At 44.8% G+C, this 1153433-nt stretch overlaps 3 protein-coding genes across 5 annotated transcripts; all 3 read right to left on the bottom strand.

Moving 5' to 3' along the window:
* Positions 1 to 29512: 29512 nt before the first annotated feature.
* On the bottom strand, positions 29513 to 32980 carry TRIL (TLR4 interactor with leucine rich repeats). The gene has a single exon (XM_086941712.1). It carries the CDS (start codon positions 32505 to 32507, stop codon positions 30144 to 30146), a length of 2364 nt encoding a protein of 787 aa, XP_086797838.1. The 5' UTR covers positions 32508 to 32980; the 3' UTR covers positions 29513 to 30143.
* A 173410-nt stretch (positions 32981 to 206390) lies between these two features.
* On the bottom strand, positions 206391 to 838476 carry CPVL (carboxypeptidase vitellogenic like). Of its 2 annotated transcripts, none has more exons than XM_086941713.1 (13): positions 838305 to 838476; positions 826533 to 826733; positions 797567 to 797685; positions 731903 to 732017; positions 684699 to 684757; positions 616831 to 616910; positions 570384 to 570450; positions 522115 to 522237; positions 521115 to 521246; positions 486236 to 486334; positions 471959 to 472132; positions 326037 to 326219; positions 206391 to 206893 (listed from the first exon to the last, which is right to left on the bottom strand). In XM_086941713.1, the coding sequence occupies exons 2-13, from the start codon at positions 826729 to 826731 to the stop codon at positions 206786 to 206788; spliced, it is 1458 nt and encodes a 485-aa protein (XP_086797839.1). In that variant the 5' UTR covers positions 826732 to 826733; positions 838305 to 838476; the 3' UTR covers positions 206391 to 206785. The 2 variants fall into 2 exon arrangements, with proteins under 2 accessions (XP_086797839.1, XP_086797840.1); XM_086941714.1 differs by having other exon boundaries at positions 826533 to 826737; positions 838305 to 838470.
* An 85224-nt stretch (positions 838477 to 923700) lies between these two features.
* LOC147688800 (ATP-dependent translocase ABCB1-like) lies at positions 923701 to 1129598 on the bottom strand. Of its 2 annotated transcripts, none has more exons than XM_086941716.1 (29): positions 1129477 to 1129598; positions 1092488 to 1092577; positions 1075152 to 1075242; positions 1075013 to 1075070; positions 1070494 to 1070644; positions 1069873 to 1069945; positions 1065838 to 1066029; positions 1057010 to 1057181; positions 1033297 to 1033421; positions 1024565 to 1024742; positions 1007837 to 1007950; positions 1005727 to 1005837; positions 1001657 to 1001782; positions 996821 to 997024; positions 994323 to 994493; positions 988417 to 988578; positions 985365 to 985592; positions 978324 to 978467; positions 976747 to 976851; positions 971542 to 971619; positions 970963 to 971046; positions 970669 to 970872; positions 969187 to 969287; positions 960283 to 960423; positions 946330 to 946486; positions 942154 to 942351; positions 941123 to 941329; positions 940503 to 940649; positions 923701 to 923983 (listed from the first exon to the last, which is right to left on the bottom strand). In XM_086941716.1, the coding sequence occupies exons 2-29, from the start codon at positions 1092534 to 1092536 to the stop codon at positions 923786 to 923788; spliced, it is 3969 nt and encodes a 1322-aa protein (XP_086797842.1). In that variant the 5' UTR covers positions 1092537 to 1092577; positions 1129477 to 1129598; the 3' UTR covers positions 923701 to 923785. The 2 variants fall into 2 exon arrangements, with proteins under 2 accessions (XP_086797842.1, XP_086797841.1); XM_086941715.1 differs by having other exon boundaries at positions 1075152 to 1075245.
* Positions 1129599 to 1153433: the final 23835 nt, after the last annotated feature.

The following is a 1153433-nucleotide window of genomic DNA, read 5'->3' on the forward strand; positions in this document are numbered from 1 at the left end:
CAAGGTAATTTGAGAGTTCCCTGCCAAGGGGCAACTAATGGGTCAGCATCAGATGATGAGTTTAACGTATTGCCTCCCCATGTCCTAAGTCAAGATTTCTGCTCAGAAGCAGGAATGCCCATTGTTAAGGCACTTGTGGATATCCATAAAACAAGTTCTAAGTTGGAAAGCCACACACTTTCAATAAGACTTATTTTTTACCCTTGCTCAGTGGACTCTGTGGTACTTGGTTCCTCTGGAAAAGGCATGTGCTGTGTTCCAGGTGCACTGTCAGTGTTGTTGCATGTGCAAAGCGGAGGTAGTAGACAACTTTCCTGTAGGGCAGGTTATGCACTCGTTTGTTTTAGTTGACAAAACGCCCTGCACCCACACTGAGTGCACCTATGTCACATTGTACCATTCATCATAAAAAATGCACAAAGGAGTAAAACATTTGATTCTTGATGAGATCACAGTGGAAATTTCGAGCTATGTTAGAGTGTCTACTACCTGAGTGTCACAGTGGCATCCACACAGGGGTTCCCCTCACTCTCAGAGAAATAAGCAGTGAAACACCCAGTACAACAAAATAAGTCATCATACATGCCAACATTTTAGAACAGGAAAGTGGGAGATATTGAAAAAGGTCAGTGTAATATATTTTCCCCAATAGTTGTATTGAAGCAGAGGCAATTTCATCGGAGATACTATGAAAATAAAGGCATTTTGGCATCAAGAATTAGCAGTCTCCCACCTCACTTGGGTTTATTGGCATGTTTGGGTCATGCACAGGCTGAGAAAAGCTGCCCGTGGTGCTAGCAGCTCTCACAACGGTCTTGGAGAGCTGGGAACACGCGCCACAGCAAAGACTTTGCCTCACCCTGCAAACATAGATAGCAAATTAACACCTTACCAGTATACTTTAAAGTCAGTGCCTTCGAAGCAAAACATGAAATACAACCCACGATGTACATCATGGTTAGCAAACGTAACCCTCTAAAAACAGCAATTTGTGCTGTACTCAGTACATCTCTGGACTGTTGTGGTAATTCTTAAAGCTATATAAATGGCAAAGCCAGCATTCAATCGTATGGCCTGCTGTAGAGCTGTACTGCTGGGATATATTCTTAAAAGAACTGAACTGTTTAGACATGGAGAAACAGCAGTAAAAATCCACAGCAGCTGTGCTTGAGCTAATATCAATGGGCCACTTGCAATCTGAAGTAAAACTTGCCAGATGACTAGTAAACAAGGACAGTGGTTTGCAGTTTGCCAACATCTGTGGGGATGCTGCAACACTTTTGTAAAAGGCAGAAGCCTAGCTAAACATGGCGACATTTCGGACTGGTGTCACTCCCTCTGACACAGCTGTATTTCTCCTGTCCAGTCATCATAGCTGATGTCTAGGAACAAGATGGGGAATTTAGGGCTGACAATTGACCTTTTATTTGCAATTTCCATCAGTGAATTACAGCCTGTTAAATGGGCAGAGTTAGACCTGTCAAAAAATGCTAATTGCCAATGAGCATGAGTGTAGAAATTGACACCTGATGAGCAACAGTTCTTACCTAATTACACTTTCCATTCTGGTACTTGTAGTTTGGCCACATCACTATGAGTGGGATTCGAATTCCCAGCATGCATTCTTTATTGCAATATTTTATTGAACTACCAGTAAAATACATAGCTTCAGAAAGCATTTCAGCTCATTGTTATTTGGATTTGTTTACATTTTGTGTAAGAGGCTAAACTAAGCTCCCTATTTACATCTAGCATTACTTCCTATCACCGTCTGCATCAAAAGAGAGGTAACATATAGTTACCTTCGCTGTGGGCGGCTATTGCGCCGCAGCGTTAAGGGGGCGGGGGGGCCGCGCAGCGCGTCCATGCTGGTGACGGAACCGCTCCGTCACCAGCTGCGGTCGCGCTGTGCTCATGACGGAGCGTTTCCGTAATGGCCCCGCCCGCTCAATGGAACGCTCAGCGCAGGCGCGGAATCCGCGTCGCGCAGGCATGCTGAGCGGGCCGTGACGGAACCGCTCCGTCATCAGCACAGCGCGACCGCGGCTGATGATGGAGTGGTTCCGTCACCAGCAGGGGAGTGGTTAATGCATTCATGAAAACATTATGTTAGGGCTACAACACAATTTTTTAGGGCTAAACTTGATCTTTGCCTTTTTGTCATAGGTAGGCACAAATTAGAAGGTGCTGATGTGACCAAATGGCTTGCAGTCGAAATAAATTAAATCCTTTGCCTCAGAAATGACAGTTACATATTGCTAAATGTACTATTTTGCATTTATTTTCATACAATCGGACATTGGTGTAAACACCACCAATTTTATTAGTTCGCACATTGTGCTCACTTGCCTAGAGTATTTTCACTAGTCTTTAACGCACATAACTCTGGCTGTGGTGCACAGAGGCCCTTTATTGCCGCACACAGGAGAATAAAATTAGAGGAAACATTTATCATGAGTGATGTAAAATGTAAGACGATGAGTAGTGCATGGTGGCGGCGTAAGTTATAGTTAGCTCTCCTAACTATAACTGGTGAATTTCTGTGGATTTATTAGTTCAAATCGATAATCTTTTCACGGACATATCAACCTAACTATAACGTGACTTTAATCTTTGTTTTTTATATATGAATATTATTTCCCATGGATAATGGTGTATGAACACCAGACATGTAGGACGGCATAGAGTTCTTCTTCTCGAATTGTAAAGCATAAGATACAATCATAAGTTTGGGCTTATCCTAGGGATTAACAATAAATACAATAAATAATTGAGAATATTGGTTTGGTTAAATGCTGACTGCAAGCCAGAGGATTGATGCCGGCTGTCGTGTTGTCCTTCTTTGGGAAAGGAGAAGATATTGTTTCAGGGATGTGCCAGCACGGGAAAAGCCAAAAAATTAAAATACCCCTCCACTTTGAACAACAACTGTTACGTCACCAAGCAAGCGAATGAAGTCAGTATGATCCTCCTGAAAAGAGCTCTATTTTCTCTCCCATCCAAACATCTATACTTTCATCCTTCCAACCACCCACTGATATCCACCAATTCACTTTTACATTCTTTCATCCTTTCATTCTTTCATCCATCACTCAGTCTTTCACCAATCTGTCCATTAATCAGTTTTCACATCCATTCTACAAACCTATCCATCCATCTACCCATCCATCTATAATTTCACTCATCCATCGATCCATTCATCATCCATCCATCATTTAGTTCATTCATCCCTCTACCCTTTCACTCCATCCATCCGCCCTTTCACTCCATCTATCCATCCTCCCTTTCACTCAGCCTTCAATCCTTTCACACATCCTTTATCCCATCCATCATTCCATTCATCCACTCATCCGTCCTTCCATTTACCCTTTGACTCATCCATCAAAATTTCACTCACTCATCTGTCCGTCCACCCTTTGACTCGTCTATCATCCATTCACCCTTTCACCCATCCATCCATCCACTATGGAATCCATCCATCGACCCTCCCTTGCACCCATCCTTTCACTCATCCGTCCATCCATTCACCCTTTAATCAATCCATGTATCCTTTCATTCATCCATTCTCCCTTTCACACATCCATCCATCCACCCTTCACTCAGCCATCCATCCATTTACCCTTTTGCTCATTCATCCATCCATCGAACCCACCCATCCATCCTTTCACTCACTCACCTACCCACCCACGATTTCACGTTAATTATCAACCTTTCTCTGCAGACTTGCAGACAGATGAGGCCCATCAAGAACTACACCCCAGCTGTAGCTGCTAAAGCAGGGGTTCACAACAACCCTGTGTGCCCTAATTCTCTAAGCAGAGGGAAGAAGTCATGTCATAAGGACTCTAGGGCCCTTCAGGATAGAGTGCTCCTAGTGTCCAAGGCATGACACTGGATACCACTTCCAGTACAAGGACCGGACATAAAGAGCGTGGGGTAACAGGATATTTCCAAGATAGAATAGCGCAGGGACAGCATGAGTGGAGACAAGCTCCCCAGGAGTAGAGGAATATATTTTCAGAGAAAGGATTAACAATACAGTATAGCCTATTGGAAATACCTAGCTCAATGCTGTCTGTCACCTTTGCATACAGCACACTACAAATAGTGACAAAGGTGGGTAGGAAAATCGCCCTGAATGTAATAGTGATACAACACAAAACAAGGGCAAAATAAACTGCTGTACATAGTTATAATAGAAAGAGATTATGTCAAATAACTTTACATCGTGTCTTAAATAGAGAATCAGGTTCTCACAACTCAACTACCTGCCCCTAAGTGCAAACCCCATCATAGACACCAACACAAAAGGTTTGAGGCCAACATAAAAGAGACAATAAGAGTCACATAATGACTTTCTTGAAGCAAAACAGCCTATCCCAGTGCAGGAAAGAAGACACAAGAGACCATGAGAAATGTAAATGGAAGAGAGAGCAAAGAAAGGTCTCAAGAGAACAAATATGAAACACAAGAAGACACCACATCACACTGTGCTATCCACCAATGTTCAAAATGGTAGAGAAGAGCAAAACAGAAACCTCGCCATCTGAAGACCAGGTCAACTAAGTAACAGCACCACTAAAGAGTGGCATACGACCGGGGGCATCCAACCTCATAGACACTTCAAAGAAGACATCAGGTAGTGAAATATTTCACGAAAGTGGCACAGACAATAACCGATCAGAGAGGTGAGAGGAGGAAACAAGCCACTGAAGCTATACCAGTGTAATTACACTCCAGAAATCAGAACACAAATACACTTTATGAAGACAACACAAATGGGAAAGATTGAAAGGTAGCAGTAAATCACATTAGAGAGAAGGAATGTAAATAAGATCCACAAAACCCAAAGAGATAGAGCAAGAAACACCCATCAACAAAGTCAGCAGCAGTCAACAGACCAGGATGCTAGCATCTTCTAGGACAGAGTCCTTCCAGATTCAAAAAGAAGGTCTACCAAAGACTCCAAGTGTTGGTTCAATGGCAGCCTTAATTCAGACAGATGTAAGCTTAGACTAGCTGAACGAGGTTGGAGATCATCAACGTCCCTCGAAAACCTTGAATTCTGAGATCATGGAGGAGCATCTACAACAAACAAATTAGAACCTCTAACTAATTTGTTGAATTTATCTAACATCCTCTATCACACATATGCTGATGACACCCAACTGTACTTAAAAATCTCGACCCCAAAGATATTATGTGTCTAAACTCAAACCTAAAAATAACACAAAACTGGCTAACTGTTAACCACATCAAACTAATCACTCTCAAAACAGAATTCCTCCTAATTGCCTAACCCAAACATTCACCTGACATCGCAGAATGAATGAAACAACTAACAGCACTGCATTGCGTACCACACATTATAGAGTCAACAAGATCTCTGAGAATAATGCTGCACAAGAATCTGAATATGCACCAGCACATCAGCTCTGCCACCAAAGGAGCGAACTTCCACATAAGCATCTTAAGAAAAATAAAACCCTTCTTTCCCCCAGAAGATCTCAAGTATGCTGTTCAATCTCTGGTGATTTCCAGCTTGGACTATGGGAGTGCAACCGGGAAACAGCGTTTATATCGCATGTGATACATTGCATGTGATACATCGCAGGTGATTACAACGTGGTTGTTACAATGACCGCGTTGTTACAATGTGAACCATTACATCGCAAGTCGTTTCAACTGCTTTCCGTAGGGGTGAGCTAAACTAAGGAATAGTATAATTTACTATACCAACACCTTCCCTAGTGTTGCACGCACTGGAGTGGAATAGTAAATTATGCTATTCCTAAATTCAGCGCGCCCCCTACAGCAAGTCGTTGAAACGACTTGTGATGTAATAGTTTGCATTGGAACAGCGTGTCGTTTTAACGACTGCGTTGTAATCACATGTGATATATCGCATGAAACGTAACATCATATTTTCAGTGCAGCCCTATGCGGCCTACAAAAGAACTAAGCTTGCACAACTAAGGGCCTCTCTTAACTCCTCTGCTAGGCTCATTACAGGATCAAAAAGAAACAATCACATCACTCCTGACCTGAAATTACTTAACTGGCATCCATATGAGGCTAGGACTCATTTGAAAATTATCTTCATGACCCATAAAGTTCACCATTTCAATACTCCAAGATACTTTGCACAAAATTAAAGCAATCTGGTGGTGTCAGAGCATTTAGAGGCACTAGTTCACTACTGCACCAAATTTGTGTATAAAGAAAACTTACAACTGTGCCTTTTTAGGCATAGCCCCGAGAATCTGGAACGCTCTTTCCCCTGAAATCAGAATAAATCCCTCAACTGCTTCATTCAAGAAAGAAGTCAAATGGATACTGATGAAGAAATTTATGCTGTTGAACGCATGAACTCTACTCCAGGACATGATTTCTTCCTTAGCCTGCATGCATGTTTATTTCTCACAGACCACGGGGCATATTTACAAGACCCTAATGCTACAGGAAAGTCACTTTTAAAGATGTTCCTTTGGCAGTAGGGGCTTCACCTTATTTACAAGGCGGCGTTAAGCCACTTAAAATGGCTTAAAGCCACCTTCTAAATAGGGCACCCCTTCCCGCTACACCGAGGGTCTCCAACCTTTTGTGTAGTGAGATCTACTTCTGATCAGTGAAAATCATTGTGAGCTACTGAAGGCTAAACAACTCGAGCATTGTTACCAGACACCCCCACGCCCAGCTTCATTGATTTTAAGCCTAATGTCCAAAGAGCCAGATACTATGGTTTGAATAATATACTTTGACTACGTGCACAATTAAAGAGCTGTCATATGTGGTCAGTGAAAGCGTGATCTTTGGTGATGTATGATGTATGGTGCGCATGTATGGGGTATATTTTTAGGGGTGACTGAGAGTCTGTGCCATGTGTACTTGCAGCACAGGACATACCTTTTTGCCATAGTTGGCATTGTTCCATGTATAACACAAACATACAATACTTTTTTTAAATGGGAGAAATTTAAAGTGAAGAAAATGTTCTGCAAAAATGTTCATTATATGGAACCTTTTTCGGCACTTTAAATTTCTCCCATTTAATAAAATTGCTGTATTTTTTCAGTTACACTTATGGCACAGTGTCTACTGGCCACAGGGAGTAAGAGACCTGCTGTTAGTAATGGTGATACTTTGAAATGCGAGAACATTTAAATTAAGAGTTTAAGCTAAACATTAAGCTTGTCATTAATATTAACATTAAACTTTTTATTTTTAATCTTCTCCCATAGAAAAGCATTCAGAAACATAATTGTGTTCACAGCTCCAATACTGAGTTGACAAGGACTTTTATTTAAGAGTTAAATGCCTCAGTGCTTCAGTTGTTCAACTCTGTGTCCCTGCCTGAGTCATAAATCTGACTCCAGCAGTGCTCATTATCAGTACCTGCTATCTGCAGCCTGATGAAAATAAGGTGAAAATAACACAGCCTTTCTTTAACTTTATATGGAAAATATGACTTGTGCTTATTTTAAAATGAAAACAAGGCTGTGAGCTACTCTGAAGGCGTCTGGGGGCTACTGGTAGCTCGCGATGGACTGGTTGGAGACCCCTGCACTTAGCATGAATGGGGTGGGCAATGGGTGTTGCTGTGGGTGTTCCACCCCAACACCCATTGATTTTGACCCTGCCCCCTATTTTCAAGGTGGCGTAAATAGGAGGCAGTACCAAAATTAAGACCAGGGTTAACCTGATCTTAAACAGGTGAAAGAAGGAGAAATGCTATATTTGCTGTTTCTATGTGTGCTGCATACACATTTATGTTTTCGAAATAGCGGAGTGTGGTGTTAGCATTTTGTGCTTAATGCCACGAACCGCCATTCCCTTGCAAATATGCCCCTATGTTTTTATTGTGTTTTTCTGGTTGTTGTCCGCCTAGAACCTGTGTCTTTTACTTTAGGGGTTCTCCCTTAGCTAGTCCCGCCTTGATGATGATGTTATTTTTATACATGTCACCTTGATCTTTCTAAAGCGCTCTGATACCCGCAAGGGTCATGTTCGAGCTATATAAAACTTTATAAATAAATAAATAAAATAAACCTGGTAAGTTCAGTACATGAGTGCAAAGCCAAGAACCAGAATGTTGAGGAGACTGGTGATTCTTCTCATGGATTAAAATGAGGTAGACCCAGTTTCAATTAGAAGATGGAGGTGTTACCTCAACAGGCACTGCCGACATTTCACGGAACCACCTCATTCTTTCCTGATACCAAAGCCTATTTTATTGTTGCATTTTGATACATAAACTGGACCACTGAAAACACAAATTACCATAAGGAAAGGGATTGAGAAACTAGTTTATTTTACGTCACAGTATGTATTTTGTAATTTTAATAAACTCCTTGATATTGAAAAAAAATGATTTAAAGAGAATGCAATTTACAGTGAAGTTCTAGGGTTTCGGCTTGAATATAGTTCACTAATAACCACACATGTCAGACGTATTCCTCACTGTGTGCTCTCGACATGCCCATACTGAATTCATCTCTGAAAAGGCAGCTGAAGCTGAATCCCAGCCCCTTTCAGGTTGCCACAAACTCAGAAAGAAACAGAAGGTAAATAAACAGTGACGGCGAGAATCACTGGCTACATGAAAGATGATATTGGTGTGTTAAACACAATGTCCTCTTTGGCAGGCATTTATTTATCAAATTTGTAGAGTGTGATATAGGCAAATAAGGCACCCTGGAGCTAACCGAGCTATTAATAACTAGATATCCCATCACAAAGTAAAGAGCAAGTTTCAAGAGCTTTCCGAAATTGAGGCTGGTTACTTTTCTATGAATATGCACGGGTCTGAAATTCCATATCTTAAAAGATTGGTAAGTAAAGAAATGTACTACTTGGTGAATTGCTCCAATCTTTTGAACTGTCAAAGTGAGTGGCTTGGCTGACTGAAACTGAGAAGGGGGTTGGTAAAAACTGAAAAATCATCAATGCTTTATCATTCCTAGGCAATCATGAATGCAACACAGTGTACCAATTAAATGTAGAGTCAGACAACACAATTATACATTTCCTATATATGGTGACCAATGAACATATAATTACTACTGTCAATGAATAAAAAAGATTGAAAAAGTCAAAAATTAATCGTTTTTATTAATGTGAAAAGTTAAAAAATCCTCACGAAAGGATTCACATACTATCATACATAAATTGTTTTCATAATCAATTGTATTCTTCATCAAATTAACAGAACATTACAATCAGGAATAACACAATACTGTAAAAAAATTATATAAAATGTGGCATAAATTAAATCTTTGAAAAAAAACTGAAAACGGTCATATTGAAATGTACGATCAGAGGTATATGATGATTTGTAACAAATGCACAAATATGTAAATGGCAATCTTTTTAGGCATAGCCTTTGTGCTGTCTGGTTGCAAAAGCCATATTGTCCGCTTACCAAAAGCTTCTGTGGGCTTAAAGCTCACCCACTGCTCACCTTTGGTTGGCTTATTATCACTCATTTGCTTGCTTCTTGGTCAATTGTTTGCCTTGTCCAACGTGTGTTTGTCCCTCCCCTTGCACATAGCTTCTTTACTGGTGTCCTTCTACTGTTGTCTTTCAGGGAAGGTTTTGCTTAAGCACTCCATGAGAGTGCATGTGTTTTCCAGCTGTCTCCCTCGTATGCTTGATTCTCCCTGCTGATCTCTCTCTCGTCTGTGTGCTTCTCTCCCCACCCACACTCAATGTTGTTCTCTCTTGCCTTCTTTCCCAATTTGTGAGCCATGTTGCTCTCACTCGTGTGCTTCTCCTTTCACCCCTGTGTTCTGTCCCTCAAGTGCATTTTGTTTTACCCTCCTTGTTACTCACTTCCTCGCGTGCTTTTTAGGTTTTGCCTGGTCGAAAGCTGCGCACCGCGCAGCTTTTCGGCGCAGGCAAAATCTTATGTCTAGAGTATGTGTGCTCATTTCCCGCCCCTCTGTTCCATTGGCTAGCTCCATAAATGGAGGCTAGCCATTGGAACAGAGATCTGTCCGTCAATGCCAGAGCAGATTCATGGGCGTTCCGGCGATTTTTAGGCTTTTCGCAACGTCATGAAGACGTGTCCACTGTGGGCATGTACTTATTTGTTTTTAAGGTTTGTTTTTCTCATTCTCATTTCTAATGTGTCTGTTGCCGGGATGGACGTGTCCCGCTCTCCCCCGCAACCCCCCCCCCCGCGCGGCTCGCTCCCGGAACCCTGCACTCATTTTTTTTTTTATATTTTGTTCATGAATATTGTCCATGCGGTGCCTAGTTTATTCTGCTGGTCTGTGGTGAGTGTTCCCTGCACTCTGCCCGTTCCATGAAATCTCGCTGCGCCATGTTACCCCAGAGCTTCTCGCCTCTCGCCCCTCCCCCACACTACCATCACGCAGCCTAGCAGTGTGCCATGCAGGTAGAGTTGCTAGTTTCTCCTTCTGTCAGCACAGAAAAAAATGTATATCTGAAAAGATGGTGGGCGTACCTCTATCACCAACTGAAAGTAACAACGATTGAAATGAAACTGAAATGCGCAGCTCACAATGGGGCACGGGGGCAGCTTGCTGGGCGCTGCAGCGGGTCCCCGCGGAGCTATGTGGTTGGCTTGAAGTGATCTTTTGGAATTACAGGTGACCCGGCCCCGCCTCCAACTTGTGAGGGTACATTTAGCTATACACCTACCGCCACCCTGTTGGGCTTCGATATTGCAGCTTCCTGGGCATACACAGAGCTCCAAGGTCGGCGCATTAACCCACCCTACAATTTTACTAGAATTGGAACCTTTAACCTCGCCGGCTCGCACAGAGCTCTGCAGTCGGCGCATTAACCTACAGAGATTGGAACAGGTGATCCGCTGAGTTCAAGTAGAACTCCATTGCCTCACCGCGCTCTCTTAGGGGGACCTAGAATTAACCCACACACGCGTTCCTGCAGATTGTGAAGTAACTGTTAAGGGGAGGGGCAGGCTCCCCAAATGTAGCCTCCAGGAATTAAAGTCTTTTGCACCCGAGCTCCACGGTTGAACCACTGCAGCCTCTTTTGGGTGGCCGTAGTCACCTTCTCCACCTTCCTCCTGGGGCACTATTACACCGCAGAGGACCGCCGACCTAAAAGTTGGGGAACCAGGTTCAAGTCTCGGTGGGGACGCTAAACATCCTGTAATTGTATATAAAACTGCAAAAAGCAAAATGTTCAAATGTTATCGACCTTTGGAGGATGAACATCTATTCCACCATAACACCTAATTCTCCTTCACCCACCCAGCTCTAGAGTCAATGAAAATCGGTTCCTACTCCTTGAAATTTATTACAGCAGGATAGCTTTTTCATGGGGAGGGGAGGCAAAAAGATGTAACCAATACAATGTGCTCACAGTGCATTATGTAATACAGTTGTTACAATAAGCGCTACCTCGCGGGCATCTTCTGACTCGGGTTTAGTGAGAACTTCCGGTGACAAAGGGCCCTTGACACCGCCTCTCTGTGGGCAAAAAGGAGGTTTTCCATCAGTGTACCACAGTTCCGGTAAACTTCTGCAGACAGGCCTATATGTATGTAATTCTAAAACATACACAACCAAGCTATCAACAACGGGGGGTCACACACTGGAATGCGGTCATATGGCCAAGATCACACAACCTGTCAACTGTAGGCAGACCGTGATGGGTGAATGCAAATGTCGTGCGGGGGCCTTTATCTGTACACCTTGTCTGGGTCTGGGTATGTGTGTTTATCGGCATGCGCGCCTGTGTGAGCATTAGTGTGCTTACCCCTGTGTGCCTTTTGTGTAGATTCATGTGTGTATGTCTTTTGTAGTTTGGTGTCCATACATATGTGCGTGGTTTGGAGTTTAAGGACGCTGTGAGTTTGTCTTGATGCATGTGGTTCGGCGTGTGTGGCTGGTGTGTGAGTTTTAGCGGTCCAGTGTGTGTGGGTGTATGTAAGGACTAGTGTATAGTTGTGCTTTGGAGAGTTTGATATGTGTTGTGGTTCAGCGTGTGGGAGGTTGTGTGCGATTTAGCGTGTGACTGCGCGGCTGGTGCACTGGTGCTGTTTGGTGTGTGTGTATTGTTCAGAGTGTGGGAGAGTTGTGTTTTAGAGTGTGTGGCTGGTGGCGCTCATGAGCAGTTTCGTGTGTGCACTCCCTAGCACTAGGGAGTGCTAGGGAGTGCAGAGTAGTGAGTGCAGAGTAGTGAGTGCAGAGTAGTGAGTGCAGAGTGGTGAGTGCAGAGTGGTGAGTGCAGAGTGGTGAGTGCAGAGTAGTGAGTGCAGAGAGTAGAGTGACTAGGGAGTGCTAGGGAGTGCAGAGTGACTAGGCAGTGCTAGGGAGTGCTAGGGAGTGCAGAGTGACTAGGCAGTGCTAGGGAGTGCAGGGTGACTAGGGAGTGGTAGGGAGTGCAGAGTGGCTAGGGAGTGCTAGGGAGTGCTAGGGAGTGCAGGGTGACTAGGGAGTGCTAGGGAGTGCAGAGTGACTAGGGAGTGCTAGGGAGTGCAGAGTGACTAGGGAGTGCAGAGTGACTAGGGAGTGCAGAGTGACTAGGGAGTGCTAGGAAGTGCTAGGGAGTGCAGAGTGACTAGGGAGAGCTAGGGAGTGCAGAGTGACTAGGGAGTGCTAGGGACTGCAGAGTGACTGCAGAGTGACTGCAGAGTGCTAATGTGTGCTAGGGAGTGCTAGGGAGTGCAGAGTGACTAGGGAGTGCTAAGGAGTACAGAGTACTAGGGAGTGCAGATTGCTAGGGAGTGCAGAGTGACTAGGGAGGGCTAGGGAGTGCTAGGGAGTGCAGAGTGACATGGGAGTGCTATGGAGTGCTAGGGACTGCAGAGTGACTGCAGAGATTAAGCTAATGGCAATGTAAATGACAATGCCATTTATTTATCTGTTTTCAAAACCAACACATAAATACAAATTTTGTCATTTACAATGCCAATCGCTCTAACTTTTCCAGAGGCGAAACCATTGCATTGTAAATGCTTGTTACCCTTCCTCCCCATCCTTTGCCAAAGTTTATTTCAACAGCCAGCCAATGCTGATGCTTTAAATGAGAAGACATGTGGGAATTTAGTATGTCTCGAACTAGTGATGGTTATTGCTCATCCAGTTGCAACAGCCCTGAGTAGTTCCTGATTCCTGTCAAGTTGTAATTGGATCTGTGTGTCGTCAGCATAAAATATAAAAGAATCCAAAACAATGACGTTGCTTTGCTAGAGGAGATATGTGTACATTTAAATAGGGTAGGACTCAAGGAAGAGCCCTGCAAAATACTATACTATTCTATTCTATTCACCATGATTTATAAGGTCATGGCTACCCAGCAGGGCTTCCCAGTGCTAAAGACTAATCCTCACCTCTTGCCCTCTCTAGCCTGGGAACTGTTAATAGTTGCTGGTTGGTGGAGCGCAATATTCTTGTGGAGCCATGGAGAGTTAGCAGTGTTTGAATGAACCTGGGTCCTATTTTATACATTGTTCTATGGGCGATACAAAGTGCCATGAAGTGTATTCATTTTTGGCACTGGAAGCCAGTGCAAGGTTCTCAGGAGTGCAGTTGCCGAGTGATTCTTTGGGAATTTCAGCAATATTCGGGATGTGGCATTTTGTATTACCTGGAGTCTTTTTTATGACTTGATACGGAATGACCCTTAGATTCTCAGTGGCTACAAGCAAGGCCATTTCTATACTTGTACCTGGCCTAAAGCCTGCCTGAGAAGGATGTAAGATTCAGTTTGTCGCAAGGCCTAGTGATTAATTTTGATTTACAAATGTATCTATGATTTTACTAAGTCCTGGAAGGAGAGGGATCGGGCAATCGTTTTCACAGAGTGATGGGTCTGCCAATTACTTTTTTTGTAGTGGCTCTACATTGGCATATTTCCATGCCGACGGAACAGTGCAAAAAGAACAATTGATGGACAGAATGCAGAACAATGTCATACATTCACCCCAGTACAGAGATCTGGGCCTAAATCAATCGTTTTTTTGCTCACATGCCCTTCCAGTTTGGACCCAGCCATACGGAACAGTACCTGAATTAAGTAAGCAGTTAAACATATCTGTCAAAGTGGAAGTAACTGCTGCCCCACCGTTGAACATGATATCCAGTGGAGCAGGATCCTGACAAGAGCCAGATTTGAGGGATGCTAAAATGTCCTGTGTATTTCCCACGTGATTTTAGGAAAAATGCTAAGTGGTCTAAATCCCAACTAGGTGGCTTTAGTTGCCTAGCCATCTCCTCCCAGAGTTCAGAGGGTGTTGTTAGCCTTCTCCAGGAAGAAATTAGCTATCATATTGCAAGGTGACTATGAAGGAAGAGGGTCACATTTGTTATTAGAGAGTTTAAGCAGACTGTTCACCAGGCTGAACAGTTCTTTAGATGAATTCAAAGCATTTTAAATTTTAGTAGCTAAGGGCCATATGTATCAAGGTACCAATTTGCGATTCTGTAATAGCGATTTTTAAGAAATCGCTATTTCAGAATCGCAAATTGGTATGTATCGAAAAAAAAAATGGCAATTTTTTAGCGATTTCTTGATATTCCTTAATTGCAAATTCGCAAATTGCGAATTCGCAATTAAGGAATACTTTCGCATTCATTTCTATGGGCCAGTTGGCCCATAGGAAGGAATGGGAATTTATTCTCAATTTGCAATTCGCAATTTGCTAATCGCAAATTGAGAATAATTTCAAGGGTGCAGGGGTGTCCAAAGGACACCCTGTTGCACCCCTGAAATAAGCATGGGTGCACATGTGGTGCACATACATGCCCTAAGGGCATGTATGTGCACCACATGCCACTTTGAAAAATGCAAAAATTGGCATTTTTCAAGAAATTCGCAAATTACCACCAACTTGAAGTTTTGAGATTCCTTAAATGCAATTGCAAAATAAGGAATCTCAAATTTTGCGATTCGTTATTTTGCACCGGATTTTCCTTCATACATCCCATTTAGCAAATTTGCATTCGCAAAGGCCTAAATTCTGCGAATTTGCATTATACATATGGCCCCAAGTGATTTAACCCTCGCTTCCCTAATAGAATAGTGATATTTCTTTACTGCGTGTTTGTGGTTGTTTTTACAATGAGCTTCATCGTAACAATGTTAGTTGTTTGGATTCCCGTTTCAGTTTCAAGAGTTCCTTTGAGAACCATGGCGCTCTTTTACTGGAGCGAGTGGCCTTATGTTGTTTAAGAGGCACCAGGTGATTATGGGAGTTCTGCATCCAAGATTCAAAACTGCTGTAACTAGTGGTTATGTCTCCTGTCATTTCGAGGATGGAGTTGGTGAGTGAATGCTCCCGTGCTTCTACATCAAGTTTTGACCACTTACGTGTAATATTTGATTGGCGAGATGTGGAGACAGTAAGGTTTGTTCAATTAAAGATTAATTATTTTGTTGTCTGACCATGAGAAATAAATAGGTCCCCCTGTGGCCAAGTCAGGTATAATGGAGAAAATAGGGTCAAGTAGGTGACCTTGATGATGGGTGGAAGATTTGACACGTTATTTTCGTTGGACTGCTTCTAGGTTCACTAAAACATTTCCCAAGACACTATGCCTTCTAGTTTCGTATGGAGAGCAGTACTCAACTCTGACAGCTTGAATATACTCTGATGGGAAAGAGGAGAGTTGCTCGAGGGCTCTTTAACCATATAAGTAATATTAGCGTGAGATACTGTATCAAAGGCATTTTACAAATCCCAAGTCCCTGTATGACTTTCGCCTCCTTCACATTTCAGTACTGGAGTCGGAAAACCAATGCTTTCTTCCATGGACTACTAATCCCAGAATGCACTGCCCAGAATTACTAGAGCCACAACATCCACTAGGAGTAGTCCAGTTGTTCCTCAGCACTGTATTCTATCTTCTAGGAACTTATAAAAGTTGGGAATTGCACACCCCTGTGACCGGTCCTGTGTAGCCCAGCATGTGACTCTACCCTGGGCTTGCTGTGCCTCCTGTTGCCAGGAACTGCTTAAAAGATGCTATTACCTGAAGCTCCTCGTTCATGTATTGAAGTTAGTTTCTTGGTGTACCAGCCCTCTTTTTGCCTGTTTTCCTGAGCGGTTCATGCCTTGCTTCAGCCAGAGCCTCTATCCTGTTCTTGTGCAACTCAGTGCAGATTTCTCCCAGCCCTGCATTCGTTTTGCTTTACTCCCTTGTTTGTTTTTTTCTACAGACAGGTGCAGCTCCTGGGCTGCTCCCTTTCTAATTGCTGCTAGTTTGTTTCTTCTGTTCCTGCTTTTATTTCCCTTTCAATATTCCTTTGTTCGTCACAGCTCTTGTATTTGCTCCAAGTCTCCTAGCTTCTGCTCCTTATTTATGGGCCCCTGCTTGTGTTTCTCTTGCAGTCTCTAGTTACCCTGCAGTTCCAGCCTCTTGTTTGCTACAGTTCCTAGTGTCCTACAGCTTGTCCTGTCCTGTTTGTTCTCCCGTTTTTTCCCTTGAATTCCCTGTTCCTGCTTATTTGCTTCAACTCTTAGGTTCCTTTCTAGTGCTTGCTCTGTGTACTCTTCTTCACCTCTTGTGTCTAGTAAGTGTGCAATTTTGTCCTCACTTGAGCATGAGTATTTCTTTTATGTTAGAGTGGGCTCTGGTTTACAGAAGACAATGGCTGCTCTATCTTTTGTCGTGTGTTACATGAAGTCTTAAGTGCCTTAACTGTGACAGTGTTACATTTCTGTTTTCTTAGGAATCGACACTGTTCCTCATGCTGGCCACATAAGGGCTTATCTCGTGTATGTAAGTACAATCATTGTTTCCTATGGGGTTTGGAGGGAGACTATCTGTAAGTGTAGTCTCCACAGCAACAAAATGTCAATGGTTCTTTGCAAAGTTCCGAGCCTACCCTGTGAACTAATCAAATGGTAACCCACTGTGTTTGTCAATTATTGGTTAAATTCACTCCCTGTTCATATTAGGGTTGCTTTGCCTGATCTATCCTGTTCTGTGCCTTACCCTGTTTGTGTTAGTTCTTATCTGGTGAATGCCTTGGCCGCCTCTTCTGCATCAGTACATTAATCCCGTAGTCAAAGACTCCTTAACCCAGAAGAGTGCTCGAGTCCTGAACTCCAGCCAGAAACCCTGACACCTTCTCCACTAAGAGGAACTACGAGGAGAGGCAAAATTGGCTCGTAATTGCTATGGGCAGAGACACTGGCTGAAGGTTTCTACAGGGGAGGTTTTGCCATAGTCTGCTTCCAACAATTAGATATGGAAACCTGTCGAAATGTAATAAGAAAAGCAAACGGTGTTTACCGTATCATGCCGATTTTGGTGGATTTAACATCAAAATCTGCATGCTATTCAACAGAAACTCATACTGCTGCTATTAATTTTACCCGAAAAACAACACACCCGCGGTACTGTTATTTATCATTGGCTGGTAATTGCTATGGGTGGAGGCAATGGCTAAAGGGTTTTTTAGGACAGGTGTCGTCATTGTCTGCTTCCAAGAATTAGGTATGGAAGCATCCTAAAATGATTGCTTTATATCTATAACTTTGGAAGCAATGACCGAATCGACAAGATGAAAGCACCAAGCAAGGCAAGGGTCAAGATCTGATCCCAATTTAATTAGACAAATCAGCTTAAGAGCAGATTAGTATGGCAGGTGTCCTGATCTAAATAATGTGGAAAGACAAAGAGCACAAGAAATAGTCTCAGAGCTAGGCCTTGCTAAAAAGTAAAAATAACGTTTTCTGATTGATGGTGATTTTTTAATGTGAAAAAAGCTAGTCTATTATGTAGATCTTGAGATGCTTAAGAGGTAAAGATGCAACTTTTGAGAATATTTTATTGGCCTGAGTGGGGCATTATATTCCGACCACTGTGTAAACCCCTGTTTGCATGCGGGTTGGAACTAAGGGCCATATGTATCAAGCCGTTTTTGAATCGCAAAGGCCGAAATTCGCAGAATTTCGGCCTTTGCGATTCGCAAACGGCCTTTTTGCATTGTTTCCAATTAATCAAAAAAATCGCAATTTAAGGAATCGCAATAATTTGCGATTCCTCATTTTGCCATAGCATTTAAGGAATCGCAAATTTTGCGATTCCTTAAATGATATGTATGATACATTTTTGAAGTGCGAATTTGTGTTAGGGAATCGCAATTTACCACCAACTTGTAGTTGGTGGTAATTTGCGATTTCTTATAATAATGCCCTATTTGGCATTTGTGACGGTGGTATGTGACACACATACATGCCCATAGGGCATGTATGTGTGCCACATGCACACACATGTAGATTTCAGGGGTGCAGCAGGGTCTCTTTGAGACACCCCTGCACCCTTGTAATAATTCTCAAATTGCGATTAGCAAATTGCGAATTCGCAATTTGAGAATTATTGCACCATCATTCCTATGGGCCTCCTGGCCGATAGGAATGCATTGGAAATCATTCTTTATTTGCGATTTCGCAAATTGCGAATTCGCAAATAAAGAATGATAAGGAATCGCTATAAAATAGCGATTTTGTACATACATACCGTTTTGCGAATTCTAAATAGCGATTCGCAAAAAATCGCTATTTAGAAATCGCAAAACGATATCTTGATACATCCAGCCCTAAGAGTTGAGTGTTATTTAGCGCACTCAATAATTATCATAGGCGTTAAATATCTTAACCTTCTTAAAATTTGGGACCTTCATACCTGCTGAAATTTAACCGGGGAAAATCATATGCTGTTTACCTTATCATGCGGATTTAGGGAGTTAAATACCAAAATCTGCATGATGTTTATCGAAAACGTGTAGCGGGTGCTATTTATTGCCCCTGATAAAAAGCATAGCCTGCGGTATGGTTATTTGTCATGTGCTACAAATAGCACCTATACTTGCAATCAAACCCTTAGAAAAAAAAATGATCAAGTGAGATTCTGTTAACGGTTGAGAATATTACAAAATGTAGGCTCTCATGACTTCCGCTTTATTTTTTTAAATAAATCCCTTCTGCTTCTGATGAATACGTATAGCACCAATTCTGCTCTAAGGCTCTGCACTGTCTTCCTGGTATGGGAAGGTAATCAGAATGCCACTTCAAAGAGGGTTCTGTAGGGAATGAAACTGTGATCATAGTGAGAGAAATGGTGTCATACGCACTTGGCATTCACATATTAAACAAAACTTGAGAATAGAACCAGGGTTAACATTTGATTTAATTAACTCAGAAGATAAAGTATCAATGTTAACTTTGCTAAGTTGGCATTTAGTTGATGAGAAATGTGCAATGATCATAGTAAGTGAAATGGTGTCATAAGCACTTGACATTCACATATTAAACACAACTTGAGAATAGAACCAGGGTTAACATTTGATTTAATTAACTCAGAAGATAAAGTATCAATGTTAACTTTGCTAAGTTGGCATTTAGTTGATGAGAAATGTAAAATGTATTAGGAGAAATAAAGTGAATGTTAAAGGTGATGAATAGTATTCTGGTCAAAGAATAGAAGATGAAACAAGACCTACAATTTAATCTGAGGAAGCATAAAGCAAGTCAGTGATATGATCAGCAGCTGGCAAACGACACTATTTGTATGAAGTCAAAAGTGGTGTGGGCATCCAACAGGGTACTGGTGGCCAGGGAATTTGTGTTATCAGCTCTTAAAATCACCCCCTATTACATATCTGGAGCAATTTTTAACACTAATAGAAATATCAACAAAAATAAATAATAAAATACTTTATCCGGCCATGGGCTCGAGGTAAGGACAACGGTTCATTCTGGTACATTTTTGCATAAGGAAACACAGAAACCATTAACCCCTTGAACGCTCATGACAAGCTCAGCTCGTCATGAGCCACGGTGCTCGTGTGTTCATGACGAGCTGAGCTCATCATGACCGTTGAAACGCTTGCACGCTGGACTAATTCCCCTGTTGTGCGAACGTTCTACACAAACGGGTGTGAGCTCGTCATGAGCACATGACCACCGTGGCTCATGACAAGCTGAGCTCGGCATGAGCACCGGGGCGCAAAGCGCCCCCTCCCCCCAGCACAGCGGGGGAATGAGCCCCGCATGCAAGGGGTTAACACTCTCAGCTACCATATTCAGCTGGATGTCTGGGTGGGCACTTCTCCACACTGTACTCCAGGAACACGGATGCAAGCTGTACTGATAACTTTAAAGCCGCCCAGAATATTTCCAACACCCCTCTTGCTATTCCTGTGGGTGAACTCAGATAAATCATCACTGAATTGGGAGTCAGTCCCTCGTGGTTTACATACTGGGCAACGGAGGCTGATGAGATAGGATTGGGAGTCAAAGAGCACACAAACATTCAGCACTCGAAAATTCATTCATAACAATGTTAAAAAAGCAAGGATGTTCTCAATAAGTAAAAGCCCAGCCACTACCCATGTGGTCAATACAGTCAATGTTGTCACCGGCTGAAAGAGCAGGAGCAATATTGGACACAGAATTATCCTTGAGGAACGTATTAGTTAGAAAAAAATACATCAAGATATTTCTCAACAGTAAAAAAACATCTCAGCACTGCGTAAAGAACTCACATTGAGCAAAGCTGCTCTAAATGATTTAGATGACGCTATGCAGGTCATGCAAAGAGGAGAGGAGTCACTGATACATTGAGGAGACAGCAGTGTATGGGTCGTAACCTCGTTGACAAGTGGAATAAGAACCAGTGCTACACGTTTATCATGAGAATACAACATTTTACCAGTGACCTCCAATGAACCTATTTGCCCCACCAGATTTGCTACCCACTACCACGGCTGGGACACCAACAGATGCAGAAGGGTTTGCCTTTAAAGCACCCCTGGCGCACCTGGTGTGCATGGATGTGCATTCTGTCCAGCTATATCACATTCTGGAGTTCAACACATGACCTCGCCTGAATTGCTTGAGAACTCAGCTGAACTTATCACCCCTAGAAAAAGTTTATAGTGAAGAGCAGGACGGAGAAGAACTTGGCCAAGAACTGCTAATTGCCCCCACCAACAGGTAAAAATAATTATCGTAAAATAGCAAACCTAACAACATGACAGCAAGAACTATGCAGTAATAAGTTCCCAACTGGACAAGAAAATACATCACATCTAAGTGCATGAGAGATAAAGATTAAAGTCAATGTAGGCTAATCCCTGAATGGCATCCGCATGTTGCCAGCAGCTCTACATTATTGACTTAAGGAGATCAAACAATTTTCTGGGTGATTTTTTCTGACCTTCAGTTGAAGTACCACTGAGAGCTTAGTACTAGCCATTTTTCTCAATGTGTCCAGCTCAGCGCCACTGGCTTTCTTTGTAACCTTTCGACTGCACAGTGCACATAACATTTTATGCAGCATTACTCTTTCCCTGCTAAATGTATTTTCTTTATTTCATAATGACTTCTTGTTCAGCTTTATGAGGTTGCTCAGTAACGTTGAGATGATAATACTTAATTATTTGAAATTTACCAGTAAGAATGTGTTTTTTCTCACTGGGACAAGGACAAGATCACTATTGGGAAAAGCACCACGAGTGGAAAAGGGAACATCAAAGTAGTTAGTAAAGTCTTGTGGAAGTCACCTTCAATCATTGTATTGCCGGCCTGATGGACATTGACGTGAAGCTCGCAGCACCTCATATGGAAAGTAGGCAGGACTTACTAAATACTTATCCCAACCTAAAACACAGTCAATTCGGGTGGTTTAAAAACTCCAAATATAATCCTGATTGATATTCATAGAAAAGAGTTTATTGGCATATCAAGTAATAATACACAACAATTCTGCATCTCCCATTGGAAGAATATCCCTTGATCTGGTTAACGTGTCTAAGGAACATACATCTCAATAGCGATATACATTGTTCCATTCCTTGGTAATTCTTAGGACAGTCTCTTCTGCCTAGTTATAACTTAAGGCCCCACTTATGAGCATGAGAATGAGTGAAGAAATAGAAACTTCACTTGAGTATAAACGTACCAAAACATAAAAGCAAAAGAAACAATAATACAGTGGTCTTAAATGTCAACATACAGCACCATCACTGAAATATTTAATATGTGCAATACAGTCCAATTTCCTGACGGTTTGACAAAACAGCACCAAAAAGTATTAACAGAGGTAACATAAACCACAGCAAGAAATTCTTTAACTACTGATAAAAGTCTTTAAAAAATGCAGCTGATAACATGTGGGCTTTGACAAGGTGGTCTAGTAAAAAAGAAGTATAACAGACATTTTGACTAACTCAAAAATGCAGTAGCCGAGCAAATAATTAAAATAAGATTTGGATAAACATTTATACTGCTTTTGTTTACATGAGGTAAAAAATCTTTCATACAAGAAGACGTAACTAGTTCACATATTATCCAATTAATACTTGAAAGAAGGGACCTTGTTTATCAAAATATGGCTGTTATCGCTCTCAAAAACAAATCTAAGTATCTTTCGGTCTCTAGTTGACCCTACAAACAACTGGCACGCTCCACCAATCAAACATGAATCACCAAACACACAGCACTAAATATTGCAGCTACTGCTGGGAAGATGAGAAAACTATTGCTCTACATTGGAGTGATGCAGGTGGGAGACATGGGAGTATAGGAAGCACTGGTAGCCCTTTTACGTAGGCTACACGCTGAAACATCGGTTAGGATAAGATATGGAAGTAAGGGAGAAAAAACTCAACCAATCGTTTCAACTGAGGTGGTCCGTCAAGGCTATATTTTAGCCCCCTTTTTATTTCTCATCTACTCAAATGGGCTGGAGACTTTTTTACTGAAGAGGAAGCTTGATTTCCCGTGGATGGGGAGTAATTTCATCCCACTGTTATAATTACACACACTATACAGTCATTTTGGCAAGGACAGCTTTGAGGCTTCAGAAATCCCTCAATGCTTTTACAGATTGATGACATCTCTTGATTTAAAAGTTAATTTTAATAAATTATACATTATGACGTGGTCCTCATACTACAAAAACAAAACATTCATAAAGCAGGAAAAAGTGATTGGAAAAGTTTTTTAAATGTCATACGTGGGTAAGGTTTTTGATATTTTTCAAGAGGGGGGACTGTGGTTTTTTTTTCAGAGGTCCAGCATGAGTGCCCTGTCAGATCCACGGTTTTTGATTAACAGCTGACTAAGGACCCCCTGTTGACCCTAAGACCACAGCAGACTAGCAGGGAATTGAATGCACTCTTTCAATCTGCTGCAAAATTGGGGCAGAAACCAGCTAAAGAACTATTAAACTTTTATACAGCAAAATGCCATTCAATTGCCACTTATGGGGCAGGATTATTGGGACACAGTAGAAGCAACAAGCTTCAAATGGAAGAGAGCAACTTCAATAGAAGACTCCTGATGGTACCTAATGGTGAGTCCACAACATTTTGCCATATCGAATTGGGTCTGGAGTTTATCGAGGATCGCATTGGCTTTGCCACCTTGTGCTAATGGACCAAGATCTGGTTATCAGAGGATTTGCCTTTTTCAAGAGAGATCGTCGGGGACTGTCTTGCCATCTCTATGTCAATAAGATCCCCTCTTTCCATTATCTGAAATGCAGGTTTCATTAGTTTGGCTTAAGTGACTTTTTGAAAATCCTCAAAATATGACCACCAAAGCAAAAGACACCATTAAATGTGCGTTCTTTATCAGGGCTAACATGAGCCATCTGTCCCGCCAGGGACATTTTGGAACTCTGTCCCTTGCTCTGGTTAATCCATTGAATACTCAATTACAGTCTTATTTAGTGTTTTGCACTAACTCACAAAATACATTTTCCCTTACAATGTTTCGATTAGGCATATTGCACTTTTTGTTAGCGTTCCCATGTCAAGGAGGTTGGTCGGCAAAACTCATTCCATGTCCTTGTGATAACTTGTCTAAACAAAGTACCCTGTATTATTTTGTGCAGTTTGTAAGGCATTGAGAGCACGTTTCTGCTTCCCTTACTGAGAAAGCAACGTCTGTGTACTTACAAAGAAGGTTTTAGATATTTGCATTCACTGGCTTCAAGCGATATCTGTATTGCGGTCCTGAATTTCATCAAAATGCAGTTGCCATTAGAAAGCCCTATGGGTACAATCTGCAATAGAGTGCCAGGCACTGCAATTATCAAGTTAAGTTAACTGAAATGTTTGAACACCCCCTGAATAAGGGATTTATTAGGCCTGGGTTTTTTATGCATATATCGCTCCCTATCAAATTCTAGTGCATTAAACCGGGCAGAGGGATAGCTAAGAGATATACACCAGTCCAATGAATTTTTTTATGTTTTTATAGTTTTTAAATGTTCATATTTGTATTGGATTACGTATACTGTCTCTCTATTTATTCCTATTCCTGTGAATTGTTTGAGCCCCCCTCATCAAGAAATAATACAGATTACCCTTAGGATCTCACCCGTAAGGGTTCTCCCTTTGAGGGTTTTTCTTTCCCTGGTTTTAACTGTAAGCATAGGGCTGCACTTTATGAATTGATGTAATATGTTGAAAATTGATGAATAAATGTACACCAGCATGAAATGTGATTGAATTAATTAATTTAAAAAATGTTTTGGCCCTGTGCGCTTTTATGGGTCATTGAACCGAAATAATGTTAATATCGATCGATCGAGTGCTGCAGATGGAAGAAGTGTTTTAGGATGTTTAGATTCCAGCTATTGCATCATTTTGGTGATCCTCCAGATTCTTCTTCTCTGAAAATCCACAATTTAAGCACAAGTGACACCAGCACTGCTGGTCATATAAAAACATGTCAGTGTAGCTTGATGTCCACATAGAGTAGCTGCTCCTGGAGGAAGTGCTGTGGGGTGGCGGAGCGGGGGAGGGGCAGAGTGGGGTGTAGTAAACTCCAGAATTGGGATGAATCCAGTTGAGTAAAGAAATAAATTAATAAAACGAATTACATTGTGCATGCTACAACGGCAAATCTGCGATGCAGCACGCAATGTAATTCGTTTTATTTATTTATTTCTTTACTCTACTCCGTTCGGCCCAATTCTGCAGTTTACTACCCCCACCCTGCCCCTCTCTCACCCCGGCCCACCGCCCCACAGCACTCCCTCGAGGAGCCGCTACTGTCCACATTTGTAGCTATCTTTAAAATGTGTTACCGCCTCTTTTAACAGTATTGATGTCAGCCTTCTTGACCATTCAATGGCACCTTGCACTCTTGAGCCCCTGCATACAATTGACACAATGGTAAGCATGTGCCAGGCAGGTCTCCTTAGCATCACTACCACACTGATTAAAGTTCCAAAATCTGGTTGCTTTTTGCCCCTTATGTGTTCAATCTACACCAGTAAATAACCAATATGAAAGAGAAAGGAGTCTGCAAATTAAAGTAATAGGTTTTCCCCCAAAAGCAACACTTTCTGCTCACTTCTGTTCTCTTCCCTTCTACTAGCACACCACTACAGTGATAAGCAATAAACCCACAGTACCCGCTCAATTCACATTGCAAGAAGACAAAGGAAATCAACTGCTAGTAGCAATAGTACCCTTGGGCAGGTGCCAAATGCAAGCGGGAAGGGATGATAAAAGGATTGGCTGAAGCAGCTTACCTCGATGTTTCTAAGTAAATATCTCATTCTCGAGACCTCAAAGCATCAAAAAAAAATCCTGGTAAATACCACAAGTGGTGCAGGTGGAGAGGAGGTTTGTCTAGGCTAGCACAATTATTTGCTTAGCTTAATTAACTAGCGGGTAGGTTTGATGTTTGTATGGAAAGTTTATTTTTTGTAAAAAGGTGTAATATATGTTTCCGTTAGCCTCTTTGCAATGTGGTCAAATTCCTAAGATCTTTCTTTCTGTGGTCTTATTTTCTGGCATTTAGAGGAAAAATCATGGTTATGGTTGTTCATCTATCCATGGCAAGAACAAAAATCATAAAACAAACTATATACCCCATTCAAGTTCCTATACCCCCAGCAAAAACATAAAATTTACTTTTTAAGCAGAAACAATACTCTGCTGGATTTTTACGAAGCCTTGTGATGAAAAGCTAAACTTGACTATGCAGACTGTGTGTATGCTCCTACACTCCGAACTCCCATCAATCCCACAACATAAAAACCTCTAGCACAAAAATATGAAGGAAAGTGAGCTGAGCAGCTAAATTGTGTGGGAGCGAGGATGTTTGAAAAGCATTTTCATGATAAATAAGGATTTGTTTTGCTACATATGTGACAGGTGAACGTGTTAAGAAAAGGTCGGGCATACGAACAGTCGAAAGAGACGTTTTAAGACATGGGCAAAGTAGGCATTTGCCCAGGGCCTCCACCCTCCAAGGGGCCCTCTGAGAAAGTAAACGTGCTCTATCTTTGTAGTCCAATTTTCTGTCTATTTTCCTATCTCAACCTCTCTCCTTCTCTATTCCTACCTTTTCTTATAACTTATTCTCTCTTACTCCAGTGTCATCTTAAGAATGTTGGGGCCCCCAGAAAGAAGTATTTCAACTGCTTTTGTAAGGACCCTGTTTCTGTGTATTCGTTTGGCATCATTTCGGCTTCAATTAGTAGAAACTGTGTAGTAAAATTTACAGTTCTTAAAATGAGGGAGCCCAAAATATTCTTTGCCTGTGGGCCCAACAATTCTTAAAACACTGACAGTCAAATGCACAAAATGTATCTCAGAAGCTTTGTGAGATTTCTTTCACAGATCACATTATGAAAGAAACCGCCTCGAGGTTCTTGAAAAAAGTCGCCATGAATCTCTGTGCTTGCGAAAGTCTGCTTAGTTGAAAGGATTGCGACCAGGAATACTTCAAATCTACTTGTGCTTCCTAAAGTCACTAACCCCCTCACTATACAACAGCTGCTCAGGCAAGAGATGTTAGTTCAGACACTATTCTCATCCTCCCTCAATCCTCGCCCTCTCTGGAAGGATTAAATAGAGGGCACTGAAACGTGAGGAGAGTGCTGTGGGAGACAGAAGTGGGAAAGATAAACACAGCCATCAAGAGACAGACAGAACAGGAGGCAGCTGGGTGATCTCTGGTTACAGGTGTGAGGATAGGCAGGGTTGGGAGCAGCCAGGGTGTGGTTTGGATTCTTTAATAGGAAGAAACAGGAATGTCCCATTTTGATGGCTCAGAGGCAGACTTTTTTTTCCGAGATATGGGATATTGCCTGCAGGCTAGAACTGTGAAAAGGCGAGTTGGCTTTGAAAGTGTAACTCAGCTTTACCCACACCAAGCGTTTCAGAAACTACAGCATGTGGGAAATCTCCCCAAGAGAAGATCTACATACAGTTATGCTTCTCATTGCTAGTAGCTCAACAAGACCAGCCAGGCATTGTGATTAGCGATGCAAAACTGTTTAAGATATATGTGTGTAGAATGGTTGTATGACGTTACACTGCATGCCATTACCCCGCATGCCGTTACAACGCAAATCTTTACCCCGACTTGCTGTTGTGGATGTGCTGGAAGTTGGAATTGTATAATTTACTATTACAACTCCATTGTGTGCAACAGTAGGGAAGGTGTTGGAGTTAAACCCAACAGGTTCTACACCCTGCAACAAGCCATTTGCGTTGTAACGACATGTGGGGTAATAGCATACATTGTAACTCATGTGTCGTAACTGTTGTTTCCAGGTTGTATGACGTTACAACGCATGCCATTACCCCGCATGCCGTTACAACGCAAATCTTTACCCCGACTTGCTGTTGTGGATGTGCTGGAAGTTGGAATTGTATAATTTACTATTCCAACTCCATTGTGTGCAACAGTAGGGAAGGTTTTGGAGTTAAATACAACAAGTTCTACACCCTGCAACAAGCCATTTGCGTTGTAACGACATGTGGGGTAATGGCATACATTGTAACTCATGCGTCGTAACGGTTGTTTCCAGCAGTCTAAGTTTTCCACCACTAGGGGGTGTATTTGACTCAATCGCTGACAGTGACACTTGGCAGCAAGAAAGCCTGGTCATTCGGGCTGAGTAAGCCGGTTGGGAGTGACGCTTGCCCAGCACAAAAAACCCTGACTTGGAGTTTGGCTGATGGGATACTTTGTCTCAAACGTGAGGCATGCCCTCCCTCCTTTAGCCCCTCCCCCCACACTTTAAGTGCACTACGATATAATGGAAGTGTGATAAGAACTCTAAATCAGACCCAAGGTCTATTGATTTGTTAAAATACAGCCATTTAAAACCAGAAAACAGGTACCTATGTTTCTCAAATTGTGTCCTCTGCCCTCTTCAACAACTCAAAGACAGTGCCAGGTTTATCGACTGCACATTATCTAACCCAACAATACTCCTTCCGATGTCAGTAAAATAATTACCATTGAGTCGAGTGACAGTATCACTATACTACGACTATTAATAATATTTCATAATTGTATGTGTTACTGAAGAACACTGAGGCCTCAGATGGCAACGAACGGACGACGTAAACAATGTTATTAAAATCTAAGTTATGGATAATTTATAAAGGGAAAATATGTACCCTTGTTTAGTGCTCTCTTTGAAATCAAACGTCAAAGAAGCAGAGTTAGAATCCGGCGGGAAATAATCAATTACCTGAACCAATGACCTGTCACAGGAGTACACACTAATAACGTAAACATTGACGTAAATATTGCATGCCCCAAATCTTTGGCAAATCAAACAAAAAAGTACAAACCCATCAGTTTGCGTTTTGTACAGCAGAGGGCGCTTTTGGCACATCAGTAACGCGCGCGGCGTTGCTTTTGTAACTGAGGAATTCATTTCTGTGCAGTTCGCGAAGAAAAGAATTGTTCGTGCCAAGTCGTTTATAGAAATTATGGTCGTTTGTTTCTCCAAAACACTAGATAACAACTGCTTCTACCATTTAACACAGAAAATATGTTTTCTTATCTGGACTTATAGTACCATACATCAAAAAAATGCAAATAAAGGGAGCAACAGGAAAAACATCCAATTCCGTAGACAAGTACTTAAAATGTGTAGCTGGTGGGACATTGAAGAACAGCAGCATAGCGTCCCCGTACCGCCACTTCATAAGCATGCAACTCTAGTGCCCAAATATTCAGAGCAATGGCTTAAACCTAAGTGTAATTCAGAAGAGGAAGCATTACCGTAATAACCACCATGGCACGCATATAAATCTGAACACGTACCATTGGGAGCGGACAGAGACGCTCGTGTTGGAGTGATGATAACCCTATTCATTCTACCGGAATGCGGGACCAAGCTGGAAAGGACAAACAGATTTTTCTGCAATGGCAGAATGAGAACTCATACGGAAGACTACAAGCGCACTCATTAAAGGCCTGTTTTACTGCGATAATGTGTGTTCCAGACCCGACACTGAAACTAAATGTTCCCTCTAATACGTGGCAGAGTCCTGAAATTAGTTCAGCGGCTGTACCACGTGATCAGTACATGCTAAATGAAGTGCTGTTTTAGAGAACATCCGAAATGAAGTGATGTAACAGGGAAACTCCTCTGTATTCGAGGAAACTTTGCTCCGGCTTAAGGAGCAAAGGGCAGATTTATGAAGGCCTTGCGCCGCCGGTGCGTCATTTTTAACATGGGAAAAACTGACGCACCGACGGCGCAAGTCCTTCATAAATCTGCCCCCATGTTTGTTAGAATGCCCGTTGCAGCTCCACAACAAAACCAGAGACATGACAAACACATCAGCGCCACAAGAAACAGTTCAGTAGAACTGGGAAATGGAAATAATGCGAACATGAAAAATAATAGAAAACCCACAAGACAGCAACAGCTCTGAGAAAGCCAGTGCAACTTTGGAAAACAGCTGGGGCCTGTTGAGCTGAGTAGGTTATCGAATGGAATAGTGCCTCGTGGTTACCAGTTACATGCTTCCGTGAGGCAGTTTGTTGAGTAATTGTGCGTTTTGTTAACAAAGCTATAACACAAACAACAAAGTGACTTCTTCCAACAGCCGCAGTTTGGCACTTGGGTTATGGAAGGAGCTGGGCCCGCTGTTGATGGATGCAGCAGCCAGTTTTCCACAAAAACCCATTGCACATTTCATCTTCTCTTTCTTGGCTTGCAACAAGGCTGATAGTCTCACATTAACGCTGCTTTCAGTGTATTTCCTCGTTTTCCGAAATACAAAAGTGAACAGCTAAAACACACATCAGGACTAATTATTTTTCAAGAAAAGTTTAAGTTAGTCCAGCAGGTTTGTGGAGTCACAGCAAGGCCTCGTTGCAAGGTAAAAGGTGGAGACCTGGGCCGTCAGCTCCCATGTCAGTCGGTGAACCTCGGCATGGCCTCCTCCCTGCGCAGGTTGCCCTCCATGAAACGCTCGCAGGGCCCCGGGAACTCGATGAGATCCGCCTCGTTGATGGCGCACATGGCTGTGCGGGGCCGGTGCGCCTGGAAACCCGAGAAGTCCCCGGAGACGCCGGTGCCCACTGATCTGTATGGTCTGCGGGTGGAGTACATGTGGCGCACGGCCGGTGGCACGGGCCCCTTGCGGCGGGCCCAGCCCCGGCGCAGGGCACGGGAGCCCCAGGCTGCCAGCACCAGCAGCACCAGCAGCGCGTTGGCCGCCAGCAGGCCCAGAATCAGCAGCTGGTAGTCCAGGGGCCGGGCGCCCTCGGGAGCGGTCACTAAGCCAGCGCAGTGGTCCCGGGGGGCCACTGGGCAGGCCAGGCCCCCCAGCAGGCTCTCCACGCACACCATGTAGGGGGTCTCCCCGCGCAGCTCCCGCAGCGTGGCCGCCGACTGTGCGCCTTCGGGCAGGTAGAAGAAGCGGGGGAAGCGGGTTGGAGGGGGTGGCTGTTGCCCGAAGCGGTCGTAAAGCAGGCGGAAGCGCACGGGCCCCGCGTTCAGAGGGCTCAGGTGGTCCCGCACCCCCCAGCGCACAGAGGCGGTGCTGCTCGTCACCGCAGACACTGTCAGGTTAAACAGAAAGTGCTTGTTGAACTCGCAGGGATCGGCCACCAAGGGAGGGAAGTGGCCCCGGGCTGCATGAGGGAGGGAGCGGGGCCCTGGGAGAGCGCTGGCTGGGCTTGGTGATGAAGGGGCCACTCCAGTGAGCAGGTTCAGGATGCTGGGGGCGGTGGGGTGGGTGCCCTGCCGCCGCCGCCATGCGTGTTTAAGGGCTGGCATGCGAGCTTCGGACACCGGTCCTCGGGCCTCCTCTGTAGGGGCGGGCTCCATCTGCTGGCTGCGATCGGTAGTGCCGGTGGCGCTAGTCTTGGTGCTGGCCTGGGGCGGAAGCTTCCGTCGCCCTCCTCTCCTTCTGCTGGCCCGCTTTGGCGGCAGTGATACCCACAGTACCCCAGAGCGCGTCCCCGCAAGTTCTCTGCCGCTGCGGTCTGCGGGGACCAGAGGGGAGTCGGTGCTGCCTCCCGGCAGACAGGCCTCCTCGCTGAGCTGAGCATCCTCCAGGTAGTCCAAGTACTTTCCCTGCAGTAGCGCCGGGTGGCGACACTGCACGAAGACGGTGAGTAGCCGTCCCTGGGAGTGCGTGGCGCCCATCCACTGCTTCAGGCCCCTCAGCTGACAGTCACAGGTCCAGCGGTTGTCATCCAGGTCCAGGCGGTGCAGAGCAGGGTTAGAAGCAAAGGCCTGACCAGGGAGGGCGGTCAGTAAGTTGCCCTGCAGCCTCAGTTCCCCCAGTGCAGGCAGCCCACCAAAGGCCGCCGGGTGTATGCTGGACAGCAGGTTGCGGCTCAAATCCAGCACCTCCAGGCTGGGCAGCGGTTCCAGGAGCGCCCCGGGCAGGTGTGTCAACAGGTTGCCGTCCAGCCTCAGCTCCCGCAGGGTCCCCAGCCCCTCGAAGGCATCGTCCTCCAGCCGTGCCAGGCGATTGTCGCTGAGCACCAGGCGGGCGAGCCGCCCCAGAGCTGCGAACACCCGGCCCCCTAGGTGCTGCAGCTGGTTGGCAGAGAGAACCAAGGTGTCTAGGGCACTCAGAGGGCGAAAGGTGGCTGGGTGCCGCAGCGCCCCCTGCAGGTTGCCTGAGAGGTTAAGGAGCCGCAGTCGGCCCAGGCCCGAGAAAGCGTCCCTGCCCATGCTGCGAAGGCGGTTGTTCTCCAAGTGCAGGTACAGAAGGTTCCCCAGTGGCGAGAAGAGCGCCTCCTGCAGGCCCTGCAGCGCATTGCCGTCCAGCCTGAGTTTCACCAGGCTCCCCAGGCTGGCGAAGCAGCCCTTGCCCAGCGCGCTCAGCTCGTTGCCGTTCAGGTTCAGCACCCGCAGCTTATGCAGGGGCGCCAGGGCTCCGGGGACCAGGCCCGACAGCAGGTTGTTGCCCAGGTAGAGCTCCTCCAGGCGGCCCAGCTTCTGGAAGGCCTTGGGGTGGATGTGCCGGATCTGGTTGTACTGCAGGTCGAGCCTCTGCAGGCGGCTGAAGCGGGGCAGGTCGAAGGCGCTGATGTTGCTGATGAAGTTGCCCCCCAGGCTGTAGGTGAGGGTGTCCTCGGGGCTGGGCAGGCTGCTGGCCTTCGGCACGGCTCGAAGCCCCCGGTTGGTGCACAAGATGTGCTGGTGCTGCTGGCAGTCGCACGGCTCCGGACAGATCAGATCCGCGGAAGGGGGGAGAAGCAGGCCGAGCACACAGAGCACCGCCGTCAGCCGCAGGACCCCAGGTGCCTCCATGCCCATAGCGGGCGCCTCTCCCGCATGCCCCTCGGCCTGCGACCGCTCCCTGGCTGCCCGCAAGCGGTCAGATGCGCAGGCCCCCGCTCACCATGCTCGCCGTCCAGCAAGGGCAGCAGACGAGCCCCAAAACACAAGTTCATAACATCTCTGATGGCCCGGGCGGTGATCTGTGCCGGCGATCGGGCGCCACCATCTCTCGGACATCTTTCCTTCCACAGACACACTTCTGTGTCCCTCCATGAACGTCCACAGCAGGCCCGGTTGTTATTTCCGACTGAGCCGGAGAACAGCTGGCCGCCCGGAGCCCCCTCAAGCTCCCCGCCCTCTCCTCTTCATCACCCCCACTCAGTGACTCCCGTGAACTCCAGGGCCGGGGAGCTGCAGCGAGCGTGCAAAGCCCAGTCTGAAAACCCTTATTGTTTCTGATCCAAAACCTCCCAGCTGGCGGCAGGGCTCCGCTGAACCAGCACACTGGAAAGCTCAGAAAAATGCGAAGGAAAAAAAAACAGGCGGAAATTCGTACTTCCCACACTTTTCCCCCCGAGACTCCGTGGAAGGAAAGAGGATCGGATTGGAAGAGTTGCAGACCCGGCGGGGAGGGGAGGGAAGACCTGGCCCACACTTCTGTTTCTGATCAATAGAAGGGGGTGGGGGCTTAGTGCCAAACCCGAGCCCTCCTTTGTCCATTACTTTAGGACAATGTCATTTACTGCTTGCTTTTCGAGTTAAGTGTCTTACACCCGGTAGGTCGGAATAGCACAAGGGCTGCCATCCGTCGCCAGGGGGCGCTATTCGGCCTGGGTACAAGCTTCGCTGTTGAAGGACAGCTCTCCATGTGTTGTTACTGTTAAACTATCTCAATCTGATCTCGGATAATTGCCTCAAAACCCCAGAAACTGGGTAAGCCCAACAAAATAGGCACTTTAATGCTACCCGTAACCATTTGCCTATCAACATTTGAATGACAGGGTATGCGAAGACATATTTACAAGACTGCGGCCTGGCTACAATCCCAGGCTTGACCTCAAAGTGCCACATAATGGTGTTATACGAATGAGACACCGCTGCCATTCGTTTATTCACTCTGATGTGGCATGAGAAGTAATGCCTTGATTCAGTGATCTTCAAACTTTTTTATGCCGTGCCCTCCCCCAGAAAAAAATCACTGCCCCCTTCAAAATCTTTCACAATTCTATTTAACTTGCAAAGTTTAAATGTGTCTAGACTGATTTCTAGTTAAGTTCTGTACCGTTTGAAAAAATGTAATAAAAGACATGATTGCCAAACATACTATGCAGGCCTCGTTAACGTGTAAAAGTATCCACAATGGTATTATAAAATATGGGGATTAGGGATGGAGGGGTTGAAGAACATTTGGTGTCTCTTCCCTTGTGACACCTTCTCCCAGCCAGGATATAAGTGACAAAAGATGTTAGTCATGGCCCAATAAAGAGCGTCGCACTGCTGTTCAGCACCCCCCTGAAATCAGCATAGTGCATCTCTAGGTCAGAGCCTGGCACCCCCCTGGGATCACATGAGCCCCCCCCCCTCCTGGGGGGCCCACCCCTCAGTTGGACGACCCCTGCCTTGGTTGGACCCAGCCTTTGGTCTGAGAGTGCCCCTAATTACAAGAAATTGTAATAGTCTTTCGTCATCTATGTAATGCACTCTATCTCACTGATACACACATACACACACACACACACACACACACAGACACACACACACACACGTTTTTGATAAGCTCAATTTTATCCTACGAACATCTAAAGCATCCCGCCCTTAAGAACCAAATACATGTTTTCAGAATGATAAAAAAATATATTATGACTCTTTAAGCTACTAGAGATTGATGAAGCACAATTTAGCAGCAATAGATGGGGGCTGCCACTGGACCCAATCTGTTTTTTTGTTGACCTTTTCTTTCTGCGGCCTGCAGACAAAAGCTCATACAATGGTATAAGAGTATCAGGAGGACACAGGTAGGGGGTTACCTTCTGATAAGTCAGCCAAGTTCAGAGAAGGAGACAGAAAAATAAACGATTAAAACACTGAAAAAAGGTGGCAGTGATTTGAGGGGGTGGAGAAAAGTAAGAAAGAAAAAAGATTAAGAAATAAAGATGGTACCACCTGGAAAGAAGGAGGGGAGAAGAAAGGCATGTGAAAACATAATATCGATGTCATTAAAGGTGAAAAGAAGGAAAACACAACAAAGGGAAGGTGGAAGGAAGTGTGCAATGATGAATGAATGGAAGAGTAAAAGAAAGGTGGTTAGATTGTTCAATGTTTGAATGGAAGGCTCTTTGGAGGGCTGGAATAGTGAAAGAATGGACAGATAGGAGGATGGAAAGGTGAATGAGTGGGAGGATGGATGAAAAGGAGAAAGAATGGACAGATGAAAGGATGAAAAGATGGGTGGGTGAAACGAAGGACGGACAAATGTGTGAACATATGGATGAATTGAGTGGCCGATGGATGCGAGGGTGAAAGGATGGAAGGGTGATTGGAAGGGTAGGAGGATGAATAAACAGATGGATGGCTGAAAGGGTGAAGGAAAGGTTTGAGATGTGTGTTTTACTCAGTAGGGGTCACTAGAGCTTTAGTTGATTGTGGAGACTATTTGAAGTTTCTTTCTATTCTTTTACTCCCAATTATGATAAGTAGCTATAATGAGGTTGCAAAATTAATAGTTCCAAGCCTCTATACATTTCTGTATTAATTTTGGAGATGCTCTCATTTATCAAACTGAATTTTCAATGTAATGACAAAGTTTCCGGTTCCGGTCAAGAGAGCGAGAGGCAGGCAGGCAGTGGAGAGAGTACTGCCCAGAGAGGTTTGGCAGGCGCGCTAGACAAGTGTGAGCCGCGGTAGGACTGCAAGCCCGCAATACCCGCAAGAGTCGCAGCTGGCCCTGGAGAGCTGCGGGAGACCAGCAAGAGTCGCGGGAGACTCGGGAGACCCGCGAGAGTCGCGGCAGGCCCGGGAGAGCCGCGGGAGACCTGCGAAAGTCGCTGCAGACCTGCGAGAGCTGCGGGAGACCCGCGAGAGCTGTTGGACCCAGTCTGAGTCCGAAATCTGCCGGAGCTCTGCAGGTGAGCTCACAGGACTGCCGGGGCCTGGGGCGGAAGAACACTGCAGGAGGAGAGCCGGTTAGGAGCGGAGCGGAGGTGAGGCTCATTAATTATCTTCTACCCTGTGCCCACCCTCTCCTCGATACTATCTCGCTTCCTTGCTCATCCTCTCCCACCCTTCCAACAGCAGCAACAGCCTGGAAAACACACGGGTTTCCAGCATCAGTGTTAGAGCCCCATTCAAAAGTAACCAAACAGAAAGCATAAAGGAGCAGGAGGCATTTGTGAAGGAAAATAAGCACCACTCTACCTGATAGCGCCTGACTGCGAGAGCGCCCAGGGAATCACCAGCGGACCAGCCAAGGACTCCAATCTCCCACCACCAGCCGCGCCGCCGCCTCGGGACTGCAAATCCCGTCAGGCTCAGCCGCGGCGCGTTCCCCGACGCGGTATACGCGCCGGGAGGAGTAGTATAAACCAGGAAGCCCTCGGTGGAGCGGGGGGAGGCATTTGTGAAGGAAAATAAGCACCACTCTACCTGATAGCGCCTGACTGCGAGAGCGCCCAGGGAATCACCAGCGGACCAGCCAAGGACTCCAATCTCCCACCACCAGCCGCGCCGCCGCCTCGGGACTGCAAATCCCGTCAGGCTCAGCCGCGGCGCGTTCCCCGACGCGGTATACGCGCCGGGAGGAGTAGTATAAACCAGGAAGCCCTCGGTGGAGCGGGGGGAGGCATTTGTGAAGGAAAATAAGCACCACTCTACCTGATAGCGCCTGACTGCGAGAGCGCCCAGGGAATCACCAGCGGACCAGCCAAGGACTCCAATCTCCCACCACCAGCCGCGCCGCCGCCTCGGGACTGCAAATCCCGTCAGGCTCAGCCGCGGCGCGTTCCCCGACGTGGTATACGCGCCGGGAGGAGTAGTATAAACCAGGAAGCCCTCGGTGGAGCGGGGGGAGGCATTTGTGAAGGAAAATAAGCACCACTCTACCTGATAGCGCCTGACTGCGAGAGCGCCCAGGGAATCACCAGCGGACCAGCCAAGGACTCCAATCTCCCACCACCAGCCGCGCCGCCGCCTCGGGACTGCAAATCCCGTCAGGCTCAGCCGCGGCGCGTTCCCCGACGCGGTATACGCGCCGGGAGGAGTAGTATAAACCAGGAAGCCCTCGGTGGAGCGGGGGGAGGCATTTGTGAAGGAAAATAAGCACCACTCTACCTGATAGCGCCTGACTGCGAGAGCGCCCAGGGAATCACCAGCGGACCAGCCAAGGACTCCAATCTCCCACCACCAGCCGCGCCGCCGCCTCGGGACTGCAAATCCCGTCAGGCTCAGCCGCGGCGCGTTCCCCGACGCGGTATACGCGCCGGGAGGAGTAGTATAAACCAGGAAGCCCTCGGTGGAGCGGGGGGAGGCATTTGTGAAGGAAAATAAGCACCACTCTACCTGATAGCGCCTGACTGCGAGAGCGCCCAGGGAATCACCAGCGGACCAGCCAAGGACTCCAATCTCCCACCACCAGCCGCGCCGCCGCCTCGGGACTGCAAATCCCGTCAGGCTCAGCCGCGGCGCGTTCCCCGACGCGGTATACGCGCCGGGAGGAGTAGTATAAACCAGGAAGCCCTCGGTGGAGCGGGGGGAGGCATTTGTGAAGGAAAATAAGCACCACTCTACCTGATAGCGCCTGACTGCGAGAGCGCCCAGGGAATCACCAGCGGACCAGCCAAGGACTCCAATCTCCCACCACCAGCCGCGCCGCCGCCTCGGGACTGCAAATCCCGTCAGGCTCAGCCGCGGCGCGTTCCCCGACGCGGTATACGCGCCGGGAGGAGTAGTATAAACCAGGAAGCCCTCGGTGGAGCGGGGGGAGGCATTTGTGAAGGAAAATAAGCACCACTCTACCTGATAGCGCCTGACTGCGAGAGCGCCCAGGGAATCACCAGCGGACCAGCCAAGGACTCCAATCTCCCACCACCAGCCGCGCCGCCGCCTCGGGACTGCAAATCCCGTCAGGCTCAGCCGCGGCGCGTTCCCCGACGCGGTATACACGCCGGGAGGAGTAGTATAAACCAGGAAGCCCTCGGTGGAGCGGGGGGAGGCATTTGTGAAGGAAAATAAGCACCACTCTACCTGATAGCGCCTGACTGCGAGAGCGCCCAGGGAATCACCAGCGGACCAGCCAAGGACTCCAATCTCCCACCACCAGCCGCGCCGCCGCCTCGGGACTGCAAATCCCGTCAGGCTCAGCCGCGGCGCGTTCCCCGACGCGGTATACGCGCCGGGAGGAGTAGTATAAACCAGGAAGCCCTCGGTGGAGCGGGGGGAGGCATTTGTGAAGGAAAATAAGCACCACTCTACCTGATAGCGCCTGACTGCGAGAGCGCCCAGGGAATCACCAGCGGACCAGCCAAGGACTCCAATCACCCGCCACCAGCCGCGCCGCCCCCTCGGGACTGCAAATCCCGTCAGGCTCAGCGGCGGCGCGTTCCCCGACGCGGTATACGCGCCGGGAGGGGCAGTATAAACCAGGAAGCCCTCGGTGGAGCGGGGGGAGGCATTTGTGAAGGAAAATAAGCACCACTCTACCTGATAGCGCCTGACTGCGAGAGCGCCCAGGGAATCACCAGCGGACCAGCCAAGGACTCCAATCACCCGCCACCAGCCGCGCCGCCGCCTCGGGACTGCAAATCCCGTCAGGCTCAGCGGCGGCGCGTTCCCCGACGCGGTATATGCGCCGGGAGGGGCAGTATAAACCAGGAAGCCCATAACCTGTACTTCTGTATCACACAGTTCTAGCAGCCAGAATCATGCCTAAAACAGGAACTGAAATGCAACCAAATACAGAAGGAACCCCGATCCTCGGTCCACTGGACAAATTCTTCTTCAAAGCAACAGGTGAAATTGATAGAGACTTGGCACTGGTAGAGCGTCGTATTGCACGCCGCCAATCGATAGAGCTACTTAAAAATATCATCCTATTACCAGACCCGACTCTCACCCCTGAGCCCCTTCCACTTAATTCGACTTTAAAAATCATAGATGAGGATCTAATGAACACCGATAATGTCCCCTCAGTGTTCCGATCCTATTTTCCTCCAAAAAGTGGATCCTCTCTCCCATCCCCTTTAAAATCCGCTAACAACACAATCTCCGCACTGTCTGACCTCATTGACCTGGTTACCCCAAATTTGCCAAAGATTGCAGAGTTTGTTCCACCTGACATAATAGAAATCCCTCACTCGTTGGCCACTCAAAAGGTAACCATGTTTCAACCTTTACCAGTTGTATTAAAGACAGATAAAGTTTCACTTTCTAAAAATCAACCCAAAAAGAAACAGGTCACTATTCGATCCCCACCAAAAAAACGTCGTAAAAGAGCACCTATGAAAAGCATTCCTAAAACCCAAACATCGGTTAAGGAAATACTAACCAAAGAACTACTACAAATTGTAGAAGGATCACCCAGAATACCACGGGAAACCTTTACTTCATGCGTCCCTCCTACAATTAAAGACTTTGTGGACGCCATGGAACATCTTGTTAAGGCATTGCTAATACCAATACACGAGAGAGTGAAAAGAATAGCCACCCTACTTGACACTCTCTCAGAAACTCTGATCCAAAACCAACTACCTAAGGGGGCTCCAGACGCCGTCTCAAACTTAACAACTGGAGACAAAACTATCCACGAACCAAAACTTACAATTCCCATTGTAAAGCCCACTACATCGGTTGCTGGGGGAACAAACTCGAAAATAGAAAAAATGACCAAAGCCCAGAAATCTAATAAGCAACTCACTGCTTCAATTCAGCAAAAAACCCACACACCAGTCCCAATAAAGAAGACAGTAACTACTCATAATCCAGTTCCCTCTCCAAAAGTGTCTTCTGATACTCATTCATCACAAGTTAATTCCCTTATAGCCTCTGCAAAAACGGGCAATGCACAATCTACCCCTGAAAAAATGATGTCTGCCGTCCAACAGGAAAAACGTGTACCCAAAAGATATGTCGATTTACCTCCTGCCGCAGCACAGAACGTTATCATTCTAACGGGAGTTGCACCATTACCTCCTACAGGAGGTTATGAAAACCATCATAGCCTAAAAAATAAGGTGATTTTTTGGCTTAGAGAAAACAGGCCCTTACCTCCTCACATTAACGGTGACATAATAATGGTAAAAAGAACCTATTGGATTGGAATCCGTCCCAAAGACATAGAAGGGGATGTAGTTATTGTTACCTTCAAAGATCCAAGGGTCATCACGCACATCACAGACTGGTTCTCTGGTTTTAACAGGGGTCCAATTTTGCCAAAACCCCTAGCTTACTTTTACCCTGAGGCGTTAATGCATCCTAAATTACACCAATCTAAAGCTTACCATAATAAACCTACATCTGCGCATTACAGAAATCACAACCGAAGGCACGGAACAAGAGACCAACCCTTCTTTCCTTTTATTGACTACATGCAACCGCCGACACCACGGCATTACGCGGAGGGGTTTGCCCAACCCCCACCAATCTTTAACCCGACCTGGAATTTACCTTGCCATAACTACTTTGAGTCACTCTACGGGCTGGAAGACGTGGAATGACTCCTTCAAGATAAGGAAGTAAACCACGATACTGGGAGTTGTGATCGCATAACTGATCATATCCATGCCATGCAGGACGATCCACTAAATGGGACCAATAAAAATTCCCCAGAAAACGGTACAAGCAATAGAGTAAAAATTTCTGAAAGGGGCAACGCCAAAAGACTATCTTATCCTGCCTCAAATGTAACTGACAACTCAACTTCCACCTATAAGGCACACCGAAATAACATGTTCAATCTGCACTTCCTCTCATGGAATTTGGCAGGTCTTTCCTCAAAAATCACACTACCGGACTGGCTAAAGGTTGTTAACCAGTACTCCATCTTGTGTTTCCAGGAAACCTGGGCGATTTCACCTATCCATCTCCAAGGTTTTCAAACATTCCACTCTCCGGCTGCCATGAGTAAACAGGGTAGACATAAAGGGGGATTATGCTCTTATATCAGTGTAGCAGTAGGTTATAGGATTAGGAAAACAATACTGAGTGACTCTTTCCAGGTAATCGCTATGGATATCGCCCCGTCACTGCTATTATTAATTGTCAACTTTTACAACAACCTTACGGTAGAACAATTGGGGGTTGTCATGGAAAATCTCCAACAAGCACTGCAAAAGACCAAAGATTCCTCTGGTGGAGAGTGTCCAATAGTCTTTCTCGGCGATTTAAATTGCCATATTTGCCCAAACATTGTAAGAGATGATTGTGACAGGTTTGTGACATATGATTTAGACTCTGGTAAAGCTACTTTTAACCATTTCCTGCACACAAAATCAGGGGATCTTTTTAACAACTTTGTGACCTCATTTAATTTACGCTTTGTAAATGAGCTTCTTCATACCCCGTGCCCTCATAAACCGACCTTTTATGGCAGAGGCACGAACACCACCATTGATTTCATATTATTTTCAAAAACTCATGCGCCGCTAATACGAGACTGGAACACCCTCGACCACCCTCATAGTGATCATTATCCTTTATCTATGACCATCGAGCTACCGGGGGTTAGCAAGAACCAAAATTCACACAAGGTTACCTATGAACAACCTATTAAAATGGTAGCAAAAAACGGATACTGTGTTAAATGGAATAAAATCAATCCAAACAACCTTCTCAAAAACCTAGTCGATAAGAGGAGGGAGGAGATCCATACCTGTCTTTCTAATGAGAACAACCCCGATGATATCTGTAAAGCCTTCATTAAAATTCAGGCCACCTTGAAAGAACTCTTGACGAGACAGTTTAAACCAGGTCCCATTGCACAAAAAGGATGGTTCGATACAAAATGTTCGAAGGCTCTGAAATACTTAAAGAACTTGCTGCATGTCACACCCAAACCCCAAACTGAAATACGCCAGGCAAGAACTCAATATCGCCTAGCCATAAAAGACAGAAAAAGGGCACTCAAACAGGAAACATGGCAGAACCTGGTCACAACATCGGAAATGGGGGATATGTCAGCATTTTGGAGACTCATCAATACCTCCTTACCATGGGTGAAAATGCCTGAAAGGAACCTGGATATGGCAATAAATGGGGAGACGTGGGCGGAACACTTCCAGAAGTTATATTCGAATCCCACATGTTCGAACAAATTGGAATTAGAAGGCCTCCCCCTACCAATCTTAAATCCACCTCGAGAGAGTCCCTGCAAAATTTCTTTTTCACTTGAGGAGGTGGAACTGGCCATTAAAGAAAGTCCAGCAGGGAAGGCACCTGGACCAGATGCAATTCCTGCAGACGTCTATAAGGCAGACATGGAGTTCTGGGTACCTCTATTGACCTCTGTCCTAAATTCGATAAACACCGTCGATCTCCTTCCAACATGGGGAGAGGCAATAGTAATACCAATTTTCAAAAAAGGAGATAGACACTTGCCATCGTGTTACCGGCCTATATCCCTCCTCGATACCTTGATGAAAATTGTTGGACGAATACTCCTGAAAAGACTAACCACCTGGCTGGAGGAAAAAAACATACTCTCGAAACTACAATATGGCTTCCGGACAGGTAGAGGCACAATTGAACAAGTCCTCAATTTGCATTTAATCAAGTCCAAATACATAGATATCATAAAACGCAGTCTGTACATAACGTACATAGACCTTACCTCAGCGTTCGATTGTGTCCAGCATGACCAACTATGGGACACATTAAATCAACTTGGGATAGATCCATCAATCCTTCTATTCATCAAGGCTCTGTACAGAGAAGCCGGAGCCAGAGTTAGATTCGGACTGAGGGGAGAGTGTTCGCCACGTTTTGATATCAATAGAGGGGTTAGACAGGGGTGCATTTTGGCACCCCTTCTCTTCTCCCTTTATATAAATGCGATTGGCGAGCATCTCAAAAACATCGAGTGTGATTTCCCCAAAATAGGAGGACAAGCGATTCCAATCCTGCTATATGCAGACGATGCTGCAATTCTCTCCCAGACTAGATTGGGTCTACAAAAAGCAGTTTCAGCGTTCACGGATTTTATGAAGGATAGGGGCCTTAAAGTGAACATAGGAAAATCTTATTCTATGCTAAGTAATAAAGCCCACAAAAAAACCCCATGCCCCATTTTCATCGAGGGTCAAAGACTGGAAACAGTGGAGGCATTCACTTACTTGGGTATCTGTCTACATAAAAAACTATCCTGGAAAGCGGCAATAGAGAAAAGGAAATTTGCTTTTTTGAGTGCCATTGGCGGGCTCCGTGACTTCGCAGGAAAAATAGGGGGAAGACCGGTGAAACAATTACTAACGGTATATAAAGCAAAATGTGTCAGTACTGCTACGTATGGGGCAGGCCTTTGGGGAATAGACAAAAACATCTCGCCGATACAAATGGTGGAAAATAAATTTGTAAGGTATCTCCTGGCCGCCTCAAAAGCAACATCGGTGTACCAGATGCACATTGAATTGGACTTACCATATATATCAGATATTATAAAATCTGAACCTCCCCTTCTTTGGCACAAAATCTGGACCACCCCCGAGACTGATTTTAATAGAGAGGTGATTCAAGACATTTTAAATCTGGAAAGGGCTAAACACTCTCTATCAAACTGGTTGGTCTACGTGAAAAAGTTCTTTTTTGAAATTGGGCACCCAGAATGGTTCACAGATCCTTTGACATTAGAAAATATCACACGAAAATGTTTAAGAAAGACTCTTATGGCCCACCTGGAAACAGCCAGATGGAATAAACAAAAGCACTGTGTCACTATTCTGGCATATCAAAGGGTGACACCACACAAGGGCCTTCAACTATACCTTTCAACAGATTTTTCGTGCTATTCAAGGATGCTGCTCACCAGATTCAGACTGGGTTCTTTCTTCCGATATGTAACATTTCCAACATGTAACGATTGGTCTCGGATTCTCTGCCCCTGCCCCTGTGATAATATATCTCAACAAACTAACATTCATACCATTCTTTTTTGTAAATATTATGGGTTATTGAGAAAAGCTCTATTATCTCCCCTACTTAAGAGATGGAATCTCAGGTCGTGTAAACTTGCCTTCGAGCGTTTACAGGAACTCGAAGACAGGGAGGTGATAACAAAAATGGAGCAGTTTTTAAAATTACTGATAAAATTTAGGAATACTTTAGACTGATACCAGAGAAAACAACCATCTCTGTTTTTAACCGTCGTTTGTTGATTATGGCTCTTTTTAATAGTCCTTTCACCAATGTTTTTAATATGTTACCGAGCACTGGATGACTTTTTTAATTGAAATCTTTCTTGCCTTTTAATTATCATGTTTTACAAATTCTGTATAATAATGTATGCTTATATGATATTTCTCTGAATATCGAATAAAGCTTATTTTGAACCTTTGAACCTTTGACAAAGTTTCATTTCATTTAAAAGGTGCATTCATCGTCCAAAAGAGATGGCATCATTTTAGATAACTGATGTGGAAAACAGTGGCATAATTTATTTTACTGACACATTTAATAATTGACCCCTCAGCAGCAAACCAGACTGTCTTGTTCTAATATTGACTTACAAGAGGATACTTACTGTGTGGGAAAGTGCCCATTTTTGCATGGTTACCCCCACTTCTGCCTGATATCTGATGCACTTTGACTGGGTGTGCCCTGGGTCCCTGCCAATCGGGTTCCCAGTGCCTGTGCTCTTTTCCCAAACTGTACTTTTGTTTTCACAATTGGCACACCACTGGCCCACATGTGAGTTCCTTGTTCAAGGTACCACTGGTACCAAGCACATTGTGTCCAGAGAGGGTCTCTAAGGGCTGCTGCATGTATTATGCCACCATCAGAGACCCCTCACCAAACACATGCCCACTGCCATTCCAGATTGTGTGTTTTGGTGCAGACAGAACTTAAGAGTCAACATGGCACACATCGCTGTGTGTCATGCCCACAACCCACTGCCTGTGGCATAGGTAAGTCACCCCTCTATCAGGCCTCAAAGCCCTAAGGCAGGGTGCTCTATACCACAGGTGTGGGCATAGCTGCATGAGGACCACTCTGCATCCGGCACCCATGGCCCGAGTCTGAGTGGTTCACCTGTCCAGTGAAGTTTCCCCATCAATCCAGACCTCCACTCCATCAGCGGCTAACCTCTCCTGGACCCCACAAAGTCACCTGCAGCCTCTAAACAAAGGGTCACCTGACTGTGACGCAACACCAAGCGGTGCCCCTGCATCCTCAGCCCGCGACCTTTGGGAGCCCAGCCAACGGGGCCCAGACTTCCCAACTTACCTGTCCAGCCAGTGGTCGCGTTCATCCAGCCTCCTGGTCCGAGCCTGTAGCCTCTTTGTGCGTCTGAGAGCCTCCATTTCTTTGCGTTGGGCACCCAACACTAATTCTCACCCTGTACCCAGCCTCCCCTGAGCCACTGGTGGTGAGCTCGGGTGCTTCCTTGTGCCCCCTCCCCTGTGCTTGCCTTAACCCCTGGGGCCTGTGCCCTGAAACTAATCTACACCTTGTTCGGTGCCATCAGTCTCTATTGACTAACAATGGGCTCAGTGACCTCGCCACCCGGCTGCCCCAGTGCTACTGGTGGTGGAGTACGTACCTTAAATTGAACCTTGTCCAGTGTTTGTCTAAATCCGTGAAGACTAGAAGAGAAAGTTCTTACCTTACCTGTCATAACTTACCTGTTAATGGGTATAACTGTTTTCGTACCATAGGATTGCAGTGCATCTTCCTCCTTTTGCACTGAATGTCCATCTATTGCCAATGCTACCTTTTGTTGATTGACAGCATTTCTCTACTCCTGTAAAGTAATTTTATTGCTTTTGCAAAACAATGCATACTGTATAAGAAAAATATTGCTAGTTTTAAGAACTGTTACTTATCTGCAACTAAGTTTTCTTGGTTCTAAAAATAAAATAACAAAGTACTCATTTTTTTATTCGAAACCATTGGTCTTGGATTCAGCCTTTGAGTGTGTGTAATCATTTCTTGCTTGTGTTTGTACAACTAATGCTTAACACATCCCTCTGATAAGCGTAACTGTTCAACCCCACTATCACAAAAAGAGCTTTTAGTGTTATCTACTTAAGCCTCTGTAAGCCTCTGGGGGTCCACTGAACTCACTGCACACTGTACCTTACTTCGGTATAGTATATACAGAATCAGCTTTGTACACCCTGTAAAAGACCAAAGGCAGGCATACAAAGGTAAGTCCTATAATGATTTAATAGAAGCATTTCTGTTTACAAAGCACATTGCGCGGGACCTGACCAACAGGCCTCAGCCGACAGGTGATCTTAAAATGCGAAAGTTCCAAATAAGAAAATAAGAGGGGGAGGAAGGAAAAGGTGGATGCATCTTTGTCTGATACTTGTCTTCTCTGACATAGACGTTCAGATCACAGACATGCTGACACCATAGATGTACGAGACATACTGTGTCTGGTTGTGTTAACTCTACTTTGTTATTTTTCTTTTCAAGTCTGCATATTTACTTCGTCAAAAACACTCTAACAGCTATAAGGAAGTATCTTGATGTGGTACACAATTATTTTAAAGAAATATAAAAAATGTATTTATTTTATTCATTTATTTGAAAAGTTTTATATAGCGCTGGCTAGACCCTGAGATTTCAGAGTGCTTTACATGAGGTAGGACATTGTTTCAGAACTTTGTTACATAGTTACATATGTTGCTGGAGCGTCGCATAACATAGAAAGGGAAACAGTATAACATAGTTACATCAGTTACTAAAGCATAGCATAACATAGAAAAAACCGGCAAGGGGGAAAGAACTTCAGGGGCCAAAGAAAAGTCAGGTGGGAAAAGGGAAGGCCGTCAAAGAATCACGGAGGGAGGAGGCGGGGGAGGGAAAAGAAACACAACGGAGAGACAAGGAAAACAATGTCCGATGTCGGACTAGGTAGGTGACGGCCGAGGGTTAAACCAGAGCCAAACTCCTCTTTAACTGCATAGTACAGCTCCACCGGGCATTGGCCAAGGTTGCTCGGGCACCGCGGTAAGTACAGACAGTTATGGTTTCAGCCCAAGGGTCATTGTCAAAAAGTTCCATCGATAGCACCGATCGCAGTGTTACTGGCGGCGCCGTTCTTCTCAGTTCTTCTTATTATACAGTTCTTCTTATTATACAGCATAGGATTTCAGGAGGCTAGTATGAGGCCTGGTTATCAGTGTTTCTATGTGTCACCATCTATTCTCCTTTTCTCCTATAGCAAGGTTCATCTGGTGTTTGCGTGGTTTTAGTATAAGGCTTTCCTAGGTTTTTCTGTATTTGTGAGGACAGTGTCAGATGCATGGTTGATAGAGCCAGGTTAATAGAGCGAGCTGAGAGATGGTGTGGCTGGGCTCTGGGTTACACTCATTGACTACTGCCATTTTATGGTAGATAAATGGCCGTCATGTCAGGGTTCTTGTTAGAGTTAGATTTCCTGCTGTGCACCACACATTGTGTCAGCAGTTCAACAGTTTAACAGCTCAACAGCCTAGATCAGGTCACCTCACACCCCGGTGAGGTTTTGACCGATGTGCCCAGATCGCGGTGATCGTGGAGATGATTCGATGGAGCGACGGGTTCCTCAGCAGGCAGACATTCAGGCAGAAACAAGACTGCCACAAACACTGCATAACAGCATGATAAGAATAATCCATTGAATCAATGAATGGTATATTCTTTTAGTGCCCTTCTCAGGTACACATTATAATTGCTAACTATTGTAGCAGAACTATTTTGTGCCTTGACCCTATAACTTGAGGTCAAACGAATATCAACATTTGCATCTACAAGAACTGGACAGCATGTGTAGAGCAGGTCTAAACTGACAGGCTTCAAAAAGATAATGGTGTGCCTCTCTACTTATTGAGTGCCCTTGCAGGTAGAAGTAGGATGTTTAAGGCAAGTGAACCACTTTGTTGCTTGAACATGAAATATCTTGAAAAAATATGAGACAAGAGGTGTTTTGCAAAACAGGTACTGTTTGTTGAATTTAACAGTGTGGCAGGTAGATCAATGACAGGCATAGGGTCTGAGTACTGTCTCAATTTACAATCGGTCTAACATGGGTTTTTATGCAGTTCCTTGAATGCAATCAAATAGTTCTGGCAAACCTTTTTTGGTGAGGAATGTGAACCTCTGCCTTTAGAGTCATAAATTAATGTATTTGATATCGAATCCAGGTGGGCCTTAACTTTGCGTGGACGTGATGCTGCCTGTGGGTAATGTGTGCAGATGTCCGGCATGGGGAGTGCGTGATTTCTGCATGGTCTGTGCTGTGTCCTGATTGGCTATGTCTTCCTAATTCATGTGGCATCTGACTATATGGGGTTTTGGGAATGCGCGAACCCCTCCGGCCATGTGTGCTTTATTGGAGCCAATCTCCCTGGACCATTGTGGTGTTGCTGTGCCTATCTGTGGGATTGACCTGGGAATTCCTGTTTGTGCATTTCTTTGCTGGATACGTGCCACCCCACCTGTGACTTGTCAATCAGTAACCTAGGGCCTGGGTCTCAGAACCTGCCTGACTACATATTTCTGAGCCGGGGTTGACATGGAGTTCACAACAGGCAACTTCGTCAATGGAGATGCAAGTTTGGTTTTATACCTGAATATATTGTTATTCATCTGGACATCGTCTTTTTCATTATTAGCATTTTGAATTCAATGGGGGTGAGCAATATTTTGGAGAAAGGAGAACACCAAGCCATATCTGACAAGCCACATCAATCTCTGCTTTTGCAGAGTACTGGAAACCGAACTCCCTAAAAGACCTTTCACAACCTTTACTCCCCTATTGCATCTAGTTTCCCCAAACCTGCATTATAAAATACCAATACCATTCCAAGGACATAAACTTCTATTTCTTGTGCTCTGTTTCTTTCCTGCTTCCTGTGAGTTATTGGCCATGCCCTGTAAGGTGCTTTGCCACCCAGTGATATGGTCTGATCATGCTTTAACAAGAACCTACAAAAAAATAATACAAGAAAGAAGTTTTGAAGGGTGTGTGATCCCCATTAAAAGAGGGGTTGATGCCCATTAACCCCTTCGCTGCGGGGATTATTCCCCCGCTGTGCTGGGGGAGGGGGGGCGCGCACAGCGCCCGCATGCTCATGACGAGCTCAGCTCATCATGAGGCAAGGCGCTCCTGTGCTCATGACGAGCTGAGCTCATCACAGGTGCATTGGCTCCTGTGGAACGTTCAGCACAGCAGGGGAATTCTCCCCGCACCTGAGCGTTCCACAGGCCATGACGAGCTGAGCTCGTCATAAGCACCGGAGCGCCGTGCCTCATGACGAGCTCAGCTCGTCATGAGCATGGGATGGGTAAAAGTCTTTTGGGGGCATTTTGACAAGTTGAAAATCCAAGACGGGAGATACTCTCCCAATCAGAGTAAGTTCAGAAGTAGGTATGATAGGTGGCAAGTTATTTCGCCTTTGGGTGTTAATGCTTAAAAAACAAGCACCCACCAAACACACAGGGCAAACATGTAGTATTACTCACAATACACCATCATATAATAAAAAAGTTTTATCTTGAAAAATATGCTCAAGTCTGGTCCTCCATGGTTGTGAAGAGGCCCATACGTCAGGACTGAAATGCATAGATGGAAAGTCTACAAAGTTGCTCAGATCCAAGATAGGGTTTAGTGTCACCAGGCCTGACATTAGGAAAGCAGAGTGTGAAGAAGCGAGCGAATGGGCACTTGATCTATGAGTGGGTTACAATTGATATTGGGATACAACCGCTTTCTAAAAGTTGTAAGCCTTGCAAGGTGATTGTAGTTAGATGAATGGGGGCACCTGTTCATCAAGGGAAAGGCTAAGCACCGTTCTCTAGACCGTTCTTTCGATCTTTAGACCCATTTTCAGACAACACCCACAACTAGGCATTATGATCTGATTTACCAAATGCCTTATCTCAAAGCAAGTGCTTCCCCTGTTTGTCTTCCATGAACGTCTTCGTACTGCTATATGGAGAAGACTTGGAATTGTGTGATCAAACTCCAATTGGTTGGTACCGTCTTTAATTAGGACTGTGGAAATATTACATGAAAGCCATCTGATATTAATTCCTCTAAGCCGAAAGTGATGATGTTTGGAAATGGCAGCAAGAACATGTTTAGGTGTTATATTAGGGGCACCCTTTGGAGCAAGATAACAGTACAGTTATTTAATTAAAATACATGAGATTCTGCAATCCCTGTATGCAAACCCTTCTAATCTTTTAATAATCAGCGAATTCTGACACACCCAGTCAACAATTATAAAGAAATTAGGTCAGAACTCAACTTATTACAGTAGAGTTCTGATGTCACCATGCTTATTGCCAGAGCCAGCACTCGAGGGGAAGGGCAGGTCAGGGTATGGAACATAATTAAAGCAGCTGTTTAAGGAATGTAAAAAAAACATTGTGTTACTTTCTTGTGCTCTGTTTATCTACCTTACAGTGACAAGCAGAAAGGAGATATTTATTTTTTTGCACTCCTTGGGCAATTATAAAAATCTTTGAATCTATCTGCATGTTTCTACTGCATTTTTTCTTTTTTTTAAACTAACTTGTATCAAACTGCTATTCATATTGCTTTTATGACTCGCTGTCGAATAAAGCTTTGAAATTTGAAATTTGCTATTCATATCTTTTTGCAACTAATATCCAACAGCTTTTTTTGATTAAAATTCTTTTTATTGAGTTTTAAAGCAACACATAGGAATAATACAGTTGCAACATTGTCAATGTAAGCCAGGAGTTACAGATGTCACAAGAGGGTTACAGCTTGTTCACAAGTGCCTTGGCGTGCCAGACCTATTTGTAGGTGTAGTTGTAGCACGTCACAATTGGTATCCTGCAACAGTTCTTCAACCATACCTCTAAGAAGAGGAACAAAAGAGAGGAAGAAAAGGGAAAAAAGGAAACCTAACATAAAAGGAATAACAATATAACCATAATGTCATGGTGCATATGGTATAGTGTTGGTCATTAGAGGGGGGTTCCAACCCAATGGAGAGGCACCTTCCCAAACGCAAGCCACTCCCTATTCTACTGTGACGTTCAATGTGAAAGAAATTGAGGGCTCTCAGCCGTGGGGCGCACGCCATCAATGGGAGCCCTTCCGATAGACAGCCCACACACGGGGAGCATATGTACTCAAACCCTGTCCTGGAGTCTTCCATTAGGTCAGTCATGCGCTCCAGAGCCAGCGCCCTCCACAGCCGCACTTGCCATTGAGTTAAGGATGGTGCCTCTTGTTTTGTTCATGGGGCAGCTACTGCCATTTTTGCTGCCCCCAGGCAGAGTCACATAACCAATCTGTCACCCTGCGTTTGACGTTTAAGGTTGGATCTCTCACCCCCAGCAATGTGTGTTCCAGTGAATTTGGGATTGGGTAATCTAAAATGATTTTGATTTGAGAGAGGATCTCTTTCCAAATAGGCTGTATGGAGGGGCAGTCCCATCAAATATGGTGAAAGTCGCCCAGCAGACCACACCCCCACCAGCAGCTATCAGGAGAGTTGGGGAAGATCTTGTGCAGTTTCTGGGTGTTATAGATACCAGTCGTACATGATTTTGTAGTGCGCCTCTCTAAGAAACATCGAGCGGTTAAATTTGGTTATGTCTTTACGTAAACGCTCCCACTGTTTGTCCGCTACAGGAGTATTCAGAATTGTGTCCTAAAATTGTTTATGTTGTGGGGTCAATCTGGGGCTCAACGCCTGAATGAGGGTGTATAGGAAAGAGATGCACCCCTTGGAAGTGGACCCAGATTTGGCAAATTTCTCTACGGGGAGCAAGTCCCTGTTTAATCTGCAAATAGTGGAATTCCTCCTTGGCAGTGAATGTGAATTGTTTCATGCATTCTCGAAAGGTGAGTATCTCCCCTCTGCTGAATAAGTCAGAGACCATGAGACAGCCCCCCTGCCAACCATGCCTCGGAGGGTCCTTCGTGAAGCGATGGGGGGAAGGCTTGCAGCGACCACTCTGTCATTACCCACAGCTGAGCTGCTCTGTAGTATTCCAAAAAGTCAGGCAGCGCCAGGACCCCTTCCCTGCGTGGGAGAAAGAGAAAACGATGGGGCAGGCATGCCTTCTTCCCCTGCCAGATGAATTTAGTGACCACTTGTCGCAGTTCCCTGAAAATACCTTTTTCTACTTGTATTGGTAACCCCTGAAAGAGATAGAGCAAGCGGGGTAGAGCGTTCATCTTGATGGCATTGATCCTGCCCATCCTAGAGATATATGCAGTGCTCCATTTGCCCAAGTCAGATTTTAACTGTTGCAGGAGGGGGGAAAGTTGGCCTTATATAGGCCCGAGACACGGGTAGTGATTTGGATGCCCAATTAGGGGATTTCCTTGGCTGTGCAGCGAAAGGGTGATGCTCTCTTCACCTGTCGCCACTCCTCTTTGGATAAAGTCAAATTGAGTAAGATGGACTTGGCCAGATTGACCCTAAATCCTGCTACTTTCTCGAACATTGAGAGCTCCATCTGAACAGCCAAAAGAGAGGTCAATGGCTCCGTGACCAGGAGAAGCACATCATCTGCAAAGAGCGATATCTTATGATCATCCGTGCCAAACCACAGTCCCCGTTTGTCGGGATGCTCTCATATTTTTTGCGCTAGCGGTTCTATACACAGGGCGAAATAAAGCAGGGGACAATGGACACCCCTGTCTAGTCCCCCGTGTCAGGCTGAAGGAGTGCGAAGCGGCACCATTGACCAGGACTCGGGAGTTGGGGGAATGATAATTGGCACGAATCATCCCTATAAAAGCCTCATTAAACCCAAAGGATTGTATAGTGTCACAGCGCGATCTTTTATATCGCGGTACATCACAATGCATCTTTTACAATGCAAGTCGTTACCACAACTTGTGTTGTAGGGTGCTGGATTTAGGAATAGTAAGATTTACTATTCCAACTCCAGCCTACGTACAGTAGGGAAGGTGTTGGTATAGTAAATGTACTATTCCTTAGTCTAGAGCGCCCTCCAGCGCAAGTCGTGGTAACAACTTGCATTGTAAAAGACGCGTGGTAATGGCAGCGCAGTGTTTTGACCGCGTTGTCATGGATGTTCCCCACCCAAAGAGGTGTAGTGCCCGAAATAAAAAGGTCCATTCCACGTGGTCGGAAGCTTTCTCTGCGTCTACCGAGAGAAGACCAGCTGGGATTATCATGGGTCTGATGCCCCTTAATGAACCCTGATTGGTCTGGGTCAATAAGGCCGGGAGCACATTTTCAAGGCGAGTAGCCAACATTTTTTAGTAAATCTTGGCGTCCAAATTCAGAAGGGCTATCGGGCGCTAAGAGAAGCAAGCTTTAGGTCTTTCCCTGGCTTATGTATCACCGCAACGAGTGCCTCCCCCATGGTGGGAGTGACCTGCTGTGTAGATGCGATGACATTTAACAGGGTAGCTAAGTAGGGGGCTAGTTCCAGTGCGAATGTGTGGTAAAAGTGCGCCGTAAACCCATCCGGTCCTGGTGCCTCCTGTAATTTAAGCACATCAATCGCTTCTTCTGTCGTGATAGATTTAACCATGTCTTCATTGGTACTTTACTGGACCTGTGTAAGGACTAAGGGGCCCAGATAACTCGCTTGGTCCTGCGACCTTGGTTCATCTGAGGTGTAGAGGGTGCAATAGAACTCCCAAAGGCGTTGGCCTTCCCCTCTTACATCATGTGGGAGATGCCCATGTCATCCACTATTATTTGGATGTATTCCCTTTCCTGTTTGGCCCTTAGTTGGCGTGCTAAAAGTGAGCCCATCTTGTCCCCCCCTCATATCCCCTAGCCAGCAGCTGCAAGATAGTTTTTTCAGCCCTGTTCGTGTATATGGACTGCAGTTTCCCCTTGAGGGATGTTACTTTCCGCAGTGACAGTGCCAATGGGCTCTCCTTGTGTGCCTTCTCCGCGGTCTGCAGTTCCTTTTCTAGCATGAGTCTCTCATCTCGTTACATACTTATCTAGTTGGGTACCGGACCCACTCCCTCAGGCCTCCTGCTCTGACTCTCTCCCTATCCCCTAACTCAACAAATGTACAGCGCAGCAGAGACATCATGACATAGAACTAGCGCAACATAACAATACAAACAAGAACTACAAGTTCGAAGAATCCCCATCTCAGAGTGGAACCTCGTTACAGGAAGGAACTCTAGGGATGAGACCATTTCCGCTCCCCCAGCCCCATCATCCTCAATATCTAAGACATATGCATAATTATGCTGTACAGCCCCATGGTGACTTTCAAACCCTCAACCTCTCCTGCATTAGCTGCTCTAGTCTATCTGTGCTGGTGGCTCTGCAATAAGCGAGGAAAGTGCAAGTCCTCTGCTCCATCCACCCTCCCATTGGAACCTTCTTACTGCAGCTGTGACAGGAAGGATTTCACTTCACTGACAGCCGACCCGGCTCACCTGTGGGACCCACATTTTGCAGACGTCAGCCCGAAGTTTTTGCCAACTGTAGGTTGCACCCCCCCCAGTCCAAATATCCAAAGGAAAAGTAATTTATGAATATCCATCCAATATTAGCAATGCCCAGATTTCTTTATTCTTCTTTTTGATTTGAAACAAAGCACCAGGCAGCCAACACTTTTCGTTCTTTTAGAAAGAACTTCGTCAGGGCAATTATACTGCTATTAGATGTTTTAGACTGAAGGCTTAATCGTTAGAATGGCTGAACTAAGAACTCTCCCTGCGACGTCATCTTCAATTTTGTAATCACAAGTGGAATATAATGTCTGTTGTGCCTATCGTGCTGAATTGTCAGATTTATTTTCAGGTGTATTTTCAGACCTATCAGCAATACCCAAATAAATGGCAGTTGTGCCGGCAACGTGGCGTGTCAAACAGCAGGATATGTATCAATTCAAACGCTTAGCCTGAAGTTTGCGCAAGTCTGCCCGTACAGGTGGCTTTGTAATAATCATGGTAAGTGCAAGTCCTCCACTCCATCCACCCTTCCACTGACATCCCCTTGCCGCACCCGTGGCGGGGAGTAGTTTGCTTCACTGACAGCAGGTACCATGCAGCCATGGCACCCACACTTCGTAGACGCCAGCCCGGAGTTTTCCTGCTCCCTCGTCCTGCTGCTCGCCATGGATGACCACCTTGTCACTCTCGCAGCTGCTCCCACCGGTGTCCCTCGAAGACGCTGCGCCATTAGGCAAAGAGTTTGTGACTCCCAGAAGATCCGGCGCCTCTGCCAACTCTGTGCAATGAAAGTGTTTGTTATCCCATTGGAAGGCAATCCAGAAAGGATATGTCCATCTATACTTAACCTTCCTCTCTCTCAAGAAGTCGGTGATCGGGCGGAATTGCTGGAGGCGCATGAGCGTGGCCTGGGCCACATCCTGGTACAGTGTGCATGTGGCCTTCTGAAAAGTGACCTTGTCGGTAATCCTAGCTTTTTGTAGAACCAATTCTTTGATCTTGAACGAACTGAATGTCGCCAAGATGGCTCGAGGCCTCCTATTCTCCCCGGGGTGCTGCAGCCCCACTCTATGCACTCTCTGTAGACGGACATTAGGACCGTCCTCCCCCATGACCGAAGGGAAAAGGCCCAACATAAAGTCTTCCAGGTCTGGGCCCTTGCAACCATTCTCCAATCCACGGACTCGAACATTGTCTCGGCGGGACCTATTTTCCAAAATGTTGCACTTGAGCAAGGTGGCCTGCAGCTGGCCACTCAGATCTGGTAAATCTTCTTCCAGGGGTTTAATACAATCGGCCAGCTCCAGGTATTTCACCTCAAGGTCCAGCGTACGAGTGCCCACCAAGTCCACACCCGCATGTAGGGTCACCGATTTCTCCCTCATCTCTGCTCTGAAAGAATCAAAGGAGGCATCCATATCTGCTTTGATGTCTGCACGGAGTTCCTTTTTGAACTCCCGGAGGGAAGACAGGAGGTCTTTCCTTGTGAGCACCATTGTTCCTTAAGGTTGTGCCACCTCCTCACCGGGCGTCCCCGCACCTGTGGTGGCGAAGAAATGTGAGACTTTGTTGTTTGGGCATTTTTCGGTGGCATAAGGGGACACACTCCCTGGTCAGCTCTTGGCGCCCCACCTGCCGCGCAAAACAAGACTGTACTCTCTACGGAGAGGAAGGGGCCCACCTCTACCCCTCGACACCCATCAGGGTGTTCCCCAGGTGCTGTTCGTAGTGGCTATGAGGGCTGCTTAATAAGCCCTCCTGGTGTCCCGCCGGTAATTGAAACATTCCTGCTACTCACAGACCACCTCAAGAGGCAGTGTCCCCAGACTCGGTGCTCCTCAGATCACTGGCTCCCCGTATGGTTCAAGAAGAACGTAGCCTGCACACCTGCTCTTCCCTTGCTTCCTGGGCCCACATAATAATGCCAGCTCACCATATGTGGCCATTTTAAGGTCCGGCACAAGGCTCTTCTTGTTTCCCCACACGTGACCGCTTTAGAAATGAGGGTCCCCATTCAGCAGTCTGGCCATGGCCCCCGCCGCTTGACTTGTCTCCCTGCTGGTAGAAGTCGCTAATTAGAAAGAGTGGAAGTCCTGAAAGCCTTGCTCTGCCAGAGGCTCCCTGCGAAGTGTCTGAGCCCTTTTGCTTGCCTCCTACTGCGGCCCCCCAGTTGCACTGCTCACCTGACAGGAGCTCGCGTTCTCTGTCCAATTCAACAGGGAGAGCCACCTGTTTGAAGAAAGCCAGGCCCTGGGCAGTCCCGATACTGCTAGCGCCACTCCTCAGCGCGGCGGGGGCACATATAGGGTGACCAACTGGCATTGGTGCAAATTCAGGACGATGAGTGTAAAAATTCAGGACAAAGGGTCAAAATTCAGGACACAAATTCAGGACAGGAGGTCAAAATTCAGGACAAAACTTCAGGACAATAGGTACGTTTTACAGACACATCAGAGGTCGCGCAATAGTATATAAGTAAGCCCAGCCATTTCCAAACATATTCAACCGTTTGCAAACCTATCCATCATGTATCCTTCCATCTATCATTTCACTCATCCATCCCTTCATCCATCCCCTCATCCATCCTTTCACTCATCTCCATTATCCATCCATCCATCCATCCATCCATCCACCATTTCACCCTATCCATCTGTACACTTATCCATCCACTCTTTATCCCATCCATCCATTCACTCATCCATTCAGCCATTTACCCTTTCACCAATCCAGCCATCCTTTCACTTACTAATCCTTCCACCCATCCACTATTTTAGTCATCCATCCATCCTCCCTTTCTTTCTCCATCAACCCTTTCACTTAGCCTTCCTTCCTTCCATCCATACATCCACCCGCCCACCCATCCATCCATCCATCCATCCACTCATCCACTCATGAATCCATCCATTGATCCTATCACTCATCCATCTATCATTTCACTCCTTCACACATCTATTCATCATTTTGTCCATCTACCCTCCCTTTCACTCACTCATCCATCCTTACATCCACCCTTTCACTCATACGTCCATTCATTCACCCTTGCACTTATCAATCCATCAATCCATCCATCATTTCACTCATCCACCTACCCACCCATCATCCACCCACCATCTACCCACCCACTCATCCATCCTTTCACCCACCCACCATCCAATCCACTGATCCATCCTTTCACCCACCCACTTTCCACCCACCCACTTATCCATCCTTTCACCCACCCACTCATCCATCCATCCATCCTTTCATCCATCCATCCATCATCCATCCATCCTTTCACCCACCCACTCATCATCCATCCATCCTTTCACCCACCGACTCTCCATCCATCCATCCTTTCACCCACCCATCATCCATCCATCCATCCATCCGTCCTTCCCCTCATCATCCATCCTTCCCCTCATCATCCATCCATCCTTTTCCCTCATCATCCATCCATCCTTTTCCCTCATCATCCATCCATCCTTCTACCCACCCACTCATCATCCATCCATCATTCCCCTCATCATCCATCCATCCTTCCCCTCATCATCCATCCATCCTTTTACCCACCCCCTCATCATCCATCCATTCCCTAATCATCCATCCATCCACACTTTCACTCACCCCCTCATCATCCATCCATCCACCCGTTCCTTCATCATCCATCCAGCCACCCTTCCCCTCATCATCCATCCTTTCACCCACCCCCTCATCATCCATCCATCCATCCCCTCATCATCCATCCAACCTTCCCCTCATCATCCATCCTTCCCCTCATCATCCATCCATCCATCCTTTCACCCACCCATCCATCCATCCTTCCCCTCTATCCATCCCCTCATCCATCCATCCCCCCATACATCCATCCATCCCCTCATCCATCCATCCATCCCCTCACCCATCCCCTCATCCATCCATCCATCCCCTCACCCATCCATCCTTCCCCTCATCCATCCATCCCCTCATCCATCCATCCTTCCCCTCACCCATCCATCCTTCCCCTCACCCATCCATCCTTCCCCTCATCCATCCATCCATCCCCTCATCCATCCTTCCTTTCATCCATCATCCATCCTTCCCCTCACCCATCCTTCCATCCCATCCATTTATCCTTCCCCTCATCCATCCATCCATCTCCTGATCCATCCATCCTTCCCCTCCATCCATCCACTCCATCCATCCATCCTTCCCCTCATTCATCCATCCTTCCCATCCATCCATCCTTCCCATCCATCCTTCCCATCCATCCATCCATCCATCCATCCTTCTCCTCATCCATCATCCTTCCCCTCATCCATCTTTCCCCTCATCAAGCTACCCTTCCACCCATATATCCAGCTATTTAAATTTTCTCTCCATCCTTCCCCTCACTCATCAATCCATTTATCCTCTCTCATTAGCCATTTATTCAATCTTTCATTCATCCATTCACCCTTTCACTAATTCATCCAGCCATTCACCCATCCCTTCACTTACTTACTCGCCGACCTTTCCATATTAATTTTGAGCTGAGCCCCTTTGAGAAGAGGCCCATCAAGAACTTCACCCTCGCTGCAGGGGCCGTTCCAGGACTGGGACAGAAGCCACCCAGGGAGGAGACAGGATCCACCACAGGGGGGACAGGAGCCATCACAGGCAGGGGGGGTGCGGGGGGGGGGGGTACAGGAGCCACCACATGGGGGGACAAGAGCAGGAGTCATCACAGGAGAGGGAACGTGATCCACCAGGGTCGGCACAGGGGTGGGCATGCAGTATTCTAGTATCATCTTGGGTTTCTCGCCCCCTCCTGCACAAGACAACGAGAAGACAGGCTCTCTGTCCAAAATGCCACCCCCACTGTGATGTCAGTACTTACAGGAGATACTCTAAGAGAACTAATTGAACCGATTGTCCTCCATACTTTGTTAATCAGTGTGGGTGCGATTGTGCCATTTTTTTATTTTCTTACATTATAGACTGCATGTTTGAAGAACCGATGTTTGCTTACAATCTAGTGACAGCAATTACGCTCTGTGAAGAGAACCACGTGCTGCCTCGGTGTAATCAGGGGTGTAATCTGTCCGAGTCTCGGATGTTTGGGGCCTTGGGTAGGAATGGAATGTGTGAGCCCCCCTCTAAATAGCAGAGACATGACACATTCAGGGCTGTTTGCATGTGAATAGATGTCGCTGCTCCTGAACCTGCAGCCCCTCCTTCTCAGTCACCTTCGAAGCACCTCTTAACAGGTCATCAAGGGCTGGAGGTGTGAGGGTTGCCATCCGGCTGTGCCTCTACAGTGCTGCTGGGGGTCGGAGCTTTCATACAGCATCGGAGTCAAGAAGGGAGGTGGGGGCAAGCTGTGCCCGGTTAAAATTACGGACAAATGGCGCCCGTTAAAGAATCCTTCACGGACAACGGACAGACGGCCGAAATTACGGACTGTCCGTGAAATTTACGGACGGTTGGTCACCCTAGGCACATATGGGGTCAAATATGAATTCTGGCTGCTCTGGGCTTCTGTCACTCCGGTGGGCCGCCTCCTTCAATGCCACTCCTCGCTCCCAGTGGGGTGTGACGACATTTTGGGGGTCCGGTCATCGGAAATCGGCCATCCGCTAGCCCCCTGCCGCAATTTATTAGAGGCATGCAATGGGTGGCGCTGTGCGCCCCCACCTCTCCGCTCTGCATTTTGTCCATCGGGGCAACTGGGGCTCACTCATACCGCTTCTCGGAGGTCCCAGCGGGGAGAGCCGTCATTTTGCTTCATCTGCCTCTGTGTGGTCACGGTCCATTGGCGCCCCTCCACCACACCACAGGGGCTCCCTGGATCGCAGGACCGGTCCCCAGCAGTTGCCCCACACCTGGCTGTTCCGTGGGTTGGCTGGGGTGCGTTCAAGTACACCTTAGAGCATGGTAACTACGGGGCCTGGGACGATGCCATTCTGAGTCACGTCCAATTGGCCATGCTGGTTGCCCATGCCCCGCTACAGCTTTTTTATGTGTTTCATTTGTTCTAGAGACTGTGGCCCAGATTTATAATTTTTTTCTTACAAAACAATCTAACAAGACCCCTAGCAGTGCTGCATTGCATGAAAGGGAGAGGGCAAGTATGTGACATATACATCAAAATTTGGTGCATTCCTCCTCTGTTTGCGCTTGGGCACTCAGTGCAGCCTAGAGCCAATGCAAGCATCTTTGCACAAGTGTTACAGGCATGATTGTATTTCTGCGGGAAGGGGCTCCATCCTGCATGAAAACAAACCTTAGAGACATTTTCCTCTTTCTAAGCATGCTACAGAATGCAGTACACTTAGAAAGAGAAAAACAACGAGGAGAAATAAAGATATTTCTCCCCATTCTGCCTCGGTTGGGAAGGCAGACAATTTTGATGCATTCTCAGGTCTACCAGTATTTGTAAATCTGGAAATGCATCAAAATACACAGGTTCATGCATGGGAATACCCACACTCCACCCATGTAATGCCATCCCGGCGCAGTACAACATAAGTCAGTGATTTGTGCTGCTTTGTGCTTCACCAGCTTTGCCAAGTCTTGCAGGGCCCTTCACTGAGCCTCTTTGTGGCATGGGAAATCTCATTCTAGGTTTTGCGTCCCCCTACATTGCCAAGCTTGCCCAAGGACATCACAAACCTTGAAAAATCTGGGCTTCTATTTTTAGGTCCAGACTGCAAGAGCGCATGCGCTGCATGCGCTCTTGCTTATGAGACATATTGTTTGCAATGAAGGGCTTGGAGCCCACCTATTGCTTACCATTTGTTAGCTTCAGTGTCACTCTTATTTGCAGCCTCCTAATTAGCCACCACAGGCCAAGTAGCACTTCTGTTTTTTCTGTGTAGCATGGACCCAGTACACATTGATTCAAAGTAACTAGTGCCTGTCCACTGCTTGCGGTGTGTTTAAGGTACTATTTTTCCTTTTTCCTCCTACTCATCCCTTCTCTATGTTGCTGTTCCCGCCTGTTGCTTCTTCCTCCTCCCCCGCTCTCCCTTCATGCTGCTTCTCCCCCACTGCTTTTCTTTAAACATACTGTGCAGCAGCGCAGCCTACTGCGCAACATGGCTGAAAAAAGAGCGATATGAAAAAAGTGATATGACACAGCCAATGCCTTTTTTCCTTGGCTTCAAGCCATGTTGCACGACAGCTCACACTGCTCTGCGACATGCCTTAAAAAACATGGACAAAGGCAATAGATTTAGCTTATGCGAGACCTATTGGCTTTGCCAATGCTTTTTATTCTTCATGTTTGCAAACATGCTCTCTCTTTCATATGAAAGAGCTATGCACCAAGGATTTAAGTGGTTTGTGTGAAAGGTGATGGTAATAAAGTAGCCACTTCAGTACTTGATAAAAATATTGCAAGTCATATCGGAGTTCCATAACCTTATAAAGGAACTCTGCCTTCAGCCTCCTTCATCTATATGGTCTTCGAACATGGAACTCCACTATGCCATATATGTTTACGTTTTGGCAATTTTTATAGCGCGCAAATACCCGGGGGTGTCTCGGCGCTTAAATGATCAGATGATGACATTACAAGATCTTTAATGTGGAAACAGACAAGTTTTTACTTATATATAACATACATCACAGGCCTAAACTGGGCTGCATGAATTAATGTTCTTGAAGCCAAAGTTTAACAAAAATGCACTGATCTTAAAGATTTATATTTGCTTTATATTTTAAATTCCTTTGTTCCACATTCTGCTGATGTTTGTTAAAACTGCTGCAGTTCCAAGTTGCCCATGGGTGAGTCATGCCCAGTATTAAATTTAAATAAAATAACAAGGGCACGTTATCAAAATACTATGAAATGCATTTTCTAGTAAAGCTACAACTATTCTTGTGCACAGTTGTATATAATGGCCAATTTAATGCTAAATATTATTGAGGGTGATCATCGGAATCAATATTTATAGTGCCTCAGTAGAGCAACTACCCAAGTATTCGTGTGTTTAGGATTGGGGCTATCGGCAGGAGCAGTAGAAGCAGCAGTTGATAAGTCTGTTCCGCTTTGTACTTCTTTGCTGAGTATGCTGTTTTGGGTTCGTTGGCTGCAGCCCTTTGGTGGACCGAAAGGAAGTCTGAAAATAACAATGATAACTTGTCAAATACCCTTTTAGGAAACTGTTGAGTAAATATGCTCTAATAGAGATATAGTATGACCCAGGGTTGCGGCATAAGACACAATGGTGCTTACAAAACATGTACTTACTTCTATAGTTTTTACTGACGATCTTAGGTTGCACAATTAACCCTTTCCATGCTCATGACGAGCTCAGCTCGTCATGAGGCACAGTGGAGCTGTGCTAATGACGAGCTGAGCTCGTCATGAAATGATGTAAATCTGAAACCTTCAGCACCGGAGGGGAAAATGTGCAGCAGCGATGTGGTTAAAGGATGGGGCGGCTTTGGCAGTGAGGTATGCCTCCCTTCAACCACAACAGTTAGGTATGCCTCCCATCAACCACCCCAAGGACCTCATTCCTAGTGGCTGTGATGGAGCAAGGATTCGCACGTAAAGCGACTTGCTCTGTTTCATGAACCTCGTTAACTTGTAATAGTATTAACCAATCCTGTTTGTCATTAATATTACACTTTTACAGTACACGCGGGTGTCCCTAGGAGGCTTGCCTATGTGTCTATTAATCCTAATGAGGCTTGCATACTACAGAACGGCTGCTTCGCAGAAATCCAGTCTGCGCATGCGTCGGTCATACCCATGTGATGTGACGTACTCGCAGTTCTGGAGGGATATTTCGCTCATGCGCATTGTAGCTAAAAATGGCCGCCTGTCTCTAAACACTCTCTCTGCTTGCCCATGCCGCTTTGCATTTCTATCTATTTCCGCTTAACTCTTAACCGCTATAGTTATTATGAAGTAAGGGGTGCAGAGTAGGTTATCATGGTATACAGTGTATTCATTTTTTCTGTGTTTCTAATTTGTTTTCGCTTACTTTTCATGTACCGCGTATCTGGGGGCCTGGGAGTTGGGGAGCCTCTCCATCTTAGAAGTCTATGTGGACCCAATCACGTGATATGAGGACCGGGCCTTGCATCAGTCTTGCAAACCATTGACAAGGCAGAAACATTGTGTCCCATGAGAGAAGTGCCAGGTAGGAAATATGTACATGTCCCATGGTCCCGACAAGATATTATGTCCTTTACCAATGATTTCCCGAAATTAAGGGAGAAGCAATGGAGTGGTATAGGCAGGTTGAGTGATTCATGAAGGTCCAAAAATGTCTTCTGAAGGACCTGGATGGGTTCTTTGACATTGTAGTACCTGTAGACTTGTGGACTGAGTGCAAAATTGCAATTGATTGGCCCAGTGAAGAGTATGAGAGAGATTCCAGAACCGGAGCTCCCTCACCAGATGTAATGAGGAAGTATGATCAAGTCATACAGTACCTAAAAGAAAAGGTGCCAGCCAAAGAAACTGATTGGACCCGAATAGATAGAACTACTCAAGAGCGTGATGAAACGGTTCACTCCTATTATGAAAGGTTGCTACAGGTATTCAAGACCTACAGTGGAATCGATAATATTGAAATGAAGGACATGACCCATTTTATTTATTGATTCGTGTTGTGGTTGAGACCTGAAATATCCCAGTGGATCAGAGATAATAAAATCTGTTGGCAGGGTAAACCCATAGATGATGTTCTCAAGTACGCTAAATACTGCGAGGATGAAATGGAAAACAAAAAGAAAGCCCTGAAGGAGAAGGTCATGTGGGCACAAGTGAAATTGGCTGAACAGCAAGAAAAACAGTTAAGTAAATTGAATAATAATACTCAAAACTCATCTTCGGGGGGAGGGGGAAAGCCCTGAATAAAATTGAGTCGAGAAGAGGCCATGAAAAAGTTCCCCTGTCACGGTGCGGTCAGATAGGGCACTGGAGAGACGAGTGTCCACATTTGCAGGCTGGTAATGCCCCCATAAATGGTTTAAATCCACAGGTGCAGAAAGAGGGGCAACGAAAGAATCAGCAACAGGTAAAGCAGCCTCCATTGCCTCGAGCTCCTAGACCAAATTATAAGAATCAGGCTCAGCAGAATGAGGGGGTCGAGGTATGGGAAGGAGGGAATGAGAGAAATGAAGCAACTTCACAATTCCTGTTAAATGATACATTCCTCTGTGATGAACAATACTGACGGGGCCGGAGGGGGGAGGACGAGGAGTGCGTGCTTGGCGCCTCCTTACCGGTAGACCAGACAGGTCCATACATTGAAGGAAAGGTTGAAGGAAATGACGTCGCCTTTCTGTTGGACACTGGTGCTACCCGTTCTACTGTGAGAACAGTGGACGTTCCAAACCTACCCCTCTCGGGAGAAGCCATCCAAGTAGTGGGTGTTTCAAATCAGATAATCAGTACCCCAGTAACTGAACCTATGGAGATTTCCATAGGAAATTTCAAAGAAATGCACAGATTTGTGGTCTGTGACTCTAGTCCAGTGAATCTACTGGGCCGTGATTTGTTGTGCAAAATGAACTGTACCATCTTTTGCACACCAAAGGGCGTCGAGATTCAGACCCCAGATGAGGATGGCCTGTACAAATTGATGTTACTAAGGCCTGACACAGAAGTTAAGCCCCCGACCATAAAAGATTTACCTGAGGAGCTTCAATTGAAAGTGACGCCTGAAGTGTGGGATTTCACTGGAAAGGATGTAGGATTAATGGCAAATGTAGACCCAGTTAAAATAGCTATAAAAACAAATGCTGTTTACCCGAAAACCAGGCAGTACAAAATGAGTGCAGAAGTGAAAACTGGAGTCGCAATTGAAGTAAAAAGATTGCTAGAAGCAAACATAATACAGGAAGTGATGAGCAGTCCATGCAATTCACCCATAATCGGAATTAAAAAGCCTAGTGGAAAATACAGGGTAGTGCAGGACCTGCGAAAGGTGAACCAGATTGTTGTACCTTGCTGTCCTATTGTGCCAAACCCTGCAGTGATATTGTACCAGATTCCCTGGAATGCAGAATGGTTCACTGTCATTGACTTGTGTCATGCATTCTTTTCCATCCCACTGCATCCAGAAAGCAAATTTCTTTTTAGTTTTGAATTCAACAGTCATGTCTATGTCTGGAATCGTGTCCCCCAGGGGTACACCGAAAGTCTATCGATTTTCAACCAGATTTTAAAAAGATGCCTTGAATCTTTAGTCCTGCCAAAGGAATCTGTTTTGGTACAGTACATAGACGACCTTCTGGTGGCGTCTAAAAGTCAAACCGACTGTGTCATTGATACCATTGCCTTATTGAATCATCTAGGCAAGGGAGGACATAAAGTTTCACCTGACAAATTGCAGTTCTGCAAAAACTCAGTGAAATATCTGGGGCACCAGATAGAGAAAGGTATCCGGAAAGTCACTACAGAGAGGATCAGAATAATTCGGGACATGGAACTACCCAGAACACAGAAAGAAGTAAGAATGTTCCTAGGAGTTGTAGGGTACTGCAGGCAATGGATTGTGGAATTTGCAGTTCTAGCCAAACCCTTGATAAAAATGACCAAGAAAGGAGTGGAAGACCCAGTTAGTTGGGATGATGAAAGTATGACAGCTTGGATAAAATTGCGAAATTGTCTGTGCTCGGCTCCTGCATTAGGAATGCCAGATTATTCCAAGAACTTTGAATTATTCTGTGATACAAGAGACAATTGTGCACTCTCAGCACTAACACAACAACATGGTCTGTCCAGACGTCCGGTGGCCTATTTTTCGGCCACACTAGATCCAGTGGCTGCTGGATTGCCTGGATGTCTGAAAGCAGTAGCTGCCACATGTACTAGTCTAGAACAGAGTGAAAACATTGTTATGGGACATCCAGTAATTGTGTATGTTCCACACTCAGTTGTGATCCTACTGACCCGAACAAAGACCCAGTATCTCACACCTAGTCGGCTGACTAAGTATGAAAGAATTCTTGTAGGTGCAGAGAATGTGATCATTTCCCGATGTAATATTTTAAACCCTGCAACTTTGTTGCCCCTCACCCAAGATGCAGAAGTAGAAAGCGAAATTGAGCATAATTGTATTGACCTAACTGAGTTCAGCACCAAACCACAACCTGATATAAAAGAAACAGCCCTACCCATAGAGGATCTTGTGATGTTTGTGGATGGCTCCTGTTAGAGACATGAGGATGGCGGGTTGAGTGCTGCCTATGCAGTAGTCACACTGGAAACAACCCTAGAGGCATCCTATTTAAGCGAAATAAAATCTGCCCAGGTGGCCGAGCTAATTGCATTGGCCAGAGCTTGCAAACAAGGGAAAAATAAGAGAATAACCGTATATACTGACAGTCAATACGGTTACGGGGTTGTTCATGACTTCGGCCAGCTATGGTTGCAAAGAGAATTCATGACTTCCTCAGGTACCCCTATCAGGAATGGAAAGGTGGTACAGAATCTACTGGAAGCTATCCAACTACCCAAAGAATTGGCTGTGGTCAAGTGTGCTGCTCACAAATCTGGTAACGACGACGTGACAGCCGGAAACCGCTATGCTGACCAAATTGCCCAGTATTGCGCCCGATACAAAATGTCCCTCCAAATTAAATTATGGGGAGGTGGAAGCAGCTGCCAACTTATGGTGTTTGAGAATGTATCTACTTGGAAGGAATTGAAAGAGTTGCAGCAGGCAGCAGGCAGGGAAGAAAAAGAGAAATGGGAGTTGGATGAATGTCAACCCAGGGACAGGGATGGTGTTGTGGTTAACAAGGATGGTATGCCTGTATTGCCAGACAGCATGGTTGCCCCAATGGCCCGAATGATCCACTGAGACACACATATTGGGAGAGATGCCATGTGTCGTATGTTTCATGATGTATTCTATAACTCAAAGTTCAGGAACATAGCGGATATGCTTTGCCAGAGGTGCTTGGTGGGTCAGCAGTTCAACGCAGGGAAGAGGACTGTAGTAGAGCAAAGTACAATTGGAAGAGCAGAAGGTCCCTTTGTCAGACTACAGGCTGACTTTATTCAGTTGCCCATGTGTAAAGGATAAAATATGTCTTGGTAATAGTTTGCCTATTTTCAAGGTGGGTGGAGGCATACCCAGCCAAGAAAAATGATGCCCTTACTGTAGCCAAATTATTACTCAGGGAGCTAATACCTAGGTATGGTTTTCCAGAGACAATTGAAACGGACAGAGGTGGGCACTTTGCCAACGAAATCCTAAAAGAGTTCTATACAGCATTCAAGATTGAGCCTAAGCTACACTGTGCATATCGTCCAGAGGCTTCTGGAATAGTTGAACAAGTGAATGGCACAATAAAATCCAGACTGGCGAAAATGTGTAACTCTACCAAATTGAACTGGATAGAAGCTTTGCCCCTTGTGCTGATGAGTTTGAGAAGCATTCCAAACCGAAAAACAGGCCTGAGCCCCCATGAAGTACTAATGGGAAGAGTGATGCGACAGGCATGGGTACCTGGACACAAACTGCTAAGTATTTCTGATGATTTGGTGCTAGAATACTGCAGGCAGCTGGGTGACCAAGTGCGTTCTATCTCTCACCAGATTGGGGAGACTGCTGTCGAATGGCCTACAACTCCAGCACATAAACTGAAACCAGGTGATTGGGTGGTGCTAAAGAGACACACCCGGAAGAGTTGCCTGGCACCGAAGTGGGGAAAGCCCAGGCAAGTGATCCTTGTCACTACTACTGCTGTGAAGTGTGCCGGCGTGCCAAAGTGGATTCATGCCAGCCATACGAAGCGGGTAACTGGAAAAGACGCAACTTAAGTTGAAGGTGATACAGCTGAGGAGACTCCAGAAGAGGGTCCGGATCTCGCTGATATCGAGCTACCAAACACCAGTCAAGGCGTCGAATGGTTCCCAACGGACGATCAGGTTCTTGATCCAATAAGAACCAGAAAATATTCCTACCTAGATAGAGAGTGGGATAGTGAGGATGAGACAGGACTAGAAGAAGAAGGTCAGGTCATCGAGAATCACGTCAGACCTGATCAGGAAATAGGCCAAGTAGGGACAGACCAAGTCATCGACACACCTCCAGAGACTCCAGAAACGGAAAAGGGACAGATAGTAATTAAGGCCGAAGTTCATGCGGAAGAAAATCAAGAGATCGAAGTGCATGAACAGGAACAGATAGAATTAGACGAACGTGTTCAGAAGAAAGAGACTAAAACTACTGAAAATCAAAGTGAAAACGAAAATATACCTGAACAAGGCCAGCTTAGAAACCAGGCAGAAGAAACTGAAGAAAGACCTGGGACTAGTCAGACAGGAAGGGTACAAAACGTTGTCGAAGACACAGTGCCACAACTGAACGAAAATAAAAGGGCTCGTGAGGAGAGCCAAACCACGGTGACAGCTAAAAGGCTCAAGAAGAAGAGTGAACCCCGATACATAAAAAGACTGAGACTAAGAATAAAGACAGTCGAAGAAAAACTGGAAGACCGGAAAAGGGCTACCAGTGAAAGAAAAGAAGCCAGAGTCCAGTCCAACAGACGAAGCACCCGAGTAAAAAGACAAAACAAACTGTATCGGAGTCCTGAATGGGCTTACTTGGTGTTGGAAGAAATTGATGAACCAGAAATCAGTGGCAAGAGCGACGAAGAGTCAATTGCTGATCGGAGTTCTGAAGAAGACCCGACCTGAGAGTGAAACTACGAAAGCCTCCTGTGTAAAGAAACAAAGAGGGGTTGGAAAGCCACCTGTAAGCTAAAATGTCTGATTCAAATGTGAATGGAAGACCTAGAGGGAATTGTTGTAAAACTTGATGTAAAATATGCTTATGTAGTGTAGCCATAGTGATAGTAATATGGATAGGATTAACAGTCTTTATACCTTTTATGATAAGTAAAGACCCTAACCTGTACCCCACTTTACCAGTGACGCCAGACACAGAAGCTGTACAGACTGAAGAAACACCACAAAGTGTAGAAAGACGTGACAATGCAGTTAGCCTGAGACAAACTCGACCTGACTTAGATGCATCAGATGAGGGAAGACTACATTTTCACAAAATGAAGAACAGAACACATTTAAATGTCTTCGCAAATCTTTTAGTGCACTATGTAGAAGCTATGTAAATAGAAGATTGTTATGTCTGCATGAAGCTACCTACTTCTGTAGCCGAAGGTTTGACCTACCATCATTTACCCCTGACCTATGGAATTTCCTGTAGTATATTAGCAAGCTTATTCTATAGAAGCACTTTACAGTACTACTATTCAAACACTGACGTAATCTTTTCTGAACTTTCTATTCGGGGAAACCTGAACATTGTACATGTTAGAAGTGAAGTGACTCGTTACATGGGAGAATACTTTCTGACTATAGGTGACATAGATTTGACTGAAGCTCACAGAGATAACTTGACCTGTACATTACAGGAACAAGAGAAAATGTTCTTAAAAATGGCAGAAAGTAGAAGAGAGAAATTTCAGAAAAAGGCAGATGATGAGAAAGAGAGAACCCTTAAATGGGCTGAAAACATGGAAAGCACCTCACAGGGTGAAGCTACTCCTGCATTGTTGCTGGACTTTGAACGGAAAGGGAAACTCTGTCTTCTTAGAGAAAGAACTAGCTATTATAACAATGTATTCATCGGTTCCAGCGAATGCGAACATAATTACAAGGTAATTGGAGGTTGGGGTTTCAAAAATGGGTCAGAACCTGTGTTTCCTGGAATTTATTATATATGTGGAAACAAGGCTTATTTCAAATTGCCGGATCACTGGTATGGAAGCTGCTATTTTGGCATTGTTTTCCCGAAAATATACCATGTGAACAACGCTGCTGGAAGCAATGAAAATACTAATGGTTTAGCGCGTAGTAGACGAGAAAGTGTAGGAGAAATTATAGGTGATATATTTAGTGCACTGATACCTGGAATGGGAGTGGTTCTGAATACTCATCGTATTTGTAAATTGTCTACAGTAGTAGATCGGTTATCGACTGACACTGCTGCTGGATTCCTGCTGGTCAATACTGAAATGGTTGCGATCAGATCAATGGTTTTACAGAATCGCCTTGCTCTTGATACCTTATTGGCAAAAGAGGGCGGAGTCTGCAGGATGCTGAAGGCGCAACATTGTTGCACTTACATTCCTGATAAAAGCGTTGAAATTAAGAAATATGTAAGATACATAACTAATTTGGAAAAAGAACTCAAACCATTGGAGGTTGATAGTGCCTGGAAGAGACTGACTGATGATCTCTCCTCTGTAGGTAGTTGGTTCTCTAACTTAGGTAAAAATCTTTTATGGAAAATACTGATGCCAATAGCGGGAATAAGTGTGGTTGTGCTGATAATAATCATCTGCTGCAAATGCCAAAGGTGCAGGAAGAAGTATACAGTAAATAAAAAGGGAGTCAAGAGAAATATTGACGAACTTGAATTAGAAGAATTAAGAAACCAGATTTACAAAAAGGCCAAGAGTTTCCATCCCAATAAGGATGCTGAAAAAAGGCTCAACAACAAGTTTGTGGAGATTGAAATGACTGACATGCAAGAATGAAGTTGGCATCTGTTTCCATTTATAGTGATGATAGTAAATATTATCAAAGAGGGGATTGATGGAGCAAGGATTCACACGTAAAGCGACTTGCTCTCTTTCATGAACCTCGTTTACTTGTAATAGTATTAACCAATCCTGTTTGTCATTAATATTACACTTTTACAGTACACGCGGGTGTTCCTAGGAGGCTTGCCTATGTGTCTATTAATCCTATTGAGGCTTGCATACTACAGAACGGCTGCTTCGCAGAAATCCAGCCTGCGCATGCGTCGGTAATAGCCATGTGATGTGACGCACTCGCAGTTCTGGAGGGATATTTCGCTCATGCGCATTGTAGCTAAAAATGGCCGCTTGTCTCTAAACACGCTCTCTGCTTGCCCATGCCGCTTTGCATTTCTATCTTTTTCCGCTTAACTCTTAACCGCTATAGTTATTATGAAGTAAGGGGTGCAGAGTAGGTTATCATGGTATACAGTGTATTCATTTTTTCTGTGTTTCTAATTTGTTTTCGCTTACTTTTCATGTACCGTGTATCTGGGGGCCTGGGAGTTGGGGAGCCTCTCCCTCTTAGAAGTCTATGTGGACCCAATCACGTGATATGAGGACCGGGCCTTGCATCAGTGGAACTCAGCCAGCTGGCTACCGAAGTTGAGACGCTCCTGGGAAGATCACCTCTACCCCGGGAGGAGATGCTGAATTTCACCTAAAATTGTTACGTTGTTTCTTTCCACTGTGTACCCTATTGTCCTCTTCTACACGTATGCCTGGGAACAGGAATGTAAGGGGTGGGTACTGAAAATTTAATATTCATCATGGGAACGTAGAATTTTAGGAGGTGATAATGACCTAACCACCTCTCCTGACCAATCGTAAGTTGGGACCTTGTCACTTGCAACATTTGTGGGTGGTCTGGGGACCCGAAAGGGTATAACTAGCCTAGTTTAGTTAAGAGAAATTGTCCGACTTGTCCGAGTAGTTGACCTGTCACTGACCCTACGAACTCTATAGGTGATTGATACAGAGGGCTTCGGAGCACTCTGTCCGTTATTTCCACAAATTCCAAGGGGTGGAAAATAGTCTTAAGTGCTGGCGGAGCACTTTGCTGGGAGATTCAAAAACCCAATCGGGGTTACTGGCGGATTCCGTGCAGAGAGGGAGTAGCGCAGGCGTTGCATCCGAAGCTGCAGGTGTTGGTCGTGCCCTTTGATGAGCCCAGTCCTGATCCAAATCCTGAGGGGTATCCTGTCCTGACTGTCCATGAGCTGTACCTGCTCGCCTACTGGCATTCTGAATCCTTGAGGGTCCCTGTCCTCGCCTTTTTCCCAAACTGACCCCTGGCCAGGGTTAGTCCTCATTCCGTCCTAGGTAAATATACTTGTGGGTGTCCGTCTAACTATACTCTTACTTTCTCCTCTTCTTAATAAAGCACTCTTGCCTGTGGTATTTTCCCTATCACCTTTTTAAAGTGATTTAAATGCAATGGATTATTAGTGATGTTCCACTTCTTCCCCTACCAATAGGATATTATTGAAACTGACTGCTTATTCAGCGTGTTCCATTTTTCCCTTTTCCTTTAGTACGTTTGCCATAAAATTAGCAAAGATAGTATAAGGTTAAAGAATTAGAATAAGGATATTAGTGCACAAGATAGGTCCTACTCATTTACCCTGCCTTAGTTTAAACTCCTACTGAATAGCATGTTCCCTAGTACTCATACCCTGTAGTATTCCCTAGTACTCTATGGTGCTTGCTCTGATCCATAGTTACATTGTGATTTTAATTTTGATTATTGATGTACTGATCTGTATCTGCCTCATACTGATGGCAAATTCATTCTAAAAACTTTCTTTAGATAAAGACTTAAAAACCCTTCAGGTGTCTGTGGTCATTTCATCTTGATAAATTGTTATTAAATGTACTAGATGTATTAAAGATCTTATCGCCTGTCCACTGCAAGCTCCTGATCCATCAGGAGGAATGTGCCTGTGGTAAGTCAGGTACATTAATAGTAATGGTGAGGAAACCACCCTCAGATTACTCATAGTAGTGTGTAAGACTCACCCGGTTCACGCAAAACTCAGTCATCATATGCACGCCAGGGCCCAGTGCGTGGAAATTGGTAAATCTGTGAATTGGGTGACCTGCGCGCTCTATCAGCTGTATTCCACCAAGAGCGATAAGTTCTCGTGGAATTACGCCACCGACAATTTCAAGTATATTCGGTCCCAGAATTATCGGGTCTGCAAATTCTGGACCCGATAATTCCAGGCCAAGAGACACCAGCCCTGCCTTTACTGCAGCATAGGGTGACCAGAATTTTAAAGCCAAAAACCGGGACATTTCACAAAAATAGAAGAAGGACTACTATTTTACTTCAAGCGATGAGAGCGCTTCTTAGCAGAGAACTACAGAACAGGCAGTAGGAACATACATAAAATGAAATTTTTAGACTCAGTAGCTTGCCTGTTAATTAATTTTTGTTGTTGAAACAATTGCTAACTATCCCTGCTTTGTAAAACATAAAAAACACCACCCACCGTTTTCAGTCGACCCTCTTTAAAAACGGGGACATGAGCTACATTTCTTGAAATTTGCTGGGACAGCTGGTGAAAAACTGGGACCGTCCTGGCAAAACGGGGACGCCTGGTCACCCTACTGCAGCAGCACGGGGCCAACCCTGGCAGCAGCATGGAAGGAGAAAATAGCACTCATTCACCAATAGTCTGAAGCCTGCCCTCGCCCCTCCAGTCCACTACTCTTAACATCCCCATATTTTCCACCTACTCTGAGCAGATGGAAAACGCCAGCAATTTTCTCCCTCAAATGAGAAAAATGCTTGTCAAAGGTCCAAGCATTTCTGGGTCCATGCAGGTATTCCTAGTTACTTTAGACTGCCGCAATTTGGCAAGAGCTTGCCAGCTGTAACTGGAGATTTCAGCCCCACGAATCCACGCACTAAAGTCTGCCAAATCTCACAATGAGGGCCTAAGTGTCGCAAAGTCAGGGGTAGGTATTTGAAGTTCCATCTCTGAATGAAACATTATCTGGATATTTTTGGGACATGGAACCATCTGCATAAAAGCTAGAATATGTTGGTTCCGTGAGCCGCTGTTGAAACCTTGTCACACATATTATGTATTTGCCCTAAATTACTGATCCTAATGTGAGGCTATTTATGCAACGTTTTATTGATAATGGTTTTCAAATAGTAAAAAAAAAAAACAGGAATCAATTTTAATGCCGGCCTGGTCCGTTTTTTGGATCTACCTAAAGCAGGCGCACTAACCAGTAGACAATGATACAGAACATATGACCATCACAACAAATGCTTGGCTCAAAGTGTTCTTTGGACAAACTAAACTTTGTTCCTTACAGCCTCAGTTGTCCACCAGTGAAAACAGCGGATATTGTTTTAGGAATGAGAGCAAGCTACACTCTATCCTTAGCCCAAATGCTGGCATATCTCTTGTAGGTTCTTCTCTTACGGATTGGAAGCTGGTGAAGATTTCTCAGATTTTGCCAAATGCGTTTGCCCCGTTGTAGATTCAGAATGATCATGGCTGCTGTATCATGTACCTCATATAATTCTGCTTATAAGATATTTCGGTAAACTGACATACAATGAATTGCTGTAGTCCAGGCAGAAGATTACATGTTGGCAACGTTTTTGCAAGAGGAAAATGTTGTTGAGCGTGTGCATACACATAAAGCAAGTGGCAGCAACTTGAGAGATTTGAGACACAAAGGACAATATGTCATCAAACAGGATACTTAGGTTCCAGGAACAAGAAGTAGGTGCTGGAGGAACAGCTAGTTCTATAGGCCACCAAGCTGTAGACCATACAGAGGTCGTGTTGCTGAATAAAACCATCTCTGTCTTATATGAGTTCAGCTCTAGGCTGGTTTTGCACATTGAGGTGGCGATTGCTAACACGCATGCAGAAAAAAGGTCTTGGATAATATGCACATTATTGATCGTGGAGAGTTTCATTTAGGTTTCATCAGTGTATGAGTCTGTGCTAAAAACAACGGATCTAATCAGATCAAAGAGAGGAGTGATGTAAATAAGGAAAAGTGTTGGGCTAACTGCTGACCCTTGGAGCTCACCGCACGAAGGAGAAAACGTGTATGATTTGTAGGGCGCAAGGATATATGCTGAGATCTATCCATGAGAAAGGAAGGAGACCAATTCCATGTGGAGTCACATATAGTAGCATCCCATAGATGTTGTAACAATGAAGTATTAAGAACCTTTAGCGAAGGCTGCGTACAGATCCTGAGAGATCAGCACAGCTGACGCCCCCTGATCTAAAGTGTCCCATAACTCATCACTGACCCCGAGAAGCACTGTCTCAGTACTATAGTGAGCTCTGAATCCAAACTGAGGGATCTAAATAGTGGTTGATTTCCAGGAAATTAGCCACAAGAGAATTCACATGTTTTTCAATTAATTTAAAGGGGAGCAGAGACAAGGGTCTTTAGCTGGCCAGTATTTAAGGATTTGTCTACATTTTTTTCAGAAAAAGAACCGCCACACATTTGCAGAAGAGAAGTCTGCAGGAAGTGAGTGAAAGGTTACACATTTTGATAAGATGAACAGTTACAATGTCTGAGTTGGAGGCAATCACGCAAGGTGGGCAAGCTGGAAGCCAGATGTAATTGCAGAAATAAGGTTATTCATTTTTCAGTGGTGATCAGTTACAGCTTACGAAGCTTGGGAAGCTGGAGAAGTCTAAGGATAGTTGTCAGATAGGGAAACCACTGTAACATCTGGTGGAAAGTTGTCTCAAATATTGAAGACTTAATCTTGGAAAAAAGTGGATAAGTCATCACATAAGTTCTGCATAGGATGAATAGTTTTTTTGCATGCCACTGGGTTGGCGCAGCTATTAATTGCGTACATAGTAGGATGCTCAGTTTCAGCATATCAGTTTTTATTAGTTTTTACAATGGCTTTTGTGTGTCTGCCATTAAGATGCCTGAGAATACGTAGGGCCAGGTGGTCTGTAGATGAGAGCAGAAGTCGACAAGTAGGTATGTGTGATTTTAAGAGTAGCAAAAAAACATTCTCCCAATAAAGGGCGATTGTGATTAGCAAGTATACGCTCATAAGAGATTCTATAGATATTTGCGACACCGCCACCAATTTGCCTTTACTGGGAGACAGAACAACCAGCAAGAATTGCTAATGCGATGTCTGGTGCTGCAGCTTCGTACAGCTAGATTTTGAAGAGAAATGATAAAGAATAAAAAATAAATCCTGTCATAAGCATATATAGTTCTTGCTAGTTAAAGTTTCCTATTGTGACTGGGGATTATTCTATTTCATCTCCTTCTTTAAGGTTATGTTGATAATTTTAGGGATCACTGGGCTCATTAGTTTTGTTGGCATTATTTTTGTCTCTCTCTTGCTTTTTTGGTAGGAGCCTTAGTGAGACTAAGCCCCATATAATTTAGTATTTATTGTTTCTCTTTATATATATGTTAAGACGCGTTTGTAACAACTCACTGCTATGGTGCACTTCTATGTCCTATGATACATTATTGTGTTTGGTGTTATCAGTACAATTTAATTCTATTTCATAAATGTGTAATAGACCTAATCAGCACTCCAATGTGACTTCTTTGCACCAGTCCCTAGATGTGACGATGGAGCACATGTAATTGATCAAAGCAATGCTTGCATTGATGAAGTCTGTTGGATTGCTTTTTTACAAATTGCAAGAAAAACCTGAGCCTGTAGAAACAACCATAAAACACATGCAAACTGTCATGAAACCAGCTATCAGCTCGAATAGCAAAGCAGTGTACCATTTACGGAAGACAGACGTCGACAAAAATATACCTGTGCGGCATAAATGTATTTACTATTGCGTAGTTGTACGCCACAATTGAATAAAGTTAGTAGTAAACACCATGGAAGGGGTGGATAGTTAGAACATCTATATGTGGTTTACCTTGAGAGTTTGTGAAAACCCACAAGCTCGGTAGTTTGTTGGTGTTTGCAAGCTCCTCTCGCTATCCCTTTTCTAACACTGCAATTGGTCAGGGGTTTACTCCAATTAAGGGCTGAAGTACCTTCCTTTCTAGGTGGGGAAGGGTGATGGTGCACATCAAACTCCATGTTGGTGCAGGGGAAGAGGTTTCTCCATGTCGGTTTTACACAGACACAAAACATAACCCGTGGAAGCTTTCGCTGCGGATAGAAGAAGACAACATGCGTATTTGTTCAACATGCTGCATTTCCCCAGAAGCATACCCCCCCAACCCCAGCACCACCCGCTGGTGAAAGAACAGATGTCACAGGACATTCCTAGTTGCACTGCTGCTTAGACAGCTGTCCTAGCACAGTTTCCCAGATAGCCTACTGGGAATGTTAGTGAATTCACCCAAAATTGTAAATTTACACCCGCATGTATGACTTCATATACGGGTGCTGATCTACAACTCTTTATTACGAATTAGGGTATACAATGAACCATAACGGCTGCATTTATTTGTAAATAATCGTAAATGTTTAGGAAGGAATCCGTTTACTATGTAGGGTGACCCCCTCCCCGAAGCACATTGCCCCAGCGTCTTTGTGCGCCCGTCTGGCGTGGCCACGCCCTTTTCACGCACATCTATAATGAGCCTCTGTGTTGTGGTCCCAGGGTAATTGACGACCTCTTTGACCCCCGCCCTAAGCATCCCTTGGTGTGTTTGTGACCCTCGGAGGTCACACGCGTCTGTCTCTGATAATGAAATCAGTGGCACGCGGGCATTGTTCGACCGGCTGCTTCCCCTGCAAAGAATGTCTGTGAAGCTGCCCACAGACCAAACCAGCCCATCCTGCCACTCAGGGCAAGAAGAAACACGTTTTACAATTTTCAATCCTTCCAAACACTAATGGGTATTCCAAAATCTATGTTTATTTTTATCAGGACATCTGTCTTTCCGCGGGTTAATGTGCGCTGAAATTGTCGCCGTTCCCATCGTGATAACGAAGATTAATAACCATTAGGGCCTTTGAAAGAAGACCATACTTTCGATTTTTTTTAAACGAATCAGTCATTGATACGAATGTCAGAATGAGAAATGGGAAGGAAGGGATTCTCGTGAATTATCCTATTGCAGACATTTAAAGAACTATGCAGCAATTGAGCCCTGGAGGTGTGAATGAATGTAGTCAAAAGATTATAAAGGAAAACGATGTAAACACGGTAATGTCATTTCCCAACTACTTTCCATGTGGCTAAGTGAATGTTTTACTCATTTCAGACTCACCTGGGAACATCGCATGTTATGGAATATACACAATAGGTTCTGACATAAATGTAAGGCAGATGCTGCAGCCTGCTCAGATACTTATCTCTGACTTTCTCTGGAGACTGGAGTTAGCAACGACAATAGTGGCTGATTTCAACTGTGTGCATGTGAAACCCAATACACATCCATTGCTTATTTCTGTGCTCGCTGGATTGTAATGGGAGTGAGTTACTGGCAAACAGACGAACTTCATTAACAATGGAACACACACGATGCGAGTTTGATCCTGGTGGTTATCATGAGAAGGCTGATATGCACAGTTCTGGAGAAGGTCATTCATGACGTATACTCGGTTGGGTGTTTGGGCTGTCCCACTTCCAGGTAGTTTTGTGTGTTCATGTGTGGCCCTTTACGATGGTGAATGATCCTCACGTTTGCATTTATAAGTGCTACACGATCTTAATAGTGTTCAAAATGAAACATTTTTAACCTGTTTTTCCAACAGGGCTCCCCAACATATCCAACGTAGTTATCCCCGGTTACCAGAACCAAAGATTTTCACTCAAAAATCTAGACGTGTTACATTCAGGATGTAATTAGTTTTCCCTTTGCGAAACAATTTTTCGGCACCAGCAGGGTGCTTTATGTAGTGCTTTTCTTTCAGTTTCTACAAACGCCAGCCGACACGTGTTTCATCAACAGGACGATGCCTGTGACTCATCAGGGCTGTAAAGGGCGTGGTATTGGATCGGGGGACCGGTAAGATTGATAGACCCAGTCAAGGGTGGAGCTGTGGTCGAGGGTGCGGGTCGAGATGATAGCTTGCGGGAGACGCAGTCGGGTATAGCTGCGTGGCGGCAACCTCCGGGTAGCGGGCTGCTGCAAGGCCGTGGTGCTGGTTCCCGAAATGCACCAGCACCACGGCCTCGCAGCAGCCCGCTACCCGGAGGTTGCCGCCACGCAGCTATACCCGACTGCGTCTCCCGCAAGCTATCATCTCGACCCGCACCCTCGACCACAGCTCCACCCTTGACTGGGTCTATCAATCTTACCGGTCCCCCGATCCAATACCACACCCTTTACAGCCCTGATGAGTCACAGGCATCGTCCTGTTGATGAAACACGTGTCGGCTGGCGTTTGTAGAAACTGAAAGAAAAGTATTACATAATACATAAAGCTAACATATTGGTTTCAACTCCCCACCGGTGTCGATCAGTCTTGTCCGTAACTACTGTATTATCAGAATTGTTGACCTCACGTGTGCCCAGTACATAGTGTTCAGTAGTCTTGCAAGGTTAAACTGCACAAACCTGTGGCATTGTGGGTAGTCAGTTAAGCAAGACTGAGAAGCCATGCGTCTTGTTCTTTTAACCCCAGTAAGTAGTAACTTTCTTTTGTCTAACTGTATTCCAGTCATGTTGCGTAATATTGCAGTTAAAAGAGATGTTAGCAGAACAGACCAAGCCTTCGTTTTTTTTAGCTGATAAAATATCTTAGTAGGGTAAGACATCTTCCACAGACAATATAAATGTAAATTCAACATGTCCGACTTAATTCATCCGTGTGGTTAGTAGTGTCTGCCTCTCCTGCCAATAGAGTACTTGGCTTGTTGTGTGCCAGATAACAAATGGTGACTGTTTTTGAAGGCAACGGATACCTAGTTGATTGGAAAAAAAGCTGCTCTAAAATGGGTAATGTAAGTTAAGACTCTGCGATATGGTGTTATGGTTTCAAGTCTTTTCTTGGTTCTGTTCACCTTGTTGGTTTAGGTCCTTCCTAGTGCTTCACACTCAGCACAACAGCAAAGGCTGGTTTTGAGGTTTGCTTAATAGTAATACAGAGGCATTACTGACATACTGGAGGAAGTCAGTCATGTTCTCTATTGACTTAGCGTTGTTTATAAATGCTGAACCATTAAGGGATCAATTTCAAGCTCATGGCTGTGACAAACCACACTTTCTGGCCACTGCACAGCATGCACGATCATTTCATCCCTGATGTCCTCCCCAGACTCACAGCGGGATCTGATGAACCTGGTGCTCGGCAATCGTCGTCCGTCACACTCCAGGTAGAGAGGTCTAGGATCTTGAGCATCTCTGCTTTCCTTTCAGCAGTCCACAGCTGATCATACAATGCCACCAGCCTCTCTCACCTCATTACAAAGCCAGCGTCAAATTATATTGTATAGGAGAGCCTTGAGATTGCAAACGGTTGTCAACTGATGTAATGCTCCTCTCGGCCTTGCCAAGGAACATTACTTAGTACAAGAGTGATAATTAAACCCCGGTCTGCGTCCAAGGGCACATTTCTGAGCACAGGGGTATTTTCAATGTAGTGCAAGCTCAGTCTTTAATTAAAAACAATATCTGCTTTTCTTAACCTTTTCAATGCTTAGTTGAAGACTGGAAGGCTAGCCACAGCTTGCTCAGTATCCCACTGAAAGCAAAGATAGTGTTGATAGAAATCTGCTGGCCCCAAGGCAGAAATATTAATCAACCTTGACTGTTCACAATATATAGTATTTTGCTAGGCGCCCCAATTAGCGAAGCAAGCCTTGACTATCGATCAGAGCTCGCTCTTGTCAAAATGGCTCCAGCTTTGTTTAGAATAATTTTTATAGCTTATATTTTGAGTATAGGCCTTGGGCAGCAGGGCCCGGTTGGGATCAACAACTGTCCTCTTGCTGTCACTGATGTCTTTCTTGTGGTGTAAACTTGATTGTGAGCCTCTTTGTTTGACAGACGGCTTGAAGCACTTTTCATCCTTAAAGTTGTAATTTTTACTTTGTTCAGTGACTGTAACTTTGGGCACCCTATCAGAAGATATTTCACCGCATTTAAGATGTGCAAATTGCACCTAATTCTCAATTGGGAAAGACATTTTGGCAATCTGTGGGCCTTATATTTGACTGACGCAGTTCGCTGTCAAGTCTTTAAGCTGCTGAAAGGCGATGTGATCCTTCGTGTTTAGAGTAGATAATCACCACGTCAAATGTCCAGTTATCTTTGCAGCGTCATCTTGAATCATCGGATACTAATACTGTGACCACACTTATTTGCTTTCTTAGCAGAAATAAGTACTGTTGTAAAGCTTATGTTTAGGATGGGTCTGTCGAGCTTGAAGTTCTTGCAGCTGAGGTTCTCTTCTTCACCTAGGAGGAGCAGCTGTAGTGTTGATTTAATCTAGCAGCTTTTCCAGGATCACAAGCCATAATGATTTTTGTACTTTAGCTATTTGCTGCTTTTTGACAGGTATCTTAATTCATTTATCTGCATGTACTTTATATCTAAGGATCCCAGTTTTCAGTTTTTACTGATTTTAACAGATAAACACAGACACAAAAGTGTTTAATTTCTATATATTTTTTTAAAAGCAGAAAAATACTGAAAACCGTGCTTCATGTTGGTGACTCGCCATGCTATCTTTCGTGATTTCCAGGATATAGCTGAGCAAATAGACAGCATGGAAAGTTAAAAAAAAGGTTGAGATTTCCTTAAAATCAGGCATACATGGACATATATTTGTGTTATAATGCTGCTATTTACCTACGGGTGTAGTGTTTAGCTATATTTGGCTGTTTCATTTGCTAAAACGTGACAGGGAGAAAAGTATGAGGGCATATTTATCAGTAAAATAAATGTGAAAATATACCATGTTACAACTCCATTTATTCTCAAAACCTAAAATAAATATGGATAACCTCTTCCGTGCGTCGGACGGCCCCCAGCCATCTAGCATCACACTAGGCATGTGCGGAGGACGGCCGGGGGCCATCCGAACCATGCACGTGCCAAATTCCTCAGCAGCATGGAGGAATTACGGCCGCAGCGAAGTGGATAAATAGTTATAAGGTTTCCAAAAAATAAATATGGATAAATACAGACGAAAATGTTAAAATAATAAATACCATAAAACTGGGAGTCCTATTTATACAAAAACTTAATTATTTTCTCCAGTCTCCAGCTTTTTCAGTGGCAGTTAGCTGGTCACTGCTGGTATGTGCTGTGTTGGAGATCTTTTCTTGCACTCCTTGTAAGTCATCCTGATGCTTCTGTAAATATGTCCCTCGTTGGCATAGTTTTTGCATTCACATGTCTGTTAGTAACGCCATATTACTCACTGGTAGTGGCTGCAGAGCAAATTTTGTTTCTCCTAAGACAATGTGAACTTTTTGCCTGTCATTCTCCTGCACCATCTGGCACGAACGCCAAACCGGCTCTTTTCAGGGGCGATCTGGTAGGCACCTCTGTTGATGACCCATAGAGCTGACCCTGCTTGTCTTGCTTCTCTGTCTGCTCTGCTGATTCCCATTTTAAGCCACATGCTCACAGTGAAGGTTGTAGTCCACCCAATTTAGACTTTCTTCGTAGAGGAAGTAGGAGTTATCACTATCCTTTACATTCATCGTCTATGCTCTGTAAAAATATTTCCACAACCTTGACCTGAAGTCCTCTTTTATAACCATTGAAGTATCTGAGGAAAAGCTTGTTGGTTTCCTCTTGACCTAAGCGGACTAAGAAATTCACACCCTGAAAGATTTGCAGCGATCCTTTGCAGCAGTCGTCTCTTTTTGAGAATCTCAGTGAAGTGTCTTGAATTCCAAGCTTCAGTAGCACAGTATAGACCAGGAAGGGCTTTCCATGATGAAATAGTAATGGCAGTGGACATTGAATTATGTGTCCTGAGGAATGAAACCTGTGACCGTCTTTGTTACGGTTACAGTGGTTTAGTTTTACTGCACAAGTGGACTTGGTAGTTTTACAAGTACTTCTCCAACTTATTCTTTGGTGACTTGTGGAAAGCACGTTCACATTTGTATTAAATTTGTTTGCTGTGGGAGTAAAATGTGTGCATTAGGAACCAGCATCCCATAAGTGGAGCAATGCCCATGTAAGTAGATGAAGTGAGTCTGCGGGTTCAAATGCTGAAAGGTGGCGCCCCTCCTAAAGTCAGTATGTGACACCACACTGTTACATCTCCGCTTTTTCAGTCCTTCTTTTATAGAGAACTGCAGCAAATATTTGTCTCTTTTGTGAGAAGATGGAATAAACGTGGGAATAAAACGCTACAGTGTAATGTGATATTTTTCATAATAGTATGCATTTACCCATTACAGCCAAGTATAACATCTCATTGCCTGCACATGATCTTAATGATTAATTTTTTACCAGAATCTTTGATGTTAAAAATAGTCTTCCTCCAAGGAATTTGTGCATCACTGCTGCTCCTGCTTGCACTCTGCAGTCTTGAGTGAAATCTATAAATAAAGGGGCTGGTGGTATTCAGATGTTCTTTGGAGAGTTCCTTTTTAATGTTGGTTGTTACAAATCAACAAGCATTGACATAGCCAATAGGTCTCACCTTTGGGACCTTGTAAATATTTAGTTATGCAGCACAATATCCTTACTGCAACAACATTAACTTTTGCATGGCTAAACACTTATAAGACCCCAAAGGCAAGACCTATTGGCTATGCCAATGCTTGTTTTCAAATGTCAGTGAGACTCAATTAACTGGTTTTACATTGGCAGTGGCAAAGCATATTCCCTCACTCACACACTAGGTGCAGCAGACAGCAGCCATGCAAGCATCATTCACAAAAATACTCTGTTTGGGGCAATTGCTTCAGCTCGTGCTGTGGGGAACTAAAGACTCCTTCTCCAGTATAGGCTCCTTCAGCTGATGCATGCAGTGCTCACCATGGGTCTGGGGATCAGGCCAGTTGGTGATAGGCTTACTGGGTGTGGCTATGGCCCAGTGCGATGTATGCTGGCAATGCCCTTAGGCATATGCAGATGTTGTGTTTGACATGGAACACGGCCGGATTGGCCGTAGCGGGCACCAAGCGTTTTCCCAGTTGGCCAGAAGGGCGGGGGGAGGTTTTGGATTGTTGGGGTCTGTTTTTGTTACTTGGGGACAGTTTTGCAGTAGTGCTGCAATATCAGCCCCAAGTAACAAAAGCGCAGCAGCAATGGTTCCCACCAGCACTACCCAGGCCGGTCCAACTTAATTGCCAGGTCTGGTTTGTGTTCGCAGTCCGGCCCTGATGGAACATCTCACTCTGCTGAATTCCCTTCTAGGTCCACTGCCCTCAGGATGCGGCATGAATGGAGAGCTGCACTAGCTTGTCCTGGCTTGGATGCACTGCTCAGCAGTGGCCTTTGAGGTATCCAGTGTGCTGCTGTGCTCAGGACAGACTTGGAAGCCCCAGCAGCAAAGGCTGACCTCTCTGCTCAGGTGTCACTTTCCTGTCCTTATAAGTGCTCGCCTGTCGCTCACAAACAAGCGTACCCAGCTGTTGCCACAACATTGGGTAAGAAGAGCTCGAGTCCCTCTGTATATTCTTTTGTTGGTTTAAAGTATACCCTTGTGTTTGGGGACATCATCCCCTTTGCAGAATGTGCCATCAAGGTTTATGCAGCATTCACCTTCCTTTCAGGTTAACACCAACCTTAATTATGACTAAACCCGAAATTTGAAATAAAAACTTCCATATTCAACCTTCCAGTCTTCTTCTTACTTTGCATCTTTTGCATTTCTCCTTTATGTTACTTTTTTACCATACCATTACCTACAAACTTCAGAAACATGAATCCAGTTTTCTTATTGAATACCTGTAAAATGTTGGATTCGTGATATGTCTGAATTAAGACTACTTGCAACTTGTAATTTAAACGCAGGTTTTGTATTAGTGCCAAATAACAATAATGAAAATGAACGCACACATTATTTTTGTTGGAAAATAGATGGAACAGCGTCTTAGCGTACCCATATGCTTGTGAAGGTCTTATTTAATGTGTAAAGTTAAGTGTGATGCATGTCTGAACCCTGCTGTTTACTGGTGCGTTTCTTCTTTGTATCTCCCAAACATACTTAAATGTCTAGTGTCACCATACGGTGATACGTCAAACCCATATCACTGGGGACACTTTTTCAGAATAAACCCAACCCACAAGAGTGACGTGCATCACCGTCCATATCACATCATGTCTGGATGATAAGCTGGGTCTGGTGGCTCAGTGGACCAATGCATCCAATGCAGGGGCCTGTGTTCGACCTAATAGTCACAAGTTCAAATCCCAGTGGGTCCACACAGCCTTTCATCCATTTGAGGTCGATAAAATGAGTACCATTGAGTTGGGTAACAATATACATCTGCTATTTCAGCGCCAAGATGCCCCGTTGCTGGGGTGAACCTGTTATATTTTGCATTTGAGAGTCAGATCATTTTCTATCTCATTATTGCTTTCACTGTTTTATATTTTTACTATAGACTTACATTGATTTATATGTTGGTCCATGTTAACTGTTGTTCGCATTGTCTGCCAATGGGCACAGATAACCTTATTTTTCCTCAGTGTCACTTTATAATTTTTAATTTGAACGTTTTAGGTCTAAAATGTGATAAATCTTTTTTTTATTTGAACGCTGTTTGAGCCTTTCTTTAGACTTTGATGTTATTGCTGTAGTGTTCTAGAATTATATCTCCTTAATGGCAGTGAAGAGTGAATTTCGAGCATAGCCCTTGTCTCCAAAGGATAGCACAAAGCAAGCAGGAGTCTTTGCTTTTCCCCTAGATAGTATCAAACTGAGAATTTTGTGGAAGTTGAGCAATAGCACAAGTACACTCTGTGCTCTATTTCTGAATTTAATATTTCAAATCTGGATATAGGATTGGTACTTATGTATTCTGAATCCTTTTGAGAAAAACTTTACAAAGCTTCACTGTTTCACCTGTTGCTTCTATGCTCTTTACTACAATACTTTTTACTTGATTTTTAATCCAGCCAGTTTTTTTTGCTCATGACTGTTTGAATTGAACTCTTGGTTTCTCTGAATTGGGTATTGTTTAAACTGCTGTTTTTCTACTCATATTGCTTTCAGTAATATAGTGGCTAAACATATCATTTTAAAATTATTTGAATGTGTTTTCGTCGATGTATTAATTATATTTTTTTCTTTAAATATTTTTTATTTTTCCATCAACATCAGAATTACAGATTCATAATATATTGCCAGAGAAACAGAAACAAAGAGAAAAAAAAAATATCTTACAATTCAGAAAGCATTATCATCAAGTTGAAAACAAATAAAGCATTTGTTTCCAAAAACACACAAAGAGCTTTAGACTGGGTAAAGTAGGCTAAAAAAAAATGGGAAAAAATGATCTCAGAAACAATGGAAAGTCAACATTAAGAATTATCATATAATCTTAATTGTGTCTGACTTTCCCCCTAATTCATCTTAAATCTCTCCCAGTCTCCTTTTCCATTCAATTATTGGGGCCCATATCCTCCGACCGGCCTCTTTTTTTCCCTCCCTCTTTTTTCATATAGGGCCATTTCTAAGATATATATGGCCAGTACGCGTGAGATCCATTGCTGTAATGTTGGGGGGTTAGGATCCTTCCAGAGTGTGGCTTTGAATAGTCTGCTAAGGGTCATAGCTAAATACAAAAACTTGTGGTGAAGAACATCTACACCCGCCCTCACTACACCCAAAATCATAACTTCATCTGTCAAAGTTAAATGTATCCCCAGAGAATCTGCAAAAAATTGTTCCAAAGATTTTTTATATATATCCAAAGAGGGGTATGATGCAAACATATGGATTGTATCTGCTTGCGTGGATTGGCATCTCGGACAGATGCCCCCGCTATTTCCCCCCCACTGCGCTATTTTATGAGGAGTGTAATATAGTTCGAACATAGTCTTATAGTGTTGAGATTGTAAATTTGCCACTCTTAAGACCGAATTTGACAGTTTTAATGACTTCTCTGCCTCATTTCCTGTTAGACCTAGTTTGTCTCTCCACTTCTCATACATTCTATCACAATCATCCTTTTTATGTTTACAAATTTCTTCGTATAATTGTGAGATGGAGGTTCCCCCTTCATCCCTTACACATTCCAGCAGTTCGATTCTTTGAAAATTCATATCTCATCCCTGTTTCTTTAACAGAACTGACCTCACTTGTAGGTACTTAAAGAAGTCTCTACGCCCTAGATTATATAAGCGTTGTGCCTGCTCAAAAGAGATCAGGCCGGTTGCCCCTATAAGGTCCCCGATAGTTTTAACCCCTAATGCATCCCAGCCCTTCATAACTGGGTCGTGAAATACCCCCGGCAGTGATGGGTTCCCATACAGAGGGGTATAATAATTCATTCTCCCTAGTTTTAGTTTTCTCCTTATCCCAGACCAGACTGATCTTGCGGCCACCAAGGTCTTAAACCTTACTTTTTTGTGATAGCTCCTCTCCTCATATGAGAGTAGCCATTGATTAGAGTTTTTCACTACGAGTTCATATAAGTCTGGGACACCATCTCTACCTCTCCATCTGTCTATAACGCTCCCCCCAGCTTACCTCTGATGTATTGCAGAACCGTTGCCCAATAATATGCCTTAAAGTCTGGTAGCGCCAGCCCACCTCTTTCTCTTGGGAGTGACAGAAATTTTTGGCTGAGGCGTGTTTTACCCTTGGCCCAGATAAATCTATTTGTCACCTTTTCTAGCTCCCTGAACCAGCTATTGTTAAAGATCAGCGGTATGGTCCTAAATAAGTAAAGCACCTTTGGCAAAAACACCATTTTAATAACATTGCAACGTCCAATTGTTGTTAGGTGTAGGTTAATCAGTTTGTCAAAATCAATTTTGGCCTTATCTATAATGGGGCTTAAGTTCTTAGATACCACTTTAGAAAGGTCTGAGGTTATGCGAACCCCCAGATATACTGCTGTCTCTACCACTCTTGGATCGACTAGAGATATTTCCTGGTTTATTACTATTTGGGTCTTGTTTGCATTTAATTTGTACCCAGACAATCTTCCAAATGTAGCCGCTTCCTGTTCTATTTCCCTAGATAGTATTGAACTGAGAATTTTGTGGAAGTTGAGCAATAGCACAAGTACACTCTGTGCTCTATTTCTGAATTTGATATTTCAAATCTGGATATAGGATTGATACTTATGTATTCTGAATCCTTTTGAGAAAAACTTTACAAAGCTTCACTGTTTCACCTGTTGCTTCTATGCTCTTTACTACAATACTTTTTACTTGATTTTTAATCCAGCCAGTTTTTTTTGCTCATGACTGTTTGAATTGAACTCTTGGTTTCTCTGAATTGGGTATTGTTTAAACTGCTGTTTTTCTACTCATATTGCTTTCAGTAATATAGTGGCTAAACATATCATTTTAAAATTATTTGAATGTGTTTTCGTCAATGTATTAATTATATGTGTTACTGTTGCTTACATAAATGTATTTTTTTTAAATATAGCAAGCACGTTAAGTGATATAGATATTTAAATTTAATTTGAATAGTAATTTATAAAGTCATAGCATGTTGTTGGTTTTGTATGTAACAAGATGGGAATTAATAAGTTAATGAATTATTTAATACATTTCATTTAATTATATGATTGATATTTATTATGTAAATTATTGAATACTGATTTAGGTTTGTTATATGTTATTTGTGAGCTGTTAGATTTGTAGGGGTACAGAGTGGGAAGTTAATTAAGTAATAATTGATTAACAATTACTTATTAATTGTTAATTATTTAATTGATTTTTAATTATGGAATTTAAGGAATACTCATTTATTTGACTTATATTTTAGTTGTGGCTACTATGTTTTTAGGAGTCTAGGGTGTGAAGTGAATTAAGTAATTAGTAATTAATAGATTCTAAAATATGTATTTTATGGAATTTTTATTTATTTTACTTATATTTTAGCTGCGGGATGCTAGGCTTGGAGGGGTATAGGGTGGGAAGTTAATTAAGTAATAATAATTAACTATTAATTATTACTTGTAAATTAATCATTTGATTGAATTTCAATTATGTAAAATATGACACACCTATTTATTTTAATTATATTTTAGTTGTGGATGCTAAGTTTGTAGGGGTATAGGGTGGAAACTTAAGTAACAATTAATTAACAATTGTTAATTGTTCATTATTTATTTGCTTTTAAGTATGTAAATTATGAAATACCTTTTATCTAGTTATATTTTAGGTACAGGCTGCTAGGTTTGTAGGGGTATGGAGTGGAAAGTTAATAAATATTTGAATAACAATTATTTATCAATTGATAACTGTTGAATAGTAATTATGTAAACTATTTAGATGTTTTTCATGTTATTTAATCATTGTTATATTAAGAGTTACATTTATTTTTACATTCATGAGGTTACTAATTTATAATGTGTTTAAAGTGAAGTACTTTGCCTACTCTTGGTTAGGGCCTTGTTGCAAGTTTAGCGATCCCACAGCGGATGGTGCAATGCACCTTACGCTCTGGGACAGCCAAACGTGTGGTTGGACCGCCCGCCAGATCAGGAGTATTCTCCTGGTCTGGCGGGCGGTCCAGAGGCGGTCTGAGAGTGGCAGACCGCCAATCTCAGAGTGTCTTCTGCACATTTCTGCATGGTGTGGAATACACGCCACACCTGCACTTTCCCTTCTGATTTGCTGAAGTGGGAAAAGTAAATCTAACCCCTCCAAAGTCCAACGCTTTCCCTACTGTTACACATTGTGGCATACATGCCACACCGTGCAAGAAATGGGGGGGTGTAGATTTATAAGGGGCACTACATGTGGCCCCCTACATGCACCCCCAAGCACAGAGACACATGGTGGCCCTTTCGGGACCCTTTGTTGCCTCACTACGACCCTTTTCATGATGGTGCGACTGCCATGAAAAGGCTGGTAGAGGCGGTTCAAAATATGCTTCGTGGTGCTGCTGCAGCAACACCAGCATTCTTTGTCCTTAAACTGCAGTCAAACTGCTGCAGGATCCTTGTTCCACAGCTTTAGCAGCAGTTCAGTGGCAGTCTGACCGTCGTAGTGATAATAAGGCCATTACACTCCAATAGGGATAGTTCATTTTACTCCTCCAAAGTCCAACACTTTCCCCACTGTTGTGCTGTTTGGAATGGGAATAGTAAATGTAACCTATCCAAAAGCTAATGCTTTTGCCACAGCTGCACAGACTGAGGTAGGAATAGTAAATTTCACCCCTCCAAAGTACAATGCTTTCACTACTGTTGCACTAACTGGAGCGGGAATAGTAAATTAACCCCTCTAAAGCCCAACACTTTCCCTACTGCTGCATAAACTAGAGTGGGAATAGTATATTTATTATTCTTAGACTCCTATAATTTTCATAATATGGGTAAAATATATTTTATAGCATTGTTTGTTTTCTTTATATTTTATATTATTTGTTTTGATTTGTACATTTATTTAAATGTTTATAGTACTTTAGTTAATGTGTTTTACTATAAATATATATATGCATTTAAAATCTAAAAAAAAAAAATATATATATATATATATATATATATATATACACATTGCCTACTGGCGGTCACCAGTAGGCAGTTATAGTTAGGACCTAGTTACCATTGGAAACTCGCAACATTCTATTCCTAATAACTTTGGCACCGATTGACGAATGTTCGTGAAATTTTCAGAACTTGTGGCCCGCCCTGGTCCGCTCCTATCTTGAAAGGCTGATTCGTCAAGTGGGGGCCGAGAAAAAAGGGGGTCCCAAAACATGTTTTCCCCATGCAATTTTCCATAGGAAACTTTAGCCCCGGCTAAAGCCCGAACTACTGAACGGAATTACACCAAATTTGGCAAAAAGGTAGTCCTTGGTTCAGAGAGAACTCTTTTTGTTAAATGGTGTAAATCCGTTCAGTAGTTGCTAAGAAAATCAAAATAATTATTTTTTCAATCTCTAGAGGCGCGCAGGATCCACGCACCCTGCAGATTAGGATCCGCGCACCCTGCCGATCACGAGCTGCATTCTAATTGGCTGTCAACGCTCTAAAGCAGGAACTGTTGGCAGACATCTTGTGCCTCGATAGAAGCGAGGTGCAAGAAAACAGTAAAATAAGGGCACAAAACAAGAATAGGGTCAGGGTTGAAACACCCTGACCCCCTAGGCCTGCTTAGGGGGTCTCAGAAGGACTTCTAAACAAGCATTTTTTAAAAAATGCTGTGATGCGTGCTGGGTGCGCGGATCCAGCTGCAAAAATGAAAGAAAGGAAGCCCCCGGGTGGGCCGAGTCCCGGGGGCAGAAAAACAAAAGTGTGGGGGGGCCCCAATCTCCCCCACACTGCCGCAGGGACCGCCACCCCCGGGTCTATGGTGAATGATTTGCGGGGGCACACAGCTCCCCCTGCAGCCCGAGGACCGCTACTTCCCAGGGCTTTGATTTTTAAGGTGGGGGCATCCAAGCCCCAGCCCAAGCCCCAGGGACCGCTATCCCTGGGGCTTTTATTTAAAAAATAATTCCTGTGTGGGGGAGCTCGAGCCCCCCCACACGCCCTGGTGACTGCCACCTCCCCGGGGCTCTAATTATTAAAAATGGGGGTTCCATGATGGACCCCCAAGCCCCAGGGACCACTACCCATGGGGATTTGTAAATGTTGGGTGGGGGCCAAGTGGCCCCCCTCCTGGAGCCCATGATGGCCCTGGGGACTGCCACCCCCGAGGGCAGGATCCTGCAGTGTGCCGGGGTGCTCAACCCGGGACACTGCTGTTTGCTATGGCAGGGCGGGAGCCCTGTGGCTCCTGCCCTGTCATAGCGAACTGGGGTTTGGTTTTTAGAAGAGAGAGCAGGGAAACCTGCTCTCTCTTCCAAAAACCAAAGCTGATTTCTTTTCCACACGGGGAGCTGCATGTTTGCAGCTCCCCATGTGGAAAAGCAATGCCGGCTCCCCAAAAATGCGGGGAGCCGGCTGGACCATGGGGGTATTGGGGCTCCCCCCACAGTCCCCATCATTGTATATAGGCCCCGGGGGCTGGGGTCCCCGGGGGAATAGAAATTAGAGGTAGGAGGCAATTTTATTTGACAGAAAAATTTGGAGTCACAGGGCTCAGAGCTGCCCCCTGCTGTGAATGCGCTGGGTGTGCGACTCCAAAACTCGCTGGGTGCATGACTCCCAACGCGGCCCCCTGATGTGAACGTGCTGGATGAGTGACTCCAAAATGCCCTGGGTGCGCGACTCCAAGCAAAAAAAAAGTCATATTTTTTAAATATAAATCTAGCTTATATGTTTAGATCTTGGGTGGCTCTAAAAAGAGCCCTTGTGTTTATTGGGAGATTTTGGTACCTACAAGTAAGCACCAATGCAGAGTCTAAAGTGGTTGAGAAAGACTCTGTTACTCTCATCTGTGAAATGTACACCATCTCTCCTGTAGAGGCCATCCATATTAAAACGCAGATTGTTGTTGTAAATGGACTTCATCCTATAAACTCTGAGATAAGCAGAAACAGCTTTATTGACACGTTTCCTAGCTTTCTCAATTTGTGGACAACATTGATTGGACCAGTTCCATTTCTGTCTTTGGCATATGTTAGAGTAGACAAAGGTAGTTTGGGGAAAAAGTAACATCAATTGTGCAAAGGTGTCCTTCATTAGCATTTCCAGACCTACCCCAGTCAAAGTGCCTTGGTCATTGCTACCACAGTGCACAATTATGAGGTCAGGGTGTTGGAGATACAAAAAGGATTTAACCAATGGCATTAATTGGTGTCACTTTAATCCTCTCTGCCCAATCCATTTAATGTCCACATTTTGCAAAGCTAGGTCTTTCAGCATACCTTTTGCACCAGAAAATATAGCTGTGTCCCACAATTCACACTCTAAGCATCTTGAAGGGATGTCTGGATGCACTCAATTTGTAAAATAAGATGTTTCTAAAATGGTGGACAAGATGCAGTTTTAAAAAAAGAAGAGAAATGATTGGCTGATTGAGAACATTATACACTGAAAAATAGGGTGCATGTTTCTGTGTTGAAAAAGCCAGCACCAGCACGTATATGACGCCACGCTGTACCCGCCATCGTGCAAGCGTCGCGTACCGGAATGCGCATGTGTCATGAATGCGCGGGACCAGGAGTCGCGTATCGGTCGCATACCAATCGCGCACATCACGTAATGTTAAATGTAAATGACGTAACTGAAAAAACACGAAGCCGTCCCTTAACGTACGCGAATTCTTCATGACTTTTCAAAAATGGCTGCTAGAATCCGCACACCCAAGGTAATGGGTACGCTTTGGGTGCGCGACTCCCCAAAAAAAGTGGGAAAAAATTAAACAATTCAAATATATTAATTTTTTTTTTAAAGAAACAATATTTCAGATTGAATTTTTTTTAACTTTTTTATTGCAATTTTCATAAAAAATATATAATGTTATTTAATTAATAAAATATTTAAAAAGAAACAATAAAAAAACTGAAGAAAATCAGTACCAAAAAACAGATATAACTATTATTACACTTAAAAATTAGCATTTAAAACACCTTTGAAATTCTTTGAAAAAACCATAGGTTTCAGACACGTCATAGTTAGAAATTTGCATTTAAAAAACCTTAGAAATTCACTGAAAAAACCATAGGTTTCAGGGCTGTTATAGTTAGCCGGACATTTCACTCATACCAAACTATAGAAACTCCTCCATTATAGATAGTTCTGCTAACTATAACTCGCGCGCCCACAATGCACTGCTGATGATGTCACATATTACATCATTCATGACATGGCCAGTGACATCACTGATGACAATCTGATACACCTCACCACACACTAGTATAACCTTTGATCACTCACTGTAAAATACAGAGTACCATTATTGAAACCATTAAAACACCAATACCAGTTTCTACATACCCATTGACTGATTCCTAGGTCTACACACACATCTACTCACTCACCCATAGAAACACTCATACTTGCTGTCACTGATCAATAGAACACTATCAAATGCACTCATACACCTATATTGACATTGACACGCCAGCACTCATCCTAGTCAGTTATGCAGTCATCCTACTCACTCTTACATTTACACACATACAAACTTATACAAACACCACCTCATGTATTCCTACAGATAGTAATTCATACTTAGTGTCTTATAAAATCACTATTACAAGTATACACTCATCCATACAGTCACTCACACAATCACTGACTCTTACGTATAGTTATTTATATACAACAACTTTGTTGGAGATGTACCACTGAGAGATATATTTGCTCATCAACACACTCATAAACACACTCACTCACCCAAACAACTGTTTCCACATGCACTAGTCAATCAACCACACACACCTTTGCACAGAGTCACACACCCCCACTCAATCACACACACATTCAGTGTCCCATACAAATACTCAGCCAACTAATCAATAACTAATACAGCCACTCATGTAGCTAGTGACCAACTGAGGCAGCAGCTTACACAACAACAGAGTGATACAGACATTCACTCAGTTTAGTCACTAACACATGTATGTAGTGAGACACTTTTAATTACTCACTTAAACAGTCAATCACACAGCTACTAAATCCTCCATCCAGGCACTTATACATCCTATCATTCTTCAATGCAGATTGCTATTTATATAATACATATTTAAATATCAAACAAAACAACATTCACTGGATGATGTCATCAGTGATGTCACTGACCATGTCATGAATGATGTAATATGTGACATCATCAGCAATGCATTGCGGGCGCGCAAGTTATAGTTAGCAGAACTAACTATAACAGAGGAATTTCTATGGTTTTGTACGAGTGAAATGTCCAGCTAACTATTACAGCCCTGAAATCTATGTTTTTTCTCAGTGAATATATATATATATATATATATATATATATATATATATATATATATATATATATATATATATATATATATATATATATATATATATATATATATATATATATATATATATATATATATATATATAAAAACAGTCTCTTCATTGAAAAGACACAGAGGACACAGCGGGGGTACCAGGTAATCCTTTTAATTCACCACAGTTCAGGCATAATGCATTTCCGCATACTGACCGCCTTCCTCAGATGCTTTCACTGTTCTGAAAATCACAGTCCCCCCTCAGAAACATCAAATGGTGCTTCAAATAGTTGCAGTGTAGCCAGCTCCACCCTTTATTGCTTGCAGCTGTTGTCCATGGTGATCCGGACTCGACATCCCAGCATGCACTATTGCGGTGATCCCAAAAGGCGAGGCAATGTTGCGCTTCAATGCGCGCTGCTGTACCATATCCGAGGGGGGTAGCGCCAATCTGCGCCAGTGTTTTGCAGCAATCCAAGTGCCAAAGTTCACCTTGGGTCCCCCAGACGCCTCGACCTCAGGCACGGTTTGCAGGAAGGGCCGTGACGAAATGCTCAATGAGCACAGCACCTCTGTCAATGACAGACTGCATGCAGCAGCAGCCTTCTCGCCCGCGCAGCTCCCGTGGTGGACCAGCAAAGACCAGCAAATCATCAATACCTTGATGCCAATTTGCCACGTTGCCTTAACTTTTTGCTGGCCACTTGAGAGGCGGGTCCTCTGTAACACGCGCCCAGGCTGGGCTCGTGAACAATACAGGAAAACAGTCTCTTTGGTCGAAAAGACACAGAGGACACAGCGGGGGTACCAGGTAATCCTTTTAATTCAACACAGTTCAGGCATAATACATTTCGGCATACTGACAGCCTTCCTCAGATGCCTTTCACTGTTCTGAAAATCACAGTCCCTCCTCAGAAACATCAAATGGTGCTTCAAATAGTTGCAGCATTGCCAGCTCGGCCTTTTATTGCTTGCAGCTGTTGTCCATGGTGATCTGGACTCGACATCCCATCATGCACTATTGCGGTGATCCCAAAAGGCGAGGCAATGTTGCGCTTCAATGCGCGCTGCTGTACCATATCCGAGGGGGGTAGCGCCAATCTGCGCCAGTGTTTTGCAGCAATCCAAGTGCCAAAGTTCACCTTGGGTCCCCAGACGCCTCGACCTCAGTCGCTGTTTTTAGGAAGGGCCGTGACGAAATGCTCAATGAGCACAGCACCTCTGTCAATGACAGACTGCATGCAGCAGCAGCCTTCTCGCCCGTGCAGCTCCCGTGGTGAACCAGCAAATCATCAATAACTTGATGCTGATTTGCCACATTGCCTTAACTTTTTGCTGGCCACTTGAGAGGCGGGTCCTCTGTAACACGCGCCCAGGCTGGGCTCGGGAATAATACAGGAAAACAGTCTCTTCGTCGAAAAGACACAGAGGATACAGCGGGGGTACCAGGTAATCCTTTTAATTCAACACAGTTCAGGCATAATGCACTTCGGCCTACTGACCGCCTTCCTCAGATGCCTTTCACTGTTCTGAAAATCACAGTCCCTCCTCAGAAACATCAAATGGTGCTTCAAATAGTTGCAGCATTGCCAGCTCCGCCTTTTATTGCTTGCAGCTGTTGTCCATGGTGATCCAGAATCGACATCCCAGCATGCACTATTGCGGTGATCCCAAAAGGCGAGGCAATGTTGCGCTTCAATGGGCGCTGCTGTACCATATGCGAGTGGGGGTAGCGCCAATCTGCGCCAGTGTTTTGCAACAATCCAAGTGCCAAAGTTCACCTTGGGTCGCCCAGACGCCTCGACCTCAGGCGCTGTTTGCAGGAAGGGCCGTGACGAAATGCTCAATGAGCACAGGGCCTCTGTCAATGACAGACTGCATGCAGCAGCAGCCTTCTCGCCCGCGCAGCTCCCGTGGTGAACCAGCAAATCATCAATAACTTGATGCTGATTTGCCACGTTGCCTTAACTTTTTGCTGGCCACTTGAGAGGCGGTCCTCTGTAACACGCGCCTAGGCTGGGCTCGGGAATAATACAGAAAAACAGTCTCTTCGTCGAAAAGACACAGAGGATACAGCGGGGGTACCAGGTAATCCTTTTAATTCACCACAGTTCAGGCATAATGCATTTCCGCATACTGACCGCCTTCCTCAGATGCCTTTCACTGTTCTGAAAATCACAGTCCCTCCTCAGAAACATCAAATGGTGCTTCAAATAGTTGCAGCGTAGCCAGCTCCGCCCTTTATTTATTTATTGCATATTGATACAGACATTCAGTCAGTTTAGTCACTAACCCATGTATTTAGTGAGACACTTTTAATTACTCACTTAAACAGTCAATCACCCAGCTACTAAATCCTCCATCCAGACACTTGTACATCCTATCATTCTTCAGATTGCCATATATATAATACATATTTAAATATCAAACAAAACAACATTCACTGGATGATGTCATCAGTGATGTCACTGACCATGTCATGAATGATGTAATATGTGACATCATCAGCAGTGCATTGCGGGCACGCAAGTTATAGTTAGCAGAACTAACTATAACGGAGGAAATTCTATGCTTTTGTACGAGTGAAATGTCCAGCTAACTATTACAGCCCTGAAATCTATGGTTTTTCTCAGTGAAAAACCATACCCTGCAATAAATATTGATGGCAAAGACTTACCTGTCGTGTGGCTCCCTCCATAGCAGTCAACTTCTTTGGTGGAATTTGTGCAGCTCAGCCTGGACAGGGGAGAGAACCCCGCTGCTGTTTTCTGCATCCTGCAGCGATGCCAACCAACGCCGCTGCTGATGGGACAGGTGCCGGTTGTTGTAGGAATTACTGTACAAGCAAGGACCCAAGCCCTGCATCGCTACCCACTGGGGCTTTTTTGTATAATTGACATTTGAGCAGTGACACAGCAGCTCACTTGAGTAAAACAATGAACTACAACATCCAGGAGGCCTAGAGAAGCCAAGCCCATCAGGGCGGGTGTTTGGCTGAAATAGCGGTACTGAAACTGTGTCATTTACTTTTCCAGGTGCCTTTGAGGAAGTGAAACTTTGCACGAAACGCGTCAGGTGAAACTAGTCAACACTTATGTGATCCAAGGTTGTTCCATCACTGTACCCTGCAATAACTATTGATGGCAAAGACTTACCTGTCGTGTGGCTCCCTCCATAGCAGGCAACTTCTTTGGTGGAATATATCTATCTATCTATCTATCTATCTATCTATCTATCTATCTATCTAGATATATATCTATCTATATATAGATATATATCTATATATAGATAGATATATATCTATATATATATAGATAGATATATATCTATATATATAGATATATATATAGATATATATATATAGATATATATATATATAGATATATATATATACCCTTTACTCAAATGTCTGTCCAGCAAACGCCGCTCGCCTTTCCTTGAGCGTTGGTGCCAGCTGTAGCGGCAGTCTGCCACAATGTATTCAAGAGTCAATCCACAAGTAAGGAAAAGGCGGCACACCCATCTGCAGTCGAATAATTTATTCGTCACCAACAACGCGTTTCAGCCGGACGACGGCCTTTGTCTTTGCCTCTTTCCTTACTTGTGGATTGAATCTTTGATATATATATATCAGCATGCTTGCCTTTGTTTCTCTATTTCTGCATGAAGAAGGCAAGAGTAGACCCAGATTCGTCTAAGTGATTTTTATTTTGCAAACACCATGTTGCCATGACGTGTTTCGGCCGGAAGAGACGGCATTGATCACATGACAGCGCATAGGCAGGATTACCTCCTTATAAAGTGCAAAGTGCAGCAGCTCTAGACATGGAAAACATACTACACATTTTAAAATTTCACATTAATTACAGCTTAAATGCTAAAATCGTGTTAAACTATGTGCGTATGACATTGCAATTTGCAGTATCATCCAGGAAACAACCTAACAAATATATAAATCTATCTGAACCACATGAATATTTTATATGTGTAATTTTAGTCTTATATGCTTTTGAATGATGCTGCTATTCATAATGAAAACTTTTACATTCGTTTTAGTTTTTATAGTTGCATTTTTTTCTATAATATAAGCTTCTTTTCACTAACTGGTGAAATCTTAGAGCACAATATGCATAAATTGAGTATTTATTTATTTATTCAATTTGCTGCTATTGTCTTGATATATCAGGTTTGCTCTCTTTTGCACATAAGAGTGTTATGAATACGCTCTGTGTTACAACACAGTTTAAACATTGTGTGTTGTAGATGTGTATGTATTTTTTCCATCTCTCTGCAAAAAAAGTGTGTTGCAATGCATCACGTTATTTGACTTTCACTTTAAATCCTATAATCGCTCCCTCGACAGTGTCATGTGATCAAGGCCCCACGTGAGCTAAAACGCGTTATGGCGGATGTGGTGCTGGGCATGAAATAAACTAAGTTTGCACCATCATATTGGTTCGCTTTGTCTATTCTACAAATCATTTACCTGCTAAAGAGACACATTTTCTGCATATATATATTCATATAAACACAAGTATGTTTATGTGTTTATGTAAATAAATGTATATATAGTATTAAATATTAATGCAGTTTATTTAATTTCCATGTATATAGTAAAATATTTAACATTAACTACTTTGAACTCTATTCATATTTTTCTATATTTTTGGATTATAATAGTGTCAGCAATATTTTTTTTCCAATACTTTGGTACTTATCATTATAAGTATAGGAACACAATATTGTGGTAAATGATATTTTTGACGCATTTTTGTCAGCAATATTTTTTACTACAATATTGTGTCAGTGATCCCTTCCTGAGGCCCACCATCTTACTCTGTGTTGCTTTCCCTACCACACATGTATTTTTCCTTTTGGTTTACAAATCCAACTTCGGATAGGTAAACAAATAAAAAAAATCCTTGTGTCATTTTGCCGGCATGCGAATGCTTAGTGTGTGCGCCTGCAAAATTACTTTTTGATTTCCTCTGTTTTAGCCATGCTGCACAGCATTGGTGATGGTGTACAGCATGGCTAAAAACCACTGATAAAGCCAATAGGTATCAAAGGCGAGATCTATTGGTTTTGCCAGTGCTTGTTACTTATTCAAACCTGCTGTTTTGCACCCTCCAGTTTTTAGGTCTAGCTGCAGTCTCATAGAATTCTCTCTCACCTTGTGGTATTGGATGTTTGGTATATCATTCAGCCCCCTCTCGAGTGTGTGATTTGCAATATAGGCATTTTAAAAGTGCACTCAGTCACCACACAAATTGTTCTTTGTCTTACATGGTTTGAATAAATTAAAAAAATATATATTATTTTTTTTCACTGCAGCAGCAGTTTTTTTTAATGCTTTTGTCAGGACTTGAGTGCAAGTTTAAGATTGCCACATAATAGCTTTGTGGGTTTACCCATCATGACGGTTAGACCTTAAAATGTCCATCTCACAAAATCACAAGGTTGTTAAAGAAATGTTTCCATCCACTAGCACCGCTTAAGATTGCTATCTCATTGAAAATTGGGATCTTAAGCTTTTCATATCTCTCCTGCCAACAACCCATGCGCTGTCTCAGCGAGACATTTAGTGTACTATATGGAGATTAGAGCTCATCCATTGCTTTCCATTTGTTGGCTTCATTGTCCCTCCTATTTGCTGACTTCTACTTGGTCAGCTCTTGCCAATGTCACTTACTGTTCTTTCGTTTGAAGCAAGTAAGGATTGATTTACTTTGATTAGTGTCCTTCCACTGCTCGCTGTGATTCAGGTACTATTTTCTTTTGTATTCTTCACATCTGTGTTGTTTCTTCCCCTCCCACCCTCCATTGCTTCTTCCCCTTCAAACCCCCACTGCTTCTTCCCCTCCCACCTGCTGTCCGTGTTGCTTCTTTCCCTCCTACTCTTCACCAATGTCTGTGTGGCTTCTTCCCTTCCACCTTCCACCCTTGTCTGTGTTGCTTCTTTTCTCCCACTTCAACCTCATGTTGTATGTATTACTCCTTCCCACCCTCCAGTTGTCTGTGGTGCCCCTCCCACCTGCCATAACAAACGCATAGAATGCAGTCAGTGCTGGCCGCGTCATGGTACTTTTTTTACTGTCATGTTGCCTCCCATCCTCCTTGTTGCCCTTGACCACCCCCCAGAATCCCTCCTACACCACTTGGCTTACAGAGTCAGCCCTGTACCCTGGTACACTCAAACACATGACCTGGCACACCAGACAGTTACTTGGTGCAACTGGAGTGAAGAAAAATCCCAAAACTGTATCATCCCGCAGCGATACAAGATTGACAATGTGCCCATTTCAGAACGAAAAGATGTTAAATGGGTTGATTTTGCAAATATTAACACAGCACGACCCCATTCCTACTTAAAAAAATATACAAGCAGCACAATTTATATACTCATTTCCAGTGAAAACGCGCTCTTTTTAACGATGGATTAAACCCAGATCTGTGCTTGGGGATGAATGAATTGCCAATGTGCAACATTCTGTCCATCATCTTGTGTGTTTTGCTGTTCACCCTTTGCCATTGTGCAACATACCGTCCATCATCTTGTGTGTTTTGCTGTTTACCCTATGTGGGAAGGGTATGCCCAGACGTGGGTCACGTGCTCACTAGGCCACTGGAGTCAAGCTATCCTGGCTGAAGACGGCTGATAGCCAGAAACCGGTCCTAGGATGCTTGATTCCGGTCCAGGGAAGACATTGCTTGGCAGTTCAGGCTGAACTGTTCCCATGAGGCACAGGGTCAAGACTGATTTGCACATGGCCATGTCTGAACTGGGGTGGCTTGGTGAGCAAAATAACGATGGATTAAACCCAGATCTGTGACTGGGGGTGAATGTTTTGCCATTGTGCAACATTCTGTCCATCATCTTGTGTGTTTTGCTGTTCACCCTATGTGGGAAGGGTATGCCCAGACGTGGGTTCCGTGCTCACTAGGCCACTGGAGTAAAGCTATCCTGGCTGAAGACGGCTGATAGCGAGAAACCGGTCCTAGGATGCTTGATTCCGGTCCAGGGAAGACATGGCTTGGCAGTTCTGGCTGGACTGTTCTCATGAGGCACAGGGTCAAGACTGTTTTGCATATGGCCATGTGCGAACTGGGTTGGCTTGGTGAGCAAAATAATGATGGATTAAACCGAGATCTGTGACTGGGGTGAATGTTTTGCCGTTGTGCAACATTCCGTCCGTCATCTTGTGTGTTTTGCTTTTTAAATGTGCAGCACAAGGTAGCTGCCCGTTGATTTAAATTAATGTCTCAGCTGAATTATGCTTTTACGTGTAAAAGAGAGACATATTACAGAGAACAGGCGCAGTTCATCCGTGAGCTCATTTCGACATAAAACAATCAGTGGCAAAGCCAAAAGGGCTGGCCTATATGAAAGCTATTGGCTTTGGCAATGTCTTTTAGCCATGTTGTACAGCAGTGTGTCTGTGCATCATGGCTAAAAGTAAGGTAGTAGTAGTAAGAAGCCAGTGCTTTGTTCCTAACTTTACTTTTACACAAAGGTGAGACCTATTGGCTTTGCCACTGCTTCTTTACTTTATTTTTTCTCCATCAAAGCTGCTTACCTAGTTTTTTAGCCTTCGAAGCAGCCTCAAATTAAAATGGCTCTGCTGACATGCATAATACCAGAACCTATGCTTAGACACTGTGATAATCTCACCCTAAAGTGGCTATCGAGGAGTAAATGATACTGCCACATGCATAGGTATTGCGGCAGTAGTCCTTCTATTACGTCAATGCCTTGAGCATTTCTTTTGATCTGTAGTCCCTTTTTTTATGTGTATGGAGCCCAAACTTTTGATTCCTCACATTTTATTTTGTGATTGGCCTGACTGGCTGTAGTGGGCACCGGGTGTTTCCCCGGTGGGCCGCTAGGGTGGGGGCCAATTTTGAGGCCCTGTGGGCCGGTTTTGTTACTGGGGGCCAGAAATATCAGTCTGGTAACTAAATCGCCCAAAACTGGCCCTTGCAAACAGCTCGGCTGCACCCCCTCAGCCCCCCAGGGGGGCCAGTTTGCAGTTTGCCAGGGCCACTTTCGGTTCCCAGTCCGGCCCTGTGTGATTACAATGAACACCTTAAGCTCAAAGAGCTGGGTGCATAACAAAAAAAAATGCTGTCACAAAAGAAATGCACAGGCCATTTACTAATACAAGGACTAAAGCCACACTACCAAGGCAAGTGCTGATATCGTACACCGCAGTCAAACTGTTTTTCAATTTTCACGGCGGGGGCTGTCGCGACAAGTATTCAGGCACTTGCTTTAGTAGCGGCTGTAGTTCTCATATTATATGAATGGCTTGTGCATTGTGTGCTAACTCCTAATAGGTCAATGCCAGAAGGGCGTAACAAAGGCCCCTGCAGCCCAGGGGGCGCAGAAGGGGCCCCAAACCTTCAGGGGGGCCCCATTCGGACTAAAGCCAATGAATATCTGTGCGATATGACAGACTCGGGGCCCCCAAGTCACATTCTACGGGGGAGGGGGGGGGGGGCATCATTTTGTGTTATGCCACTGCAAGGCCATGTGTACTTCTTTTGAATGATAGTCTTTTTATGTCCATGGCGCCAGACCTTCTGGCTTTTTGCGTTGTTGTTTTATGATTACAATAAACACAGGAAGACACAACAGCTGGGACCGTGAACAGAAAGAATCTTCGAAATAAATGCTCAGGCCATTAACATTTGAGAAGGGCTACATACACAGTGCCAAATCAAGTGCTGGCATCATTCATTTTTTCCATCTTTATAATTTTATGTTATATAAATATAAACAAACATCTTTGGAAGAGCTACCAGCACATCTTCCAGTCATTCAATAAATTACAACCAATACACCACCCTGCAAGTATCCTTATTTATATTAGCCATTTTGAACATCCCCACTGAAGCCGCAGCATTCCTGTTTCATTTGCAGACTTCTTACGTTGCCGGTATGTGACAAAATACAACATACGATAAGCGCAAAAAACACAGAGGCAAAGCAAGAAACCTTCTATGTCCCTGGTGCGGCCATTTTTGCTTTATCTCTATTTTTCTTGTGGTTAGATTTAGTGTGAGTGATGCCGGCACTATAGTCCTGCTTCTATTGCCTTCTTGCCAAAGTCAATCGTTTCTGCTTTATTGTGCTAACACGTGCAAGCACCATGTTCCTTTCGTGTATTAGCACATTAAAATAGACGTATTGGTTGTTTCTGGCTTGCTTTGTGTTCCTGGCTTTTGGACCCCTTTGCATTCCTCCTTTTAAGAAACGATATTGTTTTATCTGCCGGGATTCCCATTCTTATGCAGCCCTTGCTACTTGACCTTTATCTTTTGGTTAACCCTCTTCAAACCTCTTTTACTCAAGTTATATTTCACAGATGGGCATTGCCTTTTAATGCCTAGCTCTTGTGGTGTCGAAAGAGAAATGCAGTCTTTAAAGGCCCACAAACGATGGTTTTAATCATTTGCCATTTCACTCCACCATTCTCTCCCCTTGGTTTTGGAAGGGATGATATGTGCTCTGGTCTAATCTTGATGTGCATGATTTCTGAGATTTGGGCTTTATTTCCCTGGCATTTGACACAGTCAAACACAGCAACCTCCTCAAACTACTTGACTGTAGAAAGGGGCTATGTGGACATGTACTAAATGGTTCTCGTCCTATCTAGAAATACGCTTCAAATCTCCAACCCATCTCGGGTCCGACTGGGAGTCCCACAAGGCCCCACACTCCCCAATACTCTTCAACCTGTATGTGGAACCTCTAACAGAGATCCTGAATCAAGCACACCTCTCCTACCACATGTACACTGATGATACTCAGATCTACCTAAAGATATCCTCCCTACAAGACATTATATGTCTCAATGATACACTATGGCTAACCCAAACATGGCTAGTAGTAAACCACCTCCAACTTAATTCTCTAAAGACAGAATTCCTGGTCATATCTCCCTCTCACAGCTCCTCTCCCATACAAGAGTGGCTTATTCACCTGGATAAGCTAGGATGCAATCCCTTGGCATAACAATCACTACAAATCTCGACATGCAAGCTCAAATTAGTAGATCCACATGAAGTGCACTCCTACATCTTAGGCTCCCGAAGAAATCAAAACCATTCAATATGTCTTCCGACCTCAAAATAGCAACACAATTTTTGGTTTAATCTAAGCTTGGCTATGGAAATGTAACACTGTTGGAAATTCCCAAATCATGAATCGCACTGCTAAAGGCAGACCTCAACACTGTAGCTAGGCTGTTAATGGGACTAAGGCACTTTGACCATATCACAACATCACTAAAGTCCCTACGATGGCTTCAAGTGGAGCTAGGGTCATCCTCAAGACAGTCTGTTTGATGTACAAAGCCCCGCACTATAGTGTACCTCAGTACTTATCCCACAATCTAACTTTATCAGGAGGTAGTCACTCTCTTAGAAGCACAAACCCCCTCCTATACAAAAATGGCTAACACATGCTCGTGCTTTCATCAGTTCAGCCCCCAAAATGTTGAACTCTCTACCACCAGAGACTCGGCTGAACCAATCGACCAGGGTTTTCAAAAGGGAGGCCAATAAGATTTTATTTAATATATTCCTCCTGCACTAAATTGACCTTGACTCATCAATTTAACCATACTACAACACTTGGTTCTCCACACCACAAGTCTGCAAAGTCGTTTCAGGGGGAACATGGTCAGACCATGAGGACAATGATCCTAGTTGCACTGATGCAATGTACCTCCCATGTGGTGTGGGCGGACAAAGTTATCTTCTATATCAGTAAAAAGTTCCCTTTGTTTTTGTAAGATGTATGTAGAGGCAACTGCCTCTGCTCTGCACAGTGCTCTAATACCTTTGGGACATGTTTGCACTTTATAAAACCCTCAAAATAAAAAAATAAAAAAATTGTACCTCCTCTTCAGCAACCCTCTGCCTTTAGCCCCTGGTCTCTTACTGTAGCCGCTGATGCCCTCTGCCCATGCTGTCCGGAAAGCCCCCCTGCAGCAATACTCAATACCATCTCCCTTCAGCTGCCATTAAAATGTTATTCTTCTTTCTTTTATTTTTTGTGCTATAGCACACCATCCCATTCAGAGTGATCTTCACATCCAGGACTTTTTAGTGCCACCTTCTCCTTCTGTTTTTATTCATTTTACTGATTGCTTGATCATTCCTGGGCCGAATACCCTTTATCTCTTCCTATTTGCTTCACTGACCCACTGTTTTATGTTTTATTTTACACTTTGCTTGCCTTTAGCCTTTTCTTTTTTTACACATGAGTGATGTTCCCTGGTCCACCTCATAATATTTAGGTATCGCCTAAGACAGCGCATGCACTGGCTCTTGAGAGACATTTTCTTAGCTCACAGTACTTAAAGCCCGCCCATCAATTACCATTTGTTGGCTTCATTGTCCCTCTCCTTTGCTGGCTTCTTAGTTGACAGTTTGTGTGGCCTTTACTTTCCTGTCATGGGTTTGCCCCTCCCTGGAGCATGGATGTATTACTGTGTCTTTACACTGCTCGTTTTTTTGTGCTACTTTTTTATTTTTAGTTAAGCACTCTACAAGAGTGTGTGTTTTCCATCTGTCTCCCTCATATGCTACTCTGCTCCTGTCTCTTTGTTACCCCCTCACACCGAGTGCTTGTATGCTCCCCAAACTTCGTGTTGCTTTGTCTCTCCGTGTACTTCTCTGCCCCATCACTACTGGTCCCTGTGTATCTCTGTCTTACCATGTGTTTCTGCCCCCCAACCCCCTGTCTCTGAGCTGTACTGTTTTGCTTGGAGTTTCTCTGCCTCTCTTGTGTTGTTTCCATCCCCGTGTTGCTTACCCCCTTCTCCGTGATGCCCTGTCTCGCTGTATGCGTCTGCGCTCCCTTTCGTGCTGCTTTGTCTTGCCATGTGCTTTTCTGCCCTTACCTTGTTGTTTTTGTCCCCCGTTTTGCTTTCTTTCCCCTGTATGCGTCCCACCCCATTTTGCTACCCCACTCATGTGTCTCCTGTTTGTCTTCCACGCCCCTCCCAGCTATTTTTTATTTCTATTTAGTTACTGATCCAACTAAAAAAAAAAGTACCTGCATAATTTTCTAGGCCCGCAGCACAGCATGGCTAAAATCCGCTATCAAAGCCAATCGGTCCCAAATGCGAGACCTATTGACTTTGTCAATGCTAGTTTATGAATGCAGGTTCTTTCCTTCTCCTTTGCTCCCTACTGCAGCTTTGGCTCTCCCACCTTCTTGGGGACCCAGATGCCCTATGCAGTGCTTCAAGAGAACCACTCAACACATCTGCAACCCAGACTGGGCAGATTTGGTAGAGCAGCATCCTGTCAGCTGATCCCCACTAGTCTTCTTCTTTTCCTTCATTGCCTCTGCTTCTGTCCTACGGGTGAGGAGGGAGGCTCTTGCTAAGAAATGTACTGTCTGTGATTTCTTCAGTGAGTTTAATAGGCAGCTCTTTGTGTAATTGTATTTCCTCTTTCCATTACAAATTCTACTTTTGTTAAGTTCCTTTAGTTTAGATTCATGCCTTAAGTTTTATTTTACCGTGTACCTGGTGTCTGATTGCACAATGGTCGTGCGACCCCTTCCTGGATTATAAAGTAGTTTCACAGAAATTAAAGTATATTTCACACATGATAATTCTGGTGACAAGTAACCACAGGACGCCTGGAGAAAATCACAATTTAGGTGCTAAATAACTATTTTTTGTCTTAATGCACACAAGACTCAGGGCACGAGTCAGGGGTACACGCGGGTGGGTGGCGTCCACCCACTTTTTTCACAGGGTGAAGGACGTCCACCATGTCAAGAATTTGGGCCCCACTGATTAATGTGCTGGACTTGTCCTGATGTAATTTCCAAACACCAGGACACTTTCAGCAGTGCCTGCACGTTGTCTGCTTTCCATCTGCAACAACATGCAGGTGGGGACGGGGCTTTCTTATTTAAGACTCCTGCTGGGCCCATAACAAATATATAAAGAAAATGTCGGGGTTCATCCAAATTACCCTGCTCTACCTGGGCGAGGTACTACACACAGATAAATAGAAAAGAGTTGGCATGGAGGAATAAATATATATCAATCTCTTTACACCTAAGGAACTATATATTTCCTTATGAACAGTAAAAAGTCCTGTTGTCAATTCTTTTATCTTAATTCAACAAAGTCCCATACCACTGGCACATTTTTAATAAAGTATTTTAGTTATCATAACAAAGTCTGAATTTGAGGGGCCATCAGGCCTCCTTTTGTTTGGAGTCTCTTGGCTGGGAGCAGTCAGGAGCCTCACACCTGATGCAAATGAAGCGGCAGGGAAACAAAGTGCTATGTCACCATGCCTGTCCTGGTTTCGCCCAAGGGCAGGCATGGCCGTGGGAGGAAGGGGAAGAGCCGCAGGTGGAAGCGGCGGTTCGGGAATGGGTGCGCAGAATAAAGACGTGTTCCTTCAGAACTTCTGTGTCGGCCCCTTCATTTTAAGGAAGGCATGAAACCGGCGACGAGGGTGGGATCGATCACCCCCGATACTCCTGCAAGTAAAAAGAAGCGTGCTGTACCACGAACAGGAGCAGAGCGCTCAAACTGAAGAAAGGAGCGCGAACGGTACGACGACGCTCATATGCGGCCAAAAGAATAAAAGTAATGCACCTGAAGGCCTGATTCTTTGACAAAACAATAGCGAGACGACATACAAAGAGGAGTAAGCTCAGTAATTTTGCCCCTGTGAGGATTGGAGCATGCCTAACATGTGTCCCCTTTGGTGGCCATTTTAAAGTCAGGCACCTGGCATCAGTCAAGCTTAGCCCTGAACAGCGGCCACCTTAAGGTCAGGCAACTTCCTAAAAAAAGACCCCTGAGGCCCGCCAGAGTGACACTGAACCTCCATAAACACTTCTGAAGCTTACTGGAGCCATTTTGCGCCTCACAATGTCGAACCCTGACTCTTCTCTGCAAGCTACGCCTAGCACAGCACAAAATGCTCCGCCGCCTGGACCGATGCCCATAGGAGTGTCATACCTGCGCCCCTCTGAACCACTATCACTGATGTCTGGTAGTAGCATGGGCCTCGCATGAAGAGTTGGCTCGAGGACTTTGAAGACTTCATGAAAGGGTCACAGGTGTGTGACTCCAACCAACAACTCATAGCCCTGCGTAACCTCGTAGGTAAAGACATTGGATAAATTATCAAAGACCTATCTCCTGCCAATGCTGCGTCATATGAGAGCATAAGAAAAGCATTAAACAAGGAGTTCCTTCCCAATCGAAACCTAGACTACGAGCGCTACACATTCAATCTTGCATCTCAGGAGCCAGACGAACCCATGGGCGACTTTATCTCCTGTCTCAAGCGTCTAGCTCGTTATTGTGAATTCAACAACTTCACTACAGAAGACACGATGCACCTGCGAATTATTGAAGGATGTCAATCTGAATCACTGCGCCGCCGACTACTGAAGAAGCATTACACTTTAGATGAAATAGAAGAACTGACTCGCATCAACAATCAAGCAGAAGAAAACGATAAGAAAATGGAGGCCAGCAAAACTGAAAAAAAAGCACAGGCTCTTTGCGTGCAATCTCACACAGAACCGAGGCACTGTCCAGATCATCGCACCTCGGAAAGATTTGTGAGGTCACCTCGTATGAAGTCACCCCGCTGAGGGATAAGGAACAGCCACTCTCGTTGACACTCTTCACAGTGTTACCGGTGTGGCCATGACTAGCTGCACACGGGTCAATGTCCAGCCTTTAGCAAACAATGCCACCGATGTGGAAAAGACAACCACTTTGAAGCAGCTTATAAAAGCACGGCGCACAGAGATGAGAGAGATCAAGCAAAAAGCAGGATCACAACATCACGCCAGGGTTGTACAAAGACGGAAAGACCACTCAACAAGTTCATCAAGATCCAGCACACAGTCACACAGCTCCTACCGATCTCAACGATCAACATAACAGAGAGTTGTCCCCTCTTACACCCATCTCACAAGACAGTGATGAATATGTGTGCATGGTGGCAGATCCAGAGAGACTGAAGAAGTACCCCCGACTGCACATCTGAATAGGAAGTCATTCCGCCAAGTTCGTCCTAGACACAGGCGCATCACTCAACTACATATGCGCCACCAGAATACCAGAGCATGAACCCAAAACCGAAACTAGAACCAGCTGCAGTAAGGGTTTACACGTGGATGTCCAGAGAACCACAACCATGTCTTGGACAATTCAGTACCACGCTGACATACAAAGACAGGAAAATTCAAGCACAAATCCACGTAATTGAAGACCCGAAGCGGCAGACTGTCTCCTCAGCATGCCAACGGCAGAACGCCTGAAGCTAGTTGAGATCCTGTACAAAGTGGATGACTCGCCAGACATTGTCAACAAGTTCCCGAAGCTGTTCAGCGGCCTAGGAAAGCTAGCTCACTTCAAGGTCAAGCTGCACATCAATGAACAAGTGATGCCAGTGGCACAGCACCACAGGAAAGTGCCTTTCCATCTACAACAAGCGGTAAATGATGAACTCCAAAATCTACTAAAGGCAGACATCATAGAAAGATCAACTGGACCCACTCCATGGGTGCCGCCAATAGTGGCCATGCTTAAGAGAGGCCAAGCAATAAAGCCTGAATGGAGCAACAGTCTTTTTGAAATTAGATCTCACCAAGGGGTATCATCAGCTCGAATTGCACGAACGATCAAGATACATCACCACATTCACCACACACCAAGGACTTTTCAGGTATAAGCGCCTCAACTTTGGGATCTCATCAGCTGCTGGAATTTTCCAGGAGGCTGTCCAGTGAGTCATACAAGACATCCTGAATGCTTTCAACTTCAGCGACAATATCTTGGTGTTTGGAGAGACCCGGAAAGATCACGACAAAGCGCTAGAATGGTTGTGTTGCGCCCTTCTCAACGCCAACCTCACACTCAATCAGGACAAGTGCGAGTTTCACAAGTCGACACTCCAATTCTAAGGACACATATTCTCAAAAGAGGATATGAGACCTGACCTTGAAAAAGTGTGAGCACTATCGGACACTCCGCAGGCGCACAATGTCAGTGACATCCGCTCATTTCTGGGCATGGCCAGCTACTGCGCTCGCTACATTAAAGACTACGCCACCATCAGTTACCCTCTGAGGGAACTCACTCGACAATGGCAAATTTTCCAGTGGTCAGTCACGTGTAACCGACCTTTCCACAAGATCAAGGCAGCGGTGAGCTCAGCCATTAATTTGGCATACTTCAACCCCAAGCAAAAGACGGAAATCACTGTGGATGCCAGCCCTGTTGGGCTAGGGGTAATTCTAGCGCAATACGATGACAAAGCTGACTAACGCCACATCATTGCATATGCCAGTCGCAGCCTTACTGACACCGAAAAGGCGTACTCTCAACCAGAAAAAGAAAGCCTGGCAGTCGTGTGGGCCTGTGAGCATTTTCACCTCTTCATGTATGGCAAGCACTTATCACTAATCACAGACCATCAAGCGCTGACAACTATTTTTGGGAACCTCAGGGCGAAGATGCCTCCATGAATAGAACGATGGGGCATCCGCCTGCAAGATTACACGTACATCATCATCCACAAACCGGGGAAAGCGGAAAACCCGGCAGATTACATCTCACGGCATCCCCATGCTCTGACACGAGCGCGACACTCGGTGGCTGAGGAATACCTCCACTTCGTCATTGATCGAGTCTGCCCACCGGCTGTTCCGCTAGAATCTATCATTGACGCATCTACAAACGACAGCACCATTCAAAACGTCATGGACCGCGTTCGCACGGACTCATGGTGACACATAGAAGAATCAAAGACGAACGATACCATCAACATGCAGGAACTCATGGCGTTCAACCACATCAAAGACGAACTCTCAATCAGCGACAATGGACTACTACTAAGAGGTCGGAGGACCGTCATCCCCAGTCAACTGTGACAGGGAGTCGTAAATCTAGCACAAGAAGGACATGGAGGGGTGGTAGCCACAAAGAAAGTGCTATGAGAGCGTGTCTGGTTCACCTCTCTTGACCAGATGGGGGAGACCACGCTACAAGATTGCCCACACTGTCAACTAGTAGGGCGAGAAGAACCACTGCAGATGTGAGACCTACCAGATGGTGTCTGGCAACACGTAGCCATTGACTTCTTCGGCCCGCTGAAGTCGGGAAAATACATCCTCGTCATCATGGAGGAATATTCCTGATTCCCCATTGCTCACCAAATTTTCTCCACCAAAGCAACCACTGTCATACCGGTAATTGACGAAGCGTTTGCGGCATGGGGAATCCCCAAGGTGGTGAAGTCCGACAATGGGCCACCTTTTAATTGACAAGAATTTACAGATTTCGCAAGACACCTAAACTTCAAACATCGGTACATCACTCCCCTGTGGCCCCAGGCAAATGGGATGGCGGAGCGATTTATGGCCAACATCAAAAGGACAGTTCAACAAACTGAGCTGACTCACCTCGACGTTCAACCAGCACTAAACCAAGTACTGCGAGCATACAGGACAGCGCCACACAGCACCACAAACCAATGTCCCGCCACTCTGATGCTCGGCTGGACTCCTCGCATCCGAATTCCAACCACCGACGCTGTCACGCAGTCCAAAACTATGACTTCTGACCACGAAACCCTGGTCGAGTTGGATCGGCTTCAGAAGGCGAAGATGAAGCAATACGCAGACCACCGCAGACACAGCCAAGACATCTGACATTCAAGAAGGAGACTGGGTGCTGGTGAGACGAGAAAGGAAATCCAAAACAGACAGCCGTTATCACGATCACCCATTACAAGAAACAAGAAGAAAAGGAACCATGATTACGGCCGAGTCTGGAAGCAAGAGAACAACCAGCAACATGTCACACTTTAAAATATGCAACCCGACAGCCTACACCTGGACTCGGAGACCTGACGGGGACACGCATGTGTCCAGTCAAGAAGAGAACAGTCACGAAGAACTCATACGAGTATCAGAAACCCGTGATCTGAGAAGAGAACTTCCCCACAGTCAACCAAGACCCATTCGACTCATTGAAGAACTCTGAGAGAGACATTTAAAATACAAAAGGGGGAGATGTTATGTCACCATGCCTGTCCTGGTTTCGCCCCAAGGTCAGACATGGCCATGGGACGAAGGGGAGAGCCACAAGTGGAAGCGGCGGTTCGGGAACGGGTGCACGCGAATAAAGACCCGTTCCTTCAGAACTCCCGTGGCAGCCCCTTCATTTTAGGAAAGGCACGAAACATAGGCTCACACATTGTTAGCACTTCACATATACTTAAGAGAGGCAGTTTTTCACTTACTTCAGTCCCTGTTTAGGAGATATGCATGCATTGTAAGAATGTCAGATGTGTTGTTGCTCATTCTCAGTGTTTACACGAAGCAAATTTCATTTATATAGAGTTTACTACACCTGAGGAGGCGTTGAAATAATTTAAGTATCACTTTTTTTCTTGTATAGCCCTACTCATCCCAATGCAGGGTGTCAGCGCTCTTTACATCAACACGTGCCTATAACATGTACAATAAATTATATAAGTTTTTAAATGAATGTACAGGAGGTGTTATGTAAAACTGGGAGATTGCAAGGTGTAGAAGTCACATATCATCTTCCATAGCTCACTGTGCTATTATCCTCGCATTGCTCTCAAACGTACCCATGGTAGAAATGCTAAACATATATGTGAGGACTTTAGATCTGATGTGAGGCCACTTCCTGAAAAGTCGTGGCTTGTGATGCCACTTTCTATGATGTCAATTCCTGTGATGCCATGTGTGATGTCATGCGCTGTGATGTTGTGCTCCATGATGTCGCCCGTCGTGATTTCACTTCTACACTGCCTAATTAGGTTAGTCTCCCCACTTCTTTTTTAGAACTTGTGCCCTGACAAGACTGGATGTTCTACACTGGAGTTAAAGATCCTTTAATTGGCTTAGACTGGCAGTCAGAATGAGGCACATTTCCAGCAGCATTTCATTCCATTAGAAATCTGGGTTTATATTTGAGGATATTCTGTGCTTTGTTATTCAGATTACAAGCACTGTAACATCTGTTTATTATCATCTCTGCAATATATCTAAATTAGCTCCACTTCTTGATGTTAACATATCCTATTCATTTGATCCAAGCAGTGTGTTTTATCAAGGCTGTTATACTGTTCATCAATCTACTAAACATGTGCGTGAGGCTTCATCTAGAATACTCTAGAACAGACTCGTTCCTGACTGCAATATTCCTAACCTGCAAAAACTTTACGTTCTACTCTTCCCTACATTCAAGTGTGCAGTGTAGGTGAAAGAATGTTGATGATGCTGATGTCCAATAGTGGGAGGGGCTTCCTTCATCAACTCTTAGCACTGATTTATGCAAAAATCTGAATTCATTCTTGCTCACCAAGAACAGGTAGGCCGGTGTTTTTTTAAACCCTTATCTGGCGGATGAATACATTAATACCTTTTAGCCATATTTGCTTTGTTTTTGATTGGTTTGCAGTGTTATATATGCACCTCGTAGCTGAACATTATCCTGCACTGTTGCACATTTATGTTAAATTTTACTAACACAATACTGGTCATTCACACCTGTGGTTCGCATCCTGTCATCCATGGACGCCTGGGGGTCCATGGACCCATATGGCTGCTAACAATTATTTTCCACCAATAATTATAACAAGCATTTTGAGCTAACTGTGGAAAATGGTTTCTCCTGCAAGGAAAACAGTTTCCTTAAGAAACAATGATACTTGAAGCCTGTTGAGTTGCCTCCTCAATGTATTTGATATCTGGTTACTAAAAATCAATAAAGATAAGCTAGAAAAAATTCTCACAAGCATTGAAAAAATGTTTTAAGTTCAGAATATAGTTGCTCGTTCAGGACCGGATCATGTGTAAATGTGCTTTGACCTGAACTAGCAATCAGCTTCTGACTAAAAACGATTTTGAATTGCTTAGGACTTTATAGAAAATCATACGCCCTGTGCACTTAGCGAGCCAGTGTTCTAAAGCGCTCAATGATATATTCATGTATGCACATGTATACTGCCCAAAAGGCCCGTGATGCGCATTCTTCCATCCACTGCTTTATATGGACAGGTCGTTACAAACTTTAAGCAGAGACACTTCTTGCATCAGAAAAAGGGCATGCCTGCACTTTTCAGCAGAGTTGAAACAGTTCCACAGTACCATTTTCTGTAGGCAGCATGTAGTCTGGCATAATTAGCACTCGGTCTTGTAGCTTTTATGCAATCACTGTCTGTCACTTTTGACACAAAGACCATGGATGGTCCCCAGATGTTTTCTTTCTTTACTTTTGTTTTTGGCACACATCATAGAAAATGGCTTGGGATCGCTGGCTTCCACTACTGATGCAGTTAGGTCAGAGGAAGTTAAAAGGTTAAAACTCACAGACTTACAATATTCCCACCATCCGTAGATATATTACTAGGAAATGATAAACCGAATTTTGTAAGATGTAGAGTGGATATACATCCGTGAAAATATTCAAAAGAAAAAAGATACATTGAGAGACAAATGTAAGAAATATTTGAATCTGGATGAAAAATCATGAGAATCTATGCGAATGCCTGGGCTTCAGCCAGATATATATACAAGGGAACAATTTTCAAGACACATTCAATAGAAAGAAAGAAATGAGCAGTAAGAGACTTGACAGACAAGAAACCTGAGAGGGACATTAAGATTCTTCCACACTAATTAGACATCAACATTCATTAAAACTACAAAAGATAACTAAGAAGCTATGACATAAACAATATATTAGCCATGAAAGCAGATTATTCTGTCTTTTAGTTCAACAAAAACATTATGAACAGGGAGAACCATAGCCTACTAGTCAAAGTAAAAAGCAGAGAAAAAATAGATTCTTTTTATGCTGTGAAGACATCAGGAAATGATGATAGAAAGGTTGAAAATTACTAATTATTTTGCCAATTTGTACCAAATATTATATCAATCAAATAAGAAGACATGCGTTATACAAAAAAAATTTTTTTTTGCATCAACGTACCCACAGTAGATATTGAAGAAAAAGAAACATTAGAGGAACAAAGAACCATAATAAACCATTCAATGCATGTCTACCAGTAAGGACTCAGAGGCGAATGGTTTACATTGTAGTGCTTTAGATTTCTTGAGGGTCAGTTCTTAACCTTATTAACAGATGTACTGAAGCAGATGCATCTCGTTTAACAGAGGTCTAATGTCAGTACTGTTAAAGTCAGATAGCGATGCTACAAATATGAACTTTTGGCCCATTTAATTAATATAGATTTTCAAATAACAAAATCAAATTTCAAATTAGCTACAGCAAAACATGCTTAGACTAAGTATTAAATAACAAGTAGGTTTTGAGATTCATGACTAAATGTGATAAGGGAAATCATTTATTGACAAAGAAAATATCATGTATGGTAAACTAACTTTTCAGGATAAACTAATGCTTATATATCTAGAAAAGATAAACAAATAAACAAAATCGAAAGAAGAACCAGACAAAGATGCTCTTTCACTCATCGTTTATTTGCCAGTGCTAGAATCTCTTGCAATCACCATCATGGCGATTATAAAAATAAAATTAGTAAGCAAGTCACCATAAACCACAAATATTATGCTTTATGCAAACAATATTTTTCCTGCATCTATGCTGGTATTCATCTCAATTTAGAAATAATGAGACTTGCAGATAAATTTCCACTTTGGTTGAAATTTAAATTGCCTACTATCTCCACCAAAGGTGCTGAAAACAAGTAAAAAAAAATATATATATCACAGAGTAATAATTTGCAAGGGTAAACAAGCATTTTCAATGCAATATGTCTCGCATTTGCGCACGTTTAAGCTATTGGCATTGTAAATGACAAAGCTTTTTATTTATGTATTTTTAAAAGCAACACACATATAAAGGCATTGTTGTTTGTAATGCCAATGGCTATATCTCTAACAAATTCGAGACCTCTTAAGTGGCTGCTGTGCCCCTTTCTTCAGATGCTGCTCATCGTATTAAGGTTACAGTGAGCAGCGTCTAAAGAAAGGAGCATGGCCAAAATTAAAGTGAACGAGTGTATGGTGTGCTTTCACCCAAAGCAAACAAAATAAAAATAATAGGAAAGCTTCTGTAGCATGCCCTCTAAAATGAAAGCGGTCGCTGTAGGAGAGTAGAGTCTACAATCCTATGGTCACCCCAGATTTTTGCTTTTTGCTTCACTGGTTTACGACTTTCCCTGGCTGTGGGCCTGCTAATCAGACCCACAGCCTAGCTGTTCTCTCTCTAAATTGAAATCTATGTACTTTAGGTGCATTTACCAATTGGTATTGGGTCACTCTTGTAAGTCCTTGTACAGTGTACCATAGGTACCCAGGGCATAAGTGCACCCAAGGCCTTCCAGGGGCTGCAGCATGTATTATGCCACCCCTGGCTGGCCATCCAAAACTGACACATCTGGCTGATCAATCAGCTGGGGCAAGGTGGTGTAATCACCCTTTGCTTTAGATATAGTATACCCATATCTAACCCTAAAATGGACACATATACTCCTATAAGTCACTCCTATGGCAGGCCTTAACAATCCTGGAGGCAGAGTGCTTGAAATTATGTGAGATGGTGCTCTAGCATGAGCTGAGCCTGTCTGCAGCTTTTGGAACTAAGTCCTTTAGCTGTTTCCATGATAACGCTATACCATATACTCTTAAGTGCATTATAATCCTCGCAGTTATTTCTAACTTTGGCATAGCATTATCAAAACATGTCGAGTAAGGTGTCATACGAATTGGAATACTACCCCCTGTTCTGACCGGGTTTTTGTCCCCCTTTTTGAGTGAAGGTGACTTTAGCCTGCTATCATTCTAATAGGAGGATTAGAGCCTCAGACCTGGCCTATTTACAAGGTGTTTGACATAATTCCCTATTCTTTTCTTTATTCCAGGGCCTATAAGTTTATGTTATGGGATAGATTCCTAAGTATTCGTATTATTCCGTCCATTTGTAAAGCTACTAGTATATTTCTGATAGAGTTATGCTTATTTCGGGCCTTGTAGGCCTCGAACAAGAGAGACTCCATCTTTCTTTCTGCCTCGGCTGTTTGAGATGCTTTTAGGTCAAATGTAATGTTTTAGTTATAAGGTGTTGTTCGCTTGGAGAGAACCGGCTCGAGCTGGCCTTATCGAAAGACTGTATTTTTCTTCGTGTCGAAGACATAACATCAGGCCGGCCGGCTAAGAACGTGTCCTTGGCACAGGGTGGTACTAGAATTTGTTGGGCGGCAGGTTACTGGCTGGAAATTTCCATGCATGAACAAGGTTCCATATTAGCGAAAGCGTAGAGAGTTCAGGGTCAGTTAGTAGACAGCAGCTAGTCGTTAGCATTATTGCAGTTAATCAACTTAAAGCAGTCGCCATTTTGAAATCCGAAAAAGACCGAAGGCTGATAATCTCTCAGAAAGATTGAAGTTACTTTAGTTGGAGCAGCTGGTGAGCTTTGATAAAAAAGATCAGAGCATGCAGAGTGAAGCAGTTAGCGGAGAGAACGAATCGAAACTGATTTATAAGATTGAAGTTGGAAGGTGAAGATAGTCCGTGATCGAGAGGAGAGAGGAGTAGTGCAGAACAGCGAGAGTGAAACAGACGAAACAGAGAACAAGAGGGAGGTTCCAGTGACTTGGAAGGGAGCAGAGGAGACAGAGCATAGCGGTGCAGACGTGTATCCGTGACTGCAGGGGTGATCCTAAGATGAGCCAAGGCACAGACGAGAAGGGAACTCAGATGACAACTGAGTCCAGACTTCGTACTCATAAGGTGACGTCGACCCTTTCTTATTAGCGTACACACACATTCTAATTCTTTCCTTTGCTTTTCAGGCTATATGTTATATTGCAGTATTATATTGTTGTTATAATTTGTTATTGCGTAATAAAGGGACCCCAGTTCTTAGTGAACCATTGTGTGATTGTTATTTACAGGATGCAGTTAACCTTTCTTCTAGTCAGATGCTGTTATGTGAACTGATGTGTTTCCCGTCCGGTAAGTGGTAACTGAGCAAGGGAGCAGGGAGCACTTGCATCAGGAAATAACCTTTGCATATTGTAATTCGGCCATTCTTGTGTGAAAGGATTAAACTGTATAAGATATTCCCAGTAGTGTATGATGAAACTTCCCAACAGAGAGAGAGAGAGAGAGCTGAAGGTATTCATAGGACAGAGATTGCCGCTAGAGAGAGAGTGGCATTAGTGAGAGCATTGATTGAGGTCAATGTGTATACCCACATGATTGTGGCTTGTGAGAGCACCGGGAGGATACGGTGTGTAGTGAGATTGCTGCTAGAGAGAGTGGCATTAGTGAGAACATTGATTGTGGTCAATGTGTATACCCACAAGATTGTGGCTTGTGTGAGCACTGATTGTGGTCAGTGTGTAATGGTATGTAATCAGAACTGCTCCCTTCACTATGAGTAGGAGGGTAGCATAGTCTGGGCCTAAGTTACAGCGAGACTATAAGGTATGAGTGTGGTGTAGAATATGGAATTCCTTAGTAATCAGTGAGTATTCCTAGTAATCTTATAGATTTAGTGGTGTTTTTGATGATATGAGCTTGTATATTGCTAATTTCCCATCCTCAGGTAGGTACCGAGGTACCGTGGTAAGTAGGTCCTGAGGAGGGAGGTGGTTACGTTTCGGCCGGGTTGGTGGTGTCTTGGTGAGCTGATTCTATCAGGTCCGAAAATCCGGTCGTTACATCTGGCGTCATGAACCGTTTACGTAAGCCTGTTTGCGCGGTGTTGTTTTTATCTTGTTGGTTTGCGCTTGGCACGTACGGAGCACATTTTGTATATTCTTTGTTTATAGTTGTATATATCTTTTTCTTTTGGCACAATGTTTTTGAGAAGGTCGGAATCTACTTTTAAATTGCCTGTTGAAATTTCCGGCTGGGAATCGACGCCTTACGAGGCATTGGCCCGTGAGTGGGCCGATTCTACTGGTTTGAGTGAAAATTGGAGTTCTTGTTTGGAACTGGCGGATCCGCCTAATGTGATTGCTTGTTTGCAGAAAGCGCCGGTTGTGAAGGGTGACGAGCTTCCTATTTTGGGACGCAGAGGTTGGATTGTTTTATCTGCGTACAGGATTGTACATGAGAAGTTTTTGAAATTACAGAAACAATATGTGGAGATGGAAGAGAAGTTTGTTGAAGTGCAGAATGCTCACACTTATTTGAGATGTCAGAATAAATTGCTTGCCGACAAACTCAAGACTTATCAGACAATTGATGAAAGAGCTGCTGTTCTATTCCTAAAATACAAATATAAGAATCGTCATGGTCGAGTTTGCAAACGGAAAGTGCGTCTGGTCGTGGCAAAGGCCGGACTGGACTGGAATCCTGATGAATGGGACGGTAATATCTGGGACTCGAATGATTCTGGCTACTCGGCTGAGGAGTCTGACAGACGCGAGTTTTCTCGCACTGGACGTGACTGTAAATCTAATACTTTTGACAAACTTGATGATTCCGGCGACCATGGTCGGTGTTTTAAATATGATGACATTTCTCAATCTAAATGTCCCTCTAATTCTACTGATCGAGCTTCTTCTGCTGCTCGTACTGAAATATCTGCGCATCCGGTTTTTCAGCAAAAATTACAGCAGGCTCCTGGTAATCCAAATGGTATTCCTTTGGATAGTTTAGAAGACTTTACACAACAGGAAGTTAGTGACATTTTGTAACGATTTCGACAGTGGCCCGGTGAGGCCTTGCTTACATGGATGGTGTGTCTCTATGAACTGGGTGCCGCTGGCATCATGTTAGATGCGGGAGATGCTTTGAGATTTTGTTCCTTGAGTTCTGATTCTACTGTACAAGATCATTTCCGCAATTACAATGGTGCTGGTCAAATTAGTTTGCTTCAGTTACCGACTGATGGTTGTAATCACAAATACCCTACTGAATCTGATTGGCCTCTGAATGACAAGCCATGGTATACGTTACGCTATGCGGCACAAAGACCGAAAGAGGAGGTGATGAAAACCGCAATTTTTCTGAGTACATCCGACAGGTTGTTGGATGGTGTGTTGACATCTTCTGTGCAAAACCGCATTATCCGTTCTTCCCCTGTTGCATATAAACAAGTTATGATGACTTTGTTGATCAATCAGACTGGTAATGCGTTGTCCTTAGTGCTTGAATCTGTACGTCAGCTTGGTGAATTGGGCGAATGGCTTAAACCTGAAAGACAGTCCAGACCTGAGGGTCGTACTGCTGGAAATTATCAATTTTCTAGACGTGATATGTTTCTTGCTTTGCTTGCTGACGGTGTGAAGAGAGAAGACATTGATGGTGAGCCTAATAATCGCTTGTGGGATATGTTTCGCAAGCGTGGTTTGGATCGGAAGGAGGGTGCTTGGCGTGTACGGAAGAATGAATGTGATTGTGAATATTCTGATGACAGTGGGGATGATAGACGTCGTGATGATTCTGATCGGCGTGATAGACGACAGAATGAGCGAGATGTGTCCCCTCGGGGTGAAAGAGAGAGGGGGAGAGAGGGGGAAAGAGAGAGGGGGAGAGACAACCGTGTTGAAAGCAGATACAGAGATGAAAGGGATCAGTCCCCCGAGATGAGGAGAAGAGAGGATCTACATAGATTTTCTGAACGAAATTCACAATACTATGTAGATGACAAAAATACGTTTCGTAATGGGGATGGATATGAACAGGAAATTACATCGTCCAAAAAATTTGAGAGTATTTACCCTGATTTATCTTGGTTGTCAGAACGTAATAAAAATGACTAGGAAATAGGTCAAGCTCCAGTACGCAGTTGGGCTCACAAAGACAATAGACCCTATGTAGATATTGAAATTTTTTGGAGACATCGTAATTTACAAAGGGCCCGAGCATTGGTAGATACAGGAGCGGAGGCCACTCTAATTCATGGAAAATCAAAGAAATTTAAAGGACAATTTTTTACAATTACTGGTTTAGGTGGAAAAGAGACCCCCGCAGTACAAACAAATGTTGAGATGAAAATAGGTAGAATTCCCCGAAAAGAATATTCTGTTTTAGTTGTGCCACTTTTGGAATACATAATTGGAATCGATATCCTAAAAGGTATGACTTTGCATTTAGATGATGGTTGTTATCAATTTGGAAGTAGAGGTTATATATCATCCAGACCTGTACGAGTTGGCCGTTTGAGAATGCCTCCTATAAAAATTCCCCAGGCTACAAAAGTCATTTCCCAAAAACAGTACCGTATTCCAGGTGGTCACGAAGAAATCAGTGCTACAATTCAGGATCTGGTGAATGCAGGAGTTATAACTCCGGTTACTTCTGCTTGGAATAATCCCGTTTGGCCTGTGCGTAAAAGTGATAATTCTTGACGTATGACTGTTGATTACCCCAAATTGAATAAACGTACACCCCCTTTGACTGTTGCAGTACCAGACATGATTACTTTAATTGAGAGAATTCAAAAGCATCCAGGAATGTGGTATGCGTCTATTGATATTGCTAATGCTTTCTTTTCGATCCCAATTGCCCCTGAGTGTCAGGAACAATTCAGTTTTACATGGAATGGACGTCAAATGATGTTTAGAAGTCTTCCCCAAGGCTATGTACACAGTCCTATGATCTGTCAACGGCTGGTGGTGGAACATTTATCTGAAATACCCATAAACCCACAAATACAAATTTGTCATTATATTGACGACATTTTGATTCAAGGTGAGACACAAGATCAAGTTCAGACTCAATTAGATCAGGTTATCAATCATTTACAAGAAAAGGGTTGGGAAATCAATCCCGACAAGTTACAAGGTCCATCACAAAGTGTAAAATTTTTAGGCATCAATTGGCATAAAGGTAATAGAGAAGTGATTCCACAGGTGAAGCAGAAAATTCTTGATTTTGCGGTTCCTCGGAACCGAAAAGAAGCCCAGAGATTTATTGGTTTATTTGGTTTTTGGCGTCAACATATCCCACATTTGTGTCAGATATTAGCCCCTTTGCACAAAGTCACTCGTAAAAAGAATGGGTTTGAATGGAGTAAACCGCAGCAAGATGCGTTTCATTTGGCGAAAGAAGCAATTCAGTATGCTTTGGATCTGTGGCCCGTGCGTGATGGTGATGTGGATCTGAATGTGTCTGTGCAAGGCCCTTATGCAAATTGGAGTTTGTGGCAAACACAAGGCAGAAATAAAGTACCGCTAGGTTTCTGGACTAAAAAGTTACTGGATGCTGGTGACCGTTATACACCTTTTGAGAAACAGTTACTTGCATGTTATTGGGCTCTGGTGGATACCGAGCAATTGACTTTGGGACATGATGTGATGTTGAGACCTGAAATTCCTATTATGCAATGGGTTTTGAGTTCCCCCTAAAACTCATCGAATTGGACATGCTCAAGAGGCGAGTGTGATTAAGTGGAAATGGTACATACAAGACAGGGCACGTGTGGGTCCGAAAGGTGTTGCGACGTTACATGAGCAAGTGGCGCAGACGCCATCGAATGAGACTTGGAGTGACAGCTTCGTACCTATAGTCCAGGAATCCCCTGTTAAGTGGGGTAAGCCATTTGATGATCTGTCCACAGAGGACAGAAACCATGTGTGGTTTACAGATGGTTCAGCGAGGTACATAGGAGAGAAGAGGCAGTGGAAGGCAGTGTCCTATAATCCTATCACACAAAAATTGCTGAGTACAACTGGTGAAGGAAGAAGTAGTCAATTTGCTGAACTGTATGCTGTTTACCAAGTTTTAAAACAGGAACTACCTGGTACGTGTCACATTTTTACTGACTCCTGGTCCACTGCTAATGGACTGGCGGTCTGGTTACCAACATGGCATGCTCGTAATTGGGAACTGCATTCTAAAGAACTTTGGGGTAAAGAGTTATGGCAAGAAATTTGGGAATTGCTTCCGCAAAGTACTGTTACAATCTTTCATGTGGATGCTCATACACCAATAGACTCCCTTGACAAATTCTTTCACCACATTGCAGATGAGAAATCTAAAATTGTTAAGGCAGTGGTGGACATGCAGGATTCTGATTTGGTGGGATTGGCGAAATGGGCCCACCAGAAAGCAGGACATTTTGGAGAGAGAGCCACTAGCAGGTGGGCTGCTGACCGAGGAATTTATATTCCTCTAAATTTGATTAAAGATACTATAATGCATTGTCCTATCTGTCAACATTCTAGACAAAGGAAAGTACCCCAAATTGTTAGAGGACAGTTACACCGAGGTAAATTACCTGCTCAGATTTGGCAGATTGATTATATTGGTCCACTCCCTATGAGTAAAAATTGTCAATATATTTGCACCATTGTCGATACATACAGTGGTCTTTTAGTGGCCTTTCCTTGTAAACGACCTACCCAGGTGAATACCATTAAAACACTGGAATTAATTATGTTGTATTATGGTGTCCCATTTCAAATTCAATTTGACAATGCATCCCACTTCAAAGGAAGATTGGTACAGGAATTGTGTGTGGAGAATAACATTGAATGGGTGTTTCACATACCGTACTACCCACAGGCAGCAGGCCATGTGGAAAGAATGAATGGTTTGCTAAAAGATCAATTGCGTAAATTAACTGATAATAAATATAAAAATTGGAGAGAATATTTGTTCCAGGCACTGTTAATTTTGAATAATCGTCCCTTTTTAAATGCTGATTCCCCATTAATGCGTTTATTTCCTCCAGCTGTTGATGCTAAACCGAACACAGTTAAAAATACTGTAATGTATTGGGAAGTTTCCCCTGGAGCCCTGGCTCCATGCAGAGCAACCTCAGGTTCCACAGGCTTAGACCTGCATGCCATGAATGACATTACTGTAAAAGGCAGAGATCGAGTTATCATTGAAACTGGCATTGGTGTCAGTATCCCGACTGGAAATTTTGGCCTAATAGCCCCAAGATCGGGCCTGGCCTTAAAAGGCATTCAAGTGCTTGGAGGTGTCATTGACAGTGATTATCAGGGAGAGATTAAGGTACTCCTGATAAATAGCAGTGAGGTTGATTTACCAATTCATAAAACTGACCGAGTTGCTCAATTGTTGATAATGCCTGTTTTCAGTGGTGAGTTTCAAAAAGGCACCGCCCGACTTTGTTAACTGTTCGAGGACAAAAAGGTTTTGGCTCCACTGATAATCCAGGAGCGAGAGTGTGGGTGCAATCGCCTAAAAATCCCCCTGAACAAGCTGAAATTATTGCAACCGGTCATGATAATACAGTACTTGTCATGAGACCAGGGAGAGATAGCTGGGAAGCTGTTCCAGCTGACAAATGTTACTTACGAGAATGAATGATGCCTGTGTTTGATTCTCTTTCAGATCATTCTCTGGACTGCTGTTGCAGGATGTGCCGGCGTTGGACTCCTTTTGGCCTGCTATGTCGGGAGAGGACAGAACCCCAAAACTCTGGTTGACTGGAGAATCAGAGTGCCACGTTCCTTCGCTGCGTGGGATTCATCATCTAACTTTTGGACTACCCTGGCACGAAGGGTAACAAACTCCCCACATTTCTGTTTAACACTGATGCGTTTGGTAACAGACATATTAGCGACCTGTTTGGTTGCCGTCCCGGCTTCTCTGCAGACCCTTGCCCATATTTTCAATATATCAAATGCCCGTCCTAATGTTATTCTTGGGGATTTTGCGACCCATGAATATTGTCCTTTATGTACTGTGCTCTTAGTTCCAGTACCCCCGATTCATTCTCAAATAACTACATATAATATCACGCAGGGTGATTTATGTTTCTTCCTTACCTGTGATCCAAGCGCCATAACTGAATGTGTTTGTTTGAAACTAAAAGGTGCTACTTCATTTACAGATCATGAAAGGACTTTATGTTCCCGGAGATCGTCGAAAGCGTGTGTTTCTGTTAAAAATAATATGACCTGCAAAACTCTTGTAGTTACCCCTAGCCACTATCGTACAATGCTATTACCTTCTGGATGGCTTTTCTCTTGTGGCAATACATCTTGGCCTTACATTCCTGCAAATATTACCGGAGGACCCTGTGCTATTACTAGATTAAGCTTGCTAATGTTTTCTTCACATCCTAATGTGAATTCCCGTGTTGTCCGTGATGCAGTAATGTTGAAGGACAATTGTGACTCTACACTACATTTATTTTCTGAATCCGAAAATCTTAGTTTGGCTTTTTCTATTTTGGGTGTCCCTGCCCTGGCAGTATATAATGCTAAATCTATTGGAAAGATGGCCTGTTGGATGGTTAAATCCATCAATCACACTTCTACAATTCTATCTGACATGCTGTTGGACGCCCAGGGTGAACGCAGAGCTATTTTACAAAATAGAGCTGCTATTGACTACCTTTTACTTAAACATGGACATGACTGTTCTGACTTTGAAGGTCTTTGTTGTTTCAATTTATCAGACCACACTGGGTCCATTCAGGCTCACATTGACAAATTACACGACTTAACCAAAGAAGTTAGAAAACACATTGACCAGGGCTGGTTTGATTGGCTCTTTAATTGGTTACCAGATTTACATTCCTTATGTCAGATATTAGGGGGTATCCTGCTTACTATTTGCATTTTAGTTCTATTTGCTGTTTTATTCAGTGTATTCCTTCTTTACTTCAAACTTGCAGATGTAGTACCAGAAATAGATCTGTCAGTTTTGTTTCATATTATTCTTCGACTGACATTAGTTCCATTTAGCGAATGATTAGTAGTCTAAAGTCAAGGGTGAAATGTTCTGACCGGGTTTTTGTCCCCCTTTTTGAGTGAAGGTGACTTTAGCCTGCTATCATTCTAATAGGAGGATTAGAGCCTCAGACCTGGCCTATTTACAAGGTGTTTGACATAATTCCCTATTCTTTTCTTTATTCCAGGGCCTATAAGTTTATGTTAGGGGATAGATTCCTTAGTATTAGTATTATTCCGTCCATTTGTAAAGCCACTAGTATATTTCTGATAGAGTTATGCTTATTTCGGGCCTTGTAGGCCTCGAACGAGAGAGACTCCATCTTTCTTTCTGCCTCGGCTGTTTGAGATGCTTTTAGGTCAAATGTAATGTTTTAGTTATAAGGTGTTGTTCGCTTGGAGAGAACCGGCTTGAGCTGGCCCTTATCGAAAGACTGTATTTTTCTTCGTTTCGAAGACATAACATCAGGCTGGCCGGCTGAGAACGTGTCCTTGGCACGGGGTGGTACAAGAATTTGGTGGACGGCAGGTTACTGGCCGGAAATTTCCATGCATGAACAAGGTTCCATATTAGTGAAAGCGTAGAGAGTTCAGGGTCAGTTAGTAGACAGCAGCTAGTCGTTCGCATTATTGCAGTTAATCAACTTAAAGCAGACAGTCGCCATTTTGAAATCTGAAAAAGACCGAAGGCTGATAATCTCTCAGAAAGTTTGAAGTTACTTTAGTTGGAGCAGCTGGTGAGCTTTGATATAAAGATCAGAGCATGCAGAGTGAACCAGTTAGCGGAGAGAACGAATCCTAGAGCGGCAGAAACTGATTTATAAGATTGAAGTTGGAAGGTGAAGATAGTCCGTGATCGAGAGGAGAGAGGAGTAGTGCAGAACAGCGAGAGTGAAACAGACGAAACAGAGAACAAAAGGGAGGTTCCAGTGACTTGGAGGGGAGCAGAGGAGACAGAGCATTGCGGTGCAGACGTGTATCCGTGACTGCAGGGGTGATCCTAAGATGAGCCAAGGCACAGACGAGAAGGGAACCCAGATGACAACTGAGTCCACACTTCGTACTCATAAGGTGACGTTGACCCTTTCTTATTAGCGTGCACATACATTCTAATTCTTTCCTTTGCTTTTCAGGCTATATGTTATATTGCAGTATTATATTGTTGTTATAATCTGTTATTGCGTAATAAAGGGACCCCAGTTCTTAGTGAACCATTGTGTGATTGTTATTTACAGGATGCAGTTAACCTTTCTTCTAGTCAGATGCTGTTATGTGGACGGATGCGTTTCCCGTCCGGGTAAGTGGTAACTGAGCAAGGGAGCAGGGAGCACTTGAATCAGGAAATAACCTTTGCATATTGTAATTCGGCCATTCTTGTGTGAAAGGATTAAACTGTATAAAATATTCCCAGTAGTGTATGATGAAACTTCCCAACAGAGAGAGAGAGAGCTGAAGGTATTCATAGGACAGAGATTGCCGCTAGAGAGAGAGAGTGGCATTAGTGAGAGCATTGATTGAGGTCAATGTGTATACCCACATGATTGCGGCTTGTGAGAGCACCGGGAGGATACGGTGTGTAGTGAGATTGCCGCTAGAGAGAGTGGCATTAGTGAGAACATTGATTGTGGTCAATGTGTATACCCACAGGATTGTGGCTTGTGTGAGCACTGATTGTGGTTACTGTGTAATGGTAAGTAATCAGAACTGCCCCCTTCACTAGGAGTAGGAGGGTAGCATAGTCTGGGACTAAGTTACCGCGAGACTATAAGGTATGAGTGTGGTGTAGAATATGGAATTCCTTAGTAATCAGTGAGTATTCTTAGTAATCTTATAGATTTATGGGTGTTTTTGATGATATGAGCTCGTATATTGCTAATTTCCCATCCACAGGTAGGTACCCAGGTACCGTGGTAAGTAGGTCCTGAGGAGGGAGGTGGTTACGTTTCGTCCGAGTTGGTGGTGTCTTGGTGAGCTGATTCTATCTGGTCCGAAAATCCAGTTGTTACACCCCCTCACCAGTTCTGGCGATGGGGGTAGCATTCCACCCTTTTAGAGGGACACGACATGTATGTAACTGTGAACCCCGGTTAAAGTTAGCTCGAGTCTCAGCATCACAAAATGGATGCTGCCACCACAGACACAAGTCTGACCTCCTGCTGCTGGGAGTCCTTCCAGCGAGGGAGGCTTGGACAAAGGGTTTCCTACCTTGGGAGGTGCTAGCACCACTCCAGACAGGATTTTGTGTATTGAGGTAGGACAGGCTGAAAGGAATGAGACATGCCTGGGGCACAAAAGGTGTCCCTGTGCGTACCCCGGTTCAAACCAGTTGCTGGGGCACTCCAGCCCCAGCTCTGGCACGAAACCGGACAAAGGATTGGCGGTGTAACCACCCCCTTCCTGGTCCCACCCATAGGAGGGACCTAGTCATAGTACAGCCCCCTTTAGGAGAATAAAGGTAGGAGCAGGTCCCATTCCAAATTAGATTATCCTGATTTGAATCTACAAGAAGAAACTCTGGACTTCGACGTTCTGCTCCACAGAAGACTGAAGAAAATCTCCCTTGTGGCCAAGGAGTGACCACCCTGTACAAGCAGGCACCATCAAGCGTTCTAGCGGTTCACATTGTCGTCTTTCCTGCCGGAACCAGACTTCAGAGCCCAACGAGATCCGCACTTCCAGACGTCTCCAACCTCTCCTACATCTGAAGCACAGCAGAGATCCGTGGGTGCGACGAGACACGTGGGACCGGCCATCTTGGAGAAACTGCACTTCGCTTCCAGCACGACTTCAGAGGCATCCTCGAGTAAGTGCTTTGGGGATTGAGAAGCCCCAGCCCCGAACAGTTCCTGCACAGAAGATCAGCCCTCCAGCATCCACGAGATCTGCGTGGGACCCTTTTGCTTGATTGGCGCTTGACGCGTTGTCTGGTCACTTGCCGGCTGGCTAGTGACCTCCTAGACAATGATCCACAAAATCTACATTGCTGGTCTGGTTGCTCCAGACTGGCCCTTGCTTCCCTGCAAAGGAGAAGCACCCCAGACCCTCCTGGTCCGCATCAGACGACTTTTCCATTCATCGCGTGGGTTGCCTTTGCCAAGGCCTGTTGACGCCAAATCCGGAACCAACCCCGCCGACAGTGAGAACCTGTGTGGGACAGCTCGTGCCTCCATCCTGGTCATTGAAGACACATTCTGGTCCATGTAGCTGCAGAGTCAAGCGTCCACTCTTCACCTGATCGCGACAACAACATCTGGTTCCTTCCTGGTTCCACTCCGGTCACTGGCTAGTGACTTTGAACATTGTCCCCTCTCCTTTCAGGTCCTCATCTTCCTCGATCCACCCTTGGATCGCTCCGGACAGCTTCCTCCTTGTCGCCTGCAGCATCTTTCTTCAAGGCTCCATAGACTTCGACGCGGAAACCCGACACACTTTCACACCTATGCACCCGCAGCCCGTGGGTGAGGTAACGAGAGCATTTCGGTGCTCAAGGGTAGATTGACTCTCCTAGTGTCCAGGTATCCAGTCGTTTTAGTCCTAACTACTCGGAACTGTCTTTTACTTACCTTTTTGTAACTTGTAGTGTCCATTACCTTGTCCCGCATCTCGCGTGTGAGTTCACACTCTGCACACGAGTCCCGTGGGCCTCCTGGTCCTTACCTAAGGTTAGGGTAGTGTAGTCCCAGCAATCCTACAGCCTCTGGACAGCTCCATTCCTTCTATCGATTTCCTTATACCATTTACTTAGTATATGGTTTGTCGTGTTCCTAGGGCACCATTGTAATTTGTGCAACTTAAAGTATTTTTCTTAAGAGTCTTGTCATGTGCTTAGCCCTCTGATCTCAAAGAGTTCAGAGGTGTTTTGTTAATAATAAATATCTTGTTTATTTTTATAACAACCTGTGTGGTGTCCTTTCATTTGGTATTCAAGGGGTTATATGTGGAAAAACAGCTGGCTTCACATGCCAAAAGAGTTTAGCCTAAGACTGCTTTGTCCATGCTACCATTAGGATAGCTGGTCTATAAGGTTGACTTACAACCAATCACCATAAGGGTTGTTTGGACTGATACAAGGTGATCACTAGAACTAGTGAGCATCATATATCAGGCCAACTTCTCACATTGGTGTGCAGCGGTTGGGATTTGAGCTTGCTGTTGTTTTTACCAAATATAATCTTGAGATATCATTTGAAAGATCACATAAGGTACCATAGGTACATATAACAAGCTTAGAAATACTCTGAGTTCTACTGAACCAGCTGTTGTAGTAGAAAGGGAGTAGCACACCCTGACTACAACACTTAGCAAGGGATCAGTAGGAAAACCCATAGTGTAGGTAAGTGCACCACTTCCACCTCACCAGAAAGCATGTCTATCACAGGAGAGAACACAGTGACTCCCCTTGTGATTTGTGACCCTCCACAGGTCCTTTCCAGATATGCAGCACTCAGCCTCCAGGAAATGAGACAATTGTGTACCTCCAGGAAACTGAAACAGGGTTCTAACCCTACCCTTCCTTTTCTGTTAGGTCTCTTAGAGACATATGATGCTAGAAGGGCTTCTAACCCAGTCCCCTCTGATCCTACAGATGGAAGCATGCCCCCCTTAGAAGATGACCCTGAATCTAACCTCCCTGAAACAGAAGATGTAGATCGTAGGGAAGATGGGAACTCATCTGAGGAAGAGGTAGACAATGGCCAAGCTATAGTCAACAGACTTACTAGGGCCAACTTAAGCCTACATGGGGATGGAGCTGGGGGAGCCCCAGACCTATCCACAAGCAGGCCTAACCTTGGGAATAGACGAGTTAGGTCTCACTCCAGAGGCTCTAACAGATCTATTCACTCCCATGTCTCTCAGGAATCTTCTCAGAGAAGAGAACATGAAGCGAACATGAAGCGAAGATGAAGGAAGTGAATCTGAGGATCCAAAGGGAAGAACTTGCCCTTGCCAAAGAGAAACTTGCCTTTGCCAGAGAGCAGAAATTGATTGGGTTAGAACCCACTGGTGGCAGCATTATCCCTAGGGATAAAGACAGGAGTGTTGATAATAGACACCTGAGTAAAATAGTGCCCCCCTATAAGGTAGGGGATGACATCCACAAATGGATGACTGCTCTGGAGAGGGCCTGCACAGTACAGCAGGTACTCCAGAGTCAGTGGACAGCTATCTTGTGGCTCTCCTTTGAAGGTAAAGGTAGAGATAAGCTCCTCTCTGTTAGAGCTGAGGATGCTAATGATTACCCTGTCCTGAAAAATGTACTGATTGATGGGTTTGGCTTAACAACTGAACAGTACGGGTTGATGTTCAGAGACACCCGGATAACTCAGTCTCAGGATTGGACTGACTTTGTTGATTGTGCCACTAAGGCTTTGGAAGGCTGGTTACTGGGAAGTAAAGTTACTGATTACACAGGATTGTATAATCTAATTATGAGAGAGCAAATCTTAAATAATTGTCAGAACCAGTTGTTGCATCAGCACTTGATTGACTCAGATCTGACCTCTCCCCAAGAATTGGGAAAGAAGGCAGGCAGATGGGTCAGGACAAGGGTCAAGCAGCAGAACCAGAACCAGGGTGGTGCCCAGAAGAAAGCAGACCAAAAGAATCAATAAAATGACCAGAAGTCTTCAACAGGGTCCCAACAATCTAAGGAGGGTGGGTCCCAGAATTCCCAAAAGAAGAAGACTGATGTTCCAAGAAAACCATGGTGCCAATACTGTAAAAGTAAGACTCACTGGTTTAGTGAGTGCACCAAGAAAGGCACAGCCCCTACCACTACTGCCCCCAAGGCACCTGCCCCGCCTAGTACAGTTAGTAGGGATAGTGTACCCCCCAAGGCTATAGTTGGGTTAACCCTGGGAACTGAGGTGGTTTCTGACTTAGTCAGAATACCTACTCAGGCTGTTCTTGTTTGTAGTGGGGACATGGATATGACCCCTACTGTAAGTCCCAGTACTCTGGGCAAATTCAGGCAAACGCCTTTAATCAATGGAAAAATGGCTCAGGCCTACAGGGACACATGTGCCAGTGTCACTATGGTGACACCAAACTTTGTGGACCCTGATCAGGTAATACTAGGTTCAGACTACCTAGTGACCAATGCTAGCAATGTCACTACCAATCACAGTATGGCAGTTGTTAACTTCTCCTTGGGAGGGGTAACTGGCCTCAAAAGGTTTGTAGTTAGTTCAGACCTCCCAGTGGACTGTCTTTTGGGCAATGATTTAGAATCCTTCTTATGGTCAGAAGTGGAGTATAGGACTCATGTGGAAATGTTAGGTTTGTCAGCACATGTCCTTGCTGTGACCAGGTCACAGGCCAAGAAATGCCCAGCTGAACAAGTGCTGGATCCTGGAACAATGGACCAGACACTACCCAAGAGAAAGAGCAGGAGGGTTAAGGCAGTGCCTTCCCCCCTGTGAGGATCAGCCCTCTCAGGAGGCTGACCCAAAGACCCCAGAAGGAATTGTCCTAGAAGAGCTTGAACCTGAACAGGTTGAGTTTCTTGGGACAGGGGGACCTTCCAGGGCAGACTTGAGGCAGGCACAGTTAGACTGTTCCTCTCTTGAACCCCTCAGACAGCAGCCTGCTGAGGCGGCAGGGAATGCTACAGGTACCCACAAGGTATACTGGGATGAGGGACTCCTATACTCATATACTCTTATACAATTTAGCTTGGGGAAGCTAAATTGCTTTGGTCCCCGGACTGGTGGCCCAGCAACTTGGGTGTTGTTCCCGAACCCAAGTCGATTGTAAAGAACTTAGGGGTCCGTCTGGATCAAGATCTGACACTCAAGCAACATGTTAATTATATCTCAGGTATATGCTTTCACACCATCAGCCTACTGCGCAAGGTTTTTCCTCTTCTGCCTGATTCGGTGAGGAGAACTCTAGTCCAGGCACTTGTTTTAAGCAGGATTGATTACTGTAATGGTCTACTGCTTGCTGCCAATGAAGGGGTATTGGATAAACTACAAGTCATCCAGAATACTGCGGCCCGCTTGGTTCTTAATGCCCCTCCTAGAACTGCCTCCAAACCCCTTCTTGACCAATTACACTGGCTTTCTGTCCGGCAGAGAACGAAATTTAAAACATGCTGCCTGATTCACAAGTGCCTAAATGGCCAAGGACCTGCTTATTTGAAAAAGAAATTTGTCCCTTATACCCCCACTCGATCTTTTAGGTCCAGTAATGATCTTCTTTTGCAGGTACCACGGGCTAAGAAAGCCAGACACGGGAGCAAGGCACTTTCCATAGCAGGACCTACTCTCTGGAATAAACTCCCTCTGTCACTCAAACAATGCAAAGACCATCTAAAATTTCAGAAACAATTGAAAACAATACTGTTTAAAAATGAAATTTAGCTTCCACCCCCATTTATTTCTTGGTGTTCTACAGGTGTCAAAGCGCAGAGATACTCCACTGAGAGTTGATTCCAGAGCTATACAAACCAATAAATAAATAAATAAATAAATACTCTGAGGCAAGAGACCCCAAGCCTGGTGCTACCAGGAGGCTGGTCATCCCCTTGTCTCTGAGAGGTTTCCTTCTTACCTTAGCCCATGAGATTCCTCTTGCAGGTCACTTAGGCTAGAACAAGACTTGGGAAAGACTTGTCCCACACTTTCACTGCTCATATGTCTGAAGACACCAAAGAGTTTTGTCGCTCATGTGTCACCTGTCAAGCCAGTGGCAAATCAGATGGCACAACAAAGGCCCCCCTTATACCACTACTTGTGGTGGGGGTACCCTTTGAAAGAGTGGGGATTGACATTGTTGGACCAATGGACCACCCAACAGCATCTGGGCACAGATTTATACTGGTGGTAGTGGATCATGTCACCAGGTATCCAGAAGCTATTCCCCTTAGGACCACTACAGCTCCTGTTGTGGCCAGGGCCCTACTTGCAGTTTTCTCCAGAGTGGGGTTTCTTAAGGAGGTTGTCTCTGACAGAGGTGTAAACTTCATGTCAGGATACTTGACTGCAATGTGTAAGGAGTGTGGTGTAAATTACAAATTCACCACCCCCTATCATCCACAGTGCAATGGGCTTGTGGAGATATTCAACAAGATTATTAAATAACAACAAGAGAGGTAGGGCATAGAAACTCCTATACCCCGGTTTTATATATAATAAACAACAAAGGAGTGACTGTGATACCAAAAAATAAAAAATGTGATAATTTTGAAAGGTTGTTGGAGCTAAATTCCGCTGTGCGCCGCACGCGTGATCAATGCTCACACGCGTGTGGCGTACACAGTGGAGTAGTCTCGGAATCCCTAATTAACCCCAAAAGACTATCCTCAGCTAGGGACAAGTCATGGGGCTTGTTGGTCACCCAGCTGTGGGTGGGAAGGGAAAAATCCTTACTTTTTTGAAGGACCCTCACTCACCACTAGTTGGTGACATGCTTCATCATCGGGTCCCCGCTGGGGTGACCGAGTGTCTCCCCAGCGTGCTACGACACCTGGTTACAGCGGTGCAGGATGTGGTGAGTGTAACAGTGCCAAATTAGGAAGTGACTAAATGTGATTGTGCAAAGTGTCAAAAAATTCAAAAATGCAAGGGTTGTACCTTTAGAAAACATTTTTAATAATGGCCACCCTGCATTGATTAAAAACAAAGTGAGCGGACTCCCCAGGTTCTTAATTACGGAACCGGAATCCTAAATCAGAGACATAGGTTGGTCGACATGTTTCAGTTGTTTGTAGCGTGTCGCTCAGCTTTTTTCAGGACCTAAACAAAAGTCCTCCGGTGGTGTGCGCGCACTAAGTCGCACCCTCCCGGGAGGCTCTAAGTGTGAAAAAATATATAGATACAGTGAAATGGGACGGAAAATGTCCGTCAACACCACACTACTCAATTCGGTCAGCGTCTGTCTCCCGGAAGTACCAGGACAAGACCCTAAAAGGGATGATAAAAGGGTTACCTGAAAAGCTTAGGCGAAGATGGGACATCCTTTTGCCCTGCCTTCTGTTTGCTTACAGAGAGGTCCCACAGAAGGGGGTTGGCTACAGCCCTTTTGAGCTTCTGTTTGGGCATCCTGTAAGAGGACCCCTATGTCTTGTGAAGGAAGGATGGGAGTTACCTCTCAAAAAGCCTAAACTTGACATAGTAGACTATGTACTTGGTCTCCGCTCCAGGATGGCAGAGTACATGGAGAAGGCATCCAAAAACCTTGAGGCTAGCCAAGAACTTCAAAAAGCTTGGCATGACCAAAAGGCTGTCCTAACTGTTTACCAGCCAGGACAGAAGGTGTGGGTGTTGGAGCCAGTGGCCCCAGCAACTGTACAAGACAAATGGTCTGGACCCCATACCATCATTGAGCAGAAGGGAGAGGTCACCTACCTGGTGGACCTTGGAACTCCCAGGAGCTCTCACAGAGTACTTCATGTGAACAGGCTCAATTCATTTGTTGACAGGGCGGACATGGGCTTGCTCATGGCCACAGATGAGGGACAGGAGGAACAGAGGGACCCTCTCCCAGACCTGCTCACTCAGAACCCTGATGATGGGTCAGTAGATGGTGTGGTCTTTTCTGACAGCCTCTCTGAGCATCAGCAAAAGGATTGCAAACAGGTTCTTCAATCCTTTAGACAAATGTTCTCTAGACCTCCAGTCAGACAAACTGGTGCACCCATGAGGTGGGCACTGGTGATAGTCTGCCTATAAAGAGTAAAATCTACAGGCAACCTGACCACGTCAGGGACTTCATAAAACAAGAAGTACAAAAGATGTTGGAATTGGGAGTCATTGAACCCTCAGAGAGCCCTTGGGCTAGTCCTATAGTTCTAGTGCCAAAACCTCACACCCAGGATGGTAAGAGAGAGATGAGGTTTTGTGTAGACTACAGGGGTCTCAATGCTGTCACTAAGACAGATGCCCATCCAATACCTAGGGCAGATGAACTCATAGATACATTGGCTTCTGCCAAATTCTTGAGTACATTTGACCTGACAGCTGGTTATTGGCAAATCAGGTTAGCTGAGGATGCCAAGGCCAAAACAGCATTTTCTACCCCAGGAGGTCATTACCAATTTGTGGTGATGCCCTTTGTATGCACCTGCCACTTTTCAAAGGGTGGTGAACCAATTTCTCACTGGGTTGGATGACTTTTGTGCAGCATATCTAGATGATATTGCTGTCTTCAGCTCCACCTGGGAGGATCACCTGATCCACCTGAGGAAAGTTTTGGAGGCCCTGCAGAAGGCAGGCCTCACTATCAAGGCTACCAAGTGCCAGATAGGGAAAAGTCAGGTTGTGTACCTGGGCCACCTTGTAGGTGGAGGCCAGGTTCACCCATTGGAGAGCAAGATACAGGCCATAAAGGACTGGGCTCCTCCAACCACCCAGACACAGGTCAGAGCTTTCTTGGGCCCGTCTGGTTACTATAGGAAATTTGTCAGAAATTATGGGACCATTGTGACCCCACGTAATGACCTGACGAGCAAGAAAATGCCAAAGAAAGTTCAGTGGACAGTTAGCTGTCAAAAGGCATTCGATGACCTAAAGCAGGCCATGTGCACTGCACCTATTCTCAAGAGTCCAGACTACTCCAAAACGTCCATTGTCTAAACAGATGCTTCTGAGTTGGGTGTGGGAGCTGTTCTATCTCAACTGAATAATGATGGTCATGACCAGCCCATTGCTTTTATAAGTAGAAGGCTGACCCCTAGAGAGAAACGTTGGTCAGCTATTGAGAGGGAGGCCTTTGCTGTGGTTTGGGCCCTGAAGAAGTTGAGGCCATACTTGTTTGGAACTCACTTCAAGATTCAGACAGACCATAAGCCCCTCTTGTGGCTAAATCAAATGAAGGGTGAAAACCCCAAACTCCTTTGGTGGTCCATTTCTCTACAGGGTATGGACTTTACAGTGGAGCACAGACCAGGGAATGACCATGGCAATGCAGATGGTCTCTCCATGTATTTCCACTTAGAACAAGAAGACTCACCTGGTCAAGGTTAGTTTAATGTCCCTAAGTTTGGGGGGGGGGGGTTATGTAGGAGAGTAGGGCCTGCAATCCTATGGTCACCCTAGATGTTTGCATTTTGCTTCACTGGTTTATGACTTTCCCTGGCTGTGGGCCTGCTAATCAGACCCACAGCCTAGCTGTTCTCTCTCTAAATTTACATCTATGTACTTTAGGGGCATTTACCAATTGGTATTGGGTCACTCTTGTAAGTCCTTGTACAGTGTACTATAGGTACCCAGGGCATAAGTGCACCCAAGGCAAGGCCTACCAGGGGCTGCAGCATGTATTATGCCACCCCTGACTGGCCATCCAAAACTGTCACAACTGGCTGGTAACAGAGCTGGGGCAAGGGGGTGTAATCACCCTTTGCTTTAGATATAGTATACCTATATCTAACCCTAAAATGGACACATATACTCCTATAAGTCACTCCTATGGCAGGCCTTAACAATCCTGGAGGCAGAGTGCTTGGAATTATGTGAGATGGTGATCTAGCATGAGCTGAGCATGTCTGCAGCTTTCGGAACCAAGTCCTTTAGCTGTTTCCATGATAACGCTATACCATATACTTTTAAGTGCATTATAATCCTCGCGGTTATTGCTAACTTTGGCATAGCATTATCAAAACATGTCGAGTAAGGTGTCATACAAATTGGAATACTACCCCCTTGACAGTTCTGGTGACGGGGGTAGCATTCCACCTTTATAGAGGGACACGACATGTATGTAACTGTGAACCCCGTTTGAAGTTTACTCGAGTCTCAGCATCACAAAATGGATGCTGCAACCACAGACACAAGTCTGACCTCCTGCTGCTGGGAGTCCTTCCAGCGAGGGAGGCTTGGAAAAAGGGTTTCCTGCCTTGGGAGGTGCTAGCACCACCCCAGACAGGATTTTGTGTATTGAGGTAGGACAGGCTGAAAAGAATGAGACCTGCTTGGGGCACACAAGGTGTCCCTGTGCATACCCCGGTTCAAACCAGTTGCTGGGGCACTCCAGCCCCAGCTCTGGCGTGAAAACAGACAAAGGATAGGAGGTGTAACCACCCCCCTTCCTGGTCCCACCCATAGGAGGGACCTAGTCATAGTACAGCCCCCTTTAGGAGAATAAAGGTAGGAGCTGGTCCCATTCCAAATTACATTATCCTGAATTGAATCTACAAGCAGAAACTCTGGACTTCAACGTTCTGCTCCACAGAAGACTGAAGAAAATCTCCCTTGTGGCCAAGGAGTGACCACCCTGCACAAGCAGGCACCATCAAGCGTCCTAGCAGTTCACTTTGTCGTCCTTCCTGCCGGAACCAGATTTCAGAGCCCAACGAGATCCGGACTTCCAGACCTCTCCGACCACTACCTACATCTGCGTTGTCTGGTCACTTGCCGGCTGGCTAGTGACCTCCTAGACGACGATCCACGAAATCTACATTGTTGGTCTGGTTGCTCCAGACTGGCCCTTGCTTCCCTGCAAAGGAGAAGCACCCCGGACCCTCCTGGTCCGCATCAGATGACTTTTCCACTCACCGCGTGGGTTGCCTTTGCCAAGGCCTGTTGATGCCGAATCCGGAACCAACACCGCCGACAGCGAGAGCCTGCATGGGACAGCTCATACCTCCATCCTGGTCATTGAAGACACCTCCTGGTCCACGTGGCAGCAGAGTCAAATGTCCACTCTTCACCTGATCGCGACAACAGCATCTGGTTCCTTCCTGGTTCCACTCCGGTCACTGGCTAGTGACTTTGAACATTGTCCCCTCTGCTTTCAGGTCCTCATCTTCCTTGATCCACCCTTGGATCGCTCCCGACAGCTTCCTCCTGGTCGCCTGCAGCATCTTTCTTCAAGGCTCCATAGACTTCGATGCAGAAACCCAACACACTTTCACACCTATGCACCCACAGCCCGTGGGTGAGGTAACGAGAGCATTTCGGTGCTTAAGGGTAGATTGACTCTCCTAGTGTCCAGGTATCCAGTCGTTTTAGTCCTAACTAGTCGGAACTATCTTTTACTTACCTTTTTGTAACTTGTAGTGTCCATTGGCTTTGTCCCGCATCTCGTGTGTGAGTTCACACTCTGCACAAGCGTCCCGTGCACCTCCTGCTCCTTACCCAAGGTTAGGGTAGTGTAGTCCCAGCGATCCTACAGCCTCTGGACAGCTCCATTCCTTCTATCGATATCCTTATACCATTTATTTAGTATATGGTTTGGCGTGCCCCTAGGGCGCCATTGTAATTTGTGCAACTTAAAGTATTTTTCTTAAGAGTCTTGTCATGTGCTTAGCCCTCTGATCTCAAAGAGTTCAGAGGTGTTTTGTTAGTAATAAATATCTTGTTTATTTTCATGACAACCTGTGTGGTGTCCTTTCATTTGGTATTCAAGGGGTTATATGTGGTAAAACAGCTGGCTTCACATGCCAAAAGAGTTTAGCCTAAGACTGCTTTGTCCATGCTACCATTAGGATAGCTGGTCTATAAGGTTGACTTACAACCAATCACCATAAGGGTTGTTTGGACTGATACAAGGTGATCACTAGAACTAGTGAGCATCGTATATCAGGCCAACTTCTCACAGTCGCACTGTAAATTAAATAATTTAATAAGTGCAGCCACTAAAGTGAAAGTGGACAGCACCGTAAATTAAATAAATAAGCGCAGTGGCTATAGTTAAAGTGGACCGTGCTGTAATTTAAATAAATACATTATCAATTATATGAAAGTGTACTGCATGCTGCGAAATCGTGGGTGGAATATGGAAAAATCATTAAAAAAAATAGTGCTCACTGACTACATAATGCAGACCGCGTAACAACACAAGTAAAAAGTCAAGTATTTATGGGAGGTTACAAATGCAGGCAAGGCGGTACAGAGGAGGGACTATTAAGCCTATTCACAAATGAAAAGCAAAAATTTCAGAAGGACAGTAACAAGAGCCAGGCTCGACCTAAAAAGGGGAAGAAATTTTGGTTATTTAAGTGAATATAAGGGTGCGTCGAGAGCTGACTTCAAAGATTACAGCATTTCAGCCATGCTCTGCAGGCCACATATACAATCTGTCACTTTATGTGATGACGAAATCTCTGAGGTGAAATATACAGCTGAGGAAAAGTGTCCTAGTCAGCATTTATTTTGCGTCCGGACTCCATTATTTTTTGCAGTGCCATTTCATGTCATACACCTCTGCACGACCCTCCTGGTCGTTTCTGCCGATGTCTGATGAAACTCTGCCACGACCACCCTGCCCTTCCTGCTCCTTGTGGTTGAGCCAATTTCGAAAAAGGGAACAAACCAAAAAATGTCCTCGGACTGAACTCCTGCACACACCCACCCTGTTTCGCAAGTCTTGGTCACACCACCATCCCAGAACTTGTTATTTTCATATATCCTGCTGTTCAAGATCTGTCTGTTCTCTCACGTACATATCCTGTTTTGCAAGACCTGTCCATAATCTTTTGCACCATCTGTTGCAGCACCGTCCTGCCTGAACAAAGAATGGCGTAACTGCATTCTGACTCGGGGGCGCCAGGCCCCCATCCGAACTCGTTTCTTAAGGTGGGAAATGTGTATATAAGGCCTGTAAGCTGCGGAGTGAAGCAGCAGCCTTCTCTGTCTTGTCTCCGACGAGCTTGGGACTCTGTTCCATAGCCCTGGCTATTCAAATAAAACTTGGTTCCTCCTGCAGACGAAGGCTCCTGTGTCTCCTTTTTTCTATATAAGGAGAGTATGGAAGATTTTGGCTGTTTCCCCGCCACCAAGACCCAGTAAGTGGGTATAAACAGTTCTTCACAGCTGCCTGCATTCCGTGGGTGATGACAGTCAGAACCATCAATGTGAGACCATGATTTATACAATAAGGAGGACCTCACTTCACTGGATCCCCCTGTGCTGTGGTGCATCAGCCTTTGAAAGCCCAACAGTGCATCAGCCTTTGAAAGCCCAACAATGCATCAGCCTTTCGAAGCCCAACAGTCAAAGGCAGGCACCCGGCTTCCAGGGTCACCAACAGTCTATGTCCATGAATGGATTGCACTAAAGACACACACTGCCTACTAAAGGCGTTAGAGGCTTGTGAAAAGTGGTGTAACCATGCCTCTTCTGATGCCTATGCTGGGCGGGCACAGTTTAACCCTAAGCTGTATTAGAAGAACCCAAGGACAGTCTGGAAAGAGACCAATCGTTAGCTGTAAGGAAATAAATTCTGCTTGGACCCAGCCCTTGAAGTGTGCAGGGTTGTTTACCACCATGTATAGAATGGACTGAGGGGGCAATAGCGCTGAAGAAATCACCTATCGCTGCGGGCAGCCTCTGTTGGTACAGGACTAGTGGGGGTTTTCTAACGTCCCTGCTCAGGCCATATATTGAACCTGTGTTTAGGGTCCGACCCCTTCTTCTGGAATGACCCCGGTTCTCGAGTATGCCTGGATATCAGGCTTTCGCTTAGGATATAATGGAGTACCCTGCTGTTATGGGGGTAGGAGCCTGGGCACCACCTGATTGCCTGGTGCATCCCTGCATTGCCCTTGGAAAGCTCTGTTGACAGCTCTGGTGAAGGTGTTGGGTGCTGTTGTCACTCCTACTATGAAGCCACATGCCTGGAGGCATCTTCTGAAAGGGAGAGTCATCGGGGTAGGGGACAACACGCACCCTGATTTACCTACAAATTGTAACTTAGTGCTGTCCCAAAAGTCAGTTGTACCTAGGACTATTCTAACCTTGTGTATCACTGAGCCATGCCCCCTGTAGAGCCAGGAATGGGAAAAGGACATCAGAAGCTGTCACGTGATCATAAAAGATCTATAAGGACTGCAGAGAGCATGGCAGCTGATGTGGTGTCCTCCCGACCCAGCGGGACCCCAAAGAGGAGATGACTATAAAGGAGATGCTCTTAGACATGAGGAAAAGTTTGAAGACCACAAATGACAAGACCAACAACAAAACTGCATGCATGGGCCGCATAACCCAGAGGCTAAACAAGCACATCTTGCTGGATATGTTAGAGAGGCGAATTTCTGAGGCTCCGGATGATTCTACAGCATGAAATGAAAAATTGCTAAAATAGAGCTGATTCAATAGGTAATCAGTGCTAAAAATTTAGACTCCAAATAAATTAATATTAAAAATATGTGGGAGTGTCTGAGAAGACTCGCACTGGGAATGATGGGCCATATGTGGAGCATGTTTTATTCAAACTAATTGAGAGGTCTAATTTCTCCTAAATTCAACACCTCAAACACTTTCGCATCATTCAGACCTGGATGTCCAGGGTCCACCTGAAGCTCAACCCGGCCAGGACAGAATTCCTGTTATTTGTCAGGTACAAGATAAAGTACAAACCTGACTCACTGACAAGAACCTTAAAAGCTTCAAGCCCCATCTTTCATAAAATGTCACCATATTTAAAACCAGCTTCATCAATTACAAAACTATCACGACCAGCGCTGCACCTGTCTAACAGACTAGCTCACCATCTCCAGTGGATATCGCCACACACATAGCCAAGACATCATCAGATTCAGAAGTGCAAACAAAAAGATCTAAAACAGCAGGCTATTTACATCTATGCACCCAGGATCTGGAACAGCATTTGTGTATCTATCAGGCAGCCCCAATGCTGCTTCAATTTAGGAAAGAGTTGAAGACTCCTCTTTAAAGAACACCATATCACAATGCATTAATCACTTTCAACCCAACTCTATCTCCTCTCACTCGTTGACTTAATGCTTGTCTTTGACCATGCACAGCGCTTCGCTGTCTTTTGGCTAGGCTCATGTTATAGAAATACCATATACTGACATACATTGAGAGAGCATGCCAGTCTAGTGCTGGGTGTCCCCCGCACCCCAAGCTATAGAATTGCTTGACTCCTTAACTACCAGAGCGGTGATTATAACTTGAGCTTGGTGAGGAAGAAGGGGTACCTGGTCTAAGTGGAATGAAACTCCCCATTTTCCGACCTTCTAGCTTACATGCCAGGAGGCCTGGCGTGTATTCACAAGTGTTAGAAAAAAATGCTTGAAGAAGATGAATCTCAATTTGCTATGTTGCATACAGCCCACCTGAAGGTTATGTACAAAGAAAGGCACACTTTTTCACTGACCCACAATCAGCAAGGATGTTCATGAAAAAAAGTCTTGGCTTCTCATATAGAGAAATACCTAACTGAATCATCCTCAGCTATGATTGACAATAAATGACAAAGACAGTTTGCCAGACAGACCAGTATGCTCGAAAACCTTAATGTTATATGATATGGGGGCACGTGGATATCATGGTCCAGCAAATTGATTAACAGGTGTTAGCAAGGGGGGGCTCTTGGGGTCTAGTGAATGGCTATGTATGATTGTCAAATGCAACAAGTGGATGTGAAAGCTATTTGCTTGCTTCAGCTGCTGCACTTTGAGCAACTGATGTTACTACAGAGTCATCATAATTGCAGTGCATACTAATCCATTCACTGTAACATTGGGGGAGGCAATGTCTTTCCTCACTCACCTGCCTGGAGGGGAGGATGAAAGGAGGGCCTCTTTCTGGTGTGGATTTCCGACTTTAAGATTAGAGTGAGTCAATTCAATTCAATTCAAAGAATCTTTATTCGGTGATTAAAAAACACCATAAAAGCACACACATATATACATAATAAAAAATCATTAAACATTTCCAAGATCCTTTGTACAGAGTATTAACAAAGCATAAAATACAAACAGTGAAACAGTGTATGACACTTAAAAGGGATAAAATTAGAAGCATTTCATTATTCTCCCCTAGTAAGCCTTAAACGGATCGCTACCTTAATAAAATTCATGATACTACACAATGTTAAGGGGTCTGAAGCTTTTTGTAGAAATACTAGTGCCTCCCTAGCGTGAACCAATTTGTTTTTTTTAAGAGGTTTACAAGAAATCTGCGCCTGGGCATTGAATAAAAGGGGCAGAGTAAAACAAAGTGAAGGGAGTCCTGCGGAGACCTGTTGTCGCAGCCGCAGGGCCCCTTCTGTTCAATTGTTGTAGCAAATCCTGCTGGTGATGCCAACATAAATGGGAGAAGGTTCAGTCTGAAACGGCACATCAAGAACCTATCCTGTGCGTTATACATGAGGTACAAGTATGGCTCCATACCCTCCACGCTCTTCACTAGGTTATGGGCCCTCACTGTCTTTTTACACCCTTCAGCCTCAGCTCTGCATAGGTTTTTCCGCTCTAGAAAAATGTTCCCTACTTGCAACTTATTCTGGGCTACAATTGTTGCAGGGTTAGTAAAGAGGTTCCCAAAGCCTAGTTCCTCTAGGGTGTTCTTCACATAATGGAGCCAGGGAATGCGCATGCATTTGTCCCTCTCTAAACAATCCGATAAGATTTCTCTACTGAGTGACGCATCAGGATTGACCCAGATTTTTAACCAGGCTACAATGGGCCTCAGTTTTACCAGGTCTTCTATATATGGCCTCCCTAACTCCCTGTGGGCAATCAATCCGGCAGTACTTTGAGGTACCCTCAGGATTGATTTCAAGTATTTGTTTTCTTCCCGTTGGATTCTTGTGGTATTGACAAAGCCCCATACTTCTGCCCCATAAATTACTTTGGAGCATGATACAGAGCTGTACAAGTTCATCACCTGTTCCGGGGACCATCTTCCTAGCCTCCTGCCATAGCTAGCTATTGCCCCGTTAGATGCAATCATTTTACCACAACGCTCCTCCACCAAGGAATCAAACTGTAAGGCGCCATCAAATGTTACACCAAGATAGGGAAGCGTTTTAACCTCTTCTACAATGTGACTCCCTATTGTGCAAGTGAATTTGGAGGTAGTTTTTTTCCCCGCCAGGAGCACATAGGATTTACCCAAATTAACATAGAGGTCCAGTGCACCCATGAACTTGACGAATCCATCGATCAAGATTTGTAAGCTCCTGGGTGTACGTGCAATCAGCACCGCATCATCTGCGTAAAGCAGAACAGGAATATGACGCGGCCCGACCCTTGGGCAATCTGCCTTTAGACCTAACAGAAACTGCTCCAAATTATTAATGTAAAGGGAAAACAAAAAAGGGGCAAGAATGCAGCCTTGTCGGACTCCACTCATACAGGGAAAAGAGTTAGTCAGTCCCCCCTCCCTATTGAAACGGACCTTAGCCATGGTGTCGCTGTGCAATTCCCTCAATATGTTAATTAGGCCACTCTCTATCCCCACACTAGAGTGAGTCAATTTATATTACCATGCATGCGGCCATTTTGCTGACGTAAAGTGATACCATTTGGCACTGCAAGCATTAATCACACTTAATTTTCACTGTATTTTGGCGGTTGCCAGGAAGCATTGGTGAAAAGGTAACTGAAGATTGATGTGATCAATGGGGAAAGGGATTGTTTAGTTGGTGGGTCTCTTTCCATATTTTATGAAAGAAAGGGTCCAGGAATTGGAAGGGTATCTTTAGATGTGCAGATTTGGCCTGTGTTAACTATGCAGACTGACATTTTGCCACCGGTACTGCAGGGGAAGCTCCTCCATTATGGCACCCTGCGCACTTAGCCTTTCTTCACCTGGTTGTGTTGTACAGCTGGGTGGAGAATCCAACACAGGCTCCCAGTCTATGTTTGAGTGCTGAACTGACCAATCCCAGTCTGCAGAAGTTCCTGGGCGGGACCCGATGATCGAAAGCAAGGTGGCAGCTGTTGGAGCAGGTAAAGTTGTATTTTATTTATTTATAGTTCAGTTTTTTTGTGCTACCCACCACTTCACAATATGAGTGGCCGCTACTGCTGTACTGCAGCACAAATTAAACAGCACTGCAGATGTGTGTAGCGAAATGCCCATGGGCACAGTGGGGAGGGCAGCAGGGGCACAGGTGCACCGGGGCCCCCTGTAAAAAAAATAAAACTAAAAAAACACAACTGAATAAATAAATCACAAAATAATTTAAATAATAATACATTGAATAAATATTTCCAATTCAGGTGTCAAATGCTTTTTCAAAGCCAATTGACATAATCACTGCTAGGAAGAACAATGTGTGCCTTTCTGCCGAGGCCAGATATACTCTATTCAGATTGTGTTTTATCTATCTCTAAGGGATAAAGCCAGTTTGGATTAGGTGTTACATGGAGAGAATCACCTTGATTAGGCTGTTTGCAAGGGACTTGGCAATTATATTAGTCTATGTGTTGATAAGGTAGATTGGGCGGTATGCACCACAAATCTCCATATCACTACTGTGGTTGCCATATGTACATCTGCCAGACAGGAAAGCCTCTTCTACCACCTTAGCATGGAGTTACTATAGGGGAAATCATTTCAAATATTCAACTACAAAACTGTTGGGTACTGGGTGTTATCCTCTTTTTCATGCCGGTCACAGAATCTGACAATTTCTCCATTGATAGGGGCTGCTCCAGCTCCAGGCAGTCTTCGTTCAGTAGGCGTGTAACCAACATATCTTCGAACGTCTCCTCCCATGCCCCTCATTTGTCAGGTTCTTGACCTTTTGTAGATTCTAATAATAATTGCCAAATATTTCTGCAAAACCCTGTAGATCGGAGATTTTTTTTAATTTATTGGAGTAGACTTTAATTCCATAAATAACACATACATAAATAAAGAACTGTAAAAAGACACATAGGTCATCATCCGATAAATACAAGAGCTGTAAAACAAAATACAGCAACAGTCAAATGAAAATAAAGCACAGGGTGCTTCTGATTAACAAGCCATTGCAGAGTAAACAGGAAAATAATGTTGCTGATAGGAGGTTAGTCTGCAGTGCGATTTGTCTCAGCCAAAGACTCAGAATCGACCTTGAGTCCTACATCAGAACCGCCGCTGTGCAAAGCTTCTCCAGCTCAGCCCTCACATCTCAAATCTATCATTGAAGGCACCCTTGACGTCAACACATCTCTCCGGAACCGATGCATTGTCTTGAATGAGTAGCGCAGCATCTTGGAACAGACACATCACCTCGGCTGCACAACACATCCTTGGTGCAGGATCTCGCAACACTCCGCAACCAGGAATGAAGGCACTCTTGTTCACCGGGCCAAACTGAGTCCCTGTAGTCAGCCCGTGCCCCATTGTGGTCGGCCTGATTTTGTGACTTTGTTCCTGTCCAGTGTGACCAGATATTTACAGTTGGTGCTCCATGTTTTTTGGTGCTATTTTCACTTAAATCTTTAAACCTGCATATCAATAGTTCTACTGATTGGAATTTTGGTCCTTCTGGACCTAAGTGCCGCTTTCGATATGAGATCCTTCTGAAACGCCTCAAGGAAGTGGGATTGAGAGATCTGACACTGGCCTGGTTTCGGTCCTTTCTTGAAGACAGGTCCTTTCAAGTCCTAGTTCCTCCATACCACTCTCGGGAGGCTGTTCTACATCGGGGAGTCCCGCAGGGCTCCGTTTTGAACCCTCTCTTGTTCAATCTGCATGTCAGACCCTTGGCAGAGGTGGCTAAGAGCAGGGGGCTGTCCATGGTGACTTACGCCGACGATACCCAATAGATGTTTGCTTTCTCGAAGAAGTGCGACACCAATTTGGGCAAGTTTAAGGACGACCTCTTGGCCAGCTCGGACTGGATGGCGGCTAACTGTTTACAGTTGAACGCCAGCAAGTCAGAGATTCTCCTCTTTGGCAGGGATCGTGAGCTGTGGTCTGACCAATGCTGGCCGGGTCGCCTTAAGCCCGCCCCGCCCCAAAGTGGCAGTGATAAACCTGGGCGTATGGTTCGACAGTAACCTGTTCTTCGATAAACAGTCGAAGGCCGTCGCGGGGACTTGGTTTGGACTATTACGCGGTCTCAGGCCACTGCTCGGTTTCTTTCCCCCTAAGGTGCGACAGACCATCATCCAGGCGTCTATCGTGTCCAGATTGGACTACGCCAACTGTCTTTACCTGGGTGCCAATAAACTGAGCATTAAACGCCTTCAGAGGGCTCAGAATGCGGCGGCTCGGCTTTTGGTTGCGCTGCCTAGATCTCACTCGGTTGCCCATGGGCTTCCTAGACTCCATTGGCTGCCAGTTGATCCGCGTATTGAGTTTAAGGTACTTTGTTACTCTCACAAGATTTTGTCACGACAGGCCCCTCCAGGGCTATTTCACCTGCTGGAGTACTATGAGCCGGGTCGCTTGCTTCAATCTGCTGACCTTGCATTGGTCCGTGTCCCACGCGTCTGGAGAGCGAGGGCCGGTGGTCGTTCCTTCGGTTATTTGGCCACGAAACTCTGGAACACACTCCCTCTCACCATGAGAGTAATGCCGAATCATTTGGCATTTCGCAAAGCCTTAACCCCTTCAGCGCGGCGCGAATTTTCACGCTGTGCTGAGGGTTCTAAGGTTCTAACGGGCTCATGACGGAACGGTTCCGTCATCAGCACAGCTCACCCGTAGCTGATGACGGAACCGTTCTGTCATCAGCATGGAAGGGGTTAAAGACCTGGCTCTTTCCCTGTAAGTAGTCTAATCTGTTGTCATTTTCAGTTCGGCCCGGGTTTCTTGGGCTTTCTGATAGCGCTGGGACGCCACGTTGCTGAGGCAGCTATGCGCTTTACAAATCCAAAAAATAAATACAATTTTTGCCATTTTTGTCCTGTTTTATTTATTTAAAAAGATGACTATTTGCAAATCTGGAATGGGATCCTTTTATGGTGTGTTTTCACAGTGTTACTGTTTGAAATGGTGCACAAATACTTTACATATTGCCTCTGATTTAAGCCCGACTGCTCTGTGCCAAGCTACCTGAGGGTTGAGCACAGGTTAATTTTGCGTGTGCTTGTGACTTCAACCAGACAAGGATTGTGGTTGTTGCTGGAGTATTGTTTTACCCCCTCAACCAGTAAAGTAATTTCTTACACTTTCATTTATTCTTTCACGGTTTTCAGCTCTGAGTGTCCAGTGTTTTTATAACTATTGTGTCCAGGATGGAAGTTACATCGATTTGCTGCATACGGAATAGGGCATTGCTTCAGGGGGTTGTTTGGGGTGTTGCACACCCTAATAAATGTATTTTCTGAAAAATAGTTAGGTACAAATTGATGGAGCAAGGATTCGCACGTAAAGCGGCTTGCTTGTACTCAACCCTCTCAAATAACTCATAACGTACTAATTAACATGTTTTGTCTAATTAATATTGCATTACATAACATATCTACCATCTAGGGGAAGTTTTCCAATGTGCTTTTACTAACTATAATCCACTTGCATTAAAATGGCTGCTGCTACGCGGTATTTCCTACTGCGCATGCGTCTGTCATACTTACGTGACATGACGTACTATCTTGCTTGGAGGGAAACTTTCGCTTCTGCGCATTAGAATTAAGAGGGCTGCTTTGTGTTACAGCATGCATGAAGCTTGCACTGCTGCTTTTGCTACGCTGTTTGTTTGCCTAAACACTAAACGCAATAGTTAAAATTAATCAATGGGAATAGAGTAGAGATAAGTGGTGTACAGTGCATCCATTTATTTTGTGTTCTAAAACTGTTTCTTTTCTATTTTTTTTATGTTTCACATTTCGGGCCTGGGAGGTGCCATTATTCCATTTTGAAACCCCACACTGCACATGTCAAAACTCCAGAAGGAGCTTAAGTAATTTGACATTGAACCAAAGCCAAGCTGTAATCACACTAGAATATGCGTCTGGGAACTTGACTTGATGACCCCAAGCGGAAGACAAACTGTTAACATCGTATTTCTATAAGAACATTCAATTGTTGGGTGGAAGAAAAACTCATGGGAAAATAAATTGATGGGCGGGAACGTTAAATTAAATATTCAGAAAAATAGTTTCAATTTAGTATGGTGTGATGACCCTTCCACATCCTTTTGTCCAATCAAAATTGGGGATTCTTACATGTGAGAAAGTGCCATCTTTCTTGCCTTGGTAGGCCTCCACTTTTTTATAAACTGCTGATGTGCTTTGACTGAGTGTGCCCTGGGTTCCTGCCAACCAGGTACCCAGGCCCTTTGTTCCTTCCCTAAAACTGTGCTGAAACTAAAAACCCAATTGGCATCTCTGGCCACCTGTCAGCCCCCATGGTACCCTAGGAACCCAGGGCATGGTGACCACAGAAGAACCCTGAGGACTGCAGCACTTATTGTGCCACCCTCAGGGGCCCTGTACCCTGGCACCCACACACTGCCTTTGCAGGCTCAGTGCCTAAGTACAGAACTAAACCAAGAGTCGACATGGCACACATGCCTGCGTGCCATGCCCACAGAACCCACTGCCCTAGCATACCTTCAGTCACCCCTCTAGCTGGATGCCCTATGCCAGAAGTGGGGGCAAAGGTGCATGAGCCCTGTGCCCCTACAGTACCCAGGGCCATTCTTAGGCACTGTAAGTGCAGTGATGCCATTAAGAGTATATGGTGCTGGGAGGTTTTCACTACGAACTCCACAGCACCATAATGGCTACACTGAAAACTGACAAGTTTGGTACCAAACATCTCAGCACATTAAACTCGCACTGATGCCAGTGTGGGATTTAACATAAAATGCCCCAGAGAGCATCTTAGAGATGCCCACTGAAATACTAACCCACAATCCACGTCTGGGCTGAGAGGCTGCAGAGGCTGCCACACAGAAGACATGTTGCTGGACCCCTGGGTGGAGAGCCTCCCGCTCTCCTGGGCCTGCAACAATGCACATCCTGGGCGATGTGCTGGGTCTCCTGCCCCATGATGGGCAGGGGAAAGCTTCAAAGGCATGCGGCCTCTGTGAGCTTCTCCAGGTCATTTGCTGTACCCAGCAACTGGCCCCCACCAGTTCTAACCCCCACTCTGGCAGGAAGACTGGCTGGAAAAACTACGTCAGGAAGGGGGAGGGTGTCAGCCTGTGCCAACCCCACCCCTCAGGTGGGGGAGACAAGGTGAAGCACGACCCCGGGCTCCGGCCATCTTGTAGATGGGGATTCCTGCCCAATCCCAGCTAGGCTCCTGTCCCCCTCCCAAAGGTGAGGAGCAGACTAAGGGGTGTACTCACCCCAGGACAGGGACCCATTGTTCCCTGTCCTTGCCCTACCTGTAACACCCCTATATTCAGTATTTAGGGGCTCCCTGAACCTTCCTTCCTCAGATCCCGATACGAAAAGGAGAAAGAAGATCAAGAAGAAGGCTCGCCGTGCAGCTGCTAACAACAGGACGACAACAACTGACTTGGCCACAGCCCTACCATCCTGTCGATCCAGGAACCTGCTCCTGCTTAATCCAGGCAACTCCTGCGGACAGCAACCTTGTGACACCCGGAGGTGTCTGCCTTGACCCTCTTAAAGACTGGGACTCCCATCAGCAGAGGCTCTGCTGCAACAACCCACCTGGTGCCAACAAGGAAGCTCCGGACCAGCCCACTCTGCACCCGCCGAGCCCGGGTCGGGCCCAACCGAACCAAGACCACCACAACTGGGACACTAAGTCCAGTGCCCAAAGACCCTCCTCGACGAACCAGCAGACGCCTGCAAACTCAGAACCAGGAGCCACCCCAACCGCGACCAGCCGAGGGTAAGCTTTTCCGACACCCAAAGACACCCCTGCACCCGGCGCCCTACAGCCCCCTGTGCCTCCCTTTGGGGTACCTACCTGTGCTCCAAGATTCCAACTTACCTCTCGAAGTGCTGATCGCCCCTGGAGAGTCTCCGTCCCCGAGCCTGCAGCCTTTGTTCCTTTTTTACTTTTAGCATTGGATAACATTGAGCGCTCGACGGCTCAAGAGCACCCTGCACCCAGCCACCCGAGTGCCGCTGGCTGTGCCACCTTTGTCCTATCCTACTTTCCCCCTTGCCCTGTGCAAGTGATCAGGAGCTCAGCTCCCACAGCCGCGTGGCCTGCTAGCCTGCAAGCCATCAGCCACCAACCAAAGGCCCCCTTTCCCTCTTTGGATATCATTGGGCCTACCTACCTTTGCACCCGGCCGGCCCTGCGCTGCTGGGGCGGAACCGACTATACTTACCTGACCCTGGGGGACCACTGAGTCTACACCCGATACCTTAACTTCACCAGCCAAGTACTCACCTGAAAACCGATAACTCACTTACCTTCCATTGGATAACATTGACCCATTTTGACTCAAAATTTTTAAAGTGTGAAGTTTTGAAAACTGCAAATATTCATATAAAATCAACCGAAGCCCGAAATCCGAAGTACTCGCCTGCAAGCAGGCAAGAATCCAGTACTGTACCTTGCAGCCCAGTACTGAACCGCAAAAGTAATCCTTACCAGGTTTACTAGTAATCTGTATTTTCTCCATAGGAACCCATTGTCTGTTTTTCTATGAAATTTCTTCTAAGTGCCTACTTTTGAAAACTTACAGTATTCTTTAAAAATCAGACGAAATACTGAAACGCAATTACCTACCTGTGTTAAGTTCAGACCCCAGTGCTGGCCCTAGAAGCCCAGTACTGGATTACAAAAGTAACGCGATCATACTTTACCTGCAACCTGAATTTTCTCCCTTTGAATAACATTGCCAAATTGTCATTGAAAAGTTTCTAAGTGTGAACTTTTAAAACAGCTTTAAATTCATGAAAATTCACTACAGTAATTAAAACGGTTTTGCTAACTTGGTTTCAGCCTAGACCCCAGGACTGAATCTAGGATCTAGTCCTTGAACTACTAAAGTAATCTGTACTGTAATCAACTGTACTTTTATGGTAACAATTAATTGAACTCAATGCTAAAGTGTGTCTAGACTTGAGTTGCCTGCAGCAACTCCTGTACCTATTGTATTCAACAACTCCATTGCTTCCTTGCAAAGTAATTACATGAGAGTTCTCATATCTAGCAAAGTGTATTTTTATGTATATTTGGATATAACAACCATTGGCCTGGAGTTCAGTTTTTGAGTGTGTGAAATCCATTGCTGACTGAGTGTGTATAACAAATTCTTTGCACTGCCCTCTGGTACTGCCTTACTGCTCGACCAAGCTACCACTTTTGATAGTAAGGTCAGACCTGACTCTAACCTAGGGGAATACCTTTGGGGTTTATGGACTCTATACACACTGTACTTCATTATTGTCCAGTATATATAGAGCCACTTTCTCACATTGGTGGCAGCAGTGGGACACAAACTTGCATTTGTTGGACTACTTGGTTACCATCTGATCACACAACAGAACTCATAAATTGCCATTAGAATTCTGAAATTGGTCTTTTCCAAAAATACTAAAAGTCTGGTTGGGCCTTGCTTAAGTCAGATTAGAATTTTTGAAAAATAAAAGTCACTATAAGCTAGGGTAGAGGGTTAGAACTACCAGTTTAGAATGTCTCAAAATAACCCAGCTGTTAGTGAAGATAATGTGGACCTGGTGGAGGAACTCAACCTCACACCTTACTTGCACTTGGACTTCAAAGAATTGAGGGTCCTGTGCAAAGTTAAAAAAAATAGTTGTAGGTCTGCATCCAACCAAACAAGGGCTCCCGGAGCTCCTGGCTGAGTATGCAAAGGACCACTCCTCTGAGCAGGGTGACACTCAGCCAGACGGAAGAAGGGGTGGAAAAGGAGGAGGATAATGGTCCCCACACCATCCCTAGGAATGAAAGGGTCTCTGTACCCTTAACTCCGAGAGTCAACCTCTGGGAGCGTGAGAACCACACAGGTGGACTGGGCCCCAGAGAACACATTGGGGAAGGCCCCAACGAAGAGGACAATTTCTTAACAAAGTTGGCCAAGAGATTAGACCTAGAGACCAGACTCCTGGCTCTAGAAAAAGAAAGGAAAGAGATGGGCTTAGCCCCCATCTCTGGTGGCAGCAATACCAATTATAAGGACAAAGAGCAATCTTATGATCCTAAAATCCCCAAAGGGATTGTCCCTAAATTTGAGGAAGGTGATGATATCACCAAGTGGTTCACAGCCTTTGAGAGGGCTTGTGATATCGGAAGATTAAAGAAACCTCTCTGGGGGGCACTCCTGTGGGAACTGTTCTCTGGTAACTCCAGAGACATGCTTCTGACCCTCTCTGGGCCAGATGCTGGGTCTTATGACCTCATGAAGAAAACTCTGATTGAGGGATTTGGACTCACTACTGAGGAGTAAAGACTTAGGTTCAGGGGGGCTTACAAATCCCAGACCCAATCCCGGATAGAATTTGTAGACTACTCAGTAAAGACACTGGATGGTTGGTTAACTGGACACAATGTGCATGATTTTACTGGACTTTATAATTTGTTTATGAAGGAACACATTTTGAGTAATTGCACAAATAAAAAGTTGCATCAGCATTTGGTAGACCTAGGTCTAATTTCTCCCCAAGAATTGGGAAAGAAGGCAGACCACTGGGTCAAGACTAGGGTGACATGGACAGTCACGGGGGTGACCAAAACAAGGTGGTCACAAAACCTCCCCAGGGGAAAGGTGGTGAGAGTCCCCAAGATAAAAAGTCTGAGATTTCCAAAGGGCCCCAAAAACCTGTACAGGTGGGTGGGTCCCAAACTACTCCCTATGTGCCTCAGCCCTATACGGTCAGAAACTTTGATCCTAACAAGGCCTATTGTAACAACGGTAAAAAGTTGGGACATTTAACTGTAGAAAGAAACTGCCCCTACAATAAAGCCCCTAAGGGACCCAATACAGCTACTCCAGGGGCAGTAAATCTACAGATGGGATCAGAGGAGTGCCCAGAGCAAATCTAGGAATACACTTAAGCTAGTCTAGTCTCCTTGGGGGGAAATGGAGGTTGTCAATGTAGCTGGTTGGCCACCCAACTGTAACAAGTATCAGCAATACCCCTCCATTAATGGAACTAGAGTAGAAGCCCAGAGGGATACAGGTGCCAACATCACTATGGTAAAGGAAAAGCTGGTTTTCCCAGAGCAATACCTGGTTGGGAAAACTTACCCAGTCAGCAATGCTGACAGCATTACCACCCAATGCCCTCTGGCTATGGTGACATTAGGATTGGGGGATGTTACTGGCCTGAAACTGGTAGAGGTCTCTCCACAATTGCCAGCTGACTGGCTGCTTGGAAATGACCTGGAAACCTCAGCCTGGGCTGAGGTTGAGCAAGTAACCCATGCAGCCATGTTGGGTATCCCTATCCCTAGTGTGTGCAAACCAGAGCACAGAGCAAAAAGAAGGGTGAACAAGTAGGTTTTGAGCCTGAAAGCATTGCCCAACCAACCAAGAGAAAAAGCAAGGAGACTGGGGAACCAGCTTCTACACAGCCAGCCTCTCAGGACCCCTCTCCCCTGGGAGAGGACTTGGAAACCTTAGTGGGAACTGAGCCCATGGAGCTTGAACGTTACCAGGCTGGACTCCTGGGCCCAAGGGGACCCACTAGGGAAGAGCTGTGCTAGGGTCAGCAAGACTGCCCCACTCTTGAAAGCCTGAGGCAGCAAGCTGCTGCAGAAGCAAAGGGAGATGTCAGTGGTACCCACAGAGCTTATTGGGAAGAGGGATTACTGTATGCTGAGGCAAGAAACCCCAAACCTGGAGCTACCAGGGGGTATGGTAGTGCCTCAGACGTACAGGGAGTTCCTCCTAACTTTAGCTCATGACATCCCCCTAGCTGGACACCTGGAGCAAACCAAAACTTGGGAAAGGATAGTTAGCCACTTCTACTGGCCTCAGATGAACCAAAAGATGAAGGAGTTTGTGAGTTCCAGAGTTACCTGTCAGGCCAGTGGCAAGGCATGGTGGCAAACCAAAGGCCCCCCTGATACCACTGCCAGTGGTGGGGGTACCTTTTGAAAGGGTAGGTGTGGACATTGTGGGTCCACTTGAGCCTCCCACAGCCTCAGAGAACAAATTCATTCTAGTAGTAGTGGATCATGCTACTCGGTATCCTGAAGCAATTCCCCTTAGGGTTACTACAGCTCCTGCAGTAGCCAAGGCCCTCCTGGGTGTCTTCACCAGGGTAGGGTTTCCTAAGGAGGTTGTTTCAGACTGAGGTACCAACTTGTCTGCTTACCTGAAACAAATGTGGAAGGAGTGTGGGGTGCATTACAAGTTCACTATCCCATACCACCCACAAACCAATGGTCTTCTGGAGAGATTCAACAAGACATTGAAAGGTATGATCATGGGACTCCCTGAAAAACGCAAAAGGAGATGGGATGTCCTGTTGCCATGCCTGTTTTTCGCTTATCCTGCCACAGAAGGGAGTGCGGTTTTCACCCTTTGAACTTCTGTTTGGTCATCCTGTTAGGGGACCCTTTTGTCTGGTGAAATAGGGTTGGGAGAGGCCTCTCCAAGAACCCAAACAAGACATTGTGGACTATGTGCTTGGCCTAAGGTCCAGAATGGTTGAGTACATGGACAAAGCATCCAACAATCTTGAGGCCAGCCAGGAGCTGCAGAAGCAATGGTATGACCAAAAAGCTGCCACGGTTGATTTTCAACCTGGACAACAGGTATGGGTTTTGGAGCCAGAGGCACCAAGGGCTCTCCAAGACAGATGGAGTGGCCCTTGCCCTATCCAGGAGAAAAAGAGTGAGGTCACCTATTTAGTGGACCTGGGCACTAGCAGGACACCCAAAAGTGTTATCCATGTGAACCGCCTGAAACTCTACAATGAGAGGGCTGACTGCACCGTGCTGATGTTGACTGATGAGGAACAGGAAGCAGAGAGTGAACCTCTCCCTGATCTCCTCTCTTCCAGCCCAACGGATGGGTCAGTGGATGGAGTGGTCTTTTCAGACACCCTCTCTCCCCAACAGCAGACTGACTGCAAGCAAGTCTTGCAACAGTTTGCTAGCATATTTTCCTTGACCCCTGGTCTGACCAGCTGGTGTACCCATGATGTGGACACTGGTGACAGTAACACTGTCAAAAACAAAATCTATTGACAATCAGACCACGTCAAGGAAAGCATCAAAGCTGAAGTCAGCAAGATGCTGGAGCCAGGGGTGATTGAACCCTTTGAGAGCCCCTGGGCTAGCTCACTGGTTCTGGTCCCTAAACCTCATCAACAGGGTGGAAAGAGAAAGATGTGGTTCTGTGTGGACTATAGAGGGCTCAACTCTGTCACCAAGACAGATGCTCACCCCATTCCAAGAGCAGATAATTTGATAGACAAGCTAGGGGCAGCCAAATTCCTCAGCACCTTTGATTTAACTGTGGGGTACTGGCAGATTGGCATGGCCCCAGGAGCCAAAGAAAAGATAGCATTCTTCACCCCTGATGGGCATTATCAGTTCACTGTAATGCCTTTTGGGTTAAAGAATGCCCCTGCCACCTTCCAGAGGTTGATGAACCAAGTCCTGACTGGGTTGGAGTCCTTTAGTGCAGCTTATCTTGATGATATTGCTCTCTTTAGCCCCACCTGGCAGGATCACCTGATCCACCTTGGGAAGGTGCTACAAGCTCTGCAATCTGCAGGAAATATTCTTTAAAAATCACACGAAATACTGAAACACAATTACCTACCTGTGTTAAGTTCAGACCCCGGAGCTGGCCCTAGAAGCCCAGTACTGGATTATGAAAGTAACGCGATCATACTTTACGTGCAACCTGAATTTTCTCCAATCCAAATGCCAGATAGCGCAGGGCACTGTGGTGTACTTGTGCCACCTTGTTGGTGGAGACCAGGTCCAACCCTTACAGCCCAAGATCCAGAGCATCCTGGACTGGGCAGCTCCAACCACCCGGACCCAAGTCAGGGTATCCTTGGCTTGACTGGGTACTACAGAAAGTTTGTGAAGGGATATGGGTCCATTGTGACTCCCCTCAGAGAACTCACATCCAATAAAATGCCCAAGAAAGTGAACTGGACTGTTAGCTGCCAAAAGGCTTTTGACACCCTGAAAGAAGCAATGTGCTCAGCACCCATTCTAAAAGCACCAGACTACTCTAAGCAGTTCATAGTGCAGACTGATGCCTCAGAGCTGGGGATAGGAGCGGTTCTCTCCCAAATCAATGAGGAAGGCCAAGACCAACCAGTTGCGTTTATAAACAGGAGGCTACTCCCCAGAGAGCAGCGTTGGAGTGCCATTGAGAGGGAGGCCTTTGCTGTGCTTTGGTCCCTGAAGAAGTTGAGGCCCTACTTGTTTGGAACTCACTTCCTGATTCACACTGACCACAGACCTCTCAGATGGCTAATGCAGATGAAAGGGGAAAATCCAAAACTACTGAGATGGTCCATTTCCCTACAGGGTATGGACTTTGAAGTGGAACACCGACCAGGTACTGCCCATGCCAATGCAGATGGCTTTTCCAGGTTCTTCCACTTAGACAATGAAGACTCCCTAGGGCAAGGTTAGTCTCATCACCTTTCGTTGGGGGGGGGGGGGGAGTTGTATGAGAAAGTGCCATCTTTCTTGCCTTGGTATGCCCCCACTTTTTTCTGAACTGCTCATGTGCTTTGACTGAGTGTACCCTGGGTTCCTGCCAACCAGATACCCAGGGCCTGTGTTCCTTCCCTAAAACTGTGCTGCAACTAAAAACCCAATTGTCATCTCTGGCCACCTGTCAGCCGCTAGTAAATGGTACCCTAGGTACCCAGGGCATGGTGACCAGAGAAGACACCTGAGGGCTGCAGCACCTATTGTGCCACCCTCAGGGGCCTTGTACCCTGACACCCACACACTGCCTTTGCAGGCTGAGTGCCTAAGTACATAACTAAACCAAGAGTCAACATGGCACACATCCCTGTGTGCCATGCCCACAGAACCCACTGCCCTAGCATAACTTCAGTCACCCCTCTAGCACGCACTCAGCAGGACACACCCTCGACCCCCTCTTCACTACATCACCTTCAGCCACACCACCAAACTCCCATGGACCGACCATCGTTGCGTCCACTTCACTTTCAGAACACCCACCATCCACAGACACCAGCACCTGCTTCCACAAGGAAACTGGACCAAAATCACCGACGACCAGCTCATCTCCTCACTCAACAACTCCACCCCAACCATCGCGGAGAACGACGACCCCAACACCGCAGCCCGAACCCTGCATAGATGGATCTCGGACAGCACCAACACCATAGCCCCCCTCAAGAAAAACAACAATACCCGTGCCAAGAAAGCCAGATGGTTTACCACCGAACTTCGAGAGTCCAGGCGCACATGCCGCCGCCTCGAAAAGGCCTGGAGAAACACCAAATCCACAGAAGCCCACAACAACTTCAGAGCCGCCACCAACACTCACCATCAACTCATCAGAGAAACGAGGAAAAAAGCGATTGAAGACAGAATCTCCACCCACGCACACAACAGCAAGGAACTCTTCAGCATCATCAAGGAGTTCGCCCAACCCACCAGCGAGTCTACCGACATCACTCCCTCACAAGACCTCTGCGACAAACTCAGCACCTTTTTCCACCACAAAATCAAGAGCATCTACGAAAACTTTGACGAAGACAACCAACACACTAAACCCTCACCAACCACCCCGACACCCGGAAACCAGCGATTGATGACTGGACAGCCCTCACCACCAAAGACACACTGAAGACAATGAAGTCAATCCACTCAGGGGCCCCCACGGACCCCTGCCCCCACCAATTTTTTTAATTTTTTAAAAAATTTCAGGCATTGCATTTAAGAAATTGAAAAATGTGAATCCTTAAATGCAATCGCAATTTGAGAATTCGCAAATATTTGCGAATTCTCAAATTGCGAGGGCCTTCACCCTTCATGCATCCCAAAAATTCAAATTGCATTCGCAAACGGCCGATTTTTGCGAATCTCACCATTTGCGAATGCAATTTGCAATGATGCATGTGCCCCTTAGACCCAGCAATAATAGGAAATAGACCCGATAGGCGATACTTAGGTTTGCACAATAACAACGTATAAGAGGAAGACCTCATATTCTGTACAGAGATAAAAGAAAAATGTCATTCATTAAAAAGGTCAAAAATTTCTTTAAGAGAGATAAACCAATTAAAACTAGAGAAGGGATTATTATTCCGCCACCAAATACGCCTGCATCATACATGATGGTTAAAAGGGGCTATCACACTTGTGTATGGTTAGAAAACTGGATGGAGTACACAAAAGATGATGGTGTTTTAGCATTTCCGGAAAATGGTACCTTTAATGGTAGAGTTTTGTATAATTTGGAGACACGCATGAATGAATTAGATCCTAGACCTAGATTGACCCAATACGAAGCATTAGAAGAATGGGAAACTGAGGCTTTTGAACGAGATAGACCCAGAAGTGACAGAAATTGGAGTACATTCTATCCTAGATTTCCTAAAGAGACAAGAGATAAGGAAATGAAACAATGTAGACAGTCAATGCTAGTGGAAGGATTATGGAGGAGTGTGGCTCAATGGTTAGAGCGGCAGACCCTGATGCAGAGTTCTGGCCCGGGACCAGGGTTCAATTCCCGCCTCGGTGGGTCTTGGGCTCAATTTCCTTGGGTCTGACAATTCTCGCCTCGGTGCCTATTCTAATCATGGGCCCCACGCTGCAAATCTGGGCAATAGCTTGCTTAACCTCCACACCGGCCCCAACAGCGCTAGGATGCCTGGCTTCACCCTGGGGGTGCCCAGGAGTGGACACTTCACAGGGAAAGCCAGGAAGGGTTCCACAGCGGTATCAGTAATAGCGCCAGGAAACCGCTTGGTGACAGTGCGCTCTACAAATACCTTGACATTTACATTTACATCCTGTCTGAACTTTTTTTTTTTTTTCCCAAGACCTTTATTAGGTGCAAAAGGTTAATACACCGCTCTTTTGCCTACAACCTTAAATAGCAGGCCGGCAGCATTTACAATTTGGAGAGGAGCAAGTAGTTAACAGCATGTCGCCCACAACCCTTCTGGGCCGGCCGCGTTGTAAAATGTTAAAAAACTGTAACGTGGCTTGTAATCTTGCGAGTAAATCCAAAAGCGAATCTCAAAACAAACACTGAACAGTTGAGGTCTCATTTTGGTTTTTTCTCCCCCCCCCCCCCCCCCACAAAACCTGAGAGTAGAACTGAGGAAAACCAATGTGTCTAGTCCCTTCCTCCACCATACATAGTATGTGATATAGAGGAATTGTCAGGGCAGAGCAAGCTGGAGGAGCATCTCCCACATTGGGATAGAATGGAAGCGGATTGAGAGTGCCCTGCCGCCTAACGGCTAGTTGGAACTGCAGTGGGGATGGAATGTATGTAGTCTGTAAACGTATCTGCGAGCTGAAAAGTGAGCTACATGTGTACATGCCATGTGTCACATTGTGCACGAACTTGTGGGTAGGAGCCCCAGGAGGGATGGGAGAGCGACCCGCACGTCCCCAGGTGTTCTGTGTAGGCGGACTGACCGGGAGTCACCCTGGAAGTTGCTACTGTGGTCGTGCTCCGGACCTCCCGACAGGCTCTGAGTTTGCTGGGGTCTGGGGAAGGGGAGGGAGGGGGAGGAAAAGGAGGCCGAACGAGGATAACTCAGCGGGGGTCAGGCTCACGCCCGGGTGTGTCCGTGGGCTCTGCTCGGACCAGTGTCACACGCGGGTCCGGCTCATCTGTTTCGTCATCACTAGTTCGGAGAAGGTAAGCGGTGAGGGGGCCCCATAGGTCCTTGGGATGCATTTTGTGGGGCACTAGGTCAGCATAATTATGGAGTTGGTCCTGCCAAGTAGACATAGTCGATAGCCAAGTCTTGAATTTGGGGGCACGCCCCCTCCCCCACCTGCAGGCCAAGTGGAGTTTTGCCAGTAAGAATCCCAGCGCAAAAAATTTCCGGTGCGTCTTAAGCGTTAGAGGAGAGTGCCCCAGTAGGGCTATTTTGGGGCAAGGTGCGAGTACCACTCCTACCATAGCAGACATAGCTGTAAAAACCTCCACCCAATATGACGCTACAGCCTGGCAGGACCAGGCGAGGTGAATGAAGTCGGCACCCGCTCTTTTGTATCGAAGGCAGCGGTCATCTGTGCGTAGCCCGAAGAGGCATAGTTTGGCGGGTGTATTGTAAAGTCGGAGCAAGAATTTAAAATGAACCAGACGGAGGCAAGCATTACCAGTCACTGCATTAGTGTGTGAGCAGCTTTCCTCCCATTGATCGTCCGAGAGGGGGGCATCGAGGTCCTCATCCCAATCCCGTCTTGCTCTGAGAGGTGGAGGGTTGGAGGCCGCATACGCGTGTTGATACAGCATGGATACTACATGTGTCGGAGTGTCAGTGTGTAGGAGAGCATGTAATGGAGCCACGGTTTCAGGTTCATCCGGGAAGTCAGGAGTGACTGCCCGAACATTCTGTCGTAATCTTGTATAAAGGAATGTGTCCATGACTGAAGATGCGTGCGTCCCAAAGAATTGCGCAGCCGTCCGGAAACGACCCTGTATATACAGATCCCCCCCCCCCCCCCCAAGTATGTAGTGCCAATTTAGTGAGCAGTTTGCGACCTAGTTCTTCGCGGGTAATGCTTAGCCTAGGGTCGTGTGCCAATACCATGAGAGGGGAGTATAGAATGGCAATGCCCATACGCGCCGTTATCCTGCGCCACGCTTGCACAGTGCAGTCCACTGTTGTGGGGTCGCGGTTTGTTACCCGGGTTTCCGAATAGAGGTTTTTCGGGTCTCATGTATCCATCTTCCACAGCCAGGTGAGCCATAAATGGCGGGGGGTGAAGCCAGTACGCGGCAAAGTGGCCCTGCGCACAGTCATAATAGAGGCGGAAATTTGGCACATCGAATCCTCCTTGATCGTAGGGGAGCATAAGAGTTTTCAATCCGACCCTGGCCTGTTTCCCTCCCCATATAAGTCTAGACATTTGGGAATCAAGGGCCTGGAAGAAGTGTGTTCCTGGGCTGTATGGGATATTGGTAAAGAGGTATAACATCTTGGGGAGTACCACCATCTTGATTAATGAGATACGACCTGCCATAGACAATGGGAGGTGTATCCACCTAGTGACGTTGTCTATCAGTTTATCAAGGACAGTGCCGTAATTGGCTCGAATAAGGGTTTCCCGATTCCTAGTGATGTTGATCCCCAAATATCTTAGCTCTTCGTTTTCCCATAGTAGCGGGTAGTCACGAGGGAACCGGGGGGTCTTGTCCGTCAGGGGGAACAGGGCCGACTTAGCCCAGTTGATTTGTACTCCCGCGATGGCGCCAAATTTGGTGACCTCACGTAAGATAGGATTAAGGTTTTCTTGTGGCTTGTGAATATAGAGTGTCATATCGTCTGCGTATAATGATATGAGTAGTTGCCTTTCCGGGTAAATGAGGGAACGGTGATTGTGGTGCTGCCTAAGCTTGGCCGCAAGAGGCTCAAGTGCTATTGCAAAGAGGACCGGGGAGAGTGGGCAACCCTGTTGAGTGCCTCTATATATCTCGAAAGGTTCTGAGCGGGCTCCATTCAAGAGGACTGCAGCCTGTAGTTTATGGTATAATAGACGGATCCATTCCAAGAAACTGAAGGGGGCGCCCATACGCTCCAGCAGTGTCAGAAGGTAGTCCCACTCCAGGGAATCGAATGCCTTCGTGGCGTCAAGGAAAACCGCGGCGGCCTCACATCTGGGGTCTATATCCTGTAGCACTGCATGGAGGGTGCGGAGGTTGTGGGAGGTGGCACGATTCGGGACGAAGCCTGCTTGATCCGGCAGGACCAAGCGCTCCATCAATAGGTTCAGGCGGGTCGCCAAGACCTTCGCTAGTATTTTAACGTCGGTATTTAACAATGAAAGGGGTCCGTACGAGTCGCAGTGCTCTGGTGGTTTACCCGGCTTTAACAGGGAGGCAATCAGGGCTTCACGCATACTTGTTGGTAAGATGCCTTCATCCAGGGTCGAATAGTACACACTTTTTAGAATCGGGGCCAGTAGGTGTATAAAGGTTTTATAAAAATCTATCGGTAGGCCATCTGAGCCTGGGGCCTTGCCCGATTTCATGGACATAATTGCGTCTTTAATTTCATCTACTTCTAGTTCCAGGTACAAAAACTTCTGTTGGGTCGGGCCAAGCCAGGCTATTGCGGTGTTGTCAAGATAGGTGGGTAGGTCAAGCGGCGCCCGTCTGTGGGAGGTGTAAAGTGCAGTGTAATGATCCGTAAGGACCTTGAGTTGTCCCGGGAGATCCCTCTTAGGTATGTCATGACTATCGAGTAGTGTAGTGACATAGTTATTGTGCCTAGGCGATCTAACTGCAGAAGCGAGCGCTCTGCCCGGTCTGTCACCTTCGCCATATATACGTGCTGTAAAGGGCTTCCCAAGGAATTGCATTCTTTATCAGCAGCTTCAGAGTATTCATTAATTTTTTCCCGTAGCTGAGCTTTAACTGTGTGTCCCCCCGACCCCAGGGATATTACGCGCTCAAGTTTGCCTATTTCCGCTTCTAGTTTTCGCAATTCACCGCGTAGGGATTTGAGGACCCCTCCCCCTTTGGAGATGCACCATCCCCGCACGGTTACCTTAAATGCCTCCCAGACAGTAGTGAGACTGGAGACTGAATTGACATTGCGGTCAAAGAATTCTGGTATGTCCTGCTCTAGGTCTGCTTTAAAGGCTGAATCAGTTAGATGTGCGGGGTTAAGGCGCCAATTCAGGTAAGGAGAAACGTCTAGGGGAATGCGCAGGGCCAGAAGGACTGGTGAGTGATTCGAGAAGGTGCGGGCAAGGTGTTGTGCCTTGACGAGCCATGGGGTGAGCCAAGCAGAGAGGAAGACATAATCAATGCGCGCCCAGGTGGAGTGGATTGCGGAGAAATGTGTGCCCTGTCTAAGAGAAGGGTGTGAGTGCCTCCATGTGTCCGTCAGGTGATGATCTTCCACAATGCCCAGTAGGGCGCGTTGTGTGTGTGTATAATGGATAGATTGTGGGTGTCATCTGTCCATTGCAGGTTTCAGTGCAGTGTTAAAGTCACCACCCAAAATTATGTGGGATATGCCCAGGGTTTGTATCTTGCCCCACATGGTGAGGAGCGCAGTTGGATCGTCTGTGTTGGGGCCATAATAGCAGGCGAATAGGTTCGTGTGTGAATGTAACTTCCCCCAAACCATGCAGTATCTGCCATTGGAGTCCATGTCAGTACTAAACGGGGTAAATCCCATATCTCTCTTGACCAGAATTGTAACGCCCCTAGCGTAGTTTGAATACGATGAAAACACCCTGCATGAGGCCCAGCGGGAAGCAAATAAAGGGGACACAGTTGGCACCAAGTGAGTTTCTTGTAACATAGCAACAGACACTCCCTGTCTATCCAAATACCCCAGGATCTGTCGCTTCTTCCTAGGGTTATTCAACCCACGCACGTTCCATGCTACAAGCTGAAATTGCAAAGCTGGCAGCGAGTCATTTACGTCTCCCATCCCAATCGTGAAAGAAAAATGAGGCACATGTATGTAGCGTTCAGCAGTAAACAGACAGTAGTATCAATACCAATACTTTCGCGCAGCAAACCTTTCATAGAATTCCTCCCTCTCCCAGTAATATCCGCAGCGGCTACGCTGCCGGATCTAAAACAGGAAATGTACCCAACTTCTCCGGCAACCCTAACAAGCCGGTAATGCAAAACTGTTACAGCTTGAGACGCGCCATGCAGTAACTGAGCGGCTGGCGCTATAGTTGTCTCAGTATGAAAGCGGATTGTGTCCCCACCCACACAGGCAACCCCAACTGGCCGGGCATCTAGTTCTCCCTCCCCCTCCCACACTTGAACAACCCCGAAGCTAACGATAAGACAGAGGTTTGTAGGGGGATCACCCATTGGGGACGTAGACCCAGGGGCGTCAGACCTGCCATCCACCTCCTTACTTTCACCCACAAGACGCCAGGTAGGGACCTGGCTGTCATATGCGGGGCGGAGGTGGGTGACCGAGCACTTTCATAATCATAGTCCATTGAGACTTAAGACAGTACATGTACCTCACCGTGAAATGCAGAGTCCGGTCGTGCTATAGTCAGCGGGCGGCATCATCGGGATCAGGATGGTATCTCAGTTTGTCAGTCCTGTTGAGACATTGGGGACTGCGGCCTGGATCGCTGTGTCTCTGATTCATCCCTGGCGCGTTCTTTTTGGTGGTGCTTAAGGAAGTCTTCCACCTGCTGCGGAGTTTGAAAAAAATGTTGTGAGCCACGGTGCGAAACTTTCAGTTTGGCTGGATACAGCATAGCATATGGGATTTCCTGGGATTGGAGTTTCTTCTTCACCCCAGCAAATTTACGCCTGGCTTCTTGGACTGAAGGAGTGAAGTCAGGGAAGAAGGAGAGCGTTGCGTTGCCATAAGTAACTGTTTCTAACTCCCTCGCCCGACGCAGCACCGCGTCTCTGTCTCTGTAATTGAGGAAGCGGGTGACGAGGGGCCGTGGTTGGGCACCTGGGTGAGGGCGGGCAGCGAGAGATCTATGAGCTCTTTCCACTATGAGGTGAGTGGAGAAGGATTCTTTTCCAAACAATTCCACAATAAGTTTTTCAATGAAAACCTCCATCTTTCCTGTGTTGGTGGATTCTGCAAGGCCAAGGACGCGGACGTTGTTGCGACGGGACCTCGCTTCTAAATCCTCGTTCTTGTCCGCTATTATTTTTAGTAGTCTATCCATCTGTGTGACCCGTCTGGCAGTGGAAGTAGCGCCATCCTCAAGCACGGATATCCTGTCCTCAGTCTCTTTGATACGAGTGTCATGGTGTTCAAGTTTCGCAACAACGCTATCCATGCGCGAATTGATGGTGTCTATCTTGGCATCAATTGTGGAAAGGCTCTGTCTCATGCCTAATAGGATTGTTTTCCAGTCCTCTTCCTGGGGTGCTGAGGCGGTAGGGCTGTCCGCCACTTCCGATGGCGTCTTGGACGCTTTCTTGGATTCAAAGGGGATTTTGGACTGCCTAACGTCGTTGCGGCCCATTTCGAGCCGAGGAGTCCGCGATGTCGCGGCCGATGAGAAAGCCAGGACGTAGGACGAGTGTAGCCGAAGGGCGGGCTGAAATTAGTGGGTGGTAGGCGCTAAAGAGCCAGCAATCTGTGCGCACTGTAGGTTTCGGGGAGCTAGGCAGGAGAGCGTCTCAAGTGCCACGTGCTTCTTAGGGCCCGGTATGCCAGAGAAATGGACGTGTGGGCTCTCCAGTCCTCGCCAGGAGCCGGGTCAGCCCAGTATTGCCCAATAGGGGATGAGCTGCATGCAGTTGGGGAGCTGACCTGCGAGTGTCGGGATGGACCAAGGTGCCCCAGCCGGGGTGGTGAAGTTGCTCCCAGCAGGTCAGCTGAGGAGGGACGGCTATGGCGAGATAGGCCGGAAGGGCCTCCGTTCTGGGCAGGTTCAGCAGAAGGCCAGCGTGAGAGGGTCCGTTGGGTGTGTGCCGTGTGGTCACTTAGAGGCGCGGGAAACCGCGAGCAGAATCCCGTGGCTGCGTCAGAGTTCAGGCGGTCCTCTCCGGTCTTGGATAAGTAGGCCGCAAGCCGTGGCCTGGTGTGCAGTCGGTGCCGGTGCCTGGGACAAGGTTGCTAGATGGTCCGAAGGTGGGTGCCCAGGCTGCGGGCGTAGTGTATGCCGCCTCGGTCATCCGCCGCACACCAGGGGCCAGCAGGGTGTTGAGGCTCGGGGGGGGTAGCGTGTGCTAGGCCTGCCGCCGTTCAGTGTAGCTCCTGGCAGAGGGGGTCACAGGGCCACACGTACCTTTCCCGTGAGCGGGGTTACACCGAAAGCGTCAGCGCCCAAGTGTTGAGGCGCGCATTGGATCCCGGGGCGGGAGATCTCTCTCGGCCGATGTGAGTAGGCCCGACAGCCCCGGAGTTTCCTGGTGGGCTGATCCGCCGGCCGCGAACCTCTTCTCCAGCGCCAGTGTCCGCTCAGGGAAATCTGCTCCGGGGCAACAGTTCCCGTAATCAGTATGAGGTAATCCGGGTACCGCTTTGCTCGTCTCGGTGTCCGGAACCAGCTGGGAAAGAAATCAGGCTGTTTTCACTGGGTAGGATGATGCAGGATCGTGTGAGAGTGCTCAGTCTGGTGAGAGCCTCACATCGGTGCGGCCATCTTGGTTTGGCGCCACCTAGTGCCCCCTTCCTGTCTGAACTTTAGAAGAACAAATGGGAAGTAAAAGTACTGAGAAAACCAGAAATTATGATTATTTGGAGGATTTGTTAATGAAAAATCTGCCACCTTACAATGAGGAGCCAAGTACAGTTAATCCTAGTGGACCATTCTTGAAAGCACCTTTGGTTCCGCAAGTAGTACATGAGACTTCATCAGAAAAAGGGTTACAGGACAGGGAATGAGAAGCATTAAATAAACAAAGAAGTGAATTCATTCAGAAAATTTCCCAATTAAATATGAGTCCTGAAGCCCTAACAATTCCGGTGGCCATTGGTCCTGTTGTTCCTTTGAATGGAGATAAGCAGTCTAGTCCTAGACCTCCTGTTCTAACTACACCTGTAGTACAGCCAAGAAAGGAGACATTAATTGTGGATGATCAAGCAAGTGAATGTGAGTCAGTAATTTCCCTTATGAAATTACCTATAAGAGAACCTGAAAGGAGCTCAGTAAGGAAAAGTACTCCCGGAAGCTCTAGAGAAGTGCAAATGGAAACATCAACAGGTACAGTAAATACAATAGTAGTTACCCCAGAAGAATTAGAGAGATGGACCCGAGAAATTGATAAGCCGAAATCGCAAACAAAAACATTGGATATATTCAAATTAAGGGTCGAATTAGAAGAAATGATTGCAGGAAAAGTGGGTTAAGAAAGACTGAACACATTCAGCGAAGATGAAGTGTTGCTTATATGTCGAAGTATCACACGAAACACCAGGGTATTTCATGAGAAACTAATGAATATGGTACTGGAAATGGGAATTGATATTGGTAAATTAAAAGTACTACAGAAACTTTAGCGAGTTGAATTCACCGATAGATCAGTCAGGTCCATATATTGAGGGAAAAGTTGAGGGAAATGATGTCACTTTTTTGTTGGACACTGGCGCTACCCGTTCTACTGTGAGAACAGCAGACATTCCAAACCTACCCCTCTCGGGAGAAGCAATCCAAGTAGTGGGCGTTTCTAATAAACAAATTAGTACCCCATTGACCGAACCAATGGAAGTTAGAATAGGAAATTTCAAAGAAATACACAAATGTGTGGTGTGCGATTCCAGTCCAGTAAACCTGTTAGGCAGAGACTTGTTGTGCAAAATGAATTGCACCATCTTTTGCACTCCCAGTGGTGTTGAAATCCAAACCCCAGACGAAGATGGAATATATAAATTAATGTTGGCAAAACAGGAAACTGAAAATAAAACATTGACCATAAAAGACTTACCAGAAGAAATACAAGATACTGTGAATCCTGAAATGTGGGATTTTACAGGGAAAGATGTAGGATTAATGGCAAATGTTGATCCAATAAAAGTGACTGTGAAGGAAGGTGCAGTTTACCCAAATACTCGACATTATAAAATGAGTCCAGAAATAAAAGAAGGAGTTGCTGCAGAAATAAAACGTTTGGTTGAAACAGGCATTTTGCAAGAAATAACGAGCAGTCCATGTAATTCGCCCATAATTGGCATAAAGAAACCGAGTGGGAAGTATAGGGTCGTACAAGACCTTCGCAAAATCAATAAAATTGTTGTCCCATGTTGTCCTGTAGTGCCAAACCCTGCTGTGATTTTATATCCGATACCGTGGGCAGCAGGTTGGTTCACTGTGGTCGATTTGTGCCACGCATTTTTCTCGATACCTTTACACCCAGATAGCAGGCATCTTTTTTCATTTGAATTTGACAGCCATATCTATGTCTGGGACAGTGTCCTTCAGGGGTACACAGAAAGTCCATCAATCTTTAATCAGATTTTGAAAAAGTGCCTTGAATCTTTGGGACTGCCTGGAAAATCTGTCTTAGTGTAGTACATAGACGACCTATTGGTGGCGTCTAAAACCTGAAATAACTGTGTAGTGGATACCATAGTCTTGTTAAATCATTTGGGTGAAGGAGGAAATTAGGTGTCACCTGAAAAATTACAGTTTTGCACCACATCAGTGAAATATCTGGGACACCAGATAGAAAGGGGTGTCAGAAGAGTTACCACAGAAAGGATCAAAATAATTAAAAACATGAATCTACCTCGAACTCAGAAAGAAATCAGAATGTTTCTTGGAGTCGTGGGTTATTGCAGGCAGTGGAATGTGGGATTTGCAGTTCTGGCAAAGCCATTGATCCAAATGACAAAGAAAAGAGCAAAAGACCCAGTAGAATGGGATGATGAAAGCAGGTCATGTTTCTTAAAGTTACGCAATTGTCTATATACAGCTCCAGCATTAGGAATGCCTGATTATTCAAAAGACTTTGCATTGTTTTGTGATACACAAGACAATTGTGCACTTTCAGCCTTGACCCAGACCCATGGTTTGAGGAGACGTCCTGTGGCATATTTTTCTTCCACACTGGATCCAGTGGCATCTGCATTGCCAGGATGTCTGAAAGCAGTAGCTGCAACATGCATGAGTCTTGAGCAAAGTGAGTCCATTATTATGGGCCATGCAGTGACTATATACATCCCACATGCAGTTGTGATTTTGTGGACAAGGACCAAAACCCAATTTCTGACTCCTAGTCGGCTGACTAAATATGAACAAATTCTTTTAGGTGCAGAAAATGTGACTATTGATAGTTGTAACATTTTGAATCCAGCAACACTGTTGCCTGAATCACATTTTGCAGAAGTAAAAAATGAAGTCGAACATAATTGTATCGACCTGACAGAATACTGTACCAAACCTCGTCCACACATAAGAGAAGAACCATTAATAGATTCAGAACATGAGTTATTTGTAGACGGCTCATGCATGCAACATGAGGAAGGAGGTTTGAGCGCTGCATATGCCGTTTGTACATATGGGGCCCAGTTGAAGCATCCTATTTACCTGGAGTCAAGTCTGCACAAGTAGCTGATTTAATTGCATTGCCAAGGGCTTGCAAAATTGGGAAAAATTTGAAAGTAACCATTTACACAGACAGCCATTACGGCTATGGGGTAGTGCATGATTTTGGCCAACTCTGGATGCAAAGAGAGTTTCTGACTTAATCAGGTACTCCTATTAAAAATGTAAATTATGGGAATGATTTGCTAAAAGCAATCCAATTACTAGAAACCGTGGCTGTGGTCAAGTGTGCTTCTCACCAATCTGGAAATGATAAAGTGACAGCAGGTAACCGATATGCTGACCAATTAGCCCAACATTGAGCCAAACACAAGATGGCAATAAATAAGAAAATTGATGCATGGGAAACAGCTGCCAACTTATGTTGCTGCAAGGTGTGAAAACCTGGGAAGAAGTGAGAGATTTGCAGAATGAGGCAGAAATTTAAAAAAAGGAAGAATGGAGTAAAGATAGGTTGTCAGAAAAGTGCTATAGATGGTGTTATTGTTTACCTTGATGGCAGACCTGTGTTACCAGACTGTATGCTTGCTCCTATGGCTAGGATGTATCATGGAGATTCCCACCTAGGGCGGGATGCTATGTTACGACTAGTCAGACAATCATGGTTTAATGCAAAATTCAGGAACATAGCAGAAGCTCTTTGCCAAAGATGTTTGATTTGTCAACAAGTGAATCCTGGTAAGAGAACTGTAGTTTGCCCTGGGAAAGCTGAAGGCCCATTCATAAGACTACAAATTGATTTTATACAGTTACCACCCTTTCGAAAAATGAAGTATGCTCTTGTCGTTGTCTGCCTATTTTCAAAATGGGTAGAAGCATACCCTACAAAACGAAATGATAGCATCACTGTAGCAAGACTTTTACTCAGAGAATTGATACCACATTTCGGTTTTCAAGTAAGGATTGAATCAGACCGAGGCTCTCACTTTAATAATTAAATAATTGGTCTAATCTGTGAAGCATTCAAAATTGAGCAGAAGCTGCACTGTGCATACCAACCAGAGGCTTCTGGAGTGGTTGAACAATTGAATGGCACAATAAAATCAAGACTAGGAAAGATATATGCATCTACAAAATTAGAAAGGCCTGATGCTTTACCTCTTGTTCTGATGGGACTCAGAAGTATTCCAGACAGAAAAACAGGCTTGAGTCCTCATGAAATTCTCATGGGAAGAGCAATGAGGCAGGCATGGGTGCCAGGGCATAAGTTGATAAATATATCTGATGACTTAGTGCTAGAGTACTGCAAAGAACTGGCTGACCAAGTGCGTTCTATCTCTCACCAGGTTGGGGAAGACGCGGTCACCAGACAATCAACTCCAGCACAGGGTCTGAATCCAGGTGACTGGGTTGTAATAAAGTAACATACACGAGAATCTTGCCTAGCTTCAAGGTGGGGGAAGGCCAAACCAAGTGATATTGGTCACCACTAAAGCTGTAAAGTGCAAGGGAATTCCGAATTGGATCCATGCCAGTCACACAAAAAGTGTGACTGAACCTGATGAAACTGAAGCCGAAGGTTGTACAGCTGAAGGGTCTCAAGAAATCGATCCTGAAATAGCTGATGAACGACCAAGCACCAGTCAGGATGAGTGGATTCCAGTAGTTGACATACCTACCAGGATCATAAGAACAAGGAGTCAAACCTATTTAGATAGAGTGATAGTGAGGACGAGATAGGTTTAGAAGAATGTACTCAGATAACAGAAATCCAAGCCAATGGTAATCTTGAGGAGGATCATATAAGGGAAAATCAATATACTCAGACATTTCAGATACCTATCACAGCTCCAGAGTCTGAGGAGGGACAGATAGGTACAAGGGCGAAGGCTCAGGAAGAAGAAGGACATGAGATCGAGTTACCTGAGCAGGACCAGATAGGTGTAGAAAAAGGTGTTCAGGATGAAGGTGAACAAAGTCAAAATCAAATTCAGCACACCCCTGAACAAGGCCAGATTAGTGTTCAGGCAGAAGAAACAGAAAAGTCCTGGACAAAATCAGATAGAGAGGGATACAGAAGATGAAGATGTACAAATTGTGCCACAACTGAACGAGAATAAAAGAACAATTGAAGGAAATCAAAGCACAGTGCCAGCTAAAATACACAGAAAAGGAGATAGATGGCCTGGGTTTGTCAAAGATTGAAGTTTCGCCTCAAAACAATAAATGAAGAACCAGAGCAAGTAAATGAAATATCAAGTCAAGTTGGACATTCCACAGAGCAACCAAGAAGTTGTCTACGATTGAAAAGACTGAATAATAAATTCAGAGGCCCTGAATTAAGTCATCCTTGAAGATTTCGAACACTTAGAAATAAGTGACGAAAGTGGTGACGAATTATTTGCTGATCAGACTGACAAAGACGTGAGACCAACTTGAAAGAAAGTACACAGGTTAAAAGACTGTGTAAAAGTTATAAAGAGGGCTTAAGTCTCCTAATCAGCCACGGCTGATCATACTGTCAATGGAAGACCGAAAAGAAACTATTTAAAAACATGCTGAAGAACATGCATATGTAGTATAGTGATATTACTCATAGTATGGTTAGGACTGACAGTAGCTATTCCTTATATAATGAGTAGAGACATAAAGAATAACACTAACGTACCTGAAACAATAGATAGACCTAGAAAAATAGATTCACAAGAAAGGGCACTTCGCATTAGACGACAGAAGGGAAATTTAGAAGCATCAGATGAGGAAGGATTACATTATATTAGAATTAAGAATAGAACTCACTTAAATGTATTTGCAAACCTATTAGTACACTATATAGAAGCTATGGAAATAGAAAATTGTTATGTCTGTATGAAGTTACCTACTTCAGTAGCCGATGGTGTGACTTACCACCATTTACCTCTAACATATGGCATTTCATGTAGTATTTTAGCTAGTTTATTTTATAAGAAAGGACCCTTACAGTATTATTATTCTAACTCAGACGTGATATTTTCTGAACTTCCTATACGTAGTAACCTGAATCCTATACATACTAAGAGTGATGTAACAAGTTATATGGGTGAATATTTTCTAACCATAGGTACAATAGATATAGCTGAAGCACACAAGAATTTAACATGCCTATTACATGAAAAAGAGAAAATATTTTTAAATGTGGTTGAGAAAAGGAGAGAGAATGTCCAAAGAAAAGCAAAAGACAAGAACCATAAAATCCCTAAATGGGCTGAAAATGTAGGGTTCTCCTCAAATTGCAAGACTCAGGCTGCTATGTTGTTGTATTTTGAAAATAAAAGGAAAACTCTGTCTCCATAGAGAAAGAACTAGTTATTATAACAATATATTCATTGGTTCCAGTGAGTGTGAACACAATTATAAGGTAATTGGGGGTTGGGGTTTAAAAGATGGAACGGAACCAGTATTTCCTTTTATTTATTTTATATGTGGAAACAAAGCATATTACAAACTGCCAGATCATTGGTATGGGAGCTGTTATTTTGGAATAGTATTCCCAAAGATATACCATGTAAACAAAATCGCTAGAAGCAACGAAGAAACAAATGGATTAATACGTAGTAAAAGAGCTAGTTTTGTGGAAATAGTAGGTGATATATTTAGTGCATTGATACCTACAGTGGGAATGGGAACGCAGAGAATTTGCAAACTGTCTACAGTGGTGGATCGCTTATCATCTGACACTGCTGGAGGATTCTTGATGATCAATACTGAATTGGTTGCGATCAGATCAATGGTTTTACAAAATCGACTTGCACTTGATACATTATTAGCAAAAGAGGGCGGAGTCTGGAGAATGTTGAAAGTGCAACATTGTTGCACTTAAATACCTGACAAAAGTGTTGAAGTTAAGGGGTATGTAAGAAATATTACACATTTGGAAAAAGAACTCAAACCACTGGAGGTTGATAGTGCATGAAAGAGACTTACAGATGGTCTCTCGTCTATGGGTAGCTGTTTTTCTAATGTAGGTAAGAGCTTTGTAGGTAGAATACTGATGCCAATGATGGGAATAGGCCTACTGATAGTAGGGATAACAATCTGTTGTAAATGTCGTAAGCACAAGAAGACATACAGTAAATAGGAAAGGGAAAAAGAGAAACATTGATGAAATTGAGTTAGAAGAGTTGAATGGAAAATTATACAAGAAAGTGAAAAACTTTCCCACAAACAATGAAAAGAAACAAAATAGAAAGTTTGAAGAGATTGAATTGGGAGAGTTGTGAAAGTTGGCATCTGTTTCATTAATTTAGTGATGATATAAAATATCATCAAAGAGGGGAATGATGGAGCAAGGATTCGCACGTAAAGCGACTTGCTTGTACTCAACCCTCTCAAATAACTCATAACGTACTAATTAACATGCTTTGTCTAATTAATATTGCATTACACAACATATCTAGCATCTAGGGGAAGCTTTCCAATGTGCTTTTACTAACTATAATCCGCTTGCATTAAAATGGCTGCTGCTACGTGGGATTTCCTACTGCGCATGCGTCTGTCATACTCACGTGACATGACCTACTATCTTTGCTTTGAGGGAAACTTTTGGAAAGGGGCGACCATTCGGTCCCCCCGAACGTATGGCCGAGTACCACGAGCCCCCCGGGAAGCCATTTTGGGGCGGGAGGCGAGCCTCGGCTGGTATGCCCGAAGCGGCGTAGCCGGGGCGCGCTGTTTCCCGCCCTCGAGTGGGCTGGCCTAGACACTGACGCGGCTGGCCACGCCCTAAGGGCAGGCAGGGGCGGGTTTACGCCCGCCCCGAAGACGGATAAAAGGAGCAACAAGCCAAGAACGCATCCTCTTGTTCCTGTGCTCTGAAGCTGCACCCCTCGCTGCACGTGAGCTCGAGACGGAACGAAGAGCCAATTTTGAACGTTATAATCGTTATTATTTGTTTTCCAGATACTCTGTTGGAGAATGCCGAAGAAGGCGGGAAAGCGAATGACTACCGACCAGATGCTGCGCGTTCTCATGAAGGAGGTGACCGACCTAAAGAGGCGAATGGCGGACAAGGAGGAGGAAGGAGGGCCGAAACGTCCTTTGGCAGGAGAAGCCCCGGGAGGAAAAGGCAAGAGGCCCAGGAGGGGAGCAGCTGGGGGAGGCATCCCGGATCCCAGTACCCCGCTCGAAGGGGACCGGTTCAGTCGCAGGGACAACGTCCGGTTCAGGTAAGCGGCCATTGCCGATTGCGAGGGATGAGTCTGCACCCTCTCGAAGGGAAAAGTTAGGGCAGCATGTCCCTCTAGCTATTAAAGAGAAGATTTGGGCGGGAGAGTATATAAACATCTTCTCGTTGCTTACTGATCATTATGAGATGGAGCATGTTAAGGGCCAGAAGGACCTCATGCACCCGAGTGTTTGGCGCGCAAAGATGGCCGCCTTTAAGGTAAATGAGAACATCGGCAATTGGGGCAAAGCGTGGGGGGTTTTTACATCCATCTTGGGTGATCGTAAGCCCGAATTGCTACCCGAATTGCCGATTTATCAGTCACGGATCATGGGGTACTCCGTATCACACGAGGGCAATCATTGGTTCTGCTATGATAATATTTTCAGAAAAGCAAAGGAACATGATAAAAACTTAACTTGGGATTGTTACGATTCTGTGTCCTGGTCAAAAATGGAGGATACTGGTATGTTGAAATTGCCATTAATAGGGAGTAATGTTGGCGAATCCTCCCGCCAATATGCGGGGACGCCCTTTCGATCAGGTACAAGTACCGACAGTCACTCGAGGCCTGCCGGCAACGCAGGAAAAAGGGGGGTGTGTTGGAACTTTAACAGGGGTAAATGTACTAGGCCACAGGGGTCATGCAAATTTAGACACGAATGTAGTGGGTGTGGGCAATCATCCCATCCTGAGTCCACGTGCAGAGCCAAAACGGGTGAGAACGGGGGTAGAGGAGGCGCCAAACAGGTCTAATATAGTCCGAGGGGCGCCTTTACCTACCCCGATTGATACCCTGGCAATGATTCCCTGGCTCAGCGAATACCCGGATCGTACTTCCGCTGGGGTGTTGCGGAACGGGTTTTCATATGGTTTCCGCATCCCAGTGGGGGACTTTCAGGGGGTGGCAAGATGTAAGAACCAGATATCGGTCTTACAGCATACGACCGTAGTACAGGAAAAGATCCGGAAGGAGGTTACTCGAGGTCGAGTCGCTGGTCCGTTTAGTGTACCGCCAGTACCTAACTTTGTTTGTTCCCCTTTAGGGGTGGTACCCAAGAAGGACCCGGGCGAGTTTAGGCTGATACATAATTTGTCAGCCCCACGTGGTCTTTCCGTAAACGAAGCGATAGACCCGGAAGTGTGTTCGGTGCGGTACGCATCTTTCGATGAGGCCGTGGCCATTTTGAATCGCCTGGGGCCCGGTGCGCTGATGGCAAAATCTGATATCGAGTCAGCGTTCCGGTTGCTCCCGGTACATCCAGACGATCAGCGTCTCCTGGGTTTCATGTTTCAGGGCCATTATTACATGGATAGGTGTATGCCGATGGGGTGCTCTATATCTTGTTCCTATTTCGAGCAGTTCAGTTGTTTCCTGCAATGGGTCTTCACAAGGAAGACGGGGTTTCATCAGGTTATGCATTATCTCGATGACTTTTTGTTTCTAGGGGCAGCCGGGGATCCGGAATGTGGTCAGGCTTTGAATGAATTTTGTGTCTTAATGAACCAGTTTGGTGTGCCATTGGCACCCGGTAAGACGGTGGGTCCTTCGACTTGCCTCGAGTTTCTGGGTATCGAGCTCGACTCGGAGGAGGGTTGTTTTCGTTTACCAAGAGAAAAAGTGCTCAGGTTCAGGGCATCCCTGGAGACGTGTATTAGTCAGTCCAAGGTTAAGTTGCAGCAACTACAACAATTGGTGGGACAGCTGAATTTTGCCCTGAGAGTAATACCGATGGCCCGCCCCTTTTCCCGCTCGATCGCTCAGGCCATGGTCGGCCTGAAGGAGGGTCATCATCGCACGAGGCTCTCGGCCGAGGTTCGCCAGGACATGCGCATTTGGTTGGCATTTCTGGCGGATTTCAATGGTCGAGTTGTCTGGAACAAACCGGCGGTGTCCTCCGAGGAGCTGGGGCTGTGGACAGATTCGGCAGGGAGCATTGGTTTTGGTGCCATCTTTGGCACACAATGGTCGGCTCAAAAATGGCCGTCATGGTGGCATGAGGATGGGTTGACGAGTAACATTGCTTTTCTTGAACTGTTCCCCATTCTGGTGGCCCTGAAAACTTGGCCTGAAGGGTTTAGAGATCACTCTGTGGTATTCTGGTCTGATAACATGACCGTGGTTGAGTGTATCAATAGCCAGGCGGCACGATGCAAATGGATCCTGAGGCTGCTGAAAGAAATTGTCTTGTTGTGTATGCAATTGAATGTCCTATTTAAGGCAAGACATGTGCCGGGGGTGATGAACCAGGCGGCTGATGCGCTTTCTCGTTTCCGTATCCAGGCCTTCTGGGGTTTTCTGCCCACAGCGGACCCGGTGGCGGCACCCTTTCCCGAAGCTCTCTGGTCTCTCGGTGCCCCGAATTACGAAACCTCGTGGGAGAGAGTTTAGCACCCAGGACAAGGAAGGCGTATGAAGGGGCGTTCCGTTCCTATTTGGCCTTTTTGGGGGCTGCTGGAGGGGAGCTTTGGGGCCAGGAGGAGGGGGTAGTAAACTTCCTGCTGTTTTTACATCAGGCAGGCAAATCTGTGGCTACTGCCCAGAGGCATCGGGCAGCCATTTCCTTTGTGGCAAGGGCTTATGGGATCCAGGACCCGACAGCGTCTTTCGTTGTACAAAAAGCGCTACGTGGGTGGCAACGCCTTGAGGGTCGCAGAGTAGACGAAAGGCGCCCGATAGGTCTGGATAGGCTGGCCCTGTTATTATCTGTACTCCCTTCAACGTGTTCATCCCAGTATGAAACAGTGTTATTCCGAGCCGCTTTTGCGCTGGCATTCCATGGGGCTATGCGGGTAAGCGAACTAGTGGCGAGGAACAAGCGGGAGGTGACCGGGGGACTGTGCCGAGAGCATGTTCAGGTCAGAGGGGAGACAATGTCCATCTCGTTTGTCAGGTCCAAGACCGACCAGGGTGCGATGGGGGACTGCATACTCATACAAAGGATCCCCGGGTCCTCCATGTGCCCGGTAAGTTGCGTAGAGGAATATTTAGCGCAGAGGGTGGCATCATGGGGGGGAACATTGTTGCGACACGCTGACACCACCCCACTGACGAGGTTTCAGTTTCAGCGGGTGCTTGCGATGTCAATCTCCGCTGCGGGCTTGAACCCCGGCGAGTTTGGGACCCATTCCTTTCGGATAGGGGCTGCTACAGAGGCTACAGCCAGGGGTCTGAATGTCGAACAAGTTAAACGTGTGGGGCGTTGGTCCTCGAACTGTTATAAAAGGTATGTGCGGTTGCACATGTTATGAAGCTGTAATGATGTACTCACGCTTCTTGTTTTTCTTTGGTTTTCAGTTGCGCAAGCCTACGAGGCGGGGCGGACTGGGCAGTCGACCCAACACCGGGTCAGCGGTCAAACATCACCGGCTGTGAAAAAGGAGGTGTGGGTCGTGGGCCACTCATACGTGAGGCGGGCCGTGGACGTATTCAAAGCAGGTGACATGATTCACGTGGCTGGGGAATACGGGTACAGAGTGTCCTTCTACGGAAAGGGCGGGCTCTGTATTGACCAGTTTCAATCATTTTTTGAGGGTTTGTTAGGGCGGACGAGGTCACCGCCGTCTGTAGTCATAGTACATCTTGGGGGCAATGATTTGGTCACCACTGGTAGACGACTTCTTCTTGAGGCGATGCTTTCCACTGTAAGTTGGTTAGCGAGGAGAGTTCCAGGGTGCACGATTGCATGGTCCCATATGATCCCACGAAAAGTATGGCGGGGGGCTATTTCTGTTTCTGCTCTGAATCATTCAGTAAGAAAAATTAATAACAAAATGAGTAGATTGTTCCGTTCCAATGCACTGCATTCTATTTCGCATGGTTGTATTACTGGTGACAGTATGTATTCGGGGGATGGTGTTCATTTGTCCCGGGTGGGGAACGAGTTACTCATAGGAGACTGTATAGCTTGGCTAAAGACCTTAAGACATGACCTTTAGGTAGGAGTGTTGTGGGGGGTCCGGATAGCCGGTCAACTATCCGGCCTGTGGCGGTAAGGTCATGATCGGTGAGCACTAATTAGTAGATCCCTATGAGTGGGCGTCACCCATTACGGATGGGAGCGCTCGAGGGAGGTGGCCATTGGCCCCTCAACGGGGAGGCGGTCCCTTCTAAGGATGGGACGCCGAAAGGAAAGGAAAGGCGGTCAAGGCCCCTTCCTGGGTAGGAGGGGCTACAGCCCCCTCCTGGGGAATTTCCCGGGGCCAGGATATCTGCGACGGCAGATGTGGTAAGTTGTGTGGGGTTTGGGAGGGGGTCTACGCTACCTTCTAGATACCTCACACGAGTCCTCGAACGACCTTTAAGTGGCGTCGAGTTTATTGGGGCCCCCGTCAAGTCAAGGGAAATTGGTAGTTGCACTTGAGGTACACCTCTGTGCGGTCGCCCCTCACAAGTGAGGGGGAGTTTCGGGTTTAGGGATCTTGACACCGGTTACGACCTTGCCGTTGGCCCTTAAACGTTAGGATGTACAATTTCAAAATTTCAAGTTAATGTTTTGTAGGATGTTAGTTCGGCTAGGAGAACCTTTGTATTAGAGAATATGTTAAGGTTAGCCAAACATCGCAATGTGGTAATGAAATTGTACATAATATGAAACTGTTATTTTAATATTTTAATTTTGTTTCATATTTTAATAAATACGGCCGGGAAGGGTAACTCCCTTCCCTCCTTCCAAAAGTTCAAGAACTGTTTCCGGTTTCCCATCCTTGGGGAGTGTGTTGAGAGGGGGTGGCGGGTATCGCGGCCATATGGAAAGGGGCGACCATTCGGTCCCCCCGAACGTATGGCCGAGTACCACGAGCCCCCCGGGAAGCCATTTTGGGGCGGGAGGCGAGCCTCGGCTGGTATGCCCGAAGCGGCGTAGCCGGGGCGCGCTGTTTCCCGCCCTCGAGTGGGCTGGCCTAGACACTGACGCGGCTGGCCACGCCCTAAGGGCAGGCAGGGGCGGGTTTACGCCCGCCCCGAAGACGGATAAAAGGAGCAACAAGCCAAGAACGCATCCTCTTGTTCCTGTGCTCTGAAGCTGCACCCCTCGCTGCACGTGAGCTCGAGACGGAACGAAGAGCCAATTTTGACCCACCCACCAGCCCCTGAGGACAGCAAGTTGTTTTGAATAAAGTTTGATGGATAAACTCCGATTTTCGTTTTCAGGTTGCGGTTATTATCGTGATGTTTTTGAGTATGCAATAAAGAATGGTAAATTTGTGTTATGTTTTGCGTAATAAAGTAATTCTGCTTTGGTGTTCATCAGTACAGCATGCTTTTAAATAAAGTTGTGTTTCTACTGTCTTTTCATAATTTAGTTATTTAGTTAGCATTGTCGTATTTATTTTGGTCGGGCGGTAAGGTCATGATCGGTGAGCACTAATTAGTAGATCCCTATGAGTGGGCGTCACCCATTACGGATGGGAGCGCTCGAGGGAGGTGGCCATTGGCCCCTCAACGGGGAGGCGGTCCCTTCTAAGGATGGGACGCCGAAAGGAAAGGAAAGGCGGTCAAGGCCCCTTCCTGGGTAGGAGGGGCTACAGCCCCCTCCTGGGGAATTTCCCGGGGCCAGGATATCTGCGACGGCAGATGTGGTAAGTTGTGTGGGGTTTGGGAGGGGGTCTACGCTACCTTCTAGATACCTCACACGAGTCCTCGAACGACCTTTAAGTGGCGTCGAGTTTATTGGGGCCCCCGTCAAGTCAAGGGAAATTGGTAGTTGCACTTGAGGTACACCTCTGTGCGGTCGCTCCTCACAAGTGAGGGGGAGTTTCGGGTTTAGGGATCTTGACACCGGTTACGACCTTGCCGTTGGCCCTTAAACGTTAGGATGTACAATTTCAAAATTTCAAGTTAATGTTTTGTAGGATGTTAGTTCGGCTAGGAGAACCTTTGTATTAGAGAATATGTTAAGGTTAGCCAAACATCGCAATGTGGTAATGAAATTGTACATAATATGAAACTGTTATTTTAATGTTTTAATTTTGTTTCATATTTTAATAAATACGGCCGGGAAGGGTAACTCCCTTCCCGCCTTCCAAAAGTTCAAGAACTGTTTCCGGTTTCCCATCCTTGGGGAGTGTGTTGAGAGGGGGTGGCGGGTATCGCGGCCATACGCTTCTGCGCACTAGAATTAAGATGGCTGCTTTGTGTTACAGCATGCATGAAGCTTGCACTGCTGCTTTTGCTACACTGTTTGTTTGCCTAAACACTAAACGCAATAGTTAAAATAAATCAATGGGAATAGAGTAGAGATAAGTGGTATACAGTGCAGTCATTTATTTTGTGTTCTAAAACGGTTTCTTTTCTATTTTATTATGTATTACATTTCGGGCATGGGAGGTGCTATTGTTCCACCTTGAAAACCCACACTGCGCATGTCAAAATTCCAGCAGCAGCTTAAGTCATTCGACATTGAATCAAAGCCAAGCTATCATCACACTAGAAGAAGCGCCTGGGAACCTGACTTGATGACCCCAAGCGGAAGACAAACTGTTAACATTGTATTTCTATAAGAACATTCAATTGTTGGGTGGAATAAAAACGCATGGGAAAATAAATTGATGGGCGGGAACGTTAAATTAAATATTCAAAAAAATAGTTCTAATTTGGTATTGTGTGATGACCTCTCCACATCCTTTGTCCAATCAAAATTGGGGATCCTTACACTTGCAACAATGGGGGGTAGTACACTGCTCTGAAAATAGTATAACTACAGTAGGCTTAGTTAGTTAGTTTGTCCGAATAGCTGACCTGTCACTGACCCAACGCACTCAATAGGTGATTGAGGGCAGAGGTGCTGGCGGAGCACTCTGTCAGAAGAATCGATAACCCAATCAGGGTTACTGGGAAGGAAGATTCGAAGACCCAATCAGGGTTTGGCTGTTGGCTGCAGAAAAGGTGCAACGCAGGCGTAGCACATTAGCTGTGGGTGCCGGTCTTAGCCTGAGGTGGTCCTGTCCTGATCCAATTTGGTCCGTACCAGTCCTGATGCTGGCACCTGCACTTTGGGGTTCTGTCCTTTGACTCAGCCCGTGGCCAGGGTTGGTCTTCACACCATTCTAGGTAATTATAATAAATGTGGGTTCATTATTGTATAGTTTTTCCTTTCTCCACCCTCCCTATGTTTCAATGCTTAATGAAAGTTTCTCATTCTATCTTACCTTAATCAAATTTTTGTTGATTGATCAAGTTTCAGTTAATGTAGTATGGACACTGACATTTAATAATTTACATTAGATAATGAATTTAAACCTTCCCCGAGTTTGTGGTTATTATAGCAGTGCAAATGTTTATTTACTGCCTATTATGCTAACTCCCTTGATCCCTAATGACTTTTGGCACCGGTGACTTGGATTGGTAAGTCAAATGGTATAGGTCCTGAATGGTTGAACGAAATTGATTAAGTGTAGGCTTACCTGTTCAAAGTGTGTATGTTGATTTATTGGCCCAGGTGAGTATGGTAAAATCTCGGGCAGGTGAGCCCGCGTTCTATCAGTCTTTCAGTTGGGTATGGTCAGGTGTCTGTCAGATTTCACCAGGAATTTTCACATAATATAGACAAACAATTCACACACTCCCTTTCTCTGTTTTGAAAGTGTTAAAAAATGTCAGTAAGTTTACAAAATAGTCTGTTTTCCGTCACTTGGTACCCCTACCAATCTGCATTTCTTTCCCTTTCCACTACCCCCTAAGCCCCTCTCATGCGCCCTGCCCCCGTATAATGTATGTTTACATTATATGCCAGCATGATTATTGGAAAATCGGAAGCTCCCCCACACCCCATAATCTTACTAAGCTACGCCCCTGCAAAGGAGTTAGTCTGCCTTTTTTGCCTCTCTTGTAATACAGTGAGCACCCCTATTGCCTTTAAATTCAGTGGTCTATTATTAGTCACTTCCCAGACGGGTGTGTTCCCCATTCAGAAAAGAGGCTTGGATATCTCTGTTTTTATGAGGGCTGTTTTATTTCAGTTGCTTGGGACCTGTACATCCTTCAGAAAGGTCTAATATAGCCCAATAAGTAACCGGTAGCAGTTACAGTGGTCTTAAATTGTGAGCATTGCCACTCCAAATAGGTGATGTGTCTGCTTTCGCTGATCCTGACAATTAGCTATTCAAAAAGTATTATAAACTATTAGTCACGGTAAGTACATAAACTATATGACTTGAAACGATGTGACCTAGGAACTCGGTCTACAATTAAGTTACATTTTCCTTCTTGTTTTATTAATTATTTCACGCATTAAAGATATACAGGACTGTTAAATATTATTTCCTTCTTTAATAGTCTTAGTTTCAGAATAGCCGAGTTCTACGATTGCAACTGTGCGTTCACTTTGTCCTCTTTCTATTACAGATGCCAGAGAGTAGGGCAGGGGTGAATGTAATGCAGACACATGCAGTCTCTGCGATGCAGGGGTGGGGGCTAACACTTCAAGGGGCCCCCATTCAGCCTAGTGCCAATCATTATCTGTGAGATATAGGATATTCAGGGGTACCTCATCACATTCTGCATGGGGGCCCCATCATTTTGCATTACTCCACTGGGTTAGGGTACAATGAGATCTGTCCTTAAGGAGGGCACTCAAATTTCTCTCTGTCAATTTTAAATTGATATAAGAGAAGCTGATATCTGCTTTAAATCCTCTGCCCCTATGGGATCCTCTTGAACTAATGCTGAAATTGTGTTGTTCCTGCTCTGCTGCCTGCACCATTAAGTAGTCCATCAGGACATTCTCCACCACGCGCCACCAAGACAGGCCTGCCAACCCTGCCCCATGCTTCACATCACAATTGTGTAGTTTACAATGACACATTTTAGTGTAATGTGTCATTTCATGATCTTGAATCAACATTGAGGTACTTGAAGTTGCAGGGCTGATAGTTCCTGCTCTTCATACCCTCTTCCAGTGCCCTCAGATTAAAACACCGTGTATCATCACACTTGGAACGCTGCCCATATTGATTCAATATTTTCTGGGTAGAAGTCATGGCGATGAGCGGGTGGTACTAAGGTAAAAACGCAGTGTAATCTGTAGATGTTCAAACTGGTGACCAGTCTGTCAGATTCCAGTCATGTTGCATCTCAATCATGGTGTGTCATCCCTTACACATCTTCTCATCAGAGCCTATCAGACATACCAAGATTTCTCCTTGCTCCACCTAGCCAATCATATTGTCACCATTTTTAAGCCACCCTTTTACTATCACCCATCTACACACACCTTCAATCACCCATCCAACAATCCATAGACACACACCACTTATTTATGTATGGGCAAAACAGTACTAATGCTCCCATTCCTCATTTGTCTTACTCATCACATTTCTTTCGTATTCTAACCTTCACTTATTCACATTTAGTCCATGCTAGCTCTGTCCTGCAACATCCCAGCTTTTTTAGAGAAAGCAAACAATGATGCGTCATTTCCTCTGCAGACATAGGGATGGAAGAACTCCTAAGGCAGCCTCGCTTGAAATCAAAACAACCCATCCTATTCTGACTGTTCATCCTAATACCTGTCCTTCGGGTGTAGCGAGTGAAGGAGACCCCTACGGCTCTGCATTGTGTGCCAAAGGGGAGTTCGTGAACAGCTCTATCAATCATATGAGCAATAACAGGGCATTTCATTGAAAACACACAGCCAACAGCGTATGTTCTCATTTGAAACCACGTAGGGCAGGGAGGCTCCATCAAGGGTGAACATTTGAAAAGGATTTGGTTCCGAGGGCGTCATTATTACATAGTGAATTGTGGAAACACGAGGACTGTTCTACAGCGGAACATTTTCGTCACCACAAGAAAATAAGCAAATGTAAAATATTTTCACATCAGTTCCACTGTGATGACGGATTTAACAAATGATTGGAAGTTTGAAATTGCTGGGGCAAGGCAGGCGGCCAAATCACATTAAAACAAGGTCGAACCATTATAAATGAGTTCTTTGGGGCATATACTGCTCCTGGAACGACCAAACGCTTTTTAGTTCGTAAACATTGCAGCATCAACTTCTTATTGCTTATGACTCATAGAAAAGATCCGTAAATCTGATCAGCAGGGTATAACGGCAACCAATAGAGAGTGAAAGTGCGCTGAGAGTTGTGGATGATAAGAAGCGCCAGAGAGGTGCCTAAGGCAGCATGTAAGGCTATGCAGAGCCACTGATGACAGCGGGAGAACAGGGAAACCATGCATGGCACAGGAGTCCCAAAAAGACAACTGCTGCATATGTGGCAGGCATCTTGTAATACACTGATCACTGAATGAATGCAAGGTGTTGCGCGAAACCTTCGTGGTAAGAAGGAAATATTAGAAAGCCATCTTACTCAAGTGCCATCACAGCCACTCTGCTCCAAGGGCCAAATATGCCTGCTGAGAGCAATATGACAGGCCAGATTTTAGAGTTATGCAGTAACATCCCTTCCATCAGAGGCAGAAACTCCTAGAATGAACTTAAACAGCCCGTAAGTGTAATACTACCAGCAGTTATAAAGGATGACTTGCTTTGAACCAACCAAGACTCACTAAACCCTCAAGCCAAGCACGTGCAGTGTCTCAGATTGGCAGAAATACACGATTTATAAATGAGGTTGTTTGAATAGATGCAAGATAGTCACAAAGTAAAAGAGTGCAAAGTATGCCCGATTTCTGCTCCAATACCAAAGTACTGTAAAGAACTAATGCCCAACAAAGCTCAGCGGAAACCTCTTCTTTTCTGACTAAGCAAGCAAATCAAGAAAAAGTAGCTGAATATAAATCCAGAGGCAGAACATAACCATACAGAGGGAGGATCTGAAAAAGTTCTGGGGTTCATGTTACAAACCTTGCCTCTATCAAATTGTGTGGCTAGAATTACACAATGACTCCAGAGGTGAAAACGGTTGATTCCACTGCACCCAACTGTGGAGCGCGTCTCAGGATCTGATCTTCCCACCTTGAAGTCTGGGATCCAAAACCAATTAAAGAAAGAGAAGACAAGGTAATGATTAATTAAGGAAACTTTATTTCAATAGAGATACTTTTAAAGCTGGTCAACAATGAGATGGTGGCTTGCCATTCAAAGATGGAACATTGAAAACTCTCGACAAGATAGTGGATATGAAACTCAAGGAGGAAGGTTAAAAGAAGATGAAAACTAAACGTTGATAGTGGAGGCCAGGGTGGAAGGCCAGGAATCTATGCATACGAGAGTAACAGGGAAAGAGCAGCACATTCGAATGTGACGGTAGGACATGTTTTATAAAGTCTGCTTCTTCAGCATAACGAAGCCAGCTGAAAGCAAATATAAGACGCCATGATGAAATCCTCGTTAACGAGATGGGTACATTTGCCTTTTAGTCAGTATACGATTAAGAAGGGAAAAACAGTGTAAGACTACAGAAACATGGACAGAAAGAAATACGACGCATGCTCATCACAGGGCAGCCGACACATATAAACAAGTTACTTACCTTTGGTATGCTCTTTCGGGTAGAGACTATTTAGCTGCAGATTCCTCACCTATTGAATATTCCCCTGGCAGGATAATGGGACTGGGAATCTTTTCCATAGTCCCTCTACAAGCCAGAAGGTTTCACTGTGTGGCTCCTTATGTATGCTGTTCCACTCCGGAAGGGATGTGCCGGGTCCAATATAAGTTCCACTTCAGAGCATTGACCTGAGTTGCTTTCGAGACTGTCTGAGCCCCAGACGTGGAGCCCCAAAAGTGAATTGATAGACCAGTGTGCAGATTCTTAGACTTATTAATGGGTAGCGTCTAATCACAGAACAGGGAGGACCATTGAGTAATCTGAAGCTAGATACTCTACCAGAAAGAGCATTAGAAAATAGTAACTTGTTCTTCTGACAGACTTCTAGTCGTAGATTTCTTACCTACTGAATAGATACCAAAGCAGTACCTATGGGAGGCTGGCTGCGAGTGGACTTAATCTAGAAGGTCCTGCAGAACTGAGAGGGCAAAGTGCCCTTTCCGGAAGACTTCGCTAACCAGACAGGAGGGGCTTGTGAACGTATGGAGGTAGCAAATGTAGCTGCTGGCAGATACTTAGGACAGGGTCTCTGCATGCTAGCGTAGTGTTAGCAGCTTTGGCCCTGGTGGAGTGGGCTCGCAAATCTTCTGGAGGCTTCTTCTTTACCAAAGCGCAGCAGATTTTAATGCAGAGCACGATCCAGAAGGAGACGGTATGCTTCTGCACTGCCTTGCCATTTTTGCACCAGATACTTTCCAAAAAGCTGATCGCTCACCTGCTGTACTTTAGTGGGATCCGTGTAGAAATAGAGCACTTTTTTGGAATCCAAGTGAAGGAGTCTCTCCTGCTCGTTAAAGGGGTGAGGTAAAGCCTTTAATGCTAGCAGGGTGATGGCTTGACTGACGTGGACTGGCATCACAACTTTAGGAATAAAGGAGGCTCAAGTTAGCAGAACCAGCTTAACAGGAAAAAAGTGGTGTATGGTGGATGAATACACAGACCCTGAACCTCACTCACATGCCTATCGGAGGTGATGGCAATCAGGAACAGAGTTCGAATGGTGAGAACCCGCAAAGAACAGTTGTGGAGCAGCTCAAATAGAGTACATATTAAACAAGTAAGGACAAGATTTGTGATACTCCATTGGAGTATCACAAATGGATAAGGTGAAACGTGTGCAGCCCTTTCAAATATCACATCCCAACTGAAATTGAACAAAACGGACTAATCAGTCAATCAGAAGATTGCCAAGAATGCTGAAAGGTAACTCTTAACTGTGCCCAAAGCAAAGCTTGCCTGACAAGAGGCAGAACATACAACAATACATCTAACAGTTTGGCAATGGGGCTTCTAATCTCCACCTATTCCTGGTGGCTGTCCCAGCATAGAAGCAACACATTTGGTCACCAATGTAAATGCTGGGAGAGAAAAGGAGAGGGGTCTGCCAATGACTCAATAGTGGTCCAGTAGCCCCAACTGAGATCTCTTGCAATCTCCTCCGAAACCAGAACATGGTCGAAGAGGACTCCTTGGTGCTGGGTCCACTGGAACTTCAGATTCCACTGCAAAGCCTGCATATGCTACCTTGCATGCTAAACCAACATGATTCAGGAGGCCATCAGTCCCAACAGCCTCAGAGTAGACCTCACTGAAATCCAGGACAGAGGCTGACAGATCCGGTTCATAGCCAAAATGTCCTGGACTCTCGAAAAAAAGGGAAAGGCACAAAACCGAATTGTTTCCAGAATGGCTCAGATGAAGGGAGCATCTGAGGAGGAGTCAGGTGTGACTTTGGCATGTTGATAGTGAACTCCAAAGATGACAGGAGGTTTGCTGCAGTGAAGAGGTTGACAGCTGCCTAGGGCCAGCTCGCATTCAACAGCCAGTCATTGAAGTGTGGCCTGCACCCTTGCTATCGAAGGTGTGCTGCCACCACCGCCATGTCGTTCGTACAAGGGGCGCTTGTAAGGCCAAAGGGGAGCACAGTGAACTGAAAATGCTGCTCTCCCACCATGAATTGCAGGAAGTGCCAGTGGGCTACAGGATGGGAGTTTGGAAACAGGAGCCCTGCAGGTCCAATGTCACCATCCAGTCTCCAGGGTTGAGAGCAGACAAGACCTGGGCCATGGTGAGAATTTTTAATTCCTCCTTCTGGAGGAGGGTGATGAGGGATCAGATCTAAAATAGGCTGGAGACCTCAGTCCTTTTTTGGGACCAGATAGTAGCAGGAATAACGACCACATTCTACTTATGTTACGGCCCCCTTTTGACAGCCCCTTTGGCCAAAATTCCTGCTGCAAAAGGGAGAGATGGTCCTTCATCGGTTGCTGTGATGATAGTCTGGTCTGCTCTGGTGGCTCAGTGGACTAATGCATCCACTTCAGAGGCCTTTGTTCGACCTCATGGTCACAGGTTCAAATTCCGGCAGGTCCTATCAGTCTTTCATCCATCTGAGGTAGATAGAATGAGTACCATTGAGTTGAGTTACAACATCTGTTACTCATCACCAAGATACCTCAGTGTGAACGCGCGCTTTACAAATACACATGTTATGTTATAGTGGAAGTTGCGGCGAGGAAGAAAGGAAGGGTAAGGAATTCTCTTTTGGGAAAAATATGCAGAACCCACCTGTCCGGGGTGATCGCTTGCAAACCCAGATAGAATCGGTAGATTCTGCCTCCACTAGGTTAGGGTACAGTAAAGAGGTTTGGCAGGTGGGGCTGTGGGAGAGGTGGGAGAGAGTGGCATGCTGACCTTTGTCACGGAGGTGGTGGCCACGAATGCCTCTAAAGTGAAACTGCTGTGTTCCCTGCTGGGGAGGGCAGCTGGTGGTAAGGAAAGCCATGTCCGAAGACATGAACAGGGAGCTGAAATTGTTGCTGGTGAGGCTGGGTAGAAAGTTCCAGAGAGGTAATGGTAGCCCTACTCTCCTTGAAGCGTTCAAGGGCAGAATCAGCCTTGTCCCTGAACAAGCGAGTCCCATCGAACAGCATGTCCATCAGGGAAGACGGAATGTTGCTTGAGAACCCAGTCAATTGTAGTCACGCTTGTGACGAATGGCAACACTCGTGTCTGTAGCCCGCTGTGGATATTAAGTGTTTTCTAAAAGTCTCCCCTCTTTGATTCCTTATCAAGGAAAATGTTGGGGTAGTGTCAGCTAGTGGAAGCTTGCAACACAAGAGCTTCCGAAGAGGGTTGCTGCGACAGAAGTCCAGGTTGCCTGGAGCAGGAGGATGGCACCTGGGACATTCTTGGTTAACTGGAGGTTCGTTACAAGGCTTGGCTAAAGCCCCTAGGAAGGTATCCATCAAGGCATCATTAAAAGGGAAAAATGACTCAGAAGCAGTATGGCCAGGCTGCAGTACTTCAGTGAGGAAGTTCGTTTTCACCTCCATGGTCAAATACTTCGGGTGCCGTCCGCATATCCATGGCATAGGATGGCTTGGTAACAGGGACATAAAAGGACCATCTCTGGGGATGTATCTAGCACACTAGCTTCCTACATGTTCTGATACCCACTGTTACAGGCATAGGGCTAAGTTAAGTCATCACCCTGGTCTTAATCCTTATCTGAGTCCATTCCAAAAAGGAAGTGAAATGAATGATGACTTGTAGTAAAGAGAGTACAGAAACCTTGGTGGGAATTAGTTGCGATGTCGGCTGAAATTGGTCTGGCGTCGGAGAGATAATTCAGAGCCCCCTCTTTGTTGGCAAAGTCTGCATCAGCACAAAGTACCTTGTCCTGGCGTGGTTGAAGGCACCAGGGTAGCGACAGGACTGGAGCCAAGGGCAGAAGTGATGCAGAGGGTCCAGCTATCACTGAGGACAAACCCACCGGTGGCAATCCAGGTGGAGGGCCTTTCCCTCCATGGGGCCCAAGGCACGCAGAGGGAGTCAAAAGAGATCTGAAGAGCCAAACCATAGCTGCACAGAACTCTTTGATCTGCTGTGGCGTGGCCGAAAGCCCCAGAAGCTTAGGCTGTGCCAGAACCAGCTGCAGAATCTGCTCCGAAGTCAGCCAACTTTGGGACCCGGACTGTTAGCGCCGCACATGCACTTCGTCAGGAGAGTGGGAATGGCATGAAGGGGCAGAACTCCTTCTAATGTTTTTCCTGCTTACCTCCAGACTGAGCGCGATGAAGAGCGTCCCCTAGAGCAGCTCCGTTGACAGCGGGAATGGGAGAAAGACTGCGATTGGCCTTGGAGTGGTTCTGGAGCTGTCTCTTCTAGTGCTTCATGACGTAGAGTTCACCTTTCTTTCTCTGATGGCCTTTGGATTTATCGATGAACAGTCTCAGCAGGTCTTTCAGCTGTGGCTCGACCCGACACACCACAAGCAAACCTGCTGGGGATCGGTCACAGACATCTGATTTGGGCAGTTGTTACAGAATATAAAACCTGTTGTCTTAGAAGATGACATCCCTTGCACCTGGTTGACGAGGGAAGATCTGGATTTGTGGAAAGAAAGGAACTGACATCAGCAGGTGGGAGTAGTGCCTACATAAGCCACACAAAATCACTTTCGGAACAGAACGGTGTCAGTGCAGCGCCACACGCTGCCACCTTCTGGCACGGAGGTACTCTGGAAAAGTTTCCAGATAATAGTCTTGAGGAACCGGAATCGATTTTCAATTATACAGTACCCATAATCGATATCTCAAGATTAGCATGATGTATCTAAATGTTTTAGTATATGCACGCAAACATTAGCATAAATCCATCTGTCGTATTTTAGAATTCTAGTTTGCACCACTCTCCGCATTTTACACTTTCTTGACTTGACCAGCGCCATTTTGTGGCCTCGCTCGAAGCCTTACATTAACAGACCCCATTCATTCCTTTTGCTAAAATCGTTCTCCTGAGAAATAATCCAACTGTTGCAGAATTGCGGTTTCAGCTCGTTAGGCCCGTCAAGGTTGTAGGTAGCAGGAGAAGGCCCGATAAGCACATTCCAGGAGGGGCGCGGGGCGGACTGTCTCGAAGATGGCAGAAGGGAGTCACCTGTTCGACCTTGCTAATCTAGGATGAGCTAAACCAAGAGTGCTTTGCGTGCCATATATGGCCTTTCCTTTCTGTACCAAACTGTACCAACTTGTATTTTTCCATGTTAGGCCATGATTCTGCAAATGCAACTGTATATATGTGATGTCCTGACAGTGTGCCAGCAGTCTTCTTGGCGGAACTCGTGGGGTTAAGTCGCAAGGAGCTCCTCTGGCAGAGTTTGTTTGTTCTAATAAATGCTTGGACCTTCTACACTGCCAACTGACTGATTATTGGTAATGGGAATGGGATTGGTTGGGAATAGAACTATAATTGGGAGGTGGTAAATAATTTTCGGTACTTCAGTTGGCGACTCCGCCGGGACTCCGCGTTGGGGTCGTCCCTCTGTATTTCAGACGACAATCAGGACATTGAAAGGGCTGCTCCGGATCGGGGGGGTTGCAGAATAGACCAACGAGAATTTGGGGTTTTTGCTCCGCCCTCCCGATCACGAGGACCTCAGCTGCTAGTGGCCCCACGCCGGAGTCCTTCGGGTGAGACCAGAGAACCAGCCACGTTGGCCTTATCAAGAGTTGGCAGTGGAGAACGTGCAATCAGACCTGTGTGCACCAGGTGAGTGTTTCGTCCCGTTTTGTGTTGGATTACGTTTTCAAATTCTGGATTTGGTACTTGGCATTTGGTGACCTGTGGTCACGGAGGTACTCTGAATAGGGGGTCTGACGGGGCAACGTTGAAATTGCACGTGCAGATGCCTCTGGTTTGATTTGTGTGGAAACACTGGAGATAGTGACTATACGCCTTTCGTGGGAACTGCGGTTCTCACTCGGCCGGATTGTTCTCGGGAACGCAGACAGTTGAGATTGAGTAGCACTCGGACAGATCTAGAGCGGCGCTTGCAAAAGAGGGCTTAGCCAGCATAGTTCGGGAGGTGAACCATGAATACTGTTGGATGGCCTGTAGGTTGGTCTGTGGTTTAGAAACCTGTGTAAACTATCTCCAGGCAGTCTAAGGACAAGACTGTTGTCGAAAGGTGATCTTTGCAGCTTTGGATATTTGGATAAAGAGTTCTCCATAGGTGGGAGTCGACGGGCTCCACCTTCTGTTTGCAAAATAGTGGTATTTCTTTGTTTTGTCATGTATAACAACGCTGTGTCTTGTTTTATGTCCAATTGAAAGTTTTGTTTTACAAACATGCGTATGTCTTTGAATGAGAACATGGCCATGTGTTTGAAAGAACTGTGATTGATGTAACTTGATCCTGTTGTTTTGAATAATAATACTCGATTCCTTTTCAGCCCACGTAGAATAGAGAAAGGAAAATGCCGTGCTTTAGTAAATTATGCTTTGGCTGTATTCACCGAGAGAGCGTGAGGTTAGATGAAAGTCAGCCTGCCCCTCCGGAAGGAACGCCCAGCCACGATATGTATTGCAAACACGGTATTGGCCCCCTTCTTTTTAATTCCTTGTGGCATAAGTATACGAAGGATAACGTGGAACTACAGTGGCCAAAAACTGGATCCTTTGATGAGAAAAAGATTCAGTATTTACAAGAGCGTCTCTTTGTTAAACGCAGCCGACATGCCATGTTTGACACTCTTAACAAATGGCAGAAAGAGGCAAAGAGAAGGCATATTCGGTCAGAAAAACTACTCAAGATACAGCAAGGGCAAACAATAACACAGAAAGCTATTGCGCATGACAAGAATAGAACAGAAAAGAATATTGAGAATGAGGATAGACGATTTAGGCTGCAAGTGGATAAGAGCTATGTAACGCAAAATGAAGCTGAAGACGAGATAGAGGATCTGCTAGACAAAAGACCTCCCCCGCCATATGCCCCGCAGCGCATACATCCCGCGGTCCCTGTTCAAATGGCGGTAGCACCGCAAGCATCCGCACCAGAGGAGCGAGGCTCTGTCACCCCTAGACGTGATGCCGGCGTTCCATCCCCCTCTACAGGGGACCTGGCCACCCTTGTCCCTGATTCCAGACAGACTCTACCATCCCCTCGCGTGCAATTTAGCATCCAGAGTCCCGTATGGGCATCTCAATCGGCCAGCACCACACCCGGTATGACAGAGCAGACTCCGAAAGGGGCATCCGGAGGGTTGGATGGTAAATGACTATTCACTAGATCATCTGTGGCATATGGTGAGAAGGAAGTATTAGCAGATCAGGCTGTCAAATGGATAAGGAGTGACGCATATACAGTGGCTGACATATGGAGTACAGTGAAAGATTTAGAACCGGTGATGCAGCAACATGTGATATTCCAAATGTCTAATTCCCTCATTTGGTCTTGGGAGGTCATCTTTGGTAACGGGAGTGCTCCTCAGATACTGTATGAGATTCGAGACTGGACTCATAGATTTAATCTGACCCCAGAGGAAGTATACAAAAATGTAGTCACCCTGGTCCAGTATCGAGGCAGATGGTTCTTAAAGAGCCCTCATTGGACTTCACAGCATCCTATGTGAGAGGTCCATCCCATTTATCATCCCGAAGTTCCCGAAATACGCGATGATAACCAACAAATCACCCTGGCACGGATAGACGCCCGGTTTCACGCGCAATGGGTGTACACTCCATGGAAAAGAAGTGAGGTCCTTGCTCTGAAATCCCAACTGCCCGACCTCCGGAAGAATCCTACCGCCTACTACAAAGAACTGACCGAAGCTGCGGCCTCTGCCGTAATGACATTAGCAGACGTCGAGCAATTCTTTGGGTTGCTTGTGCCTGTTGATATATGGCGGCAGGTGCATGACTCTGATTACGCTGAACTGGGGGGGACATGGGATGAGTTAAGAGGGTGGGATCGAGATCGCCAACCGGGAGATAAACCTAAGAATGAAATAACATCTTTGCCAGCAAAAATTATTGCCTTTATGCATACTCTGATACCGCCGGGGAAGGTTGACTGGGATAAACTGACTGCTTGCTGGCAGAAAAAGGATGAAAGTGTGTCCGACTTCTTCACTAGGTTTGAAGGAGTTTTTATTGACTTTAGCGGGCAGGATTTGGCTACAGAAGGTGGAACTAGGTTGTTCGTGAACAGATTTGTTACGAACTTGGCTCCGGAAATTTCTGCACGATTGCAAGCGGCAGAAAGTACCTGGACTACCTCTACCCCTTCTGTGATTTTAAGCATGGCCCAGTACTATGAACATAGGGAGAACGAGAGTAAAGAGAAGGTGGAAAAGAAGGCCAAAGACCTTAAAACACGAGTATTGCTGCAGCAGGTAGTCCGGGGACAAGGTGGGGGAAGAGGAGCCAGAGGGCCCATGTCCAGAGGGGCGGGTGCAGGCCGAGGCACGGGCGGGGCTCTGACTGTGGGCTTAAAGCAGTGTTCCTATTGTAGAGAGGAGAGGCATTGGAAAGCACAGTGTCTGTTGTTGCTTGCCCAGAACGGAGCAGTCAGAGGACGTGGACGAGGAGGCCCCGACCGGAATGATATGCGCAGGGAAGAAGGATCAGGCAAGTCTGAGCGTAATCATTTCGATAATCATCAGGGCAAGCAGTACTATCATGATGATTACGAATACGAAGATCAGGATGCATATGTACAAGCATAGGACAGCCAGGGACAGAGTGGGGGCCAAGTGTCGATCCCGGTCAATCAAGAGGGATCTTATGTAAAAGGGGAAGTGATGGGGACTTCTGAGAATTTCCTAATTGACACAGGAGCAATGATTAGTTCTGTTGCTCGATCATTGGTTCCAGGGGCGGCTCTGTCCGGGCAAAACAATGTCTCAGTGGGATTCTCGGGAGTCCCAGTTGTCAGTCCCATCTCCAAACCTCTCCCCTTCTTGATCGGTCCTGCCACTATTGACACTCCTCTTTTGCTGACCTCACATTGTGGAGAGAACTTGCTGGGTCTGGATATGTTAAAGAAATTAAACGCGACAATACATTGCTCTGCTGACTGGGTTTATTTAACAATACGACCCCACACTGGCCACATGAAACAATGTTTTGCAAAAAACGAACCGCTCCCCCCAGAGTTCGATGGTATTCCCGCAACGCTTTGGGCGACAAGGGATGCTGATGTGGGTAAGTTGGATATCCCCCCGGTTCACATTACGCTGAAACAAGGCGCTAACATGCAGCGCATCCCGCAGTACAAAATAGCACCCGCGGGAAAACGGGCTTTGCTGTCGATTATCCAAGACTTGATCGACAAAGGGGTAGTGGAGGAAACGGCTGCTAATATTTGCAATAGCCCGATTCTCCCGATTTTGAAAAGGAATTCTGATTACGGTGAACAGGGCCATGGCGCTGCTTAGCGTTTTGTGATTGACCTTAGAGCTGTCAATAAGATTGTGGTACCACAGTATCCCGTGGTAACAGACATCACCATGATCCTTACGATGATTCCGCCAACTGCCCAGTACTTTTCAGTCATAGACCTGAAAAATGCCTTCTTCAGCATCCCTATCCATCCTGATAGCAGACAGATCTTCGGATTCTCGTTATCTGGACGAAGCTTCCGCTTCTGTCGCGCACCTCAAGGCTATACTGAAAGTCCGAGTATATATAGCCAAGCCCTTAAGGCTTTACTAGACGATCTGGACTTGCCAGAGGGCAATGTCCTTTTGCAATATGTGGATGACTTACTCATTGCCTCGGACACAGAAGAAGGCTGCAAAACAGCCACTGTTAAATTGTTGCACCATTTGGCTGCTAAAGGGAACAAGGTATCACTGTCTAAATTCCAATACTGACGACAGGAGGTGACCTACCTTGGTCATCTACTATCGAAGGAGGGTAGACGACTAACACCTGAACGTATTACTACTATTTGTAAAATGTCTGTTCCTTGCACGCAACGTGAAGTTCTCGCTTTTCTTGGCATTACCTCTTACTGTCGTCAATGGATACCTAATTTTCCCTTGTTGCTAAACCACTGCTGCATCTGACTACTAAAGAAGTGCATGAACCCCTCCCCTGGACGGATGAATGTCAGCACTCTTTTGACTCTCTAAAAACTGCTTTATGTTCTGCTCCTGTCTTGGGCACTCCTGACTACCGTAAACCTTTTGTACTATACGTGCATGAGGTCGACGGTTGCTCACTTTCGGTGTTAACGCAGGACTTTGGTGGTAAGCAAAGACCTTGTGCTTATCTGTCAGCCACACTGGATAATGTCGCCAGAGCACTTCCTAGCTGTCTGAGGGCCATGGCAGCTGTTGTAGTGGCGATCCGGCAGTCGGAAGTACTCGCCCTAAATTCCAATCTGACAGTGATGGTGCCGCATGCTGTGGACACATTACTAAACAAAACAAAAACACAGCATCTTACAAGTGCACGCCTCACTGGATATGAACTAACATTGTTTGCACCGCATATTACGATCACTCGATGTGCAACACTGAATCCTGCCACGTTGTTACCACTCCCTACGAGTGAACTTACCAATGACACACATGATTGCATTTATCGCACTGAAGAAGAAACTAAGGGCAGGATCGACCTCACTGACACTCCTCTAGCTGACCCCCAAGGGGAGTTATATGTAGATGGGTCCTGTTTTAAACTAGCAGATGGAACAACAACAGCTGCATATGCAATTACGACTTTGAAGACAGTAGTCGAAACATTCGGAGTACCTCATCGATCAGCCCAAGCTGCTGAACTTATGGCCCTACTGGGAGCCTGCGAATTGAGCGAGGGACTTGAAGTCAACATCTACACTGACAGCCAATACGCCTTCAGCGTGGCCCATAGCTTTGGGCGGCTGTGGAGGGAGCGGGGTTTCCTTACTTCCCATGGTCAGAAAATACAAAACGGTCCCCTGGTTTTGCGGCTGCTAGACGCCCTCACCTTGCCCAAGAAATTAGCCATCATCTAATGCAGTGCGCACAAAGCAATAGTGGATGAGGTGGGGGAGGGAAATGCCTTCGCAGATCAGGTGGCCAAACAGACAGCACAGTCCCCAATGTCAACAATGTTCGTGAACTCTTCCACAAGATGGGTGGAGGAATCTGAATTGTTTGATAACACCATGGAAAGTGTGAGAGTATTACAGAAGGAGGCCACACCCGCAGAATTAGAGAGATTGGAAAAAGAGGTAGGAAGACTGGATGAAAATAATTGTTGGGTTGATCTGACCGAAAAGCAAAGATGGTTACTGCCCAATGCACTGGTACAGGCCGTCGTGACTACGGCACACGGCCCTGCACACATAGGAGCAAAAGGTATCTGCGGGCTCCTGGACCCAGTTTGGAACAACCCTAATAACCAAAGAACGGCTGTCCGGTTGGTCCAATACTGCATGGTCTGTTTGCAACACAATCCGGGGAAAGGAGAAAATGTCCTGAGTGGGAATTTTGCACCCCCGACGCTGCCTTTTGAGGTACTCCAAATGGACTACATTCATATGGAGCGTGTCAACAACTTGAAATACGTCCTGGTGGTGGTTTCTGCTTTTAGCAAATGGGTTGAGGCCTACCCCACTAAGGAGAATACTGCCATGGCCACAGCAAAGGCCCTTCTCAAAGAGTTTGTAGCCCGCTTTGGTTTGCCTCGCTTGATCTGGTCGGACAATGGGGGGCACTTCCATGGAGCCCTCGTCAAGCATATCTGCGAGGGCCTACAGATAAAAAAGAAGTTCCATGCTGCCCGGCATCCGCAATCAGCAGGGCTCGTAGAAAAGTACAATGGTATTCTTAAGCTCAAGATGGCCAAAATAAAGGAAAGCACAGGGTTGAAATGGCCTGACACCTTGCCTCTAGCCCTTATGTCACTACGCGTTACCCCACACTCCCGATCTGGCCATTCCCCGTATGAAATTATCTTTGGCAGGCCCGCGAACGTATGGGGGTACCCAGGCCACGATCCTTTTCAGACATTGAATATCCTATGTTGATTGATTACCTATATGCTTTGACTAAAGATCTTCGTTCTATTCATCAGGAGGTAGCATCCGTACTGCAGCCCCTGCTAGAGGGCCCTGGACATCGCCTACAACCCGGCCAGTGGGTTCTGGTCAAGAAGTTTGAACGTGACACCAGTTTGGCTCCAAGGTGGTCCGAGCCACGGCAGATTCTGCTCGCTACCCGGACGGCGGTTAAAGTGGATGGGAGAAAGCATTGGATTCATGTCTCCCATCTGAAGAGGCTGCCGCTTCCACTTCCTTATGATCAGCAACGCCTAGGGGGAATTCTGACGCAGGAAACAGAGAGCTGCTGTATTCGTACCCTTCTCTGACGCCTGTGTGATGCTTGGAGATTTCCTCTCCCCTGTTAAGTCTCTGCAATGTGGGGTGCCACAGATGTCGGCATTGAGTCCGACCTTGTTCAATATCTACGTGGCCCCCCTTGCAAGACTAGTAAGATCTCAGGGGATGGAGGTGGTGTCGTACGCCGACGACACGCAGATTATGGTGTCCCTGACCCACTCTGTGAGTACTACCGCCCTCAACTTTAGGTCCTGCATGCAACTTGTTGCAGAGTGGATGATTCTCAACTCCCTAAAGTTGAACGGTGACAAAACAGAGGTCCTGGTCTTTGGTAAAGACCAGGACATGTGGTCAGGTGAGTGGTGGCCTTCATCTTTAGGCATCTGCCCACTCCCACACAATCTGCTAGGAATCTAGGTGTCATTTTCGACACCCTGCTCTCCATGGAGCTTCAGGTTAATAGGACTGTGGCCACCTGTTGGGGCATCATCAGGACCCTTAAAAGAATCCTCCATTATCTTTCCCCACAGGCACACAAGCATATTGTAATTGCTCTTGTTGGCTCAAGGCTTGATTATTGCAATTCACTTTACGCCGGGGCCAACAAGGGGCTTTTGCAACGTTTGCAGGTCGCGCAGAATGCGGCGGCGCGATTTGTGTTGGCCCTGCCATGGCTTTCTTCCGCTACTACGGCAAGGAAGAGTCTCCACTGGCTCCCTATCACCTTCAGAGTCTCTTTTAAACTTCTGTGCCTCACTTATAGTGCCCTTATGGCTGGCCCTACTGACGCTCTTGGATCCTTGCTCACTCGGTATGTTCCTAGCAGATGTTTACGCTCTCTAGAGCTGAACCAACTGGTAGTCCCGCGCTCTAGGAAGGTCAGATGGGGGAGCAAGGCCTTTTCCATTTTAGCACCCCAACTATGAAACACACTCCCCCTGGAGATCAAATCACAGCCCTCTTTGGATCTTTTCAGGAAGGCGCTAAAAACCTGGTGCTTCATTAAAGCCTATCAGTAAGTCTCTGTCCACCTGGTGTATTAAGCTTTATATTGAGATAGGCGCCTTGACGCCCACTGGGCTAAGTTGCGCAGTTATAAATTCTGCTTCATTCATTCATTCTGTGAGATTGAACCAAGGCTAGAGGAGGGAGTCACGAGATCAGATGACTTGGTCTCTACTGAATCTGCAATTGCTTTGAATCCTGCTTCCAGTACCCTGGCAAGCGAAAGTTCTTATGTTCGAAAGGTACCTGGAGTACTATTCTCTGATCAGGAAGTTCCGGGTCATGTGCGATACAACCTGCGGCCAAGGAAAACAAATAACGGTGCCTCAGACCCCACCACTAGGAGATAAGGAAAGACTCGATTGAATAGACAGGGTTTGCTAGCTTGTCGGTCTGAGGTACTGAGCGAGACACTGGACTGAACACGTTGAGAGCGGGAACTTTGATCACTGTGCTCTGTTCAGAAAGAAGACCAGCTAGCGTAAAAGGCCAGGTTGTACAACGGAATAAAGTTTGATCGCCACTCTTTGGTTGCTTGGGATGAACGATAGGAGTCTACCTGTGAGACTGACGGACACAGGGAGAAGAACCCTCTGGCAGGACGGACTGCTAGGCCCGAGTTTATGTTTGGACTTTTAGATAGGAATGTACCCTTTTGGCCGTATTGTCTTAGAAGAAGAATTTCCAATTGCACCACGTCACGTACCATTTTACGAGCCAATGTTTTCCTCATGGACCACGAGGATCAAAGTAGCATTTGTAGTGGTTATAGCTGCCATTATAGCTGTGTTTATGGGCTTGTTTGTATATTTAGAACATAAATACCCTTTGCAGAATTTTTTACCGTCCACTGCTGCCCCATCTGAGCATTTGCTGTACACTTTAGCACCCCACAAAGAACGACATCGCCAGACTTATGCTAAGAATGTATTTGTTGAAATGCTTCATCAGATGCACAGTGTTACCAACACTACTGATTGCTGGGTTTGTGGGCTTCTGCCATCCGTGGTGCACAATCATGATCTGTTTCTCTCACTACCCTTGTCCTATTTAGGAAGCTGTGAGGCTTGGTTCAAACTGTTTTCCGCCATATATCGTCACTGGGGTGATAGTCGCAGGGATTACGATGTGAAAGAATATAATGTGATTTTATCATATATTGACGAACATGGGGGTTTTGACCCAAAGGGAAATGGGGGACGGGGGTCAATAGACCAGCAGGCATGCATGAACAGGTACATGGTGGCTAGGAACGATACTTGGTTGCAGGAAGAACTTCATGATTTTAGTCATTTCAATGCCTCTCAATATTTCCAGCTTTTTGTTGCACGAAATGTTACAGGTGACAGTCTTGTACCCATTCCTTTTTTTAATGTTTCCTCCGAATTTTGTGTGCAAGGAATAGGCCGTGTACAGGTTGGAGACAGTATCTGCAATTACACCTATTGTATGAAGAAACGCATTAGCCCCCCGTTAGTTACGCCACCCAATGTGTATTTCGTCTGTGGAGAAAATGCATATACCTGGTTACCACGTAATTGGGCTGGGCACTGTTATTTGTCCTTCCTATACCCACCTGTATACCTAGCACCATCTGATTATCACAGGACACACCAGCTACACCCTGTACGCACAGCACCCACCGCGGTACCCAATAGACAACGCAGGCAGCTTATCAAGACCGAAGTTGATCAGACAGACACCTCTTTACAACAATTCACAGACTTTAGCAAAGGTTTAGTGCCATTCTGGGGACCCATATTTAATAGCAGATAAATCAGGAGATTGTCCAGGATAGTAGAAAATGTCATTAACATAACTACTGACATCCTGGCCAACTTAACTGTGAAGCTTCAGGCGACCAGGCTTGTTGCGCTCCAAAACCGTATGGTTTTGGACGTTATCTTGGCTGATCGAGGTGGAGCATGCCGCGTGATCGGTAGTTCTTGTTGCGTATATATTCCAGACTCCGCCCCTCCGTTCATCTAGCTATTCAAAAGCTTAACCGCATTGCCTCTGAAATGCATACTGATAATGGGTCCTGGTCACTGTCGGGATGGTTCTGGGGGCTCCTGTCCACCTGGGGATGGAAGTTGTTATTGATTTTGGGCGGGGCAACCCATATTATCTTTACCTGTTGCATCCTGATACAATGTGGCCTGGCCTGTTGCTCCTATTGTGCTTCCCGAGTCACAACACTGTGCTTGCCTACCCCAGTCCCCGCCAAACTTCAGATGCTGCAACAAGAGATCCATGAATTGATGGCCATTAACGAAGAGATTTTTAGAGACTAGCATGCCTGACCTTGTATTTAGCTACACTACGCTAAAAGGAGGGTTTGAGGAACCGGAATTGATTTTCGATTATACAGTACCCATAATCGATATCTCAAGATTAGCATGATGTATCTAAATGTTTTAGTATATGCACGCAAACATTAGCATAAATCCATCTGTCGTATTTTAGAATTCTAGTTTGCACCACTCTCCGCATTTTACACTTTCTTGACTTGACCAGCACCATTTTGTGGCCTCGCTCGAAGCCTTACATTAACAGACCCCATTCATTCCTTTTGCTAAAATCGTTCTCCTGAGAAATAACCCAACTGTTGCAGAATTGCTGTTTCAGCTCGTTAGGCCCGTCAAGGTTGTAGGTAGCAGGAGAAGGCCCGATAAGCACATTCCAGGAGGGGTGCGGGGCAGACTGTCTCTAAGCTGGCAGAAGGGAGTCACCCGTTTGACCTTGCTAATCTGGGATGAGCTAAACCAAGAGTGCTTTGTGTGCCATATATGGCCTTTCCTTTCTGTACCAAACTGTACCAGCTTGTATTTTTCCATGTTAGGCCATGATTCTGCAAATGCAACTGTATATATGTGACGTCCTGACAGTGTGCCAGCATTCTTCTTGGCGGACCTCGTGGGGTTAGGTCGCAAGGAGCTCCTCTGGCAGAGTTAGTTTGTTCTAATAAATGCTTGGACCTTCTACACTGCCAACTGACTGATTATTGGTAATGGGAATGGGATTGGTTGGGAATATAACTATAATTGGGAGGTGGTAAATAATTTTCGGTACTTCAGTCTGATGCCTGGGGAATTTCAATAGGTGAGGAATCTGTGGCTAGAAGTTTCTATCAGAAAGGCCCCACACATCATTTCCACAGCAGAACGGCATCAGTGCGAAGCTGCATGGCATCACCTACCGATGTGCAAAAGTACTGTTGGAAAAGTTTCTAGATGCAGTCTGACACCTGGGGAATATTCAAAAGATGAGGAATCTACAGTTGATGAACCTAGTAACTCATTTAAATAACCAATCACAGTAACAAAGTATAAAAAAGTATGAAAATAATTGGTTAATGATTCAAATACCCACGAATAAAACAGACGTGATTTTAGACAACACACAAACCTGACATAATGCAGGATATAGATTGACTGCCAACTTGCCTGTAAAAGTTGCTGGCCTGCATTGTCCTCAAAATGACCCATTCAGACCCCTGATCTACGGTATAGATGCACAGAAGCAAACCTCTGAAATAAGGGGAACACGATTGCTTCTGAGTTAAGGCTGCTTCAACAGCATGGTCTCAGTTAACATTAATTATGGGATGTTGCAAGCTTCCCTGATCCTAATTATTAATGTCTAGGATTTTGAAAGGTTGTCAGGAGAGGAATCGAAACACTCAGGTCTTTCTATGTTAGGATCTGAAGAGCAAATCAGAGCCTGAAAAAGGTGATGGGTTTTAAACACCCATTGGTCTAAAACAGGAGTTGATAACCCACCCAAATTCTATATTTTTTATGCTCTTATTTGACTTGACCTTAATAGATTCATGAGAGACTACTGCAGGGCACAACAAGAGACTGAAAGGACCATATATACGTACCAAATACAGTGCTGCCCTGATACCAACACAGATGCCATGAATGCTATGAAACTGATCCATTAATGCTTAAGTCAAGTGAGACAAAGTTTCAAAAATGTGTGCCACTGAATAATTCTAGAAGTCCATGAACGTCTAAAGGGAAGAATGGTAGCTTTCATGGTGCTTTTGACACAAATGGAATAAAGTTCAATCAATCAATCGATGTAGGATCAGCCCATAAATTATTAAAATGACGATACCAAAGCTGAATTACATCTTTGATGTTACCTAGATAATGAGTTAATGTCCTCGTTGTTGCGCAGACCTGTGACCTGGGCTCCAGTAGTAAGATCTCAGATATGTGCTAAATGATAGAGTGAAAAATTGTTCTCACTAAAGACGAGAAGACCTGCGGACGCTCAGAGTCTGACGGGTTAAGTATTTAAACAATAGAGCTAGATTTGGAAGCCATGGACCCGACAGTACAACAAAAATGATCCATTATCTCTGGGGAGAGGAAACAACCGTTGATAAGGATTCTAAAGTATAATATGAGAAAAACGGGTGCTTCCTGAAACATACAGGCATAACAGCATCACATGGGGGGCCTCACATGAGGGGAACTCTCCAAAAATTGTGATGTTCAAATTCAATGGAGGATTACATGCAATTGGCTTTAAAGTATGCAATGCAGAGATACTTTCCTTGTCTTTTCAATTGTCATCTAAAATCCTGTAAGGTTATACAATTAGAGTAAAGTACAGGGAACAACTGATGAGCACAATTTATTATTTTACATTAGTAGAGACTGAAGATACACCCTATTTGTAATGGTGTCAAAAAATTGGAAAAGCTGCATAAGTTACTTTGAATAGATTAACACTGACCTACAAGCCTCACTCTGGAACAATTTCTAGGTGATGTGTTAAGGTAGTGGAACACAATTTCATCTCAGATGTTGAAATCTACATTGTGCAGAGTAAACAATTACACCGGAATTTCACTGAATTAAAATGCTGCATTAAAACTCCAAATTTATTCTTTATAAGCTCCAATGTAGCACATTTCAAACAGAATGAAGATAGAGAAATTAGCTCAGCCATATGTGTCAAATGAGGACTGATTTTCAGTATCAGTAGTTCAAGATTGCAATGAGTCTCGTGGTCAATGGGAATCATTTTTGATAGTCACAATAAAGGGATTAGAGAACACTGGGGAAACTTCACTAAGTCTAAAATTCTACATGCATGGGATTCGATGCCACATAAAATACATAGAGCAGAGATTTATGTAGAATTAGAATGCTGGACATATCACCCAGGATGGTGAGACTAAATAAATTGAGAATGCCCACTATCCTCTGGACCAAAGTGATACAGAGGAACCATGACTGGAAGCCAGTTAAGGAGTACAGAAAGAGTGGTAGAATTACATGTTATGTCAGGCAGAAAAAAACTCACTAAACACACTTAGGTGAGTAGTGATAATCACTGTGGATATCAAAAACTAATGTTAAATGACCTGATGCAGAGAAATCATTCAGTGACACTTGGGGCACAATTCTAGAAGGCATAGAATGAAAGAACCAGGCAGTAAATTCATGTGGTGACAGTCTAAAAGAGGCATGTTAAAAACTATGAACATCGAACAAACGATAAGAGATGACCCCAGAGAATATAATGCCAATATTATGTTAGATTATGGTCTGGTTATGTCAATTTTCAGTTATATTTCTTAAAGTGTACTTATAAAGGAATAGAAGGAAATGCAATGCATGCTCAGCATGTTGTTGTCTTAACTATTGTAGTAATATTGTGTTGAAGAAGGATTAATTAATAGCAGAACAATCACACAATGTTCCAGACAGATATAGCACAAAGTTTCAATTTAATGAAATATATATGAAGGACATTAAGGGATTTTAATAAGCATTTATTAGCATTGGTATATACATCACATGTATGGAAGGTGCCTTAATAATTCCAATAGTATCTTTGAATTTATTCTAAGCTGGCAGCAATGTTAAAAACGCAATGCAATTATTTAGTCAAAAATAAACCCACAACACACTAATAGAACTTTAGAACTTTCCACATTTCCTGAGCTATTTTTTTACACTATTAACACTGTTACAGAGAGAAAAAGTTGTCACTTTATTCAAGAAAAAGTCGGTGTAAGATTTTAGTGGCGATAAAACTTGCATCAAGTATTCCCTTTTGTTCAAACAATCTTCAATCAGTACTATATTCAGCAAGTTAAATTTGAGAAAAAGATCACACTTGGCAGACATGTTGACATCATATAAATTATATTATCGTTTGAGCTGCCATCCACAACCAGATATAAATCGGTGAATCATGTCAAATGATCTTTCAGCCTGGTCATATGGTAAGATATGCCCTCCTCCTCGTACAATCACCTTTGGGATAGATAAAGAAAATGCCTTTAAAAACTGAAATAAAAAACAATTGACACATTTAACTTGCCACTGTCAAAAACACAGGTTTTTACTTTTAAACGGTCATAATTCTAGTAAGCTAGATTTAAACATCCTTGTTAAGCCTTTAACTTGCAAACGCCCAAGTGCAATGCTAGCCATATTGACAATGCATGCATTTGTTACATACAATCCCCCATAAACCACTAACTTACAAGGGCTGGCAGAATGAGACAGACCAACAGTCGCATAGAAAGCAGTAAGACTTTTGATTAGTACTAATAGAGGTAGCCCATACATATTTTCTGACCTTAATCAGAAATGTTCAGTCTGGAGCGCCAGTGGGAGGTGCTAATTTTTAGAGAGCAATATACTCAAAACATTCCTGTTACAATACATTTTGCATTGAATATAGGGGACAACACTTTTGAGGGGGGACATCTACTACTGCTATTCTCCTCTTAAGATCTAGTACTCACACTACAAGGTAAAGCCTCTTTTAGCTTAAAAAAACCCACATGTAACGTAACACTGTGAAGTAAACCATCTTCAATGTAAGTGGACAATACAGTGGAGCTTCTTCATTCATGTTCTTTTCTAGGAGAATGTAATTGTAGATAGAATGCATATGGATGCAAGGTTAAATAAATACTCGAGAGAGTGGTTTTGTTAGTGGGGTGATATGCTTTACTCTGGATTATATCCCTGCAGGTCACAAGTTGGAACCCCTTCTGGTGTTGATAGACTGAGCACAAGTTAGTTAATAGTAACGCTTCCTATTTACCGCCATGCAAATGGGGCTGGAAATAAAAGCAAAATCGCAATTTTTATCTGGCTAAACACAGTTGTTGGGAATCAAATTTGATAGTTACTAGTGGAAAACAACTTACAGTGGATTCACAAAGCCACTTGCACACCTACGTTCAACATATGTGCCTAAAAACTTTAGATTAGTTCAACTTAGAATACTCCATAGACCCTACCTTTCCTGTACCACAATAGTAAAGATGGGAAAAAGATGGGAAAAAGATTAGACTTCAAATGTCACAGAGGGTGTGGGCAGGAGGGTTCATTTTACCATATTTTATGGGAGTGCCTGAAGATTAAAACCCATTAGGAGGATATAGTACAGTGCCTACTGGGGGTGTGAGGGGTGGATTTGCAACCCTCGACTACGTGGTGCCTCCTCAATGCATGGGACGCAACGGATCTTACCTGCAAAGAGCAAATCTGGGCAATCCTGGGGACGTCGACCGCTAAGCGCAATGTAGCCCAGAGATTTGGGGGGGGGGGGTTGGGGGGGAGGGTCATCAACAGCGCCAACATCAATAGAATGGAAGAATTACATGGACTGGTGCATGGTGGCGTAGAAAGTTGTTCATGAAGCTCGGGGATGGCCTAAGATATGGGAGAAGATCTGGGGTAAATGGAACACTTACAGGGGAAACATATGCATTCCCCAGGTCCACCAACCCGGGTGTTGTTGCCCCAAGACTGGCCACCCAAGAGGAACTGGATAGTTAGACCTACAAAGGGCTGTGAGACGAGGGGAGGGATAACTGCACTGCTCTGTTTTTAAACTTTATGTACGAATGGCTGCTCAGATATGCTTAGTAATGTACGCACTGTTATAAGCTCAATAAAAAGAAATTCAAATATGTGCCTAAATAGTATGATTTGCATGGTAAATTCAATCATTGAATTAAAAAAGCATGAGTTTAAAGTCAAACTGATTTGAGCAAATGCAAATTTACAATCGGAGGGTGTAATTTTATTTTGGAGTAAATCTGCTCCTGTGGCTGGTAGGTAGTATTCCATTGTTAGTTGGTGAAAAACCTGGTAATTTGTTAGTATTCACAACACTTAGTCCATTCACATTTGGATACAGTTGCAAATGTACTCCTATAATGCAAGCAAACAATGTTCCTCAATAATTCGTTGAAAATTAATTTGTTGAGAAGTTTCTTTAAGGGTGGATTGTGAACAAAGCATTTTATCCTAAATTCAGTCAGGAGTGGAAATGGAGGACTGAGTCACTTTACAGAGGGAAAGGCAAACCGAAGCTCTCCAACAGGGAGCAGCTAGCTTTTGAAGCAGACACACAAAGGAGGACCACCTTACTGCTGGAGTACATAGAAGTGATAGAATATTATCAGACCAATGTGAGGCAGCTTCAGTGCACAATACTCCAGCTGGGAAGTCAAGGGCTAGCTAGCCCATTCATTCAGCTCATAACTCAGTGCCGGTGCGGTGCTCAAGATCAGTCTTGCTAACATATGTCAATTGAGGAGGTCCAAGGGGTTAGATTGTTTTGCAGCGAGATAGGTCATCTGCACTTTGGATCCAGATAAAGTTTCAGGATCCAGTGACAACTAGTCTAGATATCATTATGGGCTGTTTTCAATGGGTTCTCCAAGAAGGATTATTATTGATTTAGGTCATTGGAATTTGTGGTGTGTATTTCTATTAAACACCTTGATTCAGCCATGGATGCTGAGCTGCTACTGTGTTGTTGGATCAAAGATTATGATTTAAAACCAAACTTTAATAACACAAAGGCTGCAATTTGATGTAACACTAATAAGCGAGCCCCAATCTCTGCGTCACCATTGCGTTACCATTTTTCCTGGTGTTTTCTACCTATTGCAGTTCAGTCGATCAAAAAAAAAAGAGAGAATTTGGCAATCTCAAACACCAGTAGGGTTTCTGTAAGCGGCCTTAATGGATGCTGTAAACCCGCTGATAAATCACAGCGTGGAAACATTCATTCATACCTTTTTGTAACACGGCTCCCACTCTACCATTAATTATTATCCCGATTTATGAAATCTTAAGCTTACATTGATAAATATCCCAACCACAATTTTATTTATAGAACACTTAATAAATATATAAATAAATTAATAGCATCAATGCATCATCGATTAAATAAAGATACAAAGCATAGCTCCAAATTGTTTCTAAATTTATGTCTGAACACTTTTACGGCAAAGGCCATTTTCTGTACGGTTTCATGGGTTTTGTTGGTTAACACGTATTTCAAGCCTGTTTTGGAAACAGGAAAGCCTTTGTTATTTAATTTGTATTCAAACATTTTATTTACCAACAATGACGTTAATGGTTTGATCCTTACTGGTGTTTTTAAATGCCATCTACCCAATATTAAGAACGATGAAGACTGATTGTAAATATGTTTCAAAGGCCTTAATAATGGAACAAAGATCAGACAGTTTAACAGACTATAAACCCATTGTTTGTTCTTCACTTTTGTGGTCTCAATGGAAGAGTTTTTTATAGTCTTTCTTACACAAGTCTTTCAATAGTGACAGTCCTAAATTACTCCTTCTCTATTATACTACTTGGGCAATCCTGAGATTTTGAAATGCAGCAACCATTGCTTCAGGTAATTGCCATAGGCACTGCATTTAAATGCCTAAACCCAATACTCATGTATGTGGCTAATAATGAAGGGATGCAGTCTATAAAAAGAGTAGAATGGGAAGGCACATCCTTTTGCCATTTAAGCAGTAGAAAAACACTGGTGTACAATTCAGCTACAGCATGCATTACCTAAATCATAGGAAAATGAGTTACTTTGTTCGTCATTTGGGGGGGGGTCAGTTATTTGCTTTGCATTTAATTTCTTACATGACCAAGTCAGGTGAGGGCTATGAGACCAACAACAATAGCTGATTTAGCTTATCACATAGATCTCTTTAGAGACATTTGAATAGAAACTTAAAAGTGCTACACAGACAACTTTCCTCCACTTAGATATTAGGTGAGATTTGTAAGGGAAAGTAAACTTGGTGTAAGTAGGCAATATGAACAAAGATGCAAGGACATGTGAATAAACCATAGCTCAATATACATGAAAAGCAATGCTTAATTTGAATAAATAATAATCCTCAACATGTATTGATTAGTCACTTACAATTCTAATACGTTAATCCAAATACAGTTACAATTAGCTATGTACAAATATGAAACTATGATACTAACCCAAAACATACAATAGCTTAATACAGATCTTCAATCCTGACCCGAATGGCTTACAAGCAATGCTGGTCAAATCTAACCGTAGTTATTGGCCACAGTGATTCTTTCCACTTCACTCTCAATGTTGCAGTTAGTGACTACACCAGACTCTTGAAAGGGATTTCTACTATACATCCTCTTTAGAAGGGGTGGCTCGGTTGCCCCGTGTGAATTCATCATGCTTCTTGCCACATACTACAATAACCCTGCTAGGTAGTACAGTTGAAGATCAGAGAGCCCCAACCCACCCATCAGCATCTCTAGCTTTACCCTGCTCCGTTGGCCTGTTCATACCAAAGAGATCAGGAGAGTATTTAATTCTTGAAATGCCTTCTTCAGTATGATACAGAATGAATTATGGATGACAGAGTCATCGCAGCAGAAACACAATTTTACTAAATGCTACCCTGCCTATGACCAAGAGTGGGATCGTGTTCCAGAACTTAATCGACTCATGCAGTCTGGCTATCACTTTACCCATATTAAGGCCATATTGATCTGCAGGCATGTGGCTATCTGTAAGCCAAGATATCGGGATGCCTGTGTTTCCCTGTGGAGCTCTGGGTCAGGTAGTGCTACTCTTCCTTTGCAAGTCATTCCACCCAGTGGGAACAGCACAGTCTTATTTTTGTTAGCCTGAAGGCCCAAGGCTGCCCCAATAATATTCAGAACCCATAGTAGTAGTAGTAGTAAGTGGAGAGAACAACACAGCTGTTTCAGATATGCAAGGGTATCATAAGCATACATTGATGTGTGGTGCGGCATCCCTGTGCCCCAGAGCCCGCCAGAAACGCTCACAGCAACACCACCAGTGGTTCCATACTCTGGGCCAACAGAAATGGAAACCGGTACCTCGAGCGATGTCTATGTAGCCAAATGATACCTCTTGTACGGATCCTTGCCACGGGAATAGTGTATAGCACGAATGTTGAGAGCACTCTCTCCTACTTGGCCTCCCTTAATCTTCCGTCAAATTAGGAGTAAGCTGACAGGAATAGGCTTGGTACAATTCCGCCAACAGCACATTGTGCCTGGCGCCTTACAACAAGCAAGTTCTTTGACCACCTAGGTTAGCTCATCAATACCAAGGTCTGACTACAAGGCCTTATACGGTTCCCATGAGAGTCTACGCAGAATTACCAGGTCCAAACACCCAGACTCGCAAAACAGCTGGCGTGACACTTCCCCCCCCCCCCCCCCCAATATAAATCCTGAAAATGCATCCTCAATAGCTCGGTAATCCCCATCTGTGTAGTCACAGTCTCACCATCAGGCCGAGTCAGAGCCAGAATTACAGGTGGTGGCGATTCCCTTTTAAGTATCCAGGCCAATAAGCAACCCATCTGGTTTCCTTTAGCATGATGTTTTTTTCTGTGCTCTCATCTCGTTACTCCATCCCACAGTTCACAGAGTTTACACATAATGGCCATCTGACATACAGTCTGTGGCCCCCGCCGGGTTAACTGATTGTATGTTTTCCAGCTTCTGTTGTCAGTCCAATAATTCTTTCCAGCTGTATCCGGGAATTATGGACTCTAGTGATACATCCACCCCCCGCATGACAACTTTAAGGGCCTCCCACTCTGTTCCCATGGTGGTTGCTATTGTCCATTTATGTTTAAAATATCCAGTCAGCACTTCCTTGAGCCCTGCTCTATGGGCGTTGTTCTGTAGAGCATAAGAGTCTAATCTCCACAGTGGAGCACGAGGTCTTGTCCTCTCCATGCTTTATTCTAATAGGGGCGCAGCTTGGTCAGAAAGAAATCTTACAAAATACAGAATCTTTCCCGTCCTGTGTGCAATCATGAGTAAAAAAACTGTCCAATCTACTTAAAGCATTGTGGTGTAGCAAAAAAAACACCCTCCCATCTGGGTGGGTTTCCCTCCAAATAGCCACAAAATTTCATTTTTTCATTGTCTCCCTAAGTGTAGCTGTCCTGTTGGGCTACGTTTTCTGTTTAGGGGGTGCTTGTCCACTTCACTGTCCAGGACACAGTTAAAGTCTCCTGCTCATATGAGTGGTGTATCTATGTAGGGGATTGGATGGTCCTCAAAAAACCAACATAGAAATCTGTTTTATGGGTGTATAGCTTAAGGAGGCTTAGCGTGCTACCGTCCAGGGTGACATACAACAGCACATACCTACAATCTATATCTGCTTTAAGGAATATCATCTGGAAGGGGAAACCAGGGGGAATCCAGATTAAGACCCCTCATTGCTTAGTTGAAGTAGTTCGAGGAGTATAAGTGAAACCCCTATTTATTCCACAACTTGTGTTCCTCCCCATCCAATATGTGCGTCTCTTGGAGGAATGCTATACAAACTCTTTGTCACCTTAGGAAAAACGATACCCATTTTCTTTTTACAAAACTGTAAAGCCCTTGGAAATTTCAGGTGACCATATTAATTGTGTTTGTCATTTTATCATTCGTACTGTCTTTCAGGAATGCCCTGGCGTCCACCTGAGGGACATCTCCACTCTGTCTCTCAGAGTCCCTTCACCACGACTTCCCTTGCCCAGACTTCAAGTTCATTGATAAGTTGGTTCTTTCACTGAGCCAGCTAAACTTTCCCCTTCCCACTTCTGGGTAAACGCTTCCTGCTACTAACTGTGTCTCACCAGTCAGAACTACCAGGTGTTCTAACTTCCCTCCTCCCCCTTAAAACTATATAGTATAAAGTTGTTCATTCCCTTCTTCTTAAGCCTATAATGTGGGGTCACAACCAACCTCCAATGCACGTGAGGGCAAAATATCCAAACCTTGGACCAGAGGGAGGTGTCACCCCTGGTTCCCTACTGTGTGCACTTCAACTTTTTATCAACCAGACGAAAAAACATTTATTTTAGTAACTCAGTAATACAGAAAACCAGACTCAATCATGGATGGTTTGAGTGCAGGCGATCTGATGGCTTTGACAAATCCCCAATCAGTGTAGTTGCCGCCTCCACCTAGGCTCCAGCCTCCTCTCTGTCTCTTTCAAGACCCAGGACTCCATCTTTACGGACCACCAGGCAAGAATATGACCTTGTGCTCCCTCCACTTCTGCATGTTTGTCATCAGGACAAGTGAGCACTTCACCTCCCGAGGTCCATGGAAGCTTATCGAGGCAGGGGGGGCTGCTTCCACCATGTGCTTCTACTCAATCCCCAGCCTCTTCAGGTGGGAACAGGAACATATATCCCATTTCCATAGATTTCAGTTTTTGTTTGACAGACATAAAGGACTGTCTGAGGCATTGAACCCACTACTTGTATTCCAGGAATACGTGGATAACCTAATCAATTATCGGATCTCTGGATTCTCAACCAGCAGGTAGAATTATATCCCAGTCTCTGTAGTTGAGGAGTTTTGCAATCAATATTTATGGGGGTGCACCCGGCAGGGTCCTTGGGGCCGATGTTCTACGAGCCCTTTTCACTACAAAAAATCTAGACAGTGCAGTAGAGCCAAGCATTGCTTTTAGCAATCTTTCCAGACACAGTTCTGGGGGATTACCCTCGACTCCCTCTGGGAATCCCAGGAAGCAGTCTGAAGTGGCGCAATAGAACCTCAGGGTCTTCGACCCTCTCCTCCAACTTTATGGCAATCTCTGTGAGTGAGCCTACTGTTTCTGTAAGTCTGGACTTCCTCCTACATGGCTGTCATGTCTCATTCTGTGGTCAACGATCTCTCAGCAGCTTTTTGCAGGTCCACTCGTAGCAAGTTAACATTTTGGGAGATTGTGTGTTTTTGTCTCCAATGCTGAGCACAAGGTTTCCATTGACACAAGGTTTTGGGCACCCACAGGGCCCCTCAGCATCTGCATTGCCAGTTCATTCTCAGGTTCCAATGGGGCCCCTCCTCCTTGATCTGTCTCAGTGGCAGCAGACTGGTCCATTTGTGATTGTGTGCTCCGCTGGGGTCTAATCCTACCCATCTTGTTCCAGAGGAGTTGGGGGTTATCAGGCTTCCAATGGGTGTCTCAGTTGGCCCTCCTTTGACCCAACCCCCTCCCCTGCTTTTAGCGCAGACCTGGTTCTCTCTTTCATTTTCTGCTCTAGTCAAGCTCATTATGACCCTGCAGCTGTTCATCTGGCCTTCAATGGTGTGTTGCCACTGGCCCACCAGTGCTCTCTGCTCCTGCCAGGCTCCGTCTTGCCAACCACCATCCCCCTGGACTGCTGATGAGCTGCCACTGGCCCGCAGACTCTCAGGCAGCCGGGCCGGTCTAAGACCCCAAGTTTTTAGGAGAGTCAGTAACCAGACTTTGCGGTGTTCCTGATAAAATTTACAGAACAAGACGGTATGGAGGGTAGTTTGTGTTGATTTTACGTCACAGGGACAAAGAGGTGGATTTGAGTCCCAGACGTTTGGGGTTGGAAAAGCTACCAGCTTGTGGAATATGTTTAGTCTGAATCTTATCAGGAGGTAGCGATCAAAGGTACCAATATTGAGAGTTAAGTAGGGCTGAAGTGAAAAGGTGGATTGGACCGTTATTGCATGTTGGACGGACTGTTTCCCTGCTTCTGATTGTAATCTCAGATTTTCCAGATGGCCCAAGGCTCGTGTTTTTAAGTTGTTTTTTTGTAAGTTCTCCAATTTTTTCTGGATTCGAGTAGTATTGTTCTACTCCGAGGTCGATGAAGAAGTTTCGGATATAGGCTAGCCATTTAATTTTTAGAGCATAGTCCAGGGACATTGCATCTGCCAGTATCGTCTTTGTGAGGTCATTTTTTTCTGAAGCCCAGATGCGGCGCCATAGGAGTAGCGGTTGTATTTTCGCAAGATCTTCGATGTGTGGAACGCCCAATTCTGTGTGGCAGGCGTAAGTCGAAACTCGCTTTGGGGCTGATAGGAGAAATCTAAAAAAGTTATTTTCTGCAATTTGCAGGGAAGTAACATCCATGTGACCCCATAATCCTGCGCCATATAGGGCTGTCGATTGGCATTTGGCTTTATATATAGTCAGCAGCTCCATGGGCGGACGTTTTCCCAGTTTTTGTGTGAATGTCACCAGTGCAGCTAATGCTCTTTTGAAGCAATGTTTCCTGGCTTCCACTGCCTTTTTCCAGGAGAGTTTGTTATCTATTGTGACTCCTAGGTAACAATATTCAGTTGTGGAGTCTATTTTTTGGGTATCAAGGAAAATGGTTTTTTGATGTTTTCTCCCGACCCCAGCCTTCATCACAAAAGTCTTTTTCACATTTATGTGAAGGTCTAGGGTTCTCATGAACTGAGAGTATCTGTTGAGAGATTTTTGGAGTTCACAAGGGGTTCGTGCCAGGAGGACAGCGTCGTCCGCGTAGAGCAGAGCGGGGATCGGGCGATGTTTAGCCTGCGGGAGATCCCGGGCACCCTTCAAAAGCTCTACCTCCAGGTTGTTAATGTAGAGGGAGAAAAGGAAGGGTGCCAGGACACATCCTTGTCTGACCCCACGCTCCACTCTAAATGACGCTGTCAGTTCCCCCTTTGTGCCAAAACGAACTCTTGCGGAAGGGTTAGAATAGAGTTCCCTTAAAAAGTTCAAGAGTGGCGCAAATTATGTTTTCTTCACAACTTAAAATACTTTGGCTGGAGTCTTCTTTGAACAAAATGTCAGACATTTTGTTCAAAGAAGACTCCAGCCAAAGTATTTTATCGTTTCCATTTTGCTTCATTGCAAACCCTAGTGGTAGTTCTTTAAAAATAGTCATACATTCGTCAGGTGGATTGAGGCAATCAGATTACATGACCTCAAGAGACAGATTGCAAGATTGAGCTGTTAAGGATTGGAACGTCTCACCCTACCCTTGCTGTGTGTGAGAAGAGTTGAATAATTGGGTAGCGTCTCGTGACTTGCCCAGGTGGGTGTGATCAGAATTAAAGTAATTGAAGTCTGTCTGAGTTTCCTGACCACAGAAGTGGGAGAAGTTGAACAGTGTAGGCAAATATCACTGACCAGTCCGTCCATAGAGTATTGCCCTTGGATTGTGGGTGTGATGTCTGGATGAAAAGCTTTGGCATTATGTGCTTTCTTTTGTTGCGAACAGGTCTATTGTGGGGGTTCCCCACTGTTGGCAGTAGGTTTGTAATAATTTACTGTGTATCTCCCACTTGTGAACCTACTGGTGTGTCCTGCTGAGGAGGTCCACAATTGTGTTGTCCTCTGCTGGTATGTATTGTGCTATGAGGTGGGTGTTGTGACTGTGCTCCCATTTCCATATATTTTGTGCCAATTGGGATAATTGTACGGAATGGGTTCCCCCCGGTTTCTGAATGTATTACATTGCAGTCATATTGTCTGTAAGCAGGAGGATAGTTTTCCCTGCTATGTTTGTGAGGAACGCTTTGAGAGCCATTGGAATGGCCAGTAGTTCTAACTTGTTGATGTGTAGAACCCCTTTTTGTGCTGTCCAGTGTCCCTGTACTACAATGTCCTTCATAGGAGCTCCCCATCCCAGAAGTGATGCACTGGCTGTGATTGTTATCTTCGGGATTAGCTCCTTGAAGGCTCTCTTTGCTAATATGTTTGAGTGTTTCACCACAATAGAGCCTGATAGAGTGAAACCAACACTAGATCTTCCATGTTCCCTTCCGCTCATGACCTTTGAGATGTTAAACACTCCTGGAGGGGTCTCATGTGTAGAGAAGCACAAGGCACTATTGCTATGCAAGATGCCATCATTCCTAGTACACACAATATTGTTTTGACTGGTAGGTGATGCGACTGAAAAAAAACCTGTTGGTTCTGGAGATTGGGAACCCTTTGGGGATTGGGGCAAGATGTCCCTAAGATGGCATTGAGTATTGATGCCAGATAAGGTTGAATTTGGGATGGTTGGAGATGTGATTTTGTCACATTGATTGAGCAACCCTATTGATGAAATAGATGTATTGTCTTTTGGGTGTCTGATAGACATTGGTTCTCATTTAGATTCTTGATCAGCCAATCGCCAAGGTAGGGAAACACATGAATGTTTTCTCTTTCTAGTTTTGCTACTGCTAGGCATTTTGTAAAGACCCTTGGGGCTGTTGTTACTCCAAAGCGTAGTGCTTTGAATTGATAATGACGTCTACTTATCGCAAACCTCAGGAATTTTCTGTGTGCTGCATGGATTGGATGGTAGACGTTCTGATAGTATGTCGCGATTTAATGGCCGCAGATCCAAAATGGGTCTCAGGGCTCCATCTTTCTTTGGTATTAGAAAATAAACGGAGTACACTCTTGTTTTGAAACCTGTGTGGGACTATTTCAATCAACCTTTTTTGTAGTAATTCCTTTACTTCTTCTTTGAGCTTGTGTAGATGCTGTGGATTTGAAACCTGCTTTTTAGGGGGAATATTTGGTGGCTGTTGAAGTAGTTCTAGGCAATATCCTTGTCTGAAAATGTCTAAAACCCACTGACCTGCTGTTATGTTTTGCCATAACTGATGGAATTGTTGTAGACTTTCCCCGCCTGGTGTTTTGTGGTTGGGTGGTGGGGAGGGAGGGTGGTGGTGAACAAGTCATTTGGTGGGGTGTTGGCATGCTCTTGTTGGGGGTGGCTCTCCCTCTGTCTTTATTATTTTTGTAGCCTCCACAATAGTAACGATGTCCCTGCTAAAGGTATTGTGGCTATTGACACTGACCGGTATTATTTTATGTGGTAGAGGCTTTTCCAGCTCCTCTACCTTGGTAAATACGAAACGGTTGTTGTTTTTGTGTTGTGGTTAGCAAGGCACCAATTGATTTGGCAGTATCTGTGTCTTTTAATTTTTTCCAGCTGAGCGTCTCCAGCTCATCCGGAGGTGTTCCCCGTCAAAAGGGACATTTAAAATATGTTGCAGTACTTCTGGTTTGAACCCGGAAGTGCTTAGCCACACATGTCTTCTGATCATGATATATGTGTTTATGCCCCTAGCAGAGGTGTGTGCTCTATTTAAGGCACATTTGATGGTAGCATTTGAAATGAGTTTACCCTCGTTGACTAGATCATCTCCCCGCTTTTTATATTCTTCTGTAAAATGGTGCATGAGCTCCTATATTTCATCCCAGGTTGTTCTGTTGTAAGTGAGAGCAGGCCCACAGAATTCTCCATTGATCAGCGTGCCTAGTGGGAACACTTTTTGCAGCTGCGTCAATCCTTTTACTCTCCTTATCTGGAAGAGGTGCCTCTACAGTGCCTTGTGTAGCTGCCCTTTTTAGGTCTCGCCTGGCATTAGCAGAGCGCATGCGTAGCTCTCGCCATGCAAGCCCTTTTTGGAATCAATACGGTTTCAGAGGCTTTCAGGAACTCCGCCCATCTTTTTCATTCGCTGGCGTCATCCTCAATGCTAACCGCTGGCTCATGATTGAAAAGGAGGCTTCTTAGTCCCTCCTGGTTACCGCCTTTTCCACTTTTGGCCCCGCCCACCGGGATTGGATTTTTTACTCCGCGGGTGACACAGTGTCTTCTAATTACTCTGTGAGCACTTTCTTTTTCATTCCCACAATGGCCTGGTGACAGCTTTTTAGGTCTCGCTGAGGACCTCGCTGGTGTTTTGAATTACGATTTCTGCGCGATTTGCTTTCACCGCGCTTGTTCTGCCTGCCGTGGCTTGTTCATTTAATTATTCAGCCACGCAATTTGCTCAGGGATTTGCTTTTGCTGCGCTTGCTCTGCTTGCCGTGGCCTGTTCAATTATTTAGCTGCGCAATTTGGTGTGCGATTTGCTTTTACTGCAATTGTTTTTCTTGTTCATCCAGGGCTGCGTGACACTATAACCTCTACCGCGTTTCCTCTATAAATAGTTCAGAGTGACACCACTGACCTCTAACCTCCTGCTTTCCATTTCGAGAAACAAATGCATTACTACTCTTTGTTACATGTGGTTTGAGAGGTGCATTAATTTTTCATCACTGAATTCATATACTTGACTATTTGCTTTTTACTGTCCAAAGCTTATTTGCAAGTTCCAGAAGGCAAAGGCTATTGCGCCTGAATGCGCAACTGGCAGCTGACTCAGGGTTAACTATGAGCATTGGCCACTCGGTGATCTGCTCTCCCCTCCCACCTCAGCAGACCACTCCTAAATCCATTACCAGGTCCCTCGTCTAGTTCAGGTTTTCCTATGCATTCTGGGGTTTGTAGACTTATGGATCGGAAACAAGCATCCTGGGACTGGTTTCGAGGTAAAAACCCATTATCAGCCAGGCTATCTTGAATCTAGTGCCAAAGTGAGCAAGGGATCCAAGTAAAGGCATACCCTGCCAACTTAGGGAGAAAAAAGCAAACAAGGAGATGGACAGAGTGCTGCAACTTTTCAGACACTCACCCCCGTCACAGATCTGGGTTGAATCCATCATCGTTCTTTAGCTCACTACACCTCCAATTTAGATCCAGCCATAACTCTTAAGCTGTGATGAAGAAGATGGAATCCTTCAAAGAGCATATATGCTTTTGAGAATGTGACAAAGGATAGTTAATTTGACACTGCTATAGCACATACTTTGTTCAGGGACTGAAAAGAACAGTGCATTCCTGAGGTTGAAAGGACACTCTTCCAACAGCGAAGACAAATACCCATTTGGAAAAGCAAAACAAAACATTTCTAAAGATAGGACTTTAAAAAAATCACTTTTCTTAGAAATATAGGGATCTGCACACTGCATAATAGATCTGAGTAGATGAGCAAGATTGTAGGTTTAGCAACAGAATCTTTGATTGATGTGCCGAATCACTTTGTTCTGTTATGTAGTTGCGGAGTAAACTTTGAGCTCTGTTGTGTTGTTGAATGGGTAATCAATGTGACTTCCCTACACACTGATGACGACTCTTCTTGTTTGAAAAGGAATACATTATGTGCTAGTTGAGGTAAACTTTTATTAGCTTAAATGTGGGTTCAGTGATTGGTGAGTAAATTTGTATAATGAGAATTTGCTAATTAAGTAAGGGAATTGAGCTTAAAAATGTATAAGTTTAGACATGTTTCCCATTCCAGCTCTGCATTTTTGGCAGCGTGGAGTAAAGTTTTAGCCACATGGATGTTCTTGGAGGCAGGGTTTGTAACCAAATAATCTTCACCATATTACAGCAATTCTTCAACAAGGTACAAAAAGAAGTGCAAAGACAGATTGGCCTTTTGGTTAGCCCCTTCAGCTATTGGCTTTCATGTGTTTGTCATTACTGGACCAGCTGTCCATCAAGCCCATGGCCATTCTTGGATGGCTAGGTTACCCCATTTGTGCTCCCTATTATGTTTTGAACATAAGGCATTATTTAGTCCTCAGATGACATTTGTAGCTTTGTACTAAAACCCAGAGTGTGTTCTTTGATGCATTTACTTTGCTGAAACTACATTTTAATTGCTGTCTTTTTTTTCATTTACAAATTGTGTGCTTGGATGCTAGCTTGTCAAAAATTCATACAGCTATTAAGTAACTGCCCAAGCACATTCATTTGTTCCACCATAATGCCATAACACATTGCTGAATTTACTGATTTTTTGTTTAAGGAAAAAAATGTGTGCTCAATGGGTTATTTTAAAAAAATACTGACCTTTTGTCAAAAGTATCTAGTAAGCATTATTGTGCTGTAAATCCCCTTTAAGTTAACCTATATCTTCGCCAATTTAATTTTCTCTGTTTTTTTCCATATAAAATACTATTTTTTGATGATGCAGCTTAACTCTTCTAATGCAGTCAGTTTAGGGTCTGGGATCTTACTCAAGATTCCAAACTTTTGGAACCTAATATATTGCTTCGTTCAGGGGCGGCTGTAGGCTAATGGTGGCCCTGGGCAGGGAGCGCAGTTAGGGGGCCACGGAAGAGGGGGTCCGGGCATGGGCGGAGCACGGAGGCCAGTGAAGAGAGGGGGGGGGGGGCAGGCTGTTTGGAAGTGGACCAGAGCCAGAGGCCACCAAATCCCTGCCAGGGGCCACCACACAAATATGTATCCATCCTCAGAGGATTATTATATTAAGGATATATATTGGCGTGGTGGCCCCTGGGATTTGGTGGCCCTGTGCAGGTGCACAGCTTGCACATGCCTAAGGCCGGCCCTGCTTCGTTATGAGATTTCTTTCAATGAAATCATGGGGAAACGCAAATAAAGTTGTCTATTACTATACACTTCCCTTGACAGACGCAAAACAATCGATTTGCCAATGCTTGTTTTAACAATGCAGCCTCGTGGTCCGGGTAGGGCGATTGTTCTGACTAACCCAGTAAAGCAAGTAACTTTAACAGCCATGCAGAAGAGGATGCCGAGTACAGCTTAGGACATGTATATAGGGGTACGCGTCTGCGTGGGAATTGCATACCTCGGAACATTCGAGATGATCCATTGATGCGAACCAGATGGAAAGAAGAAATAAGTGGCCTTCCAGGGAAACTCCCAGCAGCCAGCATTTAGAACCTGGGGATTTGCAACCATTTCGGTAGACTGATGTTCGTAAAGCTACGGTCTTATGTTCCTATCCCCATTTATTCAATTATGTGAAATATGTTCCAAAATAAGCAATGAACAAATTAGAAAAGCTAATAGCTAATGTGTTTCTTGTTTATGTCGCCATGTGCACAGTCTCTGTAAATGTTTCCTAGCAGAATAGGCAGTGATTAACGCAGATACTTTTGAGAAGTATATTAAAAAATGTGGCATTTAAAAAAAAAACAAGTCCACACGAGATGTGTAGCAGATGGGTTGACCCACTAGTCAGAGCAGTTAATGTTTACATAAAGTGCAAAGCAGCGTTCAGAGTTCCTGATAGATGGCAGGCACGTGCAAGCTCGCGCAAGATGCTCAGCTGCCACCAGATGCACCCAGTGTCTATGCCTGCGGCAGCAGGAGGTCAGGCGTGACCTGTGACCCGACGCATTATTGCAGATGGTTATTTGACTAGCGTGCGGACGCTTCGACTGTGGGCGTTTACAGGCCCGCTTTCCTTTGGGCTTCTCTTCTGTTGCAGGGCTAGAAGTTAATGTGCTGTGAAAGCTAGACGGGAAAAAACACAGCAGCAGAACTAAACAAAGGCAATAAAACATGGAGACAAAAGGCTTGCTGGTGCTTCGCACAGCAAGCAGCCCACAGATGACGCCTTAAAATGCGATGCAAGTAGTACTTGCTTTTAGCGGTTTATAAACCATCTGAATGGAATTCCTAGCAGTTTTAATCTTTGTCCCTACTGGATGGATGCCATAACTCTCGCAAAAGCCTTTTATGAAAGTTTTAGCTGTCACAGGCAGATTTACTCCATCGAAACGTAATCTTAATAAAACAGGTTTTCCTTTTTTGCTACAAACCTGGGACGATGACGATACTCCAGCTCAGTAGGATATTGGTATATATACAGCGCAGACTACACCCGACAAGGCGCTCGCAATAACAACTTTTGCCGAGGTTTACCCATTAAAGACCGACATTTATCCTGGATGAAGTATTTTGGATGAGGTGATGACTGGGTAAAATTAACAAGCCTTGGAAATGCAATAGGTCTCGCACCATTAGAGTTAGTGCTTTTAGAATTGTTTATGGGTTTTTTTTTGTAAATGTTTAGCATTTTTGTTTCCTGTAGCCAATGCTAAAGTATTACAAATAAAAAAAGCCATAAACATTTCTAAAAGCTCTAACTGAAATGGTCTGAGAACTATTGCACTGTGTGAGGGTGAGGGTGAGTGAGGGTGAGGGTGAGTGAGGGTGAGGGTGAGTGAGGGTGAGTGAGGGTGAGGGGTTGAGGGTGAGTGAGGGTGAGGGGTTGAGGGTGAGTGAGGGTGAGTGAGGGTGAGTGAGGGTGAGTGAGGGTGAGTGAGGGAGGGTGAGGGGTTGAGGTTGAGGGTGAGGTGTTGAGGGTGAGTGAGGGTGGGTGAGGGTGAGTGAGGTGTTGAGGGTGAGTGAGGGTGAGGGTGAGTGAGGGTGAGGGGGAGTAGTTGAGGCTGAGTGAGGGTGAGTGAGAGTGAGGGTGAGTGAGTGGTTGAGGGTGAGGGGTTGAGGGTGAGTGAGGGTGAGGGGTTGAGGGTGAGTGAGGGGTTGAGGGTGAGGGGTTGAGGGTGAGTGAGGGTTTGAGGGTGAGGGGTTGCGGGTGAGGGAGGGTGAGTGAGGGTGAGGTGTTGAGGGGGAGGGGTCGAGGGGGAGGGGTTGAGGGTGAGTGAGGGTGAGTGAGTGAGGGTGAGGGGTTGAGGGTGAGTGAGGGTGAGTGGTTGAGGGTGGGTGAGTGAGGGTGAGGGTTTGAGGGTGAGGGGTTGAGGGTGAGTGAGTGAGGGTGAGTGAGTGAGGGTGAGGGGGTGAGGGTGAGGGGGTGAGGGTGAGGGTGAGTGCGGGTGAGGGGTTGAGGGTGAGTGAGGATGAGTGAGTGAGGGTGAGTGAGGATGAGTGAGTGAGGGTGAGTGAGGGTGAGTGAGGGTGAGTGAGGGGTTGAGGGTGAGGGGTTGAGGGTGAGGGGTTGAGGGTGAGGGGTTGAGGGTGAGTGAGGGTGAGTGAGGGTGAGGGGTTGAGGGTGAGTGAGGGTGAGTGAGGGTGAGGGGTTGAGGGTGAGTGAGGGTGAGTGAGGGTGAGGGGTTGAGGGTGAGTGAGGGTGAGTGAGGGGTTGAGGGTGAGTGATGGTCAGGGTGAGTGAGGGTGGGTGAGGGGTTGAGGGTGAGTGAGGGTGAGTGAGGGTGAGTTTGAGGGGTTGAGGGTGAGGGTGAGGGTGAGTGAGGGTGAGGGGTTGAGGGTGAGGGTCAGTGAGTGAGGGTGAGGGGTTGAGGGTGAGTGAGGGTGAGGGGTTGAGGGGGAGGGGTTGAGGGTGGGTGAGGGGTTGAGGGTGAGTGAGGGTGAGGGGTTGAGGGTGAGTGAGGGTGAGGGCGAGTGAGGGTGAGGGTGAGGGGTTGAGGGTGAGGGGTTGAGGGTGAGGGGTTGAGGGTGAGGGGTTGAGGGTGAGGGGTTGAGGGTGAGGGGTTGAGGGTGAGGGGTTGAGGGTGAGGGGTTGAGGGTGAGGGGTTGAGGGTGAGGGGTTGAGGGTGAGTGAGTGTGAGTGAGTGAGGGTGAGTGAGGGTGAGTGAGGGTGAGTGAGGGTGAGTGAGGGTGAGTGAGGGTGAGGGGTTGAGGGGGAGGGGTTGAGGGTGAGTGAGGGTGAGGGGTTGAGGGTGAGTGAGGGTGAGGGGTTGAGGGTGAGTGAGGGTGAGTGAGGGTGAGGGGTTGAGGGTGAGTGAGGGTGAGGGGTTGAGGGTGAGGGGTTGAGGGTGAGTGAGGGTGAGGGTGAGTGAGGGTGAGGGGTTGAGGGTGAGTGAGGGTGAGTGAGGGTGAGGGTGAGGCTGAGGGGTTGAGGGTGAGTGAGAGTGAGTGTTGTGAGAGAGGGTGATGAGGCCTGGTTGTTGTGAGAGAGGGGTGATGAGTCCTGGTTGTTTTGAGGTACAGCTGATGAGGCCTGGTTGTTGTGAAGTATCTGACTTTCTTGTGAAGACAAGTGCGTCATAAGCTTAAACGAGAGCCTTGCATTCTCTGTTCCCGATCCTTGCACCCATGCATGGCTCGGGTCTCAGGGCAGCTACCAGGAGTTCTAACAGCTCTCATCAGGTTTCTACAGCTAGTTCCCCGGTTTTGTGGGCTGGGCATGAATAGTGGGCAAGAAACAGCTAATTATAGAAGGGCCGCTTTTGAATGAATTAATTAATAAACCTTTACACCGCAGATATTCAAAGGTCAAGCCACTAATGAGTTGTGATGTTTTGTTTTGTAAGAGGTGTTAAGCTGACTTGCAGGCGCCGGAGAGAATTCACACGGCAATTTGCCCGCCTCCGTTTCAGTTGCAGCCTGTTTATGAGCTCAGCAGCAAGGTTTTGGTTGGTTAATCACAGGAACCCTCAAGAGGTGTAGAATTAAATGTTAAACCTGAGGTAGGATGGGGCCTTCCCACGGCTGCATTTATCCACAGTCCCGCTTCCAGGAAGAGGTGAGGTGAGTGGCACACGTCTGTCTCGTACCCGGGGAGATGCAGCTTTTCCTTGGGTTGGTGAGCCTGCGGGGGCTCTCGTAAGTCAGGCTGCCCTGTTTGCCTCTGGAGAAAGACAAGCCCTAGCTCGTCTGCAGCGAAAGTGGGGGTGCTGGCTTGTGGCCATGACAGACGGTACACTGAAAGGCAGAGTGGAGGGCGGCCTCTGAATTCCAGCATGCCCTGACGTGTCGGCGGGGACAGAAGTGTATTCAGCCCCTCCTCCCCCCACGCTCAAGGCTGGCAGCCTGAAGGAAGAGACAGCTGGAGCGGTGGGTTATGTGAGGAATCTTTCACTCGAGTGTGCCGGGTCAGAGGCCTACCTCTAGGGTCAGTGAGCAGAGCCTTGTGTAATGTGTGCACCTGCAAACAAACCAGGACAGGCACAAGCGCTAATACACACAGCCCTGTACACACAACGAGTAACGGCTTGAGGAGGTGAGGGAAGGGGGAGGAGGGAGGAGAAATGCGCCTCGGCCGGAGCAGGGGGCGGAGCAGGGAGAGCGGGCTTAGAAATGTACTTGGGGAGAAAAAAAATAAGCGAGAGAGAAAGCAGGGTAACCTGACCCAGGAGGGGGGAGGAGGGAGGAGAAATGCGTCTCGGCCGGAGCAGGGGGCGGAGCAGGGAGAGCGGGCTTAGAAATGTACTTGGGGAGAAAAAAAATAAGCGAGAGAGAAAGCAGGGTAACCTGACCCAGGAGGGGGGAGGAGGGAGGAGAAATGCGTCTCGGCCGGAGCAGGGGGCGGAGCAGGGAGAGCGGGCTTAGAAATGTACTTCACACGGCCGGCCGGTCGTGAAACTGAAAGCATGGCCGGCCGGCCGTGAAAGCCTTTGATGCCGCAGGGGGTGGAGCGGCACCAGCTGGAAGAGTAGGCAAGGCAGGCGGCTGGGGGCATGTGCACGCGCTTTTAAGCTCAATGCGCATGCGCATTGAGCTTAAATTTCTCGTGCACTGCAAGGAATCGCCACGATTCCTTGCAAGTTGGTTAAAGAGTGGATAAGCCACCATAGTCTCGCATGCTCGATGCGCATGCGCATCGACAGGCGAGACCTAAAAATGAATTTCCTTTCTCCTGGGAACACATTTCTTTTCTGATGGCTACTTCTAACTTCAGATTACTCAACTTGTGAATACTCCAGCAGGCGTTAGACTGATTCCAGAGACCTTTTCGCGCCAGTAGGCTGCGTGGGGCTTTGCGATGATGACGTTTCAATCAGGAAGTGACATGCGTAGTAGCATTTAAATGATATACTTGTTCGCGGACTTCAGTTTCTTTCTTTCTTTGCCTTCAGATGCAGATCCAGAGCTTTCCCCATGTCTATTAATAATGTAATGTGTCTTGTAAAGCGCACTGCTGCCCTGAGGCGTCGTGGCGCTGTAGACCGCTGGGGAACCCGTCCTGGCTATCCCTGTGAGATGGTCCCTACTGGGTATCTCCAAGGTGAAACCAGGCATCCCCGGCGAATGTGGGGGGCCGTTGTAGAGATGAGGCAAGCTAATGCCCAGAGTTGCCGAGTATGATCCCTGGTTAGAGTAGGCACCAAGGCGAGAATGATCGAGTCCGCTGACCCTGGTCCACGACCGTGCCGCGTCGGGAATTGAACCCTGGTCCCGGGCCGTTCTCTGCTTCCGGGTCTGCCGCCTCTAACCAGTGAGCCACACCACTCCACTAATAAGAGTGCTCACAAACTATCCAGGGTGCGAGGGAAATGCCCCCCCCCCCCCCCCTAAAATGACAGAGTTCAAACAGTGCAGGGGTTGCCACAAGAAATGTCTGTGACAGACCAGCACGAAGTCTGTCTTTGGTGCCTGAGGTTGGAATATGACTCAAAGGCCTGTTGCGAAGGCACCCAGATGAACCCTAAAGCTATTAAGGAACGCTAACCAAAACTCTGTCTCCAAGCACATGAAGAGTCTGAGCACTGACCAGTCGAAGTCAGAAGAAAAGAACAGTTCCTGAACTAGTGCCTGTGGCAGGTCCTCGCTGAAGTCAAAGTCTTTGGGTAAGTCGAAGAAAAAACACATTACAAAAAATCTAGAGAAAAATGTCTCCTTTACACCACTCTTGGACTCCAAATGGGCGCAAGAGTTGCAATGTGCCTCTCAGTCTTCAGCCATCGCCATCAGAGCAGATTCTGTCCTGAGTCCTGACTTTTTAAGTCATTTATTGACTTTGCAGCTAGTAGAAGCCTTCAGGGAGACTATACCAGAAATATCTGACACTATCGGCTCCCTCAGATATTCATTGCACCCAGCCCTTAGATCACAACTGGACTGGAGAGGGGACTGAAGGAGCACTGCCCTGCTATTCTCTGGACCTGTCAAGAAGCTGCACCAACCACTAGACTCCACCTGCTGTTCCTTGGGATAGCATAGAGGACTGTGCTTGTGGTGACTGGCTCATGTTAAAGTTGTTCCCGGAGTCCCAGATGGAAGTGCCCTCCAAGAGTCAGATGGCCAACTTGCTGTTAAAGCATAGGGGCCACAAAAGTGGAAGAAGCACATTTTGACCAGTCAATTTCCACAATCCATTGTTCACCTCTAACCGCACCGTGCAACCCGGACAAACTAGTGCTGACTCAAAAGTTACACCAGAGTTCGCAGGTCCCAAGAGAGTCACTGGAGCACAGTTTGGTCACCCAAGATGGACAAAAGCTGTCGCCAAAGGAAACAGCTGGTTTTGCTGTGACTGGACACCAGTAGTCTAGTGGAGCTGGACTTCTGCTGGACCAAGGAGGACTTCAAGGGACATCGACTCCTGCGGCCAAAGTTGCACCACCTGGACCATGGACAGAGGAGTAACCCTGGGAAGACCCTGTTGACTGCACAATACTGTCAGTATTTTACAGCTTCTATGGTAGCCTATATACCCGACATCAGGACCACTCAGTTAACATCTATGAAGGTTAGCCCATACAGCGCGGAACTGGTCCAGGGACTGTTTAGGTGACAAGGTAACTCTCCTAAAACTCCTCTTTGACCTCCTCACTGCTAGCACTGGTCATCCAAGACGGGCAGAGTAGTCAAACACAACATTATTAAAGTTTAACAAAGTTTCCAAACGTTCTGCTTACCAAAGCTTGCTGGAATTTAGCGTGCAAAGCACAGATTTATGATTTACTTGAAAATCTTTATCTCCAGAACCCTCTGGTCGATTCTGTTCATTTTAGTGTCTAGAAATTCATAAAACTATGATCTATTTAAAAAAAACTGGTGTTGGAATTCTTTCATGCTGCGTGCCATTCTTCTTTTGTTGTTTTGGTACTTCTAAATGCTTTACACTTGTTCCTTTGTTTAGGCCTGACTGCTCAAAGCCACAGCTAGGCCGAGTGAAGGTTTAACTAAGGAGCCTGACTAGATCCAAGTCGGCATCGTGAGCGCATTACATGGTGAGCCAGCACAACCACACCATGTAATACACCACTATCCTCACTGAAAATGTGTATCCTTCTGCTGCTCACATTCCAGGAACAACTACTTTCCGCACTCCATGAGTGCCCGTGTTTTCTTGCTTGCCCTCATGTGCTGCTTTCTCCTTAAATTTGCCAGAGTGTGCCCAGTGTTGCTTTCTCCTCTTTCAAGACCTAACTTTTCATTGCTTTCCGCCACTTTTTTTCGTTCAATTTGTTTCTCAAGCTTCTGAATTACTTCCCCGCCCAGTTTCCATACCTCACGCTGTTGACTTTTCCCACCACCCACTCCCATCATAGTCCTTAAAAAGAAACTTTCTTTCAATGTTAATTAAGTTAAAGGGGCTGGCTACTACCACTTGCTGCTGTGTTCATTAGATTTAGAAAAGTGCTTTTGCATGTTAAAATTATTACATATATATTTTTTGCATTTCCCTCGCCATGTGTCATCCAGCAACTTGTAATCTATATATATATAAAAACGAAAGTATGTCTGTCTGTTTGTCCTTTATGCATTACTACACCATTCATCCGATCGCCATGAAACTTTGGGAAGTTGTTGAGTACACTCCCGCGAAGGTTTCTGTCAAAAATGCTTTTTAAAAATTGGCCCCCAGGGCCCTCATAATCTTTTGAATACTGAAATAGACAGCAAATTTGCAAGCATCGTTGACAGTTACGACCCCCAAACGGAAATCGATTGGTCAATCTACATCAGAAGCACAAAAGAAAAAGGCGTCACGAGCTTCAGAAACAGACGAGCAACGGGAAGCAAGATTAGAAGCTGTTCGAATACAAACTGCTCAAGCCCGTAATTCTCAAACGAACGAGCAACGAGAATCAAGATTGGAAGCCAATCGGGGAAGCATTGCTCAAGCCACACTTGGAAATGTTTTCAAAAATAAAATGAATAAGTTTCAATAACAATGACACAATGTAAATGTAATGTTATCATTACTAGTTTCCTTGAATTTCCTTTCTTCTAAGATCACAGCAACGCGCGATGGATAAGCTAGTGGTAAATAAAAACAAAGACAATAGCAAGCCAAGTCATGCCGTGTGCATACATAATGAGGGACAAGTGTACATACATACATCATTGCACTCTATTTTGCTTTGCCTAAGCTGAGAAATTTCTTGCAGATCTGGCAACCGTATTTGACAGTTCATGTAGATTCGTCAATTGGTGCCAAATTTATTAGTAAATCTAAGCCTTTTTGATCCCCTCTTCAACCACCAGCCCCCTCCACTCCACCCCACCCCCTCCTATCCAGGGTGAAACTTGAGATGTAAGCAATGGTATTACTTATCTTGTTAACTTTCAGGAAAATATCATGTAGATTTAAACAGCAACAAAGTTACTGGCTAATGAACACTTTTTGTCCCCTCAACTCCAACCCATCCCTTATCGTTTATGTAAAACAGGGGCCTCCCATTGAAACTGAGGCTGTTTGGTTTTCACCCTTTCCGTCCAACCCATCTGGACTGGATCGTCTGCTTTTCGGCTGTCGTGAAGCGCTTTCTTATCTTGAGGGGGCTATCTGTTTCTAATTAGTTAATCGCTTGTTTCATTCCGCAGAGCAAGCTTTAAGGGGCCATCTGTTTCTAATTAGTTCATCGCTCATTTTGAAGTTCTTAGCACCCGAAAATATTTCTTGAACCTTCAGTTTTGAAAATGATTATTATGCTCCTTATCGCTGGTTAGAATATTTCTTGAACCTGCAGTTTTGAAAATGATTAATATGCTCCTTGCTGTTTTTTAAATTTTTTTAATCAGGCTTCGACCCATACTGCAAAGTATCCATTCTCCACACCTTCGTGCTGGGCTCAGAGAAAACCCTGACATTGAAGGATGGGCCTCACATCCCCCTCCCCCCCCCAGTCGTTTGTGGGAAGCGCATTCTCTCTAGATCTGCTCCCCTGTCGGTATGAGCCTCCCCTACATCAGAGGGGAGCTTATAAATATAGTTATAACCGGTTTGTTGGTGCCTGGCCGTATGTCTATACCTCCCCTAAAGCATTGCAGCTGTTCCTGCGAAGGGGGAGTGCATTCCGATGGGGAGCTGGAAACGACGGAACACCAGCCCCCTCTCTCTAACGGCTCTCTGTGAGCCACACCTCCTCTTATTTACACAACTCACATTTCGGAATACAGGTAGAACAGCACAGCAATTACTTTGATTGGGGGGGCCAAGCGACTCTTCGGGTCCACGTTAATGGCAAGCACTCTAGGTGCCCTTGCGGGTGTGATCTGGGGGCAGCTGCAAGCAGTGACAGCGTAGTCAGCAAGTGCCCCTCCTACCCGTAACTCCAGTGACGTCAACAGAGGCGATGACCTGCAGGAAGCACACCCCTCCCTCGCTGACACCGGTTTGCAGTGCGAGGGTGACAGATGGAGTCTTCCACAAGCTTGGCTCTCGGTGGGGATCGCGAGGCACAGCCCTCTGGCTCTATCCATGCCTCGCCCCCAGCGCTTTTCCTGCATGCCGTTTTAGTCTGTAATGTACACACACCAATAAGCAAAGGTCTCCCAAGACTCGTTTGGCAGCGGTCAGCAGTCGCTTAATGCGCCAAACAGTTTTTCCCTCACCAACCTGCAACCCAGGAATGTCCAATACTTGGTGGGAAAAATTCCTTCCACAAACTTACTCAGGTTCAAGGGTGGAATGGAGAAGGATCACGCCCGCCTATCCTTAGGGTTAGACTTACACCCATTCTGAAGGGTGCCTGTCAAAATTTTGAGGCGGTACGCAAGTCAGATGTACAATACAACTTCGCAGGATATCTCCATCGGGAGATGTATATTTAAGGGGAATGTCAACTCTTCTGCAGTTGGGGGCCGTCACCTGCTTCTTTTAAAAAAATGTTGTTTATGCTCGATCCCCATTCTCTTAATGCCAGACTTCATTCTAATTTTTTTAGTCCATGGGTTGGCAGGTGTGGTAGAAGGGGCTGTGAGCCGTAACTCGGGATTTCTCATTTTACTACGGACTGCCCCTCTGCATGAGTCCACTACCCTGAGTCTGCGTGTGTATCCAGCTGTTAAACTGGTACTAATGAGGTGTAACAAAGAAGTTCAGCACAGTGAAGGGAATATGTGAGACATTATCAAAACTTTCGAAGAAAAAAATTGAGAAACTGCAGGAAAGGGAGCTAGGGAAAGTAAAGATGGAAGGAAGGGTGGCAGGGAACATACAATGAAAGAAAGAAGAGTTGAAGAAAAATTTAAGTAGGGATGGAAGAAAAAGAAAGTAAAGCAGAAGGGAAGGGGATGAATGCCAGTGGGACTTCAGGACATGTGTATAACAAGAGTTTTCAATGCAATAGGTCTCGCAGTTACACGAGTTTAAGCTATTGGCATTGTAAATGACAATGCCTTTTATTTATGTTTTAAAAACGAAAACAAATTTTAAAAATTGTTATTTGCAATGTCAATAGCTCAAACTTGCATTAATGCGAGACCTCTTGCATTGCAAATGCTTGTTGACACATGCCCCCTTTGATCTTTTTCACAAGGCAGAACTCCATGAAACCTCAAATACTAAAATGTAGCTGAAATTGGTAGTTGTGTGCCAAATGTCATGCAGCTCTATCAAGCTGCACTAAAGTTGTAAAGCAAAATGAAAAAAAGACCATTTCAATGATGAGTGACACCTAATTGTATTTTAAGGTGGACTTACAAAGTGCTGCTTACCACACGTAAGGGTATCCAGGCGCTAAACCACTGAATCCCTATCACCCACTCTGTAATATCATAAATAAACTGCACTCCAAAAGTGTAATCATCTCTTGTCTGTTTGGACATTCTTTGCTAATTCGTTCTACGTTTATGTTCATAAATGCTGATATGTACATTGTTTACATGCCATATGTTGTGCAATTTACATTGGATGCCTTCCAATGGTTCAGCTTGTATTTGCGCTCATAGCTAAAAAGCAGCTCGCTGTCAGAGCTCCGGGTAGACTCCCAATTAATTTTATAGATGCATTGGAGGCCAAATGTTGGACACGGAGGCCCTCATTACGAGCTGTGGTATTTTACCCGAAGTTATAACTTAGTGAATTTTCACATCCCACAATTCCAAGTACTTCTGGGCCTGGAATTACTTTTTCGAAAAACTCCGGATCCAGTAATCCCAGACTCTGAGACAGTATGGCTAGGGTGACCAACTGGCATTGGTGCACATTCAGGATGGGGAGTACAAAAATTCAGCACAAAGGGTTAAAATTGAGGACAAAAAGTGAGAACAGGAGGACAAAATTCAAGACTTCGGGACAAAAAGTACGTTTTACAGACATGTCAGAGGAGGTCGCGCAATAGTATAATAGTAAGTAAATAGACAACCACTTAAGTACAAGTCCAAATAAGTTTATATTTGGTTTAGACAATCGCGCACTTCACGGTTTTTCAGTATGCCTGCAGCTTGCTACCTTAGACAATTCAAAACGCTCATCTCGCTCCAGCAGGCATTAGTCACCAGACAATGGTGAACCACGTACGAATATAAGTGGGGCCGCTTTTATTGTTGATTGAAAACTACTGGATTTAAAAGGAACTTTGCAGTGCCAGCCCCCCAGTAGCAACCTCCCTCTCCATTCTAGCCTCCCAGAGAAAAAACGGATGCCCAGTCCGGCCTTGCTCCAACCTCCAATGGTACCACTCATCTTCACATAGACCGTCTCTCATGTGTTTTTAATTTCTTTTATAGTGCTACTCATCCCAAGTATGTAGGCCAGGGTGTCGGAGTGCGTTACATCACACACACATCATATAGAGTCAATGGCTCATATATACATGAAAGTCAATGTATAGGAAATTTTACTTAAGATAATGGGTGCTACAAGGGTTAATCTTTCTTTTATCTATCATTCAGTCTTTCACCATTTATTCTGTCCTTCCATCTGTGTGCCGATCTATATCCATTTTTTAAACACAAGAAGGGGGGACGGGGAGCAATTTGGAAAAGACAGGTCCATTACCAATGCTCCCAAGAGTATCTATGTATCACCAATGGTAACAGTTCCCAAACTTTATAAATCTGCAGCCGTACTATGGTTGCGAGTCAAGGCCCCAGTGGGCGACTATTTGTGAGAGAGGAGGAAAAAGGGGGTGGAAAAAGAGGGATTAGAAATGTCTCTAAGTGATCAGGTTGGGATTCGATGAAGTAGGGGAATTTCTCCTTTTGATATTAGTGCCCTTACACACTCTTGCGAGTGTCATGCTTTGTCATTGGGCGCTGCTTCTCGTGGGGGTGGCGCTGTAGTCATTCACGGCCCTTGCGAGAGGGCTCTTTATCGGAATTCTTTTAGGAGACGCCGCAGTTGTGCATGTGGGTGTGTGGGCCTATAAAAAGATGTGTAAGTGATTTCTAAAAAAGGGTTTACCCTACTGCTGCCTACCGAATATACTTTTATTCAGGGGTCCAGGAGGTAAAGGTTATGTGTATATACCACGCTGGATGCAAAGCACCTCCAAGAAACAAATATATTGGTGGGGAGAGTATTGCTCTGCTGCTTTCTTTAAAGTTCCATGCATGTGTTTGGTGGTGAAAGTGTGGTCGACATGTTTTGCACAGTGCACCACAAGAGAATAGACAGTAAGGGGATCATGCGCATAGTAGTGTAACAATCGTAGACAAGTACTGAAGGCTAGCGTTTGCTCAAAGGTTAGAATACAACCACTGTCCAAAAGTTGTAGAGACAGATAGACCAAGGTCCACCCCAAAATGCATATACAGTTTCCAGCCTGAGCACAGCTAGCATAAATAAAAGTCCATATCAATAAAACTATTCTTCAGTAAGTAGAAATATTGTTTCTTCTTTATTTTTCCATATTCATTATTTCTTCATGAAGATTTTCTTAGAGTTCAGTCCAAACACAGGGCAATCAAATTATAAAGAGTTTTACAGCAACTACAAAGGTCAACAGATCTTGCCAACACGTGTTTCGTCTGGCACAAACGCCAGTAACTTCGTCAGGGCAAAAAAAAGGGATTATCTGTAAGTACGAATGATGACAACACATACAGATAGAATGGTTCCGTACCCATACGATCTAATAGTAGCAAGATCCTGGGTGCAGACGACCAATATCTACCATCTGTCAAAGCACTGAGGCAAAGTTCCAGAGCCCGATAAATCTCCACGGCTCAAACCTAACTGTAGTAGATTCGTATGTATCGTCTTAAAAAGGAAACAATCCAATAGCGTCTAGGGCCCAGTTTATCTCATAAACGCTAACCGGTGCACAAGATCAAAGTGTAGGTAACCCGCATGTTTCTTTCGGCGTATCTTGCTACTATTAGATTGTATGGGTACTGGACCATTCTATCTGTATGTGTGGTCATCATTCGTACTTACAGATAATCCCTTTTTTTTTTGCCCTGACAAAGTCACTGGCGCTTGTGCCAGACTAAACACGTGTTGGCAAGATCTGTTGACCTTTGTAGTTGCTGTAAAACTCTTTATAATTTGATTGCCCTGTGTTTGGACTGAACTGTAAGAAAATCTTCAATGAAAAAATAATGAATATGGAAAAATTAAGAAGAAACAATATTTCTACTTACTGAAGAAGAGTTTTATTGATATGGACTTTTATTTATGCTAGCTGTGCTCAGTCTGGAAACTGTATATGTTTCGCGCAGTGTTGGTCCCAAATGGATCCTAGTGAGCTTCTTCAGGACCCTGTGAATGTGAGATAAAGTAGTAAAAATAGAGTTCAGGGACGACGACACCCTGTAGCCCTATGGCACCTATAATAAGGTGGTGTTACGCCCAAATGGCGCAGTGGAACATCAATTGTATGTTCCTTAGAACAACCTCAAAGAAAAATAAATAAAGGGATAGAAAATACAAGAGAGACGTATCAAGCGAAAAAACTTTGGTATATGTTGCCCCCCCATAGGTACAACTTAATTCCTGTATTGTGTCCGATTTTAACATGGGTGGAATTAGAAGGGTACGTAAGGTAGTGCCCATGTTATCCCAACCGAACAGCATGCATCTGCGTCATAACCACTGCTGAATATTGTGATCAACGTGTACATGTGTGTATAAATGCTGCCATCTTTCCTATTACATCATCCGGTGAAGAAAACAGAACATAAAATATAGTTCCTAGTCGACACCATGATCTGTTCGAAAAAACATACAAAATCAAGGCATTTCTGCTGTGGTGGAAGTGGCAATCCATTACCCTGTACACACACAGACAAATAAAAACATGCATGAGAGTAATAACAGTAACAGATGGTGTGGTCACCGATTAAAGGTGCACATGACTCCCCAGTAAAGCTACTTCACTTGAATACTGGGAAAAGAATGCATACCCCATCTATATCCAAAAATATTCAACCATTTTCAAACCTATCCACCATGTATCCTTCCATCCATCATTTCACTCATCCATTCCTTTATACACCCTTTCACTCATCCAACTGTACACTCATCCATCTACTCTTCACCCATCTTAATATTCACTCACATATCCAGCCATTGACCCTTTCACCCATCCAGTCATCCTTACACTTACTCATCCATTCACCCAGTCACTTATCATTCCATCCATTCACCCTTTCAGCCATTCATCCTCCCTTTCATTCTCCATCTCACTTTCTCTTATCCATCCTTCCACCCACCTACTCATCCATTCATGAATTCATCCATTGACCCTATTACTCATCCATCCTTTCACTCATCCTTACATTCGCTCATCCATCCACCCTTTCACTTCTTTACTCATCTATCCATCCTTTTGTCCAGCTACCCCCTTTCACTCACTCATCAATCCTTACATCCACTCTCACTCATCCATACATTCACCCTTTCACTTATCAATTCATCAATCCATCCATCCTTTCACTCATCCATCCACAAATTCACTCACCCTTCACCTACCCTTTCACTCATCCATCCTTTCACTCACTCACCCATCCACCCTTTTACCCACCCATCTACCCTTCCACCCACACATCCATCTATTTACCTTTTCTCTCATCCATCTTTCCACTCACTCACCCTTTCTTTCATTATCTATCCATTCACCCTTTCATTCCTCCATTCATCCTTTCACTAATTCATCCAGCCATTCACACATTCCTTCACTTACTTACTCATCCACCAATTTTACATTATGAGCTGAGCCTTTGTCTGCAGAGTTGCAGATAGAAGAGGCCCATCATGAGCTTCATCTCGCTGTAGTTCCTAAAGCAAGGGTTGTGGTGGGAGAGGGGTCACTATGCCCCTGCATTTAGGCAATCTGAAAACTTAGAGTCATGAGTTATGCATGATGCACAGTGCCAGGATGCGAGGTGACTGACATGATGTTGTTTGAAAGGGCCTAAAGTGGGGTAAAAAACTGAGGGGGGTCTCTTCAAAGGGGGTGATCGATGTAATTAAGGGTGTGGCTTAAACACGTAGGCTAAAAATATGTGCATAGCATAGTGTTCCGCCCCACTAGTATATTGTTTCTGTCATTGCATCCTGATATATAATACAGCAAGTATCATTACACCAACAAGAAGCCAGGACTATTGGCTTTGTCAATGGTTGTTAGTTGCTTAAAATAAAAAAGCAAAGCATCAACCATGGGTTTGTTGAATATAATATTCAAAATGCGTCAGTTCTAAAAATGCTGAGACCGTGAAAGAAGTGTAACCTGTTCTTTTTTACTTGTTTCACAGGCTTTTTATATAAACTGCAATCTCACATTGCAGCGTGGGCGTTTTAGCTTTTATCCGTCTAACAGAATGCCCTGATGTACATTGAGGCAGGAGGAGGCCACCACATGCTTTAACAGCCCAGACGGCCCCATTGTCATTCTGTATGTGGCAACTAGCCCGCATACAGAATGACAATGGACGGGGTGGGGCTGCTCTTGAGCTCTAAGAGGAGTGCGAGGTGGCCCCATCAGGGGGCTGAGGCTTCTCGCAGGGGAACAGTGCTGCTCCCTGTAATGGCCATAATTACGGACAAAAGGCGTCCGTAAAAGGGATACTCTTGGACAACTGACGTGAGGTCCAAATTACGGATGGTCTGTGAAATTTACGGACGGTTGGTCACCCTAACTACGGCCTTTACTATGTTGCATGGGCTGTGGGCAGCAGCTTTGCCCAGCCCCTACCTGAAACCTCAGCAGTCTGGGGAGGACAGGTAATGCTCCCTCAGGACAGACACAAACTTTCTCCGCATCCCACGTTTTACACCCACCATTTCCCCAGCATCCCTTGACACTTTCCGCCTGTTCAGGGCAGATGGAACATTTCAGTGGTTTTCTCCTTAGGGAAAAACAGATGGTAAAGGACCTTATATCTATTGGTACAAGTAATTCTTCCCTATTCTGTGGTGAAATTAATAACCGCTGTGATTTAGGGGGGGATACTAGCTGGCATTTGTCGCTATCATTGCACCATAATCAAACTGAATAATATTTATACTAAAAATGTAGCCCTCTTCTACAAACGGCTGTCCGAGATGTCAATTTGGGGGCTGTAGAAAAAAAGCGAGATTTCTTATATATTATTATGTCACATCCGAGTGTGGTAGCGATGTAATTAAGGACTGCTGTGGGCAAGTTATTTGCTTTCCCCCTGAAACAGTATGATGTTGGTATACTTCCTAGAACCTAAAAACAAAAAAACACAGAATATTCAAAAATAGAGAAATTATATAGTTAAACAAGGTGCCATGGCATCAATTATGTTTTTCTCAACTGAGGATGGTTATGCTACCTTTATTCACTCATTCTTTTTGCTAAGAAATGTAACAGTAACTTTAATGGTTCTATGAAGTTGAGAATTGTAGCATGGTTTCAGTAAAAATAAAAACGAATAAAATGTTCTTAGATTTCTAGACACTTCCAGTTTTTATAAGAGATGAGAAGGGGAGTTTAAATATAATTCTTGGAGGCGTTAGTGAGGTTTTTGTAGATGAGAGGGATATGTGAATTAATCATCTGAGGAAGATGAGGGCTATGGTGATTCTATCCAATTTTTTCGCTTGAGTAATTAACAAGTTATTAACTTTCAGGTTTGCTTTTTCTGGTGAATAATCAATATAACTGCAGATTCCATGCCTTTAGAATATCCCCCAGTCACCAGATAGGATCCAGAAAATGTTCATACCCCCGCTCTCGTGCACCCTAGGTTGCAATGTGCTGCTCTGCGTTGGCTTCCCTGTGCCGTGGAAGTGACAGAGGAGTTGCTTAAGCCCTATCTCTTGGATGCCGGTTTCTTGCAAGAAAATTCTCAGATGTACAACATTAACAAGTGTTGGTACCAGTTGGAGGATCACTGAGCAGGGTCCTTTCCAGATGAAAAAACCAAGTCACTCCACTGAGTCGGGAGGTTGGAGGCCAGTGAGGAATCTGCGGTTAAATAGAGTATTCATCAGAAAGGGCGTTAACATTGGCAAGTACCGATCCTTCTGATGGATACTCCACACCGCAGATTCCTCACCTTTAGAGGAGATACCAAAGCAATACCTCCCATGTTGGAGGTCTGCGAAGTGGACTCAGACCAGAAAGTCCTACAGGACCCAGCACACTAAATGTCCTTTCAGTCGGACCTGGCTGTCAATGCAGTTCTGTTTTGTGAACATGTGCATGGACATGCACGTTGCAGTCAGGCAGCTGTCAAGGGCAGACACTCCATATGCCAATGCAGTGTTAGCTGCCTTAGCCCTGGCCTAACGAGCTCTCAGATCTTCTGGAGGCTGCTTTTTGGCCAGTGCATAGCAGATCTTAATGCAAAGGACTATTCACCTCAACAGAGTCCTTTTCTGCACAGTCTTTCCTTTATTTGCCTCCGATAACCCTACAAAAAGTAAGTTGTCCACCAGAAGGTTCCTTGTACAATTGAAGTAAAAGATTAAATCTTCGTTGGGGTCCATTCTCTCATCTTCTTTTGAGAGGTGGGACGTTGCAAAGATTGCTGGATGAGTGATGCATTGTCCAATGTGGAAAGGAGTCCTTAATTAGGTAAACAGGCCACCAGCGTCCTCAATACGAGTTTGCCTTGAAAAAAGGAGATATAGGGCAGTTGCACCAATAATGTCTGAAGTTCACTCAGGCAACAAACTGAAGTGATTGCAATGAGGAAGACAGTCTTAAAAGTCAGAAAACGAAATGAGTAGCTTTGCATCGGCTCATGAGAATTGACAAGAGTTACATCACAGTTAGGGTTTAACTGTGACATCACAAACGGCTTGGTCAGGAATGTCTTAAACGTCGAATAAACTGCATCATACTAGGTAGTTTAAACAAAGACAATTGCTCCGGCAAACGCCAAAAGGTTGAAGAAAAAAATCAATAATAAAACATTTGATAGTTTGGCTCGTAAAGGTTCTGTTTTGCAGGCTCCACATCAAGCCATAAATGTGTCCCAGTGCTCAGCATAAATGGATTCTGCATACGGATTACTGACAGCAAGTGTGAGAAGTTAGCCTGGCACATGATGTCCACTATTCTAGTGGGCACCTTTCACCAGTCTAATCGACCCTTATTGATGCTGGTTGTAAAGTCAACCTTATAGACAAGTTATCCTAGTGGTAGCGTGGACCAGCAGTCTTAGGCTAAGACTTCAGAGAGCATGTGAAGCAAGCTGTTTTACCAATTATAATCCCTTCAATACCAAATGAAAGGACACCACACAATGTATATATCAAATATATATGTATTTATTCTAAACACAACACCTCTGCACTCTTTATGAGGTCAGAGGTAAAAGTACAGCATTAGTTACTCAATTAGCATACAATAAGTTGCACAAATACAGTTATGCCCTAGGGGCCTCACAAACCATATACTAAAGAAGTGGTATAAGAACCACGTGAGAGTTAGACAGCAGGCCTAGGGCCTACAGAATCACTGGGACCACACTAAACAACCAAGGGTTAGGAAATACGAGGCCCATGGGAGACGCATGCAGTGTCTAAACACAGTTGCGAGTTACCATGGACTTATAATGGGAAACGAAGAAGTTACAAAGTTACTGTTTTAGGACCTTTCCGGATGGACTACGATAAATCCCCTTTAGACTAGGACACTTTGAGAGCCAAGACCCACGGGAGCACCGGAGTACTCATGTTACCTCACCCGGGAAAGCCAGGTGCATAGGTGCCTTTTGGTGTCGGGTTTCATCGTCGTTTTCTATGGAGATCTGCAAAGAAGTGCTGCAGGCGACCAGAGGAAAAGTGTCCGGGTGGATCCAAGGGTGGATCGACGATGTGAAGAACCTGAAAGCAGAGGGGACAGAGTTTGGGTCACTAGCCAGTGACCAGGAAGTAACCAGGAAGGAACCAGGCGATGTTGTGTGCTTGAAGGTGAGCTTGTCTCTTCAGCCACGAGGTCCAGGAGGCATGGACGATGACCAGGCGCTGGATTCGAGCTGTCCCACGACGGATCTAGTTGACTGCGGTGTCGGTATCTGGATTAGACCCAACAAGCCTTTGCAACCGCAACCAACGCATGATGTCGAGATTGGCTCTGTTGCAAACCAGCAAGGTCTGTGGCACTTCTCCTTTGAAGGGAAGCTGGAGCAACCAAGAAAGCAGTTTAGTTCAAAAGAAAAGTCTTCAGGGGGCTCACTAGCCAAAGGGCAAGGAACCGGGAAGATGCGTCGAGCTGAAATGCAAGAGCAGGCCCCACGCGGCACTCGTGGAGTGTGGAGGCTGAGCTTCGGTGCAAATGGCGCTCAGGTCTGGGGCTTCTCGTACCCCAATGCACAACTGCGAGGGTACCTCGGTAGTCAAGCTATTAGCCAAGTCCAGGGTGACCGGTCCCACATCTCTCGTGTCCGCCACGGGTCTCAGCTTTGATGTGGGTCGGAGTTAGAGAAGTCTTAGAGTCCAGTTCCTGTGTCACCGAGTCTTTGGGTTCCGGCGGGAGCGTCGACAAAGCAGACCGGTAAGTTACTTGTGGTGCCTGTTTGCACAGGGTGGTAACTCCTTGACCACAAGGGAGATGTCTTCCATCTTCTAGTCAGAATAGAATGTCGAAGGTCCAAGAGTTCTGTATCAAAGTTTCTTTCCAGGATAATCTAAAGTCCTGGGGACACAGCTCCTATACTTATACTAAGCTAAGGGGCTGGATCTCCTACCTAGGTCCCTCCAATGGTTGGGACCTGAGAAGGGGGTGGTTACAACCCTTTCCCTTTGTCCAGTTTCGTGCCAGAGCTGGGGCTGGAGGGCCCCAGCACCTGGTTTGAACCGGGCTATGCATGGAGAACCTTGTGTGCCCCAGGCAGAGTCTAGATGCATTCACTGAATGCAGCCCTCCCTGCCCCAATACACAAAACCCCTGTCTGGGGAGGTGCTGGCACCTCCCTGGACAGGAAACCTATTGTCCAGGCAGCCCTTGCTGGAGTTTTCCCCAGCAACAGGAGACCATACTCGTGTCTGTGGCAGCACCATCCATTTTATGATGCTGAGGCTCTGTTTAACTTTAACCGGGTAAAGCAGTAACATAGATGTCTTTTCCCTCTAGAAGGGTGGAATGCTACCCCCGCCGCCAGAATTGGCGGGGGGGGGGTAGTATTCCAAAGTGTGACACCTTACATGACATGTTTTGATAAAGCCAAACCAAAGTTAGCAAGTTAGCATTAACGGCGAGGATTATAATGCACTTAAGAGTATATGGTATAACTATATCATAGAACAGCTACAAGGAGATGGTTCCGAAAGCTGCAAAGGGTCTCAAGCTCATGCTAGGGCACCCTCTCAGATAAAACCAAGCACTCTGCCTCCAGGATTGTCAAAGCCTACCATAGGAGTGACTTATAGGTGCATAGGTGTCTATATATAAGGTAGATATAGATATACTATATCTAAGTAAGGGGTGGTTACATCACCTTTCCCAAGCTGAGTGATCAGCCTGTGGTGTCAGTTTGGAGGGCCAGCCAGGGGCGGCATAATACATGTTGCAGCCCCTGGTAGGCCTTGGATGCACCTATGCCCTGGGTACCTATGGTACACTATACAGGGGCTCACAAAGGTGACAATACCCATTTGGGTATGTACCTAATGTACATGGAGTCCATTTTATAGGGAGAGCAGATAGCGTGGGGCCCGGAATAGCAAGGGTCCCAGGCCAATTAAGTTGAAAACCAGCAAAACACTAGGCAAAACGTTGGGGTAACCATATAGTCAGATATCAACCTTCCTACAGCAAGGAAGACATCCATAACCTCAGGTGGTAGATCAAAGCAATCAACTGCTGCCACTTAATCTCCAGGAATGGAGGAGTAGGTTGTGCACGTCCGGGTACACAACTCTGCCCTGCTGCTGCAACAGAAGATCCTAATAAAGTGGTAGCCTAATCAGGTGGGGGGGTCAAGCCTAGAAGCTCCTGGTACCACAATCTCCTGGCCCACTACAAAGCAACTGGGATGACATGTGATCAGTCATTTCTGTTCATCTTCAGAACTTGAGGACAGAGAGGCAGGGACAGGAAGGTATACAGAGGCCCCATTCTCCACTCTAGCGACAATGCTCCTAGTGAAAGTTTTTATGTGAACTTCAATTAACAAAAGTTTAGACACTGAGCATTCTCTACAGTGGTAGAAAGATCTAGCCACTGTAGGAAGAAGTCATATGCCACCTTGGGATTCAAGCCCTATTGTTAATCCACCAGGCACTTCCTCCCTGGTGTTCTAAGATCCAGCCAGGTGGTTTACGATCAGGGAAATGCCTTGATGCTCCAGTCAATTTCAGAGGCAGAGGAACAGAGCCTCTTGGCACAGGATCCAGGAACCCACCTCATCCTGCTGGTTGCAGTGCCACATGGTGGTGGTGTGGTCCATGAGGACCTGAAACGGCCTCCTTTTGAAAGACAGCAGAATAGCTTTCAGCACAAGGTTAATGGTCCACAACTTCAATAGATGGAGCCAAGTTACTGCTGGAGACCAGAGACCTCTGATCTCTATCACCTCTGGATGACCTCCAGTGTGACACTTCCATCACCATTATCAGCTTTGGGTGGGTAAAGGAGCGGGTAGTGCCCCTGGTCCAATAGTGCTTGAGCAGCCACCAGGTCTCATACAGTTACCTCTGAAAACTGGATGGCAACTAACAGGTTTTCTTGGTGTGGGGCACACTGGGACTTCAGATTTCACTAAGGAGTCCACAGTTGCCACCTGGTTTAGTCGACAAGCAGGATTCAGGAGTCTAACAGGCCAAAGCGGTTCACACCTGCTCCCACTGGGATTCAGGACCAAGGCTTAAACATTGGGATTATAGGCAACATGTATTGAAATCACTGCAAAGGAGGGCATGCTCTGAACTGTATTGTGTCCATGACAGCAACTATAAAAGGAAGCCTCTGCGAAGGTGTCAGATGCAACTTTGGCTCACTGATCATGAACCTCAACGATATCATGACGTTTGCAGTCTGGAGATGGTCTACAATGGACTGTGGCAAGCCCGTCTTAAAAAGCTAGTTGTCAAGATGGGGTAAAACAAGTATCCCGACCTCCGAAGATGGGCAGCAACCACCGCCATCACTTTCGTCCACACCGGAGGGGCACTGTTGAGGTGGAAGAGGAGTGTTGCAAGCTTAAAATGATTCTGGCCTACCTTAAACTGCAAACAACATCTGTGGGACTGCAGGATTGGTGTATGAAAACATATGCCCTGTAGGTCATTGGTCACCATTCCAGTTGCCCCTATCCAGTGCAGAAAGAACCTGGGGCAGTTGAGCATTTTGAATTTGTGCTTCAATAGGAAGGCATTCAGGGAGCGAAAATCCAAGATGAACTGAAGCCCTCTACCCTTCTTTGGAAAGAGGCTAACAATCTGTTCCAATTTTTGAGTCCGGAAACCTCTCAATAGTGCACTTGGAAAGTAAAGCTCGCACCTCTTGCATTAGAATGGACATGTACTCCACTGAAAGCCAGTCTGGTTTGGAAGGGAGCTAAGTTGGGGAAGAAAGTGATGGTGGGGGGCGGAGCTAGCCAGCAACAATGATGGCCGCCTGAGCCGTTAGCTCCTCTACCCAATGCACTATCCGAGCAATAATCCTGTGGCTACTAGTGCCCTCCGAGCGTTGGAGGGACGAATTGTGGAAACGCTCTGCCTGGAGCACATTTTTGTGCAAAAATCGCCTGAATTAGAGCCTCCAGCATAGAGCTCCGAACTAGCCTTGGGAGGGGAGAAGTCGCGCTGAGACCGGAGGCGCGATCGGAGAGGTGCTGTGGCGTGGCCCTACCTTGGTCTGAAAGTGCGGCGATACGGGGCGAGAGCCGGGACCCAGGGATCAACGGTGTCCCGCCTCGGAGTTCTGAGGGGAATGTCGTGACAGCAGCCAGAGGAGCAGCTGAATTCTCTGGAGTTGGTTACTGGGTAAGGAAAACCAGCCCGCCAGAAGCTAGCTCTAGAACCTTGCCACCTGCCTAATCCCCAGGTGGTGCTTGGCCGATTGCAGGGCTAAGCTCACCGGTCCCGGATGGTAGCAGTTTGGCGGCCATTTTGAGTAGGGCTGACATTGGTGGAGCGCTCTAGTCGCTCTATTTAAACGTTCAACCATGTCTCCGCGCAGCGGACGCGTATAGCGGACGCGCCGGACCTACGCCGGAGTCACGCCTGAGTCCAGCCCGTCTGCGTTCGTCCGCGCCTCGGACGGCCCGTCGGGCTGGACCGCAGCAGGTGAGGACTGGATAGGAAATTATAGCAGAGAGGCACTACTCGCCCTACAGCCAGCTTACAATGATTGTCACAGGTTAGACCCCGCCTCAGGGACTGGCCCAGAGTCCTGCCTATACTGTGGCCATACTTTCCTTTGGTCACAGATTATTCCCAGACCTGCATTAAATGATACTTTTAAAGGAGGTCTTCTTAATGCTAGGTCTCTACCTAGACACGCCCAGCATGTCTTCGATCTATTGGCTGAGGACAACTTGGACTGTTTATTTATTACGGAGACCTGGCTAAATCCGTGCTGTGTCCCAGATATGGTACATTCCTTGCCACCAGGTTTTAGCATGCAAAGGAGAGACAGAGGAGGAGATAAACGAGGAGGAGGAATAGCTATAATTCACAAGGAGGCATATATATGTTCGGTGATTGAACTCCCTGAATTAAAGGAGGCGGAGGGGATGGGTTTTTGCATTAAAATCAGCGAGACCATGACATTTGCGGGGGCCCTCATTTACCGCCCACCAGGTACATGTAAAGACTTCCTGGAAAATATAGGAGAGGCACTGATTCCTCTGGTGCTCAGATACTCCAATTTTACATTATTGGGAGATGTGAATATACACTTGGAGTCTACCACCGATACCGCAGCTGTCTCTTTTAAAGAATTAATGGAAGTCCTCGGACTAGAGATTGGGACAGTTCAAGCTACCCATTACGCAGGTCATGCCCTTGACTGCATAGCCACCAATCTGCAATCGCTTAAGACAAACTGCCCAATACCTCAAACATGGACAGACCATGCTCTTGTACCATTCATGTTCCCTATTCAGAGCCCTAAGGAATGTAATAATAAGGTTAAGTATGACCAGGCTGACCTACAAGAATGGAGGGCCTTAATGGCAAATCCAAATCTGATTGAGATGGCTAGGGATTGTAAGCCTACCGGGTCAGGCTCAGGGTTCTCAGACCCCAGCACTTTCAGAGAATGGATGGTTGAATTAAAAAATATGACGGGCGGCCTAACAGGACTCGAAAACAGAATACTAAGAAAAAAATCAGCTCCATGGTACAATCAAGAATTAAAAATAGCACAGGGGGAGCTCCGTAGAGCAGAACGTAGATGGAGAAAAAACTATAGCACGGAAGAGCGGGGTAAATATAAAAGGGCTATAAGCACCTACCATGCGCGAATTAAATCAACAAAAAGGAAATTTTACGAATCTGCCATAGTCGCTGCAAAAAACAAACAAAAATGTATTTTTAACATTGTAAATGATTTTAATAAACCCACATTTTTAACACAGGAAATTCCACCCTCAAAAGACCTCTGCGAAAATATAGCTGATTATTTTGAGGACAAAGTACAGGGTCTAACCAAAGATTTTGAAATCCCCTCTCTGGAACCCAGTAGAGAAGGTGGAAGTGCTGATGAAATTATGAACCAGTTGGCAACCTTCCACCCAATTAGCCTGGAAGAAACAAGGCAGTCAATCTTAACCACAAAATCTGGGTCCCCATTTGACCCCTGTCCCATAAGACTCCTGCATCTCATGGTAGATGAAGTAAACCCTATGATTAACGAAATTGTAAATCATTCACTTTCCACGGCCAATGTGCCACTAGAATGGAAACTTGCGGCAGTGAAACCCTTACAGAAAAAAACCCTTCCTGACCCTGCGACTCTTTCCAATCTGCGACCTATCTCACTTCTCCCAGCACTATGTAAGATCGCTGAATCACTGGTTAACAAACAGCTGACCATGTTCTTGGAAGCCAACGAGATATGGCATCCCAATCAGGCGGGGTTTAGAGCCCAGCATTCAACAGAATCGGCTCTACTGTACACGACAGATACCATTCGTACTGCCCTAGACCAAGGAAAGAAGGCCGTCCTGATTTTATTAGACCTGTCGGCGGCCTTCGACACGGTCTCCCATGCCATCCTATTAGATCGGCTAAAAACATCGGGCGTGAAGGGGACGGTTCTAGAGTGGTTGGAAAACTACCTAAGGGACAGGAGACAGGTGGTAACCCTGGGGGAATTTACCTCCACGGAAAAACATCAGAAGATGGGAGTACCCCAGGGGTCCAGCCTTAGCCCGACATTATTCAATGTCTATACTGCGCCTCTGATTAAACTAATATCATCCTTTGGCATAGAGGCAGTAGCATATGCCGATGATACGCAGTTAATACTGGTTACGGATAGGGACAACCAGTCATGGGAAGAAACATTCAAGGAATGTTTAACTGCCACCTTCGATTGGATGCGGAAGAATCACCTAAAATGTAATACAGGAAAAACAGAGATCATTCCGCTAGGCCCAAATAATGACTTTATTCCCAGGCAATAGTGGCCAGAAAGGGCAGAAATACCGCCTCATACAACCATAGTTGCTAGGAACCTGGGGGTCACGTTTGATTACAATCTTGCCTTCAAGCAGCAGGCAATAAAAGTGGCAGGAATGTGCTTTGGCTTAATCAAAAGCCTGAGGAAATTCTTTGATATACTCCCTTTGGAGGCGAGGAAAACTGTTGCAGTAGCGTTGGTAACGTCGCGCTTAGATTATTGCAACAGTTTGTATGCTGGCACAAATAAAGAAGTAACTTACAGGCTTCAGCTAGTGCAAAGCGCTGCTGCCAGATTGGTGCTAAAATGGCCAAAAAGATAGTCAGCCTCAGGGGCATTAAAAGCTCTTCATTGGCTTCCTATTGTAAAAAGGATCCTGTTCAAGGTTTTGATTATAACATTTCGAGCAATGCACAAAACAGGACCACTATATCTACAGAAAAAATTCAAGAGATACTGCCCAACCAGAAGCCTACGATCATCAAATTCCAATACTCTGGTGGTTCCTAGGTTTCGTTTAAAAACCCGTGGAGGAAAATCCCTGGCAGTACTGGGTGCAAAGGCGTGGAATACTCTGCCTCCTGCCCTGAGAACTCTAGATAAAGAAACAGAGTTCCGCAAAGAATTAAAAACTTGGATATTTAAACTGCAAGATAGCATGGCCAGAACTCTAGTTTGATGCTTGCCTTTGTATTTGGTCCAACTCTGAGTCACTTTGTCATCTGGTAATTTGCCGGAGGTAGCGCCTAGATGCTCCATTGGAGCGATTGCTGCGCGATATAAATAAAATTTTACATTACATGAACTGGGCTTGGACTAAGTGCCCATGAAGGTGTAAATAAAGGCTTCTTTGAATAAAAGCAAGGGCTCAAATGAGGCTGGCCCAGGTTGAAAAACCTCAGTAAGGTATTTTAACCTTACTTCAGCTAAGGGCAGATGTATGTTCAGGACCTCAACTGTTTATCGAATTACCACAGCAAAGGAAGCACTCTCTTCCGGGGCGGGTACAATAGGCTTATTCAACCCTATTATCAGGGGAAGTATTAAGCTCACTGTCCTCCTGTACTTACATGCAAAGTGTGTTATTGTTATAATCCCCAAAATCATCATCATCTCTGACTGGTGGCAATCTCTAGTCAGAGTCGCAGCCTAAAATACGGTGTAACAACTGATGGCACCTCTGGGGTGGAGGAATTATGAAATCCAACTAAGGCCGCACCTGAACCTGGTGCACAATAGCAACATCATAAAACTAGTAGTTTATTTCTGTCAAGTTTTGAGATGAAGTTAACAAGGACCCTGGCACAGAAGGTACCATCCTAAACACAGTAGGCTGTTCAGGTCCATCTTGACAAGCAAGAAAAATGTAATCTCTGATTTTTTATTTGATTATAAATGATTCGCAACCTTGTTACCATTAGAAGCATTGGTGATGGATCCTTGATGTTATTGATCATAGATGATTTTGGAAAGCTCTTTAGGTCTATTCATAGCATTTTGGAAATTTGAACAGAAAAATCATTTATATGCAATTGTCACACCATCCACAGGGCTGAGGATTACAGGCAGAAGGGGTTTTCTTTAATTGTCTCTCATGGGCACTTGTGAGCCTTCTCTGAGAGCGTATAGCTTTGTGGAACTAGTCAGCAGTTTTTTAGGGTACCTGTATTTACTTCTGGCAAGAGCAAGTTTGTCAATATTCCAGATATGAAATGATTGCAGTGCTCTGGCACTTCAGAAAGGTAACAGGAGTGCAGTCAATTCAGTGTGAGAGAGAGCAGATCATAGCCTCTAGAGTTCTAATCAATATCTCTAATGATTCTGGCTGCAGTTAATACCTTCAACGTCTTAGTGAAGTAGTAGACCATGCTAGGTTAAGCATCTCAATGAGAGAGTGATTTCAACCCCCTCTGGCTCCGTGAGGCCCTTTTTTAATTTTTTTTATTTTTTACAAATTAGAACATTCTGCCCTCTAGGGGCAGATAGTTCTAATAGCCTTAGAACCTTCCAAAGGGACTCTACCAGCCATTAAAGGCCCACTCACTTGTTAAAGGGCAGGAGCGGGCCTTTAATGGCCAGTAGAGTCTACTACGGTAGGCTCTAAGGCTATGGTATGTTATGACTGGGGGTACTGACTATAGGAATGCAGATGTTGATCAACATATTGAAAATCAATTACTTTTTTGGGTCTGTAGATTCAGTGTCTGATAGTGAGAATAGAGGGGTTTAATGATGTAAGAATTATTGATTAGAACTACCTTGGATGCATTTTCAGAGGAAGATTCAATGTCTTGGTTGGAGTGCGGGGAGATCTCAGAATAATCTGAATTTTTGAAAGCCTCTGTTTTCCACTTGAAGCGAAGGAGGCAGTGTAAAGGTTAGGACTGTGGGATGTTTGTAGATATCATTGGGGCATGAGATAGAGGGAGTGAGGGACATGGCCTCAGACCAGAGATGACGTTTTGTAGATTAGATCCATTATCACAGATGAAGTTCAGTTTTTGGTGGAGAGTTGAGCTCTCTAATGTGCCGGTAAGTGATGAGGGAGAGCGATGAACTGATCGACTTTGTTCAGGTGGAGTGGCTGAAAAGTAGGGCATTGGAAATAACGGGAATGGTGATAGTAAATGAGACATTAGCTCTAGGAGTAACGTGATAGGACAGTGATGGTTTTTAGGACTCACTGCGAGTGCTGGGCCCCTGCTTCATCATTAGTTATTGGCTGTGGGCACAATGGAGTGTTGTGACAAGTGTATTTGTAATGGGTCGAATATCTGAAGAACTCATTGGGTGTTTTGCTATTGTCTCTTTGGCCGTGGGAGTGCCGGATTGATACAATGAATAGTTACATGTAATAAGGCTAGCATTAGGTGTTTGCGATGAAACAAGCAAAGGTGTACTTGATGGGGTGAGGTACAAATAGAGAGTTCTTTGGATAACTCATTTTTCCAGCAGAAGTGGGTAAATGCATATCAATGCATAGGAGGTACAAAAAAAAGAGAAAAATCTAGAAAAGATTGCAAAATGGTCTGGGCAGCACTTTTATGAAATTTGAAAAAAGTTGATAAAACCTAATAGTAGTTTGCTACACAGGCGTCTGTCCTGACTGTGCTTTCTGTTACACACATGTCAAACACACGACTAGGGGACTGACTTGTATACAGAAATGCACTGGCTTGAACTGGCACAAATGGTAATCGACAGCATCTTGAAAGCACACTTCAGAAGAGTTATCTGTTCTCGCAAGACTAGAGACGTGTTTAAGGAAAGCGACAGAGCAGAAGGAATCAAATTAAACTTTTAATTCCATCATATTCATTTTTATTGGCCCAAATCAAACATTCCCCAGCATTTTAAGTGTCTTCAATTCGCAAGCCACGATACAGATTGCAAACTATCAACCACTGCGATGGTCCCAGTGCAGTGATTCCCTTCTTAATCACCTCTTAAGACAACATTAGTTGATAAAGGTGCTACACGTGTGAGTGGAGTTACAATGCAGACCTTTATTACTCCTTTAATCTGCTTGCATCTCATCAGTCGCAGACTCAGCTCGCGGAAGAGCTGCGGTTCCCATCGACGCTTGTTGTTTCGTTAAACACGCCATGTTTGCACAGTCAGGGGTTCCTAAAGGGTAAACGAGCAGACAGAGCCTGCATATGGCGGAACAGCTGTCAACCCCCGCCTTGAATGTACTCCATAAAGTAACAAGACTCATTTATTGGGGGTGGGGGGGAGGACATCTGTTGGCAAAATTTAGAGGCCTAGACTGAAAATACCCTCTGCGCAAGAGACAAATTAAGTAATGGGGACTGCGTCCTTCTGACAACAAACTGTATCGTCACTTCCTGGCTGGTGTTGCTCTCATACCAATGCCGAGGCGATTAAACCGGGAGGACTCGACGGTGTTATTGCACGCGCAGGCTTGGGCTTAACCAGGGCGCAGCTCTCAAGTTTTTTCTCTCAAGGGCCCTAGAATCGTGTTCAAATCCGTCTGTTTCATATTTTGTTACCCTGACCCCAGTTCTCTGTATATTTCCACATGTTCCAGCTTGCCTTGAGGTCTGTAATAAAATATTTACATTCTTTGACAATTGTTTGCGCTCCACAATAACGTACGTGTCTAATCAAAATGTACCACGAGAGGCTGGGGTCGGCTTCATGAGCTAATAGGGATGTTTGTGTATCTGGCTCTGGTAAAGTAACAAACACTGTCGAGAATGGGGAGTATAACATGACAAAAACATCGTATAGGCGTGGGTGCCTCTTAGCACTTCATCACGTAGAAATGACATCGTGGAACTTTAATTATTTCGCGCCTGTGGGACAAAATACTGGCAGGTTCAGAAAAGAGAACTGGTCATGCTAGAAGTGTTATCCAAGGCTGGAGCGATTTCTTCGGCTCGAGGAAAACATGTTAACGTGTGTAAAGAGATGTTTTGTGTTATGGAGACTAGAGCAAAATGTCGAATTGTGAAAGCAAATGGCCCACTTGGTGCAAAAAATCAACAAACTGGGGTGATGAAAGGGGAACCCCAGCTGGGTCTGCAGAGGTCCCCGATAGGAATGGACACAAAATCACTACAGCGAAATAAAGTGGTTGTCAGAGCCACCCGCAATGGATTGTTTGTGAAATCCAGGACTGGTGTCAATGGGACGAGGAGAGGGCTGCTTTCAACAGAGTACAAGAATGAGACTAAAATGAGTACAATTCCATAAGGAAATACGCGCCCGGATACCCATTAGTTTCAGTGCCAAGGGAGTTCCCATAGCAACTCAAAGCAAAATATAACGCTAAGTGCACATTTTCTTGGCATGAGCAAGTGGAATTTTAGCTTGAGAAGACCGTGCTAAAGAAGCCACAAGATGCCTCACACTTTCATTGTATTTTAACTGTTAAGTAATGTAATTACTTAGCTCTGATGAATCAATACAATTGTTTTTGTTTTTAAAGACCCATCTTGAACAACTGAACGATGGAGCCAGACAAAAATACGTTTGTCGCTCTTAAAGTCACAGAGGCTGAGAAGCAAACCATGAGCCTGACAACACCCGGCACTTTGAATTGCTTAGTAACTTAAGAACAGCACACTTTAAATAAGTGCATGTTTAAAACATTAACCATCTCCTTACTTGTCCCAGTCCTTACTTATCTGAGTCATATCCAACTCACCACACAGTCAACATTTTCATTATGTCAAAGTTTCCCCCTAAGCTGCGCTATCATGGCACATGTATTGTATTGAAATTGCATTTATATAGCGCTTACTACCCCTGACGAGGCGTCACAGCAGTTTTTCATGTCACCCATAATCCATTTTGTTTGATGCAATGCAACCTCTGGCTGGAATTATATATATATATATATATTCACTGAAAAAACACAGGCTTCAGGGACGTTATAGTTAGTTGGACATTTCACACGTACAAAACCAGATACATTCACCCGTTATAGTTAGTTGAGCTAACTATAACTCATGCCCCCGCAATGCACTGAGGATGACGTGACATATTACATCATTCATGACATAGTCAGTGACATCACAGATGACATCTCAAATGACATCATCCAGTGACTGTATGCTTCTGTAAAGTTTAAATGTATTTTATATATATCCCCCTTCGCTGCATTTGTCGGCCAACGGCCGTCGCGAGCACTACCTCCGTAGTGCTGCGAACGTCCGTTGGCCGACGCGGCCCCGCCCACTCCGCTTAACCGCCGCACCGCAGCGGAATTGCTGCCGCGGTTAAATAGGCCAAGGTGTATTGAACAATGAGTGAGTGTATGACTGTCTGAATGGATGATTTAATAGGTGTGTGACTGACTGTATAAGTGATATTTTAAACGTGGCTTGCTGAATGCATGGGTTAGTAACTAAACTATGTGAATACCTGTATCAATTTGTCTGTTGGTGTGCAAGCGGTTGCATGGGTTGGTGAGTAGCTACATGGGTGTTTATATGAGTTACTGATTTCTTGTCTGAGTATCTGTCTGGGTGCCTGAGTGTCTGTGTGGGTGGGTGGGTTGTATGTGACTCCCTTCAAGGATGTGCGAGTGGGTGATTCACTGGGTGTAAGGATTCAAGAGTGGGTCTATGAGGGACTGTATGAGTGGGTGAGTGTGTGTATGGGTGTGTTGGTGAGTGAATGGATGGCTCAGTGGTACATGTGTGAATAACTACATATGTGAAAACAGTATATGTGAGTCTTGGAGTATATAAATGACTATATGTGAGAGTGAGTGATTGTGAGAGTGGATGTATGGATGAGTGTGTGCTTGTATTAGTGATTGTAAAAGAGAGTATGTGTTAGTATCTCTATGAATAAGTGAGGTGGTGTGTGTATAACTGTATAGGTGAGTAAATGGGAGTGTTAATGATTCTTTGCATAATTGACTAGGTGTTTGAGTGACTATGGATGAATGGCGATGTAGGAGAGTCTGTATAGGTGAACGAGTGCAAATGATAGTGCTGTATTGATAAGTGACGGTAAAAAAAGGGGGTGGTGATGGACGGAGCAACTGAATCAATCAAACACGCACACCCAGTCAAAAGATCTGGGTTTAATCCATCACCGTTCTTTAGCCCACTCTGCCACCCCAGTTCAGACATGGCTATATGCAAATCAGCCTGACCCTGTGCCTCATGGGAACAGTCCAGCCCAAACTGCCAAGCCATGTCTTCCCTGGACCGGAAAAAAGCTACCGAGGACCAGTTTCTGGCATTCCAGCCGTCTTCAGCCTGGCTTGCTTGAATCCAGTGGCACAGTGAGCAAGGGACTCACGTCTGAGCATACCCTGCCACACTTATGCCGGCCAAAAGCAGTACAAAAGGGGGTGGTGATGGACGGAGCATCTGAATCAATTAGTCAAAAGATCTGGGTTTAATTGATAAGTGACTGCATGTATGAATGACTGTATGGGTGAAAGAGTGGACGTATGTGTAGACCAAGGAATCAGTAACTGGGTATGTAGTAACTGGTATTGGTGTATCTATGGTTTCGAAAATGGTAGTCTGTATTTTAGAGTGGGTGTATTAAAGGTTATATTAGGGTGTGAGGAGGTGCATTAGATTATCACAGGGATAATGTCATCAATGATGTCACTGACCAGGTCATGAAAGATAATATGTGACGTCATCAACAATGCATTGCGGGGTTGTGAGTTATAGTTATCTCAACTAAGTAGAACAACCAAATTTCTCAGGTTTTGTACTAGTGAAATGTCAGACTATAACATCCCTGAAACCTATGGTTTTTCCAGTGAATTTCTATGGTTTTTTTAAATGCTAATTTTGAACTATAACATCCCTGAAATCTATGAATTTCAAAGGTCTTTTAAATGCTAATTTCGAACTGTGCCTATAGAGGTAAGACATGTGAAGAAAGAGGAACAAAGGAATATAAAGAAGGAAGAGAAATGCAGAAAGAGGCAACAGAAGTCCAGAAAGATTAAGAAAAGGGCAGGAAAAAGCAAGCAAGAGAAAGGCAGAAAGAACTAACATAGGTGTAGAAAAAGGTCATGTGGCAAAGTCATCCTGTGCCCCCAACTTTTTACTGACTGCTACTGGTGGTAACTGGCTCGGACTAACTAGGCCCGGAGCCGCTGTTATGCTGAAAGTCACTTAGAATACAGTGAAAACACTTACATACACTATGGTACACTATGGGTTGCGGTACCACTGTGATTGGCATGACCTCACCTGTAAGGCCCTAGTACATAATAGGGCAGGGGGATTAAAACTACCTCTAACTCAGAGGTGCAGAAAGAGGCAAGAGAAGTGCATAAACAGGCAGGAAAGGTGCAGAAACAGAGAACAGGGGTGCAATAAGAGGCAAGAGAAGTGCAGAAAGAACCAACAGAGATGCAAAAAGAGGCAAGAGGGGTGCAGAAAAAGGTAGGAGGGGAGCAGAAAGCGGCAAGAGATGTACAGAAAGAAGCAGGAGGGCCGCAGAAAGAAGGAAGAGAAGTGCAGAAAGGCAAGGGAAATGCTGAAGCAAGCAATAGAGGTTTAAAAAGAAGCAAGGTAAGTGCAGAAAGAGGCAAGTGGGGTGCAGAAGAAAGCAAGAGCAGTGCAGAAAGAAACAACAGATGTTTAAAAAAAGGCTAGAGTGGTACAGAAAGAGGTAGGAAGGGTGCAAAAAGAAGGAAGAGAAGTGTAAAAAGCAAGAAAAATGCTGAAATCAACAGATGTGTAAAAAGAAGCAAGAGAAGTGCAGAAAGAAGCAAGAGAGGTGCTGAAAGAGTCACAAAGGGTGCAGAAAGAAGAAAGAGAAGTGCAGGAAGAGGCAACTGAGGTGCTGAAAGAGGTAAGAGTGGTGCAGAAAGAGGGAAGAGAAGTGTAGGAAGAGGCATGAGAGTTGCAAAAATAGGGAAAAAAGGGTGCAGCAGGAGGTGTGCAGAAAGCAGCAACAGAGATGCAGAAACAATCAAGAGAAGTGCAACATGAGGCAAGAGTATTGATTTAAGAAGCAACAGGTTTAGAAAGAAGCAAGAGAAGTGCAGAAAGAGGCAAGTGATGTGAAGAAAGAAGTAAGAGCAGTGCAGGAAGAAGCAACTGAGGTACTGAAAGAGGCAACAGAGGTGCAGAAGGAGTCACAAGGGGTGCAAAAAGAAGGAAGAGGAGTGCAGAAAGAAACAACAGAGGTGCTGAAAGAGGCACAAGGGGTGCAGAAAGAGCCAAGAGAGGTACAGAAAAAGAAAAGAGGGGTGCAGAAAGAGAAAAGGAGTGCAGAAAGAGGCAAAAGATCTGCAGAAAAATGCAACAGAGGGACTGAAGGAGGCAAGTCAGCTGCAGAAAGAAGCAAGGCAGGTGCAGAAAGAGGCAACAGAAGTGCACAAAGAAGCATTGGAGGTGCATAAAAAGGAGAGAGAAGTGCAGAAAGAAGCAAAAGTGGTGCTCTAAGAGGCAAGAAGAATACAGAAAGAGGCAATAGCAGTGCAGAAAGAACTAAAGTGTAGAAATAAGCAACAGAGATGGAGAAGGAGGCTTAAGGAGTGCAGAAAGAAGGAAGAGAACTGCAGAAAGAAGCAACAGAGGTACAAAAAGAGGCAAGAATGGTGTAGAAAGAGGAAAGAGGTGTAGAAAGAGTATATAGACTTGTACACAGAGGGAAGGCGGCTGCAGAAAGAGGAAAGAGGGGGTGCAGAAACAGGTAGGAACTTCAGAAAGAGGCAAGATAATTGCTGAAAGGAGCAACAGAGGTGTGGAGAGCAGCAAGAAAAGTGCAGAAAGAGGCAACTGAGATGCAGAAACATGCAAGAAAGGTACAGCAAGAGGAAAGACATATGCAGAAAGAGACAACAGGGGTGCAGAAAGAAACAAGACAGGTGCAGAATGAAGCATGGAAAGTGCAGAATGAAGCAACAGGGGTGCAGAATGAAGCAACAGGGGTGCAGAAAGAGGAAATAGTACTCCAGAAAGAGGCAAGAGAGTTGTAAAAGCAGGCAAAAGAGGTACAGAAAGAGGGAACAGAAGTGCAGAAATTTGCAAGAGAGGTGCAGAAACAGGTAAAAGGGGTGCAGAAAGAGGCAAGAGGGGTGCAGAAATTTGCAAGAGGCGCAGAAAGAACAAGAGCAGTGCAAAAGAAACAACAGAGGTGCAAAAAGAGGTGAGGTACAAAAGGAGGCAAGAGAACTGCAGAAAGAGGCGAGAGTTGCAGAAACAGGCAAATGAGGTACAGAAAGAGGGAACAGGTGGGTAGACTGAGGCCAGAGGGGTGCAGAAAGAGGCAAGAGGGATGCAGAAAGAGGCAAGAGGGGTGCAGATAGAGGCAAGAGGGATGAAGAAAGAGGGAAGAGGGGTGAAGAAAGAGGGAAGAGGGGTGAAGAAAGAGGGAAGATGGGTGAAGAAAGAGGGAAGAGGGGTGAAGAAAGAGGGAAGAGGGGTGAAGATATTTGGAACAGAGGGGCAGGAAGAAGCAATAGCAGTGCAGAAAGAACCAATAGAGGTGCAGAAAGAAGCAAGAAGGGTACAGAAAGAGGCAAGTGACGTGCGGAACAAAGCAAAAGAGGCGCAGAAACAACCAACAGAGGTGGAAAAAGAGGCAAGAGGGGCGCAGAAAGGGGTAGGAAAGCTGCACAAAGAGGCAAGAGGTATACAGTAAGAGACCAGAGCGGTGCAAATAGAGGAAGAGAACTGCAGAAAGAAGCAACAGAGGTGCTGAGAGGCATGACGGGTGCAGAAATAGAGACAAGAGGTGAAGAAAGAAGGAACAGAGGTACAGAGTGGCGCAGAAAGAGGAAAGAGGTGTAGAGAGGCAACAGATTTGCACAAAGAGGGAAGAGTGGTGCAGAAACAGGCAAAAGGAGTGCAGAAACAAGAAAGTGAGGCGCAGAAAGAGGCAACAGATGCAGAAAGAAGGAAGATAAGTGCAGAAAAAGCAACAGTAGTGCAAAAAGAGTGAAGAGGGGTGGAGAGAGTGGCAAGAGGGGTGGAAAGAGGCAAGATTTGTGCAGAAAGAAGCAAGACAGGTGCAGAAAGAAACAAAAGAAGTACAGAAAGAGGCAAAAGGGTGCAGAAAGACGTAAGAGGGGTACAAAAGAAGCAAATGAGGTGCAGAAAGAGGCAACATACATGCAGAAAGAGGGAAGACAGGTGCACAAAGTACAAGAGATTTGCAGAATGAGGTCAAGAGAAGTGCAGACAAAGAAAGCGACATGCAGAAAGAAGCAACAGAAATGCAAAAGGAGGCAAGAGGCACAGAGGGAAGCAAGAGTGGCTTGCACACAATTAGTATCAATTTCACACCCACATTTAGCAAGAAGTAACGTGTGATCATTCTAGGTTTGCAAAGAGCCTTCCACCACTCTGTAACACTTGTCGCTGCATTTTTTGTAACGTTTGAGCCGTTTAAGCTTGAAACAAGGCTGTATTTGTTCAAATCTGCAGATTAGGGTGCAGATGATGAATTATGTGGCTAATACAGAAAATCTATAATTGTGCGAAAGTCGGTGCAGCCACACAGTCACATAATTCCAGTGGCCCTGCTCATACCTCGGACCAGGTCCACATGTGCGTCTCAGTGATTCCGTCTTTTTTTGTCTCACTTAGTTCATAATTGAGCTTCTACTGAAACGAGGAAGACTAAACCGGAGGTTACCACTACCCAACACAGACTACCATACCACATAATTACTCTACATAACACATAATCCCACTCTACATAATTCCTATACACTAAATACCACATACTTTCTATCAAAATAATTTCACTGCACAACATACCACATAATGCTACTGCGTAGGGCTTACAGGAGGTACCATTAGGGCTTCTTGGTCCCTAGAGTCCCCCAGGAGTAAATGTGACTTCATCCCCCATCCCGTAGTCTGCCAGGAGGCCCGTTTGCAGAGTGGTGGAGAAAAGGGGGCATGGTCTCCGAAGATGTTTTAGCAATCCCACTGTGTGGGACTTACTGGAGGTAACAAGAGGGGTAAGTGACCCCCAAGGACATCCTTGGAGACCAACTACCCCTCCTATTACCTCCAGTAAGTCCCACACAGCAAGATTGCGAAGTTCTCAGAGCAGGCCACGCCCCCTTTGCCCACCACTTTACAAGCGCGGTCTGAGATGGGGATTGAAGTCCCCTTCGCTGCTTGGTGTCCATTAGGGGCCAACTAGCCTATCTCTTACCTTCAGTAAGCCCCACACAGTCGGATTGCTGAGAGGTGGACAAAGGCCACGCCCCTTTCTCCACAACGCTGCAAACATGCCCCCAGGCGCGTTCTAAGTTAGGGGCATGTTTAAATTGAATACTGAGGGTCCCGGGGGGCCAACTAGACCATCAGATAGCTCTATGAAGCGCCACACAGCTGGATTGCAGAGAGGTGGTCCGAGGCCACGCCCCCTATTTACACCACTCTGCAAACGCGCCTCTTGGCGCACTGTAGCTCGGGGATGAAGTCCACTTGTGTTTTCAGGTCCTCTTATACATACACACAATAATCTGATCTGCATGTAAGATGTTTGGTAGTAATAAATGGTTTAGGATCTTGGGATAGCTTAATCTCTTAGCGGTTTATGCTCTTCTTGCAAGCTTTACATGAACCACATGTAAAGAAGCCTTGCATGGGACTGGGATCTTTTTCTGGTCGCAGAGTACTGCTGCATAGTATGTCATTTAAAGCCGTACATATTCTAAAAGTTATTTTAGGTTGCCCCCAATATGTTTTTCAGTGTGTCGTCTGTGTTTAAAACATGCCAACATTTCTTGAGGCATTTCCTGACTTTCATGACTGATTACTATACAAAGTTATGAATTGAAAGGGTTCTTCTTTGATCAATTCCTCAAATTTAGCTTTCAACGTATCTGCTCTATTCACTGTCATTACTTTTTCACATGCCTGTTTAATGACTTTATTGGAGTAGCCCCTCTCCATAAATCTGGTCTTCATATTCTATATATCTTCCTGAAAAGCCTGTTCTGAACTGCAGTTTCTTCTAGCTCTCAAAAGCTCACAATACGGTATGCTGTTGATCAAGTTTTTTTGGAGGACAGCTTTTAGCATGTAGCAAACTGTTTCCGGCAGTTACTTTACGAAACAGTTTGCTTTCCAGTTTGTCACTATGTAGATATCGAACTTGATCAGAAATGAGTGGAAACCTATTATATCCTTGATTCTCATGGGCCCACTTGGGCAAAATTGTGAATTTACATTTTCAAGACTATTATTGAGAATCCGTTATTTTACGACAATCGTGTTACCTATAATTTAAATCTCATTTGGAATTGAACCTGTGAAAACGTTTCAGTTTAAGGATAGTATGTGGCTGAAATCCTGTCCTATACTTGAGGTTACCACTTCAAAATGAATGCTGCTTTTCCTGTCTTTTAAGATTTCACACAGTCCGTGATCAGTGATTAAGGTGCAGCATCACCGAAACGAGTCGGGTATTTGTTTGCCACATGTTCTGATTAAATACGCTTCATGGATTCGGGCTCAAGTGTTTTTAGTTCATCAACAAAGGATTATTGAATGAATGAATGAATGAATATATATATATATATATATATATATATATATACACACACACATATATATACACACATATATATATATGCACAAAGTGAGGCTCTTTCTTGAGATTATCGCAGCCGCCGCCACAGCAATGTCGGAAAGAAACCACGCCACTTCAACGTTCGTTATGGGCCAAAGCAATTTATTAGCGTTCAAGCCACCAGATCTTACGCGTTTCGGGCGTCCGCCCTTGTTCACAGATCGCTATATATATATACACACACACACTTTTTTGACAAACTCAAATTAATAGAAAACACACTCATTGGATGATGTGATTAGTGAGGTCATTTCAGATGTCATGAGTGATGTCACTGACCATTTCATGAGTGATGTCACTGACCATTTCATGAGTGAGGTCACTGACCATTTCATGAGTGAGGTCACTGACCATTTCATGAGTGATGTAATATGTGAGGTCATAAGAAGTGCATTGCAGGGGGGAAGTAATACTGAAGGTCTCTGGTTCTGTACGAGTGAGATGACAGCCTAACTTACCCGATCTGCTACAAAGAATTTTTTTAGAGAAAAAAGTAGCGTCAAACTCCATAAACACCAATTGTCTCAATATGAGAGCGGAGATAAAATTGGGAAAATCCTTGCATACAAAGTTGCCGACGATAGGGCTAATACATTAATTAAATCAATCAAGGGTCCTAATAACGGGTATGCACCTGTTACAACGCATTTGTTACTCCGCACTACCATTACAACGCGACTTTTACAACGCATACCATTACAACGCATTGCGCTGGGGGGCGCTATAGGATAGGGAATAAGTATAATTTACTATCCAACACCTTCCCTAGGGTCCACGGGGACTGGAGTTAGAATAGTAAATTATACTTACCACTATCCAGCATCCCAAAGCGCTATGCGTTGTAATGGTATGCGTTGTAATGGTCGCGTTGTAATGGTAGGTAGTTGTAACGGTATGCGTTGTAACATGGTACATCCCCTAATAACGTCATATACCATCATCCTGTTCAGATAATGGAACAATTTGTTAGTTACTACAGCAATTTGTATACTCCGGAAAATTACCCTACCATGGATAATATAAGAACTTATATTCATAATAATAAGATGAAAGATAGTGAAATACAAGGAACGGAGCAACTGGGTGAGAATATTTCCCCCTCAGAGCTTAGACTTGCGATTACCTCTCTCCCTTCAGGAAAGGCTGCGGGAGAGAAATCGCTCCCCATAGAGCTTTATAAAATATGTATGGATGAGCTTCTCTCTCTTTTTTGTTCCTAAAAAAGAACAAACCTGCTAATGAATATGGGTCATATAGACCCATTTCACTCATTAACGCAGATGCCAAGGCTTTCGCAAAAGGTCTTGCCATGAGACTAGCTCCTCTTATGCCAAAGTTAGTCAACCCACAACAACATGGCTTTGTTTTTGGCAGAGACACTACAGCCCATGTGAACATGGCAATAACTGCTTTCGATGTAGCAGCAACTAATTCCACCCCACTCGGTATGGTATTGCTTGATGCTGAAAAAGCTTTTGACCGAGTGGGGTGGGATTATCTCTGGGCTGTAATGATTGAATTTGGCTTAAAGAGTCAATATTTAAGATGGATACAGGCCTTATATGATCATCCCACTGCGAATATAAGCTGTGCTGGAATGATATCTACTAACTTTTTAATATCTAGAGGCACTCAGCAAGAGTGCCCTTTGTCACCCTTGCTGTTTGCACTCTCCATGGAGCCATTTATAAATGCACTTCAGGCTCAACTTTGTATTGTCCCCTTTGAATTTGGTCGTAACTCTCAAAATTACAGCTTACGCTGACGATATTGCTATTTATTCTACAGATGTGGCAGAAGCTTTACTAGGGATAACAGAGGAAGCAAATAACTTCGGGGTGATCTTCGGATATAAACTAAATTTAAATAAAACTCAGGCTATAGTGAATTATAAACCTTCGGTCCCGGTTTCATGTATCTGTAAGGCCGCTACATATTTGGGTGTCAAAATTTCATCTAAAATAGGCGAAATACTTGCACTTAACTATGAGGTTTTATTAGTCAGTTTTAAGGAAAAAATGGCATAAGATCCCTCTTAGTCTCGTTGGTCGGATCAATCTAATCAAAATGAAGATACTGCCCAAATTTCTTTATTTATTTTGGTCAATCCCTTTGTGTTAATAATTCCTTTTTAAAAAAATTAGATGGAATTCTTTGTAGTTTCATTTGGGGGTATAAAAAAGCTCCAAGAGCGATCTCTTTACTTTTACTTTCCCATTCAATAAAGACGGGCTTAATTTCCCTGATTTTAGACTATTTCTTTGCAACTTTCTTAGGTCGTCTCCGTAGTTTGTTTAATTCTAATAATCAATTTTATTTTCACCAATTTATGCTGGGTGCAGACTCTAAACAATTCTTGGTAAGAGCAAACGATCCTAATTATTTTAAAAGGGTCAAGTTCAAGACGGCAAGGGATATGGTTAGCATATGGAACCTGATACTGACTATATGTAAGACTACTTTTTTTCACTCTAAAGTACCGCTGTGGGACAACCCGGGACTTCCCGGGATTTTCAGTGATGGAGCACGGAGCGCATGGGCTCGCTCTGGTATAAACACTTTAGGGGACCTTTTTGGTGCTCAGGGCTTTTTTACGACTTTGCGGTACTTAAAGTTCTCTATAAATTAACAGAATCCATGCGGTTCAAATATATGCAAATCTGGGATTTGTTTATATGTAAAATGAATTTGAGGGAAGTCTCTGATTCCGATATTTAGACTTGTCTTTATTCAATGAAAACAAAATCCTTAATTAGTGAGGACTATAAATGTCTTACTTATTATAAGATCGAGGATTGCTCGAAGCTTGCTATGAAAAGGACTACAAGACTAGGTATTAATATAGCTGCCAATAATATCTCCGCCTCACTCTGTAGCATTACTAACGTAGTACAATCTTCTAACTTAAGGCTTCAATCATATAAAACAATATGCTCTCTATACTATACCCCGCAAAGAATTTGAAAATGGTCCCAAAACAATCTGTCAAGCGACCGCACTAAATGTCCTAAATGTGAAATAGTAGCGGCAGATCTCGAACATATGCTATTATCATGCCCGACATTGTCTGAGTTTTGGTCTGGGTTGGAGAATATTTTGAATCAAAAACCGGTTACTTTCTCATTTTTGTCAGTTACGAATGTATTATTAGGTAGCCAACCGTTAAATTGCTTACATAAAGATTTATTGACTATTCTATTTTCATGTGCCAGATTAATCATTGCTACGGCATGGATATCTGTGAAACTGCCACCAGAAACCCCCATGTTATGGAATGGGGGTTTCTGGTCAACAAAATCTATAATATGGAGTCTGCACTAGCTAAGATCAGGGGAGTACGATCAATGATGAAATTTGATAGAATTTGGGGAACTTTCTTATAAGTTTATTTTTGGTAATCTATGCATTTAATGAATGTTAAGGCTTAATGAATGTGATGGCTAAAAATCATATTCTTTTTTTACTTCTGTTTTGTAATGTTGGTCCGGATTCATTGTCTTCCTCTGATTTGGTTCTAACTGTATATGGATTTGTTATCGTCTATATTTTCTTTATTGTATATGTTACTAAGATTATCTTATTTCATGTTTTCTCGTGTTGTCAATAAATACATTAAAAAAAAATTTTTAAAAAGAGGTGACAGCCTAACTATAACGTACAGGTAACTTTTTTTTTTTAAATTAATGTAAGTTTTTTGGGTCGAGCCTAGAACAGCGCATGCACTGTTGCTCGACTTTTAGTAAGGGGATTTTTAAAGTGCCGGCAGCCGCTGGCCTCAAGCCGGCATGCATGTGCGCGTGAACGCGCGCAGCCGCCATCTGTCTTCTCAAGAGATGTTTCGTGTCCACTGGTATCATTACAGCATCGAGAGACTACCACTGCAACCCTGTGGCCTTACATAGCAACGCCATCTCCTGTATTTAAGGGCTTGCAGGTACTGGTTGTGTAACTCAGTGATATTATGCAATAATAAAAATTTTACAATAACTATGTGCAGATCTGATACTTCTCGGAAACCAATCCCTTTGTCAAGCCATGACAACCCCCAATGTGCAAAACAGTTTAATATTACTAAAGTTAAGATTGTAATTAACTAGTGTGCAAATTTACATCTCGTAATTAAATCATGCGTAACATGACCGCTTCATAAAAGTTTAATACATCAAGACAGTACAGGAATCCATGTCTAATAACCTATGATACAGAGCCACCGATTCATCTCATCAAAACCAACGTAGACCTTCATCTGATTTGAAACCTCTGTGCTTCAATGTGTGCATTGAAATTGTGTTTGTAATTATCAAAGGTAACACCCTGTCTACTGTTCTGGGATGGCAGGGTGCCCTACACACACCTACAAACCTAGAGTTGGAGTCATATTCATGTTTTCCACGAAAAACATGCCTACAGGGGTTCGAGGGTTGCTGTGGGATCCCCAACATGCTCTGCCATGCAGCCTCAACGTTTGTGTGTTGAGCTGACAATATGTTTCTGTCTCCACCGAAACATAGCCTTTGTTTTTGATGTTACATGAGAGCTTTTTTTTGCCTGATCTATGGGAATAATAAAATTTGTCTTGGTTTCCGTCTTATACATCTTTTAGAGGAAGCAAACAAACCTTGCGCCGTCATTTCTGTACCCTTGGCTGATATGTACCAAGTATACAAGTTACCGCTAATTTTTCCTGTTATGAGCAGGTGCAACCTGAAGACGTTGCCTGTACCTTTTGGGCAATGAAGCATGTTGACCCAGGCTTAAAAATGATTGAAACATGTCACATCATTTTTAATATGTGTAGGATAGAAACAGTAAATTACATGACATCTCCCTCATATAATTTTAATGACCTACATTGGTTCCCATCCACGTAGTCAAGGACACTGCACACCTGCTAAGTAATAACACACCATTTTTGATGATTTTGTGGCGGCAATAGGGTGAGTTACTTGTAGGCCTTAGTGTGCATATCCCATTAGAGGGCTGACATTTAATTATTTCCCCTCTCTTGTTTGTTAAACATCCCCCCTCACTAAGTGAACACCAGTGGTGGAAAGCCCAGGATACAGGAATGAATGATTCTGTGGTCCCATCTGGTTGCTCCTGTGAGGTGTCTTTGCCAATGAAGGGATTTTCTGGGGTCCCCCTTTTTAGGTCGAGCCTAGAACAGTGCATGCGCTGTTGCTCGACTTTTAGTAAGGGGATTTTTAAAGTGCTGCCAGCCGCTGGCCTCAAGCCTGCGTGCATGTGCGCGTGAACGCACCCAGCCGCCATCTGTCTTTTCTCCGACACGGAGACTGTACTTCATGAAGGCGCTACATCAATATATGTCAGGCTTGTTGCTGCACACACACTAGGCAGTCACCTCTTTAGTGCATAGCAGCAGGGTGGCTGGAGCCAAGCACTTTAAAGCTTGCAGGCTTCTCCAATGTGTGCTCATGTTCCTAAAGAGGGTAGTGTTTATTATTGCCAATATACAACCGCTGGCAGCAGCGACGGTCACATGCTTTTTATTTACCTTTCGCTGTGTAAGCTTTGTAAAACAGTTACACCTGGATCACTCAACATAACTGAAAGAGCAGGCACACTTTTCTTTATTCTCTACAGGTAGTGCGACTGTGGGATAGCTCAGTGGGTGAATGCATCTGCTGCTGAAATCTGCATTCAGCCTACAGGACATGGCTGTGAATCTGGCAGGTCTGGAAGGTAATTTTACCCTTCTAGAGCAATACTCTGAGGACGGGGCTTGCTGTGCACAACAAGCATTGGCAAAGCCAATAGGCCTTGCCTACGTGACAGATGTAGGCTTTGCCAAAGCTGCTGCCAAGTGTGTGTCATGATGCTGTATGGTCCCCCAAAAGCTATTCTCAAAGCCAATTGGTCCCAAAGGCAAGACCTATAGGCTGTGCCAATGTTTGATATTACTTCTTTGCGCATAATAATGAAAGGCAGTGACACCCTTTTTTGCAAAAAGTGTGATTGCTGCAGAATGTTAGGGCAAGGAACATGCATCAAGGAGTAAGTCACTGCTCTGATCATACCATCCAACCCGAGCTATACGTGTGGGTTAAAGACCACACGCACCCCTCAAGAGGTTGTCGCTCTTTTACAGCCTGCTAAGCCAACCGTCCTTTATTGCAAGAACTGGTCAGCTGTTTCTTGGCTTTTGGGCTTGCCACACATACAGATAAATACCTAACAGATGCACACAAACACAAAGACTCCTACACAGAAATACAGATACACGCAACATACATACGTACTGTAACATCAATGCACTCTGACACACATAGGCTCACTAAGAGGAAACCACTACCCAAATCTAGAATAAAGTTCAGCACACCCATACAAACACAGACAAGTACACAAACTCACGTACAAGCCCACGCACAGACTCACCATACAAAGACCCTTACACTCAGACCAAACACACAGACAGACAGACCAGGAAAAGGGCAGACGCACGGATGCATGCTGACAGACACCAGTACAACCTAGATACAAACAAACACCGAATTACTAACAGAGACACATGGAGGCACTCTGAGGCATACACGCACCAATGCAGGCACTTATAACGGCTACACAAACACAGACTGATTCAAGCACATACAGGCACACGTGGACATAGTAAAAAAAGAAACCAGTACAGATGCACAACCACACTATATAAATAATCCGACAGAAAAACAGACACAAAGAGGGCATACAAATACAGAAGAAAAATATCAAGAAAAACACTCAGGCATTAACACACCTTGGCAGCCTCATCGAAACGGACAGGTCTTCGTTGGTAGCTAAAAGGCGAGTCCTGCTGCCTTTGCCAATGCTTGCTTGCTTATAGAATGTGCTTTGGTTTTCTGTCCATATTTTTCTCTACTGGTATGTTGCATATTTCTCTGGTTTGCACTATCCATCCTGACTCTGATGTGCACATAGCAAGTACTTGCAAGAATGGAGAGGTTCAGCTGGAAAGATAACAATGTCCCTTACCAGTGGTGTCTTTACCGAGATTGCGGTCAAGCAGGGATTTACCAACTAGTCACCATGGTAAATTCTTTGCTGGGGAGAGAGAGCTGCCCCCCTGGGCATGGGCAGGTGCTCCCCACTGGGCACAACAGTATTTCTGTCCTCTCGGGGGAAAGATATGTGGTGTTTACTCCCTATTTGCCTCTCAGGTGTAAAGGAAGTCCACTAGACATAAGGGATTTATCTGAACAAAATAATCTAAAAACAAGCATTGGCATCGCCAACAGGTCTTGCCTTTGGGACCTTATAAGTGTCTCGCGGCCGCAGGTACTTGTTGTGATTTACTACAGTATGTCAGCTCTTCATGAATGCTGTAGGCTAAGCTGCACTGTGGTCTTGCCTAATCTGAACACCTTCACTGCTGTCTCTTGGAGTACCGAAACACTGCTGTGAATAGTCACAATATATTCGTGAGTAAGTCCAGCATGTTCACTCTGTTTGGCATGCCAGTTTAGGGCCTAGCACTACTGTAGTTTTTTCCTGTGTGCTTCTACCCATTCCACTTGGCTCTCTTTATCCTGTGTGCTTCTGTACTCGCATGCTTCACTTTGCTCTCTCTCGCCCTTCTTGTCCAGCCGCCATCCATGTTGCTTCTGACCACATTCTCTGTGATATTTCCCCCACCAGTACTCTCCATGTTGTTTCTGAGCCCTGCTTTCGTTATTTCTAAGCATGGGCGAATTTTGCAAATTTGCGAATTCGCAATCCGCAAAATTCATGAATTCGGGCGAATTTGCGGATTTTTTATTTTTGCGTGTTCGCGGGTAACTTTGCGTATTCGCGGGGCGCTTTGCGTGTTCGCGTTTTTTTTTGCCTGGTTCATCACGGCCACCCTCTCGTTTTTTATGCCCTTCTGCCCTCTGTACCACTTGTTTTTGTGCCTTTCTGCCCTCTGCCCCACTGGTTTCTGTGCCCTTCTGCCCCCTGCCTAACTCATGCCCTCTGTCCCACTTTGTGCCCTTCTGCCCTCAGCCATAAGTCCGCTTCAACAGGAAGCACTAATAGATAAAGTATAGCAGGTGCTGGAGTTGAAGGTCAAATTAAGTTACACAGTCATTAATCATTGTGTAACTGAATTTGAGATTCAAATCTAGCACCTGCTTTACTTTATCTATTAGTGCTTCCTGTTGAAGCTGACTTTTTGTAGCTATTTTAGAGGCTCTGGCAGCTTGCCGGCGCCATTCTAAAATAGTTACAAAAAGTCAGCTTGAACTTTTGACCCAATCCGTTCCGCTCGCGGATTTTGCGGGAATTTGCAGGAAATTCGTGAATCTCGTGGATTCAATCAATCATGACATTTGTATAGCGCACTACTCACCTGGCAGGGTCTCAAGGCGCTTGGGGGAAGGGGTCCGCTATTGCTCGAACAGCCAGGTCTTGAGTTGTCTCCTGAAGGCGAGATGGTCCTGGGTCAGCCGAAGATGGATAGGGAGGGAGTTCCAAGTCTTGGCCGCCAGGTAGGAGAAGGATCTACCTCTGGCGGTGGCTCTTCGGATGAGTTATGCGAGGGCGAGGCTTGTGGAGCGTAGCTGGCGGCTGGGCGTGTAGAAGGTCAAGCGGTCGTTGAGGTACTTGGGGCCCAGGTCGTGGAGAGACTTGTGTGCGTGGGTGAGGAGCCTGAACGTGATCCTCTTGCTGACGGGGAGCCAGTGCAGGTCCTTCAGGTGGCCGGAGATGTGGCTGCGTCGGGGGATGTCCAGGATGAGTCGGGCGGAGGCGTTCTGGGTGCGTTGGAGTCTCTTCTGTAGCTTAGCTGTGGGTATGTTATGTTATATTGTGATTTGTAGCGCGCGCAACTACTCCTGAATATCCTGGCGCGAAGCAGTCTAACACAACTGGCGAGAGAAAATGAGTTAGTAGGCCTGTTTAAAAAGGTGGGTTTGAAGTGATTTTTTAAAACATCTTAGGTCCTGAGTGTTGCGCAGCTCTAACGGGAGGGCATTCCAAAGGATGGCTGCTTTCACCGATAGAGACTGCCCGCCCATCCTAGCTCGGCGGAAATGAGGAATTACCATCAATCGTTGGGCAACCGACCTAAGCGGTGTTGGGGAATGTAGAAAGCAACTCTCTTCTTGATGTAGGAGGGGCGGGAGTCGTGTTAAGCTCTGTGTGTAAGGACCAGAGCCTTGAATTGTATTCTCTGAGTCACCGGCAGCCAGTGGAGTGCCAGAAGGAGTCTTGCCGCCGCATTCTGAATAAGTTATAGCTTGTTGATCAAGTATATCGGAATGCCAAGGAAGATAGCATTGGCATAGTCCAAGCGGGCCAGAATAAGTGCCCGGACAACCATCTCCTTGGCAGGCTGCGGGAGCAGAGGGAGGAATCTGCCTAAGGATTTGAGGGTCCCGAAGCAGATGCCTGTAAGTCTTTTTATATGCTCTGTAAATCTAAGATCTGCTCCAAACCAAATACCCAGATTCTTAGCCAGGCCACCCTCCGATAGAGGCCGGGGAAAATCTGGGGGCCACAGAGCTTCTGTGAACTGAGGGGGAAATTGACCATAGAGTATGATTTCCGATTTCCCCTCGTTGCATTTTACTTTCGCCTGGGCAAGCCAGGTGAATACGGCGGCTAAGCATCTTTGTGCCGCTTCTGTGCTGACGATCGGGTCGTCCCAGGTGAACATTAGCTGGGTGTCCTCGGCGTATGCCATAATCTTGGTGCCCAGTCTTTCAGCCAGAAAGAGCAGAGGGGTCATATAGATGTTAAAAAGGAGCGGGCTCAGCGTTGAGCCCTGCGGGACACCCGTCTGAACTTCTCTGGTCGATGAGGAATGGGGGGGCATCCAGATTTGCTGAGAGCAGGAGGTCAAAAAGGATTTCACCCATGACCACACTTGCCCAGAGAGGCCGATGGCGGATAGGCGCGTCAAGAGAAGCTGGTGAGGTACCGTGTCAAAGGCGGCAGAGAGGTCCAATAAATCAGCGCCGCTCTGCCGCCCTTATCCAGACATTCTCTGATTGCCTCCGTCACCTCCACCAAAGCAGTCTCCGTACTATATGAGGATCTAAAGCCTGACTGTGCTGGATGGAGGCCCCCTGAGTTTTCAACAAAGACATTCAGTTGTCGAAAGGCCACCTTTTCACAAACTTTGGCCAGCGCTGATAACAGGGAGATCGGCCTGTAATTTACCGTGACAAGGGGATCAGCCAATGGTTTTTTTAATAGTGGAAGGAGCTTAGCCTGCTTCCATTGTATCGGCACCATAGCAGACTGTAGCAACCTATTAACAATCGCTGTGACTTCCGTACCAATAATATCAGCAACTCCCGCCAGAACTCCGGCCGGGCAGGGGTCTGAAGGAGATCCTGATTTTAGCGATTTGAGGACGGAGAGGATATCTGGCAATTCTACCAGGTCAAACTGGGAAAAAGATTTGTTGGGGGGCAAGCACAGTGGCAGATCAGTTAGAGGGTGTGACAGACACAGCTAAGCTTTCTTCAATCAATTTGATCTTACTGATAAGGACGACAGCTCCTTACACCAACCTGCAGAGCTAGGAATGGGTTTTAATTCTGCTTGAGGTGCCAAAAAGCTTTGTACAATGGCAAAGATCTCCTTGCTATTATTTTCTGCCTTCAGTATTCTGGCCGCATAATACTCACTTTGGCCTTCTTAACTGCCGTGTAATATATTCTCTGCGAAGAGCGAAGCTTGGATTTGGCTAGCGGGCAATATGCCACCCTCCAAAGTCGTTCCAGCTTCTTACAATTGAGCTTCAGATCTTTTAGCGTTGGTGAGTACCAGGGTTGCGATGGCGTCTCACGCTGCTGGTTTCTAGACATGGGTTTGCATGTGGCTTCGACCCCATGGCTAACCCAAGCATTGAATTGGTCTATTTGCCCTTCCAGATCATCTGCTAGGGCTGCCTGCGAGTGAGACAAGGCCTCCACCAGCCCAGGGATGCTAATCTTGTGGGCATATGGCCCCAAAGGGGAAAGGGATTTGCGGGACGGCTTGCTCATGGGCCATGAAAAAGTAATCAGAGCATGGTCTGTCCAGCGTAGAGGGTGTTTCCGTAGTCCAGTCGGCTGGTGACGAGTGCCTGGGTGACCCTCTTCCTGGTTTCTGTCGGGATCCATCGGAAGATCTTGCGGAGCATGCGTAGGGTCTTGAAGCATGATGAGGAGACGGCGTTGACTTGTCTGGTCATTGAGAGGGAGGAGTCCAGGATGAAGCCTAGGTTGCGTGCGTGGTCTGTTGGCTTGGGAGTGGCGCCCAGGGCGGGGGGCTACCAGGAGTCGTCCCGGGCGGAGGGCGATGGTCCCAGGACGAGGACTTCCGTCTTGTCTGAGTTCAGTTTCAGGCGGCTGTTCTTCATCCACTCGGCGACGTCTTTCATCCCTTCGTGTAGACTCGTTCTGGAGGTGGCGGGGTCTCTGGTGAGGGAGAGGATCAGTTGGGTGTCGTCGGCGTAGGAGATGATGTTGAGGTTGTGCTGGCGTGCGATGGCTGCAAGAGGTCTCATGTAGACGTTGAAGAGGGTGGGGCTGAGTGATGATCCTTGCGGTACGCCGCAGATGACTTTGGTTGCCTCTGATCGAAACGGGGGGAGGCGGACTCTATGTTCTTCGGGTGAGGAACGAGGTGATCCACTCTAGTGCCTTCTCTTGGATGCCGATGTTGCTGAGGCGTTGAACTAGTGTGCGGTGGCAGACAGTGTCTAACGCTGCAGAGAGGTCCAGGAGGATGAGGGCCTCTGTTTCTCCGTTGTCGAGTAGGGTTCTGATGTCGTCTGTGGCTGCGATGAGGGCGGTCTCGGTGCTGTGGTTGGCTCGGAAGCCGGACTGCGAGGGGTCTTGGGATCCGTTCGTCTCGAGGAAGGCTGCAAGCTGTCTGTTGACGGTCTTCTCAATGACTTTGGCTGGGAAAGGGAGGAGCGAGATGGGTCGGAAGTTCTTGAGGTCGGTGGGGTCAGCTGTTGGTTTCTTCAGTAGGGCGTTGAGCTCGGCATGCTTCCAACTCTCCGGGAAGAAGGCGGTGTTGAAGGAGATGTAGATGACGTCCCGGAGTTGGGGTGCGATGATGGAGTCGGCCTTGTTGAAGACGTGGTGGGGGCAGGGGTCGGTTGGAGATCCAGAGTGGATGGTGTTCATCGTGCTGGCTGTGTCTTCGGTGGTCAGCATGGTCCAGGTGCGGAGGGTGGCGGTGGGGGGCGTTGGTTCAACGGTTGGGTGCGTGGATGGTGCGCTGAAGCTGTTGTGGATGTCGGCGATCTTGCGGTGGAAGAACGAGGCGAGAGAGTCGCAGAGATCTTGTGAAGGAGTGATGTCGTTGTTGCCGGTGCTGGGGTTGGAGAACTCCTTGATGATGCTGAAGAGTTCCTTGCTGTCGTGGGCGTTGTTATCCAGTCGTTCCTTCAGAGATTTCTTCTTGGTGGTGCGGATGAGCTGGTGATGCTTGCGGGTGGCGTGTTTGAGGGTGGTCATGTCGTCTCTGGTCTGGTCGAGGAGCCAGGCTTTCTCGAGGGTGCAGCAGTTTTTCTTGGAGTCCTTGAGTTCGTTGGTGAACCAGGAGGCTTTCTTGCTTCTGGGTCTGCTGGGAGGGTTCTTCAGTGACGTGAGGTCGTCGGCGCAGGCGGTCAGCCACTTCGTGAAGTTGCGTGCTGCTTCGGTGGGGTCCGTTGTGCTGGCGGGTGGGTTCTGGCTGAGGGAGTTGGTGAGCTGCTCGGCGGTGATCTTGCTCCAGTTTCTGCGAGGAGCCTGTTGTGGGTGGTGGTGGGGCGTGTTTTTTCTGAAGCTGAAGTGGACGCAACTGTGGTCGGTCCAGTGAAGTCCGGTGGAGTGGCTGAAGGTAATGTGTTTGCTGGATGAGAAGACGGGATCAAGCGTGTGGCCGGCGTAGTGGGTGGGGGTGTTGACCAGTTGCTTGAGTCCGAGGTTGGCGAGGTTGTCCAGCAGGGCGGAGGTGTTGCGGTCCTTGTTGTTCTCCAGGTGGAAGTTGAGGTCCTCTAGGAAGATGTAGTCAGCGGAGCAGAGGGCGTGCGGGCTGATGAAGTCCGTGATGTCTTCGCTGAATTGTGTACGTGGTCCCAGGGGTCTGTAGACGAGGGTGCCTCTGAGGGTCGTCTTTGGGTCGGTGTGTTTCTGGAAGTGGAGGTGCTCGGCGGCGGCGAAGGTGTCGTTGGAGTCGGTCGTGACGCGGATGGTGTTCTTGTGTACGATGGCGATGCCTCCTCCAATCTGGTTGACGCCGTCTTTCCGGGTGATCTTGTATCCGTCTGGGATGGCGATGGCGATGTCGGGTGCGGAGGAGGCGTTCATCCAGGTTTCTGTGAGGAAGGCGACGTCAGGTGAGGTAGTGTCGAGTAGGTTCCAAAGTTCGATGGCGTGTCTGTGGATGGAGCGGGTGTTTAGCAGGATGCACTTGAGGTTGTTGGTGCTCGGCTTGGTGGCTGTGGTGCAGGTTCGGATGCAGGTGAACTTGCAGGCTTGGCAGGTAAAGGGTCCTTGGGTGCGTCTCGGAGTGGCTCGATGGCAGGCTCTTGTTCGGTCGGGTTTGAGTGCGATGAGGGTTGCGGCGTCGTAGGTCCGTCGTGTGGGCTGGCATCGTTGGGGACCAGGGGTCCTGGCGCTGGGCACGTCCAGGTGCGGACGGGCGCAGACGGGCTTGCCTTTGGAGCGCCTTCGACGCACAATCTGCACGCCCGCTGCGTGTCAACGCTGCGCGTGGGAGTGGGTGACATAAGTAAGGAGCCGGGAGGGCGGGTCAGCTGCGTGGCGGCGAATAGGTGGGGGGGGGGGGATGGCGAATTTACCAAAAATCCGTGAGCGGAATGGATTTTCCGCCCATGCTTAGTTATTACCCTCCACCCACCTTAACAAATTTTTTTAAAAAAAGCTTTGGCACAGCTTTATTTTCCTTTATTTACCAGTACAACTTGGATCAGTAAATAAAACATTTTTAAAACTTCACACGCACGCTGTAGGTGCGTTCAGGTGTTGTGCTTTTACCCACAAAATGACAGCTGCTGCAACTGAATAATAGCATCTTTTTTATGGGGGTTACGCTTTATCCATGCTGCACAACATCGCTAAACAAGCATTGGCATAGCCAATAGGTCTCGCCTTTGGGACCTTATACGTGTTTAGTTATCCAGCAAAGTATCCTTGGTGCAACAACATCAACTGTTGCATGGCTAATCAAATCACTTATAAGGTGCAAGGTTTAGCCATGCAACAGCTGATGTTGCATCAAGGATATTGTGCTGCAAAACTAAATACTTATAAGGCCCCAAAAGCGAGACCTATTGCCTATGCCAATGCTTGTTTTAATGTTGCTTCCTAACTATAATGTCCCTGTAATCTTGTTTTTTTTGTGTGTGAATTTTCAAGGTTTTTTAAATTCCATTTCCTAACTAACCTTTGAAAGTGTGTATGTGTGTGTGCGCGCATGAGTGTCTCAGTGAGTGTGTGAGGGAGTATGTGAGTGTCTGAATCGGTCTGGGAGTGGCTGCTTAAGTGTCTCAATGGGTGTGTGAGTGGGTCTGTTAGTGGGTATATGAGTGACTATGTGAGCGCCTCAGTGGGTCTGTGAGTAGGTGTGAAAGTGTCTGAGTGGGTTTGCGAGTGCCTCCATGAGTGTGTGAGTCAGTCTGAGTGAGTGCATGAGTGTCCGAGTGGGTGTAGGAGTGGGTGCGTTAGTCTGAATGTGTCTGAGTGGGTGCCTTGAGTGTCTACATGTGTCTGTGAGTGTCTGAATGGGTTTGTGAATGTCTGTATGGATCTGTGAGTGGCTGTATGGATCTGTGAGTGGCTGTATGGATCTGTGAGTGGCTGTATGGATCTGTGAGTGGCTGTATGGATCTGTGAGTGGCTGTATGGATCTGTGAGTGGCTGTATGGATCTGTGATTGGCTGTATGGATCTGTGAGTGGCTGTATGGATCTGTGAGTGGGTGCACAAATGTGAGTGAGCGTCTGCTTATGTCTGTGAGTGGGTGTGTCTGTGTCGGCGTTTCAATAGCTGTGGAGCGACTTGGCCACAAAGAAAGCACACCTGCCCTTTTTATCCAGCAAGAGTCCACAGTTTTGCACAAAATATCTACCCAAGTGAAGTTTTTTATACTGGTTAATTACTCAGTGCTACTTTCTTGGGTAAATGTCCATTACATATTCTACACTACAGCTGTGTAACGGAGCACGAGTAAATGTAACCAATGACCTTATGTGCGTTTTGGCAATGTGATTGTTTCTGGTGCGTTGTTATCCAGAAATATGTGATAACATGAATCCTATAGAGAAGATGACGAGACTATAAAGTGGTAAATCTCCACTGAAGAAGGGTCCTTCCTCTTAACTATATGAGGTTGGTGCTTCTTTGTTTGGTGGCAATGTCCTCTTTATCCTCTGCATCAAAAACTCCTTACCAAAATCGGTGGGTACAATGCTGGGTAGGCCACTTCTTAAGCTGTCCATCATCCTTGCAAAAGGCAGGAAGACCTCTGGATGCTACTAAGGTGGGCGGGGCCAAACAGAGAAGCATCCAAGTAATTTCCACATTTGCATACTCCTAGCAATGTAAAGGAGAACCATGGACTTTACTCTCACCAGGACAACAAAGAACATACTCGTCACAGTCACATACATGTTGTGCTCCAATATATCAACGATGCAGTCACCTCCACAAAGGATTTCAATATGGTATTGCAGAAAGACTCACTTGCTTGGTCTTTACCAAGCTCAGGAGTTAGGATCATATGTCCTTTACAGAAGTAAAGTTTCAACGGGGGCACCTGCTATGTTTATGTATACAAAGAGATATCAAAGCACTCAGTAAGCAACCAAATCCAGAGTCTGTAAAGTAAGGTCAAAAAGAACAGTTATGTGATCCGATAAGCGAGAAATCTCATATGTTGAATCCAAGTCTCATTATGTGCAAGTTGAAATCTTCAACAATATGGGGTAAGAGACATCATGAAGCACAGTCATAATATGGAGTAGGTGACATCATAAAGCACAGCCAACATGTGTTTCGCCACACAAGTAACTTTTTCGAGGCTCTTTCCATAGTTAATATTGCATAAAAGATCCATCTGGAACAGGTTAACCAGTCTTCAACTTCCAATCAGAATCTAACTGAAGTGTAAGTTTAGGTTGTGAAAACAAAGTCGGTAGCAATGGGTAAATCGACACAAACTCTGCAAATTCCAACTCAGCAAAGTTTTGAGGTAGCATATTCTCCCGATCATAATACATACAGTCACAAGATGCGGTCTGCCCAACAATGCAATTAGAGATATCGCCACTCTTTTATTGGAGACTTGATAAGCACCTCTGACGTCAGAGATTTTGTAAACTCCTCTGTCCGGCATGGAGCCCCCCGCATACAACTTCAATTTTCAAATCGGCCAAAGGGAGAACCATGGACTCTGCTCTCATCAGGAAAGTTCAACAAAGAACCCACTCGTCACAGTCACATACAGATTGCGCTCCAATAGATCAACGATGCAGTCAACTCCACAATATGGAATTGCTGTGAAAATACACTTGCTCTGTCTTCACCAAGCCCAGGAGCTATGATCATCTGTCCTTTATATCAGTGGAGCTTCAATGGGGGCACCTGCTATGTCTATATTTGTAAGTTCTTCCTGCTGAGGTTTAATTTCTACGAAATGAGAATCAGGGCCAGAACAGGCTCTGGGACCCCATCCCCCGGACACAGCTAATGGGGAAGGGGGGCTGCGCGACCCCCCCCCCCCATTCCCTGGGCCAAATTGAGCCCTTGAGACCCATCCTTGACTGAAATTTAATGGGGGAGGTGGCCCATGCGGTCCCAGGGACCCATTCCCCAGAGGCCCAGCCACAATTCAGTGGGGAAGGGGTACCACACGGCCCCTCTTACCGGTGATATAGGCGTCGGGGAACCCCTCCTCTGGGGCCTGCCACAATGGAATGGGGAAGAGTCCCATTTCGGGCCAGTTGCGCCCCTGCTGACCCCATCCTCGTGGCTCAGTCTTAATTGAATGGGAGAAGGGGACTGTACGGCCACTCCTGCCCAGGCCGATTTCAGGCCCCGGGACCCAATTCTCCAGGGCCCAGCCATGTATCCCAGGTCACACCCAGAGCAACCAGGGTTCTGGATAGGGACCATCTGGCTCCCCGGCTCCTTCAGTAGCTGGCATTGCTCTTGCACACAGGGAGTTGCTGGAAATGTTATTCCCTGCATGTGAGAGCAACAGTTTCTTGTCTTTCCCTGCCTTTCCCTGCCTGCATGACCTGTCCCCTTTTTAAAAATGTTTTTTGTGTAGAACTCAGCTGAAGAGGAGTCCCAAGATGGCTGCCTGGTTAAAGTGTTGGTAGCCAATCAGATTTCAACATTGAGATCGGGAGGGTTCATGAAGCCTTCATGTCCCTATATATACAAATTTGGATTTTCATTAATATCTCTAAAATGACTGAACGGATTTACACAAATTCACAAAACGGTCGCTTTCTGGCCCAAAATCTACCTTTCTGCTAAATTTGGTGTAATTCCGTCCAGCAGTTTGGGCGGTAGTCATGTCTAAATTCCCTATGAAAAATCACCCCGAAACTTTCAAAAAATGACTGTCATACTAGTTTTTAAAATTTCGTGAAGATTTGGCATACAGCACCAAAGTTATTGGCAAAACAAAAAAACTTTTTCTATGGAAACTAGGTCCTAACTATAACTACCTACCGGTGTTCAGTTGCAGTCGCCACTAGGTAGTTATAGTTAGGTTCACGTTTCCATAGAAAATTTATTTTTTGGTTTGCTAATAACTTTGGTGCCGTTTGATGAATCTTCACAAAACTTTCCCAAAAAAAGTCTCATCCTTTCACCTCCTTCCTGTAAAAACTTGGAGTCCTCCATCAAGCAGTTGCAGAGAAAAATGGGGGGCACAAAACATTTACCCCATGCAATTCTCTAAAGGAAAATTAAACAGTAATTCGGCAAAAACAGCTCAACGGAATAATATCAAATTTGGAAAAAAATCTAGATTTTCATCCAAAAAGTATGCTTTTTGTAATTTGGTGTAAATCTGTTCAGTCATTTTTGTGAAACGAAGGTTCAAAATTAAAGTGCATTTCATGCAGGGTATCCACCATGGATCCTTCATGGTGGATCTGCAAGATCACGCTCATGTCCGATTGGCTGGCTGAAACCTCAACAGCAAGTTGCGGCCACAGTCTTAGGGCTTAAGGACTCTATTCCTGTGTCCTCCAGAAATAAAATAAAAAATGTGTAAGGGGATAGGGTAGAGGCACCCAAACCCCCTGAATGAGCTGGTAGTGATGGGGTTGGGGTGGGTTTAAATGGGAACACGTTTGAGGCTGAAACAAATTAAGATTCTTTTTCCTGAGTTTTGATGGATACATGGCAGTGCATAGCGTGGCCTCCCTGTAGCTCTGTCTGCAATTGACCCACATTTCTAGGCGATGTTAAAAAAAAAATATGCGTACATACATACCTGTACCTAATCGCACACCCCCCCCCACACAAGTTCAATCACAAACATGCCTCCACATGCATTCCAATGCGCACACACACTCAGACACCCTAACAAGATCAGTCACATACATACACACCTCCATACACGTTGCCTCACAGATACAAACACACACAACCACACCTGCACCACAGACAGTACACCCACACTCACACAGACCTACACAGAAGTGCACCCACACAAACAGTCACACATGCACACATACACCCCACAAATTCTGTGACACCCCCATTGCCTTGTGTACACGCAAACTCACAACTACATTCACACACATTCACTTGTATACATACACACACACACACAGACATGCATATATATATATATATATATACACACACAAACATCCTTGCACATATATGAACCTGTGTACACATATAGGTAGTTGTAACTTTCACTGAGAGTTTGGGATATAATTCTGAATGTTTTAAAGAAAGTTATATTGGAGCTGCAGATTCACTGCTGTGCCATACATAGCCAGAAATAATTCTATTTCACCAGTTTAACTCCCATTTCATCAGTGCCGCTAAATATACAAAAAATACTGTTATTTTCTGATTGAATGGCTTTGAAAAGAACCTTTGGGTTAATAGTGTTTTGTACATTTATAGGTAGAAATGGATACATTCCTTGATAAGGCAAACCTGGTTTCCTTCTGCTGTGAAGTGGACTCCATCCTTTCGATATACTCCTGGCATGTCAAAGCAGATATTATTGTGGTAAATGGAGCTCATCTTATGGTCACAGACCGAAATTGCTTTATTGACATGTCTCCAAGATTACTCAATCTTTTGACAAAATTGGCTTGAGCACTGACAGTTCTGCCTTTGACATATGTTGGAATACACAAAAGGAGTGTGAGCAAAGAGCAATCAATTGTTCCAATGTATTCTTCATTTGTATTTGGAGTCCTACACCTGTGCCCAGATCAATGCCATCAGAGTGCAGAATCTTGAGGTCTGGTTGCTCGCAATCTGAAATGCTCTCAACCATCGGCAACAGTTGATGTCAACATCTGTGGCCAACTCAAATAATGTCCACTTGGGGAAATCCAAGATCCCGGTCAATGCCACAATCTTTGCCATGCTCTCTGTCCCAGAAGACAAAGCTGTGGCTCACAATCCATACACAAAAGCTGATGCCGGTATGCAGGAATAGGACACTGGAGGAGTCAATAGCAGAATGAGAAATGTTTACAAACACAATGAAGTTTAACCCCTCCGCTGCGCCGAACGTTCCGCCCTGGTGCGGAACGTTCTATTGCGCCGGCGGGGCCGGAACGTTCAGCGGACGTGCGCAGCACTACCGAGGTAGTGCACGCGACGTCCGCTGAACGTGCGCCGCACGGAAGGGATTAAAAAGGAAGGATGGGGAAAATAAATTGGTGAAAAGCTTGCGATTGGCAGAAGTTGGAGTGCTGAATAGTAGGTTAACTAGTCATTAATTGCTATTTGCATTGCATATTGTGATTGGGATAAAAACGAATTCATACTGTTAATGGGTTGATAATAGGTTTATATTTATTATTAGTGGAAAGTGGCTTCCAATGAGAAACTTAACCAGACCTGCAGAGCTGACAATGCTTTAATAACTTTGACCTGTAGCTTCCTTGTAATGATTTTCAAATCAGTTGCAATGGAAACCAAGGTTGAATGTCTATGGGGAAGGGTGTAATGAAGGGAGCACAGTTTCCCTTTCCAAGCAATAATCTTTTCTTTTTCTTTAAGCACTCCATTAGAGTGTGTGTTTTCCAGCTATCTCTATCGTGCACAGGTCCTGCTCCACCATAACTGCTCATATTGCTTTTACACTCTCTCAAATCCGTTTTCTCCCAGGGTATCCAGAAGTGGGAAGGAATCATAAGCTACTCATGTACCAGATACCTTCCCTTTTTCGTTTACATTTTCATCTCAATATTCCCCAATTGGAAACGCAGCGCTCAACAAAGACATGGAGTCAAAATAAGGAATAAAGAGGATAACCAAGGATCATACCACTAGCAATGACCACTAGGTAAGTAGCAGTAGTAACTCCAGAAAAAATAAATAAAACAGTCCAGATGCTTCTGTTGTGGGCTGGGAGGACATGGCATTGTTACTCCTATGGGGAGGTGAGAACTTACAAACACGTGGGTCCCTTGCTTGCTGTGCCACTGTATTCAGTCTAGCCTGGCTGTTGAGGGGTAATACTTCGGAACCGGTCCCAGGATGCTTGTTTCCAGACCAGGGAGGGCCTGGCTGACATTTCAGGCTGGAGTGTTACCAGGAGGAGCAGGGTCAAGGCTGATTTGCATATGGCTTAGTCCAAACTGGGGCGGCATAGTGAGCAAAAGAACGATTGATTAAACCACGTTCTCTTGACTGGGGGTGAGTGGTTGAAATGTTTCAGCACTCCGTCCATCATCTTGCTGTGTTTGCTATGTTCACCCTAAGTGGCCAACGGAATGCCCAGACGTGGGTCCCTTGCCTGTTGTGCGACTGGATTCAAGCTAGCCTGGCTGCTGAGGGGTGATACCCCGAAACCAGTCCCAGGATGCTTATTTCCGGCCAGGGAGGACCTGCCCTGCCAGTTTGGCCTGGACTGTTCCCATGAGGAGCAGGGTCAAGACTGAGTTGCATATGCCTGGCTCGAGACTGGGGTGGCATGGTAAGCAAAAGAACAATAGATTAAAGTCAAATCTCATGATTGGGGGTGAGTGGTTGAAAAGTTTCCACACTCCATCCATCATCTTGTTGTGTTTGCCTTACAAACCGGTGCCGTGAGAAAAGCCCAAACAATATGGATCTCCATGGTCCATAGAAACATATTGCTACACATCCTGCCCCCAAGCTTTCACCAAGTCATGAAAGAATGCATAAATTATCCCAATGTACAGGGGGAGTAATGAGCATTTACTTTTTATATTACCTTCCTAAGAAAAAGATATACAAAGTGTACATGATTAAAATAAAAGAAAAGTATGCTTACAAGAGACTTATTTGAAATCCTCTGATATTCACTTGATGAAACAAACGTCCCCCACACAGTACTTTAAGGTGGATTAGGGACACCTAGGAAGAGCATTACATATGCATAAAGGGATGACCACTGTTTATTTTCATTCTGGGGCGGAGGTGCTGCTGCGCTGGGGCGGAGGTGGTGATGGAGAGTGATGCTTTGGTGGTTCTGAGGTGATGTTGCACTGATGCTGAGGTGATGCTGCACTGGTGCTGAGGTGATGCAGCACTGGTGCCGAAGTGGTGCTATGTTGGTGCTGAGCTGCTACTGAGGTGGCGCTGCCCTGATGCTGTGGTGGGGTTCCGCTGGTGCTGCTCTGGTGGAGGTGCAGCAATGTGGTGGTTGTGTTGTGCCAGTGCTGAGATGGTGCTGTGCGGATGCTGAGGTGATGATGTGGTAGTGCTGAGCGATGCTGAGGAGATGCTGCACTGGTGCTGACGTGCTGGTAAGCGGTGCTGTGATGGCGCAGAGTGATGCACTGATGCGGAGGTGGTGCTGCTTCATTGATGCTGAAGTGGTGCTGCTGCACTAATGCTGAAGTGGTGCTGCTGCACTGGTAGTGAGGTGGTGGTGCTGCTGCACTGGTAGTGAGGTGGTGGTGCTGCACTGGTGCGGAGTGATGCTTAGGTAGGGCTGTGCTGGTGCTGAGGTGGGGCTGTACTAGTGTTGTGGCGGTGCTCAGGTGCTGCTGAGTGATGCTGCTCAGGTGCTGCTGAGTGATGCCCTTTTGGTGCTGCAGTGGTGCTGCTGAAATGGTGCTAAATGACACTGACTGGTGCTGAAGCAGTGCTGTGCTGAGGTGGTGCTGTGCTGATGCTGCAATGGGGCTCAGGTGGTGCTAAAGTGGTGTTGTGCTGGTACTGAGTGATGCGGATGTGGTGCTGAGTGGGTGCTGCGCTGATGCTGGGATGGTCCTGAGTGATGCTCAGGTGGTGCAGACTGAAGCTGCACTGGTGCTGGGGTGATGCTGCGCTAATGTTGAAGTGGGGCTGTGTTGGTGCCGAGTTGCTGCTGAGGTGGTGGTGCACTGATGCGGTGATGCTGTGCTGGTGCGGAGGTGGTGATTGAAACCAGTAGCGGCACCCATGCACATTCAGGGTGCTTCTCTGGGGATCTGGAAAGGGCTCATTTTGCTTTCGAACAAGGCTGGCTGCATGAAACCTCACTTCACAGACAATCCAATTAATTTAGAGTTGCAGTGGCTTCCAGGATGGGAACAGCTAAAGGTAAACCACAGAAGAGCTGGAATATCATACATGGTCACCGCACCCAGCAGCCTAGCAAGAGAAACAGAAATCCCTTGCAGTGTAAATTCACAAATGCTTAGATTTACGGAAAAAAAAAAATTCTTCTCAACTTGTGTATCTGTGTAAGACATAACATCTATCCATGCTATAGAACAGGTGATACAAACTGAATTTGATGGCACTTAAGCATTTATCACTACCCATTAAAAGCCATATTAACCATCTTACAATAGCAAAATATTGAGTTAAAACGTATGCCTTCGCAGGCTACACAGAGTCCTTTAAAGTGTGAACAAGTCTGGTTGATTTTTTATTGAGGACCCCTGCAGGAAAATCATTAGCCCACCAAACTACGTAACAGAATATTAAAATAAGTGGCTGAAACCTAGAACTCTGCAGAAGGTATATTAACCCTCTGAGCTATTTTATGATGATTTAGACCCGTTACCAGCGAATGCACACCGATCTCTCCAACAAATGCAAAATTACCAGAGTTATCTCAGCAGTGTCACACCCTGAGCCCTGCTGGATGCACATGGACCTCAGCAGCAGGTGCCTTTACCTCCAAAGCTAGCTGAAAGTGTAGTCTGTTAAATACAGAGTAAGGAAGCCAGAAGAGCGTGGCCATCACATGCTGCTGTTGCCACTTGGGGGTAGCATATGTAAAAATAAAAACAAAAATAACGCATAGGGTGTCTGTAATTCATTCAAGCTGCTCTTCTGGACTCCTCCCTCATCACTCCGCTCCCTTATGCCATCGCCCTCAAACTATGGGTTCATGGGGTACATTTGTTTAGAGCACTGAACAAAAACGCGTTTTCATGACATTTGTAAAATCTTCACAATCAATACCCCCCCCCCCACCCTAATTAGGAGCGCTGTGAGCCGCGGTGGCCTGCCAACACCGCAGCTGTCTGCAAAACGTATTGGCAGCATTTTTTTTAAAATATACATGAAAATGTATTTTTTGTGTAACTTTCTTCCATCCCTCCAAGATAGGATGTGGCGTAACGGCTGGAGTGGCCGACCTTGGAACGGGGTTCGAGTCTCCGCATCAGCTCAACATCCTGTGATTTGGGGCAAATTACTAAATCTCCACGTGCATAACAAAATAAATGCTCCTTTTGTAACGTAACTGGTGCTTATGTATAGCGCTCCGACACAGTCTCACCAGTCCCATCCAATCCCCAAGCGCATTGCCTCCAATCCCCAAAGCACTGGCACAGGCCTCCATGTGATGAGCAGCACCACCCACAGTGAACTGGAAGAGATCCCAGGCACAAAGAGCCCAACACATGACACCTGACAAATGCGTGACCACAGACGGTGCCACCGCCCTCCCATGGGACCTGTACCACTCATAGTTTGGGAAACCACAGCATCCCGACGAAACCACATGAACTCTCACCTTGCATACAGTGCACTACCCTGCACCCATGAAACGGCACTGCAGGGACACAAACGAACCACAATGCTTGATGCGGACTCAAGCTCACACCAAGCATATCAGGCATGATAAAGCACTCTGAATGGTCAGGCCACTCACCAGCCCCTGGAATTTGCCCAGAGTTCCCACACATTTGGCGCCTTCAAGCGATGCAAACAGGCACCACTGCCATGCTATTGAATGACAGCCACCCTATTGACCCCAAAAGACAGAAGGCCCACGCCCTCCCGGTCCGTCCCTCAATAAGTTACCCCCCTGTCCAGTGCAAACGACCGCAGCAGTCTCCACCCTGCTGAGCCCTGTTGTGGCCGCTCTCCTGCCCCCATGTGTGACCCGCAGCACGGCTGCGCTCGATCCCACCCGCCCCAACTCCACCCTTATGTCTGTGCGGCAAGGCCCAGCAGAATGAAAATGCACAGATCTGCCAAACAAACACCAGGTGACGTTACGATTTTTAGGCTGACATTAACTTTTAGAAACTCAATGTAAAAAAAAAACAACGGGGACATAGAATTTCTCTGCTCAGTGTGTGCCCCGCAACTTTTAGGAATGCCACGAGACCTATCATTCAGTTTCTGTTACAGAAAATGAATGACAGTTTAAAGGTGCCCCACAGCAGCTGTAACTCTGGCTCAAAGCTGTTGACAATTTGCAGTGAGCATCCGGTGGACCATGTTACAGGACAAATGCCATCTAGTGGTTAACATGTGAAATAGCAGTCAAAGTGTTTCAATAGCCTCAAGGAAGAAAAAAAAGCGTGCCCCCCCCCGGCCGCGAGAGTACTCGTGCATGCAGAGCAAACAGACACACAAAGTGTTTCACTTGCGGGAGCGAGCAGATGGTACCATCTGTTTGCAAGTTAATTACAAACAGATGTCGCCAAAGCTCGCTCCCGCGAGGGAATCGCCAAACGTGTACGCGTTGCCATTCAAAGCAATGGAATGCGTGCACATTTTTGTGCTCAAAACCAAATTGATTACAAGAGGTCTCTGATGAGGAAGAAGTGCGCTGCGTAGGCAAGGTCTAAAAACGACATTAGCAGTATTTTACCATCAGGACATGTAATACACACCAATAAATGTCCTTCCTTTTAAACACGCTACACCCTGCCCATGGGACTCCTTTGGGCCTACCTTAGGGGTGACTTACATGTAGTAAAAGGGAAGGTTTGGCTCTGGCAAGTGGGTGCACTTGCCAGGTCGAAATGTCAGTTCAAAACTGCCCACACAGACACTGCAATGGCAGGTCTGAGAAATGTTGGCAAGGCTACTCATGTGGGGGGCACAATCAGTGAAGCAGGCCCACTCGTAGCATTTGATTTACAGGCCTTGGGCAGACCTGGTGCTCTTTACTAGGAACTTACTAGTAAATCAAATATGCCAATCATGGAGAAACCAATTACCAATACAATTTATACAGGAAACACTTGAACTTTAGCACTGGTCTGCAGTGATAAGAAAGCGCCCTGAGCCCTAAATGCAGCAAAAAGAAATGCAGCACACAGTCAAAAAAAGGTCAGAAGCAAAAAAGATGGGAAATCCCACCAAAGATGCCAGGTTTGAGAGGCAGACAAACAGACACACACATACATGCGAGTAACATTTTCAGGCATGCAAAATGTGCATTTAGTATGCTATACTGGTCTGTGTTGTATGTGTATACATTATATATAGTGTACGTGCAGAGATCGAGTGATAAATGAAAGAAGGTATAATACAAAAAATCAAATTGATTAAAAAAAGCTCAGACAGTTCGAAATTCATTTAAAAAAAGCTGTTTTGTCAAAATAATAGATTGCCAGAAAGACTATGTTACTGTAAAATATGTTTTGAAATGTTATTTTAGCAAAATGTGGCTTGGAAAACGATTTTATCAAATGGAACCCTATCGCCAAGCAAAACAAACCTTTATTTTATCATCCCCCGAAAGACGGGCCTGAGACGACCAAGTTTGGCCTCAAGCCTGCGATGTTCAGGTTACACCAAGATCGCTGGAGAGGAATCCCAATGTTACCATTTTTCAGTTAAGAGAAAAAAATCTATTTTTCTTTCTACAATGTGCTGTTTCTTCCATCACCCAAACGAGAGGCAGGCCAAACTGACCTACTGGAGGGAAACAGCAGGAAACATGTGCGAAAAATGAGGGAAGCCAGGCGAGCGAGTATTGGATGACTGGCTGTAACTCCATGTAGTAATGGTGATGTAGCCACGAAAGAATGACATCTGTATCCTGCACACACACACACACGATGATTTTGTAATTGCATGCCAAGATTTTCTCTAAACGTTACATCTACAGTAACGATTTACACATTGCATCCATTTTCTCTGCCATGCATCTTCCTAATCACTGGCCCTGGAACACCCATTGTGAACTGGACAGGAGGAGTCAGCCTCATAGAAAGAGGTCACAATTAGCCCGAAAGAATGTTGTAATAATATCTAAACCTGGAAAACCTCAAAAATGGCCAGAGTTAATTCCCTCTGTTCAAAAATTCTTAACACAATGATTATTTGCTTCTATTTACATTTGGTCTAGCGGGGGACTTGTGACTCATGTAGGAAAAACGAACCTCTCGAGGCTGATGCGAGGCAGCATGTTTCATCATTTTGAGTTGTCTGGCGGGCTTCAGCTGGTAGGCCTAATTGTGCTACAGTACAACTAATAAAACAGAGCATGAAAATAGAGACACCCAATATCTTCAACACAGTTCTAAACAGAGAATATACGGGAAAATAAAGAAAGAAATAAGTGCAAGGTCTAAAGTTTTTCTTAGGAGCCCACCACAGGCGCTGCTGAAGACCTGGATTTCCAGGTACCAAGATTGTCTAGTCTTGATACCACTGCGAGCCTATTTTTTCTACCACCATGCACTTCCTGTCTCTTTGCCTCACGCTTTTAGGTTCTTTTGCATCAATGAGTTATCGAATTGTCACTTTTTCTATTGTTTTAGTTCTCCTTTGTCTACCTTTTCTAGTTTCTTTATCTTACTCTGGGTCAAACTCTGATGAAGAAAAAAAGTCCCGTTCCCTGGTAAAGCCTGCCATTGTTCTTGATAGGAGTCCTTATAAGGAAGGCCTAAACTCTTTTATGTTATGTGTATTTCTAAAGCTCACTTTCACCTAGTCCTGCCTACAGTAGGTTGCATAACTGAAAGGTCAGGTCCTCAGCTTCTTGTGGAATTCAAGAGAAGGGGAGGAGGCTCGGATGTGGATTGGGAAGCCATTCCATGCTTAAGGAACAATCTAAGAGAATGCTTGCCCTCCTGATCTGGTTTTGTCATTGTGTGGGATGTGTGCAAGTGGAGCTGAGATTGTTTGGGGGGTTGGTGGAAGGAGATGCAACTGTTCACGTAGGTGAGGCCTGAGATATGTAGTGCCTTAAATGTGTCTGTGTGTGAGGAGCTTGAATTTAATGTGTTTGCGTATTGGAAACCAGTTAAGTTTCCTGAGGTGTGGTGTAATGCCAGTTCTGTGTGGGAGGTTGAGGATGAGCCTGACTGCCAAGTTCAGGATGCTTTGTAGTTTTCTAGTGAGTTGCTTGCTGATACCGGCGTTGAGGGTGTTCCCATAGTCCAACCTGCTGGTGACTAGGGCGTGATAGTTTTTCTAGTGTTGCTTGTGAGCCATTTTAAGATCTTCATCAGCATCTTCAGGGTGTGTAACCAGGATGCAGTGATGGCCTTGACTTGTGTGGCCATGTCCAGTTGGCTTTCAATGATTATTCAGAGGTACCTGGCGTGGGTCCAAGTTCAACCTGCCAACAGTTGGTGTTCAATGATGCGGTGTTCTTGCCAAAGATACCTGCTTTTGTTTTGTTTGTGTTGAACTTGTGACAGTTGGCTTACATCCAGTTAGTGGCGTGGTTCATGCAGGCATTGGACGGGTTTCTCATTTTGGGGGTCTCGTCTGAGAAGGAGAGTATAAGTTGCGGGTCGTCTGCATAGATGTTGATGTTGTGTGCATGGATGACATTGGCCAGAGGGATCATGTTCGCATTGAAGAGGATGGGGCTGAGCGATAAACCTTGAGGCACTCTCTGGATGAGTTTGCGAGCTTCCGAGGAGTAAGATGCAGGCTGCCAGTTTTAATCTATCCTTTAAGGAGGAGCAGATCTAGCATACAGCGGGTGCTTGGATGCCAAACTTGTGCAAGTGCGGGATGAGGGTGGGGTGTGGAGAGACTGTCAAATGCTGCAGAGAGGTCCAACAGAATGAGGACTGCCATGTCTCCTCTGTTAAGTATCATTGGTTAGTGTAGTTCCTATATCCCTAATAGGTTCTGCGCATTGGAATAACATACACTATAGATTTGACATAGGACTGAGGTCAGTATGTCTCTATCGAGTATATTAAACTTAATTGTGTGTGCCAGCTTACTCAGAGTTCACTAGAAACTTTCTCGAATAAACAAGAGGGGATTAGTATCCGACAACCGCACAAACATGACAACTTTGTTTCCCTTAGAGTCGGAACAATATCTTCAGAGTCGTGGAAACATAGATAACTATTTCACTCAGTCAATCGTGCATGCTTCGTTCTACAGAGTTGCATACAAATAGAGAGACCGGAGTTTCAATAAAAAAGAGTTTATTGAACAGTCTTCTTTCTCATGCAAGAGGTACGAACTGCTACAATCGTTAGACAGAATGTGAAGTATAATGAGTACAGCCTAAACAGTAATATAAAATAATACTGTAATAACATTGTCTGTTGCTATAACATATATATAAAAATACAAACATAAATAACAGAGGCTACGTCATCAGCGGAGACCCACCGGTCGTCCCGAGCTCCTGGCCGTTGAAAATAGAGTCGGTGGGATTTCGTTATCTAGGCATATATGTGACCAAGGACCCGAAGCTACAATATGATGATAATCTGAGACCCCCGTTGACCAGATTCCGGAAGGATGTGGTGAGGTGGAGGTCATTGCTGCTTTCCCTGTTGGGTCGCGCTCTACTGTTCAAAATGATGGCCCTTCCCAGTTTCCTATAGGCACTCCAAAATACAATAGACCCGGTGCCCCGCCCTCATATTTTAAGGAAATAGAATCCCTCCAACGGCAGCTTCTCTGGGAGGGCAGACCACGTATTGCATTCACCAAGCTCACTTTACCCTGGTAAGACAGAGGGATCGGCTTGCTGGACCTCCGGAAATACTACTGGCCCTCCCAACTAGCGGCGGTTAACCACGCGGTCTATGGATCACTCCTGGACCCCGGATATGCGATGGACCGTGGTCAGATGCCAGGCGGGGACTACACGAGAGCACTCTATGCTAGAAAGGGCCGGTTTCCCCTTGTTGGACCGGCAGCGCACGCGGTTCAGGTGTGGCATGCGGCTAATCGGTACAATAAAGCGAAAAATCTCCACCTGTACTAAGTCAATAAGTGCTTATAAAGTCACTGAATACGTACATCTCCCTCCTAGGAGGAAATAGGTCAACAGGACAGCATGAAGTATGGATACATGAAAACGTTTCAATCAATATTCAGAAATAAACAATTCATACATTTCAAAACATTTGATAACCAAACACAATGAGAAAAAGATAATAGTTCCCCACAAAAATTAAACATTCGCGCAATCACTCCAACGCACCGTTAGAGCCATTGATACTCTGGACCTGGTCGCCTCATAGCTTCGCCATCTTTTCTCCTATTGATTGAATGCTCTCCTGCACCAAGCCTTGGAGGACCGCCCACGGGCTTCCCTGAGGACCCGGCGCCCTGATTCTGTTCCTTGAGCCCACCCCGCATCACGCCCCGCGTTTCCATTAATTTGCTTCATATCCTAGCTCCCAGTAATCCCCTGAATTGTGTTTCTACCATGAGGACTCCTGTCCTGTTGACCTATTTCCCCCTGGGAGGGAGATGTACGTATTCAGTGACTTTATAAGCACTTATTGACTTAGTACAGGTGGAGATTTTTTGCTTTATTGAATTGTTCCTTTCCCCTGCATCTCCACCTATAGCAGTTTTCAGGGGTCCCCCTTGGTTTATTGGATGCAGCTAATCGGTATCTTAAATGGGAAGGGAGGATTACTTTGGCTACCCCGTTCTGGAGTTCGGAGGGCCTGGGTAGCCTGTGGAAGACAAAGGGCTTTGACAAATGGGATCTCATCGGGATCTCACAGGTCAAGGATGTGTGGGGGAAGGACGGGATTCTCATGTTTGACGCCCTGCAGGAAAGACACCAGCTGCAGGAGAGCAAGCGGTTCCGGTACCTCCAGGTTAGGCATGCTCTTCTTGCAAATATTCCGAGGTATCACGCCTCCAGAGGTTTACTAGACTCATCTATCAACCAAAACTATTTCTCTGATCTATAAAAAACTGATCAATCACACGGAGGATCCACTTGTAACAATCCGGGGGAAATGGGGTGCTGATGGCCTAGTATTGGATGACGATGACTAGAGAGGCCGTTTCTTCCCCTAAAGTAGTGGCCATCCAAATGAGACTTAGGTTGGTGCAATTTAAGATCCTTCACCGGTCCAACATCACAGGACCTCGGCTTGTGCGGATGGGTTTGGGGGAGGATGGGGAGTGCCGGAGAGGATGCGGTGAGACCGGAACGTTCATGCATGTTTTATGGCATTGTACCGACGTACAGAGTTACTGGGTCAAGATCAATGAAAAGATTCAAGAGGTGCTGGGAGTCGCTTTGGTGTTAGAGGCCAGACGTTGTGTCCTGAATGTTTGGGAACCGACTCAACTTAACTCACATGGGAAACAATGGGTGACTCTGGCATGTATGATTGCTAAGCGTAACATCGCGCAGTTGTGGGGCGCCAGTCAAGTGCCCCAGATAGGGAAATGGAAAGAAGATTTAGACTGGTGCATGTTCAGGGAGAGGTCAGTGTACGTGGCCAGGGGTCGACCCAGGAAATGGGGTTAAATTTGGGGCGCCTGGAACAGTTTCAGAGGGGATATATGTACTCATCCGAACATAAATGTAGATACTGTAGTGTTGGAATCTCAATGATCCCTGAGAAATATCCTAATTGTAGATTTTGATATATGGAAGTGTATAAGTGGCTACTGCGATAGCGATATCTGTCAACTGATGCTTTTATTTTGAACATGTTAATAAAAAGATTTTTTAAAAAACCCAACATGCTAAAATACTCAACTGGTGCTTCTAAAATAAGCCTACCCTAGTGTACCTAACCTAAGACTAGTACTACGGAAGAAGTAGGTGCTGCTTTAGCATATGTTTAGTTTTGCCAAGAATTGCCAAAGGTTTCTCTAGGTTCTAATCAGCTCCATACCTTAGAATGAGAGAGGTTGGTATCTCCTTCCCGGGACGCGATTTCCTAACACCCCGCAAGGGGAGTCAGAAACACTGGAGCTGGATTCTCGGCAGGAGGATGACAGTGTCTAGTCAGTGCGTCAGCTGGGGAGTTGGCTTCCTTCGGGACTTGCTGTGGCGAGCTGCGTCATGCAAGTAGGTAGTCGAACTGCACCAAACCACACTGTGCTTTGCCATAGCAAGTTAAGGTATATTTATACCTTGAAGGTGTTTAGGAATGCTGGTATTGACGTAAAAGTCCGGCATATGAACATCATGAATTAACCCCTAAAGGAATAGATGTTCATGCATAAAAATTTAGTTCTTGGAAAACTCAATATCCAGGCAAGGGGAAATCCCTAACGGCTTAAGAGTCTGGTTTTCCAAAAACTCGTTGTGACGTAGATGAACCGATGGAAGTAGCCATGCCTGTATTTGGTTAGAATGGTCTATGCCTAAATAAAGACTGGATTTCTATGCCTATATACGGGCAATGTGAACTATACCTATATAATGGCATGAATTGGGAAATTCATATTGAATCTAAATCGATACACAATAGGGAGGACGTCTGTGGTAGTGATAAGTGCTGTTTCTGTACTGTCGTTGGGCATGAATCCGTGGTGTCAAGGAGCTGGAGTTTGGTGATATGGTCATTGAGGAGATGGCTGATTAGTTTCTCAAAGACTTCTCCCGGGTATGGTAGAGGAGAGATGGGTCTGTAGTTGGAATGCGTAGCTGGGTCAGAATTTGGTTTCTTGGTCAGGGGCATGACGTTGACATGTTTCCAGGTGTCTGGGAAAGTGGCTGAGTCGATGGAGCAGGGTACGTTCATTGGCAGTGATGGGAAATGGAATTGTGAATGGGTCTGGCTGAAGGCAGAAGTTGCTGTACATGGAGGTGATTAGGTTACAGAATAATTCCGAGAGCTTGTGGCACAAGTCTTGTGAGGAGGTGTTGCTGCAGGAAATGCAGTGAAATCTTTGATGATTGCAAAGATTTCCTTGCTGCTGTTAGTGATGGCATCAACGCGATCTGCAAGAGCTATCGTCTGGTGTAACTGTCTTAAGTCCGATTTGAAGATGTCTTTATTTGCAGAGTTTTGCGCTCCAGTTGTTTGCAATGGTGTTTCATCAGCTTGAGTTCCTCTGTGTGACAGTAGGTCTAGGGCCGTTGCTGTAGGGTTGCGCTTGAAGAGAGTCAGGGTGTTGGTGCATGCGGTGACCAACCGTCTGAGGTTCTTGATGGCTTTCGGTAAACTACTGGTGTACTTAGGCCAGTGCTTGGAGAGAGCGGGTTTTAGAAATGGGATTTCTGGTTGTCACAGTATGCACCCAGTACAAGCAAGAACCACCACTCTAATCAGGGTAGGCTAAATGCACACTAAAATATTACCTGTGCTCACTCTCTGGTAGCTTGGGATAGAGCAGTCAGGCTTATCTAAGGAGACAATGTGTAAAGTATTTGTCAACACACACGAACAGTGACACAATAAAGCCACAACAAAAAGAAGACACACAGGTTTAGAAAAATTGATTATTAAGTTCTCAACAAAATTGAATAAAAATGACAAAAATCCAATAAGTACAAGTCGAGATATGAATTTTAAAAGAATGAGTGTAAAAATAGCGCTCAGAAGCAACATTAATTTAGGGGTTATTTAAGGTCGCCATGGAGTGTGGAAAGTCAACAGTTCAGGCTGACCGCGATCGAGTGCAGGCTGGGGACAATAGCCGTGCAGGCTGGGGACAATAGCCACGCAGGCCGGGGACCAGAGTACCTTGTTCCTGGTCAAAACAGTGAGATGCGGGGTGCAGATGAGCGATGCGTCGAGGTCAGGCTGGCAGTCGAGGTGATGCATCGATTTTTCTTAACGCAATGGCAGCGATGCTTAAGGGTCCATTGAACGAAGCACCAGTTCTGAATGCAACGGTTCTGAAGATGGTGCGCTTGGTTAATCCACGCTGGAGGGACGATGCGTAGATCTTCTCCATGCAGTGGTAGCTATACGTTGGTTCCCAAGCTGTGGTTCTGGGTGCAATGTGGCTGTTCCAAGTGCGATGCACTGCGTCCAACTCCTGCAAAAGGGTTGATGTGCTTGTTCTGCTACATGCATATTGGAGATGCATGGATTTCTGTACTGCATGTATCTGGGTCCACTTCTTGTGAACGAGGCCCAGGATCAGGGGTAGAGACTGATATTCCAGAGTCTCAAGCAACAAGAGGCAATCCAGCAAGCCCTTCGAGATCACTTCTGTGCATGGTGAAGTCCAGGTCTCCTCAACAGAGTCAGAGAGCAGCAGGCAGCACAATTGAAACACAGACCTTCCAGATCAGAAGTCCAGCAGAGGGTCAGTCCTTGATGCAGCACAGCAGTTCTTCTGACAGAGTCAAGTAGTAGGTCCAGAAGTGTCTGTCTTGGTAGAGTCAGAGCCCTCGTACTTCTACCCGGTGGTCTTTGAAGGGCACACAGTTCTTTTCTTCCAAGGCGGGGCTCCGAACTATCTGTGGGGGTAATCAGCCCTTTGTGCTGGAAACAGGACAATGCTTAGTCAGGTGTGTCAGCTCCCCCCTCGCGCTGCCCAGGAAGAGCTATCAGAATGCAGTTGAGTTCTGTCACACCTACCCTTCCTGTGTTTGTGAATGTCTAGAGGGGATGCACAAAGACTAGCTGTCACCAACCCCAGATGTGTCCTGGATACAGACTGCAGGCACATAGAGCAGTGAGAGCATAGAAATGCACACTTTTCCAAAAGTGGCATTTCAGAATAGTAACAATTAATCTAACTGTACCAGTAAAGAGGATTAATCAATACCATTCCAAAGATTTAAACATGATGCAGCTGTGCAGCTACTCCTTTCTTATAAGGAATTGCAGCTTACAAGTGTAATAAGGAATTCCCAATGTTAACCTAAGAGGATTAGGCCACACAGTAGTGAAAGGCGAACTGGATGTTAGTCACCAACAGGACATGCAAAAATTAAAAGTACAAGGCCTTCCTTTTACTTACATAGCACCCTGCCCTAGGGGCTACCAATGGCCTACCTTAGGGTTGACGTGTGTAATAAAAGGGGAATTTTAAGGCCTGGCAAAAGGTTTCAAATAACTAATCTGAAGTGGCAGTACAGAGCACACACAGGGCTGAGACAGCATTGAAAGTCTACTTGTGTGGGTGGCACAATCAGTGCTGTAGGCCCGCTAGTAGCATTTAATTTACAGGCCCTGGGTATATGGTATACCACTTTAAAAGGGACTTACAAGTAAAATAAATATGACAATTGTGTATACACCAATGCTATTATGTTTTTTTTTTTTTTTTTTTTTTTTTGTTGTAAGACATTTATTATGAACAAATGCAAAAGAAGATGCACACTGCGTCACGCCAACAACCCGGAGGCAGGCCGCTATCAGGCAGGATTATACAAAGCAGACATAGAAATAGCTCAGAGGCCATCATCCGGCCGGGTGTATCATTTAGAGGTAAACTTAAGATTCAATAAAATCCTCAGTGTTTGCAGTGCATCTTCAGCAGGTAAATGGACTTACTTTTCTCACAGTGCTGCTGACAATTGAAAATAGCGAAATAAAACAATGAGGCCGCCCTTGAGTAAGCAGCATTCGACCACCCGCTGCAGCAGCCTATAAAAAGGATGTGCCTGCCAGCACCATTTTTCTCCCAACAGGACCCCCCAACAAGCTAAACCAGGAACTTCAAACATAGGTGCAAGTACGTGAAAACAGCATCCATACAACACTCCAGTACACAAAAGGGTCGCGTGGGCCTGCCACAGGTTGTTTAGATAAAGGGCCAGCCATGGTCAGGGCGGGTGCGGAAAGGCATCTCGGCTGTGCACGAGGTAGCGAAGGGCATGCGGGGTGGGGGGGAGGCGGGGAGGTATAGTGAATTGGCCACAGCAGGACCGGCAGGTCGGGGGGGGGGGGGCAGGGGACACCCTCCGGGTCAGTGGAAGCAGCATACGCAGAACTTGCGTCTGGGCATTTTCTGTCAGTGTGAGCGCGGGACTGCGGGGTCACAACCAATTACCTACGTAGCTCGCATCCTTAGCCCATGTCGTCTGAAATACTCGTCGCACGTGAGGCACCCGGGGAGTCAGAGCTCGCGCGTTCTGTAGTCCATTGTACAAACGGGCCCCATATGTCAGTGGGTCTGGAAGCGGTGGGCATGGTCTCCCAGTAGTGCGTCAGTTGTGTGTGGCCGTAAGTCACGTCCCTGATCCAGCTTTCGAGTTTGGGGAGGGCCGGCCTGCCCCAGTGCAGAGCGATCTGCCGTTTGGCATATAAAAGGAGTAATGCATGCAGTTTCCTGTCGCAGGGCTCAGTGTTCTTAACGTACCCAAGCAGACCCAGCAGTGGGGTCGGTGAGTCACTCCTGTGTGTGATTTGATTGATGGCATTGAAGATCTCTGACCAGTATGCCCTCAGCTTGGGGCAGCTCCAAGCCACATGAATAAAGGTTGCATCTTCACCTCCACATTTCCAGCAAGGGGCATCCTCACGGATACCCATTCGGCGTAGTAGTGCCGGAGTGCGGTAGTATCGGTGTAGGAATTTGAAGTGGATGAGCCGCAATCGATAACTTGGGGATAGAGCTGTGAGTTGCGCGCAGCAATACTCCCATGCGTCCTCCGGCAGCTGGTCCCCCAGGTCCCCAGCCCAGGCGGCCCTAGCCGTGGCCACTGTCACCGGGGCTTGTTCCTGCATGCAGTTATATAATCTGGACACCAGCTTCTTAGGGGAAGGCCGTGAGAGCAAGTTTTGGAGGGCAGCTAGCGTGCAAGGTTCTTCCGGAAAGCGCGGTCCTATCGTCTTGCAAGATTCCCTAAGGGAATGATATAGTAATTTGTCAGCAAATGTGCAGGGCCGGTCATCCCCATCAGCAGGCATCTCGAAAAATGAGCCATCTGGATATAGGTCAGCAAAGGTGAGAAGTCGATTCCCACGGATAGTGAGGACGTCCCCCCTTGCTGTCAAACAAGGCAACAACGGGTTGCCCCTCAAAGGGACCGCCGGCGCATAAAGCAGGGAGAGACCAGCTCGTTTCTGTAGTTCTCGCCATGCCCAGCGGACCATTTCCACTGTGTCTACCTCACGCGACGGGCACGTAACCTTACCATATAATGCCACTCGTAATGGCAAGGGGGCGATCACCGCCAGCTCCACCGCCACATGTGGCTGGTAGGGGGTGGGGTATGCCCAGAAATGCAGGAACTGAGCTTGCGCACAGAGTGAATAGAGCTTTAAGTCCGGGGCCCCCAGGCCTCCCTGCCGGAGCGGAAGTGTGAGTAGGTCCCAGGAGACTCTGGCTTGACCGCCAGCCCACACCAGTTGTAGCAGCAGTGAGCGGACCCGGGTGTGGAAGTGTGTTGTCATAGGTAGTGGTACATTGACAAACAAGTATAAGAATTTGGGAAGGACCACCATTTTGGCCAGTGCAATTCTAGCGACCAGGGATAGCGGTAGCCTATTCCAGACTTCGACCTTTCCTTCCAACCAGTCCACCGCCCTACCAAAATTCAGCGACCACAACTCCTGCACATCTCGGCTGATCCAGATGCCCAAATACTTGACAGCTTCCGTCTCCCACCTGAGGGGGTAGTCAGGGGCAGGTCGATCAGTGCTCTCCGTCAGGGGGAAGGCCACTGACTTCGACCAATTAATGGATATTCCCGCCAATCCCTCAAATCGCACAAATTCCCGAAGTAGTGGGCTCAGGTTGTCTTTAGGGTTCAGGACGTACAGGGTGACATCGTCCGCGTACAGCGATATCAGCAAGCTTCTGGCACTAAATCCTATGCCCCTAGCAGTGTGGTGCTGCCGAATTCGAGCCGCAAGAGGCTCCATCGCAATCGCAAAGAGGAGCGGGGACAGAGGGCAGCCCTGCCTAGTACCCCTTGAGATATCGAATGGTTTGGAGACGAGACCGTTAACGCTCACTCGGGCTCTGGGGTTCGTGTAGAGGAGACTGATCAGGGTCATGAAGTTCTGGCTGAATCCCATCCGCCTCAGTACACCGAAGAGGTAGGGCCATTCTAAGGAGTCAAAGGCTTTGGTGGCATCCAGAAACACCACCGCTGCCTGTACTGACGGGTGTAGGTAGTGAAGGACCGAAAAGATCGTTCTGAGATTATGTGACGTTGCTCGGCCAGGAATGAATCCTGATTGATCTGGGAGCGCTATCATCGGCAACATCGGTTGTAATCTATCGGCAATTACTTTTGCGTATATCTTGGCATCTACGTTGATAAGGGACAGGGGCCTGTAGGAGTCCAGCTGCTGTTCATCTTTATCTGGCTTGAGGAGCGTGACAATGAGAGCCTCTCGCATGGAGTCAGGGAGGGAATTCAACTCGAGAGCCTCGACAAAAACAGAGTGTAGTCTCGGCGCTAGTTCAGCAACGTAGGTTTTATAAAAGGAGGTGGTCAGGCCATCTGGGCCAGGCGCTTTATTTGCCGGCATGCTTTTAATCACCTGGGCTATATCTTGTACTGTGACGGTGAGGTCCATGTATTGTCTGTGGTTGTTGTTGAACCACACGAGTGCTATGGAGTCAAGTAAGTCTCGCAGTGACGCCGGTGTAGTGGGTTGTCTTGAGGTGTACAAGGTAGCATAGAAGTCTGCGAAGGCGCCCAACACCGCCTCTTGGCCTATCACTAGATTGCCGGTGTTGTCATAAATAGTGTGTACATAGGTCGATTGTGTGCGAGGAGCAATCAGTCTGGCAAGAGTCCTGCTAGGCCTATCTCCCTCCCCATACCTGCGCGCCTCCGCCTGCTTCCCTAGAAACCTCACCTCTCGCTCCGCCTCCTCATTAAATGCTAACAGTTTAGCTTTCAGAGCTCCAGCAGTCGCCGCAGATGGGTCGGAGCTAAAAGCAACATCTAGGTCCCGTAGTTCCCCCTCAAGCTTAGCCAGCGCGTCTCTTATGGTGCGTAGGACCCCTGCTTTTCGTGCAATACATTGACCCCTGATGACAGCTTTAAATGCATCCCACACAATGGCTTCAGATGTGGCAGATCCAGCATTCTCACCAAAATAGTTAGTGATGTCTTCTCTTATCTCCTCCACAAACACAGGGTCAGTGAGCGCGTGTGGGGGGAGGCGCCATTGGAACGCTCTATGTGTAGTGTCAGGGGGATGCAATATCAACATACATGGAGCATGGTCTGATAGTGATCTAGCCATGATATCAACATTCGATACCCATGTCGCAACCTCGGGAGACACCAACCAGAAGTCTAAGCGCGACCAAGCAGCCTTATGGTGGGTGTAGCAGGTCCCTACTTTTGCCCCCGGATTTCTAACTCGCCACACATCTGAAAGTAGACCCTCACTCATGATTTCAGAGATCGCTTGACGCGCTCTAGTGTGCTGCGGTCTGCTCACACCTCTGCGATCCATGTCATCATTTAACACTATGTTGAAGTCCCCCCCCAACACAACCGTCTGGCAATCCAGCATCACAATTTTCGCCCAAACGTTTCTAAAAAAGTCAGGATCATCCACATTTGGGCCATAGATTGCAGCTAGGACAATGGGTCGCCCCTGTAAAGAACCATGGAGCAGGACATACCTTCCCTCCGCATCCCCCACATGGGAGTACTCCCGCCAATCCAACCCTCTGCGAATGAGTATAGCCACGCCCCTCGCGTAATTTGAGTAAATGGAAGAATAAACGTGCGCCCATCTTGAATTCTTCAATCTAGCCGAGGGTGTGGCATTCAGATGTGTTTCTTGTAAGAAGCATATATCTACATTGTGTCTTGACAACACGCCATGCAACAAACGGGCTTTCTTGAAGTCCCCAAGGCCTCTAATGTTCCAAGTCCAGAGTTTGATACCTCCCATTAAAGCATTTGACAGCACCAGACCCCCATCCCGCATCCCCGCCCCCGGAAGCCATCCCGACACCTCGACGCTATAATTGCAGACCCAGCGCATAGAAATATAGGCATGTGTAGTAGTACATTGCACCCAATACGAACCAAAACTCGCAACATTTGTAAACCCCCCCTCCACCCCCCTCCCTCAGCAACCCCCCAATCAGGTCGTGACATATCCCAGTAACATGTACGCAATGCGTGAAAATACCCCAACATCAACAACAAAGGGAGGCACCCCATGAGGCGTGGTGCGCTCGGCAAACACCCCCGTATACGCGGGGTGGCTACAATCAAACTTTAGTGTTCCTGGGTACTGACAGAGTCCCCCATCCCGTGGTCCTCAAAGCCTGCAGCCAACAAGTGTCCCAGTGGGAGCGTGGAGGCGGCAGCACAAGCCGGTGCACAATAGTGTCCCAGTAACTTACCCCCACGCAGTCAGTTCGGGAGGAGCAAACCTGTGCGAGAGATCAATCCGGCTCCCAACTTCGACACACAGGGTAAATTTGCAGCCCTGCATGGTGAGCATGGTAGAGACCTCAGTCATTGTCACTCAGGTGTTCCGAAGCCTCCTCAAGTCTTGGCGATTTCCTTCTGGCCCCAGCACAAATGTGTTTAGCGAACTTGAGGGCTGATTTGGCGTCAGTAAAGAAATGAGAGGTGTTTTCGTGGTGGACCTTCAGCTTCGCCGGGTATAGGAGGGAGTAGGGCACACCGGCTTGTAGTAGAACTTTCTTCGCTGGTAAGAATTCCTTCCGGGCCGCCTGCACCAGAGGTGTGAAATCTGGATAGAAGGAGATTTGATTACCTTGATGCGTGATCTTACCCTTCTCTCTCGCCAAGCGTAGAATGACGTCTCTATCTTGGTAGTTAAGTAGTTTGGCCAGGATCGGACGAGGTGGGGCTCCCACCGGGGGTTTTTTCCCTAGGGACCTGTGTGCCCTCTCCACCGTGAACACAGGGGACAAATCTGGGTCGAACAGTTCATGTAGGAGGTTTGACACAAACGATTCCATCTTCCCTGTGTTTGTAGTCTCTGGAATGCCCGTAATGCGGATGTTGGACCTTCTGGAGCGCGCTTCCAAATCGTCCGACTTGGCGCGCAGATTGTCGAGTTCCCGCTCCAGCGTCGTGATGTGCCGCTTAGCCTGTTGCTGGAATTCGCAACATTCAGTCTGCCTATTTTCGAGACAGTCAAGCCTCTTCTCGTGTGTGTCCACCTTAGTCTTCACGGTTTCGAGTTGCGCCGCCATGTTATCAAGTTTTGCATCTATGCTCTTCAGGCTAGTCCTCACCTCCATGATGAGGGCCCCAAAGTCTATGTCCGGGGCAGCACCCTGCGATGACGATGCACCAACATCCGACTCCATCGTCGCGTTCTTTGGTGGCTTCCTACTGTCAAAAGTCAGCTTAGGTTGTTTGGCGTCATTTTTCCCCATCTTAGCAGGCTAGGGATATTCACCGGCTACACAATGGGGCAGCACCCCTCTGCGCCACCGCTAGCAAATGTCTCGTATGAGCGCGACTGTCCAGGTGGTGCCCGTGTGTGCCCGCCGCGACAGTGTCCTCTGTAGGTGCTTAGAGAGCTCAGCAAACTTCAGCGTGTAACTGGGGCCTTCCCCGGAGTCAAAATGGCGGGCTCCCACAGTGCAAATAGGGGTCTGCTCTCAGCACTAGAAAATCGCAGCACAGGGGTTCAGGGGGTTCTGGGCTGCAAGGCGCTTCTTCGCGTGTGTAATGGTGTGTCCCGCCGAGCTGAATGACAGCGGGAGGCCTCGGCACTGCTGTGGGACGGCAGAATCGACAGGGCACCTCGACCCTCCTTAGCGCCTTCTCACCTCCTCTCCGGTCTCTGCCGAGACACAGCTTGCGCAGGCTCATCCGCTCCGATCCCCACCAGGCTCGGCACCGGCCAGCGCCTCCTCCGGCGGCCACAGGATCTCTGCACCACGGCGCGGCTGTTCTGTCAATCCGCGCCGGTCTCCGCTATCTCCCCGCAGCCTTCCGCCACGGTAACTCCCCGTCGGCAGTAGCGGGGGAGTACCAGCGGGGTGTCTTCGGCAAGTACCGCCCAAGCAGCTGGGGCCCCCACAGCCGCGGCCCACAGTGGCTCGCTGCTCCCAGCAAGCGGCACTTCCGGCGCGGGTCAGGACCAGCCCGCCAGCCGGCAAAAAAGAAGTCCGTCTCCGCTTTGAAGGGGAACCGTCTCCACGCTCCAAACTCGGATCGGAGGATCCCCTGGGCAGAGGCAGCAGAACTCGGGAGGTCTGGGGGTCCGCAGCTCCCAGGAACAGGATTATTCAAGGATCAATCGGAGTAGCCGGCGGAGCTCACTCAAAGAGCGGCCATCTCGCTGCTCGGCTAGCCACGCCCCCCCAATGCTATTATGTTTAGCGGAGAAGCACATGCATTTTAACACTGGTCAGCAGCTGGCATAAGCCAACAAAAAGAAGGTCAGAACAAGAGGAAGAGGAAGGCAAATTTTTTGCGGTGACCCTTTAGAGAAGGCCATTTTTCAACAGTGGGGGCCTACTCCTCTTCTGAGATGCTTTTCTATATGCAGTGGGTGGTTCTGCTGGTCAGAGCTCTGTGGTGGTGTGGGATAGGTAAGATGTAACTGATGAAGGCATGGCTTGTCCAGGTCAAAGCTGCTGGCTTGTCAACAGGGATGTTACTGAGAGGAGAATAGGGTCCTATATTTGTCTGGCATAGTGGGTGGGTTCGGTAAAATGCTGGAAGAGATGAAGGTTTCTGACTTTTCTAGAAGGGCCGAGGAGTTTAGATCGGTAAGGTCTTCTAGGTGAGAGTTACGGTCTCTGAGGAGGATAAACACTGTTGATAAGGGGTGCGACACAGTTCATGATGCAGCTGTCGAATTTGGTGCTGGGTCCTGGTGGTCTGTATACGAGGATTCCAGCCAGGCAGATTTTGACTGTGATGCGTATCTTGACCGTGGGTTAGCCCATGTAGCTGGTGGGGATGTCGGTGTAGGTGGTGCAGCTGATTGTATCTTTGAATATGATGCCGACTCCACCTCCTGTCTTTAAAAATGGTCATGTCTGGTGTTCTTGTAGCCAGCGTGGATGGCTGTAGTGATGTCCTCTGCAGAGGTTGGGTTTAGCTATGTTTCAGTAAGAAAGAGCATGACCAGAGTATGGTTGTGCAGTAGGTGCCATATCTCGGTGGCATGCTTGGTGAGTGAGAGGTGTTGAGGAGCATGCATGCAAGTGTGGCTTGCTGTCTGGATGGTGTTTGAGCTGCGTGAGCAGGTCACTGTGTTTCTGTGTGAGCAAGTGAGCTGTTGGGTGCTTTTGGTGCGGGAGTGGTGGGTGTAGGGTGTGGGAGAGTGCATGAGAATGTGCAGGAAGCACATGTGAATGCTCGTTCTGTGCTGTCTGGTGATGCAGCTGTGTGGCAAGCAGCAGCCTGGGTTAAAAGCATGGAGGAGCGCAGCAGAGTTGGGGTTGGTAGGGGGAGAACCAGGGTGCCTGGTGCTGAGCGAAATCCAGGCACCAACAGGCCTGCCTTTGGTATACCAGCAGCGCGTCTGCACTGCAGCCACCATTAAAAAGGTCCTTGGAGAAGGGAGAAGCGTAGGGTACTGTGTGCAGGAAACCAGTGATGTAATTTCCTGTGCAGAGGGATGAATGGAAATCCAAAGACGGCCCTTCCTATGCAGCTGGGTAATGGAAAGTAAGTCCCGTTCCTTGGTTTCTTCTTTTAAAGATCATTTTGACAGGAAACCAGTAATGTCACATCCTATGCAGATATAGGTTGGGCTATGTTGATTTTAATAGGGCACGAATCACCAGAGCGGGTATCCAGGTGCTTAGACAAGGTGTGTGGCCCCAAGGTGTTTACACCCCTTCAGGGGCAACAAGCACTATATAAATGCAAACCCTCTTCTATCGCTCCGCTATCTTTCTCAATCAAGAGCTATATAAATGAAAAACTTTTTCCCTTTTCTATCCCTCCCCAACCCTTCTCAATCCAAATAACTGACTAACATATCCACCACTCCAATACTTTCATATTTTACTATACTAATTCAACACTAAACCTTATTTGTTCCAGAGAAGCGTGCTACTCGCCAAAAAGTGCTTCAAAACCCCATCAAGGGTAACAAGTGCTATATAAATGCAAACCACTTTTCCCTCTTCTATCCAGCCGCTACCTTCTTCACTCCAAATAACGGACTAATATCCACAACTCAAATCACTTTCATATTTCACTGTACTAATTCAACACTAATCCTTTATGGGTTCCGAAGTTGTATGCTACTCGCTGAAAAAACGCTTTGACACCTCGTCAGGGGTAGTAAGCGCTATATAATGCAATTACAATACATTTACAATACATGAAGAGCCAGGTTCCAGCTTCTTGGGGAACTCAAGAAGAGAGCAGGAAGCTCTGATGTGTTGAGGGAGGTTGCTCCATGTCTGGTGAGATGTAGGAGAATAAGCTACCTTCAGTTTTGCTTGTGAGTGTGAGCAGTGTGTGTGAGAGTAGTTGTCTGGTGGGTTGGTGAGAGTGTATGCTGCTGTTCAGGTATTTTGGTCCTGCGTTGTGTAGGGATTTGTATGTGTGCATGAAAAGTTTGAATTTGCTGCGCTCGTGAACGGGGAGCCAGTGAAGCGTCCTGATGTGAGGTGTGATGTGGATGTGCCATGAGAGGTCGAGCATGAGTCTTGCGGCTGTTTTCTGGATGATGGGGAAACTAGTTATGTCCCTTCCTGTGTGGATGGACATCCCAAAAACTTAAGATCTTTGGAAGGGTACAGCGATGAAGCAGATGTGTGTGCTAGGAATAGGCACATATTTTTAGAACTAGGGGTCTCTAGTTGGCTGAGGTAGGTACATTAGTCCAAATAGGGACCCTTGTTTCTAGTCCGGGAAAGGAGGGACATACTCTTAGATAACCCCTGCTCACCTCCTGGTAGCTAGGCACAAGCAGCCAGGCTGATCTCCAAGGCAATATGTAAAGTATTTACAACCACACTCCCAGTAACACAGTGATAACACCACAAATAGACACCACACTGGTTTTTTAAATAAAAATAGCGGTATCTTTATCAAAAGGAATACGATGAGACCCAACGATAGAAATCCAACATATGCGTATTCGGAATATTTCACTTTGCCGGTTATTAGGCCAGCAATCACGCATAGGTTCTTGTGGTATTAATGAGCAGTTCACAATGATCTAGTACAGTCCTAATGCAATGCTATGCAGTTCGTAATGTAGTAATAACAGTCCTTAATGTACGTACTAACGCAGTTTGTAACTGCAGGAAGAATGCAGGTCGTAATGCAAGAATAATGCGTTTCGTAATGCAAGAATGCAGTTTGTAAAGCACGAATATGGCAGTTCATAATGCAAGAATAATGGGATTCGTAATGCAAGAATCAGGCAGTTCATAGTGCAAAAATCAGGCAATTTGCAATGCAAGAATAATACGATTCGTAATGCAAGGAATAATGCTGTACGCCAATCTGTGCGGTCAACTCGAGCAACCACTAGGCCCCAACAACAGGGACAACGGTCATACACGGTGCAGCGGGAGAGAGCTTGGAGCACTCCTGTACTCCTCCTGCACGCCTCCCCAGGCCACACACGCTTGCGGCTCCCAACTGGAGTCCAAGCCTTACCTGGGGGTTGGGGGGAGCTGCGCTGCCTAGCGCTCTCTCTCTCTCCCCGCTCGTCCTGCTAGGTGGCCTCGATGACGTTGCAGCTCAGGTGTTAGGCGACGCTGTAACCGGACAGGTTATGGCGCTGCCGTCGCCGTCGTTGACTATCTTGGGCAGATTCCTCTCAGTGAAAACAATCACTATCCCTTTCACCTTGCCGCTCTTAGCTTCAAGAAATCCTTTAGGACGTTGCAGCTCGGGCAGGTGGCGGTGATCCTCATTCACAGCCTCTGTTACGATGACGGCTGGGCCACAAACAGCAACACAGCAGCTTGGATGATGTTTCACGCCGTGGGGGCAATGCAATCACGGGGCACCTCGTAAACAGTACCGCCATTTCCCAGAAATCCTGTAGCACATTGCGACTCAGGCCAGCGGTGGTGATCCTCACTCAAGGTTAAATCCTTTCGTAATCTGGATTTCGGTCTCGAGTTCAGGGGCTTCAGCTCTCACACTTGTACCCTTAAATGCCTTTGAAGTCTTTGTGTTCAGGGGGCTCTAACCCCAGTCCAAACCAGACCTGGGTGTCTTCCTGCCAGTGCACACCATCTTCCTTTGATGGTGCTGTTCTGGGCCCAGAAGCTCAGCAGAAGGTGGAGCCATCTTTTTGTGGCAGCAACACAACCCTGTTCACATCCAGAAGGGCTACTTCTCCACACTCACATCAAATGCAGGCCGGCCTGTTTCTGCCTCACCTACCCCCTTCTCTGAGGTCAGGACACTCCCCAGACCCTGTCACATCCAAACACAGATGGTAAATGCACAAACAGGCAGATGCACACAGGATGGTTTAAGACAGGAAACCAGCCACTTCTAAAAGCGTGGTGTCAAAGCACACAATTCAAAAACCATCTTCACAAAAAGATAGTTATTACATTCTGAGTTCAGGCACACTAATCTCCATCTCTCCATCTTATGCCTATGGGAATATATGTTGGAAACATGTGACACAGCATTCCCCATTCAGCCCTATGGGCATGATGGCCTTGCAACAGTAAAAAACAAATTTGGCATTATTTCACTGTCAGGACATGGTAAACACCTCAGTACACGCCCTACCTTTCACATACGCTGCACCCTGCCCAGGGGGGTACCTTGGGCCTACTATAGGGGTGTCTGGTGTGCATAAAAAGGGAAGGTAAGGCCTGGCAAGTGGGTGCACTTGTCAGGACAAATAGGCAGTTAAACTGAGCGCAGGCACTGCAGTGGCAGGCCGGAGATCTCTTTTTAGGGCTCCTTGTGTGTGGGTGCCACTAGTAACATTTGCATTACCAGCCCTGGCACACATAGTGCACTTTACTAAGGTCCTTACTAGTAAGACAAACATACCAATTAGGGACAACCAATTACCATAACACGTTATACAGGAAACACTTGCACTTTGACACTGATCAGCAGTGGCAAAGTGCCCAAAGCATCTAAGTTGGCAACAATATGTCAGAAAAAGGTCTAGGAGGAAGGCAAAAAGTTTAAAGAACTTTAGCCAAAAAAGGCCAAGTCCAACACATGTTATGAGGGTTAGATCTCAACTAATTTTAAAGGGTCTAGCACATAGCCTGGCATAGAATCTTGCTCACTCTCAAGAGTTTTCTTTTTACTCCCACACTATGAAAGGAGTAGGCCTCACTGCAGTGAAAAACATATTTAGCTATTTTTCACTGCCAGGACAATTAAAACTTAAAAGTACATGTCCAGCCATTTAGTTACACAGCACGCTACCCATAGGTCAGTTAGGGCCTGCCTTTGGGGTGACTTATGTATAATAAAAAGGAAGTTTTAGGCTTGACAAGGCTTTAAATGTGAAGTCTATGAGTCAGTAAATTGTGCACACAGACCCTGAAATGGTAGCCCTAAGACAGGTTTGAAAAGCTACTTGTGGGGGTGGCTGTAATACAAGGGAAGAATGGGTCATACACCAGCAGGTAAGTTTCTCCAGCAAGTATTATCAGGGCACACAGAAACCTTGCGTCCTCAGATTGAAGAAGAAAGTAGGACCAAAAAGCTGTGCAGAAAGAGGAGGATGACAACTGCTTTGGGTCCAGCACTACCTGCCTGTTCCCACTTTGACCTGCTCCCAGCAAAAACCTGGCATGTCCAGCAGCCATCCAGAACCTGGAGTACCTACCCCACCTTTCCTAAACATACTCCAGTCTACCGTGAATACCGGATTTGCTCGACCAAAGACTCCAACACAGACCGCGGATCCAGTGGAATCCACAGTTCTGCACCAGACGCACATGGCTCGAGTTCGAGTAGCCCGACCCCAAGAGGAGGTCTCCCCAGTGATCCTGATCTGGGATCTGTTGATCCCTGACCTGCCTCAAATTTCTATCTGACACCTGCAGCCTCAACCAGATGGGTGACCACAACCAGAGCTGGTAAGAACACCCAACGCCCAAAGACACTCCTGCACCCGACGCCCCATGGCCTTCGGTGGCCCAACCATCAGTGTCCAGGTATCCCTCCAATGTACCTCTCTTGCCTGTGGTTGCCATCAGGAATCCAACTTGACTGAAAATTCAACACTTCTTTTAAACCAGCAATCTCAATTGAAATCAACAGGGCTCCCAGCGACAATTTGGTACCCTGCATCCGGTTGCCTCTGTGCTGCTGGTGGTGCAGCTCTTGGGCTGATTGTTGGCCTTTGGAGTGCCGACCCCAACACCAGGAGCTTTGTTCCCACAAAGTAGAGTCCTGCTCATGAGTAGCCCCTGACCGAAGGCCCCCTAGCCCCATTGGCTATCATTAGGCCCTTGCACTCTGCACCCGATCGTGCTAGTGCCGCTGATGGTGCAACTTGAGTGCCTCTGTGAAACTTGGCTCTAACCCCAAACAACTTTTTTGGCAGGCCATTTACTTACCGGCAAACCAATAACATTGTTTCCTACCAAAGGAACACGTTTAGATTATTTCCCCCAAAATGTTCTGTGTTGAACAGACTTTTTTATTGAATCCAAAGTGACTTTTCTTGAACCCAAAATTATCATACTTACCTTTGTATTGTAGCACCCATAGAGTGATATCTAGTCATATCACCCCAAGTAGTCAAAGTAACTGAAAAACACGCAAAAGTAATGTAAAGTAATTTCAATGTATTCTTAACTGTTTTAAAAGTCAATACAAACCTGTAACGATTCCAATTTCAACTACAATTGCATTTTCTTGTAAAGTTTAGAATTTGAAAGCATATTCGACTTACCTTTGCCGAGCCCTGCTTGGTTCTAGAAATAAAATATAAGTATTCCTTTTTTATACCATACTAATTAGTCTGGATTCAGTCTCCAAGTGTGTGCCATTAGTTCTTGTCTGAGTGAACATAATAAATGCTTAACACACCTTCTGATAAGCCTAACTGATCAACCACACAACCACAAAGAGAGCCGCTAGTGATTATGTAATTTAGACCCTGCTATATCTCTGGAGATCCATGGACTCTCTGCACACTATACCTTACTTTGGTATAGTATATACAGAGTATGCTTCCTAGACTGGGTACATGGGGTACCACTTCACAAGGGACCTTTAGGTAAACTAAATATGCTAATCCGGTAAACACCAATGTAACCATGTTTACGGGAGAAACACAAGCACTTAAGCACTGGTTAGCAGTGGTAAAGTGCTCTGGGTCCTAAAGCCAACAAAAAGATTACAGCAAAAAGTGGGAAGCAAAAGCCAAAAGGTTGGGGTGGAGCACTCTAAGGATGACAGTTCTACCACCTTAAGTGTAGCCTGGCTTGTGCTTGGTCTATGTGCGACTCAAAGGCATAGCGTAATAGATATACAATTTATAAGGATTTTTTTCATCTGCTTGCCAGAGGCTATAATAATAGCTGGTTTTATCATGGTCATTATTGTGCCATTTAGAGAGCCAAATAGTGAATGTTCTGGCCTCTTGGTGCCTATTTCAAATAACACTTTGTGTTTCATACTTTGTATAACAATGTGGTTGCATCATTTCTTGTCTCAACATACCACTTAGCGTAGATCCATGTAGCATGGAAATGTTTCCATTTTAACATTGGGTTTCATTGAATCTGTTGTACAAAAAAAAATCAGTCAGCAGTAGTATACCAACCTACACAATTTTGGTCAACTGCTTGAACTATTCACTGATTTAGATTGAGGATTTCCAAAACTATTGGGACTGCCAAGAGAAAATTTTATAAAATATTCCCTTTAGGATTAAATGTGCACATTCTGGAGTTGATATGACATCAGGAAAATAATTTTGTTTACTTAATATTCTTGAAAATGCATAGTTAAAATATAGGCATTTTCCTAAATAATAGCGAACTGGAAAACTCCTCATTGAGTATTCATTGCAGCCTAAATATACTTAGGCACCCTGTACTAGCAGAAGTCCCTTAGGAATTGCCTATTTTTTAGGTTTCTTTTTTACACACCATACATTCATTCATTTAAAAATACTGATTTGATCATAACAATACAATTTGATTTATTTTAAAAGTTTTTTTCTAATCTTATCAAAATTTAGAGAAAGACCATTCCAGTAGCAACATTGCACGGCCAAATTGTAGCCACAGACTGCTTTTAAACATAATGTAGAACATCTAACTACTTTGTAATCAAGACTGTTAATTTTGAAATACCATTCATATAACAATCAGTTAAAAACTAGGCTGAAGGTTTCATTTCTTTTCCTTAAGTGGTTCTTTTCTAGTTTACAAAAGACTAGTCTATCCAATCAACTCATGTTGTTATAAAAAACATCCAAAATATAATTTTTTGAGTCACAAATACTTTTTAAGTATTACTACAATAGTCTGTCACTCAGTTATCAGTTGTCTCAAATTTACAATCACTTCCATGAACTCCAGTAGATAGAAGCAGAAGACTGCCCTTCAAAAACTTGTTTCTATAATTCTTTTTTATCATGAGGTTTGTTGTTTTATATTAATCTAAACACAATAATAATTTTATGTTGGATTTACGTCCAAACAAATGATTTGTAGAGTTTTAAATTGCATTTGTTAAACACATTCTTTCTACTTTCTGATCAATGACAAAACCCTGAAATAATGCAAAGTTAGACATCCGTTTTAACTTAGAATTAATGCTTGACATGCTATTAATAAAAGTTGTGCCAGCGCTTCAATGTGTAATAAATGTGGAGCATTTCCCAAATATAACAGCAGGGTCACCTATGTCTTGTTACCTAATATATATTTCTGAAATTGTGAGATAAAATGTATACAACCTTACCAGAATGTAATATTATCAATGTAATATTTGTAAACAGCTTAGCAGAATTGAGTCAATACTGCTCTTTCGGTAAAAAATATATTCTTGACTAGATTAGATCCTCTGCCGGTTGCTGTCAAGACTTGATCATGTATGTTTTAATGCACCACTATCTTAAACAACGTTTCTTTTAGAGTATCAGTAGATTCTCCTAAATTAATTTCCCATTAAGTATATGAATCTCTAAAAAGAGAAAATATTAGCAACCCACGGATATTCATTTGTATCATTAGTCCGCTTTCTTGTTCTTACAAATATCTAAATTCCGAAATCAAATGAAATGGAAACTTCAAACAGTTATCCAAAACTCAGATATGATTTCAAATACATTCAACCATGAAAGCAAAGGTCGTCAGCTTCAGATTTCTCTAGACCATATAAAATACTTCATTAGAATACATGGAGACATGTGAGAAAAAGTAAAACTGTAAATCGTAAAATCTTTCATCTGCCCCAATTATGATTTCCAGATTGCAACAAACCGTTTATTAAGTGGGGTATAAGTAAGCAGTATTGTAACCTGTCACTTTCAGATTCAAAATGTCTTGAACAGTTGGCGGACTTGCCTCTTTGCCCTATACCGAACAACCGGGGAATTTCCCACTGTATCTTGGGGAAGACTTAAAGGATTGACACGTTAGCTGAAAGGTGTGATAAATTAGCAGAAATCGTGCCAATCCGATGTGTCAAGAGAGAAGAATGATAATGCTATTACACCTGCAAATTCTCCTTAGCAGACTTGAAAAGGAGATGTTCAAAGCCCAAATCATCTGTATATATAGAATATTCTTGAAGCATAATTGGAACTAGAGGATGGCAATAAGAATTTTGTCTCTGACTTAAGAAAAAGAATGACAGAATTTTAGTGAAAGGAGGGTGAGCATACTGGAGTGCCACCAGTCAAACTCAAAAGAGCACAAGTTCATCAAATGCTCCTTGCAGCCACACAACTAACAAAAGAACTAAAAAGGACAGATCTCCACACTGATGCACCTGCTCCATATCTTATTTTGCCACTGTTAGATTTGGGGGTCTCTAGTTGGCACAGGTAGGTACTTGTGACAAATAGGGACCCTTGCCTCTAGTCAGGATAAGTGGATTACACTGCTAAAGTAACCCCTGCCCCCCACCTTGGTAGCTTGGCAAGAGTAGACAGGCTTATCGCAGAGGCAGAATGTAAAGCATTTGTGACCACATACAGTAACTCAGTGACAACACTACATATGGACACCACACAAGGTTTGTATATGAAAAATATGTATACTTTATATAGATTTACCATAAGACCATAAACGACAAAAATACACAATACTGTTACTTTAAGATGGTAGATTTAGCTTAGTTAATTTCAGTTCTTAAGATGCAACACTTTGCGTTAATGTACCTTAGGTTGTGTTGCGCTTCCACGACAAGCAATGTCGCAGAGAGGGAAGTGCGGCAAAGTTCAAGAAATAAAGACGTGAAGATCTTCCAGATGCGGCACGCTTCTCCGGGGATGCGAGAAGTTCTTGGTTAGGTGCGTTAACTGCAGCGGCGACACCCTTATTCAGCGATGCGACAGCAACAGCTCCAACTGTGGCACTCTTCTTCCACGATGCATGAAGCTTCTGCGCAATGCGACAACTACATTGGCAACATCCACGATGTGACCGCAGCAGCTCCGACGTCGGCACGTTTCTCGGGGATGCGAGGCGATTTTCTTCGATGCAGTGCAGTGCGACAGTTCCAGCTGCGACACCCTCCTTCGGAGTTGCGACGGCAGGCACAGCGACACGCTACGACCTCGTTGCGAGATTCTTCTCTCGATGCAGTGCAATGCAACAGCTACAGTGGCGACACCCTCCTTCGGAGTTAAGATGGCAGCAGCGACGGTGACACGGTTCCTCTTCGTTGCCGCACACTTCTGTCAATGCGGTGCAGTGTGACAGTTCCAGTGGCGACACCCTCCTTCGGAGTTGCGACGGCAGGCACAGCGACATGCTTCTTCCTCGATGAGTCGCGCTTCTAGCTCCTTGTGACACGGAGTTCCTCAGAAGGCCCAAAACTGCAGCAGGCACTTCCAAAGAACTCTGGGGAGCTGGGGGGTGAAATCTGCTGTCCCTGAGACTTCAGCAGGAGGCAAGCTCGTTTCCAAGCCCTTGGAGATCCTTCACAAGTTGAAAGCAAAGTACACAATGTTCCTTTCTCCTTCCTTTGGCAGTAAGGCAACCACTGCAGGCCAATCCCTCAAGCAGCACTTCAGCTTGGGAATAGTCTCTCCTCAGTTTCTTCAGGTTCCTCCCCTCAGTAGAGGTTTCTTCTTGTAGTCCAAAGTGATCTAATTTCTTGGGATCAGGGTCCCAATATTTATACCCCAAAATCCTTTGTTCTCGGAGGGGATAGGGGCCTTTGACCAGTCCAAACCAGTACTGAAGCACTGTTTACCAGACTTCTCCTTTCCTTTCATAGTGCAGGGCAGAAATATCAGACGCCCCACAGGAGGTGGAGCCAGCATTGTGGAAGGCAAGTACAGTCCTGGAGCACTTTGTTTACAGGACTCCTTCTCTTCTTTCAATGTGCAGGGCAGAGACATCAGCCGCTCCCCGGGAGGTGGAACCAGCATTGTGGAAGGCAGGCACGGCCCTATTCAAGGTTCAGGTGCAACTCCTCCCTCCCTTCTAGATGCAGATCTCTCTATTCACCACTGGGCTGACTCATCCGGTCTCTTGGAATCCCCCAGCCCTGTCACTCACAAAACCAGACAAAGCAATAAACAACCTAGCAGAGTCCGGCTTGAAAGGTTAGGCAAGCAAATACCTACTTTCTAAAAGTGGTATTTGCATCACAGAATATTAAAACCAACTTCACTAAAAGATGTATTTTATCATTCTGAGTTCGGGCATACTAAACTCTAACTTCTACCAGGTTCTCTGAGTCAGTTAGGATTATAAAATTTAATAATTCTAACAGCCCATTCTGGCCTATAGAGAACAGGTAGCCTTGCAATAGTGAAAAACGAAAATGGCTGTAATTCACTATTAGGACATGCCACACACCAGGGCTTGTCCTACCTTATTTACAATGCACCCTGCCCTTGGGCCTACCATAGGGGTGACTGATATGAAGAAAAGGGAAGGTTTAGGGACTGGCAAGTGGGTGCACTTGCCCAGCCAGCATGACAGTACCAGACTGCACGCAGGCTCTACAATGGCAGACCTTAGACACATTTTACAAGGCTGCTTCTGTGGGTAGCACAACCAGTGCTGCAAGCCCACCAGCAGCATTTGGATTTACACGCCCTGGGCACACTCAGTGCACTGTACTAGAGTCTGACAAGTAAACCAAATTGCCAAACATGGAACCACTGATTAATACATTAATTTACAATAGGGAGCACTTGCCCTGTGGCACTTGATAGCAGTGGCACAGAGCATTTTGTTTGTCGGTGGAAAGCTCAATTGCAAACTCTCACCACGTCGATCCATTGGAGTGAAACTCACTGGCACTGCCCATACATTCCCGGAGAAAATAACTTTTTCAAAAACATCTATCCAGAAAAGAACCAAAAAGGAGGAACTCACCTGGTTTACCCTGCAGAATTGCCCTTTACTGCTTTTATTTAAAATTGAATGATCTGTATGTTGTGCCCAACAGTTCTGTGCAGGTTAACTCCACATTAACAATAGGAGCTTACACTGTTCACTTTCTTGCCATTTCAGTTTGTGTTGATGATTTTGGGTCATGACTAAAGAGCATTGTTGAATCAGGGGATTTAGCTACCTACTAACCATATCTTTGTTCAGTCAATTACAAGACCGAAGTTTTAAGATGATCATTGATTATCAATAATGTGCAACTTAGCTGACTGGGTATGAATTTGCCTGAGTTGTTTTGAGGGTTTACAACTGGATTTAAAAAGAACATTTGAAGGTGGCTGGGTGTGCTCCATAGTAACAGGCATATAGCCTAGTATGGATCAATGGCGAGACCAGGTACTGGGTGAAGGTACTCAATGAAGATGTGTGAAGTGAATTTGTCGTGGCCACTGAATTGGCATGGGGCTGCGACTGTCACACAACAACGGTTTGGATGACTGGGGTTCGAAAAAGCATTTGAAGGTAGCCGAGAATGTTTCCTCTCAACAGACAGTTAGGAGTGGATGTCTCAATGGTAAGAGGTGAAAACTGGGGAGGAACTGGGTGAAGGTTCTCCAGAACAGAGAGGAGAGAGATGAAGATATTGTAAACAGTAGGGTGGCAGGAGAGAACAGTTTAACTGTCGCTCGACAATGAAGTGGATGATGAAGAGGTTGAAGAATAGCTATAGTATTTTTCGGGTAGTCTTGAGCTTGGCCGAGGTGGTTCTATTTCACAAATATAACAATGCTTTGGCCCACTTGAGTTTTTGGACAGTCATTTAAAAGACAAACAGATTTCTTGAACCACCACTATACCATTGGTAAAGCACTAAACAATACATTTTCTTAAGAAGAAAAATGGATAATCAGATTGATTCTATGGCCACCATTGACTTCCAAGCTCTTTTTGGAGACACGTATGTCCTAAAATATATCCCATCACACGTTTGCTTATGGAGAACAAAAGGCCAATGTTGGTTTTGTTCATATTCAGGAGTGTACATACCTCTGTCATAAGCATCTCTGCTCAGATTCTTATAGGGGCACTTTCTAGTCACTACCTTTCATAACTGGATATTGTATGTGTTCAGAATAAGACTAAGAAGATCTTGGGGCCTGCTGATGGGGCCCAGGCTCAGCACCAAATGGCACAATAGTATAATGGTGCTGTTGGGAACTGGGCTCTTGCAGTTCTGGACAAGGGTGATGTGGTCCGGCCTAATACCTTTTCATTGAGCCTTCAAAATTTTCCAACTCAGAACATTAAGAGGTTGAAGTTTTTTAATCAGAAAGGCTACTCTCAGTGCAGTAGAACAGAGGCTCCCTGAAGAGAATAAAAATCAGTGATGAATGCATGAACATTGGCTCTATTCCTACAGCTGTTAATCAACCCCTAAGTTCATGTTCTCAGACAAGATTACTTTATTAAAAGAATGCACTTTACAGTCGGCTTGGGAATGTCTGGTGGAGCCTCCTAAGGGCAAAAGTTTTTGAACTTCAGGAAGTCTCTTTGCTAAACAAATGCAATACCTCAACATTCCCACCGCCACAGATGGTTTTATTCTGTCTCAGTCCATTTATTCCTAACATGATTGAAAACAGGGATGCCAGTCACAAAGAAACCCGCAAACATTTCTAACACTGCTCAGATAAAAATGAAGGAGTGCAGGGGTTATCTGAACATAAAGTGTGCCTGCAGAAACTTACATCACTCACTTATGGCTAATGCCTCATAAATATCCTCCAGATGGGAGCTTGGTGTAATAGCTTGGCACATTATGCAATAACGTCATTGTGGAGCAACCCAAGAAAGAGCAGAACTAAATTTTCTTCTTAAAAGTCTGCTAAGGCATTTTAACGTCATGCACACATAGGGGCTGATTAGGATGGCGGACGGATCGCCACCACCATGCAGGCGGTGGCGATCCGTCCGCCATCCGTGCCCATCCACTCTCAATTTTCCCCCCCGCCATATTACAATGGCGGGGGGAACGCGGCGGTCAGAAAGACCGTCCGCCGCTTTTCCGCCATGGTCGGCTTGCGACCGTGGCGGAAAAGCTCTAATATGGTGGCGGTGTCTATCAGACACCGCCAGCCATATTAGGATGGGTTGTGGGGTATGCCTTTCCGTGGCGGCAATGCAGCCACGGAAAGGCATATGGTCTTTGCTTTTGGGGCCCGTTGCGGGCCCCCAGGGTGAAGGGGGTGGTGCACATGGGGGGTACCTATGGTACCCTCCTGTGTTTCCAAGTACAACATGGCAGGCACCGCGCGGTGCCCATCGTGTTGTGCTTGGAAACGCACAGCATGCCTTTTTAGCATTGCGGCGGGCGTTGCTTCACCGCCCGCCGCAATGTTAAAAATGCAGGATGCCCCCGCCACTGTGGCGGGAGCATCCTAATTGGGGGCACGGTTCCTCCGCCCTCGTGGTGGACGGTTCCATCCTAATCGACCCCTTAGTAAGGTGGCAAAATGCGCAAACAAAACAGTGTAGGTGAACATAAAGCTTTACAATGTCCTTATTAGACTGGCATTAGGTTTCGCATTATTTCTCTTAGAACTTCAATTAATTCTATTTATTTTAATATAGATAAAGTCATTGTGGTGAATAGTGCGCTATTTTCTTTTGTTTAAAGCCGTGCTCCAAACCTTGTATGAAATATACATTTATTCTGCAATTTGTTTCCAAGGAAATGAACTCTGGAACAAATAAAGCTGCAGATTAACCATTCCAACAGGAAACACTGAGAGGGTAATTGTATATATTACACAGCCAACGAATAAGACTCTAAAGTAATGGTGAAGTCTCTGTTTCCACTGAAAAGCATTGTTTTTTTTTTTATAACACTGGTGCCGTCTGATGCATATGCACAAAAGTTTCCAGTCCAGCGGCACACATGGTTCGGATTTGGCACGTCAAGTTTCGTGCAGCTCCGTGAGGAGGCAGGAATTTGAAGTGGGAGTTTGAAAGCGGTGTGTTCTCTTGATTCGCACGGGAAAGTCTGTGCTCGAAAACTACCAAAACTGCTGAATAGAATTATTGAATAATTGGCATGAAACTAGCTCTGTACCCAGACTAGTGCATGCTTTTGGTTTGGGTAAATCCATTCATTGGTTTATTAGATATTGACACTGAAATAAGGCGGTGCTTGGGCTGTGAAGGGTTAAAAAATATATTTCCCATCGTTCTATGAGGGAACGGAAGAACCTCAGAGGATTCGCGGTCCAGGAAATATACTTTGCTGGCAGCCATTATAAGATTTTAGGGACAGAAACCTGCGTCCTGAAATAAATGTCCGGATGGTATTGAAAGAGCAGGGAGGCGCATCCGCTGGGCCCTGGGAAGATGTGCGGGGAACCTAAAAAGGGCCCTGTGATTAAAAATAAAAAAAAGTCGCTGGTTTTCTCACAGGATTTGCAGATCCGAAGCAGTGTTGACAACAAAAATACATATTTATTTGTACAAATCTTTAAAAAAAAGTAACAAAATAAATTATTGTGCATCTATATACCGCAAACCCTTTGTGTAGTGAGCACTATGGATGCAGATGTTTCGCCAGCGTTGTTGTGCATGGTCAGAAGCCATGCACATGTAGTTCACAAGGACCAGTTAAAGGCATTACTGCTGGGCTGGCTGTGATCGCATAGCTTGCTGTGCGTGACCACAGGCCAAGCACAGCTAATGGTGTCAGAGAGGGTGGTGCAGGGTCGAGCTAAAAATCAAGGCACTACAACCAAACACCACTGTGCATTGCTGGAGGCCAATTACCAGTCATAACCGGCCAATATCAGATGTTTTCCCAAATCATATCTTCATGTTACCTGCCATTTTTTAAAAGGAATATCTAATATAATATATTGTCCACACTTTTCACAGGAAAATTTACCACAGCGTGTCCCTACCCCATGGGGTTGAAACTGCAGTCAGAGTGGAAATACTCTGCTCTTCTCAATCTGTTCACAAACCGGGTGAGCTGGTTCATGAACCGTACATTATTTTTTATTACATTTTAACTACGTCGCAAGGTAAAATACATTTACCAAGGGATAGCCTCGTTCGGATAGAAGTTGGGTGTGCTGCTCATTTTGTCCACACGGGTTGCAGGGTATGGCTGATAGCTACTCCATGAGTGCTGTGCTCAGCACTTGGCACAGAGCATGGCAGAAGGCCAAACTTTATGCTTAAGAAGCTGGATATTGTCCATGCCCTAGACGTGTTTAATCCTGGGGCAGAGTGCCAGGCAAAGTGAAAGGCTGTATTATGCAAACAGTGCCCAAGTTGAGTGGCTCTTACCCTGCGTCTACTGTGGCTATTAATAAACGTATTTTATAACTAAACCAAATATACACTCCGAGTAGGCATGTTATGTTGCTCACTCATCACAAAAGAAAAATAACCTACTATAAAACACAATTTTCTAAACAGGACATAAAAAAACACCAAAATTCCATAGTTAAGGCAAAATATTCAAATAGTTCCCCGCCCACCGAAAGAATGTCACTGACCAGACCCTTGTTCACCACTAGTGCGGGGTCGAGTGTTGCTAGTGCTGTGTCCATGTCGTACTCTACTCATCATGCTACAGTTTCTAATACAACATTTTTGTTTCTTTTGTGAAGCCGATCCATGTTTCAGGTCTCCTGGTGTGGATTACATGCGTTTACCATGTTGGTCTCTGATGGATTACAGAGGTGCACATGACTAGATGTGACACTATTAACAGCTGGTGACAGGTGACTGTAGTAGGTCGGTAGAGGGCTTTCGACCTCTTTACAGCAGGAGTACTACCTACTGCCTTTATCAGATAAATCTAGGTAGGATGTCATTTCTGGGTCCTTAGAAGGTCGTCTGGAGGCCAATACTCAAACAGGAGTGGAAAATTCCATGCGGCTGTTTGCCATGCATCGGTGGCAGACCTGAAAAGAAAACCTATTTGAGTGGACAGCTGGACACTGCTCAAGTGCCCCAAGCCTAGATATAAACTGACCCATTCAGCTCTTCCAGTGTTTTCCATTTACCAAAATAGGTCTGCAAACCGGAGTAAAAGCGAGGACCTGATGCAGGATCTCTAGCTACCTCCCTTTGAGTGGTAAGGACTGTAAACCTTTGACTGAGAACAAGACAGGCCGCTGAGGCCTTGTGACACTGGTGTAAACTGCCTGGAATGCAGGACCTACCTTTGCAAAGCCAGAGCCGGAAATGCATCCAGGGCAGTGCTTAATTTGAGCCCGTGCTTTCTGGTGCTCAGCACCGGCACTTAATTGGATTTCGGTGCTCAGCACCGCACCTAATTGTCAACACCATACTTAGAACAGTCTACCACATGGTGACGGTGCTCATCTAATTTAGAGACGAGCAGAACAAGGGCTGTTTAAGAATACGATATACATTTAAAAAATTGCTAACACCTACCTCCCCAGCCATTCCTTTAGCTTTGGGGACCTGGAATAGTCTGAACTGACGCATTTATATACGAGAGAGATGGTTGGTAGTTGTTTTGGCAGCGGTGACAAGGGCGATGGGTGGTGCAAGCTGCAGTGGCCTCCTGGTCAGAGCCCTGGCACTTAATATTTTACGAATGAAGCACTGATCAAGGGGCTGTGCTGTTAGCAGGTAAAGAAAATCAACAGTAAGCGAAACAAAGGCTGTATCACATCGTTGCCAGTGATGAAAAAGATGATCCTCTTCACTGGTTTGCTCTATTATAAATTTTACTGCAGGTTGTATACCACCTTCCTTGACTGTTAGATCTAATTTTCTTGTTGGCACATCATCTACTGGGGCTCCTTCGCAATTAGAGCATTATGTTCAGTCCAATGAATTGCGGCAGGTGCGAGGCCGGCCTGCGTGACACCCTTGTTGCTTTATTGTGCTATGTGGCCTTCCACCCACAGTGACGCTCTGAGTCTGGCCAGACCTAGATGATTGTGACCCAGGTATAGTTTCTTCTGCTTTTTATGGCTTCGGGAAGGTATGTCACATACAGCCCCTGCAACCATCACTGTGTCAATCACAGCAGCTGCGAGCTTTAACCTTCACACGAACTATTCACAAAAGTTCCTTTAGAAACTCCAGCAAGAATTAGTACTTGCTCCATCCAACATCCCATGATACCAGCACCACCACAGCTAGAGCCCCTCCTTACCAATCCAGCGATGCTCTAGTGACGCAAAGAGTGACAGTGTCAGATTACGAATGACAACTGTAGTTCCTCCTGAAGAAAGGAAACTTAACAGTAAAGTAAGTGTGCACTGATCTGTGTGCTCTACAAGCAGATGCTGGTCTGGGCTACAGTGTCATAATTATACAGGTATCACCAGTTCACTGCATGCACGCTCCGTGGGGAACAGAGAGCAAAGTTAGAGTGATTCAGTACAAATGCTAGGAAGCTTCTTAAAGTTACAGAGCACATTACATCAGTAAACATAAGTCTGATTTAGCTTACTCAATGACAGTACTGTTACATTTATTTTGAGTGATGCATGCATTGCCTGATCTAAATGGTCTAACACACATCACCCTTGAATAGTAAGCCTTAAGTAAGCCTTAAATATTTGACTTCCCTAACTCCAGAATGTCAAAGCCTAAAGAGGAGGTAATTGGCATTCAATGACCAAGCAGTAGTATCTGGGTTCTTGGTTTTCAAAGACAGCACCAATACTGTCAACAAGGATTGTTTGAATGTTCTTTAGACACGGAGGCCAAGGAGAACTGGCCTGACGACACGGTATTCTAAGACATAGGAACTAAAAAGACATACCAGCCACCGAACTCCTCCATATGGAAAATCCAAAATTATATGGCTGTCCCAACAAAAGAAACATATAAATACATGTGCCACATTAAACACAATTAAAGGGAGGCTTGAGACATGTAGAGGGCCAGTAAAAACAAGGCAGGTCTGCTTGGTCCTCCCTTTATCACAGAACTACTAAAAATATAGAACTGCTCTGAGTGATGACAAAAATCATAGACTGACAATGCCCATCTCTCTCTCTCTCTGGACAGCTGAAGATGCAGGTTCCCAAATACCAAAGCATACAGATTAGGTAGGCTTGCCTCCATACCGCATCGTCATAGTGAAGTATACAAAAAAGTGATGGGTGGAATGTTAGAATTGGTCTCAGACACTGGAAATTACTTGAGATGCATCCCAAGCCATTGTTATTTTACACACCAGGCCACCACAGTTTGGATCCGTCCATATGCAACTCAATATTCACCCTGCTCCAATAGGAATAATCCGGTCTGAACTGCCTGGACAGGTCCTCCCTGAACCGGAACACAAGCAACCTAAGACCGGTTTCACACTGATTCAGGCCCTACAGTCAGGTGTGTAGCTTTGCTCCAGTACCACAGTGACTAAAGGGACCCACATCTGAGGATACCCATCACAGTAAGATAGTCCTAGTGAAATATCAAAAAGTGATAGGTGAAATGCTTGAATCACTTTGTGTACTCCATCTCGCGTGAAGCACATACATGCTGCTGCCATAGTAACCCAAAGAAACAGACTGGGTACCTCTGCCCTCCTTGTTCCACGCCCAGCTGCAGCTGTCCCGCAGCACAAGAACCCATGCCCCATTGTGCTTTGGATACAAAATGATGCAGCTCTAAGTCACAATATTCAGGTGGTAATGGAAGGGAGGTGTTGCATGGTTTCAATTTTACCTCTACAGCCATAGTCCAGCCCCACCCACCTCATAATGCCCTACCTGCTTTAATAATATTACTCAACTGAAATGTAAAATCACTTGCTTTAGACACAGCTACATATACAGACTATCTTTTCTTATAACAGCTAATTTAAATAGGGAACAACGAACCAGGAAACAAAAGGAGCGAAAAATGATAGATGCTGCACTGTTGTAACCGGAGTTTAAGTTTCTTTTGATATGTTTATTATTGATTCTGCCAGTCAGAGAGCCCCCTTTGCTCCCCTACCCCAGCAATTACAAAATTCACATAATTCCAATACCACACAGCTGCAGCTTACATCACTAAACAATGAAGGCTAATAGGAATCATACTACCTAGTGGACCCATGCCAGTTTTAGAGATTTGATTTCCATCCCAGCTCTCTATCCCCATTCTGCAAGGGTATGGATACATCTGGAAAGTGCATCACATCACATCACTGTTTGTAGACAGCCTTTCTCGGTATTAGGCATTTAACTATTCAATGTGCTTTTTAAGTTAGTGTGAGCATTTGCAATCTTGCAAGCCAATGTTTCGACACTGGACGTGGATTTGCAAGAAGCACCTAATCTTTCTAAGAGCATCCCGGTCATACACTGGCGGGTATTTGTTTTATGCTTCCTGAGAGAGTTGGAAATGCAGACTAAGAGTTTGGAACAAAATACAAAGCAATACAATCTACAGGTCATTTTCGACATTCAAATACGAAGCATTGGATTAATACACTGTTATATCATATTCTTTCACAGCAAATAAATATTTTGTTAACATCGCTAGTAAAAAATATCAGATATATTAGAGGAAATAATGGTGCTATATGGAGGCCACCTTCTTTTCAAGTTTGTGATTGAGAGTTCAGACTGCTGGCTATTTGCAGCAGGTGCAAGATAAAAGTGTGGAAGCCCTGGAAGAAGTCATATGTTGTATCTTCTTAAAGAGGGAAGGATAAGGTTATTGGTTATACTCAAGAATGATTGATGAGGACCTCCAACTGGGGAGCTTGAACCAAGAGTGAAAATATATCTAGAGTGGAGTTTTCCAGGAGGAGTATGTACGGTCTGATCTCAGAAGAGAGAGGATCATTTGCTCATGGATACTGCACTTGGGAGATCCTACCAATGACCATCTCATGAGACCTAACATGGGTGGCACATGGCCTGCATCAACCATTCGGCCGACCCCAGATGGAGTAGGGCCTAATGCTAGAAAAAGAAATGACACTTTTGGGACAAGGGCTGGGCAGTCTGGCACTAGATGTGATCAACCCACTGACAAGCAGATACCCAGAACTCTCCATGTGACCATCCATTCCTTGTGAGAAGCACATATTTGGAGAGGAGGACCATGGGTCTCTGCAATTGATTTTCTATTTGTGGGGTAGAAAAACATGCTAGATTTTGCATTCTGGGAGTAAGGACATTACCTGCACCTTTGATCTATGAGAGATGCCAGTTGCCATGCCCTGATTTGTGGTGGACTATATTTCATCCTTTGAATACCTGCGTGGAGGATACTCCCAATAGGTTCTAAAATTATGTGTGATTTACTTAAACATTTATTTTTGCCATCATTGTACTGAAAAGCTTCGGCAAGCTGTTTGGGCTAAAGTTGTGAAATAAAAGTATTTTCTCCTCTTTTTCAGAATGAAATTCTTCTTTATCAATTACATACCTCCTGATAAAACCATGTGCAGCCTCAAATGCACAATGATAGCCTCTCATGCTTAGGTCAGGCACAACTGACCAGTAAATGATTTTAGGAGGCTTCAAAGAGAACCATTTTCGACATCCACAAATTGTACTCTGCAGTCTTTATTCTGCCATTGTAGTACCACTCAAGGTAGTAGAAAATAAATGGAATCTGACATGGTTGGACAAGAAAGAAGGTTCTTCCTTGGAAAAACATATGATTTTGTCCTTTCCATCACTCAGAAATTAAAATAGCTATCAGTTCTTTCATGTGACACTAATCTGTTGGGTCATCTTCCTTTTGTCTCTTCTTAGATTCGTCCTCAATGCAACCCTATATCATGTTCTATAGCAAGTGTACCAATTTCAGTGACAGTCCATTTAAGTACCGGTTTGACTGATATAACAGAATGTGTCGTAGAGCCAAGGATTAAAAAAAGACATTTAGTAGACAGGTTATTCACTTCACTGGACTGCTGTAAGAGTTCATCAGTCTTGCCCTCAACTTGGTATTCAAAATATTTAAGTTTCACCAGCTCTTGGATTTCAAGCATAATTCATTACCAATGTGCAAACCATCAGCTCCATGTAAAGCACAGATCTTAAATTGTCAGCAGAAATGTGTTCAGAAAGGTATCCAGATGAGAAGAGATGCATATACTCTGAATACATCTGCATACATCTGTCACTTTTTACTTATTATATACTTATAGGTGTATGTACTTTGTGTGCTCTGGAGATCAGCCCTAGGACTTGTCTGCTTCCGCTTAGGGACTTTTTTTCTGTTCAACTGCCTCTATTTAACTGTCTTGATAGAAACCGACCAGTAGAGGTCAGTAAAATACCAGAATCACTTTAGCATTCTCTAGATTCCAGCCCTTTGAAATGGTCTTCAACGAGCACCCATAGACAATAATATTTTTTTCAAATCTTGTATTTTCAGTGATATGACCAACGAAGGCCCTGGTTTTATATTAAAAACATAGCTTTGCACTATACCATTTCCCACTGAAAGGCAATATTTCTCTCCAAGTGCTCCCATACCTGGCATGTCACGCAGTTTGGTGCTTACTTTCCCTCCATGTTAAAGAACAGTAGATGTTTCAGCACCCAGGCTAATGAGCTGCATAGCTAAATACATATAAGGTCCCAAAGGCGAGAACAATTGCATTGCAAATGCTTGTTAGTTACATCAAGACATTGAATGTGTGCGTTCTAATGCTACTAAAGAAAAAACGCAAAAGGAAATCCAGAGGTGCAAACGTGTTCATTTCAACATGTTTATTGGATCTTGCCCCGATTTTACTTCCCAAAGCAAACTGCCAAAGGCCAAACATCAGTTCATTTGTTGAATTTTTGTACCTATAAAGTGTACTTTATTTTTTGAAATTACCTCGCTCTCAATTTTCCACCACGTGGCTCATGTTTGGCTCTTACCTGATAAAAGTCACCAGCTTGCCGGACATAACCAGCCACTTCGGTGTCAGAAGGGCGGACCTTCCAATACCTTCTCTCAGCATTCTTGTAATCTTCCACTTTGGACCAAGGCACGGTTGGCAAAAAACGCTCAGTCAATGGAGCAGCCACAATCACATCAAGTTGTCCACTGTACATTAGTACCTGAAAGAAAAACCACCAAACCGAGACAAAATGAAAAATTATTTCATAACAGTTTTGCAGGACCGAAAAACAGCAATATACTTCACTGAAAAAATATTTATGCTAAGGGGAGCTATGGCTAGAAACAAGCGCGAAAAACCAGTGAAAATGTCAAGTTATCGCTATCGGCAACAGACACAGGCACACACCGTCCCCACCCCAAACACACACACCATCCCCGCCCCACACACGACCCTCATTAAGTGTTATTTCCGTTCGAGTTTGATGTTCAGTGGTTTCAATACTGGTGATAACCAAAACTGGCCAATTTCAGTGGTTTTAAATTTAAGGAGGGTGTAAAAAGAAAAAAGAAAAAATGAATGAGCTCATAAAGAATCAAAATTAACATGCAGCTGACATCATATTATGGTTTTGAATTTAGATGTTAATGAGATGAATCATATTAGAAAAAAAGCGAGCGAACACAATTCACATAACCAGTAAAATAAAGTTTAAAGGCCACCTCTACTGGGGAGCTCAATTGATATTCTTGGCAGGTCTACTGCGTTTTCCCATGCAAAGTACACAGAAACACTCCCTTAGATAAAGCTGTAACCAATTACAGATTGAATTGCATAAAGAGGACTACATGAAACAATGTTATATTGGATGTAAGTACAGAAAGGCATCTTAGCACACAATTAAGATACTTTACTCATATCAGGTCCAACATGTAATGCCAAACAACTTTCCTTTGCTCATGGTCAACTTCCATTTTGAACCTAACCACCTGCACCTAGAAGGCCATGGAGCAAACTTCTGTTATGCAATAACCAGACAACATGTGCGACGGTAAAATAATATTTTTCACTTACTTATCAAGTACAATAAACAATTTTGTTTGAGGAGCATGAATGAGCACTTGTATATTCTAATTCCATGTAAAGTTAAGGGTAGTTACTGTATGTGTGATGTTTTCTTATGGAGTGAAGGGGCTTTTAGTGTAGAATAAAAGCAAGCTCTTGAGTAATGCAATGGAGGGAAGGGTACCTCAAAGTCATTAAGGGGCCGTATTATGTTTTGGCATTGTTTGCGCCCCATTATGGTGTATGCGCTGCCCCCAGGGCAGCAGCGAACTCGCTCTGCCCTGGGGGCAGCGTATTCATGTGAAAACATGGAGCAGCCGCTCCGTGTTTTCACAATGCAGGCGGCGCCCGCCTGCACTTTCAAAGGGGATTATAGATCCCCTTATAGGCGGGTTAGTCAGTGACTGCACCCACCTGCAAGGATATGTCTGAGGGGGTCCATGGGACCCCTTTTACCCCCCGCAGATGGCTGCTGTCAGGGGGCACTCACAGTGTGCAACCTTTTAAATGGTGCATTGTCAGTCCGCCTCCTGAGGGCTTCTTTGACTCTGAACCTGCGTCTGTAATATGGCGCGAGCGCAGAGTCAAAGGTATTCTCTCATTTGCATAGGGCACGCCCCTATGCAAAGGAGGGAACACCCTCTGTTGATAGCGATGGTGCTTTAAGTGCGCCAGCGCTATCAGTATTATAGAAGGGGACGCACAGCATCTGCGACCCCTTCTATAATACCAAAGGGCCCCGGGGGCGTGCAAAGCGGAAGCAAACACCCGTTGCGCCCCAGGGACACCTTATGTAATACAGCCCCTGGTGGTGTATTAAGGTGGTGGTTTTAAGGCATGGTCAGAAATGGTCTTCCTCCTAATCTGAGCTGTCAGCAGCTGGGGCAAGGTGAGCAGGTAGTAGCTATAGAAGGAGTGGTGTGCTGCCCATTCAGCTGACTTTGGTTGTTTTCTTCATCAGAAGTTTGACACAAGCCTCCTCGAGCTGCCTTGGAAGCTTTGGGATCTGACCTAGGGAGGCTGTGACAGTTCTAAGGGCAGCTTGTAGAAACTACTACCTGGTGGCAGATTCCAGGCACCGAGGGTGAAAGGTGCCCTTTTATTAGTAATTTTTCTGGAATGCTGCAAGGCTCATTGGGGGTGTTGGACAGAATAGAAGGTGGAGAAGAAAGTCAATGATCAACTGACTCACCAAACCAGTACAGTCACTCTATGCGGCATGTAGATGAGTTTTTGGTTGTGCCACAACGTCAACACCATGTGCCAAATACAATGCTTCTTAGTCATTTGCACATGCAAGAAATGCAAAAGCCTCTAGAAAATGACAAAGTGAGTAGACTCCTCCACCGACCCCAATCAGAAACCCAAAATAGGGTGAATAGTCATGAATGGGTGCATCTAAACAAACAACATCAATTTCCAGACGTCTTCCACAAGTTCCACATTCAGAAGTCACTAAAGGTCTGGTACTATGTGGGAACAATTGAGTGCAGCCCTCCGATATTCATCGAGTTTGCAAAAACAACAGGTGATGGACCGAATGAGGATCAATGTCACACATTCAACCCAGTCAAAAGATCTGGGTCCTAATCCATCGTTTTTTTGCACTCCACACCACCCTGGGTTAGACAATGGCGATATGCAAATCAGCTCTGACCCTGTGCCCCATGGGAACAGTCCAGTCCGAACTACAAAAGCCATGTCCTTCCCAGAACGGAATCAAGCATCCGATATTCATCATCAAATGGAATACCACACAAGGACATCCTTATTTGTTCAATCTTTTTTAGTTTCGGCTTGAGACTTTAATGCTGGTCAGAAAGACAGTTGAAATGTCCAAAAAACTAAACAAAACAGAGGAATTAAAAAAAAAAGGGTGACCTGCTATTATGATGTCCAATTTGGTAATTCCATTGAGTGATAAGTAGGCCTTGCATAGTAAGCGGAGTATCCTAATATTGTTAATACATTTCGAAAATGCTCAAGTAAGCGAGGCATGGACAAAGATCTATGTTCAAAGCGGTAATCTCCAAGGCCAACTTATACTGGCAAACGAGAGTTAGGACAGGGGAAGTAAATTGAGAGCAAAAGCTATGATCGGTAAAAAAAAGAAAAAGATAGGTCTTCGCCAGGCCCGGTCTTTCAGCCCCCAAGATTGTTGGTGTGGGCATGAAACAGAAATGGGGAAGAGTAAAACATGTAGTTAACCCATTTCCCCGGTCTTTAAATCTCAGTACATGTGTGTCAAAAAGAGTCAGTGCCTGATGGGCTTACAGACCATAAAAACTCACTAGGAGCGGCAACCATCGTAAAGGTTTTTGCAAAGTAATATGAACCTGGTGTACAATCCCCTATTGTGACCGTAAACCCTGGATATGAGAGATCAAACAGGTTTTGAGGATCCTTTCCCTATCGAGAAGAGGAGGGGGCATGAAAGGGACGACCGCCTCCTATTTATGATTCGGAGAACAATGTAGCAATTATTTATGATCATAATTGCAGTTGTAAACTACTTATGAATCACTGACCCACCGAGTTGGGGTAGAAGCCAATTTGCAAAGAGTAAGATGTTCCCAGGAGATGGATTTCATTTTGAGAGTCGTGGGGAGCAGGAAGTGGAGCAAGGGAACCACTGAACCCACACTAGGCCCAGTTAATGTTTCCACTGGAGAGTTTCCCAAGCTTTTTTCTTTTTTTCTAAAATCCGCACCAGTTCATTAAATAAGACATGAGCTGCTTAAAAAAAAATTACGCGTATTCCGTTGGGTAATACAAATGCAGGGACAGAGGTCTATTGGCTCCTGCAGGCTTCTAATTCCTGCATTTGTAGGTGGTAAAATGACCTGTCCAATTAAAATTCGTTAGGCAGGTCGTTTTGTGCTCACATTCGAATTTACCCATCAGCAATGTAACCTATTAAGGCAGAAGTTGCACTGCAAATTGCATTCCCTTTCTCAAACCAGTTGGTGTGCGAATTGCACATCCTTTGTTTGCAAACAGGAATAGCGCATCAAGCCCACAGTTCTCTTTTCAGAGCCTGTCACAACTAAGTCTTGTAGCAGCAAATTAAGAGTCAGGCCTTACTGTTCAGTGGAACTGCTCAGGTAAGTGTGAACGCGGTTCTCCCCAGTAATATAACTGTACATCAACACTCAAGTTATAGTCCCACTGCACTCCTAGCGACTGTTACAGTTTGCACAGCGTACCAGGCCCGCTATAGAAAAATACAAAAATGCAACATAGCACGACTTGTGCTGAAACGCTTGTCAGAGCGGGTGTACAGTCTATGTTATATCACCGAAGTCACAAGAACTGTGAAAAATCCAACATTCATACAAAAAACTCAAGTGTAGCAAATGTGCTACGCCCATTCAGCAGGAGATTGGTAATGGTGTGGTATGCAGCTGGTGGGGAATTTTGGAACAATGCTGAGGTAGCGGACTGCCATTAGAGACAGTTTACTCCCCATTGAAACGGCCACTAACTTGCATTTTTACTGGTAAATACAGTTAACTGGTAAAACCATATAGCGCAAACGATAATGGTGGAAATCAGGATTTCAGTGAATATTTATCATTTGCGCTTTACTAAGTCAAATGCCTTGATTTGTTTTGATCCTACTAAAATCTTTGTTTTCATCACACTTCAGAATAACCAAAAAGGGCTTCATGTGTACTGCCCTAATCGATGATATAATATAAAATGTGTATAGTACATTTACTGATATTTAAATGTGTGTTAAAAAAAACCTGACATCCTACAGCCTTTCCATCCCTGTACCCCAGCAAGAGGGTCACCTAGATCCCTTTTACAAAATCCTCTCACTTTACAGTCAGACAAATAAAATACTCTCCAGTTCAATAAGCAATAATTTGTCAGAAGACACAGTCTGACATTTGACCTTTGTCTTTGAAAAAGCGGCAAATGTGACAAGATAAACACAAAATGTAAAGGCATCTTTATTGCTCATTCTTGTGAAGTCCAGTATAAATGTTTGTTTTCCTTGTGAACATGGTCTCCAAATTTTCTCTGTAGTCCAGGAAGGGCAATTTTCCAGTCTTAGATGTACCTGGGTTCCTGAAAGAAAGACTCGTTCTCTTTAATGTAAGGCAGAATGTGTAGATACTATTGCACTATATTCTGAAGGTAAGGGTCTCTGATTGATAAGGAGGTGTGTAAATATGGAAACTCACTAAGCCCTAGCCAGTGTTCCCATTGAAGAGAGTGTCCTGGGTGGGCGATCATAAACATGAGGCCCGATGCAGATGAGGAAGGAGGTGGACGGCATTCCACCCTCCCGCATCGAGGAACAAAAAGAGCTTTCTTGTAAACAGGTATACCAACAATCGACCCGCCTAAGGGTCACTGAGACAGTCAGACGTAGTCGCTGCATTCACTCTGTACACTATGGGGCGGGTATGAATTTATTTTCCAGTGCTTCGAGTCCGCAAAACAGGGGAGTTCATCAGCAGAAGCCGCATTAAAGTGGGGCGGCGGGTGAGGGGGTTAGGGAGTCCATGCCACTCTGCCCTGCAGGGTAAGTAAGTAGCACAGCCCTCAGTGCTGAACAACATCAAGACATGTGAAACACTAAGTTACTAACAACGCAGTCCCATCAAACTAACTAAAATGTGTATGGACATGCTCAGAAGAACAAATAGTAGAGCGTGACAAAATAATAACTTTTTATTCGATTATAAAAAAATATATATATATTCTTTCTTCAAAGCTCCATTGTTAGCTCTGCGGAGCCGCTTTGAAATCTGAAAAAATTATAAATTACTTCTGGGAACGTGTAATGTGACTTTAATGAGCTGACTGTTCGCAGTTAGGGATACTCAAAACTCATTAGAATTGGGCGATTAAAACGGAATTAAATTATTAAAATATGCACCCAGTACACACTATGGTAAGAGCCAAAATGAATAAACAAAAAAATATATATGATGTAAGAAAACATAGTTTATGTATTTTGCAATTACAAACCAAATTAGAATAAGTATGCAACTGTCAATTAGTGGCTTGGGATAAAATGTATTAACATACATCAATAAAATGTATTAAAGATTAATGTCGTGCGTTTTGGTCTGAGTTAACAATCACTGCCTGCAGAAGCAAATGAGACCACTTTAGCACCAGTATTAAATACCCTTGGTCATTAACACATTCCATATGTTGCTATTCCACAATCATGACAAATACATTAATCAAGTCGGCCTTTGATGCGTGAACCATAATGACAAACAGGCAGCGAGTACACACCACACTGGTTTTCAATGATTCTTTTGGGCTTGGTGGGTAATAACTCTTTTGCATGACGTAGAAGGAGGTCTTATCCGTTTAACAAGCAATGACATAATCAATAGCTTTCTAGGAAGAGAGAGTGGTCCACAGGAGAATCCAAGTCCATATCAGTTTTCACGTATTTTTTTGTAAAGAAAACACACCCAAAAAACTCTGGACCTCTTGAGTTTTTGAACAATAAAGTTTTGAAGGGGGTAATGAGTGTATTTAGCAAGAGTTCTTGATATCCTTAGGCTGAATCCTTACTCATGTAGTCAAAGTCAAGAGTCCATATTGTGTATATATTGATCAGAGCTATAAACGAAAGAACGAGCTATGTGATGTCCATAGGATATAACCGATATACACTAATTCCGATGTCTTTCTATACTAATCTGAGTGTGGTCATCCCCTTTCTTGTTCAACTGTCGTAGACCACCCCGATGCAAACTTTGCACATTTCTACAGATAGCATCATAACATAAAATAATCCTTTTCCAACATCCCTCCTGTAATCGTTGCAACAATATGTTACCACATGGACACTTGCTCTGCCCATTGCTACCACTAATCATATAATCCATCAAAATAACACCACTCTAAAATGGCGGAGTCTATACCACCGATGTATGCTGACTCTGATGTCCATTCTTACTAACCTGAGTGTGGTTATCTCCTTGTTTTGATATACATTGGTGCAGATCACTCCGACGCAAACCTTTCAAACTTCCTTCGTTAGCATTACAACACAATATATCCCTTTCTAAGATCCCCCCTGTAATCGTTGCAACAATATGTTGATTCTCGGACACTTGCTCTGTCCATTGCTATTACTAATCAAATATCTCACCATAATAAGACTACTCTAAAATGGCGGAGACATAAAAATACGATCTGACGCCTTAAACAAGTCCTTCTTTGACTACGTTTAAAAATACGTCAGTGAGACTGCAACCTCCGGGTCAACTGACGTTAACTTTTCTTAAACGAACGAACACACAAAAAACATGACTAAATACCACTGAATATTTAGTTTCTAACTTAGAAATCATACCCTGCATTTCCATTTATTAAGTATATGATATTAAGCAAACAAACATTCCCAGAGCAAAAAATACGGACCCTGCCTTCCGGGTCAATCCACTTCCCTTCCGGTTTAAAAGAGGCAACATTCAGTTACACACTGAACGCGAAAGCAGAAGATACATCCAGCAGGCTGCCGACGATGTAACTCAGGGATTTATACCCTTAAGAGTAAGTGGCATAACCGTCGCAATGGACACCCCCCTTTGTGCTAAAATCTTGCATTGTCCGCGCTACTCTACCGTGCTTAAATATCGGACCATCCGCCTTGCGCACTAAGACTACACGCCGGCATTCGAGTACCGTGCTAGCGCATTAGTTTAAATATCACCACGGACTTACATGCCAAACCACTTCCAACTAGCAACTCGCTGCTTTTAGACTTCAAAAAACAATGTCGCCCATCTTTCTGATTGAATGCTACAAACCTCAGAATGCAAGAACCAAGATGACCTTTCCTCTAGGTCCATCTGCCTGACTTAATTGTAGACATCGCTGCGCACTGCGTCTTTAACCATACCTGTCTGTCAAATGTTAAACACCTTAGAAATGTAGATAATGGCATGTATTAAGAGTAATGTGGAGAGAAGGTAATGAGATGTTTGCAGCACCATTTCGGATCTCAGAATTTGAACCCTTATTAGATAAAGAAACATATTTAAATGGAATCTAAGGTATATAACGTGGAAAACTTTTTAAAAAAATGTACATGTTGTATTAACAGATTCACGTATTGAAAAAAAGCAGGATTTTGGTTTTTGAAAGGAGCACAAATTATGAAGAAACTGTAAAGAACAAACTATATATTGTAATAGGTATGCAGCAGTAACTGTTAAGTTTTTTCTTTTATCTTACACTTCTATGGCATGTTACCCTGACCACTTGGAACTACACTATTCTGCTCAATCTGCTTAATCTTAATCACTCTGAATCCCATCCTCTGTTAAGAGCCTGACTAAACCACACCTATGATCTATAAACAAAACGCATAAAAAACACTCACGTAACAAAAGCACTGAGGCGATTGGTTCTGGCTCTCAAAGCATCCACTTTCCTTTATATTCCTAAAACTGTCACCGGGGCTCACTTTTCCACTGATCTCAAATCAGAAACCCACAGTATGAAACTCCACTAGCGTTTCTCTATTTCGCACTGCTTACTTTTTCTTTTTCATCACCATCTCATTGGTATTGGGGTCAAAGGCTAGTTCTCTCTAACCACTTGCGTTCATACTTGCTTTTCTGATCTCTTACAGCCTTGAAAAAGCCCCGGTGCGAATCGCCACAGGGGGCGAAACACGTGTCGGCTGTTCATGTTTTTATCTAAATTAATAAAGAGCAATTTTTCTACACAATATGGACTCTTGACTTTGACTACATGAGTAAGGATTGAGCCTAAGGATATCAAGAACTCTTGCTAAACACACTCATTACCCCCTTCAAAACAATCAATAGGTATTGGTTTATTGTGCCAATACAGCAGCATTAGCAAATTAGTGAGACACACTGAAGGGAGTCAGCAGGCGCGTAGGGACAGTCATAGTGGAAAGCAGCCCCTAATTTAGTTCAATGCAAGCACTTGAGTAGAGGCAAAAGTACGCTTCCAAACCACCAATACCATTAAGTGAAAGATGAAAACTCCACTGGGCAGAGCCAAGATTCACTGGCTGAAAGAGGCTCTCAAAGAAAGCCAATGATTGAAAGACCCCTCTCTCTACACGCAATCAACAGGGCTGCTTGACAGCTGAGGAGCAACAAGCAATTTCTTGACATCCTGTTCTCTCCTCTTTCAAGTGTGTCCCAAGGGCTCTGAGAAAACCCAGAGACTGACATCTTGTAGGGCAAAAGCAAAATCATTCAATCAGAAGTGGATCCACAAGAATTGCCTTGGCATCCTCTTCTCTCCTCTTTCAAGTGTGCCCAAGTTTATTAATGTAAACCCAGCAGACCTTTCAAGAGAGATTGGACAATAAGGTGGCAAAAAGGATGCCCAGAGACCCCACCCTGCATATTCTGCAGAATTCAGAGAAGACACCTCTACCCCTTCAGGTCAGCCTATTGTTTGTTCCTGGGAGGCATTTCACACATTTAAGGCTAATTACTAACTAGGAGAAGCTGAAGAGCCAATCAAAATTAGCCTCAAATTACTTCAGGTAGGTATTGGGTACCTTTCTAAGACTTACTTTCCTTAGTAATTTTAAGAATCCAATTTCACCACTGAATTGGATTTTAACGACTAATAAAAATAGGTGCTTAATTATTTTTCTAGCTGGTCCCATTCGGATACAGTATTAGTATTTTAATCTTCACTCGGGTTCTCTACATAGGAGAGCTAGGCATCTCACAGTGAAAAGAGGTTTTGGGCGCTAGTCACTGTATGAGCATGTTAACATTAAATTTTTAAATGTCATACTTTTAAATATCATGTGCCCTGCCCTTGTGGGCTATAGGGCCTCTATAAGGGTGACTTCTTAATATTTGTATTTAAAAAGGAAGGCTTTGACCTATCAAAATGGTTTCTTTTGACAGACAGAATTGCAGTTTTTACCCTTCTACAGTCAGGCCTAAATCCATGTTTGAACAATGGCAGGCCTAAAGCCATATTTGACCTGCAACTATTTTGCAGAGGGAATAGGTTCTGCAGACCACTAGTGGCATTTAACATCCAGGCCTTGGATACATTTTATACCACATACTAGGGACGTATAGCTACATTAAATATACCAATTCAGATTATGACAATTCAACCATGTAAAGTTGGACAGCACATGCATACCACTGACTAGCAGGGGTAAAGTGCACAGAGTTCTAAAGCCATGAAAAATATAGGGATCAGCAAGAAGCGAAAAATCACGTGTGACAACGCATAAGAGGAGAATTTCCTAGAGGAGCCTTATAAAACATATTAGCATGCACCACAAAACAGGAAGGAAGGCCGGTGGTGAGGAATCTCTAATTAGAGTTTCCAATAAGAAATAGCATTACCAAAGGTATGTTGTTCTGAAGTATACTTCTAACCACAGATTTTTCACCTTTTGAATAATTATATAAGCAGTACCACCCAGAGGCGGGAGTTCTAAGGAGTGCTCTTCACATTTGGAAATCCTACAGGACAAGTGGGTAAACGGCCCCTTCTGCTAACCTATGAAACAAAAATGATGCAAGTTGTGTTGCACTCCAGTGTAACTCAAATTGATGATGTGAATTAAGGACTAACTATTAAACTAATTTACAAAACTTTGTATGCACTCTGAGGGGCTCTACCTCACCCCCGAATGACACAAATGAGAGTACCTAGAACAAACGCTCTGGACACAGTGTGCACTATTTCCCACAACAGGAATAAACTCTAATTATGACTCACAGAAACACTCTAACAAGGTGAACAAAAATTATATAAATATAGACACTAGTATTCAACCCACAAAAGTGTTACACGTTATAACAGTCGTAGACGAAATCTTGATCAAGTCTATTTAATTTCAAAGACTTGATTCTTGTCAATAAGTCTTCCACATGAAGGCTAGTCTTAACATTACTTTAAGACTAGCAATGCAATTCATCCCAAAGCATTTTGAGCTGAAATAGTAGCCCTTCAACCGGGGTGTAAAACATAGAAATGTAACATCTGAAAACATTATGTTATATACATGAACTCATACTGTGCGGGACAATTCCCAAAGTGTATAATAAACACTGCAGAAGGCCACCAACCAACACATTAAACTCCAACATAGCTTTATAGTTCTTCCAGGTGGTGAGTGTCATGATGCTCTTAATCTCCTAATGTGCAACAAAGTTCTCTGAGTCAATACAGTGAAGAAATGAAAAAGGGAAAAAAAGTGCAGCGAAGGTGACACTGCACTAAAGAAGTTGCTATTAGAGATCTGCCTCCAAACTGCCTCCGAAGAGGTCAAGAATGACATTCTAAATAGAAGCGCAAATCTTACGAAAATGAGTTTTGCCAATTCTCCTGCAAAGGTATACGAGGTGACCAAACCATTTCCCAGCACGCATTCAATGCTCATGCTGTGAATTCGATCCGAATATTATGAACCCAATAACAATGTGACACTACCTTATCAGTGTCCACTCACTGCTGACATTGCAGTGATTAAAACCTTTGGTGAAAAATGCTGGCTGGCAAAATCTGAACCCAACTGCTAAAAACAGAAAGAACCGTAAAAAAGGCTGTTTGAGAGTCTGATGGTGAAGAAATAGACGAATAACATAGGTTACAAACGCATACCTGTCCCAAAGTGAAAACTTGCTGAAGTTCTCTAAAAAGTGTGTCTGACGGGACACATTCTGCAGGAAGCCTGAATTCAACTAACAAAAAAAAGAGGAAAACCACTAGAGACTACACCGTAACACAATAACAGAGATGGTCATTAATAAACGCACATGATATGCCCATCTTTGTACCCGACAAAAAATCTTACCCGAAAGCTCTTGAAAATGAATCCTCCATGAAAGAGGTCAGTGGTGAACAACAAAGCACCATGTATGGCGAAAATTCATGTAATGAGTTACATTCTGAAATAGGAAATGTGCAACGGTAAGAAAGAAAAAACTTTTAACTTGTGAAGTTAATGTTATAAGAAGAGGTCAACATTAATATTTATTAAAAAGCTGTGCTGCTACAAGTGCTCAACACTTAGTGTTCAAACCGGGTCGGTGAACAAATTATTGTGTCCATAGAAACACATTGTGATAGTCACAACTAACCAATGCATCTACTACTACATAATATCTGTTATGTTTAATGATGAAGGAGGTGCTCAAGTTTACAAGACCAAGTCTCAAAAGTATTACACATTTTATACTTTGTTCGAGTAACCACTCTGAGATGACATAACACAATTTAACAAATGCAGCACAACCGTTATTCCAGAATAATATCGAACAGTAGTCCTAGAGCATACTGCTACATATAAAAACATCATAAAATTGAAGGTATCAATAACATTGACTTTATGTTATCAGGATGTGAGTCTGACAGCATATGTTGTTGCATTGCAGATGGCATACATTTTGCTTATTTAAACACAAAGTATAAAGCTGAAAATACATGAACAGTGCCGGTCTGTGTAACAAATTCTGAAAAGACAGCTAATCACAATTTAAGATGGTCAAGAACCACTCATAAGAGCAGTAAAATAAACTAAAGTAAGTTGAGTGACATACACTGATAAACTGACTATGTACGAATGAAAAGGAAACCAAAAGGTAAGAGCTGGCATGAAAGGCTGGTTAACAGAGGTATGAAGAAAGGAGTGATGAGGATACTCGGTACATATGATAGATGGCCAACAAGAAAACTAAACAACTGGTGGTGGAGGACTTGGCTACACTAGAGTTATGTAAGATGGTGTGATTATGTTGAAGAGGAGTATTAGAGGATGCAAAAAAAGGTCCAATTTGTCATTCAGTCCTTTGGGGTTGAGAGTATCCAAAACTCGTATCCAGTAAGTTCCACCTTGTGATAGTGTCCTTGTCTAGTTGTTGTACCACTACCTCTAAGATTGTGAAGCGAACTTACTTGGGCGATGGTGTGTTTGCTCTCATACCAATGAATTGCCAAAGGTGAAGTTAGAGTCTTGGTTCTGTTACAACTTTTGTGCTCTGTGATTCTCATCCTCATCTTCCTTTCGGTCTTGCCCACATAAAATAGCCCACAAGGGCACTTAATGGCATATATTGCATGTTGTGTGTTGCAGTCTGCTGCGTAATTTAGACTGATTTTCTTGCCTGGCCATGGGTGAAAGATGCTCTTGCCTACCAACACATTATTCCAGTGTATGCAGTTATGGCATTTCATCATGCCTCTATGCACTGTTTAATTGATCTTTTCTGGTCTGGACAACAACTCTTTAAGATTTTTGGACCTTCTGTAAGCAAATAGAGGAGGATTGGCAAATGCTCCTCTAAAATCGGGTTCTGTCTGTAGTAGCTCCCACCACTTAAGAATAATATTTTTGAGGGTCAGAGACTCAGTGGAACATGTAGAAACAAAAACCTCTTTCTTTTGCCACTTTTGGTTGCTTTTTCAGTAATTCCATCCTATTACATGTACTCGCTGTTCAGCTCGGTCTACTGCCTCTTGTGGATACACACATTGTGAAAATTGCTGCTTTTATTCCTGTATAGTCGTAGCACAGTGATCTTTATCTGATGTAATAAGTTTGATATGAGTGAATTGGGGAAAAGGCAGGTGATGTATGAGAGTTGGTGGATGGAAACTGCTGTACAATAAAGAATTATTTCTGTCAGTAGGCTTTTTCAAAACCTTAGTTTGGATCTCTGTCCCCACAAGCATGATTTCTATGTCCAAGTAAGTAATACACGGTCTTTCAATGATGTGTGTGAATTGTATTCTAGAATTCTTGCAACCGAGGTCCAGCAAATGGTCTTCGAAATCCTCTTGATCACCTTGCCAAATGAGAAAAATATTGATGTATTGTCGATACTTCATGAGGTTCCGTGTCCAACTGTCCTTGGATAAAATATATTCGGTTTCAAATTTCAACTTGGAGATTGGCATAACTCAAGGCCCTGGAAAAGGAGGTACCGTTGGCTTGAAGATAATATGTCTGCTTCAACTGATAAAAGCTATGATAGAGGCAACCGTGGAGTAATTAAAGTAAAAATATTTTGTTGGCTTGCATTTCACCTTCATTGATGTGTCCATTCTATTGCTTCCATACCTTCTTTGTGTGGAATAGATTTGTAAAAGGGCTACCACATCAACTGTGTATAACCACACTAGTTGTGTACTTATAAGGTGAATATCTCTTAACAGTTTTAACAGGTGCTTGGTATCCAATAGGTACGATGAACTCGCTTGAACCAACAATTGTTGGAAAAAAAACAAAAATTGGCCAAGTGGTTCATGAATTGACCCACACCCTGAGACAATAGGTCTAAAGGGCGGGGGTGGGTCAAGAATGTTTTTGTGAATCTGAGGGAGCATGTACCATGTGGGCTGCCTTGGGTGTTTGTGTATAAAAAATGCTTTGTCTCACTGACCCATTCCAGGTCTATGGCTTGTGTTAATATTGAAGCCAAAGTCTCCAAAAATGCTGCCGTAGGATCATGTTGCAGTGGTAGATATGTAAGGTCATCCTTCAGATGTTCTTCTACCTTTCTTTCATAAAAGTGACAGTCCTGAACTACTAGAGCTCCCCCCTTGTCTGCTGGTGAGAAAGTCATTTGCTGATTGCTCTTCTGTGCTTTCAGAGCTGCTCTTTCTTTCTTGTACATATTGGTATGTTTGGTAGTAAAGACTGACACTTTTTGTTATCCTTCTTGACCAGTGCCTCAAAAATGTCAATCTTTTTGTGAGAAACCAGAGAAACAACTGTACTCTTGGGTTTGAATTCTCAGTATCTTGGTTCCTCTTTTTGAGTTTGATCCAAATTCGCAAAAAAGTATTGAAGCCGTAGTTTCCTGGTAAATTTATACAATGGAATATCAGTTTCGAGGGCACTTGTATGAAATGTGGGAATGAAAGATGTGCCTATATCTAAAACAGATATTTGCGATTAAGTCAAATCAGTAGTAGAGAAATTGATCACTAGTGTTTCTTCTGCTGTCCCATTGTGGATGAGACTGTTTTTACTGAATCTGCGGCCTCTCTGGGTTTTGCTTCGTCTATGGACTGAGCCGTTGGCTGTGTAGGTGGGTTGTTTGCTGCAGGGCTTGTCTAAAAAAAAAAAAAAAAACTTTGGGGTAGACATATAACTGGAAGTGATGTTGCTGGTGTCTAAAGGTAAAGAATCAACCATTGGTGGATCGTTAAGTTGAGTTTCACTGATAGATGCAATACTCTCTTCTGATGATGTGGTATTCTGCTTCCTGAAGTTTCTCTTTTGTGCGTAGACTTCAGCCCATGTGTAGAGCTCATCAAGCTCATACTCTACTGAGTCTCGTTTGAATTTACGAATCTTATGTTCATGAATCTCATTTGCATATGAATCCAGTTTATTATTGATATCTGCTAATGTGGTATCCCAAATACTTGGCTCCATGCGATGTTCCAGCAGATCATTTAGTTCTCCGATTTCTCCCTCAAGGCCCAAAAGGACCTTTGAGAGCTCTACAACTATTAATAGAATGAGATTTATTTATTATTTATTTATGGATCTTGTAGAGCGCACGGCTACCTCCGTCGGAGGTGTCCCGGCGCTAAAAACTGTCAGTAGAGATAAAGAAGTATCTATCTAGGATGAGGAAAATAGCCAAGTTTTCAGGTGGCTGCGGAACAGTGTTTCAGATGAGGCAAATCTGAGGTCTAAAGGGAGGCAGTTCCAATGTTTCGCAGCCAGGACAGCGAAAGCTCTGCCGCCCATTCGTGTGCGGCGAAAGCGTGGCACAACCATAAGGCGTAGGCTGTTGGAACGTAGGTCTCTCACTGAATGGGATAATGTCAGTCTCTTTCTTAAGTATTCAGGACCGGTCCCGTTGAGAGCACGGAAAGCAAGAGTAAGTGTTTTGAACTTAATCTAGACAGCATTTGTTCAGTATAGTCATACCATTCAGTATAGTCATACCATTTTCCATTAACTTTTTATTGAGCTCGAAATCATTGATTTAATGGCTAGACTAATACCTCTAGGTATTCGACTGGGTAAGACATTTTGTCGGGTACAAAGATGGGCATATCATGTGCGTTTATTACTAACCATATCTGTTATTACATTACGGTGTAGTCCCTAGGGTTTTCCTCTTTTTTGGAGATTGGATTCAGGCTTAATGCAGACTATCTCGTGGGACACACTTTTTAAAGAACTTTGGCGAGTTTCACTTTGGGGTAGGTGTGTTTTTGTAACCTATGTTATTCGCCTATTACTTCACCATAATACTCTTGAGCAGCCTTTTTATGGTTCTTTCCATTTCAAGCAGTTGGGTCCAGATTTTGCAAGCCACTATTTTTCACCAAAGGTTTAGCGGATCAAATTCACAACACAAGCTTTGAATGCTTGCTGGAAATGATGTGGTCACCTCAGAAGAGGAAAAGGTGTGGTGCAGCAGCCAGGGCAGCTGGCTCCGGAAAACAGGGGCTCACGGTTCGATCCCTGGTGCCGGCAGCAGGTTAGCCCAGCACCTTGTGACTGGCATTATTATTATTATAACTTTGCATGAGAATTCACAATACACATTTTCGTAAGATTTATGCTTCTACTTGGAATATCATTCTTGGCTTCTTCTGAGGCAGTTATAGGCAGACCTCCAATAGTAACTTCTTTACTTTACCGTCCCCTTCGCTGCACTTTTTTTTCCCTTTTTCACTTCTTCACTGTATTGAATAACAAAGCAATTCGTTGCACTTTAGGAGATTAACCGCATGCGCGTTAGCGGTTTTCCCGCTGAGCGCTGGAATTTCAAAAATCCCACATTACGTGACAAGGTCAACTCGTCACACGCACAGCGCAGGTAACGCCCATGACGAGTTGATCTTGTCACACGCATCAAAGGGGTTAAGAGAGGCATCGCATTCACCACCTGGAAGAACTATTCAGTTATGCTGGAGTTTCATGTTATGGTTGGTGGCCTTTTGCAGTTTTTATACACATTGGAAATTGGCCCTCACAGTATGAGGTTATGTATATAACATAATATTTTCAGATGTTACATTTTCTATGTTTTTGATTGTAGACAGCCCTGACAAATGGCTACTGTTTCCGCCTAAAATACATTGAGATCAATTGCATTGCTAGGTTCAAAAGAATGTTAAGACTAGCCTTGATGTGGAAGCTTTATTGACAAGAATTATGTCTTTGAAATGAAATCGACTTGATCAAGATTTCGTCTACAACTGTTATAACGTGTAACACTTTCATTTGGTGAATACAAGTGTCTATGTATATATAATTTTTGTTCATGTTGTTAAAGAGTGCTCATCTGAGTCATAATTAGAGTTTATTCCCATCATGGGAAATAGCAGTGCACACTGTGTCCAAAGCATTCGTTCTAGGTATGCATTAACCTGTAAAACAAGGCAGAAATGCCTGGTGAAGGTGTAAATGGATATCCAGGAATCTAACCTGGCAGATGTCCAAATATGGACCACCCCTAGTCAAGACCACAGTGGAAGACTCAGCTCTGTTAGAACGAGCCCCAAGCCCATCAGGAGGTTCCATTTTGCGTCATCAGGCGGCCAGCCGGTGCCCCGCAGCATGGGACATGCGCGGGGTGCGCCGGCGAAGCCCGGGCAAAGGGCGGGCCGTCCGTGGCAGGACGAGACTGGGCTGGGCCACCCCTATAACATTTGCTTCAAGTAACGGTACTGTCTCCCACCAATTATTTTGTTAAGTAATCATGGGGAAAAAGAGAACCGAGGTTTGTAAACCCAATGGAGGGGGAGTGGCGACTCTGGACTCTTAATTGGTGAAAGTTTCTAGCATGCTCAATGAGGAAATCGAAAGAACCGAAAGGAGGCTTTGCTTGGACCCAGGCCGTACTGTTGACGCCATGGTACATGACATTCCAGAGGGTACTGCCTCCCAGCTATTGTCTCCATCCCCAGGTCTACCACAGGATTTGATAGACCCGGTTGAACCACCCAGCATGTCCCCGAGTTGTCACGACCAGCCCCAAAATGTATTCCCCCTAGGTTGCACTGAAGATGCCTCATCCAGTTTTTCCCCCTCGCCCTCCCCACCCATGAGACGATGTACAAGGGCTGGTGGGTTGGTACCCCTTAGCAAGGTTAAACAGAAGGGGGCAAGGATTCCAAAAGCAAAGCCTAAATCATTCAGACAGCTACCTTCAAACTTCCAGCCATCACTGGAGGATTGATCTAGTTCACTCTGGGTAATACTTAAAGAGAAATTAGACTTTACTCTGGCTCCCATCATGTCCAGGCTAACTTCTATTGAAGACAGGGTGATTGCTTTGGAGCAGAATAGTGGGCCAATGCCGCAGCATAACGCCCCTTCCGCAAGAACAATATTAGTACCCTAGGAGCCTGTTGGGCAGTCAACTATCCCAAAGGGGCAGGCCCCTTTGATGCCCCCAACTCAGTCTACATTTTATCTTCCTCTTGATGCGGAGGGTTTAACCACCAAGGACCTAGCCCTTGAATCAGCTGCCCCAAAACACCCTAGCGAGCTGGCAAATCTTGAGAAAGGGGCCCCTCTTGTTACCCTTGCGACTTGCCCGACCGTCCCTATAGTCATTCACAAACCCTTACTAGAGAGAGAGGCATTCCAGTTTATCCCTGAGGCCCTTCCATTAGTACTTGTCTTGGCTAATGCTCCTCCTCTGGGACCTGGTCAAGTGGAAACTGCAGCCACTTTAATTGACAAAGCAATGTATTGGCTGACCAATAACATGAGGATATCTGTAAGGGGCAGCCAGCAACTAGCCAGGGAAATTATAATGGCTAGAAGGGTGACAGGGTTGGGCAATCACAAGAAAAGATTTGAGGGCGATTGTATAGCTATGAACTTTTTCCAGTCCACAAGTGCTGACTAATATGCTGGGAAATCTATTCCCCCCCCAACAAAGGTATTCGGTGATAATACCACTAACCCTAGAATTTTTTTATGATAGATCTTGGTGAGCAAAGTGCTCGAACAGGTCTAGGCCAAAACGCGCACACGCATACCTGCCATTCGGGAGGATGACACCCATCCCTGTTGGAAGGGATTAGTCTGAGGAACCGGTTTGGGGCCCTCACCGATATGGAGGAATGCGATTGACTACAGGGTGACTAACAATTTTTTGAGAAACATTCCTTCGAATGGCCGAGTGAATGACCATCGGGCACAAGGTAATGCAGTTGTCTGTCAAGATCCCAGGACACCTGCATGTCCTTTAGTAAGATTGCTGACCAATGCTGGTACCACTCATGACACTAATTCCCCCATAGTGACATGTTTGAATTCCATCAGAGAGGGTGGACTTTGTACAACGAATAGTGTTTCGCCAAATTCTCAATTACTTAAGTCTAATACTGTCAAGCACACATTAGTGAGGGAGAGTGACATGCTGGGAGGAATAGAGAGTCCCTTAAATAAGAGTATAACCCTGCAAAAAAAAGGAAGGCTTGTCTCTGCTTTCATGGAATCTTGCGGGAATTGGTAATAAGGTTTTGTCTCCTGAATGGAGTCGTTTCATAGATCAACACAATATTAACCTTTTCCAGGAGTCTTGGTCAGTAGATAAAGTTTTTCACGTGGGATTTCTTAATTTCTATGTCCCCGCAACAAAAAAAAAAAATCAAAAGGCCGGCCTGCAGGCGGACTGGTGATTTGGGTTCGCCAGAGCTTACGATGCAAGGTGCAACAAATTGGGACTCTAGTGAATGATATCATGATGATTAGACTTGAATGGACCAATGGTCACAGGGTGGCTATTTTTAATGTCTATGCCAGGGGGTTAACAGGGGGGGCATACTTCGGAGGTAATAGCCGCTCTTGACACTCAGCTTGAGGCTCTCTCAGAGCAGATTTTTCCGATAGTGGGTGGAGATTTTAATACCACGTATGAACCACTTGGTCAAGAGGACCAGGATCTTAGATGGGGAATCCCTAAACTTGAAGTGCCTGCTATAAAAAGATGGACAGCTGCAGCTATTCAACTAAAAGCCTTATGCTTAGAAAGAGGCCTTAGAGCAGCAAACGGGAGAACCCCCTCAGACCTGCAGGGAGCGAACACATTTGACAATGGAGGGAACAGCAGCCGCATTGATTATCTCCTGGTGGACAAAAGACTATGGCATTGTCTAGTAGACATGGTCATTAAAGCCTGGCTGGAAAGTGACCATAACCCTTTGTTCGATATTCCAAGCCCAAAAGGGGGACAGAGATGAGCCTCCAAGAGTAGGGATAACCACACTAGACATTGTTGCTTCAAATAATATGCGCCATTTCAAATGGAATAAACTTATTGAGAACCCTGCAAATTTGGACACGCTCAAAGCAGAGGTCGTGAGCAAATTGGCTCGACTTAATCCCCAAATTAGTAGCCCGGATTTTCCCCAAATTATGCTAGAGGCACACTCCCACCTCTTTTCTAGGCTCAAACCCTTCTTTATGAGGGCTCTGAACCCAGAAAATAGAGGCACAAAGCAGTCAATGGCCAGGTGGTATAACGAGTCATGTAAATCTGCTCGTCAAAAACTGAGTGTGGAATTAAGGACAAAGAATCCCACCAGAGGGAGAGAGGCAAGGGATCTATATAGATACACCGAGAGGGTGGCAAAAAGACAGTGGGATGAGGATAGGTGGCGGTACTTGAAATATGCTTGTGAAGCTAATGATTCCAAGCAATTTTGGAACATTATAAAATGGGACAGGGGAGGACTAGCAGAACCTCCTCAAAACAATGTTGCTCAATCCCAGTGGCTAGAATTTGTTAAGCCCCAATATGCTCGAAGCTTAGAAGAGGAGTGCCCTCTACCTCCTGCAATCTTTTACCAAAGCCAGATTTTTACCATCAAAGATGTTAGTATAGCATTAGATTGTGTGAATTGCGGCAGAGCTCCAGGCATGGATGGCATCCCGGCCGATGTTTTTTTAAGTGACAGACTGTCCTGGTGCCAGTATTTCACCCTTTTAGCGAATTCAATCAATCAATCAATCACAGAATTTGTATAGCGTGCTACTCACCCGAGAGAGTCTCAAGGCGCTTAGGGGGGGGAAGCTACTGCTCGAACAGCCAGGTCTTGAGTTGTTTCCTGAATGAGAGATGGTCCAGGGTGTTCCGTAGGTGAGTGGGGAGGGAGTTCCACGTCTTGGCCGCCAGGTAGGAGAAGGATCTTCCTCCGATGGTGGACTTTTGAACTCGAGGGCAGATGCGAGGGCGACGCTGGTGGAACGGAGCCGGCGGGTGGGTGTGTAGAAGGTTGCGGGCTGCTTCGTAGGGTCCGTAGTGCTGGTGGGCGGGTTCTGGCTGAGGGTGGTGGTGAGCTGGTCGGCGGTGATCTTGCTCCAGTTTCTGCGGGGAGCCTGTTGCAGGTGCTGGTGGGTCGTGGTTCTCCTGAAGTTGAAGTGGACGCAGCTGTGGTCTGTCCAGTGTAGTCCGGTGGAGTGGCTGAAGGCGATGTGCTTGCTGGCCATGGGTGCTCCCATTCCATCTTCGTGGAAGGTGGCAGAAATTATTCCTGTTTTTAAAAAGGGTGATAAATCCCTCCCAGGTAATTACAGGCCCATTAGTCTCAGACTCAGCACAAAAACTTATTGGTCGATTAGTACAAAACAAAGTCCAGACTTGGGTAGAGGAACAAAACATTTTATCCCCATTTGAAGCCGGCTTCCGTCCCTGCACTAGCTCTATAGACCAAGTCTTCTATTTTATACACTCTACTGGAGGAATGTGGTCTTGACTGAAGGGTCACTTTATGCAGTCTTTGTCGACTTGAAATCGGCTTTCGATTAAGTCCCCCGATGTAAACTGTGGAAAGTTCTAGCTGAATCGGGAATGGCCCCTGAGCTACTGACCATCCTCGTCCGCTTACATGAGAGCAACTTTGGTAGAATCAGATGGGGGGCACCAGTGCTTAATTTGTGCCGGTGCTATCCGGTGCTTAGCACCGGCACTTAAATGTCAGGGCCGGGTCTATGAATCAGCGCACACCCACATTGATGATCATGTGTAATTGTAAATAACTTCTTTATTGATTGATTGTACCTCTCTGTTCTTACTCTCTGTCACAGTCTCACACACACTGTCTGTGCAGCGGCAGCCAGCCACACAGGCCCGCCCCGCGGCCGCCCCTGCAGCATGGGTGACGTGACACAGAGAGAACAGAGACGATGTCAACACTCACCGGCGCGCAGTGGCCGCGGCGTCAGTCTTCTTCACACTGACTCTCTTGCACTGTGCGCTGCCTGCTCCGGACTGGGCGGTGCTGCTCCCACTAGTTACTCGTCGTGTCTGACTCTGGCAGTGACTCATCTAACTGACTATGTCATGTCACCAACTTGAACTGCGCACTGCGACCACGGTTATTGTACAACGCCATTTAATGCCTGAAAAATTGCTCACACTGCTGCTCAGCTCAGAGAGTCTCAGTCAGACTCAGTCCGCCTCGCGGCTCGCCGCATAAATGCACACTGTCACTGCAACATTTAACTGGTGACGTGACGCGACTTTAGAATTAAATAATTACCGCTGACGCTGAGCTGCCCTGAAACATATTTCGCCCGTTCCACACTCCCACCAACATTGTACTCCTACAATGAGGGAATATTATTGCCCTGAAAATAATTTCACTTGATTGACTCGACTCCACAACATCATCGTATGACCTCGGCTCGAAGTGCCCTATGATACCCCACAGGCGCAGAGAATATATAAATAAAATTGAATAATAAATACAATATGTATATAATTAATTAAATAATGTGTGAAGTCGAGTTTCGTTTTTCATCATCATGGAGGGTTGTTGATAGTTTCTGTTTGACTTGTGGGCGGGCCGCGGAAGTTCAGTTGGTGGGGCGGGGGGCCCGGGCCGGGATGGAGCCTGGAGGTTCTGATGGGGGTAGGGCTGGCCGGGGGCTGTGCACGCGGTAGCGCGCGCAGATTTTTTTTTCACTGTGAGTGTGACTGGCTGGCTCTAGCTAGCCACGCCCCAGCATAACCGCGCTGCGCAGTTCGTTCCCCCTCGCATGCCTCAACAAGTGTGTCCTCCGAGTCCTGTCCATTAAGTTAGCCCCGGCCCCGGCCCCGCCCGACCAACGCACACAACGACGACTAACCACCTGGGCTGGGGCTGTGTGCACACTGCTGCTGCCTGCAACTGGCGGTTTTGCCTGGTGGCGTGACGTCACGTCGCGCGAGTGCAGCAAGCAACTGCAAGTACTTGTGTGCACTGCACTACAGACTGCGGCCTGGCTGGCCCTGGTAGCAAGCTGCAGCAGGCAGGCAGCAAAGTTACAACAACCAGGCAGTGCAGTGTGAAGCAGAGCTGCAGCTGTGCCGACCGGTCCCACCACCACCCACCCACAACGAATAAAGGTAAGAAGAACTAAGAAGCTCCAGCTCCAAATTAAGTGAAGCACTTTAAGAGTTTCAAGTTAAGCTGCTGACCCAGTCGGGTCAGCTGCTGAGCTGCTCCCACACTTTGTTATTCCGGTGGACGAAGGGAGGGGAGGAGGGGCTAGGAGCGAGGTGGGGTGCCGATTCCTAATATATGTTTAATTTTAATGATAAGGGGGCATGCATGATGCAGCGGGGCAGCTTTCTATTCTAATCATACGCAATTTTTCCGCTCCAATTTCAAGCTCTGAAGCTAAAGATAAGGGGGGGGGGGGTGGGGGGGAGGCCTGGGCAGGAAGGATTCAAATCAAAATGTAGGTAACTTATTGGACGGCGGGATACACTTTACAGGCAGCCTGCCTCTGCCTGGCAGTCTGGGCGGGGGAGGGGCTGCCCGTCCCAGGCGCCAATAGTTTGGGGGCAGTGGCCGTGCAGCACAGGTGGCCCGTGGCGGCAGGCTTTATAATTTATTTGGGTTCACTTGCGCTCGAGCTGACAGTAGATTACAGCGCTCCGAGGTGCTCAACAGGCCACGCCCGTGCACCAAGCAATAAGAAACAATTCCTTTCAGCTCCAGTCTCCATAGGTTTCCAAGGTGCTTAGAACTAGAAACCTTGCAATTGGTTCTTTGCGAAGGTTAAGGGGTTCTGCCATGGTTGTCACGGGCCTAACCTGCAAAATCATTAGTTAAACAGGTTTTAATTACGCAGAAATAAATTAAGACTTGATTGGGTTTAGCAGGCCATCTCAGCAACAGGTGCACAATACACTGAGCCATCTAATAGCTGACTTACTCGCGAGCTCCCGCGCCTCTGAGTAATACAAGTAACATTAAGAGGGTGGTTTGCTTATCGGCACCCTGGAGTAATTGGATTAACAGAGGTCTCTATTTCACTGCCTTGCTGTGGTGACCAGAGAAGCTACCCACCTCCCTCCTCTCAAGTTCGGCACCCCCCCCCCCCGTGCCCCTGTCCCCGCAGTCTTTAGTCCCAGTCAGTTCGTGAAGCGCCTCTGAACCTCAGCCTGACCTGCGCCCTGGCCCCCGGCTGAGTCAGTGGAGAGAGACAGGCAGGCCTAATGGTACAGCAGTCACAGATAATAAAGCTGCCAGAGCACAGAGTCCCACGTCCAGGTCCCACTCGATGCATAGTCTGGTCTCTGTCCCCGGTGCCCGCAGTCTCTCGTCCCAGCCATGCCATCCCCAGCTCAGTCCCAGTCAGTTGAACCTCGGCCTGACCTGCGCCCTGGCCCCTGGCTGAGTCAGTGGAGAGAGACAGGCAGGCCTAATGGTACAGCAGTCACAGGTAATAAAGCTGCCAGAGCACAGAGTCCCACTCAATGCATAGTCTGCTCTCTGTCCCCGCCACTGCTGTCCTCTCCCCTTCCCATCCTATCCACTCATCCCAGCGAACATGAACGAATCTCGTGAAATGAAATGAATATTCTTTCATTTATGCTGATCGTTGACTGCTGTGGCGGTCGTTAGTTCGGTGTCAGGGGTGCGGGGCTTAGGTTCGCTTGGGGCTGCGCGCGGATTTTCTTCAGATTGCACATTCGCCGAATGATGTGGTTAAGGTTTTGGGCTGGCCGGACCCGGCTGTGACACTATACTTTAAGGTCTTTGTACAGCGCTGACGATTTCAAGCGTTTGGTGGTTCAGGGCCCCTAGGGGTGCGTTATTTTAAAGGTTTCAGGCTCAGAGTCTCTGGTGTTTTGGTCTCTGAAGTACCCACGGACGGAGTTTAGATCGTTCATTAGCCCATTACAAAGAACTTCCATCAAATATTGTTATTGCATTTATGTAGCGCGTACTCATCTTTGTAATGGGCTAATGAACACTTATCACAGCTGCATGAGGCAGCAGTAATCACTTATGCAGTGTAAAGAAGTCACCGTGTGATCACAAATACATATGTCACATTCATGTGGCAGCTGGAGTGCAGGGATGTTTACACTCAGGCAGCACTGGTGTAGTCAGCGCTAAACCAAAGCGGAAACCCTTTGGCTTACACGCGCTGTTCCTCAAAGACACATCCTATAACTAGGAATCCGAATCACAAACATGATTATGAAACTCTATTGGAAAAATATTGTGACACTAACAAGCATAAATCTGCTTCAGAATGCACGCACCACTTTATAAGAAGATCTGAATAATTACCTTATATTGAACATCCACAGAGGATTTGGGGATGATATGGGGGTGGAGGGCAGAGCCCAAAAGACACTTACAAAACCCCAGCAGCGAAATAAAGACCAAAAGCCATGAGGCTCAAAGTACATGAGAGATCTGGTATATATGTATGTGTGCGTGTATATAAAAGAAAAGTGCATACTTACCTGTGGAGGCTTTGGGCGCTGAAGACGGCGAAACATCGGCCAGAAATGCATCCGCCACATGTGTGTACATTAAAAGCCTCCAACCGTTTCCCCGAGGGTCTCTGTTCTTCTTTGTTTTGAAGAAGGTTCTTTGCATATATATATATATATATATATATATATATATATATATATATATATATATATATATATATATCACACACACATTTTGTAACCACCCTCTTCTGATCTTAATACCAGATGAGAAAATATGTATGTATATATATATATATTCACTGAAAAAACCATAGGTTATAGACCATATATAGTTAGGGATTAGCATTTAAAAAACCTTATTTTATTTGCACAAAACCATTGAAATTCCATATATAGTTAGTTGCACTAACTATATATCGCGGACCCGCAATCCACTGCTAATGATGTCACATATTACATCATTCATGACATGGTCAGTGACACAAGGTTTTTTCTAGAAATTCATTTTCAGAAAAACTTTTAAATCGTGGGAGTTTATCTTTGTCATATCGATACATGGATTTTAACCTGTTAATGATTTTTGTGAATTGTTGCCATTCTAATTTTGTTTGGAAAACAGACTAGGCTACCATTTATCAGTAGTTTGTCCTCACTGTTTATCATCACGTGGTGTACTATGCAAAAAAAGTAAAAAAATGCATTTTTTCACTGCCCAGTGACTACTATTTAAAACGCATGCATTAACAACTCTGACTGTCTGTGAGCAAGGGCGGATGCCCGAAACGCGTCAGATTGCCTGGTTCAGCTTTTAAATAAAAGAACTGTGCTTATACTTATTGGATCCGCGTGATTTCCTGGGTCGCTGTGGTCGGAGCTCGGGAGATTGCAGTTGTCTGATGTTAATTCGGAAGGTGATTGCTTCCGAGGTGGATCCACTCTCCAGAAGTTGGTTGGCGTGTTCAATCATCAGTAAAGCTTTTCGTGTTGGGAAATCCGTCAACGACAGCCCCTGTGCCTGCGGAGAAATTAGCTGCACGTTGGAGAATATCGGCGGCGTCCCCTTCTTTTCGAAGTTTTGAAAAAGGGCGCGTTGGCGCCAAAAACGCCAAAAAGACGCCTAAATCTGCCGGAAAACCAACGGAATACGCTGCAGCACTTCAGCGGCACGGTGGAGAGGAATATTAAGCACTTGCCCGTTACCCTGGGAGCAGGATTGTCGAGCTCGGGTATTTCGGTGCAACTACATTTTCAAGCAATTTGAATCAGGCGCCATGTCAGAGGAGACTCTCCGTGGCAGGGAGGCGGCGGCGGCCGCTCTTTACTCCAACCTACCTAAGGTAACAGCGGGTGTGGGAGGAGGTAGTAACAAAGCCGATCAAGCTGGTGGCTCCAATACTATTGAAAGCCAAATACGTGCAGTGCTCAAAAGACTCGAAAAATGCATGTATTCCGAGATGTCAAAATGGTGGGAGCATAAATCTTTGACAATGTATTTAGAGGAAAACAGAGTTCCCAGGGGTTTACGTATCTTATTGGCACCGAGTTACGATAGACCTAACCCCAACATGCTGAAAGAATGGGGTCAAACAAATTTGGAATCGTCTGCGAAACTGTTGCAAATTCTTGTAAAATATGCAGTTATAGATCGAGAAGAATTAATGAAGGAAATAGTGGAAATTAATGAGGAGTTAAAAAAATGGGAACCACACGATCTTATAACTAAATCAAGAAAGGAAATTGATGAGCGCATTGCCAAACAAGAGGAGAAAATTAAAGCCCGTAAAATTTATAAGTTTGCGCGTGATAAAGAAGACTACGCGCAGGGGCGCATCTTTACATTTGCGCGCAAGTTTGACAATGTGAAACGCTCTAAATTTGCACAACAAACGCAGCAGGCCAAACAGGGAAAACCGGATGGTCAGACATCCACCTCTGCACAAGTTCAAGGTACAGCATTACCGGGAACAAGCCAACTACACAGCGACAACGAGTCATTGACAAGTGCTCCCACCTCAGATGACGATGCCAGTAGCAGCTGGGAGCCTAGTTCAGTCATCCTTGATTTAGGTGAGGAAGTGGATTTTTTATCCAACGAGAGACTACAGTCACTGAGACCCCGGAACAAACAGCCGACAAAGGGGCAGCAGCAGCAGCAAAGCGTGCCAGGAACAACAGAAGACGGGGCCAGCGCCGGAAAAAACACAAAAGTGCCCAAAAAATCAAAGCGGCAATACTGGCGCAAAAACAAGTGAGTGACAATACCGTAGTAAATCTTTCCTCTATTGACCTTACCAAGGCTGAGCAACAACTTTTAAGTCTTGGACTCTCATACTGTCCTACTACTGATTTCAACTATGCTAAGACCCGCATAGATGTTTACATGTACATTAGAAAATGGAAGCTTAAAAAATTCTTTGAGATTAAGGAAGGCTCTAATAATCAAATATCACAAGGAACGGATATGAGTGCCAACATCCTTCCTAACCCACTGATGCTTCCAGCTAGTGACACTCGTACAGCACTCACTGTATTAAATCTTTTGGGTAACAATGCTCTCACTGAAGAAGTTGCATCCACACAGGATGAATTGAGGGCAGCTGATATTCCTCAAATTGGAGCCAACACCAGTCCTTTTAAACCGACGTCTAAATTTAATCCTACCATGCCTAGAGATTCCATTGATGTATTTCAGGACGTGGTAGTTGATGAGCTAAAGCGACTACATCATCAAATCAAGCACAAAAAGAGATATAGAAGCAAACAGGAAATGGACTACTATGCCCTGGTCAAAAAACTAAGCAGTGACCACAACATCATAGTGACCATGGCCGACAAAGGGGGCAATGTGGTCATCTGGCCCCAAGAGGAATACATTAAGGAGGCACAGCGACAACTTGGTGATGACAATTGTTATTCGATCACCAATATGAAACACTATGAAGCTTCAAGGCAATCACTCAAAAAACTACTTTTCAAATACAAAAGGGAAGGTATGATTTCCTTACAAGAATTTGAATTCCTCCACGTCGAATTCCCTGTTTTGCCAAAACTTTATCTACTTCCTAAGATTCATAAACTATCAAGACCAGTGCACGGCCGACCTATCATTTCGGCCATTGCAGGAGTGGCTGAACATGTCACCGAATACATTGATTACTTCCTGCAGAGCCTGGTCCAGGAATTACCGACTTATGTTAGAGACACTGGCGATTTCCTGGCCAAAATCCAAAATATCCAGTGGAATGAACAAATGCTTCTGATCACTTTGGACATAGAGTCGCTCTATACGAGCATAGAGCATGTGTGTGGTATTAAAGCATTAGAATTCTTTCTTGGTAATAGACCTATAAATTGCTACCAGCACAACAAAGTTTTGATCGAGCTAACATCCTGGTGTCTCCACAATAATTTCTTTCTTTTTGGGAGTGATTTATATCTGCAAAGACGTGGGGTCGCCATGGGCGCATGTTTCTCCCCCAGCTACGCGTGCTTGCACGTGGGTTGGTGGGAGGAACATGTCCTCAGGCAACAACACGCCCAAATTTATTCTGATCATGTTTTGCTTTGGCTACGTTTTATCGATGACGTTTTTTTGTTATGGCAGGGTGACAAACACAGTGCACAAATGTTCATTGATTCCATCAATGTGAATAACCAAAATCTGAGATTCACTAGTTCTATCAGTGAATGTGAGGCTGAATTCTTGGATGTTAAAATCCAGATCCACAATGGCATGATTACCACCAAGCTACACCGCAAAAATACCGCGGGTAATAGTATTTTGCACGCTAGTAGTGCACATCCGCGCCATGTGGTAGACAATATTCCCCTAGGTGAACTACTGAGAATTAAAAGAATCTGCAGTACAGACTCTGATTTGATATCTTGTACTAATGAAGCCTTGGCGAGATTTCGTGCTAGGGGGTACCGTGAATCAGTTCTTACAAAAGCCATGGCCAAGGCCAAGACTAGATCCCGTGCCTCCTTACTCATTAGTGACAGCAGTGCCGATACATCCTGCACTTCCAATGAAGACATCACTAATCCCAGGTTTCTTACACCTTATAGCAGACAGGCCAGACAAATAAAATCCATTCTATCAAAAAGCTGGCCAGTCCTTACAACAGATCCTGTGCTCAAACCACAGATAGCAGAAGCTCCCATTGTCACCTTTAGGAAAGGTCCCTCTCTCAGATCCCACGTCTGCCATGACTTTCCTGAATTAAGAAAGAAACAGGAATGGTTAAAAACTAGATCTGGCTTTATACGTTGCTCCTCTTGCAGGGCTTGCAAATTTGGCAAAAGTACTCGACAATATAATACACCATTCAGTCCAGACCCCATTCAAATTAGGGGCCAATACAATTGTAAGACTGAATTTGCCATATATGTTTTAACCTGCACATGTGGACTCAGGTATGTCGGAAGCACTCGACAACCTGTACACGTTAGAGTGCTCCAGCATCTACGTGCTATTGTTAACAACGACTCAGCCTACCCTGTAGCCAGGCACTTCAAAGCAATTCACAACAACAACCTAGAGTGCCTATCTTACTTTGTCATCTCCGCAATAGATAAACCTAGAAGAGGCGGGGACAGGGTAAAGATGCTGAGAAGAATGGAATCTCATTTCATTCTTGAATTAGACAGTAGATCCCCGAATGGTCTTAACAACACAGAAGACCTACATGTGTTTCTGTAACTATTGCCCTGCTTATTACCTCACACTCTGTATTGCCTGAGGTGGTGGGGTTTATTTGGCTTATACCGCCGCCTCCCTTTCCATGGGTTTCATTACTTGTCTCCTTGTTGAATTGTTGTACGTATTATTTTCATTATTACTCACGGTGATTCATTATTTAGGTGTTCTATATATATTAAAACTTTTTATTTTCTTGACACATTTGATTGAGGACATAGACATTAACAAGCTGTTTTCTGTCATCCATATATAAATATATTTTTGTAACAGTTCGCTATCTGACTACGATACTCCTATGCTTAGAAGCTATATAGCCCATATTTTATCAATTGATTTTGCTGCAGTCAAATGTTTACATGCTATGCTATTTTGCACATTGATAGTTACAGATGTAATATAATGTTGTTTACATTTTAGCATGTTTTGCACATAACCAATAACATTACTATTGGTTTTTAATAGCATCTGGCCTAAAATACAACTATCATTTCTTAACTATGCACTAGGCACTTTGCACTTTGCACTTTATTATGCTATTGGAACTGTTAATATCAAAAATCAATGTGGGTTTCTATAATATACCCATACATGGGCTTTACTCAATTAACCATCTTAGCTTGTGCATTTTATGCAGTGTATAAAACAAAGGTTTTTTCTAGAAATTCATTTTCAGAAAAACTTTTAAATCGTGGGAGTTTATCTTTGTCATATCGATACATGGATTTTAACCTGTTAATGATTTTTGTGAATTGTTGCCATTCTAATTTTGTTTGGAAAACAGACTAGGCTACCATTTATCAGTAGTTTGTCCTCACTGTTTATCATCACGTGGTGTACTATGCAAAAAAAGTAGTGACTACTATTTAAAACGCATGCATTAACAACTCTGACTGTCTGTGAGCAAGGGCGGATGCCCGAAACGCGTCAGATTGCCTGGTTCAGCTTTTAAATAAAAGAACTGTGCTTATACTTATTGGATCCGCGTGATTTCCTGGGTCGCTGTGGTCGGAGCTCGGGAGATTGCAGTTGTCTGATATATATATATATATATATATATATATATATATATATATATATATATATATATATATATATATATATATATAATGAATCAGACCCAGGACAGCTCTCTGCTGTTAGTGGCAGCTACCTCTTTATTGCAGCTGTGTAATAAGTAAGAGGTGACAACTAGGAACCCCTTTATCTAATATATAGCAGCGCCCATATACAGCTTTAGGGCCCGGCCAGGGTCCCCGACTCCTCTCGCTTTTTCACTGTGTCGACGTATCCCCTCCACCATTCCGGGGGATATGCCATCTCAGCTGTTTTCAGGTGCGCCAATTGGAACCAAAAAAAAAAAAAAACTAGTGTCCCGGCGACATGGATCATTTGGTGAACCTGGGCTAAGAGGATTGTCCTCTGACGCATCTAACCCTCTCAGTAACAGGCGCCCTAACACCGGCTGAGCCCTGCCCGGCAGGGGTTAAGAGGCTTAGAGCAATGTCAGACCACCTCAACCTCATTTCCTGCAGCTCCTTCCCCGCCTGTGCATTATGAAGTAAAAATGAAAACCCAAAATGTAACACCCCGCCCAACCGCCGAACGTATCTTTTCTTATGTGGAGAAGCCCCTCCTCGAAGGGCTGGGGCAGGGCGTCTCCTGTACGGACCTCCTTCTGGACTTGGCTTTAGAGGAATATCGGCAGCCTCTTCCCAAGAGGAAATTTTAGGAATTCCCGGAAAAGAGCCATTGCTCTTTCACCCCTGATTCCCCAGTATTGTCCTTTCCCCAAATCAGCACATACAGCACTGGAATTGTCCCTTTTCAATGCATTAGTGACTTCATCTAATTTATTCCAAAATTGTGCTTTAAATGCACTTTTGATTTAATCTTTTTCAAAATTTTCACAGGGCATGGGAACCTCCTATCAAAACCTTACTATGAGGAAGGCAGGCTCTCTTGTTACAATTAATTTAACTTTTCGCAGTGCCAGTTGAGGATGTGGGTGGAGCTAATAGAGGAAGTGGGTGGAGCTGATGGAGGAAGTAGGTGGAGCTAACGAAAAGTAGGTGTGGCCTCCTGCAAAGATTTGAGCACCTGCACTTCAAATTTTACAGATTAAGCACTGGGGGGCACAGGGTGAGGTTACGGACTCATTCCCTGTTGAGAGTGGTGTTTCGGCAGGGATGTGTCTTGGCCCCCACCCTGTTCTCGTTCTATATAACCCGAATAGTTGACCATCTTTGTAGTTCCCCCACTGATGCCCCTGTAATAGCTGGGGTTCATGTACCTGTCCTCATGTTCGCGGACGACACTGATTATCTCACTGTCTCTGAGTGGGTTGCAGAAGGCTGTTGACGCTTTCGGGGACTTTTGCAAACTGCGCGGACTTGAGGTTAATACAACAAAAACCAAGTTCATGTCCCTCAATCAGCACAAATCTTTTAAATGTAGAATTTTTCTGAACACACCCTTAGAGCAGGTGGAGTCTTTCACCTACCTAGGTATTCTACTTCAGAGTAACATGCGTTGGAAACGTCGTACGGGCATGGCAACTTTAAAATTTCACCAGCTTGCAGGTGACCTATTGTCAAAACACAAATCCTCTCACAAAGCCAATTACACCAGCGTTGGAGATATACAACATGAAAGTGTTAAGTGCTACCCTGTATGGATAAGGGTTATGGGGTTTACCAACTTGAGTCAACTAGCAAAAGCAGAGAATAAAACTTTACGTAGCTTAGTCGGTGTTCCCCAAAGCACCCCTACTGTTCCGCTTTTACTTGATTTAGGTAGGGAAAAGTTGTAGATATAGCGAGGTTACGCCCACTTTTGTACTGGAGGCCAATCTGGACCACCCCTGAACTCACACACTATGTCCAGGCTCTGAAGGACGTGATCTCGGTAGATGGCTTTCACAAAATCCATTGGCTCAAAGAGCTTAGGACGCTTTTAATAAAGTTAGATCTAACCCTCTTATGGGATGAACCGGACTCATCAACCTTCCCTCAAAAAAACAATTGAAAGTAATATACTGGGAAATGGTCTTGACATCATCCCATAGAGCCAGTATGAACACTAATTTAACTGGCCGCTTTTTAAACTATAAATCACGGCCTTTTTGTGAAGCATATTGGGATATTATTGAGAGCCCTTTAGATCGTAAACTGTTTTTTCAGTTTAGGGTAGGATCCCTACCAGTCAAAGCCTTTACCTACAAATGGGCGCAACCCCCAGTTGACAAATGTCGTGAGTGTTTAGACATGGCTGAGACAATAGCCCACCTATTCTTTGTATGCCCCCTATATGCTGGCTCACGACGCAAATGGCCGAGACCCACTTGCTTAAACCTGGACACCCAGGGGCACATAGAAGCCCTAAAGATATTAGAGTCAGATTGTACTCCCTGTATAGTTGTTGCTTTAGCCAAATTTTTTAAGGTGGACCGGGATTATACGTACACGTTCTTTACTGCCACCCGCTGCTAGCTAGCACTATGAATGATGCTATCAATGCTGGTCTTATTTTTATTAATTAATTTTTATTGGATCGTATATGAATTTTAACTATTTTTAATCGACAGTAATCATTGGAATTTAATAATTTCTTATCTTGTGTATGGTTATGCACTATTTATTGTGTCTTGTGATAGATGTATTGTGCGTGCTTTTATGACTCACTGTCGAATACAGCTTTTTGAAACTGGTTCCATTTTGGCCAGTAAAAAGCAGGATTTACTGGGGGACTTCAAGTGTAAAGTTCAGCCATCTGTAGAATGGCATCAAGATTGGGACTTACACAAAGGCCTCAACTTCTATTTGTGTTCGGCGACATACAGATTTGCCTCCAGTCCCAGATCACTTTCAACTGCATGAGGGCACACTTCCGTGACCGACATCTTTTCGTGCAGTCAATATAGGTGTATGGAGTCACCTAAAGAGGTGCGGGAGAACGACTATCAGAACGTTTTCTAGATCCAGTCTGGGACCTAGGGAGTATTCTAAGGTGCAGAATCTGTAAGCAGCATCTTTCAGGAGACCAGTCTTTTCAAAGCTATCAAAAGCAAGCATGGCAGCCATTTCAGGAAACTGTAATGCTGAGGCCAGAAACGTTTCTTCAGAAAGACATTCAGCAAACAAAAGTGAACATTTTTGAAAAATGAAGGTGAAAACAGTGTGTGTGTAATATATAAAAGTTTTTTGCAGCAGCAAAACACTTAACACATTTATTACAGTATATGTACTTTTGAAACAACATCAGGAGTCATCATTGGCATCCCAGAATGGGCAAAATGTTGTTCAATATATGCGTAGGGTTTCAGAGTCCATCGGTACTGCTATAGTTCTATTGCAAGACATACCAACGTTAATGCTTAAGGTCAGCAAACACAGACACCCCAGAGGTTTGAGTTTGTTAAAGAACAACACTTCAGTGTTGAGCATCAAATTCTGTTTGTTGTACAGCAGAACCTACAGGCAGTGACAGAATCGGAGCTTATGATGCTTTACCAGCCCACAATGGTTGTATTACAACATATGAAGATGCGTCAGGAAGAAGATGCCAGACTAAAGTATGTGCAATACATATGAAAGGGTTACAGATATAGGGTAAACCCACTGGTACTGGGACCTGGGTAGATCAGTTTTACATGTAGAAGGGGTCCCAGTCACTAGACAACCAATTAAAAAGGGACTATTTTCTGAATTTAGTAGAAAAATAAATAAAAGACTCTTTTGGAGGAGTGTTTATTCACATCCTCTTCATAAATAGGTTATGCGTACAATTTTTCATATACTTATCACAATTTATACAAATGAACATGCCCAAAAAAAAGGAATCGTGGGTGAAAGGAAAAGGGTAAGTGATTTGTGAGGTTCAGGATAGTGAGAGAAGGCTTAACATAAATCACATGTGGTCACCATAGTATTATAAAGTTGAACACCACATGGACATAGTAAAGTTGTCAAAATACAGTTCTGTACAAATGACCTCCTATTCCAATAATTGGTGCACAGTCATAAATGGTCTGTTGAACTTGGGTAGGATGTGTAGAGGAAAGTCAGTCGACGTTTCGACCGCTGGTGGTGTAGGTCCACTTGCACCTTAATGTGGGGTCCTCATCAGGACAGGTGGTGTGGTGGGTCAGTGGGTGGGTGGGGACCAGGGTAGGGCACCTAAGAATTAAGACATAACGTAAGCTAGCGCAAAGATACCTAGCGTTGATAATGGTTGTAAAGGGAAAAGGAGTTTACCAAAATTGCCACTACACTGGGTGTGGCAATGTGAGGAAGGAGAATCTAAAATGGCCTGTGGGCTCCAGTCAGGTGAGCGAGCAGCAACCTAACGGTGAAGAAATGAACGGTAGTGGGCTTTCGTGATGTTGTCCCATAATCTACTGACTCATGATTGAACAACAATTTCATAATCAAGTAATACCCAGCCGGGTTAAAAACAATAGTGCTATCATGATGGAAAAAAAACAGAGGAAGAATACAACCAGTCATAACCAGGTTTTCATCTGAACAGGAACAACTGTGAACGGTAAGACCCCGCAGGGTTTAAAAGGATGGTTCTGGCACGAGTGATCGTCATTATCATACAGTATGTTAGCGGAACTACCAGGTTTGAGGATCTAGCCGGTTTTTTGCCCTGATAGGCACATACATAATGAACACACTCCATCTAAAGTCTCTATTTTAGAAATTGTACAAAAAACAATTACAGACTAAACTGTTACAAGGGAAAAGATCTACTGAATGTAGAAAATTAAGAAGTACCTGGGGGTCTGTGGCGGCCTTCAAAAACGTGGCTGGAAATGTATTATAAACAGGTTGCGCTCTACTATTCCCACTCCAGAGGGTGCAACATTTGGGAAAGCGTTGGATAGCATAGGTGTAAAAATTACTATTCCCACTCCAGAGGGGCAACAGTAGGAAAAGCTTTGGATAGCGTAGGGGTAAACATTACTATTCCCACCCCAGAGAGTGCAACAGTAGGGAAAGCGTTGGATAGCGTAGGGGTAAATATTACTATTCCCTCTCCAGAGAGTGCAACAGTAGGGAAAGAGTTGGATAGCATAGGTATAAAAATTACTATTCCCACTCCAGAGGGTGCAACAGTAGGGAAAGTAAATACTTCATTTATTAAAATAAAAATAAATTAGATATTAATACTGATAAAATAGTCATTAAAAGTAATTACCAATGTAATCTAATATCATAATTAATCAATTAAAAATTAATTCAAAATGAATACCAATGAATTAAAATATTTAATTAATTACAATTAAATTACTTCCCACCCTATTCCCCTATAAACCCGCAACCCGCTATGGGAAATCATTGATAAAATTAACATAATTATCAATGAATCAAAATTTACCAATTAACATTTAATTAATTACCAAATAAAAATTAATTAACAACTAATTCAAGATAAATACCAATAAATTACCATTTAATTATAATTAAATTACTTCCCACCCTATTCCCCTATAAACCCACAACCCGCTACGGAAAATAAATTAATAATAACATTAACATAATTATCAATTAATCAATTAAGTAAAATTAATTGCCAATCAAAAATTAATTAACTCAAAATAAATACCAATAAATAAATTTAAATATTTAATTAACTATAATTAAATTACTTCCCACCCTATTCACTTATAAACCCACAACCCGCTACACAATTAAATTACGCAAAAATTAACATACAATTAATTACTTAAAATAAATTATAAAATAAATATACACTTTTCACACATATACTAACATACAAAACACTTTGAAAAATTCGATATAAAAAATTAGATATATTTAATACCTATATTATATACTTCGATATTTTGACTTTCTATATTTATGGAAATCGATATTAAATTTCTTAAATTCGATATTTTTGTTGACTATATTCTGTCCATTCGATATTTTGTCCATTCTATATTTTCATTTCGATATTAGTGCTATTCTATATTTTTGATTCGATATTTTGTTTGTATACCGATTAACACACCACACTTATCTTCTCTTCCTCGGGCACTACCAGTCCACTCATTACTACAATAAGTAAAGTAGTGCCAGTTTGGTTGGTTGCTTTTTCTCAGTACGGTCAGTACTTCAAGTGAGTGTCAAAAGATCAGGGCCCTAAATCTTTGCTGTGCATTTAAGTGCCTGTTTCGACCCACAGAGCCCAAAGGAAAAGAAAAAATCCTCTCCATTTCTTTCAAGTGTAGCTTTAACCAATTCAAGCTTGTCCTCTAGACAGAGAACCCTGCACCTGCCATGAAGTAATAGACAGTGGGTAGATTCATGAATCTTAATAGAAGACCGCTACTTTTCCCCCCCAACAGTTTTACAAACCTTTCAACACTTAGTACCAATTGAGTGGTGGACTCAAGCACATGCACCCAAAATATACCAGAGTGTTGTTACAAACTAAAAAGTTCTAGACTAAGCCTTAGCGTGTACTGACCAGATTTCACACCTTGCCCAAACACTCAACTGTCCTGTGGCCACGGAGTGACAAGTAAAAGCCTGCGACTACGTACAAAGCAGACTTTCTTTTGTTCCCTACTACTGCCTACATTTTACAATTTAAGCAGTTAAAAAAAATACGTTCAGAGTCTTCTGAAAGGAAGTGAGTGATATAGTCCAAAAAATGCTAAATATCCAAATAGTATCTGTACAAGAGCTTACAAATCAAAATTATTATTTTGATATACTGATGTAAAACCACTTTCACTAGTTAATCCCTAAACACTTTTCCAGTTTGAAATTTGGATCCACAATAATACAGCTGTTAAGCAATCTTGTGATTTTTTCCAGAACATCCGAAACAGTAATAGGTTTGCGACATACAGTAAGAGACCGAGCTCTGTATGTCACGATGGAGCTTACAGAAGTAAAGTGGACTACTTTGATCTTGAGCAATACATTTAGATGAATAGAGACCACGAAAAACCTCTAACAAAGGATTCATCAAATCCTTTACTTTGACTCGGATATCACGTTGAAAAAGAGTATGTGGTCCACAGCATTAAATACCACCTGGTGCTCTGCTAAAATCATTACAACAAAGACAACATGGTCCGGAATGGCAGCAAATGATTGCTAAAGCACGTCGATGCAGTAAAAAGACAAGAGAACCTGAAGGTTGAATCAATTTTGTTCACATCTTCAAGAAAGCAGTGTCAGCGCCAGAAGATGAGCAATGGTGATGGGACGCCATTGTGCAAAGGGAACAGAAGAGCCGCACGGTTGAAAACTCAATGGTAAAAGAACTGCACGTTATAGTCACAAACATTTTGACAAGGACTGAACATTATTTAGGAAATTTTGCTGCCCGATTATTTAAACAACTTTAAAATTTAATATAAGGAGTTGGATGCCTTTGCAATGTAAGAAGTGCATAGATATTGGTTGACTTTAAGACAACGGTGGTGGTATCTTAGACAATGGCTGCATTTTCTTGACTAGTTGCGGTTTAATTTAATTGTAGACCTTCAGATTTCATGTGGTGTTCAGGGTTTTAAATTGTACGGAAAACATCTGCAAATTTACCAAAAGCACGAAGATGAACTTAAACCTATCACATACAACTGTCTATTAGCATCTTTCAAATTAATAGGCTTGGAACAAAAATCAGATTCTGTATGCTGTTACTTGGAAAATGTTTCTGCTTGTAAAAAGAGAAGCATACAAGCTGGTTTAAAAGTATAGCCATGACTTTGGACACATGATGTAAAAGTATTTTTCAGTCCGGTTCGGATTTTTTTTTAAAAAGTTAGATTTATTATTGCACAGAATCTTCGCCAACTGTAATTTTAATACTTTACAGACAAACTTGTGCTCTTTCTCCCGATCCAGTGACCTTAATCTCCGACATTTTGTGGTTTCCTGTTTAGGGAAGTGATTGAGTAGTAACATAAACGGTTCCAGGCTACAAAGCATTCCCAGTTGGCTGCTATCTGTCTCGGTTTTCAGGCTCTCCTACGCATCAATTTATGAGGCCTTGATCCAGGCGCTAATCCACGTAGCATCTGCATTCGAGGGCCGCATACATACATGCCTTTCGGAATGCGCTGCGCTGCTGTCTAGCGTGAAGACCATCGCGTTGCTGCACAGGGCAGCCATCAATCACGCATCAGACGGATGAGGAGGGTCCTCGCGGTGAGTCCGAGAGGTCCTCGGAGACTATTTTAAGTTGTAAGGGGGCTCCAATAGTATAAAAGCCCTAAGTAAATTCATATACACATATGCTTCGTACGTGATCTGCTAGATCTACACGTGTAGCAAGCCCTGTTTCTGTTCCAAGGGTTTATCTACATAATGACAATTGTTACAACGTGCCTTTTGTACGATTAGCAGGGAAATCATATCATTTACAATAACATCGCACAGTGGGGCTCGTTTTCAACAACCTTGGAGAGATGGAAGGTTGAGATGGTCTCGCAAGGATTCAAAGTTTTGGATTTCAGGCTTCACAGATACCTGCAGAAGGGTGCATCAGCTCGAGCATTAGTATTGACAATCCCTTCCCCAAAAAGAACACCACCGAAAGATTTTTTAAGCGATGAACAGGTGTAAATATATATAGGTGGGGGTGGAGAGTGGTAATGTTGGGTCTTATCTGTTCTGTTTTCTCCCGCCCCTTCTTATTGTTTTCTCCCGCAGGCCGGCTCCGCTCATATTACTTTGGTAATGCTATTATTTGCAACACTTGTTGTCAGGATTGCATTCTCCCTGGGGAGCTGGAGGTCTTGTTCTTTTTCCTGTTTGAAAATTAATAAAAGATTTGAAATTAGCACCATCCGAGAACCACCGTCAGTTGTGTCTGTGTAATTAATGAGTTACTGCAGGCACCTCCCCAGAGGACTACTTTTTGTGTAGACCTAATATTTCCGATTTCCAACTGAGAAGTGCACAGGGAGCGGTTACTAAATTTAATGTTACTCGGGTAACTGACCGCAGAGAGATGGAAGGCTGAGTTGGCAATGCTATTCAAATTTGTGATCTTCCGTTTATTGAATGTTCCTGTGTTGTGTGCTCAACTCACTGAGCCATCCGGAAGATAATATATATGAAATGCAGCGAGTAAGCGAATGGATCCAAAAGTTGCTGGTGCCTGGAAGCACTAAACCAACAAATACAATAATATCCATGAATCTAGACATTTGTTGGCATTGCGTGGTGAACAGCTTGGGTAAAAGCACCTTTCTTCACACCTTAATAACGTGATTAACTAGGTGCAACAGAATGCAACAGTTATGGGCGTGAGAAAAACACCAGATACCTATTGCAGAGCGCCATCGAATAAAAACTTTTCAGGTAGGACATTCGTTGCCAATGCTCACTCTGTGAGGTGGCATGAGCCAAAGGACAAAGGGCTGTGAATTAATTCAAACAAAGAACACTTGGAGGAAACATAAGAAGGGTCGAACAGTTTTTATCATTATATCCGAGAGTGAGATTTCACACAAAGAACTGACCTTCATTTACTGCTGCTCGTTTCCTCTTCTACCTTTCTTCAGAGTGACACCCTTCTTACCTTCTATCCTCGGCATTTCTTTTATTTCTGAGTATTCCCTTCTCTCATTCTCATGTCTGTGTGCTTAAATCGCTTATTGCAATTCTGCATCTGACGGACACCTCATCTCACAGATCAAAACCTCTCATTTTTAAGTCTGTATCCCTGCAACCGAACTTTACATAAACTCCGCCAGCCTAGATCTATCTCATCAACTATTTGCCCAAAACCACATAGTCCCCTAACCCCCACTAATGATCACAACTAACTAGTTTTAACTAGAGTAAATGAGTGAAATGTTTTATTAAGAGCATATGACTAATCTCAATAACTAACATTGACAACTGGATAACCACTAACCTTAGGTTTCGGAGTAGCGTACTACTTGCCGTAAAACACTTCAATTCCTCGTCTGGGGCAGTAACTGGTATATAAATGCATTTAAAAGTACAAAACCTTGTATTGGAGGTACTCATAAAATTAAAGACCAAAAGCAGGGACTGCTGGAAGGACGGCAGGGAGAAGACTCGTCACATATATTGTGGGCCTGCTCCAGAATGGTGGACATATGAAGAGAGGTCCTGAATGTCACTGACGAAAGGACAGAGCCACGACTGGCAGAATGTACCAATGTTTTCTGTTATACATGGTCTTTATTTCATTTTCGGAACCCTGCAAAGCTTAATGTTGTATGTTCCATGAGCCTTTTCCTATTGGCTCCTGTCTCCTTTATGCAAAATTATCGAGTTGAACTCACTCAGGACTAGCATGCATTGTGTGACCACCAGACCACCACATTCCGGCGATGAGCAAGTTGTGCCAGTCAGTTCACCCACAACAACAGCAACCCAATTCTTGAAGTCTTGTAAACCTGTAGTCACATAGCCCGGTGTGAGTGGTGCAGCAGAGGGTTTAACGGCCAGATGGTGTAAATATTTACAAGGATAACTTTATTTGACTTTGAGGCATTTTGATGTATTTGCAGGCTTTGCAGCCTCCTAGCACCGCAGGTATGAGACCCAGTTGAGTGTGAACACCACTGACTTAAACAGCAACCGAGCGAGAACGACCCAAGTGAATTGCTGCAAGCATCCCAGTAGAGAATCCAAACAAATTGCGTTTTCAAAGCAACAATCTGCCCTGTACCCCTACACCAAGACAGTACAACAGAGTTAAGTGCGTGGAGTCTTCCGCATGAGTCATTTCCCGCTGTGTCTCACATTGGTGGGACTTACCACAAATGCAGCATCCCTGGAGACTTTGCGGATCAGCACCCCAGAGTGGCTGGAGCCAACCTCGTTTCCACATACTAGTTTTTTGCAGCACATCATACAAATTCACATTTAATTGAGGAAACATCTGCCAACTTCAATGTAAGTACCTCCAACTCCTATTTCATTCACTGAACTGCTCTGGCCAATATTGCGCTTTCTGCCTTCAGGTTTTCCACTGATCCCATTAGAGAAATGGATCGAAATCTTTGAGATCTATATAGAGGCACCAAGTAAATGTTTCAGCAAGTAGGAAAAAAACTACTAATTAGTGCTCTGGCAAAGAGGGTCCATGTATATTTATATATGTGCATGTAGGTGTGGATGTTAAAGGGGTCATCATCCAGGATATTTACAAGGAGGTCAAGAGTTGGCTGGAAATCAGATTTGAACATTGATATGAACCAACATAAACCTCACGGACCTGAAATATCTTCAGATGAATTTGTGGCCAGACCGAGAGCATTGGCCATCAGGTGCCAACGTGTACCCATGACTGAATAACAGATCAAGGGCCAGTTCATTGTTTCAGCAAAAAACATGAATGAAAGATTATGGGCTGCTAGCAATCTGTTGATGAAAGATGGCATTGCCATAGGTAAAGTAGTAGTGGAATTGGAACAGTGCATGTATGCAACGTAGGTGATGGAACACCAAACAATAATCAAATTCATAGTCACTGATGAGGCCAACAGTCAAGTGAATGCTGTGAGCAGGAAACCAGGTCCAAGAAAAATGGTTGAATTTAGATTAACTTAGGCAAATTTTACAGGGCACACATCATTGCCGCATTCTGGTCTAGACTAATTCTGCACTGACATACTTGCACCCGAGAAAGAAAGCATTGAGGAACAAAAGTGGTAAGTGCATATAGGTAAGTATACATTAACTTTTCTTAACTTCACATCTATGTTCCTTGAAGATATATTGTCAAGATACATTTATATTGAGTTAGCTATAGAAAATCTATACATACTTACCTTTTAACATTTTGTTCCTTCGATAGTTTGTCAACGATATTAGTGTTCTACGATATCTTGTAGTCTATATTCAGGATTCAAACCCTATTGAGTGATGGCTGAAGGACTCTGACCCAAATCCCTTTAATATATTCAAAGGAGCAGCTTTGGGGTGTGTGTGGGGTGTTACACCCCCTAATAAATGTATTTTGTGATAAACAGTTGGGTACAAGTGCTTTCAGTCGGGTGTGGTACAGTGTGTCAGATTTCCCAAAGAATTTTATACACACATACTAAAACCCACACACACTCCCTCCCTCTCGGATTCGAAAGCGAATGGAAAAAAATGTTGGATATTTCACAAAATAATGTTTTCCTACTTAGTACCAATACCAATCTGCATTGCTCTCCCTTCCACTGCCCCTTAAACCTCTTGTGCCCCTGTTTGTCACATAATGTATTTGAACATTATTGGGTATATTTAGTAGGATTTTGTGCTATATTTATGTCACAAAAGTTACAAATTAATCTTTTTTTCACAATTTACTTTCCAGCACAAAACTTGCTTTGTGCTGGAAATTCACTTGGAAATAATGGAGAGTAGCGCACAGAGTTACTTTGCATTACATTGCGCCAAGTGAACGTTCCAAGGGCGTTCCAACGCTACCACATATGCTTTTTTTATTTTCTCCTTTCTTTTCCAGCTTTGCATGTGTGGAACTGTAGAGCACACATACAAAGTGGGAAAAGTTTTAAAGTTAGTCTAAGGATAGTGTTTTGTACTGGCAGGGTTCCCTTCCAGTTCAAAACAATATTCTAGACTTAAGAAGACACCCTTGCACCATATTGCAGAAGTGTGTGTGTGGCGCACGGCTACCCGATTGTGTGCCAACGCTAGGGAGAGGGAAGAAAGCCATATCTCTGTAAATGTAGTGCTTTTCTGCTCTTTCATTCTCATGCAGTGCAGCATTTCTTGGCTGCTGCGTGAGAATTTGGTACATAGAACCCTTTGTGCGAGAGTGATTGTTGGGAAATATGAAGCTCATGCCACCCCACCCCTACTGACCAAGCAACACCCCTGAATATATTATTATATTTACATACATGCATATGCATTCGTTTTTTAGGTCTCGCCCTGCGATTGCAGGCCAAAGGCCTGCTGTCGCAGAGCGAGACTATTGCAATCATTCTCGCTTTCAAGGACTGAAAGGGAGAGGACAAGAGACTGGCACGCGCATGCAGCAGCAGCCTGCCGGGATCAGGTCGCGCGCGCTCCGATTCCGGCAGGCTGTTCACAACACGTGCAAACACACATACCGCCCCCGCCGAGCATACACACACGCACGCACACACATACACAGAGAAACCCCCCCCCCCCTACACACACATCCCCTACCTTGTCTCGGCGTCTTCGAGCTCCCTTACCCCCGCTCCTCTGGTGCGCGCGCACCACTGGTTTCGATTCCCGCGTCGGCTCAGTGTTCAAGTGTTTATTTCAACAGCCAATCAGGAGGCAGAACTCCTTGAAGCTATGCTCCCTCTCTGGTCCGCCATCATTTTAACTGCACGGTGCGTCGTGCACCCCAGCAAAAACGGCAGCAAGGGCCAATCACCTTTGTTTGTTGCTTTACTAATTATTGCCGTAAACAGCTTTAAGTTATGCACTGTTTACGGAGACACCCGTGCGAGTACAGAGACACCCGTAAGAGTACTTTAAATGTGACTTATTACCGATTTTGCCTATATTACTACTATTTACTGAATCCCAGCAAATGCATCTGGTTCGCTATCATTTTAACTACATGGTGCGCAGTGCACCCCAGCGGAAAAGGTAGCATGGGCCAATCACTTATGTTTTTGCTTTGCTTATTACTTCGTAGGCAGCTTTTGGTTATGCGCAGCCCACGTCACGTACAGAGACACCCGTGCGAGTACTTTAAACATGACTTGTTCTTTAAAGAGCAGGGGCGCTTAGTGTACAACTTGCATTCCAGGATCACGTTACAAGTTTTGTGTTTACCCAGCCTGAGCGCTTTCACTTTCGCGTCCGTGGGTTTTAGATTGCCGGTAGGCAGACACAGCGTAGACAACAAATTATCTAAAACAAGACTAAGCAAATAAAGTAAAGTGCAAATATAGTTTTAATGTTTGCACAAATTCTAAAAAAAAACACGTTTCTGCTCGCCTCTGCAGCACCGCACACTTCCACCTCTGCGATCCCCCGAGGAGTGCTGTGAAAGGGTCTGACTCCGCAAGGGAAGACAGTCTCGCGGCACAGGAACCCTCTGCTGCATTGCGTGCCCGGAAGGCCCCGCTCTCCAGCAGCAGGCTCACGAGGCAGGGCTGCGTTCATTCAGCTACGGGTGCGCGTGCTGCTGCTTCTTCTTAAAACCCCTTCGAGTCATGCTTGTCTGTAAAGGGATGGATTCCCCGCGCCTCCGGAGGACCGGTCTGCTGACTGTCCTGCTAGGACAAGGTGAGCGACTCTTAAGATTTAGTCTCAGTGCTTACTTTGAAGAAAAAAATCACAAGGGCAGGTTTCGTAGGAGTGCCAAGTTGGTGCTGTCGAATGGTTAGATAACACGTTAACTGTGTAGTTTCTTCCACTTCCCTAAGTCTCCTCTATTTATCTCACTTTTGCATGTTTCTCTCGGTTTCTGCTTTCAACGTTCGTCACTGTGCTCCTATCTTTTTTGAGTCCCCTTTTGTCTCCCTTTTCTTTTTTGCTTATGGCCAAATTAGGATGAAAAAGAAGCTAATGGCAGTTGTTCCCAAAATCGAGTGCCAGTTCCACCACCTGCAAGTTCCTGCATAAATGAAGCACCAGTATTTCTTAAAGTTAGGGATTCCACAGCCGACTTGAGGTTTAAGCAGAGTGAAGGGGCCTCAATGGAGAAACCGAGCTGTGTTTTAAAGCATTACTTTTATTGGGAGCCTTGAATGTGAAGTCAAGTACGTGGTTTCGCAAAGCACGTAGGCATTGAAAGTTAACTGCAGTTTGAAGTTAGATTCCTTCCTGTAGCCAGAGCTGCGTTATCAAAAACGTGAGTCAGCAAGCCCCGTTATATTTTAAATAGTCGTACCTAAGACCATTTACCCATTGGAAAAAGTTATCAGCTCTGTGTTTTTGCTTTACATTCTGGTACTCTCAGTTCTGTTGTGATCATGGCTACAAGTGTTACATTGCAAAGAAAAGAATCTGGGGCTCCCCGGCGTAGATGGTAGCATAGGTTTACTTATGAACTTCCAAGTATTGTTAAAGGTGTACCACAGGTGTGGTACGAGGATTGGTTTCTTCCATCACAGGCTGGACACTCATCTTCAGGACCGTTTGTGCGTGTCAGAAAAACCGCAATCTTCTGTGTGCACAATATGCAGTTCTGTATATGCTGCGGTCTGGTGTCCTTGGTGAGCAAAGCTACAGCACACCGAATATTGCCAGAGGGGAAAGTTCAGTGAGAACGGCAACACGTATATCACACCTGCACATGCCCTATATCAAGATTGGTAAGATAATGTTTACGGGCATTCAGTCCCAGATGTTAACAACCTAGTGCATTCTGGGTAGTGTAGTTCAGATTAATTACGTCTGAAATAGTACCTCAATAGAATGCTGTGTAAAAGAAAGGCCAAAACCATTGCGCTATCTGGTTACTTGCATTTAGGAGGGTTCTGCTTACTTTGTAGTACGAAAGACAGTACAAATAACACATTTCATAACAAAAGTGTAGTCTTATTCAACCCTAACCCAGGATAAAACTAGGACCACTATGCCTAGAATTCTAAGGAAACACAAAGACTCGACTTCCACTTCGTGTCTGATCCCCTGAAGAGCTGCATTGCTAATATTCCTGTGTGGCTGCTGAAGTAGGTATGTGCATATTGTTGAAGCACAACCTGAAATGATTTTACATTTTCGTAGAGTCGCTCCCCGCAATATGTAGTGCCATTATCCATTTCCATATGAGAAAAATTAAACCACTATGGTGCAATATTTTTCTACTTTGCATCAGCTTTTGCTGTCAGTGTTTTTGCTAGTACCAATTCAGCAACAACGCAGCACAACTTCAGCATCACTGCAGCACATCGTCAACAACAGCGCTCCATCAGCACAACACCAAATCAGCATCACTCTGCACCACCTGAGCGCCAGCTTAGCACCACCACCAAAGCATGACAGCACAACCTCAGGGTCACTCAGCGTCACCTGAGCACCACCTCAGCATCTGCACAGTACCGTCTCAGCACCACTTCATCAGTGCACCACCACCAGCCCATCCCAGACTCTGCATCAGCGCAGCGCCACCTCAGCATCAGCCCACCACCTCAGCATCAGCGCAGCAGCACCTCAACATCAGCACAGCCCCACCTCCGCATCAATTCAGCACCAATGCAGCACCACTTCAGCATCGGCACTACTGCCGCATCAGCACAGTATCATCCCAGAACAGCACCAACTCCGCACCGCTAGAGCACCAGTGCAGCACCACCACCTCAGCTTGTATTTTATTCTACTGTACTTTACTTTTATACATTATTGTCACCTGGTCTGTGCATGTTGGGTGGTCTTGTGCGATTGTGAGCTGCATACAATACCCATTACCGGGTTCTGACTACTAGTTTTGACTGAGCATTTCTAGAAGTTTAAACCTACAGGTTTGATCTCTTATGCTGTCTCCACCTCGCATTCCTTTCTGTCCGTGTCACTCCCTCTCTTCCGATTTCACCCTTCTCTCCATTTCACTTCCCTGTCCTGCTAACTCCACCCTCTACTTCACCCCACCCCACTCTCTTCTCTCCTTACAACTCTCTCTCCATCTTAGCCACCTGTTTCCGTACGTCCCTACACTTTCTCCACTTCCCTTTAATTTACCTCTCACCTCACCCTCCTCTTTCCACCTTTTCATACTTTTTCGCTCTCCTAACCTCGGGATCTTCTCGCTGTGGCTCAAGTTACTCTGACTAGAATTCACACTTCTATTCCCACCTCACTCTTCTCTCTCCACTTAGCCCATCTCTCTCTTCCTAACCTTTTCTCTGTTCATCGCCCTCCTCTCACTCTTCTCTGTCCAATTTGCCCTCCTCTCTCCCCATCACAGTTATCCTTTTGTTCTCACTACCCTCCGTCTTGCCTCCTCCTTATTAACCCAATTACCCTCTCATCTCTCTGCTCCGCCATCACGTCTCCTCACCTCACCCTTCTCTCTGTTATCAGTTTAGGACATAAATAGAACAAGTACAATAATCAGGGCTTCTGGAATTATGCAACAGGGGAGGACTAAATTATGCAGAGGGGTTGACCAAATTGTACTGTGTAATGCAGGGTAGTATTACTTCACTATTGTGTCATTTTTTGCACGTTATCCCTCTGTGTATAAATGTTTCTCCCCAGTAGTGACAAGTAAACCTATGTGAAGGGCCTTCCACTGTGCAACACATCACCGCATTTTTAGTAACATTTGATCCTTTTATGAGTTTTTTTGTTAAAAATTTCAAATGATGCTGTAGATGATGGATTATGTAGCTAATGTATCAAATCCATAAATATCTGGAAAATGCGGCTGCACAATCACATAAGTCCAGTGGCCCTGGATGTAATCAATTTATGTCTATTCATATGACAACATGAGAGAATTTGTTGGTAGAGAATAAATGCAGTCACTAGTAACCCAACGTGGAGTATGTTCTTTAAGTTCCTTCTATTTATGTCAGAGTTCCGCCTTCTGCGAGTACTTGGGGAGAATGAGAGTAGGCAGAACAGAGGCAGCACATATTTCCCGTGCTTTTCTTTAGACTATAGGCACTTTCACTGCTCCTTCCCATTCTGTATTTTGTGTTGTATTAGTGAAACTTCACTTAAGAGTAAAAACCTTGCCATCGTCAGAATGTTATTGCTTAATATACAGCTGTAAGCAGGGCCACTGGAAATATGCGATTCTGAGGGTACAGAATTTTCTGCATAATTAGAGATTTGCAATATTTTTCACATAGTTCATTATCTGCTACATACTTTGCTGATGTTAGGAGAAAAAATGTTTGTGGTTCAAACTGATCACAATAGGAACAGTAAAGATACATGAGGAGAAAATTAAAAGTGTGCAAATTACAAAAGCAAATGTATAACAGCTGTGAGCCCGTGCCTAAGGTGCATCATCAGAGCTGTGTGAATAATAACTGCGTCAGCCCCGTGCGTGAGGTGCATCATCAGAGCTGTGTGAATAATCACAGCTGTGAGCCCGTGCCTAAGGTGCATCATCAGAGCTGTGTGAATAATAACTGCGTAAGCCCCGTGCGTGAGGTGCATCATCAGAGCTGTGTGAATAATAACAGCTGTGAGCCCGTGCCGGAGGTGCATCATCAGAGCTGTGTGAATAATAACAGCTGTGAGCCCGTGCGTGAGGTGCATCATCAGAGCTGTGTAAATAATAACTGCATCAGCCCCGTGCGTGAGGTGCATCTTCAGAGCTGTGTGAATAATAACAGCTGTGAGCAACAGTATACTCTTGCACACACTCTCACTGCTCACCAATTCAAAGTTTGCAAAAAAATGTATGCAACGCATTGTCATACACAATGCCAATAACTCAAACTTTAATGCTGCGAGACCTATTGCATTGTAAATGCTTGTTGCTGTAGGCTGCTAAACAATCAGTTCTAATAATTAATGAAACACTTATCACACTTGGATACCGTAAAACTATACTTTTCAGCTTTGGAATGTACTGGAAAAAGGACAGCACCTTGTCTCCTACCATTGATTAACACCAGATTCTTTAATGTACATATTTACGTATAGCAAGTTCACGTCAGGCAAAAAATAACATGCAAGAAGTCCCATGGTGATGGAGACAGAAGACAAAATGCTAGTTCTTACACCACTCCTGGGAACCAGACGAAACACTCAGCTATGAATGAGCACATGACACCAATATAAAGAGATTTAAGTACATAATAAATCAAACCGAGAGTTACAACTTTATTCAACTACATTCACAATGTCTGCCAGGAGAAGGATCTCATTTAATGCCAGGCCCAGCTATTTAGCTTTTATTTCATTTGCACTAAGAGTAATTTACAAGGTACTGGCAAACTCATATTTCTCAGTGGAACACACCTTACAGTTAGGTTTGACTAGAAAGCGTCTAAATGTATATGTAAAAAAGGTAAAATTTGCAGTAGAAAACCTACGAAAGCTGCAGAAATAATAGTAAAAAAGAGTACATTAAGGTTTCTCAAAATAATGCCCAAAATATAAAACTAAGTACACGCCCTATATTCATGTTCCACATTTCTAAATATTTTGAGAGTAAGCTCATTTAAATATGTAAAACATCTTTCTCTGAACCCTCACAAACGTATATCTTGACCTCCAAAGAGTACACTTGTGATTTCCACATTCAGTTACACAGTAGTCATAGGAGGCAGGAGGCAGAAGACAGCCTCGCTTGGGTGACTGAGTAAATGACTAGCAGTCTTCCTGGCAGTGGCTCATTGCACAGATACCCTCTACCCAACTCAGTCTGCAACTCGCCTGACCCATTATTTTTTTCTTTAAAACTTTTTTAGGCAACATAACAGAGCACAGCAATGCACTTCCCAACATGACCAGGCGAGAAACAGTCCCAGAGAACTCTTTAACATTGTTAAAAAACAAACCTCCTCTGGTCCCCCCTAAAATACCAGCCAGTGTTGAAAGATGTGAAGAAATTGTAAGCTACTTTACGAAAAAAGTCAACTTGATTGAACTATCCTTCTCTTCCCCCCTCTCCCACTCCAATCTACCCTCAGCCAACTCCACCTCACTAACATTTCGACTACACCTCTTTCCCCTTCCCCTTCGTGTCAGGACCCATCTCAACCCCTCCCTACTCGACTCCACCTTGACTCTATTTCTAAGAACACCCATGCTAAAAACAATGCCTCCTGGAATGAATTCGGTCCTGTATCTGAATCTACTGTCCTCAACATCATCTCCAAACTCAAACCTTTCTCACACACCAAAGATCCTCTTCCCGCACAGTTGGTACAGGAACTCAAACACATCATTGCCCCCATTTAGACCAATATCATCAATTCCTCCTTTGCCACTGGTTGTGTCCCAGCTTCCCTTCAACTAGGTCAAATCTCCCCCATCCTCAAAAACCCCACCGCTGACCCTAATGACTAACAATCTATGCCCTATCTCTAACCTTCCCTTCCTCTCCAAAGCCCTTGAAAAATGTGTCCTGTCCGGTTAGAACTGGCTATTTCTGGTTGGCTAAGGCTGACGTCAAAGCTAGGCAGAAACCACCATTCTAGTCAGGGCAAGGGAGTCACACGCCAAGATAACCCCTGCTCACCCCCTTGGTAGCTTGGCACGAGCAGACAGGCTTATCCCGGAGGCAATGTATAAAGCATTTGCGCATGCACACAACAGCAACAACATTCTAGGCACACCGCAAAAGGAACTCCACTCAAGGTTATACTAAAATAACTTTTGTATTGTCAAAACACATCAGATAGTATTACACAATATACATAGTGCCAACTGGCACGGGCAATATTCACAAGGGATTATTTACACCAGGACAGGGCCACATGGGCCACTGCCAGAATCAGCACTTAGTAGAAATAGCACTTCTAGAACTTAGAATAAGTATAGCACAAAATAACAATTATAGATCACAACCAGTAACCACTGGTAACAGGTAAGTACCACCTACGTAACCCTAACCACCTTAGGAGAAGGTCACGCAGGGAACCAGGACCTCACTAGGACCACCTGTACTAGAAAGAACAACCACCTAAGTATCACAATACAATTAGGGGTATCAGCAAGAACACATTACACATGATGCATCACAACATTCAGAGGTGCAGGGAAGGAAAACACATGATGCATAAAACATATTCAGCGTTGTAAGAAAAAGGCACATGATGCATGAAAACACATTCAGAGGTGCAGCACAGGAAAAACACATGATGCATAAACCAACACATTCAGAAGAACAATTGCGCCAACTCACATAAGTCACCACCTGTGACTGTCCTTAGGCCCTCTGGCCTTGTTGGGGCTAGGACGCCCTGTGTCCCAATGTCAGGGCAGGCTGCAGGCAGCCAAAGTACAAGCCTAAACGTGACAGCTGCCCACTAAGTGCTGGGCAGCTGTGACAACCCTGTTGTAACAATGGTGGGGATAACGTTGGAGCCTTCCAGGCTCTGCACAAAGCACTTTTGTACCCCAAGAGCCTCTCTTGGCTCTAAAACTAAGTAATGCCTGAGCCCCTCGTGGGCTCCTTAACAAATGTAGCACCTGAGCCCCTTGTGGGCTCCTCAAAATGAACCATAGCGCCAAAAACTATGGGGGAGCCTTGCAGGCTCTAAACCAACCAAAATGCCCCCTTGAGCCTCGGAGCTCCACTCCTCAGAAATGCCCCTTAGCGATGGAGCGGCCCTCTGCCATCCGGGACCGCTCTTGAACCACTGCTGATCCCCCCCAGACGTCCACACTCACCGGGCTGCTGTGGCGGGGGCTCATCTATGCGGCGGCTCCCTTCACCCTTGTGGCCGGACTTATTTATCTCCGGCGGCACTTGCACGCGCAGGCTTCTCCTGCCGGGGCTCCCTCCAGGACACGGGAGCCCCACAACACCTCGGCTCCCCTCTTTAGGCAGCATCTCCTCATTCAGCGTGGGGCTCGCTCCATCATACAGGAGCCCCGCGCAGATCCACCGGCTTCCCCTCTCTCTCGGGCAGTTTTCCCTTCTCTGCGGCGGGCGGGACTTCCAGCCAGGCCGCGCTGTGATTGGCCGGCCGGCCAACCACTTCCGGGTCGCCGCGGGCAGCGCAGCGGCCCTTCTCGGGCTCGGCAGGCGGGGGATGACTCTACCGAGGGGTAGGCTCCCTCTTTAATTAAAAATAATAAAAATGAATAGGCGGCGTGGGCAGCCGAGTTTCCTCGCGCAATCCTGGGCAAATGTCGGGTGGGCACCGGCCACCAGCAAACAAAGCGCTCCTAAGCGCTATAAAGGCAATTACAGCGTTCCCAGCGCTAGGACAGGAAAACAGCACTTCCAAGTGCTAGAAGGACAGATAAAGCGCTCCCAGGCGCTTAAGGGGAGAAATGAAGTGCTACCAAGCGCTTAGGGGCCAAATCAGCACTCCCCAGCGCTATAAGAAATATCAAGCACTTCCAGCTACAACAGGTCCTGGGGGGCTGCAAAGAAAGGCAAAAGGGGTCCCAGGACTAAGGCAGAGTCCTCCATCAATCCAGGGGCTGGGCAGGGCCCAGGGAGGCAAGCCTACCCCTGGGCCCAAGCAGCAGCACGCCCCTGGAAGGATTCAAGTCAGAAACAAGAACATTTTGGAAGGGGACACAGCCCCTTTTTATACAGTGAATTCCTTTGTCTAAAGATGCAGGGTGGGGGAAAAACCAGGCGCAGCTGGTTTGGGAGCCCCCTTGATGAGCTCAGCCACCCCTCCCATTCACTTGTCAGGCTAGGGTCATCAGTCGCACCACAGGGGGCGGTTCCAGCATTGTTTGGGGAAAACCCAGCCCCATTCAGGACCCAGGTGCACTCCTCCCCCTCACATCAGCATGCTAATCTCAACACTCACCACTGGGCAGACCCATCCAGACATCCTGGAGCCAGGCTCCAGCCAATCACGTGTCAGCACACTCACTACACACACACACCCATGTCTAGAAGTGGCACTTCCACACTAGACACATTCATGCTGCATACATCATTACGCAGCATTCAATCTCACGGGTTTGCACATACCAAACTCGACCCTGCACTCCCCACACATCAGGAACTACCATAGTCACACATATGTCCCATGCATTCCTATGGGAGGGCAGGTCATTCACCACACATACACAGAGAGCTCACGCACTTTACATTGTACCACAGTGAAAAATTGCACAGAGGCCTAAAATCACCAACACCAGGTTCCAGAAACAGGCTAGGAAAAAGCAAAAAGTTTTGGGGTGAACCTGCCAAAAGGGCCAGGTCCAACATGTCCCAAGTAGACAACCATATCATCTCCTTCAATCTCCTTGACACTTTCCAATCTGGTTTTAGGAAAGGATGCAGTTTTAGGAAATAGATCCCAACAAATTAAACTCAGTCACTGCCTCTCCAAACCCCAACCCGTCTCCCTTGGTGTCTCACAAGGTTCCATCCATTCCCCAACCCTATTCAATCTTTTCATGGAACCACTCACCCTCATTCTCAAACAATCAATATCAGTAACCACCTCTACGCTGACAACACGCAACTATATTACAAGATCAAATCCCACCATTACATCCTTCACCTCAATGATACCCTGAATAAAGTCCAAGCCTGGTTCCATCTTAACGATCTCAAACTGAACCCCAAAAAACCGGAGATCATCCTTTTCACTCCCAAAAACAGGTCTTTGCCTATCCAAATCTGGATCAACAATATCAAAGCTCTCAACTGCTCCCTCTCCACCTCTAACTCTGTCAAATCCTTAGGCATCAGCATTGATCAGAATCTTACTCTCATCCCTCACATTAAAAATGCCGCCAAAGGTGCTCTCTTCACCCTTCTCCACCTTAAAAAAAATCAAACCTTTCATTCCTGCGGACGACTTCAAAATCGTTGTCCAATCTCTTGTACTGTCCAGAATTGACTATGGTAACGTCTCCCTTGTAGGCACCCCTAAAATCCACCTCGCCCCGATTAAATCTGTTCTCAACCTGGCTGCCAGGCTTATCTCGGACTGTAAACGATTTGATCACATCTCTCCTGTCCTCAAAAACCTCAACTGGCTCCCAATTGATTGTAGATCCACCTTCAAGATGGCATGTATCACTCACAAAGCTCTTCACCAAAACACCCCCTCCTACCTCTCTGACAAACTACAAAAAGCTGGTTGCTCTACATCCCTGAGAAGCACTAACGCCCTTGTCCTCATCCCCCCCCCCCGAGACTCAAATGTAAAAAGACCCAATCATGTGCTTTCTCTGGGAATGCCCCTACGATTTGGAACTCTCTCCCCAAAGATCTTCGCTGCAACCCCTCCTATTCTCCTCAAGGTGCTTCTTCTCAACAAATATTGGGGCACCTAACGTCACTGTAATTACACTGTACTTATCCTGTATTCTTCTCAAAACACCCCCTCCTTCTTCCTTTTCCTATTTTCGTCCTCCCTCTCCCTCTTCTCTTCTCTTACTCTTCAACCCCCCTCGTTTCCCTCTTATCTTAGTTACTTTCTTTCCTCATTTCCCTCATCAAACTGAAAAGCCTTATCCTATGTTAGTTTAATTCACTATGTAATTTTGTCTCTATGTGTTTACATATCTGTAAAGCGTTCTGATACTCTTGGGTCCAGTAGCGCTATATAAAACCCTTTAAATAAATAAATAAAAAATACTAAAATATTCCAGAAACGATTCTTTATTCCATCATCACCCCCTCAATATTAAATGGACCTAGCAATCTTACTTCACAACGCTGTAGCTCCACAGTGGGAGACAGGCTTATTTCACCCCTGTGTATGTTCCAGGCAGCCCATTTACAATCCCATTTTTTGAGGCATCCTCTGTGTTTGAAAACTTCCTTCTCCGCAATCATGGCTTTATCCATATCTGCAACCCAATCTCTGATAGTTGGCATTTCACCCACACCACATTTTTGTGCAATATTACGCTTTGCTAGGGTCCATCCCAATGAAACCAATGATTTCACAGTCTAGGTGAGGTCTGTGGCCTAATATCTGTTTAGCAGGTATAGTTTCGGGGTAGCTGTCAATTCTTTCCCAGCTGCTCTCTCCATTTGTTCTGCGACTACTTTCCAGTATGTTTGGGCGAATGAACACTCCCGGAGCATGTTAAAGAAAGTTCCCTCCTGTTGACACTGTCTGAGGCAATAAGGATCGGTCCTCCTGCACATCTTGACCAAAATTCCAGCGGCAAGATAAATGTGGTGCAGAATTTTAAGTTGGACAAGCCGCAGTCTCATTGGAATGGCTGTTTCCCCAAGGGAAGCCAGAGCGTCTCGCCAATTATCTTCCTCCAGCGCACTCAGATCCATCTCCCAGCGCTGCCACAAGCTCGTTAAAGGATCTGGTCGGTTATTAATACATTTTTTATATTTTCGAGATATATGGCTTTCTTGGTCATGGGGTCGAGTATTAGCCTGTCTTCTAGTGGGGAAGCCTCCCACCCCCCGGTTTGAAGAGCATGGTGTATCTGTAGATATCTAAATGTTTTGATTTGTGCAAGGTCATAGTCTTTCTGCAGATCTGTGAATGTGGCCAGCCCTTTGGAACTCCACAAGTCCCCTACCATTGATATACCAATCTGGTCCCACTTATCCAACCCGGGCAAGCACTCAGACGGCCCAACTGCTCGGGCTCCCAGAGAAGAGTTGCATATGTAGTTTGTTTTTGTGCCAGCCTAATTTTTTATTAACCACGTGCCAGATTTCAATTGTGATTGCTGTCGATCCGGCAAGGCCCAATTTCCTGGGGTTCGTGTATAGTGCTTTGTGGTACCCATCTTGTCCTACGAGCCACAAGTCTGTGCAGAAACTCGGGTCCCCTGATCAATTTAAGCCTGGCGGGTTGTCGACCACAAGTTGAGATGCCCAACAGTATGAGCTAAGGTCACATAATGCAATTCCCCCATCATACCATCTAGCCAGTAATTTCTGCATCGCTATACGCGGTGCCCGTCCATCCCACAGTAAGGTGCACACAACGCTATCCAAAGTAGGAGTCGGGGACCCTGTAGAGTGTGTTTGGAAAACCAAGAAAGCGGGGCAACGCCAACATTTTTAAAAGGGCTGCACAGCCTAGGAGAGTCAATGGAAGGGAAAGCCAATGTTTTAAGTCAGTGTGAAAGCGCGTCAAGGTCCCTTTCAGGATTGTTTCATAGAAGCAGGTTTGATCCAACGTTATATAGATTCCTAAGTAGTGGAAGCCCTCCGGTGCTACAGGGATTTCATACTCTCTTGGTGTGTGCGGCTGTGGGCCATTCAGTGGGTATAGTTGTGACTTTGACCAATTTATTGTGTACCCTGAGTGATTGCCAAATATACAGGAAATGTGAAGGATACGATGAAGTGTAGATGCTGGGGAAGTCCATACTAATATAATAAAGAGAGAGCCTAAACCTTTGAGGCGGGTAAGCTCAGGAACCACAGCGCTAATCAGAACACCCAATACAGCATTGGAAAGGACAGTTTCAGCAGATGGACATAGGCTATACAGCAGCCCACCATATACATTAGAAGGGGAAAAACATTAGGGGGAAAGTAGTCCGTTGTGGGCGTGTGCTGGGGGGGTGTGCATACAGCGATGGAGGGGTGTGCATACAATACAGCGCGATGGGCGTGTGCATTCTGTAAAAGCCAGCAGTATTATAGAGCTTGCAATAAGCGTTCTGTGTGGGACTAGCGTTCTAGCACGAGTGGGCGTGCCCTTCGGCATTGTTGTGGGCGTGTGCCGTCGGAGACGCCAGAAGCAGGAGTTGTGGCGTTTGCCGTTGATGCGATGTGGGGCGTCTAAGTGCACCGCGCCGTGATTGTGAAGTGCCTGCATTTTGCGGCGATCGGGGCGTCGGCTGGAGCGGACACAGATGTTCGGATATTGCAGCAAGGACAACAAACAGAAGAGCACACCCTCACCTTCAGCGGTACCGTATGAGGGCTTCTGAGTGGACGCACAGGCAAGTTTTGAAATCAATTTGCCTTGCCTATTCCGACCATTGCAGACATTCTATTTCATCTCCAGACAACGTCGGGACGGGCCGCTAGTCATGTATAACAGTATATCATCCACATAGAGCGAAATTATGTTCTCATAGTTCTCGGTCCATTTGAGTCCCCTGATCAGAGGGTCTCCTCTGACCCAGATCACCAAAGGTTCTAACATTAAGTCAGATATTAGGGGCGACAGGGGGCACCCTTGCCGAGTTCCTCTACCCAGCTGAAACGGTCTAGATATGTGCCTGACCCATTATTGAAACAAATCAGTATCTCTGCAGGAGTCAGCAGTGCCACTCGCCTTTGGAGATTTTCCTTTGTGTCTTTAACATCTAAAACAACAAATGCCAACCCAGCTGAAAAATTGTCCCATATCCAGTGATTCAAACACAAACAACTGAGTGTATCCACGGTGGACTGCTTTGTAAAAAAGTACAACGCACATCGTTTGGATCAATTATGATCTTGTAGTGGTTAAAGTGCTTGGAATTTCTCGTCTACTACCTGAATGATTTTGGTGACAACTAGATCACACCAACCTCTACACAATGGTTGGAAAAGACAAAATGGTGATTTTTTTGCTATTGGCCGGTTTACTCTGGCACTGCCTGTTGTGGCTACAATAAGTCAATTTTATGATAACAGGTTACAATCTTTGTTACAGTGGATTATATAAAGATTATACATAGAGCATGGTAAAATCTGAAGACAACACTAAGGCAATTTTGATGATCTTGTAATCTGTGAAGATATGAACCCAATCAGACACCCTGGACCGGTAAAATATTTAATTTTCTTTAGGCCACAAACACATAATAATTTAGGCAAATAAAATGTCTTCGTAATCAAAGGTTTATATCGCAGACAATAAAAGCACATAGCAACAATCTCGAATGTTAGGATTTGCAAGGTAGCAATCACATCTCAAATTATTGCGAGGTAACTTAATATTTTACTCAATAAGAGCGGGTACATATTTCCCCAACACAGATCAATAAAAATAAAAATATGAAATACAGTTTAAAGGAAAAAGTTCTGCTTTCCTACAGAGTTGGGTTACAAGTAGTTACAAGCAGGCCTCTTTCTATAACTCACTGGGATGGTGAAACTAGGTCTCATTTGTTCCAGATGGGAGCCGACATTCTTGTTTTGATTCGCTGATCACAAGATAACGACACTAGGCATGAGAAAGTGGGCTTCATGCTGAACAAATAAATGACTGTGTGAGAGGTAGACATGCTGAAATTACAATTCTTCAGTGTGCTGTAGAATGCAGAGGATTTGCTTCCTATACTACATTTTTGAGTCAGGTTTAAACACATTCTGCAATGTGTAAATAATTTATCGCAGTTCTACCATATGTACATGCTTGCAGTAAGCACAATGCATGGAAAGATAGCTTATGTTTTCTTAAAAAATGCAATATTCTAGGGCACCATTTATCACTTATACATGTTTCTGCCTCCTCATTAAGATCTTCGCCACTGAATCCTAACTTTGGGGCATATTCGCAAGAACCTCGTTAAAATTATTGCAGTTTTAGCAGCAGGAAACTGCCGCTAAAACGGCGATAATGAGCTTGCTAATGTGCGTTATAGAATTCCAATAGAATTCCAGTTTAGATGTGCAGGACATCTAACCTGGGCTTTATTGAAATTCTCTAACGCATATTAGCAAGCCCATTATCGCTGTTTAAGCGCAGGTTCCTGCCACTAAAACGGCGATAATTTTAACGAGGTTCTTGCGAATATGCCCCTTTCTCTGTTGACAAAATGATGAATATAGTGGTTAGCTTATATGAAATGATGGCAAGTCAAAGAAGGAAACCTTATGCCATCCCTGCGTTGACGATCCTAGATTTCTTGTTTTTTTCAGTTTGTAAATGGGCCATTTGTGGATTTTTTTTCTTTTTTTGTACCCCCAGAAAACTAAAATAATGTTCATTCAATCTCTAGCCCCGATTGTAATTAGGAATTGTGCATGTGAAAATTAAGTGTACACCACTAAGCAGCCTAATTCTAAACATATTTAGTGCCAGCTAGTTCATAGAAACCCTGATGCAATATAAAACGTGCGGTGTGAAGCGTCTCATCAGAACCTGTTGCGCTAAACCCCACCACTTCAAACAGGCGCACAGTGATAGTACAAACCTTGTGCAGGCCAGCGGACTGGAAAGGGCCCCAGAATAAATATCAATGGCTTTTATTTCATCAATCAATTTTTAAGTCTGGTGTGACAGCGCAGTTCTATCTATAACCTATTATCCATGCATTAAATATACACAGTGGACTTTGGCTTGGCCCAGAATGGTATAACGATCTCATCTCATGCTATTGCTATTTTGAGTTTCCTATGGAGTGTTTGCATTGCAAAGAAGCATTGGCAAAGCTAATAGGTCTTGCCTATGATGAGCTGCAGGCTTTGCCAATAGTTTTAGCAATGTGGTACACCAGAGTGGCATAAATGGCTAAAAGGTAGTGGGGTAAACGAGAGTGGCGTGGAGTATTGTAAAATGGAGCAGAGTGGAATGTTGTGGAGTGGCCTACAGTAGAGTTTAGTGGAATGGAGTGAAGTGGAGTGTCAGGGTAGGGTACAGTGTTGTGGAAGGAGTAGAGAGGCGCAGAGTAGAGCATAGAGTCAGAATTGAGCAGAGTACCATATAGTGGAGTGATAGAGTGTTGTGGCGTGGTGTAGAGTGGAGTGGCGTAGAGGGTGTTGCGTAAAGTGGAGTAGAATGTTGTAGAAGAGAGTGGCAAGGAGTAGATTGTCAGAGCAAAGTGGCATGGAGTGGCATAGAGGTAGTTGCACAGAGTGTCAGAGTGGAGGAGTGGAGTGACAGAGTGGAGTAGAGTGTCAGGGAACAGCGTTTAATGAAGTAGAGCATCATAGAGTGGAGTATCTTGAAGTGGAGTATCGTAGAATGGTGTGAAGTGTAGCACAGAGGAATAGACTGGCCTAGAGTAAAGTGGAGTAAAGTACAGCGAATCAGAGTGGCGTAGAGTGCAGTGGCATAGAGTAGCGTAGGGTGCATCAACAGAGGGGAGCGGCACAGCGTGGAGTGGTGCAGTGTGAAGTGGAGCAGTGTAGGGTAGAGTGCAGAGGTGTAGAGTGGCGTAAAGTGAAGTGGCATAGAGTGCACTGGTGTAGAGTGCATTGGCATAGAGTTGAGTGATGGAATGGCATACAGTGCACTCATGCGGAGTGTCAAACTGGAGTCATGCAGAGTAACATGCCAGCATTCAGGGTCAGGGTGCAGAGTCAGAGTGCATGGTCATGGAGTGGTGCAGGGAGCAGTGATAAAGTACAGTGGTGCATAGCAGAATGCAGTGACGTAGAGTGCAATGTTGCAGAGTGACACAGCTTGCAGTGGCGTAGTGTGCAGTGGCATGGAGGAGAATATTGTAGAGTATAGTGGCGTAAAGTGCAGTGGTGAAAAGTGGTTGGCGTAGGTACAGTGGCATAGGGAGCTTGGTTTTGAGTAATGAGGTGCAGAGTGCATTGGCGTAGAGTGAAATCAGGTCTGGTAGCTCAGTAAACTAAAGCAGCCACTGCAGGGGCCTGTATTCGACCTCATGGTCACAGTTTCAAATCCCGGTGGGTCCACTTAGCTTTTCATCCTTTTGAGGTCGACAAAATGAGTACCATTGAGTTGGGTTGGGTAACAAACATCTGTTATTCAACGCCAGGACACCTTCGGGTAATCGTGCGCCTAACAATACACCTGTTATGTTATGAAGTGGTTTAGAGTACAGTGGCATAGCACAGACTGCTGAGGCATAGAGTGCAATGGTGTAGACTGCAGCGATGTAGAGTAGATTGTTTCAGAGTATAGTAAAGTGTGCAGGGTAAAGTATAGTGATGTAGGGTAGAGTAGTGGCGTTGAGCACAGTGGTGTAGAGTAGATTGGTGTAGAGTAGATTGAATCAGCATTGATTTCAGTGGCGGAGAGTGGAGTAGAGTGGTGTAAACTGCAGTGGCAGTGTGGAGTAGAGTAGATGGTTTCAGAGAAGAGTGAAGAGGCAATGAAGTAAAGTGAAGTGGTGCACAATAGAGTGGCGTGGTATAGAGTAGTGGTGCAGTGTGCAGTGTTGTGGAGTGGTGCAGAGTGGAGTGGCCTAGACCGGAGTGGTGCCATGTATAGTGCAGTGGCGAAGAGTGCATTGGTGCATATTAGAGAGGAGTAGAGTGAACTGGTATAGAGTAGAGTTGTGCAGAGTAACGTGGGGAGGCATAGCATGAAGTGGCGTAAAGTGCAGTGTAGATTAGAATGGCTTAAAGTGGAATGGCCTAGAGTGGAGCGATGCAGAGTTCAGGGGCTTAAAGCTCAGTGGCGTCCAGTAGAGAGGCAATAAAGCAGAGTGGCAGAGAGTGCTGTGTTGCAGAGTATACTGTTGTAGAGTGCAGTGGTGTATAGCAGAGTGGCACAGAGTAAAGTTGCGCAGAGTAGAATGTATTAGAGTGCAGTGTAGAAAAGAGTGGCTTTGAGTGCAGTACTGCAGCGTAGATTAGAGTGGCATAGATTGCAGTAGAGTGGCATAGAGTGGTGCAGAGTAGAGTGCAGTGGCACAGTGTAGAGTGGCAGAGTTCAGTGGCAAGTTGTGCAGTGCTGAAGAGTAGAGTGTCAGGGTGCAGTGGTGTATAGGAGAGTGGCATAGAGTGCATTGGTGTAGAGTGCAGTGGCATACAGTGGTGCAGAGTAAAGTGACAAGAGTGCAACGATGCAGAGTAGAGTGGCGTAGAGTGCAGAGGTGTAGAGTATAGTGGCGTACAGTGGTGCAGAGTAAAGTGACAGAGTGCAACGGTGCAGAGTGGCGTAGAGTGCAGTGGTGTAGAGGATAGTGGCGTACAGTGGAGCAAAGTAGATTGGAGTAAAGTGCAGTGGCATAGAACGTATTGGTTTTGATTAAAACGGTGGAGAGTGCATTGGCCTAGATTGGAATAGAGTACTGTAGACTGCAGTGGCATAGAGTACATTGTTTCAGAGTAGAGTTGAGTGGCATAGAGGGCAATGGTATATAATGTCAGAGTTCAGTGATGCAGATTAGACCAGAGTGGCTTAGAGTAGACTGGAGTAGAATGGAGTGATGCAGAGTTCAGTGGCATAGAGTTCAATGGTGTAGATTTCAGTGCCTTACCGAACAGAGGCAATAAAGTAGAGTGGCAGAGTGCACAGTGGTGTATCGCAGAGTGGCACAGAGTGCAGTGGTGAAGGGTAGAGTGCTGTAAAGGGTAGTGGCACAGAGAGTAGTGACGTAGAGTACAGTGGTGCAGAGTAGAATAGAGCGCTGTAGAGTGCTGTGAGACAGAGTAGAATAGAGTGGAGTAGAGTGCAGCTAAAAGTTGCAATGCCTTAGAGTATAGTGGTGTAGAGTGCAGTGGTGCAGAATAATTGGGGTAGAGTGCATTGGCATAGAGCGCAGTGGTATAATGTAGAGTAGAGTGGAGTGGCGCTGAGGGCACTGGCGTACAGTAGATTGTTTCAGAATAGAGTGCAGTGGTTTAGAGTAGTTTAGAGTGCTCATGCCTCCGAGACCTTGGATCCTACTTCATGCAGTGCTCACCCTTTTGTCTTTATTTACAATTTACACTGTAACCTCAGCCAACCCTATTCATGACATTAATTTATAGATAGAGCTTTCAACAAATACCAGCATAAGTGAGCTGATTGCAGCAAATATGCATCAACTATACATACTTGTTAAGCATCTGATCATTTCATCCAAATATGGAAAAAGGGATTCTATTTCTATTGCCTGATCCTTGTTAAAATTTGTCCAGGACGTGGCACTAAATCAAAAGAAAACGCACAGACGTCACAGTACATAGGTATTCTCAAAGACCCAGAGCCCGCCCTCAAATTGTAGTAATTCAGTGCTCAGAATGGAATTGGCTGCCAGAGTATGATCAAAATGGAAGAGGCTATGTTTATTTAATATAAAGCATAAAGTGCTTTTATTTAAAATTTAAATGTCTCAGAAGCATGGGTGGGGGTATTAGTGTTTCTGTATTAAGAACCGAGCTAGGGAGCTACAGAGTGCTATACATTAATTGGGGATTCACGCGTGCATTTCACAATGAGGTTACATTTCATAATTACAATTTTTGGGTTTATGGTTTTGAGCCTAGCCCAGAAACACACGTTTTTTACAGTCAAATTCTGGAGCCGGGATTAGAAATTAGGTCAGCAGAATCCAAAGTTGATGGCGTAGTTACACAACATCTCCTTCCCTACAAAGCTGAACGGGGACCCTGACGCATTGCTGTTTGACCACAACACACTGGTGCAATATGCCTGGCTCAATCTAACAACTTGTCTAACCTAAAAGGACGATGCGATATAAAGTACTTCTACAAACAAAAAGAACTAGCAATGAAGACGCCACTGAAATGACAAAAGGGATGTCCATTATGAAAAAGAACCAGTCACGAATTCCAGACATAACCATCCAAAAATAAAATCGAGTGCTTCAAAGTTGTTTTCTTCCAATGCATAGCAGACAGGAAATATATCTGCTTGGAGGGACCGTGTTGATAAACATCTGGCAATTCCATTACCCTCCGCCCCCAACCTGCACCCGTTCTCCCTGCCTATCGTTCTATCGAATTCGCAGCTACACACCTTGTGAATTCAAACTAACTGCTAAATAATCTTAATCCCCTCCAAAAAATTAAGTTCCACAGCATCTATTAAAAAAAAAAAAAAACACACTTGGGTGACAGGATTTGTACAGAAAACATGATCTGAAAGTTAACCGTTAGCTCAAAAAACGCTTGTATCCCCTTCATCCCACTTCCTGTTACGCACGGGCCCGTAGCAGACAAGAAACCGTTAAATGATGAAGTATATGTGGTAATTAAGTTGGGTTTAATGAGCTGCAAATGAAACAGAGGGTGGTCACGAAGCCTTAGAAGTGTAATTTCCCGACAGGAACTCAGACAGCACAATGCCCCGTCAGGCCCCACTGCACTCAAACTGACCCTTGGAATTACAAAAATTTGTGAACATTTAGTGCCAGTGCTGTTTTTTTATACGAGGTGTTTTAAAATGTTCAAGATGTTACCAAGCCAGCAAATAAATGCAGAAGCATACCATGGCAAAGAAGTATGTTAGTACCACAACCTCTGCAGGAAAAGACTAAAGCAAACAAAACATACATTTCAAATTGGTATACAAACCGCAGACGAAATACAAAAGCATTTTGAATGGAGAAAAACAGAGTGCAGTACAGCCCTGGGCATTTGGGCACTAAACATTGTTTAAAAAAATGCTGCAAAAAAGTATATTTGCATTAACGAATGTTGCAAAAATTACCTTATTGCACAAGTCTTTCAGTGCACAATTGCACCTGCCCCAGTAATAAAAGACAATCATCAGTGTTTAAATTGTGTTCAACAATGCAAAGATGTTAGTTTAATGTGCAGTTGGGGAAATTAAACTGTATTTAAGGCAAAAGGTCCAAGACTGCAAAAAGTGAGGCAGAATCGACAAATCTGGAACCAAGAAGGTACCATGAAAAATTGACAGCTGAAAACACTATTTGCTGTATTGAGAAACTTAGTAACAGCCCGTAATGTGCAGCAGGAAGGTGCCAGCACACACACACATGCACACTGTCTTTCACACATGTATACACACACACGCATTCACAGCACACACACATGCACAAACATTCATACATGCAATCCCGCAGCCAATGAGAGTCGGATCTTCCTCGTCATAGAGCGGGATGGAGATCAGTGAGAATTGCTGACCCAACCCCACTCTCTGACGAATGTCATTGATGGACACTCGGCCCTGGGCACTTCAATGCTTAAAACTGAAAGGCCCAGGTCAAAGTCACATTCCATCTCATCATGAGGGGGAGAGTCACAGAAGACTTTGCCGGGCTGAGGAGGTCATGCCCATCGGCTGTGAAATCTACAGCTAAGCAAACATTGGTCCTTGAGCATTTAGCACATGTACAGAGCCTGGCTTTGCTCAGCCTGACCGACTCCTCTCCTGCATTGTGAAACGCGGAGGGGCAGTGCCCTCCACCCTTAGTGACAAGCCTCAGCTGGAGAAATGTGTTGTTGTAGAGGCTTATCGTACAATAGCAAAATTGCAATGCCTGTACCGGTTTACAAACGTATGATATAAGTTGTCTGTATTCTTAGTTACTTATTTAATTTTACTGCAAAATGTAGCACTTTTTTTTATAAGGCACTTGTTTGATAGAAAGGTTTGCTAGTAGGAAGGCTGCCAACTGGATAAGACCCAATATTGGGCTCAACCCCCTCCACCCCAATTAGGGGGGCAGGTTTCTGAAAGATTGCATAAATGGTTCAATTTCCTATTATTTTGTTAAATACTGATTGAGACCCAGAAGATGTAAGGTGAAAACGTAACATGTAAGCGTCTGTAGCCAGTGTTCTCTTAGATTATACGGGTTACTTAAAAGAATTTAAGATACATTTCTACAGTTATTCATAGTATGAATCAGACATGGAACAACACTGAATCTCCATTGTGTGAATATTACTTTCTTGAAACAGCAAATTATTTAGAATTGCGCAACAAAGTACCATCTAGTGATCCATAATTCTCCAGGGGTAGAATAGTAGTGCCACATATGGTGGAATATGGTACAAGCACACATACACAATTATTTATCAAGCAGCTAGGGACACAAGAGGGCCAGTTTAAGAAAATTACCCACAAATATGGTTAACAAACAACAGCCAGTAAAGGCAATGTTTCTGTCCTGGATGAACGCCTCTTCAGCTCCCGACATCGCCATCGCTATCCCAGAGGGCTACAAGATCGTCCGGAGGGACCGAAACGCCAACCAGATGGGAGGAGGCATCGCCATCATCCACAGGAACACCATCCGTCTCACGACCAGCACCGACAACACCCTGACCAGCGCCGAACACCTGCATTTCCAGATCCACACCAACCCGAACACCACCCTCAGAGGCACCCTGATCTACCGACCCCCTGGACCACGCACACAATTCAGCGAGGACATCGCCGACTTCGTCAGCCCGCATGCCCTCCCCTCCGCCGACTACATCCTCCTGGGAGACCTCAACTTCCATCTGGAGAACAACAACGACCACAACACCAGCACCCTGCTCGACAACCTCGCCAACCTGGGACTGAAGCAACTGGTGTCCACCCCCACCCACCTCGCCGGACACACACTCGACGCAGTCTTCTCTTCCAGCACAGACATCGACTTCAGCCACGCCACAGAGCTTCAATGGACGGACCACAGCTGCGTCCACTTCACCTTCAAGAGAACGACGACCCACCACCACCAGCAACAGGCCGCCCGCAGAAGCTGGAGCAAGATCACAGCAGACCAGCTCGCCACCTCCCTGAGCCAGCACCCTCCTGCCAGCTCAGCGGACCCCAGCCAGGCCGCCGACAACCTCACAAAGTGGATCAGCAACTGCGCGGACGAACTCGCCCCACTGAGGACCCCGCCTAGCAGACCCGGCAGCAAGAAGGCTCCATGGTTCACCGACGAACTCAAGAGCTCCAAGAAGAACTGCCGAACCCTCGAGAAAGTCTGGAGAAGGGAACCGACACCGGACAACAGGACCTCCTTCAAGCTGGCCACCCGGAAACACCACCAGCTGATCCGCGCCACCAAGAAAACAGCATTCAAGGACAGGTTGGACAACAACGCACACAACTGCAAGGAACTCTTCAACATCGTGAAAGAGCTTTCCAACCCCAGCGCAGGAAACAACATCACCCCATCGCAAGACCTCTGCAACTCCCTGGCTTCATACTTCCACAACAAGATCGCGGACATACACAACAGCTTCAACAACCAACCAACGCACACCATGACCGAACAACCACCCCCCACCACCACCCTCCACGCCTGGACCCCGATCAGCACCGAAGACACCATCCGCACGATGAACTCCATCCACTCCGGATCACCGACCGACCCCTGCCCGCACCACGTCTTCAACAAGGCCGACGCTGTCATCGCACCCCACCTGCGAGACATCATCAACACATCCTTCGACTCCACCATCTTCCCTGAGAGCTGGAAACACGCCAAACTCAGCGCTCTACTCAAGAAACCAACAGCGGACCCCACCGACCTCAAGAACTACCGCCCCATCTCACTCCTCCCGTTTCCAGCCAAAGTCATCGAGAAGACCGTCAACAAGCAGATGGCCGCCTTCCTCGAGACGAACGGATCCCTCGACCCCTCACAGTCCGGCTTCCGAGCCAATTACAGCACTGAGACCGCCCTCATCGCCGCTACCGATGACATCCGAGCCCTGATGGACAATGGAGAAACAGCGGCCCTCATCCTCCTAGACCTCTCCGCGGCATTCGACACGGTCTGCCACCGCACCCTAGTACGGCGCCTCAGCAACATCGGAATCCAGGACAAGGCGCTGGAATGGATCATCTCCTTCCTCGACGGAAGAACACAGAGAGTCCGCCTACCACCGTACAAGTCAGAGGCCTCCGAAGTCATCTGTGGCGTCCCTCAAGGATCATCTCTGAGCCCCACCCTCTTCAACGTCTACATGAGCCCCCTCGCGGCCATCGTACGCAAACACAACCTCAGCATAATCTCCTACGCCGACGACACCCAGCTGATCCTCTCCCTGACCAACGACCCCACCGCCGCCAGAGCCAACCTGCACGAAGGGATGAAAGAGGTAGCCGAGTGGATGACGACCAGCCGCCTGAAACTGAACTCAGACAAGACGGAGGTCCTCATCCTGGGCCCCTCACCCTCCGCCTGGGACGACTCCTGGTGGCCTCCCGCCCTGGGCACCGCACCCAAACCGACAGACCATGCACGCAACCTGGGCTTCATCCTGGACTCCTCCCTCTCCATGACCAGGCAAGTCAACAACGTCTCCTCGGCGTGCTTCAACATCCTACGCATGCTACGGAAGATCTTCTGGTGGATCCCCACCGAGACCAGGAAGATCGTCACCCAGGCCCTCCTCACCAGCCGACTGGACTACGGCAACGCCCTCTACGCCGGTACCACCGCCAAGCTCCAGAAGAGACTCCAGCGGATCCAGAACGCCTCAGCCAGACTCATCCTCGACATCCCACGAACCAGTCACATCTCCGGACATCTGAAAGACCTTCACTGGCTCCCCGTCAACAAAAGAATCACCTTCCGCCTCCTCACCCACGCACAGAAAGCCCTACACGACCAAGGCCCGAGCTACCTCAACAGCCGAGTCAACTTCTACGCTCCCAAACGCCACCTCCGATCAGCCAACCATGCCCTCGCCGCCGTCCCCCGCATCCGAAGAGCGACTACAGGAGGAAGGTCCTTCTCCTACCTGGCTGCCAAGACCTGGAACTCCCTGCCGACCGACCTGCGCCTGACCCAAGACCACCTGGCTGTTCGAGCAGTAGCGCCCCCCCCCCCCCCCAGCGCCTTGAGACCCTACGGGTATGTAGCGCGCTTTACAAGTGTCATTGATTGAATGATTGATTGATTGTCCTTAAGCCATCACTTTCTGCTGAGCAAACACACTTTTGTATGGCATTTTAGGATCTGAGCGAAATTTCCCGATTCATGCCCTTATATAGGTACAATTCACATTGCCCTAATATAAACATAGAAATCATACCCTTATTTAGACATAGCCCATGCAGTCCAAATACAGGCATGGCTACTTCCACCGGTAACAAAACGTCACAACGATTTCTTGGAAAATCGGCTTGAGCAGTCAGGGACCTCCCCTTGCTTGAATATTGAATTGTCCAAGAACTTGTGGACTTTACAAAGAACTACTATTCCCTTGGTTTTTTTTTCTGACCTTATTATGCCTGACTTTACGTCAAACTAGGCACCTTCAAGGTATAAATATGCCTTCACTTGCTCTAGCAAGACATGGTGGTTCGGAGCAGTTCGACTATCTACTTGCCCGACGCAGCTCGCTACAGCAAGTGCCGAAGGAAGCTGACCCTCCAGCTGATGCACTGATCGAGAAGCTGTCCTTTCTCTCGCTGAGAATCTAGCTCCAGTGTTTCCAAGCTCCCCTTGCGGGGTGTTGGGAAATCGAGTCCCGAGACAGAGATACCAGACCTCCTTCATTCTAAACCAATGTATGGAGCGGATTAGAGCCTAAGAGAAATCTTGGATAGATTCTTGGCAAAGGAAACCAAACCTATGTATACAATACCTACTCCCTCCCGCGTACTAGACTTAGGTTAGGTACATTGGGGTAGGCGTATTTTAGAAGCAGTAGTTTAGTATTTTAGCCTGTGTATTTATGTATGTATTTTTATATGGCTTAGAAACCATACAATGCTTTTACAGTATTTTATAATATTATTCTCGCTGTACGCATTACACTTTGCAGCCTGCATTACGATTCTAGCAGTTCACTTTACTTGCATGAGAAAGAAGACTGTTCAATAAAACCTTTTATTGAAAACGCCCTTCTCTCTATTTCTCTGCACCTCAGTTGAAACGAAGAATGCACGATTGACTGAGTGAAATATTTATCTATTGTTTCCGCGACTCTAAAGATACAATTCTTATTCTTGGTAAACAAAGTTGTCATGTTTATGAGGTTGTCAGAAATTAATCTCTTCTTGTGTATTCGAGAAAGTTTCTAGTGACCTCTGAGTTAGCTGGCACACTCACTATTAAGTTTAATACATTCGATAGAGACCTAGTCGACCTCAGTCCTACGTCCTAACTATAGGATATATTATTCCAATGAGCAGAGCCTATTGGGAATATAGGAACTACACTACAACACAAAGGGTAAAATCTAAAGTCAAATACAACCACCACCAGCCAGGAGGACTAATCAGGAGCATTTAATCTAATTGACAGAATGATGTTGGAGTTAAACATATTATAAAGTAACAAACAAGAGTTAAACGCAACATCTTGGAACAACCTTCAGGCCAAAAAGTCCAGTGGAAACTAGTAAGAAAATAACACATAAAAAATTAAAGAGCTGATATACTTAGCAAGTTATCTGGCACTCCTGCCCTTTTACTGAGTGACACACCTGTTTATGTACTTCTTCACAAGGGACTTCCTTCCCTGCAACAAAGAAGGTTTGAGGAAGAAGCAGAACAGTGCCACAGAACCGGACTGTACCGGATACAATTAACAATTCAGAGGAACAGGACGCTAATGACACTACAGATGTAGATCACAATTACTCAAAAACTGATGATTTACATTGTAATGAGATCCATCAAAATAAAAACAAACTGCATACATCAGACTTTATGCACCATCAACATGTTACATCCCGAGGTCCCAATTCACCTTTCTGATACTATAGTAGGACTCCAGCAAAAGGATTTTAAAATTGTGATGTTTTTCTCAAAGGACATTTGTAACTTGAAGAAAATATATTGACCTGTCATGGCTTGGCTCATGGATAGCACAAACTACTAGATGTGGTTGACCGCTTGCCAAGATTACGAATATAATTAAATGAAATGAAAAAAAGTTTATGAAAGCGCGCAAATGCCCAGAGGCGTCAAGGCGCTAGTAGTTAGAACTTAAAGGAAACTCTGCAAGTCACAGACTAGGTTCTGAAAAATCCTCTGGGCCTCCTTATAGGGTGAAGAGCTATGTTTTTAAGGCCTTTCGAAGGGAGTATGCATCTTCAGGTAGGTTAAGCAATGGGGAATGGAGTTACAAAGTTTGACCGCAGCGCCCAAGACTGCTCTGCCTTCCCATTTTGCTTTATGAAACCCGGGGATACAACCAAGTTATGGTCTGCCAAGCAAAGTTTTCTTACAGGGTTGTACCATTGAAACATTGCTCTAATTCCTCCGGAACCTGCATTATATAGGGCTTTATGAGCAATGCACAGTGCTTTAAACATACTATGCTTTTTGACCAGTAGCCAGTGAAGTTTGAGTAATCCTCTAGAGGCGGACTGGTGTTTTGGGATGTCTAGGGTCAATCTTGCCACTGCCTTTTGTACCATGTGGAGCTTTGTTTGTGCTGTGTGTTAATATCAAGATTAAGCTCATTACAAATGTCAAGACTGGACGAAAATTGCGCCAGGACTACTTGTTTGCGCTCTAGTAGAGGGATAGAAGGAAAATATTTCCACAGCGTTTGAATGATTCAGAAGCAGGTTGCAACTGTGTGGTTGAACTGAAGATCCAGTGACAAATCACTATCCAGGATTACTTGTGGAGTTTTTGCTGATTCAGTCAGAGTGGGTAGTGTACCCAAGATTTCCAGCCACCAGTTGCGATTCCATATGGTCAGTGGAGCCCAAATATCAGTACCTCTGCCTCTCCATCGTAAAGTTTCAAACAGTCATGCCCATCCAAGTGGCCACTGCCTTCATGCAATTGTTAACGTTAATGGCCTCTGTGTCTTTCATGATAGACAAACTATTTGTGTGTGGTCAGCATATGACATGGCCTGCAGACCAAAGGAGCGTATTAGTTTGGCCAGTGGGGAGACATAAAGGTTAAATAGGGTTGGATTCAGGAGCAAGCACTGAGGAACCCCACATGGCAAGGAGAACAAATCAGATTTAAAGTGACTCACAAGCACTCTGTGAGCAGGGTTGGGGAGATGGTATCAAATGCTGCAGACAGATCCAAGAGGATCAGAGCTGCAGCCTGCCCTACGTCGACAAAGACGTGTCAAGTGTGGGAAACAGGAGAGGGCTGCTGATTGTTTCTCCTTGCCCCCAGTTGCCTCTGGAAGGCTCAGCTGAGACTGAGTGTTCAACAGTGAAGAAATGTGAGCTTCCATGTTTAAGGATTCAAACTATGTATATGTTGCGGATTTGTTTGAAATAATTCTGCCATTTTCTTTGCAGAACTCTTGAGACCTCTATGCCAGAAAAGACTGAAGGAGCTAAAAGCAGATGTATTACTTCAAAATTTTCTCTTGATGAGTTGGCAGAATCAATTTTCCTAGTACAGAAAAGTGATTTTTCTTCGCTGATGGTTATTTCATATTCTCCAATAGCTGCCTTAAATATGGTTTTTCATGCTCATTATAATTTTTCGGCTAGGAGAGTTCTTGGCATCGACAGATCTGCCTTAAAAGTCTTAGCCTCTCCATGAACCACGGCGCTGTAAGCAGCTTCCTCTAAGTTTTAGTTTCCTTAATGGTCGCAACCTAATTCAAGGTTGAGCTCCGCCAAGCTGAGACTACGGCAGTCAAGTCCACACCCTCATGATCAATGCGGTGCTTGCATCTGAGGACCTTTGAAAAGGATTCTTCTGATAACCCCTTGGAGTTTCCTTTATATGTCATATTATCAGAGCTATTATTGTTCTGAATATATGGCAGAACAAGTGCATACGCTACTGCCTGATTAGACCAGATGAGTGGCATCGCCTAGTGCACCTTAATCTGGGAGTCATTCGAGAAAATACCATCTAGCATATGTTCTGCTGCATGTGAGAAGCCTTGACCAGCTGTGAGAGCCCAAAGCATGCCATGGTGGAAGGAAAACACTGAGTTCCTCGGCAGCGCCTGAATTATTGCACATTAGCAAAGTGGGGGCTGTCTATTGGGAAATGTAAATGTAACCCTATCTTTAGAGAAATGTAAAGGTCGCTTATTAAAAAATGACTTATAAACTGGGTTATTAGCATAGAACGGAATCCAGATCGAAGTGACCTGCTTACTTTTTGATGATAGATTATTTGAATGGAAATGCATGTTTTGACATTTTCATCACTAGAAAAGGTGCAAATATTAATGTGGAGGGGTTTCACCCTCAAATTAACACTAGAGCGGCCCTACGGCATGCTTACTTTCAAATTCCATGTGCTTACTAAATTCTTTAAATCCCAACGTTTAACCAGGACTACAGATCTTCCTACTACCCAAAAAGGCAGAATGGACTGTGCGTAAGAGGAGGATTTCAGAAGCGATGAGCTTACTGTTTTCTGGACCCTTCTCATCAGTGGGAGCTAATCTTTGGGTCAGAAAACAGGGGCAGAGATCACATCAAATCCAGAGGGTCTACAAACTGAAATCTCAGAAACAAAATCTTCCCAATCATTCCTCTCTCAACCTCGAATGGTTTGTAAATGAAGAACTGCAAGGACATCTGTAAAAATACTTCTCATCGGTTTGGTTGCTGAGCAGGAGGTTTCCAATCATCTGAAAAGCCGAAACCAGGGAAGTCCATTATTTTGTGATATAGCATCATCGGATGACACAATTGGATCTTCAGGATGCTTGCCTCAAAGTACCCTTTTGTTTGGCAAACCAAAATTCCTCTAATTTTAATGTAAAGAGACAATCTACTAATTTCATATTTTTCTGGATTTCATTGACTTTAGTTTTCCAAAAACTGCTTAAACCAATAACCATTCTCCTAAGAGGACCAGGCATTCACATGATTGTTTATTAGGACAACATTATTTTCATTGTTCTACACAAATTATGTTTGACAGGTTTTGGCTTATTGCAGTGTCTTTGCATTAGATCTCGTGACAAAATCAGAGCTACAAATATTGATGGTCCATTTAAGATTTAGGAAATGATTTATATGTTGGTGTGAAGGGAATTCTGTTATAGCGGCGGCAATGGAGTTCCCTCCCCCCAACATAGTGGCCTGCCTGATCTATATGGGGCAGAGCTTAATTTTGGCCATGTCGGAGATTACTCTGTCTTCTCTGTGGCCAAAAATCACTGCGGATTAAGGGCCATTGGGAAAATGGCTGTATGTCCACCTGCCCAATTAAGATGGGCGGACATGTAGTCATTTTTTACTGAGTTTCACTGCCGGGCAATCCCTGGCTGTGAGGGACAGTAAAATACCAATTATGCTCCCCTGGCAAGGGAAGCATTACTTTTTGTAAATAAAAAAAGGATACTTATAAGTCTGCATCCTTCTGCAGGAACCCTATAGCAAAGAGTAAAACGCATTGAAATGGACTGCTATGGCGGTGGTTCATGCAAATACTTTTATAAATGACCACCTGCTTGGCTGTCATATGAAATAGTTGGCGAGTCCCTCCATCATGGGGACAAAGTAATATACTCCTTTCCTGTGGTGGAACGGCGGGCCATCCACCTAGATTTAAAATATGCCCTTGATATGAAGAAGTATTTTTTTATTCCTTCCTGAACTTTTATTAGAATAAGATACCAGTTTGCTAGTATAGGGAGTACAACATGGACATTACTGAACACAAGGCAACTGGTGCAAATATGCGTTGTCACTGCATAAACAATTTAAAACATATTTTGGGATTCTTTGAAATCCAAAGCTTTTATGTAAAGCAATGATTGCTCTTCTGCCCTCCTTCACATGACAATCTGACGTCAAGACATTGCAGTTAGATATTTTAAGCTCCAAGAGCTGATAAGATAAAGACATCTAGCCAAACAATGAGGGAGTATGTGTTCTGCGCATACTGATATATTATGATTGAGATAGAGTACATTTAGGGGCATCAGAATAAAGTGGCAGATTGGCATTCCAGACACTACCACACTTTGATTGACAAGCGAGAGATACTTCAGTATAAAAAATGATGCTATTTTTAAGATCGCTTTGCAATAGACCTCTTTGCTTCCCAGTTCGATTCTCAGGTTCTGATGCACAAGTTACTTACCTTTGGTAACGATATATCTGTAAGAAACAGTAGTTAGTATTAGATTCCTTACCTTAGAATATCCCCAGGCGTCAGACTGGATCCGGAAAATTTTGCGTAGCAGTACCCCTGCACGTCGGTAGTCGTCTGCGGCTCCGAGTCCGTCGTCGGCACCAGGATGACGTAGTCGGAGTACTTAGACGCCGCCCTCGAGCGCTGACGTCAGTTCTTATACATAGCTTTTCTGTGCTAGAAACGCAGAGCCATGATAAAAACCAACACTGGTGCCATGAAACTAGGGCCCTGAAAGGGGATGACCTTAACCCTAGATATCGGTTCGCAGAACGGGGAGGATGGGTGGGGCGGTAAGGCATCTAATACCAACTATTGTTTCTTACAGATATATCATTACCGAAGGTAAGTAACTTGTGCATTTGAAAGAAACAGGTTAGTATTAGATTCCTTACCTTAGAATAGATACCCCAGCAATACCAACCCCGGTGGTGGGTTTGCGAATCAATGATCACACCAGAAAGTCCTGGAGAAGGAACGGCCAAAGAAGCCATCTCTCTGGACTTGGCTGTCCAGGCAGTAGCCACCGTGGCCCGAGTGGAATGGGCCCTCAGCCCAACAGGAGGCTCCTTTTTAGCCAAAGAGTAGCATACCTTGATGCACAACACAACCCACCGAGAGATGGTCCACTTGTGCATCGCCCGACCCTTCTTAGCGCCCACGTAACCAACAAAGAGTTGGTCATCCACCCGGAACTGGCGTGTGCGATCCAAATAGAATGAGAGCGCACATTTTGGGTCCAGACGGTGGAGCTCTCTTCCTCTTTCGAGGGATGCGAAGGTGGGCAAGGTGATGGACTGCCCGATGTGGAAGGCTGTGACTACCTTGGGCAGGAAAGAGGGTCGCGTCCGCAACACAACTTTGTACGGATGGACGGAAAGGAGGTTTAGAGGAAAGAGCCTGGGGCTCACTCACTCTACCGGCAGAGGTGATGGCAACCAGGAATGCAGTCTTGAGAGTAAGGAGAAGAAGAGGACAGTTATGAAGTGGCTCGAAAGGAGCGCACATCAGGTAAGTCAAGGTTCAAGTCCCACTGAGGCATCACGAAAGGAACAGGAGGAAACATATGAGTGATGCCCTTCAAAAACCTATTAACAACTCTGGACTTGAACAAAGAGGGCTGATCAGGGAGCCTTAGGAAGGCGGAAATGGCAGAGAGGTAGCCCTTGATAGTGCCCAGAGCCCTGCTGGGCAAGAGAAAGAAGAAAGAAGAGAACCTCTGAAAGAGGGGCAGAAAGGGGATCCACAGCGTTTGCTGTGCACCATGCCACAAATTTGTTCCACCTACAGGCGTATACCGATTTTGTGGAGGGACGCCTGGATGCCAGAATCACATTACAGACTTCAGGAGGCAAGTCAAATGGCCTCAACTTCTGCCGCTCAATCTCCACGCATGTAAGTGGAGACTGGACAGGTTCGGGTGGAGGACCGTCCCCTGCTGCTGCGACAGAAGGTCATCCTGAAGAGGCAGACGAATCGGGGGATCGACAGACATGCTGAGTAGCTTGGGATACCAGTATCTTCGTGCCCAGTCCGAAGCCACAAGGATAACTTGGGCCTGGTCGCGTCTGATCTTCTTCAGCACTCTGGACAGAAGTGGTATAGGCGGAAAGGCGTACAACAGACCGCAGCTCCACTCACGACGAAAAGCGTCTCCGAGCGAGTGCCACCTTGGAAATTCCAACGCGCAGAACTGATGACATTGCGCGTTCTCTTCTGTGGCGAATAGATCTAACCAAGGCTTTCCCCACTGCTGAAAGAGGCCTTGCACCACGTCCGAGTTCAGACGCCATACTTGATCCATCATGCACTAACGGCTGAGTTTGTCCGCCCTGGCATTCAGGGAACCTGCCAGGTGTTGAACCACCAGGGTCACACCCCGATGTTCCAGCCACTGCCAGAGGCGCAGAGCCGGCTGGCATAGGGTCCACGACCCCACCCGGCCCTGTTTGTTGCAGTACCACATGGCAGTGGTGTTGTCCGTGAACACCTCCACTACACTTCCCCGGACAGAGGGGAGGAATGCCTTCAGGGCAAGCCAGATGGCCAGCAGCTCCAGAAGGTTGATGTGGAGCCGGGGCTCCGCCGGAGACCAGAGTCCTCTGATCACAGCATCTCCCATGTGGCCCCCCCCCCCCCCAACCCTGGAGGGACACGTCCGTCACAACTACGTGCTCCGGTTATTGTAGGGAGAGGGATCTGCCGCTGACCTAATCACGGTCCGTGAGCCACCACTGCAACTGTCTTGCAGTGCCCTCTGAGATCAAGACAAGGTCGGACATGTTGCCCTGATGCTGGACCCACTGAAACCTCAGGTCCCACTGCAGAGCCCGCATCCGCCACCTGGCGTGATGCACCAGAAGGATGCAGGAGGCCATCAGCCCCAGAAGCCGCAGCGTCAACCTGACCGAGACTCAGGATAACGGCTAAAAGATCGGAATCAGAGCCTGAATATCCTGAACCCGCTGTTCGGGAGGATAAACCCGAAACTGCACCAAGTCTAGAACCGCTCCGATGAAGAGGAGCTTCTGAGAGGGACACAGGTTTGACTTCGGCACATTGATGGAGAAACCCAGCAGGTGCAGGAGGTGGGCTGTAGTCTGGTGGTGGCCAACGACTGTCTGGGCCGAGCCTGCCTTCAACAACCGTCGTCGAGGTAGGGGGAAGACTGAAACCCCTAACCTGCGCAGATGAGCTGCGACCACCGCCATCACTTTCGTGAACACCCGTGAGGCGCTGGTAAGGCCGAAGGGGAGCACAGTGCTCGTGGCTGACCGTGAACCGCAGGTAACGCCGGTGGGCCGGCAGGACGGGGATGTGAAAATAAGCGTCCTGCAAGTCCAACGCTACCATCCAGTCTCGCGGGTACAGGGCAGCTGAGACCTGAGCCAAAGTCAGCATCTGGAACTTCTCCTTCCGGAGGAAGCCGTTGACGTTCCGCAGGTCCAGGATAGGGCGTAAGCCCCCTTTGCCCTTCTTGGGAACCAGAAAGTAGTGGAAGTAACAACCACACCCTACTTCTGGCCCAGGAAAGCACTCAATGGCCCCCTTGGCCAAGAGGGCGTAACTTCCTCTCGCAGAAGATTCAAGTGATTCCCCCGACACGCGGTGGTACTGCGGTGGCATGGCTGGAGGGGTCGCCTCAAAGGGGAGGGAGTAGGCACTTCAGACGATTTGCAGCACCCACCTGTCCGAAGTGATGTTGCACCAGTGAAGGAGGTGATGGCGAACCCTGCCCTCCACTGACGTCATGTGGGCCTGAAAGCTCGGACTAGGAAGGCTTTGAGGCGGATGCTGCGGGGGTGGATGTGGACTGGCCTCGCCATTGTCCCCGGGCACCGCCACGGCAGTTACCACGTCCGCCACAGAGCTGGATGTTAGTCTGCAGCCCAGGGCTGGCAGGACGTGTGGGGGCACCCTATCCTTGGCCACTAAAGGAGCGAAAGGCAGCAGGTTGCTGGCGCGGGGCCAACAGGCCCAAGGACTTGGCCGTAGCCCTGGAGTCCTTAAAGCACTCAAGCGCATCGTCTGCCTTGTCGCCAAAGAGGTGACGGCCATCAAGCAGCATGTCCAAAAGGGTGTTTTGGTGTATATTTAACAAGGACCCCCTGAGTTCATAGAATATAGATTCCTAGACCAGGGAAAAACAACTGTTGGATATTTAACAATCTAGGCAACCATAAGAGACAATCAAAGAAATATTCATAAATGGAAGGGGATTAAGCTACAAAATGTTTATACAGTAAACAATTTATTGAAGATAAAAAAAGAACAATATCACATTTACAAATTTAATATATACGTTTAAAAAAGTGTAGTTGAACAAACTAAACTTAAAACAGCAATGTATAATCACATGACATAAATCACAATGCAAATGAAAACATATATAAAGTTAAAAAACACTAGGAGTGGCAGATTGGTACTCTACGCGCGTTTCGGCGGCCAGCGCCTTCTTCTGGAGTAGCCACAAGGATTTTAAATGGTGTTGTCAAATGATGAATCGAAAATACTTTTCTTTCTTAATTTCTTTAAAGAACGGTCCTAGCTGACTGGTAACGAGATTATGATGTGTAGATATAACTTGTAAGGCTCAATGGCGACGTCTAGTCAAGATAGGACATTAGTATCTTATTTCCTAGATGGACGGATTCCAAACAGGAAATTATCACGCTGTAAGGGACAATGATTAAAAACTAGTCCAGCCGGCCGGAACCTCTTATTCATTCTTTGATAGATAGCGGGATCTTTCTGCCTGTGCACGCTTGCACAAACCTCGAGTCCCGCCGCCGGAAGTAGGGAGCCCTGTTGAATCTTTTTGGACAGGGAGTTATTTTAACTATCAACTAATCATCTCAATTGGAAGAGGAACCACCCTATTAGAGGGTCTTGCTCTACCTAAAATCTCCACATCAGGGAATCCGTCCATCTAGGAAATAAGATACTAATGTCCTATCTTGACTAGATGTCGCCATTGAGCCTTACAAGTTATATCTACACATCATAATCTCGTTACCAGTCAGCTAGGACCGTTCTTAAAAGAAATTAAGAAAGAAAAGTATTTGATTCATCATTTGACAACAACTTTTAAAATCCTTGTGGCTACTCCAGAAGAAGGCGCTGGCCGCCGAAACGCGCGTAGAGTACCAATCTGCCACTCCCAGTGTTTTTTAACTTTATATATGTTTTCATTTGCATTGTGATTTATGTCATGTGATTATACATTGCTGTTTTAAGTTTAGTTTGTTCAACTACACTTTTTTAAACGTATATATTAAATTTGTAAATGTGATATTGTTCTTTTTTATCTTCAATAAATTGTTTACTGTATAAACATTTTGTAGCTTAATCCCCTTCCATTTATGAATATTTCTTTGATTGTCTCTTATGGTTGCCTAGATTGTTAAATATCAAACATAAGGGTGTTTTGGACATCAGCCGAAAAGTTGGCGGACCGCAGCAAGGCGTGGCGACGAATCGCCACCATCGTTGCCATTGCTCTACCTAGCGAATCCGTTGTATCCAGTCCACACCGGAAAGAATACCGTGCCGCATCTCGACCCTCCGCAAGGGCTTGGGCGAGTTTAGTCCAGGCCTCCTCCGGACATTGTGTCAGCATGGCAGCGACTGTGTCCCACAGAGAGTGAGTAGAACGACCCAAGAGGCACGCGGTGTTAACTGACCACAACCCCAAACTCAGGGAGGAGAACATTTTCTTTCCATACTGTTCGTACCTCTTGGATTCCTGATCGGGGGGAGTCGTCGGGAATGCGGTCTGGGAGTTAGAGGCCTGGATGACCAGGCTCTCAGGGGTGGGGTGGGTGGACAGGAAGCATTGGTCGCCCGGAGCCGGGCAGTGGCGTCTGGCCACGTTCCTATCTACAGGCGGACCTGAAGCGGGCCTGGACCAGGTGCCCAGAAGAACGTCAGATAAGGCCTCATATATGGCAGCAGAGGCTCCGAGGAGCTTGCCTGCGGTTTAAGGACCTCAGTGAGAAAGTCAGTCCTCACGGCCGCGACGGGGAGTTCAAGGGATGAGGTCTTGTTCGCCCGCGTCAACACCACACTATAGGCAGCCCCCTCCTACGTAGCCACGGTGGGGGGGTGAGGGGGAAGACAAAACCAGTGTCTGGCGAAGTGTCCAGACCACTGGCATCCCCAAGCTCACCTGCCCAGTACTGGTAAGGCTGGCACTCACGTGCCAGAGGGTCCTCAGACCCCTCCCAATCCTCCTCGCCACCCATCTCCTGATACTCTGGGTAAAAGGATGGGGCCGGGTCATAGAAGTAAAAATCTCCTAGTGGCGTAGAATACGGCGCCAGACCCAAATCGAGGGTAGGACCGGGGACAGCGTCGTCCTGGGATGGCGCCAGGGGCGACACCCTGGGGGTCGGCGCCGGCAAGGTCGTGAGGTCGACCGGCGATGACCCGGATCTGGATCCAGCGTGGCACTATGGTGCCAGGACCGAAGTTGCCGACTGCGCCGAAGCACCCGGCCCGCTTGGGGACCCAGTCGGGGCCGCTGGGCCCGAAGGCACTGCGGAACCCGACGGAGGAGCGAGCGACCTCATGGCCACGAGGAAGGCCTCAATCTCCTCCGGCATCGCGTTCTGCCAAGGGACCGGCGGGTATGGAGCAGGCCGCGACGCCTGCGGCTCTGGCAGAGCCGCGTGGGCGGTGTCGCCCGAACCCCCGGCCACGTCGCACGAGCATCGGGGGGAGTCAGAAGAGCGATGTTGCCTCTTCGTCTTCTTGTGCCTCTTACCTGAGGAATTGGAGCCAGAGGAATGATGTCGACTCCCGGAGCTATGACGACTCTGGCCCCGCGACCGGTCCCTCGACCTCCTTCCGGACTGGGACCTCGAACAGCGCAGGGCAGACTGCCATAGCTCGAGGCGCTTGTGGGACCGCTCCCGCCTAGCCTTCGACGTCAAGGCCCGGCAGTCGGGGCACGACTTGTCGTCGTGGTCGGGCCCCAGGCAATGAAGGCACCGGCGATGGGGGTCGGTAACCGACATCAGTCGGCTGCAGTCGACGTAGGGCACCGTCTGAGTCGGTCGACTCTAAAAGCAGATCAAAAAGATCCAAAAAGTTTAGTCAAAAATTGACTAAAGGGTACCACTTTCTCCAGAACTGCGCTTGCTGGCGCAGAAAAAGAACTGACGTCAGCGCACGAGGGCAGCGTCTAAGTACTCCGACGACGTCATCTCGGCGCCAACAACTACGGACGCGGAGCCGCAGACGACACCTACCGACGCGCAGGGGTACTGCTACGCAAACATTTCCGGATCCAGTCTGACGCCTGGGGATATTCTAAGGTAAGGAATATAATGCTAACCTGTTTCTTTCAGATGTTCTTTAGTTGGAGAATGGATCTAGAGGCTGTTGTCATGGATAGATTACTTCAAAATGATCCATAATCATAAATTATGCATTTTACCCATTTGTGAAGACCACCAGAGCTTTAGTCCAAATAAGACATCACAAAGCAGATCCGGTCACAGTGCCTCTCACCTGGCATGTCAAGTGTGGTATCCAAATCTGCCAGAACTATTGTTGAATTTCCCTCCCTTTCTAACAATTTCAAATGTTACTAACATTTCTATGGGTAATATCAGAGCCTGGATATTTGCCACTTCCTATTTCTGGAGGTACTGCGAGTTTCTGGCAACACAAAAAGATGACGGAATACTAAACATTGTTAAACATTCACCCTCAGTCACAGATCTGAATTAAATCCATTGCTTTTTTCTCACCATGACACCCCAGTTTGAACGCAGGTATATGCAAATCAGTCATGACCCTGCTTCCCTTGGGAAAAGTCCAGCCCGAACTGCCAGTCTAAGTCTTCCCTGAATGGGATAACAAGCATCCTGGGACCAGGTTTGGGGTATCACCCCCACATCCGCCAAGCTAGCTTGAATCCAGTGGTATAGTGAGCACGGGACCCACGCTCGGGCATATCCTTGCCATTCATATTATCTTGATCAACCTTCATTAAGTGTGAGCAAATGCCTTAAGTTTCATTAAAATGTAACTGCTTATGTGAAAATGACCTCTTCGTCAGACCATTTCCTCTTCCACTCTGACCCTGTGGGTCCAATGGATCAAGGAACCTGTAGGATGAGAGACACCCTTCTTTGAGGCCAATCATTTTAGGCTATGGCATCTAAAGCCATCTGGTCAGGAATCAAATCCTTAGGACATTTTCAGACTGGTCACATGATTTTATCCAAATGCATGTTTCACTGCAAACCAGTTTACCAAGATTGAATTAAAATTATCAACAAGCTTTAAGCAAACGTAATAGAAATCTTCAAGTCATAACATAAAAATCTACATTTTCCAATCTAGTTGTATATGAAATTCCTAATTTTAATAGAGGGGGGTAGCATTGAGCCATACTGATGCTGTATTTATTTTGCACTGCTTTTCTCTTCCCTCTATTTATCTACATCATTTATCTCTGCTGTGTTCGCTGGCTCTTCAGAAACTGCCAGAAGAGCCAAGGAATGACACACAGGAAGTCTTCAAATACTATCAGCCTTGTTCCCGTAAATGGTTGTTTCCACTCCTGCAAACACATTTACAGCTCCTTCAAGAAAAGAGAGATTGTTGTTAAATGTAAATCTGACATGCACATGCTAGTAGCTTCAAGAATGTGGCTAATGGTTATAAAATCTGAGACTGAACAGTAAGCAGTGAAGCAAGAGGGATAGATTACTGCAATGTGGTATATTCATGCTGGACAAAAATATTGAAGATAGGCTCCAAAGAATTGAAATCACTGCACCAAAATATGTCACAATTTGATCATACTGAACTAGTTCTGAAAGCACTCTACAGGCTCCTAGGGGGTTCCTAGATCAAATTCAAGATGTTCCGCATCTCAAATTTTATCGCTCAATTTCCGTTCAACTGTTGAAAATACGCAGATAGATACTGAGAGTTTTGGATCCAAGCCTGACAAAAAAAGTGGACTCTCAGTTCAGAACTGAACCATACTTCCTCTATTTTAGTAACCTCATTAAAACCCTACAAAAAAAGCCTCAGATAATGAATTTTTGCAATGTTCAAGATCCAAAAATGCCAGCTAGAGCATCCACCACACAGGCAGTGGTATACAATTTACCATATTTTCTTTGCATTTGTACTTTTCTTTTGAAGGCTCAGAGCATTAAATGTTCTGAAACGTGACAATCATTGCTTTATAGAATGCCTAAGTAATACATGCCATCAAGAAAACAGCATAAAACAAAATGACCTTCCTGTCCGACCCGGCCATCAATTTAATAGTGCCTCGTACACATGTGCACTGACGTCCATGTCACAGCCTGTCAAATGTTCCGAATAGGCATTCTGCTTGCCTGCCCAGTGGTAGTAGCCTGGGCCCTGCTGGAGTTAGCCCTCAATATGTCTGGGGCTGCCTCTTGGCTAATATGTAGCAGTTCTTAACACAGAGGAAAAACCATGTGGAAAACGTTATTTTTCTGCACTTTATTGCCTTTCTTTGTCCCAGTGAATCACAGACCGTGCTGATCGTCCACCTGATGCTCTTTGGTGTGATCGATATCTTATAGCTAGCTCTTTTGAGGTCTCTCCTCCTCTTCTTAGGGGTGATGCGGAGAAAACAATGTTGGGAGGGTGATGGATTTACCACCATGAAAAAGAGTCACGACTTTTGGCACAAATGCTGTCATGGTCTTCAACACCAGTTTGTCTGGAAAAAAGATGGTGCAGGATGGTTGCTTCAAGAAGGATTGAAGCTCACCCATGTGGCAACGAAGAAAAAGTTTTCAGAGTCAGGAGATGTAACAAGGAACTATTCATCAACTCTAAGAGCACACAACGAAAGGTAGGGAGAAATGCATCATGAAACATTTTGCAGGAAGTATATGTATCAAACCTTTTAAAAAAATTTCTCCACAACAGGTAATTTAAACAAGGACGTCTGGTCAGGTAAATGCAAAAGGCCCAAAAAGGCCAACAGACAATCGTTATGAGGACCCACTACAACTCCTTGCTGGGACATAAACAGTAAAACAGCAGCAATTTGAGCATTTGTGTTGCGGGCTTCACACCAGGCCAAAAACGTGTCCATCACCGTGCATAAAAGAATTTCGTAGAGTGTTGCTGCATAGCAACGATAACATCTCAAACCTCAGGAAGTAGACTGAATGGAGTCTACCATTGCCGCTCAATCTCCAAGTATGGAGGTGTAGATTGTGCAGGCCTGGGTGCAGAACCTTGCCCTACTGCGGCGACAGAAGGTCCTCCTGAAGTGGTAGCCTGATCGGAGGATAGATAATCATGACAAGAAGTTCTGGGTAGGGCACTCTCCTGGCCCAATACAGAGCCATCAGGATTACTTGGGCCTGGCCGTTCCTCATCTTTAAAAAAAACCTAGGAGAGGCTGACGAAATGTGCACAGGAATCCCATGCTCCGCTCTAGCAATAATGCGTCTCCGAGAGACAGCTATATTGGAAAAACAAAGTGCTCCAGTGCACAAAACCTTCAACACTGGACGTTCTCAACCGTGGGGAAAACATTTAGACAAGGCATTCCCCATTATTGGAAGATGCCCTGGTCCACTTCAGGATGTAACCATCATTCATGATTTATCAGGCTCCTTTGGTTGAGTTTGTTTGCCCTGGCATTTGAAAATTCTGCCAGGTAGTTAACGACCATGGAAATGCTGTAACGCTCCAGGGGCGAAGAGCCTCTTGGCACAGGGCCCAGCACCCCACCCTGCACAGCATGATATGCCTGTGGTGGTGCCTCTGAGGATCTGACCCACTTTATCTTTGATGGATGGCAGGAAGGCCTTCTGCGCCAGCCAAATGGCCCACAACTCCAACAGGATGATGTGGAGCAGAGTTTCTGTTGAAGAACCGAGCTCTCCAATGTCCACTTCTCCCAAACGACTTCCCTATCCCAGCAATGATGGATCTGTAATCACGGTCAGCTCTGAGAGCGGCATGGAAAGGAGTCTCCCGCTGGTCCAACTGTGGTCAAGCAGTCACCACAGAAGAACTTCTGCAGGCCCCATCCGAAAACTAGGTAGATTCCAACAGTTTTCCATGGTCCTGGGCCCACTGAGGCTTCAGGTTCCACTGCAGAGCCTGCATATGCCACCTGCATAGTCAATGAGCAAAATGAAGGATGCCAGGAAACTTCAAAGCCACTCTCACTAAGACCCCGGAGCAAGGCTGAAATCAAAAAATCAGAGCTCAACTATACTGGAGGGAGGGAAGGCCCTGTAAAAGCATAACATCCAGAATGGCTCTGACGAAAGTGAGCCATGGTGAAGGAGTCCGGTGCGCCTTCAGCACACTGATAGTGAACCTCAGTGAAATTAGGGGGTTCGCTGTAGCCTGGAGGATGTCTATATACTGCCTGTAGCAAGCCCAACTTCAAAAGTCAGCTATTGAGGTAGGTGCAAACTGGAATCCCCATCCTTGGAAGTTATGTTGCTGTTACCACCACAGTCACTTTTTTGAACACCAGAGGGCACTGGAGAGTTCGAAAGTGGGCACAGCAAATTGAAAATGCTCCTAGCCTACCATAAACCACAAATAGCCTAGATACAGGCCAGCCAGAACCTGGGACAACACAAGCATGATGAATATGACCTCCTGCAAGAAGGTGTTCAGAGGGCAGAGATCCAATTTAAGACGAAGGCCTATATTGTTCTTTGGCAGGAAGAAATAACTGGTGTCACTGCCAGTCCTTATTTCTGGGGTCAGGATCATCTCTATGGCACCTCCAGAAGAAAGGTGGATAGGTGTTCCTCTGGAAGCTGCTTTGATGTGGGCGGAAGATGTGAAGGGTCAAAAAGGAATAGTAGGGAACAGGTCAGTTGAACGATCTGTAGAATGCTCCTGTCGGATGTTATATTTTGCCACCCTTGGAGGGAATATCTGATCCTGCCTCTAACAGATCGGTGGGTGCCACTAAGGGCAAACTAAATAGGTCATAAGGCTGATGTCACAGGGGCAGAGGTCTGGGAGTTCACTGACCCTCATGGCTGGACATTGTCTACTTGATCTCTGCCTCAACCCTGTGAGGACTGCGGTGCTTGTTGTGGGGGCGGTGGACCTTGCCATTGCCAGTAAGCCAAGCCTTTGCAGTAGCCTTGAAAGGAGAAACACTGCTGAGGGTACTGTCTAGCAGGAGTAGAGAGCCTAAATTATGTGTCATGTCATGGCTTTCTTTGACGCGCTCCAGAGTGGAATCTGCATACCATCAGTGGGGCACCTGAGAAGCCCATGGATCCCATCCATATGTGATACCGAAACAACTCAGTAGTGCAGACTACTCTGCCCAAGGAATCTGTGGTGTCCATTCCAGATCAGATTACATCCTTGGCCACATCCTGACCATCTGGATGGTGGTGCAAGGTAAACATTCTCTACATTTGCTAGGAAGGTCTCTCTAACCAGGTCTCATGAAGTGCTAGAATATCTCCCAGCAAACAGCTGCCACTGACCGACAGGAGAGCTTCCTGAATGCCTCATTTCTCTTTGACTCATTGGTGGGGGAGATGGCGAGGGGTCTTAGGGAATGAATTTGAGTTTACCCTGCTGGTGGAAGCCTGAACCACCAGACGTTCTTGTATATCGTGTTGTGTCACGAAATCAGGATCATCTTACGCCGGCCTGTGGCGTCTAGCTACCTGCCTGTTCACTGGAGGGCAAGAACAAGGTTTACAACAGGTACCAATTGGGGTGTCAGTCAGGGCATCAATTAATGTCAGTGAAAGCTCAGGAGGAGCTGGCCCACGTTGCAGAACTTCCTTGATCTATTTAGACATCGCCAATGGCCCCCGAATCCTTGCTTGCCTCAGGATCAGTTGCAGGATTGGCTCTTTATTGGGAAACAGAGTGCAAGAGGCAGTCTGATGTCCTTGCGACTTCTCTGGCGCTTGGCCTTCTTGTGATTTTGCTTCAACGTATAGGAAGGCTCCGATCGCAAAGATGACCTGTAGCAAGAACTGGTCCACACCCTCCACTTCAAGTGGGAATGAGACTTCTGTGATTATTTTCAGTGTTCTGCAACATACAGCTTTGCTTCATGGTCCAACATTGCCTTCGAATTCATAAGGGCACATTCCTCATATGACTTGGAGCCACGCCCAAGCCGAACACCATAGGAATACCTTGTGGGAGGCTGTCACAGACATTTATGCAGGACAGTTCTTACAAGGTTTAAACACTGTCTTTTTAGGAGAGGATATTGTTCCCTTGTACACTGGAGAAGAGAAGCATTTTAAGAAAAAAACTTGTCAGGTGATGAAAAATAAGGGGGAGCTAGCTCTGGATCCCACTTGTGAAGGCACGGAAAGACAGGAACGGACATAGATGTAAGAGGGTGGCGCTTATATGCTGCTCCATTATTACTTCAGGGGAGGATTGAAGTCTATGTGAAGCCACAGGGCACCACCCATTGGCAAATAGCAGCAATGCTGATTTGAATCTTCAGGATCCAGTCTGGAGGGTGGGGTTATTCTAAAGGTGAGCAATCTGCGGATAGAAGTTGCCATCACAATCAGTTAACACTATGTCCTTTTAATGACTTTTAAAAGGAGACTTTCACATCACTAGAATACATTTCAAAAGGACAAAAATGGCAGAGCCTTATTGCTAACAAAAAAGTCACCAGGAATGCTTCTTGTGGCCTTCCACCTAAATAGTACCATAAAAACTCTGATTTACACATTGATTTAGTGTCTTGTTGAAGTTCTATAAAGTATAAGTAACCTTAACAGTGACTCGGTATATCACCACAATAATGCGAATGTGCCACAAGAAAATTCTTTTTTTTTTTAATGTTTGTTTAAGAAAATGTCGGTAAATCAACGGAAGCACCATTTATCAGTAATAGCAGTTATTTTACTGTTAGTGAAAATGCTTCCCTTCCTTTTGAGGAATTCTTCTCTGTATCATTTATTTTTGAGAGGAAGTACTTTTTAAAAACTGTTCTAATGTATACAAAGGTTTGAGATGCAAAAAAGACGGAATGAGAGGTCTACCGTGAGCATTTACTATAACGGGCACAAGTTTTCGATACAGTGTGAACGGCGATGGTCTAGGCAGAGATATTGGTTCATGACATAACCCCTTCCTCAGCCAAGAAGGCGGCACACACTTAAGTATTCTAGTTCACTGTAACTAATTTTGCAACCTATTCTACCGCAACCTTGTGTCCTCTGTAGTGTGAACAATGACCGAACCTCTCATTAATAGGTTGTCCCTTAAACCTCCTTCACCCTCGTCTTCAGGGGTAGACAACAAACCTCTAAATAACGAAGTACATGTGTACATTATCTTGAGTTAATGAGCAGCAGATTAGACAGTGAGAGGCCCATGGCTTTGGAAGTGTTATTTCCTGTAGTGTAATTTCCTGACAAGATCTCTTATATAGTGTAATGCTCAGGCTTATCCCTCGAGCACATAAAATACATGTTTTCAATAACGAAGATGTATACCAACATTAAGAGACTTAAGGGGAGAGGGCGGAAGACCTTGAAGGTGAGGAACCAGGTTCGAATCTGGCGTGAGGTTCAAACATCCTGTGATTCTGGGCAAATCACTTAATCTCCCTGTGCCTAAAAGGTATGTGCCCGTCTGTAATGCAATCTGGTGCTCATGTAAAGCGCTCTGATACCTTCGTGTCGAGTTCGGATTATATAAAATTGCAAAAAAATAACAAATCTGTTGCATTATTGAGATTTCAAAAAAGGGCTTAGCTGCAAGGTAATTACAGATCTGAAATAAACATTATGTTACATCTCCGAGGGTAGGTTTAGAGGCTTGAGACTCAGCCTACTTTGTAACCCAAGTTTACAATGGTTTAACATGGGCTGTGAATGTGCTCGCTCGATGCAAGGTCTTGTAAGTGGCCACAAACAGCTCCAAAGTAAATAAAACGGCTGCAACTGTGTCATTAAGCTGTAATTACGACCACAACCTCTGCAGGGAAATACCACAATAAAGGCGCCCTTTTCCAAACTGGTCTATGTAAAAAGAATTTTACAAAAATATCTATGGACATTCCAAGCAAGTAATGGCAGAATTCCCTGACCATGCCTGATCCTAAGGAAACAGGTAATTACAGATTCAGTACTCTAGGTTGGAAAAAAAAACATTATTATACTTTTGAGCCTCTTTACCACACAAATTAAAAACTGAAAGGTCTGTAGGCTACTCCGGTCAGCTGCTGCATAACAATATTAAGGCATATACTTTTAACATTAAAACAATTTAAATTGAAATTTGTGTGAAATGATAGAATAATTGTGTTTTCATGCATTTTATGGACTGTGCTTAAGACATGTAGGAGTGAAGGGGTTTAGGTACTCCAGAGTTGTAGACCTGAGACCGAGAAAGTATGACCACCATTGGCAGTGAGATACACATTTTAAACTCGAAGAGGTCAGATGGTGGAATACAGTGTCCAAGTGAGTGGTAAGATACTGTTATGGGGTATGGGGGATTATAAAAAAAAAGTGCAAAAAAGTAAACCAGATGGCTTTAATAGTGATCCTATAAATAAATCACCAGATAGTTATCTGGAAAACCTGATGCACTGCTCAAGTCACTCGGAGCGAGTGTACAAAAATAAGCCTAGATTGGTTTATCAATGATTTTAACCAATAACTCGATATGTAAACACAGTGACTAAGACACACAATGTAATGAACAGCGTAAAGTCTTCAGGCTTTGAATTAAATGTCTTTATAGCAAATCATAAAGTTCAAGGATGATGTTCAAAATTCACATAATCCAGGTGTAGAATATTAAGACAAATCTTCAATTAGATCTCAGATTAAAAATCCCAATGCATTTCGGGTTTAGGAGATAGCCCTTCGTCAGGGGAATCTGAGGAAACAATATGGTACATAGTGGGACATGTGACAGCTGCAAACATTCGTAATCTTACAAAGGGTGGGGATGCTGTTATGGGAAATGAGGGTAGGACAAGGGAGTTATAAGAAGTGCAAGTTAATCAATGAAGTTAGGGTGAAATCAAAGCTAAAAGAGTTCAAGGTATATACCATAAAAAGAAGATAATGAGAAGAGAATGAAAATAGCCAGAGATAAACCTTAACAATACCAATAGTGTTGTGCGACGACTAAGGTACTGCGGGTGAAACAAAGTAGCCTGAGTGAGACAAAAAGACGTGCACGTGTGTGAGGTGGGAGACTCTTACCAGTACGAGCAGAATGCTCGCAGTAACTAGTGAACGAAAAATCAGCTGACTTGTGACATGATATGGGGGTAATCGATAATAAAAACCAAAAGTTAACTCCATCAAAGTGAACGTAGTGCAGAGGAATGATGGAGTGATATAGCAAAAAAAGTGCTTACCAATCGCTGCGAGGAAGACGGGCACTACGAGAACTGAAGCGTCCTGCAATGGCAATGCAAAACGGCAATGTAGGATAAATTACGCAAAACAGAAGGCGAGTAGTGTTAGATGAAAAAGTGTGGAAGTTAACTCACCGGTGTGCTGTCTAAAGTCAGCGTAAGGAAAACACGAGTGTAGTGCTGCCAAAAACCGCGAAGTGATCTCGGAAGCGCATTAGCGATGGGGGAGGCTGATTGGGAAATAGAAAAAGAAAACGGAAAGCGAACAAAGCCGCTGTGCAGTGAAAGTGTTGGCCATCTTAGAGTGGAGGGGGTGGATAAAAGAAAGACACAGGGTGTTGAGAACATCGGAATAATAGCAAAAACTAAAGTTGCCAGTACAGGGGTAGTCCAGCAATCAGGGTAATGAACAACTAATACATATATAATAATGCAAAAGAAAAAAAAATGTAGCAGAAAAAATTTGAAATACAAGCAAAGTGGTTGATGAAGTAATATACAAACAAATGTGTAATGGTGACAAGCAAAGACAACAATTTACAGTACAAGCATAAGGAATGCATATCCTTAGGTGATCTAGTCTAATGTTAAAGAAAACAAGCCAATTCAAATGTATCATTCAGTCCTAATGGAGTCAGTGATTGCATGAACCATATCCAGTACATTTCCCGTTGGGATAGAAATTTGCTTATGTCACGATCAGGGCGTTGCTCAATGATCTCAAGGACCCCACATTTGAGTTGGGCACTGCCAACGGTGGCCCTACTACATCGAAGCCTTTTTTAGACATAAGCCCAGCTGCCAACGCACCACCAATAGAAACCACAACACCAAAACCCGCAGAGGTCACAGATTCAGCAAAACCAAGCATAAAGAAGAAACATTAGTTGTCAATATTTCATCTAAACAACTTACTCAGACCCAAATGGCAGTATTAGGTAAAGGCTGATCTTTTGTTCCCACTAATCAAGCGAGAAACCTAGATGCCCAGATCGAGCTCTTCAGATTTACTCGTAAACTCAGATTACAAATTTTTTTCTCCACCATCGAAACTACAGCGCCCACCCCTGAGTCCACTGACTATCAAGATTTCCTCCCACCACTCTAAATGCAAACCAGGTATATTCAGCCCAGCTATAAGTCACCCAGGAAAGGGAGGCTAAACCTCATCTCACCTTGTGATTGTCTAGAGTGAATTCACATCCCCAGCTCCTGTTACTCCAAAACCAGACAGGGAATACACAAACAGGCAGAGGCACACATGATGGTTAAACAAGAAAAGGCCCACTTTCTAAAAGTAAAAGACACAATTGATGGACGGAATGCAGAACAAATCAAAATATTCACCCCCAGTCAAGAGATCTGGCTAAATCCATCATTATTTTGCTCACCACCCCAGTTTAGACTTGGCCATATGCAAATCAGTCTTGACCCTGAGCTTCATGGGAACAGCTCGAACTGCCAAGCCAGGTCCTCCCTGGACCGGAAACAAGCATCCTAGGACCGGTTTCGGGATTCACCCCTCACCAGCCAGGATAGCTTGAATCCAGTGGCAAAGTGATCACTGGGGTGAATGTATGACCTTGTTCTGCATTCTGTCCATCAATTGTCCTTTTATATTTGTCACCCCGAGTGGGACGGGTATGCAAAGACGTGGGTCACATGCTCTCCATGTCACTGGAGTCAAGCTATCCTGGCTGAGGGCTGGAAGCTTGTTTCCAGTCCAGGGAGGACACGGCCTAGTAGCTCAGGCTGGACTGTTCCCATTGGGCGCATGGTCAAGACTGATTTGCATATGGCTGGGTCCAAACGGGAATGGGACGGTGAGCAAAACAACCATGGATTTAGGCCCAGATCTCTGTACTGGGGTGAATGTATGACATTGTTCTGCATTCTATCCATCAATTGTTCTTTTTGCACTTTCTAAAAGTGGCTTTTTCAAACACACAATTTGAAAACCTCCTTTACTAAAAGATGCCAATCATGGATAACCAATCAGAATCACAATTTACACAGACAGCATATGCACTTTAGCACTGATTAGCTGTGGTAAAGCGCTCAGAGTGCTATCGCCAAAAAAAACAGGTACAGGAAAAATAGGAAGAAGCCTGCAAAAATGTCAAGTTCCAACAAACAGTGACTCGTAGGTCACTACAAAGCATCAAGGATTCAGCCGGGTTTTCCATGGGTGCATTGCCACATCAACGGGAACCCCAGCGTGAAGCATCAGAATCCAAATCCACCCTCTTTGCTGCTGGAGGGGGTAACATTGATTACAAGCCTTTAACGTCTGGGGGAACTCCATGCTGAGGGCGCTGAAGTGTCAAGAACCTTTTCATAACTTTCAATGAGTCGGAGTGGACTCTTGAGAGAAGGCCTACTAGTAAGCATTCCCTGGATGCAGGCACCAGTGAATGTTGAATAAACCTGACCACATTACTAAGAGGGGGTGGGGCAGAGACTTGTTAGCGAAACACTTGAGCCCCCCCCCTTCAAGGGAAAATGTGTTATTGCTTATAAATGTCGTAACATTGCTTTGAATGCTTAGAGTTAAAAATAAAAAAAATATATAAAAATAATACTTGACTGGACATTGATTTATTGATACAGCTGCGCTCATTGAGTTACGAGTCGTGTTTACTGACTTGTATTTACCCCTCACTCCAAGGATGTCGTTTGAGGCTAGTTAGGGGTCACAGCTACCCTTGGCACTTCCTTTGCGACACATGGCCTCTGAGGAGGCAAAAGGTTTACCCTCTCTGAGGCCAGGGGTCGCAAAGGAAGTGGCAGGAGTAGAAGGGAGCAAGTTAGAGTTTGCAGGTGTGACCCCTAACTAGCCTCAAATGATACCCATGCCCTCACCAATCCTGAGGGAGTCTTGGACTGCTCAACCATAGCTACCACTGGGAGCCAAGTGCAGAAGAGGTACTTGGCCCAGTTGATCAGGATCTGTAGTAGTTCGGGCTCTGGGACATAAGGAGTGAAAGGCCTCAACCTCCACAGTTGGGCCTGGTAACGCCTGTGTGCCCGCTGAAAGGGGGTTCTGACAGACAAATTATGCGCTGGATGAAATAACTATTATTAGTCTATAGCTCTGCTTTACGAATTCTGACCAGGGTTGGTGGTTGCTCCGAGCATGAAATCAGTCTGGTTGTAATGACATTTTCACCAGAAACAAAATGCTTCAAATATCCAAAGAAAAGTTAGTAAAATACAGAAATAATTAAGTATGAGCGGAAAATCCGTTCCGCTTGCGGATTTTGCGAATTTTCGGTAAATTCGCGATCCGCGAACTCCCGCGAATTTACCGAGAATTCGCAAATCCGCGAGCGGCGGATTTTTCCGGGGGCAAAAGTTGAAGGCCTGTTGTAACTATTTTAGGATGGCGCCGGCAAGCTGCCAGCGCCATCCTAAAATAGTTACTAAGTTAGCTTCAACAGGAAGCTCTAATAGATAAAATAAAGCAGGTGCTCGATTTTATCTATTAGAGCTTCCTGTTGAAGCTAATTTAGTAACTATTTTAGGATGGCACTGGCAGCTTGCCGGCGCCATCCTAAAATATTTACCATGCCCTTCCTGTGACTTCTTCACAATCTACCGTGGAAAAGCAGCTGTGATGCTGGATAAAGGCTTTTGCATCCGTGACTTTCTCGAGCGCAATACCCGTGCTGTTTCTGTGACCAGGAGCTTATTTCTGTTCATCTGCTGAACTGATCTTTCTCTGACCTTTTATACACACTAAAAGCATGTGTGAACTCACATGGTAGCCCTGCCCGTTTGGCCCAGTCAACACACTCGCGGTTTGCACCGTCTTCCCGTCATTCACCCACTATGATGGACAGCTCACTCAAGGGACCCCTGCGCCCTTCGGGGCGATTGCATAGTAACACGCACATGGTCGCTCAAACTAGTTGATGCTCAAAATCAGTGACTCATTCATTAGCCCAAAAACAATCATGAGCGTCTTCGAGGCGTGACAGGTGTGCCTCTTCCCAAATCTACTGTGGAAAATCAGCTGTGATGCTGGGTAGAGGCCTTTGCATCCTTGACTTTCATGAGCGCAATCCCCGTGCTGTTCCTGTGAGCAGGCGCTTCTTTCTCTTCATATTATTGTGTTCGCACGGGTTGCTGCAAGTTCGCACGCATTTTGTACAATTTCGCAATTTGCGAAATTGTACAAAACCCTCGCGAACTTGCAGAAACCCGTGCGAACATAAAAAAAAATCCGCAAATTCGCGAGAATTCGCGGATTTTGCGGATTGCGAGTTCGCAAATCCGCGAACGCGAGATCCGCAAAATTCGCCCATGCTTAGAAATAATGGAATGAACGTTAACAGGAAGTCTTACTGAGTTTGGCTTGATTCTCAGTAATTCTCAAGTGACAATGGCACTTTTCTTAACATCCTTTGCACACGCATGAATGCAAATTCAGCAAATAATCCACATTCTTAGGGAAAGGATGTTTGTGAACTTTCACCGTTAACTTTATCTTGGAATGTGAAGACTTCCCCTCGTGCATACAAACTGAAAACAAAGCATGCATTTTCGTACATTCACAGCACTATTTACAACTGGCTCATTTAGCTGTAGACTTAAATATTCTGATAGGGTTTACAAACACTTTGTACACATTTGTGAACACATACAACTCCTCAAGTGCACCTTATCTGCTAGGTCAACTCACTAACATCCAAGAAACAATAACTAATAATTAAGAGAGTTACTTAAAACATCAAAAGAATATTAATACACTGAAGAATTTCGACCTTCATAAATGGCTTCGCTGCATAAAAATCTATGCTGCAGCTTTCTTTAAGGAATGTATTTTGCATATAGTTTTCTTAATTTTCCCAGTGCTTAAAATGGAAAAAATAGATGTGCTGGTACCCTATACCAGATTACCTAATTGCTTCTGAGAAGGACTGGTACTCTCCAATTAGAATTATTGCACTTCTGCTGAGAAGTGCAAGTACTGTCCATCTCCAAATAAAGAAGTGAAGGTACTCAGTACCGGACAGTACCTGCCCATTTAAAGCAGTGCCTCTATCGGCATGCCTATCTAACTTATTTGTGGGAATGAGTTGTGATTCAGGACCAATGGCTGTCACGTATGCCAGGTGATAGGTCTCCAGCTATAAATATTCAGGTGTTATTACAATGTGCCTAAGCGGAAACTGGGACTATGGCCCGAGTTCAAAGGTACTCGTCACTGATCCACACTCTCTAACAGACCAATAAAAAAAAAAAAAGTCTCTAGAGGTAAGTGCATTCTGGTCAGATGTTAATCCACAGAAACTATAACTCAGTAGCTTGTGGTTTTCTTTGAACTTTTTTCATCACTTGAGAATGACCTTCTAATCAAGGAAGGCAGTGAAGCTGGCTTTTTTGTTGAAATATGTTGTCGGAGTTACAGGGGCTTGACACACAGGTTCAATGAGCTTACAGAGAACACTTAAAGCCTTCCGACCCGTTCTGATTACAGACCGAGGCAACATCAACAGATGAAACCAATAAAAAAAGACCGGATATGTCGTTTAATTCCCATGAAAAGCAAGCTTTTCTATAAACGGACAAACTGTAGAGGAGGAGGGTTGCTCAACTAATTAGGGAAAAATTTCAATAAATATTCTCAGGGTGAGGCCAGATTTATAAATTCCTGGAGCTGCTGGAAGCTTCCGAAAACATATACCAAAAAGGAAAAAGCACAAATATACAAAATCTTACCAGATTTAGCAAACTTGCATTTTAAAAGAATTTTCCACGTTTCTGTATTTTCCCAAAAGTGCAACTTTCGCTCTGTGCTCATTCAAACTGTCAATATATATTTGGCTTGCAATCTTATACTTAAAAAACTTGTGCGGTTTAAGTTTCATTATAACGAAACGTTATCATTAAAACGTTATCATTAAACTGGTTGCACCTTTAATGTCCTCTTTCGCACTTTGAGACCGAAAAATATATGCTCAGACAAAATGTCACATTTTACCGGAGGTCAATGAAAAATGTTAATAAAATTAAATTGTCTGTATGGTTCTATAGCATTAGAAGGTTCGAGGCCCAGGGAAGTTAGTGTTTAAGACGGTAGGCCCCTGCAAAAAGCATTTTGCGGACTGATAATAACTTCAGCCATGTTTGGCAAACCTTCACATTCAACGTATCCTAGAAAGGTTCACACAGATTTGTCAAGAATGGGAAAGTTACAGAGGAAGCCCAAATGTCGCATATCTAATTTTAAATTTCCTTGGGTCATTTGTAGATCTTGGTTGAAGACAGCTTTCGCGGTTGGCCAGACCTACTGTTTCCAATACTTTAGATGCACATAAAATGGTTTTGGGTCAGGCCTTGATCATGACACAATGGCTTTGATGTCTATCTTAGTTGTCCGCCCCTGATTTGACCGCTTTACTCCCTAGACTTATGTAAATGTAAATGTAAATGTGTAGGCATTTATATAGCGCACTGCTACCCGTAGGCGTCCTGGCGCTTAGACCGCTGCGAAACCCTTCCTGGCTTCCCTGAGAGATGGTCCCTTACTAGGTATCTCCAGGGTGAGACCAGGCATCCCCGGCGGTCTGGTGGGGCCGTTAGTGAAGATGAGGCAAGCTAATGCCCAGAGTTGCCGAGTGTGATCGCTGATCAGAGTGGGCACCGAGGCAAGAGAATTATAGAGTCCGCTGACCCTGGTCCAGAAACCTGCCGCGCCGGGAATCGAACCCTGGTCCCGGGCCGTCCTCTGCTCTCGGGTCTGCCGCCTCTAACCAGTGAGCCACACTACTTCACTGTCTTCCCAGTCCAACAGCATTTCAGTCTCAGTGTTCTGACTGGATGAATTTGATCCTTTTATTATGTACTTGTGGAGACTCTTAATTTAATTTAGCTCTTGGGAGTGCATGCGTTTACTAGGTCTCCTCCTTTGTTCAGTCTTTTAATTCCCACTTCTCTCCTGTTCTGACTATGGTACCCAGTCTCCATGTTAAATAAAATGCAGTTTTTCTAGTTAAAATAATTTTTTCTACAAGATCATGGCTGATTCGAAGTGTTGCTGGGTCAATTGCAGCCTTTCTTGTGGTTAGCCCCACCCCTCGCTTTTAACCCAACCTCTGCTCTAAAGCTGCTGGCCACGCATACTGTACGGAAGATTTTTTTTTTTTTATGTAGGCCAGGATCAGTGCCCATATTAAAATGGGTTTTCTTTAAAAGAAAACCCATTTTGAGATTGCCAGCCATGAGAGCACATACTTTTCAACACACATTTGTATGAATATGATGGAAGAAAAGCATTAGTAAAGACAATAGCTCTCCCTGAGTGGACAGCTGTTGCTTTTGGCAAAGCTCGCTCCATCTGCCAATGCAAAAAGTACTGCACAACATTAAATGTAAACCTGCCATGAAGCCAGTGGTTATTTTAATGACTGATTAAAATGAAAGAAAATGTATAGATATCTTGAAAGCTGGGTTCTGGAAATGGTTCACAAATTGCATTGCTGCTAACTAGGCAAACTGTACAATGGAATCAGATTAAATTTTGCCTCCATGTTCCTATGTAAAACTATTGCTTACAGTGCCTAAAAAAATGGGCCACATCCAGTAAGCAGTTACAGAAACATTGCTCACAAAACCCATGGGGTATGTGCTGTAGCCATGCAAAATAGGAACGTCTCAGATGGGAAAGGCCTTGAGAAAGACCTTGGCTAGATCTTGTGCCCAGTACTCCTGCCCAGTAATATTGTTTTTACTTTAGTGGCCTGTTGATCCAAAGTTTGTTTAGCCCACACCTGGGGGCTTTTTGTGGTCTGTAGAACATTATGGTCCCTTGATGTCTTGGATTGTGGCAACACGTGCATATTTGGTTCACAAACATGTCTGTGGACATTATAACCAGAATATGAGGCTTCTTCTTCAACTAATTGTATTTCCATAACGATGTTTGAATATTTGAAAAATAACACATGTGCTTTAAAAAGAATGAAAATATTGAATTCAATGTTATGTTTTGAGATTCTTTAAGATAAGTTTTTGGTCGTCTCCAGTATTTTAAAATGCTTCCCTTTACTCATTTAAAAAAAATCCATCTATCTATCCATCCATCCATCCATCTAATGCATTCAAACTTGTTACTGGCAAAGCTATTCGGCTGATAAGAGTTATAAAGGCAAGACCGATTGGCTTTGCTAATGCTTGCTGAAGAATGTACTTTGCATGATGTGCGTTGTGTAGTTTGTGGTAGTGATGCTTGACCTTAACAGATAGCTAAAACCGTCTCTAACTAAAGTTGAATTCTGAAAGAATGTTATGAAAAAAACTCAGAAGATAAAATTTGTGTTGTAAGGGGTGAACTTAAAGGGCGTACATGGGACAGTATTGTCAGTGTTCATCTTTGTGAACCTCTATGTACACACGTCATTTCCTAGTGAACAAAAACGTCTTTACTACGATATCACAACAGTAGGAGTAAAACAAGCTGATGCACAAGGGAGATTAGTGAATAGCATCGTCTCGTTATAAAAAGATCAATGCATCCGAACAGGAGGAATTCCTAAACAAAAAATGCATTAATCAGCAAAATAAATGTGCTGTCTCAGCATAGCAAATGCACCATCAAACACGCACTGCTTAAAATAATGCTTGCTGAAGCCCCATTACTACACCCAATGGGAATATAATACGAACGATTTAATAAACCGCGAAATGCCATATTCTTGATGGACGTTCCATCCAAACAATTGCAAACCATTAAAAAAACAAATTAAAAAAATACAAATGCCTGATGGGGTGTAGCCATAACATATGATATACCTCTGTACCGCTACGTCTTACTTTCTTGGAAAAACTGATGTGCGCTATACAAAACATTTGAAGTTGTCTGCAGCCAGACCAGGGATTCAAGGCATACCTTTGGGATCTAAATGTCCACCCTGAAATCTTGCACCAACTCCACAGGCTCTTACACATTTACTATCACTGCAGATCATTTACAGTTCTATCATGTGCTTCTCGGAAATGTACCTTGCAAGTGTAGGTGTAAGTGCTATTCTTGATGTGTTTTATGTGCCTTTTCTTCGTACCTCTCAGCTACTCCCACTTATTTTCCATGCAACTATTGCAGCCAAATAGCATTGCAAATCATGCTTGACCTCTACTAATAGTACTGCAATTCTGAGGTAAGAAACACAATTACTTTGGCACTAGACAGGTTCAAAGACCTCACACTCAACACACATTGCATCACATCGCATATTGAACTCCATATAAAGCTTGCATCTTGGATCTGTGCCTAATCAGGGACGATCTCTGTGGACTTTCTCAAAATGAATGTTTCTGCCTGCACTCCTGTAACTTGAGAGTTTCCTGCTCTATCCATTTCCTGTTCTTCAGATTCTCTTGGTGATGGATTCTCTAAGACATTCCTCGCTCTCTTGCTCTGGCGGTTTCGTATTTGTGTCTTGCTTTGCCCAATCTGGTGAGCATTAACCTTTGCGACTCTTTCTGTGAAGGCAGAGCCACGACTACTGCGTCCCAGTTTTTATTTTTCACTCGATGCTGGGCTTCTCTGTGACTGTTTGCCTAATTGAACACGAAATGGCTATGTAACATACACTAAACGGGGTGATTGCATGTTTCGATCTGTCCCTCTCTGGTGCGATATGTCATCGTGCATCTGTACTGTTTCCCAGCAGAGGGTGGGAGAGGATGTTCAGTTTCATGACTGTTTCTGTGGTTTTCCATTGGAGTGTTGAGGAGCAGAGTGGAGGGGCAAAGAGTGGAGGGGCAAAGAGTGGAGGAGGGGCAAAGAGTGGAGGAGGGGCAAAGAGTGGAGGAGGGGCAAAGAGTGGAGGAGGGGCAAAGAGTGGAGGAGGGGCAAAGAGTGGAGGAGGGGCAAGGAGCGGAGGGGCAAGGAGCGGAGGGGCATAGAGTGGAGTAAAGTGTTGTGGAGTGGTGTAGAGGGTGTGGCGTTGATTAGTGTGACGTAAAGTGGAGTGCCGAGACAAGATAAGAACAAAATGTAAAGGCCTGTTTACAGAAAGACAGGATTCGTGGATGAATGCAAGGAATGCGGATGAAAAACCTTGCTCCACGGGAGGGACTAAGACAGGCTGGACAGCCTACAATAAACAAAACCAGAAAACAGAAAGGCAGAAAATGTGAACCAATGTTAAGAAATGGGTGGAATACATTCCCAGGGAAACTTTCAGAATGCCCACAAGAAGTCTTTTCGCACCCAGAAAGTAGGCTTCGATCAAAAAAGGCATTTGAGTGCTAGAAATGCCTGGGTGCTGAACGTTCCTGGGTAGAAATATGCAGACATAAAAAATCTTATTTCAGCAACAAAATGTGTACTAAGCGCACTCCTTGTAGTCACACTTGAAGCCTATTCAGCACTATGTATAGCCAAGCATGGTACGCTTTTATTCAGATGAGTGCAAATAACTGAACAATGTGTTTACATTGCAATTCCTTTATTCCCATAACATTTAGAGAGGACAGTAGAAGTGAATGTTACCCAAGTACAATTTGCCCAAAATGGTTAACAACTGATAATCAATAAGACTAGATGCTACTGGTTTTAGGATTGTAAGAATGGTACCTGTACTTAAACTCTTTCCGAACTTTATAGAATGTAATTGTTCTTGCTATTTAATGTTTACGTTTTTAGTTTCCATCTTTAAATTATACACCACAATTCAAAATGCTGCTAGATCCGCAGTAAACTTCTCAAAGCAATCAAACTGCAAGTAATTCCCTGCTTTGGGAACCGTCAAGACTATAAACAACCTTAGCAAGAACGCCCTGCTTGTTAAAACTGCTCAGTTTACCATATTACTGCAACAAAGAAAAGACATTATCCATCGCTTGAAGAGGATATTGAAAAATGTGCAGCCACTCAACTCAATGTTCGTTAGAAAAAATGTAACACCTTTTTCCTAATGATTAGTTGTGGTTTCCTAAAGGATGCAGCATTGAAACTGTCGACATTCGACACACTTTGGATAATGGCGAGCACATCCTTCTTGACCTTATCGAACTCTGTGGCCTCTGATGCAAGGTTTGAGTTGGTTCACCGTTGGCTCGAATGGACAATTTCTCCTATGACCCTGCAGCAGTCCCTCTAGTTTGGCCACTACACGGGTCAGTGTATACACTGACAATCTACTGAACCCTCCATCGTACCAGCAGTCAGAAACGTATATCCCAATCCTCTAAAGGTCAATATCAACCAACTCACGATTACTCATCTCAGCACTTGATCCATGGTCAATCAACAGCTCGAAATATTCTATTTCCTCGATGCTGAATCACCCGGCATTTTGCTCTGAACCGAAACATGGTTAACGGATGATTCCTCCCTGGATATCTTGGCAGGTCTTCCAAAAGGATACAACATACTTCAAAGAAACAGACCTGAAGGCAAAAAGAGTGGAGTCGTAGCAGCAATAATAAACATCTTAGTTTCACCAGACTAACCTCCTTTAATCTTTTAGCTGTTGACAGCCTGCTGATCAAACTTGACATATCAAACTCTCCCTTGACTTGCGCTCTCGTGTACAGACCCCCAGGATATGTCCATCCACATTTTTTTTTGTGAAGCGCACAATCACCCGTAAGGGTCTATAGGCTCTCGGGCCGTTGGGAAGATTAAGCAAGCTATTGCCCAGAGCCACATGGTGCTGGGCTAATCTGCCATGGAGTACTTTCCATAGCTTCTCGTAGAGGCAATTCCCCTCTTAGTTATCAACCATGCCAAAATATTGTTAGTCAGTGAACGCAACTACTGGGCTAAGTAACAACCCAGAGGGCAACTATCTACAGATTTAATGGACTATGTCAGCAGCCTTAAGTTTGAACAACATGCATTCTCACCCACCCATATCAATAGCCACACACTTGGGAGTCACATCTGGTCCACGAATCCAGCCCTGTCTAATTTTACGGTTCGTAAAGTCTCCCCCCCCCCCCTTTCTTTTTTGTATGTTCTTATATAGCGCTCGAATCACCGGGAGGCATCTCGGCGCTTGCCTTGGGAACCCGTCCTGGCTTTTCCCTGTGAGATAGCCTCTACAGGGCATCCCCAAGGTGAAAGTCAGGCATCCCGCCGCGGGGGGGGCGCTGTGGAGATTAAGCAAGCTTAATGCCCAGAGATGCAGAGTGTGAACCCATGATTAGGGTAGGCACCGAAGCGAGAATTATCGAGTCCGTGTACATTTTGAGCTCAAGACCCTGCCGCGTCGGGAATTGAACCCTGGTCCCGGGTCTGACCTCAGCTTCAGGGTCTGCCTGCTCCAACGGGTGAGCCACACTCCTCCACCCTTAACCCCTTCGATGCGTGTGACAAGGTCAACTCGTCATGGGCGTTACCTGCGCTGTGCGTGTGACGAGTTGACCTTGTCACGTAACGCGGGATTTTAAAAATCTCAGCGCTCAGCGGGAAAACCGCTAGCGCGCAAGCGGTTAAACATGGTCCGAGCACGGTTTTATAAAATTTTCAGTAATTGGCCTACCTCACACTAAACGTCATCGATGTCCTGGAAATTGATCCAGAGTAGCTCTTACCTCTTTCTGTGATTCATTGGCTAGCAGCCTTCCTAATCATATCAAGTGTATAGACTGGCATAAGGCAGCAATCACCAAATGGCTAACAGTAGCGAGCAATACACATGTCCCCTCTGCAAAGCGAATCAGGCCAGACACCACAACACACCCAAATGGTTCTCTTGAAGAATTGAAATCTGCCAAACTCAAACTTCAACGGTCTGAACGTAAATGGCAAAACAATTACTCGCCTAACAAAAAGGAAATCTATACACATCACCGCAAAGAATATAAGAAACGTATTATGCAAGCTAAATCCACCTTTTTCTGTAACAAAAATACTAAACTCTGAATAAATCCAAGGAGATCTTCGGATTCGTGTCGGAATTGTGAAACCCTTTGCCCATACTACCTACACAGAATCTATACGCTGCCCTCAACTCTTTCTTCCTTGATAAAATCAAGCTGATAAAAGACAGTATACCTTCCAGCATTTCTCTCAATTCAACCGAAGATAGAAACTTTATTACTCTATCCGACTTCCTCGGTTTCAGCAAGGATTGCCCTGTGGACCTCCTGACTAAAGTTAAGACAGGAAATGACACTTGCTTCCCAAAAATTCTAATAACAGTGTTTTTTTTTATACCCAGACTCAATAGTATCCCTTCGTAACTCAACCATCAGCCAAGGGATAGTCACTGGCCCCTTCAAGGAGGCAATAGGGGGTTTTGCAAAAAAGAAAAAAAATTGGTGAAGACCTGAAAAACTACTGCCCTATTTCCTTGCTTCCATGCTCCCTTATGTAGCGAAGATACTAGAGGGTCATGTCGCTCATCACCGCTGCTCCTTTCTGGAGGAATCCCATTTCCTCGACCCTCATCAAGCAGGCTCCTGGTCGACCAATTCCACTGAATTGGTTATCCTTTCTGTAGTGGATGACATGTGAGAAGTCGTCAACAGGGCCATTACCCAAGCACTGGTCCTCCTTGACCTATAAGCGGCCTTTGACACAGTTGACCACGACAACTTGCTGGACCGTGTTGGGGTTGCAGGGCACAGCTCTTAACTGGATCAACTCCTTCTTTAACGATTCGGTTGACCCCCTTAAGCTCATCCAAGGTTCAGATGAACTGCAGAGCACTCCAGGGATCCTCCCTGTCACCTCACTTGTTCAACCTGTATATCCGTCCTCTAGTACACACTTTAACAAAAATGAATGTTACAATCTACAACTACGCAGATGAAATGCAATTACTCTTTGCTAACAACAACTCGTCTGAATCACATAAAGCCTCTCAAAACACAATACTATTCATCAGTGATTGGATGAAAAGCAATCATCTAAAGTTAAACTCTGAAAAAAGACAGAAATTGTTATAACCAGAAATAAGTTCGATCCTTGGAGTCCTGCATTCTGTCCACCAGCGATGGGTGCTCCACCGAAGCCCACAAATCAGTAAAATGTCTTGGGGTCCTCATTGAGGAGGATCTCTCTATGAAGCCCCAGGTAGGAGCAGTCACTTTTTCCCATTTCTTGCAACTCTGAAAAATCAGGAAAATTAGAAAATTCCTTACCACTGAAGCCCTTGTCCAAGTGGTCATGGCTCTGGTTATCTCTAGGATCGTCTACTCTAACAGCCTTGAGGTCAGAATATGATTGGTAGTGCCACTGCAGCACCGCCATGCATATTACTAGTTTTGTCACCGTCACAGTTTCTGTGGCAGTGAGGCCACCATGAAAACTCTGGCGGAGAGCAAACAAAGAGGGCCCTACGAGGGGCATATGTTGCTCCCCCTTGTGTACATTTCACCCCCCTTCCTGCACGACATGGACTTTAAAGTCTATGGCGTGCAGGAACAGGCTTTGGCATTCCCGTGGTGGTGCCTTTTTAATAGGCACTGCCATATTAACGCCAGAGGGCCGCCCTCCCAGACCACAAGATGATGACTTGTAATCTGGCGGGCGGTTGGCAGTCGAGTTAGGCGGTCCAGGACCGCCAAACTCGTAATCAGGCCTTTTGATCCATCCATATGAACCTTCTCACTATCCCTAAATTTAAAATGGGAGGTTCTCGATTCTCAGTTTTGGCCCCCCCAGCCTCTGGAACGTCCTACCTCCTAAGATAAGAGCCATTCGGAGCTACATGAGATTCAGGTAACTACTAAAAACGTGGCTTTTTAAACAAGCATATGACTAAGCCTTTTAGAGTATTGTGCAATACTTCTGTCATCCAAGCACCAAGAAACTGGCCTGGTGTATGTGCACTCAACAAATACTAGTAACAAAACATAACAATAGCAAGGTCAAGCACATCCATTCATTAATATGTAGATAATATAACCCTCTATATGAAAACTGCATTCTTCGTGACATTACCCTTAACATTTTTTGATAAACACTAGAAAATGACACCCTTAAACTTCCTCAATCGAAACCTTGAAAAGTCTGCATCCATACATACTGACCACAAACAGCATCTACAATTAACACAATTTAAATTGGTACTGTTGAAGGAGCACTCTCCACGTTCTGTTCCTCTGCAGTTGACTGACATTATTTCTCACATTGGAATTTAGATTTGGTTTCTAATGCTTTATAAGGAACAGCATCAGTTTACTCTAGCTCGGCCCTGAAGAAGTCGAAGGCTAATGAGCCATACGACGAAACACGTTGGCTGTTTTATAGTGCATCTCCGCTGTATTGATTGGATGCACAGGAATGCTCTCTCCATCAACCTAGTCACAGAAGTAACATTTCTTTCGATGAAAACATTCATTGAAAGTACAGTGAATTCTGATGTAGTACTTGTCCTTATAATATTTAAACCTTCAGTTAAAAGGATTTTAATGTTATAATCTAAGCCACTGTTATTTCCAACATAGCCTGTGGAAATGCTCTTCTCATTGAGTAACCTGCAAACTAACTTGCTCTCTGCTACTCTCCGTATTCAAACTAGTATATGGATCCAAAAAGTATGTACACAATTCCAGATGTAAGAGCTTAAAGAGTTACTACTGGAGACGAGAATTACATTCAAGCTCGCCTACTTCAATTTCGTAACCACTTGTCAACAACCACCATACCTCTGACCTAACGTGAATATATCTGTAGCAATGAAAAATATAAAATCAAAGATGCATTTTGATAAGATTCATAACCCCCAATTAGCAGTGACAAAATCATTTGCTGGTTCTGCTCCCTCACTGTAGAATTTGCTCCCTCAAAATCTAAGATGCCAGGAGAACAGACTAAGAAAAAAGGAAGAAGAATATTCAACTTTAACATAAGCAATCAGCTCCTTCTCTCTACACACCTACATAACAAAGGCAATTTGTTCCATCCAAGACATTACTACTCCTTCTGGCCATTCCCAACTGTCATCTTGCGTACATTTTCTAGTACCATCTAATTCAAGTTTAACTTGATCATAGTCTTCACTGTGTGTCACTGTACTTTTTAAAAGTAAAGTACACCGATATCATCTGAGGTACGAGGGACATTATGTAAAGCTCACAAATAAATGACAATTCAAGATCCTCCTTGTCTCCATTTCCCAGACTTCAGGCTATTCGCTGACAAACTCTTTAAATACCATTAGGTGCACCTGATCAAGAAATACATTTTACACATTCCTTTTTTGTACAGCACTTTAAACTCCTAATGGCTTAGGAGCCATTGATAAATGATATGGGTGAGAAAAATGATATAATATTCACCTGGGGCAATTCAGCACTGTTTCTATGATGCGTGACCACCTACTCAACTGGCTTTTTGCATAAAAAAACAAGCATTTGCAATGCAATAGGTCTCGCATTTACACGAGTTTGAGCTATTGACATTGCAAATAACAATGCCTTTTATTTTTGTTTTTAAAACAAATAAAAGGCATTGTCATTTACAATGTCAATAGCTTAAACTTGCGTAAATGCGAGACCTATTGCATTGCAAATGCTTGTTAAATACAGTTCTTTATTGGTATTTCATATCGGTTATGGTCAGGTCAATTATAATGTATTATTAAAATACAAATATATTGATAGCAAATAGTTCGTATTCGCCGATATATTCAGGCTATGACAACATTTTAGTTCAATAGAGGAAAATATAAGCTCTGGTAGGTCATTTATCAATATCACTATTTGTTAGATAATTCCACATTTACAATATTAGAAGACAGGGCTTTAAGTGGGATGAAAAAACTGTGGGGTCTCTCAAACGGGCGTGGCCAATGTAATTAAGGGTGTAAGATAAAAATCTGTGCTAAGCAGTGTGCCGCCCGACTTGTATTCTGCTGTTTCTGTTATTGCGTCAAGATATGATACAAGTAACATCATACCTACAACAAGTCAGGACTATTGGCTTTGTCAATAGTTGTTAGATGCATACGATAAATAACCAGCAACTATGGCTTGTATATAAGAAAAAGCTTCCACTTAAAGCCCTGGGGACGCCACGACAATAGTGCTGCTCCTGAGTTTCTAAAAGAGAAGGGAAACCCAGAGAAACAAGCAATGCCCGCTTACCACACTGCCCATTGGTACACGCTCCCCTTTCTTATACTTCAAACTTGCTGGGGATTATAGTGGGGAGATCAGACGTGACTACCATTCAGTCCGTGGCCTCTCTGCTGAAGTGGCAGCAAGTGTGTCCACCTCAGCAGTGAGTCTTGATGGACCCTCTGGGGCTCCCTGTTCAGCACCCTTCTCTGCTATGCCTCCACTTTTCACACGCCCCAGGGGCCTCTGGCACTAATGAACGGGCCCAGCAGGGAGGGGTGAAGTGGGTGTGTGTGTGTGTGTCACATACCCTGACTCAGCCACCTACCCCTCTGTTCCTTCCCCCACTGCATAAGAGACTGTTTTACAAGCAGGGCCAACAGAATTGTGCGAGTCTCGGTCCTGGGCATTTTCTGCATAATAATGAGTTTGCCGCACAATCATCACAGATGCACGAATTGCAGAGTTAAACTGATAGGTGTCTGTTTCTTTCAAGAGGATCATAATTTACAAACAGCACTGGCACCATAGGGGTACATATCGGACAGGACAGAATTACTGAGGACAACACACTCAGGCATAACACCTCCACAATAAGTACAGCAATATGCTGCATTCTGTGCCCTATATTGCCACATTATGTAGTCCATGCCGCACAATTTGGACATGTGCCGTTCATTCATGCCATTGGCCCCGGCTAGAGGGTAACCCACTAACCCTTATTAAAGCCCCCTCCAACAAGCCCATATATTTATTTGGTAAATAGCTAATATTCACCCAGGCAGGTTTAAGCATTGATGGAAAGATTGGGTTGGACGATGAACTCCCAGCGCATCTGGGTGAAGGGTCACTGACTCCCAACGACCTCTGCACTGGAAGAAAAGGGAGTCTGAGGACCCAAACTAAGGCATCACTAGCCGAATGTCGAAAAGTTTCCACGATTAGGGAGTCGAGACGGTTTCCTCGGTCAAGTCCACGCTGGTGACGTGTACGAACAAGGGTGGGGGTGTCCCACTCCAGAAACAGTTTATTTATCCGTCTAATGGAGGGCCATGAAGCCATCACCAAAGTCCTGAGAAGTAAAGCAAAAAATACAGGAAGAAATACGGGTGCATTGAAGGCGGCGTGCCTGGGAAATTCGGGCTCAAATCCCGGCTCGCACATTGAAACCAACAGTGTGATCCTGGTCAACCACTTCACCTCACCGAGCAGTGCGTTTTTAATTGGCAATTTTGGGAACATTTAGAAGAATCTGCGTGTGCCATAAAAATGCATAATCACTAAGAGGTAACTCTCTAATTAAATCATTGCGCAAGTAAAAGAAAAAAACGTGCTTTGCGTCTGGCAACCGTATCAGGACCTATGCCTGTATAGCTACATTTACGTTTAGAAATTATATTGAAAGATACTGGCTGCAAACATTTTTATATAAATGTACCAATCTTAAAAACATGTTGAACGAATAAATTAAAATATCCTGGAGTCCTACACCTTTAGAAAGGATCATTTACGTGATCGCGCTGCTTGATACAGCGCCACGCAGGCGCAGTGCCTAAAGGCGATAGCCGTTCTGCTCCTAACCTCATCCAGGACTTGGACTCAAGACATATGGGACGCACATCGATTTCTGCAGCAGGTGCGGGGATCACTAGAGGCATTTCACTCTAGGAGCTGCTTCATATAGGGCCTCGCGGCTTTTGGCGCTAGTCACGCTCCGACATTTGGAGTAAAATTATTAGAAAAAGCGTCACGCAGAGGGTCAGAAGGGGCTGAACGAGCTGTGCATTCCACCCTCGCCCACAGACCTCTTCACCACGTGTATGGACCACCTGAGCCATTACTCCACGCCCATCACATGTGAAACATAGCGCATCGCAGGTCTTACCCAAGGAAGGTGAGGGAATCGCCGGTCTCCTTGTTCCACGCCGAGGGGCAGCTCATGGTCGCTGGTTCCCCGTCTCCATCAGGGCCCCCGCTCTAGAACCCGAACTCTGGAACCCACACTTCGGCTTTCTGTTCTGGAGTAGGCACTGTGTGTCCAGGCGCTAGGACCCGTACTCTGGTACCAGATCTGTGGCTCTGTCCTGCAGGATGCAACCAGCTGGTGGGAGGGGGCAATACCATGAGCAACAGAGAAAAAACAAGACGTGTGCGTGCGGAAAACTGCCGTGGGGCGGGACTTCCGTTTCCTGCTGGAAGCCTGCGCCCACGGATTGGCTGGCTAGGAGAGGAGCAGTGGTGACGCGGGGCTACCATGCCCGAGGGAGAGCCCCGCGGTGGCGGCTGAACTCCGGAGTTGCACCGATGCGGTAAGTGGGGTTGGGGGGGTTGCGCGTGTGTGTAGCTGTGCGTATGTATATGTGTGGCTGTGTGTCTGTTAGCTGTGCGCGTGTATATGTGTGTCCCGATGCATTGTGCCTGCGTGGGTGTATGTGTGTGTGCGCGCATGCGTGAGTGTGGCTGTGTGTGATTGAGAGAGGCTGCGAATGCGAGGCAGGGGATGTGCACGGCGCCGTGCGCGCCCTCGAGGAGGAATCAGAGACAGCAGAGGCGCGTGCCTGAACGCTGTCTCAGATTCCCCCGAAACCGCTGACAATATGTCCTGCGCTGACGCTCGACCTAAAAAATGACCCCTATTTAACAGTCATCTAATTATATTGACAAAAATAAAGACTAATCTTGCTCAGACTCGAAGGTGTGAGCTATCATCCCACTATAAAATTACTTTTATGAGCACAGAAATGCTATGGTTAGGTGAAAATACAGTTGTCTCTGGTCCGCATATATTTTCATCTTTTGTTTGCTCACCAATTCTTTCTTATGAGTTGCTCTCCCATCTCTCGTTCTCGTATTGGTCCATTGAGGCAACGGGTGTTCCCTGCTCTCCTGAACATCCATGTTGCAGGACTTTTACCTGTGATCAAGTGGGGTGCCTAACAATACGCTCCCATGGTAGAATTCAACACAGTTTTCAAATCAAGCTTTTCAATATTAGCACTCTGCACAACTTTCTTTAGTGTACTCATAAAATGCTTAAGAAGTCTGCATCCACAAAGGTGTGCTCTTCTGATGCTTTATATTCACGTGCTCCAAAAAATCTTTAAACTCTCAACTACTGAAAGGAGGGTCAGACTTCACTATGGCTGGAACACCCCATGTTGCAAAGATGCCATCAAGTCTTTCAATTAACATGTTCTTATGTAGTAGAAGAAAGATCTTCGATTAAGGGAAATCATGAATACTCATCCATAATCACCAGCACGTGATGTCCATTGTCAAGTGGACCGAAAAAGTCAATGGCTATTTTCTCCCATGAATGCTTTGGGAGTTCTGACATGCTCGTGGTGTAGGAAGTAGTTTTTGCAGAAAGGCAGTTGCATAGATGAAAGGCCTTTAATTCCTCATCAACCCTTCCATCAAGACCAGGAAACCATACACAGTCTTGCAGAGCTAGTTTTATTGTAGTGATTGCACGATGTCCTTCAATTATTTTCTCTCACTGACTACCCTGAATCAGAATTCTTGACCCTCATAGAATAAATCTTTCCTGAGTTAGACTGTCCATTCTTGACATTTTTTATATTCATTATCACTAGTGGTTAGTCGAGGGTGTTGTTCCAAGACTGATGTGTAATTATATCCTTCTGCTTTAACATGTTATTATCACAGCAGTGATAATTTGGGCTAATGAATGGGCAGCTGGTGTGTTTGATTTTACAATGAAATTCACATAGGCCTCAGCTGCCTTGGAGGGCGTACCGTGACCGTGTATAGGAATTACGGAAAAGTAATCAGTCGGGTTCTGATTTTTTTCCTGGATGATGCACAATGGTGAAATTTTACGTATGTATCAGTAATCACCACCTTTCAATGTGAGGAGACATGCTGGTTGTTGTATTGTCAAATATAGTCAGTAAAGCTTGATGATCCATTACTAGCATAAAAAGTTTTCTGTACAGGAATACATGGATATTTCCACAAGCCTAGACCACAGCTAAGTATTCCTTTTCAGGTTGTGAGTAAGCACATTCTGTTGGAGACAAACTTCTACCTGCATATGCCACAATATGCTTTCAAGGATTCGAGTGCCCACTGTGCTATGCAAGGCACCTAACTCGATCATGCTATCGTCAACCACAACCTCTGTATGAAGCTTAGGATTGAAATACGGCTTTACTGTAGCATTCTTATTGCCTTCTTTAATTCTTTAAATCTTTTTTCACATTCATATGTCAAAGAAATGAAGCATTTGTTTACATCAAGTCTCTCAACGGAGCACTTACAGTGGCAAAGTCTTTTATGTATCTGGAACAGTATCTGGCCATGCCAAAAAATGAACACACTATAGAAAGATCTAGTGGGGGATTAGCATTTGACAGCACTCTACTTTAGCACGCTCTGGTGTCATAACCACATCAGAAAAGTTATGACAAAATAATTTTAGCTTTGTCTTATGGAACTCACACTTGTCTGCATTCAAAGTCAAACCTGCATCGGCAAGTAAAGGACATACTTGTGTAACAGCTTTATCATGTTCTTTTTGTATAGCACTAAAAACCAATATGTCATCACTGTAGTTGAACGCATTCATGAACGACTGTATGATACATCAAATGACGTCTTGAAACAGTTTGCCAGCGGATGGCACACTAAAACTGTCTTTTATATCGAAATAGACCAACATGTATAGAAAAGGTTGCAATGCACCTGCAATTTTCTTCCAGTTCTAACTAATGATAACTTATGTATATCAAGGCAAGAGAAGACCTCTGCACTATTTAATTGCATTATCATGCCAGCAATATGTGGACCTGGATGTCGTTCTCGTTTAATTGCTTTGTTTGTCTGACACATGTCAACGGATATGCGTAGACCTCTTACACTGTCCTTTGTAGGCACTACCTCTATGAGAAAAACCAATGGCATTGGACCAGTTAAAAGCTCAATATTGTCATGCATAAGTAAATCTCTTTTTAAACAGCTTCTTGTAAATAAATAGCAATTCAGCTATGCCCTGAGCAACAGGAAGGATGTCCTCATTAAGATGCAAAAACAACAATTGATGGACAGAATGCAGAACAATGTCATACGTTCACCCCAGTACAGAGATCTGGGCCTAAATCCATAGTTTTTTTGCACTCCACACCACCCCAGTTCAGACATGGCCATGTGCAAATCAGCCTTGACCCTGTGCCTCATGGGAAAAGTCCAGCCCGAACTGCCAAGCCATGTCTTCCCTGGACCGGAATCAAGCATCCTAGGACTGGTTTCTGGCTATCAGCAGTCATCAGCCAGGATAGCTTGTCTCCAGTGGTGTGGAGAGCTTAGGACTCACGTCTGAGAATACCCGTCCCACTCTGGGTGACAAATGCAAAAACAACAATTGATGGACAGAATGCAGAACAATGTCATAGATTCACCCCAGTACAGAGATCTGGGCCTAAATCCATTGTTTTTTGCACTCCACACCACCCCAGTTCAGACATGGCCATGTGCAAATCAGCCTTGATCCTGTGCCTCATGGGAACAGTCCAGCCCGAACTGCCAAAATTAGTTTGATAGTCTTATGTTTTCCCAAACCATGAAATAACGAAGGGAACCGACTTACTATTTTGTGGTGAGCTTCATTGTTATTGTTATTGTTATTTTGGTTTGTAACACGCTCAATCACCTGCAGGCCTCTAAGCGCTCGGAAATCGATGGTACAAACAACAACTTTAGAAGTACAGAGAAGCATCCACTAGCCTGGATGGCACTCAAGGACCTCCGAAACAGCAGCGTTTTCAACCCCTTTCTAAAGCGTAGGAGGTTCTCTTCCCTGCGCAGGGGCTCAGGTAGTGTGTTCCATAGCTGAGGAACCAACACCGAAAAGGCTCTTCCACCCTTGGTAACAAGTGTGTACCGTGGGCAGACCAATAATTGAGAGTCTGAAGATCTGAGAACTCTTTGGGCTCTACACTGCCAGACGATCTTTAATGTATGCGGGCGCCATGCCATAGATGGCTTTGTGGGCTATACACAAACTTTTAAATTCCACTCGCTCCTTGATGGGGAGCCAATGGAGACTCTGTAGCAGGGGGGATGCTTTGGTTCGTCTTGGCAATCTAAAAATGAGACGAGCAGCATCATTCATCACCACCTGTAGCCTATTTGTCAGGGTTTTTGGTAGGCCAAGGTAGAGGGCATTACCGTAGTCTATTCTTAAGATCACGGTGGCTGCGACAATGGAACGTAGCATAGATTGGAAGATGACGGGTACTAACTTCCGTAGCTGTCGGATAATATTAGTGCAGCTGCCCACCACTGAAGAGATTTGGTTGACCATAGAAAGGTCACAATCCAATTTGATCCCCAGGCTCTTCACATTCAGGCTGGGTTTTGGGGCCGGGCCTAACTCTGCGGGCCAGTAGAGATCACACCATTGTGAGGTGGCGGATGGAATCACCAGTACCTCAGTCTTATCTGGGTTGATTTTTAGAAGGTTTCCTGTCATCCATTGGACCGTGTATCTCAAGATATTCTGAGTGTGGAGTTGAGCGGCACTTGTGTTGTCGACACTCAGCAGCAGCTGTGTGTCGTCCGCGTAGTTGTATACTGTGCAGCCCATGCGCGCCAGGGAGGCAATCAGAGGCTGCAGGTATAGGTTAAATAGCAGTGGGGACAGGGCCGAGCCCTGGGGCACCCCACATTCTAGCTTTCCCACTGCGGAGGTTTCTTCTCCAAGTTGTATTCTTTGGGTCCTTCCTGACAGAAATGACTGCAACCAACTAAAAGCCAGGCCTTTGATGCCAAAATCACTCAGTCTTTCCAGCAGCAGCGCATGGCTGACGGTATCGAACGCCGCTGAAAGATCTAACAAGATCAGGGCGCTCTGTTTTTTACCGTCAGCCAGGCCTCAGTTCATCCAGCACCGAGAGCATCACCAACTCGGTGCTATGATGTTGCAATTCCCAAAAAATCAGTCCCTGTGCTGACACAGAGTAGACAGGCACTTGACGCTGTGCCTGAAGCACATGGATGGGTGCTTGCACTTTCATTTTCTTGTGTTTCATCATCACTACAAATGAACTTTGACTTTTTAAGGGTGCTGATGTAGCCCATGTATACACTTTGGTTTTCATTGCCGCAAGTTGCAGCAATGGAGATAAGTTCACCATATTTTGCCTCAGCCATAATGTTCATCGATGCACGATGGTTGATAATGAAAGGTATCGAACACCCATTTACTTTCAATGTAATCTTTGAACAATGTTTGAATGACTTTGGTGCATTTGGCATGTTGATTTTTCTTTGACTGACATTTTTCTTCACAAGCGGATAAACCAACTTGTGCACGATTTTCTGCGGTAAACATCGACATGGCGCAATCGTTTTCATCACTTCCACTTGATATTGACACAGAAGAACTGTTGGATGATGATTTAGATGACGAGTGACTGCGTTCAGTGTTGATTTGTCTCAACTGATGTTGCCGCTTGGCCTTGTGCTTCGCATGTAGCTTCTGGAACGTTCTGGTGGCCATTTTGTCTTCGCACCATGAGGCACCCTTCCCTTCGTTTTGTAAACTGTTACCAAATGGTTCTCATTCCCGTAGCCTTTTTGTATTGACATTCACCTTTGTGGAAACGAAAAACCACATCTAAAACACAACTTTTTACATATAGATTCACTTTATATCCTGCAGTCTTTTGTTTTTGCTTACTTTTCACACTCAGGACGGATTCATTCAGGCACCTCTCGCCACCATGTCAGCAGCTTGTCTATCAGCACGCTCTTCAGCTCTGGCAGTCATTAACACTCGCAATAAGAACAAGGGTACTCCGTATTTTATTTGCGGTCCAGAGGTGGGAGTAGCAAGTAGCACATGAACACAGGGAAAAACCTCTTTTTGTGACCTAAATATCTTCAACAATTTTGGCAGTTAAGTCAGTTATTTATACATAGGGTGCATCTCATGACACATTAAACTTCTCACATATTTATTGTTTTTTTCATTTATTCTTCATTATACAAAAATATATACTTTTTTGAGTTTTCTGCAGTTTTCTTTCACATGACAGACATAATAAATACAATTAAATAACAATTGACATGCGTTTGTTGAGGTACATCATATTTGCTAAAGTTGATGTTCTAAATAGAACCCCTTGTTTTTCTTTTATGTACAGGTATAAACATTCATCCCGGCATACATACTCACACTTTCTCTCATGCAAACAACAGTGACAAAATACATAAAAAATTGCAGACTTTTTGGTGATATATTATCAATGTCCAATACAAGACTCCTCGTAATGTGGTTTCAATCTGTCTTAAATCATGAAACAGTACATATATAATCGTTGTAATCTCTGTTTGGATTTCTTTTCCAGTTTAGTTTTTGTGGTCTTTCAATTTGTCATATTCGAGGGTCTTTGTATACGTACAGCCTACGTACGTTTCGGTGATATTTAATTTGGATTCACCTTCTTCAGGGCCAACTTGGACTAAACAAATGTATGCAAATAGTCATACACCATGGGGTTCTGTTAATCTTAGTATATAAGGTCGTAGAGTAAAAAATGGATCTGCTGTGGCTTTAGTGAGGCGCTTAGTTTTGGCGGTTGATTACAATTCTTAAGAAGGCACATCCATGTATGGCTTGAGTCTTTTGACACTTTGGGAGGATTTAATTATTTGTTCCCGAAGGGATTTTAAGGAGTTGTCATATAAGGCTCATGTATCCGAGGAGGCAGTATTCTTTATATCGTTTTCTATGTTCTTTTTTAGTGTTTGCAGTACCACAGAAGGAAACATGTGCCGCAGCTTGGTTTGAAACGTTGTTCACGTCCAGTCCAGTCCTGACAGGGTGCCGTTCGCTGTGTCACTGCCACAGACCTGTCATGTGAAAGAAAACTGCAGAAAACTCAAAAAAGTATATATTTTTGTATAATGAAGAATAAATGAAAAAAACAATAAATATGTGAGAAGTTTAATGTGTCATGAGATGCACCCCATGTATAAATAACTGACTTAACTGCCAAAATTGTTGAAGATATTTAGGTCACAAAAAGAGGTTTTTCCATGTGTTCAAGTCATTAACACTCGCTCCAGACTAAGAGTTTCTCTGAGCATTTGTCTTCTGAAAGAATCGACAAGCATCCATCAATAACACTCAGACACAGAGCTTCTTCAGTAAATTAATTGATCTTACAATGTCTGATGAGTGTATTGAGATTATCCACAAATTCATGAATGGTCTCACCAACATTCAGGCGTTCTTGGCTGAAGATGTATCATTCACAACCAACATTTGGCATTGGATTAAACTTGAGATTTAACACTCCTTTAATCTGACGAGTTGTGACGTCTTCATTAGTTCGCAGCATTTTCTTTATGAATTGTTTTACACCATCACCAGCAAGACTGTTGAGACACTAGATAATTTTTTTTAAATCAGTCTCTTCAAGTGCATTAATGAAATCATCAAAAATCTTTATCCAAGTAGTCCATATATCACCAATATTTTGGTTTCTGGTAGTATGGTGGTGGTAAATTCAGGAAAGCAGCAGCATGGTAACCATTTCTGGGAGTGTTTGAGATTGAGGGTGGAGCTCATTCCAGCTCCCTCAGTGGTTTATTTTGAATCTATTTGTGCGAGCCATCTCTAAGGCCTTGAAATGTGCTTGCCTCTGGATAATCCGTGATGACTTATGAAATTAAGGCTTTGGTCTTTGCCTCCCCTGGAAAAGCAGAGTGTAAGTAGTTCAAAGTTATCGGCTACCGTTTTGATTGTCGACCACTGCTATGTTCCTGATTCGACTGCCTTGTCAGCCCTTCTGTCGGCCCTTCTGTTGGCTTTTCAGTACCCACCAGCATCATAAGCACAACCCCTGTGCATTACGTGGGTTGCGGCACCTGGTGCTGAGGTTGTACTGGCCCACCTTTCCTCAGGTTCTGGTGAATAAATAACAGTTCTCTTCTTTGATGTCTGTTTGCAAGCACTTCATCTTCACTACTTTCAAATTGCAACATTATCTTACAACTTGTGATTAATAATAGCTGCTCCTTGAAATCCTGGTTGTATCAGCCTTTAGCGTTGCTCTGGATTACGTATAACTGTCTATTGGGAGCAGTGCAGTACCTTGACGTATGGTCTGACCAGCAGGTTCTCAGTCCCCGATATGTAGATTTATTTGCAATGCTTTCGTTGTTTTCAACTACACTACAGTGATTGGAGTAGCGATTTGACTCAACATGCATTAAGCATCGATTCTGTACTTCGATGCAACACATGTGGCATGCATAAGAAGTTTGCTTTGATCACAGCAACTCTCTGGGACAGCATTGTCGATCTTCAGGTTACTTATTCCCTAACTCGTCGCCAATTGTATCATCTTCCCCAGCCAGGATGCCCACCCATGACTACTCCACACAAGGAGCTTACTTTTACGCGTCTTTATTAGTCTGCGTATAACTGCAAAATCCACATTCTAAACCAGCGTTCAATGCATTCTACTTTAAAATTTTATGTCAGAGTCCTACATAGTCCCTCAGGAGCCAAAAGGGTTCCATCTTCCATCATTTCTAACTCGCAAGACACTACAGCCTGCACCGCCGCATTGTGAATAGCTGATGCTTCTGACTAAGGGGCAGTAGTTTATGAAAGCTTAAGTGCATATATGCCTTTTAAAAGGGAACGAAAAATTTGTAAATCAAGCAACATGCACTGTATGGCTTTACGCGTGTCCCCCTCCCCCGCCCCCTCCCCACCCCCCCAAGCCAGTAGGAAGTGAGGGGAACAATGGAGTGAAGTTTTCGGGGTGAGGGAAAGTAAGCAAGTGGTGTTGGAGAGCTGGGAAATGAGGACTTCTAAAACTAAATTGGGGCAATGTAACCTTTCAAAAATCCCACAGATTTGAAAGATAGCTTACCCAGCCATGAAAACTACATAAAACCCATGGCTGAAGGGGGTTGACCCTAAGCCTACAAAAACTGTACTAGTTCTAAAAAGAGTACTGTTACTATTAAGTTAAAAACAGACAAACCTGTCTGCAGCAAGTATCTAAAAATGCTGGCCCAGAGCCATGTTTGAATTGTAAAATGTTCGGGATTAAGAGGGCGATCAAATTAAGTTTACACTCAGAATAAACATACAAAAAAGATATACATTTCTAATGAATCTAGGCGAAAGTGAATATAATGCTAGGTTGCTTAACTATTTATGCGGCGTCTCATGTGGTCAACAAAGGGATAATAAATCAAAAGGAAAACATTTTCAAACCACCAAATTCAAGAGGTTCAAATAGGAGCACTTATTAAAGGTCATTGCCACACTGTTTAAATACGGAGCAAATGTGTGAAATGTTAATAGTAAATGATTAAATAATTTCTACTGCTTGTGTAAACCTAGTAAAGTTAGTGGACATTCATAGTTCCACTGAAAGACTTAACAATAGTTATAAAATTAACAATCATGCATCATTTACTTTTAAAAGACAATTTAATTTAATATGGAGCTATAAAGGTAATTTCCCTGCAGTCTTCATAGTCACTTTAACACAAATGTTGCGATTTACTTTTTATTTCTTAGTTAAAGCCTACTACAAGTTCATTTTGAAGTGAATATTAGCAAATTAAGAGCAAGATGATTGCCTTTTTGTGACCTCTTTAAACAAAAGATTTCCATGTTTTGGTTAGTACAAGATAATCGTTTCTCATTATCATGCATGTCTCAATGATTGTATCTCTAGAATTAAAGTGTAGGTCGGGCTATGAACAAGTTCAATGGAGAATTTCCACTTTTCCTTTTTATTGCTTTTAAGCAAAAACTAAAATGGCAGTGCAGCAGTATACATGACATACTCACCTAAAATAAAAACATGTTTAGTGATCACAAATTAATTTAGGCTGGACTGTTATGATTAAGTTTGCTGTAAGCGGCATAGTTTGAGTATATTCAAACTTTGGTGTTAAGCCATTTTACTGTGTGTGGGGAAAAATATGGAAATGTTATCCAAGCAATTTTCAGCAACACCCAACACATTCAGAAAAAAACACAATGATCACCACGGACCTTAATGGATTTCACATTTGGATTAGGAAAACAAAAGTAACAAGCATTTGCAATGCAATAGGTCTCGTAGTATTTAAGTTAGAGTTTTTGGTTTTGCTTGGCATAGTTTTTTTATACTGTATTTTGTAATGATTTTTCTGCATTTATGTGCTTTTATGATCATTATCTTGGCCGAATAAGGAACATTTGAATTGAATTGGGGGGGTGTGTATCAGTGCGTGGCTATGTTTGTGTGTGATGTGTGTCTGGGTGCGAGATGTGTGTACTTTCTCTAACTAGAAACATTGAGCTGTGCCCCCTGAAAACTCTCTCCCCACCCTAACCCCATCAACTGCCACTTGGAGATATCCCTCTAGCCCTGCAAAGTGTCTGTGTGTGTATGGCAGTGGTGGTGTCTGTGTGCGTATGGCAGTGGTGGTTTCCCTGTGTGTATGGCAGTGGTGGTGTCCCTGTGTGCATGGCAGTGATGGTGTCCGTGTGTGCATGGCAGTGATGGTGTCCGTGTGTGCATGGCAGTGGTGCTACGTATATAAGTGTGCTTGGCCTGTGGCCAAGGATTAGACTAAGGGTGTGATCAGAGTGTGTGAGTGTTTTGTTTGAGGGGGCAAGTGTGCATTTCTGTGAGTAGAAAGTGAAGTACGCAGTGTTGTGAATAGGCATGAACATTCGTTCATTTGAAAACACTTGAGCCCTATAACACCTCTAAATGCCATCTTGCAATTGTTTTGTTCCCTTACTTTAAGTGGGTCCTTCCCTCTGTCGCCTTTCAGACTATACGACATCATTCCAGTAAAATACATTTATTAGCACACATGCCTAAATACTTTGAACGCTTGCGCCTGCAATCGAGATTCCACATAACGAAGGTGCAATAGCAAAACTATGTGTCTATGCCCGTTTATATGTGGGGGACTCACAACTGAACTGGTCAGGAGAAGTAAGAATCCTTCTGGCAGCCCCACTCTTTACCTCGCCAGTGTGCTTGCACAAGTGCACATTAAGCTTCCACGCCTTATTGAAAGACGCACTGCAGTCCGGATCGGAGCAGATGTAGCGCTTCTTGAACTCGTCCACGCCGGTCTCACCCATACTTCTAACGAAGCAGTCCTGCAGCACACGGCTCTCTATGTTCGGAGACCAGCTTTCCACGGCCGCCATGTTGGTAAAGAAGGCTAAGCTTTATTCAATCGGTAACGTTAAGAGTTACGCCCCTTTGCACTGAAGTCTGGGTGACACGCGATGACCTCACGTATCAGATTCCCTGCACAGGCGTAGACTGTTCGTTGAAGAGCACTCTTTCACTTTAGATTCTTGTGTTTTGAGTATGGTGTTTTCCAAACGTTATTATAGACAAGTAAACAAGAGAACAGAAAAGGTTTATAAATCGGGCGAAACGAGCAATTAAAGATATCGAACTGCTAAAGAAGTTGTCTTCGCGCAAACATTCACAGACCACTTAGTAATGTAGCAGAAAAGGCCCCGGAAGTCAGGCACGGTCGCATATGACGGGGGCGGGGCCACGTCCAGACCGGAAGAGGAGGCAGGCGGAGTCGATGCGTCTCGCGGCCCGGGGCTCCTGTGAGCGGTGTGGAGACCCAGGGCCGCGCTAGCAGGAGGTTGGGCGCCGCGTGCTGAGAGAAGAGTCCCCGACATTGCCCAGGTAAGTTTCAAAAGGCTGGGGGGGCTTGGTGCACTTGTGTGTGTGTGTGTGTGCGCGTGTATGCTCGTGTGTATGCGACAGTGACGGCGGGGGAGGGGTAGGGGGAGGGGGGGCCTCGGTGCACTTGTGTGTGTGTGTGTGCGCGCGCGTGTGTGTGTGTGTGTATGTATGTGTCAGGGGGGGGTGTCTCTGTATGTATGTGCGTGCATGGGCACTTGTGTGTGTGTATGCGCATGCGTGTGTGGTGCTTGCGCTTCCCAGGAGACAGCGCCTGGCCACAGCGCGCGTTCCCGTTTCAAATCCACTCCAAGGATGCGCGCGGCCGAAACTGTCTCCTGGGAAGCGCACTCGCTAACAAAAGATCTCTAGCGGAGACACAGCGCTGACGCACTGTGTTCGCTACGAGACCTAAAAATTTGGAAGATAACGGGATCTTAAGTAGTCACGTTATTTACTTTTTTATAATATGGCCCAAATGGCTTAGATTTTGGATAATAAATTAAGCGTGAATGTGTTTCATACGACAACATTTTGTAAAGTGACTAAAGATATCAAGCTCGTGTATGATATGCAATGCACAGTGAAAAGTGAATAAGAAACCAATATCAAAGGCAAGACACTAACAGAGTTTGCAAAGAAAATTGTAAGTAAAAATATCTTAATTGTGCTAACCATTCTTAAAATAATTTAGCCAGGATGCCATAACAAAAACGGCAAACAATATGGACGTGAGAGGTAAATGTTTCAGTCTTGAGGTACCACTTTGGGACAAAGCAGAGCTCACAAGATGGCTAAATGACTAAAAGCTCCCTGTTCAAATCTACTGTGAATACCTGGTCAGGAGTTTGAATCCTTTTATGGTCATCTCATGCTTCTATCATTCAGAGATTTGTAAGTGGAGTGATATTAAATTGGGTAATGGAAACACTTGTTAATTTCCAATAGCGTTCTTAGAAACAGCAGAGGTGCGTATGCAGTGTAACACAAAGGAACAGTCTGACAGAGCGGTCCGTCAAACCATTCTTCTTTTTAAACATCGACAGGAAGCGCAGTTCCTGCCATGTAAAGAGATGCCTGCGGGGCTCGTGGAAATCTCTAGTTAAACCGTCCATCAAAGTCTAGATCAGGCCCTAACTAGGATGGACAGAACATTTGTGAATTTTGTGCAGATGCCCATGTCCACCAAACTATGTAAACCCCATAGCATCCTTTTTTTTTTGCCTAGACTACGACTGGAGCATGATGTGATGGTTGAAAATTCAACTGTAGATGGTGAGATATTTGCAGGATTTGATGTAGGATCCACACTGGATTTTAGCAGTCAAACATCATTTTTCAAGAGCTTAATATTACTACAAAAGCAAGAACGATCAAGAAACGGTGACATATCAAAACCCACAGCTTTGATTAGCTCTCAAGTTTCTACAACGTTTCTAGATACTGAGGAAACTATCATTCAGAGATCAAACAATTGCCCACGTAGTTTTTTCAGTGAATTTCTAATGAGTATAGTGTCAGGTAAACAGCTAGCTATTTTCAAAGATGGAGAAAACTGTATCCAAGCCTTTAGTTCACAGCAAGCGTGAGAATAACCCAATCTGTCCTATGGAGTTCCAAGGCTGAAGATGCTAGCTCATGGAAGGGTTTAGAGTTGCAATATTAAGATGAACGCATATGCCTTTTCGGATTCGTTCTTACTTAAAGATAGACAGAATTTGGGAAGCAGTTAACAGGAGAAAAATTAAAGTATAACTAGTACCTTCAGGGCTGTCCATAATGCAGGACTGCAAATATGTGATTAGAGAGGGAGGACACTCATCCTGAAGTGTTCCAATAGACACACGCCTAAACCTTGGTCTGATTCAGATCATATCTCCTCTCTTTCTCACACACAAACAGCCTAAATTCCAGTCCCACCTCCATTATTACTTTACCCATAGTTCATAGTTAACACCAGTATGTAGCTAAAAAAGATGATAGGACCTATGTAAGGCAAGTATGCTGTGCAAAATAAAAATTACATATTTAATATCTCAATCCCCACCTCACACTGCATGATTTATGTTTCTGGCATCATCTGTAAATGCAGCGTATTAACTTGAGAGCAATAACTTTGTACTGAAGAAACAATAACTGAGATTTATAGGAATAGACCAAGTTCCTTTTCCCACCTAGGGATACTGCATGATTTTACCATATATGTGTGGTTGAAAAACAGGGAAGAGAAAGGTTAACAAAAAGGTTATAGAGACTATTGGAAACGTATCTCTGTTCCAGCGAATGAAAGAACTCACTACACAGGCCACATGAACCAAGGTGGTGGCAGGATTGCTTCTACAGAAGAGAACACTCCGTATTCTGCATGGATGCAACCACTGGGGACTCTAAGGCATTAGTAAGTTCAAGGCCATCTTAACATAGTATAATATAGCATGCTACAATTGATGTTTATTATCCATGATGATACAAAGAATAGTATGGCTGTTGGTGAATGTTTCATTTGAGAATGTTTGAGATGTAGGCAACTGATTGTATTTTTGAAGGATTGAATCAGGGCACTGATGAGAGAATAGTCAAAGTTGACAATCAGCAGAACAAAAGAAAAAAAAGGCTATCATCTTAATTTGTGAGACCACCAAAAAGCCACCAAACACATCTATAGAGTAGAGTGGCTTCACTATTTTAATTTATTTTAAGCCTCCTAGCTTCCTCTTATTTTACAGGAGTTAGGCATGGAGTTCACAGCTGTACAGCAATACCTAATCAATACTGTTTCCATTTTCTAATATTATATGTAGAATGTTTGTGACACCGGCAAATTCTAATGAATATGTTCATATGGTTTTTGTGAGTGTCTCCATAGTGTGTGTTAAACAGCCACTAGTTGTGTTTGAATTGTGGTAGACCTACTTTGTAGCTCTTCCACTGGCAACTGATCCTTCTTATTTTGGTGGCGACAGTGGCTCAAGCCATTGCATTCTGTGGCCATGCTGCTTGATACTCCATGGGCTTGAAGCACTGCTTTGATATACAAGGATTATTTGTCAACAACGCGGAGGACGCTCATAAATGTATGAGGTAGACGTTTAGCTCCCAACTAAAGTGTACCAAGAACGTTAAAGAAGAAATCTAACTGCACTGTCAGCAACTTCACTCACTGTGTTAAATGTCTGCTGCTCACATCTGTGAGAGTCAAAGGGAGAAGATGAGTTTGAACAGGAAGGTTTCTTTCTAACGACACTGATAGCATAAGTATCGTTATAGTTAATAGGTGTGGCGTCTATTATTTACAGTGCACCAGAAGGCATGAACACGACAGCATGTAATAAACACAAGATCATGGTATTATGATGCACATTTAGACAGATTTAGCTTTTTTCTTTTGACCTCCTAATTAGTCTTCCTTTTTTGTTGTATGCAAAATTAATTTTAAAAAGATTCTGCTTTTGTATGATGCTTACTCGCACACCTAAGTGTGGTTAGTTGCAAACCAAATTTTGTGCCACCATCTTCGTCTAACACGGTTTTCATTGAGATGGGAGTAAGTTTTGTGAATGTGAAATAATACTATATTTTTGTCTGCCAGTGGCTTTATTATTTCTGAGTTTTGTTGCTAGTGGCCACATTCCAATGCTATCGACTGAGCTGCACAGAGGTTACATAAACATTTGTTGAAGTAGACCATAAAATGATATCACCATCATTTAAAAAAAAAAAAAGGTTTGAAGCAGACTGGGTTTAACTTGCACTTATTGTTTTTTTACTGTGGTCGACGAATTTTACCTAGGCAAGCCAAAACACACACCCTGGCATATGGAGACACCACCTGTACAGGTTTATATGAAACCCACACATCTGTGGATCGGAGTTCTAAGTGTTACGTTAGCTTTTAACTGTATCCCCTATACTAGGAGTAACGCTATTTGAGTCTGGCTGGATACCACTGCACATTCACAAGTCATCAATCTCATTATGTTGTTTAGAACATCAATAGGCAGTACCATTTAATCAACAACAGTATTTAAAGTAGGATAAATGGACCCATTGCATAGAGCAGCTTGACTGTTAATTATTATTCCAAAGTACCAAACTGTGCAACAGATGAAAAACATACGAGTCTTAATTCAGGAAGTTACAAAAGTTGTCATGAAGCTGACCCTTCTGAAGGCATCTCTAAAAATTCCCATTCAATGTTCAGTCAAACAGGCAGCCCTCTCAAAAGCTCCCTGCTAATTAATTTCTAGAGCACTACCTAACTGACCAGCTCTCCATACAGCTCACTCAAAAGCACGGCTTGGCCTAGTAACCAAAAGCAAGACATGTGTATAATGCCTGTCCCCACTTTAGGTTTACAGCCTTAGGTCGTACCTTTTGAAACCACACCAAAACAAATACCCACATTTCACAGTGTACATTACGTGCAAAAACTTTACTTCAGTAGGACATCAGAGCTGTCGATGAAAGCCCGACATTCTTCACAGAGAATCAATTTAAAGAAATAAACGTGTTTCCTGTCAGAAATTACACTGACAAATAACAATTAGTCTTGCAGTAATAATCACGAACATTGTTTCACCTTCTTTTAAACGAAAATAAGATTTGTGCTGTGGGCTCCTTTTGAGTCCAAATTCTATTTTGTACAAATGTACACGACGGCCCTCAGAGCATTTCTCTCTGCTGGTACCTTTGTCTCCGAATGTCACCATTTTATTTTCTTCCTTTTACCATTCCTTAGCTGGTTATAGCACAGGGTATCTGGTATTTCAAGATTTTCTCGTACTGGGAAACGGAGGTCAGACATGTATGCACGATTGAAAGGTTTTTAGGTCTCGCCTAGTGTTGCAGAGCGCATGCGCAGCTTGCTAAGCAAGACATATTGTGGCTGAGGAGATTTGAGAAGGGGACTTGAAGCCAGCCCCTCATTTTCATTCGCTGGCGTCATAGTTTATGGAAAACTCTAGTCTTTGATTGAGACTGAGCGTTTTTGGTTGCCTCCCTTTCTCCTTTTCGTCCGGCCCATCCGGACTGGATCGTTTGCTTCACAGCTGTTCTGAAGCAATTTCTCATCTCTTCGAGGAGTCTAATGAGGGATCATGTTTCCGAAGTGTTGTTTTTTCACACCGCGCTTGTTTTTATTTTCACCACGCTCTGACTGCATTGGTTTGGTGGGTGTTGGAGTTTCAGATTTAGATTGCAGTTGTATGTAATCAGACTTCCCACAGGTTTTTTCTTTCGGTTATGAACTTTTTACAGAGGCTAACTTCTGCAAGACTGTCTTTTCTAAAAGTGAAGAAGGAGACTGTCCCCAGAGACAGACACCCGCAAGAGCCGAGCTCAGCTCCCCGACCCCCACCATCTCCCGTCCGCGAGAGTATAGCAGCAAACTTCACCAGTGGCCCCCAGCATCACAAGTGCCGCCATGTGTGAGCCCATGAGCAAGAATGAGACCCAAGCCCTGAGGAAGAAGCACATCGGGTGAGTAGAATGTGGCTGCTATGGCACCACAATCGTCCACTGAGCAAAAATGCGCAGTGAGTTGAAATGCGGAGCTGGGTCAGGTTACGCGATATGCGTCTTATTACCATATCCATAACTCTAGCCCATTATTTAAGTTCATATTTCTGACTAGACTGACGCTTTGCGCCTAATTTATTATGTTTCACGGTGAAAGTTGAGGTAGTACACAATACTTATGAAAACAAACGGGACAAGACAGCTTGGCAGTCAGGTTAATTTTGTTGTGGAAGTTCAGCCACCAGGTGACTTGTGCAAGACAACAGACAATTTTAGGGCAGTTTTTTAAAGGTTTTGGAAAATAGCGTCGTACCCAGTGTGCCGGGGGCCCTAGTGCAAGGAAGAAATGGACCCCCCTGGCAGCTGTTTGAACGGTGAAAGATAGCGATGATCAGGTTGAATGCACCCTCTTCCTCCCCCCCCGGTCCAAGTGCCAATGCACCCAGTACACTATTGGAAGCTATGTCCTTGGCTTTGGATAAAAGCCATCATTTTTCCCCAACAAGTCTGGAGACAAACTTTCCGTGGCCACAGGATCTGGCATCGTCCAACGCATTGCGAAATATTTGCACTTATAAGAACATTAGGTGCTGCTCGCTGGCAGCTGTAGAGTCAAAACCACCAAGGCCCCAGGGGTTCCTCTTATTTCCCAGCACACTAAACTCACTAAAGAGAGCAAAGTAAAAAAAAAAAACCCACAAAAAAAAACGTCGTGGGGAACACACCAGTCTTATTGCTTTGTGACATAAGTCAGAGTATTTTAAGGTCGCACTGTCACTGATATAATATTTCTATATTTGGCTCTTTGCGGAGGGGAAATTCTTTGCTTTGGAACCGGAGGCATTCAGCCTAAATATCTAATTTTACTTACACAAAGGGTAACATTTATTACACACACATCTAGGTTTAAATGAAGAATCAAAGTAAATGTTTGTGGCCAATTCTTTGGCATCAATTGCATTTAGAAGGCATTAATGCATCTTTTCAGATGTTTCCTCTTACTTATAGATCAATGTAACTTACTCATTATATCATGGTATAGTTGTTGGAATTGAGGATGCATTTTAATAAATCGAGAAAAATTATATATTTTATAATAATGTGCAGAAATAACGTGCAAATTTTACGAAAAATAAAATGGGCTTACAATGCTTAACTGGTAGTAAGCAATCATATTTTACATGTACTTGGCCTTAAATGTCTAAAGTAACTTTGCATGGAAAGATGACTTGACTAGAAATACACACACATACAATTTTATTTCTTGACCTTTCAATTAACATGTATTTTATTACAGATAATAGATGCGTAGGGGTTTTCATATATTTCCAGAGAATGTTTCTACTTACGCAAAGATCATAGTTAACTCATGATTCATTTTTGTTAGTCAGTGGGGTAATGAAGAGTTCATATTTTATGGAGATGCAGCATTTTTTAAGAATATGGATGGTAGATATGCTAAATGCTTTTTCACTCGATGTTATGATTTTTATACAGATCATTGTCAGCTTATGTACAAACTTGTTGTATTAGAGGGTTAGAAGTCTAGTTTAATAAGTGAGTAAAAAGAAATGACTGAGAAATTGACCCATATGAACTCCTAATTCTTAATCATTACAATTTAGTTGCAAACTTAACATTGCTGTCAGTGGACTATTTGTAGGTAGCTGGATCTGTATATACACCACACCAAAGTGAGGTATAGTGTGCACAGAGTCCAGTGGAACCCCAAAGGTAGGCAGAGGTAATATCAGATAGAACCTTACTCTCTATTTGAGGTAGTGTGGTCGCGCAGTATCAGAGGACAGTGTTAAGCATTTGTTGTACCCACTCAGTAAGCAAATTAATTCACACACTCAGACTGAACCTCAGACCAATTGTTTTTGTATAAAAATATTCTTTTAGTTATTTTATTTCTAGAAGCAAGCAAGCATGGCACAGGTAAGCAATAAATACTTTACAGTAGTAAATGCTGATTGTAAAACAGTTGACTTGCAATTGTAAATGTACTATGGTTTGACTTACAGTATTGTTTCAGAGAAATGCAATCACTTGTAAATACAGTACTTAGGCTTAAATGCGATTTTCAGTAAAATAGGAGGTAAGTTACTTTTGGATACCTTTAGTGGGCTGGCCGTGGGGATCTCTTCCAGTTCTTCTTTGGGTCCCGTGCCATACAAGATCTGGAAGGAGTATGAGTAGGAAGTATCCTACTCTCCGCCTGATCTGTAACCAATCTCTTGCCACGGGTATTGTTCCAGACCAGTGGAAGCAGGCTGTGATATCTCCCCTGTTGAAAAAGCCTTCCTTGGACCCAGAATGTTCCAAGAACTACAGACCCATTTCCATGCTGCCCTTCCTGGCCAAAATTGTCGAATGTTTGGTCAGTGTAACCCTCTCCAAACACCTGGAACAGCATCACTTATTAGAGGACAATCAATTTGGCATTCGCCCGGGTCATGGGACCGAAACGGCCTTGGTCACCGCCGTGGATGAGCTTCAAAGGCGTGCAGACAGGAGTCAGGCAGCGTTTTTGATTCTGCTTGACATGTCTGCCGCCTTTGATACGGTTAACCACGAGATCCTACTGGACCGTCTAAGTAATGCTGGGGTGAGAGGTAGCACTTTGCTGTGGGTTCGGTCATTTTTGTGGGACAGATAGCAGGCGGTGTCTTTGCCCCCTTTTCAATCAGCGTTCTCTCATGTCCCACATGGGGTGCCAAAGGATCAGCTATCAGCCCCATTCTTTTTAACTTATACCCAAGACCTCTGGTATCGCTCATTAAAGCCTATAAAATCAAGATAATAAACTACGCTGACGATACGCAGATGATCCTCTCCTTTGAGGGAGAGGAATCAACACCCATGGAGGTATTCCACAACTGCCTGCGGGATACGTCATGGTGGCTAAGAAACAATTCTCTCCAGTTTAACGCGGGGAAGACTGAGGTGCTTTTTAGCGCCGGGAATAAGAAGAGGAAAATATGATTATCAGTTTTAGGTAAGTATTCAGTATTGCGAGTTGAGGTTCTGGGGGTAGACACACGGGTCCCCCAGGGTCAGTGATGCACTCTTGTTACACCCTCAGCAGCACTAGGGTGGCCGGGTGCAGAGTGTTGAGGTCCAATGTTATCCAATGGGGGATAAGGGGCCTCCGGTTGGTGGCTGCTGGCAAGCAGGCCACTTGGTTGTGGGAGCAAAGCTCCTGGACTTTTGCTCAGGGCAAATGGGAAAACAACTTTGCACCAGAGGTGCACCCTCAGCGGCACTAGGACAGCAGGGTTCAGGGTGCTGTTTCAACGTCGGATGCCCTGTTTCCAATGAAAAAACTATGGTTTGCCATAGCAATGCAGGCAGGGAGACAAAGGACTTCTGGGAGAGACCACCACTACGAGAGGTAAGTTAGGAAGTGAAGGGTTGGTTAGGCACCGTTTGTTTGGGCACACAAGGCCGTGGGTCGTCGGGTGTAGGGGTGCCTTTTGGAGTTGGATCTTCTTACCAGCTCCTGTCGCAGTTAGGGGGGGCCTTTTGGATTTAGACTGCAGGTGTCAGCTGGAGGCTAGAGGAAAGTCAGGGATATCGGGATTTCTTGGTTTAGGATCGCCAGGGTGACCTCCTTATGGTCTTTTCCCATTTGAGCTCGGGCCGTGGACAGCAGGTGCAGAGTGGGTCGGATCCGCGGTTTCCGGCTGCTGCCAGAGGGTGCAGTTGAACAAATCCGGTGTTCACAGGAGAAGCAGTCTTTGGAAGTGAAAGCAGGCTGGTCCTCTGGGGGTTTTTAGGTTGCTGGCTGCAAGACAAACTGGGATTTTGCAGGAGCAGGTTCGAGGGGGAGACAGGCAGGTAGGGCTGGGCCAAGCCAGTGGGCGTCTTCCTCTTGTTAGCTGTTGCACGGCTGTTCGGTCCTTCTTTTCTTCTGGTTTCTTGTCTGGATCTGAGGAAGCAATGTTCAGGGGTACCACTAAATACTAGATTTAGGGGTGTTACAGGTAGATAAAAGACAGGGACCAATGGGTCCCTTCCCTGGGATGGGTACACTCCCTATTATGCCACCTTCCAGTGGGAGGAGGGCATGTGCCTGTCCCTGGTAGGCTGAGTCCCCATATTTTCAAGATGGCATGGACAGAGGTGTGCTTCACCTCGCCTCCCCAATCTGAGGGGTGGAGTTGGCAGAGGTGGGCACACCTCTCTTCCTCACTTGTTTGTCTCGCCGGTTCTCCCGCTCAAAGTGGGGGTCAGAATCAGTGGGGACCAGTTGCTGAAAGCAGCAATTGGCCTGGAGAAGCTCACAAAGGCGGCAAGCCTTTAAAGCTTCCCCTTTGTGAACCCTGCCCATCCTGGGGGACGAGGCTTGGCACCTCGTCCCAGGATGTGCATTGTTTCAGGCCCCAGAGAGCAGCAGGCTCTCGACCCAGGGCCCTATGTTTTCAGTGTAGCCATTATGGTGCTGTGGAGGTCGTGATGACAAACTTTAAGCACCATATACTCTTAATGAAAGCAGTGCACTTACACTTCCTAAGAATGGACTTAGACACTGTAGGGGTACAGGGCTCATGCACCTGTAACCTCACCACTGGTATAGTGCACCCAGCTAGAGTGGTGTCTGATCTATGCTAGGGCAGTGGTTTGTAGGCAAGGCACACAGGGATGTGTGCCATGTCTACTCTTCACTTTGTTCTGCACCAAGACACGCAGCCTGCAAAGGCAGTGTGTGAGTGTCAGGGGAGAGGACCTCTAAGGGTGGCACAGTAAGTGCTGCAGCCATTAGAGGCCTTCTCGTCTCACATCGCCCTGGGTACCTGTGGAACCATTTAGGAGGGGCTGGCCTGTGGCCAGAGATGCCAATTCGGTTTAGGCTTCAATGCAGTTTTAGGGAAAGAACATAGGCCCTGGGTACCTGATTAGCAGGAGCCCAGGGCACACTCAGTCAAAGTAAATCAGCAATTCAGCAAAAAGTGGGGCAACCATGCAGAAAGAGGGCACTTTCTCACACAATTGTATTCAAGTGAGAAGATGAGGAGTGATCATGTTCCCAGAAGAGCATTGAATGCTGATTGGTTGATGGGAGAGGGAAGGAGCAACATGTTGAAAATCTACTCAAAATGAATAGTCTATAATAGAGCGTGTCCCTACAGTAATTTAACACTTTTCCTTTATACTTTTCCAATTCACCCTGACCTTATTTCACATTGATCCGAGACTCTTGAACCTCGCTTTATGGGAAGTTCTGCTTTGAATTATTTTTGAGCTATTGAGCTGACTGGAATGCTGAAGCTTTATGTTTTCTCTCACTCTCTCGAAAAATAACTCCTCATGGGTTCTGACTGACTCATAACTCCCATTTCAGAATCGTGATTCTCTCCTTTAAAGAATGCACCTAATTCATTTTATTGAAATGTATTGCCTATTGACTTCTAATATTCTAATGACTAAACTTGATTAATTTAACTTGTGATCAAATAAAGATGATTTACTAAAAGATTTTGATTACTAAAACCCTTTAACTTTAACTAAACTCTCTTTATTGATTGAAAATAGATTAATTATTGTGAATATAATTTATCTGTTCAGCTCTCCCCTTTCCTAAAACAATGGCAAAGATTCCATACTTCCAGACAGACAACAAAAGAGCAGGAATTAGCACGTGTGATGGTAAACCCAGATTCTTTTATATTAGAAATTATTCCTGCTCCAACAAAATGTGGTAGTAGAAGGAATGTTTACGTTATGAGAAGAGTAGCTATAAAAAATTTACCATGAGTTAGAGTAATGCCCAAAGCCCAATTCCTAAACCCCAGAATTTAAAGACTGGCAAGGTGCGGTTTCGAAGGCGTTTTCTGCATTGGAGCTGTGAGTATCAATAGGGTTATGCATAGTGAATTGTGATTACTAATGTGTTTGATTCGCAAGATATTGGTGTATGCGTGTTGAATGAATTGGTGATGCTTATGTGCTTACTGCGAAGAAGTTGAGGAGGTTATTGGACTCAGAAGTAGTCTTCTTTCTTGTTTGCTAGAGATCTGTGGTGTAGGTCATGAGGTACCTTCGACTACGCAATTAAGAAAGGCATTGTAACGAACTGGTGTGACAGTTCTAATATTGATTGATGTTGGCAGAACCTAACTGCACAAAAGGTGAAGCTGCATTGATTATGATGATTTCCTGCTTGGTCGATATTTCATTTACATGTGGGAAATTCTACCGAAGTGAAAAGTCGGAAGGCATAAAAACCATAACATTCTAAATGTTGAATTACCTTTTGTTTTCTTTAGTGGAGCAGACAAAGATTGTTAATTTATGTTCGCTTAAATTTGTAGAATTGTGTTTATGAGAGATATTGTAAAGCAGGGTGAACTGCTGCATACGTCAGTGTGCTACGATGCGACTAGGTAAGTGTTGCGCTGTTATTGGGTGATGACACGAACTGCAGTGCTGTTATAGGTCAAATTGCTGCATTGAGATTGATTAATGAGTTTTCACATATTAAAGGTTTAACAGGATTGGAGAAAAGAAATCAGACGTTTTTGGAATGGAATCAAAACATTTGAAAATCTGAATTACGTGGTTTGCTATTTGTTGAATAATTTGAAATCATGAAATGTTTTAAAGGACTTTAGGGCCACATGTATCAACATTTGTTATAGCGATTACCTAATTGCAATTTTCAGTGAATCGCAATTAGGTAATCGCTATTACAAATGTATGAAAGTCCAAGTGTTTCATATAGTGATTTCAAGGGAGTCACAAATTGACAACTCCATAATAATAAGGAAGTCTGTCGTAATTTGGGACCCCGTAGGAATCGCTAAAATCAAGGGGATGGTGGCCTGCTGGGGTCAGCAGAGCACCATATCCGTGATTGCTTTTAAATAAAGCAATCGTTTTTTTTTTTTAATATGCAGCCCGTTTTCCTTAAAGGAAAACAGGTTGCATCTAGAAAAAACAACTAATAGTTCACTTTTCATTTTTTAAGAGCAGGCAGGAGTCCGTGGGATCACTGCCTGCTCTTAAAAAAAGTTTCCACATACATTCACAAAGGGGAAGGGGTCCGCATTCACAAAACATTCATACACAGCGATTCGGAATATGGAAGGGACCCTCTAAACACACCCCTTCTAAATACCGAATCACAAACCCATTCACATGATTCGGTAACAGGTTACCGAATGGCAAAATAGGGTCTGATACATGTGAAAAGCATCTTTTGCATTTGCAAACACACCTATTCTGAAATTTGGCCCATTTGCGAATGCAGAAATGTGTGGCTCTAAGAGTCTTGTGAGAGGTGATGTCATTATTCCAGTACAGGAGTCTGAAGTGGCGCATTCTGAGGGTACACCAGCACAAATTTTATGACCATGAATATGGGGTTACATGGTTTGTGGCTCCGTAAATGGTGCAAGATCACTGAAAATGAAAGTCCATTGAGTTTCCTAAAACATCGCATTTCAAACTGAGAATTATTGAGGGATTGAGAGAAAAGCTATATGAGATTAAGTACCACCTACATCCACACAATACTAACCATTAAAATTTTGGAGAAAACAGCAGATGCTAAGGAGAGAGAGACATACCAGAATAAAACTAAGAGAGCAGTGCGTAATTATGCAGATGCTCGATGGGATGAACAACAGAGATGAAGGAACGCTATAGTCGAAGGGACTATAAAGTAACCAGCTATTATTCCTGACAAACCTGAGATGTCAAAAAAGAAAGACACAGGGAAAAGATGATGAGGGAGCTGCCAAGAAACCAGATTCCAATAGTGACTCTGGGAATTAAACTTTGGATGCATTGTTGCCCGCGTGTCCACTACCTTATTTGGCCCCTGTAACAAATACTGAGAGTACTTCGACATCTAATGTGACAGTGGCTACAGCTACTGTTGATCCGAATGCTATTAAAACTGAAAACCATTGCAGATGACACAACATATTGTACAATCTGATTTATAAAATGTTGTGCCTGCACAAATTGAGAATTTTCCTACAGTAATCCCTCCAGGGGCTACTGCTTCAATTTTAACTGTACCAGCACCCGTTAATAGGATTATAACAATACAGCCATTAGAGATTTGCACAACTGCTCCAAATAATACTGTTCTGAATATTGTAGTTCAAGGAGCCTTTGGGGGAGCACCTGTGACGGGGTTTATCCTGACATCACAAAAATCACAGATTGTTGCCGGTACACCAATGCAAACAGTTCAGTCAGTGAGAGAAAGTAGAATGACTGTCTTTATGACTTGAACAACACCGGGTGAGACCAACCTATTTGAAGATGAGATTTTTTTCTCCCCTGGTTTGAAAAAATGGCAGAGAATAAAAAGACAGAAAATCAGGTTTCACTACACAGCAGACCGAGAAACCAATACATGTCCTCAAATTCAAAATAGAATTAGAAGACATAAGGGGATGTTTAGACCTTGAGCATGTGAATAAATACCAAGAAAAAAAGCAAATACATTTATGGAAAGAAATTACCATATGTGCGGCAGTTACACACTATAAACTGACAGAATTAGCCAGAAAATATGAAGTTGATATTACAAAAAGTGTCCAATTACAGAACACTTCCAGGGTACAATTGGATGATGAAGCTATTGAGACAACGTGTTCTTGAGGAAGGCGATTACTGAACTAATAAAATGCATTCGTAAATCAAGTGATTTTAGTAAATTAGTGAGCAGAAGGGCAAATAAGATTGAGAAGCAAAGGAAACAACCAGAGGTAGTTGAAGCAAATTAAACCACTAACAGGTGCCCTAGCTGAAGTCCTTCAAATAAAAAATAATTAAGAACATTGAAAGTATTTGAAAATACATTAAAAAAAAAGCATGCTGGAAACCTGTATAAATGGCATTTGTGATTTGAATGTAAGAAAAAAAGATACTCTTTTCACTATGTTTATTAAGAAATGGTTTGTCACGGTCTTAAAAAGATTTTTTAAAGGAGATGGATACGATTCACTAATGTGGCTTTGACAAAGACCATGAGGTTGAAACGCATCAGGCAGTTGAATAAACCAATCAGTGAAGTATTTCCTGGAGTGCAGGCTATTCCTTGTTTGAATGTTATCAGGAATTCATGTAATATCAAATGCGGGTCCTGCTCCTGCCACCAAGCACCAGCCCCATACATACACACACACACACACACACACACACACACACACTTGCATTGCATGCTTCATCACTTCGATAAATAAGCATCACCAAGATATTCAGACTAAAAAATGTAATAAGGCTTGCTAAAAAACAAATATATAATTAGCATATAGTATGTTACTTTTATGTTGATTTTGATCTAACTAATCAGTTTAGCAGCACAATGAAAAGTACTCAAAACCGAAGTATTTAAATATTGAAGGAAAATGCTACTTACCAGTATGCATCTGTTCTTGGCATATGTAGAGCTGCAGATCCACACACTTTGCATTAGATCGCCATCTGGTGTTGGGCTCGGATGGTTGCACCTTGTTGTGGTCTTGGAAGAAGTCTTTGTAGTCACGAGATAGGCAACTCCTCCCTTGTACGATAGTGCGCATGGGCATCGACTCCATCCTTAGATTGTTTTTCGCCATGATGGGAAATTATAGAGTTAGTAGAAAAGAAAAAGATGTCCATGTATGTACAACTCCTCCCTTGTACGATAGTGCGCATGGGCATCGACTCCATCCTTAGATTGTTTTTCGCCATGAAGGGAAATTATAGAGTTAGTAGAAAAGAAAAAGATGTCCATGTATGTATATCTAAGTAAGATAGAACTGGAACAGATACAGGTCCCCAGGGAGGGTGGGTGGGCGTGTGTGGATCTGCAGCTCTTCATGCCAAGAACAGATGCATACTAGTAAGTAGCATTTTCCGTCTGAGGCATATGAGCTGCAGATCACACACTTTGCATAGACTGTACAGCAGTATCTCCCCTAGAGGTGGTCCCCTGTATCTGTTGCAGTACTTTGAAAAAGTGTTTTAAGAACAGCTTGGCCCACAGAAGCTTGTTGCTTGGCTTGCACGTCAACACAATAGTGTTTAGTGAAGGTGTGTGTTGTAGACCATGTTGGTGCCTTACAAATGTCTTCTAGGGGAATATTCCCTAAGAATGCCATTGAAGCCCCTAGTTTGCGTGTTGAATGCACCCTACGGAGAATTGTTAATGTGGGTTTGGCTTTTTGGTAGCATATTTGTATACATTTAACAATCCACCTTGCAATCCCAGCTTTAGAGATGGGATTACCTTTATGCGGTGAGGAGAGAGGTACAAACAATTGTTTTGGTTTTCAAAAAGATTTAGTCCTGTCAATGTAATATAGTAGAGCTCTTTTGACGTATAGCGTGTGACTAGTTCTCTCTGCTACGGAGTCTGGGTTTTGAAAAAACACCGGTAACCCTACCGTTTGGTTAAGATAAAAAGCAGAGATGACTTTAGGAAGGAATTTTGGATTTGTTCTGAGAACTACCGTTTTACTATGTATTTGTAAGAAGGGTTCTTGTATGGTTAAAGCCTGGATCTCACTTACTCTTCTAAGAGATGTGATTGCGATAAGGAAAGCTACTTTCCATGTGAATAACTGAAGTTCACATTAATGTAAAGGTTCAAATGGGGGTCCCAAGAGCCTAGTAAGTACAATGTTGAGATTCCACACCGGAGAGGGTGGTAATCTAGGAGGAATGATTCTTTTAAGGCCCTCCATAAAGGCTTTAATTGCTAGGACTCTTGAAAGTGACAAGTGTTGTCTGTTTTGTAAGTAAGCAGCAAGTGCTGCTAGATGTAGACGTATGGATGAGTATGCTAAATTGCATCTTTGCAAATGTAGTAAATAGCAAATGATGTTCTGGATGGACGCATCCAGTGGATCGATATGATTGTTAGTGCAGTAAATGGCAAATTTCTTCCATTTTGCTGCAAAGCAAGCTCTGGTGGTAGGCCGCCTGGCTTCTTTAATGATGTTTATACAAGTCCGGTGGAAGGTTAAGGTAACCAAACTCTAGGACTTCAGGAGACAGATTGCTAGATTCAGCCGAGCTGGATCCGGGTGCCTTATCTCTCCATGGTTCTGGGTTAGTAGTGATGGGGAGAGGCGTAGTTTTTGGTGTGGGACTAGTGAGAGTTTCAACAGTGTGGTGAACCACGGTTGACGTCCCCATGTGGGAGCCACTAGGATCAATTTTAGAGACTGTTGTCGGAGCTTGCGTACCACTAGTGGAATCAGTGGGAGTGGCGGAAAAACGGACGCAAATCTGCCTGACCAGTTCATCCATATCGCATTGCCCTTGGACAGCAGGTGTGGAAACCTGGCGGCGAAGGTTGGGCATTTTGCGTTTTCGTGTGTGGCAAACAGATCTAGGTCTGGTTGGCCCCACATGTGGAAAAATGGTAGAAGAACTTGTGGATGTTGTTCCCATTCGTGAATCGGTTGTGCCTGTCGACTTAACAGACCCGCAATCTGATTCTGTACTCCTGGAAGATGTTCTGCAAGCATGTATATGTTTTATTGAATGGCCCACCTCCAAATGTTCTGTGCAAGCTGGGACAGCTGCAGAGAATGTGGGCCTCCTTGTTTTTGTATAAAATATGTGGCTGTCATGTTGTCCGTCCGGACGAGAACAGCCTTGTTTTGTACATGGAGTTGGAATGATTTCATTGCTCGGAATATTGCTAATAGTTCCAGATGATTGATATGGAGCACTTTCTGTTTAGTGGTCCATTTGCCTTGAGTGGTGTAATAGAGGAGATGGGCTCTCCATCCTGTGAGTGATGCATCTGTTAGAACGATCTGTGGAACTGGCTCGAGGAACGGCCGCCCCTTGGATAAGTTTGTTGTGTTCCACCACTGCAGAGAGCGGCTGTCCATCAACACCAGATCAGTAAGTTGTCCTTGAGCCTGATTCCACTGATGCGCTAGACATTCCTGTAAGGGACGCATTTGAAGTCTTTCATAAGGTACAATAAAAATGCAAGATGCCATCATGCCTATTAGTTTCATGAACACTCTGGCTGGGATAGAGTGTTGTGTTTGAAATTTGGTAATTAGAGCTTGTATACTGGCTATCCTGGCTGGACCGGGATAAGCTAGAGCTGTGGAAGTGTTTATTGTAGCCCGTAGGTATTGATGTACATGAGGGCTGGAGATGCGACTTGTACGGTTTGATGAGTGTGTTGAACACTCTGGTTGAATGACTTGGCTTCTATTAGCCAGTCGTCCAGATATGGGAAGACATGAATTTGTTGTCTTAGGTGTGCTGCTACCACTGCCAGGCATTTGGTAAACACTCTGGGTGCAGTGGTCACTCTGAATGGAAGGACTTTGAACTCAGTGTTTTCCGTCCACTACGAACCTTAGATACTTCCTGTGAGAAGGATGTATAGGAATGTGGAAGTAGGCGTCCTTGAGATCTAGTGTGGCAAGGAAGTCTTCTTGTTGGAGCAATGGAAGCACTTGTTGGAGAGTGATCATGTGAAAGTGATCAGAGTGTATATACAGATTGAGGGGTCTGAGATAGAGTATTGGCCTTAGCGTCTCATTCTTTTTGGGGATTAGGAACATAGGGAGTACACTCCTGTTCCCTGATGTAGTAAAGGGACTGGCTCTATGGCTTGTTTTTGAAGCAGTGAGAGTACTTCTCGTTTTAAAAGGGTAAGATGTTCTGTGGACATTTGACGCTGCTTGGGTGGTATGTTTTGGGGGGTAGCTGTAAGTTCCAGGCAGTAACCATATTGGATAATTGGTCTTACCCACTTGTATGTTGTGATGGAGTTCCAGACCGGTAGGAACTGTGATGTTCTTCCCCCGACTAAAGTGGAATGGCCTGAGTGGAGGGAAGTCACTGTTTAGCAGCAGGGGAGGTGTGAGTGTTATTGTTACCGCAGCCTCTCCCTTTGTTGTTATTCCCTCTGTAACTCCTCAAAAATATCTTCTGTTGGGGGATATTTGGGGATGGTTTTGAAGGAAGATGAGGTATCTGTACTGATGTTTTTAGAGGCTCCTCTATAAAAGGAGTGACAAAAAGAGCCACGTGTGTGTGGAGATTGCAGTGCTCCCGTGGACTTTGCAGTCTGTGTCTTTCTTCATTTTTTCAAGAGTTGTGTCCACAGCCGGTCCAAAAAGGTGTTGATTGAACGGCGGATTTAGAATGGTTGTCTGGACCTCTTGCTTAAAGCCTGAAATGCGTAGCCAGGAGTGTCGTCTGAGCAGTACACTAGTATTAATGGACATAGAAGCAGTATCTGCTGCATCAAGGGCACATTTAATTGAGACATTTGTAATTAATTTCCCTTCTTGAATGAGGTCATTTGCTTGAGTTTTGTACTGGTCCGGGAAAATGCTGTAAAAGGGTTTCCAGCTGGTCATAGAGGGCCCTACCATATCTTGCCAGCAGTGCTTGAGTGTTGGATATGCGCCAGTGATTGGACGCCTGCACCGCTACTCTTTGGCCCGATGCCTCTAATAATTTGGATTCTTTAAGGGGGGTGGTGTATCCCCTGAGGTTTGTGAATTGCCACGCTTCCTAGGGTTGGAAACTACGAGTGAGTCTAAAGGCAGCTGTCCTTTGATATAGGCAGGGTTATTTATTTATTTATTTAGTGTTTCATATAGCGCACGGCTACCCCAACGGGGTATCCCGGCGTTCCCGATAGTGTAAATGAATCTTACTCCTGAGGGAATTAGCAGAAGAGGAATGTTTTTAGTGCCTTACGGAAAGGAAGCTCGTCCTGGATCATCCGGAAGGTGAGAGGGAGTTTGTTCCAGTGGGATGCGGCGCAAGCTTGGAAAGTTTTCCCCCCAGAACGTATCTTTTTAAATCTAGGGGTGGTGAGAAGATTTTTGGAACTGGAATGAAGAGATCTGATATTCTTGTAAGGGCGCAGACAGGCGGAGAGGTAAGCAGAACCCTTCCCCTTAATTGCCCTGTGAGCCAGTGTGAGGGCTTTGAATTCAGCCCTCTTCTGTATGGGCAGCCAGTGGAGCGAGCGCCGGTGTGGAGAGATGTGCTCTCTGAGGGAGACGCCGCATACTAGTCGGACTGCTGCGTTTTGAACTATTTGTAGTCGATGGCAGAGGGCTGCGGCCAGACCAATATACAGACCATTGGCATAGTCCAGGTGAGATGTAATCAGCGCTAGGACTATGGTTTTCCTGGTGTTATTAGGGAGGAAGTTGATACATTTTTTAACCATCCTTATTTTGGAAAAGCAGGCTGCTGAGACTGTCTGTACTTGGTTTTGAAAGGAAAGGTTGGAGTCCCATCTGACTCCAAGGTTTTTTACGGATTCCTTAGGAGAGGGGGGTGGGCTCAGATCGGGTGACCACCAAAGGTTGGAGTCCAGGGGGGACGGCTGGTGGGAGAAAAGGACCTCCGTTTTCTCAGCGTTAAGTCGGAGGCAGTTGTTATCCATCCAGCATGCAATTTTACGCAGATAGTCTTTTAAAGGGTCAAAAGAAGACCGAGAGGGACTCTCTTAGGAGAATAGGAGTTGGATGTCATCCGCGTATGAGGTGACTTTAATTCCAGACTGGGCAATCATCCCAGCCAGTGGGGAGAAATAAACGTTAAAAAGAAGTGGGCTTAAGGAGGAGCCCTGAGGGACTCCCCACTTTAATGGGCAGCTTTCTGAAGTATACAGGGGGGGGTTAAAAACCACCTGCCTCGATCCTCCGTCTAGTTTCCAACGAACAGCATCGGCCATCTCTATCAGGGACGATTCCGTGCTGTAACCTTGTCTAAATCCATGTTGTGAGTCGTGGAATGACCTGTGGGTTTCAAAGAAGCTCGCCAGCTGTTGTTGCACTAGTTTTTCCATTTTCCATTACCGGCGGCCGCTCCTTTAGAGTGCTGGCTGCTAGGTTATGGAACTCTTCCCGTTCATATCCGTGCTATTGACGGACTCTTGGCCTTCAAGAAGGCTGTTAAAACTTTCCTCTTTCCTTTGGATTCCTAGTGTTGTTGTGTTTATGTCCCTGGTATTGCTTTTGTCCGGTTTTCTGTCCGGTTAGCGCCAGGACGCCCCTTTTCTGGGGCATCTGTGCGCTCTACAAAACCGGATAACATAACCTTAGCTGGAGCCGGTAACAGGGAGATGGGTCTGTAGTTGGCCGGCTCATTGGGGTCAGCGTTCGTCTTTTTAAGAATAGGGACAAGTCGAGCATGCTTCCACGAGTCTGGAAAGGTACCAGTCCAGAGAGATTCATTCCAGATGCTGGTCAGGACAGGGTTAAGGAGTGGGGCCAAGGCTTTATATTGTTTAGCCGGCCATGGGTCGGTTGGCAAGCCAGATCTGCATTTAGATAGTTCTGCTAAAGAGAGATCAAGGGAAATTTCTTCAAAGTTAGATAAAACCTGGGAAGGTTCTGGGCCGGGTTTTGTATGAGCTGTAAAATTGTGGGTGGGGTCAGAGCATTTTTTTCTGGGAAAGGAATCGTAGATAATGGCAATTTTTTCCTCAAAGTAATCTGATAGACGGTTGCAGAGGGATTGTGATACAGGGGACGGTCGTTTGAGGGCCATAGGGTCGGTAAATGATCTCACAGTGTTAAAGATTTCCCTCGCGGAGCCTTGGGCTCTGTTAATTTTTTCCTCTAAGTAGGTTCTTTTGTGATCTATGATCTTTTTCCTATACATTTTGAGGGCTGATTTATATTCTATTTTACTATCAGGGGAGTATGAGAGTCTCCAGCGTCTTTCCAAAAGTTTATAGGCAGATTTGCATTTGCGAAGTTCTTCTGAGAACCAAGGTGAGGAGGGGGCAGAACGGAATGTTTTCATGGGCCTGATGGGGGCGATTGAATCAATAGCAGAGGAAATCCAGCTATTAAAGTTGTTCAACCTGGAGTCTAGATCGGTGGCATCCCTAGGGGCAGTGGAGCCCAGATAAGCTCCAAGGCTATCTGGAGAGATATTGCTCGAGTTGCGCCTGAAAGTTTTGGCCTGAACACGAGGTCTTTCTTGGTGCGATAAACAAATGGAGAACGGGATGAAGAAATGGTCAGACCAAATCACTGGGAAAGGGTCACTAGTAACTAAGTCTGGCAAATTGGAGCATATCAGGTCAAGAGTATGTCCGGCTTTGTGGGTGGGACTAGAGATCCGTTGCTTTAGACCTCCGTCTGAAAGAGTGGAGAGAAAATTGGTGCTCGTGGGGTCAGAGGCGTCCTCCACATGGAGGTTAAAGTCTCCGAGTATGGTAAAGTTTGCGTAGCGTGAGCTGGCCTGAAGGGCATAATCTAGAAAATCCGGAAGGGAGGAGGTCTTGGATTTAGGGGGTCGGTAGACTAGTAGACCTGAGAGGGTTATGTTTGCTGGAAAATGGATACAGAAAGGGAGAGCCTCAATGAATTCTATTTGAGTAAAGGGGAAGGAGGAGATAGTCCATACCGATCTATATATTATGGCAATGCCTCCGCCGTGATTGCGACTTTGTCTGTTTATCAGGGACCGTCCTATATTTATCATCAATTCTAGGATTTAGAATCCTGGCTCTTACAGGATCTTTGAATATGTCAGGGGCATGTTTAATGACCCCCTTGATCATTGATAATATCTGTACAGATTTCTGAGACTGTTCAAATGTGTCTAAAAGGAAATCTTCCTATGGTGTGTCTGAGTGCATGGTCACACCATGAAAAACAGCAGCCCTATTAATGAGTTGTCCGAAACCAATATTGTCGTCTGGAGAAGATGGTTTTGTTGGGTATGGCTGTGGGCTTGTGAGGTTTATTGAATCTATTGGGTCGTTGAAATCCCAATCATCCTGTGGTATATCATCTGGATCTGTGAACAAGTCAATAGGGTGTCCCCCCTTACCCCCCATGCCCCCAAGTCATCATCTTCATCCTGTGGTGGTGTATGTGGTGGAGAAGTTACAGGTTGTGGTGTAACTGGTTTAGGGAGAGGAAGAGGATTAGAAGGAAAGACAAAAGAAGGAGGCATAGGTGAAGTGGCACAGTCCTTATTGACAGGCACTGGAGTGTCTGAGTTCTTGCTGTTGGTTGGTACAGCTATGACATGTCATGTTTTGGGATCAATGTGGATCTTTTTCTGTTTGGGATCGACAGGATCTGGATGAAACAGTTACTCTTCCTCGATAACCGCTTTCGGCGCCGTTTTTTTCGGTTCCGAGCGGGGTTTATTTTTGTGCTCTTTGGCCGTAGGAGGCGTGGTAGAATCCTTTGGCTTGTTTTTCAGTTCGGAAGATTTGGATTTCAGAGCTGAAGCGTGATCTTTAGGCTTGGAAGTGTTCTAAGCCGTTTTATCAATAGGCCTTGAGGTGTTCGGGCCGGTTTGTCTTTTGGCACGGAGGGAATCAGAACCGATTTCGGAGCAGAGTGTTCTTTTGGCTTCAGTGCCGAAGGCGCCTGTGGCACTATTACATGCGGTTTGCTCGGTCCCGAGCTACCGGAAGGCTTGTATTTCTTCTTCGGAGCCGGACCCGAAGGCGAGGCTTCTGAAGCGTGCTTTCGGTCACGACTGGGGCCAACAGGCAAAGTCTTGACCAGTGCCTTTTGTTTTGGTGGTGGGGTTGGGGCAGTAGTACTCACTCGTTGACCAGGAGTGATGGGCTCGTCCGAGTCTTCTGCCTCCGACACAATTTCCAGATCTTCGGAATCTTCTTCTGGGACATCTGGGCCTTTGTCGAAGATGTCCACTCGTTCCGGAGCGGATCTCTGCGCCATGATGTGTCGTCGAGCCCAACTATCTCAGATAGTCTTTTTCGATCGAAAAGAGGCGCAGGCTTGGCAGCTGGATTCGTCGTGTTCTGGCCAGAGACACAGGTTACAGACCTTGTAATGGTCACTGTGTGGGAATTTTGCTCCACACTGGGGGCATTTTCTGAACGCCGTCCTTTCCATGAGCCGTAGCCCTAACGGCGTCGATAGGCCCTGCGTCGACGAACGGAATCGAACCGATGAAGGTAGCGTTGAAGTTTGAAGACAATTCGAAGAATTTAGAGAAGTTGTGCATGTCAAAAAAAGTTTGAAAACGAAGTTTCGAACCGGTGCGCAAAAGTTGCATACAAACCCAATGGCGAAAAAAAAATCTAAGGATTGAGTTGATGCCCATGCGCACTATCATCCAAGGGAGTAGTCACCTATCTCGTGACTACAAAGACTTCTTCCAAGACAACAACAAGGTGCAACAATCCGCGCCTAACACCAGATGGCGATCTAATGCAAAGTGTGTGATCTGCAGCTCATATGCCTCGAACAGTTATTTTTATGTGAAACTAAAAAAAAGAGACCTTGGCAGCAACAAGTTGCAATTTCGTACAAGAGCAAACTTCAATGAGTGTTTTATCTTACCTTATAGTTGTCCATGAGAACAGTTAGCCACGGCTTTACTGTCTTCATAATATCAGATATCAAATGCTTCTCCACCTCTGAGCCATCATTGAAGGTTAAGTTACCAACATGAATGGATTTCCTTACTTCTGAGAGAGATAAAAACTTGCTGAAGTATTCCTGGTCTGATGGCTCCTGATAAACACAAAACCCAAAAACTGTTATAAGTAAGAACAACTAACAGCTCTGCTCTTTTTTTTTATAAAAACATAATTTAAAAAGTTTATCACTTACAATTTAAATTATGTCCCCATCAGATAAGACACTGGTACTGATAATTATAAAGCTACTAGGAAGACAGCAATGTACTCCGGCACAATATGGTGTAGGGAGATTCAGGACTATGTAGTTAAGGGACAGGAGAACTGTGCAATGTGGAGGGGTACGGAAGGCAGGGTGTTGTTGGGTTTCCATGGGTGCCAGAGGGGTGGGAATTTTTCTTTTCTGTGTTCAATAAGGTTCTGCGCTATTCTTGAAGGTGGGATTCCAGCTCTTTTCAAAAAGGCTGTGAAGCGTACATATTGTTAGATATACTGGGAACATTACTTAAGATGAACAGTCTTCTGCTCTTTACTTGTTTGAACTATTTTAGATCTAGCCTAACAGTGCAATGTATTTTGTTTACTTTTTGGGATGTCTGATAATCGGACAGTGTTGGTAGTGCCATCTTATTGGGACTCATAACTCCAGAGTCTTGTTCATCTACATATGGTGGTGTTAAAGATGGTTATGAGTTTGTATTATTGTGCATCATTAACAATCTACACTAAGCATTTAAACATACGTCATATGTAAAGACCGAAATAATGGGATTGCATTTAGAAGTGTGTTAATGCATGCTAGTTAGGCCATGATTTTGTGTATGCCATCTTGATCAAGATGGAAGTCTTCTCTGTCACTCATCTTGTGGTTCTCCCCGCACACATCCTCTCTTCACAAGCTCCGCAGAGCACAATCGAGCTGTAATGAATTTAGTTATTTTCCACTGTTATTCCTACTCTACTCATGGTCAACCTGCTCCAGTTCAACTGTAACTTGTGGAGCAACGAATTTTGACTCCACCCTTACAAGTCATAAATATGCATAATTATGGGCACTTACCACTACCCTCTTGTGTGCCCTAACGTTGTTAATAGAAAGCGCTGCACTTGAACTCCGCACTGAAGTGCATTCATTGTAAACCTAGGAATCATATATACTGAGTGCCTTAACATTAAAATAACATACTCCTTAGAGACTAGATAGGAACCATCCTCACACTATTAAAATGCATTTACTTTAGAAATGAGAATGATTTATGTAAACATGTGCACTAATATTTTATATTTATGTTAATGTATTTAGGTTACATTACCAAAACGTATGCTGTAACATGAATTTAATTCTGAATCCAACGTACTGACGACATCTTATTCATTTGTAGCTGTATGAACACACACATAATGAGTGTGCACCATTGAGTTAACATGTTAAGTTAGTATGAATAGGTCTATATTTATTTCGGCATAAAATACTGTTTTTCATTTCTGCTTCTGTAACTTCTCCCTTACAGGCACGTTCACATGGTTTGTTAGTTTGGGAATAGATGTACCTGCGTATTAGCAATAGAGAGCCTGAGAAGAAGATCTTGACAGAAAGCATGGAAAGCCAGATCGTCAACTGCTGACTATTCAGCAATGTTGCAAGAGTCTACAGGTACCCAAGGACAATGTCATTCTCAGCTACCCTGGGAAAATATGATCTGCTAATGTTGCAGCTCGTGACAATGGAAAGGACAATGGAGCTCCTGATGGTGTGATCAATGGGTGTTACTCAAAGATTTGTGTGGTGGGGGAGGAGCTTCGCGGGCAAGCAAGATGGCCGCGTAAGCTCGGAGCTCCGGAGACCCTCCGACCCTCCGCATAAATCCTGACTGAAATCCTGATCCACGGAGGTGGAATATTGTTGGTGAATGGTTGTTGAGACGGGACCCGCTGTCCGATTCAAAATCCGACACTCCTGGACGGAGTTAGATCGTGCTGAAGATCCGTGCCAGGGGCGGGCTATTGTCTCTGTGGTGGCTGACGACGACGACACCGCAACGCATGAACGAAATGCTGTGTGAGTGACTGCTACGCTGGCCCTACGGAGCACGCGAAGTTGCGGAGTGGTCTGTCACTGGAAAACTATCGGTGGCTGCTACACTTTGCGATTGCTTTGCATAGCCGGAGTGGCCTTGGTGTACCACCCTTTGTTCAGTTCCCTGGCCCCATCATGGCGGGCAGGGGCGAGTCAGACAGGACGGCGAATCGAGTCAGTAGGAAGACTACTCATTCCCAGTCGAAGAAGATTGATCGCTATGCCCAGCAAAAGAGTTCACCGGGTGCGGCTGCCCGGCCAAAAGACTCATCGGGAGGGATCGCCAGATACGTCGGACCCGACACTTCGGGATGTTATGGCGCCATAGCAGGCATCAAGAAGGAGATGCACAAACAGCATGAGGTCCTGACACAAAGTTGACACTCTGGTGATCGAACTTAACCTGATCAGAGCTGATCTGGGCAAAACTAACGACAGGGTTAAATCGCTGGATATTAAAACTGCGAACCTCACAACTGATGTCTCGGACCTGCAGACGGAGGTCCGGGACTTGAGGTCGGCCAACAAACTCTTCTCGAGGCGACTGGAAGATTTTGAGAGACGTGCCAGGCGGCAGAACGTTCGAATCATCGGTGTACCGGAAGGGGCAGAGGATTCGGCCACTGATCTCTTCGTTTAAGACTTGGGGCAAACTCATCTGGCCCCTGCGGGCCTCAGCTGTTTCTTTTCAGTGGAGCGGGCCCATAGACTGCCGGGGGGACGTCCTAAACTGGGCGCCACGCCGAGATCCATTATAGCACGGCTGTTCAATTTCAGAGATCGGGACGCTATCCTGCAAGCCTCGAGACGGAACGGGCCCCTCAAGTTTCAGAATGCGGACATCAACTTTTACCCGGACTTCACTCGGGTGGTTCAGCGGCAGCGTCAAAGTTTCGCGGGGGTGAAGAGGCGTCTTAGAGACCTTGGGATGAAGTACTCATAATGTTCCCTGCGAAACTACGCATAGAACATGACGGCTGTGCTGTATTTTTTGACCTGCCTGAAGTGGTGAGTGAATGGTTGGACACTTTGCCGCATAGACACGAAGAACGAGAGGAACACTCGGAGGGCGCCTCAGGAGGCCCTGAGCAACAAGAGTAGAACTTACTTCCATAACTTTGTCGGACGGTGGCCCTGTTGACAACGACCAATGTCATACCGCTGCACTTCACAATGTATATCCTTCTTCTCGTTATGGAGGGTGGCGGGGGGGGTCTGTGTGATCTCCTTTCTCCTCTAGGGTCTTTTTGTAGAGTAGTTAATGGGGCGACAGGCACACTGCTGGTTGGGGGGGCTTCTTAGTCTGATGCAGGGGTGCAGGGTGGGGGGAGGTTTGATTGTTGGTTCTGTGTTTTTTCCTTCTTACTCTTTTCTTCTTTCAAGGCAATGCAAAGACTGCTATATTTCTGTTTGTGTAACTATGAGGCCTGCTGGGAGCGGCAGAGACCCACGATTTGATGATGGGGGGTAGGAAACTAAAAGTGCTGTGTTGGAATGTTAATGGTTTGGGTGATCGCATTAAGAGAGGGGTGGTTTTACAACTGTTTAAGAGATGTATGCCTGACGTTATTCTGCTACAGGAGACACACTTGGTGGGAAATACGTGCCAAGCGCTCAACAGGAAGGGATTCAAGATGGTGGCACATTCAGGGTTCTCCTCGGGTTCCCGGGGGGCGGGGATCATGGTGCGCACGTCTCTCCCACTTGAGATTAACTCTAGCGTTGTTGATGAGAGGGGGCGGTACGTTGCTGTCTCGGGGAGATGGGAGGGACGGTCTCTGGTTCTGGTTTCGGTTTACGTCCCCCCTGGGCTGCAAAACAACATGTTTCAGGATCTTGGGGGCGCCATCTTGGGCCTACCCGAGGGGCTGCTTATTGTGGGGGGCGATTTCAACTCGGTCTGCTCGGGAACCTTAGATAGACATCCACCCAGAGATCTCCGAAGTTCGCAATCCTGGCTACCCGATTTCCTGGACACAATGGGATTGATGGACTGCTGGAGGCTTATGCATCCTACCCAGAGTCAATACTTATTCCATTCAGGGGCACATGGTAGTCTTTCCAGAATTGACTATGTGCTGGCTCTAGCGGCCCACGCGTCGGCAGTTTCTGAGGCCTGATTGCTGGCGAGCGGCATTTCAGACCATTCCCCGGTCTGGGTGTCCTTCGACTTCGATATTGTGGTAACTGAACGGGTGGTCGCGGTCAATCCATGGTATTTCCGCAGCCCGAAGACGCGTGGGCTCATGGCCAAGGCTATTGAGCTTTATTTCTCTGAGAACGCGGGGTCGGTTGCATCGGCAGTCACCCTGTGGGAGGCATTTAAGACGGTCTTGAGGGGAGAGGCGTTCTCCCTTATTGCTGACGTTCGGAGACTCAAAGATGCGGATGTGGTGCGTATCGAAGCTGAGATTAAAGATCTGGACTCCCAACTGGAAGTCGGCCCGACACAGGAACTACTCCATGTTCTCTCGCTTAAACAGTCAGAATATCGAGATACCGTCTCTGACGCTGCCAAGGTCATGGGTAGAGAGCAACAGGGTAGGATCTACGATGTCGGGGATAAGGCGGGCAAGCTCATCGCTTGTCTGGACAAAAAGGAAAGAGCTAACCGGGTGGTTCCAGAAGTGTTGGGGGATGATGGCTTGACTGTCACCGATTCGAGTGCAATAGTCGAGACGTTCGCAGATCACTTTGAGGCCATTTACACCTCGGTCTCTGACCAGTCGGAGACCGATTCCTGGGAGCTTTTGGCGGAGGTGGACCTCCCGTGTCTGTCGGAGGCGGCCCGGGATGACTTGGATAGGGAAATTTCCGCAGACGAAATAGCCCTCGCCATTCGCTCCCTTAGATCCGGCAAGGCACCCGGCCCAAATGGTATACCAGTGGAACTTTATAAGATCAAACCCGATGTCATCTCCCCGCCCCTGCGGAACATGTTTCTGGAGGCGCGGGAGAAGGGCATGCTTCCACACGACCAGAGACTGGCCACCATCGTGGTCATTCATAAGGAAGGGAAACCCAGAGACCTGTGCCGATCGTATCGTCCCATTTCTCTGTTGAATGCTGAGCCTAAGATTCTGGCTAAATTGCTGGCCAACCGTTTGATTGGCGCGATTGGCGACTTAGTGCATCCGGACCAGTCGGGCTTTATTCCACACCGCAACACTGCCCTTAACCTTCGGAGACTCCATGGAGCCCTAGCTAGGGCCCACACGCTTAGGGAACCAGCCATCCTGGCGTCATTGGATGCCACAATGGCGTTTGACTCCCTTGAATGGAACTACCTGTGGGCAGTGTTAGCGAAGTTCGGATTTGGTTCGGAATTCGTAGGGTGGGTCAAGCTACTGTACGCCAGCCCGCTGGCCAACGTGGCGGTTAATGGTCGTGTGTCCGCGTCCTTTGCTCTCCACAGAGGCACTAGGCAGGGCTGCCCCCTGTCTTCCCTGTTTGCATTGGCACTTGAACCGCTGGCCACGTGGCTATGGCACCACCCGGATATAAACGGAATACGTTGGTTCCCTGGGTTCGAGGACCGAGTGTCGCTATATGCTGATGACATCTTGCTGTATCTCACCTCTCCTTGTAAGTCGCTTATTGTGGTGTGTGATGTGCTTCGTCTTTTCGGCCGGCATTCTGGCCTGGTTATTAATTGGTCGAAGTCGCACCTGTACGTGCTGAGAGGGGGGACGCCTCGACTTCCAAGGGACTGTGGCATACAGGTCGCGAGGCAGGGATTTAAATACTTGGGGATCTACATCTCAACGGACCCCAAGATACGCTATATGAATAATTTGCTTCCCCCCCTCGACCGTCTCCGACATGACGTAGAGGGCTGGCGTAGACTCCCGCTCTCCCTTCTTGGGCGAGCGGCATTATTTAAAATGATGTCCCTGCCCAGGTTCCTGTATGCTCTACAAAATACTCAAGATCCGGTCCCAGCTAGGTACTTTAGGGAGATCGAGGGCTTGCAACGCGCCTTGCTCTGGGATGGCAGGCCACGCATAGCAATTACGAAGCTTACGCTCCTGTGGTATGACAGGGTATAGCATTGCCTGATATCCGGAGATATTATTGGGCCTCCCAGTTGGCAGCCCTTAATCACGGCCTCTATGGTCCAGCAGAAAGCCCAGGCTATGCCATGGATCGGTGGCTCCTGGATGACGGGAAATACCAAAGGGCGTTGTATTCGAGATCTCTGGATGGTCGAATGTCAGGGCCAACGAAGACAGCGGTGCACATTTGGAGGGCGATTACAAAGTCACAGGGATGGAAGGGTAGGCTCACGATGGCAACCCCTCTACGATTCTGAAATACTGGGTAAACTGTGGCACACTAAGGGATTCGACAAGTGGGACATGATAGGCATATCCAAGGTGGAAGACATGATAGTGAGAGGGGAGATAAAATCTTTTGCTTCACTACAGACGGAGTTCCAGCTGGGCGGAACAGAATATTTCCGGTACGCCCAGCTGAGTCATGCACTTCTGGCAGTTATGCCGGAGGGCGAGAAAATCCCTGAATATTCCCCCTTGGAAGATAGGGTGTTGGACGGCCATATGCCTGATAGCGCTATTTCCCTAATCTATAAAAAACTGATTAATGTCCGCACTGACCTCCTTCTGGGGGTGAGAGACCAGTGGGTGCGAGATGGGATAGAGCTCGACGACGAAGACTGGCAATGTGCGGTGTCCTCCCCTAAGGAAGTTGCTATTCCTGCCAGGCTGCGGCTGGTACAATTAAAAATTCTACACAGAGTTTATGTTACGGGTCCCAGATTAATACACATGGGTCATTCAGTGGATGGCCTCCAGACGTGGCTGTGGCGCTCTAGCCACCTTTATGCACATTATCTGGGAGTGTAGTGCAATAGCCTCCTACTGGAGGCGGATACACATGATTATGAGTGAGGTGACCGGGGTGGAAGTTCAGGCGGAGGCCCGGCGCTGCCTCCTGAATGTCTGGGGCCCAACGGATTATAACAATGCACTAACCCAATGGGTTACCCTGGGAAATATGGGCGCAAAACGGGACATTGCACAGATGTGGGGTGCGGTAACAGCCCCAAAGGTGGTACAGTGGAAGGCCAACATGGATTGGTGTATGTTCCGAGAGAAGACGGTGTATGTGGCCAGGGGTAAACCCAAAAAATGGCAGAAGATATGGGGGGCCTGGAATGAGTATAGGGGCGACATTTGCATCCCGCCTGACATCGCCCCACTGGAGGAACGTTTGACCCCATAATCTATAACTCCAACACGCGTTCTGGTTGCATAGCTATCCTGTGTTTCCCCTCCCCCTGTGGTTCTACATATGGGTGCTGTTTTTGATTGTAATTGTGGTTATTGGGCCTAGCCGACTCCAAGATCGGGCTCTGTTGCAAAACTGTTTCAATTGCCTTACTTCTTAGCACTAGTTCTGGTGCTTTCCTTTCTTGTACTTGTTACTTGTTATAAAAAACAGAAAATTACAACCTTGATACGTTCTGGTAACTCGCTCCTTGTACACTGGCCTTCTGGTTAACGATATGCTGCCTAGCCTCCGGGATGTATGGCTGAATAGCTGTGTGCACTGATTTGAAAATAAAGGTTTAAAAAAAAAAAAAAAGATTTGTGTGGTAATAACTAGTGTTCTAACAGGTCGAGTTCGGCCACTTTTCCATCGGACTTGGAGAGGTACAGACCTTCAAGCTTATACCTTTGACTCTTTGCTGAAGTGTATCTTAGCCTAACACTTATTTCACTATCCCTAGAAAACTCTTGATAGAGTTTCTGAAATGCTGACACCTTCCCACATTTTCTTCTTTTACTGGAGTTTCTCAGCTTTTTGAGATCCTTTTAGATTTAACCATCCTTTATAATTTAGACTTTAAATGTCATCCTTTTAAACTTTACCCATGTTTAGGAGAGAAGATCAAAAACACAACCACAGCAATACTAGCATTTTCCCTAGTCCCTTGCAAGAAAAGGACAGCTTTGCTGTTACTGGTTAAGACCCTGCTATATATATGGGGATAGGCAGCTAAAAGAGACTGGGAGGAATATATTTATATGCAGCAGCTGATTCCCTGGTGTTCTGGGATTAGCCCAATGTTGGCATTCTTCTTAATGCAGAGGTGAGAGAGCTACCCAGCATAACCTAGGAGATGTGTTTGAAGATGGCTGAGTTGTGGGCGACGCAGCTTTCTGCGCTACAAGGAGGATAGCTGGTGAATGCTTCCTGACATATGCTGGTTTGGCTGTGGCTGTTTGCACGGTCTGGGCAGGGTTTCTACAAGAATCGGAAACATGCGCTAAACCAGAAACTTCCAGACATGGAAGGAGAGGGCAAACTCATCACTCGAATGTACTCATTGTTGATTACACGCACGGCTACCATTATATAGCTACACTGAAGACACAGGAGAGTTACACGTAATGCACGCCTGAAACCTATACACTATAAATGCATGCATAGGAATTACATCATGTCACAGTGGTTGCACAGACTAGATTCCTCCAAACTGAAGAAAATCCCCAAATGCAGAATAACAGAGGGAACCTATAGTCACATGTTTTGGACATTACCGGTTGTGTGTGTGTGTTTGGTGTAAGGTAATTCAGACCTTAAGGATACTGACAAAACTGCAACTACAGCCAATGATACAGATGTGCCTGCCGGGACTAGTCACCCATAATAATTACACTAAATATGCAGAGTAAGTATTGGAACTAGCCCTCACCGTGGGAAAGAAGAGTGTAGCCCTGAGATGGTTGACCAAACGATAGCAAACACAAAACCAGTGGTTATGGGAATTTGCGAGGTAGGTACTGGCTGAATGTGGGATATGTCACAAGTCGGTTTACAATGGAGTGGAACAGTGAGAAGGATGGAATTGGACTTAGTAGAAGTCTAGCTACAACAGGAAATGGTAAGACCTGAACGGAGACAAGAAGGGGCAGATGGTTAATACCTTCTAGATGCGTCTGTGATGCTGAATTGCTGTAATTTTAGGCCAAATGTGCTGCCTAAGTGATTCAAATGTTCTGTATGGACATGGTTTGACTCACATCTCACTTATTTAGGGGGTGGTTGGAGTGGGGACAGCCTAAGCAACTGGTTTGCAAGGTTATCTTGTTTCTAAATCAATAAATGCATTTACAAAAAAAATACATAGAAGATTGAAGACTTCTGAAATGTTGACACCTTCCCACAATTTCCAGCATTTGTCTCATTTCCTGGGTTGTCCCAACATACAGCTGTCTGGGAGGCTACCCTGCAGATCCCCAAAACAGAGAAACAATGGAGTTCTATATATAAAGATATCGCTAAATATAACCACTACATGTTCTTAAGGGAAGCCCATTACAAGATCATGTATGACTGGTATTTACACCCCCAAAAACTACACACTCTTTTTCCGAATACAACAGACAGATGCTGGCAGGGATGAGAGCTATTGGGGGACTTCCTTCATATATGGTGGGGCTGCTCTGTTATTCATATTTTTTGGAAGGAAATGCTTTCCCAGATAAAAACGATACTAGGATACTAGACACCAAACTAACCAGAACAGATCTTGCTGGGGTTGCGCGACCCCAGCCTGAAACATCAAACCCTAGGAGACCGTTTCATCATATGGTTATGCCTGGGGGAAGCAAAAATGGCAGCAGCATGGAAGAAACGAGAAACCCTCTCTCTTTCTCAATGGCACGCCCGGCTGTGGAGGGAACTAGCCATCAAACGCATGACTGACATTATGGCAGATTCTCGAAAAGGGTTTGATTATATTTGGGGTCCGTTGGTGGGGTTACCATAGGAAGGTTTGCCACTCCTTGCCTGTGGTCCCAGACTGCTGGATCTTTTCCAGATATAGCAAACTTAGATCATGCTGTGGCTCCTCCGGGGTCCTTTGGTCTTGAAGCATTTGCATCCTCCATGGGTAGATTCCCCGCTCCACCAAGTCCGGGAGCAGTGGGGCCCCACACTTTCTCCTCGATTAGGCCTTTGTTCGCATCGCACTCTCCTCAGTACACTGTAGACATGTGAAACAAGTACCACAGATTTGTTTAGTTGTTTCTATTTTGTTTATTTTGTTGGCTCTCGCTCATATTGTAATGGTGCATCGAGGGACTTGTAGAGTTCTAGATATATGTAATTTGATAAGGGAAGTTGTACCAGAATATACCAAGGTTATGCCGAGAACTTGTGGAAAAGATGTGTATTGTCTTTAGCTATCTGAAGATCTTGGCTTGCAGCAAAGACCTCATAAGTTGTTAATCTTTGAAAATGCAATAAAAAGATTTGGACAAAAAAAAAAATCTATATAACTGACCTCGAAGCTTCAGAAGAAATGGGATGCCCTGGGAACTATTTCTCCAGACACCTGGCATCTAATCTGGAAATCAGTAGTAACCCATAAAATTACCCCTTCTCTCTCCCAAACAAAAATCTGGCTCCTACATAGGACATTTAGGACCCCTTTGAGTCTTCATAAGCTGTCCCTTAGAAAGAACTTAACATGTTGGAACTATCATAAAGCCACTGGGGACCTCCCCCATTTACTTTTCTAATGTAGCGCGGTCTCTCCTTTTTGAGACTGAATATTCAACTTTATCAGCAGTCTACTTGGGGCCCATCTGAGAAGTGACCTTCTTTCTCTAATATAGGAATTCCTAGATCTGCAACTCAAGTCACATAATGATACTCTACTGGTAGAAATTGTATTATTTGCAGCCTGTCAGCCCATTCTCGCCAACTGGAAAAACACAGCTGCTACCTAGTTTCGATCCTGGCTATCCCAGGTTGCTTACTTAAGGGGGGCCGACAACATCACTCTTCAAAACTCCCCCTGGAAACCACAGAACTGCTCTGGAAGACACTCAACACTATTTTGCCACTCGACCACCTCCATATGTCCCCGAACAGGCTACAAAACGACCTCTTAACCACTACCTATACAGAATCTATGGTTTGTTGTTAGATTGTCGCCTTCCTACAAGTGTGTAATGTAAAAACATGTATTTTAAAAATATGCATTTTAAAAGATATGTACTTGCAATATGTATTTTACAAGGTGTGTTACTGTGCCTAAAAGTCAGGTTTTTCATGTGAACTGCTGAAAACTGCTTGAGCCTGCTTCTCCTTAAGTTTTATTTCGCATTATTATGAATTGTTTTTATTTCTCTAATGGTTGACTTTTCTTCTGTTCTCTTACAGCTCACAGTATTAACACTGCTATTATCAGGCGGGTCCTCACTCAGTACATATGTTTGCTAACTGCCCACAACGGGAGACAAGTGGTATGAAATGTCTGATTTTATGGAAATAATACTGTACAAGCAGATGACTCACCTCAGAACTCATCATAATGTTCAAGGCCTCAAGTGGTGTTCATATGCCATATGTTTGTTATTGTATTTGCTCAACCCTGCAAAGCTTCAGTCTGACTGGACACGGAGTCTCCTAATTTTGAGCAGTGGGGGACTGCTACCTAGAGTGCTCTCTCTGGAACAATCATGTAATACATTTAAGGGCAAGACGGCAAAGAAAATGAGGAAAACTACCCAGAGCTCTCTAGCCTATTGGAGTGATAAACTGTAGCTCTTTGTAGGATCAACTAAAGCTGAACAACATTTTTCAAAGGTGGTTGCCTACTGCAAGGCTTTCAAGTAAGGCCATACAGAATTGTGATAAATTTAGTCCTTGCAAGTTTTATTGCATTTTTTCAATCCTCGTTGAACGGTAAAACATTGATCAGTTTACAATGAGATAACATCCTTTCATTTAAAGAGTTCAACTTTCATCAATATACATTCCTTGCATCACGATATTTTGCTTCCTTTAAAGATTTTCAGAGGAACTCAACCTTGTTAGGTGAATGCTGCAGAGCAATCTAAATGGTTTCAAGCCCAGTGCTTGAAACTCTTCATCTCACCTCCCAGTTTCAAAATCCTGATTAAGGAATGGCTTAAAATAGGGCTCACTCCTGAGCATGTTTCCAAACACTATCGACTTGGTGAAATTGTTGGGATTCTGCCTGGACCAACACTTGAATATACAAGCACAGTTTTTCAACACCGCAAAGTACACCTAAACCAACTCGGAATTCTTAGAAAAATAAAACAATTCATCCCAGAGCAAGACTTAATAAAGAATACAGAAAAAAAATCACCCAAGCCCTGATCTACTAAAGAATCTTGGCTTCCAGATTGATGATGGCCTTTCCTTTGGGCCTCAGATTCGCGAGCTCACAGGGAAATGCTTTGTCATTTTAAAAATGCTAAGGAAATTCCTTCCGATCTTGTCCCTGGAGCACAGAAAGACCACAGTACAGGCTCTGATAGGCTCCCACCTAGATTATGCGAATGTGCTCTATCTGGGATTGCCAAAGTTTCTTCTTGCGCGCCTTCAGCTAGTGCAGAACTCCGCTGCAAGGGCCATTTTCGGCCTTCATCGAAGAGCGAGTGCATCGGAGCTGCTTAAAAGGCTTCACTGGCTCCCTGTTGCAAGACGGATTACTTTTAAGGCGCTGACTCTCGCCTTTAAGGCACTTCATCTTGCAGGGGCTAGATACATCAGAAGGCGTCTTGCCTTTTATCGGCCCTCCAGAACTCTGAGATAGGCTTCTTTGGCCATGGCTTCTGTTCCTCCCATCAGAAGGGCTAGAATTGGAGGCCGCTCTTTTCGATACTTGGCACCACGATGCTGGAACTCCTTGCCCGTCTCCCTTAGGAAAATCAGCAATCTACTGGTTTTCAGGAAGGAGCTGAAGACATGGCTTTTTACCCAGTAATTTTTTCTGCTGCTCTGCAATTGCCCTATATTGTCTCTCCTTCGGGTCTTTTGTCAAAGCGCCGGGACACTCCATGGAGTAGCCGTGCGTTATAAAAGAGCCAAAATAACATAACATTAGGTTAATTCTATCTTAGTTGGAATTCCTAAAATCCACTTGACCCTATTAAAGCAACTCTTGAGTGTTGCAACCCGACTGTTCTCGGACACCAGGAAATGCAATCAGGTCTTTCTCATCCTGGTACCATTTAACTGGCATCCAACTGAAGCACAGTCCAGTTCAAAGTGGTCTGCATTACACACACCTGTCGTCAGTGCAGGAGGGTATTCCTAGATACCTTACTAGGAAAGGGTCCGATATCCAGACAGATCAAGAGTGTAATTGGGAAACAAAGTCTCACTCTTAATGCAAAAAGAGGGAGCCACAGATTACTTGGAAAATCTTTAGGCTACTTCCCATACTGATACTTTCTGATGTTGCTTAGTTCTTGGTGGAGTACAGTGCCGCAATGTTGTTCTTTGCGACTGTTGTCTGCTAGTTTCTGTACCGGATACAACTATTTATGCCAGTCAGACGTCTGATCCCCAGATGTTACACATTCTTACTTTTGAGGGGTTTTGGCATTATTGCTTTATCAGTCTTAAGAGATTCTTTAAAGTGCAACTATCATTAAAGTTTGCAGGCCAAAGAAAAATAATTTAACAACTTAAGAAGATGGCAGAAAAAACCTCCTTGAAAAAGACCATCAAACAAAAACTGCCAAATAGACAAAAGAAAGGCTTTAAGCACCACAGTTGAGACTTTACTTTTTTTTTTACTCGCAGACATACAGGACAATGGATCTACACTTTGCCAGCCTTCCCTCCACTTTAAAGAAGATGAATTGGTGAATTAAATACAAGTGGGAACAGCTGCAACTTGCGTCTCGACAACCGTGAAAAGATGAGCTCAGAGGTCGAAAGGAGGAAGGCATATTCTTACCAGCAAATGTGCATTTCAGAACGCCCAGCGTCCCTCGGCGCCTGATGCACAAGGAAAGGCATGCAATCCCCTCCTCAGATACTCTGTATTCCACAAACCCTGGCGAGATCATGTTTCATAACAGAGCAGAGCTGTTTTACAAGGTAACAAGAGAGCAGTTTTCTTGTAGCCACAGAAACGAACTAGTATGGAGCATTCACATTAGAACTTTCCCTGGAACTGAAAAACAGGCCTAAAACTGTATATTCTTTGAAGGACATGCGCGCTGTATCGCACAGTGAAAGTTAGAAATCAGATATCGTCGAATGCATGTAGTTATCAACAAATAACCGCTTAAATCGCAAATGTCTAAGAAGGTATCTTACCTCACACTGAAGGAAATTATAGTAGTTGTCACATCCTGTGATATTCTTGTAGAAGGAAGGGTACTCCGTTCTGTCGCCATTCAACAACGAATCGAACACCTGTGATAAAAAGAAAGAGTTAAAGCGGGCACAGTGTAACAAATTTGATATTTGTTACCTGAAATGCAACTATAATGAAGTAATGTTATGATTTCATTGAAGATATGAAGAGATTATGCATGACTTCTTTCCATTGAAACTAGTAGCAAAGACAATATTACCAAAGAAGCCCGCATTAACCATACTGAACCTGCTAGCAGGCGCGCCTCCTCCATAATAGCGGAGGAGCGTTGCCCACAGCCCGTGCCAGCACACTATAAAAAAATGATAACGCAATGTTATTATCATTTTATTTATGCTGTCCGAGCCACGCAATACAAAAGTATATGGCAGGGTGGGGGAATGTCAGGGAGGGGTAAAGGGCACTCATAAGTGCAAATGTGTGTATGGCCGGCCATCCAAGGCGAACAGCGAGGCAGGCGTCAGTGGGACTGGAGCTTTGCGGAGCAGCAGGCAGTTTTTTTTAATACTTATATTATATTTGTACCCCCTTTCCCAACCCTCCGCCCTCTCCACCCGCCGCCACCCTACCACTGTAGGTAGGCAGCAGCCGCCGCTGCCTGCTTGTTAAGAATACAAACTCTGGAGGTCACAGTCCATTAAATATAATTTATGCACCTCCAGGAAGTCTCTTTGCTTTAGTGCATACTTTGCTGAATTCCACTTTATACAACTCTTCCCAAGGAACCAAACTTCACTTAAGTTGTCCACCAACAAATGTGGAAACTCTACTTGCAAGCTCTGAATATCCTCATTGCCTCATGTGGACAGCTTGGTTTTTAGAAACCATTAACATCACGACTGAATGTGGATACGTCCAGACTAGAGAAAATATGGCCTGAGATGGCCAGGGCACAAGCTCTTAAACCATCGAAGGAGTTTAGACATCAAACCATTGCTGGATTTTATGAAGCCTTAAATGTCTTAAAACTATACCTACAAATCCAGAAGAAGACTGCATCAGAACTTGGTTTGCGTACCAGAACTGAGAATATATGGGCCCTTGGTGAATCGAAAAGACCACTTTCAGAAGTCTGCATTCCAGAGGACATTTCTTCACTGGGTCGCCTACAATGCAACACTGGTCTATTCAGATGGACTATTCAGGTATGTTTTTATAGTCTAGTAATATTTCAAAAGAAATAAACAAAACCTCTGCATCTGCAGTGGGATAATATTCCGTTGTGGACACCAGCTTGCACATTTACTCCAGGTCAAGCTATAATTCTAGGTTGGGTAAGATGACCAGAATTATTGTGTGTTGCTGGAAGCCTAGACCCAAAGAAATTGAATTTAGCAGTTTACCCCAAAATCCTCCATGCTGCTAATGTCAGGGTAGTCTCCAGGTATAGTGTGGGTAGGATGTGAAACGAGGCATATGTAGCCCAAAAGGGCATGATCAGCACAAAGCCACACTCCTTCCTCTTTTACTGGACCATCTCCTAAATATCAAGGTGGGCCAGAAATGCAAAGTTCAACATCTGCCCCTGGTGCAGCAGGATATAATCTATGGCAACTGCTTTCATTTCGGACTACCACCTGCAGAACCAAGAAAGTTTGGAGTTACAAAACGGTCTTGTTGCATTGGATCCCATTGACCCTGCCAGGCTATCAGAACGTCCTTGGCCTAGGTACAATAAGATGTATTGACATGATATTTTGTGCCACCACATGTGCGAGGCAGAGAAGATATTCCACCTGAAAGGATGACAACATTTTCTCGAATTAATGCAGCATCTTTTGTCTCATTTTTCGCCTTCAAGTCTTTAGGAGCATGCTCCATTTGTTCCATACTTCTGACCCCATCCCACACTGACAGCATGCTTTGAAAGGTTTATTTACCACATGTGTGAACAACTGCAACCTGAGGATATCAAAACCATCAGCAGGCAAGCTACTATTGACCTACAATACTTTAACACAACTCTTTTACAGGCACAGGACGCAAGGGTCGATGTCTCTAGTCTGCAGCTTTGGTACTGCCAGTCCAGGACTTCACACAGCCTAGTTCACTTTGCTTGGTAAATGCAGCCATCCATCTGCCACAGTTCATAGCGTTTATATTTTTCACCTACCAGCCATTCTTAACTCTGTAATTCTCCAAACACTCAAATTACGTGTTTTGCTTTCCTCATAATTAAACATCAATTTTCATGTAAGTGTCAGCTATCAGGTTGGCTTCTTTTTATAAATCTGTTTCTGAACCACTGTGGCAACTGGCTTTTAAAAAAATATTTATATATATTTTACTTTTAGAGAAGAATTTAAAAGACGGCTTCATCCAAGCTAATCATGGCAGATCTCTGATTGTACTTTCTAAGCACCAAGAAGCATAACCAAAGGAATGCAGCATAATGCAAATTTCATATCACAGTCACAGTTTCATAAACCACAAGAGAGAAATGCTATTGGAACTCATTTTCATAGTTGATTAAATATACTAAACTGTTTAAAGGTTACACATCCTGGAAAGAACAATGCAATGGATCTCGCTTCTAGCTAAGCCTTTTAATGGAAACGGTCCACCAGAAGGTAAATGCAAGTGGTATGTTTTGAGAAGTAAAGAGGTCCACAAAAGTTAAATTATGCATCTGTAATGCGAAGCAAAGAAACAACTGACAACCCCTGGCAGTACGCATCATGAAGTTCTTGAACACCCAGCTCTTCCATGAATACCGGACATTTTGGCGCCAAACAAGAATTAAACACAACAATATGGACTCAAAGATCTCACACCACCATTTTAATCGTTCACAGCCTAATTCTATCATCATGGATAGGACATTCCCTTAAAGCAACACCATACCAGGCATCCACACACAGAGGGCAAGACTGTAGCTGGGTTGTCAATTCTCCTAACCACAGATTACCTTTTTAACTAAATCCCTAATGGTGAGTTTTCAATCAAAGTCATGTCCTGTAGCAGAGTAGCTTAGCGAAAACAGTTTCCTTATGATGAGCGTAGCTGCACAATTCTGCGAACACATATGTTGGGCATTTATTGTATTGCATTGTATTGTATATTGGATTTATATATCGCTTATCACCCAGGGGTCTCTAAGCGCTTGCCTTGGGAACCCGTCCTGGCTTTTTCCCTGTGAGATAGCCCCTACAGGGCATCCCCAAGGTGAAAGTCAGGCATCCCGCCGCGGGGTGCCGTTGAGGAGATTAAGTCTCTTAGGAGTTAATTGCAAAAACCAAGAACGCATCCCATGTAACATTTGCGAATTTACCAGAACGGGAGGTCCTCCCCAAGAATGGTGAATTAGTATATTACCCGATTTCCCCTAGGCTCTTTGGATGGAGTTGCCCAACTACTTTAACATTTGGATTGCTCTTGTCCAAAGGGAAACTAGCATGGTCTAGTAGAGCTTGGTTAAAACACCAATGTTCGGAGAAAAGAATGAAAGGAAGGTGCATAATTACATAGGTCCTGTCTATCAAGTTGGAGAAATAACTAAGTATTTTTACTGCAAAATACTATTGCGCTAACTCTGCATAAGCACTTAATATTTTACCATAAGGCCACTTAGTTTAAATTATGGCAAGAGGAACAAAGAAAGTAAGGCAAACCAAAGAAATTTAATGAACATCAAAACGCAAACTAGTTTTCTTAAATCTTCAGAGTGGAGAAACCTCTTTTTAAAAATGGCTCTTTCTGCAGGGTCATCCCTAAACATTTTGCCTTCCTCCTCCCCTTCTTGCTGAATCATTTCTGTTGGCTTTAGGACTCTAGGCACTTTTTCACTGCTAACCAGGGCTAAAGTGCATGAGCTGAGCTCTCTGCTTAAAACATTGTAACATTAGATTATCCACAATTGGCATATTTGATGTACTTATAAATATTCAGTAAAGGGCACTTCATGTGCCCAGGACCTTTAAATTAAATGCCACTAATGTGCATGCACTGATTGTGCCACCCACTTAAGTAGCCTTTAAACCATGTCTCAGGCCTGCCACTGCAGAGTCTGGGAGTGCAGTTTAAAACTACCTTATCGACCTAGCAAGTTATCTCTCTCGACAGGCCCAAACCTTCCTTTTTAATAAGTATAAGTCATCCCTAAGGTAGGCCCTCACCAGCCCAAGGGCAGGGTGCAGTGTTTTTAAAAAGTAGGACATGTACTTTTTTAAGTTTTACATGTCCTAGCAGTGAACAACGCTCCAGTAGAATAACATTGGGATTACCTTATTACATTTTATAAGTGTAAATTCCAACTGGGAAGAGATTAGACTCCCAGGTTTGGTATCTTGGGGTCTCTGGAATCACAATTTAAAATCATAACTCATGGTGAAGTTGGATTTTACATTGCAATTCTGTTAACTGCCACTTTTAGAGAGTTGTCATTTTCTTACTTTAGTCATTTTGGTGCCTTCTGCTTGTCTCTGAATAAACATCTGGGGTGGGTGACAGAGGGGCTTTGTGCATTCCCTCTACACAGCCACACACAAAGGTAGCTTAGGTTTGACCTGATGGGCCATAATGGGCCACTAACTGGCTTCATAGGGGGGAGATGAGCACTGCCTCACTTACACCTGAATAGGCTTTGTTCTGTCCCCACACAAAGGGCTGCATACCTTCCCTGTAGTGAGTGTGGAGCCAGAGCAGGGGCTCTGTGCACTTCAAAGACCTCTCTTTTGAACTCTCCTCTCCACTTCAAAGGCACAACTGGGTATGAGTAATGGACCTCAGACACCACCATCTCAGTACACTTCTAGGAATGAGGATAATCTGCCAAGGACTGCTGTGCTGCTGGAAAGACGGCCATCCTGCTGGACTATGCTGGACTCCTGCTCTGCTGACCTGCTGCTCTCCTTGCCTGGGAGTGAGAAGGACCAGACCTGCAGCACTACAACCCAGAACCAAAGTGAATCCAAGGGCTTTCTGGTTTGCCTCTTGTTAGACGTCTCAGGGACATCAAAGAATTCAATCCACACATGCACAGCACCTGGACTGAGAGTCTCGCCATGGCAAGTGGTGCCAATCCTGGGCTCTACGAAGTGGATATAGAGTGCTGCTCTAGTAAAAACATATGCATCTTCATCATTGTCTGGCAGGGAACCGGCGCATCTCCCTTAATGGCGAAGCATCGTCACAAGTAAAGGAATCGCATTGCCGACTGGACGGCGCATCGCCTCCAGTTCTTAACACATATTCGACTTGCATGGCTCAATGATGATGTATGGCCTACATATCGAGGTTCGATGACAAAGCGTCCTCAACTTGCTCTGATCGGATGCAGCGCCTACATATGGGAAGGGACTGACGACGATGCATGTCCTACCTGCTCCAAGTATCTCCTTGTCAACGCAACTGTGAACCAAGGTACTGTTTCAGAGGGCCAAATCTGGTCCCCGACTCAGATCTGCGCTCCATCGTGGCCAGCCTAAACGTTTGGGTATGACCATGTCTAGTGCGACCAGATCGCCTTAGTTGGCACTTTATGCTTTTAAGCACTACATTTCAGCTTATTATTTAAAAATTCATGTTAAACTTACTGGATTTTTTTTCATTTTGGCCTTGTTGTGTTGAATAAATGGAGCTCTATTGCTCTAACTAGGTGTGGTATCCTTTTGTGTGATGGTTTCACTGTTTGAAGTGTTGCGCAACTAGTTTACGCGGTACACAGACTAAATATCGAGTTTTAAATATCGATATACCAAAATATCGAAGTTTAAATATCGATATACAAAAATATCGAAGGTAAGTAATATCGACAGTCTAAATATCGATATTGGTATGATATCAGTAATATCGAAGTTGTAAATATCGATGTGAACAATATCGAAATTAATAACTTTGATGTTACTAATATCACTTTTTAAATAAATTTAGTGTATATTATATTGTATTGATTATGTTTTTCTATTTATTTTTAATGTAATTTAATTAAATATTGTCTTTTACTACTGTAGCGGGTTGTGGGTTTATAGGGGAATAGGGTGGGAAGTAATTTAATTATGTTAAATTAATTAGTAGGAATTATTTTTTAATTATTTTTAATTGATTAATTGATAAATATGTTCTGTAGCGGGTTATGGGTTTATAGGGGAATAGGGTGGGAAGTAATTTAATAATAATTAATTAATATATGTTTGTACATATTTTAATTAATAATTAATTGGTAATTAAATAATATTCATTAATTTTGGGTACAGGGGTATTTTTAGGGTTCAGGGTCAGTTTTCAGTTCATGGGTACAGGGGTATTTTTAGGGTTCAGGGTCAGTTTTCAGTTCATGGGTAAAGGGGTATTTTTAGGGTTCAGGGTCAGTTTTCAGTTTTTGGGTAAAGGGGTATTTTTAGGGTTCAGGGTCAGTTTTCAGTTTTTGGGTAAAGGGGTATTTTTAGGGTTTGGGGTCAGTTTTCAGTTTTTGGGTAAAGGGGTATTTTTAGGGTTCAGGGTCAGTTTTCTGTTTTTGGGTAAAGGGGTATTTTTAGGGTTTAGGGTCAGTTTTCAGGGGTATTTTTAGGGTTCAGGGTCAGTTTTCAGTTTTTGGGTAAAGGGGTATTTTTAGGGTTCAGGGTCAGTTTTCAGTTTTTGGGTAAAGGGGTATTTTTAGGGTTCAGGGTCAGTTTTCAGTTTTTGGGTAAAGGGGTATTTTTAGGGTTTAGGGTCAGTTTTGGGTTTTTGGGGTACAGAGATATTTTTAGGGTTCAGGGTCAGTTTTGGGTTTTTAGGGTACAGTCGTACAGGGTAAAAATAAAATAAATTTAAATTAAATCAATTAAATTAAAAAATATACAATTACATTAAATTATTAAGTTTTTAATGTATTTTAAATGTATATGTATTAGTTTTAATTTTTTTATTATGTTTTAATATTTTTATTTAATATTTGTAACATATGTATTTTATAATTATTTTACATTATTAATACATTTAAAAAAACGATATTTTTAATTTCGATATTTTTGTACTACGATATTAATTTTTCGATATTTTTGTACTTACCTTGTTAGGGATAGGATTCCTATATTTTTGACTTCGATATTTTTGTTCCGATATTTTTGTATTTCGATATTTTTGATTGATATTTTGTCAGACATTCAGTTTACGCATTTTCTCTCAAGTTAAGCCTGACTGCTCTGTGTCAAGCTACCAAAGGGTGAGCACAGGTTAATTTAGGGTGTGTATCTGACTTATTCTGACAGGGAATGTGGTTCCTGCTTGGGTAGGGTGCATACCTCTGGCAACGGGAAACCCAATTTCTAATACCTCTTATAACGAGCATTGGTAAAGCCAATAGGTCTTGCCTATGTGAAAGCTGTTTAGTTTGTTAATTTGTTTTTACCATGTAGTACAGCAGCGCAGGTGATGTGCAGCATGGTTGAACGTTAGACAAAAATGCTATAATGTGGCTAGTGATGTAAATACACATTTATTCATCAATTTTTTTTTAATGGGGTAGAAAACGTGAGCAAATGGCTGATGGGGCTGGGCAAAACACAAATAAGCAACCATAACAAAAATAACAAATAACCACCCACCATATACGGGTGCGAGGGCTGCAATCTACTTAAATTAGTCGCAAGTTAGCAAAAGCAAAAAGTATCATGGCATGACAATCTCCCAAATACATAAAAGGCATTCAAGGGAAAAAAAAACTCACATCTTTAATTTTCTTACCGCCAACATGGCCATGCAAAGCAGGCAGTACAGCACCGTCTGCATCTTTGTAGTGCCTTGATCCCAGTTGGTGCGAATTTTGAGTGCTTTTCTTTGTGGCAGAATGGGAGGGGGCTAGCAATGAAGTGGGATGGGGGACTGGGCAAGCAACAAGGTGGAGGGGAAAGACTGGGCTAGAAACAATGTTAGAGGGGCGAAAGCAGACCAGGCAAGAAACCAAGCATCGGGGGTTGGGGGGGGTTGGGGGGCCGAACAACCCGTAATGCAATATGGGGAGGAAGGAAGTGGATGCAAGTAAGAGGTGTAAAAGAACCTCTGAAAGGAGCGAATAGTGGAATGACATTGGACAAAGGAAGCAATACTTGGGCAAAGCTCTGAGCCCCATGTAAGTAAACAAAATGTTTCACAAATGACAGCACATGCACTGTATCAGGTGAGACTTACAGTATATGGCAATGGGGAGAAGCGAAGGATGGGAAAACTGCCAAAGAGGCAAAGGTGCCTGCCAAACAAACAGAAGTGCATAACACAACCAACAGTGCTCCCACAAAACATTTAGGGATGCAAGGATGGAGGCAGGAGAGTGTTTTAGGAGGGGAGGTCTCCTGCCTTAGGGGAAACAGCCTTTACCACACATGATCTTTACCACACAATCTTTACACTAAGGAATGTGTATGCACCTTTACTACGCAGTACTTTACCATGCAGGTATGCATTTTTATTTTAAATAACACTTTGTTATTTAAAGAACAAGTGATTTTAAGCTGCAGGGACGGGTAGAAGTAAAGCTGGGGATTTTAGGTTATAGCAATGGGTAGAGCTAAAGGGAGATAAGGGCCACTACAGGTCTTAGGGTTGGATAGAGATAAAGGGAAGTAAGGATCATTTTAGGGCTCAGAAGAGAGTAGGGTAAAGGGAGGTTAGGAGTAAGGAACAAAGGTGGGGATTGCGGTTTCTTCCCAAAAAATTAAACTATATGCATACAAAAAAGGACATATGTCCTTTTCCAAGAAGACCCATCCTCTCCTTTGCTTAAGTACTTTATTGTGCAGTTGCATTTCATGTTTAGGAGAAACAAAGGTGTCACAGCACTTTACAACATCACATTTGAAAATCTAAAAGACAGTGCATCGGAATTATGATAAGAAAAAACAAGCTCACACTTGCACTTAACCAGTGAGCATCCTTTACTCTGCTTAAGCAGTGAGCAGAATTGAAGACTTAATCAGACAGCGCCTAGAGGCTAACATATGGTAAAAATGTTAATACAATTTTTTCTCCAAATGATTCCTCCTGTGAGCACCCACAGTTAGGACTAAGCAGTTCACTGCTGCGCTCAAATCTGAACAAAATGTTAGCCGTCTGAGGTACTACAGTGCCGCTGTCTGAACACGAGAATCCTCAAGCACAAAGAACCACACTGGACCACGCTGCCTACTCTTACATTTTTTTTTTTATCTTCGGTCCCAAAGGGAAGGGGTTGCATGGGGACCCTTTCCAGTTTGCGAATGGTTGATAACTATATTAATGTTTTGCAACTGGATTTTGGTCGCAAAATATTAATACCTCCTCAAGGTAATACAAAACAATTTGCACTATAGTGACCAGTACTGGACGGCAGGTAATCCAAGTGTTAGCGCATCCTTCTCTAGGTGGGTAGGTATTAACTTGTTACATGAATTTCAACATCTGCATGCTGTTTATGGGCACTCATGCTGATACTAAATCAATAAAGATGCATGTAATCTATAAAAATAGGACAATGGGGCCATTCCCAAGGGGGAGGCCCAATGCAGCCTGAATTTCTACTTTTAGAAACCCTATTTTTAATTACAAAATACCTCACCTAACCTTAGGTGGCATGCTCCAACACAGGATTTTATCCAAAACAACCCTGCCCGTGGTGTGGGTTACAACTATCCACACTGTGGTAGGAGCACTTTATTGTGTAAAACAAGCAGTGATCCTATGAGGCCTTCAGTTGTGGACATGGAGAGCAAAGTGAAGGAAAGGAGGTTAAAAATATCTCTTGGTGGACCCCACATATTTTTTCATGTCCCCCAAAGGATAGGGCTAAAAACTAAGGAGGCCATTTTAACCAAATTGTTGTTAGAGAGTCAACATGTTCTTGCCTATCTTGTCCCCCTAAAGAATTTGAAAGACATTGGTCAGAACCAATTTATGACACACTGCTAACTAACTAATATAACAGTGAAAACAAAAAGAAAATTAATACAACCAGAGGTACTGGAATGTAAGATTTAGGGTATCACCGCCTGATGCTGGTTTTATTTGTCACCCTTCACAACAATTTCAAATTAAAGAAATGTATTTATTTTGATAACATTTACCATTTGGAATAGTGAATGTTAAAGTCATTTTCTGGTTTGGAGCAGATGGTAACTTAATAATCCAAATGGTTTGAGATGTTGCCAGATACCACACAGATAAGTGAGGAAAACGAATTGTCCCTATTAAACAGATGCATTTCACTTCAAATTCTCCCTATCTAAAATGGAAGCTTCAAATTAGGCTAGAGGTGATCCTCATTCACACTGTTCTTATAAGTGCCCCTTCTAGAAACTACACAGTCTATTCCTGATGTAATAAAGATTACAGGGAGGATGCTCTCTGGAAAATAGTGCCTAATGGGGCCAAGAGAAAAAAGCTTAAACACACAAAGATATTTCGATGTGATGGATCCAAATTGCTGGATCCAAATTGTAGGGTGACAGTTTGAAACTGCACAAGACCAGAACTAGAGCAGGGCTAAATCTTGCAGGAATGGTGCAGAACTGGAGACTGGAGGACTCCAGTTGTCATGATTGTAACAGAGCTGGCATGACTGGGACAAAGCTAGCGCTGGCAGCACTGCAGCAGAGCTGGAAGTGGCAACAGTGGTTCAGAGCTGGGACTGTAGAAAAAGCAAAAAAAAAAAAAAAAAAAAAAAAAATCAAAAAGCAGGAACAATCCGGGGGAGTTGTGATGCATTGGCACAATGATCAAAGGCTCTTTACAAACCGGTAAAAGGAGCTATAGGACAGGAAAAGGCTGTTCTCTGAACATGAACCACCCATTAAGAAGGGGCAGACTCTTGGTGTTAATGTTGGATGGTCATCTATGAATGAAGACTGAATTTAGTGACTATCTTTGAATGGAGTTTTACTGTAAGAGTTCAGTTGAACTGAAAATTCCAGCTCAAAGCCATATTGTTTGTTGCAGGTCATGAACCAGCACCTTTTCCAGTGCATTTCAATTTGGATAGAATGTTCCCTGCTTTCTTATATCACACATTGTTTATTATTCTGAATTTATCCATGCAATAGCAAAACCATACCTTGCGCCAAGACGCCCACGGGCAATCGCTGCGCTTTCTAAATTGTAAAAATAAATAAATAAATTAGCCATATTCTCACCCTAAAGACGACCCCAGGAAGAAACCATCTCGGATGTTTGTCTGTGTTCACCTCTTGACTTCAGATGGGAAAACGAAAACTAGCTTGCTCAGACGGAATGTTTCCATATTACCTTTAATATGTGACTGTAATTTCACCTTCACTCATTTTTCATGAACTCAATCAAGCATGTGCTGTATATTTCTTTTTAAGAATCAGTCTCAGGACTTTGTTCAAAACTTATGAGTGCATGTGCATAAACATGTACTTCGCTGTTACTCAAAGTGCCTGCTTCATCCAGTCTTGTTGGGGGAAAATCTGGCTGACAATCGGATTACGCGACTAATCATTTTTCTTTTGTCAATAAACCCTTTCAGACTTTGATTGACTTACAAGGAGTTTTCATTTGTGAGAATTTGGTGGTACTGGCCAGGAATGGTCTATACTTGCATGTAGACGATTTCTGGCAAGCAGCGCTAGATTGGACTTCACAGGACAAACCCATGTGTCAAAAGTAAGATTAATAACTTTTCTGTAGTGAGTTTGGGTACCAAACGGCCTGGTGTTCGGCTTGCAAATCAGGTCAGACAGCGCCAGAATGACCTAACTTTACTAAAATATATGCTGGAGTGCTGCACAAGTAGCCCAAGGTGATGGATCAGAGGCACCTCCCCAGACGGCTCTGAGGGAGGATCGGAGTACCGACGGACAGAGCGGTGCTTCACTTACCTGAGCCGCAGCCAGGTGAGGCGATGCCACATACTCCTGCTAAATAGTAAACAGGAGGAAACTAAAACGGATGTCCCGGAATAGCAGGTGACATTGTGACAAGTTAACCTCTTTATCTTATTTCTTTTTTACGTATTGCAGTAGCGAAAATTAGGTCCTGAAAGAGTAGTGGACGATCACGTCCATTTTTCTGCTGAAACATGTCGACCCTCATAATAAGGTAGCAGCTATAAGTTTAAACTGCTTCCCACTTTTCTGCATTGTTTTTATCTATTGGAAGTGCCAGAGGTACTATTAAAGTTGTTTTGCCTCTAACCTCTCCAATTTTATATCACATATTTCTTTTCTCACGCACTGCAAATCAGTCATTACTAACTGTCGATGCCGCATACTACATCCTTGCATCACTAGGTTTGTAACACCTTTATCTCCTTGGTGTGAGGAGACCCAGATGATGACAAGGACGGTACCGGACAGCAACTGATGGGTGTCTTTCAAACTTGAGAGATATCCTTTTACATTAGTATCAGTTATTTTTGCAGTCACACACAGTTTGAATATTTCATAGATATGAGACCCATGGACACTCGTTGTATTTGATGGATCAAAGGCAGTCATTAGGCTGGAAGGAGGGGCACAAGCAAAAACAGTGCAGGAGTTCCATTGTAAAGACCTTGCATTAGTTTTTACCCTCTCTTGCGAGCTTGGCTGGCGTGGGTCCGGTTCAGCACCACACATACCCAAGAGCACCTGTGCACCAAAGTTCCCTGAGCCAGGTAGACTGGATCTGCCTTGAGACTCCTGGTCCAGGGCCAGCTCTTTGCTTTATTTCCAAAGGTTTTTGCTCAATTCCGTGTGCAAGCAGCTTTTTGCTAAGGTAACCATTTCCACACTGCAAGTCTGATTGACGGCCCCAATTGACAGCTGAAAGTGCATCTCTGCACCCCGCTCACCTGAGCCAGATAAAATTCTGCTAGCTATTGTGAACTGGTCCAAGGACTCCGGAGACCTTAACTCTGAGTGGGTTCCGTTGAATCCACCCCCCTAAAGTATAGATTGCATATATGCGTTTTTCCAATTACTACAACATCAATGTTTTTCACATTGCAAAGTATTGATTTATTTATTGCTTGAAAATTGATAACTCTGGTTGTACTGATTTCATTATGGGGTCTAAAAATATATAAAAATCAAGAGTTATGTTCATCATTTGGTGTCAGATTTCTCTTGATTCGTATCAATTACTTATCGGCCATGTTGGTGATGTGAAATGCCTAATACATGTTCTTCTAAGTAGACTGTCTGCTCTTTGCTACTCTACCAGGACTGAAAGAATGTGTACTGAGAGAGTAACCAGTGTCCATCTTTGTGTATTGTGCTAGTATTACATGGTAAGGCTCCCCTGCCATACCACAGAATACGTTCACCTTCCAACATTTAGCCTATGTCCATAGAGACACCTGATTAGTACTGCAGGTATCTACTGACTTGCATTCATACGTGCCCCCTCCATGGTAAATCAGTACTTCCATACCTGTTCTAATTGCTATGCTTTCAGTATTGGAAAGGGTCCTAGAACCCCCCTAGCTGTCTTTCCAACCCATGGGGACCAATTGTCCACCTACTGGGTGATTTTATCCAGATGCCTTATGTGTATGTGCTGATTCTAGTGTGCATGATTTCAGGATGGATTGAAGTTTACCTATGTGTCCAAGATAATGCTATTACTTTAGCCAAGAGGCTACTGCAAGACTTTATCCACAGGTTTGGAATCCATCTCCAGACAGGCAGTGTCAAAGAAACTGCATCTTCTGTAGCTCAAGAACTGTATAAGGCTTTGGGGATTAAACACTTTCATTGCATATATCACACAGAGTCGTCACCAAAATCAGAGAGGTTTAACTGTACTCCGATATCCAAAATGTCTATGATTTGTAGAACAGAGTGGACTTCTGAGACCCGATTCTCTACCGTTCGCACCCTGGACAAATCGCACCACTTGAAATCAGAGGACTAGATTCAGTCAACATAAAATAATAATGGGATGACCTATGACGATTCCTGTTATCGCTTCAGTGCTTTCAGCTTTACTCTACTCACTTACTAATCCTATTTATTATGGACCTAAATCAGTTCTTAAAAAGTGAGAATCTAAAAACAGCCAGAGCAGTTATACATCAAAGAATCTGATCGGATGAAAATCTGACTATAATGGGGAATTGATCATGAGAATCCAACGCCTTCTCCCAAAAGAGGATACAATTGCACCCTTCAATAGTGATCGTTGAATTATATAGTCATGTGGAAATTATCTTTGGGAAGGGTAGTCCACGAGCTAAAACTCTGAACCACTAGCATAGCAGATGTAAATATTTATTTACAAAAATTTAATAAAGAAAATAACATGCTTGAGGAGATTGGAAAGACTGGGCAGAAAGCCATGTGATGCCTTCCACAAATATAACTAGTTTCAATATGCATAAATATGGCTTCTAAATCAGACAAGAAAAAAAGACTATCATTCCAATAAAAGCATCTCTGGAAGTAACTACGCTAGAGTTATTTCAAACTATCTCCGCATCAGCAAACCCTTCAGCTATGAGCAATGCAGTAGCTCCCACTCAGGACTAGGTATATATTATGACAGAGTACTTCACAAATACAATCCAATATATTAGAGATGAATTTAACAATCAATTTATGCAACTTGATTTAATAGATGTCACTAACATTTGCCCATTCTGCAGATAAGCTATATTCTACAACTTCCACCCCATTGAGTTAAAAAGTATTGCATTTCTTTGATTCTACTGCATTAAACAACTGCGCTATATTCCTAAACAAAATAGTAGAACATCAAGGTACCATTTGGACAACATTCCAAGTCACACTAGGAAAGGTTGAACACACAGTTTGCCTCTTACTTTACTGAAATATTTAATAGTTTTGCTTGGCACCAGTTTGCTTTCCAACCCTTTTAACAAGTGAACATCCTCTTCTTTTTAATACTTTATACCTCTACTTCCATTTATCAGCAAGCCTTTTGAACTATCAGTGGTATTACAGCTTCCAAAGTTTGTGGAAAACAAACACTGTCTGCAAGCAGGATTTAGACCCAAAAGAAAATTAGACGTAGCCATAACTTAAGCCACAGAGGAGTTGAAAAGGATTGTGGACAGAGGTAATAGTGGAATTTTAATTCTTCTAGACCTCACCATCTACCACCTTCGATGCCCACTCAATTCACATAAAACAATTAGCAGACGTTTCAATCAGCAACTCTGTATTGGTCTGGACCTCCTAGCTACTTAAGATTCACTCTCTAATGAACCAACTAGAGCATTTTCACTCAAGCCTACTGTTTGCAGTGTTCCACAAGGGGTCATGATCTCTTCCATCCGGTTTAATATTTCTCTAACTCCTCTAGCCGATACTTTCCAACAATTAAAAAAAATGTACTTCTACATTAATGGCACACAATGATGACAGATGGAGACCTTTCAACTCTTCTCTGGTTTTAAAAACCACTCCGGAATAGATGCAGACTAATTTAGTAAAACCACATCAACGCTGAGATCAAAATCCTAGATCTAAAACAAAATCAACTCATTGGCCTTCTACTTTAGGGCACTACACAGCCCAAACCAATTCAGCGCAGAACTTAGCAATTGACCCAGACAAAACTATCTATGGACTCGCTGTCTACCACTGTCACCATATCTTGCATATTTCAGTTAAAAAGCATTTTTCTACTTTCATCTTTTCTACATAAAATGACCGTGGTTAGTGCTTTAGTTCAATCAAAGCCAGACTTTGGCAACATTATCTGTATCGGCCACTTCAAACAAAGTCTGAACCATCTACAAAGCTTACAGAATGCCATTATCAAATTGCTATCCAACCTGAAAAGATTGGACAACTTGACCCTTATTGACGCCGGATTCACTGTTTGCCAGTCAGGAAGAGGGTTCAATTTAAAACTTTGAGGATTTTTTTTCTGGAGGGGGCGGGGGGGGGGGGGGGGTGGGAGGAGATATTGCCTGGCCTGACATTTAAGACCTTCTGCCTCTGACACATTCAAGATCCAGAAAATCTCAAGATCCTTTAGGATGCTTGGTCCATCTTTATGGAATTCTATTCTACTTTCCCTAAGAAAAGCAACTGACTTACTCAAGCTCTGAAAACTTCTCAAAACATGGATCTCTACACAATAATCCATTCCATCCATCATACTTCAACTGCACTGATCCTGCTGCAACCTCTGGGACACATGCACCATCTACACCAACGACAAATTCCTGCAATTTTTGGATCAGTATAAGTAGAATATATGCCCAGCTGCCAACTGAGCGATACCAAAGGGAATGATGGACGGAGCGCTTGAGCAAATCAAACACTCACCTCAGTCAACTGATCTGGGTTTAATCAATCATCATTCTTTAGCTCACTCCACCACCCCAGTTCAGACTTGGCCATATACAAATCAGTCTGACACTGTGCCTCATGGGAACAGTCCAGCTGCCAACTGAGTCAAACGGCAGGGTGGCCATGGATCCGACCCCCTTCAACATGCACCTGCATGGGCGTTGTATGACTGAATGGGACATCACCACCCTTGCTATCCACCTTGCTGGTATTGCTTATAGACTGGCGTATGAAATTAAAACCTGAAAACATTTTTATGGGACATAGTGAAGGTAATGTGTTTCTTCTAGCAGTAACTGAATCCACTACCCCTGCTCTTATGGTAATTTCCATTCCAGAGTACAGTTCTGAAACTAAGCAACTTGCAACTTTTTTCATTTGCAATAATTAAGCCTATGCATGGCAACCCAGTACTCATCAATATCCGGATATCCTGTTTACTTTCTGCGCTCCATTAGATACTCAGTCACAACCCACTCCTTTACACTTGACTGTCCACAGATATTTCTGACACTACTCAATTCTTTGACATTCTGCTCTCTTGTTATGGGATGGGACTACCCATCTATTTAGTATGAAAAATTGCCAACAAACTGGAAGCGGTGGCAAACTCCTCTGCAGTTGCCTCAAGTTCAATCTCTGACAAATTACAGGTTCAACAAACTGATTTTGTCCTGGCTGGCAAACGTGGACTTTGTGAAATTGTAGGGTGTTAACGGGTATACATTTAACCCGATTTTTCTGTAGGCATACATGAACAGATTGGCCATACACTTTCTAAGTTTTGGTGTATTATAGTAGTCTTTCAATATTGCTAGGCCCCCTTTAAAGAGTGCTGGGTTATAAATACCAGCTGTGGAGAGTGGGGCCCACTTAAGTTATGGCTTCAGCTCAGCTGGTGAGTTCACACCAGTAGACAGTTGGACATTTTGTTAGAACTTACTTTATCATACATTACTAGTGCACAGTACTTTTCAGGATCCCTGAGCCGCGTAATACAGTTGAAGTCGCATTTAACTCGCTGTCACGGTGGGGTGACGCTGGTCAGTGGTGACGGAGATAGTGTCCCTCAAAGGCGTTGAAATGTCACTCCTAATTGCACTGAAATTCTGAAAATGTCACACTTCGCAATCTGAAACCTTGACAGCTATGAGGATGTCCTGCCTAGTATCAAATACATGCAACCTGCTACAAAGGTTTTGTAATTCTCCCTCACCATAGAAGATGTCTAATGGATCTGACCAATAAACTGGTTGTAGGCGTTTCATTCTATGTACTAACTCTTTATTCTTGCAAAGACGTGCAGGTGCTGGCATCGGGGGAACCAGCTTGTCCGGTCTAATGCAGCAATATTAGGTTGAAATGGCCGCCTCTGGGGACATCTGACACACCAATTTTCTAATAATGGCCACCATGAGTGTGCCCCTTTCCAAAGCACTCCTTCTCCCCTTGTTGGGGAGGGATCCAGCATCTATGCCCTGGAGTCTCAGAGACTCCTCTGAGAGAGTCCACAGCGACAAGGGAGTCTCAAACAGCGGAGGCCTGGGTTCTTACCCCATTACCGCTGGGAGCACAGTACCATGCACCGTGACTGGCGTGCTCGATGGAACTTTTTGGACTATGCCCCCCTATAACCTTTCTGCATGTACTACGGTGCCCGAGCAACCTTTGGCCGATGACTGGTGGAGCTGTCCCACGTAGCTATAGAGGAGTTTGGCTCTGGTTCACCCCTCGGCCGTCACCTACCCAGCCGGACATCGTACACTGTTCCTAGTCTCCCCATTGTGCCTCCAATACCCTCCCCCCTTCTCTTCCCCCCACCCCCCATCATGCTCCACTACCTCCCCGATTCCTTCTTTCTCTCCCCTTGCCTATTTCTTTCCTCATGTTTATGCTATGATTTTGTATTCAATGAATTCCTGCAACTAAGCTCCTGTAACTGCTTCATCCTCATGTAAAGCGCTCTGATACCTCCGGGTCTAACCAGCGCTATATAAAAGTCAATAAATAAATAAAAATAAAATAAATCACTTTCCTTTTACAAATGCTGAACGATAAAGTTGAATATTACGATGGTGAGTCTGAGCAGGAGTCTTTGGAATGTTATGATTGTAATATGAAGTAAATGAATATTAAAGTATCCTAAGAATGAGCAAACAAGCAGGGCAAAATGGAGGGAGTGTAAAATACAAATCACTGAATCAGTGAACCATAATTCCATGCATATTTGTTTGCACGTGCTAATGATGCCCATCTCTGATGTTGAGCTGTGCCTGCCTCTTGGCTCTCTCGGTGAGAAAACGAAGGCTAGCTTTCTCATACAATTTGAAAGTTGTTTCACTTGTTCCAATGATCTCAGCCACGGCCCACACTTGTATTTTGTTTTCTAAAGAATCACTCCCATGGTTATATTTGAAACTTGCAAATGTATAAATCTCTGCTTTGCCACTGTGCCAAGAGCTTGCTCCATCCAGTCATGATGGGAAAAATGTTATGCTGCCTGAATCTTTGATTCGCAGACTTTTCATTCTTACCTATGAAAAATAAACACTTCCACTCTCACTAACGTCTATGGTTTTCTTTGACATTTTGAAGAACTACATTGAAGAGGTTTGTACAAACAGGAAAGTGGGAAGTTAGTGTTTTGTCATAGAAAACTGAAAGGGTTAGGGTAAGTGTACTTGGGAACGTTCAGCTACTAGTTACTGACCAACAAGTCAAGTCAAGTCAGATAATTTATATAGCGCACTACATACCCAGAGGGTCTCAAGGCGCTAAGGAGGGGGAGGAGGATTACTTGTCAAATATCCACGTTTTAAGTTGCTTTCTGAAAGCTAGGTGGTTCTGGGTGAGGCGAAGGTAAGTGGGGAGTGAGTTCCATGTTTTAGCAGCCAGGTAAGAGAAGGATCTGCCTCCCATGGTGGTCTTGTTGATGCGAGGTACAGTGGCGAGGGCTTGGCTGGAGGAACGTAGTTGGCGGGAGGGGGTGTAGAAGGACAGTCTTGAGTTGAGGCATTCTGGTCCGATGTCGTAGAGTGATTTGTGTGCGTGGGTTAGCAGTCGGAAAGTGATTCTCTTATTGACGGGTAGCCAGTGGAGGTCTTTCAGGTGACCAGAGATGTGTTCGTTGCGTGGGATGTCTAATATGATTCTGGCTGAGGCGTTTTGGATTCGTTGGAGTTTCTTTTGGAGTTTAGCGGTAGTGCCTGCGTAGAGGGTGTTTCCGTAGTCCAGTCGGCTCGTGACCAGAGCATGAGTGACTGTTTTCCTGGTTTCGGTGGGGATCCAGCGAAATGTTTTTTTGAGCATGCGAAGGATGTTAAAGCAGGATGAGGATACGGCGCTGACTTGTCTGTTCATTGAAAGTGAAGAATCCAGGATAACGCCTAGGTTCCGTGCGTGGTCTGTCGGGATGGGTGCTTTTCCAAGGGCTTCCGGCCACCAAGAGTCGTCCCATGCAGAGGGGGATGTACCTAGGATGAGGACTTCTGTTTTGTCTGAGTTCAGTTTCAGACGGCTGTGTTTCATCCATTCAGCAACTTCTTTCATTCCTTCGTGTAGGTTAGTTTTGGCGGTGCTGGGGTCCTTGGTGAGAGAAAGGATCAGTTGAGTGTCATCCGCGTAAGAGATGATGTTGAGGTTGTGTTGGCGGGCGATGGTCGCGAGGGGGCTCATGTATACGTTGAAGAGGGTGGGGCTGAGAGAGGATCCTTGTGGTACGCCACAGATGACTTCGGTGGCATCGGACTTGAATGGTGGAAGGCGGACTCTCTGGGTTCTTCCGGTGAGGAACGAGGTGATCCATTCAAGTGCTTTTCCATGAATTCCGATGTTGCTGAGGCGTTGTAAAAGGGTGCTGTGGCAGACTGTGTCGAATGCTGCAGAGAGGTCGAGGAGGATGAGGGCGACTGTATCTCCATTGTCAAGTAGAGATCGGATGTCGTCTGTTGCTGCGATGAGGGCGGTTTCAGTGCTGTGCTTGGCTCGGAAGCCGGATTGTGAGGAGTCGAGGGATTTGTTGGCTTCGAGGAAAGCGGCGAGCTGGTTGTGGACAGCTTTCTCGATTACTTTGGCCGGGAATGGAAGGAGCGAGATGGGGCGGTAATTTTTGAGTTTGGTGGGGTCCGCTGTGGGTTTTTTCAGAAGGGCGGTGAGTTCAGCGTGTTTCCAGTTTTCCGGAAAGGTGGCGGAGTTGAAGGAGCAGTTGATGATGTCTCGGAGGTGCGGTGCTATGACGGAGTCTGCTTTGTTGAAGATGTGGTGGGGGCATGGGTCTGTGGGGGATCCTGAGTGGATGGAGTTCATCAGGCGGATGGTGTCCTCAGTGGAGATTGGGTTCCAGTCGTTAAGGGTGATCGCGGGGGGAGAGTGTTCAACGTGTGGTTGGGTGGGTTGGGCTCCGGGTTGGTTGTCGAAGCTGTTGTGGATGTCTGCAATCTTGTTGTGGAAGAATGAGGCTAGGGAGTCGCAGAGGGCTTGAGAGGGGGTGATGTCGTTGGAGTTGGCCGAGGGATTGGAAAACTCCTTGACGATGTTGAAAAGTTCCTTGCTGTTGTGGGCGTTGTTGTCAAGTCGATCCTTGAAAGCTGTTTTCTTGGCCTTTCGGATTAGTTGGTGGTGAGCGCGGGTGGCGTTTTTGAAGGCATACTTGGTGCTGGTGGTTGGGTCTTTTTTCCAAGCTTTTTCAAGGGTGCGGCAGAGTTTCTTCGATTTCTTAAGATCATTGTTGAACCATGAGGCCTTCTTGTTGCCAGGTTTGCTTTGACGTTTTTTCAGTGGTGCTAAGGTGTCGGCGGTGTTGGATAACCATAGGGTGAAGTTGGTGGCGGCTAGGTTTGGGTCCGAGGAGTGGGCTGGGGTGTTTAGAAGGAGCGATGAGGAGATCTGGTCGGTGGTGATTTTGTTCCAGTTTCTTTGCAGAGTTGGTTGGAGGTGGTTGGTGGGTTTGGGCTTGTTGTAGGTGAAGTGAACGCAGCTGTGGTCAGTCCAGAGGAGATCCGGAGTGTGGCTGAAGGAGACATGATTGCTGGAGGTGAAGATGGGGTCGAGTGTGTGACCTGCGATGTGGGTGGGGGAAGTGACCAGTTGTTTAAGTCCGAGGTTGGCGAGGTTGTCCAAGAGGGTGGTGGTGTTGCGGTCGTTGATCTTTTCAAGGTGAAAGTTGAGGTGTCCCAGAAGGATGTATTCTTTGGAGGGGAGCGCGTGTGGAGTGATGAAGTCCGTGATGTCTTCACTGAATTTTGCGCGGGGTCCTGGTGGTCTGTAGAGGAGGGTGCCTCGGAGTGTGGTTTTGGGGTCGATGTGGATCTGGAAGTGAAGGTGTTCGGAGTTGGCGAGGTTGGCGTCAGAGCTGGTTGAGATGCGGAGTGATTTCTTATGGACGATAGCGATTCCTCCTCCTGTGTGGCTGGTACGGTCTTTGCGAGTGATCTTATAGTCTTCAGGGATGGCAATGGTGATGTCTGGTGCGGAGGAAGCATTCATCCATGTTTCCGTTAGGAAGGCGATGTCTGGAGAAATGGTGTCAAGTAGATTCCATAGGTCAATGGCGTGCCTGTGGACCGAACGGGTGTTGAGAAGGATGCATTGTAGGTGGTTGGGGTCGGGAGTCAGTGGTGTGGTTGTAGCGGAGATGTTGTCGGTGCCGCTGAATTTGCAGGAGTAGCAGGAGAAAGGTCCATGGGTTTGTCCAGGGGCGGCTTGGACGCAGTTGGGGGCGCGACCGGGGTTAAGGGCTAGGAGGGTGGCGGCATCGTAGGTAAGGCGGGGGGGCTGGGAGGGACGGGGGCCAGGGGGACAGGCGCTGGGCGCGGTCCAGGCGCGGACGGGCGTAGACGGGCTTACCTTTGGCGCACCTTCGGCGCGACTGGGGCGCGATCGCTGCGCGTGAACGCTGCGCGTGGAAACTCCTGTCATATATGGATGGTGGAGGGGGAGGGGCGAGGGCGTCTCAGCTGGGAGGCGGGGCGGGCACGAGACTACCACAACAACAACAAAATGGAGGCGGAGGGGGGGGGGGGGGGGGAGTACAGTGAACGCGCTGAAAACACCCTTCAAAACAGCGTAAATATCACCCACAGATACAGGCACAGCTCAGCGGCGATCAGGCAGGCAGCAGTCAGATACCACAGAGTATAAATTAATGCAGATCGGCAATGAAGCTGAGATTGGCAATTAATGCAGTGCGCAATGAGGCTGAAATCGGCTCTATGCAAGCAGCAGGCAGCAGATTAAAAGCAGTAATGAGAAGCAGCGCTAGCAATAGCACAACGATACCAGTCTCCTCGAGGGACACAGGGGAGCGACCACTCAACTCGGGGAGAGGAGCGAGTCACGGCGCCTAACAGGAAGGAAGCGCTGGTAATAGTCAGTGGGAGGGCGTCTCAGCTGGGAGGCGGGGCGGGCACGAGACTACCACAACAACAACAAAATGGAGGCGGAGGGGGGGGGGGGGGGGGGGGGGAGTACAGTGAACGCGCTGAAAACACCCTTTAAAACAGCGTAAATATCACCCACAGATACAGGCACAGCTCAGCGGCGATCAGGAAGGCAGCAGTCAGATACCACAGAGTATAAATTAATGCAGATCGGCAATGAAGCTGAGATTGGCAATTAATGCAGTGCGCAATGAGGCTGAAATCGGCTCTATGCAAGCAGCAGGCAGCAGATTAAAAGCAGTAATGAGAAGCAGCGCTAGCAATAGCACAACGATACCAGTCTCCTCGAGGGCACACCTGCCCACTATATGACATGGACATTTATTTCTCATTGACACAATTGCTATATATCTTAATCATTCAGGAACAGTGGTGCTTACATTGACATACAGAATGGTGATGAGGAAAGAGGAGCAGTTGTGAGGGGTAAACATCTATCCTGGTGACAGAAACACAGGATTAGAAAAAATGCAATTATCATGATGAACCCAGAAAAACCTGTCATGTAGCCCAAAAGTCAAGGTTGCAGTTAAATGACATGTATAGAATAGCATGCTTAACTTGCCGATCAGTATTATGGTGAATTCATAAACATATGAGGATAATGTAATCAATATTAATTTGTGGTGACATCATTTAAGAGAGCGTTTGTATTAGAAAGCAGTGCACATTTTTCACAAGATAATGCATACAAATTTAAAGGTTCTTTCTAGTGCACTGTATGTGGGACTCGTCTTGGCTGGACTGTATCTATGAAAATGTACCAATCCAAGATTGTGAATAAGAAGAGAGATGCTGAAAAGAAGGTGGCATTGGCAGCAGCTTGGCGGTTTAAAGCAGTGCTGGCCCAGAGTGCTGAGAGTTAGTGATGGTTGGAGGGGACTCATGATGATGAGGTGCAGCAGCGCATCTTCCCCAGGCTAGGCGGCTTAGTGGATGCAGCAAGAATAATGTAGATATGATGTATGGGGGCCTTTTCATCATTGCCATAGGATCAAACTTGGCCACTGTTCCAGTTGGCATGCCCCCGAGCATGACCTCTTCCAGTGCTCACCGATTGACTTATCGGATGTGAGGAGATGCATTTGAGCTTGGATATCCGGATTTGGTCGCCCCAGCGCTTCTATCAGCATTATTTTATTGTCTTCATTTCTCTCTCAGGGGTAGGGGGACTTATGTCATAACTTAAGGCCTTGGTGCACAGAGGATGAGACCATCTTTATCGGCCAGGCACTGAAACTGAAAAAAACTGTCCAACTATCTTGGTTAGTCCTATATAGAAACAAAAAAAGGATAACCGAGTCTTTATACCAAGAAACATATCAATCTACTTCCTAGGAGGGCCAACGATCTTGCGGTCTAGAGAGGCACCCCAATAGAAAAGAGCTGTATACATGACAAGAATGAACATCCATCAAGTTGTACTACTACTCTTCCAGATCATGCAATGCTACAAGATCCATCATGGTCACTTCGCTCTACCTTCACCTTTACCACTGCTGATTGATACACAAGCTGATAACTTGATCCAAGTGGTAGGGTGTTGTACATTGATTCTTCATGTAATATGGTTGTCATTTGTCTTAGTACTTTCTTTGTGTTTTCACCACAATGCCTATGTATGTTCTGACTTCTACCTGGAGAATTCCACTAGTGTCAGTTGGTGGTCTGGTCAGCTGGCAAGGTTTGTGTACTCAGCTGTGTCCTACAATAAATCTACATGTAATCATCTAGAAGTATCCTGTCATCAATTACTATCCTATTTACAACATAGGGCTCAATTGGAGACTTCTAATACTAGATGTTTGATTTATATCCTGTGAGTCTGATGTTTCAGGGGGCAGGACCTACTGGAAGTTAGCCGTTTACCAGACTCCTACGCTCATTTACATGTCATTACAAGACTACCACATTCCTTTATGTGGGTGTTAGGCCAGTCATCCTTTGGGTGGTCTTTCCTCAGAATCTTTTCCATTTGGCTCCCGTTTTTGCGGATTCTTTGTGTTGGCCTTAGGACTTTGAGCCCTTTACCACTATTAAACAGTGCTAAAGTGCATGTGCCTCTCCCCAAAACATGATGACATTTGTTGTTTAACTGATTGGTATATTTGATGTACTGATAAGCTCCTTGTAAATTTACCCAGGGCCTGGGCTTGAAATGGTACTGGTGGGCCGGCGGCAGTGCTAATTGTGCCGCCCACATAAATAGCCATCAAACCTGTCTCAGGCCTGCCCCTGCACTGCCCGTGTCTGCAGTTTGTTGCCACTTCACACTTAAAACTACTTGCTAGGCCTAAAACTCCCCTTTTGTTGCATAGGTCAGCACTTAGGAAGGCCTGAAGTAGCCTTAAGGGCAGTGTTTCTTCCTAAGGGCTGGGTGTGATGTAAGTAACAAGTAGGACATACACCTTTAGGTTTTGGATGTCCTGGTAGTGACAAACAACCTATTTCATTTTTCACTACTGTGACTCCTACTTCTCTCGTCAGCTCACATTGGAAATTCCTTAATATACTTTTAAGCTGTACATCCTGATCAGAGAGGAGTAGCGTTTTCATGTTTCATATGTTTGAAATGGTAATGGCAAATCCTCCTTACTGGTGACGTTGGATTTAACCTTCCTGTTTTAGAAATGCTACATTTACAAAGTGGACATTCATCTGCACTTACTGCTCTGTGTGCCTGACAGTCTGTCTGCAATATACATCTGGGGTGGGAGACAGCTGCCCATTGGGCATTCCCTCTAGACAGCCACAACACAGGAAGGATAGGAGTGTCTGAGAACCCATCTACATACATCTGCATTCTGATGTTCTTGCCTGGGCAGGGTGGAAGGGAGGGGCGAAACTTCACTTGAATAGGCTGCGTCCTGTCCCCAAACAAAGGACTGATTACCCCCACAGATAGCCTGGCAGTCAGAACTAGGTTGAAAGGGATACTTGTTCAATTTATCGAGCTGCTCTGAATTCACCCCCATATCAAAGGCACTTTTGGGTACAAATACTGGCCCCTTAAAACCAGACACTTCTGGATCTTGAACTGAACCTCTGTCAGAAGAACTGTTGTGCTGCTTTAAGAACTCAAGTGGACTGCTGAGCTGGAAGAACTGCTTTTCTGTTTGTTGCTTTGCTGCTTTCTGACTCTGCTGAAGTAGAGCTGGGCTCTGCCTTCCCTTTAAGTGATCTCAAAGGGTTTGTTGACTTGATTCCTGCTGCTTGAGACTCTGCCTTCCGAGATCGACTCATTGCACTGAGTATCGCCCCAGCGGCAGCTTGGTGAGGTTGACATAGCAGAATCCAGCGCATCATCTCTAAATACCTCTCAAATTCAGCACCCGTCTTTGGAACGGATACATCGCGTTCACGGCGAGGAGGAGATCGGTGAATTTTGTTGACTGCCTCAGTCACCATGAACACCATTTCCAACAGTGGTCTATGCATGTTTCCTCATGTAATGCAACTGGTGCTCGTGCAAACGGCTCTGATACCCGATAACTTAGGGTCAAGTTCCGGCTATATAAAACTCTGCAAAAAAAAGCCCCATTGCATCAAATCACGGTCCCTCTAGCACTACCCATGCTCTCTCCGTAGTCAGCCCCGATCACCACTTTTTGCTGCCTTATAGTACTCTAGTCGATCACCACCTAGGTTGAGCAAGGTAGATCACTCCGAAACCCTCCTCAGTGATGTCTCCCACCCCCTCGGTTGCATATGGTGGATCCCACAGAAACCCACTTCAATTACCATAGTTCTTGACTCCCTTCTGGGTTGCCTGAGACCAGGGGTTCAAGGCCCTGACCTCACCTTTCAGTCACTTTGATCAGAAATTGTAATCCTCCTACTCAACAATGCTGATCAAGGTGGAGAAAGCAGGAGCCAAATCATGCAAGATTCGACCCTCCAAATCTTTCTGAAATGTCATCAAAAAATACAAACACGTTAGTCTGGAAGAGTTTCTGGACACCATTTTCATTGATAAATGCTGCAGTGGGTGTTATGGGAAGCTTAAAACAGACGTAATCATCTTCACTCGGGAGACCAACTCCTGGACTGATATTTTCCACATCAAACTTAATTTAACATCATTATGAAATATTCAACGTGGCTGCAAATGTAGGATTGCTCTTTCCTCTCTATTCAATGGTACAATCACCATTTTCAGTTACATAAATGGAAAGATAATGATTTAGTCCACAGATGTAGGTCTGTCCCAAGTGCTATCGCAAGTCTCCTCCACCACTCCAACTCATATGCTGTTCAAAGCATACTCTAATATTTCTGCAAACAACTGCACCCTTGCTTCTCTATTATCCAGCACCCACAGACACTCTTCACTTCTCACTTCCTCTGCATTGCATCAGATCAATTGTACATGCCATTTCCTGACACAGAAAGACCTACTTACTGCAAGTTCCTAACACTTAATCAGTCAATCAATCAAACGCTCTCCAGTTATCTCCTATATGCCCCTACACATCTCCTGTACTTACTCGCAATCAGGGATTAGGAGACCTACACCCAATGGGATGTTCCTACTCAACCCACCATCTCTGCTAGCTAGAGAAACTAAGGTTTGACTCTCCAGTGCCCCAACTTAGAATATCCCACACATCCTGATGCCACACAGTACACTGCACCCCATTATTTGATATCTTTCCCCACCACCCTAAACCCCACATTGCCATGATCCACCACTCAAAGAAAATGCTCCATACATATAATAAGCCCACCTCGCTAGTCTTCCTACACAATAATTGTACCACCTTACTTGACGACCAGTCTCATCTCATGCTGCTCAGTCCTTACAACATTCAACTCCCTCAAAAGCATCAAACTGCACTCCTTATCCTATTGATATTGCACCAAACACGCTATTGTATGAAACACTTTCCCCAAAAACCCTATAACCCTCCCTGATCAACTCAGGGCTCGACAAATCATAAAAAATGCTCTAGACCTGCAGATCTACTAAACCAAAAAATCTCCTCAACCTAACTTAAATGAACTTGACCTCAAACTCTGAAAACTGAGCAAATGTAACAAGATTTAAAAGCATTTTTATTGCTCATTTATTTTGGCAGCAATAAAGATGCCTTTACATCTTGCTATCTTGTCACATTTCCTCTGCTTTCAGAGGCAGAGGTCAAGTGTCAAAGGCGAGTAGGACCTAAAAATAGCTCGTCCTTAATCAATCTCACTCGCAAATGCAAGCGGTCGAGTGAATTTTTCGAGCCCTGCAACCACACAAGTTTTTCTCCTACATGCGGCCAACCCATTTAAGATCTCCACTCCCCAAACAACCTATCTGTACCTACACACACATGAATGCCCAGTCATACCCAATGCCACCAAGACCCTATAACATGAGGAAAAGTGTTCATCTGATTGGCATCATTTCTACCGGGACTCCATTGCTTTTTCATTGCCATCTCAGGTCAAACACTTCCACACGACCCACCTGGTTGTTTCTGCTGATGCCAGAGGAAATTCTAACTGACACGACAAAAACCATCTTGCAGCCTGCACTTCTGCCCAGGAACTGTTGCACACCCAACACCCCCCCCCCCCCCCCCCCCCTGTTCTTGCTGTTAAACAGAAAGCCATGAGACACTCACACCTGTGTAAATGATTTGTTTTCCATCTCCTGCTCCCATCCTGGTAAACATCCTTGACACCGTGATCAGGTTATTTATTTATTTATTTCTTTATTTCTTTCGATTTATATAGCGCTATATAACCCCGGGGTCTCTAAGCGCTTGTCCAGTAAACACCACAGGAACCAAAAGAAGCACTACAAGAAATTTATATCCCTCCCCAAGCTTTCTGGAAAAGAACCGTCTTCAGCCTCTTCCGAAAGGTCAGCAAATTGGGTTCTTTGCGCAAGTCCACCGGTAGACTGTTCCAGACCCCTGGGAGGGTGTTGGAAATGGCACGACCGCCCACTGTCGCCAATCTAAACCGGGGTTGCATGAGCAAAGTTGCTTCAGCAGATCTTAACACCCTGGCCGGTATGTATGGGGTCAGGCGGGTCTTGATGTAGCTTGGCGCCTTACCATAAAGGGATTTATGTGCAATGCATAACCCTTTAAAGAGCACCCTCTGCCTTATTGGGAGCCAATGTAGCTCACGCATGAGTGGGGACACATGCGTACTCCTGGGTTTCTTGTGAATGAGCCTGGCGGCATCGTTCATCACCATCTGCAGTTTGTCCAGGAGTTTTTGAAGTAAGCCCAAATAGAGCGAGTTACCATAATCCAGTCTTGCAAGGATCATAGCAGAGACCGCCCTTCGCAGGGTTATCTGGACAATGGTCTGACTGCTGGGCCTTGATCAGGGTGATCAAACAATGACCTGAAAGACCGGGCTTTGATCAAGGTGATTAAACAATGACCGGAAAGACTGAGCCTTGATCAAGCCGAGGGAACAATGATTTGTGTACCAAGCCTTGACCAGGTCACCATCTACAAACGTCGTCTGGATCTGGTTATCAACTGCAAACACAGCCCTGATTGAACAATGAACTAACAGCCAAAAGACTAAGATGAAAAAGCATAAAAGGCTTGTAAGCTGCGGAGTAAAGCAGCAGCCTCCTCAGTCTTGTTTCTGATGAGCTTGGGACTCTGTTCCATAGCCATTGCTATTTGAATAAATCTTGGTCCCTCCTGCAAACGAAGGCTCCTGTGTCTCCTTTTACTACGTATGAAGGGTATGGAAGGCTTGGGCGGTTCCCCCGTCGCCAAGACCCAGTAAGTGGGTTAATCCAGTTCTTCAAACACTCAAATTCCCTAGGTTCACTCACACCTCTGTCTCAAACTATTCACATTTTAGATGAACTGGCCACAGTTTGCCACACAATCCTCATCCCCCTACACTACTCCCTGATGATGCTTCTACGTCCCCCTATACCTCTCACTCACATACAACTTTCCCTTACCGATTCCCCATTATAAACATTAGTCTCTTCCATCACCCTTACTATTCCCGTCTCTTCTCCCCTCTCCTCTCGGCCAAAAACACCAGACACACACAATACACCAACTCCCTCACTTTCCCTACCTTGCCCTGTCTTTGGCTAAGGAGCTACAACTGACACTACTGCCTCTTCGATGAAAACCTTGAGCTAATTACAGTGACTCAATCGGATGAAACATTACCCGACTGAACAGGCTATCCCAGAACCTCACAGTGAGTAACCATTTTACAATGGACTCCAACTCTTCAATAATATGAATTACAACTATCTTCCAATGACAAAAGTACTAGATAAACAGCATAGTTCCACCTTATAGCTCAGAATCCTCAATAACACAAACCTTATCTCCTCAAATCTAAACTTTTCAGGCTACCGGTTACTAGATATCACCTAACTTCCAGTTTTCTCCTCCGTTATATTCTCCACTTCAACAGCTGAAGTCTCACTATTCTGAGCAAACCAACCCAAGGAGCAATTATTCACCTGGTCCCAAAAGATCCTTATCGGATGTGAAATTATGATGCATCTATGCACTCAAGGTATTCAAATCCAACTCTCTACACATCACAAAACAATAGAGAATGCAGACAATCTCATTGATTAGGACCAAGCATCAGTTCCACTCAAAGATGGCACTTGCCAACTGGAATATTATTACTGTTAGTACTAAACTCCCTGTTACTCACACTAAATCAGTCACCTCAATGCTGCTGCGCCGCATGCTCCCTTACTGTAGATCAGTGGTGAGAAGCAAGCTGGAAATTGTATACACTATTTCACACTACAAATCCTCACTGCGACCAGATTTCATGATAAAACACACAACATAATAGATCTTCTGCTTCCTACAACATACTCCATCATCAGTACTGATGATGTAGGGATGGTTGGGGCAGAGACATTGCAGCCATCTCAGAGATCTTAAAATGCCGAGAGAAATGCAATTGCTTATTTTCCTACTTTCAATGCCCGATTCTGGGTCTAAATATACAACACAGTTCCTCTCTCAGTTGAAATGTCATTTACTACATGCTGTGAGATGATGCTGCCTTTATCGAGGAATATATTGATCTCTCACAATGAAAATTGGCAAAGTTGTTTTCAGCGGCGGCCGGCACAGGTTAGCGCGTTGAGGTGAGGCAGGGGGGAAGCCAAAAGACAGCGGAATAGGTGGTATTTATTTATTAGAGTTATTCCTATTACATCGTCACGTGACTCCCCCCCGCCCCTCCCTGACCCTACCCCCACGCGTTTACCTGTGCCGGCCGCCGCTGGTTGTTTTCCTGGGAGATTTTTACCATCATTGGGGCATCCCAGAATACTCAGCAGTTAACCACTTTGTCTTGTTTCTTTCCGGACAAAGATCTGATCAAATATAGTGCAAAACCAACAAACATTAAAGCGCCCATACTAGACTTAATCTCCAAAGAAGTACTGCTCTCAGTGAATGAGCCATTACTGGTAGATTGGTCTCCCATTATTCCTTTCACTCTGCGGCTCTCGCATTTTGGGACGCTGGAACAAGTGAAAAAGTCAATAACCTGGCACTGTGACACTAAAAACATGGACATTAACATAATATGCAACACAACAGAGATTATAAACGCACATCAGTCCCACCACGACATCAATTACTTTTGACTCTCTCGGTCCTGCTTCATAAGCTCGCTCTACTTCAGAGGGAAAAGAAAAGACCCACCTGCTTCAAGAAATCTTTGTATGAGGAAAGAACAGCCCTGAGATTACAGGAAGAAAATGGAGACAATTGCCATCAATCTTGCATCTCCGAAATGCAAGAACTTCTTACTAAAGAAATATTTTCAGAGAGAAGTCAAATCACTTTTTTTAAAAATATATTTCTTTGTTTTTTTCGTTATTAAAACATTTCCAATTGGCAGAGTCAGTCAAAATGACAGTAGTATATAGCAGAAGCATTGCATCAAGGAAGGAAGCATAAAGCAATAAATGGACATTGTATGTGGAAAAAGCAATGATCATAAAGAATCAGCCGGTGAGCTACAGTAAATGTCAGATGTGTAATGCTGCAAAATCGGGATAAAACTAAGAACGGGTGCGAGGGTGGGGCGGATGACCTAGGAGACAGCAGCAGGCCGTGTTATGCAAAGGAGAAATGTAGCAGCATGGGTGGATAGGCCAGTGTGGGATCACTGATACAAAGCGTGGGAATGTAGAAACAGGAATCAAGTGCAGGAATCCTCGTGGAGGCGGTGGTTCATAGGGGTGGCGTGTGTAAGTCATGGGTAAAGATAGTCATTTCCACTCCCTATAGGAACTGTAGGAGAAGGGTAGACCATTGGGGAGAGATAGCTCGTTTGTGCAAATGACAAACCTCTTCATAGTGGAGGGCATCTTCCTCAGCAAGTACCCATTTGCTTCCCGCTCCAAGACATAGTGTCACTAGCAGGGCCGTTGGAAAGCGCCTTTGGAGAGTGAGCCCACGCTTAGCAACGAAGAGTGCCAGAGACACAAAGCAGATCTATACCTTGTGTTGTTTGCTACGCCTGAAAGTACCCAAGAAGCACGTCACTCCTGAGTGGATATCATGTAATCCCGTGACTTCCCGCAGGGTAGTGAGTACCCACCAACATTAACTGTGCAGGTCCATAGCATGTGTGTGAGATCCCCAAAAGGTGCATGGCAACGCAGGCAGCCCACCTGTGCACGAGGGAAGTAGCATTTCAACTGGGCTGGGTTAGATACGCTCTACCAAGTATAAAAAAACTGAACATTCTTATAACAGGAAATCTGGGAAGCCTGCTGGGGGAACCCTAATGCTTGCTCCCATTTCCTATCCTGCAGCACTCATCCAAAATCATACTCCCACCTCTGCCGGAGCATGGCAAGGGGTACAACACTAGTACACGGATAGCTTTATACTGCAAAGTGATATGGTCAAATCACTTTAGGTCTCATCGACTCAGTCACGTAACGACCTAAACAATTTTTCGAACTGGTCAAAACTGCCAACAGCCCCTCCACATCCACGTCTCTCAAATTTGATGACCAAGGCTTCAAAGCAAAATAGCATTTGTGTCTGAACCACCATCCCAACAGGCAACTCTGACACAATCAAGAAGGAAGACTGTCTGAAAGCCATCACAAAAACCGGCCATCAAACCACGTTGTGGACCCTATTCCTGGCAACCCAGCTGAGCTCGTCATGAGCTAAAGTGCTCCTGTGCTCATGACGAGCTCAGCTCGTCACAGGTGCATTGGCTCCGTGGAACGCTTAGCACAGCAGGGGCATTCTCCCCGCACCTGAGCGTTCCACGGCCCATGACGAGCTTGAGCTCGTCATGAGCACCGGAGCACCGTGCCTCATGACGAGCTCAGCTCGTCATGAGCATGCAAGTTGTTAAATCTTTCCTATTGTTTATTCAGCGTTTGCATTCCTTCAACACACCTCTTGTTCTATCACTGGTGCTATCTAGAAACGCCTACTTTAACTCTCTCTGGACTGCTCTTCCCAAGAGTCATTCCACCATTTTAAATCGTTCTACATTCTGAAGCAGGTTGTCTATGGGGCCAAAAGGAATGGACACATTTAACCAATCTGGTACCACTTCGGCTGGATACTAATTAAAGGCAGGGCTATATTCAAGACTGCAATTATCGCTAAAAAAAAGGCCCTGGCAGATAAATTGAAGTAATCTGTGGTCACTAGACCATCACAGAATCCTGAAACATTGCTGATACAACCTCTGTTGTTTCAAAAACGATGTATGATGCAAACCTTCTCAGAAAGCACAACCAGGGCATGAAATTCCTTACCCCAGAACCTACTCATTACTACCTCAAAAGTTATCTTTAAATCAGAGCTGAAAGTTCTTCTCTTTTGAAGAAGCTTGAGGTACCCTCAACTGCTTGGATCTACTTTTTTGGTTTGCACTGATCTGTGTGTTGAGGCCTAACCTGCTATCTTGATTTACTAGATCCAGTCTTGTATCTGTCAAAAGTGCACACCCTGTTACGGTTACTCAACTGCTATGGCTACTGCCGCTGATATAGGGAACCATGCTCGTATGTTTTTGGCGTATTTAAATTTATCATCTTCCATGCAGAATGTTAGCTCGCGCCTAATGTAATGTACCAACACCTCGGCTATAGTCACCTAATAATGATCTACTACCTCTGTAAAGTGTTCAAGCAATCTGGGGTAATGTTTGCGCTATATAAAAAAAAGCATAAATAGTTTATTGAGAGCTTTAAGTGGGCCGGGTTTCACCGGTGCTGAGCACCAGCAGTTTTTTAAAGGGGGCCTCGAAGCAGGTCTCTATAGGGATCTGTTTTGTACCCTGGCACAGGTGGTCCGTTTTTTTTCGGACTGCAGTGACAACAGTTCTCACTAGTGGAGAAGTTACAGCATGACGTCATGCCAGGTGAGTGTTGTAGGGGAAGGGAAATTCTTTAAAGGGAGTCATTTTCTCTATGGATTTCGATTCTCTTTTGGAAACTCAGGAGCAGCACCATTGTCTTGGCGTCACCAGGGCTTTAAGTGGAAGCTTTTTCAATATTATATACAAGACATAGTTGCTGCTTTTTTATGTTATGCAACAAACAACCATTGACAAAGCCAATAGTCCTGACTTCTTGTAGGTATGATGTTACTTGTTGTATCATATCTGGATGCAATGACAAACAGCAAAATGCAAGTCGGACGACACACTATGATAAACACAGATATTTTTAGCTTATGTGTTTTTAAGCCACGCCTTTAATTACATTGGCCACACCTCTTTGCGTGACCCCCCCAGTTTTTTCATCCCACTTAAAGCCCTGAGTTCACTGTTCATGTGCCACATTTTGTTTTGTGCAAACCCAGATTCCACGTTGCAAAATAATTTCGAATGTGCAAGCTGTTTTGTACAAGAAGTTCATTTAGAAAGATTTATCTAATTTCAGTATGAGAGGTTAATCCTTCAGCATAAAAAAAAATATGTCGCCTCCGTAACCAAAGGAGCACATGAAAGACAATTATCGGCTCGAGCAATCAAGTATAAAAGCAAGACTGAAATAAATTAGAGGAAACGTGAACAGTTCCCTGCACTCTATTTTGAAGCCATAAGCCCCTTCCGTGATGCAAACGCTGGTCCGCCATTATTGTACGGTCTGACCTCTGACCTACTCACATGGGTTTCATTGTGAGCAGGGCAGCGTGCGGTTTTCCAAAACTTACTTCAAAGGCTTCGATCCATTTCTGCTGCTGAATGTAGATTACTCCCAGATCGGCCTGCTGCTGGACAAACGCCTTCTGCTTCTCATCAGCCATGCCAGTTTGGTAGAAGAATTCCGCATAGCCACCCAACATCTGCCACACAGACATATAAAGAACTAAGTTAACGTTTATTGGAGTAGTTACTTTTCTTTGTGCTTTTGTAGAAAAAAAGAAACATTACATTTGAAACGCTCATGCAGGGCAGCTAAGCCGACCACTTTTTAATGAAAACTAATGAGGCAAGCAAGTAGGTGGGAGCATTTTGTTCATAAACTTTCATGAAAATAGGTTTCATAAATAAGGAATTTCCAGGACTAATGCAGACGTTTGCAATTTTAACGCCATCTTACAAAACACCTGGTCTACAAAGGTGCAGGTACTCATTTTGGAAATTAAAGTGTGAACATTTCTCAAGTTGCATAAATTATGCACACAATATGTTTTAGCCTGGTACACCTATGAACATTTCACGAGTGTTTCAGAGGAGTGGGTATTCAAAAGCCTTCAAAAGTCGTTTATCCACACCTTAAAGAACGTGCAAGTGACGTCTGAAACATTTTAAGTTAGGTGTTGCTGTCGGTGTCAGAAAAGGTACCGATTACTAAAGTGCGGCGAAGCGCAGGAGAAAGTAGGGATGTGTCAGGAAATGTACTAATAAATGGACATTTTTCGAAGGGTAGAGATATATTTACTATCTCAACACTAAATACTCCGGTTTTATGCAACGTGTCAAATGTACATCTAAGACGGTTAAAAATAGGTCTCATTTCTTCTGGCTAGGAATGTTTTATTTTCACTGCAGTGCATAAATATGTAAATTGCAAGTAAAAAGAGGAAATTTATGACTGGAATAATTTACACCAGTCATCAAGGAATTGAACCTACAACAAAAGTCTATAAAGATCAATAACAAGTGGCTTTTGTAGCACAAAGGACACAATATGCAACACAAATGTCTTACCACTTCAGGATCACAGAGACCATCTCCTATGGCCATCCCCTTGAAGTTGATCTTAATCTTGGCTGTTGGATTATGGGTGTGAATGTAATAGCCAATTGCAGGCACATACTTGCCAGCATAGGACTGAAACAAAGAACAAATACTTTAGAATGTTTACATCAACAGGTTTTAGCGTACTTGAGTAAGCACTAACAACAACAATGCAGTCGCTTGATTAGGTTAGTAAATGAAAAAGTGTGCATTGTTGCCTGCAAATGTGTTCACTAAGAAGCCCATATTGACTTCGTGTTACTAAATGACCTGGTGTCCCCTTGAACCGAATGTTCCAGTCATGCTCAATCAGTTCACAAACACCCGTAAATTGAAAATGCAGATCAATATGTTCAATAGTCGTGAACTAAGAATAGAAGTCCCAGAAAGTATTAACACCCTATCAAACTCCAGGACTGGAACATGGTGTCACTATGGCCATAGAGTTATCTGGTCAACCTATATAGATTCCAATGTAACACGCATAGGACTCAGCCTTTTAACTAATAACTGCATTTTAGCTGACAAACCCGACGTGGTTGGCAAAGGAAGAATACATAGAAAAAGTTGCTCTCATGGCACCTGGAATAGCTACTGGCTGCCTCCTCCTCAGTTTTAAGAGTTCACTATTAATTAACCATTTAAAGGCAAGCAGAAATTACTGCTATGTGACAACTGGCAGCGACTATATTGTATTCAAAGACTGTAGGAACAATATTGTGCATGTTTGATCAAGAAGGAACATACATTAGGGAAAGTCAAGTGGGCAAATGCAAACATATGCAACCATGGTGTAGGCTCTTATTTGATTTCAAAAATACTAAAAATCAACAAAGGGGTGTCCAGCATAGGGTTGGGAGGGCAGACCTTTGCCATATTTTCAGGATAGCCCCGTAAGGCAAATTTACTTAGAATGAATCAAAATGAATTAATTTAAATAGTTGCTGATTATACAAAATGATGTCAAATATCCAGCCTCCCGAACCCACTATTGCCACTCCTGATCTAATTGCAAGCCTCCTACCATTAAAGCACACTTTTCCTATGAAAAGGTTTGCCTAATGTGCTCCAGGTTGACAACTGAGTTCTACTACGGATTTACTTCTTCACGCTTCCAAATTCCAAAAGGCTTGCACAGATGGACAGGTATTTAGAGGTCAAATAGACAGCATCCCCTGAGGATTACAAGATCATCTTCCATTCCAGGAAGCATTCAAAACCAGCCTACGCCAGGTTTAAATACCCCAACTGCACAAGTGCAATAGAAATAAACAGCAACAAACCACCTTCATGGTGAATATTCACTTTATTAAATGGATGTATGTGTTACTATGTTATAATAATTTCCACATCTTATTGAGAACACATATCAAGCTACAATATAAGAAAAAGAAAAAAAAACAAGAGGATGGCCTCGGAAATGGGTGTGAATTAAGAAGCATATTTAAGAAATTTTCAGAAGAGGCCAACGCAACAAGATTTCTAAACATGTATATAGCACGGTTAACTTAATCCATACGCAAAAGAAACCAATACTCATATGTAAATTTAAAAGTAAGCGAAGATAACTTGGTTATTCAATGGGAATGAAATAGTATCTTCAACCCTGAGACACCTGGGGTGAATGTAAGTATCCACAGTGCTGTTTTGTACCCGTGCAACAAAGGGGCTTTCAGTGATGTTGCACTACAGCTTTGGCATTTATCCGGCAGGCTGATACTGTATGTTTTAGGTCTTGCCTACTAAACAACACATGCTGGTCCTACGGTCTGCCTACTCTTAAAAAATGGGGAAAAAAAACCTTTTTTTGTTCTAAACGCAACCAGTTTTTCTTTAAGGAAAATGGGCTGCATTTAACAAAAAAAATATTGCTTTACTTAAAAGCAATCACAGACATGGTGGTCTGCTGACCCCAGCAGGCCAACTTCCCCGTGATTTGAGCGATTACTAGGTGGGGGGGGTCGCAAATTATGACCTACTTCATCAATGTTAATGAGGTAGGTCGATTTGCAACCCCCTACGAATTGCTATATGAAACTCTTGCAGTTTCATACATTTGTAATAGCGATGATCTAATTGCGATTCACAGAAAATTGCCATTAGGTAATTGCGATTACAAATGTTGATACATGTGGCTCTTAATCACTGTTTTACCATCATTATCTTCTTCCTTTTTTCTACTTTTGCATTTTTCTCTCTCTCACTGTGGGCCAAAGTCTGAAGAGGATAAGTAAGTGCCAGTCTGCCACAAATGCTACCACAGTCTAAAATTAATCTCTGCTCCTCCAAAACCTGGATGGAATCTGACAAGTTCTCTTGGTGTGGAGCCCATTGAGACTTCATATCCCACTGCAGTGCCACGTTGCATAGGCCACGAGGAGAATGCAGTAGGCAAAGAACTAGACTTGCTGAACTGTAGGGAAGGCTCGTAACAGCAGTGTATCCAGAAATATTCAGATGAATGGGAGCCATTGCATAGAAGTCAGGTGTACTTAGGCATGCTGATCAAGAACCCCAATGATGTTAAGATCCACCATTGTCTGGACTTGGACCAAGATGGACTGCAGTGGGCTTGCCTCCATCAGCCAGACAGCAAGTAAGGGGAAGACTTATACAGAAGACATCTAAAGGCGTGCTGCGACCACCACCATCACTTTCGTGAACACCTGAGGGGCACTGGTGTGGCTGAAGGGGAGCAAAGATAATTTAAAGTTCTCTTTGTCTCCCTTGAACTTCAGGTAACGCCTGTGGGACTGCAGGATGGGAATGTGAAAATAGGCATCCAGTGCTACCATTCAGTCTCCTGGATCCAGCGGATATAGAACTTGGGCCGTGAGCATCTTGAATTTGTGCTTTTTTCAGGAAGATATTGAGAAGCCGAAGAATGGAGTCAGGAAATAACAGTAACAGAGAAATATTCAGTCCCAACTTCCGATGTGGGAAGCTCAATAAGGCTCCATTGTTCAAAAGAGCCTGGAATTCCTGCAGCAAAAATGGACAAATGATCTTCTGACGCTGTTAGACGGACCGGGAGGGTCGGCCGAGATTGCGGGGAGAGGTCTCCGGGGAGAGCCGTCTCCAACGACTGTACAGACAAGTAACTTCCCCCCCACAGACGGACACCACACAAGATTGACGTATAACGAGGCTTTATATGCAATTCTTAGGCTACGATGATATGATACAAGGAGGTCTGGACTCAGGGGTCCCCTCGGTTCTAGTCTCTGGTTTAGGAAAGGGGTAGCGGGACAGTCTTGTTACCAGAAGGTGGATATAGCTCTCAATCCTCGAGCTCGGCGTTCTAGATGATCGGGCCGCGGCGGAGCCAGCAGGTCCCGAGATGGACGAAGGAAAACGACGGTCCGCGGCGGAGCCTGCAGGTCCCGGTGAAGATGACGGTTACAACGGTCTGCGGCCACGCCAGCAGATCCCGACGACGATGAAGGATGAAGGTTACGAAGGCTGTGGCAGCGCCAACAGGCAGGATGATGGTGCACAAGACCGAGCTACGGCAGCGCCAGTAGTCCGTCAGGGATGAGTTCCTCTTTACGTCTCTCGACTCCAAGATACAACTGCCTTCCTGCTCTGGAGCTGCCCCAGTTATAGGGCTGGTGTGCTTTGATGTCCGGACCCTCGTACTTGGGGGTCGGGGGGTCCGGGATGAGGGAGTCCAGACACCCAGCAGGGGGGTGGAGCCAGCGCCCGGGGAGGCGATGGGCGAGCGGCCCTTGGCGGAGGAGAGCCATCGACACCTCTTTCTCCTATTGACTTGTCAAGTAGCCCGCTCACCTCCTGGGTGGATGGTGGTGCCGGGATGTCTGAGGCCTGGCCAGGCCCAGGGTCGAGGTCGATCGGGGACCGGGCGGCCTCGTGGCGGAGTGTCCAAGATGGCGCCCCAGGATGGGCGCGCGGGCCGGCAGTGGATCGGACCCACGAGGTTGACATGCTCGAGGGCAGGGGTCCCTGAGGGGACGGAGGACGTGCAATGGTGGTGCGTGGTGCTTGTGTGACCGGGTTCGGGCCTGGTTGGACCGGGGGAGAGCGGCCCTTCAGGTGGCCTGTCCAACATGCGTCCCCCCCAGCTGAAGGCGGGGAGAGTTACCCATCCTCTTGGGGACTCTCCTCGTCGAGGCGGAAGAACCGGGACAGGCCATCCGCGTTGGCGTGATCTGGCCCAGGCCGGTGTTCAACTGTGAAGTCCATCCCTTGCAGCGAGATGGACCAGCGTAGTAACTTTGGGTTTTCCCCCCGCATCTGCATCAGCCACTGCAGGGGTCGGTGGTCGGTCTGCACCCGGAAGTGGGTGCCAAAGAGGTAGGGCCGGAGCTTCTTGAGGGCCCATACCACAGCGAAGGCCTCCCTCTCGATGGTGCTCCAGCGTTGTTCCCGTGGTAGGAGTCGCCGGCTGATAAAGGCCACCGGTTGATCAAGGCCCTCGGTGTTTATTTGGGACAGGACCGCCCCAATGCCATGGTCGGAGGCATCCGTCTGGACAATGAACTCCCGGCTGTAGTCGGGGGCCTGGAGCACCGGGGCAGAACACATGGCGGCTTTTAATTGTTCAAAGGCAGCTTGGCACTCTGGGGTCCAGTGGACGCTCTTGGGCTGATTTTTTGACGTGAGTTCTGTGAGGGGCCCTACTATGGTACCGTAGTCCTTCACGAACCTTCGATAATATCCTGTGAGGCCCAGGAAGGCTCGTACCTCGGTCTGAGTGATGGGGGGCTGCCAAGACTGGATGGCGGCAATTTTCAGCTGCAGCGGGGCCACCAGGCCACTTCCCACCTGGTGCCCGAGGTAGGTTACAGACCCTTGCCCAATTTGACACTTGCTGGCCTTGATCGTGAGGCCAGCTCGCTGGAGGGCTTGCAGCACTGCCCGGAGGTGGTGGAGGTGCTCAGGCCAATGGTGACTGTATACAGCGATGTCGTCTAGATAGGCGGCGCTGAATCCTTCGAGCCCCGCCAGAACCTGATTGACGAGCCGTTGGAATGTTGCCGGGGCATTTTTCATGCCGAAGGGCATGACGGTGAAATGGTAATGGCCATCGGGGGTGGAAAAGGCAGAACGTTCCTGTGCCCGGGGTGTGAGGCCGATTTGCCAGTAGCCCGCCGTCAGATCGAAGATACTGAGGTAGCGGGCGGCTCCCATGCGGTCTATTAGTTCATCTGCCCGTGGTATGGGATGCGCGTCTGTTCTGGTGACCGCATTCAAGCCCCGGTAGTCGACGCAGAACCGGAGTTCTGGTGTGGTGCCGGGTGCAGCTGCTTTGGGGACCAGTACTACCGGGCTGGCCCAGGAACTACCCGAGGGCTCGATGACCCCGAGTGTGAGCATCTTGGCCACCTCTTCCTGGATGCAGGCCCGTACCCGATCTGGCACGCGGTAGGCCCGGTGGCGGATAGGGGGGCTGTCCCCCGTGTCCACATCGTGCACACACCAGGGAGTGACACCGGGGGTGAGGGAGAACAGGTTGGCGAACTGTGATAGGAGGGCTTGGCACTCTTGGCGTTGTTCTCCGGTGAGGGCCTCCGATAGTCGGACCCCATCCACGGAGCCGTCTTGCTCCTGAGTCCGTAGGAGGTCAGGGAGAGGCTCGGAGTCTTCTTCAACCCCATTGTCTGTGGCCATCAGGAGGCTGAGCTCTGTTCGTGCAAAGTGGGGCTTCAGTCTGTTAGCGTGGAGGACCCGGAGAGGGTTCCGGGAGGATTCCATGTCGATGAGATAAGTGGCAGGACCCTTGCGCTCGACTACTTTGAAGGGCCCCGTCCATTTGTCTTGCAGGGCGCAGGGCTCAGTGGGGGACATCACCCATACCTGCTGACCAGGTTCGAATTCAATGGAGGAGGCATTCTGGTCATACCATTTTTTCATGTCCTCTTGACTGGCCTCTAGGTTGGCTTTTGCCAGTTCCCTGAACCGCCTGGTCTGGTTGCGGAGGGTTAGGAGGTACCGGAAGACATCTGGGGGGTTCTTTAACGGAGGCATCTCCCAGCCTTCTTTGACTAGGCTGAGCGGCCCCCGTACTGGGTGTCCATATAGTAGTTCAAATGGGCTGAAACCCAGGGATTTCTGAGGGACCTCTCGGTAGGCGAAGAGGAGGCACGGCAGCAGCACATCCCACTGGCGACGGAGGGGCTCTTCCAACCCCCCGATCATTCCCTTTAGCGTGCGGTTGAACCGCTCAACCAGTCCGTTCCCATGAGGGTGATAGGGGGTCGTGAATCGGTAGGTGACCCCGCACTGTTGCCAGAGGGATTTCATGTATTTAGAAATAAAGTTCGTGCCTCTGTCGCTGACGACTTCTCGGGGGAAGCCCACACGGGAGAAGATCCCCATCAGTGCCCGGCCGACTACCGGGGCTGTCACAGTCCGCAGAGGAACAGCCTCAGGGTAGCGGGTGGCGTGGTCCACCAGCACCAAGATGAATCGATGGCCTTGTTTTGTGCGCGGGTCCAGGGGCCCCACAATGTCTATTCCGACCCTCTCAAATGGGGTAGTGACTACAGGGAAGGGTTGCAGGGGGGCCTTTAGTTTGCGGCCGCTCTTTCCACTGGCTTGGCACGTGGGGCAAGATCGGCAATGCTGGTGCACATCGTTCCTCATTTTGGGCCAGAAGAAGTGGGTCACTAGGCGACTGTAGGTTTTGTCTTGTCCCAGGTGTCCTGCCAGGGGGACATCGTGGGCCAGGTTTAGCAGAAAGTCTCTAAAGTGGAGGGGTACTACTAGTACTCGGTTGGCCCCCAGCTCGGCGATTCTTTGCTCGCTGTACAGCAGATCATTGTCCCAGTAGACCCAATGAGTTCCGGAGGTATCTCCTGCGCTTTGGGCGAGCGCTTGCTGGCGGAGTCCCTCGAGGGAGGGACAGGTCCTTTGTTCTTGGCGAAATTGTTCTTGCGTGGGCCCCCCCTCTTGGGCCCACTGGTCGAGATTAGCGAGGTCGGAGGGTTGAGCTGGTTCGAGGGGGATGTCATGGTCGGTGGTTTCGGCTGGGGCGACCGGAGGCGGTGGCGCCGGCCATTCGGGTTCTTCTGGGCGATGGTTGGCACGGGCGGCCATGGACCGGGTGGTGACGCACGCCCAGTCCGGGACGCCTAACATCCCCAGGTGTTCTCTTCGCTCCACGGTTGTCCACGGGGAGCTCTCAAGGTCATTTCCGAGGAGGCAGTCTACGGGGGCATCGTCTCGGACCGTTACCTTCAACATGCCGGAGACCCCTCCCCATTCGAAGGGGACGCAGGCCATCCGACACAGACTTTCCGAGTTATCGGCTGATCGTACAGGGCAGAGAATGTTCGGTAGATACTGTTCTGGGGTCACCAGGTGACAGCGGACGGCTGTTACACTGGCCCCGGTGTCACGAAGGGCTTCGGCCCGGCGTCCATTGATGCTTACCCATTGGCTGTACTTCTGGGTGTTAGCGGGTAGGGGGACCCGCGGGACCATGTCTTTTCCCCCTAAACATGCGAGAGTCATGGCGGCTGGTTCCCATTCTTGGTGCTCTTGTTCGTATGTCTCCTGCTCCTCGGAGATCTGTTCTTCCCCTAGGGCCGCAGCGGCCACTTGGCGGGGTCTTGGACTCTGGTACTGCGGGCAGCTTGGGTCGTTTGCATAGTGGCCGACTCGTTGGCATCGGTGACACGTGACATTGGCTCTGTGCCCCGGTCGCGCCGGGGTGCTGCCCCGGTTGGCCGGGGGGTTGGTGCTGGTAGTGGGGGTGACCGGAGCGTTGTCTCTTCCTCGTCCTTGGCCCCCTCCTCCTCCTCTTGGTCGGTGCTGACCATTGTTGTTCCGGTTCTGCTCGTAGGACCCATTCCGGCCCACTCTGGTGATCTCCCACCGGTCAGCTTCGGCTGCGAGCTGCCGGGGATCCGTTAACTTACTGTCGAGGAGGTGCTGGCAGAGTTCGATGAAGCAATTGTTCGACAGATGCTCCCATACCATCAGATTGAACAGTTGTTCGTAGGTCGTGACGTTGTTTCCTCTGACCCAGCCCTCGAAAGCTCGGCTAAAGTACGTTACATAGTCCACCCAGGTTGTACCCGGGATGCGGGTGCAGTCTCGGAACCTCTGACGGTACATCTCGGGTGTGAGGCCATAGCGGGTGAGCAGTGCCGTTTTCATATGGTCATAGGAGGTCATCTGGTGGTCCGGGAGCTGTAGCAGGGTATCGCGGCCCTCATTGAGGAATCTCCCCCATAGACCGGCTCCCCAATCGCTTCTATCGATCCGGTGTGCAGTCATAGCAATTTCATAGGCCTTAAACCATTGCTGGATGTCGTCCTCTCGGAAATATTCTCGGACAACATCCTTGGGGATGTGTACCTTTTTCTCTGTGGTCCCTGAGGTGTGGGGTTGCCCGGACATTCCTAACTCTTTATTCTGCTTGCGCAGGTTGATTTCGGCGAGGTTCCGTTCGTGTTCGTACGCCAGTTTCTTTTCCTCGAGCTCCCTTTGTCTCTGTTTCTCCTCTCTTTCTTCTCGGAGACGCAGGTGCTCTAAGTTGATTTTTTGTTCGGCCAACTTGAGTTCAACGTCCATCTTGAGTCGGGCCATTTCTAGCTCGTGTAGTCGGGTTCTTTCTCTTTCCTGGATCTCGTCTTGCAAGAGACCCGTTCTTTGCCCTCCAGGGGCCGTGGTGGTTTTTTCCCCGGTGCTTTGATCGGGGGTTCCGGCAGCCCCGGTCTCTGCCCAAGATTCTAGGGCCTGCTTAAAATCGTCTTTGGTGCTTAGTCCGGTGGTAGCGATACCCAGTTCGATGCAGAATTGTTTTAGTTCACGATGGCTGTACTCTTCCAGTTTCTCCATTTGGAACTTCTCGGTTGATCCGCTTTCTTTAGTTGTCATTGTGATTTCGTTGTGGGGTGAGCTACTCTCTGTACGTTATGCGGTGATTCGGATCGCGCCGCTGGCCACCAATGTTAGACGGACCGGGAGGGTCGGCCGAGATTGCGGGGAGAGGTCTCCGGGGAGAGCCGTCTCCAACGACTGTACAGACAAGTAACTTCCCCCCCACAGACGGACACCACACAAGATTGACGTATAACGAGGCTTTATATGCAATTCTTAGGCTACGATGATATGATACAAGGAGGTCTGGACTCAGGGGTCCCCTCGGTTCTAGTCTCTGGTTTAGGAAAGGGGTAGCGGGACAGTCTTGTTACCAGAAGGTGGATATAGCTCTCAATCCTCGAGCTCGGCGTTCTAGATGATCGGGCCGCGGCGGAGCCAGCAGGTCCCGAGATAGACGAAGGAAAACGACGGTCCGCGGCGGAGCCTGCAGGTCCCGGTGAAGATGACGGTTACAACGGTCTGCGGCCACGCCAGCAGATCCCGACGACGATGAAGGATGAAGGTTACGAAGGCTGTGGCAGCGCCAACAGGCAGGATGATGGTGCACAAGACCGAGCTACGGCAGCGCCAGTAGTCCGTCAGGGATGAGTTCCTCTTTACGTCTCTCGACTCCAAGATACAACTGCCTTCCTGCTCTGGAGCTGCCCCAGTTATAGGGCTGGTGTGCTTTGATGTCCGGACCCTCGTACTTGGGGGTCGGGGGGTCCGGGATGAGGGAGTCCAGACACCCAGCAGGGGGGTGGAGCCAGCGCCCGGGGAGGCGATGGGCGAGCGGCCCTTGGCGGAGGAGAGCCATCGACACCTCTTTCTCCTATTGACTTGTCAAGTAGCCCGCTCACCTCCTGGGTGGATGGTGGTGCCGGGATGTCTGAGGCCTGGCCAGGCCCAGGGTCGAGGTCGATCGGGGACCGGGCGGCCTCGTGGCGGAGTGTCCAAGATGGCGCCCCAGGATGGGCGCGCGGGCCGGCAGTGGATCGGACCCACGAGGTTGACATGCTCGAGGGCAGGGGTCCCTGAGGGGACGGAGGACGTGCAATGGTGGTGCGTGGTGCTTGTGTGACCGGGTTCGGGCCTGGTTGGACCGGGGGAGAGCGGCCCTTCAGGTGGCCTGTCCAACAGACGCCACTCATGTAAGTAAGATATACAGTGGTTTGGATTGGAATGGTAGGGTATAACCTTAGTTTACTATTTGGAACACCCATCTGAATTAGCCTATTTATTGGTGGGCAAAAGCAAGGTTTGGCCCAAGTGCCCATTAGCGTACCTGTCAGATCTTCATTATGGGGTTCTGTGGAAGCCTGTCCAGGTTGTAGGACTTCCGTCAGGACATGGGTTTTAATCTCATTGGAGGCCAGCTGTAGGGCCAATACTTCGGCACCATACCGGATAACCACTGCAAAAGAGGCAGATTCTTCTGTGGATGGTTCATGGGAGAAAATCAACCAAGTGTAAGGTAATTTATCTAGTCCACTATCCTCCTGTAGATCCACAAAGATTATCATCATAATAGTAATGGGAGGCGTCATCCCGACCACCTCCATTACAGTCTTCTAAGACTTCCTGATCTTTGTGCAGAGTTTGAACTAAAAAGGTCCCAAACTACTTGCAGTCACCTTCGTGGTAATGAAGGTGTTCTTTCAGAGTCAGAATAAAGCTGGACTGCCTGCGCCACAGGTTGTTGAGGACATGATTTCATTACAGCTCGCGTCGCGTTTGGCTCAGTGACGGGCAAAACAATCTGGTCCTCCTGCGTCAGGGCAGGCGTCGATGTGACAGGAAACAGTGTGGCCTGTAGTGTCGGGCCGATTTGAGCATTAGCACTGGAGTTACTGCGGATCCCTCAGCGAGGTCAAAAGGTCCAGAGTACAAATCCACCAACGGTAATAAGACCAGATGCCTCCTCGGATCCTTGGGGCTCTAGCCATGCCAAAGGGTGCCAGAAGTATACTAAGGGAGCCAGAAGAATACTAAGCCTGCCAACATGGCTTCCTTGAAAGCCTTTCTTTGTTGCGGGGTCACAGATGGTCCTGAAAACTCAGGGTGGAACATGGCAAACTGTGGAATCAGTTCCTCTGTAGGAGATCGCAATCAAGAGGCACGCTGATGTCCCAGAGACTTCTCTGGGCAAGAGTGGCAGGAGGTGGAAGAATCCCGCCTCATTGTCTTAAGTTATACATTTTACTTGGACTTACCCGATGACTGGGAGTGTGAAGTAGATCTTCTGTTAGAATGGCCTCAAGAATGGGTCAATGTCCTCAACATCTGACAACCCCTACACAGTTTAAAACCTGTCCTTTTTGGAGTCAACATTTCCCTTGCATACAGTGAAATAAACATGGCCGACAATTTTGTCAAACGAGAAACTGTTTTTGGAGCGAGCTCAGAATCTGCATCCGAAGGGAAGGAAAGAACTGACGTCGCCGTGCAGAGGTTGTGCTTATATCCTGCTCTGTCACTTATCAGTGGGATAAAGTAGATGTGGAGCTGCACAGTCCCACCTACTGGCATGCTGGAGCAATGCAGTGAATAATATCCATATCCAGGCTGGCACCACTGGGTAATCACTAGGTGAGGAATTTTCCATTAAACGTACCCACTGGGAACATAAGTTTTCATACGTATGGCTTGACAAAATCATAAGTGATGCCTTTCAGAAGGAATGGGCATAGTGCTTCCGAGATGGTGACTACACATATGGTGGGTCAAGTCGAAGAGAGTCTGTCATTCTGGGAATCTCTATAGCCAGTCATTTGGCCTGCAATATGTATTGTGGCCAAAATGTAAGCTGTGTGCTGCATGAGTCCTGTAACAGTAAGATGTCTTTGTGCCAGATACCATACTAGAACTCTGCTTTGCACATCAGCTGTGTACACATTGACTTTTATTCAAATACATCAGGATCTACAATTGCATAGATCTGTTACCATTGTGGGTGACAGCCAATGTCAGAAATGGGAGGGGAGAATTTTAAGCACACCCTGAAGTTGAATGTGCCAGCACCAAAGGTGACATCAATGGGGAGAGAAACTGGAAGCAAATTTCAAAGTTGTTATTACCAGTTGTAGGCATGTAGGATCTACATTCATGGTTAACCCCCACTGTTTGCCTGGTGTTAAGCTGTTTCGGACTAGTCTGACTGGGATCCTGCTAATCAGGACCCTAGTCCGTGTGCTTTCTCCCCTCAATTGGTTATGGTGAGTACTTGGGTACATCCCAAATTGGCTACTGGAGTAGCAGAAAATTGGAAATCCAACTAGATCTGGTAATAAAACGCACATCATAGATTTCTTTCCTTAAACTCCTCATTACAAGTAGCCCTCTATTTGGGGAAGCAATCATATTCCTAGAAAAAAAATTATACTTAAACTGTGGCACTTACATGGCGTGGTGGTACCACTCCACTTCTAATTCTGCACATTAAAATAGGGGTTAACATGGTAATGTAGCAAGCCCCACCCCCATACAAACTACAAATCTCTTATAACTATTGCTTTTACCAAATTATAATTGCCAGTTACCATCTGTCGAAAATTGTGTTCATGTGTATAATAGGGGATGGAGGAGGGCAGCGCCAAATTAGTTCACTACTGATAATCCCAAATTTTGAACAGAACCGGCTTCTCAGCCCTCTTGGATTGAGGAACTGAGTATTTACAATCAACAAGGAATAAATGATCTCATAACACTGGTGGGGCAGTGTGTTTTACACAGAACAAGTTTAAGGAAGAGAAGTCCTGAAATTCATGGAAGATAGTGGAGTGCCGGGGGATTCAACTGAGAGAACGAGGGAGACCAACGGGAGTCTAAGAGGAATGGTGCAGTGCCAACAGTGGGCTGTAATTTTACAAGACAGAACAGAATCTAATGCTGCAACTTTTAAGATGTACGGCGGCAGAAAACCTACCTTTTGGTGCTTTTGTGGACGCAATCAGAACATTGCTAGATTATGAGGCATGAAAAGCATGACTTTTTTGTTGCACTATAGGTAATTAGTTCTATCAATAGCAGCTTGTGCTCGTTTTTGAAGTTGATTGTTATGCCTTTAGGTGGGGTGAATTGCCAGACACATTTGTCTTTCCTTACTAAAACTGAAAACAGCTGCTACACTCAGAAATGAAAACGAACAGGGACAAAAATATTTAGCCATTACTTTCAACAGTTGAAGTTCTGTTTAGATCCCAGTTAGAAAGAGTTTCATATGCTAGCAAAATAACATTACATATTGGTGTTTGCAATAGTTAAAGGATCAGGGTGTTATAAAATTCTAATCTATTTAAGTAAGAAATAAACATATTTTGGTACTGGCACTTCAACCGTTACCACACAGGGGACACACTCTCCATGAATATAATGCTCGAGTTAACACTAGTTTGATTTTAAAAACTTGCGGTCTATAAAGGATTCCCAATAAACATTGCAATTTTGAAACGAACAGCAAGAAATAATCACATTACTTACAGTAATCTAATTCTATTTTCAGTTAAACAAAGTATTTCATAGAAATGCTCTCGAAAGAATGCAACGGAGGTCCCTTCTAATCAATTGACATTTTTGTGAATATTCAATGACACTTGGGTGAGTAGAATGAAACAAGTTTGAATCATAAATTTTACTTTACTCTACTTTAGACTCATTTGTATGGCGCACAAATCATCCCCAGGGAGATCTCTGTGCAAGAAAATAGCCAGGTCTTGAGAATTTGTTTGAATTGAAATAGGTTGGGGCAGGCACAACTTTGTTCAGGGAGCTCGTTACAATGTTTAGGGGCAAGGTAAGAAAACGCACAGCGACCCATATTGGCTTTCCTTATTCTCCGCGCGCAGAGCAAACTGCAATTGTTAGATCTTAGTTGTCGTACAGGTTGGTAGCGTTCAATTTTATTAGTCAGGTAGGCAGGTCCCGTTCCGTGAAGGGACTTCAGACCATGCGTAGCAACTTGAAGATAGCTCGTTTCCAGACAGGAAGCAAATGTAGTTGGATTAGGAGAGGTAGGGAAGGGGTTCATGCTGGTTTATTGAGGGCAAGACGAGCTGCCGTATTTTGAACAACCTGCAGTTTAGATAATAGGTCTTCCCTAATTCCTAACATAAATGACACTGTCCGATTCATAGAATGTTTTTTGGGGAATTTTCATATCATTTAGAAGGGGGGGCTTGCAATAGAGGAAACCCACTAGTATGATGGCTTTCCTACCATTGCAAATAAATGTTTTGGGTGAGACAAGGGCCATTTCTTGGTGGTCTACCCCGCAGAAGTGGATGAACAGTAAAAGAAAGCCTTAAGTCTGTGACTATTCACAATATTGTCGGTACTTATCCACATTGGCCAGTTGTAAAGAAATGTTCTTTTGAAAATCAAGAGTGGCTTTGTAGCAGGGATTCCGTTCTCCTATAGAACTGTGCATAGAGTTCTGGAACCTCAGTGAATTAGGATGACCCAAAACTCACCTCAGTACCCAAAATCCCCTTACCGAGCTAGCTACAGTGTTTCATTGGTCATAACAAACTCCCAATAATTTAGACAAACCAGAACATGAACTTAGGTTACCTCAGGTATCCTGGAACACATGAACACTCTTTCGCTCTATAATCATTTCAAACCAGAACGTGGAGTAAAAGAGGACACGTGCAGATTTGAAATATTTATTATTCAATTCAAGGTTCTCAAACACAGTATCTTATATAATACAAGAAAACATATTATAAGAATCAAAGTTATCAGCATAGTTTCTAGTCCATAGTAAGCAAACGGTGATAGCATATTATAATGCTGAAATTAATAGGAATTAATAACACCTATTTCTCGCCCTCCCTATTTAGCATACTATATTATATCTATGAAGGTCTCTTTTGGGTTTTAGCAGGGCGGGCCCATACCTCTAAATCTCAGGAGGAGAGGATCACATCGTCTTCAACCAGCTCTCTGCATGCGAAGCATCATCAAGTGTGTTTTTGCATTTTCAGTAACTCTATCTTAAACCCGCTTAGAGCCCAATGTTGGCAGCAACTGTATTTGTGTTATGTCTAATGTGGTGCGAGGATCAGACCTCCCAGCAACCTTGTATTGAGTTATTCTTAGAGGGTTCAGCACTCACTGTGCAAACAGTGTACCAAGCACGACTGATATCAGAGTAATAACATATTATTCTCAAATAAATCACATCTTTCGTCTAGGTTGAAAGCTACAATAACAATTATGTGTCGTGTGCAAACTGAAGCCGAAGAAAATATGGCGTTTAAACATTTAATACGCTCATGCTAACTTAACACAGTATATAGAAAAGCAGCATCTATATGACAGCTTCTAGGAAGGGAAAGGAACAGAAGATCCACGCAGTTAATCCACACTGTTGGTGGAGTAAAGGATTTATCTATGTGCAATTTATTTCCCCAGTGGTGAAAACCGTCAATTATGCATACGCACAATTTACTTATGTGGATTTATCATCCAGTGGAAAATATACAAGAGTAAAGTTTGTGCTTTGTAGTGAGGCTTCTCACTAAAAATACTCCTGATATTCATTATGAACACAATAAATGTCGAGAAACTAATCCAAACGCGAGGACAGAGTAGATGGTGGACCTTTAAATTCTGGGCTTTGTGAATGGAGCTATACTTGAGTAGGTTCTGTGGATATGTGATGGATCAGTCTCGAAGAGCAGTGTTTTCCATAAAAATAGTTAGATTAGTGAGCGCTGATCCAATATCAAAATTAGGCCTCAAAGAGGTCAACTGTGTGAAGTTATAAATGGTTTCACAACCACCTCTAAGCCAGACAGTTAAAATCAGCAGAATATTTTATTTCAGATATTAAGTATTTCAGATATTAAGTGTTTGAGAATCAATAGAATGTTGCCCTCAGAATAGTGTGAATTCAGTAGAACATTTACATAGTCAGTAGGTAGCAAACATGAGAATATAGCATGTATCAAGCACCCCATAACCTACGTTACATGCTCCACAAACAGAAAAATATTAACGTTTGTGTCTATGCTAAAAGATTAACACTGCATGGTAAGGGGTTAATTTCTCCGTAATTTTGTGCTTTCATAGTGCTGCGATTCCACCAGTTCCATTCTCGCGATAAAGCAAAGCAGCGAGGAAGTCATGGACTTCATGATTTATTCTATGGGCACAGGAATTACTGTTGAATGCTCTGATAGGCAGGAGTGAAACGTTGGGTTAGTCATAAAAAAGGAGGTCATGAGAAAGGAAGGTGACTGGGTAAAGGAGACTGGAAATCTCAGATAAGGTGGAACAGAAATTCAGCCTTAAGTCGTTTCCTTCAACAATAGAAAACAAAAAGTCCACTGTGTCAGAGCATGCTAGAAGTCTACAAGCTAAAATAGACCTTTTGCAGCACTAATAGGATATGGATATTCAAAATATGGCAAGGGAGTTATTTGGGAGCACCGACAGATCAAAGTGAGGACTCCTCATACTCTGCTCTGCAGAGGACGACAGCCATAATTTGAGGTCAGTGGGATCCTTGCACCCATGGACCTCAGTGCTTCTGCAATGATGATAGATATGCCTTTGGATGGGAGAAAAAGTGTGATTCTGAAACACAGAAGGCAAAAGGACCATAAGCGAATCCAATGGTGAAGTTAGTAAGGATCCACAAACTGAAGAGGGTGCTATAGTGTCCCTAAGGTGCAGTTCTAGGGTCTGCTTCAAGGTAGCCTGACATACCTCCCCCTCTGCAAGGGATCCTCCGTAATGAACCACCATCTTGTGTTGTATGCAATAGGTCCTTGCTTACAGAATCCACTGCATCCCTCCCGGTCTCCATTGAACATCACTAATGAGTCCAAAGACAAATTTGCTGCATAGCACATAGTGTAAACAGAGGGAGGGAAGGACACCAGTTATGGGGAATGAGCAATTGTAACTGGATGAGGAGGTAGGACTAATTCTCGTATGTGCTGTCCATAAAAAGCCTGTGCCATCAAGCTATTTATTCTACTGCAAAGATCGAGCAGTCGCCAATTAGCCTGGATCAAGGGAGACGTAGTAAACCTCTATTGAGGGGTCGGGTGAACGTCAGGTGAAACTCTTGGACAGCACAGATTGGTATTCTGTTGAAGAACACCAAAAGAGAAGAAAGTAGCACCCTGATTGGACACAGACAGTTGGATTGGCCAAGAGAATAGAGTAGGAGGGACAAAGAAAGTTAAACACGGGCAAGAAGGTAAGGTACAGAGGTCCTCATGTGAGGACTTTTGTCTTTCACCATCCCATAGATTCTTTTAATCATTTACTTAAAAAATAACTGCCCATTGTTTCTGTAACCTTAAAGAAGCTAGTTAACTGGCAACACCATTTAAACCAAATGGTAGCATTTTGTCTGGAAATGTATTTACAAGTCAAGTCAAGAGATACTTTATTTCGGCCTGATATGGCCATGAAAGCGCAGGTAAAATATATAAAAAGACAATAAAATCAATACGACTTTTTCAACATTAAAATAGGCGTAAACATGAAGATATTTGATCGCTAAAAAATTGCAGGGTGTAATAAATATTCTAAACAAAGTATCTCAATCATTCTATACAAAATCATATTAAAAAAGCGAGATTACTGATCATAATCGGGAAGTAGAGTGAGTTATTTGGACCAGCTCATGTGAGGCCTTTGGTCTTTCACCATCCCAGAGATTCTTTTAATCATTTTAAAGAACTGCCTATTGTTTCTGTAACCTTAAAGAAGTTAGTTAACTGGCAACAGCATTTAAACCAAATGGTAGCATTTTGTCTGCAAATTTATTTAGAATACTCCAGGTATGGAATTCATGTATTCCACTGTACTCCTCTGCAGTCAAATGTCTGTGTGGGGTTGTGTGAATGTAATAGAGGTTCTGATTAAATACATTATACAGTGTCTTGCTGAAGAAAGCAATGGATGTGATTACATGAAAACTGAACACAATTGGAGTTAATTACATTATTTTCTCTAGGAATGAGTGGCAACACTGTTCACCCCAAAATGCACAAAAATGTGTGACTCGATTGTAATGGAACACAGCCAACGTGGAAGATACTATCACAATATTTTCTCTGATACACTGTAGCATGTGAAAATGCATCACCAGTAAACACCTGGCCTTCATATGCAGCTCATCTTCCAGAAAGGAGAAGGCCATCCCCAAAAATATCCCTCTTCGTTCACCAGAGGGTCTTTTGTGAGTCAAGGAAGGTATAATACAACTTTAATCTGCCTTTTCCGCCCAGAAATATCTTCTATTAGGGCCGCACAGTAGTTGAAGTTGGAAGGTTCAGAGTGTGGGAGTTGGTGGCATAGTATAACCAAATGTCCCATGGCAGCAGGATGCATTGTTCCTTAAATGGCCGCTCCAGCGTTCTCGAACCAAACAAAAGGAAAGATCCAATTACAAGGGAGCAGGGTTTAAGAGACTATATGAATAATAGAATATTCTGCTATATTAGAGCTAAATAGACCAATAAAGAAAATCCATACTTGGGAGGCTCACTGGGTGTAAAACACCTTCTGGCTTCCCCACCCTCATCCTGCAGCTCACTATTTCATTATATGATAGTCCCTCCACAAACAGCTGTGCTGGTTCTTACCAGGACTGTTGTGGGAGCTGGGCCGGCGAGGACGCTAACGTTCCCACTGCTCCCTCTTACCTGTTAAATTCTTGAGAATTAGAAGCGAATGGCACTGGCAGAGCAAAGGGCTGTGCTCAGTCTCTGGAGGTTTCCCCATCCTTTTATGTTCTCCTGGTGTCCCGCGTCACCATAAGAAGTGGCTGTGCCCTGGAGAGCACACAGCTTTGTGCCAAGCAACACCTGAGGCACTTCTTACCACCTCCCTCTCCTCCACTCAAAACAACCAAAGCTTATGAGGCTTTTGCCAAAGTCCTGGGGAGATTTCACACTCCGGAATGGACATCGGCTGTGCACAGCCTCCAAACAGGAGCTGGAAACCCACTCTGTGCGTAGTTTGCCAGATTACTTTGCGTTTCAGCATAAGATATCAGCTCTTCACCCAGAGACCATCTAAAAGGAGCTCATATTGTGAGGCACAAAGGGCCATGTTGTGAATTGAAAAGCCTATGAAAGTGATAAGGCTAGCAGAAAGAAGGGCGGGGGTCTTTGCTTCACATGGCCACAAACTCCCATTAGAAGCTCCACAGATCCTGATAAAAAGGAGAAACAGAGTCTAGAATGCTAAAAGTTGCAGGCCTATTCTCGCACTATAGGCTGCTGCCCCTCTAAGGTTTCAATGTAGTTAAACTACCTCTCTCTTGTTCACATAACCAGGGTTACCATAACCCTGTAATGACACGCCTCTATTAAATCGATACATTTTCTGTTGTTGTCCCCGTTTCCTTAGAGTGCTTTAGGGTTGTTACTCTAATTTGCCAACAACGCGGAAACAGTCTGAGTGAAATTAATATTCTGCCATGACAGCCACCTTAAAAGCTGCCTCCACTTTAAAATTTGCGTTAGTCTATGCAGCTTTCTTGATTTTTAAATATTGATTCTACCCAATGTACACTACATACATTGCAAATGTAACCACGTCAAGGTGCTTGCACTTGTTTGCTCTGCACTAAAGTTTTGCTAAGGTAGGGAAATTAAGCATTTCTGGAAGTGTTCTGGGTTCATGAGACCCCTCGGCACACAACGAAGGGCCATTCCAGGTTGCCCCTTTCCAGGGTGTAGGCACAGGGCCACCGTTTAGTTACTGACGGGATGCTTTGCACCCCTACAGCCTTCACACCCACAAAAACCCATTGACAGCTATTATCCCCCTCTCACTCGGGCCAAGGGCAATACATAAGCAGTTTCAGCCTTTTTATTAATATGTTCATGTCCAAGAGATGCAGATATGAAACGCAACCCTTTTCAACATCTCACGCAAAATATAAATACAAGCCTCCTAGGCTGCCAATCAGGAGCAAAATTGCACGACATCCCCCAAAAGAGTCCGGAGGATGTGCAAAATCAGACGACAGACGGATTCCCGTGTCTTTGCTTTGGTCCCTGGGGTGTGTATGTGTTACAACTCAAAGACTGCACCCGAACCAGTGAGTCTGCCAATGTTACATTGGTCCTCCTATCAAACCACAATCTACTGGAGTGTTCATTTGGTATTGGCAGACTAAGAGCATTAAAGGGCATCATTTGTTTTGGAAGCAGAATTCTCAGAGTTAGGAGAATGTGTATTTTATTGAGAAACAGTATATACTGAACAAACTTAAGAACACGTTTTAAAACTCTGCCTTTGGGAATTAAGGTTTAAGCATGAAAATAGAAGTTTTCATAAGGTAGTCATGGTGTGCCCAAAATAAAATGTAATGTTTCTTCGGGTGCACAGCACTTCTAAACACACATCTTAGAAAATATAGCAACGCTTTTTTAATGAAAAACAAAACACACACAACTTTTCCACATAAGTGCATGCACACCGCTAGCAGAATAGTATTAAGTAAGAAACCCTGACTTGACAAAATAAAGTTATTTCGCCATTTGTTGGACGATGTAAGAATAGCGATCGATAAACCAGACAAAACGAATTTCAAACACCGACTGGATGGTCTCTGGTGGGGAAACGTTATCGTTCCAAATTGTTTGCTTAATTTACAAACCACTCCACAATCCCAAATGTATTGATTTAACAAATTCACTATAACGGCTATACTCAAACAACTGATTTATTTGCCAGATGAGTAATACAATTCTGCTCAATGTAGCTGCAAACCTTAACAAGTGTCATCCGGAGACAGGAAGACAGGTTCCTGATAATGCCAGGCCTCATTCTGCTCAAGACAAGAAGACGTCACCAGAAAACGAAGGTTATGGTCCTGAAGCAGCGCTTAATTTGTAAAAAAAGAAGTGCAGGTGCTGAAAATTTTGCCAAGGAGGCCAAAGCTCACGTCTTCCACCGGTGAGCCCCACTTTCAACACTCTCACTGCCCAGTCTCTATCTTCTAACCTTGTTCTGTTGTTTGTCCCCAGAGTCTTTTCTCTAAGAGTCTATGCTCTCACCTCTCTAATTGTTTTCTATCACTTTTGTCACACCCTGTATTTCTGATTTGCCCTCTATTCATTTTAGCCCTGCCCTTTTTTCTCTTCACTTCAATCCATGCTCTGCTCTCTCTCCTCGATCTTGGCTCTTTACGATCAGTCTCTAGCAGTGATTAGCTGTTTCTCCATTTTATTACTGGTCTGCTTTTTATCCTCTGTCCTGTACTCCACAAACATTCATTCTATCTTCTCTCTTCTTAATGCTCTCTTCTTCACATCATGGCTGCTTTCTCTTTGTATCTGATTTGCTCTTCTCCTTTTCTTCTACTTTGCTCTGTTTTATCTCTCTCCTCTTTTGTTGTTTCTTCCCCTCTTTACTCTTGCGGTCTCTCATCTCTAACACTGCTGCTGTCTGTGACCCCCATCGTCAGCCTGTACATGTCCCTGCTATTTTGAACTCTGCGTTTTCCTGTTATTCCTAAAGAAGCGGAAGATGACGCATTTTACTTTCTTACCTACACAGAGTGCAAAAACAAATTATAATGCTTTTTTTGCATATATTAATTAGTGTGGTATGACTGAGTAGATTGCGGAACAGGTGGCTGCTTGAGCACAGCAGGTCATGTCGCTGCTAGTGCTGCCTGTAATTAGTAGGTCCAGGGATGGTGATGGCATCGGCATCCACTGCTCAGCTTGCTGTGATCCTGCCTGCTACAGCACAGGCATTGTCCCCAGCAGTAATGCTGCCAATGCCTGTAAGTATGGCTGTGTTGCCTACTGGACTCACTCACGCTCAGCAATTACCATGCAGGGGTGCAGCACTCAGAATCTACTGGTGACGCCATGGAACACAAAAGTTGTGTTGGGCCACAGCCGCATCAAGCACATTTAGGATAGCAGCAATGTAGGGTTGCCGGATATGCTACTCTGGCTACGCAACAAGTGGAAAGTTCACACTTACTTTAATTTATTCTTCCTCAAGAGCCCTCACTCCCAAGTTCCAAATGCGCTCTTGCAGCTTCCTTGCCTCAACTCCGTCATGAGCCAGCCCCCAGCTACAATTATTCAATGGGAGGTTTAGGCTCAGGCAGTGGCAGGGTGCAGCAGACTAGGGGAATAGAATGCAAGCCATAGTTCGTTGATGACTTCTTGGATTTGTTATCAGCATGATGACATCATCACTAACGTGGTGATACACAATCATGCCTGCCTGGAAAGGCATATACCGGACTGCCTAGGAACATTTACCAGCCAGTCCAAATGCAATGTATTTTATTCTTTTTATTTTGAATTATTGAACAATTAATATTGAGACAACCATCTGCAGGTTCAGAAATTGTAGCCCTGGCCCCGTGAAAGAAGTGCAGGTGCTGAGCACCTGTAAGCACCTGCTCAAATTAAGCACTTAAGAAAAAGTGTGATGCTTGCCAAAGAAGAAAACTAGAAGTCCGACACCTGTACAACCTATGCAGCAGGGCGGATGCATCACTATCGACAATAGGTGCATAAAGCAGGAGTGCACATGCTTGTGAATAAGGTTGCACACTATTCACACATGGAACAGCAATTCTTCTTAAGAATATATGCCTCTATCATACTCGCGCACTTGTGCAGGGTTGCGCTGTGATGGTTTAACAAAGTTGTGGATGCATACCCATCAAGTCTGGGGTCCCTTTAATGAACCATGCAATAAGACACTTCGGTCCTCATTGTGAGTGGTTGGTAAAGTGGTGTGGTGATGCTTTAACTGGGATTACCGATACTGCAAAGTATTATTGACCGAATACAGGTCGAATTCGAGTTTTGCAGCAGGAAAGGGGAATAACATATTGGAACGGCTGTTACTGCACGGAGTCGCACCTTATATTTTGAAAATTATTATAAGCCTATTTTCGTGTTTTATTAAACCGGACTTTAGCAGGAAATCTGTGTGGTAATAAACCAATACTTGCAATTTTGTTTATGCAGAAATTTCTAATCTAGGCTACTTTGTTGTAGGTCTACTAGTAAAGTTATAGAAATCAAGAACTCCGTTGTGGCATCATCCTTGTGTACATGCTGTAATAAAATCTATTTATGATCGAGGTATTTGATTGTGATAGATTCAAGTGTAAGAAACCCACTTTCTCGACAGCGAGAGAACACAAGCGGACTGTTGATAAAGGAATATGCAAAAATTGATGCATGGAATGTTTGAATTAATCTCAGCCACTGCTAATTACTTGGGACCGCATCTTGGTCCATTTTATTTTTGCGCATCATGCCACCTCAATTTAGAACCAGCTATATGCAAATAAGTCTTGAACCTGCTCCAATGGGAGCAGTTCAGCCCGAGCTGCCAAGCCAGGTCCTCCCTGAACTGGAACAAAAGCCACCCAGGACTGGTTTCACCCTAGTTAAGGCTCATCCGCCAGGTATAGTTTGGTTTCAGTGACACTGTGTGCACTGAATCCACGTCTAGGCATACCCGCCCCACTTAGGGCAACACACAAAAGTATACAAAGTGATGGATGGAATGCTTGCATTAATCCCAGTCACTGGTAATTAATGGCGGTTCCATCCCAGTCCATTGTTATTTTTCACACCATGCCACCTCAGTTTGGACCCAGCTGTGTTCAAATCATTCTTGACATTGCTCCAAAGGAAACTGCCCAACCGAATTGCCAAGCCAGGTCCTCCCTGAACTAGAACTAAAGAAACCCAGGACCAGTTTTGTCCCAATTTGGGTCTTTGATGTACTGTCCTGAGTGGCTAAGGTATGCCAAGACGTGGGTCTCTTGCTCACTGTGCAATTGGAACCAAGCTACACTTGACCAAAGAACCCCAAGAAGAAGATACTGGTCTTGGGTAGCTTGTTCCAGTTCAGAGAGGACCTAGCATGGCAATTCAGACTGGACTTTTCGTATTGGAACAGGTTCAAGACTGATTTGCATGTGGCTCGTTCTAATCTGCGATGGCATGGTGGGCAAAAGAAGGATGGGTTGGAAAGCTACCTGAGTAATTGCCAGGGGTTAGACATATTGTAAGCGCCCTCCCATCACCTTTTGTGTGTTTGATGTACCACACTAAGTGGTCAACAGTATGTCCAGATGTGGATGCTTTGCTAATTGTGCTACCGGAGCCAAACTACATCATACTCAAGAGCCCCAATCAGGGTCAAACCGGTCTTGGATTGCATATTCCGGTTCAGGAAGGATCTAGCTTTGCAGCTCAGGTTGAACTGTTCCTAATAGAGTAGGGTCAATATTGATTTACATGTGGCTGGGTCTAATCCAAGGTGGCATGGTAGCCAACAATGGGTTGGAATGTTACCCAGAGTGATTGCCAGTGGTTAGACTTCTTACAAGCATCCTCCCATCAACTTTTGTGTATTTGATGTTAATATAACAGTGTCAGGGAAGAGCATACCAAAAAAATATTATGAGCCTGATTAGGAGTGCCCTGGAGGAGTGCATAGTATTAATTGCACTCAAAATCCAACTTCCAGCTGTTCTGAGATTTTCAAGAGTGAGAAAATTTATACACACATATATATATATATATATATATATATATATATATATATATATATATATATATACACACACACACACATAACCTACTGGCAGTCGCCAGTAGGTATATATAGTTAGGATTTTTTCTCTATGGGATTTTTGAAAATTCTATGTCTAATAACTTTGGTGTTTGTGGACGGAATCGGCTGAAATTTTCAGGAAAATGGCACATTTTGTTTCTGAGCAGCCCCTGAAAATTTGGAGGGGGGGTCGTCAAGGGGGGGCCGAGAAAAAAGGGGGGCCCCAAAACGCGTTTTTCCCATGTTAATTTCCATAGGGCGGTTGGCCTCACTTTTAGCCCGAACGGCTGAATGGATTTGCACGAAACTTGGCAAAATTGTAGGGACTGTTAGCCCGATGTGCCTTTGCTAGGTCTCAATATATGTCCTCCAGTGGATTTTGATAAATTAACGTTCAAAAAAAGATATATATCTGTGACAGCGCTCCGGGCAGCGCTCCGGTTCGCGTACTTGACGCGTAACGGAACTTCGCGAAGCGAAGCTGATTGGCTTTCCGGTGTCTGTCAAAATTCTAAACAGTCCGGAGCGGCCGCCATCTTGTCTCTCGGTAGGATCGAGAGACAAGAGGAGGCCAAAACAAAGGGGGAAATGACCATAAGGGGGCAAGGTAGATCCTCCCTGACCCCCTAGGTTTGATGTGGAGGCTTTAAAAGGGCCCCGTGGGGCAAAAACAAAAACAACTTTTTTTTTTGCATGGGAAGCTTCCGGTTCGCGAACCGAGAAGCGGCCCGGGGAGCGTACTATGAGGAAAAAAGAATGATCGTCTTTTAAAATATTGTATGTAACCAGCAGCGTTACGGGAGTCCACCATTTTGTGTTTCAGTCGAATTAAGAAACAAGATGGAGGGCAAACAGTGTTCAGAATGGGTAGAAGGGGGCACGGTAGACATATCTTGACCCCCTAGGTTTTCTGAGGGTGGTTGAGGAGGCTCATATGTGCGGGAAAAAAAACATTTTTTAAAGAAATTTTGCGCGGTTAGCTTCCGGTTCGCGTACCGGGTAGCGCTCCGGGGAGCGTAGTTTGTTGAAAATTAGTGAAAAAAGTTAGTGAAAAATAATAATTGTGAGTGATTAGATGTAGGGTAGCTCTGAGAAGAGCTTTTGGGTTTATGGTACATTTATGTACTTATAAGTAGGTACCAATGCACAGTCTTAAATTCAAAATGAAAATTCTGTTGCCCTCATCTGAGAAGTGAACTCCATCTCCTCTGTAGATATCTTGCATGCAAAAACGCAAGTTATTGTTGTACATGGATCCCATTCCATGGTCTCTCATGTAAGCTGAAACAGATTTGTTTACATGCTTCCTCGACTTCTCAATTTGTGGACAAAATTGGTTCGACCACCTCCATTTCTGTCTTTGGCATATATTTGAATATACCAAGGCAGTTTGAGGAAAAAGTGCCATTAATTGCTCAAAGGTGTCCTTTAAAAGCATTTCCAGACCTACCCCAGTCAAAGTGCCCAAATCATTACCTCCACAGTGCACAATTAACAGGTCAGGTTTTGGCAAATGCATAAAGGTTTTCACCAATGGTATCAATTGGTGACATTTTAATCCTCTGTGGCCAAACCACTTAATTTCCACATCTTGTAAATTGAGGTTAGGTAAATTTCTGTTCTCAGCATACCTTTGAGCCCAGTAGATGTAACTATGTCCAACAATCCAGACAGTAAACATGGTGAGAGAAGTTTCTGCTGCAGTCAGATGAAGTGTGGTAATCAAATGGCAGATGAAACAGTAGGAGTTTGTAAAGAAAAAAAAACTGTGGAGTTTCAGTGCTAATGATTCACTAGCAGTGATTGGTGGATTTCCATTGCTGAAAAGAGAAAGTTAGGGTGCATGGATTTGTTCTTTGAAAGATGTAATTTGAATGGTCAAGGAAAAAACATTTAATGAAAGATTGCACTGGATACGCAGGTGCACTGAGAGTTCAGAGTTCAATTGAAACATTGTTGTGTGAACTTGCAAACATGAGAGGTCTGGCAGGAGGTAGTTGCTATGCAAAAAAGGCAGAGAGGGCAGAGGGGGGAAGGGGTTTGATTTGAAAAAAGTGAGGGAAGAGTTTTGATTGGCTAGCATGAGAGATATGTGTGATGAATATCAGCATTTCTGTGCTTTCTAAAGCTGCAGCCTCTGGAGTGCATACTCTTTGTTCTGCTGAAGACAATTTGGTGTATTTCTGAGACTGTTTTCAAACTCATAAAGAATTTGCTAAGGTGAGAAAAGGTTTTTTTAATTTAGATAGACTATAGTATGCTTTAAGGACAAAATTATGAAGAAAGCTGTGTTTTTAAAATGTTGCTTTGTCTAAAGTGTTTTACAAATAGATTTTGTTTCTTTGAGAAATTGTAATTGAAAATAATGTGAAGTATTAGCACTGTCAGGGTGTTTTTGTACATAGGAGCTGAGCTGTGCAGTGTTTTCAAATTATTACTTGAAAATCGTTTTTGAGGAAAAGGAATGCTTTTAAAATCTATCACAAGGAAAAAATGGTGTCTGTTTCTTTATAAGGCATTTGAGTATCTCTGATGTTATTTTTCCATTTTAATTTAAGAGCTTTCGCCGTGGGGCTTGTTCCTTGTAAATATGCTCCCACCTGTGCTTGGCAAATTTAGATTTTGATTCTCTGAGTTACATAGCCATGTTAAAAGTGACCCAAAAAATGGTGCAAGGGCAATTAAAAACCCCGTTTATGTGTCTTAAGGACATTTTAAGTCATTTCCTCTTGAATGTAGGTATACAATTGATTGATATGTTGTGTTTAAAAACGTTTTTTTCAAATCAATTACATTTCTGGATATATTCTGCTAGAGCTTCATAGGTTGTTTGGGGCATATTTATAAGGCATTTAAGTGTCTCTGATGTTATTTTTCCCATTTTAATTTAAGACCTTTCCCCGTGGTGCACGTTCCTTGTAAATATACTTCCATCTGTGCTTGGCAAATTTAGATTTTGATTATTTGACTTACATAGCCATGTTAAAAGTGATCCAAAAATGGTGCAAAGGCTTTAAAAAAACACTTTCATGTGTCTTAGGGCATTTAAAGTCACTGAGGAAACACAGGTGATGTGATTGTGCAATGAGGAAAAGAAACTCCACATTTTTCAATTACATCGCCTGTGTTTCCTAAGTTTATGAATAACATTGTGCAGATGAAGTTTAGGTCTGTCCACGGACACAAAAGAGGTCTGGCCTTTGTTCAAGAGTGAAGTGGACATGACTTACTTCATTGGTAGGCCTTCACATGTATTATCTCCTCTGTACTCTGCAGCGGCGGTGCAAAAGATTTGCTATGTGGCGACATATTTTCCACTTGATGCATCTAGACAGATGTGTCATGCTGTAAAGTCCTGTGCCACATGAAACCTGCACCAGGTTTCATATAGGTGTTTTGTTGCAGGGTGGGCATTCATTTGCATGAAAGCCCTGTAAAAGTAACAGTGAAATTTAGAAGATTTCACTGAGTCAGCTTTCTAGCATTCCTGAATCAAATCCTTATGGCTGTTTGAAACAGGCATAAGGAGTGAAGCACCATGCAATGTGTGGCTTCCTCCTGTGCATTGCAGTTGACATGTCGTGTTTATGACGTGACTTGTGCAATGTGTTGCTTTTACGGCACCGATGCGTGACGCATCTGTGCTGTTTTTATTCAATGGTGCTCCACAATGTAAATGTGCCACACCATGGGTAGCAGAGCAGTGGTGCACGTTAACTGGAGCATCCCTGGGGATGTGCCAGTTAACATAAATCTGTCCCTATACATTTACGTATGTGCAGGGGACACAGAGTCGGTCAGGCTTATCCTAGGTTAAGAAGAGATGAGTCCTGTTTACTGAAGACTTGGACATAGGCCTCACCTCTTCAGCATCGCTGGACATGGCTAAATAATAGCTGCAAAATGATACTCTTGTTAAACAATTTCACTATTCTAGTCTGAGATTTGTGTCTTAGTCTGCAACATCTCATTGTTGTTCTCTTTTTTTAAAGATAACAACAACATCAAGCATGAGAGGCAATCGGTTGATCTCGATCTTATCGTTGAACTTGTCATTGAAACGTCAGTGGAAGTAGATCCCTTATATCATTTAAATCCTGAGGAGGATGAAGAATATGATGAGAATGACGATTTGTCAGAATTGTATGATATAGGGTGGGAAGCTGATCTGCTTGAGCCTATGTAGTAAAAATGTAAACCGTTTCATTTAAAATTAAACAAAAGTTCAAAAATAGTTTGTGTGTAGTGTCTTTATTAAAATAATCAAATATGCTTGTAAAATTAGTTCAGATTCACATATAAAACAACACAGGTAAAATGTAGAAGCATTTAATTTCTTGGCTACTATTTGTGATTTCTAAATTTGCCAATGCACTAAAAATTATTCTATGTTAAAATAACAAGCAGGGTGTTAAGTTTTTGATGACTGTTATTGATTTACTGTTTGGTAATAGTGATTAATTACATTTTTTATTATATTTTAGCACAGATTCAACTGCAGATTATTTCAAAATTTGAAAATGCTAACTAAGAATCGAATTAGAAAGGCTACAAGACGTCAAAGACAGCAGGTCCATCAATTACTGCAGCAGTCCTCTACAAAAAAAACTTGTCAAGTCACCAAGAAAGCACCGGGTAAGACCACGAAATCATTCATAAGAAAAATTTGTACTAAAAAAAGTATTACTACAGAAAATGTTTCAGTGCAGAAAAAAAGAAGCAATTTAAACGGAAAGGACGGGCCAATCAAAAATGTTACTGCTAGAGCAAGAGATAACTCCGTGCATGATAGCAGAAGGAAAAAACTGTTTAGGGACATTCGTAAACGAATGTTCCGCAACAGGATAATTGGCAATTTGTTAAAAAATATTAACAAAGGTCAACAGAAAGTGGTTTTTTATAAGAGAAAAAAAAAAAGTTGAGAAAGTTATTGATCAGGCATTTGAAATTAAACAAAAGTTATTTATTTTGATAATCAACAGAATAAGGAAGGTAAACAAGGTAATTTATGATTTCAAAACAAATAGATGGAAGAGAATAATTAATCGTAGTAATTTTTGTGATGTTTTCTCAGGAGACTGGATGCATAGTTCAAGTTCTGAGGCATTTTTTAATGAGGAGAGTTATTTCCAGGATAATGATTTGGTGCATGCAGTTGACACCAGTGGTCGAGCTTATGAAGTGAAAGATGGATGTCCAGTTGAAAAAGAAAAACTTGTGACAACAGAGAGAGAAGAGGTGTTAGGTAATGAGGTTTTAGGAAGACGTCCTAAGGGTCCTGTGTACACCTGGAACTGTAGTAGTATTTGTAGTGTGCGACAGGATTCAATCGATTTGCTTTGTGATTTTGTACGGACATTTAATAAGAAAAGTTTGAAGCAGAAAATGAAGTTGTTGCAAGAATTAGATCCTTGCAGAGTGAGAGAAGTGACAGGTTTGCATGGTCATTCACTGGCTTGTCTTTCCAGGAGAGTATGCCAGAGTGTTTTTCATCATTTTAGGATGCTAGCAGTGCATCATAATAAAGTGAGGAAATTAGTTAGAATGTTGTATTATGCTAAGAGTCCAGCAATTATGCTTAAACAATTATGTGCTGCTCTTTTCCATGGTTCTGAAATAGATGTGAAGAATATTTGTGAAGAAATTGAGTTTTGTTACTTTGGAAGTAAAGAGGAGAATGTTCAAATTGACCCAGAAGAAGAGGGTAATGTTGAAGATAATGTAAGGGTTTCCAGTACAGATAATTTTCAGAAGGAAATTGCCACGTTTCAGGTGAAATCAAGTGAGAGGCCTAATTTCACTTGTGTGTGTTGTCGACGCACTTATTATAAGAATCAGACTAAGTTAGTGGATTTATATGCAAAAAGTGAAAGGGAAAATAATAGTGAATGGAAGGATTTCGCGACATACTTGATGGTAGAAAATTGTTTTGATTTGGGATCAGATCAACGTGTGTGTACTTATTGTTGTAACAAATTAAACCAAAACCAGATGCCTGCTAGGGCGGTTCATAATAATCTGGAATTGGTTGAGATTCCTTCTGAATTGAAGGATTTAAATACTTATGAATCTATTTTGATTCAAAGTATCCATCCCTTTCAGGCTATTGTAAGAATGGAGCCAAAGACAGGGAAGTTGCCTCCATCAGATTTACAGAGAGGATTAAAGGGAAGAGTTGTTTATTTGCCTCTAGATTTGAACAAAAACATTAACACAATTGGAGTAGAGAAAGTGGAAGAGGAACCTCTAGTTATCATAGTTAATGGTGTTCCGACAAAGAGTAAGAAAATATGGCAAGATTTAGTGGATGTTAGGAAAGTCAAAAAGGCAACATTGTATTTAAAAAAAAAATAATAAGTACTATAAGAAAGTATATGTTGCAGAAGATGAAGTAAGTGAGGAAGAGGATAGCGATGTGTGTCCTGGTCAAATTGAAAAAGTAGAAGCCTCTAAAAAGGAAGAAATATATGAACATTATAGTGTTCATCCTTTGCATTCCAAGGAAGTTATGGGGAATGCTATTGAGTTGTTTCAAATGAAACAAGCCAAAGGGAGTCCCATTAGTGTTTGGGAGGAAAGTTTGGAAGCTCGGTGTTTCCCACAGCTATTTCCCACAGGTCGAGGAGGACGATATGATGAGCAACCTGTTCAAATTCCTGCTTCAAAATACCGGACTTTACGATTGTATGCAGTAGATGCTAGGTTTCTACAATGCATTCCCTATTTGTTTCATCTCCTGTTTGAAAGCGATCTGTCAGGACTGTCATATGCAGTGAACCACATCTTGAAAAGTGGTATACAGATGCAAAACATCTCGGCAAGGGACTTTATGGATAAAGTCAATGTCCAAGACAGTATTTTGGATTCTCACCTAATTAATCTCATGGCGTGTCAGCGTGGTACTAAGGAGTACTGGTACCGTCGTCATGGTGATTTAAAATGTATGCTGAGGAACTTAGGAACTCCGGCATGGTTCCTCACTCTGAGCTGTGCCGAGTATAGCTGGGAAGACTTACTTGAATTTCTACGAGAGGCAAATGGAAACATTGAAAAGATTGAATTCAAGACACCCGGAGAACTGTGCTCTTTGGATCCAGTGAATGTATGCAGGTACTTCAATCATAGATTTGAAGCTATGATGTCTTTCATCATGAATAAGAAGAATCCACCTCTTGGAGAGGTGTTGGATTTCTTCTGGAGAAAGGAGTACCAAGCAAGAGGTGCTCCTCATATACATATGCTGCTGTGGATCAAGGATGCACCTAAATTTGGAACAGATCCGGATGACTTAGTGATGAGTTTCATAGAACAGTATTCTACGTGTGCTGTTCCAAACGCAAAGGAGAAGAAAAGCCTAAGAGAACAAGTTCTACGTTTCCAAAGCCATCGTTGTGGAAAGTACTGTCGTCGTAAATTCAGAAACAAGGACAAGTTCTACACCAAATGTCGTTTCAACTTTCCACGACCGGTGATTTCTAAAGGAAGAGTAAACAGTTTGATGTCTTCGCTGCGACATAATGTGACGAGGAAATCACCCAAAAACACATACAATTTAAAAAGAAACGAAGAGTCCAAGTACATCAACAACTACAACCCAGTGATTTTGTCCATGTGGAATGCTAACATGGATATACAGTTTGTGGCTGACAACTGTATGGCTGTGGCTCGGTATGTGACATCTTACATCACCAAAAAAGAAAAGACAGAATTGAAGGATATGTGGGAGGACATTTCCCATGAAAAGAGCCTCAGCAAGAAGTTGTACAGTTTCAGTCTGAAGATGTTGTCGCATCGAGAAATCGGAGCTTACGAATGTTCTGACCGGTTGTCTTCAGCAAGTCTCTATGCCAAATCCAGGAGTATTGTTTGGGCGAGTCTTGGTCTTGCTGCAACGCGAAATAGAGTTCTAAAACCTGTCCGGGATATTGAGTATTTGGCGGAAAAGGAGCCAAACAGTACCGATATTCTGAAGACCAACATGTTGGATACATATTATCCAAATCGAAGCAGTCACCTCGAGAATGTTTGTCTATATGATGTTCTACAAAATTACATATTCAAGAGGAACATCAAAGAAGATATTGAGAAAGGAGTGTATGCTGTAATTGGAAGTGAGGGATGTCTGGTCAAGCAAAGAAAATGCCACTTGGTAAACCATCGAAAATTGAGCGGCGAATCTCCAGAAAAAAAAAGAGTTTTTCTATTTAGCACTCTTGCAACTTTTCAAGCCTTGGCGTGCAGAAGAAGAACTGCTTGGAGATTTTCTTTGTTATGAAGACTCTTTCAATGCCGCCAAGGAGACCATAGAATGTTCTTCTTTTCCCAAATATCTAGAAATGTTGACTTTGGAAATCGAGCAGGAAGCAACGATTGCAGCCGAGATTGCTAGAGACAGTTCTCAGGACAGTCAGAGTTCTGTTTCATTGAGTCAGGATCCACTAGGAGGACCTGTTATCGAAAATGAAGCCGCCACTGCTATGAATGAAGTAGAAAGAGCCATGGCACATGCTCAGGAGGATGCGGTTAACTTAGAAGACTTGGAAAGACAACTCAACGTTGAGCAGAGGAAAATATATGACCAAGTTACCGAGCAAATTGAGCATGGATTAAGTCATGAGAAGAAAGAGTGCTCATGTATGTCGTTGAAGCCTGTCCGATTGTACGTGAGTGGAGAAGCGGGAACTGGAAAAAGTTTCCTCATTAAAGCAATTTCATGTTATTTGCAGGAAAGGACTGAGTCATCGCTGTCTTGTGTTGTCACCGCTCCAACTGGACTGGCATTAATAAACCAAAAGCGGTACCAATATTGCCACGTTACTTATGTGCTGGATCCCGGGTGATCACTCGAATCACTGAATCAAGCAGTGATTCTCAAAGAAACATATTTCGGAATGAATCAGTTTTGTTTTATTTTTAACTTAAATGCATGTGTCAACTCAATATGCATCTTTTTGTTTTTTCAATTAGAAAACATTACTTTAGTTCCACATCATAAATCACAATGAACAAAACTTAAACGACTAACAATACACTGAAAAAATGTTTAGACAAAAAATCACAACTTGCAGTCACCATTCATACCACACAAAATATCATAATTAGATATATTACAGTTATTTACAAATCTATACAATGGCACAATTAGAAAACAGACAAAGCATTGGAAAAAAACAAGTACACAATGTTGTTATTTTTCGAAATAATCAAGGGTTCCTAATGCTGAATAGAAGAGGTCTACGCGTTTCGATAACCCCTGGTTGTGGGGAAATCTCATCAGGACCATGTGCCTGCGAATGGAGAACGAAAATGGGTCAGGTGGGTGGAAAAACCAGCACCTCACAACGCTACAGTGTGGGTAGAGAACTAATCATACCTCTCAGTGGCTGGCTTTTCTTTTTGTGGTTGTAACTGTGGACAAAAAATGAGGTGGATTTTAGCCTCTGGAGTAAACACGCAAGGGGGGCATTCATTCAGTCTTAACGAAAACATTCACTCGTGATTACTTACATCGTCTTACGCCTACTGCGGCTGTTAATTTAACTGGAAGAAATTTTCGGGTGGAAGTGGATAACTGGGGGGTGAAAAACAGGGATGGTTTTAGGATTTGGTGGGAAAAAGCTCGTTTCCGTCATCGTAATAGTTTGCACAAAGCGACTTACTGATAATTGCTTAGCGCAGGGAGTTCACGGATATCTCCATCTGTATTGAGCGAAAAATTCGCGTGCTCCGGTCTCCTGTAATGGAAAGGGAGCTGGTATCAGATATCCAGATTGATTGTGAAAATCGCCTCTTTTGCGATGTTTCCCTACCAAGTAAAATCGTTTACCTGTTTGCGTCGTGTCCGCTATCTCACTCGGGGGGTCTGCGCTCTTCGGTCTCTGTTCCTTAGTCCAGTAACCGGCACCATCCAGTCGGTAGCCTTGATCTCGCGTTCGGTGGTTTTAACTCACTTCCTGGTTACCCGGTGATTATGGGGATTGTAGTTTCGTAGTCCGTTGTCATGGAAACGGGCCGCGTTTTTGAGTTTGGGTGTATGGGGCCGTGGTTCACAGTCTATGTGGGAGACAGAAGTCTGAATCTCGGTCTTCTCATCTTCTTCTACAGATTTACAGGCGATAAAGCTCGGAGAGTTCATTAAGGCCATCTATTGCAGAATTGAATTTGACTATCAGCATGGCTTCAGTGTGTGACAATTTTTCCTCAATGTCACCACCTCTAGGATCTTTCTCAATTTTAGCAATCACTGTCCATCTCAATTCATCAACGGTATGTTTGTGATTTACCCAATGGTTAACCAGTGGGGCCGTTAATACATTCTTTTTAATGCGTGATTTATGCTGGGTAATGCGACATCTCACCTCCTGACTTGTTTTTCCGATGTAAAGTTGATCACAGGGGCATTTGATCCCATATATGACGTACTTAGATTTACAATTTGTAAATTTTTCGTGTTTCCAGGATATCTGTTTATGTTGAAACAAATTTCCTTCCTCGGTACTTGCACAGCAGATACAAGAGCCACATCTGCGATGGCCTTGGATCGGTGGTAATCCTAGCATAGTGCTGATTGTTGTTATGTTCGGTTTAAGTGCTGCTCGAACTAGGTGATTGGCTACACTTTGGTCCTTTTTAAAGGCAAATAATGGCTTGTCTTTAAGTGTCTCGTCTATATTTTCCACTAAATGCCAGTTTTGTAAAATTGTTTTTTTGAAGACATTTGAGTTTGGGCAGAATGTAGAGACGCAGACCATCCTGTTCTGGGGTGGTTTAACCTTATTTGTTAATAGTGTATCTCGGGGGATCCACCACACTCTTTTCATTGTTCTTCTGAGAAGTTTAATGGGGTAGCCTCTTTGTGATAGTTTTTCAGTCAAGTTCGCAGCATGTAGCATATATTCATCCTTAAAGTGGCAGTTTCTCCTGACCCGCAAGTATTGTGAAAATGGGAGATTCTCTTTCAAATTGCGCGGGTGGCTGCTGTTAAAGTGTAATGCTTTGTTTCTGTCCGTCAATTTTTTGTATAATGTTGTGACCAAACCATCATCGGTCGGGTACACTTCTACATCGAGGAATGCCATTTTAATTTTGGAGTAATTGATGGTGAATTTGATTTCCTCCGTTCTTGCATTTAGCCAATGGTGGAATTCCTTCAATTCCTCTTCCGTCCCTTTCCAAGTCATAAAAACATCGTCGATGTATCGACTCCAACTTGTGATTTTTTCTTTGAATGGGTTTGACTGGTACACAAACTTCTCTTCAAATAATGACATAAAAAGTATAGCTAACTCCGGTGCAAAGGGGCATCCCATGGCTACCCAACTGGACTGGCAGCACATAACATTAAAGGAATTACTTTGCATCGTCTACTAATGTTGCCAGTGGAGCATGACAACAAATTACAATACCACAAGTTATCTGGAGATGCTGGTCGTGAAGTTTCAAGAGTCTTGAGGAAAATGAAACTTCTTATCATTGACGAAGTAAGCATGGTTTCAAATCTCATGCTTGCCTTTGTGCATTTGAGAATGCAAGAAGTTCTTAAAACAGAGTATGATGTGTTATTTGGTGGCAAACACATCATTGTTTTCGGAGATCTTCTGCAGCTAACACCAGTGAAAGGACAACCTGTGTTCAAAATACACACGCATGAAGATATCAGGAAGTGCCTAGGGAGCATTGGCAACGTCAATATATGGTTAAACTTCAATTATGCTGAACTGCATGAAAATATGAGTCAGGCGAAGGATGAAGATTACAAGAATATTTTACAAGATGTTAGAATTGGAAAAGTGACCGAGCATGCAAAAGAAGCTTTACATGCACGATTACTGACCAATTTATATCCAGAACAAGACATTGTGCCTGAGAATATTTTTAAGAAAATTACTGAGAAGAAATCTGGAATATGTTTGATGCCAACTCTTGCAGAATGTGCCATCTTCAACAACAAAATGTTGAATTTAGAAAAACAAGAGATTGTGAAACTTGAAGCTATTGACAAAATAGAGCATATGGGAGCAACAATTATTTTGTCTGAGAATTTGAAATCTAAATTGGATTCATTAGAGAAGACTATATCTAAAACTGCGGGTTTTGAAAAGACTTTGAATGTGTGCTTAAATTGCCGACTCATTTTGAGAAGGAATTTACATGTTGAAAGAGGTCTGGTAAATGGATCAATGGGTAATGTTGTTGATTTTGAGAAATACAGAAATAGAGATGGAATTGAATTATTAAAAATTAAATTTGATGGCATTGAGGAAGTACAGCTAATTGGTCGTTCTTCTGCTAGATTTTTGCTTGTAAAAGACTTATATGTGCGCCGTAAGCAGTTTCCTGTTTGCTTGGCATATGCAGTGACAATCCATAAATCGCAAGGTTTAAGTGTAGATAGTGCTTTGGTGAATATTGGCAGTTCTGTGTTCAAGGAGGGTATGGCATATGTGGCATTGTCACGAGTTAGAACTTTATCGGGATTGTACTTGATAGACTGTGATGTCACAAACATTTGTGCAGATCTAGATTGTGTTAAGGAATACAATAGGTTAAGAAGAGAGTATGCGCCACATTTGCCTCAATATCCTTTGTTTGAGAAACGTGTGGTAGGCCGGAAACGAAGAAATGTGACCAATAGTACGGAGGTTATAGCAAAAAGACGAAAAGTCGATGAACCTGAAATTATAAGCAGAAAGAAAATGGATTCTGTTGAAGATGTTGGTTTTAAATTTGAAAATAGTTCTGGTGTCAACTGCTATGCTAATGTAGTGGTTAATGTTTTGTTTTCTCTAGTAAATGTAAAAGAAGAGATTGTGGTCAATTCGGATCAAAGATTTTGCAGTTTGTTAAACTCTGTGTTAGAGAAATGTAGCACTGATAGAACAAAAATACAAAGTGTGTCTGAAATTCGAAATCTGTTAGACAGATGTTCAGGTCAAACACAATTCTCTCAAAATATTCAGCAAGATTGTCAGGAGTTTTTAATGTATATGCTTGATGTATTGCATGCTGAAGGTGTAGATTTAGATCACCTGTTTGGGCTTTCTTATCAATGGCAGCATGACTGCGAGAATTGTAGGGTATCAAGTACTACTAGTGTAGATTCTGAAAGATTTATATATTTAACTTTGCCAGACAGTAAATCAGTGTCCTTTCATAAGCTAGTAAAAGCAGCTGATCACAACATGGAGTGTAGCCAATGTAAATCTGAAATGATGTCAACATTATTTTTACGAAGATATGGCCAGTATGTCATTTTAATGTTCCAACGATGTAGGCCTGATGGAACTAAATTGACAACTTTAATAAAAAAAATTGTTGCTTCGCAGTTGACAATATCAGGAAGGACTTTTGTAACTGCAGCAATTATATATCATGACGGTCCTACAATAACATCAGGACATTACACAACTTATTTAACGTCCAGAAACGGCTGGTCATTCTGCAACGATTCTGTTTTAACTTTCAAAAAGAAATTGCCCTTTGACCTTAAAAATTCTTACCTGGTGTTTTTAAAACCAATATTTTAGGTCAGAATCTCGGGATTTGTTCTGAGGAATTTCAAGAGGTTCATGGAGTAGAGGGAATGTAAGTCTGCAATGCTGTCTAGATTATTTATCCAAACTTTTGATTATAATGTCATTTTAAAATTCAAAAATATAAACCTGATGCAAGTAACTACTTCATAGTAAGCATTATCAGTGTCATAGGAAATGTAGAACATGAGTGAGCAACAATGGTAAGATATTAGTAGTCCTGGATTGTGAAAGTAATCTTAAACGTTTTCTTTCTGAAAGTTGCGAAAATAGAAATTGACGGGATTTGCTTACAAGAATTTCAAGAGTTGTAAATGGCTCTAACATGATTTGGCCTTGTGGAAACATGTGGTAGAATGTGAGAAGTCTTTTATCGTATGTAACATATTTTTCAAAACGATAGAGGTTTTCTTTCAGAAAGTGGCGGGCTGAAAATATTAACAGCACAACAGAGTGTAAGCTGTTCATAGGACATCCTTCGACGTCATGGAAAGTAAGTTAATTTTAAGGAGTTTTGAATTCTGATTTCTTATGTTGTATGGTTTTTTTTATACACAATCATTTTGATTGTGTTTTTTTTCCCTGCTGTTACATGATGAATACCTTCAAATCACTGATTTTAGTGAAATTTGATACATTCTGAGAACAGCAAAAATAAACCATTTAACATGTATAATTAATTCTCTACTTTTTGTACTTATGATATACATTTAGAAATGTGAGGTAGACATGGAGAAGCTGAGGCTTCTGTAAGTGTCAAAGTTAATGCATACAGTGCTGCACTTCTGGGTACTGTTTTATTTTGAAACCCGAGTAGGCCTCACCTCAAACAAACCTCTGGATAGGACACATCTTATTTGCATCCTGAAACAATCATTTAAAATGTTAGGGACAATTTTATGATGGCTTTACATCTCTTTTGCGCTGCCATTGCATCACTGTTGTGAGACATCAGCAGTGCAAAAGATGCACCATGTTCCAAAATAGGCCTCACTTCATCAGCATCAAGATACTGTTAGTTTAAAATATATATCTTTAGGACTGTGTAGGGGGCCTGGAGAAGCAGAGGCTTCTGTAAATGTCAAAGTTGTCGAAAAACTGTTTGTCCTTCAACCTTTTCCCTTGTCTTTTCTAATTTTTAAATACATGTTTTAATATTTTTCAAATGTTTATTCTCTTTCACAGATTGAAAGTATGAAAAAAAAGTGAAGTAAACAACAATTATAAGGTAAATGTTTTCTACTCTTTTCGTTACATTTCTATCACATTCACCTACTATAGGGCTTCAGACTATAGAGCTTTAAACAAAGTTTAACTAAATGTGGCAATTTGGAGCTGTCCCCGTGGCTTTTAGGTCAATGCGCAAGTGCAGTGACCTAAAATGCGTGTTCACATTACCAAATCGCCGTCTGTTCCCTCAGCCGCACTCCTCCCACACCTTTGAAGTGAAGATTAGCTTCACTTCAAAGGCCCCGGCTGCTTTACACCCTCATTCTGCTCTCCCCGCTCCGTCCCCTCCCCTGTCCGCCGTGTGCATTTCTCCTCCCCCCCCTCCCCACAGTAACGCCAATCACACACGCAACGCCACTCACACACGCAACGCCACTCACACACGCAACGCCACTCACACACGCAACGCCACTCACACACACACAACGCCACTCACACACACGCAACGCCACTCACACACACACAACGCCACTCACACACACGCAACGCCACTCACACACACACAACGCCACTCACACACACACAACGCCACTCACACACACACAACGCCACTCACACACACACAACGCCACTCACACACACACAACGCCACTCACACAACGCCACTCACACACAACGCCACTCACACACACACAACGCCACTCACACACACGCAACGCCACTCACACACACGCAACGCCACTCACACACACGCAACGCCACTCACACACGCAACGCCACTCACACACACGCAACGCCACTCACACACACGCAACGCCACTCACACACACGCAACGCCACTCACACACACACAACGCCACTCACACACACACAACGCCACTCACACACACACAACGCCACTCACACACACACAACGCCACTCACACACACACAACGCCACTCACACAACGCCACTCACACACAACGCCACTCACACACACACAACGCCACTCACACACACGCAACGCCACTCACACACACGCAACGCCACTCACACACACGCAACGCCACTCACACACACGCAACGCCACTCACACACACGCAACGCCACTCACACACACGCAACGCCACTCACACACACGCAACGCCACTCACACACACGCAACGCCACTCACACACACGCAACGCCACTCACACACACGCAACGCCACTCACACACACGCAACGCCACACACACACGCAACGCCACTCATCCACGCAACGCCACTCATCCACGCAACGCCACTCATCCACGCAACGCCACTCATCCACGCAACGCCACTCATCCACGCAACGCCACTCATCCACGCAACGCCACTCATCCACGCAACGCCACTCATCCACGCAACGCCACTCATCCACGCAACGCCACTCATCCACGCAACGCCACTCATCCACGCAACGCCACTCATCCACGCAACGCCACTCATCCACGCAACGCCACTCATCCACGCAACGCCACTCATCCACGCAACGCCACTCATCCACGCAACGCCACTCATCCACGCAACGCCACTCATCCACGCAACGCCACTCATCCACGCAACGCCACTCATCCACGCAACGCCACTCATCCACGCAACGCCACTCATCCACGCAACGCCACTCATCCACGCAACGCCACTCATCCACGCAACGCCACTCATCCACGCAACGCCACTCTTCCACGCAACGCCACTCTTCCACGCAACGCCACTCATCCACGCAACGCCACTCATCCACGCAACGCCACTCATCCACGCAACGCCACTCATCCATTTGCAAAACCAAAAGGACAAACTCTTCTATTGTGTGCCCTATTGCATTTTCAATGCTTGATTCTTTCACTTCTTTACCTATTATGTTTTCCACAATTATATCCTCTTCCATCTTTTTATTAAACAGCATCTCTGGTTTAGTCCCTATAGCTGTCTTTCTTTTAACATTACTCTTTGTTTACTTCCCTTGTACTTACTCCTTTTTAAAAAAAAAAAATTTGGGGAGTTAGCTCCCGGTTCGCGTACCGGCGAGCGAACCGGAAAGCGAACTAAAAAAAATACAGCTTGCCAGAGAGTTACACTTTCTAGCAATTTTTGTATAAAGGGGAGGTAGTTCTGAAAAGAACTGTTTTTTTATGTTTTTGTTGTTTTATATTTTTTTTTACTTTTTTGAACATTATTTGTTTTTTTTGTATTTTTTGAACAATTTTATGTTTTTTTTGTTTTTTGAAAGGGAAAGAACAAAAAACAGGCATTGAAAAGGGCTCAACAGGAGCAAAAAAAAAATGTATTTCTTGGGGCGTTTAAAGCATTTGTGTTTTTCAAATGCTAAATTAACTAACTTAATACTCATATTGGCACATGAAAATAAGGTGCCGCGATATAAACAAACAATCTTCATATGCACAAAATTTTCCTGGATGTTTGGCACTGTTTCTCGTGCCTCTGGCCCTGACAGAGATATCTCTGCTGATGTCCTGGCCACAGAAGTTGGAGGGTTGTCTTGCAGGTCACGCAGCTCTACCCGGCTATAATTTAGAGGATGCCACCTCTGCATATGACGGTGCATAGTATGATTCCCATAACTATACTTCTTTTCTGTGCCTCTGGATAAGTTCTGCTTGCATATTAGGCACGTCACGTAGCGAGCATTAACTTTTTTTTCTCCTGCTGGAAATGAAAAAAACTGCCAAATAAAACTATTTTTATAATGAGATACCCGGGACAACTCTTCTAAAAATTGTGATGCCTGTTCTTACTCTTCCTCTTCTTGATCCTCTTCCTCCTCAGGGTTTGCAAGGAACTGTGAAGGTGGTCCTTTCTTCCTATGAGGAGGTGATGGTGGTGGTGGGGGGGGGGGGGGGGCACCAGCTGAAGCTACTACGAAGCCATTTCCCACTGTCCAAAATAGGTCTTCCTTTCACAAAGTTGAAAGTCAGAGTGAGAAAAAAGGTGGGGGCTTTCATCATTTGGGAAAAAAATAGTTCTAAACCAATGAAAAGTGTTATTGTAAGGTCACCTGACCTAGTCTTACATCATTAGGAAACCAAAAGTGAAATGAACCAATGAAAAGTTTTATTTACAAGTCACATGACCAGTTACGCTTGCATTACGCGCTGCGCGCCGCGCTCCGGATCGCTTCCGGGAAGCTGCGTTTCGCGCCTCTGTTCGCGGTCCGGAGCACTTCCGGGTGCGCTAACGCGGCGCGTCATAAGACGCATTATGCGGCAACGTAATATGTCGCGCTTCCGCGACTCGTCACGATGTTCATTTCTAACGCGGCAGTTGCGCAAACGGAACGTTTACCTGTTAGCGGACCGGGTCGCAGCATCAAATTGAGCTAACGGAAAGCTTCCCGGTTCGCGAACCAGGAGCGAAAAAAAAAATAATAAAAACAAATTAAACAAACATATAAAATATATTTTTAGATTGAAAGAAAAATACATTTTACAGCTACAGATATTAGCTTTTAAAAAACCAATGAAATTCATTGAAAAAACCATAGGTTATAGACCATATATAGTTAGGAATTAGCATTTACAAAACCTTATTTTACTCACACAAAACCATTGAAATTTCATATATAGTTAGATGCACTAACTATATATCGCGCACCCGCAATCTACTGCTGATCATGTCACATATTACATCATTCATGACATGGTCAGTGACATCACTGATGACATCACTGATGACAACATCCAGTGACTGTATATTTCTGAAAAGTCAAAGTATGTGTACATATTGAAGAATGAGTGGATGTATAAGTCTCTGGATGAAGGATTTAGTAGGTGCATGACTGACTGTGTGAGTGATTAAATGTGTCTCACTGAGTGCATGGGTTAGTGACTAAAGTGTATTCATTTGTGCATCATTATGTCTGTTGTTCTGTAAACTGCTGCTTATGTTGATCATTAGCTTTATGATTAAGTATATTGGTTAATGATAGGTTGCCCAAGTATTTGTTTGAGAGAGTGAGTGTGTGTGTGTGTGTGTGTGTGTGTGGGTGGCTGTGAGGTGTGTGACTATGTGCATAGATGTGTGAGCAGTTGATTCACTAGATGTATGGGTTCAAAAGTGCATGTGGAAACATCTGTATGGGCAGTTGACTGTGTGCATGAGTGCATTGGTGAGTGAATGGATATCTCAGTGCTACATTTCAAAGTAAGTACATATGTAAAACACAGTACATGTGAGAGTTGACATATATAAATAACTGTGCATAAGAGCCAGTGAATGTATGAGTGGCTGTATGGATCATTGAGAATTTGTATCAGGGATTGGATAAGAGAGTAAATATGTGTTAGTATATGTTTGAATAAGTAAGGTGTGTATAACTGTTTAGTTGAGGGAATGGAGGTGTAATTGATTCTTTGCATGACTGACTAGGTGTGTAAGTAACTCCATGGATGAGTGACAGTCTGTGAGCATCTATTTACTCTGAGTGTATCTAAGGTTATATTAGAGTCTGAAGAGGTTCACTCTATTATCACATGAATGATGTCATAAGTGATGTGATCAGTAATGGGAAATGAGATGTCATCAGTGATGTCATCAGTGATGTCATCAGTGATGTCACTGACCATGTCATGAATGATGTAATATGTGACATGATCAGCAGTAGATTGCGGGTGCGCGATATATAGTTAGTGCATCTAACTATATATGAAATTTCAATGGTTTTGTGTGAGTAAAATAAGGTTTTGTAAATGCTAATTCCTAACTATATATGGTCTATAACCTATGTTTTTTTCAGTGTATATATATATATATATATATATATATATATATATATATATATATACACATATATATATATATACACATACATATACACACATATACACATATGCATACATATACACATACATATACACATATCCACATATATATATATATATTTGTTGTGCTGTGTTTTCATCCCATGAATAAAGAAGGCGGATTTTCAACATCTCTGTGGGTTCCTTCATCTGCAGGCAACTGCTTTTTGGATTGTTTGCGGCACCGCCTGAGCCGCGTTGTGAACCCTGCTGCACGCTGTGCAGCCCTGCTGGCACGATTAGGTTCGAGTCGGCGCTGGGGGAGATGTGCCTATGGGGGAAGTTATTAACACGGACTTCAGGAGCCCTGTTTCCGCAACCCACTTGGTGTCTTATATAGGAAGGGTGACAGACTGGGCAACGCATTGAAGTATAACTGTGGCACCACAAGAACCAGAAAGCCACGCGGCGGTGACGCCCTGTGGGCGGGACTTTTTACTTACTGGTGCCTTACAAATTGCCTAAGCGTCACTCTGAATGAAAGCCCATCCCATGAAGAAGTGCGGCAAGCACGAAACGCGTCGGAAAGGACTTCATTTGCTGGCAACAGTTCCCTTTTGTTGTGCTGTGTTTTCACCCCATGAATAAAGAAGGCGGATTTTCAACATCTCTGTGGGTTCCTTCATCTGCAGGCAACTGCTTTTTGGATATATATATATATATATATATATATATATATATATATATACATATACACATATATATATATATATACACACACATATATATACACACACATATACACATATATATATACACACATATATACACACATACACACATATACACATACACACATACACATATATATATATATATATACACATATACACACACACATATATATATACACATATACACACACACATATATATACACATATATATATATATATACATATTCACTGGAAAAAAACATGGTTCAGGGACGTTACAGTTGGGCTCTGATTTCACTCGTACAAAACCATAGTTCAGCAGTTATAGATACCCGAGCGAACTAACTTACACCCCCACAATGCACTGCTTACAACATCACATATTACATCACTCATGACATGGTTAGTGACATCTCAAATGACATCATCCAGTAAGTGTAAGTATTTTCTAAGAGTTTATGATTGTTAAACATATATACTAAGCTACTACAAAAGTTTAATTAGTATAGTAGGTATACTACTAATGAGTGACTATTTCCTACATACATTATGCGAGTGGCTGTGTGCCTGTGTGTATTGGTGAGTGAGTTGATGTGTCAGTGGATATTCGGGTGATTAATTGGCTGTGTGAGTGGGTCGGAGAGTGAATGTATGGGTGAGTAAGAGGGTGTCTGAATGGCAGTATGAGTAAGTGAGTGGGTGTGTAAGTGGCTGTATGGGTGAGTGAGTGGATGTTTGGTTAAGTGAGTTGATGTGTGAGTGGCCTTATTGGAGACTGAGTGCCTATGTGAATGGCTGTATGGGTGAGTTAGAGGATGTGTGAGCGCCTGTATGGATGTGAGGGTGGGTTTGTGGGTAGCTGTATATGCGAGTTAGTGGATATGTGAGTAGCTGTATAGGTCAGTGTGTGGCTATGTGACTGGAAGTACAGGTGAGTGACTGGTTGCATGAGTAGTTGAATGGGTGATTGGTTGTGTGAGTGGCTGTATGTGAGTGGCTGTGTGAGTGACTACAGATGAGAGTGGTTGTGAGAGTATTTGTATGGGTTTGTGAATGGTTGTATGAGTGATTGTATGAAAAGTCGTTTAGGGGTGTGTTTGTGAGTGGCTCAGTGGTTGATGTAGTTAGTAATGCTATCAGTGGTGTAATTCGAGATGTCAATGATGTCATCAGTGAGGTCAAGGACCATGTCATGAGTATTGTAATATGTGAGGTCATAAACAGTGCATTGCGGGGGCATAAGTTATAGTTCGCTCAGGTAACTGTAACAGCTAAATTTCTATGGTTTTGTACAAGTGAAATCAAAGTCCAACTAGAACGCCCCTGTAACCATTGTTATTTTCAGTGAATTTCTACGTTTTTTTCATTCTAATTCCAAACTATACCTGTAACCTTTGTTTGCTTTGTGAATTCCTTTGTTTTTTATTGTTATTTCCTAACTATACTGTCACTGTAACCTTTGACATTTTAAGTCAATTTCTAAGGTTTACATTTTATTTTCTAACTTTAACAGTAACCTTTGACAGTGAGTGTGTGTGAGTGCATGAGTGTCTCAGTAGGTCTGTGAGTGGGCATAAGTGGGTGGGTGTGAGTGAGTGCATGGGTCTGTGAGTGGGTGTCTAAGCGGGTATCTTGTCGGTCTGTGAGTGAGTACATTTGTCGGAGTGTGTGCATGAGTCTGAATGGATTTGTGAGTGGGTGCATTGGTGTCTCAGAGGGTCTGTGAGGGGGTGTGTTAATGTCTGAGTGCTCTCTGTCTTGCCCTCTTCTGCTCTGTTTTGCCTTTCTGCTTGTTTTTCTGTCCTCTGTTTTGCTCAGAGGTTGGACAGCTTGATGGTCATGAGCTTGACAAACTGCAAGATAGCCTCTGAGGCAGAATATTTCTTTTATATCATCTGCCCAGTGGGAGAAGCTTTACAATTAGCTTGACTTCCATATCTCTAGACACAGAGGTGTTTCTGAACCAGCAGCAGAAACGATTGAGGCTGCTCCACAATCAGGACCAGTGTCTACTAAGGTAGTTACACTTTAAAGCTTTAAAGCACCATACTTATCTTTACGCCCTTGGTTATGAAGGAAGTAGTTCTAGTGCTTGATAACCTGACAGTTCTTATGAAGAAATATGCAGGTTACGAATTTGTCTATCTAATCAATAAGGGGTTTAAAAAATGGATACTGCAATGCAGGCGCTGTAAGAACTGGAAAAAGCCATGCTTGTACTTCTCCTTTTATTCTCGCAAAAAGTCACACATGCACTCTTGAGTCACAGTTTATCTTAATTACTGAATTACTGATAACCAACCACATATTTGCAAACAGAAGTATGCACTCAGCCAATGAAAATAACTACATGTATGTAACAACCATTAAATTGCCGTAGCATTTAGTTTTTTTTCCTGGAAGAGTGCTACTGCAACTTTTCCGATCACCAACAATATGTTAGTCTAATTACAAAAATGAAACATTTTGTGTAAAACAAGTTTTCTGGAATAATCATGATATAATTTCAAGCTCAGTGACTTCGAAAATTGACTGACTGCATCTTAAACAAGCCAATTGCACCGCAAAAAAATATTTACGGGCCACGGGCAAATTCTCAAAGGCCACCAACTCAATTTTAAGTATCCTCAGACCCAAAAGATCAGGTGTCACTAAAGCAATTGTAAAAAAATTTAAGCTGCAATGTGTGCCTGTAGCAACCTACGGGGCCAAAGTATGGAGCATTGGAAACAGTAGCCATATACAGCAGGAGGAAAATCGGTTTTGTAGAAAACTTTTAAGTACGCCAATTTCTACTCCCAACTATATTTTGCACACCGAATTAAATTTACATTTTGTGTCAGACTTTATTAGTGCACGACCGGTGCTATTTTGGCACTCGGTATGGAGTAATAACTTGGCCACTTTGACACAAGACATAATAACCGATTGCCTAAGCTGTGATAGGGGGATGAAGATCCCATGGCTTTCCTATGTTCATAACAGTTTATGTAGAATAGGGAAAGACGATATTCTCCAATCCTAGCAATGATAATATGGGGAAGAAAATTGAATTAAAGGAAGCACTATACGCACTGTACTCAACAAACAGACTTAAGATGGAAACTAGAAAAACGACATTTGCAAGGTATCTGAATATGGAAATACCTAGATACCCCTTGGCTTTGTATCTAACCCTATCTATGTCTCAATGGGAAAGAAGCTTGTTGTTTCGACTAAGGGCTGGTTCCGTTAGATATCTGCTAAACTTTCCCCTGGGCCATCAATCAAGCTTAGACAAAATAAGCTGCCCCTGTGATGGGCTAAGCACCCAAAATAACTTGCACTTTTTCTTTTCCTGTAATTTCTATTTGAAATATACTAAATGGTTTTTAATTCCCTTTTAAAAAAAAATTAGACCAATTACCCTGGACCAATCTTACCAGTTGTTACTTACACTAGACAATGAGGAGATAATTTGTCGCACTTGCACTTTCTTAAAAACTGCAGTCCGCGCTCGCAAAATGATGGATGGCTAACTCTGTACTATTGTTGATTGATTTTTATTGTTATTTATTTATTATGGATTGTATACTTATATATGTGCTTTTATGAATTCCTGTAATTCGAATAAAGATCTTTGAACTGAATATTTACAGCAACTCACCTCTCCAGTGGCATAAAAGTCATTCTTTTGATATTCAGGGAAGATCTGTAAAAACTGGATAAGTGCACTGTAAATATAAAGGAGGCAAAAAGATAGGTTTATACATGGGAATTTATTAAAATACATCAAAAGCAAAGTACAAAAACCCTTTTCCAGCTATAAGATTAACATCAATAAAACTGAGCTGATGGTTTTAATATAAACAACCAGGTAGCGGGCAACTACCAATTTAGTTGTAAATTACTCATTTTATAGATATTTTGGGGGTAAGAACTCCACAAAATCTAAGAGCTGGATAATGAAAATTATATCAATAAATGGACTGATATAAAAACAATTATTTGTTCACAGTGAATCTTTGCCATTATTTATAGTAGGTAGGGTTAAATATTTAAAAATGGTTATTGTTTTTCTTTTTACTCCTGCAACTTCCAAACTACATTTGTGATATTTAAAAAAAGAAATACAAACCCGATTAGACATATTTCGGAAAAATAAAGTCCCCAAATTATCTTGAAGAAAGCAAACTCCAGATATAGACTGAACAGGACTTAGATACCCTGGCATTAAAAATATTTTTGGCTGGCTCAGTAATGCCAGTCAGATTTTGCTGGCACTACAGATGTGAGGAAGAACATTTTTGTCTTTATCTGATCATACACATCTTAATTCACCTAATGCATAGTTACTCAAGTTCAAAAAATATATTTCTTCAATTAAACAGCATACAGAACCTTGCACATTTACAGCAAGACATCCAAAGTTATCTAAAATATCCAATATTTCTTGGCCATGCTGTACTTTGGGACAATAATTATCTTCCACCAATATAAAGTGGGGGGCTCAGACACATGTGAAACTCGTGGCCATGGCCCCCCCCCCCCACTCCCACTCAACTTGCTATTGGATTGGACCACCTGGTGATCACGGGTGCCAGACTACTGTGGTCACGTTTTGGGAGCAGAAGGAGGAATCCCAGGAGGTTGAGATGGAACCTCCCCTCCTGTTTCCCTTGGCTACTTGGAAGGCCCTGGGCTTACCGATACGAGCAGAGACAATCACACCATTACCTCCCCACCACGCTCTGAATTCCATAACAGGGCCCCCTCTCCTCCCACCTGCTGAACTCTGTCGGGTGTGCTGGGCCTGTCCTATGTCCTATGCGCATTGTGGAGACTTCAAGTGCTGTGAGGAGGACTGCAGAGGTGTGATAGAACACATTGGGGGTGCGACCAACTTTGATTTGACACTCCCCTAATACACTTAAGTGGGGATATTGGAGACCTCCAGACTGCACTGGCTGCTCATGCTACCCTACTGAGGTAAGAAGACCACAGGAGGCGCAGTCACCCACTCACGACGACATCGCTTGACACGTATTGGGAGATGGGATGAGACAGGTCTCGCCAAAACTAGCGGAGACAAAAACGCCTAAATATACCAGGCCTGCCTATGGTGTGCCTGGAACTGCTGGGGGCCCACTCACCTGCCCAAGCCCATCGAGGCAGACCTTGACATTATCCTTAAGATGCTTCAAGAGTCCAGAGAGTTGTCAAAACTAAGCTGGTTGAAGTACAAGTGGATGTGTGTCTGCTGCGCCAGGACATCTGCAATGTTATGGGCACGGTGACGGAGGCCAAGACCAGAGTCTTCTCAGAGCCGGAATGGTGATTGCCCTCAAGCTTCAGGTTTCTAAACTGCTCTCCACTACAGCATCCTTGGAAGAACAAGCCGAAGACGCAAAAAAACTGTCATGAAGTAACAATCTTTGATTCATTGGCTTCTCGGAGAGGGTGGAGATGTTGGGCATTGATCAACTGCTGGAGGGCTGAATGAGATCCTGGATCCCCGCCAACAAACTATACCGGTGCTTTGTGGTGTAAAGAGCGAACTGCCTCTTTGGCCAGTCTGTCCCCTCCTGGGGCGGCGTCTCGTCCTGTTAAAGCCTGCATCCTCAATTACTGAGACTGAGATGTCATTCTACGTAAGACCCCACAACACCAAGACCAGCGCTTTCAGAATACCAAGATTATGGTTTTCCCGGACTATACCCATACAGTCCAACAGCGCAGACACTCCTTCAAAGAAGTCACACAGAAACTTTGTGCACTCAACCTACAGGATATGCTCCTTTTTCCAGTTAGACTAAAAGTGATATTTAACTCATCTACCCATTTCTTTGACACTCCAGAGCAGGCCTTAGAGTGGGCGACAGAACAACGTGAACTCCGACATCCTGGCACACAGGAGTGTAGTGAATGAGCCACTTTAGTGGTCTGATGATCTGTGATGACCCTCGATCACCACCATTATGTACTGATTCTAGTGTGCTATGTTACTTTAGCCTTCATGTAGGATGGTCTTGCATTAGAATAATCTTGCAAAGAATAGAAGGTATGGGATGTCGAGGTGCAGTGTTGTTGGTGATGGTGCACAGAGGTGCTCCATAATGAATACTGAGGGATTAAGTGCATAGTGTTATTTGAGTTAGGTGAATTATGACTTTAGCCTATTGGCTTTGACGTGGTCTAATATTCTGCTTTCCAAGTAGTAGAGGCCTATGCTTGAGCAACTCCATATTCTAAACTGCAGCCATCTTCTGAGCCTCTGTAGGTGAGAGGTGATATTTGAGATTACATGTGTTGTTCACCGGCAGTGAACCAGAGCAGACCAGTTCTTATCAGGAGGAATGTGCCTTCTTCGCATTGGCGCCATAACAAAATGCTTGGCCAGCTGCTGTTGGGTGCCTGGTGTAGGAAGGTACAGGAATCTTGTGAGAAAGGTAGGCGGGTTCTTCCAGAAGCTTCGATAGAGGGTAGAGTTCTATATTAGAGAAAGGGGGTCTGAGAGAGGGAGGGATTCTGAGATTCAGAGATGCTGAGATGCTGGTCTGGTGGTTTGGCGGTCTGATGGTACATCACGGTGCAGACGTGCAGTCGTGTTTGTGCAACAGAGAGTCCTGACCCAGCCAGAGAGGGAAAGAGAGACGGACCCTTCTTCAGATGATAAGACGCCTAAGATTATGGTGAGGTGTTCCAGGTGTACTCATTGTATCTAACTATGCTTTTATTTTCAGGTTCTATGTATATGTATGTGTTGATTATTGCTACCAATGTTTACTGTGATGTTTAGTTATTTCTTTCTTTTGTCATCCTATTATTATGTAATAAAGAAACCCTAGAGCATATCATTTGTTTGTATTCCTTGTGAGGGAAGGTTGGGACCCTTTTTTACCAAGTACTTACAGAGGGATGGGCGATTCCCCTCTAATGAGTAATTGTTGATACAGGAGGGAAATCGGCTCCCATCAGGGATGTCTAAATTACATTGCTAGGAGGAGCATGCGCTGTGTACCCTCTCAGATGGGGAGGTGTTGTGACTTGTTGTTATTTGCAAGCTCCTCAGCAATGGTCTTATATGTTGTCAGTGTTTATTCCTTCCTTTGGTAAGTGTTGTGAAATGTGGTGTCTTTCTGGATCCTGAGAAAGGATGTGGTAAGTAATGGCCTGGTGACGGACTGAAGCACCAAAACATACAGAGAAAGTAGGTCATTACAAGGAGGGAGGGCCTTGTGGCGAAGATGGGGGGACATGGCCTTCATTCCCTACCCTTAATCTCTTAGGATGAAATGACCCCGTTCCTTAAAGGGCAGCCCTTGCCCGCAGAAAAGGCAGACCTCGCCACACCCACATTGTGACACAGTTAGGGCTTGGGTTTCAGATCCAGATGCCCTGCTTTCTGACACACTAGACCTAAATCGGAACCTGAGATGACAACACAGACACTTCAGCGGAGATGTTCTTGCAACCGAACAAGGCAGGACAATGCAGAAATCTTGCTCCTCTGCCGTGCACAACCTTTAGGCACACATTTAGGGTTGGGGGTGGGGTTGGGGCGGGTGGTGTTTGGTTGTTTGCTTGGCCACTTGTTACATAATAGCAGGATATATTGAGATCACTGTAGGGCACTATAATCCTCTTGCGGGGGACACCAGGAGCCTTTGCTTAGCTCTAGCCTTATTTGACTTCTGCTGCGGTTGGGGTTGAGGTTGGGCTCTTTTGTTTGTGTGTTTAGGTTTGTTCACACACAGTTGATATTTTCCCTGCACGCTCTACACGTACGGTACAGCCTACCATTTTCACATTCCCTGCTGCTACTGACTGGGAATGGTGGGGCGGGTGTGGGCGTTGAGTTTAGGGGCGGGAAGGAATTTATGCAGTCGTGCATGCTTAAGGAGTGCAAATCACTCCTCTCCCTGCTCTAGTAAGGACCGCCCCGCCCAAGAGCCACTGACTACAATGGGAAAAATTAAATTATAATAACGATACGTCCTTTTGAGCATGCCATGGATTCCTCCTCCCCCTTGTCATTGATTGTTTAGGTTTGATCATGGAAGGTTAACAGCTTCCTAGATCGTATCAAATTAAAGGCCATTCTGGAGTACGTGAAACATTTCCAGCCAGATGTCGTTATGTTTCAGGAGACCCACCTGTTGGGCACTCACTGTTCTTTTCTTGGTCGCTTCGGCTACGACAAAGGGCTCCATGAGGGGCTCTTGCGAGGTTCCCAAGGGGTGACAATTTTTTTTACATAAGGGGGTTTCCACTAGTGGCTTCTGCTTCCCAGGATGACCCACAGGGGCATTTTGTTGGGCTCGAAGGCCAAAACAGTACAACTGTCTGCCAACCTATGTCCACCAACAGCAACTTCTATAGACATTACTAACGCTTCAAAATCTCCTTCTCACCCTTCCCTCTGATGTCACATTAATAGGAGGTAATTTCAATGCCATCTTTGGGACAATTCTGAGCCCTCCAGACTGGGCCATAGAACATGTCCCACACAGCTCTCCATATAAGCAGGCTCATTGGGCCAACGTGATGCATACTGAACATGGCACCATGGCGAACAAACATATACATACGCTACGGTGGCACACAAACCACTGTCCTGCATTGACCAGATCTGGCTTCAGGTGTCCTCCACCTAGCGCAAGAACAGATCCTCAACCGAGGCATATTGGATCATGCCTATTTCCTACATGAGCTGGACCACAAAGGCGCACTTGAGACCCAAGTGGCTAATTAACACGTGGTACCCTGTGAATCAGGAGTGTGCCAATTTCCTTGAAACAGAAATCCAAACCTACTTTGAATTGAACCTAAACACAGTAGTATCTGCAAGGACCCTCTGGGTGGCCAGTAAATCCATCCTTAGGGGACTGATTAAGGGGTACATCTGGAGCAAGGAGAAATGCAAAGTGTCGCTGTGGACAGACATGGAGACTCAGATCCATTTTTTGAAGAGGCACTGGTGCAGTCAGACCCCTGCAAACCTGAATCGCAAAGTGGCGTTGGCAAGGTCAAATCTGAGGCAAATCTCCCTGGAGGATGCTAGGCAGTGTTGGAGGTTGCCCACTCAACATGTGTATGAACACGGGGACACTGGAATGTTCCTCTATTGGCTTGCCTTGAGTGACAAGACATTCAGAATAATACCAGTGATCTGTGATGCCACAGACTGCCTGAATGAGCATACCACAGACGTGGCGCAGGTCTTTGTGGATTATGCAGCAGTGCCAATGCCCTCAGGGGAAGTTGGGTCTCTGCTACTATAAGAAATTTGACTACCCTTGATTCCTCCGTCTCTTGCCCTTGAACTTGACCAACCGCTTACATTGGAGGAGTTCGGCCACATTCAGTCCTATTTGACCGTGAGAAAGACTCCATGTCCAGAAAGCCTCTGTTTGAATTCCTTAAGCATTTCTGATCTCTTCTACTTCCCTGCCTGCTGGCGTTATACCCTGAGGCAGCAGACCAGGGGGGTTGTTTACACCAGAGACAACTAATGATGTGATCCCCAAGATGGACCAGCCGGCTGACCACTGCTTCTCATCCAGGCTTATTTCCCTTATCAACGTTGATGTCAAGATGTTTGCAAAGTACGTGGCTGCCCGGCTAAGTCGGGCCCTACATTACCTGATCCACCTGGATCAACGTGAATACAAGCCAAGTAGGGGTACCAGTAGAGCTCAGGTGGTCCCCTCCCAGGCCCATCAAGTCCACAGCCCTATGACTCTCCTCCAAATAGATTGTGAAAAGGCCTTGGATACCATTGCCTGGATCTCTTTAGACTACGTACTACAGAGGGAGTGTTTCAGGCTTTTGTCCGCAAACTTGATGGCCTCCTCTACACTGGCCTTACCACCCAGGTTCATGTTAAGGGGGCCCTCTTGTCGTACTTTCTAATCTGCAGAGCACCTGCCAGAGGCACCGGCCAGGGCAGTCCTCTCTCTCAACTCTTTTTTGCCAATTGAGCCACAGGCATGCCTCATTTGCTGTCAAGTTTGTGTGTGAGGATGTTCCTATGTAGGAGGCCTGGAGGAGTGTGCAGCCTGTATGCGGATGATATCTTGCCGTTCTTGGAGAACCCACAGTCCTCTGGCCCTCAATGCTTGGAGATTCTCCATCCCTATGAAAAGGCCGCTGGGCGCAGAGTAACTTAATCTAAAACCCATTTGTTACCAGTTGAGGAAGACGCAAACAGATATTCTTGGTGTGCTGCTATCCCGCTGCAATGTTTATCCTTCAAAAACTTAGTTGTCTAGATCTCCCATCTCCCAGCATTGGTGTGGAGCCTCAATCTACATCCCATGATGGCCAGACTGAGAAGAGACCTGCAGCGATGGAGCCGACTACCCTTGAATCCACTAGGGCAGGTAGCCCTATTTAAAATGATGAGTCTTCCACGTTTTTTGTATATATATTTTTTTTACTTTCCCCACCCCATCCCTAAGAAGTAGTTTCAGGCACTGGCTTCGAAGATTACCCCCTTTCTCTGGATGGGAGGTCGCCATTGCATAGCATTTGTAAATGGCAAACACTTTCCCTAAGATTTAGGCCTGGGAATGACAGACATCTATGATTATCTGGCTGCGCTCCTGGTGAAGTTCACGGATTACTTTAATGGGAGATTGGACAATTCTTATTGGGTGGAATTGACCCTGCTGGGCCTTGATGGCTGCCTAGGTTTGCCCTGTTAGCCCCTATCACCCAAACACTCGAAGACTGTACACGGGTGTCCTTGGTGTGCTGGAGGGTGGTGGCTTGATTAATTAAATGGGACACACAAACTCACTGGAATGACTCCATTGTGGCAGGGAATATAGTTCGGCACACTGCTGGCAGTCAAGGTTTTGTGCAGTGGGACAGAATAGGGATTATTCACCAGGGGAATGTTTAGCGTGTAGACACCATGCTATCATTGCAGGACATGCAAGAGCAGTACCAGCTCTACCATGTACAATTACATCACTACCCGCAACTGCGCCATGCCCTGTTGGAACATGGTCTAATTGGCACAGAAATTCGACATTAGCAGCCTTGAAGCGAACATCTTAACAGGAAGGTTGGGCATAGGAACTATCTCTAGGATCTATCACTCTCTAGTCAATAATGCCCCTGAACACTTCCCAGGGCTGCATCTGCGTGTGAGGCATGGGTGGGGGACTAGAGGATGACGTATGGTGTGAGGCCAGGCTGACCCCTAGGGAAATGGCTATCCCCTCACACCTTTGCATGCTTCAACTTATCTACCTACACAACACCTAAATGACCCCTCGGTGGCTATACAGTGCTGGCCGAACCTCTCAGGCCCAATGCGCATGCTTCTCCCTGGCAGAGACTGACTTCTTCACAGGGTCTGAACATGTACCGCACTCACCCCCTTCTGGGAGGGAATAGGAAAGGAGCTTTTTATGGTCCTGGGCCGTCGGATTGATCTTAACCACAGAATCGCATTGTTAGGTCTATTTTAAGAAAGCGGGGGACCGAGAAAGGAACAGACCTTTATGTCCCAGTGCATAATTGCCAACAAATGGAAGTCCCTTACCCGCTACGGTGGAAAAGGGTAGACTAGTATGGATACAAAGAAAGGCTAACTTACAAAGTACGGGTTGTACTCAAAAACACAACACGATTTGGGGCAAGTGGTTTTATTTCCATGGACTGGATGTGAGGGTCTTAATGTAAGTACGTTTTATATATGCCTACTGTGTTGACGTGTGGAAATGGTCGTATTGTGTGGTAGTACGGTTGTAAAAAAAGTAGCAAAATTGCTTATAAAGCAAACAAAAAAAGATTTAAGGAGATCAATACAGGCCATCAGTATGTTTTATGCAAGCGCAAGTTTATCATCTTTTTGATCATGGATGCCAAGGTTTAGAAATAATGCCCTAAAAAAGACGGATCACAGTGCGCTTATCTAGAATAGTTTGGTGTGAGTAAGCTTTAGATTAATTAGCCAATGTTTATGCTTATGTTTAAGGCTAATGCATTTGACTTGTTAATAATTGCAACGTTTAGGAAAACATTAATGCACCAGATTGTTAAATTTGGTGGGAACAAATTAAATGTATAACAGTAATAGAATATATCCTTAATACCCTTTTTCCATGTATTTATTTACCAGGTGATCTTTCCAACTTTTTGTAATTGGCCCAAACATTTGCCATTTTTTGGGTCTAATGAGCAATCCAATAAGCACATAGGATGGATATCTGGATGCCAATTGAGACAATTTATGTCCTTTCACAGGTTCTAACGAGTAAGTTAGTAAAACATTATGACAAAATGCAGTACAAGGAAATGCAGTTATTTATGCTGACACTCCTGCTTCTTTAGTAAAATGACCTGATGCAAAAACAAGAGCGTGGCCATTGACACCTACCAGATTTTGGGTCCTCAACATAAAACAAGTAGGAAAACTAAACTAATTATGCCAATAACTGTAGTGTGCGTTTCCATGCATATGATATAGCTGAGACTGTAGCTTCCAAGATAGAAAGGCAACATTTTGTTTGTTGTGAAAGACAAATTAGATTTTTACTGAAACATGCGAAAAGTAGATATTAAGGCAATCTATATAAATAAAAATGTAAATGTTAGTTTGTTCAAAATTGCAAATCTCCGAAAGTTCACCGATTGCTTTGAAATTTTCACACAACGTTTGATTTGAATATGCGCCTGATTTTATATACACAACGTTAGATTCCAACATGTGCGTGTCGAATACGCGCGTGTTTTTAATCGAAAGCCCGAACAGACACATAAAAATGTCAATGTTAGTTTGTTCAAAATATTAAATCTCCGAAAGTTCTTCACAGATTGCTTTGAAATTTTGACACAACGTTAGATTCGATTAAGCGCATGTTTATATATACACAACGTTCGATTCGAATACGCGTGTGTCAAATACGTGCATGTTTTTAATCGAAAAGCCGAACAGACCCTATCGATTTGGTTGCTGCGCAACAACTACAAGGGACGCATAGAGACAATAGTCTACATATATTAGGATGGACAGATGGTCTCAGGATGGCAGACAGGGAAGTGGGTGGAGGGAGGGAGGGGGGAGGAGTTGGTTCACTTTGCAACATTAAGAAAGGACGCATGGAGACAATAGTCTACATATATTAGGATGGACAGTTGGTGTCAGGATGGCAGACCGGGAAGTGGGTGGAGGGAGGGGGGAGGAGTTGGTTCACTTTGCAACATTAGCGCGTGTTTATAGATGCACAACGTTGGATTTGAATACGATCGTGTACAATATGCGCGCGTTTTTAATCGAAAGGCTGAACAGACCCTATCTATTAATTTATTGCTTGATGCGCAGCAACTACAAGGGACACAGAGACAATAGTCACAAAAACATTGTATACCCACAAGCATTGTGAAATTAAACATATTAGAAACGTGCGCTTACTCTTTTCTTTCTCCTACATTTAAACAGACTGATCCACAGCAACGCGTGGCCGGGTACAGTTAGTTACAAATATGTATTTGAATTGCAGGACAACTGCACCAAAGGTGTGTTTTTGAGGGGAATGGGAAAGGCTTATTCACTGAAAATGGGGCGGTTACAGTCATTCCATATCCAGCAGCAAAAACAGTAAGTTAGGCCCCCTTTCTCAGTGCCAAGAAATTCCTCAATTGGACGGTAATGCGTATTACCAAACAAATCTGGAACCTGTGCCCCCTTTTCACAAATGTATAGGTAAAAGATGATGGGGTAATGGCATTCCTAGATAGTATATGCTTCAATAAAGTGTAATGTTTGAGCTGCTAAATTAACAAAGTTTATGTTTTGGTATTACTGCATTTCATCACAAAAACTCACTAGTTTAAAACTTTCAAGTTTTAAAAAAAACAACTTTATTTAGCATTTTGTGTGAAAAAAGTAATGCAGAGCACAGAGTTCAATTGTAGTATAAATAGGGTACATCTTGAACATATTCATCATGACCAACCAAATAATGCACTATAGGACAAGCCAGCGGTTACAGTAACATATTTGATTTACATTAAAACCACGGTATGTGGACCATCATTGTTTCAATTCAAGGGAACCCTCCCGAGTCCCCCAACATGCACCCACACCGAAAAACAACCACAATCCCATTTGTTATGTTTTCATGGAACACGTTAAGGAGCATCTATACATGTAGCTCATCTCTCTAACCCACCCCAATCTGAACAATACCCTGCTCTTGTTGTGTGTGGGGTCCTGCTGCTGTAGTGAAAGGAAAGCTCGGAGGGGGCCCCATATGTCCTTAGGCCTGGAGGAAGGCGGGATAGTGTCAGCGTACAGGTCGCTCTTCATAGAGCAGGTCGCAAGGCTTAGGATCCAACCAGTTGTCGTCGGTGCCCTCTTGCTACCCCAATAAATCGCGACCTCCCTTTAGGCCAGGAATAAGGAGATAGCTGCGAATCTGCGTACTTTCAGGGGGATATGAACTACATATCCCAAAAGGGCTATCTTGGGCGCGAGCACCAAGGGGACCTGTATCATTTTACTTAAGAGGTTGTGTACTGCGACCCAAAATGTGTGGACTCGAGGGCAAGTACATGCGAGATGCAAGAAGTCAGCCTGCGGGTCTTGGCACGCTGGCAGCAATGTGGTCTGGTGGGAGGCAGCAATGTGGTCTGGTGGGATCCATACTGTGACTCGGGCAGGTGTAACAAATTCTACGTAAAAATTTAAAGTGTATCAGTTTATATCTACCGTTTAGTGAGACTGTACTAGTAACTCTGCAGCAGGCCGCCCATTGTTCATCAGTGATCGGGTTGCCCAGGTCTAACTCCCATGCACTACGCAGTCTTCCATCGTCCACTGGGATCAGGTCAGAGCACGGCCTGTATAGGTGGGATATAAGATGGAACCCTTTGCTGCTAGTTATCACCAATGTAAGGTGTAGAAATGAGGGGTCGTTCTACTGGGTAGTCAGGAAGCTGGGCTCGTAGGGCAGAGCGTAATCTGGCCAAAATAAACCTGTCCATGAATGTGACATCTAAGGAGGCAGACATGTCCTCTGGGTCAAAACATGGCCAGTCGGATAGAGGTCACCCATCGTGGCGATGTTAAATTTAGCGCAGGTTCTTTGTACCAGCTTTTCACCAGTTACAGGTAGGAAAGTGGCGTTAGGGAGTGGCAGGGAGGAGGAGTATAGAATTTGTATGTGAGTGATACGGCTCAGTGTAAGCCACGTCCAGCTGGTGGTGGTAACTGGCTGTATGTCTTTGGGGTCTCTAGGGATACCAGTGGATAAAACAGTGGCGAGTGTGTTAGGCAAAACAAAGTCAGTTTCTGGGCGCAAATATGTAATCCTCGCATCTGGATGGTACTATGTCTGTGCGAAGCTGCATTGTGCAGCCAGAAAGTATAACTTAAGATCCGGGACCCCCTAACCTCCTCTATCATAGGGGAGTGTTGAAACATTTATTAGTGAGTGGGATTGGTATATAATGAAACAAATACAAACATTTTGGGAGTACGATCATTTTTACCAGTGTAACTCGTCCCGCCAAGGAGAGGGGAAGTTTAAGCCAGGATTCAATTCGCGTTTCTAATTGGGAGATAGCTACACCGTAATTACGGCGTATATTCTGGTCTGTGTCTAGATGGATGTGTATCCCTAAGTATTTCACCGAGTCCTCGCACCAATCCAAAGGAAATTCTGGGACCCATCGGGTTGTGCCAGCCGTGAGGGGACAGCCCTGATTTGCGCCAGTTAATCCCTAGTCCGGAGAATGTGCCAAATCGGATGATTTCTCTGAGGAGATAGTCCAGGTTTGTTTGGGGATCACGAACGTATAGAATCGTGTCATCTGCGTATAGGCGTATAGGGAAACCAATAGTGGGCCAGTGTTGAATTGAAGTCCCCTGTCTAAATGCTTTTCTTGAAAGTGTCTGATCAGTGGATCCATTGCTGGAATAAATAATAAGGGAGAGAGGGGACAGCCCTGTCGCATGCCTCGTGATAGGATGAATGGGGTCGACAGGGTGCCGTTTAGTCGGAGCCGAGCTGTAGGTTGTGTGTATAGCAAGGCAGTAGTAGCAATGAAACACTGGGGCATTCCCATACGTTGCATTATGGAAAGAAAGAAGGGCCACTCTAGGGAGTCGAAAGCCTTTTCGGTGTCAAGGAGGATGGCCGCTGTGGGGGTGTCTGGGCTTATTCTGTGGATAGTGTTAAACATGGTGCGGAGATTGAAAGCAGTGGATCGGTGAGGAATGAAGCCTGATTGAGCGGGGGATATTCTAGACTCCATGAGTAGTGAGAGGCGGCATGCTAGCGCCTTAGTGAGGATTTTATAGTCTAGGTTTAATAATGATAGGGGTCTATACGAGCTACAGTGCAGAAGATCTTTGCCGGGTTTAGGGAGCAGAATAATAACCGCCTCTCGCAGGGTAGGGGGGAAGCTGCTGTTTTTCCAGAGCTTCAGCATAAACATCTAGAAGGTGGGGACCAAAAGGTCTTTATAGGTTTTATAAAATTCACCTGTAAATCCATCCAAAGGGGGGGCTGTGGATTTAGGGCTGTGATGGCTTCATTTTTGCGGTCTGCTGGGATGGGTTCTGCTAGAAAATCTTGCATGAATTTCTCCAAATACACCAAGGCTATCTCTGAGAGGTACGACTCTTGGCCAGCACGGTCCTGCCCTAGTTTGGTGGTGTACAGTGCCTTAAAATAAGTTAAAAACTCCTGTTGTATCAACAGTGTGTCTGTAAGTGTAGTCCCCGATGCAGAGTGGAGTTCTGTGACGTATGCTTTCGCGTATGGAGGTCGGAGCATTTGCGCTAGTATAGGTCCAGGGCGATCTCCTTCTCCGTAAACATTAGCATTATGGTATTTCCCCATATAAAGTATTTCCCGGTCAGCTACCTCTTTGTACTCTAATAGCAGTGCTGCTCTTTTTATGTTGTATCCCTTGTCGGAAGTTATCTGAGCAGTGTCCAGTATAGTCAGTTCATTTTCTAATCGGGAAAGTGTGCCCCGTATGTTGCGGAGAACCCCAGAACCTTTGGAGATGCATATTCTCCTCATATAAGCCTTAAATCCCTCCCATAACATCGCCTCAGAGTCCACAGAGCCAGTGTTTTCAAAGTAATCTTCTAATCTTCTATGGCTACATAGAGTTCTTGTTTAAACACCTTGTCTTCCAGAGCACAGTTCGGGAACCTCCATTGCCTTTCGAATCCCTCGGGGCGAGGGACCAGTAGTCCCAATAAGACCAGGGAGTGATCAGAATATGACCTGAGGAATGTCTGCATCCTGTGAAACCACCTAGAGAGTTCAGAGGATACCAATCAATAATCAAGCCGCGTCCAAGTGTCCCTGCCGCCGGTATAATGTGTATACGTGGTGTGGATCGGGTCACGGACCCATCCCATGTCTAGTAATTTGAGGTTTTCTCACATGGAATACAGGGCCTTGCACACTCTCGGTTTAGGGTCTGGGGCTGCGGACGTGCTGTCAGCTATAGGTTCGAAGGCAACGTTAAAGTCGCCCCCTAAAAGGAGAGGTGTGGAGCCTAGTTGTAGCAGTTGGGTGCAGAGTATGAAAAAAATCAGGAGAATCAACGTTGGGGTGTTATATACATCCCATCGAATCTTGTGGTTGAAAAGTGTGCCCTCCACAATCAAACCTGCCTGCATCATCATATACAATTGAGAGGCATTTGAAGGGGAGTCGCTTATGAAGAAGAATGGCTGTGCCTCTAGCGCAGTTGCTATAGTTGGCAAAATAACAGTGTGGGCCCCACGAGGATGCAAAGCGGGACCGGTCAACAGTGGGGAGATTTGTTTCTTGAAGAAAGGCGACGTCCACATTGTGACGGGTCAAGTAATGTACTACCCGCCTTCTTTTACCGGTATCATTTAAAACCCGCACATTCCATGTGACTAAGGTCACACCTGAGGGACTGGAGTTGTGGCCTATTTGTGCCATGATAGCGGGTTATGTACAGTACTGACAGAGCCAAGATTTGTACCCTGCAAAATTGTCTGTGATTAAATACAACATAAACTTAGTGCAAAGCTTGAACTTCGATTCCCTTCCCACAACCCCCCCACCCAGCCTCCCCTCCCATTCGGAGAGGCAATCCCCATTTTCCAGGAACATTACATGGAACCCATAAATGTTGGAGCAGATGAAAAACCATTCTAATGGGGTGCCTGTTATCGTAACAAAACAAAAAAAACAACTCCTTGGTGTACACCAAATGTGGGGACGTACAACGGTCCAGTAACCAGTGACATAATGCTTCCTTATTGTTCAGACAAGCCCCAGCATTAACAATTAACAAAGAAAGCAGCGTTAATACATGCATTTATAACAATTAACCATGTCCCGAGCCAGAGAATAGGTCTGCGCTGGCATCCGACCCACTATGGGGGGGGGGGGGGGGGGGGTAAGGGGGGGACGGGAGGTGTTGAGGATGTGGCATCGCCCAATGGGTGCTTGCTAAGTTTGTATGAGTGGCAAAATTCTTGCACCTCCGTTGGGTTCTCGAATATGCGGGAGGGGCCACTGACTTCCACCCTCAATCTGGCAGGATAAAGCATGCCATATTTTAGTCCCAGGTTTCTGAGTGTAGCCTTAGCTCCCTGAAACTTTCTTCAAGCGTCTTGCACCATGGCGGTGAAGTCAGGGTATAGGGACAACCTGGAACCCTGCCATGTGAGTGTGCTCCTTTCACGGGCCAGGTACAATGCGGTGTCTCGATCTCTAAAGTTCATTATCCTAGCTATGATGGGTCTGGGTGGAAGGCCAGGGTTGGGTCTCGGTCCAAGGAACCTGTGCGCATGCTCTACCACAAAGCCTGGGGTGAATACCTCTTTGCGAAAGAGGTCGCACAGGATAGTTTCCACCAGAGTGTCCACGCGGATTCCGGAACGCTTACGAGGCGGATGTTGTTTCGTCGACTCCTCGCTTCTAAATCCTCGTTTTTCATTGCTACATCCTTCAGTATGCGCTCCATACAATCTGGGTCATTCCGTCCTCCAAATCGGATGTGCTGGATTCCACCATGTCAAGGCGTCTGTCATGCACCTGGATCTTTGCCCCCAGATCCGCCATATGTTTGTCCAAAGCATCAAAACAAACATCTAGCGCTTTAAATCCCGCCCTCATCTCCAGCAGTAAGGGGCCCAACTGGCTGGTTTCTTCCACCGGTGCATGTGGCGACTGCCCCCCAGCCGCCATTTCACTAGGTGGTTCCCGACTGGTATCTGCAATTTTTTCAAAGGGTAGTTGATGCTGTTTCAGAGTCTTGCGGCCCATGTCGCGTGAGTCCCGGATGGCCTACCAGAGGGTGGTCTGTTGAGTGAGTCAGTGGAACACCCTCAATGGAGGTTTAGTCTTCTACGATGGCACCCTTTTAGTGACTGCATGCATCACCAGTATGGACCAGGCCGCTGTCTGTAACGGTCAACGATAGCGCAGTTTATATAAAATAGCACAAGAACAGTGGGTCTCTGCAGTTATCAGATTGTCCTGCTTCGCCACTATCTTGAAGTCAAATATTTCCCCCCATAGTGGTATATATGTTATGTCCACCCGCGAGGCCCAGAGCCAGAGAGCGACCGAGGGTCTCTATAGGGCCCTCACAGTGGCGGTAGGGTCCTCAATTGCGCAGGCAAGGCGGGCAGGTCAAGGCCCCAGCAGGACAAGTACAGTCCAGGGCTCCGGGGAGTTCCAGCGGGGGGCAAAGAGAGGCCCAGGATGCACTCAGTTGCCAGCCCCGATAGTCTCCAGGGCCTAGGGGCGCCAAACCAATCGGCTGTTAAGCGCCGCAATCCCGGTCAAGCCAGGGCTCGCAGGCACTACGATTAAGATCCCCCCTTCGCAGCAAGGCCCGCGGCGGCTGTAGGATTGGACCCCACGCCGGAGGTCCGGTAACATCGCAGTGCCACAAAATGCTTACCGCTGGGCAGGGCTCCGGGCAGATAAAGCCGGTCCACCGCCCTCACTCACCGCACCACCAGACCGTGCGTAGCTCGCTGCAGCTCTATGCCGCCAGGGAACGAGGATTACAGTCTCGGCTGGCCACCATCTTGTTGTGCGCAATCTTGTGCTGCCGCTCGATAGTCGCGAATATCGCTGTCACCAGGGCCGGGCGCCCGTCCCCAGCTTGCGTGGACGCTGCCCCTTCATTCCGCCAGCCTACCTGCAAATATGGGCCGAATTGGTGGCCGGGAACTGTCCGGATGGGTTACAGGACCGGGCGAGCTTTAGCCCAGCGCGGCCATTCCCGTCGTCGGCTAAGCCATGCCCCCAGACTTTAATAAAGTGAACTAATTATGCATCTGAGGAGAAGCAAAAGAAACTAGGACAGGCGAAGGTGTGCAATTTGATCATTAAAATCTTTCTACTGTCAGTGTTCGAAGCAAAGAAGTTGTGGCAAAAAGGAAAAGGAGGGTAACTTGCCATTGATGCTGGACTGTGGAAAAATAAAGGACATACATTGGTTGGTGTACATTTAATTATTCAGTCCTCCCAATTGATCGCCACCTGTGTTTATAAATTCCCCAACATCTATATATGAAGAGTATCGGTCAGTGACAGCAAAAAGAAGTTAAAAACTTCTCAATTTTGAACAATGCACAAATGCAATAGTCCCCTCTAGCTTTGAAACACATATATTTCTGATAGAAGGAATAACCATTGTATTCCGAGTTTGTAAAATTTAATAAATTGTCTCATTCTGAAGGCGCTGCGTCACAGAATAAATACTGTCTCAGAAAATACAGTGGTCACAAAGAATGTGAATTAATTGTAAAAAATACAAAAAAGTCCATAAAGTGTGTAGAGTACCTGTTAGCAGACATACTTAATTTTATATTTGAACGCAAATTACTGCCAAAATGTATAATGTAGGCTAGAAAATATGGTATGTAAACAGTGCACTGGTTTATCATTGGAGGTAAAAAAAATATATTTTTAAGTTTGTAGTCGAATACCTTTTTAAGTAAAACAGGACCCATCTAACACAAGGAAATAATAAATCAGAGCAATGTTAACTGTCTATGTATCACCCTCTTACTTGGCCTAATCATTGCAGAATAGGACAAAAGTAAGAAGTAAAGCGATGGTACAGTTCAAACTACAGTATATCCTCATCTCTGCGCAATTAAAACTCCAGCATTGCAAGAGGGTGACATATTCAGAGCCCTACTGTGATCAAAAAGTATCACTTGTCAAAAGCCATTCATGAGCAGAACCCGTGAATATTTATATACTGGACAGAAAAACACCTCTTCTGCTCAGAGTTGGGTTTGAACAGAAATGTGAGACAGTCAAAGCCTTGCTGGAATCCCAACCAAGAAATAACACAAACCATGTATAATCCAAGAAGATGTAATCAAAGCTAAAATAGGCAAGAGCTGAAATAATTTATAATCTCACTTCATGGCATTAAACGGGACAGTAAAAACAATTCACCCTTAAAGGCATATTGCTTTTAGCATACACTTTTCAGAATGGATCAGTCAAGTCTGCGGTTTCGGTTTTAATCATTCACAACAGACTTATGGTGTATAACACAACTTTTCAAAATGAATCTCTCAGGCCGTTTGCCACGAGCATAGGCTTGGTACTATAACCATCTAAGGTCTACTATTTCGAGCACGTTTTTAAGAAAAAGGAACACAATGCAATACAAGTCCTCTTCACAGATAGTAGAAGATATCAACACATGAGGGGAGCCTAAGCCCCGCTCTCAGTTTCTCTTTTTCTGGTGGTTATATAATTAGGGTGACCGGTGCACTTTAAGCCAGACGTAAAAATGACATTTACAAAAGATCTGCTTCGCTAGAAGTTGCAAAGTCATCCTGTGCCCTGGTCACCCCCCAACTTTTCTTGCTGACTGATACTGGTGATAACTGACTCTGACTGACCCTGGGCTCTGCCTGCCCAGGGCCAGTCCTATGCTGAAAGAGGCACTTGGAATACAGTGAAAACACCTGCATACACTAGGAGTTAGAGTTCCCCTATGATTGGCATGTCCTTACCTATAAGGCCCTAGTACATAATAGGTGCAGGGGGGTTAAAACTACCTTCATTACCCAAGCATATAATAGGATATGTTTAAAGGCCAGCATCTTTTCTGCACTTGCATGTGTGCAGTGCTAAAGTCAGAGGTTAGTTGAATAGCAGCCCTGTGTTGCAGGACTGCTGTTAAAATACAAATTGTGCCCAAACTCTACTGTGGTGCTTGATAAACTGCAATGTTAGGGTTTGTTAGGTACCCCCACGGTCTCTCCTAGGTGTTCCAGGGGCAGGGGCTCAGGTATTTATAAGGAGGACCATATTAAAATGAGTTCTAGATGCCCTGGGTAACTGAAATTGCACATTTCACTCCCAATATTGTGGTAAAGAGCTTTACAAAATCGACTTTTGTGCTTGGAGCACTGTGGAGTGAGGATCTGCAATATTTTTACAGATTCAGAACCCCTAAAGTCTCCCCTAGGTGTTCCAGGGGTGGAGACCCCAGTAGATATAGGCAGGGTCCTTATAAACAAGCATTTGCAATGCAATAGGTCCGCATTTACGCGAGTTTGAGCTAGTGGCATTGTAAATGACAAGGCCTTTTATTTATGTTTTGGTTTTTAAAACATAAATAAAAGTCATTGTCATTTACATTGCCTATGTAAGACCTATTACATTGCAATTGCTTGTTTTTCTAGTTTCTAGATGCAACAAAAACAAAATGTAATTAAGGCAACACTAACAAACGTGGATGTTCCCTAAACCCATACCTTCACTTAGGTCCTGATAGCGCGAATCAGCCATATGTGGTGGCAGACGTTCTCTTTATAAGCCGTATTGGCATAACTTAAAACAACTAACTAATATGGTCAAAGAACTGGTGGGTTAGGCGCTTGCTGCTTAGATCCGAGTAGGGCCAGTTTTAAATACCAAGGCCTGTGCACAGAAGCAACTAGGAAAATAGAGACATTTGGGGTTTGGCCAGAGGACGAGCCAGCTCACTCCGTGGACATTTTACTGTAGCACTTCCAATTAACAAGCTAAAACGAACCACCGAACATTGAGAAGTGAAAAAACAGCTATTTTTACAGAGTGCTCCATTTCTAACACTCACCCAGAATAGGCAATGTAGAATGTAGATGTGCTTGATGACTGTGGACGGTTTTGAAATGTACTGCAACATCATTTATTGAATGGCTCCTTTAACCATAAGAGAGTCAGGGTAGCACTTCATGCACAGAAAAAGGAGAAAAATAATCTGCTCTTATTAAATAACTGTACCTATTCATTAAAAGTTTACTTGCAAAGAGACAAGTCCGTTTGTGGGTTGGGATGCAAGACAGCAAGGTGTCTCATTTAATTGTAACGCTCCCTGCTGCGACATGCAGTGTTCTGCAAGTAGCACTTGCTAGTTACAGAGCATAGCTTTTCTTTCAAGCTGTTTTCTGCTTCATTTATATCCCTTCATGCCTCCTCAAATATAAACACAAACAGGCTAAAGTATGCTTTTAACATATTTCTGTTTGAAAACGACTTGGGAAAAGAAATATTATCTTGCCTGGAGGTTTGAAATGTGCTTCTGTCAGACGTGTGTACACATGGACAAGATGGCAGAAAGTTAATATCCTCGGCCGTGAAGAGCACAGTGTGTCACAGATTGTGAACTTCTGCATATTTAGTCTGGGAGCTGCCATTTTTTGGGATAACTAGTCATGCATTTCCAGCTGCTTAGTAACTTCACAGAGAGACGATGTTTATCATCGTCAACGTCTACTTGTTACTTCCAAATTACAAGCATTTGCAATGCAATAGGTCTCGTATTTATGAGAGTTTAAGCTAAAGCCATTGTAAATTACAATAGCTTTTATTTTTGTTTTATAAACCAAAACCAAAATAAAAGGCATAACCATTTTCAATGCCAATAACTCAAACATGCATAACAGCGAGACCTTTTGCATTGCAAATGCTTGTTAAAAATAGTTAATCAGCTGTGTACACCATTTACCCTTTGAGAAAATCCACAAACCCACACACCCCTGATGGGAACCACAGACCAACACACCCCTGATGGGAACCAATCACATTACTCCCCTCACAACATAAGCTGCGAGAAAGGTATTGCTGACGCTTGCCCTCTGGTACATGGACAGCGAGGGCTGCCATAATAGTTGTGGCATAGACCATCAGCAGTATCAGTGGTAATGTTTGTTGTGCAAGGGAGCATAGGTGGAGGAACCGCTGTGCAGTGGGCGGCAGCTGCATACAGGCAGTAGATTGGGTCCCCAAAGCAGTACAGGAAGCTGTGAACTATAATGTCAGTTCTGTGATAGTTTGTAAAACATTACAAATTCCACCAAAAATTGTAAAGCTGGTTTAAGGTGTTGTAATGTAGCTTCTCGATGCTGTTCTCAATGCTGTTGCCCTCACCCAGGCTGTGAAGTTTCCTAGGCCAATGCGTGAAAAGTTAATCCACGTCAAATTTTAACTTGGCATTCTAGGACCTGAAACCTCTTTTTACCCCGGTAAAAAAACAAACACTCCAACCCCCAGAATGCACACGAAGAACTTCGACAGGACGAGTAAGACATTTGAGAGTTCAAGTCTCGGAACGCTGCTACAGTTAAAAAAGAACAAACACAAATACTAACAATTCCTGGTTCTTTATCTCACAACACATGCTAGACTCCTTGCGTATGTTTACAATTTTACATGAGAAACCATTCCAAGGACGCATCTAATGCATAAAAATGTCACACGTGACACGGCCTCTAACAGATCGAGGCAGGTGAAAGTTTCATTTTCTTGACATCTCAGTGCAGGGCACAGCGCGCTAATACACATCATACTGCCAGAGCAAGCCCCATGACAGCAGCCCGCGTTTAGGAGCCTGGGAGGGTCTTGCCACACTCCAGATGGCGATCGTAGTTGCCTCCCTGGTGTGAATGGCGTCACTAGAACGAGCCGCACGCTGCGGAGAATCTCCTGTCACTGTTACTTAAGAGTTCAGGAGGCATCAGAAAGAACTGGGCCTACAGGTAGAAGACCCTGTGCCTCTTTGAAAGTGTTCTGGACTTTTCAGTCCTGAGAAATATGTAATGTACCAGTCAAAGCAGGAGAGGGAGAGGGTAACGGTCATAATATCTGAATTTGGAACGGGAGCCAGGTTCGAGTCTCAGCGTCAGCCGGTGAGTGGGGGGGGGGGGTAGGGGGTCGGGGGAGTGGTGGGGGTGTGCGCGTGTGTGGTGGTGTGTGGGTGTAGCTGTGCGTGTGTATATGTGGGGCTGTGTGTCTGTGTAAATGCGTCCTGATGTCCCTGCGTGGGTGTGTGTGTGTGTGTGTGCGCATGTGTGTGTGCGCGCGCATGTGTGAATGTGTGCGCATGCGTGAGTGTGGCTGTGCCTGCGCGCGAGTGAGAGAGGCTGTGAATGTGGGACAGGAGATATGCACGGGGCCGGGCTGGGCGTGCGCACCCACGAGGTCAAATCGCTAAGGAAAAGAGCGTAACCACCCCCCTGTCCTCCATTCCCGGCAAACCCACAACAATAGGTCTTTCGCTGGAGCAGCGCTATGCGCTGCTAACACCAGCGAGACCTAAAAAGGTGTCAATGAAAGGGCAATCTGGCTTCATGAAGGTTAAACTTGGGAACAGAGGCACAAAGTAACTAAATGGCATGATTCCTGGGAATAGAGATGGCATGAGCTCAAACAGCGCAATCTTGTTAGATGTTGAAAAGTCATTCCATCAAGTGAACTGGAAGCACGTTATGCCTAAGGGAGAATAGAGAGGTTTTAAAGACAAGCTAGGGAACAACTTCTGAATCCTATCCATTTCAGAGCAGAACAAAGCAAGGTTGTCCCCTTTTTCTCTACTTCTCATTAACATCACTCATTAACCACTTGATGCATCAACAAACTCTGCTCCAAACCCACATGGCATTACCTCAGCTGCAGTGGAACACATTTCTCTGGACAAACAAGACCCTAATCTTCATTTCAGACCATTTGCATTAATTCAGAGATTATTTCTTCATATCAGAATTATCTTTCATACAGGAAAGTCTGGCATATGGTCCAGAAAAAAGTCAAAATCTGGAATGGCCATGTAGAAAGGCAGATTTGCTACATGTGCCCAAAAAATACCTAGCCTGCTGCCACCACCCGATCACATATCAGTCTCTCAACCAAACCTAGCCTAAAGGCACACTTCTCGCTTTCATACACAACCCAGAGCTAGCAGTGCACTGATCGCGTGTAAGCGTGGGGTGGGAGCGGACCGGAATAACAAGCGTAGAGGCCGTATGTAGTGGGCTATCTCGTAGCCGGTGTTTATTACAGTACAGTTTTCCAAGGGTAGGGTACAAGGGAAAAGAGGGTTCTAGAGGATTGCAGGTTCCGGTTCCGAGGTGATGAGTCTTCCTGCGGTGAAAGTCCAGGGACAGATGTTGGTCTTGACTGGACCTTGAGGCAGCAGTCGGCTCAGCTCCCGGACGGTGGTTCCTCGGAGGGGGGGAAAGGAGAGAGAGAATAGGGGCCGTTAGTTCTGTCGGTCAAACCGAGGGTAGGAGACTGTCTCCTTCACCAGAGTGTTGGGGCAAGAACGAAGGTGAGGAAAGGGAGGGGAAGGTAAGAGAGGAGAAGAGACAGCACGGTCAGGGCGGAGGGTGATTTTGTGTCAGGACGTGGGGGAGGTATTATCTACAGTCGTGATTGTGCCACTCTCACACAAATATACACTCTATCCACAGTGCGCGGTGAAACGTGAGGGGGGAACTCTATTTTACACGGGTTGTATTTACAGCCTACTATTTACAGACACTCTAACAGCCTCCTATCTACACACACGCGGAACTGGTACTCACTTGGCCCGCCGCAACTCCGTCCTTGAGTTGCGGCCGCTCTCCAGCGTCCTCCTCTGGACTCCACCAGTCCTCCGTCCAGACCTCGTCTCCTGGTTCGGGTTCGCCTCTCTTCTCCGGGGGTTCTTCGCACGCCGTCTCCTGCCACGAGTCTTCCTGCTGGAACGCGGTGTTGTCTGTTCTTCCTGCTTTTCTGTGGTCCGCCTCCGGAAAGGGGGAGGGACTTCCGGGGTCGCGGGGTCCCGGTGTGTTCCGCGTTGGGACTGGTCCCTGCAGGAAAAGAGAAAGGGGTAAAGTCCTGGTTGTGATGGTTGTCCGGGTAACAGGGAATGGTTGTTGTGACCGGGATGGGCGACGTGGTATCAGCGCTGACAGCGCCGTGGTCCCATCACATCCCCTTCCCCTAGCTGTCCTTCTTGATCGGGTAAGCTGACAAGGGTATCGGGAAAGATAGTCAGCGTTTGCTTGATCAGTGCCTTTCCTGTGGAGAGTCCTGAACCTGAAGGGCTGCAGGGAAAGGAACCAACGAAGAACTCTTTCGTTGTGTCCCTTGTTACGGGCCATCCATTCCAGCGGGGCATGGTCAGTGTACAGAATGAATTCTCTGCCTTCGAGGTAGTAGCGGAGGCTGTCCACCGCCCATTTGATGGCTAGGGCCTCCTTTTCCACTACGGCGTAGTTTCTCTCCCGGGGGAACAGTTTTCGGCTTAAAAAAAGGATGGGCCGTTCGTCTCCATTAGGGTCTTTCTGTGACAGGACAGCCCCTAGACCCTGTTCGGAAGCGTCAGTTTGGAGTATAAATGGCTGTGAATAGTCTGGGCTGATGAGAACGGGACTAGACAGTAAGATGTCTTTCAAGTGGTGGAAGGCATCAAGCAAGGAGGGATGTGGTTGTCGTAGGGCCTCTTCGGTTTTTATGGACTTCTTTAATAGGTCTGTGAGGGGGCTGCTATCTGCGAAAACCGGGGGATAAAGCGTCTATAATACCCTAAAAGGCCCAAAAAGGCTCGTAGTTCTTTCTGGGTTTGGGGAAAGGAATGGAGTGGATAGCAGTGATTTTGTTGTTTTGAGGGCGGATCAGCCCTTCCCCCAACAGGTATCCCAAGTACTTCACTGTCTGAGCGGCCAAGGTGGTTTTCAAGGGGTTGATCGTGAACCCATAGGATCCCAGGGAGTGTATTACGCTTTTCAGGTGACATAAGTGTCGGTCCCAATCATCACTATAGATGATTATGTCATCCAGATAAGCCCCGGCATATAGAACATGGGGTCGTAACACCAAATTCATGGCCCGCTGAAAGGTGGCTGGGGCCCCGTGAAGCCCGAAGGGCATCACCGTGAATTGATACAGACCTTCAGGGGTGGAGAAGGCCGTCTTCTTTTTATCTTCAGGTCGTAAGGGAATCTGCCAATAGCCTTTACAAAGGTCGAGCGTACTGATAAACTTGGCCCTACCTATGCGCTCAATCATTTCATCAACCCGGGGTAAAGGGTATGTATCAAAGGAGGAGATTTTATTAACCTCTCTAAAATCAATACAAAAACGGACCGATCCGTCAGGTTTTGGCACTAACACAATCGGTGAGTTCCAATCGCTGCTGGAGGGTTCGATGATCCCCATGTGCAGCATCTGGGTTACCTCGTCCCTAATAATGGGTCGTCGGGCCTCAGGGAGCCGATAAGGCCGCTGGCGGACCGTTTTTCCTGGTTCTGTGATAATGGCATGCTCGATGACTGACGTGAGGCCGGGAGAGGAGGAGAATACCTGCTGCAAGGGCTGAAGGGCGGACCGAAGTTCCTGTTTCTGTTGGTCCCTGAGTTCTGAGTCCATACAGACCTCATAAGGGAGTTCCTGTTCTGGACGGCTGTTCAGGAGGACAGGACGAGGTCCCACCCATTCCTTCAGTAGATTCACATGGAATATCTGTGTGATTTGTCGGACAGGGTCGAGTTCAATTTCATAGGTCACTGGTGTGACCTGTCTCAGGACAGGAAAGGGGTCTTGCCACTGCCCCAGCAGTTTGTGGTCGGAAGAGGGCATTAAGAGGAGGACCAGTTGACCAGGAAGAAAGGAACGAGGTTTTGTGCCCTTGTCATATTGTTGTTTTTGTTTAGCTTGGGCTGTTACCAGATTCTGGCGTACAATGTCTCTTATTTGACCTAGATGAGTTCTGAGGTTCTGTACGTACTCGGGCAGGGGTCTAGTACGGTCGGGTTCCGCCTCCCAGGCCTCCTTGGCCATATCCAGCAGGGTCCGAGGGGGTCTGCCATACAGAAGCTCATATGGGGAAAAGCCGGTGCTACTTTGGACTTTGCAGCGGATGGCAAAGAGGGCTAGGGGCAGCATTTCCTCCCATCTCTTGCTCTCCAAGGCCAGGAGTTTTTTTAGGGTGGTTTTCAGAGTGGCGTTAGAACGCTCCACCAGGCCGTCGGTTTGGGGGTGGTAGGCGGACGTTCTGATTTGTTTCACTCCTAATTGGGAGCATACCTGCTTCATGAGGGATGAGACAAAGGGGGTTCCCTGGTCAGTAAGTATCTCCCTAGGGAAGCCTACCCGGGAAAAGATGGATATTAATGCTTTAGCAATATTCTGGCTGGTAGGCTGGCGGAGCGGTATGGCTTCAGGGAAGCGGGTGGCGTAGTCCACTAGAACCAACGCGTACCGACAGCCGCTTCGGGATGGGAGCATGGGACCAATAATATCCATCCCTACTCTGCTGAAGGGGACGTCTATCAGAGGTAGGGGCTGAAGAGGGACTCTAGGAGGTCGATACCGGCTGTTCTTCTGGCAAATGGGGCAGGCCCGACAGTACTGTTTGACTTGCTGGTGGATGCCTGGCCAATAGAACTTTTCCAGGATGGCCTGACCTGTCTTTTCATCACTGAAGTGGCCCCCAAGTAGATGGCTGTGAGCGAGAAACAACACCTTATCGCGGAAGGGTTCTGGGATTATCAACTGGGATGGTTGTTGGGGTCCCCCTTTTCTATACAATAGACCGTTCTTTTTATAAAAGTGGGGACCTACATGCAATGGATCTTCGTGGTCCAGGGCCCTTCCCCAGGCTTCCTGCAAAACGGGGTTTCCTGTTGAGCAGCGCGAAACTCTCGGTCGATTTCCCAGGGATGTTCCTCTACCCTCACCGGCAAGGCTGTAGAAAAATTCCTTTCTCCTTTTTCTTTTGTGTTTTTCTGTTTTGTGCACCCGGGCGGGTGATGCTTCGACTGGTGGAGGGCTGCCGGAAAAAGGGGCTTCAGACCACCATTTCTCTAAGCTGGCAGTGGTGTCCTGGAGAAGGCGAGGAAGACCAGGATAATCACTGCCCAATATAACCTGTTCAGGTTGGGAAGGAACGAGCCCCACAGTCAGAGTGCTTCCAGGATCCAGGGGGTGTTGCACTTGAATATTGGCCGTCGGGTAAACCTTTGTGTCTCCATGCACACACTGGATGGCCACTGTACCGGTCATCGGTCCTACCGGGTGGGGTAGCTCTTGGGGTCTGAGCACGCTCTGTCTGCATCCTGTGTCTGCAAGGGCCAACACCGGGGGTCCGTCTATTCGTACTGGGCGACGAAAAGCAGGAGGTGAGGTCCCCGAGGAGAGACATACATAGTTTCGGGCTATTCCCACCTCCATTGCCTCTTCTTTTTGTGGACATACCCGGGCGATGTGCCCGTAACCCCCACAATTGTAGCACTGGGGACCAGGTGGTGGGGGGGGGTCTGGACATCACCGGGTAAGGGAACAGAGGGGGAGGATCGGGCTTCCTAGCCAGGAAAGGACGGGGGCCTCGGGTGTGTCCATGGGCTTGCGGTCGGTGGCTATGCTCTTCCTTGGGCTTCTGCAAGTCCTGGGCACGGCTGTACGCGCTGGCGATTTCTATTGCGTTTTCCAGTGTCAGACGTGCATGCTGACGGACCCACTTTTGGGTGGCAGGATGGAGCGAAGCCAGGAACTGCTCCAGATAAATCTTAGAGAGAATTGATTCTTTAGTGGCGGTAGAGGACTTCAGCCAACGATCAACCAGGTCTTTAATCCGGAAGGAGAGGGCTCTTGGTGTCTCCTGTGGTCCCTCTTTTGCTTGGCGGAGCCGTACCCGATAGGTCTCGTCATCGATGCCTAGTCTCTCAAGGATACAGGTCTTGATGTCCGCATAGGGGGTCAGTCCCTGTAGATTAGCCTGTTGGTATGCTGCCTGTAATTCATCAGTCAGTAAAGGACCAAGATAATGACCCCACCGGTCGGGAGGCCAGGCAGCGGCTTGGGCCAGCCGTTCAAAATTAGTAAAAAAGAAATCCGGGTTCTCTCCCGGTACATACTTTTGGAGAACCACCGAAGGAAGTGAGGTGGTGGGTCGTTGTTGGCCTAGGACGTCGGTGAGTTTCCCCAAAGCCTGGTCCTGAGCGGTGCCCTGACCCTTCAGGACATCGTGTAGCTGCCCTCTTTCTTCTTCAGCTGTTTTCAAGAACAGCTCCATCATTTTTCCGAGTTGTTCCTGGGAGTCTGCTAACTTCTGTACCGCGGCCTCCATGCTTCCGGTTAATCCCACTTCTGACACCACCTGTAAGCGTAGGGTGGGAGCGGACCGGAATAACAAGCGTGGAGGCCGTATGTAGTGGGCTATCTCGTAGCCTGTGTTTATTACAGTACAGTTTTCCAAGGGTAGGGTACAAGGGAAAAGAGGGTTCTAAAGGATTGCAGGTTCCGGTTCCGAGGTGATGAGTCTTCCTGCGGTGAAAGTCCAGGGACAGATGTTGGTCTTGACTGGAGTCGGGACTGGTCCTTGAGGCAGCAGTCGGCTCAGCTCCCGGACGGTGGTTCCTCGGAGGGGGGGAAAGGAGAGAGAGAATAGGGGCCGTTAGTTCTGTCGGTCAAACCGAGGGTAGGAGACTGTCTCCTTCACCAGAGTGTTGGGGCAAGAACGAAGGTGAGGAAAGGGAGGGGAAGGTAAGAGAGGAGAAGAGACAGCACGGTCAGGGCGGAGGGTGATTTTGTGTCAGGACGTGGGGGAGGTATTATCTACAGTCGTGATTGTGCCACTCTCACACGAATATACACTCTATCCACAGTGCGCGGTGAAACGTGAGGGGGGAACTCTATTTTACACGGGTTGTATTTACAGCCTACTATTTACAGACACTCTTACAGCCTCCTATCTACACACACGCGGAACTGGTACTCACTTGGCCCGCCGCAACTCCGTCCTTGAGTTGCGGCCGCTCTCCAGCGTCCTCCTCTGGACTCCACCAGTCCTCCGTCCAGACCTCGTCTCCTGGTTCGGGTTCGCCTCTCTTCTCCGGGGGTTCTTCGCACGCCGTCTCCTGCCACGAGTCTTCCTGCTTGAACGCGGTGTTGTCGGTTCTTCCTGCTTTTCTGTGGTCCGCCTCCGGAAAGGGGGAGTGACTTCTGGGGTCGCGGGCATGCACTTACGGTGTGTTCCGCGTTGGGACTGGTTCCTGCAGGAAAAGAGAAAGGGGTGGAGTCCTGGTTTTGATGGTTGTCCGGGTAACAGGGAATGGTTGTTGTGACCGGGATGGGCGACGTGGTATCAGCGCTGACGGCGCCGTGGTCCCATCACATCGCGCCTCTGTGAGTCATTCGTCAGCGCAACTTCATTTCCTTCTTAATATGGCACTGCAGAGACCTAGGTTGACGGGGAGAGAAGGCAGCTGGCACAGGCATAGCACGGCCCATGTTTTTCAGTCCCCCCCTTCGGTAGTGACCTAGGAGGAGGAGGAGACCACAAATTGCTATTGTGCTGCAACGCTCGGGTCTCTGGAAACCCAGGCGGAGCAGCATCAAAAACGGGAAGTGAGCGGTCCACCTATGTGACGTCACAACAGTGGTTAACTAATTAAATTAAACACTGTTGTGATGTCACTGCAATGAATAAGCAGATTCCAATTTGGTTATTCACGCTAAAGGTTTCCAATGGAAGCCATATGCAACACAAAGAACACTGGCCACAAGTATAAGATCCCTGGATCCTTGTGCTCTCATTGCCTTGTACTGATTGGGCACTACACCGTTGGGCGGAAATGAATGAAAGAATGAAATGTATCTTATCCTGCGCAAACTTTGCCCGATGGGCGTCAAGGCGCCTACTTCAAATAATACAGCTCGCCGAATCAGACAGCATTCTCTCATTGGTAGGCTCTGATGAAGAACCAAGTTTTAAGAGACTTTTTAAACAAATCAATTGAGGGTAGGGTTTTAATCTCAATTGGAAGAGAGTTCCAAAGCTGAGGAGCGGCTACAGAAAAAGCTCTCGCTCCCCATCTGGTCAGCCTAGTACGGGGCACTATAAGTTGGAATAGGCCGGCCGATCGAAGGCATCTTGTTGGAACATAGCGGGTAAGCAAGGTACCGAGTGCATCATCGGGGCCAGCCGTAAGTGCTCTGTATGTCAGACATAGGATCTTAAAAGAGATTCTATACTGGATAGGAAGCCAGTGAAGGTCTCTCCTAGCAGTGGTAGCCGATGATGCCATAGGAAGGGCCAGAACAAAGCGCGCTGCAGCATTCTGCACGATTTGCAATCGATGAATGAGGCCCTTGTAGAGCTCCACATACAAAGAATTGCAATAGTCGATCCTGGAGCCAACAAGAGCGACTGCGATCTGTTTGCGTGCCTGAAGGGAGAGATAGTTACGAATTCTATTTAGGATCCTAATGGCACCCCAGCACCTGGCCACAGTCCTGTTTACTTGGAGCGTCATAGAAAGTGAGGTGTCAAAGACAACACCCAGATTTCTGGCTGATTGGGAGGGAGTGGGGCAGGTGCCAAGAGATGGAGGCCACCACTCGCTCGACCAAACATCTTGGTCTTTCCCAAAGACCAAGACCTCTGTCTTATCGCCATTTAGCTTTAGGGAGTTGATGATCATCCAATCTGCCACATGCTGCATGCATGACCTAAAGCTAAAGGCAGATGTACGGACAGAGGAGTGAGCCAGCGATACCATGATCTGGGTTTCGTCTGCGTAAGACACCACCTCCATCACCTGCGATCTTACTAGTCTAGCAAGGGGGGCCACATAGATATTAAACAGGGTCGGACTCAAGGCCGACCCCTGTGGCACCCCATATTGCAATGACTTGGCAGGGGAGAGGAAATTTCCAAGCATTACTCTCTGTTCTCTACCATGGAGAAAGGAGTTAAGAAGACTCAGGGCCGGCCCAGTGACCCCTGCCTCCCTAAGCCGAAATGTTAGAATGGCGGGAGATAGGGTATCAAAAGCGGCTGTGAGATCCAATAGGACCAGAACTGTGGTTTGGCCACTATCCACTTTGTGGCGAATGTTGTCTACCACAACAGTGAGAGCGGATTCAGTACTGTGATGTTTTCTGAAACAGTGCTGCGTGTCATCAAGGTACTCACTGGTCTCAAGAAAGGTGAAAAGATGAGTGTTGAGGTGTGCTTCTAGTATTTTTGCCGGGGCAGGGAGCAATGAGATAGGTCTAAAAATTTTAAGAAGGCCAGGATCCACAGACGTTTTTTTTAGGAGAGGCCTCACGATTGCCTTCTTCCACACTGGTGGAAAAGAACCCTGGACGATAGCCCTATTCATGACTTCCAGCATAGGCGGAAGAATGCTGTTTCTACACTCTAAGTTTTTTAGGCGGTAGGGGATCCATAGGGGAGGAGGATTTAGTCCTGACAAGTAGGAGGTTCAGTCCTTCCAGAGACAGTAATGGAAACTGCGTGAGTAGTTCGGATGGACCTTCACCCCGAGTATTCAGGCTGGCTATGACAGGAGGGACATCACTATCCAAAGAGTGACATTGGGCTTCTAGGGAGATATGAATGTCCGAGATTTTACTGTGAAAAAAGTCCGAGATATCATTGCAGAGATCCTGAGAACTAACCACTGGATCAGGGAGTTGGAGAGAGCATAATGAGTCGGCAATTTTAAAAAGTTCCCTCGATGAAGTTAGGGAGCCTGTAAGATTGGAGAAATACTCCTGCTTTTCCATTACAACTCTCTGTTTATACTCCCGCAAAGCGGACTTATGAACCTCCCTATCCTTCGGATCCCATGATTTCCTCCAAATTCTCTCGCTGCTCCTACACCCCTGCCTTAAAAGTCTCAGATGTTCGGAGAACCAGGGTGCAGTAGGCTTCTGCCTAGCTACATAGCGGAGGGAGGCGGGGGCAAGCTTTTCAACTGCATTGGTGATAGAATTAATAAGTTCTTGAGCTGCCTTATCTGCCTCTTTCAAGGAGAAGGACTCCGAGGCCCGAACATGGGAAGCAATGGCCTCATCCGTGATGTTTCTAAAGTTTCTCCTAAGAGCAAATGTAGTGGCGACCTGGTTCACTGAGGGCAAGGCAGGGAGAGCAAGTTCCAGAGGCACTGCAAAATGGCCTGTCCAGACTAGCGGCAAAGGGGGGCCAGTAGATAGTCTTAAATCACTAGAAAATACCCCATCCAGGATATGGCCAGCCTTGTGTGTTGGACTGCTCACCAGCTGAACGAGATCACAAGCTGCAAGTGTCTCAATTAATGTCATGGTGTCCTTTGAGTTGACTTCATCAAGATGGAAATTGAAGTCACCCAGGATGGAGAGATAGGGTTTTCCAAGATAGGGTTTGAGGATTCTAAGTAGATCCGCAGAGAAGTTGGCCCTAGTGCCAGGTGGTCTATATATAAGTATACCAGTGAAGGAGACAGATGGAGCACTCCTAATGCAGAAATATAGTGCCTCAAAGCGGTCTTGAGGCATAGATAGAGAATGGCAATTCCTCCGCCTCTACGCAAGAATCTGTCCTGCCTATGGAGAGAATATCCATCAGGAATGGCCAAAAGTAGATCGTGACCCGAGGACTCCGAAGACCGGGAGACAGCCTGGAAGGGAGACCAGTAGAGGTGGGTGTCAGGATCAGGGTTGTATGCAAGCAAGGAGTGAGTCAGGAAGCTGTAAATTTGGTATTATATCCCGATTGGTGGAACATCAGGGCTGGAATGACCAAAGTAGTGCTTTCTAAAAGCAGGGAATCCAACAGCCACCGGGGGCAGTCCGAATCTGCATACAAATGCTTAATAATGCGATACAATTTTTGGAAATTTCGCTAAGAATTTTGAATTTGAGGAAACTAAATACAGGTATTTTATCTCTGTTTAAAAGAGAGAAGGTATTGAGAGGCACAAAAAAGAAAAGAGGAATGACTTGGTCCAAGTAAGCAGGGGAAAACAGGCTCTCTATCCATTAACACCAATGGTACCGACTGATATACTCTTATTTATTTTAATTAATGAACGCTCAGCTGAATTTCAGGCTTGACTGGCTAGAGGCATCTGGAAAGTTAGTATTTACTGAACAGATACTAAACTCGAGTCACTTTAGTAACTTGGGGTAGGCTCTTTCCTATCTTGTTCTAACATGGCAGGCAGCTGTAAATCTATAGACACACAGAGACACAACAGGCAGCTGTGGCGAGGTGCAGAGTACAAGGCACCAGGGAAGCAAGGGTAGTGAGAAATGTATGGCAGGACAGCAGATACCTTAACATCAAGACACACATAGGAAGCCTTTAGAGACCTGAGTGACTGGGACAAAAAGCCTCCATATTTCAATTTGTTTACTTTAAAAAACCTCAGAAATGTTTAAAACTACAATCAGTGCTATGTTAAGTTGTATATGCCATTTTGGGCATATAATGAATACTCAAATATTTTGAATGTTGTTTCCATATATTTTCACTGCAGATTTCACCTCCATTTGAGGAAAAAAATCTGAAAACATTTCAGGTAATTTTAAAAATAATTTTTACAATATGAACTGCTTCTAGTGATCACCAAAGCGTCAACGGAAACAGTAGTCTCCTGAATCCAAACAGCTTTCAATACTCATGTGCCCTGCTCTCCCAGCCCTCTCATAGCAATCTCTGAATCTTCATCCTGGGTCAGCTATATCATGAACTATGCATGCAGATCAGCCAATCCAGAAAACCTTTTCACAAAGTTTATGACAGGCGTGATGGGGAAAGGGGCTGAAGTTTGAGCACTTCACTGCTGAAGAGCCTTGGAGAAAAGGATATAGCAGGGCACGGGAAAAGGAGCAGGGTGGAGACCATTGCAGCCTACACAACCTTTCCGAACCTCTTAATATTATAAAAAACAAAAAGGTTTCTCAGCCCACCTCCACTGGGGTGGATCTAAAACCCTTAATTGACTTTGAGGGTGAAGAGCCTCAAAGCTGCAAAGCTACTCTATGCAAGACTTTTCGGCTCCCTCTGTGCTCGCTGTGTGATATTGGCTCCTCTTCACCTGGTGGCCGTGTGAAGACAGAAAATACTATGCATCAGATGGAGGCAGTTGGCAGGTCTGATGCATGTGATCATAATACAAAAGAAATGGAGCGTAAGTAAGCCTATGTCCCTGGTGCCACAGCACCAAATGAATCTGGGGTAAGAGTTTCAGTAAACTAAGGATGCTTGGTAGGAGGCACAGATGGCGACACTAGTCTGTTGCTATGGCTTGAAAGATCTCCTACAGCATTTGTTCATCAGTGGTCCATGAAGGCCACATCAATTCAACACTGTCTAGACGACAAATGCTTATGAAAAGGTCCTCTCACTTGCATATCTCAACAACTGGGCATGGATCGAATCCTGGTGAACCAATATAGGATCTCCCTGCCCCACAAGGTTTTGCTGATGAATAAAATCATCTTAGAGCGTGTATGCCATGGTGCACTTTGTGCCGAAGTAGCACACTCCCCATGGAGACCACATCCTCAAACATTGATATGTGCAGACAAACGTTCTATGAGAAGAGTTCACCAGGAGTACTCGACAATTTGAATCGAGGTAGAGTCCCACAGCTTACAGACTTGAGCACACTTACAGGTTCCAACACTGAGGGATTGGCAAAAACAGTTGTGGGACGTTTCCAGGAAGGGTCACTACCTACTCGAGGCATCGCATATGAAAGTAGTATAGGGTCATTACAATTCAACGCAAAGCCCAGTTCTGCAACTCACAGTGCAACAGTAAGTAATGTATTATTCAAAAGCCAATATTACATTACAACAGCCACAATGGGTCCTGTTCAAAGACGTTTCACACGACTTCAAATTAAATCAGTGGGAAACAAAACTAGTAATAAAATGAGATCTGCAAAGCAGAAACAATCTACTAAGTAACAAATAGCTGGATCTTATTTTGCAAGTGCAGGTTTCTGGCAAGCGTGACACTCCATGCCAAAGCACAAGAAAATATGCATGGCTGGATAGCTTCTCGTAGATACTGAGTGTGATTACAGACAAGAGTCAAAGTGCACAAATGACGACATGTGGCTGTTTTTCGAATTATTAAAAACAATGCACACCAGAGAGGCGAGTTTTCCCATCAGAGGTCTTTGAAGCATTGGGCACATGTTACAAAAGGTGAACAGCTGGAGTGGTAAAAGGCTCTTGATTGGATTGTGTATGCTTGATGCTACATTGTATACCCGAGTTATGGGTTAAAATAAAAATGTTTTTAAAATACAGTGTAAAACTGGAATTCACTCCCATGTCATATTCGTGCTCTAGATGACTTGCTTGAGTTCAGGAGGGCTATTAAAACTCTCTAGTTCCCTTCCGCACCTTAGTATTTTTTTCCTCTGGTTTTTCTGTTCTCTGTAGTGTTGTGTTTCTTCAGCCTATCCTAAGCGCCGGGACACCCCTTTGCTGGGGCAGCTGTGCGCTATAGAAGTTTTTTTAACATAACATAACATAACATAAAAAGAAATAACTAAAACCAATAGGTAAAGGTAAGAACAGATAATCCTCCAGAGAGGTGGTGAGAGGGGGGTAAGGAATCTGGGGCTGAATGAGCCATCAGACCGAATGCTACAAAAGGCAGAAGGGGTATTACTCCAGCTGATACCTTACTTGTGCCACCCCACAAGCATCATTTCTGCAGGACAGTTGACAACAGCTCATCTAAAATAAAAATCAGACCTAAAAAGGACCGAAGGGCTGCTGTTCCAAACTGAGCACGCTCCCTATCCTCTGAAAACAGTAATGTTCTGCAAAACAATGGAAGGTCAGATGGGTTGCTGCCTCACAAATCCTCTGAAAAAGACCCTTGCTTAGCACAGTGGATGTAAATAATACACCCTTCCAGAATGAACATACCAATTAAAGCTAATCCCTAATAACCCCAACAACCTTAACTAGATTGGAACTCATAAATAGGACATCCACTCTAATCATCGAAAAAAAATAGTTGCCCTATTGGACAAGCTTTTGGATTCTGTGCTGATGAAGGCACCAATAGAAAGGAATTGATGTTAAAGAAGCTGTGAGGGTGACACGCATGGCGTTCTCAAGGCTGTACACCTGGTGCTGTTACAACTGGGGATCCTCGTGACTCTGCTACTGATACGACCACAGTACCATCTTGCCATGGTCATCAGCTATGAAAGAAAAAACAATCCTGGTCCAGTCTGGAGCCTAAAATAGTTCAAGTAAGGTCTGCGCAAGAGCAAGCAAACATTCAAAACATCCATTAGAAACAAGTGACCAAAAGGAAAAGGCTCAGAAAAGAATGAGGACTGTAAACCCTGAAGTCAAAGATAAAGCGATCACTTACAAAACAGTGCAATTTTTGTGTGTCCGGGACATCTTGCACATTACACTTTATTTGCATCGTTCAGACTACTAGAATTGTTTTTTGCGGGCACTGTTTTCCCAAAGTGATGCATTTTAGCAGAGAGATGCATACATACAAGGGTGTGACTTTGCTGTTGGTTTGTTTTTTTCATTATTTACTTTGCTATTACTTATGCAGACGTTCGTCTGTGAAAGCATTATGTTGGTAGTGTTGTTCGGTGACACATGCAAGTAATGCGCAACTATTTATTGAACTTGCAGGTAAAGAACTACAGTATAATTCCTGTCTCCCTATACTTCCCACTTGTTTGTCTGGGTCAGTCTTTCAGCCCATGTTAATGCTGTCCTTGTGTGTTTTCACACCGTTATCTGGGTATTTCTCACGAGCCATACACCTCTAACATAAATTATGTAATGTGCAACTTTCATATCACAGACGATGTTGTTGGGGCCAAAAAAAATAAAAAAATAAGTTGGGTGAGATTAAGAATCAGTACTTGGGAGGAGGAGGAGGAGCCTAGCGACGAACGAAGATGGCCGCATAAGCTCCCGGCTCAGTCGACCTCCTCCTAATTCTTGAATATCCTGCTACAAATCCTGCTTTTTCGCCTTGCCCCCGTGTGGGTGACCTGTTGCCGATACTGGCGGTGTGGTCCTGGGAAACTTACGACCCGGATTGCCGGAGTTACATTGAGTGGAAGTTCTTGGCCTAACGCTGACCGAGAGCCGGGACCTCGAGTACTGACCCTGCCGGGTTGCAGTGCAACAACGGCGGCCGGGGGACCCAGACACGGTCCGGTCGATAGAAGTGGAGAGCAACCTGCCCCTGGACTGGTGGCGAGCCTGCGGTTCTACCCGCATTGGGGAGGTGTAATGATCCTGTGAGTGGCTGAGTGGCCGGGGGTCCCCTTCTCTGCGTTCCCTTCCCGCCGGGGTGGGGCCCCCGTCCGAGAGGCCCTATCGCTGCTGGACTGTGTGCCTCCTGCCCCCGCCTGCCCTCATCGCACTTCGGTCCCTCGGAGAATCGGGTGACCCGAAGGGCGCACTGATGTCTGGAGTCGATCAGTTTGCGGCGGTGCGGGGTGAAGAAGAGCCATCATTGCGAACCGTGATGGCCGCCATTCAGGGTCTGTGCTCCTACATGGTTGCTCTTTCACATAGGTCGATTGCGGATGCCACCGAAACTGCCCGATCGCATAATGACTCTGTCGGGTCCCCCTAAGCGAGCCGTTTCCTCGACTTTGATCCCGGAATCTACGACTCGAGGCCCATCTAGTGTCGAAGCATGGATAGCAATGTCTGTACCGCAGTGTGCGGCTGAATCCGCCGCCATGGTGTATCGCCCGCCCACGTTGAAGAGTCCGCCTGTGGTTGTGTTCACGAGCTCGTCCCCCAATGACTTTATTGAAACGGTGACCCAATGGAAAAAGCGAACATCTATCGATCGTGTGAGCTGTGCAGTGTGGTGGAGTACGGGACGGTCGGGATCTGGTCGTACCGTGGCGAGTGTCATGGCGGCTGAGGATTGTGGTGGACTGTGGATATCTGTTGGACTCGCTGCACAGATTCGTGGACTGGCTGGACTTTTGATTTATCCTGTGAATAGGCGGATGTGGTGTGCGGAACTCATGGTGAACACTCATAGAGGTCAAGGGTGAGACTGGTGTTCGACTCGGATGCTAGGGGTTTGTGAGGGACCCGGGATCCGCCATTTTCTTGTATTGGGGAGGGGGCGTTGTAGGACGTCTTTCCTAGGTTCTACCGAATCTACTTTGCTTTGTTGCTTATTGTTTAATGACCAGGACTGTACGTCGCAGGAGGGGGGCAGTGTGACCGGGAATGTGTGATTCTCCTCCTCCCTTAACTTTTCTTTTCTTTCTTGTTCTGTGTTTCCTTCCTTTATAAATCTCTTTTCTACTATATTTCGGGTTTTTGGTCGCTGGGCGATAGGCACGCTGCTAGGGGGGTAGGCCGTAGCCATCTGCAGGGGTGTAGGGTGGGGGGTAGGGGGTGGGGTATTTTTGTTTTTCCGTTCTCTGTTTCTATGGCCCTTTTCTCTTTTTTAGTTTGACTAGACTTTCCTTTTTCCTCTCTCCCTGGGTTGGAGGTCAGTGTATCTGGTTACTGTTTGAACTTTTTGGGCGGTGCTGGGACTGTGGCCGCTCAGCCTCTCCTGTCATTGGATTCATCGGGTGGGGCATTAGTCGGGAGTCTTCAGAAATGTATGCTTGCTTATACTGTTCGCTTCAAAATGTGGGTGTCTCTGCAGTTGGACACGCTTCCCTGCCCACCCGGTGATTGCATCTACTTTAGATCCCGTAGCCGGCCCCCTCCGGTTTTCTTTTCTCTCTTCTTTTCGTTAACATATGGAACTGTATTACGTATTTACCGTGTATATCCTGTTTTAATTTTAAAAATTGACCTCTTATCCTGAGCAGCTCTCCTGGGTGTGCCGAAACAGTTTGATGCTCTAATTTTGCTGCCATGCCTCCGGGAAGTTTGGCTGAATAGCTGTGTGCACCCTTTTCTAAATAAAGGTCTTCCAAAAATTAAAAAAAAAAAAAAAAAAAAAAAAAGAATCAGTACTTGGGAAAGCCAAAACACTGCTCTGTAAAGCCAGCCATGTGGACGACTAAGTGCTTGGCTGTGGGCTTACACTGTTGTGGTACGTGTAGCTATGTAAGGTGTCCTGTTTCTTGGTCTCAAGATGTAACCTTGGCCATACATGATGGGGAATTTTGTCCATATTATCCATGTTGTATAGGATGCCAAAAACTCATGGTTTTGCATGGCCATACATGTAACGTATACCTAGCAGATGGCCTTACCTGCGCTGGGCCACTTTCAAATTGCTTACTGGTGTACAGTGTGTTTCAATACACACGAGTCTGGTCTAATATCAGGGTGCTTGGCTACCGCACTGGTGAAGCTGTAGTCGCCACCTAGGATTACCAGTATGTTTATGGAGCTAATAGGTTTCCAGTTCCTGTAAAAGTATCCTGCATCTTCAGGTGGTATTAATATGACATGCATGATATGAGGGCTGGTAAGCTGGCAACAGCAAAGAAAGCTTTATTATTGTTGAAAATGTCTTATAATTGGCAAATGTGAGGCGCTATGGTGCAATGGACTGCAGTGCAACCAACCATCATATAGCGCAAATTTGACCCGAAGGTATCCGGTATCAGAGCGCTTTACATAGCACCAGTTGTGTTACAGGAGGACACATTCATTGGATAAGGAATCTAGGTGATACACGGTGCGACACCCCAGCTACTTCTGCATTTATGCTTTGGAAGGAGATCTATGCTAGTAGATTCAGCACAGCAAGTAATTGAACATGCGCTGGCAATGCATGTGGCCTCTCTTTTGATGGCACGCGGGAGGGTGCTATTTGTTCTCGTGCCTTGACACTGTGTTACTTCTTAGCCTATCCGTTGCTTTGCTTGCCCCCTCAGTTTGCATCACCCACACGTTCTAGATGTGTTTTTTGTCTGCGGCTTTCGTATTTTGCTATTTCTACCCAACCACAGCAGTCAGTTTGCGTCAGCTTCCGCACCCTGCATGGCTTTTCTGTGAAGTAGAGCATCTCAGGCAGCTTTTACATTGAGCAAAAGATTTGCAACTGCTTTGACTGCACACAATGTTTCACATAATGTAAACCTGTGCTACTTTGAATACTTGGAATGACTGATTTCACTAATAAGCTTTTATTGTAATCCCCTGGTACTCATCCCTCCCCTCAGGGATACCAATGACCCACCCCCTCCTCCTGAGTCCCAAACTAATCCCAACGTAAAGGAAAAGGACTGCAGGGTCTCATTTCAGAAAAGAAAAAGATAAAAAACCCACAAGAGGTGGATATCACATTGGTACCGAACTGTGTCAGTAAACATCTACTGCTCTAAGGGCCATATGCATGAACACATTTTCCGATAGACACAGAATGGGCAAAACCCTTTGATGCATCTGGCTCCAAGTCTGCTGGGCTCAAAGGTGCTCAATCAAGAGAAGATCCTGGAGTTGTTAACTAACGAGGATGAATACCACTGTTGGAAATCAGTATGTGACAAGAGTAGCATCCACCCAAGGCAGTGTTCGCAAGACAGCCCAACAAACATGCACCAGGTAGGTTCTCCTAGTACTTTATTTAGTAAACACCAGAATGTCCAGATTCAAGACGGGTCAGAAGATGATGAAAGGCAGTCTGGTGGCTCATGCAAAGCAGACTGGTGGGCCTTCGCCCGCTGTGGGCACCTGACTGCATCAGTAGTACGGACATCAGTGGCATCATTTACTACACATATAGTAAAATGGTAACACCTGAAAGCATCTCGGCAGTATGACTGAAGGCAGTATGTCTGACGCCAGCACTTCCTTCCACTCACAAAGACACATGACACACTGTCACTGAGAATACTGTGCTGCAGCCAGATGGTGCATCCTCCGAGACGTCAGAAAGAGTTCACACCGACTAAACGATTACATGATGGGCGTAAAAAAAAGAACCAGGTGCAACGGGGTCGCAAGGTCGGTATACAAATTGGGGCTCCTTCGCTTTTATGGTTAAAGAAACACAAGAATGATATGGAAATCGAAATTGTTATTTAAAAGTTGTGACCTAAAAAAGCATCAATTCTAAATAAAGAAAATGGATTCCTAAGGTAGATCTTAATTTTCAGGTAAGACCTCGTACAAAGAAAGCAAACACAGGAGGACTTTTAAATACAACCTGTGTGCGCGTGCTCCACAAAGACCCCTCTTACCCTCAGCGTGCATCAGCTGGGCCTCGTGAACCTCTGCTGGGACGATGAGCAGTTTCTCCTCTGCAGCTCAACGGAGGCAAACATCGACCTACTGTAACCAGACCCTGGGCTCTCTGCTCTCTCTCCTTATACACCCCATCCAGGCGTCGCCTGCCTTGTTTACTTAGCGTACCCTTCATCCCATCTTCCTTTCAGTAGAAAAGCCACACAAACACAAGCCTCTCCGGCAGACGCTTTTTGGTTTCGACCCCTTAGAATAACTTCCTTTGGTGACGGCATCCGCAGCTCCGGAGCATATTTCCCCGCCGAGTGCAAATGCACTCCAGACTTTCTGGCCTGATGTCAGCGCCGCGGTCACGTGACCAGAGCCGCGGCGCTCTCTGGGGGGGGGTTTGTGCTAAATGGAGTCGGAAGGAAGGAAGGCCGTGAACGTGCCCCGCGCCTCCTGCCCATGCTCTTCCGTCAACAGTGGCAGCGGAGTGGAGATGATGGAGATCGGGCAGGGATGCGGTGGGGAGGCTAGCAGATGTGTCAAGGGCCTTAATGCATGCGAGAACAAGCTGAGGATCGCCAGGCATGAAACAGCGCGGTGGGAGTGCACGAGACGCAGTCGCCGTGAGCGTGCACATCAGCTGTAGCGCCGCAAGCTGAAAATCGCCGGAGAAGACACGCCGACCTCCGAGTCTGCCTGCTGCCAAGACTGACCCGCTGCGGAAAGAGCCCGGTGAGTGGGGAGGGGGGGGGGGGGGAGGCAGAGAGGGCGGGGATGTGTGTGTGTGCATGCGTGTGTGCCTGTGTGTGTGAACAGCAGGCCATCTCTTGTATCAGTGAAACGGAATGCTGGTTTGCCTGCAGGACGGGAGATGTGCGCGTGTCTGTACGTGCGTGTTCACGGTCCCGAATCGCCGCGTGTGCCCCGGTCTGTCTCCCTTGAGAGGCATTTCCACAACTTGCAGTTAGAAAGCTCTTCTAGGAGGGCAGGGTACTGCTACATAGGAATGCCAGGGCAGGGGAAGGGGTCTAAAACAATATTCTTCAATGGAAGGAAGAGACAGGCAGGAGAAAATAGTTTCCTTCACATCTCTACTCTTTCAAACCAGTCAGATAATAAGATTAGGAAAGGAATGAAAAGATGCAAGGGGGAGAAAATATGGAGATTAACCAGCCTGGAGGTGTATTTAGTCAGCTCATCGCTCTATGCTGGAAAATCAGCAATGATACATTTTGGAGAATTAGTGCTTTCTGGGAGACCATTTTGTCACAATTTGGCTGTCTTCCTGTGTGATCAGAGAGAACAATGAATAAGTATCGGAGAGAGGCAGTGCCTCTCAGATCTGCTCCTTGAAACTCAAGAAAGAAGGGTCAATGCAGAGAGGCTTGATTTACACCAACCAGGCCCTGCACTCTGAAGACTGTGCCTGCTGCACAATCTAGAACAGCCCTGTTGACTAACTTGCTAATGGGTAACAGGACTCCCTGCAAGCTACTGGTTAACAGGGCTCACCTTGAACATCACCACCAAGAAGCCTTACCGTGGAGTACTACATGTGGATTTGTTAGGGTTTTGTCCAAGTGGATTGTGGGAACTTAAGTTCTAAACTTTCAAGGACAATCTGGGAGTTTCCAGACCCTTGGAGTAAGTTTTGAACAATTTGGGACACCTTGGGAAACTCCAGGAAGGAGTTCCAAAAGTCTGGAGAAGTTTGGAGCAACTTTGGAAAAAAACACCATAAGTGGACCGACTCGACCTGGCCAGCCAAGCCGGTGACCCTTAAACAGGAGTCAGCCTGCCATCCAGGGTTGTCCCGCTGAAAAGCTCCGGAGGACTGACTTCTGGAGTTTGACTGGGGTAGACTAAAACCCAAGCCAGAGAAGCCTCAACAAATCCGGCCTGGTGAAGAGCATCGAGGAATCGCACACGAAAAAGCTCCATAAAAGTTTCCGAGTCCAAACGTAGAAAAAGTGACCAGGACCAGCAGTGTGAGCCAAAACTCCCACCTTCAACCACGAACCGTCCTGGATCCTTGGTTCATCCAGCTAGAAAGCTCTGGAGGTCAGTCTTCCCTAAGTTTGACAGAGAGCTCGTCGCAAGTCAAGCCTGCAAGTCGTCACCGAATCCAGACTGCCTGACCGCTTCGAGGGACTCCGGTAAGAAAAGCTCCAGAAAAGTCAGAAGGTAAAAACTTTGAGCGAGACCTACAGCGAGGGGTAGCTGCGCAGGGCTCTATCGCGGTTAGCCTGAAACTTTGATTTTGTCCTGGTATTGCACAACCAGGAGTCCCAATAGGTGCTATAGGTTTCTATGTGCTATATAGTGCTAAATCTTTAAACATTCATATCTCTAGCTCCATACAGTGGAAGTTTTTTTGTGTGTCATTTTGAAGATAATATTTCCTATTATTATAAATTGGTGTTGGATTTTTATTGAGTTTTGTGTCTTAATTATTTACTGAACTGGTGTTTTTGAATGCTTTACATACCGGTCTTTGGAGTTAAGCCTGCCTGCTCACAGCCAAGCTACCAAGGGTTGAGCATGGGAATAATTTTCTAAGACCTGTACTGAGCCCTATATTGTGTTAGTGGCGTTATTGCCAGTAACATATATACATTTGCCACTACTAATAACCCTCTTTCAAAACACTAAGAATGGCCTCATCCTAGCTGCCTGAAATGGCAAAGTGAAAAGAAAATATCTTTTACTAACGTTTATTACATCTTTGTAAACGGTGGTCAATATTTTCTATTATTTCAGTTTCTAGCTAGCTACAGTTTGAGAATGAAAGAGAAATGGTTCTACAACTGAACCAACGGCTACAAGAAACATTGGAGGAATTATTAACCTTCGATGCAATAAAAACAAACCAGTAGCATAAACAAAGAGGTAAAGGTTTAGTGGGGTACGCATTGGGGAGATGTAACCCACCAGGTGAGTCTTTCTTTTTCAACAGAAATACAGCATTTTCAAGTTCACTCTCAAATTCTTGGGGGGGACAGGTCCACCAAAATGTGCTGTCTGTCCCAGAGAATAACTGATTCTGGGTACTGAATGCTCTAAATCGGGAGCTTTCTTTAAACTATTAAGCATCTACCCTTGCTTCGTAAGTCTTGTTTGCAACAGAGATTTTAATTAGGATCAACAAGAAAGAGTTTTGAGATGTAGAATCTTGTGCATGAGACATCACAGTTTGAGATTGGAGTGGGCCTAAATGCGATGCCAATGTAAATCAGCCAGGGCATCACAAATCTGACCCTATTGTTTTTTGAAGAGAAGACTAGTATTGAGTTAGTGTGCACATTGGCTTTCAATGGACTGTGTGCAGACTGTGGTAAGCCAATTAAAATTACAAAATCTAGCCAAGACACACTCAGTACTTGTGGCACAGATTTGATTTGGTCATGTATCAGAAAAGTTCATTTTTAACCTGTGAGTATGGCAGCTTTTGATGCTCATTTATTTGAGGTATCATTGAGAAGGAAGTAGCAAACAAGTCATATTCTTTAGTGGATTTATCAAATTGAATTCAATAAAAAAAAAACTCATGCGGTGCTAAAATGGAAAACAGGAGTGTGCACAGCTGGGCTTAGAGATCAAAATAAGTTCCCACGCAGGGCTTATTGTCCCGGACTTGTACATTTAATGTCTTTCACAAATACAGCTAACTCGTTTACCAAGGGTTTCACAATACAGCAAACTGACAAGAAGCAGAATGGAATATATTGCATCATTATATATAAGTAAGCTCTTGGGCTTAGACCGATTTATCCTATAACCTCGAACTATGTCGAAAGCATGTAACAAAGCTAAATGCAGGTTGAAAAGGCAAATTCATTAACTTGTTTATTCCCCACAGCGCTGTGAATATTGAACGTGTCTACTCTGAATGTTACATTTGAGAAAGAAGGCCAGACGAAATGGTATGGAATGGAGCAATGCATTTCCAGATTTGCCGTTCATATCCAAAGAGATATAGTGAATAAGAAAGGTAATTCCAGATACTGCAATGTTGGAGATTATTTAAATGCTACGACAACATGGGCACACATTTCACCAGCGTATATAGGCGACTGTAAAGCTAAACACCAGGTAACTTACCAGTATTAAAAAAAATGAAAATTGATTTCTACAACATACCAAATGCTGGCAAGCGGTTGATGCCTTGCCAGCACACAAAGTCATACAGATCTTTAATTGAATCAATTAAACATTGAATCTAGCACTGGTCACAAACTTGTGGACTAATGTGGCCTAGATGTGGCTATGTCCCAGTCACCTTCACAAATCTACCTGGTCATGCAAAAAGCTAAGCAATTCTGGGCAAACCAATTTGACAACTAAACACACTTTGGAAGACTGCAGGGCACACAATACACAAACTCAAATGATGTGGCTACTGGGATTGTTGGCAAAAGAAAACACTTTTTACAAAATAATTATGATATTAGCTTGTCCATGTGCATCAATGTAATTTAATTAAACCAGTTTTCCTGCAATATGGCAAACAGCTTTTGTGCCAAGTTAAATGTCAAAACCTGTTGTGGAAACATTAAACCATTTGAATTTTTTCTTTGAAGCAGACATTGGTTGGCGACATTAGTATATTAGCTGCATATCTGTCCATAATGTGTGTACAGAAGGTGTTCAAATTGAAGAGAATGTTACATACCTTCATCTATGATAGCATGAAGGAACAATAAAATTGTTAATGTTGCATGAGTATCACCAAACGGGTGATCAATTTTGATCAGACCTAGAATAATCATTGAAACTATGTTGGCAGGCAGCGCTTCGCGTTGTGAGCTGGATCGTGGGCTTGTGGGGATAACTCTCCCCCTCTGGCAGGGAACATGGTGCACCACACTGCGGGGCTTGAAGGCTTTGTGAAGTGGGATAGAATAGGCATTGCCTTCCTTGGAGACGTTTGGGTGGGTACTCATTTACAGGGGTTTGGTGACCTAAAAGAGCAGTATCAACTTTCCAATACCCAGTTCCACAAATACCTGCAGTTGCGCCATGTACTATTGGCCGATATCCCCCCCCCCTCCCACCCCGACACCAAGGTCCCACAATTCAGTCCTCTTCTGGCTAGATTGTTGAAGGGAAAGCTACAGAGGAGAGCAATTTCACAGCTGTATCACCCCTTAGTTGTCAACGCCATAGACCATTTCCCCAGGCTGAGACATAGGTGGGAGGCTTGGGTGGGGTAGCTTAAAAAGGCTAAGAGGCGCAAGGCTAGGAGGGCCCCCAGGGAACTGGCTATCTTCACGTGCCTTCGGCTGCTTCAACTTAACTACCTACACATTACTTACATGACCCCTTTACGGCTTTACCGAGCTGGTAGGATCCCTCAAGCAGATTGCTTCCAATGCTCTTGGCTAGATGCAGGTTTTTTCCGTGTGGTCTGGTACTGCTAGAGTGTGGTGCCCTACTTGGTTGGGATGGGATAGGATAGGGAGGGAGCTCTGTCTTGGGCAGGCCCTTGGACATTACTCCCAGGATTGCTTTGCTGGGGCTGCTGGAGGACGTGGGAGGGCAAAGAATGCAGCATATCTTTGTTGAGGTCGCAACGCTGGTTGACAAGCTCCGAACACCCAATCTGAGCTGGAACGGCGAGGTGGGGTGGATTGGTGTGCTCAACAAGAACAGCATGTCTAAGAAGCCCGGGGCTGTCCCGGGAAACATAGGAAGATATGGAGCTAATAGTAGGACTGGATACAGGGAATGCCTAAGACTCAGTGAGCTGAGGTGTTGATTGTGTTTGGTCATCAGTGTATGCAAAAATCAAAAGTTTGTTATCAAACGAAAGAATAATCATTGCATTTGAGTGTTTTTTTCAAACATACATTACACACAAATTAAATAAAAGTTTCTGAAACAAATTAGGAAGACTGAACTAACCTATACAAATCCCTTCCAACGTCGACCTGATCTTTTGCAAATCCTCGATCATCATCAGTGAAACTGAAGCCTGTTCCAACCTGACCAGAAATAATATATTTTTAGGACATGTATTTAGTAAACAAATGATTTAAAATAAATATCTATGGAGTGCATCGATGCTTCTATCACATAAAACACACAAATATTGCCAGTTCTATCGACATTTACCCACTAAAAAGATAATATAATTGACTGTTAAAATCCTTTTTTTTATTTAATTGAGAAAAACAAAAAAAACAAAAAAAACAAAAATCAGTGAATCATCATATGAATACAGAAGTAAGAATAATTAAAAAGCTCGCTCTATTTTGGAACGTTTCAGTCATTACATGAACAGGAAGGGCCTGCCTGTAATTTTGCAATACAATATATTGGGTTTCTACTACATTTACAATTTCCTTTCCAGTTTTGTCTTACATTTCTGGAGCACGGGAGACTCATTTCTTTCCAGTTGTATCTAGCAAATGGGCAGCAAGCAAATTTTAAAAAGGCAAACTTTTATTCAGAATGGCTTGATAATTGGTTAATGAAGATAATTTTAAGTGTTCAGCCTTTGTCTACCAATAGGATAAATTAATAGAGGTTTGTAAGCACTGGGATTCCATTTGAATATATTACTGGCTGTATTTTTTTAGAATAGTAGAACAATCAGAGGGGAAAAGAGGATGCTTTATTTAGAAATTATAATTGGGTCTTTGAAGGAGTTAGTGCCGTAGCTGAAAAAAAGGCCTATGTAGTATTCCGCTATAAATTGCTGGAACAGGAAAAAAGGGTGCACTGAATCGTCACCCAGTATTGAATATTAAAATTAGAATGTACATCCATTTTGGTTATGTAATGAGAGCATCAATAAAATGTAGTATGGTTTTAGAACGGATCATGGTACTGTGGTAGTGATTACATCCACCCTAGAAGATATGCGATTAGAGATGGATGAACACAGTGTAGGAGAATTGACATTGTTTGACCTGTCAGATGCTTTTGAAAATGTCAATCACTCCATCCTGATTACCAGACCGATAAATCGTGAACTGCTGGGAAAAGACTGGGTTAAATCCTCTTTCTCTAATCAGTCAATTAGGTCTTTTGAGTCCTGTTACTCTGAGTTTCAACCATGGTATACCACAGGGTCCGCCCCTTCACGTTTAATATTTAACTTGGGCCTCGGGAGGACAGGCCTGTAAACACTTTAAGGGCTAGAACTAAAGAATACATGCTTCTTACACTTTTCTGCTTAAAATAATTAGGCTTTTCCTCCATAACAATTTCTTTCTATTTGATGGAAATATACACATTCAAACAAAGGAAAAAGCTATGGGCACCTGCATGCGAATTGGGCACTGAGCAGGTGGGAGAAGCAGGTTGTCTAGGCCTCAGACAAATCAACACACAATTCCCACATCATAATATGATTCAAATAAATCAATGATTTATTTTTCATTTGAGAGGGGGTGTGTCCCTGGCTGAAGAATTTGTGCAGATTCTAAACAGAAATACTCAATCTGAAATTCACGATTACCATTAGGTTAGAAACAATAGATTTTTGGGATATACATGTCCACGTTGTTGATGTATAATTAAAGACAATCTCATTTTGGAAAGATACAGAGGGCAACAGCATTTTACATGCTGCGAGTGCCCATCCTGTAATAAAAAATAAAAAATGGAGCATTCCTTTTGGCGAATTGCTGTGAGCCAAATCTAATTGTAGTACTGATGAGTTCATTTATCAAGATTAGGGATGACATGTTTAGGAGGTTTAAACTAAGAAGCTACCCATCTAAGGTGTTGAAAGAAGCTATCAGACCGGATGAATTTAGAGATAGAAAGGATCTAATTATTCGTTCCACAGAAAACAAATACACTACATTACGATTTATAATAGCATAGGTAAGAATCTGGGGATTTGAAAATGCTAAAAAAAAAAAACAAGCGTATCATTTAATCAGATAAGACTTTATGGCAGAAGCTAGAGTCCAATCCTCGAGTAACAAACAGGTGTAATTTTTCCTTGTAGCATATACTGATGAAAACTGAAGGAACGTCCATGGGTATGAGTAGCAATAAACTAATTTGGGTTTGTCTGTAAAAGCTGCAAGGACTGTAAATATAGCCATGATGTGAAAAGGTACAAGTTCCATATTTTTTTTAATCGACCTGCGGCGTGGGGGTTTCCCGACCTCAGGACACCCCCACGCCGCATGGCCCTCCAGCTGTAGGCACCCCCTCGCTGCTGCTCGCTCTCCCTTCCGCCGCTGCCCCCATCTGTGCCTCACTTTATCTCGTTTGTATTTCCCCCATCTGTGCCTCATTGTATTTATTTGTATTTCCCCCATCTGCGCCGTACTGTATCTCATTTGTATTTCCCCCATCTGTGCCTCATTGTGTTTCGTTAGTATTTCTCCCATCTGTGCCTCATGGTATTTCATTTGCATTTCCCCCTTCTGTGCCTTCATCCCTGTTTCACAGTAGTGTTGGACTCTTAGTGCTCTCTGCGATTCTGCCGTTTTTTTCCCCCTGTTGTGACCCCCCCTCCGCCCCCGCTTCCCGCCGCTGCTCCCTCGCGGCCCGCCCCCTTTCATTTCTGTGTCCCCGTTGGCTGCCCCGCTCCCGCCTCCCAGCTGCCCCTCCCTCCCACTTCGCCTTATATGGAGCGTATGCGCAGCGGGCGCGCCGATTGTGCGCCAAAAGCAAGCCCGTCTGCGCCCGTACACGCCTGGACCGCGCCCAGCGCCAGGACCCCTGGTACACATCAACGCCAACCCTCCCGACGGACCTACGACGCCGCCACCCTCCACTCGCTCAACGCCGACCGGAACACCACCTGCTACCGAGCCACCCCGAAACGCACCCACGGACCCTTCATCTGCCAAGCCTGCAAGTTCACCTGCCTCCGGACCTGTACCGCTCCCGACAAGCCGAAAACCAGCAGTAACCACCTCAAGTGCATCTCGCTAAACACTCGCTCTGTCCACAGGCACACCGTCGAACTCTGGAACCTGTTCGACACCACATCACTGGACGTCGCCTTCCTCACAGAAACCTGGATGAACGCTTCCTCAGCGCCTGACATCGCCATCGCCATCCCGGATGGGTACAAGATCACCAGGAGGGACCGCGTCAACCAGATCGGAGGAGGCATCGCCATCGTACACAAGAACACCATCCGCATCACGACCAACTCCGACGACATCCTCACTGCCGCCGAACACCTCCACTTCCAGATACACACCGACCCCAAGACGACCCTCAGAGGCACCCTCATCTACAGACCCCCGGGACCACGCACACGATTCAGCGAATACATCGCAGACTTCATCAGCCCGCACACCCTCCCCTCAACTGACTACATCCTCCTAGGGGACTTCAACTTCCACCTGGAGAACAACAACGACACCAACACCACCACCCTGCTGGACAACCTGGCCAACCTCTGACTCAAGCAACTGGTGAACAACCCCACCCACTACGCCGGCCACACGCTTGACCCCGTCTTCTCCTCCAGCAAGCACATCTCCTTTAGCCACTCCACCGGACTTCATTGGATGGACCACAGCTGCATCCACTTCAGCTTCAGAAGAACCACGACCCACCACCACCCGCAACAGGTTCCTCGCAGGAGCTGGAACAAGATCACCGCCGACCAGCTCACCACCTCTCTCAGCCAGAACCCTCCCGCCAGCATAACGGACCCCAACGAAGCAGCCAGCAACCTCACACAGTGGATCACCATCTGCGCAGACAACCTCGCACCACTGAAGACCCCTCCCAGCAGACCCGGCAGCAAGAAAGCTCCTGGTTCACTGACGAACTCAAGAACTCCAAGAAGAACTGCCGTACCCTCGAGAAAGCCTGGAGCAACAACCAGACCACAGACAACATGACTGCCCTCAAGCACGCCACCCGCAAACACCACCAGCTGATCCGCACCACCAAGAAGACCGCATTCAAGGAACGACTGGACAACAACGCCCACAACAGCAAGGAACTCTTCAGCATCGCCGGAAACAACGACATCACTCTCTCGCAAGACCTCTGTGACTCACTCGCCTCATTCTTTCACAGCAAGATCGGCAACATACACAACAGCTTCGGTGCACAGACCACGCACCCAACCACCGAGCCAACGCCCCCCACCACCACCCTCCGCACCTGGACTCCGGTCCGCACCGAAGACACCACCCGCGTGATGAACACCATCCACTCTGGATCACCAACCGACCCCTGCCCCCACCACGTCTTCAACAAAGCAGACTCAATCATGGCACCCCAACTCCGGGACATCATGAACACCTCCTTCAACACCACCACCATCCCGGAGAGCTGGAAGCACGCCAAGCTCAGCGCCCTCCTGAAGAAACCAGCAGCGGACCCCACCGACCTCAAGAACTACCGTCCCATCTCGCTCATCCCTCTTCCTGCCAAGGTCACCGAGAAGACCGTCAACATACAGCTTGCCGCCTTCCTCGAGACTAACGGATCCCTCGACCACTCGCAGTCCGGCTTCCGAGCCAACCACAGCACAGAGACCGCCCTCATCGCAGCCACAGACTACATCAGATCCCTGCTCGACAACGGGGAAACAGCTGCCCTCATCCTCCTGGACCCCTCCACAGCGTTCGACGCGGTCAGCCACTGCACCCTAGTGCAGCGCCTCAGCAACATCGGAATCCAAGAGAAGGCACTGGAGTGGATCATCTCGTTCCTCACCGGAAGAACCCAGAGAGTCCGACTCCCCCCGTTCAGATCCGAGGCCACCAAATTCATCTACGGCGTACCACAAGGATCATCACTCAGCCCCACTCTCTTCAATGTCTACATGAGCCCCCTCGCAGCCATCGCATGCCAACACAACCTCAACATCATCTCCTACGCCGACGACACCCAGCTGATCCTCTCCCTCACAAACGACCCCACAACCGCCAGAACCAGCCTACACGAAGGGATGATGAAAGACATCGCCGAGTGGATGAAGAACAGCTGCCTGAAACTGAACTCAGACAAGACGTAAGTCCTCATCCTGGGATCATCTCCCTCCACCTGGGACAACTCCTGGTGGCCCCCTGCCCTGAGCACCGCTCCCAAGCCAACGGACCACGCACGTAACCTGGGCTTCATCCTGGACTCCTCCCTATCGATGACCAGACAAGTCAATGCCGTCGTGCTTCAACACCCTGCGTATGCTCCGAAAGATCTTCCGGTGGACCCCCACCAGAACCAGGAAGACGGTCACCCAGGCACTCGTCACCAGCCGCCCGGACTACGGAAACACCCTCGGAACCGCAGCCAAACTTCAGAAAAGACTCCAACGTATCCAGAACGCCTCCGCACGACTCATCCTGGACATCCCCCGACACAGCCACATCTCCGAACACCTGGGAGACCTGCACTGGCTTCCCGTCGGCAAGAGGATCACGTTAAGACTCCTCGCCCTTGCACACAAGGCTCTCCACGACCTGGGACCCAGGTACCTCAACAACCGCCTGACCTTCTACACTCCCACCCGCCAGCTACGATCCACCAGTCTTGCCCTCGCCGCCATTCCACGCAGCCGCAGAGCCACCACCGGAGGAAGATCCTTCTACCTGGCAGCCAAAACACAGAACTCCCTCCCCATCCACCTCCGCCTGACCCAGGACCATCTATCCTTCAGGAAGCAACTCAAGACCTGGCTCTTCGAGCAGTAGCATGCCCCTCCCCCCCTCAGCGCCTTGAGACCCCTCCGGGTGAGTAGCGCGCTATACAAATGCTATGATTGATTGATTGGGACTACTGAGAAATGCATCACATGCATTTCAGATTATGTGTGGCCTACATATTGATTTGTCCCTGTGGACTGCAGAATGTGGGGGAGTACTACACATCCTGCAAAGAAAAGGGTTATAGGACACCTACAGGCTACTATGCATTGAAATAAGGTTTATCCGGTGGGCATACATCTTGAGAACGATAATCATATCAATGCAAGTCTGCTGCAATGGTTTTCACTTGATACAGCGAAACTAAGACCAAGGGGTAGCAATAGAAACTGGCCCTCAGTCAACTAGAATCCAGATACATTGTGAGTGTAGAAACAAGGACTCCTACAGGCCTAAATATAAATCAGAGTAACAGTATTTGCCTAATTCCCTGGATACCGTGTTTTACTGATTGTATCCTTATAATTAATTTTATTTCAGACTGAAAACAATATGATCCTGCAACTTTGATTGTTCACTGTTAATGGATGCTGGTACCTTATTATACTGAGTGTAGAATATATTAAATTATTTTGGTTTGATTGATTTAGATTAAAGTTAATAGAGTCTAAGAGGAGGGTGTACCATTGTAATGGAAGCAGTAGTCCAAATGTGCATGATAGGTGCTTTAGCGGCAGATGTGTGAATGCCCTTATACATGTTTACATTGCATGAGATAAAGGTCAATAACTCACTGGGGCATTAATATTAAGCTTTGAAATGGTTGGACTATTTGGACTCTAGTAACCATTGACTGTGAACGTGTGTTTGGTTTAAAACACAAAACTATGACATATCTTCTGAAATGACACTACAATGGTGGAGCAGTAAATGAACTGTTTTGCTTGACAAATGGTGAGGTTGTCGAACTAATAACTTAATGATTTACAAGCCCTGTTCCAATATGTTTATTAACACTCACAAACTGTTTGGTGCACTTAAAAAGACATGTTTTTCAACAGAATGGCACGTGAGGAAGGCTTCTTTTTTTAAAAGTCAAATCACATTGGGTGTAACACGCCCTTCACCACCCAGAATAAAATATTGCACAGCATCCTTGACTTGCATTTATCGACTTTTGTCCAGGCTACATATTTACAGATGGACTTCTCTCTCCCGATGCAGTTGCACCATTACTACAAGTGTCCGAGTTGGCATTCTGAAGAGAAATGCTCTGATTATTATTAAACTTTTTTTTAACCAATTTCATTGATTTTTAAAGTAGCACAGTCAGTAGTACAATCATTACAGTATGATAATGGAATCAATATATTGCATTTTCCCAGTCATTCAGTATACTGTAGGAAATGATGAATATTACTACAGGATGCATTGGTTCATCTTTATATAGTTAACAAATAACGCGTGAAACAAGGACAACTGGTAGGTCATCCCTATTATGAACCATCAAGATCTCTGTACCTGTGATATATCATCCGTGTGGCACTGGCTGATAGCCATGGGATCTAGCTTTAATTATAGATCTGACAAAGACGCAATGTACCTCTATCATAACGGTGCAAGTGCCGACAGTATGTATGGAACAAGGTTTGACGAGGTAGGGTATGCGCTTAGGAAGAATGAAAAGGAAGGGGGAGAGGGAGGAGGGAAGAGGGGAAGGGAGTGCTAGGCGATAAGTGTGACTTGGAGTAGTAAGTGTTAGGCGATTATGAACCCCCGTCCAACACTCCATCAAGAGCTCCTCTGAGAGCACCTGCAGCTCATGTAGGAGTGTATACCATTCCAACGCAATGGGGTCCTTACACAGGTCTCTGACCTCCTATCTGGTTCTAACCTCCTATCTGTGGAGCGTCACTAATTCAGCCCTGTCCCACTTTAGCTTTTCCGCAAAACAATAGGGAATACCAGGAAGGTGGGCATATTTCCACTTCATGGCAATGGCTCTCCTAGCCATGAACAGGGCTAAATCTATGAATCAATGAACGGCAACTCCTGCCTTTTTATCCCAACATAACCCCAGAAGACCAACCTCCATTATGCACAAGTCCTTCCCTCCGTGACGCCAGTCAGGATATCTGTGACGGCCTTCCACAGCAATTGCGCATCTGGGCAATTCCAGAACATGTGCGCCATGTCTGTATTATGGGAGCACATCTAGGGCATGCTGATTAGCTGCCATGTATTCTATGCAAGTGCGTTGGTGTGAGGTACGCAATGTGTAAGATGTTGTGTGAAATATATTGGAATTTGGTATTGCAAGAAACTTTACTGAGGTATACAAGAGCACTGTCCCACTCTTTCTGTGCCAGAGCACAACCAATGTCCCGTTCCCATTGTTGTCTGTTGGAGTGCAACAGGTCCTGTAGTGCAGAAGCCATAGCACATGTGAACCATGTGATGAGGCACCGCCCGCCACCCATCACATGAATCGCTTGTATCACGGGGTGTATGTCGGGTTCTGTGTTCATGATCTGCCAATTCCCTAGCAATTCGGCAAGCAGAGTGTGATGTGCTAGAAAATGGCCCATGGGTAGGTCATGATCCACGCAGAGCTGTACGAAGGACACAAGGGCAGCATGTGGGAACAGGGCGCCTAGGGTATCTACCCCCTCTGACTCCCACAGTTCTATCCCCTCCCTCCCAAGGAGCTCTCTGAAGGGGCGCAAGGAGCTGATACAGATCTCTGGTGAGTATGGCGTCAAACCCAGCGTTAGTTGAAGGATTCTGATATAGTTGGTGTATGCTATGGTCAGGAGCTTTTAGACTGTGGGGGGAAGTTTACCCGAAGGTAGCAACAAGTCATGGGTCACTTGGGCGGCACATGCCAAGTTGGGAAGGCCCAGTTCAGCCAGATGTCGGTCTTCCAAACAACGGGGCAACCATTGCAGTTGGGCTGCCAAATAATAATGCTCAGAGTTAGGAGCTTCTATGCTCTCTTGGTCAACAGGTAGCTGGAGCTTCCGCAGGGCAACCTGTTGATGTCCCTTGTTCCAGAGAATTGTCCCAAGCATGTAGTGCAAAAATGGAAGGTGGAGCTTGGTACGTGGACCGGTAGGTTATAAAAGTAATAAAGGAGTTGGGAGAGCATCACCATCTTGGATAGGCAAACCCAACACTGCTCCGTAACTGGGAGCGGTGTCAAAGGGGCAATAGTCCTAGTGAGGTTTCGGTCTATTAAGTGCCTAGTATCGTGGTGTTAGACCTTACACCATTGGCGTTGGTCTCCCTTCCATTTTTTGCTCTTGCCGCCTGTGTTTTTGCTAGTCTAGATGCTTTGGGCACTTTGTCACTGCTATTCAGTGCCAAAGTGCAAGTGCTCCCTATTGTAAATTGTTGTATAGATTAGTGACTATGATTGGACTATTTGATTTACTTGTCAGACCCTAGACCAGTGCACCATGTGTGCCCATGGCCTGTACATCAAATGCTGCTGGTGGGATTACAGCACTGATTGTGCTACCCACAGAAGCAGCTTGTAAAATATGGCTCAGCCTGCCACTGCAGAGCCGATGTGCAGTCAGGGACTGCCATGTCAACTTGGCAAGTGCACCCACTTGCCTGTCCATAAACATTCCTTTTTCTATATGTTAGTCACCCCTAAGGCAGGCCCAAGGTACCCCCCTTTGCAGGGTGCATTGTATGTGAAATGTAGGACATGCCCTGATGTGTGTGGCATGTCCTGATAGTGAATTACAGCCAATTTCGTTTTTCACAATTGCAAGGCTATCTGTTCCCAAAGGCCAGAACGGGCAGTTTGATTAGAACATCTTATCATCCTAACTGTCCCTAGGAACAAGATAGGAAAATAAAGCCTGAACTCAGAATGTTAAAATACATCTTTTATTGTGGGTGATTTTTACATTCTGTGCTTGAAAATGCAGCTTTTAGAAAGTAGGTATTTTCTTACCTATCCATACAGTATGCCTCTGCTAGGTTTGTGTATTCCATTTCCGGTTTGTGAGTGAGAGGGGGCTGGAGAGGGCCTTGGCTCCAGCAGTCCGATGGGTCAGGGCTGGGCTGAATAGGACCTGCATTGAATAGAGAGTAGGGAGAGGAGATTTCCTTTCAGCTACCTGGGCCAGGTCTGCTTTAAACAATGTTGTCTTTACCTCCAGCCAGAAGCTGCACCAGGGACGACAGAACTGGCTGTGGCTGGGTACAGACACCCTCTGCCTTCAGAGGACAAAGAAATTGCAGTACAAATATTGGGGCCCAGACCCCAGAACTTTCGATCACTTCTGGGAATCAAGACAAACCTTTGCCAAGGAGCGAAACCAAGGAAGCTGAAGGAGCGAACTGCCCCTGCGATAGTGACTGTTTGGGGTTGGGGTTGGCCTGCAGTGGTCACTCATTACCAAGTGAAGGAGAAAATGAACTTTGTGTGTGTACTTTCACCTTCTAGAGGAAGATCTCCAAGGGCTTGAAGCTGAGCTTGCCTCCTGTTCTGAAGTCTCAGGGACACAAAGACTTCACCACCAGCTCCCCATGAATTTCCATGCTGGGAATTCTGCCAGCAGAGGCGACTGCTGTTTAAGGACCTCCAGAGACAGCGTGTTACTGGAAGTGCAATGCAACAAGGAAGCAGTGTGTCGCCGCCGCAGCAGTTGCTGTCGCATCGCGGAAGTGTGCCACCGCAGCTGTTCGCCGAAGAAGCGTGTCGCATCACTGGAGAAGTGTGCCTCCACCCCAGAGGTTGCCTTTCCATCGCCGGAAAAGCAAGTCGCAGCTCAAGAAACCATTGATTTAGCAGCAAGGCCGTCGGGCGTGCACACATCGCATCAAAGACGCCATCTTATCGCATTCCACTGGATCGTTGCATCGCATTGAGGCGCCTTCTTGTCGCATCGCAACCGGAACACAGCAGGAAACCGACGCATCCCCTCTTCTCTGGTAAGGAACAGACACATTACCTCCCCTGCGCTGGGCTGCAGTAAGGAACCGACGCATCACCTCCTCCAAAGCAAGGAACTGATGCATTCACATCCTTGCGACCCTTTTGTTTGTTTTGCGTAAGACATTCAAGTTACTTTGGAGGTAAAGTGTTGCATTTACCCTCTACATTGAACTAAGCTATTTCTACCATTTTAAAGTCATATTCTTGAGTACTGTATTGCAGATTTTTGTTGTTTGGTCTTGTGTTAAGTCTAGTAAAGATTACTTATTTTTCTGAACTGGTCTGGTGTCCATTTGTAGTGTTTTCACTGTATTACTGTATGTGTTCACAAATGCTTTATGCACTGCCTCCGAAATAAGCCTGTTTGCTCGTGTCAAGCTACCAAGGGGGTGAGCAGGGGTTATTTTAGGAGTGTATTCCCCTTTTCCTGACTAGAAGCAAGGGTCCCTATTTGGACAAAGGTGCAAACCATTGCCAACTAGACATTTGTAACACATGGTATATACGAATACTGAGATAACTGAATGTGGATGGCTCCCATCTGAATTGAGGGGGTCCCACTGCTAGACGTCGTGGAGGGCAAATTGTGTTCACGAGGAACATGCAAGTCTTCGCCCAATTCACTCCCAGACCCAAGACTTTTTCAAATTCTTCAAGTGTTAGTTCAAAGCCTCGGAGGCCTCGCCTGATGTCCCACATGTAAATAAGGACATTGTACATGTAGAGGGAGACTGTGAGTAGCTCATTCTCTAATAAGATACAGCGCACAAACCCATCGCGCCACAGCCGTTGCACCAGAAGTTCCACTGCCAGTGCGAATAAGAGTGGTGACAGTGGGCATCCCTGGTGCTTTCCTCAACTGATTTTATACAGGGCCAAAATGAGTTGACTGACTTTAACCCGGGCTGAGCGAGCTGTATAAAATCAACGAATGATGCAGCGGTAGGTCAAAGAACTAAAGTTCTGTAAACATGTATTCCCAGTGTACCCTGTCAAATGCTCATTCTAGAGATCAATCACAGACAAGCAGCAAAGGGCCAATGGGATGGGGTCAGCTCTAACACTGCGAATGTTGAGGGTTGTCAAGCAATTAGGGTTAAAGCCATTTTGATCATCATGTACCAGTCGGGGCAAATAGTCCAAAAGGCAACCAGCAATAACCTTACTATTTATCTTATAGTCAGTGGGTAACCTGGAGAGGGGCTGCGCTGTAAAAACACGGGTTGACCCAATAAGTCGCTGGGACCTGTGTAGATAAGTAATGCAAACATAGTGGTCCCAGATACTAAAGTAAATAGATCATGAATGAAAAGTTACTTGAATAAGTTCAAAGAGAATATAACAACATTGTTTTTAATCACATCGTGTATCATGAAAGATATTAATAAAATACATTTTAGTGTGGCTCAATGGTTAGAGAGGCAGACCTTGATGCAGAGGTCTGGCCCGGGACCAGGGTTTAATTCCCCACCTCAGCGGGTCTTGGGCTCAAAATTCCATGAACCTGATAATTCTCGCCTCTGTGCCTATTCCAATTCTGGAGTCCCACTCTGCAACTCTGGGCAATAGCTTGCTTAATCTCCACAACGGCCCCCACAACGCTAAGGATGCCTGGCCTCCACCTTGGGGGTGCCCAGGAGTGGACGCCTCACAGGGAAAGATAGGATGGGTTCCACAGCGGTATTCGTACAAGCGCCTTGAGACCCTTGCGGGTGAGTAGTGCGCTATACAAGTATCAATTTACATTTACATCAATAATTAATCGCAATTGGTGCCCCTAATGAAATGGAAAGGGAAGGGTAGTGGTTGGAGAGTGAAGGAACTAGACAAATAATGAAACAATGGTCACTATGACCTCAATAAAACATAGCTAATAGTTAATTTACACAAACTAAAAATCACAATTCATAAACTGATTAAACAAACTCATGCCTCTAAAAAACAAAATCACAAATGATAAATCGGGAGAGAGGCTGAAGATAGGAAGGAGTGTCGACGTTTCGACCCAAATTGATGCAGGCATATAGTGGAACCTTGCTAGAGGGTCTTCATCAGGACAGGGACGGGCAATAGATTGGAGATGGAATTTCGCAGACGTTTTGCAGTTGTGCAAAGGAAACGGCGCCCACGGACGGTCATCTAAATCCGAAAATGTATGTTTTATATTGCATTATGATAGCTGTAAAGCTGCCTTGGAAATACATAGCAGCTTAGCCATGCGGCACAGAGACGTAATAAGTATTCAGAAGACACGGGAACACATCAGGGGTGCGAAGGGACAGCAACCTACGGCACACTTCCTCCCATTAAGGTGTCAAGTGATTGGAATGGCCCGCACCATGCACATTTAAAGCCATCTGCGATTTTTATTTTTGCAGGATGAACATTAATGTGCATGTGGCATGGAGAGGTGTCCTAGTACATGCCTCGCCACCTCCGAATCCTGAAGAACTGCGCTATGTTTCTGGATTCCCTAAGTGGCAGCTCGTGTGATCCTGGGCAAATGACATCCTCTGTGTGAGCCTCATTTACCTTAAACTATTCCATTTAGGATGCCTAGGGAAGGAATAATTGCTGCCGTGAAACATCGTAGAAATAATTCATCGGGATACAATAGGAAGGCAAAGATTCTTGAACACGGTCTATCCGGGGCACCTACCTTGTGTCGGGCCAAGATGTGCCCTTTAGCACCGTATCGCCTTTTGGACTGGCTGCCGTCTGAGTAGTGTGCAAAAAATAGGAAGAAAGTCTAAACCCACTGACAAGAAGTACATAAAATCACGTAAGACCCGGTGCTCTGGCAGGCCAAGCGCACGAGGTGTGAAGCGCATAGAGCTGCTGTGCATGGATGAGCAGAGCGACCTTCAGCTGGGAAAGGGTGTGCCAAGCAACTACAGCACCCTGCAGGGGGCAGGGCAACCCGTTCCATACTGATCTAGTACGCAAGGACACCGGAGCAGCATCACATTAACTGCAACCTATCACAAGCATGGCGTGTAGAGGAAAACAACAGTGTACCTCATGATACTGCGTGAAGGACAAGACAGAACTTCACTAGAGGAAGACGTCAGCCACGCACACATTGCGTGGTGCAGTTAATATATTGCCTTTTCTGTTACAGCGCACTGTGTACACTGGGGAGGAAGGGTAAAACACTTTGTGCACGGTTAGCAGTAGGTTACGTATAAAACACAAACCCGGAACGCTGTATAGCGCTCATGGCATCCCACAAGACGTTGCAGCAGTTTTAAGCATTTGTATAAATATTTCATCCGATCCTAGCAACATTGAGTGTTCGCACACCCCGTTCCTGTCACTGCCGCGACCGTGCGAACGGATGGGAGGGAGTGGCCACTCTGCCAATCCTGAAAGGTGGCGCTGGGGGTTAGTGGAGTGGGATGGTATGCGAGGGAAAAATTGCATTTTTGCAAATATGGTAGCCCCTTTCAGATGGTGTGAAGTGCAGGGACAGCTAACTGCAAAGGCTTTTAACAGTCAGGGGCAGACCTAGCTACCTTTAGTCCAGAACTTGCGCCCCTTGCTGAAAAATTATTACTGAGTCTACATCCAGAACTGCAGTATAAATACAGTTAGTTGAGAACCTGAAGGCAGCAAAGAACCTCCAGGTATTACGGTGTCCAGGGGCATTCTGCAGCGGAAAATGACCATAACAACGCGGTAAAAACCCCACAATACATTTACATCGCTGCTTTTACTACCCAAGTTGTTACAACACCTTGCGCTAGATGGCGCTATAGACTAAGGAATAGTGCAAATTACTATTCCAAAACCTTCCATACTGTAGGTAGGCTGGACTTGGAATAGTAAATCATACTATTTCGAAGTCCTGCACCCTACAGCGCAAGTCGTATCGAGTTGCATTGTAAAGACAGCAATGTAATGTACCGCGATCTAAATGATTGCGTTGTAACATCATACATTTGCCTGCAGCAGTCTCGCGCCTGCATGCTCTGCTTCGGGAAATATAGCATCTGTAGTGAATGCGAAACATTAAAAATATGCTATAGCTAGGCTTGAATATCAATGTTCTGTAACAGCCGCTCTAGAGCTTGCCCTAGAACCAGTCTAGAACAGTAGGCGGCAGCAGGTCACGCAGCATTTAGAGTAGACGCTGCAGTTCTTGCTTCACGTAACAGTAGGATGGCTGCAGCTCTTGCTGCAGTGGGGCTTAAAAACAACTGCAGTTCTTGTTGCAGGGTGGCAGCATAAAGGCTCTGTAAAGCCAAGAAGCGGCAATCAGCCTAGATGCTGCAGTTCACTCTGTAGCCAGTCTACAATCTGCGGGTCTTGCTCAAGTTATCTGGAAGTTTCCCGAAGGAGCACTAGACCAACAGTAAACCCCCTGTGCGAGATGCTGCAATGTGAACTCCCCTAGAGGGCTAAGACCTCTTATCAGTGGCAATAGCACACAAAAGAGAATACACAGTAATGTGTGATAATATCCAGCATTGGTGAATACTTATAAGGTCCCAAAGGCGAGACCAATTGCCTTGCAAATGCTTGTTAAATTATGCAGACAATACACAGTCGTTTTTGAAGTAGCATCCACAAGATTCAGAACAAAAACACACAAAAAAATCCAGTCTGCTTAACAGATTTACATAACTGGATCTCAATGAATTAGTAAAATCTAGCTCCACAGAAGACTAAAATCTTGGTAGTGGGGACAGGTTCTTAAACCTGACCTGACGACTTATGGTCAGGGACCAAGATTAAATGTGTAAATCCATTGAGTTGGGTGAGATGCCTGGGAGAGTGGATTAGACATGCTGAGACTAGCAAGAAGAATTTTCTTTTTAAAAACAGCTGCATGCCAGTTTCATTTTCTCTCTTTTCAGTACAGGGAGTTCTGGCTAATCAATTATACAAACTGGACTTCTCAAATAGTGCTTCTGTGGGAATATCTGAATACCTCTTGGTCATTCTCAACAAACTGCAGAATGAGACAGACTATACACTGATGAAACTAAAAGAGAGACCTTATATTTTTCTAACTTTATCTACACTCTGCTGGCTGACTAATACATGCCAGTGCTTTATTAAGCTCCTATTTATAGTTCACAGGGTTGTGTATAGGAAAGTCAAAGAAAAAAAGCGCAGTGTACAATCCAAGAAAAACTCTGCAATGACAGAAAATTGCTTTAATAGTAGCTCTGAAATTCAAAACTGTTAAATTTGGTGGTTGTGAAGTTTTGGCCATAAAGGCATGAAATGAGATTTAAAGATAATCACCAAATGAAGCAAAAAGCACCGAAGACTGTTCTGTGAACGTTCGGTTGTAGGTTACGTCTGTTAGATCAATTAAACCTAGTAATTAGAAGCCCCACGATGCTAAAAGCTGTGCTTTATAAATGAACACTACATTTGGTCTCAGAAGCTCCTAACTAAATTGTACTTAAGTAAACGTCTAGTCTGGCATGAATACAGTATGACATATTTACATAAAACTTCACATTCTTCTCTGATTAGATTCAATATAAAGAAACACTTGGAGTGCAAATCACTAAACTCATACCAATTTTCAAATTAGATGCTTCTGGAACACTACTATATTCATTGGGATTGGAGATCTTGATCTGTTGACATTTTTGCAAATCTACCAGTTTACAACGCGTTTCTATTTCTCCACCTACGCCAAGTTTTCAATCAAGAGAACACAGAAGATGTAAAACATGCAAGAAAGACAGGAGATTGACAAGGACCGGCTCTTTGCTGCGGAGGAATAACCCTCGCATGTGCCTATTCAGCGGAGACCCCAGTCTCCATACTTACCGGCCCCCGCATTCTGCTGTTGCCAAAGGTGGGAAATAATGTCAGCCAACAAAACCTGGTATCATTAGTGGTCGTTGTTGGCCGCAGTTTATTAATAACCAAAGACATATTAATAACACAAACTGGTTTCAAGCAATCTTCCATTTTGCGAACATTACTCATCAATCATAATTATCAATCATAATTGGCATATTACACATTATGACACCCTCTTGTGATAGCGGGCGTCAGTCTCTTTGTGCCCTCCTTAGTTCGAAAATGGGGCTTGTACCCAAACCAGTTTGTTGCCAGTCTATTGGTGCTCCAGTGGTTGGTTGACCACGCCCTTTGCGTGTTGCGGAGGGGAGCTTTCCAGTCGGGAGTTAGGTCCCCAGCTCGCTACCAAATTGCGCCCTGCCGTCCGGCCAGGTCTGGGCCGCGAGTGCCGTCTCCTCCTGTTACTCCCCTCCTTTATGCCGCCACGTCACACTGCCGTGCGGCATTCAAAAGTGAGTGGCCATCCTCTTACACACCGGCCGCCGGTGTGTTTTCTTAGCCAACCAGTGTAGGATTTCCGCTAACACCCTTTCCCTTATCCAGCACTGCGACTTTTGCTGCTCCTTAGGTGTGGGTGGGTGGGCTTCAGTCGTTGTTGCTGTCGCGCCGTTCTCCCAGCTCCTCGAATGCGATGTGCTTCTGCTGGGAGGGCGGCGTCGCTTAAATCCTCTTGAGCCCTCCATGCAGGTTTCAGGTGAGTTCCCCTGATTGGGGCGTCAAACAAAGCCAGGTTGACCATTGGGCGCCCTTTGGGGGCGCTCCGGTCAACAGGGCACTTCCGGTCGGGTGGCTGGTGCGCACCCCGCTTCCGCTGGTTCCTGTGCGCATCGAAGCGCCCAGAACCAGTTTTACCCCCGCTGGTGGCACCACGAGGGTTATGGCGCCGGCCTTCGAGCCTCCCCCACCCTTCGGGCGGGTGCGGCGGCCTCTGCAATAACCCTCGCATGTGCCTATTCAGCGGAGACCCCAGTCTCCATACTTACCGGCCCCCGCATTCTGCTGTTGCCAAAGGTGGGAAATAATGTCAGCCAACAAAACCTGGTATCATTAGTGGTCGTTGTTGGCCGCAGTTTATTAATAACCAAAGACATATTAATAACACAAACTGGTTTCAAGCAATCTTCCATTTTGCGAACATTACTCATCAATCATAATTATCAATCATAATTGGCATATTACACATTATGACACCCTCTTGTGATAGCGGGTGTCAGTCTCTTTGTGCCCTCCTTAGTTCGAAAATGGGGCTTGTACCCAAACCAGTTTGTTGCCAGTCTATTGGTGCTCCAGTGGTTGGTTGACCACGCCCTTTGCGTGTTGCGGAGGGGAGCTTTCCAGTCGGGAGTTAGGTCCCCAGCTCGCTACCAAATTGCGCCCTGCCGTCCGGCCGGGTCTGGGCCGCGAGTGCCGTCTCCTCCTGTTACTCCCCTCCTTTATGCCGCCACGTCACCCTGCCGTGCGGCATTCAAAAGTGAGTGGCCATCCTCTTACACACCGCCCGCCGGTGTGTTTTCTTAGCCAACCAGTGTAGGATTTCCGCCACGCCGCAGGGAGGCCCACGTCTCACTGTGGCTCCCCCCCTGCACCTGGTTCGTGGCTCCCACCTTTCACCATATCTTTTCCTTTTTTTTTTTTTTTTTTTATATGCAACCTGCGAGTGACATTGCACCCCACAAGTTATCCCAAAACACCTTCATCCCCTTCTCGGATAGGTGTACCCCGTCTTGCCCATACAGCTCCGGGCGGCCCGGGTGGATGAGGCCGTGCCGAATTGATTCCAGGCCATTGGCGAGGCAAAACTTGTGCATTGCCACATTTAGTTTTCTTCTTGCGTTGTCGACGGCCTTGTTGGAATCAGCCCCTCTCCAATGTTTCCTGCTGATCATTTCGGACCAGACTACCGTCGTGGGTCCCAGCCACGCTGCTGTCTCGGTGAGATCCCTTTGGATGGCTTGCCCGACTGCTTTTCGCCATAGCCGGGTCAGGTCGTTGCCCCCAAGGTGGATGATCAGGACGTCGGGCAACCAGGCCGAATCTGCCATGAGGCCGTCCAGCGTCGGCAGTAGCTGCTCCCATCTCATACCTGGCTGCCCTATCCACCGGATGTACGTCGCTTGTGGCCTGTTTATGGTGCGGCCCCCCTGCCGCCACCAAGACTCCATCCGGGACACGAATGAGTGCCCCACCACCCAGACCAGCTGCGGGCGTCCCCCTGTCGAGAGAAAGCATTCTGTTAGGTGGCTTATCTGCGCACCGTGTGCATTTAGGAGAGGGAGGGGGGTGCTGTCACCCTGCCGTGCAGCATCCCAAGGCGAACCCCTCTCGTTCCCTCCCCCCCCCCCGTGGCTTTCTCTCTCTTTCCTCTTTTTTTTTTTTTTTTTTTTATATGAGGTGAGGGCGTATGTACGACTTGTACGCCCTGGAGCGCCATCTGCCCACTGCCTGGATCCTGTCCTCTGGCATGCCATGCTGCGCTGCCGAGGTCGCTGCGCCGATCCTGAAGGAGTGAGAGGCAAACGATGCCGCGCAATACCCGGCTTTACCCAAACCTTGGCGCATTATGGCTGTAAACTGGAACTTACTCAGGTTCCTCCCGTCCTTATGTATGAAGAGAGGGCCCTCACCAGCTGGTCGAGCCCCCATGTACTTAAATAACCAGCATACCGCACAGAGCCCCGACTCTGGGATGCGATGGAGACGTATCGTCGTCCCCCTCCTTGCCCTGTCCGTTTTGGACTGTCTCAGCGTTAATTCGACTGCCCTCTCCATTGGTTTAATGTCTCTTGCCTGCAGGCATTGCTGCGCTGGGCCCGATTTGCTGGGGGCTACCAGTTCGCTGATACGGAATGCTCCGAAGAAGGCCGTCGTGAAAGCCGCCCTAAACAGCAGCAGCTCATATTTATCCGATATTAAGCCCGTGAGGGCTCCAAGGAGCTGGCCCAGTTTGGCAAAATCGATGGGACGCCTGTCGTCCTTCTTTCTACCTTCAACCCTCCTCCAGCCTTTTAAGGCCGTCTTTAGATAGGCCGAGGTAGTGGGGTCCTCGCCTGTGTAGAACCTGGCAAAAATGGGCGATGGCGGATAAATGCGCCTGGGCCCACGATCTCGTTTTTCTCGACTCGAATGCCCATTGCACGAATTTCTCGACTGCTGTGCGAGTTTTTGCCCTGTCTTCCAGCGATCTTAGGCCCCCCACTCATTACCGTGCCCGCGTATGTCTTGTACCTTCTGTTAGCCTCCGCGGTAAGTGATTGCCCTATTAGCCATGATAAGTCTACTCCCCCAGGTCCCAAAGGGATGATGGACAGGGGGTCATCTCCTTGTCCGCCCCGGGCACCAGTTCTCTGAAGCGTTTCATTTGGGCCCGTGAGAGCGCGTCTGCTGCTGAGTTCTCTGCTCCTGGCACATGGCGTGCTTTCAGCTCCAGGTTCCCTTCCAGCTGCAATTTAATTAACCGTCGCATTAGCCTCAGCATGTCCGGGCATCTCGCTGCGCCTCTGTTAATGGCCTGTACTACTCCCATGTTATCTGACCAAAGCGTGAGTTTCAGGTTTTTTATTTTCTCGCTCCAAATGGTCAGAGCCACAATGATCGGGAACAGCTCGAGAAACGTGATGTTCCTGGTGAGCCCCTGCGCATGCCATTCATCCGGCCACTGGCTGGCGCACCAACTGTTTCCCAGGACCGCGCCGAAGCCACGGCTTCCGGCCGCGTCTGTGTAGAGAGCTATCTGTTCGGCCGTTACCCAACCTGCCCTCCAAATCAGTACCCCGTTGAAATCTTGTAGGAACTCGTCCCACACCTGCAGGTCCTGTTTCACGCCTGCGCTCAGCCTGATGTGGTGGTGCTTGTGGGTGACGCCGGCCGTTAGCCCTGTTAGGCGTCTTGAGAATACCCTGGCGGGAGGGATTACCCGAGCCGCGAAGTTAAGTCTCCCTATCACTCGTTGGATTTCCCTCAGGGTGGCCTTGCTCCGACCCCGTAGCTTCGATACTTCCTCGGGAAATTCTTTCACCTTGTCGGGAGGCAGCCTGGCCGTTCCCGCTATAGAGTCCAATTCTATGCCCAGAAACGTGAGACTTGTGGTCGGGCCTGTAGTTTTCTCTTTTGCGAGGGGGACCCCTAGGGACCTAGCTAGGTCCTCGAAGGCTGCCAATGAGCTTGCGCACACTGAGGACCCTGCCGGGCCTGTGAACAGGAAGTCGTCTAGGTAGTGCAGCTTTCCACCTTCCTGGTGCCGGTCATGCAGCGCCCATTCTAAGAAAGTGGCGAACTGCTCGAAGTATGCGCATGAAATTGCGCATCCCATGGGCATGGCTTTGTCAATAAACACGTCCTCGCCCCATTGGAAACCCAATAAATGGAAGCTGGAGGGGTGGACCGGCAATAGTCGGAACGCAGATTCAATATCGGCCTTCGCCATAAGGGCTCCTCTGCCTGTCGCCTTAACCAGCTCGATAGCGTCGTCGACTGACGCATAGCTCACTGAGCAAGCTTCGGGGTCGATACCGTCGTTCACGGAGGAACCTTCCGGAAACGATAGGTGGTGTATCAGCCTGAATTGACCTTGTTCCTTCTTGGGGACCACGCCTAGCGGGGAGATGACTATGCCTTCATGCAATTCCTTTGGGAGGGGGCCCTCAACTCTACCCAGTTTTAATTCTTTCTCTATCTTGGCGCTAACCACTTCGGGGTGTTGGCTTGCCGACTTCAGGTTACTCGCTCCCGCCGAGGGGAGCGGGCCCTGGAATGGAATAACAAAGCCTTGTTCGAAGCCCTCTAGCAGTGATCTGGCCTCTGCTTTGTTCGGGTATTTGTTTGTTAATCTGCGCCGCTGTTGCGTAACAATGGGGGATATGGCCAGCTGGCGCCTACAAATGTCCACCGATTTACAAAAGGGGGTGGTGATGAACAGAGTGTCTGAGTTAAACAGACCACTCTTACCCAGTCCAAAGATCAGGGCTTGATCCATCACCGTTATTTATCTCACTGCCCCATCCCAGCTCAGAACCTGGCTATATGCAAATCAGTCTGTCCCTGGCCCAGTGCATCATGGGAACAGGGCAGACTAAACTACCAAGCCAATTCTTCACCAGAAAGGAGACAAGCTACCGGGGACCGGTTTCTGGCATTTCAGCCTTCTTCGGCCCGGCTTGCTTGAATCCTGATGGAGCAGTGAGAAAGGGACTCATGTCTGAGTATACCCTGCCACACCTATAGTGGCCAAAAACGATTTACAAAAGGGGGTGGTGATGAACAGAGTGTCTGAGTTAAACAGACCACTCTTACCCAGTCCAAAGATCAGGGCTTGATCCATCACCGTTATTTATCTCACTGCCCCATCCCAGCTCAGAACCTGGCTATATGCAAATCAGTCTGTCCCTGGCCCAGTGCATCATGGGAACAGGGCAGACTAAACTACCAAGCCAATTCTTCACCAGAAAGGAGACAAGCTACCGGGGACCGGTTTCTGGCATTTCAGCCTTCTTCGGCCCGGCTTGCTTGAATCCTGATGGAGCAGTGAGAAAGGGACTCATGTCTGAGTATACCCTGCCACACCTATAGTGGCCAAAAACGATTTACAAAAGGGGGTGGTGATGAACAGAGTGTCTGAGTTAAACAGACCACTCTTACCCAGTCCAAAGATCAGGGCTTGATCCATCACCGTTATTTATCTCACTGCCCCATCCCAGCTCAGAACCTGGCTATATGCAAATCAGTCTGTCCCTGGCCCAGTGCATCATGGGAACAGGGCAGACTAAACTACCAAGCCAATTCTTCACCAGAAAGGAGACAAGCTACCGGGGACCGGTTTCTGGCATTTCAGCCTTCTTCGGCCCGGCTTGCTTGAATGCTGATGGAGCAGTGAGAAAGGGACTCATGTCTGAGTATACCCTGCCACACCTATAGTGGCCAAAAACGATTTACAAAAGGGGGTGGTGATGAACAGAGTGTCTGAGTTAAACAGACCACTCTATCCCAGTCCAAAGATCAGGGCTTGATCCATCACCGTTATTTATCTCACTGCCCCATCCCAGCTCAGAACCTGGCTATATGCAAATCAGTCTGTCCCTGGCCCAGTGCATCATGGGAACAGGGCAGACTAAACTACCAAGCCAATTCTTCACCAGAAAGGAGACAAGCTACCGGGGACCGGTTTCTGGCATTTCAGCCTTCTTCGGCCCGGCTTGCTTGAATCCTGATGGAGCAGTGAGAAAGGGACTCATGTCTGAGTATACCCTCCCACACCTATAGTGGCCAAAAACGATTTACAAAACGGTGTTGGATCTAGCCCTGATCTCTTGACTGGGTGAGAGCTTTCTGCTTAATTCAGAGACTCTGTCCCTCACCACCCCTTGTTGTAAATATTTTTGTCCACCCTAAGCGTGGAAGGGTATTCTCAGATGTGAGACCCTTGCTCATTGCACCATCAGGATTCAAGCAAACCGGGCCGAAGACGGCTGTAATGCCAGAAACCGGTCCCCGGGAGCTTGTTTCCTTCCCAGTGTAAGAATTGGCTTTTGTAGTTTGGTTTGCCCTGTTCCCATCATGCACTGGGACAGGAACAGACTAATTTGCATACAGCCAGGTTCTGAAACTGGGATGGTGCAGTGAGCGAAAAAACGGTGTTGGATCTAGCCCTGATCTCTTGACTGGGTGAGAGCTTTCTGCTTAATTCAGAGACTCTGTCCCTCACCACCCCTTGTTGTAAATATTTTTGTCCACCCTAAGCGTGGAAGGGTATTCTCAGATGTGAGACCCTTGCTCATTGCACCATCAGGATTCAAGCAAACCGGGCCGAAGACGGCTGTAATGCCAGAAACCGGTCCCCGGGAGCTTGTTTCCTTCCCAGTGTAAGAATTGGCTTTTGTAGTTTGGTTTGCCCTGTTCCCATCATGCACTGGGACAGGAACAGACTAATTTGCATACAGCCAGGTTCTGAAACTGGGATGGTGCAGTGAGCGAAAAAACGGTGTTTGATCTAGCCCTGATCTCTTGACTGGGTGAGAGCTTTCTGCTTAATTCAGAGACTCTGTCCCTCACCACCCCTTGTTGTAAATATTTTTGTCCACCCTAAGCGTGGAAGGGTATTCTCAGATGTGAGACCCTTGCTCATTGCACCATCAGGATTCAAGCAAACCGGGCCGAAGACGGCTGTAATGCCAGAAACCGGTCCCCGGGAGCTTGTTTCCTTCCCAGTGTAAGAATTGGCTTTTGTAGTTTGGTTTGCCCTGTTCCCATCATGCACTGGGACAGGAACAGACTAATTTGCATACAGCCAGGTTCTGAAACTGGGGTGGTGCAGTGAGCGAAAAAACGGTGTTGGATCTAGCCCTGATCTCTTGACTGGGTGAGAACTTTCTGCTTAATTCAGAGACTCTGTCCCTCACCACCCCTTGTTGTAAATATTTTTGTCCACCCTAAGCGTGGAAGGGTATTCTCAGATGTGAGACCCTTGCTCATTGCACCATCAGGATTCAAGCAAACCGGGCCGAAGACGGCTGTAATGCCAGAAACCGGTCCCCGGGAGCTTGTTTCCTTCCCAGTGTAAGAATTGGCTTTTGTAGTTTGGTTTGCCCTGTTCCCATCATGCACTGGGACAGGAACAGACTAATTTGCATACAGCCAGGTTCTGAAACTGGGATGGTGCAGTGAGCGAAAAAACGGTGTTGGATCTAGCCCTGATCTCTTGACTGGGTGAGAGCTTTCTGCTTAATTCAGAGACTCTGTCCCTCACCACCCCTTGTTGTAAATATTTTTGTCCACCCTAAGCGTGGAAGGGTATTCTCAGATGTGAGACCCTTGCTCATTGCACCATCAGGATTCAAGCAAACCGGGCCGAAGACGGCTGTAATGCCAGAAACCGGTCCCCGGGAGCTTGTTTCCTTCCCAGTGTAAGAATTGGCTTTTGTAGTTTGGTTTGCCCTGTTCCCATCATGCACTGGGACAGGAACAGACTAATTTGCATACAGCCAGGTTCTGAAACTGGGATGGTGCAGTGAGCGAAAAAACGGTGTTGGATCTAACCCTGATCTCTTGACTGGGTGAGAGCTTTCTGCTTAATTCAGAGACTCTGTCCCTCACCACCCCTTGTTGTAAATATTTTTGTCCACCCTAAGCGTGGAAGGGTATTCTCAGATGTGAGACCCTTGCTCATTGCACCATCAGGATTCAAGCAAACCGGGCCGAAGACGGCTGTAATGCCAGAAACCGGTCCCCGGGAGCTTGTTTCCTTCCCAGTGTAAGAATTGGCTTTTGTAGTTTGGTTTGCCCTGTTCCCATCATGCACTGGGACAGGAACAGACTAATTTGCATACAGCCAGGTTCTGAAACTGGGTTGGTGCAGTGAGCGAAAAAACGGTGTTGGATCTAGCCCTGATCTCTTGACTGGGTGAGAGCTTTCTGCTTAATTCAGAGACTCTGTCCCTCACCACCCCTTGTTGTAAATATTTTTGTCCACCCTAAGCGTGGAAGGGTATTCTCAGATGTGAGACCCTTGCTCATTGCACCATCAGGATTCAAGCAAACCGGGCCGAAGACGGCTGTAATGCCAGAAACCGGTCCCCGGGAGCTTGTTTCCTTCCCAGTGTAAGAATTGGCTTTTGTAGTTTGGTTTGCCCTGTTCCCATCATGCACTGGGACAGGAACAGACTAATTTGCATACAGCCAGGTTCTGAAACTGGGATGGTGCAGTGAGCGAAAAAACGGTGTTGGATCTAGCCCTGATCTCTTGACTGGGTGAGAGCTTTCTGCTTAATTCAGAGACTCTGTCCCTCACCACCCCTTGTTGTAAATATTTTTGTCCACCCTAAGCGTGGAAGGGTATTCTCAGATGTGAGACCCTTGCTCATTGCACCATCAGGATTCAAGCAAACCGGGCCGAAGACGGCTGTAATGCCAGAAACCGGTCCCCGGGAGCTTGTTTCCTTCCCAGTGTAAGAATTGGCTTTTGTAGTTTGGTTTGCCCTGTTCCCATCATGCACTGGGACAGGAACAGACTAATTTGCATACAGCCAGGTTCTGAAACTGGGATGGTGCAGTGAGCGAAAAAACGGTGTTGGATCTAGCCCTGATCTCTTGACTGGGTGAGAGCTTTCTGCTTAATTCAGAGACTCTGTCCCTCACCACCCCTTGTTGTAAATACAAATGTCCACCAGTCCCCTCCTTTCCCCTGCGTTGGGGCTAACGCTTCTTGCTCTTTTCTCTCTTCTCTCTTTTCGCTTCGTGCTTGGAACCTTTGCACGCAACGGTGGCGTGCTTGCCCCCGCAGCTCGCGCATGCGTGTTGAAACTTACAAGACGAGCCCCATGAGCAGTCCCCCGCCTCGTATCTCCAACAGATCGCCTTGGTTGCGGTTGGGGAGTACGATCTCCCGTTCGACCGCCTTTGATAAGAACCGCTCTTCCCCTTTTGGTAGGAGCTCCGAAAGGGCTGGTCACCTTTTCCCGCCCAGGCCCTAACATCTTTGGCTGTGAGCATCTTGTGGATGAAACCCGAGACATCCTCCTCATTCCACTCCATTTCGGGGTGCCTCTGCATTTTTAATCTAAACCCTTTATCGTACTCTAACCAGGCATCCCCCGGGAACTGCCTCTGTGCTAGGTGGATATTGGCCTCGTAAAGCCACAAGTCAGCCGCGCAATGGGGGAACCTTTCCACTATAATGCATGCCATGATTCTAAAGGCATCTAACCAATTGTCGAAACTGCGCTCCTTTCTGGCCCCACGCCTTTCTCTCCTGTCCTCTTCCTTCCTGTTGCACGTGGTTAGATCAAGTCCTTCTAGCTGTATTTCGAGCAGCAAAAATATGTCAATGAATTCTTTGCGCCATATCCTCTCTTTCACCGCTAGGGGGATGAGACATGCCAAGCCGGTGGCTTTCGTAGTCAGGGACGCCGGACCGGGGGATGGCCTGATGTAATGATCGTTGACTACCCCACTGAGAGGCGGGCTTCCCGAAACGGGGCCGTAACCCCAACCGGGTAGTGGGGAGATTTGTTCCCCCTGGGTGGACAAGCTTACCTGTTTTTGCACTCTTGTCTGACGGGCCCACCCCGGGTCGACCATATGCCACGTGAGACCTGCCGCTTCCTCCGCGCGCTGCTCCCTAGGCCCTAGTACCCCCTGCCCTGTGCCATTAAGTAGCCCCGGCGCCAGCGATTTTAGACATTCCCTTACGATGTTGCTAATATGCTCACCCTTTTTCTTCTGGTCGGTGGTCTCGCTCTGGTCGCCGCCCTCTGGCCTCGGCGGGAGGGGTTTCTGCCGCACTTTGCTCGGAGGGTTCCTCTTCGATGTTCTCTTCAACGGCGTGTTTTTCAACTTCTTGGGTGCGGAAGGCCCTGGCTCTTCGTCCGCCTGTTCTACCGGTCTGTTCTCTTTCCCTTTGCCCAGGTGGGGGTGAAGCCAGTCGTCGCCGTGGATGGCCGATAACTCTCGGATCTTCGGCACCTCTGCCATCTCGTCCGGCTGGCCTTCCGACATGTCGTGAGTCCCTGCGCACTTGTGTGTGGCTTCTTGGTTTCCCGCGTCTGCGTCAGGCCGTCAGCTGGGGGCACAGCTAGCTGCGTGTGCTTATCCCGGGCTCTGAGCTTGCTGCGGCTTTTACCTGCTGCTGCTTCGGGGGAGCTGGCACGGCGCGCCGCGCTCCGTAAGGCGTTGCGGGGAATGAGATTTTGGTATCAATTTATGATCAATTTAATAATTTATCTCATTCGTTAATTTTGGAACGCTAGTATCTGTCGTTGAGTAAAAGACAACCCCCACATAGGTTTAGATAAATCCCATTAACTGACGCCACTCGGAAGAACCACTTACAACTGATAAAGTTTAAAAGTTTTATATAAAAGTCAAATTTGAATGCAAATTACAATCCTCTCAGGATAAATCTCAAAGTATACAAAGAATACAAAATCAATTCCTTAATCAGCAATTTAAAGCTTCGGTGTAAAGTGGTTCCTTTGCGTCATCTACAGAAAGAGAAAAATAATCAAGTTAAATCTGTCCCTACTCTATACTAGGTGACTTCCCTATTTGCAAGTTTCTAGAACCCTAAAAAGGTGTCAGCAGTTTGACTTCCAAAGAAGTTCAAACTCTCTGAGCCTCTAAAGGTAACTTAAGTTTCAGAAGCAGTACCCTCTCTGCCTACCCATCCGCTCTTCTAAGGGTCCTCGGCCTACTGCTCCCTTGCGCTCTGATCTCTCTCAGCGCATCTGCTCAAGGCATCTACCCCTGCCTTCACTCTGAGCAATTCGCCTCGCTGTTCCTAATCCCCAATTGCTCATTGCCTTCGCCTTCGCTATCTTCCCCCCGGGGTGCTGTCCCTAAAATACACAATCACAGTGTAGGTGGAACGCCCCTTGACGCCCACCTCGGACTTTCCCCGATGATGTCAGTTTCTGGCTCTTTCCATTGCTTCATCTCTTCGCGTCGTCCGTTAAGTTGACCCTTCTCCTTAGATGTCATCTTCATCTTCTTGTTAGCGACTTTAGTTTGACACTTTCAGATCAAAAGTCAAATGAACTTAAACAAGACTTTAACTTACAACTATTTCTTTGACCTTACTAGATCCTGTGAATGGTCATTCAAAACAAAGCTCAAATTCCAATCGCCTCCTCTCATGTTTAGGCAATAAACTTCGTTCGACATTTGTCACCTTAAATCTAACAAATGCTAGACTCTTCGGCTCGCACCTTCAAGTGAAGACTATTCACGACTCCTGCGAGCCCACTAAATTACATACATTGGACTATGCTCCTGCGAACCCTTGGTCATTCAAGTTACAATCACAAATGACCTAACTCTTCCAGCATTCCTCCAAACTTCTTCTACACAGTATAACCTTTAACATATATTTATATATGAACGCTTTTAGCAAATACGTTTCTTCTAAACGAATACAATTTTACATAGAATATAAAGTTCATACAGAATACAATCTCATACATAGAATATAAACCCTATACATAGAACATAACTTTATATTCTTCATTACATCGTTATGTGTATGCTTCTTGCACATTTCTCCATGTTACATCGTCTTGCCGTTTCTGCAGTTAAAGTTACATACGTACATGAATTTCACTTTGCACGTTCTTCTGTTCGTAAGCATTTCTACACATTTCTACATTAGCCCATTAAGTATACCAGCTTCTAAATCTAATACACTCTAAAATGAATATAGTTATACATTTCCTATACTCTGTTGTCACTTTCCGTTGACTTTTACGCTATGGACGTCAACTTTACGTTCGATATACATTTCATTCCTACGTTACACAATATGCTTGTAAATATGGCCTATACATAATTTTTATTCAAATTTGCGCTCTCTCAGTCCCCCCTTTGATGACTTTTAGGAGTCATCACTAAATGCAATTTGAATAACACCTTTAAACAGAACTAGTCATATCATTCCCTCTTTTTATCATTTCAAGTGCTCTCAAGCTTTTATACTGTTGATCTTGTAAAGCAGCTAATCTCCTTTCCTGCTCTCTCATAGATCTTTGTAACCGGTTCGTCCTATACCATTTATATAGTTTCACTAATCCTAACAATGTGATTATGCAAATTAATACTATTAATACAGGTTTTAGTATGTACCACACTATACTTTTGCCAAGGTTAGCAAACCAACTTCCAACCTTTCCTACTCCTTTACCTACTTTTTCCCAAACATTTATTTTTGTCAAATCTTCTATTTCTTGATGCATCTGTGTAATGTTTCTTATAACCTTCTCTAGTGGTTTTGAATTATCAGGAATATAAGTACAACATTCCTGAACCTTCAAAGCCTTGCAAACTCCGCCTTCTTTTGCTAATATCACATCAAGAGCAAGTCGATTCTGAAGAACCATTGCTCTGATCGATTGCATCTCACCTTCTATTAACATTAATGACCTTGCAGTACTTGCAGATAATCTATCTACGACTGTAGCTAGTCTCCTGATCTTAACATCGTTAAGTATTAAACCTAACATAGGAAACATCGCTCCAAATACGTCTCCTACTACTTCTGCATCTCCTACTTCCCTTTTCGTTCTTGTCGAAGCCTTTCTTTCTATGACCGCTAAATCCTTTGCATGATATATTTTGGGGAAGACAATTGCCAAGTAACACGAACCATACCAATTGTCAGGCAGTTTTACATAGGCACTTCTCCCACATACAAAATATACATTAGGAATAGCCTGCATCCCTTTCATAAAATCTTTCATATAATACTCTAACTTAAAAGCATGCTCACAATTAACTTCACCTACGAATTCACTCTCATAATATGTCTTGCTTCGAGTTAAACATAACTTTCCTTTCTGCGTTCTATCCAATGCTATTGGACCATTGCTCCCTTTCTTTTTATGTGCCTTCTCTTCTTCGGTCCAATCAGTTTTCCACTGTCCTGACATTTTTAGAATCTTCTGTCTTCTGTATCGGTCATCTACTTGTGCTATAAACTTTTTCTCAATCTCTGACACTTTGCAAGTCAGATTATTTCTGCGTGCATATGATGTATCTAATGTATCCCAAGGAAGGAAGAATTTGGCTAGTCTATCCTCCTTTTTGTAATAGTCCCACTTATTCATTTGTTTATAATTCGGAACTTCAGGCAGTACCGAATCATAATTTGAAAAGTAGTACTCAAATCCTTCTCTACCATAAAATATACTTAGCAGTAAGCTACATGTTATCCCATAAGTCAATGGAAGATGATGATATCGGATGCCCTCATCTACAGAAGCCGGCAATTGCATACAAACGTAGCAATCTTTGGCCTCCATGGCATCGATATATTCGTACAACAGTTTAGCATATGCGTTTGACCTAAAGTTTCCCTGTGACTCATCTACATGTAATCTACGAACTTCATCTGCTAGTAACGCCTTTTCACGTATAACATTGCTCTCCTCCTTCTTTCCAACAGGAGCAGGTTTCAAAGTCGTTACAAGCTTTACATCTGCTATTTCCTTATCGGTTTCATGTCCTATTATATATGATATTGTCACTACTGTAATTATGAGAAATATTACTATCGCTATAAGTGTACCTATTATACATCTAGCTCTTCTGTTTGGGTTGCCGTTCTCCATGTTGTCAAAACAGCGTGACTCTTTCTTTTGCGAAAAAGTTTTTCAGTTCAGTCTTTAGTTTGCTTTGTTTTCTTCTCAATTTGTAAAGTGCTCTTTTATCAACAAAGTCTCTTTTTCGCAACAATGTCTCTTTCTTTTTAACAACAGACAACCCTAACCCTTCTCCGTCCTCTAAATGTATTCCCTGATTTTATTCTTCTTTCCACTCGGCGCTAGGTTATCTTCTTCTTTATAGCTTATATACAAAAGTCTCTATACATCAACAATTATTCTCGTACCTGCAGCTCTTGCAACTAGTTCCAACAATTCGAAACGAATGACCTTGTCTTCTTCCTCTGATATTTGATGACCAAATGTTGGAAATTGTAATCTGTTCAACACTAAATCTTTAATCTGACTCAAGTATGGGGGTATGGGAAGTGTGAAAGTCAGTAACCCCTCAGTCTCGAGTCCAGGCGTCAACATCCATATCTCCACTGCCACAAATGGATCGAGATCGATTACTTTCACGCTCTTCACTCTCCCAGATTTCTGTCCCCAAGACATCTGCTAAATAAGTCCACTCTGGGGTGGCGTACCTTCTGCAGGGTACACGTACCCTTCTCGACCTTCGTGGACTCTCAGTTCCTGAGTCTGTCGTTTCTTCCTCCTGATCCGATTCTTCAGCGATCGGGACAAGAGTTCTTTCTTGCTTTTCTTCCGAGCTTGGCCTTTTCTTTCTCTCCGGCCAACTGGCTTCGTCACTCCTTGTTCTTCTGCTCCTTGTCCTTGGACCTGTCTCTTGGTCACTCTCAGTTAGTTCAGTATCCGATTCAGTCTCCCAGTTACTTTCTTCTCCTGAGGCGACTTCGGTCTCGCTATTGTCCTGACCTTCGTCGTTTTGTTCCAACTCAATCTCAGCTTCTTCGATCACCTCTACAGCTTGGCTTTCCCCCTCTATGGCTTCTCCGCTTCCCGCTGGATTCTCATCCGAGAGAGGAGCTGTTTCTTCTAGAGGTGTTGGCACTCTTCGGGTGTGTGAGGCATGTATCCAGTTTGGCAGGCCTCCACACTTCACCGCAGTGTTCGTGACAAGTATGACTTGAAACGGTCCTCGCCAACGCACGTCTAAGCAGTTCTTCCTGACATGCTTCTTCACCAGGACCCAGTCTCCAGGACTCAGGTCATGGCACAAGTCTTGTGCTGATGGAACCTCTGCAGCCTGGACCTGGAGGGACACAGAATTAATGGCATCAGATAGTCCCTTGCAGTAGTCCAAGATCAAGTCGTCTGTGATGTTCAATAACGCTGCAGTCGGAACCGATGGCAATCTCATAGCTCTCCCCATTAGCACTTCATGTGGAGAGAGACCTGTTTTCCTATCAGGTGTGCTACGTATGCTCATAAGAACCACTGGAAGTGCGTCTGGCCAACTCAGGGATGTCGACGAACAAACTTTAGCCAATCTGGACTTGATTGTACTGTTGATTTGCTCTACAATCCCTGAAGCTTCTGGTCGATAACTGCAGTGTAACTTCTGATCAATATTCAAAGCTGAACATAGCATTTTCACTATTTCGCTGTTGAAATGAGTTCCTCTGTCCGATTCCAAAGAGGATGGCACCCCAAACCTCGGTATTAACTCTCTAAGTAACAGTTTTGCTACTGTAAGTGTATCGCATCTACGTGTAGGGTAAGCCTCAACCCATCTAGAAAATATGCAGACGATCACTAAAACGTATCCGAGTCTGTTACATGGAGGCATTTCTATAAAATCAAGCTGCATTCTATTGAAAGGCCCCCCAGACCTTCCTATGTGACTCAAGGTAACTGGTGTTCTCTTTCCCACGTTTAGTTGCTGACAGATCGCACATCGCTGACATACTGCTTCTGCCGCTACTCTAAACTTAGGATTAAACCACGTTTGTCTGAATACACTCACCATGGCATCTCTTCCTATGTGTGCTGATCCATGCAATTTCCTTGCCATTGGACTAACAAGTTCATTTGGTAAAACTGCTCTCCCATCGGCAGAGACCCAAAAATTCATCTCGCTTTTCACACAACCCGCTGTTTCCCAATTCTTTTTCTCATCTTCTGGTGCATTCTCCTGAACACTCCTTAACTCATCCCACGTATCTACAGTATCTAACATTGTCAATTCAGTTCTTTCTTGTACTCCCCCCACTTTCACATCAGTGTGAGAATATCCCTGTTCTGCGCAATAACGCGCTACTTCATCAGCATAGCGGTTGCCTTGTGATACAAAGTCTACGTTCTTTGTATGCGCAGCACATTTAACCACTGCAATAGCTGTCGGGCCCTGCAATGCGTCTAACAAAAGTCTCACGAATTCTCCATTCCTAATGGGAGAACCCGAGGAGGTCATGTAACCTCTTTGAGACCATAACTGCCCGTAATCGTGAACTACCCCGAAACCATACTGGCTATCGGTGTATATGGTGACTCGAAGTTTGTCGCCTGCTAAGCAAGCACGAGTCAAAGCAACAATTTCAGCTACCTGAGCGGAATGTACTCCTTCCAGGCAAGCGGCTTCTACAACTCTGGTAATCGTGCAAACTGCATAAGCTGCTCTCAGCTGACCAATATCGTCTCTTACGCATGAACCATCAACAAAGAAAATTTCATCAGGGTCAGTCAATGGCTCATCTACGATATCGGGTCTCGGTTTGGTGCATAGTTCAGTCACATCAAGGCAGTCATGATCTGTACAATTTTCATCATCCACCTCATTTGGAAGTGGCATCAAAGTTGCAGGATTCAAGACGGAGCATCTTTTTAGGGTCACATTCTCGGCAGCCAATATGACCTGCTCGTAGCGTGTGAGCCTGCTATTCGTCAGATGCTGAGTCTTCGTCCTGGTCATTAACAATTCCACAGAATGCGGTACGTACACCACTAACTGATGTCCCATCACCACGCTTTCAGATCTTTCAATGCTGACACCCGTTGCAGCTACGGATTTGAGACATCCGGGCAACGCTGCGGCTACTGGATCTAATGTAGCCGAAAAATACGCTACTGGCCTACGCGCATCTCCATGGATCTGAGCTAAAACCGCTAAAGCGCATCCCTCTCTCTCGCAGCAGTAAAGCAAAAATGGTTTTGTGTAATCTGGCATTCCTAAAGCCGGGGCGCGACATAAGTCCTCCCTCAGCTGCAAAAACGCCATCAAACAATCTTTGTCCCATGGTACCGGATCACTCACTCCTTTGTGCGTCAGTTGTAATAAAGGTTTTACCTTCAGTGAAAAGTTAGCTATCCACTGCCGACAATAACCAACCATGCCTAGAAACATCCTGACCTCTCTTTGTGTTGTAGGCGCGTTCATTTTCATAATCGCCTCTATTCTGTCTGGAGACACCTTCCGTTTCCCCTTTTCAATCCTGTGGCCCAAGTATTGCACTTCAGTCTTACAATATTGCAATTTACTTGGTGACACCTTGTGCCCATTCTCGGCCAAGTGATTTAACAAGGTGATGGTGTCTTCTCTGCAAGCTTCCTCTGTTTCTGACGCAACTAGGTCGTCTATGTACTGGACTAGAACTGAGTTCTTGGGCAGTACTAGACTTTCAAGATTTCTCTTTAAAAGCTGATTAAAGATCGATGGGCTTTCTGTATACCCCTGAGGGATACGACACCATGTTAAAACGCGATCTTCCAGCTTAAAAGCGAAAAGATACTGGCTATCTTCATCTAAAGGTATCGAAAAGAAAGCCTGGCACAAATCTATCACGGTAAACCATTCAGCTTGGAACGGTATCTGAAATAATATCACTGATGGATTCGGTACCACTGGACAACATGAGACAACAATATTATTAATCTTTCGAAGATCCTGCACTATTCTGTATTTTCCACTAGGTTTCTGCAAACCCATAATCGGTGAGTTACATGGACTACCCACGATCTCCTTCAGTATTCCCTGTTTAATCATTGATTCGATCACAGGCTTTATTCCTGCAATCGTCTCTGGTGTCAACTTGTATTGTGGTGTTCTTGGGTACTCAGCATTGAGTATTACCATGATCTTTACTGGTTCTACCCCCTTGATTAATCCTATTTCTTCTCCAGTAAAATCCCACACCTCAGCTGACACTTTCTCCCTCAAATCCTGTGGAAGTTCCTCCACTGTTAAGGTAGGATATAGTTCCACGCATTCCTGCGAGTTCACAACTTTAAAATCAGCATCTTCATCGTTGGTCTGCACTTCTACTCCTTCAGGTGTGCAATGTATTGTGCAATTCAGTTTACACAACAGATCTCTTCCTAACAAACACACCGGGCTAGAATCACAGATCACAAACTGATGTTCGTCACTGTAATTCCCTATCTTTACTGACACTGGTTCCGTCAGAGGATTCGTCATCCTCTTGTTTGCAACTCCTACCACCTGAATCATTTCTCCTGATATCGGCAGACCTGGGACTACCGCTGATCTCAAAGTGGATCGAGTGGCTCCCGTATCCACCAAAAAGGTCGTAGGACATCCAGCTACTTCAGCTTCTACGTATGGTCCTCTCTGATCTACTTCCAGGGCTGCTCCTAAGGTACAATCTTCTTCCCTATTCACTCGTTGCCCTGTAAGAGGATCAACGTAGTAGCATTCTCCTCCTCCTACGAATAATGGCATTTGTCTATAGGTTTTCCCTCCATTCGCAATTCGAGGCGGTTGAGGAAACGGGGCTCGAGGAGTCTGAGTCCCCCCTTTGATAAACTTTCCCTTCGGGACTGTTGCTCCCTTAACCACGTTGTTCTGTACCTCTTCCTCCTCCTGTTCTAATTCCCCTGTCTCAATATTGTACGGACACTCGCGTCTCCAATGTCCCACTTCGTTACACTGATGACACCTGGTTGTCCTTTTCAGTGTTGCGATATCCATTCTCGGTCTCGGTCTTTCTTCCTCTTCTCTGCTCTGATTATTCTGTTTCTTTGCCTGCGTTCCTATTCCCTGTTGTCGCTGTCCACCCTTTCCAGCTGCTTGCATTTGTACTAGCATTAACTTTTCCTTGAGCTTCTTCGCCTTCGAGTCTATCTCATCGCTACAGTATCTTGCATACCTCAGAATTTCGTCTAAAGGTTTGTTCTGCCAACAGATCAAGTGCTGTTGAATCATTAGGCTTATGTCTGGTCTCAATCCGAGAACAAACTTCGACACAAACTGTCCTATGTCTTTAGGATCCATTACGTCTAGCCCACTGTATTGTTTGAATGCTTTCAGTAACCTCTCGTAAAACTCGTGAACTGTCTCTTTAGGCTCCTGAGTTGTTCGATCTATCTTAACCCAGTCTATGTCTTGCACCGGCACTTTCTCTTTTAGCCATGTTATTACTCTTTCGTATTTTTCCATGACCCTGTCTGATGGACCACCTGTCTGGGTATCTCTCTGAGGCTCACAAGTGGGCCATTCAATACTAAGTTTGCATGCCGTCCACAAGTCTCCGGGTACCACGATATCGAACAATGTGTTCAAATCGATCCAGAGCACCTTAGAGATCTCCACGAATCTCTCTACCTGCTTGTACCACTCAACGGGATTTTCTCTAAGCTTCGGGAAGGAATTAGTGAATGCCGCTAAATCCCCCCTACTCCATGGTACATGCACGTAGTTTCCGTTCGCGATTTCTCGCAAAGGGAAAGCTTCCATCCGCATTAAGTCTGTATCCTGAGACTTTACGAGTGTACTTCGTCTGACAGATCCCTTCTTGGACCATCTTTCCTCCCATCTATCCAGATCTCTCCATATTCTAATACACATGACCAATTCCCTTATGTGTACTCTCAATCCAATCGTTCTGCGCTCATCTAAATCTAGATCCGTGCAATTCAGCCTATGATTGGCCTGCAAAGCCTTAGTTCTCGATATGTCTATCATGTACTTTTCTGCCAATTCAGATAACTTTTCATGAGCTGCTCTCGCTTTCCGAGTAACATCCTTGGATAAGAACAGGATCTCATCTGGCGCGTACAGCTCTAACCTCTCGATTGCCACTGTACCGTCAATTATTTCGTCCAAGTCTGATTTTAAGCTCATTACATCTATGCGTCTTGCTTTTATTTCAGCTCTCAGTACGTCAGTCCTAGGTTGTTCTCTCATATCCCTTTCTCCTCCACTATGCGCCCTACGCCTGAGCACAGGTGAGTTATGAGGAATTTTTCTTCCATCTCTTTGTTCCCACCTCTCTAGATCCCAAGCCTTTCCATCTTCCCTTGGGGTGTGGTGGAACAATGCTCCATCCTTCAACCCTACATTCCGTCTTTTCGACTCGGTTTCTCCAGATACGAGATAGGATCCTCCGTGCTGTTCTAAACCACTGTAACTCGCTTGCTGTCTGGTATCACTTAACAAATGATAAGGACCTTCATGGCTCTCCATGCTCCCGCGATCTCTTTCGTGATCACCGGATGTATGGCGAGACATTTCGCGACTACCTGTATTCTCGTGACTTCGTTCTTGATCACCGGACGCATGGCGAGACCCTTCGCGGCTCTCCATGTTCCCGTGATTCCAATGTTGTACATTTTCATCCGGAGTATGGTGTGTGCATCTGAAAGTGTTTCGGTATTCCTGCGTCCTTCGTTCTCCTTCACTAAAGGTGACGCGAGGCACTTCGCCACACCCTGTACTCCTGTCATCACACATTTGCCTATTGCCACTAATGGTAGGGCACGTATCTCTTCTGCTTCCTTGACTCCCTCTCTCCCACTCCGGGCTGCTTTTGCCAGCTCCACAATGAGAGAGGACCTTGTTATCCTGGTCTCTCCACTCTGCTCCTGTTTCTAGACTCTTATTCCGAGCCTCTTCAGCAGTATCCCATTCTTTCAGATATTCCCTTAATTCCTTATAGGATTTCGGTTTTGGTCCCCTCAAATCCATTGATCCTCTTTGACCCCCTTGTTCTATCCAGGGACCCGTTGCGGAATCTAATGGGGTACTCCGACTCACTGGTGCTAATCTCTGTCCTTGAGGATTCATCGTGTTATTCCTATTCTCCATCTCTGCCCTTTCCCTGTCCCATCGTGCCTGTTCCTCCTGCTGGACCCCCTCTGGGTTGTAGATTGACACTATAGGGCCTATGGTAACAGGTACTTGTAAAGCGTCTGGCATTTGGTACGACCTTGCACATTGCGTCTCTGGCACCTTCTGGACCACGAATCTTCCCACTACTCTCTGTTCGGAACTAGTTTGAGGTATTTCCTCACTCTTGTTAGCGTCCCACTCTGTTACTGGGATCGATTTATATTCTCCCCATCTAGCTCCGTCCCCTTGCTGTAATATGGGACTTGCAGATTCACCGCTATATGGAGGTGGTCTATCTGTTAATAGCCTCTCTATCAGATCCTCCTCCGTCTCGCTTTCCTCATCTTCCTCTTCTAGAGGTTTCTTTTCTCCCGTGGCTTCTATCATGGTGAACAGTTTGTCTGCTTCTATCTTTTGCACTCTCCACTTCTTAGCTTCCTCATCCCATTTGGCATCCTGTACTGCCTTTACTGATCGTCTCACTCTTTCCTGACGTCTCTTTAAACTCTTCTCGTGTGCTGCTCTAAACCATGCACTAAGAGCTTCAAATTGTGTTGGCCTCGGTAGAGGTCTTGTCGCAAGCATTACCGCTTTCAGTTGGTTCAACACGTCTAATTTAAATGTTCCGAATCTCGGAAACATCAGTACCTTTTCCCCTTCTGTTAGCCTATTCCACTCGGAGATCCACATTATTGAGTGTAAGCCTACATTTACTGCCATATGATAAGCTGGTGTGCCTTCTGGTGGAGCTTCTTCTCCAGCATATAAATTTCTTCTATTCCTCCTAAAGATTTTTCTTAAACCCTTAAAGCACTTCATTTTTTTGATAATCTACGATTTTCTCTTATTAATTCTCTTCCTTATTTATGTCCCGATGACAATCCACCAATCCCTGTGCGACTCTCGCTAATCAGCCTATCCCAATGCTGTTCTACGCTGACCGACCAATCTCAGCGCGACTCTACGCTGACGTCACTTGTTCCCTCTACAGCAGTTTCCTTCGTTTCTCAACTCGTCTCGCGATCTCACATGCGTTTTCATTCATACGCCGAAAAATGACTACTTCCGTACAAACAATCACTTTTCTCTGACTGTACGGCCACAGTCTAACTGTAATTGTCACCTCAACTGGCGAGACGTCTTTCCTCGTACGGTCAGACGTTCACCTCAACTGATAGGTTACTTACACACAGTAAACGTACGACCAGCATGCGTTTACTCATACACTCACTCAAACGCTCCCCCTATCATCGGTCTGCGGGCGATCAATGGTACCTCATGACCCCCTTTAAATGGTAGACAAATTACTCTGGGTGTTCGATACACCCGAACCACTTAAGCCCTCTGGACATAAGATTTTATCCGGTTGCGCGCGCTCACAACCTTCCCTCAATCACACTACAGGCATTCAACTCCGCTTGACATTACAACACAGGAACAACATAAAACACCGCAATCTTACAACGCATGGCCCTTATACTCACTCTCGACCGATTCTGCTGCTTTTCTCTCGACGCACCGTCAGCACCTTCTTCGGCAGGGATCCTTCTTCTGGTCGTCGATGACTAGGGACCTTGGGGTAAACTAAACCTGGCCTAGGTCGTCTTCCTCAAGAAGATAACCATCATTACTCTGCTACCAACTGCGGGGAATGAGATTTTGGTATCAATTTATGATCAATTTAATAATTTATCTCATTCGTTAATTTTGGACCGCTAGTATCTGTCGTTGAGTAAAAGACAACCCCCACATAGGTTTAGATAAATCCCATTAACTGACGCCACTCGGAAGAACCACTTACAACTGATAAAGTTTAAAAGTTTTATATAAAAGTCAAATTTGAAATCAAATTACAATCCTCTCAGGATAAATCTCAAAGTATACAAAGAATACAAAATCAATTCCTTAATCAGCAATTTAAAGCTTCGGTGTAAAGTGGTTCCTTTGCGTCATCTACAGAAAGAGAAAAATAATCAAGTTAAATCTGTCCCTACTCTATACTAGGTGACTTCCCTATTTGCAAGTTTCTAGAACCCTAAAAAGGTGTCAGCAGTTTGACTTCCAAAGAAGTTCAAACTCTCTTAGCCTCTAAAGGTAACTTAAGTTTCAGAAGCAGTACCCTCTCTGCCTACCCATCCGCTCTTCTAAGGGTCCTCGGCCTACTGCTCCCTTGCGCTCTGATCTCTCTCAGCGCATCTGCTCAAGGCATCTACCCCTGCCTTCACTCTGAGCAATTCGCCTCGCTGTTCCTAATCCCCAATTGCTCATTGCCTTCGCCTTCGCTATCTTCCCCCCGGGGTGCTGTCCCTAAAATACACAATCACAGTGTAGGTGGAACGCCCCTTGACGCCCACCTCGGACTTTCCCCGATGATGTCAGTTTCTGGCTCTTTCCATTGCTTCATCTCTTCGCGTCGTCCGTTAAGTTGACCCTTCTCCTTAGATGTCATCTTCATCTTCTTGTTAGCGACTTTAGTTTGACACTTTCAGATCAAAAGTCAAATGAACTTAAACAAGACTTTAACTTACAACTATTTCTTTGACCTTACTAGATCCTGTGAATGGTCATTCAAAACAAAGCTCAAATTCCAATCGCCTCCTCTCATGTTTAGGCAATAAACTTCGTTCGACATTTGTCACCTTAAATCTAACAAATGCTAGACTCTTCGGCTCGCACCTTCAAGTGAAGACTATTCACGACTCCTGCGAGCCCACTAAATTACATACATTGGACTATGCTCCTGCGAACCCTTGGTCATTCAAGTTACAATCACAAATGACCTAACTCTTCCAGCATTCCTCCAAACTTCTTCTACACAGTATAACCTTTAACATATATTTATATATGAACGCTTTTAGCAAATACGTTTCTTCTAAACGAATACAATTTTACATAGAATATAAAGTTCATACAGAATACAATCTCATACATAGAATATAAACCCTATACATAGAACATAACTTTATATTCTTCATTACATCGTTATGTGTATGCTTCTTGCACATTTCTCCATGTTACATCGTCTTGCCGTTTCTGCAGTTAAAGTTACATACGTACATGAATTTCACTTTGCACGTTCTTCTGTTCGTAAGCATTTCTACACATTTCTACATTAGCCCATTAAGTATACCAGCTTCTAAATCTAATACACTCTAAAATGAATATAGTTATACATTTCCTATACTCTGTTGTCACTTTCCGTTGACTTTTACGCTATGGACGTCAACTTTACGTTCGATATACATTTCATTCCTACGTTACACAATATGCTTGTAAATATGGCCTATACATAATTTTTATTCAAATTTGCGCTCTCTCAGTGTCCTCGGTGATGACGACCTTGATCTTCAACTGGAGCCTTGCCGTCTTCCTCTTCGTCCTTCGCCGCCTCTCTTCCTATTCAGTCGTTGTTGCTGTCGCGCCGTTCTCCCAGCTCCTCGAATGCGATGTGCTTCTGCTGGGAGGGCGGCGTCGCTTAAATCCTCTTGAGCCCTCCATGCAGGTCTCAGGTGAGTTCCCCTGATTGGGGGGTTCAAACAAAGCCAGGTTGACCATTGGGCGCCCTTTGGGGGCGCTCAGGTCAACAGGTCACTTCCGGTCGGGTGGCTGGTGCGCACCCCGCTTCCGCTGGTTCCTGTGCGCATCGAAGCGCCCAGAACCAGTTTTACCCCCGCTGGTGGCACCACGAGGGTTATGCCGCCGGCCTTCGAGCCTCCCCCACCCTTCGGGCAGGTGCGGCGGCCTCTGCAAAACTTGCAGGACTACAGAAATACTCATCACTGGATAGGAGGCGGCAGAGCAGGCACGCTAGTTCCAGATTCTTTCATACAGTGATCACTATTATGATCTTGCATTGCAAGAAGATTGTTGTAGGGCTCCTACTCTCGCATTGCCAGTCACCAGCTCTGCGTCCCTCACCTCTATTATATGTCGATTATCCCTCTGCTTTCCCACCCTGCAGTCTTCCAACACCTCCTCACCTGTTCCCTCCTCTGCAAAGTTTGTTACATTAGGACTGTGAGCAGTGATCTGACAGGGTCTGCAGTGTCAGTTCTAATGGGCTCCTGGGCGTTTCTTGGTGTCTTCAGGGGCTCTCCAATGTTTGATATTTTGGAGAATCCAGCGAGTAATTTACAGAGGCATCTCTCATAATATACATGCAATTGCCAATTTTCGATTAGCTGCAGTGTTTGTGTCCGAAACTCAAAATTGAGCTCTTGTATCATTTTAATATATTTAACATTATGAAATGACACCATAACCATAGCTCCAGCTGTACCCCAATGCATATATTCCTACATGTTAAAGATAGTTATGGTAATTCTGAAAAAGAGTCAATTCATGCAATGCTATCAACAAAGACCTAAAACCAAATGTAGCCAGTCAGAAACATGCTCATTCATCTATGTGAAGATACAAAAAAAAAAAAAACTATCAACTATTCAACTAGTATATCCTTTTCAAGATCCGTTAACCATCAAAAATGTAATCTGACGGAGCACAGCAACATTACAGATATGGTAAAGCCCATCGGATATTTTTGCATTATCGAGAAAAAAGCCTACCCCATTCCCCAACCCCCTCCCAATATGACATCGCTAAAATGTCTGAAAAGGGATTGGAAATAAAACATGCAATACAAAAAATTAAAGCTTAAAGCTTCAGTCCCACATATATCCCACTCCTTGATTCTTTACATCCAATGGGAAATATATCTGATAATCCAGAGCCGTGGCAATGGGAGATAAAGTTCTGAACTCGCCTTGAAAAGTGAAATGATACTATGTTACACGCATCACATAAAATAGCTTGCCACTGTGACTGAAGTGAAACTAAGGGCTAAGTATGCAGAATTAGCTACACGTAAGTGCAACATTTTATTTCTCTCGTGTCAATAACCCAGCAAGATTAATGATCTTCCAGACAGGCAACAAGAACCTGTATCCACAATGGCTCTTAAATGTGTGCCTGCACCTCTCCATCCAGTCTAAGCCTTTAGTAGTCTCTCTCATAATGAGCGTCCGCAATGGTACATATGAAATGCACAAGATGATCTGCTGATCCGCAAGTGAAGGATTCCAGCAGCAGAAATGCAAGCCTCTTTTTGTCTACACTAATGTTTTTTTTTTCCTGCAAGACACTGGTGACTGGTGTAGAAGGGCTACATGGATGTCCTATGAGCCCAACATCACAGAACACCCTACAAATGTAAGGTAAGGAAGCAGCACGGTTAATTTAAAGTTGAAAATCTAGGGAAGAGTTGTGTTGGTGGCCTGGTTTCAGGGTCACTCCAAAAGGCTGCTCACAGATTTTAACATAGAGAGGTTAATGGTGATATCGCGGGTGCCTAATCCATTGTGATAGGCTGGCGCTACTGGTGTGATCTTATTCAGAGCATGTTGCCTACAGGTGCTCATGTAGGAAGAATTAGTTTCAGGCTGCACTCAATTAAATTAAATAAAATGTACAGATGTAGTACACATAAAAAAGTAATAAAACTAAATCACGGAATCCTGAAAAGCAAAAAATCCAAATTAATCTGAAAACTGGCCCAATAAAACATGCCACAATTGTGACGAGTGTCAATTTCTGCTCTGCACTTCACGGTGCCCTTCACCGTTTACTTCAGCTTTCTTTAGCTGGAGCTTTAAACAGTTCTTAACCTATATATTTACAATTAGGAAGACCCTGGTGGTTGGTCTCTTACTAAAGGTAAAAAAGGGAGGAAAAATGTCCCCAACGCTCCCGCCCGCAACAATGGTAGTTCTTCAGACATGGAGAGCTTTCTTAAAAATCATAAGCTGCCACTGGATGGTGGAGGCCCTCGCCTTCACCCGTGGAGTGGTAGAGGGCATGGACTGAAAGGGCATGGACTGGTGCATGATCAGAGAGCAGCTGGTCTGCGAAGCCAGAGGGTGCCCTCAGTAACACAAGAACGTATGAGGTACGTGGGCAGATTAGAGGCATCACTATCACAAAGAGGGATTCTAACATTAGAAGCGGAAATGCTGAAATACAGACATATACGGGTCTGGGGCTGCAATCTAGACAAGGTGTACTCATTTGCAAGTAAAAACTGAAGGGAGGGTGCAAGAGTGGCAAGCATACACCACAAACTATTGTTCATACGTTGTATATTTTCTATCTTGTGCAAAACTCAATGAGTTATTAAAGAGACCATGCCTAAAATTATATTACCACTATTAAAAGTCATTCTACCTTAACCGGAAGGACCTATGTCCATGACAAAGAACATCTGTTAAATTAAAAAGGTGCATAACAACCTCCATTGGCTTTCCCTGGAGTGAATAATTTAATTCACGCCAACATGTAACACATGCAAAGTTCTAGGTCTCCAGTAAACTACCTAGCTCTATTCTATACTTAATATCTCAGATGGTTCGGCAGACCTCAAATGACAAAATGCAGAACTGAAGCTTAAAACAGGGGCAGAATGAAAATGAATTAATGAAGATAACTTTTGCATACAAATAATAAAATGTCAATTAGTAAAAGCATTAAAAGAAAACAGACAAAGCCTTTCATAATTACATTTAAAACAGAAAAAATATATTGTCCAATGGCAATTGTGTATCAATAGATATTATTTAAAAAACAATATGTGAGGACCCAAAAGTTTTCAACTTCCCAATTAACTAACTGTCTTTAGAGGAGAAATGGTGCCTAATTGCTTCATGTACTCTTCTACAATTACTTCAAATACTTCTTTCTTAGGTTCAATAATGAGGGACTTTGACAAATAATATGTTGTAGTGACTCGTTTCCAAAACTAGAGAGCCAACTTTGTAGTCTCTTGGAACACTAAATGTTTGCCTTCAAATTGAGAGATTTGGGATGTATATAAGAATACAAGCAATGTCCAATGTGTATGTCAGGTGTTCCTGAATTATATCCCAATACGCATTGATGGGGTAGTCAGCATGGATGTATGACTTTGAGGTAATTAGATCGGCATGTCTAAAGTGCTCCCTCAGGGTCTGCCTTATAGAGGGGCATTGTGGGCAAATAGTGACAAACTAGAAAGAAGTGGCAATGAGGGTATGTTATTCTCTTTTATGGCACTGTCAACTGCTGCAAGATCAGTGCTGTTGAAGATTCTTGTACCATAAATACCTCTTTGTATAGAAGATAGTTTACAGAATCCTCCATGGCAGCAATTCAGTCTCGCACACAGTTAAAGGCTGCACCTACATGTCCAGCGAATACCGATGTTAAAGATCGCTCCAGGCAATTTTACTGTGTTGGGTGGGCGAGTGAAGTCCAGCAGAAACCGTATTTCGTGTATGTAAGATTTACTCAGCGCTGTGATTGGTTTGTCCTTAAAGACAAGAGAAGCAATAAGAAGAGATGGGATGAGTTTACAATTGATTGCCTCTATGGACTGGCGGATGGCCAGACTGCTAAAAGTTATGAATTATTGCTTTAGTGACTGAGTGATGAGATTTGCTCTTATTTTCTTGTTGGTTATGCGTTCTGTCCAGGTTATTTTTTTTTTATACATTTTTAATCCCAGATACTTGTAGTGCTTTACTTCTATAATGTTGCTGAGTTTCGGTCTCATTCGGGTTGAAGCAGGACCAAATCACATCAATTTGATCTTGTCCCAAGTGATCGAAGATCATTCAGTTGTTTGAATTCACATAGCTTTGATAGTTGAAATTGGAGACCGTTTGGGCTTAATTAGAATTGGACTATATTGTTGGCGTAAGCAAGAAAGCAAATAGATTTAGCACAGAGTTTAGGAGCTAGACCATCTGGGTGATTCGAAAATAAAGAGATCTTGCTGTGCACTAGGGAGAAAAGCAAAGGAGCCAAAACGCACCTCGGTTTTAAGCCATTTGTGGTGTTCATCTTTGGATAGAAGCTTCCCCCAGCAAGTTTTAGCTGAAGCCAGGTGCTTTCATGTAGCAAAATCAAGAAGTATCACAAAGATTGATTAATGGCCTATTTGTTACCTTTTGCCATACTTTCTTATGATTTACTTTGCCAAAGTCTTGATATAGCATATGTATTATTCACCAAAATTTTGAGAAAGCCAACACTGTTGTAGAGCAGCCAGATACCTGCTTGATGAATGAAAATAAATTCTATATTGTCACAGTCCGGAGACTAGGATCAGGTTTTAGTATTTCAATGGGGATTCTGTTTGGGTAGGTGACTTTTGATGGATGAGACGCCTTAATCAATGCTCTTATTTTCATTGGTAAAAGGCAGGAATAATATGTATCAAGGGTGACCAGTTAACATAGGTTTTTTTTTATAAACGATTGCCACTTGTCGTATGGTATAAAGTAGTCATTTGCATCTCTGAGAAAACCAAGACCATGGCCAAATAATAACCAGGATAACCAGAAATTATTAGATTCAATTTATAAAATGCTGTTGTGCCAAAGCCGTACCTTGTTGTGTTCGATTGATCTCCAATATTCTCCTATGTTCACACTTTTTTGCATTCTTTATTCACAAATCTTGGCATACCTTACATTGGTTCATTATAAGTCGTTGCAGTTGTCGGTAGCATTTTCTTTTTGCAATTATAATTAGATGATTGATAAAGATAAATTGGTGTGTTGACTTAAGCGTGACTTTTGAGGAAATAAAAAGGAAGATTTTTCTTAACAGTTGTTCCCACTATTTCAGCTGACTGACTTGTGTAGGGTAGGCATCACTGAGGTGTCTTTTAAGTGTTGTGTCCATAAACTACTAGATTACTAGTTGTTTAATTTGAGCATGGAAAGCACTGTTTCATTTAGTTGGTATTTGATTTTTCGAGACCTTTTGAGGGCTAAAGTTATCCCAAGATTTATGGCTGAAGTGCAATACAATTAATTGGGGTTTATGATCGCTTTCCCCCTTGGAATGATCTGATAAGTCTTACAGAGCAAGAGTGCAGAACAAGCATTACAAATGCAATAGGTCTCGCCTTTTATTAAGTTAAAGCCATTTGTTTTCTATACAATACAAAGCAAATGGTTTTAACTTAATCACAGGCAAGACCTATTGCAGCAGTAAGCATCTGAAAGGAGACCAGCAAACCTTTGCGATGGGGTTTCCCGGTACAGGACTGATACCGCCATGTTTATTAACTCGACCAGTGCCAGCTAGAAAAACACTTGTTTAAATATGCAGATAATGCAGTTGACGATTTATTATCTATCATTACAAAAAGGGGGTGGTTTACAATATTAGATTTATCAGTGTGGAGAACTTATCTTTGTTATGCGAATATGCCTGGGATCTACTAGGGGATACAGGCGTCGTCCCCACTGTATAGGCAGTGATGATTAATTATGTGGCAAAGCCATACTAATGCAGAACGCCACAGGACCGCATCATCCAAGTGCGCCTGCATACAGGTACTAGGCAGACAGCCATTACCCATAACCTACTAATCATGGACAACAGCAGCCTCATACTACAAACCAAAGCGCCGTGAGACACAATTAGATTTACAGGGACTATATAAGTAATACATTAGAATGCTCCAGTGAGAAAGAAGAGTGTCACCTTAAAAGGATGCACTTATCAAGCCAACCAACCACACCTTGTAGAGGTGAATAGACAAGTTGAGGAATATCACATCGCATTTTGCACAGTAATTGCACTAGACACTTTTTGCAATTAAGGGATTGTTGGCGCTCAAGAACCTGGTAAAAAATACGTAATGCAAGCACCCACGCCTCACCTGGCCACCGCCCTTGGTGAGCAATATACCATTTATAGAGTGCACTGGCCTGCCTTCTGAACAGGTCGCTCCCATTTACTTCGGTGTAAGCCTAGAACGGAACTGGCCTCAAGCACTTATCTATAGTTAAATGGTGCCAGTCACAGCTCAGATGTGTAAAGGTCCATGTATTTTATAAGCTTGGCAGCATTGGACATTACCAGATGTGATCACATCTGACCCTAGTGCTTCGATTCCAAGAAAAAGGTGTTGTTTACATAGAGTGGAGATACCGAGAAAGAGCGGACCAGTTCCAAATATTTACATTTTTTTTTTAAATCGCTTCACCATTTATAAGGTCCAGATCACAGGGATGCGTAGACTCCGTGTTCCATCCAGAAGTGAATGTTGTTTACTGATAATGCAATGGAGTGACTAGAGCGCGCTGTAGATAATTACTAATACTTTCTCATGCCCTAATCTTCTGAGCTCTTAACGGCGCACATCTTCTTTTGACCCTAGCTGCTTCCTTCGCACTAAAGAGAGACGCTTAATTAAGTCAGACGCCTTTCCAGGTATGCAGACTGTCGAAGAGGCCTAGTCAGCTTTCCATCCTTCCGAGGTCGGTAAAATGAGTACCATTAAATTGGTTAACATTAACCCCTGCAATTTACAGAAATTATAAAATGCGTAAATGCAGCAAGAGGCAAAATAAAAAAACAAAATCCAACAGCTTTTTTCTGTATGCCCAGCGTCCAAGACCTTCAATGAAAAAGAAACTCGGCCGTTCCCACCTCTTATCTCTAAGGCCGGGGTTAGGGGTAGTCAACAGCACACTGACCACTGAAGGAGCATTGTTATGGCAAGGTCCCCGCTTAACATACCTAGCACGGTTTAAAGTCAACACAAGACAAAAGTTAGGACTGTCGACAGAGCCGTGCAAACCACCATCACAAAAGCAGGGTACCAGTTTACAGTGCGAAAAAAAAAAAGTCCAAAACAAATAAAAAAACCTGCTTGTTGAAGAAAAACACATAAAACTAGTAATTATGCTCCTGAAATGGCGCAAAGCCTGAGTGCATTAATCATTAAAGGGAAGGGGCCGTATTGACAGAACACTTGTCTTGTGCACAGCAGCTGCCAGGTCATGTTAGTTGGATAAAAAGGGGACACTTGTGAGCGCGGAGCAGGACAACGTAAAGGGCAAACATTTTGTACCCCTTTTCGCGGCCATTATTTAAAGTGTAAAAAAAAAAGTTTTCGATGAGGTGCGCAGCCCGTCCCACTAGTGGTGGGTGTGAAATTGGGAAAGTGAAAGCATGCATAGCGTGCTTCAAGAAGAAAAAACTAGTGTAAACAAACACTGCCTCCTGTGACCGTTTGCAGCTGTGGAATGGAATAAAAAAGTGCTTACCCACTAATTAGACAACAGTGCCAAAGTAAGGCTTCACAATCTTTAGTTTAGGTACGCGGCAAGACCTTTGCATCTGGATTAGGACAGATACTTATTGGAACTGTCAAACTCTTGGCACCCGTGGCAAGACTTTTAGATGTATGGATGTTTACATTTGTAGTGCTTACAAAATTACTAGGGTGGATGAAGTGCCTCATTTTGGGTATTAATATTGGGAATTGATCCTGACTTTTGCTTTGAACTTGTAATATATAGGGATATTTTGATTTACTTGGTATTCATATAAGAATACAGCAGTTAGCTAGCTCTTCTTTCTTCAACAGTATTGTTTGCACAATTGCCTTCGAGGAACAGGTGGTGCGAGTGGTCTCAGTTTTAGCTGTGGGTTCGAGGAGAACTTACGCCTCTTAAATCATGTGTGTCAATTCTTTTTGACCTTTCTGGTAAATGAGTTAAAAGTGGTCTTATATTTTGAAGGTTTGAAATAGTATGAGGTCCTTGAGAAATATAAATCGGGAGTAAGGTAGCGAATGTTACTGCGGTGGTCCACAATAGACTATAAACGTGGAACATATGAAGTAGTGTCCATGATAGAATGTTAGTGGGTTGGTTGCATCCCAGACATAACTGACATAATGGAACAGTTGGTGGAGTCTACTTCTGGGAGCTCATTTCTCCTAACAATGTTGGGTTCTTTGGTTTTAGTGAGTACTTCGAGAAGATCAAAAGCCATCTGCTATTGTTTTCGTAAGGCTTAAAGAGTCTGACTTTAAATGATCAGTGGAACACAATAGAATTAGGATAAGGGGCATCTGATGAATTCTTTTGAGGGCTCAGGTTATGCACAATGACATGGTTACTTGTTCGATTATTAAGACCTGGGTCCTCAAGATTATCTGTGCCAGATAGAATTGAAGGATCTGATGGAGTTCTTAAGGGACAGAAGTCGTTCCCTGGGTGCCATTGCTTCCTTCTCTTTAAAGAAATAAGTCACACACTTGTTTACGAAACATTAGTTGCATTGTGTGGGCTGCATTCTTTGTCAGGTGTGATCCCATTATCCATCACAAGCGAACTACCAATATATTTGACTATGGCGGTGGAGTCAACTCTATTAAATAATGGAACAAAAAGTTGAAGAGTTCTTGGATAAATGGACTGTTTTTTGAGCTAAGGCTTGAACTCCTTAATGTTAGAAGTTTTTTAAACCTCCTTAACATTTTTAAGCGACACTTACTAATGTAAGATTGGAATTCTTCATTAGAACCTGTGACTGCAAAACTGTTAAAGGATAGTCGGATACACACTCGCTTGTTAAGGTTTTGGTTTCAATTTCATCAGATTGAGCCATTTACTAATCTTGGTGCTTTCCTAGTATTCAAGTGGATGCTTCAATCTGAATTGTGATAGGGTTGTTCACATTTCTTCTGTGTTGGTTTGCTATATTGAAAGAAGGTGTTATCGTACTCTCATTGTGTCTGCCATTTTGGACTGCTCCCATAGCCAGCAGTATGAGGTATACTGGTGGTGTAATGTTATCATTCTGATCGGTATGGTTGGCTGAGTTACAGAGCCATGTATAAAAATGGCACTCAGTTAGTAGTGTGCCACTTAGACGTGAAAGCTTCTCAGTAGATCAGTATTATCCAAGGAGCTAGCAAGTGATCAGACTCAAATCCTGCTCTAACACAAAGAACTCTTCAACACTGTCAAGGAATTCACCAATCTGACAGCCACCATCAACCCATGCAGATCCGACAACCTTTCAGACTGGTTTCATAACAAAATCCTAAAGATCTACTTCAACTTCACACCTGAGCCAACCATTGAGTACATCACCATGCACCCCCCCACCACCACCACGACCTGGAGGTCAGAAACCCTAACAAACTGGAGCGCACTCACCAGATTGATGCAGACCATCAACTCAGGGTCCCCCTCACACCCTGTCCTCACCCCATGTACAACCTGGGAAGCACACTAATCAGCGCCAACCTCACCACCACCATCAACACCTCCATCCTCAGAGGCTACTTTGCAGGCAAATTGAAAACACTGAGGTTACTGCTCTGCTGAAAAAACCCTTGGCTAATCCTAAAGATCTCAGCAACTATAGGCCCATCTCGTACCTACCCTTCCAAGCTAAAGTCCTGGAGAAAGATCAATAGGTAGCTCTCTGCTCATCTTGAAGAGCACCACCTCCTGTATTCCACTAAATCAAGATTCTGCAACAACCACAGCATCAACAGACGACAGCCACTCAATTATGGGCAGAGGCGAAACCGCTACACTCATCCTGCTTGACCTCTATGCAGCCTTAAACACGGTCTTCATGGTACCCCATCACCAGACTTCAGGAATCAGGAGTCCAAAGAACCACCCAAACCTGGATCTAATTTTTCCATCCAATAGGACACAACAGGTCAGGCTCTACACTTTCATCTCCGAACCCAAGAAGCTCAACGTTTGAGCCCCCAATGCTCAGCCTGACCCTGTTCAACGTTTACATGGCACCTCTTGCATATCATAAGAACCATTGTCTCCTACACAGATGACACTCAGCTCATCCTCTCCCTCGCCAACATAACCAACACCACAAAGTAGCAAACTGGATGCAAGAGAACTGCTTCAAGTTTAACACTGATAAAAAAAGAGGTCCTGATGTTCAGTAAAAATAACTCTTCCTGACTCATCCTGGTGTCCACCCAACCTAGGTCCTATGCCCACTGATTATGCAGAAACCTTGGCATCATCCTTGACGACAAGTTCTTGATGAACAAACAAGCCAATGATGTGATCTCATATTGATGCCACATCATCAGAATGCTTTGCAAAATCTTCAAATTAGTCCCCACACGCACTTGGCACAAATCACCTAGGCCCTCAACACCAGCAGACTCAATTACAGCAACGCAGTATATGGTAGCATCTCCAGCCCACTCGCTCAATGACTCCAAACCATCCAGAACACCACTGCCAGACTCATCCTAGACATCCCCAGAAGCACACACACCATGCCCTACTTCATGGAACTGCACTGGCTACTCAACCAGAAATACTACCAATTCAAGCTTCTCATCTACGCCTACAAAGCACTCCACAACACAGGGCTAGCCTACCTCAACGACCAACTTTAAAACTACCAACCCTCCAGACATCTACACTCTACTTCTATCTACCTCCCACGAATCCCCGGCATCCGTAGAGGCAAGACAGGAGGTTACGTTGTTCTTCGCAGTCCATCTTCACATCAGTATCACAACTCCACTCCTCAACTTCCGCAAGAAGCTGAAGACCTGATGTTCAACTAAGAGCTCCTCTAGACCACACTTCTACTCTGGCACCTGGATACTCTCACAGGTGAGAAGTTGAGCCATACAAAACAATAACATTACATTACATAAAACATAAAAAAAATCACATCACATAACAGAGACAGGCAGGTATCAAGGCTCGTAACTTGCCCTCTTGTTTTGAGTTTCCAAAGGGAGATGTCAATAGTTGATTAGTTTGATCTACCTCAGGCAATTTTATTTATAGGGGCCTTGGCAGTAGTTCAAGAAGCTGGACCTTCAGTGTACCCCTCTCTAGTAAAACCGTCCTACCCAAATATTTGGCCTTGAGGTGCAAGACCACTACTGTTGCTTCCCTCAACAACAACAAAAAACTCAAGCTTCCCCTGGGACCTCGCTGGGTCATGTGGGGTGAGGAATTGGTCCAATGATAAAGCATGCCACCTTGCACAGGTGAGGGACAAGAGGCCTATTTGTGATAATCTAACTAGACAGCTCATGCGCTGTTTGCTGCCAGACATACTGTGGCTTACTAACAAAGAAGAGCTCGGAGCCTGCACATTGCTTACCATTGGTTGGCTTTCTGAATGATTCATTTGTCTAGTTATTTGTATCCCATCTTGTCATGCCTGCGTTTGTCCCTCCTGTGGAGCATTCTCTCTTTACAATATATTTGACTGGCTGCCATGTGTCCTTCTACTGCTTGCTTTCCAAGCACCACTATTTTATATTGTGTTAAATGCTCCATGAGTGTTTGTGCCTTCCTGCTATCTCCTCTGTGTGCATCTCTCCCCTCCCTTGCATGCTGTGTGCTCACCCATGTGCTTCTCCCGATTGCTTACCCCTTCCGTATTCCTTTCCCTTAAACCCCATTTAGCTTCTGTGTCCCCTCCAACCCTACCTGTGTTTCAGCATTTCCCCACCCTACACCTTGTGTTGTTCCTTCCACTTTCAGCGTTTTTCCACTTCACCAGCTTAAAAAAATGCTTTTGCATGTTTTATATTCTTTTTAGTATTTGCCCCAACTTAGATAGGTGACTAAGAACAACAAGCATTTGCAATGTAATATGTCTTGCATTTGTGAAAGTTCGAGCTAGTGGCACTGTAAATGGTCATGTTTTTATCTTTTGCTTTTTGTTTTGCAGTGCAGTAACGTAAGAGGTACCGTTATTTACATTAATAAATAAAGGCACACAACCATGCGGCGTCAGGAGGTGGGAGTGGTCTGCTATGGAGATAGTTCCACAAACACTGCAAGCAGACGAGTTCAAAGTGAAAACCGTGCTGTTTGCGGTCCTGCAGTGTCGGAAGTGGGAGGAATGTGCTTATTAAAGGCGCACGGCGGGCACTTCTCAATGCTGTGTCGTAGGTAGGAGTGGTCTGCTTTTTTTTAAACTCTTTATTGATTACAGCTGTACACAGTCGCCATACACAGTCCAAGTCCTAAAAGTTAGCATTTGATTTACAATGTATCTTCAGTCAGTGTTTTACATATGGTTATCCTAGGGTTGCGTCCCTTGTTTCAACCCCTCCCTCCCTCCCTCCAACCACTCTCCTACGAAATGATCTATTCACCTGTACTGGTGGGATGCATGTATGTCCCCTGTGTGCATTCTATCTATTCCAAATTTGTTCCCACTTTTGAGGGCCTCTATCCTCAGATTTTTTTTATCTGCGAGCATTGAACAATCTAAGTCTTTTTCCCATTCCAGCACTGTGGGAGGATCTGTCACTTCCCATTTTCGGGCTATATTCTGTTCTGCTATGACGAAACAAAGTGTTCCCCATGTTTGTTCTTTCCTAGTTAGGTCTGTTTGCCCCCAAATGTTTAGAAGACAAAGTTGAGGTGTGTGCTGAAGTTTTTTCGCCTCCCTCCAGTATTTTTGGATGCAAGGGCATTCCCATATTATATGAAAGAAGGTTCCTTGCTGTTTGCAGCATCTAGGACACCCGGGATCTTCATTTCTTTTAATTTTCTCTAAGGCAGTGCAAGAGGTTTGCTCTATGAAGAATTTTTAGCTGCATTAGTCTTAACATGGCGGAGATAGCTACCTCTCTGGGGGAGGTTAATGGCTCTTGCCAGTTCTCTTCCTCCAGTTCACCTATTGTTCTGCCATTTCTTGTGCAGTTTCTGTGGGGGTCTGGCGTATTGTTGAGTAGCTTCCTGTAAGTCAGGGAGATCACCTTACTGTCTATGCGTCCCTTAGCAACCCGCCCTTCAAGGGTGTAGACTCTGGGAGGTACGTACTCTGGGGAATGGCTGGCCCCAGGGCATAATAGATTTGTAGGTAAACATAATTTTTCGTAGTCTGTCATCTCGTATTCTTTTTGTAAGTCAGTAAACTGAAGCACAGTGCCCCTTGACCAGAGGTCTCTGACTCTGGAAATACCAATAACATCCCATGTGTCAAATCCTGGTAATTTAACCAGATTACTGAGTTGTTCAGCGTCCCAAAATGGTGTGGCTTGGGTCACCTGGTTATGCCACCCTAGCTTATTTGGAACTGTGTGCCATAGTTTAACTGTTAGCTGTGTTACTTTTTGAGTGGCAATTTGGGGTGGTCCCCCCCATACACAGTAGCAACCGTATCTCATTGTTGACCTCTGTGAAATATGTATCGGTGATTGAATGGGGGATATTTTGAATGATGTATATAAATCTTGGGAGTGCCATCATTTTAAAAAGAGAGAGGTCCACCCTAGTAGAGTTAGTGGCAGGTTCTTCCAGTATTGGATGTCTTTCCGTAGCCTGTCTAGGGGACCAAGTAAGTTATGTGTGTGAGAAAGGGCGGGGTCGCTTGTGACATGCATGCCCAGGTAGCAAAAGCTGACTGAAGTTGTTGCTAGTGTGCATTCAGGTGGTAGTTTGGGTGTCTGTCCTTGAAGTATGAACAGGATCGATTTAGGTCAGTTGATGGTGTAGGATGCGTGTTTCCTAAAGTTGGTGAATATCTGCATGATTCTGTTAAGGGATGACGTTGGTGATGCAATGTACAGTAGGATGTTGTCCGCATAAAGTGAGATCCAGTCCTCCCACTCCCAAGTCCAGCGGAGTCCTCGGATCAAGGGGTCCCCTTTTATGCAGGTGGCCAACGTTCAACACAAGTGAAAAGATTAAGGGAGACCGGGGACATCCTTGTTGCGTACCTCTTAAGTGAGAAAGTGCATGAGGTGTGACCATTTACTACTATCTGTGCTAACGGGTCTGTATATAGAAATTTGACCCATTTGGTGTATTCTGGGCCAAAGCAGAGTCGTTCCAATACGGCATATAAATATGGCCACTCAATAGTATCAAAAGCCATGTTTGCATCAAGGGATAGTATCCTTACTACCCAGTTTCCCTTGGATGCATTGATTAGAGGCTGTATTCCTGCCTGGCATAAAGCCGATTGATCCAGGTGAACTAATTTGGACATAAATCGGTAGGAGGCCGTTTGTTAATAGTTTGGCCAATATCTTAACCTCTGGGTTGAGGAGTGAGCTGGGACGATATGAGTTGCAGAGATCTGCCGGCTTCCCTGGCTTATGGATCACTACAATGGTAGTCAATCACTGGTCTATTAGAAGCTTCCGGAGTTGTCTACTATTCTCAAACATTTGTCTCAGGTGGGGTGCAACCGTGTAGGCAGTTAGTTAAAAATGTTCTATTGGTAGACCACAGGGGTCCATTGCTTTTCCTTGTTGTATACTATTGATGGCATTAATGATTTGGCCCTCTCCGATATCACTATCAAGTGATGTGAGACACATATCTTTCAGTAAGTCTTTTGAATTGATAACCATTGCTTGGCAGTATTGGGCAAATGTCTCAGCTATGGTTTGCGACTGTCTCTCCATTTTCGGTCCCGAGCTGGGCCCCCCACCTATTTGCTTTTTCACGTCTGTCGAGCCATGCTAGCAGTTTCCCAGCTTTTTCTCCAATGCCGTAAATTATATAAAGTGTAGCAAGGCGGTTACTCTTGGCTTCTTTAGCACTAAGGTTTTTGCATTCTTGGCGCTTAAGACATAGGGTATGGTTTGATATCACCCTCTCTTCCCTATTTTGTCCTTTTTCTAACTTCAGGATCTCGGTTTCTAATTTCATGAGGCTGGCTTCTCTGTCTTTTTTTTAAATCTGGCAGTTAAGGACACTGCCTGTCCTTTGATAACAGTCTTATATGCATCCCATAAAATCTGTGGGGATTGTACAGAACCCACATTTTCATTGAAGGACTGTTCTGTAGTGCATATGTGGAAAATTTTAAGGTATCTGGGATGTAGGGGTATCGTTTTGGGGATCAGGTTTGTACCACTTGTGTAATTAGCTAAAAATGGAGAGTAATACGATATGCCCGTGCTAAGTGGTGGATCTCTGTGAAGGCATGCAAACAGTCTGTTTGGTTAGGATTTGGTCTATGGAACACGACGTCGCTGCGGGTGTTTCGTCGGGACGAGGGCTGTGGATGGGCGCCGGCCGTTTTACCTGGAACGGCCTGCTGGAACACAGTGCCTACACCCTCCTCCCTTGGACTAATAGGACCTTCAGTCCACCACTAGTTCTACAATTTACTCAGTAGACGGCTTAAGACAGACACAATATTAAGGTGGCAAGACCTTCTACACCACCCAGGAACCCTGATAAGCACTACCTTCATTGCCCATTAGCATGCTTACAGTCCATGCTTGCAAATTCAACATTTCAATGAACTAATATATAACAGGATTACAGTATCCGGGAAGGCGACCCTTGGACCCCGGTTCCTCTCACATTCTCCCCATAAGCGACGTTTCATAAATTGAAAGCCCTGAAGAAGTCCCAGCTTGGGACGAAACGCGTCGGCTGTAGATGTTTTACTGCTTATTGAAAATAAAGATTAAAAGAAGACCTTCAACATCTCTGAGAAACATTTCTTCATTGTGCTTAAACACCATTTGCACTTATTGTTTCACTTTTTGTGGTGCACCTTTGCGGTTGTTTTATTTGCATTAAAATTCCCTAGGGAATAGGCACAGTGATGATGGGTGCCATTCAGTGTGCACACAATCCCCTTGATTAATTTAAGGGTCAACGAACTTCACGGGGAGAAAGCTAGTCAGGTGCTGACTCTAGGAAGGGTCCATCATTATATTCTGTTTTTTATTTGGTCTATGTGCGATTGCTTATTATGAGCGTTGGCGTGGAAGGTGTATTGGAAGATTTCTGGATTATGTGCCCTCCATACGTTTATGAAGCCCATAGATGTTAGGTAGTCTGATGGGGTAGATTTATTGTCTGAAATGCTTTGTGGTGGGTTACAGTCTTTTTGTCCACAGAGTACCATATTTAGATCACCACCCAGTATCAAATCATGGTGGTTACGGTCTTTTCGTCTGCAGAGTACCATATTTAGATTGCCACCCATTATCAAATCGCCATCTGGGAGTTTGAGGATAAATTTACTTAGTTCAGGTAGGACAGACTTCTGCAACTCTGGTGGGATGTAGATGGAGGGAGCGTTGCCTGGCTTGCCCTCCAATGTTTGAGATGGCAGCGATTCTGCCCAGGGGATCAGAGTATGTGTGTCCTAATATAAAGGGAACGTTTTTACGTATAAGTATTCCTGTCACTCTGGACCCAGTTGTGAAGCCTGCATGCATTGCGAGTGTTTAACCCAATCTACTAAGCGCTTTGCATTTGTTGCTTATCAGGTGGGCCGCTTGCAATAACACCACGTCTGGTGGGAATCTTTTGATAAATTGAAGGACAAGTCCCCTCTTTACATTGTGTCTTAGGCCATTGACATGGAGTGGTCTGCTTTTGAGGTAATGACAGATGGGATGCACTTAAGTGATGCCTCCGACATTATTCCCTGCAGCAGTAGGATGGCCAACAGGATGTTAGGACTACAAAGATTCACATGAGAGTTTCCTATAACATTTTGGGTCAGTCCTCTGTGCTTTTGTCTTTTTACTTTGGAGTGGTTGTGTGAGAACATAGCAGATACGTTATCTATGGTAATGCTGCGCTGCCTAGTTCAATACTGTTTTTAAGGAAAAATAGAGGATGGAGCTTGAACACGACACCCCCCCCCTCTGTGAACTTATCAATGGTTTCATACAGGAACTGGGATGTAGGATAGACTTAGACGTAGTGATGGGAGATTTTGAGTTGGCCACAATTACTTCGCTTACACACACTGACTTGCACCATGCCACAGCCTTGCGGTTGGTTAACAGACAGTTGACTCCAGTAGCATCTTGGGGTGCAGACACCAGGAGCTGAAGCGCCTCTGGACTTTGGCATAGTGTGACACAAGAGAGAAATAGGGATGCTTTGCTTGATAAAAAGTGAGGTAAGTGCATTGTTATGTTGTGCTTTCTTACTTGTCTTTTCCCCCTCCCTCGTTCTAGCCCCTTTACTTAGAATAGGAATGTTGCCCATGTTCTGAGAATAGGAATGCATGCATGATTCCAGGTCAGTTACGACCTGAAGCTGTTGATGGATGAGGCGAATAAACCTGACTCCAAACCTGCGCTTGGTTTCCTCTTTAATTTATTCTTGGGAAACACCACATTATTATTGGCGACGATCCCTACCTCACATCGCCTCAACATCCAGCTGTCCCGCTTGAAGCACCTCCCCAGCGGCTGTATTTCACTCGAAGAAAGCGAAGTCTTTCCAGTGGCTGATTCGGCGAAACGAAGGAAGAAAACTCCTTAATCTGGTGAGGAGTACGGAGGGAGGTTAAAAAAAAAATAATAAGGGGACGTAAAAGAAGAAATACAAGCAACGCGCATTGTTTATTTGGAGAGCCGTTAAAGGCGCTCGCGCTGCTCATGTCTGATTGCGCAAGAGAATTCAGCGCGTAAAGAAAGAAGACGTCATGCGGTTCACTGACGAGGCACGCAGCGTGTGAAGGAAGTCACAGTGCGTTCCAAGCCTCACTACACGCATTGTGCAGCGCGCGTATAAAGGAATAGAATTTCGAAGGTTGAACTTTGTGTGCTCACAGTAAAAGAACGTAGGGTGAAGGAACGTTCGTTTAAAAAAAAAAAAAAAACACGGATATTGAGATAAGAATCTAGATTGTCTCTGAGAACAATGTAAAGGAACGCTTCTGAAGGAAATCAGAATCTTTCTAAAAAAAAAAAAAAAGGAGTATGATCTCACAAAGCCTATTCTACTAAAAAAAAAAGACAAAAGAAACACAATTTATTTTAAAACAAAACAAATCTTTATTAATGACATTTAAGTAAAAGAAAATATATATATATTAAGGGAACAATAAAGAAAAAAAGCGAAGAAAGACTATTAGTTATACTTAAAAAAAAAAAGGAAAGAAGTTAAACATGCAGAATGTCACACAACCAGCATTTTTCTTGATAAGTCCAGGCGAACCTAGTGTGAAATGGCAGAAATGGAAGAAGATTTTTGCAAATTATGCGAGGGTGTGTGGTACTAACCTTAGTGCAGAAAGGAAGCTCTCTTTACTATTACACTGTCTAGGTGGAGAAGGACAGGATGTACTGGAACACTTGCCTGAGCTCACAGCAGCGGAACAGAGAAACCTAAACGAGTATGAAATAGCTATAGAGCAATTAGATCGTCACTATCTTCCAAGATTGAGCACAATAATGGAGAGATACCATTTTGGCTTGAGGGGTCAGAAGAGAGATGAGTCTGTGGAAGACTACGTGTCCGCTCTAAGAAAATTGGCATCGTCATGTAAGTTTGGACAGACATTAGAAGAAAGGATAAGGGATCAGTTCGTCCTAAAATGTGCACATGACAGCATTCGTAAGGAGTTATGGCTAAAGGATGAACCACCCTTAGAGGAAGTACTTGTCATCGCAAAACAAGTCGAACACATGACAAAATGCGTAGATGAACTGAAAGGAGAAAAAGAGAAAACAGTAGAACCTGAGAAGAAAATGGAATCCAAAGTAGAAGAAGTAGTTTGTCAGGTTCAGAAAGAGGGAAAAGAAGACTGTGGAAAGAATGACAATATGACGAATAGATATAATTCTAATTTCAATATGTCTAACAAATTTTCTTGTTTCAGGTGTGCCAATCCCGGACATTTAGCTAACTCACCAAATTGTCCTGCTTTAAAAGTTATTTGCAATGAATGTGGGAGAAGAGGTCATTTTTCAAAATGTTGTAGGACAAAAGGTAATAAAAGGGATAATACGTACAAGAAATGGGCACAACCACAGGTGAAAACGGTTACGTTTCAAGTTAGTGATGGAGTATTAGAACATCCCACACATTTAGTTAAAGTCGATGATGCCATGATTGAATTTAAATTTGATTCTTGTTCACAGATCACTATCTTCTTCACAAAACCTTTGGGAAAAATGTTAAATTGTTCAAAAGTGACATCTTACCGCTAGGATATGGTAGTAAACCCATTAAGATTTTAGGTTACTTTACTGCCACTATGGAATTAGGATGTAGAATCATCCCTGGAAAAATATATGTAACCAATTTTGGGGATGCACTAATTAGTTGGCGTGACCAACGTGATCTAGGAGTCACACTTGATCCTAATGCCACACCGCAGGTGAGAATTCAGGAGGTGGAAAATCTTGCTGATATGTTTTCTGGAAGATTTCCATCTGTCTTTGAAGACAAGTTGGGATGTTTAACTGGCTATAAGCATTGTATCAGGCTTAAGAAAAATGCTATCCCTGTAGTAGCGAAGGTTAGAAGGATTCCGCTAGCAGAACAGGTAAAGGTACAAGAAGAGTTGGAAAAGTTAGTTTCAAATAACATTATTGAGCCTGTAGAAGCCACAGAATGGTTGTCTCCCATTGTGGTTGCGAAGAAGCCTACTGGTGAGATTCGTCTGTGCATTGACCTAAGAGCGTTAAACAAAGAGGTGGTTGTGGACAGATTTCCGTTACCCAACATAGATGAAATGGTAGGCACATTAGAGGGTGCGAAATACTTCACTACCCTGGATCTGGCATCTGCCTATCACCAGGTAGAACTAGACACTTCTTGTCAGGACTTAACTGCTTTTGTAACACCGATGGGGACCTTTAAGTTCAAAAGGATGCCCTTTGGATTGATATCAGCTGCCTCAGTTTTTCAGCGGATTATGACACACTTACTTAAAGGTCTTCTTGGGGTGAAATGTTACCAGGATGATCTTCTAGTGTATGGGTCAGATTTGCAAGAACACAACGAGCGTGTGTGTGAAGTGTTAAGAAGACTGGCTGATTCTGGTTTGACTCTTAAGAAAGAGAAGTGTAAATTTGGCTTAGAAGAAGTAAATTACCTAGGGCACTGTATCAAGAGTGAAGGTGTTTTTCCGAAATTGGACTTGGTTACTTCCATCAGTAATGTTGCAGAACCTGTCAATAGAGAAGAGTTATTGTCCTTTTTAGGGATGGTGGAATTTTATGGGAAGTTTATAGTACATTTTGCAGACAAGACGAAGAACATGAGGAGACTCACTGGGAAAAGTGTCATTTTTGTTTGGTCTGATGAGTGCAAGAAGGAATTTCAGGGAATAAAAGAGGAATTAAAGAAAGCTCCATCCTTGCAGGCATTTGTTCCTGGTTTACCTACTATCATTTTTACTGATGCAAGTGAAAAAGGATTAGGGGCGGTTTTGGTACAAAATAAACAAGGACATGAGTCTTTAATTGCATGTGCATCCAGGTGCCTTCGTGGTCCGGAGTTAAATTACTCTGTAATCGAAAAAGAGTCATTAGCGATATATTGGGCACTTAAAAAGTTCAAGAATCTAGTTTGGGGGACTAAATTTATTGTTAAATCCGACCATAAGCCTTTGAAAGAAGTATTTTGTAAAAAAGGACTAGATTCCATCTCTTCTCGGATAAGAAGATGGATCATATCTTTACAAGAATTTGACTTTGAAGTCCAGTATTTACCCGGTGTGTCTAACAAGGCTGCTGATTGTTTTTCTAGATTGGTTAAAAGTGATGATAAGGGGTACGAAGATCACTATGTTGATGTAGATGAATACTTGAATGTTTGTGAGGTCACAGAGGGTGTTGTAAGCAAAGAAGAGTGGAAAGAGGAATTGTTGAAGGATGAGGAGTTAGTTAAAGTAATATCCTTATTAAAAGATAACAAGCGTTTAGACAAACCATGGTCCCTTGTTTCTCATGAACTTTCAATTTCGGATGACATGCTAACTCGTGGGTCGAGACTTATACCTCCTTTCACTTTAAGAAAAAAATTGCTCTCTCATGCACACTCTGGTCATTTGGGAATAGTAAAAACCAAAGAGATGGTTCGTACTCAGTTTTGGTGGCCAGGAATGGACTTAGAGATAGAACGTTTGGTGAGAGAGTGTGTAGAATGCTGTGCAAGTGATAAGATACTAAAAGTCAGGCAAATGCCCATGGTGTGTAGGGAGTTACCTGATCATCCCTGGGATGAATTGGCAATCGACATCTTGGGGCCTCTTACGGGTGTTTCTGACACTCCATATCTGATAGTCTTAGTTGATTTGTATTCACGATGGATTGAGGTTCGTGCTGTCTGTGAAATTACTTCTAGTTCTGTCATAAAGTTTTTATCGGACATCTTCTTGAGAGAGAGTTTCCCTAATAGTTTACTGTCAGATAACGGTCCTCAGTTCTGTTCTAGTGTCTTTGAAGACTATCTCAAAAAATGTGGAATAGTACACAAGAGAACATCGCTATATCACCCTGAAACAAATGGTGCGGTTGAGAGAGTCAATCGCACATTAAAAGAGTGCATTCAGCTCGCAAGAGCTAGTGGCTTGAATTGGAAGGATGCATTAAGAGAAAGAATAGACGCTTATCGTTACTCTCCCCACTCGACCACTGGAAAATCTCCCTTTGAGCTATTTAGAGGGAGAGTTCCGAACACAATGTGGTGTCCAGGTTGGATGAACATGAAGAAGGGATTTGTGGATAATCATGTGGGAGCTTGGAGGGAGAGAGAAATTGAGAAACAAACTTGTAGGAAGGCATATTTTGATAAAGTTAAACGTGTTAAATTTCATGATGTAAAGGTAGGTGACCTTATAAAAATAAAGGCACCGGTAGGGAGACGGCTGTGGTCCAAGTATACCAATGTTAGGCCTGTCACTAAAGTTTTTGGTAATGCTGTAAAGACACAGGATGGGAGGATTTGGAACAAGAGCCGTGTTGTAGTTGTCAGGTCTAAGAACCTTTCTTTGTCTGACTCTGATATCTCATCTAATTTGTTTGGTATAAGCAATGCTTCTCGCACTTGTCACAACTCTCCATCCAATTCTCGCATGAGGAGTCAAAGGTTACGCAGTGCTCCAATGTACATGAAAGATTATGTGTAACTTATGGTCATTGTTTTCCTTTTGCTCATCAGTTTCTTTTATCTTCTTTGCCTCCTCATTTTTCTGTTCACTATGCTATTGTAAAGATGGGAGATGTGTTATGTTGTGCTTTCTTACTTGTCTTTTCCCCCTCCCTCGTTCTAGCCCCTTTACTTAGAATAGGAATGTTGCCCATGTTCTGAGAATAGGAATGCATGCATGATTCCAGGTCAGTTACGACCTGAAGCTGTTGATGGATGAGGCGAATAAACCTGACTCCAAACCTGCGCTTGGTTTCCTCTTTAATTTATTCTTGGGAAACACCACATGCATGTAATTGTATCCTCCGCACTGAGGGCAAAACCAGACAGAAAAAAATGTTGTTTTTTTTATGGGATAGACGGGAGAGTGATTATTTTACAAGCACAATGGCAGTTAATTGGCAAGTACAGTATACAAGCATCTGTATAAACTAATCAATAACATCAACACACTTGGAGAGAAAAGGAGGACTAGACACTGCGCTCCATCTAAACACAATGGGAACGTGTTTTGTGTTTAATAGGAACCCTTATTGATTGAGGTTGAGTCCATGCTGTTAGGTTCACCTTACCAGGGTGGGATGAGGTGGCCAATGATAAATAATGGCATATTACAAAGGTGAGGCTACCACATCTAAATATATTTAGACCCAAAAGTGGTCTTGCACCTAGGCCAAATAACTAGGGATAGAAACAATTCTATTCCTATTAAAGTAACCACCACATCTGCTGTGTTTAGTTATAAATGAATTAAAACAGGCATTGGAAAGCCAAAAGGTGTTGCATTGGCATGTGACTGTGATGGTTCATAAAGGATAAAGAATGTAAGTAAGCACTTGGAGAGTAAAGTGATGGCCCACCAGCCCCGACACTGAAGTACATTTCTGTTTAGGTGGACATGTACATGTGATCAGGCAAAAGATATCACTCACAGTGCATGTGAGCAAATGCCTGAAGAGGGATGTCCCAATGCCCCATGTGGCAGGCTGTGGTCCAGTGAGGTAAAATGGGAATGACAGTAGAAAAGACATATGGATGCAGAGGGCTAACCCAAAGCACTTCTATCCAGCTAAATACATGTGTATTTATGCTTGCGATTTTTTTACTACATGAGGCCAGACAATACTATCGTTGGGAATGTGATTTTCCATTCCTGTCTTCCTTTTTTAATCGCTAACAAAATACATGTTAAAATCCTTAAAAGTTTAGTGACGAATGTGCTGACTGGTGAAGGGGAGCCAAATGTGATACCGCCATGGTTAGAGCTTTATTCTAGGCTGTGAAACTGAAGCTGTCGCTACACAGCAGCCCAACCACCACATTAAAATTGTATGCTTTTATTCAACGTTTCATTATTAAAAAAATGATTTTAAAGAGTAAAGAAAGGAGGCTGAGAATAAGAGCTTCTGTGAGAATATGGAGACAAGAAGTGAACATAGACTTTTGAAAGAAAGGTGCCATGGCCTGTTTAGTCAATGAAACAAAGAACGAGGCCTACCTTCAAAATATTTCTGTAAATCCAAAGGAAGCGTGATGAAAGCAGAGACTGTTTGCTGAGAACTTTGCTGCCGTAATAGGCAGATAAGGGGTGTACATCTGGAAACATCCAACCTCATCATACCCAATTAAAAAGAGTTCTACCTATCGCTTAAGTGTTTTCGTTATGTTAGTTTTTATATTTGATTTTATTGATATTTGAGAGGTATTTTAAACAAGCACTCACCAGAGGCAGAGGGCGACTACTGTTCACAATGAAGTCAAACCTTCAAGTTCGTGGTGGATGTGGTAAAGTGACAGGTAGATTATAAACCAGACTGAGAAATGTATAAAGTGGGCTGTTAAACACCACAAGCCATCATGTCTGTTTGAAGTCTGTAGATTCAGGTAACCTGGCAGCGGTTATGATGTTCCATCATTGAGCTGGAAGAAGCTGTCAGAGAGGCTGAGGAGGAAGCAGTTGCATTAGTCCATCTTGCGCACAACTATAATCTGGATAATTTATGTTGGATGGAATTAATAATAACCAGCAGAATCACACAATAGTGAGAATCGGAGGGAATCCTCTTTGGATTCCACATAGTAACTTGTAGGCAAGTGCAGCAAGTGTATTGACCCACTGTTCTATCTTTTACACAATCACTTTGGGACATATACATGTTTTTGTCAAAAGAATGAATCTATATTAAGATCTCACAGAGCCTGAATAGATGCAAGTAACAGAAATTTCTATTTCTGGAAGGGTATTCGGTTCTCATGTGGGATTGTCCCTGCCCATAAAAGCAACAAGACCAAAGAAAGTAGACAAGAGGTGCTGAGAGCAGCGAGAGAACATGCAGGTTTCAGGCAGATCAGTAAACAAGGTACCGGGAGGCTATGAGTGGGGAGTGAGGGGCGTACACTGCTCCAGTACTTAAATCCATGTTCATCCTTTGTGTGCTGGGGAGGTCGGTGTGTGGAGGTGGCTGCGAGAAATACATAAGAAAGGCTTTAGGAGGCCTGATGGGAAAGCTTGCAGGATACTGTGAGCCACACGCATGTGCTACTATTTACAGGCAAATATGAGTGCTGAGATTCCGATCGCAGATTCCAAAGCTGAATATTGTTGTGCAACATAGTGCCAACTGAATCACTTCTAGGTGCCTACCGAATCAGTGTGTACACTTAGTGCAGATAAAATGTGTTGAGCCAAGGAGATTGCAGCCCTCTTAGCAACGTATCCTTGGTAGCGCAGGCAGTGGTAATGTGTGGTGCAAGCTGCAGAGGCCTCCTGAGGAAAACCCTGGTACTTATTATTATTATTTTTTTTTTTTTACAAAGTAAGCACATACATACACTGTGAAAAAGCAAGGTGGGCTGGGGTAAATACACACTGTGAAAGAGCAAGGGGGGCTGGGGTAAATGCACACTGTGAAAGAGCAAGGGGGGCTGGGGTAAGTAAACACATACATGTGTTACCTGGGGGCGTTTCCTGTCCATGTATGCCATCAAAGTCAACAGTAACTTACTTTTGCTCTTAACAGGAGTAAATCCACAACCTATTTTAAGTTGGAAATAGGTCAAGTGAAATTCCTGCATTTAGGGAGGAGATTTACTCATATGAGCACCTTGGTGTAATTAAATCATTTTACAACTTACCTTTTTCTAAACGTTGAAGGTGCTTTTTACACCAGTGAAAAAAGGTAACTATGCATTAGCTTTGTGAATTGTCTCTGTGTAAAGACCCACTCTCGACCGTTGCAATACAGAAGCTCTCGTCGCGTAAGTGAAAATCTGAATGTAGTAATTTCTGTGGACGGCCATGCTGCAATCTCCCGCTACAAACGGAACACGTCAGGTCGAAGAGCAAAGCTATAGTTACTCAGGCAACGACGCGGGGATGAAGCCAATGGTGGAATGAACGGAACTAGAACTTGTGAAGCAAACTTTATCTTGTAAAGATTAAAAGTGGCAGCCATTTTAGCACAGTACATGAATGTAATCAACATATTTCTCCCTCAAGGAAACAACCGTACAGTGTTAGGAAAATGAAATATACTGAAACAGCTGTTAATGAATAACATTTTTGGATTTCTTTCTATAACTGATAAAATATTGTTAAATAAGAACTGTTCTAATGTTACATGCTTTTTACATAATCGCTATTTGAATTAATAAAAGGAAGCTCAACTTTTTAGAAATGGCAGCACTGTTTATTTTAACTGTTTTGTCTGACCTCTGCGTTTACCCCACAGCATATCAAAAGGGATGTTTTCAAGATTTCCTGTACTGAAGAGGCTCTTTTTTCAGGTGTCTTAATAAAAACATTACAGCTCGGCATGCTGCGCCGCCACAATTATAAAGCAGTCCATAAGCAGGGCAGCAGCGAGCCAGCAGAGCTGGAGAGGAGGCAGCAGTGCATAACAAAAGAAAGGCACGGCCGCCATATGCGTAGCTGCAGCTCCTCATGCGGCGCTGTCACAAGTATAAAAAAAAGAGCTCTTGAAACAACATAGGATCATTGGAATCGGAAGAAAACTGTACTTGAGCGGTGCTCCTCTATGAAGAAATGGAAGTGACTTTTCGCTGGATGAACCATTTAGAAAGCCGCAAATAAGAGCGATATGGCACTTAACCAATGGTAAGCCAACAGGCGAAAAGCAAGTCCTTTATCTACTACTGCATGTGTTCCAGACAGCGCATGCGCGCTGCCTAGGCTCGACCTAAAAATAAATGCAGTAGAGTTATTTTGTGGGTGTCCGCATGGTTGGAGTGCACGCCAACAAAATGATGAAGGCAGCATAATCAAAGGCTTTAAAAAAAAATCTTGTGTTTAGACACGCTGCTGAACATTGCGGATGCTGTGCAGTGGGGCTAAAAAACATGGAAAATTTGAACAGGCCACAAGGGGGGGACAAATCAGCTTTGCCAATGCTGGTTACTAAACATATTTGGTGAAGTTAGACTGGTTATAACATGTAATGATCTCTCAGGGTTACTTGAGCCGTTTTTTACACCACACATCTATTGTGGTCATGCATCCTTCTTGATTTATTGAACCGCATTTGTTAATCGCGGCAAAAAGATGAAATTAGTTAAATTTCACAATCCATATTTTACACTTACTGGATTATCAATGTATATCAAAGAATAATGCGAAGTCCAGGGATACTTCCGTGCACTCACTAAAAAGGAAATAAAACAAAATACACATTTTTATTTACTTCAGAATTAAACATAACACATGTCCAAATTAAACATTATAAAATCCTCCTACAAATGGATATTTTTCGCATCACACATTTATATCGATGGGTAACTATAATAGGATTGTCTACATGTCATCTACAAAGTTTTTATTGATTATCCCATGCTCATCCTTTCTGAATCCACAGAGAACCGTGCCACCTCTCACATGCATTGCAGACTCAGTTTAACCCAGATTTCTGTATCAAGACCTCTGAAATACACATGATGGGGAACACCACAAGGTCACACACAGCACCCTCATCAATCATAGAATCAGCACAACACAAATGAGACAGTATAACACAGACTGCCACACACTTCATTCCAGACACAGCAAAGCAATGCAACACAATTAAGAGATGAAAATTCAAGGAATTACACAAAACCACAACAAAACATGACAGTTAACGAGCACAGTAGCGAACATCAGCCACAAACAACACACGTAAAGATTGCCACTGCTATTGTTGGGGAACATTTATAGCATGCAATACCTGTTACAGGGGCATGTAAACACAGGCAATTGTGATTAGATGAGCACATGGAAGCAAGTAATACATTTTTCTGATATCATTAACCTGTACACCTGAAATGACTTAATTCTTACTAGTTGTTGCAAGTGCTACTAGTAAACATTTAGTGCCTGAGGAGAGGCAGTACGTACTATTAAGAGGTTGGTATGGAAACCGGCATGCAAACAGTGACAATATAAGGGGTATTTAAAAAATGCTACTGATGTTACAGGGGCATATATAAGCTGGCAACGAGAAAGTGTTGTGCATGGCAATGAAATGTATCTACAAGCCTTGACATACTAGTAAACAGGAGCTTTACCTTTTCAATTAAATGGTTTGTATTGACTTGTATCCCTTCTAATTTGTTCATCAGAGGTAAACTCAGAAATGGCTAAAACACAATTTTGAATACTTGATGCATAGGCTGCCTTGCAATGATATTGCTGGAAGCAAGTGAACGACTCAGCTGGTAAGCAGAGAGATGCATGGAGTCCGCATCATTGAACACCGTGACCTTAAAACACTGACATCGCTGCTGTTTATAACTATATTGCTTTCGATGTAGGCCCAGTATGGGTATAGGAATATAGATGAGCAATGCTTAGATTTATTTACACTCCACCCCACCAGTCTGGTTACACTACTGAGAACATCTTTCAAGGAGATCAAAGCTGCCACTGAAAGCAATGAGGGATTGCAAGTGGATGAGAGCGCTTATCACCAGCTAGAACACCAAGTAGAACTCCAAATGTGGGCCGATGTGCATGACGGTCTATATTCACGACACTTAGTAACAAAAAGCAAAAGTTATTTTCACAATTTTGGACATTGGTGTGTTCTTCCATCATTATTACTTTTGTTGATGATCAGGCTTTTATTGGGGTTTAATTTAAGGAAGAAACGGGTAATGCCGTATTCCTCCTTGTAAGGCACTTATTCCAAAATACTTATGTAGATGTACATAAAGATGACAGGAAACGGGCAGGTTCATGTGAAGACATTTCAGTAGAAAAGATGCATTGAGGTAATATGATATCTGGATAGACAAGCACAATAAACGTGACCCAACCAGGAAATAGGTATTTCCTGCTCAATCCCTGAACATTTTCAAACAGATATGGATGTGTGCCCCTGACCTCACTGCAGTGACTGGACACAGACATGAGAACAAGTTACCTACCTTCAGTACCCTTCTTTATAGTGAACACTCCAACTGTAAATTCCTCGCCTATAGAATAACCATGGTATCAAACAGGGTCCGAAAAGCTTTCACTGCAGTGCTTCACCATGCGGCTCAGCAGTGACTCAATTCCACTCTAGAAGTGAACAGAGAGGAGCCGCATATAGGCACCACCCCAGTGTGCTGACATCAGTTCCTTTCTTGGCTCTGTATGCACCCTCCAACCAATCTACAGGACTTGTGAGGGAGTATTTTAGTCAAAAAGAGACAAATTCACAGAGCAGGGAGCACAGTTATAAATCTGCAGTTAGAGTATCCACCAAAAAGGGAGTTACCGAAGTTCAGTAAAGTTCTTCATATGGATACTTCGAACTTCAAATTCCTCACTTTTAAAACATATATCAAAGTAGTACCTCCCAAGGTAGAAGATCTGTCAAATGGCTCAGACCAAAAAGTTCTGCAGGTCTGAATGGGCAGAATGTCTATCCTTTTGGACCCGTCTGTCAATACAGTAGAGCTTCATGAATTTGTGTGCGGATACCAACGTTGCAGCCCGACAGATCAAGACCATGGCAAGTGCCAACACAGTGGTAGCAGCCTTGGCCCTGATGAGATGAGCCCTTAGACTTTCTGCTACAGAATGGCCAAGAAGCAGGCTCCAGAACACAATGCCGGGGACTATCCACCTTGACAAAGCCCTTTTCTGAATTTCATAAAAAGCAGAGCATCCACTCTTGTGCAATCGAGGTAAAAACTCAAGGTTCTCTTGAAGTCCAACCAAAGGAGTCTACATTCGGTTTTCAAGTGTCGAGGAGGAGCAAAATACGTTGGGAGGTTAATGGATCACTCAACATGTAAGAGTCATGACTTTTGGCAGAAAGGACATCCTGGTCCTCTTCACCAGTTTATCTGAGAAAAAGGTGGTGTAAGGTGGCTGCACCATGAGATTTCTTTTTTTTTTTGGAAAACCTTTATTGAAAAGTCAAAGCACACAGCTATTCAGCCTTACATTCCTGAGGATAGGCAGCATTATAAAGAACGGAGAAGAGGTGCGCACAAATCAAGTCGAGGAGCAAATCCGGTTTAATTTTATATTATAAATAAGAAACCTAAGGAAACAACAAGAAGGGAACAATAAAGAAAGGAAGTGGCAAGATACAACACATGAGCGGCAATGCACGATTCCAGGGGGCGGGTGGGACCATTTAGCTCTCTGTAATAACCATACTGGAAAAGCATACAGAGTGAGGGGGGGGGAAGAAAACCAGGATTCCGTTTAAGTAAAAAGTTGGGCGGAAGGAAGGGCTAGGGAGAGAGACGAACCTCCAGCGGACCTGTATCGGGGGGCACACAAATATCACCTCTATATTCATTCCACGCACCCCAGACAACCCCCCACCTCTTGGGCTTACCCCTGGCCACATACACAGTTTTCTCACGGAGCATGCATCAATCCATATTGGTTTTCCACAGTTCCACGGTGGGGGGAGTCGGGGCACCCCACTTTTGAGCAATGTCTCGCTTGGCCACCATGTACCCCAACGTGACCCAACGGGTTTGAGCAGTAGTGTAGTCAGTCGGACCCCACACGTTCAACAGGCAGCGTCGAGCTTCTGCAGTCAAATCCACACCAGTCACCTCACGCATGACCACATGCACCCGTTCCCAATAGGAAGCAATAACCTGGCATTCCCAGATGGTATGCATGAAAGTGGCCAGTGCACCGCACCCACGCCTACAGAGACCATCCACGGAGAGCCCCATGTGAATCAGTCTAGGGCCAGTTACATAAACTCTGTGGAGTATCTTCAATTGGACTAAGCGCAGCCTAGCCAAAATTGCCACTTCTTTGGGGGAAGACACTGCACACTGCCAATCCTCATCATCCAACTCCATCCCATCACGCACCCACTGATCTCTCACATTCAACAACAGATCCGTCCGAACATTTATCAGCTTTTTATAGGTCAGGGAAATGGCACTGTCAGGCATATGGCCGTCCAGCACCCTATCTTCCAGCGGGGATGATTCGGGGACCTTCTCACCAATAGGAAGGGCAGACGTAAGGGCATGTCTCAATTGGGCGTATCTGAAATACTCTGTGGCACCCAGTTGGAATTCAGTTTTCAGACCCTCAAAAGACTTGATTTCCCCCTTGGCCATCACATCAGCCACCTTGGAAATACCAATGAGGTTCCACCGGTCAAACCCCTTCGAGTGCCACAGCCTACCTAGCAAGTCAGAGTCATAAAGTGGAGTGGCCATAGTAAGTCTGCCCTTCCACCCCAATGCTTTCGTAATGGCCCCCCAAATGTGCACAGCAGTCTTGGTGGGACCAGTCATTTTTCCATCCAGAGATTTAGAGTATAGCGCTCTGTAGTACATCCCATCATTCAAGAGCCAACGGTCCATGGCGTACCCCGGACTCTCCGCCGGTCCATAAAAGCCGTGATTAAGGGCGGCCAATTGGGAGGCCCAATAGTACCGGCGGATGTCAGGCAGAGCATTACCGCCATCGTACCAGGGGATAGTCAGTTTAACTACAGTGATACGTGGCCTACCCTCCCACAAGAGGGTCCGCTGTAGACCTTCAATTTCCTTGAAATATTTGGAAGGGACAGGATCTTGCGTGTTCTGGAGCGCGTATAAGAATCTCGGCAGGGACATCATCTTGAACAATGCCGCGCGGCCCAGCAGGGACAGCGGCAACCTTTTCCAGCCCTCCACATCGCGCCTGAGGCGCGCAAGAGGGGGAAGCAAGTTGTTAGTGCATCGTGCCCTGGCATCCGTTGATATATAGATACCCAGGTACTTAAACCCCTGCTGCGAGACCTGTATAGCGCAACCCCTAGGAAGACGTGGGGTTTCTCCACTGAGCACATAGAGATAGGATTTCGACCAGTTAATAACTAGGCCCGAGTACCCACCAAAAGTGCTCAACACGTCAAAAGCCACAATCAAAGACCGACAAGGGGAAGTGAGATAGAGCAGGATATCGTCCGCGTACAATGAGACTCGGTCCTCAAAGCCCGGTGACCACTTGATCCCACAGATGTCAGGGTGGGTGCATATCCAGGCAGCGAGCGGCTCAAGCGCTAAAGCAAAAAGGAGCGGCGACAGTGGACAACCCTGTCTAGTACCCCTGCGCAAGGCAAAGGAAGCCGACACCCGGCCGTTGACCGTTACATTGGCCAACGGGGAGGCATAGAGAAGCCTGACCCAACCAATAAAGTCGGGGCCAAACCCAAACTTGGACAACACCGCCCAAAGATAATTCCATTCGAGGGAATCAAACGCCATCGTCGCGTCCAGTGAAGCCAGGACGGTCGGCTCGCAGAGTTTGTGCACCCGCGCCATGACAGCGTGAAGCCTCCGAAGATTAAGAGCGGTGTTGCGGTGAGGTATAAAGCCCGACTGATCCGGATGGACTAAGTCGGCGATCACACCCACCAGCCGGTTAGCCAGTAACTTAGCCAGAATCTTGGGTTGGGCATTCAGCAGGGAGATCGGGCGGTACGATCTGCAAAGGTCCCTGGGCTTCCCCTGCTTATGAATAACCACAATGGTGGCCAATCGCTGGTCCAGCGGAAGCTCACCAGCTTCACGAGCCTCCAAAAACATACGCCGCAGGGGCACTGCGACGGTGTCAGCCTTAATCTTGTAGAGTTCCACCGGAAGACCGTTGGGACCGGGAGCCTTGCCAGAGTGCAAAGATCGTATCGCGAGCGCCACCTCAGCCGTAATATGTCGTCGCGTTCGGTGTCCGACAGGCAAGGGAGCTCAACTCCCTCCAGAAAAGAGGCCGAGTCCGACTCAGTCAAGGTGGAGACCGAGGTGTAAACCGTCTCGAAATAGTCGGCAAAAGCCGAAACAATAGCGCTGGGGTCAGTAACAACCACCCCGTCCTCACCCAGAACCTTGGGCACCACGCGGGAAGCCATCTCCCTCCTATCCAACCAGGCAAGGAGCTTGCCCGCCTTGTCCCCTGCATCATAGATCCTCCCTTGCTGTTCCCTGCCCATCGCATTAGCAGCGTCAGTGGCAGTGACTCGATAATCCGACTGCTTTAAGGAGAGGGCGTGCAGCAAGTCGGGTGTCGGGTCTGTTTCCAGTTGAGAATCAAGGTCTTCAATTTCCGACTCCAACCGCACCATTTCCTCATCCCTGCGTCTGCGCACCTCGGCTATTAAGGAGAAGGCTTCTCCTCGCAGGACAGTTTTGAAGGCCTCCCACAGAGATAAGGCCGACGATACCGAGCCTGTATTCTCGGAGAAATACAGGTCGATAGCTTTAGCTAGGAGGTCACGAGTTTTGGGGTTGCGAAAGTACCAAGGATTGACCGGTACTAGTCTAGAGGTTGCCACAATACCAAAGTCAAACGACACCCAGACCGGGGAGTGGTCCGATATGCCTCTGGCCATCAGGCGGGCTCCGGAAACGGACGATGCCTGGACCGCCGGAGTCAAGATATAGTCAATCCTGGAGAGGCTTCCGTGCGCGCCCAAGTGAAAGGAGTACTGCCGCTGGGTGGGATGGAGAAGCCGCCAACAATCAATAAGACCCATAGAGCTCAGGAAATTTGGGAGCCATGATTGCGCACTACAAAGATCTCTGGATGGAAAACGGTCAAGGGTCCCCGACACCACCGCATTAAAATCCCCACCAAGATTAAGCAATCCCTCCGGCAGGCCCAAAATGGGGCCCCCGAGATCCTGGAAGGTAGTCTTCTGCAGGCCGGGGGGGACATAAACAGAAACCAAAACCAGGGTACGCCTCTCCCATCTACCCACAACGGCAACATAGCGGCCTCTGTCATCAATCACCCTAGTCTCCACCTCCAATGGGAGAGACATGCGCACCATGATCCCAACCCCTCGGGATCCCGAAGAGAACCCGGAGTGAGCCACCATCTTAAACCCTTTCCTATTGAGTGCGTGGCACGTATTGCCAATGAGATGCGTCTCCTGACATCGGGTACACACCGTTTAAACATCTGCAATACAACCCCACGTTTAATGCGATCCCCCAGCCCGTTCACATTCCAACTCAACACGTTTAATGTCTTACCCCTCATCATCAAAGAAGCACCGTCCCAACCACCACCCCCAGAAAACAGCTACCGCAACATAGTAAACCGGAGAGTAATCACCTTGCCTCAAGAGAAAAGAAAAAGGAGAAACATAAGGAAAACACTCAAACCAACCACCCCCCACCCTGCACCCCTGCATTAGACTAAGAAGCCCCCCCCAACCAGCAGTGTGCCTGTCGCCCCCAAAAACGAATCTACAGAAAGCCCCTGAGGAGTAAGGAGACATCCTATCACCCCCCGTTATCCTCCAGAGTTGAAAAGCAGCATTAGAGTCAGACGTTGAGGCAAGGTGTCCAGCCAGTCCCCAGCATCCTCCGGCAAGTCAAAGAACACCACCCGGGCGCCATGTTCTATCCGAAGCTTCGCCGGGAATAGCATGGAGTACTTCATCCCCATCTCCCTCAGCCTACGCTTGACGCCCATAAAACTTTGCCGGCGTTTCTGAACCGCTTGAGTGAAGTCGGGGAAGAAGTTCACATCGGCATTCTGGAATTTCAACGGACCACCTCTTCTCGATGCCTGCAGGATCGCATCTCGGTCCCTGTAGTTGAAAAGTCTGGCAATGATGGGGCGCGGAGATGCCCCCAGTTTCGGTTGGCCACCGGGTAGTCTGTGTGCTCGCTCCACCGAAAAGAACTTGCTCAGTCCACCGGGAGCCAAGTGCTTCAACACCAAGTTCTCAACAAAGAGATCGGCAGCGTCTTCCTTGGCGCCCTCCGGCACACCGATAATGCGGACGTTCTGGCGCCTTGCCCGTCCTTCAAAATCATCGAGCCTGCGTGCAAGCAGCGTGTTAGCGGATTTCAGGTCCCGAACCTCCGATTGCACGTCGGACATATCGGTAGTCAAACTCGACGTCTTAATGTCGAGCGACTTGACTCTGTCGTTCGTCTTTCTGAGGTCGGCCCTGATAAGGTTGACTTCAATCGCCAACGTGTCGACCTTGTGCGACAACACTTCGTGCTGCTTGTGCATTTCGGCCTTGATGCCCGCAATGTCCCCCATAACATCCCGGAGGGTGGGTTCAGCATCGTCCGGAGACACATCTCGCTGCGAGTCTTTAGTACGGCCTGAAGCACCGGGCGATCCCTTTGGGAGCGAGAAACGTTCAGAGATGGTGGTCTGCGAGAGGGAAGGTTTCCTGCTGACTCTCGGGGGCTTCCCTTTGTCCGGGTCACCTCTGCCCGCCATGATGGGCGACGGGGGAATCACAGCCCAGAGAGAGGTCCAACCGGCACTACCACTTCCAGACGGCAGAAATCAATAATCACCTCCACCGTCTCATCAGGATGTCAGGCCGCTGGACAATCTGATCTGGCCACCAGCGCAGATCGGGGCAGCTCCAACCCTCTCGGGCTGCCACCGTGTGGAAGCACCACCGTCCCCCTCGTAATGCCAGACTGTTATGGCGTTGTCGTCGCCAATCTTCCCCACGGTGTAACTCAGCGCAGGAAACCCGGATCTTCGATCGGAGAACGGGCCCCGCCTCAGCAACAGCACCGCAACAGATTCCCACTACTGTGGGACAGGATAGGTAGCAGGATCAATACGGAGGATCGGAGGGTCTTCGGAGCTCCGAGCTCACGCGGCCATCTTGGTTGCCCGCGAAGCTCCTCCTCCTTGCACCATGAGATTTTGAAGCACCGCCTCTTGTGACCAGCTAAAGTGTCATGATGAGGAAGAGAGTCTTTAGAGTCCATACACGTAGCAAGGACCTGTGCATGGACTCAAAGGGAGTACATATGAGGAAAGTCAGTACCAAATTGAGATCCCACTGTGGGTTATCACAAACTGTTTTGGAAGAAACATGTGGGTTAAACCTTTTAGAAACTTGATCAAACAGGAGATTTAAGACGGCTGGTCATCCAAAAGCAAAAAAGGTAACAAATAACTAACTGTGCCCATATTAAGCCAGTGCTGGGTCAAAGACAACAACAATAAAACATTAGACAGTTTGGTCTGCAACAGATCTAGGTTGCGGGCTCCACACCAGGCCACATACCTGTCCCAGCACCCAGTGTAAACTGACTTTTTAGAAGGACATGCAGCAAGGATAACATCCACAACAATAGGAGGTAGGTCAAACACAGTCAACTTATAAAGCTCAATCTCCACGTATGGAGCTATATATTCCAGAGTTTTTGGTGCAGAACACAGCTCTGCTGGTGTGATAGAAAATTCTCCTAAAGCAATGGGTTGATCAGAGGACAGATGCTCATGTCCAGAAGTGCCAAGTAAGACACTCATCTGGCCCAATCCAGAGACAATATGATGACCGGGGCTCGATCATTCCGGATCATCATCATCATCATCATCATCTTGGGGCAGGAGAAGGAGAAAGGCATACAGGAGTCCTGTGCTTCACTGTAATCTGAATGAGTGTCCTACAGAGAGCCTTCTTGGAACTCCAATGTGCAAAAGCTCTGATGTAGTACAATCAATGATTGCGAAAGCATCTAGCCAGGGTTCTCACCAATGTTGGAAAATACCCTGCCTGGCGTCGTGGGCGATGTGCCAAATACGCCGTCCCCTCCCTCCCGCGGTCTATGGGGTGAAAGTTCATCCCTTGTGAAGTGCTTTTAATTTTTGTCTCTCAACCAGAGACCAAGAGGCTGTGTGCGTCCCGCCTTTTTTGGTTGGTGAAGCCCCCTTGGTTTTTTTGCACTTCACAGACACCTTTTTACTTTCAAGTCCTTTGGTAGGGTGGGCCTTCGCGTGCCCATACCGCCGGGGTTTATTCATTCTAGGTCCTGACGAATGCCAGGTTAATTACACCATACCGGCTGAAACATGTTGACCAATCACTTCTTCACCTAATGTTATTGGAAGCAGACCATCCAATTAGTTGGCCTTGCTTACCAACACATTTTTAACCTTGCCCTTGATGATCATATATTAAAACAATTTTTGATACATACAAGGCAATTTTAAGTCACCACCCCACTCTGTTCACATAACTCACCACATAGCCCTCACCTCTTCACATTACCAGCTCCGCAGCAAATCTGGCGTTGCAGCACACTGGGGTGACATTCGGTCACACCCAGTGGGGCCCGATGAAGCAAGTCACCGACCAGGTTGGTGAGTGAGGGCTTTCATAACAAACCTAATGGGCTTTGTTGGTTTCTTGTGCTCCGTTTATATCTGTACCTAATTAACACAGGAACACTCTTTTGTTGTTGTTTTCTGGAAAATACCCTGTGCCACCTCACGTTGCAACCGCCCTAATGATCTGCCAGGCACTGTAGGCCGAGCTTGTCCGTCTTGTTATTTAGAGATGCCACCATACTGTTTACGATCAGAGAGACGTCCTGATGCTCCAGCCAATTCCAGAGGCGTAGAGACTCTTGGCACAGGACAAAGGAGACCGCCATAACCTTGTTTGTTGCAGTACCGCGTGGTGGTGGAGTTGTCCATGAGAACCTGTAAGAAGTCCTTAAATGACGGGCAAAGACCCTTGGTTCAGATTGATGTGGAGTTGCGCTTCTGCCAAAGACCAGAGTCCTCTGATCACCACCTCTCCAAGATTATCCCACAACCCATAGGGACACATCCATCACTACCCATCAGGTATGGGTGGGTAAGGAAAGTTGTCTGCCACTGTCAAAATGCGGTGAGCAGCCACCATTTCAGATCTGTAGCAGTCACCTCTAAACAGATTCCACTGCAGATCCAGTATATGACACCAGGCACAGTTGAAGCAGGAGGCCACGAGGCCATGAAGCCTAAGAACCACTCTCACGGAGACAAAGGGCAGAGGCTATAACATTAGGTTCGTAGCCCAAACGTCTTGTACTTGTGATGAAGGAAGTCCCTTAACAATATCCTATCCAAGAAGGCTCCGATAAAAGTAAGCCTCTACGAAGGAGTAGTCTGGTGTAAATTCAATATGTGGGTCATGAACCCAAAGGATGTCAAGAGGTTCACGGTCATCTGGAGGTGGTCTGAGATGCAATGTAGGTAACCCGCTTTCAACAGACAGTCATAGGGGTAGGGGGAAGCTGGTATCTTAATCCTCCGAAGATGTGCAGCCTCATTTTTGTGAGCAACTGAGGTATGCTGGTAAGGCAGAAGGGTAGCAAGGCAGATTGAAAATGCTCCTAGCCTACCTTGAACTACAGGCATCTGTGGGACAGCAGGAAGGGCAAGAACAGGACTTAGACCAGGTGCCCATTAATTTGTCAGCTCAGATGTGGTATGCAGAGGCAGTAAAACCTCTGTAAATACAAAGTTTTAACTTCCAGAGAAGGGATTTGTAGGTCCTAAACCTCAGCTGCACACCTAATAACCAAAGAAAATAAATTAATTTATTCTGTTGGTGCCCTGTGAGGTGGCGAGTCGGGTGTTTGCAAAAATCAATCCAGTATCATGGCTCCATGTATAGGTTGTTGTCTTTATATTGTGAAGGAAAAACATACCCATCATCTCTATTCTCACACACATGCAATTCTTGAGTCAAATCCAAACAGCTCTGCTGCAGAAGCAGTGTTGTCAGAATGACTGTATGTAGACCAGGTGCATCAGGGTGAATCTGAGACGTGAACTTGGTCAAGGCAGAAACAAGTTTGGCAAATAGTTGGGCACCAGTATTGATAAAGGACCCTCCTCCAGCTCTGTTGCATAAGCTATTACTTTGGTATAGCTCCAGTGGCAATCAGCATGGCTTGCAGGTGTGGGGGGAGGGGGAGGGGTTGGGTATATATATATATATATATATATATATATATATATATATATATATATATATATATATATATTGCCGCCGGGTCCGGCATCTCTACTCCTGCTCTCCTCGTCGGACTCGAGGAACAGACAGGAAGCACAGCCAGGCTCCCACAACCAATCACAACGCCCTCCCTGGACCAGAAACTAGCATCCTAGGGCATTTTTCGGGGTTACACCCCGTATCAGCCAGACCAGCTTGAATCCAGTGGCAAAGTCAGTAAGGGAACCACGTCTGGGCATACCCATGGCCACTTAGGGCGAACTGGGTTTAAGCCATCATTCTCTTTGTGTTTGCTTTATTCGCCCTAAGTTGGCAGAGTATGCTGAGACGTGGATCCCTTGCCTACTTTGCCACTGGATTCAAGATAGCCTGACTAATGAGGGGTGTCACCCCAAAAGCGGTCCCAGGATGATTTTTTCCCAGTCCAGGGAGGACCTGCCTTGGCAGTTTGTGCTGGACTGTTCCCATCAGGAGCAGGGTCAAGATTGATTTGCATATGGCTAGGTCTTAACTGGGGTGGCGAAGTGAGCTAAAGAACGTTGATGGATTCAACCCAAATCTAATAGTGACTGGGGGTGAGTGTCTGACACGTTTCAGCGCTCCATCCATCATCTCCTTGTGTTTGCTTTGACAGAGATTATGGGCATCAATGTGTGCATCCCAGACATTTCCTTATGAACATATATAGGCAAAAGGATGTCAATTCAGACTAAATTAATTAGTATCATACTGGCTAACATAGACCCTAGTCTGTTTATATAAACGAAGCCAACAGTAGTATTGCTGTAGCATAGATACGGTTGCGTTGATTATGCATTAGCAGATGCCAACCCTTCGTAGGCTACTTTGATTAAATCTAATATAGGCAGACTATTAGTTTTTATTCTGTCTCCTACTCGTGGTATCATCACTTCAGGAATGCCAGTTGAATTGAGAGTGTACGAGTATTTGGGAGGAAAGCCTGTAGAGGTTTCCCACCTTGCTTAGTTGCATTTGGCTGTTAAAATCTTCCTTTGAGATCTGGTTAGGACTGCTAGTTTGATGGACTGAATTGCAGCCTCTGCGGCTAAATCAGCTGCACAGTTCCGCTTGGTGTGAATGGCATCACGCTTGTAAGATAGCTACCTTTCCCCAAGGCTGTTTATTATTTATAGATTTTTCCTTTGAATCCTTGAATCCATTCAGTCCCCAATGCCGCAAATCGATGTTTTAACCTTGCACACCAAAGGATGAGTCTGACACATTAGGTGTGGGAACTGTCTGTATGTGTTCTTATTTAAACTTGACGGGGTGAAAACTAGATATTTGACCCAGGCGAATGTTGTATCTAGGTCTTCAATAAAATGGCTTGACGCCTGGTCCACAACATCTACGTCTAATGGCAGACATGGCAATTATTAAGCATAAATCAGAAAACATGGCGACTTCCATTGTTTAAGAGTGAGAAGATGGGGAACTTAGTTAGCCAAGATGGGCCTACATAAGATGGAGTTGGACCTTAGGGGCTTTACGTCATCCCCAGCTAGTACGTCTGAATGCAACATTACACGGGTGTGTCTAACCAATAGGGATTTATCTAATATATAGGGAAATCCATGCTCTCTAATTACGGAAGTCTAAAATACTTAGAAAAAATACACTTAATCAAACTATGTATGTAAAATACAATAAAAAGCCTTTACCTTCATACGGAGACTGAGATGGTGGCGTGTTTTCTAATGGCGTTTGGGAAGACATTTGGCCTTCGAGTGTACTGGATAAAGACCAGCCTATTCCCGATCCATTGAGACAGAGGACTTCCCTGATGTTGTTGACATGCGGAGGGAGCAGACTATGGTACAATATGTCAGGGTCCTGATTTATCAGACTCCCCCGACCTCTTAGAGAGCAGTATAAGTGCGGGTCGTTGAATTGTCTAAACTACAACGTGCGACAACCGATGGTGGGATGAATGCCCCTGATTTTTATTCTTATTATCTGGGGTCGCAGTTGCAATGGTTTATGGGTTGTTTCCAGGAAGGGAGGCCCCCTGAGATAATGAGGCTGCTAGGCTGCTAGAGCCTCCCAGTTTTCAGTAGCTGGGAACCCTTACCCTCAACCTCCAGATTGGCTGCTCCTATGGGTGGTATGACCTGGCAGTCCTCAGAACCTGTTGGATGAGGGTTGTTAGTCTTGCCCATATACTGTCTCACTACTCTCCAAATCTCCTACTGCGGCTGCTCGTTAAGCAATTGCGTGGAGGGGGATCGTCTGCTGGAATGGGAGGAGGCTGCTCTACATACTGTGGTTGAGTTATTCGCTGATGGAGTGCTGTGACAATTTGCTGATCTATGTGCGTAGTTTGCCATTCAAGCGGGTCAGTTCCTGGTCTATGGCACTCTGACTACAGCGCTGCACACCATTTGTGGAGGGTGCAGAGTAGAGCAGTGAAGGCTTCATAGTTGCCGCTTCCTTTGTGATACATCTAATCTCCATCGGCTGGTCTCAGGATTGTACAGGTGATGATATGCGTTTCCCCTTCAAAGTGGTACAAACCATTGGTAGACTGACCTGGGGGGCCCGTTTGACATTGGAGGACAAGGCCAAAATGTGGACAGTGGTGCTTAAAGTCCCCCTGAATGCCTATGCTGCCTTGATACTACTGACATACTGTGGGAATATCTTAGAGTTGACCTTTCATGGTACGCATTCCAAGGGAGGCTCCAGCTCAGTTCCTGAGCCTCTCACCCTAGTCGTCTGCTGAGCCTCTACACGCGACCTGCTAAACATGGACTCACTACTCTGTTCATTGACCTAACTTTAGTGCTTGCCAAGTATAGAATTACGATGCACTGGAAACATGCGGAGGGTCCCCACTAGGAGGGCTGGAGAGCAGACTTATTATAATGGCCGACATGGAAAGGGATAATTTTGCTCCACAACACGCACCAGGGTAGGAGGCCCATGGAGTTTGCATGTGCATGGGGCACTGTTTTGGCGGACTTTCAGGGGACAAGCGTGAGGGGGATGATTCTCAGTAGCGGATTCTGCAGGTGGTCAATCAGACCTTTTCGGGTCCTTGTTGTTGAGACATCGGAATACCGGGTTGGTATTGCTGATCCCCTGATGCTATTAATTATCACTGAGATTAAGCAGAGACAGTGTGACACTAGGGGAGGGCTGTCTTATTACTGTATTATTTTGTTGAGATTCCTGCAGGTATGGGTAGGGTAGACGCCAGGAACGGAGGTAGGGAGTTGATTTTTTTTTGGGATGTTTTTGGACAGAGCTCGTTTCCTATTATGCATTGCATCGTCCTATTTGTATTGCACATGCTATTTTGATTTGCTCCCCCGGCAGGATACTTTTTAATGCATATTTCAACTGATTGGGACCATATTATCGAACCTTATGATGTGGATAGCATGTGTTGTACTTTTGTTTATTTTTATTCTATATGCAACATTGGTTCTCTGCTTAGTTTAGATCAATAAAACTCACCTTGCAAAAAAAATAATCTAAGATAAAAATCATTCAATACCAAATACATAGATAAAGCATAAAGCAAAGGTAATCAATGCATCAGATGTAATGGCAAAAATTATACATGTAAGTAATCAAATAAGCAATATATATATTGTAGCCAATCTAAAATGTTTTATGCTGATTGGCAATTAAACATACTAGTGATGATATGGAGAAGGCCTGATTAAAAATATGTGGTATAAAATAAAAGGAAAATTTAAAGAGTCCTAATAAAAGGTATAGTTCATATAGCCTTTTGTGTTATATATGGTGAAAAAATATATCCCTTGGTCGGCTTCCGTGTTGAGTTAATTTCATGCGGACATCAGCGGGTGCACACGCAGCATAAGTATGATCTTTACAAAAACCAAACAGAGGGGTTTGTAGTTTACAATCTGTGTATTCGATTGACCAGCAATTCAATTAGTTGCTTGTCTGAGGTAATCAACGGTAATTGCAGCTCCTCTCCAGGGGGCTTGAAAGATGACCTAGAGTAAAGCCACTTATCAAGAGCTGCATGGAAAAGTGCCACCGTTTATATTGCTCCATTATAGGTGGCACCCTCTTGCTCAGCATTGTTTCTGGTGCTCATATAGAGGTTCAACAATCGTTTCCATATCAAGATAAGCCACGAGGGCTGTTCCAGTGGTAAGTCTAAGAAATTTCAGTCAGACAGTTTATGCACCATAACTCAGGTTTAGACCTACAAATTCGCACAGTGCAGTGTGTCACACGATATTGGCTCCCTTCAAATGGACACTCAGTGAGGAGCCGATATCACACAGTGGCACGAAAAACGAGCTGGAAACCACTGCAAAGAGTCGATTCAGCAAAAAATGTTTTTGGAGGCTTTTAAAAGCAGATGTCCATTATAGGGTGTGAAAACATCACTGGACCTCAACATCAGTCTCAGCAAGTTTGTTTTGTAAGAGGAGGGGGCTTGGTGGGGGTGGCGCAGACGTGCCTCTTGGGTATGTCAGGGCACAAGGCCACTGCCCTCCTCACTTGTTGAATTTGGTCTTAAGATTGTCCGGTCTGCAGTGTTTAATTGTATAGCATCCATTCGGCGAAATGTGAGCATCCAGTGCTCGCTGAGTTCAGATAGCCAAGCATATCCCATGGAGCATGTTCGAGTCTCTCTGCAGCTTTCTCCAGCTGAATACCTGTACTCCATGTTGTTGATTTCCTTGTCGGAACAGGAGAAAGATAATGATACCACAGTTGTTTATGATAATTGGAAATCCTCCAAAAAGGCTGGAGAACAAAGAATGAAAAAAATGACGGAATAAGTCAAAATACTGCTTTAAATACAGTCACCAGCCCAGATCCGGTGATCTTAAGAGTTATCACAGATTAATTACATTTTGCTTGTATGATATTAGAGAAATATCTCTGGTATTGTGCTTGTGTGTAACAACCAGAATTGAAGCAGTACTGGCTGTCTGCATATTATAAACTTCAACCGCTGAGGTCAAAGGGACTTCTTTTTGTAACAGGAAAGACAATAATTTGTTTAAACCGTCAAAATGCATGGATTTCATACTTCTACTGGGCCAAGGGATGATCCTAATGCTTTTTTAACCCCTTAAGTGCGGCGTAGAATCCGCCGCGGTGCAGACGTTTCCGTGCGTGCACAGGGCCGCGTTGGCCAACGGACATGCACAGCACTACAGAGGTAGTTTGCGACGGCTGTTGGCCGACCCACGCAATGAACGGGTTAAGGCGGAGGATAAAAGGTACTTCCACAACACCTTATAGTTTCTGAAGTTGTTATCAGGTATGGCTGACCATGTTCCAACCCACAACAAGTACCATTTATTAGATATAAATATGAACTATTATGCAGGAGTTCATGATGTGTCGGAATGGATGCAATATGGGAAACCGATAAAACAACTCAACCCTGGCTTCAAAGCGCTACACATTACGTGAATTGATTTGGTGTCACACAGAAGCCAGTGCTTAAGGGGATTTCTGCAATTTGCAGTAATAATGTACAAAGGGTCATCTTCATTTCCATTTAAACAGATGTGGGGACAAAAGAAACTTCAATGAATTGAACAATTGTGAATTATGCATAATTTCATACCAGCCAATAGATCTATATTCTTGACAGTCATGAAAATGAAAGGCTGGAATGGGCAATAAATATTGTCATGTATTAACCATGTAATAGGGGGGAGTTTCACTGGCTGTAAAGGGGGAGCATCTTCAACATGTTCTAAACTTAATAGGGTGTTTGTAGAGTCTTTCTTGGCCATTGTTATGTGTGCGAGCATCAAACTATATGGTTCAAACATGGTTGTTTATTGAGAAGTTGTTAACGCATGAAACCTGATTCACGTGTTTGTAGAGACCAATCTAGTTGCATAATTGCCCTTTACTGAACCTGCTCCTGTTGCAATAAATGCAGGTCTCCTTTCAGGAGGTCTAGGGCCGAGGACAAAATGGGATCTAAATAATATACACTTCTCGAAAGCGTGTGCAATCCTTTATCTATTACTGTTTGCATGTTTTCTTGATCTATTTGCCCAATTCTTTCTGCAGTTTTTCGCTGAATATTGATTTAATTCATTGTAAATTGCATATATTCCTGTGGCATGGAATCATTTAGTCCTCTCAGAAGAAAGTCAGAAAGAATCCATATTCTCAGTAATTGAGGAAAAGTGTTCTTTCCCACACGAAAGACTAGAGTGTTCCAGCCATCATTGGTATAGCTTACCTACAACAGGAGTAAAAGCCACTTTGGAAACTCCATTGCCCAGAAGTGCTGACATTGCGTGTTCTCGGCTGTGGTGAACATATTTGACCAAGGCTCTCTCCTCTGCTGAAAGAGACCTTGAACCACCTCTGGCTGGGGATGCCATTTGTCATCTGCTAGGCATCTTCGCCCTGGCGTTCAAATGCCCTGACATTCCGCCAGGTCAAGAAATGCAGGGCCTAATGACAAAGGGTCCATGACTCCATTCCGCCCAGTTTGTTGCTATACCACATGGCAGTGGTGTTGTCGAGGAACACCTGCACTAGCCTTCCTTCAATGGAGGGTAGAACGGCTTTCAATTCCAGCCGGACTGCCCGCAGTTCCAGTAGGCTGTTGTGGGGTCCAGATTCCGCCAGAGGCCTCTAATCTCCACCTCTTACAAATGGGCGCCCCATCTCAGGAGTGACACATCTGTCCCCACAGTCAGAACTGGTTCGGGAAGGGAGAGAGGTTTGCACATGACTCAATCACAGTTTGTTAAACACCACTGCAGATCTTTTTCAGTTACCTCCAAGATCTGGACCATGTCGGAAAGATTTCCCTGATGCAGTGCCCACCGGAATTCAGGTACAAATGCAGAACTCACATATGCCAGCAGGCATTTGTCACAAGCAGGAAGCAGAAGGCCATGAGATTAGGCAGCCTCAGATTAAGTCGCATCAAAATCCAGGATAGAGGCTAAAACATCAGTATCATAGTTAACAATCCTGGGCTCGCCATTCTGGAGGATAAGCCAAAACTGAACCATGCCCAGAATAGCTCAGATGAAAGAGAGTGCCTGTGAAAGGATCAGATGTGACTTTGGCACGTTGGTAGTGAGGCCCAGCGAGTGCAGGAGGTTGGCCATAGTCTGGAGGTGCGGGACGACTGCCTGGCTCGAGTTCGCCTTCAACAGCCAGTCATCGAGAAAGGGAATGACTGGTACTCCTGATGTCTGCAGATGAACTACAATCACCGCCATTACCTTAGTGAACACCTGAGGGGCCCTAGTAAGGCCAAAAGCAAGCATGAAGAACCGTAAGTGCTAGGGCCCAATGTGAACCACAGGTAACGTCTATGTGCAGGCAGGACGGGGATGAGGAAATATGCGTCTTGCAAGTCCAATGCTATCATCCAGTCTCCCTGTCCAAGGCAGACAGTAATATAGCAAGCACGAGCATTTTGAATTTCTCCTTTTTGAAGTAGAAATTGAGAGGAAGCAGGTGTAGCATATGACAAAGGCCTCAGTCTTTTTTGGGCACCATAAAGTAGCAGGAATATCAACAATGATACACTTCTTGCATCGGGACCTTTTTCATGGCTCCCATGGCCATGAGAGCTGCCACTTCCTGGAAGAGTAAGGAGAGATGGTCCTCGGTCAGCCTGTTGCAAGTAGGTGGCATAGGTGGAGGGTAGTCGTGAAAGGGAATAGGTAGAGTCCTTGGACAATCTGGAGAACCCAACGATCTTCTGTTACTGAGCTCCAGTTGTGCTGGTTATGGTGATATCCAACTGCCCACCGATTGCCCATGATGATTGGAGGATGAGCTAAAGAGGTTCCAAGGCTGTGACTGCCAGGGGGGTGGTGGACTAGCATGACCTCTGGGAACCCGACCTACAGGGTCTGGTGGTACTGCTTCCTTGGCCACGCAGAGGCTTGGGAGCTTGAGTTCAATGCTGGCTGGGTGGGTACAGGTGCAGCTGGAAGCCCCTTCCGTGCCACAAAGGGTGGACTGGGGTTGGCAGGAGCCATGGAAAGGCCTAAAGACCGGACCATAGCTCTGCTATCCTTGAAGCACTCCAGCTCTGAGGCTGTGTTGTCTCTGAAGCGATAGGAGGCATCTAAGAGCATGTCCATAATCGAGGCTTGAACATCCCTGAAAAGCCAGTCGTTCTCAGCCAGGCGTGGCACTACAAGGCCACTGATAAAGAATCAGGCATAACCAGACCACATCTTATCGTGTACTTGGCTGCATCTCTTCTGTCTGCCATAGCCTGGGAGAGTATGGCCCTGGCCTCCTCCGGGACCATAGGTTAGCACCTGTGCAAATGTATGCCACAGTGTATGGGAGTAATGGCCCAAAAGATATGCAGTGTTTCCGGAACACAGTGTAAGGCTGGTGAAAGAAAACATTATCTTGCCTAAGGTGTCTAGCCTCTAGGATTCCCTATCCGGTGGTGTGGTAGGGAATGCACCAGGCTTTAAACAGGAAGTGGAGGCTTAGAGCAAACTTTCCAGGGTAGGGTGTTGCATGAGAAAATTGGAGTGCTGTGGGCTAGGGGAAAGGCGGCAGGCAATTGCCTTGTTCAATTAGCCTTTGGAGAAGGGCTTGAACCAGGTCCCAAGTAGGACGTCTGTAAGAGCTTCATTAAAATGGTAGAAGTGGTTCTGAGGGGGTCAATCCCAGCTGAAGCACGACTTTTGTCAAGACGTTATTCTGGACTACCATAGCAAAAGAAGCTCCATCCTCCGTAGTCACAGTAGGAGGAGAGACCATTTCAGTATCTGGGGGTGTGTCGATTCCACTGGCATCCGCCAAGTCCTCACACCAGTCCATGTTAGAGTGTAGGCGCTAGTACTCCTTGTGGTCCGGTGTCCTCGCCCAATCTTCCCCAAGTTCTAGTCCATAAGAATAAGGCACAGGCTCCGGCCTGAAAAGCAAGGCTCCAGTTGGCGCTGGAGTGGGCATCAGGCAACGCCCCTCCAGCTCTGTGTCAGAGTAGAGATGAGAATGGGGACAGCACCGCTGGAGAGCGCAGGCATTGACATCTGGACTGGCATGGGGGAAGGTCGGTCAAAGTGGTATGATTGGACCCAGTCTGGACCCATCAGTGAGCCCAAAAGGCCCGACTGGCGCCAGAGGCAGATCTGCTCGGGGGTACCAGTAGTGACCCCTCCTGAACCCAGAGGACCCAAAGATGAACCAGTAGGGAGGTCCACCCAAAAAGGAGGTGCACGGGCTCATAAAAATTACTGAGTTAGAAGGGAGATGCTCTGGCTCTCTAACACTCTGGGAGGCACCGAGCCTGCCCAAGTGCAGGCTCAACCAAAGAGCCAGGCTTTGAATGATGATGCTTCCTCGCCTCGATGGATGCCTTAAATGGACAAGGTGAAATCAAAGACCTGATGGAATTCTTACTCTTTCTTTTTGTGGGACTTAATTGAAAGCCTCGACAACTTGGACTTCAAAGATCATCGACGGCTTCCAGCCAAGCTCAGGAACTTCCTCTCGTCTCGGATCGAGACTGTCGAGATAGAGTGGCAAGGGGCTTGAGGGAACACTTCCCCAAGACCTTTGGGTGCATGGCGTGGCCGTCGATGCAAGTCTTCATGTTGTCTTCCCACTAATGGCATCAGAGAAAATCAAGATGCAGATTCATCTGAGGAACCAGAATTCAATTTGGGCCTAGCGAAACATAGTTGCTTTTAATAATTAGCGTGATGCATCTAGTAGACTAACGAAGAGACGCAAACATTAATACACACACGAAATGTAATAATTTAGGAATTAGCATACACCATATTACACGTTTTTGTATCTAAATCACAGACAGTACCGCTGGACTCGACCGATGCCATTTTGTGGCATCGTTCGCTCACCGCACTAGTAAAACCTATTGTTGCATTCTGCCCAAGCCGTTCCCCTGAGAAATAACCCACTGTTGCAAACTGCTGTTTCTGCAGGTTAGGCCTGTCTAGGTTGTAGGTAGAGGGGGGGAGGCTGGATAAACACATTCCGAGGGGTGCTGTGCGGACTCTCTCGGAGTTAGCAGAAGGGAGTCACCCTCACAACCTTGCTATAATGAGATGAGCTAAACTAAGAACGCTTTGTTTCCCATATATGGTCTTTCCCCTGCACCAACCTGTACCAACTTGTATTTTTCCATCTTAGGTAACGGTTTCGAAATGTAACAGTATATATGTGATGTTATGACAATGTGCCAGCAGTCTTTTTGGCGGACCTCCTGGGGTTAGAGTTTGTTTGTTATAATAAACGATAGGACCTTCTACACTGCCAACTGACTGATTATTGGTAATTGGTATTGGGCTTCTACACTGCCAACTGACTGATTATTGGTAATTGGTATTGGGCTATCTGTAAGTATAGCTCTAGGTGGGTTGTAATTTATTTTTGGTACTTCAGTTGGCGACTCCGCCAGGACTCCGCGTTGGGGTCGTCACTCTGTAATCAGAAAAGAAACGGGGCATTGAAAAGGGCGATCGTGATGGGGGAGGGGGGGGGTTAGGGGGGGGGGTGGATTGACCGATGAATCCGATGAATTTGGGGTCTGCTCCGCTCTCCCGATCGAGAGAGCCCTAGCTGCTAGTGACCCCACGCTGGAGTCCTTCGGGTGTAACCCGAGAACCAGCCACGTTGGTTTAACAAAGAATTGGCAGTGAAGAACGCACAATCTGACCTAAGTGCACCAGGTGAGTGTCTTGTCTGGTCTTGTGTTGGATATCTTTTGGATTTTGGACTTGGCATTTGGTGACTTTTGGTCACGGAGAACTCGAAAAAGGGGTCCGACGGGGCAGTACTGGAACTGCACGTGCAGACGCCCCTGTTTTGGATTTTGGGAATAACTAGAGATTAAGACCAGACGTCTCGGTGTAACTTGCGGTTTTCACCCGGCCGGACTGCTCTCGGGAACGCCGGCGGCTGAGATTGGGTAGCACTCGGACAAATCTGGAGCGGCTCTTGAGAAAGCGGGCTTAGCCAGAATAGTTCGGGAGGTGAACCATGAATGCTGTCGGATGGCCCGTAAGTCGGTCTGTGGTTTAGAGAAACCTATTTGGCTATCTCTAGCCAGTCTAAGGATAAGACTGTTGGACTTTGTCTTTTTGGATCTTTGAAGTTTTGGAAAGGGTTCTCCATAGGTGGGAGTCGACGGGCTCCACCGCTTGATTGCAATACATTTGTTTTTGTCATTTATGTTGATGTAAGTTGAAGATTCGTTTTCGTGCTGTGGTCACTTTATTCGTGTGAATTTGAGGGCAGACATGGCCATGTGTATGAGAGTGTTGTAACTAATAATTTTGATTCCTTTTTAGCTCGATTTTGGTAAGAGGGCGATGCCGTGCTTTAGTAAACTATGCTTTGGCTGTATTCACCGATGGAGAACGAGGTTGGATGAAAGCCAGCCCCTCCGGAGGGAACTCCCAGCAAAGATATGTATTGCAAGCACGGAATCGGGCCCCTCCTCTAATACTTTGTGGAATGAATACACTAAAGATAATGTAGAACTGCAGTGGCCATAGACAGGGTCTTTTGATGAGAAAAAGATCCAGTATCTGCAAGAACGTCTGTTTGCTAAACGCAGCAGACAGGCTATGTTTGATACTCCTAATAAATGTCAGAAAGAGGCGAAGCGGAGATGCATACGGTCCGAAAAACTCCTGAAGATACAGCAAGGGCAGACTGTAACTCAGAAAGCCATTGCTCATGATAAAAATAAGACTGAACAAAATTTTGAGTATGCAGACAGACAGATTAGGTTACAGATGGATAAAAGTTATGTGGCACGAAATGAAGCAGAAGATGATAAAGGATTTGTTGGATAAACGACCTCCCGCACCGTATGCGCCTCAACGCATATATCCCGCTGTACCTCTTCAGATGGCTGCCGCGCCCCAGGCCTCCACGCCAGAGGAAGACGTGCCTCTCACCTCCCTGGGGACTACCCGTGCCCCACCTACCTCAGTGAGAGACACGGCCACACTCATCCCTGACCCCCGACAACCCTTGGGAACGTCCCATGCGGTGTTAACAAGTCCCATATGGACCTCCCAATCGGCCAGTACAACCCTCGGAGTTATGGAGCGAACACCGATGGGGGAACCGGGCGGTCTAAGCAGTAAACGGTTATTCGCAAGAGCCTCCTTAGGGTATGGTGAGAAAGAAGCTGTAGTAGACCAGGCAGCTAAATGGATGCGGAACAATATATACACAGTAGCTGATGTATGGAGCACTATTAAAGATTTGGAACCGGTAATGCAGCAGCATGGTTTATATCAAATGTCTTGTTACCTCATCGAGGCCTGGGAGCTATGTTTCTGGGATGGGATGGCCCCTCAGGTATTGTATACCATCCGAGACTGGACTCATAAGTTTAACATGGACCACAGGAGGTATATAAAAATATAGACACGTTAGTAAAATATCGAGGCTGAATGTTCTTGAAAAACCCCAATTGGACTTCCAAGCAGCCCATGCGGGAAGTGCACCCTATTTTTCACCCTGAAATTCCAGAGGCTCGTGATAATGGTAACCAAGTTATACGAGCTCGAGTAGAAGCCTGGTTCCAGAAGCAATGGGCATATACTCCATGGAAACGAAGTGAGGTTCTTGCCCTTAAATCACAACTGACCGATCCCCGCAAGAACCCCACCGCTTACTACAAGGAACTGACTGAAGCAGCCGCCTCAGCCGTATTGACATTAGCAGATGTTGACCTATTCTTCGGGTTATTGGTTCCGGTCGATATATGGCGACAGGTCCATGACACTGATCATTCTGCAGAATTAGGGGGCACTTGGAACGAGCTAAAAGACTGGGACCGAGTTTGAAAGCCTGGATATAAGCCTAGAAACGAAATTACCGCTTTACCAGCAAAAATAATAGCGTACATGCATACCCTGATTCCTCCACGGAAGATTGACTAGGACAAACTGTCAGCTTGTAGGCAGAAGGATAAAAGTGTGTCCGACTGGAGTTTTCATTGACTTTAGCGGACAGGATTTGGCCACAGACGGTGGGGTAAGGTTGTTCGTGAATAGATTTGTTACCAATTTGGCACCAGAAATCTCAGCACGGTTACAGGCCGCGGAAAGCACCTGGACTACCTCCACCCCCTCCGTGATTTTAAGCATGGCCCAATATTATGAGCACAGGGAAAACGAAAGCAAGGATAAAGTGGAGAAAAAGGCCAAGGATCTTAAAACGCGGGTGTTGCTTCAGTAAGTCGTCTGGGGACAAGGAGGGCGGAGAGGAGCCAGACAGCCCATATCCAGAGGGACAGGGAGAGGCGCAGGCGCGGCCCAGACTATAGGGATAAACCAATGCTCCCATTGTAAGCAGGAGGGACACTGGAAAGCGCAGTGTCCGTTATTGCTTGCCCAGAACGGAGCAGTCCGGGGGCGAGGACGAGGTGGCCCAGACCGGAGTGATATGCGCAGAGAAGAGGCACCAGGCAAGTCCGAACTGAATCATTTTGATAACCACCAAGGCAGACAATATTATAATGAAGATTACGCATTCGAAGATCAGGATGGGTATGTCCACCCATAGGACAGCCAGGGGCAGAGTAGGGGCCAAGTGTCGATCCCGGTCAAAGAAAAGGGACCTTATGTGAAAGGGGAATTGATGGGGACTTCTGAGAATTTCCTGATCGACACGGGGGCAATGAATAGTTCAGTTGCTCGATCATTGCTTCCAGGGGCGGCTCTGTCCGGGCAAACTAATGTATCTGTAGGATTTTCAGGAGTACCAGTAGTAAGCCCCGCCTCTAAACCCCTTTCCTTCATGATCGGTCCCGCTACTGTTGAGTCACCTTTTCTGTTAACTTCGCATTGTGGTGAGAATCTATTGGGCTTGGATATGTTAAAAAAGTTCAATGTCAAAATCTACTGTTCCCCGGATGGGGTTTATTTAACGATACAACCCCACACAGACAGCATGAAGCAATGTTTTGCTAAAAATGAACCAATTCCTCCCCGAGTTTGATAGCATTCCTGCTGCATTATGGGCGACAGGGGATGCAGATGTGGGAAAATTAGACATCCCAACGGTCCACATCACGTTGAAACCCGGCACAAAGCTACCGCGCATACCACAGTTCAAAATTAACGCCAGCCGGCGAGCGGGTTTTGCTATCAATTATTCAGGATCTGATTGATAAAGGGGTAGGTGAGGAGACCGCTGCCAATATTTGTAACAGCCCGATTCTTCAGATTTTGAATAAAAGTTCTGATTCCGGTTCACAGGGAAATGTTGATGCTTATTGTTTTGTGATTGACCTGAGAGCAGTTATGGTTGTAGTACCACAGTACCCTCTGGTAACGGACATCACCACTATTCTTACGATGATCCCGCCTACTGCTCAATATTTTTCGGTCATTGATCTGAAGAATGCTTTCTTCAGTATCCCTATCCATCCTGATAACAGACTGATCTTCGGCTTCTCGTTATCTAGCCGAAGCTTCAGATTCTGTCGTGCACCGCAAGGCTATACTGAGAGTCCAAGCATCTATAGTCAAGCCCTCAAGGCTTTGTTGGACGATCTCGTCTTGCCCGAGGGCAACGTGCTCTTGCAGTACGCGGACAACTTATTGATCGCATCCGACACTGAGGAAGCCTGTAAGGATGTCACTGTTAAATTACTGCATCATTTGGCGGCAAAAGGTAATAAGGTGTCCCTGTCTAAGTTTCAATACGGTCGACAGGAGGTGACCTACTTAGGTCATCTACTGTCGAAGGAGGGTAGGGGTTTGACTCCTGAGCGTGGTACTACCATCTCTAACATGTCTGTCCCTCGCACTCAGCGTGAAGTTCGTGCTTTTCTTGGCATCACTTCCTGTCGCCAATGGAAACCTAATTTTTCTCTCCTTGCTAAACCTTTGTTGCATTTAACTAAAGATGTGCATGAACCCCTCCCTTGGACGGATGAATGTCAGCATTCTTTTGACTCTTTAAAATCTGCTCTTTGTTCTGCACCAGTCTTGGGTACTCCTGATTACCGTAAACCTTTTGTACTAGACGTGCATGAGGTCGACGGTTGTTCGCTCTGTGTTATCACAAGGATTTGGTGGTAAGCAAAGACCTTGGGCTTTTTTGTAGGCCACATTGGATAATGTGGCCAGAGCACTTCTTAGCTGTCTGAGGGTCACAGCAGCTGTTGCGATGGCCATCCGGCAGTCGGAGGCACTCGTTCTAAATTCCAATCTAACAGTGATGGTGCCGCACGCTGTGGACGCATTACTAAACAAAACAAAGACGCAGCACCTTACAAGTGCACGCCTCACTGGATATGAATTGACACTATTTGCTCCACACATCACAATTACGCGATGTGCCACGTTAAATCCGGCTACATTGCTACCACTCCCTACGAGTGAAACTACCAATGATATACATGATTGCATATTTCGAACGGAACAAGAAACGAAGGGTAGGATTAACCTTACTGACATTCCTCTATCTGACCCTCAAGGGGAGTTATATGTGGATGGGTCCTGTTTCAAACTAGCAGATGGAACAACAACAGCTGCATATTCAATCACGACCTTGAAAACAGTAGTTTAAACATCTCGAGTGCCCCATCGGTCAGCCCAGGCTGCTGAACTGGTAGCCTTGTTACGAGCCTGTGAATTGAGTGAAGGGCTTGAGGTTAATATCTACACAGACAGCCAATACGCCTTCGGCATGGTCCATAATTTTGGGCGGCTGTGGAGGTAACGGGGTTTCCTCACCTCTGATGGCCAGAAAATACAGAATGGTCCCCTGGTATTAAGATTGTTGGACTCCCTAACACTACGCAAGAAACTAGCTATAATCAAATGCAGCGCCCATAAGGCAGTGGTGGATAAAGTGGGCGAGGGGAATGCTTTTGCAGATTAGGTTGCCAAACAAACGGCCCAATTCCCAATGTCGACCATGTTTGTAATGTCCTCTGCAAGGTGGGTGGAGGAATCGGATGTGTTTGATAACACTATAGAAAGTGTGAGGGAATTGAAGAAGGAAGCCACCCCAGCAGAGTTAGAGCGATGGGAGAAGAAAGTGGGAAGACTAGACGAAAATAATTGCTGGGTTGATTTGACAGAGAAACAGGGATGGCTGTTACCCAATGCGTTGGTACAGGCCGTTGTAACTATGGCCCACGGTCCGGCTCATGTTGGAGCTAAAGGTATTTGTGCCCTGTTAGACCCAGTATGGAATAACCCTAACATACAAAGGACGGCTGTTCGTTTGGTCCAATACTATATGGTCTGTCTACAACACAATCCAGGGAAGGCAGAAAATGTTTTGAGTGGGAGTTTTGCACCTCCAACGTTACCCTTTGAAGTGCTCCAGATGGATTATATCCATATGGAGCGCGTCAATAATTTGAGATATGTGCTAGTGGTGGTTTGAGCTTTAAGTAAATGGGTTGAGGCCTACCCCACGAAAGAGAATACTGCCTTGGCTACAGCAAGGGCCCTTCTCAAGGAGTCTATACCGCGCTACGGTTTGCCCCGTTTGATTTGGTCGGACAACGGGGGCATTTCCATGGGGCCCTTGTTAAACATATTTGTGATGGATTACAGATAAAACAGAAATTCCACGCAGCACGACACCCCCAGTCAGCAGGGCTCGTGGAAAAGTATAATGGGATTCTGAAACTGAAGATGGCTAAAATGGCCTGACACCCTGCCCGTGGCCCTCATGTCATTGCGAGTTACCCCTCATTCTCGCTCTGGTCTCTCCTTATGAGATAACCTTCGGGCGACCAGCTAATATATGGAGGGCACCCAGACCACGGTCCTTTTCTGATATTGAATATCCTATGTTGCTCCATTACCTGTATGCCCTGACTGAAGATCTCCGTTCTATTAATCAGCAGGTAGCATCTGTACTGCAGCCTCCGCCAGAGGGCCGCGGACATTGCTTGGAACCTGGCCAGTGGGTTCTGGTTAAGAAGTTCGACCGAGACACCAGCCTAGCTCCAAGGTGTTCTGAGCCGCACCAAATTCTGCTCGCAACCCGGACGGCTGTAAAGGTGGATGGGAGGAAGCACTGGATACACGCCTCCCATCTGAAAAGGCTGCCGCTCCCGCTTCCTTATGATCAGCAACGCTCTGGGGGATTCTTGACCCAGGAAACCGAGAGAGCCACTGCATTTGTACCCTTTTCCGACACCTGCGAAGTAGAGCAAAGGCAAGAAGAGGGAGTGACGAGATTGGGCGAACCGGTCTCCGCTGAATCTGCAATTGCTCTGAATCCTGTCATTGATATACCAGCAACCCAAAGCTCTAATGAAGGACAGATACCGTCTGTGCTGTTTTCTGATCAGGAAACTCCGGGTCATGTGCGATACAACCTATGGCCAAGAAAGCCTCACAGTGCCTCAGACCCCACTGCCAGGAGATAAGGAAAGACGATTGAATAGACAGGGTTTGCTAGATTTCGGGTCTGAGGTACTGAGCGAGACACTGGACTGAACCCGTTGAGAGCGGGAACTTTTGCTATTGTGCTCTGTTCAGAAAGAAAGACTAACACTTTGTGAGCGGCCAGGTTGTACATCTGATCCCTTTGACCACGACGTTTTGTTTTCTTGAGATGAACGATAGGAGTCTGCCTGTGAGACTGACGGACACAGGGAGAAGAACCCTCTGGCAGGATGGACTGCTAGGCCAGAGTTTCGTTTTGGACTTTTAGCTAGGAATGTACCTTTTTGGTCGTATTATACCTGAAGAAGAGCTTCCCATTGCACCACGATACTTGCCATTTTACGATCCAATGTTTTCTACATGGACTACACGTGTCAAAATAGCCTTTGTGTTAGTGATAGCGATTATATTAGCTATTTTTATGAGTATTCATATATTTAGAATATAAGTACCCCCTGCAAACTCTTCTACCATTGCCCCGCCCGAACATTTCATGTTCACTCTGGCTCCCCACAAAGAACGACATCGCCAGACTTATGCAAAGAATGTATTTGTAGAAATGCTCCATCAGACCCATAGCGCTACCAACATTACAGATTGTTTGGTTTGTGGGCTTTTGCCATCTGTTATGCATAAACATGACCTGCTCCTCTCATTGCCCTTGTCCTACTTAGGAAGTTGTGAAGCATGGTTTAAATTGTTTTCCGCTATGTACAGCCACTATGTAGAAAATCCCAAACAGCATACATTGAAACACACCAGGGATTTGACCCAGATGGAAATGGGGGACAGGGATCGTTGGATCCAGAAGCCTGTATGAATTTGTATACTGAGAACAAAAATAGTACCTGGTTAAAGGATTAACTTTTTGATTTTGCTAACTTTAATGATTCGCAGTATTTCAAACACTTTGTTGCTAGAAATGTTACCAGTGAGCGTATTGTACCCATTCCCATTTTGAATACTTCTTCCGATTTTTGTGTACAAGGAATGGGACATGTACAGGTTGGTGACAGCGTCTGTAACTATACTTATCGCATGAAAATATTCAGTAGCCCTCCACTGTTGACACCACCAAATGTGTATTTCGTGTGCAGAGAAAATGCTTACACTTCGTTACCTCGAGGCTGGGCAGGTCAGTGTTATCTGTCCTTCTTGTACCCCCCTGTGTACATTGCACCGTCAGACTACCATAGAACACTAGAGCAGTTCCCAATAGGCAGCGAAGACAGCTCGTGGTAACGGAAGTCGATCAAACTGACACCTCCCTGCAGCAGTTCACGGACTTTAGTAAAGGATTAGTCCCTTTCTGGGAGCCCATATTCAATAGTAGGGAAATAAGACTATTGTCCAGGATAGTAGAGAACGTCATTAATATCACCACAGATATTATGACCAATATTACAGTAGAGCTTCAGGCCACAAGACTCATTTCGCTGCAGAACCGGATGGTTCTTGACGTTATCTTGGCTGATCGAGGAGGGGCATGCTGGGGGATTGGCAGCTCCTGCTGTGTGTATATTTCAGACTCCGCCCCCACAGTTCATTTGGCTATCCAAAAATTGCATCGCATCGCGGCTGAAATGCACACCGATAATGGGTCCTTATCACTCTCTGGCTAGTTCGGGGGGCTCCTGTCGTCTCGGCTGGAAATTATTGTTGATAGTAGCTGGGGCAGCAGGTATCATCTTTACCTGTTGCCTTTGTCTGCAATGTAGCCTGGCTTGTTGCTCCTATTGTGCAACCAAAGTAACAGCCAGGTGTGTCCCTTCCCCTGTTCCCACTAAGATTCAGATGCTATAGCAGGAGATTCATGAGTTAATGGCCATTGATGAAGAAGTCTTCCAGGATTAGTACTCCCATTTAGTTAGCTACATCACGCTAAAAGGAGGGTTTGAGGAACCAGAATTCAATTTGGGCCTAGCAAAACATATAGTTGCTTTTAATAATTAGCGTGATGCATCTAGTAGACTAACGAAGAGACGCAAACATTAATACACACACGAAATTTAATAATTTAGGAGTTAGCATACACCATATTACACGTTTTTGTATCTAAATCACAGACAGTACCGCTGGTCTCGACAGACGCCATTTTGTGGCCTTGTTCGCTCGCCGCACTAGTAAAACCTATCGTTGCATTCTGCCCAAGCAGTTCCCCTGAGAAATAACCCAACTGTTGCAAATTGCTGCTTCTGCACATAAGGCCTGTCAAGGTTGTAGGTAGAGGGGGGAGGCTGAATAAGCACATTCCGAGGGGTGCTGTGCGGACTCTCTCGGAGTCAGCAGAAGGGAGTCACCGACGCGACCTTGCTATAATGAGAGGAGCTAAACCAAGAACGCTTTGTTTCCCATATATGGTCTTTCCGCTGCACCAACCTGTACCAACTTGTATTTTTCCATCTTAGGTAACGGTTTCGAAATGTAACAATATATATGTGATGTTCTGACAAAGTGCCAGCAGTCTTCTTGGCGGACCTCGTGGGGTTAGGTCGCAAGGAGCTCCTCTGGCAGAGTTTGTTTGTTATAATAAAGGATTGGACCTTCTACACTGCCAACTGACTGATTATTGGTAATTGGTATTGGGCTATCTGCAAGTATAGCTCTAGGTGGGTTGTAATTTATTTTTGGTACTTCACATCACCGACATCTGTTAGTGACAGGAGCTGCAGGGCTTGAATCCAGCTTTCCTAGTGGACATCCCTGCCACACCAGGAGAAAGATCTAAAAAACCTTCAACAAAATGTTGAAAAAGATCAGTCAAAAAATGACGGGTGATAGGTCTCTCCGGATCTGCACTGACTGATGATTAAAGAAAGAACTGATATCAGTCCGGATGTGGAGTCTATATAGGCACCACACACGTCACTTTCAGCACAGATGACGCAGACAACACAATGGAAAGCCAAAAGACATCACCTACCACTGCACAGGAGTACTGCTAACAAAAAAATTCTCTGGATCCAGTCTGACACCTGGGGATAATTCTAAGTTAAGGAATCTGTGGCTAGAAGTCTCAATCAGGTTTCCGACATCTTCAGGGTACCATGCGAGAGAAGACTACCCTTATGACTTCCTCCCTCCAGGGTGCTTCCCTAATAAAGCCTGGAGGCGTGTCTTCTTCTGATAGGATGAGATCATAATCCTCATAATTGTGACCAAAAGAGTCTATAATATAATGTGTGTCCAATTCAATTTGTGTGTTTAGATTGTAAACCCCATCAGGAGTATTTAAATGTTAACTGGAGTCTATGTGTATAAAGTCATCAGTTGGATTCGCATTCCAAAAATCTCTGAAGTATATGTTGTACTATTGTGAGTACTGCGGCACTATCGAGGTGTGCAATCGCCCAAGTCCTGTTTTGCAGGAGGACACGCAGCTGGTTTCCTGCTACTTTTTTCTTCTTTCCTGGGGTTTGCAATCCTTTCTTTTCCCTGTTTACGGTGAAGTCAGTCTTGCATCCTGCTTCACTTTTCCTACTGTACTCCTCTTTTCTTTGGTACTCTAATCAGCTCCCTCTCGCTGTTCTTTTACTGTCAGGGTCCTGAAAAGAACATGATGAGCAGCTATCATAATACAGATCCTGCTCATGCTTTTTAGTTCTTGCCTACGCAGCGCGCATGCGCTGAATAGGAGGAGACTTCTTTAAATCGATTCATTTTTCTCTGCCAAAAAAGTGCTCACATTGCATTGCTTTCAATGGCAACACATGCACGTTTGGCAATTCCCTTACGGGAGTGAGCTTTGAAACCATCTATTTGTAATTAACTTTCAAACAGATGGCTCTCCTGCTCGCTCCCGCAAGAGAAACTCTGTGTGTGGCTTTCCCCATCCAGAACTAGAGCTGTGCTGCCACCTTGTGGCCGTTAACTGCAACATGCCAAAACCACGTGTCTGTGATAACCAGCCTGAATGAACTAATTAGCTCTTCCTTGTTTAACTTAATGTTACTGTTTCGCAGTAGGTAAGTTACCTGCTTACACTTCGATCAATTAACATTCATGTCCTGTTCACCTAGGCTGCCCACATTATAAGGAGACTGCTCTTTGCTCCAATAATCGGTTAAGAACAGCAACTTCAACTTGCTGTTTTGGAAGATAAGCCCAATATTTTAAGATTAGAGAAGGAAATATTAGAATTACAATCGGATTTCAAAACAAGAGCTGAGAAAACAATTCTAGATAAGTGGGAAGTTAGTAAGCTTCGTAATTTTGAATATGGCGAGAAATGTGGGTCCCTGTTAGCTTGGAAGGCCAGGACGGAGAGGAGCAGAAACAATATCAAATCTCTAATACAGCGTGGGACTGGATTGACCTTAAAAAGAAGATACTGAGATCAAAAGAGAAGCCAGAAATTTCTATGAAGAACTATACCAGGAGAAGATCAGGGGGCCGCAGAGAGAACTGGATAATTGGTGGGCCTTAATAGAACTGCCTCAGATAGATGACCTTGATAAAGCTTTTTTATCTACTGAGATAACGGAGGGAGAGATTAGATTACGACTGAAGATGGCTAGAGATAAGGCCTCTGGCCCCGATGGACTCCCGACAGAGGTCTACAAAGATAACTTGGAAGAAATCTTGGTCCCACTACTGAGACTCTTTAATAAAATTTTCATTCAGGGAGAGCAAATTCCATCCTCCTGGTTAGATGCCACAATTTCATTGATAGCCAAACCAAACAAAGATCCAGAAAATATTGAGTCATACCAGCCAATTTCACTTTTAAATTCAAATTATTCACCCAGATCAGCGGGGATTCATACCGGGTCGCCTATTGAATGAATTGACTTTCCAAGTGATTGGAGCAATAGACATCGCAATTGAAAGGAAAGCACCACTTACCATTGTAGCTATAGACGCGGCCAAGGCATTTGACTAGGTGAATTGGCCTTTTCTCTGGAAATCAATGATACATTTTGGCTTCCCAGAGATATTTATCAAGGGAATTGAAACTTTGTATAGGGGCCCAAGAGCTAAGATTTTGGTTAATGGAAGTCTCACCGACTGGTTGAGTATTTCTAGGGGGACAAGGCAGGGCTGCCCTCTATCTCCCCTTCTTTTCGATATTTATATTGAACCCTTCGTATGTTCCTTAAGACAAGATCCAGAAATAAAACCATTCAAAATAGGAGATCTAGAACTTAAGACAACACTCTACGCTGATGATTTACTCCTATATCCCTCTAATCCAGAAGAAGCAATACCAAAACTATTTAGACTGGCCGAAGACTTTGGTTCAATATCAGGGTACAGTATTAACAGGGACAAAACTTATATAATGAGCTGGAATAACCCTGTCCCTATTGCAGAAGCAAAATCTAAAATTAGATATTTGGGGGTCTATCTTACCCAAAATCTGGATGACACTCCCAAGACCAGCTGGTTAACAGTTGTAAAAGAGATCAGAAAACTCTTCACTAGATGGAACACCCTTCCTTTAAATATATTTGGTAGGGTGAATTTAGTTAAAATGATAAATCTCCCAAACGTTACCTTTTTGTTTAACTCTATTCCTTTAAGTTTTAATAAAAAGGATATCTCTAACCTGCAAGGTAGAATTGGTACTTTTATTTGGGCTACTAAATCCCCCAGAATAGCCTGGAAGAAGCTCAGAAGAGGATTAAAACTTGGCGGATTGGCACTTCCGGATTTACTTTCGTATTGCTACGCCTTCCAATTTAAGAACTTTAGACTTTTAGCCAACAAATTGGATTCTACTTCACACGGCAGAATTTTTCAAGCTATGCTATCAGACCTTGAATCTGAATTTGAATTTAAAATTATTTATAAAGCGCACGTACACCAGCGGTTTCATGGCGCTACAACTAACAAAAGATCTGGGCAAAAGGACCGGAGCTGGAAGAAGGAGAGACAAACTGCTAGTGGATTAGTTGAAGGACTTTGTGAAAAGATGAGCCTTGAGCTGCTTTCGGAATTGCGGGTATAGGGTTAAGACTCTGAGCTCGAGAGGCAGGGAGTTCCAGAGGAGGGGGGCAAGGGTCGCAAATTTCGAACCTCCCCATTTCTTTCTCCGGAACCGAGGGATTGTAAGAAGGGACAGGGTAGATGAACGTAGTTCCCTGGAGGGAACGTAGGGGGTGATCTCAGATGAGATGAAAGCCGGTGCCATTCCCAGTCGAGCTTGAAAGGCGATGGAGGCGAGCTTAAACTGGACACTGGCACGAACAGGGAGCCAATGGAGAGACTTTAGGAGGGGAGTGGTGTGGTGGGACTTCGGGAGTTTGAACACCAGGCGCGCCGCCTGGTTTTGGATTTGCTGCAGACGCCGTAGGCTATATGCAGGTATACCTGCAAATAGGGCGTTGCCGTAATCCAGGCGGGAGACGACCATAGCCAGGGTGATCAATTTGAGGGCAGCAAAGGAAAAGAAACGGGACACCCTGCGTATAGTGCGCAGTGAAAGGAAGGAAGAAGAAACCACAGAGCTAACCTGGGAGTGAAGGGTGAGCTGAGAATTAAGTTTAATGCCTAATGTTTTGACTGAGGTAGAGAGGATAGGTGGAGAGCCTAGGGAGGGGGGCCAAAATAAAGAAGACCAGGGGCTGGATGAACCACCCGTCAACACCAGCTCAGTCTTCTCTGGGTTGAGTTTCAGATGGTTGTGGTTCATCCAGTCCCGGATATGAATCATAATAGATTGGAAGTTAAGAACAGAAGAAGGAGAAGAAGACAGATTGAAGACAAGCTGGAGGTCGTCCGCATAATTAAACACGGCGACCTCCATTTGTTGCAGTGAGAAGATAAGAGGGGCAATATAAAGATTAAACAAAAGAGGGGAAAGGGAGGAGCCTTGGGGGACCCCGCACTGAACTTTCCGAACGTCCGCAGTAAAGTCACCCAGGCGAACTGCCTGGGTGCAGTCCCTCAGGAAGGAGGATAACCAGACCAGTGCGGTGCCCCCGATCCCCGCCGCCTTGACACGGGAAAGCAAGATGGTATGATCCACCGTGTCAAAAGCGGCTGAGAGATTGAGGAGGACCAAGGCCTGGGGCTGGTTGGTGTCCATTCCCTCCCTGAGGTTGTCCAGGACCGAGAGGACTACGGACTCCGTAGAGTGTGCGGGGCGGAACCCGGCCTGGCGGGGGGCAAGAGCTCCGTGCTTCTCCACAAAAGAGCTCAGAGCGCAGGTGACATGGCGCTCGAGCACCTTTGCCAGAAATGGCAGGAGGGAGATGGGGCAAAAATTGGCGGGGGGTAGAGGGGTCCGCGCCCGGCTTTTTCAAAATGGGTACAATTACCGCTGATTTGAGTGGGTTAGGTACCACGCCTTGGGAAAGAGCTATTGAGGAGGTGAAGGGGGGGGGGGGGTCTTCCATATAGTGCAGATTTTTTTTTGTTTAAGCTTGGTGACCAAAAGTTTTTTAAAAAGATTCGACTAAAGCTTCTACGGACTGCCTTAGATAATTGGCAATGGATGCGGAAAATTATAGGTATCCCCTTATTATCACTCTCAAGCCCCAATTTGGGACTCTCCTGGTACTCCAGAATGTCTATTGGACCAATTAGCTCTACCTCTGAAGAAAGCTGGCCTTAAAAAATGGGGGGACCTCCACGACGTTTCAAGATTATTAAGTTAGGAAACACTTTTACGTTTAGCAGAGGGTACCATCACAAGGTTTAAGTTTTACCAACTGTCTACATGGTGGGGAAGCCAGAATTGGAACACGGAAGAGGAGAGCCTCCCGCTTGACTTAATAACTAGGCAGAAAGGATGGAAGGGTGAGACTGCTGAATGGTATAAAATCTTAGTGGGAAGTAAAGATAAAGATAACATGGAGGCTGAAATAACTAAATTATGGGATACCTCCGCAGTACAGATCTCGAATGATATAACAAAAGTCTGGTCAGATTATTTTACAATGTCTCAGAAAGTTATTAAACCATCGAACCTGAGAAGAAATCTGTTCACAATGTACAGGGCTTATTGGACTCCGGAGAAACTTTCCAAAATATCAACAGTACAGTGCTTTTGTCCAAGGTGCAAGTTTTCTGCAGCTGACGACATCCACATGTTTGTCGAATGCCCTGAATTAGGTGGTTTTTGGAGACAGGTGTGTGGATTTCTGGAAGAGGTACTGTTATCTCCTATCATATGCACTCCCAGACTAGTTCTTTTTGTTTTTTTATCTGACTATGACATAAATAGCTGTATATCACAGTTTATCTTCTATGTAGTTGTCATCGCTAGAAGAGAGATCTGCAAAGAATGGAAATAAGAACTCCCTCCAAAATTTGCCGATTGCCTCAAGAACATCATGGCGGCGAGTAGATTAGATTTACTATGCGGAGGGGTAAAGTCTGCTAAGCTTTGGTCTGCTTTGAAAACATGGTGTGAAAAATAACAACAAAAAGTCCAATGATTATGCCAGAGGTTAAATGGTCTTGTCCTCCCTTAGTAGCAAGTAACATCGGGAAAGGGAGTTGGATTGGAATTAACCTTACCTCTGGGCTATCTTCACTGGCTATCCACAAACACAAGGGCGGTTAAGGAAGGTTTGTGTTAGTGGCCTGAAGTACGTCTATCTAGAGCTAACATCTACTGGTGGCATTTATGAGGACAACAAAGAAAAAAAAAAAAGAAAAAAAATAAAATAAAATAAAAATAATCTGTTAAGTCTCTCTGGTCTGCGCGATTGAAAACAGACCTGTTTGTGTTCCCTGCTCCTGTTGGAGCTCTCCTCCTATCCGAACACCGTTTTTTATTTATTATACGGCCCCACTATTATCATTAGTTGATCATTCTTTTAATCTGCGAGGCGACCCATCCCAGCCTTCGCCTTCTCAATTTCTTCCCTCAGCCACATCCCTGTGGTTCCATGTTTTTGCAAAATCTTATCGGTGTATTTAAAGGTAGCTGTCCATGGGGCATGTGGAAGGGTGTTGGTTAGCATCTACAAAGGTGCTGAGGTCTTAGAAGAAGTATGTTTTTGAATCTCTGCTGCCATATACATGTGTTTTTGTAGGCCAGTTTGTTTGGGGCTCGTGCAAAGCAAATGACTACAAAGAGCCCTACCACAGGACCTGCACAGTTAGCAGAGCAGCAGAGAACATACTGCCTTAGCCCTGAAGACGACTGGAAGCGCCAGAATTAAGGTTTGCTTTTACTAGAGTTTTTATATCAAATTGAACGTGGAGTTTATATGCCGTGACAATTACATTTTTTAGGTGTGCCATTATGCCTCAACAAGTGATTTATAATAAAATGGAAGGTAAACTAACAGTGGTGTTTGTAAGAGGAAAGGTAAGACAACTTAAGTGCCATTTACCGCAAAGACAACCCCACTTTAGCATAAATGGCAGCTGCGGCCTGCACGGTTTGCTACTCTGCCTCAGCTTTGAAATATCAAAAACAGCAAGTCTGTGTATCTCAAATTCGTATCTGGGTGAATTGGCTTCAAAGAATGAACACATAAGTAGAACAAAGACTAAAATTGGACGTGGCTTCCAAACTGAATCGGTTCAAAGTTCTTATAGGTTGGCGAAGTGTTTTTTTTTCAATTCAGGTCGCATAATCTTAGAGGGTGGCACATTCCAATTCCGATGGGCATGGCATCAGGGTACATCTGCAGTGCAATCCTCCAAGCAGTTAAGAAACTGGAGGATGAGTTTGGTGTCAGAGAGGTGCTGGCCACTTTAATCCAGCACGGGGAAAGGACTTTTTGGCACTATGCTTATCACACATCTAATGGAGAAGATCCCAGTTGTATGTACAGATTTTTAGGTCGAGCCTGAGACTTAGAGCCCATTGCTTACCATTGGTCGGCTTTATTGTCCATCTCATGTGCTTCCTTCATATTTGATGGCTTTTCTTGCCTGTCTTGTGTTTGTTCCTCCCCTGAAGTTCTCTTTACCATCCTCTTAGCTGGCTGGTGTCCTCCCACTGCTATCTTTTAAGGAGACTACTTTTTTCTTTTTGGTTAAGCTCTGCCCTTTTGGCACATTGCCATGGCTCCCCTTTTCAGGCTTGTCCTAGCAGCACCTTGTATCTGTCTCGGTCACTCGTATTCAAAAGAGAAGTTATACTAACAGTAGTAAGAATACATTAGATATTATTCGATTGGTCATTTTAAGTGTCATTCACGTATTCACCAAAGTGCAGTGGGCAGCCTACTTTGTTCATTGGCTGCCTTGTACTGTGAATGAAGGCATTTTGCCTGATGACCAATGGATACCCCCTGAAAATGAAAGGACTTGGAGGTCTGGGTTGTTTTATTTCTTTATATTTGTTTATACGTTTGCATTTTGTTTTGCATACTGCATGTTTGCAAAAGTACATAAAATAAACATTTGCATGCTTGCCAAGACCATATCTATTGGCTTTGCTATTTATTGCTTTTGTGTTGTTTAAGTTTCCCTATTTGCTAAAAACGCCTCTTGTCCTCTTCCCCAAAAGCGCCTTTGATTTGACGAGTTGTGCTACATTTTGCACCTATTTGGATTGCCTAGCAAATCATTGATCAATGTGGTAAATTATTCTTTTGGTTGTCGAGGTTTTTACCCTCGACGACGGTAGGTCTACTGAATAGCCCTGAAGCATGCTGCGACAGGAATAACTGCATTTGTATTAAAAGTCCAACTCTAATTGCGCTGTTTGGAACAAAGAGAAGTCATATGTAATCTAACGAGCTTTAAATGTAGTGTGCATTACCAATAACAATACATTTTTCATTAAAAAAAATCCGTGTTTTTTAAAGCTTAAGCCTTTGTGTTATGCACACAGCCACGTGATGATCCGTTTTTTAAATGCTGTAGGGTGTTGCGTCGCTGCGTACACTACTTACATCGACTCTAATACTTAGACAATTCATAATTTTTAAACACTTTGAAAATAAAATGAGTCAGACTTAACTTTAACTGACCACAAAGAAAAGCAAAAAGGGCCTTCATTCATGAGCATCGCAGTCAGTCACACAGTTTGTTTGGACTATAATCTCCCCCTTCCTATCATGCCATTTCTGGCCTACTAGACCATGCATGATCTGTCTGTTTCAAGGCATATTGTGACTTATCAAGAACACCGAGGGATTTGTAGCTCACCCATTGATTTGCTTTCTTTGTCACTCATTTGCCTGGTTGTTTATTAGTTTCCCAGCTTGTCGGTCTTGTGTGTTTTCCCTCCCATACAGCATAGACTCTTTACAATCTCTCTTATGTCTGGCATCATTGCTTCCACTGCTGCAGTACTTACCAGCGGGCAAGCGACGCCCGTGGGGTAAAAGATAATGCTGCAGCCGGAATCGGAGACTCCGGAACCCCTCAGAGGTATTGGACGGACTCTGTGACGAGACCGATCAGGACCAACGGGCCAAAAGCAATTACCGGCACTCCCGCCGGGATTTCGGCTTGAGATGCTGACAAGCGTCGCAGTCTGAAGAATCATGGTGCTCGCCCAGACACCACATACAAACAGGGTGGAGGTCCCTCGCAGACATCTGACACGTAGAAGAAGTACACGCCTTGAAACCCGAACACATTGCACACTTTCCCCAACGCAAGAGTGTTAAAAGAGGCCTGAAAACAGGTCAAGGGAACACACTCCGGATCCACGTTGTACTCGGAAAAGAAGGAAACTGACGTCAGCTCGCCGGGGTGGGGCTTATGTGACCTCGCTGACTTCATGTCCGCAGATGACATCAGGGCGGGGTCGCGTGGCACAGCCCCCGGCACGAAGGGATGCTGTGGCAAAAAGTTTTCCGGGTTCCAGTCTCACGCCTGGGGATAATTCTACGTTAAGGAATCTGCGTCTAGTAGTCTATCAGACATATCTCTACCTACAGACTCATAATCTTTTGTGATTATTTTTGGTAGCTCCCGTTCATGGTCTTGACCTGAAACTGCTGTCAGTCTCGGACGTATGGCTAGAACTGCAGTCTCTCCCTTAATATTGCTTAGGCCAGTTGTCTCCAACCTTTTCTGTAGTGGTAGCTACTTCTGATCAGTGAAAATCATCACGAGATACTGAAGGCCAAGCAACTTACGCAATGTTAAAAGACAGCCCCACACCCAGGTGAATCTAATCTAAGCCTAATGTACATAGAGCCAAAGACTAGGGTTTGAACAAAATACTTTGAATAGGGGTCCTATGAAGGGGCTGACATGTTTGTCAGTGAGAGCATGGTCTTTGGAGATGTATGAACATGTGTTCGTATGAATGGGATATATGTGAATGGGAGTCGGTGTAGTATTTTCTTTTGGGACAGGTCATACCTTTGGCCATAATTGGAACCATTGCATTGCATTTATGAGACAAACATACAACCATTGTGTTTTAAATGAGACATTTAAAGTGCACAAAAATGTTTTGCAAAAACTTTTCATAAGTGAACATTGTTTTGCACTTGTAAGTTTCTCCCACCTAAAAAATTGCTTTTTTTCAGTTATAAAAATGACACCGTTTCTACCAACCACTGGAAGTAAGTTGCCCACTGTGTGTAAATGCAACACTTTGAAATGGAAGAAAATTAAAGTGAAGAGTAAACTTTTTGTTTTTATGGATTCCATAAAAATTATTTACATTTTCTCCAATTTCAAAGTGTTGCATTTACAAACAGTTGGCATCTTGCACAGAGTGGTCTGTAGATATGGTGCCATAGTAGTAACAGAAAAATACAGCCATGTGTTTAAATGGGAAGATTATAAAATGAAGAAATGACGTAATTGGCTAAATTGAAAGTGAAGTAAAAACACCGACTCAATGTTTCATATAAATATTTTTATCCACTTTAAATTTCTACCATTTGAAAAACAAATCACTATCTTTCATTTATAAATATGGTGCAGAGTCAGCTGGCCACTGGTAGCAAGAGGCCTGTTTGTAAATGTAAGAGTTACCTTAATCATGAAGTTAACTTCATTTGAATTTTCTCATATTTAAAAACATTCAGAAACATTATTTTGTACACACACACACACACACACACACACACACACACACACACTGTACTAAGCGGAATGAACACCTGAGAAAAAGCATTTATTACTACGGGCCGAATCTGTTTCTCAGTATATCTAAATTTAAAACAGAATATTATAAAAACTGGAAGAAAGCCTGCTAAAAATAACAAATGTAAAATGAAAATTCCTAGCATGTCTTAAAATTTGAGCTAATACCTAAAACCCTAATGCCTATTTCTATGCGCTACACTAAGAGCACGGATGGCACACAACTTGCATTCTAGTTTCTCAGTGAGAAGAGATGCACTGCATACCTAGTTGACAGCAAAGGCGGTCTTGATCAGTGGACGCATGAAGTCAGTTCCCTGTGAAGGGCAAACACACACTGCCATAGCAGTAGACTGGTCTTCCTCCGGGATTCTGCTTTATCAGCTTCAGCTGAGCTGTAGCATCTGTGAAGTGTGCAGTGTGCTGGAAGTAGGTGAGACCGTCTCTGGCACAATATGGCCAAAGGACCTCTCCTGAAAAGTGGTCAAGTGGTAGTCCTTATGTACGAAATCGGATTAGAAATTGGAATTTGACATAAGTTTATGAATGTCTGGCATAAATTATGTGCATCCAGTAGCGTGCCCCAGACATTTCTTTATGAACATATTAGGAACGAGCACTGGCTAAGGGAACTGATTTGGCCAATCTTCCTCTGACTCAGTTTATACTCTATAAGCGTGTACTGGTCAACCGTGCACACTGAATATATGCCAGACACACTCAGTGTGCGCATGTCTCATAGGCACAGTATGCATAGGGTTAGAGGTGTTAACTCTTAACTTACAAACACATTTAAAAGTAAACAATAGCACTGTGCAGGCGAAACCTAAAAAGGAGAAGAGCTTCATCAACCACAGGAAAGGATGGATGCAATGGTTTGCCAGCTCAGCAGATTTCAACTGCCTCTTTTGCGATCTCTCGTTCTCATTATATATACGACGCCTTCAGCCACCCTGGCCTTTTTGCAAGCATTTTGCATGGTGGGATTTTTTTTTTTATCTCAAACGTAAATGCTAAACAAGTATTGATGAATTCAATAAACTTGGAGTCTTAGGCATTTTTAATTTTTTGTTGAAATATTTGCAGTGTGCTTGATACAGTAGTGGTATGGGAGGTGATTATGATCAGGGCAAATGAAATTATGTGATTTTTGCGGGCGCTGCATGGCCTGCATAATTATGGATTCGTCACATTCTTCATCTGTCCGAGTCATATCTCTTTTTAAAATCTTTCGACCATGTTGTACAGCAACTAACGCCGCTGTCCATGCCTTGACTGTATCATACTTTTTTTTACTTTAAGAAATGCTGTGTAACATCTAAAAGGCAGTGACAAAAAAAAGTTCACAGAGGAGAAACCTATTGGGTTTGTGAATGTTGTTTTACTTTCCAATAATGATTCAATCTGTATACTGCTGTTTGTTGCAAGTCTGCTGCAGGGCGATTTGCAGGAGCACACAACTGGAATTTGATTAACATCCACGTGATAAATGCACATGCACACGCATTAAAAATTGTTATTTCTTTAAAGAACCTGAATGGACATCAGGCATTCATGCATATGTGTAGTGTGTAATATGCTGGTTTATTGTCACTGTCGAGTGTGGGGAGAGGGCCAGGACTCGGGAGAGGGAGCACCTTGAGAAGGCCGCAGTGCCACACCCCCTGAAAAAGGTAATAAATTGCATATTACACTGATCCGCTTAGGTGATTTATGCCATGCTGCCTTAATGTATAGTAGTTAAAAATCCAATGTATTTACCCAAGTACTGAATTTGACAAAAAATTCTAACAAAGCAGTAAAAATTACATTGGAAAGGGCTCCTGACTTAGCAAGCTATTTCTCTTTTCTGTCATTGTAAGACCTGATGGGCTCTGCACCAGAGCTTGTCTTCTGCAGGAGCAGCGCCTTCTGCTGCCGTGATGAAAACAGCAGGTCCGGGCACTAGGAGAGGGGGTGTAGCGGGGAGGGACTTTCAGTTTAAGATTGTCAGTCTGAAGCAGGAGTCCTTGAAGCTCAAATGTGAGCGCTTCTCTGGTGAAACTCACAAAGACAATCCAACCTGCGATATTGGTTGTTATTGGCCATTATAGCATCTAATAGTAATAAAGTGAGTAATACAGCTCAGATGGTTAATGCACCCTCATGCCATAAAGGAGTACCAATGAGCTGAGAAATATCACCGGCACGAACGGCGTGTTTAACATACAGTGCGGTTTTATTGATATTATACGACTGTTGCATTTATAACATATAAGATTATCTGTATAGGCAGAGGGCAGTGTATTTAACTCTGTGCCCGGCCTGACATGTCACGACTATGACAGTCGTGACAAGGGTGGACCTCTGGACTGAGGGCACTCAGCCTTTCTTTCAGCCACACATACAGTAGTGGGCTCACACTTCCGGGGTGCGACACCAGCACTTTGGGGATCCTCTGGCAAGCAAAGGAAACCAGAATGGAGGGCGTGATGGCTGGAGTCCACAGAATGTGAGGACCAAGGGGAGAGCACTATTGATTGGAGGTGCCCTTGAACACACTGGGCATCAGATGAAGGTCTGTGCCTGGCCAACCGTATTCGCCCACCTCACTCTGAAACCAGATCTACAGGGAGGTTTTCCGTCACATACTGCAACGAAGAAGGAGGTCTCTGGGCCAAACCGAACACGTTTTAATGTAAATCAAACTTCAAGGTCTCACATTCAAATGAAACCTAATCACCACTAAGCATTCTGTGCAGGAAGACAACAGAACACCTACACTCGCATGTATTGCAGTGTCGAAATTTGGAAGTGGCGGCCAGTGGAAGGACACTGACTGCCAGCCACTAGCCACAAGTTGGAAACAGTACTTAGTCCAAGCTCCAAAACAGCCAAAGCAAGACGACAGGAAATACAATCTGATGACATGAGAGGCTGCTGCTGACCAGTGAGAAGCAAGAAAACAAATGTGACTTGCGAGGCCTACAAATGGTAAGTTATGGGTTGGCTGTAAGGCCTTTTTAAGATTATCTAGTTAAAAAAGGACTTTGTAAGCAAGGATGTCAATTCAGACTAATTATTTTGGTTATATATCTGTATGTAAATGTAAATTGTAAATTGATACTTGTATAGCGCACTACTCACCCGTAAGGGTCTCAAGGCGCTTGTACGAATACCGCTGTGGAACCCATCCTGGCTTTCCCTGTGAGGCGTCCACTCCTGGGCACCCCCAATGTGGAGGCCAGGCATCCTTAGCGTTGTGGGGGCCGTTGTGGAGATTAAGCAAGCTATTGCTCAGAGTTGCAGAGTGGGACTCCATGATTGGAATAGGCACCGAGGCGAGAATATTATCAGGTCCGTGGAATTTGAGCCCAAGACCCGCCCAGGCGGGGAATTGAACCCTGGTCCCGGGCTAGACCTCTGCATCAGGGTCTGCCGCTCTAATCATTGAGCCACACTTCTCCATGTGTTCTTGTTTTACCTTAACATGGTGAAAAGTAGACATTTGACCCAGACGAATGTTGCCTTAAGTCTTATATGTTGCTCATCAATAAAATGGCTTAACACTTTCACAGTTCTTAGAAAGAGAAGGTTAGACAACATCTGCGTCTAATGGCAGACAAGACAATGATTCTGCATGAATCTGAAAAGATGTTGACTTCCATTGTTTAAGAGTGAGAAGATGTTGACCTCCATTAGCCAAGATGGTTTAGGGCCTACATAAGATGCAGATGGACCTTAAGGGCTTTACGTCAGGCGTGGTCATCGAGGGCACCGGCACAGCTTATGGCACCAGAATGGATGTCAGCACAGAAGTTGGTGCACAACCAGAGGTGGGTTTTAGTGGCACAGACGGTGCACAGGCCGGATCCGCTGGCAGTAGCCCAACTGGAAATCCTCGAGGATCCTTGGGGACCAAATGAATTCCGGAAGGGACCAAAAGAGTGGCAAGGATGTGCAATCTAGCTCCATGAAGGCCTCAATCTGTTGTGGCATGCTGATATCCCAGGCTGCATTGGGACCAATTGTGAAATCAGCTACTCAATGGGGGATCGTTAGGGACACTGAGTGGCGCCCTATGGTCTTATCTGAGGGTAGAGAATGGGAGATGGGGCAGAGTCTTGCTTGGCCCTCTTGGGCTTCTGTTTTGACTTCAAAACTTTGACTTGCCGGAAGAATTAAACCACATATAGGGTCTGCTGGTGAGCAGCCTTGAAAGAAGGATGGAGCCTGACCTCTCGACTGCGCTGGGCTTTCTTGCTTTCTTCCCATGTTCGGTGATGCACAGCTTCGCTTCATGGTTCCGATTCGTATCATGTTTCCCATGACTTGGAGTCGTATCCCAAACCCAAAAGACGCACTGGGTGCGGGTCTGTCATCAACATTTGTTTTTGCTGTCATGACCAGCTTTAAATCCCGTAGTTTTGGGAGGGAACATTGTTCTTTGAACACTGATTTACAACTTTTGGGAGAAAAAAAGTGTCACTCTGACAAGAGGAAGGGGAGCGGGGCTTCGAATCAGAGTTCAAAGGCATGGAAAGAAAGAACAAACAGCGCGCCCGCGTGGCACCTATGTGCAGCTCCGCTCAGCCACTTCCAGGGCGGAACAGTCGCTGTGATGCTGCATGCTGCCACCTGCCGGCACACAGGAGCACTGCCGCGAAACCTTTCCAGATCCAGTATGGGGTCTGTGGAGATTCTAAAGGTGAGGAATAAGCAGTTAGAAGTATGCCTCAGAAAAGGCCCACATTGACCAGATTAAACAAAGAAATGGACACATCACAACAGTCCTTTCGCTTAACATCTAGTCAAGGTATTTGATGCTAATAAAAACACCCTAACAAATTCTTGAGCAAGTGTAAGGAGAAGGTATCAGACCATTTCATGAATGGCAAGTAGCATGTCAATAAGCACAAAGAAGTGCAAATTAAATAGTTTGGGACAGAAAGGCCGGCATCAGCAACGTGACCGTTAGAGGTTTCAGTGCTAAAAAGAGAAATGGTATTCTCAGTGAGGAGTATGCTTAGGAGGCTGCCTCAGGAGGCCCATCCATAAAGATGGGTGGCTGCAACACAAGAAAGAGAAACTGGCACAGCTATAGCTTTTGTATAACAATCTACTATTTGTTTGCGAGTTTTACTTGGCTAATCTTGTTGACACTTAGGACAGCTCATGTTTTAACACAATGGAAATAAACACATTTTGCTCAGTAAATCCAAAGTAAAAAACTTACATGTAAGGTTCTTGTTCACCACATATGGCCCATGTTCAACAAATAATCCAAACAACGAGGTTCCTCCTGGTCCACCCTGGAGCCAGAGCAAAAGTGGGGCATTTTCTGGCTCAACCTGGACAAAGGCAAAATAACGAAAGAAGCAAATGAAATCAAAGTGCTTTACTGGCCGATGTGATGTCAAAGACAATATATATATATATATATATATATATTTGAAGCAGAAGCTACAATTGGGTTTAAAACAAATCACCAGAACACATGGAATTTAACTTTTTTACATACTTTTATGTCTTGAAATGCCAGAATTTGGGCTGGGATACCCAACAGTTGTCCGAAAGGGCCTACAATTAAGCAATATTTTCAAAATATCTAGATAAGATACATTTTCATACATCTCTAAATACAACTACTTTACATAATCGGTTATTATATTGCAAATTGGGCAAGGATCTAGACCATACCTGGCAGCCCGCAGTTCAAGGATCCTTAAGCATTTAATGCGTCTCACCTTGTAGCATTACTCTTTCAATCGTAGTGCATAGAGACGAGCAGGGTAACAAAACCTGATGGGGCACCCTGCAAAGTACGATGGGGTGGGGGGCTGCCATACCACACTAATCTTCTCCCCCATACACTACCTTATCAAAGCCTCACAGAGCATCACTGGGGAAAACTCTCTGGAGGTACCTTTTAGGTGCCATTTTATTGCACCTGAAAAATTCCCAACCCTGGGCTGCTGGACTTTATCGGGATTGATAAATACCGAAAACGTCTCTGGGACACGTATAATCAAGGTCCAAGTAATGTATTTTCCTTGTACTTTCTCCTCATTATCTCGTTCTTTTCTTTTCTCACCTGTCTCTTCAAAACTTCTCTCTCACTTTCTCATATCTCTACCTCTCTGTTAAGTATCTGTTTTTCAGCTGCATGTCCCTCACCAATTGTCTCTCTCTCTAGTGTGTCTCGCTTTTCTCTGACTTTATTGGGTGTGATACACACCAAAAATGTCTCTGGAACCCGCATGAACAGGGTCCAAGCACTGTATTTTACTTTTACTTTCTTCTCTTTCCCTCGGACTTCTCTTTTCACACCCGTCTCTTAAAACATCTCTCTCGCTTTCTCTCACTTGATCATGTTTCTGTCTCCCTCTTTTAAGTGTCTCTTATTCACCTGCATGTCGCTCTCCATCTGTTTCTCCCTCTAGTGTTTCTCTTTTTTCATATTCAGCCCCTTTTCTCTTCTATCTCTTATAACCATGCTCTCAATCTTTGTCTCACTTTGTCGTGTTCCAATCTAGGACCCCGATCAATACTGTGACCTTATGCCCCTATACGGCTATAATCCATTCATACCCCTATAATGGCATAAACGATCAGAGCCATATTTTCAGCCATATTTCTGAAACTCGCCTCTGCAGCTCATTACAGTAGATGACACAGCAGAAGCCACTTTCTTAGATTCCTAGATTACACTCAGAGTTCTTCAACAAGATAAAACCCAGCAATCTGGGAAAGCCCCACTTGCTATGTTTTGATTAGTAATAGAACTCTAATGAGCACTGAAAGGACGATCACTTCCTAGTGACATCCTTATTGACGTCTTATGTCCAAAAACTTACGTCAAACAAGGCACCTTTCAGGTATAAATATTACCAACGTTGCCTTAAGCAAACGCGACGACGATAACGATGGTGTGGTGAATACAGGAGCAGAACAGCTGTCCCTTGCAGAGCGCAGCAGATGCATGCAGCCCACGGACGCTGCCCCTCCTCCTCCTTGACGCGCTGAGAGAGACGCTGTCTTTTCTCTTGCCGAGAAAATCCAGCTTCGGCGTTTCCAGCCTACTCTTGCGAGTGACAGGGATATCTAGTCCTGAAAGGAGATACAAGACCTCCAACATTCTATTCCAGAGGTATGGTGTTGACTAAACCCTTAGAGAGAATTCTTGAAGCAAATCCTTGGCAAAACCAACTTAACTAAACTGCTACTTAATTACTCCCTTCCAAGTATTAGGCTTAGGTCAGGTACACTGGGGTAGGCATAGTTAGAAGCACCAGTTGAGTACGTTAGCCTAATGTATATATGAATGTATATATTTTATTCATTTTAACCATTGTATGGCTAAGAAACCATATTAATGCTTTTACAGTATTCCGCAATCCTTCTTTTACTGTACGCACTTTTTATAACAAGTCTTGCAATTGTGGCAATTCATTTCTCTTGCATGAGAAGAAAGACTGTTCAATAAATAATACCTTTTATTGAAAACGCCCGTCTCTCTATTCTCTGCATCTTGGTGAAAGTAATCTGCACAACTGACTGAGTGAAATAGCGGTCTATTGTTTCACACGACTCTAGAGATTGACTCTTATTCTAAGGAGCAAAGTTGTCATGTTTATGCAGTTGTTGGAAAACTGAATCCCTTCTTGTCTGAGCCAGGGGAGCTGATCACTCCCTATTCAGTCAAGAAAGTTTCCAGTGACCTCTGAGCTAGTTGGCACAAACCCAATTAAGTTTAGCATAGTCAGTAGAGACCTGGAAGACCGCACTTCTACATCTAAACTGCTGTTTGTTATTCCAATGCGCAGGGCCTATAGGGAAAATAGGAACTACACCTCAACTTACTCCGATGTCTCTTGATTATTTAACCTGGTAACTTGTGTCTCTTTTGCTCGCTTTTACTCTCTTGATCCTTCCCAATGCCCTGTCTCCGTGTCATTTCTAATACCCTGTAGGTTCTTTACCTCTTCTTTTCGCAGTCCTTATTCTCCCTCCCTTGTGAGGTGAGGGAGAGTCAGATGGGTGCCTTGTCATAACATGTTGTATATTGCCACAATAAATGAATACATTTTGCAATGTGTTACTTTCAGCAAATATCCGGGCACTTCCAATAGAGCAGACTTTCCACAGGCAGCAGAAGCTTCTGTTCTGCATTTTGAAAGATCTTAATGACATTGATTGGGGCCCAAGCACTGCCAGGGCCCCTGCCACACCACGGAGGCTGCGGGCCCCCGTTACATCCCTGCTAGAGAAATAATAACAGAATAGTCTCTTAAATCCCAGAATCTCAGCAGTCTTGTACCAAACTGCCATGCCTACAAAACCCAGATATGGGCCATAACCTTTCTTCCAGAGGATGATGGTTGATGACATAAAAATAACTCAAGCTTAAGGATTCGTGTTGAGGTTAGTATTTCATAAACTTTCCTATTGGACTTCCCAGCTTAACCCCTTCTATGCTCATGATGGAGCCGCTCCATCATGAGCCTCGGTTGAGCTGTGCTCATGACGGAGCGGTTCCGTCATGGCCTGCTCGGCGCGCCTGCACGGCGCGAATTCCGCGCCTGCGCTGGACGTTCCATTGAGCGGGCGGGGCCATGACGGAACCGCTCCGTCATGAGCACAGCTCAACCGCGGCTCGTGACGGAGCGGCTCCGTCACGAGCATGCGAGCGCCGCTCGGCCCCCCCGCCCCCTTAGTGCTGCGGCGGAATTCCCGCCGCAGCGAAGGGGTTAATGCACTGGCAAATAGCACATTCAGATAGTCAAAATTATGCACAATTTCTAGATTGTTTTTTTTTTTAGTTAGAGCAAATGCTTTAAAGAGAAGGTGACTGGGTCCTAAAATCATTATTTTGGTCGTTATTTATTCTCTGTGCTTTCGCTTTACTGTATTAAGTCATTCTAGGCAACAAACAATGTATATAGCGTTCTTAGCAGAAGTCATTAGAGCAATGCCATCTGAAAATAATAGCAAAAGCAAAGCGAAGCAGAAGGATGTGGATAGTCTTTGTTCTAGTTGTTTGATTTAGACCATGGGTTGTGAGAAAGTGGCTATATATATATATATATATATAGCGTTAGTCGTCACCAAATCAACAGAGATTTTCTGCGGAATCCAAAAATGACGAAGAGTCGACCCAGAAAGTGCTGGTGCAACAAGTTTATTCAATTAAAGCCAGCGCTGCCGCCATGACGCGTTTCGCCTTGGAGAAGGCTTGATCACATGACAAATTGCGAGTCAAGCAGCAAAGCTTTTAAAGTGACAGTGCATAGAAATTGGTAAAGGACATAGAAAACATACTATAATGCAAAAAAAGCAGCGATGTTAAGAAAATGAGATCACATAATTTTTTAGGACCCACTAAAGTAACAATGTTAACCTTGAACAAATAATTGTTCAAAAAATTGGCAAATGTAAAAACACGTGGCAACATAACAAATGAAAGCAATATCAACAAAATTATCAGTCTACAATAATACAAATCAATGTGTCTATGTGCTTATAGACTTGGAACATCACTGAATGATATTGTAGAGCCACGATGTTATACTATAAAAAATGGTCCAGTTTGTTTTTCTGAGAAAATACAACCAAATAACATGCTGCTGATGCAAAATGAAATGATTTTTGAAAGACATCCTAGTCCTAGGTTAAATGTAATAACCATTATTTAGAATAAAGCCCAAGTGGGCCTGCCACCAAAGCCTGCCGAGTCTAATAAAGTGCAAAGTGAAACGATTTTTCTCTCTTTTTTTGATAAGGTGCAAGTGAAAGCAGCTCATTAATGTGCAAAATGTTCATGTTTAAAACCAAGATGTTACTCATTTCATAAGTTTGTTAAAAAGATTTTTTCTGATCAAGAGAAGCACCACAAAATCACAACAATTAGGAAAAATTCATCCAACTCTAATTAGAACTAAACAGTAGCAAGACGTACAAAAATTAAGGGCATAATCAGCAAATTATTCAAATGCATGTATAAAGATCCTCCCGATCATTTAACCCATTAGGGTTCTTAGTATTTAACTCCAGTATATTTCTGGTCTCAAGAAGACGGAGTTTGGCCTCGCGGTCACCTCTCCTTCTTGAAACCTCGACTGCGTCAATTAGAAAATACCGGAGTTGATCGGGTAAGCCCTGGTGTTTGTCCTGGAAATGTCGAGCCACTGGATAGTTTTGGTCGTGGCCTGAGATTGCACGTATGTGTTGGAGTATCCGTTTGTGGGCGGGCAGTTTAGTACTACCTACATACTGTAGGCCACACGGACACTCCAACACATAAATGACAAACTCAGATTTGCAGGTAAACCACTTGGTGATGGGTGTGGGGCGATCACGGAAGGGACTTTGAAAATGGGTCCTATTGCTGCCAAACCGGCAGGCTTTACATTGGGGACAGGTCTTAAAGCCCTTCCTCAATGCCCCCCAAGTGGTGGAGGCTACAGGTTCCAGGGTATTGCTCACTAACACCCTTGCCATTGAAGGAGATCTACGAAAGGTAATTTCTGTTTGACTGTGAAGATTGTATCCAATAACTGGATCACTTTGAACCAGATTCCAGTTTTTATAAAGGATTTTTCGCAATGCCCCGTGTTGACGATTAAAAGTTAAAATAACTCGTGGGCAAGTATTTGCAGATTCTCCTTCCGCCTGGCTGTTTATAGTGGTATTTCTAACCCTAGGAACAAGGGCCTCCTGTCTGCTGATAGTCAAGTCATAACATTTATATAGCGCACTACATACCCAGAGGGTTTCAAGGCGCTTAGGAAGGGGAGGAGGATTATTTGTCAAATATCCACGTTTTAAGCTGCTTTCTGAACGCTAGGTGATTCTGGGTGAGGCGAAGGTAAGCGGGGAGTGAGTTCCATGTTTTGGCAGCCAGGTAAGAGAAGGATCTGCCTCCCATGGTGGTCTTGTTGATGCGAGTTACAGTGGCGAAGGCTTGGCTGGAAGAGCGAAGTTGGCGGGAGGGGGTGTAGAAGGACAGTCGAGAGTTGAGGCAATCTGGGCCGATGTCGTAGAGTGATTTGTGTGCATGGGTAAGCAGTCGGAAAGTAATCCTCTTATTGACGGGTAGCCAGTGGAGGTCTTTAAGGTGACCAGAGATGTGTTCGTTGCGTGGGATGTCTAATATGAGCCTGGCTGAGGCGTTTTGGATTCGTTGTAGTTTCTTCTGGAGTTTAGCGGTGGTACCTGCGTAGAGGGAGTTTCCGTAGTCCAGTCGGCTCGTGACTAGAGCGTGGGTGACTGTTTTCCTTGTTTCGGAGGGGATCCAGCGAAATGTTTTTCTGAGCATGCGAAGAATGTTAAAGCAGGAAGAGGATACGGCGCTGACTTGTCTGTTCATTGAGAGAGAAGAATCCAGGATGACGCCTAGGTTCCGTGCGTGGTCTGTCGGGATGGGTGCATTTCCGAGGGCTTCCGGCCACCAGGAGTCGTCCCATGCAGAGGGGGATTTACCTAAGATGAGGACTTCTGTTTTGTCTGAGTTCAGTTTCAGACGGCTTTGTTTCATCCATTCGGCGACTTCTTTCATTCCTTCGTGTAGGTTAGTTTTGGCGGTGCTGGGGTCTTTGGTGAGAGATAGGATCAGTTGAGTGTCATCCGCGTAAGAGATGATGTTGAGGTTGTGTTGGCGGGCGATGGCCGCGAGGGGGCTCATGTATACGTTGAAGAGGGTGGGACTAAGTGAGGATCCTTGTGGTACGCCGCAGATGATTTCAGAGGCCTCGGACTTGAATGGTGGGAGGCGGACTCTCTGGGTTCTTCCGGTGAGGAACGAGGTGATCCATTCCAGTGCCTTTCCTTGGATTCCGATGTTTGAGGCGTTGTAAAAGGGTGCTGTGGCAGACTGTGTCGAAGGCTGCAGAGAGGTCGAGGAGGATGAGGGCGACTGTGTCTCCATTGTCCAGTAGAGTTCGAATGTCGTCTGTTGCTGCGATGAGGGCGGTCTCAGTGCTGTGTTTGGCTCGGAAGCCAGATTGTGAGGGGTCGAGTGATTTGTTGGCTTCGAGGAAGGCGGCGAGCTGGTTGTTGACAGCTTTCTCGATGACTTTGGCCGGGAATGGAAGAAGCGAGATGGGGCGGTAGTTTTTGAGTTCGGTGGGGTCTGCTGTTGGTTTTTTCAGAAGGGCGGTGAGTTCAGCGTGTTTCCAGTCTTCTGGGAAGGTAGCGGAGTTGAAGGAGCAGTTGATGATGTCTCGGAGGTGCGGAGCTATGACGGAGTCAGCTTTGTTGAAAATGTGGTGAGGGCATGGGTCTGTGGGGGATCCAGAGTGGATGGAGTTCATCAGGCGGATGGTGTCCTCAGTGGAGATTGGGTTCCAGTCGTTGAGGGTGTTCACGGGGGGAGAATGTTCAGCAAATGGTTGGGTGGGTTGGTCTCCGGGTTGGTTGTCAAAGCTGTTGTGGATGTCAGCAATCTTGTTGTGGAAAAAAGAGGCTAGGGAATCGCAGAGGGTTTGAGAGGGGGTGATGTCGTTGGAGTTGGCCGAGGGATTGGAAAATTCCTTGACGATGTTGAAAAGTTCCTTGCTGTTGTGGGCGTTGTTGTCAAGTCTATCCTTGAATGCTGTTTTCTTGGCTTTTCGGATCAGTTGGTGGCGAGTACGGATGGCGCTTTTGAAGGCATCCTTGTTGCTGGTGGATGGGTCTTTTTTCCAGGCCTTTTCAAGGGAGCGGCACAGTTTCTTGGACTTCTTGAGGTCATCGTTGAACCATGAGGCCTTCTTGATGCCAAGTTTGTGTTGACGTTTTTTCAGTGGTGCTAAGGTGTCGGCGGTGTTGGATAACCAAAGGGTGAGGTTGGAGGCGGCTTCGTTGGCGTTAGAAGAGAGGGCTGGGGAGGTTTGAAGGAGCGATGTGGAGATCTGCTCTGTGGTGATTTTGTTCCAGTTTCTTTGTAGAGTTGGTTGGAGGTGGATGATGGGTTTCGGCTTGTTGTAGGTGAAGTGAACGCAGCTGTGGTCAGTCCAGAGGAGATCCGTAGTGTGGCTGAAGGAGACATGGTTGCTGGAGGTGAAGATGGGGTCGAGAGTGTGACCTGCGATGTGGGTGGGGGAAGTGACCAGTTGTTTAAGTCCGAGGTTGGCGAGGTTGTCCAAGAGGGTGGCGGTGTTGCGGTCGTTGATCTTTTCAAGGTGGAAGTTGAGGTCTCCCAGAAGGATGTAGTCTTTGGAGGGGAGCGCGTGTGGGGTGATGAAGTCCGTGATGTCTTCACTGAATTTTGCGCGTGGTCCTGGTGGTCTGTAGAGGAGGGTGCCTCTGAGTGTGGTCTTGGGGTCGATGTGGATCTGGAAGTGAAGGTGTTCGGAGTTAGCGAGGTTGGCGTCGGAGCTGGTTGAGATGCGGATTGATTTCTTATGGACGATAGCGATTCCACCTCCTGTATTGTCGGTGCGGTCCTTGCGTGTGATCTTATAGTCATCAGGGATAGCGATGGCGATGTCAGGGGCGGAGGAAGCGCCCCTGACATCGCCATCGCTGGTCGTTGGATGGCTCTGACTAGGCTGGTGTTGGAATAGCCTCTGTCAAGGAAACGTAATCTGCAAGCTTCCTGTGCAGCCGCACATTCAGCATCCGGGCTGCAGATTCTCCTAATGCGGAGCATTTCCCCGAAGGGAATACTCTGAATCAGATGTGCAGGGTGCTGGCTATTGGAGTGTAAGATTGTATTACCAGCACTCGGTTTCCTATATAATCTAGTACCTAAGGTGTTGTTAGATACAAAGACTTCAACATCCAGAAAACAAATGGAAGCAGAACTGATACTTGATGTAAAGTTGAGATTAACCGAGTTGGTATTGATTAACTCAACAAAAGCCCTGGCATTTTCGATGTCCCCCCTCCAAATCAAAAAAATATCATCAATGTAACGTAAGTAAAGTACAATGCTGTTGGAAACAATGTTATGGTGCTGACCAACAAGGACCTGTGTATGTATGTATGTATATATATATATATATATATATATATATATATATATATATATATATATATATATATACACACACACACACACACGACCAGAATATAGAGTCCACAGACCCCAGAGGTATAACAGAGGTTAAAGTCAGGACTGACCTTACTCTCAAAAGTGGTAGCTTGGTCGAGCAGTAAGGCAGTGTAAAGCATTTGTTGTACACACTCAGTCAGCAAAACGTTACACACACTCAAGGACTGAACTCCAGGACAATTGTTTTTATATCAACAGATATAGTTGTTTTAGAACCAACAGGTATAAAAATATACTTTTCTCGATAGGAGTACTCTCATGTAATTACTTTGCAAAGAGGCAATAAACTTTGTGAACACAATAGATACAGGGGTTGCAGTGGGCAACACAATTCTAAACACTATAGCATTGAGCTCAATGGGTTTTCATCATATATGTACAGTTGATTACTTTGTAGATTACTTTGGTAGCTAGCTCCAGGACTGGATCCTAGGTTCTTTCCTGGGGTCTAAGCTGAAACAAATGTAGTAAAATCGTTTGTTATGGTAGTGATTTTTCAGGAATATAAAGTGGTTTTAAATGTTCACACTTAGAAACTTTTCAATGAAAAACTGAAAATGTTATCCAATGGGAGAAAATTCAGGTTGCAGGTAAAGTATGATCTCGTTACTTTTGCAATCCAGTACTGGGCTCCTGAGTCCAGCACTGGGGTCTCAACTTAAACAGGTGAGTAATTGCGTTTCAGTATTTTGTATGATTTTTACAGAATATTTAAAGTTTCCAAAAGTAGACCGAAGAATTTTCATAGAAAAGCAGAGAATGGATTCCTATGGAGAAAATACAGATTACTAGTAAACCCGGTAAGTATTAATTTTGCGGCTCAGTACTGGGCTACAAGGTACAGTACTGGCTTCTCCCCTGATCACAGGTGAGTACTTCGGCATTCAGGAGATTTTAAATGAATATTTTTAGTTTCCAAAACTTCACACTTAGAAGATTTTCAAACCAGTCAATGTTATCCAATGGCAGGTAAGTGGGTTATCGGTTTCCAGGTGAGTACTTGGCTGGTGAAGTTAGAGTTCTGGGCATAGACTCAGGGGTCCCCCAGGGTCAGGTAAGTACAGTTGGTTCACCCCCAGCGGCACAGGGGCGGCCGGGTGCAGAGGTAGTTTGGCCCAATGTTATCCAATGAGGGAAAGGGGCCTCTGGTTGGTGGCTGCTGGCTAGCAGGCCACATGGCTGTGGGAGCTGGGCTCCTGGGCACTTGCTCAGGGCAAATGGGGAAGTAGGATAGGGTACAGGTTGCACTGCCAGGGGCACTCGGGCGGCTGGGTGCTTTTGAGCCGTCGGGCGCTCAATGCTATTCAATGAGGAACTTGAAAAGGGAACAAAGGCTGCAGGCTCAGGGACGAAGGATCTTCTGGAGCGACCAACACTTCGAGGGGTAAGTTGGGGTCTTGGAGGATAGGTAGGCACCCAGGAGTTTGGTACAAGAGGCCGTGGGGCGCCGGGTGCAGGGGTGTCTTTTGAGGTCAGGAAATCTTACCCTCTGCTGGTCGCAGTCGGAGGGGTCCTGAGTCCTGAGGCTGCAGGCATTGTCGAGGAGGGTCTTTGGGCACTGGACTTCGGGTCCCAATCGCCGGGGGGATGTCCTCGTGGTCCTGGATCACTCGGGCAGGGGCCGGGCTCGGCGGGTGCAGAGTGGGTTAGTCCGGAGCTTCCTGGCTGGCACCAGGGGTGTTGTTGCAGCAGAGCCTCTGCTGATGGGAGTCCCAGGCTTTAAGAGGTTCCAGGCAGGCAGGTCCTCAGGGTGTCCCAAGGTTGCTGTCCGCAGGAGTCGCCGGGATTAGGCAGGAGCAGGTTCCAGGATCAACAGGCCGGTAGGGCTGGGGCCAAGTCAGTTGTTGTCGTCCCGTTAGCAGCTGCACGGCGGGTCTTCTTCCTCTTGATCTTCTTTCTTTTCTTATCGGGATCTGAGGAAGGAAGGTTCAGGGAGCCCCTAAATACTGAATTTAGGGGCGTTACAGGTAGGGCAAGGACAAGGACCAATAGGTCCCTGTCCTGGGGTGGGTACACCCCCTAGCCTGCTGCTCTCCTATGGGAGGGGGGCAGGAGCCTAGCTGTGATTGGGCAGGGCTCCCCATCTTCAAGATGGCCGGAGCCCAGCATTGTGCTTCACCTCGTCTCCCCGACCTGAGGGGTGGGGTTGGCACAGACTGGCACACCCCCCTTCCTGACGTAGTTTTTCCCGCCAGTCTTCAAAACCAGAGTGGGGGTCATGACTGGTGGGGGCCAGCTGCTGTGTACAGCAAATGGTCTGGAGAAGCTCACAGAGGCGGTATGCCTTTGAAGCTTCCGTTGCCCATCCTGGGGGAGGAGATATAGCACCTCACACAGGATGTGCATGGTTGAAGGCCCAGGAGAGCGGGGGGCTCACCACCCAGGGGTCCAGCAACATATCTGCTGTGTGGCAGCCTCTGCAGCCACTCAGCCCAGACGTTGATTGTAGGGTAGGTTTTCATGGGGCATCTCCAAGATGCCCTCTGGTGCATTTCACATTAAATCCTACACTGGCATCAGTGCGGCCTTAATGTGTTGAGAAGTTTGATATCAGTGTAGCCATTATGGTGCTGTGGAGTACGTAATGACAACCTCCCAGCACCATATACTCTTGATGGCATAACTGCACTCACAGTGCCCAGAAATGGCACTGGGTACTGTAGGGGCAGAGGGCTCATGCACCTTTGCTCACACCTCTGGTATAGGGCACCCAGCTAGAGGGGTGACTGAAGTATGCCAGGGCAGTGGGTTCTGTGGGCATGGCACACAGGGATTTGTGCCATGTCGACTTTGTTCGGTTCTGTATTAGACACTCAGCCTGCAAAGGCAGTGTGTGTGTCTCAGGGTACAGGGTCCCTGAGGGTGGCACAATAAGAGCTGCAACCCTCAGGGGTCTTCTCTGGTCACCATGCCCTGGGTACCTAGGTACCATTTACTAAAAGCGGACAGGTGGCCAGAGGTGTCAATTGGGTTTTAGTTGTAACACAGTTTTACAGTTTTAGTGAAGAAACGCAGGCCCTGGGTACCTGGTTGGCAGGAGCCCAGGGCACACTCAGTCAAAGCACATCAGCAGTCAGAAAAAAAGTTGGCACATACCAATGCAAGAAAGATGGCACTTTCTCATATGGGTGCTCGCCAACATTTTCCCAGGGGCCAAAACGTTAATCTATGGTATGACTGGGGGCTGCATTGATGCCAACATGGTGGAGGTCGGGGCGTGGGATGTGTAGGCGGGCGTTGGGGAAGAGGTGCATGTGTATCTAGTGGCTGAATAGCACCTGGGATCAATCCTGACTTCCACACTTGCCCAAACTGTGTGATCCTGGGCAACTTTTTTTTCACTTTACCTTTGGCATTGTTGTCAGTGTAAGGAGGGGAGGCATGCATGTTTTTAATTTCAAGTTTGAAAACGGTCACCTTATAATAAAATGGCATTGCACTTTTATAATCCGATGTACTAAGGTGAAACGCCTTTGCAGGTTAATGAAATTCACTTTTTGGAATTTTTAAGAGACTTTATCATGGTTTTACACATTTGTTGCAATACGTCTTTAAAAATTAAAGCGTTCTTAAAGTTAAGTGGTGCAGGACAGCTTCTGTGCTGCTTTAGTTTTGCTTCAGTTGGACTGTAAATAAATGCTTTGCATTCATTTGAGGTCTTTGAGTATTAGTGCTTTGTGCAGTAACCGCAATCTAGTGATGCTGTTCAACCAGGGACCACATGTAAAGGTCAGGAGGGCCGCATGCGGCCCCAGGGCCGTACTTTGAGTATCACTGCTCTAGACTTTTGATTAAAAAAATCTGGGAAGGGGCAGCTGTGAATGGACACCCCATGTCTCTCACCTCACTTTCCATAACTAACTGCGGCAATAGCACAACGTGCATCAGTAATAATACCTTGTGTATACCACTATCCAATCACTCTTCTCAGAGTGTCTGTCACAATATATCATGATCCAGTAGATCAAAAGCAGATTCCACATTCATTAAAGTGAGGTGTGGTAGAACAAATTCATAATGTATTCCAATTCATAATTTATTTGCAAAATTCCAGGTATAATGAACACATTGGTCTACTTTTCTCTTTCACTTCAGGAAACCATGCTGAGCACCAATATACTAATCCCTGCATTATGGGGTTACAGCACAAACTGTTTTTGCCATACCTTGCACCGAGATGGGTCTACTACAGACTTTATTTTATTTATAAGGTTTAAAATAGCGCAGATTAGAACCTCTGAGGGTATCAGAGCGCTTTACAAAGGTTACATCAAAAGAAAAGTTGCACGTTGGTCACATATAAATGAGTATCTAAGATGAGATTGTACATCTTAAGGTCAGGATTGTGTTAGGATTCTCGTTTAGCGATCATCAAGCGTCTTGGTAGATGAGCGGTTGGTATCAACTTGCATCAGGGCTGGGATCAGGAGAGAGTTTTAATCATTAGAAGTAGTTTGACTTCATTTTTGAAGGAGGTGGTGGAGGGTTTCATTCTGATTGCTTGGGGCAGGGAGTTCCAAATCCTAGGTGCTAGGCCAGAGAAGGTGCGTGTGTAGATTTCTTTTTTGCAACATTTTTGTGGTTTCAATAGCAGGGTGTTGGTGCGTCTCAGTGTTCTGCTATTGCCTGATAATTCGAGTTTATTGGCTAGATACTTTGGTGTATTGAGGTGAAGGGCTTTGCGCGTCGTGCATCATGCATGCAATCTTTAGCATTGCTCATGCCTCATAAGTAAGTCAATTCAGTTCCTTTAGATCCGGGGTGATGTGGTTGTGCTTTCAGGAGCCAGTGACGAGTCTTGCAGCCGTGTTGAGTGAGGCTCTTAAAGGAGCCAGACTGGATCTCGGCAAGCCACATAAAGGTTATATTCCCATAGTCTATTCAGGCTAGTTCTAGAGATTGAACAGCTGTTTTTAGGTCATTGTCATTGAGGAAGGGTTTTATTTGTCTGAGAATGTTCATATGAAACTTGGCTCCTCTGGTGGCTGTGCTGATGTGTTCCCTCATGTTGAGATTCTTGTCTAGTATTATTCCCAGTGATCTTGTGGAATCGATAATGTGAGGTTTGCAATTGAGGGCTGGTAGGTGTTTCATCCAGTTTACTAGGTCACCTTGTCCTTCTGGTGGGGAGATTAGGAGAAATTCAGTTTTGAGCACATTGAGTTTGAGGTGGTTTTTTGTTAGCCAAATGTGTTTTTTGTAAAGTTGTGTTGAGTAGGCGGATGTCATCCGGCGATGTTATTTTTAGATATATTTGGGTATCGTCCACGTACATGTGGTAGTTGATATTAGGGAGTTTCAGAATTTTGGTTAAGGGTTCCATGACTAGATTGAAGAGAGTAGGAGATATGGCGGAACCTTGAGGGACTCTCAAGGTGACCAGTGTGGTTGAAGATAGCGATGGGTTCATCTTGATTCTTGGAGTTTGGTTGTCTAAGAAGGAGGCAAACCACTTTAGGACAGCTCCTGATAAGCCCATTCTGTGTTCAAGTAGGTTCAGGAGAAGGATATGTTTGACCGTATTGAAGACTTACGATAGGTCGAATTAGGAGGCAGGATTCGTTCCCCTTCACATGAACCTTGAACTATATACTTCATGCCTCCAGGGGTCATGCATTTAAGTGCATCACAAAGCATTTCACGTAACTCCAACAACCCTGGTACTAGATTGGATTGATGTGTATACTAAAGAGATCTTATAGACTTGGAGCCCAGGGACGCGTTTAGTTGGTGGGCTCCACTTAACTTATTTCTTCCTCCAGTTGAAAAACTGCAATGATTTAAAGTCCCTGGCATTACGATTTGCAGTATACATTATGTAATATTAGTTTTGCTACACACATCAATTTCCCGACACAACTGTATAAAGTGGTTAACTCACACTATCCAGGCTCACACACAAATCTAATTTCACTTTAGCATCGTGGCACTGGAAGCCTAAGAACAAACTGATTTTCTACCCAACTTTTAATAGCAGAACCTTCAGCAAATCAAAGTCCTTTCTACTGGTACTGCCATTTTTAAATGCACCCACATTTTAATGGTCTCTCCTAATTTGTGTACGGTATACTGCATTTTTTCCTCAGAGTTTTCTTTGCCTTTATAAAAAGGTACCTGGTTCAGACTTCAGTAATTTCGCTCAATAACAAACCAGTCAACAGCAGTCTTTTTAGGTCTCGTGGCGATTTACAGCGCAAAGCGCTGTCTCGCCAGAGACCTATTGTTAGCGACGCAGCTTTCCAGGAGACAGGACCTGGCCGCGCGCATCTCCTCTGCCAGAAGGCGATTTGAGCGGGCCACGCGCACAAGAACGCGCTCCGTGTGGCCAGCTCCTGTCTCCTGGAAAGCTCCAACACACACGCATGCAAACACACAGAGACACACACACGAGCGCCCATGCACGCACACATACATACAGAGAACCCCCCTCACCCCAGCCGTCGCACACATACACACGCACACACACACACACACACACACACACAAACACACACACACAAACACACACACACACACAAACACACACACGAGAACACCGAGAACCACCCGCACTGCCGCCCAGAAATGTGAGCACCAACCAAAAAGGTCTCCCATGCCCTAGTCTTGTGCCCTGATGGCTCTCTCGCTGCGGGCCCCCACCGCTCCTCACCAGTACTCCAGTTCGCACTCAGCTGCGGCCCGGCAGCAACCAGGAAAACCACGGAGGCCAAGACCCCATCCCACACGGACTTGGGGCACTCATACAATGACACTCCACCCCCCGCCATCACACACACGAGAGAACCAAGACCCCCCCCCCCGCTGCACAGAAATGTGAGCACCAACCAAAAAGGTCTCCCATGCCCTAGTCTTGTGCCCTGATGGCTCTCTCGCTGTGGGCCCCCACCGCTCCTCACCAGTTCTCCAGTTCGCACTCCGCTGTGGCCCCGGCAGCAACCAGGAAAACAACGGAGGCCGAGACTCCATCACACACGGACCTGGGGCACTCCCCTCGCTAAGCAGAGTTAGAGGTCATCGTCAGGTCAGGGCTGGGGTCCGGGCACCCGCACACAGCGGCAGTCGCAGGTTGGGCCACACGCAACACTCAGATGTTGGGTGGCTGGGGCTCCGCGGTCCACTGCAGCTCCGGAGGTCGCTGATTGCAGCCCAGGGTATGTGGTGACAGGGACGACAGGTAGGATATCGCAGATTTAGGAGTTACAGCAGGATTGTGTATGTGTAGGATTACTACGGGGCTACATGAGCCGGGCTAAGACATGCTGGTTGTCAATGCACATGCACGTCTTGAATCGCGAAAGTGAAAGTGATTGCTTTGTCTGCCGTGCCTCCCAGCCTCTCTGTGAGGGGGAGCTCGCCTTTTTCTTCAGCCTCTCTGTGCTGTGCAGATTGTGAAAGAGCTGGTGTCACAGTTGTGGTACCCAGCGGCCGTGGAGAATGAAGGTAGACGCAGCGCTAGACTTCAGCTGAGCAAAAAGTGCTGTTCGATGCTAGTTATTAAACTTTACCCAGTGCCTTGAGGTTCCAGGCGGCGCATATAGGCACTTCATTTTCCGTGTTTGCTTTGACTTTTGTTAGAATGTGTGTTACATCCGCATGGAGGTGGTGCCAGTGACTGGCAGTCTTTATTTATGTATCTCAAAGCTTGTGACTGTATGGCATCCACTGTGAGCTCCGCACTGAGTCTTGGCACAAAACAATGAAAAAACTACAGCACCGCGAGGACACCAGCGTCACAGGCAGGAGGCTTGCACCACCCATGGGCACGGACAGATACCGCGCGGACGCCTAACTCAACGCTTGTTTGTGTAGTACTAGGCACCGACCCCGACGGACATTGTAAACATCCTCCCATGGGTGAGCGTGTAGCTAAAGCCCTCCTCCCAGATGTTTTGAGGTGAGGATAACAAAAGCTGGCAAAGGAAAGAATGGTGCGGGCCCTGTTCTTTGAGTACTGCTTCCGTATCTAGCTCCCTCACGCGTACTCAGTTTCATCTCGCCCCCCCTACATTAATGTTTTTTTGGTTTTTTTATGGGTTACCGGTCCAGCCACATATTAGGAGTGCTATTGATTTGTTTATCGCGTGCCGCCTAAACACCTCTATGCTTATTTTTTTAGGGGCAGTTTTGTATAGTGTTCCATCACCTCCCCCCCCCCCCCGCAGTCCTTTCTTTACGGCGCTGCTCCATTCCTCCTCTTACACCTATGCTAATAATGACAGTTTCTTGTACTGGACTATTCCAAAGGTAGGCCAAGCTTAGGTATTTGACGCATGCCTCTCCTCAGTTTTTACGTTTCCCCTACCTGCGTGCTCATAGAATGTGCCACATTTATCCAGCTGGTGGGGCGGGGGATTTGTGTGCTTGAAGTTGCTTAGCAGAGCCACGGATACTTAACAAATGAGCATAGTACACCATGGAGATGTGGACATGTGCCATTGAAAATGCGGAAGGCGCCAGCCCACACGTTCCCAAATACAATGTGCGTTTTGTACATGAAGTTAGTTGCTTCTTGAAATGTGTGCGTGGACGCTGCAGTAAAAACAGGATGTGGCATAACTGCCGGAGCTGCCGACATTGGAGCTGGGTTACCGGGTTCGAGCCTAGTCTTGGACTCACATCCTGTGGTTCTGAGCAAGTCACTTAATCTCCTGGTGCCTAGCAACACCTTCAGGTCGAGTTCATGCTATACAAAACTGCAAAAAGCAAAACAAAGTGTGAGTTTAACTTCATAGCCTATCATAGGGCTTTTCCCCGGCATGCCAATGCTGCTTTCCTGTGACTTTAATCATAGGTACCTCTTAGCACCGCAGATTGAATGCATAGTGATTCTCTAAAGAGGCCATGCCGAATTCTAGGCCTGCGTGCTGTATTTCGTGCCAGTGTGGTGCTGGGCCACAGCTGATGACAGGCATCCACTCACGTGACACATTGTTTGCTCTCGAATACTTGGCACCATGGCCTGTGGCATCACTGATTAATTTCTGTGGGGCCCTCTGTAAGGTAGGCTTTGGCTGCACATCAGGTGTGCATGGACACAGAGCCCTATGCATTCAATGAGCATTGCAGCCTTCCGATTTCAGTGCATATTCAATTATATGAGCCGTGCAGTGCTCTAGGTCTGAGGGTTTCTGTTAGCAACAGCTAACCACTCACAAACCATGTTTATATATCAATTGTAAATTTTAAAAAATTAATGAAAAGCATTGTCATTTACAATGCCAGTAACTCAAACTTTAATGCTGCGAGACCTATTGCATTGCAAATGCTTGTTTTCTCATGTGGAAGCAATGCAATTGTCACCCAAGGTAAAAAAAGTTATGTTTAAAAGTTACTTTAGATTAATGGTATTGGCTGGGAATACTTTTACTCACAAAAAGTTATTTTAAGTATATTAAGGTTACAAAGAATTGCATGAAAATAATTAAAAGAAATTGAAATTACACAATCCAAGAACTCTGATTGTTTGAAACATCCGAGTCAAGAATCCGCTAGGAAGGCATGTCAGCATGGGCAAATGCATACATATATTTATGAAGGTAAAAGTGGATCGTAACCACATTGGATCTGTATTTTCACATCTAGATCCTGCAGCAATGAATGTACCTTCCATTCATCAACAAACAAACTTTCAAGTTCTTCCTTTTCTTGAACGAAGTGACTAGGCTTTCAAGAGTAACAGAAGTCCTCTTTGCGTCAAATACTGGCTCCAGGATCCCTCGCGGTTTACTCCCTAGTAACTGATCACAATCAAACTAAATCCTTAAACTCCCCAGAAATTAAGTGTGGGTGATCAACGAGTCATATTTATCAAGGTAGTCGGATAGGTCTCAACTGCTAATGCCTGTATTGTACAAAATATATTTTTCAAAATCTCTTCAAAGAGCTTTACTGTCTTTAATGAACCTCACTACCTGCCTCCTTGTGAACAAGCTTATATTAATATTATCTGGTCTGGTCTTGGGTTGCGCTTGAGTTACAGTGTGGAGTGGAACTGTTTTGGCAGTTCGGGTTGGACTGTTTCTACTGGAGGAGGACAAATAATGATTTGCATACGGCTGTCCAATCAGAGGTGGCATGGTGGGATAAAGAACATTAGGTTGGAATGTTACCCCGAGAGCTTGCCATTGGTATACTTATTGCAAGCATTCCACCCATCATCTTTTGTGTGGATGATGTATTGCATTTAGGGCTCACAATTCCTGTTCTTCACCTTGCTACTACTTTGCTAGGTTCTTACTCACTACATACATTTATTTATTAAATTATTATGCAAATTTAAACCGACATGGAAAACATAGGGCACAGTAGTTGCATATACAAAACTATGCTAACCATTAGAGTTGTTGATACTTCGGTCAAAAACCACCAAGACCTTCATTATTGAAACCTTTATGAGCACAGATTCTCAAACCTGTTTAAGTGGTGGTCATTAATGGCCAAGGTACCCTCAAGGCAATAGATGTCAACATGTCACATTCCCTCTAACCTATTTTTATCCTCAAATTTAGATGCAATTAAATTGAACTATTAAATCATTTCTTGTGGTGTATGGGGTAGGAGTTTCAGATAAATGTACTAGACCTCTCAGCTGCCTTCAACACATTTGATCAACCCACACTCACACACCCTAGAGTGTCAAATATGATTCACCAGTATTGCCCTTCACTGGTTCTCTTTCCAACAGACACCAGTTTCTTCACATTGGCACCATTAGGTCACAATTAACCCCATTATGTGTGGAGTGCCCCAAGATGCCATACTGTCTCCGGTCATCTCCAGCCTTCAATCAATCAATCAAAGGCATTTATAGAGCACACTACTTACCCGTAGGGTCTCAAGGCGCTGGGGGGAGGGGGGGTGCCGTTACTGCTCGAACAGCCAGGTCTTCAGCTTCTTCCTGAAGGAGAGGTGGTCTTGGGTCAGGCGCAGGTCGGTCGGGAGGGAGTTCCAGGTCTTGGCGGCCAGGTAGGAGAAGGACCTTCCTCCTGTTGTCGCTCTTCGGATGCGGGGGACGGCGGCGAGGGCGTGGTTGGCTGATCGGAGGTGGCGTTTGGGAGCGTAGAAGTTGATTCGGTTGTTGAGGTAGCTCGGGCCTTGGTCGTGTAGGGCTTTGTGTGCGTGGGTGAGGAGGCGGAAGGTGATTCTTTTGTTGACGGGGAGCCAATGCAGGTCTCTCAGATGTCCGGAGATGTGGCTGGTTCGTGGGATGTCGAGGATGAGTCTGGCTGAGGCGTTCTGGATCCGCTGGAGTCTATTCTGGAGCTTGGCGGTGGTACCGGCGTAGAGGGCGTTGCCGTAGTCCAGTCGGCTGGTGACGAGGGCCTGGGTGACGGTCTTCCTGGTCTCGGTGGGGATCCACCAGAAGATCTTTCGTAGCATGCGTAGGATGTTGAAGCATGCCGAGGAGACGTTGTTGACTTGCCTGGTCATGGAGAGGGAGGAGTCCAGGATGAAGCCCAGGTTGCGTGCGTGGTCTGTCGGTTTGGGTGCGGTGCCCAGGGCTGGAGGCCACCAGGAGTCGTCCCAGGCGGAGGGGGAAGAGCCCAGGATGAGGACCTCCGTCTTGTCTGAGTTCAATTTCAGGCGGCTGGTCGTCACCCACTCGGCTACCTCTTTCATCCCTTTGTGCAGGTTGGCTCTGGCGGCGGCGGGGTCGTTGGTCAGGGAGAGGATCAGCTGGGTGTCGTCGGCGTAGGAGATTATGTTCAGGTTGTGTTGGCGTGCGATGGCCGCGAGGGGGTTCATGTAGACGTTGAAGAGGGTGGGGCTCAGCGAGGATCCTTGAGGGACGCCGCAGATGACTTCGGTGGCCTCTGACTTATACGGTGGTAGGCGGACTCTCTGTGTTCTTCCGTCGAGGAAGGAGGCAGCAGCCTTCATGTGGAGCTGCTTGGATCTCTGCTCACTAGTATAAGCATCAAGTTTCCCCGATATTCCGATGATATACAAGTCTTCTTGAAAGTCTCCTCTGCTTCACACTTTCAATGCCTCAAAGACAGCTTGCTACGAAAACAGAGTAAAGTTACCCTTTGAAAGCCAAAAGGGACCTTGTTCGGTAGATCAGCTCAAAAATCTTAACACGTTTTCCCTTTTTTGTTCTCAGTTCACCAAACAGTATTTAGTAAATCAATCGGAATGCTTGTGACTTAATCTTGTATTAATGGTGAGCAGTCCTAATCTTCACTTTAGGGTACTCACTATTGAATAAGAACAGAACCCAGGAGTACCCTAAAGTGAAGATTAGTACTGCTCACCATTTATAAAAGATTAAGTCACGAGCAAGAACATAGGGGTTAGACATAGAAGTGACAAAAACGTAAAGAGAAGTTTCTACATCAACTAAGGAACGTACACCTTTTTACATAAAGTCGAGGTCCAGTGGAGGGCGAACAGACATCAGGAAAGAGATAAGGACACAAATGGCGAATTGAGATAAAAACAACTTTAAAAAAAAAAATTATGCGAAATTGTTCCGAAGAAGGGGGGGATTTGATCCTAAGATCCGCTGCGTCAACAGTTTTTTAGGATTGGAATAAAATAAGTACAAAAGAAAAGAAAAAATGTATAACAGTTTGTGTGTGTTTTTGTTTATATCCACGAGTGACAATCTATTAAAACTTTTAGATATAATTTGTACAAGGGTAATTACTGAAACTATTTATTTGTTTGCAATGAAATGCATATGTTTACAAGCCATGGTATAATGTGGACATAAATCATTTTAGGCCTGCTTATTCGGGGACTGTACATGAACATCACATATGGGTATATATACACGGTTGAAATATTACACATGAACAGGAATAATTTTTGACTCCTTTGTACTGTAGTATATTATACTAAATATTGTACAAATGTCAATGTATATATTGTGGATAGAATGATTTGCATTTTATAAGAATAATATATATATTATATATATATATATATATATATATATATATATATATATATATATATATATATATATATATATATATATATATATATATATATATAGCTTCGAATCCTCTTGCCCTCTGGTTTTGGTTCCCCACCGGCAGAAGTCACAGCACAGCAGCAGGTAAGCTTTTTACAGTTCTTTATTTATTTTTACACACCAAGTGCAAAATTCTATCATTCTATATTTTTTTTTTCAAGGGGAGACAAGTAGAACCAGTTGTTTAATTGAGGAGTATTGAATATGAAGCAGGAGATTGGTTCAGTGCATTCTAATTGATTTGCTAAATACTGGTTAGTGAATTGAGAGCACAAAAGGGAAAATGTGTTAAACATTTTTGAGTCAAACACAGCTTGCACACCATGCAGGCCGATTGTCCAGCACCTACCTGAAGATCAACCCAAATAAGATAAAAATTCTTTTGTTTGCCAAGAACAACAAACAAGATACAGTAAAAACATGGTTGAATGACATGAACATTGGCAGCTTTGAACCCAAATTCCCACCCAATGTAAAATCACTTGGACTCACCCCAAACACCAACCGCCCTCAAGGAACACATTCTCAAAAAACACAAAGATGACCCAGTACCAGCTCTCCTTTCTAAAGAAAGGAGAATTGTTTCTTCCAAAAAGCAACTTCAGAACTGCAGTTCAAGCCCTTGTACTCTTGCGTCTGGAAGGACTACCCTACTCCATGGCTTCCCAGGCTCCACATTGGAAGCCATTAGGGACATCCTGCATGCTGCATGCTGCAGCAAATCATATCCAGGGTCTGAAGAAATATGATCACATTACACCCCCCCCCGCCCCCGATGGAAGACCTTTGACTCCCCTTGCCGTCCAGCTGCATCATATCCAAACCATCATAACCAATACCCTTGCATATCTTGCAAACAGGCTTACCATCTCTGTTATGTCTTGGCACATCCACAACACCATCAGACTTCAGTTTAAGAAGTGTAAAAAGTTTTTTTTTTTTTTTTTTTTTTTTTAAACGAAGACAACAGGCCTTTTCATTTAATGCACCCAGGATCTGGAACTACATCCTCGTATCTATCAGGACCACTCAATGGAGCTCAGATTTAGGAATGTGTTGAAGACTCAGCACTTTAAGAACATTAACTCCCAATGCCTTAAGCATTCGCAACTCCACTTTCTCTCCCATTGCTCATGGAGTTAAGCTTGCCTTTGACTATTGGTGATTTTTTTTTTTTTAAACATGCACTTTGGATGACAAGTTTTGAAGTACTAATGATTTTTATGATGAATTCTAGTTATAACCGATGAATTAATTATACTGCACTTGAAACAATTTTGCTAATATAAGTAGAAGTGTGTTTAATAACATGATTAAGCTGTGTCGCATTTTCATAAGGTGCCATTTTTAGGTCGAAGTCTACCAGACAGCGCAGCTGTTTGACTTGCTAATGACAGCTTGGTGACATTTGGAAAGCTTTCCTGGGCATGTATTCCACCTGTTGTTTACAATTGGCTTTGTGGTTTGTAACTCACATGTCCTTGCTTTCTATTTGAGGCTGTATTTGTTTTGAGCTGTCGAGCTCGAGTTAGTCCTTTGCCTCAACTCTATTCACTGTATTTTTCCACAAGTGCTTAAATTCTGCAAGCAAGCCTTTGAAACCCGTCACTCTCGAATGTATGAGGTTACTACGCATACATTTACAACGTGGTACTTTACATCGCGTTTGTTACAACGCAAGCCGTGACTTGCGCTGGAGGGCGCTGGACTTGGAATAGTATGATTTACTATTCCAACTCCACTCTATATACAGTAGGGAAGGTGTTGGAATAGTAAATCATACTATTCGTTATGTTAGAGCGCCATCCAGCGCAAGTTGTTGAAACGACTTGTGTTGTAATACCCGCGATGTAAAGGCATTGAGAAGCAATGCCCGCGTTGTGAAGGATGTTTCCCGTCCTAATCTTGTCATATCACATTTGCTGTGCATTCAAAGACAGAGGTCAAATGTCAGGCTCCATCTTCCAGGGAGCTTGGTATTTACTTTTCTTTTTTTCGGACTTCAAAATGAGAGGATTTATGTGACAATTCTGCTGGCTCAGGGAGAGTGCTTGAGGATTTTGTTTTCTAGCACACAACAAAATGTGAATGTCTGTAAATGAACTGTACAGATATTTATGAATTACAAAAGCCCAAATGAAGCACATTTTTGGTAATTCTGAAGTGTGGTGGAAACAAATATTTAAAAAAGATCAAAACAAATTAACACATTTCTACACATTATCGTTTGTGCGCTGTATATTTTACCAGTGAAACTGTAACTCTGTGCAAATGTAATCGTGATTTCAATTGAAGATGGGTTGTCTGTAATGGTAGTGTGCTACCACACCATGCATATTCCACTTTACTTTGCATCACTCCACACTATGCCACTCCACACTGCATCCCTGCACTCCATTCTGCACCACTTAATGCCTTTCTATGCAATACCACTCTACGCCAACGCACTCTACCACACACTACCCTACTATGCACCACTACACTCTGCACAACTCCACTCTATGCCACTACTCTGCAACACTGCACCCTATGCCACTGCAATCTACTCTGTACCACTCCATGCCAATGCACTCTATGCCAATCCATTCTAATTTACTTCGCACTCTACATCACTACCATGCACCACTCCATTCAATTCTGAAACAATCTACTCTATGCCACTGCACTAGGCCCCAATCCACTCTACACCGTTCAGTGCCACTCTGCTCTGTGCCACTCTGCCCCACTCCACCATTGCACTCTACACCACTATATTCAAAATCAATGCAATCTACTCTAATTACTCTGCATAACTACACTTTGTGCTACTATACTCTACAAGACTATACTCTACTCTGCAATTGTTTACCCCACTGCACACTACTCCATTGTACTCCAAGCCAGTAAAAATCTGCACCAATGCTTTCTGCCCCAATGCACTCTGCGCCACTCTACTACACCTTGCTGCACTCTGCAACACTGCACCCTGCCACTGCATCACTACCTTACTGCACTCTACCCTGCACCAATCCGCTCTATTTTACGTCACTGCACTCTCTTCCACTATGCGTCATTCCATCCTACGCGCGCCACTCCACTATTCTTTGCTGCTGCACTCTATGCCACTGAGCTCCACACTAATGGACCATACAAAACGTTACTCAATACACCATATGCCTCTGTAATGTTAAATAGTCTTTAGATACCAAGCAAAGGACATCCCGGCACTGATAGAAAGAGCTAACTGAACCTCTGCACTCTACACCAATGTACTTTGCACCACTGCGCTGTAAGTCACTAAACTCTACTCTGGAACACTCTACTTTACACCACTGCAGTCTACCTCACTATAGTTTACTCTACGCCACTCTACACCATTTCACTCTACACCCCTTTACTCTACCCCACTCTACTCTACTCTATTGTGCCACAGTACCACTGTACTCTACTTCACACTACACTACTGTGCACCACTGCACTCTACGTCACTTCACTCTGCTGCACCACTCTACGCTATGCCAGTGCAGTCTACCCCACTCGAATATGCACCAATGTGCTTTTCGCCACTGAAGTCTACACCACTCCAGTCTAGGCAACTTCACTCTAATCTGCACCACTCCGCCACTTTACTCTGTAATAATCAACTCCACACCAATGGACTCTATACCGCTACTCTATGCCACTGTAATCTACCTTGCATCAACTCTATGCCACTTTACTTTACTCTGAAATAATCTAGTCTATGCCACTGCAATCTGTCACTTTACTCCAAACCAATGAACTCTAATTCACTGCACTCTGCACCCCTGTACTTTATGCCACTCTACGCTTCTCTCCTCCAATAAACTCTACTCCACTCTATTCTTCAACACTCTACTCCACTTTATACCACTCTATAACACTAATCCACTCTACGAAGATCCATGCAACTTCCTCTATGCCACTCCATGACACTTTACTCCACTCTATTTTATGGCAAACTACTACACTCTATTCCATTGTACTACTCAACTCCAAGCCTCTCCAGTCTGCTCTACGCCACTCCTCCATACAATACTCTATTCCACTCTCCTACACTACTCCACTCTATGACAATCTACTCTACGCCAATTTAGTCTACAACACTCTACTCCACTCAGAGCACCACCCTCTAAGCCACCCCACTGTGATCTACACCGCTCCACTATACTCGATGTCACTCCACTTTATGGCACTCTACTCCCTTCACACAACTCCATGACACTCCAGTTCACTCCGCTCCACTCAACTCTGTGCTACTCTGCGCCACTTAGTACTACTGCACTTAACAACACTCTACTTTACCCAACTACATTTTAGCCAGCCATGCTGAACGGCAGCCACACTGGTGTACAACATGGCTAAAACATTAAGGAAAAGCCAGTAGCTTTTGCATAGGCGAGACCTATTGGCTTCATGATGTTCTGTTCAAACTGCTCCCTCTCATTCCCCTCCCAGTCAAATGTCCCCCTTTTTGCCTCATCTGCCTAGTCTCTGCAGTCCTCACAGAGCACAGGATACTGTGACGTAACTAGTTATTTTTCTTCAAGTGCACTCTACTGTGAGCGAAGCTTTTTTTGGCGTGGGCCTAGCAAAGAACACTGTATGAGCTATTGTCTAAAATGGTTTTATAATGTTGTGCAGCAACAGTGTAGAAGCTGCTGTAGACGTTTGTAAAGGTGGGCTAGTTCTATGTACATTTTAATGAAATGTATTACTCCGATTTGCCAAAAATGGTCTTCTCACTAGTCGTATAATTGTTTGTCTGTAGATTTGCTCATTTATGATAGAAATGAGTAAAAAAAAGAAATCCCTGGTTTTAGGGTGAACCACAGACTTTCCGAGTTCCTACAGAGAATCTGTCCGATTTCTTAAATGACTTTCCTGTTCCTTCCGAGACTCTGTTCATTAGCTGCAAGACTTTACCTTTCTACTAGAAAAAGTGTTCCTAATGAATCTAACAATTAGATTTTAGAAGGTGGTCTATTTTCTATTATGGTTTTACTGTTCATTATGGGCTTAGAATTATTTTGATTATGCACTCTGCACTGGTGTCTTCAAGGCATTTGACAATTATTCTGTACCATAGGATTTTTTAAGATTTTGTATTAAAAACTCTAACTTTTCCCTGATCTTGAACTCGGTTGTTGAGTGGACACAGTAAATGATTGCTTATTTTTTATGGTAGTCCCTAGCTCATTGCACCATCAGGATTCAAGCAAGCCGGGCCGAAGACGGCTGAAATGCCAGAAACCGGTCCCCGGTAGCTTGTTTCCTTCCCAGTATAAGAATTGGCTTGGTAGTTTGGTCTGCCCTGTTCCCATGATGCACTGGGCCAGGGTCAGACTAATTTGCATATAGCCAAGTTCTGAGCTGGGATGGTGCAGTGAGCTAAAAAACGGTGATGGATCAAGCCCTGATCTTTGGACTGGGTAAGAGTGGTCTGCTTAATTCAGACACTCTGTTCATCACCACCCCCTTTTCTGAATAATTTTTGTCCACCATAAGCGTGGAAGGGTATACTCAGATGTGAGTCCCTAGCTCATTGCACCATCAGGATTCAAGCAAGCCGGGCCGAAGACGGCTGAAATGCCAGAAACCGGTCCCCGGCACTGTTCCCAATAAGCCGCGCGGCCGCGCACATCACTACCCCCGAGCACGCAGTGCCATGTGTGGAGCGCGCACAGAGGGTACATCCCACGTGAGTATTCGCGCTGCCGCCGCTTTTAAAAGGCGCGCGGCTCGAAAAACGGTAATTTTGAAGTTGCGGAGCTAAGTGTTTTGATGTGCCCATTTGCGTGTGCTTTTTCTACTGCCCTGAAGCTCACGCACCATTTGATGTACTGTTTTATTAGTACCGCGAGGCTGTGTGGGAGATGGTCTGCCTTTATTTAGGTATCCATGTTAATCGCAGCCCCTTCACGAGCTGCGATTAACATGGATATTTAAACAAAAGCACTCAATCTCCCCCGCAGCCTCACTTTACTATCAGAACAATACAGCAAGTTTCCAAACACAGCGTGTGTTTTGTAGGCTAATCTGCCTTGTTCGCAGACTTGCTGTATTGGTTTGGTAGTAAAGTGAGGCTGCGCGCAGATTGAGTGCTTTTATTTAAGAATCCATGTTAAGCGCAGCTCGTGAAGGGGCTGTGATTAACATGGATATTTAAAAACAAGCACATAATCTCCCCGCAGCCTCTCTTTACTATTAAACCAATACAGCAAGTCTGCAAGTGGTTGGTGAAATAAATCCGTGCCCTTCTTCAAAGATAAAGGGAACAGCAACAGCTCCGCCGACTGGAAGGTACCCTTTCCCGTCTTTCCTCTTATAAACATATTTGGTTTCTGCAGTTCTAGTTCACTGCTTGCCATGTAGGTGTCCTTGCTAAGAATATGTTCGTATTTATGTCAGGTTTTAATTTGTAGCACATGAGACGATCTGCTCTGGCGACGGATTCCCTAACTTGTACGAGTTTACTTTCGTTTTAGCACGCACCCCAAAGTCTCCCACTGTACCCAGAGTGCACAATGTGACCAGTATTCTGCTCTTTCAAAACGCCTGTAATTTGTATTTCGGAAGCATGCACGAAAGTCAGATGTGAGAGATTTCAGCTGGGCTAAAGGGATAGCAGGGCACAAGAGGCTGCATTATGGAGCAACAGTTTAAAGGCAGCAGTGAGGGGCAGGGGTTACAGTGAGTGGCATTGATGAGGGAGGGACTGCAGTCAGAGACTAGTAGCTGGTGCCATAAAAGAGGCTTGCACTGCACTGTAGGGTATTATTGAAAACACCGTCCTGGCACACTGTCATACATGCACAGAAACAGATGGGATACTTGCATACCCCGCCACAATGTTGGGTAATAACAAGTTGCCATCGATTGAACAGATGACACTAACATGCACACCGCAGTTCATACATCTGTTGAATCATTTCATTGCCTCAAGTTTTGACCGCCATTCAAATTATTAAATCCAATAACCCATACCCTGCAGAATATGGAGGAGAGGGAGTACAGAGAACAGAAATTAGAATACACCGTTTCTTTAAGAATACATGGTTAACACGGGTAACGAATCCAGTACCAATGCCAGTCTAAGTAAATGATACCCCTGGTCTGGTTTTTGGTTCTCCCGGAGATGCAGTTGTGGTCCCTATTCTCAGCAGAAACTAGAGTGTTCTCTGGTATGCCCAGTAGAATGTTCACCTTATGTGTGCGCTATTTGATTCAATCCCTATGCATATTCCCTATTTGACTAATGTACTGATCTGTTACCTTCATTTCCCTCAAACTGTAAAGCGCTCTGATATCCTTCGGGATCAAGTTTGTGCTATATAAAACTTTATAAATAAATAAAATAATTCCTGCATGCCCTCTCCTGGCTCTGTTAAAAGCTTGGTTTACTTCAGGTGTTTCCCTGACAGCAATGCTGGCGCCAGGGGGGAATACCCTCTGGATTGTGTGGATAGGAGTGCACTGAAGCGAAACCTTTTTGGTATGTGAGGTGACTTCACTACCTGCTGTTAGACGGCTATAATGGACTTCTTTGAAAACGAGGTGAAATAGAAAAATTCTGTCCTTTAAATGTATAACCTTTGTAACAATGTAACCTGCAACTATGGCCTGATAACCCTGTAAAGCGCTCTGATACCTCCGGGTCTAGCTAGCGCTACATAAAACCTTTCAAACTAAATTTTTTTTTAAAAAATATGGGGATAGTGGTCCTGGAGGCATTTATCACGGAGGGAGTGACTGGAACAAGGCAGAGGCTTGTGCAATGACTGTGAAATGTGTGCCAGCACTGCTGAGCCAGTTGCATGCTAGGTTTGCTGGACATGGCTGGTGGTGAATAATTTAGGCACTCGGAGGGCTTAAGCCGTGACGCCATGATGATCCACGTCAGAGTGTCGAGCTGGGAAGCCTTTCCATGGGCATGAATGATACTGCCCTTGGCAGAAAAGATGAGATGCTATTTGCATCCCTACATTATCATAAACCTGCACAGTTTTTTGGATGAAGTGTTGTATGCATAAATCATGACATGCAGTACAATGGGCTTGGAGGCCCAAAACAACTTCCTGTCTGGGAAGAATATAGCCATGCTAATCTGCACAGTGCAAGAATGCTCTCCATTACTACACATGTGATGGCAGTGCCTAAAATCGCATGTGCAGAATTGAATTAAAGCATGCATCTGCTTATCATGCGGCTGTGTGAGGTTTGCATACCATGGAATTCACACACACAAATAGTACACTATGTGTAAATTATAACCATAAGTGCATACAGTCAGCTATTCTTGCCTAATATCGAGACCCAAGCCCAATAGTGTTTCCAGCTTTAATAATGCTTGTGCATGAATGGAGACATAGCTATGATCTTTTTATGTTACCTGGGAGTGTGTTGTGTGTTTGTTCTCCTAAGGATTTGAATTACAACCACTGCAGACCACCAAAATGTAGACAATCATCTTCGTTCTGGTTAATGACAAAATGCTATGATTGCTAGACCTTCATCGTCATCTTTCCCAAGGGATACAATGCACAACTTTGCCAGATCATGATGTGATGTTCGGCTTGATTTCACATCCCCTAGTGGTAATGTGGCTGCACTCCTTAGGAGTTAAAATACTGTTAGTTCAGTCTCCGTCAGGCCCCAGTGCAATGTATGTTTTGAACTTTTATAGTGTAAACTTACCCATGGCACAACAAGAGCTTATTTAGTGTACACTATGTGTAGTCGCAAATGTTTTACTAGGGGCCAAAATGAATGGTCTGGTGTGACCGAGGGCAGCATTGAGGCCAGCAGGGTGGTGATAGGAGGGGTGAGTGTAAGGTGGGCATCCAGGAAACGAGGCATTTACATGGTATGGGCAGTGAGTTATGGAGTTATTTTGAGAGTTTCAATCTATCCTGCCCTCTAATCCAAGCTCCTAGTTTCTAGAGGGGTCACAAATTTGATAGTACTGTATTATGCTTTAACTGAATCGTGGTCCCTCTCCTGCACCCTGGGGTTAGCCTTCTCTGCTTGATTTTGCTCCTTTTGGCGAGTCAAGTGTACAAAGGAAGTTACCGGATTATTGAACTGAAATGAAATAGAATCATAGGTCTCCCAATCTCCTTATGCCTTTAGCCACTTACATGTAAGCCATAGGAGTGGTAGAAACAGGCTCAGTTAAGGTATTGAGTGCAAAGACCCCCAAACAAGGTGTTCAACTCACTGAGGTTGGCTGACACAAACACCCAACCTCCTCCACGAAATTTGGGACAATGCCATTAGCCATAGTGCTAGGAGATTTGACGTTTAATTCTGGCTTTACCACTTTTCCAAAATATGCTGAGTGTGAACTCTATTAAAAGTCTGGGAAGGTTCCATAGCACAGTGGCAATTGCTTGGTGAGAGTAGTCCCGGATCTCACCATGGAACCACTCACACCCCCGTTGTCTAATGTTCAAAATGGGAACTATGAAAACAAATGGCATGTTATTGTTAATTAATCGCAGCCTACCGTTGTGACAAATTTTGCGCTCTTAGGTAATCACTTTCTCAACATATTTTTCTACCCATTTCTTTTACAGAGATATGAAAACTAAATTACACTAAACATTGGTAGTAATTATTTGATAAGAAAACAAAACATACCCAACAATAATTTGATTTTACCCATGGGTAGAGAACACTGAGTCACATAGACCACTCACTAAAACGTGGGGTTGTGAAAACATTATGAATCTAGAAACAAGAAGTCATGCACTGTGGTGGTATTACGCCTGGTTCACCAAATTGTTTAATGCTAGTCAAACCATATCCTTCCTGTTACATCTGGCACCCTTGGTGTGGTTTTCCCCAAATGTTTTACCTTCATTCTCCTGTTTCGCTGAATTAGGCCAAAACCACCCTCCTTTTTAATGCATATGTCACTCTAAGGTAGACCCTAAACATTCCAGAAGGCAGGAAGTGCTGCATTTAAAAAGGTTGATATATACATTTATGTTTTACATGCCCAGGTAGTGAAAAACCTCCAAATCTAATGTTCACTATTCAAAGGCCAACCTCTCCCTTAGGATACCTAATTACATTTAATAAGTGATTTATTTTGTTTTGGAGCAGGTAGGAATGCCTTGTCTGGTGTCTGCATAATTGTAATTTGAAATCCTCTTCAATGGTAAATTCATATTTTAGGTCACAACTCTGAAAATGCCAGTTTTAGAAAGTTTTCATATCAAAGGGGGTATGGCCCTAAACGACAACTAGAAAGGGCCTACTTTTAGAAAAACAAAGAGCATCTAGTCATCACATTCATGTTATGCAATTATCACATGGCAAACCAAGAAACAATCATATCGTGTGGAGTATTTATCTACTCAATTATTCATTATTTTTTAATTGAGCATAGTTATTCACATATGTTCAGAACAGGGGAGACATCACAATGCAAACAGTGAATGTACATTAACACAATTGACAAAAAACAGTTGATGAGAAAACATTACAATGCACATGACCATACATAAACCTTAAAACCAGTCATGGTTTCAAAAAAAAAGAAAGAAACAAAGCTTAAGACCCGTAACATGGCGCTGTGTGTGTGAAAATGCACCATCTCACTTTTTTAAGTAAACGTTTGGAGTGACATTAGGAACTGCAAACGCGCATGGTCTGGTTCCTGGTGCACGTAGCCATGGTTGCAGCGCACAGAGACCCTCCACTGCTGCAAACTGAGGAAAAAAATTAGAGGGAACATTGGTCCCCGGTAGCTTGTTTCCTTACCAGTATAAGAATTGGCTTGGTAGTTTGGTCTGCCCTGTTCCCATGATGCACTGGGCCAGGGTCAGACTAATTTGCATATAGCCAAGTTCTGAGCTGGGATGGTGCAGTGAGCTAAAAAACAGTGATGGATCAAGCCCTGATCTTTGGACTGGGTAAGAGTGGGCTGCTTAATTCAGACACTCTGTTCATCACCACCCCCTTTTCTGAATAATATTTTTTATGGTAGGCCTAATGTTGAAGAGGGTGGGGACTCTAATCACAAGATCTAGTGTGCTGAAGCAGAATATAGGAGGTAAATTTGAGAGTGATCTAAATTATTGGAGTGCAGTAGAATACTGGGGTTCAGCTCATATACTAATTACAGCACTCCACTGCGTTTTGGCTAGGTTTAAGTTATAGAAATACCATATACATACACACTGTGTTAAAAATAGAATTATCTTGTCTAAGATTCTTTACCGGACTCAGTTCCTTTCCCTTTGGGAACTGGTTGGTTGCAAGGAATAGATTTCTTTACATGAGTAAAAAGTATTTATCTACAAAGAACTAGTTTGCTGGTTTGGCTTAGAACTCTATGTTTGTAGTACAATGTGGTATTCTAAAGCCTCTTTAAAATGATTAACAATATTTGCTTTATTTGGGAAATTGTTTCCTCCTTTTTGTATGTCCTATATCTGTTGTACGATGTACAAATTAGAGCTCCAGGATGGTAGCTCTAGGGAAAATAGCTAAACTGTTATCTTCCTCTTGGTGGTGCCTTCCATATTCATACTATTTGCCTTGTGCTAGAAGATAGATATTGAAGTGAGGTTTGGGCTTTTACTGATATCAGTTTAGCAATGGCTGATTTGCTTGGAAACCAACTTTCCACTGAATCAGTTCCTGTTCGCACCTAATGGTGGACTTTGGGCATTTCAACATACTGTTGAATGGAAAATTGGATTAGGAGTGCATAACCAGCGAGGTTAATTAGTGTAGATAAATGAGAAATTAGAAGGGAGGTAATCTTTTATAAAGAACTGATCTGTTGTAGGCCTTGCTGCATCCTGGAAAGCAGAGTAATAAAGGCGGAACTAGAAGGAAAGGAATGCGACGAGGAGACACCATTGAAATGCAGACGTCGCAGAACTCCGAAGTTGAGCATTTCAGCTGAGCATCAAAGCTGCACACAAAATGTAATGCACTGCGGTGGAACGCATTGTTGTGTTGTGTGGAAGAAGGAGCAACATAAGTCTCATGGAGGCCAACCGTGCAGAGAGAAAAGGAGTAGATATTAAGAGTGAAGTGCCTGCACTAATCCTCAGTGACTGGCAAACAATGTTTCTGGAGTTGATGAAAGGACAAATGAAAATATTACAGATTGCCAACTACTTGGAATATTATCATTTTTTTTTTTAAGAAACAGGGAGGTTTGCGAAATGTTGTGTTCTATATTTTGTGTGTAAAAAAAAAACCCACCAGTGGTTGGTTTAATTTTTAGAATATACAGGCTATTAAGTGGGTTTGGGTTTTCAGTGTCATCCATAGGAACGGTCTTTGTGAGTTTTATTATAGAAAAACCATTGACAGTGTTAGATTATTGCAATACCCTAGATGCAATGCAAATTGTGTCTTCCACCTCCTTTTTAGAGTCACCCAGGTGAGCCATCATTAACAGTAAATTCAAAAATGTTGTTCTGAAACTAGGGTGTGTGTGTGTATGAACCAATTATAAGAGCAGAAAATAACATTATAGTTTACTAGACATGGTCTTACAGCAAAAGGAAAAACGTCTGAGAATATCTGCTGGAATATATCAAGACGCAAAATGAGGGTTGAATGTATTTAATATTTGATTGGAGATATGGAGATTCTAGGCCCAGCCTCACTTACACCGGAATAGGCTGTGGCTGGTCCCCATATAAAGGGCTGCATAACGCCCTGTAGTGAGTCTGGAGCCAGGGCAGGAATGGAGGACTTCGGTGAGCTTCAAAGATGGGTCTTTGAAGTCTCGACCACTTCAAATCACATCTGGGTATAAGCATTGGACCTCTTACACCACAACTTCAGTACATGTCTCGACCTGTGAGGACTGCCAGAAAGGACTGCTGTGCTGCTGAAAGGACTGCCACACTGCTGGACTGCTGATTTGCTGGACTACTTCTGCTTTGAAGTGCTAACCTGCTGCCCTACTGCATGGCTGGAAAGTACTGGACCTGTGTCACTTGAACCCAGAGTGATCCATGGGCTAGTTGGCTGGCCTCCTGATCTGAAGCCTCAGGACATAAAAGACTTCCAACCAAGCTGCTCCCGCACTTAGACTTAGACACCATCTGCGAGTCTGCCCTGCCAAATGGTGCCACTAAAGTTCTGGACCTTTGGAAGTGCATCATGGTGCATCTCCAGCAGAAGAGATGCATCCTCTGCTCAGCAACATCTACTGAGCAAAACCAATGCTTCTCCTCGGCTGAACAGTGCAACTTCAGGCAGAACAGACATCCTTGTTGTTGCGTGGATTGGACCCATTGTAAAAGGGCTCACATTGGACCGACGCATCTCATTCGGAACCTCAAGCTCCTCGCATCAATCGTCGAGGGCAGCCTGAACGACGCCGCCAGATCTCTGCATCGCAGCTGCACTGCTCATCAGAACCAATGCATTGCCGTTGCTGAGGCTCGCATCCTTAACATCGGACTTCGCATTGCAAGCCCTATCGACAGGAACCTCGACGTATCAGTACCTCGCACTGCAGCCTCACCCACTTCAGAACTTACGCATCACCTCTACTGTGCAACGCATCTTCGACGCAGAGCCGCATAAGCGCTCTGCAACTTGGGCAATGGTAATTTAGTTCAGCAGGCCTAACAGCATCCGTCTAGCGGGAACGTGCTTCATCGCAGTTAGATAGAACCTTTGACTTTGTCACCTTCTGGTGCGACGAGATTCTTTCTTCTAGGTGCTATTTCTCCCCATAAACTTTAAAACTCAATATCTCAAGTTCGACTTATTGGATTTTTGTTGTTTTGGTTATGTTTTATTAAATCATTCGTCGTCGACGTATATCTTTTATTCGGTTGCCATAATTTTTTAGGAACCATAATAAGTACATTACAACAAACATTTCATAGAAAGAGGGCGGAGAAAATTGTACCGATATACAACTTTAACAATACAAAGAAATACATTTCAGGTTAAAAACCAAACGGGGTAAATAAGCAGACTGTTGATAAAGTGCAAGTGCGTTAAAAGACATATTAGTCATAATTACACCAATATTTTATACACATTTTAAGAAAACCAGCCACACTTTTGGCAATAAATTCAGAGTCTAAATATTGCAGAGCAAGGAAAGCGGGACGACAGGATCTCAAACCCATAGATAACAAGAGGGATGATCCAATGCTTTCGGGGAAACTCATGAAATCTGCAAAATAGCGTAACATGGATTGTTCCGAAATATCCTCGCAAGGGCACTTAGTAATGAATTTTGACCATTCTTGCTTTTTTGGGAACGAAACAATACGGAAAAATATATTAAAACGAAACAGAGTCAGTAGGTATTTTTCATATGCGTTCAGATGATATTTAAGGTAAGGTTGAATGCCTGGGGCAGTTTGGACACTTAGGATCTGGGTATTCGAGGTCTTGGTAATTTCTTGGGATAAACGCAACTCCCTTAAATGAGATAAGCATAAAGTTTTTAGGTTTTTCCTCGAAATGCTTAACAAGGTTGAGGGCTCAGAGAAAAATAAAGTTAGGTCTAAGTCTTTAAAAAAGTTACTCACATAGGCCAGCCAGGGGATTTTTATCCAGTTGGCCAGGCCCAGGCAGTCCATAATGAGTGAGCGGGCCAGTTTACACTGCTCCGTGGTCCAAACTCGGTGCCATAAGAGAATGGGCTGAATTTTGATGTTGTTATGTAATCCATACCCAACTCAATATGGCTACCGTACGTTGGAGCACTTTGCGGAACTGCCAGGATATATCTGGTAAAGCCATTCTCAACTACCTGGAGAGCTTCTACGGCGGCATAGCCCCAGACCCCCGCACCATAGACTGCCACACTATGGCATTTGGCATAGTATATTTTCAATAGTTCTTCGGGCGGAGGCTTTCCTAGCTTTCGTGCAAAAGCAACCAGGGCAGATGTTGCTCGTAGAAATAATAATTTCCTACTGAACATGGCCTGCTTCCAAGACATTTTGCTGTCCAATAAAATACCTAGGTAAGGATACGTATTGGTACATTCCAGCTTGGTTTTTGCGATAAAGATCAGTTTGGGCTTCTTTATCCGCTTTCCAATATGCATGACAAAGGTCTTTTTAATGTTGACCATCAGGTCCAACGATGACAAACTTGCTGTAATTATTAAGGAGGTACTGCAGCAGATTTGGGGTTCTCGCCATGATCACCGAATCGTTCGCATATAATAATGCGGGAATGGGGAGGTGATCAATTGTTGGTAGGTCCTGGCTCCCTTCCAGCATGGCCAACTCAAGCCCATTGGTGTAAAGATTAAAAAGGAAGGGAGCCAGGACACAACCCTGTCTAACTCCCCTGGTGACGGCAAATGATGGAGTAAGTTCGCCGTGCACCCCGTATCTCACTCTCGCCGAAGCATCAGAGTACAGTTCTTGGAGAAATGTGACCAGGGGAGGATCAACACCCAGTTCTGCAAAAATCGACCATAGTTTGAAATGAGACACGCAGTCAAACGCTGCGGTCAGATCTACATACACTAGATGCAGATTGCCATTCTTTGCCCCAGCGTATTTTCCAATTAAAAGGGAGAGGTTTAACTCCTGTTCTACGGTTCCCAGTCCCTCCCGGAACCCATATTGCAGGTCGGTCATAATTTCATTCGCTGCAGCCCAATCCTGTAGGCGCTCGTGGACCAGCCGACCGGCCACTTTGCCAAGGGAGTCAAGGAGGGATATGGGCCTATAGCAGGCAGGGTTATTACGGTCTCCCTTTTTAAAAATGGGGAGCAGGGTTGATGTTGACCATGAGTCTATTAACCCTAAAGATATGGCAGCTTCAAGAACACTGGTTAGAATCCGGGACCATAGCTCCAGATTATGGGTAAAGATATCTAGCGGTACCCCATCCGGGCCGGGCCGGGCGCCTTGCCAGATTTAGAGGCTGACAGGGCGGTAATGATTTCATTATGGCCAAAAGCTAACTGGATGGGGTAAGTTTTGGTAGTATGGGGGACATCCTCCCTAGCTTTCCCATTCTCATTCTGGGATAAATTTACTCCAGAAAAGACTTGAGAAATGGTTAACGCAATCCTCTGCAGTTACTGCCACTTCTATCCTGGGTGCAGAACTTGAATCTAAGAGAAAAGGAGATTTTACTACTCACCAGAAAGTTGAGCAGTCCTTATTACGACAGCTCTCATGGAGCTGTTCCCAAAGGTCCTTTTGAATTTCCTGTCTGCAGTTCTTAATGGCCAAATTATATTCTTTCCTTAATTTTCTAACTACAATGTGATCTCTTATAGGGTTGCGTAAAGCCTCCTTTAAAGATGTGAGCGCCTTACGGCATTGGGGGTTAAACCAGCCTCTCTCTAGGGATTTATTAAGGTTTTGCTTGCGGAATAACTCCTCTCTAATTATTTTGGTAATCTCAGCGAAACTGGTTAGAATCAGATCCTTTGGAGACTCTAGGTCTAAACAGGTTTCCAGTAAGGGGAGTGCTCTTTTTATTATCTTAGCGGACAATACATTGGGGTCTGCTTTTGACCATTTGACTGAATAGCCATTCGACTTGTCTATGGTCACGGATTGTTGGTTTAATAGGCTAGGAATCCTGGATTGTTGAGGTGTATTCTGAACTGTAACAGTAAGACTGTTAGAATAATGATCGCTACTAATGTCCACTCCCGATACAAATTTTGACAAATGTGCTTTTGTGTTGTGTACTTAATATATAATCTATAACACTCGATAAACCCCTTCCATGTAATGTAGGAGAGAAAGCTATAGGAGGGTCTACCAGGTCGTTCGCAAAACCCAGCTCCAGGGAGAAAAGATGTTCATTTAAACAGTTCCCAGTGTTAGAATGAGTAAAGTGAGTTAAAGGGCACCCAACTTCATCTGTAATACCACACTTAGCATTTTCATAATTAACACATAAAGGGATATTAAAATCACCGCCCCAAATCAGGTTAAAAGTGGATACAGAAAATCTGGACCGCTGCTCCCTTAAAAAAACTGATATTTCATTTAAAACATGGGAAGCGGGTTTTGTTCGATTTTGCTTTGTGGGTCAGCACTAGAGATTTTGGTGGTTTTTGAGGATTTAGGGTTTTTAGCTCTGGAACCTTTGTTTATTTCGACCTCGTTTTCTTTTTGTAGGGAGGGTTGGCGCTGGCGTTCCAGTAATAATGGTTTTCGCTGGTAGATGCTCTTCAAAAGAGCTGTCAGTTGGGGAATCAATTATGATATTGGAAGAATTACAAGCCCCCAAACTAACCGGACATTCAGATAGATCTTGAGACAGACGCGAGATTTCAGTACCCGTTGGTTGAACAGTGCCAGATGAGGCTCAGATGGAGACACTGCTGACTGGATAACGCCAAGGGAGGAATGTTTGTTTTGCCACTCTGAGGATAGATGCCGTTCAGCCTGCTCAATTTCACGTTCTACGGCTGAAACGACCCTGGTGATGTAGTTGTCTAGGGTCCCTTTAAAAGAAGATGATGAGCCCCCTACTTGCGACTTCCCACCCAAACTTAATTCCGTAGGCATTTTGCGATTTATTTTTATTTTTTTAATGATTAGATAGTGAGGAATAACGATATGAGGAGGTGTTAAGCAAAATTGTTCACAACTAGTAGTTAAGTCCAAATGTCGAGAGTTCTTACTTCAAAGTTCGGAGTGGGATTTGGCAGATGACGAAAGGGGGTGGCCCAGCCCTGGCCAGCCCCGGACGGCCACAGATGGCCCGCCCTTTGTCCGGGCGCGTGGTCCCGCGACGCGGGTATGATGCGCGATTTATAGTGCCTCCAGGCGCGGACGATGACGTTGGCAGCTTGGCCCGCAGTGCCCCCTGGGAAGGCTACTCCTCTCAGCGGCCGCTCCAGGTGGCAGTGCGGCGGCGGGAGGACTAGCAGATGTGGAAGCAGGTAGGGGCAGCAAAGTTCCTGTGCGAGCCCCGTCGCAAAGTATGGCCAGCAAGTTTAAGGGAGACACCTGCTCTGCCGGTATGATGCACGATTTATAGCGCCTCCAGGCGCGGACGATGACGTTGGCAGCTTGGGCCGCAGTGCCCCCTGGGAAGGCTACTCCTCTCAGCGGCCGCTCCAGGTGGCAGTGCGGCGGCGGGAGGACTAGCAGACGTGGAAGCAGGTAGGGGCAGCAAAGTTCCTGTGCGAGCCCAGTCGCAAAGTATGGCCAGCATATTTTTTTATTTTTCTAGCCTGGATTGGAATCTTTTCGTGTGTTTTTACTCTTTGAAGTGCTGCGCAAATACTTTACACATTGCCTTTAAGTTAAGCCGGACAAGCTACCAGAGGGTGAGCACAGGTTAATTTAGGGTTTTCCTGCTTCTTACCCAAACTAGGATTTTAGTTGCTGCTTGACTAGGTCTCATACCCCAGTCAACCTACAACACAATTTCTACCTAAGTTGATCACGTCAGAAAGAGTATAGTGTTCTTGGTTCCCAACGCACAACCTGCGGTTCAGGTTCATCTAGTGGAGGATGGATTTATTGCTTTTGCACAAGATTGTCTAGAAATATTTAGTTCGAAGATGGTGTGTATAAAAACATGTCCACAAAATTCAACTGAAGGGAGCTGCAACTATGGCTGCTAAAGAAAGAAAAATAGCTATAATTGATCAAGAGGAAGCCATTTAAGAAAAGCTAGATTGTAAAAGAATGGGGTGACTGAATGAGTAGCAGCATCAGAGTGGTTGGCTGTGAACATAGTAGTCAAGAAGGTCATTGGAGAGATTGACCTGTCTTTAAATCGAAGGGCCCTAAACAAAGAGGTTGTTGTAAATAAGTATCCACTGTCAAGCATATAAAAATGACAACAGTGCTAGCAAGAGAAAAAGGTCTTCACCTGTGAACACCTCTTCATTGGATCTTGCATATCCACTCCTAATTTAAGGCCACACCTTCTTATATAGCTTATATCATTAGTGATGACCGATTTGACTGCCACATTTTATCTTACCCTTTAAGAAATTCCTCACTCGTTAACCCTTTCTATGCTGATGACGGAACCGCTCCGTCATCAGCTGCGGTGGCGCTGTGCTGATGACGGAGCGGTTCCGTCATGGCCCGGCCGCCGCTCCTGCGCGGCGGTTTCTATTGAGCGGGCGGGGCCATGACGGAACTGCTCCGTCATGAGCACAGCCCAACAGCGGCTGATGACGGAGCGGTTCCGGCATCAGCATGCGGCCTCCGAGCGGCCGCCCCGCCCACTTAGCGCTGCGGCGGAATAGCCGCCGCAGCGATGTGGTTAATAACCACCGCCCATGGGAGAGAAGTAAAGAGATAATAAAAGTGCAGAATGGACAGTATCATTGTGCCTATGTTTATGATGTTAGCTCTGCTACACAGCTCTATATCTTTACCCATGTTATTTGCATAGTAAATCAGGGGGATCAATCTACCATATTGCTTATGATGAAAACCAGGACGGTCGCCGCTTTGTAGTCCAACCAATAAAACTGCACTACAGACCACTGTCTCACATGTCATAATTTTAATTGCAGTGGATTACAAAGGCTTGTGAACCAAAATAGTTAAAATATAACTGGAATCTCAAACAGCATGTGGCATATATACAGTGGGGAGTGGGTAGTGAAGGACAGGCAAGAGAGAGGAGGGACGAAAGAGCCGCAGCTTTGATAAGACAGCTGGCAAACTAAGGCACATCAACCTGGTGTAAATATAGAAGTGGGAACTGAAAGTGCAATGCAAGAGAAATGGCAAGAATTTGAAAAGCTGAGCTGACATAAAATAAGCAAATGCTGGGGAATTACCTCACTGACCTGCAAACGTTAGCACTATATGATTACTCATGGTCTGAGGATCATGGAATTTCAAAATTTGAGAGTGAAGCAAACATACTCTTCTTTACTGACTAGGAACACATTCTTAAAAAACACTCAATACGAATGACCACATTTGTTGTGAAACATGTTGAAAAACAATTGGACAAATTGAAATATTCTGAGACAACAATGAAAGTGAATTACAAGTGAGGAACCCTAATTCAGTGATGGAAAGGTTTCTCACAGAATTAGACAAATAAGTCAAACATCAAGACAAGATTTCAGTCGGCAAACTTAAGAAATTGATAAGGGAATGTCAAGGTTATGAAGTAGAGAAGGTATACACATCTGCAAAAATGTATAACTATTTATGTGAAGATCGCAGCAGAGTGGTTCAGTGCACATTGCAGGTCGTTAATCTTAGTTCATCAGAAAAAGAATTAGACGTGGAGGGAAATAATGTGGTGAATGAACAACAATGTTTTAAATCGGATGGCAAATGTTTTGAAAAACAGGCGGCACAAAAAGACCAGGAAAGAGAAGAGGTTCTGAGGAAATGTGCGCAAAAAAGCGCTATGAAAACCCAAGTAGTGAGGAAAGAAAAGGGCTGTTTGCAACTAATCCATTTATCAAAATTATAGAGTAAGACTGAAGCAAAACATTAGAATTAATCTGTTGAGCTTCACCGAGATTACGCTTAATACAGACCATTATTCCTCTATTCTCATTCGGGATTATGATAAGCATGACACATTATCTGTAAGAGATGTCACTCATTTGAATATGCTTGATCTTATGGAACACGATTGACAAATTATGGTGTTGACAAAACAGGGTTTTGTTGGATGGCCATTTTTAATGGTCAGTGGTTTGGTGTGTAGCACTAATTTATGCTAATCTCTTGATTGGCTTTAGGAAATGTAATGTTTTATGGCCCAATGAAAATATACACTGGTACAAACATGTAGTTATGTGACAAAGGTACATATGTATGCATGTTTCTTGTAAAGCGCACTGCTGCCCTGAGGCGTCGTGGCGCTGTAGACCGCTGGGGAACCCGTCCTGGCTATCCCTGTGAGATGGTCCCTACTGGGTATCTCCAAGGTGAAACCAGGCATCCCCGGCAAATGTGGGGGGCCGTTGTAGAGATGAGGCAAGCTAATGCCCAGAGTTGCCGAGTGTGATCCCTGGTTAGAGTAGGCACAGAGGGGAGAATTATCGAGTCCGCTGACCCTGGTCTACGACTCTGCCATGTCGGGAATTGAACCCTGGTACCGGGCCGTTCTCTGCTTTCGGGTCTGCCGCCTCTAACCAGTGAGCCACAACACTCCACATATATAAACTCATTACTTGTGGTAGATGCAACAATGGCCTTAGCACCTACGTCACAGCCTTAATTTAAAGAGGGTTTAATCTCCTATTTACACATACATATAATTCTTACTAATTGTTATTTTTAGAAATAGTACTATGTGATGAATGACGCACACTGCTCTTTGGTAAGTGGACTGCAATAAATTCCTTCTGGTAAGATGCCCAGTGAACTTATTCCAGCATTAGAGATTCGGACAGCAAGACTGACAAATTGGTCCTGTGGGAATACTCTTGATATATAGCATATTGACAGACAGGAACAAAATCTAGTGCCAGGAACTGTAAAAGGAATGATCTTCTTAATGCTACATCAAGGGTGAAAGATAGTACACCCAAATTCATATTTATCATGAAGAATACTCTGGACAATGCTAAAATCTCCTGAACACTACGTAAAAATTGAAGCATTGTGAAGTTAAACTCCCGACATTAAGGACTGAATTCATGATTATTCAATTGTTTCATAAAAGAAGGTAATGAGTAAAAACTAATTACTAAAAGGGATAACTTTCAAAAAAGACAATATGTTCACCTTCTGTTTTGGGTTTCTTGAGTGACTTTGCGTGGAACAATTGTACACATATTTGTAAACATCAACAGAATGCATCTTTCAAAATTAAAAGTTTGATCTACAGCTGAACCAATTATGTGCTGTAAGCGTTTATTTTACTTTATGGATTAAAATACATGAAGAGCACTAACTGCTCCTTAAAGGTTCAGGTTCTACAATGTTAAAAATCCACAAAGCATCAGTATATTTATTACCCAGTTGCTGTGCACTTTTAAGAAAAACCAAGACAAAAAATGAAGGTTGAATGTAGTAGAACTTTACAATGTAGTAGAACTTTACAATGTACCAAAAATTCGAAATATTGCATTTTTATTCCAAGATGGCAGGAGTTAAAATACAGAGGAAAGTTTACATTCATTCCTATGATGAATGTATCTTTTAAAGTGCTATATAAATATATGCCTTTCTAACAAATGTTTGGCACTATCAACACTCCATGGCTTCCAATGGTATGATATATGTGTATGCAGCAAGTACCAAACGTACATCACAAAGAAGCTGCCACTTTACTGTTTTCTTTCTACAGTTCTAAGATGGCAGGTGCCCATCTTGGAGTAGTAGATAAAAATAAACAACACAAAGATGTGCAAATGCAAATTAACCCCTTCCATGCTCATGACGAACCCCAGCCGTCATGCACTACGGTGCTCGTGTGCGGATGACGGCTGGGGTTCGTCACGGCCCGCCCCTGTTCGTGCTGTTTACAGCACACCAGGGGAATCGCGGCCGCATCGAAGGGGTTAAAGAAAAGGAGCAACCTCGGTGCAAATTGCCAGGCCCTCCAAAAAAATAAAAAAGAATCAAAATAATACAGGACACAAGTGGAATGAAGTGTCTACTCTGACAAGCGGCAGAGTAAAACTGAGGAGCAGCAGAGGTGCTCGATTGGGGGAAGCAATGGAATTACTGGGCCAAGTGGGAAAAGCAATGCATATCTATGGGGAAGGAAGATGGGAGCAACATGAGCAGCAGGAGATCTGAAAAGAGGAAGTAGGACACAAGAGATGGAGAATGAAACTTAAATCTGTTATTTCCGATTACTATGGCTCACATTAGACACCTAATTTGGGCCGGTGTTCTGCTGTTTTCTCTTTTTTTAATGTATTATTGGCAAAATTATATATGTGAAATACAGATTTTAGTCGATTATCTTGAAATATCATTTTGCTTTGTCATATACATTTATTGGCTTCTGCCTCCATTGTGGGTTTTGTACTTTACATAGGATAGAGTGCTAGAGCGGTACAATGAACGACCTTTCTAAATTCTCTCTCCATTTAGGAGTTTTAAAATGTTGATTGTGACTTCTTTGAACATAAAACTGACCAAGCAATGTACTTTTTTGCACTCTGCAGTTTGTATATCCAGTTGGGTCTCATTTATTTCTCCACCCAGGAACTACCATTGGCAAGAGTCCAGTGCATTCTGAGGGTAGGGTAGTAAGGGGAATACAGGTTTAACGGAACAACATGCTGGTGTTTTCATATTGATCACTTCAGGATTTCCCCCCGATTTTCACAGGAAAATTCGGCTGCTTTCAGCAGTTGAAATCAGTGTGAATAACAAAAATGTATAATTCTGATGTGCCTGGTAACTCCCCGTAAATCATGTGGATGTTATGGCATTAGAAATGAATAAGTCATGGCACATTTCAGAATGAAAGGTTACACAGATTGGAGCGAGAGAGAGACTGGCGAGAGAGAGAGATTTGCACTATAAGTGCTCAGTTGAGAGATTAGACGAAAAATAATGTTTCATTTCATTGGTCACATGAATTTGAGAGAAGTTTTAAGAACATCAAACATGCCACTCAGACTGCTACTGAAATGGCATACTTCAACCCTAAGATTCATACAGAGGTTGGTGTTGATGCGAGCCCAGTCGGGTTAGGTGCTATCCTTGCACAGCTGAAACCTGAATGCTCGAAGGCATACACAATAGGAAGTTTGTCCCAAACAGAAAGTGCTTACTCACAAACAATAAGAGAAAGTTTAGCAGTGGTTCGAGCTTATGAACATTTCCATGTATTCCTATACGGAAAACCTTTTATGCTGGTAACTGATCATCAAGATTTACAGACTATAGAATGCCTCCTCACATTGAACAATGGGGACTGCAGTTACTCCAGGATGTTTATACGATTGTGTATCATCCAGGGAAGAATCTGAACCCTGCTGACTACTTTTCCAGAGTGCCTATACACGGTCATGGTACACCATCTAAGACGGCTAAGGCCTATATTAACTATATTGTAAAATCAAGCACACCTGCTGCCATTGTGTTAGCCCAGATTATCACTGTCATGAGCCATGATAGGCACATGTTAAAGCTGAAGGATGATATTCTATATCAGTCTTGGAACCAACACACTTGACCGCTCAGAAGTGAAGGCGATAATCAAAAATACAAAAATGTTAAGGATGAATTGACTGTAACTCAGGAACGTGCAATACTAATAGGGTCGAGAATTCTAATTCCGGAGAGTCTGAGACAGTAAATAACTGAAGTAGTACATGAAGGACATTGTGGAATCAAACGAGCTCTCGAAGACGGAGTCTGGTTTCCTTATCTTGATGACAGGGTTGAAAGGGAATTAAAAGGCCTGTCATCTATGCAACTGCCTTTCTACAAAAACCTTTCACCATACCTTGAACATGTCAGAACTTCCAATGCATGCTTGGAATGGAATAGCCATGGACTTCTTCGGTCCACTCGATAATGTGCATTTCCTGCTGGTCATTATAGATGAATACTCATGGTTTCCATTATTAGAAGATCTTTCATCTACTACTCAAGAGCGAACCATTGAATGACTAGATGGCATACTTGCGACATGGGTTGTTCCAGCCATAGTGAAGTCTGAAAACAGTCAAGAGTTTAAACATTTCTTGGAGCATTCAAATACAAAGCATAAGAGCGCACCTATGTTTCTGCAGGTCTATGGACTTGTTGAGTTTTGAGTATGCTAAACAAAGCAGTGCAGTGTGAGATTCTTGAGAAGCTTGATTTGAAAACTGTTTAATTCTACCTTGAGAGCTTATTGTTCAACATCCCACTAGACCACAGGTGAAAGTCCTGCAACACTGATGTTGGGGAGAGCAATGAACACCAAGTTACCTCAATGCAATAATCAGAGAAAGAAAGAGGACAGCCACTCATGAGCAGGACTTGGTTAACAAACAGATGAAAGTGTATGCTAACAAAAGAGGATATGCGAATAACATTGTCTTTAAGAAAGTAGATTTCATGCTCATACGACAACTGCAGTGAAGAAAATCTGATGCTCCATTTGATGCAAAACCTTTTCAAGTGGGGTCTACGAAAGGACACATGGTGACTGTCCAGCGCCCTGGGAAGTCTAGTACCAGAGACTCTTCTCATTCCGGGCACTTAACTAATCGTTCATCAGATCTAACTATTGAAGGAGACACTGAGTCTGAAACATCATGAGTGCTGTTGCCTCTACACCATTGATGCAGATGCTGGACAGTGGTGATGACAGTCCCGGTTTCCAAGAACATGATGAGGTCGAACAATTAAAGCGCCAAAAAGATTAGAGAGATTTAATAGTACATGTTTATAGGTCCATTTTGTAAAAAAATAATAATAATTGTGTTTAACAGAGAGGGAGATGCAGTATCTTGCAAATTAGAAGTGATGGAACCCTTTTGGCTCCTGATAGACTCCATAGAACTGTGAGGTAAGCGTTAGAGTCAAATGCAATGAAGGCTGGTTTTGAATGTTGAAATCGCAGTTGCATGCATATAAATAAAGACGTGTAATACTAAGCTCCGTGTGTGGCATAGTCATTGGTGGGTATCAAGGCTGTAGAGGCTGTTGCAGCTGACAATCAATTAAAGCAGCTCTACACTCGCCAGCAAACCTTTATATCAATTCATGGGGATAAACAGGAGAAGGGTGGTGTTGAATCTGAAATTTACATTATTCTGCATACTTCATAAATTTTGGTGAACAAAGGCCAGACTGGGAACCAAACCCGTCCCTGGCAAAGTGCTCGGCCGACCCCTACCCCGGGTGGTTGTGGGTGCCGCCGAGCCAGGGTCGGTTTTTGGCCGATTTTGTTACAGGGCCGATTTTGCAACTATGCGGCAAAAACGGCCCTGTAACAAAATGGCCCCCAGGGGCCCCAAACCGGCCCCCCACCTGTGCGGCACACCGGGGGATTGCCTGGTGCCTGCTAAGGCCAGTCCGGCACTGGAACAAAGTAAAAACACTTTCTAAAACTTCCAGATCATTCCAAAATAGCTCTTAAAAATAAAGAAACGCATGCATTCAAATTAATAACGGATTTGCAAAGTCAATTGCCTCACCTAAGTGAGATCTAGTGGCTTTGTGCAGCATGGCCGAAAGTTAAAAAAATAAGTGCAATGAAGCAGTCAATGCTGGGCATTTTATAGCGTTTTATTTACTTTACTCTCATCCATGCTCCCGTACAACAAGGCTAAAAAATATTAACAAGACAATGGATTTCACATAGGTAACACCCATTTGCTTTGACGATGCTTCTTTCTTTTCAGGTAAGCACTCCATGAGTGTCCATGTGTTTTTAAAGCTGTCCCCCTTGTGTACTTTCCATCACCCTTCCACCATATTCCACGTTGCTCTCACCCGTGTGCTTCTCCACCACAATCCTCCATATTGTGCTTTCCCTGGCACACTTCTCCCTCAGCATTGCTCTCTTTTCTGTGCCTCTCCACTGCCCCACGCTGTGCTCGCACCTGTGTGCTTCTGCTACCTCATGCTCAATGTTGCTCCCGCTCACCTGTTTTATGTACTCATCCTGTGCCCACTGCGTTGGCCTGGCTTGGCCCTGTGATGCTTCCACTCCCGCTCTCTCCCACCCACTGTTTTTTAATGCATAAAAAGTTATTTTGCAGTATATTTTTCTTATTTTACCCTTCCAACTTAGATCAGCAAATAGAAAGAAAAAGCACCCTCATTTTGTAGTCGTGTGGATGTGTGGTGCAAAAGTCTACAAAATAACACAAACCTACTGGCCGCATCAAAGCACCTGCTTTTTATGTTTCCTCTTTCGCTATGTTGCACAGCATCATTAGAAACAATTGGCAAGGCAGATAGGTCCCAAAGGGGAGACCTATCCACTCTGATAATGCCTATTATATTCAGAACTCAGGTCAAGTACACTGCTAATCGTGAATAAAAGCTCATCTTCTCTTATAGGTCTCAGAACACGTACAGCAGAACACTTTCAGAATGCAGATTAGGTGTAAAAATGAAGATAAAAACAAGGGAGAAGGCCTTTTCCATCTATGCACCTAGGACATGGGACAACATCCCTGTATCCTTCAGGACCACCCAATGCTGCTCCAATTTGTGAAAGAGTTGAAAAATCTAATTTTTAAAGAACACTGCATCAGAATACATTAACAGTCCATAAACCATTTATTGCTCCTAACACTAGTTGACTTTAGGTTTGTCTTAGACACTGTGCAGCCCTTCACTGCCTTTTGGACAGATTCACAATTTAGAAATACCAAGTATGGAAAATGCTACTTACCAGTATGCATCTGTTCTTGGCATGTAGAGATACAGAGTCTCACACTGAGCATTAGATCGACACCTGGTTGGGCTTGGATGATTGCATGTTGTCGTCGTCTTGGAAGAAGTCTTTGTAGTCACGAGATAGGAGACTCCTCCCTTGGACGATAGTGCGCATGGACATCGACTCCATCCTTAGATGTTTTTCACCATGATGGGAAATGATGGAGTTAGTAGAAATAAAGAAGGGATGTCCATGTATGTATATCTAAGTAAGATAGAACTGGAACAGATACAGGTCCCGGGGAGGCGGGTGGGCGTGTGAGATTCTGCAGCTCTACATGCCAAGAACAGATGCATACTGGTAAGTAGCATTTTCCGTTCGAGGCATATGAGCTGCAGCGCTCACATTGAGCATCGATTATACAGCAGTGTCTCCCCTAGCGGTGGTCACCTGTATCTGGTGCAGTAATTTGAAAGAGCGTTTCGAGGACAGCTTAGCCCACAGCAGCTTGCTGCTTGGCTTGTACATCAACACAATAGTGTTTAGTAAAGGTATGTGTTGTAGACCATGTTGCTGCCTTGCATATGTCTTCTAGGGGAATGTTCCCTAAGAAAGCCATGGAGGCTCCCAGTTTGCGTCGGGAGTGTGCTCTAGGAGGAATTGTTAATGTACGTTTTACTTTGCGATAGCATATTTGTATGCATTTTACAATCCACCTTGCAATTCCAGCTTTACAGATGTGGTTTCCCTTATTTGGTGGAGAGAAAGCTTCAAAAGATTGCTTTTTTTTGCGAAAGGATTTGGTTCTATCAATGTAATAGAGAAGTGCTCTTTTCACATCTATGGTGTGTAGAGCTCTTTCTGCTACAGAGTCTGGGTTTTGAAAAAACACTGGCAACTCTACTGACTGATTTAGATGAAAAGGAGTAACGACTTTAGGAAAGAATTTGGGATTTGTTCTTAGGACCACTTTGTTACGGTGTAATTGTAAAAATGACTCTTGTATAGTGAAATATTGAATCTCACTAACTCACCTTAGAGAGGTAATAGCAATAAGGAAAGTTGTTTGCCATGTGAGGAATTGCAGTTCACATTTGTGTAAAGGTTCAAAAGGGGGTCCCAGGAGCCTGGTAAGAACAATGTTTAGGTTCCACACTGGAGAGGGTGGTAACCTAGGAGGAATGATTCTTTTTAACCCTTCCATAAATGCTTTTATTGCAGGCACTCTAAATAACGACAGATGTCCATTTTGTAGATATGCTGCAATGGCTGCAAGATGTAGACGTATAGATGAATATGCTAGATTACATCTTTGTAAGTGCAGAAGGTAGCAGATGATATTCTGGATGGAAGCATCCAGGGTGTCAATTTGATTATTGGTGCAGTAAATGGCAAATCTGTTCCATTTTGCAGCATAGCAAGCTATAGTAGTGGGTCTTCTGGCTTCTTTAAGGATATTCATACATTCTGATGGCAGGTTAAGGTAACCAAACTCTAAGACTTCAGGAGCCAGATCGCCAGATTCAGTTGACTTGGATGTCTTATGTGTCCATGGTTCTGCGTTAGCATGGATGGCGTAAGACAGTCTTTGGTGTGGAACTATAGAGTTTTATAACAGTGTTGTAAACCACGGTTGGCGTGTCCATGTGGGAGCTACTAAGATCATTTTGAGAGACTGTTGTCGTACCTTTGGTACCACTAGTGGTATTAGTGGGATTGGCGGAAAAGCGTTCGCAAATGCCTGTCCAGTTAATCCATATCACATTGCCCTTGGACAGCAGGTGTGGAAACCTGGCGGCGAAGGTTGGGCATTTTGCGTTTTCGTGTGGGGGAAACCGATCTAGGTCTGGATGACCCCACTTGTGAAAATGGTAGAAGAACTTGCAGATGTAGTTCCCATACGCGAATTTGTTGTGTCTGTCGACTTAACAGATCTGCTATCAGATTGTGAACTCCTGGAAGGTGTTCTGCTAGCAGATCTATTTTTGTGGAATTGCCATCTCCATTTGTTCCGTGCAAGCTGGGACAGCTGCAGAAAATGTGTGCCTCCTTGTTTAATGTAGTACATGGCTGTCATGTTGTCAGTCTGGATCAAGACAGCTTTGTTCTGTACATGTACTTGGAAGGATTTCAGTGCTAGGAATATTGCTAGCAGCTCTAGGTGATTGATGTGGAGCACATTTTGTTGAGTGTTCCATCTTCCCTGAGTTGTATGGTGTAGGAGATGGGCTCCCCAACCTATCAGGGATGCGTCTGTTGTCAGGACTATCTGTAGAACAGGTTTGAGGAACGGCCTCCCTCTGGACAAGTTTTTGGTGTTCCACCACGACAGAGCGATGTGTGCTGCTGTCCACCACCACCAGGTCTGTCAGTTGTCCTTGAGCCGGGTTAAACTGATGTGCTAGACATTCTTGCAATGGGCGCATTTGCAGTCTTGCATATGGTACAATACATATGCAAGATGCCATCATGCCTATTAGTTGCATGAACACTGGCTGGGAGACAGTGTTGGTTTTGAAACCTTGTGACTAAATCTTGAATGCTCTGTATCCTGGCTGAACTGGGATAAGCCAGATCTGTAGAGGTGTTCATTGTAGCCCCTACGTATTGATGTACATGAGAGGGCTGGAGATGAGACTTGGTGTAGTTGATTGTAAACCCCAAGTTGTGCAATGTTTGAATTGTTTGAGATGTGTGTTGGACACACTGGTTGAGTTACCTGTTTTTTATGAGCCAGTAGTCTAAATATGGGAAGACATGGATCTGTTGTCTTCTGAGATGTGCTGCTACCACTGCTAGGCACTTTGTAAACACTCTTGGTGCAGTTGTGACCCCGAATGGAAGGACTTTGAACTGATAGTGTTGTCCTTCTAGTACAAATCTTAGATACTTCCTGTGAGAAGGATGTCTGGGAATGTGGAAGTAGGCGTCCTTGAGGTCTAGTGTAGTGAGGAAATCGCCTTGTTGCAATAATGGGAGCACAGGTTGCAAAGTGATCATATGAAAATGATCTGAGTGTATATACAGATTGGGGGGCCTGAGGTCGAGAATTGGCCTTAGTGTCCCGTCCTTTTTGGGTATTAGGAAATAGAGTGAGTATACCCCTGTTCCATGATGTTGCAATGGAACTCTATATTGCATCCTTTTGAAGCAATGATAGAACCTCTTGTTTGAGCAGTGTAAGATGTTCTGTGGACATTGGACGCTGTCTGGGTGGTATATGTGGAGGGGTAGCTGTAATTTCTAAGCAGTAACCATACTAGATAATCTGTCTTACCCACATGTCTGTTGTGATGGAATTCCAGACAGGTAGGAAGGGTGTTAAGTCTACCCCCGAGATGAATGGGGTGGAATGCTGTTGGGGGAGCTGAAGGAATCACTGTTTAGTGGTGGGAGAGGTCCGATAGTTGTTATTGCCTCAACCCCTTCCCATGTTGTTGTTGCCTCTGTAGCCTCCTCTAATGTATCCTTTATTGGAGGAAGATTGTGTATTGTTTTTAAAGGAAGCTGAATTGTCTGCTCCAGCTTCTTTGGAGCCTCCTCTACAGAAGGAGCGACGAAATGAGCCTCGAGTTTGTGGGGACTGCAAAGCTCCCATAGATTTGGCAGTATCTGTGTCCTTTTTCATCTGTTCAAGTGCTGTGTCTACAGCTGGGCCAAAAAGCGGTTGTTGGTTAAATGGCAGATTTAAGATAGTAGTTTGCACCTCTTGCTTAAATCCTGAGATGCGTAGCCATGCATGGCCTCTAAGAAAGACAATAGTGTTTTTTGCCCTGCATGCAGTGTCTGCTGCATCAAGTGCGCACTTGATTGAAGCATTAGTAATTAGCTTACCCTCTTGAATAAGGTCATTTGCTTGCGCTTTATATTGGTCAGCTAGATGCTGTAATAGTGTTTCTAACTGATCATAATGAGTCCTGTTGCATCTTGCAAGAAGGGCTTGTGTATTAGCTATGCGCCATGTGTTGCTGGCTTGGGCAGCTATTCTTTTGCCTGAAGCATCTATCATATTTGACTCTTTATCAGGAGGTGGCGCTTCCCCTGAGGTTTGGGGAGTTTGCTCCTATGGAATCTAAAGGTATGCAGGGTCAGCAGGAGCAGGTCTGTATTTCTTCTCTACTCTGGGTTTTATGATCCTTGCGCGTACAGGATCCTTAAACACTTCTGGTGCATGTTTAATGACACCTTTGATCATTGGTAATATTTGAACTGACTTTTGTGATTGTTCAAAGGTGTCTAATAAGAAATCCTCTTCTGCCTCATCTGAGTGCATTGTGACTCCATGATGGATGGCAGCCCTATTAAGCGTCCAAACCCAATATTATCTTCTGGTAGAGATGGTTTGGATGGATATGGATGTGGATCAGGAATATCTGGTACATCCTGTGTAAATGTAAATGTGTTTGTATTTATGTAGCGCCTTCTACCCAGAGGTCTCGTAGCGCTGTATTCATACCGCTGTGGAACCCTTCCTGGCTTTCCTGTGAGATGTCCACTCCTGGGCACCCCCAAGGTGAAGCCAGGCATCCAAGCGCTGCTGGGGCCGTTGTGGAGATTAAGCAAGCTATTGCCCAGAGTCACAGAGTGGGACCCATGATTAGACTAGGCCCCGAGGCAAGAATTATCAGGTCCGGGGAGATGGAGTCCAAGATCCGCCGAGGCGGGAATTGAACCCTGGTCCCGGGCCAGACCTCTGCATCAGGGTCTTCCGCTCTAACCATTGAGCCACGCTTCTCCAAGCTTCTTCACTGTGCGATTGGGTTCTACCAGTCAGGTTGGTCTGGGTAGTTAAAAGGATCATTTGGGTCCTCCCCTGGCCCCATAATATCATCATCATCATCATCATCATCATCATCATCATCATGAGGAGGTGTATCTTGTGGTGAAAAATGCAGAGGAGAATTTTGAGATGGTGAAGGAAGAAGATGTGGAATAGAGGGAGAAATAGGAGAAGAAGGATGCATAGGTGATGAGGCAGAGTCCTTTTTCTTGACAGGCACGTGAGGTGTAGGTGCTGTATCTAACTTCCTCTTCCTGTGTGGTAAAGCAGAGACTTCTCCTGTTTCTGGGTCAATATATATCTTTTTCTGTGTAGGATCAGGTTGAAAAGGCTCCTCTTCCTCAAGAACTGCTTTTGGTGCAGATTTTTTCGGTTCCGAGCGTGGTTGTTGCTTTCCTTTGTCTTTAGCCTTAGGAGTTGTGTTACAGTCCTTTGGCGTAGCTCTTGGCTCTGAAGATCTTGGCTTTGGAGCCGAAGCTGGTTTCGTAGGCTTGGAAGCTTCTGAAGCAGGCTTTATTATTTTCAGAGCCGTTTTGTCTGTTTGAGTCGACTGTTTCGGAGTGGATTTCGGAACCAGGACTTTTCAGTTCGGTGCCGAGGGAGCTGGTGGTATCGGCACATGCGGTTTGCTCTGTCCCGAGCTACCGGAAGGCTTTTGAATTTTCTTCGGAGCCGGGCCCGAAGGCGGGGCTTCTGAAGTAGTTTTTCGATCGCGACTGGGCCCCGGAGGCGGAGTGTTGACCTTTGCCTTCGATTTGGGTGTTAGGGTTGGGGTAGGGGCAGTAGTACTCACGAGTTGTCCCGAAGGTATGGAGTCATCGGAGTCATCTGCCCCAGATACGATTTCTAGATCTTCAGAATCTTCCTCTGGGACATCAGGACCGTGGAAGATGTCAACCGGTTCCGGAGCTGATCTCTGCATGATGTGTCGACAGGCCCTCCGATCCTGAATGGTCTTCTTGGGTCGAAAGGATGTGCAGGCTGGAAAGCTGGACTAGTTGTGTTTCGGTGATAAGCACAGGTTACAGACCTTGTGATTGTCACTGCGCGGGAACTTTGCTCCACACTGGGGGCATTTCTTGAACGGCTTCCTTTCCATGCGCTGTAGGCCTCACGGCATGGATAGGCCCGACGGCCTGCGTCGACAACTGGAATCGAGCTGACTAGATCGAGTCGATGGTTATTGATGTCGAAAGTTGTTTAGAATAGTTGAAGTAAGTTTTTCACGCTTCAAACTACTTAGAAAGTAGTTTTCGAACCGGAGCGTTAAAGTTACATCTGAACCCAGTGGCGGAAAAAAACAATCTAAGGATGGAGTTGATGCCCATGCGCACTATCGTCCAAGGGAGGAGTCACCTATCACGTGACTACAAAGACTTCTTCCAAGACAACAACAACATGCAATCATCCAAGCCCAACACCAGGTGGCGATCTAATGCTCAGTGTAAGATCTGCAGCTCATATGCCACAAACATATTTCTAGACATGGGATTTGAATCCACTGTCTCAGACTGTAAAAGTGGTTTGATGTGTTTCTTTCAAGTGCCCTTCGCAGGGCTGCTCTGCAGACACAGCCCGTTTATCTAACAATGCTTCTCTCAGCAGGTAGCACTAGAGCTGCCTTCATTCTGGAGGACCCGCATTGGAGGCACAAAGAGAAGTTTGCACATGGATGTCATCAGACCAACTGAATGCGTAATCCGGGACAGATAAAATGGGCAGGTCTCACCTAGACATCTACTCACCTCTCAAAATAGAAACTGCTACCCCATCCCTCGCTCCTACCGTCCATCAATGGTCAGTGCCCATAATGACTAATCAGCAACTCCTTGCTAATAAGGGCCATCCTTGAATTTCTGTCTCTACACTCCTCATCTACACGAAAGCTGACAGTACACGTCACCTGAATTGGAGCACAATCTTATCTTCCATCTTGTTCTAGGCCAGACCAGTAGCATCCAGAATGTATCTTTACTCTGGTAGGCTAGTTAGCCTCCACCCCAGTGCCAGAGACAAAAAGGTTTGTTTACACTACTGACTCCATCAAACACACAGTATGATGTTGCTACATTTTTTATGTTCTGTAACAAGGACTAGGACAGTAGTCCACTGCCCTCAGTGAGGATGTAGTAGTAGTACTTGTATAGCGCACGAATCACCCATGAGGCATCTCAGCGCTTGTACGCATACCGCTGTGGAACCCTTCCTGGCTTTTCCCTGTGAAGTGCCCACTCCTGGGCACCCCCAAGGTGAAGCCAGGCATCCTAGCGTTGTTGGGGCCATTGTGGAGATTAAGCAAGCTATTGCCCAGAGTTGCAGAGTGGGACCCATGAATTAGAATAGGCACCGAGGCGAGAATTATCAGGTCTGAGGAAATTTAGCCCAAGACCCGCCGAGGCGGGAATTGATCCCTGGTCCCGGGCTAGACCTCTGCATCAGGGTCTGCCGCTCTAACCATTGAGCCACACTTCCCACAACGCTGGGTGAGCCAGCTCAGGTTAAAGCATAGGTCAAGGACGTCAAACTGCCAGGGACAGGACTAGGCCTCTGCACAGACACTAAAGTCAGTGCAGCACCTTTGACAAACTAAAAGTCTGGATACCAGATATACATGATGGTCACTGCGGGCTTAGGAACACACATGTATGCTATAAAGGGAACATTCCAGTTCCTGCAACGTGTATATTAAGTGTTCACTAGGAAGCATGCAAGTACGTAGTGGTGTCCCCTGGGTCAGGCAACAGATAGCAGGCACTAGGGATTGTTTCAAGCTGGGAACCAGCTACTTTGCAATACTTAAGAGCCCGAATATACTGGAATGCGGACCAGCGGCTGAATTTCAAAATTGGTCATGCCAGGGTCTCTTTGTGACACTCCCTAAAATTCTACCATTTGCTACCATTGTCAGTAGTGGGTAGGGTTGCCTTATCAAAGATTATCTTTCTTCCAAGACGGTTGTATTTTTCATCAACCCTAAGGATACCGGTTCCCCCAAAAATATTTATGTCCTCTTACTCTAGCTTATATGGGGACACCAGCATTGAAGAACAGCGCTTGCAAAGTTAATATTACCTGCAGCGGTGGGGGGGCATGGCAGTCCTTGGCTTGGAATTGTATTATTTGGTGGCGCAATTTAAATCGGTGTCACAATGGCGTGATTACCGGTGGAGTACCCTGAGGGGTGATGTTGTGGTGACATTCTCGAGGGACATTCTAGCAGGGTTGCTTTTGGCTCCATCTAAAACGCCTCGAATACAGAACAGGGGGATGCTAATTACTGCTCTCGGTATGTGTGGTCTTGTGTCTTGCTACGTATGCACATGGGAGTGCCTTAAGCTTGCGGTCTCCTCCTCACAATGCTGTTGGCCATACCACACTGTGGCAATTGGGGGGTGGTCTTCGGGGCTGGTTGGCACTCAGGATGACCACAATAGGAGAATTCTATGCGGATGGGTCGGTTGTGGACTTTGTGGCCCAAGTGGAGTGACACCGGCTGCCAGCATGCCACTTCCTTATCTATGGAGAGGTGGTGGCCGCTATGCCCAATTGGTGTCAGACCAGTGCGTGTGAACTACTGCTGCCTATATGCTTTCAAGGCATTTGCAACACTGGAGGGTGCAGGCACACAACATCTCTTTAATACTGAGCATTACTAAAACAACCGAAAAGGGGACTGGAGTCTCTGCACAAGCATTAGGCAGCGAATATGTTCACCCCCATTGGTGATGCAGACTGAACCAGGATACTTGAACAGATTACCAAGGTCTTGCACAATGCATGCTTTAAGTTGGTAAAGTATTACAACTTGTACAGGATGTACATAACACTAAAAATGAGTGAACCTTATGTTCCCAGGATCGCAGGCGGGATGTTTCGGATATGGGGAACCAGATGCAGTGTTTTTTCATATGGTATGGAGTTGCTGTGCACTGGACCAATACTGTCACCCGGTTGTGCAAGTTATCAAAGTGGTGACCGATAGACCAATTGCGAAATCTGTGGGGGTCTGCTTGCTGGGTTTGTTCCCAAGAACGAAGATCAAAACACTGACATCCAGGCTGGCAGACGTGTACTTGGTTCTGGCAAGGCAATCAGCTGGAAGCCCCTTTGGGATCTAGCGTCCGCAGCTGGAGGTCTGCACTTCTTATGTGTGCCAGTTGTGAAAGCACGTCTTTGAGGTGGGAGATGGATAGAGAGAAGAGGAAGAGTGACTGGATCAAAGTTTGGGCAGCATTACTGGATGATATTCCATTGTTAGCTAGGAAAGTGTGCATAACTCAGTTGGGGAAAGAGCGAAAACATTGACTGAGAGTGCAGAGCACTGGCGATGGGCAAATCAGAGTGCAAGGTTTCACTTGTGGGGCACATGACAGGTCAAGTGCTTGCAGTGAACATGGGGGGGGGAACACGAGCTGTATCAACTAGGAGTCTCTACAGCTTGCAACTTTTTTGTTTTATTTATTATCTTGATAGTCAGGTGGTCATTGCCTATCTGGCATTACAGTCGGGGCTAAATGCTTTCTTGATTTGTTCTTCATTAATAAAATTGAAACTTATGTTGAGAGTTACATGAGTCACATGTTGACTTCTTGAGGGGTGGGGGTACTCTGTTCTAAACTGCACACCTGGTGGGCTTACAGAACTGAAAGATGGAACGATTGCAGGATCCAGTTTTTGGTGTCAACAGCATGTTTCTCTGAAATGGCTATAATATGTAATGGTTTTGTATTGGGAGGGGGGGTCCTTTGTATGTGTTCCAAGTGCTGAAGAAATATGATTGTACAACAAATAATGTACCATAAAAAGCAATTAAGTACATTTTATAAATATGTTCACTAAAAAGCAAACAAAAAGGTACAAGATATCCTATATATCATAGCTATTTTATCAACACTCACCTGGTGTATTATATTGTACTTTTATCTATCCCAGTTGATAAATCTTTTAAGGCATTTTTTCACAAAAGCAATGTAATATGCATTTAAAAAGGACTGCAACTTATAATGTCACCAAGAACCTGTTCAATCAAAACAACATCAGCACTAAGCTTTCAAAACATGGAAGGGTTCTTAAGACACTGGCATCGGTGACTTAACTGTGTCTCAATTGGGAAAGCCAAATGGTCTGGGTTGGCAAGACGATGGATTTCTTCCATTTTTTGTAGGCACAGGTCACAAATTTACAAATAAAATGATGAACGGAGTGTTGAAACTTTTAAAGCACTTACCCACAGTCACAGATCTTGGTTTAACCATTATTATTTTGCTCACCACTGCACCCCTGTTTGGACCCAGCAGTCTTGCCCCTGCTCCCCATGGGAACAGTCCAGTCTGAACTGCCAAGCCAGGCCCTCTCTAGATCGGAAACAAACATCCTGGGACAGATTTTTAGGTATCACCCCTCATCAGCCAGGCTAGCTTGAATCCAGTGGTACAGTGAGTAAGGGACCCTTGTCTGGGCATACCCTAAGCAACTTAGGGCACACACAGCAACATCACAAATATCCATTTGCGCGAGTTAGAGCTATTGGCATTGTAAATGACAATGCTTTTTATTTATGTGTTTTGAAAACCTGCAATCGGTGTTTATAGTCCTTGCTTACGAGAATCCCAAAAGCCCCAAACAGCAGACCAAGGTCAAGCACATTGGTTCCGTATGTTCTCAAAATCAGATGGTGCAGCCACTTCCAACATCCGCTGCTCAAGGATGTGTGAATTACAACAGTATACAAAAACCAAAAAGGAAGGTGCCCGTGCTCACAGAAAACTAATGATTTGAATAAAGAAGAGACTTTCACAAAGTATTCTTCGTTCCATTGACTTCATTAGAGTGCACCTTCCGTTTTGGTTTTTGTATACTCTTGCTTACGAGATGCAAAGCTGGCAGTAACTGCCCCTCTTTTACTGCCAGCCTTGCTTCCATAAGTACAAAGTGCGTATTTACACACCATTTGAAAGTTTTCAAAACACAAATAAAAGGCGTTGTCATTTACAATGCCAATAGCTCAAACTCTCGCAAATGCAAGACCTATTGCATTGCAAATGCTTGTTAGTCAAGCGTTCCATGAGAGTGCATGTGTTTTCTCACTGTCTACTACGTATACGTCATTTTTCCTTCACTCTGTGTTGCTCAATATACATGCAGAGGCTGCAGCACCACTAATTGTTTTATAGTTCTTCACGTTTGTGTTTCCACACTGCTACGTCCAAAAAACAGCCAGTAGTAAGTAATACAAAAATCTGTCAGTTTTACAAGTATGTTAGGCCCTGAATAAAGATAAACTTATCCTACAAAATAGGCCATTACACTTATCCAGTCCTCTTTATATCTGAAATGCGGACACTTCAATAAAATGCCTAAGATGTCTGGGATTTTCAAGTATTTCTGGCTGATAAAAAGCAAGGCAAAATTAGGCAGTGGCTAAGAGCATTGAATTGTCCATAAAAGCAGTAAGCGTGGCCACATTCCCTAGGGATAAAACTATTATAGCCTTAGACAGTCAACAAACACAGCACTGATCTACCAAACTCTTTGAATTCTACCAATGCATATAATGCCTATGCATGTAACAGAACGATCCTGTAGACCCAATAGTGAGGGGAAAATAGCTCAACGGTATGTAAACACCAGTATTAACCCCTTCCATGCTCATGACTAACCCCAGCCGTCATGCACTACGGTGCTCGTGTGCGGATGACGGCTGGGGTTCGTCACGGCCCGCCCCTGTTCGTGCTGTTTACAGCACACCAGGGGAATCGCGGCCGCATCGAAGGGGTTAAGAAGACTTGAGTGTTTTCTATTGCCATGGCTCCTTTTAAAGTACACTTAGCCAAAGCCACTGGCCTCCTACAGATCACCACTCCCTTCCACAGCTGGTTTGAAGGCCCTACTCTTCTTATGTTTTAGAAGTCAATCGCCGGTACATAAAACCTGGTAGGGTACTCGATAAGCCCATAAAAGTTAGGCAACAATGTTAAATAATGGTAAAATGGAGACCTGAAATTGTGAGTTCTGCTCCTGTTTCAACTAGGATTGCATATAGGAGTCTATTATATGAAAAAATAGAGGTACAAACTACTGCTGGCTAAGAATAATTCACATAGCAGAGGACTGTAGTATCACCAGTATTAGTAGTACAAATTCCAAACCACTTGTGATGGATAATTTAGTGCAAATGTTAAAGCAACTGTCTCACACCCACAAAGAAGATATGCTTGAAGATTGATTTGGAATTGGGTGCACAAATACCTTGTGGTTAATTGTGAGTGCTCAGTGAATCAGAAACAGAATATCTTAAACAGTATGAAGATGAAACCTTAGCTAAAGGGTTCATATGTTTAACAAGCCTTCGGGGGTAGGGGTAATCACTTTAATGAGGGGGGGGGGGAGGTATCACTTTAATGAGACCGTACTGGTGTAACACAGCAGGTAGGTGTATTTATATCTGGTAAAATCTGTTTTAGTTTTAATGCACATCATAGTGAAAAAAGATTCTTGTTGGCGTAAAGCAAGGGTACTGTAAGTTTTAAATTACTGTAACCTGAAAACATAGTCCAAACACACAAGGAGTATTTAAAACCCAAGTTAAGAATAGAATGAAAAAAAAAGCATTGACAACAGTAACGCATTGGCCGACTAGCCTTGGTTCTAAATTCTACTTCTTATCAGACAGATGTGCAAATTATCAGGCAAAATGTTGTCAACAACAGGTCAAGCAAGGCAATGGCTGAAGTGGGGTGATAAACGCAGTATGCTGCGTTGAGTGGAAGAAAATGAGAATGACAGCTTAATAGACCAATGGACAAAGAGAGTTAACGCAAGAACTCTAACTATACCTAGCTATTATACGCAAACCCAAAAAAGCCTTTTCAGTAGACAGTACAGCTGAACCACAACTACATAGCACCGATTTGCACTGTGTAATATTTACACATTTTTATTTATGAACTTTTCTCAATACATGAGGCTGGTGGAAAAAGTAAATTTGTGTCTAGGCCAGACCCAAAAAACAGAGTGCAATACCATTCAAGAAGACAGAAAGTAAACCTATGCACACGCTTGCCTCCACAGAGGACTCTATAAACCATGGAAACACTAGGTCTACGACTGATTGCTTGCCAAAAAGAGGCACTTGTACAGGATAGTCCATAAGAGATGGGGCCAAAGATTTTGTTCTATGACTAGTTTTAATTAGTGTTCTTTTGAAACTAATGTGTACCTCTCTACAGCTTGGCTTAAAACGTAAATTAGTAAGGAAACCCGTAGTTTGTGGAAAAGCAATAACTGGACTTTATGGAGGCTTCATTTACACATTTTTAATAAGCTAGCCCCTATGTTAATTTTTTATGCAACTCAATAGGGGCTGTGACGCCGATCCCCGACACATGGAAAGGGGCTGAGATCGTGACCTCTTTTCAAAAAAAGGAGACCGTCACAACCCAGGTAATTATCGCCCTATCAGCTTAATTGACATCCTACAAAAAGTATATGCTCGGCACATTTTAAATAGATTATTAGAGTGGATGGATGTGGAGGACATTTTAACAAAGTATCAAGCAGGATTCAGACCAAAAACAAACACCATTGACCAAGTTTTTAGGTTCTTGTGTATTTATTGGAAATACGTAATGTTTAGGGAGGGCAGCCTATATAAAGCTTTTATAGATTTAAGAGCTGCATTCGACCTGGTTCCCTGATCTCAATTAGGGGCTACACTAAAGGGAATAGGGGGACCTCCAGAGTTATGAAGGCAATTAATTAGGCTACACACAGGGAACTATGCAATGGTAAGATGGGGACCGAAGGGAGAATTAACTAAACCAATCCCGGTGAGAAGAGGTGTTAGACAGAGGTGCGTGTTGGCACCAACCCTCTTCTCACTTTATGTAAATGATATCACCAAAGTTCCTTTTAAATTGTAAGCATGACTCCCCACACCTTGGGGACGAAGTGGATCCGGCTTTATTATTTGCCGATGACACCATTTTAATTTCTCAAACCCCCAAGGGATTACAATGCTTGATGGATGCTTTTAATTGCTATTGTACACAAAAAGGTCTTGAAATAAACTCATCTAAGACTAAATATATGGCTCTGAACCCCGACAAGTGTTTTAAAAAAAATCTTGTTTTAAATAATCAGCAATTAGAATATGTTGATAGTTAAAACTATCTGGGAATCACTCTGGAAAGTAAAATGGCCTGGAAGGGACAATTAGAAAAAAGCAGGATAACGCTGCTTCAAAGGTCGATCCCCATACTAAAGAAGCATAAAGCCAGTACTTCCAAGGCTGTTTCGCCGGCCTTGGAAGTATATAACATTTAAACCCCAAGCAGCAGCCCTCTATGGGGCTGAGATCTGGGGATCTCACTGTAAAGAGAACTTCGAGCAAGAAGAAAATAAATATTTTAGACAATTGTTAAAACTTCCAAATAGGACACACTGGTTGCCAGTGACTATGGACTTGAATATTAAACGCACAGATCACTGTGCTGTACTAATACCGCTATTGTTCTGGATAAGGATCTGGGTGACCCCAGAACTAACCCACTATAAAGTTGGCCTGGAGGAAATTATAAAGGTGGGCCGACCAAGAGATATCCCATGGCTGAAACATGTAATGTCCTGGATGGAAAAACTAGGTCTGCCCAATTATTGGAGCAACCCTCAAAAACTTACGTCACCTTGCAAAAAGCATTTAAAATTGACTTATTGGAGTTATATAGCCAATAGTTTGTTGAATAGTGCCACTGCAGGTTCGCTAACCTCGAGGTTCTTATCTTTTAAAGATGTTGCTATTCGAGAACCCTTTCTAGACGAGATAGAACCGCCACTAGCAAAATGATTATTTCTACAATTCAGGTACGGAATTTTGCAAATAGGTGCTAATACATCCAACTGGAGTAGAGAGAAGGGGGAAAAGGGAAGTGACCTCTGCCCCCTATGCATAAAGCCAGCAAGGGTAAATGATGTCCACCTATTATTTTTTTGCACAGCATACATTACTGCAAGGAAACATTGGATCAAACCCCTTTGCAGGCTTCTAGGCACCAGGAGTTGTAGTAATGCTTTGCGTATTCTAAGAACTGACTCTTCGCAAAACATAGTTTTTGCTGTACGTAGATTTCTATTTAACGTATTTTTGACAAGGAAGAGAGGGGGTTTAAAGCTATAAAAGGAAAACAAGTAAAATGATCCCTCCCCAGTTTACAACGTAGGCCAAGATAAGCACTTGCACTTTTGAACAATTGAGACTGTATGATTCATCTGTCATATTTTTATGCATTTTTTAATGATGTGAAGGTTTTAATTCTGTAAATAGATGGCCAGCATGTTTTATTGTTATTTATTGACTAGATCGGTTTTACGTCGAAGCTGAGACTATGTACTTTTAATGTTGAATTAAGATTGCTGCCCCGTCCTTTGTGTCCTACCCGCCTTGATTATATATGAAATTAAGGAGGAAGTTTGGAAAATGTATTTTAATTGTATCTTGTATGGCCATATGTGACCGAAATAAAGATTAAATGAATGAAACTAATGTGTACTTCTCTACTGCTTGGCTTAAAACGTACATTAGTAAGAAAACTCGTAGTTTGTGGAAAAGCAATTACTGTACTTTATGGAGGCTTCATTTACACATGTTTAATAAGCTAGCCAGACACAGAGAACAAGACGTATGTATAGTCTAAAACAACGTCCATAGCAGTAACTCCAGATTTCTTGAAATGACCTAGAACTGCTGACAACCAATAAATCTCCCTTCTAAGGTAGCAGCCAAATCAGAAGGAAGGTTATTCAAGCACTGCTTAATGCCCAACTTTGTTAACATTCTTCAAATAATGCAGCTAAGTTCGGTGGGCGATTCCCATGGCATTTTGTGTGGCAGAGTAAGTCAACTAACACCATATTTTGCATTACTTGCTATATTCTGCTTTGCAGGAATTAAGTCACCCATGTGTGAGTCGAGCATTAAATAAAAGCAGGTCAACTAACAGACTTAGCATTACCCGATGTATTCAGCTTTGCAGGAATTAAGTCACCCATGTGCGAGTCGAGCACTAAATACCGTTCTAATCATAAGGGAATGAAAGATAATGGTGTAATTCACATGTCAATTGCTGCAAAGATGCCAGGGAGCATGGAGGCTCCGTCCCTACTTAAGAGGATTCCCACAAGGAAACACTAAAGTTTTCGCTGCTAAGCTCCTGCAAAATGTACGATTCAAGATGTGACAAACTCCCCTGTGTCGCCTTGAAATCATGCCTTCTGCCTGGTTTGGATTTTCAAATCATATACAAGGTTTGCTCACAGAACTAAGGTATTTCTTAGAGGTTTGGGTGCCCACAGGTTTTTAAAAGGGGTCACAACAGACGCAATGGGTCGCTTCAAAGGATTATAACAGTGTTGATAGGTCACTGGCATCATATATTAAACACCCTAAACATGTGATGGGAGCACCGTGTAACTTCGAGAAACAATTTCATAGCCACGTTCCCAGGAGTACCACACTCCCCAAAATAAAAACTATCTTCACAGGGTAACAAACCCATTGCTTACTAAACATCCCAGTAGTTCATTGCAAACTCGATGCTTCAATCGGAGAGCTCCACGTGCATTTAAAGAGCTTCCCTACGGTGTCCTGGGACATCTGCAAGACGGTCACGCCGTTGTTGTTACTGTAAAAATGTCCAAGGCCCGTCAGTGACATTTATGTCAAAACAAGCTCAGTTTCTAGACATGCAAGCACCTACAAACATCATTAAGAGGACGCGAGAGTAAAATACCACATTTTTGGAAAACAGACAGTTTTCGTATAAGGCAGCTGGCGTTTTGCAGCCTGCGGGGTCATACGAGTCACGATTACAGCTTGCAATCTTACCTGCGCAGGAAAGAACCAGAAAAACAGGTTGCTGTTGTAGGTCTTGTTCACCGTGAAATATCCAGAGTAGCTCTTGACGTTGTACCCTGGCAACGGGCCCACAAGACTCAACTCTCTTGCTGAAAATGAAACCATTAAGATTGTAAGACAGTTTTGAAATAATTTTTCTTTCTGTGCAAAGGAAAACATATAAATGTGACCCTATCTAAAAACATGCAAAAACAACAATTGATGGACAGAATGCAGAACAATTTCATACATTCGCCCCAGTACAGAGATCTGGGCCTAAATCCATCGTTTTTTGCACTCCACACCACCCCAGTTCAGACATAGCCATATGCCAATCAGCCTTGACCCTGTGCCTCATGGGAACAGTCCAGCTCGAACTGCCAAGCCATGTCTTTCCTGGACCGGAATCAAGCAGCTTAGGACCGGTTTCTGGCTATCAGCCGTCATCAGCCAGGATAGATTGACTCCAGTGGTGTGGAGAGCATGGGACTCACGTCTGAGCATACCCATTCTAACCGAGGTGACAAATGCAAAAACAACAATTGATGAACAGAATGCAGAACAATGTCATACATTCACCCCAGTACAGAGATCTGGGCCTGAATCCATCGCTATCTAAAAACATGTACAGAAGGTGAATCTATGTTTCTGAAACACTTCTGCCTCGTGCCTTACCCCTTGCTAAAGAAACAAAGGTCCTGGACAAGGAAGTTGACAACCATAATAATTATAGGCCACAATATGCACTATAACAACCAGAAAAGTCCAGCCGGACTTGTAAATTTATTCAATAGTTAAATAAATTAATTCAGGAGAAAACAATGGAACAGTGGGACACAGTCCTGCATCCACAGTGCTATACGTACATATAGACAATACATACACAAGGTATTTCAGGCATATGAGGAAAAACGGAGCAAAAAAGGCAGTATTTACAATGTATTTGCTTCACATATGTGGGAAACAGAACGTTTTAGGCACATAATAGTGAACTAGTGTTAAGCCCACATATCATGTCGACGGCGTTTCGATCCAGTCAATTAAATTCAAAGAATCTTTATTCGGTGATTAAAAAACACCATAAAAGCACACACATATATGCATAATAAAAAGTCATTAAACATTTCCAGGATCCTTTGTACAGAGTGTTAACAAAAACATAAAATACAGACAGTGAAACAATGTATGACACTTAAAAGGGATAAAATTAGAAACATTTCATTCTTCTCCCCTAGTAAGCCTTAAACGGACCGCTACCTTAATAAAATTCATGATACTACACAATGTTAAGGGGTCCGAAGCTTTTGGTAAAAATACTAATGCCTCCCTAGCGTGTACCAATTTGGTTTTTTTTTTTAAGAGGTTTACAAGAAATCTCCGCCTGGGCATTGAATAAAAGGGGCAGAGTAAGACAAAGTGAAGGGAGTCCTGCGGAGACCTGTTGTCGCAGCCGCAGGGCCCCTTCTGTTCAATTGATGTAACAAATCCTGCTGGTGATGCCAACATAAATGGGAGTAGGTTCAGTCTGAAACGGCACATCAAGAATCTATCCTGTGCGTTATACATGAGGTACAAGTATCGCTCCATACCCTCCACGCTCTTCACTAGGTTATGGGCCCCCACTGTCTTTTTACACCCTTCAGCCTCAGCTCTGCATAGGTTTTTCCGCTCTAGGAAAATGTTCCCTACTTGCATCTTATTCTGGGCTACAATTGTTTCAGGGTTAGTAAAGAGGTTCCCAAAGCCTAGTTCCGCTAGGGTGTTCTTCACATAATGGAGCCAGGGAATGCGCATACATTTGTCCCTCCCTAAACAATCCGATAAGATTTCTCTACTGAGTGACGCATCAGGATTGACCCAGATTTTTAACCAGGCCACAATGGGCCTCAGTTTTACCAGGTCTTCTATATATGGTCTCCCTAACTCCCTGTGGGCTACCAATCCAGCCGTACTTTGGGGTACCCTCAGGATAGATTTCAAATATTTGTTTTCTTCCCGTTGGATTCTTGTGGTATTAACAAAGCCCCATACTTCTGCCCCATAAATTACTTTGGAGCATGATACAGAGCTGTACAAGTTCATCACCTGTTCCGGGGACCATCTTCCTAGCCTCCTGCCATAGCTAGCTATTGCCCCGTTAGATGCAATCATTTTACCACAGCGCTCCTCCACCAAGGAATCAAACTGTAAGGCGCCATCAAATGTTACACCAAGATAGGGAAACGTTTTAACCTCTTCTACAATGTGACTCCCTATTGTGTAAGTGAATTTGGAGGTAGTTTTTTTCCCCGCCAGGAGCACATAGGATTTACCCAAATTAACAAAGAGGTCCAGGGCACCCATGAACTTGACGAATCCATCAATCAAGATTTGTAAGCTCCTGGGTGTACGTGCAATCAGCACCGCGTCATCTGCGTAAAGCAGAACAGGAATATGACGCGACCCGACCCTTGGGCAATCTGCCTTTAGACCTAACAGAAACTGCTCCAAATTATTAATATAAAGGGAAAACAAAAAAGGGGCAAGAATGCAGCCTCGTCGGACTCCACTCATACAGGGAAAAGAGTTGGTCAGTCCCCCCTCCCTATTGAAACGAACCTTAGCCGTGGTGTCGCTATGCAATTCCCTCAGTATATTAATTAGGCCACTCTCTATCCCCATACTAGACATCATGACCCACAATTTCTCCCTATTGACGTGATCAAATGCCGCTGCCAAATCCATGAATCCCATGTAAATGGATTCATCGCTAGCCATGGTATATTTGGCAGTCAGCATGTAAAGGTTCAGGCATTGATCACTAGTGGACCTCCCTGTCCTAAATCCATATTGAGTGTCCACTCGGACAGTCTGTTAAGGATTGCCCTCCCCAAGAGTTTTGCTGATACATCAATCAGGGAAATCGGGCGATAGCACTTGGGGTCGTCCCGGTTGCCCTTCTTGAAAATCGGCACAATTACCGCTTTGGACCAGGACGGAGGCAGGCCACAGGTAATGGCAGTGTTAATAACCCTTGTCATTAGAGGGGCCCAAAGTTCAATGCTACTCAGAAACAGATCTGGGGGAATTCCGTCGGGACCCGGGGCTTTATTTTTGGTCAAACCCTCTATCCCTGCAGTGATCTCCTTGATGGTAAATTCAACCGGTGGAGCCTGAGTTGGAATAGCCGGTAACTCTACAGTAGTGCCGGGCTCATGGTTATACAGACTCCTGTAATGGGTAACCCACTGTTCTGGGAGGATATTAGCCCCTATCTCCGGGGTATCTTTTTCCTGGAAGGTTGGGTTATTAATGATTCTCCAGAAACCCGCTAGGTCCTTTCTTTCCCCTGCTTCTCTTAAATCTGCCCACACTTCTGCCTGCAAGGCAAGTTTCCTCCTCTTAATCTTTTTTATAATTTTCTCTGCACGCCTTGATTTTATGGGGGACCCTTGGTTTAGATTTAAGGCAGCTTTTCAGCTCCCTCAAAGCTTTGGAGCAGTCTTTATCGAACCATCGAGGATTCCCGTGGTTCTTTAAGGGCACACTAGTCTTGAGTAGGCCGTCGATCAGATTAGCAATCTGATCGAATGCATCCAGTAGCCTCAATCCGTGGACTTCTGTATCTAAACAGTCATTGATGGCAAGTTTGCCGGCATCCACCAGGTCCTTATAAAACTTTTCCCCATCAATTTTGGACCACTTTAGTCTCCTGCCTTGATCTGTTGCCCTCTCTGTGATTGTGCGTTGGACTCTATTTCTTGAGCCCACCCTGTACAACAGCTCCAAGACAAGTGGGTTATGGTCACTGAAACCACTCCATTCAATCCCTGCACTAGTTATCTTATTTATCAGAGATCTTGAGACCAAGATGTAGTCTATGAAGGATGAGCATCCTCTACCCTTAAATGTGGGTGGGAGTCTACCATCCTCCTGCGTCCCCATCATGTTGATAGTATGCACAAGGTCATACTTGAGCCGGAGCATGCTGAAAGCTAATCCTGTCGATGTATGGGAAAAGTGCGGCCCCTTCTCCATGGGGCATTGGGACCAGTCTGTGTTTGTTTGAACCAGTGCCGGGCACAAGTGGCAATTATAGTCTCCCATAACCAACAGTGCATATGGCTGCCCCTTTTTTTGGACCGTTGTTTCCTGACCCAACCTGTGATCCAATTCAGCAGCAAGAGGGGTGTGGGTTCCCGCTGTCTCGTTGTTGTAGATATTAAAGGCTACACATCTAAGCCCCTTCCCGGAGAACCTAACTGCCTGAATCCTATGGGAGTTCCAGTCTGGGCAGGAGCAACTGCCCGGAAGGCCCAGGTCTATGTAAATAGATAATCCTCCCATGGCTCTCCCTGATCTTGATTTTTGGGCGGGTACAAAGAAACACTTATACCCCTGCAAGTGGAAGTTATTCTCCGTTGCCCAAGTCTCCTGCAGACAGATTACATGGAATTTCCTAATATAGTCGAGCCACTCTTTGTTATTAAATTTACCAGCCAGACCAGCCATATTCCATGAGATCATTCTCAGTGCCTCGCCCCCCTGCTCCAATCCCCCATGGGGCCCCCTTTGTATCTCACACCCTGACTTTTCCGTGTCCAGCCCATGCCCCCCTCCTATACATCCAATATCTACAGCCCTAGGTCCATCTAGCACAGGCTTCATGCCACAACTCTATGGCATTTGCTTTGCCGCAGGACTGTGCTCCTACACCTCTTCTGTCAAGACCCCTTTACCCCCTTCGTCCCGAGCACCATTATCCATTTGTCAATCCACCCCCTCTAGGCCATTCAGACAATGAAACCAGTTGAATGTGTGAAGGGGTGGCTCTGGACGACTGAATAATGGCCTGGGGTTAAATTCGTGACGTTCACCCCTCCGACCAACCCTCTCCCAGTTATCATAGGTTTGAAGCGTATGTGCAGGGGCAGGGATAGGGGGAAAGAAGAAAGACACATGAAGGGTTTGAATGGTTGATACCTGCGATCTATTCTTTCCCTGGCATATGTGAGAGACCGTTCCAGCGTCCCTGAAGCTCACCAATATGCAATCCCCTATAATGGATTTGCGTGTTCTCCCCACCCATGGAACCCTTCTGACCATTATAATTTAGTTATTTAGATGTACTGGTAAGGGTCTGTTCAAGTTTAGCCACTTAATTACCCTGCTTTTTAGGGAACAAAAATCCTCAGCTTAACCCACCTCTAGCGGGGGAACGCCCGCCATGACTACAGTAAAGTCATTTGCCTCTGGTGGTAAGTTAGGTCTACGTGGCCTGGGGGGAAGCTTCATTAATGGTGTTAGTGCGGTACTATCTGTAGGCTGTGCCGGAGGAACAGAATTTACAGGGGGGGGGGGGTAGGCCCATTGGGATTAGTTGACTTCGTTGAAACAGGGTTATTCCTCTGGGGTTGTGGTGGGGTACCCGCAATCGCAACCTGTGTGGGGGCTAAACTCATAACGCTTTTTGGGGGCTGTTTGGGGGCTGTTGGGGTGGGGATGAGCTCAGGGGGCCTTCCTTGAGGGTTGACCAGGATTTTCATGCTACTTAGTGTAGCCTCCAGGATGGTTAATCTAATTTCCACCTTTTTAATGCTTTCACTAATTGGTAACAATAGTGACCTGAGCAGAAATTCCAAGTTACCTAGCGGGGCGACAGAAAGGGGGGCATTAGCAATGTTATTTGCTAGGTCTTTAATCAAAACGGGGGCCAAACCGTCCTGTGCAGCAAGTTTAGGATGTAATTCATCCATTGTTGTCACAGTCGGTATGGGGGGTTTAGATGACTTCCCAAACTCGGAATGAGCGGTTTTGGGTTTATTTTTTCCCTGGGCACACCTCGTCTTCCTCCTGCGCTTGTTTGGGGGCGGGGGGGCCCAAATACTCCTTGTGCTGCAGCTGGCTTAGGTTTAGCTTTCCTAGCTTTAGGAGCTGGGGGAGGTTGCGAAATTAGATCAATAGTCACCCTACTTGGGCTTATACTGCTCACTGGGGTTACACTCGTGGGTGAGACTAGGGTTTTTTTGTACAATCCCTCAGCAGGATTGGGACGTCATCTATTGGGGTCAACTCTTCACTAGGCGTGGTGGGATATTCTCCAAGGGGTCTATTTTTCAGGTTGTCTATAGAGCGTCTCCGCTCTGCCCTGAGCCGGTTTAAAGTGCTCTCCTTGTCCCCATCCCCCACAGCCCGAGGAAAGTAATTCTCTAAGGTCTTATTTTTAACTCCTCCCTGCTTCATGGGGGTGCCTTCCCTTGCCGGGGACGGCATGGCGTCTAAGGTTTGTTAAAGACTATGGGGCACTATATCAGTAAATTGGACCAGAAGCCAGATGACAAAAGCAAGAGAGTAGGCCCAGCCCAGCCTACTCCGGCCTAAGACGGTCCCGCCCTTGTCCCGGGCTTCTCCCGGCGCCCTCCCGCGCAGCGGTGTCACAGTGTAGTAATAAGGGAAAGAGGTGGGGCGGGGGGCGGGGCAGTCAGGGAGAGCGACCCAGGTGTTGTGGGTTGACCTCACGCAGGGACTCCTGGAAGTTTGAGTCCCTGCGGGTCCGCTCGCAGCCCTGAACTTGCCTGTATCCACGCCAAAGTCCAAAGTCCGGTGTCCAGGAACAGCGCCCCTCTATCCTCAGGGCGCCTCTCTCCACACCGCGAAGCGGGACCCGCGGCAGAAGAGAAACTCCACAGGTACAGGGAACAGCCCACGGCAACAACCGGGCAAACAAGGAATCCCACGACGATCAGGAAGGAGGCCGCTTTCAAGTGCTAGGGCGGGGGGCGGGGCAGTCAGGGAGAGCGACCCAGGTGTTGTGGGTTGACCTCATGCAGGGACTCCTGGAAGTTTGAGTCCCTGCGGGTCCGCTCGCAGCCCTGAACTTGCCTGTATCCACGCCAAAGTCCAAAGTCCGGTGTCCAGGAACAGAGCCCCTCTATCCTCAGGGCGCCTCTCTCCACACCGCGAAGCGGGACCCGCGGAGCGGGTCTGGCGAGGAGCTGCAGCAGAAGAGAAACTCCACAGGTACAGGGAACAGCACACGGCAACAACCGGGCAAACAAGGAATCCCCAGTCAAAGATAATGGATCATCACCAGGACAACCATTGCCTGCCTGAATTAAAGCCTGCATGAACAGGGAAAAAGGGGACATATGACAGGACATTAAACATCCGTGTAACTCTTAGGATTATTCTGAATTGGACTCATACCATGCTTTAAGGTGTTACTTGGTCATTCTTGTGAGAGAAGTGTCAAGCAACCTGTGCTGATCATCCACGGCGCATTGTGATCAGTTCATGCGATGAGGGCTCTTGGTGTCAAGTCGTAGTTAACATTTTTTAGGTGTCTAAGGCATGCCAAGGTGAAGTGTTCCACACTATTGACGAGGGGTGGTGAAGGGTGGTGAGGGGACCATGAAAGAAGCATAGGGATAATTACATGAGCGCGAAGAGCGGTGTGTCTACTGCGCTGTCCACTAGTTGTCTATGGAGGGGCTGGGTCAGATCTAAATGCTGCAGTAAACCGTTGTGGTGGTACCTATAATGAGAACAACAGTTAGGAGGGGGTTGGTTAAGTTCTACCAGGGGAAACAAGGGTGCAACCCCATGAAGGTAAGGCTTACCATGCACCTTATTGTTAAGGTGTCCGGGGAGGAGCCTGTTCAGTTGGGGAGCATAGGGTTGATTATACGCTAGGCATCCAGGGATATGCGATCTGGAAGGCATAAGGTAACAAGATTAGGTGGGATTGCAAGCCACCGAGACACTAGAATGCTAGTGAAATCGGTTACAAATATCAGGGAACCAGGTCAGAAGTTACCCCCATAGTAGTGACAGCTATTGTGGGCTGGGCTCGGGACCGTGCATTAAGTGTGCTATCATAGCCGATCATGTCAGGGCTTACCTGAAGATCCAATTAACGATATAAAGATTGGCAGCTTGGTGGTAGGGCAGGGAGCCAGTGGTGGGCTCCTGATTGGAAGAAGGGTCTCGGTGCAGGAATCGAGTTGAACCTGTAGTCGAAAGGGTTAGTTATAGGTCACGCGGCATGGATCTGCAGTGGACCTGTGGCCAACAAGGGAGTTAAGGGTTAATGGTTGCCGGGGTGGAAATTGCCTGGCGGTTGGAGTAGGCTAAGTGCGGGGCATCTTACCTTGAATACGGCGGCTTCCAAGTTGCGGAGCGCAATCGCCTGTATGCAGGGCTCCTACGAGAGAAAGGGGACCTGTCATTACCGGTGCCTAGCGGAAGGAGTTTAGATGAAAACTCCTTCCGCTAGGCACCAGTTCCATTGTTTTCTCCTAAATTAATTTATTTAACTATTGAATAAATTTACAAGTCCGGCTGGACTTTTCTGGTTGTTATAGTGCACATTGTGGCCTATAATAATTATGGTTGTCAACTTCCTTGTCAAGGACCTTTGTTTCTTTAGCAATTGATACCCCAGGTCCTTGCTTACCTAGCGGGTTCCCTTGTCCTTTAATATAGTATCGTGCCTTACCCCATCATTACAAATGACTCTTTACGGATGAGTTTCTCTGGCACTTCTAACCTCATGGCAAAGGATAAAATTCACAATACTCACTAGCCGAAAGTCTAAATTTACTCACGCAGGCCTACACATATGCTTTAAATCTATTTCTAGGTTTCATGGATTTCCCAAACAATAGGAGGTATTCTCAAGCTGCAACGAGTGCACATTCCCGGGAGTACTCATGTCATGCCAAGTAAGACTGCAGACATGCTCCTGTGCCGTTTTCACATCCCGAAGTGTCACGCTAAAGTGCGTTGTGGCAGCATAGGTATTGGTTTCTCATGAGGGTATTGGTTTTACCCCAAAGAGAATTCCCCTGGCAGTGCTCCGCAACACTTTTTGCGGGCATGCTCTTCCACTTGGCTTTGTTGAAAAAGGAGGTAAACCTGTTCAACCGAAGAACATCTCTGAAAGTGTTAAGGTGGAAAGCTACCCACAATCGTTCAATGAATACCCACCACTTTGCAGGTGGTCCTCAGCTACAACTTTTGCAGGAGCATCAACTATGGAAAGCTCATCACCCAGTCGTGTGGAGAAGATATGCTGAGATGATATGGTCACGAGGCTGTCAAATTTGTTGAATTAATGTGGTAGCACTTTGGGCAAGCATTCTACAACCAAGTTAACGTAAGATTGTGTACAAACTGAAGGAACTAACAAGTAATAGGTTTTGCATTTGTCAGTGTTTTTTTTTACCATTCTGTACAGGAGCGTGGCTGCTGTGCAGCAGTGAAAGTAAAAAAAAATGATAATAATCAAAAAGTGCAATGACTGGTCACATCATGCCAGTTTTTGAAAATGTTATACTTTCAGCCAAACTTCACAGCAGCTGTACTGCTTTAAAATATGGATAGTAATTGTTTATAAAATTGACAATGCCAATAGATCTTGGCCAGACCAATTGTCTTTGCTTGTTTAGTCAACTAATGCATTGAGGCAGCATTCAGACAACAGCAACCAGGCAGATGCAGTTGAGTTCATCATGCTTGTTCCAGCAAGAATGCATAACAAAAAACACCTGGTAAAGGGCATTAGAGGGTTTTTACTAAATACAGTACTTTAAGAGAGGACCGAGCCCCATGGTTCATTTTCAGCGGGTAAAAATTCAGGCAAGAAGCAGAAGCGTTGGATGAAAAATAGGAAATCTGTCTTCGAACCATCCAGAGACACCACCTGGCCAGCCTTTGGGTAGAGGTAAGATAACAGACCTAGCAACCCTTTTTTAGTCAAGGCCAGTAAAACAATGGTAAGAAATGTCATGCTTGCCTACTTATGACCCTTGAAGAGCCAAGTGCACATCAAGAGTACTTTCATTATTCAATTTGTGACCACGACTAGCTGGAGAATTGGGTTGCCAGGGGTAATCAACACTGCCCACAAAAGATGCTGCCAAGGATCCGGAGACCAGAGCGCACAGCACCGCACCAGGAGTGTGGCGTGTAACTCAAATTTAAATATACTAGAGAAGGACGATTGATTGTACAAGTTTTGTTTTTTGTGAAAACAAATGCATATTTGTGTCACATCCGAGCTCTGACAGCAGCCTTTCTGTCCCTTGCAGCTCTCTGTTCTCTTCTGCACTAGATGTAAAGGCAGCTTACACCCACATGCAGACATGCCCTGGGCCCTACAGGGTACAATACCATAACGTCCGCTTTTCTCTGACGCAGGGAAAAACCTAACTGTTTATGAAAGCATGTGTCTACTGTCTTAAGAGGGCTTCTTGGCATCCAAACGTGTCTATAATGTAGCTAGATCCCGGTGTTAAGCGATAGCTGAGAAGCTCAGTTTGTCATTGTGTGGTGCAAGTCGCAGCTTCAAATCTTGGCAGGGTCATCCCACTGTTTTGTCCATCGATATCGAGCATTACCCTGGATACAAGCATCATCTCTTCTTTACAGTGATACAAAGAAGCAAAACAAGGTGTATTAGCTTATATTATAATGCAAACAGCGACAACAGGAGGGGTGGCAAACAATGAAGGGAGAGCAAGCAACCATCAACGTGAAGTGGAAGGGAGGGGAGGATAGGCAAACAAGGACGGGAGATGAGGGGGTGTAAAAGACAATGATGGGAGGTGCAGGGGCAAACAACAACAATGGATGGTGAATGGGTGCAATCAACAAAAACAAAACAGAAGCAATGACTACTTGAGAAGTCAGAAGTAAAAAAGTGTAAATGAATTCGAGGCAAGCAGCGGAAGGACAGTAATAAAGCAATGAATTACTGCTTGGTTCATGCTCCATCGAAGGGGCAAACACAAGAAGAAGATAGTGAAAACTTACTGACCAATGAGAAGCAAGGAAATGACAGCGACAATGAAGCCAACCAATGGTAAGTAATGAGTAGACTCTGAGCCCGCGTTAGTTATCAGGTGAGACCTAAAAATGCTTACATTACCACAATCAATGTTAGGAAGCAGAAGTGAGGAGGTCATCTGCAGCAAAACGTTATGGGAGAGAGTAGAGTGTATATATACAGAGGGGAAGATAGTTCCAGTGGTTAGGAGCAAGCAGAGAATGATCGAAAGGTAGACCGGACATCTGGTGGTTGGGGGGATGCAGGAGGAAAATGACATGCAGAGCGGAGTATGGAGAAGGGAACAGAGAGGGTGACAGTCTATTAAATATTCAGGGGAGTTTGCAACCAGAGCATGACCCATAGCCGGCTCTTCCAAACTGATCTTATTTCGATGCTATCGAGGGGATATGAACTCAGTTTGGATTGTCCTCTCCGCCCAACAATTCAACAAGATAGGGTGCCTTTAAAGGAGGGGGGGTTCAAACCTACTTATACGTTTCAGTGTCAGTCAGTGAAAATGCATGCAGGACTGCAATGGTAGTCATTGCAGAGAAACAATGGTGGAGGGGAGAGAGACTGATGGAAGAAGGCAGAAGAGGAGTTAAAAACAGACGAACGAAGAATGGAAGGGACAAACAGACTATCTAGAAAGTAAGAGCAGTAAAAAAAAGACACAAAGTAAGACTAGAAAAAAGGGTCCTAATGGCTTTTAACTTCAGAAGGTGTGGACCTTTTTAAGATAGTACAGTTGATAGCAGCAGGAAGATGTATTTGCAGAGATCTGCTGGAAAAAACTAGGAAAATCAAAAAAAGATGATCTGTGGTTATTTTACAGAGCAAATCAAGGAAGAAAGTCATGGGGAAAGTATAAAGGCAAAAGGAGGACAAGCATGGGGGAAGACCAACATTCACTTTAGAAGGATTAAGGTTGGGGGAGTGAGAAGACAACCATGGTTGGACAGAGGGTAGGTAGTTGAGACTGTCCTACTCAGCGTAGTGTTACAACAGTAGATGGAAAGAGAGATACGGGAGGCATCTGTATGAAAGTGGCAAGAAAGATCAAAGCATGTGATCAAGGAGCCACGGGGAATAGTTTAGTTGCAGGTGGAAAAAGTAGATTACTCTGGACCAAACCATGCAGAACTCATTAGGAAATCCAGGGAGTGTTGTGACCCGCCCAAGCCACAGTGTAAGAGCAGTCAATGTAAAACACACATTTATTGAACTACAGGTGAAGAGGTTGCAATTGATGAACGGGGGAGGAGACCAGTATATACTGGTAAAGAGTATCAAAAGGAGCAGAAAGGTTAAGAAGGATAAGCAGAGAGGAGAGTTCCCATTTATAAGTGCAAAATCACACCAATCCTGATAATGGAAATCAGGAATGGTGATTTGCAATTCTAAATGAAGGTATTTCAGCACCTAAAAGCTATAAAGCAAGGAATAGCCTGGGCCCAAAAGGTCAGCAATCATACAAAAATACAGAACCAGCTCATGATTTCATTAGATAAGAACAAGTATGGAAATAATCTTGGTTATGCATAGGATAGCTGGGTAAACGAAGTGTAACCAAGCAAAGCCAAAACAGCAACTTGCCTGGGACTATTTTATTGAAAAAGGAATTGTTTGGATTCAAAGTGATGAATGTTCTTTTATTATTGGACTTGGAACCCAGCATTAATGAGAACTGTTAGACCTGGCCCTTTTTGCAGGGTCTCCCCCTGTGTTTTTTGCCACTTGTTGCTGAACCCATTTTTTGACCTTGGGACTCTGCACTTTTTACCCTGTTAACCAGTGGTAAAGTGCTTCTGCATTCTCACTAAAAGCATGGTAGAACTGGAATCTAATTGATTTACACATGTAGTTTACTTGCAAGTGCCTAGTGCATGGTACTGTATGTACCAAGGGGCGGTAAATTAATTGGTACTTGTGGGCCTGCAGCACTCGTGCCACATGCTACATTCGCTTTTAACCCCTTCGCTGCGGCGGCTATTCCGCCGCAGCGCTAAGGGGGAGGCGGGGCCGCGCAGCGCTCCCGTGCTCGTGACGGAACCGCTCCGTCACGAGCCTCGGGTGACCTGTGCTTGTGATGGAACGGTTCCGTCACAGCCCGCCCGCTCTTTAGAACGCCCAGCGCAGGCGCGCAATTCGCGCCGCGCAGGCGCGGCGAGCGGGCCGTGACGGAACCATTCCGTCACCAGCACAGCCCACCCGAGGCTCGTGACGGAACGGTTCCGTCACGAGCATGGGAGGGGTTAAAACAGGTCTTAGGCCTGCCACTGCAGCCTGTACAGCAGTTTGAAACTGCCATTTGAACCTGTCACAGTAACTCTATTGCCAATCCCAAATCTCCTTTTTTAATGCATATAAATCACTCCCAAGTTAGGCCCTATGGCTCATAGGGCAGGGTGAATTGTATTTAAAATGTACAACATGTGGGTTTAAGTTTTACATGTCCTAGCAGTGAAAAGCCTCTAAAGTCGCTTTCTGCTGTTGTAAGGCCTCTCTCCCGCTAACTAACATGGGGTTAACTTCTAACATTTAATAACTGATAAGTTTTGATTGGGAGCAGCTAGAGATATGCTGTTCAGACTCAAATGAATTGTAATTTTAAATCCTCTTTAATGGTAAAGTCTGATTTTGAGTCACAATTCTGAAAATGCCACTTCTAAGTGCGTTAAGTTTGTATTTCACCGCTAGAGGTGTAACTACACACTACTTGGGTTGTCACTTTTTCTCGAGCACGGTTTTGTCATGTGGTGTACTCACATTTTAGTTACGACACGGTATTTGGATAAGTGGTATGACCCATAACACAGTCAAGTGTCGTTTTGTCTTTCTTTTTTCTTTTGAGTTCTACACCAGCTCGAAATGCATGAGGATACATTATGAAATTCCTATAAATTCAGTACATTCTCCTCTTTCTGAATGAAGTATCATAGCCTCTCCCCCTACTGAGTCAAACTATGTTCTTGTTTGAAACTGTAATGTCGTTTAATATAGTTAATTTATTGATTAATCATAGATTCCCCTGTAGAAGGGCTTGTGCATCAGCCCGAAAAGCATTGGGCGAAGCAAAGGTGTTGAATATCTGTCTGACTTTAAGCAGTTTTGAGTTTCTACTTGGATTAAAGTCCATCGGCAAAACCACAAGAATAAAGCAGATTCATTCTTCATGATTAATTTCAATTTATGTATTCAGTGATTCATGCTTGGTGTTCTATTCCAAGAACGGTTTCATGTTGTAGGATATTCATATAACTAATGTTGAATTTTTGTACACTTTTTTCAAAGTGAACCTTCAGTAGTGCACTTGGTATCCCTGGATAATTATCTGGGTTTTGTGGTTTTCACTTTTAGAAAGTATGCATTTTCTGGTCCTATTTGTTCCTTCTGCCAGTATTCTGGGTCACATGACTCTGAATGGCTATGCTGTTGGGGGTTGTGTATTCCTTCCAGAGAGGGTGACAAAAGGGGACTATATGTGGATAGGATGGGCCACCCTGCCAAAATGGTGTGCGAAACTGTGCCTTGCCCCTACTTACACTTCGAAGGACTGGTCTCCAGCACCCACAAAAGAACCGGACACTAGTCTTGTCATCTCAAACTTCTTAGAGCCTTGACAGGGAAAGGAAAAAACTTTCCAGAACCTATTGTGGGTAGTATAGGGAATCCTCCCACTTCAAAGGCTGGCTCCAGATGCAAATATTGGACCTCCAGCGCCACTCTTCAGTACATTCCTGGACCGTGGACATAACAGAAGAAGGGCTTGACTGTCCAGCTGCTTGAGGCCTGCTTTGTCCGCCAAAGGACTGTCCTGCTGCTTGAGGATTGCCTTGATCGCACAGAAAGCTGCTCTGCTGCTTGAGGACTGCCCTGCTTTCTGAGAATAAAGGCTGGACCTACTCCCTTCACCACAGGCTACCCAAGTAACCCCCATGGGTTGGTTGGCTGATCTCCTGTCTGAGCTATAGGGACACAACAAGCTCCAAAGACCTCCCTGAAACTGACCAGCTGCACTGAAACTGTAACAGGACCTGTCTGAGCCCTGCTAGCCTCTGCTGGAGTGAGTTCCTGATCCCCAACGGGCACCACCCCAGGTTCTAGACCTTTGGCTGGCATCAGTTGAGCTCCTACTGTGAAGAAAGATAAAATCCTGAAGTTTTGGTCTCTTCATTACCGCGAATAGGCCTGTTCTCACCGAGACGCTTCCACCTGTGATGACCACCAATGGGAAATTCCAGTGAACCAGACTTTTAGTACCAGAGCAACTGCCAGCAATAACAGGTTACTGGAGATCTGCACTTCATGCTACAGCCACGACCTTCTGCGGTCAGTCCTGCTCTTACAACACACATATGACGACTACAACGCATCCAAAAACGCCTCCGCCTGACTGATAGTCAACGTCCCCGGCTGCAGCCACATCACCCCCCCCACCTGAGGGACCTACACTAGCTCCCCTTCGACAAGAGAATCACCTTCAAGCTCCTCACCCACGCACACAAAGCACTCCACAACGCCGGACCAGACTACCTGAACAGCAGACTCCGCTTCTACACCCGACCCGTCAGCTCCGCTCCGACAGCCTCACACTCGCCGCTGTCCCCCGAATCCAACGAACAACCTCAGGCGGCAGATCCTTCTCCTACCTCGCCGCCAAGACCTGGAACACTCTCCCTACCCACCTACGGCAGACCCAAGACCTACTCGCCCTCAGAAGACTCCTCAAGACCTGGCTCTTCGAGCAGTAGCGGCACTCCCTCCCTTCAGCGCCTTGAGACCCTCACGGGTAAGTAGCACGCTTTACAAGTACTCTGATTGATTGATTGATTGCTTGCTCTTCACGCTACAGCAACTACCATCCGCAGCATTTTCCCAGCTCCTCACGTCTTATCACAACAAACAGAACTCTACGCCCCCTGACTTTGAGAAGATAACTTTTTCAGAGGGACTAACCCAGTCCCTGTATCCAACCTGCACTCCATCGCGGTCAGCCTGAACTTTTGACCGTCATTCGGTCTCGCCCGACCAGATAGCCGTGAGTGGCTCTTTTCAGCACTATATCTACTTAAAATTGAAAATCTCCGGTTCTACCGATTGGATTTTTGTTGTTCTGGTATCATTTTATTTTTTATAAAATGTTCTCAATTTTTCAAAATTAGTTTTGGGATTTTTCTTGTGTTATTACTTTATTACTTTTTGTGTGTTGCATAAGAACTTTACACTTTGCTTCCAAGTTAAGCCTGACTGTTTTGTGCCAGCTACCAGAGGGTTAAACACAGGTTAATTTAGTGACTTTCGTGGTTCACCCGGACCAAGATTATGGCTGTTGCCCGAGTTAGGCTTTCATCCCTCCACCCCCAACCAAATCAACCGATTTCTTGCCAGAACATTTTTAATGTACCGATTCCACTTCCTGCCCCGGATGATGATTCTGCCCCCCCCCCCCAAATCATTCCCAGATAACTGAATTGCCGCGTTTCCCACAGCAATCCCACCGCAGGGTGATCAGCTTCTGCACTATCAACTAAGAACGCCAGGAGAAAAAGCAATGTTTATTTGGCAGTTGATATGTAGGCCAGACACCCTCCCAAATTCAGTCATAAGCTGTAGGAGGCAGGGCACCGAGTGTTCCGGATCAGTTATATTTATCAGGGTGTCATCAGTGTACATTGACCCAATATTTGTCACGTTGCCCACTCGCACAAACTAGTCTTTAAATTTGGCAATCAGATGTATCGCCAATGGCTCCATGGCGAGTGCAAAGAGGAGCGGGGACACATGATCCTCTGCCTATTCCCGCTCTCTATATTGAATGCATCGGACACTGCCTGTTCAGTGCGCACCCTTGCCCTGGGTTTCGGATATAAAAGGCGAACCCATGATAAAAACCCTGTCCCAATACCATCTGATGCAGTACTTCCAACAGATATTCCCAAGACAGGGTATCAAATGCCTTCTCAATATCCAAGGCAACCAACACTGCCCCCACAGCTGGGCCCGGGTTTCGTGCTGCAGGTTCATGTGTCTCTCCCAAACGTGAAAAAGCATTGGTCTCGCTATACCAGGTGCGTGACCCACATGCCTTAATCGCAGCACCAGCACTTTAGAAAGTAGCTTGATAACCACGTTGAGCATGGATAGTAGTCAGTATGACATAGGGCCTGCTGTGTCCTTACCAGGATTTAAGAGCATAATTACTAGGGCTTCTCACATATGGGTGGGCAAGGCACCATTGTTTCGTGCCTCATTAAGGGTCTCCTATAGAGCAGAAAGCAGGGAGGCAGAGTATGCCTGAAAATATTCAACCGGGAGACAATCAGGCCCCTGGACACTTACCATGGGCCATGTCATGAAGCTTGTCTTGTAGCTCCTTCAATTGTGAGTCTTCATCTAGCCCCTCTGTCTGAGCCAGCGTTAGTTGGAGGATATGGACTTGGTTTAGAAAATCTACAACTCCGTGTGCTCCCCTGCCCGCCGGCTTCATGTACACCACTGCCAAGTGATCTTGAAGCAATGAAATAATTGTTGCCTGCCCTACTGCTATTAGGCCGTCCGACCGGTTAAGGGAGAGAATCTACATTGGGGGTCGCTCGAGGTTGAGCATCCAAAGCCAGCATTTGTCCCAACCGGTCCCCCTCCCTGTGCAGCCGCTTCCTATATTCTCTCCACACATGACAAACTAATCTGTCCCAGGTGGTTGTGACCTACCAGTGTGCCTCTGTAAGCCAAACAACTCCCGCTGCCTGCCTCACCATCCATCGCTGTAGTCTAGTAAGAAGTTCCTGCCCCCTCTTTCAGCTCCTGCTCGGGTTTCTTTCTAGTGCCATAGGTTATGCTGAGGCTTTCACCCCTACCAACCACCTACAAAGCCCCCCCCACTCTATTCCGCGCGACCCAGCAGAGTTCCAGTTGGTGCTCAAGTAGCCCTGCAGCACCACCTGCATGTCTAACTTATATTCAATGACCCCCAATGACTGACTGCAACCTCCACAGTGGAAGCTAGGTCTGTGTCCCCTCATCCCACAATTCACTAACAAGGGGGCATCGTCTGTCAAAAATCAAACTTGGCATTTCACTCCCTGGACGTTTAATGCTCCATCGTTTGCTAATAAGAAGCGGTCTAGCCGGCTATGAGCCCTGTGAGTAGGTGTATAGCTAAAACGTTTCCTGGATATTGGGTGCAGGTCCCTTTAGATGTCTACAAACTGCAACCTGGCCATTGTCTCTCACAAACTCACAACCATGTGGGGATTTGTTCACAGTCTGGGGGGCAGGGTGGGGTGTCTATCCAGCTGTCCATCCAGGGCACAGTTAAATTCCCCAACCCATTCAATGGGCATCCCAACACAGGGCTGGAGCTCAGCCTCCAGTTCTCGAAAAAATCCACAGTCGTCAGTACTTGGTGCGCATAAATTAAAAAGGCAGATCCCCTACCATCTAAAACAACATACAGGAGCACATAGCGCTCTGCCACATCTGCAGTGTGACCACGCAACTGGAACGGGACATCAGGTCCTATCCAAATGGACACGCCTCTGGCATAAGAGGAGTAGGTCAATGAGAAAACTGGTCCTCTCCATTTCTTCTGTAATTTTTGGGCAAAGTTATCTGATAAGTGTGTCACTTGTAGTAGTGAGATGTCAGCTCCCACCCGCTTGAGATAGGAATGAGTCCTATATCTTAACAAATGAATTCAATCCCCTCACATTCCATGAGAGAAATTGCATGTGTTCTTCCATCTTGTGTTACTGCAAATGATGTCCTCCCCCCCACAACCCTTCCCTTGCCCCCTTTCCCTACCACACAGGAACAAGAGTCACCACCCGCTGCATAAACAAACTCTAAACCGCAACTGTCTATCCATCACCCTCGCCGGGTAAACAACTCTGAACTCAACAAGTGTCTGACCAGCCATTCATAGCACCCACCCACCTGAATTAACTTAAACCTACGTTGTGTCCCTCCAACAGTACCAAAGAATCCCCCAAGTGATGAGGTGAGGTCCATGAAAATTCTAGTTATGGCCTGGTACACAGTCCCACCCCGTGGTAGCAACACAGGCCTCACACACTCTTTCCCACACCAATCAACCACAACAAAGGAAAAGAAAGAAGAGGTTACCAATTGTGGGCATTGCTCGATAGATGATGTAGCCCTGGGTGCCCAGCATCGCCCCTCGCGGCATTTGTCCCAAGCTGTGTCCCAGTGAATGGTCAGGTTCAAACTCTTTCCCAGTGCGGCGGAAGAGCAGTCCACGATGAACAGTACCTTAAGTGCCATGAACTCACCTCCGGGTACATCTTTTCGACTCACCCAAACACGTTAGCTGCATTGCTGCGAGTGGAAGATATACGTCACCATCTGCTAGACTGGGTCACTTTCTGTCCCTGGAAGCGGAGTATCGTCCACCAGATCCGAACCAGCTCCAGAGGATGCAGTGGAGGTGCCCACCTCCACCAGTGCCCTAGCCACTTCCCTCTCCTGTCACTGCAGGTCTAAGCACAGGGTGCCATCTTGACAAACCTGGCTCCTGAGCAAAGTTGAGATAGTTGCCATGGTCTGTTTCTCCTCCTCGACATGGGTACTGTCCTCCTGCCTCTTCAGGCATCCGGAGGGAAATCTCCCGGTGCTGGGATTCAGTGGCCTCCATCTTCTAACCAGTCCTAGACATCCTCCGCAGCTATGACAAAGTGCAAACAAATGGCTCGCAGTACTTTCAATTTAGCCGGGAAAAGCAACATGTGGGTCCTATTGCTTTCAGTTTTTGCTTGACACTGCTAAAGGACTCAGCTTGTAACTGAACAGCTCTTGTGTAGTCCAGGAAGATACAAATGGTTCTCAAAGTCTGGAATCTCCCTTCGGATGCACTTCCTGTAGAATGGTATCCCAATCGCTATAGTTATTGATCTTTCCCATTACGGTTCTTGGGGTTCCTCCCAGCCACAGTGGTGTGGCTAACAACCTGTGTGCCCTCTCCCCCACAAAGACCTGTGTCCCTTTAATCCAGCCCTCTAGGAATGTCTCCAGTGAGCACCCGCTCCCCTTTGAGGGAACCATACAAACCTCAGACTGCATCAGCTGGCCGTCCCTCTCCATCTTCTGCTTGGGCTTCCAATTTTTGTATCAGGACTCAAGAGTGGCCACTGCGGCTTTCAGCGCAGTCATTTCTTCTTTAATTTTGGACACCTGCTGTTTTGTTCCAACTGATCTCTCTGCCACCATGCATAGATCTGTTCTCAGTAGGTTAATCACTGAGCTTGATGACTCAATAGCCACTAGGATCCGGGCCCCTGTTGGTTCCTGCAGGTCCCACTGTCTCTCACTGCCATCTGCCGGCAAGCCACCGCCTGTTTCCGGGGTGCTGTGAATTAATAAATTTTTGTTTGTTGTGCACCTCTGGGTGCTCTGTGCTTGTTCACAGTGTCTGATGGGTCAGAGCAAAATAACTATCTACAGGGTCCTGGTTGCGAGGCGCAGTTGTCAGTTCTCCCCTTGGTGAGGCCACCTTTCCCTATCTGTCCCAGCTGTCTACTGCTGTCTACTGCGTCACCCACCCAGGACACCCCTCCGTGTGCTGGTGCGATTATCTTCCTCATGGTACTCGCAGTCGTCGCTTCCCACACTTCCAATTCACAACACCACCTGCAGGCCTGCCAAGGTCATGGAGCGGGGCAGGCCTCCCGTCACATGGTTACAGCAGGCGGACAGACACAGCCAGGCAAGTCAATGGGCGCTAAGTTCTTGTGTCTCATGAGCTGGGTCAGTGGTCACTAGGTAGTGACCCCAAATGTGGGTTGTGACCCACTAGCAAATGAGGCAGAGTGGGTAGTCAGGTATTGGATCTCTGCGCTGCCTCAATAAAAGTCCAGCAGCCAAGCAGGGGGAGGGGCGTGGGGGGTGGGGGCAGGCGAGGTCCTTCAGCTCTGCCACACCCCAGGCACCGCAGACTGTTGTGACAGCGGAACGGCGTGCAGAGCAGTGCCCGTCCCTTTTAGATACTAAGGGGCTGATTACGATGTATGGCGGATCGCCACCGCCAGCATGGCGTGACGACCTACCCTACATTTCCCTCCGCCTGCCACCAATTTCCCCCGCCATATTAGTATGGCGGGGGGACCCCCACGGACGGAAAGACCGTCTGCCGGTTTTCCACCAGGCCTCCCGTCACATGGTTACAGCAGGCGGACAGACACAGCCAGGCAAGTCAATGGGCGCTAAGTTCTTGTGTCTCATGAGCTGGGTCAGTGGTCACTAGGTAGTGACCCCAAATGTGGGTTGTGACCCACTAGCAAATGAGGCAGAGTGGGTAGTCACGCATTGGATCTCTGCGCTGCCTCAATAAAAGTCCGGCAGCCAAGCAGGGGGGAGGGGTGGGGGGGTGTGGGAGCAGGCGAGGTCCTTCAGCTCTGCCACACCCCAGAAACCGCAGACTGTTGTGACAGCGGAACGGCGTGCAGAGCAGTGCCCGTCCCTTTTAGATACTAAGGGGCTGATTACGATGTATGGCGGATCGCCACCGCCAGCATGGCGTGACGACCTACCCTACATTTCCCTCCGCCTGCCACCAATTTCCCCCGCCATATTAGTATGGCGGGGGGGACCCCCACGGACGGAAAGACCGTCTGCCGGTTTTCCACCAGTCGACCAGTAGAACGGCCGGAAAGGAGGCTAGATATGGTGCCGGTGTCTGCTAGACACCGCTATTCATATTAGCTATTCATATTAGCATGGGTGCGGAAAGCAGCCTTTCCGTGGCGACGATGCCGCCACGGAAAGGCATGCGGATTTTGCTGTTGGGGGCCCGTTGCGGGCACCCCAGGGTATTGGGGGGTGCACATGGGGGTACCTATGGTACGCCCTTACATGGTCATTGATAAGGTGGCAGGCACCGCGCGGTGCCTGTCACCTTGTGCATGACAATGCACACAATGCCTTCCCAGCATTGTGGCGGGCGGTGCTGTGAGCATCGCCCGCCACATGCTTGGAATAGAGGATGCCACTGCCAAGGTCGCATCCTAATTGCAGGTGCGGGACCACCGCACCACTGGCGGCCGGTCCCAGCACCGCTAGGGTGGCGGGCGGACCAACGAAAGTCCGCCCGCCATCCAAATCGGCCCCCAAGTAACTAGTAATGCTGGAATTGAACAAATTGGTCCGTGAGGACCGTTGAAAGATTGCTCACACCCTTCTCGGAACCTCCTTGGAACAACATTAGCTATTTAGTAGCTTTATTTTTGATGTCAGACAGACAATTTTAATGAACTTAACTACATTCTGAAGGCGTTCATGTAGTCCCCCAAGGGTCATTCAACATATGAATTTACTGTCCTGAAGATGGTCTAACTGAGGTCTTAACTATCTACAGCGAAACGTCGACCACTACACCTAATTTCTTTGCGAATTGTTCACCTGAGGATTTGTTTTCTGTTTGATCAGTTCCATTTTTCTGTTGTACATATTGTTTGAAATAGGTGTCCACATCAGTGATAATGAGATGATTATAACAAATCACTTTTGAATCTCTATCACTATGTGTTCATTTATATTAATATATGTAATTGATTTTTGTACCCTCTGATAAGTTTTTCATTATAAGTTTATATTTCAAAATGTTTACACCCATGTGAAATTATTTGTGGCAGATTTGATCAAATTGGAATAAGTCAATTCAATTTTTTAAATAATTTGATGTAAGCTACTGGATAGAGCATGCACCCACTGTTTGCCTAATAGATATTAGATTGAGCAAAAGAAAGAAAATTCCTTGTAGGCATATTTACCCGCTAACACCCCAGGCAAGGCATCTGCGTTGGCAGGCCAGGATCACCCGTCCACTTGGGGTCCGCATACGAATCCAGCACAGCTCAGGACTCACCTGGTGTTTCCAATTGTATCAGCAGAGCAGGGGGCGTCACAATTCTCCCCACAGATACCGTTCTCTGCGTGTGGCCTCAAACAGGCCCTTTCTGCGATCTTCCACAGGCTCACCATAGCCCTCTGGGCAAAATAATGCCTCACGGACACCACTGCGGAGCCAATCAGGAATTTGCAGCTGGGAGAAAAACTAGGCCTTCTCATGTCTCCTGGGCGCGCAGGTAGCCAGAAACCTCGTGCATGTGGCAGACGACCCCCAGCTGGCTGTGGTTACCCCACCTCAGGGATCAAAACAGTTAAGCGATTTCAGGCATGCAGGGAATCCCCTTTCCGGACCGTCCCGACCAAGCTCATACACCCGACCTCACAGGCCTTCCAGTGCATCCCGGGTCTCTATGCGAGTCCAGTCCATATTGCACTGATGCCAAGGGGGCCCAGGCAAACAACATGAGTACCCAATGCCACACGCACCTGGATCAATGTTTTTGCCTCCTGGGCGGGCTGCTGGTCCCCTGCTAATCGTTAACAGCCCTCTATGCCGTATATTGAATCTCATCCTCCTGCTCAGGAAGGGGGTGGGGGCACAAGCTCATTCTCCAGTGGTGTGTCTCACTACTCCGCCACTGTGCCCAGGCAAAGGCTGCCGGTCCCAGCCTTACCTTTGTCGTGGAGCAAACGCCACCCTGGCCTTCGTCGATGCTGCAGTCAAGGAAAGGAACCTCTTTATGGCGGAGATCTTTCGGTCTTGGATTAGTAAGGGGGCTAACGAAGCAACCCCTGCACATACCCCTCAACAGGAATGGGGTTACCACACTTTGAAGGTCCTAGGGGTGACAGGATGAAGGAGGATATTGAAGTCAGGCCAGGAGCTCTCGCTCAGCACTGCCGATCTTGCCAGCCATGCCCTCCTCTTACCAGTACATTAAAGAACAACTACATTTAGCAAAGTGTGTGATACAGACTTTGTTTGATTAAGCCTTTGACATACACTGCTGAGAGGATCAAAGAACTAGAGAAGTATGGCCAAAAACTAGAGCTCTAAGTATCCTAGTAGTTAAAGAAGCTAGAGTCTAGCTTAATGAATGAAGACTGCTTCATGAAGAAGAATTCTCACACAAGGCCAGAACCCAAAGCACAAAGGGAACACTGGAGAGAGGAAGAATATTTCAAGGTCATTTAAAAGGAATAGCTTCATATTGAAAAATGAAGAGCAGAATTCAAGTTAAATCAGGATGAAATCTGTGATGTTGGCCATTAAAGAAAAATGTATGCATTTTTCGAGATGTATTTCTTTATGGCTTGATTGAAAAATATCCATTTATCGCTCAACCATGATCTCAGATACTGAGCTGACAAAATCATGAAACAGACTTGCACCATAGGCCCAATTTATAAGGTGAAGCCAAAGGTGATAAGAGTGCTGGGGTAAATACCCCATTATCCATTTTTCAAACAGCATCAGATAATGGTCTAGTGGGGGAAAATGATGCCAATGGTGAACCCAAAAGCAGCAGGTTGTATATGTTACATAGCTTGGAATGTTGGGGAACTAGTGTCCCCATCTGTGGGGTGGGGTTCAACATCTCTAACTTTCTTTGACCGGTCTGCTTCAGTGCAAGACCCTTCCCAGCAAGCAGCTTTTCCTCATCATTTTTACAGCCATGCTAGTATCTCAGTCATTTTGAAGGTAAGCTATCCAGAGATGTGTGAAATAGAGTAACTTAATAGGGCCTAAGGACAAGTGAAAACTGATGGCATTTTTGATACCCTCATATCAATAGGTTATCAACATAAATTGCGCCTACCAGTATGGGTCATATCGGATGTTTGACTCCTTCTAACCAATTATTAGGTTTTCCCCATTTTGCTTTTCTTTCCTGGAATTCAGGTCTGAAGTCTGTCACAAATGTCTTTTTTATCTGTCCTCAGTAGCCTTCATCAGCTCGACCTCATTAGGCAATCACCATTACTAGATTGACCCATCTCCTTAAATCTGCACCTGTGTCTCTTAAATACTTTTGATCATTCATCCCAGGATTTCACTTCTTCAGTTTGAGCCTGTGGGCTGCACTGTGGGCTTGCAAGCCTCATTTTTATGTCCCTAACAATTGTAATTGTAAGCACACTTTTAGAGCGCAGCTGTCACCCAGAGGGTATCCTGGCGCTTCGACCAAAACATTACCTACAGATGTTTAACACTTCACTGCTCTCGGGAAGAGATGACTTTTGAGATCCTTTTTAAAAGACAAAAGATCCTGTTTGCACCTTAGGGACAACGGTAAGGAGTTCCATAGTTTGGCGGCCGCAAAGCTGAAAGAGCAGCCGCCCATCCTCACCCTTTTTAACCTGGGGATTGTAACCAGGAACGCCGAGGAAGATCTCAAAAGTCTAGCGGTAGAGTACCAGGAGAATAGATCTTGCAACATCACTGGACCCAACCCATGCAGAGCTCTGAAAACCAGACAGGAAGATTTATAGCAGATCCGTTTTTGGATAGGGAGCCAATGAAGATCCGAGAGCGCAAGAGAGGAAGAGGCAGACCGCGGTCTTGAAAGGGCCAATTTGGCTGCCATATTCTGCACCCATTGCAGCTTCGCGACCAGGGTATTGGGGGCCCCCCAGAAGCAGTGCGTTGCAGTAGTCTAATCTACGGAGGATGATACTACGCACTGCTTCCGTCCTTGCCGCGGGGGAAAATAACGGAAGGATTTTCCGTAACATGCGAAGTAATAGCATGCAGGTCGCCGTGGTTTTATTGACGAAGGCCTCCAGCTGGAGACTAGGCCCGAACAGGACGCCTAGGTTACGGGCGGATTCTGCCGCCGCTACCGTGCCTAGAGTAGAAAAAGGCCAAAACCCCTCAGGTAGAGGACGGGGCAATCGGTCCAGTGAGCAATGGAGAACTTCAGTCTTCGCTCCATTGAACTGGAGCGAATTCTGACGCAGCCAGTCCGTCGTTGCAGTCATGCAACGATGAAAGGATTCCATGGAAACCGCTTCCCTGCCCTCAAAGGAAAAAATAAGTTGAGTGTCATCAGCATAATTGATAACAGAAATGCCAAATGACTTAATCAAACTTATTAGAGGGCGAAGATATAAATTAAAAAGAATCGGGCTGATTGCGGAACCCTGCGGCACACCCTGATTTACATCTTTTATGGCTGATCGAAAAGGCGGCAGGGCCACAGATTCCTGCCTGTTGCAGAGGTATGAGGCCAGCCAGTCCAGGGCCTGGCCGGTCACCCCGGATTCCCGGAGCCTGCCCAGTAACATCGCATGGTCAACCGTATTGAACGCGGCCGACATGTCGAGCAGCACCAAAAATGCACAAACATTGACTACCATCACTTGTGCAGGTCACAACTTCTTACTCCTGAAAATAACGTATGTAATAGAACTGAACGACTGTAATGAAAGACAACAGAGGAAAAGCCAACACTTTTTGACCCCAGAGGCTGTGACTTATTGATTCACTATGCTGCAGTGCCCGTTTCTGTCCTATTTATTTTTGCAGTGCAGTAATCTGTTGAGTTACATTGATTGCACACGTTACTGTTTGCTGAAACGATTCCTGGTCCACTACGTTGCCTTTTTATGCGCATTCTAATAGTTCAATGCATTCCCTGAATAAGGTGGTTGCAATGCCTGAAACTTTCAATTGCCTGTTGTTCCAAAGTGTTGTTGTTGTTTCCCTTTTCCTCCCCTTTAGTGCCCAAACATCGTCTGTCAGCTTCAGCTGAAATATTTGTACAAGCAGTACTATGTTTTCCAGAATTTTTCTAGCTGAACAAAGGCTTACAGTGTCCACTGCTGAATTAGTGTTGCATGTTTCCATTTCAGTGTTTTAAAGGCTATTTGAGGCATGAAGCTTTAAAAAAATGTAATATTGATGTCCTTCAAGGTCATACAAACTATTATGCAGATGCACCACACACCTTCCTTCTATTTTGGATGTAGCCTATGCTAACGTGACAGGCCTGCAATTCTGGGTCGAAAGAATACCCAGTGATGAATACCAGAGACTCTGGATCTCAGCTGAAAGACAGCGCTCGGATTCTGAACTTTCTTACTCTAAAAAGGATATGGAATTTGGGATACTGCATGCACTTCTTTTATCAGTTGAAAACGAATTATTAAGGAACCGTATTTTGGCGCTCTTGGGGAGAGGTTTTCATCTGCACTACGAAATATTCAGAATTCCATACACCATTAAATTTGCAAATGGAAGACAGAGCAGCAAAATATGCTGAGTCTACCTTATGTTCGAAGCTCAGACTTTTCTCCATAATCCTTGAAAGGCAATGGTGACTGAATCAAGTTTGAAGATCTATTCAGTGATCCCTACTAAAGCAAAATCAAGGGAGGAAACAAAAGAGGAGGGAATAATACTCCGGTTTACTGTTCTTCGAAACTTGTAATTTCAAGAGCAATATTGTATCCTGTTAGCAGAGCACTATGAATGATATTTGGGCACGAGGTAAACATTATCTTACTAATTTTGGGTGCTTCCCTAGAGTTTTCCTAAACTTAAAAAACTAGCAGCTGTCCCACCAACTCAAACTAGGAGAGATTATGCCTCTGCTGGCTGGCTACACTTCTTAGACTTCTTTAATTTATAGAAACTGAGTTTACCTCCTTGTTCAGTTAGGCGTGCTCTTTTTATTAGTGGCACTCACAGACCCCTTCAAGATCAGAACTGCAACGAGGGGGCGTCAAACAGGAGTCAATGTCCCCGAGACCAACAGACGTCTATGCGCTGGAATGGCTCAACCACATTCCTTACCCCTCAAAAGATACATTTCAAAGGCTGTATGATACGCGGAATATTTCCTCAAAAACTGCAAAGCAAAGTTAGTAATAATTGGGCAAAAATTATTGGTTGAAAAAATACTAAAATAAAATGTACTGAACTGACAGTGTTGTAAATAACTCACAGCTTTGGGTTCTCATTCGGTCATTATATATGTGTCATGGAACATAGAATGTTGAATTTATATATAAAATTATTATGTGGTGAACATACTGGGTCTAGTGGAAGCTGCAAATTGAGATAGCACACTGGGGGATTCAGAGAGGGGTGAATTAGAAATTATCTGGTCTTTCCATTTATCTCAGCGTAAACTTTTCACATTTACGGTGATAAGTAGAAGTCACCCCACTGGCTGAATGTCGTTCTGTACTTCGTTTCTGAGGAAAACATATGCAAGCATCACACAGAATATAAAATATGGCATAATAAATATTAAGTGAGGTGTCTTAAGCTGTGTTATGTGGTGCATAATTAGAATCCCGAGTCAAAGAGTGAAGGTGTGTGTAGTAGTTAGAGTCATGCAAGGTGTTTGCTAGGACTTAGAACCATGCGGTTGTGACTGGCTGTTGATGAATGCAAACAGACAGATTGGTGAAGGTCAGCAGTGAATGGACTGTTGGTTGGTGTTTAAATGAGTAAGAGTTGTTATTTTAAGTGTTGTTGGGCTGAGTTGTTAGTCTTGGGCGTATTGCCTTGAGAGTAGGTGTGTTGTGAATTCATAAGATGGCTTGCTTTCATTTCTATTAGAATGTAAAACATTGTATTTGTACAGGTAAGTGAGTGAACACCTTAGCCCACCTGCATTTGAAATTTGGACTGACTATCTGAAGACTTTAGACTGGGTGAACATTAGAGAGGGCTTGCACTCCTTTTGTCTGGATCTAATCTTTCAAGCAACAGGAACTGAAATGGTTTCTTTGCAAACTTTTTCCTCCATTTTCTCTCTTCCTTTTTGGCATCATTTTATATCTATAGTAGACTTTAGCCTACAAAAGACAAATCCACCAGCCATACAATATCTTTCTATATAGAGTTTTGACATCACATTCTTAGAAAATGTATTACTCGTATACAAAACACATGTTAAATTGTTACAAAGGATTGCAATGTGATCCATAACGTGAAACCGAATTGACTCTAAAGTGTTGCTTTCTTGATGGACAGAACTGAAAGCTAGAATACACAGTAGATTGAAAACTAGAATACACAGTAGACAAAGACAACTATACTCAAAGAATATTCTAAAATAAAAAGTTTGGTTAGATTTCGGTATTGTTACCAAAACATGAAACTATTTTGTTTCAAGGAGCATTAATTGTTGGCTTCAAAAATAGCCCATTCTGCTTCAAGCAGTATTTCAAAATTTGAAAAAGCTACCATTGTAGGCACAAATATTTGTGATATTTTGAACAGCAAATTCTGCCTATATATGTAGAAAAAATTAAATATATTTGTACCTTCCTGGATTCTTCCACTTTCAAGGTATGGAGTGAGGAACAGAGGTTTCCCAGGGTCTCCTCTTGTTGGTGTGGACACCTTTATCCCTTTGAACATTTTCCGGAAAGGACTCATCCATTTCTCAGCACTGCATAAATTCAGAGCCACAGCAAGGCTCACCATCACAAACAAATTAATCTTCTTCTGCATCTTAGCCATAACTTCCTGAAAAAAATCAATTCTATTAGACAAAAGTGGTGCCCTTAAAGTAACACAAAATAAGTTAAATGCTAATGAGCAATGAGTAACTTAAAATTTTGAGAGTTCATAATTGTAACTGGTTTTGTAAGTCAATTGTGTTTCCCCACCTTGGTCATTGCTTGTTCGCCATGCAGGAGACCAGGCAAACATGATCTCCAATGAATGGAAGGAGAAAACCCAGGAAAGGTAACCAGAATTAGGTCTGAACACAGGATAACCTACTGCATCATGAATCAAAAAGGTCCCGCAAATTCCATTGGGCAAATAACAGAGGGTCGAAAGCATTTCATGATGAAAGAATTATTGTGTTTCTGACCCTGGATGTGGCTAGAGGGGAAGCATATTGTGAAACAACGGAATTTACCAGAAACCCAGGCACACATCCCATAGTATTATGTGGGGATAAACACACCAAGCAACCATTTTGAGACATGGAGGGCCAAGAATACACAGAGCAGAGCCAAATGTGAAATCCAAGCCCAACGAAACCCAACCTAGGCCCTAAATGACAAGGTAAGTAATTTGCAAGATTTCCATTTCAGACGATCAAACCTAAAACTCTTTTTTTTTTTAAACGCTATGTTTTGGGTTGCAAAGGTATGAGGAGGGGGAAGTAAATAATGTAGAAAGGCAGACCTAATAAATGTCTATGTTTATCAGTAAGGCTCAGATGAGTCACACCTTGTGTCTCTATTTTGGAAGACTTACTCCTGAAGGTACTAGACATTAAAGTGGAGGTTTTTTCCTTCTCTCTCTCTTTCTCTCTCTCACACACACACACACACACTCACACAGACACAAATAAAGAGAGATGCTAGACAAAGTTATTTACTGAATACCTTTGATTGCAAACAACAGCATGTTACAGCGTGGTAAAAGAATACAAAACATGCAATGGAAATATAATCCTTTATCCTCTGAACGTTAATTAACATATCTAAAGAGCAAGGGATCCATACTCCGTGTTAACAGCTTTTAGCACAAGAATGGAGTGGATTACTCGTATCACACACACACACCAAATTAACTACTTAACATATGTACTTCTAGAACCACGGTTTTATGCAATTGTATAAAGATAATGTTAGCAGACCTGCAACTTCTCAAATGTTTTCACTGTTTAGTGAGGGGGTGAGATATTGGTAGGAGATGGGGACTCTGTGCAGAGCACTGCTTGTGAGGCTCTTGTATCCCTCCCCTCACTCCCCAGCCCAGAAAAGGGAAATAAAAAAAAATAAAAACACAAAAGCTTCTCAGTATGCTGATGATGTCCTGGGGAGATATGGAAGCCCATCATTTACATCAGCTGTGTAGCTCTTCCAGTCACGAGCTGGGAACCCACTCTATGCAGAGGTTTCCAGCTCACCTTGTTTCACTTTCTGACATTGGTTCCTCGCTGGCTCTAAGACACTGTGGCTTTATGTGTGTTGGCCAATCCACTTGTTCTGTTCCTTTCAAAGTAATGTGGTTAGGACATGCCTCTTTTGCAAAAAAGGGATGTTCTGGTAACATTATTTGTTTTTACATGTATAGAGAGACTTCTTGCTGTCAGAAGGTAGGGCATCCTGTGGCCAATAACAGGGTTAGATAATGTGACGCCAGCAAAGATCATTCAGGATTTGTGATTGGACCATTGACCAGGATTAGGGAGGGAAACTGATCGTTGACAAATTGGCAATCTGCCCATGTCAGCTGATGGGCCGTTTTTAGGTCGAAGCCTGCATAGGCTGTGCATGCGCAGTCTCGCTGGCGAGATCTTATGACTGAGGAGCTTTCACTAGAGGGCTTTAATCCCCGCCCCTCTTTCCCATTGACCGGCGTCACCGTTTATGCCAGCGGTGGCCAGCCATTGGGAAAGAGGTCATGGTGACGTATTCTTTTCTCTTTTTCTGCCATCCTACTTGGACGGACTGGCTTGCCTTCCTTCTGCTGTAAAAGCTTTGTTATCTTTATGAGGTCAAACAGAAGGCCCCATAAAGACAAAAAACCAAAGGAAAGCAGGCCGAGGCCGAAAAAGAGAAAACTCTGCGTCATGGCGAGCGCTTAGTTTTCAAGCCTGCCGTGTTTGCCTAGTGTTTCCCTTATGGCTTTCTATGTTATTCCGTCTGTGCCATTGTACAGCCCTTCTGTCCGTCATATTAATTTCACCCCATTTCATTTTAATCATGCATTTTCCTTTCTAACTTTTCTGTCTAGTTGTATCCATTTCTTCAATGTAATTTTACATTTCGTCATTATTTGCGTTGATCTCCGCCCCTCCCTGTTTGATTTTACCTTGCACTTAAATTCAGGTCTCCGTCTTTTTTTATGATTGCCTGTGGCAAATCCAAAAGTGTATATATGTATCTAAGAGCAAAGTAAAAAAATGTTTTAAAAAACGATACGTCCAAAGCAAGACACTAAAGGACCGATTGACAGTGACCCAATCGGGAAAGCGATGGGTGTGCTCGCAAGGCTGCTCACATTTTTAGGAGTAACCAATCAGTGCAAAGTGTGCTCTGAGCCTGTCTGTACTTGTCAAGGGTGCCACGGAAAACTACGCGCTTGTGACACAATGTAGAGGTCGCATGACTCTCCGTGGCGGAAGTTTACATACAGGACCTGCGGTGCTCGAGAGAAAGTGATGGAGGGGGCACTGTTAACTTTCTCAGAGTGGCCGCCTGCGCAAGGATGGGCATAGGTCTTTCAGCTTCTATCGGTCAAGGCACCGCTAAGTGAGAGGAACTGACGAAAAACAGAACGCGCAGCAGGTAAATCATTTTGTGCCAGAGATACCTCTGTAGGGAAATGTGGACGTGGGTGTCCCAAACACAGTGCCAAGCACCGAGCTTGCTCTCTGACCTGCAACCAGGCAGGTCTGGCCAAGGTGGTCTGCAGCACTAGTGTACCTGATGAGAGTGCCTGCCTGGCTATGGAGGGTGGCCAGGTTTTCTTATGAGTAACATTTCTATTTTGAAGTCTGTGACATTTACCGTCACCGTCATGTCACTGACACCGTACCCGCCAGTGACTTAAATGAGGCGGAAGCGAGATGACACGCCCTGCCTGGTATTGTAGGCGACACGCCCTGCCTGGTATTGTAGGCGACTCTCCAAGAACATAATCATAGCTCGCGACAGGCTCGTCATCTCCTGTGGACTGTACCTTCCGGCGATAAAAATAGTTTCCCACTGTTCCTGCACTCCTGCAGACCTCCTGTTCGGAAACTTTCTTAATTTAAACACGGTAATTACCAGCCTCATACCAGTTCGCTCTATTTCAGTCGGGTCTGTTCATTTCATTGCACTTAAAAGGTGCGTGCACATGGGGTGTGGTGCATTTGTTTTATAAGTTAAGACACGGTGGCATGGGGCGGTAAAGCTTGTTCTGTCCAGTTCGAAGCAAATTAAGTAGAATATACCGTTTGTTGATATCACCCAACAGAGTGGGCACTATTGAACGGTAATAGTATGAGGTCTGTGTGCAACCTAAAAGCTAGACAGGGCCAGTGGAATTTTGTGGTAGGGAGATAACCAAATTATGCGACATGGATTATTAAAATATGCAGCACGGAAAGAAAAATTATGCGGCTAAATGCTGCACATTTTGTGACATTATTACTTTATTCTTTTTTATCTTTACACGTGGTAATTCTGTCAGGTAAACGATTTTACTTCACTAGAGCCAGTTTAACACCCATATACAGCAGCAATAGACAACTAAACGATGACCATTCAACGTTTGGGAAGGACCTTCCACTATGTTAGGAACATGGGCGGCCATGTTTTTAGTAACTTTAGATCTGTTTGAGCTAGAAAGACTAGAATACTTTTTTTAAATTAAAACATGAAGATTATGCAGGTGATGATGGATTATGTGGCAATTTGCAGAGCCATAACTATGGGGAAAACGTTACTTCTGCACAATTCTATTGGCCCTTGATATTCGAGATGGTGATACACGCGGGCTGTTCACCTTTCCAGGCGATAACACCATATTTTTGAAAAGTGTCCAAGTGCTTTTTTTTTTTACACAATACGAAATATAATATAAGTGATAGCAAAATACATTATTAACAGTGTAAGGAATGGCACCATATCAGTAAATGTTTAATTGTTTGTGAGGAAGCATGCCTTAGGTTTTTATTGTTCTAAAGTTCAATATAAAGTGTGTGCATACACGCTTATTACTTTCCATGTACAAACAGGCTTGCGCCTTCGGAGACACTTTGTATGGCCTATTCACTGAGTGTTCAGCGGCTATGCCAGCCACCATTTTGTCTGCTCATTTGCTGATTTCAGGGGAGACTGGCGCAAAAGGTAACAAGGTCGCGAGACTAGATTAGAAGTAATGAATGACACTGTGCCTGGGTCGTGCAATCAACTGCAGGACATTTGAGCAGCAAACACCCTGTCTTTCGCCTGTGCTGTCCCTTTCTGGAACTTTCTTAGAATGTAATGTTTTTAAAGACTTTTTCGCCAGTCAAAAGCGAGGCGTTCTGAAACAGCAGTTTTTTGTGTTATATTTGGGTCTCTCGAATGAATGTGTACCTTGATTCATTATTTTATCGTGGTGTTTTCTCTTTAGAATATTTGCCTCTGTCTGTGTTCTATTGTTAATCGGTTTAAGCCCCTTGTGAACGGTAGGGGTCTGGGAGTTGAGCTGACATGATGGTCTTGTTTTCAACTTCCACGCTCTATCGAGATCTGTCTTCGGGACAATCAATGCGTGAGGTGCCAATGGATTTACCTTGGGGGGGGGGGGGGCATGCAACACAAAAAGAAACAGTATTGTGGGTTTTTTGTGACCACAAGAGGGGTGAGCACGTAGGAGTGTGCAACTCTTATTGTTTGCCAGACAGGGGAGCCTGATTTAGACTGTGTCCGCCATGACTTTTTGGATAAAGAGTTTACACAATGGGGATTTGGGAGTTGAACGTAACATAGATCGTGAGCCATAAAGGCAAACGATATGTAGCTGCCTCCCCCAGCCCACCCCACCTAGACCACAAACAGTGCGGTAAATGGGCTGGCACACTATACCGGTGTATGTTGATTTCCTACCACTTAGGACCTGCACTTCTCCTTGCTCCGGAAGGGTGTACCCGTAACCAGGGATTTGGAGCAGGGGCTGGAACAGGGTTGGAGTGAAGTGATTCTAACAATGGGACTGTCAGAGAAAAGCCTGTCTGCGCTAGTCTCTGACTGCTGAATGCCAGTATGCCCACCCCGATTGAGCCACAGGGAAATCATTCAGTAGAGGCTTATTTTCATAATGAAAGGATGACTCACTTATAAGGACATTGCAGGACCTGCACAACATTGTGACTAACAGCAGTGACCAATCACTCTATATTTGTAAGGTAGGGTGTGATGTCTTCAACGTAAGTCGACCCAGAACAAACACAAATAAAAAGCATTGGCATAGCCAAAAGGTCTCGCCTTTGGGACCTTATAAGTGTTTAGCCATGCAACACTTGTTCTAGTTGACATTGTTAAACCAATATTTAACAAGCATTTGCAATGCAATAGGTCTCGCATTTGCAAGAGTTTATGCTGTTGGCATTGTAAATATCAATGCCTTTTATTTATGTTTTAAAAACCAACACGTAAATGTTTATGTTTAAGGATTTCTAGAGCGCATGGCTGCCCGTAAGCGTCCCAGCGCTAATGATAGAAACAAGCGAGAGCCGCGGGTAAGACTTACGGGTACAGCCAGGTCTTTAGAAGTTTACGGAAGGGAAGGAGATTGGGTTGAGTACGCATGTCCAGTGGAAGTGAATTCCACAATTTGGAGGAGTTATACAAAAAGTGACGGCCTGCAGATCGGCCCTATTGATCCTGGGCGTCAGGGTCAGATGAAGGTTCGTGGATCGAAGGGTTCTGCTGGTAGTGTAAGGGACGATGAGATCTTTTAGGATAGGTGGGGCCTTACCAAATAGTATTTTGTGGGTGAGACAGAGGGCCTTGAAATGCACTCTTTCAAGTACTGGCAGCCAGTGAAGTGCTCCAAGGGCCGGTTTGGCCGAACACCGGTTGTTGGTATCCGTCAGGATCCGGGCAGCCGTGTTTTGCACAACCTGGAGTTTGGCTGTCACTTTCTTAGGAGTGCAGAGGTAGAGGGCATTTCTGTAGTCCAATCTGGACAATATTAGGCCCTGGACAAGGAGCTTCCTAGACTGAAAAGGAAGCAGCTGTAGGATTTTATGGGAGGAGCGGAGAAGACCATAGCATGCTCCGGCCGTTTTCCTTGCTTGGGTGTAAAGAGTAAGCTCCTGGTCCAACCAGATCCCAAGGCTTTTGATTTCAGATTTAGGGGTTGGGCCCATACAGGGAGGCCACAGGGTCTCTGGACGAAAATGGGACTGGTTGCCCATCACCATTATCTCCGTCTTATCGCTGTTCAGTTTTAGGTGGGACCTGTCCATCCAGCTGACTTTATCTCCCAGACAGGAATGCAAATCGATAGTAGGATTGTCCTGATGGCTAAGTGATACTACAAGCTGGGTATCATCAGCATATGTCAGTAATTTGATACCATAAGGGATGACAATTTTTTCGAGGGAAGACATGTACACGTTGAAGAGCGTAGGGCTCTGGGAAGAGCCCTGCGGAACTCCGCAGTGTATTGGTGTCTCTTTAGAGATGAAGTTACCCTCAGCCACCTGGAAGGAGCGGCTGTGAAGGAAGGATCTTAGCCAGGACAGGGCAGGTCCTGAAATACCCAGATCCCTGAGCCGTTGGACCAACGTACGATGGTTAACAGTGTCAAAGGCCGCACTTAGATCCAGGAGGATCACTGCCACTGATCCTCCTGCATCTATGATCTTCTTGGCCTCTTCAACTACCGCCACCATCGCAGTCTCCAAGCCCTGGCCCGGACAAAAACCTGTCTGAGAGGGTTTGAGCATGTCGCTGGATTCAAGATAGTTAGACAACTGGCCATTGATACATTTTTCTGTCATCTTGCTGATGCTTGGCAGAAGAGAAATAGACCTAAAGTTGGTCAAGTTTAGGGGGTCAAGGTTAGGTTTTTTTAATAGGGCCTTGAGCACAGCTTTCTTCCAGCTAGGGGGGAACCATTCCCTGCGAAAGAGAGGAGTTGATCACCTTCACCATCGGGGCAAGAATGGTGGGTGCAACAAGTTTTAAGATCTTAACAGGGGCTGGGTCAAGTGGGGAGCCACTCTTCATGGATTGTAGAATGGGAGGCAGGGTGTCCTCGCTGATAGGGGTAAACGTGCCCAGTCCTAAATTGAAGTTCTGCGACTGTATCGGAGGTGGGTCGGGTAGGTCGGCGGGATTGTGAGAGGGGAGTTGTTTCAGGATGTTTTGGATCTTTTGAAGACTACTTGCGCAGCTTTAAGGGCTTTTTTGTAGTTAAGAATTGTGATTTTATAATCCTTCTTACTATTAAGATCGTAGTCCTTCCTCCACAATCTTTCAGCCTTTTTACAAAGTTTTATTTGGAGGCGAACCTCCTGAGTGAACCAGGGGAAGGTGTTTTTTTCCCGTGGTTTAAGGTAAGGTTTTTTGGGGAGGACGGTGTTCAGGGAGTTTTCGATCCACGAGGAAAACTTGACATCCGCGACTGCGGGGTCTGCCTCAGATTGGAGAGGAGAGCTCCAGGGCATGCTTCCACTTAACAGTGTCTAGTTTGGACCAAGGACGTGAGGGTTTACCAGGAGCTTGCCTGGGGCGCGGAGTGGTCGGGATCCCCCAGCTAAACGGGATGAGCAGGTGGTCAGTCCACGGTATCGGGATTGGTGCCATTACTTTTAGGTCCAGAATGTTTGAAAAAATGGGATCCAACAGATGCCACTAGCTCAAAGTCTCAGAACTGCGAGACCTATTGCATTGCAAATGCTGTTAAGGGAATGGATACAGAGCTCCACGTGTATTGGGCCAACTTTGCTGCAGGTGCAGAACCCAAAAGGCTGCTGAAGCCATAGGTGAGTGCTAGTATGACTAAGCCGCAAAGACAGCCTGATTCACTGTCATGTGCAGAATAATAGTGGGCCGTCCTGAGCAGGCATAACATATGGTGTGCCTCCTTCCAGATCCGCTTCAGCAGGAGACAGTAGGCCCTTTCTGAGCAGCACAATTAACTAGTTTTGCTTGGAGAGTCACAATAGGAGTGGTCTTTATTTCCTTCCTAAGCCTCAACAATCAGACAGGTGCCTGCTGCCTGGCTTATGTTAAAGAATGTGCCATGACATAAAGGACTGAGTTTGGGAATTTCATTCCAAATAAAATTCCACCCACTTATGGAATGGAGAGGGAGCTATGGATCGCTGAAGAGCAAGAAAAAAGAAAAACCCAGAATGTTTTAATAATTTCGCCTACTTTTTTGGACTATGCCAATTTAAAAAAAAAACTCCTTGTTTTCCCATCCTGGAACAGAATGAGAAAGGCAGAATATCCGGTGGGGGTGAGAGAGAAAAGAAAGGAGGGGGAGAGAGAGAGAAAGCAAGAGATGGTGAGTAAAGGACAGACAAGCAAATGGTTGGGAGTGATAAGAGAAAATAAGAAAAATTCAGGATGAGAAGATGGCTGCAGAAAGGAAGGAAGAGGAAAAAAAGTTTAAATGCTAATAAGAAGATAGAGTACGGAAATACTGAGTGGAGAGAACAGTAGAACGGGACATTAGTGTAAAGAGGGTGAAGGGTGGAAAGCAAAAGTGGAGAGAAGAGAAACAGCAAAGGGATAGAGACTGGTGAAGGATGAGGTAAATAATGAATGGAGAAGGGGAAGGACGGGGTCTCAGAAGTTGCCTAGTCAATGAGAATAAGGACAAGTGGATAGAGCCTCAAACACCTAGTTCTGCAACATTCCAGAAGTGCATGGCTTGATTTGAAGATTGGGAGGTTATTGGAAGGAGAGCCAGTGGAATTTCTTTTAGGAAAGGGACAGTATGGTAAAGGAAATCCTGCCAGCGGATTTGCTTTTGGTTTTCAGTGGTGGCTCGCACAGGTAATGCAGGCAACGACTCAGCGATGTGGCAAGTGCAAGGTAAGCGGTTTTATTTACTTCTTTACATTATCATTTCCTGTCGTATGTCGTACTCCACTACCCCCCAACCCGCCCCTTCCCCACCTCGGTGTTACCTGTGCGAGACGCCATGTTGGTTTCAACACTTCCACCAGAAATAGGCACTTTTTTATTACTACTAAACTCTAAAACAGGCTTTTAGTCTGCCCACCTCCAGAGGTAGAACGAGGCCGTTCACTTGCACAAACCTTTGAAAATCTTGTGAAACAAGGACAACAAGCCTTTGAACTTCTATAGGCACTGGCCCTCATCTGCAAACGCCAAGGTTTTCTATATCAGTCAGTTGCTGACTGCAACAATACAAGACATGAAGACAGGATTGAGAGTGTGGGATTTATAAACAGAAAGAAAGGATAGTGAGCACGTGTGAGGGAAATTGGGAAAATGAGAGAGAGACTAAGGGGCTAGAGAGAGACAAGGAAAAAGTTGAAAAATAAGGGGAAAAGGTGGGACAGAGAAAGCAGAGGGAGATAGAGAAAGCAGAGGGAGATAGAGAAAGAAATAGGGAGACAGAATGAAAAATCGGTACGATACATATAGACACAGACAGAAACATAGCAACATTAGTAGATGCCCTGGATGAGAATGCGTGGAGGTGAAATAAGGGGTCAAAAAGAGAGCGAGATGAAGGAGTGCCAGAGAGTAGTGACAATATGTCTGTACAAGTGGGTAAGCAAAAGAGAGTAAGGTAACAGGTGATATATAGAAGATAAAATAAAACACAGCAGATTAAGTGATTTCTTGTAGCATGCCAAGAAGATTCAGACCATGTCTGCCCAACATATTGAAGCGATCAAGTACCAAGCTGTTTTAGACATTTAAAATATCAAATGCAGAAAGGCTGGTGTGTGGCAACCAAAAGGAGGATCCATTAAAGGCTTGGATGTGTACAGTCACCGGTGCCTTTGGTATCGCTGGGAGAGTTCAGACTACCTACTGGAGCAGAAGTCTCAGCAGAATTAAGGGTGACCAGGAACGTCAATGGACTGAAGGGAGCAAGAACTTCTGGGATGTGAAATTGAAAAGGATTTTCAGTGACCCAAGGATGAGCGAGAGCTACACTGCTCAAAGTCCATGAGGAAGAGTCTCTTGGCTCCTGACCCCGGCCAGATACCACAGTGAGCAAGGGCCTCTGGCACCTCAAAGAGATTAGGAGCCCCGTGGGCCTGCAGACGCCTTGAAGACCTAAACACGGTATCAGGGAATGTAGGGTGGGAGCGAATCTCAGTGAGCTGATGGTGAACTGGAGGGTCAGGGCCCGAAACTGAGAGAACATCTTCGAAGCATACTCACCCGCAAGGCCCCCTGTGAGGATTAAGGGTGAACAGGCGCTTTAGGGATCTGGTGAGCCTTGTGCCCTTAGGGTGAGCAGAGCACTTAGGGATCTAAGGGTATATATAAGCTTCACAGATTCTTAGAGTGAACATGGTTCTCAAAGAACGGAGGGTGTTCTGAGGCATTCGGGCCAAAGTAAACAAGAACTACAGGGGTTAGGAGTGAATGTGGATATCAGATGGCCAGAAGGATTCCAAAGGCACCTAGAGAAAGCTGGAACATCAGGGCTCTTAACTGGGCAGGAGCCTCAGGTGACTGGAAAGTGGAAATTAGAGTAAGTGTCCCACTAGGGAGTTGGAAATTTAGTGACAATTTGATAGCAGGCCTCGAGGACCTAGGATAAGCAAAGCCCAATGGTCCCTGAGAGTGAACTGACGCCTCGAGACCCGAGGATGACCATTAACCTCAGGACTCATTAACTAGGATCATTTAAAAGGAGTTTTACTCCCAGACTGCAGATAGGGGATTCAGAGATCTGATAAGCAAAGGCGTGGGGATATGGGTGTCACCAAAGGATTCAAGGTCCTGAGGGTGAGGTAAACAGCCCTGAATGTATGGTCATTAGATCTGTGGATGAGCTGCAGTGGCAGAATGGCGCTGCTAGTCTAGGCTTTCAATACCGGCGGCTAAGCGAAGCTCCTGTTGGAGCACAAGGTCTAATTTACTTGCAACGCACCGCCCTTCCACGGATGCCAAGCACCAGCCGTAGCGCACATCCCATTGGACACCTCAGGCCTAGAGAAAGTGCTTTGTCGCATTGTTACATTGGCCCAGGGCAGAAAAAAGAACAACCACCATGCTAAGTTTACGGGAATGCTTTGAGCACCATCGTTAAGTGTGTCAATATTGTACGAACTATTAAACATATTCACTCGTTTGTGTGTACTATGTAATCCTTCCATTGTCGCGTCACAATATAACACATTTTAAATGATGGATTTTTGTGGACGGAATGATAGCTTAGATTCCTCGATAAACAGAGGAAGAAAAAATTCGCATTTTTAAAGTTCGCTTTTGTTAAATAATGGTTGCTTGGCATTTCCGCGATGTAACAAGCACCAGCAACTGCGACTAGCTTTGTTTACGGACTAACGCGCCACGGCGCGAAAAAACAAATCATTCCTTCCCGGCGCATAAACATAATATACACCCTTCAAACACTCCTACCGGCGGTCTCTGCAGGCAGCGACGGTGCGGTCTCGCTGGGCTAATGTGCCGAAATGAAAGGTGACACTGGCGTAACGGCGTACTTTTCACGGCTCAAACACACGCTCAGCTATCAGCTCACGTAGAACTGTAGCGCCTTTAGTTCCGCTTCTCCGAGAGTTTGAGTGAAATCACGAGGTCTGGGCGATGAAATCACCTGACCCAGTACGTCCAGAAAATGCAGACCTGGACGCTGCCTGGAGACGTTGAGGTATTCAGACAGAAACCACGAGGTGGCACAAAAGACCGCATTATTATTGAGCAAAACTAAAGCAGTAGACGGTTTTAATAGCTCGATGTTATATACAGTTGTAGAGCACCCTCTTCTGGTCAGTAAATGATTTTTTTTTCGTTCATGGAATGTTAATAGGATTTCAAGAATAGGTTGGATTTTATATTTTTATACTTTTGTGCCCATACAGACACACTTCCGCTCACCCCCCCACCCCCAGCACCTACAGCAGTGGTATTAATTGTATGCAAAACTTTCTTGAGTCTTTGAGAAGAAAAAAATCCCTGTTCATTTTATATTTTTGTTTCCTAGCGCAGCGCATGTAAAACTAAGGGGGGCAATTTAGAGATTGATGAACAGACGTAATTGTAGAGTTGGCGGGTGCTAAGCCCACATACTCAGATAAGGAACACACAGACACATTTGGTATGGGTGCCTAAGTGGCCCAGAGCACTTGCGCTCGGCCCCTTTTATTGTCAGGGTCACCTGACTGGTGACGCCTGTGGTGGGTGGGTGTTTAGTGTGTCTTACAGCAGGGCAAACACTAGAACGTATGTATCCAGCCGGATAATACATCCCTCCCAAACTTTAATGAAGGTCAAAACAATTGTCACAGGGATTCTGCTCCTACACAGAACTGTGCATAGAGACCTAGAACCTTAGTGAATTAGGGTGTACCAAAACTCACCTCAGTATCCAAAATCCCATACCAGACTAGCAATCAGTGTCTCATTGGTTCTTCCATACCCCCAATGATTAGACAACCCAGAACATGGATGTAGAACATCTCAGGTAATGTGGAACACATGAACACTCTTGTAATACTAACATACCAGTCCAAAACGAGGAGTAAATGAAGACACGTGCAAGTTTGAAATGTTTATTTCTAATGCCGTGTTCTCAGGCGCAGTATCTTAGCTAATACAAGCAAACATAGTATAAGCAACAAGGTTATCAGCATAGTTACTAGTCCATAAAATACAAAGGGAGAAAGCATGTTAAAATGCTAAAGGGAAGAAGGCTAAATGGCACCTCAGTCTTACCCTCCCTTGCTAGTATATTACACTGCTGGGGCTCGAGATTCGATCAATATCTTATCACTCTTGATCTAACCCCGATTCTGGTCGACTGAATCTTTATTGCCTGTCATTGAGGAAAGAAGGTGCATCTAATACCAGGTTAGTTCAATCAATAACGGGCTTTACTCGGAAGAACCACAGACTACTTCTAGCTTTCAAAGGTTTATTATAAAATCAATATAAGTTGCAAGTACAGGCATCTCAAAATGAGATTCACAAGATATACGGGCCCAACTACATACATGTGCTCTCTGAAAACCCTCAGGCGAGCCACGAAAACTACAAGCACCAATTCTAAAAATAATAGGGCTACCAGCATAGACACGTATTGAGATCTCTCTGACATTTGCAGCAGGAGGGAAAATACAGGTTAGGCTGTCCCTACCCTGATCTGGATGGTATCCCTACTTAACAAGCTCTCATCCTACCAAAAGGTGTCAGTTGTGAATGTCTTCCTAAGAAGATCACCCACTCTTAATCTCTAGGTGGAAACCTATATTCGCCAGTCATGACCCCTCTCTGCCTACCCATCCGCTCTCTGAAGGGTCCTCAGGCATCTGCTCTACCTCCACCCAGGGGTGCTGTCCCTAATACAAAACAATAACATTCTGAGACGCCCCTCGGGAGACGCCCCTTCACGTGATGTTTTCTTCTGGCTTTTTCCATGATCTTCTCCGTTTGGGCCTCGTGCGTTAGAGTTGACCTTGCTTCTCAGACTCGTCTCCGGCCCGCTGATACACCCCAACATTCTCAAACCCTCCTACATGTCTGCGTCTAACTCCTAAACAGTTCTCTATTCATCTCATTTATTAGTTTAGACCCCCTCACATTTGCAGACAGACATCCGTAGCTGGATCCCCATTCTCATAGACTTCTAACAGAAGTTTGCAACAATTTCTAGACACAAGTCGGCCTGTGCCTTTGCGTGCAGATTAGAACTTTTAGGCCTACAACTCTTCCCGCAGTAGTTAACTAAAATAACATGTTTAGCATCATTTCTGAATTAATAAAAGGAACTCACATCTATGGAATATAAGTCTAACGAATAAACAACATTAATTATAACATTTGTGCTGTCCATGTAAATGAAAGGTAAACCATTCTAACTCTTTCAGGTGTGGCCATGTGGCCTGTTCCCTTCTGTGCTTTGCAGTACGTCCTTTCCCCATTAGCAGCTACATTTATCATGGACCCTGATTAATCACGTCTAATAAGGTTATACATTTCATACTCGTTTCTACATTAATTCCACTTCTATGGGTATATTCTCTACATTGGCTACACAGTTCAGATATAGGTGAATATAATATTCGCACTCATGGCATTTCTCTTCATGACTTGTGCGTACTACATGTAAATCGGATATATTCATACATTTTATTCAGTTTACGCTCTCTCAGTTCCCCCCTTTGATGACCTCTCGGGGTCATCACCAACACTTAAACTGAAGTAATTGCTAATGCTCCTCGTTTCTGCGTTTCTAGAGCCCTCAAGCTCCTGTACTGATTGTCTTGTATAGCAGCCAATCTCTGTAGCTGCTCTCTTCTGGATCTTTCCAACTCATTTGATCTATACCATTGATACAGCCTCACCAATCCCCACAACATGATCACACAGATCACTATTATGATGATAGGTTTTAGGATGTACCAAACAAAGCTCCTTCCTATGTTGGCGAACCAACCTCTAACTTCACCCATTCCATGACCCACTTTTTCCCAAACATTTTCTTTTGATAGGTCTTCGATCTCCTTGTGAATATTAGTTATATTCATAATGACCTTTTCCAGAGGCTTTGAATTGTCTGGAATGTAAGTGCAACATTCCTGGACCTTCAAAGCCTTACAGACTCCGCCCTCTTTTGCTAACAGGACGTCTAATGCAAGCCGGTTTTGAAGCACCATGGCCCTTATCGATTGCATCTCTCCTTCCACCAACATTAAGGACCTAGCAGTGCTAGCAGACAACCTGTCCACGACTGTAGCCAGTCGTCTAATTTTGACATCATTGAGAATCAGTCCTAAAAGAGGAAAAACAGCTCCAAATACATCTCCGACCATTTCTGCATCTCTCAGGTCTCTTCTCCCCCTCACTGAGGCCTTGCCCTCGATGATCTCTAAGTCTTGGGCATGGTATATTTTGGGGAAGATGATTGCCAAATAACATGATCCGTACCAGTTGTCAGGCAATCTCACGTAGGCATTTCTCCCACACACGAAGTATACATTTGGAATCACTTGCATTCCTTTCAGGAAGTCTTTAGTATAATATTCTATATTGAAAGCATGTTCACAACTGACTTCTCCTACATATACATTTTCATAATACGTTTTGGCTCTGTGAAGACATAATTTCCCTCTTTGCGTTTTATCTAAAGCTATTGGACCGCTACTACCTTTCCTCTTGTGTGCCTTCTCTTCTTCGGTCCAATCTGTTTTTCCCTGTCCTGATTTCTTCAGGATCTTCTGCCTTCTATATCGATCATCCACCTGCCCTATAAACTTCTTCTCGACTTCTGACACCTTGCATGTCAGATTATTTCTACGGGCATGTGAAGTATCTAAAGTAATCCAAGGAATGAAGAACTTGGCCAATCTGTCTTCACTCTTCCAGTAGTCCCATTTGTTCATTTGTTTGTAATTTGGGACTTCTGGTAACACAGAATCGTAATTGGAGAAATAGTATTCAAAACTATCTCTCCCATAAAATATACTAAGCAATAAGCTACATGTAATGCCATATGTCAGCGGGAGGTGATGATATCTAATGCCTTCGTCTACAGACGCCGGCAACTGCATGCAGACGTAACAGTCCTTAACCTCCATGGCATCCACGTATTCATACAGAAGTTTAGCATAAGCGTTTGACCTATAGTCGCCTTGGGACTCATCCATGTGTAACCTACGGACTTCTGCTGCTAATAACGCTTTCTCCTGTACATGTTCTCCCTTCTTACTAGCAACAGTGGGTTTCGATGTCACTACAGCCTTGTCATCAGTTACCTTTGCCTCACTTTCATGTCCCATAACATAAGATACAGTTACAACTAAGGCTATAAGAAAAATCACTCCTACTATTAATGTGCCTATTATACATTTGGCCTTTCTGTTTGGGGTGCCGGTCTCCATTTCTTCAGATGGTACTATTCTCTTCTTTCTGTAACACAAAGTTCTTTTCTTTCTGTTCCTTTACAGTCTCTTTTAATCTTCCAGTCTTTAGAACCACCTGTGGAACTGGCACTCCTCTTTTGCAATGTCTTTCAAGCTCTTTACACAGACATCCCTAGCCCTTCTCCGTCAACTTATAGGGAAGTCCCTACAATTCTCTGCTTCCTGGGCGCTAGGTAATCTTCTTTCTCTTCTCGCTTATTTACAAAGTCTTTAAGCATCTACTATAAGGCCTGGGCCTGCGGCTTGAATAGCATAGTTCAATATTTACAAGCGAAGGATATTCTCCTCATGGTCTGTTACCTTGTTTCCAAAATCGGGGAATTGCAGTTCATTGAAAAACATGTGCTTTAACTTGCTTAAGCGGGGAGGGCTGGGGAGTGTGAAAGTTAGTGTCCCTTCTGCTTCGACTCCGGGCACTAACAGCTTTACTTCCACTTTGATGATAGGTTCAGAGCAGGACACCAGCACCGCCCTGATCCTCCCTGTCGCTCGTTCCCAAGACATCTGTCTCCAGATATGTCCACTCAGGGGTGGCGTATCTCCTGTTTGGCACACGTACTCTCCTTGATCTTCTTGGATCTGGTGCTGCAGCGCCCTGAGCACCTTCCTCCTGATCTGAGTCTTCCGATATTGGAGCAAGGGTTCTCTCTGGCGTTGACCTCAGGCTTGTACTCCTTCTTGGCGGCCAGCTGGCTTCTCCACGCCTTACCCTTCTGCTCCTTCTCCTTCGGCTTGACTCGCGTTCTCTGTCGGCTGGGTCGGAGTCCGACTCGTCCTCCCAGCTACTTCCTCCTTCTGTAGCGTCGTCCGTTTCACTGTTGTACTGACCGTCCTCAGCCTGGTCAGACACACTTCCAGCTTCTTCTTGCACCTCTACAGCTTGGCTAGCCCCCTCTGTGGCTTCTCTGTCCGTTTCCAGACTTTCATCCGAGAGAGGAGCTGTTTCTTCCAGAGGTGCTGGAACCCTCCGCGTGTGCGACGCGTGGATCCAGTTGGGCAGACTTCCCACTTTCACTGCGGTGTTCGTGATCAGGATGACCTGGTAGGGCCCTCGCCAATGAACATCCAGGCAGCTTCTTCTCACGTGTTTTTTCACCAGGACCCAGTCTCCAGGATACAGGTCATGACACGGGCCCTGGCACGATGGAACCTCGGCAGCCTGCACCTGAAGGGACACAGAATGAATGGCGTCAGACAGCCCCTTACAATAGTCCAGGATCATATCATCTGTGATGTTTAACAGTGCAGCCGTCGGCACAGACGGCAATCTCATTGCTCTCCCCATTAACAACTCATGCGGTGACAATCCTGTTCTCCTGTCTGGTGTACTACGAATGCTCATAAGGACTAATGGCAGAGCATCAGGCCAACTCAGGGACGTTGATGAGCACATCTTGGCAATCCGGGATTTTATGGTGCAGTTCATTTGTTCCACAACTCCTGAAGCTTCTGGTCGATAGCTGCAGTGCAACTTCTGGTCAATGTTTAAAGCTGCACAAATCATCTTTACAAGCTCGCTGTTAAAATGTGTTCCCCTATCTGATTCCAAAGAGGCCGGCACCCCGAACCTCGGAATAAGCTCTCTAAGCAATAGTTTGGCTACTGTGAGGGTGTCGCACCTGCGTGTAGGGTATGCCTCAACCCATCGTGAAAATATGCAAACAACCACCAGGACATAACGAAGGCGGTTGCATCTTGGCATCTCTATGAAGTCTATTTGCATCCTATTGAATGGCCCTCCTGACCTCCCTATGTGGCTTAGAGCAACTGGTGTTCTCTTCCCTATGTTCAGCTGCTGACAGGTCACACAGCGCTGACACACTGATTCTGCTGCTACTCTGAATTTCGGGTTATACCAGGTCTGCCTGAATACTCTCAGCATAGCATCCCTTCCTAGGTGTGCTGAACCATGAATCAGCCTGGCCATTGGGCTCACCATCTCATTGGGTAATACTGCTCTTCCATCTGCTGACACCCAGAAGTGGGCCTCACCTAGTACACATCCTGCAGTTTTCCATGTTTGTTTTTCAAAGTCTGGTGCATTTTCTTGCATACCTGTTAAATCGTCCCAGGAGTCAACAGTTTCCAAAACCATAGCTAATTCAGTTCTGACATGTATTCCACCCACTTCCACCTCCGTGAAAGAGTACCCTTGTTCTGCGCAGTACCTTGCGACTTCGTCGGCATATCTATTGCCTTGTGACACGAAGTCCATATTTCTGGTATGCGCGGTACATTTTACAACAGCGATGGATGCTGGACATTGCAAAGCTTCTAACAGCAATCGAACAAACTCTCCATTACGAATAGGAGAGCCTGAAGAAGTCATGTAACCTCTTTGAGACCACAACTGCCCGTAATCATGAACTACCCCGTAACCGTATTGGCTGTCGGTGTATATGGTGACTCGAATTTGTTTGCTTGCCAGGCAGGCACGCGTTAATGCAACAATTTCAGCTACCTGAGCGGAGTGTACTCCTTCCAGGCATCCGGCTTCCACAACTCCCATTATTGTACACACAGCGTAAGCTGCTCTCAACTGCCCAACTTCGTCTCTTACACATGAGCCATCGACAAAGAAAACTTCATCGGGGTCAGTCAGTGGCTCATCAACGACGTCGGGTCTCGGTTTGGTGCATAGTTCAGTCACATCGAGGCAGTCATGGTCGGTACATTCATCCTCATCCTCGATATCTCTTGGAAGTGGCATCAAGGTAGCAGGGTTCAAGACAGAGCATCTCTTGAGGGTCACGTTCTCTGCAGCAAGAATGACTTGCTCATAGCGCGTGAGCCTGCTATTTGTCAGATGCTGCGTCTTGGTCCTGGTCATCAACAATTCAACAGAATGGGGCACGTATACCTTTAACGGGTGCCCCATAACAATGTTCTCACATCTTTCAATACTGACACCTGTTGCGGCAACGGATTTAAGACATCCGGGCAACGCTGCAGCTACTGGATCTAAAGTAGCTGAGAAGTAGGCAACTGGTCTACGGGCATTCCCATGGATTTGGACTAACACAGCCAAAGCACAACCCTCTCTCTCACAACAGTAGAGCAAGAATGTTTTATTGTAATCCGGCATTCCCAGAGCAGGAGCACGACACAGGTCCTCTCTCAGCTGCAGGAACGCCATCAAACAGTCCTTGTCCCATGGTACCGGATCACTCACCTCCTTGTGCGTCAGTTTTTGTAGTGGTTTTGCTTTCAGTGAAAAGTTGGCTATCCACTGTCGGCAATACCCCACCATCCCTAGGAACATTCTGACCTCTCTCTGTGTTTTAGGCGCATTCATCTTCATGATCGCCTCGATCCTGTCTGGTGACACCTTTCGTTTGCCTTTCTCAATTCGGTGCCCCAAGTACTGCACTTCTGTCAGGCAATACTGCAATTTCCCGGGGGACACCTTGTGCCCATTCACAGCTAGGTGATTTAGCAAGGCAATGGAGTCCTCCCTGCAAGCCTCTTCTGTTTCTGACACCACAAGCAGGTCGTCTATGTACTGGACCAGAACTGACTTCTGGGGCAGCACTAGACTTTCAAGATTTTTCTTCAACAGCTGGTTAAAGATCGATGGTCTTTCTGTATACCCCTGGGGGATACGACACCATGTTAATACGCGATCTTCCAGCTTAAATGCGAAAAGAAAATGGCTCTCCTCGTCCAAAGGGATCGAGAAGAAAGCTTGGCACAGGTCTATCACCGTAAACCATTCAGCTTGGAACGGTATCTGAAACAGTATCACTGATGGATTCGGTACCACTGGACAACATGAAACGACTATGTTATTAATCTTTCGAAGGTCCTGCACTATTCTGAACTTTCCATTCGGTTTCTGCAAACCCATAATCGGGGAGTTACATGGACTACCCACGATTTCCTTCAGTATTCCCTGCTTGATCATGGACTCGATCACGGGCTTTATACCGGCAATCGTTTCTGGAGTCAATTTATACTGGGGTGTTCTTGGAAACTCAGCATGCGGTTTTACTACTATCTTAACTGGTTCAACTCCTTTGACTAGCCCAATTTCCTCCCCAGTGAAATCCCACACTTCCGGGGCCACAGTTTCTCTTAGGTCCCATGGAAGCTCATCCACTGTCAAGGTGGGATATAGTTCCACACATATTCTCGAGTTTGCGACTTTAAAATCTGCGTCATCGTCGTTGGTCAACACCTCCACTCCTTGAGGTGTGCAGTATATTGTACAATTTAATTTACACAAAAGGTCCCTTCCTAGCAGACACACAGGACTAGAATCGCAAACCACAAATTGATGCTCATCACTGTATTTCCCTATTTTCACCTGTACTGGTTCTGTCAATTGGCTGGTTATTCTCCTGTTTGCGACCCCCACCACTTGTATTGTCTCTCCAGACATGGGCAGGTCTGGAACTGCAGCTGATCTGATCGTGGATCGAGTGGCTCCTGTGTCCACTAGGAATGTCGTGGGGCACCCTGCCACTTCGGCCTCAACATAGGGTCCCCTCTGATCCACCTCCAAGGCTGCCCCGAGGGTGCAGTCCTCTCTTTCCACTCTCTGTCCAGTTAGTGGATCTACGTAATAGCATTCCTCTCCACCTACAAACAGAGGCATCTGTCTATATGTCTTACACATAGTCCCTACTCTGGGTGGCTGGGGAAACTGGGCTCGTGGAGGTGGAGTCCCCCCTTTGAGCACCTTTCCCTGGTATGGCGTTACTCCTCTCGCAGGCGTATTCTGGACCTCTTCCTCCTCTACCTCCTGTTCCCCTATCTCAATATTGTAGGGACACTCGCGTTTCCAATGCCCCACCTCGTTACACTGGTGGCACCGAGTCGTTTTCTTCAAGGCAGCTATGTCTACTCTGGGTTTAAAGGTGGAGTTCTCTTCATTGCCCTTATTCTGGCTATACTGTTTCTTACCCCCAGTTCCTGTTCCTTGTTGCTGTTGCCCCCCTTTTGCTGACTGCATCTGTATCACCATCAATTTTTCCTTTAGCTTCTTTGCCTTAGAGACTATCTCATCACAACAGTACCTAGCATATCTCAGGATTTCATCCAAAGGTTTGTTTTGCCAACAAATCAAGTGTTGCTGAATCATTAGACTAATGTCTGGTCTCAGACCCAAAACAAATTTAGACACAAACTGCCCTATATCTTTAGGATCCATTACGTCCAACCCGCTGTACTGCTTGAATGCTTTCAACAATCTCTCATAATATTCATGGACTGTCTCTTTGGGCTCCTGTCTAGTTCGATCTATTTTGACCCAATCTATGTCCTGCATTGGCACCTTATCTTTCAGCCAAGTCATCACTCTCTCATATTTGGCCATTACTGTCTCGGACGGTCCATTTGTCCATGTATCTCTCTCTGGTTCCGATGTGGGCCACTCAGCACTAACCTTGCATGCTGTCCACAAATCTCCTGGTACTACTATGTCGAACAGAGTGTTCAGATCTATCCATAGGACTTTAGAGATTTTTACAAACCTCTCTACCTGCTTGTACCACTCTACCGGGTTCTCCCTCAATTTTGGGAAGGAGTTGGTAAAAGCAGCTAAATCTCCCCTACTCCATGGCACATGCACGTAGTTCCCATTTGCAACTTCACGCAAAGGGTATGCCTCTATTCCCTGCAATCCTCCAGGTGTCGTACCAATCATGCTTCTCCTGACGGTCCCTTTCTTGGACCATCTTTCTTCCCATTTGTCCAATGCCCTCCACGTCCTTATTCCTGCGATCAGCTCCCTTATGTGTGTTTTTAACCCTATTGTTCTTCTCTCATCTAAATCTCGATCCGTATAATGTAGCCTATGGTTACCCTGTAATGCCTTGGTCCTCGACAGGTCTACCGTGTATTTTTCTGCTAATTCGACTAACTTCTCATGTGCTGCCCTTGCTTTTCGTGTGACATCTTTCGACATGAACAGTATCTCATCCTGTTCATACATGTCCATTCTTTCTAAGGGCAAGGTACCGTCCACCATATCATCTAGATCAGACTTTAAGGTAGCAACATCGAGTCTTTTGGCTTTTATCTCTGCTCTCAGTATATCCTTATTAGGTGGCCCATTGGTTTCTCTTCCGTCCCAGCTCCAGGCTCTACGCTTAGGGTCAGGGGAGTTAAGGGGAGTCCTCCCTTGTTCCCATCTCTCCAGGTCCCATGCTCGCCCATCTTGCCACGGGAGATGATGAAACACGGGCCTGTTTCTTCCACTCCTATTTTGTCCATTCTCTCTGGCCTCCCTCTCTTCAGGACAGGATTCTCTGCTGTTCTCTACCCTGTCGCTATTCTCTCTTTGCCTAGTGTCGCTCAGTATATGGTAAGTTCCTTCTCGGCTCCCCATGTCCCCCGGACCACGTTCTTGTCTGCGATCCCAATGGTTATGGCAAAGTCTCTCGCGACTCCCATTCTGTCCGTCCTGTCCAGACGCAGGGTGAGTGCACTTAAAGCTGTTTCTATACTCCTGTGTTCTCCTATCCTCTCCGCTGTGAATTCGGCGAGACACCCCCTCGCACTCAGGGCTTCCGGTAGGGCAAGGGTCTCTGCTACTACCTTGTCCCTTCTCGCCCCACTCTGGGTGACTTTCATCTGCTCCGCAATGTGTCCGAGTTCTGCTATCCTGGCTTTCCCTTTCTGCTTCTGCAGCTATGATGCTCTTGTGAGCCTCTACCGCCTCATCCCATTTTTTCATGTACTCGTTTAGCTCCTGGAAGGATTTGCGTCTTGACCCCCTTAGATCCGTCGGCCATCTAGGTCCCTCCGGATCTCCTGTTGTGTGTACTGGGGTGCTCCAATCCCTCGGCCTGGGCATCTGACTTGAGGAGGTGATTGTATCGTTCCTCCTTACCATCTCTGCTCTCTCCCTGTCCTTTCTTACCTGTTCCTCCCCTCTAGCTCTTTCTGGGTCATAAATCGATACAATAGGGCCTATAGTAACAGGTACTTGCAGGGCATCTGGCAGTGCGTAGGAAGTGGCACACTCTGTTTCTGGGGCCCTCTGTACCACAAACCTTCCGACTACCTGCTGCACCGGATTAGGTTGGGACAGTTCTTTCTTCGCAGGGGGATCCCAATCTGCTATGGGAAGCGGTCCATGCTCCCCTAGGCTAGCCCCCCCTTCTCGGCTTGGTTCATCTTTTCCTGTCTCTTTGTTGTATGGGGGTGGCCTATCTGTTAGTAACCTATTTATCAGGCTGTCCTCTGTCTCGCTCTCATCATCTTCCTCACATGGATTCTTGTTTGGGGTCACTTCTAATACTGGGTACAATTTGTTTACTTCAATGTTATGCACTCTCCATCTTTTAGCATCCGCATCCCACTTAGCATCTTGCACTGCTCTTACCGATCGTTTCACCCTTTCTTGGCGTCTATTCAGGTTTCTCTCATGCGCCGCCCTAATCCAGGCATTGAGAGCTTCGAACTGGGTCGGTCTAGGCATAGGTCTCATTGAGGTCATAACTGCTTTTAATCGGTGTAGCACCTCTAATCTGAACGTCCCATACTTAGGAAACGTCAGTTCCTCATTTCCTTCTGTAATCTTACTCCACTCCGAGATCCACATTATTGTATGTAGCCCCACATTCACCGCCATGTAATAAGCCGGCGTACCCTCCGGCGGGGCTTCTTCCCCTTCATAAGATCTCCGCCTTTCTCTCTTAAATGCCGCTCTTAACCATTTAAAACATTTCATGATTAAACATACAATTTTCAACCTCGCTATTCTGTTTACTTCCTGATGACAATACACCAATCCCAGCGCGGCTTTTCTAGCTGGCCTATCACAGCGCGGTCTTGCTCCGGCCGGCCAATCCCAGCGCGGCACTTTCTGACGTCACTAGTCTCCGCTTAGCAGCAGCACCCCTCCTTTCTCAGCTTGTCTCCCGGTCATGCATGCGTCCCATTCATACACTGAAAAATGACTACTTCCGACCAAGCCGTCACTTCTCTTGACTGTACGTCCACAGTCTATCTGTAATTGTCACCACAACTGACGAAACGTCTTCCGTCTCTCCGATAGGTTGCTTGCACACAGTAACTTCCGACCAGCGTCCGTTACTCACGCACTCACTCTTACGTTCCCCCTATCTCGGTCCTGCGGGCGATCAATGGTACCTCATGACCCCCTCTTATTCTGGTTGACAATTACTCTGGATGTCCGATACACCCGAACCACTTAAGCTCTCTTTGAACTTAAGATTTGCACTGGTTGCGCGCGCTCACAACCTGTCTCACAGTCACTCTACAGGCATTCAACTCCGCTAGACATTACAACATAGATACAATACAAAAACACCGCAATCTAACACGCATGACCCTTTATACTCACTCTCGACCGATACTGCTGCTTTTCTGGTCTCACGTCATCCGGATCTTCTTCGGCGGGCGGTTCTTACGATCATCGATCTCTAGGGGCCTTGGGGTAAGCTAACCTGGCCTAGGTCACCGTCCTCAAGAAGGCAACCATCCTCTATAGCTACCAACTGCTGGGGCTCGAGATTCGATCAATATCTTATCACTCTTGATCTAACCCCGATTCTGGTCGACTGAATCTTTATTGCCTGTCATTGAGGAAAGAAGGTGCATCTAATACCAGGTTAGTTCAATCAATAACGGGCTTGACTCGGAAGAACCACAGACTACTTCTAGCTTTCAAAGGTTTATTATAAAATCAATATAAGTTGCAAGTACAGGCATCTCAAAATGAGATTCACAAGATATACGGGCCCAACTACATACATGTGCTCTCTGAAAACCCTCAGGCGAGCCACGAAAACTACAAGCACCAATTCTAAAAATAATAGGGCTACCAGCATAGACACGTATTGAGATCTCTCTGACATTTGCAGCAGGAGGGAAAATACAGGTTAGGCTGTCCCTACCCTGATCTGGATGGTATCCCTACTTAACAAGCTCTCATCCTACCAAAAGGTTTCAGTTGTGAATGTCTTCCTAAGAAGATCACCCACTCTTAATCTCTAGGTGGAAACCTATATTCGCCAGTCATGACCCCTCTCTGCCTACCCATTCGCTCTCTGAAGGGTCCTCAGGCATCTGCTCTACCTCCACCCAGGGGTGCTGTCCCTAATACAAAACAATAACATTCTGAGACGCCCCTCGGGAGACGCCCCTTCACGTGATGTTTTCTTCTGGCTTTTTCCATGATCTTCTCCGTTTGGGCCTCGTGCGTTAGAGTTGACCTTGCTTCTCAGACTCGTCTCCGGCCCGCTGATACACCCCAACATTCTCAAACCCTCCTACATGTCTGCGTCTAACTCCTAAACAGTTCTCTATTCATCTCATTTATTAGTTTAGACCCCCTCACATTTGCAGACAGACATCCGTAGCTGGATCCCCATTCTCATAGACTTCTAACAGAAGTTTGCAACAATTTCTAGACACAAGTCGGCCTGTGCCTTTGCGTGCAGATTAGAACTTTTAGGCCTACAACTCTTCCCGCAGTAGTTAACTAAAATAACATGTTTAGCATCATTTCTGAATTAATAAAAGGAACTCACATCTATGGAATATAAGTCTAACGAATAAACAACATTAATTATAACATTTGTGCTGTCCATGTAAATGAAAGGTAAACTATTCTAACTCTTTCAGGCGTGGCCATGTGGCCTGTTCCCTTCTGTGCTTTGCAGCACGTCCTTTCCCCATTAGCAGCTACATTTATCATGGACCCTGATTAATCACGTCTAATAAGGTTATACATTTCATACTCGTTTCTACATTAATTCCACTTCTATGGGTATATTCTCTACATTGGCTACACAGTTCAGATATAGGTGAATATAATATTCGCACTCATGGCATTTCTCTTCATGACTTGTGCGTACTACATGTAAATCGGATATATTCATACATTTTATTCAGTTTACGCTCTCTCAACATTATATCTAAAGAAGGTCTCTTTGGGTTTTAGAAGGGCGGCCCCATACCTCTGATCTTAGTGGAAAGGGATCACATCATCTTCCACCAGCTCTCTGCATGTGAATATTCATCAAGTGTGTGTGCATGCTCTGCGCAGTGCATTATAAAACGCGCCTAAAGTCAAAGTTGGCCGCAGCTGCATATGTGTTATGTCTAGAACGTTCGCAGATCAGACCTCACAACAACCACTGTGTTGAAATAACCTTGAAGGCCTCTGCGCTCACTGTTCAGACATAGCTTACAAAGCAAAGCTGATACAATAGGAAAACATTATTCTCGTGTGAAGCAAAATATTCTACTAGGCTCAAAGCTCTAATAACAATATGTCCCGTGTGCAGAAGCAGCAGAAAGGTAAAATGGCGTTTGAACTTCTAATAAGCTCATGCTAACTTAACACAGTGTGAAGACAAAGCCTATCTATATGACACAATGAAGTTCGAACCTGTGGGAGAGAATACAATTTGCAAACAAAAACATAACACAATAATAACGACTTTCACGTAGTCTCTTTTGCGGCTGGTCAACCACCGACGAGGGTATCCTTGCAGCCGGGACCACTAGTTCTCCTTGGCACGATGTCCGGGTGCCCTGTGGATGTAATCTTTCTTGGACTCATAGCGTGGAAGTGTGCTCTATAGTCTCTCTCTTCCTGTTCCACATACAGTGAAGGTACTGATGTAGTGCAGGTGGATCATGCCTTTGTTATGTTCCACCACGCAGTCCTGGTTGGCGTATTTTCTCCATCTGGTGGTTCACTATCTCCAAAGGGATATGCAGTTGCAGGGCATCCCTCTCACTGATGCCCCTCTCTCGTGGGTGTCCCCTCTCACCGGACGACCCGGAGGCCCTTTGCTGCCAGGCTTCCACTGGACCGGTGGACTGCTGCCTTGTCACTCCTACCGCGTTGGAGGAATCACTATGGGTCCTCTCTCCGTGTCCGAAGCTCTACCTGAAAAGAGTGTTGTTGGCACTTCTTCCTTTCCATGCTACCTTTGTTCTCCCCGGATATCCAGAGTGAGCTTCAACAGGCCATCTCTCGTGTTGGGACACGCTGCCACCGGTGTCCCAGAGGCATCTGCCCCTTGGATTTCGACGGCCCTGTGTCCGTTCCATCCCAGAGGTGGTTGTTACCAATGGACAGGCTTGCTCGTCTCTGTCATCACCGGGTGATCTTGGGATTCGCAAGTAGATGTGTACTTCCAGTGATACTGATGTTTTCCAGGCACCGTGTTCTGATGGTCTTGAACCTTTGCACTTTCTTCTTCAGGTGTTCCCCTTCTGGTGTGTGTGTTGATCTGTCACGCACACCTCTTTACTCTTCTCTCCTTTTCATCTTTCGCCATGTTGTCTTGCCACTCAAGTTCTGTCTTCGCTTTCTTTCTTTCGTGATGCGCTCTGGTCTTCTCTCATGCCTGTTCACTCTAACCAGGCTCCTCCGTGTAGCATGCACTCCACACGTTTCCCCCTGGTCTTGTCCAAGCACTAGGACACTGTCTTCACTTCGCTTTGTGACTGGACCTGTTGTCGCGACCTTTTCTCGCTTGATTACTTTTAACTTTTAGTTGAAGTTGTTAGACTTCTCTTCAGTCTCTTCCTGGTCCTCTCGTAGACCTCCCCTTGGTCCTCTTCATGGACATCTGCTCAGTCGTTCTCTTCACGGATGTCTTTGCCGTCCTTCTTGTCGGACCTCTTGTCAGATCTCTTTTCTCTCTCTCTGACCTCTTGTAGGTCAGCATCATCCTTGCGACCATCTGGCAGGTCGGCTTCTTCCTCCTTGCGACCATCTGGCAGGTAGGCTTCTTCCTCCTTGCGACCAACTGATAGGTCGGCTTCTTCCTCCTTGCGACCATCTGGCAGGTTGGCTTCTTCCTCCTTGCAACCAACTGGCTGGTCGGCTTCTTCCTCCTTGCGACCATCTGGCTGGTCGGCTTCTTCCTCCTTGCGACCATCTGGCTGGTCGGCTTCTTCCTCCTTGCAACCAAACTGGTAGGTCAGCTTCTTCCTCCTTGCGACCAACTGGCTGGTCGGCTTCTTCCTCCTTGCGACCAACTGGCTGGTCAGCTTCGTCCTCCTTGCGACCATCTGGCTGGTTGGCTTCTACCTCCTTTTCGGGTATTCGTGCTTCTGGTGGTCCGCGCAACCACTTCTTCCTCTTTCCACAGTCGCATTGCTTTGGCGCGCTTCTGGCGGCACCCTTTGTTTGCTGCCTTGGGCGCACTTGCTGCGCGCTCTCTTCAGTCTTTTATTCCTGAAGCTGTAGCCGCTGTCTCTGTGTTGCTGCGCACTTGCTTGGTGCTGGGTTCCTGAATCACCCTGGTCTTTCTGGTGGTGCTCCTGCCTCTTCCTGCTGCTATAGCAACAACCTGTGGCCACCAGGTATTGCTGCGCTCTATGTCTCAGCTCGGTTAAATGATTCTTCTTCCTTTGTCTTTGGAGGCAAACATGTTCCAGCAGGGGTCACAGCAGCCACGCACTGTCTCTGTGCAAACTCTGTGCTCTCCTGTCACTCTGTCCCTGTTGTGCATTCGTGTATTCCTGATGCTTCCCTGTGCCCTCTTCACACAATGCCTTAGGCGCATGCCTTGCTGCCACCTCGAGTTGCACTTTTCCTTACGTTTACGTGATGTACCTCCTTGCTATAAGGGCAGCTTCCCTGCAGTCATCCTTTCATGGGGATTACAGCCGCTTTCATTCTGTGTTGCTGACAGTGTTACAGATCCTGTTCCTCGTGGTCTGCATGTTGCGCGCGATCCCACAACCGGCCACCTGATGGCAGTGCTGGTGCATTTACATGTCCCCATCTCTGCCGATCTGTACTGCTGCGTGGCACCGTCGTATGGAGATGGCGCTGCCTTAACATGCTCCACAGGGACTCAGGTGCCAGGATCCCAGCTGCTCCTAGACACTTCCCCCACAAGTTATGGGCACTCTCAGCACGGTAGGTGCCTTCCTCCTTTCTTCTCAGTGGTTGACTTTGGAAGGTTGCCTGTGCACACAGGATTAGGGCATTTCCCTGCCGCCACTTAACTACTCTGCCGGCAGCGCTCTGGTCAGCCCGAGCAGCTCCACTCATGCTGCGGGCCTCATCGGGGTGCTTCTTTGTTCTTGCAGCCGTTTGCTTTCAGTCCCTGCCGGGTGTGGTATTTGGGCCCTAGGCCCTCATACTAATGTAAATGAGGTGACGCAGACACAGGCATGGTAGTTGGATAACTGGCCCTGAGCACGTGCGCTCAGCTCTTTTTATTAGCAGGGTCATATGACTGATGACGCCTGTGGTGGGTGGGTGTTCAGTGTGGGTTACACCATACTGCAACACTAGAACGGATCCATCACGATACTGCAACCCTCCCAAACTTTAATGAAGGTCCAAACAAAATGAAGTCTGAACCTGTGGGAGAGAATACAAAATTGCAAACCAAAAATGATTCAATTTAGATGACTTCCACATAGTCTCTTTGCTGCTGGTTATCTACCGCTGAGGGTATCCTTGCAGCCGGGACCACTAGTTCTCCTTAGCACGATGTTCTGGTGGCCTGTGGATGTGCTCTTTTTGTACTTGCACCGTGGAAGTGTGCTTTACAGTCCCTTTCTTCCGACACCGCAGTCAGTGAAAAGTGCAGATGGAATGATGGTGGAACATTTGTGTGTTTCTCTCCACTGCATAGTCCTGGTTGAGGTGTTTTCTCCAACCGGTGGCTGTCTCCAACAGGATCTGCAGTTACAAGATATCCCTCTCACGGATACCCCTCTCTCGTGGGTGTCCCCTCTCAATGGACGACCCGGAGGCCCTTTGCTGCCAGGCTTCCACTGGACCGGTGGGCTGCTGCCTTGTCGCTCCAAACGCATTGGAGGAGTTACTATGGGTCCCTTCTCCGTGTCCGAAGCTCCACCATTTGTTCTGTCGCATGCTACATTTGTTCTTCCTGGATCTCCAGAGCAAGCTTCAACGGTCCATCTCTCGTTTCGGGACCTGCTGCCACCGGTGTCCCTGCCCCTTGGATAGCCACGGTCCTGTGCCCGTTCCATCCCAGATGTGGTTGTTACCAACCGATGCCTGCTTGCCTCTTGTCATTCCCGGGTGACCTTCGGGTTTGCACATAGATGTGTACTCCCAGTGGTGCTGATGCTTTCCAGGTACTGTGTTCAGATGTCCATGCATCCTTTCACTTTCCCCATCGGGTGTTGTTCTCCTTCTGGTGTGTGTTGTGGTGTTCCGTCACGCACACTTCTTTGCTCTTCTCTTTTCCTCTTCAGGTGTCCCCCTTCTAGTGTGTGTGTTGTGTTGGTCTGTCACGCGCACCTCTTTGCTCTTCTCCTTTCCTCTCTTCTTCCTTCGTCGTGGCGTCGTGCCACTCAGGATTGGTTTTCTCTTTCTTCCTTCGCGTCTCGGTCTGGTCTTTTATCTGGTTGTTCGCTCTAACCAGGCTTCTCCGTGTAGCGTGCACTCCACATGTTTCCCTCTGGTTTTGTCCAAGCATTAGTACACTATCTTCACTTCACTCTGTGACTGGACCTGTCGTCGCGACCTTCTCTCGCTTGATTACTTATGACTTTTTGGTTGGTGTCATTAGACTTCGCTTCAGTCTCTTCCTGGTCCTCTTTGTGGACATCTCCTCCGTCGTTTTCACAAATGTCTTCTCCGTTCTTCTTGTCAGATGTTTTTGTCAGAGCTCTTCGCTCGCTGACTTCTTGCAGGTCAGCATCATCCTTGCGACCAACTGGGTGATCAGCTTCTTGTCCTTTGCGACCAACCGGGTGGCCGGCTTCTTCCTTCTTGCGACCAACTGGGTGGTCGGCTTATTCTCATTTGTGACCAAAGTGGGTGGACGGCTTCTTCTTCCTTGCGACCAACAGGGTGGTCGGCTTCTTCTCCCTTGCAACCAACGGGGTGATAGGCTTCTTCTCCCTTGCGACCAAACTGGGTGGTGGGTTTCTTCCTCCTTGCGACCAACAGGGTGGTAGGCTTCTTCTCCCTTGTGACCAAACTGGGTGGTCGACTTCTTCCTCCTTGCGACCAACAGGGTGGTCAGCTTCTTCTTTCTTGCGACCAACTGGGTGGTCGGCTTCTTCTTTCTTGCGACCAACTGGGTGGTCGGCTTCTTCTTTCTTGCGACCAAGTGGGTGTTTGGTTTGTTGTAAATCATCATGCTTCTTGTGGTCTGTGCAACCGCTCCGTCTTCTCTCCGCAGTTGCAGTGCTTCGGCGCGCTTCTGACTGTGCTCTCCTGTCCCTTCCGTGACTTGCTGCTTTGGGCGATTATCTTGTGGTCTTGTCGGTCTCTGTTCAGCTGTGAGTTAGCTGTTACTCTTCTATTTGAAATCCCCAGGCGTCTCCAGTTTCCCTTTGATGAAGGGAGTGGCTTGCTTACTTCCTTTCCAGTGGTTGGACAATGTCTGTGGGGTCTGGCTGCCGCTTCAGTGAAATCCTGTTTGATGTCCTCATGCGCTTTGGGTAGAGTACCCACAACTGTCTTCATGTGAAGTTCCTGCACTCCTGTCGCATTCCTTGTGCTTTGTCAGTTTCACCTTAGCATCTGTGTCGTTGCTTGGAACCACTCTAGCCTATCAGCGTTACTGTGCATTGACTTTTGCGCATATTTAGTTTTTCCTGCGTCTCCGCCAAGTAGGTCCTTTATTCCTCTTTGCTGATGCTATTTGGCGTTTAGCTGCCAGCCGGCCCTGTGCTGTGCTTCTGCTGTTCCTTTGGCTTGTCGCAGGCTTGTTTCTTTCCTCCTACTTTGCAGTACCAGACAACAGCCACTAGATGGCAGCATTGCTTAGCAGGGAACGTGGCCCCGGCGGTTCCCCAGCATCCGATGCCTCACGCTCGCTTCGATTGGAGAGTGCCTCATGAATTTGACTTCTCCTCATCACTGTCCTGTTAGAACTGGGGGTCTCTAGTTGGCAGAGTTAGGTACCACTGTCCAAATAGGGACCCTTGCTTCTAGTCAGGGCAAGGAGATAACCCTCTGAGATAACCCCTGCTCACCCTCTAGGTAGCTTGGCACGAGGAGTCTAGGCTAACCAGAGGCAATGCGTAAAGTATTTGTACCAACACTCAGTAACACAGTGAAAACACCACAAACAGATTCCGCAACAGTTTAGGAAAATAAAGATATTTATTCTAAACTACACAAGACCAAAACGGCAAAAATCCAACATACACAGTTCAAGAATATGGTTTCAAAAGAGTTCTTAAGGTTATTGTCAAAAATCTTTAAGTTGCAATAAAATAATCCACAGATGCGTGAAAAGTTCACAGTTGCATCACGTTTACTCACAGTCCTTTTAGTTGCAACAAAGTTCCAAACGCAGAAGCTGATGCGGTGGAAAACAAGCGATGCGTTGCTCCTGAAACCCTGGGGAGGCAATGCGACAGCCCCGCTGCAGCAGCGGGCGTGTTGCAACGAATCCGGTCTGTATGGGGAGGAAGGCCACTTGTATGGATTCCGGTGCGTAGGTTCCGTAGGAAGTTTGTTCTCGCAAAGGCACGATGCGATGATCTCGTAGGGGCTGCGACGATCTCCGGGGCGACGATGCGCGGTCCAGCGGGGATCCTCTCTCTTGCAGTTCCTCGATGCGATGGTTCTGCGACGATGCTCGCAGCGACGTGATGCGGTCCGCAAGCAAGCGGTGCGGCGATCTCACCCAGCGACGACAGACTGTGCGACGACACTCGCAGCGATGTTCGGCTTCCCGCACCGGTCGGGTGCGTCCCGCAAACGAAGGATGCGACGGCTCTGGCAGCGGCATCAGGCGCTGCAACGATCTCGACCTTCGTAGCGGCTGGAAACTTCTCGCACTGTCGGGATGCGCTCCGCAAGCGAGCAATGCGACACTTTTCAATTGCAAAAGTCTCTCAAGCTTAGTTTCAAGCTTCCCAGCACAGGTACAACTTCCAAAGGCCCCACAACTGGACCAAGCACTCTAGGAAGGACAGAACTCTCTCAGCAGAGTTCAGGGAAGCTGGGGGGTGAAGTCCTTTTGTTCCTGGGACTTCAGAACAGGGAGCCAGCTCTTCTCGGGCCCTTGGAGATTCCTTCAAGACAGGGGACACAGCACACAGCAAAGTCCTTCCCCTCTCCTTGGCAGCAAAGCAACAGGTCAGTCCAGCAGAGCAACAGCAGGATAGTCTTCCTTCTTCAGATTCAGCTTTCTCCTTGGCAGAGGTTCCTTCTTGATTCCAGGATGATCTCATTTTCTGTTGTCAGGGGTCCTGTACTTATACCCTTAAAGTCTTTGTTCTCTTAGTGCATGTGGGCCCTGAGCCCGGTCTGAACCAGTTGTGGGTGGATCCCGAGTACTTTGTTTTGCTGGCTTCTTCTTTCCTTTCAGAGTGAGGGGCAGGGTCGTCAGTCGCCCAGCAGGAGGTGGAGCCAGCATTGTGGGAGGCAGGCACAGCCCTATTCAGTCCAAGGTGCTAACTCCTCCCACCACTCAGGTTGCAACTGCAGTCATTCAGCCTAGGGCTGACTCAGCCAGCCTCCTGGGGAATCCCCAGCCCCTGTCACTCTCAGACCAGACAGTCAATACACAAACAGGCCAAGGCACACAGAAGGGTCAGACAAGAGAACAGCAGCTTTCTAAAAGTGCTGTTCTCAAACACAGGATTTAAAAACAACCTTTCCTAAAAGATGTGTTATTAAATTCTGAGTTCAGGGATACTAGCTACTTATGTCCTATCTTGTTCCTATGGGAAGAAATGCTGGAAGCCACTGTAGCCAGCATCCCCCATGTTAATCTATGGAGCAAGATAGCCTTACAATAGTGAAATACGAAAATGGCTGTAATTCACTACCAGAGCATGTCACCTGCACTAGTACATGCTCTACATTTCACATACACTGCACCCTGCCCAGGGGGGTACCTTGGGCCTTCCATAGGGGTGAATGATGTGCACAAAAAGGGAAGGGTTAGGCCTGGTCAGTGGGGACACTGACCAGGAGGACATGGCAGTTTCTAAACTGCCCATAGGCACTGAAGTGGCAGGCCCGAGTCACCATTTCAGAGCTACTCCTGTGGGTGGCACAATCAGTGCTGCAGGCCCACTAGTAGCATTTGTCATCACCAGCCCTGGCACACCCAGTGCACTTTACTAGGGTCTTCATGGTGAAACAAATATGCCAAACATGTAGATCCAATCACAATAACAATTTACACAGAGAGCATATGCACTTTAGCACTGATCAGCAGTGGTAAGGTGCCCAGAGTCCTATTGCCAACAGCCACGGGTCAGGAAAAATAAGGGAGGAAGAAGCAAAAAGTTTGAGGATGACCCTGCAAGAAGGGCCAATTACAACAGTTCCCCAACTAATTTCAGGCACTCGCAGCGAGGTAGGTGCCTTCCTCCTTGGTTTACTCTGTGCACTCTTATGACGGGCTGACTGAAACCCCTGCAAGGTGGACACAAGATCGGAGCACTTTGCTGCTGCAATGATTTCCATGCCCTGCAGCGCTCCCAAGGGCAGAGCAGAAGGCCAGAGCAGATTCACCCACGCTGCGGGCCTCTGCTTACTGTCTCTTTGCGGGTGCCTGTATCTCTTCTGCTGGGGCTGCGCGAGGTCCGTGCAACCTTCTAGCGCGGCCCCTGGGAACAACGCCACGCTTCTGTGGCTCGTCGACTCGCGCCCCAACTCCTGGCACCTGCTCTTTATCACGCCTGCCACCGGATGCTCTCCCAATGGCCAGGCGCAGCCATGCATCCTGCTGCTTCTCGGGGCACACGCCTGTAGTCCGATACCACTGCTTCTCCCAGTGAATCACTTCGCTGCCTATCACCTTCGGGCGCCAGCCGACTGCCTCCTTCGTGCCACCACCTTCTGCAGAAGCTTCTCAGCTCACACATTGCGCGGAGTGGGGGGAGTCAGCGCTGCCGCTGGATCCTGCTGGCTCCATTCTAGGCCGTCTTCTAGCAGTGCCCCTGCCCACGGCTGCTTCGTCTCGTCGGGCCTGCTGACCACGCACTTATTCCCTCGCAGGCTGTAGCGCTGATGCGGGGTGAGCTCCTCACATTCGGGTAACTGCACCAGCACTTCACAGCCCCATGAAACCTTCCTGCTTTCACGTGCTCACCTCCTGCCCGGCTGATGATCACTTCGACGCGGGTAGGATCCCATGTCTCTTCAACCCCCGTGGCTCTTCACACGCCCTGAGACTGTCGGGGCGTAGAGCGCTTCGTCGCGGGGGAGGTGCATGTAACACAGGAACTTCAGGAGCGGGGTGGGCACCCGAACTCCTCACCTTCACCCCGGGGCACTTCACACTCCCCGCAGGTCTTCACGCTGGTGTGGGGTGGGCACCTGAACAGCACACACGCCTGGGGCTCTTCACATGCCCCGCAGGCGATTAGGCATTTCTCGCCTACTCACAGGGGGTGCCCTTCACACGGGCAGCTCTCTCCCCTTTTTTACAGCTTCTGGGCTGCTGCACGTATGGGCACAGCCCCCTCATCGCCAATGTAGAGTTTGGCGTGCGCTAGTCCCACATACTTAGATAAGAAACAAAGACACATTTGGTATGGATGCATAACTGGCCCAGAGCACGTGCGCTCAGCCACTTTTATTGTCAGGGTCACCTGAAAGGTGACGCCTGTGGTGGGTGGGTGTTTAGTGTGTCTTACAACAGGGCAAACACTAGAACGTATCCAGCCGGATACTACATCCATCACCTCTGCCAACCTGATAGACTGTCGTCTGCCACATTTAGAAATGCCCGCCAGGACAGTGGCCACCTCTATATGTTGAAAGGACCTGCCATCACGGCCATTCTCCTCAAGGCACAAATAGTGTGAAACTGGGAGCCGGACCCCCCTAGGCAGGTCGAAAGTCAAAACGGCTGAGGGGACGACAGGTTCTGGCCAAAAGAAGAAATATGCTGATAACAGTGCTTTGTAGTAAGCTGAAACAAGCATTTGCAGTGCAATAGGTCTCGCATTATAAAAGTTTGAGCTACTGGCATTGCTAATAATAATGCAACACCAACAGCTCAAACATTCAGTAATGCCAGACCTATTGCATTGCAAATGCTTGGTTTGTCTTAAAATGGAAGATGGATTTAATGAATTTGCGAGATGTGTAAAACTGAACTTGCAGCCTATATAGGGTTTGTGGAATGTATGCCATTCTTATGTGTAATATGTCTATCTTAAAATCAATAAAGAAGTTTAAACAAAAATAAACAAAGTCACAATCCAAGGCAGCACACAATGTTCTAACCGCAAAGGATTTCCAGGAATATGAGTAATGAGAGACACCACTTGATCCCTCTCTCTTCTCTGAACAAAAAGGAAGGATTCTTCTGCTATTTCCTCATAGCAAACAATTCAAATATATAATATATTCCCTCTCTAGAGTACATCATTGCTTGAATGCTCCTTTCTCTTCACCTTCTCTGCTCCATGCTACCCGTCATGTCAGTGGTCAACTTTGCAGTGCACGCTCCCACCAAGCACTGATAAATTAAGTCCAATTGTAGATAACCATTGACAATGCAGAATGTTAGCTTTTGTTCAACTTAGTGCAAATGCACATCTGAATAACTAAGACTGTTGTGAATATTTAGAATTGGAAATGTTTCAATGGTGGAAATATGGGACGGAAGATTAAGCATTACCACGGTCTGTGTAGAAGGGGTAGTGGTTCTTCTAGGTTTTCCAGTCACTCCTGTTATCCCCTTTAGGGTACTTTCCCCTAGAGTCTTGCACTCTGTTAGTCACCTATGCCCATCCCCATCTGCATGTAGCTCCTTTCAACTCGTCCACTCACATTTGCACACACAGCCCACCCACGAAACTTTAAAAACAGCATTTTCTTTTCCCTTGACACTGGCCATATTTGAACAGTTGAGTACCCCCTTCACATATTTTCCTACAGTTACAAAAGGCACACAAGTGACCATTATTATTTACTCAGCAGAAAGGGCAATGACTGGATGAGCAAATAGGCTGTACACCTTTATGACTCCCAGAGAGGCACAGCAGGAAACTCGCACTTCCTTCCGCCTCAACTTCAAAGCATTAAAGTGTGTCCTTCATAAACACCCATCCACATCCTAATCTCAACTAGACATGACTCACTTGACAGTAGTCTCTATACAAGAGCGCTGCGGGCTCTGGTTGCAAGAATGAAAAGCAAATTGTAGTCCCCGGGCTGGGGAGAGCTGCCGGCCTCGGGATTGGCGATGATGATCTTACACTCACCGAAGTCTGCGATAGAGGCACCAAAAATAGCCTGATCCTGAAAAGGAAGAGAAGAGGAGATGTTGCACAGTCAGCCACCTTAGAGCGCGGGCACACGCACCACACACACACACACTGCCCCCACCGTGCATAGGGCCACCCGGGAGCACGGGCACCGCCCAGGGGCTTCAGGTGTGCTCAGCGCGGGGACTCGAGTACTGCTTACTGGACAAACAGCACATTCAATATTCACACCGCATATTGCATACTTACCGCGCAGCTGTACGCAGGGGCAAGCAGGGTCAGGGAATACACCCCCAAAGAAATACATTTAGCACAATATCCTCGTGTGGGAAACTAAAACACGTGCACATCTGTTTTTAGATCAGCTAGAATATAGTGTGTACTTTGCTATTCCTAACATTACATTTTAATGCAGTGCAAGAAATTAGCCCTTTTAAAATAACACATTGAGTTGGGCGTGTGTACACATAATATCTATTTAGAGAGTGTGCACATTCAGAAGCGAGCGGAGTGGGCTGTGGGCAGGGTTGGATTGGGATTAAAAATCGGCCCGGGCACGCATAAAAAAATCGGCCCTCATTTGCATAATGCCTTTCCTCAAATCACTGGTTTCAGCGTAATTTTACTAAATGGGACCAAGTGCAGTGCAAAAAGTGTGTGAGATTAAAAATAGAATAGAGAGCGAACAGTAAGGAAACTTTAATAGCTGTAAGCCTCTTTCCAATTAAAAACAAGAACAGCGCAAAAAAGCAGTGTCAACAAATAACTGTCAAGTGGTGTATCTTTCACCCATAATGACTGGGGATATTACCTCACCTCGCCTGGACCAAGCTCAGGATAAGGGAGGCCACGCTCTCTCCGTCGTTACCTCAGGCAGTTCCTAAGGTTGGCCTCCAGTCATTATGGGTGAAAGATACACCATTTGACATGGAGAAATAGAACACATATCCTTTATGTTTTTGCTTTATTCACAGTTTATATTGTTTTCTGTGTTGGTAGTACGCACTAGCAGTGGCAAAAAAACTTTATTAGAACAGAGGCCCTGAAGAAAGCCCCGGGAGGAATCCCCCCTTTTGGCAGAAACATGTTGGCCCTTAAGCAGTTATTTGTTGACACTGCTTTTTTGCGCTGTTCTTGTTTTTAATTGGAAAGAGGCTTACAGCTATTAAAGTTTCCTTCCTGTTCGTTCTCTATTCTATTTTTAATCTCACACACTTTTTGCACTGCACTTGGTCCCATTTAGTGATTACACGCATGGTCTACAGGCAATTGTGGGCTTGATCCCAGTCCTACATGGTGGGCCTGGAAGTAGTCTCAATGATCTAGACACATACCAGCCCAACCGTTGGATGACCAGATGATAACATTAGATAACATTAGATCACTAACACGATTTTGATTTGAATCTCTGGACTTTGGGTCTCACCTACTGTTGCTAGTGGTTGGATGCATTGGGTTGCTTATCTTATGTTAAGACTTTATGGTTTCTTACCTTGCACCTTTGTGGCTTCGAGTCTTACTAGTTTAGAGTACATAGTTGACTCTTTTTCTAGACCCCCAGGTTTTGTGTGTTTTACAGTATGACTATAAAGGGGATGATAGCCTGGGCAGGTCTTTAAACTCCCTTAAACCCTCCACTCCTCGTTTGTGTTAGAATCCTTTGTATAATGTGTCTGATATATTGATGTCTTAGGGTGCATACTATGATTGGTCAAGACTTCTCAGGAGATGGTGGTTTTCCATGAGCGTATGTGCCTTGTATCTCCTAATGTTCCTGGAAGGACATTTTAAAGATCTGAGGGATGAAGTTCTGCAAGAGTGTGGCCAGGCCATTGCCTTTCGATCTCTTTGGAAGACTTAGGATCATGAAAGTTTTTTCTTTTGGATCTGTTCTCCAAATCCGTCTTTTTTTATTCAGATACTCTATCCGCCTGATTCATGAAGCTAAATTGCGCCCGCAATCGCTGCGAAAATGCAATTGCGGGCGCAATATCCGTAATCGGGATTCAACATGAAAATTGCGAATTCGCAAACCCATAATCGCAGAATCCCGGTAGGAGAGCATTAGCGATTCGGAAAATGCGACAATCCACGGATTCTGCGAAAGAAATTGCGAATGCGCAATACTATCGCAATCGGCATTCATGAAAAATCGCAAATAGCGAAAAACCCAAAAAACGCAGTTTGCGCGGCGCAAATTAAGGACAACTCAAAGCAGGTGGTAACCATAAAAGCCATCAAAAATTACCTTTTAAAAAAACGTTGGCCAATCAGTAACAGATTCAGGCCTGACCAATCACACATAAGGACAATCAGCAGCAGCATTAGGAGTTCCACAATGCCAGGAATGTACATGGTGGTCAGGCGTCGAAGGCTACAGCAAGCAGCACGGAGGAGACGCAGGATTCAGGACAGGATTTTCCGCCAGTGGGTCACCTTGCTGGGCCAAACCAGAGAGCAGATATATGCAAAATACAGGCTGAATGGGGAAATGATAATGCAGCTAATACAGGACCTTGACCCCCTGATGCAGCACCCAACAAGGCGTACCAATGCGGTGCCTACACATGTGCAGGTATTGTGTAGCCTGCACCTCCTGGCCTCCGGGAGCTTCCAGGGGATAGTAGCGGCTGCTGGGGGGATATCCCAGCCCACCATGTCACGCTGCCTCCAGACTTTTGTTGACGCGATGCTCACCCAGCTACACCGTCACATCACATTTCCCACCAGCCAACAGGATTTGGACTTGACCAAGCTACAATTCTACAATGTAGCCCATTTTCCACATGTACTCGGATGCATAGACTGTACCCACATCGCCATCTTCCCACCAGCTGCCACGGCGTATATGTTCCGCAATCGGAAGTCCTACCACTCCCTCAACATACAGATGGTCTGCAATGCTAAGGCATACATCACTGACATTGTGGCCCAGTACCAAGGGAGTAGCCATGACTCCTTCATATTCCGGCACAGCGGCCTCCACACACGACTGGCCAGGGGAGACTTTGGGGAAGGACACCTACTTGGTAAGTACACTTTGTCGACAATGTCACATTGCTATTAGGTAGCAGCGCAGCACAGGCAATCACCCTCTGCTCCTCTCATTCAGGTGACAGTGGCTACGCCCTCCGTGAATACCTCCTCACCCCATACCTCAACCCAGCAACACCGCTACAATATTGCACACATACGGACAAGGAATTGCATAGAAAGGACATTTGGGCTGCTCAAGAGCAGGTTCCGCATACTGCACAAGACAGGTGGGGCCATGTATTACAGTCCTGCTGTGTGCTGCCGCATTGTGGCTGTCTGCGCAATACTACATAACATTGCAACCAAGCGCCGGATACCTGTCGACATCTCTGGCAGTGAATCTGAAGGGGACAACCGGCCACCTCTACATGCGCGCCATGCACGCGGGGAGAACCCAGCTGAAGGCCACAGACGTCGCAACCACATCACAGTGAACAGTTTCTAGTGCACCCTCTTCCCTCACCCCACAAATCACAAATGCATGAAAAATGTAATAATGACACAACGCTAATGTGTGCTGCAAAAATAAATATAATTGTTTCAATCACAATAATGGTACCACTTCAACTTTCTTCCATACTAACAGTATTACTGCATACTGCTGTGCCAAAGGACAGGGCAGGCTTATAGTCAGCCTGTGCCTGTAATTGTCATATGTAGTCAATTGCGCCTCCTGCGCGTTCCACCCAAGCGCCTCTGAGGCTCATCCTCGTCGGGGGCACCTGTACCTGCCGTGGGCCTGGTGCTGCGCCTGAGTGGCGGGACTTGTGAGGCAGAGTACCCTCACTTACATCATCACCCCCAACAGTGGCAGGTACAGCAGGAGGGTGTAGTGCTGTCACCGCCATGGTCAGGTGCTCCAGGACCCTGGTCATATCCTCACAGCACTGGATGAGTTGGTGCTGCTGTGCAAGGGACATCAGCGACAACTGTGACGTTGCATTGGCTGCAACATAATTGGACCTGCTGTAGGCGGCCAGCCGGCTCATGAGCTGATGGTGGCACCGGCGTGCTGCGGAGCGCTGAGTTGTCATCGCTGCTGTGTTGGCCTCCATGGCTGCTGTAATGCGGGCCATTCCCTCCCCCACACCTGCCATGGCTGCAGTCATGTTGTCCATGTGGTCCCCCACACCTGCCATGGCCGCCGTCATGCGGTCCATGCGGTCACCCACTCCGGACACATTGCGCCCAATCCTGTACAGCTGGAGCTGTATGGCACCTTGCTGCCGTGCCTGGCGCTGATGGATACGCAACATGCGTCTTTCGACGCTCATTCGCGCCAGCCCCTGTCCATTGTCCCTCCTGCTGATTGCTGCAGTGGTGTGCTGGCGAGACCTGCCACGCCTGCTCTGCTGGCCTGACACTGTGGCTGGCCGCTGTGTTGCCGCTGTTGCGGGCCCAGATGTAGTAGCACCAGCTGCTGGTGCTGTCACAGCAGGCGTCGCTGGTGCGGCAGGGACTGGAGGCACACCAGTCGCGGGTCTGGCTGCGGCTGTAGGTGATGCGCCAGACGCAGGGGGCACAATAGTCGCGGGCCTGGCTGCGGCTGTAGGTGGTGCGCCAGACGCATGGGCACAATAGTCGCGGGCCTGGCTGCGGCTGTAGGTGGTGCGCCAGATGCAGGGGGCACACAGCTGGTGGACCTGGCTGCTGGTGTTGTTGCAGCGGCAGGGGCTGGTGCCTGTGTTTGTGGTGGGACCTCCTCCTCCTCCTGGGCCTCCTCATCTATTGCAAGCCTTTCGCTGTCGCTGCTTTCAGCGCCACCTGTGAGGGTAAGTGGACGATCATTAGTTGCATGTATCTGTCAGACGTGCAGTTGCTACATGCATGCTGGGTGACATTCCCTGACTGGCTGTGGCTTTGCGTACTTTGGAACCTGTCTGGCTGCATTGTGGTACTACTACATTGTGGCCACACTACATGTCCCACAATGCTTCAGGGCATTCCTTGATGTGCAACAATGGCATGACTATGGAAGATTATGGGAGCCTATATGGTCATGGACATTCATAGGGGACAGGGTCGCAGTCGCATGCCGCTTACCTTCGGTGTCTTGGGTGGGGCGGGATGAGTCCAGACGTGTGAATCCAATGCACGCCTCCCTCTCAAGGGTGTCTTCCACCTGGTCCTCCAAGGCTGTGTTTGGAGGGACTGTAGGACCTCCCCCTCCAGTGCCCGATGCTTCTCCAAGGCGCTCCGCCACCTTCTCCTTGGCACGACCTCGGAGGTCGTACCATCTTTTTTTAAGTTCGTCGATGGACCTATCGGCCACACCCACGGAGTTGACGGTGGAGGCTATTCCCTGCCAGATCCTCCTTTTTTCCTGCTCCGGGACCCTCCTGGAGTCTTTGCCGAACAGTTTGGCGTGGTTGGCCACCACCCCTTCGATCAAATGCTCCAGCTCCTGGTCTGAGAATTTCAGCTTCCTCTTCCGCCCTGTGGTGTTGCTGGGGCCAGGAACAGGTTCCTCTGACATAGCAGCAGTGTTGTTGCAGAGTAGGATTGAACAGTAGAATGGCAGGAGCTCTCCCACTTGCTCACTCCAGGTCTGCCTCACTGTGGTGAATGGGGCTGGGAACTGGCTGCTTCCTGGTTGTGATGTCATCACTGTGCTCGAAATGCGACTTCCCGTTTTCCCGATCTCGCGATTTTGTGATCTCGCAATTAGCGTTTTCGCAAATAGCGATATCGCTATTTGCGATATCGCAATCCTGACGCGGGTAGCCGGAAATAGTGATTTTTCTGCGATTATCGTTAATCGCAAACGGATTTTGCGCCCGCGTGCGAATCGCATTTTTTTATCGCTAATCTTCATGAATTCAGATTTGCGATTTCTCAATAGCGATTCGCAATTTTTCGCTATTTGAGAATCGCAAATCCTGTTTTTCATGAATCAGGCTGCAAGTGTCTACCCTAATCTGGCATGTGATTAATTACGGATTTTATGGATTTGAGTCTCTATTTGACTTTATCAAGGCCCCCCTGGAAAGCGGATATGTTCTCTTGCATCGACTTTACTTCCATTGTAAGATACATCATTTTAGCATCTATCTTAGCCAGAGTTGAACTAATTGTCATCATTTCTTTTAAGATGGCCTACATGTCTGTTGTGGAGGTGACAGGGGGTGTTTTGCTGATGTGTCTGTTTAGGTTTCCAAATTGTTTCAGAGAACAACAATTGCCTGGTTGCTGATTTACAGGTCAAAGTGCCTGTATGGCAATACCACAGAGTCTCTTTACTTTGGAGAGGTATTTAGTGGAATGACCCGGTCAATCAATCAATCAGGGGTTTGTAAATCGCGCTACTCACCCATGAGGGTGTCAAGGTCCTGGTGGGGAGGAGGGGGGTGGCTCCGGATCAGTAGAAGAGTCAGGTCTTAAGATCCTTCCTGAACGTGTGCAGGGTCGGGGAGCGTCTGATGTTCACAGGGAGCTTGTTCCAGGTTTTTGCTGTGAGGTAGGACAAGGCTCTCCCACCTGTTCTGTGTCTGTGGATGCGGGGGACCCCTGCCAGGGTGAGGCCGGCGGAGCGGAGGTTCCTCTTGGGTACGTGGAAGAATACTCTCACATTGAGGTATTTGGGTCTGATGTTGTGGGGGGATTTGTAGGCGTGAGTGAGGAGTTTGAAGGTGACCCTCTTCTCGACTGGGAGCCAGTGGAGGCATTGTAGATGTTGGGTCATGTGCTCAAGGCGCAGTGTCTCGAGGACGAGTCTGGTTGCGCCGTTCTGGATGGTCTGGAGTCTATGCAGGAGTGTTTTGTTGATTCCGGTGTAGAGGGCGTTGCCGTAGTCTAGTCTGCTGGTGATGAGTGCGTGGGTGACGGTCTTTCTGCAGTCAGAGGGGATCCACTTGAAAGTCTTACGAAGATGCGGAAGCAGTTAAAACTAGTGGAGGTGACGGTGTTGATCTGGTGGTTCATGAAGAGGGAGGAGTTGAGGATGATGCTGAGGTTCCAACCGTGGTCTGTAGGGGTGGGTGGGCTCCAGAGGGCTGAGGGCCAACAGGTATTGTCCCAGGCGGAGGTGCAGGGACCTCGGATGAGGACCTCGGTCTTGTCTGAGTTTAGCTTCAGGCAGCTGTCCTTCATCCAAGCTACCACATTTTCATGCCTTCCTGGAATCAGAGTCTGGTGTCTTCAGGATTCTTCGTGAACGAGAGGATGAGCTGTGTGTGTCGTCGGCATAGGATACGATGGTGAGCCCGTGCTGTCTGACGATGGTGGTGAGGGGGGCCATCTAGATGTTGAAAAGCGTGGGGTTGAGTGAAGATGCTTGGGCACTCCGCAATTGATTTCCGTGGGTTCAGAGAGGAAGGGCGGGAGTCGGATCCTCTGGGTTCTGTTGGAGAAGAAGGTTTGGATCCAGTCGAGAGCGGCTCCATGAATTCTCGCATTGTGCAGTCTGGCTGCGAGGGTGCGGTGTGAAACGGTTTCGAAGGCTGCGAAAAGGTCTAGAAGGATGAGGGCTGTGATGTGTCCCTGGTTGAGTAGCATGCGGATGTCGTCAGTGGTGGCAAGGAGGGCGGTCTAGGTGCTGTGGTTGCTATGAAATCCTGACTGGGAGGCGTCCAGGATGGAGTTCTCTTCTATGAAGCTAGTCAGCTGGGTGTTTATGTGTCTATCAGTGACTTTGGGGTAGGAGAGAGATAGGCCGGTAGTTTTTCAGGTCCGTTGGGTCCGCTGAGGGTTTTCTGAGGAGGGGTTTTACTTCTGCTTGCTTCCAGTCATCTGGGCAGATGCCGGATCTCAGGGAGCAGTTGATGATGCGGCCTAGTTTGGGTGAGATGATGGTGGTGGCCCTGTGGAAGATGTGTGGTGGGCAGGGGTCAGTAGGGGCTCCAGAGTGGGTTTTCTTCATGGTCGCTGTGATGTATTTGACCATCGTGAGGTCCCAGGACGTGATGGTTGGCGTATCTGAGGCAGTGAGTAGGGGGTTGGTGCTCGTCGTTGGTTTGCTGAAGTTGTCGTACAGGGCCTTTATCTTCAGATGGAAGTAGGTGCTGAGTTTGTCACAGAGTTCCTGGGAAGGTGCGACATCTGTGGTTTCGCAGGTGGGTTTTGAAAGCTGATGTATGACATTGAACAGCTCCTTGGCGTTGGTCTGGACAGTGTCTCTTATGAAGGTCCGTTTGGTGTCTCTTATGAGCTGGTGGTATTCCTTCAGGGCGCTCTTGTGGTCATTGCGAGCTTCCGTAGTGTTCAGGTTTCCCCAGGTTTTCTCTAGGTGTCTGCAGGAGCGTCTGGCTTCTTGAAGTTCTGTGGTGAACCAGGCAGCTTTCAGCGGGCGTTGTTTGGCAGGGTGGCGCAGGGGTACAAGCTTGTCGGCGCAGCAAGCGATCCAGCAGTGGAATTCTTTGGCTGCGGAGTTAGTCTCATTGGTTGCACTGGGGGAGGTCTTGGAGGAGGGTGGTGTTCAGGAGTTCCTCTGTGAGGAACTCCGAAAGAGGTCGCTCTTTGTTCCTCCTCTATACAGTATGTTTGTCCTTTCACTTTCAGGATAGATTCATCCTCACTATATGGATTCCATGGGGATCTCCGAGTGATGTTGTAAAGAGTAGTCCCTACCTCTCTGAGACAAATCTTAATAGCTAGAGGTGGAAGGAGTCAACTGAGTTCCTTGTGCTCACTCTTCATAGGGGGTAGGGCCAAAACATACAGTGAGGTTAATGTATCTGGCCAATTGTAGTTATCCGGTGGACCCACAGGCCTCTAAAATCCGTTCCCTACAAGGAACTTTACGGTGCGACTCTGTTTCCAGCTGGGACTCAGATTTTAGTCCTTATGCTGTAAAGAGGTATATTAGGGGGTGAGGACCTACTTTCTCCCTTATTCAAAAGGTATATGATCACTGGGACTGAACAGGTCACTATCCTTCCTCCTCATACAATTAGTGATACACCCCCTTTTCTGAATAGTGAGTGAAGGCAGACACACACTCATCCCCTTCCCTCTCCTCTGTGATCGCTGCCCTGCCACTGTGTGTGCTTTGGCTGTGATGGCTATTGCTCTGTCTCCGCTGGGCAGGGCTCGAGTCGGGGTACCATGCGGGTGGACGGCGTCCCCCACTTATTTTACCGGGAGGACGCTGTCCCCCCTGCCAAACAGCTGGACTGCACTCTTTGGCCTCTCTGGGACGAGATTGGAGCGCACAGCACGCTGCTCACGCGCTGACTTCTCAGATGCAATCGCATCTAAGGGGTGAGCGAGAGGAGGCAATGAGCCCGATGGTGTAAGCCACCTTTTGTGACATCACTTCCTGTCATGACGTCACTTCCGGTGACAGCGTCCCCCCACTTCTCTTTTTTTAGGACTTGTACCCTGCCACCGGGTCATTTACTGTATGGTCCCGTGGCATGTTAAAGTATTTCTTCTATGTTAACCTTTATTTCATGTAAGCATTATATGTTATGCTATTGGCTACTTATATGTTACACTATGGAACGTTCCTTGTGTTTGAATAGTACCAGACGTTGTATTCTCTGGGCCCTTTGTACCAGCAGCCTCTTTACTTTCCTGTTCCACAATAAAGAAACATAAAACCTACATATCAGTGCCTCCTACTTCAGTCAACACATTTGTCGACACCCGGGACTTCATGGTGTTCATCCTAAGGTTTGAATTCTGTTGTGCCAGTTTCTAGGTTTAATCGGAACCCTTCACAAGGTACTGTTTTCCGTTTTTGAAGGGCCTAGGGATTTCTTCAAGTTGCACTTCATTTGCAATTTATCAAAGAGGGACGCTGCGTATTTCTAGTTTTAAATTTTTTACTTTAATTTGACTTCGGCTAACGCTCCTGTGCAGTGCGTGGAGATTTATTGTGTCTCCGCTATCCTCGCGGGAGCGACTGCCCCTCGTGCAAGCACATTCGCAAACAGGATTCAGCGTGCCTTTAGCATCGTCGAGCAAGCAAGTGTCCCTTCACAAGCAAGGATATATAAGATCGCTGCAACGTGCAGGCGTGTGTTTCTCGTGCCAGTGTCACAGCAAGCAGGATTCTGACGTTGCATAAATGCTTTCAACATTCGGCAAAGCATTGTTCTTGGTGCGCGCTGCCAGTTCTTGGTGCATGCTGTTTTGATTTCAAGACATAAAGGATTTCCTTTAGCATTACCTGCTGTGCCGTGTCCATTGTCGTTTCCACTGTCCTGACTGCTTCACTTCTGGTGGGATTCCTGGCTAGGGCTTCTACAGTGCCACCTGCTGGTTGTGCATTGCAGTGATTGGCACCCTTTAATTTTGTCTTTAATGCCACCTTCTATTCCCAGGGATTGAAACACTATTTCTCTTCATTTAAAAAAAAAAAAAAACATACTAATGGTTCTTTACTTAGTTGATTTTAGTGATTAGCACACTGCAAATGTTTTTTTTCCTCTTTGTTAATCAATTTATATTTATTTATTGTACATTTTACTATTTAATCTGTTACACCGCCCAGTCCTTTTTTTGCAAGATCCTGGAGAACCTCCCTTAAACTGGAGGTTGTAGTAGATCCTTTAAAGCTTATTTATGAGCTATTGATGGCCTGTGTTCAAGCGTGATCGTAAACGCAATTTGCTTTATTACTATTTGGGTGTTGAAGGCCAAAATATTTTTGATCACTTCCCTGAATTCGTAAGTGATTAAGACTATGGTGAATTTGAAGTGGCTGTAAAGCAATTAGAAACACATTTTGAAGGTAAAGTGAACTTGGTGGTGCGTCGTCACAAATTTTTCACTTGCATACAAGGGCCTAATGAATCCATGGATTCTTATGTCCAAGCCTTAAAAGAATTTGCAGCGTACTGTCAATTTGAAGGTTTTACTTCTCAGTTAATACCTAATCAAATTGTTGCAAAATGTTACTTCAAGAAAGTTCAACAAAGACTGCTTGCTTGTAAAAATCCTTCACTCGATGAGACACTGGACATTGCTAAGAGTGTAGAAACCTCTCTTGAAGATTCTAAACAATTAGGAGGTGTTGATACAAAACAGCTGTTGCAAAATTTAACACACAGGGGCAAAGTGTCTCTTATAACAAACAATCTACAGTGAAAGGGTTTTGAGTCAATCCGAATAGGGGAGGGGGTCCGCTTGGGGTCCAAACAAGCAAATGTGTTACAGATGCAGATCTTCATTACATTTATCAAATTTTAAGAATCAAAAGTCATCTAAAGAACCTTTCAGGAATGTTTTTGTAGACAAAGTGAGGGAGACTAGTAGTTTTGTCCACACAAAGTTAATAGTGTACCTGTAAAGCACAAACTACACAAGGTACTATATTGTGTTAAACATGAGTTATCCTTAATTCTTAATAAAATGCAAGATGATGGAATCATTGAGCGAATGGATGCCAGTTATTGGCTTTCTCTGGTGATTCTAGCTAAAATAAAGTCTGGAGAGTTACATCTTTTTGTTGACCTCCGACCACTTAATGATTTCATTTGGCTGGAGAATTTTCCTCTTCCACCTATTGAAGATTTGATTAATACTGTTGGACAGGCTAAATGGTTTTCAAAGTTGGATCTCAGGGCAGTATACCATCAGGTTGTGTTAGATGAACAGTCTCGTCATCTTACTGCTTTTGTCACACCTGATGGTGTGTTTCAATTTTGCCACAGTTTGGGCTGCCCTCAGCTGCATCGTTTTTCCAGAAAGTAATGACAAGGATGCTTGACAATGTTTCGAATGTAGTTGTCTTCCAAGATGACATTCTGATCAATGCTGATTCTATGATGGAGCATGATAAGTGTGTTGAGAACATTTTGTCTGTATTGGAAAACAATGGTGTGACAATCAGAGAGGAGAAATGTCTCAGTGGTGTTAATGAAATAGAATATCTAGGGCAAGTGTTGACATTTAAAGGTGTAAAACCTAAACCCAGTATTATAGAGGGCATAGTCAACTCACCACATCCCACAGACAGAGAACAACTTAGATATTTTTTAGGGCTTTGTAAGTTTTATGCCAAATGTATACAACATTATGCCGAAATGACTACATGCTTCAAGAATCTACTTTAAAAAAATGATGATTCAATTGGTCCAGTGAATGGCAACAAAGTTTTGAGTGTATCAAGCAGAGTATCTTGTCAGCACCTGCTTTACAACCATATGTTGAGGGTTGTGACATATTTGTAGCTGTAGATGCCAGTGCATATGGCATGGGTGCTGTCTTGTCCCAGATGTGCAATGGTGCTGAAGTCAGTCAGTCAATTCTCTTTATTTGATACTTATATTATAAGATAATAAAAGTAATAATAAAAGTACATATTTGTAGAATAAAAACATCCATCCTTATACAATTTATTTTAAAACAATCAGATCAAACATCCATTAAAAATATATAGTAATCTTGTGATAACTAAGCAATTGCTTAAGAGCAACTACTGAAAAAGTTACATACAATTCATTCTTGGGTATTATACAATCACTTATTTTTCCATGCTAAGGATAGAGAAGACGCCACAGAGTAGCAAACAACGGGATAAGACAGCATTTGTAAAAAATAAATTCCGATGCGACATTGTGTAAAATTATGTTTACGGCATAGGAGGTAGTATGAATCTTTTCTGATGTTCCATTTAGAATTTGCAAAAGAAAAAGATGTGCAAGTTCGATTGAGCGGAAACGCTGTCACAGGGACCGGGCGGGAGAACATGAATAGAAAAGATTCCCGATGAATGAGCCGACATACATGGGATGAAATTTAGTCGAAACCTAAGTAAGAGAAATCTGTGACGTAAATTTGTCATGGTAAGTAGGTATGTGGATACTCCTTCCTGGACAAGATTTTACTGATACTTTTAGACAGTTGATTTTCTAATCTTTTGTTTGCCCTTAATGTGAGACAACGTATTTTAATCTCTTGTTTTGAAATGTTGGAGCATCCATTCGGCGAAGCATTCGGCGAAGCAAATAGATGCTCTAAACCAAGGGAGTAGAGACTATTTTTTATATATATAATCCATGAAATCCTGTGGACATGTTCAAGAGAGAGACAGTTTTTCTATTAACTTCTGGGTGATGGGGACAGATTCTCTTCTCCAGATAGAATGCAGTAGAATGACTGGGGCCAATTTAATTATATCATTGATATATGGAACGCCAATTTCTGTGTGACAGATAAAATTTCAACAACATACAGGGAGGCCTAATAACTGTAGGTTTTGCGCCAGGAATTTAAGAGATGTGGATACAAGGAATTCTGTGATAGAAAAAAAGATGCTAGCCTGTGTCTGGCGTGTTGAACATGTAAACCTTATCTTTAGGGAAGAGCATTTGACCTTAGAATGGATCACAAACCACGGGTTCAGATAAAAAAATCTACAGCCATGTTAGACAGACTATCGACACAATCGTTAGAATTTAACTTAAAAATAAGCTATATTGCAGGTGGTCATAATGTTAGAGCAGATTTTTTTATCTCGTCTGCCTGTGGAAAATGACTGTATTGAAGTTGTACATGACGAAATTGAAGAGTGCATAAGTGCCAAAGATGAAGACTGAGTGATTTGTGCTGACATGATTAAGTAGTGCTGGAGAATAAATGTGGATGTGGAGTTAAGCAAGGTGGTGTCATTGGTAAAATCGGGATGGCCAAGAGAAAAGACTCTTGAGACGTCATTACAACCATTCTGCAAGTTATTGGATGAATTATAATAGGAGATCCACTGGTTCCACCTTCATGTTTTGGCCAACAGATTCTAGAGACTGCACATGTTGGACATTTAGGCATGACTGCCACTAAACGCAGAATGAGAAATGATTTCTGGTGGCCGGGTGTCGACACTGATATAGACAGATTGGTGAGAAAGTGCACACAATATTGCTCTAGTGATAAGCATTTGATCACTACTGTACCTACCTATTCCTGTAACCAATCCCAGTAAAGTGTGGCAGAGAATTGCTGTAAATTTTGTCGGACCTTTTCATATCTTGTCTCCCAGAATGAGTGTTGGTGGATCATCTTTCAAGGTGGGTGGAGGTGCGATGAGTTGTAGTACCTAACATGGGGGCTGTGATGATTTTTTTCTGTGATGTATTTTCAAGAGAAGTAACGCCAGAGGACAGACAATGGAGATCAGTTCACTTCATTTGCCATGAAAGAATTCTTGGATAAGTGGGGTGTGAAACATGTACACACACTTCCCTTTATCATCCTTAAGCCAATGGAAAGGTTGAAAGATTCAATAGAGTGTTGGTGGATTGTATACAAAGTGCTTTCAGGTCTAAGACGATTGTGAAACTGCTTTAAGAGAGTTGATTTGGGCTTACAAGTCCACCCCCCATTTGGTCACTGGGGAAATACCTTTTTAACTTATGAGATGAAGAAAGGTGGTATCCTCTTTATTTTCTTTTTGGAAGCTGGATATGATTGGGCAGAGTTGTGACATTTTGAGTGGTTGTGAGAAAGCAAAGCTACTGAGTGACAAACACAGCATTATACAATGTCAGATAAACTGGGTTCAAAGACAGGGTTATCAAGAAATCTAGAATTAAGGTAGGAGATATGGTTTGTATCAAAGATCCGGTGTTGCACAGAAAACGTTTTTCGAGGTTTCAAGATTCTGTTTGGGTCACAAAGTTGAGAGGTAATGCTGTTTCAAATGGGCAATAGTGGAACGTGTCTAGAATTGCCAAAGTGGAACAAATTACATGGACAAAAAACAGAGATGGGGTGCAGTTCATATCAGAGAACAAACACAGAAGTATTTTCAGAGGTTCTGAGAATGCATTGGTGAGAAAGAGTGATAGGACTGTCAGATTGCCCAAAAGATATGCAGAATGATCTATTTTCTTAGGTCAATTTATTTTGAATGTTTCACTGTTGTGTTTTTGTTGTTGTCTACTTTAGTTTTATTACATATTCTAAAAAGAAAAAGGAAACGTATGTGTGGCATGTTAAGAAAGTATTTTTTCCATGGCAATCTTTACTTTAGGTAAGCATTATATATTATGCTATTGACTACGTGCATGTTCCACTGTGGAATGTTCCTTGTGTGACTTTGAATAGTACCAGACGTTTTATTCTCTGGGCCCTTTGTACCAGCAGCCTCTTAACTTTTCTACATAAAACCTACATATCAGAGTGCCTCCTACTCAGTGGCAGAAGTGGGTGGGAACGGAAGGGCACGGCTTGTCCCTACTTCTACAAATTATTTCAGTTCTTTCCCCTACTTCTTACTTTCAAAAAAGCATCCTGGGATGGCAAGAATAGTCCAACTTAAAAACAATAACTTTTTTTTCATTCAGCTTCCGGGGGCTGCTTGCACTCCTCAGTTGAACTCCAGAGGCTGCAGCAGCCCCTCCCTGAGCTCTCACAGACTGAAGGCAGGCCCATTGTCATTCCGATTGAGACAGATTATCCCCTTTCGAATGACAATGCGCCCACTTTCTGCCTTTAGCATATCAAGTGCCAGTGAGATCGGAGTTGGTGATTACAGAGGAGCTTTCCCCAGAGTACTGTGGGGAACTTGACACCTTGTGTAATTTGTCAATGTTGTACACAGAGTGAACTGGGCAGGAGCAGTGACCGGACAGAAGAGGCGACAGAAAAGGAGAGGTGACTAGGCAAGAGAGGTAACTGGGCACGAGAGGTGACCGGGCAGGAGAAGTGATGGGGCAGGAGAAGTGATCCGGCCGGAGAGGTGACGGGGCAGGAGAGATGACGGGGCATGAGCTAGAGCGGTAACCGTGCGGGAGCGGTGAATGGACAGGAGTGGTGAAAGGGCAGGAGCGGTGAACGGGGCAGGAACAGTGAAGGGGGCAGGAGCAGTGAACGGGGCAGGAGCAGTGAACGGGGCAGGAGCAGTGAACAGGGCAGGAGCAGGGGCAGGAGCAGTGAACGGGGCAGTAGCAGTGAACGGGGCAGGAGCAGTGAACGGGGCAGGAGCAGTGATGGGGCAGGAGAGGCGAGAGGGCAGGAGAGGTGACGTGGAAGGAGAGGCAACAGGGCAGGAGAGGTGACGGGGCACAAGAAGTGATGGGCAGGTGACACGACAGGCAGGTGATGTGATGGGCAGGAGAGGCAATGGGCAGGAGAAGTGATGGGGCAGGAGAGGTGACAGGGCAGGAGAAGTGGCGAAGCAGTAGAAGTAATGGGGCAGGAGCGGTGATTAGGCATGAGCAGGAGTGGTAACCGGGCAGGAGCAGTGAATGGGGCAGAAGCAGTGAACAGGGTGGAGCAGTGAACAGGGCAGGAGAAGTGACGGGCCAGGAGAAGTGACGGGCCAGGAGAAGTGACAGGCCAGGAGAAGGGAGAGGGCAGGGGAACTGACTAAGCAGGAGTGTTGATCGAGCATGAGCAGGAATACTGACTTAAAAGGAGCAGTGAAAGGGCAGGAGCAGGCGTTTCCCATGGCGACTGGAAGGGTAGGGGGCCAGTTTAGTTTGGGGGGACCCGTTTTGTACAAGTGCAGGAGTTTTAAAAACACTGCAAAGTTCTTTGTATATTCAGCATGTTTTGGTCAACAATACAAGTGCCAAGATAACTTTGGTGATAAATGTACCTGCTGGAGATAGATGGGAGCATGTTTTGTCTAGTGGCTGTTTTACTCATCTAAGGTAGTGCAGAGGGGTAATATGCCTGCTGCAAAGTACATGTACCATGCATATCAAAGAGCAATATGTTATGTGCATAGTTCAGTGGGTACTGTTTTGTGTTCACTTCCCGAATGAAAAGACACTTGAATACATATGGCCTGGCAGTTCGGGCTGGACTGTTCACATTGGGCGCAGGATCAAGATTGATTTGCATATGGCTGGGTCCAAACTGGAATGGCATGGTGAGCAACAAACGATGGATTTAAGCCTAAATCTCTGAACTGGGGTGAATGTATGACATTGTTCTGCATTCTGTCCATAAATTGTTCTTTTTGCATTTGTCACCCCGAGTGGGACAGGTATGCTCAGACATGAGTCCCTTGCTCTCCATGCCACTGGAATCAAGCTATCCTGGCTGATGAGGGCTGAAAGCCCGAAACCGGTCCTAGGATGCTTGTTTCCAGTCCAGGAAGGACCTGGCCTGGCAGTTCGGGCTGGACTGTTCCCATTGGGTGCAGAATCAAGACTGATTTGCATACGGCTGGGTCCAAACTGGAATGGCATGGTGAGCAGAGAAACAATGGATTTAGGCCCAGATATTTGTACTGGGGTGAATGTATGATATTGTTCTGCATTCTGTCCACCAGTTGTTCTTTTTGCTATATTATGATTGAGCAGCTAGCTGGCTGACATGAATATGAAGGAGCCTTTGTGGGTTTCCGTGAGTCTAGATCCTCCGGAAGAGTCCCTTTCTCTTCTGAGCCCTGCTTAACACATGTGTACAGGAGGGGCCATATATTCATGAACTCAATGTTTGAGACAAAAATTAATCATGGATTTCTGAACAATGAGAGTAAAATCATTAAGGTAACATGTTGTTCCTGCTTATATTTCACACGCTTTACATAAACCTGTATTCCCTATGAGTGTTTGCTTTTTCCTGAATTAAACCTCAAATAAACATGTTTATCCATTGTTTTAATTAAATAAGATATAAGCTGTAACTGGTCAGTGAAATGCTAAACGTACTAAAAATTGGTATGTTTTGCTATTTCTAGCCACACCCCTGACTCCGTCCACTGATCCAATCTTAGGTTATTCCGCCCCCTGATTCTCCATCCACAGTTCCCCTACTTTTTTTCCCCACTTCGATCACTGCTCCTACTTCACTTAACAGGTCTGCATAGTTTTCGATCACCCATTCTGCTGGCACGAAGTCATATTTGACTGATTGTAGTTCATTTCGTTTCTCCCATGCAGTGCCTATGAAGGCGGCTTGAGCAGTGCGTGTAGGCTTACCAGGTACTTAAACGTTTTGCCCCACCGGCACCCGACAGTGCAGCTTCTCCCTTCGAAATGAACAGAGGGCCCAGAGTGCAGTCAAAGCATTGTCACCCAGGGCGGAGTGTGCGAGTCACAGCGGAGGAGCTGGAAAAGGTCGGCGCATTGGATGGTTCCTTTTGATAGGAACCCCCAATGCCCAATCTTACTAGGGTCGGCCTCTCTCTCTCTCCTGAGCGCTGCTACCACTACTATAACTCCTGACTTTTGTCTGCTCTGCAAGTGTTCTGATTCTCAGAATCACCACATTTGAGCAGACTAAGGACCCTAATCAGTGCTTAATTCGAGCCGGTAGGTTCCGGTGCTCAGTGGCAGCACTTAATTGTCAACACCAGCGCTTATGACAGCTGCCACATGATTGTGCTCTTTGTGTGTTATATGGAGATGAGCAAAACAACAGATATTTATTAAATCAATATACAATAAAAACAGCTAATACCTGCTTCCCAAGCCATTCTTTATTGTTTTCGAGGCCTCAAATAGACTGAATTGTCACACTTACTTACACACGGGTACTGTCATTGGCAGCGCGGTCACCGGCAGTGAGTGGTGCAAGCTGCAGTGGCCTCCTGATGAGGGACCAGGCGCCTACATTAAAAAAAAGAAATTTAGCACTGATAATGTGCAGGGATCAGGTACTTTGAGGCCTCACACGTTGGAGCTTTCTTAAAGAGGGGTCATCTTCTTCCCGCCATTAGCCCCGCCCCCTGTTGTTGCCTTCTTAAAATGTCCAGGAGAAATAATTTTCACAGGGCTGGGTTTGAAAGCTGGTGCATTCTGTCTGAATCTATTTTTCAAATGATAGTAAGGGCAATCTTTCAAAAACACAATATAAAATAGTAATTCTAATATGACATGAAAGAAAACAGCTTTAAATTAAAGCATGGCTATAGAGCTGAAAAGAGTTAACAGATATGATTGGAAGACACTGTTTTCTGATCTCATCGCAGGCCACCAGCAGCTGTTACAAAATGTAGGAATGTGTTTCCAAATCGGTGGGCAGTAGGGACCGTTAACCAAAGGTAGCCTACTACCTACGTCAGTAGATTTGGCAAGCATGAAACTAGCAACAGGTTTAATTCTCAACCTCGATGGACGAATAGCCTGGAATGCGCCTCAGTCGAACTCAGACAGACTAAGGCGCTATCTCCCTATGCTAATGTGGGGGAGGCTCAGATGGTATCCCCAAACCAACTGGTTGGTCTGTGCATTTTTATTCTCAAATATTGCAGGTCTGGTTGGGAAATTGGATAGCCCAAGTTGTCTTTCCTTTCATAGCAACTACCAGGTTGTTTTTCCAAGAAACGTAGTACCTAAAATAACACCGATGAGTTTGTTTTGCTTGCTTTTTAAAATACTAGTTTGGGAATAGTATATCATAAACATTTTCTGAGATGTCTGATTTATTTGCTGTTGTGATCTATATGGGTTCCTAGGTAGAAGTGCAAACCATACAATCTTTTTTGCAAAGAACTTTGGTGGTTATTGGGAATGTATGTGCACTCACAAATTAGTGTAAATGGGTGGTTTCCACAAGACACACTCGTGTATGTTTTGTTCCTGGGTGAGAACCTCCAGTGAAATTGCTATTAATATGATTTCTCAGTTATGTCTTCTTACCTGTGCAAAAGTATTTGCATAATTGATACTTTAGAGAACGATACTTATACCACAATTAAGCCTGCTCACTTAATAAACGTTTACGCTCCATTATAGATCAGACCAGGACAGGTACGTTCAATTATTTATAGGCACTGGGATCACTGGAGAGGGACTGGTCATGTTACCATCTCAGGGAAAGTGGTACAAACACCCATGGCTCCTCTCTTCAAATGCCCATCTCCCACCATAGATGGCTCACCTGTGATCCAGGCATTTTTCGAGATTAGCGAGGAGATAGCAAAGGCAAACTGGTCAATATTACTGCTCTCAGGTCAACCAAGGAAAGGGCAGGCTTTCTGGGGGCTACTGTAGATGGAATTATATACCTAACTATAAGATACCAAGACAAAAAGGTGAAAATATTAGTATATGACAAGTTACACAGAAAGAGGAAATCTACATCATAAAAGATGAGCTGGGATGAGTTGGAAAATATAAGGGCTGACCCTTATTCTTCACATTTCTGGAGGCTATTCCCTTGTGATGGAAAGGGATGCAGTAGCCTCAAGGACCTGGATACTCTCAGAGCAAATGAAAGGTGGGTGGGGCAATTCTCTAACAGCTCCCTCTACTCATAGTGTAAGTTGTATTCCTCAGAAAGTTATTCTAGCATTAAGGAAGTGACTTAGCAACAAAAGCCGGGCCAGTTGGCATCCGGATATATTTTTAAAAACATGATGTTGACCAATGGCACCTTTTCTAAACAGGGTAATGGTGAGATTGATAGTAATGAATGACCTGTTACGGTTACCCTACCATTACACACCTCTGTCTGTACCACATTGCTCTCTCCATCACTGTACTACTACAGCACTGTACTACTACGCTGCACTATAACTTCCAAACACTACACCATGACCTCCAGAACTACCACCTCTCATGACAACATTATCTTCTTCCAGACCCACACTTCGACGCTTGCATCATACTACCAGGACACTACAAGACTAGTTCTTCCAGAACTGCGGTACCACCCCAATACCCTGCCTACGTGACTGCCTGCCACACCACATCAAAGTTTTTCCAGACACTAGTAGTGTATTACATTTTCTGTGCTGCTCTACCTCCAGCAGCCCAGCACCTCCATCCACCAGATCCACATTTTTCATCGCCACCCCAACACTGCCACCCAAAGAACCAAACCGCTGTGACCATCAGTGCGTGAATACCTTCAACCTCAACACCAAAACCTATTAACACCGCAATATACACCCATGCACTCAAGGCCATATTCTACCACTGCATTACTGGTCCATCCCTGGCTCGGGACATGAACCTACCACTCCATAACTACACTGCCCACCAGAAATGTTTCAACCAGTTCACCCTGAGTACTTTGAGAGAATTGGGCAGTCTGATGGTTGCGATGGGATCATTTTCATATTTTTGAAGTTCACTTTTGAAACGTACGTAAAGGCAAGATTGAGGCTATTGCCGAAGATACTGTGGCACTATTTACATCATTTTAAGGGGTTCATATGTGATGCTCAGAGGAAGCCCTTTGGTTCACGCTTTGGTGTAATAAAATCTTACAATGAGCCAGCGGGCGAGTGTCTGTGGCTCATAAGATGCTCTGGAAAGATCAGTGCTTTCGATCTAAGTCCTTAATATTAATAGGGCTGATTTGGGTTTTGATTCTATCCTAGAACCCATTGCAGTGAATCTTCCTGCATTATTCTAATTGAATGATTGGAAAAAATGGCTAGGCAATACGTTGGTAGGACACATATTTTACACGCAGTTTTATTCCAAATGTATTAAAAAAATATTCACATACTGCAAATATAACAAAACTATTAATATAATCGTTGCTAATGCGACACCTGGGCATTTACAAGTTCATAGTATATGCCTTGCTTTGCTAGCAGCTCGTTGTGAGTGCCTTGCTCAACCACTTTTCCATTCTGAAATACTGCAAAGATATCTGAGTTCTGTACAGTCGACAGGCGGTGAGCATTAACAATGCAGGTCTGTCCGGGTCTGGCGTTGTCAAGGGCTCTCTGTACAACCTGCAAATAGCAAAGATGTAAATTTGTCACATTTTGACAATTATTTATGACTGCAGTTCAGAGGTCAAATCCTACATTTCCGCAGTTCAGTCTACCTGTTTCGATAAAACACTTTTGACTCTCTCACAATATGCATATGGCAAGGGCTAGACCATAACACAAGAATGCTGATAGAGGCTCGATCATCATGATTTTATTGGAAAGCGATACCCCTGGTTCTCTTTAAATACTTTTGTTCATGACTATTGCCCACTACACATGGCCAGAAGTCTTAGGTCTTGAAGAGCGTTTTTGACATAGTGTATCCAGAGGATAGCTAGGGTATTACTTTAGCCCAAGCAATCCTCCACTATGTTGCACGTGAGACTTAATTTGGGAGTAGACCAAATTTTGACCCACAACAGAATGGGAGCCAGTCTTACCAGGCCTTCCAAAACAAATATGCCCAATCGTTATGGGATATGGGTCTAGGGCAGGCGTACAAAACCCATTGGTCTCACCGGCCTTCAGCCCCCCTCGTCGTGTGTGGCAGCCCGGGATGAGACAGATCCCGGCCACACACAGAGCCGCTCCCGAACGTTTCACAGGTCTTTAAAAGACCATTTGAATGTTAATTAGACCTTGCAGTTGTTTTACCCCTTCTAAGAGCCCCTGCTGCTCCACTCTGCCTACTGATTAAAGGTTCAGCCCCCCCCCCCCCGAAATTTTTTCTTAGCCCCTCCCTCCCCCCCCCCTAAATTTGGCTCTAGTTGCGCCTCTGGTCTAGGGAGTCCTAGGAGAGTATTTAGAAACCTGTTCTCTACCAGCTGTAAAGGCTTCACAGATGTACGCCCCCACACATCCCCTCTATAGGTGGCCATAGTTAAGCATTTGCTTTGCTAAAGCATGGTCATTTCTTTGGGGGGCTCATGTCCCAGTTTCCTAGCAGCCTAAATATTGTTTCACACACAGCCTTCATTGAATTGGAACCTCTGAGTTTTTAAGCATTCCCAGTTCATATTCGAGGCGAATAAGATATCAAGATAACTAAAATTCATTGTTTTCATTATAGGAGTTGCTCCAATTGAAAACTTTCTTGAGTGGCCACAAGTTAAAATATAGGACTTATTATGATTAATCCTGAATTTTAACCCCTGCATAAAACTATGAAACCCGTCTAAAAGTGCTTACAGTGCGAGCTAAAAGGACTGCATCGTCTGCTTACAAGAGAACAGGGATAACGTGTGGACCTATTTTGAGAACGTCAGTGGTAGAAGATCTTAAAGAGATGTCTAAAGCATTAATATAAAAGAGGAATAAGAAGGGGGTCAATATACAGCCCTGTCTCACCCCAAGAGTAACCTGAATGCATGGCGTCCAATCTCCAGGCTAGGTGTATCAAACCCTCATGGGGGGTCTCGATGGAGGCTTTTTAAAAGTTTCCATAAAGAGGGGTCAACCCCTGCTACCTCCATGATGTCCCATAGATTTTCTCTGTCCACTAAGTCAAAGACGAGGTTAAGGTCCATAAAAGCCATGTGTATGGTTCCTCTCCTGGCCTTGACGTATTAGCCCCAATGCTTGCTCGGTAGTACACCAACAAGGGCGAAACCCATATTGGACTTCTGTAAAAAAGTTTTTTTCTTCCACCCACACCTCTAATTTTTCCAGGATCACCCTGCCAAATATTTCAATGGAAGAGTCAAGCAGGGAAATGGGCCTCTAATTTGCAGGGTCATTCTTGTCTCCTTTCTTATAAATAGGGACTGTAACTGACTCTCTCCATTACTTCACCGGGCCCCTTATTATTATAGCACTAAAAACTTTTGTCATCGGGGGCCCAGAAATCAACATTGAAATTAAAGAGCTCTGCAGGGACCCTGTCTGGGTCCGAGTAATTTTTTTAATTTATTAGTTTTTTTTCATAATCAACATTCTATTTGATTACGCAACACTTACAGATTGAACATATTGCATCTCTCAATGATACATAGCTTTTTGCTGTTACAGCGACATCCTTTGGACAGTTACATGAGTAATTATTCCAGATTCAGCCTCCCCATCTCCTCCTAGGTAGCATGCAATATACCCTAGAGAGTAGCTCCTGCGGAAGTTACCATATGATGTGATCCCATTATCTTAGGGTGCAAAGCTCAATTCTCATGTGCATTTTGCGGGGCAGTCAATAGGAAATTTTTCAGTGGGTCCCATATATATCTTTGGGTCTGGCTGTCGCTGGCAGAAGTTCCGCATATATGGTCATTTGCTCCTGAATAAACCAGATCTTGAAGCCAGTCCTTGAACTTAGGAGCTCTTTCCCATCGATATCTACAAGCAACCCGGAGTTTGGCTAGCAATAAACCTATGGCCACCAAACGTCTGAGGTTTCTTCGTGTTCCGTGTGTCCGAGTAATGCAATGAGTGGTGTGAGATTTACCTGTACCCCCGTCATCTTGGTTAGGGCATTCCTCACCTCCCTCCAGTATTTAGAGACTACTCTGCACGCCCAGGCCAGGTGTAAAAAGTCTGATGCTTCCTCGCCACATCTGTCGCAGTTATCAGTGGTTGTTAAGATGTAGCGGTGTAATCTTGCAGGGGTATAATATATTCTATGCAGAAATTTAAAGTGTATGATTCACAATCTACTGTTGGACCCCAGTTTGGAGGTAGCCGTATGTCCATTGTCCATTGTGTATCTTCTATTGGGGTTCCTGGTTCTATTTCCCATATTTCTCTTGCGCTACACAGGGTCTCCCTTTGCGATGTGAGTGTCCCGATACACTCTCTGTCCACTGTGTGCGATATGTTGGTAGCTTGGAGCATGTTATGCAGGGGTGTCGGTGTGTTTGGTTCATAAGGGAAATCTGGGGTGGCATAATATACAGGAATAGTTCTATCAGCGAGGAGGGTTCTCTTCAAAGAAATCCTCTTTAATGCGAAAACGTCAATCCGTATAAATATTTCCTCCGGTGTGGATATTATAGCGATGGAGCATATTACGACTGATTCCTTCTTGGGTAACTGGAACCTCTGGGCAATAAGTATGGGGTAATGCAGGAGAGTATATCATTGGTGCATGCAGCCGCTTGGCAATATGTTTCCAAGCTTCATTTGTACACAACACCATGAGTCTCTCCCTCCAGCTGGTTTTTGTCAACGCCAAGGAAACCTGCAGATGGAATGGGTGCCATGCATCCCTGTTCCTCAACGATATGTGGCATAAACGGCGGGGGGTGGTACCGGATTGCCGCCTAGTGTGCCTGCGTGCTCAGATAATAGAGTTCTAGATCTGGTGATTCAAATCCCCCCTTCGCGAAGGGCAGTGTAAGAGTATGCCAGCAGATTCTAGGTTGTGCCCCTCCTCAAGCACGCCAAATTAGCTGAGTTCTCATGTTTCAGAAAAAAAGTGCATCTGGGCTGTGGTGGGGATGTTCGCAGATAGATATAGCAGCTTAGGTAATACAATCATTTTCATAAGCGCTATGCATCCTGCCAATGAGAGTGGCATAGCAATCCATCGGGTGTATTGCGAGTTGAAGCCCATGTGTTGTAGGATGGCCATCCAGAAATCACACTCAAGTGAGTCAAAAACTCTCATAGCGTCTAGGAAGACCGCTAGTGCGTTGAGTTCTGGGTTTATTTCCTGCATGCTCGCAAGTTATATGAGGGGGTTCTGCCCAGGATAAACCCAGCCTGGTCTGGATGGATCAGTCAGTCCAATACCAAACAGAGGCGGTTCGCCAGTAATTTAACATTGAGTTGGGTATCAATAAACATCTGTTATTCAGTGCCAAGATACCTACGGGTGAACATGCACTTTACAAATAAGTTAAGTTATTTAGAAAGTATTTTGATGTCAAAATGTATTAACAACAGCGGTCTATGGGATTCACAATTATCTGTTGGCTTGCCTGGCTTCAGAATAGAGATGATCAGGGCCTCCCGCGTGGTGTGGGGCAGGGTGCCTCATTGTAGTGTCTCCTCATACAGTTTCTTAAGGAGAGGCATCAGGGGTTTTATAAAATTGTGCCATGAGTGCATCTGGTTCCTGATGCCCTTCCCAACCTTTGCTACATTATAGCCGCACAAATGTCATCTTACTCGAAGTCCGCAGTAAGGAATTCTTGCTGCGCGTCACTTAGCCACCCTAATTCTACTGCTTCAAGATAGGGGCTTGCGCACTATTACTTGCGCCCATATTAATGTGTATTATACATGCTGCTACATCTATATTGCTTTAGAAAAGGTTAAATAAATGGCAAGAACAAAGATCTCATTAGATTGTAATTATTGACAGTAATGTATTTATTCTTTAGGGAATTTTTCCCAAAGAAAAAGTTGTCGAACTCGCAAGAAGCACTCCAGTGATACTAACACATGCATACATAAAAGAGGTTATAGTTAACTGAGAATGTCGCTTACTGAGATGAATGGATTTTATTTCTTTTATCTGATCCAAAAGGTAGTATTTTTGTTCTTATGAGTTTTTTATTCTTCCCCCTATAGGCAAGTTTTTATTTGTGCTGAAATTGTACTACTTCTTATCGTTATACCATACTGTAAACATTTTAGGGAGCTCTGCACTTGACACTTTATTAAATATTAAATCATATTTGCATCCTTAATACAGTGATATGAATCACAGATGCACTTGAAATTCGGAATAGGCACCAAAAAAGGAAATGTGAATCATGATTAGTTACACATCTTATGAAATTTTGTGTTTGTATAGTATTATTTTATTCTGAGTATATTGACATGGGGAATTGTTTTAAATGTATTTGTTCTGTATGTTGTTCTGCATTCAAGATTTTCATGGAAAATTGAATAAAGATACTACTACTACATCGGCTCCAAACAGCAGGACCCCGTATTTCCTGAGTTTAGTTTTAGACAGTTCTCCAGCATCCCCTTGTCTACTTGTTGCATGCAATTATGAAACCTGGTTGCTGCATGTTGCTGGTTATAGAAATTATGATTTGAGTGTCATCTGCGTATGATAAAATCTCAAATCCACAAGGTTTGATGAGTCCTGCCATGGGGGTGATGCACAAATTAGAAAGTTAGGGACTTAATGAAGAATCCTGCGGATCACCACAGGGAATATGAAAGAGGGGATTCAAAATCACCAATTTCCACTGATTGCTGTTGCTCAGTTAGAAAAGATTTCAATAGGGTTAGTGCTGAGCACTCAATACTGTGGCTATGAAGACAGTTAATCAATAAGCAGTGGTCAACAGTGTCAAAAGCTGCAGAGAGATTCAAAAGAATCAGCATTGCCTCCTTTATCCACTCCGCATCTGATCTCTTCTGAAGCAGTAATAAGGGACAGCTCCGTGCTGTGCTCACTCCTGAAACCATAATGAGTTGCACCTAGAAGGTCATTGTTAATAATGAAAGCAGTAAGTTCTTGATTTATCAGTTATTCAATAATTTTAGCAGACAGTGGGAAGTGAGAAATAGGATGATAGCTGCAGGGCTCCAAGATATCTTGATTCATTTTTTTCAAGAGAGGGAGAATGGACACCTTTTTCATAGCTTAGGAAAAATGTCTGTCTCGAAAATGAGATTGAATATGCCACTAAGATGTTGGGCAACAATCTCTGGGGACAAATGCATGATTTTGGTGGGCAACGATAAGACGGAGAAACCGACTTGACTGTGCAGAGAAGTTTAAGGACCTGCTCATAAGTAGTTTTTGAGAAGGCTAATAAAGTAGCAGGATAGTTACCATTCCGATATCCGAAGAATGACTGGTTTTGGTCCACCGGCACCCTACAGGGCAGCTTCTCCCTCCGATATGAACAGAGGGCCCAGGGTGCAGTCAAAGCATTGTCACCCAGGGCGGAGTGTGCGAGTCACAGCGGAGGAGCTGGAAATGGTCGGCGCATTGGAGGGTTCCTTTTGATAGGAACCCCCCATGCCCAATCTTACTAGGGTCGACCTCTCTGTCTCTCCTGAGCGCCACTACCACTACTATAACTCCTGACTTTTGTCTGCTCTGCAAGTGTTCTGATTCTCAGAATCACCACATTTGAGCAGACTTAGGACCCTAATCAGTGCTTAATTCGAGCCGGTAGGTTCCGGTGCTCAGTGGCAGCACTTAATTGTCAACACCAGCGCTTATGACAGCTGCCACATGCGTGTGCTCTTTGTGTTATTTGGAGATGAGCAAAACAACAGATATTTATCAAATCAATATACAATAAAAACAGCGAATTCCTGCTTCCCAAGCCATTCTTTATTGTTGTGGGGGCCTCAAATAGACTGAATTGTCACACTTACTTACACACGGGTACTGTCATTGGCAGCGCGGTCACAGGCAGTGAGTGGTGCAAGCTGCAGTGGCCTCCTGATGAGGGACCTGCCCCTAATTTAAAAAAAAAAAGAAATTTAGCACTGATAATGTGCAGGGATCGGGTACTTTGAGGCCTCACACGTTGGAGCTTTCTTAAAGAGGGGTCATCTTCTCCCGCCTCTAGCCCCGCCCCCTGTTGTTGCCTTCTTAAAATGTCCAGGAGAAATAATTTCCACAGGGCTGGGTTTGAAAGCTGGTGCATTCTGTCTGAATCTATTTTTCAAATGATAGTAAGGGCAATCTTTCAAAAACACAAAATAACATTGTAATTTAATATGCCATGAAAGAAAACAGCTTTAAATGAAAGCATGGCTATAGAGCTGAAAAGAGTTAACAGATATGATTGGAAGACACTGTTTTCTGATCTCATCGCAGGCCACCAGCCGCTGTTACAAAATGTAGGGATGCGTTTCCAAATCGGTAGGCAGTAGGGACCGTTAACCAAAGGTAGCCTACTACCTACGTCAGTAGATTTGGCAAGCATGAAACTAGCAACAGGTTTAATTCTCAACCTCGATGGACGAATAGCCTGGAATGCGCCTCAGTCGAACTCAGACAGACTAAGGCGCTATCTCCCTATGCTAATGTGGGGGAGGCTCAGATGGTATCCCCAAACCAACTGGTTGGTCTGTGCATTTTTATTCTCAAATATTGCAGATCTGGTAGGAAATTGGATAGCCCAAGTTGTCTTTCCTTTTATAGCAACTACCAGGTTGTTTTTCCAAGAAACGTAGTTAACCGAGCCCTGCCCCTTGAATAATTACCAATCACCCATATGCCGTCCACCAGTTGCACCTGGTCTGATGGTAGTACTTTGGGCTGTTTAGGTAGCTCTTCACTTTGAGTGAAAAATGACCAATCTCACATTTAATTTAAGGACTCTTAAGTGCTTGAAATTACCTAAAATAACACCGATGAGTTTGTTTTGCTTGCTTTTTAAAATACTAGTTTGGGAATAGTATATCATAAACATTTTCTGAGATGTCTGATTTATTTGCTGTTGTGATCTATATGGGTTCCTAGGTAGAAGTGCAAACCATACAATCTTTTTTGCAAAGAACTTTGGTGGTTATTGGGAATGTATGTGCACTCACAAATTAGTGTAAATGGGTGGTTTCCACAAGACACACTCGTGTATGTTTTGTTCCTGGGTGAGAACCTCCAGTGAAATTGCTATTAATATGATTTCTCAGTTATGTCTTCTTACCTGTGCAAAAGTATTTGCATAATTGATACTTTAGAGAACGATACTTATACCGCAATTAAGCCTGCTCACTTAATAAACGTTTACGCTCCATTATAGATCAGACCAGGACAGGTACGTTCAATTATTTATAGGCACTGGGATCACTGGAGAGGGACTGGTCATGTTACCATCTCAGGGAAAGTGGTACAAACACCCATGGCTCCTCTCTTCAAATGCCCATCTCCCACCATAGATGGCTCACCTGTGATCCAGGCATTTTTCGAGATTAGCGAGGAGATAGCAAAGGCAAACTGGTCAATATCACTGATCTCAGGTCAACCAAGGAAAGGGCAGGCTTTCTGGGGGCTACTGTAGATGGAATTATATACCTAACTATAAGATACCAAGACAAAAAGGTGAAAATATTAGTATATGACAAGTTACACAGAAAGAGGAAATCTACATCATAAAAGATGAGCTGGGATGAGTTAGAAAATATAAGGGCTGACCCTTGTTCTTCACATTTCTGGAGGCTATTCCCTTGTGATGGAAAGGGATGCAGTAGCCTCAAGGACCTGGATACTCTCAGAGCAAATGAAAGGTGGGTGGGGCAATTCTCTAACAGCTCCCTCTACTCATAGTGTAAGTTGTATTCCTCAGAAAGTTATTCTAGCATTAAGGAAGTGACTTAGCAACAAAAGCCGGGCCAGTTGGCATCCGGATATATTTTTAAAAACATGATGTTGACCAATGGCACCTTTTCTAAACAGGGTAATGGTGAGATTGATAGTAATGAATGACCTGTTACGGTTACCCTACCATTGCACACCTCTGTCTGTACCACATTGCTCTCTCCATCACTGTACTACTACAGCACTGTACTACTACGCTGCACTATAACTTCCAAACACTACACCATGACCTCCAGAACTACCACCTCTCAGGACAACATTATCTTCTTCCAGACCCACACTTCGACGCTTGCATCATACTACCAGGACACTACAAGACTAGTTCTTCCAGAACTGCGGTACCACCCCAATACCCTGCCTACGTGACTGGCCTGCCACACCACATCAAAGTTTTTCCAGACACTAGTAGTGTATTACATTTTCTGTGCTGCTCTACCTCCAGCAGCCCAGCACTTCCATCCACCAGATCTACATTTTTCATCGCCACCCCAACACTGCCACCCAAAGAACCAAACCGCTGTGACCATCAGTGCGTGAATACCTTCAACCTCAACACCAAAACCTATTAACACCGCAATATACACCCATGCACTCAAGGCCATATTCTACCACTGCATTACTGGTCCATCCCTGGCTCGCGACGTTAACCTACCACTCCATAACTACACTGCCCACCAGAAATGTTTCAACCAGTTCACCCTGAATACTTTGAGAGAATTGGGCAGTCTGATGGTTGCGATGGGATCATTTTCATATTTTTGAAGTTCACTTTTGAAACGTACGTAAAGGCAAGATGGAGGCTATTGCCGGAGATACTGTGGCACTATTTACATCATTTTAAGGGGTTCATATGTGATGCTCAGAGGAAGCCCTTTGGTTCACGCTTTGGTGTAATGAAATCTTACAATGAGCCAGCGGGCGAGTGTCTGTGGCTCATAAGATGCTCTGGAAAGATCAGTGCTTTCGATCTAAGTCCTTAATTTTAATAGGGCTGTTTTGGGTTTTGATTCTATCCTAGAACCCATTGCAGTGAATCTTCCTGCATTATTCTAAGTGAATGATTGGAAAAAATGGCTAGGCAATACGTTGGTAGGACACATATTTTACACGCAGTTTTATTCCAAATTTATTAAAAAAATATTCACATACTGCAAATATAACACAACTATTAATATGCACATGCATAGTAATAATCGTTGCTAATGCGACACCTGGGCATTTACAAGTTCATAGTATATGCCTTGCTTTGCTAGCAGCTCGTTGTGAGTGCCTTGCTCAACCACTTTTCCATTCTGAAATATTGCAAAGATATCTGAGTTCTGTACAGTCGACAGGCGGTGAGCATTAACAATGCAGGTCTGTCCGGGTCTGGCGTTGTCAGGGGCTCTCTGTACAACCTGCAAATAGCAAAGATGTAAATTTGTCACATTTTGACAATTATTTATGACTGCAGTTCAGAGGTCAAATCCTACATTTCCGCAGTTCAGTCTACCTGTTTCGATAAAACACTTTTGACTCTCTCACAATATGCATATGGCAAGGGCTAGACCATAACACAAGAATGCTGATAGAGGCTCGATCATCATGATTTTATTGGAAAGCGATACCCCTGGTTCTCTTTAAATACTTTTGTTGATGACTATTGCCCACTACACATGGCCAGAAGTCTTAGATCTTGAAGAGCGTTTTTGACATAGTGTATCCAGAGGATAGCTAGCGTCTTACTTTACCAAACAAGCAATCCTCCACTATGTTGCACGTGAGACTTAATTTGGGAGTGCACCAAATTTTGACCACAACAGAATGGGAACCAGTCTTACCAGGTCTTCCAAAACACATATGCCCAATCGTTATGGGATATGAAGCTCGTGGTAGGTCTAGGGAGTCCTAAGAGCCTATTTGGAAACCTGTTCTCTACCAGCTGTAAAGGCTTCACAGATGTATGCCCCCACACCCCCCCTCTATAGGTGGCCATAGTTAAGCATTTGCTTTGCTAAAGCATGGTCATTTCTTTGGGGGGGGGCTCATGTCCCAGTTTCCTAGCAGCCTAAATAGTGTTTCACACACAGCCTTCGTTGAACACAACCTTTGAGTTTTTAAGCATTCCCAGATCATATTCGAGGCGAATAAGATACAAAGATAACTGAAATTCATTGTTTTCATTATAGGAGTTGCTCCAATTAATAACTTTCTTGAGTGGCCACAAGTTAAAATATAGGACTTATTATGATTAATCTTGAATTTTAACCCCTGCATAAAACTATGAAACCCGTCTAAAAGTGCTTACAGTTCGAGCTAAAAGGACTGCATCGTCTGCTTACAAGAGAACAGGGATAACGTGTGGACCTATTTTGGGAACGTCAGTGGTACAAGATCTTAAAGAGATGTCTAAAGCATGAATATAAAAAGAGGAATAGGGGGGTCAATATACAGCCCTGTCTCACCCCAAGAGTAACCTGAATGTATGGCGTCCAATCTCCAGGCCAGGTGTATCAAACCCTCATAGGGGGTCTCGATGGAGGCTTTTTAAAACTTTCCATAAAGAGGGGTCAACCCCTGCTACCTCCAAGATGTCCCATAGATTTTCTCTGTCCACTAAGTCAAAGACGAGGTTAAGGTCCATAAAAGCCATGTGTATGGCTCCTCTCCTAGCCCTGACGTATTAGCCCTAATGCTTGCTCAGTAGTACACCAACATGGGCGAAACCCATATTGGACTTCTGTAAAAAAGTTGTTTTCTTCCACCCACACCTCTAATTTTTCCAGGATCACCCTGCCAAATATTTCAATGGAAGAGTCAAGCAGGGAAATGGGCTTCTAATTTGCAGGGTCATTCTTGTCTCCTTTCTTATAAATAGGGACTGTAACTGACTCTCTCCATGACTTCACCGGGCCCCTTATTATTATGGCACTAAAAACTTTTGTAATCGGGGGCTGTAGCGACAGGGTAATTTTAGTCTATTCTCAGACTGGTGGTGACTATAATCCACTACCATTTCAGTCCTACTTGCATTTGCATTCATTTGAAGGGCTTGACTATGTGCTTTGACAGGGTATAGTGCCTTTTATCGTTTTCTCGGGCCTACAGGCCCAAAAGCTAGAGAGAAGCCATTTTGTAATTCTGCCTCGACTGTCCGAGGCGCTTGCAGGGTAAAGGTAATGTTTAGAATTCATCCTGTTGTTCGCTAGAGAGGAACCGGTCAAGACTGACCCTTATCGAAGGAATGTGTTTGTCTCCCCGGCTCTAGACGCAATATGCAGGTGGCCACTGTGGAAGGCGAAGGGAGCCGGGGACTGGTACAGGAATTCGGTAGCAGTCAGCCTAATACCGGAATTTTCCATAGAGAAAGTGAGCTCTATATTATCAAGGAGCGAGTAGGGAAGAGAGAGAGAGCAACGTGTGGAGAAGACTGAAGAAGTTGGTCTGAAGGCTGGTCCATAGAGATTGATACCATCAGCTAATTGAAATCCTGAAGTGAAGAGGGAGAGTGATTGAAAATCCTGTAGTGACATCATACAGGAGTGGCAGAGACTAAGTCCAGAAGAGGGTTCGAGTATCCTGGAACCATGGCAGCGTAGATGAGGCATAGCGGTGCAGACGTGTATTCGTGAGCCATAGAGGGAGAGCAGAGTCCCGAGCGCATAGAAGAGAAGAGAGACAGAGAGGGATCAGCTCCGCTGCTGAGATGGAAAGACATATGTCTAAGGTGAGGCGTTCTGAGCTTAGTGTAGAATACATTTAAATATCCTCTTTATTCCCCTTTAGGTCATAGGTAGTGACTAACTTAATTCATTTGTCTTTTGCTCATTCTGTCATGTTTGGTTGTAGAATAAAGATTTAATGACCAATATCTTTGAATGTTGTTTTCATGACTGAGATAAACCTTTCCTTTTAACCAGGTGCTGACATACAGATGGATGGGATATGCCCTTCTGCAAAGGTAACTGATGATTGGGGGAGAGTGTGAACTTCATTTGAGAAATAACTCTTAAAGGTGAATCCCCATTAGTTATCCCCATTAGTGTAGATCGTCGGGTGACGTTAAAGATATCGTCGGGTGACGTTGAAAATATCGTCGGGTGACGTTAAAGAGATCGTCGGGTGACGTTAAAGAGATGCTCGGGACACGTTAAAGGGACCGTCGGGTGACGTTAAAGATAAGAGTCTTACAGGACTATAAATATAGAAGATATCGTCAGGAGACATTAAAGAATATAAGATGAGGTAAGTATAGGATAAGATATGGAATCCATTACGTGTTAGTGGTATGTTTGATTATACAGGCCTGTAAATAGCTTCTTTTCACTTTGAGGTGAGTATTCTAGATATCTTGTAAATAGTGGCCTGAGAAGAGTGTTGTTATGTGACGGCTGGGTTAGCCACGGTTGGTGAGCTGCCTGTCCTGACAATCCGGTTGTTACAGGGGCCCAGAAATCAACGTTGAATTTAAAGAGCTCTGCAGGGACCGCGTCTGGGCCTGAGTAATTTTTTTAATTTATTTGTTTTTGCATAATCAACATTCTATTTGATTACGCAACACTTACAGATTGAACATATTGCATCTCTCAATGATACATAGCTTTTTGTTGTTACAGCGACATACTTTGGACTGTTACATGAGTAATTATTCCAGATTCAGCCTCCCCACCTCCTCCTAGTTAGCATGCAATATACCCTAGAGAGTAGCTCCTGCAGAAGTTACCATATGATGTGATCCCATTATCTTAGGGTGCAAAGCTCAATTCTCATGTGCATTTTGCGGGGCAGTCAATAGGTAATTTTTCAGTGGGTGCCATGTATATCTTTGGGTCTGGATGTCGCTGGCAGAAGTTCCGCATATATGGTCATTTGCTCCTGAATAAACCAGATCTTGTAGCCAGTCCTTGAACTTAGGAGCTCTTTCCCATCGCCATCTACAAGCAACCCTGAGTTTGGATAGCAATAAACCTAGGGCCACCAAACGTCTCACTGATGTTTCTACATGTTCCGTGTGTCCGAGTAATGCAATGAGTGGTGTGAGATTTACCTGTACCCCGTCATCTTGGTTAGGGCATCCCTCACCTCCCTCCAGTATTCAGAGACTACTCTGCACGCCCAAGCCAGGTGTAAAAAGTCTGATGCTTCCTCGCCACATCTGTCGCAGTTATCAGTGGTTGTTAAGATGTAGCGGTGTAATCTTGCCGGGGTATAATATATTCTATGCAGAAATTTAAAGTGCATGATTCACAATCTACTGTTGGACATTATCTCCCCAGTTTGGAGGCAGCCGTATGTCCATTGTGTATTTTCTATTGGGGTGCCTAGTTCTATTTCCCATCCCTCTCCTGCGCTACACAGGGTCTCCCTTTGCGATGTGAGTGTCCCAATACACTCTCGCCACTGTGTGCGATATGTTGGTAGCTTGGAGCATGTTATGAAGGGGTGTCAGTGTGTGTGGTTCAGAAGGGAAATCTGGGGTGGCAACCCTGATGTACCGTCTTAGCATAATATACAGGAATAGTTCTATCGGCAAGGGGGGTTCTCTTCAAAGAAATCCTCTTTAATGCGAAAACGTCAATCTGTATAAATATTTCCTCCAGTGTGGATATTATAGCGATGGAGCATATTACGACTGATTCCTTCTTGGGTAACAGGAACCTCTGGGCAATAGGCATGGGGTAATGCAGGAGAGTATATCATTGGTGCATGCAGCCGCTTGGCAATATGTTTCCAAGCTTCATTTGTACACAACACCATGAGTCTCTCCCTCCAGGTGGTTTTTGTCAACGCCAAGGAAGCCTGCCGATGGAATGGGTGCCATGCATCCCTGTTCCACAACGATATGTGGCATAAACGGCGATGGGGGGTGGTACCAGATCGCCGCCTAGTGTGCCTGCGTGCTCAGATAATAGAGTTCTAGATCTGGTGATTCCAATCCCCCCTTCGCGAAGGGCAGTGTAAGAGTATGCCAGCAGATTCTAGGTTGTGTCCCTCCTCAAGCACGCCAAATTAGCTGAGTTCTCATGTTTCAGAAAAAAATGCATCTGGGCTGTGGTGGGGATGTTCGCAAATAGATATAGCAGCTTAGGTAATATAATCATTTTCATAAGCGCTATGCATCCTGCCAGTGAGAGTGGCATAGCAATCCATCGGGTGTATTGCGGGAGGAAGCCCATGTGTTGTGGGATGGCCATCCAGAAATCCCACTCAAGTGAGTCAAAAACTCTCATAGCGTCTAGGAAGACCGCTACTGCGTTGAGTTCTGGGTTTATTTCCTGCATGCCCGCAAGTTATATGAGGGGGCTTTGCCCAGGATAAACCCAGCCTGGTCTGGATGGATTAGTCCGTCCAATACCAAACAGAGGCGGTTCGCCAGTAATTTAACATTGAGTTGGGTAACAATAAACATCTGTTATTCAGTGCCAAGATACCTACGGGTTAACGTGCACTTGACAAATATATTATGTTATTTAGAAAGTATTTTGATGTCAAAATGTATTAACAACAGTGGTCTATAGGATTCACAATTGTCTGTTGGCTTGCCTGGCTTCAGAATAGAGATGATCAGGGCCTCCCGCATGGTGTGGGGCAGGGTGCCTCATTGTAGTGTCTCCTCATACAGTTTCTTAAGGAGAGGCATCAGGGGTTTTATAAAATTGTGCCATGGGTGCATGTGGTTCCTGATGCCCTTCCCAACTTTTGGTACATAATAGCCGCACAAATGTCATCTTACTCGAAGTCCGCAGTAAGGAATTCTTTCTGCGCGTCACTTAGCCACCCTAATTCTACTGCTTCAAGATAGGGGCTTGCGTACTATTACTTGCGGCCCATATTAATGTGTATTATACATGCTGCTACATCTATATTGCTTTAGAAAAGGTTAAATAAATGGCAAGATCAAAGATCTCATGAGATTTTAATTATTGACAGTAATGTATTTATTATTTAGGGATTTTTTCCCAAAGAAATAGTTGTCGAACTCAGAGAAGCACTCCAGTGATATTAACACAGTCATACATAAACGAGGTAATAGTTAACTGAGAATGTCGCTTACTGAGATGAATGGATTTTATTTATTTTATCTGATCCAAAAGGTAGTATTTTTGTTCTTAAAGAGTTTTTTATTCTTCCCCCAATAGGCAAGTTTTTATTTGTGCTGAAATTGTACTACTACTTATCGTTATACCATACTGTAAATATTTTAGGGAGCTCTGCACTTGACACTTTATTAAATACTAGCAGCCCGTCCCGACGTTGTCCGGGTATGAATTGCTGCCGGCCAGTAGTATATTGTTTTGTAGGATTTCATTTTGATAGCATTTCTTATCTGTGACAGGCCTGTGAAACTCTCCGATTCACAGTGCACTGCTGATGCACTTAAGAGTGCGCGTTCAGTAGTGTGTGAACTCGAGTTTCCCTACTTTATTTTTCCTTACAATATTATATAGCACAAACTCGACAACATGGCATGAGCACAATTTACATTACAGAAGAACACATTTATTTGTGGTAGGCACGGGGAGGCAAAGCGATTTGCCTGGAATCACAGGATGTTGAGCTGATGCCGAGATTCGACCGTAGCTCCCCAGCTCTAGAGTTCGCAATTCTAGATCTTGTGGCGGGAGGTGTGTCTAAAAGTGTCTGTCGGTGCTGGCCATCAATGAGAGAGACCTGTGCATTTTTCAAATCGGTGGTGAAAAAATATGAGTATGTTGCTGGAGATGTGGGCCGCCGTGCCACCAATGTACTTACCGGGGGAGGGTAAACACCCATTATTCCGCAACTTTCTTTCCGCATACCATCACTCCGCATACTTTCATTACGAAAGTACCATGACTCCGCAATGTCATTATAACGCATGGCATTACATTTTATATGCTTTTACCACGCATACATTTACAACGAAATTCGTTGTAAATGCATGAATGGTAAAAGCATGTTTTTTTAAATGTTTGGATAAGGTAAGTATTGGTATAGGGGTATATGTTTTGAGGTACTGAGGTATATGTTTTGGGGTGTTTGGGTATTTTAAGGGTTCAGATATAGTTTTGGGTTATGGGGTACAGGGGTAGTTTTAGGGTTTAGGGATAGGTATGGGTTTTGGGGTACAGGGGTATTTTTAGGGTTCAGGGCTAGGTTTGGGTTATGAGGTACAGGGGTAGTTTTAGGGTTTAGGGATAGGTATGGGTTTTGGGGTACAGGGGTATTTTTAGGGTTCAGGGCTACGTTTGGGTTTTGGGGTATAGGGGTATTTTTAGGGTTCAGGGCTAGGTTTGGGTTTTGGGGTACAGGGGTATTTTAGGGTTCAGGGGTAGGTTTGGGTTTTGGGGTACAGGGGTATTTTTAGGGTTAAGGGGTAGGTTTGGGTTTTGGGGTACAGGGGTATTTTTAGCATTCAGGGCTAGGTTTGGGTTTTGGGGTACAGGGGTATTTTTAGGGTTCAGGGGTAGGTTTGGCTTTTGAGGTACAGGGTTATTTATAGGGTTCAGAGCTAGGTTTGGGTTTTGGGGTACAGGGGTATTTTTAGGGTTTAGGGATAGGTTTGGGTTTTGGGGTACAGGGTATATTTATAGGGTTAAGATGGGTTAGTGTTTAAGGGTGTTGGGGTATTTTAAGGAGTAAGGGTGGGTTACGATTATGGGGTGCAGGGGTATTTAAAGGGAGCAGGGTGGACACCCGGAGCTGGAATGTACAGAACCTGGGAAGAAAAAACAATGAAATATTGGGCACAACGCTCGCTTTTTTTTCCATAATTCCGCGCCCCGCACACGCCCACGCCCCCAGCAAACGCCCACAGCACACGATATGAGACATGGCATGAAGGTTGGAATGTACCACACGCCCCCAGTGTTTGTCACGCCCCCAGCACACGCCCACAGCACAACGCAGACACGCCCACAAGGGACTACTTTGCTGGCACGGTTCTTTTACCATTTAAATGTATATGGTGGGCGTCTGCATAGCCTATGTCCTTCTGCTGCAACTGCCCTTTCCAACGCTGTATTGGGTGTTGTGATTGGTGCTGTGGTTCCTGAGATTACCCGCCTCAAAGGTTTGGGCTCTCTCTTTATTATATTAGTATAGATGAAATCATATTTGGATCCTTAATACAGTGATATGAATCACAGATGCACTTGAAATTCAGAATAGGCACCAAAAAAGGAAATGTGAATCGTGATTAGTTACACATCTATGAAATTTTGTGTTTTTATAGTATTATTTTATTCTGAGTATATGGACATGGGGAATTTTTTTAAATGTATTTGTTCTGTATGTTGTTCTGCATTCAAGATTTTCATGGAAAATTGAATAAAGATACTACTACTACATCGGCTCCAAACAGCAGAACCCCTTATTTCCTGAGTTTAGTTTTAGACAGTTCTTCAACATCCTCTTGTCAAAAGCTGCAAAGAGATTCAAAAGAATCAGCATTGTCTCCTTTATCCACTCCGCATCTGATCTCTTCTGAAGCAGTAATTAGGGACAGCCCCGTGCTGTGCTCACTCCTGAAACCATAATGAGTTGCACCTAGAAGGTCATTGTTAATAATGAAAGCAGTAAGTTCTTGATTTATCAGTTATTCAATAATTTTAGCAGTCAGTGGGGTGTGAGAAATAGGATGATAGCTGCAGGGCTCCAAGATATCTTGATTCATTTTTTTCAAGAGAGGGAGAATGGACACTTTTTTCATAGTTTAGGAAAAATGGCTGTCTCGAAAATGAGATTGAATATGCCACTTAGATGTTGGGCAACAATCTCTAGGGACAAATGCATGATTTTTGGTGGGCAAGGATAAGCCGGAGAAACTGACTTGACTGTGCAGAGAAATTTAAGGACCTGCTCATAAGTAGTCTGTGAGAAGGCTGATAAAGTAGCTGATAGTTACCATTCCGATTTCCGATGAATGACTGACTACATCTGACATCGTTGCCATCAGTAGGCCAACTATTACTGTTGGAAGTTTGATTCGCAGATACGGCATCAGATAGGTCGCTGACTTTTTGCAGAAAAAAAAGAGGCTAGGGTGCTGCCTAAGCATTTACCAGTAAATTAGTAATATTTCTCAGGCAATTTGGATAATTTTTGAAACATAGAGAATAATTCTTTAGGGTTATTCTTAGTTGATTTTATTTTGTCCGTGTAGAAATTGATGATAGCTTATCATCTCTTTGTAGTTTGTAATCATTTTCCCATAGGTTTCTTTTTCAGTATTGGCCTTGATCTGCCTCCAGCAACACTCCTGACGGCGACAGTGCCATTTTAAAAGCCTATGTTCCTCAGAGAACCAGGTCTCAGATGGCCTAGCTCTGAGAATCCTTCCTGCTTTTAGAGGTGCTACAGTGTTTACTACTGAGTCAATCCAGCCATGATGGCTACAGTGACACTTTCTAAAGCTCTAGTTATAACCAGCCTACAGTTCCCTATTGAGGTTTTAAATTTAGTGGCATCGCTGAAATGACATAGGCGTCAGCTTTGTATCTTTATTGGGGTATTAGCCTTTTCGGATACTTTCGGAAGAGTAAGATCAAATATAACAGCAGAGTGATCCGACCAAGAAAGCTGGAGTAAGCTGGTCATTTTTAAAACAGATTATCCATAAAATACCGTCAAGTAAATGCCCCGCCACATGGGTAGGATCCTTGATGACTTGCTCCAAGCCTAAATTAGACATTAAGTCTGTGAGGTCAGTCGTGTGTTTGTCCATTGCGTTGTCCAAATGGAAGTTGGAGTCACCTAATTTAGAGTAATCTTGGCATGCAGGGTTGGATTCTAGAAGCTGGCTAAAAGCTTGAATAAAACTAGCTCTAGGACCCGGAGGATGATAAATGTGAAGATCATTAATGGTATAGTTGTGAATGATTGCTATTTAAAAGAAAAGTGCTTCACATTCAAACTTGGGAGGGATGTCCGTGAAAGTCTCCCTCAGAGAATCATGGTAAACTATAGATAGGCCTCCCTCCTTCTTCTCTTCTCTGTCTTTCCTGGCCACCGAAAAGCCTCCTGGTATTGCGGCGACCAAATCAGGGCCTAACGCGGTGTCAGCCAGGTTTCTAACAAAAGCTATGTCAATGGCATAAGCTTCTAAAAAATCTGCAAACTCATATTTATGTTTTCTGAGTGAGTGGACGTTAATAAGAGTGCAATGCCAGGTCTGTAAAATATCTGGTGCCTCAGCAGTAAGGAATGTGGAAGGCTCCATTTGACTTACCTTGTTATTTGTTAGTGTGGGGTTATATTTAGGACAGCTATTGCTTCTCAGAGAGCAGGGCAGGTCTCAAGCAGCAGAGCAGTCCTCTGGGGGAACAAGAAAGTCCTGTAGTCCGCAGAAGTGTACTCAAGAGTTGGTTCAAGAGATCCAATATTAATACCTGATGCCAGCCTTGGATGTGTGGTTGATACACCTGGTTATGGAAAGTGCTTCTCTTCTCCTGCAAAAGCTCCAAGACGTCCGGGGTGACAAAAGTATTGTGTCAATTTCGTTTCTGTGCGTGCTGGAGGGAGCCCATTGAAATGTAAGAAGGCAGGGAACAGCTCCACCCCAACCATCCTGCTAGAATGTTCCATCCTACCAACATACTGTTTTAACTGAAGCTGCCTCTCAGCTCTACATGCCAGGTTCTGCCTGTTGTTGATGTGGAGATGCCATGCATTCTATGCATGGCACTCACTGGTCCTCCTTTGTGTGGTTGGATGTCCATTACCATGAGCTTATGGGATGTATGTAACTTGAAGGATCCCCATGTGAGTCACTGTAATGTGTAATTGGGGTAGCTAGTGAGTCACTCTAATGTGTTTTTGGTGGTTAGTTTGCCGTTCATGGTCTACGATTTTTCTTCTTTTGCAACCTGATCAATGGAGTGCTTTGCAGGGCTTCTGCTTGCACGGTCTGTTTCTGTGGTCTGGTCCTATCCAATCTGGTTATTCCCTGGGCAACTATGTGGAGGTTGGGGACTATGGACTTCATGTTATTAATAGGTTTGCTGCCTGGCCCTATAGCATGCTAGCAGGCAATATAGCTTATCAGGATAAACAGTTTTGGGGGGCATCTAGTGTGAGTTGTGGATCCATTACCTCCTCGTCCTGGTCTCCCCGTCCCATTCCTGATACATGAGCAGCTAGTCTGCTCCACAGAAACCCCTACCTAGCTGAGCTGTTTGCACTTCCCCCTAGGATGACGTCACCATCACGTGACTATAAAGGGGGAAGTGCATTCATTAATCATCCTGTTCTTTTTTTTCTGCGAATGCAGTTGCCTGTTACCTGGCTGTGCTGGAGGTTTGTTTGCCTTCTTGTGGGTAAGTTTCTTTTGGCTTTTCTGTTGTTTTCGGTGGCCTGCTTTAGCGGCCGCCCTTTGTGTCTTTTATGCTATTCCCCCTCCCCCCGCGCTGCCTGGTATTTCATTGCCGGTGGTCTGTGCTTTTAAATGCGCGGCTCGCGTTAGCGGCCGTTTCTGCCTATCCTCGCTCACCTTGTTTGCTGGGCCTGCTTCAGCGGCTGTTTCCTTGGTGTTGGCAGTCCCCGATAGGCCCTGCTTTAGCGGGCGGGGGTTTCTGCTTGTGGAGGTTGAGGTGCACTGGTTTCCTGTGCTTTTGGGGGGGGGGGCGGGTTTGGCGTTTGGCTGGGTTTTTATTATTCTGGCCTCCTTTTTCCTGCACTCGTGTGAGTCCAGGTCCTCGGGACTTTGCGTCCTTTGAATGAGGTCCTTCCTGGCTGCGATTTGGTCCTTGCTTCTGCCTGCTTTTAGTGTTTGAGCCTGGACTGGTTGCTGTCGTGGATTCAGGGGCTTCTTCCTCTGCTACCCCTCTTGTTGCCCTGCGCCTCCTTTTTGATGTGCCTGTGGCTGCTGCTTTCCTGGCTTGGGTCGCGGCTGGACCTCCTCCCGGGGTGCCTCGTGTCTCTTTGATTCCGCAGGCTGCTGCTGAGGATGTCAATGGTCCTGTTGATGAAGGGGGTGTACGTGGTTTGTTCAGGGTGCTGAGCTCGCTGGACTGTTCACCCATGTGCGGTCCTATTTGGGCTTTTTCTCCTCCGGCGGAGACTGTCTTTTTTACGCAGTGTGTCCTGCCTGCTCCTGTCTTTTTTCCTTTGCTCGGGCGGTACGCTATGTGCTGTCCCGCGTTTGGAAGGAGGTGGTCATGTCTTCTTTTCCTCATTTCCTGTCCCGGCATTGCCTTCTTGGGGGGTTTTGCTACTGAGTTCCCTCAGGCTGTGCAGGTTGTGGATTTGATGGCTGGCCTTTCCTCTCAGGGTTTAGTAGTTTCTATGTACGCCCTTCCTGCCGACGCTATGGATATGCGTGTTGATGGGGCAAGATGGCATTCCTATGCTGCTTCTATAGTTTCTGTCCGGGCGGATACGTATTCTTCCTATGTGGTTCAGTCGCTCCTTATGGATTTCCTGTCCCTGTCAGTTTTGCTGAAATGTCGGGGAGGTTACCGCGCCTCTTTTGTCTCTGATGGAGTTGCAGGTGCATTACCTGTGCATTACCTGTCGGACTGCTTCTGGCGCTTCCATCGTTGCCTGTCGTCGTATTTGGATGCATTCCTGGTAGGGGATTCTTCCCTGGCGGTCCTCCTTTTGTTTCCCTTTGTGGGCTCCAGGGTGTTCGGTCCTCAGCTGGAGGGTATGGTCGATCGGTCTGCTGAGATCCGCAGGCTCTTGGCTCCGGTCCGCCCTCCTTCTCGGGGTCGTGGGTTTGGTTTCCGTCACGTTTTGGGCGTCCTTTCGGGCTGGGATCGTGGCCAGGGGGCCCCTGGAAGTGCCAAGCCCCGCTCCGCTGCCGGTGTTGCCACCCCCGCTTCCTCCTCTTCTCGGTGACTATCTGCCTTTGCCGGTTGGTGGTCGCCTCCAGTCCTTCCGCGCCCAGTGGTAATCGGTTCCGGTTGCCTGGGCGGTTCGGACTGTTTCGGAGGGTTGCCGGTTAGAGTTTTCCTCTCCTTCTCCTCAGGGTTTTGTACGGACTCCCCTGCCCCGTCTTCCTCTGCGTAGAGTTGTTTGTTGGCAGGTGTGCGACTCCTGTTGGTGAATTCCTGGAGGTGCACTTCGGTTCTTCGTCCTGTTCTGGATCTGATGTGGGTCATTTGCTTCGTCCTCCGTCGTCCATTCTGGATGGTGTCCCTCCGGTCCGTCCTGCCTCTGGTCCTTCCGGGTGGCTTCCTGCTGTCCCTGGTTCTGAGGGATGCATATCTGCAAGTTCCTGTCCATCCGGTTGGCCAGCGTTTTCTGCATTTTGCTGTGGGGACCCTTCGCTCTCAGTTCTGTGTGCTGCCTTTCGGCCTGTCTTCAGCGCCCAGGGTTTTCGCCTTGCTCCTGGCCCCTCTGGCTCTGTCGGTTGTGGCCCGGGTGTGTCTTCTGCTGGGTTCATTCTCAGCCACCGGTAGTCCTCCCTGGTGTCCTCTCAGTCCCTGAAGTTCCTGGGGGCTTTCTTCCGGATGGACCTGGGCATGGTGTTCCTCTCCCAGGAGCGCCAGTTGACTTTGTTTCGCCACCTTTCTTGGCTTCTTTCCCAGTCGCAGGTGTCTGCCCGTCTCTGGTTGCGGAGTCAGGGGGAGATGGCGTCCACTCTACATCTCCTTCCTTGGGCCAGGCTTCATCTGTACCCCCTGTTGCATCATGTCCTGTCTCACTGGGATCCCGCCTCCTTGGACTACGAGACTCTGATCCCTGTCACTCCGGGGATTCGGGCGGATCTACAGTGGTGGTTGTCTCCTCTCTCCCTTTCCGGGGGGTTCGATCTCCTTCCCCCTCAGTCTGTGGTCGTGTTGTCCACGGATGCGAGGGCATTGGGATGGGGGGCTGTTCTGGGTTCTTCCAAGGGTCAGGGTCGGTGGTGCCGATTCGAGTCCCTACAGTCCTCGAACTGGAAGGAGTTGCGAGCGGTCTGGCTTGCTCTCCTTTGGTTCGCTCCTCTCCTTCGGGGTCGGGCGGTCTCTGTGCAGACAGACAATCAGGTGGTTCGCTCCTATGTGAATCACCTGGGGGGCATGTGTCATTCTCTCTTTCTCCTGTCCAGGGAGATTGGCCATTGAGCCGAGCGAATCTGTTGTCTCTGACGGCGGTCTGTCTTCCGGGGAAGGAGAATGGGCCTGCGGATACTTTGAGCAGGGTGTTCCCCTCCTCGGTGTCCCTCTGTCTGTCCCCGGATCTGTTCGGACAGATTGTCCTCCGTTTCCGCCTTCCTTGGCTGGATCTTTTTGCCTCAGAGGATTCCGCCCTTCTTCCTCTGTTTTGCAGCGTCATTCCGTCTCCATTGGCTTGGGCGACCGATGCTTTCTCGATTCCTTGGTCGGGGGGTCTGCTGTTTGCCTTCCCTCCATTTGCATTTATTCCGAGGGTCCTCCGGGAGATTCGTTTGGATCGGGCGGAGGTTCTCCTGGTGGTTCCAGAGTGGTCTCGGCAGTCTTGGTTTCCCCTTCTGCTGACTTTTGCCGTTTGCCCTCATTGGAGGTTTCCCCTGTCTCCCTCCCCCCTGCGGGCTCCTCTTCTCAGTCTTGCCTCCCTGCGTCGCCTCCGGCTGGGGGTTTGGCACTTGAGAGGTTGTGTTTGCTGGGTATGGGTTGCTCGTTAGAGGTTGCCCAGTGTCTTCAGCTTTCCCGGCGTCCTTCCACCTTGAAGTCTTATGCCCGTCACTGGAAGAATTTTTCCACCTGGTGTCTTGGGAGGGATCTCTCTCCTGCCTCCTGTGAGGCCGTGCGGGTGTTGGACTTCTTACGGGATGGTTTTGTCTTGGGTCTGGCGGTTTCTTCCCTGTGGGCGCAGTGGGCTGCCGTTCTTGCCTTTCGGGGTTCCTCTGTTTCATCTGTCTCCCCGTTGGTGGCTCGCCTTCTGAGGAGTTTCTTGCTTCAACGTCCTGTCTCCCGTTCCCCTGTGCCTCCTTGGGATCTGCCCTTGGTTCTACGGGCTTTGACGGGTCCCCCGTTTGAGCCTTTGGACTCCGTGGCCCTGAAATTCCTTTCTGCCAAAGTTATCTTCCTGGTGGCCATTACCTCTGGGCGTAGGGTTGGTGAGATTGGTGCGCTGATGGCTTCCCCCCCTTCTTGCGCTTCTGCGCTGACAAGGTCGTTCTCCGTCCGTGTCAGTTTTTTCTCCCCAAGGTGATTTCAACTTTTCACTGTCAGGAGGATATTGTTCTCCCTGTGTTTTTTCCGGCTCCTGCCTCTCCTGAGGAGGAGCCACTCCATTCTTTGGATGTGTTGAGGGCTCTCCACATCTACTTGGAGCGTACGGCTGATTTCCGTAAGGTTGATTCCATGTTCATCACCTGCGGCCTGTCGGGTCTGGGGCTTCGCCCTTCTTTGCCCACCTTGTCTCGTTGGGTCAAGGGCGCAGTGGTTTCCGCTTATGTTTCGGTCCAATGTCCCCTGCCTTCTTCTGTTCTGGGTCGGTCGACTCGGGGCGTTTCGTCCTCCTGGGCCATGTTCAAGGGTGCCTCTTTGCGTGACATTTGCAATGCTGCTACGTGGGCTTCTCCCCACACTTTTGTTGCCCATTTTCGTCTGGTGTTGGGGATGGCGGCCTCCGCTGCTTTTGGGACTAGTGTCCTGTCTGCAGTACTTGATTTGTAATTTTGTACTGTTTACTTTGATTCAAATGGACCTGTTTTTCTGACATTCTTCTGGTCTGTTTTTTTCTTGCAATCACCATGTGCTTGGGTATGGGCTCATGTATCAGGAATGGGACGGGGAGACCAGGACGAGGAGGTAATGCCCGGTTACTCACCGGTAATAGCCATTACTCCGAGTCCTGGTCTCCCCGTCCCATTCCTGAGCCCTTCCCTCCCTCCCTGGTTTAGGTTTTTCTTTGGGTGATTGTTTGTTTTTTCGTTCTGGTTTTCTTTGGTATTTTCAGGATGATTAATGGATGCACTTCCCCCTTTATAGTCACGTGATGGTGACGTCATCCTAGGGGGAAGTGCAAACAGCTCAGCTAGGTAGGGGTTTCTGTGGAGCAGACTAGCTGCTCATGTATCAGGAATGGGACGGGGAGACCAGGACTCGGAGTAATGGTTATTACCGGTGAGTAACCGGGCAAGTTGTGATTCCAGCTGTAGGTGGCTTAGCCGTTCTTTACTCCAATGTTGGCTGGTGGTAGTGTCTGCTATTTTCCCAGGCCTGGAAGAGGTTTGCTACCCAAGGGCTAGTTTCCTTGAGTGAGCCTAGAAATATCTGCTTAACCCCTCATACTTCTTACAAGCCTTATCTAGGCTGGCGTTTGTGGCAATGCCTTATGTTCAAGGCAAGATGGCATCTGGATATTCGAGCCTAGTACCCCCCATCTTCTTCATGACTTTGACAATTAGCTCCGTATTTATGAGTCGCATGACGCACTACCGAATGTCTATCTGGAACCTGAATAACTCCCCCAATCCTTTGTTATCTCTACCTCCAGCATTTGTTGATGTCCTTCTCACAAGGAGTGGCTCACCTATATTTGTATTGTACATTTGTATTGTATATTTCATTCCACTTTGCTACCCTAGCCTGCATTTAAATGACCACAAAAAAGTGACACTTGCAACGTCACCTACTGGATATAGGCTTCGGAAAAAGGACTTCTAGGCCACTTTGAAAGGGCTCAGTAACTGACACGGATAAGTACCCTGCCTGCCTCCCTCTATTCAGAAGCATTCACCCCTGCTCCCAAAAGGGCATCCATCTTGAAGAGGTCTTTATCTGCTCTCTCCATCACCCCCAAGCCTACTGAGCCCAGCAAGGATCCTACCCTTGCCAGCAAGCTGAATGCCCCTACTTTCTCCCGTGAGAAACAACTCATACTTAATAGACTACCCTCCTACCTAACCAAAAACACCATGAAAAATCACTAACATAAAACCCTCACCCTTAATAAAAGAAGACCCTACTTCTGCTACAGTAAAGTACCCTACTGAATGATCTAATCTTCTCTACAAATCAATGTGCTCAATGAATGAAAGTCCTCTCCTCCTCCCTCAACACCAAGAAAATTGCACATGGCCATAAACTCACTATAGAGCCCTCCACGTTCTGCAATGCAGTTGCCCCCATCTCCATCTATTACAACGGCACCGTGCTCATCTAATCCTCAGATCACAATCCTGAACTCTTCACTGATTTCTTCTCTTACCTTAATAACAAGTTAGACTTAACCATCTTCCTGTCTGCCATCTCATAATTCCCTTCTGACTCTTTTCCAGCTGACAAACTAATCCATCCCATCCCCTTAACTCTCTTCCCACTTCTCTCCCCTGGTGTACACCCATCTATCCATGGGCATCACTGCAGTACAACACTCCCCCTCCTCCAGCGATAATGCTGACAATCCCTCACAACAACAATCCAACATCTTCTCTTCCCATTCTCCTGTAGAACCCTGCACCTACACTCCCATCAACAGGACCACTTCACCCACAGCCCGCTCAACCAATTATTTCTAAGGCTCTGATTACAAACCCCACTGATGCTGGCTCCTCCAGCTGCCCTGACTCGGCTAGTTCTCTACTCCACAGTGCCTACCCACATCAAGGACTCTCTTAGGAATTGCTACACTATACATTCAAAACTATAATATCTGAACTGCAGCTGATTGGGGCTGACATCCTTAAACTAGCTTACATCCTCTCCAGCCTTGAATCCAAGTTGACCTCACACACAACTTACCTCCAAACTAACATCACTCTATCTCCAAAATGCCACTCTGCTTCTATCCCTGCCTACACCTAGGTGACACTTCATTTGAACCATAACCACTCCTGCCAAACCAATAGGCTAGTCATACAGTTATCGAACTACTATATACTCTCCTTCCTAGACACTAATAACCATGCACCAGTCATCCACACTACCCAACCAAAGAAATTGAGACTATTAGCATTCAATCTCCCATGACATCCCACCCCAGCACTAGGCATGAAAATAAGGTGAATCTCAAACAAGTTCCCATCTCACACACATCTACGAACACCTTCCAATTTTTCCTTAAATGCTCCTTACTCAACTGTCATTGAGCTGCGAAGCATGCAGTGGACATAGCCGATCGTATACTTAACTTTGACCTTGACATCCTTATACTCATTGAAAGTTGGCTTAACAAATCCTTATCCCCAATTCTTGACATTCTAATCCCACCAATCAATGACATCATCACACTTGACTGACAAGGCCATTGAAATTAAATGAAAATACAATTTATAAAGGCAAATACCATCTGAGGGTTTCTAGGTGCTAACTCAGAGTGAGAAAAATGGGAGAACTGCATTGAGGACAAAGTTATAGGTTAAATGCCACATTTTGAACACCGTGAACAGATCACTTTGGTATTTCAGTTTGAGGGGATGGAAATTCCAGAGTCTGGTTGTGCCTACCATGAAGCTTCTAAGGCCCCAACCAGCCTTTTTGTATTTGGGCACTACCAGATTATTTGCGGAGGCAGACCACAGTGGTATAACTGGAGTATACCATTGGAAATTCTGCCTAAGGAACTCCAGGCCATTCTGTCAAGGGTTTTGTATGCGATGCACAGAGCCTTGAAAATAATGCACTTTCTGGTCGGTAGCCAGTTTGGGCATTTTAGTGCAGGAGAGGCAGATTCATGCTTAGGAATGCCTAAAAGTAGTTGAGCCGCAGCATTCTACATGACTTGTGTAGTGAAGGAACATACAGAGTCCAGTATTCTGGTCAAGCATTATTTCCTGATATTAAATGTAAATGTAAATGTAGTAAAATTGTAAAGCGCACAGCTTCCCCAGCAAGGGGGCGTCCCGGCTCCGTATAACGCTGTGGAACCCTTCCTGGCTCTCCCTGTCAGATGCCCCTCCTGGGCACCCCCAAGGTGAAACCAGGCATCCCAGTGTTGTTGGGGCCGTTGTGGAGATTAAGCAAGCTATTGCCCAGAGTTGCAGCGTTGGACCCATGATTAGAGTAGGCGCTGAGGCGAGAATTATTGAGTCAGCGGACATTGAGCCCAAGACCCTACCGCGTCGGGAATTGAACCCTGGTCCCAGGCCTGATCTCTGCTTCAGAGTCTGCCGCTTCTAACCAGTGAGCCACACTCCTCCACAAAGGAGGAACAAACTGGGCATTACAATATTTGACTTTTGATGGAATAAGGGTTAAAGTAACCCTTTTTGTTCAGGTGTTGGGATATATAGGGGAAGATCCTTTTAATAAGTTTCAGCATAAAAAAAAGGAGGCAGAGGTGATGGTATTGACGAGAACCTCGAACAAGAGTGAACTATCAAAGGTAACGCCCAAAAATTCTTGACCTTACTTATGGTGTGGTGGGGAGAGATCCTAGTGCTTATGGCCACCATGAAGTTGACCAAAATGAAATTTTGCTTCCAAAGAGTAGGACCTCAGTTTTGTTGATAATGAGTTCTAAACAAGTGTAGGGTACAACGAGGAGCCCTGAGGAACCCCACACGAGAGAGTGAAGGATAGTCATTTCAAGTTCTCCAGAGCCACAAATTGTTCGCAATCACTAAGGAAGGATTTCAGAAGTAATAGTACTTGGCTGATTGAAACAAGGCGGTCAAGTAGTGTGTTATGATTGACAGTATTGAATGCTGCGGAGAGGTCTAAAAGTAGCAAAGCAGCACTGCCTCCAGCATATTCTGTTCAAGGCAAGTTCAGTACTATGATGGCTTCTGAAACCAAACTGTGTTGGTTCAAGCTATCCCTGGGTCTCTATGAAGGTGTTCATTTCCATGTACATCACCTTTTCCACCATTTTGATGGGCGAGGGCAGATTGGATATAGGCCTGTCGGTATTTGTGTCTGTATTGTCAAAGTTTGTTTTTTTCAGCAGTGGGAGGACTCATGCAAATTTCCATTTAGTAGGGAAGCTGCCCATGTTGAACTTTAAGTTAAAAATAGCCAAAAGATGTGATGATATGATTTTAGGTGCCAGATGGAATTTCCTAGGACAGGGAACAAGCAGGGAACTTGATTTGGTGCAACAGGTTCATGACTTGGGCTCAAATGAGGCGAAAAAGACAATAAAGTGGGCGAGTCCACGGAGTTCTTTGCTAAGTCAGAAGTGTATGATGCCAGGTGGTAGTTTAAAGATAATGGCTGTCCAGAAAGCTGGTTGCTAGAAAAGTTGCTGTAAACTGCCTTGATCTTGTCCTGAAAAAAAGTTTGCAAGGGAATCGCAGAAAGTTTGACTAGCGGTAGTGATGAAGTTTTCAGGGGGACGGGTGAGCTTTTTTACCATTGCAAATAATTCCTGGGCTGAATCTTTTGCTGCTTCTTTGACATTAGTATAGTAGTGTGTTTTTTCAGTACGGATTAATGTTTTCTCTCACACAGATTTCACTTTATATGTTTTCATTTCTGGTCACAAAGCAGTACAAATGAATCAAAGCTTATCTTACACATCAGGTGAGTAGTACAGGATATCACCGCGGCCTCAATGTTCTCTCATGTGCTCAGCTCACAAGTGTCATTGCTGGGCATACATCATAGTGTATGGCACATAGAACAACTCCCATAGATATTAATCATGCACAATAACAAAATTAACAAATAAAAATTATGCTCGTAATTTGGCAGCGACAGGTAGTATTACCTAAAAGAATCCTCGAGTAGCACGTAGGGAGCTATTATATGTGACCCCCCTATCACCCAGGGGGCAGAACATCATCTCATCGGGGGGGGGGGAGAATACGGATACATGTGCGGGGTGCCAATCTTGTAAGGCACAGTCTGCCAAGTGAGTTGTATAATCCAGCTTTTTCGATGTAGCAGACAGGAGGCATGTGGGGAACTATCCCATGTCTGTCCACCCAAGCCTACACTTCAGGGCATGGTCTGTCCCGCAGTCTACTCAGTCTCAGCATTCCTAACCATGTACCTCATGCTATCATAGACCACGCTCCAACTCATTCAACCAGTCAGGGGATCTGTGCTGACATGGTTTTTGGCTCTATTTTTGAGTGATGGTGACTTTAAGCTTGCTACCATCTTGAATCTCTATTCTTGCCTTGTGTTGGTCCTTTTAAGGCCTTTTTCCAGACCTAGAAGCATAAACTAGAGGATAGCTGCTTAATATGATGATAGATCCCTTATTCTTGACTCTAATCCATCTATTGCCTATTGGCTTTGACATAATTATGTGTCCTTTCATCATCCTACCTATAGTAGAGGGTGGATCCTATAGTCCTGACTTTATATTACATATTGGTATGGTTTGTGTATGTACTCTGACAGAGCTAAGTGTTATTTCATCCTTCTCAGGCCTACAAGACCCAGAACTAGAGAGACTCCATTTTCCATTCTGTCCCTGCAGACAGAGATGCTTGCAGGGTAAAGGTAATGTTTTAGTTATGAGCTGTTGTTCACTTGGAGAGAACCGGTCTGGGCCAGCCCTTATCGGTAGGCTGTATTATTCTTTGTGTCGAAGACACCACAAAAGGCTGGCCGGCTGGGTGTGTGTCCTTGACGCGGAGTGGTGCAGAGATATGATGGGCGGCGGGCTGATGGCTGGAACTTTCCATGAGGAGAGAGCATTCCATATTAGTGAAGTGCAGAGGCGGAGTCAGTGAGAATCAGAAGGAGCAGAGAAGGAGAAGCAGTCGATGATTGGAGCAGAAAGAGTTAGTAGCAGTTGGAGAAGGAGTGGAGCAGAGGAGAAGATACAGTGGATGCTTGGAACAGAGAGAAGTCAGTCAGTTTGTCTGTGAGACAGTTGGAGTCAGAGAAAGAAGAAGATGCTTGGAACAGAGAGAAGACAGACAGACAGTCAGTGAGCTGGAACCAGAGAGAGAAACCAGAATCAGTTGTGAGCAGATGGTGTTTTGAACAGAGAGAAGTGAGATGATGTTTGGAACTGAAGGAAGCAGTCAGAAGCAGTTACTTATCAGAAGGAGTTGTGATTAGCTGGAGTCTGAAGTGATGCCTTTTGGAAGAGACTGAAGTTATATCGTGGATTCATCTGTGGGAGCAGCTGGAGTGAATTGGACATTGGAACTGAGATAATCAGACAGAGTGAAGAAGCTAGTGGAGCGAACGGTTATCAGAGCGGCAGAAACAATTAGGCTGAAGCTGGAAGGTGGAGAGAGTTCGTGGGGGAGAGGAATCCAGTGCAGAGTGATCAGCGCAGATGCGTGTCCAAGAGTGCAGGGGAGGATCTAAGACGAGCTAAGGCACAGACGAGAGAGGAGCCCAAATGACAGCTAGAGCAAGACCTCATACTCATTAGGTGATATCCTTCTTTATCTTTAAACATTAACCTTGTCCCTATTGTGTTGCTAATCCTTTTCCTTTCAGCGGTGTGCAGTCTATTTACAGTCCCTGTTAGTTACATGTGGATGTGGTATAGTAATAAAGCTTTACAGAGACCCCGCAGATCTGTGTATGTGTCTATTCCCATTTTATTGTTATTGTAATAAAGATACCCCAGTTCTTAGTGAACCAGTGTGCATGTGTTGTTCATATGATAGAGCTAACCTTTGTTCTAACCAGATGCTGTATAGTAACTGATGGATCAAAAGGAAGTAGGAGCGCTTAAATCAGGGAATAACTTTTGCATACAGTGTGTGCCTCTTATTCTTATATAGTGCAGGTAACCTTTTCTTCTAGTCAGGTGTTACAGCTGGAACAGATGCTACCCCTGATCAGGTAAGTAATAACTGAATAATTAGGGAGAGAGGAGCCCTTGAACTAGAGAATAAGTTATACACTAAGTAATTCGGCCTTTATTCATAATATTGTAGTAGTGATCCTCTAGTGAATAGTGAGAGAAACTTCCCAACAGAGAGAGAGAGAGCTGAAGGTATTCATAGGAAAGTGATCGTCGTTGGGATGCGGCGTTATACCCACAGGATTGTGGCTTGTTTAGCGAGTACCAGGGAGGAGACTGGTATGTATACCCATCGGATTGTGGCTCGTTTAGCGAGTACCAGGGAGGAGACTGGTATGTATACCCATCGGATTGTGGCTTGTTTAGCGAGTACCAGGGAGGAGACTGGTATGTATACCCACCGGATTGTGGCTTGTTTAGCGAGTACCAGGGAGGAGACTGGTATGTATACCCACCGGATTGTGGCTTGAGGGAGCACTGGTTGTGGCCAGTGTGTAATGGTATATAATCAGAACTGCCCCAGGGTAGATTAGTCTGGGCCCATGTGGTCGCGAGACTATGAGGTATGAGTGTGGTGTAGGGCATGGACGTCCTTAGTAATCAGTGAGTATTCCTAGTAATCCCTATAGATTTAGTGGTGTTTCTGATGATATGAGCTTGTATATTGCGCGTTCCCCATCCTCAGGTAGGTACCCAGGTGCCTGGATAGATGGGTCCTGAGGAGGGATGTGGTTACGTTTTGGCCGGGTTGGTGGTGCTCTGGTGAGCTGATCCTATCTGGTCTGAGAATCCGGTCATAACAGGATCATACCCCAAAGTCCCCTCAAAAGCATTGCGAACCACCATCTGTGAGGAGGACACATCCTCTGCACTTGGTCCACTGTTCATCAGCTTGCCCTCTGACATAGTTTCACAGATCTCCAGGACATGCTCTGAATTGATCAGTGTGAACCGAGCGCAGTTGGTACTTCTCAGCCACTCACCACTCATGCAGGTCTGCCCTCCACTTACCCAGCCGGGTGAGCCCAGTGAATGGCAATGCGTCGCTTAGCCAGTACAAGTCCTAAGAGAGTAAATGTATGGTGCATGCCTTAGGTATCGGGAGCACGCTTAAGAGACATTGTTTGACTGATGCCTCAAAACACCTGTGACATCTCACAGCACGCATAGCACTGGCGGCCAATATGTATGAAGCCGGGGTGAAAGCCAAAAATAGCTTACTTGAAAAACAGCCAGAGTCAAAAAAGAGCTTGAGAAATGCAAAAGGGAAAAGCTGACCAAGAGATTCGAGAGAGCATGAGTGAGTGTGAGAGATGGGAGAGAAAAAGGAGATTAAGCAGAAGCCGCAAGGCAGCGAAACCGGGTCCACAAGGGCCTTGGACCGGTCACAGGTGAGGGGCTCAATCAATAACCCAATTTCTTACAATGGTGAAACTTAAATCTTATATTCTATTTGCAAATACTTTTAATGCCAGACTAGGCCATGGTTATTTTACTGACTTAGAGGACTCAGGATTTGGAAAGGATACTTTTGTGCCACAAGTTACTTCTCTGAGAATAGTCAAATGAGGCAAATACCTATATAATGTAACATGGATTTGTAGAGCATGAAACCTGTCACTGGTGAGGATATCCAGGCACTAAGTATGTGCAGGTTCTACGAGAAGTATTAATTTAAAAGCAAGGTTTTCAGTTTCTTGCCCAAATCCATAAGTGACACAGCTGACCTGATGTACTGGGGCGAGGTCGTTCTATGGTTTGGCTGATGGGTAACAGAAAGCCCTACCTCCTGTCCTGCTTCTATGGATGCGTGTGACAAAAGATGAGAATGAGTTGGAAAATGCTTGGATTGACCTTTATTCTCCAAGTTTCTGGGAGCTAGTCACTCTTAGTGGAAAGGGATGTAGTAACCTTTGGCCCTGCTCACATCCTGAGAGAAATCTTCCTAGCATGCCCCACTCCACCCCTCACATTTCTGAATGATTCACTCAGCAATGGAGTGGTTCCCACCCCCCATAAATTTGCGGCTGTCATTCCTATTTTAAAAAAGGCTGGTGCCGACCCTTCATCCCCTTCCAACTATCGTCCCATCTCCCTCCTGCCTTACCTGGGTAAGGTCTTAGAAACTCATGTAACTAGCATCCTGAGCACCCACGTGGAAACCAATCACTGCCTCTCCCCCCGTCAGGCGGGCTTTCGGCCCCTCCACTCTACGGAGAAGGTGGTGATCTCAGTGATGGACAGCCTACGCGAGGGCATTGATACCAATCTCCCGCAGGCCCTCATCTTTTTAGATCTGTCCGCCGCTTTTGACACGGTGGACCATTCCATCCTTCTCACCCGTGTCAGGGTGGCGGGCATAGAGGGCCTAGCCTTCGCATGGCTCGAGTCCTTCCTGAGCGACAGGGCTCAGGCGGTCCATCTAGCTGGTTACACTGCCGCCTCCCGTAAGGTTGTGTGCGGGGTTCCCCAGGGTTCTTCACTTTCCCCTCTTTTGTTTAATTTATGCATCTATCCCCTCATTTTTATGTTGCAGCAGCTTGAGGTCACGGTGTTTAATTACGCCGATGACCTCCAGCTAATTTTCAACCTTTCTCACTCCCCCTCATCCTCTCAGAATGTCCAATCAGTTATGTTGTTCATTCAGGACTGGATGAACTGCAACCACCTCAAACTCAACCCGGACAAGACGGAGTTAGTCTTGACCGGAGGTGGTTGCAGCCCCTGGTCCCCGTCTCACTGGCCCCTCTCACTTGGTGTCCCTCCACTCCCCGTTCCCAAAGTCAAAACTCTCGGTATCCTCCTTAGTCCCCTACTTTCTGTCCACTCACAGGTTAGTTTTGTTGTTTCCTCTTGTTTTTTCTCCCTCAGAACAATCAGGAAGATTTCCCGTTTTTTTTCCCTTCCTGCTCTAAAGATCATAGTGATGGCAATGGTGCTCTCGCGCCTTGATTATGGCAACATTATCTATAATGGCGCGCCGGCCTATGCTATTCACCGCCTGCAACTAGTGCAGAACCAGGCTGCCCGCCTGATCCATGGCCTGCCTAAATTCCATCGTGCCACTCCTCTATTGCAGGCACTACACTGGCTGCCGGTGAAAGAGCGAGCCTTGTTCAAGCTTGGTTGCCTTACTTTCCAGGCCAAAATGGGCACCGCTCCGGAGTTTATTTGCTCTGCCATTAAGCCTTACACACCGGGTAGAGAGCTTCGCTCCACCCACATGGCACTTCTGACCACCCCTCGATTTAAAAAGAAGAAGGCTGGTGGAACAAAATTTGCGGTTCTCGCTCCTGATTTTTGGAACTCCCTCCCTGTGGCACTCCGCATCACATCCTCTTACACAGAGTTCCGAAAAAGCCTTAAAACCCTGCTCTTCTCCCGAGCCTTCGCTGTCTAACTTCCTCTGCTTCTGCTGTTACCTCGCAATCTGAAAAGCGCCATGAAACCGCGTGGTATAAGCGCGCTATACAAATGTTTTTAAATTCAAATTCAAATTAACCTGAAAGTCCTGGATGCTATTGGAGCAAATGATGGATGGGTTGAGCAATTCTCTAACTTGTATGACAGCTCCATAAAGGATTTCTGTCCACCAGGAAGAGCTCCCATTATTCATACTATAAATCTTACTCTTGAGAAAATATTTAAAGCTAAAGTCTGGTCAATAAAAACCAGGCCAGTTGGCATCCAAATGGATTTTCTTAAGCATATTGTTGACCTCTGATCAACTTTTTTTTTTTTAACAGGTCACTCACCACTACCCTGGCACAATCGCACAGATCTGTCCTTACCACATTATAGTGCCCAGCACTGCAGTACAATCGCATAACTTCAAGCACCTGACCCAACACCACACTATTACTTTTGAACACTACACTATCACCTCATCCCTTCATGATTCCAGAAGCTCCTGTAGACAGCTCGACAAAAGATGGTGGAGCAACCTCAGCAACTTCTTCCACCGCAAGAGTAAGGAGATATACAACAGCTTCGACAGCCACGATACCCAAGACCCTTCCACCCCACCCGCAACCACCACACCCAATAACAACAGACCCTAGTCAGAAGGACTCCCATCCACACTGACACCTTCAAGAACATCAAAAGCATCCACTCCGGAGCACCCTTGGACCCCTGCCTGCACCACACCTTCAACAGAGCTGGCACCACCATTGCCCCCGAACTATGTTGCACAATCAACTGCTCCACCTTCCCGACAGGCAGACCTCAAGAACTTCACACTTCTGTCTCTGCTACCCTTCCTTACCAAGGTCATTGAAAAGGCCATCAACACTTAACTCTCTGAGTTTATCAAAGCAAACCACATCCTGAACCTCTCACAATCCAGCTTCCAAAGCAACCATAGCACAGAGACCACCCCTCTCGCCACCACAGATGATGTCCACACCATCCGACCGAGGCAAAACTGTAAGCTTTATCCTTCTGGATCTCACAGCCGCCTTTGAACAAGACTCCCTGACGCCGGCATCCATGACAAAGCCCTGGAATGGACCCACATCTTCCTCACCAGCTGAACACAGAGTCAGATAACCACAGTTCCACTCTGCACCCACACAGATTAGCTGTGGTGTGCCTCAGGGCTCCTCCCTGAGCCCCACTCTCTACAACATCTACATGGCCCGCTCGCAGCCATCATCAGGAACCACGGACTCAACATCCTGTTCTATGCGGACGGCACTCAGCTGATTCTCTCCATCACTAATGAACCCACAGTCGCCAAGAACAACTTTCACGACAGGATAAAGGCTGTTGCCACCTGGATGAAGAACAGCTGCCTCAAGCTCAACTCAGAGAAGACCAAAGTCCTCATCATGGGCTCCACCCCCTCTGCCATGGGATGACTCCTGGTGGCCCACAACACTTGGAACACCCCCCACCCACACCGACAGACCACACATGGAACCTAGACATCATCTTGGACTCCTCACTCACCATGACCTGCCAGATCAACATTCTCTCATCATCCTGCTTCTACAAGCTATGACTACTCTGAAAGATCTTCAATGGATCCCCATTGAGTGCAGAAATACGGTCACCCACGCATCATCACCAGCAGAATGGACTATGACAACACACTATCCACCGGCATCACCCAGAAACTTCTCAATAAACTTTGGAACATTCAGAACGCCTCTGCCAGACTCATCTTCAACATCCCTCGCTGCAGCCACATCACCGGCCACCTGAGAGACCTCCACTGGCTCCGAGTGAACACAATAATAACCTTCAAGCTTGGAACGCATGCCTTCAAAGTCCTACATGAAGTGGGATCTGCACACCTCAACCACCGCCTCACATTCCATGCACCCACCACAGACCTCTGCTCTGCCCAATTGGCCCTGCCTACTGTGATATGTATCTGCAAGACCACAACCAGAGTAAGATCCTTCTCCTACCTCGCAGCAAAGACCTGGAATACCCTTTCTCCCCACCTCAGGCAATCATCGTCACTGCCTCAGTTCAGGACCTGACTCTTGGACTGAATCACAGTGCCTTCGACTGACCAGCAGTCCACCCCCAGCACCTTGAGACCCTTACGGGTGGGTAGTCACGCTCGATAAACCACTTGATTGAGTGACCTCCAGAACAACTATCAGTCAGGACCACATTATCACTTTCCAGACCCAAACTTTGCCTCTTGCATCATACTACCACCTTAGATCTAACCTACTCCCAATAGAATTGAACTACAACCTCAAATCATCTCACCACTTTCCCTGTATGACTGCCCTGACATGCTACAGCAAAGCATTACCAGCAACCAGTACTACAGTCCAAGACCCAAAGCTGCTCTGCTTTCACCAGCACAGCGCTTCTCTCAACCAGATCCACATTTTCACCATCAACACAGCACTACCAAAACCAAACTGCTATGATCAGCAACGTGTGACTACCCACATCACCACACCTGCAGTGAAAGCAATATTCTACCACTTCTTTACTGTCCCGCCAACAATGGACTACCAACCTGAACTCTTCCACCCAATAATTACAGTAACCCATATAGAAACGTTAAACTTGTTTTTTCTGAACGTTTTGAGAGAATGTTGTAGTTTGATGGTTTATTTTATTTTTCTAAAGTCTATAAAAGCGAGATTGAGTTGGTGATAATGTGGCGTTTGTTATATAATTTTAAGCGACTCGTGTGTGATGCGCAATGGTAGCCTTTTAATTTCAAGTTGCTGCTGAAATGAAATCTTAAAATGAGCGAGCTGGTAGGTGTCCATGACACATCTGATGCTCTGGCAATGCCAAAGCGTTTGGTCTAGTTCCATGAATGTTAATATTGCTCATTTGTCGTTTCATGATTTCTTAAAGTCCCTTACTACAAGTATTAATGCTGCATGATCCAGCATAGGTTATGGAAGAAAATGTTTAGATGGTCTGTTGAGAGGTAATTCATTTACACACAGGTTTCACTCCAGATTTTATTGCAAAAAATAGTCACATACTTCAAATATAACAAGAATATAAATATGTACATATATAGTAATCGTTGCTAATGGGACACCTGGGCATTTACAAGTTCATAGTATATGCCTTGCTTTGCTAGCAGCTCGTTGTGGGTGCCTTGCTCAACCACTTTTCCATTCTGAAATACTGCAATGATATCCGCGTTCTGGACAGTCGACAGTCGGTGAGCAATGACAATGCAGGTCCGGCCGAGTCTGGCGTTGTCAAGGGCTTTCTGTACAACCTGCAAATTGCAAAGATATAACCTTGTCAATTTTGTGACTTGTCGAGAAACTTTATTTGGCATCCATTTCAACTATAGATCATATCCTCATTTGGATAATAATTCCCAGAAATTATGCATTGAAAATGTAGTAGCTAAAATTGGAAGCCTATACAACTCTAACGAGTGAAGAGAATCACATTTACAATCTCAAGTGACATCAGAGATAGGGCATTATTAATTAATAAAGCAAGGAGTTAGACTTTTGCTCTGTTTTTTAAACTTTGTCATTTAAATTGGACTTTCAAAGCAGTATAGTGATACAGAATGCCGATCTCTGTTTGGAAGGTTCCATAAAAGCACCATTGTTACATCCATGCCAGCTTCACCTTCTACATTATAAAACCCAGGACAACAAATATTCTAAACTAACTGTAGATTCATAATTGACTGTGACGTTCTCATGGAAAATGTTTTTACCAACATCTTTCTATTTCAATTTTAAACGTCAAATATTATGTATTAAATTATAATACTAGAGCTATCAGGATATATGTTTGCATGGAAGCGCCTGTTATTTTGGATAGTTCCTGATACACTTTTATTTAGGAGTCTTGTATATGCAGATACAACCGAGCCTGGTATATAAAGTCGAAAGGCTCTGCTCCTCATCAGTCATATATTGAATGATCTTTCAACCCCAGCTGGTTCAATTGAAGTGGTTTATAACATATTATGTAAATGCATTTAGGAAGGGTTAGGCAGGGCCAGACTAGGGAAACAAAAAGCAGCCCTGGAAAGAAATTCCCCAAATAAACCATCTGTAGTGACCCAGAGTCACAGTCAGCATTCTAGTGTTCAGAATGTAATTACACTAAACACCCACCCACCACTGATGTCACTGGTCAGGTGACACAGCTATAATAAAAGTGTCCGAGCGCACATGCTCTGGGCCAGTTGCGCCCAGTAAGCAGTGTGTCCTGTGTCTGCAGTTATTATTAGCATGAGGGCCTAAGGCCCAACCTTACAATGGCGACGAGGGCGGACGCTAGCCACGCAGCTAAAAGAAAAATTAATGGAAAAGGGGAAGAGAGCTGCCTGCATTCGACGGCACACCCCCTGGAAACAGAGCCGGCCACCGAGAGGCCTGCGGGGCATGTGACGAGCCCAGGGCCTGGAGGAGAATGAGAAGGTGACCAGGAGCCCACCCCGCACCTCTCAGGCCTGCTGTGACCCGCCCTGCCATGGCGGAGCCCCGAGGGGAAAGTGCGGACCGACCGGAGCCCACCCGCAGGACAGAGACCCCGCCGTGAGAAGAGCGGCCAATCGAAGCCCACCCGTGTCGGCCTCGACTCAGCCACACCAATGGCGAAGCCTTTGCGGAGCCCACCTGTGCGGCAAGAGTGGCCCGTTGGCCGAAGGTGAGCTCATGCACATGCCGACATCGGAAGCGGAGCCCACCCGCAACGATCCGAGCGGCGATAATGGCGGCCGCTAGCTAGCGCCGCCACGAACACTATAAAGCAGAGCCCAACCGCTATGAACACTGACTGTGCCCCACAGAGTGAGCGGCGCCGGCTATGACTGCCCCCCTAGTGAAGCAAGACCAGCGGAGCCCACCAACCGTCTGCCTGCAGTGTCCCCTGTTTCCCGCCGTGCAGCGCATGTGGTGTGAGGCTGCAGCGGCGGGGTGAATGAACTTAAAATGAAAAGCGCCCGCAGCGTGTGGAAAGCTGCCGGGTGGGAACGTAGTGCAAGTGGAGCCCACCCGCTCTGGCAAGAATGGAGGTTATGGCGGCTGCCAGCAAGTGCCCCAGAGAATGCTCAGGCCAGTGAGAGCCCACCTCGCTGCCCCCGGTCTAAGTTGCACTGATTACCCCGCCGCGCAGCGTGTGAGCTGTGAAGCTGCCGTGGTGGGGTGAAGGAGACGAAGAAGCGCCCGCATCGTGCAGAGTGCTGCTTGGCACGAATACGCCAAGCGGAGCCCTCCCGTGCAGGTGCCCAACTAGGAAGGGGATAAAGTGAGGACAGGGCGGCAGGAAAGTAGCGCCACCGAGGACAGCGCCAACACCCCTTTCCCCACAGCGCATGCAGGCCGCGGGAGCCAAAAGTCAAGTGCCACCAAGCTGAGGAAGAATCCACTACAGAGGGAACTCGAAGAGACTGTTCCCCCCCCCCCCCCCCCCCACTTTCACAATTAAGGCCCAGAGGCAAAGTAAAAAACTTAGCAGGCATCGACGAAGCCTGCAACTAGGAGGCAGCACCTCCCACAGGTCGTCCGCTACCCCATCACACCGGTGAGGCCAGAGTGGCTGCAGCGCCACCTGTGCCCACGCAACACACAGCCCAGCACCCGCAGCCCCGTCTGGGGGAACTGAAGAAAATCCCAGAACGACAAAACCACAGAGCTGCATCCAAGAAATGCATGATTGTAATGATCAAAGCAACACTGCCATATAGTGGGCATTCACAAGTATTGCAGCAGATCAAGAAAACAAGCCTACAACAAGGAAAATAAACACACAGGCAAGAGTGCATGGCCCACACAAGGGATGCCCAGAGACTGATAGAGAACCACCTGCTGGCAGGTGGCTACTCCCAAGGAGAAGGGAACCAAAGAAGGGCAACACTACCACAGCACGTGATAGAAAGGACACCTACCACCAGGGGAAAAGAAAGAAAGGCAACGGTGAGCGCGTGAAGAGTGCGCAAGGACACTGCCACACCGGAACGCCGCCAAGTTCATCAAACAGCCTGAGAAGATGAAAAGCGATGGTGCAGGAGTGCGCCAGAAGAACAAAGAACACCCCAGGAACAGGAGTGCAAGAACTCCTCAGAAGAAATGCAAAAGCACGCAGCAAGTGCGCCCATAGATGTTCACAAGGATCGCAACCAGCAACGCAGAGAAGTAGTAAGACCAGAAGAAGGTCAACAGAGTGGTGACGCAACCCTCCAAAATCAATACTCCAGAAGCACTCACGCCACACCAGACAAAGGTACAGCGATGCCTGATGGCCACAGGCCATCGCTGCAGCAGTATGGCGAAAGTAGGAGCAACCCCACACGAACCAACTGTTGTTCTAAAACCCGGCACTAGGAAGTGCGAAGGCACATGACACAAATGTGCAGCAGTGCAAACAGCACTAGCCCAAAGCAGCAGTCACAGGAACAACCGAAGAGCGCACCCAGATGCGCACCAAAGTAATCTAACTGCTATGGAAAGAAAAATGGTTGCGCAGACAACCCGCAGCATGGCAAACTCAACATAAGAGCAACCGGACCACTCAGCCTGGTCACAAAGCACGAAGCCGACCAGCCAGATGGTCGCACCAAGAAGTCCACCAGCCAGATGGTCGCACCAAGAAGCCTACCTGCCAGAGATCGGCAGAAGGGACCAACACAAGGTCCAAGAAGTTCAGCCAAGGCGCGGTCCGTGAACATGGACCAACAAACTTCAACTTCACAAGTAATGGAAGCGACTGAAAGAGAAGTCTAGGTCGCGACGCTAACCCTGGGAGTTGAGTGACAAGAAGATAGTGTCCTAGGACTAGGACAAGACCAGGAAGACCCGTGTGGAGTGCGCGCCCTGCATGGGGAAGCCTGGCCAGAGTAGATGAAGAAGATTGGGCCAGGGTACGTCGCGAGAGGGAGGAGAAGGCACACCGACACCGAGACAAGAAGGAAGGAGAAATCAGAGTGGCCACCGCCACTGAGAAAAGAAGGAAGGAGAAATCCGAGTGGCCACCGCCACTGAGAAAAGAAGGAAGGAGAAATTAGAGTGGCACCTGCCACTGCAAGAAGCCGCCACTGCGGGAAAGAAGGAAGGTGACAGGCCCTAGAACACCTGAGTGCATTGGAGGACAAGGCCTGGCAAGAGCACCGGCAGTGCAGATCAAAGACAGCTACTTACGAGCCATCCATCCACATGGCGATCGCAGAATAAAGCAAGCTAGACTGTTGGCGACATCTACCTCTAGAGTGGAGCGGAAGATTGGATGGCGAGAGTGCTCAGGCATCCGGAAGCTGAGGAACTGACCACCTCACACCAGCCCGTGGCAACCCAAGAATCAGAGGCCTCAAGGGACTCTGGTGGCAGCAAGTCCCGCATGGGAGACAGATCTACAGATGCGTGTCTACAGGACCCACAGGGATGAAAGCCTCGCGAGCAAGGTAAAGAGTCGACAACTCAACCTTCAGGTGGAACAAGTACACAACGGTGAGGCTCGTGGAGCGCCCTGCTCACGGTCTGAAGGCTATGGTGGAGCAACACAACCGGAAACACCAGTCCAGTAGAAGCCTGGCAAAGAGGTCCTCCCGGACATCTTGTGAGAGAAGAACACCGGCGAGAGGGGCATCCTAATGAGCAGGATGTTTACACCTACTCTCTTCACCTGAGACACATTGAAGCCTGCCCGGAAACATCACAAAACCAGAATGGAGACAAGAAGCCAGAAGACAACCAACACCCATATCATCCATCTCTCTCTCCAACTACCCATCGTCACCAAGTGAGCGAAGTAAAGGCAGGGCTGAGAACAACGTCCAGACAGCACAGACAAAGAATGAACCCGCCGAACAGCTTCAAACTGTGCCACAGAGAACTGTTGGTCCTGGATGCAGGAACTACACTGCCTGGGGCCTGCAAGCAGCCAAAGAGACTCGTTTGAAATCATGAGTCCAATGTTATATTTTTGGTGTTTTTCTTTTCCCCACAGGGTTTTGAACATTTCCTGTTTGGTTTGATTTTCACCAATTTTGGGAGGGATGCAGTGACCCAGAGTCACAGTCAGCATTCTAGTGTTCAGAATGTAATTACACTAAACACCCACCCACCACTGACGTCACTGGTCAGGTGACACAGCTATAATAAAAGTGGCAGAGCGCACGTGCTCTGGGCCAGTTGCACCCAGTAAGCAGTGTGTCCTGTGTCTGCAGTTATTATTAGCATGAGGGCCTAAGGCCCGACCTTACACCATCCACTCTCTCTCTGTGTTTGTCTCCTCTCCCTATGGGCGTTTTTTCCTCTTCCTTCCCTTGCTTTCTCTCTCGAAGCCCCCCTCCTCCCCATGTCTCTGCAATTAACCTAAGAGCTCAGTAAAGTGGCAGAAGGTCCATGTCTTCTAAGACGAGCCTCCAAGTGCTTCAGCCCACAGTCAGTGCAATAAGTGATTTATTGTTCATTAGGGAGACTGGAAAGTATAAAATGTTATAACTACTACTTCCTCCATTTTCCTCCAGGGCCACTTGCTGCTTTTTAGCACCTTAGGGTCAGATGAACTAAAGCAGTTTTGCAGTTGCAAACAGGCCAATTCGCAAAATCAAAACCCCTGGCATCCGCAAAATGGTCTCTTGGGCTGTAGCACACACAAACTAACTGACCCATTAACATGTTACTGAACTGCTTTTGCTGCGTTCGTGCTGTGTGAGAACACCGGGACTTTCCTTGCCGGTGGAGGGGCAACTCTTCCCAGCTGACCTCACCCACCACAAAGGCACCTCAACTTCAGCTCTGCAGGGGGAGAGCTGTCGCTGGGGAGAAAACACAACTCCCACAACCCGCTGCTGTCTCCTCTACCCACCGGTGCCTCATAGGCAACGTGGTACTCCCACTGTGCGGGCCACGCCCGGGCCCGTCCACATATGTCAGAGCCCGAAATCCTGTGAAGGTGTTAAAATGTAGGTCTATATTATCATGTCCTGATTTTGTATGTGATGGGGAAAAGAATAGCAGCAGACAGGGGGGCTGGGTTGGGGCTTAAGAAAGTAAAGAAAAGGAAACAATGCAGGCATCAATAGTGAGCTAGATAGAATCGACACCTTACTGGGCAATTGTGAAGTTATTCTAACATCTGCACCAACTGATAAAGGCTCCTCAGCGATTAGAACTCCTCCCTCCAAGGGTGTGAGTAGCCAGAGGGGGAAAAAAAGATATCCCGGAAGTTTAACATAAACATTTTTGACTGACCTGGCTCCTGATACACCATCACAAGCTTCAATTGAGGATCCATTAATATGTAGCAATTGATTTGCTGTTTTATCTGAAGCTCTAAGTGATCAAGATGTTCCCAATAAATGTGGAGATATACTTAGGTCAACTAATGTGCCTCCATCTCCTAGTTGCTGAACTAAGAAATTAAGAAGGGGTTCTAAAATCACTGGTTTGCTCCCTGATTGAGTCATTAAAACATGCAAAAGTAGTTAACATAGAAACTGGAGGTCTGGAAATCTGCACACTACCTCTGCTTATTTCTCATATCTGTCCCTTCTTCTAATCAGGTGGTGGCTCCTTCCTCTGATATGTTCTAACTCTTTTCCTATCTCTTTGTCTATTTCTGACCAACCCTTTGTTCTATCTAGGCTAGGTGTGGGCGGAAAATCCGTTCCGCTCGCGGATTTTGCGGATTTTCGGGAAATTCGCAATCCGCGAGATTCGCGAATCTCCCGCAAAATCCGCAAATCCGCGAGCAGCGGATTTTGCTCGCACTGTTCGCGTGAGTTTGCGTGAGTTCGCGCCCCGCGAATAAGTGCAAAATTGCAGAAATACGATTTTAGCAAAACTGAAAGTAACTACTTACCAGGTTCAAAAGTTCAGGCTCATCATTAGTAGCCATTTCCTGTAGTGCTTCCTGAGGGGCCCCTCCAGAGTTCAGTTGCCAGTTGAAACTATTATGTGACCCTGCTCTGAACCTCAGAATAGTTACACATATGCCACAAAGGTCCTGAATTACAGCTAAGGGAGACAAGCAGGAGCCAGGCTGGAAGTTAAAATCCATTAATCAGCCCCTAATTCATTATTGTCAGTTGGGGCAGGGCAGGTGTTGTAACTAATTTTGCAACAATGAAAGCACTTAGCAAGTGCAAAAGATCACTAATCAGGGCGCACTAAGGAAGCAGGTGCCAGCTAAAAAAATATTCTGTGACACATTAATCAGCCCCAAATTAATTCAGGTCACTTGAGGCAGGGAAGGTGTGCTTTGCTTTGCCGAAAATAATGTACACTGGACAACCAGAGGGTGTGGTGATGAAACAGAGGGTGGCATGGGTGGGCCAGAGGGTGGCATGAGTAGTCAGAGAGTGGCAGTGGTGACAGAGAGTGGCAGTGATGAAGAAGAGTGTCCTAAACAGGCTGGACACGTAGAAACAACAAGTTCGCAAAACTTGCGACCCGACAGGTAAGTTCGCAAATTGCGAAATTGTAAAAACCCTCGCGAACTGGCAGAAACACGGGCGAACACGAAAAAAAAAAAAATCCGCAAATTCGCGGGAATTCGCGGATTTTGCAGATTGCGAATCCGCAAATCCGCAAAATTCGCGAACGCGAGATCCGCAAAATTCGCCCATGCTTAATCTAGGCCCATGAAGCCCTATTCTGTTAAAACTAGTGTAACTTCGCAGATACAGGTCAATGTACCCAAACTACTGCAAAAGTCCCACTATGAAGGGGAAGAATCTCTAAACGATAAGGCAATACATTGGATTCGTCATGTAAGGGGCTCCCGATCTATTATTCATGACAACATTATTAGTGTAAAATAGATGACTGTTTCTCATTGTCCATATGATCATCTTGAATTGACTTGAAGGTCTAAATTCTTGGTTTGATTTGATTTAATATTTCTAAAGCGCGCGATTGCCCATGGGCGTCTTGGCGCTGTGTCCAATGTGAAAGAAAATCTGGTCACATGTGCTTCATCTAGGCATTAAAAAGCCAAGTTTTTAAGGCTTTCCTGAAGTGCATCCACGAGGGGCTACATTTTATCGTGATGAGTAAAAGATTCCGATCCTTGGCAGTCCGATGCAAAAAGCTTCTCCCTCCCCACATTACCTGCTTGATTCTGTGAGTTTGCAGGGTTTTTAAGTGGACTGACCTCAAATTTCTAGCCGGTACGTACCATTTCATGTGGGCTCTTAGAAACTGTGGTCCCGTCCCATGTAAGGCTTTATAGGCCAGACACAACGATTTAAACCTGATCCTTCTCCCAAAGGGAAGCCAATGGAGAGTACTCAATCTATGACCAACTGGTTCAGATCTAGGAACTTAGCTAAGTGTTGGACTTGTAATCCTGAGTATAAGGCATTGCCATAATCTAATCTGGCCAAAGCCAGTGCCGTCACCAATGTTTTGCATGATTCTTGAGGAATGTATGGACATTTTGAATATATACCACATGGTAGACGTGAGGTTATTTATCTAATCATTAAAAGTTAGTCTATTATCAAAAATGACTCACAGATTTTTGACCTTGTTCACAGGTTTTGGGCAATCACCCAGACTATCCGGCCAGCATCTGGGCGACCAGAAATCTGCCCCGGCTCCTAAAAGCATAACCTCAGTTTTGTCCCCATTTAGCTTCAGGCAGTTTGACTGCATCCATCTACCGACCTGTGTCATGCAGTCATTGAAACGCACAGCAGTTTCCTCAACTCTGCCTGTAACTGACACCACTATTTGGGTGTCATTGGCATATAACACTGGCATGAATCCATAATGCCTTATAATTTCTGCCGAAGGGGCAACATAAATATTAAAAAGTGTGGGGCTCTTGGAGGATCCCTGAGGTACTCCACGGGGTGATTTAAAAAGGTCAGATGTACACTCGCCTATTTTTGCTGAGAAGGATCTCTCTTTTAAAAAGGAGTCCATTAGCAAGAGTGCAGAATCATGGAGTCCTAGATCTACTAGTTGATCATGTAGTATATCATGATTCACAGTGTTGAAGGCCACTGAGAGATCCAATAGAATCAGGGCGGCCTTCCCTCTGGCATCTAATATCATCCTGAGTACCTCTGCTGCCAGTACTAATGCAGTTTCTGCTCCATGCTCCTTCCTGAACCCATATTGTGAATGGTCCGGAAAGTTACTTGCAGCAGTAAATTCTGCTAGTTGGTTATTGAGTAATTTTTCAAATACCTTAGCTGGAAAAGGGATTCTCGATATTGGCCGATAGCTACTGGGTTGTTTTGGGTCCAAGGTGCCTTTTTTAAGAGTGGTAGCACTGACGCCATTGTCCATGTATCTGAAAAGTGACTTGACCGAATTATTTCTGTGAATACGATTTTTAATTGTTCACTTATTAATTCTGGGAATATGTGCATCACCTTGGGTGGGCAAGGGTCCACTGGTCCCCTCGATTTAATCTTCTTTACCACCAGGTTGATTTGTTCTGATGGAGGTCTGAAACAATCTTGTTTTAACTGGAACATCCAAATCTAGTTTATTTTGTTTAACTGAGTCTTTAATATTATTAGTGCTCATAGAGGGTTCATATCTTGAGGTGACTTTCTTGTTAGTACTCTTAAAGGATTCATATACTGAGGTAACTTTGTAAACAAAGAACTGCCCAAGTGTATTTCATAACATTATGCTGCTTTCCATCTGTGTTGCAGTGGGAAGATTTGCCAGTTTTTTTACCGTAAGGAAGAGATCCCTGCTGGAGTTCTTAGTCTCATTAATTTTATTAATATAATATTAGCTTTTTTCCCTAATAGGCAATTTTTTGTAGTCCGCCAGTGCTCATGCATACTCTCTTTTCTGATCTTGGTCGTAATTGGTTCTCCATTTCATTTCTGCCCTTCTGCATGTTTATTTTTGTGCCCTTAGTGAATCTGTGAACCATGCTTTTGATGCATTTTTCCTCCCGGAGATGCAACTTTTTATAGGGGCTGCAATGTTGACTGCTGACTTGATCAAGGCACAGAGCCTGTCCATTGGTACATTACTATTCTGTATTAGTTCTGGTTTACTCTTTGCTAGTATTTCCTGTGACAGTGGGACATCAATGTTATCTCAGTCCTGGTAGGTGACCAGCCTATGTTCTTTTCTGTGATGTGGCTGTCCCTGCTCTGTAGTTATAGTAAACAGGATGGCTTTATGATCCGACCACAGGACTGGTAATATTGTGTCAATTTTAAGATTGGGATTAGATGTAAAAATCCCATCCATAGTGTGACCTGCTACATGTGTTTCCAGTTTAACTAGTTGATCCAGAGAACAATAAGTCAGAACATTGACCAATGAGGCTGTATTGTTGTCTGCAAGTCTTTCTAGGTGATAATTAAAATCACCAAGAAATTTAAAGTCAGGACCATCCAAACTAGATTCTAAGATTGGACTAAGGGTATCCAGCAGTGGCATTTGCGTCCTAGGTGGTCTGTAAAGCAGTAGCCCTTTTAGAGTTTTATTGTTGTTTAGTGCAATCTGAAAGGAAAGTAGGTCGCAGTTGTGGGAGCTATCTGCTCCTGACCCCTTTATGTGCTGTTCTTCTTTAAAGATAATCGCCAACCCCTACCTCTCTTCCATGTTCTGTCTGCCCTAATAATTGAATATCCCCCTTGAAGCGCCAGTGAGATATCTACTCCTGAAGCTCCACCTGCCCAGGTCTCCATTATGAATGCTACCTCAGTTCTGCCATTTCTGTATTGTGCTTCACTAGTGATCTTGTATTGAGTAGCATCGCGTTTAGGACCTTTACATCCTTCTTAACAGGTGGAGTGTACTCCGATTTTGGAAATCAAACTTTTGAATATGAGAGTGACAACTGACAGTGCTCAAACTGCTTAATCTCCTGCTGCGGGTCTAGACGTAGACATTTTGTATTAACCATGTGTTTGTAAAGTTCCTCATGTGAGTAATATATACTGGGTAATTCATTGGAAAATTTTGCAGGGGTTGTGCCCTTGGCCCTGGACTGGCGCGGACAGGCGCAGACTGGCTTGCCTTTGGCCTGCCGGTGGCGCGCACGCTGCGCGTCCGTTCTGCCATTAGTTTAAATAGGGTGAGCAGGGCTAAGAACTAGCCCGCTAACCACCTGGAAGTAGCAATGTCCCCCGGAAGTATGTCAGAGCGTGATAGCCCAAGTTTACCCTCGGTTCAAACGCCACTTGCAGTGACGGACCGGGGTGCGGGCGAGATTCCCAGGTAAGTGCAGATAGTATGTAAATGTAAATGTAAATGTATAGGCATTTATATAGCGCACTACTTACCCGTAGGGTCCCAAGGCGCTTCGACCGCTGCGAAACCCTTCCTGGTTTCCCTGAGAGATGGTCCCTTAATGGGTATCTCCAGGGTGAGACCAGGCATCCCCGGCGGTCTGGTGGAGCCGTTAGTGAAGATGAGGCAAGCTAATGCCCAGAGTTGCCGAGTGTGATCGCTGATCAGAGTGGGCACCGAGGCGAGAGAATTATCGAGTCCGCTGACCCTGGTCCAGAAACCTGCCGCGCCGGGAATCGAACCCTGGTCCCGGGCCGTCCTCTGCTCTCGGGTCTGCCGCCTCTAACCAGTGAGCCACACTACTATACACTACACACTAGATAGCAATTAAAAGTATTACCCTCTCAGTTTTAAAAAGCATTAATACACATTCAACAAAATAGTTGACAATCTAGTAGCTCTGGACATTAGGACTTCAATTCAAGACACTTTTAGCAAATGGTTCCTGGCAGGGGCCATGCTATCCCTCTGTCTGACCTAGTGACAGAGGTAGCCTTTTTAATTCTTTACGAGCCAACTCTTCACTCAGGATGGTGGATTAACAGCCACCCGTTAGTATTATTGGTGGGAATCATGCTCACCACTTGGCTACCCCAGAATCTGACTCAGATCTAGCTAGACAGAGAGCTCACTCTGAAGCACTCAGAAATGCAGTTACTGGCCCATGTTTAAATACATCTTCTCTAGTATCTGAAATGTTATTTCCTACATCACACTCTTTGCCTTCAAGACCTGGTGACCATCATACGATCACCCCAGATACTGATGGCCAGAAGGTAGGTGGTTAACCTATTAGCACAGGTCTTCCTAACAAAGTCAAACAGGTGCCAGTTAACCAACACAACCTTAGAAAACCTTCCAGGGCCAATAATGGGCTACTTATTTTGGAACATCGCTGGCTTGAAATCCAAAATCATTCCTCCTGATAGGAACATTCTTATTGAGCAATATGACATCTGTTCCAAGAAACCTGGAGTGCTGAACCTGTTCTCAGACTTGGTTATTTGAATTATTGTATTCTTGCCCTCTGGGGGGGGATTCTTACCATCTGGGTTAGAATGGCTTTGGATTGTGAAATCCAATTGCTCAACACTGACACACCAGCCATTTTGGCTATCTGCCTTGTGGCTGAAAGTGGGGGGCCATTGGATATTGATATATTTAATATTTATGTTCCAGAGGTTCTAGGGGTGGACTAAGAACTCATACAATCACGGCCCTGGAGGACCTCCTGTCAGCCCGCACTCCTTATCCAGGTTTGATTCTAGGGGGTATTTTAACACCACCTTTGAGCCCTTAGATAATGAGGACTCTAGTGATGCAAGTAATGAAGTTGAGGTATGAGGTGGTGTACTAAAGCTCGATATACCCCCAGTATTGAGGTGAACAGAGGCCGCTTTACAATTGAAAGTGCCAACATTACATGTCGGCTTTAGAGCCACTAAAGGCAGAACAGTCCCTGATGGTCTTGGTGCTTGCATATATAACTAACTACGTACTCCATTCTAGTCATATTGATTACATCCTTTCTAGACCTCTTTCTTTGGTCATTTCGCATTGATATGTCTGTCATAAATAGGATTAAGAGAGATCATAATCCATTGAGTCTCTCCATGAATTCATTTTGCCCCAAATTAAGAACGGACTGTTCATCATCAGCTTCAACTAGGAATGTGATATCAACAACTGGTATGCGATGGCTCAAATGGACCAAGGTCGTTGAATTGCCGCCAGTCTTAGCTCAAATAGGTATGGATCTAAACTACACTGTGACCGAATTAAGTCTTTTGGACCCTTTGTTGTCAGGTGTGACCACGATTGTGCTGCTTAATGTGTTTTTCAAGCAGATACTGTCTTATTTTTGGTTTATTGTACAAATTATGGGAGGAAACCACCTAGAGAGTTTTCAGTAAGCTTTGATCCTTTTGAGTAAGAAACAATTTATCTACAGATTATGCACCAGATGAGGGATAATTATGCAAAATAAAGCAGAAGCAGCAAACACAGGATTGCATAATTCCAGTGGCCCTCCCCATGACCTACTATTATATTTAAACTCTGACTTTTTGATAGTCAAACTGGACCCTCTCCATACATGTCCACTGGGTGCAACATGATGAATCTATTGTGACCCCCCAGCCCGACCCCCTTGGCTGCCAAAACATACTTTTGGAGACAGTTCCATTTAAAGATGCTGGAGTGTTTCTAACAATGATTTATTTGTTTTTTGGGTAGGCACGGGGAGAACCGGTGATTTGCCCAGAACCACAGGATGTGGAGTCAACCCAGAGGCTCGAACCTTAGTTTCCAGCACCAAAGTCGGCAGTTTTAGCTGTCAGACAACATCCTCTCCCAAGCTTTCTTCTTTTTCAGTCCTGATATTATCTGCGGTCTGTGCAAGTTTTTGCAAAAGTAAATATGAAAAAAGGGACAAAAATCCTGTCATGCTGGTACAAAGTCGCTATTGTTGTACATTTTTTTTAAAGCTTGCCCAAGTTACACCCGATTTGGAGCAATACACAGATGCACGCATTAGAAACTATTATCATCAAGGAAATGTAAGTAAACAAATAATGTTTCTGTTGATTTGAACGTGCAAATCAATCTTGCGCATACCGAGCATTCGCCAGCTTTGCAAGGTGCAGAACAGAGCATAAGGGCTGACTCCGAGAGGGCACCATGGCAACATTAACAAGCTAACGCTACCGCTGTACTCAGTGATGGTAATGTAACACTATTGCGCCGCTCTACACCTACCCTAGCTGATCCCTATTTAAGTGTTCAACTGAGGCATTTGTATTTTTGCGTCCACGGTCCGGCCACTTCCATCATGCGTAGGGATACAGACAACCTAAATCTAAAGTGCGCATGTGTGCTGGTGCTCACCGTAAGCGGGAGTGTTCACGTGTGGGGTATATCACGGGAGCGTGCAACAGACCGTGATCGACGAAAGAGCAGGCTAATTGAAACAGGAACCACACTGAGCTGCAGCAGGCTCCATGCTGACGTTGCCGGCGCCCATACTGTTAGCTGACCCACGCCATGAGTGTGCACATCGGCTGTCTCAAAGAGACGTCGTGAGCCTGCACATGGCATGTCCGGGCACCGTCAGATGTGCACACGTATAGTGAGAGCAGGCGTTGTGATAACGCCACGAGCCGAGCCGTATGCGTGCACAGCTGATGTCTCCAAGAGCGCGTTCACCCAAGCTGATGTCTTCAGTCTTTAATAGCGCGTGCACCCATCCTGTCCTGCTTCGCTAAGCTAGGCGGTGACAATAGACCTCGCTTAGGCAAGCAGCGCATGCGCTACATCGCTAGGCGAGACCTAGAAAGGGGATTGATCCGTCCCTTTGAATTACAGGCTGATAGTTTGATCAACTATATACAGAATACTTTTGATTGATTTTATGCAAAATTGAGACATAGATTGAGGAAAAGGCCATTATTTCCCCTTTTCAGTCAGGTTTCCTAAAGACGGTGTCTACAATTGATCAAAACTTCTGTTTTCTTTTACTTTATTGGAAAGTTGTGACAGATGGCGGAGAAACACTATATGTTGCCTTCATTGGCCTTAAGTCCGCCTTCAATCTGGTCCTGCGTGACCGGCTATGGCAAGTTTTGCACAGCCTGGGTCTTTCCGACAAACTTTTGCCACTCTCCGTGAACCTATGGGGAACTTTGCTCAGGTCCACTGGGGTTCTCAAAGACAGGTGACAGACCGATTCTCTATCACAAAGGGTGTTTGTCAGGGGTGTGTGCTGGCACATCCCTTGTTTTCGCTACATCTCACTTTATCTCAATGATGCGGTCTCTTACCTGTCCTCTATACATACTGATGCCTATCCTTCTCTTCGCAGATGACCTTATTAATTTCCAAAACTCTGAGCGGTCTGCAACATGCTTTAGATCGCTTTTTGGAATTTAGCTTCCTTTGAGGTTTGGAAATCAATTGTGTGAAGACAAAGATAATATTTCTTAATAAGCACAGATATTTCAAAGGAAAACTTGAACTGAGGGGCGTGCCACTCGATAGTGTAAAGATCTTTAGATATTTGGTAGTAAATATCTCCCTGAGCCTTTCATGAAAACCTCAGCTAGATTTACTAACTCTCAAGCACAAACAAATAATGGGAGCTATAGTCAGGGAGTACAATAGCTCCTGAACGAAACCCATTGCTCCTACTTTGCCAATTTAAGATGCTAAAGCTATTGATGCCTTTGTTTTATGGTTCAGAATTATGGGGTTTCTCTGGCCTTTCCTTGCTAAGAAGATGAGCAGAAAATCGCTTTTTGTGGAATTTGTTTAAATTACCGCACAGTACCCCCTCTAAACCTTTGATGATGAACATGGGTCAACGACCATTGGCAGGCAGAGACAAATTGCAGACTTAGGGCCAGATGTAGGTAGCCCAATACCGGTCGGTAACGGCTGAAATTACAGAATGTCGACCGTTACCGGTATTAAGCATTTGAGATGTAGAGGCCAAATTTAAGGATTCAGTAATTTACTGAATCGGTAATTTAAGGAATCAGTAAATTACCGATTCCTTAAAATACATATTCGGTAAAGTACTGAATCCTTAATGTAGGGAGCACTCAAGCACTAAAAGTTGGTGGTAAATATTGAAAATCTTGAAAAAGCAAATTTGTGCTTTTCCAAAAGTACCATGTGGCAGACATACATGCCCTTAGGGCATGCATGTGTGCCACATGTGCACCCATGTACTTCTCAGGGGTGCAACAGGGTGTCAATGTGACACCCTGCCACTCTTGTAAGTCTTCCCCCTATTACCGATTCGGTATTTACAGACTCGGAAATTCCCATTCATTCCTATGGGCCTCCAGGCCCATAGCAATGAATGGGAATTACCGAATCGGTAAATACCGAATCGATATTTACCGAATTTTACAGATTCGGTAAAATTTACCGAATCAATACCTACATACCATTTACCGATTCTGAAATACCGAATCGGTAAAATTCGGTATTTTAGAATTGGTAAATGGCAATTACCTACATATTGGGCTTAGTTATTCTGGAGGATGCTGTGGTTTCAGCCTGAGCTGGCATATTATGGTGGCGCATTAAGGGATAGGATGACTGCAGAAAATCTTTGTAAAATACCATGGCTGAGACATGTTCAAAAGTTGCTTGTAGCCATTGGTCTTGGGGACTTTTGGCTCAGTTCATTCTTAAGTTCACCTTTAACACCAAGGCTGTTGAAAGCCCATTATTGGCAGTGGGTAGACGAAAATGCAGTTAGAGCGAGCATTTGTCACTTATTAATTGGAGACTTATGAATTTAAAACCATGTTTTATCTGGAACCATACTGGGATCACATTATTATACCTCTAGATGGGAAAATATATTTCCAGTTTAGGATTGAAATACTGCCTTTAAAAAGTTGTACTCCAAAATGGGACCTTGTAGAGGATGAAGTTTGCCCAGGATGCATTGCTGCCTGTTGAAGTCATAAACTCTTGCTTGATTAATCTGTTAATACAAGTTAATGGCATTATTAGTTAGAACACTGTGACATTACAAACCTTTTCACTTTCTGTGTCAAGAGCAGAAGTAGCTTCATCAAGGAGTAGCACTTTGGGCTTTCGAACAAGCGCTCTTGCAATGGCGATTCTTTGCTTCTGACCCCCTGAGAGCTGTGCTCCTTTATCTCCAACCCGTGTGTTGTATTTCTGCATTTAAAAACAAAACAGAATTTCAAGAAGAGAAAGAGACAGACCAGCTGATCCACAAATGTAGGAAAACTGATGTTATTCTGAAGTAATAAGTATCCAAACAAAACAAACTCAATTTCAGCTGAAAAAGTTCCCTTCTGTTCTGAAATCATTAGAGGGCAGTGATTAGCTGTCCCAAACTCTCCTAAAAGTGCTACTCCTTTTTAAAATCAAGTCTCAACAGGATTGTCCTGTTTCCAGCTCTGTTCACTAACCACTCCACTCTAAAATCAGGCTGAGGCAGAATTTCCCTTTCAGCAGCTCTGCATGCGTACAGTTCTTCTCTGACCTCATAACAGGGACTACCCGAGCGATATCCAAGATAGCCACCTTCTCACCACTTTGCAAGCATCCATAGCATTTCTTGAAAGGATTATTATTGCTGCTCAATGAGTACAATAGAATACAATGAAAATATAATATGGACATACATCTGGAAGATCTTCAATGAAACTGTGAATATTTGCTGATTTAGCTGCTTCTTCCACCTCCTCTTGGGTAACAAACCGGCTGTTGTCGCCATACTGAATATTTTCAGCAATACTGCAGTCAAAAAGAATAGGCTCCTGGGACACAATTCCCATCTGATTCCTGAACCACTGCAGATTCAAGGATTTGGTGTCCATTCCATCTGCAAACTAGAAAAAAAGGGAACTGTCAAGAAAATAAAAGGGTGCATATACAACATACCTTGGAATTATGTGGTCACCGTAAAATACTTACGTGAACGTTATCAATATTGTTAAAAAAAAGTAGGATTTGATAAGACAAGGGTAGCACAGAAAAGAAGCCCACAATCCTTTTTTTACATTTCTGTGTATGGTGAAAACTCTCTTTTTTTAAAAAAAAATGTGGCTTCAGTCAATCAATCAGCATTTGTAGAGCACACTACTGTCACCCCGGGGAATATTCGGGGGCTGGGGTGAGAGGTCTCTGTTGAAAAGCCAGGTCTTAAGGAAGCGGTGGGTAGAGGTAAGAAACAAGCAGAAAAAGGTAAAACAGAGGGCGGAAACACAAGTGCGCTGAAAAGGCAATACAGAGGGCAACAAAAATGAACAGAAAAGCAAAACAGAGCAAAAGAGGGAAAACAGGGGGCAGAAAAGGCAAAACAGAGCAAGAAACAATCAGAGGAGTCACAAACAAAGAGCAGCAGGTAGACAGGCAGCAGAGGATAGCTGACTGCGGGGAAGCTGGTTAGAAGAACTCTCCAAGCGGGAGCGGCACGAGGACCTGCTTGCAGGTTACCTAGTGCCCTTTGCGGTTTGTTGAAGGGCAGTGGGTTTCTGCGCAGTCACTAAAGATAGCAGTCTGTTGGTCCTTACCTTTTGAAAACACCATGCTAATAATAAATAATTTTACCCCAAAGCTTATCAAGTTTCAGTAATATTCAGCTTCAGTAAAGATTTTATTAATGGACTTTTTTCAATAAACCGTATGTAAACAATATAGCATTGTTCCTTACCACCTGGCCTTCAGCAGGATCATAAAACCTCTCCAGTAGCTGAATTGTGGTACTCTTCCCGCATCCACTGCTTCCAACCAGTGCAAGCGTTTGTCCTTTAGCAACCTTTAAATTGATGCCTTGCAGAACTTGGACGTCTGGTCTTGTTGGGTATGTAAACTTTGTCTCCTTAAATTCTATATTTCCTTCAAAGTTATTCTAAAAATAAAAAACACACATATTCCTTGACTAACTGTTGTATTTTTACAGTGAGTGCTAAAGCTGGATTTAAACATGTTTTGTGATATGATTTGGATATTTAAGTTATGAATAGTTGGTCACTAGAAACTCACACCTTAAATTTCTCTTGGCTCCATTTTAGTATGCTTAGTGGTTCAAGCTAATGCATAATGCTAAGACATGAGTGCTAGAGAAAAAAAGTAGCTACTCACTTTTGCCAATCTTTACCATTTTCTTATGGGGTGGGGTGCTTTATTAGCCTGTTTGCCATAAGCAGTACTAATTTGTGTTTAGAATTTCAACATAAAACATTTTTTGATACTTCTGCATTCAATAATTTGCTAGGTTTGTAATAAATGTCAAAGACATTGTCAGAGGTGATTTACTGTAACGCAGGATCGTTGCCAATGGCATTGTTGAATTTTTTCCTTCTATTGCTCTTTGACTCCTAGCAGGAAATCATTGCATATGTCAATAAAGCAATTAACAATGTGTTTTTTTTTTACTTAGGTATTTGCGAAGGAGTAAACTAATTGTTTTGAAAACAGCACATATATGTTTCAATTCAGTGAAGGTAGAACAATACTTAGAACCACTGCATGGTTGTAAGTGTGACCAAAAATAAATTGATAAGTATTTATGGGCCTGATGGGATTTACTCCATCGCGAAGACATATTAAAGTACTCGGTTGTCCTTTGGGAATACCAGTCTATTTTTTTGTTTAAATATCTTTATTGGTATTTTCTGAATTAACCATAACTAGCATCATAATGTTATACAGCATTTTCAGATGTCCATTGCAAAATTATGAAGCCCATATGACTTACAACAGTGCATATTACAAAAAAAATGAGCTAATGTTAACACCACAGTTCTGCTGATAGACACTTACATTATGTTGTGTACATATGAAGGAATCTCAGTGCGCTATTGCTCACATACATTGCCATATCATGGCCATTGTGTCCGATGTAAGGCCATACATAGCATAATCAGGACCCAACTTGTCTGGGTCAGTACCGCAATGTCTGATAAATATGTTATTCCATCACATAAAAAATAAATTAAAAAATAACCTGTCGTTCCAACTTGAACTCCATTATTAATAGCATAATGTATATTGACAACATGTGATGAGAGGTCATGCGTGGGTACCAATAAGACATAATTTTCCAATAAACAAATAGTGAAAACTTAAACTTACAACACTACAAACTACCATCTAATCTATGTGAGTCAAGGCGCTGTTACACATCATAGCATGATGATTTATTGTCTACCCGCCATTATCTCATGGCACGCCTAATCAGAGGCCAAACAATAGCATGTACCTGCGTGCAGCTATGAAAACAGCTGTGGGCGCCCCCACTCCCAGAAGCACGTGGGGTTCTAGTGGCCTCTAGCGATGGATCGGAGATTTCCTGGGTGCGTGGTTGACCGTATGTCAGGGCATAACAGCTTCTCGTAATCATGCAGCTTGGTACTGACATGCCTGTTACGAATCAGCGGGCTGCGTATCCTCATCATTCACTGCAGTACCGCCCTGAAGGGCCATTACTATGGCGTCCCAGCCCTGCACTATAGGGTATTTTCGAAGCCCTGCCTTCTCCTCCCTGTGTAGCGCCGCACTCTCCGCTTGCGCCCAGATTACATGTGATAGTTTCCAGCCAGTCACCTCTGGTGGGTCCGCACGCTTCCATCCTTTAGTTATGAATCTTTTTGCTGTGATTAGACCCAGATCCCGGAATCTCGAGGTGATCTTATTGTTTTTTCATCTGGGATAGAGTCCCAATATACAGATCTCTCATGTCAGCGATATGGGCATATCTGTGCATGTGGCTAGTGTTGTGACTACCTCTTGCCATTATTGCTGCAGGGATTCGGACGCCCAAAGCATGTGAAGCAAATCTGCATCTAACTGCTGGCAGTGCGGGCATGTAGAGGCGGTAGTGAGAAAATGTCTATTGATCTTGTCAGGTGAGGTATACGCTTTTTGTATGATATGTCTGTATAAGTTTGAATCTGGAATTCCTTGGTATGAGTTTGGGGCTCATCACCACAGCAATCCATTCTTTATCAGACCATGACCGGCCTCTATCCATCTCCCAAATGATTAGGAGTCGTGCCATCGGCTTGAGAGTGTATGTAAGGAGCGCTTCCACTAACCAATGCACCACGTGGGAGCCCACCCCCATGACATGGAGGTATTGAAGTTGTATATGTGTCTGAGGTTCCCCCGTCAAGTTTCCCCAGGCACCTGATCGTGCTTTCAGAAGAGAGGTATGTAAGAGGAATTGGCCTGCTGACAACTCAGCATCCTCAGCTAGTGTCACAAACGGCAGTAACGTACCGTCACTATAAAGGTCGCCTAGTGTGGCTATGCCTGCGGCATGCCAGGTCGCCAGGGCTGCCTCCGACGTATCTAGTGTGCCTCGTGGTGTGCCGCACAGTGGCAGGATAGGGGTGTGTGGCAGGATAGGGGCGTATGGAAGGGTCGCAAAAGTAAGATATAAGCTCCTCTTATAACAGCGTATCGCCAAACCCAGGTGGAGTTGTTTTGGCCTTGGAAGTTTCGCGACAGGATGAAACGAGTGGCAGATCTGAGAGCGGACCCAGGGCTGTGCCACGGTCGCCGTGTCCTCCAGATTCTGACCATCGAGCCATTTTGTCACCCATTGAAGTTGGGCAGCCAAATAATACAGTTCCATATTAGGGACTGCCAGCCCGCCCTGATCAGTAGGAGCATACAGTTTCCACAGAGCCACTTGCGGTCTCCAGTTATTTCATATGAAATCCCAGAACAGCCATTTCAACTCTCGAAAGACCTTGGGCAGAACATAGAGTGGGAGATTTGAAAAATAATAGAGCAGCTTGGGCAACACAATCATTTTCACCAGAGCGATACGGCCCATGACGTTTAGAGGAAGTGTCGCATTTGAGCTCGGAGTGCTGAGATTGCTCTTGTCAAATTACCCTCAATTGGGAATGCCAGTCTCTTGCACTGGCAGAAACCACTGTCACTGCGGTTCCTATCAATGCATTGACATTTTGACAGACCGTGCCAGCAACAAAATCCTAAAGCTGGATATTGTTTTTGAAATTTAAAAAGAAACAATGACCTCTCCCATCTGCAGTTTCTCCCATAGAGTTGAGGTCAATGTTTGAGTTTTCACTGCCCCTTATCTGTGACGGACAGTGAAAAGTATTATTTGATCACCAACTGTGAGCACAAATACTAAAGACCAATGGTGAAACCTTCGACGGCCCTTACTCCGTTGCGCTATCATAGGTGTATATCAGTGGCAGCAAGGGGGTAGTCTCTGCTGGCGACATAGTGAAGGTGCGTGCAACTGTGAATTTGGTGGGCGTTCCTCAGTTCGGCGGATGCCTTTGCGAGGGAGTACACTCTTTGCCAAACTCTAAATCAGGCCCCAAGTGTGAAACTGGTGAGCTCTTCTTGTCAAGCATAGGACTTCAGGTCCATTACCTATTAACAATTCATGAGTTTACAATGACTCACAATACTTCACTGTGGCATCACTGTCAGTAGTAGTATTATTAATAATGATTTTTTTTTTTTTAATATAGCTATGATGTCACAACTTAATGATTAAAAGGCCACTGCAAATAACAATGTTATTTCCCAAATTGATATTACCACTTTTGTCTACCATAGATTGTTGAGGCAATGTGCCCTAAAGAGCACATGTATTTTAATTCAAAACATTTTATTGCAAGTTTATTCCCTTTCTTTGATACATTTGGCTGTTCAAAATAAATGCAAATATGGAAAAAGAAAATAACTGCATACAACTTAAACCATTTGTGTCTGAAGGTTAAGCATTAGCTAAAGACAAACTGAGAAATTCAATAAAATAAAAAAAATCATATTGTTACTCAGTAAAACTACTGCCTCTATGGTGTGAGGAAAATACATTTTTAGTGTAAGTACTCACTATTTGTTCTCCTCCTTCATTATAGCTGTCGATCTGTGGCTTTCTATCCAAAAGTTTAAAGATTCGCTGTGCAGAAACCTTTGCTTTGCCATAATCAGGAGCAAAGGAAGAGGACTGGCCAACACTCATTGCGGAGAACATGATTGCTGAAAACACACTGCGTATAGAAACTACAAGTTAACTCAAATATAAATACAACACTGATTTTATAAAACCTTTAATAAAAATAAATGGGCCAGGAGGTACTATTTCAGAGGTGTTCAATGTAGGTCACCGTACTGTCACTTAGCAAATTATTTTCCTTTGTGTCATTATATGTACACTTGTTTTATGTGGCTATCCCAAACTTTCGGCATGGATCTGGCCTGCACATATCACTCGCCTATTTTCATTTGTAACAGATTATCCAAAAGAAGCATCACTTTCAACAGTATCTTGTATTCTTGGTGACCATACCACCTTTTTTCTTCTTATGCTGTATTTTCCTCATGAAACCAAATGAACCAAGTTAAATGTTTTACTAAACCATCTTACTTTCACCATGTAAATAGAAATACTAATTTTGAGCACAATTCTTTCACAAGCAGGAGTATTAATTTTTACCAATAAATGACCTATGCATGCTTACAGGGTTTCAATGAGGATATTCATGCAAAATCCAGTGATGTTTTTTTCAATGACAGTCTTTGACACTGATAATTCATCACTCTACTTGCAATTAAATGTTTAGTAGCTTTGCTTAAAAACAAATTAAAGTTATTACTTCATGTCCTATATCCCCATAGCACCTTGGAGCAGTCCAGGTAAAATGAAAAGGAATACAACTTTAGTAATAGGAATAGGAAAGCAGCATGTGACACTGAAAATCAAATGAATAGTGGCGTCTACATTGTATGATGACACAATATCTCGAACAAAACTAGGAACACAAGTCAAGTCAAGTCAACTAGGAACACAATCAATGGGTTTTACAAGTGGCTGAATAATCCTGATGGTGACTAACTTGAGGTCTCCTAGTAACAGCTAATGGAAGCAATTTAGTGATTTTTAAAATTTGCCTACATGCATTTTTGTGCAGTGAATTATTAGCGTACTGCATAGAGTGTGCCTATTGCAGGTAGGCTAGATACACATCATACGATACATAATTGGTGCTGAGACGAGAATATCCTCTGCATGGTAAACAGGTATGTTCCCCTCCCCTGAGGATCCATCTGAATGTGGAACTGGTATCCCAAATTTCTATTTTGCCCTATGAATCACACTATTCTAGCATGTATGTAATGTCCTAGGTCTGTTCTAGGTAATGCAAGGCCCAAAACATGTTCTTTGACCCAGATAATGAACATAGGACTACAATGTATGTCATGGGCGAATCATGTAAAGCTGTGGTGCCAGCATTTAGAGATTTCTTTAAATCAGTTGTGTGTCCAGACCTTTTTCTCTGTATCAAGGAGAAGAGAGTTTACTGATACCTCTCATGTAAAGTTCAGCTGTTATTTGAACCCAGAATCTTAAACCGTCATTCCATGTGTTTTGTGAGTTTGTTCAGTGAGTGTGAAGTACTACAACTCTGTGTGGTATGAGTCTGAGCATTGGGACCAGTGGGATCCATTTTGGATTGTCTCTGGTTTAGAACACCAGAAGACGGATGATACAGCTCTCTGTGTGTTTGGAGGGTGGAGAGACAGACACTGAATTGAGAGAAGCTGGAGAGATGCCTGAATCTAGAAATTTCCTTTTGAATGACCTTGTAAACAAAATTCTGCACTGCAAATTTTCCAGCACACTGCCACTTGGTAGATAAGGGGACTGCAGTTTCTGTTTTTTGAAGGTGACGAGCTTCTAGACAGATGTGCCAATTTGTCTATGATTACTGCTTCAGCAAGCCTCATGACAGCCAAGAACAGAGATCTCACACTTCATTGTGCCCTTCTTTTGAAAATTTCTGCTTGGAGCTAGCTCCATCGCTACCCGCTGTGAGAGCGCTCACCTTGCACAAATGCTGTGTATGAGGAGCTGCCAATAATGACATTTAATATACATTGAAGTGGGATTCAAACCACCACACTTTGTTCCGGTCCCAAGTTCTTTTGGACTGAGATCGTAATATTATAAGAATATTTTATGGGATACGGAAATGTTTAGCTATTATATTTAATCAGCAAGGGAAACGGTCTGGTTTGTTTTTAGAATAAGTTTTGAAAATGTTATATTGATAATATGATATATTATATTTGATTTTATGCACCTTGAAATGACGTTATAAGAATGATATAATATTTGATAATGCACTTTCATTTTTTTTTTTATAACTTTATTTTCCATGTACATCTTACATAAGAATCCCAGTTACATATTCGCACATCATGTCATGGTCATTGCGTGTCACATCATACCGAGATAGTGTCTTGATCTGTGCGCAAATATATTCAACCAGTTACCAAAATAAAAAATAATCATTTGCAATAGTAATCGTACATTATGTAAGGGCCCCTCTGACCAATCCCATCCATTGCGTAACAAATTAACATTGACAGAGCATTTCCACTCCCAGAAATCAACATGTAATTGCGTGATAACCTCGCATGCACACGTAAGAATACAGACAGCTGTGAATGTAGGATCACCCTACCCCCTCAGGGCTTATGCCCCGTTCAGTGGGGATTCAGACTCATGCCTAAGCGCCTCAACATAGGACTTGTATGGCCCCCAGATATCTTTATCTGTATGTACTGGGCATCAGATTTGCGTACGGTTCACTGTTTACATTGCAATAGGCGAGACTGCGCAACCAACCCTGGACATTCGCCCCCAGTGGATAGCCACTTCTCCCTTGGCTAATAATAGGCTAAGCGACACAAACCTGCGGACTTTCTTGGAGAAGGTAAATATATATCCTAAGAGTGCCACTTCCGGAATTGGGGCCAGGGGAATGTGTAACATTTGGCCTAACGTGTGGTGAACCTGTTCCCAATAACTTTGCAAGTTAGGGCATGTCCAGGAGAGATGAGCGAAGTTCGCATGCAGCGCGGAGCATTTGTGATAAGTATGTCGCCTGGCTGGGTCTATCTTGTGAGAAAGGGCTGGGGTGAAATAGATGCGGCGCAGGAATTTGAAGTGTAGCAGTTTATGCCTGCTATTCATGGAAAAATGTGTAACCGAACAGCAATAAGCCCATTGGTCATCAGTGATGGTAGTTCCCAAGTCCTTCTCCCATGCGCTCCGGATTTTGTTGTCTCGTACAGGCTTCAGTAGGGCACACACCTTATAAAGCTTGGAGATCAGATGCGAGCTGTCCGCGTTATCCATGATCAACGTCAGAGGAGAAAATGAAGCTGGCTCAAGTGGGAACATCGGAAAAGTGGCTCGAAGTGTGGAGCAGATATGGCCCAACACAAATTTGTCCATAACGCTACTAGGAATAAGTTGTGTGTCTTCTGAGGGGGAGAAAATGTGTCCGTCCGGATAAAGGTCACCCAGTCTCGTCAGTGCGAACTGTGTCAGAGTGCGCCCTACCAGTCTTTCACCCGTTATGGGGAGTAAACTCGGGTTTACTACAGGGAGGGCAGAGGAATATAGCCTCTCTGTGCCAGTAATCTAGCATAATTTATGCCACGCCCAGCACGTGGTGGAGACGGCTTGGATTTCCTAAGGATCTCTGGGGAATCCCATGGGGAGGAGCGCCGAAAGGCGCTCTGGAAGTGCAAGATCTACCTCAGGCTTCAGATAGGAAATCCGGGCATTAGGGTGGTACCAGACGAAGGCATAGCTGCTTTGTGCCACTAAATAGTAAAGTTGGAAGTCTGGAACATTGTAACCCCCTGTTGTATATGGTAATGTAAGGAAAGGCCGGCTCAGGAGAGAATCAAGTGTGTTAAAGAATTGGTTGTTGAGTGGGATCGGTATGTTCTTGAAATAATAGAGAAATTTGGAGAGGACTATCATCTTTATTATGGCCACACGTCCGGCCAATGACAAAGGGATTCGTAGCCATTTTTCTATTTGAGTGGTCAATATGTCCACTGCTCGCCCGTAATTGAGGCTCAATATTTGAGTTGTGTCCAGGTGTAAGTTTATGCTTAAATATTTCCCTGATTTGGTGCACCATTCTCGGGAGAACTCAAGCGCCCAAGGCTTCGTACTGCTCGTCAATGGGAATATGACTGATTTGTGCCAATTAATGCCCAGTCCAGAAAAACGGCAAATCTAATAATTTCTCTGATCAATTTGTGTAAGTTATCTTTTGGATGTCTAACAAAGTATTGTATCGTCTGCGTAAAGAGATACCAGAAGGGGGCCAGTGTTGAATTGCAGCCCCCTGTGCAAATGTTTCTCTTGGAAGTGCCTGACGAGTGGGTCCATGGCCAAGATAAATAATAATGGGGAAAGAGGGCGGCCCTGTCTTGTACCACTCACAAGCTTGAAAGGGGTGGAAAGTGTACCATTTAAGTGCAGACGGGCAGTAGGTTTAGAATACAGTAGAGTTGTTGTGGCGATAAAGCCCATGGGCATGTTCAGTAAATCAAGCTGTACAAAGTGGTAATCAACCTAAAAATGAAGGTTTGCGGGAGAAATTTGCAGAAATGTCTAAATGGTGGGATGGAACAACTCTCAAACATTATGTCAAACTTAACAGGATCCCAAGGGGTCTTCGTTCACAAATCATCCCAACTTATGATGACTTGGACGAAGACCTTTTAGTTACATGGGAGAAGGAATTAACATCATCCTCCATGAAACTTATGGACATATTGATAGAAAATGCAGAAAGGAAAGTGGCCAAATACCAAGCTGAGATCACGCAGTTAGAGTCTGAGATTCTGGCACTAAATATGCCGGAGCCCACAACAAAAAATTATGAGATTCTGAAGAAAGTCTTACAAGATCATCAAAATGATATTAGGCAGAGAAAAGCCGGAAAAATAAGATGAGGTGGATTACTATACGGGTAGAGTGTTACATTCTCTAGTAAGTATGATTATTTAATTCAGGTGGATAAAACCAAACAAGAACCGGCACCTGTCTCACTAACATCTAGTAATACCTCATTGAGTACTATGCCAACTAGTGACAGTGAGACTGAGGGTGCATAGTCTGCCATATCAAAACAACCTCACCCTTTAGGCAACTCTTCCTTCATGCTAGAAGTCAATCGAATCAAACGAGGCAACAGGGATCAAACCAAAAAAACAGACAATACAGCAAAACAAGGCGTGGAAAGAGGGGTGGCAGGTGTCACAGGGAATTTCAGAATGAAAACTCGCTCATACGACAAGAAACAGTAACAGTAGATCAAGAGAAACAAGTGGAAGTAATTAATCTTTCAGATCAGGTCTTAAATCCAGCAGCAATTTCACTACTTAAAAAAGGTTTGGGTTTTTGCCCTCAATCTGTAGGTGACTTATGCACCATGAAAATTGACCTGTTTAAATTTGTAAGACACCTCAAGCTCAAAAAATACTTTGCACTCAATCCTAACCTAATAAAGTCACTACATCAGCATTGCTGGGTACTGTGTCAAGTGATTTAACCATCAGTAACATCCAAGATACAGTCAACTTATTGTCTATTACGGAATTGGAAGAAGATCCGGTTACAATTGGAAGAGTTTTAGAGGATCTGGAGATCAGTCCAGATTTATCCATTACTAGCGGATTAAAAAACAAATCTCGCTGGTCCCCCAACTTAACTAGTGGCAATAATGTGGAGATATCCTACAAGCTAGTAATTGACGATTTAGATAAAAGATACGATAAGGGATTGGCATACAGAAGTGGAAGTAAAGACAACCTAACTACACAGGAAAGAAATGCTTTAAAATCATTGATAGAGAACCCCAATAGCATGATTCGAAAGGCGGACAAAGGGGGGAATATCGTGGTGATTAACACCATAGATTATGAGAATGAAATTTATGATCAGCTGAATGATCAGCATTGCTATGAAAAAGTATCTGGTAATCCCAGCTTTAAACTAATAGCAACTATTAATGGGTATTTAAAGATTTGGCATGAAAAAGGACTACTAGATGATGAAGAACTTTTATATCTTAAGGTGACACGTCCCAGATTCCCGTGTATGTATACTTTGCCAAAAATCCATAAGGGCCTACCATTTCCTCCAGGTAGACCGATTATTGCAAGCATTGGGGGACCAACAGAACGTCTATCACACTTTGTAGAGCTTTTTTTACAACCCATAGTGGTAAACCTGCCAAATTACATTAAAGATACTCCACATATCTTGAACATTTTGGGAGACATTACATGGGAGCCAGGAATGATCCTGGTGACCCTCGACGTAGTGTCTCTATACACTAGTATTCGCAATGAATTGGGTTTAAAGGCATTATTTCATTTCCTATCCAGAAGGCCTGCAGCGCAATGGGAGCACACTGAGATGTTACTATCTATGGCTGAATTGATTTTAACTAATAATTTCTTTCTCTTTAAAGATAATTGGTTCAGACAGTCCCAGGGCGTTGCAATGGGTTAGAAATTTTCACCTGCATATGTGAATATATTTATGGGGTGGATAGAAGAAGTGATGCTTTGGGGTACTGCAGGAAAAGACTGGAATGAACACATTCTCATTTGAGGACGTTTTATAGACGACTGTCTAATGATTTGGACAGGGACTATTAATTGTTACATCAATGTATTGCATATCTAAATCAGAATGATATGAATATCAGGTTCACCACAAACATTAGTACAGAGAAAGTAGTTTTCTTGGATGTAGAGCTTTATACTAAGGAAGGAAGAATAATGAGTAATATGTTTCGCAAACCAACTGCCTGCAATTCACTACTACGACGTAATTGTAGTGAGGATGTTAACTTTCACACATGTATTTCAGATATGGAGAAACGGTTTACATTAAGAGGTTACAACACTAGGGATTTAGTGAAAGCAAAAGACGGGTGATGAAAATCAAAAGGAGTACTACATTGAAACCAAAAGACAGGAAGCAAGAAGAGTCAGACCAAATTAGACTAATCACAGAGTATACAGGGATGAACACTACATTACGGAAAAGCCTCACCAAGCATTGGCATATATTACAAGCTGATAGAACACTTAGAGAATTTGTAGGGGAAAGACCTCAGATTACGTATAGAAGAGGGAGGACACTGGGATCCCTATTGAGTCCTAGTTCTCCCATAACATGAATGTCACCATTGTTATATGAAAGGTCGAAAGGTTTCTTTAGATGTGGTAACTGCGGGATGTGTAGGTTTGCAGCACATAAGACAAAAAACTTTAAAGACAACAAAGGAAAAATGTATACGATTTTGTTAAACATTACATGTAGTACAAAATATGTAATATATATCATTGAGCGCAAATGTATGTGGGAAGTACTATCAGGGCACTTAAAGATAGAGTGGCAGAACACATGCGAGCCATCAAAAATAATGATGGCAGATATCCCATCGCTGAGCATGTGCATACTTGTACAGACCAGGGTCCGATCAAGTCATTTTCTTTTTATGGAATTGAACATATACAGTTAGACCCAAGAGGAGGTAATAGGGAGCTGAAACTGCGGAGGCATGAAGCCCGTTGGATCATGCGTTTGCGAGCGGTAGAAGAAGGACTTAATTATGACCAGGAACTAGAATATTCCTTGGGAGATTAATTGGGTTTTGGCTCATGGTGCTGTTGAGACTCAGACTCATATACTGTGAAGTATGATGAAAAAAGAGTAAGGAATTCTGCGGAGGCTTGGTTAGAATAAGTGTAGTATGACAATAGATGGAATCGAATTATTTGCAGCAAGGATCATAAATAGCTATCACTGCTGGGTTTTACACAGAATTGATCATGTAGAATTGGTGAATAGTCCAGCTCAGACTGATGATCCTAGAGGTTAACTATTGTAAACTTTATTAACAACTTGCATATAAAAACATCTAGTGAGGAACTGCATACAATGACTACAACAAATTAGTCATTGGGATTTTGAATCTCTTGATATATGTGAAGTATTGTCAGAAGTGCCTTAAATTGCAATCTATGAAGGAAACTAACCTGTAAATATCGGCGTATGTTCACATTATACGATACTTATCTGGTCACTTGGTCTATCTTACAGCAGGTGAGAATCGTGAAGATGGCACAGATAAGAAGTGTAGATTGAATAATATAGTCTATTTTAAGATATGAAAACATATTGAGAGAATTTGGTATAATATTGACAATAACTAACTCTGAATATGGGGCAGCATGGTCTAATGAGTAATATGAATGGTAAATTGATGTTGAACTCGACAATAAATAAACATTTTAAGTTGGTAGCATAGTCAGATAAATACATGAAAGGTTAACTGTTGTGGAACTCTACGCGAAATAACACTCCAAGATGGCGCCGATATTTCGATAGAGGTAGTCCTCTTTTGATTTCAGGTTATTTAGCACAGCGAGTCCGATGCCGGTTTGGCGCTTACACGGGACAGAGTGTTAGGCCGAGAATCAGACCGCGTTATGGTATGTGCAGCGATAGGTCAAAATTAAGGCTTGGATTTTAATATGGTGATGTTGGCAAGTGTTTGGAAGTAATACGGATCGTTTTTGGTATTATTTCTAGGTCCCTCGTACTCGGAGATGGAACCTGTTTGACTTGAGTAATAAACGCTCTGTATTGAAGAGCACTGTTGAACTTTGGGAGGATCGATATCTTAATAATCACTGGTGGATGTTTTAGTAAAAAACTGTTGTTTTACACATAAGCCTAACAAACTGAGCTGGAACCAGGTGCATAGATAATTATGGTGGACTGAATAGATGTTTACCTTGAGCTTTGTATTTTGGGGGGTGAATGAATAAGATCCAGGGGCTAGTCACAGGGACATTGTTCATTTTATGGTGAGGTCACAGGAAGAGAATGTGCGTCATAGGAATTTTTCAAGATTGATGTGGGATATCAATATATAACTGCATATGAACCATGGAGTAATAAAGGATTAATGAGAAGTCTTTTACCTTTGTGTGTGGTGATACAGATTGTCCAAGTAGTGATAATTTATTGTTGTCTTATATGTGGTGGTTACAATAGCCACAAAATATTAAATTAGAAGGAATGATCAGGGAATTTTGCTGAACTGCAATTATAGGTAAGGGTTGGTCGTGGTTGTAATGCAAGTGTGACTAGCATCTTGTAGTGTGGATTCATGCCTTCGCAGCTTCTAGGCTAATGGTTATCACATGAATTCATGTCATTACAGGGTATACTCAGCTAAAGGTACAGAAGGTACAATTGTTATGATAATATGTGGTTATTTATGTTCTTTTGAATGTATTATTCATGGGGTATCTTGTTGGTGGAATGCAGCACTACTTTATATACAAACACAGATGGTGTCGTTAGAACCCCATGTACTTTAATTTTTGTTACAACCTATATTTATGTATGGTACACACATTCTATTACTCCCCGCACTCAAATTGGTGCATTGTTTGGGCTTAATGAAATACTTGCCTTATTGTATATGTAATACAGAGCTTTATGTATTGCTTCCAGCCCTGAGGAAGTCGTAAGGGTTACACCCCCATACGACGAAACTCGTTGGCACAAGGGAGTGGAAGAAAGAGAAGAATTAAAAGGACGAAACACAGAGATGAATATACAATTCATGTGTTTTTTTTACTGTTTGAATGTACTCTTTATATGCTTTAGCCTGTGCAACAGAAAACTGTAAACAATGCCCATGGGCATGCCCATGCGGCACATATGGAGCGAAAAAAGGGCCATTCCAGGGAGTCAAAAGCCTTCTCTGTGTCTAATATAGCAGCTGCTGGCGTGTCGGGGTTAATCCTTTGTATGACCGAGAACAGCGTGCGGAGATTGAGAGAGGTGGAGCGATGGGGCACAAAACCGGATTGAGCCGGGGAGATTATGAATTCCATCAGTTGGGATAATCTGTTTGATATGACCTTTGCCAGGATTTTATAATCCAAAATTTAGAAGGGATAGTAGACGACAAGAACCACATTGTGAGCGGTCCTTGCCCAGCTTTGGAAGAAGAATTATGACAGCCTCGCGTAAAGTGGGGGTGGGGGGGGAGGATCTGCTTTTCTAAAGCTTCAGCGTATACTTCAATAAGTTTAAGGGCCAGTATGTCTTTAAATGTTTTGTAAAACACCCCCGTAAACCAGTCTAGTCCAGGCGCTGAGGAGCCCCGAATAGTGTCTAGGGGCTAGCAGCACATCTTCGACCGAGATGGGCTCAGCCAGGAAATCCTGTATGTATTTTTCCAAATAGACTAATGCAATTTCGTTAAGATAGTTTTCTTGAGCTACATAATCATCTCCAATGGTAGACATGTATAACTTTGAAAGAAATTCTAGGAAGCTACTCTGAACGTCTTTAGTGGCGGTGTAGATTTGTGAGTCAGGGGTCCTCAGTTCGGTAATGTACGTTTTGTGATAGGGTGGTCTTAGTAATTGAGCCAGGACCCTCCCTGGTTGTTCACCCTCCCCGTAGCGCCTAGCTGTCTGAGCTGTCTGGTATTTCTACTATAGAACTTCCCTGTCCGCTGTATCCCTGTATTTCTCCAGTAGAACTGTTTGTTTATTCCCATTCATGGATGTTGCTGGATGTGTGGATGCCTCATCTAACGCCTTTAGGTCTCGCTTAGGTTGTGCTAGTGTGTTGCGTAGGTCTTTGAGTACCCTGGCATGTTTGGCAATATATGTGCCTCTAAGGACCGCTTTAAATCCCTCCCATAGCACCGCCCACGTGTCCACCGAGCCTGTGTTCATTGTGAAATAGTCCTCAATAGCCTCATGGATTTCAGCCCTAAAGACTTCATCCTGTAAAGCGCGGCTATGAAACCTCCACTGTCGCTCAAAATACTCAGGGCGGGGGATCAGTAAGAGTATCTTAACTGAAGAGTGGTCCGAATAGGTCCTGGGGAGCGTTTCAACCAAAGAACACCAGCCAAATATTTCTGGAGTTATAAGCCAAAAATCAATCCTCGTCCATGTGTTATGTTGGCCAGAGTAGTGTGTGTATTCTGTAGTGGAGGGATTTTATTTCCGCCAAACACCCAGTAGGGGGTACCTGTCGCAAAGCTCCCGGAGAGCCCGGCAGGCCCGTGGTTTAGAGTCATGCGCCATCGGGTCTAGTTTACTCAACTGCATTGACCGTGTGAAAAAAGTCTGGATTGTCCGTGTTAGGTGCGTATATGCATACTAATGTAATATCCCTACCAAAGATAGATCCCGACACCGCCAGGTATCTTCCCTCGCTGTCTTGGAGAGTGGATCTGTGGCAGAACGGAACCCTGCCAGGCCCTTACTCGGCAATGTTGATAAGTAGCATATTACAAACTGTGCATTTGCATACAACATTTATTCTAGGCTATTTTTCTTATGTACATTATTTATTAAAAAGGTATTTAATCAATGTAACCATAACCGGAGCACAAAGGTTTACGCCTTATCAGTCAAATAAAACCATAATATATAGGCCTTCTGGTTATGACTTGAGTTGTTTTCTTCTGTAAACAAATTGTAGAATGGAACCTGCAAGGCATTTTTCAGTTATTCCTCAGGTTTGTTGTGTGCTCTATTGAGGTAATAACACCTTTGCCCTGTGTGTGAGTCTGTGTTTATTAGTATAAATGGTACAAAAACTTATTATTGGATGATTTTTACTTTCACTGACATAATATAAATATATTTTCACCCAGGCAGTAAAAATAAATGTAGCCCGATAGCACAAGTTATTAAGAGCAATTTTACTAATAAACGTACTATTTTGGCAGTAAATAACGGAAGTAAATGTTTATCGCCAGTAGCTCCAAAGGTCACCAATTACCCCTCTCAGGTTACGCAGATAAGGAAACAGTTTGAGGCCCCATATAAAGAAAAGCTATCAATTCCTTTACACTCTCCAAAAAACGTAATATATTTATGATTGCTGTGCACTTTTTTAGAAAACGATTGCATTTTTAGCTTATTGAACAAGTACTTGTTTCAGAATTCCAATTCACAAATGTCATAGCAGATTATGTGTATACAAATGTCCCTCAACCCCAGAAAAGCAAAGATCAGCCAACACATGTTTCACAGTGATCACGCCACGTTTTCAAGGCTGAACACCATTAAAAGTATTCTGCATGTGAACATATAGAATCAGAACATCTGCAAATGTTCAGTCACCACTGTAATCTAGTCAGTTTAAATGTCACCATCATACCAACTGCATTTCTGCCCTTAGGCCATCCAGATTAATAAGAGAAGCATTCAATATATTATCTCTAATACTATTTTTGTAATCCTTTTACATTTTCATTAAAATGGACAGGAGACCCAAGATTTGGCCTCTTCATTTGTTTTAAGTTGATAAAATACAATTATCCAAGTAATATATGAAAGCTTTAATTGTTAAGCACTCATATCAACACAGGTCAAAAATGAATATGACTCATTACAACGCATAGTTATACAACGTGTGCCATTACAACGCGGGTATTACTACGCGTTGTCATTACAACGACATGCCATAACATTGCATACTTTTACCATGCATATTCCTTTACCGCGCATGCCATTAAAATGCAAAGGCATGCATGGTAAAGGTATTCTCCTGGGAAAAGTGTGAAAGGTAATTGACACTACACTGCCCCACCCTAAATCCTAATTTAGTATCCCTGCACGACACTCCCCTGCCCCCCTGCCCGAATACTACCTTGCACGACCCCCCAACACTACCCTAAACCCTAAAACACTACCCTACACTACACAAACACCACATCACTACCCTAAAGCCTAATACACTACCTCCAGCACGACCCTCCACTGATCCCCAGTCCGGTCCCTACACTCAAACACTACCCTGCACAACCCCAACACTACCCTAAACCCTAAAACACTACCCTACACTACACAAGCACCACAACACTACCCTAAACCCTAAAACACTACCCCAGCACGACCCTCCCCCTTCGCCCAGTCCGGTCCCTACACTACCCTGCACGACCACCGACACTACCCTAAATCCTAAAACACTAACCTACACTAAACAACCACCACAACACTACCCTAAACCCTAAAACACTACCCCCAGCACGACCCTCCTCCCACCCCTAGTCCGGTCCCTACACTGTAACACTACCCTGCACAACCCCACAACACCATCCTAAATCCTAAAACACAATCCGACACTACACAAACATTACAACACTGCTTCAACACTACCCTAAACCCTAACAAAGTAACCCCAAGCCAAATACCCCTTACCTCTCTCTCCTCGTGGTCCCTCTCTCCTGGTTCCAGCATCGCCTGAGGGGCGGTGCATTGTGCACGTCTTGCCATTACATCGTATGGGTTGTAAAAGCACATGCCATGTAATGGCATGCATAGTAATGGCTACGCGTTGTTACATCGCATGCGTTGTAACACATGCGATGTAATGACTTGCGGGGAAACAGCTGCGTTGCAATGGAGGTTTCCCATCAAAAACCCATGATGGGATGTTTTTTAGAATGAATTATTGTTCTAAGCAATAATTCGTTCTAAAAAACACTTGGAAAAACCGATCTACATAGTCTCATTGAAAATTCTTACTTGTGCCATGGTCCATTATGAACACAGTTTTTCCTAGATGACCTTAACATCAAGGTAGACTGCTGTATCTTGCAGCATTTCAGCATGACAATAAATCCATACCCTATTTCCTTGGTCTGCTGCTTGTATGTTTATCTTTCACACAGACTTTGTAACTATCAAGACTCTTGGTGATAGTGTTTTCACAAAGAAAACCACCAGCAGTTTTGTTCAAAAGAGATGCATAAACGTTTTTAATTATTTTCACTTTATGAGCAAAAATCGTACTAATCTCTTATTAAATTGACATTTCATCTCTTCTGATAGTTGAATTAATCTATAATCATGGAAAATAAAATAGCATTGTGATGACTGGATTTCACAAATGTATACTTACATGAAAACATTTTCAAATCCTGTGAGACACTGAGCAATAAGCCATGCACCAAACCGGAACACTGCTGCATTAACAAAGAAGTTAATGCTTTGGGAGATCCCATACGTGAATCCATAGACAGGTGCTTTTTTCAAGGAATCCCTGTATAGTAAAATATTTCAGGTTTAGTTCAGTAAAGCCAAAATAATTTTTCAGGGCAATTTTTGACAATGTATGTACATCTGAGAATTACAGTGGCAATGCTTTGTAAACTGTATGTTGCGTGGTACACCAAATATTTAAAAAAAAACCTAAAGGAACATAAATGATAATAGCTTGCCTAAGGCGCTCATTACGAGTGTGCTGAGGGGATACTAGAGTGCTAGAATTCCCATTTACTGCTAATATATTCACACACCAATTGCAAGTTTTCTCCCATGATTGAGGACTAGCTACTCAGACTGAAGAATCAGCTCTTTTTACGAGTTGTTCAATTCCAGGGACAACTCTGCTGGGTTTTCCTACCTACTCAGTGTTGGAACAGAGTGTAAAAAGCAGGGTATCTTTGGACCTGGAGGTGTAGGTCGCAGTTAGGGTAGATTGATGGCATACTGGGGGAGTGTTGCCTGCTCCACCTGTATTGTGGTCTGGGTGGAGGGGGACTAGCAAGAGCCCAGTCACTGGTCTGAGGCATACCTTTTTGTATAGAGAACATGGGATGTCTGGGGCATCGGTGGGGAGTGGGGGATGGGCAGCGTACACTCCACATGTGAAAACACCAGCCAATTGTATCTAGGCCCAGAAATATTAGGTAGACCTGGGATTTCCAGACACAGAGCTATCAGTGCCACTCAGAACTGTGGGTGGTAGAATTGCACTAGAATCATAGCTTCAGATGGAACGTGGTCAGTTGTAATGCCGGCCTAACTGTTTATTCCATTTTACATACAATTGTTATGCCTCACCTGAAACTCACACCAAAACTCAAATGAAACATACAATTATTTATTTCTGAGAAAGACATTAAAACTCATAGCTTCCTTTACAGTCCTATAAGGATAGGGTCAAGAGCTATAGGCAGGGCTGCAATTAAAGGTTGAATTTGCTGTTCTAATTATTGGTCAAACACCTGGTTTCAAGAGGAAAAATACAGGACTCTTATGAAAAGGTGATTTATTGATTGAATCTCATCTTTCTAGAGCATGGACCATTTTATCACTATGCCTACCTTATTTGCAATTTTAGATTGTGTGTTTGTCATGGTTATGTTTTTAGGTGGAGGTACCATTCAGTCATCTGAGGTACAACTATACTATAGTGAGTATCTAGTACTTTGATATTGGTTCTCTGCTCTCACAAAAAGTAAAAGTTTTATGGACACTTGCTATTTCAGAAACACAACTCCAATTATTTCTAAAGACAAATTATTAAGTTTCAAAATAAATGTACTTGTCTATTGGTGCAGAGTCTAAGGATCAGGACGGAATTCTGAGAGTAGCAGCCTTGAGTTGCCTAATTTAACTAACACAAGTGCTCAGGCCTGGTCAATTAGGGCCTGAGTTACATCTTGGCGGAAGGGTTACTCCGTCACAATATAAATCCCGTTCTATCCTATGGGATTTATATTTCGGCCAACGGGTCCGCCAAGATCTAAATCAGGCCTATAGTGTCCAAAGGCCTTTAAGTGTCACAACTTATTACCCAACTTGTATCATTTCTAATTTCTTTAAAATGATATAAGCAAAACTATTCATGAACTTTGAAGAAAAAAACATACTTCCTTAGATCTGCTACTATCTAAATCTTACCAGGTTTTTATAAACTATAAAACATTTTTAATGTAATACTTGTAAGTGTGCAAGGAAACTATTTTAGTGCCATTATCTATGGCTGAAGAGATTTTACCACCTCTCCTAATGGCCCCTCCTTAAATAAGCAGATTATGTGCACACTCTGGGACAGGGACCAGAGATAGAATATGAGAGCCATTTTTTAACACAGCTGTCATGCCACACCTCTCTACTATTAGGAGTCATTCTTAAACCACCTACATGAAGAAGGCCATTCGATTGAAAAACAAGTGAGAGCACCAGGATATTCAGCTTTTTGAGATCTACTTAATATTCTACTTTGTGATGTAGGTCAGAATATGGTCTACTTAAATTTATCTGACGTAAATATTGTGTTTGAAATATCATTTATACAAATATTAACCCAATGGATGTTCATATTGTGATATTAACTCCAATGGGGCAATATGTTTGTATGGTATTTTGTATTCAGAAAATAATATACTAGTATTGTCTCGTATTTTAAGATGGAAATACATGCAGAGAGAGATGTGTTTGATAGTTTTCTGGGTGTTAATTTGTAAAGATATAGAGTTTGATATCATCTGTATATAGTGTTTATGTTCTGTGTATATCTTGAAACAGTGCTGGCCTTTGACATAAGAGTATGACAATATCTCTTTCATCAATATGTCCGCTTCAGGGCACATGTCTGAGAATGTTACTTCAAAACAAGCTTTTTTTTGTTGGGTGATAGTCAACGGCCAGCATCATAATGCTCCCCTCCATTTAAAGGGATATAGGGCTTAATATATCAATGGGTTTTACCCATTCTGTGACTATGGGAAATTGTGTTAGGTTCAATGAGTCATAGTTCTGCACAAAATGTGCTACTCAGCCACCCAAACAACCTTGACTCATAAGGTTACCCTTTTCACTACAACAAGGGTTAGTCCTCTCCTATCTGTTCTAATTTGTTTCCCAACATAAGTATAGTCCCATGGGAGCTTTCTTACAATGGGTAGCACAAAGCCACTGAGAACCTGCCAGGGAAAATGCACAGAAGCTCTAAGCTAACTCCTTCAGATCCAGCTAGCAAGCCCCAAGTTAATATAATGCTCGAGTATATTGACATTCTGATCAAGGCGATTGAAACACTTCTGGGGGTGATACTGCAAAGAGGAGGGCTCTAAATGGGGAGGACCATAGTGAAGCTGTTAGGAATCCCGGCTACATTTACCTGACAAACGTACCTAAATCAAATGCTGGAGTAAGAGAGAGTGAGGAGTCACTTAAAAATAAATGCACCCATTTTATAAAAGCTGTGCATAATTGCTGTTCTCTAATTGGTTCTGACATTATCCACTTAAATAGATCCCACCATCCATCAGGAATCAACTGTGATTATATAGAACTTAAAGTAAGGCACACTTAAATAGTGGTCCTACGCCCATGGATAAACCTCCTGCCTGGTTCTCAGATACATATAAACCTCGACGCCCATGCCCCCACACCTCACATTCTTACCCCACAATCCCTAATCCTAGAGAAGTACTGGGGACATCAATTGTTGATTGACCCAGCCCCAGGACCTGCTATAACATTCCTGATCGAGTTAGTGATTTACAATTCAGAGAGAGGGCATGTAAAAAGGCACAAGTGGGGGGCGGGACCTGAATTATGGGTCCCTGTGTAAATTGGTATTGTGATTGGTTATCCATGGTTGGCATATTTGTGTTACCAAGAAGTCCCTAGTAAAGTGCACTGAGTGTGCCAGGGCTGGTGATTCAAATGCTACTAGTGGGCCTGCAGAATCTATACAAGTGAGCAACCCAAACGACCCTTGAGGGCTTCGGCAAACGTTAATGAAAAGGTAAAGGTGCCTTCAAGGGAATTTATTCTGATAATTACTTGAACTTATTAGGCTCAGTTATGGGGACAATTCAATTGTCCCTAGGTTGGAAATTCAAACCAAAAATTAAATTGAAAATTTGTTTAAGTTGTGTAGGCATACAAAGAAATACAATATTACTTTAAAAATCTTTGAAAATGCACAAAAGAGAAACAAACAAAAACGGGTGTATATGAAAAAATATCAATTTTATCTAAATGAATAGGGCAGGAATTCATACAAATATACAAACAGACCCACAGGAAAATATATTCAAAATGAATCAATAAACATCACTGTAGGCTCTGCAATCACCTTTCCTTGTTACAAAAATTGGAAATAAATTAATAGGAAAAGGCTATAGTCGACGTTTCGGTCTCTATGTATTCATCTGTGAGACCATCTTCAGGACAGTGTAATTTGTAATTGTAGTACCCTGATAAGTGAAATTCTGTCTGGCCAATGAATTCAAATCAAGCAGAATGGGCAGCGTTAATCGTGCAAACTGGTGGAGTAGCGCAAGATAATTGCGATCTCTATTAAAGCCGAGCAGTGCTAACACATATAGGGCCAGATGTATCAAAGGGTTTTACCCATTCCGTGTCTATGGGAAAATGTGTTCATACATATGGCCCATAGTGTAGCAAACTGCAAAAGGTCGGATGAAGATAGATGGCCCAAGCATGAATTGCTGCCTCTGTTCGGAAAGTTCTCGAGAAGGGTGCAGTTTAGTTGCAATCTCTATTTAGTCTTGCTAACAGCGACACTGGCATTAACGGCGTGGCGATTCAAATCAAAGAATTTCCAACCTAGGGACCATTGAATTGTCCCCATAACTGAGCCTAATAAGTTCAAGTAATTATCAGAATAAATTCCCTTGAAGGCACCTTTACCTTTTCACTTGTGGGCCTGAAGCACTGACTGTGCCACCCACATGAGTAGTCCTAAAATGTTGTCTCAGGCCTGCCACCGCAGTGCCTATGTGCAGTCTGTGAACTGCCATGTCCCCTGGTCAGTGTCCCCACTGACCAATGCTAACCCTTCCCTTTCTGTGCACATTGGTCACCCCTATGGAAGGCGCAAGGTACCCCCTGGGCAGGGTGCAGTGTATGTGAAATGTTGAGCATGTACTAGTGCAGCTGACATGCTCTGGTAGTGATTTACAGCCATTTTCGTTTTTCACTATTGTAAGGCTATCTTGCCCCATAGGTTATCAAGGGGGATGCTGGCTACAGTGGCTACCAGCATATCTTACCATAGGAGCAAGATAGGACATAAAAGTCTGGTATCCATGAACTCAGGATTTAATAACACATCTTCTACGAAAGGTTGTTTTTAAATCCTGTGTTTGAGAACAGCACTTTTAGAAAGTAGCTGTTCTCTTGTCTGACCTTTCTGTGTGCCTTGGCCTGTTTGTGTCTGTTTTGAGAGTGACAGGGGCTGGGGAGCCCCCAGGAGGCTGGCTGGGTCAGCCTTAGGCTGAATGACTGCATCTGCATCTTGAGTGGTGGGAGGGGATAGCACCTGGGCCTGAATAGGGCTGTGCCTGCCATCCACAATGCGGCTGACAACCCTGCCCCTCTCTCTGAAAGGAAAGGAGAAGTCAGGAAAACAAAGTGCTCAAGGAACACCCAGAACTGGTTCAGTCTGGGCTCAGAGCCCTCCTGCACAAAGGCAACAAAGACTTTTAGGGGTATAAGTACAGGACCCCTGATTACAGACAATTAGATCTTCCTGGAAACAAGAAGGAACCTCTGCCAAGGAGAATTCATGGAAACAAGAAGGAACCTCTGCCAAGGAGAAAGCTGGAAGACTGAAGAAGAAGGACTGCCCTGCTGTGTGATGCTGGACTGACCTGCAGCTGCTTTGCTGCCTAGGAGAGGGGAAGAACTTTGGTGTTGCTTTGTCCCCTGACTTGAAGGAATCTCCAAGGGCCTGTTGTGAGCTGGCTCCCTGTTTTGAAGTCCCAGGAACAAAAGCGAGCTCTGTCCTTCCCAGAGTGGTTGGGCCAGTTGTGGTGCCTCTGGAAGCGGTACCTGTGTTGTGAAGCTGGAAAGGAAGATTTGAGAGACTTTGCTACAGAATATTTATTGTATCGCTTGATTGCGGAGCGCATCACCGTCAGTGCGAGGAAATTCCCGCCGCCGCGAAGGTAGAGATCGTCGCAGCGCCTGTTGCGGCTGCCAGAGACGTTGCACCCTTCACTAGCGGGAAAAATATCATTGCTGCGAGTATCGTCGCAGAGCCTGTCATCACTGGATGAGAACGTCGCACCGCCGCTTTGAGAGCTGTTTCACGTCGCTGCGCACATCGTCGCAGAGCCATGGCTTCGAGGGGCCACGAGAGGAGAAGATCGTCGCTAAGCCTCGGAGATCGTCGCATCATGCCTTTGCGAGAGAAAACTTCCTACAAAACCTACACACCAGAATCCATACAAGTCATCGCCTTCCTCCCCATACAGACCGGATTTGTCGCAACACGTCTGCTGCTGCAGCGGGGATGTCGCTAACGCCTCCCCAGGGTCTCGGGAGTAACGCATTGCTTGTTTTCTACCGCTACAGCTTCTGTGCTTGGAACTTTTTTATTGCAAACAAAGATACTGTGGCTAAAACATGACGCAACTGTTAATCATTTTATCGCTAACCTTAAGAACACTTTGCAACCATATTCTTGAACTGTGTATGTTGGATTTTTGCTGTTTTGGTCTTGTGTAGTTTAGATTAAATACTTTTATTTTTCTAAACTGTTGTGGAGTCAGTTTGTGGTGTTTTCACTGTGTTGCTGTGAGTGTTGGTACAAATACTTTACACATTGCCTTTGATAAGCCTTGACTGCTCGTGCCAAGCTACCAAGGGGGTGAGCAGGGGTTATCTAAGAGGGTTTCCTCCTTACCCAGACTAGAAGCAAGGATCCCTCTTTGGACAGTGGTACCTACCTCTGCCAACTAGAGACCCCCAGTTCTAACACTTGACACATGGATTGAAGGTGCCAATTCCTTGTTTCATTTGTAGCCAGGGTTTAGAAACCCTTTTAGTACAATAGATCAGGTGTTCAGGTTCCTGGCCATATACTAGAAAACAGTTATCCACAAAGCCCATCTATGCACTTTTTGTGGACTAAAAAACAACATTCAATCAATTTCCCTGTATCAGTTTCTGGGATGCTGTGAAACTATAGGGGATCCCCTCCCATTGCCGGTATCGTAATTTTACTACATTTAGACACCTAATGCACAAGTATGTTGGAGTCAACAAGGCGAGTTTCCAGAACAATTACAGGTGGAAAGAGGGGTGCACAGGGGTGAGTATCAGCCCCCACTCTCTGCTCCTTATATTTGAATGATGTGGTGACCCCACTGAAGCAGTGTCAGAGTGCTGCACCAATGATTGTGGGCCAAAAAATTCCCATACTTTTCTTTGTGTATGACACATTGCTGGTGTCTAGAACACTGGCTTGTCTAGAGACCCTGATAGATCAGTTTGCAGCCTTCTGTGTAGATCGAGGCCTGATAATACATTTAGGGAAAACCAAGTTTATATACATTAACCCACACAAGGCATTTAAAGGGTCTATAAAAATTGGGTGGCCGTCGCCTTGAGAGTGTGATTGATTTTGACTATTTGGGCATCAGGTTAACAGCGAATATGCCCTGGCTTCCCCAAATTAGGAAAAGTGGCTTAAACATGTGCCATGATGCTTCAGGGATATTGAGACTGTACAACTCTTCAAAAACAAGGCAGATATCAGCAGCTCCTAACATCTCTCAGACAAAGGCCACAGGGAGTGCCCTATATGAAGCTGAGCTTTGAGGCCACAGTTAGCTATCAACTTTTGCAACAGCCGAAAATATTTTTATAAGATCACTATTGAATCTACACAAGAGTACCCCAATGCTCACTTTGTTGTGGGACTCTGGTATGAAATCGATAAAGAGTAAGGCCAAATTAAGACCCATTTTTGTTCCTGGTGGAGTCTGTGGAAAACTACTTTAAAGTTTTAAGGAAACTGAAGACCTGGGCTAGGTTAAGAACATAAAATGCATAACTAATTTAAAGGAATCTTTGTCACCATTGGGTCTAGATGATTACTGGGAAAACTAAGACTCAACAGAACCTCTAGCTAGAGCCCGCATAAAGGAACTATACTGGGTCTATATTTGGGGCTTGAAAGTCAGTAGCAGGAATTTAAGAACCCAGACTTCAAACTTTATGGTCCGTAAAAATCATTGCAGGTTTAAAGATTTTCTTGATTGTTTTGGGTACTATCAGCCAGACAACTGTATATTAAGTTTCAGTATGGTACCCTCTCTGTAAAGTGTTTTTGTAATGAGTGGAAGAGTACCACCGATTTGAGCAATGTATGTCCAGTTTGCCTACAGGTGGACAAAACACTTGCATTATTTCCTTTTTTGTCCGGGTTATGAGCTTCCAAGGAAGCAGTGGATAATTACAATTTGTAGACCACTTGCCACTAGACATGGCCATCTGGCATTCAGATTGCTGCATGCTGAAACCAAAGAGTTGACCGTTTGTGCTGTACCTAACTTTTTACATTGGAGCTGGCCATTACGATAAATGCCAGCAGTTAAATGTAACTGGATTTGATGGAGTTTCTTTTGATGTGCTATAGTGGCATAACAAAGGGTTATTGTGCTTTATAGATTAAACCTATTGTTTTCCAGATTAGTATTGATGATATACATCCACAAAAGGAGATTTCTTTTTTACAACAACTATTTTCATGCATCATGTGGATAATTGCAAGCAATCCTTTGCACTTTATGATCATCTTAGGCTGTATATATCTACAAATGGTGCTATGGTTCTTAACAGTTATTCTTTTTGTACAATTTGGTGGCAATTTTACTTTGACATAATGTAAATTCGAATTGGTAATCCTAATATCGAATTTTTTCTCTACTATGAGCTGGTAATGTATTTATAGTCTTATGTATGCTTCTGTTTTTTTAACCAAAATAAAGTTTATTGATGGTAACTACTCAGTTCCCAAATTGGAATACCAAGAAATCTCATGGTGCATTTTTGATTAATTGGTTCCAGTTGGATTTTATCAACTCTAGTACATATTTAGTTTACTAATGTAAATGTACCTGCATGCTTGGAAAACTTCAAGGTATTTACCATCTGAATACATAATAATATTCATATGATCTTCTACCAGAACAAGAAACGAAAATGTGCAATGTAAAGGACATCATCAAAAAGATTAAGATGTGATTCTCACTTGTAAGGGCCCTCCAAACTCTTCATGTATCGGTCGAAAAACGCATCTTCTCTCGTTAATGACACAACAGTTCTTATGTTTTCAACACATTCCGTTGAGATCTGAATTGAATATGAAATTTTAAAAGTAAAAATACATCCAGGCTTACAGACATTCATATTTTAAATTGACAATTAGAACAATGCAAATTAAAAATATACATAATTAGCACTCTCTTACAGGTATTGGTTGCATTTCCTGTTGTACTAGATCTGTGTTAAAGTTTAATTAGTTGCTGGTGCCTCACCATCCAGCTTTACTAAAGTTGTATAGTTTATTGCACAGTATGGAATCCTCATTTTATTTCCCTCGATTTCACTTATAATAGAGGTGAATGAGTTACCAGCACCGCCATATTCGTTCTTTGTCACACCATGTAGCCATATTTGTCATAATACTAGTTGCAAAATTTCAGCTGAGTTCTAAAAATTCACACTTAAAACACAAATTCAGCTGACATTTGATTTGGGATTATTTCTAAGCTCTTGTCTCGAAACTCCAGTAGTAAATTTCAACTTTTGTAAAGCGGTTGCCATGATGAGCTATGTTTAGATCAGCATGGTTCTTGCAGTACACACTTTATTATAGACTTGCAAAGGTGTTTGTGGATTAATATGGAATACATCACTTGAACATAATCCATTGTGGATCGAATTCAGTGGTCACTTTAATAGCTATAAATATGACAGGACTATTTCTGAGAGTATGTGTCATAGACAACATACTTTAACGTAAATGGTTCTTGTGTTTAAAAGTAGGTGTAGTGTCTTGTGAGTTAGAGATGACTGGACCCTTTTGGTTCCTGATGGACTCTGTAGAATAGTGACAAGTATTCAGGTATGGGTATAGAATTCATGATTTAGAATGTTCAGTGAAAGGTTAGACGCTAAGGAATATAGATGTGTAATACCAAGCTACAAGTATGGTGTAATCATTTACATGTGCTGAGGCTGGGGAGGAGGCTACAGTAAGAATGCTACTACATCATGGAAAACGTGCCCTTAAACAAATTATTCCCAAAATTAAAATTCGATTAATCACAGCAATACGGTGATCGCATACAATAAGAAAGCCATTTTGGGGAACTTGGTACTACAAAAAATGCACTTTTTTCAACTTATTCAGAATGTGTCAATATGTGTCAAAAATTCACTGGCAGTGGGAAATATCTATAGTTTTTCTGTCAGATTGGTTAATAGCCTTGATCTCTCTAGGATTTACCATTTGTTACAGAAGATTGAAACAAAATGTTGTCCACTTCTTTAGATACTTCAATCAAAGAATTTATAAAACTATTTAATATTACTCTTTTTACAATCTCTACCACTCTCTTACGTTGCTTAATTTAGAACTGAAATTCTCAGTCCTGTCGCTCAAGTTGTTTTCAACTTTGAGGAGTGCCAGCCTAAAGAACAGTCTTAATAAATGTGCTTCCAAACTTACTCTCCCAGCTTCTTCCAAAGCTTCTTGGCCCTTTGTTGCATTGCCAGCAATTGATTGCATACGAATGACATTTGCAGCAATGAGTATAGGTACGCAGGCAAGGATCAGCAATGTTAACTGCCAGCCATGCACGAAAGCAATGATAATGGCTGTCAGCAGGGTGCACACAGTCATAGTAACAAGACTCAGGCGACTTCCAGTGGCCTGCAATATGTAAAACGAAAGTTTGGTTACTCATTCACAAATATATCTTAATATTTTTAAAATCATATTGAAAGATTATTTTTTCCATACCCCTTTCACTTGCGAAGCGTCAGTGGCAAGTCGTGTTAGCAGAACTCCAACAGCATTTTTGTGATCATCAAAATACCCTATTTCCTAGAAACAGAAATAATTTGAAACAAGAGTGCCCATTTTTCAAAAGCATGATCACGTACATATTTCCAATGTAACTAAAACAATGGATTCTATATGATTGCAATCCCGTTCACGTCACCGAAATTACAATTCTGTGCGACAAAACATATCTAAGAACCCAGTGTTTAAATCCAGAGCTAGCGACATTGAACAGAACCTATCACTAAATGGTCCATTTAATGATAACCTTGATACATTATAGTGCATGCTCTCAGACCAAAGAGTCTAATTCAAAGATCTTTATGTAATTATGACCTACTTATGAATTGTGCATAATATAGTATGTCCCACTTATGCATTACTTTTAAGCTCCATGACAGGCTGGTGACTTGGATACCCAGATATTTTGACATGGCCTATTATTTTCACACCCTTAAATACATACATCAGAGGCAATGAAACCCTCCAGTACTCTTACATTTGCTGCTGAATTTTTAAATGATTATTTTTACACACCTGTCTTAGCAATGATTTAAATGACTCATATCTCAATCTCTTTGTAAGATTCTCTCCAGACTTTCCAAACGTAAATCCCTGTAAATTGAACACATAATGGTAGAGAGAATAATTATTAATATCAGATTCATGTGGATTGTATACATTTTGCCCAAATGCAGGTTGCTACTTACATTTATCATTCCAGTTTTCAAAATTATGCACAAGCAATTTACTGAAGCTAATACACTTGTTGGTTGAAGCAGGTTGCAGTCTTTCATTGAAAGTGTCTACATTAATGTCTTATTGCACGAGCTTACGAACATCAAAATAAAACTGTAATAAACAAATAACATTGCTAGCCACCACTAACAATTTTGTACTAAAGCCATAGTCCTATTTATTAGATCAGTTGTGCTAAGCCAACATGGACAGGCATGCAAATGGGAGTCCTCACCCCTATCTATCAATTACTGAAATGTTACAGCAGTATGTTGAGGCTAGAAACATTGGGGTTGGGTGGAGCCAGTGAGTTCTGCAGCTGGAGTCAGAATGACAGCACCTCATTCACTTCCATCTCACAGACAACACTGCAGTAACATGCTATACATGAGATGGACCTGTCAGTAGATGTAGTGGGCTTTCGAATTTGAATTGAAGTTGGTATTTTCAGGCAGTGCAGCCCAACCTCCAGCCAACAACAATCAAGAAATGCATTTATGGTGCAAGACGTTTGACATTTATCCAGTGAAGGAGTCAACAGCAAGTTGCACCACCCATTGCCCCGGTATGTGCTGCCAGTGACAGCACCAACACAAATAAAAAACATCACACCCTAGAAGTGTGATAACTCAGACTATTCCAGGCCTTCAAATCTAGAATACTGACCTGGGTGAGTGGTATTAGTATTTTTTTTATGTTGCATCAATTACAGTAATATCACACACATTTGGGAAGAGGAATAAAATCTCAGCTAAAAACCAAGAGGTGGTATTGTGTCAATACTTAGAAAGGAATGATAGTCATCTGGAATATACCGCTGAAGACTTGAACTCGTGGTTGGAGACCCCCATTGATCAAATTGCTCCCCCTTCCTCTAAGACTGTGATGAGAACCAGAGCACCCGCTCCTTGGTTCTCAGGGGCTCTAAAAGAGATTGGACACTTATGGAGAAGGCAAGAAAGGACATGGAGGCTTATTCCTCCTATCAAAGAAAAAGCTAAGGGCAAAGAACTGATTCATAGTTATAAACGTGCTATCTTGTTAGCCAAGTCCTCCTATTTCACTATGAAAATAAGGTCGGCCACTAACACTCCTAAAGAACTTTTTAAAGTGATTAAAAATCTTTCCAGCCCGCCAGTTCATCAAGCAATTGAAAGTTCCCAGGGCTTCTGTAATAGCTCAGCAGCGTACTTTAAAGGCAAGATCCTGATGATTGTTACTTGTTTCAATCTAATGAGGATAGCCAGCTCTCAGAGGATGATGAAGAGGCAATAAGCCTGCCCCCACTGCTACATTATCCATATTTCCCCCTATCTCACTAATTAAAGTTAAAGCAGCTTCTTCTACACTTGAGATCGGGTTCTCCAGATGATCCGTGTCCTCCCAAAATCTTGCAGTTAGTCAGATTGCCTTTTTCTCCCAAAAAGTTTATAATCAAATTCTTTAAACAGGGACTTTTCCTCAGTCCTGGAAGGAGGCTATAGTCGTCATCCTTAAAAAGAAGCCTCACGGTGATCCTAAAGATTTGAGTAATTTGTGCCCTATTTCTCTTTTCCTTGCACCAGCTAAGATATTGGAGAAATATCTTTAATCAGGAACTGGTAGCATTTATGGCCTCCCAGGATCCGTTAGGTCCTTCAAAGAATGGATTTCGGAGTGGCTATAGCACAGAATCCATGCTGCTGGCAGCTAACGATATCTTTTGTTGCCAGGTTGATCTGGGAGGATCTGCCATCTTGGTGCTGATGGACCTTTCTGTTGTGTTTGATACGGTGTCCCCCTCGTGCCTGGTTCACATACTTTGTCAGGAAGGGTTGAGGGACACCGCTCTGGCCCTGATGGAGTCCTTTCCCAACAACAGATCTCACTCTGAGTTGTGGTCACTTTAGGGGAAGATCTTTCCAGTTACCCTGTAGGGTGCCACAGGGCTTTTTCTCTCAGCCCGTTGCTGTTTAATTTATATGTTGCCCCCTTGGCCAAGTTGATTTGGTCCATTGACTTCCAAGTACTTTCTTATGCGGATGATACATAAATGATTGTATCCACATCTGATGACCTTCCGGGGGTGGCTGAAATGTTTCAATGCTGTATGATTAATATTAACAACTGGATGAAAGAGAATTAGCTTAAATTGAATGACATGTAACAATATAAAGAGAGGGGTCCTTCTCTGACAAAGGGACGTGACACCAGAAATAGACACTATTTAAAAAAGCAAACTCCCTATGGGTTTCTTCTAAAGCATACACATCCATACTCCTTTCATGCCTGTTAAGTCACCAGAAGTTGAATAAAAACCAAAAGATTACCATAAAATATGTTTTTATTTGATCAAATCCTTTTTAACATTTTCAAGAAATATAGATCACAACATTATTGTTTTAAAACTATATCTATCTTCATGTATGCCATATATTAAAACATAATTCATATAGAAAACATGGGACAATCTCACAGACAATAAAGTGTCCTAGACCAAATGGGTCTGAAGTCACACACCAAGTAGAGAAACAAATATGAAAATGTTCAACACTTTGGTGGTATAATCTGGTGAACCACCTTCTTCAGGCTGAAAATCTATTATGGTGTCTCCCAACACAGTCATCCACTGTAATAAATGGGATGTTGGGGAATCTAAGTTCTCCACAATGGAGTCTTCTCTCACGTTAGTCTCCAAATGTCAGTACGGATTTTATCCGACTCCCTTTTACACGTGTTCTTCTGTGTCTAACTGATTAAAGACATCTATCAATAGGGATAAAAACCAATCTTCCCTACAATCCTTTTGTTAACAGTTCCTCTTCATATGGCCACTGGAGCTGTGGTCCAAAAACCGTTAGTTTCCTGTTTTCCAAAAGGCTCCCCAGTCACTGGTCCCTCATTAGATGATAGAAGTAAAGGACTGATCAGAGCTGCCAATATCGGGCTTGAAGAATCGCTTTGCGAGCTCCAAAATCATTTGTGGTGCATACAATTGAAGGACCACAAAGAAGAGATCCTTATTTTTGGAGAGCAAATTTTGGTATGGTCTGAACTGCGATGACCAGAGTTTTCTGGCCCCCTACCTCTTCCTGTCACGGAGGCCAAACATTTAGGGGTGTTCTTTCACACCGCTCTATCCTTCAATAGTCATGTGAAGATGATTGTGGGCTTTTGTTTCTACATTATCAAAACTCTAGAAAAGGTTTTTCCTCTTATTCCAGCCGAGCTGAGAGTTGCAGTGATCATCACGTATACATCGCGCCCTGACTACTGCAATGCTCTGTATTTAAATATTAACAAAACCACACTTAATACATTTCAGACTATTCAGAATGCAGTTGCCTGTCCTGGACATTCCAAAACGTCTGTCAGTCAGAGAAGTCATTCACTCCATGCACTGGCTGCCAGTCGGGAAGCATGTCACTTTCAAAGCCCTCTTTCTAGTTCATACTGCCAGTGGCCAATGCACTTGAGAACAGTATTCCACAGGTACATCCCTAATAGACGGCCAAGGTCTGCCTCTCTAAGGAAGGTGGAGATATGGAGATAAATGCCCACATGCATTAAAGTCAATTGCATTCGCAAACGGTGCGAATCGCAATTTTCGGCCTTTTGCGAATGCAATTGACTAATTTGGAATGCATCATGCATTTCGCAATGTTAGGAATCTTAACTATGTTGCGATTTCTAAAATTGTGATTGCATTTAAGAAATCGCAATTTCACATTTCTTAAATGCAATGCATGATAATTTATTTGCGAATTCGCAATTTGGAAGTGGTAAATTAGCATGAAGTTGAACTTCATGCTAATTTACCTAAAACTTCCAAATATGCACAAATTGCATTTTTGAAAGTTTTAATTTACACACACACACACATGCCCTCGGGGCATGTGTGTGTGTAAATTGCATTTAAAGTTACATTTCAGGGGTGCAGGGAGGGGTTCTTTGGACCCCCCGCACCCTTGAAATTGCAGTCACATTTTGCGAATCGCAATTTGAAATTTGCAAAATGTGAATGCCTTCCCATTCATTCCTATGGGCCTGAATGGGAAGGGTTTTCCTTAATTGCGATTCGCAAATTGTGAATCGCAATTAAGGAAAAATACCTAATCGCAAAAATAAATGCGATTTGTTCATGCATTGCCGTTTGCGATTTCTAAATTGCGATTCCTTAATATTCGCAATTTAGGATTTGCAAACGTGTGCAATGATGCATGTGGCCGTTAGAGATTTCGAAAAGCCTGATTGGGGGTGTAGGGGGAGTTGGGGGTCCTTCTGGGTTTCTGCTGCCAAGCTATGGAATACTCTACCCACTCGTATTGTTTGTCTTTCCTCCCAAGCTGCCTTTCACAAGTATCTGAAAACCTGTCTTGTCTCCCTTCCGTGATGCATAGATCTGTAACCACACTGGTAGTTTTTTCTTTTCTTTGCTAGCGCTTTGACAACCTTGGGTACAATGCACTCTACACATTTCAAAAATACAAATAATAAACAACTTTTGTTGTGCTCATTTCAAAACTGGACAACCAGTGCCACCATGTGGCAACTGTAATAAGTGCTGGTGCTGTCAATTGAGGGCCGTTGTTAACAACTAAGTGCTGGTGCCGAGCACCGGAAACCAGTGGCTCAAATTAGGCAGATTTTATTGTGTAATGCAGTTTGACACCCATTGATCAGATAACATGATGCATAAAACTGTAAATAAATACATAAACTTATTAAACGAAAGTTATCACTAGTGGATTGAAAGGCAAAACGAAATCACCCGCTTATCAACGCAACCATGGCAAACATACTTGTTGACCATTATACTAAAAGGCACTTTCAAACTTCAGAAGTCAAAGCTTAGATAACTACGGTTTCCCACATAAATTGTATATTTTATCTGTATTTATACTGTATGAATAAAACAATGCTTGCAATCCCCCCTGAAAATAAAATGGCTCATATACTAGGATGTGAACAACCATTTGGATGTTACAGTAATAAACCTAAAAAATAATAAACACATGTGCTTACCATAACTATGTATACAGCAAGACTGATTATTCCAAGAATCAAGAACATGAGTGAGAGCAGAGCCGTTCTTTCACTTCTTTTGACATCATCAGTTTCTTGAAAAGCCTAAAAAAGAAATGGCATAAGAAACACATACAACTTTCCTTGATCAATTGAGACCATGTGTTTTCTGTGTTTCTAAGAACATGTTGTGTGATGTCATAGTCAGTGCCCCTATTACACACCAGCAATATTTCAACATTTGTTTTCGATGCAGCAAATCGGATGTTTATCATGTCTGTCTAGGTTTTGGTTTGTGCATTTAGTGAAAAGAAGTACATTGTAATGCATGCTATCCATGTTCAGATGTTTTATATCATAAATTTAAACACAAAGTATTAAACATGTTAGTTTATAATAAATAGTTCCGCATTTCTCTGAGCCTAGAGATCGCCCGTCAGGTGGGGGGTGGGGGGGTGGAGGGGGTTGGGGCATTCTATGTTTAGAGAATTTGTTGAATATTTTTAGAATTCCCAGAGGTTTCTAGGAATACGCCTGGGCAGCTGCAACAGATGCATGTACCCTGGAGTACTACCGAAAAACTTTTCTGATTCTGTATTTACTTACATGCAAAGGTAGTTTTGTAAAATGTACATTGTGTACATTCACACACGCGGAAATGATTTGCAGGAAGATTAGTTTTTCTTTTGTCTCACCTGTGAAAATATTTTGCCATGGAAGCACCTTAACCAGTAACCCCTCTGATTGGTAGAAGCGTTCCTTTCCAATTCCCACCTTAAAAACTGATTTACTCCTTTCCTTCCAGGACTAAATCTCTGACAATTTTCAAGTAAGTAATGCTGTAAATGGGCCAAGAACATGTTTTGAATACTAATATTTATGTTTGTGGATGTTCTCAAATCCACACCCTGTCCCTGAGGAGAATATTTTCGCACACAAAAGTCTATAATTTTAGAAAACTGCGTGTGAAAACTATTTTGTGAATCACAAACATGACTTTACACTAAAAAGGACAAGCCAGTAGAACCTATACATTGATATATGCAGGTGCAAATTGGTTTCTGAATATCGTCCTTATGAAGCAGCCCATTTTCCTCCTTAAACTTGTGGATATTATTTCATGTATTATGTTAATAAATGTTGTACTTTTGCCATTTAGCTGAGCAGAAAGTTTCTGGAGTTCTTTCCCTTCATTTTAACTGAAAGTCATGGGTGCACATCAGATCTGCGTAGTAGAAACACATAATGGGATTCAGAAAGGTCCCTAAAAACCTGCTAAAGAAAGATGGTTTCACCAGGGTTAATACAATTGTTAAAGGAATCAGTCACAGACAGTTGGATTCAAGAGGGCAGGGATTTCACAGACAAAAGATTCTCTTTCATGGAAAATTCCTAAAGCCCACCTATCGCTGCGGTTCCATGGCACTATTCTATTGGCTCTTCTGAAACTTGCCTTACAGATTGACATATTGTTCTATGAAATTCAATTGAGCACTTATGGTAGGAAGTTTTAATATCCAGATTCAATAAAGATGTATGTACCACTAACTAACAATAATGACAACGTTTTCACTTACCCCAATCATCTTTCCAAATATGACAGCAAACGTAGGATATATGCCACCACAAATAGCAGAAGCAGTCACTCCAAGAATAATGAAACACCATTCAGGCTTATTCAGCGCCAGAAGTCTGGAGAAAGGAGCTGGAGGAAGATCTTCCTGATATAATGAAAGGCAAAGAAAATCCATAATGTAAAATCCATGAATAATTCCAGAAAGTGGTTTCCACAAAGCACACTTGCTACCCAGCAAAGACAGAAAATAAATTATCACACAACTCGATAGGACTCACTAACATGCTTTTAAGATTTTACTGAGCTTTCCACCTTTCAAAGAGAGGAATAAATCTGTTCGGGGTGTTGCCAAAATTGGCAGAGGTCTTGGAGAAGGTTTTTCTATGTGGGAAAAAAGTATTTTCCATGTAAGAATCTGAAAAGGGATTAACATGTGTACAGCACATTTAAGAATTGCAATTGTGTTGCTGCATACATTCTAACACAGAACTCAAAAAGAATTCCACACCTACTTCAAGATACCTGCAACTGTTGGGGATTCCCAGGAATACTCATGCATTACTTCCTTAATGCCATGATCATTGGAAATTGATTGTGAATGTAGGCACGAGCCTATATATGTACATTTCTAACTATATATTATGAATCAGCAAGATAATGATTACTGCACAGTTAGAAAAAAAGGATCAATTGTTTGGCCTCGTTCTCAAAAGATGCTGTTTGCAGTAACATTTGTTTGAATTGGGTGTGATCTCATTTTCCAGTACAAGGGATGCTCAAAGGCACAATTCATAGTTGCGAGCCACACCTATTAAAATGAATGGAGCAGGATTCTGCTTGGGACCTGTTGTAAACTGTTAGACTGGATACCTGCCTGGTACAGCTGGCCTTCTTCCCAGGTTTGGACATACCAGTTTGTTGACATTGTTACCACACTCCATTCAAGAGGCAGAGATCAAAATGACACAACAAGCATCACACTTTGACATTAAGCAGGACTAGGGTGTTGTGTCGTGTACCCGACTGGTACCGACACCAGGGTGACCGTGGTATAGGGCCTAGGGTCACGTTAAAGGATACAAAGTAGATAGGATTGGGTTTGCTACTAGACCAAACTACCGTAGCCGGACTGGCATACACTGACGTGGGTCTTACTTTTATTCATCCTACACCCTGACGCCACGGACGTGCCCGTTACGTCACAGGCACTACATTACATTCCTCCCCAACAAACATCAAAACAACGTTAAACTTCAGACACCAAAGGAACAGGTGGCGAACAATACAGGACAGGTCCAGCATTATCATATTCAGTCAAAACATCATATCAAGAGCAGTCTTACGTGAAGTAGTCCTTCAATTGGCATGACGGTTCAGGATTTCTCCACAGTCGATACTGGGACTGGCCTCGACTTTGACACTCAGTAACTTCTGCTTCAGAGGTGGCGTCTAAGCGACCAGTCTCAGACAGATCACAAGATATCTCCAGCCCACACTACGGATGCCATCTTGCAACGGGAGACTAGAGTTGCCGGACTCACCACCTTCCTCCGGGGTAACCAGTACCGCGGCTCCCTGTTGACTGTCCCCAGCCACCGCCAGGGTACCGGATTCAACCTCAGGCTGAGCAGGGGTGACACTGACATCTCTAAGTGATATTTCTTAAAGTGAGACATTTCTGGCCACAGTCTCTCTACCTCTGGCTGCAATGATCCGGGTTCCCCTTGACATTGACCACAGTCCACGGCTTCTTTTCATAGGGCAACCGAAACTTGCCAGTGGCAAACCGATTCCTGAGCAGCACCAAGTCTCCTCTCTCAAACCAGCGGGTCATGGCATTCCTCCGCTGACTGACTTGGGTGTAAGCCTCCCGACGGCGGGCATCAATCCGGGTGTCATCAGGTGTCTGCGCCTGCCACTGGGGGTGATGAGGTATTAAGTCGGTGACCACCCGGCCCATGAGCAGATGCGCAGGTGCGACGCCCGTGGTGGTGTGGGGCGACTGGCGGTAACTTCTGAGAAAGGTAAAGATGGCCAACTCTATTGACTGTCTCTTGTCATGGGCAATTCGGATTGCTTTATTTAGAGTTCCTGCCCTTGGAAGGGAGGTCCGTTGTCGGTGCGCAGCTCTTGTATTAGGCCATGTGCGGCCATGATATTTTCAATCTTTGGTATCACTTCAGCGGCACTGTGAGTTGCCACAATTTCAACCTCAGGATACTTTGAATGTTCATCAATGGCCACGAAGATATGACGGCCATCAGGAAGACTGCCGAAATCCGAAGTGACGCAGGACCTCTGCCAAGGTTCCGCATGATTGGAGCAGGACGGGGCATCTCTCCAGCCACTTGACATGACGAGCAAGAGTGGACGGTAGCCTCCACCAATTCGTCCATCAGCGGGAACCATACTTTGGTTCGGAGACAGGATTTGGTCTTTACCATGCCTTGGTGCCCTATGTGGGTGAGTTGGACGCACCTGTCCATCAGAGACTTTGGGATCACCAGCCGGTGTCCCCTCAGCAAACACCCTGTAGTGTCTTCAGTGAGCTTGTCTCTAACGTGGTATTGGCTTTCCATGATCCGCTGAAGATCTTCCATTCCTCTTTAGTCTTGCGCCAGTTGCCACATCTTAGGGCTGCTTTGGCTATTTGCAAGCATTCATCTTTGGACGTCGCTTCTGTGAGATCTACCATGGAAAGAGGAAGAGGACATGAGCGTGCTGCAACGCACTTGACATATTCTTCGGTGTCGGACGCTTCTTCCATCTCCTTGGCTGTGGCCGCTCTGGTATGCCGAGACAGATAATCCGCAGGATTGCGGGACCCTGGTTGGTATTCTACCGTACAATTGTAATCTTGAAGCTGCAACATCCACTTCTCAATCCGAGGAGGTGGTTTGGTAGAGGTCCCTGAGAACAGAGCCACAAGGGGTTTGTGGTCCATCGCCACTACGAACGGCTTGCCGTAGACATACAGGTGAAAGTGACGACACCCCCAATGAATGACTATTGCTTCCTTCTCTATTTGAGAATATCTTTGTCCGGTCTCGGTAACGGACCGGCTCGCAAAGGCTACAGAGGCCCAGTCATCCTCCTGGCGTTGTCTTTTCAGAATTAGGCCCCGTAGGCCCATAGGACCCGCATCCACCGCTATCTGGGTCATTCTCCCTGGGTCGAAGTTGGCAAGCGTTGTAGCTTCTTAAAGCGCATTCTTGATCTCCTTGAAGGCCTTGGCTTGGTCCGAACCCCACTTCCAGGGGACCGAGTCCTTGGTGAGCTTCCTCAGCGGTAGTGTCAAGGTGGTGAGGTCACGAATGAACCGGCCGCAGTAGTTCACCATGCCAAGGAAGCTGCAGACTTCCGTCAAACTGGCAGGAGCTGCGGCTTCCTTGATGTCTCGGACCTCTTCGGGATCTGGGTTGACTTCCTCTGTGGAAAAGCCGAAGAATTGCAGCTTTTTCTTCAGGAATTCGCACTTCTCCTGGTGCAGAGTTAGCCGGCGTCCCGCAAACAGCGAAGCACCTGGGAGGCGAGAGCTGGGAGGCGAGAGCTGGGAGGCGAGAGCTGTGTTCTGGAAGCGATTTTGCGTGGACCATAATGTGGTCAATGACATTAATAACACCTGGGGTGTCCATGATCAGCTCATGTATGAGGTTTTGAAAAACCTCCGCTGCACTAGACACTACAAAGCTCAAACATGTGTAACATCGAAGCCCCACCTGAGTTGAGAAGGTGGTAAGGTTTCGGGACGCTTCATCTAGCACCAGTTGATGGTATCCAGACTGTAGGTCAAGCTTGGAGAACCAGCAGGCTCCGGCAATTTCCCCAATGAGATCACCTATGGTTGGGGTGATGTGGCGCTCCAGTTTGATTGCGGCATTAGGTAGTCGCATGTCCACACAGATCCTCACTGCACCAGGCTGCTTGGGCTTCCGCGTGACAACGATGGGAGAGACCCAGGGTGTGGGTCCCGTCACTCCCTCAATGATCCCGGTGGCCTCCAGCTTCTTAAGTTCCTCCTCTACCTGGGGTCACAGATGAAAGGCTATCCGCCGAAGCCGTAGCGCTACCGGCGGGACCGTTGGATCGATGTGTAGATGAACTTCCTTGCCCTTGAATCTTCCGATTCCCTCAAAGACTTCTGAGAACTCATCCAATAAGTGTTGGATCGACTTGTGATGCACACTGAAGGCGAACGTCACCACTCCTAAGTCTTCCGCAGCACGGCACCCTAGCAGCATGCCTTGGCCATCTTCTGTGAAGTACAAGTTGGTGGTGATAGGAGTCTCCGTCGGAGATGGACGTCTTGAAACTCCCCCTGTATTTTCAGGGGGGGTGTCTTGACCATAGGCAAACACAGTGATCACTGACGGGTACAGCTTGGGTGCTGGACTCAGCATTTGGTGAAGAGCTGACGCAATGATGTTGCTGGTAGCCCCAGTATCCACTACAGCCATGACGTCCTGGGACCCCACGCAAATGTTGCACTGCAGTAGACGTTGTGCTTTACGAGTAGCGGCGCCAATCATGTGTACCTTGTGGACTACCCGCTCTTCCTCCTCATCATCGTCCATTTCACTGGGTGTCCTTTCACCCTCGGGTAGTGCGTTGACCACCTGGGGCGGTTTGGATCTGCATACTATCTCAAAGTGGTTAAATCGCCCGTATCCCGAGCAGCTCTTCCCTTTGGCAGGACACTCTGCTGCTTGGTGTGGAGACCCACCACAGTACCCACACGTCTTTGCTTGTCCCGTAGTCACAGCACTGGCCCCTTCTTGCTCCACCTCGTCGTGGGCTTGGTCGTAACAGTGTTTACTGGTTCTGTCTTCACCTGGGCTTGGAGGGCCGCCTCCGTGTGTGCTGCAAGTGCCTTGGACAGCTCCTTGGTGCGCCCCAGGGTCAGAATGTCAGTGAGAGACTTAACGGATTCTTCTAGAATGCGTTCATGGAGTTTGACGGCGGCGCAGCCCTGGATCACTTGCCCCCTTATCTCTTACGTCTCATTTTGGAATCCGCACGTGGATGCAAGGTTCTTGAGTCTTGCGTGGTACGTGTCTAATGACTCTTCTGGAAGTTGGCCCGCCTGCCTAAATATGAACCTTTCATAGTCCTGCTTGGCCATCGGCTCAAAATGTCTGTTGGGGCATTTATTAATGTGTGGTTGTTCTTTGGCATGGCTTTTACAAGCGTCTTCATAATGTTATTTATGTCCTTGCCCCCGAGGTGCAACAGCATCGCTCTTTTCCGGTCCTTGTGAACCTTGGTGGCCTCAAAGAATATTAGCAGACGGTCCACCCAATCCTTCCACTTTGGTGCAAGCGAAGAGGGCGACCCTTCTACTATGAAGGGCTCTATGGGTGGTATGGTTGACATGGTTGGTGCTGTGGGGTTTGTGACTACTGTGTCACAGATGTGCTATGCTGGTAGCGTGGACGGCCTCTCCGCCCTCCGCTGGGCTTCTGGCCACCTGTATGTGTCAAGGCATGCGCCCTGGAGTGGTGGGTGTGTGTGGTGCCCCTTCTCTCCTGTTTATGGCGTCTGCCTCCCCTGCTGAGATCCACCTGCCGTTCTGCCCTGCGGTTGATCCTTCAAGTTTCCTTTGTGGTCCCCCAGCAAGGCTTGAGTTGATGCCTTCTGCCTTCCCTCAATCGTGCTCCACTGGGCCTTAGTAGAGGCCTTGAATTGCACTCTGCCAGTGCTAAGGCCTTAATTAAGCACACGTGGTATATTGTGCCGTGTCCTCGAGCTCCCCAGCCCTGCCGAGGTAAAGGGGGCCAAGCAGGGGTACAGTCTTGACAGGTGCTCTGCCCAGCCACACGCACTCTGCCAACAGGTAGGGCAGTGTGTCTCTCCCTCGCGGCTGTGCACAACCGATGCAGACAGCACACGCGGCAGGCGGCTTTGCAAAGAGCAGCGCAGGCGCGGGCTCACCTCTCCGGCCGTGCCGGGTCCCTCAGGCCAGTTCTGTTCCCGCACGGGATACCAGGGCTCCGCTCCAGCTGGCGGGTGGGGCACTGCAGCTCCGCACTACAGGGCACAAGCGCCGCGAGCCGTTAGAAACGCTCACGGCTGCCACTCTGCCTGATGCGAGGGCACCGAACCCTCGTCGCCAATTGTTGTGTCGTGTACCCGACTGGTACCGACACCAGGGTGACCGTGGTATAGGGCCTAGGGGCACGTTAAAGGATACACGGGAGACTGGACTGGGTTTGCTACTAGACCATACTACCATATCCGGACTGGCGTATGCTGACGTGGGTCTTACTTTTATTCATTCTACATCACGTGATCCTGACGCCACGGACGTGCCCGTTCCATCACAGGCACGACATTACAAAGGTGACATTTGCATTTCCCGTTGTCTACAGGTTACACAACACTCTAAGCTTTTAAACTTGGCCAGCTTACATTTTATGGATGTTGAGTACATGCTCATGGTGGGCACTAACCACTCTGTACTTTGTAACTGTAAAAATGGTCCAAAGGACCTGTTTACCACAAGGTAGAGGGGAAACGGCTATTCCTTTGAAATTTGCTGGAGGTCATGTGTGCATTGCAATTTCAGATTCACTTCTACAAAGACACTTGCATTCAACCTGCAGTGGATCATATGATGAATAACAACAGTCATTTTCCAGGTATAGCGTGGAGGGTATTATAGTCATTTGAAAATATTGGAACTCAAAGTGCTGCAGAGATTTGCACTCCCAAGTGCCAGCTTGAATGTCATTGCTGAAGGATGGTGCAGCGTGTGGAGGTTGCAAGTGATACTTCTAAAGTAAATGGCCTGTCACAGAATGAGACCCCAGGGCAGTGCTCTGTTTAGAACGTCATGATGGGTGAATAATAATGGCTTTGAATGTGGTGGGAATAGTGTACAGTGGCTGAGATTATTTCAAGTATTCTATCCATCACCATGTTGTTTGATGCAGTCTCAGAATCAGAACAACTGTTTTTACAAGTGTTTTTGCAAGTGCAGTCTCCACGCACATTTTAGACAGCCATGTCCTCAAGACTCATGGACTTTAACAAAGATGCATACCTCCTCTTCTGGCTCCTTTTTCTTCTGACTCTTTCTTTTTTTGGAAGACATCTTCCTACTTGATCGACGACTTGATCTCCTCCTTATGCTTTCCCGTCTAATTGCTTCTATTTCTGGTGTATCAGCGATCTCTGGAATAGCCTCGTAAGGTTCCTCTTCTTCTTCATCATCAATGTCATCATCTGTGTATTCATATTCATTTTCTTCTACCTCATGTTTTTTATGACTCTTTAAGACAAAAGAAAAAAAATCAGACAGAAGTTAGTGGAGCATACGTGAAACAATGGGATTTATACACACAAAGACCAGCTTAATTATTTGAGGCAACAATAGTGTTTCAATTGCATTACATCCCTTTTTAACTTTTTGCAAGAAATATTGTAACTGTGATCCCTCAGGAAGTGATACCATCACATCCTGCAAGGAACATGGAAATTTTGGTAGCCAGTACTCAAGACATTAAGGAAAATTACATTAACTGCATCGAGTGCACACTACTAAATATGCCTCTACACAAAGTGGTGAGGGGGCCTCAGTTTCTGCCATCTCATATATGTACAAAAGGATTATATTGAACAAAGGCCCTGTGAAGGCTGCCAACCTTTTGCACCACATAGGTTGCATAGGTCTAGTTTTCATACCTCTTGAGTTGTTTTTCACAGAGCAAACTGTAAGTTAGAGCTTACTGAACTGAATCTCAGTTAGGGTTTCCACTAGGCTGTGTTTTTTTACTTGTAGGACCAGTATTTTAGTACCCTGCCCGGTACAGAAAATAGGAAAACCACCGAAGGCAGTTATTTTTTCATTTTATCAGTACATACTAAAAATAGCACATCTAAATATACAAAAATTAAAACGTGTTCTGGAGATGCATTAAATATCCATGCCCGATAGTTAAAGTAAACCAAGAAAGCAAAACCATGTTAAAAAAGAATACGAATGATTTTATGCAAAGTCTTACTTAAGTATCAGGCTCGGCCTTTGCAAAAGCTTAAAACATGAACAAGTAGCTGGTATTTTTCTCTGGGAAAGGTGGCAATCTAATCTGGATGTATGACATTACAACGCATGCTTTTACCACACATGCTTTTACATCGCAAGTTTTACAACGCATGCCTTTACAACGCATAGTGTTGAGGGGTGCTGGATAGTGAATAGTTTAATTTACTATTCCAACTTCAGTCCCCGTGGATAGTAGGGAAGGTGTTGGATAGTAAATTAAATCTATTCCCTATCCTAGAGCGCCCCCAGCGCAATGCGTTGTAATGGTTTGCGTTGTAAAAGTTGCGATGTAAAGGCACTGCGTAGTAAAAGTTGCGTTGTAAAGGATGTTTCCCATCTAATCTCAGTGTCTATGGCCGGTCTTCCCATTTCCTGCAAGCACATTTGGTCTTTCTAACCCCCTTCCAGAATGGGAAGATTGGAGAGATCTTTCTTTGCAACTCACAATGACCCTTGTGCTGTGCAACTGAAAAGCATTCTGATACAGAGTGTAAGGTTCCTGCAGGACAAAATAAGCATACACATTTAGCACTGAGTGCAAATGCGAGTGTAAATCTACTCGTAGAAAAAAAGCCTCACAGAGTAGCATACCCTGCTTCACACCACAGGTACTCCAAGTATGTCTGCTTCAGCTTTTGGAGACAAAAAGAGTATGGAAAACAGGGAAAGAGCTGGAGATGAAGAATGGAGATAAAATATATGCAAGCAGACAGGAGGTGTACCATAGAGAAAAGAGACAGATTCAAAGAAGAAGGACTGAAATGGATCTACAAAGAAGGAGCAAGACAGAAACAGGGAAAGAAAAAAGCACAACAACGGGAGAGCAAATACATTTTTATCAGAATGGAGTTTGGAGGAGTGGAATTATATATTCTCTCACAGGATAGAAAGGGAGACACAACAGAAGTGGACAAATATGAAAAATATAAGCAAGACATAATTATAAACAAACAACTGAAAAGGGAGAAAACGGCAGCCATATGTGGCAGGTTATTGGGAATGCATGTGAAGGAAATCTGACATGTAGGAACAGGGATTGGCTTGATAGTGAAGTGCCGAACAGCTGTACTTGGGCAACAATCAGAGTCAGACTAGGGAAAAAAAAACAATTCAGCCCGGGCACTAAAATTAAAGTGGCCCCAATTAGCCAAGCAGATCGCTAAAAAAGAAGCTCACATTGTCAAATCAAGCCAGATTAGAACTTTTAAATTCAGGTTGTGTTGGAATTTTGCAAGGTGCGGGAGAGGGCATGCATTTGCGTTTACCGCAGGCAGTATTTGTGGTAATATCAGAGAAATCAACAGTGAAATCCAGCCCACTTGGCTATAAACTGTAAACGTCTGGGGCATACACTGATCTGCCAGACCAGTCCATCAAAAGATACTAGGAGATTATTGCAACTTTGTGTATCCCAAGCTGTGTGAAGCAGAAGTACGATTTCCAATCACAAAAATGCAATTGGTCTTAATGCAAACAAGGAACATTGGACCCCTTTCTCAGTTCTGAACTTTAAGATAGGAATACATGTGATGCAGGGGTTCTCTTTATATCCCTGGGCTTTTGTGTTGCCACACCAACTGCATTAACCATAGCTTAGCTGCTGAAAATACAGCCAGCCCATTCACACAGAATCGTATGGTTACCTGGGTAGGGCTTCCAGGAGCCCCAATCTGCCAAATAGCCTCAATTGTTTATGATGAAAAATGTCAAAGCTTTTATATGGTGAATGGGCCACAACCGTTGGCAACAGATCCTGGTTTCAGGATCCCAATGAGTGGGTGTAAAGTGCATCTTTTTTAGGAGAAGCAATGGAGCTGGCAGAAGCATTTCATTTGCTACCTTCCACAACCCCTAGATGCCCTCCTTAAAACATGCAATGCCATGGCCATTATAAATGAGGGGAAGGATGGACTTCACATTTAGGAGAAACCTATCTGCCAAATTACACAATGCGTTACTAAACATAGCACACTAACTCAATTCCAATAGAAGAAGACAACTATGAGCGAAAACATCAATATAGACAGATGAGATACTTCAATTGTATTACCTGCTGCATCACGAGAGAGTAGTAGACTCCTTTCTTGTTCATAAGGTCATTGTGTGACCCCTGTTCGACCACAATACCATTGTTAAATCCAGCAATGACATCAGCCGTCCTGATTGTAGAGAGACGGTGCGCAATCACAATTGTGGTGCGTCCAGCCCTAGCCTTGAAAAAAAATGAGAAGAGAGCATTTTACTCAGGAAAGTTGCATAGTGAAATATTTTCATAGCACACAGATTAGACTGCCCAAAACAGAATCATTGCCAGAGTCCTAAACATATTTTGCAGGCCCAAACTTACACTTTTCTTACTGCCATTTTCATCATCTCTCAGTACCGAACTGTAGATTTCTCAGGTAATAGAACACATGTATATTCGTGCTCTAAATTTGCGCTATTCTAGACAGTTGGGTGTCGCAAAACTGGGGCATAAGGCACTCTTAAATACTCTTCTTGGCAACTCGAGCTTATTCATGTGGAGAATGAGTGATAAAGCTATTCTCAGAGCAAAAGTACCCCAACTCATGATGTGATGGCACAATCGATGTGCCAGGCAGAGTTCACCTGCACGAGGGACAGTCCTGCACTTTGTCCACCAGTACAATTCGCCCATACCATCTACCATTGGATCTTTGTCTCATTTACTTCATTGTAAAATGTCCAAACACTTCTAAGTCTGCAGTACTACATACAAGAAATACATGAACTAAACAAAATTAATCAATATGGCCTCACTGTCACCACTGACTTCAGCTTTTAGACCACATTGAATATGTGTGTACAGTGCATTGGGCAGGTGAACAGAAGAGTCCAACGAACACTATGGCTGCAACCAATCAAAGAGATCAATGTAGATGCCTGCAGATGCTCTCTGGGTCAGAGGCAAATTGATGGGAGGTAGAATGGTCTAAGTCATGTAGGTGCCAAGTCAAGACAGTCAACTGTCTTGGGGTGCCTGCAGACCCCAATAAATAGTACATGGGACATGAATGCTAATACAATTTGTTCAATTGTGAATAGTGACACAACAGTTTTTCTCACGTGAGGAGTCAAACTGACTACAGGAATGTGCATGTCACAGGGTTGCGGGGCAACATTCAGCCATTTACAAGCCTCTTTCTGCTTGAAAATTCAGACTATGATACACTCAGTGCACAATACTGTATGTTTGTCCCATGAATCTGAAACAGCAAGATACACTGTGCCAGCAGTAAGCAATGAATGTATTGTAGGATATCCATGCATTTCTTTAATGACAGTTATGCATTTGCACATATCAAATTGTTGCTGCTTAGCGACAAGCCAGGATGATCCGTTGTTTGTGTTGTGTATTTCTGTTGAACAGTGTATTTAGGTCAATTTGAAAAACGGTGCTCGACATCGTAAACCAGGCAATGGATGCCAAAACGCGTTGATGTTTTTTCCTCAGGATACAATAAAGTTCATTTATACCTACTACACTATCACAGAGTGCTGTGCCCTTTGCCATATATACAGAGGGAACAGTCTGCATTGTTTCAGCGCTGGGTGTAGCGCATTGCACTAGCACCACCGAGGACCAGGAGCTAGTTGGCAAGATGTTGGATTTTGGATTTGGAGAACAATATAAATATATATATATATTTTAGAGTTATCTATAAGTAGTGCCCTAAGGTAACTGACTTGCACCCCCTCAATGCACAGTTTCTCATTAATAATTGCACAGAAAATGTTGCAGGGATATTATCAATGATGTCGGCGAAGATGTCATGAGTGATGTAATGTTTGGTAATTAGCAGTGCATGTTGAAGGCTCCAGTTATAGTTTCCTTAGGGCAGGGGTATAGTTACTTGGGATAACTAACTATAACTGCTGAATTTCTAAGGTTTTGTGTGTGCAAAATCTGAACCTACTTTTAACATCTCCGTAACCTTGGTTTTTTCAGTACATTACTTACATTTCTTTAATGCTATTTCCTAACTATACTATCTCTTTGTGTGAGTGTGTGAATGGATGTGCAAGTGGATGAAGGAGAGGTTGTGTGGTAGTGATTTTGTGGGTCTTGAGTGAGTGTGCAAGTGACTGTATTGGCATGTGAGTGTGTGTGTGTGTGTGTGTGTGTGTGTGTGTGTGTGTGTGTGTGTGTGTGTGTGTGTGTGTGTGTGTGTGTGTGTGTGTGTGTGTGTGTGTGTGTGATTATGTGGGTATGCAAGCTGGTGTGTGAATAAGTGAGTGGATGTGGGAGTGGCTGTGTGAGTAGCTGCATAGGTGTCTGAGTGACTGTGAGGGTATTGGTAGTGAATTTGTGGTTCTGAAGGTGGGTGTGTGATTGGCTGTTTGGGTGTATGACAGGGTGTGTGAGTATGTGAGTGGTACTCTGGGCCTCTAATTTGATGTGTGAATGACAGGGTGCATGAGTGTGAGTGGCTGAATAGATGTGTGGCTGGGCGTTTGAATGGCTGTATGGATGCGTGACTAGGTGTGTGAGTGGCTGTATGGATGTGCAACTGGTTGTGTGAGCAGCTGTATGGATGTATGAAACTGAGTGTCTGTTGCAGTATCCCTTTTAGCCTGGTTTTTGATACAGTGTACTGGGTCCCTGCTAGCTAGGTGCCCACTACCAACGTTGTTTCCCTAAAAATATACCACAATTGGCACCACCTCAGCTACCCATTTAAGTCCCTAGTGTATTGCACCCCTGATACCTAGGGCACGTGTACTTATGATGGTCCATTGAGCCTGCAGCACAAATTGTGCCACCTCAGAGACCTCTCACCAAGACCATGCAAATGCCCTTGCAGGTTGCCTTTCTTGGTACAGAGAAAACCGAAGAGTTGAAATGGCACCCAGACCTGTGTGCTATGCCCTCATACACTGCATGGCAAGCCACCCGTACTGCAGGCCTTACACTCCTAAGGCAGGGTGCACTATACTCCATGTGTGAACATATCTGCATGGGAAGATATAAGCCTACTATATCTGAGACATTCTTATGTATTGTAAATCCACAGGGAAGCCATAACTGGGCATGGGCTGAATACTGGTAATTATGTGTTTCCTAACTCCATTATGGCTTCACAGTACCCTAAGATGTTTGGTACCAATCATCCTGTCTTACAGCCTGCCCAGGCTTCCTCATATAGTGGGAGATGCCAACCACCCATCCTGCTCCACATTTGGTGGGAGGACAGGAGGGAACATTTGTTAGATTAGGAGGAGTGTCTACATTTAGCCAGAACCACCTGTAAGATGTAGCACATGACGTGAAACCCTCTCCTGAAAATCCACCATCTTGAGATGGTGGAGAAACTTCTTATCAGGGCTAGGGTGGTACCCCTTCCCACAGGCAGTGGTCATTTAGAGGGTGCAGGCACCCTAGAGGTAGGTGGCCCATGAGCTTCTATCTGTCTCCCCCGTAATGCCCCTAAATTTAGTATTTTAGGCTGCATCCCTAGACCTTAAACTGTAGATTTCATGGACAAGAAGACATGGACAAGAATACACGGACAAAGAAGAGCTGCTGCAGAAAAATTGGTGCCAAACCCTGCCTGCTGCTCCAAGAACTCAATAGTGGTTGTGCGGTCTAGTCCTAAACCTGTGCAGATTCTAAGAACCTTGGAGCTCCTCCAGCCTTCAACAAATTACCAAGAACATTCCTTGGAGTGAAGATATCACTCCCCTGCACTCTGCAGGCACCGATCTTACTATGTCCAGTTTGCTGAGGTGCTGTTCCTCTATGACTCCAATGCAACATCTGCATGCACCAAAAGAGGCACACCAGCCCAGCAGGGTCAGATCAGTCTCCTCACCAAGTTTGGAAACACCAGGACCTACCAGAGCTGCACCGTACCAATACCCGGGGTACTGCACCCCCTTCAGCAAACAGGGAGACAAAGAGTCCATTCTGGACTCCAATGAATCCAGAGGCAAGCACCCAACAAGTGACATAAAGACCTCTGAGACCCACATCCTGAGTGGCCCAGCTGTTCCAAAATCGCCTCTCCAAGTTGCCTGCTCCTGACTGTGAGGACTTCGACGCATGGCGCCCGGCTGACCTATCTGCTCTACACCCAACCCGACCAGCCCCACTAATGATGACCCAACTGTGCTCCTATGGGCCTGAGACCCTTGTGAACCCCCCTTTCAGTGGGACTCCCCAGACTTACCTCTAACCCTCTGAAAGTACCTACTGTAGATCAAAGTTCTTGGTCTAAAAAATTGCATAAAAATCAAGACTATTTTTATAAATCTCGGATTGATTCTTTAGCGTGTGTCTCATTTATTGCCTCTGAGTGCAACAAATGCTTAGCACTACCCTCCGTAGGCCTAACTGCTCGCCCACACTACCACAAGTAGAGTGTTAGTAATATCTACTTTTGCCTCTATAAACCAATAAGGGATCAACTGAACTCTCTGCAGAGTGTACTTCACTTGAGTACACTATATAGAGAGCCAGCTTCCTACAATGGATGTGTGACTAGGTGTGTGAGTGGTTGTGGGAGTGAGGGTGTCTGTGAGAGTGTGTGTGTGTGTGTGTGTGTCTGTGAGTGGCTGTATGTGTATTTCACACAAGAGCCACATAGAGTGCCACATTGGATCTGCGGATCCCCTCGTGCCAAAAATACAATGTTTTGGGGAAAATGTCTTGCCCATGAGCAAAAATTTTGATGGAGTCCCATGGGGTTAGGATACGTCTATCCTGACCCCTTTTATCCTATTTCTCCTCAGGAACAGCCATAACTTTTCTCTCAGGGTGCGGCCAGCCAATCATGGCAGTACTGTTGGAGGTATACATAAATCTTTTTTTTCAACAGATTTACATCAAATTACAAAAAGCACTCTTTCTGTACAAAGATCTAGCTTTCTGTCAAATTTGGTGTGATTTTGTTCGATGGTTTATGCTGTAGTCATGCCTAAAATCCCTATGGGAAATTGGATGGGGGAAACACATTTTGGGAGCACCCTTTTTCTCAGTACCCACTTGATGAATCACCCTGAAACTTTTAAGACAGCAGTTAAAGTGGCAAACAAGTTTTGGAAACTTTCGTGAAGATTCGTCAAACAGCTTCAAAGTTATTAACAAAATACAAAAAACTACATATTTGGAAACTAGGTTCTAACTAGAGAGAGCGAGGGATACAGAGAGAGCATTATATGCCACAATGCGTTTAAAATAAGGACTTGACTCAAAAATATTTACTGACTTTTTCTTTAAAAATACTTTTGACAATTTTTAGACCTGAATAAAGAAACCAATATAGCTCAGAAGGTTAACTGTATTATATTGATGTTAAAGAGTGTCAAGCACATGACTGCTTTAGGTTGAAAAACACCGAATTGTCTCTACTAGACTAGTATGTATACAGATTTGTTGATTAATACAGTCATTGGGAAGAGAAAAAACATACTAGCAATCTGATTACTTTTCAGTGCAGGGGGGCTTGTAAGTCTTTCAATGACTTCGGAAGAGCATAGATAAAGCAATTTGTAATACAAGTTTTCTCTTATTATTTAGGACGATGAAATTCTGACCCTAGAGATTGAAACATGTCACATGTAGACTCTACACCGATGTCAGCAGTGAGAGATTAACTAGTAAACCCTCTTGTGAGCTTTGATAATAATTTCAAAATGCCCAATATGTTGTCTTTGTAGCAATGTTATTTATTGACACAGTTTCTTTAGTAATATGCACTCAAATATCTTGCAACTGTGCAGACCTTATATTAAGTTATGACCAGTTCTCAGCTGGTTACCTCTGTAGATCAGCACAAACTAAATGATTGTGAGGAAGATCAGTAGTATGTAATCTCTAACTAAATGCTCTCTACAAAGGATTGTAATGCTGCTGATTCTACCAAATGTCACATGACATCTCAAAAAATAAAAATACACTGCAGAAAAAGATTTGTGAAATTACACTAATGGTACCTTATCCAGAGCAGCTTGTACAATGGCTTCGCTCTGAGTGTCAAGAGCCGATGTTGCTTCATCCAGGAGCAGGATCTTTGGGTTCCTCACCAAAGCGCGGGCAATAGCGATTCTCTGCTTCTGCCCTCCACTCAGCTGTGCTCCTCTTTCACCCACCATTGTGTTGAATTTCTGTGACAAATTCAGTTTCATCAAAATGTCACAAAACGGCTCCCACCAACACAAACATCCACGCACCATTATAAATAGTTAATCTCAATATATACAGTAAGTTTATCAATGATGTGAAACATTTGATAATAGGAAGATTTCTAGGATAGGCAAATGACTCTTATCATAAGCATTCTTCAGGTGTTGCCATAGCCATTCCACCCTCTTAGCTTAATCACTATCTGAAAAAGTCCTTTTTAGATTAGCAGCATGTAGATGTATCTTGTGAGAAATTTTTGAAAATCTGGCAGGATAACAGATTTCCAGGGGAAAATGTGGGGCACATCTGGCATACTGCTTTGAAAGTATGTTTTGCATCTTGGAGTAACAGAGTTGACCAGTGGAAGAATATTACTGGAAAATGGTTTCCAGTTTTGGCACTGAAACATAGCGCATGGCAGCATTCATAGGGAGTCCAACATAAGGCCCGATTTGGATGTCAGACAGAAATCCATCCTATAGTCTGTCGGAAGCTTTCCCCCCAACATCTAGGGTTTTCCTCCGACCACCGTATTAGGACGATGGTGGTCAGAGGGAAACCCACAGCGGGATTTCACTCCTTTTCCAAGTGGCTCAAAGAGCCCACCGGGAAAGGAGTGGAATCTTAATCCCTTAAATAATGGCGGAGCAAGCCTCGGCTCCACTGTCGGGATTACAATGTCGGTTTCAGACAGCCTTTCCATGCCGACCTTTCTGACATAGAAAGGCTGCCAGAAAGTGACTTTTGGGGTCCCTAGCAGGGCCCCCTTTTCCCTCTGGCCCTCCGCTATGCAGTCTGAAGGGAACCTACGGTGCCCCCCCCAAACATACTTGCACTGTGTGGCAGGCATCGTGAGGTGCCTGCCACACAGTGCAGAGGTGTTTTCAAATATGCATTTTTCAAAGGAAGCTTGTGCTGTGTGCCTTTTCCGCCCATCACACAAGCTTCCATTGAACAATGGATGTTTGCACCTGCCCTATGGGCTAATAATAGAGTAATCTATACTAAATAAACTGCGCATGATATAGTTTTGCACCATCATAAGTCAAGGGGAATAGTGCCATGGGCAGAGCCTTCCCATACCCATTATCTGAAACTACATTCTTCTGAGGTAGGAAAGTCCACACGACTCAGTATGCTCCGCCTTCATCTATGGTATTACATCATGGAGCACTTGGCATAACAGTACTCCCATGATGTGCCTTTGAAAGTGGTAGTCTTCGCATTACCAACACAGGGTGCTTCCTGTTACCTTCACTAGTGTATGGTGAGTGCCACACTCTCTGAGCTAGTTCTGAGGAACCCTCAGTTGCTGGGTACAACATGTGTATTCAGTAGTGCAGATGCATGGGGTGAAGAAACTATGGGTGCAGCCTGTTTCTATAGGATATTATAAAGCTGTTTCTATAGTAGATGGTGAGTGCCATACTCTCAGAGCTAGTTCTGAGGAACCCTCAGTTGCTTGGTGCACAGGTACAACATGTATATTCAATAGTGCAGATGCATGGGGTGAAGAAACTATGGGTGCAGTCTGTTTCTATAGGATATTATAAAGGTGTGTGGGATCTCTTGAACCCTTCTAAATGCTCCCTCAGCATGATAGCAAGATTTAAACAAACTCATTGTGTTTAAAACATTTGTTTCTGTAGCCTGTTTGGCACAGTCCGCGCTCCATAGAGGAAAATATATAACCAGATGACCTCTCCATCCATCGTTGGAAATGCCCTCCCCTTAAGTTCCCTCAAACGAAAAAATAATATGCTTCCCATCTGCCCTCATCAAAACCCTCCACTCACACGTCTCCAATACCAAAAAATTACCTGAAGTCCTACTCCCTCCCACACCACCCTCTAAGCATCATCTCCCCCTTCTTGCCCAAACATGTGCTTCATTCTCTTACATTAGGAGAGCTGATGCTACTTTAAAACTCGTTCTGTGAAAGCCAGTCGCCAGTGCAACCTACTGTTTCCTGTAATCAAGGCTCTGTGGAGATCCAAGGCTTACAAGGAGATTATAGTTAATAGCACAGAGGAGTAGATTACATTTCCCCACCTCCTTTGTGTTTGTAGAGACCAAAGGAAAGTAGCAGATTGGCATCCTCCGAGCGCGAACCTCAGGATTCAGTTCTTTGCTGCGCTGAGGTTGGGCAGGAAATAAATGTGTCTCAAAAACTAATGTTGTGGACAATGTCTATACATAACAAATATACAAGTGGTTTAGAGTTTTAAGTGACTTAGTGAAATATTTGTCTTAATCAGAGCTACATAGGAGAATATTACAGTATTAAAACATAAGAATGTCTGCTTACATCTGGTAGTTTGGAAATGAAGTCATAAGCATTGGCTTCTTTAGTTGCTTGTTCAATTTCACCATCAGTTACATCTTCTCTTCCATAGCGAATGTTCTCTGCTATTGTGGTGCCGAAAAGGACAGGTTCCTGGCTTACAACTCCAATGTTTTCTCTCAGCCACTTAACGTTGAGGGTTCGAATATCATGGCCATCCACTGTGACCTAAAATATCAGACACAAAAAAATCAGTTCAAATAGCTTTAAAATAGAATAAACTAAACAGCATTATGGTTACTATGTTAACCCATTGTTCTTTTTTAGGTGCCTGCTACATTAATCCCACATATTGGCACAAATAATGGCAAAACCCAGAGTTCTTTTGATGTTGAACTAAAAAAGAATGACAGAAACTAATTATGATATTACTTATAATCCTTGAGAATGGTGGTAGTTGCTTCAACATTTAGGTCTGATTTCCATCTGCTCACTGCAATTACACTCTCTAGCTACGCCTGCTTCTTATTTAGGATATTTATTGGTCATAATCTTGCAAATTTCGCATCCATCAGTTCTTTTACACTGTCTTCATATATGGTGGGTAGCTTGAGGTTCGAATTTCTTCTGCTATTTTGACAACTTTTATCTGTATTGCAAAGAAAAGTAGAATTCTAGTCCATTTAATGGCTTTTAGTGGGTGAACCTATATCTTAAGAAAGGTGCATCACTGACAGCAATGTACCAGTGCATTGGTATGAATTCTGGTCTGAAGTACAAGATGAAAGTTCATACTTTGTGGTAGTAAAAGCATAACCACTTGTTCTGAGACTTACAACCATAGTAAGGGGTGATCAAAGTTCTCAAATAACTTCTCACAATTGTCATGAATAGGATTACTACATGTAATTTCTAGAAGTATTTTCATGTGGCTTTTCACTTTGCATACCATTTTACCCTGAGGGGGAAGAAATAGCTTCAAAACTTTCAATAAGTTTCAACGTCTTGAGAAAAACAATTTTAAAGTTTGCTTATGGGACGATGGCACATCCATTTTCAGCACCAGTTTGCAAGGGAAAACTACAAAAAAAACACAAAGCACTCCATGCAACACTGGTAAAACAATATATGGGATCTACAAGACACTTTGTTTGCATAATATAAAAACTTTGCACCTTCCTAGAATTTGTGCCATTTGGATGCTAAAAGTGATAGTACTATTATATAAAGATTATGTGAATTGGAGCCTAGCCCTAATGAGTATTAATCTTACAAACAACCTGGTAGTAAAGAATTATGCAGTTGTTATTATCTCAAATAAAAAAGAGTTTAGACTCAGTACTAAAGCATCAAATGAGTTGATCTCTTAAACAGTCCACCTTTTTAAATTATGTAAGTAATAAGTAAGCAGTGTCATGCTTTGATTGTGCCACATTTTGAAAGTTGAATTACACAAAATATAGCTTCAAAAGGAACAATTTATGATCATCAATTACAAATGCCAACGAAAGAATAAATCAAAGAGGGGGTAGTGCAAAATATAAAAAAAGACAATAGATATTATTGAATAACCAAAAGATGTTTATATCTACAAAGCTAAATTTCAGGCATGAGGAAGGAACCACAGAGGTAATCTTTACTTTTTTTGCTTATGTACCCCCGATTACTTTACAATTATTCATATATATATTCATATGATTTATAAGGCATTATAGAATTATGTGGAAGTACAGACACAGTAATATTGAATGATGTCAAATGAAAGAATTAACAGGTGAGGCCTGCCCTTTTCAGAATAATTAGAAAAGTGCATTTGAGCTGGGCACAGACCAGTGCTTAATTTGAGCTGATGGTTTCCAGTGTGCGGCACTGGCACGTAATTGTCAACATCAACACTTATCAGACCCTCCATGATTTTGCGGCTTTGAGTGTTAAATTTCACTGCAAAAAAAGCAAAATTTGCAGTCCAAAACCTCAAAATTCACTGCATTTTTGCAGTGAGGGAAGAATGTGACTGCCACAAAAATACAGAAGGCTTGTGCTCTGTCACTGTTGGAGACTGTGCTATGTCACAGTCTGTAACTTTTCAGAGTCTCCAGCAGCACAAAGCCTGCAACCGGAGGGTGTCTGATACCAAAGAGAGCAGATTACAATATGAAACCTGCTCTTTTTGGCATCAGACAACAGTTGCGTGGAGGGCAGCAGGGGTGAAAGGCTGAGTGGGGTGGTGGTGGCAGCAGAGAAGGTTGACGGTAGGTAAAAAAAACACAATAGGAGACGTGGGGGTTTAGGGGTTAGTCCACAGGGGACACAAGCGTGTGAGGCGGCAGGCTAACTGCTCAGGAGGGCTTTAGCTGCATTCAAAGGCATACAGCAGAGGCATTTAACACCTCTGCTGCCTGCTGGCTTGTTGCTCACCCTCTCTTTACTGCCTCAGTGGCAGCATATGGCCAGTAAAAACAGGGTGAACAGCATTTTTTTTTTAAAACATATTTTGCGAGCACTTTTGTAAAAATGGCTGCATTTTTACAAAAGTGCCAATTTCGCGATTTCTTTGCAAATCCTGAAATAGTGAAATCCAGTGGGGTCAGACTTATGATGATTTGCCACATGGTGATGCTGTTAGTTTAATTTAGAAAATGGCACATGAACGGTTGTTTGTTAATTCAATATACCTTAAAAATAACTGATACCCTGCCTCCCAAGCCATCCTTATAGCTTTGGGGGTCTGGAATAGGCTGAATTGTCACACTTGGAGAAGTGTGATGCTCAGTAATGGTGTTGGAACTGTCACATGCAGTGCTGGCAGGTGCAATGGGTGGTGCAAGCTGCAGTGGCCTCCCGACAAGGGCCCCAGCATTTTTTCTTTTTACAAAGTAAGTACTGGTACAGAAACGTTACAGGCGGAAGGCTAAGATCGAGCAAGCAGAAGGTGTAAACATCCTTCATGAATGCTACAGGCAGGCATCTCATAGAGTCTGGTCTAATCAGCTTGCCGGAGACACAAAAGCTACTGATGATAGATATAAACATTGACCTTCTTCAAGGAGAACTATAGGTCTGTTCTACTAAATTATGTAGTTGTGAGCCCAACTTAGAAATTTATACGGGCCCTTTTGGTTCTAAAACCGCTTTGAAAGAAGCAAGAAGGGAGGGGTTGGAGAACAGAGACTAGTTCCATCAAAATTTTTGTTTATGAGTACTTTTTATTGCCATTGTTTTGTTTATTTTTAGCGTTACAACTATTCACATTATAAGCACCAAGATAGGACGTTAATTAAAAATAAATCATAAAACATATTCCTAGTGCGGAATCTTGAGAATGTCTATTCATGGTGAAAAGAGATTCAGGATTCACTTATAATTACAGCGCCTGGTTTAATGGTATTCATTTTATTACCATTTCTGTCTGTGTTTATCCATATTTATTTTTTGCCCATTTTATCTGTATTTATCCATATTTGTTTTGTGTTTTTGTATAAATGTAGTTGTAAAACTGTACATTTCCATATTTATTTAAATGATATAAGCGCACTCATACTTTGATGTCTGACTAGTTTTAGCTAATTAAATTGCCAATTATTACATAATAGTACATCTACTGGCAAATATTGGCATTATACCACAAATGTATGTTGACATATGCAGTTATTTAAAGAAATTTCATCTTGTTTTCTAATTTCCCATGATGTCCATCTGCTCGGCTGTGGGGCTATAATTCATGTAAGACACCACCTAGAGTTACTTAAAAGAAGTACATTTTCTGTATTTATCCACTTTAAAAAACAAATGCAGACAGAAAACACATAGTTTTCTGTCTGTATTTATCTGTAAAAATCCGTTAAAACGGAAAACAGGGAGCCTTACTTATAATCCTGTCCCACAGGAGTGGAAGTTACCCAGAATGCATCACTCTCTTGTAATTGTTTGGTGGTTCATGGGCTACAGATCACCAGGATTTCTCTCCAATTGGTAAGTTGCCATTGATATTGCTCTTCACCAGGGTCTACAAACCCAAATCACAGATTTTGTATGAAGACTACAAAAAGTGAACACTACAATATAATAAGGACATATGCCTCAGTATATAATATGTACAGTAAACAAAACATTAGCTGACTGAACATATATTAAACAAAGCGTATGCCACATTAACCATTAAAACACTAGACAAATTAAGAACATAACATTAAACAGTCCAAAAAAGCTGGTGACTCTGCCCACTCTCAATTACTTTGTGGGACAATCATTGGAACAGAGATGGTATGCTACTGATTTCTGTTCCAGAGAGCAACCATAAAATGCCACCAAAAGTCATCAAGCTAAAAGAACATGTATACCAAAAGTGGTTAACTGAGGCAACAGCCATATATACTACACATGTCAAGTACAATTAAGGGTGAAGTATCAAAAAAATTAAAACCTTCTGCTCGCAGAATAAATCACTTTTAAGAACAGAACATGACATCATACTACTTTCATAAATAATATGGACCGGTTGATTGTGGAACCAAAAGCTTCTAGTTCAGAAAAGAAAGGGAACTGCTATATATATATTCCACCTGCCAGATACAGTTACGTGTGAAGTATCTGGAAACTCAACCATCTGCAGGCAGGACAAACCACTTTAAGGGATCGTAGACTACTTTCATGAACCATATGGGCCAAGTGATTGTAAAACACTTTACACACACTTCTTTATGTTATGTGCATACATATATCTATGATGTATTCTAATTAAATGAAAGTTCTGTATTATTTTGCTAGAAAAAAGTACTTCTTAGGTATATGGTCATGAGCAGATGATGTCACATTACTTGCACAGCTCTCTCCATGATCTTGATGAAAATCAATTCTTACCACCCCTTGAAGAGGATCATAGAATCTCTGCAGAAGTTGAATTGTAGTACTTTTCCCACATCCACTGGCCCCGACAAGAGCAATAGTCTTTCCAGTCTCTACTGTCAGGTTCAAGCCTTTCAGAATCTAAAAAGAATAACTTGGTGTTACCTGCACTGTATATATTCATGGTAGTCAAATACCACTGTTTAAGTTACTTTAGTTACACAAAATGAAGAGAGTGCTGCTGATGAAGTCACTTGTTAATTTGTGCAGTTGGTGGAGGTTAAAATGGGATCAATACAAAAGTCAGTAGCACAATAGTGATCAACTTGTTAGGTTATATAAAAGATCAAATGATCTACAACTACAAAAATGTTTCCCTAACATGTTCTACTATTTTAGACATTGATCCTATAGGATTACTCTTTTCGGAAATTATTTCCATAAATCAATCGAAATTAGCTCCGCTGAGGATACATAAAATAACAACCTATCTGGACCCATCAGTACAGAAAATAAAAAAATTCTTAATCACTGGGGCAAAAATAATTTAAAGCTATTGATTGCAGCTTCATTACTGCATTAAAGCAGTGACCTTAATGAATGTTTACATTTTGCAGATGTTCACCCCTTAAGTACATTGTACTTGGGTGGCAGATCTCTACACATATTAAATTGAGTGAAAGGGCAAGCCAGCTATTGTCTAAACTCTGTATTAAAGATTGGACAGGTGCATAATGTGTGAACAAGTGTTTGATTTATAATGCAAAGTTCGCATTTGCTTCTGTTTCGACATGGGGCCCATTCTGGCAAAAAGTCTGTAATTGTCAGGACAAACCTCAGATGCATTAGATTTTGTCTTAAAATATACTGATTAGGTGTCTGCAAGATGTTTATGTGTGAATACTTTTTTGTACGAGTAGATGACCATCCAATCAGAACTTCTTTTTCTTAGGTGTATTTTTTTCTTCATACAAGGGTTTACAATTAATCTAAAAACTATAAATGATAATGTTGTGTTCCAAAGCTCATGGATGTTCAGAAAGGCTAAGGCAGAATTTGAATTTCTTCTCTAAGGACTTACCTTTGCTGATCTCTTTCCGTACATAATATTTATATGTTCATTTTTCAGTTTAAAACATATTTTTTATGCAGATTTCAACATGTACAAGTATTAGGTCATACTCCATTCTGATCTGTGCCAGACAAGTTGAATGTAGAAGCGTAAACTGAAGCCCATAGGTACTGCACTATGGGAGATAAAGACACCTTGCATGTTTTCCTGGAAAGGCCTCTGTATCATATGCTAATGAAGGGATTATCCTAGCTTTTGCAACCACAAGTACTGGCACAAGAGAGGGATTTCTAATTAGCCTTCCTAGAGAGTTCTGGCAAAAAATAATTAATTTGCCTTTTGGTTTTAATGGATGTGAGTTGTTAATGAAAGATAAATCTTCTATCGAAGCAAATGTCTAGATATTTAGAACATATGTCTTTCATACTCTTTAAAATGTTTGTCCAACTACCATAAGCCATATTTGCAAACCTTTTTGCCAAAGATTACAAATTTGGTTTTATCAAGATTAATACCCATGTGATCAGTCTTACAAAAGGCATTTAAGACGTCTACTAACATTTGGACGCCAGTTGTAATAATATTTATAACAATAATATCAGCATACTTAAAGGACGTTGTGTTCGTTGGCAATTTTGGGAGGATTTGGATTTGCAGTATCAAGTTGGCCACTTGAATTAGTGATCTATACATTAAAAATAAGAGGAGCAAGTGCACACCCATGCTTAAGCCCTATGCTTGTTTAGATCTTTAAGGAAACATTTTTATTTGAGCCCAGAATTTGGCCACTTAAATCATCGTTCAATAGACTGAAAATAAGAGAGGCAAGTACAAACCCTTGCTTAAGATCGCTGCTTGTACAGATATTTAAGGATACTTTTCTATTTGACCCTAGAATGAGGTTGACCCATGGGTTTCTGTAAAGCATCCAAATGGCAAGAAGAAACAGTGTGGGTGAGGCCCATTGGTTTAATTTTTGTGTTCAATGGTTTCTATGTGATTGCATGCCTAAATAAAATCAACAAAACATGCAGATTTTTACTTCATATAGCTTTTTGACTATGAATGAAAGAGACAAAATGTTATCAGTCATACATGCAGCTTGTTGAAAATCAGTCTGGTTGAACTGAACAAAATACATATGATGGACATCTTTCAATAAAATTGGCCTCAATATCTAATAGGGTTAAGTCTATTTTACCCTTTTTTTGTGTAGTGGCTGTAAGATTGAATTGTGGCAGGAGCCCGCTATGATTTTTGTTTGTAGGTAGTGTGAGAAGAGAGGAAAATAAGTATTCCCAATGTCATATTTAAAATGAATGCAAACACAAGGAGATGATGGACGGAGTACTGCAACTTTTCAGACACTCACCCCAGTCACAGATCTGGGTTGAATCTATCATAATTTTTTAGCTCACTTCACCACCCCAGTTCAGACAAAGCTAAATGCAAATCAGTCTTGACCTTGTGCCACATGGGAACAATCCAGCCCGAACTGCCAAGCCAGGTCTTCCCTGGACCGTAAACAAGCATCCTGTGACCAGTTTTGGGATAACACCCCTCATCAGCCAGGCTAGCTTGAATCCAGTGGCAAAGAGAGCAAGGGGCCCACGTCTGGGCATACCCTGCCAGCTTAGGGCAAACAAAGCAAACACAAGGAGATGATGGATGATGGACGGAGGGATAAAACTTTCCAGACATTCACCCTGTCACATATCTGGGTTGAATCCATCATCATTCTTTAGCTCACTTTGCCACCCCAGTTCAGACATAGCTATAAGCAAATCAGTCTTGACCCTGTGCCTCATGGAAACAGTCCAGCCCGAACTGCCAAGCCATGTCTTCCTTGGACCAGAAACAAGCATCCTTGGACCGGTTTGGTGGTAACACCCCTCATCAGCCAGGGTAGCTTGAACACAGTGGCAAAGTGAGAAAAGGGCTCACGTTTGGGCATACCCTGCCAACTTAGGGTGAACAAAGCAAACACAAGGAGATGATGGACTGAGTGCTGAAACTTATCAGACACTAGCCCGAGTCACAGATCTGGGATGAATTAAACTTCATTGCATATAGTTGTGTCTGAACTGTGTGTCGAAGTGAGCTAAAGAATGATGATGGATTCAACCCAGAAACTGTGACTGGGGGAGAGTGTTTGAAAAGTTTTAGCACACCGTCCATCATCTCCTTGCGTTTGCTTAGACCGCCCTAAATTGGCAAGTTATTCCCAGACGTGGGTCCATTGCTCACTTTGCCACTGGATTCAAGCTAGCCTGGCTGATGAGGTGTGTCACCCCGAAATCGGTCCCAGGATGCTTGTTTCCGGTCCAAAGAAGACATGGATTGGCAGTTCGGGCTGGACTGTTCCCATGAGGCACAAGGTCAAGACTGATTTACATATAGCTGTGTATGAACTGGTGTGGCGAAGTGAGCTAAAGAATGATGATGGATTCAACTTAGGATCTGGGACTGTAGGTGAGTGTTTGAAAAGTTTCAGCACTCTGTCCATCATCTCCTTGTGTTTGCTATATTTAAAAAGGATGGCAAGCACACCTTTTGGACTTAGTGTCCCATTGTATCGGCTTCTTTGAAGCCCTTCATGGCTGCCAATGGATGATATTTCCAGGATGCTTGTTATTTGCTGGTGATAATCCCAAGATTGGCAAAATACTTCTCCTACACAGAGTACCAAAAGAAGCCTCTTTTCATTCCAGAATATAACAGCCTAAAATGTCCTTTGGTCTTTATTTGAATTTCCCTTAAACATTTCTGCCCACTGAATAACAGCACTTTGAATGAATACAATTTAATGAGATGTATTACTCAGTCAATAAGCCCTCCTGGGGCTGTCAAATAGTACATTACATGCCATTTTCTAACTATTAGCGGAAAATCAATAGTAGAGATGTATGAGCAATGTTGTGTACATGGCAATGGGATATTAACTGACTATTTCTACTTCATATGTTAGTAATGTTGATATATACAGATGCTTGAATTTAGAGCACTAACTTACTTGAACATCAGGCCTACTAGGGTATGAAAAATGGATGTCTTGGAACTCCATCCGTCCAACCAACCTATCCGGCTTGAATCCATCTTTAGAGCCACTGTCAATTAAACGTTGCTGAAAAACAGATATTTATTCTATTGGTTAATAACATAGTTGAGAGCACTACAAATCAACTACTGGTAAAGGAGTCCCTCCAAGTTCATATTTGCATCATTGGAAAATACTATGTTCTCTCCACCTCTGATTTACAGCCACAAATAATGTATTCATGTTACACTGGTAAGACTTTTGACCTGAAACAATGTACATTCAGGCAACACATGTAGAATAGTATATTCACCTCTAAATGGATGGTGGGGACATGAAATACAACATCATAGGGAGTCAGAAGTAAGGAGTTTGTAGTTATAGAACAAATGGCATTATGTTGTGGGGGTAGGAGATTGGGAGTAGGAGGTTAACAGTGCTGCCATTGCCAAAGTTGTAGCACCTTTTGTTTACACATTTAAACAGGATGTTATGGCTATCAAGTGATCCATGCAATCATGCGATTCATCATAGAGTGGGCTTTCCAATAAACTATCATTAAGAATGTATCAACAAATTAGTACAAAATATGGTTTGAAACCTTGGACTCCTCAACTCAGTTAAAGTAATTAGGAGCCGTTTGATGGAGCAATAGAGTGGGGGCCTATACTACATATTTAAAAAGGTTTCTGGTGCCCCATTCAAGAGTAAATATAATGTAGCTTATCTTTGATCATCATCCTTCATGCAACATAACCAGCATAATATGCAAAAAAATCCAAGTATGAGCAATGTAAATGTTATTTTGTTTTGAAAGTGCACATGTATGCTAAGGTGGTCGAAATGCAACTCTAATGCAACTGAATGGCCTTCCTGAAACCAAATTTATTCCAGAAGGTATCATCATGTATAAATTCTATTTTAATAAAAAATAATATCATTCTCTACGCCCTTTTGGTTGTGTCTTTTGGCTCAAAATATTTGTACAACTATGTTTGCTCTTAATACACTCTTGCTATACAAATAAATATCATTTGGTACAGGAATTTTATTTAAATATGGCATACCAAAAACTGATATACAAATGTCCTGCTCACTATACAGTCATTGTCAAATTGTGTACTGAAACTGAAATTTCATAATGTCAAATGTATTCAATGTTCAAAGTCTCCGTCACAAGTTGAGGTAAATGAGAAATGTAAATAAGAACTTCATTTGAACCACCATTCAAAATGGCGAGCTTCAATTCATTGTGCATCCACTGAAATAATTATTGCATACTCTAGATGACTGAGAAGCACTTTAAATTTCGGCATAGAAGCAAATATAAGTGCATGCTTCCTTAGAAATATTGATGAATTATTGTTATTGTGTAGGAAGACTACCTATAGAATTCAGCCATGATTTGATTGATTTCATTGCTTGATTTTAAGTAAGTACTCTAGAAGTCCAGCTATTAATTACAATAGCCAATATTTCATGCAGATTTTCAGACCTTCTAGGTGTTTTCAAAGGTTTGTTGTTGAAATAGTCTAGTCCACTAAGAGTTAAACCCAGGAAAGAAATGTTGCTTATACAGTGCATAAACCGACAGGACTGATTATTATTACACATCAGAAGTTGTTCATTATGAACTTCTTAGTTTGAATGTCTTTGGTTTTATTGGAGTAAAAACTAAAATAGTGCCAGGGAATGTACTCTGTTTGCGGAGCTTTAAAGGGTGTTTCACTGTGTGGATTGGTCAAATGATGTGGGATATGCTTTGTAGCAACAACATTATACATCGTCATGCAACATTAAATGTCAGGCAATGTCTTGTAAACCATCTAATGTTTTAAACATAAGTGCTGTTTTTACTTAGTTTATAAAAAATATTAATAATTTGTTAGGCAGTACCACAATGAATGTAAAAGGTAAATCGGAAACAAAATGATCCATTTATGTCTTAAGAAAGTGCTTTGGTGCAAGGCTAATGTTAGAAGCTGCTATACCAATGATAACATATAAATCACTCAAGTAAAATAAAATAGGTCTGCACATCATATAAAAATACAATGCAAATCAAATAGTGCCATTCTTGCCGTACCTTTTTTATAATCTTGTACACCTCATATGCAGCGCCCCGAGCATTGGCAATACTTTCCAAATTAGGGGAAGCTTGTCCTAATGAGAAGGCACCAATCATAACCGCAAAGAAAACCTAAGTATGAAAAAAGGACACCAGTTACAAAACAGTTATAATGGTTTAAATGATCAGATTCAGGTATGAAAGATTTAGTGGTACTAATATGCTCTAAAGTCCTTACAGGAATGTTCATAATGACAAATAGTCTAACATTGATCATTGCCTGCTCAGCAATTGACCATTGATGTGAAAGTATGCCACAGACAGAAACTGTCAAGAAAGTAAGGGTCCATGGTAGGGGTGTCTAACAACGGTATCAACGCCACATGTATAACCACAAACAACATATGGACGCTCCATTTCATTTAATTGCATATATATGTGTTGTAGCAAGCCTGAATATCTTGTAGTGATATAGCCCCATCAGGACCACTTTGGACCCACCTTTTCTATGGAGATCTAGTCAAAGGTGGGAAGTTGGGCCAAATTTTAACCAAGTAGCCTCACATTAGTTAATGTGCTATTGTTAATACGTTCTGCGTGTCTTGAAGTGGAACAATGTATTGCTAACTGGTTTGTGATTTTTTTTTATGGAATTCATGCAATGACTTTTGAGTGGGGAAGCGTGGCAGTGGTGGCCAAACATTTTTCAGAGTGGGGATGCTAAAAAGAGATATCAATGTATTAAAACCCTAGGGTTCCACAGCAAACCTGTGTTACTGAACAAGCTAGTGTAATAACTAAGCAACACCTTGACAGCTGATGGTGTGGTGGCATTAAAAAGATATCAATGTTAAAACAAGCTTTATAAAACCAATTATCATACCTATTCGTACATATATAAGTAATAAGTGGTACGATTGTATCTGATTATGTACAATGGTCACATTCTCCATAAAATGTAATTTGGAAGCTAATAAATCATACAAATCAATTTTTCTTCACAATTGCCCTTAACTGATAAGGAAATTGTGAATTCACATATTTTGTAACTTTCAAAAGTAGTAGGTAAAGCTCTTTAGGTTAAAAAGCTTGTATGTACCCACCATATACAGATACTGCACATTTAGAAAAATAAATGCACCAAAGACATGTTTGTGTAATAGCTGCGGTGTGTCACTCTGAAACATTGAACCATAACTGAAATAATGCTGTTCAGTAATAAAATTCCAGGACAAATAATGACTGATTTGAGAAAAGAAGAGTGTGTACTCCAAAATAAATCAGCAAGTACTTGTTTGGATTAATATCCGTTCTTTAAAGTTGTCATACAAGACCAGAGCTACTTTAAATTGCAGTGAGACATCTTTTTAACAATAAAGATGAAAAAAAAAAACCAAAAAAAAAAAAAACAAGAGTGTAGCAAATTAAGCGGCCATGCGCCTTTCTTTTATCAACATGGCCCTCAAAATAAACAAATTATGTTTAATATAATATGATGACAAACAACTTTACTGAAGAATGTATCGAAGAGAAATAAACACGATGAATCGGTGTATTTGAAACCCATGAAGTAAGCTCTACTCTGGGGCCCAGCACTTACAGAGAATGACTAATAGCTAGCCCAACATTAGTGATTTAGGAGCTGTTCTGAAAAAAATACCCAGCCCAACTGAATTTAATCCTTTTCTCATGTGTCTCGGTTACACAAAAACAGCATGTTTATCGCATGGCTCCATTTTCAAGAAAACTTCTATGGAGGCACCCCAACCAGGCATAACCCCTGTGAGCAGTGGCGGCTCCACCGCTAATGCAGAGGAGGGTTGCCCTACGGCCCAAAAGGAAAAATACAATGAATATAACGTATTGTTATTATCATTGTATTTTTCCTATGCAAGTCAGTGGCTCATGGGGCGGGGCTGGGCAGCACAGGGGGAGGAGTGGTTTGCACTCCCACAGTGGGCAGGAATGCTTGGCCGGCTCTCTTGGGATGGCCAAGCAGTCCTGCGCACTTTGAATGTTCCCCAACAGGCTGCATCACACAGCCAGTGATGAACATGCAAAGCCTCCCTTCATTGCAGCATTGTGATTGGCTATGGGGAGCCAATCACAACAAGAGTTGTGATTGGCTCAGGAGAGCCTGTGTGCCCGGGTGCTTCCTGCAGCTGGCTAGGACAGAAGACCAGAAGATGAAGAGGACAGAGGAGAGGTGGCCGTCTGTCCATTTCAGGTAAGTCCTTTTAATTTTTTTACATTGCCCCTTCACCCCACCCCTGTCCGGTAGCTGCTGCTACTGCCTGTGAGGGCATTTCAAATCATTAGTGCTTGTCCTCCACCCAAAGAAGTTAGTGGGCCTGGCACATGCAGCATCTCCTGCAAAGGGTTAATGTTTGCATGGATTGCACTGAGCTAAAGCCAAGACTTTGGAAGTCAACATGTGTGAGTGGAAGTGCTGGGCAGATGCAGAGACACACATTGCAATAACCAAAATTACTGATCTGCCAAGTTATTGCAGTGTTTGTTATGAGTTCTGTTATAAAAATATTCACACTTTAAAAGCGTAGATTCGGATCACAGAGAGTTTCCCAAAAGACAAGGTAATTTTATTATATGCACATGCAACTACTATCACAAAGGGTCCTTGGGCAGATATGCTAAATGTGATTAGTTGCCAATATTGTCCACACCATCAAAAGTCACATTCTAGCATTGTTTTTTAAAATCTCAGGCTCAATTCATAATTTTATCATCTTAGTAAATAGCAGAAAATTGTTCATCACGAAACAGAAGTAGCCCACATAGATTCATGAAGATTCATGGAGCAATATGAAACGAGCATGTAAATGCTGAAACAGACTCGCAATATGTGCTTCATTCGTCAAGAATGGCTTGCCAAGTATAAGCAGAAGTACAAGGGCAAATGAGGCTTCACAAATGCCTGCAAGACTCAATCTGGACATGTAAAGGTGCTTCTGACATTTGATAGCGTATTAAGGGAAATGGAAGCCCAGCAATCTGTAAAGAGACAAAGAGCCAAAAAGACTCGAATGCAGATTGACATTGGTAAGAGAAATGTAATATGGAAACATTTTTAAAACAAATTAATGAGTAAAAGGGCATTTGGCGAACACGTTTAGCAAAGCTTTGAAGCAGAGTATTGTTAGTTAGACTAGTGGGTATGTTAAGAGGGAATAGCAACAAACGCTAAGGTGGTGCTGCGCTGACGATGCGGTGGTGCGAATGTGGTGCTTTGCAGATGCTGAGTTGGTGCTCAGGTGGTGTGCTGGTGCTGAGTAATGGTGAGGTGGTGCCAAGTGTTGCTGAGGTAGTGCGGAGTGATGCTGCACTGGTGCTGAGTGATGTTTAGGTGGTGCTCAGGTGGAGTTACATTGGTGAGAAGTTATGCGGAGGTGGTGGTCATAAAATATACGCTTAACAATCTGCTATAAGAGGGATCATTTGACATCCACTGCACATGGAGTGGCCTTGAAAGTCACTTTTATTGCAACACGGGCTTGGTCATGTGCAGAATTTCTATTCAGAGAAACATAATTTGATTGGTTCGATTCTCAAATGAGGGATAGTGTGAGCAAAGAAACAAAACCATTATTCTCATAAAGATTTCAGAGGTGGTTACTTTGACACTTAAACAGCTGTAGCCCCTTGAATAATCAGCTTTAGTGCATGCATCCACTGAAAACATCTCTCACCCTGTATCACCACCTTACCGCTCAAAGACAAATAGGGACTGTGATGCCCATATTCCAGTGATGAAAAGTGCCATAAACAGTTTTTCAATAAAAAAATGCATCATATTGACACATTTATATTGTTTTCAGCTAAGGTTTACAAGCACTGTGTGTTCAACACGCATTTATATACAATACATTTAAACGAAAATAATTTACATAGTGGCTGTTCAGAAATTCTGGGGTGAATCCAGCCCTTTTGGACTCGTGTTGGACACCCATCATCCGTATTGCATAACACCATGGTACTCATAGTACGGCCCACAGGCGGCCAGCGTCCTGGCAGATCTTCCTTGGCGGCCTTCAGGCCTTTCAGTCAATGTACCGGTGTTTTACAAAGGATGGTCAGTAAAGACTAAAGAGGGCCCCTGGAGCATGAACATTAGCAGCTTCACTGCACCTGCGCCATCGGCCCGCTTATGTGTATACTGAGAACCTCTGTGATATCAAGCATGGCGCTGGTGGTAAGCAAAGGTCCTTTAAAGGTCAGCTTTTGTGTTTCCACAGCAGACTTTTAGGGGGGCTTTTGGAAAGCTTCATGCTGCCTTTGCTGCCAATGACTTCTCAGCCCGCAGCCTGCTCTTCTAACGCGGTCTGCAGCCTGCTCTCCCCTGCATTCTCCGACGCCATTGAGGACTGCAGCAGGTGACCTCACTGGATCGGGCCAGCCTGTTTTCCTCCTCGCCGCCCGCAGAGGAGCTCGATGCTCGATTAAGGTTGGATCGCTCAATGCTTTCTGCTTGCTTTTCCCTCTTTTTTTACAGCTTTGTCCTTCCTGTAGTATCCTGCGAGACACGTTCTAGTGTCCCGCAGGAAGTTGTAACGCCAGCCACTCCCCCGAGGGCTGGACACACTACACACACACACACACGCATCCATGACGGGTGTCACGAGTGACGTGGCCCCGTCAATAAAAGGGCCCGGGTGCACATGCTTGAGGCCAGTTTACTGTACAACATAGCCGGTGTCTTAGTCCATCATTCCGCACCATGTGGGCCTGAGGCCCAACACTACACTAGCGACGAGGCGGGCAGCTGACCCCCGCGGACCCGCTGCTCTGCGCTTCATTGCTTCCTGTGGGGGAGGAAAGGTGCCTGGCAAGCGGTACCCCCAGCACACCAGTTCAACGCCACCCGTGATGGAGGCAAGTATTGTGCCCTTTGCATCACCCAATCACTTTCTCCAAGTCCTGTAAGGACTAACGCTGCCTGTACAAGGCCCCCGTGACCGTGCTGCAGTGGACGAAGGAGCTGGCCAGCCTCGACAGCGAGAAAGTGGTGGAACCCTGGTAAGCTCCAAAGCACCCACTGGTTGTCCCCCTGTGTCTGCACTGAGTATGAAGAGGGAAGAAAGTGCCACCAGCAACAGCCCAATCCAGGGATAGTGCCACAACTCCCCTACAACACTCTGAATGTGCCCGCAGCGTAGCAAGTATCCCACAGTGACAAGACGGCCTGCGACCTGAAGGAATCCAAGTTGCAGGCCAGAACCGAGGGCCATTCCTGCAGGCAAGCCCACATGCTGCCACAGCACACAACCCGCAACGGCAGGAAAGCCTGCAAACCTGTCGCAGCACAGCGCCTACCATGCCCTGCGGCCCCGCTCACACCCACCTGCTGGCCTCACGCCACACCACCACCCCTGCACATGGAGAACGCTACATGGCACGGCCCCGGTCCATAACTAAGAAGCTCCGCTGTCGCTACCCCTCCGGCCACAATCCTTTGCACTGGGCAACGCAACGGTAAAGCGACCTGCCTGACCCACCTGCCCTGCACTGCACAGAGGAGCAAGACGGCAGTAAGAACCAGAACTCAGTTTTTTTTTTAGGTACAGCCCCCCCCTCACCCTCAAAGAGTAGTCAGAGAAAGGCCCGCAGCTTCCAGAAACAGACTGCTGAGGGTCCTGGAAACAGACACACAGCGCTGACCCACGTTTGATTGAAAAGCTTTTTGCTGGACACCACTGTGGATACCAGCCAGTGCTCAAGGAAAGGTTCCAAACTTGGGCCCTTGAACGCCTCGGGAAGCCCAAGAAGCATATGTTGTTCCATCTTGATCACCCATCTATGTCCTAAGCTGTACGTTTTAGGGTGGCAATATCTGTCCGCATGATTTTGCAGCTGCAACCGTAGTTCCTGTACCATAGGACACAGTGAGATAAGAGTCATCCACTCTTCCTGACAGTTTCCGGTGGTCTACCTGAAGTAGCCAGACATCCACCCCGGGAATCGCGTCAATCTTTGATTCTAATGTCTTTAGTGTCCAGGATGGCTTGTAAGTTCTTTTCAAATTGGCCTGGATGTTTGTCCAGAGTGGCCTCCAGGTTGCACAAAGCACCCTCTCCTTCCATCACTCCACTAACCCGGGCCAGAGGATTGTCGACAGGATTGTTTAGGCTTCACCATCCTTGCATCCAAAGGAAGAGGGCATTCAGATGAGGCTCCCCACTGATAGCAAAGATTCCCTTAAGTCTACCCTGTTCCCTGAAGTGAGGGCCACACCCAAATCCCACAACAGGCTTTCACCTCACCGGGGATGTGCCGGATGATAGTCTGAGCCTCTACCACATAGAAACCCCAATACTGTGACTCCACATAGCTCACCGGGGCATACAGAGACCTCCAGTCTAGCACCCCTAAGCAAAGTTAATGGTGTGTCAGGTGCTCTTCCTCATGCAGGGCTTCTCAAGTATGGAAGTGTCACTGCATAACTCCAGCCATCACTATGGCGTGTGGCTAGATGCGGGAGGCAATCATCAAAAGAGGCATCACAAACTGATCTAGCAGGGTTTCCCTGTTGTTTCACCCAGGATTACCAATGCTCACTGCACAGCATGTGCCAAGGAGGTGCAGTGGCCTGTTTCTCAAGGACCTTCAGCGTGGGCTCAATCACTCCTGGCCTATGACAGCTACATCCTACCAACAGGGGCCCTAGGTAACAACGACCACTTGGGGTGCTTGGGCACCAGTTGCGGGGGTTATCCAACCCCGGTCTGAATGTCCACTCAGTGGGGGTGGGCTTCTGGGTATCCAGGGAGGGATTTCCCACTCCTGTGCTGGAAGTCAAGTCTGTGTGAGGCTTATTTCTCGTCTGTCTCTGTAGCCCAGAACATCGCCGCAGGCCCCAGGTACCACCCCTGAACTGGCCGCACCGGTCCTTAATGGCAGAGGTGGTTCCTGAAGTCTCCAGGAGGGGTCCCTCCCTCGGCAGAGGAGGTCCCCATACAGGCCGCAGGCAATGCAGGCCCACCGGGCTGCATCTCATAATTGTTGGCCTTTCCCAGGACCGGGAACTTCAATCCCTAAGCTTCCTTTTATTGGTGGGGTAACCACATAATCTGGGAGGGCACCTCCGCTGACTCTACTTTCACCTGCATGGGCGAAGGTAGGTCATTGCTCCAAAGCAGAGGCAGGATACAGGCTGTATGAAAGTAGGATCTGCTTCTTATGGTTAACCCCACTTTGCTTGATGTTCCCCTCTTTCGACTAATCTGACTGGGATTCTGCTAATCAGGACCCCAGTCTATCTGCTTTCTCCTTTAAAATTGTTATGCATGTACTTTGGTGCCTCCAGATTGGATACTGGGGTAACATAAGTCCTTAATATATGGTACCCATGTACCCAAGGCATAGGTACCCCAGAGGCCTGCAAAGGCTGAAGCATGTATTATGCCACCAATGAGATGCCACTGCAGCCTGTGTAAGCTGGTACTTGCACACCTTACTTTAGATATAGGTTCACTACATCTTTAGGTCACAACACTTAAAAATTGTAAGTCACACCTATAGCAGGCCTTAACAATCCTGAAGGCAGGGTGCTGAGTTTTACGCGAGAGGGTGCCCCTGCATGGGCAGAGCCCCCCTGCAGCCTTTAGAGACCATCTGTGACTCAGTCAGACATGTAGATAGAGGTGCATTATAACCTTGCTGTAAATACTATCTCGAAAACGACTGAACAAAAAATGTTGTGTTTGATATCAAACACCTTGGAATCAAACCTCCACACCGGTAACCGGTGTGGGAGGTATGATTCCACCCTTCTTGAAGTGAGCTTCGTGGGGTCACTGGTCTATCTGGTGCCAACCTTCTCAGCCCAGTCACCACAAAATGGATGCTGCTGACCAGAGACATTTCTGCCCTTCTGCTGCTGAGCCAAGCTTGAGCAGAGGAAAGCAGCACAATAGGCATCCTGACACAGGGAGGTGTGACCACTTCCCAGACAGGATTTCGTGTATTGGGGCTGTGTGGGGGCAGTCTGAGAGTGCCAGAAAGTCTGCACTTGGGGCACATTTGGTGTCTCTGTGCATAGTCCAGCTTAAACCAGTTCTAGGAGCCTTTGGCTCCTGCTCTGGCACAAATCTAGACAAAAGACAGGGGAGTGTCCTCCCCATTGTCCAGACACTCCGCTGGGTGGGTTCATTGAATCTGTCCAACCCTCTCCCATGAGTACTAAAGGGCTTACCTGACTGTAGCTAGTTAGATTTTACGTGGATAAGATTCTACAAGAAGAAACTCTGACCTTCGACCATCTGGACACTCTGGACTTCGCTGTATTTCGACTGGGCCCGACTTAGTCTCCCTCGCCATCCAATGCTTTGTCTGTGCCCTTGCTCCATACAGGCTCCATGCAGGACCTGTGGTGCACTAAGGACAACTGAATCAGACCCTCCAGGATTTCGCAGTTAGCTGCAAAATATACACTTTTGTAAAAATGCCGCGATTTTTACAAAAGTGCCTGCGAAATCGGCACTTTTGTAAAAATGCTCAGGTGGACAGCCGTGTCTCACTGACATAACTTCCTGGACTTACACTGCTTCCCGACTGGATTAAGTATTATCACTGGTTACGTGTCTGTGTGGGTTTATATAGGTTTATGGACACCTGACCAATAAATATTCTTGTTCGACAGCATCACTGGATTTAGTGGTTATAAACAGCCATAATTTGAGCCGTTTGGAAGAATACACAATAGGCATTCTGCACACACGTATTAGGTTCTGAAGCATGTTGTGAAATGTACATCTAAAAATAGTGATCTGCACTTTAGCATCCGTGCATTGTGAGTAAATCAGCCTTCTTCATTCATTGGCCGCATCGGTTGAATTTTTGGAGCTCTGTTGCTTCCACTCTGGTTTTGGATTTGCACATGTAAGACCTACTATGGGCAGAAAGGCATTCTCTTCCACCTGATGAGTGACATTTCCTCTACATGAGACCAAATGGCTCATTTTAGATTTTATATGCTGTTTTGGAGTTGTCTGAACAGTTAGGCCCCATTCACAGGGCGAAATGAATGTGGGAAACCCTCTGCATATAGAATTCTGCCTAGGCCTGGGGGTAAATTGCTCATTAGATGCAATTCAACAACTCGGAGTTTGGATTTTCAGCCAGTAGTTGGAGTATGTGTCTCCACCCCCTTAAATGAGGACATAGGGACACTTATGATTCAAAATACATCCATTTAAATGTGCATTTTAGACATTTGTCACCCAAATATAGTTTTACATAGCATAGGGGAAGTTTCTGTCTACAATAAGTAAAACTATGACTTGAAAACAATAGAAGAACAGCCGTCACCTGAGAAAAGTCACACACCTGTCAAACATTACTACTGGAAGCACAGAAATACAGCCTACACTTTGCACTCTGCCCTATTCGACTTGTGCTGCGATATGGTGATGAGCCGAACATCAGCTACCACCACCCTAGGACAGACAATTCTGCTCAAGAGCAAGAGGAATTTAACAGAAATGGAGACAAATCTTACCAGGGGTGCTGCTATCATGGTGGTAACACTATTACCAGCACGACAGCTGCTTCATGATTGGCTTTGGGAGTCTCTGAGCCTGTATTCTGCTGGGAGTTGACAAGAATAAAAGAAGACAGAGGAGAGGCGGCGGCTAGCAGTTAACTGATTTTTTCTTTTTTTCCCCTTCCCCCTCCCACCTTCCCACCCCACCACTTCTGTTCCATAGCAGCGGCACTGAAACTTAGTCACTTTTTTAGCAGGTGGCTACAGGGAAATGCATGGTCTGCATTCACACATGTCAGTTGAATGGAGAAGGCAGCCATGTGGCAGGCAGTCTCCGACATTGTGAATGCAGTAGGGGTTGAGGTACACACTGTGTGGAACATCAAGAAGAAACCTTCTCTTCCCTATCCTCCTTACTGAACCCTTCGAGCCCCCGGTCCATATGGAAATTGTTATGCTTACCAAACCAGCTCTTGTTACCCATGGCTTTTGCAATACAGTAGCTTTAAACTTGATTCAGGGAACCTTCTGACCCCCTTATTGTCCTTCTTTCATGGCTTTCAAGTCATTTCTATCATGCCGACCCACACACCTTGCTAGGACAGAAACACCGTTGACTATATTCTTAAGTGAATCAGGAGTTGACTTTAACAGATGTACTAGCTCAGTGCTGCATAGCATCACTTATGATAATCAGCATTTGCTTATTCTATTGCCCATGTTTCCATTCACACTCGAATTGATGATTTTTTAGGATCACTGAAATAATATCGAGGGACAAAATATCGACTTGCAAAAATATCGTGGACAAAATATCGACAGTCAAAATATCGAGTTTGTATCTACAAACAGGTAAGTACAAAAATATCGAGTACAAAATATCGTTTACAATAACATAGTTGTAAAAAATATCGACTTTATTAAAAACAGTGTTACATTAAATTAATATTCAAAGTTAATTACTAAAATATACTTAAAAATACTTAAATTAACTTATAATAATTAAATAATAAATGAAAATAATAAAAATAATTTTTTTAAATCTTATTTGTTAAAACACATATATATAGTAACATACTATAATTAAATAAGATACTATTATATTACCGTACGATACCAGAAGTGTAAAAAATACTATTCCCACTCCAAAGAGTGCAAGTGTAGGGAAAGCATTGGATAGCGTAGGGGTTAAAATTACTATTCCAACTCCAGTGGGTGCAACAGTAGGGAAAACTGACCCTGAACCCAAAAAATACCCCTTTACCCAAGAACTGAAAACTGACCCTGAACCCTAAAAATACCCCTTTACCCAAAAACCCAAAACTGACCCTGAACCCTAAAAATACCCCTTTACCCAATAACTGAAAACTGACCCTGAACCCAAAAAATACCCCTTTACCCAAGAACTGAAAACTGACCCTGAACCCTAAAAATACCCCTTTACCCAAGAACTGAAAACTGACCCTGAACCCTAAAAATACCCCTTTATCCAAAAACCCAAAACTGACCCTGAACCCTAAAAATACCCCTTTACCCAAAAACTGAAAACTGACCCTGAACCCAAAAAATACCCCTTTACCCAAGAACTGAAAACTGACCCTGAACCCTAAAAATGCTCCTTTACCCAAAAACTGAAAACTGACCCTGAACCCTAAAAATACCCCTTTACCCAAAAACTGAAAACTGACCCTGAACCCTTAAAATACCCCTTTACCCAACACCTGAAAACTGACCCTGAACCCTAAAAATACCCCTATACCCAAAAACTGAAAACTGACCCTGAACCCTAAAAATACCCCTTTACCCAAAAACTGAAAACTGACCCTGAACCCTAAAAATACCCCTATACCCAAAAACTGAAAACTGACCCTGAACCCTAAAAATACCCCTTTACCCAAAAACTGACCCTGAACCCTAAAAATACCCCTTTACCGAAAAAACCAAAACTGACCCTGAACCCTAAAAATACCCCTTTACCCAAAAACCCAAAACTGACCCTGAACCCTAAAAATACTCCTTTACCCAAAATTAATTAATATTATTTAATTACCAATTAATTATTAATTAACAACAAAAATAAAGTAAATATATTAGCACATTAGCTGTAATTAACTAATTAATATTATTTTTCCCAATTAATTAATTACCAATAACTAAAAATTATATATATAAATAAATTACTGTAATTAATGTAATTAACTAATTAATATTATTTAATTACCAATTAATTACCAATTAAAAATATGTACAAAATTATATTAATTAATTAACTAATTAATATTAATTAATTACCAATTAATTATTAATTAAAAATATTTACAAACATATATTAATTAATTATTATTAAATTACTCCCCACCCTTATCCCCTATTAACCCAACATCCCGCTCCTAAACATTAACTACAATTTATATTACTATTAATAATTTTAATTTTTTTTAACCTTTTGTCTACATATTATCTATATTTTTTACTTTGACTATTTATCGATATTTTCTCTTGTCAATTTTTTTGAGTCGATATTTTTGTACTCGATATTTTTTTATCATTATTTTATTCGATATTTTGACCAACGATATTTTTGTTATCGATATTTTATTATTGTCGATATTTTTAACTCGATATTTTGTCCATTCGATATTTTGGAGTCGATATTTTGTCTGTGCACCGATTTTTTAATGTATTAAGCATGAATTACTTTTTTTCTAGAATACATTTTGCTGTGTTTATTGTGTTGAGATGCAACTAATAAATATAACTGTTCATGCTTAGCAGACTGCTGTTTTATACTATTTGTGATAAACTCTGTACTTTTATTGATTTTCCAAAATTCTGTGGATGATTGAATTTATCAGAGTAGCATACTGTATTTATGATCCAAGGGAAGCATTGTTTTCATTACTGCCTTTTTGGTCACAGCTGTAGTTTCACCACCTCTTTCTGAGGTAGGGTCCCAACCAGGACTGGCAACACTATGCATCCCAGTACCACAGCCTGGTATGCCTCACTGTTTTAACTGTCACAATCACATAGTGAGTATTGTCCAACTTGTATTGTAGTAGCTCAACCCTACCGTAAATGTATTTGGTCTCCATATGCCATGATAATGTCCTCAGCACTCTGGGAAAGAGCCAGTGAATACGCCTCAATTTCGTTTCATCCCCATATTGCCATTTGCTCCTTTGCATGTCCTCTATGACCTGCCAAAACCTCCACTGTTCTTGCACTGCCTGTACTGTGCTACCATGACAACAGACACCAGACGGATAACAGAGCATGTTAAGTCAACATCCATGTCATACAATTAGTTAATCAATCAATCAGCTATTTATAAAGCGCAACATCTACTCCTAAGAGTGTTCCAGCTGTAGGAGGAACTGCTTCATCATCCAACTACAGAACAAAGAACCCTCTTAGAAAGCCAGGCCAAACAGCCAGATTTTGATGCTTTACCTGAAAAGTGGCTCTGACCCAATTTTTGAAGATGGAACAGAAGCTGATTCCAAACACACAATGCCTGATAGTTGAATGTGTGCTGCCCCACTTTTTCCGTTAGACTTTTGGGACCTGTAATAAGCAGGGCTCCGATGAACAACGAGATCCGCTGAAGAGATCTACTCAAAAGATGGTGCTGCAGTCTAGCCGAAAGGTAGTGAGGACCAGAACCATAAAAAGCATGATGGGCCATGATCTAGTCTTTAATTTGAACCCGTTCCCTAATTGATAACCAGTGGGGAGTTTTCAGATAAGGTGAAATAGATGCCTGTAAGGGACTGGCTGTAGTGGGCACAAGATGGTTTCCCGGTAGGCCGGAAAAGTGGGGGCCGGTTTTTGACCAGTGAATGCAGTTTTTGTTACTGGAGCCGGTTTTGCCGCAATGCTGCAATATCGGCCCCCCTGGAACAAAAACTCAGCAGCAGTGTTTCCCACCAGCCATTCTTCACCCCCGCCCAATCAGACATAAGTGCCAGGGTTAGTTTGCGTTCCCAGAACGGCCCTGGTTAGGGGCCCTTCAGAAGTTGTCCAGCTGCTTACATTCGAAAGACCCTGGCCTGGGCTGCCTGACCTTGGCTTTCCGAGCTGGCTGTAACATGGCACATTGTGTGATCTTAGGCAAATATTTAATTTCACTAAGGTAGCTTCTGGAATGCCATTTCCTATGGGATGCTACCAGGCCATCTTTGTTGGGCTTCTCAGAACCTATACTAAAGCAAATGGAGCATTGCATTTCCAAGGGATAACAGCCTTCACCTGTGGGCTGATTCCTCTGTTCCATATCCCAGGTTGCCTATTTCAAAGCGGACTACTCTGCTAAAACAGTTTCCATTGATTTAAGGCTGAGAATGAATGATTATGAGTAAAATTAAGTGCAGCAAAAATGCTGCTAAATTTCCATATTTGTGCCGCTAAATTTCCATATTTGTGCCGCTAAATTTGCAAATCCATGCCGCTATATCCTGGGGGGTTTTACTGAAGAATCTCCCTTGGGGTGAAGGAGTCACCCCCCTGCATTTGCAGGCACCACAATGTAACGGACCGGTCTGCTGCTCCCAAGCTCCTCCAGACACTGCAGACTCCAGCAACACAGGAGGTGGGTTTCAAAGGCCTCAGAGGTTGGTCTACCCTCTCAGTAAGTTTGAGGCCAGTATACCTTGTGGGGACTGCATAACATGAACCCCTATACACTGCATCTATTTGCAGGTGCATATGCTTGTTGGTGATTCCCAAGCTTGTGCATTGGAATTTGTGTAGTCCTGACCCTGAAGTAGTATTTCCATGAAGAAATTATATGTCCAATTTAGACACGGATCTCTCCCAGTGAGGGCAGTGACAAATAAGTGGTCAATGGCCCTTAATGTACCTAGACTTTGCCAAGGGTGTGATATCGCTGAAGAGACGGATCTACACTTTCTGCTCTTCTAAAATTCTTATTGAAATACAACTCTTCCCCCCGGACTGTGTTTGCGACCTCCAGATACCTGTTTTCAATGTGGTGTACTAGAGGAGCTAAAATCAAAAGACAAAAGCTGCTATAACTGCACTAGCACTTCTCTGTAACTCACTAGGTAAATTTTATATTGTGATTAGTTGTTTTTACTTCTTGTTTTAAGTCTATTTATTGGATTACTGTACTCTCAGCATTGTTTAATTATGTGCTCCTTGAATCATTGCACAAAGGTCTATTTTATTCAAATATGTATTTGTGCTTTTATGATTTTTAACCGATAATAAAGCTTTCTTGACTGACTGACTGTATTTCCACCATAGAACTCCAGCCTCCTCACACCAAGTGCTCCGTTGGATGGTACTTTGTGATCTTGCTCTAGGTTCCCTCGCGACTCCTGATCATTCAGCCTGTGGATCCTCCTGACGGTCATATTGAATTCTGTTGAGCTTTTCTGGTTGCTCCAGAGGTTCCCTGACTCCCCATTGCTTTGTGAGTCCCCTGAACTTTGCTGGTCCTCGCCGTAACCTGCTCGCCGTAACGTGATCCAGACTATGTCCTCTCTGCTTTCAAGTTCCTTTCTTCAAGAATCTGTCCTTGGATTCCACCGGGCCCTTTTCACCTTCACGGCAGCAGCACTTTTTCCAAGCCTTCCACAGAGAACAAAGGCGGTTTCCGACGCCACTTCAACCCTATGCAGCTGGCTCCTCTGGGATATGTAACTCTAGTACTACAGTATTCACAGGTGGGGTGGCTCTCCAACCTCTTAAGTTCTGAAGGGTCTTCTTGAAGGTCTCCTATGAGGGTCGTTAAACTGTAAATTTGCAACCATGACTTCCCCATAGAATTGTACGGAGTCCCCGGTCGTATTAGCACACTGAACCTTTCCTCTGTGGGTGGTTCCTTAGGGTCCCAATGATTCTAGGTGCTCCAGACCTTGTCTTGACCCGAGTCATGATTATTATTCCACTATCTTAGTATATGGTTTGGTCTCCCCCTGGAGCTCACTGTGTATTGTGCTACTTACAACTGTTCTATTGACTTCATATTGTGTGCTTAGTGTTCTATCCTCTGTTAGAGGATACTAGAGAGTGGTATATTAATAAATACATATTTTTGTATAACTACTGTGTGGTACTCCTTTCATTTAATTATTGCAACAGGTGCCCACTTTAATTATTGGACAGCATATACCAGGCCAACTACTCACATAGGCTGCCCTGGGCAGGCGCTCTCAATCAAGAGTCTGCTCTGTCACCATCATGGCCACCTACCCCTCCATTAAGAGTTACAATTTTATCAAATTTCCTGACCAATGCCGGTGTCGCTAATGCCCCTGAAAGCATAATATTTATTTTTAAAGTTTTATAGAGCGAGAACCAGACCCAAACTAGGGTATCAGAGTGCTTTACATAAGGCGAAAGGTGAAACATTCAAAGGGGAGCATTGCATACAAAGAAACATAGTCTGCAAGTAACAGGGAGTAACAACATTGAGAAAACCTGTTCTGAAAAACAATAGAAAGACCATTCAAGAGCGTGGGGGTCATCAGTTCTCGTGGCAACAATGAGAAGAATGTTCTGAACCCCAAAAAAACAATTCAAGTTCATGAAGGTCTTAATTAATCTCTTTCCCATGCTGCTCTGAAATATTTTGGTGTTTTTCCCCGCGCTTTTTATTTTACAGCAGAATGAACCAGTCATAAATAATGTGGTGAGATTGGGGGGTGTACCAAAATTACCATTTTCAAAGGGCATTTGGGAAGAAAATAGTGTTCATGGAAAATCTTAGATGCCCTAACTGTAGAGCTATGAGTAAGAAAGGTACTGATACTTTAAAATGTATCCTTTGTCTCTTTTTCCTGTAATTAAAAGAGGTTTCCCACAAAAAGGCTTTCATTTCCCAGAACATCTGATGTATGTTCTCACGCTTACAATGGCATTATTTTGTATGTTTAGAAGTGTACATGAGTGTGGGAAGACACTGAACTTAAATGTGGACACTGTCAACGTAGGGCATTGTGGTTTTTGCTAACATCTTCAAGGAACACTTCCTTTGCACTTTCTTTAAATACCCATTAATTGTAATTGGGATGCGAGTGCAAACGTTTCAGCACACCTTCCAAAACTTCCATTCACCCTTGACATTTCTGCTAATTAAAATCTGCATATAATTAGTTATGCAACTAAATGTAAATGTTCTGAAAAACCACAATGTACATCCTGGTTAGATCTTAACTGTTTACAGAATAAATCCTTATTTTTCAGTTCAGTCTTCAAAACATTTTCATTGACTTACTTACAGTAAGCACATTTCCAATGGTGTAGTTAGATTTTTCTTCAACAGTTAATTTTGTCCCATACCAGAGAGCCAACGCATATGCTGCGAATATGAGAAACTGAGTCAAGCCCATTGATATGTTGGTTGTCAGTGATTTGTTCATGCCAACATCTCTTGCATCCTTTAAGTTCACATCATACCTGAAAAAACATACAAAGAAGAAATATTCCTCCATATTATTTTGTCAACTAATTTCAGCCATTTTCCAAAGTCTAATTTCAACATTTTAGATCAATATACCTTCAAAAGAGAGACCGTGAATTATGTATCGTAGTATAGTGACGCCCTGCAGAGTTATCCAGTTATATCTAATTGCTGTTGACATAATGAATACATTTACATCAATTACACACTTCTAGAGAAGACTTCTCTTGCACATTGCACATATAGACAGCGTTACACTTACAGAGGTTTGTGAGGGTCTTTTATTTCTTTTACAAAATTGGGTTCAGCCGAGGCTCAAGGTTCTAGAGAAAGGCAGCAAATTCAATTAATACATTTCCAGTGGTTGTATGTCAATACAACGCAGTGTTTACACCGCACTACCATTACACCCCTGGTTTTACAATGCAAGTCGTTACCACGACTTGCGCTGTAGGGTGCTGGACTTAGGAATAGTAAGATTTACTATTCCAACACCAGCCTACGTACAGTAGGGAAGGTGTTGGTATTCCTTAGCCTAGAGCGCCCTCCAGCGCAAGTCGTGGTAACGACTTGCGCTGTAAAACCAGCGTTTGTAATGGCAGTGCGGTCCAGTAGGTGATCATTTTTCTGAGATCATTTGGGTTTACACTTGCCAGATTAACACTCGTTCGTTTTCCAGGATACATGGCAGCAGCTAGTTGAGTTGGCGCTGCACTCCGGGTCAGGGCTCCCTTAATGTCTCGCTCCTTGACCTGATGCCGAGATCCGTTGTTTTTTGAGCATTTGTTGGATTGCTGGCTTGCTGGTGGCGTGGAGGTGTCTTTTTTTGGCTGGAGTGTGTGGTTTCCCTTTCGGCATCCATTGCTCTGCGGGCGTCTATCGCTACCGACAATTGCTACCTGCGGTGCTTAGCCATGGGGGGGGGGGGGGGGGGGGGGGAGAGACTGGCGGGAAAGTGTTGCTCTAATTTACTTTGTGTGTGCTGGCTTCTTTTTCCCTTTTTGGTGCACAAGTGCTTTTTCGCCATCTATGTACTTGCAGGGCGCAGCGGTCCTCCCATTACCTGGGCTGTCGTGGTGGGGCACGGGCGCACTGGAGCTCCGGAGATGACGTAGAATTCGTAGCCTCCTCCGGGGCGCTCGGGGCAGTGGCAGCACCGGTGCTTCCGGGTTTTCCGAGGGTGGAGGAGCTCCAGGCGAGACGAAGGAGTATCACACCAGCACTCGAGAGGGTAATGTGGACATAGGAGATGCAATACGATTCCAGGTGAGGGGAGAATCGCTTACGAACACTGTGGCCCAGGTATCACCATCCCAGGTGAGATTAGCCATGTCAGGCTTTGGTGTTTCAAAAAAGGGTAGGAAGTGTGGAACTAAAATTCAAAACCCCAGGAAAGAATCCAACGGAGAGGTATGCCCTTCGCCTGAGCCGAGCAAGGACACAAAGAGTCAGAGTCAGGGGGACTCCTACCGACAATAATAAATGCAATACTTCTACCTTTTTGTACAGTGAAGTCAAGGCAAAACGGGCAAAAGCACGTAAATCTGTTAAGCCTGCTCTGGTTCTTGGCACAAAAGTAACACCCTCACTAAGATCATATTTCAAAGTCTTGCCACAAGTCTTAGATTTGGTAAAAGAGGGGGCTTCTTACAGAGCACTCCCTGGATGGATCTACTTTCTTCCTGGTACCCCAGAAATGGCAGGGGCTTCATTAGTGGCCGATAACTTAGATACCAATAGAGGGGTCTCAGGGGTCTCAGACGTTATCTGCGAGGAAATTTGCGATATAGTGGTATCTGCTGAGGCTGCTCGGTAATACAACATTTAGCAGAAACAACAGCTGCGCTTCAGGAGGATACAGTGTTAGTGCCAAGTAACTGCCAGGTTGGGGCAGGGCCTGTAGCAGCCTCCTTGGAATCCGTTTTCATCTCTGACATTGGATATAAAAAAGGGATTTGAAGTAATTAGAAACTTCTGTGAGTCATTGGAAGTAAAATTGATGTACTTTATGCTAGAACGCCGGCCCTGGAAGATACTGTGGCGGGTCTTTCTGTCCATCTTGGGAAGGCCAAAGCAGATAACACTAATCTTAAAAAAGAAGAACTTGTCCTCTCTGAGAGAATGGAAGTTTTGGAGAACAATGCACGACGTAATAATTTCCGAATTCTTAATATTACAGAGGGGAGCTAGGGAGCGGACATTAAGCAGTATGTGATCGCGCTCTTAAAGGAATCTTTGGGTCTTGAACAGTCAGCAGAAGATCTGGGAACAGATATTCTAAGAATACACAGTGACCCTTTTAGGAGGAACCCACAGAGATCTAAACCTAGGAAAGTCCTTGTTAACTTCCACACCTACTCTCAAATAAATGATTCTTAATCAAGCTTTAACACAGAAAACCCTGAGCGCTAAAGGTTTCCCATTTCAAATAAGATCAGACCTGTCCAGGGCAACCTTGGACAGGCAGTGGGAATTGGAAAGGAGGTTAGAGGCTTTCAGGAAACTTGGGGCGGTCGCACAACTTAAGTTTCCAGCGGCTTCAAAAATGATGCATAACAACAAAATGTATAATGTCAGATCTGTACAGGCAGCTGATGAACTGTTGCTGGACTTGTGGAAAGAGGAAGGTCCGTCGGGGTAGAATTAGGACTTGGTTCTAGCTCTTAGAAGCGCCATCTCTTCTTCTGTCAGGCACACTCCACTCCACCTGGGCTCATTTTAGTCCCCATGCTTAGTCTATACTTAGTACCGGGGGTATAATATTAGAGATCTTTAAATGATTTCTTAGATGATTTCCCCTGGTTCTTGTTTATTTTTAATATTCTATATAATTGGGGGCTTAAATGTAGTTGTGAAATTGGCATTTAGTAAATCTCAATCCCGCATGGCATGGCTTCATAGTAAAAGTCAGCATCTTCTTTCTTTTTTTTTCTTTTTGGGAGCGAGGGGTCAGCGGGAGTCCTGCAGAGTGCTAATCTCTGGACTTGGTCCGGATAGTTAGGGCAAAGGTTTCCAGGGGGGGGGGGGGGGGGGGGCGGTAGGTTAGGGCACAGGGTACGGGGTGGGTGTTGCAAGGTAAAAAAATTAAAACATTCCTCATTCTCTCCTTAGTAACTCTATTTTTATAGAGCAATTTACAGTGTAAATATGGCGGGACTAGACAAGCCTAAGGGGTCCTTGAGTCAAAAATGGGCAGGGCGCAGGGGAGGCTATTTCATTTATGAATAGTCTACAGATTCTCTCCTGGAACGTTATTGGTCTGCGCACCAGACCTGGAAGGGACAAGATCCTGCAATATCTTCGGGATTCTGGTGCGCAGGTTATTGTGCTCCAGGAGACGCACTTAATAGAATCAGAGATGCTTCTACTAGTTCAGAAGAATAAATGGATAGAGTTTTGTATCTCTACAACCCAGAATATGAATATCAGGGGGGTTTCGATACTTTAAGAGATCAGCAAAGGCTCGTCTTATATCAAAGTTAGTAGACCCAGGTGGCAGATGGGTCATTGCAATATTTCAGGTGCGCCAATATCTATTGTTGGATATTATGGCCCGAACCATGATGACCCTTCAGTTCTTAAATCTATTTTTTCCCATCTATTATTGTTTCCAGAACCAATTGTTTTAGCCGGCGATTTTAATATAGTTTTAGACCCCCATCTTGATAAGTCACCAAACAGTCATGCCCCAGTCCCTTCTAAAACCAGGACTTTCTTGCTAGATGCCATGAAACAATATGCTTACTCTGATATTTGAAGGCTAAGGTCAGGGCAACAATTAGGTGTTTCATTTCGTAACCATAAATACCGTCATCAATCCAGGATTGATTTTATCTTGGTTAGCCAGGCTTTGAAGGGTGTAGTCAAGAACATATTATATCTTCCTTCACACTTGTCTGATCATTCTGCTGTGCTGCTGGAATTGGAAGGCATTGGTCCTGCTTCCCCTAGATCGTGGTCATTTGATTGTTCGATACTCCTGGAAGATGAGGAGATCTCTTCCTTGATTAGTGAGACAGAGTGGTTCATGAAAATGAACATTGGCTCTTCCTCAATAGGGTGTGTATGGGACACCTACAAAGCCTTTTTAAGGGGCCAAATAACCAGCAGGACTACCTATAGGAGAAACATATATAGAGAGGAGGTCTCCACTATTGAGGCCGAAATTGAAAAGCTGCAAGTAGAAATAGATCAATATACTAGCGCCCCTGTCGAAACTTCACAGGATCTACAAAATAAGCTAACACGGCTAAAGGGACAGCTGGATACAGTGTTGAATACAAGTCTACTTCGTAGGTGGTAAGCGAGCAAAATTGCTCATTTTAAGTATGGGGAAGGGGCAGACCGGTTCCTCGCCTGGAAAGCTAAGACTGACCAAGTACGAAACAATATTGGGTCAATCACTCAGGGCAATGTAATATTTACATCAGATGATGATATTCGGAGGGCTTTTCAACTGTTTGTCCAAGACACCTATAAAGCAGACAAATGTATTGACCCTTTTGGTATTGAGGTTTGGTTAAATGAGGTCTCATTGCCTTCTTTGACCTCAGAACAACGGTGCTACCTCGATCAAGTGATCACGCAGGAAGAGGTTAATGCAGCCATTATGAGCTGCAAAAAGGGGAAGGCGGAAGACTTTGATGGCCTCCTCTCCGAAATTTATAGGGTCTTGGGAAAAGTAATTGTTCCTATCTTGACTGCCCTTCTTAATCAGATTCTCCAGGAAGGGGTATCCCCCCAGCCTATTTGGATAATGCATCCATAACCCTGATCTTACAATCCGGTAAAGCTGCATCTAACTGTGGGTCCTATAGGACAATATCTATCCTTAACGCTGATTATGCAATCTTACCTCTGTTATGGCCAAAAGACTGGGGCTTGTTGTATGTGACATCTTGCATCAGGACCAGAGGAGATTTTTCAAGGGCCGAGCTTTCTGATTGGACTTATGATTTGATCTGGGCTATTGACATAGCGTCTACCAAAACTCTTCCTCTGGCTGTTTTGACACTCAACTCTACCAAGGCTTTCGACAGGGTCCATTGGTCATACAGGTCGGGGGTCCTAGGTAAGTTTAACATCGGGGAAAAAGTTTGTCAAGCCGTGAGGTTTTTATATCAGAATCCCTCTGCATGCCTTTTGGTGAATGGAGCTCTTTCAGACCCCTTCAAGATCAAAAGGTGCACGTGTCAGGGCTGCCCACTCTCCCCTCTCCTGTTCGATTTGTATTTTGAACCCATTGCCCAACGGCTGAGGGATGATCTTAACATCAAGCCCTTTAGGTACGGGGAGTGGGAGAAGAAGGTGGCCCTATACCCGGATGACATCTTGATCTTCTCTTCTGAGTTGCATACAGCTCTTCCCTTGGCCAATTTATTTATTTATTTATTTTATTATTTATTTTTTGCACTTATAATGCGCGCAGATACCCACAAAGGGTTTCCCGGCGCAACAGATGTGAGAGCTGAGAAACACCGAAAGCGCAGAAAAACAACCTATTAGAAGCCTGCAATTATTTATCAAAGAGCCAGGTTTTTACACCTTTCTTAAAACTGGCGAGATTTACCTCCTTACGCAGGGCTAAAGGCAGAGAGTTCCAAAGAACTGGTCCCAAATGGGAGAAAGACTTTCCCCCCATACGGGCCAGTTTAAATCTAGGAACCACAAAGTTGGCTCCATTTGAAGAGCGGAGGTTACGTTCAGGAACGTAGGGCCTAACCAGATTCTGCAGGTACTTTGGTGCGGTCCCTGTCTTGATCCTAAACATGTAGGTCAATGCTTTGAACCGGACCCGGTTCTCAACCCTAAGCCAGTGCAGGTCCTTTAGGTGCTTTGATATCCTAGCTGTCCTAGGGATCTTACATAGCAGCCTGGCGGCGGAATTTTGGACCAGTTGGAGCCGCCTAATCACAGCTAAATTGGAGCCCAGGTATAAGATGTTACCGTAGTCAAGCCTAGATGTAATCAGTGCATTGACTACGGTCTTCTGGGTATCCATAGGCAGCATCCAGATGATCTTCCGTAACCATTTCAGGATGGTGAAGCACGTACCAGCTACTTTGTTTACCTGCTGTTTCATTGATAAAGAGTCATCAATGCATACCCCTAAGTTTCTGACTTGAGTGGCCGGGCAGGGGAAAGCACCCAGGGAAGGCGGCCAATGGGTATCCTGCCATAGATCTCTCTTTTTCCCTAGGAGAAGAATCTCCGTCTTCTCCCCGTTAAGCTTCAGCTGATTAGTTGACATCCAGCTGAAGACTTCCTGAAGGCCTGTTTTCAACGCAGAGGGGGATGAAGGCTTTGAGTTGGTGAGAGAAAAAATAATCTGCGAATCATCCGCATAAGTCATAAGTTCTAGGCCAACTCGCTCAGCTAGATCGGCGAGTGGGCGGAGATACAGATTAAAAAACAGCGGGCTCAAAATTGAGCCCTGAGGCACGTCATGTGGAGACAGAAAAGTGTCTGACTGAGCTTGCGAGGACGAGATCTGAAACGTCCGGTTGCTCAAGTAGGACGCGATCCAGTCAAGCGCTTTCCCTCCGACACCATCATCACTCAGCCTAGCAAGTAGTCTGTTGTGTGAGATGGTGTCGAAGGCCGCACTTAGACCAAGTAAGACAAGAGCAACCGTTTGCCCCTCATCCAAAAGTCCCCTGATCTTTTCGGTGACTCCCAAGAGGGCGGACTCGGTGGAATGGCCTGCCCTAAAACCTGACTGAGTAAAATGGAGTAGATTATTGTTCTCCGTGTATATTGAGAGTACACCGTGAATGTGCTTCTCTAAGATCTTAGAGAACACAGGTAACAGGGAAATTGGGCGGTAATTGGCCAGCACCTCAGGATCAGCCGCCAGCTTTTTCAATAGAGGGCTGACCATGGCATGCTTCCAAGCCGCTGGAACAGTTGCCAGATGAATGGAGGCATTTAATGTATCAGCAATAGTCCCCAGGGCTGAGTCGTCCAGCTGCCTCAGGATGTTAATGGGGAGAGGATCACAGGGAGAGCCTGATTTAATGGACGCAGCTAAGGATTTCAGAATGTCCAAGGAGATAGGTGGCCAAGAGTCAAGCCGTGGTCCTATTTGATTTACCAAAGGTGAGGACGGAACTTCCCCGTCATCCCTCATCAGAGGATTAATATTGGCGATAATATTCTCTATCTTTTCCACAAAATACGTGGCAAGATTTTGACATTTTTGAGGGGTCAGGGGAGGTGCGGCCGCCATAGAATTTGCTCCGGCCAGTTCCTTAACAGTGTTAAAAAGGCCAGGACTTTGGAGCAATCTCTGGGCATGAAATGAATGCCTCCAAAACAGAGATTATGGCCTGGAATATGGGGGTGACCCAGACAGGGGTGCAGTTTAGCTAAAAAATTAGGTACCTTGGAATTAGCATCCTTCAGGATGTTGGCAAAATAGTTGAAACCAACCTTTCTGTGGTGGCGAAGGATTGACGAAAACGTATGCGGGTATGGTCTTCATTACCCCTGTCTATTTTGGGAAGGGCAAATTTAAATGTCAATTTTACCCAAAATCACTTTTCGTTTTAATACTATTCCCCTTTATTTCGAGCCTGCCTCCTTACTTAAGCCCAAATAAATGAATTAATATCACTCTGCAACTTATCACACACCTAGGATTGCCTGGAAAAAACTTAGGCGGCGAAGAGAAAAGGGAGGCCTAGCCGCTCCGGATCTTCAGTTGTATGCAAGGGCATTCCAACTTTCCATTCTCGCATGCTACTGAAAATGCCCACCAACACTGAGGTGGGTTGTATGTTTCGGGCTATGCTTAGTGGGGCCATGCTATCACATGAGGGTTTTTGTTTAAATTTGGTGATCCAAAATTTAAAAAAAAAATAAAGCTAAAGGTTTTACAGGGCTTAGCAAGAACATGGGCTAAATTGAAGAGCTCGGTACCACTAGGGCACTTTTCTGGTATGGCTCCTTTGTGGGATACACCGGGGGTCCGGGATGACTTAAAGATATACTGGTCTTACCTTTGAGAGAAGCGAAGGGGGAGGTTTGGGGAGATCGGTTTGTGGATGGGGTCCATATTTAGTGGGAATCTCTCAGTGACAGGGTTGGTTCTAGCCTCTCTAGGTTTAAATACTTACATATGGCTAGTTGGGCTGAGTCATAGATAGCCACCCAGAGCAAATACCCAGTTGGAGAAGGTAACCATCTAGAGCTTCAGCTTTTCAATAAAGTTCTGACAAAAAAGGAAGTCTCTTTCTGGTACCGTGCAATATTAGATGAGGTTAAAGGATGAATTTCAACTGGCCAATAAGCTTTGGGGCAGTTTCCTTTTGGACCAGGACATTGAACATCTGTGGTTAAACTCCTGTAAGATACCGTGGGAGGTAGCCAAACCAGCACAAAAAAAGTTTTTTTAAAAAAGGGAAACGATTTTTAAAAAAAGTTATAAAAAGAAAAAAAACACACATTTTGACATGTTACACATATTTGCAGCAAAATCTTTAAAGATATTCAGCTCAATGTTTTAAAGCAGTTCACCTTGTTTATAAAAAGAAAGTCACAAGAACATACTTTGCAAGTGCTTTCTGCTGTCCATTAAAGGCAACAACTGTCCTTATAGCGGTCAGAATTTCCTCCGCCACTGCTCCTGCTTTTGCGTAGGCAGACAGTTCTTTAACAGTCAATGTTGCTAAAAGCTGAAACGACATAAATAAAAGTCAAGAATACTTGTTAGTTTGAAGATTTATGCAGGTGTTGAATGTTTTCATCTATCTCCATCACACTTAAACACAAACTAGACCAACACCATGGCTATATATTTAATCATCTGTCTATTTCGCTTTGACTTTCTATTCCTTAAATTCTTCTTAATGTGACCCATTAAACTCTGTCATTCAATTTACTGATAACACTGTTGTAAAAACAACGATCTAGCATTAAACTACGCCCTAAAAAGGCTTTAACTGAAAAGGTCATCTGGGTCATCAAAGGTGGGAAAACAAATGGAGTGAGTTTCTTTCCATTGTATAGGGATTACATTTAGTCTCCATTTTAGTTTTTCTTTTCTAATTAGAATCTTTTTAGGATGGTGGTTTCACTTACATGAGAATATGTCACACACACATATTTAGTAGAAGTTAAACATTGCTATTCTGCAATATTCTTTTCAGGGAAACATACTAGAACACAATGTCCTTGTTTTATTTTGTGCTTGTAGGAGATGACTCCTTTTACCCAGACTAAGTAAAGAGGTTTTCTGTGTCTCGTGGAGAAGTGTAGCTCAATGATTAGAGCGACAGACCCTGATGCAGAGGTCTAGCCCAGGACCAGGGTTCAATTCCCCGCCTCGGCGGGTCATGGGCTCAAAATTCCACAGACCTGATAATTCTCGCCTCGGTGCCTATTCCAATCATGGAGTCCCACTCTGCAACTCTGGGCAATAGCTTGCTTAATCTCCACAACGGCCCCCACAACGCTAAGGATGCCTGGCCTCCACCTTGGGGGTGCCCAGGAGTGGACGCCTCACAGGGAAAGCCAGGATGGGTTCCACAGCGGTATTCGTACAAGTGCCTTGAGACCCTTGCGGGTGAGTTGTGCGCTAGTATCAATTTACATTTACATTTACATTTTTGCAAAATGAGATAAGCCCCGTTGTTTTATTATTTGAACAGCATCCATTTTGAGTATAGGCAACAAGCACTTCACACTGGAGTTATGAATGCTGCAGAGAGCTGTGAATGAGGGGAAACTCTGCAAGACCTGACTTTAATTCTAAGAAAGATAGATGCACAGGCAGAGATGCATTCAGGCTTCATCACTCAAATGTAGTGCATTTGTTAATGCACTGAAGCCGGCTTCCTGAGACCTTCTACCAAGGTATGACGTTAGATCATTCCAACGGATTCCTGGCCATAGAGTACTCCCATTGTGCTCTCGCTAGTGTAGGGTATATAGGAAAAACAATGTCCCACTGGGTATCAATGTCAAAGACAATTTCGATTTTGCATACAATGTATTACAGAGAAAGAATACCAGGGAGTCTCAGTACATTTATGAAAGGTTATTAATCACCAATTATGTTGGACATAAAAAGCACAGTTGAAATGCAGCACTGTACATGAAAACCAATCATGGAGCAACCCAAAAAGGCACTTGGTGACAAGGTGATGACGAAGTGATAGTGACGACGCAAGTGAAGGTGAAAGACCGCGAGGTCGGCGCAAAGTAATACAAAACAATCAAACATAGGCTTTTACATTGAATATATACAATAAACAAATTCAATTTGGCAGAATGATGAGCCTATTAATAGTGCGCCATGAAATCGCGCTGTGGTTGTCAACGGCGTTTCGATCCTCTATAATTCGGGATCCTCTTCAGGACAGGGTTGGCGTTGAATTGGGGTGCTGCATGGGAAAATAATTAATTTTAGGAGATCGGACATGGCGAGGCGGTAGCTTAAGGGTGGTAACTAAATAAGGTTCAGATTTAACGGAATACAAATTCCGTTAAATCTGAACCTTATTGAATTTGTTTATTATATATATTCAATGTAAAAGCCTATGTTTGATTGTTTTGTATTACTTTGCGCCGACCTCGCTGTCTTTCACCTTCACTTGCGTCGTCACTATCACTTCGTCATCACCTTGTCACCAAGTGCCTTTTTGGGTTGCTCCATGATTGGTTTTCATGTACAGTGCTGCATTTCAACTGTGCTTTTTATGTCCAACATAATTGGTGATTAATAACCTTTCATAAATGTACTGAGACTCCCTGGTATTCTTTCTCCGTAATACATTGTATGCAAAATCGAAATTGTCTTTGACATTGATACCCAGTGGGACATTGTTTTTCCTATATACCTTACGCACCCAGTCCCATTTAGGTCTATGGGTTATACTCCTGTTCTTTATCACTCGCTAGTGTAGGGGCATTAGTTATAGATAAGAGTAATATTAGGAATGATCAAGATTTTTGAATTGTTTGTGTTTTTTGCATTCTAATAATGCTTATAACAATGATTTGTCTCATCTGTGTAATAATCGCAGTTCATGGTTTAATTTCAAGGATTAGATCATTTCAATAAACATTTGAAAATATATTATTTCTCTTCTCTTTGTGACATGTTGGCCATGCAAAAGTGACAAATGAATGGGCTAGATCTGTTTCTGCAACTTCCATGGGAGTAAGAGTGGTCATGTTCGAGGTTGCCGACAGCATCTATAACTCTGGAGGTTTAGGAGTTTGAATGCAGTACAGTGAGCTAGCCAAATCAATATGTAATGATTACATGAGAAGACAGTCTCTGTATTATGAAGTTTTGTTGTTCTAATACACAGTCCTATTACATTCATAGGAACTGTACAACAAGGAGTAACCAATGTTCTAGGTTTGGTACCTATTTAATGGGTCTCCCGAGTAATTTGAGTGTCCCCAAGGCTCCTTCATTACCATTATATGGAGACGTCTGTGGTAATGAATTACCCTCATCAGGTTTAATAAGAAGTACACTTTTGTTTCTGTAGGTTGATCAAACTTGGTATTTTGAAAAGGGTAGTCCCATATAGTGGGTTTGTTTGAATTCTGTTCATTAATATTGCAGGCCAACCAGTGAGTATTGCTATTAATTGCAGACAACCAGTAACTAATCATTTAAATAGATTTGGGCTCATCGATGGCAGTGGAGAGGTTACCTTTGTGGTTGAGGCTCATAAAGTGTATACATATTATTTTATTTTATTCTTGGGTTAATTTTCCTGCAGTTGATGCAAATTCACAAACATTTCACACATATACGGATGCTGTGGTCACTGCCTCAGCTAGTGGCGAGCCTTTACCTAAAGGGTATTCAGCTAAGAACTCCTATCACAATATTCCTTTGCATGTATTTCTGGCGTGGGTGATTGAGTGATACCAAACCTGGACCACAGGCTAGAGTTAATAATAGCTACTCATAACTGTTTGGCATCGGCCCAGGCAGGTATGGCGGCTGTTTATTTAATAAACAATACTGGTGGCATGGTCTTTTTCAGCAAACTAGAAAGTTTGGATATTGTTGTGATGTTTGTCAACAAATAAAAGGTTCCAACATTGCTCACCCACCGCAGACACCACCTTTAGTTTCAAATAAGTCATTATAATAGGTCTATTTAGATCATTGGGGACCATTCTATATGGATGGTACCTTCAAATATATATCGTTGTTGATTCATGTTCTTGATTTCAATGGGTGTGGCCCCAATGATAATCTGGTATTCAAACTGTTATTAAGGATTTGCAAGTCTTTATCGGTACATATTCAGTGGCAGTATTCCACTCAGACCAGGGCCTGGTTTTTGCCTCTAAGTTATACCAGGACAATATGAGCACTCTGGGAGTTGCTGTGCATTATTCCACCCCCTAGCATCCTGAAGGAAAATTCATAGTTGAACGGAAGAACCATGACTTAAAGCAGTCATTAACAGCTAGTGTATTAGGTTTGGGTCGTAGTTGGATTCATCACCTGTATGGTGAACAGGGAGCTTTAAATAACTGCCTAGATTAATGATGGGTGGTTGTATACCATATGAAGTAGTTATTGGGGCTCCAATGTATGTACCGGATCTTGATAACTCTGGCGCAGTGGCAGTGGCCCTTTGACATCAATGAATGTTTCATTGTCTTACAGGAATTAGAAGACTTCTTAGATTAATTCTCAATCTCCTACTGAGGAAGGGAAGATGCAACCACTGGTTTCTGGCTGGATTCCTAAAGTTGGGGATCTAGTCTGAGAAAAGATTGAAGATAAAAAAAGAGTTTGACCTGTCCTATTGTGTTCTAGTGCCTGCAATTGACATTTAAGTTATTCAAACTTTGATTTTGCCACTTCTTGCTGGTTGTAATCAAAAATGTGAAGCTTTGATTGATTGGACAGAGTTACACCATGTGGCTAGTTCACCATAGCAGCCCGTGAAGGTTTTTGGGTAGTTCCTGGTCACCTCTCCCTACCCTGCAAGAAATCCCTCTACAAGCAATAACTAGTCTCAATCTTGCTACACCCTGGGGGAGATCTTCAGATGCTGAATTTTCAATTACCCAGATTGATGATAGAAACAAAGGATGTGTTTCTATTGTGTGTTTGCCTTTTTCCTGCTCCTTGCAATTATGTTGTGTATGATCCACCGCGTGGAGGTTTTTACCTTCTATAATTCGCTTATTGAGGTTCCTGAGTGTACTCGGATGGCCTCTGGTTATTATGCCAATGTTGATGATTTATTTTCAGACTCTTCTTATAACTTCTGGCATGGTGTGCATGGACTAATTCATTGGCTGAAAATGACACCTGATTTCTCCTTGGTTTTATTGTTGGATTTTTCTTTTGCTACTTTTCCTCATCCTTTTGATTGTATTAGTCACCGTTTTCTTTCTTCTGTAAATGGACACTATCTCCCTGAGGTCCTTAAGCCCCATTCTTCATCGCATAAGGTCCAAGAGACTTGTCCCTTGTGAAGATTACTGCATTACCTGTCCATGATGGTATCGTACTTGATAAAGTTCTCTATGATTGTTTTGGTCCCACAGAAACATTGCAAATTCCGTATGTATTTAAAGTTGCTATGGATGATAACATTTCCCCAGGTTCTATTTCTGACGAATGGGATGTTATGACTGTTACTAATATGCTATGAGAATGAGAATCATACCCAGTATTTGAAAATGAGGATTAGTATATGAATTCTGAACATTATGGTAAAAAGGTTTGTTACCACTATTACCCCCATCACTTTTTACACAGAGTCAGTACTCTGCCTGCTATCTTTAATTTTACACACTGTTTGACGCCACCTATTTGACTATCTGGGGAACTATAAAATGTTTACATGCATATTATGAATTTATAGGAACTTACCCATGAAAGCTGTGTATTGATGAATTTTTAAATGTTACATACGATGATGTATTTTCTTTTTATATGCTTGTTTTTATGATTTTAATGGTCAAAATCGAATAAAGCTTGGTTTGATTGCTTGATTGATTGACACCACCTATAGGTAGCTCGAATGCATATTTGAAAAAAATCCCTTATTTATCTGGTCATGTTTCTACAGACCCGGGATAATATTTTTACTCAGCATATGCCTTCCCCACCGAAGAAAAGCATGCTCATCCAAACAGAGTTTGTTTATTCTGATTTATTTATTTCAGAACTCTCCCTGCAAGGATTTGAGTATTGGAAAAATTATATTGAGCTCAAATATGTTTGAGGAACACACTATTGGCAGGTCCGTGGACACAGAGCTTTATTTAGAGCATGTCTAATCCCTCCGTATTTTCTTTTTTAAACAAAACAGTACAATGGAATACATGTCTTGAGCTTGGCAATATTAAAGACTTGAATACCCCAAGCATTTCCTCTGTTGCACGGTTTCACAGTTTGATAATTTCATAGAAGAACAGCTTAATGAAATGGTGCAGAATGGACATACAATTCTTTACTTTCTGGTTAGATGGATGGCTATTATGGCTACCAATTGCTATAATGCTCATATTTAACTCTTCCAATGTGTTTAAAGCAAACAGGCCAGACCCTCAGTACATTCAGTCACTACACTCTGGGGTTGGTAAACTGTACCAGCAATGGTTAGAACACTAAATATTGTCAGAGGTTGAACAACACCTGTCCCTCTTTTCTAATGATATGGATTTTCAGTTAGTCCCAAGATCCCCTCGGTTAACATTTTTTATTTATGAGTTATAATTAAATTAGTTACATTTCTCAACAAGAAGCTGCTGAACGTTTGAAACAAACAGACAAGGAAAATTTGGAAAAAGCCTTCGCTATTGTCGATAATGGGATAACCACATTGTCAACTCAAATTTATTCATTGAATAATATTGTTTCATCTGCATTTGATATCATTCAAAATGACTTGTTCATGCTTCAACATGGCCAAAATCAATTAAGAGCAATTTTGGAGTTAAGTTGGACTTTACAGGTTCTGAAATCGTATAGAGTGCTTGGAATTTTTTTTAATGCTACAAGAGTTGTTTGCGACTTATAATTTCACATGCATGCAAAAAATATTGGCTAAAACAGAAGCCATCTACACCATACTTAATATTCGGGTGCTGAAACTCCCTCTGCGGTTTTGCTAATTCATAGTTTAATTTCTGTTCCAATATCCACGTTCCATTTCACATGTCAATCGCATTTTCAAGTAGGCGGATGAGGATACCGGTACACATTTCTTTTTTTTTTTTTTACACAAAGCTTTGTTCCTCCCTTTTCAGCACAGATGTGTGCACGAGAATAAAGAGGCTTTTGTAAGTCTTCAACTGTAGAGCTTCTAAAGGTCACTCATTAGTCTGCAAAGTGATTATACTTCATGGAGTTTGTAATGTTTCTATGCTTACCTTAGCATTTTGTTTTCAAGGTATTCCCATACAATTGATCAAAACTGAAAAGTTGTTGCTTTCTAATGGATGCTGTCTAATATTAAATGATCAATGTTACAGAATAAAATGAAATGCAACTTATGTGGTCACTGTTTCCAGGGTACCTTGCTGTATGCATATTTTATATCCTCCCACTCAAGTTACTTGGTGGCCCAAGGTCGCTGTGGATCCCATACACTTTGATAGGTTGAACAGACTGAAAGCCTTGTTGTTCCATACGGATGTGCTCTTACATCTGCCCGAGAAACTTTTGGTCTTCAAATGGCATGTTCCTCTTCAGAAGTGCAATCTATTTTACAAACTCAATTGTAACTCCATTTCGATGAACTTTTACATTGTATATACAAAGCTTCTAACACAGCTGGAATGGCACACCTTTTTTAAGGTTATTGGGTCTGGATTGGTTTCTAAGTTCCAGACTGTACTTGGAGCTATTTCTTTCTTTCTACACTCCTTATTCTTGAGCTTTTTTGGAGGCATTTCAATTTTATTCTTGCTCATTTTATATGCGTTGTTTCTCTTTTGTTGCTCTGAAATGGATGTTGCACAGTGAGACCAACTGGAAATTACACTACCACAAGTCCTTTTGTGTCATGAACGCATGATACACTATTTTGGAGAAGTGTTAATGGAGCTGAATGAAAACTGGTCTCAGTCATGGTATGGTTTTAGAGAGTGTAGTCTGTGTTTGTTGTCTATGTAGCTCATTAGAGCGTAAACTCAAATTATGTCTTGCTACGCAATTGTTGTAATGGTCACAGCTTACTGATATAGATCGGCTTGTGCATCCTTTGCGGTTACATCAAATGTATTGTCAAATTTTGCTACTTCCATTTGTGCAAGATGCCTTTTATAAGCCACTTTCGCCAATGTCAGATGCTGCTTCAACTTCAGGTTTCCTGGCAGATGGGCACTCTTCTGATGCTCTGCATTCCATCCATCATCTATGTGTCTTTTGCACTCATGGCATGGTCACCTTCAGCATCTTCTGAATGGGCTGATAATGACTCTCTTCATCAACTGGATCCTGCTCTTCTGGCCTCTTTCGATGTGATGTCTGCAGGTGGTTTCCCTGCTGGGCTGTAACAACACTCTTGACCAGGATGTTGTGGACACTTTGGAGATGTCGTCCTCGTCTTCAGATGCCTCTTAATCTCATGAATTGGCATTTCGGGATTTTGTTTTGCATTTTTGTGGAATGCGTGGTTTTATTGGGCATGTTTATGGGTTTTCGAATCTGCTTAGGTTGTTAAAGTGCTCTTCTGAAACACAAGGTTGTTTACACAAACTTACTGCGATTGCTATTTTGTATATAATCGTATCCTCCTCCCACAGTGGGTTTGTTATAGGGATTATATTTAGCCTTCATTTAAGTGTTCCTTTTTAACTTTGCATCCTTTTAAGATGGTGGTTTGAAAAGGACTTTCGGTAGCACGAGAAAATGCAACACACACATTTATTATAAGTTAGACATTATTGTTCTGTAGTCTGCACTGTTCGTTTCAGGGACACATACTAGAACGCTATGTCCTTGCTTTATCACTTGCTTGCAAGAGAAGACTCCTTTTGCCAAGACTAAAGCAATGATGTTTTTTGCATGTTCTGCAGAATGAGATACGGTCAATGTTTCATTATTTAAACAGTGTCCATATGGAGTTTATTATTAAGGAAGTGAGCAACCCGGAATACCCTTGAGGGCTTGGGTAAGTAAATATAGAAAGGTAAAGATGCCTTCAAGGGACTTTGTTCAATCTAAGTTTTGTTATTTAAAATTAATATGAGAAGAACCAATTTATCGTCCTTACAATGAGTGAATCAAAACTGATCAAATTGTGTTGTCAACATGAAACATATAAACAAAGACACAGGGTGTATACGAAAAAAATGTTTTTATCAAATAATTCATTAGGAAAAATCAACTTCATATACAGACAAATAAGCGAATAAGATTTTAGGACTGTGGGTACACATAAAAATAAATTGCTAAGTGACTCAACAGAACCTAAAAGACACCTATCCCAAAACACATTGAGTAAAACAAAGCAAGGGATGAAGTGCAAAGTCGACGTTTCGGTTTCTTAGCAGTTATTTGATGAAACCATCCTCAGGACTGTAATCAGTTCAGATCTGTATAGAAATATTGTAGTCTGTATGCGGATTATCGTCATCCGCAAGAGGATCTTGGAAGGATCACAGTATCCTAGGGACCTGACTATCGAATGTGGAGATCGCTCATCCAGGTTGGATGTAGCGTCTGAACTTCACTCACATAGGGTTAACGTATTCATACACAGTAGAATTCATCCAGTGTATGTTAGGTGAATTATTATCAAATTTCTGAGACAAATCAGGGGTCGATGCACATAATTTGCGCTTAAGCGAGCCTGTGAGCAGTCAGAGATCCTGCAGTGTCTTAAGATGCAGCGAGGTGAAGTCAATAACGCGTGTCATCAAAGTAAAGCCACTTTACTTTGATGACACGCGTTATTGACTTCACCTCGCTGCATCTTAAGACACTGCAGGATCTCTGACTGCTCACAGGCTCGCTTAAGCGCAAATTATGTGCATCGACCCCTGATTTGTCTCAGAAATTTGATAATAATTCACCTAACATACACTGGATGAATTCTACTGTGTATGAATACGTTAACCCTATGTGAGTGAAGTTCAGACGCTACATCCAACCTGGATGAGCGATCTCCACATTCGATAGTCAGGTCCCTAGGATACTGTGATCCTTCCAAGATCCTCTTGCGGATGACGATAATCCGCATACAGACTACAATATTTCTATACAGATCTGAACTGATTACAGTCCTGAGGATGGTTTCATCAAATAACTGCTAAGAAACCGAAACGTCGACTTTGCACTTCATCCCTTGCTTTGTTTTACTCAATGTGTTTTGGGATAGGTGTCTTTTAGGTTCTGTTGAGTCACTTAGCAATTTATTTTTATGTGTACCCACAGTCCTAAAATCTTATTCGCTTATTTGTCTGTATATGAAGTTGATTTTTCCTAATGAATTATTTGATAAAAACATTTTTTTCGTATACACCCTGTGTCTTTGTTTATATGTTTCATGTTGACAACACAATTTGATCAGTTTTGATTCACTCATTGTAAGGACGATAAATTGGTTCTTCTCATATTAATTTTAAATAACAAAACTTAGATTGAACAAAGTCCCTTGAAGGCATCTTTACCTTTCCATATGGAGTTTAGGCAAGAAGATCTTCACACTGGAGTTATCATGAAGGCTGCATAGAGTGGTGAATGAGATGCATCTCTGTAGGCCCTGACATTCATTCTAAGACGGAAGATAGATGCACAGGCAGAGAAGTGTTCAGGCTTGCACACTCAGATTGAGTGCATTTGATAATACACCAAAGCCACCAGCTTTTACCAAGCTATGGGGGTTAGATCATTCCAACTGAGTCTGACAGAAGGGCACTCCCACCATGCTTTTATTAGTTATAGAGTATTAGTGATAGATAGGAATATTATTCGGAATAATCAACATGGTTGAATTGTCCATGTCCACCATTCTAATAATGCTTATAACAATGAGGTATCTAATCTGTTTATTAATTGCAGTCCAGGTTTTAATTACAAGGATTAGATATTGGGGAGAGTAAGTGGTTTGCCCAGAATTACAGGATGCTACACTGATGCAGAAACTCGATCCCGGATCCCCAGCTCCTGAATAATCAGTTCTGGCCACTGCACCACATTTCCTCCCTTGTATAACACCATGTTAAATGAGGAACCGGAAAAAGAAAGGGCATTTTTTTTTTAGAAGGTAACCAATGGTAATGTGGGTTTATAGTTTTATTCTTTTTATTGATGTTTTTAAATCCAGTTACTTATGCCACAACCCAGAACCAGCTTGGGAAAAGTTTACTAACTCAAAAAACAAACACTCAATATAAATGAATCCCACACTGAAAGCAAAATCATCCTTCTCCACCCCCTCCCATTTCTTTTAACCTAACCCACTCCTGCACTCTCATGTAGTGTCATCTGGTAAATATTTCAATACCTTAACAAGTAGGGTGGTTTGTGTATGGCTTGTAGTAGAACGTGTCGTTAGTATCCTTTATTTCTGTACTGGATTTTTTTTAGTACTCTTAAATATTTGAGGCATGTGAGTTCTGTAAATTTGGAAGGGAGGTACCCCAGAAAGGGTTTCCAGATTGTATCAGAAATTCAGGGGTCCCAGGATAAGTGCTATCTTCTCCATTCCCAGTATGGGTCAAAGCTTTTTTAACCAGCCTTGTACTGAAAGTGCTCGCTTTTTCCGAGTGGCAAGAATTGCTTCACTGCTAGTAATGAAAGTCCAATTGTTTACCCTTCTTTGAAAGTGAGTCTGCTGGGCAATCTTAGTAACGTATGTGGAAAATCTGGGGATTTCCATGTGGAATGTATTATCTAATGCAGCAAACACTCTTTTCCATTAGCAATGGAGCCTAGGCAGGCCCAGGAACATGATATGGGACTCAAGTCTCACCTTACATTTTTCTGACAATAGTTTGCATGTGTCTGACAGCATTCCCTTCTCCTTTTTTCAGTAATAACCATTTTAAAGGCCTTCAGGTTTCAAGTTGGTGCCCACCTGATTTCAGGTTACTAATCCAAAGTCTGATTTGCAAATAGCAAGAATGCTCTGCCCCCCGTATCTGAAATTATTTTGTCAGTGATTCAAAAATCTTTATTTCGGGGGCGTGGCCAAGATGGCGTCGGAGTAGGACGCTTTCTCGAGCCTCTCCGACGCCGATCCTGCATAGCGGCTAATTGCGGGGTCCCGAGGCATCCTACCTGCGCTGTTCGATCGGCAGGGGCTGCCGATAGCTGGCGGTGTGTTCCGGTGTCCTCCCTTCGTCGGAAGGTGACCGGTGGGAAGCGAGAGCTGGGTGCTGAGCGGCGGCCTGCGAGGCGGCGAGGCGGCGGCCTCGCGTGATCTGGTGGCCGGAGGAGGCGGAGCAGTCCCGGGCCTTGACGCAGCACTGGCGCAAGGTACGTCGCACTGAGCGGGAGCGGCGAGGATCCGGACCCGCCGGCGGAAGGAGCGTCCATTGAAGGACACTGGGAGGGACGATCGGCAGACCGGGCCCGGACCGGTGACTGGACGACACCTGGGGCCGGCGGTAGGAACCGAGGGGCGGCCCCCTGAAACTCGGAGCCGATCCGAGCGCTACAACAACGGCCCGCCGGAGGTAGAGCAGGGGGGTTCCTCACCCCAGGGAGCGGCGGACCGGCGTGCCTGCCAGCGGAGGAAGGCAGGCGAGGTTGCGAAGTGGTGAAGCCCCATATCAGCGCAAGAACGCGCGCCACATTGGTGACTGCCGGATTTGGGCCTGATCAGTGCAGGTGGCTGGAGGGCCGATGCGAGGGCTCGCACACGCCTGCATACAGCGAGGTGAGACGCATTGAGCCTGGCGGCCGGTCCACGGTAGCGGCTGGCTTTAGATACCATCGGGGGCCCTGGTCACTGCTGATAGAGACTGTGGAGTGGCTTGCCATTACATTGGAGGTGGGCTTTTGCGGCGGCGCCTGGAGGAAGCGAGGCATTCGCAACTTGCCAATACGGTTTTGGGGAGCGGAGCGCTGTGCCTGCCGCCACCTGGATGGTGGGCCCTTGTAGCGGCCGAGCGCTTGGAGCTGCTTCGGAGGAACCCTATCGCTGGCTGACCGATCTGGATTGTCCCTGGTCTTGGCCGTTGAAGGGGACGCGTGCCGTATTGGGGTCCCGTAGGCCCTGAGCCTAGCAGTCTACCTTGAGGTGCAGGCCTCCCCGGGCGCCTTCCCCTGGATTGAATCTTGGACACTGGTACACCGACGAATCGAGGTGGCCTGGAAGGAGCGAGGCCGCACTGCCATAGGGGGGTACCTGACTGACCACTGGAGTGGACGAACAGCACCATCGGCGGGTCGCCCTAACGCAGTGAGTCGCCGTCCCGACTCCCGCCCTCCGAGTGGCGGTGACCTGGAGCCTGAGTGTAGGAGTGTGGAAGAGACTGACCACCATGTCCAACTCGCAACGCAGAGGGGGAAAGACGGGGAAGGAGGTAGTCCCCAAACCATCGCAGCAGCCGGCTTCCCCAGGGGCCAGTGGCTCCTCCAGACAGTCAGATGATGAGGCACCGGCGACTAAAGCCTTCATGAAAGAACTCTTCGCCACTATCAAGGACGATATTTCAGAACTCCGTACGCAGTTGGCCTCGGACCTCAGAGAGGTGCGGAGAGACGTGGATGGGATCGGCGAAAGAGTGGCGACGCTGGAAGACCATGATCTTAGCATGGCGAATGATGTGCATCAACTCCAACAGGACATCATACGCCTTACGGAGCAAAATCTGGATTTACAAACCCACGCGGAAGATTTGGAGAACCGCTCCAGAAGGAATAACATTCGTATCAAAGCGGTGCCGTGGGACGGCGAGGCAGGGGACCTGCGTGGGTACGTCCTGGCCCTGTTTCTCCAGATCTTGGAGGATGAAGAGGTGCGTGACATCCAGATGGACAGAGTGCATAGAGTGGGGCTGCCCAGGAGGGGCGGAGGGCCGCCTCCTGACATCCTTGTTTGCGTACACGACTTTCAGTTGAAGGAGACGATATTGCGAAAAGCGAGAACCACTACCTCGTTGCAATTTAGGGGCCATCGCCCCCAGCTTTACCAGAACCTGGCAGCGACGACCTTGCAGAAGCGGAGGGACTTCCGCCCTGTGACCGCCTTCCTCCGGGAACGCGGAGTATCCTACTCCTGGGGCCATCCCTTCCGGATCATCTTTCGTTGGGAGAATCGGTTGCGGCAGATCAACTCCCTGCGGGAGGCAAAGGATCTCCTAGGTATTGAGGAAACGGAACCGACGCAGGAGGCCCGTGGCTCCCCGTTTCGGAGGCGGCGGCGCTCTTCATCATGGCACAATGTGGGCCCAACCACAGAACGACGACGGCCGGATTCGGCGACTAGTGAGCAGGAGCGAGGGGCCGCAGTGGCTTCGGTGGCCTCCGCCACCATGACAGATTCCCAGATGAGCTCTGGTGCAGCGTGACCCCGAACTCATGGAGTGGCGTCGGAGGGGCTCTTGGCTTGAGGTCCCCGGGGCGCAATGGTACTTTTGGAGAAGACACCCCGGACTGTGGACCTGGGGGTCCCCAGGTGGACCCCCCTGCCCCGACCCCAGTCCAGTGGGAGACTTCTGAACCACGACCTACTGGAGGTTCAGGTTCAGTGCCTTGAGTTACATTTTGTTGTTCTTTGTTCTTGGGGGGGGGGAGGGTGGGCCTCTTGAAGCTCTGCGTATGGGTGTCATGGCGGGGTGGTTTGGTTTGGGGTTGGGGGTACGGGGGGTGGCGGCGGCGATGTGTGATGAGTGTATGCTGAGGATATTTTCGAGGACATTCTCCTCTATGTTTGTATATTGTTTCGAGATGTGCCTTTTCATGACCCCTGTGTACCTTCGGAACATGAATGCCGGGCGCGGCCTGCGGTATGACCATGTGGGCCTTTCGGAGTGGTTGTGGCTGGGATCCTCCCCTCGAATCTTTCCGTGGGCTTGGGTCCTGATGCATGTGCGGGGCCGGTGCGGGCACCGTGGCTGTCTGGCTGTGAGCATGGCGTGGACTCTGTATTGCCTCTTATGCCTGTCTGCATAGGAACTTGGAATGTAAAGGGCCTTAACTCTCCGCAGAAACGGCAGAAACTCTGGAAGTACATCATGGATCATCATTTAGATGTGGTGGCCCTCCAGGAAACCCATCTGGCTAGGAGGGATGAGTTGAGGCTTCGTCATAGGCAGTTCCCCCTTATCTACAGGGCATCTGCGGCCACGAAGCATAGAGGGGTGGCCCTACTCTTCCGAGCTTCCCTGCATTTTCAACCCATGGGCGTCAGGGTGGATAAGGAAGGTCGTTGGCTGCTGGTGAAGGGATTGTTGCGTGGCCGCCTGTGTACTTTTGCTGTGTTGTATGCCCCTAATGCGGGACAGAATGGCTTTCTGCAGGATCTGCTGGACAGGATGGGGGACTTTGTGGAGGGTCACTTACTCTTATTAGGAGATTTCAATATGGTATGGGACAGGGGTCTAGATAGTTCTGGGGGCCGCAGGGCAGACACTGGGGTCTTTTCAGATGAAACTAAACGTCAGATAGGAGACATGGGACTGATTGATAGTTGGCGCTCTCTCCACTCACAGACCAGGGACTACACCTTTTTTTCCAACGTACATCACTCGTACTCCCGCATTGATTATGTTTTGGTTAGTCAGGCCCTTCGGGGGGACGTACAATTAGCTGATATTCTTCTGCTCTCACTATCGGACCATAGCCTCGTGGTTCTGGGACTGCACTCGGCCACCGGGGGGGATGGTTGGCGGAAGTGGTATTTCCCGGCGGCTCTGGTGCGAGATGGGGAATCGTGTAAGGCCCTGCGCAAGGCGATTGGTGACTTCTTCCTCCTCAATCCACCTGCGGACACGTCGGTGTATACCACGTGGGACGCATGCAAGGCCTCTCTACGGGGCACGTGCCTCGCCCTCAAAGCGAATTTGAACAAGCTGAGTGTTATATCCTATCTTATGTTATTTTATCCTAAATCATTGTTTTGTTTTTGGCTCCACTTTGTTTTGTTTTATAATTATGGGGAAGGAGGTGTGTTATATCCTATCTTATGTTATTTTATCCTATGTTTCCCATCCTATGTTTCCCCATTGTTCATGCTGTTCATGTACTTGCTTCCTAGCACCTGGTTGCTAGGTTATTGTAGAATGTTACTCTCCTGATCTTCAGTTGAAGACTGGAGCTTCTTGGATGTGCACTCTGATGAATCTTATGCTGTACTTGAAACTCTTAATTAAACTTAATCTTTAAGTTTACCTCCTTCTCCTGTCCCTCCTTGGATACAACACTGAGGCGCAAGGAACGGGAGGCTCTGGAATTGGAACTGGCTTCCTTAGAGCAGGCCCACAAGGCGAACCCCTCCAGGGTGACTCTACGCCCTCTGACGGCGGTGCGAGGGAAACTGAGGGCCCATTACAATAATAGGGCGGAGTTTACTCTTCTGCGTCTTAGGCGCACCTCCTATTCCCAGGGCAACAAGATCGGGCGCCATCTTGCCCGACAACTCCGGGACAAGCGTGAGAAAGATTATATAGGGGGAATTCGCGACCACGTGGGCTCTGTTCAGCACAGAGATGCTGACAAAGCGGCCGTATTCGGGCGCTTTTATGCGGCACTCTACTCGAGTGACGCCCTTGATTCGGACGCACAGTCCAAATTCCTGGAGGGTCTGTCTCTCCCGAAAGTCTCTACAGAATGGAATGATTCACTGTCCTCCCCCATCACCCGGGAAGAGGTCTTAGACGCCATTAAAGGCCTGAAGCTGCACAAGGCCCCAGGGCCTGACGGCTACACGGCCCTCTTCTACAAAACGTTCGCCTCTGAAGTGTGTGACTACCTAGTCTCCCTCTTCAACGCAATGGCGGTTGATGGCAGAACCACGGACTCTATGGCCGAAGCACTAATCACTGTCATTCCCAAGCCGGGGAAGGATCCTACTCTCTGTACATCCTACCGGCCGATCGCGCTTCTCAACTTAGACGCCAAGCTATATTCCTCTATTCTGGTGGGTAGACTGCAAGATCTGATGCCTACTCTGATCCATCCTGATCAATCGGGGTTTATTAAAGGCAGGCAGACCCATGATAACCTGCGCCGCGTCATACACCTCATCGAAAAGGCGGAACGATTTCGCGTACCTGCGGTGCTAGTGGGGCTCGACGCGGAGAAGGCTTTCGACCGCGTCGACTGGGGGTTTTTGCACAAGACGCTGGTGGCCTTCGGTTTCTCGCCTTCTTTTGTGAGGATGATTGAGGCCAACTACAGCGGCCCTACATCTCGAGTATTGATCAACGGCCATAGATCCTCGAGTTTCCGTCATTCCCGAGGGACGCGTCAGGGATGTCCCCTCTCGCCCCTTCTCTTTGCTCTTAGTATTGAGCCGTTGGCTATAGCGGTGCGGGACAATGAGAGGATTTTAGGACTTCCCTTTACGGGCGAGCAGCACAAGATCTCGCTCTTTGCGGACGACGTCCTGTTGTCTATCAGGGAGCCTGCGCTGTCGCTCCCGCATGTCCACTCGGTGCTCTCCGTCTACGAGGAGGTGGCGGGCTTCAAGGTTAATTTCGATAAATCCTACATCCTGAATCTGACCCTGTCGGCGGGGGAGGTACGGCTGACCCGGCCGCTCACCCCGCTCGCCTGGGCGTCGGAGTCCTTGCTTTACCTGGGCGTGCGGTTGACCCCCTCCGTGAACGCCCTGTTCCAGGCTAACTTCCCTTCGATGTTCTCTGCTATTAGGGCGGAGCTGGAACGATGGAAGCCTAAATTCATCTTGTGGCTGGGCAGGATACACGCTCTTAAAATGGTGCTCCTTCCCAAACTGTTGTACCTCTTTCAGGCTTTGCCTATTCCGATAGGGTTAGATTACTTCCGCAGACTGAAGACTGTGATGCTGAAATATGTCTGGCAGGGTGGCCATGCAAGGCTTCCGTTTTCGGTCCTGCGGCGCCCACGCTTGGAGGGAGGGGTTGGCTTTCCGGACATGCATTTGTACTACAAAGCCGCCCAACTGAGGGTCATCGTGGAGTGGTCCCAACAGCTATCGGAAAAGCACTGGCTCCACATGGATCGGAGTGTTGCGGGTCGCTCCATCTGGGATTTGGCCTGGAAGCCTAAAGCAGACCGGCCCAAAAATGCCTACATTAGCACTCCCACGAGCACGGTATTGAAGGTTTGGGACACGGTGAGCGGTGACGACCGCTGGACCACATTCCCGTCCCCATTCACCCCGATTCATTTCAACCCGGCTTTTACCCCGGCCCTGGAGGAAGGTCCCTTTGACGCTTGGAGGGAGGGTGGCTGTAGATCCCTCACCCATTTATTCCATGGCGTCGAACCCCTCACTTTCCACAACTGCATGAGGGACTATGGCGTCCTTCCGACAGAACTCTACAGACATCTCCAACTCCTACATTGGGCGACGTCACCTGCCGTATTGGACGCGGCTACCAGACCCTTATCGAAATTTGAGTCCTTCATTCTTCACACCTCCACCATGAAGGGAACGATTTCTTTCCTGTACAAACTGTTGTTAGACTCTACCGTGGCACCGCGCTATCAGGACCATTGGGAATCCACACTGGGGAGGGACATCTCTACTACTGAATGGCAGGCCTTATGGAGAGATGTGACAACACATAATCACTCTACTGACCTCAGAGAAGCACATATGAAACTCATCTTTGACTGGTACCTGTATCCCTCTAAATTACACCATATATTTCCTACTGCTTCAGATAGGTGTTGGCGGGGCTGTGGGATGTTAGGAGACTTTAGCCATATATGGTGGGATTGTCCCGCCATCAAGCCATTCTGGGCTGAGATTCTCTCCCACGTAAAAGATATCCTGGGTTACCCGATCCCAGACACCATGGCCTTTGTTCTACTAGGGCTTAGGGACCCGCTGCTTGAACATCAGACTAGAGCGGATAAGCGTGTTATGTGGTTATGTTTGGGTGCGGCCAAGATGACTCTGGCGGCTGCGTGGAAGTCCCCGTCTGCCCCAGCTCTTTCCTTGTGGCATGCCCGATTGTGGAGTCTGTTGAGCATGGAACGCCTCTCTGACATCTTCCTGGGGAATTTTAAAAATTTTATGTACAACTGGGGCTCGCTTGTGAGATTTCTGTCCCGAGGCTTGCCTTCGGCTGTATGTCCGTCAACGCTGCGGTCTCTTCATCTTTTCCAACTTTGATTACGAGAATGTCTGCATTGCATTGTGTGTTTGTTGGTCGCCGCCACCGGGGGGAGGGTGATGTTGGGGAGGGTTGAGGGTGGGGGGATAGTTGGGGTAATTGTCTTGTGTTCTTCCTTTCTTTCTTCTCTCTCTTGCTACGACTGGCTATGACTAGGGAGGGTTGCTGGACTATGGGCGGAACTTGGGATGTTCTTTTGATCTATGGATGCCTGTTCTGGACTAGAAGCTGCACTGGGGGGAAACTCCCCCGTTGCTTGTCGGACTATTGTTAGCTACCTGTGAACTATGGAGCCCTGTCGCCCTTCTTTTTTGAATGCACCCTCCCTATTTTTGCGCCCCCTGTGTGGGGTTGAGTGGCGGTATGTCGCCTGTCTTTCTCCCCTTTTCTGATTCCCCTCTTACTGTTTCCCACCCCCTTTCCGTTTTAACTGATATACTGCAAAATAAAAATTTTACAAAAAAAAAATCTTTATTTCCCTCTTCATCAAATAGATCTTCTATTGTGGTGCATCTAGCTCTTGCCCACACATGATCTGGTTGTGTGTCTTTTGGAGAAGAGTAATTTTTCAATTATTGCGGTGAAAAGTGATTTGAAAGGGGTTAATCCCTTCTTTACTTCCACCCCATGACACAGTGCAAGTGTCACTCTAGTCACCAGTGAGGATTGTAGTCCTGATGGTGGGTTTCTTCTCTGGCCAGGGTACCTTCTAGATGCGTTTTCCCAAGACTAAGTGAGCTAAGAAGCACCATTGCTTTTCTGACTTTCTGTGGCTTCATTCTATCATGAAGTGCAACAGGGAGACTTGATAAGAATTGATTATATCTGGAACAACCATTCTTCATTGACGAATTAGTCTTTGTATTTCCTTTGAATAATTATTCTAGAACATGTCCCTTTTCCATATAAATGCTTCATTTCCCCTTTATATTTTGGTGAGCATTGTTAGAGGCAGTGTAAATTGTATGGCACGCATTAGGCAGAAAGTCATTGATAGGGTTGTCACTTTGATTTTTGCTATGCAGCCATACACCGCAGCACCATTATGTGCATGTGCCTTATTCGTAGATCACTTTGAATTTACTGTGTTAGGGGAGAACTATAAGTCGCAAATAGATTTGTCAGAGACCTGGTAACTTTGATGTGGAGGTGTTCAATGTACAGTTTCACCCTGATGACTACGGCCTTGCTGTCGGTTTGAGCATTAGATTTAGATTTTGAGATTTGATATGTTGGCTTTAAAGCCAGAGACATGGCTGTATTCCTGCAGCTGGGGCATTTGAGGGGGCTAGAACAGTCGGTGTTCGACCACAAAATAAGAACACCATCACATACAAGGTGAGTTTATACGCATCTCACTATGTTTTATTTCATTTTTTCTACTCAGTAGATGCTGAATGCAAACATTTCTACTGTGAGGGTTAATGTGAGTGATGACACGGGGCAACCCCACCTGATATTAAATAGACTAGAGACCCACTTTTCCAAATGGACACAGTATCCACTCAGTACCCATAAGAAAAACCTTTAATCGTACCTGGATGTGTCTATTGAGTGAGTCAGGAATTTCCATTTGCACCTCCCTGCCCTTGCTCTGTAGATATTGTTGATGATGGGTATAAGCTTTTTATGTTATGTCCACTCTACCCTGGAACAAATCTGGCCTGCTCCAGATGTAGCACATCCAGTAGCAGAGGGAACAGTCTAGCAGCTAGCACCCCTGCGAGGATGTTTTGCATTGGTATTTATTTAGGGTGGCACAAACCACATATGTTGGGACCCATAAAGTGCAATAGGTCTTACAGATTAATAGAGGGAAACTCTTGGGGATTTTTTTTATTTTGTAATCTATGTATGCATGTGATTATCTCACCTGATCTGAAGGGGTTCTCAGTATGGGTCTGTGTAAGGATTGTGCCTTTGTGACTTGCAGAATTGTTTTATTGCCCTTGCCTGCTGAATAGAGGTCTCTAGTGTGACTTGAACGAATTTGCTGTTTTAGTCTAATCTCCATGTTTCATTCAAGTCACACCTGATTGGATCCAACCTATGTCAGGAGTTTGCCTTAAAGGGTATATTGCAAGTGAGTATATTGCCTGCTTTGTTGCCCCCTCAAAGTACTTTTGTTTGACTTGTTCGGTTAATAATTGATACACTGTTTTGTCACTGTCAAAGTCAATATTCTTGCTGTGAGCTTTTGCAAGATCTTTTGGGATACTGTCCTTTCATGTATCCCTTTTAGTTTCACTTCCAGTTCTCCCTTGGCTTGCTTCCAATCGATGATGAATGATATCGAAGCACTTTTTACGTGCCCTCTTGCTGCAGCCTTTAGTGCATGTCAAAGCATACCTATTCCCAGTTCCCCAGGATTTGTTTCTGGTAGATAAGATTATATTGCATCCGTTATGGATTCCCATGTTGGGCACATCAACATGTTCTCACTGAGCCTTCACTCTCCTCTTGAGCAGGGTCTAGCTGGAAATTTACTATTTATTGAGACTGGTACATAGTATGAAATTGTTGTTGTAATGAAGTCCTCTTGGAGTGATGCCCAGACAAGAAAGCAGCCCAGCCTCCTATTGGTATTATGTGTGTGCGAATGATATGTGAAGTCTAGTTTATCTGGTTGTTGTCCCAGCCACTTGTTAATCAGGTGCATTTGGCTAAACCAATCTTTCTACTGTGAATGTCCCCAGGCTATCCTTTCTCAAAAAGGTTGGTTTCACATGACCCTTGGCCACAACGCATCTTCAATCTCAGAGAAAATAAATGAAGCCACAACCATACCTCTTTATTCAACACCTCCATATACACAGCCTCCTTCCCAGAAGGCTAGAAGTACTCAGAGATCAATCCCTTACTCAAGAACCAATCAGTTGACCCCAGTGAAATCAAGAGCTACCGACCCATCACCTTACTCCTCTTCCCAGCCAAAGTACTGGAAAAGGCCATTCACAACCAGCCACCTTGAGCAACACCACCAACTCAACCTCCCAGTCCGGAATCTGGAGCAAACCCCGCACTGAGACTGTCCCTGGCAGTTTCAGATGACATCCAAGCCGCCCTCAATCACGGAGAAATAGTGGCCCTGACCTTCCTTGACCTCTCAGCAGGGTTGGCTATGGGATTTCAGCTCCTGCTAATCACCAGTCTACACAGCATTGGGATCCAAGGGAATGTCCTCAGATGGATCACTTCTTTCCTAACAGAAAGAACCCTCCTTTCACCACCAAACCCAAGGACACTATCTGCAGGTCCCTCAGGGCTCATCCCTTAGCCCCACCCTCTTCAACACCTATAGGACACCCTTGGTCTACAGCAACAGATCCCACAGGCTCAATATCATCTCATACACAGACAACACACAACTTATCCACTCCCTCTCCAGGCACCACACCACCCCTAGATCTAGGTTCCACAGTTGCCTGACAAGCATCGCTGACTGGATGAGAGAGAAGGGCATTAAGCTTAAAACTGAAAAAACGGAAATCCTGATCTTCAGTAATAATTCCACCTCCTGGAATGATGCCTGATGGCCTACAGAACTATAACTTGCACCCTCCCCATTCAATCACACAAGAAACCTCCGCATCATCTTCAACATTAAGCTGACCATGAAATCCCAGGTCAACTTAGTCTTCCCAGCCTGTTTCTCCACATTGTGCATGCTAAGAATGAATCTACCAACATCAGGCAAACCGTCACACAAGCCCTCTTCACAAACAGAATCAACTACGGCAAGGCTTTCTAGTACATCATCTCCACTCTCCTTCTTAACAGACTACAGACCAGACAGACTCATCCTCCATCTTCCTGATGAATCCACATCTCCCCACCTCACCATTGGCTCCCTGTAAAGCAGAGATGCCAATACAAGATACTGACCCATGTGTACAAAGCCCTTCACAATGTGGGACCGGCCCACATCAATCACTGCCAGATTTTCTAACAACTGCCCGTACAACTCCATTCTGCCTCCCTGTCTATTGCCCACTACCCAGCATCTGCAGAAGCACCACTGGAGAGAGCTCCTTCTCCTACCTCGCAGCGAAAGCATGGAGCAACCTACCCCTGCAGCTCTGTACCACTCCATTGCTACCGGATTTCTGAAAAGCACTCAAGACCAGCTTCTTCAACTGAGCCCATTGCACCCTGCAAATGCTTACATACCCTTGCAGGTGATTAGCTATGCAGTACAAATCCCCAGACTGATTGAGAGCGGGCTTGATCAATTCCTTGAGAACTTTACTTTGGCCAGTATTTGATGTGATAGGATTTAAGAGGGTCAATAGGTGTGAACTATCTTGGAGTTCCAGTTTCATCCACCTGCAATAGGCATCCATTTTGTATTTGTGCATTCACAAAAAGAGGTGCCGCCATCAAATATAGTTGTATCCTAGAGCTGTATGTGAGGATTTGGGCGAAGTAAAGTAGATTACAAGATGAAACTCTCATCAAATTATTATAGGTACAGAAACAATAAAGTGTTAAAGGTTTTCCTGGACCTAAGAATTCTGTTCTTTCCTCATAAAGAAGGGGAGCTTATTGCAATGGTGAGTTTGGTTAAATAAATCTTACATTGAACCACAGTTGTTTGATGCAGATTTTAAAACGAAAAGTAAATTGCCACAAATAAAATTCCAAATTTATCTTTAAATTATTATCTTTTTGAGCCAGGACTGTTTTTAAACTTAATGATGGCCATTACCTAAATAGGAATTACCCTGTTGATTTTCACAGAGGATTCAGGATCTTTTTAGCGGGTAGTGAATCAGATCAATGTTTTGAAATTAATCAGATCTTAGATCTTCAGCATAGTTGCCAAGAGTCACCATATCATGAGTTCTCCCTCAAATTAGTAATTCAAAACTACAGCTCTCAGGATGCCAATGGCTACTGGATAAAAGACCTTGACTAACAGCTGTGGCTACATCACTTATTCACACAAACTTTACTTTGCATTGTTCCAATGCCAACAATACAAACTTAACATGAAGAAAGAAAATGCATCTTACACAATACATTACTTTATACTCACCATTGTCCAAACCGCCGCCGATGCTCCAAGGAGTGGACTAACAGATAAAATAACCAAGGTGAGCTTCCAGCCTTTCACAAATCCAATAATGATTCCAGTCAAAAATGTGGCAAAATACTGTACAAAAATACAAACTTTGTCTCCGAGTCCTTCGTTGATTGTATTAATATCACTGGAAAAGTAAACCACAGGTGGAATCTATTAGAATTTTTTTTAAGTCAATTAAATGTTAGCAACACTACATTCACTTACATCATCCCAGTTACCAATAAGTAGGTCAAGATAATGCATTTCTGTCTGTATTTATTTCACAAAAATTATTATATGATGATATTTTTATTTGTAAGAACAAATACAAAGAATTGGCAGTTGAAGGACTTGTGTATAGATTAAATATGAAATTCAAACGGATGAAGCTTTGTCACTGCATGTTTCCTTGTAACTGACAAAAATGATGACAAAGCAATGGCCTGTGCTCTGATAAATGTGCGGTCTCATTTATTTTGTAGCAGAACACATGTATAAACACATTGTAAATGGATAAATACACATTTTCCAAACTATGCAACATTGCTGTAAAATTGCGGTAAAGTGAATGACTTTATAATGCATGGAGGTGTACAAATCTGTCTCTAATTTATTTATTACAGTTGAGTTGTGTCATCTCTAGTCACCTGCAATAAGAAAGTGGCTTGGCTGATCAACTGTTCTAACATATTACACTTAAGTTGTGACATCATAATGCCTGCTGCCAGATCCAGCAGCCAAGGTCAAAGATGGGTCACTGAGCATTATTATAGCTGCAGTTTAAACATTTCCTTCCTCGGTTTGGTTTTTTGGAAATGAACAGTGATCCAGTACAAAGGAGAAATGTATGGAAACATGTTTATTTTTTGTATGCTGTAGGTCATTGCTGAAACAGTGAATCGCTCTGCATGTTACTACTCATTCAGAGCTACTGCTATTTTAAAGCTGAATTACATTAAACTTATTCTATTAGTCTGAAGTCGGGTTCTGTATCGGACCCTTGTCCTGCCAAGGTACTATCGACAATTGCTGAGGTGTTCCAGTCCACTGTAAATCAGATCCTTAATGACTCCTTGCAGGAAGAACATATGCCTCTTTGTTGGAAACATGCCAAAATTCTTCCTTTGCTAAAAAAAAAACCTCCGCTGACCCCGAGGTAGCTGGTAGTTATCGACCCATATCTGTGCTTCCTTTTTTCTCCAAGGTTTTGGAGAAATATGTCAACTCCATTATTACCAAACACATCAAGATCAATTACGTGTTGCACCCTAGTCAGTCAGGTTTTTGGGCAAATTTCAGCACTGAATCAGCCCTATTAGAAGTGGCTGAAACTATAAAAGCCACACTTGACAAGGGTGGCAATGCGGTCTTGGTTCTGTTGGACCTCTCCGCGGCTTCTGACACCGTCCCCCACAATAGACTGGTGCAAAGACTAGCGGAAGGCGGTGTCAGTGGCACAACCTTGAGATGGATTAGGTCTTTTCTCAGTAATCGTCTTCAGACTATATGGTCCCCCCATTTTCTGCTGATATTCCTCCTATGAATATCGGGGTCCCGCAGGGATCTATTTTAAGCCCAACTCTATTTAACTTATATCTGGCCCCTATTGCACTTTTGGCCGAACAACACGGGGCTAAAAATATATTGTATGCAGACGATACCCAGTGGTTTATGTGTGAGAATCGGGCCGATTTTGATGGTCATGCAATCAATGCTTGTCTCTCAGAGGTTTTCTCGTGGCTAAAAGACAATCAAATGAAATGTAACCCGGATAAGTCAGAGGTAATCTTTTTCGGCCACCGCCCCTGTGAGACTTAGAATAGCTGGTGATGGAGCAAGGTTTCATACGTATGGAAACTTGCTTGGACTCAGTCCTCTTTAAATAACATGTAACTAGTAAATCAACATGTTTTGTTTACTAATATTTGCATTACACAACATTATTAACTAGATGGGGAAGCTTGCATACGTGCTTTTACTAACAGTAACCCGAGTGTCCTAAAATGGCTGCCGAAAATGCAGGAACTCATTTGCGCACGCGTCCGCCACATCTACGTGGTGTGACGTCTTTCGCTTCTTGTGGGAATTTCCTGCATCTGCGCACTAGTGCCAAGATGGCTGCTTCATGTCTCACACATTAAAGCACCTGCTTCAACTAAACTTTGTTTGTTCTGCTTAAATATTAATGCTATAGTTAAAATAAAGTAATGGGGTAAGAGTACAGATAAGTGGTATACAGTGCATTCATTTATTTTTGTATTCTAATATGTTTTTCTTTTACTTTGTTATTAGCTCGCATTTGGGCCTGAAAGGGGACATAAAACTCCATATTGAAAAGGCTGTGTCTGCGCAGATGATCCAAGGAATCTCTCAAGTCACGGTCATTGAATGGCTGCCAATACTCCTCTTACCCACGATCTTCCTGGGAAACTGACCATTTGACCTCAGGAGAGGAAGAAATATGAACTGTAACAAATACAATGAATACGATTTGAAATCAATATTGCTGGGCGGAATAAAAGTGCATGGGAAAATAACTTGATTAATTTGAGTCAATGAAAATTACCTCATCTTAGTAGATAGGCTTAGTTAGTTAATTTGTTCGACTTGTCCCATACCTGTCACTGACCCAACGTATGCTGAAGGAGAATCGAGAGCAGAGGTGCTCGCGGAGCACTCTGTCAGAAGAATCAGGGTGTACTGAGGGAGAAGTATTGATTACCCAGTCAGGGTACCTGATTGCTAGCGAGGGGTATGACGCTGGCATTGCACTTAGCTGAGGTCAACTGTCCTGATCTGCACCTGTTCTGTCCCTTTGGCACCTGATTAGTCAGGAGCCCTTTTCTTTGCCCCAACCCGTGGCCAGGATTGGTCCTAGCACCATTCTAGGTAAATATAATCCATGTGGTATGTCCTTGTACTATTTCCCTTTTTCACCCTTCCCATGTACCAATGTCTAAAGGTGTTACTATAAATTCTTGCAAACTTTACGTCCTATTGTTTATTGTCTTACTTGTAAAATGTATGGTCACTGTATTGTGGCCGCTGACTCAGAACAACTTGCATAGATAAAGTGTTTAAAACTCCTCCCGAGTCTGTGATTATTTCAGGAAAGGTAAATTATTAAATTGATACCTATTATGCTAACTCCCATTTCGATCCCTAGGACTTATAGCATAGGAGAAATAAGTATGGTAAGTCATGGTGTACAGGTATAAGTCCTAAGAAATTTAATCCTGATAGGCAATAAGTGGAAGCAGGATTATCGGTTCAAAAGTGCAAATGTTTATGGGCCCAGGTGAGTATGAATAATTGAGCTGGTAATCCCCGCGCCATCACTGGTGGCCACAGAACCTGTCCCCCCCCCCTAGCTCTTCCGTAACTACGGTTAAGAACCTTGGAGTCAGACTGGATGCTACGCTTTCTATGAAATCCCAGATTCAATCTGTAGCTGGGACTGGTTTCTGGATTTTTTAGAATTGTACGTAACGTTTTGCCTCTGCTATCTGTCCCTCACCGAAAAAACATTGTCCAGGCCTTGGTTACCTCGCGCCTGAACTACGCTAACTCTCTGTACCTGGAACTTTCTAGATACCTAATTGCTCGTCTGCAGGTGATCCAAAAAACGGCGGCCAGGGCGATTTTTCTGGCAGCAGGGCCGTTTCTAGGTGTTTTGCCGCCCTAGGCGAGAATTGAAAAATGCCTCCCCCTACCTTTTACTTTATTTGCAATTTGTACCAGTGTATCTGATAGTGTGTTGTGTGTGTGCGCGTGTGGGCAGTGTCTGTAAAAGAGTTTGTGTATGTGTGGGGGTGCGTGCATGTTTGTGGGTGTGTCTACATGAATGTGTGCTTAGGTGTCTACAGAAAGGTTGTGTGCCTGTGGTTTGCTTAGGTGTCTCTGGGGAGTCGTGTGTGTTTGGATATCTATAGGGAGGTTGTGTGTGTGTGAGTCTGGGCGCGGGTCTATGGGCATAGACTTAGAATCTGCTTGTAGGTGCCAAAACAAGCTAAGTAAAGTAGACATCCCCACTCAGAGAAAGCTAATGAATTATCCCACACCAAAGGCGAAGTACGGGTATTTATTACTCTCTACAGGAAACTAGTCACACACCCCTAAATCTGAATTTGTATCATTCACACCTATAAACAAAGAGCAGCACCATCATCCTGCATTTCCTCTCCTCTATATGCTATTCAAATGTTTCATTACGTCACGTCGTTGTTGTACAGAGATAAGATAACATAACATCTCTTCGCATCCCCATGGAGGCCGTTTATGAGCTGGGTGTCACAGAAGTTGGTGAGCTTATTTTCCCAGGGGGAGAAGAAGACAGGCAGCAGTCTCCAAATGCAGAGTCCCCAATCTAACCTCCACCCAGCTCTAGATCATGTCCCTTGTCTCACATCCCCACCACCTCCACATGAGCCGCTTAGCGTGTGCATCCCCTCCTGCTGGTCAGCACAGCGATTGCTTTACCGGAGCCCGAAAGATTTTCTAAAACCACCTTGTCTGGCTGCACCATTAACGTTCTGGGTCTTCCCTTTGCCGCCCTCCCATTTTTGCCACCCTAGGCGGCCGCCTAGTCCTGCCTAACGGTAGAAACGGCCCTGTCTGGCAGCCCCTAGGACTTATGTATCCCCTTTGCTGTCTTCCCTACACTGGCTTACTGTTCAGAAGAGAATTCAATTTAAAGCTTTGACTCTGGTTTTTAAGGTTTTTAATCAGATTGGAGCTCCTTACCTTGGACTAAGATTTCCCTGCTGCATTCCCCAAAGTACTCTGAGATCCTCCACTCAACTTCTGATCCCTGTTCCAAAGGTTTCTCTCGCCAGAATTGGTGGTTGTTCATTCCAGGCCTCTTTACCTTTAGGAAAAGGCTCAAGACTTTTCCAAATCTAATACGTTTTGCTGTTGGCTTTCTCCGCGTTCCTCACACTTTGACTGTTGGGTGGTTCTTTGCTTAGCGCCCGGACACTCTTGGGCGTAGCTGGGCGCTTTATAAATACCTAACATAGGTTTTGGAAAAAAATGACTTACTGTTTTTGGCCTGCCTACGTTTGCACCAGAGATTCTGCTTTTATTCTTGATGTCTGCAAGCTCAATCTCTCTGACAAATGAAGGCGCAAGACACTAAGGATTTAAGAATTTTGTGGGATGGATGATGTTGTGACCATAAATTAAGGAATAACATATCTTCTGCTTTGTGTTACAAGTATTTTACAACTTGGCCTTCAATCTCATTCCACTATATGGTCACGGAACTCCTCCGTCACTTGCAATAACCTTATAATGGTTGGTCGATGGTACTTTATCCCATATATAACCAGCTATTTAATTTGATACACTTTTTTAGTAAATCAAGCTGTTTTTACCTTCAGGATAGTGGCTAAACCAGACCCCTACTTACCTATCACCGGAAAGTAAAAGCCCAGCGGAAGCATTTCACCGCCAGCCTAAAGTTACAATGTTTCTTACATTGAAGGGAGACTTACCTGCCAATGGCATCATTCACAGTCATAAAGGTTAGAATCCATCGCTTGGTTTATTCTTATCTGCTTCACTATCTATTTTGGTGTATCATCTTTTGTACCCCAAAGTACTTAGATACAAATGGTACTTGGCATGTGCTCCTTTGCGATAAATCAAACAATGTTGGCATGCATAAAAACAGTAGACATATATTCAGATAATCTGCCTTCAAGAAGAAACAATATTTTGTCCTTAGATTTCAGTTCAAGAAAACTAAAACTTAGAAGGATAGCCAGTGCTGGTGAAAACCCTTTAACTAAAAATGATTAACATTAAGAAATGTTATTTGATTCATTTTTGTCACATTTTTCACTTTTTCTAAACGCACTGTTCTTAAACTCAACTTTTGTAATAAATACCTAGATTAGACTGGCCCAACAACACATATTGCTCTATCTAACTGCAACACTCTACTATAAAATACTTGATTGTTATTCCATTTATTTAAGATGCACTTGTAAATTGAGTCATGAGAACCCCTCCCATATTGGCAGAGAAACTAAGAGACTGAGTTTCTTTACAAAGGGACAATATGAATAGCACACTAATTCTCAAGATATCGCAGGGTGATTCTCTTTATTTATTTATTTATTTTATTTATTTAATTTATATTCTTTGTGGAATCATGCCAGGTAGAAACTGGTAAAATCAACTAAAACTGAGTAATTTTATTCTGAAAATAACTGAGCTGCTTTATTTTGGTGCCTTTACTCTCAGAGGCTTTAAAGAGTAACTCAGTCACAATCACGGATGCCAGAATGTACGCCTTAAGTATACATGGATTTGTTCAGTATTTTCAACAACTTCTTTATTCAACAGTATGGACACAATTATCCATAAAATGTTTTTGCAGGATTAGAGAATAATTGAACAGGTAAAAGGATGTCAGCAGAAACACGATATCTATTGAAAATAAATGTTGAATTTATGTCTTACACTAAGGATAATTTTAATGACTGTTCACTTTTGCGCTAGGATAGTTGTTGGGGCCAAAGTACCTAAATATTGCAGTTTGGATCCCACCACTACCAAATGCCTATTTGTAGATCACAAAAGAAATAGAATGTGCGTTTGTGTACAAAAAGAATCAATACGACAAGGACCGCTCAGTTTTAAAGCTGTTGAGAATTACATTGCCAAAAATGTTGATATATGAATTTAGAAAAAAAAAATCATAAAATAATTCTGTGAAAAAACACAACTAATCCCTTTCTGCAAAAAAAGGGAACTCCACCACATACTCAATGACACCCAGTCTTTTTTTGAAGCACCCATAGCCCAGAAGGAGCACTCATCACTGCTACATATGAGGTCCAAACCTTCCTAGACCAAGGATGCTATCTCCAAATTTCCTACACCGATGACACCCAGCTCATCCTATCAATGTCCAACAAATCCACCATCACCAGTACCAATGTAACCAAATGCATGATCCATGTAGGTGTGTTGATGAAAACCGACTGCCTAAAACTCAACTCCAACAAGACATAAGTTCTGAGCTTCGGAAACAGGGATTCCCCCTGGGACTCCTCTTGGTGGCTGTCAGAGCTTTGTCTCACACCAACAGCTACTAACCATGTAAGAGATCTGGGAATAATCTTAGACAGCATACTCAGCATGGCAGCACATATAAACGCAGTCAGCTCCTCTTACTTTCAAATACCACACATCCTTAGAAACATCTTCAAATGAATTCCCAGGACCATCACTCAAGCCCTCATCACAAGCAGAGTAGACTATGGCAACGCACTCTATGCTGGAGTCTCCAACCACCTCCTCCATCAACTTCAAACCATCCAGAACGCTGCAGCAAGACTGATCCTAGACCTCCCATGTCACATTCACACCACACAATGCCTCCGAACGCTACTGGCTGCTGATACACAAATGCTGCCAATTTGAACTCCTCACACATGCATACCTGGTACTGTGCAACTTAGGTCCAGCATAACACAGCAGCTGCCTTCACTTTCACCAAGCCACCAGACACCCATGCTCAGCCTCACTCTATCTCGCACAAACCCCTGCCTCCGCAAAAGCAGAATGCGAGGCCTAGCCTTCTACTACATCGTGCTTAAAACATGGAATGACCTCCTTCTACACATTAGTGCCTCCGCTAAGGAAACTTAGTATGCACTAAAAATACACAGTAACCTTTATAAACAATGATTTCATTATGGTCAAATTCATAACGGAGCTGCAACTCAGGGAGTGATTAGAATCTAGAATTAGAACAATGGCAGAAAGGTTGGACATATGTTGAGGTGAAGTTGTTCAAAAACGAAATAACTACATTTTCTATTTCCTTCACATTATCAGTTTACTAAGTGACCTGATTAGAACATTGATGACCTAGTTACTATAGCATATGTTCTTGTCCTAATTTACTAGACAGCTGCCTTTGATATTGCCAACCCAGCATACTTCCTATGGTTTGACTGTTCAACAACTACTATGCTGATCATGGGACCTGCTCAGGATGTTTTACAATCACATCCTCTACAGCTGACATACCTATCTAAGTACCTTTCTTGTGGCCGGAGATTGTAGAGGTATCTTTTTTGCTCCTAGACTATGTAGGAGGGGATGAGGTTTGAAAGTAGACGAGCTGAGACATAGTTGTTATTGGGCCTACTTTACTAGCTTTTCTTCAGACACATTCACCTCAAGCAACAGTACCAAATATTTTGGCTTATACTTGAGCTGCACTCTAGGAATGAATTCAAAACGCAAAGCCTTGTTTTAGATCTGATAAGTCTATAGAGTCTTTGTGAAAAGCTTGTCTCATGCCACCAATCTGACCAACATAGCACATTATTGTCTAGGAATCAAGTTGCGAAATCCATCAAGCACTATGCAAATACCCTGCATGGTTGCCTCTATGATGACTATGTGGTCTGAGTACAAAATGTCTAGAATTATTCTACTAATTTCATTCAAGTTATGTAAAATGTGAACGATCCATCACCCTCCTAAGGAAACTTCCACTGACTTTTGCCCAAGACATTCTATTTGTACCACCAAACATGAAAACTGCCCCCATTGGCAATATTTTCTCTTGCATTACTATGCAAATTTGAGCAACAATACAGTTCATGGTGTGTGAATGCAGCAACATCTATGATATAATAAGTTATATTTGACATTTGACCAACATCACATTACAACAGTGAAAGGATTGTCAATTCAACTAGAAATTATATACTTCAGTAACACGAATGCTAACTTGAATCAATGGAAATAGAAATGAACTGAGTCAATATACTTACTCTGTTAATCTAGTGTTCAGAGTACCAATCTGATTAGTGTCAAACCAAGACATGTCCTGATGAAGGACGGCATAGAAGAACTTTTGCCGGATTCTTGCCGTCTGTCTGGTAGCAGCCACCAAAATTGACGATACTTGAAAAAAACTTAATACAAGTACAGCAAATCCAATGCCAATGAAGTAATATGCGTATCTGTTGATTTAAACAAAGTATCGTTTTTTAATACGCTCAGGTTCAAAACCAACAATATAGCAAATCTATAACATAGTTGCATATTTATGTGAAATTTCAAGTGAGAGAAATTACATTTTACTTAGGAGACATATAAATGCTCTTCACATAAATCCAACTGAGTTTTTTTGATTTATTAATTGGCTTTTTCACCAGTTGTTTAGCATCCTCCATGCTGTGTGTTACCTTTTCATTTCTCATTCCAATAATCTAATGTTCCTCAAGATTCAATTGGGGTACAGTTTTTTAGTCTAAAGGTGGTTGTTCTTAGTCTTACTTTCTGCACTAGAGCTTGTCCGCCAAATTGAGATTTCTTGCTTCTTGGGGAGTGCCTTTTGTACAGTGCACTTGTGTCTTTCTTGGATAAAATTAACCCTGTTCCAAAAAGCCAAGTACAGCACTTTCAAATCAATCCTATGCTTTTCAAGCAAGCATTGCAGCATAACCAGTCATGGTGAATTAAGTTCCTATTGTGCATCGTAAAGAGGCCCCTGCGGTTTGCTGCTGTACCATCACACTCACATAGGCATCATTTGACACTTTAAGTCCTGCCAAGATAAATGCTTTCACATAGCTACCTCTCCAGGAGGATACCAAAGAAAGTGCCTAATTTGTATGTTTAAGGATTTTTTTTTAGTATTCTATGACCACTGAACCCTCCTTTTTAATTGTGAGACAATTATTGTTATAAACGACCAGGGATGTATGACGTTACAACGCATACCTTTACCACGCATGCCTTTACAACGCGTTTTTTACATCGCAAACCTTTACAACGCATAGCGCTTTGGGGTGCTGGATAGTGAAAAGTTTAATTTTCTATTCCAACTCCAGTCCCCGTGGACACTAGGGAAGATGTTGGATAGAAAATTAAACGTATTCCCTATCCTGGAGCGCCCCCAGCGCAATGCGTTGTAATGGTTTGCGTTGTAATGGTTTGCGTTGTAATGGTTTGCGTTGTAATGCCTGCTTTGTAATGGTAGTGCGTTGTAAAAGTTTCGTTGTAAAGGTTGTTCACCACCACCAGGTTCTCTACGGCCTGCAATGTGAGTGGCATAGCACCTGTTATCAGCTTTCAATTTAACCGAATTATCAAAGATGTTGGACGTTTCTCTGCTCTTGCTGCTCTGTGTGCCTTACAGCCTGTCTCCAATACACGACTGGGATGGGTGCCAGCTACACTTTGTGCATTCCCTCTAGCCATTCACAAACACAGGAACAGACAGTTGTGACAGAGCTCATCTGCAGTGATCTACATTCAAATACTTCTTCCTGGGCAGTAAGAGGGGGAGCTGACACACCTGAATAGATAGTGTCCTGTGTCCCACACAAAGGGTTGATTAACCCTTACAGATATATTCTTGCAGACAGGGCTAGGATGAAAGGAGACCTGTGCACTTTAAGGGCCTGCTTTGAAGTCACCTCCACTCCAAAGCCACATTTGGGTAAAGGTATTGGGGTTCTGACCCTACCAAGTCAGTACACTACTGGACCATTCAAGAACTCTGCCAGTAAAGACTGTTGTGATACAAGGATTGCCACTCTGCTTGACTGACTGTTCTGAATGAAATGCTTCTCTGCTGAGCTGCCCTGCTGATGACAAGGAGTGCACCCATCTTACTTGAACCCAGAGTAACTCCAAGGGTTTGCTGGCTTGCCCACAGTTTTTTTTAAGTCTCAGGGCCATCAAAGATTTTCTGCAAACTCTGCTGCTGGACTCTGCCCACTGCAAGCCCTCCCTTGTCTGAGGCGTCAATCAATTCCTGGGCCACAGAAGTGGGTTCTGTAGCTGACTTTGTGCGGATGAGAACCAATGCATTGCCTTTTGATGCCAATGCAGGAGCCGATTGGCGGCGACAGCGCTGGTGGCGGCAGTGGTGCACAAATACTTTACACATCGTGGACAGGGTGCACACCTCAACCAACTAGATGCTCAATTGCTAACATATCATGCAGGAAAAATTGCACTGGATCCATCCCACACCTTCTCTTTTCTCATGCTGTACTGCAAGCTGGTTTTCATTGGAATGCCTTTAAAAGCAAAGATAGGGGCCCCTAGAACTCCAATAAAAGTGTTATTGGAGTGAGATAGGTTGATTACCTGTAGACATTACAACAGAGAGACTGGGAAAATAGGTTCCCCATTTTAATTTGCAAAATAACCCAGCCATTTCCCACTTCCACCAGGGCTAATAGAGTTTCCACTCATTTAACCAAGGGCCTGATGGTACATGGCATCAAAGTCAGATGACAAACTAAGTAATACATGTACACTGCCAACTGCCCCTGAATACTAGCTCACAACGGTTTGTTGTAAATGTAAATTAGAGCAATCTCTTTCATGTCGAAACTCAAAATTCCTTCAGTTCAATAGCTCAAGTCTTTCAATGTGGGCCTGCAGTGGTAATTCCACACCACTTTCAGTTCAGTTGAGACCACTCAAAGGTTTAATATGGGCCTTGGGCTTTCAAGATAACCTCATGCTAGTGTGGCATTTTAAACAGCATATTTGCGAGCCAAAGTACTGATCGATAAATGTTTGAGGCCTGTCTTTCTATACCCCATGTCTCATTTTGCTACTCTCCCTACCTCAAAATTGTCTCAATCTTTGACCAACTCTACATTTCTCTCACTACCTCAACCCTCTGTGTAGCCTATCCCTACATTTCATTTGTTCTGTCTCCTGTTCTCCCAATCTCTACCACACCATTAAACCTTACGTATATCGCTATCTCTTTTTCTCTATCTGTCTACCTCTCTGTATCTTTATTTCTTGCTAACTCACCTTTTCCTCCTTACCGTTTAACTCTCACATCCTCACCTGTCTAACTCATCTCACGCATCTCACTGTATACCTACCATCATCTTCTACTTCAATGATCTTATTTTACCGTTCTCTTTGCCTCTTTGCCCTTCACATATCTCCCCCTTCCTCCTATTTTGCTTACTCACCAGGGGCACAGGCATCTATTTAGCCAAAGACTTATATATGTATTAAGAAGAGAGGAGGGAGAGGGCAGGGGAAGCAAATTAAACATATTTCATCCAAGGGAATGGAGAAGATTCTCAGACTGGTTCTTAGATTTTCAATGTTGCAGAGAGAATGCCAATTTGATGAAAGATGTTTTTCCGATTACATATGATATATTCAGAAATTAAAGCTACAATTTCAAGTGCTGTGTGCATGTGTCTTTTAATGTTGTGCACTGGTCACTCAAACATTCGAGGAGTTCCCCTTCTTGGGACTTCCGTTCTATGTAAAATCTTGGTTGCAAGACAAAACAATGTAAATGGAATCACAAAACCAAAAGGCTTTATAAATTTGTGTTCAGAATTTTTTTTTGTAAGGTTTGACCGGTGGGCACCAGGCGTTTAAGTTTTCAGCTGTTTATGAGTGCCCCTGATTCTGCGAGTCATATTGAAAGCTTAAAGAAGATGGAAATCAGTAATATAATCAGGTTTTCAGAATACAAGTCCTTAATATATGCCTTTGCCTGTGAAGAAAAAATCCTTAAAATAGCTATATGAGGAACTTACTCCACAATAACAAATTTGTATCATCAGTGTTTACTTTGTTTTTATTGGCAGTCAGAATGCCCTAAATCCCCTTTTCAGAGATACAGGATTTCCTAGGCAATCTATGACCCACTAGCTATACTAATGAAAAAAATAGACACCAGGAGTTGCCAGGATGAAGCCCATAGTGAGTGTTTCAATGATGTCATCAATAAATGGAAATGTTATATTTATATTCACTTAGCCAGGAAAGAGTGTCACAATAATGCACAATAAGTTTCCGCTCACCTTGTCATTTCAGTTTCTATATTAAAACCAGGAACCTGGAAACAAGTGGAATTGGATAGCATTGACATGTTAGCTGTAAAGAAAAAAAAAAGAAAAATGTGTGAACCATGAAGAAAATTATACTAAAGCTTCAAGGGGAATCAATTTGGGTCAACTTTCTGTTTTCATTGTTGCCTCAAACTCCAATTCTACTTTTGATTATTTTGAGTATAAAAGTCATTGTTCATTCCATACCTGGGGCATGTGTCTGATATTTTTCTCAATGCCTTAAAAAACGCTACATCATAATGCATTGATTTTATGCTGGTCTTTGACCATGTACAGTTCTCTATTGCCTTTGAGCTACGTTCACGTTATAGAAAGACTACATACATGCCAACAGATAGGACAGGCATTCTTTTTTTTGCAAATACCTTTAGGTATGATACATATTGTTCCAAGTTGAGAAGATGCCCACATTTTCCATTCCAATATTCTGAATCACTGTAGACTCCTAATCAAAGTGAACTAGGAGTGGTGGACACTTATTGAAATGTGATCCGATTGAATACACAAATCTGAGGTTGCAGTTTAAATTTACTCACTTATTGTGCAGAACAGTATTTGTAAATATATATTTACCTGCAGTTGCATTTGTCTGACCACTCTTGACAAAGCTGTCCGTCATTTCACCAAAGACAATGATCATAAGTGGCAATCCAACACCATTGGCAAGGGCACAGAGCAGGCTTAGGATCACCAAAAATTTATCAAGCCCATCAGCAAAGGTAAACTGCAATGAAAAACAATCAAAAGAAGTTAGGCATTTCACATGAATCCAGTTATAAATAATGAATGCCTATAACACCAGACAATTTTTTTTTATTTATAATTCCTGCACTCTGACGTCCACCTCCAGTCTTTATAGTTCAGAGTGTTTCAGATTTGCGAAATTCCCATAAACTACATTTGCGGACAGTGTTCCTGCTTTGTAAAGCCTTGCTCTGAAAGTTGGAAATCTACTCCTGCCGATTGATTCCTACCCGTGCTTAGGAGCCCTTTATGATCGCAGACAGCCCTGAGTCCGTCCGCGACCATAGAGGATGAGGGAACCTCCGCATGGCCTGCAGAGTTCCCTCCTGTCCAATTAGGATCTGACCGCCACCCTGGCGGTCACATCCTCTATTTTTACCATTGCGGCGGGCGCGGCTTGAAGCTGCAACCGCCGTAATGGTAAAAATGCGTGTGGTGCCTGCCGATTTCTGCATACAAAAGCAGGGGGGTACCATAGGTACCCCTCATCTGCACCCCCACGCCCCCTTCACCCAGGGGGCCCGTGAAGTTCCACATGCTTTTCCACGGCGGAACACCCTCCGCGGAAAAGCATTTTTTAAAGCCCATCCTAATATGGCTGGCGGTGTCCGAGGCACCGCCACCATATTAGAGCTTTTCCGCCGCGGTTGTAAGCCAACCGCGGCGGAAAAGCTGCGGACGGAAACCAGGACCCACCAGCCATCCTAATGTGGTGGTGGGTCTTTGGTGGGTCCGCTGCGGTTTTTCCGCATCCTCCGGCCCGGCGGTGGCTTCCGCCGGCCCAGAGGATGCGGAAAAACCGCAATCGTAATAGGCCCCTTAATATGGTGAAAACAATAATGCAGGACTCCAAACCTGGAAGAGGCGGAACAAGCAATGCTCACCTAGCAACATGCCCCATTTACATTTAGCAAATCGCTGCACAGATGTTCAGATGAAAAACTTCCTTTCTAGTTACATTTAGGGAGACGTCCCAGTTTAAAAAAAATAGTGTGCTAGTGGATACTGGCAATGACCAGCGCAAATGAAGCACTCACTCCTCAGCATAAAAGGCACTTCTAATTTTTGGGCGTTCGCAAGAATGTCAGTAGTAATTTTGGAAATCTAAGGCAGTTGCATATTTCCACGAGTATTGCATTGTCCAAAACTTTACTCGTGCTCAATTTCAATCAGGTGGAAATAGCCACATAACTGAATGATGGAGAAATGTAGCTTTATTTATTTTTTTGCCCTTGCCCCCTGTGTCAAATTTCTCCAACATAAGGTGCACTTGACACTGCCTTGAAAGATCTTCATAGGTCTCTGTTTTTTTTTTATTTATGCTGGTGGAGGTGTATGGGTGACCTGAAGATGTGCGGATAACCAAAATGTTCATCTGAGTGTGCAATGCCTATTCAAAGCTTTGTTCTGTCTATTTTTGTGACCCACGCTCAATAGTTTTCTATATAAGGATTAGGTTTGTGAGAATTCTGTGAAAAAATGTCTAGATGGGTGGAGAGTCAGGTCCAATGGAGTCACTCAGACACTTCAGGGATGTCATGGGAGCAGGGAAAAACCAAGAGGACACCCAAAGGTATCCTATATTCTTCTTTGACAAAACACAGTGCTTCAGATGACTTTTGAACCAATGACTTTAGAACCATGTCCCTTTGCTCTCCCGTCAGAGTCAGCTAACAGACCCTGGTGCAGGGTCAGCCTCCACTGCCTCAATAGGGGTTTTGTTACATGTTTCTTTGCATTTTTAATAATACAGATACAAAGGCATAAATATACACAGACAAATCATTTGGCATTCATATTTGTATATATTGGAGTTAAATCATAAAAGATGTTGCAGCTGATTTCATTTTGAAGAATGACGGTGTTGGAAATTGGGTCTCTAGTTGGCAGAGGTACGCACCCTGTCCACATAGGGACAACAATCCTAGTCAGGGTAAGCTAGATACACACTAAAAGATAATCTGTGCTCACCCTCTGGTAGCTTGCCACAGAGCAGTCATGCTTATCTAATGAGGCAATGTGTAAAGTATTTGTGCAACACACACCCGTTAAACGCAATGAAAACTCCACTAAAAATACACCACCCAGGTTTAAAAACCAGAGAATATTTCTATAAGTAAAACAAAACCACAATGACAATAATCCAATAAGTAGAATCGAAGTTATGAATTTTTAAAGAATAAACCAAAACTAGTGCTTAGAAATGTATAGCGTTACGGAGTTGAGAGCAGATTAACTACAGAACTCATGCAGGTCCCGCTGACAAAGTACCTTGGATGGAGCAAAAATCTACGGTGAAGACTTGATGCAAGGAGTCGAGGAGGTGCTGCATTTTGTTTGATCCGTGGATGTAGGCCAAGAGTTGACGCTGATCCGCACAGTTCAACAACAAACTCTTTTACAATGCAGGCACTGTTCCATCATCAAGCTGAGCTGTCTGTTGAGTCACACAGTCTATCGAGATGATGTTGTCGATCGGCGCTGAAGGATAATGCGTTGGTTCCGATAGGCACAAAGTAGTCACTGCTTCGATTTTGACATTTCTGGACAGCGGAAGTCCCCTTTCATGGCCTGGATTGGCACCACTTGGCAGAGTAGGAATCACAGATAGCAAAGTCCAGGTGCTGTTGCAGTGTTGAAGGAAGCTTCTGATGGCCTTGAGACTTCAGAATAGGTGGCAAGCCAGCAAATCCCTTGGAGTCATTCTGGGTTCAAGTGAGATGGGTCAAGTCCTTATCCTCAGCAGGGCAGAGATCAGCAGGCAGCAGGGCAGCTCAGCAAAGCATAAAGCAGTTCCTTCAGAGCAGCAGTCAGGCAAAGTGGCACAGCAGTCCTGGCAGAGTTCTTCGCAGGTCTAGTAGTGTACTGTCTTGGTAGGGTTAGAGCCCCATTACTTATACTCATTTGTGCCTTTGAAATGGGGTTGAATTCAACGCAGGCCCTGGAAGTGCACAGGTCCTCCTCCTTTCCTTCCAGCCCTGTCTACCAGGCTATCTATGGGGGGCGGGCTGGGGGGATGGGGTGTACTCGTCTGCTTTTTGGGACAAAGGTCATTGCCTTTTGAGGTGTAGGGGTCAGCTCATTCCATCTCTTCCTGCTACAGAATGTATATCAATGAACATGAGTCTTGTGTCACACCTACCCTTCCTGTGATTGTGGCTGTCTAAAAGGAATGAACTGAGTGGAGCTGTCACCCATCCTAGATATGTATGGGAGACAGACTGTAAGGTGCACAGAGCAGTAAAATAATTCTAAAACAGTAATGTTAAATCCAACGTTACCACTAAAGAGGATTCATTATTACCATTCCAAAGATTTGAAAAATGATGCAGCTACTTATTTCTAATCAGGAATTACAGCGCAAAAGTGTTTTAAGGCATTCCCAATACTAGCCTGGGAGAGGAGTAGACCTCACAGTAGTGGGAATGAATTTAGCTGCTTGTCACTACCAGGATATGTGAAGCTTAAAAATAAATGTCCTACCTTTTAGTTACACAGTACCCCGCCATTCCCGCTACCTAGGGCTTTCCTTTGAGTTGATGGTGTGTAATAAAAAGAGAGTTTAAGACTTTGCAAATATTTTTAAATGCCTAGTCGAAGTGGCAGTAACATACACACAGTGGACTTGCAATGGCAGCCTACTTGTGTGGGTGGCACAACCAGTGCTGCAGGCCTACTCGTACCATTTAGATTACAGGTCTGGGTATACGGAATACCACTTTACAAGGGACTTATAAGAAAACTAAATATGTCAATTGGGTATGCACCAATTTCACCATGCTTAGGGGAGAAGCACATGCACTTTAGCACTTGTCAGCAGTGGTAAAGTGCTCAGAATCCTATGGCCAACAGAAAGATACAGCAAAAAAAGTGGAGGTAAGCAGGCAAAAGATTTGGGGAAGACCACCCTAAAGATGACAGGTCTAACAGACTGCTAATAACATTTTATTGCAGGATGCGTTCCTTCTCTCATGGCCATCTCAATACTGTAGATTTATTGATCAACAGTGTTTTTAATCCCCTCAAAACATCTGCATCACACAACCTGCACCCAGAGACCTGTTCTCGGGCAATTCAATGCACACAGAAACAGCTTAAATCTTGGTTGTTTTAATTATCAGCTGCTGAATCTATGCTACCTCGAGCACCGAGACGTGCGCTATGCACATTTTGAATACCATAACATAACATTAGGATTACTGTTTAATTCTGAGTGTTAGTCATCACCTATAGAACATTTCTTTTCAACTGACACATTGATATGACATATAAAATATACAGATGGGATTGAAAATATGCATAATTTCAAGAAGGCAAACTGTAAGAGAATGCCAGTGCATATACCTACCAGCTCCATCAATCCGACCATTGCCTTCGGCGCACCTGCTTGCTTGGCAGTTTTCTCTCTAAAACAAAAAGCAGACAATAAGGCTGTGCAAAATATTGTAAACACTGTAGCTGAAAATTGTGACAAAAGGGAAACCTACTTTTTTTTTTTACTCTTCTTAGCGGTCCCATTTTGAACAGGTTTTTCGTCATTCTCAAAGCTTGGATTCTCATAGCCGTCTATGGGCACATCTGCTGTAAAATGTGACTTAGTTAGACAATTTTACAATTCAGCTGGAAACTCTTCATTTACTTTTCATTGAAACTACACTTAACACCTTATGGAAGGACACGATCAAAAATTATTGTTCAAAACAAGAACGAGAACGCATTAAGTAAACATTTCTGGTCCCTAGCTAAGTGTGTCAAAGATGGAAGGTTTGAAATATTTATAAAAGAGGAGGTCATGCTTTTGTAGTACCTCTTTAAAGATTAGAAGGGAGAGGAATTGCCATATAGATTAGAAGGGAGAGAAATTGCCAATGGATGTATTCTCATACTGCAGTTAGAATCGTATGCTTACTCTACTGAAAGTCATGGAGCAGATTTCATCTGGAGCCAGGCATTGTTTATTTTTGTGCTTCAGACAGACTGCATTTAAATTGCCACGCACATGGCCCATGAAAAATATGAAAGTAAGGCCTAGTCAGTCTGAAATGCTGGTGCTGAATTAACATGTGTTTTTGCAGTGTAGAGAAAAGTGGCCTTTTTAGCTTTGAATATTAATAGAATGTGTTTCTCTCTTCCCAGCTCATCCCTTGTAATCTGTCTTAAGAGACTTTGACTTATTGCATATTTTGCATATTTTGATAAACAAGTTTAGTGTAAAACACCTTTTTTTATAATGTGTGTGGATTAACAAATGCACCAAACACTACACATAGGGCTAAATGCTTTTTTGCATGAAAAGCTATCTAAAACATTAAAGCATGTTGCTGTGTGCGCTGTATTAACTGTGTGCACTGTATTAACTGTGTGCGCTTTTAAAATTTACATTAATGCATAATAATGTTATGTTATACATTGGTTATGTACAACACGCAAAAATGTGCAGTCATAAAAGCTGCTTTAAACTAATAGCTTGGCCAGGTAAACATTTATAAGGGGTATTAGTATAAGGGAGGGAAACATAATGGGCTGATTTACATGAAATGAATATTCTCTTTTGTGTTTTTGTTTTGTTTTTGGGCCTACAATTAAATGTCTGCCTGTGAATCCAGCAAGGTTGTGACTTGCATTAAAGAAGAGAGCATGTGCAGACTGTCAGCTTTCCTCAAGACGTGAAGGAGTCAAGGCCACTGTGAATGTACATTCTTATGATTGTGCCAATGTACCACAGTTAAAGCATCCGTCCAGCCTGCGCTTTGGCAGGAAGGAAGAGGAAAGGATAGAAACATTTTTCCTAGCAGATGTTGCAAACTTATTAAATGTATTTACTCATGTATGCTTCTTTTGTTAAAACTGGTATAGTCAGGATTTTAGAATGAGTCAGGATAGTGAGACCTCATGCCATCATGGCTGACCAATTACGTACAAGTTTTCCTGAAGATGCAACATTTTTGTGTCATCTACCAAGAATTAGAGTATAAATAATGACCTCTTTGAAGGAGTGGTTGGCTTCTAGGCTCATTAGGCTTTAGGCTCCTAAGCTTTAGGGGGGCGTCTGAGCTCTTGAGAGAAGGAACAGATTAGACCAGACATTCTAAGGGTTAGGTACGAGACCGTCACGGGTGCCGCCTTGGGTGGACGTCTGAGGAGAGTCAGGTGGGGTGTTCCCTGCTCATTTTTTTCCAAAGTCCTGGCACTTCATTTTGGCACTGCAGGCCACATTCCTTTAAGGTCTTGTGAAGGGCAGGCTGTTTTGCTCTTTAGACACAGAGACGAGCAGAGAGTGCAGCTGATTAGGATATAATTAAATGCTAATATTCTAAGTTTATGCGTTGACCTAATATTTAGGTCTGAAAAGATTTATTTGTCTTATGCATTTATTTCTCTTTATGGGAGATTTTTGGAAACTATTTAATTATTGATTGGCTTTGCAAGACTATTTTTCTTAGAAACTCTTTTAGAGTTTTAACTGATATTTTGCGCCACATTTTCTTTTCTACATGTGATACTTATATGCAGAATGTAATGTGTTCTGTATTAATGCTATTTTCCTGTTTTCCAAATTCTGTAACCTGATTGATATTTTACTAATGAATAAAGGGTCAGAGAAAAAACGTAACTTTTGACTAGAAAATAAAACCCTTTAAAATAATCAACAACTCTCTTCGTTGGCTTCAATAATAATTGCATTTTTGACTGTTCATGATTATTTAAAGTCTGCCGAAGGTAATACATGGTGTGAAGGGCCCAACACCTTTTCAGCGGTAAAATAGAGGTAGCATGAGGGTTTTGCATTGAGAAATTACCAGATGAGGGCAAGATGGCTGCTGCGGGGTCGGCTGGGTGAGCTGGCGTTCTCTCGTCCGGATGAACCACCCCTCCTGAAGTAGCATCTGTGGGCTCTCTCTCTTCACAAGTCGGGATTAGCATTGAACAACGGCATGCTTAGAGCCATTACCTACTTATCGAATCCGGAATTCTGCAGTAAGCATCGGCTTTGGCGTTCTTCAGGCCGGTATCTAGCTTTGCCGTGTCAGCGCTCAGCCTTTGGTGTACGCGGTGTATTTGGCTTCTGGTGGCATTGGAGTGGATCTATGACTCCCAAGATCGTTTTTAAGGCGGCATTGGCAGAAAGGGCCCGTTCTGCGGCAGCTGCTGCTGCCGCAACATCAATAAACAGTCCGGAGGTCATGAATGATCCATCTCTCAGGCGGGGCGGAGCAGCGAGAAAGTGGCTAGAGATGGAGGTGCCGTTCGCAATCGGTTTAGCTCCAAAGGACGCGTTAAGACAGTGCCGGCTCTTTTGCTAAGGCAAAGTTAAAAGTTCCTGTTGTAGCAGTTTGCCAAGCGCCTGTAGGTCCTGTGAAGGTCATCGAGGAAATAGGGGGGTCCCACCAACATTGGACTCTGCATCCGTTTCCGCGATAAAAGCGATCTTCCCACATGATGAGACTGGCAAGAAATTTCTGGTTGAGCAACAGGAGGCTATCTCGAACTGCCCGATGCTGAGCCCTCAGAAAGAGGATTCCAGTCCAAGATCAAGCATTCCAGTGAATGGAACTCTGGGAACTGTAGTCCAGCCAGTTGATAAAATCCTAAGTTCTTTGGGCACTCCTTCTGTAGCCAGTACTTCTGTTCCTAAGGCAATTGATGGTATTACTTACTGTGCGGTTGATGGAAATTAGTCCTCCAAAGAGATTGAAGGCGATCAAATTATTTTCTCTCTCAGAGCACACGTGCTCATCTCTAGTTGGGGATGAGCATGACCCTGAATGGACGGATGACAGTAGCAACATTAGGGATAGGCGGCAGAATGACGTCTTGAGTGAGGAGGCGTCCCCCGCACAGGTGGATGGTCAGAATGCTTGGGATCCTGTGAGAGAGGGCCCTGAGGCGCATGGACTTTCATTTACTGATAACTCTTTCACTACCTTGCATGGCTCAGGGACGGGCAAGCTAGCCGCAGCTTCTATAACACAGTATAATCAGTCTGATTTGCCACCCTATGAAAACACACTTACGCTTATCTATCAGACGATCATTGCGGCGCATCGCGAGGAGTCGCAACAGGAGAAAGTCCGTACTCAGGGGGCTTGTCGTAGAGTTCAGAACTCTATTCGTAGAGTTGCAAAAAAGTGTACAGATATTGCAGCTAGAATCGGAGAGGCTGAGGAGAGGATCTCCAATCTCAAGGATGCCTTAGCAGCGCAGAAGTGTGCAACTGACTTGTTTGGTGCGCAGAAAGAAGACATCTTATGGAAGCTTACCGATTTGGAAAATAGGGCCAGATGAGACAATCTTAGGATCCTAGGGGTTCCTGAAGGTCCTGAAAGAGGTGATGTGAGGCAATTCGTGGTGGAGCTCTTTGGCGAGGCATTTCCGTAAGTTACACAGTGGGACTGGCAGCAGGAGGTCCTGCATGCTCATCAATTTCCCTTTAAACTGAGGCAAAAGTCTGGGACTTCAGGGGACAAACCTCGTGCAATATTGATATGCCTCAACAACTTTCTAGCGAGGGAAAAGATATATGACATAGCTAGACCGGACAGAAAAAGGCGGGGGAAAGATTGGGATTTCTTTGTCCAGCCAGACTTCTGTCCAGCCACAGTGGAGCGGAAGTGGCAGCTCCGCAAGCTGATCTCCCCTTTCCAGTCGAAGGGCGCACAGGCCTTTTATGCTTTTTCCCTCCAAGTTGAAAATCATTTTTCAGGGGCAGAGAAGATTTTTTCTATCTGAAATTCAGGCCAAGGAATTTCTTGCCATGATATAGATGAGGCGGGGGTAGCCTTTTAGAGGTGCTTAGTCTGCTAGTTAAGGCTGGAGGCGGGGCAAGCGCAAGTTGGATTGCAGGGGGTTAGTACCCCTATTGTTTTTTTTCCTTTTTTTCAATTCTCTTCTTGTTTTTCTTGCGAATGCTTTAGTCTCTAGCCCTTAGTGTTTGTTTTGAGGGGGTGAGGGAATCCGGGTGGGAGTGTGCAACCAGCTCTCCCCATCACAAGGACCTTGGTCCTGTTGCCACTTAAGGGTGTTGTAAGGGATGGGTGGGTGAAGGGGGGGTTGGGGTTTGGGGAATTGGGTAGGGGGGGGAGGTGGGGTTGCGAAGGGGCATGGTTAAGTAGGGATTTGAAATGGTATTGCAGTCCTGGCTTCAAATTTCGATCAATGTTGTTATATATTTGTTCTTTAGTCTATAAATTTGGTAAAGTTGCAAATGAGGTGGTACTTTTTTGGTTTCGATGGGGCAGGGTAAACGTATCTTAGGTATATGGAATATCTGTGGTCTTAATGACGCCAAAAAGCGGGCATTGTTTTCTACAATTGTACATTCTATGCGTCTAGATGTATTATGTATACAGGAGACCCACATACCTTGGGGAAGGTTTGATTGTCTGAAACTGCCTGGGTATGATTTGATAGCGTGCTCTAAGCAGACCTCTATGATTAGAGGAGTGGCCATCCTCCTGAAGCGAGGTGTAGGGGTCTGCAAAAGGGTTCGAGAAGATCGAATGGGGAGGTGGAGCATAGCAGAGCTATTAGTTGGTGGGAGGCCATTAACCATTTGTATAGTCTATGGTCCAAATATAGATGATTCTGAAGTATTTAAGTATTTGAATATAGAATTGGCCACTTGGCCTAGTCCACTTATGAAATGTGGGGATATGAACATTAATATAGCTAGCAATTTTAATTTGGTAGAGCATGGCAATTACTGTGGCAGGAAATCCAAAGTATTCATGGCTCTTCAAACATTATTACAAGAACATGGGGCTATGGATCTATGGTTTCGGCACAATAAAACGGATGATGGATATACATACTACTCTGCCCCCTGTAACAAATTGGTTAGGCTCGATTATTTCTTTGTGTCAGACCAGCTTGCTGAAGTCTCCTCCATCTCTGTCCATCCCCGGATTTTATCCAACCACAATCAATTGATAGTTGAATGTCCTTGGTCTCGCACCAGAAAGTCCCCTCGTGAGTGGACTTTCGAAAGAAAGCTTTTATTGGATGAGACCTACCAAAAACATTCAAAAATGGATAGTGAAATTTTTAGATATCAACAGGGATACTGCGCCTGACAGAGTGGTCTGGGATGCTTTAAAAGCTGGAGTACGAGGAGAGACCAAAAGCTTCTCCTCATTTAGGTGGATGACGGAACAAGAGCAGGTTAAGAGTTGTATGGAGGAACTTAGGTCTGCAGAATCAGAGTTAGCTTTTAAAATTAAGCATGGCCACAATATAGAGGAGTGCCAGCAGGTGGTTGCTATAATAAAAGCCAAACTTTTAGAGTCCTTTGGCCAGGACCTTGCTACTAAGTACCTCCAATACCGAAAAATGATGTTTGAGTACGGTGAAAACTCTGGCAGGGTATTGGCTAAGAGGCTTCATCAGAGAAGTGTACAGAGCTGTGTTATTAAAATTCAAGACAAATTGGGAACCGTGCAGGATACTCAGGAGGGTGTGAATGGGGTGTTTTTAAAATAGTATGCCAAATTATATACCAAAGATACTTTGAGTGCTCAGGTAGAGTCAGAGATTGAGGATTTTTTATCTGGGGTAAATACCTCCAAGATCTCGCATGAGCAGAATGAATTACTATCAGCTCCTATTCTTTGGGAGGAGGTTGAGACCACCATTAAAGCCCTATGTAATGGCAAGGCCAGTGGCCCAGATGCTGTGCCCTTGGAGTTTTACAAGACATTCTTAAGGGAGATTTGGTGGAATCTCCTTATGGTGCTTAAGTTCGCACAGAAAGGTATCGTACCGGACTCATGGCGACAGGCTACTATTGTTCTGTTTAAAAAGAAGGGTAAGCCAGGGCTGAGCCCCTCATCTTTCAGTCCAATTTCACTTATTAATAGGGATTCTAAAAAAAATCTAAAATTTTAGAATTTAGACTAGTCCAGGTTATCGCCCCACTGGTCTCTCTACGTCAACACGGATTAATTCCGGGGCGGGACACCACAGATCATGTCCTGTGTGTCATTGCCCTATTGGACTGGGCACAGGTCACGGCCTCTCCCCTCGGGGTGATCCTGTTGGACGCCGAGAAAGCGTTCAACGGGGTCTCCTGGGGGTTCTTGTGGGCTGGGCTTCGGTGGAAGGGCTTCAGCAGTGAATTTATTCAGGTGATTCAGGCATTGTATTCCTCCTTCGCATCTCTGGCCAACAGACTGGTTATTTTGATATAAGTGCCTGCTGCTTTGTGCATGTAAATGCTGGGGGGTACCATAGGTACCCCTCATGTGCACCTCCCACCCCCGACACCCTGGGGCCTGCAACGGGCCCCCAAACACCAAAGACCCCATGCTTTTCCACAGCAGAAAACGCGCCGTGGAAAAGCATGTTTCCGCATGAATCCTAATATGGCTGGCGATGTCGGATAGACACCGCCACCATATTAGAGCTTTTTCCCTGCGGGACCGCAGCGGAAAAGCGGCGGGCGGTCTTCACGTCCGCAGATGACCCCCCTGCCATCCTAATCCGGCGGGGGTCTTTGCAATCACTGCAGCGGTGAATCCGCATCCTCCGGGCCGGCGGTGGCTTCTGCCGGGCCGGAGGATGCGGATTCACCGCAATCCTAATCGGCCCCCAAATTTGGTATTTTATTATTGGTTGGTGATGGCCCAATCTCTGGGAGTGCCATTGTTAGGGGATAATGTCGAGGTGCCATTATGCAATCGACCTACTATTTTTGAGATTGGCTTAGGCACTGAGGCTAAGGGTATTATGCTGGAGGTTCTTGAGCCAAGTTACTTTAAAAGAACTAGATTCAAGGTAATTATAGCTATGTTTTTAATCTGGCAAAAATTTGGGCGGAAATTGTCTATTCCTAACCTTAATATATACACCCCCTTCAAAGCTGCCTGACTCCTACCCTGCATATTTCAGGAACAGACAATGTTTAGATGGCAAGCGCAGGCTTTGCGGGCCATAGGGGATTTAGTGGGGAATGGACATTTATTACCCTATCCCTCTTTGAAGGACAAATTTCAGTTGCTTTCCCATGATTTTTTAAAATATCTCCAGGTTCAAAGTTTTTGCATAAAAACTTAGATGGAGCATCCTCAATGTTTGAAAAATTACCCATATTTGAATTAATTTAAAAAAAGAGCCATAATAGGAATGTTATATCTGTATTTATGGTCTAGTCTTCCGGATGATTTAGGGGCCCAAAGCACTAAATAGGCAGGCAAACCTGGAAAATCAGGTATTGATCTAAAGCCAGCTTAGGAGATTGCCAGTGAGGTGCTGGTGTCTGGAAGTCTTAGGACCCAAAGTTATATGGCACTATTTGATTTATATTATACGCCTGCAAGAATTGCAAAATGGGGCAGTAGAAAGGGGGACCACTGTTCAAGGTGCGGGCTATTCGCAGCAGATGCTATTCATATGTTTTATTCTTGTCCACGCCGCTCTGATTTTCAATCAGGCGTTGAGCACTTTATCAACACTACTCTCAAGATTCGATGTACCCCGACCCCAGAAATGGTGAGAATGGGCTATGACTCAGGAAATATTGGAAATACGTGGCATATGTATGCCTTTTTGTTTATAGCTATGTCTCAGATCCGGCTGTGTATAACTTCGCAATGGTTGTCTCCAGATGCACCGACATTTATGAACTGGAGAGCTAGACTGCTTGCTATTTATAAGCTTGAATTTTCAGTATTTTCTTTAAAGGGTAAGCGGAGGAGGAAGCTGGCGTCTAAGATCTGGGCCCCGATTGAAGAGTGGATCAAATGATAGGCTTCCTGCTACGTTCTAATTGGTTCATGATTAATTTTCTGCCCCATCCCTGAATAGAGTATCTTGCAGGCTTTGTGTAGTGTTATCTAATTCTGTTGGTTATTTTTTTGCTCTTTCCCTCTCTCTTTTTTTATATTATGTTCTTCTTACAAGGAAAACATTTTTTTTTCTAAACTGTTTTGCCAAATGAATTGAAATTTGATTTACAATTTGATGTATTATTGCTTTGAAAGTCATGACTGCATTGTGTGTATCAAATTCATATCAATAAAAATATTTTTTTTAAAAAGAGAAATTACCAGATGAAATTACCGCTCTGTCAAAAGGATATTTGATTCTTTGGCAGGTGAGAGAGACATAAGAGGGAGTAGCCTAATCTGCTGAAAAATGTACCCAAATCTGTAAAAATATATACATTTTTAAATCATGGAGAATTCCTTTCACCATATCAATTCAGGATTTCATGTGAAAAGAAAAAGCTAATCATGATCTTTTTAGATGCTGAATGAGGATTTGGTTTCTCAGGGAATTTATGTGTTACCTAATTAATCCGCATCTTGGATTAATATACTTCAAACAGCCTGAGAAGTGTGGGTTTGACCTCCTTCTTTGAAAGAACAATATCAAAGAATACATTTTTTTTTCAAAAGTTCATTTCCTCATTTATCTTATTCTAGATTTCTAGACTGCACCTAGTATGAAGCGGATTTGAGGGGTTGGGCAGATTCACCTCTTTAGTTATAAATTGCCCTGGTACCATCACCTGCCCAGGATGAAGGAATTTGTAGAGGGAGAAGTGAGACCAAGAGACCCATCTCCCAGGCCATATTTGACCCCAGGGAACACCATCACCCCGTGTGAAGGAATTTGTGAATGATGTGGGGAGTTGGTGGTCCCCAGGGCATGGTATACCCCAGTAGTGGGGGGGGTGGGAGCTGCGCAGCCCCCTCCCCCTCTCTTCAAATTTCTTCACCCCAGTTAGGTTGTTGTCCGGGGATATTTTATAGCTAAAAGGGGGTCCACACGGCCCCCCTCTTATTTTTTTCAATCAAGCCCCAGGGAGGTTGGGGCTCGCAAGGCCATAAAAGGCCTATGGAGTGGGCGGCCCCTCGTCATGTTTTATCAATCGCCTGGCTCCTGGGAGGTGGCGATCCCCGAGGCCCATAGCGGGAATGAGGGTGGCTGCATGCACCCCTTTCCCATAGTATATATTAAAATAAGCCCCAGGGACCTGGCGCACTGCTCTTGTTCATTTGTTGGACTCCAATTCTCGCAGTTTCGCAGCAAATGTTTTTTTTTTTTAATATGTGTTTTTGCTCTGGCAGGGTCCCTGGATGACCCCAGTACCAGGGCTAGGGGGCCATGGTATTCCTACTCAGCCCCTCTTTATTGTTATGTTTTCTTTAGGATTAGTCTGAGGCAGAGTCACAAGATGGCTGCCTGGTTCTAGTGTTGACAGCCAATTACATTTCTGCACGAGATTAGGAGGATTTACGAAGTGTTCGCACCTCTATATATACAAGTTAGTTTTTTCTTTTGTATTTTAAAAACTACTGAATGGATTTACAATAAATATTTTTTGCTTCTTCGATCAAGACCTAGCTTTCTGCCAAATGTGGCGCTATTCCGTTCAGCAGTTTGTGCTGTAGTCGTACCTAAAACCTATATAGGAATTAACATGAGAAACTTTTTTTTTTTTATTCCCCTCTCCTTTTTTTCTTGTTCCTCTCATGACGGATCGACCCAAAAATGTCCATGCACACCTAGATAGAGTATGGCACTTTTTGGGGAAACTTTGGCACCGTTTGATGGTGCCAAAGTTATAAGCAATTCAAACTATTTTCCTATGGAAACTAGGTATTGGCTAGTGCCAGTAGGTAATATATATCTATACACACATATACACATACATAAGAAATTAGAATAAATTCTAGCAGAAGATACACAAGAATATATCGTACCATTAAATGGGAAGGTAGTAGGCATTCTTAATGGATTGCGGGGGAACAATTGTGTTGCATCTCTTCACTTATCAGAACATGAAAGGTTTAGGTGGTGTGGGGTGTGCAGCTTTTGTTTTTTTTTATTCCAATGCATTAGGGGATCAGTAGGGCAGTAGCATGGACCTGGAGCATCTTGCCTCAAATGGAAAAAGCAGACTTCTTGGGAAAACGACAGATGTGTGCGATAGGATTACGAATATGATAATGAATAGCCCACGTTTACTGAAATATTTTCTGAGTGCAAGATTATTGGCTTTACTGCGCTTGCAAGCATGAATCCGAGCACAACTGTGAGTGGCATAGTGGGTAATATATTATTCTAAGGGACTTTTAATATCACAAATTCACTTTCAATATGCAATTCCCAGTTTCACAACAAAAAACGTGCATGTCTGTGAATAAACTTTTTGAAATTCATTAATAAAAACAAATGTGGAAAAATCTGCTTGCTCATTTTTTTGTTGATAAAATTAAAACTGTGAAATAATTCTAGCAACATGAGAAAAACAAACATAGTAAAATTCACTTTAAAGTAATCTTCAGTTCTCATATTCAATGTTTAAAAAGTGTGTGTGCAATGCAATTGCTCCTCCAAACTCTTTGCACAAACTTTGTTTGCCTTAGGTAGCACTGGCATAGTTTTCGACAACGAAAATCTTCCTTAAAGCATTCGTTGGAAGACAAATCTAACTATTTTAGTTTTCGATTCACAAGACAGTACACATTGGCACAAAAAATATAATTTTCACACCAAATTTTTACTCTTCAGAACAAACACAAAAATACTTGCAGTTTTGAACTTCGTGTTTTTTGTTTTGAATCACGTTTCGGCATGAAAATTGCTTTCCGCATTTTGAAGTTCTACAGGTTGTTTTTTATTAAACACTAAAACAGTCACGCAACTCTTTGAAATGACAACCTTTGAGCAAGGTCACAATGTGCAAAATAAGCTGCTACTACTTACCACCTTTATACCTTGCCTTGCACACCATGGTATGTGGGGCAAACAAATAATGGAGCTCCATTTGCTACTCTGTGTAAACATTTGTGAAAACCTTGTATTTCGGCCCTGGTTTTAAAAAAACAGACATTGACTACAGAAAAAAAACACTTACATTGCTCACTGTACAAGCATGAACACTCAAATAATGGATAAATAACTAAACTAAACTTCAAGCAGTGTCTTTCCCAGGGATGGCTGTATACATTTTTTCATACTTGCTTCCTTAGGTAGTACTGTTTATATTATTCTAAGTAGTAGGTATGCAAGAGTCTATGAATTTACCTTCCATCACTTTCTTATATCAGCGTTGCTTCCGCTTGTAAGAGATCCATGTGGTAGACTGATGATCCCAGTCAGGTTATAGGGCTCCCCTTAGGCATCTTTCTTTAAATATTGTCTTCGAGCGGACACACCTACACAGCGCGTGTTTGATGGGAATGCAGTTTCATATGTACTGGTAGTTTCTTGAACAGGGCTCAGGCCCATTAATTATTTAAATCTAGAGGTGTGATACTACAAGCCTTTATTCAGGAATCACTTTACCTGGCCTGTACATCTGACACTGGCTCTGCACTTCCATCCAGATAGAGTTTCTCACTTGCAATGCAAAAGTCCTCATTTGTGTTCCCCCCCCCAAATAATTTGCAAGTTCAGAATTTGCTCTTTTCATTTTAAAAGAGTAATCTTGATGGGTTGTGAAGCATAACCGCTTATATAGCATGTGAAATCAGACTACAAAAATAAGATTTGAAAAAAAGTCACGTCTGAAAAATAAACTGCAAAAATACTAACGTTTCATAAATATCTCCTTTCAAAAATATTTACATTTTATTTTTAGACTTTTATATAGTGAGAAAAAGGCACTGTCGGGTGCCATAGCGATTAACAAGAACAACAAAAGGTAGTTATAGTACAAACGATAAGCAATGTAGAACAACAAGTTATTGATCATATAGGCAAAAATTACAGAGTGAGCAATAGGGGGAAAGATAAGAGCAAATAGTCCCTTATAGGTAATGGAATGGGGAAACTGCATTTGGTGTCATGATGATCTCAGGCAAGCAGAAAATTGAGTCACACCTGAGAGGAATCGGTTTGGAAGTAGAAATTGTTCTTCTTTTTTTAAGAAGGAAGTGGAAGGGTTTAACCTGGTCTCCGTAGGAAGAGAGTTCCAGAATTTTGGGGCAATGCCGGAAAAGGCTTGATTGTAGGTTTTCTTTTTGTTTAATTTTCGTAGCTTAAGTAGGTCAGATAGGCAATTGTGAGACGGATCCTAGCCTCTTTTGATAGCTAATTCAATGAAAGCAGGCCAGGGATGATGTGATTCCTTTTTTTTTTGAGCCAGTGATGAACTTTGCTGCTGCATTTAATGTAGCCTTCAGCGGGTAAAGTTTAATTTACGGAAGGCTCACAAGGGTTGCACTACTATAGTCTAATATGGATATTGCAAGCGCTTGAAGCACTGTTTTGAGATCTGATGTTGGGAGGAAAGATTTTAGTTTCCTTAATGCTTGTAGTTGGATTAGCGCCTCTGGTGCGGACACTGATGTGATTTCTCATGGAAAGGTTATTGTCCAGAACGATCCCTAGAGCTATAGCCAAGTCAATGATATGTGGGGTACAGTTCAAGGAAATAAGATGTGGTAGCTAGTCTTTGATCCTAGGGGCGATGCTGGGCTGTGAGAACAGTAAAAAAATGATTTTTTGTGCATTGAGTTTGAGGTGGTTACAAGTCAACCAGTGTTGAGTGTGTGATATTGAGGGTGCTGATGTGTTCAGGAGAGGTAATTTCATGTACATGTGGTAGGAGATGTGTGAGAGTTTAGGTTAGGGGCTCCATGTATAGGTTAAACTGAGTAGGGGTTAGAGTACAACCTCGGGGGATGCCCAGCATGACAGGGGATGGACTGGCTAGAGCGTGGTTGATTGGGATGCACTGTGATCTGTTGTGTAGAAATAAAGAGAACAATTTTAATACGGTACAGGAGAACCCATCCTGCTTTCTAATAGATTCAGAAGATTCTCATCATTGACAGTGTTAAATGCAGCTGACAGGTCAAGTAAGATTAGTAAGCAAATTTCGTTCTGATCAAGTGAAGGTAAAGCATCATCAACAACATTTACCAGGGCAGTTTTGGTGATATGGCCCGGTCTGAAACCTGATTGACATTGGTTGAAGAGTTGAAATTGCTCAATGTGATTTATAAGCTGTAGGTGCACATATTTTGTTCCCAGGAGTTTGGCCAAAGTTGGGCTGTTGAAGATAGGGCAGTAGTTCTTTGGGTCGAACTGGACGGAGTTGGCATTTTCTGATGGAAATAACATGGCCAGTTTTTAAACAATACGGTATGGAGTCTTGGGTAAGTGAAGCATTGATGATCTTAGTCTGTAAGGGGTGAGTGGTCCCATTGGGGAGTTTGGCGGGAAGAAGATAATTGTTATGGTTGGAGTTTCAGAGAAATCAGCAGTTTTCAGATGTTACTTTCAACGGTTATAAAGCTGGACCAGGCAGCATTGTTTTTAGGTTTATGAGTTTCTGAACATAAGGTGGGTTGTTGCAGGGTTGGATATGTAAGAGATTAATAGTGTTCTGTGGATCAGTTGTGATCTGCATGGTTTTCTGGGCAAAGAGGAGGAAAAGGTTCCACTACTAGGTAGGGTTTTGTTGTCTAAGGAAGGGGCAATACTTTTCCAGTTTGTTTGTTTTTTTACAACTTCCGAAAGGTTTTTTTGGTCGATTTATTGCTGGTCTAGCTAAATATGAACAAAATGCTGCTTGGATTGTGAAATGTGCCTAATGTAGGCGCTCCATCTTTGCCAAAGGAGTTTGAGGTTCATTATATAGGGGGTAAGTCTCCATGCTCATTCAGCAAGTCTGAGGCATCAGAGTTCCTGATTAAGTTTACAGTTAAACCAAAGGTTTGAGGTTTTATACAGAACTCTTTAGTTATTTGGGGGCAATAGTATCCATGATTTTTGACAAGGAGTTAGTGTAGTGATCAGTGAGGTCATGGGCATCATACATATTGGGGGGAGGGAGCAGGCTACCATTACTAATATCAGATAGCATGATTGAGTTGATGTTACGTGTATCACTGACCCAATGTCCTTCCTATTAGTTTGGAAGACAGTCGACAGGCAATCTTGACCGGAAGATCCGGCTCTCCTTTTGATCCGTGCCCCCGAAGGTACTACACTCTTTGATTGATTTAGTGAACCCGATTATTAATGACATAATAAATTCCTCCCTTGCATCAGCTACAGTCCCTCTGGAATGGAGGCTAGCAGCGGTTAAACCTCTGCAGAAGAAAGCGCTCGCTGATCCCCTCCATTATATCAAACCTACGGCCAATCTCACTACTACCGTTCCTTTTTAAGCTTACCGAGGCAGCTGTAAATAAACAACTGACCAAATTTTTGGAGGATGAGGACCTTTTACATCATAACCAATCGGGTTTTAGAGCCTCCCACTCCACGGAATCAGCTCTCCTTTATACAACAGAGACACTGAGGGCCGCCATGGATCAGGGAGACAGGGCTGTTCTAGTCCTCCTTGATCTGTCGGCGGCCTTCGACACGGTCTCGCATGAGATGCTGATCAACCGTCTAGCCACGGTGGGTGTAGGGGGCACTGCCTTGGCATGGCTGGAAAATTTCCTTGTGGATAGGAAACAGATTACTGTTCTCGGACAGTATCTATCAGCTAAGAAGTCAAATCCCACAGGTGTGCCCCAGGGATCAAGGCTAAGCCCGGTGCTGTTTAATCTATATATGACACCTTTAATCGAGCTAATAACATCAACACAGTATCATACGCGGATGATACCCAGCTCATCCTAGTATTAGACAGCAAGTCCAAAAGAGCAGAGGAGAATCTTGGAAATTGCCTTACTGCAACCTTCAATTGGATGAAGGCTAACCATCTAAAATGCAATACGGGCAAAACCGAAATTCTCCCTGTGGGTTCCCAAAATCTGTTTTCCCCTCAGATGTGGTGGCCCCCAAATGAGGAAATTCCGCCAAAAACAGTACTATCTGCACGTAATCTGGGAGTCAGATTCGATGAAAAACTCTCTTTTAAACAGCAAGTGGCTGCAGTGGCAGGATCATGCTTTAACATCATTCGTGGACTTCGAAAGTTTTTTAACTTTCTCCCTTTGGAAGCAAGGAAGGCAGTTGCAGTGGTATTAATTTCATCACGTTTGGACTACTGCAATAGCATATATGCAGGAGTGAATAGAGCTACCCTGCATAAGCTGCAGGTTGTCCAAAATGCTGCTGCACGCCTGGTGCTAAATCTGCCTAGGAGGTCCTCTGCCTCCGCTGCCTTAAAACAGCTACACTGGCTCCCCATACATAAACGAGTGCTTTTTAAGATAGTGGTAATTACCTTTAGAGCGTACCACAAAAAAGGGCCTAAATATCTGCTCCCACGGTTCAAGCCGTACATACCAGCTCGGAACCTGAGGTCATCAGATATGTGTCTCCTGACAGTCCCCAGATTCAGATTGGCCACTAAAGGAGGAAAGTCCTTGGCCGTTCAAGGTACTAAGGCCTGGAATAAACTCCCACAAAGCCTACGGCAAATTCCCACTGGGAGTGAATTTAGGAAAGCACTGAAGACCTGGATTTTTAATTTACCAGATACGGTTAGCAAACTGCTAGTTTAGGCCCTAAATGATACTCAGGTAATATGATGTGAGTAGTTTTCCGGCCTACCATCTTGGCTACGGACTACAGCGCCAAGATGCTCCTTGGAGCGATAGAATGCGCTTTATAAAAGCTGTTTTACATTACATTACATTACAATGTTTAGCGTTCACGTGTTGGCCACTGGAGAGGACTGCGCTCTTAGCTATGAGGAAGTAATGTAATGGTGGTCAGTCCAGTTGCAAGGTAGGATGGATTCAAGTATGATTGGTGTTCTCTTTTTCAATGGTTAAATCTCTTTGTTATGGGTGGGCAGTTGCAGGCTTTGATATGGTTTAGGTCCCGGAGGAAGGATTTTAAACAGTTCACCAAAGGGTGTTGGACCTGGTCCTTTTTCCAGGACTATCCAAGAACATTTTGCCTTCCTCCTGTATTTTTTTGACCGGTTTTTGTTGGTTTTAGGACTCTGGCACTTATGATCAGTGCTAAAGTGCATGTGCTCTATCTTGTAAAAGTGGTAAGATTGGTCTACATCTGATTAGGCATATTTAAGTAATTTACCTTCAAGTCCATTGTACAGAAGTATCTCATATACCCAGAGACTGTAAATGAAATACTACTAGTGGGCTTGCAGTGCTGCTTGTGCCACCCACCAAAGTAGCCTTTCAAACCTGTCTCAGGCCTCTGCCACTGCAGGGCATGTGGTGCAGTTTACTGCCACAGTGATGTGGACATCTAAATCGGACGAGTGAAGCGAATCAAATGACGCAGATTCAGACCTTTCATTGAACTCTAGCAGTAGAAGATGGAAGGGTCAAGGAACACCACAACCTTTCTACCAACAGGCGACGTGGTGGCCACCACAAACTTGGTCTTAAACGCCACATCCCTTCCACACATGTCCCCCTTTGGAGACCCGTCTTACCAGCATTTTTTGGGCAAGACAGAGGAAGAAGGGGACAAAGAAGAGGCAACATAGGCCGAACAACTCTTTCCCTGATCCTACTGCGATCCTACTACTAGCCATGTAATCAAATATGACAGATTTGGAGTTGGAGTAGCAAAAGAACCCAAAAGTGAAATGTATAGGAAATTAGTTTAGCTTGAATCATGCATTAATATTTGTAGGGGTATAGTTCTCGAGATCAAGATTCAAGCACTCTATATTTGATGTATATGTGATAGAGATGTTGCTGCAGTTTACGTTTTCATATGGAACCAACCTCTTGAATCCTGAAGGAACACCTTGCCACCTCATGTTTATTCTAAAAGAAACTGCAAGCCATATATTTAACCTACTGAAGCTTTTAGAAACCACATTTGACCATGTCGTTCAGGCACAATGTTACTGCTTAATTCAAGATAGCCTCACAATCCTGAATTTCAACATCAGAAAATAAACAAATATTATCACTCTGCTTACCAAAGTCAGCAATGTTCTTCTCTAGGTAGGCTGGCATTTCTTCCTTCATCTCACTTGAATTGGTAAAGTTCCTTTATTGTGCTGGAATTTCTAAGATCATAAAATAAAAATATAACTGATTGGTTTGGTGTTAATCACGCTCTACAGATATTGTTCGATTGACAGCGATTTTTTAGCTTGTTTTATCATTTTGCCAAGGTTTATAACATTCTCTTTCAAACATTGTCATTGCATGTATACATACCTATGTGTATTATGTATATGAAGAGGCACAGAGTGTGGTATGCTATTTAGAGTGCGAGCGGCTTCCTCCCCTCCAACAATGGTAATAAATAGCATATTACTCTCTGTGCATTTACATATAGGATTTTTTTAAATGCTACTTGGCTATTTCTAGTCCTCATAAACACATATAAACATTTAAGTAGAACCAGAGCACAACATCTCATTGCTTAGGCCCGCGGTGAGAGCACAGACGATCGGAGTCTGATGGGTCAGTCATGAACATGGTATTTGTTTTGACTCCCTGGACGTAATGTACAAAAGTCAAAATGTCAGACTCGGTTTATTGCTAAACTTTCTCAAACGAACATGATTTATTGGACCACGTGACTAATTAAAGTTATAAATATTGAATCTTCACACAGGTAAACTACTCAAAGGCAGAGCACATTGTGTTGCACACTTTACCTTGAAGAAAATGCTATTCACACTCAAAATAATACACATCCTAAGAAAACACTCATCTGCACGTATCTGGCACATGGAGCTTCCTGTGTTATATATTCGGAAACTTGGAGTCTGCCTGCATCCTGCGTGGGGGTAATGGTGTATTACAAAATAAAAGACCGGATGGAGGTCTCCGACTGAGATCAAACCAGCCTCTGGCTCATCAAATATGTGTTCATACGCAGGGACTAGGGTAAGCAACTTCAATGTTATAAACTGAACGAGTCCAATCTCCACCGGATGCAAAAGAAACGGGGTATCCACAGAACACCTCATGACAGTCCTGCTCGTGTAGTCATTACAAGTCTTCTTGCTATCTTACACATGCCACAGTTGTACCAGAGTCTGTAAGCTCCCCGCTGTAGACATATGCACATAATTTCCCTATAGGAGACCAGAATTATATTTTCCTTTTCGGTAGCACACAATGTTTATCAGCTAGCATTATTGGTTTGTTTTATAGTCAATTGAAAGTACTGTGCCTCCATGAACTATCTTTGTTTTGGTTCATTATGTAACATTGGTTATATATTTTACTTTCATCTTTGGCTAGGTTACAATGGAGTGAGGTCACTGCTTCGTGGAATCATTCAGGACATGTAGGTGATACACAAGCCTTTTCTCATGTTTACCATCAAAAGTCGTGTTGTTGTTTGAGATTTTATCTGTGTACTAGTTTCTTCTATTTCATAGGATAAAGCCCATGATGAAGGGCACTGCCTGAAATGCATTGGGCGTATTTATGTTACACATATATGAATCCAATCAGAATCATTTATTATGGCCATTAAGAAATGAACAAAGAACGCAAATAATGAAAAGTAAATTGAAAAAATATAAAGAATTCCTGCAAAGAACCTTACACCTTTGGAATCATTTTATTTCAAGTGATCTTAGAGTATGTTTTGGGGACGCCCCCTATACCCTGGTAACAGCACATCATAGTCAAGTTTATTATCCTCATACTCAGGAGGATTCACCAATCAGCAACATTAAATGAATGAATATATTTTCAGCAAACAAGTATACCAGTGAGTCCATGAACCTAACCGTGGTCCTTACACCGCCTAAAAGTGGTGTTTCTTAAAAAGTAATGTAAAATCCAAATATATCAGTAAGCAAGATTTATCACAACTATTCTAAACATACCAAATATGGCTCACTGGTTAGAGCAGGCAGACCCTGAAGCAGAGGTCAGACCCGGGACCAGGGTTCAATTCCCGACGCGGCAGGGTCTTGAGCTCAAATGTCCATGGACTCGATAATTCTCGCTTCGGTGCCTGACCTGATCATGGGTTCAGACTCTGCAACTCTGGGCATTAAGCTTGCTTAACCTCCACAACGGCCCCCCTGCGGCGGGATGCCTGGCTTTCACCTTGGGGGTGCCCTGTAGGGGCTATCTCACAGGGAAAAGCCAGGACGGGTTCCCAAGGCAAGCGCGGAGATACCCCTTCGGGGGTCGATTCAGGCGCTATATAAGAAACATAATAATAATAACCCTACTCCTTTCTGATAAGGAAATGCCACTTAAACATATATAAGGGAATTGCCAATACTAGCCTAAGAGAGGACTAGGTCTCACGGAGTGAGAAACAAAATAGGCTGTTTGTCACTACCAGGACATGCCCCACATAAAGGCACATTTTGCAACTTTTACTTACACAGCACCCTGACCATAGGGCTACCTAGGGCCTACGGGTGTATAATAAAAGGATACTTTATGGCTTAGAAAGTAGTTTTAAATACCAAGTCAAAGTGGCAGTAAACTGTGCATGCAGGCCCTGCAGTGGCAGGACTGAGATAGGTTTGAAAGGCTACGTCAGTGAAGGGCACAAGCAGTGCTGCAGGCACACTAGTCACATTTAATTTACAGGCCCTTGGTACATAGCATACCCCTGGAGAAGGGACTTGCAAGTAAATCAAATATGCCAAACAGATGTAAACCAAGTACAACATGTTTTATAGGAGAAAACATGCACACTCTAACACTGAATAGCAGCGGTAAGGTGGCCAGAGTCCTTAAGCCAACAAAATGAAGTTCAATATGAAAAAAAGCCAGAGGAAGGAAAAAGGTTTGTGATTAACCCTGCAGAAAGGGCCAGGTCCTACAAGTATCTTCACTGAAGTATAACTAACATGTTTATCTTCAATGTAATTTCTAGTGCAAAACCTCACCCAATCCACTCTTTAAGACATACGCCAGTTATGAGATCGCCAAAATGTCCTATGGGACACGATCATGTGCTCATGAAGACACAGCAGCAGAAGGAAGGTGAAGGCGGACTTCCTACGAAAGGTGACTCTGGATTGAAACCTATAAGGCTGAGGCAAACAATGCCCCACACAGTATTTTTACACTACTGAAAAGGTAAAAATAGGAAAGAAACACAATGAAGAGTGCCATCAGCATCAAAAAAATCAAAACAGGCTCACTGCATCTAGAACACAAAGGCTATGTGGATGAAAAACATATATAAGGCACACTTCAAACAGTCACCCAAACATGCGTCATTTGAAGTAGGCATGCCAGTGGGTTTTTTAGGGGGTGGTAAGTTGGAAAGGGGACAAAGGGAAATTAATAGAACATTCTATAGGTTATATTTTAGGAAACGCACAGATGCCAAACTAAGGGCCCCATTAGGATGGCGGGCAGATCGCACCCGCTGGGGAGGATTTGCCCGCCATCCTTGCAGTAAAGACCCCCCGCCATATTACAATGGCTGGACCGTCCGCTGCTTTTCCGCCCGGTCGACTTGTTCAATATGGTGGAGGTGTCTGAAAGACACCGCCAGCCATATTACAACGTGGCAGTGCTGCCATGGAAAGGCATGTGGCGTCTGCCTGCAGGGGCCCATTGCGGGCCCACAGGGACTCTGGGGGGTTGGGGGTGCACATGGGGGGCCTATGGTACCCTCCTGCCTTTCAATGAACAACGTGGCAGGCACTGCATGATGCCTGTCTCGTTGAGCAATGAAACGCACAACCTGCCTCTGTGTCATTGCGGCAGTCGGTGCTCTCTGCACCGCCTGCCACAATGTTGCAGATGCTCCATGCGCCCACCAGTGTTTCAGGGTGCATTCTAATCGGGAGTGCGGGAGCGCCGCACCCTCGGCAGGCGGTACCGTTTCCCGAGGGTATGGCGGGCGGACAAAACCCGGCTGCCAAACTAATGGGGCCCTAAATGTTTACTGTCCTATGTTAACCTAGGGACATACTTTAAATGTCAGTTAGCCTGGCACTTCTCAGCGGAACTGCTAAGTAGTAATATACAGTATAAAAGGGGGTGGTGATGGACGGAGCATCTGAATCAATCAAACACTCACACCCAGTCAAAAGATCTGGGTTTAATCCATCACCGTTCGGGCTGGACTGTTCCCATGAGGCACAGGGTCAGACTGATTTGCATATAGCCATGTCTGAACTGGGGTGGCAGTGTGGGCTAAAGAACGGTGATGGATTAAACCCAGATCTTTTGACTGGGTGTGAGTGTTTGATTGATTCAGATGCTCCGTCCATCACCACCCCTTTTTGCACTGCTTTTGGCCGCCATAAGTGTGGCAGGGTATGCTCAGACGTGAGTCCCTTGCTCACTTTGCCACTAGATTCAAGGAAGCCGTGCTGAACATGGCTGGAATGCCAGAAACCGGTCCTCGTAAGCTTTTTTCCAGTCCAGGGAAGACATGGCTTGGCAGTTCAGGCTGGACTGTTCCCATGAGGCACAGGGTCAGACTGATTTGCATATAGCCATGTCTGAACTGGGGTGGCAGAGTGGGCTAAAGAACGGTGACCGATTAAACCCAGATCTTTTGACTGGGTGTGAGTGTTTGATCGATTCAGATGCTCCGTCCATCACCACCCCCTTTTGTACCGAAGTAGTAATATACAGCATATGTACGAAGCTGCTATACCATTTAAGGACAGTACTAGCACCTGTCAGTAGACTTTTGTACCTTTACTGGATCAGTACCACCACCTTCAGGCTTCCTAATATAATATACTCCTCTGGGACTACATTAGTCGTGCAGTTTTAGGGACTGTTCATACAAGAAAGCCTTGGTAATAACGGTACAGCCTTAGTTCTCTTCTACAGGATTGATGCACATTAAAAAGGTCAGTACCTGCACTTTTCTGCAGTGAGCAGACCTTTAGTGACTTAGGGGCCCATTAAGATGTCGGGCGGATTGCCCCTGCCAGGCTGGTGGTAGCCACCGCCAGCCTGGCGGGGGCAATCCGCCCGACATCCTTCCCTGAATTCCCCCTGCCATATTATAATGGGGGGGGGGGGGAACCGCAGCGGAGAAAAACACTGCCCGCCACTTTTCCGCCCGATCGCCTTGCAGCCGGGGCGGAAAATATTTAATATGGTGGCGGTGTCTATTAGACACCGCCAGCCATATTACAATTGGCATTGGTAGATGCATTTCCGTGGCGGCGATGCCGCCATGGAAAGGCATGCGGTCTTCACTCTAGGGGCCCCCTGCGCGCCCCCAGAGTGAAGGAGGGGTGGGAATTGCACATGGGGGGGTACCTGTGGTACCCCCCTTCATTTGCATAAACAAAGCGGCAGGCACCCCGCTAGGATGACGGGCGGACAGAGTCCGCCCGTCATCCTAATAGGCCCCTAAGTAGTTGCTTCCATTGAAACCTTCCAGCAAGTCATACGATCAAACACGAATATTCCCTAACTTTAAATTGTACAAATCCCATATCGAAGCAAGAAATAAACAGCACACTTTATAAACGACCGCTGAAATTATTTTCTTAATAAATATTTCTACAATGACATATCAGGCTACAGTGGAAAAAACCCTATCACCCTTTACTCACACCACTCCAAACTCTTTCATGGAAACAGATCAAATGAAAAGCGCCCATTGAGTTTTCCCTGTCCAGTGCCCTCAACAACATACACTCAAAATATCTTCATTGTTATATATCGTTGGCAATCATATGAAGGAAGGTGTAGATATAGATTTAACAACAAAGGCTCTTTTTGATTCACACCTCCTATAGGCAACTAAGTTGCTTGTGTATATTATTAATTCTGCCTCTGTCAGGCAGTTGTGGATGTGAAGAAAATAGAGCCTGTGCAAACTATGCGCCTGAGCCCAGTGGCCTCTGCATGCAGACAGACAGGGGGCATGAACTTGGCGAATGACAGAATGCATTAATCTCCACTGGTCGCTGCAACTGCACACTGAAAAACTGCCCACAAACTCCCTTCACTGAGGTGGTACACACTCCCCACACCACAACCGAACGAGGTAAAAAACAAGAATGGGAGAATAGCATCTACTACTCAGAACAATCAGGAAAGAGCGGATAGGTTAAAATGGTAATACAAAATGGAACCTGTGACCCCACTCTAGAAACTCGATGCCACCTGTTTTCCATTAGAAAAATCAACTCAAGCTACAAATGTGTTGAAAGCGACCTACGAAAGGTAACATCAGATTACGGATGGGCTATGTTACAGCTACATTCTTGCAAAGAAACTGTGCATAAGGAGGCAAACAAAAACCTCCAGCACGCCTCATCAGAACGTAAAGCGCTATGTGGTAAATGAAACTAGCAAAGACAATATTTCCCGCTGTAAGTGTTCCTGCAAAATAGACTTCACTGAATAAAGATATTATGGTTACATTGGTCCATATTCATAGGGAAAATCATGTATTCCTATGCCTAAGTGCATGCCTAGATACATAGGAGATTTACAACCTTTTCACCAGATCCACCGATGGGAAGGTTTAGATTTTTGTTAATGTCTAGCATACTTCTGTCTCCACCAAAGATAGGGTGAAAACAGATTATCAGGGAGAAGAAGTGCTGGGATATTGCTCGCTCGGTCACTACCGATCAGGATCGAACCCACCAAAGAAACATCACAATTCAGGTTTATACCAGCTCAACTGGAAAGAGCAAGTCATCCTCACTGTGTCATCAGATCTACACGACCAGCATAAACAAGAAGGGACTCAAAAGGTGGCTCATGCAAGATGTTGTGGCAATATGGCATTGTTATACGACTCTCCCAGGAATAATTGCAGCTCTTTCAAAGTTAAAACTGGAGGCGGCTCACACAATGCTGTCTACATGAACCTTGACAACTAATCACAGGTGTCCGCCAAATACTACTTTGCAGTAAATTCACAAAACCTGCCACCGTCCTTTCTTTGTCAGTGCAAGAATGATGTTGTTTGTCTTGGTAGGTGTCAAAGCTTTACTGTTTTAGTGTGCCATTTTCATGCAAACGTACGATAAGATATACACAAAAATGCATGACTATTAAACTATTTTAACAGTTATATAATACCGACAAAAGGGCGACACCTTACATAATAGAAAGGTGAGAATTTAAAAGGACTTCCATTGTACAAACCAAAACAAATTACAACTCAAAATTAATGTTACTTTAAATGGAAAGTAACAGAAGCCACATGTAAGTGTCTCTTTAAGTGCTGTGGATGAGTTAACATCGACAAGCAAGGACAAACACTGCAGGTAATATGAAATATTCTTCTACTGTCACATCATGCTAAAGCAGCGGGTTCTAATTTAACATGGTGGGTAGTCAAAATATCGAAAATTACATATCGACCCACACTAATACCGAGTTGATAATATCGAAGGGACAGAATATCGATGTTAAGAATATCGATGCCCAGAATATTGACCCTAAGGTAAGTAATATCGATTTTATTTATATTGATGTAAGTAATATCGAAGTTAGTAATATCAAATATATCGATGTTACTAATATGTTTATTATGCATTTAATATTTTTTTTGATAAGTGTTCTACTGGTTTTAAAATATATGTATACAATTTTTATATGTTAATAATGTTTTAAAGTCAATTTTGTGTTTTAGTACCATAGCGGGTTGTGGGTTTATAGGGGAATAGGGTGGGAAGTAATTTAATTATACTAAATTAATTATTCATTTTTAGTAATTAGAAATACATTTTAATGAATTTTTGCGTTTAAGTTCTGTAGCGGGTTGAGGGTTTATCGGGGAATAAGGTGGGAAGTAATTTAATTGTAATTAAGTAATCATTTATTTTCAATTATTGTTATTGATAATTATATTGTTAATTAATTAATAATTGGCAAATTAATTTTTATTAATTGTTAAATAGTTTATTAATTGATAATTATGTTAAGTGTATTTTATTAATGGAGTGTGTTGTGTGTTTATAGGTGAATAGTGTTGGGAGTAATTGAAGTGTAATTAAGTAATTATAAAATGTATTTTTGTGTATTGCGAATTAATTTATTAGACAGTAATTATTAATTGGTAATTATTTCAAATGTTAATTTTTTGGTTACGAAAATAAATGTATTGTTGATTAATCATTAATTGGCAATTAAATATTGCTAAATATTATTTTTTTCTTTTTCATTAATAAGTAATTATTAATTGGTAATTCATGTTTAATAATTTTATTTTTGGGTATAAAAATGTATGTAATTGTTCTATATTTTTTAATTGGTAATTACTTTAATAATGAATATATTTTTTCTAAACAAAATGGTACTGTTCAATATTTATTATTTGGTAATCAATATTTATTAATTATTATTTATTGGTATTTATTATTATGTGTTATTAATTTATTGTTAATTTATTATTCATTGGTAGTTATGTTTTTAATATTTATTGTTGGTATTTGTAAATAATTTAGAGTTATTTAATAATTAAATCAATAATTATTAAACAAATTATTTTATTTATAAGTATGTTATTTTTAACTTCTACGCTATCCAACACTTTCCCTAATGTTGCACTCCCTGGAGTGGGAATAGTAATGTTTATCCCTACGCTATCCAACACTTTCCTTACTGTTGCACTCCCTGGAGTGGGAATAGTTATGTTTATCCCTACGCTATCCAACACTTTCCTTACTGTTGCACTCGCTGGAGTGGGAATAGTAATTTATACCCCTACGCTAGCCAACACTTTCCCTACTGTTGCACTCCCTGGAGTGGAAATAGAAATTTTAATCCCTACACTATCCAACATTTTCCTTAGTGTCGTTCTTTTTTTCGAGTTGGAATAGTAGTTTTATTCCCGCCGCTATTTATTATTTTTTGTTTTATTTTAGCTAATGTAATATATATTTGATTTTAAAAATATTTAAAAGTAAAGAAATTATTTTTAATTTGTTATATATAATTATTATTTATGTTATTGTTATATGTGTATAGATGTATTGGTAATTTATAGTATTTTTTAATAATGTATAAGTTATTAAAATAACATTATAAAATAGTTTTAACTATGTTTTTTTATTTATAAGTATTATTTAGTTTATTTTACATATTTTTGTAACAAAAAAAAGATTTTTAATAACGATATTTTTTACATTGATTTTTTAAAATATTTTTCTACTTACCATGTTGTAGATAGTGTGTCGATATTCTTGACATCGATATTCTTGCTCTGAAATTTTTGTAGGTTGATTTTTTGGCCTTCAATATTTTGTCAGTGATCCAATTTATCAAATATGTATTGGAAAGAATGTCATGCTGAAACAGCATTATATGTACTTTAGAATTAATTAAGCGCTGATTTAGATATTCGCAGACGAGTTACTCCGTTGCAAGGTGGGTGGATGTCCCATCCACCGAAATATATATCCACTAAAATCCAAAGAGATTTAGAGACTTGGGCCCCATTAGGATGGCGGGCGGACTTTGCCTGCCCGCCATCCTCCTGGTACAAGGGGCCGCCCGCCCGCCATAAGAGCAGGGGTCCCGTGGGGGGGAAATTAGGATGCGCCCGCCATGGTGGCGGGCATATCCTGTATTTTTACCATTGCGACGGGCGGTGCTCAAAAAAGCCCCAACCACCGCAATAGTAAAAATACATGTTGTGCATTTCAAAGCACAACGTGACACGTTGTACTTCGAAATGCAGGGGGTACCATAGGTACCACCCTCGGAGTCCCTGGGGGCCCACAACGGGCCCCCAGAGCAGACTCTGCATGCCTTTCTGTGGCAGCATTGCCACCATGGAAAGGCATTGGTAAATGCCCATTGTAATATGGCTGGCGGTGTCTGATAGACACTGCCACCATATGAACCCTTTCCCGTTCCGGTCGCAAGGCGACCGGGGCAGAAAAGCGGCGGACGGTCTTTCAATCCGCCGCGCACCCCCCAGCCATGCTAATATGGCGGGGTCATTCCGGCACGGATGGCAGGTGGATCGCCCCCACCAGGCCAGCGGTGGCTACCGCCGGCCTGGCGGGGGTGAACCGCCCGCCATCCTAATGGGCCCCTTAAAGTGATTGTATATCAGTCACCATTGTGATGGAGTAACCTGTCCGCTGATATCTAAATCAGGCCATCTGTAAAGTTTTGATGCAGCAGAAAACCCTACTGAGTTAATGACTTCATAAAAATGTGATACTTCTATTCATATTATTAAGTAAAAAAATATTTGAGTGGTACTGAGCACACATGATGCTTATTTTCTGCACAACCTAGCCTCATTGACTGTCATGCTTTGGCCATGTCTTCCAAAGATACAATGAATGAGCACAGCTTTAAGAATGTTAGGTAATATTGACAGTATAAATGAGAAGGGCCGAAAGCATTATCTTAGAGCGGAATACAGCCTTTACAACGACGGCTGAACACCGCATGTCTTTATCATGCAAGATTTTACAATGACTATGTCTTTACCTTGCATGCATTTACAAAGAAAATGAAAGTAGTGTGCGGGTAAGGGTGTATATATATTCACTGAAACAAACAAAGGCAACAGGATGTTATAGTTAGACTCAGCTATCCCTTGTACAAAACCAGTAAATTTCAGCAGTTACAGTTAACTGACCCAACTATAACTTACGCCCCCACAATGCATTGCTCATGACCTCACATATTACATCACTCATGACATGGTCAGTGACGTTATTGATGACATCATCGATAGAATCACTCACAAACCCACTCACGCTCCCATACCACCTCGGGTGCACACTCTCACAACCACTCACATAACAAATCACAGACTCATGCAAATACCGATCCACCCACTCACTCATGCATAGAGGCACTCACACACCCACTCACTTCCTCGTTACAACACTAACACAACCTGTCACTCACCCATACAGATATTCACACAACCATTCACTTACTCATACAGTTTTCTAACACATGTACTCAGTCATCTAAACAGTCTCTGAGACAACCCCATACTCTCCCATAGAGCCTCAATCAGTCACTTACTCACTCATACAACCAATCACACACCCACTCATTCACCCACACACCTACTTACATATGCGTAGTAACGCATACAGACACTTGTACGTATCCTTACTCACACACCCACTTACATACCCTGTCACACATCCATGCAACCACTAACATACTCACACACTCACTCTTATACCCACCCACATATACATTTACTCTCCAATACAGGCACTGACACCCACTCACTTATCTATACGGACACTAAAACTACTCAGTAACTCATGCAACCACTCACACACCTACTGTCTTACATATACAGCTACTCACAGTCACTAAGTCACCCATACAGCTACTCACACACCCCTTCACACACCTATGCAGCCACTCACAAGGCCACTAACTCATCTAAACAGCCACTCACACACCCGCTCATTAGACAATACAGCCACTTAGTCACCCATACAGCTACTCCCATACCCACTAACACATTCATACAGCCACCTATACAGCTATTCATATACCCACTAACACATCGATACAGTCACTCCCTCTCACATAGCCACTAATATATCCACTCACACATCTATACAGCCACCAAGACAGCCACTCACAGACAGATTCTTAATCACTTAGATAACATATCTTAGAAATAGTATCACCCTAACACTTGCTGATATATACATATAGATGGACAATAGTTTCAAGCATCCACACACAGTCATTCTGGGACTAAATCATCATTCTTCTGCTCAGTCACACCCTTCCAGTTTGGATCCAGCCATGTGCACATCAGTCTTGGGGACCCTGCTCCTCATGGAAACAGTCCAGCCCAAACTGCCAGGCCAGGTCCCCCTCCTTGGACCGGAAAACAAACATCCTGGGACCAGTTTAAGGGCATCACCCCTCATCAGCCTGGCCAACTTAAATCTAGTGGTGCAGCAAGCAAGTGGCCCACGTCTCGGCACACCCTTTCCACTCGGGTGAACATTGCAAAACAATAGATGAACGGAATGATGGAAGAAGTGAATCAATTCACAATCTTCTAAGGCACTGATACTCAAAGTACAGCCCGGGGGTTGCATGTGGCCCTGCTGACCTTTACACGCGGTCCCAGGGTCAACAGCAGCACTAGGCTGCTGTTTCTCGACTTGACTGAATACTGCGGCGAGAGTCACCTATTTACCTGCACTTCACGAGACTATTGTTTGACAATACAAAAGTAAACAAATCTTTTGACACTCAACTTGGAGTAGTCCACCGCAAAGGCCACTTAAACATATACAGATACACAAAACCAAGGAGTATCATATATTCAGAAATATATTTTCAAAAGGCTCAATGTAGGCACAGTTCATGTTCAAAGAAAAAAAATTAATTCATTCTCTTTTGCACATGACAACAATGCATTGAACAGGCGTATAATGTATTCTTTTTGTTGTTGAATGTATGCACATAGAGTTCTGTCATATGTTTCAATTGATTTATCTGTTGAGTAGAATGTCAAATAGGCAGGCTCGATTTGATAATGACTCAAGAGTGTAGACAGTGAGCGGCTGGAAAACTATTGGGAAATGTTTTATGTATTAGAAACCTTTCCAGCTAGCAAGCTAGAAATAAAAGTGGATTGTTATTTTATGATTAACAGTTAGTCATAGTTTTCTTTTTCTTTCTTTTACTTTCTACAGCCCGGATGATGTCCCTGTGAGGACGAAACGCGTAGGCTGTATACTGTAAAATAATATACATGATCAACCTTTGAAGTGACTGTTTTTGGATTAAAGAAAATAAGAATGAATAAAAATCAAACAAGAAGAAGCAAAGCCTGCTTTGAAGAGTTTTTTTTCTTTGAACATGGACTGTGCCTACATTGGGCCTTTTGAAAATATATTTCTGAATATATGATACTCCTTGGTTTTGTGTATCTGTATATGTTTCTCGACTTGGTTATTAGCGTTGAGAAATATGTTAAATAAAGGGGCACACATTTATTTACAGCTGAACGAAGTTAAAGGGGGTAATTAAGGTGGTATGCACCGTTTAAATGTAGGAACATCTTCAGTTTTTGAAAACTGTAATAAGCTGATACTTTTTACTTTTTGAATAAACGTATTCTATTAACATGCAGAAGCGTCGTCTTAGTATATTAGATTATATAAGTGCATTGAGAAATGTTTTCTTTAAAGTGATAGTTTGCAAGGATGAATTTAGAAACATTCATGCTTTCCCTCTACCCTGGCAACACTGCAAATAGTGAACTAAGAGGCAAATCAGTTGTTATGTTTACCATCTGAGCAGCCAGTGTTCCTATTACACATGGCTGACATCATAGTTTAGCAAATAAAATGCAAGAGAAGGTTTCAGACAGACAGTGCGCATCCTGAAGTCATGTATTTCAAGGTTCTCTTATATGTATTAATGAAGGAAAATAAGGCAAAGTAAAAATAAAACAGTTGTCTAGGATCACAGAATCTGGTCAAGTGGGAAAGCTAGGATTGATCCCAGGTTTTCTTGCTTCATAATGTGCAATTTTCCTTTATTTGTACATGCTTTGCCTCCGCTATGCCCGGCTTACACCCAACTCAAACCTGCCATCAATGCGGCCCTCAATCACATGAGAGGCAAACCTTTTGGCCCCCTGGAAAATGTTTGAGAGTATCCATGTTCTAGTGAATGGGTAGGATGCTAACATTTCTGACAAACAAATAATCATCACAAAAGATATTCGCCCATGAGGTGTTAGTGGAGGGTAGCTTCCTAAGGCACCTCTTTGCCACTATTTGCTGCTTAAATGGAAGCGGGCTGTGGTGTTCTTAGTATGGGCAGTGCTAAAACCAATGAAAGGATTAGAGAAGCTTACTTGTGGCCTGCAATGGATGTTTTTGTGGAAAAGAATTGTTTGCGACTGTGTCGAATGTGCAAATTACTTAAATGCAGAGCTCAGCCCATGATTGTTTGAGAGCAAGCAGTTAGTCCATGGTCTGACATCTCGATAGACATTTTAGGGCCTGTGAGGTTCAGTTCTCAGGATAGGCATGTAATTATCTTTATGGATTTGTTTTCTCGGTGGCCTTTGATAAAGGTGGTTAATTCAGGGGAGGCTGTTGTGGTGATTGAATTTTTGGATGAGATTTTTGAGAGTGAAGGCTTCCCGCAAACTCTTGTCAGACAATGGCGTGCAATTTACTTTAAAAATTATGCAAAATTTTCTGTCTTTGAGAGGAATTAAGCACAAGAGGGCTTCTTTGTACCATCCCCAATGTAATGGTGTTGTAGAGAGGTTTGTCAAGGTCTTGAAGGAGTTTATGCAACAAGATCCTGTGGAGAAAATAGGGAGGTAGCATTAAGAAAGAAGGTCATGGAGTATAGATGCAAGCCCCATTCATCTACTGGTGTGGCTCCTTTTTGTTTTTTTAAGGTAGAATTGCGAGTACTGAAACTGTTCCTTTGTGGGTGTGTGAGACAAGAGGTCCTTAGTGTGCGACAATGTGGGGAGCACAGATGAAAGAAAGAAGAAAAGGAAAAAAGTTTGATGGATGAACGGAAGGTTCAGTATGATGAAAGGAAGGCTGTCAATAGTACGGTTAGTGTTGGAGATTGGGTTAAAATTAAGTCTCAAAGGAAAACAGGAGGCATCTCCAAGTTTAGTAAGCCTTTTCAGGTCATTAAAGTCTTTAAGAACGCCATAAAGACAAGTGATCACAAGATCTGGAACCTGAGTAAGTTTGCAAAGTTTCGTCCTGTATCATCTATCGAAGGAATTGGTGTAAGTCCCACACGTGAGGAGGTCCTTGAAGAAAGGGAACCCAGACCACTTTGTGTGAGGCGAGTTCCCCTACGGTTACAAGATTGTGTTACATGATGGTTTTTATGCACTTTCATTTTCAAAGTAGTCTTTATTTTGTTTTATTTATAAATGTTCCTTTTTAAGGTTGTTTGTTTGTGAAGGGGGAGGTGGTGTGGTGTTCTTAGTATCTCCGATAGCATCTCTGAAAGCTCTTGGCTTCAAGAATGCTAGTGGACTAGAATGTGGGTTGCCTAGTGTTGTTTAAACAAATGTTCAGTTGTCTTCAGCTTGTTGCTGGATGGGGGTCTCCATGTAATCCTGTACCCGAATAAACTACATTTGATCTACTCTTCGTGTGTGAGACAACTTCTTGGAGAGTATGTACTTCCACACGGGCCTCACTTATCGGGACTCTAATCACCAGTCTCTCTCCTTTAAACTTCAAACTACCAGGACTGATACAACGTCCGTTTTCGTACAATTGCAGCTAATCGGTTAAGATGAGTCAACGTGCTTCCCTGACCAGTAGTCACTACATAAGGCAATCTGGTATAGGTTGTTAGTTTTGTCTACCTCAATTAAACCAAGAGAAATTTTGATAGAAATACAGCACCTAAAAGTTACCTTATGAAAAGTTGTAATATAGCAAAAACGGATATGCACTTGTGACACTGGGTTCATATTCAGTGTAGAAAGGTTCTGAATTTTCGTCATCTGATTTGCTCCATTAGTGACAGTATTAAAATACGAAATGAGGCATGCCTAATTTTTTTGTCAATTTCAGATTAACATCCCCTCTTCAAGAGTCAGGTTTTATTATTGATTGCACAGTCCAATGCTAATCTATTTCAGTATGTTGTTTTTCCGTCCAATTTCTGACCAGTGGGACCACAATCACTTTCCCTCGTATTCTTGATTTGTGCTGGGTGATCTTTTGACAAAACTCCTGATTAGTTTTCCCAATATATTGTTGTTAACACAGGCATCTTATTGTATAAAGCAACACATTTTTAGCTTTACAATATGAAAATGTTTGGTTTCCATTTGATGTTTTTATGTTGAAAAACTGAACCTTCAATTGTGTGATTGCAGCCCACACACGTGCCACAAGTGAAATGTCTCTCCAGTGGTGATAAATTCCATAGTCGACGCAAATTATTTCTCAATAGTGGTGGTGTGTAGGCCTGAATTAATTGACTACCTTTAGTACACGTTCTTTCTTTAAGGCAAATAATGGCTTTTTAAAAGATTTATCCTAATTTTTAATCAGATGCCAATTTTGTCTGATAATTTTTTTGAATTGGTTTGTTTTAGGACAGAGTGTAGACACACAAACCATTTGGTCTGTCACAGCCCTCAGTTTTTTCTTTTCCAAGAGGGTTTCTTGTGGAGTTCACCAAGCTATTTTCATAGAGTTCTTTAACAATTTCTTCTGGTATCCCTTTTCCTTGATTTTATCCATCAGTACATTAGCATGAAAAAAATATTCGCTTTTCTCTGAACAATTTCTCTTGACTCTTAGAAATTGTCAATAAGGCAAATTGTCAAGTATGCTTTGTGGATGATGACTGGCATAATGCAATGCCTTGTTTTGGTCTGTAGGTTTAATAAGCAACAGTTTAGAACTGTCCACTTTTTCTAACTACTAAAGCATCCAAAAATGTAATAGTGAAACTGTTGATTGTCAAACTGAACTTTGCCAGCAGACCTATGATTTAGCTAGCTGAAAAACTGATTTAACCCCTTCGCTGCGGCGGCAATTCCGCCGCAGCGCTAGGGGGGCGGGGGGGCCGAGCGGCGCTCGCATACTCCTGACGGAGCCGCTCCGTCACGAGCCGCTCCGTCACGAGCCGCGGTTGAGCTATGCTCATGAAGGAGCGGTTCCGTCATGGCCCCGCCCGCTCAATAGAACGCGCCGCGCAGGCGCGAAATCAGCGCCGCGCAGGCCTGGCGGCAGGGCCATGACGGAACCGCTCCGTCATGAGCACAGCTCAGCCGATGCTCATGACGGAGCGGCTCCGTTATGAGCAAGGGAGGGGTTAAAGTATCATCTTGCCCATTCCACACACAAAATATGTTATCAATGAACCCGACTCATTTTACAATCTGGTGGTTTTGATAAATAAACTGTTTTGCAAATTTGGCTGTGAACTTTCCTAAAGTGGCATTTTTAGAATTACAATTTAAAAATCAGAGTTTTCCATAGATTAGCATTTTAAAGTAGGTTTCCTGAGACACCAAACATGAACCAGTTATCTCTTCCCATTTGGAAATGACACTTATAACATGTAAAAAGGCACCTCCAGTGTTCTCATGGGAGAGAGGGGACTTGCGGTAGTGAAAATCAAATGTAATCGTTTTACACTCCCAGGACATGCAAAATTCAAAGTACATGTCCAACTTGTTAAATACAAAGCACGCTGCCCTTGGGACGGTCGAAGGCCTACCTTAGTGGTGGCTTAGCTGTATTAAAAAGGAAGGTTTGGGCATGGCAAAAGGTTTATTTTGCCAAGTCGACGTGGCAGGTTAAAACTGCACACATGGCCTCTGCAATGGCAGGCCTGAAATATGTTTAAAGGACTATTTAAGTAGGTGGCACAATCCATACTGCAGGTCCACTAGTAACATTTAATATACAGGCCCTGGGCATATGTAGTGCACTTTACTTGGGTCTTGATAGGAAATTAAATATGACAATTGGGTATATTCCAATTTTACCATGTTTTGAGTAGAGATCATAAGCACTCTAACACTGGTTAGCAGTGGCAAAGTGTGCAAAGTCCTAAAGGCCAGCGAAAACAAAGTCAGCAAAAAAAGGAGGTCTAAGGGCAAAACGTTAGAGGGAAAGCATAACCATGGATGCCTGGTCTAACAGGCAATCATGGAGTAATGGGTGGGTACTTTTCTACTATTTCTCATTCTTATCTGCTGCCCATGTAAGTTTCCCATTGTTAAAAGCAAATAAGTTGGGATAGCACATCCAGGCCCATATCCTGGAAACTTGAGGTGGGTTGATGAGGCCTAGTGGCATGCTATTGCCCCCTCTTCACTGGGACAGAAATAAATATCCAGCAGCTTGTCTACCCTTGCAAAGGCATTTATTATGGACAAAACAGAATCGTAGTCTCTTTCATACCCTCCGTTAGATAATGCCTTTCAAATAGGATTTGCTTTACTACCTTCAGTGGTTTTAATAGTTTCACATCAACCAAGGTGCCACATGGAGAGGAAGCAAAAGCTAAACTCATCAAGCAGTACAAAGATCCAGTCTTCCTAATAGATGTACATGCTATACTAAAATGAAGACCAGCTATTTTCAGTGCCCAAATGTACACAATCAAAGAAACTCGCATTGGCATGCAGAGTGGTCACCTGGACTATCCTCTTCTCAGTTACTTGCCTGAAGCAGACTGAGATAGGTCATGGTAAGGAGCGAATGAAGAAATGCTGGCAGATGTAAGCCTAGCTGTAGGAACTCTCAGTGTGCATGGAGTGGGGGTGAAGAGCCAGAAAACAATGGTTTTAAGGCATGTACTAAGCATGCAACTGGGGTTGATGACTGATTGTCGGGTAACACCAAGACAAATATAAAGAAAACGTTTAAATGAACATATGTTCATATTTCCTGATTAATGCAAATGAACCGAGAGTGGAGGCCTTCCAACCTGTGTAACCATGCGCTCTTCTAATTGTTTCTGCGGCGAGTCACCCCTCTATGCTCTTCTCATTCATCTGCCTTTCTTGGGTCACTGACGTCAAATCAAGGCTGAATCATCTAAATTCCTGTTAATGCTCCATTAAATATCTTTGACATGCAATGTATTGCACCATTTTTTTTCCCACATGTTGAGATGTTACAAAATGCTCTTGAATTGCAATCAAATGCACAATTAATAAGTTACCAGACTTGTTCTAGGCCACAGCATACTTATTATTTCAGAGCGCTTTGTCTCAGCTTCTCAATTCTGGAAGCAAGTGAACCATACTCAAAGCCATCGAATAATCAAACAAATCAGGACCAAGATATTTGTCAAAGTGAGTTGAATATTGTGGTAGTTATGGTGAAACTAATAGGAATATTATGCAATTAAACACGTTATTTATGCTGCACATTGTGAAGCTTCATTATCCAACTAATATTTTATTTTAGCAACCAAGTACCGAAACAAACAAGATCAAGGATTAGAGGTTTCTTAAGAAAGAAAGATGCGAGCACTCGGCATATACAATTTACAACTTTATTCAAGAAAAATGAATGATTTGTTTTACATGCTAGCACAAATACATCACATTGTTGACAGTGTCCTATCTGTCTACCAGACTAAAATAGCATGTGAAAAACCTATAGAATGTTAAACTTAGCAGATGACAAGCTGACTATGGTAGAGGGTTCTACCACACTCAACCAGTGGTCGAAGCGCATTAAAAAGAAATTATGGGAACTGCGGTGCTGTGCTCAAAGGGGGCGGGGTGACTGGGAGTAGAGGACCGCATGGCTAAAAAAACAAAATATTTGCAACTATTTTCGGTATTTCACCTTCAAGTAACTACATATAAAAAAACGCACAGATTAAATGAAAATTAAATACATGTTGTTTTCATTAGCGAGAACTGCACCATCCTACATTATGAAACCTTTATTAGCTAATGCACTGCACCTGAGAACCACAGAAATGTATCCTGTTCGGTGCAGAGGAGAATAGTGATGTGTTTGTTTAGTGCTACGAAATCCCAGTCTGTGACAGAAAGCACTTTGAACATGCAAGTCATTATTTTAAGCTTCCATTACACACAGTATATTATAGGCTGCTGCAAAATGTGCAAAGTAGATAAAGATTAAAAAAAGCGCTTCCAAAATATAGATTTTAGTAAATCCAGACTGTATGCAGTGCAATATTTTTTGTAACGATCTTTTAAAAGCACACACTTCACAGCTTAGCTGGTAGGTCACTTACAATTAATCTCGAAAAGAATAAATATGTGTCTTGAGGAAACTGCAAGTGATTCTATCGATTAAAGCTAATATCAGCTTCCAAGCGCCCTACACATTTGCAGATTAAACAGTTGTGCACATTTAAATTTCTACCAGGGCCCTTGGCAAGAAAACTGGTTTACATATTTGCCCCTCCCTTGGTTTCACAACACCGGAGACTCCCTGGCCAACTTCGCAGCTGATACATTTCAAACATCAGAATTAACCGTCCCGTTGGATTTAAAAGTAGGGGGACTGTTTTTATAACATTTTAAAAGTAAGTGCACGTCTGACCCCTCAGATTCTCCCCCTCCCCAAACACTGCACTCACCCCACAAGTAGCTGAGGACAATGACGTTTGGGTCGGTGCTGCCAACTTTGGAAAACAGTAACAAGGTTTGAGTCCTGCTGTCAACTCAACATCCTGTGTTTCTGGGCAAATCACTTAATCCCCCACCTAAAAATGAATGGGACTTTCTGTAATGTAACTGGTGCTCATGTAAGTGCTCCAATACCTTTGGGTCAGTGCAAGCTATATATACTTACAAAAAAAAAAAATAATGGACCCTGCATTGGACCTTCACCGCTCTAAACCCAGTTGTCAGACTTTATGACTCCAAATTGGCCGTAGAGCAACTTGTAGTCATTCTATAAACTCCTAAATGTTTCAATGATTGTCAGTATGTATTAGGAGTATTAGGAGACATGTCTATTATAATACACCTCTCAGATGTATGTGGCCATCTCTTGTTGGTACCTTACGTTTGTTCTAAGGGAATTAACAATCCCACAAAGCCACAGTACAAAAGACTTCCTGTCCCATCTGCACAGATAGTGTTATGAGGCAACAGGAAGCTTCAGCAGCAAGAGGGAGGATGAGTCAACAACTATCAAAAGGCTGTGCAAAAGGAGGCTATGAACTAGGACTGTCATGTCTCTTGGAGGTATTGCATCATACCTCCCAGGTGAGTCTGTAAGTTTGCAAATGCAGTTGGAGGAAACATTGGCAGCTGACAGACTTTTTCCAAACCCTGGTTGACATTTTATTTAAAACCTACTGTGCATTATTATCTTCACACCAAATCACATTTGCTACACTTTTTTTAACTGAAAAATAAACATTTAACTTTATTATCAGTACTAAGCATGGCAGCTCAGCTCATGACAGATATTAAATGGTATGAACACATCACTCCTGCCCCCGAGAACCTTAACTGGCTTCCCATTGATGGAAGATGCTCGTACAAGATTGCCTGTATCACCCACAAAGCCATTTACTCACATACACCCGACTATTTAGACAACACACTCACAAAATCAGGAAGAACCAGATTGCTGAGAATCTCCAAAACACTTCTCTTCATGCCGCCCAAACTAAAAAGTGAATCAACCCAGGCTTTTATCGGTAACGCTCCCAGCATATGAACTCTCTCCCGAGGGACATATGATGCTACCCCTCCTTCTCTGGCTTCAAAGAGAGACCTGAAACGCTATCTCCTCAACAAATACTGGAACAAATGCGCAATTCTGAACTCGGTTCTAATAGTCTCTCTTTCTCAGCTGAGACCCTTTGAACAGTTGGCTGTTTTTTGTTTGCTTCTATTGTATAGAATGTCTTTCTCTCTCTGGACTCATAATTGTGCGAATTGACCACAATCAGTAGCCACCCTCATGGCCTAGCTATTTCCTGTGTATATATTTTGTGTGTACTTAAGCCTAAGATTGTTGCACGTCATATGCTCAGTGTCTGGATTATTGCCTTGCTCTCGGTTTTGTAAAGCTCTCTGATACCTTCAGGTCTAGCTAGCGCTATTAAAAAAACCTATAAAATAAAATTATCACTCTAGTGCTGGCTTTGTGTTTAGAGTCTGATAGCAGTAAGCTTTCTACCAGCTCTTCCATGCATAACACAGTGCACATTCCAGCGTTATTAGTTCCTCTCTGTTCCTATCTCTTACTAATGGTGTTGTAAATTCCTTTTGGAGAAGCATTGTTTTTTTCTTTTCTGACTGCCTCTATTTCTCAGGAAACCAAATTCCATTTGAAATTGTTTTCATGACATTGTAATTTTTAGGTTGACCCTAGGCAGTGCGCAGGAACGGTCTACAAGACCTGCTGTAACAACTCTCTGTCTCTGTCTCGCTCCTCCTAACTTGTTGAAAACCGCAACTTCAACATAAGGCTCTTACCCTCTCTTTCCTCACCTTTCATTTATGTGTTTCCCTGTAAAATGGATCAAAAAAAGAAAGAAACAAATTTGCTCAAATTTTTGTCTTTTTCTGAAGTTTTTCCTTTGAAAATTGCAGCTTCGGGATCCAGGGAAAAAATAATTTAAAAAAAGAAAAAGAAATTTTAAAAATGTGGTTGCAAAGTGGCCAGATTGGTTTTATTCACACCCACACACATTAGCGCCACTTTACAAAGTTTGTCAGTGAAGTGCTACTTTCATGTACTCGTCTTTCTTTGAACAGCATGGTTTTCCCCAGGTGGGGAAGTGCATCATTTCTGGAGGTACTGCAATACCTGGTTGATGCATAGAGTGGAAAATGTTTAATGTGATCCTTATCAGCTGTTTTCCTTATTTTAGTTTATGAAATGTGTACCGCTGCTCTGTGTTCAGGGATGTGGTCATTTGAAACCATACTGCTTATATTTTGTAAGGAGATGAGCAATTGACATTCAAAGGGGTCCCATGTGGGCCCTGTAGTCAAGTCCTTAATTTTTCATGCAAAAACACTTGTTATTTTTGAATAATAAGTGTAAAAACGTTATAGTATCCGCATTTGTCCTGCTCACATTTCACATGCTTTACTTAATCTTGCATTCCCAATGAGTGTTTGCTTTTTCCAGGATGTTGTTATTTTTTTTTCAGGCAGCATATTACTCTTGTCTCCACTCCCTCATAACCTATTTCCCATTATCTGGTTTTCCAGCACCACAATGTTCCTACGAATGGCAATAGCTCTATGCAAATATGATCACTCCAATCCAAATATCTAAACAAAAGTAAAAAACATTGTTATTTTCAAAGCCAAGAGCTCTGATTTTCACAAATGCGAGACTGCTTGCATTGCAAATGCTTGTTTTAGTATGCGTGCAATGAAGTGCATGTCTAACTGCAGTCCTGCATGTTATTCTGGTGTGTATTTTAATTGAGAGCTACAGTTATATTTATAAGTCATTTTAGTCACATGTCCTGTTTCTATGGCTTTAAAGTTTGTTTTAAGTGCTCTTGTATGTCCTGCTTACATTGACATTTAACTATATTACTAATTTTAACTCTGCCACATGTTCAAGTTTTGTGTTTTATCTATCTATTAAACCCTATATTTACAACCCTATGTCTATCTTTGCGACCCTATTCAACGTTGCAATTCTGTCTATCTTTGCAACCCTATCTGTCAATCTTTGCAACCCTATCTGTCAATCTTTGCAACCCTATCTATCTATAAAAGTCTCTCTCTGTCTGTGCAAGCATCTCAGCCTTTCTGTCTTGCAAGGCTCTCTCTGTCTCTACTTGTCTGTCTGTGCAAGCCTTTTCCATCTTTCCGTCTATCAAAGACTACCTGTTTTTCTGTCTAAGCCGGTCTATCTGTGCAAGCATTTCTGTCTCTGTCTGTGCAAGCCTCTCTGTCTTTGTAAGCTTGTCTGTCTGATGGTCTGTTTGTGCAAGCCTCTCTGTCTCTCTACGCAAGCCAGTCTGTTAAGTCTCTGTTTTGGTCTGTCTGTGCAAGTCTCTCTGTCGGTCGGTCTAAATCTCTCCAATTGTCTATCTGTTCAAGTCTGTCTGTGCATGCCTCTCTGTCTGTATAAAAGAAGGTTTTACAGAAATATTGCAAAAAAGCATCAGCAAAGGCAAGAGACAGGCAATCAACCGCAAACCAATTAGCTTTCTTAGGTCTGATGTTAACCAAGAACTTTTGATTCTTCAACAGTTATGTGTATGACATAGTTACGTATAAGAGTTTTCAGCCAGACGTCATACATTAGTCTATTGTGTCATTCACATTTTTTCCTGCCCCTGCCACATAGATCATGAGGCAGTAGGTTAGCTCAGTTGAGTCACTAGCAGAATACATTTTAAAGGTACAGCAAGCTGTCCTTTTACAAGGAAAAATACACAAAGTGATGGATGGAATGTTTGATTTAATTTCATCTACTGGTAATTACTCAGGCCACAAACCAGTTCATTGTTGTTCTACACAACATGCCACCTCAGTTTGGACCTAGCCATATGCAAATCAGTCTTGACACAGCTCCAATGGGAACAGCCCAGCCCACGCTGCCAGGCCAGGTGCTCCCTGAAATGGAACACAAGCAATTCAGGACCAATTTTGCACTAATTAGGACTCATAAGCCAGTTATAGCTTTCACAAGGAGCACATCCACACACAAAGTAGTTCTCTTCAGCGTTGGGGACTACTGTGGTAATGTGTGCTTTTTTAAACCAAAAAATATTTGTCTTTAGCCAATGACTTTTTTAGAATGATGGCCTGGCTGCTTTCTCAACAGTAAACTTTTTCATAAAACAAGATTTGCCCTAAAGACTGTTAGCCAAATCCAGACCAATTGGCTTTGCCAAAGCTTGTTACACTTGTTAACACTGTCTGGCATAGGTTGTGCTGCCTTAGTACCAGTTTAACACCCAAATATAGAAAAAAGCAACAGAAAGGGCCTTCCACTGCGCAGGAACAAGTGCCACTGCATTTCTCTAACTTTTGAACAGTTTGAGCTAGAACCAATATTTTTTGTTGAACTCTGCAGATTAAGCAGAAGATGCTGGATTGTGTGGGAAAAGCGGCAAATCCATAATTGTGCAAAAAAAACGCTGCAGCTGCACAACGGCATAATTCCAGTGGCCAAGCTCAAGGTAGATGCACATTACTAGGAAGATTAAACAATGGACATCAGATCAGGACGCCACCAGTACACTTCCAGGTGTGATTAAACAGTCATTTTACATGATTATATGTCAAGTGCTGCAATTCTAAAGCACTTGAGAAATGCAAAGTTTATCTGCCACTTCATAGTTGAACTGGTCTGAGTACAGTCTCTGAAGATGGAGTAAGATTCATTCATACAGAGAAAGCTATGGCGTAACACAATGTCTTTAAATGTGTGGCAAGCAAATGCTAGATGGAAATAAGAAGCAGTGAAAGAAGGTTGTAGATAAAAAGGCGAAAATACAGAGAAAGCCTGCCATCTACCTAAAAAAAAAAAAATTGGGACAAGAATACAACCACATGCTACCTGAGTCACCCCTTGTTTTTTTTAATGTGTATAATATATCCTTTGCTGTGCTAAAATTGCTACTAAAAAATCTCATTTGTACTAAATAAGACATTTTTTATCTGAATTATATAGTGGGCGGTGCATTGAAGAGCTATTGGCCAGTATCACTAGTTATAAACCTGTCATTGAACACAAGACTCAATCAGTTGAATCATGTGGCTAAACTTAACCCTTTTATATGAGACTCTAAAAAGCTCCTCTTGACACAATATCTATTAATTATTCAGAGCATCCTGTACCTCTGAGACTTATCCCCCTAGTTCCTGTTCTCTTGTGTTTCCTTTTTTTTCCCTCCACGTCTATTTTCTTACTTTGTGCATTTTAAGAGAATTAATGTTTAAGCTCCAAATGTAAGTTTTACTTTTAAATTATAAAAATGTATCACTACCGTACTATTGTTGTATCCAGTGCTTAATTTGTAAAAATAATAATAATAAAAATAGCTTCCAGGACTCTTGTCAGGGTGCCACTTCACCCTACACCACTCATTGTTTAATTTGGAAACTCCGGCAGGAGCCTCTAAAATGCAGACCGGCAAAGATGCTGTTGGTGCCTGTTTGAACAAGGTGGTCACTCCTTGACCACAATGGAGATTTCTTCCATTTTCCAGTCGATATGGAATGTCAAAGATCGAGGATATATGTTGCAGAGTTTCGTCCAGGGTAATCTAAAGTCCTAGGGAGTGGGGTTCTATACTTATAGTAAGTTTAGGGGTTGGACTATCTCTAAGGTCCCTCCTATGGGTGGACCAGGTGAGGGGGTGGTTACACCCCTTCCCCTTTATCCAGTTTCGCGCCAGCGCTGGGGCTGAGCGCCCCAGCAACCGGTTTGAACATGGAAATGCATCGAGCACCTTCTGTGCCCCAGGCAGTGTCTGGAAAGCATTCACTGAATGCAGCCCTCCCTGCCCCAATACACTAAAGCCTGTCTGGGGAGGTGCCAGCAGCTCCCTGGACAGAAAACCTATTATCCAGCCTCCCCAGCTGAAGTTTCGTCCAGCAGCAGGAGGGCAGACTCGTGTCTGTGGCAGCAGCATCCATTTTGTGATGCTGGGGCTCTGTTTAACTTTAACCGGGTTTAACAGTAAATACATGTCTTCTCCCTTTAGAAGGGTGGAATGCTAATCCCGCCACCAGAACTGGTGGGGGGTAGTTTTCCAAAGTGTTTGACACCTTACACAACATGTTTTGATAAAGCCAAACCAAAGTTAGCATTAACCGCGAGGATTATAATGCAATTAAGAGTATATGGTATGGCTATATCATAGAACAGCTATAAGGAGATTGTTCTGAAAGCTGCAGAGGGGCTCAGCTCATGCTAGGGCACCCTCTCACATGAAACCAAGCACTCTGCCTCCAGGATTGTTAAGGCCGGTCATAGGAGTGACTTATAGGTTACTAGATGGAAGATATGGATATACTATATATCTAAGAAAGGGGTGATTAAACCACCTTACCCAGGCTGTAAGAACAGACTTGTGGTGTCAGTTTGGAAGACAAACCAGGGGTGGCTCAATTCATGCTGCAGCCCCTGGTAGGTCTAGGGTGCACCTATGCCCTGGGTACCTAGGGTACACTATACAGGGGCTCACAAGGGTGACCCAGTAACCAATCTGGTATTTACCTAAAGTACATGGTATCAATTTAGAGAGAACAGCTGGGCTGTGGGTCTGATTAGCAGGACCACAGCCATACTAAAGTAAAAAAAACAGAGAATCACAGCAAAAAGTGTGGCTAACCATAGGAAGCAGACCCTACTCTCCTACACCACCCATATCTTTAGAAAGGGAATTCCGTGCCCCTTCGCCCGAGAATGAAAAATGTTACTTAAATACCTGCAAATGGTTCGCACTTTTGTGCATAATTTGCAGCAAGCTAAACACCACAAGAAGAGAAACAGAATTGGATAGCAAGTTTAATGTTTAAAAAATACACCCAGCACATTTTGCTTAGTCACTTAAAGTAGTTTAAAAATGTAATGTTACAAGTTGCATATGTCTGTTAAAAACACATATCGGCACTTTCGGCCATTGCCAAGCTCAGTTGCGCTTTGATATATGGAAAAATTACCTGTGATTGTTTTTAATATTAAAACGAAAAATGTTCTTTTTTGTATCATGTGTGATTATGATAGGTTGTTATTTCTATAAAATTGGCTTTTGACCTTTTAGTTAAGAATTATTATAAGGGCACATCTTCACTTCCCCGGTAGTCATTTCTGAACTGCACACACTAATTGGACACTATTTTCCTTAAAAACGTGTGCACTGGCGTATTTGCATGTGAATGGATTTAACTATAGAACTTTGCTTTTCGTACATGAAAGGTCAGTTAAAAGTGTGCTCTCTTAAATGTACATTTCGCCCAGACTTGCCTTCAGGAAGCAGTTTTTGAACAGGTTGAACTAGATATTAAAGCGAGGAACGGGCTAAGTGACTTTGAGGGAGGACATCGCGTGCACACCGAGGTCGTAGCCGGTTCCATATATAGACACCCTGACTGTCTACAGTTCGATTCCCAGACTCGGCCAGCGAGTTCACTTTAATGAAATAAGCTTTTTTTCGGTCATTATGGACCATTATAAAAGCATGATGGTAATGAAGCATAGCCAATCCTGGCCCCTAAGAGCTAATTAACCAATCATGCAATTTCAGAGCGTTAAAGTAAAATATAATGTGCGAATATAGAAGAGACACCCACAAGAACAAAAAATAAACGGTCCGTTTCTCAGATAGTTTTCAGAGGCAATGTGGAATAGGAAGGACCTGTCCTTGAAAATCATATTCCTGGAAATGTGAAAATAAACAAAAAGGGTGTTAACCCTTTGTGTAGGGGTGGGAAGTTTGAGAAAAGTCGTGGCGTTGTTTGTGATTGCTTTGACTTGATTTGGAACACATAGAACTTTCTGAGACCCCAAATTTCTTACCAATGCCAGCACTGCACAGATGACAGCAACAAGAGAAATTGCAGATGAAGAGCCAGGTCATAAGGTCGCAATAGGAACAAAGAGTCAGCAAAGGGTTCCTGAGTTATGCAAATGAACGGCCACACCTCCTATGTCACTTAATCTTAGAAACCTGATATAGGCCCTAGAAGGAAAACAGATTTTGCCTCCATCACGCAAATGATGCCTGGCGAAATGTATGTGGATACAGTTTAGGATGAAGAAATGTAGCTGACTGTCTCCTTACTATTGGCAATGTCCTTGGGCAATGGAATTTTACTTATTTGTTGAGGAGTTTTGAAAAGCGCTATACGTGGCAATTGTGTTACTTTAGTGTGCTGGAGATGGTATGTGTAGAGAAGAAAATTATGGGACTTTAAAGTCTGAATAGACTGTTGATAACGATGCCTGATGTTATGCACAGGTTGGAGAGGGTGGGATCTATTGGGAATGACGTTTCCAAGCTTTTTAAGTTTATCTAAACTGTTCACATACTTTCTAACTAAGAACAACAGTTCCTGCATGGTTAATGATGACCCTGAGTCGCTTCAGGTTGAAAGGAAAGTAGGGGGTGTACAGCAATGCGAAGATCAGGTTAATTTCCATTTGTCTTTCTTTTAAAGTACATGTTTTTGGTTTTATATGCAGTCACCTCTAGGGGTAAATCTAACAATATAGTTAAAGAAAATTGTTTTATTTTATTTTTAGTTACGCGTTTGGCCACGCCCCTTTTGCACTCAGGTTCGCAGTTCTCATACTTTATTGTATGCGCCTATGCCTCTGCTGTTAATCGTGACCTTTGAGCAGGAGCAGTGTTTAAATGAATGCAAATATAAATTCTTTTTTTTTAGAATTTTCCTGAACTGCTAGTATTTTGGTTCTGATCCCAGATTATGTTAAAGGTTGATCCAGGTACCTGCCTCCATAACTCGTCCTTAAAAGGATCCTTGCTTTATCACATGTGTACTCGCAAACATTTTAACACGGGCCAAAAGTTTTGATGTGTGATATGGCGGAGGGCCACACTGATGCCAGTGGGTTGGCGTCGGGTCAGGGAGTTGGGGTTGATTTGCAGTAAGGTGAGTGTAAGGGGAGTGTAGCATATACATCTAACGGCTGACTAGAACAATGTGAAAGCAGAAAACCTGGGATTATTCTCAGTTTGCCCGCATTCCCAAATTGTGTGATCCTATGCAATTGCTTTATTTCCCTTCCCCTCCTTTTTCTTCATTGTCACATTTAAGAGGACCTCAAAATACACGGCTTCAGGTTGTGTGCTGTACAAATCCTTCCCTTGTGTTTGATTTACTAAACTATAATATTGTTCATGAATAATAGGAAGCCAGGCCACCCAAAGAGTGCACATAACAACTGACTTGCCTCTTTAGTTCACTATTGGCATTGTCAGGGTAGATGGAAGAAATAATGTTTCTAAATTTATATTTGAAACCTATCACTTTTAAATTAATACTTTGAAATGCATGGTACTAAGTTGTACTAAGGTGAAAATGTTCTGCATGTTAATTATGTACACTTTTTGAATTTTGAAGAGACTCTCAGAATTTTACATCTTTGCTGCAAGTTGTGTTTGAAAATGATGGTGTTTCTAAAGTAAAATGGTGCAGAACTCCCTAGTTATGTCCTTTCTTTAACACCAATTAACATTTAAGTAAAGGCTTGCCTGTCTATTTAACACATTTTTATTGTTAGAGTTACATCGAGTAAAGCACAGCCCAGTGCTCCTGTTGACCAGGGGGCCGCATGTAAAGGTCAGGAGTGCACGTGGTCCCTACAATGGTGGGGAGCACACAGTGTTTTTTAAATACCCCTCACACACCAAAAGGACCCTTGGTGTCATGCTTCATCATTGGGGTCTTCGCACCCCTCTACGGGATGCGGCGTGCTGGTACCTACGTCTACGCTGGAGCACTTTTATACACAGACTATGTGTGGTGTGTGTGAGGTTTTAAGTGATAGTGAGTGAGTGGTGGGGTTCGAAGTGTTAAGTGATGGTGTAAAAGATACCTGGCTCTTGTGGTGTACTCAGAAACATTTTTAATGGGCCTCCGGGCTGGTATTATTAAAAGGTATGTTTTGAGGTTCTTATGTATAACAATGTACATCACCTCTTGTGTGCGTCAACATGTTTTGGAGTGAAACTCCTTCTTCAGGAAGGGGTACACAAATCCCCACCTTACTCACGTTTTGTTTATCAAAAATCTGTTTCTAACAGAAAAGTGAAACTTAATAAAAGGTTATTGTGTACCTAAATCAATCTTTATAGGAGGTTTCTGCAATTCGCTCATCAGCGGAGCCGCGTTCGAGGCAGTAAGGCTGAGAGACTTCCTCCTTGTAATCGATGCATATTGGCTTGTTTTGACCCCACAACGTAAGGAGGCTCATGAGGTACAACGTACTATGGAAATAAGTTCGCGAATTGCAGAAACCACCTATAAAGATTGATTTAGGTACACAATAACCTTTATTAAGTTTCCCTTTTCTGTAAGAAACAGATTTTTGATAAACAATACGTGAGTAAGGTGGGGATTTGTGCACCCCGTCCTGAAGAAACAGTTCCACTCCGAAACATGTTGACGCACACAAGAGGTGATGTACATTGTTATATATAAGAACCTCAAAACACACCTTTTAATAATACCAGCCCGGGGGCCCATTAAAAAATGTTCCTGAGTACACTCCACGAGCCAGGTATCTTTTAAACCATCACTTAACAACCCTTCGAACCCCAACACTCACTCACTACCACTTAAACCCTCACACACACCACACATAGTCTGTGTATAAAAGTGCTCCCGCGTAGACGTAGGTAGTAGCACGCCGCATCCCGTAGAGGCGTGCGAAGACCCCAATGATGAAGCATGACACCAAGGGTCCTTTTGGTGTGCGAGGCGTATTTAAAAAACACTGTGTGCTCCCCACCACTGTAGGGACCATGTACATCTATCAGTGGATTCCACTTTGTTTATACAAGTCTGACTAAGGAGAATGAATCCACTTCATCTCTCCCCCTTATGTTTTTTTTTTTTTAAGGTCAGGAGTGCCACATGCGGCCCCTGGGCCATACAATGCTTTATCAGACGAGTGGACCCTGAATAGAGGATTCTGGTCGGGCGTAGTTACCTTGCCAATTGCTTTGATAAAATGAAATTAAATGAAATGAAAAAAGGTTTTATAAAGCGCTGCAGTTTCCCTGAGGCGTCCAGGCGCTAGGAATCAAGAGCACAGATTCCAGTGAGATAGACCCAACAAGGGGTAGAATTAGTCAAAGAGGAAAGTTTTAAGTTGTTTCCGGAAGGTCAGCATATTGGGATTAGATCTGAGGTGCAAGGGAAGTGAATTCCATAACTTGGGTGCGTTGTGTGAAAAGGATCGGCCTCCCGCTCTGGATCTCTTAATCCTGGGAACTACTGCTAGAAAAGCATGAGAGGAGCGAAGTTCTTTTTTTGGATAATAGGGGGTGATCAAAGCATGGTTGATTGTAGGGCCAGCTTTCCAATAGGCTTGATGGGCGATGCACATGGATTTAAACTTGATTCTCTCTCTAACGGGGAGCCAGTGCAAAGCTCTTAGTGCAGGCTCTATTCGAGTTCTGCGGGGGATTCCAAGAAGTGTGCGCGCAGCGCAGTTCTGGATCCGCTGCAGTTTGTTCAGGCAGTACTCAGGTGCCCCCAGATATAGGGCATTGCAAAAATCGATGCGGGACTGAATTAGGCCCTGGATGACTACCTGTTTGGCCTCAAAAGGTAACGGTGGAAGAATCTTTTTCAACATCCTGACGAGGCCAAAGCAGATTGCTGAAGTTTTAGTGGCCTGAGTATTAAAGGTCAAGGCATTATCCAGCCATATCCCCAGGCTTTTTATATTTTCTCTGGGTGAGGGGGGGTCGCCTAGACTGGCTGGCCATATCCGCTCCAGATTGGAGGGGGTTGATGGGCCTAGGATCATGAGGTCAGTTTTATCTCCTTTGAGCTTCAAGCATGATTCCGTCATCCAGTTCTTCACCTGCTCTAGGCAGGTTGTGAGGTTACTCCGTTGCTGATGGCAATTCTTGTGTGCAAGCGAGACCACCAGCTGGGTGTCGTCCGCAAAATAGGTAACGATCTTAATACCGTGCGGACGAACAATCAAAGCCAGCGGCCTCATGTAGGCATTAAAAAGCGTGGGCCTCATGGATGAACCCTGCGGGACCCCACAGCCCAACGGCTTGCTGGCGGAAACAGAAGCTCCCTCGAACACTCGAAAGGTCCGTTCGCTTAAGAAAGACCTAAGCCAGGCCAGTGCTTCTCCAGATATTCCCAGGCCAAAAAGGCGGCGCAGGAGGATCCAGTGGTTCACCGTATCGAAGGCGGCGCTCAGATCAAGAAGGATCACTGCCACTGATCCTCCCTGATCTAAGACCCGCCTTGCTTCCTCAGTGACTGCCATCAGAGCCGTCTCCGTTCCATGTTTGGGTCGGAAGCCTGTCTGAGTAATGTCGAGCAATTGGTTACTCTCAAAAAAGTTAGTCAGAGAGGCGTTAATATGTTTTTCTAGTACTTTGCTTACCCAACGGAGCAGTGAAATCGGACGGTAATTACCGAGATCGCCAGGGTCGAGGATGGGCTTCTTCAAGAGTGCTCGTACCCTGGCATGTTTCCAGTTGGGTGGTACGATGCCCGTCGTTATGAAGGAGTTCAATAACTCCATTAACGTGGGAAGGATGACCTGGTTGGCCAGGACCAGCGTGCTCAGTAGAGCAGGGTCACATGGAGACCCAGATTTGATCTGATGCATTTGTGGCTCAAGTGTTTCTGGGTCTAACTGGGGATAATGGTCCAAGATGTGTTGAGGTGGCACCTCTGCATCACCCGCTAGATACAGTCCTTGGGTAAGGGGGATCAGGAAAGGATAAATACATTTTGTTTACTTTTTGAGAAAAGAATTCGGCCAGATTATTACATTGGGCAAGTGGGTTGTAATTAGCTGCCGGGGAAGATTGAAGCTTAATTAGACTTTTTACTGTCTGATACATCTCTTTCGGCTTAGATTTGGCTGACATTATTCTGTCATTGTAGTAGGCCGATTGAGTCACTTTTATTGCTAATTTATAAGCTTTAATAGCTTCCCTATAGGTCGCTTTATCCGTAATTCTGTAGTTCAAGCGCCACTTTCGTTCCAGCCTCTTACATAAACGTTTTTTTCCTCTGAGCTCTTCCGAGTACCAGGGCGCTGTCTTACGGTGTCTTTTTGGGTTAGAGGTGCGAAGGGGAAATATTGAGTCTAATGAGTTGGTGATCCAGTTATCATATTCGTTATTATCTAAAGAATGATCGCCGGTGAGCGTGGGTCTAGTGGCTGTGAGAATGTTGGTCCAACGGTTCATACATAATTTGGACCAGTTTTTCACTTTACGCAGGATAGGGGTAGGGGAAACAAATGTATGGGTGGTCCAGGTAAGGGGGATCAAGAAGTGATCAGTCTAGGGGAGGCGACTTACCGTACCCACTTTAAGATGTGCACAGTTAGTGAATACCGGGTCTAACAAATGGCCTCTAACATGTGTAGGAGATGGAACCAGTTGTTCTAATTCAACTGCAGCTATACTTGCCGTCATCTCTATGGCAACACTATCCAGGGTATTATCAAAATGTATGTCGAGATTGCCTAGTAGTGTGAAGTTTGCTGGGTAGGTGATCAGCTCAGCCACGGCAGAGGGGAGCGCTGTCTGGAATTGTTTAAGGGCCCCAGGAGGACGGTAAACAAGAATACCGGAAAAAATGTCATTCAACGAAAATTCAATGACAAACCGCAAACTTTCACAGTCTGCGATGGTTTCAGGGGGGCAGCGACAGGTGAATATGTCTTTATAAATGATAGCAAGCCCTCCGCCTTTCCCAAGAGCACGGTCTAAGCGGGCTATCTGATAGCCTGGTATAAATAAGGGCTTGTACCAAGTCAGGGTCAGAGTCTTGGGTCAGCCATGTTTCGGTTAGGAAAACAATGTCTGGCATATGTTCCTCTAACAGCATTGATATTTCTAAGCTGTGTTTGGGTAGTGATCTCCAGTTTAGGAGGAACATATGGTAGTCCTGATGTTCATTAATATTGGGGGGGTTGATGTGCTCTGTGTTACAATGGAATATTTACAAAAAGGGGTGGTGAGGGACAGAGTCTCTGAATTAAGCAGAAAGCTCTCACCCAGTCAAGAGATCAGGGCTAGATCCAACACCGTTTTTTAGCTCACTGCACCATCCCAGTTTCAGAACCTGGCTGTATGCAAATTAGTCTGTTCCTGTGCCAGTGCATGATGGGAACAGGGCAAACCAAACTACAAAAGCCAATTCTTACACTGGGAAGGAAACAAGCTCCCGGGGACCGGTTTCTGGCATTACAGCCGTCTTCGGCCCGGTTTGCTTGAATCCTGATGGTGCAATGAGCAAGGGTCTCACATCTGAGAATACCCTTCCACGCTTAGGGTGGACAAAAATATTTACAAAAAGGGGTGGTGAGGGACAGAGTCTCTGAATTAAGCAGAAAGCTCTCACCCAGTCAAGAGATCAGGGCTAGATCCAACACCGTTTTTTAGCTCACTGCACCATCCCAGTTTCAGAACCTGGCTGTATGCAAATTAGTCTGTTCCTGTCCCAGTGCATGATGGGAACAGGGCAAACCAAACTACAAAAGCCAATTCTTACACTGGGAAGGAAACAAGCTCCCGGGGACCGGTTTCTGGCATTACAGCCGTCTTCGGCCCGGTTTGCTTGAATCCTGATGGTGCAATGAGCAAGGGTCTCACATCTGAGAATACCCTTCCACGCTTAGGGTGGACAAAAATATTTACAAAAAGGGGTGGTGAGGGACAGAGTCTCTGAATTACTCAGACATGAGTCCCTTTCTCACTGCTCCATCAGGATTCAAGCAAGCCGGGCCGAAGAAGGCTGAAATGCCAGAAACCGGTCCCTGGTAGCTTGTCTCCTTTCTGGTGAAGAATTGGCTTGGTAGTTTAGTCTGCCCTGTTCCCATGATGCACTGGGCCAGGGACAGACTGATTTGCATATAGCCAGGTTCTGAGCTGGGATGGGGCAGTGAGATAAATAACGGTGATGGATCAAGCCCTGATCTTTGGACTGGGTAAGAGTGGTCTGTTTAACTCAGACACTCTGTTCATCACCACCCCCTTTTGTAAATCTGTGTTACAATGGAGGCAGACACGGGGGGACTCCAGGGGGTGGAACTAGTGGCGACAGCTAGTAGTTACAAAGGGCCTTAGTTGGTGCAAAGACTCTGCACTATAGTGTTTCCTAGGTCCCAAAAATGATGCAGGGGGGTGGCCCCTGGCCCCGTCCTGGCGCGGACGGGCGCAGGCGGGCTCGCCTTTGGCGCCCCGCCGGCGCGCCCGCTGCGCGGCCGGGAGATGTGGGTCATAATATAGGACAGAGCAAGGGGGAGGAGGCAGCCAACAGCTAGAGCGCTGTCCTCGGCGTACCCCCAAGATGGCGTCCACCCCTGTCTCCTACCGCGTCAGCAACTAATCGGCTGCGCGGGGAGTGGGGTTCGAGGTGGCAGGTAGGTAGGTTCACACAAAAAAGCAGTAAAATGTTTAAAAACTAGCAATCAGTTTAAAAACAACAATGTGCAGATTTAAGCTAAAAAGTGTGCAATCTATATCCCCGGCTTTCCACCTCAGGGGAAGTGTGCTAATGAGTCTAAGCGCCGGGACAAAGCGCCGAGCAGCAGAACGTTTAAAAACTAGCAGTCAATTTAAAAACAACAATGTGCAATTTTAAGCTACGATGTGTGCAATCTAAGCCCCCCCCGGCTTTCCGCCTCAGGGGAAATATGCTAATGAATGTGAAATTATAAAACAAAGGCATGTTCCAAGAAATTAACAAAAACAGTCCCTTTCCTCACATCTCTTTGGCACACCTACTCTATCACTGACACTATGTTGTTGTAAACAATATTGTGTCAAAAACATGGCTTACCAAAACATTGCACTCCTACATTTATAATGGTAAGTACAGAAATATCAGGAGGAAATATTGTTTATAATAATACAGTCTAAAAATATGCAAAACTATATATTTTGTATCTATTTACGTGTCTATAATCGTCTGAAGATTCTATGTTTGAGTCGGTGGCATCTTGAGTTAGACTCCGTGACACTTGACCAATAGCCAGCAATTTACTTACAGATGTAAACTTTAGGTGCAGTAACTTGTGGACTGATCTTACTGGTTAGAAAGATATTTTTAAATATAAAGGTTTATTTTTTTATACAGTAGGCATTTTTAAAACATAGTATTAGGTTGGAAAAACAGTATTTGCTCAAATATGTTCTTTTATAAGCAGGTCTCTTCTACTTATACGTTCAAATTCAATATCCAAAAAATTGCGATATATGTGAATCTAAAAATACAACACAGCGCTGCAGTCTGCCGTCTATTCGAAGTGCCGTTAAAACGTTTTATCATTTGACGAAAAACAAAGCTGCACACTTGCAAAATAACGAATGTATTTAAAATGGTTCAATTCGATTTCATTCCGTCTCTAAGGGCTGAATTGTGAAAACGTCTCATGGCTAGCGCGTGGGTAAAGGAGAGATAGAGTAGGATTTTCAAACGAGGAACCAGTTCTGTGAAACCGGATTTTAATGACTAGTGAGATTATTAGTCAATGTTTTCTGTTACAAGCTATGCCACAACCAGGTGCCGTATTGTACATAAAATGTTAAATAATAAAAATGCACTTTTACTATGTCTATGTTGTTCAATTTTCTCAACAAGCAAAAGAAATGCCCAGGTCTTGAACTTCCAATGCGCGTTCCCTGAATCTCGATTAAATGACTCCAAGGTACGCTCTTGTCCGTTCTGAGCATAGTGAATCATATAAGAATTCGGTTTTCATTGTTTGAACCCCTCACAGTGCTATTGGTAGCTCACGGCCGCTTCAGCGCGCTAGTGGTAACACAATACACACACACATTTATTTTATAAATCAGACATTCCTAACGACCACATATACATGGGAGTGCGCCCCCTGATAGACAAAAAGTAAATATATACCTGGAAGGCGTCAGTCTTCCCCACCTGCCTGGTCCACCTGTGTCCGCACGAGCGCAGCACTCCCACGACACACTTGTGCGCTCGCTCCTTGGTGCGAGGCTGGTTACTCCTTTTAACTCCTCTGGGATGCGCTGTGATGGCCCAGCCCCTTTTCTTTCTTGCATAACTGATGCATCCGAGGGATCGGGTTTCGAAGCAGGTAAGAGTGCTTCCAGTCAGTCAGTGCAGAGGGTCAACGGAGTTCGGCCAGAGTGCCCGAGCTTGCTTCGGCTCTCATCAGCATTGCAGGACACGTCCCTGGGCCACCGGGTGGACCGCCTCCCTGGTTGTCGTCGTTTAACAACGAATGAACTGGGTTATCCTCGACCGACTTTAGAAACTCACAAGTGAACGAACACCTGCGCGTAGAATCGAAATGCTTACGTCATAGAAATTCGAAGCGCACGAAGGGTTGCCGTTTTTGCGTAGCCAGCCTCAAGCAGTCGTAGAGTTCAAGGAACATCTAACTCGGTGCATGGTGGGACTTGTAGTTTCACGCTTCTTATTAGAAGTAAGAGATTGAAACTACCGGTGCAGTCCTCCTGACTAAAATGAAAAAAAACTGTCTGGATGTTTCAGTCATGACTTGGTACCACGCCCATCAATGTAGAAGGAATGTATACCATGGCATAGCGCCCTAACAGATGCAGACGCAATTTTTCCAAGGAATACCTCAAATTAATCTATTTACAGAGTGATTTACGTAACACCTACTGACAGCAACTGGGACATTATCTTACAAATTTTATATAGCGCGAACTCGACCCGCAGGTGTCGGAGCGCTTTACATCAGCACCAGTTGCATTACAGAAATGAAAGTCGCCGGCAGGGGTGATCGAGTTTCACTGGTTGAACCAGCTTGCGGTCCTCGGGCTGTGGGTGAGTCAAAGAAGCGCCAGAAGGGAATTCCAGAGGACATTGGAGGAGCGCGACATGGAGGGGTTAATGATGGTCTTTGTCAACATTACAGACCTCTGTCACAAACTCCCGCTCACCTCCATCAATCTCAAAACTGTACATGTGTCAAATATTACTTTGTGTGCTCTTTGTGAATGTGCCTGATGTAAAACGTGATTGTGTCGTGTAGTACTGTTCCAAATGCATGAACCCGCCTCTCGCCGTCTCATCTTGATATATAATCGTGTGGATGTGACGGAATGCCTCAGCTGCAGCCTATGGACGAGTCTCGGCGGACGCTGAATAGCCTGTGAGTCTGGGAAAATTACTTTATTTACCCGTGCCTCAACATAACTAAAAAGGGTTGTGTCATTCCTTCTGCAATGTAACTGGTGCTCGTGTAAAGCCGCCAGAACTGTATAAAACTGCATAAAAGCCAGAAGCACCCGATTCACAAAGACTCCGTAGCCGTGGCGCCAAGGACTGCGGAAGATCTTTGTGAATCAGTCCCTATGTTTTTACATATTCTGCTTTTGTATGGGCACATTTTCCATGAGCACCTCCGCCCGGCAGACTACATTCGGGGGGTTCCTGCATAGCAGGATGCGCCACGCCCTCTCTGAAAGTACAACCGAGGCAGGGGGTCTTTGAGGAGTGAACCCTCCCTGGGCTAGTTCATGTAGGCAGGCGAGGGTTGGGCGCATAAACTCGGATGACCCCTGGAAGTGATGCTGGCGGGAGGCTGGCGCGCTGCCGGGTGGCTACTGAAAGGCTGATGTGAATGATAATGGCATTGACACCATGATGTCCCTTTTAACAATGCCATAACATGCATACCGAGAGCAAACATAACATTACGTAGCCCATCGCCTAGACAACACCAAGATGGGCCGAGCCTCTGCGAACAAAGGTCGTGACAAAAATACAAGCACACGTGATTAGGAGTTAAGAGGGCTTATGCAGGTAGCATTTAGACAAAGGACGTACCTTGGTGAACCTTCGTGAGATGCTTCAGGTGGAACTGCCTAAAGATAGTTCACATTTTCAGAGTTAGATCGCTGTGGTCTTCTAGGTTATCTTTTTATGCTCTATGCGGGACGTCAAAGCTCTGTATGGTGGCTGTGCACTTTCCACGCCATGGCACAGGCTTTAAAAAGCAAAAAAAGTGGCCTTTAAACAGGCTTCTGAGTCTACAGACAGATATTGGTATCTTTGCAGTTTCAGATTTGTGGAGACCTGACACAACAGGTGAGTACAGGATAAAAAAGGTGTTTAAGGACGTGCTGTTTTCGGGCCCCTTTTAATGTGGAGATTGGCGTAGCCCTGTGTTAGGAGTGGGTCAACGTTTGGTTTCCTTTCCCACCAGCATTCCTGTCAAATTATTTCTGCCTTTTTGCAATGTTGCATTGCCTGTCAAATTATTTCTGCCTTTTTGCAATGTTGCATTGCCGGTGATTTTAATGAATGCAAAAACCACAGTTGATGGACAGAATGCAGAACAATGTCATACATTCACCCCAGTACAGAGATCTGGGCCTAAATCCATCGTTTTTTTTGCACTCCACACCACCCCAGTTCAGACATGGCCATATGCAAATCAGTCTGACCCTGTGCCTCATGGGAACAGTCCAGCCTGAACTGCCAAGCCATGCCTTCCCTGGACCGGAAACAAGCTTCTGCGCATGGAACTCACGTCTGAGCATACCCATCCCACTCGGGGTGACAAATGCCAAAACCACAGTTGATGGACAGAATGCAGAACAATGTCATACATTCACCCCAGTACAGAGATCTGGTCCTAAATCCATCGTTTTTTGCACTCCACACCACCCCCGCTCAGACATGGCCATATGCAAATCAGTCTGACCCTGTGCCTCATGGGAACAGTCCAGCCCGAACTCGGGGTGACAAATGGGGCTGAAGACGGCTGGAATGCCAGAAACCGGTCCTCGGAAGCTTGTTTCCGGTCCAGGGAAGGCATGGCTTGGCAGTTCGGGCTGGACTGAGGCACAGGGTCACACTGATTTGCATATGGCCATGTCTGAACTGGGGTGGTGTGTATGACATTGTTATGCATTCTGTTCATCAACTGTGGTTTTTGCATTTGTCACGCCGAGTGGGATGGGTATGCTCAGACGTGAGTCCCATGCTCTCCACACCACTGGATTCAAGCAAGCCGGGCTGAAGACGGCTGGAATGCTAGAAACCGGTCCTCGGAAGCTTGTTTCCGGTCCAGGGAAGGCATGGCTTGGTAGTTCGGGCTGGACTGTTCCCATGAGGCACAGGGTCAAGGCTGATTTGCATATAGCCAGTGTCTGACCTAGGGTGGTGTGTAGAGCAAAAAAACGATGGATTTAGGCCCAGATCTTTGTATTGGGGTGAATGTAAGACATTGTTCTGCATTTTGTTCATCAACTGTGTTTTTTGCAATTTTCACCCCGAGTGGGCTGGGTATGCTCAGACGTGAGTTCCAGGCTCTTCACATCACTGGAGTCAAGCTATCCAGGCTGAAGAAGGCTGATAGCCAGAAACCGGTCCTTGGACGCTTGATTCCGGTCTAGGAAAGACATGGCTTGGTAGTTCGGGCTGGACTGTTCCCATGAGGCACAGGGTCAAGGCTGATTTGCATATAGCCAGTGTCTGACCTAGGGTGGTGTGGAGAGCAAAAAAACGATGGATTTAGGCACAGATCTTTGTACTGGGTTGAATGTAAGACATTGTTCTGCATTCTGTCCAACAACTGTGTTTTTTGCAAAGTAAACCTTTTAGACACAAGGGGATGATGGATGTGTTTGCAAAGTAAACCTTTTGCTAGGCCTAAACCTTCCTTTTTAGGGCTCGCAAGCGAAGCGAGCGAAAAGCCCTTTTACTAGGGTTTAAAAAATGGACCTTGAAATTCCACAGAGCTTGTGCATGTGCATTTCATGGTCCATTTTGATTGGGGTTTGCATGCGTGCTGTTTTATAACAGAACACGTAATAGGCCATAGGCGGTCGCGTAGCTCCGCCTATGGCCTATTGGTGTCTGTTACGCGCACCAAAGCCCATATGTCTTCAATTAAGGTGGCCAGACTCGGCCGCCATAATTGATGACATATGCTCACAGTGGCGCGCGCGCGCGGCACCGCTCACGAGCTTCTTTTTTTTGGGGGGGGGGATAGATTTCACAGCCGAAGCAACTAAACGCTGATGTCTTGTTTTGGTAGCGTTTCTAAAGCAGTCATGTGACGTTCTGAAACTTGATTTATTTCAGCTTCATTATGTTATCCAGTTTGCAGCGTGTGACGTTTGTTTTCCAAGCCTGGCCGCTTACTAGGGGAGCGCTCACCCACACGGCGCAATGCCTTAAGGAGTGCTTTCATTCTTAATGCACAGACAGGCCCTTGGACTTTCTGTGGGGGCCACTCTGTAGAGAGGATTTTACTCCCCATGCACATGCAATCATGGCCTCTTTGTGGAGGATCCATCTAGTGGAATGCTCTGGAAAGAGGCCACACCATCTAAGGTCTCTCTCATGCATCAACACCACCACGTCCCTGAGTACCATTAATAAGCATGATGTGACCTCTAGTTCGTACTAGCCCATCACTAGCTGACTGTGCCATGCTGTATGTTGTGGAGACACAGCAATAGTTAGAGATGCGGCGCTCAGATTGGATTGTCCAGCAAAGTGGCGCCCACTCCACTATAGGCAGAGGACGATCAAGTATTCTCTACGTTCAGACTCTTGGGTGCTACAAGGTAGGCGGGAGGGGAAGTGCTGGTTTAGTACCAATTAAAATAAATATCGCTATATTGTGAAGTGCTGCAAAGAACAAGTTGAAGAAAAAATACTACCTGGCTTGGTTTTACAAGTCTCAATAGCAGCTAATATATCCATAACCCTAATCACCCCAGAATCGGGAACAACATCCTGGTATCTCTAAGAACGTCAATAACCCAGCTGCAATTAAGGAAAGAGTTGAAGACACGCCTCTCTTGTGTACTTTTCTCCCCCTGGTGCTGCTGCCTGTCCCCGTGTGTTTCTCCCCCACTCCCTTTTGTATTTGCGTATCTGCGTCTCTGTGTTGCATCCCCTGCCCCACCCTCCCCTGTGTTGCTTCAGTTCCCCTTGGCCTCCCTCCCCCATGTTGCTTCAGCATCTCTCATCCTTCCCTTGTTGCAGCTGTGTCCCCCTGTCTGTAATGTTCCATTAATAAACTGTGGGCAGGGGTGATCAGGAAGATTCACCCGTCCCATCCCGAATTGTGGTTTGCCCCAGCATGATGCAATGTGGGGTATAAAGAATAAAGATGGGGCCCATGACGCTGTAATCATGGAGCACCTGAGAACCTAAAACCCATGACTTGGTGTGCTCATTTTGTAGGCTGCACTAGAACTCAACACTGGCGACGAGGGTCACTTACCCACCCGAGTCCGGCCTCCATTGACGCCACACACACCACCTGCCTGGTTCCAGGTATCATCCAACTGCGTATGGGTGTTGCTGCAGCCTCTGCAAGTCGAGAGGGCAACCACAACGGCAGCGCCACAGCCGTTGTGACGGTGTTATGGAGGTGAGCTGCCCACAGTGCTTTGAAGCAGGCCGCGGCCTACCATTGCTTGTGCCTGTCCTACCGACCTCGACCACCGTGGTCTGGGGAGCCTGGCGCTCCTGGCCAGAAGGCTTTCCCCATCGGCACATCACCACGTGGCGGCCTGGCAGAGTCTGTGGCAGAGATGAGCTACTTGTGGCTTCCCCCTTATCTCCAGCAGCGTACCTGATGCTCCCAGGAAAGAGTTCTGCACAACCCCATTATACACAGCCTAAAGTCCCCGGCCGGCTGCACGAGCGCCTAGGTCTGCTGCAGGGAGGCGAGTGACGAGTCTATTAAGGGGCCGCCTGAAATCAACCACAGACTCAAAAAAAATACGGCAAGCATACCACTTCCATGCATTTTGCTCATACATACTCACTGCACACTCTAGAGAGAGACCTGGCAAGGTCCTGCCACAACATAAGCACAACACCACTTGGGTGTATAGGACACTCCCTCAATCCAGCAGCTGTCTAAAGACTACCCTAAGGTGAGTCAGCGCTAGTGCCACCAGGCGCTCCCACAGACAAGGACCGACACACACAATGGTGGCCATCCCTGCCATTGAACCATTTATGGTTGAGGGCAGACCATCTTCACTGGCTCCAAAATGGAAAGACTGGACAGACCGTCTGCAGTTCACACACAACCACACACACAACCACACATACAACCACACACAACCACACACACAACCAACCGTCAGTGCATACTTTCACCAAGCATAGACACCATCATTCGTCAGTGCATGCTTTCACCGGGCACAAACACCACCAGCCGTCAGTGCACGCTTTCACCGGACACAAACACCACCAGCCGATAGTGCAAGCTCCCACCAGGCACACACCACCGTACGTCAGTGCACGCTTTCACCGGACACAAACACCACCAGCCGATAGTGCAAGCTCCCACCAGGCACACACCACCGGACGTCAGTGCGTGTTTTCACCAGGCACACACACACACCACCAGTAGTCAGTGCACGCTTTCACCAGGCACACACACACCACCAGCCGTCAGTGCATGCTTTCACCAGGCACACACACACCACCAGCCGTCGGTGCACGCTTTCACCAGGCACACACACACCACCAGCCGTCAGTGCACGCTTTCACCAAGCACACACACCACCAGCCGTAAGTGCACGCATTCATCAGACACACACACCACCAGACGTCAGTGCACACTTTCACCAGGCACACACACACCAGCAGCCGTCAGTGTACACTTTCACTAGGCACACACACACCAGCAGCCATCAATGCACGCTTTCACCAGGCACACACACACCACCAGCCACCAGTGCATGCTTTCACCAGGCAAGCACACCACTGGCCGTCAGTGCACGCTTCCACCAGGCACAGACACCACCAGCCGGCAGTGCACGCTTCCACCAGGCACACACACCACGCTTCCACCAGGCAGACACCACCAGCTGTCAGTGCACGCTTCCACCAGGCACACACACCACCAGCCGTCAGTGCACGCTTTCACCAGGCACACACACACCATCAGCCATCAGTGCACACTTCCACCAGGCACACACACCACCAGCCGTCAGTGCATGCTTTTCCCCAGGCACACACACACCACCAAATGTCAGTGCACACTTTCATCAAGCACACACACTCCACCAGCTGTCAGTGCACGCTTTCACCAGGCACACACACCACCCACTGTCAGTGCACGCTTTCACCAGGCACACACCACCAGCCGTCAGTGCACTCTTTCAACAGGCACACACACCACCAGCCGTCAGTGCATGGTTCCACCAGGCACACACTCCACCACACGTCAGTGCACGCTTCCACCAGGCACACACACCACCAGCCATCAGTGCACTTTTCAATTGTTAAGGCATCCACAATTAACTATTGTAGCAATCGCAGTAAGGCGTACTTTACTTTTAAATATATTCATTTAAAGCGCAGCATGCCACCTTTGCTACAAAAATAAATCCAAATTATTTTGGCCTACAATTTATAGACTTTTTTTGAAATTGGTGTTGCAATATTTAGCTATGCCAATAGCTCAAACTTAATTAATGTGAGACCTATTGCATTGTAAATGCTTGTTAGGTCTTGCCTGCAACAGCACATGTACTCTGATTGTGCGATGTACTGTATACCAAAAGGGGCTTAAAGTTCGACTCATGGCTTACCATTTATTAATTTCTTTGCCACTCACAATTTCTGCCCGTAATTGGGCTTGCTGTTTCAGTTTGGGCTCCTGGTATTTTTATTTTTTTTTAGTCCTCATTTGTGCAATATTGTTAGTAAGGAGTTATCGGGGCACCATTCTCTCTTTATTCTTTGCCTTCACTGTCATGTAACTGGGTGTGCGGGTCTGGACAGTACCCCTGTGTTGTTTTGAAGAAAGGAGGGTCCCCTTATTTCCATTACTCTGTCGAAGGATTTAACGAGTGGGGGGGGGGGGGGGGGAGCTAGCCATTCTGGCTACTCATGCAGGCCTTCTCCTGACTTTTCATTGCTCACACAATCATTGGACTGTGGTAAGACTGATCTGTTCCGGCCCATCCAGTTAAGACATTCCCCGTGTGGTTTATCCCCAAAAACAGTCTAGTTTAATCCTAGCTGGTAGTTTTCCCAGATGTCCCAAAATTTAAACTTTTTACTAGATGCTTTTCTTTAGTCCAGTTTGTATATTCTTAATATTGAAATCAGCCACTCAATGTGTAGCGGGGGGACTGGACTTACCCATTTCACACAGATCTCTCTCCTAGCTAATAATATTAGTAAGAAAAGTAGATTTTCCTGTACTTTAGAAAGTTTTTCTGGGACACTTGAGCTCATTACCCCAAAAATAATTAGGTCCATACTTACATTTAGATGTCTTCCTAGCACCTTATCTAGTGTCTTACCCACATCATTCCAGAAGCCATCGAGAAGGGGGCACTGCCGAAACATGTGGAGGTTGTCGGCCTTTTCCATTCCGCATTTCGAGCTCCTGGTATTTTTGCTGGACTTGGATGAAGTACCAATTGCTTTATCTTGATTGTCGTCCTCCCACTGATTGCCACTTGATTCAGGTACTATTTTTTTGTGTTGCTTTCCTCCAATCGTCACCCCCCCCCCCCCCACCTTTTTCATCTCATCCAGTTGTCGCATCAGGTTACTTTGTGGTTGCTTTAATTTGGATTCGACAGGCAATCCACACCAGCTTACTTCGCTCTGTTCATGCCAAGTATCACTTACACAACTTCTTAAAAGTGGAGGTAGACAGTTATGTGGATAAGTAAAGATCTCCGGGGCAATGTACAAACATCTATCATATCCCAAGATAAATACTGGAAGCAATGTGCAACACTCCGTCCATCATCCCCTTTGGTTTTCTTTGTTCGCCCTAAGTTGGCAGGGTATGCCCAGACCTGGGTCCCTTGCTAACTTTGCCACTTGATTCAAGCTAGCCTGGCTGATGACGGCTGATTAGCCAGAAACCGGTCCCAGGATGCTTGTTTCGGGTCCAGGGAAAACATGGCTTAGCAGTTCGGGCTGGACTGGTCCCATGAGGCACGGGATCAGACTGATTTGCATATGATGGATTAAACCCATATGTTCAACACTCTGTCCATCATCCCCTTTGGTTTTGCATTGGTGAATCCAGGTGCAAGTCATTTGTCATCTGTACCCTATAGGTGACCTAGGTTGTTATTGTAGAGAGATGTATACTAGGGGCTACTAAAACATATAAAAAATAGGTTTTTGTACAGCATGTATTTGAACTGTTGTGTTTCAAGATATTCTCAAACCTAATGATAAAGGAAAAAGATCAACAGTGAAACAGAATAATTTCCTCAGATCACACAATTTGGTGAAGCAGGGAAGCCAGTATTGATTCCAATTTTCCTGGTTGTGCAAATATGCCCCTATTTACATCAGAGGTTCATGTCATGTCTTTATTTTTTTAATAACTGAATCAATGCTCTGAGTAGAATTAATACACATATTACTTTGGTCTAATGCATGGATACTCAAAGTATGGCCCGGGGGCCGCATGCGGCCCCCCTGACCTTTACATGTGACCCCTAGATCAACAGGAACACTGGGCCGCTGTTTACTGGACACAGCATTAATAATAAAAAAAATATTAAATAGACAGGCAATAATTTATTTCAAGGTTAATTGGTGTTAACCAAAGGATTTAACTAGGGAGTCCTGTGCTTAACATTACAAATGCCTTCATTTCTAAACACGTTGCAGCAAAAGTGTAAAATGATGACATTCTCTGAAAAATTCAAAACGTTTATTCAATTAATATGAAGATCCTTTTCACCTTAGTACAATTGATATTAGTGTATCGAGAATTATTATTAATTAAAATGTTAGTTTTTAAGCATGCATTTAGAAGCATTCATTCTTTCCCCTACCTACAACAAGGCCAATAGTGAACTAAAGAGGCAGGTTAGTTCTTATAGGCACCTTTTGGGTGACCTCGGTTCCTGTTTGATACAAACAACATTATAGTTTAATAAACCGAACACATGAGTATGCTTTGTACAGCGCATACCCTGAAATCATTTATTTCACAGTCCTCTTATATGTGATAATACAAAAATGGAGGGAACGTGAAATTAAACACTTGCCTATGATCACACAATTAAAAACAAAAGTTGAAGCTGGGATTATTCCCAGGTTTTCTGGTTTCACATTGTTCAATCATCCACTAGAAGTATATCCTTCGCTTCGCCTACACCTACCTTACCGCCAATCCTCCCAACAGCCTCGCCCGAACGCTACCCCGTTAGCATTAATGTGGGCCTCTGGCACATAACATATCAAACTGTTTTGCCCTTGGAAAAATGTTTGTTAGTACCCATGGTCTAATGTAAAATAATGTGTCCTTCCCTGCATAATGTGATGAGGGGCCCCGGCCTCAAGCAGATCAAACAGATATTCATTGGTCTTGAGCTCAATGGGGATGGGCCCCTCCCCTCTAAAGAGTTGGGAGCACTGCTGTACCACAGAGTCCTGAATTAAGCCCCTGCCACAGACAACCAGATACAAGCATTACCTTTTCGCTGAGCCTCTCTCTGCAATATTTTAATTAAAAGTGTTGCATTTCTGTTTATCTCTGCTCAGAAAAGCAGAGTGGCTTTCTCACTCGTTTTTACTGTTTTTCATTACATGCCACTATTCTATTTCTGCAAGGCATAAAATAGCATATGGCTTGCGGCCTGGGGCCCCCTTTTCAAAATAAGGAACCCAGTGGCTGTGGGGGCCTCCATTACGTCCCTGACATATCACATGGCACAGGAAGTCTAAAAAACAAGAAGACATTCACCAAAATGGTGAATGATACAAGGGGATGGGTAGCAGAAATCCCCGAAAGCCTCAGCTTATCTTTAGCTTGAAGGTCTATGAGGGCCTAGAAGAGCCGAGCTGCACTAGGGCAACTGGCTCGAGCAGGTCTGGTTTGGCCCTAGGAGACAAAACACGAGCATGACCCCTCAAGGACCTAGCATATAAATCCCACAACAAGATGAGGTGTAAAAATACGACACTTCTCGAATTAACAAACATTTTGCAGTCAAGGACAATGATATACAGAGATGCAAAGGAGTTTCCATGCTAGCACAGTGGCGAACTTCAACATTTTAGGTGATCTCAATTTACACCTTGAAGAGAACGGCAAGTCGGAGAACGCCAAATTTCTAGTGGACTTAGAGGCCTGTCAGCTGGTCGAATGTGTCTCGAACAGCACCCACATAGCAGGGCACCTGTTGGACTCCACATTTTCCAACTTAGATATGATTCAGGTGTTGTCCCCGATCCCCATGGCCTGAACCGTTCATTTTCCTGTTTCTTTCTCCCTGCGTTGGCAAGGTATGAAAGTACGGAGCTGGCCTCGGCCTGTTTTAAAACGACCTTGGAACAAATTAGATTCAAAGGACTTTCAGGACTTACTGTCAAGCCGTAAGCCTCAGCTAACCCCCAATGTCGATGTGGCCAATACGCTCTTTCATGACTGGCTGACTAAAGCCCTGGACAGCTGCATCCCTGTTAAACTGACTGCAAAAAACGAAGGCAATCCAATCTATGGTTTGACATTTCTTTGTCAAAAGCAAAAAAAAGCTGTAAGCAACTTGAGCGAGCTTGGAGGTGTACTTACGATGCAGAAGCAAAAAACAAATACCGCTCTGCGATCAAGGTGTACCACAAGCTGGTTCGGAGAACCAGAGAAGAGTTTATTGGGGGCAAAATATCGGAGAGCAACAATCCCTCTAAAACAATCCTCACCTTGCTCAAAGCTATGTAGAGTCAGAGTTTGAAGGTTGACTCATCTGTCACTTCAAACCATCAGTGAGACAAATTGGCCAAATATTTTGTGAACAAGGTGGACAATATTTACAACAGTCTCCCTCTGGCAAATGCAATTGCCAACTCTGATCTGTTCAAGACCGGGGATAGAGTATTTACAGAGGAAAGAATACTGTTCTCTTTCCCTCTATTATCTTCCATTGAGTTTGAGTCACTCTGTCAGAAAATTAAATCAGGTTCTCCAACAGACCTGTTGAATCCCGATCAATTCCGTTAGTTTCATACCCTTATTTAACCACTGGGTAGGGAACTGATCAATCAATCCTTGTCCTCAGCATCCTTACCATCTGCCTGGAAGTATGCAAAAGTGACACCTCTGCTAAAGAAGCCGTCCCTGGAGCCATCTGAGCCAGGCAACTACCACCCTATCTCACAGCTGCCTTTTCTAGCTAAAGCAGTGGAGTCTCACGTAAACTCCATCTTTACAGAGTTTATAGAGCGAAACAAAACTCTGGATCCCTCACAAAATGGCTTCAGAGCGCACCACAACACCGAGTCGGCCTTGTTGGCAGTGACAGAGGAAACGCAAAGTATTCTTGATGTTGGAAACTCTGTGGCCTTAATTCTTCTTGACTTAAGTTCTGCTTTTGACACTGTTTCCCACGAGATACTACTGAGCCTCTTGCAGGAGATAAGGATCAGGGGTTCGGCCTTGGAATGGTTTAGAGCCTTCTTGGCGGACAGAACCTTCCAGGTCATCGTGCCACCCTAACATTCTAGAGAGTATGCTCTGCAACATGGGGTGCCACAGGGTTCAATACTGAGCCCAATGCTCTTTAACATTTACTTACCACCCTTAGCTACTGTAGCTAAATGCAGAGGGCTGACGTTGGTGTCTTATGCTGACGTCACCCAATTAGTGATCGCTTTCTCCATGAATTGTAAAAACAACCTCATTAAAGTCAAGGAGGACTTGGTGGTGATAGCGATTGGGTGGCCCTGAACTGCCTGCAGTTGAATGCTAGCAAGTCAGAGATTCTACTGCTTGGGAGGGATAGGATCTGTGGTCGGAGCAGTGGTGGCCAAATAAGCTAAAACTGGCTCCCGCACCCAAGGAGGCAATTAAGAATCTGGGAGTCTGGATTGACAGTCAACTGTCATTTGACGCTGAATCTAAATCAGTCGCAGGGACATGTTTTGGACTCCTGCGAGGATTAAAACCTCTATTGGGCTTCTTCGACCCCAAAATCTGCCAGACCATTATCCAAGTGGAGAAGGGGTGGGTAACCCAATACACCCTTGCGGGCTTGGGCAGATACAGTGAGTTAAAAAATTGCCAGCAAGGGAATTTGTTTAAACTGATTATTTGACAGAAGTCAGATTTAATTATTATTTGTGTTAATGTATCCGGCCCAACTCAATTGGTATCTGATGATAATTCGTTTCACCTCTATATGAGAGAGAGCAATCATATGACAAAAAGAAGAAAAGAAAAGCAACCCAGGGAAATCTTTTTATCAAAAAGTTATTATTTCTTTTTGTATATCTTGTTGTGCAACATTTTTAAGGGTACATATCAATCATTACAATTGATCAAAATGCATTCAGATGAAAAAGGAATCAAACAATTTCTCCTATAGTACATCGGAATAAAAAGTCCAAACTAAAACAAATATCAGAATTATTTCTAATTTTCACTAGAAGAAAGTCACTTCTGTAGTGAAAAACAGATATAGAATGGGACTTTGTAGTCGACGTTTTGGTCTTTTTGTTTACTCCTCAAGACCTTCTTCACGCTAAAAAGAAATTTGCATCTAACGATGACTCCTTATATTTTAGATCCCACCAGGGATTCAAACAAGCCTCTGTGTGACAGTTGTGGTTTTCTGAGTGTATATCTCGCACTGGTCTGAATACAAGTACGTCTTCTTCCTCAGTTGGAATATTTCTTTATGCAAATTTCTTTCAGCCTGAAGAAGGTCTTGAGGAGTAAACAAAAAGACCAAAACGTCGACTACAAAGTCCCATTCTATATCTGTTATTCACCACAGAAGTGACTTTCTTCTAGTGAAAATTAGAAGTCATTCTGATATTTGTTTTAGTTTGGACTTTTTATTCCGATGTACTATAGGAGAAATTGTTTGATTCCTTTTTTATCTGAATGCATTTTGATCAATTGTAATGATTGATATGTACCCTTAAAAATGTTGCACAACAAGATATACAAAAAGAATATTAACTTTTTGATAAAAAGATTTCCCGTTTTGCTTTTCTTTTCTTCTTTTTGTCATATGATTGCTCACTCTCATATAGAGGTGAAACGAATTATCATCAGATACCAATTGAGTTGGGCCCGATACATTAACACAAATAATAATTAAATCCGACTTCTGTCAAATAATCAGTTTAGACAAATATCCAGGCCACAATTTTGTCCAGGCTGGACTATGGAAACATTTTATTCCTAGGAGCCAACAAATCTAATGTTCAACGTCTCCAAAGAATACAAAATGCGGCAGCCCGTACTCTTCTGGCGCTGCCAAAATCCTGCTTGGTGTCCAAGTTTCTACCTAAGCTTCACTGGCTGCCAGTATAAAAGAGAATCCAGTTGAAACCACTGTGTGTTGCCCACAAAATTATCACCCAGCAAGCAGCCCCGGTTTTGGCAGGTTTGCTAATGCTCTATACCCCAAGGCGCCTCCTGGGCTCAGCAGACCAAATGCTGGCTTGCACCCCCCGTTTCGTAAGAGTTAAGCAGGTGGGCATTCGTTTAAAGTTTTAGCAGCCAGACTGTGGAAGTCGCTCCCAGTCTCCATCAGCGGGATTCAGAACCATCCATAAGGACCTGACTTTTCCCAGCATAATGTCTCCCCTTTAAACGCTCTCTAGTCATTCGGTACTTGATTGCGTTAGGACGCCCCGTTGCTGGGGCAGCCATGTGCGGTATAAATTATGTTCAATTTTAATTTACCCAGGATCACAGAATTGGCTTAGTTGGGGAGCCTGGCTTTCAATCCATTCACAGAGTTTGCAATTCAAACAGAAACAAACTCCTATTTCTAGATTTATAGGGAAGATCACACTTTTGTGCATAGAGGACTCTCAAGAGCTAAATCAGTGCACTATGTCCAATTACTTCGCTTTAAGAAAAATATTTGGTAATGTAAATGGATCTGGCTGTTTTATAAACAAGAGTACTTCTTTATTGATTGGAGAGCTTGTTTGTGGTTTGGGGAGTGAGTCAATGGGAACAGTTTGATAGATCAGTGAGTGAAAGCATAAATAACTAATGGCTGAGTGGGTGTATTACGGAATGGTTGAATAAACTGAATTGATGGATAGCTAAATGAATGTGTGGGTGCACAAATGGATGAATGGGCGAGTAAATGGGTGGATGGATGCAGATTGAGTACACCAATTGTACAGGCTGAGGGCTCAGAAAGCAGTTATGCTGTTATAAAAATCCTAAGAACAATCAGTAATATGTCCGTGCAAATGTTACATCAGGGTTCCTATGATCCTGTCAAGAAAGCCTATGATATAAAGAATTACCACTGTAACACCAATGCAAGCATTACGCATGGAACTGATATCATCATGCCAAGAGTGCATACAATATGTCGAGAATTACCCTGTTCAGGTCTGTTTAGATTTGTCACCACTCAGAGTTGGACATTATAATCTTTTGTGTGGTGTCCCCATAGAGGTTTGCCTTGACTGATTTGCTGGCTGTAGAACCCGGAGCACTTATCTCTGCTTACCAGCAGTAGTGCATGTGCGCCCCCTTTCAACATGATGACATTGGCATGCCTCAAATTGTAATATTTAGCTTAACTTACATCCCTAGTACATAGAACAAGAGTGTACCCAGGGCCTGCAAGTTAAATGTCACCAGCACCCACTGTGCACTGCAGTGACAGAGCAAACATTGCTGTACGCCTACAATTGTAGCCAGTCTGTGCAGTTCTAAAACTGCAACTTTGACCTGTTAAAATAGCCCCTTTTGAGAGGCCTGAACCTCCCTTTTGAATATTAATAAGTCACCCCATGTCAGCCTTACTGCCTACAAGGAAGGGTGCATGGTATTTCAAAGTGCGACATGAAAAGGATTAATTATAAATATGTAAGGGCCGCAGATGCTATTTTCACTGTAGCACGGTTAGCTATTCCACAGGAAAGCATTGAGGTACAATATCAAATTTAATAATGCCATCTATAGCTAGGAAAGTACAACAAAGTTAATTCTTAGACTTTTGGAAATATTTATCAAAAGCCCAATTCACTGGTGAAGTCAGACTGGCAATAAATATTTTGCTAAACGTTCATTTAGAAAGTTACCTTTTTCCTGTCTTAAACTTCTAGAGGCACACTTCCATGAGCTCTAACTGTTACCTGGCAGCTGACTGGCCCCTTTGATGGGTTGTGAAAACTACTCCCAGAGTAGAGAGTAGAACACAGATTACTGCAATGTTTAAAATGAAACTGCCAAAAACTGATTCCCAATATATTCATATACTTTTTCATGTTTTTATCTGCATAATACATTATGGTTTTTATTAACTGAAATAAAATTACCTTTGAACCTACTCCCAAAGTAGGACAAAGGCTGTGGTGTGGGGAGGTGTTGTGTTCCTCTGGCAGGATTACAAAATGGGCTGTGCAAAATAACTTGATTTATTTGAAAGAGGCCGATCCTTCCTCGGGCAAATGTTAGCTGACTCCAGTGCATGTCTCTTCTTTGTTCCCCAGACAGGCAGACATCAATCCCAGTGAGTTTGGAGGTGCCCCTACAACTGGTTTAAAGTGACGACAGAGGAGGGGTTATTTATTTTGCTGGATAGTATTTTGGGTAGGCACATAGACCCTGCACAATGAGAGAAGGGTTCCTCAGCCTGGATTTAGGCAGATTTGGGCACTGTGGGATTATTTGCAGAAGGAAACACAGGAAGTGTTGTAAAAGTGGATAGAGTTGCCACTGGGAGTTTTTACCTTTTTTAGCTAGGGAGGTGCCAGGAATCACCCTAAAAAGCAGGTGCCAGACATAAATATGGCACCCAGAGTACACTCCTGAGAAAATTTTCTAGACCTGTTGAAGAACAAAAGAGAACTGGTGTTGCTGTCTGTGTCCTATTTCCCTTCTTGTATCTAGGATCAAGAAGTGGACTGCAAGGGACATAAGGCTGACTTCCTGTTCTAGCTATAGAAACACAATAAGCTACAAGAGTCTTTCCTGCCCTGAAGCCAGCTGCAGGCCTCCACTCGAGTGAGACTTGACCCCCTAGTGCTTTTCATAAGATCCTGGATCCTTGGCTGGAGACAAATTGTATTCCTCCTAGCATATCCTGAAATCTGAGACTCAGAAACGGTGGCACCAAAGACCTCAGGAGGATCAGGACAAACTTCGCAAGTCAATTCAGCAAAGTTGCATTGCCCCTGGACCAAGATTCAGGTTGCTCCCACTTGGAGCCTTCTGCAGCAGTTTATCCAGCAGCAGTATATCCAATTCAATGAGACCATGTGAGGGAGGTTTCTGGAGACCTCTGCTCTTTGGTGACAGCATGCAGTCTTGAAAGAATCCAATCTCCAAAAAAGTGACTAAGTGCGAATGTAGAAATATACTCTGGGCGAAGACTACTAAAGTGTTGAGCTGGTAAGGGACCTTCTCTGGGGGCAAAATTACATTTATTTAGCTTGTAGCGTTCCTGTCAAAAGTCAATGACTTCCATCAGGACCACATCCAGCAGAAATCCATGTCATGGAGCCCTCTACAGCTACAGCCTGCCTTCTTAAACTGCTGAGGATTTTTGACTTCCATATAAGAGACTTAGGGGCCAATATAGATGTTGGAGGAAAAGGAGCTTGATCTCAATGGTAACAGGGTACCCATCCCACCAGCACAGTGGTCGTCTACCCGATTAAAATGCGGGTGGACCAAAGGGTTGGCTATGGCAGTGACTACTCCATCACTGCTGTAGCCAAACCCCTCAGACATAATCACACTCTCTAAAAAGAAAGGGACCAGAGGAAAAAAGGCTTCCCTGGTCCTCCCTGAAAAAAGTGTATCAACACACTCCAAGAAGGGAAGGCCTTTGAATGTAATTGGTTTTTCACACTCTGGCGCCGATTCCGATCCGGTAAAAAGCGCTCCGACTTGCTGTACGGAGCGTTTTTCCCCGTACGAATCGTACCAGAAGGCGTCCCCGTACGAATGTGCAAATACGATCACAACCTAATGCGTCACTCCGTACGTCCCGTAAAAAACGCCGTACGAATCGAAAGTCCATACGAATAGCAGTCGGCTGACGCTCGACGCTACGTCCGAACGTAAATAGACCGCGTCTCCTGAACCACAAAGTACGATCCGTGTTCCACACACTCCGTACGGCTCTTTTCCTACGAGAGCTCAGAACTACCGTAAAACCAGACTCCGGCATGACCCGCACCCCGGTACGCGACAAGCAGGACATGGACGCCATCGTCCGTGTAATCCCTATCCTGTACGCCCACCACCTCGTACTGAGAAACCGACGACGGCGCAGAAGGTGAGTACAAAGAAATTCTACATACCTGTACGTATTGCAACACGCGCACATCTCCATTTCACGATTGTAATGTCTGGCCATGTTGCGCCACACACTCCCGCACATCACCAGTGAAATACGGTGACCGGCCGTACCTACGTCATCGACCACGGTGTACGGTACGTCACCGCAGTACACCAGTGCAATACGGAGACCGCCCGCACCTACGTCATCGACCACGGGGTACGGCAGGTCACCGCACTACACCAGTGCAATACGGAGACCGGCCGTACCTACGTCATCAACCAGGGGGTACGGTACGTCACCGCAGTACACCAGTGCAATACGCCTCACCTACGTCATCGACCACGGGGTACGGCAGGTCACCGCACTACACCAGTGCAATACGGAGACCGGCCGTACCTACGTCATCGACCAGGGGGTACGGTACGTCACCGCAGTACACCAGTGCAATACGCCGCACCTACGTCATCGACCACGGGGTACCGCAGGTCACCGCACTACACCAGTGCAATACGGAGACCGGCCGTACCTACGTCATCGACCAGGGGGTACGGTACGTCACCGCAGTATAGCAGTGCAATACGCCGCACCTACGTCATCGACCACGGGGTACGGCAGGTCACCGCACTACACCAGTGCAATACGGAGACCGGCCGTACCTACGTCATCGACCACAGGGTACAGTACGTCACCGCACTACACCAGTGCAATAGACGTGTGGCACATACGCCTGCAATGTGATTGTAAGTGTAAGTGGTGAGCAGAACACCCACCAGTGCCCAGCATCAGAGTGTGTGCCTAACACCCCCCCCCCCAGTGCCCACCAGTGCCCAGCATCAGAGTGTGTGCCTAACACCCCCCCCAGTGCCCACCAGTGCCCAGCATCAGAGTGTGTGCCTAACACCCCCCCCCACCATTGCCCCCCAGTGCCCAGCATCAGAGTGTGTGCCTAACACCCCCCCCCACCAGTGCCTTCCAGTGCCCAGCATCAGAGTGTGTGCCTAACACCCCCCCCAGTGCCCACCAGTGCCCAGCATCAGAGTGTGTGCCTAACACCCCCCCACCAGTGCCCCCCAGTGCCCCCCAGTGCCCAGCATCAGAGTGTGTGCCTAACACCCCCCCAGTGCCCCCCAGTGCCCAGCATCAGAGTGTGTGCCTAACACCCCCCCAGTGCCCCCCAGTGCCCAGCATCAGAGTGTGTGCCTAACACCCCCCCAGTGCCAACCAGTGCCCAGCATCAGAGTGTGTGCCTAACACCCCCTCCCCCCCAGTGCCCCCCAGTGCCCAGCATCAGAGTGTGTGCCTAACACCCCCCCCAGTGCCCCCCAGTGCCCAGCATCAGAGTGTGTGCCTAACACCCCCCCAGTGCCCAGCATCAGAGTGTGTGCCTAACACCCCCCCACCAGTGCCCCAAGTGCCCAGCATCAGAGTGTGTGCCTAACACCCCCCCCCCAGTGCCCACCAGTGCCCAGCATCAGAGTGTGTGCCTAACACCCCCCCACCAGTGCCCCCCAGTGCCCAGCATCAGAGTGTGTGCCTAACACTCCCCCACCAGTGCCCCCCAGTGCCCCCCAGTGCCCAGCATCAGAGTGTGTGCCTAACACCCCCCCACCAGTGCCCCCAGTGCCCAGCATCAGAGTGTGTGCCTAACACCCCCCCACTGCCCCCCAGTGCCCAGCATCAGAGTGTGTGCCTAACACCCCCCCCACCAGTGCCCCCCAGTGCCCAGCATCAGAGTGTGTGCCTAACACCCCCCCCCACCAGTGCCCCCCAGTGCCCCCCAGTGCCCAGCATCAGAGTGTGTGCCTAACACCCCCCACCAGTGCCCCCCAGTGCCCAGCATCAGAGTGTGTGCCTAACACCCCCCCCAGTGCCCCCCAGTGCCCAGCATCAGAGTGTGTGCCTAACACCCCCCCACTGCCCCCCAGTGCCCAGCATCAGAGTGTGTGCCTAGCACCCCCCCCACCAGTGCCCAGCATCAGAGTGTGTGCCTAACACCCCTCCGAGTGCCCACCAGTGCCCAGCATCAGAGTGTGTGCCTAACACCCCCCAGTGCCCACCAGTGCCCAGCATCAGAGTGTGTGCCTAACACCCCTCCCAGTGCCCCCCAGTGCCCAGCATCAGAGTGTGTGCCTAACACCCCCCCAGTGCCCACCAGTGCCCAGCATCAGAGTGTGTGCCTAACACCCCGCCACCAGTGCTCCCCAGTGCCCCCAGTGCCCAGCATCAGAGTGTGTGCCTAACACCCCCCACCAGTGCCCCCCAGTGCCCAGCATCAGAGTATGTGCCTAACACCCCCCCAGTGCCCACCAGTGCCCAGCATCAGAGTGTGTGCCTAACACCCCCCCCCACCAGTGCCCCCCAGTGCCCAGCATCAGAGTGTGTGCCTAACACCCCCTCCAGTGCCCCCCAGTGCCCAGCATCAGAGTGTGTGCCTAACACCCCCCAGTGCCCCCCAGTGCCCAGCATCAGAGTGTGTGTCTAAGACCCCTCCCCATTCCCCCCCAGTGCCCAGCATCAGAGTGTGTGCCTAACACCCCCCCCAGTGCCCCCAGTGCCCAGCATCAGAGTGTGTGCCTAACACCCCCGCCACCAGTGCCCCCCAGTGCCCCCCAGTGCCTAGCATCAGAGTGTGTGCCTAACACCCCCCCAGTGCCCAGCATCAGAGTGTGTGCCTAACACCCCCCCCACCAGTGCCCCCCAGTGCCCCCCAGTGCCCAGCATCAGAGTGTGTGCCTAACACCCCCCCCACCAGTGCCCCCCAGTGCCCCCCAGTGCCCCCCAGTGCCCAGCATCAGAGTGTGTGCCTAACACCCCCCCACCAGTGCCCCCAGTGCCCAGCATCAGTGTGTGCCTAACACCCCCCCTCACTGCCCCCCAGTGCCCAGCATCAGTGTGTGCCTAACACCCCCCCCAGTGCCCACCAGTGCTGGCATCAGAGTGTGTGCCTACCACCCTCCCACCAGTGCCCCCCAGTGCCCAGCATCAGAGTGTGTGCCTAACACCCCCCTCACTGCCCCCCAGTGCCCAGCATCAGAGTGTGTGCCTAGCACCCCCCCACCAGTGCCCCCCAGTGCCCAGCATCAGAGTGTGTGCCTAACACCCCCCCACCAGTGCCCCCCAGTGCCCAGCATCAGAGTGTGTGCCTAACACCCCCCCCACCAGTGCCCCCCAGTGCCCAGCATCAGAGTGTGTGCCCCAGTGCCCAGCATCAGAGTGTGTGCCTAACACCCCCCAGTGCCCCCCAGTGCCCAGCATCAGAGTGTATGCCTAACACCCCCCCACCAGTGCCCCCCAGTGCCCAGCATCAGAGTGTGTGCCTAACACCCCCCCCACCAGTGCCCCCCAGTGCCCAGCATCAGAGTGTGTGCCCCAGTGCCCAGCATCAGAGTGTGTGCCTAACACCCCCCAGTGCCCCCCAGTGCCCAGCATCAGAGTGTATGCCTAACACCCCCCCCCACTGCCCCCCAGTGCCCAGCATCAGAGTGTGTGCCTAACACCCCCCCAGTGCCCCCCAGTGCCCAGCATCAGAGTGTGTGCCTAACACCCCCCCACCAGTGCCCCCCAGTGCCCCCCAGTGCCCAGCATCAGAGTGTTTGCCTAACACCCCCCCCCAGTGCCCCCCAGTGCCCAGCATCAGAGTGTGTGCCTAACACCCCCCCCCACCAGTGCCCCCCAGTGCCCCCCAGTGCCCAGCATCAGAGTGTGTGCCTAACACCCCCCCCCACCAGTGCCCCCAGTGCCCAGCATCAGAGTGTGTGCCTAACACCCCCCCCCCCAGTACCCCCCAGTGCCCAGCATCAGAGTGTGTGCCTAACACCCCCCCCAGTGCCCAGCATCAGAGTGTGTGCCTAACACCCCCCCCAGTGTCCAGCATCAGAGTGTGTGCCTAACACCCCCCCCACTGCCCCCCAGTGCCCAGCATCAGAGTGTGTGCCTAACACCCCCCCACCAGTGCCCCACAGTGCCCAGCATCAGAGTGCGTGCCTAACACCCCCCCCAGTGCCCACCAGTGCCCAGCATCAGAGTGTGTGCCTAACACCCCCCCCCCCCCAGTGCCCCCCAGTGCCCAGCATCAGAGTGTGTGTGGCCCCCCTCCTGCCAGCTGTTACACAAAAACACATACCATTGTGAACCACATTACCATCTGGAGATTGACACATATGAACATACCTAAATTACAACTTCACACCAGCTCCCAGGCACACAGCAGTCACAGACATTATCACACAAAGTCAACTTCAGAAAATAACAAGAATTGCTTTATTCAGCTGCTCCAAAAAAGAAACGCAAATAAGAGTCCCTGCTCATTAAAGGCCAATGCCCAGTCCAAAAAAGTCTGAGCAACAGTTTGTACCTCCATGGGTGTGGGCACACCCAAACTTGCCTGCACATGGCGTTTAATCCGCAGTGGAAATGATGTGGCCACCATCTGTGGAATCCTCCGGCACCGCATGGACAGGAGAGGGAAGGACAGGCGGAGTGGGTGTAGGTGTAGTGTATTCAGCCACACTGGCTGGTGTATTGCCAAAAGTAGCTTCGAAAACCTGGCTGCACACCTCAGCCAGTGTGGAAAAACTACCACCTGAACCCGGGGACACATTGGGGGTGGAGGTAGAGGGCTGTGAGTCTGTACTCCTGGGTGTGTGGATGCGTGTGTGCGTTGTGTCCCCTCTCCCTGTGGGTGTGCCTACATCCCCTTGAGATTGCGTGCGTGGAGCTTTGAGCTTTTTCTGACGTGTGGGTGTGCTGGGTGTGTGTGACCTGTGGCGTCTGCGTGTATTTTGTGTAGACATGGGAGAGGCAGAGGTGGATGGGTCTGAAGGATGGGGGGGAGACAGATGCTGCTGGGAGTACATTGCTGCCGTCAGTGTTGACTCTATGGCAGCCACACTCCGACGTAGATCAGACATGGCCGATGACATGCCCTCCATGAACGACACCAAGTGTGTAATCAGTTGTGTATGTCCATGGAGGACAGTCAGTATGGATGTCTGACCTACTGCAATCTGCCGGAGTAGGTCCACAGTCTCAGCACTGAGGGCAGCAGGGGACACAGGGGCAGGGGCTGCGGTGCCGGGAACAAAGGAGACACGGGTGCTAGCACGGACCCTAGGGACAATAACGACTGGGAGGGTGGAGATGGTACTGGAGGAGGGGACGCCAGCCAAAGATGATGGAGAGACCATTGCTGCATATTCCCCCTCCTCCTGAGAGTCTGACTCGGAGTTGTCGGCATGGTAAGATGTGTCAGTCACATGTCGTCCGGCCTGCAGACTCTCGTCACCCTCCGTGCCACTGCCTCCCTCCGACTCCTCAAAGCAGGTGGCACTGTCGGTGTGTCCCTCTTCCTGGTCCGCGCCTGTGTCCCCTCCAGATTCAGATGATGATGCTGTGGCCAAGGAGAACAATAATAACATATCAGTCACCTGTACACATCAGACATGTCAGCTACAATTCATTAGGCTTCATTTCTGAACATGGCATGCATCATGAGTCACATGAGACTGAACACTGCACAATGATAAGTCTAGTTGTGGCCAATTGCGAGAGACACTACGCATAATGTATAGTAGGATACAAGCAACAGTGAAGGGAAAAATCTATCATGAGCGACACAAT

Source organism: Lissotriton vulgaris, chromosome 10, assembly GCF_964263255.1.
Source record: "Lissotriton vulgaris chromosome 10, aLisVul1.2, whole genome shotgun sequence".
NCBI lineage: Eukaryota > Metazoa > Chordata > Amphibia > Caudata > Salamandridae > Lissotriton > Lissotriton vulgaris.

Excerpts from the sequence above, each read along its gene's own strand:
- TRIL (XM_086941712.1), bottom strand. The coding sequence starts at position 32,507 with ATGGGCATGGAGGCACCTGGGGTCCTGCGGCTGACGGCGGTGCTCTGT.
- CPVL (XM_086941713.1), bottom strand. The coding sequence starts at position 826,731 with ATGGCTAAGATGCAGAAGAAGATTAATTTGTTTGTGATGGTGAGCCTT. Across the intron at positions 684,758-731,902 it reads GGTGAACAAGAACCTTACAT|TGAGTGCACGGAAGTATCCC; the intron begins GTAAGTTTTTTA and ends TTTCCTTTTTAG. Across the intron at positions 522,238-570,383 it reads ACTTTTATGCCACTGGAGAG|TCCTATGCTGGCAAGTATGT; the intron begins GTGAGTTGCTGT and ends TCTTTGTTTCAG.
- LOC147688800 (XM_086941715.1), bottom strand. The coding sequence starts at position 1,092,536 with ATGAAGGAAGAAATGCCAGCCTACCTAGAGAAGAACATTGCTGACTTT. Across the intron at positions 969,288-970,668 it reads CTTTGGAAGAAGCTGGGAGA|ATCTCAACGGAATGTGTTGA; the intron begins GTAAGTTTGGAA and ends TATTCAATTCAG. Across the intron at positions 960,424-969,186 it reads AGTTTGGAGGGCCCTTACAA|GGATTCCTTGAAAAAAGCAC; the intron begins GTGAGAATCACA and ends TTTACTATACAG.